Consider the following 1,153,433-nt stretch of genomic DNA (forward strand, 5'->3'; position numbering starts at 1 on the left):
ACAACAGACACACCCATGCCCGAGGGAGGACTCGAACCTCCTGCGGGAGGGGCCACGCAGTCCGGGACATGACGCCTCAAACCGCCCGGCCACAAAGCGCTGCACCTTCTTTCGGTGCACAAATAGCCGCTGTCATTAAACACAAACTATTTCAGGAGTTATTAAATCTGGTATTTAGGCAAAGAGCGGAATATTGTCATATACATATCTTGAAGATGGCACAGGAACTAAATGTGCCACTCGACAAAGAGAGAGAGAGAGCTTTGTAGGTGAAGCATGAATACTTAAACAATTTACGATTTAATTACGTGTTCTATTCTGAGGAATACCACCACCGAACTTGAACATGGAGCCTAAAAAAAACGCGTGGCATACTTGTGAGACCAATTATTTATTATACAATTTTGGACAAGGGTACATCTTGGGATAATAACTGGATCACAGCCAAAATGAAGGTAGAGTCTACATTTGCTAATTATGAACAAGAGATTTACTGTTTTTTAAAGCTTTTGCCACACGAAACTTTAATTAGGCATAAACGTACCTGGTTTGATTTTGGAGGGAGTATCCTTCATGCTGTATTTGGTACTTAAACTAGTCGCGATCTACTGGAAGTTAAAGGCAAAATATTAGCTCCTGGATAACAGTCCAGTACAGATTCAACTAACCTCTCTAATGAAATTATCGTATTAAAGAATATGCAAAGAACCATTACTAACCACACAGTTTTCATTGAACAGATTGTTAAACAATTTATCTCACATATCCACGATTCGTAATGAAACGAACGCAAATATCCAAGAACTATTCCAAGGATTAAATGCTATGAGTGCACACTTAGATTTAAACACTCTTTTGTTAAGAATTACTGATTGTTTATCAAATGCAAGAATTGATGGCCTTGACTTAAGAATATCCTTAGAAAGTAGTTCCAATGATTGTTTTAGCAGTGTACTACTACATCCAGAACAATTTTTACAGATCCTACTATCAATTGAGCGAAAGCTAAATGCAACCTATACTGTGATTTACCCTGTTAACTCTAATCATTTATACGATTACTGTAAGTTAACCACCACACACTCTTTAATGATTGAAGACGAATTAACTGTTATTGTTTCTATACCCATTGCTAGATCAAAGCATAATTTTGCAATGTGTAAGATTTATACTTACCCTGTGAAATGAAGATAGGCGGGTATTCATGTAAAGTACTTACTGAATGATTATCTACTGATCAGCAAGGATTGAAGATATTTTGTGTCCCTGAATGAAAATGATTTCCACATGTAAATGCAGTCATAAGTTAATTTGCCCTGAATCGGCAGTATTCTTAGATAGTAGAGTGTACAGCTGTAAGAAGGAATTGTTTATGAATCATCCCCCAAGAGATGATTGCCCTAGAATTTTAACACACCTTTATCATCCATTTTTAAACGATATTCTGAAGGTATAATTTTCTCATTTAACTGCACCCTTGATGTCACATTTACATGTAAAAACTATGTTACAACTGAGCTACCCTTTACATTCAAAATGAATAATAGTGGATTAATCTTGAATGCCACACATTGTGATTTATCATGTGATCTATTTGATATACCTAGTTTACTGCCAACTACATTCATGCAACTGGACATTTACCATTAATAAGAATGTTATCTGATTCATACATATTAACATATGGAAAGCATTCCTTATCACGTTTTTCTGAAGACAATAATTTAATTAAGGACATCCATGAAAATTTAATCTCTTCCAATAAGGAGTTAAACTTCATTGAAGCAGCGAATAGAATTAAGTCCTTCGATTCATCCAGTGATTTTGATGCATACTTGATTGTCTGTATTGTGTTTTTACTGCTTTTATTAATTCGTCTTTTGTCAACAACATTTGTCATATATGAAATTGTCACCCTGAAGGCACAATTCTCTGTACCGAACGTTACTGTGACTGCAAATGAAATACATGTTGCAATGTCTTCTGATGGCGAAATAGATTCATAACGCCCAGGAGGTCGTTTTGAGCCACCTATGGTTGCTCTTTTTCTCTGGGGCGAGTGATGTAAGGGTCTATGGGTTGCACGCAGCCGTACGGTACGTAACATGCGCTCGCCAGCCGACCTGTCTGGAATGCTGACTATTTGCTTGGTCAGTACACGTGTGTCCGGCCGCAGTGCGATGCAGGGAGTAAGCCACTGGCCGCCGTCCGCAGCGCGCCGTATTAACTAGCGCGGCCTCAGGCGCGAATATGTCTCTTTTCGTAGCTCACCAAGGAGCCTTTCCAAACGACCGTAATTAGGATGTCAGACACAGTGATGATGGGTGCACGTAGCGTCTGTGTTTCATAATCAGCCTTTGTTAGTAAAACTGTTTAATCTTACTTCTCGGTGTTTGTATATTGCCGTACCTCAAGGACTCACTGCTTACAAATCCTGACAAATATTTTATCTAATTATCATCCAGGGCAACAACACAAACAACCCCCTTATAGTTAACTGATTCTGGTGAGTGTTCTCTTCGTCGTACAACTCTTTCAGCTTGCATTATAATGTTCCCCACAGTGTTCAGTTTCCTTCCACTGATACCAAGTCTTATTAACACTTTTCCTTCATTTCTGTGAAAAACACAACTGAAACAATATGCTGCACTGTAGTGATGTATTCTCCAAAAACTGTCTCAATCTTAAGTGTGGATCCTCTTGTGGAAAGAAATTGTTTTGGAAGGAAGCACGAACTACACACTACGTTGCACTCTTGTGACACACACTAACGAAAAAATTGCTGTATCAGTTATTGAGAAACATTCTTGTTGGTTTCAGTATTTGACTATTTTCGCTGAAAAAAAAGTCCAGTTCTTTAATTTTGATGTAAGGCAGAGAAAAAATGCATGGTTTGATTAAAAATGATTCACAAGTCAAGCGTAACCACTGACTGTAGAATTGATTTCAGCTTCAACTCGAAGTGACGAGCAATAGGCGCCTGCTTTATCAACAATGTTCCTGTTTCATATGTTCATTCTCATATATTTTACAGGAAGGTTAAAATGTTGCGCCTTAAATCCGGTGCGTGTAATCCTTACTCCTTCTCCTACTCCTCCTCAACCCAGAATCAAACGTTTTGTTCTGCGTCTTGTCATTCTTCTTCCTAACGTGCTAAAACTTTGCTTATAAGACAGAACGTGCTGGAAGAATGAAATCAAAGTTTCGAAATGTGTTGCAATATATGTGCTTGTTTAGCAATATATTTCCTATCGAAAGTACATTCAGAGTAGGCAGTGTTTAGTTTGATACCGTCCTCAGTAAGAATGTTATCAGCTATATCAACTGACCGGCTGATAATGCTACTTCGAGTACAGTCGAGGAACATTATCTGGCTGGTGACAGAACTGATTGGCCGTTACAACATCACACTTTAGCTTTTCGAATACGAAGACTATAATGTATTACCTCAGAGCGGCAAATTTCCATTTTGCTGTGTAATAAATCGATCATTATCTATTAAAGAAGAAATTTTAAGCCGAAGAAGACGATTAGGCTGAGCACCTCTAGATAACACAGAATTTCTTGAATAGCTATAACGCAATTAGTGACATCCAGATCTGGTCAGTAGATTAAAAAATATAATGGATGGGCCCGTCGGAGTGGCCTTGCGGTTCTAGGCGCTACAGTCTGGAACCGAGCGACTGCTACGGTCGCAGGTTCGAATCCTGCCTCGGGCATGGATGTGTGTGATGTCCTTAGGTTAGTTAGGTTTAATTAGTTCTAAGTTCTAGGCGACTGATGACCTCAGAAGTTAAGTCGCATAGTGCTCAGAGCCATTTGAACCATAATGGATGGTTTCATCTTCTCTTTAAGAAATCGGTGTTACTTGGAGTAAATTAACCACATTCTACACGTTTAGTGATCGAAACGATGCAGGATGTTTCTGCCCTAGCTGACTGTAATATTGTTACAAAGTTGTGGAAAGCTGGCACGCTGGTATTGTGGAAGATATTTCATTCACGCTGAAGAACCGAAGAAACTGGTACACTTGCCTAATATCGTGTAAGGCCCACGAGCACGCAGAAGTGCCGCAACACGACGTGGCATGGACTCGACTAATGTCTGAAGTAATGCTGGAGGGAACTGAGAACATGAATCCTACAGGACTGTCCATACATCTGTAAGAGTACGAGAGGGTGGAGATCTCTTCTGAACAGCACATTGCAAGGCATCGCAGATATGCTCAGTAATGTTCATGTCTGGGAAGTATGGTGGCCAGCGGAAGTGTTTAAACTCATAAGTGTGTTCCTGGAACGACTCTGTACCAATTTTGGACGCGTGCGGTGTCACATTGGCCTGCTGGAATTGTCCTAGTTCGTCGGAATTCACAGTGGATATGAATGGATGCAGCTGATCATACCGGATGCTTACCTACGTGTCACCTATCAGAGGCGTATCGAGATGTATCAGGGGTCCCATATCACTCCAATTGCAGGATCCATAGATTCATGAGGTTGTCTCCATAACCGTACACGATACAGTTTGAAACGAGACTCGACCGACCAGGCAACATGTTTCCAGTCATCAACAGTCCAATGTCGGTGTTGACGGGCCAAGGCGAGGCGTAAAGTTTTGAAGTTTTGTGTCGTGCAGTCATCAAGGCTACACGAGTGGGCCTTCAGCTCCGAAAACCCATATCGATGATGTTTCGTTGAATGGTTCGCACGCTGATACTTCACTTGTGTCACGTTGAACGATTCTCTTCTGTTGTTGTTGGTCCCGTTCTTGCAGGATATTTTTTCGGCCACAGCAACGTCGGAGATTTGACATTTTACCGAATACCTTGTATTCATGGTACTCTCTTGAAATAGTCGTACGGGAAAGTGCCCACTTCATCACTAGCATGGAGATGATGTGGTGCCATCGCTCGTGCGCCGATTACAACACTACGTTCATACCCACTTAAATGTTGATAACCTGCCGTTGTAGCAGCAGTAACCGATCTAGCAACTGCGCTAGACACTTACTGTCTTATATAGGCGTTGCTGACCGCAGCGTCGTATTCTACCTGTTTACATATCACTGTATTTGAATACGCATACCTGTACCAGTTTCTTTGGCGCTGCAGTGTATATAAGACGGTTTTAAATATGATCTACGATTTACATGACGGACCCAAGGAGTCCCACTGAACTATTTGGAAGCAGCTTAATTGAAAAATATATGGCACTGAAACTTTCTCAATGATAGCCAACGTAGTTGTTCATGAGAAGAGCCACATCGAGCGACCGATTGCCAGTGATATCGCCTGCAATCGGTCTCTTGCATCGACCCCACCGCAGACGAGCGCTTTGCCAAGCAGTTTCAACCGGTATTTCGAACACCACAGTGTCGTGAAATTGTGCTAATGAAAACGGACTGCTTCGTTTAATAAGTGGCAGTAGTTCTTATGTCAACTAATAGTTGCAATAAATAAATTAAAAAAATGAGAATTGAAATTTATTTAACTTATTTATTTGTAATGTCTGCTACCAGTCACTTTTTTATTTTTTGTTTTTAATGTTTAATTTAACATAACGCGTTTCGAACACGTTCTGTTAATCTTCAGGCGTTTTTACATACATACAGAGAAATGTTACTTAAAAATAAACTGTCTTAAACTAGAATAACCTAGAACTCTTTGTCCATTGTTTGTTACTGTAATGGCTGGTGTGGCATTTGGGGGGGGGGGGCAGTGGATGGCCAGAAATCGATGTCAGTGATGCCTTCTGCAATTTTCTTTTCCAAAAATGGTCCAAATGGCTCTGAGCACTATGGGACTTAACACCGATGGTCATCAGTACCCTAGAACTTAGAACTACTTAAACCTAACTAACCTGAGGACAGCACACAACACCCAGCCATCACGAGGCAGAGAAAATCCTTGACCCCGCCGGGAATCGAACCCGGGCGTGGGAAGCGAGAACGCTACCGCACGACCACGAGATGCGGGCTTTCTTTTCCTTGTGGTTGACTATGTGTCATGTTATGTACCATACTATGTATCATACATAGTCAAAGTACGTAAAAGAAAGGATGACGTCAAAGAGGAAGTGTAAATAGCTAAACATTGGAGTGCTATTAATATTATTGCTTCGCCAAAAGTAAGAGGTATTTTTAAGGCCAGAGATAGGAGTTGTGATCTGGAGTGTGCTGCCACACTGCTAGACACGAACTCACGTTTCAAAACATCAGTCTGCACATCTAACTAGGTCAAAGAGCTCTATGATCCAAAATTTTCATTTGCTAGAGCCAAAACCGAGACAGTTATTGTTACCTTTATTCCGCTATTGGTATTTGATGTGTTGCGTGCCTTGGAAAGCATTAATTACGTAAATGCAACAATGGACAGCTCATACAGAAGTGCAGTGCAACTTTTTCCGATTGTTATTAGGCTTTTTTGTCAGAAGGAGGGAATACAAGCTAAACTTTCAAATTTCAATGACGTGTCAGGTAAAACTCCTCAAATTTTGCTCAGTGTCTTTTGCAGAGTGTAAAAAAATATATACTTGAAGAAAAGTTGGTTTGTTAGGCAGCTGATTATACTAAAAGTAATTCTGGTGGTGTATGGATAAGGGGAGATGAAAATGTGTACACAGAAGTTCAACCTGATTTTGCAAGACCTATTTTAGGAAATATTTGTTCTGCCCAAATCGTAGACAGGCCATTTCAAAAAAGATAGTCATGTCCTGTGAAAAATACAACTTGTCGCGTACGTAGAAAATGCAACGAACAGAAGCCAGAAAGAATCAATTTTTCTACAAAGTACTCGGAGTAAGAAGGCAATGCCCAGGGCCGGCCTTAGCCATCCAGGCGCCCTTTATTGTATAAATAGCGAACCTGGCAGTGCTTTCCAACACGGTATTTGACTGTTTTCTAGAAATCGTCTTAAGTGGTTAATGGCGTCATCTTATGATCATAACATGGTTTTTTCCATCGTAAAAAATGCAATTCACTAACGATGGTGGTTCGCGCAGGTCGAGAAACGGACGGGCATTGCATTGTTGCCGGTTCCAAGCGGTAGTTGCGGTAGGTCGTACAGTGTCGTACTGTAAGACGGCAGAGTTGTGAGGGGAGTGCGGGGAGAGGAGGAAGCATAGGGGGGGGGGGGGGACACAAGGTACGCCTACCAGTTGCGCCTACAAATTGCGCGTCATGCTTACACGAAAGCAGACGAAAGGCTTGGAAGTAAAATTCGCTTTAAATGTTGTTCATACTGAAATCGTCATGTACATTAAAACCTATATATATATAAAAATGAATGTATGTATGTTTGTCTACTATGCGCTCACGAACAATTCATACGATTGCAATGAAACTTTGGTGAGTTGTTCTCCGAGTAATGGACAATGTTTCTACAATTGTGTCACTGAAGCATGCGTAGCGCAATTGAAGTTCGGTCAGAGGGCTAGCTGCCCTCTGTAAAAAATATATATATATATATATATATATATATATATATATATATATATATATATATATATATATATATAAACTGAGTTAATGGATCAACAACGAAGTGAAACGGACGTCTTTCGACGTCCGCCCAGAACAGATACAACGAACGTAAAAGAACAAAATGAGATTAAAAAAAAAATGATTAGGTATAGACTTGTCATGCAGCGGACCTGGGTTCGATTCCCACTGCTCCCATTTTTTTGTCATTTTATGCTTTTCTCAGCGAGACAATACTCCACTTCCAGCCTATTTTGTTGTGCAAAACTAGGAGCAGTGTTTGCAGGCTCGGCATAATCTTCCGCACTGAATAAAATTCCGCTATCGTGTCGCGAATGACGCGCTGGTTGAAATCATCGATCATTACTTCAATTTCTCCACTTCTTTTCCTAAGTTAAAAGAGAGAGAAAGATTTATAAGAAAATGACTTCTGCACTGAACGTATTTTTTTGAATTTGGAAATGTACTGTAATATGAATGTGTTTCGAAATAATACAGTAACCAGTGGTGTTTCCATACAAAGCAATACGGTAGCAAGGAAAAATGAAATATAAGGTAATTCGGACGAAATAGGTGGCTGCTTCAAAGTGATCGCGAACAAAATATCTGAAATGGAAACTCACCTTTTCTTGCCAGGCGTTTGTGGTGACACGCCAGGATGATTCTTGGAAAACTGTTTGAATCTGCCAATGCTACGCACGCTTTGTCCTGTGTATGTAGCAGCTCTCACTGAAGATTTGTAAATGGGGTGAAGCAATTTTTTCTGCTCCCTTTCCCTTTCGCAGCATTCAATCACACGCAATATAATTTTGAGAGCATCGCTACGTAATAGTGGTTTCCTTTTAACCGTAGGCCTACCGGTAGGGGTTGTTGGCGGCTCCCGAGATGGGCCAGCAACTGCCTCTTCACTCATTTTGATAATGTTTAGCACAACTGCACAATAAAAACACACACGCAGAACAGTACAGCGCAAAACAATAACGAAGCAGACAATGGATACCTTGTACAACACAGTCAGCTACGTAATGTTGGCAGCAGTCGAAACTGCGTGCCTACCGAAGCCTCCCGACGTTTACTGCCTTCTACCGATTCAGGACTAGGGAGAGTTCAGCCATCTAAAAGTTTACACACTGTACACATGCTTGGCGCTTGATGGAAGCGTGTATTTTGTACACATGCTTGGCGCTTGATGGAAGCGTGTATCCTGCAGATTATGCCTCCCACTTGCTAGTGTAGAATGTGTCGCTTAGCACCACCCTCAGCCAAGGCAACTCACAACAAACGGAATAAAAATTCAATAAATAACGCGCTACGGCCGCGTTTAATGCTCGAATTGGGTACGACATTCACAATAGAGCGATCAGAACACTGCTGAACGCTCATTACCTATCGGAAAATGCGTGACGTAGGTGCGCTGAACAAGCCTAAACTCGACTACCATCTTTTGTAACTCCAGCAGTTGTAATCATATTAATGATGGAATTTGCGTCAAGGAATTTTAACTTAAGTTCGACACCTTAACATATCTGGAGCCTTATTTAAATGTTATCACATACCAGTGGCGTAGCGTGGTTGTAAAGGTTGGGGAGACTCTACAGTTATTATAGGGAGACAAAATAGTACAATAAACTATAATTTAAACAAATGAAACAAAATGCATCAAATAAAAGAACAACAACAACTACTACTACTGCTACTACTACCACTACCACTGCCACAAATAATGATAATAACTAACTTGTTCAAGAAAGGATGACAAATTTGTAGAACTCCAGCAGCAAGAGAAGAAGAGCTTATATTTTCTTGTACACAAGTGCAATGCGCCTGTCTTTTCTTTACACGAATAAGTCTCTAACTCGGTCTACAAAGATCTGATCACTGGATAGCTCTCCAAGTAGTGTCTTTTCTATTGCTAACGTGCTCAAACACGACACTAAAGCCAAGAGCTTCGTCAGCCTCTATTAACACAGGATTTGTTGATGTTTAATTTATTCCAGTTACAGGGAACGATTTTATTTTGTTTCTACTACAGTCATTCAAACTGCCAAATCTCTGTTGAAACTGATTGTGTTATGGACTCATTGTACATGGTTCACCCCGATAGCTGACTCGTCAGCGTGACGGACTGCTGTCCTAAGGGGCCCGGGTTCGATTCCTGGCTGGATCGAGGATTTTCTCCGCTCAGGGACTGGGTTTTGTGTTGTATTCAACATCATTTCATCCTCATCGGGCGCGCAGGTTGCCCAATGTGGCGTCAAATGTAGTAAGACCTGCACCAAGGCGGCCGGACCTGTCCTGTAAGGGGACTCCCGGCCAATGACGCCAAACGCTCATTTCCATTTCATTGTATATGGAACCAGAGTGTCACAGAGGGAAACCAACACATCTGGAGCCATGAATTGTTACAGTAAATAACTTACGCTATTTGCTGATCCATCATTATTTGCAATTTTTATATATTTCTTTTGCCTTTTTTTCAAGCAAGTACACAATTATGTATAACATTTTTTCATTTTCATCAGGAACGTAGAGCCATATGAAAACAAAGATTGAATTTAGGGCATTAATTAATGTGAAATGTGTTAACTGGTAATTTGTGGGGCACACAAGTCTTTTTAGGATAAATACAAGTAACAGTTACCTCTGCTTATAAACAATATCTTCAGTTTTTTTGTTATTAATTTGTAAATAATTTGCCTGGAATGAGTACATTTACATCACGTGCAGCACCTCTGCATCGTCATCTTGTGTGATTAGAGTTGTATCACCTGTGTACAGTACTGCCTGACAAGGCAAAAATGAAAGTAAGTCGTTTATGTTACCAATGAACAAGAATTGACCCAGTACTCAGCCCTGTGAACACCTTTTGTAACAGGTAATGAGTTTGACCTTTGACTGTTTATAGTTACCAACTGCTTTCTGTTGCTTAGGCATGACTCAATAAGGTGAAGAGCATCCTCTCCAGCTCCATAGTATTGGACCTTTTTTATAAGTATATTATGACAAACAGTGTCGACCTTTTTTATAAGTATATTATGACAAACAGTGTCAAAAACTTTTCTCAGATCTAAAAGAGTCACACAGGTTGTTTTCTTAGTCTCAAAAGAATCAAATATTTTTGTGATGATAGTCTCAACTGCTTTGACAGTGGAAAGATTAGGTCTGAAACCATATTGTGAGGAGCTAAGTAGATTACTTTGCTCGAAGTGCTGGTTCATCTGTTTGTGCATACAATATTCTATAATTTTTGATATGATTGGTATGAGTGAGATGGGACAATAGTTATCGGGAGATGCTTTGTCATGTATCTTGTGAACAGGCATTACTTTAGCAATTTTTGAGCAATCTGGTAACATTCCATTGTGTAGCATTTCATTGATGATTTTGGTTAGTTTATTTGTTTATACTTTTTATTTGATGATTTGAATGTTAATAGAACTCTTTTGCTTTAGGTTGCTAAGTTTGACAATTGCTTCGCTAACCTGTCTGCAGGATACACAAGTCCTACAGAAGTTGCAATGTTGTTTACTATCTAGAGCTGGGAGCAAAACTGCAGCTTTATTCACATCTTCAGTGAGATTTTTTTAAAATCCAGAACTGTTTAAGTGTTCATCTAAGTTGTCTGGTTGAACTGAAATGTTGTTGTGTTTACTTTTGGAGCTTATCTCTGTTTTTACAACTTTCCATGCTGTTTTACACTTATTTGTCGAATTGAGTATATAATTGTCATTGGCTTTCCTCTTGGCTGCTCTAATTTCTGATCTATACACCCTTCTCACTGCTGTGTAAGATTCCTTCTCAGCTTGATTATGTTGCAATCTGTCATAGTGCACCATCATTTCTTCCCCTAAGTTTGCACAGGAGAGGTGTGTACCAGTTTCTCAGTTCTTGAGGAATGTTACTCTAGTACTGCTTTTGGTCTTTTGTGTGATATTTGGGACAACACGAGTCGAGGGTTTCTACTAATAATTCTAATTGTTGAATAATTGGCAGACATGTCACTAGTGAGTACTGTATCCCAGTTTATGTGGTTAAGATTGGTTTTTAACTAATTCAATTTATGTTCATTGACTGGCCTAATTACTCTTCCTAGTTCAGTTGAAGAACTGTCTGCTTTTTGTTATGCTGCCTCAGCCACAGCCCTGCATGATGTGATATACTGTCCTGAGCTTTACAGTACCAAATTCAGTTTTATTTGGTTGAAAGTTGCTTATTACATTATCTAAGCACTGAATCTGGTGGGTCTGTCATTTAGACTGTAGAAGTTTAATGATCTTAATATGTCTAATAGGTGCTTCACATTTTTGGTCGTATACCTAACATCTATATCAATATCACCAAATATCAGAACTCTGCAATTTTTAAATTTTAAGAGCTAGTTAATTATTCTTCTAGATTTTTCTATGAACGATTCTCTTTTATTACTAGGATAGTGTACACTCATATACCTACTAGTTCTTGACTTGGTATGATTATTGCTGAGACCTCAAAAGCTTCTTTTGTACAAAGAAAACTCACATTTATCACTTTGTATTCTACATTATTCGTTTCTTTGATGAAGATTGAAACACCAACATGCCTCAAATTTGTTCCACAGTAACATGTTGGTAATTAGTATCGATAAGGTACACTTAATTCAAGTTCACAATGAATTAACCAGTGTTCATTTACTAGCGAAACATCACAATTTAATTTTTCCAACCAGTATTCCATTTCTGTGAGTTTTTTTAGTGAGTGGATATTAATGTCCAAGAAAAACACACTTTTGCATTGCTGTCTGGCTGTTTGGACACACAAAATTCTTGACTATGGTCATCTGGCTGCCCCACGTGAAATGCGAAGGAAATAAAAATCATGTATGATGCTTAAAAAATAAAACACTCCAAGAATAAGACAAAAAGTTTTTCATACATTACATTATTAAACAAGCTAGTACATTAGTAATCCAGTTGAAACTGAACCCTCAGAAAATAGTTCTGACAGAAATGGTGACACTTTCAGTCAATTTTAATGGGTGAGGAATACATTAAAAAAGAATACTCAACCAAATTTCTTGGCCTGACACTTCATGCAGAGTTAAACTGGTCTGATCATGTAAATGATATTTGCAAGAAGCTATCTACTACCAAATATGCCCTAAGAAAACTGACAATTTTTTGTAACATTACCACTCTAGGCAAATATATTTTGCACTATATGAATCGCATCTAAGCTATGTGATAGCGGTATGGAGTTCCAGCAGTAAAGGTAATATGCAAAGTGCACTTATCTTACAAAAGAAGCAGCTTAGAATTATGGGAAAGAAATGTGCCAGGAAGTCATGCAGAAATTTGTTTAAAGAATTTAAAATGCTAACTGTTCATAACCTGTATGTACTTAAGATAATCATTATGACAGTAAACAGTAACAAAATACATAATAAAGAAATACATGATCACAACACTAGAGGTAGAGAGAGACACTACAACATCTCTCACAGAAGAACACTTTATGAGAAAAGCCCTCACTATGCAAGCGTCCTAATATCTCCAAATTGCCCATTGCAGAACTAAAAAATAGATTATAATTGTGGCTCCTAAACAATCCTGTGTATTCAATAGATGAGTTTCTAGATTTAGTACAATCATAAGATGGAAGACCATCTATCTAAAATATATATGAATCTCAGATCTTCGACTGTGTCACAAACTAAATATTTGAATCTCAGATCTGAAGACGATGTCACAAACTGTAGATTCTGTAATCTATGTATTGCAATAGCATATTATTCTTATGTATACTCCATATATGCAACATTGTTCTCTCAACTAAATTTAGAAAAAAGTTGTGTAGATAATAATGCCAGCAATAATACGTAATTCTAGTAAGTAAGGCTCTGACTTATCCAGAAGACTGGAACAAAAAAACTTCTTTTGTGATCTGTTGATACTGGATCAAAATAAATAAATAAATAAATGACCATCAAATTCAATGATTATATCCATACAGAGACTGCAAACACTGCACCCAGTAATATACAAGAACACAAACGTGTCAGATGTATTAGATTTACTTGTCGGGAGACTGCAAGCACCGTAAAAAGACAGTAGCATTTAAAATACGGTGCTTAAGGAGATTAGAATTAATCAGGTCACTAAAACGTGTGTTGAGACTCATGCATAAAACTAGAGATAAGTGAATCATTTCTAATTACAGACCCATTCATTCCTTCTAGTGTTTTCAAAAGTATTTAAGGAAGTGGCCTACAATAGTGAAGTGACTGCTATGCACACTGATTGCTGTGGTCACATGCGTTAGATACATTCACGCCGTCTGGAGATGCAGTTGCGGTGCATGTTGAGTGACTGTGTGGTGACAAATGAATGGTGTCAAGCACAAAGTTTGTGTCCGCCGTTTGGAGCACTGTGTTAATATTTATTAATTATTCCTTGGAGCTTTTACTTACGACTGGTCCTCAATAACACTGATTACAGGATGCAACCCCCTGCAGCATCGTGGCTGGCCATTCGCCTTCCACCATTTTGGTCACTTAATCAAGTTCTCTGCTTTGCATAGGTCGAGACCAGCTTTTGTTATGCTAGGATTACAGCGTTGATACTGAGGCAGCTAGATCAACAGTCCGCTTCCGAAGTTCAGGGTATAATCATGGCTCCACTGGTAGAGAATGCCTATAAAAGGCTAAAGATTTAGCTTATTGATAGAGTCACAGACTTGCAGGAAGACAGTATCAGACAAGTACTGACTCAGGAAGACACAGGCATCAGAAAACCTTCCCAGTGCTTGCATCACCTCTGCAGCCTCTGCAGTGCCTGACAATGACGTGAAGGTCATTCAGGATGCAGACAAGGAATACCTTCCCCAAACATAAGCCACAGCAACTTTTACGTGATATGGTCCACCACAAAAAAATCACCGAGGGCCACCTGTGTCTTTCCTGACAAGAAGATTGACTCCAGGACTCTATACTGGTCCTCTGGGAACATAACATAACATGTTTAAACAGACTGTTATTTACATGCAAAAGAATACACAGAAATAATTATCTCACTGTGATGCATGTGAAAAGCAGTATCAATATTGCTGAGTAATCTGCTTGAGCACAATGAAACAATAGAAATAGATTTTCAGAATTACGTTACTCTGCTTCGAACCTTCGCATGAGAAAGACTTGGATGGAGACGTCTGTATCTTTTAACGCATTTGTGGTAAATATATGCGGTTATTTATAACCAGACCACTTATTTCAGTAGTGGTAGCATCCCTACATGTGAGAAAATTTAACTGTACATTTTTTCATAGATTAGTAACGTGTGGTACAGCGTGAGTTGTAGTTTGTATTGTTGGCCGCAATTTCCAAGACAGCAGATTCTTGTTCAAATTACTCCAATAATAAATGATGTAAGGCAAAATGGAGAAGGGCTACAATTAATTTTTTGAGTGAACATACTAAAGTAAAGTTAATTTCGTTTATTTTGCAAAGGGTCGTGTCGATATTAAAACACTTATTATTTTATTTTATTTATTTATTTATGCAGTGAATCTTTACAGATTGTGGGATGTCATCTGCATGTTTTACACACACACACACACACACACACACACACACACACACTGGTCATATATATCTTCAAAATTTATTTTTATAGCACAATAAAGTGATTATATTTGATCTTGCTTTAGCAGCAGTAGTAGTTTTTGCATATTCTTTTCTTATCTCTGTTGTACTTCACATGGCTTAAGAATTATGCCACTGAATAGAAGCAGTGGTCTGATAATAATGCCCTTAGGGATTTGTGAAACTGATAAAATGAAGAAATAACTTTAATTTTATGTTGCAGACTATTGTACATTTGTATTGCGCTATTTGTACTGGAGGTTTTAAAGTCCTTACTGGCTGAACATGGTGTTTGTCTTTTTGCCTGGTACTATGTTCATGTACACTACAGTTTTTATTTATCTCTTTGATACTTTTCCTCACATATTTACAATTTTCTAGAATATAAAAGCAGGGGAGAGAATGGTTGGAAGACTTCTGAAAGAGGGGCCCACATGAGTCAGTCTGTTTTCCATGGTGCATTGCTTATATAGCACTTTTTTGGGTCAGGAAGATTACTGAGCTAGCAGCTGTGTTATCCCAGAATATGCTTCCATACTATAGAATATTGTGGAACTGGGCAAAATGTGCAATTCTAACAGTGTAGAAGCTTGCTTTTTGTGGAAGTAAGCGTAGGCTGTAGCATATTTTTTTAAAGTATTATATTCGTTTTTGTTATATGTGTCTGCCATTTAAAATTGTTTTGAAGCCATATGCCTAAACATTTTGTTTCCAGTGAGGGTGTAATTCCAATGACGTTAATTGTCACAGAAATTTTGTAGGCTTTCCCTTTCAAACAGAAATTAAGCACAGTTGTTTTGGAAATGTTTATTATTAGTTTATTTTCTCCAGACCAGTCATTTAGCTGGTCTGTAGCCTTATTTATGTTTTCTTGTAGCTGTATTTCTTTTTCCCTGTAAGAAGAGTGCTTGTGTCATCTGCAAACAAAATATTTAGCTGCAGTTCTATGCTTGCATCTATAGTAGGTCATTTATATACAGAAGGAAAAGAATAGGCCAGAGAATGGATCCTTGACGGACTCTAGTTTTGATTATTCCTGCATCTGAAAAATATGTTCTAGTGTTATCATTTAGTTCATATGTTATTACTACTTTTTGTTTCGGATTTGTCAGGTATGAGGAGAATCATTTTAATGCAGTGCCTCTAATATCATACTTTTGGAGTCTTTCCAACAGGATTCTGTGGTCCAAAATGTCAAAAGCTTTGCTTATATCTAAGAAAATACCAGCAGCATTTTCTTTATTATCCAGCGCTTCTAGAGCATTTTGTAAGAAATTATATTGTAATTGCCACTTCATGGATATCTTTTCTTCATGCGACAAGATTTTCACACTTAAGAAAGCTTGAAGCTTTATATTAATAACAAGTGTACCAAGCAAAAGGTGTTTCTCCACACGAATCCACGAAAGTACAAATTATTATTCATGGGAAAAGACATCCATTTACAAATGTGAGAGATTTCTAAATGTTAAAGATTTAGGTGCTTCATACCAAGCTGTTCCCAATTTATTTAACGCCTATACAGACATTCCAAAGTGACTTTATTCATCGGGCACTGCAAAACAGAGAGCCTTAACAATATCAAAAATAATAATACTTGCTAGCCATAAGAAGTTGTAGTGAGTATGTTGTGTGTAGCCTTATGTGATCTCATGATGTATTATTAACAGCACTAGTATACACACAAACGCACACACCGAAGCACACGAAAAAATCACTACATTGGTGCCCATACGGTGTGGCCAGAAGCACTTGTATGGCACAAGATAAGACATTTGTATTTTATTGTAATTTTTATTGTATTTTCTTTCATGTACACCATTGCCTACAACAATGAGAGCACAAATTGATCGCCAAGACTACGAGCTGAGAGAACTTGTTGCTAATAAGATCCTGAGCAATGCTGTAGAACTGCATAACGTCAGAGGTAAGGATACGGTGGCATGCAACCCCAAGCTTCAAGAATAAAAGTATTAAGTGTCTCTGGAAGCAAGCAATAAGTGAAATTTAATTTCTGCATTTTCAAAATTGCTTCTTGTTTACACACAATTGGCAGTGATGCCTGGGAAAGGTACTTTTGTAGTCTATCATCATAGAGTAGGAAGCAGTAGTGGGAGTGATTTTTTTATTTAGATTATTGTGCTGTTTTCAGTGTATTAATATTTCTTGTGTCTTGTATTGTTGTTTGTATGTTGTGCTTAATGTACTCGGGTATTCAGCATGGGTAGGCCTATGAGGAAGGAAAGGTTAGAGAGAGATAACGTGACAGAATTAGAGGAAATTGATAATTATCATGAGCTGGCTTAACAGAAACAGAGGGCAATTCCTCAGAATTCCAGAATGTGTAAACCGAAATAAGTAATCAGATTTTGGTTCTAGTGAGTGAACACTGAAACAACATACAAGTGTCACATAAGCTGACGCTATTACTAGTACTACACGAGCTGTACCGACAGATGAGGTGCCGTTATTTATGGTGACAGAAAATGATTTACTTTCTGTGTTGCTACAGAAGCTAGACTTAAGAGAAAGGGTTAAGGAAAAGGAATGAGGAGAAAGAAGAGAGTAAAGGAAATGGAACAGGAAGAAAGAGAGAGGATTAAGGAGATGGAACAAGAGCAAAGGGAAAGACATCGTGAAGTCAATAGAGATAGGATGATTAAAAACTAAAAAAAATTCTCAATGCTCATGACAGGCATATTGATTGTTACTCTTATGGTTGAATGTTACTCTTACAGTTGAGAAAAGGTGCAGCATCATGCCACTGCTGTACCCATGTGCAATTGAGTGCATTACATAGCTCTGCTGAGAACATGTACTGATATGCGAGCACACTGCACCACAGGGTTTGCACTGAGTGACTCTGTAATTCATCCACATAACACATTTACAACTTTAATTTTTCATGCTTTTGTACACAATTTAATAAATAATAAATTGCCGTATTTTTCTCTTATTTGGCTGCTCCTACGTAACAATGAACATTCTACCTGGATGTGGCGCAAGAATTCATGACTTCAGAGTGGCTTTACCAAATTGATACCTCCATCAACATGAACTCGATCATGGTCTAGCCATTACACCATCCAACATTCTTTCCCTATGTAAGGCCATCTGTAGTTTGTATAGGCAAATTCCAAATCATACAGCTGCAGTGGTAAAGATGACCAGATGGGCCTTTCTTGTGACACAGATGAGTTCTCACCAAGTTCTTGTCACCTAATGTTTGCGTCAGGTTCTCTGGCATGCAGCAAGCTCTCTCCTCAAGATCAAAAGATGTGGTTCATCCTAAAATGTTGAACATGGATGGAGACATAGTCAGAGGATGACAACAGTAGGATAATGGAAATTGTTGACAATGAATCAGGGTAATGTTTCATAAGTTACACAGTATTAGAAAACAGATGTGTATCTATCAGTTCAATACAAATGACAGAACTTGGTTTATAAATATAATCCACCAGACAAGATATGATTTAGTTATTTTCAACGTCTTTCCCGTGCTATATTGTACAAGACAGTATTCAAAAGTTAACCAATCATGATATGCATGAAAGTCAGTACATATGCATTACCAATTTGCGATTAAATACCGGTGCCCATAGGAGGAACTATTTCAAATCACTTACAGAAATACAAATGGTAGCCATACAACATTATGCCAAATTGCATTAAACACCATTTCTAGGGAAGTAGAGCATGCTTGAAAAGTTATGGTTGCATGGTTAATGACTGCCAAGCAATAAAGGTAAGTTTGACATCAGCAGAATTCCACCACTATCAAAGAAGATAATTGATCCAGCAGAATTCCACCACTGCCAAAGAGGATCATTGATCCAGAGCAGCGAAAATTTAAAAAAAGAAAGAAAGAAAGAAAGAAATTGCAAATAAGTCAGGAATATGAACAGAAAATGGCATAACTAATATTGAGGTACGAAAATGAAATACTTATGTAGGAAGGCATGATATGCATTGGCACAATAACATCAACAGCATTATTCATTATCGAAAAGAAGCACAGGAAAGAGTCAATTAAAACATAATTATTGATAACAGCATATGGAGGATCATGTAGACTTTTACAGCTGCTTACATGATATTGAAATACGAATATTCTTTCACACATGCACCAGATGTTTCTAGTATCTTTAATCTGTTTGAAAGACATGAGGTGGATTGGAGATTGCTAGAACCTAACAACTGTAAGCTAATTTCTCTCACTGCTAAGCTAGCTACCATGTTTAATGTGTTTAGCATAAAGTTATTGAGCTCTGCCTTGCTTTTTATGTTTTTGTATGTGTGTATTTTGTTCTGCAAAGAGTGATAGTTCTCCTCCCCTCTGAACATGGCCATAACTGTGATTTTTTTTGTAGTGTGTAATGAATTAAATGATAATAGGAATGAAATATTTGATTGCTGTTAGATACCAACACACACAGGAAAGCATACCTGGTGATGTTAAATAAGATGTATCAACATTTTGCTAACTTGAACTAACTCAGGAAGTTAAATACATTTAAGGTATTTTCATTCCTCTTAATTGAGGTTTTACCCTGCCTGTTTTAGTTACTACTATTTCACACCTTTTAGGAAGTGCACCTCATCCATGCTACAGTGTTCATGTTGCCTTCTGTTTGAATGTTGGTACTGAAAGGTGTGTGCATTACACCATGTGAATGCTGCACTATTCTCTTAACAATAGTTAAGACATTCAAATATGAAATGTGTTAGAAACAGGTTGCTCCAACAAGAAGTGACAGTAGTTACGATTAACCATATCTGGCCAAATAATTTTATGAGTGAAGGTTGTATATAACTGTGGAAACTCTGTTCAGTCAATATAAAAGTAATAAAGGGATTCCCTAACGAGAGATCATACATCAAGTGCAAAGCTGTAGGCACTGATACCTGTACACACAAATATCAAAAAAAGGTGTATCAGAACATGCCAACTCCTCATAGACACTTAACAATGAGCCACTAAAGCCAAGAGCTTCGTCAGCCTCTATTAACACAGGATTTGTTGATGCTTAAGAGTACTTTTTTATAACCATGGTTAAAAAAAAGTGAATGTGGATGACTACCAGTGACTTGGTCCTATATGCTACTGACAATACTTGACGTACGGCCACCTTCACTGCCCCAGGTGGGTGTCTGTAGTCACAACCCATTGCAGTTAATCTATTATCCTTTACCCTACTGCTGCATCATCGACTCTATTCTGCTGTTTTTCTTCTATTCAGGAGGGGCTAGCCTGGATTAATCTGGACTAAGTCACTCCAACACTATCGATTCTATCCTGCTTTTCCAGCCAATTAATATTGAGGTATCACTCCTGACTTGTCACAGGTCACAGAATCCAATAGTCATTTGCTGGAAGTTTATCACATGGCAAGAATGGCCTGCCAGTAACCAATGCTGATATTTCTCTGAGAAATGAAATGATGTATCAATAACCAATCAGCAAGTGTTTGAACAGAAAATGAGGGACACTGTTAGCCCCTTCATCTCCCCCCCCCCCTCCCCCAATGCCAAATGACCCAGTTTTGCATTTAGTTCATCACAGCTGAAACAGGGGGGAAAAAAAAGATTATACATAACGGTGGGAATGTGAAGTCGGAATGTAGATACCCCATTCAAGTGTTTCATTAATTATATTGACACTACAACCCTTGTGAATGGGACTAGTTGATACAATTTAGTACTACTTTTGAGATACCTCCATGTTAAGGAGTTACGAGATTGTCAGTTGGTTTTGTGTCCTCCAGGGGCATGCACCAAGAACAGTGTAATTGGCAATTGTAGAGACCCCATTTCATTTTCAAACTATGATTAATTTACCTTGTCACATTGTTATCACACAGAGACCTACACACCCATGTGCACACTAGGTACTAAGTTGCTCCAAGTAAGTCCTCATGAACCCACCCTTGCACAACATAACCACATATCATACACACTCACTCTGGACCAGTCAGCAGTCCTTAGGTTGTGATTAGTAATTTGGATACCATACTTCCAACAGTGTATCTTAATCCACTTAGTCTTTGATGCAATGATTTCACTCCTTGATTGTGAGTGAGTCAATGCAAAAACCATGCACTTGGCAGACATAAGGCTCCTGGCAGCCAGTGCAGCTCTGTCTACCATGAGCCAACAAACACCCATGGTAAAAATTCACCATTGATTCTGCTTTATGAAGTTATGTTTACCAACTGAGGGCGTCCTAAACTACTCCACTAACCAGGAATTACTGGACATCAAAGCTTAGAAGGAGCTATCAGTTGGATGGTCCTTCCTATGTCCAAAGCTGGAGATAAAACCAGCAAAGTTACCATTGTACAAATTTGTCCATGTCACTAACTGTGGTTGTTCCTGACTACCCATGATTTTCTCATCTGTCTGTTGGTTCTTGACATTGCTCTTATATAGAGAGGTTGATATAAATTGTATATCATCCCTCATTTATTCTTAATAATAACCTAACGAATACTGAAGTAGGTTCTTTGGCCATGACTTGCTCTGTTCTGTGGTCTGACTTGCTTCAGTCATATTCATAATGGGTATGCAATACCTGACATACACATATTTATATCTTGTGTTTAGCCTAAAATAGGCTTTTATACAAGGCAGACTACAATCTTGCATTTACCCTATATTTATGTATCTGTGCCTAAATGCGGAATACATCGTCATTGTTCCCTAGTTGTCTTCTGCAGGTAAGATCACCTTCTCAACCATTGTGTCCTATCTTACTAAGGTAACCCTTATTAAGATAACCCAAATGTGTTACCTACTTCACCATGTCCCTCATGCAGATTTGTTACACTTGTTCACACCTCTCTTAGTGTGATGCATGACAGTGTATTTGAACCTTTACAAACATGCTCACAGTATGAGTGAAAGCCTATCCCTAATGTCATATTACTAATGCAGCTAGAGAGTCATTGCTGAAAGCAGTAATAATAATGATTATGGGATTTATAGCCACTTCTAGTGGCCCCATACATCTGGCTTGATGATTACTACTCCCTTCGGTGAAATATCAGACATGGGCATGTATAACTGCAACACGTTAAGAAGTGTCAGTTAGCCACTGCTAATGCCTAGTGGAAATTCTTTGACTGCTCTTATGATGTACTGCATCGCACTTGGTAAATGGTTCTAGCTTTCAAGACCCTGCACCTGTGGAGGTGTTGCCCAAAGTAGGCCCCTCACAAGTCCCATGCCAATCATGCAAGTAAAACACATTCAGATACACTTACACAAAGTCTTTTGTGACTCCTCTTTCTGCTCATCTATTTACTTGACCTTGTATATTACTTCTTCCATGAATGTTTCATTGAACATGACACCCTTCTCTGATGGGTACTTATGATGGATACAAGTATTAGCGCATGTCTTCCCAGTGAAAATATAAGATTGGACATTAACACCAATGCAAATGCAAACTATATATTGGGGAGAAACTTGCTCCATGCAACACATATGGAGATGATTATCTGCCTTTGTCACAAAATACATTGAGACCTTCTGCCACATTATGTCCTGACACAGTGAAGAGGTGTTGCTCTTTGCTTGTCCTTATGCACCTCCTTAGCATTATTTCTTGTGTGGCTATGTATACAGCCAATAGGCTTCTTCCCATAACAGTGCTACTCACAATATGTCATTTTGCTGCCTTGCATGTCACAAGTAAACTTGTTCCTCAAGGACTTTGTAACAATTTAGTTGTACATGGGCTCCATATTCTACCTTTTTACTGATACATGGGTAATTTTGGTTTGGATTTTAATGATATGTTTTCTCATGGCAATGGTTGGTGTACAGTAGCTATTGTTAGGGGACATAATGGTGTAAGTAATGTTCCTGGCATTGAGAGTTTTGCTGAACATTATGTTATTGCTTATCAAACTTATCATGTTAGGGAACAAGCTAATAAGAATTTTGGAAAGTCCTGTTATCTATCTACATCTGCTTTTAGTTTGTATACTCATAATAAACATATGATAAACTCTGATGAAATTGTTTTACTCATAAGTGGGTAAATCATTTCCTTCGTAACTGTTGAACAGTCTGAAGTTACTAGGCACTTATCACTATTGCATTGCTACATGGGCCACTTGGCAATCATTTTCTGTCCCCTTACTTTGACTGTTATGGTTGTCTACCTATTCATAGCATACTCAACATATACACATACCACAATATATCTACAGTGACAGGTTATCACATTTCCACCAGAGCAAACTTGGAAAGTATACAGAATGAGTTCTACTGATGTGCCATACACTGTTTTCATTGTCCTGGATGATTTTATTTGTATTCAAGAATTTACTGATTCCTTCATCTGAACCCATTTTACTGGCTTACACATTCATCTTTTCACTCACCTCGCAGATCTATTTGTAGCCAGAGTTTCCCATTTTGGGAGGCTAATGCCTTGTTTGCCCCCAACACTATGGTTCACCCCTTCTCTAATTATAGTACCCTGCATTGCCTAATGACATTATTTTGCATTTGATGAACTGATAGTGCTGTTGTGCCCTAACAGTTGTTCTTTTTATGTGGTTTAATTAGCCCTGGTGTACATCCCTCAAAAAGTACAAGTTGCTGTTAACTTTACTAAACCCAATCTGCCTCTATCTGCTTTACGTTATGCTAAGTTGTGAGCACCAAAATCTGGTTTGACATGTAGCAAGTGAGCCAGCATGGTGCGCAACATTTAAATTTGCACAAGATGCTGCGAGCCCAAGCAGACATTTGTCAGTCATCATAGCTAACCTTGTATTTACCTTACATTCTTCCACGTACCAGAACATCTCCTTGCATCATCCACATTATTTGATTATCATTTGGTTCTGTCATTTATCACACCATTACCACTACTATTATGCTTGAGAACATCTTGTTCTTTTTTCTTTGTGTATTAATTGGCTATGTGTATGTCCATGAGCAGTGCACTAGGGACATAGTCACAGTACACCATGCTTCATATCAGGACAATCATACTTTGAGCAGCACTCAGCCACACATCTACATCATTCCTCCCTCTGTCATGCACTGTTACACACAATGTACTAGAATTATTTCAGACTTGTAGCTCTGTTTTCAGCAGATTTCTCTACATTGACGGCCTATATGACTTCTTCCTGTTATCTCCGATTGTTAGGTTTGACCAACCCTAGTAATAAGGGCTAACTCAGGTTCCACTAGCCATGTGTCATCAAATTCTCAATCCCTTTGCACTGAACTTGCCCCAGTCAATCTGCTTGCCTAACTTCCTAACATTCACCTACAAAGCCAACCACTTCCATTTTTAGGTTTTCTTTTCCTCAAAAGAACTCCAGGTGAGTAACATGAAATTTCCACTAACTGTGTGAATAGCTACATGTCTTTAAAAAACAACAACAACAACAACAACAACAACAATGCTAGGGTGCAGTGTCAGGATGAGACTGGGTACTGCACAGTATACTTTGCATACAATTATTTAAACTACTCATTAATCATAAAATATACACTCCCTTGTATGCTTATTGAACCTCCTGAATCAAAATATCACTATCAACAGATATCATCACATTATCTTACAATTTTACCAACTATATATGTTCTAACAGACACCAGGTTGTACGCTATACAAAGCTAACAGCCTGGCCCTTCAGTAACTATTCAGATGTTTTAATGTAATTCGCCTTACACTTATGCCCACATATATACTTACAACTGTCTGAAATTATTTTATTTGCTGCTGTAGGCTCTACTATTTTTCTCTGTGAGAATGACAGTGCTATTATTCGGTCCTGTGGTTGGCTAAGGTTACACCACCAATTCAGAGCCAGAAGCAAATTTGCTAATTTGTGCCACTTCTACCAATTCACTTAACAATGCACAGGTAACTACTAATTTACAGCCACCGAATTTCTTATGTAGAATCTGACTCTACCGCATTCTGTTAATTTATCTGCATCATTTGAATACATTATGTTATTACCTTTTTGGTAATCAGATTTGCACTAGGAGGTGCCTCCAATATAACATTGTGAATTGGCCAAATTGTGTTTGTTGAGGCATCCTGAGCTGTTTTTACCTTCACCTGCCATCACCAGTGTTTACGATGAGGTGCTGTACTGTGTTTACTTTGCTTGTTGGTATTACAGTGTTCTGCCCTTGCAGGATCATCCCTTATCATTGGGTAGAATGTTCAAATGGTTGACTGTTGTACACACTCCACTGAATAGTAATGATTGCTGACATTGACTTAACTGTGCTAAAGGAAGAAGAGGTAGTCTCACAGTGGATCACTTGCTGGCTCCATTTCATCAAGCAAGCCTGGTTCAATGTAGGCAGAGCTGTACTAAAAAATCCTGTTGTACAATATGCTTGCATCCCATTTATACACACATCAAAAAAAGTTTTGCATCACCCCGGTTCCCAGAACTCCTGAGGATATACATTGACTGTGGATATTGAATCACAGACACAGTCCCTTTGACTGTTCTGAGATGTCATTAAACCTGCTCAAAGATGTAACAACCATGCATGAGCAGTGCCTACTAGACAGGAGGTCCCACAGCTGATCAGTTCCACTCATTCCACCAGGAAGGAGGTACATGACTCAGCTCTGCCTAGACAGTCAATACTGTGGTTTGATTGCGCCTGCATTGTTACTTTGTGCCACGAAAGGCTCTCAACAGGGGAAGTGTCCAGGTGTCTCGGAGTGAACAAAGCAATGTTGTTCAGACATGGAGGAGTTACAGAGAGACAGGAACTGTAGATGACATGCATTGCTCAGACTGCCCAAGGGCTACTACTGCAGTGGATGACCTCTACTTACAGATTATGGCTCAGATGAATCCTGACAGCAACACCACCAATTCCCTCTATTACATTCATATCATTAATTTGAACCCAACAATCACGTTTGTTATTGTTATTGTCACTGTTACATTTCGTAGTCTTTTCTGTCGTCTTATTTCCTCCTCCTGTTTTTGCCAGCAGTTTTACTTTCTATTCACCTTCTCCTTTTTTACCGTAATCCAGTATACAATTTTATCCCGCCGATATATACTCAATAATACGTAACCCACTTCCAAACCATAACCAAAAATTTTTTTTCCGCTTTCAACACTACCGCTGCTATAAAATCCACCGTTTCCAGTTCACAAACAGTTCCTTTCAGCTATTAAACAACCTTTTCGGCTAGTTTTAATAACGTTTGCTTTATTTCCATTTCCGTCTTTCTCACATCACCGATCATTTTTAGCCGCTTCCCACAGGTTTTAACGTCATTATTTCTTCATCAGACAATTGTTAGCTTCATTTCCATAATCTGCCACCACCAAACCACCCCTTTTAATACATCCTCACGTAGTTTTTTCGAAATTTTTCCGTATTTCTCTACACTTTAACGTGTTTTGGCGGCAACACAACCACCTAACCTTTATGCACATCATTATCTACCTACACAAGTTCACCACAGGATCAACATAGCCCAGCTCTAACCAACCCTTTTTCGCCTTTTTTCACACCAGATCTCCATTTGCTTTCTAGTTTTACCTTTATCTCTCCACATATATTTTTATATTTATTTTCATTTTCATTTCAGCCTCGTGTTCCACTTTCCACCTTCTAGTACCATGTCACCCTCACAACACCTCCACAATGACCCCATTAAGTTTTATTTACATTCCCTCTGCAAACATGCCTTCGCCCTAGCCAGATTACACTCCCATATTTTATTTTCTCAGGCTTGTCTGACATTTGGAATCACCCCCAAAGGCCTCACACTTAAAGTTCCCATCTCTGGCTGCAACCCTTCTTTCCATCAGTCCCTATATCAGTTCCAAACCGAACAATCCATTGCCCTCACCCACCTAATCCTTCACCTACACATCCACTCAGCCAATCAACACACCCATCAACTCCTATCCTTAATAAAAGTCCTCAATCTTTCCTCTCCCACATCCACACCGGTTGTTCAGAGCATCCTCCTACAGGCCAACCGCAAATTAGAACAGCATGCCACCCTCCACCTTAAAAAACTATCCAATCTCCTGGTTTCCCACCTCTGAAAAGGCAACTCACTCACCCTTCACAACCTTTCCAGCAAACCTCAACCTCCTCTCATTGCACACAAACCCAGTCTCTCCCATCTACTCAATCTCCCACTTCCAGCTTCACTCCCTCCAAAACCTCAAAATTCCAATCAACACAATCTGGAACCACAACACGCCAATTCAGTAGTTAACCTTTCCTCCAAACCTTTCTCCCAATCCGAAACCTCTGTCCTATCCAAAGGCCTCACCTTCAGCCCCACTCCCAGATTTAACCAAACAGCCCTTGTCAAAGATTTACTGTCCTACACCCGTACTCTCTGCTGGAAATATCACTTTGCCATGAAGAAAAATGATCCTAATCCTACTCCTAATGATCCAACTCCCCAAGACACTATCCAAATTGAACCATGCCTGGAACAGTTCCGTCCTCCGTCACAGCGGGATCCACCTCCTCTTCCTCAAAATCACCCTCTCCTAACCTTCCAGGAATTTCTGACTTCCAGCCTTGCCTCTCAATCCTTCTTAAAAAACCTTAATCCTACTCCCAACATCACCACTGCTGAAGCCCAGGCTATCCGTGATCTGAAGGCTGACCAATCCATCGTCATTCTTCCGACGGACAAGGGTTCCACGACTGTGGTACTTGATCGTCGGGAGTATGTGGCTGAGGGACTGCGTCAGCTTTCAGACAACACTACTTACAAAGTTTGCCAAGGTAATCCCATTCCTGATGTCCAGGCGGAGCTTCAAGGAATCCTCAGAACCTTAGGCCCCCTACAAACCCTTTCACCTGACTCCATCAACTTCCTGACCCCACCAACACCCCGCACCCCTACCTTCTACCTTCTTCCCAAAATTCACAAGCCCAATCGTCTCGGCCGTCCCATTGTAGCTGGTTACCAAGCCCCCACAGAACGCATCTCTGCCTACGTAGATCAACACCTTCAACCCATTACATGCAGTCTCCCATCCTTCATCAAAGACACCAACCACTTTCTTGAACGCCTGGAATCCCTACCCAGTCTGTTACCCCCGGAAACCATCCTTGTAACCATTGATGCCACTTCCTTATACAAAAATATTCTGCATGTCCAGGGCCTCGCTGCGATGGAGCACTTCCTTTCACACCGATCACCTGCCACCCTACCTAAAGCCTCTTTCCTCATTACCTTAGCCAGCTTCATCCTGACCCACAACTTCTTCACTTTTGAAGGCCAGACATACCAACAATTAAAGGGAACAGCCATGGGTACCAGGATGGCCCCCTCATACGTCAACCTATTCATGGGTCGCTTAGAGGCTTACCTAGGCCTGCCAACCCAAAGTTTGGTACAGATTTATTGATGACATTTTCATGATCTGGACTCGCAGTGAAGAAGAACTCCAGAATTTCCTCTCCAACCTCAACTCCTTTGGTTCCATCAGATTCACCTGGTCCTACTCTAAATCCCATGCCACTTTTCTTGACGTTGACCTCAACCTGTCCAATGGCCAGCTTTACACATCCGTCCACATCAAACCCACCAACAAGCAACAGTACCTCCATTATGACAGCTGCCACCCATTCTACATCAAACGGTCCCTTCCCTACAGCCTAGGTCTTCGTGGCACACGAATCTGCTCCAGTCCGGAATCCTTGAACCATTACACCAACAACCTGAAAACAGCTTTTGCATCCAGTAACTACCCTCCCGACCTGGTACAGAAGCAAATAACCAGAGCCACTTCCTCATCTCCTCAAACCCGGAACCTTCCACAAAAGAACCCCAAAAGTGCCCTACTTGTGACAGGATACTTTCTGGGACTGGATCAGATTCTGAATGTGGCTCTCCAGCAGGGATATGACTTCCTCAAATCCTGCCCTGAAATGAGATGCATCCTTCATGAAATCCTCCCCACTCCACCAAGAGTGTCTTTCCACTGTCCACCTAATCTTCGTACCCTCTTAGTTCATCCCTATGAAATCCCCAAACCACCTTCCCTACCCTCTGGTTCCTACCCCTGTAACCGCCCCCGGTGTAAAACCTGTCCCATGCACTCTCCCACCACCACCTATTCCAGTCCTGTAACCCGGAAAGTGTACACGATCAAAGGCAGAGCCACGTGTGAAAGCACCCACGTGATTTACCAACTGACCTGCCTACACTGTGAAGCGTTCTATGTGGGAATGACCAGCAACAAACTGTCCATTCGCATGAATGGACACAGGCAGACAGTGTTTGTTGGTAATGAGGATCACCCTGTGGCTATACATGCCTTGGTGCACGGCCAGCACATCTTGGCACAGTGTTACACCGTCCGGGTTATCTGGATACTTCCCACTAACACCAACCTGTCAGAACTCTGGAGATGGGAACTTGCCCTTCAGCATATCCCCTCTTCTCGTTATCCGCCAGGCCTCAATCTCCGCTAATTTCTAATTTCAATTTGCCGCCGCTCATACCTCACCTGTCTTTCAACAACATCTTTGCCTCTGTACTTCCGCCTTGACTGACATCTCTACCCCCTCTTAAGCTAACTTAAATATACTGAGCTCAGATATATATATATATCAAGGGACGAGGCAATGCAGCAGCACATAACAAATTAACACAAACAGCAATGACAAAAAAATTCACATTGGCAAAGCAATTGCAATATTACAACTAATATAAGGCACTGTGCAGCAAACAAGTAAAATAAATCCGTAGTAAAACTGGCTTAACAGCGTAATACAAAGTCAAATTCAGTAACATTATGCCTGGCAAACAGCAGCAGCAAATGCAATAACTTATATCTAAATACGACAAAGCTCAAGCAGAAAAAATATTACAGTAAAAATGGCCATGTTTAATACCTATGTCACATCTTAACACTAGAGTGATGCATCACTGTAACTTGCTCTAGCAGACAAGTTACCAAGTCACTGACAAAAATTATGTATGCAATTCCTGTGAACTGGAAATGTCTTTTTGTGCTCCCTCATTTTTTTGGAGTACATTCATCATAAAGTTATTTTTACTGGATCTGTAGGCATAAAATATTTATATTAGTACATCTATAAAATTTTATTTTAACCAATGCTGCAGTACAGCTAGGAACTAGATATTAAACAAAATAGGCAAAGCAAGGTGTGAAACGTCATTCACTAGCCATATGGCATTTCACAATGCAGTAAACAATCTTTCAACTAGCAAGACAATAGACATGAAATGTTTCTCATCATTTCATTTCAGTAAATATCATAAATTAAGGACTCTACAGTGTAATCATGTTTTCAAGATTGAGGGTGTCATATTTACGATGCTTTCTACAAAGGAATCTCAATAGCGAGGATAATGGCCTCTTTTTTTTTTTTTTTTTTTTCTTTCTCCACCTGTGCCTCTGAAAGGCACACACTAATGGCTTTTTTCCAGGCATCTGTCGTGCAGCTGGGTGCTCATGACGCATTACGTGAAGGTGTTCAGTTAACTTTCTTACCGAAATATTTACGACAGCAGTTTCCGCTACGGTGACAGTATCATATAAAAATATTTCACAGGTCAAGAATTTGCGTTACAAATCTGTAGAAACAAAATCCTATTGATATAACAGTGTCCAAAAAATTTTCGTCAGCATTGTAATACATTCACGCATTTACATACATTTCATAACTCTTAAAGTACGATTCTTGGTTTCCAACAACCTTTTTTCACAAACCAGAGTCCCTAACCACTACTCATTATTCCTTACCTTATTCGTTGACACTTCTTCAATATTTCATCATAACAAATACGTAGCATAACCAAATAACTCATATAGCATCCGCTTATTGATCATAAACATACCGCAACAGCAAAATACACATAGTCATCATAATAATAACATCATAACACCTCAGTCAACTCTCAAAATCGTCATAGCTTTCTCCAATAATTTCAAAACCTAAAAAAATTCTCTGCTCATGTCAAAAGTGTCATCTGCCTCAAACATACTTTAAAAATCGTGATCCCATACCAAATATATCATTCAAAGCTCTCATAATATCACAATGGGTCCGAAAAAATATGAACAGTTCACAAAATACAGACAAAATACAATTTCATAAGTGTGAAGTTATCCAACGGTGTAATTACGTAAACATCTGTCACTGCCGTAGTAAAAAAGTTTGTCTCTCTCAGTTAAATGATCAGATAGCTGTGTAATTATGTGTTAGAGAAATATGGTACCAATGTGTAAAGTTGTGTAAGCAAATACCATATTAGCTAGGGCTCCTTGTGCTTGCCAAACACATGATACACAAAGTAAGCGTGTACCCCCCTGAGGATTAATGTAATTATACCCTCAGGTGTTACAGATTACAGCAATGTAATGAAATGTATCACGGAAAACCTTTGTATCATTGCACTTCAAATATCTTTAAAAATAAATGTTTTAAGTACAAAATTAATCACTCAAATATGTGTACTGTAGTGCTAAACTGTGTGTCTTGTTGTAAGATAATCTCTGTGGAAGTGTCGTAGTTATCGTCCTCCGAAAGCTAAGTTCTGCAGAAGTCAATGTACTTACCTCACGATAAACAAAAGTGAAATGCTTTGCGTGTAGGTATCTTAGTTATTACGCTTATTGCCGTGATGAAGAAAGTACTGTGCTGTAACATATTGCTGTGCTACGGAAAAGGCTGTCTCATTGTAGCTATACCACAAAAGTTACTACTAAAACATGTTTTACTTTCCAGAAGAATTCAGAAAAACTGTGCAGATATAAAACAGAAATACCGCAAAAGCAACATTGTAAATTGTCACTCATTAGTAGTGTCGTGATAAAATCGTGTAGCTGTCACATAAACTAACCACTGTGTCATCTGGAATCTCACAGAAAATACTTTAAATCCAGAATGTATTTTCAAGTAAACCAAAATGTTGCATTAAAGTCTCATTAGCAGTACTGGTAAATGTTCTAAGTATGTGAGCCTTATAGTCGTTATGTAATAGTGCAACTAACAAGCAAGAATGTACACACACAATTACACTGTGTCGTCTGTTCGCAATAACAATGCATTCGTAATTTCTGTTTAAATAAGTTCTCTTGGTTCTTGACTGGATATTTAACTTCAAACATTGTTGCATGTTAACAGATTCTAAGTCTGACAAAGCATACTAGCAATGTACAGTGAAAAGTTACATGGCAAAGACAAAGTTAAAAAGCAGATTATCTTTCAATAAACGGTTTTACATTTGAATTGTGGTGTAAATCTTTACTCTTCCTAGTACGCAGAGTTTCAACTTCAACGCAATTATCATGTGGTATACGTCGGATTCTGTAAGGTCCATTGTAAACTAGAAAGAATTTGTGACTCAAGTGTTTCTTCTTATGTGACAATGAATGAGCTTTAATGAGAACTTTCAGACCAATACATAATTTCTTTGCATTTGCTTTACCATGTAGTTTTCTCCTTTTGTCTGCTGCAGATTTTATATTTTTAAGAGCCAAATCAATTATGTCTTTGTGTCGAAGTTTATGTGTATTCGGGAAAGGTACAAGCTCTCTGATTCTGTTCGGTGGTTCTTCATTCTTCAGTACAAGAGTAGGTGGTAAAGCAGTGGAGTCATGAGGCATTTCATTCAGCACGTTTTGAAATAAGTGTAAATATCTGTCCCAATGCTGATGCTTTCTGCAACAATAAAGTCTGCAAAGCTTATTGATTTCTTTAATAATCTGTTCGGAGGGGTTACAATGTGGTGAGTACAATGAAATAAAAACAGGTTTGATTTTATGATTCCGAAGCATGCGTGACCAAACAGCAGATCTGAATTGCGGTCCGTTATCTGAAATGACTTTACTAACGTGTCCAACTTCACGTAAGAAATTTTTAACAAAGGCGTTGGATACAGACCGTCTAGTGGCTTTACGTAACGGTGTGAAAGAAACAAATTTTGAAGTAAGTTCAACAGCGACAAGGACGTACGAAAATCCATTAGATGTTCTGACAAGCGGTTCCAAGAGATCATCAGCAGCAAATTCTTTTAATTTAGGAGGAATGATAGGAAACAGCGGAGCACGATGGGAGATAGTAGATGGTTTCGCCTTTTGACAAAGTTTACAAATAGACAAGACTCTTCGAATTCTCTTTTCCATATTGTTAAAATAACAAGTCGTTCGAAGAATATGATAACATTTTCGTGGGCCAAAATGTGCATAGCTGAAATGAATGTACCAAATGAGCTTATTAACAAAATTGTCAGGAATGCAAAGTACCCATAGCTTGTCATCAACAGTGCAGCGTTTGAACAGTATGTTGTTTCTAACCAGATAATAATGCCGAATCTGTGTGTGTGTGTCTTTTCATGCCATTTGCTCTTGATGTCTTTCCAAATAGGATCTTTATCTTGTTCATGAGCAATGTCCTTTAAAGATGTGGTGATGAAGTTTTCAAAGGCGACTTTCTGAATGTAAAGAATACTGAAATTTTTCTCGAGGTTGCCTTCTGTGTTACTTTTCTCAAGCCCAGCCGGTGCGCGTGACAGCGCGTCCGCAACAATGTTCTCCTTGCCGGGAATGTAGACTATTGTGAAGTGGAATTTTTGCAGAAACAATGCCCAACGTTTTAACCTGTTATGATTTAATTTTGAAGACATAAGAAATTGTAATGCACGATGATCACTGTATACTTTTACGTGCTTACCAGAAAGAAAGAAACGGAATTTGTTAAATGCCCAAACGATAGCTAAAGCTTCTAATTCAGTAACAGAATAATTTTGTTTCAGATTTTGTTAGCACTTGGCTAGCAAAAGCAATGGTTTTCTGAACAGTAGTGTCATTTTCTGTGGCTTCTTGAAATAAATGGGCACCAAGACCGACTTTAAAAGAATCCGTGCTAAGGCAGAAATCTTGTGACAGATCCGGATGAGCTAGTATTGGCGCGTTAAGTAGCGATTCTTTCAAAGAATTGAATTCCAACTGTGCTTGTTCGTCCCAGTTCCAAATAGTATTTTTTCCAGTGAGAGAACAAAGTTTTGGTGTAACTAGAATTTGCATATTCAGAAAACGACGGTAAAAATTTATGAGGCTTAGAAAACTGCGGACTTGTATTTTTGTAGATGGAACTGGAATGGCTCTGATTGCTTCTAACTTTTCAGGATCCAGCTGAATGCCTTCAGAAGAAATAATATGTCCCAAAAACCTCACCTTTGACCTACCAAATTCAGACTTTTCCAAGTTAACTGTAATTCCAGATTTGCAAAAATACGTAACAAACTGTTGAGGATGTGATTATGTTGTTCTCATGAAGCTTCTGCTATTAGAATATCGTCCACATATAAGGTGATGTGACGTTTTAAGAACTCAGGTAATATGGAATTTAGCCCGCGAATGAATGCTGCCGAAGAAATGTTCAAACCAAAAGGAAGTTTCCGAAACTGATAACAAACGCCGAAACAAAGGAAAGCTGTGTATTTTCTACATTCTGGATGAAGTTCGATCTGATAAAAGCTGGATCTGAGATCAATGGAAGACAACACTTTTACACCATTAAAATTTTGAAGAAGTTCTTCCAACGTTTGCGGCCTGTCTGTTTCAGGAATAATGATAGTATTGATATCTAAGACAAGCCTGATCGATCCATTTTTCTTCTCAACAACATGTAATGGATTGTTGTATGAGCTTACTGCAGGCTCAATAATGCCCTCGTCAAGCATAGATTGTATTTCTATTGTAACACGGTCCCTATAATGTGCTGGAATTACGTATGGTCTAACACAAAATTTAGTATGCTCACGAACATGAAATTGGTATTGAAATCCCTTGATTGTTCCTGTTTTGTGAGTAAAAACTGTGGAATGTGCTTGTAAAATCTCAGAAAGGTCCTGCCTATCAGTGTCATTACAATTCTCAATTGTTTGAATTTTATTCTGAATTAACTCATTAGTTTCAAATGCCGTCGATATCATTCCTGTCAGTACTTGCAGAGTGATTGTTAGTGTCTAGTTCCATAGAAAATTCCGAACTGTTGTCTAACAGAAGGTAAAGCCAATTAATTTCCTCGTCATGGTTTGAGAGCCAATCTTCAAATTTCAAAGCTATTGACTTACCTTCTTTCTCTAAACTTATTTCAGCATCGTGAAAGTTTAAGATTGCTATGTATTCATTCAAAAAGTCTACTCCCAGTATAATTTCCGTCGACAATAATGGAACAATAAGAAAGTTCATAGAGAAGCTGTGGCTTTGACAAAAGAATTCTAAGTTGGTTTGTTGGCATACATCTACACTTTTTCCAATGATTGCACCTTGTAATTTGATCTTACGTAACGGAAGTGTGGGGAAATCATTCGATTTGTTGCATTTGCTAAAAGCTGTTTCACTAATTACTGAAATGGGACTGCCAGAGTCAAGTACTGCTGTAAATTGTACGTCATTTACAGTAATGTGAATCACAGGATATGCAATGTTCTTATTTTTTACGTCGTGTTCCTGGGGTAGAATGTCCCTAATGTCTTCCATTTTTACGTAATTACTAGCTATGGCAGCTGCGTCGTCAGTTTCATAAGTACTTTTTGTGGCTGCCAGCGGTATGAGTCATTGCCTATTGTGTCTTTGTTGGCGCACATCGTTATTGGGATTTGGAGACCTAACTTCTACAAATTCACCTTGTCGAGAGGGCCCCGCCCTGTTTAAATCCCGCCAGTTCTGATGCAATTCAGGTCTGTCATTATGACCATATCGTCTGTCGTCATGTCGGTAGATTCCATAGTTTCTTTCTTGTCGGTCACGTGGTGGAGAATTTCTCCCTGAATCGTAACTGCGCGCTGGACTGTTGCATCTAAAGTTATTCTGTCTCCCTTGATAATAATTATTTTGGTTCCCATATTGTCTGTTTCTCTGATTGTCTCTGTGATAGTCATTACCATGGAGAGGTGATCTTTCCCTGTAATTATTACTACTCTGCCAACGGTTGTCATACGGGTGGTGTCTGTTTTGGTCACGATTTACATTGTAAGAATAGCCTTGTCGTGTATTATTTCTGTCATCGTGGAATTGTGACAGATGTGACCTGTAATTGTTGTGCTCCTGTTTTCGCGTTCCGCGATTGTCAGTGTCAATTTCCAGTTCTTGTAACAGTCCCTGAAAAGCTTCAATGTCGTCTTTGCAACGTCCTGCTAAAATAATATGTCGTAAATGTTCAGGCAGTTTGATTAAGCAAATGCGGATGGGTTCCGAGGGGCTGTATGGGTTTGAAAGATACTGATTCTTATGCAACATGTCTTCAAAATATTTCATAAGACTGGAAAATTCAGATTGTTCGAAATGTTTCATCATTACGATGCTATGTTTTACTCGGTCCTGTGTAGCTTGAGACCAATATGCTGAGAGGAAGGCATGATAAAATTCTCCTTCACTGTGGCAATCGTGAATGACCGATCGCATTCTTACAGCTGGTTCATTCTCTAAATAGCCACACATAAATTCTAATCTGTGCTCTAATGACCAGTTGGGAGGAAAACAATGAGAGAATTGATGAAGCCATGCTTGTGGATGAATGTCGTCAGAATTCTTAAATGTTTTGAATTTACGTGTAGTAATGAACAGCTTATAGTCGAAATCATCGTGTCGGCGAGTCGCACATCACTCATTGTTACTTCGTTTCGGCAGTCCCATCTCAAAATCCAATGCACCTTGCCAATTTCTTTCATAATTTCCGAAGTGTCCTGTGTTATTATTTTGTGGTTGTTCCGTATTTCTATGTCCCTCTTCCCGTACTGGAGCGCGAGTGTCCTCTGAAATATGTAATTCTTGTATTACCTGCGTCAACTGATCTTGTACTTCCCAGATTTCTCTTTTGTACTGTGTATTGATTTGATTTTGATTTTGTTTGAATTTTCTAATTTGTTTGTACTCTTCTGTGTCAGTGAAGGCTACGGGTCTTGTGTCATTCAGATCATCATCTACCTTTGTAGATAAGTTAGTGAACTGATCTGAAAGTTCGGCTAGTTTCTCCAATAGTGAACACATTTCCTCAGTGTGTTTTTCTAAACCAAGTTTCAGAGTGTCCATTTGTGTTGAAATCGAATCTACTGTATCCTTTAAGTTTTCCTGAGTTTTTGCAAGTTGCGTAACCGAATCGGTAGATGCAACTGAGTCAATTTTAGCTAACAAGGTCTCATGATTTTCATGAACAATGGTTTGCAGTTCTTTTATGGCTGCTTCGTGATTCTGTAATGCATTTTCATGCCACGAAAAAATAGGTTGAAAACGCTCACAAATTTGTGTTTTTACGTCATTACAGACTTTTTGACATTTCGATTCAATGTTATGTAACTCAGTAGTTAAATCTTCACGTGTTTGTTCAAGTGTGGTGTCTAACTTCAGAAGATTTTGTTCCATTGTGTCTAACGTTTGAAGATTTTGTTCCATTGTGTCTAACTTTTGAAGCTTTTGCTGTGTTTGTCTCTGATTTTGTTCCATTGTGTCTAACTTTTGAAGCATTTGCTGTGTTTGTCTCTGATTTTGTTCCATTGTGTCTAACTTTTGAAGCTTTTGCTGTGTTTGTCTTTGATTTTGTTCCATTGTGTCTAACTTTTGAAGCTTTTTCTGTGTTTGTCTCTGATTTTGTTCCATTTGTTGCATTAATTGCAATAATAATGTATTAGTGTCTGGAATCTGTTTCTCTATGCTTTTTGGCAGTGCATTTTCACCGGCAACATTCACATTTTGACAAGCAGAAAATGTGTCTTGACTCATTTGAGAAAACGGTGAGGACCCAAAACCTAAGTCTACAGCATTTGCAATATTGTGTTCTGTCATTTCGGATTCCTGAGGCGAGCTGTTGCCGACCGATCGATCGATAATGCTTCCCTGTTCACTACCTGTTTCACTGTCTACACCATTATTTGCCGCCCGCTCCATTTCCCTATGCACAATTACCAAATTACTTCTTCGAATGTCTGTTAATTCACTACACAGTGGTGCTGATAAGCTACGCTCGTCGTCACTATTATTTCTCAGTTTACTTTGGAGCCTAGTGTTATGTTTTTCACACGCCATTATTGTCACAATATTTCACACGATAACAAAGAAAAGCACAATTTGAAGAGCAAAAATAAGAGAACACATTAACATAGCACTGAAAATAATATCTAGTTAATTGCAAGCGCAGCTGCGAAATACTTGGTGCAAATCTACATTCATGCCACAACTGTTTTACTGTACAACAATGAAAGACTGCAACTAAAAAGGAGATTCTCTCTACAATTATGCACTAGAAATAAGCAATAGCTACACTAATTACACAAACTACAAGAAAAAAATCAGAAGATTCCAGTGAGGTATTCTCGGCTAAGGGTCGACATATGAAATGTCCCCTTAGAAAAATTGTACAAGACTGTGCTTAAACTGACACACAATATTTTTAGCGCAACGCAATCTGAGTTTCAAAAATCCCTACAAAAGAATGGCCCTGACTAACATTAACCTATATGTTTCACAAATCACTTACCTCACAAAAATCTTGGTTACTCAAACTACTGCAATACAGCAAGCGCCACTACTGCCACCTAAATAAAAGATTCAAACTACTGAAGGCACTAACTACTGATAGACATAGTTAGCAAATGAAAGGTTTTGATAAAGAACAAACAATGTATTTACCTTAATATTGTTCAAAAGTCATAATGTATATAGCAGTTCATGACATCCAGTCTTACAAATTTCAAAACTCCTCCATCTCTCTCCCCACATCCACCACTGCTAGTGGCTCACCTCCAACTGCACAACGCTATGCGCTGTTAACATCCAGCTGCCCAACACTACAATGGCAGAAACAATGCAAACTAGCCAGAGACTGCACACAGCACAGCCAATGATTTTCATACAGAGCGCTACGTAACGTTACCAATAAGAAAACCTAAACAGCCTACTTACAATATATATGGAAATATTCAAAAACCTTCTCCATGGAAACATCCGTACATAGTGAACTTTCATGGTAACCCGCAAACGATGTCAAAATCTTTTATAAGGTACTCTACTCAATGTACTGTCCGAAATATTATGTAGACAGTGATGTTCCTCTTGATGGTCAAGTGTGCAAAATTTCTTCAAGATCGGAATAAAATTGTAGGTTGGTGTAGAAGTGTGTAAGTAAAGTACCCTCCGCCATGCACCATTCAGAATTTTAAGCAGACAGCGCCCTTCATCCTGCTTTGAATATCAAGTGTGCTAAATTTAATCAAGATTGGAATAAATACGTACAATTTGTCGAATTCCGTTATGTAAAGAAACCTCTGCCATGCACCATACGAAATTTTACGTAGATTGTGACCTTCCTCTTGATTTCAAGGTATAGTGTGCAAAATTTCATCAAGATTGTATGCAATACAAACATACGGACACAATGAAAACGCACTTTCAGTTTTTGTCAAATTTTCCAATTTTTCGGTTGATTTTTGAAAAATTTTATTTCATAAAAACCTTGTCCTGAGAATTACGAACACAGCAAAAAAAAAAAAAAAAGAGGATGTGCTACTGGGTATTAGAGGTGCTGGCGTGTACAGTAATCTGGACCACCACCTCTGAAGGTCTTGCTGTATGGTGGTGCAACATGCAATGTGTGGGTTTTGTAAGTAATAAGAAGGGTGGCAATGATGTTTATGTTGATTTCTATTGCAAATTTTCTGTACAAGTTCTGGAACTCTCAGAACCAAGGTGATGCAAAACTATTTTGATTTGTGTATGTCAAAACTTTGCATACTATCATTCAGTTAGGTTTACAACAGAGGTACAGCTGATATGGCCTTTAGACAAATTATATGTGCAAATATCATTACCCATTTCTTGTGCAATGCACTCCACTATGCCACTTGATATTTATCAGTCTTCACTTACATTGCCTTAGTATGGTGGTGAGTGACTGCAAGATCATACTGTTTCTAGATGCTAAAATACCACCGAGCGAGGTGGCGCAGTGGTTAGCACACTGGACTCGCATTCGGAAGGACGACGGTTCAATCCTGTCTCCAGCCATCTTGATTTAGGTTTTCCGTGATTTCCCTAAATCGTTTCAGGCAAATGCCGGGATGGTTCCTTTGAAAGGGCATGGCCGATTTCCTTCCCCGTCCTTCCCTAACCCGAGCTTGCGCTCCGTCTCTAATGACCTCGTTGTCGACGGGACGTTAAACAACACTAACCTAACCTAAAATACCTCATTGCTCATGCACTGTCAGTGCGATATACAAACCTTCATTCATATCAGTTGTCAACAGCTTACTATACACTGTACTGCAGCCCACCACAGTAGCCCAGTTTTGCTAAGATCACATATTTATGTTGCAGACATATCATATCACTTTGACTGGTAGTGGATTACTCTACAACAGCTCCTCCTCTGACATAGTCACACCCATTATCAGGCTGTCTGCTGAAGTAACCTATTATGCACTCAAAACTAGTATCAAATCGTTCCTTCTTTACTTGCCTGAGGCCTTCCTGATATTGCCCTAACACGGCAACCAGTCAGTATTGCCAAATAATACCAAAAGTTATCAATGGCTTATTAGTTCAGATACAAGGACAGATCACCCTTGACCACATGCTGCACACATTGCTAAATGGAGCTCTATGGATTATTTACACCAAGTGTTTATCCCTAATGCCACATTTGTTCCTTTAACTCTGACTTGCCTGCTTTGTTATTTGGGTTGTGTATACCCAACATTACCACAACTGTTGTAATGCAGTCTTCACTAATATCTGAACAGCAACCATCTAGCTGATAGCCTGGGTAATACATTTTTTGTAATGATATCTATCAAGCATGCCAATCCCCTCTTAAATAAAGATTTAGAAATTAGGTAAAGGAATTGAAATACTGAAAAGCCTCAGATGTCTTATATAATGGGAACAAGTAACTTTGTATAAAGGGAGCCTAACAATAGGGAGTTAATGGTGTTTTAATAATTTATATGGTCTAAATATAAAATAGTGTGTGATCTATGTCAGTTCAAAAGTGAGTTTTGCAACTTGTTGCCATTGAATTAAGTGATTTACTGTAGACTACTAATAGTTTGTGCCACTAATATCAGCATATTTTCCACCTTTAGATTGACAACCTCCAATGCATCCCACTGGTGCATCCCAGTAACTGACTGTTGCAGTCTCCAGTGAGGACTGTTTGTCCCACCTGCTAACCCTTCTTCAGTAGCACCAGCACTCTTGGTCTTAACCACAGTCCCCTGTTTCTGCCTTGGGTATTACCATATGCCAGCCAGTTGCTGACTGACTGACACCCATTGCTTGACTTTGCACTGCCTCATTGGATCCATCCTCTGTCGCCTTCATGGTACCACCTCCAGTCTCTAGAGGCAACAAATCAGCCAAAAACAAGAGCCACTGTCTCCTTAATTGTTGCTGAAAGTAAGATGCCAAACAAATTTTGTATGGAATGCATTTAACACTCTTATATGAAGACAGAACTGAAAACTCCAGGGTGTTTCAAAAAGAATGACCTGATATCAAATATCCATATTTATTGATAAAAACATACTATAAACAACATGGGATGAATTGCAAAATACTCACAAAATCTTAAATTTTTAGCTTTGCTATTACAAATTCTCTGTGTGTCCACCAGCAGCTACACGAAGAACATCTAGATGATAGCTAAATTTGTTATAAACTTTACACAATGTATCTGCTTTTAATAAAGTTACAGCAACTGCTATTCTGGTCTCTGTTTCTTCTATGTCACAAGTTAAAGAGGAGATGAACACACTTTCCTTCACATATTGCCACTAGAAAAAAATTGTGTGGGGTCGTGTCTGGTGATCTTGGAGGCCAAGAATGAGGGGCACTATCTGGGGGTCCCATGTGCCCTATCCAGTGTTGAAGCAGAGTGGCATTGAGAAACTGATGTACATTGTTGTGCCAGTGTGGTGGTGCTCCACCCTGTTGGAAAATGAAGTCACTGGAGTCCTATGAAGCTGTAAGAAAAAAGCCAATTCTTTAGCATTTGAAGATAGCTCACTCCAGTTACTGTGTTTCTCTCAAACGAGAAGGAACAGTACACTTTTTCATGAGAAATGGCGCAAAAAATGTTTGCTTTAGGTGAGTCTCTTTGGTATTCAATAACGCCATGTTGATTCTGGAGTCTCCACAAGCACACATTATATAGGTTTACTTTATGCTGACAAGGAACATTGCTTCATCACTGAAAATTAACCATGGAAAAAATGTATCATCTTCCATGTCCTCTAGCAGTGTGTTGTTGAAGTCAACCCATTTCCTTTTATCACCAACCTGAAGAGCTTGAACTAATTGTTGTCTGTATGGTTTATAGAATAAAAAATGTCTTAATACTTCACAGGCAGTTGTATAAGGCATTGCCAGTTCTCTGCTTGTCTGGTGAGCAGACTTATACGGACTCTGCTCAGACATCTGTTGAATTGTTTCCACTATGTCATCAGGGGTGGGAGGTTGACTCTGCAAACTGCAGCACACAAAACACCTTCTGTTAAGTGGATGCCATATTAACTTTGACTGACTGTAAACAGAGGAGATGCATTGATTGACATTTAATGGCAATTTTCTGAAACTCTAGGCCACACCCATTCAAACAACATACATTTCCTGGCTAGCACATCCCATGTTTTATAATTATTACCTTTCAAAACCAGGTAATTCTTTTTGAAACACCATATATTATAATCTTCACCTCTTTTCCCATTCACTTAAACGATTGTTCAAATCCAGTATTCCCTCCTCTAGATTAAGCTCCTTTCACTATGAGTCATCCAACCTACAATGGAGCCCTTAACATTTGCTGCCTTTTGTACTTGCTAAAATTAAACTTAACACTCATAACTGCACCTCCTTGGACGGGGAAGGAATGTGTGTAAAAAAAATGGAAATGTTGTGTGGCTAGGGCCTCCCGTCGAGTAGACCGTTCGCCTGGTGCAGGTCTTTCGATTTGATGCCACTTTGGCGACCGGCGTGTTGATGGGGATGAAATGATGATGATTAGGACAACACAACACCCAGTCCCTGAGCGGAGAAAATCTCCGACCCAGCCGGGAATCGAACCCGGGCCCTTAGGATTGACAGTCTGTCACGCTGACCACTCAGCTACCGGGGCGGACGGAATGTGTGTGGTGAGCAATCAGACAGTGGGATTAATGAAAGGATTAAGGGATAATTTTTTCCAATTTTACTTTATTACAGTTTATTCATCTGGGACAACCTCTTGTGTTGTGGAGTACCAGATGCTGCCAGACATGCAGCTATTCACAACCCAGGGCTGGAAATGATCATGTGCGGCTATGGAGAGGACAGGTGAGAGCACTGGGGCACCCCTGAGTCAGCCTTTTGCCTGCCAAGCTGTTTCCTGACCGGACGAGTTTCCCAGCTCCTCCATTATTTCAGGCAATATGCCCCTCTGTCACTGCAGAATGCAAATTAGGACTTCTTTGCCTCTTAGGGAATAGGTCTGGAGCAACCAACTCCACTTTTGAATCTATAAATGGTCTGGTTCTGAATTTCTGTCAAATTATCCTGGCAACCCAGATGCCCACTTCCTGCTACCATTCACCACAGCCATTCCACATACATTGGTCTTCATTCTGTTTCCTGCTCCATCAACAGCAAAATATTTCTCTATCTTTCTTATCATTTCTTGTGACATATCTAGCTATTAATGCCGTAGCTCACGATCACTAATTTCATCCTCTGTGTTAACTGTTTCAAAATGTTTGGTTCTACTACTTATTAAGTGGTCTGAGATGTTGCCCTGATCAGTAACTGCTTGAAGTACTTCCAGGGAAAAAAATCCAGAACAATCTCACATGAAACCTTGTTTCTGACACCAATTGAAACACATGACTCTCCTATTCTGTAACTAATGAACTGATGTGTCCCTGTATTACCATAGCATGACCAGGAAAATTTCTTGCAATGGTCTCTTAGTTTCATCTAAAGTTCTCTCTTATTTCAGCTTCTGAGTCAGGTGGTCTTTAAAAGCATCTGATTATCATGTTTGAGCCACCTTTTATTCTTACCCTCACTCAGATCAGTTCACATTCGAAATCCATAATCACACAAGATAAGATTGTGTTCTCTATATCTCTGCCATTGTTAGTGTCTAGCTTATCCTTGTGAGATATATTCCATTATGGATTAAGGATTTAGCTGCTATTCACTTCTTATTCGAGCCAGCTATCTGCAGTTTTTTAACATCATATTAACATGTTCTTGTTCAAATGTGCAAGGACAAACATTCCCTTCTGAGAGTAATTTGGCTGTCCTTCATCTGATTCCTAAAGATAACTCATCATTAACTCCATGTAAAAGACCTCTATGAGCATACCACACATACCTTGGTACCAGAGTAGCTGCTCTGTTTCTGTACATAAACTTGAATTATTAAACTGAGCCCTACAGTTATCCACTGGATAGCAGAGGTTGAGAAACATGCATCAGAGATTATTCCAGTCTTGTTTAATTTATAGTTCAGACCTTCTACTTGACTTCAAACCAGAGGACCAGAATTAATTTTGGATGTGGGCATGATGCTGCAATGAGACATGTTTCCAATCCACATGTGAGGCTAACTGTCTTAATCATTTTACCCAATAAATTAAAAGAACTGGGGATAGCTCTAAACTCTTCTGATGAGCTTCATTCAAGCCAACATGATCTATGACGTACAACCAGCTGTTCTCAGTGCACTGAATAGCTGCCAGCAGAGCAATTTCACACATTGTACAGGACCTTTTGGCATACATACCAAGTGCACACTGACTATCTTTCCCATGTTATCATTTGCCTTTATGGCACTTACATAAATCCTCTTCTGAAAATATTTGATGGAGGTACTATTACTTCTTAAAATAAGACAATGATGTCCATTGGGAGCAACAGGAGAATGTTTCGTGTTTTATATATTTATCATGAAAATTTTATTGTGAATCACTAATAATACACATTAGACATACTCAAGAAATTAAACTAATCTCAGAGCAGTTCTTCTTTCTTGACTGTTTTTACTCATATTGAGTGACATCTTTCAACACCCAAAGTGCACCATCAGGATTGTCAGTTGGAACCTAAAATGAAGAAATAAACATTATAAATTATTCTGAAGAATGGTCTCATCTAATATGGTAGAAAAATTACAAAGATAAATGTTTTAAGAGAATACAACAATAAGATTAGTTAACAGCATCTGAATGACAAACATCAGTTATCAACCTTTTTACAGTTTTGATGCTACTTTCCATCTCTTCCAGTTTTGTGTTGATTTTATTTCTACATTCTGTTGTTCTTTGTAACCTCAGTAATTTATTTTACTTGTTGTAATATTTGACTGTAAGTTTCCCTTTTGTTGTTCCTTCCAGTGTCGAATCAATAATTATTGGATGCATTAGCTAATGAACTATTAACAGATGCATTCAGTTATATCACATGTATTATATCCCAAGGATCTCAAGGAAATAAGTCTCTGGTATATGGAAATTTGTCAAGGATGCCAGTTTTGCTAAAATACAGTATAACAAAATGACTTAACTCTATGAAAGACTTTAATATTACAGTGTTGACACTACCTATAAATTAAGAGATTAATTTTAAAATTTATGTCAAGACAATCTTCACTGAATTAAAAGGAGTTTGATAAGGGACAGATCCGTGTCCTGTATGGCACTGTTAAACATTGCAGTGACCCTTGTGATTGCCAATCTTCATTGTTATCTATTCTTACCTCTATTTTGGGCATTTCATAATCCAGCTGTTAACTGGGATAATTTGAACAATGGAATATGGGCATACTACTTCCATGAGCTTGTCTTAGTTATACGAATATTTGTCTGTTGTGTAATCTGGACAACACTAGTTCTCATTTGAAGTTGGGTATAGAGTCTGTATTATGCCTGGTTGCATGTTTTCATTTATGTTATTTACTTGACAATGGCAATTGTGAAGACTGTAATTTGTAACTGAAATTGTTGTAAGTGGTAATGGCCTAGTTCCCCAAAATATAATACTTAATCCTCTCTTACACATTTCAGTATTATTTACAGTACATTTGATATACTCTGGTAGGCTGCTGAGTACACGTGTATCCATGTATCTGTGCATTGCCGAGCACTGCCTAAATATTGACCAGATTGTTTCCTTTTATATACTGGACTACATACTAGCAAATGATTCCTGTAGAAACAATAATAAAAATGGAGGAACCATCTAGGAATTATCTGAATTGGATGGAAATTGGTATATATGATGTACCTGTATGGACACAGATATGATAAAAAAGAAGGAAGGAAGATTCATTCAAGAAAAAGAGCTTCACAGATCGAACAAGTCAGTAATGCATTGGTCTGCCTCTGACCCTTATCCAAGCAGTTAGCTAGGTTTGGTATCAATGGATAAGAGATGCTGAATGTCTTCCTGATAGATATTATGCCAGATTCTGTCCAACTGGCATGTTAGATAATCAAAATCCAAGCTGATTGGAGGACCATAGCCACAATGCTCCAAACATTCGCAGTTGGGGAGTGATCTGGTGACCTTATTGGCCAAGGTATGATTAGCCAAGCATGAAGACAAGCAGTAGAAATTCTTGCAATGTGTGAATGAGCTTTATCTTGAGGAAATGAAAGCCCAGGATGGCTTGCCATGAAGGGCAACAAAACGGATCATAGAACATCCGTGACATACCATTGTTCTGTAATGGTGCTGCAGATGACAATCAGAGGGTCCCTCCTATGGAATGAAATTGCCACCTGCCCATCACTCCTGATTCTCTGGCCATATGGAGAGTGAAAGTCACGCTGCTATCCTGCCACCATCTGGGGCATCTCTAGACACATTTTTGGTGGTCATTTGGGCTCAGTCTGAAGGAGGACTCATCACTGAAGACAATTCTACTCTAGTCAATCAGATTCCAGGTTGAATGTGCCCAGTCCCACTGCAGGCAGGCTTGTTCGTGTACAGAGGTCAATGGTAGTCAGTGCAAGTGGTGCCATTAGCTCATGCCCCTTTCTATGAGCACCAATTGCACATTGGATCAATGCTAATGATGAATCCAGGCTCTGAATGGCCTCTCAGATGGTCGATCCTCACGTTCTGTTGTCTCTCTAGGTTGTCCATTTTCTCCTTGTCACTGTGTCTGGCATGGTTCACCCATTCTTGCCAACATCGCTGAGTAGTGGCATTGCTCCTATTCAAATGCTGAGTGATTTTCTGATTGCACCAACTGGCTTCTCTGAGCCCAGCTATACAGCATTTCTCAAATGCTGACATCTATGTCTATTTTTCATGTCCCTGTCTGTGAGACGTAGTTACTATCCAGACTATTTTAAATTTGCTAAAGTAGTCCCTATTCATAGGAAAGGAGACAAATCATACATAGAAAACTATAGATAAACTGCCTTATTATCTGGCTTTAGTAAAATAACACAAAAAGTAATGTATAAGAGGTTAATGAAATTTCCAGACAAAAACAAAAATTTCACTGATATTGAGTTCCTCAAGGATCCATACTTGGGCCAATCCTTTTTTTCTTGTATATAAATGATCTAGACCTAACCATACTTTTTGTTTTGCGGAAGACACAAGCATGCTTATTACAGGAAACTCTCCAAGTGAACACTGCAGCACAACTAACTGGTTGGTCCCTAAATTTCTGTTTCAAAGGTGACAGATACAACGCCAGTGTGACAATAAAATCCAACAAAAGTACATCTTCCTTGGGAACATAGTTTTCAGGAAAATGGCTTCAGAATGACTTCAAATGTCATATGCACATAATCAAAATAAATGGAACACTAAATAAAATATGTTACACTCCATGTTTACTGTCTGTTAAAATAAGTATACACACTGTCTGAATTGTCTAATTTGCACAATACCACAGCATCCTACTGTACAGAATTATGCTCTGGGGTAAAACACCTCCTAGTTAAGACATTCACACAAAATCAAAATAAATGGAACACTAAATAAAATAAGTTACACTCCATGTTTATTGTCTGTTAAAGCAAGTATTCATACTGTCTGAATTGTCAACTTTGCACAATACCACAGCATCCTACTGTACGGAATTATATTCTGGGGTAAAACACTTACTAGTTAAGACATTCAGTTGACTCAGAAAAGAACAAGCAATGTATGAAGCTCAATTCACTGTATGTGTAAAACAGAAATTTATAAAAATGTCAGGTAGAAATTAAAAGATATAAATAAAAACTTTAATATCCATGTGTATGATACAAGGCAAAAGGAACACTTCCAGGCGGATTAAAACTGTGTGCCGGACCGAGACTCGAACTCGGGACCTTTGGCTTTCAGGCAAGTGCTCTACCAACTGAGCTACCTGCTGAAGACTCACGACCTGTCCTCACAGGATTACTTCTGCCAGTACCTCGCCTCCTACCTTCCAAACTTTACAGAAGCTCTCCTGCAAACCCTGCAGAACTAGCACTCCTGAAAGAAAGGATATTGCGGAGACATGGCTTAGCCACAGCCTGGGGGATGTTTCTAGAAGGAGAAGGCAAAGGTCCCGAGTTCGAGTCTCGGTTGGCACACAGTTTTAATCTGCCAGGAAGTTTCATATCAGTGCACACTCTGCTGTAGAGTGAAAATTTCGTAACCTCTTAGTTCATCCCTATGAAATCCCCAAACCACCTTCCCTACCCTCTGGCTCCTACCCTTGTAACCGCCCCCGGTGTAAAACCTGTCCCATGCACCCTCCCACCACCACCTACTCCAGTCCTGTAACCCGGAAGGTGTACACGATCAAAGGCAGAGCCACGTGATTTACCAACTGACCCGGCTACACTGTGAAGCTTTCTATGTGGGAATGACCAGCAACAAACTGTCCATTCACATGAATGGACACAGGCAGACAGTGTTTGTTGGTAATGAGGATCACCCTGTGGCTAAACATGCCTTGGTGCATGCCCAGCACATCTTGGCACAGTGTTACACCGTCCGGATTATCTGGATACTTCCCACTAACACCAACCTGTCAGAACTCCGGAGATGGGAACTTGCCCTTCAGTATATCCTCTCTTCTCGTTATCTGCCAGGCCTCAACCTCCACTAATTTCAAGTTGCCGCCACTCATACCTCACCTGTCTTTCAACAACATCTTTGCCTCTTTACTTCCACCTCGACTGACATCTCTGCCCAAACTCTTTGCCTTTACAAATGTCTGCTTGTTTCTGTGTATGTGCGGATGGATATGTGTGTGTGTATGAGTGTATACCTGTCCTTTTTTCCCCCTAAGGTAAGTCTTTCCGCTCCCAGGATTGGAATGACTCCTTACCCTCTCCCTTAAAACCCATATCCTTTTGTCTTTCCCTCTCCTTCCCTCTTTCCTGATGAAGCAACCGTTTGTTGCGCTGTTTCACTAAAAGAATTCATATGATTTTGTATACAATGTATTATATTTCAGGCAAAAATATAGAAAAAAGAAATTAATGTGTTACAATCAGTATGTACTTACAGTTAAAATTAATCTTCTTTTAAAAATGACTGAAATTACAGAATTTCTGGCACACTTAAAATTCATATTATTAATTGTGCAATTAGATGCTAATTATTAAATTTGTTTCTGGATTAATTTATGAAATAATGATATAATTTGGTAAGGATTGTTCTCCTGGTGAGAAAGTTTGTAAACTCTTTTGCTTTGTTAACTCTTTGGAAATTGTGAGTACTGCAGAATGTAGGTAGTAATGGGCATTGCTCAGATGGAATAAGGCGTTTTTTAAAGTGTGTCACCAAGAATGCAATTATTGTTTTTTTTTGGATATGGTAATTATAAAGTTGGTGTGGTTTAGAGGAATAGGATAAAATAAAAAGATATTCATAGCAACAGGCAACTCTTCATCAGTTATTTCATCTTCAGGAACCCACAACGTTAAACCAGAATTTTCAGCAGCAAGAATTTACTCCTAGACACAACAAGATTTTGAGCCAGCAAAGAACAACAACAACACAGAGATAATCAAGATAAGTAAAAAAGTTCTTTTTTCGTAATCTTATTCCTTTCGAAGTTTTCACAATTTGTGCAAAGAATGCGAACTTTAATGGTGATGTGTGGGAGGGTAAGATTACATAATGTGAGCTCTTTTACCAATAAAAGCTAAAAATTCATATACTTCCTGAAAGTATGCTGTTTATGTATTTTATGTTAAGTGTGTGTGCGTGTGTGTGTGTGTGTGTGTGTGTGTGTGTGTGTAAGTGTGAATATTTATGCTGTACCCACAATCTGGAATAGAGGCTGACTCATCCCTGTGGTTATAGAAGACTTTAGAGAAGTTGTTTTTAGCCATAAAACTATCTTTGTATTTTTCAGTATATTTTTTTGGGCAAAGAGAAATAATAATATGACGAAAAAAATTAATTTATATATGTGTAATGTGATCAATATATTAAAAATATCTCAGTTTTGAAAATATTACCCTTGTAAGACAAATTTTGTTATGACATAATACAGTAACTTATTAGAATGTAAATATGTAGAATAAATGACATTCTGAGTTTTTTATTGTCTGTAACAGTAATTAAGTATGCTGCAACATAGCTGAACCAATTCATTTCATTAATTTTGAACGTGGGTTTGTAACCAAGGGTATGAACTAAACTTAAGTGGAGGTTCTTTTTTTAGTTGCCCAGTTTATTACAGCTGGACATTAGGTCTCTTGATCACTGCACTTGATGTTGACTATTGTGGCTACCCATCACATGCCATGTGCACCATTGACCATTCCTGCCACCTGGACATGGGCTATTACTTTTCTCTTATGGTTTTTTTAAGCAACATTTTTCTTAAGCAACATTTGTATTTTGATTAATCATATATATGATTTAGGTTATACGAAATTATAACAACTATTTTTTTAAGAAAAGAAAAAAAATAGAAGATGGGATAAAGTATAGCATCTGGAGGTGATATACTCAGAATGTTCCCTCAATTCCGTGGCATCAGGTTGCCTATAAATTCGTATTTTACTTTGTTTATACTAAATGTTATTGTGCAACTGTATTGAGGTGTGTAGTTGTTACACGTATGAGGATTGTCCAGAAAGTAATGCACTGCATTTTTTTTCTCAGACAAAAACAATGCTACGAATGCAAACTGTTACATATGTATTATTTGAAGTCTTCCTAGTGATCATGCCAAGTTTCTGTCACTTCTGACAGATAGTGTAGCTGAAGGACATTTTCAAAATGGCGTCTGTAGGTGATGTACATTACAAGCAACATGCTGTCATTGAATTTCTCACTGTGGGGAATATTCACAAAAGTTTGTGCAAAGTCTATGGAGCATTTGCTGTTGACAGATACAGGTAGTCGCTGGTCATGGAGGGTGAGGTCATCAGAAGGCAGTTCGGCAGAGCTCCATGATTTGCAGTGATCGGTGAGACCACCCACAGCTGTCACTCCTGACATGTTGCAGCGAGCTGATGTTATCATTTGCAAGGACAGATTAAAGGATGCCATTCATGGAAGACATTTTGAGGACAATGAGGAGGTGATTCACAAAGTGAAGCACTGGCTCCGCCACTAGGACAGGGATTGGTAGCAACATGGCGTACATGCCCTTGTTTCGTGCTGAAGGAAGGCCATAGAATGGGATGGAGATTACATGGAAAAATAGGGTTTGTATATAAAACACCATTCTTTCATGTGTGTAATTCTCATTATGTTCAATAAGGAATTGTTGAAGAAAAAACTGCATTGCTTTACTTTCTGGGCAAGCCTCATATAATGTTAAGTGGATTATCTTTACAATTACTAATATCTAAATTTAATATATACATACATGTACATTTAAGAAGTGACACTGGCACAGTAACTTATCATTACCTACAAATAACTGCAAACACATGAAATAAAAAATGCCAAACCAAAGCACATGGAATCAAGAAACTAGGACCCTCCTTACAGTACATACTAAAAATATGATAGAATACTGTCAGTTCAAAAACAACTTGTAATGCATCAATCTTGGCCATGCTTTGGAACCATCCTCTTCACGATGGAGCATGCCAGGACCAGTTTCTGGAATCTGGTGGAAGGGGCTTTTGGCCAGCCTGGAGATGATGGAGTGACTTTTCCACAATCTATTTAAGTGGTTTGTGGTTGGGACCCAATATGCTGGCTTAAAGACTAATTTATTTCTTATAATAGCAAGTGTTTTACATCTATTGGAAATAAACATCCAAGAAGTGCTGGCAGGAGCAGCACTTTGTAGAGGAGTGCCATTACAAGGAACAGGAAAGGGCCACTGAAAATGCCTACAGCCTGTTTCTAGAGCTTATTGGCTGAAAGAGGTTAATGTTTAAACAATTTAGTCTATCAGCAAGAAATAAACAAAACTGAGGATTTGGTCAACAGCCCTCATGGATGTAGGAGACAACTAGTGGACCCTTTGTGGCACAGTTGGTGTGTCAAAGAGTGTTGAGTATATCTAGTCATGATCACTCAATCTTCAGTGATCAGTAAAGTTGTTTTCTCAGTATGGGAAGCTTTAACAAGTCTGCAGTTATGTTGCCACATCTGGGAAATGAATTCTGTTTCATAACCAATTACCTTGGGCAAACATTCTGATTCAGTGAGACTGCACATTGTAAGGTATCTATATCTTTACAGTGTCTCGAGTTTATGTGTAGCCAAGTGAAGGCCACTATGGTGAGGAATATAGCTGTCAGAGTGCCAAGTGAAATAATGTGTTTGTAAGAAGCATAAAAGTATGTCGACTGCCAAACAGAGAAGAATATGACTTAAACAAAATTTCTAGTTGATGTTATGAATGGCAGCTAGCTGTAAATGTAGAAAAATGTAAGTTAATGCAGATGAGTAGGAGAAAGAAACCAGTAATGTTTGAATGAAGCATTAGTAGTGTCACAGAAAGATCATTTAAATATATGGGTATAATGCTGCAAAGCAATATGAAACTGAATGAGTAAATGAGGACAGTGTTAGGGAAGATGAATGATTGACTTCAGTTTATTGTGAGAATTTTGAGAAAGTGTGGTTCATCTGCAAAAGAGACCACATATAGGATACTAGTGCAACCCATTCTTGAGTAGTGCTTGAGATTTGCACCAAATCAGATTAATGAAAGACATTGAAGCAATTCAGAAGCAGACTTCTGGATTTGTTAACAGTAGGTTTGAACAACACACAAGTATTACAGAGCTGCTTTGGGAACTTTAATGGGAATCCAAGATAGTATTGGGAACAGAAAGCTGGTTGAAACCAGACATCAATGACAACAAAATCCTAAGTTCAGATTGGAATGTTTACCATAAGGATAGGTTAGTTGGTAATGATGGCAGTGAGTTTAAGTAAAAAATTCGATAAAATCTAGCGAGCTTATCATGGATTCTGAATGTGAATTAATCTGGGTGAAATTGAGTATCAAAGAACAGTCAAAAATGGTGATTGGCTGCTTTTATAGACTGCCTGGATCAGCATCTGTACTTGTAGAGAGCTTCAGACAGAATTTACAGAATATCATTAATAATTTTCCTGATCATGCCACTGTAATAGGGGGTGACTTCAACTTGTCAGGTATAGATTGGGAGTGTTATGCCACTGAAACTGGTGACAGAGACAGGAATTCATGTGGAATTGTTCTGGATGTCTTGTCCAAAAATTACCTTGAGCAGACAGTTAGAGAACAAACTCATGAGGGTAACATCGTAGACCTCCTGACAACAAACAGCCCTGAACTTTTCAAATTAGTTAACATAGAAGAAGGTATCAGTGATCATAAGGCTATGACAGCATCTATGACAACAGGTCCTAGAAGGAATGTTAAGAAGGGTAGGAAGATATATTTGCTCAGCAAGGGTAACAGTATACAAATTACAGAATATCTCAGCAGTCAGCATTAAATATTTGGTGATAAGGACAAAGATGTGGAGAAGAAATGGAAAAAATTCAAAGGGATATTCCAAGTAAGGTTTTAAGGGGTGGGGAAGATGCACCATGGTTTAATAGCCATGTTAGAAAAGCGCTACATAAACAAAGAGCACTTCATCTCAAATTCAAGAGAAGTAAAAACCTAGCAGACAAACCAAAGCTGAACAAAGCAAAAATGAGCATAAGGAGAGCAATGGGAGAAGAGTTCAATGATTTTAAAAGTAAGACGTTGTCAACCAACCTGAGTAAAAACCATAAGAGATTTTGGTTGTACGTAAAATCAGTAAGTGGGTCAAAATCATCTATTCACTCTCTCAGTGACCACACTGGCACTGAAAAAGAAGATAACAGCAAGAAGGCCAAAATACTATACTGAATTTGGTCTTCCAAAGTTGTTTCACCACAGAAGATCGTAACACTGTCCATCCTTTCAATTGTTGTATGAATGTCAAAATGGCAGATATTGAGACAACCGATTGCAGAACTGAAAAGTAGCTACAATCACTTAGTAATGGAAATGTGCCAGGACCAGATGAGATACCTATAAATTCTACAAAGATTATATGAAAAAACTTGCTCCCGAACAGTGTTAGGCAGGAATTTATTGTAGATTGCTTGAGCAATGAAAGTTACCTAATGACTGGAAAAAAAGTGCAGGTCATTCCCATTTTTAAGACAGATCCACACAATTATAGACCTACATCATTGATGTCAATCTGTTGTAGAATTATTGGACATATTCTATGCTCAAGAATTATGACTTTTTTGGAGAATCAACATCACCTCTATAAACATTATCATGGATTTCGCAAACAGAAATCCTGTGAAACTCAGCTCACTCTGTTCCTCCATGTGATCCACAGTGCAGTGGGCTATGGCGCTCATGGTGATGCCATATACCCTGATTTTAGTAAGGCATTCGAGACTCTCCCACATTGTTATTTAATGGAAAAAATATGAGCTTATAGAGTATTGGAGCAGACTTGCAATTGTATTCAAGACACTCTTGCAGATAGAACTCAACATGTTGCTCTTAACAGAACAAAATTGACAGATGTAAAGGTAACATCTGGAGTACCATAAGGTAGTTGGATAGGGCCATTGCTGTTTACAATATATATAAACAATCTTGTAGAAAGCGTTGAATGCTCTTTAAAACTATTCGCAGATGATGCAGTTGCCTATATCAAAGTAGCAACACCAGGAGATAGTAAGAATTTGCAGAACGACCTGCAGAGAATTGATGAATGGTGCAGACTCTGGCAGTTGACCCTGATCATAAATAAATGTAACATATTGCGCATACATAGGAAAAGAAATCCCTGACTGTACAGCTACACTATTGATGACAAACAGCTGGAGTCAGCATCTGCCATAAAATATTTAGGTGTAACTATCCAGAGCAATCTTAACTGGAGTTTCCACATAAAACAATAGTGAGAAAAGCAGATTCATTGAAAGAATCTTAAGGAAACATAACTCATCCATGAAATAAGTGGCTTATAAGCCGCTTGTCTGCCCGATTCTTGAGTATTGTTCATCTAACGGGGATCCCTATCACATAGGACTGATAAAGGAGATAGAGAAGATCCAACAAAGAGTGGTGTGTTTCATCATGGGATCATTTAGCTGGTGAGAGATCGTTATGGAGATGCTAAACAAACTCCACTGTCAGATGTTACAAGATACACTTTGTGCATCAGGGGGAGATTTACTATTGAAATTTCAGGACAGCACTTTTGGGGAAGAGTTGAACAACTGATTGCTTCCCTCCATATACATCTTGCGTATTGACCATGAGGAGAAAATCCAAGAAATTAGAGCCAATACAGAGGCTTACCGACAATCATTCTTCCCAGACACTAAACCATGCTGTTTTCCTTTGTCCCTATTTTCTATTGCATTACTATACTCAGTGTCTGTCCTTCTTTCTCTTCTTTCCTGTTTTTCTCTTATTGCCTTAAAAACTGCACTGCATGCTCCACTTATGAGGCAGACTGTATCAACCGTAGTGGCCATGCACAACAGATCATTACAAGTCTACACTGATTGTTGGTGCAACATCTCATATCCCACATTACTGCTGACAATATCATTAATCCTACATCTTCATACTGATCACTCTCCCTGTGCCACCCTTGTGTATTTTCTTGTGTTAATTACTACACCTTACCTGCGCGATATGATTTTGTATCTCATCCTACCGAGCCTTCCCCACACCTCCCACTCTCTATTCTAGTTCGCACCTATCAATTTCACCTACTTTAGTCACAACTTCCATCCCCTTTCCTCATACTTATCCATCCACAGACTTGAAACACACATTAAAAAAATATTTTTGTTTTTTCTTAGATCTCATTGTGACTTCACACTAGTTTCAGGTGGTTTCTGCCTTTCGCGATCGGCCTACTCCCTCAGATTTCACCTTGTTTTCCCTTATGTCATCCATTTCATCCTTTTCCTGATTTTTCCCATGCATTTCATTGCCTTCTCCTTACCCCCACCTAGTTGCCTCTCCCATAATGTACTCCTTGTTGCTTGCAGTCGGGCTCCAGCTGCCAGACACTGTGCTGGGGTCATGTGTGTGCAAGTTGTGTGCAAGTTGTGTGTGTGTGTGTGTGTGTGTGTGTGTGTGTGTGTGTGTGTGTGTGTGTGTGTCTGTGTGTGTGTCTGTTGTCTACTTTTGACATAGGCCTTGTTGGCTGAAAGATAACTTCCTGACAATCTTTTTGTTGTGCCTTTCTGTGTCTCAGCATCTCTGCTATATAGTGAGTGGCAACTATCCTTTTCATTATATTGTTACATTACATCCTGGATTTTCCACTGTTTAATGGTGGATAAAACTGACATACTTGGACAGCTTGCAGCTAAAGATGAACAACTAGCATTAACCAAACAACCTTTTCCTCTAGTAGATCCAAGCACTGCCACTTTGATTACTTCCTTCTCTGCAAAGTAAGCTGAAGATGTAATGTGTTTCCTGTAATTAGCAGTTAAGATTGGAGGGTGATCATAGGATCAATTACTACAAATTGTGAATGTATGGTTGGTAATGGAAATGAAAACCTATGTCAGGTGCACAGAGGGGTGAAGAAAGGGTTGAGAAAGTGACAGGCATTTAATGAGGCATGCTGTACATATATGTGAGATGGAATAATGTGAGATTTATCTGTGAGCATTGAGTACTCAGTAAAGAAGCACACTGAATCAGTGGGAAATTTTGGGATAGAATACATGAGATTAATTAGCAAACATATGAGGCGGGGGAGAATGATGATGCAAGTAGGGCCATACTGCAGAAAGATTAACATAGGGCATTAGACATCTTTTTTTGGAACCTACCACCCTAAATGTCTAGAAAGGTTAGGACAGCTATTTCAAAAGAAGTTCTGTGCTGTCCTTTTGATTACAGAGTTTGAGGAAGTTGATGTAGCAAGATGTCTTTTTCCACTAGTGTAAAGCATTACAGATGTGGACAGACAGGGCATGTCCTTAGGCAATATCAGCTGCCTCATTGCAGTTGGTGTGGTATGGTTGGCCACCACCAATGTGACTGTATGGCAGTAAGAATGTGCAAGGTGAAAATAGACAAATATTATTTATTTATTTATTCATTCTCCATGGACAAATACAAGGATTTGTTTTGGATAGTTTACTTATTGATCATTTCCCCTTATAACATTGTGGAAAACAATTATATAAAATAGGTCTAACAGATAAAAAGTATTCTACTCCTCTAAGAGGAATTCCTTAATACTATAAAAACACTTATTGCTGAAGAACTCCTTCAAGGCAATTTCAAGGCAGCTTCAACTTAAGATTTTTAATTTTTTTTGGAAGTTTGTTATAAAATTTGATCCCCATATAATAGGGGCTCTTGTCTGCACATTTTTTATTATTTCTTTCCAGGTGATAATCATCGTCCCTCCTAGTATTGTACATGTGCACTTCTCTATTTAGATCATTGTACTGCTTGTATTTTAGCATCACCTGAACCGTTTTAAAAATATATAGTGACGGGAGTGTTAGTAGTTTCTTAATTTTAAAAACTGTTTTGCAAGACTCATTATATCTAAGTTTACACATGATCCTAACTGCCTATTTTTGAAAGATGAATACCCTACTTACATGCTTGGCAGCAGCACATCCCCATACTTCAATTCCTTATGTGAGGTATGGATACACTAAAGCATAGTAGATTATACTCATTTTCTCATATTTAAGAAATTGTGACATTGTCCACATTGCATAAACTGATTTGCTAAGTTTTTGGCATAAGAAATTGATATGATGCTCCCAAGAGAGATGCTGATCTAACATTATGCCAAGGAAAAACAACAGGGAACCCCAAATCTGCCAAGTGGTATTCCCGGCCAATTTTGATGCTACAAGTATGTGTGCTGAGGCAGAATGTGGTATAGTGAGATTTGTGAGAGACAAGAAGTACAAGTTTTCATTGGACACAGGAGTGCATGTGTGAGTGGCATCTGTGGAATTTATAGCTTGGAGGCAACTGAACCCACCATGCTGTAATTTGCCTGAGTGTTACTGAATTCAGCAGTATTGAATTTTCAGATTGGGGCATGCCAACACTGACCCTAGGTGACATGTTGTTAAATTTAGAGGCACAACAATCTAGATAGGGGAAACGATCACAACTGAAGTAGGAGACTCATATATTTTAAGGGATAAACCCCCTGAACTGTGGACAACTACACTAAGGCTTAATCTGCATGATATTGCACTGAAAGGCACTGGAAAGTTGCTCTGGGTGAGTGTGAAAGCAGAGTGGCCACTTAATATGATGTGTATGGTAGAACCACTTGTAGGAAATTATGTGTTGGATACATAATGCAGCTTTGTGAGATGAGGCATTGTTTACATACGTACAAAAAGTGGCAGGAAAACAGTACTCATATATGCAGATAATTTTGGGGCAAATGTGGTAAAGGTGTCCAAAGGATTGTTGGTAATTAATCTAGATATCTAATGAAGACAGTTGGGACATAGCAAATGTGCACCATGATCAGACATAGTCTGCTGCTAAAACCGTACATGTAGGAAAAGAGAGCATCTAAAATTACTGGAAAGAGTGGAAATGGAGAAATTACTATTAGAGATTGAGGATTTGTTTTCCCCTCAAGACCCACATTGCCAGCAACACCTGTGGCACAACACGGAACTCCTACAGGGAATATACCATACCATATACCATACCATACCATGGTATATACCATATACCATAAACTATACTGTATACCTTGCTGTTTAGAGCCAGTTATGGAAGATTTTAGTAGCCAGAAGTTAGAAGACAGATAACACAGGGGAGCACTAGTTCATGGGCAGCTGCCATGCTGATTGTGCCAAATAAGTCACCAGATGGTTCTAAGAAACATGACTCTAAGAAGTAGGTACCATCAGTTAGTGGTATCTCCTGACAACCAACTGAAGACAGCATTATTGAGCCTCTGAGGTCATTGTCAATATTAAAAGATGCCATTCACATTAAATATGAGCCAGTAACATTTCAGCAGTTGTTGGATCATATAAATACATCATTGATGTATGGTATAACTTGATGATATAACTGTCTTCACAGATTATACAACAGAGCACATTCAATGGTTATGAGAGGGTTTTAAAAGATTACATGTAGCACATGATGCTAAGTGTTGAGAAATGTCATTTTGCTTTGGAAAAAGTTGAGTTATTGGGGCACATAATAAATAATGAGGGAGGTTAAAACACACCCAAAGTTGGTACAGGCAGTGCAAGATTTTCCCGTTCCTAGGAACAGTGAAGAGTTACAATCATTTTTTGGTTTGGAAAGTTATCATATAAAATTTGTAAAAGAGTTCATAAATGTGGTGAGACCACTTTCATAGGTATTAAAGAAAGGCATAAAGTTGTTCAAATGGGAAAAGGAATGCCACGATGCATTTGAGGAATTGAAGAAAGCATTAACATCAAGTCCAGTGTTAGTTTATCTGGATTATGAAAAAGTTTTTGTGCCATCACATGACACTTCCAATAAGGCTTTGAGATGTGTTGAGTCAAGTGGCAGGTGGTGAAGAATATACTGTAGCATTGACTCTTAAGAAGAGTGGAGAGGAACTGTTCCACAACAGAAAAGGAAATGTTCAGTTTGATATATAGGATTTTATATTTTTGATGTTATTAATATGGGAAGAAATTTAAGGTGGTAACTTACCATGCAGCTCTTAAATGGTTCTTAGGGCTAAAGGGCCCTTCTAGTAGGCTCATGAGAGGGGCATCAAGACTGAACAAATCCGAAAGCTGTACAGAAGCCTGGTAAGAAACATGGCCCTGTAGAATGGCAAGCAATGGAGTATACTGTTGCAAACTGCAGGCTGTATGCTACACAGCTGCAGCTTTGTTACATGTGATGGGCTGTTAAGTAAGATGACTAAGATGGGGCCAAACATAGTAGTGCCAGCTAAGCTGAAGAAAGAAGTTCTGAAGGATGTATATGATCACATGTTGTCTGCGCATGGAGATCGTATAACAATGATTAAGAGAGTAGCGGAGCATTAATGCTAGAAGACAAGGAAGGAAGATGTGAACAAGTACCTAACAATTTGTACACAATGTGCAACAAGTGTATATAAGCCATAAGTTAGTATCATTTCAGAGGCAGGTGAACCTCATTGAATGATTGGGACGGGTATCTTTGGACCATTTAACCAGACTCCTGCAGGAACCATTTTGTATTATTATTTATCACTTTTCTCAATACATAAAAATGACCAGCATCCCTAATCAACAAGCAACAAAAGTGGTGCAAACATTGATCAACAGCTTGTTACTCAAATCTGGTGTGCTGGAAACCATAATCACAGGCCAAGTTACATATTTCATGTTGTTTGCTAAGGGCTTGGAAATTAAGTACTAGACCACTACACTAACAAACTAATGGTAAGATGGAGAATGTGCATCATCCTATTGGTAGGATGTTGAGCTTCTATGTCAGCTTGCACCAAAATGGCTGGGATACATGCCAATCATTTGTTGTGGCAGCATGTAATTCAAAAGTCCATACTAGTTCTGGGCAATTCTGTATCATGTCATTTATGGACCAAATGTCAGAAAGGTTGGTGAGTCCATTAACCCTTAACTCACAAGATTATTTTTCTGTAATGTTAACTATGAGATGTGGTCTTTGGGACCCCCTACATTTAAACTAAGATTTAAGGAATATATCATTTGAAAATTTTAATTTGAGTAATATAGTTTTATAATTATGTAGATGTTCTATGTGGGCAACAGTAGTGTAATCTATGGATACCGGTAGTTACAAATACTTTTTTTTAAAAAAAGTCCATAAACTTTGTGAAGAGAAATGGCACAAAGCACTTTAAGTTTCAGTGATCCTCTTTCATGTTGAACAGTAACACCAGGATTTTGTGATCCACAAATTCTTACATTAGATGAAATATAAATTTGTCTGAAAAGGTGAGTCATTCAGAAAAAGTGTCTCCTGCAAATCCTGGAGAATTGAAATGCAAAATTTGTATGTTAATTATGGCCACCAGAAACTGTGACTTGTAAGGCTTCATATGCAGGCATCATTTTAGAACACACCATACTGATGTCTGAAAAGTTGAGGTTCCTGGACTGCCTGCCTTGTGGACTTCTCAGGGCTCCATCTAATGCATGTTGGATATGCTTGAAATTTTCATCCAACATGCACAGCCCACCACTGCTCTTCCCTTTGCATGAGCAACCAGCTTTGAAGAATTTTGTATGCTAGTCATAAATCTCCTTGTGCAGAGGCAGCTTGGCGCTGAAACTATGGTAGCATGTTGCACTTGAACAATAGATTGACTTCATGCAAATTCTGATGCACAAAATAATTTCTCTTGTGGTGTAGTTGCCATGTTGCTACAAACAAATAAATAAACAACAGAACAACTGTGTCAAAAGTTTGAACCACCCTCTATCCAGAGACATGCACAATGTGTTGCTATCTTTTTCATAGTTTTTCTGTAAAATACAATTGAAATCTGTTCTTTTTTTTGAATCACCCAGTATTGCAGATTTTGCTTGTAACTGTTAATTCTTGTTTATTGTGGTATCAAGGTGCAACCAGTTTCATAATAATGAGTCACTACTTCAGGTTATATCAACAACAGCATTCATACAAATAAGAGGCCATTATGTAAAAAAAAAAAAAAAAAAAAAAAGACTAGTAGTACCTACTATGAAGGAGACTGCTGGATTACATTGAGCCATTAAACCAATATGATCTTCCAATATTCTCTAAGCTACATATTCTGGCATCATCAACTGCAATGGATGCTGGAAGATCCATCAATAATCTTAGAAAATTATGGGTTTTTATTGAGGGACTTTCTAATTTGGACTTGAAAATAACAGCAGATATGTGGACGAATATGAAACTGTGGCATCATAATCCCATAAATTTAGCACAGTAGCAACTTAACATTGTTGAACTCCTGATAGTACTTAGAAACACAGCTACCTTGGCTGTCATGAAGAAATAATAAAATTGTGTGCAGACATCACCACTAGTAAGTCTTGGAGGAAACTGACATGGTCATACTGTATGAATGCTAGTAGACGCTATTAGAGAACATGAGGGTTGTATAAGACTGTAGTATCTTAATTTTCTAAGTTTGGGAGTCATTTTACAAATCAAACTGACAACTGTAGATAAATTTCAGAATGATAATGAGCATTACTTGTCATTGGTAGCATTATTAAAATGTTTAATGCAATGGAAAAATTCTGGTTAGTGTGCTTACATTTTTTAATTTTTGTACTGGTCCCACTAATTAAAAATTGAAACTGATTCAAATATGTCCATTTGAGATGCTACAGATTGTGTTCATGCATGTGTGAGGTGTGCTTGCTTTTGGGCATGAATGTGTGTGTGTTTCTTTTCCTGGAAAAGGCTCTGGCCCAAAGGTAAATGTGTAACAGTCTTCTGGTTTGTGACTGCAACTCAGCATGCCATCTTTATGGTGAGTAGCAATCTATCTCTTCCCTCATATTGCTGATATTTCAACCTGGAGTTTGCACTGTTTAGCAAAAATGTTTGCTAACCAAATAAGATAACAAAGTGCCCATGGTTTAGCCATGGCTTTGTAAGAAAAAGTTGTTCCCAAACCTAAAATAACTGAATTTTAGAATTATACCAAGAAATTGGGTTACTTCATTTTGATTCAAGTATGAAGTTACAAGCTTTTTGGTATGATATCCCACTCACTGCCTTGCACTCCTGTATTAAGAATTGGATGGATAGGTGACTTGTTTTTGTGCAGCTTAATTTGAGCATGTAGTTTTGTAGCCAGTGGGCACATCAGAATCCAGGACTGCTTTCTTGCTGGTTCTGGAAAAACTTTGCAGTCTTAAAGAATGTTTTAAACTTGCTATTTAGAGGAAGCCAACTACCATGGAAGCGGTGATTCATAGGTGATAGATTACACACCATTCTGTTTTCAGACAGGAAATGAACACAATCAAATATACTGCTCATGTTAGTGGCTAAACTCCAATTTTGTTAATAATGTTAATAAGACAATCCAGAAGAAAATGTTGCCTGCACTTCCACTTGCACAACAACAAATAACCCTATCACCTGTAGCAATGCATCCAAACAAAGCTTCCTTACTGTTGGAATTGCGTACTTTGCCCAGTTCCACAGTATTTTACAGTGTGGAGTTATATTCTGGGGAGCACAGCTGCTAGCTCAGTAATCTTCCGGACCCAAAAAGAGCTATACGAGCAATGCACCATGTGAAACAGACTGACTCATGTAGGATCCTCTTTCAGAAGTCTTCCATTCTCCATCTCCCCTGTCTTTTTACTCTAGAAAATTGTAAATATGCGAGGAAAAATATCAAAGCGATAAATAAAAACTTTAGTGTACATGAACATAATACCAGACAAAATAACAAACTCCAAGTTCAGTCAGTAAGGACAACAGTCTTTAAAACCTCCAGTACAAATAGCACAATACAAATGTACAATAGTCTGCTACATCAAATTAAAATTATTTCTTCATTTTCTATGTTTCACAAATCCCTAAGGGTATTCTCATTAGATCACTGCTTCTATTACGTGGCAGAATCCCTAAACCTTGTGAAGTACAACAGACATGAAGCAAGAATATGCAAAAACTACTACTGCTGCTAAACCAAGATAAAATATAATGAATTTATTGTACTATTAAAATAATCTTCAAGTTATACGTAACATGTGTGATTGTGTGTGTGTGTGTGTGTGTGTGTGTGTGTGTGTGTGTGTGACATCCCACAATCTGTACAGATTTACTGGATGAATAAATAAATAAAATAAAGTGAGCTGGTACCTTTTCCCATTTTGTGTTCTTATTTACCTCCTTAAATGATATTTTTTTTGTCTTTCTTTATTACCAATAATGTTAGTGAAAGATGTACCATAAGATAAAGGTGTCACTCTGTAATTCGAAGTATAAGACCAGGCCCAACTTTGCTAAATTACATTAATCAGAATAATTTCCTAATTAATTTGAAATATTTCAAGTAACAAGTTTCGTTAAAGCTCAGTTCAATCAACTAACAGTAATTATTTTGTATTCCAGCCACACTGTTGACATGTGAACCAATGTAATTATTATATTTCTTAGTGTATTCATGTAGCCAATGTATTCATGTAGCTAATTTTCTGGGCAAATAACACTTTTATGTATGATATTGCTTATTTTGATGTTTTTGCAGTTTTCGTAATCAAAAAGCCTTCTTTCAGTCAAAACTCTTATTGTAACATTCACTCCAAAAACCAATTTTCCTGCACAATTCAATTAATTTGAGATGCAAAATTCTAACTGTAAATTATTGAAATTGCTTTTCTGAGATTTTGAGAGAGGAGTCCATGCCAATCAGAACCATAATAATGTAATGGTGCAATGAAGTGTTGTTGTGAATAAGAATATGGACAGTGAAAAAGGACAGTTAAAAATTATTGCTAGTTAACTTTAACATAAAAATGCCACACATACTGATTCACTTGAGTGAGACTGTTGTAGGTTGGTAATTTTTTAATGCACAGCGACTCTTATATAAACAGAAGGTGCAGTATGTGCCTACATGGTAAATGACACTTAACTGTGTAACTGAGACACATACTAGCCATAACTAATTCAGTGAGGGACACCTGACATTTACGGAAGTAAAACCTGTAAAATCAAATGTGTATGTGTGTGTGTTGGCCACATCATTGTAGAGAGTGTTATACCCACCCATTTTTACACCCAATTTTTCACCCTGATCTCTGCTACTTAGGAAGTACAAGCTGATTTATGACCAGGTATGCTGAATTTGGTGCCCCACTAGTGAGGGGTATTGTGTTGTGTACAACAGACAAGAACTTACTAAAAACTTTGAACAATGTATGACAATTGAACAGTAAACTCAAGCTCAGTCTACAACACAGTGATTTTAAAGAAATGACTGTATGATACATATGGCATCAGAGTTTTTGTTGAGGACAATGAACAGACAATTTTATGGAATTATGAAACTCACTTATTTTGAAATATCAGATTTGGGCAGCCACCAGTCATTAGAAAGGTGCAGTGACCTTCAACATGCAGGTTTTATGGGCACAGAAACAGAGTACAACAGCTGCCAAACAGTGATCAGGTTCTATGGAAGTGGTCATCGATTACAGCAGCAGCCAATCACCATGCAGTTGAGCACAGCTGACTGAGCTAAACAACATGCCTCAGTGAGAGAATTATGACATGTAGCAGCCTTCCAGATGATGAATTGAGATGACGGCTGCACCAGCAGAATATTAATTATTGCTTAAGGAAAAGTCATTTGTAGTGTAAAAGTGGTGTATATAAGCTGATTGAAAATGAGTGATAATGGGTCAGAAGACAATATACCGGAAGAAATTGGTATTCTCTTCTACAGAATAGCAAACAATGTATTGTTTCAAATGGTGAGCATTTTTTGTGGTACTGATGTAATGAAAATAAAGTACCTCTACATTAACATTGATGTCAAATGGTTATTGATATACATGTTTTTTGATCACTTGGTGTAGAAATAGTTTCACTGGCATTGTAATTTCATTCAGCATTCCCTGAATTTGGGGGACTAGTAGATGAGAATTATTAAGCTACATTATTTTATATCAGCACCTTTACAATTTGTACATAAACCAGATGGCAGTTATAAGAGTCAAGAGACATGAAAGGGAAGCAGTTGTTGGGAAGGGAGTGAGACAGGGTTGTAGCCTGTCCCTGATGTTATTCAATCTGTATATTGAGCAAGCAGTAAAGGAAACAAAAGAAAAATCTGGAGTAGGTATTAAACTCCATGGAGAAGAAATAAAAACTTTAAGGTTCGCCGATGACATTGTAATTCTGTCAGACAGAGCAAAGGACTTGGAAGAGCAGTTGAACAGAATGGACAGTGTCTTGAAAGGAGGATATAAGATGAACATCAACAAAAGCAAAATGAGGATAATGGAATGTAGTCGAATTAGGTCGGGTGATGCTGAGGGAATTAGATTAGGAAATGAGACACTTAAAGTAGTAAGGGAGTTTTGCTATTTGGGGAGCAAAATAACTGATGATGGTCGAAGTAGAGAGGATATAAAATGTAGACTGGCAATGGCAAGGAAAGCGTTTCTGAAGAAGAGAAATTTGTTAACATCGAGTATAGATTCAAGTGTCAGGAAGTCGTTTCTGGAAGTATTTGTATGGAATGTAGCCATGTATGGAAGTGAAACATGGACGATAAATAGTTTGGACAAGAAGAGAATAGAAACTTTCAAAATGTAGTGCTACAGAAGAATGGTGAAGATTAGATGGGTAGAACACATAACTAATGATGAAGTATTTAACAGAATTGGGGAGAAGAGGAGTTTGTGGCACAACTTGACAAAAAGAAGGGACCGATTAGTAGGACATGTTCTGAGGCATCAAGGGATTGCAAATTTAGCATCGGAGGGCAGCGTGGAGGGTAAAAATTGTAGAGGGAGACCGAGAGATGAATACACTAAGCAGATTCAGAAGGATGTAGGTTGCAGTAAGTACTGGGAGATGAAGAAGCTTGCACAGGATAGGGTACATGGAGAGCTGCATCAAACCAGTCTCAGGACTGAAGACCACATCAACAACAACACCTTTAAAAATCATAGTTTTGACATTCTGTAGAAAAGAAATTGTATCACTCACCATATGGCCAGAACGTGTAATCCAATAGAAGGCAAAGTTGTCATATTTCTTGTAGTAGCCTTCAATGATACCATTAACCATTATAGGTGAACGGTCTGATTCCTCCCAGCGTTGAGCACCAGCCCACTTTAAATTTTCTACCCACTTTAGTGTACCTGTGTGAGGAAGTGTTTCAGTCACTTTCTCTGATGGATATTTAATTCATTTTACAAAATATCACTGCACTTGAAATCACTATTTTTAGATTTATTTACCTGGTGTGTCGACAATGAGATCCAGATTTCCAGTGTACACTACTACAGCAATGTCAGTCTCATTGAGAAGTGATTCAACTGAAAAATAAAATACTAGGGCTTGAAAATATTTGTAGGATCATCATAATGTAATTTCAAAGTGTTTGAAAGTATTGACATTTTAAAGTAAATTATGGCATACAAATAAGCATACAATCACAGTAAGTATACGTTTCACATTGAAAGTTTCTTTAGGTAATGACATTGAAAAATCGCAGATTATTTGTCACTGTTCATTAGTGCAGTAACTGATATCATATTATGAACTGAAGCTAAATTGAGAAATTATTTTCTATATGTAACACACCTTTTTGATACTGGTGTGTCCACATTGGCTACTGGTGACTGTAATGTGGCAGAATGGGACAGTATAACATGAACAGAATGACTGTGTGAATTATGGAGATTGTGATACATTTATGCACTCTTTACATGAGGTCATATACATGCAGAACATTCCATTCTGCTGATTTACACATACTATATGTATGAAAACTAATCAAGTTATGATGAAATCAGGTGCATAATATACAAATGTATTATTTGTAAGAACAGGCTTAAAAAAAAAAAAAAAAAAAAAAAAAAAAAAAAAAAAAAAAAAAAAAAAAAAAAAAAAAACGGAACCAGTAGTAATAATGACCGAACTTTATGCAAAGATGCCAAAGTCACCTTAGGATCAAAAGTCATTCCGAAATTACATAGTAACTGAGAAACACAGCCATCTTTCCATTGTTATCAGTGGGTATTTCATGGAATTTTGAGGTAAAAATCAATTTATTTCAAGACACCCAACTATATCAGTTTGTCAGTTTGTTGCCATTATTTGCAAACTGAATTGTGTAATCACTCTCGTGTAAGCACATACATATCAACTGTAAGATTAATTATGTGTCGCTCAAACAATAACAGAAAGCTTTTGTAATTGTTGTATGTTATGTAAGCACTAGTGGCAGTGGCTATGGTGTGCCAGTCTTCTGTCAGTATGGGGCAGTCTTCTTAAGTTGAAGACTTCCCCTCTTGTTTTGCCATCTGCCTCCTTAAGATTCATTTTTTTGCTTTTAACTAATTACCATTAACATACATGAGTATAATCTGCATTTACATAAAAGAGAAAGGTTGGCCCTCAGTTTTAAAGAATTTAAGGAATGTAACACCAGATCTAATTTTGTTCTTAGTTTTATGCATGTAATTGATTTTCTAATTTATTTGACAGTTCTTAGTTAATATCTCTTGTTATAGGGTGGAATCACTAATTGTTTCGTTACTTAAATTCTATTGTTGACTTATAAACAAAGATAAATTCTGTACTAATTACAAACATTTGGAAGACAAAATACTGGTAATCTTAAAGTATCTATTCAGCTCTATTCGAAAACATGTTAGCAAAGCCAGCCCTTCGTTAGTTCCAAAGTAATTAACAGTTTGTCAAAAGTATTGTTTATGTAATGATATCTATTAATTTCATCATTTAAACAAATAATTTGGCCTAACTCTTGTAGCAGAAGAAACTTAAAAAGATGCAATTTTTCAGTTAATTAAATGAGTTAAATTTGAATAGTGATTTCTGTAAATTGAACATCAAACAATGTGTAGTTTCAGTGCCTATTATTGTGAGGATATATAAGAACACGATTTTTGGTCCCAAGACAGTCAGTCCACGGCTGAGTTTCAGATGCAGAATCCCTATTGGTTAGATCAACAATAATGTGTTGACTTACCATGTGCAACAGACTTGTAGCTCCATCCCACAAACTGACATGTGGTACCTGTACAACACCATGCATGCATTTTTGCATGCTTGCTTTCAACATTCTGGCAGTTACACCAGTTATTAACATACCAGCATTTCACATTTGCAATTGCTTACGGTATATCACACTTACATTAATCTATGATTTTGCAATGTTAGTTACTGAAACATGTTACCTAGCAAATGTATTCCCAAAATTTTATTACCCTACAATAATTATTTTTTGGTGTTGTAATTTTTTCCCATCAGTTAGATCAAGACATAGATGACAAAGGTGACGTTTTTGCAATAGCCAATGGTCCCAATTATGCTAGAATATAAGAAAACAGTTATCCAGAGGACGAACTTCAAGAGAATAGTGCATTTGACTGACTTTCATTTCGTACCTATCAAGTGCAATTTTTATGTAAAATTTTAAGTTTGGAATTGAGTTTTGTATAAAAGTTTACTTCCTATACAGATATTACAATATTTCAAAATGAAAAATTCAGTTCTCTAACAGTTTATTTAAGAGCATTGTCTAAAAAACTGCATAAAAATGTGATATTTTGGGATAAAAAGTAAAATATTCCAGGTTTCTCCTAAGGGCAATAAAATAAACAAGAAGTATTGAAACAACATTTACATAATTGTAAAAATAAATACAACAACTTAAATGACTTATGCCTTAAATCTCAATATATAGATAGTGGTCCCAGAGACCACACATCGTAGTATTTGTTACAGAAAAGTCACATTGTGAGTTAACTTATACATTACACTTGGCATTTTATGATTCTTCAAATCTGGTTTTGTATTATAGTAGTAAGAAACAGTTTAATGAACTTAATAGATTCTGCTAACAGTGCATATCCCTTAACAACCTTTTACAAATACACAAAAAACATGTAAAAGATGAAAGTCAACTACAAAACAATTCTCATCTTTAATAAAATTGATATTGAAAAACAGAATGTTATTTTTATCACCACTCAGTTTTTAAAGTAAACTTAAAAAAAAAGGTCAATAAAGGTGTCTCATTCCAATCATACACTGACAAACTCCTTTAAAATAAATGGAACAGTATTGTGGTTGTTAAGATAATTACCTGCAGACATTTTTATTTTAAGTATTGGTGATGATTCCCAGATATTTTTTAAAACTGGTGATGATATTAAACATCTAGCTTTAGAATGAGAACAAAACCATAATAAGAATAATTAAAAGTTTAATTTACAATATGTACGCACCAACATCTGTTACTGGTTTCATAAAATCATCATTTAGAGCATTAGAAACATAAGTACTCTGAGAACCCCAGGAAACATCGGCAGGAATCACATCCCCCAGGATGTTTCTCACATAGCCATTCATCAGTTCATTTAGCTCTTCATCAGATGCTCTATTCAGTCCTCTGATCTCTGCTGTAAAAATGAGAAGACACATTACTAATATATGAGGTGAAAATACAAAATCATCTTTAATGTTCCTTTTAGACTGAAGATTCACTTAAGGTCACTCCACAATATAAAAGTGGATCTTTAGAAATTAATAACCCTAGCTTTAGTTACTATCCCCTAGCAAACATTCTCAACAAGAATAGTACAACTTATGGCAGCCATGACTCATAATTGATTTCCTTATCCAACTGCCTTCTATGAAATAAAAGGTTTGTCTGATCATGATGGATAAAAGACAATAACGACAGGAATCCAGTTTTTCAAAGAAGGGAAAAGTACTCTTTCGCAGATCTTACATGTTCATTCAGAGATACTTTATGGAATTAACAGTGGGAAGAAGCTTACCAAGAGCGCGGAGTATATGAGAAATTTAATTCTTTCTTAAAAATATGCTTACAACACCATGAGTCTTAATATCCTATAACTGAGCAGGCACAAATACAGTGGAAGCCATAAGCAAGGTTGGTTAAGATAGGAGTTAAAACTATCTTGTGTCAGGAAGAGAGGGTTTTATTTAATCCATAGCGCTATAGTCCCCATTTAAGTTAGTTTGCATTTGACAGCAAGCAAACTGGACTGCATCTTCCAGCAATGCAGTAATGGGAGCCTGTACAAGAATCCTGCATGGTTGTGATTCATGTATCTTTGGTTTTGCATGCCTTATGATGTACAATGGAAGTACTTGTAGCTGAAAGACAGTCTGAGATTCACTCTTCTGAGAAAATTTCAAAAACTGTCAGCCACGGAGCAACCATACATAGTTAGTCATTTAGTCATGCGAATTAATCAGTTCAATTAGAGAATATATTGAATGAGAAAGGGATGCAGAACCACCTCTTGTTCCTTTGGACATAGTGGTGGAATGAACTGCAGATGTTATACAAATCAGTGAACAATGTTTTAATAATAAACAAAGAAAAATTTGTCATGATAGAAGAGGAATTTACATACGAGAGTTATTAATCTGAATTGTTTTTCAGAAAGATGTGATACATCATTAAATATGTGCATATACTCCACGGAAGGAGTGTTCAATGATTGATGAGCTACATGTTACCATTTAGCAGTGGACCTATTTCTTGGTAACAAACTGTCATTTCCAAAAGTTGTGAAAAATTTAGAATTCTAATATAAAGTGATCTATATATACACATGTGACACCTGTTCTTTTGGCCATATCTGACTGAGCAGACACAATTTTGATCCAGCAGCCTCTATGAGTTACGATACAAAGGAATTACAGACATTGGCTGTGAGAGGGCACAAATTTTCTACATTCCCCATTGATTTAAATCAATCCTCACTTACAGCCAGTGTCTTAATTCATATTGGCTGCTGGATCAAAATGGTGACTGTTCTACACCACATATTGTTGTTGTGGTCTTCAGTCCTGGGACAGGTTTGATGCAGCTCTCCGCGCTACTCTATCCTGTGCAAGCTTCTTCATCTCTCAGTACCTACTGCAACCTACGTCCTTTTGAATCTGCTTAGTGTATTCATCTCTTGGTCTCCCTCTACAATTTTTACCCTCCATGCTGCCCTCTAATACTCCTTCCACCCTTCTGCTTTCCCTTCTTTGCTTAGAACTGGGTTTCCATCTGAGCTCTTGATATTCATGCATGTGGTTCTCTTTTATCCAAAGGTCTCTTTAATTTTCCTGTAGGCAGTATCTATCTTACCCCTAGTGAGATAAGCCTCTACATCTTTACATTTGTCCTCTAGCCATCCCTGCATAGCCATTTTACACTTCCTGTCGATTTCATTTTTGAGACATTTGTATTCCTTTTTGCCTGCTTCATTTACTGCATTTTTGTATTTTCTCCTTTTATCAATTAAATTCAATAGTTCTCCTGTTGCCGAAGGATTTCTACTAGCCCTTGTCTTTTTACCTACTTGATCTTCTGCTGCCTTCACTACTAGCTACCCATTCTTTTTCTACTGTATTTCTTTCCCCCATTCCTGTCAATTGTTCCCTTATGCTCTCCCTGAAACTCTGTACAACCTCTGGTTTAGTCAGTTTATCCAGGTCCCATATCCTTAAATTCCCACCTTTTTGCAGTTTTTTCAGTTTTAATCTACAGTTCATAAACTTCTCTCTCTTTTCCTACTATTGAATTCCAGTCACCCATGACTATTAAATTCTCATCTCCCTTCACTATCTGAATAATTTCTTTTATCTTATCATACATTTCATTAATTTCTTCGTCATCCGCAGAGCTAGTTGGCATATAAACTTGTACTACTGTAGTAGGCATGGGCTTCATATCTATCTTGGCCACAATAATGTGTTCACTATGCTGTTTGTAGTAGCTTACTCACACTCCTATGTTTTTATTCATTATTAAACCTACCCCTGTGTTACCCCTATTTGATTTTGTATTTATAACCCTGTATTCACCTGACCAAAAGTCTTGTTCCTCCTGCCACCGAACTTCACTAATTCCCGCTATATCTAAGTTTAACCAATCCATTTCTCTTTTTAAATTTTCTAACCTACCTGCACAATTAAGGGATCTGACATTCCACACTCCGATCCACACAACGCCAGTTTTCTTTCTCCTGATAACAACATCCTCTTGAGTAGTCCCCGCCCGGAGATCCAAATGGGGGACTATTTTACCTCCAGAATATTTTACCCAAGAGGACACCATCATCATTTAACCATACAGTAAAGCTGCATGCCCTCAGGAAAAATTACGGCTGTAGTTTCCCCTTGCTTTCAGCCATTCACAGTACCAGCACAGCAAGGCCGTTTTGGTTAGTATTACAAGGCCAGATCAGTCAATCATCCAGACTGTTGCCCCTGCAACTACTGAAAAGTTGGCTGCCCCTCTTCAGGATCCACACATTTGTCTGGCCTCTCAACAGATACCCCGCTGTTGTGGTTGCACCTACGGTACGGCTATCTGTATCACTGAGGCGTGAAAGCCTCCTCACCAATGGCAAGGTCCATGGTTCATGGGATTCACCACATATACAGGGTAATTATAATTAAAGTTAAACTTTCAAACCACTGCAGAAACAACAACACTGGTCAGAATGACTTCAAATTGCAACTGAATATTATTGGAAAAGGGGGAAAACATATGGCAGAATAAAAATAAATTCTTAAAATGTGCTGTAAGCATCATAATTTAATGGTGGTTGACTACAAATGACAAATGAATCATAGCAATGCCTAAGGTGTATGTTTGACATTAAACAAACTGTACTACTCAGTGTGCTTGGGTATGCAGGTGTGATAATGTTATTTACGTAAGCCCATCCACTATGGCAAGGTCATATCACTCGAGACAGGAAAAATCAGTTTTTAATTGAACTGAGGCTAAAAACCACATAAAAAGTGACACTCACATCAGTTTTTAATTGTCCTGAGGCCCAAAACTGTATAAAAAGCATCAATATTATCAGTTTTTAACTGTCCCGAGGCCAAAAACCGCATAAAAGGTATCAATCACATCAGTTTTTCATTGTCCTGAGGCCAAAACTCGCATAAAAAGCATAAATAAAAATCAAATTGGATTATTAATTTCGGTGTGAATGGTGCAAAACATGCTCAATATGCTGTCCATCATTTTCTGCAAGAAGTTGAAATAACTGATCGAAGTGTTTCTGTGGTCATGTTCAGAATGTGGTGCACAATGCATGCCTTCAGTGCAGCTAACCTTGCAAATGGAACACTGAACACAACATATTTCAGATAGTCCCACAGCCAGAAGTCACATGGATTAAGATCAGGTGACTGGGACGGCCAGACTGTTGGGAAATGGCGGCTGATAACTCTAGCACTTGCAAAATGGAGCTTCAGCAGCTGCTTAACTGAATTTGCAATGTGTGGAGGTGTGCCATCTTGCAAAAAATGATCCCATCCACACTGTTGGAGAGCACTAAAGTCTATTGCTAAGTTACAGACATTCCACTTATTGTACATCAGTGGTGTATAAGTTGATTTAAAAAGAGAGAACAGATATCAGTTGTTTATTACAGGCAACTATGAAAGACAGAAACACAGTGCACATTTCACTGGACAGACGAAGGTTCAAAGTTGTATGTCCACACAAACACTATACCATAAATTCAATAAGCACCATACACTGCTCAAGAAACATCAATATGGAAGTCTATTTCATTCCAAACATGAATCAAAAGGTGCCTGTTTATTGAGTCAACAGCTTCAACTAAGATGTGGCCTTTTATGTACCCACACAGAAGAAAATTGCAAGGTCTGAGATCTTGGGACCTGGAAGGCCAAAAGCAATGAACAAGAGCTTATTGTCCACCTCTTTCAGTCTATTGCTGTGGGATGATGTTGTTAAGATAACATAGCACCTCAAGGTGAAAGTGAGGTGCCATCATGCATAAAAATGAAATCATTGAAATCTTCATGGAGTATGATATTCCAGTCACAGTTTCCTCTGAAAAAAAAAAGTGCATAAACTTTGTGAACAGAAATGGCATGAAATACTCAGTTCCAGTGATTCTCTTTCATGTTGAACAATAATGCCAGGATTTTGTGATCCCCAAATCCTCACATTATGATGGTTTATTTTGCCCAATAGATGAAACATCAATTCATCTGAAAAGATGAGTCAGTCAGAAAAAGTGTCCTCTGTTGTACCCTGGAGAATTGAAATGCTAAATTTGTACCTTCAGTTATGCTCTCCAGGACACAATTGCTGCAGTAACTGCAATTTGAAAGGTTTCATATGCATGTGTCATTTCAGAATACACCACACCATTGTTTCAGGAAGTTGAAGTTCCTGGCCTCCCCATCTTGTGCACTTCTGAGGGCTCAGTGTGAACACATCTCGGATATGCCTGACATTCTCATCAGATGTGCTTGGATGACCAGTGCTGTTCCCTTTGCATAGGCACCCAACTTCCAAGAATTTTGTATGCCACTCATAAATCTCCTTGGGCAGAGGCAGCTTCTTGTTGAATTGTCAGCAGAATGCATGTTGCACTTGAACAATGGATTGACTTCATGCAAATTCCAACACACAAAATGATTTCTCCTGGGATGTAGTTGCCATGTTGGTAGAAACAGACAACAGCTCAGGTGTGTCAAATCTTTGAATCTTCCTCTGTTCAGTGACATCCACAATGTGTTTCTATCTTTTATAGTTTATCTGTAATGTACAACTGATACCTGTTCTTTCTTTTAAAATCATGCCGTATATCACACTTGATGTTCTCACAAATAAATGTACAGTGAGCAATCTGCACTGACAGGATCTTAACTAATTATATGTTTGAAAGTGTTTTCAAATTTAGGAATCCTTGATAACTTTGCATTAATTATCAAACTTAGCAGAATAATTCCATGCATCAAAAACCATATGAAAATTAATTTTAATGTAAAAAGACCATATTTAATATTACTGGTACACTGAAACAAGTCACATCACTTATTGGCAACTGCATCTCCAATAGTAGGCTTCCACTAACACTGGAAAGTTTTTTAGTCACTTCCTTGAAAATCCAACCATTGCAATCAGAACCATGTGCAGTGAAGTGGCTAGCAGACTTAAATAGGTCACACAAGGTACAAAAATTTCCAGTAACAGGAACAGTCTATTTCAAGTGAAAGAAATCACACATTACAAAAATGATATTTTAAAAAATTTGAATCCAAACAATTAAACCTCCAGGTAGGAATTTCAACAGTGTAGGAAAAGAGAGATTGCTACTTACCATAAAGAAAGCATATTAAGTTCCAGACAGGTACAATTAAAAGACACTTACATATAGCTTTCAGCCACTGCCCTCATCAGTAAAAAGGGAGACACACACCATCCATACACACAAGCAAGCACACCTCATGCACACATGACCACCAACTCTAGCATCTCAGGCCGGAATGCTGCTTGCATGTATGAATGGTATACATCTCTCTTTTACTGATGAAGGTTGTGGCCCAAAGCTTTATAAGTGTCTTTTAATTGTTCCTGTCTGCAACTCAGTGTTCCATCTTTACAATAAGTAGCAACCTATCTTTTGCTACACTGTTAAAATTTGAACCTACTAAAACAAGTGGCAAAGAGTATATTAGTTTGAAAATGTAAAAGTAAGACAAAAACAATGTAGTCAGGTTAGAGCAGGAGTGTCCAACATTTCAGCTTACCTGGGCCACATGGGAAGAAGACGAGTAATTTTGGGCCACACCTAATATACTTAACATTACCATTCTAAAAAAGCAAGGATTCTCACTTCTTGAGCCACATTGGTACTTGCAGTGGGCTGTATACAGCCCATGGGTCATGGGTTCTACATTAGAGTTTCTAGATATGAAATATCAAAGATTACTGAAGACATAGGTAAACTATCAGAGCATTAGTCATAAATGTAGTGAATGTAGATTTTAATGTAGCAGTTTATCACATTAAAATAAATTCCTTTGACTTTACCAAGGAGCTGAATACCTTACAGAATTTTAAAAAATTCTGGTAAAAGATGTGGGAGATGCTAGCTTACCACTAAAAAAATTATGCTGGGAGTGATGAAACACCCACAAAAGTAATTAAAGCTGTGCATTAGGCTATAGAAGAGTACCTCCACTAACTACAATAATAATTAGTCTTTGTGCAGGGATGATTTCCTCACATGTTGAAGTGTGCAGTGCTAAAATATATGCCAAACAAAGGATCAAGGGAAGACGTGAGACCCATTACCATACTTCTATTCTTCCAGTTCTGTCAAAAGTGTTGGAGAAAATAGCTGTCATTCAGATTCAAAATTTTATTGTAAAATATAGATTATTCTATACAAGCATAAGATAAAAACACAGTGGGTGTCGTGTAGAATTTTGTCAAAATGGTAAATGAAGATTAAGATCAGGAAAGTAAGGCTACAAGTACCTTCTGTGATCTTACAAAGACTCTTGACTATGCCTCAATTATCCTCAAATTACATAACAACAATGTAGGAAAAGACAGATTGCTACTGACTGCAAAGAAGACTCAAGTTGCAGATAGGTACAATTAAAAGACACTACATAAGCTTTTGGCTGTGCCTGTCTGCAACTTGATGTGTCTTCTTTATGGTAAGTAGCAATCTGTATCTTCCTACATTCTTGATATTCAAACCTGAAGTTACCATTGTTCAAATTAGATAAGTATGGTAATAATGGCAAAGCTCTTCAGTGGCTTTCATCAAAACTGCAGAACAAGAGACGAAGGATAAACATCACTTCTATAAGGAGTACAATACCAGAGGATGTCCCTCAAGGCTTCATTATAGAATTATATTTCACATGAATAACTTACCAATAATTATAACAATGGACGCTCCAGGTTGGAATGTCCACACTACAAGCAAAAATACAGATTGCTATTCACTGTAAAGATGGCACATAGAGTTATAGACAGGCAGGACATAAAGATTATGACACATTTAGTTTTCAGCCAAAGCCTTATTCAGAAAAGCGGACACACACACAGTTTTTTTATTGTGTCTGACTGCAACTCAATATGTCATTTTTATGGTCAGTAGCAATCCATCTTTTCCATTACCAATAAATGTAAGTTTATCAACTCTTGTGCTTGCAGATGAAACATCTACATTCATTAGGATAGTGATGCAGAGGAAGGACCTGAATCTATTGCCTCAATAATATTCACACTGAATTCATAATAAATAAATTAAACAGTTTTACATTTTATTTGCAAATATTAAAAATGCTGGTGTCATAAATACATGAAAAAATAGCATATCTTAGGTATTTTGAATCTGTCATCAAGTTTGACATGATAGATTTCTGGGGAAGCTGAAGTAGTGTATCGTGAATACTGACAAAATTACATTTTATTGGATAGATAAGAAATCTACTATCCAAGCAGTGGTAGAACAAACACATAAAAGACGATTGTAATTGGCAAGCTTTTGAAGCCAATGACTCCTTCTTCAAGCAGAAGGATTGAAGGGGAAGGAAGAAGGGTGAAGGAAAAGCACTGGAGAGGTCTAGGAAAAGGGGTAGATTTCGGGAAAGTCACCAAGAACTGCAGGTCAGGGGAGACTTACTGTACCATATGGTACCTTCACCTTCCACCCTTCTTCTTTCCCCTTCAACCCTTCTGCCTGAAGAAGGAGTCACTGGTTCCGAAAGCTTGCCAGTTACAACTGTTTTTTATGTGTGTGTTCTGCCACTGCTTGGTGAGTAGATTTTTTTATCTATCCAATTAAATAATTTTGTCAATAATTAATTGTTTTCATTGTTGTATCTTGACTACTGTTGTTTCAGAAGTAAATTATGGACTGCACTGTCAAAACAAACACATAACCCATTATTTTGAAAACTATGGTTCAAACGGCTCTGAGCACTATGGGACTTAACAGCTGAGGTCATCAGTCCCCTGGAGCTTAGAACTACTTAAACCTAATGAACCTAAGGACATCACACACATCCACATCTGAGGCACGATTCGAAACTGCGACCATAGCGGTCGCGCGGTTCCAGACTGAAGCACCTAGAACTGCTCGGCCACAGTGGCTGGCTTGAAAACTATGACTCCTACATTTTCCCTTCCTGTACATTTTACAAAATTATAATTGTCCATCACAAGAAAGTAATATTTTTTGATAAAAAGCATTTTGTATGCTTAGAACATTGAAAACAAAGATATTTTCATTCTTTCCATAGAAAAATTGAAATTATGTGCTCAGATTTTTGAGTACCTGACAGTCAAATTATATGATAAATTAACAGACAGTAGCACACTTATTGTGAAGCTAAATCATCCAAAACATAGGTGAAAGGTCTTTCATTCTGTGTGATAAATGCCACTTTTAGTAGAAGATGATGCAAAATGAATTGATAATTTGAGCACACTTCAACTTAGTATTAAATTAATTAATTAACTTTCTTCTATAAGTGAACCATAAGAGTATTATGTTATAGTTAGCACTTGTTGCACTTTCATTGTGGTGTCTCCTCTAGCTGAAAAAAAGTCATTTATAAATGTACCATATGAGAATAATAAATAACTTCAAAATATGTTTACCTGCTTTGTGTAAGTGCCTTCCATAACTATTAACTTTGTACAGTATGTTGTAGAAATCTATATTGGATGTTACTGATAAAATAACATTTTCTGTAATTGACCATAGTGATGTGGCCAAACCATAATTACCAGCATTGACAGCATCATTTGTTAACTGAGCATACCGATCAATTTCAGCATAACCTTCACTATCTATCATACCCTGTCAATGTACAAAAATAAAATCATTGGAACATGAAACATAAATAATTGTTCATCTGACACATATATGAAGACAGATCTTTACTCGACAAATACAGAATGCACTGAGCAGGAATCGGGTACATAAAAGGTTGGAAATGGGATTACTTTTGTACAATGTCCTTCATTGGAGCTAACAAATATATATACATCTATGTCTGCACTCTGCAAACCACTGTGAAGTATGTTCCAGAGTGTACGTCACAGGGCATCAATTATTAGGGCTTTTTCCACAGTCCTTTCTTGTATGGAGTGGGGGAAGAATGATTGCCTAAATGCCTCTGTGAACACTGTTCTTGATCTAATGTTGTCCTCATAATACTTAGGACAGTAGCATATAGGGGGTTGTAGTACATTCCTAAAGTTACTGTTTAAAGCTTGTTGTTGTAATTTTACAAGTAGGCTTTCTTGGGGTAGTTTACATCTATCTTCAGGAGTCTGCCAGTTCCGTTTCTTCAGCATCTCTGTGACACTATCCCATGGGCCAAACAAACATGTGACCATTCATACTAACCTCTTCTGTATATATTCGATATCCCCTGTTAGTCCTATTTGGTGTGAGTCCCACCCATTTGAGCAATATTCTAAGATGGGTTGCATGAGTGATTTGTAAGCAATCTCCTTTGTAGACTGATTGTATTTCCCTCTGACTGCATTTCCCCAGTAGTCTACCAATAAAATTAAGTCTACAACCTGCCTTACCAATGACTGAGCCTATGTAATCTTGATACTATAGTCACAAGATACTACATTTTTTTTTCATTTTGTGAAGTGCACATTTTTCTACTCCTGAACGTGTAAAGCAATTTGCCAAGTTTTGCACCACTTTGAAACCTTCTCAAGACCTGACTGGATATTTATACAACTTCTTTCAGACAGTACTTAATTACTGAATCATCTGCAGAATGTCTGAGGTTACTATTAACATTGTCCACAAGATCACAAATATACAACACAAACAGCAAGGATCCCAACTCATTTCCCTGGGGCACATCTGAAATTAGTTCTTCATCTGTCAATGACTCTCCAATTTACTGTGTCCTTCCTACAAAAACCCTTCAATCCAATCCCACATTTCCATTGACACTCCATAAGATCATACTTTTGATAATAAGTGGAGATGTGTACGAGTTAAATGATTTTTGGAAATCAAGAAATACTGTATCTACCTGACTGCCTTGATCCAAGGCTTTCAGTACATCATGTGAGAAAATTATGAGTTGGGTTTAACATGACCAATGTTTTCAGAATCCATACTGGTTGGTGTGAAGGAGGTCATTCTGTTCAAGATATTCTGTTATGTTTGAACTCAGAATTTGTTCTATGATCCTGTAACAAAATGGTGCCAAGGATATTGCACAGCACTATTGCATATCATTTTGGCAACGCTTCTTTTAAATGGGTGTGACTTGTGCTTTCTTCCATCTGCTGGCCACAGTTTTTTGTTTGAAGGATCTATGATAAATTATAGTTAAAAGAGGTGCTACCTCAGCTGGAAGTTCAGTACAGAATCTGACAGGGATTCTACCAGGCCATGGAGCTACTTCCGATTTTATGATTTAAGTTGTTTCTCAATGCCCCTAACATTAATGCTTATTTCACTCTTCTTTTCAGTAGCACAAGATTTAAATTTGGGCAAGTCTCTTGGGTTTTCCTTTGTAAAGAAAGATTTGAAAACAGCTTTAAGCATTTCTGCTTTTTCTTTGCTACTCTCAAATTAAGTTCCTGTCCTTTACTGGACACTAACTTTGGTGCCACTAATAGCATTTACATATCACCAGAATTTCTTTGGGTTTTGTGAAAGATCATTTGACAAAATTCTGCTATGGTAGTCTTTGAAGGCTTCATGCATTGTTCTCCTGATGGTCAAATGCATTTCATTCAGCACCTCACATCAGCCCTATGCTTTGTTTCACCCCTGTTATTCAGTTGTATCTGTTTCCTTAGAAGTTTCTTTACAGTGACTGTATATCAAAAAGTGTCCCTCCCCCTATGGACTGTTCTATGGGGTAAATACCTATCCTGTGCATGGTCAACCACTTTTTTAAACTTGAACCATGTCTTCTCTACATGCCCTTGTTCTGTGCTAAAATGTCTTCCTACATTTTCAGTTGCCCTTTGTTGCCATAACCATGTCATGGTGACTGATACCAGTTTTGCTGTCAACACCCTCAAAGAGCTCAAGCCGCTTTATTGCCATTAGATGTAAAATATTTCCATCATGAGTGGGTTTCTTAACCTCCTGTTCTAGGTAGTTCTCGTAGGAGGCATTTAGTAATGTTTCTCAAGTTTCCTTGTCATGCCCACCTCTAAAACAACTGTAATTTCCCAACTCAGTGTTGAGTGATTACTGTCTGGTTATTGTCTACACTGATGATTACAGTATGCCTGGGGAACGTCGGTACAAGTGAATTGAAGTTTTGTCTAAAGTTTTTGGTTACGTAAGGAGGTGAGTTTTTTGGTTGATAGAAGGATCCATTTAAAATTTTATACCCAGCCCTAATACTGAGACTTGCTCCAACAATCTCACATGCAGCATCAGTTCATATTTCGGTGAATCTGATTGTCTTGTCTACATCAACTAATAGATGACTTCCATTTCCCATTTGCCTATCCCTTCCATGTAAACTTAAATTTTTCCCTAAAATCTCACTGCTATCAACTTCAGGTTTTAACCATTTCCAGTCCAATTTTTCTACCCCCTGCATTCTCCCCAACTCTTATTTATTTTTTGTGTGTAAGGATGTAAGGTATTATGGGTTACTACACTACTATTAAATAAATAAATAAAATACAATATGAGGTCACTTGACAACTTTACTATCTTTTCACCAGTTTTTTTTTAAACTACAGTCATGTCTATTTATGATTTTTCATATTTTTTTCTGTACAGGGCTTCTAGAAACATTCCACTGAGTGAAGTCCAGGCTTCCTCTTGTATATTTCATAGTAGAAAATTGTTCTCTTCTTTCTTCTTGCATTTGCTGCAAACAATGTAATTCTTTGCTGATTCTTTTTTTTGTTCGGCATTTAAAATGCATCTTTTCATTTCAGCTCTCCTTGGTATCAGATAATGATGTTCTTCCTCTTTTCTTCGAATTTGTATTTCTCATCTGGTTGACTAGCTGTTCTAAGGCTTTGGACGACTTAAAGTGGTGAAGTATGCGTATAAACTCCCACTTCTTTAACGATACGACTTACTTGAGATTATCAACCAACTTTCCTTGCTGGTTAGCTTGCTGCTGCAACCTCCTTTTCTCTTCTTCTTCTCTGAAGTATATTTGCTAGGACCAGGAATTTCTCAAGACTCGTTCCACTTATACAATATGCAGATGCATGCAGTTTCTTTTTCTTCACTTAATGACATCTATTTGAAAATAAAACTTTTACAAATCTCAGCCTCCACATAAACAAATACTATCAAGTAAGTCTCTTCATATATCCAAAGGGTAGAAACAAAGTAGATTTACATATAAGGTAGGGTTGGCTTGATAACCTTGTCCTTTTTCAATATGAATCTGAATACATGTTCCAAGTCCAAAAGAAGCATTAATTAAAAGTCTTTTTCCAACTCCATTGATATTTTGTCACTACAATCATCAAAGATACAGAACAGCACTGAATACATAAACATTCCTTGTTCTTTCACTACAGCTTCCATGGTGTGACCTGCACACACAGACAGGTGATGTGCCATAAATAGACTCTCCCACACTTATATTTAAAATATTGCATGTTTGAGACAATAGAAGGCCGAATGGTTCTAGAATTTATGCGGAAATTTTTGAAACACTACACTGTCTAATAAGATCCCTTCTGCAGGAAAGGTGAGTCTGCAGTTGTTGTCCACATTCATTTCTGTTTATTCAGTAAACAGTATTAAGTCTGTTAAAAAAATTCTGTAATATTCATAATTTTGCACCAATGGCGTGTTGGAGTGAAATGTGGTTCACACCTCTGCACATACTTTTGTTTAATTTGTAACTGCCAAAAGTTTCATTGTTATATGTCTGTTAATTATTGTTCAGTGCTGTACTGAATAGAAAGTTGTATTTCACAGTTTGCAAATTTAAAGATGGCACAGTTAGAGGAGCAATATAACTACAGTAAATTTTGCTTGAAACTAAAGAAAAACCTTTACAGAAACACACCAACTGATGCACGAAGCCCAAGGTGATGAGTAGCTGAGCCATTCTCAGTGTTATAAATGGTTGACATGGTTTAAAAATGACCAGACTCAAGTTACAAAAAATTGTGCAAGCTAATCAAAGACTGACTGTCTGAGAGAATGCAGAAGAATGTAACATTTGAGTTGCATCATCTCATGAAATCTTGACACAGCATCATGGAAAGCATCGTGTTGCCATCAAGTTCTTCCCATGCACCTGCACATTCATCCTAGTTGGTGCGAAATCACTGTGCTGGCTCTTCCTCTGTACTCTCCAGATCTGACACCTGTGGACTTTTTTTGTTTCCAAAGTTGAAAACCCCACTGAAAGGATGAAAATTTGAAACGATAGAGGAGATAAAAGAAAATTTGCGGTCACCACTTCTTGTGGTATAGGAAGAGGCATACCAAGACTGTTTCTGGAAGTGAAAAGGGCATTGGGTGTGGTGTACCAATTGTTGAGGAGAGTATTTCAAAGGAGACCATTCACAATAAGCAAAAGGTAAGTACAGAAAAATTTTGTGGACAAAGTTTCGAAATATTTTGAATGCATCTCATACAATTTTCACTACAGCAACTTCAATCAATCAAAAGAATAATTTTTTCCACCACTTTTATGACTGCCTTGTACAACAATAGCAGCCACTGTAGTGATCAGCCCTGTCCACTCCTCCCATAAACTTTCTGTATTCCAAAATAACTGTGGGTTTCAGGAACTGCACAGACTTTTTCTTCCTGTAACCAGTGATCAATTGGGTTTGAGGACCAAAGAATGTATGCAACACAGTCACTAACCTCTTGTCGTGGAACAAAAGATACATAATTTTCATCTAACTCTGATAGGCAGATAACTTATATTCAGCAAGTTTTGTCTTCTTCAAATTGCATAGAAAACCCTTCCAAGATGGCATAATCATACCTCTTAGATGAAATTTCATTCTGTGCAATTCCTGAGCAAGTTGAGGGATTGCGCAGAACCTGTCAGTAAAAATGTGATAGCCTGAACCACCAGCACAGTCTAGCAATTTCTGTACCAAATGAACCACTATTTTTGTTGCAAAAGGTAAATCAGGATGAAGTAGACTTTCTGCAGTTGTCTTTCCATAGTATGTAATGTGAGGAAAAACATAACCATTTTCTGAATATCACAGACAGAAAACTCCTAAACCCCACTTTGTAGGCTTCTCTGGATTATATCACTTGGACTGAATTCTTTGTTTGAATCCTACTATGCTCTCATCAATAGCCACAACTTTCTTTTCAGCAAATAAAGTTCTTTGCATTTACTGTCAATATACTCACTAATGTTCTTTGCCTTGGTCCCTGTCATATGCTGACACCATTGAGCTGTGACAGGTGGAACTAAATGCAGCATCCAAAAGATAAGCAAAAGAAACCATGGAGATGAGAAAAAACATCATTGAAAAATGGAGTTGTTCTACCCAGTCTTCTGTAAAAAAGTCAACTATTTATGCCTCCAAATTCCAAAGCCATGTTCAACATTACCACCCCCCCCCCCCCCAAAAAAAAAAAAAAAATTCATTTCTTGTGATGAAATATCCCTCCACGAGTGCCACACTGAATGTTTTGTAAATGGAGTGACTTTCTTATCTTTTCTTAACCCACATATTTGTAAAATTCACAATTTCACTAATAAAATTTCAGTGAAGAAGAGCTGAAAATATTCAAGTTCAGATTCTGCTCATACACCACAGGGAATGATGAAACCTTGTTACATGATGGAAAAACAAAATTTCGTGAGTTCATCATTGCCATCATGATAAACTTTCCAGTAATTTGCTACAGGTTGCGTCTTTTCATCACTCTCCACTCCATAAGTAACTTCTGATTCACTAGAACTTATATCATTGCACATGGTGGAACTTTCTTCTTAATCACTTTCGTCACTAAATTCTCCTTCATACTTAATATGATTGAGAAGCCCCCTGGCAATATCATCTACACTCACACGTTCTCAATTGGGCATTGTAGTACATTAACAGGTGAACGCAACATGCTTTGAGATGTCGGATCTTCAAACTAAGTGCTGCTACCCAGCTAGTGAATTCCAACAAAGGAGCTGATGGAAAACACAATAATGAAAATGTATCAGACATTGTCCAACATGGAGCCACAGTGGAAAATTATAATATCAGATGTAGTCTGACAGTGGATCAGAAATGGTGAACCAGCTTTTGGTACCTACTATTCTGCGAGTTCAATTGCTTTTCAGGAATGCTCCAAAGTCTGGCACTTCGTTGCAAATGCTTTTGCTGTTAACTACTAGGATTTTAACACTCTTGCTTGTGGGGTGCATTTCTTTGCATCTTAAACCTACACTTTTTGGGTATCTGGGTATCACTTTTTGGGTATCTATTGTTATCTGGACTGGATGGAGAGTCGCCTAAGCTAAGAAAGCCTTGTGTGCATCCCACATGCAGACAGCTACCTGGGTAGCAGCCTCTGGTGTGTAGCACACATCTGGCACATTTAGGAGGTCCTGCCATGCTCAACCCAATGGCGGAAGTCCAGTAAATTGCAACTTAGCTTGTTGCAGAACCTTGAAGTCTCTGGTCCATTCCTTCAATTTAGCTCAGGAGCCGGGGATTAGAACCAGTTCTGGGGACAATGCTGCAAATTGTGGGCTTCACTGAAAGTCCATGTGCAAGGCTGGTATTCTCAACTTTTTCTGGCAGTCACTGGAATGATCCAAGTATGACAATGGAGCCCAGGCAACAGTAATCATTCCTTCCATTGGGTGCTACAATCTGCAGTTGGCTGTACCCTGTTCTGTCAGTGGCTACAGATAGAATCCCTTCAATATAGTGGTTGAACGACGGCCACCCACAAAGACACACTGAGTGCATCTGGTGCTCCTTCTTGTCCCTTGCTCCTATTTCTCTAAGGGTTACCATTATTTGCCTTACATTTGAACTGCTGACAGTTAATAGACTCCCTACCCTTTTTCATTTGGCTCCTCTTGACACAGGGTAAACTAGGTTTCCTGACAGGTCAAGTGAGTCCCACTGGCTTAGTTTCAGATTCAGTGAATGACAGCACCACAAAGTTACAGTGGGGCAGCATTGTGGCTGGTGCAATATTTTACAGCACAGTGAAGAAATAATATAAATTATAGCAAGGAGCTCCTGTACATGTTTTTCATTTCTGCTGGAAGCCTGTTGCTAGTGAGACCTGTTGAATAATGTGAATAGTACACACCTCTCTGTAAATTGTTCAAGGAAGTGTTCTCTAGGGACATATTGCTTTTCTGCCTAGTGTTCACTGTTTGAATGTTGCAGTTTCTTCTGAATGAGTCAATATTGTCAACAAATCCCACTACACAATATATGCACAGGAGTGGTGAAGTTGGAATTCTGAGTTATTTTGTAATAAACCTAGGGTTGAGATCCTTGCTTTATTGAATCTTTCGAGACCATTTTTCTTACAAATATTTTGATGCTAATTTAGTTGGGAGCTACACAGTACTTGATTCTGTGTAATATTTCAATAAAATGAAGTACTTTACTGATATTACTGTTTCCTTATTCATTTTATGTTGAGAATAATATTTTCTTAGCAAAATTTGAGAACTTGAAGGTCCCAGAAAAATAGTCATCACATTTTTAAATCAAATACAAACAAAAGTAAATAAGAAGCATTATTTTGGAAAATAAGGCAATTACATCTTGCAGTAACAGTGTAAGTCACAGAAGAGGTAGACATAGCACAGCAGTTTATAAAAACACATCATGATATCTACGCAGACCACAGGAGAGTTCAGACAGGTCAAAAATTTGCACAAAGACATTATTCATGTAGTCTGCAACACTTGAGAAACTTTGTAAAATTGTAAAAGGATTATATTAGACATTTTACTGTATCAATCACAGTATTCTCCCAGATAAATTGAAGTTTTATGGGATTAAAAGCATAGCCAACCAATGGATATCATATCATATCTAACCAAAAGAACACTGCTGCTCGCAGTCTGGCTCCAGCTGCCAGAGACTGTGGTCATGTAAGTATGAGTTGTGTTTGGGTGAGTGTGTACACGTGTATATGTTGTCTAATTTTGACAAAGTTCTTGTTGGCTGATAGCTAACTGTGTGACAGTCTTTTTGTTGTGCCTTTCTTGACTCGGCATCTCTGCTATATGGTGAGTATCAACTATCCTTTTCATTATATTGTTACATTCCATCCTGGATTTTCCAGTGTTCAAATGAGTACAGAAAGTTTACACAGTAATTCAACCAATGTAATCTGTGGACTTTATTCTGGGTGGGGAGAAATCACATGTGCAGTTCCCCCAACATTCAATCTTAGGTCCACTATTGTTCCTCATGTATGTCAACAATCTCCTGCTATTATTTCATTTTACAGATTACACAAGAATTGTAATAAATCCAAGTATATATACAAAAACAGAAAAAAGGTAAAAAAATGTTCTCAAAAGTATCATTGTCTGGTTCTCTGCAAAGGGTTTCACCCTCAATCTTATTCAGTTCTGCTCATCTGGGGATACTATACTGAGATAAGTGTAGCACATGGTGAAGAAATGATGAACAGGGTGGAAACTTCAAAATTTAAAGGTGTCCATACTGATGAGAATTTAAATGGTTTTACCTTTCTTCCTAGTAATGTTTACCTCAAATCCACATTCTTATTCAATATCTTGCTTGACTTCATCCCATTTTGTTTTTATTGATGTGTGAATTATAGAAGAAAACACAAGTTCCTGGTCAGCACCAGTCATCATTATTCCAAAGACATCATCAAATGATTGAGAAGGCTTATACATTCTGCTGTGATTATAGGTATTTAAACCAATGGACAACAAACAAATGATACCTATCCCAAACTGAACATTAAAGAGACCTTAAACAATATGGAGCAATTTTACTACCATGGATTTACAAAGCAAGTACCAAAAATTAGAAGTAGCACTGGAGTGTCAATCTAAAACAGTGTTCTCAGTTCCATCTGGTCATTACCAGCTTCATTGGATGCCACTGAAAATGCACTAGTGACTTTCAAACACCTGTTAGACAGGGTGCTATGGGGTTTGAAGCCAAACAATGCATTGTCTATCTAGACAATACAATTGTTTTCTCTAGGATATCCAGGAGAAAATGGTACATCTGTGAGAGGTATTTGAATAGTTACATGCAAGACAAGTGACCTTCAGTTTAGAAAAGTGTCACTTTGTATTACATGAGGTCTGCAATTAGGCCATACTATCAGCAAAGAAAATGTGAAAACTCATTCAATACTGGTACAAGCCATAAAGGATTTCCAGTGCCTAGAACAGTAAAGAAATTACGTTCATATCTTGGGATTGCCAATATTTATAGAAGATACAGCTCAGAATTTGCAGAGTTAGGAAGACTCCTTATGCATCTGTTAAAGAAGGGAGCAAAGCTGCACTATTCTCCGGATAATGAAACAGCAATTGAGCAACTGAAAGAATTGTTCACCATAGGTCCTGTCCTTGCTTTTTCTGACAATCAAAAACAGATTAGATTGTCATGTGACTCAAGCAACCATGCTCTAGGCTATGTTTTAAATCAAGAGATAGATGAAGAGAACATTCAGTAGCTTATGATCCTAGACAGCTCAGTTTGGCAGAGAAGAACTATTCAGCTAGCAAAAATGAGATGCTCTTGCTGTTTTTTGGCATAATCTATTTCCATCTAGGAAAATCTCATGGCAACAGAGATGGATTGAGTCAGAAAGAATGTGGCATAGAATGTATTGAAGTAAGCATGGAAGAATGGCACAGAGCTCAGATTGGTTTGTCAACAGTTTGTGTGGCAAGCACAGTTCAGTTCTGGTGACAGAGTGCTATTTAAGTAATCATGATTCAGCTGATGCATAGCTATGCAGTGATATGTGGCTCATCATTCGTTATGTCCTGCTAAGATGGAATCATGAACCTGTCTCAGTACTTCATTAAGTACTTCATTAAGTAATAAGACAGGTTCATGATTCCATCTTGGCAGGACATAACGAATGATGTGCCACATATCACTCCACTGTGGAAAATTACTGGTGATCAATCAGAGAACAAGATTTGTACCATTATCTAAAGACCTATATCCCTTATGATCAAAAAGCCAACATGAACTGTCAGTGAATCCCATTTCAAAGGTGACCTGAGGCAGATAGATCATTCCAAATGATCAGAATGATCATCCTCACCTCCTTTGCATTGTCACCGGCAGGGAACCTATGTACATAAACTGAAATTGATCATTTCTTACTTTTGCTCACCATAATCACTATGCCAAATCAACAAGCAGAAGCAGTGGCACAGGTTATTTTAATCCAATGCTTATTGAAATTTGAGACACGATAAACTTTAATAACTGACCAGGTCACTAACTTTAGTCTGCATTATTAAAGCTGTTACGAAAACTATTATGCATCAAGAATTTATGTACTAGTGCACTATCCATGCACGCAAGTGGCAGAACTGAAATAGTTCTCAGGACAGTGGGGATAACATCTCCAGTTCATACCTAACTACAGCTTTGACTTGAAGGGTGGTGGTGCATGTGGGATAAATTCATACATTTCAGCATGAGCCAGCAGCACTGCTTATGTTACTTTCTGAAGGGAGAAGGGAAATGGGTGGAGGAAATAAAGAAAGGTAGAATTAGGTAAGTGAAGCAGGTCGTACCTACATCTACATCTACATCTACATTTATACTCCGCAAGCCACCCAACAGTGTGTGGCGGAGGGCACTTTACGTACCACTGTCATTACCTCCCTTTCCTGTTCCAGTCGCGTATGGTTTGCGGGAAAAACGACTGTCTGAAAGCCTCCGTACGCGCTCTTATCTCTCTAATTTTACATTCGTGATCTCCTCGGGAGGTATAAGTAGGGGGAAGCAATATATTCGATACCTCATCCAAAAACGCACCCTCTCGAAACCTGGCAAGCAAGTTACACCGCGATGCAGAGCGCCTCTCTTGCAGAGTCTGCCACTTAAGTTTGTTAAACATCTCTGTAACGCTATCACGGTTACCAAATAACCCTGTGACGAAACGCGCTGCTCTTCTTTGGATCTTCTCTCTCCCCTCCGTCAACCCGATCTGGTACGGATCCCACACTGATGAGCAATACTCAAGTATAGGTCAAACGAGTGTTTTGTAAGCCACCTCCTTTGTTGATGGACTACATTTTCTAAGGACTCTCCCAATGAATCTCAACCTGGTACCTGCCTTACCAACAATTAATTTTATATGATCATTCCACTTCAAATCGTTCCGCACGCATACTCCCAGATATTTTACAGATGTAACTGCTACCAGTGTTTGTTCCGCTATCATATAATCACACAATAAAGGATCCTTCTTTCTATGTATTCGCAATACATTACATTTGTCTATGTTAAGGGTCAGTTGCCACTCCCTGCACCAAGTGCCTATCCACTGCAGATCTTCCTGCATTTCGCTACAATTTTCTAATGCTGCAACTTCTCTGTATATTACAGCATCATCCGCGAAAAGCCGCATGGAACTTCCGACACTATCTACTAGGTCATTTATATATATTGTGAAAAGCAATGGTCCCATAACACTCCCTTGTGGCATGCCAGAGGTTACTTTAACGTCTGTAGACGTCTCTCCATTGATAACAACATGCTGTGTTCTGTTTACTAAAAACTCTTCAATCCAGCCACACAGCTGGTCTGATATTCTGTAGGCTCTTACTTTGTTTATCAGGCGACAGTGCGGAATTGTATCGAACGCCTTCCGGAAGTCAAGAAAAATAGCATCTACCTGGGAGCCTGTATCTAATATTTTCTGGGTCTCATGAACAAATAAAGCGAGTTGGGTCTCACATGATCGCTGTTTCCAGAATCCATGTTGATCCCTACATAGTAGATTCTGGGTTTCCAAAAACGACATGATACTCGAGCAAAAAACATGTTCTAAAATTCTACAACAGATTGACGTCAGAGATATAGGTCTATAGTTTTGCGCATCTGCTCGACGACCCTTCTTGAAGACTGGGACTACCTGTGCTCTTTTCCAATCATTTGGAACCTTCCGTTCCTCTAGAGACTTGCGGTACACGGCTGTTAGAAGGGGGGCAAGTTCTTTCGCGTACTCTGTGTAGAATCGAATTGGTATCCTGTCAGCAATTGATCCAACCTAACCCTACGCATTAAAATGCGAAATGAACAAGCAAACTGACAGACAAATTTCTTCTTGCCATAGGGCGCAGTTGAGGACCAAATTGTGGGGGACAGAAGGTAGCAGTTCTAACTCTGGTGATCAAGTGCAAGACAAGGGGAAATGTGAAAACAACCAGTGTCATTACTATGAGCCTACTGTATAGATACAAATTGGCAGAATCTCTGAAGTTATATCATTTGAGTGATGGGGTACTATTTACACAGCAGCTGGATGTAGTAATGTCAAAACATCAGTGGTCATTAGGAATGGGTTACAATGTATGGGTGCAGAGAAGAAAATCCAATGCATAATGCAAGGTAAGACAGTGTTCAATCATACTCAAGGGGAAAAGCAGCTATTATGATCAGCCTTTGTATATTCACAGACACAGCTGTGTCACACCACAGAATTGGTCCCACGAGTTCAACAAAGTTAGATGCAGGTGCAGAATCCTGAAGACAGTATTCAGCACTGCCAATGTGGAAAGCATGGAGAAGATAAAGACAGTGTGACAACAGATACAAGCAGAAGTGGAAGGCCACCATGAGACCCTTGGAATGCACATCATGCAGCTCACAAGCCCCCAGGAAGAAGTGATGAACTATAACTGGCAGTTATGCACCATGGCCACCATCATCACAATCTACTTATGGGAATCAGCATATTTGGTAAATAATGACTTAGGACTTTTTAAGGACCAGCTGGTAATGTTGATACACAGTTGACCATATTGAGACTTTATGCACTCTTGCAAAAAATATCACTGAGAAGTGCACTGAAGTCACAGAACTACAGGAAGCTCTCCTTCACACTGTCTGTGGCCATCTGATCCCAATATTTTTAGCTCTGTGGCAGTTCTTTGAAAGACTATATAAAATATGAGCCATGGAACGAGCACCACTAGAATTGTTCGCAACAACAGAGGAAGAATTAACCCCACTATATTACCATATGGCTAGTGTAGCCAGTATGAAAGAGGGGATCAGGATGAAGTTTCAGGTGCAGATACCACTAACATGTAAAGACTGCTGGTTTAAATGTTTTCCTATCCACACATGCCCAGTAGCATTGGGAACCCTGCAGAAATTTGGGTGCTTACCGGTGTACGAAATACTCTTGGTATCACCTGATAGAAAGTCATGTGCCCTATTCTCCACCATGGAATTACTGCATTGCTGAACTGGGAAAACCACCATCTGCCCCACAAAATAAATACACACAGACCCTAAGCCATGTCAGTACACACAGTTTCTTTTCTAATAAGCCACTGACTGAGTGCCCCAGAAAGGTCACATCGCCTATTCTCAGTACCAACACTGGTAGCTGTCATTGGTACTTGCTACCAAGAAGGTCACTTCAGTGGGATAGAGCAAATAGAACTTCAGGCACAGGAAATGGCCAATAAATGTAACATGATGTGACATTTCAGTTTGAGATCTTGCCCAAGGAACACCTAACTTAAATGACAATCCAGACCCAACCCTTCTTTCTTCCCTGGAACAGATGGTAGCAGCACAAAATGGTCAAATGATAATAGAGCACCTGCTTGATCATGTCAAGAAATAACAGCTCTAACATTTCCACTGACTGTCAGCCATAGGAATTAGCAAATCAGCTTCCAGCATAATTCTGATAATAATAACTGTTGTGTACAGCCACCTCAGATGTAGAGTTGTCCAAAGCCCACCCTTACTTTGCTTTAACCTGGCAGTCCATAGTAGTCATATCAGCAAGTGAATCAATCTCTGTGAATGAACTAGAGTAGTGAGAACAAAACAAAGGACCTATAACCTCCATGTTTGAGCATTGCCAGAGTGAGATAGTGTATATAACAAAACATAAAAAGGGAAGAAGGAAAAGCAAAGGGGAAACATTATGAAATATTGTTTTATTCTGACTTCGTGCTGTAGCATGGAAAGTATGTAAACAATGATGTAAAAAATGAGAGTCTCTGTTGCAGCCAGATTCTTAAGCAGTAATCCAGGGATCTGGGTTAATCTAAGGAGAGAGGAAATGTACTGGCAGAGTGGCATGGAAAGCAGCCTAGAACTGCAACCAGGCCACACCCACAGACAACCAGCCAGATGACACCCTGCTTACAAAGCAATTCAGCAGATGATGTCACTCTCCTCTACATCTATCTACGTCTACATCCATACTCCACAAGCCACCTAACGGTGTGTGGCGGAGGGTACCTTGAGTACCTCTATCGGTTCTCCCTTCTATTCCAGTCTCGTATTGTTCGTGGAAAGAAGGATTGTCGGTATGCCTCTGTGTGGGCTCTAATCTCTCTGATTTTATCCTCATGGTCTCTTCGCGAGATATACGTAGGAGGGAGCAATATACTGCTTGACTCTTCGGTGAAGGTATGTTCTCGAAACTTTGACAAAAGCCCGTATCGAGCTACTGAGCGTCTCTCCTGCAGAGTCTTCCACTGGAGTTTATCTATCATCTCCGTAACGCTTTCGCGATTACTAAATGATCCTGTAACGAAGTGCGCTGCTCTCCGTTGGATCTTATCTATATCTTCTATCAACCCTATCTGGTACGGATCCCACACTTCTGGCAGTATTCAAGCAGTGGGTGAACAAGCATACTGTAACCTACTTCCTTTGTTTTCGGATTGCATTTCCTTAGGATTCTTCCAATGAATCTCAGTCTGGCATCTGCTTTACCGACGATCAACATTATATGATCATTCCATTTTAAATCACTCCTAATGCATACTCCCAGATAATTTATGGTATTAACTGCTTCCAGTTGCTGACCTGCTATTTTGTAGCTAAATGATAAAGGATCTATCTTTCTGTGTATTCGCAGCACATTACACTTGTCTACATTGAGATTCAATTGCCATTCCCTGCACCATGCGTCAATTCGCTGCAGATCCTCCTGCATTTCAGTACAATTTTCCATTGTTAAAACCTCTTGATACACCACAGCATCATCTGCAAAAAGCCTCAGTGAACTTCCGATGTCATCCACCAGGTCATTTATGTATATTGTGAATAGCAACAGTCCTATGACACTCCCCTGCGGCACACCTGAAATCACTCTTACTTCGGAAGACTTCTCTCCATTGAGAATGACATGCTGCGTCCTGTTATCTAGGAACTCCTCAATCCAATCACACAATTGGTCTGATAGTCCATATGCTCTTACTTTGTTCATTAAACAACTGTGGGGAACTGTATCAAACGCCTTGCGGAAGTCAAGAAAAATGGCATCTACCTGGGAACCCGTGTCTATGGCCCTCTGAGTCTCGTGGATGAATAGCGCGAGCTGGGTTTCACATGACCGTCTTTTTCGAAACCCATGCTGATTCCTACAGAGTAGATTTCTAGTCTCCAGAAAAGTCATTATACTCGAACACAATACGTGTTCCAAAATTCTACAACTGATCGACGTTAGAGATATAGGTCTATAGTTCTGCACATCTGTTCGACGTCCCTTCTTGAAAACGGGGATGACCTATGCCCTTTTCCAATCCTTTGGAACGCTATGCTCTTCTAGAGACCTATGGTACACCGCTGCAAGAAAGGGGGCAAGTTCATTTGTGTACTCTGTGTAAAATTGAACTGGTATCCCATCAGGTCCAGAAGCCTTTCCTCTTTTGAGCGATTTTAATTGTTTCTCTATCCCTCTGTCGTCTATTTCGATATCTACCATGCCTCAATGCCAATGACTCAAGGATTGAACAGCCTCTGGGAAGCTTCTGCAGTTTGACTATCTGCCACATGACAACAGCCAGGTTTCAGTCAATGCCCATAGGTTTCCGAGTGACACAGAAACATGGCTCTTCTGCAAACTCAGCCATAGGTAGCAGCATTTAAACTCCCAGGTCCAGCCCATCATAATTGGCACTCACAGCTGATCCATGGTAAGATGAACAGTCCATTCCACTTTTCAGTGTGCTTATGCCACAGCTATATTTGCTGTCTCCTGGCCAAGAAGTAGTAACTGCTGTTCACCTGGCAGACCATGGTCCATAAGCCATCTGGTGCCACTTCGAAGTTGCATAGCAGGTTCCAGTTTGCTCTATATCAGCCAATGATCGCCACCACTCTCCAGCCTGCAGTTTCATGTTCATCAGCAAGGTAGTCCCATTGGGATAAGCTGCCTAGACCTGTACAGCAACTGACTCATAGCTGCACACCACCACTGACTGTCTACTGCAGATATACTGTTTTATGTTCATGATGAATATTAATTAAGAGTTTTGGAAACAGTTTGGTTGCATACATTGTCTGCACCTCCACCCAACTCGAACAGATAGCTGCTCACCCATATCTTCCGAAAGCTCAACTTATTATAATAGTTTAAAATACTTAGTGTCCTTGATTTGTAAAGTTAAAGTAAATGCCATTTTTTTCATAATTTATGGTAAAATTACAGCTTTGGTGGCTGTATGGAAAAGGGTACAGCAAGGCTCATAAGCATTGGCTGTCTTAAAAGGAACATCTGGATGGGATTGCATTGATTATTTCATGGTATGTGTAAATATACAATGTATGATGTTTGTTAGTGGTGCTTTTGTTTAAAAAATACAATAATATTGTTAGCCATATATCTAAACTGAAAACTTTTTGTAATGATTTAAAGCAATATCTGAACAAAAGTGCTGCGAATAATTTTGCATTATCTTATTTATTTTTAATTTCCCATTTCTAAGTACCTTACGAGAGGAATTTTTTTGTTTAAATCCAGATGAATGTTGCTGTCTAAAGGTGATAGAACTTTTGATAATCTCACTACATAACTGTATACTTGTGAGAGAAAAATAATATACATTAAGTCTGAACTAGCAGAAGAAACCCTCTGTTGAATTTGATTAGAAGAATAAAATAATCTGTAATTACTCCGAAGGACAAATCTTGTAATCAAATAATGTCAAATGTGTACAGCAGATGGTTGGTCATCACTGTAACAAAATAATTAGCTTTTCTTTATGGCAGTGTTATACATAAGAAATCATAGCTCCTTGCTGTAACATCATTCGTCCTGTAGTCTGAATCCAACAAAGAAAGTTGGCATACAGATAATGGAGCAACAACATGCACGACGAGGGTTGTTACTCAGATTTCAGACATTACTCAGTAATATAAGGATTTGTAAGTTATTAAATATAGGAGAGTGTTTATCTTTAATAACATTTATTTTATTTGATAACTCTTCTATATTTCAAACTCTGTGCATGCGGTATGCTCTGTACACCACAACTAATAACTTTGCCTCATTTATCTTGTTATACTATGCTTTGTTAAAGTGAGTCAATGTGTTTCAATAAAGTGTCAATATGAAAACCTCGCATTCTCTATGAAAACACCTCCACCAGTATATGGAAATTTCTCAAGATAAACCACTTAATAAGAAAATCCAACACAAGAAAGGCATCTGAGGATATTCCTTTAGCCTAATAATGTGTTTCCAGAAACTTTTTGTACTCCTGAAGGCTTTTTCTCATAGAGAAACTTGCAGAATATAGTAAATACATGTTTACAGAGGCATCTTCAAGAGATCTTATCTGTTGTTTTTTGGAGAAAGACTTGGTAAAATTATTACAGAACACGGAATCTCTTTTACGTAAAAACAGTTCTAGCATGGAGGAAAGCAACATTACACATTCCAATGAGTGATCCTAAACCCTACACACATGTTATTTTTGTTTGATTTCTAACTCTAACGTCAGTGTAAGTTTATTTCTATCACTTCCCAATAAATTTAAATTTTAGGCCCAATGATTATGTTACTGATTTTCCTACACTGTGTCTGCCTTTCATGACAGATAAAGAAGCATGTATGAAGTGAAAATTGTATTTAGAACATCTTTAAAATTTTGCACATTAGTAATCACTGCTGAGAGTGTTGATAAAAAAAATGAAAGAGAGAGAGAGAGAGAGAGAGAGAGAGAGAGAGAGAGAGAGAGAGAAGAAGAAGAAGAAGAAGAAACAACTCAGTAGCTCAAGTGACCAGCAGTATGGCTGCTAGACTAGATCACAAGTTCTGTCTAAAAAATTACATCTCTATTCCTCCATACACACAGTTCACTATGTGTGTAAGAAACTTGCTTTGTTAACAGACAGATACTACTATAGGTCTTCATAAACTATAAAGTGTGAAATGCTGGCTCAATGAGGATGAGTAGATTAGCTATAGCAAGGCTATTGTGAAAATTTGCACATAAATTTTACTAAGAGTACTTGAAAAACATCAGGCATAATGTGAAAAGTGGCAAAAGAACAAAATAATAAGAAGTACATAAAGCCAAAAACCAATTTAAGGATCTTTCACTGAGGCTGTTTACAGTAGTGCACTGATATCCAAGTTGTTATTTCTTAATTTAATCTTTCAGACCTGAACATTGTAGCTCTTGTGGAGGACTTTTGTCAGTTCTAATCCTTAAGATTTTATTAGTGATTTTAATTTTAGTTTTACACCAGAGTAAATGTGATTGTTTCACAGTTCATCATCTAATGTTAACATGGTACTAGTAACAATATATGATTATAATTAACTCATTTTAAAGACAAAACTGGCAATGGATTCCTTACAGTTTGCAGAAGAAATGGTGCCCAGGTGAGTACTGAATCTATGGGAGAAATCCAAGAATCTCCCATAGCAACTCCTCTAAGTGGGACTGTCACTTCACCAGCTTGTATTGCCTGTCAAAATATTGATACACAGCATTATACCCAGTGGCTAGAAGTTAATTTAAATGTTGAAATGGATTACATTGATTCTATTTTAATATAATACTGAATATACATTTTTCTGGACACACAAATAAAAGCCATTTTTTGTGAATACAAATTTTCTACTGACCTCATAGGAAATGGGGGAGGTGAGCGCTGGGCAGAATTTAGAGGGAAGTTATCCCCTGCTATTAATTTTTTTAAATGTTTGGTAATTGGTCTTACATTATAATCATATTATGACTACACAGTCTGATGTTTTTGTGAAGTATTTCTAACTTGTAGAATTCTCAAGTGTCTTCCCATACCACATCGTAAGTTTCCCATGATATTTCTGCAAACATACTCATTGCCATCTTCAGGTGGTTCCAGATGAACATATTCAAAGCGGGGGTAATGGGCAACATATATAAAATGCGAACATGAGCAGAGTGGAGAATGGAAATGAGTTTCTGTGCCAAACTATCGTGGAGAACATAAGATGGTACCCGCCTGGACACCTAACAATTCTACAAGATTAAGTCTAGTTGCAAATATCAAATTATGATACTTTAATTTTTATTTACATCCATATTCAGCAAAATCAATGTGAAGTGCATGGCAGAGAGTGCCTCTCACTGTGCAACATATTGGGGTGTCTTTCTGTTCCATTTGTATATGAAGCACAAGAAGAATGACTTCCTATGTGCAGCTGTGTATGATGTACTTAATCTAACATTGTCTTTTTGTGTTTGCCGAATCCTTTTGGAAATTTCTTTTTTTAGGAAGCTGTAGTGTATTACTAGATTCTTAACTTAATGCTGGTTCTTGAAACTTTAGAAGTAGGGTTTTGCAAGGCAGTTGATGTCACCGTTCAAGGGTCTGCCATTTCAGTTTTTTCAGTGTTTGTGTGATGTTTTTCTGTGAGCCAAACAGATCTGTGTTTATTCACACTGCCCTTCTTTTTATGCGTTCCGTATCACCTGTTACTGCTGTTTGGTATGGGTCACACACACTTCTCCATCAATATACATATTACATAAGCCATCATATGGTACATGGCAGGGGATGCCTTGTACTGCTTCTAGAGATTTCCTTTCCTGTTCTGCTTGCAAATGGAGTGAGGAAAAATGACTCTCTATGTGCTTCCATATGAGCCCTAGTTTCTTTTAACTTATCTTTGTGGTCCTTGCACAAAATGTATATTGGTGTCAATAGAATTGTTCTTCAGTCAGCCTTAAATGCCAGTTATTTCAATCGAGGGATTTCCATTTGCATTTACGAAGGATCCCAATAATATTTTCATACTGATCAAACCCACTGGTAACAAATCTAGTGGCACACTTTTGAATTACTTTGATGTGTTCCTTTATTATGATCTGGTTGGGATCCCACACACTTAAGCAGTACTCAAGAATGGGTTACACTAGTGTCCTATAAGTTGTATCCTTTACAGATGAGCTACACTTTCCTAAAATTCATCAAGTAAACTGAAGTTGACCATTCACCTCCTCAACTGCTGTCCTTATGTGCTAATTCCATTTTATATCACTCTTCAATGTTACACCTAGATATTTCATTGATGCGGCTCTGTCAAGCAGCACATTAATAATGCTGTCTTCAAAAAACACAAGATTATTTTTCTTACTCATCTGCATTAACTTACACCTTTCTACATTTGGAACAAGCTGTCATTATAACACCAACTAGAAATTTGGTCTAAGTCATCTCGTATCCTCCTACAGTCATTCAACGACGACACTTTCACATTCCCTACAGCATCATCAGCAAACAGCAGCAGATTGCTGTTCACCCTGTCTATCAGTTTATTTATATATGTAGGGAATAAGAGCGGTGTTATCACACTTCCCTGGGAAAGCTATATTTTAGGAATAATTGATTGAGTATTTCGTAATCCACCTTCTTTGTAGGCTGGGTACTTTTTCTCAATACCTGACCAATAAAATGAAGTCTGCTACTTGATTTACCTACAATGTACCTACATGACCATTACATTTCACATCCCCAAAAATTGTTACTTCCAAGTATTTTATGAGTTGACAGACACCAACTGTGAATCACTGACATTGTTGACACATGACACTAACATTTTTGCATTTTGTAAAAGTATACTTTTACATTTTTCAACTTTAAACGCAAGTTGCCAATCTTTGTACCACTTTGAAATCTGATCAAGATCTAGCTGAACATTCATGCACCTTTATTCAGACAATGCTTCAGTATACACTTAAGTTCCAAAGAAACTGGTATAACTCTTTGAGAGGCAATGACTATCACCAGGCATTATCTCTTTCAAGGGTGGTGGTTATCAGTGTTAACCACCTATTTTATGACACCTGGTGACCGAATGGGGCATTAGTTGTCACTGCGAGCCACACAGATAGTTGAGGGAGTTCTACCTAGATGACATGGCATTGGATATCACGCATTTTGCTTTCCTATTGTTGGTACAGCACAATTCATTTGTTGCCTTGCAGCAGTTTCGTGCCATTTAGTTGGTGTACGTTTTGAAGTTCAAATTTGGCCCATATATACCACTTTCATTTGCAAGTAAGTATTTTCATATGTAAATTTAGTTCATGCTAATGACCTCCAGTGCAATAGTTACGTGAAACAAGTTTACTTATTTCATATTTTTGTTACTTTAATCTAGGTTAGCGCTGCTAACCGCCGCACAACTGGGATACAGCTTTCATTCAGTATGGCTAGGAGGTGTCTTAATGATGCTGAAATACAAGAACTGCTTTTCGAGGACCTTCCATCAGACTCAGATAGTGAAATAAGTTTGTTAGAAGACTCTGACATTGATCCTACATATGAACCTGACTGATAATATTGTGTTATCATTTCTGAAGGGAGTAGCAATGAAGCAGATGATAATTTATCAGAAAGTAGTCATTACTTGTGTGATAATAAACAACCTTGAATGGCTACAATTCCATCAAATGATGATTTGTCTGCCTCTGAATCAGTTTCTCTGTCCATGCCTAGATGTTTAAGATCACCACTGGCTAAAGCAACGGCATCTGTGACAGTTAATTCTTCACATATACAGCCAAACATCCCAAATCATTCTGGTACCTCTGGTGAATCTGGAAGTGTACCCATTGTTCAGGATGATCGTCCACAATGGAGTCAAAATTTCAGAGTTGAAGCACTGCCTAATTTTGTGGAAAAAATTGGCCCTACAGCTGTTTTTACAGAGATGTCAAATCCATCGCCACATAAAATATTTTGAGAATTTTTTACTGATGAAATTGTAAAACATATTACACTTAAATGTCAAGAAGTCATTTCTGAAAGTATTCGTATGGAGTGTAGCCATGCATGGAAGTGAAACATGGATGATAAATAGTTTAGACAAGAAGAGAATAGAAGCTTTCGAAATGTGGTGCTACAGAAGAATGCTGAAGATTAGATGGGTAGATCACATAACTAATGAGGAGGTATTGAATAGAATTGGGGAGAAGAGGAGCTTGTGGCACAACTTGACTAGAAGAAGGTATCGGTTGGTAGGACATGTTCTGAGACATCGAGGGATCACCATTTAGTATTGGAGGGCAGCGTGGAGGGTAAAAATCGTAGAGGGAGACCAAGAGATCAATACACTAAGCAGATTCAGAAGGATGTAGGCTACAGTAGGTACTGGGAGATGAAGATGCTTGCACAGGATAGAGTTGCATGGAGAGCTGCATCAAACCAGTCTCAGGACTGAAGACCATAACAACAACAACATTACATTTCACACCAATTTGTACACCACACAAAATGGAACGCCTTTCATCCGAACTACTGAAGATGAGAGGGTGTTCTTAGGCATCAATTTGTTTATGAGTGCCAAAAAAATACCAAGTTATTGAGATTATTAAAAAATGGCTCTGAGCATTATGTGACTTAACTTCTGAGGTCATCAGTTGCCTAGAACTTAAAACTAATTAAACCTAACTAACCTAAGGACATCACACACATCCATGCCGGAGGCAGGATTCGAACCCGCGACCGTAGTGGTCACTCGGTTCCAGACTGTAGCGCCTAGAACCGAGATTATTGGTCTTTATCTCCAGATTTAAATGAGTCATATATATGTGACTTGATGACTGTAAAACGATTCAGTTTTCTCCTCAGTCATATCCATTCAAATGACAACTCGATGATGCATAAAAGGGAACAGGCCAATTTTGACAAGCTTTTTAAAATAATGCCTGTTGTTGAAATGTTGAATAAAAGGTTTGCACAGTGCTATCAGCCTCATCAAAAAGTAGCAATTGATGAGTCAATGGTGAAATTTAAAGGCAGAAGCTCAATGAGGCAATACATGATGGACAAGCCTGTGAAAAGAGGCTATAAAATATGGATGCTGTGTGATGAATCTGCTTATAATTTGAAGTTCCAAATTTGTACTGGAAGATTAGCTACAGAGAAGTCTGAGCTGGGACTGCATTTATGTGAAGAACTTTATGGCAAAAATCATATTGTTTTCATGGATAATTTCTTCACATCTTATAATCTTTTTGTCCTACCACAAGCCCAGAAAACATTTGCAGTTGCAACTGTGACCCCTAGATGTAAATTCCTCCCAAAACTGAAGGAAGATAAAAAGGTGAAACAAGGTGACTTTGACAGCAAAGTCAGCAATCATGGTGTAGCATTTTAGAAGTGAATGGACAAACAAGCTGTGAATTTGATCTCTGATTTGCACGATCCTGGTGACACCTCAAGTGTAAATAGGAAGGAAAAATATGGATCAACTACTGTAGTGGCATGTCCCTGTGTATTGAGTGACTATAACAGGAGCATGAATTTTGTTGACGATTTTGATCATCTAAAAGGAGACTATGGTTGTGATCGCAAAAGTAAAAAATGGTGGCATAGGCTTTTTTTCCACTTTATTGATATGTGTTTAGTGAATGTGTTTATCATACACAAAGAAACTGAAATGGAACAAGTCACAAATAAAGACTCCTGAAGGAAAGTGTACCAAGGACTGCTTGCCAAGGCAACTGTCCATTGCAGTGGCCTAAGTGAAAAAGGGAAGAGCGTAACTCTCAGTAAACATAAACCACACTCGGACAAACAAATCAGATTGGAAGGTAGTCCACATCAGCCAAAACAGGCCACCTCAAGAAGATGTGCAGTATGCAGCACACGTGCTGTTCCTGTTAGAACAGTGTGGATGTGTTCTTCGTGTAATGTACCTCTTTGTCTACAAAAAGGCAACACTTGCTTTCAAACATTTCATTCTTAATAATGATATACTTTTGAGTTGTTTGTGTAAATAATTTCCTAAGAAAACTGTTCAAAATTTACCTCTCAAAATTTATCAACAAATAAGTAACTAATGAATATTATGGGCGGTGGTTAACAGAGGTAACCACAATTTAATTGACTGTAATTAGAAAAGTAAACAAAATATTCTAAAATTGTATTAAAAAATTGTTTTGTTTGGTAAGAAGTTTTATAATGTTGACAAATCACGTGTTTTCATTTTTTAAAAAATTCTTGCCCCTCAAAGAGTCAAAAAATATGTGGTTAACACTGATAACCACTGCCCCTGAAAGAGATAAGCATGCGTATTAAAATATAGAGGTATGTAAAACAGGCAGAATACGGTGCTGTGATTGGCAATGCCTATATAAGATGACAAGTGTCTGGTGCAGTTGTTAGATTGGTTACTGTTGCAACACTGGCAGGTTATCAAGATTTAAGTGAGTTTGAACATGGTATTATAGTTGGCGCATAAGTGATGTGACACAGTATCTCCGAGATAGCGATGAAGTGGGGATTTTCCTGTATGACCATTTCATGAGTGTACTGTGAATATCACAAATCTGGTAAAACATAAAATCTTCAACATCGCTGTGACCGAAAAAATATCCTGCAAGAACTGGGCCAACAACAACTGAAGACAGTTGTTCAGTGAGACGGAAGTGCAAGCCAGCCACAAATTGCTGCAGATTTCAACACTGGGCCATCAGCAAGTGTCAGCGTGGGAACCATTCAATGAAACATCATTGATATGAGCTTTTGGAGCAGAAGGCCACTTATGTACCTTTGATGACACAAGGCTTTATGCCTTGCTTGAGCCCATCAAAACTGACATTGCACTGTTGATGGCTGGAAACATGTTGCCTGATCAGATGAGTCTCATTTCAAATTGTACTGAGTGGATGGATATGTATGACTATGGAAACAACCTCATGAATGCATGGATCCTGCATGTGAGCAAGGGACTGTTCAAGCTGGTGGAGGCTCTGTAATGGTGTGGGACGTGTGCAGTTGGAGTGATATGGGTCCCCTGATATGTCTAGATTTGACACTGACAAATGGTATGTACGTAAGCATCCTGTCTGATGACCGGCATCCATTCATGTCCATTGTGCATATGATGGACTTGGGAAATTCCAGCAGGACAACGTAACATCCCACATGTCCAGAATTGTTACAGAGTGGCCCCAGGACCACTCTTCTGAGTTTAAACACTTCTGCTGGCTACCAGATTCCCCAGACATGAATATTATTGAGCATATCTGGGATGCCTTACAATGTGCTGTGTAGAAGAGATCTCCATCACCTCATACTCTTATGGATTTATGGACAGCCCTGCAGGATTCATGGTGTCAGTTCCCTCCAGCACTACTTTAGACATCAGTCGAATCCACATCACATCGTGTTGCAGCATTTCTGTATGCTCATGGGAGCCCTACAGAGTATTAGGCAGATATACCAGTTTCTTTGGCTGTTGAGTGTACATAATTCTATCATCTGCAAAATGTCAGAGGGTGCTATTAATATTGTCTGTCAGATCGTTAATATACAACACAAACAGCAAGGACCCCAACACAATTCCCTGGGGGAAAGGTGAGGCTTTTCTATTTATGTCATTGGCTCTCCATCCAAGATAACATACTGTGTCTTGCATGCCGAAAAATGCTCAACCAAGTCAATAATTTCTTTGATATCCCAAATGATGGAACTTTTGTTAATCATTGTTGGTGTGATACTGAGTCAAATGCTTTTCAGGAGTCCAGGAGTACAGCATACAGTTGACTAGGTTGATCCATGGATTTCAAGAGTGAACTGCAAGTTGAATTTTGCATGAAACATACCAATTAATTAGTATGTATCTGCTCTCAGTTGCCCTGACCAACCTCATTTAAGTCTTCTTTAAGAGGAGTTAATTTTGAGTTGGAATGGATGTTGATTGTCCCAGCAGATGGGATTACGCTAGGCATGGCCTTCACACCATCAGGAAATGGAAGGGTAAACTGTCTGTGCAAACTGCAGAAAGTGTAAGAGGGGGGTGACACTGTCATGAGTGATAAAATACTAGTGGTTGTAGGGTCCATAACAGCACCTTTTTAGAATAAGGAGGACAGAAAGAAACCAACTTAGACACTAATAAAGTTTTCTTAGAGCAGCATATGGAAGTGTGTATGCAGAAGTAGAATTTCATAACAAACACTTCATAATGGTAAATGTATACCAAGCACCTACAGGTAGCTTTAATCTGTTCATAAACCACATGACACACCCTATTGAACAACAAAAAACAGAAACAAAAAGCAGTGGTTGCTGGTGACTTTAGTATATATTTTATTTAAGAGTCTCTCAGTAAGAACTTATTAGAATCAGTAACACTATCATTCAGCTTAATTCCTACCACAAACTTTTCAACTAGGGTAGCTAATTGTTCACAAGCTGTTGTTGATAATATCTTTATAGAAAGGTCTAATGAACAAAATTATATTACAAAACCAATAATCAGTAGCCTCTCAGGCCATGAGATGCTGTTCCTTTTGTTAAATGTTAATACTGAACAGAATATAAAATCTATTAAATCTGAGGGTAGTCAGGAAGTCAAAAATTGATTGTTTTAGGACAGTTCTCAAAGACATGAACTGGAGTGACATATACAGCACTCATGGCATGAATGAAAAATACAACATTTTTATAAATAACAATATCATGAAAAGGAAAGTTGCTACTCACCATATAGTGGAGATGCTGAGTCGCAGACAGGCACAGCTAAAAGACTGTCACAAATTAGCCTTCGGTGAGTGGGGCCTTTGTCAAAAATACACACACACACACACACACACACACACACACACACACTCAGGCAAAAACAAATGCAACTCACACACACATGACTGAAGTCTCTGGCAACTGAAGCCACACTTCAGTTGCCAGAAATTGAAGTCATGTGTGTGTGTGTGTGTGTGTGTGTGTGTGTGTGTGTGTGTGTGTGTGTGTGTGTTTTTATCTGTTGTCTATTTTTGATGAAGGCCATACTGGCCCAAACCTAATATGTGACAGTCTTTTTGTTGTGCCTATCTGTGACTCAGCATCTCTGCTATACGATGAGTAGCAACTTCTCTTTTCATAATATTGTTACATTCCATCTTGGATTTTCCATGGACTAATCAAGAAATAAAAGTAGCTGGTAGAACAAAAAGGAAACTGTATGTGTTAATCAGAAACAACTTTGAAGTTGATGCTGCAACACATTACAAGATATAATGCCAGACGTTAAAGATAGTAATACTGGTACAAACATCAAAGCAAGTGCATTACAAGAAAAAGAGAATCACATCAGATAACAAAATAAAGACAATATGTGGTATGGTGAAGGAGGAGACAGGTAGAACCAGACAAGAAGAGGGGCAAATAGCATTAAGAGTAAATGACACATTGGTAACAGATGTGTGCAATGTTGCAAAACTTTTCAACAAGCATTTCATATCTTTAATATAAAAAAAAACCTAGTGGTTATGATGAAATATCAACAATGCTACTTAAATAATCTGATTTTGAGTTTAGTAACATATTAAGCTATCTGTCCAACCAGTTGTTAATCAGTGGAACATATCCTGAATAGCTGAAATATGCTGAAGTGAAGCCTCTATTTCAGAAAGGAGATAAGGAAATACTGCCAAATGTCTATCCAATTTCATTTTTCCAGCAATCTTTTCTTAACTATCTAACAGCAAATAACATATTATGAAAGTCACATATTGAATTTCAGATGGTTCTGGTCAAATGCATCTCACTGTGTAATTCACAATGTTGTTTTAAGTAAGTTAGAATATTAAATTGCAACAGGAAATGCTGCAAAATGGTTCAAATCCTATATCTCTGATAGGAAACAAAGGGTGTCATTAGGAAAGAATCATGTATCAAGATATCAGGTATCATCCAACTGGGAACTAATCACATGTGGTGTCCCACTAGGTACCATCTTAGGACAATTATTTTATCTTGTGTATATCAATGACCATTCAGTAACATTATCATATGTCTAGTTTGTTTTGTCTGCAGAAGATACAAACATTGCAATAAATAGCAAATCAAGTGTAGTCTCAGAAAATTGGTTAATGAAATTTTTCATGAAAAAAATGTTTATATCACATTTTTGGCCAGGAGACCCCATCTGGAGTAGTTCAACCACCTAGTGCAAGTCTTTTTATTTGAGATAACTTCGGCAACTTACATCATGATTATGAAATGAAAATGAGAACAATACAATACCCAGTCCCCAAGTGGATAAAATCTCTGAACTGGACAGGAACTGAACCCAGGCCCCCTGCATGTCAGTCAGTGATGTTGACCACTTCTATTATTATTATTATTATTATTATTATTATTTCATTTTGTTCATTATCATTTGTTGCATTTGTTTGGGGTGGACATCCCATGATATCCATTCATGTTCATCACTGACCCATTCACTCAGTTTTTTCATTACAGAGGACACGCTGAGCTACCATTCCAGTTCCATTCAGCTTCAGAAGCAGATGAAACTTTTGGGGACATTAATAAATGTTTCCAGCCACTTTTTTGTCACTTAACTTTGGAAACACACACACACACATTCTGTGTGCAGTTCAGAATTTGTAAGAAGTTTCCCATTAGTATTTGCCTAAAATATGATGACAAACACATAGAAGAAATGGACAGTGTTAAATTCTTGGGATTACAGCTTGATAATAAACTGAAATGTGAGGAACATACCACAGAGATGCTGAAGCACCTAAACATATTTATATTCGCAATGCCAATGTTGTCAGCATAGGGATATAAAAATGAAATATGTTATATGGGATCATTTTTTGGGGTAACCCATAAAACAATGCTAAAGTTTTGTGTGTCCAAAAAATGTGTGGACTCAAAAATGTCTTCCATGAGCTTGTTTAGGGAACCCAGGATATTAATTATTGTTTCCCAATATATTTATTCGTTGATGAAATTTATCATTACAAGTATATCTGTTTTCAAATCAACAGCTCAGTTCATGGAATCAACACTAGAAATAAGAATAATCTTCAAAAGTCACTTAATTTGATCCAAACATTATTCAGGAAGCACACATTTTCAAAACTTTACTATCATTGCAGTTTCGTTTTAGTGGAGCATAATGGATTTACTGCTAGCCAACTTGTTCTAATCCAGTGACAAATCTCTTAGTAGAATTAAGTTATATGTGTGTGTTACTAATAATATCAAATAATGTAAATATTACTACAATCTGACTTGTGTCAGTGTATTAATATGATCATTCTCAATAAGTGTTGTAAAATGAGTTTTCAATTTAGTATTTAGTATCTTTTAAACAAAAATATTCATTAATTAAAACTTCCAGGCTAAATTGCCGTGGTCCATATATAAAACTTCTTCTGCTTCCTGACATTCCGTTGCCTACTGCGGGCAACATCTTCTGAGGTGAGTCGGCGACTGCCTGCTAGGCGCTGGCGGTCCCGCTTATATAGAGTGCTTAGATGGCGCCACCACTCGACACGTGCTTTCAACTTTAAAACTATCTCTGGCTAGTGCCATCTCTCTCGATTACAGGTAATCAATTGTCACTTCGTTGGTACAAAGTTGACCGCCATATCTTGTCTAGTTTCAATCCTTCTTCTTTTCTATTAACTCAGGCAAAAACAAATGCAACTCACACACACATGACTGAAGTCTCTGGCAACTGAAGCCACACTTCAGTTGCCAGAAATTGAAGTCATGTGTGTGTGTGTGTGTGTGTGTGTGTGTGTGTGTGTGTGTGTGTGTGTTTTTATCTGTTGTCTATTTTTGATGAAGGCCATACTGGCCCAAACCTAATATGTGACAGTCTTTTTGTTGTGCCTATCTGTGACTCAGCATCTCTGCTATACGATGAGTAGCAACTTCTCTTTTCATAATATTGTTACATTCCATCTTGGATTTTCCATGGACTAATCAAGAAATAAAAGTAGCTGGTAGAACAAAAAGGAAACTGTATGTGTTAATCAGAAACAACTTTGAAGTTGATGCTGCAACACATTACAAGATATAATGCCAGACGTTAAAGATAGTAATACTGGTACAAACATCAAAGCAAGTGCATTACAAGAAAAAGAGAATCACATCAGATAACAAAATAAAGACAATATGTGGTATGGTGAAGGAGGAGACAGGTAGAACCAGACAAGAAGAGGGGCAAATAGCATTAAGAGTAAATGACACATTGGTAACAGATGTGTGCAATGTTGCAAAACTTTTCAACAAGCATTTCATATCTTTAATATAAAAAAAAACCTAGTGGTTATGATGAAATATCAACAATGCTACTTAAATAATCTGATTTTGAGTTTAGTAACATATTAAGGGGAGTTGGAATGCCCTATCTCGCCAATGTTAAATTTGCTAACTTTGTGTACCTTTTTCTTTGGAACTATTATCTTCAGAACTTTGAAATTCTGGCAGAGGTTTTCAGCATATATTGTGAGCCCACTGAACTAGAACCAATGTTTTCTTTTTGTTGGTATAGTATTTATGAATTTTTTACCATTAAGCCATTTTTTATTGGAAAAAGTATAACATAAACTTCCCTAGTTCAGAGAATAAGCCAGTTCTTGTCATGATTCTAGTTCAGTGGCCTCTTTGAACTGTTTTGCAGCATTTCTGAAAATTTGAATGTTGTTGGTTGAGTGGTTTATGAGATAAAGGTACATGTAACACTAAAAATGTCAAATGCCAGAAAATGCGATTAAAGTAATTTATTATGAAAATTCACAAATACCTTTTATTCTATTATCAAAAGTGTCCAGCAGAGTAATCAGGGTCATCTTCTAGTTCTTCTTCTTCACCTAGAAGCTTTCTTCTCCTTGCTGCCCTTGCTTTTTTTGTATTAAATTCAGCTGCATACTGAGCCTTCCTTACTCGCACGCTGTCCAGAAGCTGAAGACCTCTGATGGTGTTGATACCAGGAGCAATGCCGAGCCTTGCCATGACCTTTAGCCTACCCATATGACCATCATTGAATGAAATAACAGCATCACTGACTCCCCATTTCAATGTTTTTATCCCAACAAATACATTCTTAGGTACACGAGTCCAAATGAGGTTGTTGAACGACTCGTTTTGATTCTGGGTACAACCATGAAGACATTTTCGCAGAAGATCAGGATGCCCCAAGTCTCTATATATTGGTTTAATTACTTCCATAACAGCCAATGGAATATAATTTTTATGGTGATAAGGATCCCCAGTAGCTTGAGATTTTCTATAATTGCACCATGACTGAGGACCATCTGGACAAGCAAAATGTTGAGGATTATCATCAGTTGATGATCGATGTAAATATGTGGCCCATACAGCTTGTCTCATTTCCTGCAAATTATTTGCATTATTTCTTATTGCCATACCATAGTATTGTTGTAATTCATTTATAATTTTATCTGACAGGCGACCTCTAATGGTTTTACCATCTGACAAAATTTTGTCCTTCAGATTCTGTTTCAGTTTCCTTAGACGAGTGCCCATTCGTTTCTGAACATGACCGACACATTCTAGTTTAGTTATTGTCTTATTGACATATGGCATGGATTCTGTAACACTTTTGTATGCCTTGGAGTCCCCATCTCCAAGGAATTTTGTGTAAAATACTCCCCGTTCTTTTTCTGATCTGCTAAACATTTTCACAGCAGCGGCAGCCTCCATGCCTCCACTCGTACCTTCATAATTCTTGCTACATATGTGAGCTGCTTCTATCTTACCAGATGCACAATGGTAACAATGTTTAGTGAGCACTTCATAGTCCAAAACTTTACCGCTGTCCACACTAGTAACAGTAGCAACAGCATTTTTGGATGTGTGACCCCTTTTCTGCCAGGTTCCATCAAAAGCAACAGGGATATCTGGGTTTCCTTCATTTATATATTTTGCTTCACTGGCAGCAGCTTTCATTGATAAATCTGCTACAGACTGAACAGCATCTCCTATCACTTCAGTGTAATTGTCAATTTTAGCAGGTGGAGGTGGAAGATTCATTATGGCACAAAATGTTTGAGCAGCAGTATGTCCTTTACCAATTGCTCTCATTGCATACATTAGCCTGATATTACTCTCAAACAAATTGCTACTGCATGTTTTAGAGCTCCAAAAACAGGTCTCATTTTCACAACTGGCACAAACTATAGCAATTTTGCAGGAAAGTCCTATAGATTTTGTTATGTTCATATCAAAAGAACCTCCACAAAGATTACAACACAAACATTTCTTCATAAACTCAGTAAAAACAGGAAAGTCGACTAAAACATATTGTTCATTAGAAGCTTCATCTGTAATTTCACTTGCACAGTTTGATAACTTCTTTTTTGATGCACTGGTGGGCGTGTCTCCTTCACACATCTCAGCTGTACAAACGTCAGAACTTTCACCAGCATCAACAGGTGCTGAAGCAGAATCACTTGAACAAACGTTATTTGTAAATCTATTACCGCGAAACTTTCGCTTTTTAAATAATGATGCACTCCTAGGCATCGTAGAAACTACGCACTCACCACTGAAAGTCAAAACAAGACAGATAACAAACTCCAAATGAGCGACAAACTAAACTCGAGGCTCAAAACAAACACTCACAGATCAAAAACTGAACAATAAACACAGCTAGTCGTAAAAACAATGGTACCTATGGAAGGATCAAAGATTCTACAACTGAAGAGTGAAATCCACAGCCTTCTATATGTAATGTTTTCGGAAATGCGAAGATTTAAATGTGTACAAATCACAAGATGGGTAACTTTGCTGGGCGCACATGTAATTTTGAAAAATTAAATAAAAATACTTCCAATTGGAATTTCTTAACAAATTTTGCACCATTTTAAGCAGAAAATTTCAAATTAAGTTATAAGGTTAAAAACTGAAAATGTGAATTTTTTCCATTTTCCGGCATTCCAACTCCCCTTAAGCTATCTGTCCAACCAGTTGTTAATCAGTGGAACATATCCTGAATAGCTGAAATATGCTGAAGTGAAGCCTCTATTTCAGAAAGGAGATAAGGAAATACTGCCAAATGTCTATCCAATTTCATTTTTCCAGCAATCTTTTCTTAACTATCTAACAGCAAATAACATATTATGAAAGTCACATATTGAATTTCAGATGGTTCTGGTCAAATGCATCTCACTGTGTAATTCACAATGTTGTTTTAAGTAAGTTAGAATATTAAATTGCAACAGGAAATGCTGCAAAATGGTTCAAATCCTATATCTCTGATAGGAAACAAAGGGTGTCATTAGGAAAGAATCATGTATCAAGATATCAGGTATCATCCAACTGGGAACTAATCACATGTGGTGTCCCACTAGGTACCATCTTAGGACAATTATTTTATCTTGTGTATATCAATGACCATTCAGTAACATTATCATATGTCTAGTTTGTTTTGTCTGCAGAAGATACAAACATTGCAATAAATAGCAAATCAAGTGTAGTCTCAGAAAATTGGTTAATGAAATTTTTCATGAAAAAAATGTTTATATCACATTTTTGGCCAGGAGACCCCATCTGGAGTAGTTCAACCACCTAGTGCAAGTCTTTTTATTTGAGATAACTTCGGCAACTTACATCATGATTATGAAATGAAAATGAGAACAATACAATACCCAGTCCCCAAGTGGATAAAATCTCTGAACTGGACAGGAACTGAACCCAGGCCCCCTGCATGTCAGTCAGTGATGTTGACCACTTCTATTATTATTATTATTATTATTATTATTATTATTATTATTATTATTATTTCATTTTGTTCATTATCATTTGTTGCATTTGTTTGGGGTGGACATCCCATGATATCCATTCATGTTCATCACTGACCCATTCACTCAGTTTTTTCATTACAGAGGACACGCTGAGCTACCATTCCAGTTCCATTCAGCTTCAGAAGCAGATGAAACTTTTGGGGACATTAATAAATGTTTCCAGCCACTTTTTTGTCACTTAACTTTGGAAACACACACACACACATTCTGTGTGCAGTTCAGAATTTGTAAGAAGTTTCCCATTAGTATTTGCCTAAAATATGATGACAAACACATAGAAGAAATGGACAGTGTTAAATTCTTGGGATTACAGCTTGATAATAAACTGAAATGTGAGGAACATACCACAGAGATGCTGAAGCACCTAAACATATTTATATTCGCAATGCCAATGTTGTCAGCATAGGGATATAAAAATGAAATATGTTATATGGGATCATTTTTTGGGGTAACCCATAAAACAATGCTAAAGTTTTGTGTGTCCAAAAAATGTGTGGACTCAAAAATGTCTTCCATGAGCTTGTTTAGGGAACCCAGGATATTAATTATTGTTTCCCAATATATTTATTCGTTGATGAAATTTATCATTACAAGTATATCTGTTTTCAAATCAACAGCTCAGTTCATGGAATCAACACTAGAAATAAGAATAATCTTCAAAAGTCACTTAATTTGATCCAAACATTATTCAGGAAGCACACATTTTCAAAACTTTACTATCATTGCAGTTTCGTTTTAGTGGAGCATAATGGATTTACTGCTAGCCAACTTGTTCTAATCCAGTGACAAATCTCTTAGTAGAATTAAGTTATATGTGTGTGTTACTAATAATATCAAATAATGTAAATATTACTACAATCTGACTTGTGTCAGTGTATTAATATGATCATTCTCAATAAGTGTTGTAAAATGAGTTTTCAATTTAGTATTTAGTATCTTTTAAACAAAAATATTCATTAATTAAAACTTCCAGGCTAAATTGCCGTGGTCCATATATAAAACTTCTTCTGCTTCCTGACATTCCGTTGCCTACTGCGGGCAACATCTTCTGAGGTGAGTCGGCGACTGCCTGCTAGGCGCTGGCGGTCCCGCTTATATAGAGTGCTTAGATGGCGCCACCACTCGACACGTGCTTTCAACTTTAAAACTATCTCTGGCTAGTGCCATCTCTCTCGATTACAGGTAATCAATTGTCACTTCGTTGGTACAAAGTTGACCGCCATATCTTGTCTAGTTTCAATCCTTCTTCTTTTCTATTAACTAGACAAGATATTGCAGTCGACTTTGTACCAATGAAGTAACAATCGATTACCTGTAATCGAGAGAGAATGCACTAGCCAGAGATAGTTTTAAAGTCGAAAGCACGTGACAAGTGGTGGCGCCATCTAAGCACTCTATATAAGCGGGACCACCAGTGCCTAGCAGCCAGTCGCTGACTCACCTCAGAAGATGTTGCCCGCAGTAGGCAACGAAACATCAGGAAGGAGAAGAAGTTTTATATATGGACCACGGCAATTTAGTCTGGAAGTTTTAATTAATGAAGATGCCGGCTGTGAAAGCTTACATGTTATGACGTTAAATATTTTTTGACTCATTCCACATCCATTACTTAGGAACCACACATTTTCAAAACTTTACTATCATTGCAGTTTGGCTTTAGAGGAGCGTAATGGATTTATTGGTAGACAACTTGTTCTAATCCAGTGCCAATCTCTTAGTAGAATTAAGTTATGTGTGTGTGTGTTACTAATAATATCAAATAATGTAAGTATTAGTACAATCTGACTTGTGTTAGTGTATTAATATGATCATTCTAAATAAGTGTTGTAAAATGAGTTTTCAATTTAGTATTTAGTATCTTTTAAACAAAAATATGTTAAATATTTTTTGACTCATTCCACATCCATAATGATCATTTCACTTTGGATTTGTGGAAGGCACATTAGCATGTATATTTTTCATTGTAAATATATGCTGTGTACACTTGGTTTTCTGTCATGTTTTACATCCTGGAGGATCTCATCACCATGGGTCAATGGGCTGAAAAGTACATCTAATCTAATCTAATCTAACGACCCATGTCTGTGGAATTAAGTTACTGTGGATGAGTCGGGAAAGACAAACCTGTAATGTTCAGATACAATATTATAAGTGTCTTGCTTAACACAGTCATGTTGTTTAAATATTAGTGTGTAATTTTGCACAGCAAATATGAAATGGACCAAGCATGTGATGATTGTGGCAGGGAAGATAAATGGTTGACTTTGGTTTATTGGGAGAATTTTGGAAAAGTGTAGTTCATCTGTAAAGGAGACTGCATATAGAACACTAGTGCAACCTATTCTTGAGTACTGCTGGAGCTTTCGGGATCCACACCAGTTCCGATTAACGAAAGACATCAAAGCAGTTCATAGGCTAGCTGCTACATTTATTATGAGCAGGTTTGAAAAACATGCAAGTATTATGGAGATGCTTTGGGAATTCAAACAGGAATCCCTGCAGGGATGGTGAAATTCTTTTTCAGTTGACTGCTGCCAACATACATTTCGCACATGGATCACAAAGGAAAGACACAAGAAGTTAGGGCTTGTACAGAGGCATATGGACAGGAATTTTTCCCTCACTTCGTTTGGAACTGGAACAAGAAAGGAAGTGACCAGCAATAGTACAGGGTAGCCTCCACCAAACATCATATGGTGTTTTGCAGAGTATGTATGTAGGTACCAATGCACATCTATACTGGCTGACATGGAGGTGGTCATTCTGTTCAAGAAACTTCATTATGTCTCAGCTCAGAATGTGTTATAAGATACTACAATAGAAAGATGTCAACAACGATGAGTGTTAGTTTCTGGGCCACTTCTGTTAAACTACTTTAGTTGTAGACATATGTGACTTGTACATTTTTTAACCTATTAGGCATGGTTTTCTGAATGAAGGATTTTCTCTAAATTATGGTTGAATGTGGTGTTCAGTCAGCTGCAAATTCTATATACAATCTGATGAGGTTCCCAATTAGTCCTGGAATCCTATTCAATTTTGGTGATTTCAGCTCTTTTAATGAAATATCACTCATTTTTCCTGTGATATGAGAATTGAACTTGGTAATACTTATGAATCTTCCTTTTAAAGGAACATTTGCACACTTGGTAGCAACTTTTAATGTGTAGCACACTCACGAGTGGTACAGTGTTACATTATGTTACATTAATTCTTGTTCCATAGATCATGAATACATTTCATAATGATGTGAAATGTATCAGTTTAACATAAGTTTTCTTTCCATAATATATTTTTTTTCAGTTACTACCTCATATCTGGCAATTCATCTATTGAGTAGAAGGAGTTGTCATTCAGAAATTTCTTAATTTGTTTTTAAATGTTGGTTGGCTATCTGTCAGACTTTTAATGCTATTTGGTAAGTGACCAATGATTTTTGTGGCAGTATAATTCACCTCTTTCTGAGCCAAAGTCAGATTTAACCCAGAATTGTGAAGATCAGCCTTTCTTCTAGCGATGTAGCTATGCACTTCGCTATTATTTTTGAGCTGGGATGGGTTATTGATAACAGATTTCATAAGTGAATATATGGATTGCGAAGGTACTGTGAATATCCTGAGCTCCTTAAATAAATGTCTGCAAGGCAATCTAGGTTGGGCTCCAGCTATTATACTGATTACACACTTTTGTGCAACGAACACTTTTTCCTTTAATGATGAATTACCCCAAAATAGACACATAAAAAAAAGTTTTGAATCACCTTGGTTCCAAGAGTTCCAGAACCTGTACAGAAAATTGGAATAGAGATCAACATAAACATCATTTCCGCCTTTTTTATTGCTCATGAAAACCACACATTGCATGTTGTACCACTATACAGTGAGGCCTTCAGAGGTGGTGGTACAGATTGCTGTACACAGTGGTACTTCTAATACCCAGTAGCACATCCTCTTGCATTGATGCATGCCTGTATTTGTCACGGCATTCTATCCACAATTTCATCAAGGCACTGTTGGTCCTGATTGTCCCACTCCTCAATGGCAATTCGGCACAGATCACTGAGAGTGACTGGTGGGTCACATCATCCATAAACAGCCCTTTTCAATCCATCCCAGGCATGTTCGATAGGAGAACATGCTGGGTACTCTAGTCGAGCGATGTCATTATCCTGAAGGAAGTCATTCACAAGATGTGAATCCATGTTGTTCATTATATAGGATGTTGTTTTTTTTTATAAACTTTGTAAGTATGCCAGACATAACTTTTTCTAATACTTCAGAGATGCAGGAGGAATTTGTGATGGCTCTGTAGTTATTTACATTTCCTTTCTCACATTTTTTATATACTGGAATAACTTCTCATGTTTTCAGTACATCAGAGAAAGCGCCTGCTGAAGTGAGTAGTCGCATAAGCGTGTGAGTTTTTCAATTAGGTTTCATGCACTCTTCTTTAATATTGTTGTGGTACACCATCAGTGCCTGCAGAGTTGGAACTTCTTAGCCCTTTCATTGATTTAGCTGCTTCATCTTGTGAAACAGAACTCATGTACATTGCTCCTCTACATGCATTTATTTTATATTCATTTGCCCGGGTGCTCTTATGTAAGTTTGATTGTAACATATTGTCAGCAATGATCTGTGAAGAAATTGTTAAATGTGTTGTCTACTTCTAAGGGGTTTGTTACTTTTTTATGTTTTGTGATAGTATTATATTTTTTGCAAGACTGTCTGTATTCTACAGATACTTTTTTTGTAACACTCCCCATAGCCTTTAATTTATTAGCTGAATTAGCAATATATTCATCATAATGTATTATCATTGCTGCTTTTATTACTTTACTCAATATTTTGGAGTATTTTTTATAGTGTGCGCATACTTCAGGTGAGGAATTTTTTGAGTTACATGTTTCATAAAGTGGTCTTTTCTTCTGGCATGAAACCCTAATTCCCCTTGTGATCCAGCTGTTTGTTCTAGAGTTCCCCCACATTGTTACATGGTTACAGTTTTCAGTGGGAAAGCAATTTCAAAGAATCAATGAAGGTGTTGAATATTTCACTTGTGTCAGTCATTTTGTACACATCTGACCATTTTTCTTTCTGTAATACACAGTTGAAGTAGTTTACATTATCCTGATAATAACATCTACATGAGGTTCTTAAAGACATGTTGTTAATAAAACTGCCTTTTACTTTTATGCTTAATATCTGAGCAAATATGGTCACTAAAAAACCTGCATTGAAAAATTTTAGTAAAGTGTTGTGTAAACTCTTCTTGACTAGAAATTGATCTAGAGCTGTTTGGGGAGTTTCTGTTACTCAGGTAGCAGCTTTTACTTCTGCCTTTAAATAATAGGATGTTGCAAGGTCCAAAAGGGTCTCTCTATTTCCACTATTTGTGAGGAAATCAATTTTGAAGTCACCACAGATTATGAACTCAAATCCATTTTATTTACTTTATTTAGCATTGACTGCATTTTATTTAAGAAAAGTTCAAAATTTCCAGATGGTGATCAGTAAACTGTAGCAATAACCAGGTTGAACTGAATAATTTTTATAGCTGCAATTTCATAATCCTTTTCGATATTTGTTCTAGTTAAGTCAGGTAGGGAACAAAGTCTGCATTCCTTTGTATAAATTGCCACCCCACCTTGCTTGCTGTTTTTCCTGCAGTAGTAAAAAGAAAAAATGAATTTATTTATTTTTGTATTCTGGATTAATTCTGGGTTAAGCCAGTGCTCAGAAATGCATAACACTGAAATATCTTTACGTTAATCTGTTAACAATGAGTTAATTTCATAAATACTATTATGCAGGGATTGCACATTATGGTGATAAATTTTTAGATCAGGCATATTTATGATTTGATAACTGGGAGTCATATTCGCAACATCGCATACCTTTAGTTTAAATTAGGATCATCAGTAATGCTGTATTTTTGTTCTTCTTTCTTATTCGTTTTGTTCTCCTTGCTGTTGTTGAAGTAGCTCAAGCTTTACTACTCCAGACTGAAGCTCACAGTTGCATTAACTGATAATGTTAACACACACACCCACACACACACGCACGCATGCATGCATGCACGCACGCATGCACGCACGCACGCACACACACACACACACACACACACACACACAGAGAGAGAGAGAGAGAGAGAGAGAGATCATTTCCAGTACCATAGCCAAACTTAACATACATGGACGCGGAGGAAATATACATCTTCAAATAGTAAAAATTTACTAGAGAAATAAAATATACTGATGAAAGCAAAACTGAATCATGTAACAGAAGATATATATATGTGTAATTTAACACTAACCTTGTACAGTTCAAGGGCAAACTCTGACGCCATTTTTCCACCATATGATTCACTGAATATGTAGAGTGGAACAGTTTGAAAAGTGGGGTACTGTTCCACAAATGCCTTAATAAAGGTAAGTAAATCAGCAGCAATTTCTGCATTTGTAGTTGTATACAAGGAGTTACTGTCCACATAACTGTATCCTGTTCCCACAGGATTATCTATAAATAATACATTCACCTTATGAACCTACAAAAGAAAATAAATGTTAGAAACCATAAATCATTCTTGTTTAATTCATAGTCCATGGCATCAAATTTTGAATGTAACAAATATGTCTCACACCATCATATAGAATGTGGTGTGAGTGACTTGTGATATCCAATAACACATACAGAATAACATGATCACAGAGCAAAATGTACACAGTATTAAAAAGATTAGCTATATTTATTTAAGAACTGCCATATTGTCAAACACAAGCATGCAGTCTTATAAATTTTTATAAAACATTTTTTTTACTCAAGACTGTCTGATTGCTACACTATTCACATTACCCATTTTGACAGATAATTGCCAACTGCAGATTTGACAATTAATTCACTAACAGCTTTGTCGTCATGTATAAAAATTCAAGATACACACTCTGCATGTCATGAAATGGTATAAAATATGTCTTTTTACCATGGGTGGTACATGAATAATTTCTTCACATATTTTATATGATTTCATGGTGTTCAGTGTGCATAAATTGAATTTTTATACATCAGGACAAAGCTGCCAGTGGATTAATTGTCACATCTGGAGACAGCAATAAATTGTTGAAATGTGTAATCTGAATAGTATAGTACTTAGACAACCTTTATTAATGAGCTAGTATGTGCTACATTTATATTATGTGATGCTGAATAATAGGTAAAAATAGCTGTTTCAAGAAATTTGTTTCTGGTGTTGAAAAACTTACTAGAGTGAAATTATCATATGTAACCACACACGCTTAAGATTAGCTATATAATGAAAAGGATAGTTGCTACTCACCAAATAGCAGAGATTCTGAGTCACAGATAGGCACAATAAAGAGACTGTCACAAAATTAGCTTTTGGCCAATAAGGGCTTTGCCAAAAATAGGCAAAACACACACACATACACACACACACACACACACACACACACACACACACACACACAAATGCAACTACTAAACATGACCACAGTCTCTGGCAGCTGAAGCCAGACTGCAAGCAGCAATGCATGATGGGAGAGCCAACTGAGAGGGGGTAAGGAGGAGGCTAGGGCAGAGGGGGGGGGGGGGGTTATGGTAAAGTGCTGTTAGTGGAAGAGTCTATGGATGAGTGGAGAAAAGGTATGGCAGCTAGATGCAGTCGGGAGGATAGACGGAGGCCAGGGGAAATCGGTGGAAAGGATCCAGATGGCACAGACTGTGAAGCAGTCACTTAAATGAAGAACACTGTGTTTAGCAGCCTGCTCAGTATGGTGCTCCAGTTGTTTCTTGGCCACAGTTTGTCACTGGCCATTCATACAGACAGACAGCTTGTTGCTTATCATCCCCACATAGAATGCAGCACAGTGGTTGCAGCTTAGCTTGTAGATCACATGATTGGTTTCACAGATAGCCCTACCTTTGATGGGATAGGTGATGTTTGTGACCAGACTGGAGTAGGTGGTGGTGGGAGGATTAATGGGACAGGACTTGCACCTAGGTCAGTTACAGGGATATGAGCCATGACACAAAGGTTGGGAGGAGAGGTTGAGTAGGGATGGACAAGGATACTGTGTAGGTTCGGTGGGTGGCAGAAATACCACTGTGGGAGGGGGGTGACGGATTGTGGGTAGGACATTCTCATTTCAGGGCATGATGAGAGGTAGTCGAAATCCTGGTGGAAAATGTAATTCAGTTGCTCCAGTCCTGGGTGGTACTGAGTCATGAGTGGAATGCTCCTCTTGGCTGGACCATGGGACTTTTGGAGGTGGTGGGTGACTGGAAGGATAAGACATGGGAAATCTGTTTTTCTACAATGTTGGGAGGGTAATTACAATCTGTAGAGGCCTCAGTGAGACCCTCAGTATATTTCGAGAAAGACTGCTCATCATTCCACATGCGACAGCCACAGGTGCCTAAGCTGTATGGAAGGCACTTCTTGGTATGGAATGGGTGGCAGCTGTCAAAGTGGAGGTATTGCTGATGGTTGGTAGGTTTGATATGGACAGTAGCACTGATGTAGCCATCTTTCTTTGAAGTGGAGGTCAACTTTGAAGACAATTGCTTGTTGGGTTGAGTAGGGCCAGGTGAAGCAAATGGGGGAGATGGTGTTCAGGTTTATGGACTTTAGGAAGCATGTACAAGGCAGGAGTGTGGTGAGTGGTAGGAGTGAGGAAAGAGATGGACTACAGGGAGAGGTTCTCTAATGAAACTAAGGATTTGACAAGAGATTGGAGATTCTGCTGGATTTCTGGAATGAGTCACTGTGGCACGGTTTGTAGGTGGATAAATCTGACAGCTGGTAGATCCCTGCTGCCAGGTAACCCTGTGGATTGAAACAACAATGGTGGAACCTTTGTCAGCAGTTAGGATTATGAGGTTAGTATCAGTTTTTAGGTGGTGGATTGTGGTTCTTTCTGTGGATGTAGGGTTTGTTTGTATGTTGAGGGATTTGTGGAATTATGATGAAGCAAGATTTGAAGTTAAGAAGTTCTGAAAATTTAACAGGGGTGATTTGGCAGCAGTGATGGTGGATCATGGTTCGATAAAGGAGTGAACTAGTCAGGCAGGGTTAAACATTGGTCTTTGGGTTTGTCTGGTTGGTAGGGTTGGTGGGGAAAAAGTGTTTCCACTGAAAGGACTGGGAGAAGGAGAGAAGGTCTTTAACAAGCTCTTCATGATTGAATTTGGGGGTGGGGTAAAAGGTGAGGCCTTTGGAAGGGACTGATACTTTTGCAGGAATAAGGCTTTTGGAGGAATGGTTCATGATTGTGTTTTGGGTCTGTGGTAAATGTAGTAGGTCTGCAAGATAGGGTTTGTCAGCTATGAGGGGACATGGGGGAAGTTTGGAGGTTGTTGTAAAGGTGGTCAACAGTGGTAGTCCAAGGTGGGAATAGGAAGTTAACAGTGTGGAGAGGTTTTTGAGGCAGTGTTGACCATGTCACTCTATTTGCTGGAGAACAAGGGTTTCAGTGTTCGTTATGGGATCCAGGAATTTGGGGTTGCATAAAAGGAGAATTTTATAGATGTAAAGAAGGTATTGTAAGGAGGTTTGGGCTTGATTGATATGGTTTTGTAGGACTATGTTTGTGAGGTTGTGACAAAGCAAGTAGGGATATTTTTAATTCCCCTTTTATTTTTGCCATCTACCTCCTTAAATTCGTTTTTTTTTTTTTTTTTTCAATTTTAACCAATTACCATGAACATACATGAATACAATCTGCATTTTTATATAGGAGAAAGGTTGGTCTCAGTTTTAAAGAATTTAACACTAGATCTAGTTTTGTGCTTAGTTTTATGTATGTAATTAATTTGCTAATTTATTTTGACTGTTACTAGTTAGTATCTTTCATTATAGGGCCAAATCAGTAATTGTTTCATAAATTCTATTGTTGACATATAAACAAATGTAAATTCTGCACTAAGTATAAACATTTGGAGGAAAAACTAATAGTAATTTTAAATGATCTATTTGCATATATTCAAAAACATGCCTTAGCAAATCCAGCCGTTAACTAATTACAAAGTATTTAACAGCTTTGTCAAAAGTATTGTTTGTGTAACTACATATGTTAATTTCATGATTTAAACAAATAAGTTGGCATAAACCTTGTAGTAGAAGAAACTGTTAAAAATATGGAATTTTTCAATGTATTCAGTTAATTTAATGAGTTATGTTTTAATTGTAATTTCCTTAAATTTAATTTTAAACAATGTGTAGTTCAGTACCTATTATTGTGATGATATATATACATAAGGGCCTCAATTTTGTTCACGAGACAGTCAGTCCATGGCCGAGTTTCAGACGAGGAATTTGTGTTGCTTAGAATGATAAAAAAGCATCAGTTTAACAGTGCAATAAGTGTTAAACAATTAGGCCATGTATTAAAAGACTGACAGTGTCTGCTCCATAAGTACCTTTTTATTCTTCAAGAACTGTGAGCTTTGCGATTATGTCCTTACTGCTCCTAGATATTCAACAGTAAACTATTGTAGCAGTATGTGTAGGTTCATCTGTAACCTATTACTGAGGCTTATCAAAAGTTAAACAATTGCGCACTTGCCATATTAAATGTGTATGGGTGGGGGGTTGTAAAGAGTAAAAGTAAAAGACTGTGCATCGGTCGGCTACATTATTTACCATAGTTAGTGTCCAAATTACAAACCCCATTTTTCAGCCAATGTAGCAACACATTACGTGAACACTGAGAACAACAACCAAAGAAATAAAAGCAGGTGGAACTGCTACAAGGTCTAAGGACTGGCAGAATCTGAACAGATGGAGGTCACTGTGGAAGGAAGGGTGGCAGTTGGAGATGGATAATTTTGAGGTAAGGCCATTTGGGGGATACCTTGTATCAAGCAAGAATGCAGTAACAGTATGTGGCACTGGGTTCTGGCTATGGATAAGGAAACTTTGCTGTATTGATGCAGATGGGAGGAGCAAGAATACATGGTGATGTTAGAAAACATAAAAAAAAATACTTAAATAACGTAAAATTACATCCGAAAAACTCATAAAAATACACCCAAATGCATGGGAAAAAATCATGAAAAGGATCAAATGGATGAAATACAGGGGACAAGGGGAGTACATCGATAGTGAAAGGCGAAAACCAACTTAAATTGGCGGAAAATGACAATGAGATCAATTTCATACCCTGTGTTGTGTGTATCAAATAATATTGAAGATCACCATATTTGATGTATTATTTGTTAATACAGAAATAATCAGTCCAACAAGCTGTGGTCGAGGAACACAAAAAAATAATATTTTGTGTAAAGTTAGTATTGGACACAAGAATTCAAATACAATTGTGCCAAGTGAGACTAGTTTTCTGGCTATGCATGAAGAGAAACATAACTTAACCTTAAGATTGAAACTGATATCACCTGTATAAATAAACTCAGACATGTCAAAAATTGATCTGCAGTTTCAAGTACGTATAGTGTTGAAATCAGACAATTTTTGGACTGTAGTCAATAGTTTGTATAACCTGCCTGAAGACACATCAGATAATGATGTGTACAGGAAGCTGGTTGCAGCCTGGACCAAATGGGACACAAAAGCTAAAAGCTGCATCTGCAAACTCACTGAATTAACACCATGTCAGGTAGAGAAATAGCTATGCTGCATACTATGAACTGAAACATGTCAAAAGAAATGTGAGACAAGCTAATGTCTGTTTATGAACAAAAATCTGGAACCAGTGTTCACACATTACTGTAGTGGCGTTATAGTTTGCAAAAGAAACCAAGGGATGACATAATGACACATACTGCTAGAACTGCAGATCTTACAACTCACTTGCAGATTCTAAGCAAGCAAGTACCTGTTCAATGATTGTTACAAAAATTTTGATGACACTAACAGTAGCGTACAATTACTGTGTCAGTGCATGGGAATCTGTCCAGTCAAATGTGTGAACACTTAGCTGTCTGACATTCAGATGTGCCAGTGAGGAAGGTAGAATTAACACATGTGATACAGGTGAAAGTTTAGTATGTGCAGGAATCAACTAAAATTGTGGTAAAAAAACACAAGCATTTTCTAAAATCAGATACTTGAGTCTTGGCAGCACTGGCTCGTCAAGATAAATAATTAATTCTATAATAACTGTCAATTAAGTTAATATTACACTGTAACAAAGTTAATTAGAGTCTATTTAAATTACCTATTGAAGGTTCACTCATTTCAAAGTATTTCCTGGAAAAAAAAGGCAGGTTTCAGCATAGTTTAGACATAGGTTTACATAGAAATTTAAGACATTTCTTCAAGTATTAAGTGAAAAATTTAAGTTGTTCTCATTACACTATATTTAGTAGTACCGTATCTAATCGGGGAATTAAAGGTTTTAAGTTCTATCTTTTATTTCCTTTTAAAATGCGTAATGTACGTATCCTGCATATATGATCTCAGGCCTAATTTTTCGTGTATACAAGTTTTGATTTTTAACGTTAGTTTAACTGCATCATGTTACTATATTAATAGTATACACATATATTTGAGTTCCACGTAACTTTAATGGCTTTTGTGATCTGTAGTTAATAGAATATTATTGTTATTGCCTAGATAAATTTTGTAAAATATATTGTAAACAACCATGAGTGAGAAGTGTTTGAGCTGCCGTAGGAAAGTCAGTTCTGGGGTTCTGTGCAGCTGTTGTGGCAGATGGTTACATTGGGGTGAATGTAGTGGCATGGGAATCGGGGCAGTAAATGGCTCTCTTCCATGGTATTGCAGATTATGTTTAAGGGATAGGAAAATAGTGGAACAGGAAGGGAAGATTAGAGCCCTTCAGGCTGAACTCAATAGTGCTAGGGAGGAACTGATGAGGTTAAGGAGAGAGAAGGAACAGGGGCCACAGAAAGAGAACAGTATCTGACAGTTTCATCATTGGCACAAATAACAGATTTGCCTTGCTACCTCAGTCAAGTAAGGAAGAGGCTCAATTAGGTGAAAATGTAGTCAGACTTTCACGAGGAAACCAACAGTTGCAAAAAAAGTAGAAAGTAGGAGGAAAGTTCTGTTGTTAGGTAGTAGCCATGGAAGAGGTGTGGGCCAAATTTTTCACAAAAAATTAGGTGACAGGTATCAGGTCACAAATTATTTTCAAGCCCAGTGCATGTCTTAGCCAAGTGAGAGAGGATGTAGGATCATTGTGCAAAGGTTTTACAAAACAGGATCATGTTGTGGTAGTGGGTGGAGCAGGAAACAGTATTGATAGGGATCATGGCTACAATATTGAGTGTTCCTGGTAAAAATAGCATCTGCAATGAACCATGCAAATGTTGGCTTGGTACCTGCTTCCATGTGGTATGACCGGCCCCAATTGAACAGCTCTGTCAGGAGGGTCAATATGGAGCTAGATCAGCTGCTTCGGGCAGCTACTTTGTCAAGCATAGGTTTGGTTTCAGTTGATGATATTAGGAGGTGGGACTTCACAAGACATGGCCTGCATCTTAATAGGAAAGGGAAGGGTAAACTGGCTGGGATGATAGCAAAATCTTTAAGGAGGAGAGGGGAGGGGGGGGGGGGGGGGGGGGGGGGGAAGGGTGGCACTGAAACTCATGAGAGTACTTTTTTAGGCTAAGATCAGTATCCAGTCATCCTACATTGATTGAAATTAAGCCTAATGAAAAGTCCAGACAGGCAGGTACTAGAGATGTGAAAATATCACAAGATTCTCATAACAGTACAGAGAAAAATGATGTTAGTATGTCACAAGATTCACATGTTCCTAAAGAAAAGTCTCAAAAATGGGATGCAAAGGCTGAAAAGGGGTGTTTGGTTGGTTATGGCCGAAACACAAAAATGGTTATCATGTGTGGTTTCCAGTGACAAGTAAGACTCCACAGAGAGAGAGGACAACTGCAGCACGCATGAAACATCAACAGCAAAAACAGTGAACTTTTTTTCTACTTGAAAATAAGACAATCTTAAGAATATTCCTGTAATGTAGGATTCTACAGATGTCTGTGAAGTGAGAGACAGTTATGTATATTCTGGTAGTACCAGTGAACAGAAGGAATAGCTTATGATGCTGTTCAATCTGAAAAGAAATATCAGTTGAGAGATCACAGATAATTAATATTCCCAGGAATATAGTAGTACCATTTATCCATTTCAGATATTGTCAAACCAGAAACATGATGAAGCAGTTAAAGGTGATGAGCCATAAAAATGGAAAAATGCTATGAATGATGAAATTAATTTCTTGGAAGTTAACCAAACTCAGATATTATTGGATCCATCTCTGCTTCACCAGGCCACTGATAAATGTTCAGTATATAAAATCAAGTGTTCTATAAGTGATGATGCTTCACATTCAAGGCTAGGCTTGTGGACAGAAGTTTCAAGCAGGTTGCAAGTATAGATTATCTGGAAACTCATAGTCCAATGACTAGGTTTGACTCAATTCACTTAGTTTTATCCACTGCAACCTCCAGAAACATGTGTCCTGAAGAATTTGATGCCCAAACTCCTTTTCTTTATGGAAATTCAGCACAAAATACTTGTATGAATCAACCGAAAGGTTTTGAAAATGGGGCTAAGCATGCTTGTGAACTGGACTAAGCATGCTTGTAAACTAAATGGAAGTTTGTAGGGTCTGAAACATTCAGTTGCTGGTACCAACATTTCACAGCAGTTTCATGCAGCGTTAGACTCCAATCAACAAACGCAGATCCATTTATATTCACCAATCAAGATACAAATAATCCATTAACCTTTACAGTATATGCAGATGATGGCCTAACACCTGACACCTTTCTGCTGAGTGAACTACAAAGAGAATTTGACATCACATCCAGAAAATTGAGTACCTGCAGAACAATTAACTGATGGTTCTATTGCTATGTATCAGGAGGATTATGCCATGAAGATTCTATGGCACTTCAGAATGGAGGATGTTCACCCTGTAACAGTGCCTGCAAATCAGCTTCATCAGATGTGTGCTGGGATGCATAAAAATGAACAGAAGAACATGTCCATGTTCTACAGAGGCAAGCTGTGAGTAGACTGATGTAGCTGTCAATAGGAACATGGCTGGACATTACTTTTGCAGTCAAAAAAGCCAGTGAGCATCTTGAGAAGCCAATGAAAATTCATTAGAATGCTGTAAAAAGGATCCTGAATTAAGTTAAAGGCACCATGGACTATGGGTTTTATTTTCCTCCAAAAACAGGACTTCATATCTACAGTGTTGGAGATCGTGTTAGTGATGTGGAATCTAGGAACGCACAGCTGGTGTGCTGGTTGCTCAATGACTCATTGAATTTTATTTGGGCTTGTAAAATTACAGTTTCTACCAATGTTGTACTATACTGCATGACAAGTCAATGAAGACAATATTATATGGGCAATAGAGAACAAAACTAACAATTAGTTGTCTTTGTTCAACAACATACAAATAATATTCAACATTGAGAATTTTGTGTGCTGTGAAACTTATTAAAAAACAAGAGCTTCATCACAGAGGTAAGCATATTGATATAAGTTATCATACAGTGTGCAATAAATACAAAGAGAATGAATTTGTACTAGATCATGTTCCATCCAAGGACCAGCAAACTGATTTACTAGCCAAGCCATTACCAAACATGAAGATTCAGATGCAGAAGATGCTGAGTGTCTGAAGAATTCAGGATATTTGAGAAAGACTTCTAAAGACTTAATAATAAATTTGAGTCTTCTTTAATGGGAGCATTAAAAATGTGTAAATGAGGACAAATTTATTTTTCTTACATATGTTAGAAACTGAGAGATCTATATTCTTTTGTTCATGTGAGTCTTTGTTGTACGCTTTTTCTTTGCAGTCCAATGTCCTTGTTTTTTCTTGTAGTAGGTATCTGATGTTTGTGTCACTGTGTATCAAACAAAATCCATGTTAATCACATTTTATGTATTATTTGTTAACACAGAAATATAAGTTCCAACAAGTATCATTCCTGATACATACTGGAAATAAAACTTAAAAACTGAAATACAGATAGTTGTTGGCTTTCATTCATAAAATATAGTTGCTTCGTTGTTAGACATGTTAAAAAAGACCAACCTACATCCAAGCCTTCTGGTGTGAATAGCAAATGTAGAACATCTTTACAGTTTGAATAGTTGCTAAATGCTCTATTTCTTATGTATCTGTTGTCATATTTGTGTTGCTACCACTTGTAGTTTTTCATCTCCTAATTTGAAATGTGTTTTTTAAACTTATATGGGACATCTTTTATGCTACATACATAAATAAATTAATGAAGTGTAAATGAACCTATTTTGTTTTATTTATTTTGCTTTACCATGGTGTCTTTGCTCAGGCAACTATAAGTCACATTGCAGGTTCCAAGAATCATTTTAGATAACTGTGGGGCTAAGACTGCACTGAATTTGAGGTTCTCGCAACTACTTCCAATAGCTAGAAATCATATTGTAGCTAACAGCCTCTCCTTATAGCTTACAGGCTCTGTGATGGCTGTATTTATCTTTATTTATTTATTGTTGTTAAGAAAGGTCTGATGATGTTTTACAGCTCCAAAAAGAACATGTCTTCTATTTCTAGATAATTACAAAAATATCAGCTCCCAGATCATTAAGTACAGGGCATAGGTGAATTTCTTTCTCTGCATTAGCCACAGCCTTCTCTTGAAATTTTTTCAGCTTTCTTACCTTAAATACAGCCAAGGAAAATCCTAGTTTTTGTTTCTGCGTAAAAACAAGTGGTATCTCATCAAGCATATCTCAATAAACTTGCTACAATTATTTCACAACCAGCGATAAGAACAGGGTGGCACTGTAATCCCTAAGTTAAGTTGGTCAGGAGTTCTGTACAAAATTTGTAGGTTGGTCTGTCAGTTAGTGCATATTTACATCCTTAAAAAGTTCTCGCACGATATGTATGCATTCTACTGATGAACAAATACAGTATTCTAAATGCAGGTAGTCCAAAAATGTGGAAAGAGAATTTCATTGTCAGGCAGATCTATTGAACAATAAAGTATCAATGGAACCATGCTATGGTCCTGTATTTGTACTGGACTTAAAAATCACTTTAATGAAACATGTGACAAAAAATTAATACAACACAGAAAAGTAAATAATGAAGTAAGAAGGGATAATATATATATATATATATATATATAGTTATAATAGAAGGAAACATTCCACGAAGGAAAAATATACCTAAAAACAAAGATGATGTGACTTACCAAATGAAAGTGCTGGCAGGTCGACAGACACACAAACGAACACAAACATACACACAAAATTCAAGCTTTCGCAACAAACTGTTGCCTCATCAGGAAAGAGGGAAGGAGAGGGAAAGACGAAAGGATGTGGGTTTTAAGGGAGAGGGTAAGGGGTCATTCCAGTCCCGGGAGCGGAAAGACTTACCTTAGGGGGAAAAAAGGACGGGATATACACTCGCACACACACACATATCCATCCACACATATACAGACACAAGCAGACATATTTAATATATATATATATATATATATATATATATATATATATATATATATATATATATATATATATATATATATATATATATATATATAAACAAAGATGATGTGACTTACCAAATGAAAGTGCTGGCAGGTCGATAGACACACAAACGAACACAAACATACACACAAAATTCAAGCTTTCGCAACAAACTGTTGCCTCATCAGGAAAGAGGGAAGGAGAGGGAAAGACAAAAGGATATGGGTTTTAAGGGAGAGGGTAAGGAGTCATTCCAGTCCCGGGAGCGGAAAGACTTACCTTAGGGGAAAAAAGGGACGGGTATACACTCGCACACACACACATATCCATCCACACATATACAGACACAAGCAGACATATTTAAAGACAAAGAGTTTGGGCAGAGATGTCAGTCGAGGCAGAAGTGCAGAGGCAAAGATGTTGTTGAATGACAGGTGAGGTATGAGTGGCGGCAACTTTAAATTAGTGGAGATTGAGGCCTGGTGGATAACGGGAAGAGAGGATATATTGAAGAGCAAGTTCCCATCTCCGGAGTTCGGATAGGTTGGTGTTGGTGGGAAGTATCCAGATAACCCGGACAGTGTAACACTGTGCCAAGATGTGCTGGCCATGCACCAAGGCATGTTTAGCCACAGGGTGATCCTCATTACCAACAAACACTGTCTGCCTGTGTCCATTCATGCGAATTGACAGTTTGTTGCTGGTCATTCCCACATAGAATGCATCACAGTGTAGGCAGGTCAGTTGGTAGATCACATGGGTGCTTTCACACGTGGCTCTGCCTTTGATTGTGTACACCTTCCGGGTTACAGGACTGGAGTAGGTGGTGGTGGGAGGGTGCATGGGACAGGTTTTACACCGGGGGCGGTTACAAGGGTAGGAGCCAGAGGGTAGGGAAGGTGGTTTGGGGATTTCATAGGGATGAACTAAGAGGTTACAAAGGTTAGGTGGACGGCGGAAAGACACTCTTGGTGGAGTGGGGAGAATTTCATGAAGGATGGATCTCACTTCAGGGCAGGATTTGAGGAAGTCGTATCCCTGCTGGAGAGCCACATTCAGAATCTGATCCAGTCCCGGAAAGTATCCTGTCACCAGTGGGGCACTTTTGTGGTTCTTCTGTGGGAGGTTCTGGGTTTGAGAGGATGAGGAAGTGGCTCTGGTTATTTGCTTCTGTACCAGGTTGGGAGGGTAGTTGCAGGATGCGAAAGCTGTTGTCAGGTTGTTGGTGTAATGCTTCAGCGATTCCGGACTGGAGCAGATTCGTTTGCCACGAAGACATAGGCTGTAGGGAAGGGACCGTTTGATGTGGAATGGGTGGCAGCTGTCGTAATGGAGGTACTGTTGCTTGTTGGTGGGTTTGATGTGGACGGACGTGTGAAGCTAGCCATTGGACAGGTGAAGGTCAACATCAAGGAAAGTGGCATGGGATTTGGAGTAGGACCAGGTGAATCTGATGGAACCAAAGGAGTTGAGGTTGGAGAGGAAATTCTGGAGTTCTTCTTTCCCCCTAAGGTAAGTCTTTCCGCTCCCGGGATTGGAATGACTCCTTACCCTCTCCCTTAAAACCCACATCCTTTCGTCTCTCCCTCTCCTTCCCTCTTTCCTGATGAAGCAACCGTAGGTTGCGAAAGCTTGAATTTTGTGTGTTTATGTTTGTTTGTGTGCCTATCAACATACCAATGCTTTTGTTTGGTAAGTTACATCATCTTTGTTTTTAGATATATTTTTCCCACATGGAATGTATATAGGAATATAATAATATTCCTATATACTTATATGGATATGGTGTCTGTTCTTTCGGACATGAGCAAAAGAACAGACTTCATATCCATATAAGTGTATAGTTCTGGCAATACCGGCCATGACCTTCTTCTTCTGTGTGGATGCACACATATTCCCCAAACTCTTACGGGACTTGGTAAGAATGTCTTCCACGAGTAATGAGTGTGTTGGGGTGGGACACTACAAATGTAGTGTGTGGACATACAAAGTGAGAATGTGGGTCTCGTGGGAGGTGTGCATGAGATAGTCCCTGCAGTTGCGCTATTCATCTTTATCCTCGGTGGCTCAGATGGATAGAGCATCTGCCATGAAAGCAGGAGATCCCGGGTTCGAGTCCCGGTCAGGGCACACATTTTCACCTGTCCCTGTTGGTGTATATCAATGCCCACCAGCAGCTGAAGGTATTAAAATTAATTCTAAACAATTTTTCTATCCTGGGCCAATAGCTTTTGTTCAAAAGAACAACAGCAAGCCAGATAATCAAAACAAGGAACTTTCCCCACTGCTGCCCATCACAAGCTTACAGGTCAACAGTGCACATGTGGAATAAACATGTGTTCACACACATTTTGACAAAGTGCCATCACTCATGAACCACATTTTTATTCATTGCTGTAGTGGCACACCCTCCAGTAAGGTAGGCAGTGCATTAATGAGAAATTCCATATAATGCACCCCAGTTAACCTTTGTGATAGCACGTATGGCCCTATTAATCTATCACCAAGTATACCTGCCCATACGATGATTGAGAATCAGTGTTGATGCCCACTTTTTTTAATTGCTTGGGGATTTACATCTGCCCATACATGCTGGTCATGGAAAGTCACATCACCTTCTCTTGTGAACCCTGCCTCATTGGTAAATAAAATCTTGGATTCAAACAGTGGATCTGCAGCACACTTCTGCAACTGCCATTAACAGAATCACCGTCTGTCATGATGATCCTGTAGCCTTAGGGCCTGAACACACTGTAGATGATATGGGTACAGCAACGGTTCATAAAGTACCCCCACTACGCCAGATAAGAGAGTGAGCAAAGTCTTCTGCTGTTGCTAATTGGTGCACACTGGTCTCAGGAGTTTCTTCCACTGAAGCAAAGCAAATGCTCCTCCATGTCAGGCATGCAGATTGTGAAGGCCTTCCACTGTCAGTCTTCTGAGGTGCAAGGATAACTGGTGCCTCAGACACAGGAAAAGTCTGCCAAACAGCTTATCACAGGGCACTCCGCGCAATGTATGTTTTTCAGTGAAAAGGGAATGGGTTCACAGGCTATGTCCATCTGCTGAACCTTAGCAGAATATCATATACGTGCTGAACCTTAGCAGAATATCATATCCACCATTTCACTTGTCAAGTAGTAGGCTTCCATTCCTAACAAGTGATGCAAGAGAGAAAATGTAAATGTACTACATCATTTGTACATACAAACAGTGCAATAACAGTAAACATGTAAGTGACTCTGCATTTTGAAGAAGGTTAAACACTATGATACATATGCAGGGTTGACAGTACTGTGCAATAAGGCACACAAAGATGACAAAAACTAACATAGCCTACAACATGACTTGAACCACGCAGATGATGGCAGACCACCTGTGAGTAAGACATCATAATACCCTGCTGTCACATTTGATAGAGCGCCAATGCAACGATTGTGCTAATATCCACAACCATGCGTCCCGAAGCCCTTTGTATAAATACTTTTTATCTCAGAAAGTATGCACTTCCAGAACCATGTTTATTGGAATTATTTTTCTTGTTTTGTTGAGTACTACCACCTCTCAAAGTGTTCAACACTTTTTTTTGAATGACCTGTATATCGGAATAATAGGCTAATGGGAAATGAAGGTTTGTATTTATTACAGTAGCCAAGAAGTAGATGAACCAAAATTAAAAATTGGAGCTGCATTCAAAATTATTTGGACAATATTCAATTGGAAGGACAGGCATAAATTCCAGTGACAACCAAAAAGGTAGAGAAATTCTCAGCTCACTAATAGACACATTTCCCAATCATACTGATTTGACTGTAGTAGACTTTAATCATCTAACAATTGATGGGATATTTATAATCTTTTATGTAGTGCATGTGACAAGTTATCCTATGAAATAGTACTAAACAATTTCTCTGAATACTGCTTGGAACAGATAGATCAGACGCCAACCTGTGATGGAAATATATGAATCACAATGGCAACAAATAAACATGACATCTTTTGGGATGTCCATATTGAAACTGGTATCAGTGAACTTGAGGCAGTTGTTGCAACAGTGGTTGCCAAAACTCAAAGGAGAATAAAAATGTGACCAGATAAACATCAAGATTATATAAAATTTACAGTAGATATATGAGATAAAGATTATCTTGCCTGATAAAAAGACAGTCATGTCATATCTGAAAGAGGAACTCAAAATGCTTACCTCTGGGAAGGAGCACTCAGAGGAACTGAGACTCAAGTTTAAAAGAATAGTTAACCAAGCACTGGATAGATATGTAGCTATGAGAAAATTCATTATGGCAGGCTCAATGGTGTACAATCACACTAAAAAATGGTGATTTCTGTGTAATAGGTGCAAACCAGACCATCAGGCCATAGGTGGTGATGCTGAATGAAACATAGCAGAACCTTATCGAAATATCTCTCATAAAACCCAAAGAAATTCTGGTCATAAGCAAAGCTGTCAGTGACATCATTATTAGAGTCCAGTTGCTCATGCATGGTACAGAACCAGAATAGAGGGTAACGAAGCAAAAGCAGAAATGCTCACCTTTGTATTGAAATCTTCCCTTACAAAAGAAGTTACGTGAGAGCTGGCCTCATTCCAGCCTCACATTACTGCGCAGATGAGAAATGCAGACAGAGATATTTAATGGCTGAAATTACTAAAACTAAACAAGATACTAATGTCTAATGAAGCATTTGACTCCGAACCACACCAATGCTTATTAACAAATGTACTATCATTTGGGGTATCAAGTAGACTTTTGTGACTGGATTATCAGTTTCCTGGTAGGGAAGACACAGAATGTTGTCTTCAATGGAGAGTCATCACAGTAGTTGAAGTATTAGAAGTAATTAAAGATGAGTACTAGGGAAGTGTATTGGGGCACTTGATGTTCATATTGCTGGCAAACAATAGTAGCAGTACACTAAGACTTTGGGCTTATAATATTAGGTTGGTGAATAAGTTCATAGCGTTTTTCCATACGTTTAATAAACACAACAGATACATGTTACAAAGATTTTAGTCAGAAATAATATGTTCTCTTTCACTATTTATAACAGTCTGCTAACACTGGGGTAACTTTCCAATTCCACAACTATAGAAATCACTTGGTTTTGAGGCAAAGAACTCATCAATGTCCGCAGTGCATTTTCATTCAGAAAGGAAGTTGCCTGAAGGTTTTGCAATAGAGTGTGGAAAAGTGAAAACATGAGGTACATGTGGAATGACTTCCCAACCCAACTCCTAGCAGAACTCTAGCAGAATGCAATTGGACATTATCTTAGAGTAGCATAATTTCATGCAGTTTTCTTGGTCATTAATCTTCGATTGTGTCTGCAAGATGGCACAGTTGTTGATAAACAATGTCAGCAGTGATGGTTACATCTTGGGGAAGCAATTCATAGTACACCACACCATCACTCTTCCAACAGACATGACATTACCTTTTGAGGATGTGGGACAGGTCTATGTTTAAGAAGTTGCTGCTTTGTTTGGGCTCATGTTATGTTAGCATAAATACATCATTTCTCATAACTAGGTGGATAGGAATGGTCGGTGTTGTTCATGAGCCAATTGATGGTGAGCAAGGAGAGATGCACATATGACCAGCTGCCGATTTTTGTGATTTTGGTTTAGAACATGCAGTACTCACATTCCTGATTTTTTAACCTTCCCCGTTGAATGACAGTAGAATGATCACACTTCATCACATTTGCCAGTTCTTGAATCCACTGACATGGATAATTGTGGATTAGCACATGTAAGCGATCTTCATCAAATCCCAAAGATGAAGATCTTGCCGGCCGCGGTGGTCTAGCGGTTCTGGCGCTGCAGTCCGGAACTGTGGGACTGCTACGGTCGCAGGTTCGAATCCTGCCTCGGGCATGGGTGTGTGTGATGTCCTTAGGTTGGTTAGGTTTAAGTAGTTCTAAGTTCTAGGGGACTTATGACCTAAGATGTTGAGTCCCATAGTGCTCAGAGCCCCCGCCATGAAGATCTTCCTGAACATGGAGAGTCACTAATTCCAAACGATCCTCTTTAAACTGAGAAAACTATTTTCTTGCCCTACTCTGTCCAATGGCATTATCTCAATACATGGAGCAAATGCATCTACAGCCAGCCCATTATTGACTTCAGACAGAAGACTATATCAGAAATGTTCCAATTTCTCCACATGGACTCCATTTTCTAGCATCCAAAGCTCTTCTTGCTATCTCCAATGGCAAAATGACAATATGTTAACTGAAATAACAACAGTGAACTACAAATAAAACAATGAAAATGGACAAATAAACTCATAACACCTGGAATGTCAGCACTTTGAACTTATGCACCAACCCAATACAGTAATCTACAATCAATTGCTGTCTGCAAAAATATCCAGGCAGATCTTAAGATTTCAAAGTGAAGCATACAACAGCAACTTGCATTAAACATACAGAAACCTGAAATTGTGCACATCACAAAATGCAAGATAATGAAAACTGAAAGACACCAACATCAATAGGTCACCAGTGGAATCAGTCAACTCATACAAATACCTGGCTGCAACGACTAACATGAGTATGAAATATAATCATATAGGTCCACATGTAATTAATCCAAATGGAAGAACTTGCATTGTTGGTAGAATACTGGAAAAAATACAGTCAATTTAAAAGAGACTGCTTATGTAATACTTGTGTAATTCAGCCTAGTGTAACATTGCAGAGTAGGCAGTATTAAATGAAGAGTATGATTCCCTGTAATAAAAAGTTGTGATATTATCATATGATGTTTATGTACTGTTTAGATACATGCATAAGTATAAATTGTGACATTGCTTGCTTACTGTGTCAATGAAAAGTAGTTGACTTAAGAGGAAATCAATTCTGCTTAGTTTGTGAAGATATTGTACTACAGTTCAAAAATATCTCAAACATAATATACATGTTACCAGCATTGTGTGAAACCCTGGTATTCTATAGCATGCCTAGGTAATGTACAGAGTGCCGGATGGTTTTAGGGAATCAGTGAAATATAAGTTTTTTGCGAAAATGTTACCTACTTCTCCTGGGCATTCTATACTATTCCTTGGCTTTATACAGAAAGACCAAAACCGTTTGCACAGAGTGGTAAAAGGGGGTGGGGCACAATATGAGGAGCCTTCTTAATTAATATGTAATTGAAACTGAAAGAACAAAATTACGAAATAAAGCAAGGGATATTCTTACAGGAAAACAGTGAAAGCAGAACTGAGATTAATGCATTTGTTACAGTAAAAACACTTTACATTTTAGCAATTTGATCTTGTACATACATTTCACAACTTGAAGAAGAGTGGGGACACAAAGTCACCTCATATTTTGGCATTGTCGCACATACACCTGATGAATCCTTGGCCACTTTCTGTGAACTGAGAAGATCAGAAAGGTATTTCATGGTCAGGAATGACTTAAGTTCTCATTACGTTCTTTAGACATATGATGTATTCTGATTGTGTAGAGCTGCTTCAAGATTACTTCTGTAATTCCAAGTCAGTGAAATCCATCTTCTGTCATGTTCATAACAATAGATTGTGTGTCACCCCACCCATTGCTGATGTCAGGAATTGGAACATGAATGATGGTACCCAAAGGCATAGGAGGATTTTTTTTTTGTCTGAATGCATTTCCATTTTTGGGCCTGAATCTCAAGGCTCTGTTTTGATTCCATTTTACTTTGGATAGCTTTCTCAACATTGAAGCAAACACAGCACAAAATACATAACATTGTAGTTTCTCACTGTTGTCATCTTCAGGAGAATGTCCACAAATGGCATGAAAGTTTTAGCCACACTCATGACATGTATGAGCACTGCTGGTCTCTTTCAAGCAGATGCAACAGATATCAGAAAGAAGGACTTTAAGTACCCACAGAAATTTAAGGCTTTTTGATAACTATCGCTTCATCACTGTTTTGGTTTTCTCCCTCATGGATTGCATTTTCATCTCTGCTATTGTGTTGTTTGTATGTTCTTTATTATTTTTTCCAACTCTTCCTCAGTCTCTACATCTTGTAAAACATCACCAGGCAGGGATGTTTGTCACTTGAGCAGCTAGTTTTTTTCCATCTTGCATTCATATACACAGCATATTTTCAGTGTTCTGTTTGCTCTTTCAATGCTTCTCTGGCTTTGTGAGTGGCGTGCCTTACCAAGGATGATCTTCAAGGTGGACCAACACTCCTTTAGGCTGATTGCTACACTGTTTGCAAATTCTCTGCTATTACCAGACTGTAGAATCGTTGGAGCACCAATCAGTCTAAATATGTTGATGATATTGTAGGCTACTTCTTCCACTCTCTTTGATTTCAGAGCCCTGAGAACCACAAACTTAGTGAGATGACCTGGGTAGACCATTATAAACTTGTACTCTCTCTGAGGATGGGACTGAAATTCATTGGGATTGACCTGACAATGGGAACTGAATTCTGAAAAAACCATTGGCTTGATCACAAGGCCTCTTTTAACATCTTTTTGTTTCATCTGGTAAGTCTCACAAAGGTAAATGTACAGCTAAGTATCATGGTGGGTAATATTCTTATACTTGGGTGAAAGTTCTTTCAACATTCTGTCCCATCCTCTGTGACCAATAGCCAAATAGGCCTTATGGAGAATGTCAAATAACTCAGAGTCCACGATGTAAAACTGAATAGCAGTTACAGCTTCTTTAACAGTACAGTCAACTTAGTTTTTTTCTCATCTGTTATTACATCGTAGTGTTTTAGCAGCCAGTAGCTTCCTTCTTCATGGTCATCTTAGCCTTTTTTGTATTGTTGACTAACTTTTGGTAACTGGTTTCAGTTAGGATAACACAATTTTTAGCAGCATTGGCATAATTCATCGCAGAGTCATCGGTGCATGTCAGCATAGTGTGATTCCTGTCTTGGCACTACACTCCCTTCCAATATGGTGATACAAGAATAATGGGCACAGATGATGGAAGTGCATCTGTGAAACTTCTGCTGGATACAATACACTGGAGAACTGTTATGGCGATATCTGTAGCGTGGTAGTTGAACATCACACAACAATACACTTCTTTGCAACCATGAAACAAAGACCTGAACACCACTGTCGTTTGTTACTTTGGTGATCATTCTTGCCACAACTGTGTCTATTTTGCCATTATATCCAATGCATTTAAGCATTTACTTATGGATATTAGTGTTGTAGGATTGCTGAATCCAATGATGCACACTATACCACATGTTATAACCACTATTTTATTACTCAGAAGCTCACATGTACAGTTATATATATTCTTGAATCTCTGTCCTTGTGTGTACTCTTTCGCATGCGTTCACAGACTGACACAAAGAGCTGGCCAAAACAAAGATATTACATGTGACTTGGTTGATAGTCACCACATTAGCCCCCCACCCCCCTCCCCCTTAGAGTGTGAAGCACAAAACATAAATATTGGGGCATACATGTAAAGGAAACACCCATGGGGGAGGGAAAGGATGTTTAAACTGAAACCATACCTTAAATTACGTTGCATTAGTAACTGAAGTCTTTGAGCCAGCGAGGGGAGCAGATGGTACTGCCTGACCGTGTGACCTTCGTACAGAAGTCAAGGGATCTGGGGGAGGTGACGGTGGGTTGTGAGGAGCTGGGGTAGTGGACCTGAATGCCTGTTGCGGTACGTAGTACTTTTCCTGTTGATGGGGTCAGTATCAACAGGCAAGGGGACAGACTGGAGAAGATGAATGTGGGTTAAGTAGTCATTGGGGGAGCTGGCTCATTCGTAGAAGATACACACATCTGGCTGCATAACAAAAAACACTTTAGAGCTGCAAATAAACTCTGTATTGTCAATCACTACCACTTCCGTGCATGGGTTGACAGAATCTCCATGCAAGTCGTCAGTGGCGACATCACACGTTTCGAGGCTGGCTCCTGATACATCACTGAATCCTAACCAGGGAGAGGCAGGGGGCTGCCTGTAGGAGGGGGAGTCATCACATGCATCACTCTGTACGGGAATGTCACACTCACCTGTAGGTGATCTAAATGATTAATGGAAAATCTCATATAAAGATGTGAAACAAATACTAACAAAGAGATAGAGGGGCTGGCCAGTACTTACCTCAGCTCAGTACAGCCGATAGATACACATAAAACAGAACCGAAAATTTACATTCCTAGCTTTCGGAACAAATGTTCCTTCATCAGGGAGGAGAGAGGGGAAAGAAAGGGAAGAAGGGAAAGGAGATTCAGTTACTCACAACCCAGGCTATGAAGCAACAGGGAAAGGAAAATAGGGAGGGTAGCAAGGATGGAGGCATGGTTGTCAGAGGGAAGCCAAAGATATTCTACTGTAAGTACTGTGCCAGCTTCAAAACAAAGAGGATGCATTCTTCCCTTTCTTTCCCCTCTCTCCTCCCTGATGAAGGAACATTTGTTCCGAAAGCTAGGAATGTAAATTTTCGGTTCTGTTTTATGTGTATCTATCGGCTGTACTGAGCTGAGGTAAGTACTGGCCAGCCCCTCTATCTCTTTGTTAGTATTTGTTTCACACTCACCTGTAGCATTGTCACAAGACTGGGAGTGGGTAACGTCACAAGTGCAGGAATGGGTGTCACTCATCTGCAGACTGCCGGTAGATGCCTTGTGTGAGGCAGGTGTAGCATGGGGTCAGGGCTGACTGGCTGGGGTATCAGGCAGTTCTCCCAGAGACCACACCAGTTTGAGGCAGCAGGCAAATACCATTTGAGGTGTGCCATTAACAAGCACTTTGAACGTGTTGGTACATCGTGATATGACTCTGTGCAGGCACGAGTATGGAGGTCTGAGTGCCAGTTGGACAGTCTCATCACGCACCATGGCATGAGTGCATGACACAGAGTCCAAATGCAGAAATATGGGAGGGAAAAAGTGTGGTCGAGGTGGAGGCATGCGAATGTTAGCGATTAGCTCCTTAACATGTCCAATGAATGTTGAGTCACAGATTTGATCTGGGGGAAGTGAAGGCTTGACTAACTTTGCTGGGAGTGTGAGGGCTTCTCTGTACAGTACCTCTGCCAGGGATGTGCCAAGGTCCTCTTTGAATGTGGCCCGAATGCCTGACATAGCCCATGGTAAGGCATCAGCCCACTCACCTCCGTGGCACATCAGGGAAGCTTTAAGCGTTTGGTACCAGCGTTCGACAGGTCCATTACTCTGGGGGTGGTATGCTGTAGTCCTAAATCATTTCAACCCACACAGTTCACAAAGCTGTTGGAAGAGGGCAGACTCGAACTGGCAGTCCTGGTCAGTAGTGATAGAAACTGGCCAGCTGAATAGTGAGATCCACATTAATAAAAGGGCTCAGGCCACTGTATCAGCTGTGATAGTAGTGAGAGGAATTACCTCTACCCAGCTGGTAAACCTGTCTATGGTGGACAATATGTAATGGAAGGGGCCGGAGGGGCATAAGGGCCCGATGATATCAATGTGTATGAGCTGGAAACTTCTTTTTGCCACATCGAACGTACCCATAGGGGACTGTGCATGATGTCCTACTTTTGCACACTGACAAGCCACACATGCTCATGCACAACTGCGACATTGTTTTCTCACCCCGGTCCAAACGAAACATTCAGATACCAGACATGTGGTGGCGTGAATACCAGGGTGTGCCAAGTCATGGATACTATTAAAAATGTCCCATCAGAGAGTGGATGTATGCGTCCTGTTGAAATGTTGCACCAGATGGGTGATGAAAACCCAAGAAGTATGGGTAACTCTAGTTTGAGTCCTGTTTTAACATCGGAGCACAATGCGGAGAGTTCAGTATCCTCTGTCTGCAATTTAGGGAGTTCACTGAGGTCCAGTTGTGAAGATAAACCTGACACATGAGATAGAAAATTGGTGACGACATTGTCTGCCCCTTTGACGTAACGTATGTCATTCATAAACTGACAATGGAGGTCCGTATGCCGAAAACATATCGGGGACAAGTCCTTGCCTGGGTTACGGAAAGCGTCAATGGCTCGTGGTCAGTAAATACCACGAGATGACGACCTTCGATATTGTCTTGGAAATATTTGATAGTGGCATAAATAGCCAACAGTTCCTGGTCGAAGATCGACCATTTACATTGGGAAGCGGCTGTACAACAGAACCCATGGACTGCTGAAGTACTGTCCCCACTCCTGTATCACTCACGTCTGTAGTAAGTGAGATGGAAGCATCAGGAATGTGGTGACCGAGCGTAACGGCTGTATATAAGGCTGAATTTAGGTTATCAAATGCACAGTGAATATCTGGAGTCCACATGACCACCCGAGACCCTGAAGTGTTTTTTCCTGCGAGAACATCCGTCAGTGGGGCTTGTATATCGGCGGCATGGGGGATGTGTTTCTAATAGTTTGGGTAGGGGGCAGATGTCGTCGGCAGAAACACCGTGACCCAGAAAAGTGACACTAGTGCAGCAGAGTTGTGACTTAGCATTGTTCACTGCAACACCGTTTGCTTTTAATAGTTGGAACACTGTATTTAAATGGAGTTCACATTCCTCAAGGGAGGAAGAAAAAGTTAACAAGTCATCCAGGTAGGCATATGCAAAGTCCAGTTTTCCAACCAATGAGTCGATGAACCGTTGCCATGTGTGTGCAGCATTTTTGAGGCCAAACAGCATGAACATATACTTGAACAACCCGAATGGGGTGATGATAGCAGTTTTTTCAACGTCCTCCGGTGCAACTGGCAGTTGGTGATACGTCTTGTGACAGTCGATTACACTGAAAATTTGTGCCCCTTGCAGTTGGGAAGCAAAGTCTTGAATATTTGTGATGGGATAATTATCTAGAATTTTTCTGATGTTAAGCGCCCGATAGCCACTGCAGAGGCAGAAAATGTCATCTTTCTTGGGCACCACATGAATGGGTGACGACCAACAACTAGAAGAAGGGCGAATAGTCTTACTATCTAAAAGTTCCTGAATAATAGATCTGGCATGTTTAAGTTTTTCCAGATTTAAATGCCTAGTCTTTGCCCATACCGGTGGGCCTTCTGTGGTATTGATTCTGTGGACAGTACCATTGTTGATCGCGAACACTGATGGGGATGATGGACTCGCACCCGATGCAGTACGACTAACCTGTAATGCACATGCTTGTGTATCCCAGGCCAGTGGGTCAGCAGCAGTGGCGGTGATCCACAGGTAGTCCTTGTCATGCAGTGGGGTACTTAGTAGTGTTGCAAGCACAGCTTCTGTCCGACAGTAAAAACATCACGCGGTGTCGGTGGCGGGTGCAAGGAAGCAGTGTGGGGGTTGGGGGCATGGCTGTGTATGACAGCTGGGTGACCTGCTTACGAGCGTCCTTGAGCTTGGCTTGCACATTGGCGATGCGTAAGTGGAGGGCTTCATTGCTGTCCTGAAGTTCGTCTTTGTGTGATCTAAGAGAAAGCACTGCAACAACGGTTTCAACTAGCTCACACAATAGAGTGGTGCTCTTGGACGAGAGGGAAGTGATACCTGAACCAGTGGTATGGTCTATTGAGTTAAAGGTTAGTGTACCTCACTGTATTGGGTGACAGTGCATGGGCTAAGAGAAAATCTACCCCGACCATGGGTTCATGTACCTCCACAATAATGAAAGCAAAATAAGGGGGTATTAATGTCCTGCAGTTTAAGGCTTATATTAGTTATTCCATGACATTGTATCAGGGAATTGTTGGTGGCTCAAAGCGGGGGGGGGGGGGGGGGGGCAAAGCTGACACTCGAATTTATTACATGCAGACAAAGGAGTTCCAGGATAAACATGAAATTTCCTGTCTTGAGTGTCCGGCTCGACTTGTCCCACCACTTATTCAGGTGGAAAGTCCACACTGGCACTTGGGAAACCCATAAATATAGTCACTGTGATTTGAGTACATTGTGTCAGCTGTTATTGAGCACTTGGAACATGTGTAAAGTTCATATTCAATGTAAAACATTCACATTCAAAGTTTCTACTCTGTTGGTATGCAACACTGCCACATGACTGCTGACTCATGTACGATAATGGAAAGTTATTGTTTGTACATGAAGCTGCCACATGTGGCTGTGGGAATGCAGAAGCACTGTCCTGTTGAGTACAGCTAGTAGGTGTGTTCTGTAACTGCGTCGACCTATTGCGAACACAAGGTGGATAATTGGAAAACCATGCCAAAGCATCCATTGGGAAACTTAGTTGGCATGTGTGCAGTGTAGCAGGCAGCAAGCGATCCATTGTGTACTGCTTGACAGTACGAGAGTTCGTTGTAGCACTCACAAACAAAATTCGGGGTCACCAGTATTAGTGTTGTAGGATTACCGAATCCAATGATGCACACTATAGCACATGTAATAAGCACTATTTCATTACTCGGAAGCACACATATACAGTTATATACATCCTTGAATCTCTGTCCACGTGTGTACTTTTTAACACGTGGCCACAGACTGCTGCAAACAGCTTGCCGAAACAAAGATATTACACGTGACTTGGTTGACAGTCACCACATACTAATACTTTGCAGGATGTTTTATCACCCTCACCACTAACAATATTGTAATTTTCTCAATTCATTATTGGGTGATTAAAGTCTCCACTGGTGATTATAATATGTCTGGGGAACTTATGTACAAGTGGACTGAGACTTCCTCTTAGTTTTTGTTTATATGTGGTGATAGTGATGCAGAATTAATAGGTCTTTTAAGTCTATCGATACCAGATGTCACCCTCTTTCCATGAAGTAATCATGTGACTTGTGACATCCTAAGTGTGAAAACACAGAGAAAAGGATGGTATTAAGATTTTGTCTACGTAATGTTTTAGAATGTAGGATGTGGTGACAGACTGATCTGTAGTATACCTCAAAATTTAGAATCCATTCTCAGATAACAGTTTAGTTGTAAGATGACAGGGTAAGAAATGAGAATAAAAAAACTCTTAGTGGTAGGGAGCAAATTGATCTGTAATGTAGTCCAAGGTCTATGTTAGGTTGAATGGTGAGAATTTTTGTGAGTTGGCAATGTGCTATCAATGGCTTCAATTGATTAATAAACACAACTGGTTAGACACAACAGTAAAGAACAGTGTGTGAGTGTGTGTGTGTGTGTGTGTGTGTGTGTGTGTGTGTGTGTGTGTGTGATGTAGGGAATAGGCCCATTGTCTTCTCCTTATTTTTAAGGTATCTTAAGTACCGTTTTATGTCAGACTTTATAAGCATTACGGTACATAATAACTCATTCATTTTTACACAATTTTAATGTATTCTATTTTTCATTGTTAGTGAATTGTGTGCTTCTATTTTTTAAAATTTTCACATTGCATGATTGCAATAGTTGTTTCAATACTTGGTGTGCAGTAATGGGACTGAGTAAGCAGATATTATTGTATACTGGGCATATCTTACTGCCATGTGTGCAAGATATGAGAAGAACAGGGAGCAGTCCAAGAAGGCAATAACGCCAGGAAAAGGGAATTAACATCAGAATGTATTTACAAAATAACTGTGAGCCATAGAGCAAGTCTGAATATAGAGGAGGGCATGATATTATGGAGGACTGTTGCTTTCATATCATCTTTCCTCTTTTGTGGCTCCTTGGTGTCATTCTTTCTTTTCTGAATGCAAAGTATGTGCAGTTACTTTCATCAATATAAATTCAAATCTTGTCACTTAATGTTACAATTTGTGAAACTCCAATATGTGGTTCCCTTTATATGATGTTTATTATCTACTACTCTTCTATTTTTTCAAGTATGTTTGCACATCTCTATATGTTCTTGTACAGGTTGCATGGTGAAAGGCGAACTATATAGAGATATGCATGCCACTGCACTGCGCAAAAAAATGGACTCATTTTGCAAGGTGAGTTTAGTTGAAAGAGAGCCCTCGAAGAGGTAATAATGCAAGTTGTGGGAAAAGAATTAGTAGCTAGTCTGGGCAATGAAAAAGATTAATTATTTTATTGCAGTATTAGACAGATTAAAACAGCAAGCCAGTGTACCAACTTTATTACAGAAGAACTCTGCTGGCATTCAAGAATTCACTGGACCACATTTTCCAGTAATGGAGCCAACAGTGTCAGCAAATTGGAAGTGTAAGAAACAGTGAGTGTTTTTGAGTCAATTAAAAAAGGTAATGAAGACCATAATTCATTTATAGTACCTTCTTTGGAAATTGTGGCCACTGGTGGAAGACTGTAACGCAATAGCAATATTAATATGTAATATTAACATACGTACATTTAACTTCTAATTTTCCAGACAGGCACTATTAAAAGACACTTACACAAAGCTTTCAGCCAAAGCCTTCATCAGTAAAAGGAAACACATGCTATTCATACAAACAAGCAAGCATACCTTAAGCACACATGACTGCCAACTCTGGCAGCAAGGGCCACAATGTGACTATCACATGGGATGGAAGCAACAATCTGAATGGGGCAGGGAAGGGGAAGGGATAGAACTTTACAGGTGAGGGGAGAGAGCAATGCTGTCCAGCGAAGTGTGCAGGGACTAGAATGCCAAGAATTTCAGTGTCAGGAAGTAGTGGGGCTGGGAAGTGTGCCTGTCTGCAACATAATGTGTCATCTTTATAGTAAGTAACAACCCTAGCTAGGAGGGTTGGAGAGAGAGATTTTCTCCTCTGCTATTAGCACCCAGGTCACTTTAAGATGGTGGATGGATACTGTTGTGGGTTTGTCCTTCTGTGGTACTGAGAATGTTTGCTCACCCTGTTGGAATACTTTTTATGGGCTGGTGTATAATTGTTGGAGTTTGCCACGGACCATGCCATTGCTTAGCATTAAGTGTGAGCACTTGCTTAGACCCTTGCGAACAATGGTTGGTGGAAACCCAAATCTCATTTGATGAGGGTGTGAGGGAGTTGTTAATAAGGTGTTGGATATTCTGTACTAACACAGGTAGCTCTGTGATTGTAAGTGGTGGAGACAGCAAGAGAAAATATGCTATGAGGGTAAGACTTTTACCATACACCACCACTGCAAGTGGACTTGAGCTCATCCTTGTATGCTGCCCAGGTGCCTAGCAGAACCCAGGATACGTCCATTGCATTTTGTGGCACATTAAGGAAGCGTTCAAAGTTGGGTGTCATCTTTCCACTAACAAGTTGCTCTGTGAGTGGTAGGTCTTTGTATGGAAATGTTGCATGAAACATAGTTCGCATGGCTCAGTGAAGAGGGAGGATTTCAAATTGTTGGGCCTTGTCATTTGTGATTGACAGGAGGAAATAGATTGCATGACTCAGTGAAGAGGGAGGATTTCAAATTGTTGGCCCTTGTTAGTTGTGATGGATAGGGGAAAAGCAAAGTAAGAAATCCAGCTGCCCATGCCATTGATTTGGCTGTTATGTCATTGGAGGGGATCACTTCTCCGAACAAGTCATGCAGTCAATGGCTGATAAGATGTATTTTTAGCCTTTGCACTAGAGTAGGGGTTGACTAAGCCCAAGTGTATGGGTTTGGAGGGGGTGCATGCCATGCAGTCTTGCTTCACTGGCATGGAACACATGTAGTCTGCTTTAACTCCCGGCCAAACAAAATGTTCTGTAATGAGCCTCATAGTGGGCTGATCCATGGGATGTGACAGGCTATGAAGGCTGTCAAAAATTGGTTTTCTTAATTGGATGCAGACCAATGGGCATGGACTTCCCTGCAGTGCTGCACACCAAACTTTGCTGTGAGAGTCAATGAGCTTTATTTGCTAGAGATGCAGGCCTGAGTTGGGATTATCTAAGAGTTGATATAAATCTTTGTGTTCTTGTGCATTCACTAAGTCATCCTAATTGTTTACGGTACTGATGGTGCGGTTATGGGAAATGTAGTCTACCATCACATTTTCCTCCCATTCATGCGCTGGATGTCTGTCAAGAACTGAGCTGTCAGGTCAAAGTGCCAGAAGTGGCGGGGTAATACATCCTAACTAGGACTGTGAATGGCATGTACCAAGGGTCAGAGGCCAGTGAAAAATGTGAGGGCAGCCCTCAATGTTCTGTCTGAAATACTTTACTGCCTCATAGAGGGGATTAGTCTGTGGTTGTACCCAGACAACTTCTACGATCCCTTCAATTTGCGTGAGAAGAATCACAAGGGTGATTGCACAGAGTTACCTGTTTGCTGAATGCCAATGTCAATGACAGTCTTGCAAGTATCAGCACTGCCTGAGAGGTGGGTCATTGGTGAGGGATGGTCCAGGGTCAAGGACCTCTGCAGTGACTGCTTCATCACCTTGAAGGGCTGTGACATTTCTTCCAACCACGGAATGGTTCAGTTCCTTTGGTACTGGTTCTGGAAAGGCATTGGTGAGGGCTGCCTGATTTTAGCTGCCTATGGAAAGTGATGCCTGTAGAAATTTAGCATTCCTAGAAATCTGCATAGCTCCTTGTAGGTACTGGGCCTGGGAGCGAATTGTATGAATTGCTTTCTTTCTGGTGTTGGTCCAATCCCTGCTGATGAAACAGAATAGGCTCTGCTGATACATGTGGCACTTTTCACTGTTGATAACTATACCTAGTTGTTCTAGAGCATGTAAAACCTGTAGCACATAGTCTTCATGCTCTTGGTGCATAGCAGAGTATATCAGTATATCCTCAAGTCAATGGAAACAACAGGAATTTGCATAGGGCAGAATCGATTAATTTCTGCCATGTCTGAGCTGCATTTTTTAGTCTGTATGGCATGAATAAGTATTCAAACAACCTGAAGAGGGTGATAATGGCAGTTTTAGTAATGGCTTCATTGGTCGTTGGTATATGCAGATATGTCTTTTGATAGTCAATGATGCTGAAGATTGTTACACTCAATAATTCATGTGTAAGGTCCTTGATGTGGGGTACAGGGCAATGGTCAAGAATTGACAGAGTATTGAAGTGAGGATTCTGTAGTCCTCACATATTTGTAAATTACCATCATCTTTGTATAGGGAAGCCCAAGGGCTGTTTGAAGAGTGGATGAACCCCTAGTTAAGTAACTCATCTACAGTGCCTTTGGCGGTTTGCCTTTGCTCAGGGGAGAGGCAGCACTCTTTGCAAGAGATAGGTGATTGATCTGTTGTTATGATTCTGTGCACCATGCTATTACTAATGTCATAGTAGTGGGGAGGAGGCAGGGGGATTTGGGGGGAGGGCTTATCCGTCATAGCCACTTTTTTCACAAACACTTTAAGTTGATTCTGGGTGGAAGGTTGTACAGCTGGAGCCTGCATACCACTGAAAGGTAGGTGTCCTCATGTTGTGCTGGAGCTGGGGCCAGTGATCATCTGATGGTGCTCATGATGGTGACATTACTTAGTCTGCAGAGCAACATTCTTTCTCATACATCTGGGAAGAGATGGAATTGCCGTAGGAAATCAGCTCCAATCAGTGATTCATTGACATTAGCAAAAAGAAATGTCCATGTGAAGTGTTGGTACTGCCAAGGTCAGTATCACAGGTGATCGTTCTGTAAGTGGCAATGATCAATGCATTTGCTGCTCTTAATGTAAATGCAGAGTCAGGGGTGTGAGGGGGTAGGGCGGTATTTGGGCTCATATCGATTATCAACCCTGAGTCCACCAAAAAGTGCTGTTTCATGTGATGACTGCACACAGAGCCTGTGGTTGTTGTCAATGGATGAGTCAGACAAACTGGTTTAGTTAACTGGCTAAAGTGAGTGGCAAACTTTGTAGAAGTGGCAGCCTCGGACACTAGTGTAGGTTGTGGGAGGCGTATGGGCATTGGCCGATTTGGGGACACTTGTGTCCAGCAGTACCACTGCAGGTGTGAAACAAGCATCACTGCAAGGTTTGTGCTTTGTTGTCCATCTTACATGGTGCAGGTGACACCATGCCGACTGTTGTCATCAGTTGTCAGGGGTGTTGTGCAGCCAACTGGAGTTGATGACAAGCTGTGGTGGTGTCAGGTGTCATCAGAAAGGTCCAGCAGCAGTCAGTCAGGGCCTGCTGTGTAGCAAGGTAAGGTGGCTGTCACTGCTCCAAGCATCATGTATCAAAGGACCTTGCATGAAGTCAGACTGTTCGGTGGCAGCATCATGGAGAGGGTAAGATGACTGCCGCTGCTCCCTGTTCTGTGCCTTGGGTAGCCTCGGAAGAGAATGGTGTCATTCAGAAGCCATCTGCCAACTCGATGTGCAACATGACTACCAGCAAATATGTAGTGCTGGTGGTTGCTGGGTGGTGTGGGTGCCCATTTGCAAAGCATATATGCAATCTGCTAACTGTTATTTATGGTCCAATTGGAGTCCTTTGTTGCATATTAGAACCAGTTAAGCAGATGTACACTGGCATGGCTCAGCCAGCCAAACTCTGCCGGTAGGTAGGAACAGATTCAATACCTGAGAGCCTGATGCAGTAGCACAAGTCAATGTGGAGGGGGGGGGGGGGTCTGGACAAATTTCATTGCATGTGAACACTGGTGTCCAGCGGGATAGTAAGGTGGCTTACATGTGTTTGGTCCAGATGGTGTTCCATAGGATGTGGGCTGATCTGAATTGTTGTGGTGTGAGGTGGTAGTTTGTGCACATGGAGATGAGGGCTCGAGTGCACACATGGGAGAGTGGAAGAATTCACTTTTGCTCACACTCCCTACATTGTACAATGTAGTTCATGGAGAACACTGTCAAGTCCAACAAAAGATCTGAAAATTCCTGGTTTATCATTGGTATCCATTGTCCTGGTGGTGGACTGCATATACATGAAATACAGGGCAGATGTACCGTGGTCTAGGGTCACCAGTGTAGGAATACCATGTAAGTGATGTGGAGTAGAATGATATACAGACACCTTGGCAAATTATTCAACATTTTATTGCTGTGAACATTTACTGCTACGAAACATACACAAAAATGCTATTGCAATACATCCACTTCGAGAGATGACTAGGAACTGGTGATCAAAGGTCGTGAACTTAGGCTACAGATAAACCAAGTCCATATTCGCTGTGGTTGATAAGTTGGCTAGCATGAATACTGGTGCTCAATGTCACCACAGATATATATGGAAATTGTGATTAACCAAAGTGTTACATTGCTGAAGACAACAGTTTTCAATTTATAGTGTAAAAGATACAAAGCTTTCTTTTAAAGGATTTTTGTCAAACATGAGAATAGGACTTTTCGTATAGTTTGAATGAGTCAGTTGCCATGATGAAAATTTTAAAGCTTGAGCAGAGGTTTCTCTGTCTTATGGATGGCTAATGAAAACAAAAGCTGGAAAGCCTGAAATTATATTGGGATGCACAAAATGTAGTGACATGAAGAGGCAGTTTGTGCCTGAGTGCAAGAAAAATTGCTCATACCAGGAGCATACGTCAGACCAAAGTTAAAGTTTTGAAAATAGCCGTAATTCTCCCTTTAAAAATAAATGGATGTGAGGACCACTAATCCATAGTGAAAGGAGGGAAAATGTTTCTAAGAGATGCAATTGGCTGAGGATAGTTAACTGCTCTTGCTGTAGTAACAATAAATAAAACAGTGATCAGAAACATGTAGCAGAGATGATGAGTCGCGATAGGCACAATCAAAAGATTCACACACTCATAGCTTTCAGCCATTAAGCCTTGGCAGCAGTAGACACACACACACACACACACACACACACACACACACACTCATGCAAATGCAACTTGCACACATGTCTACAGTCTCACAGAGTTGAAACTACACTGTGAGCAGCAGCATCAGTGCATGATGGGAGTGGCGACTGGGAGGGGGTAAGGAGGGCTGGGGTGGGGAGGGGGAGGGACAGTATGGTGGGAGTGGCGGACAGTGAAGTTCTGCAGTTTAGATGGAGGGCAGGAGAGAAGGTACGGAGGGGGTAAGTAACAGAAAGGAGAGAATTTTTTTTATTTTTATTTCTCTCCTTTCTGCTACTTACACCTTCCCCCTCCACACCCTCTCTCCTGCCCTCCATCTAAACTGCAACACTTCACTGTCCGCACTCCCACCATACTGTCCGTCCCCCTCCCTGCGCCAGCCCTCCTTACCCCCTCCCAGTCGTCACTCCCATCATGCACTGGTGCTGCTGCTCGCAGTGTAGTTTCAGCTCTCTGAGACTGCAGACGTGTGTGCAAGTTGCGTTTGTGTGAGTGTGTGTGTGTGCGTGTGTGTATGTGTATCTACTGCTGACAAAGGCTTAATGGCCTAAAGCTAAGAGTGTGTGAATCGTTTTATTGTGCCTATCATGACTCAGCATCTCCGCTATATGGTGAGTAGCAACTTTCCTTCTTTCGTATTGTTACATTCCATCCTGGATTTTCCATTGTTTGATCAGAAGCATGCCATTATTTAATAAGGAAGACTTCACCAAGTCTGCTATGAGAAGGGACTATGTGTGGAAGTCATCTCAAAGTGCACTACATATGCATTAACCTGTACAGCCCGCCTACACAGAAATCACATGCATCACAACTTCTTAACAATGCAACAAAATCATTAATTAATTTCAATATTCTTTTCTATGATCAATTAACTCAGCCTGGAGGAAAGCAGTTTTTCCCTTCAGTTCTTCACCTTCAGTTCTTCACTGCATACTCTGCAATACCATTGAGGGTCTTTAATTATTCATGATAAACTACAACAACCTCATACTAAATCCAGGAGCTAATAAACATACAGGAAGTTTAGCAATTTTTCAGTTATAGTGACATAACATGAATAAATAGAGTACTCAACGAAACTAGTTTAGAAAGTTCTTCTGTAAATTTTCTGCACCAGAGGCATTAGATGTATATTTCATTGGTTCCTGTGTATGTACAGGATGCAACTAATCAATGCTGGCAGACTTGGAAGCAATGTACAAGGTGTCTTTAAGTACTATTTTTGCATAGGACCCATTGTTTAGATATATAATCCAATGTCACTAAAGAGTAACAGTGACCAATGCCTGCCACCAGAGCACACTTTGGCAGCAACTTCTCACAATCAGTTATTACGCGTCCAACACCTCTCATAACAGAATTATGTCAGCATACAAACTTGTGTTCACTACTGAAGGAATGGCCTAGGCCACTTGGTTCCTGTAACTTTGATTCTCTGTAGTGTAGGTAGGTGGCATTTCTGTATTTACTTTTTCCCCCTCAATTTATTTCTCAAGACACTTTCTACAGCCAGTTTTTGTAATTCTGTGTACATTGTTTATTTTAATCTTTTGTAGCCTGCAGTCAACTCAGACAAAAATTATTCTGAGGTATTTTTTCTAAGGAAATGAATAGCAAGAAGTAAAGAAAATAAGACATACATCATAAAAAATCAATACCACCTAATATTGCTTCATAATGATGATTTAAATAAAAAAATGATGTAATATATAGTGACAAAGCAATGTCACTTCAAAGTTTCCTCAGAAAGAGATTATTTGAAGGGAACACTGATCCATTCTTGCAGTCAGAGAACAATTTTTTGACTTGTTTGTGATTTTTTTTCAGAGGTATATGATAGACTATGCCAAGCTGGAAGCAAACTTTTGAAATTACATTAAATATGAATGTTACAGTTTTCAAACAATATAAAACTGAACATTTCTCACAAGAAACAAAAATATTTCTTGTTACATTCTTCTGTACTGATCTTATTTCTTTGATATATGAATAGCATAGGAATTCACAAGCATAATTTCAAGATCCCAGGAGTTGCATTATAAATATGGACCTGTCTGCTAGTTGCTGCACCATGAGTTGCCTGGTACAAATCTAGTCACAGGTTTACTGTGACATCACACTTCTGAAATTTAGTTATTCAACCACAGAGGCAGCTTTAGAACAAAAATTTTTGAGTATGTAACTGCAATGTAAATCGAAGCTCTTACCCAAGATGAATTCCGGACATTGAGGTCAGTGTCAACAATGCCGAGCTCCTCGAAGTTACCATAACCTGTGCCAGAAGCTCCGGGCCCACCTTGCAGCCAGATGACAAGTGGCCGCGTGGCATAGTCAGTCGTGGCAGTGGTGTAGTACAGCCAGTAGAACATGTGCGCCCCATCACGGACGTCTATATAGCCCCAGTCCTGCTCGCCAGGGCCAACACCCTGTCGCCCTGCATCCAGGAAAAGAAAGTTGCTAATAACAAATAGAACTCATTGTAGTCATCACTAAAACCCATTTAATCAAAATATCCATGGGTGTACTGATGGTCTACAGTGTCCAACAGGCACAATATTTCGGCGATCATACATGTCGCCATCATCAGGTGAACTGACGGACTGAGCTCCTGTGAACGTGCCGGTACGGAGATCCGTACGCTATGGCTGCTCAGGGGGAACTGGTCACGGCAGCGGCCGATTTAAATACTCTCCGCCCGCGGCGCACTCCCTCCGCCGTCCACGCCCCGCGCCACAGTCGCGCGGTTGAACAGATTGCGACGACGTCTGAGATGACATCGGTGTGATGGCTCTGTCCACCATGGTCATCACAACTTTACGTTTGCTCGATTTACTCTTGATTAACCCAATCGCTGTCCCAGTATCTCGACGTCTGTACCAGAATCCTCGTGTGTTCATACTCAATAGCATGATTTTCCGACAAACAATGTTCAGCGACCGCCGACTTGCTCGGATACATCAGTCGAGTGTGCCTCTGGTGTTCACGGCATTGATCCCCGACGGTACGCATCGTCTGACCAATATATGACTTGCCACATTGACACGGAATCTGGTACATGCCACCGCTGCAACCGAACCCTATTCCCCCTGAGCAGCCATAGCGTACGGATCTCTGTACCAGCACATTCACAGGAGCTCAGCCCGTCAGTTCACCTGATGATGGCGACATGTATGATTGCTGAAATATTGTGCCCGTTGGACACTGTAGACTGGCAGTACACCCATGGATATTTTGACTATCAAATACGCTGAGAGAAACTCAAGAATCACAAAACCCATTTAGTCTGTGTTGATTATGAAATCTGTGCCATCTCATTCTGTGAGAGTTTCATTGCTTTCAGTATATCTTCATGAGATGTTGTAATATTAAACGGGCCTTATTTTGAAATGTTACATTGTTGGATTTGATATGCACACTTAACACAAGAATTGATGGATGAAAGTGGCTAGTAATACATGTAAAAATGTTCCAGTAAACATAGGTATGTAAAAGTGGCACTAGTGTGAAAATTTTGAATGTGTCACTGACATCATCAGTATGGAATATTGTCCTAGTTACTATAGGTGTATTTGATTGAAGCCTTTTAGTTAACTTCAGTCTAATTGGGCTCAGGTTTCTCCCACTGATCATGGTTGAGAAATGCAGTAGCTGCATGCTTATCATGATTTAGGATGGTTTTCAAATTGTTTTATCATCAGCATCTCTGTTAGAGCAGAGGAAAGGAAGGCGCCAGGGGGTAAGGAAAAAACAGAAAGTAGTACTTATATCTCCTCAATGTTTCTTTCTTTCCCAATATCTATTACTTTTATTACAAATTCCCTGTGACCTCCCTCTCCCTCTTCCCCCCCCCCCCCCTCCCCTCCCCTCCCCACACTTTGTGCCCCTCCAGAAATACAACTGTATACAGTTGCATGGCATTGTAACAACAATAAAAATAGCACTACAATGTATCAAATTTTTTGTTACATTAATATATACAATCCACAGGACAAACTAAAGTCATCTCCTCTTACTCTTTAAAAATATCATAATAACTACATCAATATCAGTTTCCCAGCAGCTATGCATTGAAGCAAGACTAGTGAATTGTTCTTCCCTCATGGCTGCTCTAAGTCAAGTCTAATGGTGATGAAGGATTGAGAACATACATTCTGTTGTTGCTGTACTAATTAGTACCATGGCTAAAACTTTTAGTATTGTTTGAAGCACAGTTCAGTGTTGTACATTTCGATGATATAAAGTAGAGACTCCAAAATTATAAGACCGGGCTCTAAACTACACTTCCATCTAGCCTTCCAAAGTTTGAATTCCTGCAATATCAGTGCGATAAGGGTATCCAGAAGCTGTGCGTACATCTCTACCACTTTTCTGGCAGTTCGAATATCTCCTTCACTGTAAGTTATACATGTCAGAAAAATCCTCTAACTGAAAATATTCATCACATCTGTGAAGAGCTTCTCCTTTATATTGGATTTTATATTCCAAAACAGGATTTTATATTCCAAAACAGAGGCATGTGCAAGGTCCTTCAAAACTATTCCTCGATGGACTGAGCAGTTAGGCGTTTATCACATCGTAACTGTCAAGAAAGCATAACTAGCCATTTCTTTCATTCTCACATCTAACTGCTTAGTGACTGCTTCAACTTCAAACAGCAACTGCTGGAAAACAGAATCCACATTTTGTCTTTTCTGCTCTATTATGCTTACGGTGTCCTTCATGGTGTCCATTTCTTCCTTCAAGTCTACAGCTGTTGACTAAAGAAAACACCTGAGTAACACAGTAAGCCCCTTCACTTAGTTTAAGTGTCTACATCTACATCTATACCCTGCAAACCATTGTCAAGTGCATGACAAAGTGTACATCCAATCGCACCAATTATTAGGGTTTCTGGCAGTTAAGTTTCTTCAGCATCTCCGTGAAACTCTTCTATGAATCAAACAAACCTGTGTTCATTTTTACCACCTGTTTCAGCAGTGACTGAGCCTATGTGATCATTCCATTTCATACCCCTACAAAGTGTTTCGCCCATGAATTTGAATGAGTTAAAAAATGACATGATAGCCATACGATAAATTTTTTACATTTAGCGAAGTACACAGTTTTACATTTCTGAACATTTGAAGCAAGTTACCAATCTTTGCATCACTTTTAAATCTTACCAAGATCTAACTGAAAATTCATGCTTCATCATTTAACTGCATCATATGAAAAATGTCTGACGTTAAAATTAATATTGTCTGCAAGGTCATTAATATGCAACATGAATAGGAAGGCTTCCAACACACTTCCCGGGTCGAATCCAAAGTTGCTTCCATATCTGTTGACAATCCTCAGTCCAAGATAATTTGCTGCATCCTCCCTACCAAAAAATGCTCACTCCAGTCACAAATTTTGCTTTTTACCATATAGGATTGTACTTTTAATAACAAGTGTGTATGTGGTACTGAGTCAAATGCTTTCTAGAAATCAAGAAATGCTGCATTGAGTTGACTGTCTTGAAAATACTTAAGGCGTGTGAGGAAACGGGTTAGAACACTGTGAGGAACCGGCTGAATAGGATGGTGAAAGCATTCTATGAAAGTGAAAATGAATATGAACAGTCACAATCACAGTAAACATTTTTTGTACATAAGGTTGCCAGTTTTGGCATGTTTTAGACCATCTTCAGACCTCACCATGATGGTAGATGGTGGTGTTAACAGAGCAGGTGCTACACCTTCCCAAATGCTAACGTTTGTGGAGGTGTAGCAACTGCTCTGTTAACAGCCACTGTCTACCATCATGGTGCAGGTCTGAAGATGATCTAAAACAGACTGAAACCGGTAACCTTTTTTACATATAAATAAATATTTATTGCAGTTGTGACTCTTCATATTCTACCATGTAGGCAATGACATATTTTGTTCATTTGCCAGCTGCCTAGGGCTTTAATGACTGTTCAGTGTGTCTTCAACTGTGTTGAGAGACTGCTGCATCACATTGGATTAGCAGGGAGGCAACTATTTAAAAATGTAATTTAATTAAGAAAAGTAGCAATGCAACACAAAATTCCTAAGAAATTGGTCTGCTCAACTTCCAGACAGAGGTCATTTTGCAATACAAAAAATTCTATTGACAAATTCAGGAATAAGAAGATGCTACGTACAGAGTGAGGCACTCAAATGGGTAAATTTGAGTACTGGCTGGTGGACATGATGAGACGTTACAGGAGTGGGTGATGTACCTAGGCCATGTAGACAGGTGGAAGTTTTAGTAGACATGAAGTGTTGGTCACAAGCACAATATGTGTTTGGTGTAAAGGTGTATTACAAACACTTGGATAGTTTTGTTGGAGCTCAAAGGGCTTTCCATCAAGAGCTTCATTTACTCCATGAGTTCCTGGGGCATCTTCCCATGCTATCAGCCCTCGGGTGAGAAATGTTAAAGTCACTGGTAGCACTGGAAAAAAAAGATGGCAACATCAAAAGAAGTCAGAGCCAAAAAGATATTTATCATGCACAAGAAACTTTGCAAGATAGGAGATGAGTTACTGGCGGAATTGGAGCTGTGAGGATGAGTCATGAGTTGTGTTTGGGTAGCTCATATTGTAGAGCACTTGCCTGCAAAAGACAAAGGTCCTGAGTTTGAGTCTCGCTCCAGCACACAGTTTTAATCTGTCAGGAAGTTTCTTTGCTAAAAAAGCCAGTGAAAATCAGCTAGACAGCATAGTGCAGAACTTTTTCTCTGCTATTGATCAGTGAGAACGAATTTGAAGAATGATCTCCACCACTACCCATACAAGATGCATATTATACAAGCTCTTCAACCTCAAGATTACAATAACCATATATGCTTTTCACCCTCAGAAACTGACAATGTGTTCAAAAGAAAAGATGCCATCTGAGTAATTCCATGTTCAAAAAATGACAACTTTCAAGGCGAATTATTAATTTCCACTCATGAAGCCTACACTAGAGTCATGTAAAAAATTATTTAAATCAATAAAAATGGTTCAAATAGCTCTAAGCACTATGGGACTTAACATCTGAGGTCATCAGTCCCCTAGACATAGAACTGCTTAAACCTAACGACATCACACACATCCGTGCCTGAGCCAGGATTCGAACCTGCAACCATAGCAGTAGTGCGGTTCCGGACTAAAGCACCTAGAACTGCTCCATCACAGCAGCTGGTATTTCAATCAGTAGTTTATGTGAATTTTTTGATGTTCTTGTTTGTCTGCCTCACTGTGTAGTAAGTAAGAAGAGCTAAGAAGCAGCGAGTTATCACTTATTTGAGATCACAGTGAAATGTCATGTTACACATTAAAAGAAAGGCTCTTCAGAATGTTGTAACCAACTGTAAAATTTGCATTTAAAGTCAGAAAATGAATTTCTCCTAAAATACCAGTAGTTCATATAAAATAGGGAGTTTACCTCTGAAGACAGAATATTGCAACCTGGATAATGAAGGATTTGTGACAATCCGCTAAGTGTTACCAAAAAATCTTGTAGGCATGATCAGACTTTATTTGCACAGATAGCTGGTTTAGACCTCACAGCCATCACCAGATCTATATAGGAAATGAAATAAAGGTATTTTAGAATTTGTGAGGTATGAAGAAAAACTTACTACCAGGGTTGAATGAAAAGAAATGCCTCCACCTTCGTTAATTATGTTTGGATGGGAATATTTTAATAAATCAAACGCAGAAATATACCTTAGAATGTGATCTTTAATTACCAATACTCACTTTTGCACATTATCACCAGCCAATTGGATAAATTTCTGCCAACGATTAACAGATTTTCTGAAGCCATCACGGAAGAAGTTGACACTCTGTTTCCGCAACCACAGTCCCACAGTTCTCTCAATGTCTTCATCAGAAGCATAATGACGTCCCCGAATATCGTCTTTCACTACCGGGAACAGATAGAAGTTAGATGGCGCTAAATCTGAACGTGTGGAGGATGCTGTACTGTGGTGAGATTCAGTCTCTTAAGTTCTGCTATGGTGGCATGTGAAGTGTGCGGTTTGGCACTGTCATGTTGCAGGAAAACATTTCCCTTTTCCTTTCGGACCCTTGTTAGGTGTCGTTTCAGCATTTGCACCGTTGTGATGTAAAGCTCTGAATTTATTGTTGATCCACGACCAAGGAAATCAACATGGATGACACCATCTGCGTCCGATGATTTTTCCAGCTGAGGGCTGCGTCGTGAATTTCTTTTTCTGGGGTGATTCTTTGTGTCTTTATTCCATAGACCGACATTTCATCTCCCGGGTGTAATGGTGTACCCACGTTTCGTCTCCTGTCACAGTTGAATGGAGAAAGGTGTCACCTTCATTCTCGTAATGCGAGAGGAGTTCCTGGCAGATTTCAAGTCTGTGTGCTTTCATTTCATTTCAGGAGTCAGCATCCAGGGTGCTCATCGTGCACAGATCTAAAAGCAAAGCAGTAATGTGACCCACTTGTTCTTGAGAAATGCCAATTGTGCTTGCAATTTCTCTCTGAGTGATACGATGATCGTCCTGAATCACTCAGTCAACATTTTGCTTGTGAAACTCGGTGGTTGCTGTCACAGGACATCCAACTCTTTGTTTGTCACGCGGTCAGATGTCCCTGCCTCAACATCTTTAAACTTACTCTCCCAACGATGCGCAGTACTCACATCAACGCAATCACCATTACAATCAACTATGCTTCGTGGTCAATCACTTTGTTATGATTCGGGTATAAGCACCATACGGTGAATGTCTCGAGAACGAATCGTTATCGATACGAACTGTTGTAAGAAACTGACGGTAAACATCATATTGGCGATTAAAGTTTTTTAAAATTATTTTCGCATTGTAACTCGTCTGTAACAAGAGTAAGCAACGATCCATCTAAGAGTCATAAAAATGTGTCATTCGTATTATGAAATATTAAATGTTAATAACAATTTGGGACTAAAGTAAAGATAAAGTGGATAATGAACTGTGAAATGTGGCATAGCCTATTTGGTTGAAGGTCTGTGCTTGAGAACTAGCACCAGATAGGACGAGGATTCGCATCAAATTATTTTCAATTTCTTTTTCACATTCGCTTTTACTAAAAGGTTCTGGGCGATTCATATGAAATTAATAGAAATAATTTCTGTAATACACTCCTGGAAATGGAAAAAAGAACACATTGACACCGGTGTGTCAGACCCACCATACTTGCTCCAGACACTGCGAGAGGGCTGTACAAGCAATGATCACACGCACGGCACAGTGGACACACCAGGAACCGCGGTGTTGGCCGTCGAATGGCGCTAGCTGCGCAGCATTTGTGCACCACCGCTGTCAGTGTCAGCCAGTTTGCCGTGGCATACGGAGCTCCATCGCAGTCTTTAACACTGGTAGCATGCCGCGACAGCGTGGACGTGAACCGTATGTGCAGTTGACGGACTTTGAGCGAGGGCGTATAGTGGGCATGCGGGAGGCCGGGTGGACGTACCGCCGAATTGCTCAACACGTGGGGCGTGAGGTCTCCACAGTACATCGATGTTGTCGCCAGTGGTCAGCGGAAGGTGCACGTGCCCGTCGACCTGGGACCGGACCGCAGCGACGCACGGATGCACGCCAAGACCGTAGGATCCTACGCAGTGCTGTAGGGGATCGCACCGCCACTTCCCAGCAAATTAGGGACACTGTTGCTCCTGGGGTATCGGCGAGGACCATTCGCAACCGTCTCCATGAAGCTGGGCTACGGTCCCACACACCATTAGGCCGTCTTCCGCTCACGCCCCAACATCGTGCAGCCCGCCTCCAGTGGTGTCGCGACAGGCGTGAATGGAGGGACGAATGGAGACGTGTCGTCTTCAGCGATGAGAGTCGCTTCTGCCTTGGTGCCAATGATGGTCGTATGCGTGTTTGGCGCCGTGCAGGTGAGCGCCACAATCAGGACTGCATACGACCGAGGCACACAGGGCCAACACCCGGCGTCATGGTGTGGGGAGCGATCTCCTACACTGGCCGTACGCCACTGGTGATCGTCAAGGGGACACTGAATAGTGCACGGTACATCCAAACTGTCATCGAACCCATCGTTCTACCATTCCTAGACCGGCAAGGGAACTTGCTGTTCCAACAGGACAATGCACGTCCGCATGTATCCTGTGCCACCCAACGTGCTCTAGAAGGTGTAAGTCAACTACCCTGGCCAGCAAGATCTCCGGATCTGTCCCCCATTGAGCATGTTTGGGACTGGATGAAGCGTCGTCTCACGTGGTCTGCACGTCCAGCACGAACGCTGGTCCAACTGAGGCGCCAGGTGGAAATGGCATGGCAAGCCGTTCCACAGGACTACATCCAGCATCTCTACGATCGTCTCCATGGGAGAATAGCAGCCTGCATTGCTGCGAAAGGTGGATATACACTGTACTAGTGCCGACATTGTGTATGCTCTGTTGCCTGTGTCTATGTGCCTGTGGTTCTGTCAGTGTGATCATGTGATGTATCTGACCCTAGGAATGTGACAATAAAGTTTCCCCTTCCTGGGACAATGAATTCACGGTGTTCTTATTTCAATTTCCAGGAGTGTATTTGATGTGCCCTCAGTCAGGTTCAAATACTCTGAGCACTATGGGACTTACCATCTATGGTCATCAGTCCCCTAGAACTTAGAACTACTTAAACCTAACTAACCTAAGGACAGCACACAACACCCAGACATCACGAGACAGAGAAAATCCCTGACCCCGCCGGGAATCGAACCCGGGCGTGGGAAGCGAGAACGCTACCGCACAACCATGAGCTGCGGACCGCAGTCAGGAGTGAGTATTTCTGATTTGGTGAACTTCTTTAAGATGATGTTTTTTTCTAGGTGGAGATGAATCTTCCATATTTGTCTTATACGTTCACAGTTATTAAAGTTTTTATTTACGTGCACCACCAAGAGAAGAACATAACTAGCATACGGTTAGGAAAGGAAATATTCGTTTTAACAGAACTAATATATGAATTTTATGTGCATCCATTTTTGTGAATAAACTGTATGTTTTGCGAGCCAAATAAATCCGACAACCGTCGATACAGAGTGCAAAATCATGTCTGTTAAGATTATTTATCTGAAACAAATTACAATGTGCATAAGATTTACAAAAACGTTGTTCCTCACAGATAACCATTACACACACACACACAAACGTTAAATTTTGTGACAAATACGAACACTCTCTGTTCTACTGTCCGAAGATTCAATTGTACACATATGACAAAGATTTGAAAATCTCGGATTACACAATTATTACAATACATTTCATTTCTATTTTAACATTGACACTTCCTCCCAAGAAAAATAAAAGATGAGCACTGAATTTCACATGGATTTAATCGTCTGCGCTCCAGTTCTTTCATGTAACATCTCGAGTCGAACCCTTTCCTGTGGCCTGGATTGTAGATCAGCTAACTGGTTGGTCCTGTCAATGTGTTCTAATTCAAGATCCCGATTCAAGAATCTTTACCTGACATAGAAGTGGCGGACATCTATGTACTTTAATTTTCGAAGACATGTTGGAGTTTTGGATAGTTTCACCGTACTTGCATTGTCAACATACAGAGTAGGAAGTTTCACTTGTTTGGAAGTTCCAAACAATTCATACACGAACCTTTTTAACCAGATTAGCTCAAATGCTTGTTCACTGGCTGATACAAACATCAAAAAAGTTTTGCACCACTCCAGAAATCCTGAAGATAGACATTGACTGTATCATAGACACAGTCCCTTTGACTGTTCAGAGGTGTCACTAAACCTGTCCAAAGATGTAAACAACTATGCATGAGCAGCGCCTATTAGACAGAGGGCGTTCGACAGCCCACCAGTTCCACTCATTCCATCAAGAAGGAGGTACACGGCTCGTGTTGTCTGTAGTTCAACCATGCCTAGACGGTCAATACTGTGGTTTGATCGCGTCCGCATTGTTACTTTGTGCCAGGTAGGGCTCTCATCAAGCGAAGTGTCCAGGCGTCTCGGAGGGAACCAAAGTGATGTTGTTCAGACATGGAGGAGATACAGAGAGACAAGAACCATTGATGACATGAATCGCTTAGGCCACCCAAGGGCTACTACTGCAATGGATGACCACTACCTACGGTTTATGGCTCGAAGAAACCCTGACAGCAACGCCACCATGTAGAATAATGCTTTTCGTGCAGCCACAGGACGTCGTGTTACGACTAAAACTGTGCTCAATACGATGGATGATGCGCGACTTCACTCCTGACGTCCATGGCGAGGTCCATCGTTGCAACCATGACACCATGCAGTGTGGTACAGATAGGCCCAACAATATGCCGAATGGACCACTCAGGATTGGCATCACGTTCTCTTCACCGGTGAGTGTCGCATACGCCTTCAACCAGATAATCGTCGGAGACGTGTTTGGAGGCAGCGCGGTCAGGCTGAATGCCTTAGACACACTGCCCAACGAGTGCTGCAACGTGGAGGTTCCATACTGTTTTGGGTTGGCATTATGTGGGGCTGACATATGCCACTGGTGGTCATGGAAGGTGCCGTAATGGCTGTATGATTCCTGAATGTCATCCTCTCACCGACAGTGCAACCAAATCAGCAGCATATTAACAAGACATTTGTCTGCATGGACGACAGTTCGCATCCCCATCAAGCACACCTTGTGAATGACTTCCTTCAGGACAACAACACCGCTTGACTAGAGTGGCCAACATGTTCTCCAAACATGAACCCTATCAAAACATGCCTGGGATACACTGAAAAGGGCTGTTTATGGACAATATGACCCACCAACCACTCTGAGGGATCTACTCCGAATCGCCGTGGAGGAGAGGGACAATCTGGACCAATAATACCTTTATAAACTTGTGGGTAGTATGCCATTACGAATACAAGCGCCGGCCGGCGTGGCCGAGCGGTTCTAGGCGCTTCAGTCCGGAAACGCGCGACCGCTACAGTCGCAGGTTCGAATCCTGCCTCGGGCATGGATGTGTGTGATGTCCTTAGGTTAGTTAGGTTTAAGTAGTTCTAAGTCCTAGGGACTAATGACCTCATATGTTAAGTCCCATAGTGTTCAGAGCCATTTGAGCCATTTTTTTGAGTACGGGCATGCATCAATGCAAGAGGACATGTCACTGGGTATTAGAGGTACCGGTGTGTACAGCAATCGGGACCACCACCTCTGAAGGTCTCGCTGTATGGTGGTACAACATGCAATGTGTGGTTTTCATGAGCAGTAAAAAGGGCGGAAATGATGTTTATGTTGATGTCTATTCCAATTTTCTGTACAGGTTCGGGAACTCTCGAAACCAAGGTGATGCCAAACTTTTTTTAATGCGTGTATTATTTCTGTTTCCATAGTTGATGTTACCACTGTCTCTTGTAATTGATTGGTCCATGATACAGCCCCATGACTGATACTTGCACCTGTCCTTGAACATCTTGTGTTCTTGTCACCAGCATAATCAGCATCACTGTAGACTTTCAAACTCTCTTGTTGTTGTACCTAATTCCATAGTCCACTGTATTCTTCAAGTACCTAAAAATTCGTTTTACTTGATTCCAGTCTTGAACTGTAGGATATTGCAATTCTATAGCTGTTTTGTCCACTGCGAAAGCAATGTCTGGACGTGAGACTGTAGTTAAATACATCAGACAACCCACTGCCACTCGATATAGAACTTTGGCTGTGATCTTCTCTTTGACATTATTTTCTTCATGTCCAATTGGAGTAGAAACTCCATTAGACACAGCGGGGCGGCGGTGGCCGGGTGGTTCTAGGCGCTTCAGTACAGAACCACGCGGCTGCTACGGTCGCAGTCTCGAATCCTGCCTCGGGCATGGATGTGCGTTATGTTCTTACGTTAGTTAGGTTTACGTAGTTCTAACTCCAGGGAACTGATGACCTCAGATGTTAAGTCCCATAATGCTTAGAGCCATTTGAACCATTTTCCATTACACTCAGCAATTCCAGATCTTTTTGGAATTTTCTTTGTGTTGTCTTCTTGGTTCACTGCTATTGACCTGTCTTCATTTTGTGGTATCTTCATACCAAAAAAGTTGTTGAGAGCCCCTATAGTTACATGAAACTGCAGCTTCAACATTTTCATCAACTCTTCGACATCTGCTGTGTTGCTGCCCACAACTGAACCATCATCAAAATATAATTATATTGCATCATATAGACAGTTCTTGTTGCTCCAACAGTAGAAGAGACACAGATCAGCATCAGCGTTTTTAAATCCAACCTTCATCATGAAGTCTTGGAATAGTTTGTTCCAACAACGTGGAGTCTGTTTGAGACCATTCAGACTTTTCTTCAGCAAACAGAAACGTCCAGTACGATCTTCAAAACCTTCAGGTTGTTCCATGTGTACATCTTCTTCGAGTACACCATTTAGAAACGCTGTTTTGACATCAAGCTGGCCGAGTTTCAATTTCTCTGCAGCAGGCAGTGCCAATACAGACCGAATTGTATCATAACGCACGACAGGGCTTAACGTTTCTTCATAGTCAGTTCCTTGTCTTTGTACGTGTCCTTTGGCCTCAAGGCGACTCTTGAAGCGAACTTCCCCATTTTCTGCAGTTTTAGTCCTTAAGACCCATCGATTTTGCAAAATCCGTACACCACTTGGACATTCAAGTGATATCCAAGTATTATTCTCTTTCAGGGACTTTAATTCTTCATGAATGGCCTCCAGCCACAGATTTTTATTGCTGGACTGCAAAACTTCTGCATATGAGCTTGGATCTTTGTCCAAGATGACAGGAGTTCCGGCCATCTACACATAATCTCCACTGGTCATCCATTCTGGTTTCTTCCTCTCACGTTTGTTTCTTCGTTTCTCACTCAAAACTTTGCTTCCTCCCGAACTTAATACCATATCCCAATCTTCTTCCTTCTCATTTCTTCCTCCAGAACTTGATGTTGTTTCCAAGTCTTCTTCCACTTCACTTACTCTTTCTGTTCTCTCGTCTTGGCTGACAGCTCTTGATTCCTTTTTCTCATTAGAATTCTGATTAGGCTGACTCTGTTGAACAGCATCTTCACCAACAACTCCAAATTCAGTAGCACTAGTGCGCAGAGTGCATAAAACTTCAGGCTTGAATTTTACGCCATGACTTAGTACAAGTTTTCTTTGAGATGGAATCCAGACCCTAAAGCCATCTCTGTCATTTACGTACCCCAACTGATGTCCAAGCACAACCTTGTTGTCAAATGATGAACGACAATTCTCATTCACATGCACATAACATTTTGTTCCAAAGATTCTCAGTCGATTCAGTTTGCCTACTGGTCGTCCATACCATACCATAGAGGCCTTCCCATTGCGATTTAAAAGATAGGCAGCTGTATCGCATGCTTCTGCGCACATTTCCTTTGGAAATTTACTGGGGTTCTACATAGAACGTGCACACTCCACAATAGTGCGGTATTCTCTTTCTGTAACACCATTTTTCTGTGGTGTGTAAGGTGGAGTGATGCAATGCACTATGCCTCTGCTTGCCGCCAATTTCGAGACTTTCTTGTTATCGAAGTCTCTTCCTCCATCACACCTGAACTGTTGGACAACATGGCCATTTGTCTTGCCTTCAGTCTAGAACTGTTCCAGGACTGTGCTGACTTCATATTTCCGCTTAAGAAAGAAAATTTTACGAAACTCGCTAAAATCATCTTTGAAACATACGTAATAGCGAGCTTGTCCTTGAGACTCTGTAAACATAGGTCCATTTACGTCAGAATGGATTTGTTCACCTGTAACGATTGGTCGATTCATTCTGTTCCTGAATTCTTCTTTGTACTCATCCACATTGATGTCAATCTGTTTCAAGATGCATTTCAACTGTTGTTTGTGTTGATGTCCAAATCTCTCATGGTAAACTTGCAGCATGTCTGACGATGTCACCAAATACACTTGAGCTGGCTGTACTGGTTTAACAACACGTATGTCATGCATTTTGAGACCATGGATGACATGATCAGTCATCATTGTTTGCCCAGTCACTCTGTCTTCAATTTCGACACTTTTGTCATCAAGTCTAGTGCAAAAATCTCTTCGCACAGCGGCTTTCACATAGAACAAGTGAGCACTCGCTCCCGGAACACAAAGTGCATCTTTCAATTCGCCGATTTTCCTGACATTATTCAACTGCATTTGAGTTTTCACAGTTCCTTGTTCATGAGCCAACATGCTCACATCTCTTTTCCCAATAGAAATCTTTTCAGGGATGGCGAATTTCGTATATGAAGCGAAATATTGTTTATTTGCAGCGATGTGATTTGTGGCACCATTGTCACAGTACCAGCTGTTGATTCCAATACAGTTTTCGACTGAAGTACTAAAACCACGTGACAAAAATGCAACATTCTTTCCATGTTCTTTTCAGAATGATTGATGCGAAGTTATCTGTCTTTTTCTTTGGACATTCTGCTGCCCAGTGGCCTACCTGCCCACATTTTTGACAAAAAAATCTTCGTTTCGCGCTTTCAGTATTCTTTTTCGATTTTTCACTACCGATATCGTCACTTTTGTTTCGCTGAATTCTCTTTTTAGGGCAACTACGTGTAACAAACACAGCTGATTCAACCATACTTTTATCACGCATTTCAGTTGTGCACAGTTTTTCAATCAAGAGGTTCACACTTTCATTTTCAGATGGAATTGTGTGCCACAGGTCCTTGAAATTGTCATAAACTTTGCCTTGTGTGGAGAGCGAAAACAATTACTTCGCGTCTGTTCACTCGCGGTCTGAGCCCATAATCTGTTAAGATTGTTTATTTAAAACAGTTCTAATTTCTACGTATTCAGATAGATAGAAAACTGTCGTGGAAAGCCCACGTTCAGGATCTTGTTCAAACATTTAATGCTGCCATTTTTACTATTCGAACGGTATTTGAAGTAAGTGATCGTTCGACACGAAAGTTAGTCTACTTTGCTTATTTTCATTCGCTTATATTGTATTGCATTGTATTTTGGGTTAACTCTTCCCATTCCAAAAGGATATTTTTGGCTCAGAAACGGGCGGTTTGGGGAATAAGTGGTGTAAATTCGCGAACGTCTTGTCGACCCCTGTTCTCTAGATTGGTATTTTGACATAGGTCTCAGAATATACAGGGTGGTACATTGATCGTGACTGGGCCAAATACACTCCTGGAAATTGAAATAAGAACACTGTGAATTCATTGTCCCAGGAAGGGGAAACTTTATTGACACATTACTGGGGTCAGATACATCACATGATCACACTGACAGAACCACAGGCACATAGACACAGGCAACAGAGCATACACAATGTGGCACTAGTACAGTGTATATCCACCTTTCGCAGCAATGCAGGCTGCTATTCTCCCATGGAGACGATCGTAGAGATGCTGGATGTAGTCCTGTGGAACGGCTTGCCATGCCATTTCCACCTGGCGCCTCAGTTGGACCAGCGTTCGTGCTGGACGTGCAGACCGCGTGAGACGACGCTTCATCCAGTCCCAAACATGCTCAATGGGGGACAGATCCGGAGATCTTGCTGGCCAGGGTAGTTGACTTACACCTTCTAGAGCACGTTGGGTGGCACAGGATACATGCGGACGTGCATTGTCCTGTTGGAACAGCAAGTTCCCTTGCCGGTCTAGGAATGGTAGAACGATGGGTTCGATGACGGTTTGGATGTACCGTGCACTATTCAGTGTCCCCTCGACGATCACCAGTGGTGTACGGCCAGTGTAGGAGATCGCTCCCCACACCATGATGCCGGGTGTTGGCCCTGTGTGCCTCGGTCGTATGCAGTCCTGATTGTGGCGCTCACCTGCACGGCGCCAAACACGCATACGACCATCATTGACACCAAGGCAGAAGCGACTCTCATCGCTGAAGACGACACGTCTCCATTCGTCCCTCCATTCACGCCTGTCGCGACACCACTGGAGGCGGGCTGCACGATGTTGGGGCGTGAGCGGAAGACGGCCTAACGGTGTGCGGGACCGTAGCCCAGCTTCATGGAGACGGTTGCGAATGGTCCTCGCCGATACCCCAGGAGCAACAGTGTCCCTAATTTGCTGGGAAGTGGCGGTGCGGTCCCCTACGGCACTGCGTAGGATCCTACGGTCTTGGCGTGCATCCGTGCGTCGCTGCGGTCCAGTCCCAGGTCGACGGGCACGTGCACCTTCCGCCGACCGCTGGCGACAACATCGATGTACTGTGGAGACCTCACGCCCCATGTGTTGAGCAATTCGGTGGTACGTCCACCCGGCCTCCCGCATGCCCACTATACGCCCTCGCTCAAAGTCAGTCAACTGCACATACGGTTCACGTCCACGCTGTCGCGGCATGCTACCAGTGTTAAAGACTGTGATGGAGCTCCGTATGCCACGGCAAACTGGCTGACACTGACGGCGGCGGTGCACAAATGCTGCGCAGCTAGCGCCATTCGACGGCCAACACCGCGGTTCCTGGTGTGTCCGCTGTGCCGTGCGTGTGATCATTGCTTGTACAGCCCTCTCGCAGTGTCCGGAGCAAGTATGGTGGGTCTGACACACCGGTGTCAATGTGTTCTTTTTTCCATTTCCAGGAGTGTATCTCACGAAATAAGCGTCAAACGAAAAAACTACAAAGAGCGAAACTTGTCTAGCTTAAAGAGGGAAACCAGATGGCGCTATGGTTGGCCCGCTAGATGGCGCTGCCATAGGTCAAACGGATATCAACTGCGTTTTTCTAAAAATAGGAACCCCCATTCGCTTTGTGATAGATGGTGCTGTCATAAACATATGGCTCACAATTTTAGACGAACAGCTGGTAACAGGTAGGTTCTTTAAATTAAAATACAGAACGTAGGTACGTTTGAACGTTTTATTTCGGTTGTTCCAATGTGATACATGTACCTTCTGAGAACACATGCTGTTACAGAGTGATTACCTGTAAATACCACATTAATGCAATAAATGCTCAAAATGATGTCCGTCCACCTCAATGCATTTGGCAATACGTGTAACGACATTCCTCTCAACAGCGAGTAGTTCGCCTTCCGTAATGTTCGCACATGCATTGACAATGCGCTGACGCATGTTGTCGGGCGTTGTTGGTGGATCATGATAGCAAATATCATTCAACTTTGCCCACAGAAAGAAATCCGGGGACGTCAGAATCAGTGAACATGCGGGCTGTGGTGTGGCGCTTCGACGACCGATCCATCTGTCATGAAATATGCTATTCAATACCGCTTCAATCGCACGCGATCTATGTGCCGCACATCCATCATGTTGGAAGTACATCGCCATTCTGTCCTGCAGTGAAACATCTTGTAGTAACATCCGTAGAACATTACATAGGAAATCAGCATACATTGCTCCATTTAGATTGCCATCGATAAAATAGGGGCCAATTATCCTTCCTCCCATAATGCTGCACCATACATTAACCCGCCAAGGTCGCTGATGTTCCACTTGTCGCAGCCATCGTGTATTTTCCGTTGCCCAATAGTGCATATTATGCTGGTTACGGTACGTTACCGCTGTTGGTGAATGACGCTTCGTCGCTAAATAGAACGCGTGCAACTGTAGACGACGTTCAAAGTCGTCGTCATGCAATTCCTGGTGCATAGAAATATTGTACGGGTGCAATCGATGTTGATGTAGCATTCTCAACACCGACGTTTTTGAGATTCCCGATTCTCGCGCAGTTTGTCTGCTACTGATGTGCGGATTAGCCGCGACATGAGCTAGAACACCTACTTGGGCATCATCATTTGTTGCAGGTAGTGGCTGACGTTTCACATGTGGCTGAACACTTCCTGTTTCCTTAAATAACGTAATTATCCGGCGAACGGTCCGGACACTTGGATGATATCGTCCAGGATACCGAGCAGCATACATAGCATACGCCCGTTGGGCATTTTGATCACAATAGCCATACATCAACACGATATCGACCTTTTCCGCAGTTGGTAAACGGTCCATTTTAACACGGGTAAATGTATCACGAGGCAAATACCGTCCGCACTGGCGGAATGTTACGTGATACCACGTACTTATACGTTTGTGACTATTACAGCGCCTTCTATCCCAAAGCGAAAAACGTGGTCCAACTAAAACATTCATATTTCTTTAAGTAATACACGAATATGTAATAAAAATGGGGGTTCCTATCTTAAAAAAAACGCAGTTGATATCCGTTTGACCTATGGCAGCGCCATCTATCGGGCCAACCATAGCACCAGCTGGTTTCCCCTTTCAAGCTAGACGATTTTCGTTCTTTGTAGGTTTTTCGTTTGATGCTTATTTCGTGAGATATTTGGCCCGGTCACTATCAATGGGCCACCCTGTATATATTCTCTACTGTCGTTTCTTGCTAACAATATCAGCTTATTCCCAAGAATAAGCAGCTTTCACTCAGTTAATACTCGGCAGAAATCCAACCCACTTTTGGATCGGACTTCCTTAACTCTTGTGCAGAAAGGTTTGCAGTATACTTCTGAATCCATTTTCAGTAAGCTACCACAAGAATTCAAAAATCTAAGCAGTAATCCACGCGCTTTCAAATCGAAAATGAAGAGTTTTTCATGGCTCACTGGTTATATTCTATCGAGGAGTTCCTCGAAAAATTAAGCTGATTCTTATATTATATTGTTGACTGCGTGTACTGAAAATAACGGCTTGAAATTTTTGGGTTCATAAACATTTTATTTTTATTTGTTATTACTTTTGTGTTGTAATTTCATGTAGTGACACGTACCATGACCTTGGAGATTTGTTCCTAAATTTGGTCCTACGGAACTTGACGTGTAAATAAATAAATAAAACTACGAAGAGCACAGAATTTACAAAAACGTGGTTCCTCACAGATAACCGTTACACACACACAAAGGTTTAGTTTTGTGGCAAAGCCGAGCACCCTCTGTTCTTCTGTCCAAAGATTCAACTATACGCATATGAAAAAGATATGAAAAACTCACATTACACAGATAGTACAATACAATTCATTTTTTTTTAATCGTGTGGTAATGGCACTGTGTCTCATGATGTGAGATATCCTGTCTGCATGCACTTCAACGTTAGCTGCCACGTCCCGTGTGATGACTGCTCGTAACACGGAGTTCTTTTGAATAATTCTGGTTGCTGTTTGATGTAACAAATGAAAAAACAGATGCTTCGAGTTTCTAAAATACACACATCAAAATAAGTTTTGCATCACCTCAGTTCCGAGAGTTCCAGAACCTGTACAGAAAATTGGAATAGAGATCAATGTACATATCATTTCCGCCCTTTTTATTGCTCATGAAAACCACACATTGCATGTTGTACCACCACACAGCGAGACCTTCAGAGGTGATGGTCCAGACTGCTGTACACACCGGTACCTCTAATACCCTGTAACACGTCCTCTTCCATTGATGCATGCCTGTATTCATCATGGCATACTATCCACAAGTTCATCAAGGTACTGTTGGTCCAGATTGTCCCACTCTTCAGTGGCGTGGATCCCACAGAGTGATTGGCGGGTCACGTCGTCCATAAACAGCCCTTTTCAATCTATACCAGGAATGTTCGATAGGGTTCATGTCTGGAGAACATGCTGGTCACTCTAGTTGAGCGATGTCGTTATCCTGAAGAAAGTCATGCACAATATGTGCACGATGGGGTGCGAATTGTCGTCCATGAAGACGAATGCCTCACCAAACTCGTAGAATCTGACCTTGGGGAAGATCAGTTTGAATTCAATAGAAATATAGAAACACGCGAGACAATACTGACACTACGACTTATCTTAGAAGATAGGTTCAGCAAAGGCAAACCTATGTTTCTGGCATTTGTAGACTTAGAGAAAGTTTTTGACAATGTTGATGGGAATAATCTATTTCAAAATCTGAAAGTGGCAGGAGAAAAATACAAGAAGCGAAAGGCTATTTACAATTTGTACAAAAACCAGAAGGCAGTTATAAGGGTCGAGGGGCATGAAATGGAAGCAGTGGTTGAGAAGGGGGTGAGACAAAAATGTTCAAATGTGTGTGAAATCCTATGGGACTCAATTGCCAAGGTCATCATTCCCTAAGCTCACACACTACTTAACCTAAATTATCCTAAGGACAAATACATACATCCAAGCCCGAGGGAGGATTCGAACCTCCACTGGGAGCAGCCGCACATTCCATGACTGCAGGGGGTGAGACAGGGTTGTAGCTTATCCCTGATGTTATTCAATCTTTGTATTGAGCAAGCAGTACAGGAAACAAGACAAAAATTTGGAGTAGGAATTAAAATCCAGGGTGATGAAAACGAAACCTTAAGGTTTCCCGATGACATTGTAATTCTGTCAGAGACAGCAAAGGACTTGGAAGAGCAGTTGAACAGAATGGACAGTATACGGTTTCCCGATGACATTGTAATTCTGTCAGAGACAGCAAAGGACTTGGAAGAGCAGTTGAACAGAATGGATAGTATATCGAAAGGAGGATATAAGATGAACATTGGCAAAAACAAAACGAGGATAATGGAATATAATCAAATTAATTCAGGTGATGCTGAGGGAATAAGATTAGGAAATGAGACAGTTAAAGTAGTAAATGAGTTTTGCTATTTGGGCTGCAAAATAACTTACGATGGTCGAAGTAGAGAAGATATAAAATTTAGACTGGGTACAGCAAGGAAAGCGTTTCTGAAGAAGAGAAATTTGTTAACGTTTATATAGATTTAAGTGTCAGGAAGTCTTTTTTGAAAGTATTTGTGTGGAGTATAGTCAACTATGGAAGTGAAACATGGACGACAAACAGTTTAGACAAGAAGGAATTTATGGCCAACTTGATTAGAAGAAGGGATTGGTCGTTCTGTGGCATCAAGAGACCACGAATTTAGTATTAAAACGAAGCGTGGAGGTTAAAAATAGTAGAGGGAGTCCAAGAGATGAACACACTATGCAGATTCAGAAGGATGTAGGTCGCAGTAGTTACTCGGAGATGAAGAGGCTTGACAGGATAGAGTAGAGTGGAAAGCTGCATCAAACAAGTCTTTGAACTGAAGACCACAATAACTACAACAACTTCATAGGCTACATGTTTCCAATCAATAAAAGTTAATAAGTTCTCAAGTACTATGTATACAATGGATATGTTCACAAAAACATTTTTTAAACCGTGAGTCTTTAAAACCAAGAGCGATTATTACTTTACTTTGTTTCAAAGTCTACACCGTAATACCATCTGCTATCCAAGTCCATCTTCGAATCATTTGACTGTAAATTTAGGATGACAGGTTCAAAGCTTCTTCATCTCCCTATCAAAGTGTTATTTCTGAAATTTTTTTTACGTGCCTCACACATTATGCCCACGCCAAAGGGGGACACTATCGATTGCTTCATGCACAAGCGTTTCAGTGTCTATTATCTTCAATGTGTCCGCCCCAGTAGCTGAGTGGTCAGCGTAACGGATTGCCGTCCTCTGGGCCCGGGTTCGATTCCCGGCTGGGTCGGAGATTTTCTCCGCTCAGGGACTGGGTGTTGTGTTGTGTTCATCATCATTTCATCCCCATCCGGCGTGCAGGTCGCCCAATGTGGCGCCGAATGTAATAAGACCTGCGCCAAGGCGGCCGGACCTGCCCCGCGAGGGGCCTCCCGGCCAATGACGCCAAACGCTCATCATCATCTTCAATGTTTTTTTTTCCCGCATAGCTTGTAACCTGTGGGCAAATTAATTATCAGACTATATTGACAGTGGTACGCGAGTAAAAGCAAAACTGTGTGACCACATTCACGTGTAAGAAAGTCAAATGTTTACATTCTGTAGCGTGACTTTTATAAATTAACTAGCTGCAGGAATTCAGCACGAGTCTAGCTTATATTGTCCGGAATACTTTTATTTTTTAGGCAGAGCATAATATCCATTTCCTGGTGCTCGAACTTGGTCTTTTCTTTGTTACAGCTGAGTGATAGCTGGCACGGTAATTACAATGACCGACTTCAAAGCAAGGTATAGCAAGAATTGTGCATTGAACCACTTCTTGAAAGTGACAGCGCTCATTTCCGAATGACAGTCGCTAGTGTTTTTCTTACACCTAACTACAAGTTTACTCTCAAAAACCAAATCAGAAGAAGAGCCAACATGCAGATAAGTATCCCAGAATTTTTTCCTATGGGAACTTTAAAACAGCCAGTACCATCCCTCATTTTCCAACAGCGATTCATGGAATGATTCTGATTCACCCATGTCAAGGTAATACACGTAGAACTGTCTGCTCCTCTTGTATCGTGCAGCTATACAGGGTGTTACAAAAAGGTACGGCCAAACTTTCAGGAAACGTTCCTCACACACAAAGAAAGAAAACATGTTATGTGGACACGTGTCCGGAAACGCTTACTTTCCATGTCCTCCGTTAGCGAGGATGCATGCATCCACCCTCCGTCGCATGGAATCCCTGATGCGCTGATGCAGCCCTGGAGAATGGCGTATTGTAGCACAGCCGTCCACAATATGAGCACGAAGAGTCTCTACATTTGGTACCGGGGTTGCGTAGACAAGAGCTTTCAAATGCCCCCATAAATGAAAGTCAAGAGGGTTGAGGTCAGGAGATCGTGGAAGCCATGGAATTGGTCCGCCTCTGCCAATCCATCGGTCACCGAATCTGTTATTGAGAAGCGTACGAACACTTCGACTGAAATGTACAGGAGCTCCATCGTGCATGAACTACATGTTGTGTCGTACTTGTAAAGGCACATGATCTAGCAGCACAGGTAGAGTATCCCGTATGAAATCATGATAACGTGCTCCATTGAGCGTAGGTGGAAGAACGAAACTAAAATGAGTTCTAACATGGAAATTAAGCGTTTCCAGATACATGTCCACGTAACATCTTTTCTTTATTTGTGTGTGAGGAATGTTTCCTGGAAGTTTGGCCGTACCTTTTTGTAACACCCTGTATAAGGGACGCGTGCTGCTTCTATGTCACTTCTTTCAATTGAAAACTCTCTCATTACCATATTTGAAACCACTATGTTTTAAAATTCTTTGCATTGACGAAGCGCTATCTTGGAATCTAATTTGCTCAGGCATGATTGTAACAACTGTGCCCTGCTTAGATACATTTCAAACATGGAGCGCTTTAAAATACCATTCTGAAAACCATCAATTTGTGTTACAGGTTTCTTGCGATTTCGATGCTTTCCAGGCGACACAGAAACAAATTCTCTTGCTGTTTCTACAGCTCCGACACTTTCGCTTAGTACAAAGCAGGCAGGCAGTGCTAGCTGGACAACGCAACGTGAGACACGTCTGCGACCATTCTCGCCACAGACGACGTGGGTCGAGTTAATGTGACTCTCCACAAATGCGTATGCGATGTTTTGTTCATTCATTCGTTTCACAGTGGCTTTTATCCGTCCGCGAAAGACATGACGCTCCATGGGTCGCACCGGAAACCGACTGTTCAGAGATGCGGCCTTTGTTTCGTAAGTTTCACACCACTGTGCAATGTGCTGACCTGTGTACCCTCCAGGAACGGAGGTCGAGCCCTACCACCACTGCAGTATACCAGTATGGACATTAAAGATAAGAATTTGTTCGTAAATGTAGCGAGGTGTGGCAAAATAAATGTATGTCACAGACGAAACAACTCTCCTCAGTTCCCTTCACGTTCCCGTCACCAAGCCTTCTTGGTCATTAGCGTGTGGGTGTGGCTGTAAAGCTGGCTCACTGCACGTCTAGGACCATAAGCAGCGATAACACACGTCTATGCTTCAGCATCAGTGCGCAATCTGGCACACCTGGGAGTAAGGGGCACTGTCAGATTAGTCGAACAGAACCTCGTACGGCCAGATATGCACACAGACTGCGGAACATTTGTAAAGCAATGTGTAGCTTGCCAGGGAAATAAAATCACATCACTCAGTGTATCAGGACAGTGTAAGGCACATATCTTCCGCCAGATCAGCTTTTTGGACGTGTGCGTGCTGACATCGTAGCCTACTAACAGCATTGGAAGGCTACAGTTATTGCCTCACAGTGGTAGACAGGTTCAGCAGGTGGTCTTGGCATTTCCATCGAAGGATGTCACGGCAGAAACTATAGCGTAAATATTTTTTTGTGGCTGAAATGACTAGACTGGCGTCCCGCTGAAAATTACCACTGATCGGGGACGACAATTTGAAGCCTACATCTTCATAGGATTGGCCACTTTATTAGATAAAAAGCACATATGCGCCACCGCATACCACCCTGCATCAGCTGCTATAGTTGAGTGTCTTCATCGCCAGTTAAAAGCAGCACTGAAATACCACACGATACTGTATGTACAGGGATCCTGCGTGTCTTGCTTTAAGGTCTACGAAAGTCATTTAAGAGAAATCTGAAGAGCACAGCACCAGAACTGTTAGAAGGACAAACGTTACACCTGCCTGATGAGCTTTTGCACAGTGTGGCATATGACAAAACCACTGCCTCGGACTTCATCACCTAATTAAGAGAACATAGACTCCAGCGGAGACTTACAATGCCTAGAAACCAATTGGAAAGATACTCATTCGTTTTTGTGCATGTATGTGTTCTTATGTAATGTGTAAGCCATTGCAGCCACTGTTACATGGACCGTATCCAGTAGTCAGTAGGGGCAACAGTGCTTTCTGCATAATGATCAACGGTACACCCACCACACTCGCATTGGATTGGACCAAGCTATCATTTCTGGATGCAACAGGCATTACAACAATCATGGACTGCAAACCATAGAAGACAGAAGAATCAACAACAAAAGGGTTCCTGTACCCAACAATCACCTGAGTGAACCAGGCACTGCGAAACTGAGACCTATTACTACCTCACTCCCTGTTAGGACCAGTGGCACATGTGGTGCACCACCCAGTTTCAAGAAAGAAGTAGTAACAAGGGTTGGACGGCGTGTTAAATTCAATCTGCGCAATCGTTAGCACTAAAGTAGGACGTCGTGTAGTTACCCGCTCTGACGTTTTGTCTTCAAAAGTGTATAGTAAAGCATAAACGTTTCGTGCAGTGACAGTTTCAAGCTGGATTGATATGGCTGTCCTTTGGTTTACTTTCCTGTTACTTATTCTATGCTTTACATTGTGTGTGAATTCATATTTGAGTAAACATAAGCTGTTATGGAGTATATGTGGGAATATATATCTTGTTTTCTCCGTTACCAACACCTATATTTGCAACAGGCTCCTTCATTTTAATAATGGCCAAAATACTAGTTTCTGTTTAGAGGTGAGGAGAGGGAGGTGGCGCATTATACAATGTGTGTGTGTGTGTGTGTGTGTGTGTGTGTGTGTGTTTTTGTATGCACACTGTCGTAACTCAGAGGCAAATATTTTGGATAAATGTCTTTGGCATTGCTGCCTGTGGAGGTTACATAATATTTTTGTCCTTATTTTTATGCATCATTCTAGTACTAATTTGAGACCTGCTGGAAAGGGGAGGTTTCAGGTTGGCAAAATACTCTTTTTGCGTCTACTATTGCCATGGTAGCTGTCTCTGACAACAGTGATTTTCACCATATCAAGACGCAGTACACATGAGAATCGCAGGATGTGTACACCTCACAGGCCGAGTGTTACTTATGCAGGGCGTCCAAAATATAAAAGGGATTGAATGTGCCGATATCCTGCATCTTGTGCGTCTTGTGCACACTGCTCAAGTCTCACTTCGATGTGTGGTACAAAATGTGACTCCATTGCAATCATGTAACATGGTGCTCTTTCTTAAACACAGCACCTACGGTGTTATAATCATAAAAAAAGTAAGAAATATATGAATGGAAAAAAATAATTTAAGGCATATTACAACTGCATTATTAGAAATGTCCTGCATGTACGAATTTTGGGTTAATCGGACTTCTTCTCTTACATTTCAATTGTAGGTGCAGGCAGCCGACTTCAAGGACACCAGCGCGTGTCAAAAATAAGAAAATTCTCCTTACTGGATGCTACTCCACTTCAATAAAAAATACTTAATACCGCTATCAAGTCTTCTCTTATTCCGAAACATGTGTGCTACAAAATGTCATACTCCGAGCAGCCCATCTTAACAGAACTTCCACACACTAGAGAGTGAGGAACAAAATCATATACAAAGAAAATGAATGAGGTTTTTTTTTCGTTTGCCTGCGCCTTACCGCGCTTTCATAATTAATGTCTTTTCTGACGCTTATGGGCGATTGGTGTTTCTCATTTTTTGTTTTTAATAATATTTTAGTTTACGAGAGCCTGGGGATCTTTCACATTGTACCTACACACTACCTCTAAATTAATTGCTCATGAGCGTACTTGGCTCATATTACACAGTGTGTCTTAGAATTTCTGTACCCTAAGCTGAAATAGTACATTGTTTGTTGGAGTAATTTTATATAAAACTACGTATCCAGTGTATGTCCCTGCATAACCTCCTTGATGTATTGTGTATTGTATTTGATGTAAAGATTTGAAATGATTCCCCAAAATTTTTGTGGAATTCGTCATTAGTCTTGTATCGACACTGAACGCAAGGCACTTGCTTATCCCCCATAACGGGTTATCTGGCGTGGTAAGGTCAGAACATTGTGGTAGCCATTTCAGTGGGGTGTGAGATGTTGCTGAACAACATGTCATACAGTGGTCTCTAAATTCTTCACCAGGGATCTTACACATTGAACAGCAGAGTGTCTGGAGCTCCATCTTGCTGTAATCATCCACGGTCCAAGATTTCCTTGTCTTTGTGCTGAGGTGATAATCACGTTAGCGACTTCTCTAAATAAGAATTTCCATTCATATACCATAAAAAAAAATCCTCTGAACAGGTGCTCTGATGACATCTCAGCCTACCTCACAAGATAGACACTTTCCTTGCTAGCTCCTGCACATAATGGAGATTTTTCTTAGACTGGAGAACCACATTTCTCATGTGTGAACTACAATATATCGATATTCATCAGGAAATAACATTCTTGAGCGAGACACGACATTTGGAAATTGCACTGCAGGCTAAAATTTGTTGCTCCGGTCGCTGCCAGGTAATTAATTCACAAACCTGCATCCAAATCCTTTCATTTTCAACTATCTTTTAACGTGATCATGCAAGTAAAAGTTCAATTACTGTTTCCTGAACGGATTGGATTGAAGACTCCACGGCTCATCGAGTGACGTCGGCATACGTTTCCTTTTCATTTCCTTACGTGGCCTGTCTTTGATCTTTCCTGTAACAACGCACCTATCTCTCAATCAATCGTGGTTCCTTTACGAGTTGGGTCTTGCCAAATCCATCTCTAAACACGTTATCTGTCACTATTTGTCATGTCCTTGGACGTCGGTGCTAACACACTCAACCTACTAATCGATCCTCAACTATGTAATCACAAAATACTGATAACAATGTGTTTTGTTATTTTTAAAGCAGCAGTACCAATAAAACAAAACTATTTATACGCCCAGTTGTGCAAAGTCAGGAGGGGCAGGGGGAGGTTGGGGCACCTTTGTAATAACAGTAAAAACAAAACAAAAATATCATAATAACCTACGCACATTTTTCAGGCGGCTCGATGTCATGATCCTAAAACATACCCCAAATAAAAGTAATCTCCATCTATGGTTTCCAGTTGTGCCGATTAATCGGGATTGTCTCGGTTTTGAATTTCAAGTCCCGGTGTCCTGGCCACATATATCAGGAAATTCAAATGTCTCTGTTTAAAGCCTTTTTGATTTTTAACAATGTTTACATTGTCAGACTGGTAGCACTCCCTCTATTTGGAGAGTAGCATGCCTTTCTACTCGCAATCATGTTCTCGCAGGTGTACAAGCGGAGGATTTGACTGTTACTATGTTCAGCTGATGGTAATGTGTTTTCCGACAAAGTCTGAGAACATGATATTTACGCAGGTCTCATATCTTTCTAAAGCCTCTGTCTACAGCTTGCTACCGATGTAAGTAAATGCCTCGCGGGATTTGCCGAGCGGTCTGGGGCGCTGCAGTCATGGACAGTGCGGCTGGTCCCGGCGGAGGTTCGAGTCCTTCCTCGGACATGGGTGTGTGTGTTTGTCCTTAGGATAGTTTAGGTTAAGTAGTGTGTAAGCTTAGGGACTGATGACCTTAGCAGTTAAGTCCCATAAGATTTCACACACATTTGAAGATTTTTTTGTAAGTAAATTTTACCAAAGCTAGTGAATACAGTATGACAACTTTTTAAGGAACTCATTCCAATCCAGTTCCACTTGGGTCATGTTGGTAGAAGTTGATAGATATCGTGCTTTCGCTTGCCACTCAAAACACTTGCGACCGTAGTTTAAAATGTCATTGATTTCCTACTTATTGAGTCATTGCTACTGTAATTTATCCTATTTAGTATTAATGACTACAAATAGTACGATATTTGAATGTGAGCATACTTACTGACCACTATCGCAAAATTTCCAATTGACATTTGAAGAGCAGCAAACGATTGGCCATAGTTTATGTTTTCCGAAATCCATGAAATGCTGTTAAATGCTTACTCCAGCACTTTTTAAGAAGTTTTCATTCTTACATAAAATATAGCTTTTTTTAAATTAATGACGAAGTTTCTCAATTCTGTATTTTATAATATTTGAGCACTGTCCAAAATGCCAAAGAGAAAGTGCAAATATTCTGAGAAATATAGCGAGAAATATTCCTTTATTAAAAAAGGGCAGAACAGAATATGAAGGATTCTGCAAATTCTATAATACATGGAGGAATTGCAGCTATAAAGGATCACATTCGACCGGAGAAAAATAAAGCGAATGTACTATCTTCAAGTAAAAATAAAACACATATTATTTTCTAAAACACGATAATTTAGGAGAAGAAATAATTACTGCAGCAGAAATGTATTTTGCATACCATGCAGTCAAAAAAATCAATCTTTTGCCTCAGCAGACTGCCTTGATAAGTTAGTTCAAAAATATTTAATGACTCATAAACTAGCACTCACTGCACCTCAGCTACAAAACAATCAATGTGTTTGATTAAGCAAGTTATTGTACCTTATTCAGTTGATCTCACTCATAATGAACTTCACAGCTGTTCATTTGATAGCACTAGCTGTGGCATTAGTAACCATAAAAATGAAAAAAAAATCCAGTTTTGATTCAATATTTTAGCGAGAGAGGCAAAACTAATCGAAACTGAAAAGATTGAGAGTGGGGCCTCAGATATGGTGGTCAGTTTTTGTGTACATGTTTTAAATGATATAAAAATTTACATGATGTGAAGAAAGCACTGGATTTGGACAGAGCAATGCTAACATTAATTTTGGAGGACAAGACAGACTAATAACATATACAATAAACTAAAACTAGAAATTGGAGCCAATATAGAAGCAACTGGATGCGCTGTTCATATATTACATAATTCACTACAAACAGCTGCTGACCAATTATTTTGTGAGATTGATCAAATAATTATAAAATTACGTAATTATTTTGCTACATACACTCTCGGGATAGAAAGATTAAAAGATGTCTCTGAGCTTCTTAGTGCAGAATATACAACTCTGCTTTCATATTCCAAAACGAGATTGATGTCATTGTTACCATCTACCAAATGTATTGTACAGTTAATTGATGTTTCAAAATAATTGTTTGGCGGAAGTAAAAACACCCAAAATTTTACATGATTATTTCAGAAGTCGTCTCAATGATGTCTATCTTTGGTTCCTTCATAACCAATGAAGCATTTTTCACTTCAAGGTATTGAAAATTGAAGGAATAAAAAATTCAGCTGTAGAAGTTTTAAATGTTGTTTCATAGACTGAGAAGATAGCAATGGAAAAGCTGAAAATTCAGTTTTTACGTTCCCAAATGTTAAGTAAGTGCCAAGAAAATGGAATAATTAGCAAAAAGAAAAAAATCTTTCATGAAGAAGTAGCAAAATTTTATGAAGCAATGGCTAATTGTTTGAAACAGTGGACAATACCATTACAAAAATACTTAGTGTTTTCATGATTGACTTCAGAAAAAATACTTCAGTGAAAATATATAGAAAAATCGACAGAATATATGAAAACAAAAATATTAATATAAATGATACATTTTTATTTAAAGACATTATCGTACTAAAAACTATTCTAACCTGTGAATTACAGTCTCCAGATGGAAAAAACAAATCAACTTTCGAGAAATAGTTGTATTTTCCTAATTTGAAGCAGAATTTCAAGAACAACATAAAGATTTATATTGCATGTGTGGGTACCCTTTTTCCACACAAGGCCACAAAGGAAACACAGAAATAAAATTTTCTTTGCTGGAAATACAGTAGATGTATAAGGGAAATAAACTTTAATTTGACACCATTGAAAGTATTTTCTGTACTTGGGAAATTGTGATTTTGATAGTTCCAAAATACATGATTATTTATCAAAAAAATAAGGCTCTATTAAAATGGCCAAGTCAAACGCAAAGAACAGATAAAAGTGTTAAAACTTCAGTTTTATTTCTGTTATATTGTAGTTAAGTTATGAGATGTATGAGATGACTTTGTGCTTATTGTTTTTCTCCCTAAAATCGTATGTACCTTATAGAGACACAAATATTGTTGACATATATGTTCATATATGCATATGTGTACATTTTCTTGTATTTTTCATTTTTGTTTTTAATAAAGGTATTTTATGTTACAATTTGAGAAGCGTTTTTTCATTGTGTCCCTGTTTGACGATTGAGAAATCGGAATTATCCCAGAGGGAAGAAATCTGGCATCCTTAATTCCATCATAACTGCTTAGTACACCCTGATCACAACCTCATTTAAAAATCTGAGGCAAATGAATGAAAAAATGATGAAATTTCACATGTGAAAACATTTATTTTGTTCTGTTTTTGAACTTCCACTGCTATGAATGTGAATCCTGGATTCTTCCTGGTCATGCTGACAATGTTTCATGAATTTTTTTGTAAAAACATAGACAGTGGAAATTTAAGTGTCCTGTGGTGCCTCTCCTGCTCCACATCAGCCCGTTTGACGCCCTACCCCCTTAAACAATAAACTGTTGATACTTGAGAAAAACTCTGTGGCGAGTTGAACATGACTTCCTTGAAAAAAGCGTCATTAGGGAGAAGTCAATACCAGCAATAGTAAACATGAGAGAGAATAGAAAATGGTGCCCATCTTCATTAACCAAAACAAATATTTTAGACGATAGTCATTAACAGGAAAGGTTTTGCCGACTCTGGCTTCGAATGGGCAAGACATCAGCTTGCAGCAAGAGAGCACAGCTACCAATGGGCCACACTCAGAACTGATGATTCACCTCTGGTCTTCAGTCAAGTCCACAGTGCGGTTTGCTGCCTTCAAGCGCTCCTTTGCAGTTTGAAAAGGTATCAGTCAGTATAACAGCTGTCAATCAGAGATCTGCATCTCAAATATTCACCAAATCTTTTCCAAGCAGTGTCCATATTCAAGAGCATGCCCAGTGATGGGTAGAGGAAACTCTTTCAGCCTCGCCACCCGGAGAGACTTATTACTTCTGTGCCACAGTGAAGAAAGCGAATTTACAATGGACTTGGTGGGGATTATACAGAAAAAGATAGTTCTGTCCCACATGTGATATTTTTAAATACCTTTATAGTTTTAACTTGAATCGTCCTTATAGGAGGTCACCTGGCGAGTAGGTCTAACATCACTTGCCACAATATGTTTCTTGCTGACTGGAGAAAATGCTGTTTGTGACAAAAACATAAGATGAATCTCTATAGTTGACAATATAACGTAACATGGAGTAAATACCGAAAACCGAGAGGTCAGTGTGAGGATATATTTCAGATGATGGAATCTATAAACGGTGCGTACAGCTGAGGAATTTCTTCCGATGACAGTTCAGTTTCATCACTTTTGCAGATCATTTATTGGATATTTCTTTTTCCCCTTAAATTTTTGTCTCAGCTTATAGTAACTGATCTTGCAGGTAGGCATGGCTTAATGCCTGGAAGTGATTCACTTTCTCGAGATGCTTTCATTTAATGGCTTGCTTGCGATCGAAAATAGGTTTCTCGCTAAAAATAATCTGACATCTACAGGTTATATGTCAGTAATTATAATCTCGTTTAAGTTGTCTATTCCGTCTAGTTATCAGTTATTACTCCAGACACATCCTGTAGTATGAGGGACAAGAATGTTGTTTGAGAACCATGATCAAATAAATGCATACGTAAATATTCTTCAAAGGCGACAAAAATACATTTTTAGCGCACTGGAACTGCTAACGTCATCTTGAGGTAACAGAACCAGTACTTTTTGTGATTTTTCCCTTAACTGCTTCTCCACGTCTAGAGTCTGGCTACTGTTAAATTTCCAGCACCAGCAGAATTTTTCTTAGGTTTTCTAGCTCTGGTCTATGCGTAAAAACATTCTGGTAATTAAAATTCCCGCATAGAGAGGTACTCGAATTTGTGAGTGAGACTGCATTCAAACTTACCAGAACAGGCTGCCACGAACAGCAGCACCAACGGGCTAACCACGCTGAGAAAAGACATGATGCTCTCTCTAACGACTGGCGGTCTCTATCAGTAGCTCCTGTTTATATCTGCTGTGCTCTCCTCTCAATTTGTCTCTGTTATCGTAACGAAATTATGCTGCTTTCTCATTGCTACCTTTTGGGCCACTCTTATTAATCTGTTTGTTACTGTGTGCCCGTTGTTGATTGACGCTCACAAGTGGCCTCTCAAGTGGCCTTCCGTTAAGCATTATATAATTCAAATGGAGCCTGCATTGATATCTTTGTAAGTCTCAAAAGAAAGTCCAGTTTCTCAAGCTGGACGGCAACAACAACTGAATGTGAAAAGTAGTTTATTGGTCTCAGTAAACAAAGTGTACCCATGACATTAGACTTAAGACTTGAACATATTACTAACCTACATTTTTAACAGCATATGTGATGAGATTAAAATAGCGTCCAGAAAAAAGTGTTTGATACCTTTCACAATAGTCCTATTATTTACTGTGATTTTGGAAGAAGAAATATCAAAATATTTGCTTAAAGATTACGGTACAAATGTTGTTGATCTCAGAGCAAAGTATAGAAAAAGAAATAATAAATGAGGCGTCTAGAAGAAAACTGTGGCAAATCTACTTTTTCTCTAAAATGATATGTTATCACCATTGTCTTTTCTATGCTCCCCTCTATCGAATACACCCCTAAAACACAAGAAAAACAGCTTGGGTCTGCAATAAAATGTACCAGAATCATAGCCTAAAGGAGCAAAAGACGGTGCAAAGCTGCAAAACCAACCTGAATGAATGCATTTGCATGATGAAAAAGCAGAATTTGGTGTATCCTCACAGACGCAAAACTTGTTTTGTACAAGTTGCTTGTTTTGCTTTCCCAGTTTATTACTTCATGAATGTTGGTGTTGAGCCTGTGTGTCGCAATTTCGTCATAAAAAACAGTAGCAAATCAGTAGTTATGCAGGGTTTGTGCTATGACAGGTAGACACTGGGACACACCTCACCTCCAGTGATAAGATAATGCTGTAACTAATAAGTAGTATATAAACAAACCTGGTTCTGGCCCTGATAGAGATATTATCTCAAGGTCACAAATAAGAACTTCCAGTGTCAGTTCAGGCAACTGGGTAACCTATAGTCAACTTCCAACACTCCCACCTGCATGCCTGCACACACACTTGCATGTGGTACATTCAAGGTTACCCCCCCTCCCCACCCATCCTCCACGTCTGCCTACGCACCTGAGGCACTGCCAAATCTGGCTCCAAACCCGTTGTTACCAGTGAAGTCCACTGATCAGACCTCCAGGAACACTGCCCACGGATTCGTACGTGGTACAGTCAAGGTAACCACCTACTGCTCTCCTCAGACCAAAAAGAATCCTCTGCCTCCTCTTCTTCATCCTGTAAACTAGAGCAGTGTGATATGTTGATATGTATAGCTTTTATGGAGTTGTCTGGTGAAGCCTTATACAGCTCACCCATCAGGACACTTCAGAAGAAGTCTATACTGCGAATTTCTAACACATTATTGATTGTGTGACATACTGAAACAGTAAACCACTTAAACAAAGGTCACACTATCTCTGGTCTACACCGTGCTGCACCACTACCCTGCATATAGTAACCACATATGTATGTCTAAACCTGAAGCTTATTTCATCAGTTATTTGTAGTTCATCTAATTCCCCCAATACTACACTCCTGGAAATTGAAATAAGAACACCGTGAATTCATTGTCCCAGGAAGGGGAAACTTTATTGACACATTCCTGGGGTCAGATACATCACATGATCACACTGACAGAACCACAGGCACATAGACACAGGCAACAGAGCATGCACAATGTCGGCACTAGTACAGTGTGTATCCACCTTTTGCAGCAATGCAGGCTGCTATTCTCCCATGGAGACGATCGTAGAGATGCTGGATGTAGTCCTGTGGAACGGCTTGCCATGCCATTTCCACCTGGCGCCTCAGTTGGACCAGCGTTCGTGCTGGACGTGCAGACCGCGTGAGACGACGCTTCATCCAGTCCCAAACATGCTCAATGGGGGACAGATCCGGAGATCTTGCTGGCCAGGGTAGTTGACTTACACCCTCTAGAGCACGTTGGGTGGCACGGGATACATGCGGACGTGCATTGTCCTGTTGGAACAGCAAGTTCCCTTGCCGGTCTAGGAATGGTAGAACGATGGGTTCGATGACGGTTTGGATGTACCGTGCACTATTCAGTGTCCCCTCGACGATCACCAGTGGTGTACGGCCAGTGTAGGAGATCGCTCCCCACACCATGATACCGGGTGTTGGCCCTGTGTGCCTCGGTCGTATGCAGTCCTGACTGTGGCGCTCACCTGCACGGCGCCAAACACGCATACGACCATCATTGGCACCAAGGCAGAAGCGACTCTCATCGCTGAAGACGACACGTCTCCATTCGTCCCTCCATTCACGCCTGTCGCGACACCACTGGAGGCGGGCTGCACGATGTTGGGGCATGAGCGGAAGACGGCCTAACGGTGTGTGGGACCGTAGCCCAGCTTCATGGAGACGGTTGCGAATGGTCCTCGCCGATACCCCAGGAGCAACAGTGTCCCTAATTTGCTTGGAAGTGGCGGTGCGGTCCCCTACGGCACTGCGTAGGATCCTACGGTCTTGGCGTGCATCCGCGCGTCGCTGCGGTCCGGTCCCAGGTCGACGGGCACGTGCACCTTCCGCCGACCACTGGCGACAACATCGATGTACTGTGGAGACCTCACGCCCCACGTGTTGAGCAATTCGGCGGTACGTCCACCCGGCCTCCCGCATGCCCACTATACGCTCTCGGTCAAAGTCCGTCAACTGCACATACGGTTCACGTCCACGCTGTCGCGGCATGCTACCAGTGTTAAAGACTGCGATGGAGCTCCGTATGCCACGGCAAACTGGCTGACACTGACGGCGGCGGTGCACAAATGCTGCGCAGCTAGCGCCATTCGACGGCCAACACCGCGGTTCCTGGTGTGTCCGCTGTGCCGTGCGTGTGATCATTGCTTGTACAGCCCTCCCGCAGTGTCCGGAGCAAGTATGGTGGGTCTGACACACCGGTGTCAATGTGTTCTTTTTTCCATTTCCAGGAGTGTATTTCAGCACTACTGACATGTTATTCACTGATTTGGCATGCAACACAATGACACATCTTGGATTCTGAAGTTATCAATGATGTTATGGATCGCCTCATTTAATATTCTAAATTTAGAACCATGGAGATTAGTACCTGTAGAGTGATGTCATAGAAATACCATTACTAAATTAAAAGGCTTACTGTGTTACAGGTTAGTGAATAAAATGCGTGTAGAGCTGAAATAGTGTTGGAGGAAACAGGTCAGCTATAAATGTCTGATGGAATATGCTTCAGGTTCTTGTGTGGTCACATTTTCGAATATTTTAAAAATGCAACGCCTGAGAGACAACAGAACAGAAGCCAGGAAGAATAAGTTTTCTGGAAAGCACTTGGAGTTCAAAGGAGACGCCACAGGGAGGCCAGTGGTTTGGGTGTTGGTCGAAAATTTTATGTAGACTAATGTGGAGAGCTGCAGAGGATGGCAGCGCATTGGCATTGGTCACACTAGGCTCTGCAAGGCAGTGTCCAGAGGCGCCAATGTGGAAGAGGCGACACATCCTGCCACACAGATGAATTCGTGGGGGAGTTCAGTATAGAGATCCAGGAGGGACATTTGTGTGGGCAAATGGGAACTGACTCCGTTAGACATCTACTCAACTCTATAAACTCGACACAGTAGCATGAGTATCCCCCTCCTTAGAAATTAATAAAACCTCCTGTGTCCTGAACTGTACACCATTCCCCATGCGCTCCCATCTGACCGGATAACAGTGATACTGTCTCCCCACACTAGTTAGCCTCTACGGCCTTAAATGCAGTTAGACAGTTAAGATTAACTAACTATTCGGTAAGCAGGCACTACACGAAGCTTACACCTTGCTACTTAGCCATGTATTTCCCTCTATGGCATTTTTCAGTCACGACCAGTGTACTTTCATTCAAGTCATTATCCAATTCTATCTCAGACAAGCAATTAAAGATTCTGGTTATCCAAGTCTTGTCTTTGTTCGATTGTTTCCTGACGGAGTTCCATAATTCTTTCAAACTTCCAGTTAGCCATCTCCACATTAGCTGACTGGACGGATCTTCTCTAGTCTCCAATATCACTGAGCACCTCGATCGCTCGCTGTACACGACACAGGAATTTTTCTGGTGCCAGGTGTGTGGCGTTAGGTCGTGGAATGAACATGGAGTTATCACGCCACGAGTTATAGGAATAAGTGGCTTCCCTTTGGAAAATCGAACCTGCTCAGCCCGACGTCACGCAAAACGATGAAACAGCTTTGAGAACCTCTATTGCATTACTTGAATATCCCATACACAGGCAAGCGGCAGAGCCAAAAACCAGGACAGAGATGAAATAGGATGCTTCTCTCGCTTTTGAGAAGAAAACGACGCCCTAAGAAAGAAGAAGAGGCTGAGACTAGCACAGCAGCAGACAGCACGAGGGACAAGGAGGACATCCCAGAAAGCGGCCAGGGGCGGCCGAGAGCAGCGTGAGGACGCTGACGATGGCGCGAGGGCAGCCACAGCCACGGCGGGCAATGCTTGGTCGCTGGATGGCGCACAGAGGCAGTGCAGTCAGCAGTGGCAGCCGCGGTTGCAGACAGCGGCGCAGACCGCAGACGGCGCGAGGTTACCCTGTAGCAGCGCAGCCGCTGATTCCTAGACGCCGCGAAGGAGATGCATTAGCAATGACAAACAGTGGCAAAGATGATTGTCTGAGGTTGTAGTGTGGTGCTGTGGACCGAGAAGAAAGCCACCAAGTGTTTCATGCATGGGGAGCCAGACCATATGGCGCGAGAGTGATGCACAGATAAAAGAATAAGAAAGATGGGGCCAGTTGTATCAAGAAAAGGCAGGGAAATGGGCCAGTCACAAGTAACGAGGTACCCACAATCGAATTCGCCAAGTCGTAGATGTCCATGTATGCATCTGATGTGTTTTAAATGCAACAAAATGGTCATCATGCGAGTAGTGAGCCAAAGACAGTGTCATTCCGTGCTGCATTGTTGCCAAATTTATTCAAGATGGTGGACCCAAGATGGCGCCCATAGACATGGCACTGTTGCACTGATTTCATGGCAGGAAGTTCAAAGTTTTTCAGGAAAAGAAGTCAGTTGAGCTACCTAACCAGGTCCACCCCCTCCCCTCCCTCCTCCATCATCTCGAATTTGGTGGGAAAGGACTCACCCTTTGCTGGGCTGCTGGGTAGGGTTGACATAAGTCTTTATTTTGTATGCATTGTTTATTTGAACAATTTGAGTTGTCATAGACAGTAGCTCCATCCAGCATGTTCACCTTGAAGTCCAGAGTCGAACTGACCTAGTTGGCAACACCGCCACCAGAGGGTGCTGTCAACCCCCCTTTCTCCCCTCACATGGTATAATCCAATATGGCGCTCTGGGGAAAAACTGGCGGAAAATACGGTCTGCCTGTGTCTAGCTGCTGGACTGGGAGAACAGATGTTTACTATGTACTATGTGTTCAATGAATGAGATGTCTATGTTAGAGAAGTAGTAGTTTAATGGATATAGTAGCTGTAATCATGCAGCTGAGGCCTGTGTCCATAACCACCTGCATGATGTTTGGAAAGCAATGGTATTTGGTGAATGTATGAAGAATACAAATACACATAATCAAATAATGAAGATGCAGCAGGATTGGGGTAAGTTACATTTCCAAACTCACGCTGATAAATGCATGAGCTGTAGCTATAGATCATTTGATAAAAGTCCAGTCAGTCTTTTGAAGCACAAGTGGCAATATTTTCACCCACTCCGGCATGTGTGCTCCCTGCCCCAGAGTCTCCTCATTTGCTGGGAGAGGCCATGTGCCAGGCTCACAGCACCAGCACATGGTAGTGGCAGGGCCAGCCATATGATAAGTACTTCCTGTCGTGTTGGAAATATCTGCAGGTTTTCTCCTTCCCATCCCTGGTACACAGATACCCTTTGTCATTGAACACGAACAGCTTTGGGAGTTATTAAATCTGGTGTTCAAGCAATCTGCAGAATATTGTCACACAAATAACTTGAAGATATCACAGGAACTAAATGTAACACTGCACAAAGAGAGTGAGCTTTGGGGATGATGCAAGAATATTTAAATAATTTTCAATGGAATTACACGTTTTATTCTGAGGAATACCACCATCATACCTGAACATTGTTGTTGTTGTTGTCTTCAGTCCTGAGACTGGTTTGATGCAGCTCTCCATGCTACTCTATCCTGTGTAAGGTTCTTCATATCCCAGTACTTACTGCAACCTACAACCTTCTGAATCTGCTTAGTGTATTCATCTCTCGGTCTCCCTCTACGATTTTTACCCTCCACGCTGCCCTCCAATACTAAACTTGTGATCCCTTGATGCCTCAGAACATGTCCTACCAACCGGTCCATTCTTCTTGTCAAGTTGTGCCACAAACTCCTCTTCTCTGCAATTCTGTTCAATACCTCCTCATTAGTTACGTGATCTACCCATCTAATCGTCAGCATTCTTCTGTAGCACCACATTTCAAAAGCTTCTATTCTCTTCTTATCCAAACTATTTATCGTCCATGTTTCACTTCCATACATGGCTACACTCCATACAAATACTTTCAGAAACGACTTCCTGACACTTAAATCTATACTCGATGTTAACAAGTTTCTCTTCTTCAGAAACGCTTTCCTTGCCATTGCCAGTCTACATTTTATATCCTCTCTACTTCGACCATCATCAGTTATTTTGCTACCCAAATAGCAAAACTCCTTTACTACTTTAAGTGTTTCATTTCCCAATCTAATTCCCTCAGCATCACCCGACTTAATTCGACTACATTCCATTATCCTCGTTTTGCTTTTGTCCATTCCGTTCAATTGCTCTTCCAAGTCCTTTGCTGTCTCTGACAGAATTACAATGTCATCGGTGAACCTCAACATTTTTATTTCTTCTCCATGGATTTTAATACCTACTCCGAATTTTTCTTTTGTTTCCTTTACTGCTTGCTCGATATACAGATTGAATAACATCGGGGACAGGCTACAACCCTGTCTCACTCCCTTCCCAACCGCTGCTTCCCTTTCATACCCCTCGACTCTTATAACTGCCATCTGCTTTCTGTACAAATTGTAAATAGCCCTTCGCTCCCTGTATTTTACCCCTGACATCTTTAGAATTTGAAAGCGAGTATTCCAGTCAACATTGTCGAAAGCTTTCTCTAAGTCTACAAATGCTAGAAAAGTAGGTTTGCCTTTCCTTAATCTATTTTCTAAGATAAGTCTTAGGGTCAGTATTGCCTCACGTGTTCCAACATTTCTGCGGAATCCAAACTGATCTTCCCCGAGGTCGGCTTCTACCAGTTTTTTCATTCGTCTGTAAAGAATTCGCGTTGATATTTTGCAGCAGTGACTTATTAAACTGATAGTTCGGTAATTTTCACATCTGTCAACACCTGCTTTCTTTGGGATTGGAATTATTTATTCTTCTTGAAGTCTGAGGGTATTTCACCTGTCTCATACATCCTGCTCACCAGATGGTAGAGTTTTGTCAGGACTGGCTCTCCCAAGGCCGTCAGTGGTTCCAATGGAATGTTGTCTACTCCCGGGGCCTTGTTTCGACTCAGGTCTTTCAGTGCTCTGTCAAACTCTTCACGCAGTATCGTGTCTGAACATAGACTCTAAAAAAAAGACTGCGGGAAACTTGTGAAACCATCTCTGAGACACTTCGCGCACTTTTGTGGGAAATACCACATCCTTCCCTTGTCTTTGAGCACAAGCTGCTTCAGGAGCGACTAAATCCAATTGAATATATCTCTAAATACATTTTCAAAAAAGATCACCACACAGTAGTTTGCCTCAATTTTGCTATGTATACGACTACACTTGAACACAGACTCTAAAAAGATTGCGGCTCATTTGTCAAACCTCTCAGTCTTCGTCAACTGCTCTGGAATACTTGTGTGGTTAACAAATTAGATGAAGTGTTTTAACACTTAATACCTTTGCAAATATCGCTTCAAATAATGTTTCAATTATGCTCACAACAAAACTCTGCACTGGCTTCCCGGGTGCACAAGGAATGAAAATACATTACAACAAATACACTCGAAAATATATCACACGGAAATATTGTTTATAGACTGAAAATAACATAAATGTGCGCAAATACACTGTGTCGAAACTCTGAGACGATCCTACATCCCGTAAAAAAATATTGTTAAATACACTATCACAGTAGTTTGCTGCACGACACATGGTCATAACTCGGGACCTGCGAAGTGTCGGCGCTTCCGTCAGTGGCTGCAGGTCCCACAGAGTGAAGCAGCGATCTGTAGCAGGGCTTCTCGGCCAGATCCACGAGCGCGCGAAATTCGTGGCTTGTCCTGCATGCTCAGACCAGCATTCATCAGTAAGTGGGGTGGAATGCTGCACTCCTACTGGCTCCCTGGGTAAAATGACGGCTGAAGGAGTAGAGGTTATATAAACCATTGTCATGGTGCAGTTGCTCTCATTCTGCCTTCTTCAGTTCACCTGTGTGATTGATTGTTTGTTCTTTTGCCATTTTTTATTCAGGAGAAAAATGAAGCGTACACTTTTCAGTGACAGCATCAGCAGAAGTAGCAGCAGCAGCAAATTCTTTCCCCAGGACAGTCTACCATGTAAGTTAATTGTTCTAATCATTCAGTGTATCTGTGTGCTCCATAATTTTAGTATCCCTCACAGAACTTGGTTAGGTCATAGTCAGTAGAGACATACACCCATACCACCGAGCTTTTGATCGGCTCGCTGCTGTAATTTTAGTGCGTTTTTATTCTGTAGCAGGTATTACAATCCTTTTTTTCTTGTCATTGTAGCCTTCGTCCCTGAGTTTTGGCTGATCTAGATCAGCAGAGGGGGGCTGAGAAACTACTGCAGCAACAGCCTCCAGCATTAATAAATGAGTTGGCGCAGCGAAAATGTAAGTTCTTTTATTTTTTAACATGTGGGTGTTATGAGAAAATATCTTTTTGTTCATGTAATGTACTTTGGTTTTAATGATGAGGGCTGGCGAATGTAAATACATTCAGTTGTCTGACATACTCTTTGATTTTGTAGGTGTGTCTGTGGATGAGGAAGGAGACATAGGGGTATGTGTTGAGGCCGAGAGCCAGGAGCAATCGATTCAGTCTTGTAAGTAGCAGAGAACGATATTCAGATTCAATGTGTTTCATATACACACATCAAAAAAGATTTTGCATCACCTCGGTTCTGAGAGTTCTGGAACCTGTACAGAAAATTGGAACAGAGATCAACATAAACATCATTTTCGCCCTCTGCTCATGAAAACCACACATTGCATGTTGTACCACCATACAGTGAGACCTTAAGAGGTGATGGTCTGGATTTCTGTACATACCTGTACCTCCAATACCCAGTAGCGCGTCCTGTTGCATTGATGCATGCCTGTATTTGTCGTGGCATACTATCCACAAGTTCATCAAGGTACTGTTGGTCCAGATTGTCCCACGCCTCAACGGCAATTCGGCGTAGATCCCTCAGAGACGTTGGTGGGTCACGTCGTCCATAAACAGTCCTTTTCAATCTATCCCAGGCATGTTCGATACGGTTCATGTTCGGAGAATAAGCTGGTCATTCTAGTTGAGCAATGTCGTTATCCTAAAGGAAGTCATTCACAAGATGTGCACAGGTTGCGAATTGTCGTCCATGTAGACAAATGCCTTGCCAATATGTTACCAATGTGGTTGCACTATCGGTCGGAGGATGGCATTCACGTATCGTACAGCCCTTATGACGCCTTCCATGACCATCAGCGGTGTATGTCGCCCCACATAATACCACCCCAAAAGGGAGCCTCCACCTTGTTGCACTCGCTGGACAGTGTGTCTAAGCCGTTCTGCTTAGCAGGGTTGCCTCCAAACGCGTCTCTGACGATTGTCTAGTTGAAGGCATATACGACACTCATTGGTGAAGAGAACGTGATGCCAATCCTGAGCGGTCCATTCGGCATATTGGTGGGCCCATCTGTACCGCGCAGCATGGTGTCGTGGTTGCAAAGATGGCCCTCGCCATGGACGTCGGGAGTGAAGTTGCGCATCATGGAGGCTATTGCTCACAGTTTGATTTGTAACACAACGTCCTCTGGCTGCATGAAAAGCATTATTCTACATGGTGGCGTTGCTATCAGGGTTCCTCCGAGCCATAATCCGTAGGTAGCGGTCATTCACTGCCGTAGTAGCCCTTGGATGGCCTGTGAGAGGCATGTCATCGACAGTTCCTGTCTCTCTATATCTCCTCCATGTCCGAACAACATCGCTTTGGTTCCATCCGAGGCGTCTGGACGCTTCCCTTGTTGAGAGCCCTTCCTGGCACAAAGTAACAATGCGAACGCGATCGAACCGCGGTATTGATCGTCTATGAATGGTTGAACTTTAGACAACATGAGCCGTGTACCTCCTTCCTCATGGAAAGACTGGAACTGATCAGTTGTCGGACCCCGTCCGTCTAATAGACGCTGCTCATGCATGGTTGTTTACATCTTTAGGCGGGTTTAGTGACATCTCTGAACAGTCAAAGGGACTGTGTCTGTGATATAATATCCACAGTCAACGTCTGTCTTCAGGAGTTCTGGGAACCGGGGTGACGCAAAACTTTTTTTGATGTGTGTGTAAGTAATTTCAGTGAACTAGAGAATATGCTTTTCTATTTATATTTCAATGAGTTTAAGAAAACTATTTCAGAACAATTTTTTATGTGTGTGTACTATTTTCAAGAAACAATTACGTTCAGTATCTTATTGTTGTAGGTAGTGTTAGTGAACGAGGTAAATGGTCCCAAGGCGAGGATGAAATACCAGAGTGAGAACATGAGATGACGGCTGCTGCAGAGGAAGCTGAAACGCAGTGCCATATCGCCTTTTGGGGTAGGATGAGGAAATACTGGGTTTGGTGGGAGAGCTACTGGAAACCCGACCGAACAGCTCAGTCCTTGGACCCAGAGTGGAAAAGATGTTTATTATTCTGAAATGTTGTTATTTGTTTACCGCATATATTTAAAAAAAATCTTCAGCATTGTTTTTTTTTTCGTAATTCGTATGTTACAGAGGCATCACAGTCGCCACCAGCAGCACAATAGCTAGCTGTGACACGAGTGCCTAGAGCGGTGGTTTTGGTGGTAGGAATGAAACACGTCAGAGCAGCATGCAATTTGTGCAAAGCCTCCTAGCGGCTGCCCGGGAGGCAGTGGAATCAGATGCAGCCGCTGGAGTCCCAATCCCCACAAGTTCACATACCTCCTGGCCTCCTTGGGTGGTTCAGTTGGAAAAAGAAGAAGAAAAGCAGCAACGATCCCCCACCCCTCAGGCTCCAGCATTCAGCAGCATCAGCAGAATTGCTGGACACTGTCGCCACAACCAGGTTGTTCCTACTGGCCCTCACTGCCGCCATCTCATCCTTCTCCTGCTTTGACTGTTCACCCTCTCTAGAAATGGAAGGTACACGTGCCTCTCGCCGAGTCAGTCGTCAACAGGATGGACCTCATCACCCTGTAGTAATAGCAGTATTATTAGTAATAGAGATGATCCTGTGGCTAGCAGCAGTTCCCTCTCTCATCATTTTAGTGAAGTGCATCAGGTCAGTGACAACATACCACAGTTACAATACTCAGTGATTGCAGGCGCCTTTGAGGAGCAAATCTTGTTCACATAGGTCGAGAATCTGGGAGAAGGGTACTTCAACCTTGTCAAGTTTCTAAGAGCATGCCTTTATGTCGTGCAAACACAGTTCCTCAAAGTAGTCAGTGATCCGCGTTATGCCGCCATTAAATTCAGTGCGGTGCTCTACGTCGAACTATCATACCCTCTGAAAGTTGTCTTTGGCATTGAAGAGACAAGTCTTCATTACCTTTGGGGGAGGGGGGGGATGGCGAGATAATGCGGAGCATGTCAATCGCCAAGTGGTTTTGTGGATCCACCTTGTTTATTACAATGGCCCAGTTTTCCAAGATGGAAGTGAGAGGGCCAGCTAAAGCACACAGCTGAATACTACATATGTACATCCATACACATATGACATCCATACACATATCTATGATCTGGTAAATGAAGGGTCCAGTTACATCAAGCTCCCACAGGATGTAACTGATAAGAGGGCATGCATTAATGTCGAAAACAGAACAGATTAGGCTTGTTTTCCGTGGTCAGTCCTGGCTTGCGAGATAAATTAGAAATACAGAGATCATCCTGAGCGTCCTGGTACGTACCATGTAAGTGATAATATTCGTGGGTGTTATAACTTTGATGGTATCGAGTTTCTCATCAAGATCCAGGACATGCCTAAATTTGAAGTGTAGAATACCGGAATATCTGTTCATGTTTATGGCCTGGAGAAGAAAAGCAAGTCAGATGGGCAGGACAAGCATAGAGTCGTCATCATCTTCTTCTCAAAATTTGCCAGTGAGTGAGATGTGTGTAAACATACTACTCTTCTCTGAAGGTGATAATTATCATCATGTTTGTATCAAAGACATGTCCCGACTCCTTTCTGCTCAACTGAGCAAACATGCACCTAAACAACATACTTGCTTAATGTGCCTCAATGCCTGTTCAAAAAAATGGCTCTGCGCACTATGGGACTTAACATCTGAGGTCATCAATCCCCTAGAACTTAGAAATATTTAAACCTAACTAACCTAAGGACATCACACACATCCATACCCGAGGCAGGATTCGAACCTGCGACCGTAGCGGTCGCGCAGTTCCAGACTCAAGCGCTTAGAACCGCTCGTCCACAGGGGCAGGCAATGCCTTTTCCTCAGACAAGTTATTAGCAGAGCATCTAGTAGATTGCGCTTCCAAGGACCCGCTATGTGTTATTCTGCAGACTGAGGAAAAAATTCATAAAGTTTAAAAATGCTCACCACCAGGAGCGATGACCATTTATAGTGTACGTCGACTTTGAATGAGGCATCCTGTGATCTGCTGTGAAGGTGACCCCACAATCTCACGTATCGCCTTTACAGAAAACACGTACCATATGTGGCAGTGTACCAAATTGTATCATCCTATGATTTGTGCCTCAGCAGCTACAAATCATATCCTGGGGATAATCCTACTGTTTGGCTGCTCACTGAGATCGAAAAACTTTCGTGGGATGTAAATAAGCTTTACAGCGACAACGTTCCCATGTTCATTTCGAAGGAGAATGAAGATTTCTACAATAACGTGGTTGACTGTCGTATTTGTGGGCTGGCATTAGATAGAAAAGTGCAAATTCCTCGCAGGGAAGTACCAGCTACCAAGGCACATACCCGCTTTCTTCCATAATTTAAGTGGGTATGACACTCACTTTTTACTTGAGAACACGGCTGATTTCGAAATGAAGAAAGATCAGGTAGGTGTCCTATCTGAGAGCGTCGAGGAATACATTTCATTCTCCAAATGGATAACGCCAAAAATTACGCTCCGCTTTCTTGACACGCTGCGTTTTATGCAGGCGTCACTCCAAAAACTCGTTGAATCTCTACCTCGGGGGATATGCAGATTACTCGAGTTGCATTTCCTGACAAAGAAAAGTTTCAAGTTGTGACTATATTGCATTATTATGTATATATAAAGGCAGTGCAGAATACAAATGACATTAGTTTTTCTTAAGATGAGTGGTATCAAGGAGGTGAACTTTAAAACTGAAAACAGCAAAATATATACGTAGAATGGCTGCATGGAATCACACCTATCGTGCAGCACGAATTGGGTTATGGGAGCAGGAGGCGTGTGACCGCTTTCGCTTACAAAGCCTTATAGCAAACATGTCTAAAGTCATATCTCCTGTGCTTGAAGAAAACCACAGACATAGTATCTGGATGGAACTATGTACTATCAAAGTGCGGACAGGGTGAAGAGAAATCATATGCATAATATAAGGTAAAAATTCATTTATTTCCCATCCAACTTGAGAGTACTTTTACATTCCCATAAGCAGGCACAGCAACACTATTTTCACACATCGTCTTCTTGACTCGATGGAGAGCACAACACCCATAGAATTCCAGGTCTTGAATAGCAGAAAACTTGAAAAGTAGATGCATCCTTGAGATCTTCCCATTCCCCTTCATGTAGGTGATGCTACCCACGTGGCCGAAAAATCGAAGTGACGTCACCGTATCTCTATGGTGTATGCCAGGATCATCCCAGTGAATTCCATGGTAGAAATGTGTTAACCATTTTGCACTCTTCCGTGTTTTAGCGCACTTCACATCCTTGAAAGATCTCGGCGATGAAATGTTTGCTGATAATGTCTCTATTATTTCGGCATATTCTGTGTACACTATGAATGCAGCATCTTTAATATGAACTGTCTATGCACATCACGATATAGACTGGGACACTCAGATGTTTAGGACGGGTGGTAGGGACAGAGCATCGAGTGACATTATACTGAGTGCACTATCCGAAAATTACCTCGAGCAATTAAACAGAGAACCGACTCGTGGAGATAACATCTTGGACCTACTGATAACAAACAGACCCAAACTTTTCGACTCTATAAGTGCAGAACAGGGAATCAGTGATCATAAGGCCGTTGCAGCATCCCTGAATATGGATGTTAATAGGAATATAAAAAAAGAGAGGAAGATTTATCTGTTTAGCAAGAGTAATAGAAGTCAGATTTCAGACTACCTAACAGATCAAAACGAAAATTTCTGTTCCGACACTGACAATGTTGAGTGTTTATGGAAAAAGTTCAAGGCAATCGTAAAATGCGTTTTAGACAGGTACGTGCCGAGTAAAACTGTGAGGGACGGGAAAAACCCACCGTGGTACAACAACAAAGTTAGGAAACTACTGCGAAAGCAAAGAGAGCTTCACTCAAAGTTAAAACGCAGCCAAAACCTCTCAGACAAACAGAAGCTAAACGATGTCAAAGTTAGCGTAAGGAGGGCTATGCGTGAAGCGTTCAGTGAATTCGAAAGAAAAATACTAGGTACCGACTTGACAGAAAATCCTAGGAAGTTCTGGTCTTACGTTAAATCAGTAAGTGGCTCGAAACATCATGTCCAGACACTCCGGGATGATGATGGCATTGAAACAGAGGATGACAAGCGTAAAGCTGAAATACTAAACACCTTTTTCCAAAGCTGTTTCACAGAGGAAGACCGCACTGCAGTTCCTTCTCTAAATCCTCGCACAAACGAAAAAATGGCTGACATCGAAATAAGTGTCCAAGGAATAGAAAAGCAACTGGAATCACTCAACAGAGGAAAGTCCACTGGACCTGACGGGATACCAATTCGATTCTACACAGAATACGCGAAAGAACTTGCCCCCCTTCTAACAGACGTGTACCGCAAGTCTCTAGAGGAACAGAAGGTTCCAAATGATTGGAAAAGAGCACAGGTAGTCCCAGTCTTCAAGAAGGGTCGTCGAGCAGATGCGCAAAACTATAGACCTATATCTCTGACGTCGATCTGTTGTAGAATTTTAGAACATGTGTTTTGCTCGAGTATCATGTCGTTTTTGGAAACTCAGAATCTACTATGTAGGAATCAACATGGATTCCGGAAACAGCGATCGTGTGAGACCCAACTCGCTATATTTGTTCATGAGACCAGAAAATATTAGATACAGGCTCCCAGGTAGATGCTATTTTTCTTGACTTCCGGAAGGCGTTCGATACAGTTCCGCACTGTCGCCTGATAAACAAAGTAAGAGCCTACGGAATATCAGACCAGCTGTGTGGCTGGATTGAAGAGTTTTTAGCAGACAGAACACAGCATGTTGTTATCAACGGAGAGACGTCTACAGACATTAAAGTAACCTCTGGCGTGCCACAGGGGAATGTTATGGGACCATTGCTTTTCACAATATATATAAATGACCTAGTAGATAGAGTCGGAAGTTCCATGCGGCTTTTCGCGGATGATGCTGTAGTATACAGAGAAGTTGCAGCATTAGAAAATTGTAGCGGAATGCAGGAAGATCTGCAGCGGATAGGCACTTGGTGCAGGGAGTGGCAACTGACCCTTAACATAGACAAATGTAATGTATTGCGAATACATAGAAAGAAGGATCCTTTATTGTATGCGTGCGGAACGATTTGAAGTGGAATGATCATATAAAATTAATTGTTGGTAAGGCGGGTACCAGGTTGAGATTCATTGGGAGAGTCCTTAGAAAATGTAGTCCATCAACAAAGGAGGTGGCTTACAAAACACTCGTTCGACCTATACTTGAGTATTGCGCATCAGTGTGGGATCCGTACCAGGTCGGGTTGACGGAGGAGATAGAGAAGATCCAAAGAAGAGCGGCGCGTTTCGTCACGGGGTTATTTGGTAACCGTGATAACGTTACGGATATGTTTAACAAACTCAAGTGGCAGACTCTGCAAGAGAGGCGCTCTGCATCGCGGTGTAGCTTGCTCGCCAGGTTTCGAGAGGGTGCGTTTCTGGATGAGGTATCGAATATATTGCTTCCCCCTAATTATACCTCCCGAGGAGATCACGAATGTAAAATTATAGAGATTAGAGCACGCACAGAGGCTTTCAGACAGTCGTTCTTCCCGCAAACCATACGCGAGTGGAACAGGAAAGGGAGGTAATGACAGTGGCACGTAAAGTGCCCTCCGCCACACACCGTTGGGTGGCTTGCGGAGTATAAATGTAGATGTAGATGTAGATGATATAAACCCGAGCGTTCACAATGATGTTCATACCTTGAGATGCCATTGAGGAATGCTCTTGGTATGGCGTAGCAGCTGTCATTTATACAGTTCGTTGGACAAGACTGGTGAGTGGGCAGTAGTTAATCAGACAGTCATGTAGAACTAGAGCATAAGCTGCAGTGTGTCACAGGAAATTTGCTGAACATTCAAATTCAGTTTGTACATCTATTGATCCAGATTTAATCATCTCGTTCCCTTTCGAGCAGTCTGTTACGATGATTGGTGATAGCTCCTTGAATTTTCGTGGACTGAGTAGACAGCCTCCTCCCCACTGCAGGTGTAAATTGTCACATGGGCAGAATTCTGAATTCATGTACACTCTGGCATTAGTTAAGTTGCAGTTGTCGAATACAGTGGGATCATTTGCTATATTCCCTCTTCTATCAATCTGAAACGAAAGTATGATGACTCTAGGCAACTCTCGCTGCGAAGAGCTTTGAATAACCCGCGTTTGTCTGCTTGTAGTCGGTAGCACTGGGCACTCGAAAACCTCCCAAGAGCGGAAGGTTAGTGACAGATATGTACCAGAATTCAGAACTTTTAAAAAACTTCAAACAGTCCTTGTTTGATACATCGACGTGAGACATTTTCCATATCATCTTGCTGATTGCGTTCATACTCTCCTCTTGAGCTCTTCGAATGCGTTATTATCAGTCGCACTCCATACCACACTGAATTCCTGTTTAGCATTCATAATAATCTGTCTCATGTCCTCAATGTAGTCCATAAGCATTTTTAGAAGTATGCATACAGTAAATCGTTTGGACTCTGCAACTATTCTATCCACCAGATCGTCTATAAACCATCCTACATTTTCTAAACCATTCACATCCATGGGTTATGCAGAGACATGTGATGTTATGCTGACATTGCATGTACGGTCGATCTCAGGACCATTGAGTTCATAGAATATCTCTTGAAACAGAAATTCTTAAGCGTTACCCTTAAGCTTGGATCCCACTGTAGCACTGCCGTCGGTTTTCTTGAATAATCCCTCCAAATATACGAAACTCTTGCATGGAAGTATCAGCGCGTCTTGGTGCTGGATGACGATCCTAATTTCATCGTTCTTGTTAAATGTTGTTGAAGCATAAGTTTTATGCGAGAAGTATTCCTGATGGATAATTCGAATATCATACTCTACTGGTTTGGTTATATCGAGTGAGAACGTCATTGTGAGGTATCATGCCAATTGGTTTAAGAAACTCATAGCTCGCACGTGTTATCACTTTGTGGTTCGGGAGTGATTTGATGTGCTGTGGATTGCGTGCACTGGTTTTATACCGTATAACTATCCTGCCTTAGATGTAATCGTACAATGATTTCCTCATTGCAAAAGTCAACACGTTGATTATTCTAGTCCACAATGCGCAACTTCAAATAATCCAACATCTGAACTGTCACTGGAAGTTTATTGAATTGGTAGGAGTCTCAACAATCTTATATCCTGTTGCAACTGATGGGAAGAATCAGCAAATAGTATGAATTAGAATGTCGTTGGGATAGGAGTCCGTTGCAGTGTTACACTCGACTTGGACGGTATGTCAACAGTCTGATCCGACTTGTAAAATTTACTAGGATCCTTCTTCAAAACCTGTCCTTTTGTGAAACCCAGTAGGCGCCCTACTGAACCTTTCTGTTTAAAGTCAGTCGTTGCATTTACAGTACTTATTTCAAATTTAAGTGTATTGATGTTGGTACATATGTCAATACCTTTCCCAGACTGTTTTAAGATTTCATTTAAATCGTCAATATCATATGCATCAGATTCTATTCCCACAATGTCTTTTTTACAACATTAATATCCAACTGCAGTTTGTTGTTAGCCTCGGTGACATTTGGGATGCCGTTGTACGTCTCCAGCCGAATCAATGCAATACTCAATTCAACAATGCTCAGATCAAGGAAAGTATTTTGCACCTAATACAGATGATCCTTCTTTTAAAGTCAACATGAACGACATTGCATTTGAACCCTAACTGTTGAAGGAACGCTTAAAGCTCTTCCTTATATATTCCTCTTCTTCCTCTTTGTAAACGTCAAGAGAAACATGATCCATATATGTCCACAAATGTGTGTATTTAAGTCATGATAGCGCCGAAAATTGTAGAACACGCGTCTTCTGCGAATGACGTATCGTTGTACAGCTGTACAGGTTATCAAATGAGTAGAGATAATGGACGGTACTTGCATTTTTCATAACGTATGACAGACACCCAGTGGGTGCCTGGACCTCCAGCAACATCTAAATTCACAATACCACATTCACCAGTTTTCCACATAGTCGTCGGTAATGTACCCGCATAAACACACCACGGAATCTAGGAATATTGAATTTTTTCTAACAAAATTAAGAGGATCAGTATTGGTGAGTGGCCGATCTGGTAGGACTGCTAATGGGCCTTTTTTTAAATTTATGAATAGACCAAGCCCTTTCCTGTATGGTTTTGAGTATAGTCCTTTCCTGATGATTGCAGCTTTCATTATGTGGTGTTGTCTACTTTCTTCTTCTAACTGCTCTTGAGAGTTTTGCGCGTTCTTGACTGTTCGAGCAGTACTGCAGCACCACCAGCGAGGCATCCTACTGCTGGAGAGGGCTGGGATGAGGAATGAAAGAAAACCACTAGATGTCTTGGGTATTGGCAGAACCTGAGGTGCTTAAACCAATCCTTTTCTTCTTCTTCCCGCACCCTTCTGCTTCAGAGCGCTTTCAGCTGCATATATCTTTTATTTATAAGGTAATAAACATATAGTAGAACTACTACAATACTTATTTACAATGAACACATTACTGCACTGAAATGATTTTATATATATGAGGTTATCTCGAAAACTATGTCGGGTTAAAATAGTGGGTAAGACAAGTTCGTAAGCTCAAAGTGGGTTATCAAATGGTACTACATGTGACCTCCAGCCCTCGCCCGTTTGGATGGTGTGTGGGGGGCAACTTTTACATCTTAAATGGAAACCCCCATTTTTTTAGTGCAGGATTCTCTATAAGAAGGTAATCAAGTTTTGTCTAAAACATTGTTTTAAACCATTGACAGAGAGCGCTGAAATCGAGAAAAATTAAAATTGGGGAAGAACTCCGATTTATTTAGAATGATCCGAGAAGGACGCATCAAACCAATACAAAATGTGCACCAATTCTTTCATTACGCCAAATTAAGCTATTTTTTTACAAAATGTATCCTATCCACCACAGTTTTTGATGGATGGAGGCGGAATGGTATTAAAATCTCGTTAGGGAACTCTTCACAATTGGATTATTCGTCCAACTGTGGCGCTACCGTGGCCAAACTGCGAACTATGGCTCAGTATAAAGGTCGGTGCAATTCAATCACATGTCACTTCACTTTCAGATTGTGAACCGTAAACATCAACTGACGAAAGTAAATTATTTTTTAGCGAAATATGGCTCACTATCCTCCTACAGAGATTGTTGATATGATGTTAATTTTAGGTGAATGCCATAACAATTACGCTGCAGCTACGCAATTGTATGCGGATCGTTTCCCAAACAGACGACATCCAAGTGAAAACGTTATTCGAAATTGGACTCAACGAACTCGAACTGGATACATGCACTGTTCACCTCGTCATCGCGAATACAATGAAAATACGCTAGTACCCTTAACCGTTCTCGTCTGTGTTTAACTGGATCCCGAAATGATTAGTTGTGCGATTCAGAGACATACTGGAATACCGAAATCAACTGTTTTGAAGATTTTGAAGGCACAAAAATGTATGTGTATCATATCACACTGACACATGCAGTAACGCCATAAGATATGCAAATACGCGTGCATTTCTGCCAGTGGGCCTTGGAAATGATAAGAGGTGACAATGAGTTTTTTATATACGTTATGTTCACCAATGAAGCGACATTCAAAAACAATGGCGAATTAAATCGTTATGATTGTCATTATTGGTCCCCTGTCAATCCACTCTGGCACAGACCTGTTGACAATCAACACAAATGGTCGTTAATGGTCTGGTGTGGAATTCTAAATGATTATTTGATAGGACCATATTTTTTTGACCGAAATGTTACTGGGGAATCTTATTCACAACTTCTCCATGATGATTTGTTGGAGTTAACAGAAGACGTTGGTTTAGAAACCAGGCAACAAATGTGGTTCCAACAGGACAGAGAGCTCTCCATTATGCTAAAAATGTGCGGAACGTTTTAAATTTATGGTACCCTGGTCGGTGGATATGACGCAGCGGAGCAATTCTGTGGCCTCCACGTTCACCAGACCTAACATCTCCTGATTTTTTTCTTGTTGGGTCATTTAAAAAATATTATTTATGACAGACAGCCCACAACCCAAAACGATATGGAGCAACACATTTGAAGAGCGTGTGCAGCCAAACCACAGGATGTGCTGCTCAAACCTGTGGACAACTTTCGCAGATGATTGAACTTATGCATTGAAACGTATGGGGATAATTCTGAACAATTTCTACATTGCTAATTTCATTAATTAAGCACCACAAATTGTGAGAGGCAAGGGGACTCACACCAATGAAGCATCCCAACATGTGAGAGGCAAGGGGACTCACGGTAATGAAGCAAACCAATAATTGAGAAGCAAGGGGACTCACACTAATGAAGTACCCCATGGGAATATCGTTCTACTACGTCCATGTTGTTGTTCCTAGGTAACGCTAAAAGTAGGATACAGTACATTTTGCACAAAAATATAGCTTAATTTGGCGTAACGAAAAAATTGGTGCACATTTTATTATGGATTTGATGCGTCTTTCTCGGATAATTGTAAATAAATCAGAGTGCTTCCCCAATTTTACTTTTTTCTCGATTTCAACGTCATCTTTCAATGTAGAAAATGGGTGTTTCCATTTAAGATTTAAAAGTTGCCGCCCGCCCTTCCCAAGGGGGCAGGGGCGGGAGGTCACGTATTGTATCATTTGACGTCTCCCTTTGAGCTTCCAAACTTGTCTTACCCACTATTTTTACCCGATGTATAGTGGTTTTCGAGATAATCTCCTCCGAAACTTCAGACAGACCATCCTGTATATACACTCCTGGAAATGGAAAGAAGAACACATTGACACCGGTGTCTCAGACCCACCATACTTGCTCCGGACACTGCGAGAGGGCTGTACAAGCAATGATCACACGCACGGCACAGCGGACACACCAGGAACCGCGGTGTTGGCCGTCGAATGGCGCTAGCTGCGCAGCATTTGTGCACCGCCGCCGTCAGTGTCAGCCAGTTTGCCGTGGCATACGGAGCTCCATCGCAGTCTTTAACACTGGTAGCATGCCGCGACAGCGTGGACGTGAACCGTATGTGCAGTTGACGGACTTTGAGCGAGGGTGTATAGTGGGCATGCGGGAGGCCGGGTGGACGTACCGCCGAATTGCTCAACACGTGGGGCGTGAGGTCTCCACAGTACATCGATGTTGTCGCCAGTGGTCGGTGGAAGGTGCACGTGCCCGTCGACCTGGGACCGGACCGCAGCGACGCACGGATGCACGCCAAGACCGTAGGATCCTACGCAGTGCCGTAGGGGACCGCACCGCCACTTCCCAGCAAATTAGGGACACTGTTGCTCCTGGGGTATCGGCGAGGACCACTCGTAACGGTCTCCATGAAGCTGGGCTACGGTCCCGCACACCGTTAGGCCGTCTTCTGCTCACGCCCCAACATCGTGCAGCCCGCCTCCAGTGGTGTCGCGACAGGCGTGAATGGAGGGACGAATGGAGACGTGTCGTCTTCAGCGATGAGAGTCGCTTCTGCCTTGGTGCCAATGATGGTCGTATGCGTGTTTGGCGCCGTGCAGGTGAGCGCCACAATCAGGACTGCATACGACCGAGGCACACAGGGCCAACACCTGGCATCATGGTGTGGGGAGCGATCTCCTACACTGGCCGTACACCACTGGTGATCGTCGAGGGGACACTGAATAGTGCACGGTACATCCAAACCGTCATCGAACCCATCGTTCTACCATTCCTAGACCGGCAAGGGAACTTGCTGTTCCAACAGGACAATGCACGTTCGCATGTATCCCGTGCCACCCAACGTGCTCTAGAAGGTGTAAGTCAACTACTCTGGCCAGCAAGATCTCCGGATCTGTCCCCCATTGAGCATGTTTGGGACTGGATGAAGCGTCGTCTCACACGGTCTGCACGTCCAGCACGAACGCTGGTCCAACTGAGGCGCCAGTTGGAAATGGCATGGCAAGCCGTTCCACAGGACTACATCCAGCATCTCTACGATCGTCTCCATGGGAGAATAGCAGCCTGCATTGCTGCAAAAGGTGGATATACACTGTACTAGTGCCGACATTGTGCATGCTCTGTTGCCTGTGTCTATGTGCCTGTGGTTCTGTCAGTGTGATCATGTGATGTATCTGACCCCAGGAATGTGTCAATAAAGTTTCCCCTTCCTGGGACAATGAATTCACGGTGTTCTTATTTCAATTTCCAGGAGTGTATGTATATATATATATATATATATATATATATATATATATATATATATATATATATGCACAAGTCAGTTGGTTCTACTGAGAAATTCATCAATGGAGTAGGAGGAGTTGGCCACCAATAAATCCTTTAGGCTTCTCTTAAACTGACTTTCGTTGGTTGTTAAGCTTTTTATGACTGCCGGCAAGTTATTGAAAATACGTGTTCCTGAGTAATGCACATCTTTTTGTACAAGAGTAAGTGACTTTAAATCATTGTGCAGATTATTCTTATTTCTAGTATTGATTCTATGAATTGAGCTGCTGGTTTGAAATGTGATATATTTTTAATGACTAATTTCATTAAGGAATAAATATATTGGGAAGCAGTAGTTAGTATCCCTAATTCCCTAAACAGGCCTCTGCAGAATGTTCTTGAGTTCACACCACATATAACTCTCATTGCACGTTTTTGTGCCCAGAAAACTTCAGCTTGGCTTGATGAATTACCCTAAAAAATAATCCCATTTGACATTATGGAATGAAAGTAACCATAGTATGCCAGCTTTTTCATTTTCACAATTCGCATTGCAATTTGTTCAGACGCTTCAGCAGTTTTGTGGTGTGCTCCTCCCAGTTGAATTTATTATCAAGTTCTAATTCCAAGAATTTAACACTGTCCGCTTCTTCTATCTGCTTGTCATTGTATGATAGGCATATACTGGTTGGACATTCCTTACAAGTTCTAAACTGCATTTGGTGTGTTTTTCCAAAGTTTAGTGACATAGAATTGGCTAGGAACCAGTGATTAATGTCCACAAATATTTCATTAGCCGATCTTTCTAAGAGTACAATTGATTTGCTATTTATTGCAATGTTTGTATCATTGGCAAAGAAAACAAACTTGGCATCTGGTAATGTTACTGATGAAAGGTCATTGATATGCACAAGAGAAAGTAAGGGCCCTAAGATGGAACCTTGTGGGACCCCACATGTAATTAGTTCCCAGTTGGATGATGCCTGATAGCTTACTTAATACATGTCTGTTTCCTAATAACACCCTTTGGTTCCTGCCAGAGATATAAGATTTGAACTATTTTGCAGCATGTACTGTTAAACCATACTATTTTAATTTACTTGAAAGGATATTTTGATTTACGCACTCAAATGTCTTTGGCAGATCTCAAAATATACTAGTTGCCTGCAATTTTTTGTTTAACAAATTAAGTACGTTTACACTGTAAGTGTAGATAGCCTTCTCAATATCAGAACCGTTTAGAAATCCGAACTGCAACTTTGACAGTATGTTATTTGCATAAGTTGGTTTAAAGCTGATTGTACATTACATTTTATAAAATTTTTGAGAATCCTGGCAAAAGTGAAATTGGACGAAAATTTGATGCTATTTCATTATCCCCCCTTTTAAATAGTGGCTTAACTTCAGCATATTTCAATCATTCAGGAAATATTCCACTGATAAACAACTGCTTACACAGATAGCATAATATATTACTTAACTCAGAATCACATTCTTCAATTAACTTTGTGGATATTTCATCATACATTACTAGATGTTTTTCATTTTAAAGATTTTATGTTGGACATGTGGCAACTCCTCCTTTCTCCATTTCTGCTCTACAAATGTGAGATGCTAACCTAAATCCTGTAACACTTAAAAGTTCTATACCAGTGGCCACAAGATGTTCAGAGAAGCAGATTATGTCAGCTGGGTTTGAGGATTCAAGTTCATCTATGCAGACAATTAATTGATTAATTTTATTTCTCAGTCCTCGAATATTTTGATGCAATAAAGATAGCTGACATTTCACATTGACTGAGTTAAAATTGGGTAGAGTTAAAATTTCCGCTGATTGTTGAAAATTCTTAACCAACAGCTGTTTATGCTGATGTAATAAGCTAGATTTATGTTTTTTGTTTTCTTTCTGTCCTCCCTAACCTAAAAAAGGGCCTTTCTGAACCCTATAACCACTGGTATTTTATCATTCATGACAGTGCCCCCCCCCCTTAACTTTCCTGCTATTTTCCCAGCCAGTTTACCTTTCCCTTTCTTGTTGATGTGAAGCCCATGCCTAGTATAATCCCACCTATTGAGAGAATCAACAGGAACCACACCAATGTGTGACCCTGCACCCAACATAAGCAGCCATTCCAACTCCAAATTAACTCTCCTGACAGAAGAGTTGAAACGAGGTTGGTCATGGCACCCAAGAAGAGATAAAAACTCTACACTTGTATGCTTCGATGCTGATGCAATCTTTGTCAGGTCACACACTATACTGTACCCAGGCTCTCTGTCAGTGCTATTACCTTGCCCACCCACTGTAACTGTAGGGTCTTCCTTAGTAAAATCTTTGCAAACTGATCCTAAATCCTCTGTCACCTGCTCCAGACCAGCACTAGTTTAAAAAAAATTTGTGACCTGGTGTTCTGATTCTAGTTCATCCTGCAAAAGTTGGCAAATACCTCTTCCATGGGAACTACCTAACAATAACACTTTCTTTCTCTTTGCTGATTTCCCTACATTATTACTTTTCAATTTGCTGTTGAAAGTTTGCTGAGTCCTGGTTACACCTGCAACTGCTTGAGGCTCACCATTTTCTAACTGAAGCAATGGGTCAAATCTATTTTCTACATTTACCATGAAGCTGTCAGACGAAGTTCTAGGCCTGTTCCTCCTGTTGCCTGTTGCCACTTCCCACCTCTCTTTACCCTTCTGCGTCCTTAATCTGTGAAGATCTCTCCTGGCCTTGTGTAACTTAGCCTGACAGGCGTCAATTTTCCCCTACTGTTCTAGTGTCTTCCTATCTCTACTACATATCCTACAAAACCACTGATAAGTCTCATTTACTTCTTTAATTCCCACGCCACTACAGTTACCCACATGGAAAAAACTACAGCTCCCATCACACCAAATCTCCGACCTAACAATTCTACTGCAAGTCAAGCACTTTTCAGTCATGATAAACGTAATAGTTTATTAAGAATAAGTCAGTTAAATTACAGATAAACACAAAATGTGATACCACAAATTTGGCCTATACGCAGCTGTATGTAAACAAAAACAACAGTGCAAAGCTTCTGAAACAACAACTTAAACTTTAGGCTGCTTTCCAGAAATGTGAGTTAAATAATGAAGAGGTACGCTACAGTTAAATTGCTGGAGAGAGCAAAGAACAATTAAACGAAATTCTATAGATTAGCTGCGGCAAAATTTAGCCTAAACAGAAATACGACTGTACGATCTTTTCGTGTTTTCTGCTATATTACGTAAAGAAAAATGAAACCTTTAATGGTAAGTTTAAAAAGCACACTAATACACCTATTTCCATCTACATCTACATCTACATCCATACTCCGCAAGCCACCTGACGGTGTGTGGCGGAGGGTACCTTGAGTACCTCTATCGGTTCTCCCTTCTATTCCAGTCTCGTATTGTTCGTGGAAAGAAGGATTGTCGGTATGCCCCTGTGTGGGCTCTAATCTCTCTGATTTTATCCTCATGGTCTCTTCGCGAGATATACGTAGGAGGGAGCAATATACTGCTTGACTCTTCGGTGAAGGTATGTTCTCGAAACTTTGACAAAAGCCCGTACCGAGCTACTGAGCGTCTCTCCTGCAGAGTCTTCCACTGGAGTTTATCCATCATCTCCGTAACGCTTTCGCGATTACTAAATGATCCTGTAACGAAGCGCGCTGCTCTCCGTTGGATCTTCTCTATATCTTCTATCAACCCTATCTGGTACGGATTCCACACTGCTGAGCAGTATTCAAGCAGTGGGCGAACAAGCGTACTGTAACCTACTTACTTTGTTTTCGGATTGCATTTCCTTAGGATTCTTCCAATGAATCTCAGTCTGGCATCTGCTTTACCGACTATCAACATTATATGATCATTCCATTTTAAATCACTCCTAATGCGTACTTCCAGATAATTTATGGTATTAACTGCTTCCAGTTGCTGACCTGCTATTTTGTAGCTAAATGATAAAGGATCTATCTTTCTGTGTATTCTCAGCACATTACACTTGTCTACATTGAGATTCAATTGCCATTCCCTGCACCATGCGTCAATTCGCTGCAGATCCTCCTGCATTTCAGTACAATTTTCCATTGTTACAACCTCTCGATACACCACAGCATCATCTGCAAAAAGCCTCAGTGAACTTCCGATGTCATCCACCAGGTCATTTATGTATATTGTGAATAGCAACGGTCCTATGAAACTCCCCTGCGGCACACCTGAAATCACTCTTACTTCGCAAGACTTCTCTCCATTGAGAATGGCATGTTGCGTCCTGTTATCTACGAACTCCTCAATCCAATCACACAATTGGTCTGATAGTCCATATGCTCTTACTTTGTTCATTAAACGACTGTGGGGAACTGTATCGAACGCCTTGCGGAAGTCAAGAAACACAGCATCTACCTGTGAACCCGTGTCTATGGCCCTCTGAGTCTCGTGGACGAATAGCGCGAGCTGGGTTTCACATGACCGTCTTTTTCGAAACCCATGCTGATTCCTACAGAGTATATTTCTAGTCTCCAGAAAAGTCATTATACTCGAACACAATACGTGTTCCAAAATTCTACAACTGATCGACGTTAGAGATATAGGTCTATAGTTCTGCACATCTGTTCGACGTCCCTTCTTGAAAACGGGGATGACCTGTGCCCTTTTCCAATCCTTTGGAACGCTACGCTCTTCTAGAGACCTACGGTACACCGCTGCAAGAAGGGGGGCAAGTTCCTTCGCGTACTCTGTGTAAAATTGAACTGGTATCCCATCAGGTCCAGAGGCCTTTCCTCTTTTGAGCGATTTTAATTGTTTCTCTATCCCTCTGTCGTCTATTTCGATATCTACCATTTTGTCATCTGTGCGACAGTCTAGAGAAGGAACTACAGTGCAATCTTCCTCTGTGAAACAACTTTGGAAAAAGACATTTAGTATTTCGGCCTTTAGTCTGTCATCCTCTGTTTCAGTACCATTTTGGTCACAGAGTGTCTGGACATTTTGTTTTGATCCACCTACCGCTTTGACCAAAATTTCTTAGGATTTTCTGCCAAGTCAGTACATAAAACTTTACTTTCGAATTCATTGAATGCCTCTCGCATAGCCCTCCTCACACTACATTTCGCTTCACGTAATTTTTGTTTGTCTGCAAGGCTTTGGCTATGTTTATGTTTGCTGTAAAGTTCCCTTTGCTTCCGCAGCAGTTTTCTAACTCGGTTGTTGTACCACGGTGGCTCTTTTCCATCTCTCACGACCTTGCTTGGCACATACTCATCTAACAAATAATGTACGACGGTTTTGAACTTTGTCCACTGATCCTCAACACTATCTGTACTTGAGACAAAACTTTTGTGTTGAGCCAACAGGTAGTCTGAAATCTGCTTTTTGTCACTTTTTCTAAACAGAAAAATCTTCCTACCCTTTTTAATATTCCTATTTGCGGCTGAAAACATCGATGCCGTATCCGCTTTATGATCGCTGATTCCCTGTTCTGCGTTAACTTTTTCAAATAGTTCGGGTCTGTTTGTCACCAGAAGGTCTAATATGTTATCGCCATGAGTCGGTTCTCTGTTTAACTGCTCAAGGTAGTTTTCAGATAAAGCACTTAAAAAAATTTCACTGGATTCTTTGTCCCTGCCACCCGTTATGAACGTCTGAGTCTCCCAGTCTATATCCGGCAAATTAAAATCTCCATCCAGAACTATAACATGGTGGGGAAATCTACTCGAAATATTTTCCAAATTATCCTTCAGGTGCTCAGCCACAACAGCTGCTGAGCCAGGGGACCTATAGAGACATCCAGTTACGATGTCTGAGCCTGCTTTAACCGTGACCTTCACCCAAATCATTTCACATTTCGGATCTCCGTCAATTTCCTTCGATACTATTGCACTTCTTATCGCTATAAACACGCCTCCCCCTTCACTGTCCAGCCTGTCACTGCGGTATACATTCCAATCTGAGTTTAGGATTTAATTACTGTTTACGTCTGGTTTCAGCCAACTTTCTGTCCCTAGTACTATATGGGCGTTGTGACCGTTTATTAATGAGAGCAGTTCTGGGACCTTTCTGTAGACGCTCCTGCAGTTTACTATTAGCACATTAATATTGTTATTCCCTGTTGCATTTTGCCTACTCCTACCTTGCCGCGTCTCAGGAGGCGTCTTGTCGGGCCTAGGGAGGGGATTCTCTAACCTAAAAAACCCCCATGTGCACTCCACACGTACTCCGATACCCTTGTAGCCGCTTCCGGCGTGTAGTGCACGCCTGACCTATTCAGGGGGACCGTACATTTCTCCACCCGATAGCAGAGGTCGATAAATTTGCACCCCAGATCTCCGCAGAATCGTCTGAGCCTCTGGTTTAAGCCTTCCACTCGGCTCCAAACCAGAGGACCGCGATCGGTTCTGGGAACGATACTACAAATAGTTAGCTCTGATTTCACCCCGCGAGCGAGGCTTTCCGCCTTCACCAATTCCGCCAACCGCCTGTACGAACTGAGGATGACCTCTGAACCCAGACGGCAGGAGTCATTGGTGCCGACATGAGCAACAATTTGCAGTCGGGTGCACCCTGTGCTCTCTATCGCCGCCGGTAGGCCCTCCTCCACATCTCGGATGAGACCCCCCCGGCAAGCAGACAGAGTGAACACTGGCCTTCTTCCCCGACCTTCCCACTATTTCCCTAAGGGGCTCCATCACCCGCCTAACGTTGGAGCTCCCAATAACTAATAAACCCCTCCCCCCGTGTGCCTGCTCAGACCTTGCTGAAGGAGCAGCCACTTGTCCACCCACAGGCAGAGTGGGCGATGCCACGTAATCGATCCTCAATTGAAAGCTATTATAGTCTAAAATGACTTGTAAAGAACATCAAAACTCGCGCTTGTCGCCTGGCTGCAGGGCTGCCAATCACTGAATCCAAACACTTTAAGCAGATGTGATAACTGTATTACTGCAGCAAAAACTAACCGACCACCACGTCCGTGGTTTCCAGTAATGATTGCTGCAGGCCCAATTTTCATTGCATGTCAAATAACATGCATAACGTGGATAATTTCGAAGGGTGCAAACCACACATGTCTTTATTACAGAGACACTCACATAGTGCATGAGGTGGACGGTCATAGAAATAATGAACATTAGTGAGCTGTGTACTCTGCTTCAAAAGAGAGAGAGAGAGCTCAGTTTGAAATGATGTAGCAACTTAGAGCCAGGAAACAGGGGTACCAACTAAGAATCAGAATATGGGTAGACATTATTACACTCAATTATGGTAGAACAGAAAAGCCAACTCTTGTACAAAGCTAATTTACTATCAAGATGTAACAGACACAATGGAAAAAACATATGCATCAATAACAGGCTAGAACAGAATTGTTAAAGACCTGATTGCTGAATAGCCAATCAGTTGCCGATAGTCGCCACAGAGCAACCCCCCCCCCCCCCCCACCATCACGGTTGTGTGGAATAAGCGCCAGAGGAGTCACCGCTGAGGCCAATCTGTGGCTGTGTAGGCAGAAGGAGCAGTCGGATGATGATGCTAAGGTTATTTGGGATGATGTGGCATGCTTGTCCTAAAGCAAAGCATGGGAGAACCATTTCTCATAGACAGACAATCGTCCAGAGCATGCAGATGATGATGTAATACTGAGACCCTGCAGGCAGATGTAGATGTCAGCCCGTGTGAGAAAATCAGTGGTCTGTAGACAGCCATGAACCTGTGCAAGTAACTGCAGTGGGGTGATGATGGAGAGGCAGCCGTCATTAGCAATGCTACTTGTGATGCCCTCTTCATCAGTTTCATCAGGTAGCTGAAGGGAATGAAATGGGATGATGTTGTGTGATGATAGATCTTCATGTGTTGGCCAGTAGAAAGAATGCACCATCTTGTACCTTGAATGGAGATATCCTCAGGACAGAAGTTAGACACATTGACCATAAAAACAGTAGCACTTAAGGGGTAAGGGGCCGAAAGACACTTCTACATCTACATGCATGTTCTTCAACTCCCACTTAAGTGCCTGACGGAGGGTTCATCAAAGCACTGTCACAATAATTCTCTAATATTCCATTCTCGAACAGAGTGCGGAAAAAAACACCTATATCTTACCATGTGAGCTCTGATTTTCCTTATTTGATTATGGTGGTCATTTTTCCCTATATAGGTCAGCTTCAACAAAATATTTTCGCATTTGGAGGAGAAAGTTGGTGATTAAAATTTCTCAAGAAGTCCCACTGCAATGAGAAACACCTTTTTTATTTTAATGATGTACACCCCAAATCCTGTATCATATCCATGCCACTCTCTTCCCCTTCGATAATATAAAATGTGCTGCACTTCTCTGAACTTCCTCAATGTATACCATTAATCCTATCTGGCAAGGACCTCACGGTGCACAGCTGTACTCCAAAAGAGTGCGACAAGTTGAATCAAGGCAGTCTCATAAATAGATCTGTTTCATCGTCTAAGTGTTCTGCCAATAAAATGCAGTCTTTGGTTCACCTTCCCCAAATATTTTCTATGTATTCTTTACAATTTATGTTATTCATAATTGTAATTCCTAATATTTATTTTAAGTTATGGCCTTTAGATTTGACTAATTTATTGTGTAACCAAAGATTAATAGTTTCCTTTTAGAACTCACGTGGATGACCTCACACTTTTTGCAATTTAACATCAATTGCCAATGTTAACATCATATAGATATCTTGTCTAAATCGTTTTGCAGTTTGTTTTGAGTTTTGTTTTGTCTTTAACAGACAATAAACGACAGCATCATCTGCAAACGACCTAAGAAAGCTGTTCAAATTGTCTCTTAAATCGTTTATATAGACAAGGAACTGCTGAGGGTCTATAACACTACTTTGAGGAACGCCAAAAATCGCATCTGGTTTACTTGATTACTTTTAGCCAATTACTACGAACTGTGACATATCTGAAAGGAAATCAAGAATCCAGGTGCATGACAGACGATATTCCATAAACTCACAATTTTATTACAAGCCACTTGTGATGTACAGTGCTAGAAGCCTTCTGGAAATCTAGAAATATGGAATCAATTTGAAAGCCCTTATCAATTGCACTTAGTACTTCGTATGAGTAAAAATCTAGTTATGCTTCACAAGAGTGATGTTTTCTAAATCTGTGTTGACTACATGTCAATTGACCATTCCCTTTGAGGTAATTCACAATGTTCAAATACAATATGTGTTCCAAAATCCTGCTGTATATCGACATTAACAATAAGGGCTTGTAATTTAGTGGATTACTTTCATTGCCTTTCTTGAATATTGGTGTGTGCAACTTTCCAGTCTTTGCATATGGAACTTTCATCGAGTGGGTGGTTGTACATGATCGTAAAGTCTGGACTACTGCGTCAGCATACTCTGAAAGGAACCTATCTGTATACAGTATGGACTGAAAGACCTGGTTTTATGAAGTGATTTAAGTCGCTTCACTACTCCATGGATATCTGCTACTGACTTACTCATGTTGGCAACTATTCTTGATATGAATTCTGGAATATTTACTTCTGTTTGTGAAGTTCCCCTGCTTTATTTCTTCGTTGATAGTCCTCAGTGTCAACGTACTACATAGCTATGCTGGCTGAAAAATAGGGGATCAAGTCAACACTGACCACTGTAAATGATGTAGCTGACAGTTACACAATTGAGTTTCACAGTTCTTTACTTTCGCTGTTCACAACCCCCTTCCCCCCGCCCCCCCCCCCCATATTACACAATTATATGGCCAGTTCACTATTCATAAATGCTGATAACACTCATTAACAGTTTGCAGGCAACATCAGCGCACTGCCACATCAGTTTGCTATTGAACATCTATGAGCAGTAAAAACCTAACCACATTGTTCACAGTTTGTGCAGAATAATATGATATATATGACAATATTGTTCAAATAAATTAAACAGACATTGTCAATAATTGTTCTAACACATGGACTATTTGTGTTACATTTATTGCAATGTTAAGTTGACGCATTGTTGTTACACTAACCAATACATGTTTCACGTCACACCATGGACTGACTGTCTCAGGACCAGAATTCGGTTCTTTATATTCTTCACAATAACAGGCACTGAAACCATACATTGTTCGATGTTTGAATTAGAGAAATTACAATTACAACATAACTCATTCAATTAACTGAACACATCGAAAAATTCCTCCTTTTTAAAAGTTTCATCTATCACAAAAGTTAGGCTGAATTATTTGATTAAATAATGAAATTAACAGATGTAGTTATAAAAACAATACTTTTGACGAACCTGGTAACTATTTTGGAATTAATTAAGGGCTAGCTTTGCTAATACGTTTTCGAATAGAGCCAGATAAATACTTTAAGAATCCTATCAGATCTCCTTCCAAATGTTTATAATTAGGACAGAATTTATACTTGTTTATAACTCAACAATAGAACCTAAGTCACGAAACGATTACTGATTTCACTCTGTGACAAAAGATATCAATAGGAATGGTCAAAATAAATTAGGAAATTAATTAGCTATGCAAAACTTAGCACTAAATTAGACATGGCGCTATGTACCTTAAGACTGTGGGCCAAAGTTTCTCTTTTATGGAAATGCAGATTATACCCATGCATGTAATGGTAATTAGGCAAAAATGAAAATAAAATGAATTTAAGGAGGCAGATGGCAAAACAAGAGAGGAAGTAAAGAGATCCCAGCTTGCTTCATCACATGTTGAAATGAGTAAAAAGGAAAAATTTATTTGTTACATATGTTCTGGAGTGCTACAGTGATTTTCTTTGTTTATCATGACTCTCTGCTGCATTGTTTTCTTTACAGCCCAATATCCCTGTTTTTCCTGTAACAAGTGCTTAGTCTTCTTCCATTGTGTTGTGTGTGTGTGCTAGTGTGTGTTGCCAAATAAAATCCAAGTTAATCACGTTCGAGGTATTCTTTGTTAACCAAGAAAGAATCAGTTCCAATGGGTTAAACTCAAGATGAAAAGTGAGATGGTCTGTATAAATAAACTCAATGATGTAGAAAATTGGACTGCCTGGAAGTTGTAGGTATGCATGGTGTCGAAATCACACATTGCTTGGGCTGTTGTCAATGGTTCAGATAAACTACATGAAGAAACCTCCAATAACGCTACATACAACGAGTTGGTTGGTGCCTGAACGAAGTGTAACACTACAGCTCAACGAATTGTTGCCATGTAAGTTGCAAAAAAAAAAAAAAAAAAAAAAAAAAAACAGTGCTGCATATTATGAACTGCAACATGTCGAAACAAATATGAGACAAGCTAGTGTCTGTTTATGACCAAAAATACAGAACCAGTGTTTACATGTTAGTGAAACAGTGGTACAGTTTGCAAAAGAAACCAACCGATGATATAGTACACATATTGCTAGAACTGAAGATCTTGCACATCACTTGCAGATTCTAGGTGAGCAAACACCTGAGCAGATGGTTGTTGCGAAAATTCTGACGACTCTACAAGTGGCATACAAATTCTTTATCAGTGCATGGGAATCTGTGCAGGCATGTGATCGAACATTTAGCAATCTTATCTTCAGACTCATCTTTGAGGAAGACAGAGTGAACACAGGTGATAAAGGTGAAAGTTCAGCATACACAGCAAGCAATAACTCTCATAAAAATGGCACTAAAAACACGTATTTTGCAAAATCAGACACTTTTCACTATACTCACAAGTCAGGTGACTGGACCTGTGGCTGCAAAAAGCGAAAAACCACAACTGCAAACCCATCGTCACTCAGTGGAGCTCTCATTGGAGAAGCACTGTTTCAGATACAACTGGAGAACCATGGTATATGGATTTGGGAGCAACTGATTATATGTCCAGTCAATATTCTCGGTTCATCATCTATACGGAATTTCTGGTGATGGAAAATACTTTTCTGTTCTTGATTTATTGATCCATTTTCATCTGAATCTGGAGACATTATTATTCTTGCCGACACTCCAAAGAAATAGAAGGAGAAGCACATGAACATTCCAGAGTTAGCCAACAATCTGCTTGCTTTGGGAGCTGCCCTTGATAAACACATCAGTCTGCCAATGGAGTGAGTAAACTTTTAAAGGCTGACAGTGTTGTGGCTGTGGGGGAGAGACGTTTCAAACTATTTAATATGAAATTTAAAGTTGTGTCAAATTGTGAGTATTGTGTAAATGTTGTTACTATTGAACCTCTTTCTTTGTGGCACAAGAGGATAGCACATCAGAATATAATGCAAGTTAAACGTGTTTTGTCAAAGGCCAACATAAATTTTCGAGATCAGAACTTTCAGTGTGAGGTTTGCAGTACTGGTAAAATGTGTGAACTGTCGTTTCCAGCCAGTGATACAAACTCAAAACAAAAAGGTGAGCATGTTCACGCAGATTTGTGTTCTAAAAGGGAAGAAGACGCCTAGGGAGGTACAAAATATTTATTAATGTTGAAAGATGACTATAGACAACGCAGAATGGTGTACTTGATTAAGAATAAATCAGACACATTTGAATGTTTGCGAAATTTCTGTAAAATGAGTGAGAAATCTTTGTGCAGAAGTATACAGATATTAAGAAAAAATAATGGTTTAGAGTTTTGTAGTCAGGAGGTTAGCAAGTCAATTTGCACTAGAAAACAGTGTCATACAGCCCACAACCGAATGGAGTCACTGAAAGGGAAAATAGAAGTATTTTCGAGTTAGCCCAGACTTGCATGCATGCAAGTGGACTGCCAATTGAAATTTGGACAGAAGCTGTGAATTATGCAGTATTCACAACAAGCTTGACTGGGACAAGTAAAGAAAGAGGGGAATGTGCTATGTAAGATGTCGTTAGGGAGAAAGCCAAGCTTCAAAATCCTCAGAAATTTTAGTGAAGAAAAGGCAAAAATGGGATGAAAACTGCGAGAAGGGGTATTTTGTTGGTTACGGCCAAAACACAAAAGGTTATCATGTATGGTTTACAGACAGGCAACAAGTAAAACTCTGTAGAAATGTTACTTTTACAGGAAGACTCTTCAAAGGAAACTGCAGCACACATGGAATATCAACATCAAGAGCAGGGAATTTTTTCCTACCTGAAAATAAGTTATTATCTCTAAAAGAGAACCTCTGAATATTCCTGTGGTGCAGGATTATACATATGTTTGTGAAGGGAGAGACAGCGACGAACATTCTGATGACACCAGTGAACAGGAAGTAGCAGCATTTGAAACTGATCAATCTCATAGGAAATATCAGTTAAGTGATCGCAGATCATTAAGTTTGCGAGAAAGATAAGAGAATTGTGTATCCGTTTTTGATATTGTTGAACCAGCAACTTATGAAAGAAACAGTTATATGTGATGAGGCAGAAAAATGGAAAGCTGCAATGAATGATGAAATTAATTCCATGGAGGTTAACCAAACCTGGACATCAGTGGATCTACATCGCCAGGTTATTAATAACCATCGGGTGTAATAAATCTTGTATTTTAACAGTGATGATAATCCACATTTGAAACCTAGTCTTGAGGCTAGAGGTTACAGGCAAGTCGCAGGTATAGACTATTGGGAAACTTACAGTCCAGAGACCATATTTGACTCAGTTCATATAGCGTTATCCATTGCAGCATGTCCGAACTGATTTTCTTTATGGAAATTTAGCAGAAAACACTTATACGAATCAATGAAAAAGTTTTGAAGATAGGACTTACCATGTGTATAACCAAATCGAAAACTGTATGACCAGAAACAATCTTCAAGATGTTGGAACCAACGTATCACAGCAGTTTTATGCAAGTTCGGACTTTAGCCAATGAATACACATCGATGTGTATTCACACAAATAATCCACTAATACTGGCAATGCATATGGATGATGGTCTGGTAGCTGCGAAAGATCCTGAAGCCATCAGTTTTTTGCTAAGTGAACTAGGAGGAGAATTTGACATCACATCCAAGAAATTGGGTACCTACTGGGCCTGCAAGCAGAACAATTAGCAGATGGTTCTATTTTTCTGCATTAAGAGGAAGATTCTACGCCACTTCAGGATGGAGGATACTAACCCTGTAATAGTATTGCAGACCATCGTCATCAGCTGTGTGCTGATATGCATAAAAGATGGGAGAAGAATGTGTCCAATATTCCATATAGGTAAGCTGTAGTCTGCTATATCTGTCAGTTGGAACACAGCCAGACATTACTTTTGCAGTCAACAGTGCCTGTCAAGACCTTGAAAAAGCAGCGAAAATACATTGGAGTGCTGTACAAAGGATCATGAAATACGTTAAAAGCACTATGGATTATGGACTTTACTTTCCTTCAAAGCAAGAAAGTCACCTTCATGTCTACAGTGATGCCAACTATGCTGGTGATGTCAAAACTAGAAGATCCACAACTGGTATGTTGTTAAAGCTCGGCGAATCCACTATTAAATGGGGTTAGACAAAACAGAAAGTGGTAGCGTTTTCTACAACTGAAGCTGAATACATTGCAGCCAGTTAGACAGTGAGAGAAATTGTTTGGTTGAAAAGTTTGCTCAGTGACTTGGTTTTATTTAAGAAAATAAAGACAACTTTGAAAACAGTCAAGTTAAATGCAGTGAAACATTAAAAACCCTGAGTTTCATCATAGAAGCAACCATATTGCTGTATTTTATCATTTTGTGTGCAATACATACAAGGAAAATGAGCTTGTACTGGAGCATGTTCTATCCAAAAACCAGCATGCTGATTTACTACCAAGCCATTACCTGAGGTGACACTTCGGACACAGATGAAATGATGAATACGAGGGGCGTTTCAAAAGTCCGTGCAAAAATAAAAACTACTTATGTGTTTGGGGTAAACCCTTTTTTTTCGACATAGTCTCCTTTTAGACATATACACTTCGTCCAATGCTGTTCTAATTTGTTGATCCCTTCCAAATAATAGGAATTATCCAAGCCTGCAAAATAGCTATTAGTTGCTGCAATCACCTACTTGCTTGAATAAAATCTTTGTCCCACCAGCCATTACTTCACATTAGGGAACAAATAATAGGCCAAGGGAGCCAAGTCTTGAGAATAGGGGGGATGTGAAACGAGTTGGAATTCTATTTCCATTAAGTTTGCGACCACAACTGCTGAGGTGTGTGCTGGTGCTTTGTCGTGATTTAAAAGTACATTTTGCGGTGCAGTTGCCGTCGTTTCTCTTGCAGCTCGGTTTTCAAACGGTCCAGTAACGTTGCATATTATGCACCTGTAATAGTTTTACCCTTTTCCAGATAGCCGATGAGGATTATCCCTTGCGAATCCTAAAAGATAGTCGCCATAACCTTTCCAGCCGAAGGAAAGGTGCAGATTCTCCCTTGGTAACCCATTCTTTAGATTGTTCTTTGGTCTCAGGAGTATAGCAATGTATCCATGTTTCATCCACAGTGACGAAACGACGCTTAAAGTCCTGCGGAATCTTCCTGAACAGCTGCAAAACATCCTTACAACATTTCACACGATTCCGTTTTTGGTCAAGCGTGAGCAATCGCGGAAACCCATCTTGTTGACAGCTTTCTCATGTCCAAATGTTTATGCAAAATATTATGTACGCATTCATTCAAGATGCCCACGACACTAGCAATCTCATGCATCTTAACGCTTCTGTCACCATCACCATATCATTGATTTTATCAATGATTTCTTCAGTCGTAACCTTCACAGGGCGTCCAGAACGATCAGCTTCATTTGTGCCCATATGGCCACTCCAAAAATTTTGAAACCACTTAAAAACATTTCTAATCGAAGGTACAGAGTCACCGTAATGTTTATCAAGCTTCTCTTTAGTCTCCTGAGGCGTTTTGCCTTTCATAAGGTAATGTTTAGTCACCACACGAAATTCTTCTTCGTCCATTTTTTGACAATCACTCGACTTCCTTGATTCACACGAATGCCAAACATAAAGAAATAGACCAATATGGCTGAAACTTGGTGTGCGTTCTTTCCAAAGATGCTACTAACTAAACATAACCTCGACATACGTCGTTGAAGCGAACTCTTGGACTTTGCACGGACTTTTCAAACGCCCCTCGTATATTAAGCATTCCGGACATTTGTAAGAAACTTGTAAACACTATATAATTTGTGTCCTCTTTAAGTGGAAAGACAAATTTATTTGTTATATATGTTCTGGCGGAATACATTTATTTTCTTTTATTCGTCATGACTTTTGGTGTGTGTTTCCTTTGCAGACCAGTATCTTTATTTTTCCTGTAACAAGTATTCAGTCCTCTTGTGTGTGTGTGTTGCAAAATGAAATTCAAGTTAATCACGTCCGATGTATTATTAGTTAATCAAGAAAGAATCAGTTCCAACAACTTCTTCTTCTTTGGTGAAGGAATTTTGGATGGCTATGGTTACTAACTCTGCTTTAGCAACACTCATTGATAGTATTTCCATTGCTATCGCGAAGAGAACGCTTTGATTGCATCTTTCTTCTAGCATACTTTACATGTGATCAGAGATCTTTGGATTTTCAGCCAGGATTCGAGACAAAATTTCATTGTGGAAACTATCATAAGCGTCTCGCATTGGCATCTGCATGAAATTTCGACTTTCCGTAAAAGATCGACAATCTTAGGGATTTGAATTTGGCACACTTTTTCGTCGTTTCTGCTACAGTGTTCTGACCTGTTTTTTATACCATGGGGGATCAGCACCTCGTTTGTTAATTTATTTACTATAAATCTCACAACTGCTGCCGATAATATTTCTCTGAATTCAAGACATGCCTGGTCTACACTTGCATCGTTAATTTGGAAGAATTGGAGATTATCTCTCAGAACGGCGTCAAGCGAATTTTTTCAGTCTTGTTACGACAACCCTATGTTTACTAATCTCTGTATCCATTTTGATGCTCGTTTACTAGCTCAGGATTATTCATTGCTTGGAGGTTAAGTGTGTTTCCACAACTGTTTACTACTTGAGTGGGCTTATGAACTGCTTGCTCGAAATAATTGTCAGAGAATGCATTTCGGATGTTGTTTTATGCAGAGATCTAGGTTTAAATATCTATGGTATTTTCACCTTCAAAGGTAAATTGAAGTCACCACCAACTATAGTCATATGAGTTGGGCAGACGTTTGAAATTACCGTCAAGTATTCTTTGAACCTTTCAGCAATTGTATCATCTGAGTTTGGAGTCCGGTAAAGGATTCTATTATTATTTCATTCTGGCTGTCAGGAATCACTTCTATCCGTACTACTTCACAGGAACAATCTACTTCAGTTTCGCAAGAAGATAATCTACATCTAACAGCAGCAAAAACACCACTGCCAACTACATTTATCCTATCCTTTCTCAACACCATTAGGTTCTTCAGAAAAATTTCAGCTAGACTTATCTTCAGCCTCAGCCAACTTTCAGTGCCTATTACAATTTGAGCATCAGTGCTTTCTGTTAGTCCCCACCACACAGCCCCCACTACCCATGTAGCCGCCTTCTGCATGTACTGGACTCCTGACTTATCCGGCAGAACCTTAAAGTCCATCCCCCCCCCCCCCCCCCCCCTTAAAGTACAAATCAAGGAATCTGCTACCTACACGATTGCAGAAACATTTGAGCCTTTGATTCAGATCCTCCACTTGGCTCTGTACCAGACATCCACAGAGACATCCACAGTCAGACCTGTCGACCATGCTGCAAATGCTGAGCTCTGCTTTCATCTTGCAAGTAAGACTAGCAGTGTCACCACTTCACTTGAAACCAGAGTGAATCTCTTCTGATCCAAGGCGACACACATAACTGGTGAGCCAACACCTGCAGTTGGGTGCACCCTGTGCTCTTCATGGCATCTGGAAGGACCCATTTCACATCTGGAATGGCTCCACCTGGTATGCACATGAAGTGCACACTGGCTTTTTCCCCTCCTAGGCACCCACATCCCTAAGGAGCCCCATAACTTGCCTAACATTGGACCTTCCAACTACCAATAATTCCAACATTCGTGAATGTCCAGATCTTGCAGACTGAGAGCTTTCCTCCAAAATAAGACAAGCGACTGCATCTGGCTGAAGGACGTCAGCCACAGGCAACACCTGGAACCTGTTTGTCTGATTAACCATCGAGGCCTTATGTTTGGCCCTCTGGGAAGTATTGCAGACTGCCAAACCTGAAGCGACCTCCCTCTGGACCTCAGGTGAGGGCTCAACCTCAATGTGAGCACTAACTGGGCTGGCCACCAGTGTGGACCAATTGATGATGGACATCTGTTGGACATCTGCTGGATCCCCACAACTGGCCCACAACAGAAATGCCCAACCGTTAGAGCCCCAAGCTGTCTAACTGAAGACAATACAGCCTGGAGCTGAGAGTGAAGTGTTGCCAACTCCACTCGCATTTGCACACAGCAATCACACTCCCTATGCATACTACAGACAGTAGAAAATTACACTACACAGACAAACAAAGGAAGTCGATGTGTGCTGTGGAATTCTACTGTAAACACTGACGAAAATGCAAGAATTGTGTGTAATAAATTAGATTAATACGCAGAGATTCAAAAACAAAACTATCTAAGCATAGAAGTGAGACTAAATAATTCGCTCCTGGTTAGGAACTTGTAATATGTCACAAAATCGGCTTACTTTCTGATGCAAATGAAAATGTTGGAACTGTGTCTATTAAATTAACATGCAGAAAATCCGAAACTAAACTGCCAAAGCACACAGATGAAACTATATAATTTGCCCCTGGTTATGAACACGTAAAATGTCAGAAAACTGGACACTTCCTTTTGTTGCTGTTTATCAGTGGGAATTTGCTGTCTGACTTGCGTAAATTCACAACCTCATTTACAGGAAGAACATCACACAGAGTTATGGAGCCAATATGCACCATGTCAGGGGTAATCCTGGGGTGGTAAGGGTGAGGGGTGAAGGCAACGCCACAAGGAGTTGTATTGTCACCGACTGGTGCCTCTGGAGCAGTACTGATGGTGGCATGGGGCTCGTCATCCACAGTCCAAGCATGTTGCACCCCATTAAGAAAGACCGTTTCGTTTCTCCTATTTAGAAAGATGTCTAAAGTGTTAGTTGAACAACTGAGAAACTTATGGGGTATGAGTAAGGTAGATGGAGTGCTGACCAGATGGTAATAGTCATAGAGCATGACCAACTCACGAGAGGCTAGATCATTATGAATGAATAATCGTGGAATTGTGTGAGTGCATGGAGCAGAGGTGTGAATGTTCACAATATGTGAATGAACGCACCCAACTAAAGTGGGTATATCTTCCCTCGAAGGGAGAGCAGTGTCCTTGATGAACTACATCAGCAATAAAAGCAGTTTGGTGTAAAGGAGTTCAGGCAGAGAGGCATTGAAACCATTGTTATGGGATGCATGAATACCAAGTAGAATACCAGGTGAACCTTCTGATCATGAATCTCCATGATCCATTAGTTACTCTGTGGATGATTTTGCCATGGACCAGAATCTGTCTATGCTGCATAATGAACACAATTTGGGGGACTGCAGGCACTTGCACTGTCATCCCTGGTCTGTAGTAAGGAACAAGGGACAGCCAAAACACAAGACCTACATGAAAATGAAGGTTCAAGCTACTGAGTCAGCTGTGATGTTAGCCAAGGGAATGGCTTTGACCAACCTGGTAGAATGTTTAATAGCAGACAGGCTGTACTTATACTCCTCAGACAAGGGAAGGATCAATTAAATCCAGCTGCATGGGATGGAGGCGGCTCTTCGGGATGTCAAAACCGTCCAATGGCGGTTCTGAGTGCCATCCAACCTTGCTACATTTGCACGGTACAAAAGCCCCTGAGCAAATGTGTCAGTCCTTCTGCATTCCAGGCCATACAAAATGTTTGGCTATGAGGCGTGTAGTAGCCTTAATGCCAGGGTCCACAAGGTCATATGGCCAAAAAAACTGTCTGATGGACAGGGACAGGAAAAAAGGATGAAGGTTGTCAGTCGATGAATCAAACCAAAAAGGAGTAGCGGAGCCAGGGGGACAGTGGGAAACCAATTTTAGGGCTGAATCGGCATTCTGGTATAAGCTTAAAAGTGTGACTTTGCCAATTCCTCCATGTCTAAAGTGGTAGTGATTGAGTCTACCCTGAAAAGAATATTTACTACTGCTCATAGATTGTCTGCTCCTTGTATGTGTTTAATGTCTGTGTATTCTGACTAATAAGGTCTATATCAAGGAATCTCCTCGGAGGAAGGTCCTGTGCTGGGTTGTAGATGGCATCAGCAAGCAGCTTATGATCTGTGAAAATCGTGACTGTGCATCCTTTGATGTCTTTGTGGATATATCTCGTGACTTCATAAACCACAATTAACTCATGGTCAAATATTGACCATTTGTGTTGGGAGGTCGTGAGTTTGTTCAAAAAGAACCAGGGGGTCTGAGCCATGTCATTGACACGTTGCTGAAGGACAGTGCTGATAGAGATGTCTCTTGCATCATATGTAATATATATGCACTCTTTGAGCACTGGGTGTTGTGAGTATAACAGATTCAATAATGCAGTCTTCAGTGTGCTGAATGCCTGGATCATAACTTCCAACCATGGAATCTTGCGTTTTCCAGATGTATTCTTCCCAACCAAAGCCTCTGCGAGAGAAATCTGAATGGAAGCGGTGTGCGGCAAATGTTTGCTTTAAAAGTTTTGCATGCCAAGAAAATGACGCAAATCACAATAAGTGGTGAGTAAGGGATGGTTCCATATGAATTCAGCTTGGTCGGCTATCAGATTAAAACCATCAGCTGTTACAGTGTAATTGAGAAGGGTACACCTCTCCATTTATACTGTGACTTGTCGGAGTTAATTTCAACACTGTGGGTGCTGACAACTGCCTGACCATGAGACACGTTTTCCTGAGGAAGAGGATATGAGGATACCATGAAGATGGGCTAATAATATAGGAGACTGAGCAGTTCTGAATGAATGTAGAGTTGCAAAGTTTGAGCAGCATTCTTGGGACCATAATGCATAAAACATAACTTAAAATAGCCGAAAGAGGTAATGTTTGCTGTTTTTGGAATTACATCGCTACACATAGGAATCTGCAATTATACCTTCCTACAATCGACGACGCTGAACCCTTGCACCCCATTAAGTATGTAGGCGAATTCTTGGATGTTTGGAATAAGGTAACTGCCAGAAATAGTGTGAGTGTTAAGCCAGCAATAGTCCCTGTTCTTCTTGAGCATGGGCTGGACAGGTGATGATCAGTTACTGTCAGGGGGTCATACAATACCAGCAGATACTTCATTGACAATTACCTTCACATGGTGTAACTTACATGGAATGTGAGCACATAGGGTGTCAACCTCTGGGCTCTCGACAGTGAACTCATCAAGTAGGAAAGACAGTCAGATATTCTGCAAAGAGCACTTAGGTAAAGTAGAAAGAAGTGCATCACTTGTTTGGGATAACTGAACGAACCCCAAATGCAGGCTCTAGTAGCGTAATGTAATAAAGTAGGTCCAGAGATAAACTGAAGTGTCTGAACAAGTTAGTATTTATGACTGACTCACAGACACTTGAAATGTCTATTGAAACTCTCTGTAAGGCATGAAACTGACTCGAAATTCAGCTGCACCATGTACATCAATGAAGGACATATTGGTGGCATATAATGACAGCTTCGCCAGGAGAGAGTGCATGGGGAGACATGGTTTGTCAGAGTCGAGGGCCATGGCACCTAGACCGTCTTGTGTGATGTGTTCAGTTAGGTGCAGAATGAACGACAATTTTATGCTGCATGTGGCATGTAACAAGCATAGTGGGTAAGCCACTTGAGGGCTGGGGGATGGGGGGGGGGGGGGGAGGGGGTGCCAGCTGCGCTATCTGCACAACAGTCAGTAGTAGTTACCTGTGGTGGATGATTATGAGAGCCTGGTTGGCCAGATGAAGGTTGGTCAGCCCATGGCCTGATATATGGGAGAGGAGCTGTAGCTTTAGCTAATGCTGGAGTTTAACAAGCAAAGTGTCCACAGGGCAATGTCAGGCGCAACTTCCAGATCCACGAGTTCACATAGATGGTGCCCATTACTTGATGGACAGCTTCAGCAGGAGGACACGAGAGACCTTTGATAATGATTGATTTCGCCATCTCTTACTTTTGGTTCAATAGTGGGATAAAAGTAGGTTTATGTTGAGATTCATTAAGTAATGTATGCAGCTGAAGAAGCATATAAAATGGGTGTCATCATCCAGGATGCTTAGCAAGTTGTCGAAAAAGATGAACCATGTTTTTGGATTATTCTTTTGTAACTATGGTAGTTTGATGAATCTGCCTGCAGGACATACTGCACAGTCATAGGTCGTGTGAACAGTAGATGGGTTCTGTGGTTACAAATAGTATGGCGTAGACCCATCCAGGTGGAACAACTGTTGTCATCGGATTGTGAAACAGAAGTTGTATGAAAGACATATTAGCAGTCCCTAACGAGCACTGAAGAACATGCACTAAAAATGAGTTTGTCACTTGTTCAGGAGAAACTACATGTGGAGCCGCAGGCAGCGTAGCATTAAAACAGTGGGAAGTAAGGTCAGGCCTCAGGGTTAGCAGGCCAAAAGCTGGAGCCACAAATGATACTCAATGGTCAATGTAACCGTGTGCGAGATGATGCTGGCATAAACATTCCCAAGCATGGTGGGGCCACAGACGTTAGGTAGGCGGCTGGGAGCCCGGAAGTAGTCGAAAATGCGACATTATTTCTGTCTGTCTGCTGTACTGATGATGATATCATTGCTTCACAGTCGCACCTGGGCATGAAACTAGGGAATGCGGGTGTCATATCACTCCACTGATGGTGATACAGTGTCTTAAACAACCATCACTGATGAACATCTACATCTACATCTGTACTCAGTAAACCACCATCAGGTGCATGGCAGAGGATACATTCCATTGTAACAGTTACTAGGATTTCTTCTTGTTCCTTTCACACTTGTAGTGTGGGAAGAATGATTGTTTTAATGCCTCTATGCATGTGGTAATTATTCTCATCTTATCTTCTGAGAGTAATCGTTTAACGCCAGGTCTTGAAACTTTGTTAATAGACTTCCTCAAGAAAGTTTATGTCTTCCAGTTCAGTTCCTACAGTATCTCTGTGACACCCTCTGATGAATTAAACAAACTTGTGACCATTCGTGCTGCTCTTCTCTGTATATGTTCAACTTCCTCTGTTAGTCCTGTTGGGTATGGGTCCCACACACTTGAGCAATATTATAGAACTGGTTGCACAAGTGATTTCTAAGCAATCTCCTTTGTAAACTGATTGCACTTCCCAGTATTCTACCAGTAAACCAAAGCCTACCACTTGCTTTACCCATAACTGAAGCTATGTGATCATCTCATTTCATATCCCTACACAGGGTTACGCCCAGGTATTTGCATTAATTGGCTGATTCCACCAGTGACTCACTGATATTCTAATGATGTATGACGATAAGAAGCGGTGTGACGTTGGATTGCAAGCAAAATTCACACCTCTCTCACATCGGTTGACTTACTTGATCTGCACAGCCAATCTTCTTCTCTGGATTGCCAGCTCCGTCACTCTCAAAAACCTTCTTCTCCGAAGAATAATGCTGGTTATGGGAATTTATAAGACCTTCTCTCTATTTTTGAAATAATTTAGTACTCAAAGAATACTTTTAAGTCAGTCATAGTATATTTCAACTTCCACAGAGAACAAATTCAGTATTTCCCACATATAAACATTCAAGCTCGTGCAAGTCAACCAACTCGTCTCACATCAGATTCGATTAGATTACATTTACAATATAGTTGGCCTAATAACAACCAGCAGTTACGCACATGTCCTACTTATCTCAAGTCCAGTACATGAATTTTAATCAACAGTGTTTCAACTATTCTTTTTTTCTCATTACAATAGTCAACAATATAAAACACCATACGATACATAAACACTCCTTGTTTTTCCAATACAGCTTCTATGGTATGAGCGGCAAACACTTGTCGATGCTGTTTGACTGTCGCGTCTCCCTTGTGCTCATGTCTCCTTTCCAGCCTGCACACACAAACATGTGTCACGCAGTGTGTGCATTCTCTCACACTTATTTTTTTAAAATATCGTATGTTTGAGATGGTAGAAGGACGAGTGGCTCTAGAATTTACGCGAAAATTCTCGAAGCACTACATATCCCTCCCCTCAGCTCAAATATGTGATATTTTACACATAATCATTATGTACATTAGTACTACATATAATAACGATTCATATTTCAAAAGTACACATTCCACTTTTTTTATTAACCGTGCATAACCCTTTTATTTACTATTTAGCTTTTCTTTTTTCGTTTTAATTTGATTATAAAACGGGAGTATTTCACTCAATGTTGGAGTCAATTCTTTTATATCTAGGAGTCGTGGGGCCTAAACCTTTGGTTTCCGATCATAAGCTACAGGTGTTCATGACGCTTGAGTATTTTACTCTTTATTCTAATTCTTTGTACTGCTTCTTTAGTACGTAATAGCCTCATTAATTATAGACTGTTTGTAGTCTGGAGGAACTCTGGGCAAACGAAAGTGTTCTACTTGACACTTGTAAACTCACATAAAACATAATAATGCTCTTGGAATATAGAATTCAAACTTGCCAGAGTAATTCCTATTAAATGAGTGACTTCTCACACGATACTGTCCTGTTCCCCTAGGATCAATACCTATATCTTACAGCTGGATTGGCCATATGAGTGCACTTACTCTTCTGTCTTGGCACGTATGCCCCTTTTCAAAAACATCCCTATTCATCAGGCCACAGGTCGTCCTATCTCCATGCACGTACACCTGTCCTATATCCTTAGCAAATGCCGGGTACTCTCCCTTTATCCTTTATGAGTAGGCATCATGGTTCATTGCCCTAGTATAAATTTTATGTACACTACAATTAAATATTTCCTGGAAAAAAATTAAAGTCTATTTCAGACTTCACACTCACTTCTTAAAACTTCATTTAAGACCCTAGAGTCCTCCACTATTTTTCAACTTCTGTAATCTTTAGTAGATATTATGTCTACCCATATTATTCATGTCATAGTAGATACTATGTCTACACGTAATGATCAAGTCCCACTACTCTATGACTCATCACTCCATCAGAGTATTTGCTATACTGACTTTACTTAATTAAGCATCAAAATTAACTCCAATCTTGCTTGCATTCTCCATCATTACTCATGCCTTCTTCATATGTATACTCGTCGTAAAATCATTATAGTTTTTCTATACTTATGTATATATGTGATATGAAATCACCGTAGTTCTCATATGCATATATGAATATTTTCCTATATGTATGTGTGATGTAGAACCATCACAATAAACAACAATTTGTGCATATTTCCCGATGTACACAAGCCTTCCCCCTACAACACTTGACGCTTCCTACCTCTTGACAGGTTCCTAGTTAGTAGTTTCATTGTTTGCATACTTGTATATCTGTATGTGTGTGTGTGTGATGATGTGTGTTTGTGCAGCCTGATTCTTCGGCCTTCTTATATGGAGATGAGTTGTAGGTTATTGGAAACCAAGGAGAATATGAAGGACTTCTGCAATAGAAGTAGATGAATATGGAAAGAGGGAAAAATAGGCAGGTATTCAAAAGAGAAGTAAGAAAGGAAAAAATTGAAATGGTGGCTAAGATCAAGGAAGAGAAAGAAGATAGCCCCAAAGACAGGAAACCCTTCCCACCCCCCTTCCCCAGTATCCCTACCTCGCTGGTAATTGAGTGGGAAGCCAGAGGAGGTATGGTGTTAAATCATCTCCTACAGAATGGACATTCTCACCTTCATCCTTGAGGTCCCCGAAGAAAATCTTAGAAACCCCTATGGAACAGCAAATGGTGAAGAATCAGTCACACTTGTTTGTGAGGGTTGTCTGAAAGGTGTGGCATGTGTTCTGCGATTGCCATGATTTATATATTGGTGTAAATCATGTTTTAATCTACAATACCCACCCCTTCCATAAATTATACAAAACCTCCCATTTACATCACATCTCATAAAAGGTATAAAATATTCTGTATCAAGTATAAAGTTATATATTCTATTCAGTTTCCTAGGCGAATTCTGCTTCAATGACTTTAACTCGATTATCTTACATTCAGTGTGAGTCAAACTAGTAGCGGGCACAATGGTATTCTCACGAAATCGGAAAATATCTCAAAAGTTGTGTGCCAGGTATGATTCTCCCTATTTACTTAGGACTAGAATTACCAGGCAGCTTTGCTGAAAACTATTTTTGTAAATCACTCATATTAATAGATTTAATGACATTGGCTTCACCCAGACTTCTGTCCACAGATTTGCACAGAACATTGGTGAAGCAATTACTTACAAAGACTAATTCAGGCAAAAATAAAACCTAACTATAAACGGATGATGGGAGAGACTGGTTGGCTAGGCAGATTTAGTCTATCTTACCTCATGCGTAATGTGCTCACCAATTCCCATGTCATGTCGCTGCTTAGCAAGTCAGAATAAGTTGGGATAAGACAGGACAAGCCATGAGGAGAGGTAGGGGCACCTCCTGGAATAACGGAGGATGATGCAATCAAAATTCCTAGCAGGCACAACTCTCTAACAACTGAGGATTACGCAGTCAAACTCGTAGTGGGCACAACTCTCTAACATCTGAGGACACGACAACACAGTCTCATACCAGGAGCAGTTGTGGGTGACGTAATCACAATTCCTCGCTGGTATGTTTCTCTATTAAACTGTAAGTGGGGCATGATAGTGTAATGGCACCACTGTTTAAGATAGGGAAAGTTAGCTTTGTTTGATATTCAGAGCACGAGTTACAGTCAGGTGCAGGCCGGATTGCAGTAAGTTACGCATACCAGCAGTTGCGAAGTCAAATAGAGGCCTCAGGGACGTAGAACTGCCAGAGAGTGCGCACACAGCGGTTTCCTTGGCGCAATTCACAGGCAGAAGAGGGCCACTGGCCAACCTAAGTGTTATGCATATGTGATGCAAAGCGGCGCACTTCGCAAAACAGAGGCGCACAGCCAAGTATAAATAGGTGCTATTTTCTAATGAGATTCATTCAGGTGTGGCAGCTCTCCTGGATGGTGGGACGTGTCGCACCACTGGCTACACGCAGAGCAGATGGGGCACCAGCATTCCAGTCCACAACGGATGACTGGTTCGACCCTCTGATGCCAACATGGGGCATTCAAGAGTGGCAGCTCTCCTGGACGGCAGGGCGTATCAGACCACCGGGCTACATGCAGCAACAGATGTGGCGCCAGTGTCCCAGTCCACGGCGAGTCATTGGTTCGACCCTCTGAGGCCGATGTGTGGTCCGCAGCCAGCCAGTGGCAGGCCACTCTTCGGCTCGCTATTGTGGGCAGTGGTCTCGGCTCCCAACACATGCCGGAGACTTCCCGAAGCAAGGGCCACAGGTTCGAACCCTGGATAGCAGGCACTCGTTCATTGCTGTGACCCCAGTCATGCCTGCAGCTCACACTGAAGAGCGCTGAGTCGGCTGCTGGCACTGCCATCTTGACATCATCGGAACTCAGCGGGCCAGTCAAGGCTGGCAGGACACAGCGCTGCGTTGCACTGGCCACTGGGGTGCTTCCTCAGCATTGTGGGGCCCTGTGACGCAGACCGAGGTGAACAGAGCACTTTAGTGGAAGCAAATAAATCATTTGGAAAGTTCTCAACGAGTCTTAATGTGGCACCTCCTGGCACCCCATCCATAACATTTGGTGTCAGAATAGCGGACGTCATCCATCCAGTACAACGTTCGAGCCCACTGCCTGCAGTACAGTCACAAGAAGAGGTGAGTGCTGTCAAAATTGTTCTTTTGAGTGTTGAACGTTTTCTTTCTTTTTTGTTTTTGTTTTGAGTATGAAGTGTCAAAAGCCACATTGTAGATGTTTTGTGTGGGCATACTATTTTTTGGTGTCAGAGTAAGTGTTAGTGTATTTGGGGGCAGTAATTCTTTTTTTTTTTCGTGGCATTTGATTACTTTTGTATTGGTTTATGATGATACTGAGTATGACGATATGGAGCTGTAGGAAGTCAGATTATTCTTGTGCTTAATTGTTTTGTGTCGGGATAACTGTGAACGAAAGCAACACAATGGCAGAGTCAAGGAAGCAAGGTGTGTTGGAACTAGAAGCAGTGCGGATATTGTTGGAAAAAGTAGCACAATTGACAACAGACAATACGCAGTTGAGAAATGAATGAACATCTAGAAGTGAGCGGGAAACTGCATCTGATCACTCGTTGTTGCCTAGGGTGCAGGATATTGATCCAGCCGCCACAAGTTTGATTATTCCATTTCTGGCAAGGCATCTGAGGTTGTGTGTTCGTTTGTGGAGGACTTGGAGACTTTAGCGGTGATGAATGGTTGGTCTGACGAGCAGTTGTTACATATAGCCGAGATTAGATTAACAGGTGAAGCAAAAACATGTGTAAGGTGTTCTGAGGCCTTAAGGAAGGCAGGACAATTTAAGCAGTTAAAGGAAGGGCTTTTACAAAGGTACAAGAAACAGAATAGCGCTAGGTACTTTAGGGAGAGGTTAAGTACAATGACAAAGAGTTAGGGGGAGACGATGGAGAAATTTGCAGACAGGATAAGGGAAATTAATGAGTATACTTATGAGTTGGGTCTGAGCGATGAAGCAAATAGTGTTCTCAGAATGAGATTTTCACTCTGCAGTGGAGTGTGTGCTGATATGAAACTCCTTGGCGGATTAAAACTATGTGCCGGACCGAGACTGGAACTCGGGACCTTTGCCTTTTGCGGGCAAGCGCTCTACCAACTGAGATACCCAAGCATGACTCACGCCCCATCCTCACAGCTTTACTTCTGCCAGTATCTCGTATCCTACCTTCCAAACTTTACAGAAGCTCTCCTGCGAACCCTGCAGAACTAGCACTCCTGAAAGAAAGGATATTGCGGAGACATGGCTTAGCTACAGCCTGGGGGATGTTACCAGAATGAGATTTTCACTCTGCAGCGGAGTGTGCGCTGATATGAAACTCCATGGCAGATTAAAACTGTGTGCCGGAGCGAGACTCGAACTCGGGACCTTTGCTTTTCGCGGGCAAGTGCTCTACCAACTGAGCTACCCAAGCACGACTTACGCCCCGCCCTCACAGCTTTACTTCTGCCAGTCTCTCGTCTCCTACCTTCCAAACTTTACAGAAGCTCTCTTGCGAACTTTGTTCTGTTACAGGAGGCCAAGCAAAGGGCACTTGTATTTTTGACAGGGTTACCGGCGCATATGCCACGGAAAGTGCGTGAAGGGAATCCGAAAGATTTATATTCAGCATTCAGCTGGCAGTTCAATGCGAGGAAATAGACATGGCAACAGGGGCACACGAGAGGCAAACAGTGTTTACGCCGGGTGTGAAATGTTTTAAGTGTGGTCGTACGGGACATGTGCAGAGGCAATGCACCCAGTCACCAAGGAATAGAGGAAGGGGTGGAAATCAGCAGCTTGGAGGATGCAGCAGTGCAGATAGGAGAGTTGGACAATCGTTAAACGACAGAGAGTCCCAAGACCCCCCCTAAGGGAGATCCCGTTTAATTTCAATGCTATGAACACGTATGCAGAGGTGAAATGTTCAGTGGTTGGATCCATAGGACCTAAAAAGTTTAAGATTTTGTTGGAACCAGGGGCGAGAGTGTCAGTGGCTACTAAGAATGTAATGGGACGAAGGAAGTTAGACCTACCACGTTATAGGTTGTGTGGAATGGGGGATAAGGAGGTCACGCCTTTGGGGTCGGTGACAGTTGACTTTCGCATAGGGAAAGTCCGAGTTAATGCATGCATGGAGGTAATAATATGAGTAAGCGAGGGCTACGAAATGATACTAGGAATAGATTTCTTGCATCAACATCATGCCGAAATTGACCTTGGACAACGAACTGTGGAACTTGGTGGAAAGTTATTTCCGCGAGGGGAAACTGTTGTCAATGCAGAGCTTTCGCAAGGGGCGTTCAACATAATGAACAAACCAATTGAACCAAGTACATTAACATTAAGGCTTAATTCGCATGAGTGTGTGTCTAGTGGCACCGGGAAGTTGCTTTGGGTAAGTGTGGAGTCAAATCTACCTGTGGGTACATTATGTGTTATTAAACCATTGGAGGATAATGAAGTTTTGGGTTCACTGGGTTGTTTTGTGAAACGGAGTGTTGACGAGTACAGGAGGGGAACGACGGGCGAGTAGTTCCCGTGAACGTGGATAATTTTAGCGCTGTAGACGCGAATTTGAGGAAAGGAGTGTTAGTAGCAAATTTAGATGTGCCAGATGACGAAGGCTGGTGTTCGAGAGGTAGGCGAAGCGATCAACCACTAACTGCCGATAGAACTGCATTGCGTGACAAAATTAAGCATTTGAAAGGAGGAGAAAGAGAGCATATGGAAGGATTATTGTAGGAATTTAAGGATTTGTTTTTTTCACAAGGGCCGTTACCAGCAACTCCATTAGTTCAACACAGGATACCAACAGGGAATGAAGCACCTGTTACCGTAAACCATACAGAATACCGAGGTATTTGCAGACGATTGTGGAGGATTTCATTGATCGGCATCTTGCGGACGGTATTATAGAACATAGTAATAGTTGCTGGGGAGCGGACATTTTCGTTGTGCCGAAAAAATCTACGGATGGAACTAAGAAATACAGGTTCTGTTGTGACTACCGATACCTCAATAATAAGACAGTAAAGGACGCACACCCCATTCCAAACATATCGGAGACTTTGGATCACTTAGGACAGTGCCAGTTCTTTTCTACGATGGATTTGACAAGTGCTTATCATCAGGTAGAGGTGGCTCCAGAGGATCGTCTAAAAACTGCTTTCTCTACACCTGGAGGCCATTACCAGTACATTAGAATGCCATTCGGTTTGAAAACGCTCCGGCAACGTTTCAGTGGTTGCTAGACAGTGTCTTGAGGGGTTTGAAACCACGGCAGTGTCTTGTCTATTTGGATGACATTATAGTGTTTTCAAGTAGTATGGAGCAACATAGACAGCGGTTAAGGGAAGTCTTTATGAGGTTAAGAGCGGCTCGTTTGACGTTGAGCCTGGAGAAGTGTCATTTCGCACTAGAAGAAGTAAAATACTTGGGTCATATTATCAGTAAAGACGGAGTGCGAACAGATCCGAGTTTGGTACAGGCTGTAAGGGACTTTTGGGAACCGAAAACAGTTAAGGAAGTGCAGTCATTCAACGGAATTTGCAATTTCTATCGAAAGTTCGTGAAGGGTTTTGCAGATTTAGCACAGCCATTGACGCAATTGTTACGGAAGGGTATGAAATTTGAGTGGACAGAAGAGTGTCAGAAAGCGTATGACAAATTGAAAGAAGTGTTAACATCAAGTCCGGTTCTTGTGTTTCCAGATTTTGAAAAGGAGTTTATACTAGCATGTGATGCATCGAATAAAGCATTAGGGTGTGTTCTTAGTCAGGAAATTGATGGGGAAGAACATCCTGTAGCCTACGCATCTAGGCAGTTGAATGCAGCAGAGAAGAATTACTCAACAACAGAGGGGGAGATGCTTAGCGTAATCTATGGAACCACATATTTTAAATGTTATTTATGCTTAGTGTAAGCTATGGAATGACATAAATTAAATGTTATTTATATGGGAGAAGATTTCGGGTAGTGACAGATCATGCTGCGTTGAAGTGGTTCTTGGGGCTGAAGGATCCGTCCACTAGACTCGTTAGATGGGCTATGAGGCTTAGTGAATTGGACTACGAGGTGGTGCACAAGCCTGGGAAGAAGCACAGTAATGCAGATGCACTAAGTAGGAAGGTGACAAAAGTAGAAGTCATAAGTATGACCTAGCAGTATGGCAAAAATTACAGGACGCGGACAACGATTGTAAATTGTATTGGACACAGCCACATTTTAATGTGTACGATGGTCTTCTGTGCAGGGAAACTAAGTTAGGGTCAAGGGTAGTAGTGCCAGCGAAGCTGAGAGATGAGGTTTTAAAGGAAGCACATGATCAAGTGTTGTCTGGTCATGGAGGGTGTAGAGCAACGAATAGGAGAGTGGCGCAGAGGTATTGGTAGAGAGGTAGGAAAGGAGATGTGGATTGGTACATCAAGAATTGTAACCCATGTGTGCAGAGAGCAGATTTGAGCCGGAAACAGACACAGTTACAACGATTACCGGAAGCAACATGTCCATTCTGTTTACTCGGGATTGATGTCTTAGGACCTTTTAGGCGAACACCATCGGGAAACAGATTCGTTCTGACAATAATAGACCAGTTTTTGAGGTATGTGGAGATGGTGGCTATGCCAAATCAACAGGCAGCAATGGTCGCGCAAGCATTAGTGAACAACCGGATTTTGAAGTTTGGTGTACCGGAGACAATAATTACTGACCATGGGACCAACTTCATGTTGGATTTAAAGAAGGAGCTGTGTAAATTGTTGAACGTGAAGAAGTTGAGGATGAGCGCATTGCATCCACAGGCCAACGGAAGGACTGAACGGGTACACAAAACAATTGGGAAGATGCTGAGTTTTTATGTGGATTCTCATCACCACCAGTGGGACGAGTATTTGATACATATTGTATGTGGATATAATGCAAAAGTCCATACAAATACCGGTTTGCCTTCATATGAGGTAGTTTACGGGCGTAAAATGCCGTCACCGTTTGATTTAGTGAAGCTACAGAAAGGAAGGACCAGCGAATCTGTACGTCAATTCAGAAGGACAATTCGGGATGTTTGGAAACAGGTACAAAAGGCGAATACGAAGGCTTTGGAAAGGCAGGAAGACGCAGGAAAGTGGAAAGGAAGTTCGCCGCAGTATAGAGTGGGGCAATGGGTAATGCTGTTCAGCCCCTATACGCAAAAAGGGAAAACAAAGAAGTTCCTCACGAGGTATCAAGGGCCATACCACGTCGTTGAAACCACATCTCACGTTAATGTTAAACTTCAGCTGCCAACGAGAACAATGATAGCACACATTGGGCGGTTGCGGCCATTAAAGAGTTGCCCGGATGTGATTCCAGGCGTGTCACAGGAAGGAAAGAGGAAGAAAGAGAGAGTGAAGAGAGGTGCTAAGCACAGAGAAAACCAGGAAGATAGAGTACAGCATGAAGTACCGTATGCTTTGCGATCTAGAAAGCAGTAGAGTATCTGTAGCTTTTGTTGTTTTCCCTGTTATGTATCACTGTGTTTGCATAGATTAACCCTTTGATTGCTGCAGACGTGATATGCCGCTCGCTCCACCTTACCGCGGGGCCTGCGGACGTTGTTTGCCGCTGAAGTGGGCTTTCCCATGGGCCCTGCAGACGACATTAGCCGCGCGACCTGGCCGGTGCCTGAGTCCTAGTGACGGCTTTTACGGCAGCTGGTTCCACTGCCTGTGGGCCTGCGGACGTCAATAGCCTCTCAGGGCTGCATGCCGGCCCGTCGCAAGTTCTGTTGACCCGTGCACTCCATGGGATGGATGTACGCTATTTATTGTTCTGTGCCGCTGTCCCTGCTATCTGGGAAACATTCTGCTTCGGATTTCGCAGATGCTGTTCGACATTCATGCTTGCTGGTTCATGTGATCTTCTACATTCTGCTCCTGTGGTGCCGTTTAGTTATCTGCCCTTTCATCAGGATTTTTAGAGTGCTGTCACTTTCGAGTTCCACAGACAAATGGCACATCGGCAGCGTTGCACTGACGAAGAGATACTGGAGATACTGACAAGGAGTGACAGTGACAGTCAGTGTGGCATCTTCAATGAATGTAGTGACGATGAAGATTCATCAGAATATCTCGTAGTAATACACCTCCACGTACTTCACCTAGTAGAGCTCGCCAGGACAGTTCTAGTTCTAAGGATTCTGAAAGTGAAGACGAATCGATCCGTAAAAGGCCACGCCATAGTGAGAATGAGAAATTTGATTGGCAAAAACGTGATTTCAGTCCAGCACTTCATGCATTTGATGACTCATCTTCAGGACATAATTGCCAACTAGCACCTGATTCAAGTGTTCTATCCTTTTTCATGCTATTTCTATCAGAAGATCTGTTGAAATTTATAGCACGAACCGATTTTTCACTTTCACCGTGGCAAATACGTCGAAATCAGTTCGTTCTCGACTATCCACCTGGAAAGATACAGGTTTTGAGGAAATGTATATCTTCATTGGTATTTGGCTACTCATGGCTCGTGTTAAAAAGTTGAGAATAAAGGAATATTGGTCCAGAGATGTACTTCTGAGTACTCCAATTTTTGGCGAAGTTATGTCCCGTGACCGTTTTATGTTACTTTTGAGAATGTTGCATTTTAATGACAACTCGGCCAATCGTGGAGATGACAGTTTGTTTAAAATTAGGAAAATAATTGATACAGTTCGTGTGGCGTTCCGCAGTGCATTTATTCATACAGAAAACTCTGTGTCGATGAAAGCCTGTTATTAATCAAAGGTCGCTTTTTAAACATCTTTTAAACAATACATTTCTCTGAAATGAAGTAGATTTGGAGTCAAAATATACGTGTTGTGCCACTGTAAAACTGGATACGTCTTGGATTTCATTGTATACACAGGCACAACAACAGAAATTGAAGTCCATAATTTGAGGAAATCTGGTGATATTGTGGCAACACTAATGAAGACATAACTTGAACGTGGACATACCTTGTATGTCGACAATTGGTATACAAGTCCAGCCTTGTTCCTCTGGCTTCACAACCAGAGAACAGCAGCATGCGGTACTGTACGTGGGAACAGGCGCAACTTTCCGAACCTACAAAAGAACTGAAACGAGGAGAAGTTGAGTTTATATCAACTGACGCAATGCTTGCCATCAAGTGGTGCGGCAAGAGAGAAGTGTTCATGCTGACTACCTGCAACACTACAGAAATGCGTGACACGGGAAAGACAAACAGGATGACTGGCGAATAAGTAATGAAACCGCAATGTGTTGTTGATTACAATGCAAATATGGGAGCAGTAGACCACTCCAATATGCTATTAAGCACTTTGCATCTGTGCCTAAATCTGTCAAATGGTACAAAAAGTTTTTTTTTTATATTGTGGACCTTTGTGTTTTGAATGCTCACACTCTTCACAGATCGGTGACAGGGGGCAAAATATCATTAGCAGATTTTCATTTATGTCTGGTATGAGAACTTGTGGAAATATTTGCTACAGACCGGAGAAGAGATGGGAAAGAAAGACGCTCTGATGACGAGAATCCTCTTCGATTTACTTGGAGGCACTTTCCACGTGTCATTCCAAGTGACCAGACCAAGAAACGCGGACTGTGGCGTAGACGTGCAGTCTGCACGAAACTAAATGCGCGTCGACAAACGAAATATGAATGCAAAACATGCAATGTACCTTTCTGCGTTGACCTATGTTTTGAATTATAGCACACAAAGAAGAACTTTTAGCCAAGTTGGTACATCTGGAAGATGAAATGAAGCCCTTACTTCTGAAAAAAATACTTAAAAATTAAAAAAATAAAAATAATTACAAAAATTAAAAAAAATATTTTTAACTTCGCCATTGCCGGTCCAAAACCCGGATGAGAAAGAAGGATGGGAAATATAACTATGCAAATGAAAAAAAATAAAATTAATAAATAAAATAAAAAAGTAAATCACTGAATTATCTGAGCCTGAAGAGCCTCTCCAGATGAATTACTATACTTTGGTGGCAAACACCTTATGTACGAACATGTGAAACATCCAGTCTGTGCTGACAAACACAGGCTGGATACTTCAAATGCTCGTACAGAAGGTGCAAAAATAAAAACTTAGTACAAATTTATGGATTCTTCCATAACTTCTTGCTAGAAGTTAAACCTTAAACTTAGTGCAAATGCCATTAATTAACCAAAAAATTCTAGCATTATTATTATTACAACATTGTAGCCTGGGTTGCGGTAAAATTACTACACCAGGAAGATGACATGATACAGACGCGAAATTTAACCGATAGGAACAAGATGCTGTTATATGCAAATGGTTAGCTTTTCAGAGCATTCACACAAGGTTGGCACCGGTGGCGACACCTACAACGTGCTGACATGAGGGACGTTTCCAACCGATTTCTCATACACAAACAGCAGTTGACCGGCATTGCCTGGTAAAACGTTGTTGTGATGCATCGTGTAAGGAGGAGAAATGCGTACCATCACGTTTCCAAGTTTGATCAAGGTCGAATTGTAGCCTATCGCGATTGCGGTTTATCGTATCGCGACATTGCTGCTCACGTTGGTCGAGATCCAATGACTGTTAGCAGAATATGGAATCGGTGGGTTCAGGAGGGTAATACAGAACGCCGTGCTGGATCCCAATGGCCTCGTATCGCTAGCAGTCGAGATGACAGGCATCTTATCCGCATGGCTGTAACAGATCGTGCAGCCACGTCTTGATCCCTGAGTCAACAGATGAGGACATTTGCAAGACAAAGACCATCAACACCAACAGTTTGACGACGTTTTCAGCAGCATGGACTGTCAGCTCGGAGACCATGGCTGCAGTTACCCTTGACGCTGCATCACAGACAGGAGCGCCTGCGATGGTATACTCAATGACGAATCTGGATGCACGAATGGCAAAACGTAATTTTTTTCGGATGAATCCAGGTTCTGTTTACAGCATCATGATGTTTGCATCCGTGTTTGGCGACATTGCGGTGAAGGCACATTGGAAGCGTGTATTCGTCATCGCCATACTGGCATTTCACCTGGCGTGATGGTATGGGGTGCCATTGGTTACACATCTCGGTCACCTCTTGTTCGCATTGACAGCACTTTGAACAGTGGATGATACATTTCATATGTGTTACGACCCGTGGCTCTGCCCTTCATTCGATCCCTGCGAAACCCATTATTTCAGCAGAATAATGCATGACCGCATGTTGCAGGTCCTGTATGGCCGTTTCTGGACACAGAAAATGTTTGACTGCTGCCCTGGCCTGCACATTCTCTAGACCTCTCACCAACTGAAAACGTCTGGTCAATGGTGGCCGAGCAACTGGCTCATCACAATACACCAGTCACTACTCTTGATGAACTGTGGTATCGTGTTGAAGCTGCATGGGCAGCTGTACCTGTACACGCCATCCAAGCTCTGTTTGACTGAATGCCCAGGCGTTTCAAGGCCGTTCTTATGGCCAGAGGTGGTTGTTCTGGGTACTGATTTGTGTAGCAATTTTAATGGCCAGTAGTGTATTTATATAAGGGGCGACTAGTTTCGGGTAAAGACCATTTCCAAACCACCATGTAAAACAAAGACTGTGACAACCACATTATAGCTGTTAATAAAACCATAGAAGATGGATAGCTATCGATATTCTATGGTTTTATTAATAGCTATAATGTGTTTGTCACATTCCTTTTTGACATAGTTGCGTGAAAATGGGTTTCGCCTGAAACTAGTCTCCGCTTAAATAAATATTTTTTACCACAACCCAGGCTACAATTATCTAGTAATATTCAGAAACGCATTGCTGTTCTATTTTTCCAGGAAACTGGATTTGTGAAAAAATTCTAGGCTTACCCTTGGAAAGGGCGTCTCGGCACACATTGGTCAGTTGCACACACGCACTCTATTCTGAAGCACAAAAGGTCATTAGGAATTAAAGGTGATGTTTAATTGGCCGGCCGGAGTGACCGAGCAGTTCTAGGCGCTACAGTCTGGAACCGCGCGACTGCTACGGTCGCAGGCCCGAGTCCTGCCTCGGGCATGGATGTGTGTGATGTCCTTAGGTTAGTTAGGTTTTATTAAGTTCTAGGGGACTGATGACCTCAGAAGTTAAGTCCCATAGTGTTCAGAGCCATTTTTTTTATGTTTAATTAGGTAGTTTAGAAACTTGCGTATTTCCTTATCTAATACTTAAACAAAAGTTATAAATCATTGTTTATATCTTCCGTACAATAACAATAGCGTCCCATACAAAAGGAATTCAGAAATGTTGAATTTTTGATTTTGAAGTTTCCTTGGCTATAATTTATTGGGTTAATGCTCTCAATATATAGTGATTAGCTTCAAAAGTGTGTCTCGGCAACCAGACGGTTCCCTCGAAGGTCGTTTGCGGGCGAATTATTGCGACAGTACAGAAGAATGTTTGGTCGTTATAGATTCTACAGTGTTTACATTGTAAGTTTCGTACAAAAATCTGATGATTATCAGTATGCCAAATAAAACACAGATGTATACTGAGACCTTATGACGATTCTCAAGAACTAATTGCGAATGAAAGAAAGCCTTTGATGAGGAGTTACATGTTAGCAGCGTAAGCAGTTTCAGTGTACAATTGGTCTGTCGAGCAATTCATCTTCAGATTCCAAGCTGTGGAATAAGTATCCAGATATCCTGCGTTTATTTGTAACGACAGCGATCACACCAACTGCAAGACTGTCACGACCTCGGTGGCTCCGAAAATACTCAGGCCAGGGCAAAGACGGCCGAGCGGAAAGCTCAGGCACGCACAATAGTCCGCGGAAGTGGCTGCCAGCGCAGGCACACGTATTAGGCGGCCTCAAGGCCAGGCTTGACACGGCCAGCCACATGCGCCGGTGCTGCACTCAAAGGGTTAATTGGGCAAGGTATCTTACATGTGTTATCAAGTACTGTGAGCCTGCTGTGGGCAGCAGTCTTTTGAAGAGGGAGGAAGGGTGATGGTGATCCCTGTCCTCAGGTCACTGGAAAGGGAAGTGCAGCGTCTGACGTATGTGGAGTGTTGTTGGAGGAGAAATCGAATGCAGTTCTGGAGAAATAAATGTGTCGGAGTAAATTTTGTGGCATAGCCGTAATAAACATTTGTGGAACGATGTCAGAGTCGTGCGATATCCTGTTTAAATTTTTTGCTATCATAGTGCTGGGTCAGGAAAGTCGTGTTTAGTGCACCAGTTCATATAATGTAAAATTAAGGATGAAAGTAGTCACACAACCGGTGTTGAATTAGGATCAAAAATAGTGAATGTTGGAGGAAAATCTGTGAAGCCACAAACATGGGACGCATGCATGATGCAGTTATTTTTAGCTAGGGGGAAAGGAATAGACTGTCCAAGGGACATCGTGGAGCCAACATTGAACTCGCAACGGGTCGGGATGCATTGGATTATCTCCATCTACGAGAATTTGGTAGTAGTAGCAAGTTGTTTTGTGCGGGGAGTATTTGCAGAAGTGAAACATATAGACCTCGAGGGGAGCGGAATTTTAATCAAGGGAACTAAGTGTAACATAATAGGACCAACCTTCCATCTGCTAGCATCAATTTCAGGAGTCATGCAATTGAATGTTATGCAGCCACAGCTGTACTGGGCAGAAGCCACTTTAGAGTTTTTGCCAAGACGGAACTGACCTTGTTAAATCCAACTCTGGAGCCAGGTCTGTTAAGATCCGTAAACCAGTTCATTTTAGAGCAAGAGGGGCGCATATCAGCCGAACAACTTGTTCAACACACCACTCAGTATAGGAAAAGACAATGGCAAATAAAGATAATTTTGAGCACCTCTGTGCCAAGAGTCATCGCAGCCTTAACTGTGTTACGCGTTGTTTTCTTTCTGATCAGGCAGAGGGCCAATTCCCCGAGAGATCCAGGGTAGTCCAAGTCGCAGTAGATTGGATACTGAGGGAGTAGGTAAGAGGTTGAACGAGTGTTCACCGGAGTGGTCATCCATTAAGGATTTTCATATGTTTTTCCCTTAATGACATGGGCTTAGTAGCACTAGACCACGTCTAAGTTTTCTAATAGTAAGTAAGTATGTCATAAGTGCCAATCCAAACAAGTTTAAGACTTAGTTAAGGGACGACCCAGGGACCGGGTCTTCCTGAAGAGGGGAATAATGTAGCGGCACCACCGTTTAGTACAGGGAAAGTTAGTTTTGTGCAATATTCGGAGCACGAGTTACAGCCAGGTGCGGGCTGGATTGCAGTAAGTTATGCATACCAGCAGTTGCGAAGACAAATAGAGGCAACAGGGGCGTGGAACTGCCAGAGAGGGGGCACACAGCGGTTTCCATGGCGCAAATCACAGGCAGAAGAGGGCCACTGGCCAACCTAAGTGTTATGCATACATGACGCAAAGTGGTGCGCTAGGTAAAACAGAGGCGCACAGTCGAGTATAAATAGGTGCCGTTTTCTAACGAGATTCATTCAAGTGTCGCAGCTCTCCTGGATGGCGGTGCATGTTGCACCACTGGCTACACACAGAGCAGATGGGGTGCCAGCATTCCAGTCCACAGCGAGTCACTAGCTCGACCCTCTGAGGCCAACGTGGGGCATTCAAGTGTGGCAGCTCTGCTGGACAGTGGGGCATATCACACCACTGGGCTACACACAGCAACGGCCAGTGTCCCAGTCCATGGCGGGTCGCTAGTTCAAACCTCTGAGGCCAACGCGGAGTCCGCAGCCAGCAGCCAGCCAGTGGCAGGCTACTCTTCGGCCCATTACCGTGGGAATTCGTCTCAGCTCCTGACACACGCCGGAGACTTCCCGAGGTGAGGGTCACAGATTCGGATTCTGAATAGCGGGTGCTTGTTCATCACCACGATCTCAGCCACACCAGTGAGGAGAAGAATGCAGCTGGCCACCCGTGGCTCACATCGAGCAGCGCTGAGTTGACTGCTGACGCAGCCATCCTGACATCATCAGAACTCAGCAGGCCGGCCAAGGCTGGCACGACACGGCATTGCATTGCACAGGCCGCTGGGGTGCTTCCTCAACATTGCGGGGCCCTGTGACGCAGACTGAGGTGAATGGAGCACAGTATGGAAGCAAATAAATCATTTGGAAAGTTCTCTCTGAGTTTTAATGCAGCATCTCCTGGCACCCAACCCACTACGATAGGATAGTATAAGAAATAGGGGGATAGTGTAAGCAGTTGGGGGAATTTGGTGCACGAAATTTTTTTACAGAAGAAACACCGAAAACAACCCAGGATCTGACGGTCATCACTCTGCCCATTAACACAGAATGTTAATGTCCCTGAGAAACATTTGTGACCCCTATCAGATTCCATGGATCTGATATTAACTTCACTTGAGTAAGCGCAGATCAGTACTTCTCACTAAATTTTGTGTGAAAGTTTCCTCACGGCAAAAGAATCACCACTTTACTAGGTAACACAATATCAGGTAAAGATATTCTGTTTTCTACTCTATCCTGGATAAATCTGAATCCTTTCCACAAGTTGCCTATAACCTTGCTGGTATTATTAAGTTTGGAATATGTAACAGTCAGAAGTTTCCGGAGGTTACTCTTGCTGCATCTCCTTGATCTATCGTTTCTCCAAATGGTTCCTCCAAGCTACATACACTTGTAATATCAAAGCTGGATAGATTCTCTTTGCAATTCCATCCTACATTATTTACTCGTGAACTGAACTCGTGTACTGACACCTGTAATCTGCGATTGACTAATCGACATTAATTCCATAGGCTGATTTAAACTTTATTTCAAAGTATTCATTCCTGTCTTACATTATTGTATTTAACATTACACATATAATCACAATATTCTAACTTTTCATTAAGATTGGGCTCTTTATTGCTATATTTATCTTCAATATCCAATTCTAACTTTTTAGCTAAGTCCTGCAATTGGTTACTCTGTCTGACTAAAGTCAGTGAACAGTTGGTTTACATGACTGCTTAACAAACTAGTTAATTCCTCTTTCAAATCTGTTTTAAAATTTTCTACTTTAGTAGTTAAAGCATAAAATACAGTCTTCAAATTTCCCATACTTCACATAAATTACTAGAGTCTTTACTTTGTGAATCTACCTTAGCACTTAATAATCCTGAAGTTTCATTCTGAACATCCAATTTATTATTTAATTGAGTATTCGCTGAGTCTAACTTAAGACTTTGAGCATTTAAAGCTGTATTTCAATCATGCAATCGAGAATTTAAACTTTCATTTAACTGAGTATTTATTGAGTCTAATTTAAGACTTAGTTCCTTTCTTAAAGCCTCTGAATCTTCCCTTTGAGCTTTGACTAAATTTACTACTTCAGACGAGTCAGGCACCTCCTCACACACTTTCATTGCCATGGCTGGTTCTGAAGTTTCCTCAATTCTCTGTATATTATCCATATTTCTCTTACTTTTTGATTTAGTAATCATAAAAAAAATTCTACACTGAGTATAATAATTATACTAACAATCTATTATTCAACAGTTTCTTTTTAACTTTACACTCAAACAATTATTGTTTTGTGCTCACCCAGCGTAGAGTTCTAGCTGCATTGGTGAGCGGATGTGTAATCAGCACCGCTGAACAGCACTGGTGCCAGCAGTGTCAAATGTTAGTTTCAGCATCGGCATCAGTGGGCGTATGTGAAATCAGCACCAGTGATCAGCGACTGGTGCTGGCATCATCGGACTTAGGCTGGTTTCCACATCTGCATGCCTGCGATGTGTGTTAGAGCTGCTTACTCCCCACACTGGATCTTCTTTGATGAATTATTCTCATCGTATTTTTTCTCAGTCTAATACATTGAATCTTCTCTCTCTTCTTTTAATGTTACATCGTCCTTACATCTTCTCTTTTATTGTGTATATTAACTTTCACCATTTGAGCTTTTTAGGCAGAATCCAGTTCTGTGCAACAGTTCTCTTGTCTTGTTATATCTGGTTGCTATGGCAACACATCATATCTTCTGCTTCAATTTTCTCTCAAAATTCCCGTTTTTTCAAGTCCTTAAGGCTGGTCACCATGTCCTAATGATGTGCAACAATAGGAAGCGGTGTGACTTTGGATTGCAAGCAAAATTCACACCTCTCTCACATCAGTTGACTTACTTGATCAGCACAGCTGATCTTCTCCTCTGGATTGCCGATTCTGTCGGTCGCCAGAACTTTCTTCTCTGAAGAATAATGCTAGTTATGGGAATTTATTAGACCCTCTCCATATTTTTGAAATAATTTAGTACTCAAAGAATATTTTTAACTCAGTAATAGTATATTTCAACTTCCACAGAGAACAAATTCAAAATTTCCCACACAAAAATATTCAAGCTCGTGCAAGTCAACCAACTCATCTCACATCAGATCCAATTTGAATACATTTACAATATAGTTGGCTTAATAACCACCAGCCGTTATGCAGATGTCCTACTTCTCTCAAGTCCAATACATGAATTTTAATTAATAATGTTTCAACTGTTCTTCTTTTTTTCTCATTACAATAGTCAACAATATAAAACACCATAAGATACACAAACAATCCTTGTTTTTCCAATACAGCTTCTGTGGCGTGAGCAGCAAACATTTGTTGATGCCGTTTGACCATCACGTCTCCCTTGTGCTCGTGACTCCTTTCCAGCTTGCACACACAAACACGTGTCACGCAGTATGTACATTCTCTCACATTTATTTTTTTAAATACTGTGTGTTAAAGATGGTAGAAGGATGAGTGGTTCCAGACTATATGCGGAAATTCTTGAAGCACTAGAATATTATAGTCATAGGATACTACAGTGCCTCATTTTGAGAAGTGCAAAATTTCATTCATGTTCTCAGTGGTATGAGGATTAAATTGGGGCAGTTCTCCTGGGTTTTCCTTTGTAAAGGAATATTTGGAAATGGATTTAAGCATTTCAGCTTTTGCATTGTTACCCTTAATTTCAGTTCCTGTCTCATTCGCTAGGGATTGCACACTAACTTTGGTGCCACTAACAGCCTTTACATGTGACCATAATTTCTGGGAATTCTGCAAGTGATCATTTGACAGTATTCTGCTATGGTACTCATTGAAGGCTTTATGCATTGCTCTCTTGGTAGCCAAGCACATTTCACTCAGCACCTCTTTATCTATAGCCCTACACTTTGTTTTATACGCATTATGCAGTAATCTCTGTTTCTTTAGAAGTTTCTTTACAATGACTGTATGCTATGGAGGATTCCTCCAATTGTGAACTGTTCTAGTGGGTATATCTTTGTCCAGTGCAGGTCAACTATTCTTTTAAACTTGAGCCAGAGTTCCTCTACATGATCCTGCCCTGTACTGAAAGTTTCAAGTTCCTCATAGAGATGTGACACTACTGTTTTTTATTTTTTATTTTATTTTTTGTCTAGTTTACTGAACATATACATCTTTCTGCTTGTTTTAGTTGTCCATTGTACTTTGGTAATTTTTGTTGCCAAAACCATGTCACGGTCACTAATACTAGGTTGATATGGACATCATCAAAGAGGTCAAGTATATTTGTTGCTATTAATTCCAATATATTTCCAACATAAGTGGGGTTCCTTAACTATCTCTTCTAGATAGTTTTCAGAGAAGGAATTTTGTAATGTTTCACAGGACGTTTTATAATGCCCACCACTAACTAAACTGCCGTTTTCCCAATTAATTGTTGGATGACTGATGATTACAGTGTGATTGGGGAACTTACATACTAGTGAACTGAGGTTTACTCTAAAGTTTTTGGTTACATCAGACGATGGGTCTGGTGGACAATAAAAGGATTCAATAATAATTTTATGCCCACCCCTGATATAGAGTCTTTCCCAAACAATCTGACATGCAGCTTCAATTTCTACCTTAGCGGATCTGAGTTTCTTTTCTACTGTGACAAATACACCACCTTCATTTCACACTTACATATCCTTTTGATATACACTTAAATTTTCCCCAAAATCCACATTGCTATCAATTTCAGGTATCAACCAGCTTTCTGTACCTAGCATTATGTGAACTTCACTGTTTTTCATAAGTGCTTCAAACTTTGGCACTTTGTTGCAAATGTGTCAGCAATTTACCATTAGGATTTTAGTACTCTCATCTGTGGGAGGCATTTCTTTCCATCTTACACTGATACTTCTGGGTTTTCCACTCCTGTCATTATCTGGATTGAATGGAGAGTCACCTAATCTAAAAAAACCTTGTTTGCACCCCACACACAGTCACCTACTTGAGTAGCAGCCTCTGATGTATAGAGCACACATGACCTATTTAGGGGTACCCTACATTTCTCAACCCCATGGCACAAGTCCAGGGAGTCAGAGCCTAGCTTGCCACAGGACCTTTGAAGTCTCTGTAATGCACTTTCATGAAAACTTGTTACTTCTATGTGTATTTTCTACCACAGTAACTAATCAGTAAATGGCACCTGAGTTGGCAGCAACATACATGAAAATGAAAAATATCGCTTAATTGCACCTCTATGCTCCCACCCCATATAACAGCTTGATGGTGACAGATTGTTTTATTTCATTGCAATTTTACTAAAGCATCTAATGTATTGTAGTGTCTATTCTGGCACAACCACAACCATTAGAACAAAGATGTGGAATGCAAGAGCAGAGAAGGCGGTGAGGAAACGTTGGCCAATGGTACGCGGAATTGGACCACGCCATGTCAAGAGTGACACCTGGAAGAAGTGAATATAAGTTTTGCTCCTCTTAGCCTTGGCCCATCAGATCAGCCCAGTCTGCAACAGGATTAGTACTACACTATCAGATTGTTGTGATCCGTATCAAGTGTTTACTTGGACTTTGTGTATAGCAAGAAATTTACTGTTTTCATGTCACCTCTAGCTAGTGACATTTGCTGTAACTAAAGTTAAGTATTGTAAATTTGCTTTCTAGAAATAAAACTACTAATGTTATTCATTTGAATTGTTGTAAAGCATTTCAAGAATGCTGCATCCATTAGGCACCCTATAAGCAATGAGTGGGCAAGACCCCACAATTGGCAACGAGTCATCAACCAAACTATGTGCCAGTGCCACGGACATATTCTTGCAGGTGCCTTAATTCTCTCTTGTCTTTACTTTTCAGGGGCGCATATTGCTTTAACAGTTTCTTGTTGTTTTTGCTAATCAGCGTTTTCAAGTGGGCATTGCACAACGTTTCTTTGCCTTTGTCATTATTTTTGTCTATTTGTTGCATTTGTGTCTTCCAACATGCCCACTAATCCTGTCCTGCACCTGGTCAGGTGCCACAGCTGCAAGTGTTTGATGCCATATAGGTAATGCTGATGTTTCAGTTTCAGATGAACCAGATTTCTACCCTGCTCAACATAGTGCAGCAACTACTTGCCAATGCTGCACACCCAGCAGAACAAGCAGCACCTGCTACAGCTGCTATATCACCTTTTCCAAAGTTTAGTGAACAAGAAGAAGAATGGCTCAAGTGGTTGTCACAGTTTGAGCCATATTTACTTGCCCACAATGTTCCAGGTACTGTGAAACTTCCCTATCTGTTATCAACAGTCGGAATTGCAGTGTTCAGATTAATTCAAAAACTCTTTTCTAACGCCACTCCAAGTAAAGTTAGTTATGACCAAGTAGTACAGGCCCTGACAAACTATTATGACCAACAAGTGAATGTGGTAGTGGCTAGGTATCTTTAATTGCAAAAAATGGTCAGGACAAACTTATCATGAGTGGGTAACAGATTTGACAAGTATGACAGGGAAATTCAAATTCAAATGTGCTTGCAGTGCTTTATAGTCTTATATTGTGTTGTGTGATGCAATCATGTACATTGTACCTGATGTCAAAATCAGAGGACAAATTTTGAAACAGTCCAATCCATCATTTCAGCAGGTAGTGCAAACACTAGGTCAATGTAATTCCGGTGCCTTGCCGGCTCATACATTTGAGCAGCCAGCTATTTGTTGGGTTAAGTCCCTTAGCTGTGATCGCCCCGTTTCACACTGGCAGTGTGCGCTAGCCATCCCAAATAAACAACCTTCCATGCCATGCCATGTAATCAGTTCACTAAACAGGTGGCTACACAAGCAGACAAAATTAAGTCTTGCCGTTATTGTTATTCATGGCACAAATGCCACGACTGCTCCTCCCAACAAGCTAAGTTTTACGCTTGTGGTAGGAAAGGACATGTGCAACCTGTATGTTTGCAATGGAACAAAATTAATAATTTGGCCCACTCACAGAAATCTAGCCACAAGGCCAATGTCATTAATGCAGTATATTCCAAGTCTGCAACTAGCAAGCCTGCAGTTTCTACAGTAATACGTCAGTCAAACAATTTTTTTTCATTTACTTATTTGTGGGAAACATGTGAAATTTCAGTTGGACATGGGTGCCTCTGTCACATTGCTGCAGTGTCAAGACTGTTGATTTTTTAGGATAAAAAGTCCCTCAGTGTTCACAATTTAGAAACTATCAATTTGTGTGATAATGGTAACCTTGAGAAGGATATATCCTCTCATGATTGTACTAATGTATCATTTTTACATTATAATGTTGAGGGCTTGGGTAACAAAATCGATGTATTTGAGGGCTTAGGTACATATCTAGCTCCACATGTAATCGTGGTTACAGAGCATCAAAAAGCTAACCATAATATTCAGTATTATAAGTTACAGGAGTATAATCTTACATCATTTTTTTGTAGAACAGAACATAAAGGAGGGGGTGTTGCTACTTACATAAGGAAATGTAACCTAATACGTTCTGTAGAAAAAGTATCATGGGTTAAGGATTATTGTATCGAGAAAGACTTTGAAGCAGTGATAATTAAGTTAATGATTGTATCCGTCCCACTTATTGTGGTAGGTATATATTGAGCCCCTTCTGGTAATCTCGAGGTTTTCCTGGAAGCACTGGATAGTGTATTGGGGAAGCTAAGCAAGGGTGGCAATACAGTAAATATTATAATGTTAGGAGACTTTAATATAAACATACTAAGCAACAGCCAGGAATGCAAAGGTTTACAAGACTGCATAAGATCCTATGATATTAAAGATCTACTTGGTCATGTGCCCACTAGAATAACTGAGTCAAGCAGCAGTTCCATAGATCATGTAATGACCAATTATGAAAATGTTGTGTCGGCACAGACTGTAAACGGGCACATATCTGATCATCTAGGACAATTATTAGTGACTGGTTGTCTTAATAAACTTAAACAAAACAAAAAATATGAGAATAGAAGATTATTTTCTGAAGAAAACTTTGGGTCAAAAATCTTGGGAATCAGTTTATAGAGAAAGGGGAGTTGACAGCAAATGGGAAGTATTTGTAAAAATTTTAACAAGACATTGATATTACTATCCCGGCAAAGAAGATCAATGTAAATAAAAATAAACCTCCAGTAGTCAAACTGGATGAAAAAAGGAAAAGGACTGTGTCTCAAAGTCGTGCTAGGCAGTAGTTAATGATATGAGGAACACTGATTCAAAAACTAAAATTAATAATATAGAGTTAAGTATACATAATGATAATTTTTCTGATCCTTATATAGTTAGCAATATATTTAATGATTACTTTATAGATGCTATTGAAAATGATACTTGCATGAAACAGGAGAGGTAGTTTAAATATGATAAGGAAACGGAACGGGACTGTTGTAAGCTACCTACAGTAACCATCAAGGACGTAACAGAGCTAATTGACAACCTAAAAAATAAAAGATCAGCTGGATGGGATGAATTCTCTCCTTTTCTACTGAAAAAATGCAAGGGTGAGTTAGCCAGACCATTAGTCCATCTAATAAATTGTGTACTTGAAGAAGGTGTGTTTCCGAAGAAACTGAAACTTGCTATAGTTAAACCTTTATATAAAAAAGGGAAAAGAAAACAACCACAGAACTACAGACCAGTTGCCTTAACCTCAGTGTTTGGTAAATTAATTGAAAAAATAATGCTAGAAATCCTAATTGAGCACTATAATATGAATAACTTAATAGGAGATTTCCAACACGGCTTTAGAAGTGGTCGGAGCACCATATCTGCAGCAGTACAGTTTGTACACTGTCTGATGGAGAAAATAAATGAGGGTTACAAAACGGCAGGAGTGTTTTTAGATCTTTCCAAAGCGTTTGACAGAGTCCATCATGGCGCTCTTTTAAGTAAACTTGCTTATAATGGTGTCAGTGGGAAACTGTTGCTTTTAATAGAATCTTACCTTAAAGATAGACAACAATGAACAGAAGTTGTGTATGATAATGGAGAGGTAATTGCAAAAAGAAGATCAAAGATAAGGAATATAAATTTTGGTGTGCCACAAGGCTCTATCTTGGGCCCCTTCTTGTTTATTTGCTACGTGAATGATTTCCCAAAAGTATTAGACACCCGTCATCGTATTACTATGTATGCTGATGACACTTCTGGGGTTTGCTGGGCACATAGTAATGATGACCTAAATTCAGTGGTACAGAATTTTGTTGAAAAAGCCCAGACACATTTTGAAAAAGAAAACCTGAGGGTCAATATTAACAAAACTAATTTAATTTATTTTAAGACAAGTAGTTCAAATAAAAATACTGTTCTAAATGAGGACATTCAGGAAAATACCTGTTCAGAATGTAAATTTCTGGGGATATATATAGATGACAGACTTTTGTGGAATCAGCAAATAGATCATGTCTGTGGTAAAGTAACATCTAGTCTGTATTTACTAAGGAGATTAGTTCAATATTTAGATATCAAAGCTATAAAAATAATGTATTTTGGGTTGGTGTGTCCCCATCTATCTTATGGAATTGTATTGTGGGGTGGGTCTTGCCAATACAATATAAAAAGGGTATTTGTACTGCAGAAAAGAGTAATAAGAACTATGGCAAAGGTAAGACCCAGAACTTCATGTAAAAACCTGTTTATTAAGTTTAATATTATGACTATCTATGCAGTATATATGTTTCAATCAATATTATTAGTGGAAAAAGACAAAAAAGTGACAAACAGGAATATGGAAATCCATGATTACAATACAAGACAAAAATCAGACTTTAATATGGTGAGCAGACAATTGAATCTAACAACAAATACCCCATTCATTAAGGGAGCAATATTTTATAATTCTCTGCCAAACAACCTGAAACAGCTTTCTGGTAGAATTTTTAAAAATGAGTTAAAAAAAGTGGCTTGTATTGATACAGTATGGTGCTGACATGATTTGACCTCAGGAATGCTATGTTAAATATACTGAAATGATATTTTACTTAGTGGCATGTAATCTATTTATATTGTGTATCAATAATCTAAATGTAATTATTATAACATTGCCCATGCATGTTAAATACATGTTTCGAGCTGTAAGATAAATAAATAAATAAATAAATTGCTAAATCATCACACATATGAACTGTTAGGCTCCCTATTCCTGTCTAAAATTAGCTGGCTTATAACGGACAAGACATTACTGTTCTCAGAACATGTACCTTGCCTGCTGTGTATTGCTTGCATACGCGAAGTGACATTTACAGTGTTCAAACCACATGAGAGTGAGAACATTTTTGGACTTTAATCTTTTGAATTGTTTGACTTTAACATTCAGGACAATGTGTTGTCAGTGTCTACATTAAATGTGAAGGACATTCAAGCAGCATATGGCCAAACTTCAGTCAGCACACACCAGTGACCAAGCATTGCAACTGTTTCTTGCCTCGTATAATTTGCACCCACGTGATGGCCCATTGCCAGAGGAATTGCTTCATGGCCACTGCCATCGCACACTGCTCCATGTGCTCTACCCTCCTCAGCATCCGGTGCTGCAGGAAGGCTGCAAGTATTGCTGTGCACCACATGATATTGTCTTTTACAGGATTTTTAGTGGCAGCAGATGGTAGGCGTGAGGCAAGATCATCCGTTGACTTCGTGCTTGCATGTATCTTATTTCAGGTCCAGATGGTTTGCTGCACCACCATCAAAATCAACTTTGCCTCTGTCATCTACAAAATGATCTTTCAATATCTCTTCCCCCAGATTCATTGGTCCAGAGGAAAGCAAGGCCACAGCAGCCGTCAGAGGGTGTCGTCACAGCACCGTGGGACAACCCCATGGAGACGGGGCCACCACCTCCTCCACCTCCTCTTGTCCACCAATGGAGCTGGATCCGCACACACCTCAGCAGTCACTGCCTTATTCACCTGGTTCACGGCAGCAGGAGGTGAACACGTACCGTTCTGGTCATTTTCTGGGGGATGTTTCCACCAAAGTGACGGCCAGACGTCGGGGTACTGCCGGAAGCTTGATGTCCCATGCAGCCACAGCTTCCGGCCTGTCGAGATGCCCACACTCCTGCATTCCTGCTGTGGTCACACTCCACACACGATGACAGCCTGTCGCTTTGAGGGGGGAGGAATGATCTGGCGTAATGGGAACAAAGATGCAGAATGCAAGAGCAGAGAAGGCGGTGAGGAAACGTCTGCCAGTGGTGTGCAGAATTGGACCATGCCGCACAAGAGTGACTCCTGGAAGAAGTGAATATAAGTGTCACTCCTGCTAGCCTTGGCCACTTAGATTGGCCCGGTCTGCAATGGGATTAGTGCTATGTTATCAGATTGTTGACATCCGTATCAAGTATTTACTTGGACTTCGTGTATAGCAAGAACATTACTTGCCGGCTGCGGTGGTCTAGCAGTTCTAGGCACTCAGTCCGAAACCGCGCGACTGCTGCGGTCGCAGGTTCAAATCCTGCTTCGGGCATGGATGTGTGTGAGGTCCTTCGGTTAGTTAGGTTTAAGTAGTTCTAAGTTCTATGGGACTGATGACCACAGATGTTAAGTCCCATAGTGCTCAGAGCCATTTTTTGAACATTACTGTTTTCATGTCGCTTGTCACTAGTGACATTTGCTGTAACTAAAGTTAAGTATTGTCAATTTGCTTTCTAGAAATAAAACTGCTAATGTCATTCATTTGAACTGTAGTATAGCATTCTAAGAACACTGCATCCCTTAGGCACCCTTTAAGCAATGAGTGGGCAAGACCCCAAAGTGTCCTTTGTGATTCTTACTGTGAGGTTAAAGCATTTTACATGTTTTGTTAGTTGGCTATTCTTTCTTCTGCAGTTGCTGCTTAAATACTTTGTTTCCTATTTGTAGATGTCTGTCACTAGTGCAGTTTAAATACAGTATCAGTATATAAAATTTGTTTACGCATTAAATATTCTACCCCTACATCAGGATATCCTTTGGTATATATTGTAAACAGTTAATATCTAATAATGGTTGGTGGTGTTAAGCAGCACCAGTGTTGCAGACAGTTTCTGTTTTCTTCATAATTTTTTTTATAGGACTGTATTCCAGTACTGTACTGTACTGTACTGTAGCACATCACATATTCTCACTGTTAGCATATGGTTATTTTTATTTTTAATGCTTGTTAGTGGTTTATGGAGGTTTCCATCATAGGTTCATTTGTGTTTAGACAAATTTTACTTCTTTGATTTTTTACATACCTGTATTTGGGGAGGGGCATGTTTGTTTTGGGTTAAGTGCGTGGTCTGATGATAGTATGAGCCTAGTATGGCATTCACGTATCGTACACCCGATACAGCGCCTTCCACGGCAACCAACCCTACATCAGCCCCACATAATGCCACTCCAAAACATCAGGGAACCTCCACCATGCTGCACTTGCTGGACAGTGAGTCTAAGGTGTTCAGCCTGACTGGGTTGCCTCCAAACACGTCTCCAACGATTGTTTGGTTGTAGGTATATGCGACACTCATAGGTGAAGAGAACGTGATGCCAATCCTGAGCGGTCCATTCGGCATGTTGTTGGGCCCATCTGTACCATGCTGCATGGTGTCATGGTTGCAAAGATGGACCTCGCCATGGAGGTCGGGAGTGAAGTTGTGTATCATGGAGCCTATTGCGCACAGTTTGAGTCATAACACGATGTCCTGTGGCTGCACAAAAAGCATTATTCAACATGGTAACGTTGCTGTCAGGGTTCCTCCGAGCCATAATCCATAGGTAGCGGTCATCCACTGCAGTAGTAGCCCTTGGGGGGCCTGAGTGAGTCTTGTCATTGATAGTTCCTGTCTCTCTATATCTCTTCCATGTCTGAACAACATCATTTTGGTTCACTCTGATACGCCTGGACACTTCCCATGTTGAGGGCCCTTCCTGACACAGAGTAACAATGTGGACATGATCAAATCGCGGTATTGACCATCTAGGCATGGTTGAACTACAGACAGCATGAAATGTGTACCTTCTCCCTGGTGGAATGACTGGAACTGATTGGCTGTCGGACCCCTCCCTCTAATAGGCACTGCTCATGCATGGTTGTTTACATCTTTGGGCGAGTTTAGTGACATCTCTGAACACTTGAAGGATCTTCGTCTGTGATACAATATCCACAGTCAATGCCTGTCTTCAGGAGTTCTGGGAACAGGGATAATGCAAAACTTGTTTTGATGTGTGTATTACCATTCTCAGCACAGTTTCAGTATAGCCCCAAACAAACTTTCTCCATCATGAAATGCCTATAAAAATAAACTAAAACACTAGAACCAGCCAACCATTGTTTGCAGTAACCTCTAGCCATAGGATATCAACATATAGAACCATGACAGATCTTTTAAAAAGTTTCTAAAATTGAAGGCAGATAATGTTGGCAGTGTCCGTATTGATTACATTTTTTATTTTGTGTTTATATTTGTTTTTCACATGATTAATTATATTAGCATATTTTCATTATTCCAGATACAGAAACGAGAACTGGAAGCAAGCAATTTCTCTGCTTAATTTTTGAGAAGGCAAAAGATCAGAAAGGAATATGGTGGAGGCCAAATCAATCAAGAATAGTGCTGTTGGTCATGATGGTGATCAGGGGCCAATTGGTTTGGATAACTTATCCTCTAAAAATAAAAGAAATTTCAGAGCTGTCTTAAGATTTGCCATTCAGTCTACTGACAAAACCCTTGAAAATAATTCATGAAATGCAAAGAAAAATGCACTCTATTCTAGTTCTGTGACACAAACTGGAATACTTGAAACATGCAGTTTTCTGATACAAACAAAAGTAGTACAAAAATCTAAATATTTCTGTCATAACTGATGAGACAACTGATGATGCAACTATCAAGCAAATGTCTTTCTGTCTTAGATATTTTGTCAAGGAGCAACTGAAGATAGGTCATTGTATTTTTTCCTCTTACTTCTACAACTGCACTAAATATTTTATAGGCAATTTTGAAAACTCTGAAAGCTCTGGGTCTTGATGCAAATATCTGAGAGGTCAAGATTACAATGCTGTTTATGTTATGATGGGAGAGTTTAAAGGGACCCAAGCACACGCAGCTCAATTACAAACTAAAGCTATTTATGTACATTATGTGTCACACTGTCTGAATGTAGAAATGTCAAAATCTTTCCAGGCTCAAGACGTTAGAAACTACTTTGGAATAACGGAAAGGACATACTCATTTCTTCACACTGCAAAGAGGCAAAACATTTTATCAAAGAAGATTGATGAATTTTGCTCTGAATAAAAAAAACTGTATTTAAAGATATCATGAACAAGAAGATGGGTGGAGAGGTACCACGCTGTAATTATTTTTGTCAAATTTTTGGATGTTGTATTCAAATGTTTCGATGTCATTAGCCACGGAATTGATTGTGATGTTTTGACTGGAGGATTAGGCAACTCCATCCACATGGTGAAATTTGAGGTTTCACTTTTGGAAAGTGAATTCATTTTCAGAAATAGAATTTACCTGCAAATAGAATGTTTAGACCTTCTGTCCCAGTAAAAAATTCCTAAATGAGTCAAGATGACATGTTGGACATCAGAAAATACACAGATGATCATTCTGAGAAACTTTTACTAATACAAGAGCAATATGCACAAAATGTGAGGTGACAATCATTATTCCAAGGATGAGTCGGGCAGCAAGTTTGTCAGTCCAATGTGCATACTACTTATCCCAAATTGTATTATCACATTTCTATCTTTCTTCCATTTCTCAGTGACGTGATTTAGCTGCAAGGAGCTTGTTTTTATCTCATAAAATATTGTTTCATCCTTTTGCTGTCTGGTGTCCATCCCAGCAAACATAAATAGTTTTGGAACATTGATTAAATTTTTATGAGCATGATCTTCTTGAAAATGGTGCCTTCATCAGCACTGAACAAACACAAGGTGAATATTTACTATGGAAAAGACAAATGTGGGGGTTTCCATGTGCTACATCATTGGTTACTGAAATGCTAAAGAACATGGAAAAGAGATGCTTGCTAACATTCATGGGCTTCTTAGAATAGTTGCAGTGATCCATATGATAACAGCATTGACATATAGGAGCCACAGTACATTACTAAGACTGGAGACATATTTGAGGAATACAACAGGGATAAATAGAATTACTGCTCTGGCGCTTATAAACATATATTTTAATATTGACCTAAATCTTGATGAAATGCTGAATATGTTAGCCCAAAAGAGCTAAGAGCTGTTGTATGAATGTTGCCTATTTATTTTCTGTCTTTCACAATTTGTTCAAGTCAATTTTTAATGTCAATACATTTTGTTGCAACATCTAATAATAAAATGTGGTATCATTTTCTATATTTATATCATAGTTTGCTGTTTAAAACATCACTTAGATTCTCTGTCAGTTAGCTTAAGCTCTTGCCATAATAGATTAAGAAAACACCTTCATTTACTCTTCAGAATTTGGAAACATCATGATGGTACTTAATTTTTATGAGGTCAGCCCCCCCTCCCCCTCCATGTTGTTTGAAAAAATACTAAGCAGTGTTATTACACTTCTGTTTTCACTTGTAATGGATTCACAAGAACAACTCCAGAAAATACCACTGGAAATTACAAAATGGAAAGCAGCTGAATGCAAATGTGGCCATGATATTGTGGCTTACATATGCAATGAGAATAATCAGTTTTTGAAAACATAATGTAATTGAATGGATAAAAAAATCTACTCATCAAGTGGTAACAGGATAACACAAAAATAAAGGTATAGAAATTTAAACAATGGAAAATCCAGGATGGAAAGGAAAGTTGCTACTCACCATATAGCTACTCAGCATCTCCACTATATGGTAAGTAACAACTTTCCTTTACACAATTTTGGTATAGAAATTTACAAATTTGCAAGCTTTCAGAGCCAGTGGCTCCTTTCTCTGGCAGAAGGGTTGAAGGGGTATGAAGAAGGGTGAAGGAAAAGTACTGGTGAGGTTTAGGAAATGGAGAGGATTTGGAAAACTCACGCAGAACCAGTTTGGGGAAACTTACCAGACATGATGTGAAGGAAAGAGTAACAGTTGTGGAGTGCACCAGGTGAGATTTGAAAACCTGAGAGCTTAAAGGTGGAATACAGGGTAATGCACAAGGCAGATAATACTGGCAAAACACTGAGCATGAGTTAATAAGAGTGGAAGGCTAAGTGTATTGTATGTGGTAGAGCTGGGAGGTCAGGGTAAAATAGACTAGTCAGAAAATAAAAGGAACAGAAAACTTAAAGGGAATGAGGAAAGGAATACTGAGACTGAAGAAATTAATGTAAATTAAAGCCAGATGGGTGGTGAGACCCAAAGGACATATTGCAATGACAGTTCTCACCTGTGGAATTCTGATAAACTGTATCTGGGGGAAGAATCCTGTGATGAAACAGGCGCTGACGCCATGGCTGTCTTGTAGAGCATGCTCTGGAACAGGATATTGTGTGTTACTGTGTACACCGTTTGCCTATGCCTCTTCATCCTAACTGATAACTGGGTGGTAGTCATGTCAATGTAAAAAGCCAAACAATGATGTATGATGCATTGTTTCACAGGTGGCTTTCCCTTTGATACTATGCATTTTGCCAGTTACAGGGCTGGTATAGGTGGTGGTAGGAGGGTGCGTAGGTAAGTCTTACAGTGGGTATGGTCACAGAGCTGTAGGGTACGGAAATGAGTATAGAAGGAGCATATTGTCTGACAAGCAAACTGCAGAGATTGGGAGGGCAACGAAAATCTTTTCTAGATGTGGCAGGATAAATGTCACACAGAACTGACCTCATTTCAGAGCATGATTTTAGGAAGACATAGAGTTGTTGGAGTAGGTGATTAATGCATTAAAGACCAGGATAGTACTGGGTGACAGGAAGTGTACTTATAATTTGGCTTTTGGAGGGATCACCAGTATGAGGATTGGATGTGATGGCCCAGGAAATATGATTTTGAACAAGACTGGTGGGGTCATTGTGCCCAGTGAAGGCTGAGGTGGGAATGGTAGTGTATTGCTCTAAAGTGTCTGTATCTCAACAAATATGTTTTCCTTAAATGACAGGGTCATATGAGAGATAGTGTTTGACATGGAAAGGATGGAAAATGTCAAAATGTAACTGCTGTTATTTGTTAGTAGGTTTAATATGACCATAAATTTGTAGCTGACCCTCAGTGAGGATTAGGTCAACACCAGGGAAATTGGCATGGGATTCTGAATAGGGTCACATGAAATTTAATTGGGAGAATATGTTTAGATATCCCAAGAATATTAACAGGTTAGCCTCCCAGGCCATCACAACCAATCCATCCAAAAACTGCTGGTTCGTCCAAAAATCCAAAGGATTACAGCTCTGCTGACTCAGTATTATCCAGATCTTGAATTTATTAATCAGAGACTTCAACAAGGCCATGACTTCCTAAAACAATGTCCTGAAATGAGGACCATTCTGTCTGACATTTTACCCACTATACCTAGAACATCTTGTTGTTACCCTCCCAATCTCCACAAAGTTCCCCTTGTAAGACTCTATGCTCCTTCTGCATCCATTTCCCTACCCTACAGCTTCAATCCTTGTGACTGTCCCTGCTGTAAGACTTGCTCTGTGCGCCCTTCTTCCACCACCTATACCAGCAATGTAACTGGCAAAACATATAATATTGAAGGGAGGGCCACCTGTGACACAACATGTTATGTACCATCTGCTATGTAAACACTGTTTGGCTTTTTATGTTGGCATGACTACCAACAAATTATCAGTTAGGATGAATGAGCATAGGCAGACAGTGCTTACTGGCAACACACAATATCCTGTTGCAGAGCATGCTCTACAACATGACAGTCATGACCTCAGTGCCTGTTCCACTTCACGTGTTATGTGGATTCTTCGCCCAGGCACCAGTTTCTCAGAACTCTACAGGTGGGAACTGATTTTACAGTATTACCTTGGTTCTCATCACCCATCTTCAGTTTCAGCATTCCTTTCTTCAAATCCTTTTAGTCTCCTATATCTTTTATTTTCTGACCAGCCTATTTTTCCCCACCCTCCAACTCCACTACATACAATGCACTTAGCTTTCTGTTCTTATTTGAATATATGATAATTTGAAGATGTAGGCCTCTATGTACATATTGTTCACATGATATGCTAGTTTAATAGGTTTAGGAAAAATTTGCAAATTCTACATAATTATTTTCCTGTTTTCACATATTTAATCTTTTTAAAGAAACTTGTTTCTGTTTCTGTGATTAAAATTATTTTCTCTTACACTTACAATTAAGTTTCCTAATTGTGTATTAGGCAATGTCATTTTGTGTGAGTGCAAATATAACATATTTATCTTAAACAACTTCAAACCATTAACTTTTCATAAGATTTAGTGAAGCTCATAGATAAAATTTTCTTTACCATTAATAACAAGCTTATCATTATCTGTGCATTACTAAGAAATTTAATCTAACTTGATACAAAGCTTTTTATCAACGTTTTATTTTATACTTTAGTCCTCCACTACCATAAGGATTGATGTTATTATTAGTATTTCTTTTAAAGTTGTCATACAAGATTTGATTGTGATATATCACTGCTACACTGGATGTATTCATGCTTACACAATAGCACATTGTGCTTAGATAAGTTATATGCAGTATATGGAGTTTACTGCTAACACTAGATGTTAGAATGTGTTGGGGTTACTGTTAATTACACAGACAAGATAAAATATATGGAGAGAATGTCACTTATTATCTAGTGCCCCCTATGGTGCCAAGCCACACTATTAGCCACCATATATTTGGAAGTCAATCTTTGGTTGTTCTGAAGGCAAGATAGTGTGTGTGCGAACTTACAAGATAAGCAATTACCAAATTGTTTTTCAAAATCATGCTTGACATATGCATCACATATAATTGCACACATAGTGGCAAGAAAGCTATGAATATACCTTACTTCAAGAGAGTTCTGTTTTGCTGATCGTCTTGGGTTAGATTATTTGTTTGAAAGCTACAGGTATTATCGAGAGATGAAGTATATGGGGTGGCCAGAAACAGACTAAGAAGCTTGTAAGAGTGTTTATTTATTTATTTATTTATTTGCTATTTTCTTTTAGTCTGGCATGTAGAAAAAAGAAGAGACCAAATCTTGCACATGAATTAGCTTGAATTTAACACATGATATTTTAACATAATTTTAAATGTGTTAGTACACAAACTAATAACTTTTATAAAAGAAACAAAATGTTTGCAAATTCAATTTGGCCATCTGATGCACAGATCGTCATACAGAATTCGGAAGGCACATGCTACTGCTCTGCTACACCATGCTGCATTACTAGATCACAAATTTTGTAATTTATATTTCTGGACTACACTACTATAAAACACTACCCTACACAGTGCTACACTATGCTAGTGTACTATGTATCAGAACCAAGCTAGATTTCTCATTTGTTTGGATAGTTATCCCCCAGCATGCTGGCATACAACTCAGGACTCACAGGTTAGCTGTGCCATCCATGATGTAAACATTGGGAGATTGCTGTCAGGGTCTCAGGAAATCCTTCCTGGTCCTCCCTGACACTCACCTCCTCATTGTTTCTGGAATGTTGTTGCTGGTGGACATTCTGCCATGGTGCATCCCATTATCATTATGTATTGCCTCTTCTTCATTGTCTTTCAGTCATGTAGGCTTGCAGTTCATAAGCTGATATTTTAGCTGTGAGTGAATTCAGTTTGTGCCACAGTTCCTCATTCATTATTATGTTATGGACTGTTTCATTATAAAAGATTTTTTTCTGTCCTGGTCTGCAATAACATCTTGTCTAATGTCACATTCCTAGATGATGTGGTATGGGACACAACTGCTCCACATTCACAAATGTCTGTGGTCTGTGATTGTATTTTCGGTAATTAGCTGGGATGTGGACCATGTCCCGATAGCTATGTGAAGAAGGAACTTGCAAGTTCTTCTCCCTGTTTCTCGCCTGTCCCAGGTTTCATTACATTCTCTGTCAATGAAAGTCCTTATTCAGTTAGACTCTTGTGCCCTGTTTTGAGGCAATATTGTGCACCTCTATATCTTCCTGCTAGGTCTAGAGTTAGCAAGCCTAGTATCACCAGCAGCGTCTCAGTCAGAGTTGTTCTGTATGTATCTGTCAGGTGCAGGAGTACTCTTCTCTGCTCTAGCCATACAGCTTGGGCTGTACTTATATTTCCATGTCTCTGAGCCTAATGCTCAATCTGCAGGCCACAATAGCAAATAAGATTGCATTGTGATATGTTGTTGTCACGCTAAGTGGCATCTGAAAATTTGTTTGATCAGTTGTCACTATTTTGTTCAGGATTTTCATATCTCTCTGCCAGAGACTTTCTACATGCGCATGAAAGTTTTGCTTTTCGTCAATGTTTATACAAGGTACTGCATACTTCCTTTCTTTCCACAGGTTGCTTAGTTATTGTGACTGAGGAGTTTATTGTTCTTGATAATGTTTCCTTCAGTAAAATATACTGTTCTGTGTGGAAGTACCATTAGCTTGTTTTCTACATACCAGTGACTTAGTTTTTCAAGAACCACTCTCCTCTAATTTAGCCCTTGAGTTGGCAGATACTAGAATTAGCAGATAGTCTGCATAGGTTATGCAGTCTCTAGTGTATGTTACACTCTGAAACTGGTTTAGTAATGGCTCTATACCAACATTCCAGAACCGTGGACCACAGGCAGAGTCGTGAGGACAGCCTTTGATGATGTTTTTCACAGTTTTCTTTCCTGGACATTCTCATTACAACTCCCTATCTGTGCAATAATCTTGTTGGCTGTTGTATAGACAGCTGGGACAGTCCATCAATTTCAGTCTTTTGAACAGGCAGGCTACCATAAATTATCAAATGCCTGAGCTATATCAAACATTATGTCTGTAACACATTTGAGATCTGATATTTTCACACTGTCCATAGCATTACTTATCACATTCTCTGTGGGTTCCCTTTCCTGAATCAGTACTTCAAGGGGGCTCATGGCTGCTACCTGTCTGTGGTCTATCGGATCATACTAAAAAATCTTTTCCGATACTTTGGCTAGAGCATTTACCAAACAAATTGATCTTAAGACTTCTATTTTCCTGGGTCTTTGTCTTCCCCATTTTTTAGCATGATGATATTCAAGATTTTTCCAGTTTCTGAACACCTATCACTACAAAAGACATTCATTTAATATCACTGTTATAGATGGTCCAGTTTGGTCCACTAGCTAAAGCAACACTTTGGCCACAATTCTATCAGGCCCTGGTGCTTTCTTCTTCTTCAATTTCATGCTTTCTTCTTCTTTAACTTAATACCTACAGCCTCACTCCTTCTTGTACAAATGAATCACAACACTATTATTTATATGTTGCTCTAGTAACTCAGAGTGAAGTTGCTGATGATACTATGTGTCTTCCATAGTTGTATCATCTGGCAACAGAGTTCTGAGTAGGTACTGCACTGATGTTTCCCAGTTTGCAGTCACTGTGTCATCAGATTGTCTCAGGGTTGACAATACAGTTGATGACTGAAGTTCATTTCTTACAAGCTCATATGGAAATCCCCAAACATCTGTTATCATTTGGTCCTTAACATACACCTCCCATTTTTCTACTCTTGTTTGGTGTAGTAGTTCTTTATATTGTTGTCTGATTGTTCAATAGAAACTCAGTCTCCTTTGTCGTAGTATTTCCCCTAAGGATCTCTGGCAGTATCTTCTCGCCTGGCTTGCTCTGAATCTTAAAGGCTGTACAGCAGGGCTCAATGGAAGTTTAACTGTTTTGACTTCCTGATAAATGTTGGTATCACCTTCTCTGCAACATCTGCAATGCTCACATCAGTTCATTGGATTTGACATCAAGATCAAACCTACTTCCTTGGAGTGATTGTATCTTGAATGGTGCTGTTACCAGTTCATTTTGTGTAGATTGTGTAGCCTCTCATGCTGGATGTCAGCTTCTGAGTCCTTAGCTGCATCTGTAAGTGTGAAGTTATTGAGATTAGGGTTACTTGTAAGGCCACCTTCCAATTCACAATGTGATCACTGTCTTTCATATTTGTGAGGGCGATATCTATATTTGTTGCTGCATCTGTGTGTGTTGGAAAGTAGGCAGGCTGAGAGGCCTTTTCATGACATAAAGGCTAAGTTCTTGTACAGCATCCTGAAGGCAGAGTCCTCTTTCATCAGTTACTCTGTTATGTCACAATGTTGATTTTGCATTTGCATCTACTGTGAAAAATGTCTGTCATGTCAACTCATTACTGCTGCTATTTTTAAATTTTCTGTGTTTGGTTGCATCTCCTGACTGTATTGGTTGCCACAGCAGCAAACAAACAGACCACGATGTTTTTGTTTTCCTTCCTAAGACTCGCATTTTCTTTCTCTAATTGTGCTATTGCTCAGTCAGTTTTGCATGTGATATTGCCCAATGAGCGAGTATGCATTTCAACTCTAGTATTTTTGCAGCAGTAACCTTCATGGTTACACAGAATTCCTTACCAATGCATTGCACTATGTCCTCAAGTTCACCTGGCTCTACGTTACTTGTTTCTGAGTGCTCTGAAATTTTTGTGGAGGGCTACATTGCAGTTTCTATGTCACTTTTTGCATCGTCCATGTTTCATACTCTGTGGATGGCATGCCTATGTTTTGCTGTGTTGGTACTCACCTACAAATGACATTGTTGCTGAAGCTTCTGCAGTCACCGATGTCACATATCTCCTCTGGTACCAAAGCTGGTGTCCCTGGTGCCTCACAGTGTGACAGCCAATGCCAGTTCTGCTGCTGATGTAAACTGCACTCCACTTGGCCTGAACGCTGAAGCTGACGCTTTGCAAGCCAAAGCGGTGTGACACAGTACAGGCCACGGAGAATGACTGTTACATGCAGGTGACTACACAAATAGTATTTATGCATCTCTCATTATCACAGTAACATCTCTATGGATCACACTCACTCTTACAACAGTACTCATGCCTTTACACACACTCACTTACTGAATACATAATACAAATGGAGTAGATATTAACCCCGTACCAACACAGTGGCCATCTTTGAGGGTAGGTTATGCTGACAAATAATTTTTAAAAACAAATTCAGTACGTTGTGCCATTTATGATTTAACTGGCACCTTGGTTAGCCAATGAGGTCATTGCATGCACAAACTCAAGCAGCCTACCAGAGACAGTGCTGATAAACATCTTCTTTATGTGATTTCTGAAACTGAACAAACATAGCTTTTGCCTAACTTAAGTGTATCACTTCAGTGGGGGGGAATGTTAAATGGTAGTGAGGTTTTGAACAAGTGGTAACTCACAGAACCCCCCATACATCTGTCCATTACAACATTTTCATGTGTGCAAGTGCTTGAAACTGTGCTTACCATGACCTGTTTGGCTAACATCTGTGCTAATTAAATTGGAAATTGGGTGACATACCAAATTTTTTTCTTATCTGTTATTTCTCAGAAGAATCTACCCTGCAATACCTTTCCATCTTTTCAGACTGTTTCTGACTGCCCTGTATAAAGTGTTAGTGTGCTACACTCAGAGATAGTATTGTTTCTGGCTGTAAATGCAAAGCATTATTAGCTGTAATTTCATATTCTCCTTATGCACTATCATGTACTAAACCCTTTTCTTGACTTCCAAAAACATAGAAGAGATTTGTTGAATCTGCTTTATTTTGGTCATGGTGTTGCCTCTCTATGGAACTCTCTCTTTGTTCACAACACTTTTATTCATACAATAATATCATATCATACACCAGGGAGTGGTGGATCAATGCTTAAGTGCCAGACTCCCAATCCAAAGGTATCAGGTTCAGTCCCCAGTTAATCCTATGATTTTTGTATCTTGCTTAGCACTTAAAACTCTGGCAATGTTTGTTCATGTGAAAAATGCTGGATCATGAGGATAAGATTAGATGAATTACAACAGGTACACAGGTATTCAAACACTCATTTCCCTATGATCCATACATCAATGGAATGGAAAAAATCCTAACAACTGGAACAATGGGATGTACCCTTTGCCTTGCACTTCTCAGTGGTTTGCAGAATACAGTGATCAGCCAGAAAATTATGTCCACCAACCTACTATTTATATAAACCTGGCCAGGCAATAGAAGTGTCACCTGGCAAGGAATGACATCTAGTCAGACACACATATGGTGCAAGTAGTATCACTGAGTGTGCTCTCCATGTGTAGAATGGGGAAAGTGGGCAATCTATATGAGTTTGACTGAGGGCAGATTGTGATGGCCTGGAGGCTCAGCATAAGCATTTCAGAAACTGCACAACTTATTGGGTGTTCAAGGAGTGCTGTGGTAAGTGTCTTCAACGTGCAGCAAAACCAAAGTGAAACTGTTGTGCGCTTGGGTGGCCACCCCTCATTAAGGATGTCAGACATCATAGGCCAAGCAGACTGGCAAAACAGGACAGGCAGCGAACTGTGATGGAACTAACATCGTACTTTAATGCTGGACAGAGTATCAGTGCAACTGAGCACACAGTGCACTTAACTCTCTTAGTAACGGGCCTCCACAGCAGATGACCCACGCATGTGCAAATGTTAACACCATGACATTGGCAGCTATAACTGAAATTGGCATGTGACCATCAACACTGGATATTGGTGCAGCAGACAACAGAATGTTGCATTGTCTGATGAAACCTGATACCTTCTTCATCATGCTGATGGGAGGGCACAAATCCATCATCTGCCAGGGGAACAGCTCCTTGTCACCTGTACTGCAGGACGGAGAAAAGCAGGTGGCAGTTCCATTATGCTCTATCCATGTATCTGATGGGGCCATGCAAGGCAACATGATGGCCAAGGAGTATTGCACACTGGTTGCAGACCATGTACACCCCTCCATGATGATCATGTTTACTGGTGGCAGTGACATTTTTCAACAGGATAATGCACCATGTCACCACTCTGTAATGCTCCTTGCCTAGGAGCATTATGGAGCAGTTCAAAGAATAAAGTGCCAAGTCCTAATTGATGTGCTGGCTCCCCAACTCAGCAGATATGAGCCTGATAGAACACATCTGGGATGTGATTGAACGTGGCGTCAGAGCTCTTCGCTATCTTCTCTGGAATTTATGGGAATTAGGTGACTTGTGTGACCAAATGTGGTGCCAACTCACTTCAGTGACCTAACAAGGCCTCAATGGTTCCAAGTCATGAAGCATCTTTGCTGTTATCCGTGCCAAAGGCGGACATACCAGTTATTAGATATCCATGCCAAAGGTGGACATACCAGTTATTTGATAGGTGGCCATAATGTTCTGGCTGATCAGTGTATATACGTAATTGTAGAGTTTCAGAGGCCTCATTAAACTCTGGGTCCCCATATAATTGGGGCCATGAATAGAACTGTGCTGTTCAAAACAAACTTTGGATTGATGACAACTTGACTTTATTACTTGAGGATGGCAAAGGAGCAACAACACAAAGATAGTCCAAAGCCTCATAGATGGTTGTATCAAAGATGAAGTTAGGTGCCAGATTACCAATCTAACAGCACTAGTCACATTTACCCACATAGTAAATTTGACTGAAGCTCGTGAAAAGGGCTGATTGCATTTTGTTGTCTTTCTTGGATGATTTGCATGTTTTTGGTTGTGACTTTGTTTTGGCTTCCTTACCTTGGAGATTTCATTTGGATGAGAAATCTGAGGACAAAAATTTAAGGGTTGTAGGTATCTGAGGTCACCGTTTCTGAATCTCAATCGAAATGGTAACAAATACCACTTCTGTGATCTACTGCTATGCACAGTTAACATCTCTGGACTCAATAATTATTTTCCTGATGGCTTGCTTTTGAGCACACACCAGTAAAGTAGAAGCTGATGTGGCATTTTCAGATGTGGTTACCTTTCAACAAAGCATGTAATAAACTAATAGTTGTGTCTCAATTCATTTTGCTTAATAAACTTGACACAAATAATAATTGAACAATAATAATTATGAGACAATCCATAATCATCAAGGAGAGAGAGAGAGAGAGAGGAGTAATTATCAATCATTGAAGCAGTGAGAAGGAACTTCACAAGTAGTACAATACCTACTCATGTTACATCACTAGTTGCATGCATACTGCAATTCTTAATTTTGTGCAATGTGAAGTAAAAATATAATATATCAGAGTGTATACTGGCCATATCCCTCAAAAACAGGTGGTTACAAAGTGAACATTATAGCAATTTTACATAAAATAAAAAATCAATTCTGTATAAAGTGTGGCAGTAATGAGAATTTATTTACAAATATATATATGCATTGTGAGATATGAACCAAAGTATTATTTACATAATATTGCTTAAGTTAAATCAGATGGCAGAAGCAATTTTCTTGGCAGTCACTTATAGCTGGTTTATTTCACAGATCAGAGTGAGAGAGAGAGAGAGTGAGAGAGAGAGAGAGAGAGAGAGAGAGAGATATGCTACTGCCAAGAGGTTTATAGACAACATTAATGACAAGAAAAATTATTTACAATATGAGTTTGTTATTTCTGTTTTCACATTTACTCTCTCTTGTATAAAAAATGGCACAAATACAAACATTCTTCATTCAAACCATTTAATTTTTTTCAGTTTTTGAGGTAGTCATCCAGAGCCGCATCCTCCAGATAGTTTCATCATTGTTGATTTTAAAGTAAGAAATGAACACAGGAGCTCACAGTTGCTTATTATCAGTTAAGAAGTGTGGTAATGAGAGTTTCATTATCACAGAAACCTTCAAATTTCTAGTCTGTAAGATATTTCACTGGCTTCTTGACTTTTGCGACTGCTCGAACTCCTCTGCGTATTCTCAATTTCTGTAATATCACTTAACACACAACACTTGTCACTGACATTATAGTTCAGTCTGCTTCTCATTAAAAGTTAATTTTTCATACATCACTTTTCTGGCAGTTACACACATAAATTAATCATCAAATAAACATGCACTAGAGAATGTTAATATCCACTGATGCATTTACTTTCACACATTATTAATTAAGAATTGTTCATAGTATGAGATCGTCTCTCACACAGCTTCCAATTTCACAGCAGTTCTGTACACTGAATCTAGTAATAAGTACAGTATGTACATTATCCACCAGTGATCATGGACTGAAACAAAAAAGAAAATCATTTATTGGCAGGTAAGCTTTTATACAGTTTGTATGACACATACACACCTAAGTCAAGTCAATATATAACCTCGATCTTTGTTACAGAATATGAATGACAAATATACAGAAAAATTGCTCTCATTTCTTCATTTTCTTCCAAATATTCTGGTAAATAACTAACAAAAATCCCATCTCCAACACTGAAGATGTTGAGCATTAATGGCCAATGTTCAAAAAATAAATAATAATAATAATAATAATAATAATAATAGTAATTTTATTGTCATTAGCCATTACAGCAATAGACGTCAGACATATAATACAATATAACTGTTAATTCACAGAAAACAAGAGGTATGTCATTAATACTGCAAGCAATCTTAAAGCAAACAACGCAAAACTAATAAATGAAAAAACATTTACAGATTCGTGGAAACAGAGAATCAGTGAAGGAAAAAGGCAACAAAGTGTCAAACTCAAAGTGTTAAAAGTGATATGCAAACCAGAAAAGGTGATAACAATGACAAAAATCATGTACAAAGAAATACACAAATGTTGAACTTAGAAATAAATATAAGTTGTCTGCAGTAACACGCAAAAACAAAAACAAAGCAAGAAAACATCAAGAATGTGTCAAACAAAGCAAAAAAAATTACCCTTAATAACTGGCAATTCACTAATTAAAAATGTTGCAGCACCGAGTACTAAAACTGATGTCCTCCCACAGATTTGTATACGTCAGTTAAATAACAACTTCAAGAACATGCAGACAATGAAACAAAATGCATTCCCGCTGGTAAATCTCAATGAAAACTATAAATATGTTTTCATCCATGTGGGGACAAACTTGCTGGAAACAGCAGTGAAGAAGAGGTCATAAATGGATCATGAAATCTCATAGTTTGTTATAAGTAGTGTCCTGCACCGAAGATCGGTAAGTGATAAATTCATAGACAAGACAAAGAATCGCATCAGAGAGCAGTGTAACAGACTTGGTGCAGTTTTCGTGAATTCGAATAAATTTATCAATGATAAATGTTTAGGGCACAATGTGCTGCATCTAAACAGGTTAGGATCAGCAACATTCAGCATCACGTACAGAGATATTCATAAGATGATACTTAGTAAGGGAAACTACACTCATGCTCATAAATTAAGAAAATTGCTGATACATGGTGAAACAATGCTCTGGTGGGTAGTTTGCAGGTTTATATCACCTCAGGGTATGACCATGTGATGCATTTGACCTGCGCTCATCGCACGGTGTTTCTGGCGGCAGTCCACATACGCAGAGGTGTGTTGATGCATGTCAGAGTACGGTGCAGCGAGTAAGTGTGTAGACATTCTCAGACATGACTGTGTGTTGAAAATGGCTCAAAGAACATGTATTAATGACGTTATGAGGGGCAGAAGACTAGGATGACTGGAGGCTGGTCAAACACAGCAAGTCGTAGCACAGACCCTTTGTGTGCCACAAAATGTGATCTCCAGATTATGGTAACGATTCCAGCAGACAGGAAACATGTCCAGGCACTACACTACAGGACATCCACAGTGTACAACTCCACAAGAAGACCGATATCTCACCATCAGTGCCCGCAGACAGCCACGGGTTACTGCAGGTACCCTTGCTCGGGACCTTATCGCAGCCACTGGAACAGTTGTCTCCAGAACACAGTCTACAGATGACTGAACAGACATGGTTTATTCACCCAGAGACCTGCAAGGTGCATTCCACTGACCCCTGGTCACAAGAGAGCCCGTAAAGCCTGGAGTCAAGAACACAGTACATGGTCATTGTCGCATTCGGGAGGACAACGGTTCAATCCCACGTCCGGCCATCCCAATTTAGGTTTCCCATGATTTCCCTAAATTGCTCCAGGCCAATGCCGGGATGGTTCCTTTGAAAGGGCACAGCCAACTTCCTTCCCCGTCCTTCTCTAACCCCATGAGACCGATGACCTCGCAGTTTGGTCTCTTCCCCCAAACAACCCAACCCAACCCAACCCATGGTCATTGGAACAGTGCTCCCAGGTTATGTTCACAGATGAGTCCAGGTATAGTCTGAACAGTGATTCTCACTGGATTCTCATCTGGCATGAAAAAGGAACCAGATACCAACCCCTTAAATGTCCTTGAAAGGGACCTGTATGGAGGTCGTGGTTTGATGGTAAGGGGTGGAATTATGATTGGTGCCCGTACACCACTGCACGACTTTGACAGAGAAACTGTAGCAGGTCAGGTATATCGGGACATCATTTTGCACTAGTATGTCCACCTTTTCAGGGGTGCAGTGGGTCCCACCTTCTTCCTGATGGATGATAACGCACGGCCATCGTGGAGGAGTACCTTGAAACAGAAGATATCAGATGAATGGAGTGGCCTGCCTGTTCTCCAGACCTAAACCCCATCAAGCAGGTCTGGGATGCTCTCGGTCAACATATCACTGCATGTCTTCAAACTCCTACGACACTTCAGGAGCTCCAACAGGCACTGGTGCAAGAATGGTAGGCTATACCCCAGCAGCTGCTCGACCACCTAATACAGAGTATGCCAACCTACTGTGCGGCCTGTGTACATGTGCATGGTGATCGTATCCCATATTGATGTCGGGGTACGTGTGCAAGAAACAACGGCATTTTGTAGCACATGTATTTCAGGACAATTTTCTCAACTTATCACCAATACTATGGACTTACATATCTGTGTCGTGTGTGTTCCCTATGTGCCTATGCTATTAGCTCCAGTTTTGTATACTGCCACATTGTGTAGCACCACATTCTGCAATTATCCTTAATTTATGAGCATGAGTGTAGTATGCTGTGATGGTGGTGTAAAAATTGATACCAAAGTTGAAATGAAAATACAAAAACAGTGTTTCAAAACAGATGCCATTAGAACTATTCAAAAAAGTAACAATACATTTGTAATGCACTTGAAGAAAATTAGGTTAAGTTCAAACTATAGCCCTACAAATGGCAGAGAAACAAAACAACTTGCAAATCACTTTGTCAGAAATACCAAATAGACTAGTAGGCCTAGACTTGAATGAACACTGGCTTGCAAAGGATAGTATCAAAATCTTAAATAGCCTTGATAATTTTTATGTTGCCAGCAGCTTTTGTACCAGTGATTTAATATTAGGAGGTTCGTGCATACTTGTGGAAAGATCAATGGAAAGTAGAGCAAGATTTGATTTCAATTCCCTTAATGAAGAATGTATATTTGAAAGCTGCAGTGTAGAGTTAGGGCAAAATATTGTAATTTTATGTGTGTATAAGCTCCCAGACACAGAAATAATGAAACATTTTTTGTTGAAATTCCAGTGCCTATTGCAGAAACTTCAAAAAGAAGCCAAGAAAAGAGTCATAATAACTGCTGATTTCAACATAGATCTACCCAGTAAAGCCGACAACTGCACAGAATTCATTGATATGATCCAAATATCAGGTTTTAATGCTAATTTCGCTGATTTTAATTGAGTAAACAAAATGTCTGCAATATTTTAAGCAATTATACTTACAATGAGACAAATCAGTATTGTTTGGACTTAACCTCCTCAGTACATGGGTCCACGTATGTGGACTTTGTGGTTTTATTTCATAAAACTTATGAACAGTTTCTATCGACAAAAGACCTCTAGTACAAGTTTGTGGAAGTTCCGTAGTGTCAGATATTGCACCACAATCTGCTTGCAGTGCCCATTGTGATGTTTTGAAGATACGGGCTGGCAAAATAGCTACACACGGCGTGCGCTCTGTAGTTAATTCAAAATAATACCATATTCTGTATGCTAAATTTACTTTCTTTTTTGCTTTACATGTGTCATAACAGTCACAAATCTGATTGATATAGGTTTGTTTGTTTTTTTTTTTTTTTTTTTTTTTCCTCCAAAATTATCTCTTATTGTGAATACAGTGGACATCGAAAGTTGTTTTTATGTTTACCTTATTCATTTGGAAGTTTTAGATGTTATGGTACTGTGTGAGGAAATCCTCATAATTATCCAATTTTTGTGCAAAATGTTATACAATTTTTTGGATCTCAATTACTTAAACATCAACTATTAATTTATGGTGTTATTTTCACTAAGCAATGATGAAGAAACACTTCAGATGATAGAGGAGAGTGACTTCAGTTCACTTTCAGACAAAGAGAGTCAACAAGTTTCAGACAAGGAGGCTGTTCCTGAATCTGCTGTCACTACTGAACACGCAGAAATCGAAATAGAAGACCCTATGCCTGAAATTCATTCCTTTGTTGGGATTGAAATTGTAATGGGTACACTCAAGCTACCACAAGCCAAGATGTAGTGGAGTAGGCTACTTGATTTGCCTCTCATCAGCGACACTGTGACTCGAGACAGGTATTTCAAGTTATGATATAATTTACATTTCGTACCATAAATTATTTACATGATCATGATAGGAGTGAGAAACTTTGGAAAGTGAGGCCTGTGATTACTTTTTTCATGAATAAGTGTCTTGCCTTGCCACGATGTAAACATCTCTCAATTGATGAGCAGATAATTCCATTTTGTGGCAGATGTGCAATGAGAACTTATGTGCCATCAAAGCCTAATCCCCTTGGATTGAAGAACTTTATTTTGGCATCTTCAGATGGTTTAGTTCTTGACTTCATAATACATACTGGCAAAGGAACAGTGTCTGACACTGAATTAAAAAAATAGGTTTAGGTGCAAGTATAATTAAGCTTTTGACTGTGACTGTTCCAAACAATGGGCAGCATGTAACATAGAGTGTCAGATTTTTTACAGGCATTAAGTCAATTGATCTTCTGTTAGGAAACAACATATATCAAACAGAAACTGTAATGAAAACCAAAATTTCTGATGTTGGTTCTAAATTAAAACTGATTGTGATCTAGAGGTGAATGGGATGATTATGTGAGGGAAGACAAAAAGGTGTGTGCATTTAAATGGAAAGATAACAAGTCTGTTAATTTGGTATCATCTTGTGCTGGGAGTGAGCCGCAAGTTACTTGTGAGCAATGGTCCAAGGCTCAGAAAAGAAGTATCGATGTACCAAAACCAGTTATTGTGAAGAGGTACAATTGTACCATGGGTGGTATTGACCTATGTGACAGATTCATGGCCTACTACAGGTCAAATAACAGAACAAGAAAATGGACAATCAGACTATTTAACTATTTTACTGCTTTAGCTATTATTAATTGCTGGACATTGTACAAAAGAACCTTTGCAAAAGAGGAAGTACCAGAGAGTAACAGATGTCCCTAATAAACTTTAGACTGAATTTGGCTAATGTACTGATAAAGTGTTCTCATGTCAGAAGTTCCTCACAACTCTCCAAAGAAATAACCTTCGATGAACAGGAAATCACTGAAAGTTCAGGAGAAGATGAAGACAATAAACCCAAAAGAAGAAAAGTTGTTTCTATGCCAAGGAAGCCAGCCAAGGAAGCTAACTCAATATGACCAGATTGATCATCTTCCCCTATGCGTAGAGGCAAGAAATGCTTCCAAATGTCACTTTGAAGGTTGTAAATCCTGCACAAGAACCTTGTGCAATAAGTGTATGTTTATTTATGTGAAACTAAAAAATTTGTTTTGTAAAAATCATCAAATAAAAGTTTAACATGTTTTTCAATGCATTATTTATTTACCGGTTAAGACCTGAAGTCCACATATGTATACCTCAAATATTTTAGACTGTAAAAAAAAAAAAAAAAAAAAAAAAAATACAAATAATCTAATCCTGAATTTAATTATGCATAAGACCAATAAAAATAACACTGAAAACAATTTTCCTCACTTATTTTATCTTCGGGACTCAAGAGGTTACGACTTTCTGGTCATTATGCTCTGTTTATGGTGTTACCAAATACAATAGAACCTCACTAAAAAAAAAGAAAGGTTGTGAAGGCAGCAAAAGAACTGTCAAATAATATATGTATTTTGGATAGTGAAAACAAATCAAAGGCATTACAGTCAGTGATCTAAGCTAAAACAGATACCACTGCTAGAGGCCATGATATTGCTGAAATCAAGATAGAGGATAACACTATTGTAATTCCTCCTCAAATTTCTGAATTATTTAATGAATTCTTTATAAATGTAAACAAATCAAACATCAATGTAGGAGATTACCCAGCTAAGGTAAATTTCTTCAACAGTGAGCAGTTCGAAGGTGAATTTTTCAGTAGATTTACCAAAATTATTGTAAAAGAGATAGAAAATGTGATACCATAACTAAAAAGTAAAACATCAGCAGGATGGGATGGGATACCAACAAAAGTCTTAAAAACAGTCTCTATAATAATTGCACAGCCACTATCTACAATAGTTAACAAGTCCCTTCAAGAAGATTATTTTCCATACTGAAGTGCACAGTACCTAAGCCACTGTTCACCCAAAAGGCACAAAAGAACATAGGGAAACTATTGCCCAATCTCTCATCTTCCATCACTATCAAAAATATTTGAAAAGGTCATCTCTATACAAATCCACAATTTCACAGAAAACTTTAAGATAATATCAAAAAATAATTATGTATTTCAAAAAGGAAAACCATAGTATCTCCTATAAACCATTCTGTAAATAAAATTATCTCCTTTCCAGACAACTCACTGCATTCCATAGGAATTGTTTTGTGACCTATCAAAGGTCTTTGATAATGTGAACCACTCCGTCCTACTTTGCAAACTGGGAAAGTATGGAATCAGGGGCACAGTATTAAAATGGTTTAAGTCCTATCTAACCAGCCAAAGACAAGGAGTGGTAATATTATCAGAGAGAGGAACTTATACTTCAAAGTGGAAAACCATTTGCTTGGAGTACCCCAAGGTTCTGCCTTAGGTCCCATTCTGTTTCTGTTTCACGTAAATGATCTACCGCTTAATATTGAGTGTCACTCAGTTTTATTTGCAGATAGTACATCTGTGATAATTGAAAGTAATATTACTGACCAAATTTCCCAAACTGTATTAAATACATTAGAAAAATTAGATACCTGGTTTGTTTTAAACAGGTTAAAATTAAACATGTAAAAGCCTCCGTTAATGCAGTTTAAAACAAACAAGCAAAATTAAATGATATTCAGGTCAGTCACAGAAACCAGGATTTGCAGGAAGCTAGCTGTGTGAAATTCATAGGAATGCAACTGAATAAAAATATATCATGGGCCTCACATATACAGTATCTTTCAAATACACTCCTGGAAATTGAAATAAGAACACCGTGAATTCATTGTCCCAGGAAGGGGAAACTTTATTGACACATTCCTGGGGTCAGATACACCACATGATCACACTGACAGAAACACAGGAACATAGACACAGGCAACAGAGCATGCACAATGTCGGCACTAGTACAGTGTATATCCACCTTTTGCAGCAATGCAGGCTGCTATTCTCCCATGGAGACAATCGTAGAGATGCTGGATGTAGTCCTGTGGAACGGCTTGCCATGCCATTTCCACCTGGCGCCTCAGTTGGACCAGCGTTCGTGCTGGACGTGCAGACCGCGTGAGACGACGCTTCATCCAGTCCCAAACATGCTCAATGGGGGACAGATCCGGAGATCTTCCTGGCCAGGGTAGTTGACTTACACCTTCTAGAGCACGTTGGGTGGCACGGGATCCATGCGGACGTGCATTGTCCTGTTGGAACAGCAAGTTCCCTTGCCGGTCTAGGAATGGTAGAACGATGGGTTCGATGACGGTTTGGATGTACCGTGTACTATTCAGTGTCCCCTCGACGATCACCAGTGGTGTACGCCCAGTGTAGGAGATCGCTCCCCACACCATGATGCCGGGTGTTGGCCCTGTGTGCCTCGGTCGTATGCAGTCCTGATTGTGGCGCTCACCTGCATGGCGCCAAACACGCATACGACCATCATTGGCACCAAGGCAGAAGCGACTCTCATCGCTGAAGACGACACGTCTCCATTCGTCCCTCCATTCACGCCTGTCGCGACACCACTGGAGGCGGGCTGCACGATGTTGGGGTGTGAGCGGAAGACGGCCTAACGGTGTGCGGGACCGTAGCCCAGCTTCATGGAGACGGTTGCGAATTGTCCTCGCCGATACCCCAGGAGCAACAGTGTCCCTAATTTGCTGGGAAGTGGCGGTGCGGTCCCCTACGGCACTGCGCAGGATCCTACGGTCTTGGCGTGCATCCGTGCGTCGCTGCGGTCCGGTCCCAGGTCGACAGGCACGTGCACCTTCCGCCGACCACTGGCGACAACATCGATGTACTGTGGAGACCTCACGCCCCACGTGTTGAGCAATTTGGTGGTACGTCCACCCGGCCTCCCGCATGCCCACTATACGCCCTCGCTCAAAGTCCGTCAACTGCACATACGGTTCACGTCCACGCTGTCGTGGCATGCTACCAGTGTTAAAGACTGCGATGGAGCTCCGTATGCCACGGCAAACTGGCTGACACTGACGGTGGCGGTGCACAAATGCTGCGCAGCTAGCGCCATTCGACGGCCAGCACCGCGGTTCCTGGTGTGTCTGCTGTGCCGTGCGTGTGATCATTGCTTGTCCAGCCCTCTCGCAGTGTCCGGAGCAAGTATGGTGGGTCTGACACACCGGTGTCAATGTGTTCTTTTTTCCATTTCCAGGAGTGTATTATATTACTGCTATTATAAGGAAAATTGTAAACCAGTTTTTGTGTTTTGACGAGTCTCCTGTACATTAAGTGAATGACTTGAAATTTTATGTTACGAGATGATAAACTTCTGTTTTGTTCTATTCAGGAGTATTGCATTAGGCAGGTAAGTGATGAGTGAAGTTGTGAGGGATGTGAAAGACCTGCTGGGATTTGACATCTATGTTAGAAAGCTGCTACAAAAGCAAAGAGAGGTTCACTGCAAATTAAGATCTAGGCAAAGCTTCGCAGACAAACAAAAACTGAATTAAGCCAATTAGCATAAGCAGAGCCACAAGTAAAGCATTCAATGAATTTGAAGTTAAGATTCTTTCTATTCACTCTACCAACTTGACAGAAAATCCTAAGAGGTTTTGGTCTTAAGTTATACCACGATATTGATTGAAATCATCTGTCCACACACTCTGTGACCATAATGGTACTGAAAGGGAGGATGATTGATAGAAACATATAATGCTAAACATATTTTTCCAAAACTATTTCACTGGGGAAGACTGCACTGTTGTTCCCCAGTAATTCACCACATGAATTTCTAAAATAACAAATAATAAGAGAGGTAAGTGTGGGAGAGAAAAGCCCACTGGACCTAATGGAATAACAATACAATTCTACATAGAGTATGTGAAAGAACTTGCTTCTCTTTTAAAGGCTGTGTACCATGGGACACAGTAGGAACAAAGCATTCCAAATGAGTGGAAGAAAGCAGAGGTCATTGCCATTTTCAAGAAGGGTTGTTGAAGAGGCACACAGAACTATAGACATGTAGCTCTCATATCAGTCTGTTGAAGAATTTTGGAAAATAATTTTATGCTCTTGTATTATGACATTTCTGCTGACTGAAACTCTCCTATATAGGAATATACATGGATTCTGATAGCAACAAGCATGTGAAACCCAGTTCACTTCAGTAGTCCAAAGGATCCAGTAAGAAGTAGATGCTGGTACCCAAGTAGATGCTACGTTCCTTGGCTTCCAAAAGGCATTTGATAAAGTTTTGCACTGTTGCCTAGTGAATGATTTGATTGGAAAGTTTCTAGAAATGAAACACAGCATGTTATTCTCAATTGAGATAAACCTTTAGATGTAGAAGTAGCTCTGAGCATACTCCTAAGGAGCATTACAGGACCATTACTTTTCACAATGTTAGAAGTTTGATGACATTTTCCACAGAAGATGCTGCTGAATATGGATAAGTTGCAACCCTAGAAGACGAAAAATTTGGGAAGACCTACAAAGAATCAATGCTTAGCACAGGGATTGCCAGTTGACCCTCAACTTAAACAAAAGTAATGCTTTGTGCATAAATAGGCAGAAATACTCTTTACTTTATGTTTACATGATTGCAGAACAGTCACTGAAATCAATCAGATCCACAATATATGTAAGACTATGCATATGGAACAATTTAAAGTGGAACAACCATATAAGAACTAACTGCAGGTAAGGCAGATGCCAGACTGAGATAGTCCACCTAAAAGGAAGTAGCTTACAGAATCTTCAGTCATCCAACTTGAATATTGCTCATCAGTCTGGTGTCTGTACCATATAGGATTGATAAAGGAAACAGAGAAGATACAAAGGAGAACAGTATATTTCAACACTGGCTCACTTACAAGTTCAAAAGTGGCCAATGCTGCAAGGGAGCTGCACAGCATCATGGTGTGGTTTCCTGTCAGAAATTCGTGAGTATACAGTAAGGCAATGACATTGCAAGATGTGCTTCAAGCATACATAGCTAGCCATGGTGCAAGATTGACATGAAGAATCTTTATTTGACACAACAGGAAAACATTTCAGATGTCTTTTTCTTGAAAAAAAAGGCATTTCAGTATGGGCAGGCAATTCCTTCCACTTGGTACCCCTCAAGATGAGGGAGATTTTCAAGTGGACAGCATAACCATGAACTGGTCCGGGATGTGCACATTCTAAAAATACAAGTAAAAAGCACAGGAAGCAATCAGGTTTAATAAATTTAGAGAAACAAAACATATGCAGTGAGTTAAAAGTAATAAAATATTATTGTTTTGCAACAAGGGGAAGAGACTTGTCTTGTGGTAGGAGGTTTTAGAATCGCTTATGTTTGAAATCAAGCTCTTGGATTGCAATAAGGCAGCTAAGAATCATGGGAGATTACTTAACCCTTGGCTGCATCTTGATAGGTGACAAATTACTTTTTTGTTCACTGGTAACAAATGTTCACTGTGCCTCATGGTACAATCATTATCATAACATGTTAGAAGATGTGCAGCTTCACTGGACTTTGATATTGCCAGCTCAAATTCCTTTCATTCTTTTGTATGTGATAAGGCCTAGTGGTGACACTTTATTCAATAGTCAGTCTGTTTAATCTGATTCCGGCCTGAGCTGCCAGAGTTGGCAGTCATGTGTGCATGAAGCGTGCTTGCTTGTGTGAATGAATGGTGGGTGTTTCTCTTTTTCTGATGAAGGCTGTGGCTGAAAGCTTTGTATAAGTGTCTTTTAATTGTGCCTGTTTGCAACTTAATGTTTCATATTTAGAGTAACCAGCAATCTATCTTTTCCTACATTGTTGATCTGTTTATAGTATACCCCAGAGTCAGCAATTGCCTTGTAACACGGCCATAATTAATTCTGGCTAGCTGTGGTGCAGTGTGTGAGGGAAATAAAGGAGCTAACACTGTGCAGGAGAGTACCAGTCCCAACCACCTAAGAAAACCAATGCAGCCTTACACTTGGTAATACCAGCCAAGAAATCCATGTAATCACACACATGGCAATTCCTACTACATAAGTATCCTCTAGTGGACATGTGGCAATGAGAACACTAGTAAAAAGGATCTGCAGCAGATGCAACAAGGCAACATTGGTGAGTATGGAACAAGTACATCATGTTTGGGCAGTGCTACGTCTTTTTTTTTTTTTTTTTTTTTTTTTTTTTTTTTTTTTTTTTTTTTTTTTTTTTTTTTAAAAAAAGAAAAGAGAAAAAGAGCCACACTACTTCATTTCAATAAATGAGAGCTTTTTAACTGAGAGTGACATGGCCAATGTTTAGTGGGTTTTAAATACTTGCTAAATGTTGCCACACAATCAAGTATTAAAGTGTATGTTTGATAAATAGGGGTTCTTGAATTTTACAGATTTTTGTTTTATAAAAACATAGGGGTTTATATGATCAGTGTTATGTACTTCTTAGAAGAAGAAGATGTGTGTGATGAATAACTATAGGAATTACATTTTATGTGTTTTGGATGGTATTTAGATAAGACATAGGCGACAAATGGGAGTAACAATACTGTGAAAAAAATTTCATGATATGTAGTCAGCCATTAAATAGTTAACAAATATGGATAGTTAAACAGAAAAGACAGAAGTACAACTGTTAAGAGCAGAAAGGCCTAATCAAACAGGGTACTTTAGTAGCAATGATCTGCCTCTGGTTGATTTAAGGAGATTAGATTCCTTCTACAAGTTTTGCATGACTTGAGTAAAGTAGTATCAGAAATTCCTGACATCAGACATGTTCAGGGAAATATGGACAAAGAAGAGGAAGCCAGTATTAAAAAGATAGCAGAGGAACAAGAAGCTATACATGAAAGATTTGAGGTGCCAAGTAAGGAGATGAGTGCAAAGCACTTGGCAATGAACAAGTCACTGGAAGGTTTGACTGGATTGGTTGCTGAAATTTTGATACTTGTAGTGAAATTATATACCATGGTGCAGACACTAACACTGTCTTTCCAAGTCACTTAGAAGAGGCTTGAAGACACTGTGGAGGAGAATGAAGCCCAGAAGAATCACATGAAGCAGTTCACAGAAAACATCTAAGGCTGTGGTAGGAATTGTCCTCTGTCGATGTTGAAATCTTGACAAAAATCTCAAAGTACAAGAATGGCTACATGAGCACCCACAACAACAATTGGTTGAAAAAGGAACAAACTGAAAAGGGGGTAGAGACCAGAGTAATAGCAAGAGTCACAGAGGTATGTTAATGATGAACCACTGCTGTTGTCATTACAGCTTGGAGTACCTGAAAGGGTTAATCCCAGACAGAAGCCATGAAAAGATAGAGATGCTCCCATTGAAGTGAGCAGTGTCAGCTCCCAAAAAGGTGTCATCAAAGAAGCCAGTCATCTCAACAGTTGATTGAACATGGCATAACTACTAGACCCTCTTGACTGTAAAGACAAGTGGCCAATGTGATGGACTAATGTAACTATGAGAGGCTCTCAATAAGTAACCCAAAACATTGTTTTTCTTGGCCACTTTTGTTTGAAAAAAATGCGGAATTTTTATGTGACATCTTTGAATATTCATGATTCAGAAGGCAGAATTTCATGAAGTTCCAATAAATGGCAGTTCTATATGTATATTTTAAAATGGCATCTGTAACACACTTAGCAGATTCAGAAGGATGTAGGTTGCAGTAGGTACTGGGAGATAAAGAAGCTTGCACAGGATAGAGTAGCATGGAGAGCTGCATCAAACCAGTCTCAGGACTGAAGACCATAGCAACAACAACAACAACAACAACATCTGTAACACAAGTGCATTGCAAGCACAGAGCTGTCATTGAGTCTCTTTTGGCAGAAAACAGAGCATTGCAAATATTCATAGGCGCTTGCAGAATGTCTCTGGAGACCTTTTAGTAAACAAAAGCATGTGAGTGGTTGGGCAACACATCTGTCACCAATGCAATAATGCCACACAAACCAGTCTGAGCTCCCCTATGCTAGCTGGCTGCAGACAGCTGTGGTTCCTCCAATGTTGAAAGGTGCAGACACACTGATTTGAGGTGACTGACAGATCACACTCAAACACCTAGCTGCTCAACTGGATGTCTCTGCTGGTAATCCTGACACAGTCCCCTCCACTAGTTGGGGTACTCAAAGATGTGTGCCTGCTGGGATCCTCGCCACCTAAGAGAAGACCATAAAGAGCAACAAAGGACCATCCGTATGGAATTTCTTGCATGTTATGAGGCTGATCATGCCAATCATCACAGGTGATGAAACATGGGTTCATCCTTTCAGACCAGAAACAAAATGGCAATCCATGGAGTGGTGGACACCACCTCTCCTCCAAAGAAGTAGTTTAAAGGCACAACCTCAACTAGTAAAGTCACGGTGACAGTCTTCTGAGACTCTGAAGGAGTTATTTGGTTTGATGACTCCCTCATGGTGCAATGGTTAACTTTGAAATGTATTGTGCTACTCTCAGGAAACTGAAGATCATCACCATAAAAATTCAAACAAACTTCTCCTTCTTCTTGACAACACAAGGCCTCACACAAGTCTGCACACCCAAGAGGAGCTCAAAAAACTTCACTGGATGGTTCTCCCACCCTACAACCTGGATCTCATACCTCCAACTTCCATCTGTTAGACCCAATGAAAGATGCCCAGGAAGCAGTACATGGATGATCGTGAGGTTATTGATGTAGCAAGACGTTGGCTTTGACGTTGACCAGAAGATTGGTACCATGCAGGAATACAGACCCTCCAATAAGGTGACATAAGGCTGTCACACTAAATGGAGATTATGTTGAAGAACAGGGTTTTGTAGCCAAAAGCTTGGGGATTAATATGATGCACTGAAATGCTGAATAAAACCAACCAAACATCAGAAACAAAATCTGTTGCAGTACTTATTGAACACCCCTCGCACTTGTGTCCCCAAATAGCTCTGTCTTATCTGATCCATGTGAAAATGTGAATCAGTCAGCACAAGGGCCAGCAAAGCAGGAATGGGGCAAGAAGATGATGAAGGAGGCAGTGAACGATTTTTTCCATCTGCATACATTGTTGACAACCTGCACAACAGAGAAGGTGCACCTATGCTCAGAGGTACTGCTGAAGACACAGAGTGAGTGATGAAAAATTAGTGAAGCTGTAAATCATTTTCAAGATGAAACTATAGCATGATGGCTAAGAATAACATAGTTTTGTCAGAAGTTTACAAAACTTGATGCCATGTTCCTAGCAAAATTTTCATCTAGTGCTAAGGAAAGCAGTGAAAGAAACAACATATACTAAACCAAACCATTCAAACAAGGCAGTGGGATCAGTGTTCATGATTTTTACATCAATAATAATTACATATGGCTCAATGGCCAAGTGCAAGCCTTTCAATAGGGCACCACGTCAGTGACATGTGTGTCTCTATTTGACCCCAGTTACTCAACTGGAGAGAGGGGACCTCTGGCTTAAAGTGCAATCCAAACCATGTGTTGTTTCTGGTGACTCTTCACATCACTGAGAGATGAAGGCTAGATTCAAGGCAGATGAGGCCAAGGGAACCATCTTTTACCCATCAAAATGACCAAGTCTGGGCAAGGTGCCAAAATGAACTGGATAATATGCTTGTGAATGTTATAACGCTGAATGGAAGAGTCAAGCCAAGCAATTAGGCCAGAGGGTCAGTAGTAGTGAAAGAGCCTGCAACAGAGTATAGGGGAGACAATAATTTGTTTCTGAAAGGGCCTGATCAAGAATGACAATACAAAAAGAGCCACACCAATTTCAAATGCTGAGTTATCACAAAGAGCTCTGCAAGCACACAGAGTCTGGTATCCTGGTCCGACAATTTGATGGCCCACCAGAGGGCATGGACACAGACAACAGCCACTAGGCAATGCACCTATAACCTATGAGTGCTACTGTCATCCCCACAGAACTGTGCTTGGGCTACGCCTGCTGTGGTAGCTTATTGGCACTCATAGGGCCCCTATAAAGCCTGCAGCACAGGAGCTCAGAAGTTAGTCACATTCCAATTGCATTCTTGTGCTCTATACCATAAGCATCATTGTTGGTTCTTGAATCTCACTATGTCTCAGCCCTCAATCTGGTTTACTGTATGGACTTGTCTACTGCCTTATCCGTTCATGGTGGCTATTGTTGTTGTTGTTTTTGTCATCATTGTCATATGCCTTCATGGTTGTTGTCCTTGTTGTCATCCATAGCTGTCTTTCTGTGGGTTTTGGCAACTCACTGTCGATGCCCTCGGCTGGTTGGTCAGCAGCTCCCAATCTGATTCCAATTACTAGACAAAGAAGGGTCTCCTCATGGTCATATCTGACAAAAGCAGGTGATAGTTGCACTGAAAGAGTGAGAATTGCCTGGCAGTGCAAAGGATACTGTGTTCAACATATGACAGACTGTACACTAATGAAAATTGCAATAGCAGAATCAGAGTAGATCAAGCCATAATTCATGGCAGTCTAACCAATGACCAGGAAATAGAAACAAAGACCATAGAACTGGTAGACACACCACAACAGTAAACAGAACAGTCAAACCATTTGGTGCACCATTACTTATGTGTTTTCACCACACCCAGGCGAAATTACACAGTCTTATCAAAAATTTAAAGTGAAGCCTAATGTGCCTTTCTACACTAAGCCATTTCTGATCCAACTCACAAAGACAGATACACTGGATAAGGAATTCCAACACATGCTGAATAGAGGCATCACAGAGTGAGCAGCAAATCATTACAATAACTTTATGATGGCTGTTCAAAATGGTTCAAATGGCTCTGAGCACTATGGGACTCAACTGCTGAGGTCATTAGTTCCCTAGAACTTAGAACTAGTTAAACCTAACTAACCTAAGGACATCACAAACATCCATGCCCGAGGCAGGATTCGAACCTGCAACCGTAGCGGTCTTGCGGTTCCAGACTGCAGCGCCTTTAACCGCACGGCCACTTCGGTATGATGGCTGTCTCCAAGAAAGATGGGACAGTGTGATTAGTGCTTGATGCTTACAAGTTGAATTAAATTCTGGTGGAGGAGAGAGGTTTACCAGAATTAATAGGCGGATTGCTACAGACATTAACTAGCTTCGATCTTACATTTTGGTATTGGCAGATCACCAGCTTGATAACAATAACCACTTTTCTGTACATGGGTAAGTTTTATCAATTTACAAGGTTACGTTTTGGGCTGCAGCATTTGTGGGGGTTCTGGGTGACATGTTAGGTTGCAACCTAGAAATTAAGATCAGAGTCTAAATAGGCAACCTACTAATTCCAGCCAAAATGTGGCAGGAAAACCACCAGTTACTAGGACAAGTATCACAAGATTTAGGAGTTAGAAGAGAGGCTGTGAGTTTAAAAAAGTCTGTATGTGGACAAGGGCAAATGAAATTCCTCACCCATGTAATCAGCCAGTAGGGTATAATGCCTGATACTGACAAGTTCAGTACAATAGCTGATGTGACAGTAGACGCTGATACATGATAAGTATGTACTTCTATGGGGCTAGTGTGCTTTTACAGGTAGAGTGTGAGTCACCAAGCCCTCACTAGGAAGAATGTATCTTGGGAATGGGAGGAGTAATATAATCAGAAGATTCATAGGATCAAGGGAGATTTGGGCAATGCAAGACTTTCACTCATACCAATGTTACACAGCAGTTTCATCTTGTGAGTGACAGTTCCTGTTGGGGAATCAATACAATGCTCTGTTAAGCAGTGGAAGATGAAAAGGGACAGGAACACAGGGCAATAGCATTTGTGAGTCAGATGCTGAATAAGGGTGAGAGGAATTATTGTGTAACCAAGCTCAAAAAATTGGTCATCATCTGGGTGTTTCAGAATTTAAAGTCTTTTTTATTAGGTTGGTGCACACAGGTCTGGGAGGAGGTCAAACTCACTCATGGATGCCTATGTGAAAGATGTTGGCCTTGGAGAAGTTTGACTTTTCAGTGTGCTATCTTCCAGACTATAAGAATGTGGTCACAGATGCCCTGGCAGGACTACTGGTTGCTGGGAAAAGGAGTAATACCATTACAGGATTCTGAGCATGAAATAAGGTGCTGTATATCAAATGTGGTCCTTCCGAAAATTTCTTGCAGCATATCATGGAGAAACAGGGGAAACATCCTGAATTGAGAAACATAATTGAGTGACAGAAAGATAGAGAGCATAACTTCATAAGGCAATCCACGTGGTGAGGAATGAAGTGTTGTTTCACAGTCATAGCCAGGTGCAAGGGGAATGGAAGGTGAGTGTGCCTGACAAAGTGGTAAACAAACTTATCTAGCACATACACATCAGTCAGGCAAACTTTCGAGCAAGAAAAAATGCTTGTACTGTTGCAGAGAAACTGTCACCTTAAGACTATGGCACAAAAAATGAGGGCAGAGTTGTGCTTCTGTGAGAGATGTGAAAAAACGAAGTCCAGGCAGTGGCTACTACACCCCCAGTGTACAACATAGTTCTGAAAGGTATTAGACATTTGGTAGCTGTGTACTTGCATGGGGCTTTGTCTAAGAACAGTGGGTACATGTATGTGCCTTTCAGGGTTTGTAAAACATTTTTCCTTCAGAAGAGGCAGTAACAAAGCAATGGAAAAAACATTGACCAGACAGTATATTCCTCAGTATGGAAGAACAATGCAGTTAATATTGGGCAACAGATCTCAATTTGTTGCAAAAGATAGGCAGATACACTTAAAGATTTCAAAATTAAGCCAATACACATCTCTCAATATCATCCACAGACTAATCCTGCTGTGGAAACATCATGAGAGAGAAAGGACAGCTGTGACAAAATATTGTCATAGGCAACATAATACCTGGCCAGTAGACTATCAGATTTTCAGCCCGTTCTCAGTGACATTGTTTAATATTATACCACTGGATTTGCTCCATGTACAGTTTTGTTAGGACAGAAACCAATGAAAGAATAAAAAAGTTTCTTGAGAGCAGAGGGGTCTGATTTAGCCACAATACGGTGATTAGCATGTGAAAATCTGGTGTATGCAACCAGGGAATGAAAAAGACATATGACAGGAATGCTAAGCATATCATATACTGGGTGAGTAATATTGTTATGAGAAAAGTGAATGAACATTCCAATAAAATGGAAGGAGAGTTACAATATTTTTCAATCATTTTCAAGGCCCTTCTGAGTAAAAAGCATTTTAGGTAAATAAAGTGTGTTCAAACTTGATAGTTAGTTCTTTCCTGCCGACCACAGGACACTACAAAAAGAATAGCTCATGATGATAATGTAAAGCAGGAGTAGCCACAGAAAAACAAGATCATTGGCATGTAAAATGTGGTCTCCCTAAAAAAATCAATTCACACTTAAAAAGAAGGACATTGGACGTGTTCATGAGGAAAGGGCCACTAAATTACGCTCAGTTGGTTTCAAGGAAAGGTAAGCATGAGAGACAGCAGGAAGAATCACTGACAGGCCAATCAGGCAGCTGACAGCCAGCAAGCAGAAACATTAATTTCTTGAAACTTCCTGGCAGATTAAAACTATGTGCCGGACTGAGACTGAGACTCGAACTCGGAAAGTTTCATATCAGTGCACACTCCACTGCAGAGTGAAAATCTCATTCATTAATTTCTTGTTTGATTAATTTTTCTTGTTTTTTGAAAGACTAAAGTTTCTGAAGAAAATCTGAAGATAAACTCATACAGTACCAACGTAGACTGCTGTGAGCAGAGTAGAGAAGAAGAAGAAAGAGAGGGGTACTGGTAGTCTAATTATTTTGTAGGAATTATTTTAGTGCTTCCAACACTTGTGCTGGTCATGGCACTTCCATTGAATTTCCATTCTATTCCAGTACTTTGGATGCAAAAATGCACAAGAGGGTTTTGACAGAGAGGAGGCAAAGATGTCCAGCTTGACACGATGTTAACAAGACACTAGACTATGATGCTTGTCTATGGGCTAGCAATGTGGAATGGGGCTACCTGTGGCATGGAGAGAGTGAATGTGACAGTAGGCACAGGGCTTGTGTAAACCTCAAATGGCACAGTGCTGACTGTCTGAATAGCAGGCCAATGTCAACAAATCTAACTACAGTCTTTAGTGCAACAATACTTCTTTGGCAGCTTTCAGAATGCTGAATGAGAGGATGGTGGAGAGATTAAATCCACTAAAAAAGAGGAAAAAATGTACTAGAAGCTTAAAGGAACTGACACCTAGCAACAACACTCAATATCTGAGGTACTGCTGCATCAGAGCCCAGGAAAATGTCAAACAAGTGTATCACAGCCAGCCTTGAGCAGAGTTAAGCTGTTCCAGAAGGCCCTGAAAGAATGTGAGTCATGTGTCACCTGCCACATCCATGCTGATAGACGCTGAGGGAGAAACACACATCCTGTAGCACATCAGCCAGGTTTGACAACAAAGCTAGGGTAACGGTCTCCTACCTCACTGTCCCAATGGTGGTAAAGGCCAAGAACTTGTGAACTTGCTCAGCTGTAATGTGCAAATGCCAGCACCCGCTCACTGCCACCAGCTGAATTGCCTGTCATCACCTGAGGGTTGAACTTCACTCCAGTATGCACCACACATTGGAATAACATGTATTAGGTGGTCCTGCCAAGTGGGGAGGGATATAAGAAAACATGCAGCAAAAAGTGCATGTTTCCATGACGACAGTACATTCTATGTGTAAGTGGTGGCAGGCAGTTGCTGACCTTTAATGTGAATCATTAAGGTTGACTCACTGAAAGGTGTGATTTCCCCATCCACCTTTGTTTGTTAAATTTTTCTTCAAACTCTTACCAACTTCCCTGTTACCTTCATTCCAAAGAGCAAAACAAGATTTTTTGTTGATGTAATATGAGACTAGAACTGTCTATATATTAAATAAAGCTATCTCCTCCCACATGCTGAGCTGGAGGTAAACATAAAGATTAATATGACACTTGCATATATACTTTGTACAATCACCTTACTGTCACAAACAACACCTTCATATATGGAAAATCTTTCCTGACTGTGGATACCAATTACAAAAACATTTACATCTGTATTAGAATTTTTTAGTGGGAATTAATGTTTTGGATGTGCTGATGTTAAGGATAGGATGTAATGAGTGGTCCACTTATGGATTCTTATTACTTTTAAGTAGAAAATAATTGAGGAACAGAAAGTAAGGAAACCCAGCTACTTGATTTATTGTCTATTTTTAGAGCTACAAGTTTAAAGAAGAGGTAAAGATGGCCATAAAATTGTGAAGATCACTTGCAGATGCTACATACAGAGAGAGAGAGGAAACTCATAATACACCAAGCCTTACTGGAATTGATACAATGAAAATACCTGACAATGTTGCGGTCATGTAAGATAACGAGATCATGGGTTGTTTGGCGCATACATTGTACCAGTCTGACTGGAACAATTTACAGTTGACCAGGGCAACACTGTCCAATCCAGTCCAGTTCTTGAAAAAAGCTGCTATGAAATGGGCAGAATGGCGATTTTCAAATGGACATAGTAACTGTAGGACCAGATCAAGGTGCAAAATTGTGAGTCCTAAAACTACAAGTGAGAAGCACAGTTGCCATTCTGGTTTAATAAATTCAGTAAAGGAAGGATAAAGATTCCTGTAGAAGGAAGATATAAGTCTCAGTTAAGAGTAATAAAATACTGTTGTTTTGCAACAAGTGGAAGAGACCCAGTTTGTTGTAGGGAATTTGGCTATCACTGCTGGCTCAGTCTGAAGTCAAGCAGATGTGTACAATATGGGTGGCTGACTTTTAAGAACCATGAGAGAAAAACTGACTCTTCGCCACATCTTGATAGACAACAGATGTGCACCAGGGGCTGCACAATGTTGAGTGAGCAGTCTTTCCCATGGAAGTATGCTAGGACACATGGATAGCTTATGAATCATTTACAGGATAGTTTTCCAAACAGATATTTAGTTACAATATTACTATGTGTATGTGTATGTGTATCTGACATTTATTGATTTGCAAAATGTGTATGACAAAACGCCAGTCAAAAACTTGTCAGAAGCAATGGAAGACAAAAGTTTTCTGCTATTTGCATCAGCACAGTGAAAAATCTTCATAAAGATACAAGTAGACTCAAAATAAGTAAATGTTTGTTATAAGAGTTTACAGTTAACAAGAGGTTGAGACAAGTTTGTTGTGTCTCTGTTTTGCTGTAAATATGCACTATAAGGCTGGAGGAGAAAATATCACAGTATAGGTCTCCGAGTAGGAAATGAGAGTATATATAATCTAGTGTTTGCACACAACCAAGTGATTGTAGCCAAAGATGATGAAAATGAAAGTTACAAGTTGAAAAGATGGTGAAAAAATACAAGAAATAAGATACACTGATAAATTTAGGAAAAAAGTAATATATGGCCATAGGAGCCAATCAGCATGACTTAAAACTGAGAAAGAAAGTATGAAAAATACAGCCTCATGTAACTGCTTAGACTTTACACTAACAGTGGGTGGAAGGGGTTTCTAGGGTGTTCAGAATAAAATATAAAAAGCAAAGGTCATAACTAAGTAGCTACATATATTATGGTATTATTGATTGACAATATCTCCAATCTTACAGAGAATCCACCATACAAGAATGTTGCAGAAAGCACTGTGTGACATGGGGTAAAAGTGTGGACACTGACAATGAAAATGATAGAAAGACTCCATGTGATGGAAATGATGTATTGAAGAAGGTGTTGGCAAAACCACAATAATGGTGAGGGTAAAGAGTAGATATAAAAAATAAATGTTGGAAATAGAATTGAATTAGTACAATGGTTAGAAATGGTAACAGCAATAATGGTATGACTATGAGAGACAAGAAGAGAATAGAAGCTTTCGAAATGTGGTGCTACAGAAGAATGCTGAAGATTAGATGGGTAGATCACATAACTAATGAGGAGGTATTGAATAGAATTGGGGAGAAGAGGAGTTTGTGGCACAACTTGACTAGAAGAAGGGATCGGTTGGTAGGACATGTTCTGAGGCATCAAGGGATCACCAATTTTGTACTGGAGGGCAGTGTGAAGGGTAAAAATCGTAGAGGGAGACCAAGAGATGAATACACTAAGCAGATTCAGAAGGATGTAGGCTGCAGTAGGTACTGGGAGATGAAGAAGCTTGCACAGGATAGAGTAGCATGGAGAGCTGCATCAAACCAGTCTCAGGACTGAAGACCACCACAACAACAACAACAACATGAGAGATGTATTGAGGGTAATAGAATACCACAGAAAGTTTAGTCATGAGGACCTGTAGGAGATCAGAAAAGATTTAGACAAAGTAAGGACAAAATGCAGGAAATGCAGATGGCATGTAGGAAAGACAATTGACAGATCTCACGAATACAGATCAAGAGCATGGGAAACTGGTTTACGGAGGCATTGAATGATGCTGTAAAACAACTCCTAAAAAAAGAAAGTCTTCATGGTAGAGCAAATAAGGTAGAAATGCAGACTGCATAGAGGTTTTTAATAACTTAAGAACAGATAAACTATGCAAAATATTTAACTAGATGATATCCCCATAATCTGATAATGATCATCAGAAATATTTATGAAAACTCTATAATTTGTTTTAAGAAAGGGGGGAAGTTTTATCTGTCTTAATACAAGGACAGGTGACAATATACTGGTATTACAGAGAATATGGAGGGATCTAAATTCACAGGGTCCATTATGTATGATGATGAACAAGCGATCTTCACAAACAATAATGTTTTACAATCAATTGTTAGTCACCCCAAGTGGTAGACATATTTGTGCCTTATACAATTTTCACAGTAGTACTCATGATAAAAAAGTTATTTGATCCAAATTTCAGTGCTTACCTACATGGTAAAAAAACAAGCATTTTCAGAAGTTATGAGTATTGGGGTTAACATATTTCATATTAAATAGGCATTTATGATGCACAGTTTCTGTAGGATATGTAATAACTAATGTATTGTGTTTTATCATCTAACAGGATGGTACATTGCCTGCATTTGTCCTAAATTAACGCTATTTTCAAATTTGTTGGACACCATAACACCAAAATCGTTTCATGGAATCAGTAACTTTTAACACAAGTTTTTCTGTTCTCATTATAGTTATTTCTTTTTGAGTGTTAATCACTTCAGTTCATAAAAAGGAATGTAAAAGTAAAGCTCCACATTCTGGACCAATTGCACAAACTGAGACCAGACATTCACCATGTCATCTCCAGTCATTTGGATGCTGTATGGAAGTGCATGGGCTCCCAGCCATTGTTGGCTTGCCTCATGAGGCTGAGTGCACCTTATTCCAGTCTGCCCCTTTGGCAGCACTGAGAACTGAATTCGGTTGTTCCACATGGCACTCAGACATGCTGACTACTGAGCTATGGAGATGGATGCAGTTCATAAAAACAACGGGTAATACTTGTAGCATATCAGACCAATACATTAAAAGAGAACCAGCAAGCTTACTTTAATATTATTTGATTATTGTTGTGCAAAATAATTTACCATCCACACTGCAGCTCACCTTTGAAAGGGGACAGCCGACTTCCTTTCCCATCCTTCCCTAATTCGATGGAACGGATGACCTCGCTGTTTGGTTCCCTCCCCCAAATCAACCAACCAACCTCAGTGCAGTTCCATTATGTATGCTGTTCTCATGTGTGGGATAAGTTAGTTGATGTTGTGAGCAGCTGGAAACCATCCTAACTATTGTCATGTGATTGTAAGATGCTGCAAATTGGTGTGTTGGGAGGGCTACCAAAATCATACTGGACCAGAGATACCAAAGGCACCTCAAGACTTATTCTTCCTTGCAGATGATGTCCTCTCAAGAGAAAAGTACAGGATTTATCATTACTCATTCACTTGACTGTGAGTGGAGCATCAATGATAGGTATAGGTGCCCTGTTTAGAGAGGACAGGGATGAGGAAGAGCTCAGGGTTCTATTCACATCGCTAAAACCAACAAATACAAGGTCCTGCCTTCAACTGAAACTGAAACTGTGCCAGTGAGCCTCACTTTACCAACTGGAAAACATGCTGTGTCCTGTGTCAAGGGGAGACAAATGCATTATGTTAGGGGCCTATTAAACATCAGAAATCTTATTGTGCAGCAAATAACAATATCTCTAAGGGAGGTAGCAGCAAGGGATGGGAAGAAACACTAGGAATATTCAGTCTGTTTGGATTATTCCAGTGAAAAGTAGAGAAGGTTGAGAAGGCCAGCATTGCTAACAATCTTCATCAAAGATTGCAGCACTGTCCCTAGAACTGACTGTGGCTCCTGGTTTTGAGTTGAGTGGGAAGCCTGAACCAGAGACTTCAAAGGTGCTGTGACAAACAAGGCTGCAACTTAGTAGGTTTGTGCCGTAGGGTTGAAAACCATTGGGTACCCCTAAATTGATAAACACTACACATTAGGAGCTGCTATCCAGGTACTGGTACCTGTCGCTGTGTTGGATGTACACAAAACATTTTTTAGATTATATGACACACGTGCTGTTCCCTGTGTCAAGGGGAGACAAATGCATTATGTTAGGGGTCTATTAAACATTGAACATCTAACTGTGCAGCAAATAACATTATCTCTCAGGGAAATAGCAGCAAGGGATGGGAAGAAACACCAGGTACATTCAGCATGTATGGATAGGGGGGAAGGGGATTTCTGATTGAATATCTCAAACTAGCTGTTACAGTCCATTTAACAACAGCTATAGGACACCCAAAAGTAAGATCCAAGGAGATACCTTCTATAAACAAGAGTATTAAAATCATTGTGGTTAACTGCTAAAGCAATTTCAACACAGTGCCACAGTCTGAAGTGCTCATAAAAACAGTGGAGCGCACACAGTGATAGTTACAGAAAACTTATTCAAGTCCAGAATTGATACCAGTGAGATTTTGGGAGAAATTTAAGTGGGTATTGAAAGTATTGGCTAATGGAAAATGGAGATCGTGTGTCTGTCACAGCAGACAAGAATCTCAACTCTACCAAATTAGAAATTGCAGCTGCATGTGAGACTGTTTTGACAGGACTCAGCACAACAGTTGGGCAGAAAAGTATAACTGGATCCTTCATTGACCATCAGACTCACTTCTCACTATAACTGAAACCTTTAGAGAAAACTACCGAATGCTAGTATGTAAGTTCCCCAGCCATACTGGAATCAGTGGAGGAGACTTAAAACATCCAACATTTGATTGGGAAAATAGCAATTTTGTAAGCTCTCAGCATGACAAGACTTCCTGTGAAACATTATCAAATGTCTCCTCTGAAAACTGCCTAGAACTTATAGTTTGTAGGGACATTCTGGATGGAACTGTTTTGCATATAATGGCAGCAAATAGAACTGATCTCATTGGGGATATCCACATGGAAGTTGACAACAGTAGCCATGAGGAAACTGTGACAACAAAGATTACCAAAGTATGCAGGGAAACTAAGACAAGTACAAATATTTATATACTCAGCAAAGTAGAAACATAGACAGTCATGTTATATTTCAATAACAGAGTTGAAACACAGCTCTGGACAGGATAATGCACAAATGTGGCTTAAGTTTAACAGATTGATTGACCATGTACTGTGATGGTAGAGACTCTCCATGGTATACAGTCATTTTAAAGAAACTCTAAAGCAACTGCGACTACTGCATAACAGGTGTAAAATGAAGCATAGGGCTATAGATAGAGAGATGTTGAATGAAAGACACTTGGCTGTCAAGAGGACAATGTGTGAAGCCATCAAAAACTTGTTGCTATGGTCTTCGGTCCAGAGACAGATTTGATGCAGTTCCCCATGTTACTCTATCCTGTGCAAGCCTCATCATCTCCAAATAACTACTGCAACCTACATTCTTCTGAATCTGCTTAGTGTATTCATCTCTTGGTCTCCCTCTACAATTTTTACTCTCCACACTTCCTCCAATACTAAACTGGTGATGCCTTGATGCCTCAAAATGTGTCCTACCAACTGATCCCTTCTTCTAGCCAAGTTGTGCCACAAATTCATCTTCTCCCCAGTTCTATTAAGTACCTCCTCATTAGTTACATGATCTACCCATCTAATCTTCAGCATTCTTCTGTAGCACCACATCTCAAAAGCTTCTATTCTCCTCTAGTTGAAACTAGTTATTGTCCATGTTTCACTTCCATACATGGCTACACTCCACACAAATACTTTCAGAAAAAACTTCCTGAAACTTAAATATATACTCAATGTTAACAAATTTCTCTTCTTCAGAAACGCTTTCCTTTCCATAAACAGTCTACATTTTATATCCTCTCTACTTTGACCATCATCAGTTATTTTTCTCCCCAAATAGCAAAACTCCTTTACTACATTAAGTGTCTCATTTCCTAATCTAATTCCCTCAGCATTACATGATTTAATTTCACTACATTCCATTATCTTCATTTTGCTTTTGTTGATATTCACTTTATATCCTCCTTTCAAGAATTTGACTACATTACATTATTTTCATTTTGCTTTTGTTGATGTTCATCTTATATCCTCCTATCAAGACATGTTCCATTCCGTTCAGCTGCTCTTCCAAGTCCTTTGTTGTCTCTGACAGAATTACAATGTCATCAGCAAACCTCGAAGTTTTTATTTCTTCTCCATGGATTATAATTCCTACTCCTAATTTTTCTTTTGTTTCCTTTACTGCTTGCTCAATTTACAGATTGAATAACACTGGAGATAGGCTACAACCATGTCTCACTCCCTCCTCAACTGCTGCTTTTCTTTTGTGCCCCTCGACTGGTTTCTGCAAAATTTGTAAATAGCCTTTTGCTCCCTGTATTTTATTCCTGCCACCTTCAGAATTTGAAAGAGAGTATACCAGTCAACATTGTCAAAAGCTTTCTCTAAGTCTACAAATGCTAGAAATGTAGGTTTGCCTTTCCTTAACCTATCTTCTAAGGTAAGTCATAGTGTCAGTATTGCCTTGTGAGTTCCAACATTTCTATGGAATCCAAACTGATCTTCCCTGCGGTTGGATTCCATACGTCTGTAAAAAATTCATGTTAGCATTTTGCAACCGTGACTTATTAAACTGATAATTTGATAACTTTCACACCTGTCAGCACACCTGCTTTCTTCGGGATTCAAATTATTATATCCTTCTGGAAGTCTGAGGATATTTAACCAGTCTCATACATCTTGCTCACCAGATGGAAGAGTTGTGTCATGCCTGGCTCTACCAAGGCTATCAGTAGTTCGAATAGAATGCTGGCTGTTTCCGAGACCTTGTTTTGGCTTAGGTCTTTCAGTGCTCTGTCAAATTCTTCATGCAGTATCATCTTCATCCATGTCCTCTTCCATTTCAATAATATTGTCCTCTAGTATATCACCCTTGTAGAGACCCTCTATATACTCCTTCCAACTTCCTGCTTTCCCTTCTTTTCTGAGGACTGGTTTTCCATCTGAGCTCTTGATATTCATACAGGTGGTTCTCTTTTCTCCTAAGGTCTCTTTAATTTTCCTGTAGGCAGCATCTATCTTACCCCTAGTGTTAAATGCTCCTACATCCTTACATTTGTCCTCTAGCCATCACTGCTCAGCAATTTTGCACTTACTGTTGATCTCATTTTTGAGACGTTTGTCTTCCTTTTCGCCTCCTTCATTTACTGAATTTTTATATTTTCTCCTTTCATCAATTAAATTCAGTATTTCTTCTGTCACCCAAGGATTTCTACTAGCCCTCGTCTTTTTACCTACTTGATCCTCTGCTGCCTTCACCACTTCATCCCTCAAAGCTATCCATTCTTCTTCTACTGTATTTCTTTCCCCCATCCTTGTCAATTGTTCCTTTATGCTCTTCCTGAAACTCTCTACAGCCTCTGGTTCTTTTGGTTTATCCAGGTCCCATCTTCTTAAATTCCCACCTTTTTGCAGTCTCTTCAGTTTTAGTCTACAGTTCATAACCAATAAGTTGTGATTAGAGTCCACATCTGCCACTGGAAATATCTTAAAATTTGAAACGTGGTTCCTAAATCTCTGTCTTACCATTACATAATCTATCTGAAACCTTCCAGTGTCTCCAGGCCTCTTCTGCATGTACAGCCTTCTTTCATTATTCTTAAACCAAGTGTTAGCTATGATTAAGTTGTGCACTGTGCAAAATTCTACAAAATAAAAATTCTACTCAAATACTACTTTTCCTTCTCTTTGTTTCTGTACTATCACATGACTACTAAATTTTTGTCTCCCTTAACTATATGACTAATTTCTTTTATTGCATCATACATTTCTTGAATCTCTTTATCATCTGTGGAGCTAGCTGGCATATAAACTTGTACTACTGTGGTAGGCTTGGGCTTCATGTCTATCTTGGCAAGTAGCTAGCAGAATATTATTGGAAGAATCCTTAAAAAGCTTTAAGAAATTCTAGTCAAATGTAAAGGCTGTTAATGGACCAAAGTTAGTGTCCAGGCACTCACTGATCGGAGAGGAACTGAATCTGAGGGTAACAATAGTGAGCTTCATTTTTGAATGTTCCTTAACAAAGAAAATCCTAAAGTACTACCCCAATTTAATTATTGTGCCACTGCAGAGATGAGTGATATAGATATTAGTACCAGTGGCATTTAGAAACAGCTGAAATCATTACAATTGAATTTTTTCCAGGATGTGAAGGAATCTTTATCAGATTATATACAAAATTTGCAGCTAAGTTACCGCCTCTTTTAACCCTAATACACTGAGAGCCCTTGAATAAAAAACTGTGCAGAATGTTTGGAAAAAAGCAAAGGTCAGTCTTTTCTACAAGAAAGGCAACAGAAGCGATCCAAAAACTACCATCCAGTATACTTGACGCCAATTTGCTGTGCAATTCAGATGTAATAACATATATTGAACAGAGTGATCTTCTCTATGTCAACCTGCACAGGTTCCAAAAACATTGATCATGTGAAAACCAACTCCCACTTTTCATGCATGACATCCTAAAAGCAGTATGTCAAGGCAGTCAAGTGGATGAGGTATTTTTGAGCCTCTGAAAAGCATTGGACTTAGTACCACACATAAACATATTACCAAAAGTACAATGGTCTAAGCCATAAGCAAAACTTGTGATGGGATTTGGAATTTAGGAAAAACACAACATGTTATCTTGGTTGGAGGGTCAACAAAGGGTATAGAAGTAACTATAGGGGAACAACTCCTTTCAGAGTATGCTGATGCAATACTTCCATACCTAATAATCATATACAACACCTTGCTCAATGAAAGATCCTTACCCAAAGACTGGAAAGTTGCACAGGGTACACCAATATCCAAGAAAGGCAATAGGAGTAATTAGGAATAATCCACTAAATTACAAGCCCATCTCTTTAACAATGATATGCAGCAGGATTTTGGAACATATATAGTGTTCGAACATTATGAATTACCTTAAATACAATGGTCTATTGATACATAGTCAACATGAATTTAGAAAACACTGTTCTGTGAAACACAAATAGCTCTGTACTCACATGAAGTGTTGAGTGCAGTCAACAAGGGATTTCAAATTGGTTCAGTATTCACAGATTTCTAAAATGCTTTTGACATTGTACCTCAAAAGCAGCTTGTAATGAAATTGCTTGCTTATAGAATATCATCTCAGTTATGCAACTGAATTCATGATTTCCTGACATAAAGGTCACAGCTTGTAGTAATTGATGGAAAGTCATCGAGTAAAACAGAAGTGATTTCTGGCATTCCCCAAGTTAGTGTTACAGGCCTTCTGCTGTTCCTTATCTATATTAATGATTTAGGAGACACTCTGAGCACTGATATTACATTTTTTGCAGATGATGCTGTTGTTTATCATCTAGTAAAGTCATCAGATGATCAAAACAAATTTGACAAACGATTTATAAAAGATATCTATATGTGGTAGAAATTGGATGTTGACCCTAAATAATGAAAAGTGTGAGGTCATCCATGTGAGTGCTAAAAGGAATCCATTAAACATTTGTTACATGATAAATCAATCAAATCTAAAGGTCATAGATTCCACTAAATATCTAGGAGTTACTATTATGAGCAACTGAAATTGGAAAGAACTCATAGAAAATGTTTTATTGGCAGAAAGACACTGCCTATGCTACACTTGTCCATCCTCTTTTGAAGCACTGCTGCATGGAGTAGGAGCCTTATCAGATAGGATTAATAGAGTACTTTGATAAAGTTCAAAGATGAGCAGCACATTTTGCATTATTGAGAAATAGGGAAGAAAGTGTCATGGACATGATACAGTATTTGGGGTGTACATCATTAAAATAAATGCATTTCTCTTTGCGGCAGGATTTTCTCAGGAGCTTTCTATCAACAACTTTCTTCTCTGAATGTGAAAATATTTTGTTAACACATACTAATGTAGGGAGAAATGATTATTGTATTAAATAAGGGAAATCAGAGCTTACATTGAAAGATGTAGGTGTTTCTTTTTTCCGCACACTGTTTGAGGTGGAATAATAGTCCATATCAATTCAGGAAGGCTAGGAAAAAATATTACCTTTCATAGTCTCAGATGTTATTGAATTTAGCATATGTTAAAACGAAGGACTAAGTAAGGAACATGTATTTTTTTGTATTCTCCAAAAAAATTTCTGCTAAGAGATACAGCCCTCCAAAAATGACACTGCACATACAATTTTGAAGATGTGAATTTTGGAAAAAATTTTAAAATGCTGTATCTCTGGAACAGTTCTCGATATTTTGTTGGTTCTTTTATTTGAAAGGTAATTGCTTTATGATGACAAAGAAATCCTCCATTTGGACCTATCTGTCGAAGTTCTTTTACTATAGCACTCTGAACTTTTTTTATAATTTATGGAAATTTTTTTTTCGAACTGCCAATCCATAAAATTTTAGTTTTTTTCTGTTGATTAGTACCATATAGTTCCACATTCTCTGAAAAGGAGAGCTTCCACTTTTGGGTTGAATAGAGTTGACAAACAACTGAAATTTTTGCCATACATAAAACCTGTTTTATTATCACATTCTCACATAACAGGCTCATAAAAATCAAAACCTAGCCTCATTTAACATAATTTTAGTTATGAAAGATGAGTAAGAGACTCATTTTTCAAGCATTTTAAATGGTCCCAAAATGTATGTGAAAGGTCCAAAGACTTAAAGGTTTCAATTTATACAACTTCCGCGCACTCTGCTTTGTACTGAAATTGGCCAGTCAATGAACTAAAAATGTGTTCCACTGCTTCAGTATCTTCCTTTGATATAGAATGATGCCTTCCTGTTGAACCAATACGAAATGGAGCACTTACAATCTTCAAAATATTGTGAGCAGAAAGTGAGCATCGATGGCGTTGTAGCTGTCCTTCAGCTGGAAAATCATATCCAGCCCCTGGTCCATGTCGAAGCACAAAGTTCACTACAATTTCATTTAACTCATAACTGGTGACTATAATCTCTGCAATTCACTAGTCACAGTCATACACACACCCCAAAAACATCCCTCTTCTCAGTTTGTGAATCTGAATATTGTGTTGTTGTTGTGGTCTTCAGTCCTGAGACTGGTTTGATGCAGTTCTCCATGCTACTCTATCCTGTGCAAACTTCTTCATCTCCCAATATGTACTGCAGCCTACATCCTTCTGAATCTGTTTAGTGTATTCATCTCTTGGACTCCCTCTACGATTTTTACCCTCCGCGCTGCCCTCCAATACTAAATTGGTGATCCCTTGGTGCCTCAGAACATGTCCTACCAACCAATCCCTTCTTCTTGTCAAGTTGTGCCACAAACTCCTCTTCTCCCCAATCCTATTCAATACTTCCTCATTAGTAATGTGATCTACCCATCTAATCTTCAGCATTCTTCTGTAGCACCATATTTCAAAGGCCTCTATTCTCTTCTTGTCCAAACTATTTATCGTCCATGTTTCACTTCCATACATGGCTACACTCCATACAAATACTTTCAGAAACGACTTCCTGACATTTAAATCTATACTCGATGTAAACAAATTTCTCTTCTTCAGAAATGCTTTCCTTGCCATTGCCAGTCTACATTTTATATCCTCTCTACTGTGACCATCATCAGTTATTTTGCTCCCCAAATAGCAAAACTCCTTTTCTACTTTAAGTGTTTCATTTTCTAATCTAATTCCCTCAGCATCACTTGACTTAATTTGACTACATTCCATTATCCTTGTTTTGCTTTTGTTGATGTTCATCTTATATCCTCCTTTCATGACACTGTCCATTCCATTCAACAGCTCTTCCAAGTCCTTTGCTGTCTCTGACAGAATTACAATGTCATCGGCGAACCTCAAAGTTTTTATTTCTTCTCCATGGATTTTAATACCTACTCTGAATTTTTCTTTTGTTTCCTTTACTGCTTGCTCAATATACAGATTGAATAACATCGGGGATAGGCTACAACCCTGTCTCACTCCCTTCCCAACCACTGATTCCCTTTCAAGTCCCTCGACTCTTATAACTGCCATCTGGTTTCTGTACAAATTGTAAATAACCCTTTGGCTCCCTGTATTTTACCCCTGCCACCTTCAGAATTTGAAAGAGAGTATTCCAGTCAACATTGTCAAAAGCTTTCTCCAAGTCTACAAATGCTAGAAATGTAGGTTTGACTTTTATTAATCTAGCTTCTAAGATAAGTCGTAGGGTCAGTATTGCCTCACGTGTTCCCATATTTCTACGGATTCCAAACTGATCTTCCCCGAGGTCAGCTTCTAGCAGTTTTTCCATTCTTCTGTACAGAATTCACATTAGTATTTTGCAGGCGTGACTTATTAAACTGACAGTTTGGTAATTTTCACACCTGTCAATGCCTGCTTTCTTTGGGATTAGAATTATTATATTCTTCTTGAAGTCTGAGCGTATTTCACCTGTCTCATACATCTTGCTCACCAGATGATAGAGTTTTGTCAGGACTGGCTCTCCCAAGGCTGTCAGTAGTTCTAATGGAATGCTGTCTACTCCCGGGGCCTTGTTTCGACTTAAGTCTTTCAGTGCTCTATCAAATTCTTCACGCAGTATCATATCTCCCATTTCATCTTCATCTACATCCTCTTCCATTTCCATAATATTGTCCTCAAGAACATCGCCCTTGTATAGTCCCTCTATATACTCCTTCCACCTTTCTGCTTTCCCTTCTTTGCTTAGAACTGGGTTTCCATCTGAGCCCTTGATATTCATACAAGTGGTTCTCTTTTCTCAAAAGGTCTCTTTAATTTTCCTGTAGGCAGTATCTATCTTACCCCTAGTGAGGTAAGCCTCAACATCCTTACATTTGCCCTCTAGCCATCACTGCTTAGCCATTTTGCACTTCCTGTCAATCCCATTTTTGAGACGTTTGTATTCCTTTTTGCCTGCTTCATTTACTGCATTTTTATATTTTCTCCTTTCATCAATTAAATTCAGTATTTCTTCTGCCACCCAAGGATTTCTACTAGCCCTCGTCTTTTTACCTACTTGATCCTCTGCTGCCTTCACCACTTCATCCCTCAAAGCTATCCATTCTTCTTCTACTGTATTTCTTTCCCCCATCCTTGTCAATTGTTCCTTTATGCTCTTCCTGAAACTCTCTACAACCTCTGGTTCTTTCAGTTTATCCAGGTCCCATCTCCTCAAATTCCCACCTTTTTGCAGTTTCTTCAGTTTTAGTCTACAGTTCATAACCAATAGATTGTGGCCAGAGTCCACATCTGCCCCTGGAAATGTCTTACAATTTAAAACCTGGTTCCTAAATCTCTGTCTTACCATTATATAATCTATCTGATATCTTCTAGTATCTCCAGGGTTCTTCCATGTATACAACCTTCTTTCATGATTCTTGAACCAAGTGTTAGCTATGATTAAGTTCTGCTGTGCGCAAAATTCTACCAGGTGGCTTCCTCTTTCATTTCTTAGCCGCAATCCATATTCACCTACTATGTTTCCTTCTCTCCCTTTTCCTACTCTCGAATTCCAATCACCCATGACTATTAAATTTTCATCTCCCTTCACTACTTGAATAATTTCTTTTATCTCATCATACATTTCATCAATTTCTTCGTCATCTGCAGAGCTAGTTGGCATATAAACTTGTACAATTGTTGTAGGTGTGGGCTTCGTGTCTATCTTGGCCACACTAATGCGTTCACTATGTTGTTTGTAGTAGCTTACCTGAACTCCTATTTTTTTATTCATTATTAAACCTACTCCTGCATTACCCCTATTTTATTTTGTATTTATAACCCTGTATTCACTTGACCAAAAGTCTTGTTCCTCCTGCCACCGAACTTCACTAATTCCCACTATATCTAACTTTAACCTATCCATTTCCCTGTTTAAATTTTCTAATCTACCTGCCCGATTAAGGGATCTGACATTCCATGCTCCGATCCGTAGAACGCCAGTTTTCTTTCTCCTGATAACGACGTCCTCCTGAGTAGTCCCCACCTGGAGAACTGAATGGGGGACTATTTTACCTCCGGAATATTTTACCCAAGAGGACGCCATCATCATTTATCCATACAGTAAAGCTGCATGCCCTCGGGAAAAATTACGGCCGTAGTTTCCCTTGCTTTCAGCCGTTTGCAGTACCAGCACAGCAAGGCCATTTTGGTTGATGTTACAAGGCCAGATCAGTCAATCACCCAGACTGTTGCCCCTGCAACTACTGAAAAGGCTGCTGCCCCTCTTCAGGAACCACACGTTTGTCTGGCCTCTCAACAGATACTCCTCCGTTGTGGTTGCACCTATGGTACGGCTATCTGTGTCGCTGAGGCACGCAAGCCTCCCCACCAACGGCAAGGTCTATGGTTCATGTGGGGGATCTGAATATTATCCTGCTGTTGCTGGCCAAACAAATGAAATTTCTTCTTTCTTGCTCTTTAAACCGAGTGCAATATGAGTTCGCCCATCACTTTCAGTCCAAAAATGTGTCTTCTGAATTCCTTTCACAGGAGCAGTTTGTTTGGACCATTCTTCTTTTTTCTGCTCATGGATTTTTTCAATTTCCTCATTGGGCAAAAGAATGAGGGCTGTGGATGTGTAAGATTTCATGACTCTCATAAAATCCTCAGCATTCTGAATTGCAGCTGTATTTGGTCTTGAAAGATTATGTTTTGTAGCATGGTGCTTCAGCAGGCCTCCTACATCATCACCAGGCCATTTCTTGTGACCAGTAGCACTGTATACCCAGTCAGTTGGCACAAGTGACTTACTCAGTTCAAACAGCTGGTAACAATTTTTAAAATGACTAGGAGCATCATCAGAAATAATGATGATCTTTTCTGACCCTGTTTGCAGTTGAAGAATTTTGTGCATTGCTAGGAAAGCATGTGCTCAGTCAAGTCCTGTGTCATCACTTATAACTGCAACACTTGTGGTCTTATTTTGAAAATATATCGCTGCTCTAAAAATTGTAACCTGGTCATTACTCCGATGATACCCTTGTACTTCTTATTAGAGAATTATGGACCAGTTCTCAGCAAAATCACAGTGAAGCACTATACATAGTTTTTCAGCCTGTACACACCCTTTCACTTCTGCAATGTGTTGTTGTTGCAATTTCTTCAGATGCTGGTGTGTTACTGGTTTCACTGACCATTTACCAAGTTCATCAATGAAACTGTCAAAGGCAATAGTTTTCTTAATTAGTTTCTTTTCTTCCCATGTCACATATGTAATTTCTGCAGAGTTATCTGCTACATCTTTCAGGCCAAGACAGTCCTCCCTTTCCCGGGCAGTAATCACATCCTTGTAACAAACAAGTCTCTCACGTTACATCACAGACTACTAATGACTTCAAACACCCAACCAAGGTGTCATATGTCACGTGCTCCAGTAAGTTCTTCAAAGTTACCACACAAAGTTGAAAATTCATGCAGTACATACATAAACAGACATCTCTAGGTGGGTGTGGAACTACTCACTTAGGTCATAGTGCATAAAATTTTAATTTTCCAATATGTGAAGTTGCATATTTGCTCTTATAAATTGCAAAAGTTTCTTTAATACTGGGAGTCATGTACCTCTTCACTTTCACAAATTTTTGACCTTCAGCTGTTACAGTTATTGTGCCTTTTTCGTTAGCACTCTGGTGAGAACAGTCCCATTTATCTTCCAGATAAAATGACTGCACCATTTGAACTTGAGCTGCTCCTACAGGATGACCATAATAGGTATCTGGTCTTCCAAAGACTCCTTTTACAGACCTCACATTTCTTGATATGTCTACCATGTACTTTGATACTGATGGAATGTGGTTCAAAACTGTTTTCTTTGAATGTCTCTGGGATAATAGTTAAAACTTGCACCTTTTCACTGGAGGATGTGCAATATTCAACAGCTGCATTGATATTTGTGAAAAATTCCTGGCAAGAGATGCAAGAGTGCTTTGGTTCATTTTCTTCTGATGATTGAATTTATACTTTGAAGAGTGTGGTCAGTGTTTCTGTAGTGTATTCATCCATAGCTTTAGTAATTTCTCTGCACTTTCTTGATGCATAGAACTTATGACTTGACTTCACTGATCACGGTTTCGTAACAGGACTAACACCTACCTCTGTAGTTGAATGATTCAGGGTATTTAATTCTTCTTCTATTGATGCAAAATCTGCTTCATCTGCACCATAAGAGGCTTCACCTTGTTCAATACTATCATTGTCAAAACATTTAGAACTCAAAAAGTCGTTACTGGAAATCTCTTCACTTTGAAACAGAGTCTTCAAATGAGAACACTTATTTCCAACCTGAACAAAGTCTGGATTTTTGTTTGTCTAATATATCATTCTTGTATGGATATGCAAATAGTCAGCACACTTCACTCTCCTGTGGCCCCAGTCACAAGGCATTTCAAACAGTCCTTTTCACAAAACACACTATAACTGTGTCAACTGGCACATTCCTCAAGAAAACACAGAACTCACTGGATGGTCTCAGATTTCTTAGAAGCTTCTTCAGTAAACAAATTAGTACTGAACAACTACAATACAGAAACCTGCAATGAACAACCAAGACAAAGAAACTGACAAGAAACTACAACAAAGTGTAAGAAATATCTGCAATAATGAAAGTGAAAAGAAATAACTGCAACAGAGAAAGTCATAAGAAATAACTGAAACAAAGACAATAGAAATAAACAAAGAAATTAGAAAGAAACAACTTCAGTGAAGACATAAATTACCCTTGAAAGTTAAAAAAAAATGTTTTTTTAAAATAAAACCTGTTCAACAGAGAATATAGTACTACATGATATTAATCAACAGCAAAAAAAATTAATTTTTCTGTATTGGCATTTATGAAAAAAAAATTGATGTAAATTATAAAAAAAATTAAAAGGTAACAGTAAAAGAAGTTTGACAGATAAGTTCAAATGGGGGATACCATTGTAATCACAGAGCAATTATCTTTCAAATATAAAAAACCTCCAACAAAGCATCCAGAACTGCTACGAAGATACAGAATTTAAAAAAAAAAAAAAAAAAATTGAAATTCACATCTTCAATATGGTATTCACAATGTCATCTTTGGAGGCCTGTATCTAGGGGAAGGAAATTTTTTGGAGATAACAAAAAAATACATGTTTCTTACTTACTGCTGATTTTTAACATAAGCTAAATTCAACAACATCTGAAACTATGAAGGTAACTCCCCAGCCTGTAGGGGTATGGATTATGCCAGACATAGATGTAGATGACTACACAGGTTTGGTTGTAGTTAAAACAGGTGGTAGCTGTTGGTTCACCAATAAAAGTCTATGGAAATGTAGTCAGCCTACAAAGGAGATTGCTTACAACACATTTGTGCTACCCATCCTAGAATTTTGGTCAGTTGTGTGAAATCCCTACCAAAAAGGACTACCAGGGAATAATGAATATATACAAAGAAGGGCTGCAAAAATGGTTAGAGGTTTGTTTGATCTGTGGGAGAGAGTCACAGAGATGCTGAAAGAACTGAACTTGTAATCAATGCAAACTATCCCATGAAAGCCTACTTAGTAAGTTTTAAAATGAATCTTGGAATATATTACAATGTCTTATTGTATTGCCCCCATACAGATTGCGATAAATTAGACTGATTACAGTGGGTACAGAGTTGCTTAAGCTACCATTCTTCTCTTGTCCCATACATGAATGGAACATGAAAAAGATCTAACAACTGGTACAATGGTCAGTATCCTCTTTCATGCACTTGCAATGGATTGCAGAGTATTGATGTAGAAAGGGGAATGTCTGAATTCCACAAACAACTAAGAATTTTGACATGACTATCACTAAAGAAGCTATATAGACGTATTTTATGGGGAGATGAATAGTTGTGTCAAAAGATATAGTAAACAATATTGTTGGACAAATGTTTAATTTTTACTTCCATTAATGCCACATATCATATCTTAAATGAAGTGAAAATAGTGAGAAAATTGTAAGATATATGTAGAAACACAGAACAGACAGATGAATACTGATAAATAAAACATGGAAGTGGACACAAATTAAGATTTAGAAAGACATGACTGCTACTGTTTTGTATCTAAGGTACAAAAATTCATTTGAGTGGACAGTGGTCTCTTCATTTTATGATACAAAGTGGTAATGATAAGTTCAGTTTCCCATTTTCATACCAAAAACTCTGACAAATTATTACAAATTTACTTTTGAAGAAGGGACTGCATAAATAATCAATTGGGCTTATGATACTGTTGCATCCAGAGCTAACTGTTAGCATTGTATTTTATTATTTTTATTTATCTTTTCTAATTATAATATAGAATAATTATTGTGTTTTACTAGTTTAACTTTTATAATTTCAAAGTATTGTAACAAGTATGCAAATATCCAAAAAGTAACAATACTGTTGTACATTAACTCGAATAAATATTTGCAACATATTTTATTTGAATTGCATTATCTCTGACTTGGCATTGGGACTTATTTGGTGGGTGAGGTAGTTGCTTTGAGAGACAAGCTTGGCAGACAGAGAGTCAGGCGTTGCTGACTGGCCATGATAATGAAATTCTCTAACATGTAATCAGCCTATAAAATTTCATGACAGGAGGTGATGTAAAGAAAATGAAAGAAATTGGAAACTGAATAAACACAAGAAATGTTATTCAATGTGTTTGAGTTGGTGAAACCTGTTCCACATGAATTTTACAAAGTGTAAAATAATTAACCCATGAATTTTCTGCAGATAATATACGAGGGTAATAACAAAAGTAAGGTCTCCTATTTTTTTATAAGTACAGAACTCTGTTTGTGTGGCAGTTGGTCTCACAGCTATGAAGATTGATTCATGCACTGTGTGTAAACATGCGCATGCTGCGCTGAGATGCTCAGTTTTGGCTTGGCAGCCTTTGAGACTGGAGCTCCCATTGGATATTACTGCCAAGTGCGAATTGCGTGCAGTTATTCGGTTTTTGAATGCAAAGGGCACTGCGCCGATCGAAATCCATCGCCAATTGATGGAAGTGTATGGTGAGTTGTGCATGGATGTCAAAAATGTTCATAAGTGGTGTAGAGAGTTTGCAGCTGGTTGGACTGAAATTCACAATGAACAAAGGAGCAGGAGACCTTCAATTTCTGAGGAGACAGTGTTGAAGGTTGAGGAAGCATGCGTGAAGATCGGCAGATCATCCTGGATGATCTCTGCACATTGGTTCCTGAGGTTTCCTGAAGCACTGCTCACAGAATTTTAATGGAAACATTAAATTACCAGAAGGTGTGTGCAAGATGAGTGCCATGCATGTTGACTGAGGACCACATGCTACAAAGAGTTGATGCTTCCCACGCATTTCTTCACTGCCTTGCAGCCGAACAGGACAACTTTCTGGACTCAATTGTCATGGGTTACAAAACCTGAGACCAAGCAACAATCACGCCAGTGGCAGCATCCTCCTTTTCCAAAGCCGCAGAAATTCAAACAAACACAGTCTGCTGGTAAAGTCATGACAACCGTTTTTTGGGATTGGAAAGGGGTGTTGTTGGTCGACTTTATGCCCACTGGGACCACAATTAATGCTGACAGGTACTGTGAGACTCTGAAAAAACTCAAACAGGCAATTCAGAATGGAGAAGAGGAGTGTTGAGCAAGGACATACATATTCTCCATGACAACACTTGCCCAAACATCGCTCGGCTAATCATTACTCTCCTGCAAAGTTTCAGTGGAACATAATCATCCACCCACCCTATAGTCCTGACTTGCACCTGTTCCCTAGATTAAAAGAACATTTGGCTGGAAAGCGATTCAGCTCCAACAACGAGGTGAAAGAAGAGGTTCATAATTTTTTTGACCAGCAGGGTGCCGAGCTGGTGTGACATGGGCATACAAAAACTGCCACAGCATCTACAAAAATGCTCCAACAGAAATGGTGATTATGTCAAAAAATAGCTAAATGTTCAAGCTGTAAATTGATGTAAATCATTGTAGAAATAAACAGGTCTATGTACTTATAAAAAAATAGGAGACCTTACTTTTGGGATTACCCTCATAGATTGATCAATTCATTAAGAATCAATGTCAGGTTCCAGACATGTCAAGCACTAAAAAAAGTTTGCTGTTCTCATAACACTTCAAATTATATTGCAAAAAATATTTGTAGATGACCCTGAGTAAACTGCATTTACAGCTAATCCCCACATAACCTCTCTCTTAATGAATAATGAGAGAATGAAAATGATACATTATGATGTCAGTGGACTGCTACAGAACTCAAATATGGGTAACCACATCTGAAGGCAGGAGTTCAAGCAGTGAACATAAGGTTTCTTAGGGAAATGGTAGGAATGTCACTGCTATATCACAGAAAGAATCAAAGAGTCAGAGAAATTTTCAAAGCACTTAGTATTCTGCAGATAGATCACAGGCATCTGAATAATGGCAAAATCATGTGCAGTAAGTGGATGACAACAGGTTCCCCAAAGTAGTTTTAAACTATCAGTCTGCTGGGAATAGAAACATCATATGTCTAACTAAGAGATACATGCAATGATAAGGGTCACAATAGGCAGTGAATATGTTTCTTAGACAATGGTAACAGTTCCACTGTTAGATCATTCAACTATGAAAGAGTCAGATAAATTTCAAAACTGTGCAGTATTCTGGAGACAGTTAGCAAGAATTAGAATAATAGCTAAGCCAAATGCATGGATAGATGACTGCAAGCTCTCCACAGCAGTTTCGACAATCATCCTGCACGAATATGAGATATCAAATGTTTATCTAAGAGGTGCATGCAACAATAGGAGTTGCAAAAGGCTGTAGTGCTACATGTTTATGGAAAAAAAGGAACTAACTTGATCACTGATGTGCCTCTTCAACATATTTGGTTTTTATAAGACAAAAATAACCAGAAAAGCTTTCCAGAGCAGCGAAACTCATGTTTTCAATATACAATAACACACAGTGAAGGAAATCCTTGTGCAAAAGTCTATTTTTAACCAGAAAATGTCTTGCAGGGAACTGAGTAGGTCTTGCTTCCTTGCAAGTGGTTGGAATACAGATCTACTTTATTTCACAAACCTTCTTCTCATTTGGAAAGACACATAACATACAGAACGGCAGTGACACTGTGCCTTTGCTTTAAAGCTGTATTCTCTTCTCTTCAGTTCCAAATTTTGTGAATTTCTTTTCAGGACCTCGCAAATCATATCATGAATGTTCAATCACTATATACATGATATAACTTAGTATTTCAGAAATACCAGTTTATATGCATTAATTTTCTTTGTATCACTTTTAGAAAGTTCACATGCACCAGTAGCTACATAAAGAAGGAGTAATGTAGATTCTTTCTTGAAACATTAATAATTTGGAATAAGTACAGCAATGACTAAGCTGTATTTAATTGTGTTCTTTCTTCATTGGGTTTCACTGTTATGAATGTGTATTTTGTAATGTAACAGTTTTAGATTTTGTGTTATATTTGGGTATCATTCTACTCAGTTTACGAAATACTGAAAAAAAAAACCTTGTATATCTACATCTACATTTACATTTATACTATGAAAACCACAAGAAGTGCATGGAATAGGGTACATTCCATTGTAACAGTTATTACGGCTTCTTCCAGTTCCATTTACATATGGTAAGAATGGTAAGAATGATTGTTTGAATGCCTCTGTGTGTGGTGTGATTATTCTAATCTCATTCTCATGATCTCTATGTCAATGATATGTAGAGGGTTTTAGTATGTTCCTAGAGTCATCACTTAAAACCAGTTATTGAAACTTTGTCAGCACACTTTCTCAGGATAGTTTATGTCTATCTTCAAGAGTCTGCCAGTTCACTTTCTTCAGTATCTTTGTAACACTCTACCATGAATCGAACAAACCTGTGGCTATTTGTGCTGCCCTTCTCTGTATACATTCAGTATCACATGTCATTCCTCTTTGGTATAGATCCCAAACACTTGAACAATATTCTAGAACTGGTTGCATGAGTAATTTGTAAGCAATCTCCTTTGGAGACCGATTGCACTTCCCCATTATTCTACCAAGTAACAGAAGTCTACCACCAGCTTTACCCACAACTGAGCATATGTGATCAATCCATTTCAAAACCCTACAAAGTGTTACACCCAGGTATTTGCATGAGTTGACTAATTGCAACTGTGACTCATTGATATTATAGTCATAGGACACTACATTTATTCACTTTGTGAAGTGCATAATTTTACATTTTTGAACACTGAAAGAAAGTTGCCAATCTTTGCACCACTTTTAAATCAAGATGTGACTGAATATTTATACAGCTTCTTTCAGACAGTACTTCAAATAGGAGAAGGTGATAAATGCTTCTAGTGTAGTATGTGACACATTGTAACTTTTTATCTTGTTGTATATTTATGAGTATATTTCTTTCTTCTGCATATATTAATCATTATTTAACATCTTTTGAGGTAATTTAATGATCTGCAGAAGACAAGTTTCATCACCTCATTTCAAACGCAAAATTACATAACTGTACAATTTTTCATTTTATGTGTCACTATACATGTTTCTGTTCAGCCAATTCAATAATTTCAGCTCCAGGAAGAGAAATCGTTCATATAAAACATTTTTTTTTTGGACAAAATACACAGAATTATCAAACAGAAGTTTTTGAAAAATACAATAAAAATGACATGGTCAACACTGTAAATATGATATGGTCAATTACATCAAAATCATTTCGACTAAATAGGTCATTTTCTCATTTGTTAACCAATTTCTCTAATTCACATACAATTAATGTCACCAGTTGGAATCTTTTGTAATCTGCCTATGGAATGACAGTGCAGATCACAAAATTATATATAGCTAGGCTGAACACTATGGCGTAAATAGTAAAGAGCATGAATATGGCTCAAGGCATATCTAGATGACAGAAAGCAGAAACCAGGGTTCAGTAATTCTACAATGGCACCTGCCTGCTCTGATGGGGATGAAATGAAATGTTGAATACCACAGGCCTCAGTGCTTGGTCACTTACTGTCTTTAACCTTTATCAATGAATTGCCATTATATATGAACCAAAAAGCACACTTCACCCTATTTGCAGACAGAAAGGGATTACATATAAACAGCAATCTAAACTGGTGAGTTCACATCCTTGACTTATGTAAAAGGCTTAATTTGGCAGCATTTGCCATTCATTGACTGCGTATGTTTGACTTGGAAACAATCAAAGCTGCATACCTCTGATATTACCGTCCACTTACCATCTGAAGTAAGTTGCCAGTCTTTGCACCACTTTCAAATCTTATCAAGATTTGGCTGAATATTTAAGCAGCTTCTTTCCGACAGTATTTCATTACGGGTAACTGCACCATATGCAGAAAGTCTGAAGTTACTATTAATATTGTCCACTAGGTCATTAATGTACAACATTAACAGAAAGGGTCTCAACACACTGCCCTGGAGCACACCAGAAGTTACTTCTACATCTGATGATGACTCTCCATCCAAGATAACATGCTGCGTCCTCACTACCAAAAGGTCCTCAGTCCAGTCACAAATTTCACTTTGTACCCTATATGGTAGAACTTTTTACAATAAGCATAGTAGTTGTACTAAGTCAAATGCTTTTCAGAAATCAAGAAATACTGTGTCTACCTGACTCCCTTGAACCAAAGCTTTCAGTATGTATTTGGGAGGATGATGGTTCAAACCTGCATCTGGCCATCCTGATTTAGGTTTTCTGTGATTTCCATAAATCATTTAAGGCAAATGCCTGGATGGTTCCTTCAAAACGGCACAGCTGCTTTCCTTCTCCATCATTCCCTAATCTGAACTTGTGTTTCACTCTAATGACCTCATTGTCAATGAGATGTTAAACACTAATATCCTCTTTCTTTCAATACATTGTGAGAGAAAAATGGGAGCTGGGTTTCACATGAAAGATGTTTTCAGGACCCATGCTGGTGCCAGGAGTGAGGTCATTCTGTTGGAGCTACCTCATTATGATTGAGCTCAGAATATGTTCTAAGATTCTACAATGAATGGATGTCAAGGATACTGGACAGTGGTTCTGTGGACCACTTCAGCCACCATTCTTGTACATAGGTGTCGCCTGTGCTTTTTTCCAATGCTATTGGGCTAGGCTTTTTGTTCGAGGGATCTACAATAGGTTATAGTTAGATGAGGAGCTAACTCAGTCACAAATTCAGTATAGAATCTGATACAGATTTTTTGAGATTTATTCAGTTTTAAAGATTTCTGCTGTTTCTCAATATCACTGATTTCACTCATGATTTCAGTGGTACAAGGGTTAAACTGGGGCAATTTTCTTGGGTTTCATTTTGTTAAGGAACATTTAAGCATGCCAGCTTTTGCTTTGCTACCCTCAATTTCAGTTCTTGTCCCATTCACTAGGGACTGGATGCTGGCTTTGGCGCCACTAACAGCCTTTACTGTAGCACCATGCCCACTTTCTCTGGGGTGTGTGTGGGGGGGGGGGGGGGGGGGGGAACCAGTCACAAACAAATAATATCTTTATAGCACAGAAGAGGTTTATCAGGATAATGAGTAGATGCTCTTGCACAAATTTATTCAAACTGCTGGGGATCCATAATATGCCACACCAATACAATTTTTCACTTATGTGCTTTGTCAACAAAAATTGTACAGTGTACAAAATGAACACTGCATATCATGATCATGACACAAGAAGTAAACATGATCTTCAGACAATGGAGCTCCAGGTAAGAATATCAACAATTGAGGAAAAGAAAGAGTGCTACTTGCTGTAAAGAAGCAATCTGTCTTTTCCTACATTGTTAAACATGGTCTTCAAAGACACATAAAATAATCTCAGTATGGTACATTATTCGATCATAATAGTGAACAATAAACTTACAGTTCGTATCAAATCAGTCATCGGCAATCTGACTAAATTCAGAAAACAGCCAAATCTTCATCTTTCAGACAGCTCTTTCTACCCATTACATATTTCTTTGTTTACAATGTGGTATACTTTGTGAACTGAATTGTAAGCATTACTATATGAAATTATTATACAGCACTGCCAGAAAGTTTTATATATAAATTACAGTCTAAGCCTCATAATTTGTTTACATGACTAATATTACTACTATTATTTTGAGATAGTAACTTAACATTTGGACTTCTCTTATCACGTATCTGTTTACATATGATTTAGATTGTAAGCCTTATGACCATTTACATATGGTTATTACTGCAATAATCTGCATGTTATACATCCTACTGATGCTCTCCTTTGAAGGATTCATGGGACTCAAAAATAAGTAAATGACTGGTCTGTTATCCACTCTTTCTATGATATGTATGTATTTATTAATTCATACATGTTACAAAAATGTATGTGTGCATGTGTGTGTGTATACTTAGGGGAAGGGGTGGGGGGAGGGGGGACAGCTTACAGATGTCCCCTAAGCTACAGGAGTGATTTCAACCAAACTCGGTACACATATCCTTCAGGGTCAAACGACAATTTCTGCGGGATAGTAACTACCTACCCAACATAGTTCTGGAAGTATGACATCATAAGCACTGAGATGCCTGAAAAACTGCTGCAATATACATGATGTTTAAATTTATTACAAGATGTACGACTTTGCTTCTGCCGTTTTTTCCCCAGCATTTGAGGCTTTAATGAAACAAACTAGTTGCACATGTATTATTCAAAGTATTTTCCATCACTGGGCACTACTTTATCCCATCTTTCAGACAGTGTATGAATCCCACGTCGAAAAAATTGTTCATCTTTTGAAGTGATCCATGAATCGATCCAATTTGTGACTTCTTCATGAGATCGGAAGTGTTGATCAGCCAGGTCATGCGCCATTGATCTAAACAGGTGATAGTTAGAGGGAGCAATGTCTGGAGAATACAGTGGGTGCGGTAGGAATTCCCATTTTAATGTTTCCAAGTATGTTTTGACCTCTTTTGCAACATGGGGTTGAGCGTTGTCATGCTGCAAAATCACTTTATCCTGCCTCTCATTGTATTGTGGCCCTTTGTCTTTTAATGTTGTGCTAAGATGCATTAATTGCATTTAATAACAAGTGCCTATGATTGTTTCACTTGGTTTTAACACCACATGGTACACGACGCCAAGCTGGTCCCACCAAATGCAGAGCATAATCTTGGATCCGAGAATATATGGTTTAGCATCGCTGTGGAAGCCTGGCTGGGATATCCCCATGATTTTTTGCATTTAGGGTTATCGTAATGAACCCATTTTTCATCCCTGGCCACAATGTGATGCAGAAATCCTTTCTGTTTTTGCCTCTGAACTGTTCACAAACACACAAACGCCATTTAATGTCTCTTGGTTTCAGCTCAAACAGGACCCAATTTCCTTCCTTCTGAATCATGCCCATAGCCTTGAGATATTTTGAAATGGCTTGCTGTGTCACTCCTACTAATCATGACAATTCTACTTGAGTCTGATGTGAGTCTTCGCTCAGCAATGTCTCCAATTCTGCATCTATATCTACATCTACATTTATACTTTGCAAGCCACCGAATCGTGTGTGGCGGAGAGCAATTTACATGCCACTGTCATTACCTCCCTTTCCTGTTCCAGTCGCGTATGGTTCACAGGAAGAACGACTACCGCAAACCCTCCATGTGTGCTTGAATCTCTCTAATTTTACATTCGTGATCTCCTCAGGAGGTATAAGTAGGGGGAAGCAATATATTCGATACTTCATCCAGAAACGCACCCTCTCGAAACCTGGACAGCAAGCTACACCACGACGCAGAGTGCCTCTTTGCAGAGTCTTCCACTTGAGTTTGCTAAACATCTCCATAATGCTTTCACGCTTATCAAATAACCCTGTGATGAAACACGCAGTTCTTCTTTCGATCTTCTCTATCTCCTCCGTCAACCCGATCTGGTATGGCTCCCACACTGATGAGCAATACTCAAGTTGCGCGAACGAGTGTTTTGTAAGCCACCTCCTTTGTCGATGGACTACATTTTCTAAGGACTCTCCCAATGAATCTCAACCTGGTACTCACCTTACCAACAATTCATTTTATATGATCATTCCACTTCAAATCGGTTACTTTAACGACTGTAGACGTCTCTCCATTGAGAACAACATGCTGTGTTCTGTTTGCTAAAAACTCTTCAATCCAGCCACACAGCTGGTCTGATATTCCGTAGGCTCTTACTTTGTTTATGAAAAGACAGCGTGGAACTGTATCAAACACCTTCCAGAAGTCAAGGAAAATGGCATCTACCTGGGAGCCTGTATCTAATATTTTCTGGGTCTCATGAACAAATAAAGCGAGTTGGGTCTCACACGATCGCTGTTTCCGAAATCCATGTTGATTCCTACAGAGTAGATTCTGGGTTTCCAGAAACGACATGATACATGAGCAAAAAACATGTTCTAAAATTCTACAACAGATCGAAGTCAGAGATATAGGTCTATAGTTTTGCACATCTGCTCAACGACCCTTCTTGAAGACTGGGACTACCTGTGCTCTTTTCCAATCATTTGGAACCTTCTGTTCCTCTAGAGACTTGCGGTACACGGCTGTTAGAAGGGGGGTAAGTTCTTTCACGTACTCTGTGTAGAATCGTATTGGTATCCCATCAGGTCCAGTGGACTTTCCTCTGTTGAGTGATTCCAGTTGCTTTTCTATTCCTTGGACACTTATTTCATTGTCAGCCATTTTTTTGTTTGCTCGAGGATTTAGAGAAGGAACTGCACTGTGGTCTTCCTCTGTGAAACAGCTTTGGAAAAAGGGTTTAGTATTTCAGCTTTACACGTGTCATCCTCTGTTTCAATGCCATCATCTTCCCAGAGTGTCTGAATATACTGTTTCAAGCCACTTACTCTTTTAACGTAAGACCAGAACTTCCTACGATTTTCTGTCAAGTCGGTACATAGAATTTTACTTTCGAATTCACTGAACGCTTCATGCATAGCCCTCCTTACGCTAACTTTGACATTGTTTAGCTTCTGTTTGTATGAGAGGTTTTGGCTGCATTTAAACTTGCAGTGAAGCTCTCTTTGCTTTTGCAGTAGTTTCCTAACTTTGTTGTTGAACCACGGTGGGTTTTTCCCGTCCCTCACAGTTTTACTCGGCACGTACCTGTCTAAAATGCATTTTAAGATTGCCTTGAACTTTTTCCATAAACACTCAACATTGTCAGTGTCAGAACAGAAATTTTCGTTTTGATCTTTTAGGTAGTCTGAAATCTGCCTTCTATTACTCTTGCTAAACAGATAACCTTCCTCCCTTTTTTATATTCCTATTTACTTCCATATTCAGGGATGCTGGAATGGCCTTATGATCACTGATTCCCTGTTCTGCACTTACAGAGTTGAAAAGTTCGGGTCTGTTTGTTATCAGTAGGTCCAAGATGCTACCTCCACATGTTGGTTCTCTGTTTAATTGCTCGAGGTAATTTGCGGATAGTGCACTCAGTATAATGTCACTCGGTGCTCTGTCCCTACCACCCGTCCTAAACATCTGAGTGTCCCAGTCTATATCTGGTAAACTGAAATCTCCACCTAAGACTTATAACATGCTGAGAAAATTTATTTGAAATGAATTCCAGATTTTCTCTCAGTTGTTCTGCCACTAATGCTGCTGAGTCAAGAGGTCAGTAAAAGGAGCCAATTATTAACCTAGCTCGGTTGTTGAGTGTATCCTCCACCCATAATAATTCACAGGAACTATCCACTACTACTTCACTACAGGATAAACTACTACTAACAGCACAAACACGCCACCTCTGGTTGCATGCAATCTATCCTTTCTAAACACCGTCTGTGCTTTTGTAAAAATTTCAGCAGAATTTATCTCTGGCTTCAGCCAGCTTTCCGTACCTATAATGATTTCAGCTTTGGTGCTTTCTATCAGTGCTTGAAGTTCTGGTTCTTTACCAATGCAGCTTTGAGAGTTTACAATTACAATACTGATTGCTGCTTGGTCCCTGCGTGTCCTGACTTTGCCCCGCACCCTTTGAGGCTGTTGCCCTTTCTGTACTTGCCCGAGGCCATCTAAGCTAAAAAAATGCCCAGTCCACGCCACACAACCCCTGCTACCCATGTAGTCCTCTGCTGAGTGTAGTGGACTCCTGACCTATCAAGCGGAACCACTCTATGGCGCAAGTCGAGGAATCTGCAGCCCACACGGTCGCAGAACCGTCTCAGCCTCTGATTCACACCCTCCACTGGGCTCTGTACCAAAGGCCCGCAGTCAGTCCTGTCGACGATGCTGCAGATGGTGAGCTCTGCTTTCATCCCGCTAGCGAAACTGGCAGTCTTAACAAAATCAGGTAGCCGCCGGAAGCCAGAGAGGATTTCCTCCGATCCACAGTGACACACATCATTGGTGCTGACATGAGCAACCACCTGCAGATGGGTGCACCCTGTACCCTTCATGGCATCTGGAAGGAGCCTTTCCACATCTGGAATGACTCCCGTCAGTATGCATGACAGAGTGCACATTGGTTTTCTTCCCCTCTTCCCTAAGGGGCCCCATTACGCGCCTGACGTTGGAGCTCCCAACTACCAGTAAGCCCACCCTCTGCGACTGCCCGGATCTTGCAGACTGAGGGGCAACCTCTGGAACAGGACAAGCAGCCATGTCCAGCCTAAGATCAGTATCATCCGGAGACAGAGCCTGAAACTGGTTCGTCAGACAAACTGGAGAGGCCTTCCGTTCAGCCCTCCGGAATTTCTTTCGCCCCCTGCCACACCTCGAGACGACCTCCCACTCTACCATGGGTGAGGCGTCGTCAGCCTCAATGTGAGCAGTATCCCGGGCAGCCACAGCCGTAGTCCAATCGGGGGATGCGTAGGATGAGCTGGCCGTCTCTGACAAACCCCCATCCGGACCACCACAGTGATGCCCATTGGCAACAGCCTCAAGCTGTGTGACCAAAGGCAACACTGCCTGAAGCTGGGAGCGAAGGGATGCCAACTCAGCCCACATCCGAAAACAGCAGCCGCAGTCCCTATCCATGCTAAAAAAAATTGTTGTGCAAAGAACGTCTGAAGTAATCTGCAGAGAGCACAAACAATTTGACCCAAAATTTAAACGGTTATTAAAATACAAGATTGCCTAGTAAATTCAGTAATGCTGCTACTTGCACACTGCTGACACACTGCTCAGTGGCAGAAGGAGACTATGTGATTTTACACTATTCAGGTACTAAAGCGCGATGCTACAACTCTCAAATCTGTAATACACCCAAAATTTATGAATTAAACAATGCAAGTACCCAAAAACACGCAAAGAAATTAAGAATTAAACTATGTAACAAATAAGTGAGTTAAGAGTATATGACTTGCTGCTGGCAGCTGCTTATCCAATGGCAGCAGGGAGCACACCAGCTGTGACCAACCGACACTGGCCGTTCAAAACAAAAACAGAAGACAGACGACTATGCAAATTTACACTGTTCAGGTACTAAAGTGCGATGCTACAACTCTCAAATACTATAATATGCCCAAAATTTATGAATTAAACAATGCAAGTACCCAAAAACATGCAAAGAAATTAAGAATTAAACTATGTAACAAATAAGTGAGCTAAGAGTATACGACTTGCTGCTGGCAGAGGATGTGGTCGACCAAGAGCCAGATGGGAAGATGGAGTATTCGAAGATCTTAGGAAGATGGGCTATAGAAACTGTAGAGTATTGGCAAAGGACCGAGAGAGATGGAAGGAAATTGTAGAAAAGGCCAAGGCTCATCAGGAGCTGTAGAGCCACGAAAGAAGAAGAAGAAGAAGAAGAAGAAGAAGAAGAAGCTGGCTGCTGCTTATCCAACAGCGGCAGGGAGCACACTGCATCTTTGAAAACTTTCTCTCTTCCATCTCTATGCCAGTCTACGACATTAAAATCACTGTTCTTGAAGCTTTGAAACCACTCATGACATGTCCTTTCACTAATAGTGTCCTTACCATATGTGCTTGAGAGCATTAGATGAGACTCAGTCGCTGTATCCTCCATATTGAAACAAAACAGTAACACCTCCTGCAAATGACGAGAATTAGGCTCGTAAACTAATATTTTCAACCAAAAACAACTTTATGATGCAGACAAAAATCAACTAATGCTTGAATGAGATTATGTTGACCGAGATCCAAGCTAAATGCTTGATGCCTGTGATCTGTTTCTTTCAACAGCTACTTGCTGTTGTCGCCACCTATTGGCAAATGGCAGAAGCAAAGTTGTACACCTTGTACTTATTTTCAACTAACTCCATTCTCAACACATTTTTCAGACAGTATCCACATTTGCTGCTGAATGTAGCTGCAAAATTATATCACTGTATGACACACAGATCAGGAGATATGATGTCTTAAGCACAGAGATGCATGAAAAACTGCTGCTTCATGCTAGATGTTTCAATTTATTCATGACATATTTTGAAGGCAGTATTGACATATGCCACTGAATGTACCTACACAAATACATCACTGTAAGATAGATAGTTCAAGAGATATGACATCATAAACACTGATATGCATGAAAATGCTGTATCAGCATTAAGCTTTAATACATTTATTCTTTACTGCTGAGACACTCACTGAATGAGGTGGCACAGTAATTAGCACACTGAACTTATGTTCAGGAGGATGATGGTTCAAACCCATGTCCAGCAATCCAGATCTGGGTTTTTGATGATTTTGCTAAATCACTCCATGCAAATGCCATGATGGATTCTTTGAAATGGCATGGTTGATTTCTTCCCCTGTCTTTGACACAATCTGAGCTTGTGCTATACATGTAATGAGTTCAATGTTGATGGGATGTTAAACACAATCTTCATTCCTTCCTAAGATACTCGTGCAGTCAAGTGAAATTAAGGATATCCTTGGTACCTGACAGCATGTTTGACAGCTGTCAACTGTCAAGTGCAAATGGCTGTAGACAAAAACAGTAGCTGCCTAGAGAGCTATGAACAGGCATTGCCACAGAGATGTTTATAAAACTACTTTGTGGACATGTGAAGCAGTTGCAGCTACCATACAGAAATTGTCCAGGATCACTTTCTTGATTTGGATACTGTACTCATACATTTGTACATTTCTTTGCATGACTGTTTCATAATTTCAAAGGGGTATTCATGAATACATGGAAATGAATTTTTTTGTTTTGATACCTAGAAAAGCATTCTTTTTTTAAGCTTCTAATATAAAATTGGCAAAATGAATACCTGGGCAATACTGTGATACTGTGTTTGTCAGCTGATTTTAATATAAAGTTGTAATGTCAGTAGTTGACCTATTGTATTTTGTGTCAGTAATCATCCTGTACTATGTTTTGATGTTATCTTTCGCTGTAATGGCATAATAAAAATAAAGTTGTTATTATTATTGTTAGTATTGTTATTGACATAATAGCACCAACTTCATTGATGTGGTGCCAAAGTCTTGATGAAAATTATTTTAGTATTTTGTGTTGTGATTATCTGCATCACATTTAAATGAAACTAATTTTCATTGTTAGTAACAAAAGCCATTGAGGGAAACCTGTGTTGGGAAGTGAATTTAAAAACTCTTAAGATCCTTAAAAAGGTTTCTGCAAGATATTTGGTTATTTATTTTTCACAACATATTTGTTGCCTTGCTTCTTCTGAACACACACTTAATGTTAGGTGTGCTGCTCCAGAAGGTAGCTCCATAAGGCAAAAAGTAGTGAAAATATGCAAAATAACCCTCCATTATTGTCTTTAGGTCACAAAAAAGAGAGACGTTTGTCAGCAAAGGAGATGCTGAACCGTGCTTCTGAATTAGTTCATCTGTGTTGACTCTGTTCTGACTTGTTAGCCAACATCACCCCAAGGAATTCTGCGCACAAAGTTTTATTTAGTTTATGACAATTATTGTCTCCTGACACTAACAGGCCTTTATTGCCAGATAAAGACATGTTATGAGTCTTTGTGAAATTAAGACTAAAGATTTTTACTGTGAAACACATGTAAACTATATTTCTGTGCTTGTTGCGGAGGATGGCCACACAAACAAATTTGTTACATGTAAACTAGTTCATCTGTCATATGAGCTGCATCTGCAGACATTAACTTTGGACCTTTGGTTGATACGTTTGTGCTGTTTTCAAATATTAGGGTTTTTGTTCTGTCCTTGAATGTCATTGGAAGATGATGTATATAGGTGAAAAGTAGGAAGGGACACAGTATCAATCCTTATAAAACCTCACATATTATATTCTCCAGTTCTGAGGTTGGTCTCATGGCCATGACACAATATGTAAATACATGAAAAAGGGACTCCATTAATACCACAGTACTTTAGTTTGCCCAGCGGAATTTTTTGATTCACAGGCTCTCAGACTTCGGCAAGGTTACAAAACATACCACCGCAATAATTTATCATATTTGGCTCTGCCAGCACATCATTTGTAAAGTACTGTACTGCTTTTTGTGTGGAGAATCCTTTATGAAAACTAAACTGTGAGGTAGTTAATAAATTCTGCTCAGTTACATGACACACTATTCTGACATAGGCCACTTCCTCAAATACTTATAAACAGATTTGGAGGAGTGAAGTAGATTTATGATTAGATGTGGTTTGCTTGTGTCCAGTTTTATAGGTGGGTTTCACTGCAGCATATGTAAGTCTATCAGAAAATATTTCCCCAGTCATTGATTGATTAGAAAGGTAATAGAAAAATAATGTAATATATTGCTAACAATATCACCAGCTGGCAAATTTTCTACTTTTTAGTGACCTTATAAATTTTTCAAAACATTAGGTATGGGTGCAATTTTTCTGCCAATGAATTTCATGGCCAATGCTTTGAAAGAGTCATCATTTTTTCCACACTACTTTTGCGTGATCAGTTTCATTGTATCATCATAGTTGTTAGCTTTTTCTTCAATAATGTTCCACACTGTTTTTGGATATTTCTTAGAGCATTTAATTTTTTAAGCATGGCTTGTCTGATAGCAAACTGGCATATTTTACAATACTAGTATAATAGGGTTGCAGCTTTTGAGTGCAGCTTGTCCTCTGAATTAGGTGGAGCTCTCCCTTCCTGGCACAAGGTCCCTTGAGTTATCCACACTTATCTTTGCTTCTGTTCAACTTTAATCTTCTGTGTTTTAGGGAAACCATGAGTCATAGTTCTGTAAGAACATCTGCATCTACATCTATATCTATACTCTGAATATAATAGAGGGAAACATTCCACCTGGCAAAAATATATCTAAAAAGAAAGATGATGAGACTTACCAAACAAAAGTGCTGGCAGGTCGATAGACACACAAACAAACACAAACAAACACACAAAATTCTAGCTTTCGCAACCAATGGTTGCCTCATCAGGAAAGAGGGAAGGAGAGGGAAAGACGAAAGGATTTGGGTTTTAAGGGAGATGGTAAGGAGTCATTCCAATCCCGGGAGCAGAAAGACCTTTCCGCTCCCGGGATTGGAATGACTCCTTACCCTCTCCCTTAAAACCCAAATCCTTTCGTCTTTCCCTCTCCTTCCCTCTTTCCTGACGAGGCAACCGTTGGTTGCGAAAGCTAGAATTTTGTGTGTTTGTTTGTGTTTGTTTGTGTGTCTATCGACCTGCCAGCGCTTTTGTTTGGTAAGTCTCATCATCTTTCTTTTTAGATATAAATCTATACTCTGCTAGTCAACATACACTGTGTGGCAGAGGCTATGTTGCGAACCACTATCAGCTCCCTGTTTTCTTGTTCTACTCGCAAATGAATTCTAAGAAGAACGATTGCTGGGATGCCTCTGTGTGAGTTCAAGTCTCTCTAATTTTACCTTAATGTTTTTTTTTTTTTTTTTTTTTTTTTTTTTTTTTTTTTTTTTTTTTTTTTTTTTTTTTGTTGTAAAATATACATAGTAGGAAGCAATGTATTGGTTGACTCATCTAGGAGCTTACAAGTGTTGGGTTACTTAGTTTTTTAATAGTAAGCCACACCATGATACAGAGGGCCTCCCTTGTAGCATCTGCCACTGTAGGTGGCTGAACATCTCTGTGACACTTTCATGCTTGTTATTTTTGGTGTTGCTCTAATATATTTTCATCATATGTAGTCTCTGAAATATTTGTTCTGTATAGGCTTCAGAGAAAGCATTTAGTATTGTTTCGCATGATGTCTTGTTATGTATACCTGTTACAAAAATTTTATTATGTCAGTCAATTGCTGGATGGTTAAAGTCTCCTCCAGTAATGACAATATGATAGGGAAACTTACTTATTAATGAGCTGAGTTTTTCTATAAGGTTTTCAGTTGCAAATTGGAGCTGAGTGGTAGTTAATACAAAGATCCAGTAGTAAGTTTATGAGGCAATTCTGCTCCACACTTCCAATTTTCATGACCAACTGTCAATCTGAATATAATTTTGAACAGAATACAGACAATTTTGTAAATATAAGTGCTAAGACTGGCAACAACCTACTTTCTCTGCCCTGCTGAAGGGACAAACATTACTTGAAAATGATTCAGGTGAATTTCAGGAACAGTGGGTGCCTGTTGTTATTGGTGTGCATGAATTCTAGTGTCTTTGTATTTGTGACAGTGTGTAAAGTATGAACTTCAGTGATGGAGAAAACTTCAGTATTCTTTTAGTGTACAGTGAATATGATATACATGCCAAACAAGTCAATGAAGTATATGCTGTATGATATCCTATTATGTAGCTTGTATCATAACAATGATAACAAGAGTTTGTGAACTGGTGTAGCAAAATCTTCAAATCAATTCACAAGATTCCCTTATCAGCTTCATCAGTAGCATCATGAAGGTTATTTTTGGCAATAGACCTTATTTTACAGATTTTATCATACTGTTCACTGATGAAGTTATATTTGTCAACTGTAGATGTGTAGATTTGCTCAACATGCATTACTGGGCAGTATAGTCAAAATTCAGCAACAGTAATGCATGTATGTGTGGCGTATAATCCTTAATGACTTTGCCATTGGCCTGTGGTTTATTGAAAAGACAGTAACTGTCTGCATTTGTGCTGATTTCCTCAAAGACTTCTTGCCAGAATTTCTTGCAGATGCACCCCTTTTTATACAAAAGAATATGTGTGTTCAGCATTGCCCTGCACATTTTGTTTTAGCACCAATGCAACTACTGAATAAAACATTTAAGCAATTACTGAATAAAACATACTTAAAGAAATTATATGACATTATTTGACTTGAATCCTCTCCTGATTTCATCCCACTTTATATTTAAATAACTATAAAAACACAGTGTACTAAATAGCACATATCTTACTGCACAATATGAAGAATTATATTCTGGAGGTTTGCAGTTAGTAGTTAAAGTTAAGCAAAAACTTTACAGTGTGTTCTTTGCTTTGTGCATACTCATGTACAGATACTCATGAAAATCATAATAAGTATTTACTCTGATGATACATTCTTTGTGCTGCTTTCCAAATGTTTTGTATGTTTATGAAGCTGCTTTTTTACTCTTCATTTTCATTTAGATACTGTTTATGTCTTGTTTTATCATAATCATGAAATTTGACCAAAAATAACATTCTATAAAAATTACTGTACTGACAAAAAATCTATTTAGAGATCAAAACTCATAGCAGTTGAAATGACAGTCCCCTCATGAAACTGGAGCATGAAACAGGAGCATGAAACTGGAGTATTAATGGCAACTGGAACATTAATGGCATTGTCATGATAATTCATAACATTTAATTTTTTTAAATAACGGGGATCCCATTTTACTTATAAATGAAAGAGATGTTTGGTTTTAGTAAATGCACAAAAATTTCAGTTTCTCCAAATCATAGTTCAATGATTTACTTCACTATGACTATAAACCCTCCACTGACATGTAGCTGTAGCACACCACCACATCCTGCATAAGCAAGTGGAAAAGTTCATGGAAATATGAACAACACATGGAGTATGAATCAGCCCAGGGAAAGACAAAAGAAAATGGTGATTTGAGTTACATATATATTTACTGAATAATGATTTGAGTTAAATATATATTTACTGAAAACTGTTACATCATATTATATGATACGCAACAGGTTTCTGGTGTTTCTTCACATTATCAAGTGGTTTTGTGGATTTAAAGTAATGCTGATGTGCCTGTGAAAGGATTAGGTAATGCTGCATTATTGTTATTGTTTTATTTTCAACAGGTTTTGGGATTCTTGTTGGTTCACAGATGTTGTAGACAAAACTTACAATGTAGGTTTTTATGTCATGTTTTGCAGTACCATTGCTATTTTCACAAAATAAACTTCTATAGATCCCTTTTAGTAATCAGTGTGATACAGGACACAGTGTCTGACCCTATTAAATTTCATCCCGTCTCCACCATCCCTAAGTGCAGTGGCAGTGGACTCAGATCTGCTCAGTGATGTTAACACCTTCAATGAAGCAGAAACAGCATTGCACTATCTACCTTGGCACTTGTATTTAAAATAGTACACAGATATTTTTGCAAAAATTTTACTGCAGATATTACCAAACATTATATCACCAAACTTCCCTTTTCAAGAGGTTTTAAATGCAGTTAAAATGCTTTTAAAAATGATAGTTTCTTGAAAAATGCAGTAGATAAAAATATACAAGCATTAGAAGTACAGTTAATTAGTTGCCCTTTTACCTAGCATGATTTCCTGGGAACTTTGTTTTGATGTATTTAATACAAGATAGGAAATCTGTAAATCCTTTCTAATTTATGTAAGAAGAAATTTCCATAATTTTTGTCATTTGCACATAGATATACACTCTTTCCCAGCTATCACAAAATAGACTTACCCATGTGTTAATGTCGGTATCTGGAGGGCTGATTGTTGTAGTTACCATTACCATGCTCCTCGTATTCATCATAATCTTCTTCTCCTTCACCAGGGTCCCCATAATCACTCTCAGCAGGCTCTGCTGTTACTGCAGGAAGATGCGGTGCTGGAGGAGGTGTAACCTGTTGTGCATAATCCTGAGAATCCCATAAAGCAAAGTTGTAATGGAAGTCAGATATGGTTAATTACAGGCACAGTCAACATGAAGTGGAAAACTATATTCCTTGCACACAAGTAAGAGATATAGCATTCTTTGATTTAACTTAAGTGTTTGGTTGTGGTGATCATAAAATATCACTGCAGTAGTTGGACCATCATGAAATAAGAGGAGTTGCTCACAACTAGATCCTCTTGTACTTTAAGAACAAACAGCAAATGTCATTCTCCACGGTAATGAGAACGACTGTGATGTAGAGTCTCATTGTGGCATGGTTGAATGGGTGTTTGAGTTTGTATTTGTGTTGTCACAGGGATCATACTGGGACTATACTGTTTACTATAAATAAATTGTATGCCTTCTGATATGACAGGCAATTCTAGAATATTCCTGTTTCTATATGACACTAGCTTAGTAGTGAAGGATATGGAGTGCATCATAGGCAATGTATCGATTTACCACAGTTTAAGACATACGTTCATGAATTATAGAAAATAAATGGATGCAAAATTACAGTAAGACTCAGTTTTTACAGCTTTTAACACACACTCCAACTAAGACTGACATTCTGAGTACACGGAATGGGCATTTGTTTAGCAAGTCTGAACAGACACGTTCTTAGGTGTTCGGGTAGATGGGAAGCTGCTGTGGTAAGTGCACGTTCAGGATCTTGTTCGAAAACTGCTATATTTACCATTAGAAAAGTATCTGCAATAACTGATAGTTCAACATGAAAATTAGGCTACTTCAATTATTTTCTTTTGCTTATGACACACGACATTATCTTCTGTGATAACACTTCTCATGCACAAAGGGTATTTTTGGTTCAGAAACTGAGTAATTTTTGGTGTAAGTTCACCAGCTTCTTGTCAACCCCTGTTCAGTAGTCTGGAAATTCTTCTATTGGCCTCTCAATACATATTTTCTTTAATGACATTTGTTGTTAAGACTAAGAGCTTATTCCAAGAATTGACAGTTTTCATTCACTTAATACTAGGCAGAAATCCAATTTACACTTGGATTGCACCTCCTTGATTCTTGTGCAGAAGTGGGGAAGTATTCTGCTGTATCCATTTTGAGTAAGCTACCACAAGAATCAGAAAGATCTGAGTAGTAATCCACACACTTTTAAGTCTAAACTAAATAATTCCTTCATGGCTCACTCCTATTCTTTTGGGGGCTTCCTCAAAATAATAATAATAATAATAATAATAATAATAATAATAATAATAATAATTAGCAATTCCAGTGTTATATTGTTGATTCTAGTATATACACAGCAGTTTTTATATCCTGACTCATTCCTTGACCATGGAAATTTCCTCCTCAATTTGGACCTATGGAACTAGATGTATAAAAATATATTTAAAAATATAAGTAAGTCATAGGAAAATTCAGTAAATTGACCACACTGAATTACATATGTGAACATGTGTGAAAATATGATGCAACTGAATTCACATTTTACAATGAATGTGGAATAAACTAATTGAAAGTGAAAATGAGTAGCCATGGATGAATAGAGAAATTAGAGTATTTTGTAAATTGAAAAAGAAACATTATCTACAACTGGATGTTTTCTTCCTCTTGTTAGTAGATAATGTTTCTTTCTCAATTTACAAAATGCTCTACTTTCTCTATTCATCCATGGCTACTCACTTTCACTTTCAATTAGTTTATTCCATATTTATCTTAAAATGTGAATTCAGTTGCATCAAATGTGTACATCACATTTAATATTTCATTCTAATTCCATGTAAATATCATTCTACACTTGCTCTTGTACATTTTTTTAATTATCTGACATAGTATTGTTCATTTTCATTGTTGGTTTGTATGGAGGTTTTTCTGAGTAATAAATTCATGTGTTGTTTATATTACAAGATGACCATGATATTCATGCCTATATGTATTAGAGGTAGAGGACTTGCAATTATGTCTAAAAATACAGGTTTCATTCATTTGTGTTAGTGTCAGGTCATGCATGTTTTTAGAAAATTATGGTTTCCATACCTTTGGAGGTCTCCACCCACATCCCGGAAGCGGAAGCCCATCGGGCCCAAGTGGACATGGAGCATCAAGGCCAGGCACTCCTTGATCTCCTTTATCACCCTTGTCTCCCTTGCGACCACGCTTCCCTACTGGACCCTAGAAACACAAATACAAAAACTTTATTCACCTTTGAGCATCTTTATATGCAATTAGTATCAGTCAAATTAAATAAAATAATAATAATAATAATAATAAAAACATATACAAAAGTCATGAAGTACAAGAAAACAATATGAGATAGATACAGAGCATAATTAAGCAAATGAGAGTAAGCATAAATACTTATATTATAGAGCAATTACAAAATAAATGTGCTACACATATTTAAGTGAATGACAAAGACAATAAATAATTAAACAGATAAATTGAAATAAGCATATGAGACAGCGGTAAAATAGCTATATGGTTATACAAAAAGTCTGTTGTTTATTTATTGTTCATTCTCATAAGAAATTTGGGTCATTTGTCACACACTCAAGCTGGCCAGTGTGGCCGAGCGGTTCTAGGCGCTTCAGTCTGGAACCGCGCTACCACTACGGTCGCAGGTTCGAATCCTGCCTCGGGCATGGATGTGTGTGATGTCCTTAGGTTAGTTAGGTTTAAGTAGTTCTAAGTTCTAGGGGACTGATGACCTTAGATGTTAAGTCCCATAGTGCTCAGAGCCATTTGAACCACACACTCAAGGACCCTTGAGCAGAGTAAATTCCTTTACTTTCCACACATTTCACAAGACCTGTTTTAAATTTATTTACTGGCATTGTAGTGGCATTTTCAGGTAATTTGTTGAAGTATGTAAAACCAAGATATTGGTAGCTGTTATGGGTCTTTGCCAGCCTACCATATGGCACATTAATTGTATGTCCACTTCTTGTGTTATGTCCCTGTTGATCCATTGAGGATACAGGGCAGTGGCTGGTCAAATATTCACCAAGAAAAGTCACCAAACATGAACTGACCTGCTTCCTTCAAATTTACTTTGTTTCTCTTTCGCAAAGACAAGACACTCATAAATATATGGGCTAGTTATGGTCATTACATTTAGCTGCTTGAAATAATATCTACATGATCCAAGTAGACAAAGTGCTGCAATGCACCTTATAGCTTTCCTTTGTAATTGAAAACTTATTCTAGCCTATAGAATTACCTTGTGGGCATGCTGTGAGATGTTAACATTATTGATTATCAACTGTGGTCTGGTGCAGGCAATCTTTGAAACTGTGAATGAAGTTTAGATAATTCTATGGTTGACTCTTGCATGGATGTGGTCTTATATTGTGGTTATTTTTGTAATAAAGAGAGTGCTATCTCATACAGGTACATGTTATCTGTCACTCTGATCATATACCTGGGTAGGACTCAACATTGGTGACCCACAAAGACCACATACTAATTTACTTTTATCCTAATTAAGATATTAACCATCAGCAATGAAGTCTTTGTGTAACTGATGTGCACCCCAGTTCACAAGAGAAAACAATTATTTCAGTGTCAGAGTGCGCAGTGTTTCACAATTGACTATTCAGAAACCCACATCCATCAAACATGAAAGTGGCACTCATCAGAGCAGTGCTCCAACATTGGACAACAATGTCAAATAATGGTGCACTACAAAATGTTTGCTGTGTGACTTCATTGTCACTCCTGCTTTGCATGAAAATCTGGTATGTTCTGGGCCACAACAATCCGATCAATCAGATTCAAGATTGTTTGCTTAGCCTTATGTGTCTTTTGTGCCATGTTTGAAATCATTCAACCCATTGCTGGTGCAGCTGGATGTGCAGACTTCCGATGTTCCTACTGTGCTCTCCTCTGGACTTCAAACAGATATGACACATTCATCTGTTATACCCCCACGTATGTCATCCTGGTGATCAGCATGACTACCCACTGATGTCACCTCCACATGCCTTAGTGCACTTCCTAAACTACCACCATTTTGCCCAGACCAAAATACTGTATGGTTCACGATAGCCAGAACCATCCTTACCACATACAATGTCTCCAATGATGGTGCTAAATTTGTTATGCTGCTCAAACAATCAGGAGAGCATGCTGATGTGATAAATGACATTATCTTGCACCCCCCACAGATAACATGTGCATTGCAACAAAATCTGCCCTTCTTGAACACCTCTCATGGGCACTGGGAGAAGGCACCGGGAGAACAGCTACAGCAAATGATTTATAATGAACAATTGGGGAACAGGACTCAATCAAAGCTCTGGTGTACATTATGTACACTAGTTGATTATCAACTGATGCCGCACCTTATGGGTGGTCAAACTTCTGCCTCAAGAGCAACTCACCATGATTTCCCATGAAAATACATCATTGAATAACAGGCTCCAATTAGTTGACAGAATCTGCAGCACACTCCAACACTGACAATGTGTCACTACCATCGGTAATAACACCAATACACAAAGATTGCACAACTAGTTTTGACCTGCCCACCGTCTCACTGCAGCTGAGTCCAACTGACCCTGATCAGTCTCTGCCGACTGTCACATCACAGCCCCAGCCAAAGACAGTGAACTTCATGCAAACACAACAAATTACCAAGCACCTGGTAACTGTGCCCCTCATACTGCCACAACTTTGTGAGACCAACTTTGTTGGTTTCAAACACAGTTTGGCGCTGGTTTCAAACATAGTTTGGTGACACTGCACATAACTGTTGCCCACTTTACGACTACCCAAAGGAATCACACAGTCTGCAGTAGGCACACTGGACTGAGGAGACTATTCAAGTTGCCTCATCTAACACTGCAGTAATGAATTATCTCCCATGACAGCAGACATTACATCCTCAATCACTCACTCCAACAATATTACGTCATCAATTCTGACTCTGGAGTGAGTACTGCATCTCTGGCACATCCTCTTAAACCACACAGCAGTTCCGTTACACAGCTCCATGTGGCAAACGACTCTGCAGTCAACATCTACAGCTATCAGTACTACACACTGGATTTGGATCTTGAGGATGTGATCACATGGCACTCCCTCATCATGGGTGTCAGTCAACGTGTACTCTGCACTGATTTTCTTCATCATGTGTGCCAGGTACATTGACGCTCTGAGGTTGCAGACACTCTGTTGCTAGTGTCATCGGCAATGCCTTTCCAGTAATACAGCACACTCTTGCTGCATCTCCATCAGCCAACACACAGTGTCGCAGTTCTATGAATGATCCCTGTCATTATCGACAAAACTGCATCACGTCACTCATCATAATTTGACAATTCCAGCTACTCCACTGTGAGACATAACCGGATTCCCTACGCCTAGAGCAGAAAAATGACACCATACAATGAGCAACCCACAAGATGTCGAAGGGACTCAATACAACAGGGTGCGATCTACAAATTTATCAGACAATCTCAAAGTGGTCTCGATACGGCACTTGGCAACCACTGAAGAAGTGCCTGTGTCAGCACAGACTTCACTCATCAATAAGGTCAGTAAAGCATATTCTACTCATGTGCTTCCCACTGAAACTCCTTGCTTTCCTGCAACCCCAGTCTCTCTGTGAGTGTTGTTTACACAGTACACTATCAAAAACCGAATTGTACACAAGATTATCATCATGCCGGGCCCTCTGTTCTACCACAGACCATGCAAGTTACTTCTGGACAACCTTTGTGCCACTAAGGCATGAATTTTTAAAACCTGATGTCAGAAGACCTTTAGACAGCTAATGCACTTCACCAATTAAGTTAATGGCCAGGAAAGATGGGACTGTACATTTATGTGGAGACTACAGGGCTTTTAATACTTGTACAATAATTGATAGTTACTCAACAACAAACATTCAGGATTTCACCCACTTTCTCATGGGTGCTTCTGTTTTCAGTGTTACTGACTGCAAGTAAGCTTACCTGCACATATCAATGAGTGCAGAAGACATTAACAAGACAGCAACTATCATGCCTTTCAGCTTCTCTGAGTTCCTGTTTATGGCATTCAACCTCAAAAACATGGCTGAAATCTGACAGTGATGTATTGATGATATTTCATTTAAGCTCCCTTTCTGTTATGCATTCCTTGATGCATCCTCATTTTTCTGCAGGCAAGGACATACATGTATTACATCTTGAGCAAGTTTTTGATGACAAGCTGATAGTGATGTTATGATTAACAAAGAAAAATGCCAACTTTGGCGAACTGAAGTCATCTTTCTCAGACATGTCATCAATGACTCAGCATCTCTGCTATATGTTGAGTAGCAATTATAATTTTCATAGTATTGTTTCATTCCATCCTGGATTTTTCACGAATTTCTTGTGATTTATGAAGCAGTACACCAGTTGAAAGATGATGTGAAAAGCAGACCACTAGTGATTTACATGGAGCACTGACTGCTGGCAGACTCAATCTGAAATCTGTCAAAATACACATGTCCCTTGCATTCCCACCACCTGGATTCTACTGCACAGTTTATGACCCATGAAGGGTGTGGACAATGTTGTTGCAGATTGTCTCTCATGGATCAATGTCACTCCTACACAAATCAACTATGATAAGTTCACAGAGGCACTGGTCCAGGGCCAGGACCATCCCACTACTAGTCTCAAACTTAAACAAGTCCTGATACCAGTTACGACTAGACAGATATTGTGTGATGTGTCACAAAATTGAACTCACCCAATCATCCATCAGCTGCTTCAGAAGATTATCTTCAGACAGTTTGACAAACTGCCACATCCCAGTATGTGCCCCAATGACATGCCTTGTTATGTAGCTGAACATTAAGGAAGATTGCAAACAGTGGACTTGGCACATATGCCATTTCAATGGAGTAATGTGGTTGCGTCATATGCAACCGCCTCTTGGTTCGAGATTCCACAGGGATGATTCCAACATGTGCATCTCCAACTGGCAGGACCTCTCTCCTTGAGTCCAAAGGTCATCGATACATTCTTCCTATCATCAACCATGTACCATGGTGAGCACAGGCTATACCTCTCTGGGACATCACTGGATATTCAACTGCCAGGCTTTCATTGATGCATGGATTTATGGGTTTTTATACTTTGTGTCTATAACCACTGATCAAGGTCGGCAATTCAAATTGGACCTGTTCAGCAAACTATGCAATCTTTGCAGCACTCATCAATATCAGACATCTACCTACCATCCACAGAACAATGGGGTTGTTGAACACTGGTACTGTACCTTGAAAATGGCACTCATGTGCTATGGATGCCAACTGATCTTAGGTGTTGCTAGTGTAAACTCAGCACACAAACATGACTTGGGGGCTTCTTTGGCAGAAATCCTGTGTTGTGAAATGTTCTCCTTAGCAGCTGATTTTGTGCATAAACAACCACTTGTGACAGCCACAGATCTACCTGTCCTTGTCACACACATTAAGTGTCATATGACACGCTTCCACATCTCTCCCCCACAGCTGCACAGTGTGCCAAAAATCTTCAAACATAAAGTGCTGGCCAGTTGTGATTTCATTATATTCCATGATGACACAATCTGGTCAGTTTTTCAGTCACTGCACATGGGACTGCACAAGGAACTTAAATGAGGCACCCTTTTGAGATATTACTGAGCAGCAAGCCTACAACAGGCCACTTGGATCCTGCACGAGAACTTATCCACTGATGATGCACTGCTTCCTTTATTCCAGTCAGCTCCAACCCCTGCCCCTCAGCTGGGCAGGCCAACAGCACACACCATTGCTGCCAGTTATTTCACGGTATACCTCTATGTGCAAAACTTTCTGCCTGATCTCCTGAATGTCAAATTAGTTGAAAATTTTCTGGTTGTCAAAGGACAACACCTGTAGCGGTGTGCTAAGGATGGCTTCATTGCCTTTCACTTCACATGTACTTATGACCTGCGAAATGATGTGGACTCAGCCACTATTATGCCACGACTATCACCAGATGGCTACCTCATTATTATAGCACCCAGAACATCACATCTGCTCAGATTCTTTTCTGACAGTTCTGATGCTTAGACCCCATAAGGAAACCCTGCAGACTTCACTCCAATGACCATTGACTACAACCACTTCTGCTGCGGCTAAACTGATAACCTCCAGTACATCTTCAGGACTATCACCTCTTTGTAATGACAAGGGAAACGCTCTCACTTATGGCCACCTGATACCAATACAGCTTTGACTAACATCTGCTATGAAGCAGACCATGCCTCTCCTGCCACACATATGTCATACTGTCTGAGTGCTCCACTATACTGGTGGTGGAGGGGTGGGGGTGGGATGGGGGTAGAGGAGGGAGGGAGGCTCCGTGTGGATGCCAAGTGAAATACTAACCTTGCTATCAACTGTGGTATTGTGCAGGTGATCTTTGGAACTGGTAACGTGCTTTAGTTGGTTCTGTCACTGTCTCGTGTGTAGACATGGTCTTGTATTGCAATTATTTGAAAAATAAAGAGAGTGTTATTTCATACTGGGACATATTATATGTACCCCCTGATCCCATCATCACGTAGGATTCTACAACCCTCTACTAGTAGCACATCATTAAGGTGGGACTGGAAGAATATAAAATATGCCTAAAACTGAAGTTCTTTACTGACACAGCTCCTCAGCTTGTACAGAAGACAAGTCACATGGACTAGTCTGCCACATAATTTCCCTATGTGGGTATGCAAACTAAGCTTTCAGTCTATGTGCAATTCTAGTTGTTTGACTGTTTTCTCATCACAACTAGGAGCATTCAGACTGAATGCAATGTCTTCAGTTTTGCTGTAATTTTTTCCATACTTTTGTCTCAAACCAGGTAGTATATCTCTTTATCACTACTGCTATGTTGTGTCACACGTGTTCAAGGATGGTATCACATGTTAAGAGTATTGTGCCATCTGCATATTATAGCACTACATCACATGGTACAACTGTGGGTAAATGATTCATTTAAATAATGAAAAGTAATGGTTCATGAACAGATCACTGAGGTACACCCTTTATAACTAAAAGACATTCTGTCTATTGTTTATTTATCTTAACTAACTGTTTTCTGTTGTCCAAGAAAGACTTCATTAAGCACAGAGCAATCTCTCTTTTTCACAGAGGTAGAATTTTTTTATGAGAATGTTGTGGGAGACCAAATCAAATGCTTTCCTGGGGTGCAATAGTCCAAAACAGATAATCTCTTCATTTCCAAAATAATTGTATATTTTAGTTGGATATGTTTTAGTTGGATCTGAAACCATACTGTGAAGAAATAAGTACATTTGATTCAAAATATTGACTCACCTGTTTATGCCTGTGGTATTCTAATATCTTTGATATTTTAGGTATATGTGATATAGGTCAACAGTTATCTGGAGATGTTATATCTCCTTTCTTGTATACTGGTTTAACTACAGTTGTTTTCAAACATGGAAGATAATTTCTTTCTTTTGAGCTTTATTTTGGTCACTGGAATTACAGTTTGATTTCTGATAGATTTAATAATGTAGTTTGAGAGGTCACAGTAATCCACTGCTCTATTTGCTATTGATTCACTGACCACCTCTGTTCCACAATTCCCCTTAAAGCTGGAAGTTTACTGTTAATTTCTGGCAGTAGTGTCTCTGTTTTACTCACATCCTCCACACAGCATAATATCTTTAAATTTTCAGCACAATATCGTTACAACACTTGCACATTTTGATATGGATGTATAGAAACAGCAGAAAAAGTAATTCATTAGGCTGCTCAGTGACATTAATGGTTTATATTGTCTTATTCAAACATTTCAAAAGTTCAAAATTATTAAACATAGCATAAAAAACAACTTTAGAATACTTGTATGGTGTGCCTGAAATTAAATGCAGTGCATTTTTCATTTCAGTTGTTGTAGTTCATTTCTACAAGTATATTACTACATGCTGCCCAAAATCATATAACTTCTGTGATAGTCTGTTGTAAAGGTCTAATTCAAATTAATAGTAGAAACTCAGTCTTCTTAAATCACTGATTGCTAAAACTTGTCCTAAAAAACTATGTAGCAATTTCTTTCCTCTCATTTTTCAACCATTTCCATTCAAATTTTTATCACACATTTATAGTTCATTCTTGAGAATATTTCACATATTTTTCCCATACTGATGCAGTAAATGATCATATATGCTCCATTAAATATTGTCATGTGACAGAAATGTATGTACACATTCTTCCTCCATAATGTTTGACAGCATTTTTGTAACATTCCAGCACCCTTTTGAAAAGATTTTCACCAATCATCTTTTCAATTCATCTTACATATTTCTTTGTTACATTTATTTCCTGTGATTATTTCCAGTGCTTATTCTCCTTCTCAATAACAGTTAGTTCCACATCCACTTCCAACCTCCACCTCTAATGACCTTGATGTTGACAATACATTAACACTAATCTTCCTTCCTTCACTTTACTTTCAACCTGAGTACAGAAGCTTGCTCCATCAAGCAATCCAGAACAGCTTTCCTACTACGGTGCCAACCTAGTTTCACATAATGTTTCTGAAATGTAACACAACCTACAGAATCTACTCTCCACCTCCCACCCCCTTCCATGGTCTGACAATTAAAACAGCTTTATTTTTCACACAGACCTCCAAGTTTTCAGAGACCACCAGTTCTTATTCCTCACAAACCTTGTGTTTCCTCCACAAAAATTTGTACAATGATATCCTAATTATTTACACCTCCTCATCTGAGTTGAAACCCGTGCCTTCCAACAATTGGAGATCTATACCAATAATCACCTTGCTAAAACAAGTGATTTTCAGCTCCTACTCAACCATCTCACTAAACTACCTGTCTATCATCTGCTTCAAAATAACACTCAAGAAACTCACTGAACCACATTGAAATCATTGCTTGAATTCATAGTCTTCATATCTTAGATGAATAGGTTGTTTCATCTGCCATATGCTCAAGTCCTTCTAGCTAACACCTTAGAAGACCTAAGTTTCAAACAGATGAAAAAACTGTTATTTTGTAAGGTTACAAACCCATGGTATCTGCTTTATAAACGTGGTAGAGTGTCCAACATCTCATATTCCATGTCATTAAATTTACAAGTTGGTAATGGTCAATTTATAATTTTCAGAGTCTCCATAGTTGTACCTTTTGCCAGGATATGATATGTGTATAGTGAGAAACAAGTAGTGGAGCACATCTACAGTCCTCAGTCCAGGAGGGACCCTCTGAGAAATGATCATGGACTGTGCAATATCATAAGTGTTGTGAGTGACAGCATTGACTATTGGCAAAGTCAACTGTTCTTTTAATAAAAGCTGCCAGTCACTACTGAATGTTCAGGATGAGCCATACTATACCATGTACATCATGACTGTGAATAGATGATTTGATTGTAACCAACACTGCTGATGAACATTTTATAAAGAAGAAATATTTGTTATATATGGGTATTGGTATCTTTCTGTCAAGTACCAGCATTTTACTGGATGTGGAGGAGTGACGCATAAGTGGTGGCAAAGAACTGAATGTGAGTCTAATGCTCAATACATGGTCATACAAGACTGGATAGAAGAGATAGATAAGTCAAGAACACTAGAAGTACTGGACTTTTCCATACCCCTTGAACTACCACATATATAATTTTTGACCTGCTCTAGGAAACCATTGTTTTATTGGTATTTGGATGATGTTTTGGGTATCATCAAGTTAACAATATGTTCAGGTACAATGTCTAAAATAAATTTTTAGAAATAAGATGTTTTTTTATTTTTTTATTTTAAATTTTGCAGATGAAATTCCTCAGCATCTCATCAAACATCATTAAAACAAGTAAGTAAAACCACGTTACATGGTTTTTTATCATGAAAAGTTTGAAAAAGAGTCAAAACATACTGTTTATATGAGTACTAATAGTATATTTACTTTTACAGACACAGAGGGTTAGGACCATGTATTTCCAAAAGATTTTAAAATGCAGCATGCGACTACAATGCTTAGCGTGTTTTCTTGCTTATTGCAGTCCAGGAACAAAAACATAAGAACAAATAATTTCACTCTACAATTATAAATATTTGGAAATATTTATGAAAAAGAAGTGGGCAGAAGCTGGGATGGGCTCATAGTTCGGACATTAGACAAGAGTTTTGGCTTGGCAGCTTTTATACATACACTTACTGCATTGAAACATATGTGTGATGTTTTATTCCCCTTTAGTTCTTTGCAGGAAACCTGAATTTGACAATGCTTTCTACTTCTAGGTTGGCCAGCTCCAGTATCGAGTACCTGTAAGGGGAGACTGGCTCCTCTCTACAGTTTGCAGGGCCCAGCAAGATTATCTGCTACTCTGAGGATAAAATCTCACAGCAAAATCTTCTTAGAGGTAAGTAAATTACAAATTGAGTGACCATTGATCATGGCAAATCAAGAATCTTGTAAGAGACATGCATAGACCATCAGTGGTCACCAGCTCAGCCACTGTAGAGTCTAGTCATTCGGTCAACTATATTGACACCACTCTTAGTTTCATTATAAAACTTCACAGTTTCTGGAAGTTTTTTCTCAGTGTTTTCATTGACCTGACTTCTAGCATGCATGTTACTCGGCATAAGGACATTTGTTTCCTTTATCCATTGGTATACTGTGAAAAGATTATCGCCCATCTTGTACAATTGTGCTGCATATAGTGTGTCATCTTCACTTCATGCCACAGGAGAGACTTCCTTGAGTGATCTCTGAAGAGTGCCATTTAAACTCATTCCTCTTTGTTTCAGCTCATCTGCCAGTTTCATGGAGATGAAGAAGTTGTCAGTCATTGAGGAATGGCTGTGTCAACTTTATAACAACATGGTGACCAAGATCCTTGCTTGTATGATGAACTTCATCTTTGCCACAGTAAGGGATCCATTCAGAAAGTGGCACTTGTCAGCATTGCACAAAACCAGAATTTTATCCCATATTTATAAGTTTTGCTCAGCATGTACTGTATGAAAGGTAACCTGCACTTGTAAGGATACAGCTGCTCCTCAACAGCCATGCTTTTGCCTGGCTTGTACTGGGCAATGAAATTGTCAGTAAATAGTATCTGAAGCAAGGCAAAATTTATCAGTTTCCTTGTGTTGTCTCCTTGATGATGCAGAATCGAACCTAAGATGACTGCCGCATTGATATCAAGCATTGCACAACTTCGGAATTTCAATTTTAATCCTAAACTGTTGAAATATACTACAACATCTCATGAATAATGTTGGAGCACACCCAGAAACTATTTAGTGTCTGAAAAATGGTGTTATTGACATCAAATTGCATTGAACTGTGTATGGCTCAAAAAAATGACCCATGTGGTACTTCTGGTATAATAGTTCAATTTTTCATACTTCTACATGTGCAACGGGGATGAACTTTTGATGAATGATACAGCCCTATAAAAAGTCACAGGACTGAGTTAAGAAGCACTCATTGAATAGTGTTGATCCTATATAAAGTTTCAGTTGCATCCAGGGTGCTTATCTTCAGTACTACATCCAAATTTAAGTGTGCTGCACTAATCAAAGCTCTACTATCCCTTCCTATTTTGGAAACACTTCTGTACCAGCTAGTCTAGTGACTAGCATTGACACAACACCAAAGTTGAACCTTGCCATCCCCAGAAAATACCAATGTCTAAGATTGATTCTACGCCATTCTCACTCAACCATACTTTGATAAAATTTCAGGCACTTTCACCATCAAATTTTTCTCAATATATTTCATAGACCCCTTCTCCAAGCTGCCAATGAACTGATAATGAAAGAGTGGTCATCAAAACCCTTAGAAGAGATAGCAATCAGAGCATCTACCTTGAGCAAAAGTGATTAAAAGAAATAAGATTTCCACTGACTCTATGAAAGTCTACTAAGAACCCTTGCAGGAGGGAACCCATTGCTAGATTTTTCCCCCATAATTTCCCTCAAATCAACCTGAATTCTCAAATTTAAAGTTTATTCTTTTAGACACATGATCTCCACATACATACAGATGGTTGCATGCTTGTAGGCAGACATCTGCAGGATGAAAGAGAAATGGAATAGACCATGCAGTCACGTAATCAAATTTGAACAAAAGCTGATTTGGTACTGATCTGTTTCTTTATTAGCCGTACATTCTGTCACCTCTGGCTGTCCTCTGTGGTGCTGTTCTGCCTCAATTTTTCTTATTTTCAGTTCATATGTTAGCTGTAGAATGAACTACTTCCTTTTCACCTCTTGGTTTTGACTACCAGTATTTTCCAAATGACCTAAGCATTTATTGCCACCAACTCCAAAAATGTTGCATAAGTCATTCATTGGTCTTCTCCTACATATAACTCTTGGATTTAAACAACGGAAAATCCATAGTTGAGCACAATGATATGTTCTGTTATTTATTGGGCAGTAGACAGGCACACTGAAAGCAGGTTGCTTCATATTTTCATTTATCAGACAATTCCTGTGTCAGATGTAGACAAAACTCACACACATTCACGCATGAAAGAAACACAATTATATGGCCACTATTGTATCTGGGCACTAAGGTCAAACTGTGACTGTGGTCAGCAGCAATCTCAGCTATGTTGAGTACTGAGGGTACAGAGTCATGGACCACAGAGGGGGAGGGGAGTTGTAGTAGGGTAGAGGTGGGGGAGGGTGGTGTAGTGCTGCCTGTGGGAGTGTGGAGGGATGTGTCAGTGACAGGATTATGGGCTACAAGTTGAAGCCTTGGGAGGCTGTGCTATGGGGGCAAAAGAGGAGAGGAGAGAAGCAGAGAAGAGGAAAGGATTATGCAGATGCACTTGGGTGGGGCAGGGGGGTGGGGTGGGGTGGGGGGCAGTAGGCACATATAAAAGGGTGGAGTGGGAGCAGGGAAGGAGATAGAGGCGGGTAGAGGACAGTGACTAGCAAAGATTAAGGTAAGGAGCATTATGGGAAAGAAGGAAATGTTGCAGGGAAATTTCCCACCAGCACAGTTCAGAAAAGCTGGTGCTGGTGGGAAGAATCTAGGTGGCACATAGTGTGATGCACTCACTGAAGTTAAGTATTTCAAGTTGGGCAGATCACCCAGTTGCTGAGCATGCTGCCCAACATGATGTGCTTGACTGCAATGACTCCTTCACAGCCTGTACCAGCTGGATTTTCTCCCCCAACAACAGCTTTTCTGAATTTTTCTTGTGGGAACTCTCCCTGCAATATATCCTCCATTCCTTTAACCCCCTGTAACAAAAAAGATGGAACAGTTCCAATGATTCTTGTATCACACCAGATAGTAATATAACTTTTTTCTTCTTTATTTTATATCACTTTATGAATGACATCTGTATGAAACTATAAAATTATCAAAATGTGGTATAGGAGAATAAAGAATGGTGCAGTATCTCCAGCCAATATCATCCCATTTCCAAAATGAGAGGACCAAAGTGTGTTACGAAGAGGGAGAGGGTTGCTGCTACAGTACTGACTAAAAGTCCATACAAAAATACTTTAGCGGAACTAAAAAAAGAGGGAGAGAATAATCAACAGAAATAGCACCTTAAGATCTGAAAATAAACAAGGGCATGCAAAAAAATCAAATGGCTCTTTGCAGAAAAGAAAAGGAACATCTAAGAAGATGAGCCAGTCATATGTGCAAGAGAATGATTATTATGAAGATGGTGTTGATGACATTGGTATTTACTGCAAGAACACATACAATGTGCTTTAAACTGAAAGGATCACTTTTTCAAAACCCTGTAATTGTCTCCCATTGTGGCACAAAAGTTTGAAATTTGGCTCAAAGGTGCATAAATCTTTCTTCTGTAATGGTGGAAAAGTGTCGCATCTTGCAACATCACACTCAGGCTTGGTGACCCTTCAAATAGCAAGGTGTTGACACATGTAAAAAAAAAGGTTGCAAAAAAAAGCCACAGCTCCTAAGTTCATGTACAGGGATTCAATTTCGCCACAATTCTGCCCAGTGCCACCGTAGATGTATCACAAAATAATGAGGTCATCACAGCCCCTCTTACCCACATTTTACCTCTTCTTTTGGCATCTATGCAATGGATGTTAGAGCCATGAGACTGAAATAACACATTTTTCTTATGTGTGGCCAAGGAAAACATTTCAGACATGCTGCCACTCAGAATCAACTTGAAAAGAATGCAGGGGGTGGCACAAATAGCATCAATGAAACTACCCCTTTCCCTGTGGCATTGTTTCCCACACATTTCACAATTGAAAACAAAAGTTCACAGTGCAATGTGCTACAGGAAGATGTTCTTGACAACCATTGACACTGCTGATGGCTTCAGGCATTTCAACCTTTCTCTAAGGGCATTGTCAGACTGCATGCCCATTGAACATGATTGCACCCCTGTGGAGTGCAAAAGATGTGTGTGAATTCCTAAAGGACCAAACTACTGAGGTCATCGGTCCCTAGACTTACACACCACTTAAACTAAATTAAACTAACTTATGCTAAGAACAACACACACAACCATGCCTAAGGGAGGACTTGAACCTCCAGCGGAAGGGGCCGTGCAATCCATGACAGGGCACCTTAGACTGCGTGGCCACTCAGCACAGCTTTGGAATGCAGCACAACCACAATTTTTGCTCTTTTGTCTGGATTGGAATCACTAGGAACCATTCAAAACCATTCAAAAAAATTTTAACTTAATCTAGAGCAGCAAAAGATTCTTATACCTTTTCAACACTCCTGTTTGCACCCTCTAGTGGCATGATCATGTCAGAGTGCAACATTAACATGTGTATGAATAAGACAGTAAAGTGGCCCTCTAAGAGCCCCCTCCCCCCAGTTTGGCAACACCCTCAACTTTGTTAAGGATGCTACAAATATAACTTTGATACCAATTCAGCCTGGAAGTTGCTCTTTGTTTAATTCCTACCCAAGGTATGTCAAGAGAGTTGCCTAACCATGAGGCACTCGAGCATCCACCAGGCAGATTTGGTGTCAAAATTTCTAAAGTTACATTTCTAATGTGCTCAACATAGCTGCATGCGTGGCATCAAGGGTGTTGCTGAATGGAGGGGAGGGGAGGGGGGTGTCTTAGAGGGGCCCTCTGCCATTTTATTGATGCACATGTTAATGTTGCACTGTTGCATGATTGTGCCACAGTAGCGCACAAAACAGAGAATCTGAAAAAGCATAAGAACACTTTGCTCCTTCTGATCATGTTCAAATTTTGTTTAATGGTTTTGAATGGTCCCTAGAGGTTCCAGCCTGTGCATAAGAGCAAAAATTGCAGTCACATTGCACTCCAAAGTACTGCTACCATGTTGAAATGGGGATGCAGTCCAACTATGTTGTTAGAGAAGGTTTGAAACATCCAAGGATGTCAGCAGTGTCAAAATTTGTCTAGAACATCTTCTTGTTGCTCATCACACTGTGAAATGTGTGGGCATCAACACCCCAGGGAAAGGGATAGTTTCACTGATGCCATTTATGCCAAACCTGAGGCTGATTTGTGTCAGTCCTGAGTGGCACTGCATCTGAGATGTTGTCCTTGGCCATGCTTAAGAAAACCACATGATTGCAAATGTGAGTGTCACAGTTCTGACCTCCATTACCTAGACATCAAAAGAAGGGGTGAAGCATGAGTAAGAGGGGATGTGATGACCTTCTCAGTGTGTGACATGTCCACAATGGCATTGGGCAGAGTTATGGTGAGATTTGGTGTCAATGTGATATTGTTAACCCACCTTAGAGTTCATATGAACTTCTGAGCTGTGATCTTATTTTTGCAAGTGTCAATACCTTATTGTTAGAAGCATCACTGAGCCCACAGGTGAAGTTGCATGGCATCATGCTTTCGTACTATTACAGAGGAGGGTTCTAGGCACCTTTGAGCCAGTTTCAAATTTATGCATTGCAATTACAGGCAATTCTGGGGTTTTGAAAAGATTATTCCTTAATTCTGTTGCACAGTGTATTTACATTCTGTATGTGGTGAAGACTGTTTCATGTGTTAGGACTGTGTAAACTGTTCTCATGACCAATGTGCTGGAATGGACAATGCTGATAATGCGATTTCTGTAAGAGCATTAATGTTCTCGCAAGTCAAAGGAAGCTGAATATGTAATGAGCCTTGTATTCTTTTTATTTAATACATCCTTTTCAATAACAGGCATACATATTTTAATTTTTCACTTTGTGATAATGAAAGAAAATCGCATTTCAGTTTTATTTAGGTGCACCTTATGTGAAACATTGTTGTGGTCTTCAGTCCTGAGACTGGTTTGATGCAGCTCTCCATGCTACTCTATCCTGTGCAAGCTTCTTCATCTCCCAATATGTACTGCAACCTACATCCTTCTGAATCTGCTTAGTGTATTCATCTCTCGGTCTCCCTCTATGATTTTTATCCTCCACACTTCCCTCCAATACTAAATTGGTGATCCCTTGATGCCTCAGAATATGTCCTACCAACCGGTCCCTTCTTCCAGTCAAGTTGTGCCACAAACTCCTCTTCTCCCCAATTCTATTCAATACCTCCTCATTAGTTATGTGCTCTATCCATCTAATCTTCAGCATTCTTCTGTGGCACCACATTTTGAAAGCTTCTATTCTCTTCTTGTCCAAACTATTTAACGTCCATGTTTCACTTCCATACGTGACAACACTCCATACAAATACTTTCAGAAACGACTTTTTGACACTTAAATCTATACTTGATGTTAACAAATTTCTCTTTTTCAGAAATTCTTTCCATGCCATTGGCAGTCTACATTTAATATCCTCTCTACTTTGCCCATCATCAGTTATTTTGCTCCCCAAATAGCAAAACTCCTTTACTACTTTAAATGTCTAATTTCCTAATCTAATTCCCTCAGCATCACCTGATTTAATTTGACTACATTCCATTATTCTCATTTTGCTTTTGTTGATATTCATCTTATATCCTCCTTTCAAGACACTGTCCATTCCATTCAACTGCTCTTCCAGGTCCTTTTCTGTCTCTGACAGAATTACAATGTCATTGACGAACCTCAAAGTTTTTCTTTCTTCTTCATGGATTTTAATTCGTATTCCAAGTTTCTCTTTTGTTTCCTCTACTGCTTGCTCAATACACAGATTGAATAACCTCTGGGATAGGCTACAACCCTGTTTCACTTCCTTCCCAACCACTGCTTCCTTTTCATGTCCCTCGACTCTTATAACTGCCATCTGGTTTCTGTACAAACTCTAAATAGCCTTTCACTCCCTGTATTTTACCCCTGCCACCTTCAGAATTTGAAAGAGAGTATTCCAGTCAACATTTTCAAAAGCTGCCTCTAAGTGTACAAATGTTAGAAAAGTAGGTTTGCCTTTCCTTAATCTATTTTCTAAGTTAAGTTGTGAGGTCAGTATTGCCTCATGTGTTCCAATATTTCTACGGAATCCAAACTGATCTTCCCCGAGGTTGGCTTCTACCAGTTTTTCCATTCGTCTGTAAAGAATCTACATTAGTTTTTTGCAGCCGTGATTTATTAAACTGATAGTTCGGTACTTTTCACATCTGTCAACACCTGCTTTCTTTGGGATTGGAATTATTATATTCTTCTTGAAGTCTGAGAGTATTTTGCCTGTCTCATACATCTTGCTCACCAGATGGTAGAGTTTTGTCAGGACTGGCACTCTCAAGGCTGTCAGTAGTTCTAATGGAATGTTGTCTACTCCCGGGGCCTTGTTTTGATGTAGGTCTTTCAGTGCTCTGTCAAACTCCTCACACAGTATCATATCTCCCATTTCATCTTCATCTACATCCTCTTCCATTTCCATAATGTTGTCCTCAAGTACCTCGCCCTTGTGTAGACCATCTATATACTCCTTCCACCTTTCTGCTTTCCCTACTTTGCTTAGAACTGGGTCTCCATCTGAGCTCTTGATATTCATACAAGTGATTCTCTTTTCTCAAAAGGTCTCTTTAATTTTCCTGTAGGCAGTATCTATCTTACCCCTAGTGAGATAAGCCTCTACATTCTTACATTTGTCCTCGAGCGATCCCTGCTTAGCCATTTTGCACTTCCTGTCGATCCCATTTTTGAGACATATGTATTTCTTTTTGCCTGCTTCATTTACTGCATTTTTATAGTTTCTGCTTTGATCAATTAAATTAAATATTTCTTCTGTTACCCAAGGATTTCTACTAGCCCTCGTCTATTTACCTGCTCGATCCTCTGCTGCCTTTACAACTTCGTCCCTCAAAGCTAATCATTCTTCTTCTACTGTATTTATTTCCCCCATTCCTAACAATTATTTGCTTATGCTCTCCCTGAAACTCTGTCCAACCTCTGGTTTAGTCAGTTTATCCAGGTCCCATCTCCTTAAATTCCCACCTTTTTGCAGTTCCTTCAGTTTTAATCTACAGTTCATAACCAATAGATTGTGGTCAGAGTCCATATCTGCCCTTGGAAATGTCTTACAATTTAATACCTGGTTCCTAAATCTCTGTCTTACCCTTATATAATCTATTTGATACCTTCTAGTATCTCCAGGCATCTTAAATGTGTATATAACCTTCTTTCATGATTCTTGAACCAAGTGTTATCTATGATTAAGTTATGCTCTGTGCAAAATTCTACCAGGCGGCATCCTCTTTCATTTTTTACTGCCAATCCATATTCACCTACTACGTTTCCTTCTCTTCCTTTACCTACTATCGAATTCCAGTCACCCATGACTATTAAATTTTCATCTCCCTGCACTGTCTGAATAATGTCTTTTATCTCCTCATACATTTCTTGAATTTCTGTGTGATCTGCAGAGCTAGTTGTCATATAAACTTGTACTACTGAAGTAGGCATGGGCTTCATGTCTGTCTTGGCCACAATAATGCCTTCACTATGCTGTTTGTAGTAGCTTACCCACGCTCCTATTTTTTTTATTAATTATTAAACCTACTCCTGCATTGCCTCTATTTCATTTTGTATTTATAACCCTGTATTCACTTGACCAAAAGTCTTGTTCCTTCTGCCACCGAACTTCACTAATTCCCACTATATCTAACTTTAACCTATCCATTTCCCTTTGTAAATTTTCTAATCTACCTGCCCAATTAAGGGGTCTGACATTCCATGCTCTGATCTGTAGAACGCCAGATTTCTTTCTCCTGATAACGACGTCCTCTTGAGTAGTCCCCGCCTGGAGATCTGAATGGGGGACTATTTTACCTCTGGAATGTTTTACCCAAGAGGATGCCATCATCATGTAACCATACAGAAAAGCTGCATGCCCTCAGGAAAAATTATGGCTGTAGTTTCCCCTTGCTTTCAGCCGTTCACAGTACTGGCACAGCAAGGCCGTTTTGGTTAGTGTTACAAGGCCAGATCAGTCAGTCATCCAGACTGTTGCCCCTCTTCAGGAACCACACATTTGTCTGGCATCTCAACAGATATCCCTCCATTGTGGTTGCACCTCTGGTACGGCTATCTGTGTCACTGAGGCATTTAAGCCTCCCCACCAACAGCAAGGTCCATGGTTCATGGGTGAAACATTATGTTATCAATTATCTTGTAAAATAAAAATTGATTAACGTTTTCATACGTGTGAATACTTTTGCAACAAACTCAAAAATAAAAATAATGGCAATAAACTGCAAATTATAATGCAGGAGATCATTTTCCCCCAAATACCTGCAGCAAAACGATTCTTTACATTCCAATTATTACGCATTTTTTCTAAACTACATTTACATTTCAAAATTGTTAAAGTAACTGCTAAGATATGGGGCTCATTGGGCTTGAACATATTTAGAATGTTACCCAGAATATAGGGCCAAACACCATACATGGACCATTTTGCCCTGATCTCCCCTACTGCACTATATACACTAATGGCCATTAAAATTGCTACACCAGGAAGAAATGCAGATGATAAGTGGGTATTCACTGGACAAATATATTATACTAGAACTGACATGTGATTACATTTTCACACAGTTTGGGTGCATAGATCCTGAGAAATCAGTACTCAGAACAATCACCTCCGGCCGTAATAACAGCCTTGAGATGTCTGGGCATTGAGTCAAACAGAGCTTGGATGGGGTGTACAGGTACAGCTGCACATGCAGCTTCAACATGATACCACAGTTCATCAAGAGTAGTGACTGGCGTATTATGATGAGCCAGTTGCTCTGCCACAATTGGTGAGAGATCTGGAGAATTTGCTGGCCAGGGCAGCTGTCAAACATTTTCTGTATCCAGAAAGGCCCGTACAGGACCTGCTACATGTGATCGTGCATTATCCTGCTGAAATGTAGGGTTTTGCAGTAACTGAATGAAGGGTAGAGCCAAGTGTCGTAACACATCTGAAATGTAACGTCCACTGTTCAAAGTGCTGTCAATGCGAACAAGAGGTGACCGAGATGTGTAACCAATGGCATCCCATACCATCATGCTGGGTGATATGCCAGTATGATGATGCTGAATACACACTTCCAATGTGCGTTCATCATGATGGTTCCTAACACAGATGGGACCATCATGACGCTGTAAACAGAACTTGGATTCATCCGAAAAAGTGACATTTGCCATTCGTGCACCCAGGTTCATCATTGAGTACACCATCGCAGGTGCTCCTGTCTGTGATGCAGCGTCAAGGGTAACTGCAGCCATGGTCTCCGAGCTGATAGTCCATGCTGCTGCAAATGTCATCGAACTGTACGTGCAGATGGTTGTTGTCTTGCAAATGTCCCCATCTGTTGACTCAGGGATCGAGAAATGGCTGCATGATCCATTACAGCCATGTGAATAAAATGCCTGTCATCTCGACTGCTAGTGATACGAGGCCATTGGGATCCAGCACGGTGTTCTGTATTACTCTCCTGAACTCACCGATTCCATATTCTGCTAACAGTCATTGGATCTCGACCAATGTGAGCAGCAATGTCGCAATACGATAAACTGCAATTGCAATAGACTACAATCCGACCTTTATCAAAGTCGGAAACGTGATGGTATGCATTTCTCCTCCTTACACGAGGCACCACAACAACGTTTCATCAGGCAACACCGGTGACTGCTGTTTGTGTGAGAAATCGGTTGGAAACTTTCCTCATGTCAGCATGTTGTAGGTGTCGCCACCGGCGCCAACCTTGTGTGAATGCTCTGAAAAGCTAATCATTTCATATCACAGCATCTTCTTCTTCTTGTCTAAATTTCGCATCTACAGCATGTCATCCTCATGGTGTAGCAATTTTAATGGCCAGTAGTGTATGAAATATTACTTAGAAGTGACTGCGGTGCTCGAAAACCCATCATAATTCTGTTTCATTGTACATATCCACTCTGTATTGTTCAATTTCATTCCCCTTTGCAATGATGTTTAGTTGCGATGATTGTTTTGGCTGGAGTTACAGTCATATCTAAGACCTAGGCTCAATTTCAGGCTTCCACATTTCACAGGCTAGTCAGTTTGTCATTAATTGCTTTTTGAACGCTAAGAAGACTCTTGTATAACACTGTTGGACTAGTTTCTCTGGGAGAAGGCAGATATGTGTGTTTGGGGTTAGGGCGGCAACAGTTATTAATTATCATAAAATGTTCATCACAGTTTTACTCCATTAAAGAGTAGAAACATGTCATATAAGTTCAGTTGATAATTTCAACTTACATTCTAAGGAAAAAGAAAGAAAGAAAGAAAAAAAAATGTGCCATAAAGTAATTCTCCAAATGGGATGGAAGTTGGTGGATGTGATGTACAGACAGACAAATGATTACAGTTTCAGAGGAACATGATGATTTATTCAAGAGAAAGAGCTCGACAAATTGAGCAAGGGAACAACATGTTGGTCTACCTCTGACCCTTTTGGAAGCAGTTATTCAGCATGGTGTTTATTGATGGAGTTTTTGAATCTCGTGAGGGATATCATGTCAGATCTATCCAATTGGCATGGTAGACTGTCAAAATCCCAAGGTAGGAGGGTCCTACAAATAATGCTCCACATGTTCTCAATGGGAAATGATTTGGTGACCATATGGCAGGTTACAATTGGGATGGTATCCCAATGCACTGCAGGAGTCTCCAGACACATCTTCGCTGGCCATCGGGCTCAATTCAAAGTGGGACTCATCACTGAAGCCAACTCTACTCAAGCCAATGAGAGTCCAGAGGCAGGTGACAGTTGGGATGGTATCCCAGTGTACTGCAGGAGTCTCCAGACGCATCTTCAGTGGCCATCGGCTCAGTTCAAAGTGGGTCTCATCACTGAAGCCAACTCTACTCAAGCCAATGAGAGTCCAGATTGAATGTGCTCAACACCACTGCAAAGGAGCTTGTTGGTTTACAGAGATCAGTGGTAGTCAGTGCAACGGGTGTCATAAGTTTAGCTCCCTTTCTGTGAACCATCTATTAATGGCCCTTGTGTTCATATTGATGATAATGATGAATCTGGGGCTCTGAGTGCCTCTTTGACAATTGATCGGTCCTTTCATTCTGTCATCTCTTTAGGTCAACCTCTGCCTTCTTGACACTGTGTTCAGCTCTGGTTCATCCATTCCTAACAACATAGTCAGTTCACTCCTATTTAAGTGTAGAGTGATTTTCATATTACTCCAGCTGACTTCTTTGAGCCCAAATACATGTCCTCTGCCAGCCGGTGTGGCCGAGCAGTTCTAGGCGCTTCAGTCTGGAACCTTGCGACCACTACGGTCGCAGGTTCGAATCCTGTCATGGGCATGGTTGCATGTGATTTCCTTAGCTTAGTTAGGTTTAAGTAGTTCTAAGTTCTAGGGGACTGATGACCTCAGATGTTAAGTCCCATAGTGCTCAGAGCCATTTTTTTATGCGTCCTCTCTCAAATGTTGACATCAGCTTATGTTGTTCACTTGCCCATCTGCAAAGCATAGTTACTGTCCAACTGAGAATGAAATTCACAGAGACTTTATGCCCTGGTATTGACATGTCACCTGTTTACTATCCTTGCCAGCTGTGGGGTGAAATTGTGCTGCAGTATCACACATTCATCCAACGGCTGCCAAAGCTTACAGTTTTGCATTTTCCCTCACTTGTCTGAATATCAATTTGTGACCAATTTGTATAACTCCTTCATAGCGCACTTTTCCCCTTTCTTTTTTTCTTTGTCTTAGGCTGTATATTCCATAAGGTAATAGATTTGGAATAGAAGTCTACATACTAGTTCTTAGCTTAAAACCCTGTAGTTTTCTACATGGCATTTAATTTTGTACAAACCACGAACTAAATACTATGAGGCTAATTGTAAAAACATTTATATGTTTTAACAACTGCTTGTCTCTATTGAGGTGAAAGGTGAGTGTGACAGTGAAGCCATCTGGTCATGTATAACAAGTATAGGTGAAACTAAGTTAATTATTGGATGTTTTTACCAGCCACCTGATTCTGCTGTGACAGTTCTAGAGTCATCAAAAGGAAGTCTACAGTCAATATCACGTAAATACCCAGATCATGCAATACTGATTGGAGGTGACTTTAACCTGCCGAACATAGACTGGGATATCTATGGTTTCATTGTGGGGGGTAGAGACATAAAGCCATGAGAAATACTTTTGAACAAGTTTTCTGAAAATTGTCTTGAGCAGCTAGATCAGCAGTCCACACACAATGGAAATATCTTAGACCATCTAGCTACAAATGGGCCGGACCTTACCTACAGTGTCAATATACAAATGGGGATTAGGGTGATCATGATGTCATTATAGCAACTATGATCACAGAATTTAATAAATCAGCCAAGAAGGCTAGGAGAGTGTTTCTGCTAGATACAGCAGATAAGCAGTTATTAACATCTCACTTAGACAGTGAACTGGCATCACTTAGTTCCAGTAATATGGATGTTGAGGAATCAAAGACTCTAAATCATGGCCTAGAGAGTTATGTGCCTAGTAAGTGGGCAAAGGATGGGAAAGACCCACCATGGTTTAATAATGAAATTTTGTGGATGCTGAGGAAACAGAGGCTGTTGCGCTCTCAGTTCAAAAGGGAATGCATAAATGATGAGTGAAAGTTAGTAGAGATTCATGCATCTGTGAAAAGATCTATGCAAAAAGCGTACAAAACTACCACCGTCACACCTCAGCAAGAGACCTGGCAGACAACCCAAGAAAATACTGGTCATGTGTAGAATCACTAAGCGAGTCTAGGGCTTCCATTCAGTCCCTTGTTGACCAGTCTCATGTGGCAGTTGAAGATAGCAAAACAAAAGATGATGTTTTAAATTTCACGTTAAAGGAATCGTTCACACAGGAGAATTATACAAACATATTGTCATTTGACCATCAGGTGGATGCCTGTATGAATGACATAGTAATAAGCACACCTGGGGTTGAGAAACAATTGAAGGATTTGAATGCAAAATAAATCACCAGGTCTGGATGGAATCCCAGTTTCATTTTACAATGGGTACTCTGCAGCATTGGCCCCTTACCTAGCTTGCATTTATTGTGAATCTCTCTCACTGCACAAAGTCCCAAATGACTGGAAAAAAGTGCAGGGGACTCCAGTACATAAGAAAGGTAAAATAGTGGACCCACAAAATTACAGACTAATATCCCTACCTTCTGTTTGCTGAAGAATCCTTGAACATATTCTCAGTTTGAATATAATTAACTTTCCTGAGACTGAGAGGCTTCTGTGCATGAATCAGCATGGTTTTAGAAAGCTTTGCTCATGCAAAACTCAGATTCCATTTTCTGACATGATATACTGAGGACTATGGATGAAGGGCAATAGGCAGATTCCATATTTCTTGATTTCCAGAAAGCATTTGACACAGTGCCCCATTGCAGGCTGTTAACAAGAGTACAAACATATGGAATAAGTTCACAGATATGTGAGTGGCTTGAAGACTTCTTAAGTAATAGAATCCAATATGTTGTCCTTGATGGCGAGTGATCATCAGAGACAAGGGTAACATCAGGAGTGCCCCAGGGAAGTGTGATGGGACCACTGTTGTTCTCTATATACATAAATGTTTTGGCGGACATGGTGGGCAGCAATTTGCAGTTGTTTTCCAATGATGGTGTGGTGTATGATAAGGTGTCAAAGTTGAGTAACTGTGAGAAGATACAAGACAACTTAAGACAAAACTTCCAGTTGGTGTGATGAATGGTAGCTAGCCCTAAATGTGGAAAAATGTAAGTTGATGCAGATCAGTAGGAAGATAAAACCTGTAATGTTTGGATACAGTATTACTAGTGTCATTCTTGACACAGTCAAGTCATTCAAATATCTGGGCATAACGTTGCAAAGTGATATGAGGTGGAACAAGCTTGTGAGACCTGTGGGAAGGAAGGCGAATGGTCAACTTTGGTTTATTGGGAGAATTTTAGGAAAGTTTGGTTCATCTGTAAAGGAGACCATATATAAGATGCTGGTGCAACCTATTCTTGAGAACTGCTCAAGTGTCTGGTATCCATACCATGTTGGATTGAAGTAATACATCGAAGCAATTCAGAGGCAGGCTGTGAGATTTATTACTGGCAAGTTTGAACAACATGTAAGTGTTACAGAGATGCTTCAGGAATTCAAATGGGAATTGATGGACATTATTTTTGAGAAACACTATTGAGAAAATTTAGAGAACTGGCAAATGAAGCTGACTGCCAAATGACTCTACTGCTGTCAACATGCATTGTGCATAAAGACCACAAAGATAAGATACGAGAAATTAGTGCTCCTACAGAGACATACAGATAATCATTTTTCCCTCACTCTGTTTGCAAGTGGAACAGGAAAGGAAATGACAAGTAGTGGTGCAGGGTACCTTCATCCATGCACTGTATGGTGGCTTGCAGAGTATTGATGTAAATGCAGATAAATACTTACAGATTCTCCTTTGGCTCCCTTTTCTCCTTTTGGACCCTGTAATTTAGGAAAAAGGTGGAAATTATTTTTCACTTGTCAATGGAATTAACCTAAATAACTACAGTAAGATTTGAATTAGGCCACAATGCTTCAACAAACAGTATTTTACAGTTTCCTTTAAACCATGCTTTCAAAATAAAGGGAATTAAAGCTAGGTAAACAAGTTTTGTAAATAACTACCTTTACATGCATAACAATTACAATTGTTCACATGTGCAACATTCCATTTAAAATAATAATTGAAACTGCCATTTCTCAGTCCCTATTCAGAAGTACAAAAATAATCTTGAAGATGGATGAATAAGGAAAAGCAAAAATTAGTGTTACAGTTGGTGTAATATAAAAACAAATACAAAATGTCAATTTTTGATACACAAATCATTTTCTGCAGATTGGAAGAAATTATCAACTGTTTACTTCAGAGGGTCATTCTGAAGCAAATTAAGTGAACTAGCTGACTCAATGGTTAAGACACTATAGCTGGAATCACAAACAACAGTAGTTGAGTTTAGGCATGTTCTGTGCATCTGAACATCATGCATTCTTCAACAGCCAATCAGCATTCAGTAGTGTTCCAAGTGTTCTGCTGTGAACCTTGTAGTGAGTGCGAGCATTAAACATGGTCATACCACCTTACTTAATGAAGTTTTATTCTATTTCTTATGAGTTTTAATGTGTGATGATGGTGGTAAATGACAAATTCTATATAAGCAAGTGAGAGACATAATTTGCAAGATGGATACTTTGTTCAAGTGCAAGGCCCCTCTATTTGCATACTGCAACCAGCAATGCCTTGACCTGTATGGATTGCCATCACTCATGAATCGGACTATAGGTTGCCATTCAGGAGGAGTGAGGATCAAACTTCCATCCAGTCATCAATATGTAGATGATGGGAGGGATGATGCTTTTGAAAGGTGCACACTTGATTTCCTTCTTTGTCCTTGTACCACGTGTGAGCTTCATTTTTACAGTCGCATCATCAGTGGTACATCACACCCTACGCCCTCTTCCATGTCATCAAGCACATTACTTTTGTCTAAAATAGAGTGACATCTGGGAGGTGTATGGATTTAAGTAAAGAATGCTTAGTCAGTTTTAAAGTTAATGTATGTTTATTGACATTAAATCCAAGTTCATTGCTTACCATTTAATGCAGGCTAGAGTTGTTTGTGAAAAATTTTGATTGCACAATTCAAGTCTATTCTCCAAATCCCCCATTACATGGACCAATATCTCTGCAGTAATGGCAGCAATTTCTTGAATGATTGCATTCTTCAATTGGTTGAAATTTTGCATTTTGTGGATATAGACAGGGCTCTTGATGTACTCCCACAGAAAGTCACAAACTTTAAGTATAGAGATCTGGAAGGCCAAAGAACATTGCCAAAAAGTGAGATAATCTGTTCATCAAACATGCCTTGAAGAACTGCTGTTGAAGCGTGTTCTGCATGTGATGTAGTGTCATTCTGCTGAAACCAAACATGTCTTAAAGGGATTCTTTGTCTTCTCACTTCTAGTTTCAAGAACATTTCAAGCATATGAATGTGTCAAGTCAAATTAACTGTAATGTGTCAAGTCAAATTAACTGTGACTGTGGCTCCATTCTCTGCACAAAAAAAAAAAAAAAAAAAAAAAAAGGGTTCGATCATGCTGCAAGAGCCAACAGCACCACATTTTGGGACTTCTTCAGATTTAAAGAACAATGGTGAATAAGGTGTGGGTTCTCAGGAGCCCCACAACACAGGTTTTGTTTATTGACAGTCCCATTAAATGAAAATGAGCTTTACTGCTCATCAATAAAGTCACATTATCACTTAAAATCAATTGCATTCTGCAAGCAAAGTCTTTGTGCATGGCAAAATCAGTTGGTTTCAGTTGTTGCACAATAAGAAATTGATATGGATGAAATTTTAATGTTTGCAAAATTTGTCTAACCAATTCATGATTGGTTGATAGTTCATTAGCATGACATCTATCTGACTCTCCTGGGCTTCTGACTATCAATCCCCTTACCCCTGCAACATTTTCTTACATCATTACACTGCATCACAGGTCTGTACACTTCCTATCCATTATGTTCACAGTTGATCTTAAGTGTTTCACCCATCTAAGGATTGTGTTACAACTCAGAACAATCAGAACAACTCCTTGTTGACTGAGATTGAGCTGTACATGAAACTGTCACTGTGTAGCTGTGACAGGTTTCACCACTTCTAATAAAACTGTCATAGGTGGACAAATAATATTACATGATATTATGTGCTCCACTGCTCCATTGTAACTGAAATGGTGTGTTGTGTTAGAAGAACTATACCCACTGTGATCTCCTCCTACCACAGCACTCTCAGTACTACACAGTTTCAAACCATTCATCTTCCATGTGTCACACTGTACTACAGCTAATAACTGAACCTTAACAAAGAGTCCTATACTACATTGCCATAGCTGAATGCAAGTTCTATGGCAATCTATAACCCATGCATTATTTGCAAGCATCTAAATTTGTGTTGACATACATGCATAACTACCAGTAGACACATTAATTGTACATATGTGTAGTTGAGTTCCAGAAGTTAATGGGCCTTATCCACATAGTACATTACAAAAGGTCATATAGTGGGGCTGAGGTTGGTATGAAAGAAGTAGAGGAACACCTTCAGAGGTATATATTGTTCCTGTCTGCTACATCACATAGTACCTATCCCTACTCATGTTGGTTACATATTGATAAAGAGTCGTGCAAAGCATCACCTGTTTCAGTACTACTCACTGATAATAATTATGTATGGAAACTAGAGGTTCTGATCTTTTTCAGTAGTATGAAACTTAAAGTGTATCTTTCAGAGATGGATGTGCAAATAATTAACAAATAGTCAGGGGTAACAGAATTAATTCATTAACCTAAACTGACTCATTGTGCCAAATCATTCTCAGTGTGTTTATTCATTCATAGACAGGCAATAAATATTGTATGGATGTTATCCAGATATATATGAGAATTTCATGCAAAACCATTGCATGGAAATGGAATACAAATATACACATAAAATAATATTATTAGAGATGCTGAGTAGCAAATAGGCACAACAAAAAGACTGTCAAAAATAAAGCTTTTGGCCAGTAAAGCCTTCATCATTAACAGACAACAGACACACGTACACACATTTACGCAAACACAACTCACACACAAGCAAACACAACTCACACACATGCAAACACAACTCACACACATGACTGCAGCCTCAGGCAACTGACACCTGACAGTCTTTTTGATGTGCATATCTGTGACTCAGCATCTCCACTATATGGTGAGTAGCAACTCTCCTTTTCATAATATTGTTACATTCTGTCCTGGATTTTCCATTGTTTCATAAAATAATACTACCATACAACACTTAGTAATGCCAGTTTATATACATATATATTCTCGTGTGCTTATAAAAAAGTCTGTTTTTCATAACCCTTCATTTTTCCTCCCCCATCCAGTAAATCCTTTTATACACGACAATGATTCAGTAAAGGTTTTACATCAGACAGTTGTCTGTGAAATATGTAGTAAATGTAATAAAAAAGTTAAAGTGCAAAAGCCAGTATTTTCAGTTTTGCGATAATATAAACATTATCCAACAAATGATATAGACTAACATACTCAGTTATGAGTAGTAATAACACTTGAGTGGTGGGATTCTGTTGTAGATGTTGATACTTATATATGTAGTGTTTCAGGATATTTGTAAACATCACAGCACACCATTGGGAAGCCACTGACAAGAGATGCTCATTGAGTAAGTTGAATAAGGATAAATGCAGTGGGAAAGGGAAACTGTGTGTTTTTCTTTCTTGCATGCAGTGATTGTGGAGCAGTGGTGGAGCCAGCAAGAAGAGGGCCAGTAAATATGGTACTGCAACTACTGGTCATCTGGAAGTCACTTGGGCCATGTGCAGCAAGGGCCTGAATACGAGAGCCATGGAGTAAATCACGCACCAACAAGGGCATAATGAACATTTGAACAGTAGTAGTTTTTTATCTGTGTTTTGTTTGCTCTCTCAGGTCCTAAAGTATGCATGTACGGACGTTTTTGAATGTACTCAAGAGTGTGGTATTACTGTAGCAATTATTTGTTATGTTGTTAAAAGAAATAGTGAAAATGTTGGGCAAAATAAACCCGCTGTATGTGAGAAGTGTGGCTGTTTATTTAGTAGTGCAGTAGAGAGATCTTGCAGAAGCATTCCACAAATCTTCACTGCAGTTGGCTCGACAGAGGGGTGGCACGGAAGGATCCGGACCACCAAACAACTACTCTGAGAAGAGAGGATGAAGGTAATACTACTTTCATCTGGTGGTGTATTAGGGTTGGCAAAATATTGCCCAGTTATATCGGCCAGGGACGCAACTTCCTGCTAGTGCTGGTATAAGACCCACCACAAACCCTATGAAATATACATCAGCACGAGAAGAGGGAAAAATATACCCCATATATATTATTCGATATATATGATACATTTACTTATGCTATACTTGTCCTACTATCCTACAAATCACCAGAACAAATGTTTGATGAGATTCCTGAATAATTGTCAGAATTAGTTTCTCGCTGGCTTATGCTCATTAGTTCGTCCTTGGCTTATGCTCATTAGTTCCTCCTTGGCTTATGCTCTCCTGAACTATTCACACTTCCTTCTTATGTGTCCCTGGTGTGGAAATTCCATAGTTTTTATACCCTTATGTACATATGTGATATAGAATTGTCATTGTTCTTATACATATATTTCCTATGTATACATGTTAATAAATATCCATTTGATAGTTTTCTCAATTAACTAAGTGATGTAGAAACATCACAATAAACAGCCATATGTGCATATTTTTCTATGTGCACATTCTTTTCCCCTACAACGCTTGACGGTTCTTACATCATTTTTATCTGTACTTCCATTGTTTATATCTTCATGTTTCGTTGTGTATATGCGTAAGTGTTTCTGTGTAACCTGATTCTTCAGCTTACTTATTTGAAATAAGTTGAAGGTTATTGGAAACCATGGAAAATAAGAAGGACTTTAGCAATAGAAGTTTATGAATATGTAAATAGGTAAAGACAGTCCGATACTCAGATGAGAAGTAAGAAAGGAAAAAGGAGAAATGAGTGCTAAGATTGAAGAAGAGAAAGAAGATAGCTGTAAAGGCAGGAAACCCTTCCCACATCCCCTCCGCAGGATGCCTACTTCACCAGTACTTGCGTGAGAAGCTAGAGGAAGTATGGTGTTAAATGTCTCCTACAGAATGGACATTCTCACCGTCACCTTTGAAGTCCCCGAAGAAAATCTTAGCAACCCCTGTGGATGGTGAAGAATCAGTTGCACTTGTTTGTGAGGGTCGTTTGAAAGGTGTGGTGTGTGTTCTGTGTTAGCCATGATTTATTTGTTAGTGTAAATCATGTTTTAATCTATAATATCCACCCCTTCCAAAACCAATACAAACCCTTCCCTTTACATCACATATCATAAAAGGTATAAAATGTTCTATAAAAATAGAAAATTATACATTACAATCAAATAATTGTCTAGTTAGTCAGTTTATACTGTGTTTTATACACACATAAAACACTCTGTTTGAATAGTACCATGATATTATTTTTCCATATATACTATATTCTATTCATTTCATATCATTTCTAGGGTTCACTCTCTATACGTGATTCTCTTAAGTCTATTATTTTTCTCTCATGTCTGGTTTTCTATATGCTAAAATTATAGCATAGTTTAAGAATTCATTAAAAGATAACAGAATAGTTTAAGATTTTAAGGGAATTTGATGCAGGAAAAATAGTACAGAAGAAACAAAAAAAAAAAAAAGAAAAACTTGGGATCCGACAGTCGTCACTCCCCATTAATGCAGAATGTTAACATTCCTGGGACATATAACTGGGCAATATTTTGCCTACCCAAATACACTGCCAGATGAAGGTAGTATTACCTATATCCACCCTTCTCAAAGTAGTTGTTTGGAGGTCCGGATCCTTCTGTGCCACCTCCCTGTTGATCCAACTGTGGTGAAGATTCCTGGAATGCTACCACAAGTTCTCTCTATTGCACTACTAAATAAATAGCCACACTTCTCACAAACATACATGGCTACATTCCATACAAATACTTTCAGAAATGACTTCCTGACACTTAAATCTATACTAGAAGTTAACAAATTTCTCTTTTTCACAAACGCTTTCCTTACCATTGCCAGTCTACATTTTATATCCTCTCTACTTTGACCATCATCAGTTATTTTACTCCCCAAACAGCAAAACTCCTTTACTACTTTAAGTGTCTCATTTTCTAATCTAATAACCTCAGCATCACCCAACTAAATTCAACTACATTCCATTATCCTCATTTTGCTTTTGTTGATGTTCATCTTACATCCTCCTTTCAAGACACTGTCCATTCCATTCAACTGCTCTTCCAGGTCCTTTGCTGTCTCTGACAGAATTACAATGTCATTGATGAACCTCAAAGTTTTTATTTCTTCTCCATGGATTTTAATTCCTATTCCAAGTTTTTCTTTTGTTTCCTCTACTGCTTGCTCAATACACAGATTGAATAACCTCTGGGATAGGCTACAACCCTGTCTCACTCCCTTCCCAACCACTGCTTCCCTTTCATGTCCCTCGACTCTTATAACTGCCATCTGCTTTCTGTACAAACTTTAAATAGCCTTGCACTGCCTGTATTTTACCCCTGCCACCTTCAGAATTTGAAAGAGAGTATACCAGTCAACATTTTCAAAATCTTTCTCTAAGTCTACACATGCTAGAAACATAGGTTTGCCTTTACTTAATCTATTTTCTAAGATGAGTTGTACGGTCAGTATTGCCTCACATGTTCCATCATTTCTATGGAATCCAAACTGATCTTCCCCGAGGTTGGCTTCTACCAGTTTTTCTATTTGTCTGTAAAGAATTCATGTTAATATTTTGCAGCCGTGGCTTATTAAACTGATAATTCAGTAATTTTCACATCTGTCAACACCTGCTTTCTTCGGGATTGGAATTATTATATTTGTTTGAAGACTGAGGGTAATTCACCTGTCTCATACATCTTGCTTACCAGATGGTAGGGTTTTGTCAGGGCTGACTCTCCCAAGGCTATCAGTAGTTCTAATGGGATGTTGTCTACTCCTAGGGCCTTGTTTCGACTTAGGTCTTTCAGTGCTCTGTCAAACTCTTCACACAGTATCATAACTCCCATTTCATATTCATCTACATCCTCTTCCATTTCCATAATGTTGTCCTCAAGTACCTCGCCCTTGTATAGACCCTGTACATACTCCTTCCACCTTTCTGCTTTCCCTACTTTGCTTAGAACTGGGTTTCCATCTGAGTTCTTGATATTCATGCAAGTGGTTCTCTTTTCTCCAAAGGTCTCTTTAATTTTCCTGTAGGCAGTATCTATGTTACCCCTAGTGAGATAAGCCTCTACATCCTTACATTTGTCCTCTAGCCATTCCTGCTTAGCCATTTTGCACTTCCTGTCGATCTCATTTTTGAGACGCTTGTATTCCTTTTTGCCTGCTCCATTTACTGAATTTTTGTATTTTCTCCTTTCATCAATTAAATTCAGTATCTCTTCTCTTACCAAAGGTTTTCTATTAGCCCTCATCTTTTTACCTACTTGATCCTCTGCTTCCTTCACTATTTCATCTTTCAAAGCTACCCATTCTTCTTCTACTGTATTTCTTTCCCCCATTTTTGTCAATCGTTCCCTAATGCTCTCCCTGAAACTCTCTACAACCTCTGGTTCTGTCAGCTTATCCAGGTCCCATTTCCTTAAATTCCCACCTTTTTGCAGTATCTTCAGTTTTAATCTACAGTTCATAACCAGTAGATTGTGGTCAAAGTCCACATCTGGCCCTGGAAATGTCTTACAATTTAAAACCTGGTTCCTAAATCTCTGTCTTACCATTATATAATCTATCTGATACCTTCCATTATCTCCAGGCTTCTTCCATGTATACAACCTTCTTTCATGATTCTTTAACCAAGTGTTAGCTATGATTAAGTTATGCTCTGTGCAAAATTCTACCAGGCAGCTTCCTCTTTCATTCCTTACCCCCATGTCATATTCTCCTACTACATTTTCTTCTCTTCCTCTTCCTATGAAATTCCAGTCACTCATAACAATTAAATTTTTGTCTCCCTTCACTATCTGAATAATTTCTTTTATCTCATCATACATTTCATCAATCTCGTCATCATCTGCGGAGCAAGTCGGCATATAAACTTGTATTACTGTGGTAGACATGGGCTTCATGTCTATGTCGGCCACAATAACGCATTCACACTGCTGTTAGTAATAGCTTACTCGCATTCTTATTTTTTTATTCATTATTAAATCTACTGCTGCATTACCCCTATTTCATTTTGTATTTATAACCCTGTATTCACCTGACCAGAAGTCTTGTTCCTCCTGCCACCGAACTTCACTAATTCCCACTATATCTAACTTTAACCTATCCGTTTTACACTTACAAAATATGTTATATACTGCAGTTGTTGGATTTCTATTTTATACATTTTTTTACATTACAGATGAAATGCTACTGCTTCATGTTACAAACATTGTCTTAAAATTCATTAATGAATATAAACATTTTTCTATCATAAATGATTTTAAATTTGTGGTAAATCATTCCATATATATTCTGTTCTTAGAGACTTTGGTAATTTTTAAAACCAAATCAAACCATTGGTGTATGTGCTTCTTTCTATCTTTTTGTAATGTTGTTCTTTCCAGAAACAGTTACATTTTCTGTTGATGTTGTGATCATGTATATCACTTCCATTGATTGACTCATAAAAATTTAACTAATTTAAAAATGTCCAGAGAATATACTGTTAGGTATTTGTCCTTTTACTCAAAGGCATATATTTTGAATTCCTCTTTATCTAACTTACTAAATGTGAACGATGTAGTAAAAGACAGATTGCTACTTTCTGTAAAGAAGACATGTCAGGCTGCAGACAGGCACAATTAAAAGATATGCACACATAGCTTGTGTCAGTCTTCAATTTGATGTGTCTTCTTTGCAGTGAATAGCAATCTGTCTTTTTCTACATTGTTGATATTCCTACCTGGAGTTTCCAATACTAAATACGAAGTCTTTAGTTTCACAGGACATCTTTACACACCCAACTCTTAAAAGGTTGTAATTTTTCCAGTCAGCTTTCTGATGATTTAAGTCTTTGCCAGCGCTGTTTTCAGGTATGCCTGGGGATGAACGAATATCTAATAAAAATCAATATCTAATAAAAATTCATGCCCACCCTTGACACTGAGTCTTACCCAAACCATCTCACTTACAGCTTCAGTTTCTGTCCTAATGGATTTGAGTTGTGTATCTACTGTGACAAATACTACATCACCTCCATTTTTCAGTAGCCCACACTTTCAATATACACTTAGATTTTGCCCACAAATATCACTGCTGACAGTTTTTGTTGTTCCTTATATTATATGAGCTCCAGTGCATTTTAAGACTGCTTTAAACTCTGGCACTTTATTATTAATACTTTGGCAGTTGATCACTAAGATGATAAATGCTTTGTCTGTGGGGGCCAGCCATAAAATTTTGGGGTCTCCAGTATCACTCATTATTTGGAGTAAATGGAGAGTCTCCTAAATTAAATTAAAAAAAGAAGCCCTGTATTGTTCTCCAAACACTTTCAGCCACCTGGTGAGCAGCTTCTGGTATGTAGTGCACCTCTAATCCCTTTATAGGGACCCTACAATTCTCAACCACATGCAACTAGTTCAGGAAGTCACAGCCCACATTGTCACAGAACCTTAACATATCTGGTTCAAGACATCTACTGATCTCAGAACCTGAAGGCCTCAATCTATGCTGGGGCAATGCAATACATTGTAATATTCACTGAATCTCCATGAGCAAAGCAGGTCATCTCAACCTTCTCCATCAGTCAGTGACATAATCCAAAGTATGACCTCTGACTGCAGTGGTTTATGGTAACAAAATTATGTTGTGAAATTAATCATCAGATGAAACTAATTTGTTACTACCCAACCACTGGAGAGTTAGCACACAATCTTATATTAGTTTAGTGACCTAGCTTCTGATCTAGAGGTCTGGTTGTGCACTGTTGCATTTTCCCATTACGAAAGCATTTAATGATTATGTGGGAGGTGTAAGGAAATAGACAGTGGGTGATATACAGAAACATGAATAACATAGGTGATTAAACAAAAAGTAAGTAAAGGTTATGATCCCTCAGGATATTAATACAGACTATACAAACTATTAAATTTCACTGTCAGTTTGTTCACAGATGACATAAATTTACTTAGAATGGTGACCCTACACAAGATAATATTATACAAAGTGCTACAAATAAACTTATAAATAGTTGTCCAATGATAAGTTGTCTTGACCACATTTCTATGGCCAACTTTGGATCTTTTTGTGTCAATATTCCTCCCATCACTCGTGTATTAGTGTCACCTCTTGGGTCCCTCATTATCAAAACATTTGTTTACTAGTTTCTATCATTTTATAAATCTTTTCTTCTTCCTTTAGTCACCACAAAAAGAATTTGTTCTTAAAGCTAAAGGCTCACAGTACCTGGGCTTTCCACAAAAAAAGAAGCTTCATTCTCACTTATTAAACTTATAACTTATGAAAAATCTTACATTTGGTTACTCAGATTAAATAAAGTTAGGCACACACCAATAGGTTAGGTCTATGTGCACAGATTACGCAATTAAAGTACAAGTTACATAAGTTACTGTGGCTGATTAAATTATGTCATATTGTGAATTTGTTTCTTTTTTGTTGCAGTTTATGATAAGATTATGCCCCCATGCTTTGCCATTAATCTACAAACGTAGATGCATCACTCTGAAATAAATAAATGTGCACACATTCCAAAAATCATAAACTACTCATGCATTTCAAAAAGCACCAAGCTGTTGCAAGATAACATGCGACTGAATGCTACACAAAGCAAGAATTACTTAAAGCTGGGGTACCTCTGCACCAGGAATTCCATCAGTACCCTAAAATACAATGAAAAAATATGTTAATGTTATAAACAGCCAAATTATGTGAAGGGAGATGGTATAGCCATTTCATTTTAAAAAATATAATTTTTGTTGTTCTGCCAATAAAATGAGTCCAAACACAGAAAAAGTTAATCTGTTGTTCAATTATGCATTTGGAATATTCATATTTTATTTGCTTTTTATGTGAAACATTACAAGTGTCATTTATTGGAACATTGTTAAAGTAAATGTCAGTGATTAATACATGCTTGTAGTTTGATTCACTGAAGAAACCATGGCTGAATTATTTGTGAGAGTGTTAAGGGAATGAGATTAATAGGTGAATATAATACATCAATCATGAAATAAGAATGTACATACGGGCAATCCTGGATCACCTCTCTCTCCCTTGCTTCCTGGCTCACCCTGAGCTCCCTGTAACAGAAGCATCACATTTAAATGAGTTTAAACAAAAAATGCTTTAAGTGCACTTGAAAAAGTTTCAGCATAAAACAACACTACACATTATTTTTGCTGGATCCACAACAGTCCTAATCAGTTACCTAAATATCCTGGCATCGAAATAAAAGATTATCAAGGAAATTTAATAGGAAGACCAATCACTTGCAGGGAACTTAGAGTACATGTGTAAGTACACTGCATTTTGATTCAGCAGGGATTAAGTACTTTACCTCTGAACAGTGTATTTTAATCTGGGAAATAATACCTAACACCTCTGCTTGTCTAAAGTGGCTGTTTATGTTAGCACATAAAGCACAAAATAGCTCATACAAGAGCTTCTGTACCTCAAAATAGTTAATGAGAAAGCTAGCCAGTTCCAGTTCAGGTGTCAGTGTGAATTGATAAGATCTTTGCAATGAATAACTTCATCAAGAAAAGTCAATGATTTTCATTTTCAAAGACATGGGAATGGAAAAATGAATATTTTCCATATTGATGGCATGTAATGAACATTTGAAGCAAAGAAATTAGAGCTACAAGAAGGAGTAGCATGTTACTGTTCCTCAGAACAAATTATACATTAATTGCTCAATTGTACCATTTTTGGATGAGGTTGGAGCTCTGTGTGGAATGAGGCTGAAAAAAGTAACTTATTTGTGTCAGTTGGATGGTTCTATGCCAAGTTTGTTGTGTCAGAGTACTAAATGCATTGGTAGGATAGCATAACAACAGAATAAAGAAGTTATTAGACAAGGGAAATGCATGAGAACCATAACTTACTATTGTATGAGGGGCGTTTGGAAAGTCCGTGCAAAGTCCGAGAGATGGCACCACGGGCACGTATCAAGGTTATGTTTAGTTAGTCTCTGGAAAGAACGCACACCAAGTTTCAGTCATATTGATCTATTCGTTTGTGTTTGGCATTCATGTGAATCGAGGAAGTCGAGTGATTGTCAAAAAATGGACGAAAAAGAATTTCGTGTGGTGATTAAATATTACTTTACGAAAGGCAAAACACCTCAGGATACTAAAGAGAAGCTTGATAAACATTACGGTGGCTCTGTACTTTTTATTACAACAGTTTATAAGTGGTTTCAAAATTTTTTCAGTGGCCATATTGGCACAAGTGATGCTGAATGTTCTGGATGCCCTACAGAGATTACAACTCCAGAAATCATTGATAAAATCCATGATATGGTGATGGATGACAGAGGAGTTAAGTTGCATGAGATTGCTAGTACTATGGGCATCTTGAATGAATGGTACGTAATATTTTGCATAAACATTTGGATATGAGAAAGCTATCTGCAAGATGGGTTCCACGATTGCTCACGCTTGACCAAAAATGGAATCGTGTGAAATGTTGTAAGGATGGTTTGCAGCTGTTCAGGAAGAATCTGCAGGACTTTAAGCATCATTTCGTCACTGTGGATGAAACATGGATACATTACTATACCTCTGAGACCAAACAACAATTTAAACAATGAATTACTAAGGGAGAATCTGCACCAAACAAGGCAAAGACCATTCCTTCAGGCATGAAGAGCAGCCTAGCACAGCCAAAGAAGGCATCCCTGGCGAATAGAAATCTGCAACTATCAAACATAATCCTTAATTTTAGAAGAAATTTCTGAAAAATATGCATTTGGTGAATACCATTGTATGGCAATGAATTGTGGAATGTTAGAAAACTGGAAAAGATGAGAACTTAAACAGTTGAATTGTGGTGCTATAGAATTATATTGAAAATTGGATGAACTGCTATGCAGTAAATGAGATGGTACTCTGCCAAATCAGTTAAGAATGCGAGATGTGAAAAACACTGACACGAAGAAGGGATGGGATGATAGAAATTGTGTTAAGACATCATGGAATGGCTTCCATGTCAATAGAGGGAACTGTAGAGGTTGAAACACATACAACATATAACTGAAGATGCAAAGTGTGAGTGTTACTCTGAAACAAAGAGTTTGTCACAACAGAGGAATTTATGGCAAACTACATCAAACCAATCACAAGACAAGTAACTCAAAAAAATAAAAAAACTTAAAAAAGTACTTCCTTTTCTGAAATCAGGGAGTGATCATTCTGTCCATTGAGGGATTTCTCTACTCAAAAAACCCACATGTACTTGAAACACCAGCTGTGCTACCCTCGTAGCCACTTCATGCATAGTGCACACCTGATCTATTATGAGGGGCCCTACAATTCTCAACCCCATAATGGAAGTTGAAAAATCTGCATCGCACATATCCAGTTTATTAGGAGAGCTCCTCTAATTCTTCACCTGACACTAGAAGTCATGAAACCTGAACCCACACACACCCGATCTATTAAGAGGGATCTTATAATTCTCCATCCGATAATGGAGATTGAGAAATTTGCATCCAATATAGATAATTTATTAATAGGTATCTCAAATTCTCCAACTAACACTGAAGGTTGAGAAATTCACATCCCAGCTCATCAAAGAAATGTCTGAGCCTTTGGTTTAAACCTTGCACTTGGCTGCAAACAAGTGGTTCATGGAACAATGCTGCAAATGTCAGCTCAACATCCATTCTGCATGCAAGGCTAGCTGTCTTTACTAATGCAGCCAGATAGCTGTAAACCTATGTGGCAGATGTCATGCAGGCCAACATGAGCCACAATTTGCAGCAGATTGCACAGAGTGTGCCCAATAACAGCCAACAGAGCCTCCTCCACATCTCAGATGAAACATCTGGAAGTCAAACAGATTGGAAACTAGCCTTCCTTCCTGACATCACTGCTATTTGCCTAATGGGCTCCATCATGTGCCTAACACTTGAGCTCCCAAGAACCCAAAGCCTACCCTCTGCACTTGTCCTGAACTTTCAGGAATATTGTCAGTTGTTCCAAAAGGTGAAACATTCTCTGCACACTAGATGTACTTTTAGCACTCGGGAAGACCTCAAACTTGCTTTTAAGACAGAAGGGGACAGTCCTGCAGCTAGTACCCATTATTGCCTTCCATCCAGAAATATATGACCATGACACTGTCTTTCATTGACTCTCAGGTGGATGTATACTGACCACATTATGGGTACTGGTAGGTGCTGAAACATCAGGAACACTGGCTGATGTTTCACATGCCAGTGGTGCAAAAGTTTTTGTCTTAGACATCTCAACACCATACCTGGGCAGCAGTCTGAAGCCTGTCAACATTGGTCAATGCAGCTGCCAATTGTTTCCGGATACTGGCTAATTGATCTGCATCTCTATGCAACAGGTGTAGTCCCTATCTACCTGCAATCTATGTTTGTCTATACAACAATGATAACAATAGCCCACACAGTCACTATCTTTGGCCTAAGTGATATTGTTTCTGGTTACTATTATGCTAAAAAGTCAGCTCATGTGACATACTGCTCAAAAAATGTGTGAAGACGTAGAGAAAGTAGTTAAATATGAGTCAGTACTGTTAGTTACAAAAATTCTATTGGCTTCTTGACAAAAGCACATGAGAAAAAATCCTAAACTAAATGCTGTATAGAAACATAAACTGCTGCTATTATTGGCTGCTGTGCTTGACTTCGCACATAGTGCTCTACTGACTGTTCAAGTGCTATTTTCATTGGTCGCAAAATTCACAGAAAATGGTACGTGATGATGGTAGAGCTTATGGAAGCCTGTTACTACACCAGAAAGTAATTTCATGCAACACAAATGCTGGAAAGAACGTGCAACACTTAGAAAAAGCAAACATGAAAAGAGGAAATCTTGCAGACTGAAATGGCTCTTACTTCTCAAGTTTAATTTTTTTTCTTTATGCTGATCCATACAGTGGTTCCATTGCAGAACAAAGAATTTTTGTATAATTTGGGGTGAATAGGATTCAAAGGATGCAAAGATGATTGATTTAGAAGCCAAGTGCTATAAATGTCTTTTCAGTTTTTTGAAGCTGCTCTAGAAATATCATGAGTGACATGATATTAACAAATTTTGAAACAAAGATGAAAACTAAATACTACACTTTGGGTTGCACAAGTGGCACAGACCATCTTCAAGGAAAATCATATATCACAAATTTCATTCTCTTCTTGTGATAATTCAGATTCATCATGGCCTCAAACATTTTCAAATAATAATTATCTTTCTCAATTCACTTTGACTGATGGATTGTCTCTAGAACACACAACAAAAAACCACAAGATTGTGCTTCGCCAAAAAAAGTTCACAGTTAATTTTAAAATTTCATATTCAAATATAAAGGATCATATCAAATATAAAGGATCATATTCAAATATAAACTCTTAGTAGTTGCATCTATTTTTTGATATAAAACTTCTAATTCTGTTATGCCATTTCTCAGTTCTTGTGTCAGAATTAGCAGATTTCCCAATAAATTGTCACTTCTGATCAACTAGGATGGCAGTCTGTCAGACAATTAAATTAAATATTGTAAATTGTATAACATAACTGTAAAAGGTTGTTTGGCAGATGCTGTTTTCTTCTAGTTGTTTTATGTGAGCATTATTAAGGCAAATAAATCATCTCTCATTAACGAATTGAAGATGAAGACATTGTACTTGCTACATCTGTTGCCTTTTCTCTAAAGTGAGAGATGAATAGTGCAATGCGGTTGTGCCAAAAGAAGGAACATATTGGCTTGTTCTGCCCATCTCTACCCATCTTGGTTCAATGACTCGTCACATCACCTGAGCAATATGATCTATGAAATGGCAATCAATTAATGTAAGAAGACTGAAGTAAATATTGTGTCTACATTAATTAAATAATAAATTTGTCATGAACAAGTAATAGTTCACAAAGTTGATGGTTGCCATTTTGTATGAATTGTCAGATTTTTAAGTACTACATACACCCCTTCCCCTTATTGTCCTAACCTCATATTTCACACAGATCATTTTTAGACAGAATTTAACAAAACTGGTGGGTAACCCAAAAAAAGTATGAATTTTTAAAAAAAAGTAGCATGTAAGAGTCACACTAATGCAGACTCAACAGATACAACGGCACATACAAGAAGATGACAATTAAAGATATTAATATGATTTCTTAAAACACAGCATTAGTTTTGTGATTTGAGAGAGGTAGGAAGTAAAGACAAAAACAAAGAATACTTAGCAAGATGAATGGTGAGTTTTATCAAGTCATTTATTGTCATGTCGATTGAGAGAAATGCAGGGTGCTTTAGGTCATCATCAACAAACTTTAAAGAAGGTCTGTCGCCTTAGCTTAGTGATCAGCTCATCTGATTGCCACGTGGTGGGCCCAGGTTCAATTCCCAGCCAGCTCAGAAATTTTCTCCACTCAGGGACTGGGTGTTGTGCTGTCCTTATCATCATTTCATCATCAGTAACACGCAAGTCACTCAATGTGGGGGTCAACTGAAGTGACTTGAAACTCAGTGGTGAAATTCCCTGGGTGCGGACTCCCAGCTATCAATGCCACACAATCATTTCATTTTATTAAAGAACGATAGATCACACATATTACTTTTAGCTCATCACTTAAGGATTGTGCTCATAATATACCTATAATATTTTGAGAATGAATAATAACTGCATACTATTACAGACATCAGGGATGTTGAAACACTATAGCCTAAGCATTATCTCATACTTTGTATCTTTCCACTAATGACCATCCTATTCTATGAAGCACTACAGCATTCTGTTTCACATCACAATACACATGTTTGGTTCAAGCAATCATGAGATGTTAGATTTTGTAGATTTGAGGAAACTATGCAATAACTCCTGCATGAACTGCATTGTCGACAGTTAACTGTGTACGCATGATAACACTAAAATATGTTGAGTTTCAATCATGCTGGAATAAGAGGTCACTATATGCAGCAAGCAGTACTGTGCTTTGTACCTCAGTGTGCATAGTACACATCAACTAATGGTAAGTAATTCCAATTTAAGGCGCTGGCAGAATAATGTCATACATAATTACTGGCCATTATAGCCCAAATGATGAGAGTAAACCATTGCTGGTAATACAAAATGTGACTTTTCCGGCTGTTAAAATAACCAGACCATCAAAAATAGGCATCATCTGTAAATTAAATGTTTTATGAAAGACAGAATCATTAACAGTTTGATAAAGATAGCACATGTCACTCCATGTATACTGGTTGGAGGTACATCACTAAATTTGTCATGCATCCCTTAAATTCAGTGTTCATGCAACACACCTTCCACTGGTAGCATGCTCAGAATGAATACCCCTTGGGTCTTGATGACACTAACAAACCCTAGCAAAAGTACTCTGGTAGGGTGTCTCTTTTCAGGAAACCAATGCTTCTAGATTCAATCAACATCTGTATCATTGAAAGAAAGTCATACACTGAATATAGGATATCTTCCCATGAGTATAAGAAACAATGAAGCACCAGAAGAATCAACAGTTTGCAGATGCATTATGTTCAAAGAAATGGGTTCAACAGTGAACACTGAAAGTTCTGGATGCCCTCGTACTGGCTGATCTGTGCAAAATTTTACAATGGTTAATGGCAGTGTGTTTGCTAATCCAGTGAAGTCAGTTCTTTGCCATTCTCAAAAACTGGGTGTAAGATATACTTCAATACAACAAATTCTCTTGTACGATCTCCATTAGCACCCTTACCAAATTTGGTTAATTCAGCAGATAAAAGAAGCCTATTGAGAGAAAATGTGACATTTTGTTGACTGGTTTCTGAGAAGACTGCAGGAACATCACATTTATTGATGAGGTGTACTTCCACTAAAATGGGTTTGTGAATAAACAGAACTGCCACATGTGGGATCAGAAAATCCTTGCAGTGTTCAAGAGAAGGAAATGCATACACAGTGAGAGATGGTTTGGTGTAGCTTTTGGGTGAGCAGCATCACTGGCCCTAATTTTTCTTTAAGATGACTCAGGGCAAATTGTGGCAGTTAATAGAAAGCATTCAATGTTAAGAGACTTTTTTTAGCCTCATTTCAATGGAAAGGACATTCAAGAGTTGAGGTTTCCGCAGAATATTGCCACTTGTTGCACTCCCTGTGAAACCACTGAGTTGCTCAATGAGCAGTTTCTGGATTGCCTCATCTTGCGTAATGGTGAACAACAATGATCACCAAAGTCATGTTATTTAACCTCTTGCAGTTTTCTTATTTGGGGTTAATCTAAATCATTCATGTTTATCAGTAAATCCCAAGACATCCATGAGTTAAAGGTTTAAATTCGATTTATTGTTTGTGAAATTCAAGTGGACTCTTGTCAGGCATTCATTGTAAATTTTATGGACACAATTATTATGAATCTGTGCAGTAGAGGAGGTTGAATTCCAGATGTCATTTTCTGTACCTGAAATAGGAAGGTGTGATGAAAATGTACCTGTAATTTGAAAATGTGTTTTGAAAAAAATAAAGTTCATAATCTGACACATAAAAACCAGTGCACTTTTTGCAGTACCCTGTCATGAAGGGCTTCATAGGACACATTTCTTTAAGAATTTTTTGTGTGTGTGTGTGCACTATTAACCTCCAAAGTTTGTAGGTGAGACCCTGAAGAACCTTGCATAAATGTGAATAAGAAATGATCTGATAGTTTATTAGAAATACTGACAAGTCATAACAGTTTGAAGTAAATTATGATTTTAATTACAGTATAGGTCACACTTTGAATGATGAGATGGCCAGAGACAAATGGTACTGTATTTGGGTAATAAGAGCTTTTAAAATATAACAGAAATATTTGCTAAGGAGAATCTGGTAGTGAAACAAGAGTATTTCCACTCATCTATTTTCATAAGCACACAAAAGTCAAATATGTTCCTCTTTAAAGACTCTGTCAAAAAGTGGATAACCAGCTCCTGCTTTACTCTCCAAAAATTTTGGCTTGCTAATACATTTGTGCTCTTTTAACACAGAACATTCACAATCCATTTAGCCAGCCTCTTTTTTCCAGCGAGGCCTTCAAACTCAGCATCTCCCTCTCACTGCCACAGTTTATGTATGTCTCTCTCTCACTGTCTTCTTTGTCTCCAGTGATTTACAGTGTATCCCACTGCTACTGTCTACTTCTGTCTTTCTTTTCTGCTGTCACTGCCCCACCACATCTCAATAGCTCAAAAATTCTGAGGGGTACAACTTACATTTTCCCCTTTGTCTACATGTTTAAAATTTTGGACCAAAATTCACCCTCCTCTATATCTATGTGTTAAGCTTCTGCTGGTCGGGGAGTATCAAGATTCCTACACATTCCACCACCCCACCCCCATCCCTCAAAACCTATGTATGGTCCCCACTCCTCTGTGTTATTCATTTCCACTGTCTGCTCTATTTTTTGATCCCACTGCTGTTTTCTTCTTGTATCTACTCTTTCTCTGTCACTGCCACTTTTTCCCTCCTGTCATCACTATATCTCCTCTTTATCTCTCCCACTGGTATTGTCTCCTCTTCCTTCCACCACCATATTCTGGAGGACAATGGTTCAAACCTGTGTCCAGTCATCATCATTTAGGTTTTCTGTGATTAAGGGCATGGGCACTTTCCTTCCTATCCTTCCCTAATCCAAGCTTGTGCTCAGTCTGTAATGATCTCACTGTTGACAGGACATTAAACATGAATCTCCTCCTCTTCCTCCTCCACCACCATCACTGTCTCTCTGCTACTTTCTTTTAGCATAAAAATTGTGAATATGTTTACACGCAAAAATTTTTGTTGGGGAGGGTGGAATGAGGATTGAGGCAGCTGAGTATCCACTTTTCTGTCATGGTTTTTTAAAATATGAACTTATTTGCCCTTTTTGTGTTCTGAAAGGAACATTTTCCCAGTGGTTCCCTTCTTTTACCTGCTTCACCAGGGTTTACTGCTTATATAAAGCAAATCTGTAGATCAGTAAAGTTTTGATAGTTTGTTTACATACGTTGACACATTTTTATACTTTGACACATACAAACATAGTACACACAATAAAGGGTTAACCCAAAATTGTTTGCTTTACATTTTTGGCAGATACTTTGCTCAAAATTTGCAATTCATCGAAAACCCCAGTTTATGATTTTTTTCTTAAAAGATTAACAATATTATTATAAACATTTTACAGAATTTTTAGTCTTTCCAGTTTTAAATAATTTTGGCCATTTATTTTAAGTTTTTTTCAGGCATGTTAAGTTCCTTTTCAGCCCATTTTTTGTCACTGTAGTACCACTTTGGTATATTTGTATAGGCAAGAAGGGCCCATTATACAGAACCAGTGAGTCACAAAGTTTTATCCATGAAAAAAATAAAATACTGGTTAAAAACATAGCGTGTTGATCTCAGAATGCCTGTAATAATCCCTAGAAATCTTGTCATATGTTCACTGTCTCAGTTAAAACCATATCTATGATTCAGACCGGATATTACATGCATATTTCACCTGCATAAATATGGTAACTTTGAACCTGTGGACTTTGTAATGGATAATGATTACAAAAAAAAGTTCTGAGATTCGCTGAGAGCATCATCTTAAGAACACATGGGAAAATTTTTGACACTCTGCCATGAAAAGAAATTATGGAAGTAATCATCCCCAAAATTGGTACATTTGGTATCCAAAATGCATTGTTATTAAGTCTAAAGAATGTCCAGTCAAAATTTGAGTCATTTGCTACAGTTAGTCACTTAGATAATTGTGGCCCACAATGCAAAAACAGCTAGAAATTTGTTTTTGCTGTTTTCTGCATGTCCTGGATCTCAGGAACAGGAAAAAGTTTTTGAAATTCACCAAGAATATTATCTTATGAACATATTATAAAAATGTCAACAATCTGCCATGAATAGAAATTATGGATGTGGCCATCCCCACAATTGGTACTTTTTGTACCAATGAATAATAGCTTTTGGGGGTTTTATCAGCAACAGCACATGAACAAATAAATGAGGCTTTTATCAGCCATCTACAGTCTACCCTAGATCACATCTAATGTGAAAGAACCAACTGATTTGCTCAATTTGCCTGGGCCAGAGGAAGTGTGTAATGTTTCAATTTTGACCCTGTACCACAGGGTCGCTCCAGTATGTAACAATGTTCGTTAGGCCAAGGACTATCTGATTATTGAATTTTTCAGATTCCAATATCATCCTACAAGATATTAGGGAGAGGTATACACTACCTCATATGTCTGAACAAGTATAATATGTCTGAAGCAAGGTGACAGCTCTCATCTCCACAGAACCTCAGGGGAGTACAGCATTCATTTGTCAATTATTTGTACATGCCTCAAACAGAAGTGACATATTTTCATTTACTTGTGTGCTTAGTAGTTTAGTTTGTCAATTTCTTGTGTGTTTGTGTACTTACTGGACATAGTCCCACATTTTAATAACTATATAGTGTAGTCTTCTGCTGTACGGGGACTGTTATTGCTATGCTTGGCTGCAGGCTGAGTTGTCAACCCTTTGCTAACAGCTCCAAGTGGTGCTGGCTCTGGTCAATCACATTAAAGCAGTTGTCAGTGGACATCATTGTGGTGGGTCAAATTTGGGAATCCAAGGACATCCAACACATCCCGTGTGTCCCTCAATCAGTCCACTATTCTGGCTTGTAATGGGACACCTTCCTCTAACAACTAGACTCCGCCTGAACAGGCCATGAAAGCCCAATGGTGCAAACAAGCCGCCATGTCATCCTCAGCCCACAGGCATCACTGGATGCGGATATCTCCTCTAACGGATACCATGTATACTGTCAATTCTTGTATAGGTGAATATTCTCAGCTGTTTCACAAAAAGAATTTCATTTGATTTTGTATACGACGTATTACATTTCAGGCTAAGATAGATAAAAAGAAATTAATTTGTTACAATTGATATGTACTCATCCTCATTTCCTTGGGCCTTTGTTCATCTACAATGTGGAATCAGCCTTGTTAGTGGCCGGATGCCCTTGCTGTCGCCACCCCGTGCCCGTGGGAACAGAATTAGTGTACCCCAGCTGTCTGCGTCTAGTGTATGCCATGAAATAGTGTGAACACTTTCAAATGTTTGCAAGTTGTGCTACTGAGGCAGGACATGGGGACCAGCATGATATTCACCTAGTGGGATGTGGAAAGTTACCTAAAAACCACATCCAGGCTGGGCGGCACACTGGCCTTTATTGTTAATCTACTGGACAGATTTGATCCGTGGCTGGCGCGCCTACCCAAGTCCAGGAAGCACCTCATTCCCACTCTTGGCCAACATGGCAGGTCACAATCGATATGTACTAATTGTTAAAAATATTCTTGTTTTAAAAACATTTGAAATTAGACATTCTGGTATACTTAAAATTCACATTATTAATTTCACAATCTAAAGCTAATTATTAAATTTATTTCTGGACTCATCTACAAAATAATGATATACTTTAGCGACTATTCTACTTTTTTCAAGAAAGTTTGTAAACTCTTTTGTTTTGTAAACTCTTTGGAATATTGTGAATTTGGCAGAATGTTAGGTGTAGTAGGCATGCCTCTGATGGAAGAAGATGTTTTATATGATTGACATTAACAATGTAATTTGGAATATTAAGTGGAAATTGTAAGAAGAGTGTGACATTTATTAATGTGACAAAGAATAAAATTCACGAGATATACAGGCAAATCTTCATCAGTCATTTAGTCATCAGGAACCCACAACGATAAATAAAAATTTCAGCTGCCAGAATGTACCCCTAGATGCAAGACTTGGAGCCAAAAACTACAACAAGAGAAAATGAAGATAAGTAAAAAGTTTTTCTTTTGTATACCTTACACCTCTTGAAGCTTTTGAAACTAATCAAGACACAAAGAAAAATTTAATAGTGATGTGTGGGAGGGTAAGATTATAAGTGTGGGCATTAGCCAGGATCTGTTGACTGATAAGGAAGTTTTGTCTGTTGCAGAAGATGAAAGGACAATTATTTCTATATTTGCAGATTTTATGTAAATGAACTTCAATCACTCGATGAAGGAAGACCCTAGAACTACCCAACAAAGTCGTATCAACTGTGACGAGATAATATCAACAATGACAGTTCAGATAAATTGAAAGAGGACTTTATAAATACAATGAAAGACATCAGAAAAGATAAGTACCAACTATTTGTAAAATTAATTTTTTTTTTTTTTTTTTTTTTTTTTTTTTTTTTTTTTTTTTTTTTTTTTGTGGACTCTTGTGATTGCCAGGAAAATGAAAAGAGATGAGGGTAGTGATGTAGATGTGAAAGCTGTAAGACCCAGTCAAGACATGTTTAAACCAAGTGAAGGTGTAGTCAGCAAAGAAACAGTTAAAACTGATATTCTGCAGTTGATTTTAACAAAATTAGAGGAAATGAAAACAGAATAGTCTAAAAACAATAGTAAAAGGCACAGGGTACAATGCCAAATAGGACAACTTAGTAATCAGGTTCCTGAGCTAAAATGTGGGCTGCCAGATGGATTAAAAAGTGTGAATGAAAAAGTTGATGTCTTAGAAAGTAAATTTATTGTTTTGGAAAATGAGTTAGTTCACAATCTTCACACTGGGAGAAGAATGTTAATGACATCAGAGTTCAAGAGAAGGCTGCAGAGGAAAAAATGGAACAGAACTTTAGAAGTTTAGATCTAAAAATTTTAAACACTGAAAACAGTATGCTAACTAATGTAAATGTTTTAGATCAAAATATTTCAGTACCACAGGAAAATTGCATCCACAGTAATTTGCATTCAAACAATGATATTGTGTGGTCCAACATTCCAATCAAAAAATTTCCATCAGACAATTTACATCCAGTGGATTTTTTACAGCACTGTAGGGACAGTTTTGTGTCAGGCATGAGTGATGATCAAAAAATTAAATTTGTTAAAAGATGTCTTAAAGGCAAAGCTCAGTCATGGGTAAATCTAAATTTAAGTCAGTGGGAAACATATAAAAGTTTCAAAAGAGTTTTTTCAAATAAATTTTGGTTGGAAGCTGGACAAGGGAGAATTAAAAGTGAATTTCTGAATGGTCCAAGTTACAGTAATAGGGATGGTACCCTGAACAAGGTCCGCAAGAATCAACTTAAGAAATTAACTCTACTTGATAAACCATTTGACAAAATGACATTGATTGATGCACAAAAAAGGAGATTACCAGAAAGGTTGCTGTGAGATTTAGTACAAGAATCTGACAATTATCTTAAACAATTTTTATGATATGTCGACAGGCTGCATAGGGCAGTAGAATGAAGCATGTACCATAATCACTGAAATGACAGAGATCACAAAGGTAATAACTATCGAAACAGAAATGGCAACAGAGACAAAAATTTTGAACATCAGCAGAATAGGAATAATGGGGATAACTATGGGCAATATAATAGGAGAAACAAACATAGAGGTAACTATTTGGGTAACAGCAGTCTGCCTCAATGAAGGTCCACAGTTTTGGGGGGAGGAAACACAAGAAGTACAGAACCCCCAATTTACACTTACAAATAGACAATAATAACAGTATTAATAATGTGACACAGAAGGAACATCAGATTTCTCATTTATGTTTTGATCAACAGTTTAGGAATAGTATGTTTAATTATAGTGCTGTAGATACTAATCACAAACCAGAATGTGAGAGTAATGAGAATTTTGATGTAGTGTGTACTAATGATTTCTTCTCTTGGTCAGAAAACAGTGCTATTGATGCATGTAAAACAGGTGATGACTGTACTGGATCTGAATTAGGTGGTATTTTTGATGTAGGTGTGAATGAGAGCTGTGAAATGACTAAGGTTGGTAAGTCTGAGACTGGTAGCTTATTGCAAATGAATGTAGGTGAGGTGTGACTTTAATGGAGACAAGACTTGTGTTGTTAATAATGTTATTGATGAAGTAATTCTGGAAGAATATGATGATGATGATGATGATGATGACGATGAGTATCAGGTTTTTTGTTGAGTTTAAGAATAATGAAATCTTAGAGTTATTTGTGAATACAGGTAAGGTAAGTGATATAACTGAGAGTCATGGAATACCAGTCTAGTCAGAGCAGTTTTTTATTAATGTCATGCAGAGTAAACAGTAAAGGTGAGTTATCTATAAGCCTCAAGTTTAAAGTTGAAAATTTTTTGAAATTTGTTTGGGACCAAATTGAAGATAACATAGATAAATGTGCATTCTGGAGTACGTTCGGTGCGGTTAGTCAAAATTTGTATCCATGCTGGTGGAATAAAGCGAAAGAAGATCTAAGTAGGAAATGTAATTTTGACAGTAATGTACACTACTGGCCATTAAAATTGGTACACTGAGAAGAAATGCAGATGATAAACGGGTATTCATTGGACAATTATATTATACTAGAACTGACCCAGAACAACCACCTCTGGCCGTAATAACAGACTTGAGACGCCTGGGCATTGAGTCAAACAGAGCTTGGATGGCGTTTAGGCGTGTACAGGTACAGCTGCCCATGCAGCTTCAACACGATAACACAGTTCATCAAGAGTAGTGACTGGCACATTGTGACGAGCCAGTTGCTCAACCACCATTGACAAGATGTTTTCAATTGGTGAGAGATCTGGAGAATGTGCTGGCCAGGGCAGCAGTCGAACATTTTCTGTATCCAGAAAGGACCGTACAGGACCTGCAGCATGCAGTCGTGCATTATCTTGCTGAAATGTAGGGTTTTGCAGGGATCGAATGAAGGGTAGAGCCATGGGTCATAACACATCTGAAAGGTAACATCCACTGTTCAAAGTGCTGTCAATGCGAACAAGAGGTGACCGAGATGTGTAGCCAATGGCACCCCATACCATCATGCTGGGTGATACTCCAGTATGGTGATGATGAGTACACACTTCCAATGTGCGTTCAGTCCAATGTCGCCAAACATGGAATCGACCATCATGATGCTGTAAACATAACCTGAATTCATCCAAAAAAATGATGTTCTGCCATTTGTGCAACCAGGTTCATCATTGAATACACCATCGCAGTCGCTCCTGTCTGTGATGCAGCGTCAAGGGTAATCGCAGCCATGGTCTCTGAGCTGATAGTCCACGCTCCTGCAAATGTCTTTGAACTGTTCGTGCAGATGGTTATTGTCTTGCAAATGTCCCCAACCTTTGAATCAGGGATCTTCCTGTCGGTTAAATTTCGTGTCTGTAGCATGTCATCCTTGTGGTGTAGCAATTTTAATGGCCAGTAGTGTATTTTGTGCTCCTTCTGTAATAAGTGATGTTAGTTGTGTTATGGAATCCCTTCAGTGTGTTCAATCTATACCTAACAACATGAGTAACCAAAGTAATGCTATGATACCAGTTAAGTTGATAACGCCCTGCAAAAACAGTATAGATGTAGCATTTGAAGAAACTGAAAGTGATCTTTTACATGAATTGTCTAATAACAGATATGATGATTCAGATTTTGGATGTCCTTACATTAAGATTAAAATTGATCAGTGGGAAGGGAACTGTTTGATTGATACAGGTAGTCCAATTTGTGGTATATATGAACAATTTAGAGACAAGATTAAATATTAAATATAGTAAGAATTTTGTGGAAATGCCCATTGTAGGTGTAAAGGTAAGAGGAGCTACTGGTAAGCAAAGCAAATTGGTAAAATCTCAGATAATTTTAACGTTTAGTATAGAAGGCAAAACCTTTGAACATGGATGCTTAGTGATCACTAGCCTGGAAGCAAATATAATTCTCAGAATGGATTGGATAGTGAAACTTGATGCTTGTTTTGGATGGAATGTTAGAGAATTGTTTATTTTTGAACCTAAAAGTAATACTTATGTAAAACTAATTTCTGTATTTTAAACTGTGGGAAAAGTTGTAACTATTTGCAAAGTATTGTGAACCAAGATGAGTACCAGGAGTTTGATGAAGATACAGATTTTGATGAGACTGAGGATCAGGATTTTGGAAGTGTAATAGATTGTGAGTAAGGGAAGTTACAACTGTTAGTGACCTACAAAAAGAACAACTTAGGAATTTGTTATAGGAGTTTATAAATGTGTTTAGTGAAAAAACAGGAAAAGTGAAAGGCTATCAGTGCATACTTTACATTACAGATCATCAACCTTTCTTTCTCAAGCCATATAATATACCATTATCAAAAAGGAAAGATGTAGAGAAAGAAATTCAGAAAATGGAAACGTGGGATGTAATTGAGAGAAGCAGGAGTGCTTACAATAATCTTTTAGTTGTAATAAGTAAGAGGAATGGTGGAGTGAGAATTGTTTTGGATTCTAGACATCTTAATAAATTTCTTATCAGAGAGAATGATCATACTGAGAACATGGACAAGCTGTTACACAAATTTAGTTATGTAAAATACATGAGTAGTTTGGACATGACCTCTGTATTTCAACGGATACCACTTGAATTCAGTTCTAGAAAGTATATAGCATTTTCATATGGAGGTAAGTGTATTCAGTATTGTGTGGTGACATTTGGGCTAAATGTATCTATAGCTGAATTCATAAGAGCTCTGGATTCTGTCTTAGGAAATGAAGTGAGTTCAAAATTAACTGTGTATGTTGATGGCATTCTGGTCACTGAGAAAACTTGGTAACAACATTGGGATCTGCTAAGAGATGTGTTTTCAAAATTAGAATCAGGAGGCATGACTTTGAAAATAAGTAAGTGTAAATTTGGTATGGAAGAAGTTAAATTTTTAGGACATGTTATATCTGAAAAAGGAATTGCACCTGATAAAGAGAAACTTGATGCCATTGCTAATTTTTCATCTCCTTGCAATAATAATAGCTTAAACCATTTTTTGGGTTAAATGGATTTTATATAAAATTTTGTAGCAGCCAAGCTTTGAATGCTCTGGGCTTGTGTGAACTTTTGAAGATGAATACCATCTGGGATTGGAATCAGGAGCATCAGGATGCTTTTGATGAGATCAAAGGGCAGTTGTGTGAAAGTCAAATATTGTTCAGACCAGATTTATCTCTTCCTTTTTGTATTATGACAGACAGTAGTGATGTTGGATTGGGTGCTCATTTATTTCAGGAGGTTTAAGTTGAAGGTGTTATTGAATATAGATCTCTTGTGTTTGCTTGTAGAGTATTGCAGAAACATGAAACGACATACACTGTAACTGAGGAAGAACTTTTGGCTGTACGTGGGGCATTCAACAACAGATCACAAAGCATTATGTTATCTTCAGGTGTGTGTAAGTTGTACCATAACAGAATCACATGTTGGGCATTGTTTTCACAGCAGTTCAATTATGAAATCAGGTACATCAAGGGCACAGATAATGTAGCTGCTGATGCTTTGTCTAGGCAAACTTTAGGGAGTGAATCATGTAACAACTTTGGAGAAGGACAAAAAGAGTTTAAATTGATGTACTTGAGAGGTGTGATGAAGAAAAATATATGTTGAAAATTTGCAATGACATCTGCAGGTATCAAAATCATGATCAAAATTGGAAATTGGTTGAGAGCATGTTGAGTAACAAAGGAGGAGAAAAGATGGAACAGTACTACAAGGTACCCAACAGTATTTTATTCAGGAGACATAAGACTGACTCAGAGGATTGTAAACCATTTTGGCCAGAACAATGTATTGTTGCTTTAATTACTTATACACATGAGAGTTTTGGTCATTGTGGATCAACCTATTGCTCACAAAAGATTCAGGAAAACATATTTTTATAACAAAGGTAGGAGAGTCAAGAAGATGACTGCCAGCTGTGACAGATGTCAAAGAGTGAAAGGAAGTGAACAAACAAGTAGAGGCCAAATGCAAAACATACTACCTAATAGTAACCTACATCTTGTGTCTGTGGATGTTTAAGGACCTTTACCTAAGTCTAAGAATGGATTTTGTTATGTTTTTGTGGTGGTTGGTGTATTTTTGAAGTTCATAAAGATGTTTCCTCTTAACAAAGCTGCCAGTAAACAAATCATCTCTCAGTTTGAAAACACATATTTTCATCAGGTGGGTATTCCTAACACAATTTTATTGATAATGGTTGTCAGTTTACATCACAAGCTTGGAAAGATTTTGTTGACAACACAAAAATAAGGATTGATCTAACATTGGTGTACCATCCTTTGAGTAACAATGCAGAAAGATATATGAGAGAGATTGGAAGACTGTTTAGAACATATTACAGTAATGCATAAATTATGTCAGTGATTTTGAGTATATTATGAGCAGCTTACAACATTCTTGAACAAGTTTTTCACCATTTGAAATCATGTTGAATAGCAGACCAGCTAACTTTATTTATGGAAATGTCGAGTTTCTACCATGTAAAATTATGTTTCCACAAGAGAGCGAAGAATGTGTTAACGGGATGATGAAAAACACAGGGGAATGGGAGAAAGAGGGCACATGGTGGTAAAGGTAGCTTTTCTAAGTCTGAGATAGGAGATCTTGTGTTGGTGAAAGCCAAAGAAAAATCTAAGGTGTTGACATCTGAGATAAAGAAATTTTTTTATATTTATATTGGATCATTCAAAATTCTTGAAAATCCACATCCTAGTGCATATAGACTTGTGTACCCTAAATATAAGAAGTTGTTTGTATTACGCAACTTCACTGAGCTGAAAGCATATAGATATGATCCATAAGTATCTATTTATTTGTTTGTTCTTTTCCACTATCATGAATGTAGTATGTAAGATCATATAGTTTCTATAGTTCTATCTTATCCAGTGACTGATTTTAAATCTATCTGTAGATCCATAAAACTATGTAACTGTGTTTTGTTTGTCTGGAATTTAGTATGTAAGATGATGTGATTTCTGCAGTTTTGTATTATCTATTAACTGAGATAAAATGTATGATACAATATATAATTATGTTCTGTAATTGATTTGTGTTTTAGAATTTGATACATATATGCCATGAGACTAAATGAGTAGATATTTTTGCAATTTTGAAATGGGATAGTTTTTTTGTTCTGCAAAAATTAGGAAAAGTATCTGAGCATATCTGTGTGTAATAGCTTATTAGTCCATTTTTTATTGCATTTAACTCTGTTTATTAATTTTTCATATGTGAACACTTTTTAATTTCACCTGACATAAATCCCATATAACTGACTTTGAAAAGTTACCAAGCAGAGCATATCTCATGTGATGTGAAGAAGGTGCATATTTAGTATGCGTGGACAACATATTTAGTACACAAAACAATGTTTCAGAATTTGATGTGAATGCTAGACAGAAAGTTACCTATCATGTGGAGCATTTGATGAGAACTCTAAGGAGGAAGCTGAAAGATGTGGGAAGATCCACTCCCTACACTGCCATATGGCTGTACCCTGCTGGACCAGTCAACTTGCAACAGATCGTGGGTGCTGAGTAATGTACTCGAGCATCTGTTGACTGGATTTGTGCTGTGACTAATATTTGTAAATTGATAGCCAAGACTGCTAAAGACAATGTTATTCAGCATAAATGCATATTTTTTCAAGTATAATACATTATGTAACTTTAAATCAGTATGCATTTTTTTATCACTTGTAAGTGGATCTTCTAGGTCTTTATATATGTAGGATAGTTTGTATGGACAATTAACAAACAGTGTGGAAGACATTCACTAGTGTAGACAATATAACAAGATATATACATGTCTGCTACATACTCTGATTTTGGTTCCCAAGCTACTCGATTGTGTCTCATTGAAAGCTATTTATGACTGTGTTTACTTGAATCTATCCTGAGTATTGCAATATTGTATCTGATTGAATCTTGGGTTGTGGACAGACTCATGCTTAGCTTTGTTTTGGGTACCCCTGGTCATCACAACTGTGTGTGAATCCAAGGAGAGCATACAACCATTGACTGAGGCTAGATGCTTTTTACAGTTACGCCTTACATATAATTGAATTTATTGATATGATTATGAACTTTATTCATTTTGTTGTGTTGAAACTTTTTCTGCTGGTTTGTACCCAGTGTGGTTTGAACTCATGGGTCGATCCCTACATCCTAAACTTAGGCCCTAATATTTTTCCATTAATTTGTTCTTTCATGAGTTAACATGTCCTTGAATACTCTGGTTTATGTGGCTGACTGAGTTCTACTCATGGTTGAGTATATTCTTCTCATCTGTACCCTTCTTTGTGAGTTTTTCGAGTTGGCTCACTCATCGTACACTTAGGCTCTGAAATTTTTCTCTTGTCATTTGAATAGTTTGAAGGTTTGATTGTATGGATTAAACTTAAAATTTACAATTCTATTAATTTACCTTTTCTCTGTAATTATTTCTACAGTTTAGTGGTGTAATGTTGAAGTTTTGTTTTTGTAGTATTTTCTTGTGACAGTATGTTCCACAGATCTGAAAATCTGAATGCCATATCCTGATATTTGTATACATTATGATTTGTATAGTAGATGTTTTTCTTATGTTTTCTGTAATATGCCATGTATCACATACTTCTATACATCTACCGGTATATGCAATCCAGGGCATCATTTTGTTCACCATTTGGCAAACTTATAGGGTGCCACAAAACATTGTAAACACACTGTTTCCAAATTTTGTGAGGGGGATATTGTAATGGGACACCCCCCCTCTAACCCTACTTCTTTTTATAGAAATAACCAGTAATGTTTGTACTGTCGATTCTTGTATAGGTGAACATTCTCAGCTGTTTCATTGAAAAAATTTCATTTGACTTTGTATACAATGTATTATATTTCAGTCTAAGATGTATAAAAAGAAATTAATTTGTTACAATCGATATGCACTAACGGTTAAAAATTATCCTTGCTTTAGAAATATTTGAAATTCTGGTATACTTAAAATTCATATTATTAACTGCACAATTTAATACTAATTATTAAATGTATTTCTGGACTCATTTGCAAAATAATGATATATTTCTGTGAATATTCTACTTTTTTCAAGAAAGTCTGTATACTCTTTTGTTTTGTAAACCCTTTGGAATATTGTGAGTTTGGCAGAATGTTAGGAGTAGTGGACATGCCACTGATGGAGACAGACATTTCTACGTATATGATGGTCACCAGTAATGTAATTTGGAATATTAAGTGGAAGTTGTATGAATGCTGTAATATTTAATAATGTGACAAAGAATAAAATTCAAGAAATATACAGGCAAATCTTCATCAGTTATTTAGTCATCAGAAACCCACAACGTTAAATCAAAATTTCAGCTGCAAGAATGTACCCCTAGACATAAGACTTGCAGCCAACAACAACAACAACAGAAAATGAAGATAAGTAAAAAGTTTTTCTTTTGTATGTCTTACACCTCTCGAAGCTTTTGAACTAATGAAGACACTGAGAAAAATTTAATAGTGATGTGTGGGAGGGTAAGATAACAGGCTACTGCAGTTACTACCTGCATAGTGGCTGATCCCTCAGCTGTGGTCAAGTGGGAGGTCATTCCTAGGTGTGGCAGGCAGTGAAAGTCTTTACAGGAAGCCAATTGTAAGGTCTCCGAAGTTCATCTGACAAACAGATTTTGGGTGTCAATTGTGTATGATAAAGATCCTGCGCCAGATGCAGGCAGTAACACCATGTGGGTTTGCTGGTAGATGGGAGGTCTAATGTTAGGTGTGTAATAGGGCTCCTTAAGGATAAGGCTGCCAATGGGGGGAGTAAGTCCAGTGTGTACTTACTGAGCACAATGGAGGGAGTCCCCCAGATGTGGAATGGGTCCTTCTGGGTGCCATTAAAAGCACAGAGTGTAGCCAAATGTAAGTGGTGGCTCATGGTAGTAATATTGATGTATATTAATGTGGATCAGAAGAGATTCTCTCTGGTTTCTAGCGGCTATCTGAAGAGGTAAAGACTACCAGTCTTCCTTGCAACATGAAGGAAAAGTTCACTATCTGTAGCATCATTGGCAGGACTGATTGCATACCTTTGGTACAGAGCCAAATGGAAGATCTGAAACAGAAGCTCAGGCAATTATGTGATCTTGTAGACTGCAGATTCCATGACGAGTGGGTTATTGGATTCCACGAAATGGAACCTGGGATATGACCCCTTGAAGAATTGTGCATGAATGGATGAGGAGATACAGATAAGGAAATTACAGGTCCAGCAATATATATCATGGAAACAAAATGCTTTTAGTGAGACTTCCTGTTGCAAGGCAGAAAGGTTGAGGTGATGTTTCATTTCTGATGTGAAATTGTGGACTCATATATCATCCACAGAGAAAAATACACCCCAAACAATCAATTACATTTATTGAGAAACAGTACAAACATCACAGAGAAATTTATTTCCGCATTTGCTTTGGTCAGTACTTAACAAATGTAGCATCCACCTAACACAAAGCTTTCCCATGCTGAGTTTTTAATGTATTAGATCCTTTACTCATTCTTTTGATATGTCTATGATGTCATTTGTTCTATATACATTTTGCCAGTTTACTATTATTATATAGTGCATTTTCTAGTTGTTTCCCAAGGGATAATGCTTGCCACACTCATAAGAAGCGCTATTTACTTGTGTTCCTTGATGGCATATCAAACACTACAATGTGTTTCAGTGGTGAAACGTTGGTTTAACTGCCTGATAATAAATGTAGTAGAAATTTCTTCAAAAATAACAACCTCAAGGTGCACTACATGCTGATGTGGTGGTTGGCTGTTGAGGGCAAACAGGCATTAGTCGATAAACTCAATACCTATATTTATATCTACATCTACAGGTACATGACCACTCTGCAGTTCACACTTAAGTGCTTGACAGAGGGTTCATCAAAACACTTTCACACTATAAGTTTCCTTTAATTTATGTCTTTGGCCACAAGCTTTTTGTTAACGGATTACCGGTTTCGGTCTATAATGACCATCATCAGATCTGCAGCAAAAAATGGGAAAAACATAAATACACTCACAGATTGTCTACAGCTTAGAAACAATACATAGACCATAATGAAAAGTACTACTGACAAATATATGCATTTGTGTGCTTTAAATATGAAGAGGCATACCTGTTTCATAAAAACAAAGTCCTAATGTACTGCAGCCATAGTGGCATCGTCAAATGTTAAATGCAGAATCAGCACCAGCATCGTCAAATATATATAAATAACATCATATGCACAAGTCATGTTGTAAGTAGCACTACTGTTCAAAACAAGCAGCCGTACAGTAGCCACAAGATGTTTGTGTTGTAAGTTCACCAGATGTCACTAATGTCGACATACACTAGTTTTCAATAATTAACTGAACAGCAGAAATAAAGGGGGGATACAATAGTTGAAGTCTGCAATGAGCTTATAATGTATAAAAGGCATTTCAGTAATAAAAAGCAATGAAAAAGAACACGACAAAAGTAAGATTGTTAAAAAGAGGAAGCTGGTCCATGTATGATGGTCATTATAGACCAAAACTGATAATCTGTTAACAAAAGGTTTGTGACCATAGACGTAAATTAAAGGAAACTTATTGTATATACAGGTCACTGTTTTATTTGCGACAATGTCGCAGCTTGTGAAACTTCCACACTATTTCTCTACTGCTCCACCCCTGAACAGTGCATGAGAAAAATGAACACTTAAATCTCTCTGTGCAAGCTCTGATTTCTCTTACTGTATTACAATCATCATTTCGCCCTCTATAGGTGGACATCAACAATATATTTCTACTGTTAGAGAGGAAATATGAAGATTAAAATTTCATAAAAAGATCTCACTTTATCGAAAACGTCATTGTTTTAATGATCACCACCAAATCGCATACCATACCCATGACACTCTCTCACCTACTTCATAATAGCACCAAAATAGTTCTTTGAATCTTTCTGATGTCCTCCATCAATCCTGTCTGGTAAGAATCCCACACAACACAGAAATACTCTAGTAGAGGGCAGACAGGCATAGTGTAAGCAGTCTATTTAGTAAATTTGTTGCATCTTCTAAGTGTTCTGCCAATAAAACACGGTCTTTGGTTCACCTTCCCCACACCATCATCTGCAATCGTTTCATAAGTTGCTCATAACTGTTATCACTAGGTATTTAGTTGAACTTTCAGATTAAATTTGTGTAATTTATCATGTAACAGAAATTTAATTGATTCCTTTTAGAACACATATGGACAGCCTCACACTTTTCGTTATTTAGAGCCAGTTGTCACACTTCACACCATACAGATATCTTGTCTAAATCATTTTGGAATTGATTTTGATCTTCTGATAACTTAATTAGATGATAAATGCTATAGCATCATCTGTAAACAGTGTAAGAGGGCTGCCCAGCCTGTTTTCGAAATCAACTGTATGGATTATGAACAGTGAAGTGCTACAACACTTCCTTGGGGAACTTCAGATATCAGTTCCATTTTACTCAATGACTTTCTGCCAGTTACTGACAGGAAATCACAAATCCAGGAACATAACTCAGACAATGCTGCATAGGCAAGCAAGCCACTTGTGAGGAAGGGTTTCAAAAGCCTTCTGGAAATCCAGAAATATGAAATGAGTTTGAGATCCCTAGTCAATACCACCCATTACTTGATCAGAATACATAGCTAGTTGTGTTGCGCAAGAACAATATTTTCTAAATCCATGCAGACTGAGTGGCAATGACCATTTCCTTCAATGTAATTCATAATGTTCAAACACAGTATATGCCACAAAATTCTACTGCAAATCAATGTCAGTGATACAGGTTTTAATTCAGCAGATCTACATCTATATCTACATGGACACTCTGCAAATCACACTTAAGCATCTGGCAGAGGGTTCATCAAACCACCTTCACAATAATGCTCCACTATTCCAACCTCAAACAGTGCATGGAACAAATGAACACCTATATATTTCTGTGCAAGGTCTGATTTCCCTTATATTATTACAGGGATCATTTCTCCCTGTATAGATCAGCATAAACAAAATATTTTCATATTCAGAGGAGGAAGTTGGTGATTGAAATTTCATGAGAAGATTCGCTGCAATGAAAAATGCCTTTGTTTTAATGATGTCCACCCCGAATTCTGTATCATGTCAGTTGACACTCCCTCCCATATTTTATGGCAAGACAAAATGTGCTGCTCTTCTTTGAGCTTTCTTGATGTACTCCATTAATCATGTCTGGTAAAGATCACAGACCATGCAGCAGTACTCTAAAAGAGAATGGATAAGCTTAGTGTAGGCAGTCTCTTTAGTAGATCTGTTGCATTTTCCAAGTGTTCTCCCAATGAAACACAGTCTTTGGTTCACCTTCCCCATAACAAATGTGTTCCCTTCAATTTAAGTTGGTCATAATTGTAATTCCTAGGTACTTAGTTGAATATACGGCCATTAAAGCTAACTGATTTATTGTGTAACTGAAATTTAATGGATTCCTTTCAGCACTCATGTGAATGACATCAAACTTTTAATTAATTAGGGTCAATTGTCAATTTATGCACCATACAGATATCTTTTCTAAATAATTTTGCAATTTGATTTGATCTTCTAGTGACTTTACTAGATGATAAAAAACAGTGTCATCTGCAAACAACCTAAGCTGGCTTGTCAGACAGTCTCCTAAATCATTTATATAGATAAGGAACAGCAGAGGGCCTATAACACTACCTTGGGGAATGTCAGAAATCACTTCTGTTTTACATGATGACTTCCATCAATTACTACAAAGTGTGACCTCTCTGATAGGAAATCATGAATCGAGTCACATAACTGTGACAATATCCCATAAGCATGCAATTTTACTTCAAGCCACTGGTGTGACACAGTGTCAAAAGCCTCCTGGAAATCTAGAAATACAGAATCAATCTGAAATCCCTTGTCAACAGCACTCAACACTACATGTGTGTAAAGAGTTAGTTGTGTTTCACAAGAACAATGTTTTCTAAATCTGTGTTGACCACATGTCAATAGACTGTTCTCTTTCAGGTAATTCATAATGTTCCAACACAGTATGTGTTCCATATCCTGCTGCATAATGCTCAAACACAGTATGTGTTCCATATCCTGCTGCACATGGATAATAATGATACGGGCCTGTAATTTAGACTCCTATTGCCTTACTTGTCTGTTCTGACACTGACAATGTTGAGTGTTTATGGAAAAAGTTCAAGGCAATTGTAAAATGTGTTTTAGACAGGTACATGCTGAGTAAAACTGTGAGGGATGGGAAAAACGCACTGTGGTTCAACAACAAAGTTAGGAATCTACTGTGAAAGCAAAGAGAGCTTCACTTCAAATTTAAATGCAGCCAAAACCTCTCAGACAAACAGAAGCTAAACAATGTCAAAGTTAGCATAAGGAGGGCTACGCGTGAAGTGTTCAGTGAATTCGAAAGTAAAATTCTATGTACCAACTTGACAGAAAATCCTAGGAAGTTCTGGTCTTACGTTAAATCAGTAAGTGGATTGAAACAGCATATCCAGACACTCTGGGATGATAATGGCATTGAAATAGAGGATGACATGCATAAAGCTGAAATACTAAACACCTTTTTCCAAAGCTGTTTCACAGAGGAAGACCACACTGCAAGATCCTTCTCTAAATCCTCGCACAAACGAAAAAATGGTTGACATTGAAATAAATGTCCAAGGAATAGAAAAGCAACTGAAATCATTCAACAGAGGAAAGTCCACTGGACCTGATGGGATACCAGTTGGATTCTACACAGAGTACATGAAAGAACTTGCCCCCCTTCTAAGAGCCATGTACCGCAAGCCTCTAGAGGAATGAAAGGTTCCAAATGATTGGAAAAGAACACAGGTAGTTCCAGTTTTCAAGAAGGGTCACTGAGCAGATGCGCAAAACTATAGGCCTATATCTCTGACTTCGGTCTGTTGTAGAATTTTAGAACATGTTTTTTGCTCACGTATCATGTCATTTCTGGGAACGCAAAATCTACTCTGTAGGAATCAACATGGATTCCAGTAACAGTGATCGTGTGAGACCCAACTTGCTTTATTTGTTCATGAGACCCAGAAAATATTAGATACAGGCTCCCAGGTAGATGCCATTTTCCTTGACTTCCAGAAGGCATTCGATGCAGTTCCGCACTGTCACCTGAGAAACAAAGTAAGAGCCTATGGAATATCAAACCAGCTGTGTAGATGGATTGAAGAGTTTTTAGAAAACAGAACACAGCATGTTGTTCTCAAAGAAGAGACATCTACAAACGTTAGAGTAACCTCTGGCATGTCACAGGGGAGTGTTATGTGACCATTGCTTGTTGTTCTCAATGGAGAGACGTCTACAGACGTTAAAGTAACCTCTGGCATGTCACAGGGGAGTGTTATGTGACCATTGTTTTTCACAATATATATATAAATAACCTAGTGGACAGAGTCGGAAGTTCCATGCAGCTTTTCGCGAATGATGCTGTAGTATACAGAGAAGTTGCAGCATTAGAAAATTGCAGCGAAATGCAGGAAGATCTGCAGCGGATAGGCACTTGGTGCAGGGAGTGGCAACTGACCTTTAACATAGACAAATGTAATGCATTGCGAATACATAGAAAGAAGGGTCCTTTATTGTATGATTATATGATAGCGGAATAAACACTGGTAGCAGTTACTTCTGTAAAATACCTGAGAGTATGTGTACGGAATGATTTGAAATAGAATGATCATATAAAATTAATTGTTGGTAAGGCAGGTGGCAGGTTGAGATTCATTGGGAGAGTCCGTAGAAAATGTAGTCCGTCAACAAAGGAGGTGGCATACAAAACACTCGTTTGACCTATACTTGAGTATTTCTCATCAGTGTGGGATCCGTACCAGGATGGGTTGACAGAGGAGATAGAGAAGATCCAAAGAAGAGCGGTGCGTTTCATCACAGGGTTATCTGGTAAGCATGATAGTATTACGGAGATGTTTAGCAAACTCAAGTGACAGACTCTGCAAGAGAGGTGCTCTGTATCGCGGTGTAGCTTGCTATCCAGGTTTTGAGAGGGTGCGTTTCTGGATAAGGTATCAAATATATTGCTTCCCCCTACTTATATCTCCTGAGGAGATCATGAATGTAAAATTAGAAAGATTCGAGCGCACACGAAGGCTTTCCGGCAGTTGTTCTTCCCGCGAACCATATGCGACTGGAACAGGGAAGGGAGGTAATGACAGTGGCACATAAAGTGCCCTCCGCCACACACCGTTGGGTGGCTTGTGGAGTATACATGTAGATGTAGAATATTGGTGTGAATTCTTTCCAGTCTTTGGATGTGGACCTTCCATCGAGAGAGTGGTTGTATATGATGTTAAGTATGGTGCTACTGCATCAGCATACTCTGACAGGAACCTAATTGGGATACAGTCTGGACCAGAAGACTTGCTTTTAAAAGGGATTTAAGTTGCTTCACTGCTCTGAGGATATCTACAGCTATTATACTCATGTTGGCAGCTGTTCCTGATTCGAATTCTGGAATATTTACTTCATCTTCTTTGGTGAAGGAATTTCAGAAAGATATGTTCAGTAACCCTGTTTTGGCAGAACTGTCATTGATAGTATTTCCTTTTGCTATTGTGCAGAGAAGGCATCGATTGTGCCTTGTCACTAGCACACTTTACATATGACCAGAATCTCTTCAGATTTACTGTGAGGTTTCCAGACAAAGCTACATTTTGGGAACTATTATAAGCATCTCTCATTGAAGTCTTCAGTAAATTTTGAGTTTCTGTAAAAGATCACCAATCTTGGAGATTTTGCATTCAGTTAAATTTGGCATGCTTTTTTGTTGCTGTTTTTATAATGGTGTTCTGACCCATTTTGTGTACCAAGGGGAATCAGTTCTGTCATTTGTTAATTTATTTGGTATAAATCTCTCAATTGCTGTCGATAATATTTCTGTATGTTCATGACACATCTGGTCTACACTTACATCATTAATTTGGAAGGAGTGGAGATAGTCTCTCAGGAAGGCAACAAGTAAACTTTTATCTGCTTTTTGAGTATATACATTTTTAATTTATTTTTGGAGAATTTGGGAGTTACAATATTCACTCCCACTATGACAACCGTATGTTCACTAACCCCTGTACCCTTTTCGATGCTCATATTTAGCTCAGGATTATGTGTTGCTAAGAGATCAAGTGTGTTTTCACAACCATTTACTATTCACATGGGCTCATTAAGTAACTGCTCAAAATCATCTTCAGAGAATGCATTTAGCTAAATTTTATATGATGTTTTATCCTCCGAATTTAAACATGTATTTTTGCAACATATCGAGGGTAAATTAAAGTCATCCACCTATAATTGCTTGAGTTGGGTAAATATTTGAAATTAAACTCAAGTTTTCTTTGAACCTTTCAGTAACTGTATCATCTGAGATGGGAGATCAGTAAAATTATTATTTTATTCCAGTTGCCAAGAATGAGTTCTGCCCGTACTGACTCACATGAACCATCTACTTCCATTTTGCTACAAGATAAACTACTTCTAACAGCAACCAACAGGCCGCTGCCAACTGCATTTAGCCTATCATTTCGGAACACCATTATGTTCTTCACAAATATTTCGACTGTACTTATCTCCTGCTTAAGGCAGCTTTCAGTGCCTATAATGATTTGAGCATCAGCGTTTTCTATTAGCGCTTCAAGCTCTAGTAATTTCCCAACACAGTTATGACAGTTCGCAACTGTTACACCAATGGTTCTTGTATCTATGTTCTTCCTGTGTTTGGCACACCCTTTGAGACTGAAGCTCTTATTGTGTTTCCCCACGACCCTCAAACCTAAAAAACTTCCAAGTATATGCCACACAGCCCCTGCTACCCATGTATCTGCCTCCTGCGTGTAATGGATTCCTGGCCTATTCAACAAAAATCAAAAGCCAAGCACCCTATGGTGCAAGTTGAGGAATCTGCAGGCTACACAGCTGCAGAACCATCTGAGCCTCTGATTCAGACCCTACACTCATCTCTGTACCAGAGTTCTGCAATCAGTCCCATTGTCTATGCTAAAAATGGGAGCTCTGCTTTCATCACGCAAGCAAGACTGGCAGCTTTACCACTTCCCTTAGGTGCTTGAAACTAGAGAGAATCTCATCTGATACAAAGCAACACATGTCATTGATAACTCCTATTTCCTCTCTTGAGTATTGATGTGACCTGTGCAACTTGCAGTCTTCAGGTATGGATCTTTCATAGAGCGAGCAGTTGTGTATGACTGAGAGGTATGGAGCTATTATATCAGCACACTCTGAAAGAAATCTCATTGGTGTATCGTCTGTACCAACAGACTCATTATTAAGTGATTTGAGTTTCTTCAGTACACGAATGATAACTACTTCTAAGTTACTCATTTTAGCAACAGCTCTTGATTCTGGAATATTTATTTTGTCTTCTTTGTTGAAGGACTCTGCATTAGTGCCACTGTTCTACATTACTATCACTATTGTGTAGTGTAGTGTTGACTGTGTCTTGCTGCTGATGTACTTTAAATACAACCAGAATCTTTTTTAATTTTCTGCCAGATTTTGAGACAGAGTTTCATTGCACTAAATTTTCAGCTTCTGTAAAACTTCAAAAACCTTGAGGCTTCTGCATTCGTTTACATTTGGCATGCGCTGCCCCCCCCCCCCCCCCCCCCTGCAGCAGTGTTCTACCTTTTTTTGTCCCATGGGGGATCAGTTGCATTTCTTTTCAGTTTATTTGTTATAAGTATCTCAATTCCTATTATCACTATTTCTTTGAATTTAAGCCATATCTGATCTGCACTTACATGGTTAGTTCAGAAGGAATGGATATGTTATGGTATTCATTCTCACTACAATGATCTTGCGGTCACTAATCCCTGTATCCATCACAATGCTCCCTACTTGCTCGGGATTACTTGTTGCTAGGATGTGAAGTATGTTTACATAACCATTCACACTTCAAATGAGCTCCTAAACTAGCTCCTCAAACCAATTTTCAGAGAAAGCATTTAGTACAACCAGATGATTTTTATACCCACCACCTTGTTTGAAGATGTATTTTCTTTCACCACCAAGTTGAGGGTAGACTGAAGTAACTATATCTGTATGAGTCAGGTTCCAATATGAGATCAAGTTTTCTTTGAACCTTTGAGCAGCTGTATCATCTGAGTCAGGCATTTGGTAAAAGGAACAAGTTATTACTTTACTCTGGTTGTCAAGCATAACCTTTACCTGTTCTAATTCATAGGAGCAATCTATTTCAATTTTCTTACAAGATAAACTATTTCTAACAGCACTGTTGGGTCCTTTGCTAAAATTTTGACTGAACTTATCTCTGGCTTTAGCCAGCTTTCAGAACCTGTAATGATTTGAGCTTCAGTACTTTCTACCAGCACTTGGAGCTCTGGTTATTTCCCAACACAGATATGACAATTTATTACTATAACAGACGTGGTTCCTAATTCTACTGTTGTCCTTGGTTCGATTTGCTCTGTTTGAGACTAAAACCCTTTTTGTTGTTTCCCAACACCCTTTAAGCTAAAAACTGCCCATGCTATTCCACACATCCCCCACTACCCATGTAATGGCCCCCTGACATATCAGGCAGAGCCCGATAGCCCACCACCCTATGGTGCTAATCAAGGAATCTGCACTCTACGCATTCACATAACTGTGTACCAAAGGTTTGAAATTAGTCATGTTGATGTTGCTACAGATGGTGAACTTTGCCTTCATGTTGCAAGGAAGACTGGTAGTCTTTACCACTTCCGATAGCCACCAGAAACCAGAAAGAATCTCTTCTGATTGACAGCAACATACATTATTAGTACTGCCATGAGCCACCATCTGTTGTTGGCTACACCCTGTGCTTTTTGTGGCATCCAGAAGGAGCCATTCAACATCTGGGGTGACTCCCTTCATTGTGCACAGTAAGTGTGCACTGGAATTCTTTCCCTGGCAGCCATATCCCTAATGGGCCCCTTTATGTGCCTAACAGGTGAAGGATAAGACTCACTGCACTCAGTAACTGCAGCAGCCACAATAGTGGATTGATCAGGGGACACATGGGATGTGCTGGATGTTGCTTGGATTCACACGTTTGGCCCACGACAGTGATGTCCAATGGCAACTGCTTCACCATGGTCAGTGCCACCTGGAACTATGAGCAAAGGGTTTCCAACTCTGCCTGCAGCCAAGCATAGCAATCACAGTCCCCACCTATCATAGATACAGCAGAAAACTATACTACATAGTTATTAAAATGTGGGACTGTGCCCATTAAGGACACAAATACGCAAGAAGTTTACAAACTAAACTACTAAGCATATGGATGAATGAAAATAAGTCACTTCAGTTTGAAACATATACAAATAATTGACAAATGAATGCTGTACACTCCTGTAGTGCTGTGGAGGCAAGAGCTGCCGCCTTACTCCAGATCCCTTGCCAACTTCAGATAGATTACACCTGTTCAGATATGTGAGGCATCATATGTCTTTCCCTAAGCTGTAACCCAAAAAATACAATAAAACAACTCCCAGAAAATTGTATTGGAAGCCTGGATAGCAAGACCACATACAAATCAAATGAGACCTAGGTACTGTACCCTCTTGTAGGAAAGTCATTAGATACTAACAGTAACAGAATGAATCTTATGTAACATGTTTATTGCAGCAATGGTGGCGAATGCATCTTTGGAAACTATTTTACATTCAGAAGGCACTCGAGCATACAGCTAGTCAATTGAAATCTGTTACAGAGCAATGAAATGGTACTCTGCTGGTTGAAATAGTGTCAGTCTGCCATGAAAACGAACTACTAGCTGCAAAACCCTCTGAAAAAATGCCATAAAAATGTAGAAAACACAACACAACACACTAAATAAAAGTAAAGTTGTAGCTCATGTCATGAAACAATGCCAACTGACAGTGAAGAAGATGATGAAGAATGGGAAATGAAGAGTGATGGATGCTAGGAAAATAATGACAAGTTGAAACAAGGAACTAGAGAAAAGAGTAAGATTTATTCTCAAACTTTATTTGGCCATACTGAGAGAATACATTAAAATAAGATTTCACAATGTGAAAGCATGTAAAAGCAAGGAGTGAAGAAATGAAGCACATGCAGAGGCTGGACGAGGATGGGAAATTAAATTGCCTGTGTCATTTTCGATGAAACCATCTTATTTATTATTGGGGAACCCACATGAATCGAGATGATTGGATCCAGGATTTTATTATCCACTCTTCTCAGATGAAATTTCAGTATTTCAAGATCAGTACTGTCTCATTCAGTCTGAAAAATTTGCCCCTACATTGATAATCTATAATAATGTGATTATTGTTTTTCAACTCTCGAATGAAAAGTCCATGACATTTGTGAAAAATGTTATATTCCACACATGCACCTTGAATAGACTGTAGTTTACTTGTATAATGAGTCACCTTTTCAAGTAATCATCCATTGTGGAGCAGAAATTGATCTATATTATACTGCAGAACAAAAATTGCCAGAAATAAAAATTAACGAAATAATACAGTATGCAGAGGATAGGATACTGTTTAACATACTGTAGTCACTGACATACTTTTAATCTCCCACGTCTGTTTTCAAGAAGCTGACCTTCACAGTATATTATTCTGAATACAGTGATAAATAATGAATATGTACATACACTTGCACAAAGATTCACATGGAAGAGTTCACAATTACCTCTGCAGTAATAAGACAAAGTATGATAAAATAAAAAATAGATTCATCCTTACTACAACACTAATACAAAACTATGGTATACCATCTTAGAACACTACAACAATTTAAAAGAGAGATGAAATCTCTAGGAAATTGGGTTTTTTAAAGGTACCAGGATGTAAACCATTGTTAAACTGGCATTCATATAAAAAGGTGGGTAGTGGGGAGATACACAGTGTTAAGCATCCAGCCAGTTGTATCATTCTGCCACATCACTCTGTACTGTGTGTTTCAGTCTGCGTGCAAAATATTTGGTATTGATTTTCATACTAGACATATTGCCATTCTGGCCTGAGATGCTGGAGTCAGCAGTCATATGTGTGCAACGTGTGCTTGCTTGTGTGTGCGTGATTGGTGAGTGTCTCTCTCTTTACTGACAAAGGCTGTGGTCAAAAGCTTTATGTGAGTGTCTTTTAATTGTGCCTGTCTGCAACTTGATGTGTCTTCTTTATGGTAAGTAACAATCTGCCATTTCCTACAAAGTTGATTTTCACATTAGTTTATATATGGTGACAGTACTAACCACTGCAGTGTTCTTTATGTGTGATACACAGAAAAAATGAGAAGCATAATGTTAACAAGGGACATTGTTAGCTGTCTGAGCATATAAAGTTTTCTAAGGAGATTCAAAATTAGAAACAGGTGCCCAATATCACACTTACTCAGTTACCAGGGGAAGTGAGGGTTGGAGCCTGAGGTCAGGGGCAGAGACAGACAGCACACAGATAATGCCACAAAGTATTCAATGCCTCTATCTGTGTAGAACACCCCATGCACCCACCTTCTTACTTGCGCACCACTGCAGTATATGACCAACATTATCAGATGCTGAAGACAGCTCAACAGATAACAGAGGGATAGACATAGCTGACTATGAGAGATCATATAAAAGTCCAGCAACTCCTTCCCCAACTATTGTATATTTCTCACAGAAATCACAAGGGAAAAAATAAAAGCCATTCATTAGATGACACTAATTTTACAGTGAATTTTAAATGTGCTCTGCATTCATATGAGAGAACAAAGTTTCCTGATGAATAATATGTTGCAAGCATTAGGTGATGAATTTAGTGTACTAAAACATAAGAATTTAGACAGTGTGACATATGGAAGTTTAAGCTGACCTGGGGAGCACGCACAGACAGTTGAAGTGTTTGAGACAACCACTTGCAATAAGTGTGAAACCTAGGTTCCAGTTCCAATATTTTCATACATCACTATTGGGTAGCAGGACCTATACCAAATACAATTGATGTCAAGGAATTTGCAGACAGTGAGTTAATTTCAAAATGAAAGATAATAATGCCCATATAGTATTAGAAAAAGAAAATTAGTTGAAACAGAAGTGAACAGCAAATAAATCCTAAATAGAGACTACAATGTTTATCATAAGGATAAGTGTATTTATTGGAGTAAATACTTTGAATAACTGCCTAAAGTTAGGCAGTAAAGCTGAGTCAAAAAAGGCAATCGGATGATTTTATACATTTTTATATAGGGGCTGTATGGTTAGAGCACTTCAGACAGACCTTGCAGAATTTCACAAATACGTTTCACTATCATTCTACTGTAAGAGGGGGAGAGGGAGACATCAATTACCCCCTTTAACCCCCTTTAGCAGAGATTTGTGTGACATTAACCTGAATGTCTTGTCTGAAAACTACTTCAAGCAGACAGAGGACCAACTCATGAAGGTAATATCTTAGGCCTCTTAGCAACAGACAGACATGAACTTTTTGAACCAGTTAACATAGGGAAGAGCATCAGTGATCATAAGGCCATGACAGCACCAATGATTATGGATACTGTACTGTTAACAAAGATAAGAAAATATTTTTGTTCAACAAGCGTATCAGAATAAAAATTGCAGCATATGTGAGTAGCTGAAATCGAATACTCAGTATTGAGGATAAAGATAAGGAGTAGAAATTGGTAAAATTAAACAGGATGGAATGTAACAATGTTATGAAAATGAAAGTTGCTACTCACTGCACAGCGGAGATGCTGAGTCACAGATAGGTACAATGAAAAGACTGCCACAAATAACCTTTCAGCCAGAAAGGCGTTTGTCAAAAATAGACAACACACACACACACACACACACACACACACACACACACACACACACAGACAGAGATGTGTGGGTGTCTGTGTCTGTCGTCTATTTTGACAAAGGCCCGTCTGGCTGAAAGTTTATTTGTGACAGTATTTTTGTCGTGCCTATCTGCAACTCAGCATCTCCACTATATGGTGAGTAGCAACTTTCCTTTTCATAAATTTAAACAGGATTATTCAACATGCTTTAGTCAAGTATGTTCTGAGCTAGGTTTTAAGGTATGTGAAAGACCCACCATGGTTCAGTACCCATCTTAGAAATATGCTAGGTAAGCAAAGAGAGTTTTATCTCAGCTTTAAGAGAAGTCAAAACTCAACTCCTAAACAAAAGCTGAAAAAATTGAAAATGAGCATAAACAGATAATGTAAAATCTTCAAAGACTTGCAAATTGATCTTATTAAAAACCCTAAGAACTTAGGGTCTTACATAAAATTAGTAAGCAGATTGAAATAATCTATTCAATCATTCAGTGACCATTCTGGCACTGAAATGATACATAACACAGAGAAGAAGACTGAAATACTGAATTTCCCCTTCTGGAACCGTTGCACTATGGAAGATTGTAACATGGTCAGTGCATGAATACCAAAAAGGTAGATAGTTGGAGTCTTTTGTGACTGGAAAAAGTGGAGAACTCTTCACTGAGGGTCACAGAAAGAATCACATAGTTATAGGCCTATAGTGATTACATAAATCTATTGGAGAATTATGTAACATGCTTTACATTTGCAGGGTATGATATTTTTGGAAGACAAAAATCTCCTCTTTAAAAATAAACATGCATTTCACAAACAGTGATCCTGCTAAATGCACTGTTAATCTGTAAGATCCAGAAAACCAAGACATTGATGGGGCACTCTGGTTGATACCATGTTCCCTGACTTCAGGAAGGCACTTGAAACAGATCTGCACTGTCTTTTACTGGAAAAAAATATGAGCTTACCAAGTATCAGACTAGTTTTGTGACTGGATTCAAGATTTTTTTGCATGTAGAACTCAACATGTCACCCTCAATGGATCAAAATTGACAGATGTAAAAGTAATTTCAGATGAATCCCTAGGAAGTGTGATAGGACCATTACTATTTGTAAAATTCATAAATTAACTAGTGGAAAACTTCAGAAGCTCCACAAGGATACTTGCAGATGACGCAATTGTCTCTATGAAAGTAGTAATATCAGAAGACTGCAGCAAACTGCAGGAAGACCTGCAGAAGACTGAGAATGGTGCAAGACTGGCAGTTGACCCTGAACACAAATAAAAGTAACATACTGCAATTACATAGAAGAAGTAGTCTACTACTGCACAATTACACTACTGATGATAATTTACTTGAAACTGTAGCTATATTGAGTATTCATTATTAGTCTGGGAACCTTACAAGATTAGAGTAATAGAAGAGATACAGGACCCAATGAAGTGTCGTGCATTTCGTAATGGAATCCATGACTCGGCAAGAGAGTGTTACGAATATGCTCAGTGAACTCCAGTGGCAGACGCTCCAAGAGAGTTGCTGTGTATCGTGGAGAGGTTTACTGTTGAAACCCTAAAAGGTTACATTCTGGGAAGAGATGGACAACATATTACTTTTCCTCAATAAGAAAATTTCCCCAGTAAGAAAATTTCATTCCTCATATGTCTTATGAAATAGCACCAATAAGAAAATTTGAGAAATTAGAGCTAATATGAAGATATACTGGCATTCATTCTTTCTACGCACCATTTATGACTGGGACAAGGAAGGGGATCCAGAAGTAGTACCAGGAGTATCTTCCACCATATACCTTCAGGGCCTTATATAGTATAAATGTAAATGCAGAAATAAACTGCATGCAGTAGAAGAATTGTAGATATACTTGGGAGAGCAAGCTACAACAAAACTTTCCACCTAGGATACAAGATACATAAGACAGGTGAAATCCCTTGAGGTTTCAAGAACAATGTAATACTTCCAAAACTGAAGAAAGCAGGTGCTGATAGGTGTGAATACTGGTAAAATATTTACTGAATATGACATTCTAGCAAAATATTGAGACAAAGTATTTACAGAAGCCAGCCTCAGGTAAGATCAGTTAGCATTATAAAGAAATGTAGGAACACACAAAGCAATATTGACACTGTGCTTTATCTTAGAAGCAAGGTAGTAGAAAGACAACCTTACATTTAGAGCATTTGTAGATTTAGAGAAGAATTTTGACAATGTTGACCAAAATACACTTTGAAAGTATGAAGTTAGCACAGATAAAATATAGGGAGCTAAAGCTTATTTCCATGCTGTATAGAAATCAGACAAATTAAAAGAGTTGATAATATGAAAGTGATGCTGTAATTGAGAAGGGAATGGGACAGAGTTGCAGCCTAACCCCAACATTTTTTAATTATTACATTGAGCTCATTATGAGGGAAATCAAGGCTAAATTTGGAAAAAAATTGAGTTTTATGTAGAAGAATTTGAATCTTTGAGATTTGTTCAGTTTGTTAGAGAGAAACAGGACTTAGAGAAGCAGTTGAACAGAATCGATGTTGTCTTCAAAATAGGTTATTAGATAAATGAGAACAACAACAAAACAAGGATAATGGAATATTCTGTTTGCTTTCAGGCATTATTTCTCCTTCTGATATTTCAGATTATAACCATATGTCTATTTTCAAAGTTACTCAGTGACATAAATAAAATCACTTGATACAACAAGGCAGAATTAACGCATATGGATCAAAGATAACACTGATGACAACAAGAGTGACAGTCATAAATAAAACTATGCATGTAAGAATAAAACATAGCACGTGCAGAGTCGGCAAATCCTCATTACTTACAAATTATGTGGTAAATTATTAAAATGGATGGCATGTGTTGGAATACCAATCAGTTAAGACTCATAATAATAATTCCTCTGACAACAATAGCATGAAATGCATTGTTTTCAAGACTTATTGCACTAGAAAGCCAAGAAAAAAATGAAATGATCGTATGGCATTGTTGGCCGGGAGACCCCATTCGGGGTTGTTCGGTCGCTGTATTGCAAGTCCATTTTTGGTGATGCCACATCGGTGACTTGTGAGTCAATGATGATGAAGGACACACAACACCCAGTCCCCTGCTGGGAATCAAACCCAGGCCCTCTGCATGGTAAGCGGTAACGCTACTGCTACGCTACAGAGGTGAACATATCTTAGTTGAACAGGTTGTATGCTAATTCCATTTCCACAGCTTCCACAACCACAGAAGTGTAATAGGAAGAGGCTGTGGCCAGTATCTTGATTTCTCCCATAATCCATAGAATGGCCAGTGGAAATACAATGTTTGGACACTACAGATTCGTTGGGCTGCACAAGATGGGTGAGTCATTGGTGTTTAATTGGTTAGTTGATTTAGAGGAGGAGTCCAAAGAGTGAGGTCATCAGTCCCAGTGGATTAGGGAAGGATGGGGAAGGAAGTCAGCCATGCCCTTTCAAATGAATCGTCCTGGCATTTGCCTGAAGAAATTTAGGGAAAACAAGGGAAACCTGAATCAGGATGGCCAGACATGGGTTTGAACCATCATCCTCCCAAATGAGAATTGGTTTGCTAACCACTGCGCCACCTCCCTTGGTTTGGTATTTAATGCACCATTCTTGTACAGTGCATATTGTTTGTCCTATGTACTTATTACCGTACTGAAAAGAATTTATTTTATATCTGCCCTTGATAAGAGCAGATCACCTTTCACAGGTCTCAAAAGAGTTGCCATCTTCACCACTAGGAGGAATGTCACATCCAATTTATTCTTCTTCATTATTCTGACAATTCTTGAAGAAATATTTCTCATATATGGTAGGTAGGCTATAGACTTTACATCACTTTCTCCTTCCTCTTGCTGTGGCTGGTCTGGTGTTATTGCTTGCAGAGCTCTCTTAATGTGCCATTTTGTGTATCCATTTTTACTGAACAGCTCTTCCTAATGTACCAGTTCATCCTGTAGGCTGTCCATGTGCACACTATACTATGTGTTCTACATACTAAAGTTTTAAATATGCTCATAGCTTTTTAATGATTCTGGGAGGTAGATGCCTACAAGAAGAAATCAATGCGAGTGGGCTCACAGAATGTGCAATACCCTAAAAACTAATTCCTCTATTGAATTCTGTGGACCTTGGGAAGGGTATATAGTCTGGATACACAAGGTTATATGGAAACAAGAAAGGGGTTCAAAAGACAATGGAAGTCAAAAATTATGCTTGGGACAGATACTAAAAATGTTGGCTCTTAGATTAATAGTGAGGATTATAAATGAACCTATTTACTGCTTGGCCAAATATTTAGCCTCATTGTTGAGAGCTGTTTTAGGTAAATGTGAATATCAGGCCTTAATTCAGCAGATTTTTATTGGCAGATTAAAATTTTTGAAACTTAACAGCTCTGTGTTTACTAAAGTATCTATTATTGGCTCTCTTAGCATCATGTTTGACATATTATTTAAGCATGCACTAACCATAGCTTATTTTTTATTTGATAGCCAATATTTCAAACAGAATGATGGCATCACCATAGTTAGTCCTATCCCATGCATGGTAGTTAATTTATTTATGGAGGATTTTGAAGGAAATGAGTTCAGTTCCACAGTTTAAAACTGACTGTGTTCATGAGATATGTTGACATATTCACAGTTTGGCCCCACGGAAGGATAAACTGAAGGAATTTCTTAAGTACCTTTTCTCCATTCATGAAAATACCTGATTTATTGGACAGATCTGAGAGGCTGTCTACTGTATTGCCATAAGTTGGAAAGGTTTTTACAAAAATTGCCAGAATAATGAAGAAGTGTACAGCAGAAGTGGTCTACCTCCCACTGACAAAAACAGTAGTTCTTTTAGAGCTGCAAACAATGATCTGCTGTTATAAAAGGTAGGTGTATATGAAACACCTTGCCATTATGTTAAAAAGTACATAGCACAAACAATACAAGCTGTACAATGACAGTGCATCAAACAGCAATGACACACCCATCTTCCACAGACAAACAAACCTGCAGTGACTGAAGATTGTATTTCCACTGACCATTCCATGGGTTATGGAAGAGTGAAGATATTGGCAACAGTCTTAATTCTACTGGGATTCACTGGTCAAGGAAGCTATGGAAACAGAATAAGCATCCAATATGCAGAACCAAGACAAGAGTTTCCACCTCGACAAATCATGGAAACAACTCATTCCATCACAGGAATTATTGTTCTGAGTCTTAGCTGTCTGGCATTACAACATATGTTATATATGTTAATAATTTACCACATAATTTGTAGGCACTATAGATTTGCTGACTCTGTGTGCATTATATTTTACTCTCAGAAGCAGAGTTTTAGATATGACTCCTTTATTGTTAACAGTGTTATCTCAGATCCATGCGCATTTACTCCATTGTGTCAAATGGTTTTATTTTTGTCAGTGGCTCACTTTGAAATGGCTGTATGTATAATAGCAAAAGGAGAAAAACACTATCCTGGATGCAGCCCTGATACATGATGGAATTTCCTACCCACTAGGAAAACTTCAAGAAACATCAGGGCAATAGAATCTAGTCAATTAATGGTGAGCTTCTGGGTGTTCTGCCATGTCGTTATTTCCATTTTTTGCACAATGTTTCAGTGACTGACCCAGCCATCTTCTTCGGGTGCTACAAGTTTTGCTATTATGTGTACTCAGTGCCTGGACTTTAACGAGATTGTAAAGTGTTGTTTGCCTCATGCCATTATTTATAGTTGAATTCGATTCCGGATGTCCACTATACCCTTTGGTGCCCTTTTGTTTTTCAGAGCTTGCATTGATATTCCATGAAACACAAATTCCCTCAGTGTTTTCTACCTGTGCTGGATGAGATGGCCTGCAAGATTTTAGTAACTTGAGTGCTGGACCCTATGCATTATTTAAATTGAAACCTCCATCCCTATTTATTAGGTTTTCTGACATCTTTATTTCAACAGATTCCTTAATTATGCTGTCCCATAAACTTGGTGTTTGCACCATAGTACGGGTCTCATTGTATTCCCTTTCATGATTATACTTGATGCGGCACTCAGTGACAGCTGATTTGCTTGATCATTTTAATCAGGTGCATTGCTGACGTTCCTTGCTGCTCTCCTCAACTGGTCTGTTATTTTGCCCAATGTAAGACATGCCACATTCCCATGGAATATGACACACACCTGACTCTCAGACACCTCATTTTTAACTTTACAATGAATATATTTTATCTTAGCTGAAAAGAGTGAAATATACTAAAATACTATGCTTCCATAGAAGTCTACTGATCTCTCCAGATATTGGGCCAGCATAATGTAGATAAGCAACTTTTGGATTCTCTACGTCAGTCTCACCCCTTTCTCGGGCCATCTTGATTTTGACTGCATTGTCCATTCAGTTTGATGAATTGAGTGCCGATTCCTTCAGAGCACTACTCATAAGTGTTGTTATTCTTTGCCGAGGCTCTTTGGGTCAGAGTCTTTAGCACTGAATTTCATTGTGGTAGAGTGTGATGGATCAAGGTGTGGAGATAGAGGCCAGTGTGCATTAGTTTTATATACACACTGTGAGTCAATAATCCATCTATCCTTCTCTTAACTAACATGTTGAGGAAAGGCAGTTAGCTCTGTTTCTCAAGTTCCATCATGAATTCTATATTACATAGGATACAGTTTAGAAGTTCCAGGAACTGTGGAAGCTTTTCTGCTTCATTTGACCACACCACAACTGTGTCCTCCATTTACCAACAGAAATGCATTCATTCCACCTTGACAAATTTCAGTGCCTTTGCTCAAAGTGTTCCAGCTATAGGTTTGCCATGACAGTAGATAATGAACTACCCATCACCACACAATCAGCATTCATGATATTTTTTGTTGAAAAGGAAGTAAATTGATGTCAGAATGTGATTAAAGAGATCTGTAAAACACTCATCAAACTTTTCTGTGCTAAGATTTGGCATCAAAATGTTTTGTGTCATGAAGAGAAAACTGTCATGTACCAGTAGTATACCTGATGGATAAGCAACCCTGCTAATGGAGATGCATAATGTACATGCGTACCTAAAAGACATTGGTCTCCCAGAACTCCGGCTGCTGCCAAGTGTCATGTCACACTGAATAGATGGCAGTTTAAGCGCAACCAGAGGTCCTCCTCGCTGAGGATCTATCTCCTCCCACTGAGTCATGTGTAGAAGTATATTCATAAGTATACCTCCGCACACTGGCTATTTTAGTGGTGCAGCTCTGCTCATTAGCAGTCCCCACAGACTCATGTGTTAGCTAATATTAGCCCTTCAGTTAGAGCCTGATTGGAGACATTGCACCAGGACTTTGGATCTCTCCAATGTCGACTTTGGACCTCTCCAATGTCGCATCTGAATAGTATCTTTGACCAGCTACTGCTGAGTAAACTCCCCTTCCTTCCAGTGGGAATCTTTGTTGGATTAGTCTTTATATCCCTTCATCTTAATTAACTTTGTTGTTTTCAAGGCAAATGCCTGCTTGCTTTCTAAGAGAGGTTTGTATTAAATTTGTAAGAAAAAGTTTTTGTTTAGCTAATATCTTGTTCTGTTGTAATAAACCTTTCTGTTGTTAACTCAGAACATGTTGTTTCACAGGCATCTCTATATGTGAGACATAGCTGTTTGGCAATGAGATTTTCTTTGAACCCAGGTAGCCATGTGTGTGTTCTTTTGTTATTTACTCCCCCCAGGTGAATAGATAGGCCAGATCTTCTTGCTTCCCTATGGCCAAAACCCAGTTCCTGAAACCCTTGATGTCATGCAATGGATAGTGCTATTCCTGCAAGATATGCAGCACATCATGCTGGGGCTGGTAAACGTGATGGTGGACATTACTGCAGCATTCGATGAAGGACCGCAACTCTCTTTGCAAATGGCCTCTATGGCTAAAGGCCTCCGCAGAGCTCCTCCACCATTTCTGACCTTTGATAGAAAAGTGGAAACTTGAGCAACTTATATGGCCTGATTCAAGCAGCATTTCCTGGCTTATGGTATCTCTCATGATTCTCATCATCAGGCATTCCTTCTCACCTATACTGACCAAAGGTCTACTGCCGTCTTCAGACTAAACTTGAACAGCATGTTCTGCCATATGAGGAACTGAAATTTTGCTTGCTAGAATACTTCTGCTCCCAGGTGTACATAGCAGCAGTGTGAAACAAGTTCTTTAGCTGCCGTAAACAACAGGAGTAATGGTAGCAGGAATGGATCATGATGCACCAGGGTCTTTCATGGGAATGCCATTTTCAGTGCTCAAATTATAGATGTCAACAGTCATATAATGTGTCATTCATTTAAGACATGATCTTGATGCATGCCCCAGATGAGAAGCTTCAGATGGTCTTACTGAAGTTGAAAGAGCCAACCTCTGGTTCTTGCCTTTTGATCATTCAAGCAGCCCCTTCCTGCATCAGCATCCTTGCACAACCGATCTCACATCTATGCTACCCACCTCACCCACTGCTTGCCAACCCACCAGCAACCCCCACCCACTGCTTGCCAACTCATGAGCAACCCCCCCCCCTTCCTCCACTTGACATAGTTTTCCCCTCCCATGGCAGATATGGAGGTCCTCCATGTCCATGCAGTACTTCCTGTCCGGGACCGACAACTGCGGTCAAAGGTCAGTTCACAGCCCTCATCCAACATGGTGTCACAACATGCAGTATGTATCTCTTTGTCTCAATGCTCCTGGGTTGACAGACTTATTGGGACTTGATCTCTTTGTTTCTTTGGGACTAGAACTGCACAATGCAACCCCTTATTTCCAAGCTCTTCACTCGAAGTATTATTTGGTTTTTTAGAAGGCTAAAAATCATGGGATTTGAAGCCCACATTACCTTCCTATAAATGGCCATGCCCAGTTTTTTCAAGGCTCAGAACATCCTATTCATGCTGCAACATTTGCAGGATGCCGGTATCTCGGTGGCTGTTTCCAACAGTCAGTAGGTAACACCCACTGTGCTGGTCGATGAAAGGGATGGCTCTCTCCACATATGTGGTGACTTGAAGAAAATGATTAATGCACAGTTCATTGTCGATTCTTACCCTATCACAAAGGTGGATGAGATTCTTATGTGGATGTGTTGTGGCAAAATCTTCATGAAAATTGATTTCAAGGACACATATTTACAGCTTCCATTGGACTTTTGGAATTGCAAGCACACCAGTGATATTTCAGAGGTAGTTGGAACACTTTATGTGCGAAGTGCCAAGTGCACCAATTACCTGGATGGCATCATCATTGCAGGGCAGTCTGCCCAACAACCGGAGAATAACTCATGCTCCCTTTTTTCCATTCTACAGGCAGGAAATCTTTGATGTAACTTGGAGAAGCACCAGATTTTCATTCCTCAAGTCGAACATTTGGGACATATCCTTAATGCCACATGTACCTGGCTGATGCTGTAATATATCCAAGCTATGCAGAACTTGCCACCACTGACGAATGTGAACCAACTTCAGTCCATATTAGGCCAACTGAATTACCATCGTAAGTTCATCCCCCATGCTGCCATATCACTGAACAACTGCACCATTTCTTATGTAAAAAACATGGTATGGAATTGGGACACAGCAAGTGACACCACCTTCCAGGACATTTAACATGCATTGTTTCAGCCAACAGTCTGATGGTTTATGACTGATCACTCACTTCCTGTGGTTGTTGCAGCAGATGTATGCAACTATGGATTAGGTGCTACCCTCTCTCACATTGCCAATGGTGTGAAATGGTCTGTCACTTTCATCTCAAAAATGTTGATATTGGTCCAATGCAACTATGGACAGATCAAAAATTTGGCTCTGGCCACAGACTTCACTTTAAAAAAATTCCATGACTATGTGTATGGGCGCCATTTTACCCTGCTGGCACACCACAGACCACTGTTTCCCTTATTTTGATCTGAAGCAAACATCCCCACAAAATAGGTTTGGCACCTTCAAAGAAGGGCTCTGTTTTTTGCCACTTATTCCTAGCATTCTACCTCTTACCATTCCACTTTGATACCAATGACGAAGAACCCGTCATCTCACTTACTATGAATGTGAAATTGGTAGCTCAGCGTTCAACAGAAGACCAGATCATTCATGAGCTCCTCTTTGCAGTCTAGTGGGGGTGACCATCAGTTTGCCGGAAGGTGTTTAACCCACATGTCCAAAGTTATTGTCATCACAGGCAGTGATTCTCTACCCTCAATGGTGACCCGCTCATCGAAGGTGAAAATGGCAAGACTCAGGTCATCTCTCCATCCTTTCTCCAGCACTGGATTGTGTGGCTGCTTCAACATGGTTATTGAAGTATTGTGTGTACAAAATGCCTGACACATCAACACGTTTATTGGAAAGGGATGGATGCCAACATTGTGGCCATAGTAGCAGCCTGCACATCCTGCCAAAGCAAGAAAGAAGCTCCAGTGGATTGCTATTTCCTGCAGTTGGAGGAATCAACATCTTGGTTGCAGCCCCATTTGGATATCACAGGTTACTGGATCTGGTTTTCTCTATGTCCCTAACAAATGTGATCCAAGCCTTGACATGAATGTTGGATTGAAGGTCTTCCCAAACCATCTGTCACAGACAATGAGCCTCAATTTATGTCTGCCAATTTAATCATTTTGTGCTTCCTATGGAATGGCTTTCTTCCACATGATACCATTCCAACTTGCATCCACTGGTCTGGCAGAACAGCTCATATGAACGTTTAAGTATTAGGTGTTGAAGCTCCACTGTTACCACACACTGGATGATGCACTTTCCATCTTTCTGGCATCTTATCAGTTAATCTTGCAGGAGGGAAGCAGTCCAGTTGAACAATTTCTTAGGCAGCAACAGCGACCACACTTCTCCCTTTTTCATCCAAGGTGGCCACTGAAGCCTCTTTCACAGGGTTGTCAGCACCATTTTTCTATTCACTATGACGACTGGGTCCTGATATTCTCCTGACATGGCTGCTGTTAGACTCTGGTGGTAGTAACACAACCATTGGGACAAGCAATGGTGGAGGTCCAACTCTCTGACAGTTCCTACTGCCAAAAACGTCTGAACCAAGTCTGTACCAGGCATGCACCATTGGCTTCCAAGGTGGATGCAGCACCTATTTTTGTTCCAGATTCACCTGAGCACACCACCTATGGCAGCCCCTACACCTTCACCAGCAGACAGCTGCTGTCTGGCACCAGTCCTTGAGTCAGTCCAAAGGACATCAACCACCATGCCCTGGATCAACACACACCGAGGGGTTTAGCTGACACCATGGCCAGCTACCATCTCTTTCCTCTTCTTTCAGCGGAGGGCTGTCATATACCAGCAGTATGTCTGATTAACCAGCAACCCTGCATAAGGAGAAGTGTTGCATACATTCATACCTCCAAGGTGTTGCCTCCCAGGACTCTTGCTGTCGGCAACCAACAGATGGCAGGGCTAGCACAACCAAGGTCCTCCTTCTTGGGGATCTACTTTCCTCTGTTGAGTCATGTGCACAGAAGTGGATCCATAAATATATCTCTGCATCCCCAGCTATTTATAGCGGTGTAGCTCCACTCATCAGCAGTCATCCATGGATGTTCTGGGTCAACTCACATTCCAGGTAAAAGAAGCCCTTTAAACAGAGCACGGGTGGAGCTGCCACAGTGGGACTTCAGACCCCTCCAATATCACCTCCGAGAAGTATCTTCAGCCAGCTGCTGCAAAGTTCACTCTCCTTCCTTCCAGTGAGAAACTTCATTGGATTGGTCTTTATGTTCCTTCATCTTAATTAACTTTGTTGTTTTCTTGGTGAATACCTGACTGAGTTCTGTGAGAGTTTGGTATTAAGTTTATGAAAAAAAATTTTGTTTAGCTAATATCCTATCATATTGCAATTAACATTTCTGTTGACTTAGAACATGTTGTTTTGCAAGCATCTCACTAGATGAGCCATAGCAAAAACATTATTCAATGTAAAGTACAAGAACCAATCAAGGCTTAAAGTTGCACAATAAGCAGTATTGCAACATTCTTCACTGTGTCATCACAAAACAGAAACTATGCACTATGCACAAAGAATTAAAAATTTCTGAGAAATGTAAAAGCAATTCAGAGCATTATTTGAATGATCTCTATTGGTGTGTCCATGTTGAAACTGGCATCATTTACCATGAGGTGACTGTGGCAACAATGATCACAAAATTACAACGGACAGCTAAAACAAGTAGAAATATTTGTATGGTCAGCAAAATCAAACAATGGAGACTCCAGGTTGGAATATCAACAATATTAGGAAGATGTTAAGATGGGTACTCAATGCAAACATGACCTGCTGAGTTACAGGCAGGCACAATGAGAAGACTGTTACACACTAAAGCTTTCGGCAAAAGCATTCTTCAGCAAAGAAAACACACATACATTCACACAAGCAAGCATACTTCCTACACACATGACCACTGCTACCAACTGGGGCTGTCATTGGTAGTGGTCATGCTTGTATGAGCTGTGCTTGGTTGTGTGGATGTGTGTGTGTGTTTTCTTTCTTGAAGAAGGCTTTGGCTGAATGCTATAATGCATAATACTCTTTTTGTTGTGTGTGTCTGCAAGTGCATGTTCAACAAGCTATATGAAGAGACAGTAACACCATGTTTAAAGCAAAAGCATCAACAGTAAGAATGCAAGAGAAATTCAATTTTTAAACACAGAGGAGATCGCAGACAGGTAGAAAGAGTACAGTGAAGGCCTCTACAAGAGGGAGGAACTGCCTGGTGACATGATACAGGAGAAATGGGAGTCAATGTGGAGGACACAGGGTATCCAGTATTAGAGTCAGTGTTTGATTTTTGATGGTATGTGCCAGTACCCCACACAGTTACCTCTGAAGGAGAGGGAGGGATAGAGCATTTGTTACAGTTGAAGCACAAAGACATTAAAGATGATACATTTGGGAGAAAAGATGTTGAGTCACTTGCAAATCATTTTCAGCTGAACAAACAAGATATGATTAAAGCAATTCGTGAGTATGTTTCTGACAGTTGTGAGAACTTTGGTGGAAACTCTGGAAACAAAACAAATTTGCTTCCATTGACGCATATCATCAAGACAATTCAATGTTATCCAGTGAATGAGGAAGACAGTTTTCACAAATGAATCTGATCATTACTGATTGTAGATCCTCTGTATTAACAAAAACTGTTTATCCATTACTTTTTCTGAAGTTGAATACCCCACCACTGACTCATTTTGATTCTTGAAAGTACCTGAAATCTTGGCTACTTTGTGGACGGTACTCCACTATGGATACCAAGAGTAAGGAGGGATGTACAACGAAAACCTTTCATAGCTTTGGGCCATTTTTAAACTACAAATTAAAACATTTACATATTTCCCTTTTTCAGTATATTATAATTCAGGTTTACACGCATTCTCTGAACTGGAATTTATTTTTTGGGACAAAAACATAAACTGAGATAAAATATTCAGCATAATTAATAAAAAGGGCAATAAAACATCATTATTGCACAAGGGAGTTTTATTTTTTACCAGTGCAAATGTTGTATTCACACTTGTAATAATGTCTTCATCTTAAAGAGGTCACAAAACCAGAAACCACTTTTTTCTTTTTTTTCCTTTTTTGTGAATCAGGCGCTGATTAGAGTCATAGTTGGAAGACTTATGATTAAATAAGGCATGGAAGATATAGATAATATTCCTTCAGAAATGACTATTTAAGTTGGTTTGTAGAGTCCATGGGACTGGAGAGATACCATCTGTCTTTTGAATAAATATTGTCCACACAATCCCAAGACAGAAAGGGCAGATAAGCATGAGAATGATAACTATTTGCAACCAGCATTGCTGATAAGAATAATATACAAAACATTAGAAAAAGAATGCAGGATACATCACAATCCGATTGCCTTTAAAAAAAGGTAAAGGCACCATATAGATGGTTCTAATGTTGCATTTGATAATGGACTTACAAAAAGTCAAGACATATTTACAGGATTTTTTGAACTAAAAAACAAGGTCCAACAATTTAAAATAATGCAAATTGTTCAAAATTCTCAGCAAAATACATGTAAGCTATAAGGAGATACAAGCAGTATGTAATATTTACAAGAACCGAGAGGGAAAAATAAGAACAGAAGTCCAACAACAAAGTGCCCAGATCAGAAGGGCTTTAATACAAGGATCTAATCTTTAACCTCTAAAGAAATGTTTCTGGGAAGGCAGTTAAATTCAGAGTAAAAGGTTACCAATTATAAGAATCTATAACATTGCTATTATAATAACACAAGAACCATGTACAGGGTGTCACACTCAAAGCTACCTGATTTCAAAGAGCCAGGGGAAAAAACACAGTAGATACAACAATGAAAAATGCACCACATTGTAGAGCATCTCAAAGAATTTATTTATTTATCATCAATACACCTCCACACGTGAGCAATTTGGAGCACGAAGAATATAGAATCTACATTCAATTTCTTGCCAAGTTCTTTGTAACATTTACTCTGTTATTGCTGCAATTGCATTAGTGATACGATGTCGCAGTGTAGGAATATTGTCCACTTTGGTCGCATACATGCGATCCTTCACAAATCCCCACATGAAGAAATCAAGCGGCGTAGCTTCGGGTGAACGTGGTGGCCAGGCAATGGGTCCTCCACGTCTGATCCAACAACTGGGAAATTTCCTGTCCAGGAACTTACAGCCGTTGACCAATGCGGAGTGATCCATCTTGTTGAAAAATGATGTTGGGTGAATGTGGTGGCCAGGCAATGGGTCCTCCACATCCGATCTGACAATTGGAAAATTTCCTGTCCAGGAACTTGTGAACAGTCATTGACCACTGAGGCGGAAGTCCATCTTGTTGAAAAATGATGTTGGGTGCAAGTCTGATATCTGAGGGTACACATACTGCTCCAACATGCCCAGATACACTAACTCATTCACTGTTTGTTCCACAAAGAAGAACGGTCCAACAATCCCGTCGTGCATTAGCCCACACCAGACATTTATCTTAGGGCTATCACGAACATGTTCAATGACAATGTGCGGATTTTGTGAACCTAAAATCCAAACGTTATTCCTATTAACCATTCCTGATAGATGAAAGGTTGCCTCATTTGAGAATAAACATCTTTCCAGGAAGCTGGCATCCATATCAATATGCTGGAGCATATCCGCAGCAAATTGTTGTCAGTGTGGTTTGTTGTTTGGCATCAGATGTTGCGCAATTTGCTCTTTGTAAGCACACATACAAAGATGCTGGTGAACTACACAATGCTATGTTGATCAAGGTACATCAAGTTGCTTAGATGCTTGACGAATTGACTTACATGGGCTTCTGAGAAATGTCAGTCTGATGTTCTCCACTGTCTCTTCTGAAACTCCGTAACATGCACCGCCAGAATGTTTCAGAACACTACCTGTTGCCAGAAACTTCCTATACCATTCCTTAATTGTTTTCACATCAGGTGGATCACATTCATACACATGATAATAATTTCTTTGCACAGTAATAGGTGATTTTGTTTCTGCAAACCACACTACTGCTTGCACGCACTGCTGTGAAGTCACCATTTTCACTTCATGTGACCATGCAGCACTCTGGTGACGATACTTGGCACTTCTAACATGGGAATATAGATTCTTTGAGATTCTCTACAATGTGGTGCATTTTGTATTGTCATATCTACCATGGTTTTTCTCTCCTGGGTCCTTGAAATCAGTGAAGTTTGAGTGGGACACCCTGTATTTTAGTATACAATAACTTAATTGGATGGATAAAAAACTGAATCACCAAGCTGTAGCAGATCACACCCATAAAAGAGGGTTGTAATTAGGCAAGTTTTCATAGCCAGTGGCTCCTCCTTTAGGCAGAAGAGTTGAAGGAGGAGGAAAAGGACTGGAGAGGTCTAGAAAAAGGGGTAGATTTCAGGAAAGTCACCCAGAACTGAGGGTCAGGGGAGACTTACCTCACTTCCTTCACATCCTGTGCAGTAAGTATCCATTGACCTGCGGACCTGGGTGACTTTCCCAAACTCTAACCCTTTTTCTAGACCTCTTCAGTCCTTTTCCTTCACCCCTCTTCCGTCCCCTTCAACCCTTCTGCCTGAAGAAGCTTGCCTAATTACAACCCTCTTTTATGTGTGTGAGTGTTCTGCCACCACTTGGTGAATCAACTTTTTATTTAGCCAATGAAATTATTTTATCAAAAATTGATTGTTTTCATAGTATACTATAAATCTGACTAGTAAACCACAGGATATGCTACAACTCTGTTGTACAAATTTATGGTCATATCTTTATTTTCAACTTACACCAATTATTGTTAAATGACATTTAATGCAAATACATAGATTGGACAAAAATTTGGAACACCACAAATACAATGCATTACCATACCTAATGCAGTGTAGGAAAACCAATGATATTGAAAACAGCTTCCAGTAGTCTCAGAATGGATGAATACAAGTTGTGTATGTCTTCCTGCAAAACAGTTCCGGTAACAATGATGGAGGTGGATAGTGATAACACATTCTTTTCTGCAAAGTAATCACACATTCTTTTCTCCAAAGTAGAGCACAAAGGCGCAATAATATTGAAATCTGGTGCTGTGGTGGCCAGAGGAGATGCAACACTTCACCTTCATTCACACAAAACCAGTCCTGGACAATGTGGGCTGTGTGTACAAGGGCCCTGTCTTCATGGATCATAGCAGTGTTAAGGTGTACCATGGGATGGCCCTGATCAGCCAAAATGTTCACATAGTGGTTGGCAGTAGTGAGAGTGATCCTTGGTGACTACGGAATACCACATTATAGCAGCCCAAATTATCACCAAATCCCCACCATTTTTCACTGTTGGGATTTAAACTGGGCCAGAAGACAGAGGCTATGAGAAACAAGTCTCATCTGACCAACTGACATTGTTCCATTCCTTCCATTACCCAAGTTTTATGGTTTGGCACCACATTTTTCTGTTACGGGCATTTGCATCAACAATAAGTAGTTTTGGAATTCCAGCTTGCCCTGCAATTCCCAGCTTATGGAGCTCCCTTCATGTTGTTTTCATGCTGACAGCATTCACAAGTGCAACATTCAGGTCTGGAGAGACTTTTGCAGTTATTGTCCTCTTATTCTTCATTGCCAGTTTCATCAATAACTGTCTGACAGAGTGACTCAACATACACTTTCACCTACATTCTGACTTAGCAGATGATCTTTTTCCACTTTCCCTGTATGCTGTATAAATTGTAAATATGATACCTCTTCAAACAACAAACACATTGGCTACCTTGGTTACAGAAGTGTCAACAATATGTCTACATTCAAATTCATTTAGCTCCAACACAATGCACTTGGAATTACCACAATGCACTTGGAATTACACAGAACACAGTTCTGAACATGACCTATATTTGCAACATATTGAGGACACTGCAGAGACACCATTCATTGTTAAATACAACAATGTAACCTGAAGGCTTGGATAGTATGTGTATTTATGTTCAACTACATATTTCTCATGGTGTTTCCGTATTTTCATCCAACACCTAAATATAGAAATTACTTTAACAGAACTTGGATTCAAACATTTGCAAAAAGATGATGACAACTGTTTTAAAGTAAGCACGTATCAGTTAAAAGTTTTAAAAAGATGGAAGAGAGTAATTTATACAGGATGTTTGGAAATTCCCCTTGCAAACTTCTATGACTTGTAGAGGGGAGTGAGTGTATAACACTTTGAATAGGAACCCATGTCCAGAAGTGTACCATTTCTGTGCTGCAGCCATTTGAAAAGATGTTTGATAGGTAGATATGCAATAGGGTAGTAATGGTGAGGGCTGATTACATCAATTCGGCTGATGTAAATTGATGTCTCTCTTACCTCTCTCACCTGGTTCAAGCCTCATTCATGTGTCTGTGAGTGTCAGAACAACAAAGTTGAGTACAAGTTTGTTGAATACACCAATGTGATCATTCTGTATGATGAAGCTCACGATAGTGCATGAGCAGCTTGTCACCTTTACCAAAATCATTATCCACAATGTCTGACTCCATCGTACGCACTTTCTGCCACAATTATGCAACAGCTTTGAGAAAAGAGTACCTTTACCACCAGCAGGTAAGACTGTGATCCTCCAAGGAGACAACACACACCAAATTGGAATAGGCCATACTGTAAACAACAGTGTTTGTGAAAACTGATTAAGTTTCCTTTTTGTTTCTTTGGTTATTAATGAGTGGAATTGCTAAACAAGTGATGCACTGCATCACATATAATCAATTACTTGTAAAAGCAGTCTCATGAGGTTGGTTCGAAAAGTTCTTGGAACCACCACGAGAGGTCAGCGCTAGCGCAACGCATTGTTCACACGATATTCATTGGACTACTGCCTGTAAACACAAGTCACATCAGTGCTCTTGGAAGAGAGCTGTGGCAGTGATGTGGCTTTGTTGTTGTTCTTGCATAGTGATTTGCAAAGATGGAAAAAAAAATCGAGGTTCATGGAGTGATCAAGTACTTCGTAAAGAAAGGTATGAAAGCAAAGGACAACGATGCCAATTTCCAGAATACACTGTGGGACTCTCCTTCATATTCAGCTGTTGCCAAGTGGAGAAATGAATTTAAATTTGGTTGGGAGTGATTAGATGATGATCCATGTAGTGGTCAGCCAAGATGTGTCACTACTCCAGAAATCATTGCAAAAGTGTACAAAATCGTCTTGATTGAAAGTGCATGAAATTGCTCACACTTGCCAGATGTCATCTGAAAGGGTATATCACATTTTAACTGAAGAATTAGAAATGAAAAAAATATCTGCAAGATGGGTGCCATGACTCTTGATGCTGGATCAAAAACATGTGCCATCGCCATGCCAAAATTACACAAACTTAGGTATGAATTGTTGCCACACCCGTCTTATTCACCTGATACGGCTCTGTCAGAGTTCCACCTCTTCCCAAAATGGAAAATTTTTCTTGCTGGATGAAGATTCATTTCAAACAAAGAATTGATAGCTGGAGTTCACAATTATTTTGCAGGCCAGGAAGAAACTCATTTTCGAGATGGGATCAAGGCATTGGAAAATTGTTGGACTATTTGCATTAATCTACAAGGAGAAAACATTGAAAAATAAAAAACGTTTCAGTGATGTAAGTACTTTTTTTCTATTCCATTCTAAGAACTTTTCAAACCACACTTGTACAAAGATGTTTTGAAAGGGTTGTAGCACAGAAAAAGTAAGTTTTCGGACAAGGGTCCCAAGTCAAAATACTATCTACTGTGTTGCCTCTACAAGTCCTACAAGTTTACAATGGGAACTTCCAAACACCTTACATAAAATAATAACATGCACTTTAATTCTGTTCAAAATTAACATATTGCAATATCAATTATTAAAAATACTTATGATGTAGTATTTGGAGCTGAAAACATCTCTATTTTATGAAATTAATTTATTATCATGATATGTTTAAGAGCAAGGAATGTCACACTATCCGCAGCAAAAGCAATGAAGAATTGGAGGATCTGCTGAATGGAATTAATAGTCTAATGAGCATGAAAGTAAACCAAAGTAAGATGAAATTAATGAAGAGCAGCATATATGACATCAGTTATAAACTTATTGTCAAAATTGGTGACTAAGAAGTAGACAAAATAAAGGAATCCTGGTTCCTTGGAAATAAAATAATATCTCATATATATATATATATATGTAAGTGGTAGAAGCTTGTGATCGGCGGTACACTCCAAGGTATACATTTCCTGTTGTAATAATAATAATAATAATAATAATAATAATAATGAGGGCCACTTAAAATGTCTGTGCAAAAATAAGAACTACTTACATGTTTGGGGTAAACCTTTTTTATTTTTTGACATGGTCTCCTGTTAGATTTATACACTTTGTCCAATGCTGTTCTAATTTGTTGATCCCTTCCGAATAATAGGAACTGTCCAAGCCTGCAAAACATCTATTAGATGCTCCAATCACCTCCTCCTTTGAATAAAATCTTTGTTCCATCAGCCATTTCTTCAAATTGGGGAACAAATATCAGTCCAAGGGAGCCAAGTCTGAAGAATAGGGGGGATGTGAAATGAGTTGGAATCCTATTTCCATTAATTTTGCAACCACAGCTGCTGAGGTGTGTGCTGATTCATTGTCGTGATGGAAAAGGACTTTTTTGTAGTCCAATCGCTGGTGTTTTTCTTGCAGCTCAGTTTTCAAATGGTGAAATAATGATGAATAATATGCACCTGTAATAGTTTTACCCTTTTCCATATAGTCAATGAGGATTATCCCTTATGAATCCCAAAAGACTGTCGCCATAACCTTCCTGGACGAAGGATTGGTCTTCGCCTGTTTTGGTGCAGATTCTCCCTTGGTAGCTGATTGTTTACATTGTTGTTTGGTCTCAGGAGTATAGTAACATATCCATGTTTCATCCACAGTTTCAAAACAATGCTTAAAGTCCTGCGGATTCTTCCTAAACAGCTGCAAACCATCCTTGCAACACTTCACACAGTTCCACTTTTGGTCAAGTGTGTGCATTTGCGGAACCCATCTTGCAGGTAGCTTTCTCATGTCCAGATGTTTATGCAAATTATTACGTACCTATTCATTCAAGATGCCTACAGCACTAGCAATCTCATGCACCTTAACTCTTCTGTCATCCATCACCATATCATGGATTTTATCAATGATTTCTGGAGTCATAACCTCCACAGGGTGTCCAGAATGTTCAGCATCACTTGTGCTCATATTTTGAAATCACTTATAAACTGTTCTAATCAATAGTGCACAGTCACCATAATGTTTACCAACTTCTCTTTAGTCTCCTAAGGCATTTTGCCTTTCATAAAGTAATGTTTAATCACCACACAAAATTCTTCTTCATCCATTTTTTGACAGTCACTCGACTTCCTTGATTCACATGAATGCCAAACATAAAGAAATAGACCATTATGAATGAAAATTGGTGTGCATTCTTTCCAAAGATGCTACTAACTAAACATGACCTCGATACGCGCCAGTGGTGCCATCTCTCGGACTTTGCACGGACTTTTCAAACACCCCTCCTAATAATAATAATAATGATACTAAAGAAGAAAGAAAACACATATCAGAAGAGCCATGAGTGAAGCCTTCAATGAATACTACAGCAGAATCATATTAGATCTTTAGATCTCTCACAGAACCGAAACAAATTGTGGCAGAATGTAAATACTTTTGGATTAAAGGTGACTACTCAACAAGAAGCTAAAGCACTGAGTCATTGATAGGTACACACAAAAAGAAAGAAAACAGTAGTGCCCGGAGGAACCCTTTTTGCAGCTAGAGTACAAACAAACAAACAAAACACACACACACACAAACACACACACACAGCTACACATGTATGCCTAGCTCAAAAAAGAATTACTCCAAAGATTAGCTAGTTTTCTTTCTTTTTCCATTGTTTCTGATTTTTTGTGAAATGACTCCTTTGTCCCAAAAGAAATTCTAACCATATATAGGACTACCGGTGGCACCAAAGCTAGTGGTCAGACACTTGTGAATGACACAGGAACTGAAATTGAGGTCAGCAAAGGAAAATCAGAAATGCTGAATTCCATTTTCAAATGTTCCTTTACAAAAGAAATACATGAGTTTCACCTAGTTTAATTTTCATAACACTGCAAAGATGAGCGATATAGATATTAGTGTTACTGGAGTTGAGAAACAGCTTGCGTCACTTTAGCTGATCAAAGCTCTAGTACCCTGATGGAATTCCCACCAGATTCTATACAGAATTTGCAGTTGAGTTATCCCAACTTTTAACCATAATATACTGTAAATATCTCAAAGAAAACTTTTTGCCCAGTAGTTGGAAGAGAGCACACATCACTCCTGTGTACAAGAAAGGTGGCAGAAGTGATCCACAAAACTACCATCCAAAATCTGTTACATTTGTTTTTAGTAGAATCTTAAAACATATTCTGCACCAAAACATACTGATGTTTTTCAAACAGAATGGCCATCTCCATGTCAATCAGCTTTTGTCATATGACATCCTGGTGAATTCATTGGTGATTTACTATTAAGGGGGTTGCAGTATGTTATCTTGGACTTAGAAGTAACTCCAGGCATGTGACTGGACCCAAGATCTTCATGTTGCATAAGGGGCAATTGAAAACTTTCCATTTGAGAGTGTTGCTGCAGAATATATGCAACATAGTATGACTCTGATGGTGGGTATATTAGCACTGCCATTAGGCAAGGGACAAGTGTGGCATTAGTGTTTTTCTGATGTGTGTGCAGTAAATGCAGAAACATGAATTGCGGCAACATTATTTTAAAAAAAGTGTCCAAACAGGCTCAACATGCTGTTATTCTTTTCTTGGCTGAGAAAGGAAAACCACCAGTAGACACCCATTAGAGAATGAAGAACAAGTAGGCGGCAATATGTCTGTCAAAAAGTTGTATGCTTGTTGTGATTCAACACAAGCACTAGCCCTATTGTCCTGATCTTTACCCAAGCACCTGCCCTATTGTCCTGATCTTTACCCAAGCAATTAAAACGCTTCTTTAAGAACCTTAAAAAAGACCTCCAAGGGTCAATGACTCCTGTCAGATGAGGATGTGCAGCAAGCAGTTGCCGACTTCTTGTTGCAGCAGGACATGGTGTTTTACCAAATGGCTATCTTTAACCAGGTGCATCAGTGGGATGATTTCCTCAATGTTGACGGTGATTTTGCCTGATTAGCACACCAATCCTGAACTGTGTGACCTTCCAATGGAAACTTTTTTTGTAGCCCCTTATATACTAATGACCTAGTAAGGAAGATTAATGGTAACCTCAGCCTTTTGGCACATGATACCACTATCTGCAATGAATTGCTGCCTGAAAAAGGCTGCATAAGTTTTCAGTCAGGTCTTGAAAAGAGTTCAAAATGGTATAATGACTGACAATTTGCTTTAAATGTTCAGAAATGTGAAGTTGCTGCACAAAATGAAAAAGTATATTTTATGACCACCATATCAATGAGTCGCAAGTGGAATTTGTCAACTAATAGGGATACAAGTGTGTAAAAATTTGTAGGGATATGAAATTGAACACCCACTTAGGATCAGTTTTCAACAAGTAGGAGGCAGACTTCAGTTCATTGGTACGATATTAGGAAAATACAAACAGTCTACAGAGGAGATTCTTACAAAACACCTGTGCAAATCATCCTAGAATACTGATCAAGTGTTTAGGACTGGTACCAAAGGCTAACAAGGGATACAGAAGGAGTACAAAGAAGGGCTGTATGAATGGACACAGGTTTGTTGCTACATGGGAGAACATTACGAATATGCTGAGAAACATGACCTGGTAGATATTTAAAGATAGGGGCAAATTATACCACGAAAGCCTACTTTCAGAGTTTCAAGAACCAGTTTTAAGTGAGGAATCTAGAAATATACCACAGCCCCTCCCCCCACCCCCACATTATGCATTACTGTAGTACGACTTGCAAAGAGCCAGTTATACTACTTACAACATGGACAGAAGTGTTCAAGCAACATTTTTATCAAGCTCCATATGTGTACAAGATGAGAAGAAGGGCTGATAAATGGTACAAAATTGAAGTACCCTCTAACACTTGATTCACAATGGTTTGTATGTAGAAGTAGATGAGACGAATAATCACAAAACATAAAGTGACATTCAACTTCTTGTTGGCAGTAACTGTGTGACTGATGATACTACATTCAAAATATTGACCACTACATACATTCTTTAACAGCTGCAGGAACCATATCAATAAAAATGATTCATCAAAAATGAATATATACATTTACATACTGTGCCAGCAGACATCATTTACGACAGTTTCAATCCTAAATGCATCACAAAAAGCATTGGGTTATTGAAAAGGACACATGTTTCTGGTTATGATAGTATTTCAAACAAGGTACTGAATTTTTTTGCCAAATTGACAGAGAACTCCTCAAATTTGAAATTACTAATGTGTCACAATTTATTTCCTAGAGACTTAAATATATTGTAATAAAAGTCATTTACAAAAATCAGTGCACAATCTGCTGCAGAGTGAAAATTCATTCTATAAATAAAACTAAATTTGGAGTAATGAAACAACAAATATGGTATCCCAGATGATTTCATACTTAATCAAATCTTGTCTTGATCTACATCAATGATTTACTTAGGACACTGAAGGACTCTTCAAAACTAAGATATCGGTGATGAAATAACGGCACTGGTAAAGGCCCCAAACACATTAATAACTCATACATCAAAGGGAATAGTGGTACAGGTTAACAACTGGTCCAGATCAAGCTCTTTGCCTCTCAGAAACTGACACTATCCAATTCTATAAAAACAGGAATTTTCTGTTGGTTAAACTATCACGTCATATATTTTTTGAAAATACACTGTGTACGTTCCTAGCAGGTTAAATATTGTGAACTGGGACTCAAACCTGGGAATTTTTCCCTTTCACAGCAAGTGCTCTGATGTCTCTACTCATAAGTCATCCTCACAACTTTACCTCTGCCAGTAGCAGTTCTACCACCTACACAGAAGTTTTCCTTCATACCTTGTGGTACTAGCACTCCTGTAAGACAGGATATTACAGAGAAATGGCATAGCCACAGCCTAGGAGATTGTTTACAAAATGAATTTTCATCCTGCAATTCAATTTGTCTTGATTTGAAACACTCTGGCCAATTAAAATTTTATGCCAAAATGGGGCTCAAACTTAGCACCTTTGCTTTTTGTGAGCAAGTGGTCTACCAACTGACTTATCCAAGCACCACTCAAAACCTACCTTCACAAGTTTACTTCCTCCAGTAGCTCTTCTCCTGCCTTCCAAACTTATCAGCACACACTCTGCTGCAAAGTGAAAATCTCATTCTGGAAACATCCCCCAGGCTGTGGCTAAGCCATGTCTCCACAGTATCCTTTCTTTCAGGAGTGCTAGTTCTGCAAGGTGCGCAGGAGAGCTTCTGTAAAGTTTGGAAGGTAGGAGACGAGATACTGGCAGAAGTAAAGCTGTGAGACCAGGCGTGAGTTGTGCTTCAGTAGCTCAGATAGTAGAGCACTTGCCCGCGAAAGGCAAAGGCCCTGAGTTCGAGTCTCAGTCGGGCACACAGTTTTAACCTGCCAGGAAGTTTCAAATCAGCACACACTCCGCTGCAGAGTGAAAATCTCATTCTGGAAACATCCCCCAGGCTGTGGCTAAGCCATGTCTCCGCAGTATCCTTTCTTTCAGGAGTGCTAGTTCTGCGAGGTTCACAGGAGAGCTTCTGTAAAGTCTGGAAGGTAGAAGACGAGATACAGGCAGAAGTAAAGCTGTGAGACCGGGTGTGAGTTGTGCTTCGGTAGCTCAGATGGTAGAGCACTTGCTCATGAAAGGTAAAGGTCCCGAGTTCAAGTCTCGGTCGGGCACACAGTTTTAATCTGCCAGGAAGTTTCATATCAGTGCACACTCCACTGCAGAGTGAAAATCTCATTCTGGAAACATCCCCCAGGCTGTGGCTAAGCCATGTCTCCACAGTATCCTTTCTTTCAGGAGTGCTAGTTCTGCAAGGTGCGCAGGAGAGCTTCTGTAAAGTGTGGAAGGTAGGAGACGAGATACTGGCAGAAGTAAAGCTGTGAGACCAGGCGTGAGTTGTGCTTCAGTAGCTCAGATGGTAGAGCACTTGCCCGCGAAAGGCAAAGGCCCTGAGTTCGAGTCTCAGTTGGGCACACAGTTTTAATCTGCCAGGGAGTTTCATGTTCATTTGTTATTGAGACAACCTACAATTGTAGTAGCCAAACAGATTTCTATAGGGCAAAAAATCACTTAACTATATAAACACCACAAAGAAAATTCATTTGAAAAAAAAAAAAAAACATGCAAGAGGCAAAATTCCAGTACTATCAATAGACACATTTAAAAGTTAAAAAATTATCCTGGCTTCCAAAACTACTAGTTCCTTCCTCATAGAAGAAAGAGAGAGAATTTGTAAAATGTTAGAAAGGAGGGGAAAGTCACCTACACCCCAGGATAAGAGGACTCCCCATTTTTTCCCATTGTCCTCACAAGAGGTGGGACAGGTGGGTATCTCTCATCCTGGCATCTAAGTGATGTGCCCCACCTTTTTAACCTTCCCCAACTAACCCCCCCCCCCCCCCCACCCACCTCCCTTTCTTCCATAGGGAAGGGACTAGGAGTACCAAAAAGCAGCTTCATATTTTGCACTTCTAAATTTGACTGTCTGCAGTGCTGGAATTTCACCGCTATAAGGTAAGTATTGGCCAGTTGCAGCATAGCAATATTGAAGCAAGCTCTGTTGCCATCAGGGTGGTGTAGTGGTTAGCACCAGTTCAAACCTGACCACCAGCAATTATTTGTTATTTCATATTTAAAATTTCTGCCCCTCCATATCTGCATCCAGTGACACCTGTGGGCTGAGGATGACACAGTGGCCAATCGGTACCAATGGGCGTTCATGGCCTGTTTGGGTGGAGTTTAGTTTAGAAAGTTCTTGAAATATGTTCATATACCTCAAATATTTGATAACAACAATGTAGGAAAAGACATATTGCTACTTACTGTAAAGAAGACATGTCAAGCTGCAGACAGGCACAATTAAAAGACACTTACATAAAGCTTTTGGCCATAGCCTTTATCAGTAAAAGAGAGACACACACCATTCACACACACAAGCAAGCACACCTCTCACACACAGGACTGCCAACTTCATCATCATGTGCCAGATTGCAACTATCACATGGGATGCAAGTAGCAACCTGGAGGGGGCAGGGAAGGGGAAGGGATAGTAGTGTATGGATGGTGAGAGAGACGAACACTCTCTGGTGGACTGTGCAGAGGCTAGACTGCCAACAGGCGCAGCGTCAGGAGGTTATGGGGTATTATGAAGGTAGGGAAAAAAAACAGCAAAATAAGGAGAGAAGCAGAGAAAGATGAGCAGATCATTGGCAGAGGGCTGCAAATGAACAGGATAGTAGATGAGAATGAGGAGGAGATTATTGGACAGAGCAGGTGGAAACTGTTACGTGGAGGGTGTGGGGACAGTACGTTACCGTAAGTTGAGGCCAGAATAATTATGGGAGTGGAGAATGTGTTGTATGAATAACTCCCATCCGCACAGTTCTAAAAAGCTAGTGGTAGAGGGCCAGTAAGTTACCTTAGGTTGAGGCTGTAATAATTATGGTAGCAGAGAATGTGTTGTAAGGATAACTTCCATCTGTAGAGTTCTAAAAAGCTAGTGGTGGAGGGAAGAATCCAGATGGTACTGGTAGTGAAGTAGCAACTGAAATCAAGTGTGTTGGTAGTCATACTAATATAGCTACCAACCAGCTGTCCACCAGGATGAACAGGCATCGTCAAACTGTGGCCAAGAGCAAAGTAGACCACCCTGTGGCACGACACCCAGCTGAACGTAACACACTTGATTTCAATTGCTGCTTCATTACCCATGCAACATACATCCTTCCCTCAACCACCACCTTTTCTGAACAGCACAGATGGGTGTTGTCATTACAACACATTCACCGTTCCTATAATTATCCTGGCCTCAACCTATGGCAACATAGTGTATCCACACTCTCCACCTAACAGTTTCCACCCTCTCTGTCCTATCATCTCCTCCCCATTTTCATCTCTCACCCTGTTTATTTGCAGCCCTCTGCCAACACATCCACCCATCTTTCCTTCTCCTCTCCTTTTTTTGCTGTTTCTTCCCCATCTCCTGCCCCACAACCTCCTGACACTGCACCTGTTGGCAATCTAATTGCCACACACTCCACCAGGCAGCATTCATCTCTTTCTCCACCTGTACACTACTATATCTTATCCTTCCCTGCCCCCTCCAGATTGCTGCTTGCATCCCAAGTGATAGGTGCATTCTGGCCCGAGATACTGGATTTGGTAGTAGTATGTGTCTGAGGTGTGTTTGTTTGTGTGTGTCTCTCTCTTACTAATGAAGGCTGTAGCTGTAAGCTTTATGTAAGTGTCTTTTAATTGTGCCTGTTTGCAACCTGACGTGTCTTCGTTATGGTAGGTAGCAATCTGTCTTTTTCTACATTGTTGATATTCCTACCTGGAGTTTCAAATATTTGATAGTTTTATAAATACTACCTCTCTGGGGTATCTGATGTTTGTATAAATAGCTGCACTTTGCATCCAGCAGATTAGTTCATATTTGGCTGTACATCAGTATTCTTAATAAAGAAGCTTTCAGGGCCAAGTTTGTATTTTCATTAATGACCCTTACTGCAGTTTTTGGATTTGATTGTGGTTTCAGTGTGACATTGTTTGGTGGAGATTTCAGGTACTTCAAAACAACTGCATCAGTGTAGGTCTAATTAGGCAACACAGAAGCTGTCACATACACTGACAGGAACCAGAATACAAGCAGTACATCATTCCCAGGGTCCATATATTTAGGGCACCAATGCATTCCAAGCCAGCAATAGGTCAGCTGCATCTCAGGCATCTATCAGTATTCTCCAGAGATGCTGGTCAACACCCCATGAAACAGCTGAAACCATTTGACTGAGTTACCAAATACCACAGGTGAGAAGATATGATCAGTTTGGTAATTGTGTTCTTCTGCTTGGATGATACAGTGCAGCAGTAGTTTGGGAACAACAAAAAGAAGCTCAATATCTGCGACATCTGCTAAACTTGGAAAATGTTTGGCACCAATCAACAGCAAATCGGCTTTGCAAAAAGACAAGGGAAGACCACCAGGAGCTTCCATCTCTTATACATAAGATAGTAAGAGAAGAAATACAGTAGTGTATGACAGGCAGAAAGACCAGACCAGATGTACAAGAGATAGCAGCCCTGAAAATCAACTCAGTACTCCAGGAGTTAATATTGAACATTGAGGGAGAGGAGTGTTGACCTTCACCATCAATCTACAGAAACTTTTGAATGCCAAGACAACATATCAGTCTGTTTTTGTTGTGGATACTCTGGATACGTTGTGTGATGTTGCAGAGAAAGAAGACAAAACATTTGATGACTATTATAGACAAGACGTGAACAATCACACCAGTGGTATACATGTCCGTTATCTGTTCGCCTGTGGGCTACAGCTCATCGTAGAACCCTGGGCAATATCACTCATCAACATGCCATAACTGTTCCCTGTCACTATACAGAGGTACCATCTGCTTATCAAGTGGCCGTATATAGGAAAACTAAGTGAGGCAACCATTTGAGGAGGTGGGGCTGCACAGGATAAAAACCCTCCATGGACAACAGTTATAAATACGGCAAGAAATTTCACTGACATTACCACAGACGACCAGCTGGCCTGAACATTAGTCAGCTCGTGGGTTATTTTTCTGTAATATCATCATTAGCTGAAATGGCTGTGCTATGAAATGGCTGTGCTGCAGGTAGCAAATGGGAAAGATATCCCACAGGCATGGACAAGTATTGCAATAGTAGCTGTCAATGACAGAAGGCATCCCTTCAAATTTGTCATTTTAACAGAATATAATCATGATATTATTCTCAGATTGGACTTCTTACAAGTGATGGACAATCATAGAGTGGAAGAGCAGAGATTCAGGTAGATGAAGCTATTCCACTCATCAGTTGATATGTACAGTTAAACTACAAAGCTTTTGTCAATTGCAGAAAGCCAGTCAGGCTTACATAAAACAAAAAAAAGAAAAAAGTTACGAGCTAGGATCAGCGAACCAATCCAGCACGGTCAGCTTAATGTCCCTGATGATGAAAATGCAAGGGAGAAAGCTGCTGTCAAATTGCCAACATGATCTGGTCTCACCAAGGAACAGACTTGATGAATAAAGGCCATTCTGCATCAATTTTTAGTTCCTTTCAAGTCAGGAGCACAGAACAGACAGAACAAGCAGCCTCTGATAAAATGCTATATCAAAACTGGAGATCATCCACTAATTAGCCAGTTCTCTTACAGTGAATGGCAAATAATCCAGAAAGAAGTGGAGAAGATGGTGCAAAAGAACATCATTGTACCTTCAGAGAGTCTTTCATCCTCTCTGGTGGTCCTTGTAAAGAAGGACAGCACATGGCATTGCTGTGTCAACTACTGACAACTGAAAAAAATTACAAAGAAAGATGTCTATCCATTTCCAGACATTGATGAGATCCTGGACTGCTTAAAAAGAGCAATATATTTGTCATCTAAGAAAATGCAGGCAGGCTACTAGCAAATCAAGGCTGGTGGTATGGAGTGGGCAAAGATTGCCTTCATAACTTCTAATGGCATCTTTGAGTTCCAAGTTATGCTGTTTGGACTCAGTAATAATCCAGCATGCTTTGAACGTACGATGGTCAACCTGCTTCAACACCATAAATGGACAATATGTCTTTTTAGATTAGATTAGATTTACTTTCATTCCAATTGATCCGTAGTGAGGAGGTCCTCCAGGATGTGGAACATGTCAGAAAAACAACAATACATGACAAATATTTACAACTAAAACAAATAAGCTAATGTACCATTCCACAGGTCCCAAGTGGAATGATCGTCATTTTTTAATGAACACTAAGAGCCATTTTACAAATACTAATGCACTGAATTTAAAATAAAAAAGTTTTTTATTTATTTATAAGGTAATAAACATGTAATACAACTACTGTAATACTTATTTACAATGAACACATTACTGCACTGAAATGGTGCAGAAGTTAGATTATACTTACACACACACATACACACACACACACACACACACACACACAAATTTTCAATGAACACATTACTGCACTGAAATTGTGCAGAAGTTATGTTGTACTTACATACAAGTCAGTTGGTTTTACTAAGAAATTCATCAATGGAGTAGAAGGAGTTGGCCACCAATAAATCCTTTAGGCTTCTCTTAAACTGAATTTCATTGGTTGTTAAGCTTTTTATGGCTGCTGGCAAGTTATTGAAAATGTGTGTTCCTGAATAATGCACACATTTTTGTACAAGACTAAGTGACTTTAAATCCTTGTGAAGATTATTCTTATTTCTAGTATTGATTCCATGAATTGAGCTGTTGGTTTGAAAAAGTGATATATTTTTAATGACAAATTTCATTAAGGAATAAATATATTGGGAAGCAGTAGTTAGTATCCCTAGTTCCCTAAACAGGCTTCTGCAGGATGTTCTTGAGTTCACACCACATATAACTCTTACTGCACGTTTTTGTCCCCGGAAAACTTTAGCTTGGCTTGATGAATTACCCCAAAAAATAATCCCATATGACATTATGGAATGAAAGTAAGCATAGTATGCCAGCTTTTTCATTTTTATATCCCCTATGTCTGACAAAATTCACATTGCAAACAGAGATTTGTTAAGACGCTTCAGTAGTTCTGTGGTGTGCTCCTCCCAGTTGAATTTATTATCAAGTTGTAATCCAAAGAATTTAACACTGTCCACTTCTTCTATCTTCTTGTCATCGTATGTTAGACATATACTCTTGGGACACCCCTTACAAGTTCTGAACTGCATGTAGTGTGTTTTTTCAAAGTTTAGTGACAAAGAATTGGCTAGGAACCAGTGATTAATGTCCACAAATATTTTATTGGCTGATCTTTCTAAGACTTCACTTGATTTGCTACTTATTGCAATGTTTGTATCATCGGCAAACAAAACAAACTTGGCATCTGGTAATGTTACTGATGAAAGATCATTGATATACACAAGAAAAGGTAAGGGCCCCAAAATGGAACCTTGTGGGACCCCACATGTAATTAGTTCCCAGTTGGATGATGCCTGATAGCTTGATACATGTCTCTTTCCTAATAACACCCTTTGTTTCCTGCCAGAGATATAAGATTTGAAGCATTTTGCAGCATTTCCTGTTGTTGTTGTTGTTGTGGTCTTCAGTCCTGAGACTGGTTTGATGCAGCTCTCCATGCTACTCTATCCTGCGCAAGCCTCTTCATCTCCCAGTATCTACTGCAACCTACATCCTTCTGAATCTGTTTAGTGTATTCATCTCTTGGTCTCCCTCTACGATTTTTACCCTCCACACTGCCCTCCAATGCTAAATTTGTGATCCCTTGATGCCTCAAAACATGTCCTACCAACCGATCCCTTCTTCTAGTCAAGTTGTGCCACAAACTTCTCTTCTCCCCAATCCTATTCAATACCTCCTCATTAGTTACGTGATCTACCCACCTTATCTTCAGCATTCTTCTGTAGCACCACATTTCAAAAGCTTCTATTCTCCTCTTGTCCAAACTAGTTATCGTCCATGTTTCACTTCCATACATGGCCACACTCCATACAAATACCTTCAGCAACGACTTCCTGACACTTAAATCTATAGTCGATGTTAACAAATTCCTCTTCTTGAGAAACGCTTTCCTTGCCATTGCCAGTCTACATTTTATATCCTCTCTACTTCGACCATCATCGGTTATTTTACTCCCTAAATAGCAAAACTCCTTTACTACTTTAAGTGTCTCATTTCCTAATCTAATTCCCTCAGCATCACCCGACTTAATTTGACTACATTCCATTATCCTCGTTTTGCTTTTGTTGATGTTCATCTTATATCCTCCTTTCAAGACACTGTCCATTCCGTTCAACTGCTCTTCCAAGTCCTTTGCTGTCTCTGACAGAATCACAATGTCATCGGCGAACCTCAAAGTTTTTACTTCTTCTCCATGAATTTTAATACCTACTCTGAATTTTTCTTTTGTTTCCTTTACTGCTTGCTCAATATACGGATTGAATAACATCGGGGAGAGGCTACAACCCTGTCTTACTCCTTTCCCAACAACTGCTTCCCTTTCATGCCCCTCGGCTCTTATAACTGCCATCTGGTTTCTGTACAAACTGTAAATAGCCTTTCGCTCCCTGTATTTTACCCCTGCCACCTTCAGAATTTGAAAGAGAGTGTTCCAGTTAACATTGTCAAAAGCTTTCTCTAAGTCTACAAATGCTAGAAACGTAGGTTTGCCTTTTCTTAATCTTTCTTCTAAGATAAGTCGTAAGGTCAGTATTGCCTCACGTGTTCCAACATTTCTACGGAATCCAAACTGATCTTCCCCGAGGTCGGCTTCTACCAGTTTTTCCATTCGTCTGTAAAGAATTCGCGTTAGTATTTTGCAGCTGTGACTTATTAAACTGATAGTTCGGTAATTTTCGCATCTGTCAGCACCTGCTTTCTTTGGGATTGGAATTATTATATTCTTCTTGAAGTCAAAGGGTATTTCGCCTGTCTCATACATCGTGCTCACCAGATGGTAGAGTTTTGTCATGACTGGCTCTCCCGAGGCCATCAGTAGTTCAAATGGAATGTAGTCTACTCCCGGGGCCTTGTTTCGACTCAGGTCTTTCAGTGCTCTGTCAAACTCTTCACGCAGTATCTTATCTCCCATTTCGTCTTCATCTACATCCTCTTCCATTTCCATAATATTGTCCTCAAGTACATTGCCCTTGTATAAACCCTCTATATACTCCTTCCACCTTTCTGCCTTCCCTTCTTTGCTTAGAACTGGGTTGCCATCTGAGCTCTTGATATTCATACAAGTGGTTCTCTTCTCTCCAAAGGTCTCTTTAATTTTCCTGTAGGCAGTATCTATCTTACCCCTAGTGAGACAAGCCTCTACATCCTTACATTTGTCCTCTAGCCATCCCTGCTTAGCCATTTTGCACTTCCTGTCGATCTCATTTTTGAGACGTTTGTATTCCTTTTTGCCTGCTTCATTTACTGCATTTTTATATTTTCTCCTTTCATCAATTAAATTCAATATTTCTTCTGTTACCCAAGGATTTCTACTAGCCCTCGTCTTTTTACCTACTTGATCCTCTGCTGCCTTCACTACTTCATCCCTCAGAGCTACCCATTCTTCTTCCACTGTATTTCTTTCCCCCATTCCTGTCAATTGTTCCCTTATGCTCTCCCTGAAACTCTCTACAACCTCTGGTTCTTTCAGTTTATCCAGGTCCCATCTCCTTAAATTCCCACCTTTTTGCAGTTTCTTCAGTTTCAATCTGCAGTTCATAACCAATAGAATGTGGTCAGAATCCACATCTGCCCCAGGAAATGTCTTACAATTTAAAACCTGGTTCCTAAATCTCTGTCTTACCATTATATAATCTATCTGATACCTTTTAGTATCTCCAGGATTCTTCCAGGTATACAATCTTCTTTTATGATTCTTGAACCAAGTGTTGGCTATGATTAAGTTATGCTCTGTGCAAAATTCTACAAGGTGGCTTCCTCTTTCATTCCTTCCCCCCAATCCATATTCACCTACTATGTTTCCTTCTCTCCCTTTTCCTACTGACGAATTCCAGTCACCCATGACTATTAAATTTTCGTCTCCCTTCACTACCTGAATAATTTCTTTTATCTCGTCATACATTTCATCTATTTCTTCATCATCTGCAGAGCTAGTTGGCATGTAAACTTGTACTACTGTAGTAGGCATGGGCTTTGTGTCTATCTTGGCCACAATAATGCGTTCACTATGTTGTTTGTAATAGCTAACCTGCACTCATATTTTTTTGTTCATTATTAAACCTACTCCTGCATTACCCCTATTTGATTTTGTATTTATAACCCTGTAATCACCTGACCAAAAGTCTTGTTCCTCCTGCCACCGAACTTCACTAATTCCCACTATATCTAACTTTAACCTGTCCATTTCCTTTTTTAAATTTTCTAACCTACCTGCCCGATTAAGGGATCTGACATTCCACGCTCCGATCCGTAGAACGCCAGTTTTCTTTCTCCTGATAACGACATCCTCCTGAGTAGTTCCCGCCCGGAGATCCGAATGGGGGACTATTTTACCTCCGGAATATTTTACCCAAGAGGACGCCATCATCATTTAATCATACAGTAGAGCTGCATGTCCTCGGGAAAAATTACGGCTGTAGTTTCCCCTTGCTTTCAGCCGTTCGCAGTACCAGCACAGCAAGGCCGTTTTGGTTAATGTTACAAGGCCAGATCAGTCAATCATCCAGACTGTTGCCCCTGCAACTACTGAAAAGGCTGCTGCCCCTCTTCAGGAACCACATGTTTGTCTGGCCTCTCAACAGATACCCCTCCGTTGTGGTTGCACCTGCGGTACGGCCATCTGTATCGCTGAGGCACGCAAGCCTCCCCACCAACGGCAAGGTCCATGGTTCATGGGGGGGCATTTCCTGTTACACTATAATATTCTAGTTTACTTAAAAGGATATTGTGATTTACATGGTCAAATGCCTTTGACAGATCACAAAATATGCCAGTTGCCTGCAATTTTTTGTCTAATGAATTAAGCACATTTTCACTGTAAGTGTAGATAGCCTTCCCAATATCAGAACCTTTTATAAATCCAAACTGTGACTTTGACAGTATGTTATTTGAGATAAGATGGTTATAAAGACGACTGTACATTACTTTTTCGAAAATTTTTGTTCATTGGACTTTTCTATAAAGATATTATCAATGGCTGTTTGTGAGCAAGTGGCTATCCTAGTGGGGAACTTTACAGTGGGAATTAAGTTGAATGATAATGTTACTAACTCAAATAAGTTCTTATTGCGAGAGTCTTTAAGGAAATCTACATTGAAATCACCAGCAACCACTATTTCTTTGTTTTTGGTTGTTAAATGGGCCAGTACAGCTTCAAGGTGGTTTACAAACAGATTAAAGTTACCAGCAGGTGCTCGATACACACTTAATATTATGAAGAATTTTTTGTGAAATTCTAATTCTGTTGCACATGCTTCCATATGCTGTTCTAGGCAAAATTTATGAATGTCTATGTTCTTAAATTTATGACAGTTCCTGATGAATGTGGCAACTCCTCCTTTCTCCATTTCTGATCTACAAAAGTGAGATGCTAACCTAAACTCTGTAACACTTAAAAGTTCTATACCAGTGGTCACATGATGTTCAGAGAGACAGATTATGTCAGCTGGGTTTGAAGACTCTAATTCATCTATGCAGATAGTTAATTCATTAATTTTATTTCTCAGTCCTCGAATATTTTGATGCAATAAAGAAAGCTGACATTTCACATTGACTGAGTCAAAATTGGGTGGAGTTAAAATATCTGCTGACAGTTGAAAATTCTTAACCAATGGCTGTTTATGCTGATGTAATAAGCTGGAATTATGTTTTTTGATTTCTTTCTCAAACTGAAGGTTTGTCTCAGTTCTAACCTCTCTTAAAATTTGCTTTCTTTCTGTCCTCCCTACCCTAAAAAAAGGGTCTTTTCTGAATCCTATAACCACTGGTATTTTACCACTCATGACAGTGCCTCCCCCCCTTTAACTTTCCTGCTATTTCCCCAGCCAATTTACCCTTCCCCTTCCTGTTGAGGTGAAGGCCATGCCTAGTATAATCCCACCTACTGAGAGAATCAACATGAACCACACCAATGTGTGACCCCCGCACCCGACATGAGCAGCCGTTCCAGCTCCAAATTAACTCTCTTGACAGAAGAGTTCAAATGAGGTCGGTCATGGCGCCCAAGACAGATACAAACTCAACACTAGTATGCTTCGATGCTGATGCAATCTTCACCAGGTCACACTCTATACTGTACCCAGGATCTCTGTCAATACAGTTACCTGCCCCAACCACTATAACCACGGTGTCTTCCTTAGTGAAATCTTTGCAAAGTGATCCTAAATCCCCTGTCACCTGCTCCAGACCAGCACTAGGTTTAAAAAAATTGGTGACCTGGTATTCTGATCCTAGTTCATCCTGCAAAAGTTGGCCAACACCTCTTCCATGGGAACTACCTAACAACAACACTTTCTTTCTCTTTACTGATTTTCCTATATTCTTACTTTTCAATTTGCTGCTGAAAGTTTGTTGTGCCCTGTCTACACCTGCAACTGCTTGAGGCTCACCAGCTTCTAACTGAAGCAACAGGTCAAATCTATTTTCCACATTCACCATAAAGCTGTCAGACAAAGTTCTAGGCCTGTTCCTCCTGTTGCCTGTTGCCACTTCCCACCTCTCTTTACCCTTCTCCCTCCTTAACCTGTCAAGATCTCCCCTGGCCTTGTCTAACTCAGCCTGAAGGGCGGCAATTTTCCCCTCCTGTTCTAGTATCTTCCTATCTCTACTACAAATCCTACAAAACCACTGATGAGTCTCATTTACTTCCCCTATTCCCACGCCACTACAGTCACCCACAGGGAAAAAACTACAGCACCTTTGATATCTGGATGACATTATCATTTTATCAAAGACATTTGAAGAACATCTCAGCTGGCTGAAAATCATATTGGAAGTGTGTACAGACTGCAGGTCTCTGCCTGAATCTGAAAAAGTGTCTCTTCGTCACTGAAAAAATAAAAATTTCAGGGCATGTAGTGAATGGCAGTAGTGTGTGTCTCGATCCATAGAAAGCAAGAGCAGTCACAGATTTTCCAACTCCACAGCATATTTGTTATGTGCACAATTTTCTCAGAATGTGGTCATACTACCAGTAATTCATAAAGAACTTCTGCATCAAGGTATGTCCCTTCCACAAACTTCTGCAAGGAGATGCAAAATTTTCCTGGAAGGAGGCAAATGAAAGATCCTTCCTTATCCTCAGGGAGGCGTTAATATCTTCTCCTGTACTAGTATTGTATGGTATGAATACTGAGGAACTTCACACTGACACTAGATGTTTTGGGGTGAGTGGAATTCTAGTACAAATTCAGGAGGGTGCTTCCAAAGTACTCTCCAAGTCTGAGAAGACCTACTCCACAACCAAGCAAGAGTACCCAGAATGAAATTTTCACTCTGCTAGCTGGGTAGCTCAGTCAGTAGAGCACTTGCCCACAAAAGGCAAAGGTCCTGAGTTCAAGACTTGGTCTGGCACACAATTTTAATGTGCCTGGAAGTTTCACATCAGCACACACTTCAATGCACAGTGAAAATTTCATTCCTGAAGTGTCCACCAGGCTGTGGCTAAGCAATGCCTCACCTCTGCAATATCCTTTCTTCTGGGATTGCTAGTCTTGCAAGTTTTGCAGGAGAGCTTCTGTGAAGTTAAGAAGGTAGGAGATGATATACTAGTGGAAGTAAGGCTTTGAGGATTTTTTATGAGTCGTGCTTTGGCAGCTCAGTTGGTTGAGCACTTGCTTGTGAAAGATGACCATCCCAAGCTTGAGTCTCTGTCTGGCACATAATTTTAATCCACCACGAAGTTTCCAGAAAAAGTGCCTTGCAGTTATTTGACCATAAACAAGTTCCAGCCATATTTACTGCAAAGCCATTCACTGCTGTGGTGGATCACCATAACCTATGCTGGCTGACTAGCCTGAAGGATCCATTGAGTCAATTGGCGAGCTGGGCACTGAGGCTTCTGGAATAAGACGCCACAACAGTGTACAAAAATGGATGTAAACACAAGAATGCCAGCTGAATTTCAAAGAATCTTTTGCTGTAACACAGCAGTGAGAATGAAATCACTACCATTGTCACATTAAATGATACTGATACAGGGAAGATCCAGCACTGCTGAAAACCATAGAAGCCTTGAAGAATAGGAACCAATGAAATGAGGATTCTAGTTAATATACAGAATATAAGGAATATGAGAGTAATTATGATCTGATGGGGTAGAAATCGTTGCTCATCATCCCCGCTCATCTGCATCCACTAAAAGTGAAGTATTTTTATGGTGTTGCACTGTCTGTTTACTGAGGGTTTGTGAAGACTCTAAACTGAATTAGATGCAGGTGTCACTGCCCAAGTCTATACTGATCCATTAGACACTATGTGAACCACAGTAAAGAAAGCCAATAACAGAAGCATGTGCTGCAGGTATCTGGTAACAATCATGCCTGCCACGGCACCATACCACTGAATTGGAGCTGACCTCTTGTTTCTAAAGTCGACAAATGCAAGTAGATGGAAAATAACCTCCACTATCTCAGCCACTATGCTGTCACCAAAGTTGTGCTGACAGCTGGAGCTCTGGAAATTTAAAAGCCCTCACAGAAAACATAATTTTGAAGCATGGAACACCTCAATTGATGACCTCTGATCATGGAAAAGTTACCAATGAAGACTAGCACGAGAAATAATTTCACATAGTGACATCATGCACGAAATGACAACTGTATACCACCCACAGATAAATGGCTTCATAGGACACTTTAATAAGACATTGGCAGATATGCTCTCAGCGAATGTTGGTGTTGAATAGAGAGGTTGAGATGTAAAACTGCCCCTTCATGACATTTGCATACAACACAATGAAGCAAGATACCACTGACTTCACATCATTCTTTCTGCTGCTTGGGCGAAAGGCCAAACCGATGATGGATACCCTGTTTCCATTTAAACTAGATAATACAAGAGTTCTGTCTCCATGTGGAAAATGGAACTAAAAGGCAAATAAAGATGGCTTTACTTTTAGTTGATATACTTTATGGAAAATATGAAGTTTGGAAAATGATTTAAGTAAATTCAGAACTGGGGTTCGGTCAAGGATGGAAATAATCAGGCTGTCTACAAAAAGGTATGAGCCTGAGTGTAACAATACTAGAGAAGGAAAGTTGCTACTCATCATATAGCAGATATGCTGAGTTACGGACAGGCACAACAAAAGATTCTCACAATTATAGGTTTTGGCTGTTAAAGCCTTTAAGGCCTCTGTCAACAATAGGCATGTATTCGCACACGCCCCCCCCCCCCCCCCCCACACACACACACAGCTGCAGTCTCAGGCAACTGAGGCTGATTGATTACAGTATTTCAAGTCAGTCAAAATAAAGAATGGCTGGGCATTCTGAATGAGAAAGAGATGTGTGTGCACTCATCTCAAGGAGTCATGATTCATCTTTAGCAGTGTGAGGACTTGTGTTTCTATGTGGAGGAATTTTGTAAAAACACATGTTGCTATTACTGAGAAGATGAGTGTTTCATAAAACAGTGGGATCTGGCATGAACACTGCTCTAGAAGTTTTGAGAATTCTAAAAAAATTTCTTTCTTTCAGTGAGCTAAAAAATTTCACATGATGTGCTCTGCAGTTGACTTTACAAAATTTCAGTTGCTGAATATTAGTGAACTATGTAATATTGGACAGTATACAAAACTTACAACCACTGTGTGAATTTTTCAACTGTTTATTGACTGGTAAAAGCTGAGGTTCTTTAGACAGCAGATTGTAAATACTATGCTTAAGATGGCTACTATCTGTTAGAATGTGTTGTGTGTAAATGTGATAGTGCAAACTATGAGAAACATATATTTTCAGTTCAAGAACTGTGTGTTAGGGCAGACTTGGTAGCAGGATGTGTATCATTAAAATGAGAACATAACATCGAAAATTCAAACAGATCTTATTTCATTCGTGCCCTCAATTAGACCTATTACAAGAAATTCTGCAGCAGGAAACAAGATGTTTTATGCACCTTGCTCACATATATAGTGCAACCCGTCTTTTCAAACACATTTTCCAGGCTGGAGCATATTACATATCACTCTAGGGCAGGCTGTGATTATAAGGAACTCACTAAGTTATGTGAGTAAAGTTCCAATAGACTGTATGACTCCATGTCACTGCATAGTTATTCTGTCTCTTTGTAAGTGAAGTATATAAGTGCATACAAAGGTATTAAAGAAACGTGTTCAGCTATGGCCTGTTCGTTGGGTGATATATGAAGAAGTCTACCAATGGCAAACAATAGATTAGGAATTTAATTATTTTTCAGGAGCTGTTCTTATAATACTGTAAATATGTTTATCCTTCAGAGCAGGTCTTCAATAACTACATAGGCAGCAGATAACTTTAATGCAGAAGACTAGCTCTGTTCAAGACTTAAAGGTGCACAGCAATACTGCAACATTCTTCACAGCATCATACAAAATGAAAAATCATGCACTATGTACAAATAGTGAAAAACTAAATGAACAATTCAAAAGCAACTTGGAGAATTATCAGGCATGAAATGATAAGCTCAGTAAGGCAAGTAAAAATCAGTGACTTCTAGACAGTAGCTGTGAGACAGGTAATGTTAGAGTCATATCATTGGTCACTACACCAGATGCATTTCTCCTACAAGTAACAAGAATCACAGAAAAAAACTGAGCACTAAAAATGGATCCATTGGACTTACCTAGATGAGCATTACACCACAAGACACAATTTTTACCAAATCAGCTGATAAGACTTCACAACAAGCATTAGGTCAGTGAAAAGCAGTAATTGCTCTGGCTATTATGGTTTTTTAACTAAAATACTAAATTTCTCTCTGTGAGCTATCATTGGAATCAGTACGGTGAACTTCTTGAAAGACTGAAATACGCATTAGTTTATCCATGTATGAAAGTGGAGCTAAGCAACTGACCTTTATTTATTATAACCATGTCTCTCCTTTAGGACAAAAACTTAAACAGAATATGAAACCGGCTTCCTGACAATTGCTTTTTAATAATTCTGTTTGTCTTCCATAAAGACTCCTTTGCTCAGGAAGCTAAATATGATCACATAACTGAGTTCACACACACACACACACATACACACACACAAACACAAACAAACAAAAATGCAGCTCTATTGTGTTGGCTGAACACATAATGCAGGGGTCCCAGTTCAGCAGGTATAATAGAGTGAAGGGTTGTGTTGAGTGTGGTGGGTAGTGGGAGAAAGAGAAATGGTGAGGGATTGAAGTAGGGTAGCTGGTGGCTAGGGGAAAGGCAGCACGTATGAGGAATAGGAATGCAGGAGGGAGAGGCAGCTGGAGTGTGGGAAAGAAAGTGACACATGGACACCAGATCCAGTGATCCTGTGAGTTCATGTGGTGCACAGTTATGATGACATGGAGGTATGGATTGGGATGGGTGTCAGAACAGAGGAAGGAAAGACCATAGGGTGAAGAGTATGGGTAGAGTGGATTAGCTCCAGCTCTAGGCTGATACATATCAAGAGAGAGGCAAGTAAAATGTTTATCTTTTCCTATGTTCTCTTCATACTATATTTATTAAATTTCATGCATGGTTTTCTGTTTAAGAAGTTTAATCTTGTACTTTTGTAAGCATAAATTCATTCAGTCTGTAGTGCAGTAGTTGCTCATTCGATTTTTTTTTTCTGAAGACAAGTGTATGTTTATTAAGTAAGTGAGTTGCTCAGATCCAACTGCAGTGATTTGAGAATTTCCATGTAAATTCTAGAACCACTCGCCCTTCTACTGTCTTGAATATACCATATTTTAAAAATAAGTGTGAGACAGCGTACATACTGCGTGACACATGTTCGTGTGTGCAGGCTGGAAAGGATTCATGAGCACAAGGTAGATGCGATCGTTGAACGCCATCAACAAATGTTTGCCGCTTGCGCCATGGAAGCCGTATTGGAAGAACAAGGAGTGTTTATGTATCTTATGGTGTTTTATATCGTTGACTATTGTAATGAGAAAAAAGAAGAACAGTTGATACATTGTTAATTGTAATTCATGTATTGGACTCGCTAGAGGCAAGATGGGTTCATAAATTATGTGGTTGTTAAACCAACTTTATTGCACATGTATTTTATCGAGTATAACGCGAGATGAATTGGTTGACTTGTGTACATTCGAATATTGATGTGAGAAATGGGGAATATGTTATTTGTGGAAGTTGAAATACACCAAGGCTGAACTAAAAGTATCCTTCAAGTACTAAATTATTTTAAAAGTAGAGAGAGAGAGTCTTATAAATTCCTGTTAACCACCAATATTCTTTGGAGAAGAAGTTTTTAGAGATTGACGTAGCCAGAAATCAAGAGAAAAAGATTGGCCGTACATACCAATTAAGTCAACCTATGGGAGAGAGGTGTCAATTTTGCATTTCAACTTCACCTCGCTTCGGGTCATCTAAAGCATTAGAACATGGCAACCAGTGAAAAGCACTCAAAAAAATGGGTATTTTGAGAGGAAATCGAACCAGAAGATATGATGTGTTGCCATAGCAACCAGGTATAACATCACAAGAGAACTGTTTCGTGTAATTGGATTAAGTCCAAAAATCAAATAAAAAAAATTTGTGAATGCAACACAGTGAAAAACATACGAAAGTAATAACATTAAAATAATGGAAAGAAGACCTTGACGTATTAGACTAAGAAGAGATACAACAAGAATAATTCAACTACAAAGATTCGGTGTGGGGAGTGTACAGCTGTCACACGCATTGCGGGGACAAAGACGTGGAGACAGCATCCGACACCACAGGCACCAATTGCAGCTAACCAATGCTGATTCTATATCCGCACACTGATGCCGATGCAGAAACCAGCAACCGATGCCACCGGCACCAGTTACTGTTCACTGGTGCTGATTCTTCACCTGCCCACTGACACAGCCTAAAACTCTATGCCGGGTGAGTGAAAAACGATAATTGTTCAAGTATAAAGTCAAAGAAACTGGTCACCAGACTGTATTAGTGAAGTTACAAGTTAAGAGTTAATTTCTTAAATGCTCACTACATCATAAACTTATAGAAGTATGGATAACACACAGAAAATTGGGGAAACTTCAGAATCAGCCATTTCAATGAAAGTGAGTAAGGAGGTGCCAGATTGGTCTGAATTAGTGAATTTGATCAAAACTTTAAATGATAAAATAGATGACCAAAGTGCAGATTCAGCAGCTTTAAGAAAGGAACTACCTACTCAAAATACTTCTTTAAGAAAGGGACTAAATACAACTTTAAATGCTCAAAGTCTTAAATTAGACAGAGTAAATACTCAATTAAATGATAAAATAGATGACCAGGTTGCTTCTTTGAGAAATTAATTAAGTGCAACTTTAAGCAAAAAACTCGATGCACAAAGCGCTAATTTAAGCAGAGAAATAGACAGTGAATACTCAATTAAATAATAAATTGGATGTTCAGAATAAAACTTAAGGATTGTTAAGTGCTAAGGTAGATTCACAAAGTAAAGACTTTAGTAATTTATGTGAAGGTATGGGAAATTTGATGCTTTAACTACAAAAGTAGAAAATCTTAAAATAGATTTGAAAGACGAATTAACTAGCTCTTTAAGCAGTAACATAAATCAACTGTTCACTGACTTTAATCAGAGACAGAATGATTAATTTCAGAATTTGATGAGGAAGTTAGAATTTGATATTGGAGATAAATGTAATAATGTAGAAACTGAACTGAGTGAAAAATTAGGATTATTTCAAATTGTATGTAATGTTACATTCAATGCAGTATAGCAGAGGTTGCATACCTTACAAGAAAATGTTGAAAAGCAGGACAAGTTAATACCAGTAGTCCAATGCAAATTGCAGGCGTTAACACCCAAGTAGATAATGTGGAAAGAAACTTTAAAGAGAAACTAGCAACCTCAGACATAATAGATATAACCAGTCTGAAGGAACAAGTAGAAGAGATGATAGATCGAAAAGTTGCCACGAGAATACTCTCCAAGAATGTATTTCCTGTTTTATCTTCTGAGCTTAGTAATACCAACAGAGGTATGGATGAACTATGGAAACGATTCAAATTTATCCAGGATAGAGTAGAAAATAGAATAACATTATCTGATGTTGTGTAACCTAGTAAAGTAGTGATTGTTTTGCCGTGGGGAGACTTTCACACAAAGTTTAATGAGAAGTACCAGTTTGCACTTGTTCAAGTGAAGTTAATATCAGATCCATGGGATCTGGGCTGAGTCACATTTATCCCCCAGGAACATTAATGTTCTGTGTTAACGGGTGGAGTGACAACTGTCGGATCCCAAGTTGTTTTCGGTGTTTCTTCCAAAACAGTTTTCTTGCACCGAATTCACCTCAAATTACACTGTTCTGTAGTCTATTACTGAATTCTTAAACTACCCTATAATTTTAGTATTTAGCAAACTGGATATGGCCATAACATAAAGACTGATGTAAGAGAACCATGGATAAACAGTGATCTCTCAACATGAAATGAAACGAGTAGAATATTATATTTATGGATAATGTAATATAATGTGACAAACAGAACAACTATTTTATCATAGTGTATAATTTTCTACACTCCTGGAAATGGAAAAAAGAACACATTGACACCGGTGTGTCAGACCCACCATACGTGCTTCGGACACTGCGAGAGGGCTGTACAAGCAATGATCACACGCACGGCACAGCGGACACACCAGGAACCGCGGTGTTGGCCGTCGAATGGCGCTAGCTGCGCAGCATTTGTGCACCGCCGCCGTCAGTGTCAGCCAGTTTGCCGTGGCATACGGAGCTCCATCGCAGTCTTTAACACTGGTAGCATGCCGCGACAGCGTGGACGTGAACCGTATGTGCAGTTGACGGACTTTGAGCAAGGGCATATAGTGGGCATGCGGGAGGCCGGGTGGACGTACCGCCGAATTGCTCAACACGTGGGGCATGAGGTCTCCACAGTACATCGATGTTGTCGCCAGTGGTCGGCGGAAGATGCACGTGCCCGTCGACCTGGGACCGGACTGCAGCGATGCACGGATGCACGCCAAGACCGTAGGATCCTACGCAGTGCCGTAGGGGACCGCACCGCCACTTCCCAGCAAATTAGGGACACTGTTGCTCCTGGGGTATCGGCGAGGACCATTCGCAACCGTCTCCATGAAGCTGGGCTACGGTCCCGCACACCGTTAGGCCGTCTTCCGCTCACGCCCCAACATCGTGCAGCCCGCCTCCAGTGGTGTCGCGACAGGCGTGAATGGAGGGACGAATGGAGACGTGTCGTCTTCAGCGATGAGAGTCGCTTCTGCCTTGGTGCCAATGATGATCGTATGCATGTTTGATGCCGTGCAGGTGAGCGCCACAATCAGGACTGCATACGACCGAGGCACACAGGGCCAACACCCGGCATCATGGTGTGGAGAGCGATCTCCTACACTGGCCGTACACCACTGGTGATCGTCGAGGGGACACTGAATAGTGCACGGTACATCCAAACCGTCATCGAACCCATCGTTCTACCATTCCTAGAACGGCAAGGGAACTTGCTGTTCCAACAGGACAATGCACGTCCGCATGTATCCCGTGCCACCCAACGTGCTCTAGAAGGTGTAAGTCAACTACCCTGGCCAGCAAGATCTCCGGATCTGTCCCCCATTGAGCATGTTTGGGACTGGATGAAGCGTCGTCTCACGCGGTCTGCACGTCCAGCACGAACGCTGGTCCAACTGAGGCGCCAGGTGGAAATGGCATGGCAAGCCGTTCCACAGGACTACATCCAGCATCTCTACGATCATCTCCATGGGAGAATAGCAGCCTGCATTGCTGCGAAAGGTGGATATACACTGTACTAGTGCCGACATTGTGCATGCTCTGTTGCCTGTGTCTATGTGCCTGTGGTTCTGTCAGTGTGATCATGTGATGTATCTGACCCCAGGAATGTGTCAATAAAGTTTCCCCTTCCTGGGACAATGAATTCACGGTGTTCTTATTTCAATTTCCAGGAGTGTATTTTGTATAGAATATATTATACGTTTTATGAGATATGATATACACGGGAGGGCTTGTGTCAATTTTGAAAGGGGTGGGTAGTGTAGATAAAAGCACGATATACACCAACAGATAAGTCATGGCTAACACTAAACACACATCACACCTTTCAGACAACCCTTGCAAACAAGTGTGCCTCATTCTTCACAATTTGCCATTTCCATAGGGTCGCTAAGATTTACTTTGGGGACCTCAAGTGTAAAGGTGGGAATAACCATTCTGTAGGAGATGATTTAACACCATACCTCCTCTGGCTTCTCACTCAAGTACCAGTGAGGTAGAGGTCCTGGGAAAGAGGAGTGGAGGATGGGTTTCCTATCTTTGGGGCTGTTTTTCTCTCTTCTTCGATCTTAGCAACCACATCGTTTTTTTTTTTCTTTTGTTTTTTTTTTTTTTTTTCCTTCTCGTTTGAGAATCTATCTATTTCTCCCTCTTTCCATATTCATCTACTGCTATCACAGAAGTCCTTCCTGGTTTCCATGGTTTCCAATAACCTTCAAGTTATCTTCAGATAAGAAGGCTGAAGAATCAAGCTGCACAAACACACATCAACATACATGCAAACAATGAAACTACTGACTAGAAACCTGTCAAAAGGTGAGAACTGTCAAGTGTTGATATATAAGAACTATGACGATTCAATATCACATATATCTATACATAAAAAAAACTAAAGGATTCAGGAGGCATGAGTAAGGAATAAAAGCACAAATGTGAGAGGAATCGATTGTGATAATTATTAAGGAATGTCGAGTCGAAGTATAGGTAGAAATAGTATCTGTTAAGAGAAAAGAAGTCAAAAAGTAGAGGAAGACTCCAGGAACTAAATGAAGTATCAAGAAGTGAGAGTGAAGTGTAAAATAGATTTTTATTTTTACCAGGAAATAATTATAGTATACATAAAGGTATATACTTGGGCAATGAACCACGAGGCCTACTCACAAAGGATAAGGGGAGCGTATCTGGCATTTGCTACAGATATAGGGTAGGCATACCTACATAGAGATAGGATGACATGGGCCTAAAGAATAGGGATTTGTTATAAAGGGCATACCTACCGGAACGTAAAGAGAAAGTGCACTCATAGGGTCAAGGTATAGGTACTGATCCTAGGGGAAAAGGACAGTACTGTGACAGAAATCACACATTTTATAGGAATTCTTCTATTAAGTTTGAATTCTGTATACCACTAGCATTATTATGTTTTCTGAGTGTTGGAAAGAACACTTTCATTTGTCCAGAGTTCCTTCAGACTGTAAACTACTGAGAACAATGAAACTGGTATGTGCTAAAGAAAAAATAGTACAAAGATTCAGAATAAAGGATGAAATAATCAAGTGTCTATGACACCTGGAGTTTACAATTGGAAATCAGAAATGTTGTCTGCACAATTCCTAGATATAAAGGACTGACTCCAACGTTATGTGAAATGATCAAGTTGTTATTATCAAAATTGAATGAAAAAAAGATGAGCTTAATAGTAAATAATAGGGTTTGCATGGTTAATAAAAGAAAATGGGGAATGTATGCAGTCGAAATATGAATTGTTATATGTAATAATGAGTACGTAAAATATATCTAAAAACAAAGATGATGAGACTTACCAAACAAAAGCGCTGGCAGGTCAATAGACACACAAACAAACACAAACATACACACAAAATTCTAGCTTTCGCAACCAACGGCTGCTTCATCAGGAAAGAGGGAAGGAGAGGGAAAGACGAAAGGATGTGGGTTTTAAGGGAGAGGGTAAGGAGTCATTCCAATCCCGGGAGCGGAAAGACTTACCATAGGGGAAAAAAAGGACGGGTATACACTCACACACACACATATCCATCCACACATATACATGTATAAAATATCGCATGTTCGATCTGAGGGGGAGAGGAGGATGAGGGGGGGTGGGTGGGGGGGTAATTTAGTGATTCAAGAATTTTCACGTAAATTCTAGAACCACTCACCCTTCTACCGTCTTGAACACATGATATTCTAAAAATAAGTGTGAGAGACTGTACATACTGTGCGACACATGTTTGTGTGTGCAGGCTGGAAAGGAGTCATGAGCACAAGGTAGACGCGACAGTCGAACGCCATCAACAAATGTTTGCCGCTCATGCCACGGAAGCTGTATTGGAAGAACAAGGAGTGTTTATGTATCTTATGGTGTTTTACATCATTGACTATTGAAACAAGGAAAAAGAAGAACAGTTGAAACACTTTTAATTGTTATTCATGTATTGGACTCACTAGAGGCAAGACGGGCTCATAAATTATGTGGTTCTTAAACCAACTTTATTGCACATGTATTTTATCAAGAATAACGTAAGACGAATTGGTTGACTTGTATACATTTGAATATTGATGTGAAAAATGGGGAATAAGTTATTTGTGGAAGTTGAAATATACCAAGGCTGAACTAAAAGTTTCTTCGAGTACTAAATTATTTCAAAATTAAAGAGAGATAGTCTTATAAATTCCTGTTAACCAGCAGTATTCTTTGCAGAAGAAGTTTTTAGACATCAACATAGCTGGAAATCAAGAGAACAAAATCGGCTGTACATACCAAGTAAGTCAACCTATGGGAGAGAGGTGTGAATTTTGCAATCCAACTTCACATCACTTTGGGTCATCTAAAGCATTAGACAACTCTCAGCAGATACATATTTACACAGTGGCAAGTTAAGTGTTTATGTTTTCTTATCTTTTCCTAATGGTATATTTATTAAACTTAATCTTGCATTCTTGTACGTGTAAATTCTTTCTGTCTGTAGCACAGAAGCTGCTCATTTGTTTTGTTTTGAAGACAAGTGTACGTTCATTTAGTAAGCCAGTCAGTTAGGCTCCAGTTCTCATCTTATACATCTCTACAAAGTAGTAAGTAATTGTTTATCTTTTCCTATGTTTTCCTCATAGTATATTTATTAAATTTCATGCATGCTTTTGTGTTTAAGAGGTTTAATCTCAGGTTTCTGTAAGTTTAAATTCAACCAGCCTGTGGTGTGGTAGTTGCTCATTTGCTTTCTTTTGAAGACAAATGTATGTTTGTTTAGTGAGTGAGTGAGTCATGTCCAGCTCTCAGCTGATACAAACCTACAGAGCAGCAAGTTAAGTATTAATGTTTTTATCTTTTCCTGTGTTTTACTCATCGTATGAGGTTCATTCAAGTGAAACCTGGTCAGTGCATCTACCTTTGTCAGACACGTAAGGTGGCACCACATAACTGCAGATATGTTATTGATGCATGCACACCATGTGATGTTGAATAACGCCAGTGTAGTTTCATGCCAATGAGAAAGTGGCCACTCAAGTTATTGTCCATGCCTGAACATGCAGGCAAGTATGCAGGAACAATGAAGAGTGATTTGATTTTTGGTGGTGGAGGGAGTTGAAGGCCATGAAATGTATCGATGGATGAAGGTGAGTATAGCCTGAGTTGTTCTAGTGTTGTGGAATGACACAAACAATTTGCTTGATGGACGCAAGTCACTGGAAGACAATGCTTGTCCTGGACAGGCTCACCATGTCATCACACCAGAAATGGTTGCGGAAGTGAATGCTTTAGTCTTGGACAACTGCAGAATCACCATGGACAAGATCCATTGGTGACTAAATATTAGCGTGGGCACTGCCCACACCATAATGCATCAACACTTGAACTTTCGAAAAATCTGTTCGCAGTGGGATCCCCACCAACTGACCACTGAACAGCACAATACTAGAATGGCACTGTCTTTGAGTCATCTGCAACTTTATCATGAGGAGGAATACAGCTTTCTGCCATGAAACATGATGTCACCATTTTGAACTGGAAAGCAAGCATCAGAGCAAGCAGTGGAAACATGCAACTTCACCACCTCCAAAGAAATCAAAAGCCCTGCACACCAGTTCTGGTAAGGTCATTAGGTCCTCCTTTTTTGACCACAAGGGCCCACTGCTTGTCGAGTTCCTGGAAAGGGAACCATCGTCAATACCCAGTGTTATCATGCCACTTTATAGAACCTTAGATGAGCCCTCAAGTCGAAACGCCAAGGAATGTTGTCCAGCGGCGTTATCCTCTTGCATGATAATGCCAGCCCACACATGGCCAATGCGGTGAAGATAACACTACAGCAGTTTCGGTGGGAAATGCTGTAACATACAGCACACAGTCCCAACCTTTCACTGTGTGGCTTTCCTGTGTTTGGACCTCTAAAACCAGCTATTGGCGGACATCGGTTCGCAACAGATAATGAAGGGTGTGACTAGGTCCAGGCCTGGATCCAACAGCAGCCTACTAGCTTCTTTTAGGATGGAATCGACTGGCTAGTGTCACAATGGGATAAATGTGCCAACTGTTTTGGTGACTATTTTTGAGTTGGATGCATTTTTTGCTATGGCCAGTCAGCTGCAGGCTGCTGCCTCAGGGTGCAGCAGTGGTGGAATATCTGGCATCTGAACTGTTGCTTGTTTTGCTGGGATCTGCCCTCACAGCAGAATGAGTGGTGAGTGGTAATGTGTTTGTGTCACTTGAGGCAGTGGGCCAGTGTGGAAATTGATCATCTGGCCTCGCCCATTCACCCTGTGAGTGGACAGGTGGTTGCTCCTTCAGCAAGGTCCGAACAGGCACACGGGGGGATGGGTTTACTAGTCATTGGGAGCTCCAACATTAGATGCATTATGGAGCTCTTCAGTCAGAAAGTGTTGAGGGCTGGAAAGAAAGCCAATCTGCACTTGGTATGTTGCCTGAGGGCTTCATCCAAGATATGGAGGAGGCCTTGCCTGCAGCTTTCGAGCATGCAGGGTGTAGTTACCTGGAAGTTGAGGCTCACGTCCGCACCAATGACACCTGTCGCATAGGTTCTGAGGCCATCATAAGCTTAGAAAGGCAGCTGGCCGAAGTGGTGAAGACAGCTAGCCTATGCATGGAGTGCAAGCAGAGCTTGCAATTTGCAGCATTGTTCCAAGAGTTGATGGGGTCTTTTCGTTTGGAGCTGAGTGGAGGGTCTGAACCAAAGGATTTGTCAATCTTGGTTGGAGATTTCTATACCTGTATTATCGGATGGGGATTTGTGGGACACCCTTTGATAGATCAGGGGTTCACTACACAAAGAAAGCAGCTACTTGGATAGCAGATTATATGTGGAGTGTAGATACGGGTTTTTTAGGCTAAGCGATAGTTTGAGGTACACTGTCGAACCCTTGCCAGTCAATACGCAACAAGGGAAGTCAGACTGCATTCAGAGTAAAGATACTTTGGCTGTCAAAATTTTATCAGTGAATTGTTGATGTGTTTGTAACAAAGTTCCTGATATACTGTCCTCCAGGAGCATTGTCACACTCGCATTACTTGTTGGGACCAAGAGCTGGCTGAAGCCTGAAGTGGAAAGCTATGAGACATTTAGCAAGTCATGGAACATATATCAGAAGGACACATTAGAGGCCACAGGAAGAGGAGTGTTCATTGCAGGTGACAAAAATATTGTCTATATTGAGGTCAAAGTTGAGTGTGTCTGTGAAGTTATCTGGTTGTGCATAAAAGATCTACGTGAAACCAAGTTAACTGTTGGATGTTTTTACTGGCCACCAAATTCTACTGTGACAGTTCTAGAGTCACTCAAAGAATGTATATAGTCAGTACCATGTAAATAGAAAGACCATGCACTGATAGTTGGAGATGACTTTTACCTGTTCAGCAGCCCACACACAATGGAAACAGATTTTGTAGCTACAGAGAGGTCAGACCTTATTGAAAATGTCAGTGTAGAAATGGGGATTAGCAATCATGAAGTCAGTATAGCAACTATGGTAACGAAAGTTAATAAATAAGCCAAGAAGGCTAGGAGAGTATTTCTGCTAGAAAGAGCAAATAAGCAGTTGTTAGCATCTTACTTAGACAGTAAACTGACATCACTTACTTCCAGTATGATGGACATAGTAAACCATGGTCTAGAGAATGGTCTAGTAAGTGGAGTGAGGATAGAAAAGACACACCACGGTTTAATAACAAGGTCCAGAAACTGCTGAGCAAGCATTGGCTGCCTTGGCTGTTGCACTTTTGGATTAAAAGAGAATGTGGAAATGGTGATAAGCAAAGATTAGTAGAGATTCATGCATCTGTGAAATATCTGTGCACAAAGCTTACAACTACTATCACTCTCATACCTGAGCAAAAGATCTGGTAGGGAACCCAAAAAAAAATTTGGTCCTATATAAAATTGCTAAGTAGGTCTAATGCTTCCATCCAGTCACCTGTTGACCAGTTTGGTGTGGCAGTTGAATATAGCTAAATGAAAGGCAAAATTTTAAATTCCACTGTCAAGAAATTGTTCACGCAGGAGAATCATACAAACACACCATCATTTGATCATCAAACAGACTCCAACATGAATAACGTAGTAATAAGCACACCTGATGCCTGATGTAGAGAAACAATTGAAGGAGTTGAAAACAAATAAGTCACCAGGTCCAGATGGAATCTCAATTCAGTTTTATAAAGAGTACTCTACGGCACTGGTCCCTTATTCACCTTGCATTTATCATAAATCTCTCACCCAGCACAAAGTCCCAAGAGATTTGAAAAAAGAAAAAGTGACTCATTTGTATAAGAAGAGCTAAAGAACAAACCTGCAAAATTACACACCAATATCCCTAACATCAGTTTTCTGCAGAATAATTGAACATATTGTCAGTTTAATATAATAAATTTTCTGGAGAGCGAGAAACTCATGCCCATGTATAAGCATGGTTTTAGATAGCATTGCTATTGCGAAACTCAGCTTGCCCTTTTCTCAGATGATATACTGCAAACTGTGGGAGAAGGGCAACAGGCAGATTCCATATTTCAAGATTTCCATTACAGTCTGTTGAAGCATATGGAAAAGGTCCACAGACATGTGAGTGGCTCAAAGACTTCTTTAGTTATAGAAACCAGTATGTTGTCTTTGATGGCAAACGTTTATCAAAGACAAGGGTATCATCAGAAGTGCCTCAGGGAGGTGTGGTTAGGACCACTGTTATTCTCTATATACGTAAATGATTTGATGGACAGGATTGGCAGCAATCTGCAGTTGTTTGCTAATGATGCTGTGGTGTACGGCAACGTGTCATCACTGAGTGAATGTAGGAGGATACAAGATGACTTAGACAAAATTTCTAGTTGGTGCTGCTCTAAATGTAGATGAATGTAAGTTAATGTGGATGAGTAAGAAAAATGAACCTGTAATGTTCAGATACAGCATTAGTAGTGCCATGCTTGACATCGCCATGTCATTTAAAAATCTGGGTGTAATATTGCAAAGCAATGTGGAATGGAGTGAGCTTGTGAGGATTGTAGTAGGAAAGGCAAATGGTTGACTTTGGTTTATTGGGAGAATTCTAGGAAAATGTGGTTCATCTGTAAAGGAGACTGCAATAGGATGCTAGTGCAACCTATTCTTGAGTACTGCTCAAGTGTTTGGGATCCTCAACCAGATTGGACTGAATGAAGACAATGAAGTAATTCAGAAGTGGGCTGCTAGATTTGTTACTGGTAGGTTCAAACAACACACAAGTACCATGGAGATGCTTCGGGAACTCAAATGGGAATCCCTGGAGGGAATGTGACATTCTTTTCGAGGAACAATATTGAGAAAATTTAGAAAACCAGCATTTGAAGCTGACTCTGGAACGATTCTGTTACCTCCAACATACATTGCAGATAAGGACCATGAATATAAGACTTGAGAAAAGAGGGCTCATATGGAGGCATGTAAACTGTCATCTTTACCTGGTTCTATTTGTGAGTGGAACAGTGAAGGAAATGAGTAGTAGTGGTGTGAGAGCCCCTCCACCAAGTGCCGTAAAGTGGATTGTGGAGTATTGATGTAGATGTAGAGCAGGCTGAGGTCAAGAGCATTACAGGAGTGATGCATGTGTTACAAAGATAACTACCATCTGCATGGTTCAGAAAAGCTGGTGGTCGAGAGAAGGATGCAAATGGCTTGGGTTGTGAAGTAGCTATTGCACTTGGGCACATTGTGATCAGAAGCGTGTTCTGCCACTGGATAGTCAACTCTGCTCTCGGACACAGTTTGGAAGTCATCATTCATTCTCATGGACAGCTTATTGGTGGTCATTCTAACATAAAATACAATGCAGAAATTGTGGCAGGGCTGGAATACGACATGGCTGATGCCACAAGTAGCTCTGTCTCCAATGAAATGGCATAAGCCTGTGACAGGACTAGGTTAGGATGTGCTGGGTGACTGAATCGAGCAGGTCTTGCACCTGTATCTTCCACAGGAATATAACCCCTGTGGCAGGGGGTTGGGGGTGGGAGTCGAATAGGAATGACTATAATGTTGTGTAGGTTGAGGGTGTGTGGTATCATACCACTTGACTTAAGGAGGAATGGGAAGAATTGTGGGAGGATGTCTATTTTCATGCCTTGAAACAAGGCACAGGATACATTCAAAGAAGTAACTAAACCAAGGTGAGACAACAGTAGATGTGAAGGAAAACTGACTGCCTAATTAGAGACTAATCATTGAGAGAGAACAAATGTAAAGACTGAAACTAGCCAATTGAGAAGTGATTTTTATAAAACTATGCAAGAGGTAATAACTAAGTGCCATGAAAGCTCTATTAAGCTTAAGAATGAAATCACAGCAGGTTTAGCAGTAGTGCACCAAAAAATGGACAGTCTGTTTATTAACACTAAAACACCTGTGGATTAAACAAAAAGGAAACAAACAGAAGCTATTTGTCCACTTGAGGAAGGAATCTCTGAGTTAAATGACTCTTGAGAGACAGCTTACAAAAATCAAAGTTTCGTGACTGAGAAAACAGAATAGTAGTTCAAGTCAAGTAAAATCTGATGCAACTGAACAAGGCACATTGGGAAAAAACTGTTGGTTACAAGCTAGCAAAATGGAATCCTGTTTAGAGATTTATTTATGTGAGGTCAAAGAAGTGTAATCAATACTTAATGGAAGAGTTAAGGAAGAAAAGAGTAATATAACTACCAAACAATTACCTAAAGTAAAGGATCAAGGCTTATGCAGAATTACTGTGGTTATGAGAAACTGACAGAAACAAAAAAATTAAAATTACGTAATTCAGCTCCATATGATCCAGCTGATGGTTTACATCCAGTTATATTTTTAAAGTCAGTCCAGTGTGTATTTCCTACAGGTTGGTCAAACAACAGAAAAAACAGATGATTTGTAGGTTACCTACAAAATGATGCTGCACAATAGAGATTCATGTCCCAAAGTAATTATGAGATATTCAAAGAATTTAAATCAGCCCTTAACAACCAATTCTGATTGAATGGGCCTCAGAGTAATTAAGTTTAGAAATTCTGTCTCCGGGTAAATACACTAGAATGTATGGTGTTTTCAGCCCTTCTTTTGGAAAATATTTGAACCTGAATGAGTATTTGGATGATTCTGTAAGTTCTGAACACTTTTTTCATTGTTCAGTAAGTTGATTACCATTCTCTGTAAGTGAGAATGTAATTGACAGAAACCTGTGGTGTCCAATTGCTTCATGTGAGGCAATTATTTTTCACATGGGGGACTTGAAGAAATGCTTTGTATGCGGTGTTCCTTATGGTAATCAGAGATGAGACTGGAAAAGTATTTTTTTATTCGTTTGAAAGATATACTTTTATACACTATTTCTTTTCATAAGGCAAGTTAGCCTTGATAATTCATTTGCTTACTTTAAAAAACAGTAACACTATTTGTCTATTTATCTGTTATACTTTATGTTAATAGAATTCAATTGCTTTAACTGCAGTAGCAACAGCTTGAGAATGTTTAAACATTATTGCTGGTAGAGTGCAACAGAGGAGATATTACAAATCCAAGGTATTGTCTCAATGTGACTGTGAATTTAAGTGAGTTTCTCACAACTACTTTTGTAGAGTTCATCAATAAACAGTGTATAAAAAAGGACAAGAATAAATTTTTTATCTTTAATTCTTGCCAACAGAATTTGACCAAGAGAGCTTTCAGCCACAGTGGTTAATTAATAATATACATGGTGGATGGTGTTTATTCCCACTGCTGGCATTTATTGTTAATATTTTAGGAGACATTTTCTTGTAGAATAGAATAGTACGAATGGTAACACTGCTGATACTGATGTTTAAGCAACCTTATACGTAGGAAAAATTGTTAATGTAATCATATACTGTAAAGAGAGAAATTTATGCACATTAGACTGTAGTGTGAGAAGCACTACTCCAGTGGTTCCTAAAGGCTAGATGAAAATGAAAGTAAATATTCTTCATTCATCTTCACAAACTAACCATTGTGGACAGCTGATTTGTACTGATGCTGAGTGGAGAGGGATGATATTCAATATATATTATGTGGAGTAAGAGATTTAAAATGCTAATACATAGAAATGGTTATTAGTTTTAGTGAGATGGAGTGTAAGACACAGTGACACAGTTCTCAATTTTTAACAAAAGTAAGGACCTGACATGTTTAGGTACTTATGGTTCCTTAAGTGAACTATTAAAATATGCTAAAACATTTAGAGTTGGAGACTGGCGGTGAGGAGGAGAGTGGAGCCTACACACAAAGAGAGATGCAGGTGTGCTCTGGAGCCTTGTAGTTCACTGAGTGCATTGTATTTTGCTTTTCACTCCATTTGTCAACGTTAACAACCACTCAGCTTGTTAGCTTGATCCTTTGACTTGGTAGATTCAGCTCAATTTGCTTTACTCTGGACCTTGGAAAATTGAATTACCTAATGATTTCCAAAATGGAATGTCCCCATGCGTGTAGGTGTGGACAAATGTAACAGTCCAGAAACATACTTTTTTTTATCCACAGCGAAGTGCTAATTTTAAATATAATTGAGGAAAAATATAATTTCAAACTGTTGCTGTGTGACAGTGAAAATTCAGCAAATGGGGAAAAATCCTTTTGTTAAGATGTTTTGAGTAAACCCATTTCATGTCATCAACTAAAAACTTCCAATGTGCCACCAAGCTTTGGGTTCCAAGGGATGTACAAGCTGGAAGACTGATGACATGCTATGGAGGCACATAAAAATGGGCCAAACAGAACAGAGACCACAATGTGCTGTTACAGAGCTGAAACAAAGTAAATCTTATAAAATCTATTTATCAGACATAGTTTCATAACCACTATGGACTGGGATATTAATGGATGCAGTAAGCTAAGATTATTCTAGTTAATAATAACGGATAGCAGTCAGCTAGTATGAGGTGTAGTGCCTGTAATCTTCTATAAAGAATGTATCATTTTATTTGATACCTGTAGATCATTGCTTTGTTTATAAACTGAATTATGTGAAAATAACACTTCAAGAAGAATATAATAATTCCAATCCCAAAGAAAGCAGGTGTTGACATATGTGAAAATTACCAAACTAGCAGTTTAATAAGCCACTGCTGCAAAACACTAACACGAATTCTTTACAGGCAAATGGAAAAACTGGTAGAAGCCAACCTCAGGGAAGATCAGTTTGGATTGTGTAGAAATGTTGGAACATGTGAGGCAATAGTGACTGTACGACTTATCTTAGAAAATAGATTAAGGAAAGGCAAATCTACATTTTTAGCATTTGTAGACTTAGAGAAAGCTTTTGACAATGTTGATTGGAATACGCTCTTTCAAATTCTGAAGGTGGCAGGGGTAAAATACAGGGAGAGAAAGGTTATTTACAATTTGTACAGAAAGCAGATGGCAGTTATAAGAGTTGAGGGGCATGAAAGGGAAGCAGTGGTTGGGAAGGGAGTGAGACAGGGTTGTAGCCTATCCCTGATGTTATTCAATCTGTATATTGAGCAAGCAGTGAAGGAAACAGAAGAAAAACTCGGAATAGGAATTAAAATCCATGGAGAAGAAGTAAAAACTTTGAGGTTTGCCGATGACATTGTAATTCTGTCGGAGACAGCAAAGGACGTGGAAGAGCTGCTGAACGGAATGAATAGTGTCTTCAAAGGAGGATATAAGATGAACATCAAAAAAGCAAAATGAGGATAATGGAATGTAGTCGAATTAAATTGGGTGATGCTGAGGGAATTAGATTAGGAAATGAGATGATTAAAGTAGTAAATGAGTTTTGCTATTTGGGGAGCAAAATAACTGATGATGGTCGAAGTAGAGAGGTTATAAAATGTAGACTGGCAATGGCAAGGAAAGGGTTTCTGAAGAACAGAAATTTGTTAACATCGACTATAGATTTAAGTGTCAGGAAGTCGTTTCTGAAAGTATTTTTATGCAGTGTAGCCATGTATGGAAGTGAAATGTGGATGATAAATAGTTTAGGCAAGAAGAGAATAGAAGCTTCTGAAATGCTACAGAAGAATGCTGAAGATTAGATGGGTAGATCACATAACTAATGAGGAGGTATTGAATAGAATTTGGGAGAAGAGAAATTTGTCGCACAACTTGACTGGAAGAAGGGATCGCTTGGTAGGACATATTCTGAGGCATCAAGGGATCACCAATTTAGTATTGGGTGGCAGAATGGGGGGGCGGGGGGGGGGGGGGAATTGTAGAGGGGGACCAAGAGATGAATACACTAAACAGATTCAGAAGGATGTAGTTTGCAGTAGGTACTGGGAGACGAAGAAGCTTGCACGGGATAGAGTAGCATGGAGAGCTGCATCAAACCAGTCTCTGGACTGAAGACAACAACAACAACAATAACACTATTTTATTTCCATTTATTTACAGAGTGAGCAGTTTCTTTTTATTAGTAGTACAGCTGTGTGTGAATGTGATGTTCATTTATTCTATGTTCTATCAGTAAGTGTTGTTTGAAGTTAGTCATACCTGGAGCAGCAGAAGTATCTTAGTCATTGCCATGTTATAGGGGGGGAGATTTTTACGTTAAGCCCCTAATAGTCACAGATCACCTAAGTCAGTCTATATGAAAACCTCAGTCTTACAATTTTAGCTCTACTCATAAACCTTATTCAATTTACCAGAACACTGGGCTGCCATAACAGTTCAGACTAGAAGATAATAGAAGCTTTTGTAATATTGGGCTACAGAAAAGTGTTGATTATTAGATGGGCAAATTGGATAACTAACGAATAAATACTGAATCAAACTGGCAAATATGGAAATTAATGGTACAACTTGATTAAAAGAAGGGACTGACTGATAGGAGATTTCTTGAGGCATTAAGAAATAGTTAATTTGGTCATGGAGGGAAATACATGAGTAAAAATTGTAGAGAGAGACTAACTCTTGAATACAGTAAGCAGGATCAAATGAATGTAGATTGCAGTAGTTATCTCAGGGCAAAGAGCCTTGCACAGGGTGACTACTATGGAGAACTACATCAAACCAACCTTTGGACTGAATGCAACAACAACAACCACAACAACATTATATTACTATGGTTATGGTTATGACAGCATTCTTAAAGTTATGAATACCTCATTCAGTCTTGATAGGAACACCGCTGTTATATGATGAACTTATGTGGGCTGTAAATAACACAGTGACAACATTGATAGAACACAATATTTAATCAACTAACAAGTACAACTGCATTACATTTCTTTAATTTAGTCATCGATAAAGTCTTCACCTTTCTCCAAATGTCAGGAAGAAGCTGGGGACCACTGGCAAGGTGTTCTCTGCTGATGACAATGACAGAGCACCTCACTGTGTGGATTACAGATGCCATGTCATAAATTCACAGCTTCAGATTGGTTCCTTCAACTTGGGAAACAAGTCCAAGTAAAAAGAAATCGTGTCTGGTGAGTATAGAGGATCTTTCAGAACCTCCCAAGCAACCATTTCAATAGCAACTTGACACTGTTTATGACATTTCAATGTGCATTGTCATGCAACACAACAGGATGATCATCTTGCAATGGACATGGTTTGGTTTTGTCACCTGCGTGGACTCCAATACTGCATCCAAAAATCAGCGATAGTAGTCGCTGTTGACAGGTTGTCCCTCAGCCCACAGCATGCATAAGAGTAATAGCTCAGAATCATATGCCACAATCAACATAAGCTTCACACAACTGGGTTTCTGTTAAAATTTCTGTGAATGTGGCAGACCTCGGTAATACCATGTATTCGACTCATGCTTTTAATTCAGCTCACAGGCTTGTTTCCACATCTCTTAAATGGTGACAGTACTCTGCAATGTGTCTCCTTCTTTGCGGTATTTGTCCAGATGGAAGTCATTCGGTGCATACTGGTGCCATTTCTGTACACTAGTGAATCAATGTGAAATGCAATGTTCTTCATGTTAAGACATTTTGCCAGTACACGGCACACTGTTTAATGACTGAGACCAACCTCCACAAATAATTTCCAGACAACTCTTTAATGGTCTATGGAAATGAGACCACTTAAGATGTCAATCTGATCTTGAGGAATGGATAGCAGATCTGTACAGTGCAAATCTGCAGTCAGATTCCCACATGATATGTCTTGACACACTGTGCAACCATCCTATATGATAATGCATTCTCGCCAAAGGCTTCATGTAATCCTTGACAGCATTCTGATGAATTTTTGCCATGAGAAACCTCGATTTTAATCCACGAACATTAAGTACCTTTTGAAAACAAACTTGCTTTAGAGTAGTGAAATCAACACTTGTCACTTCAAAGCCACCCGGGAACAGTTCCAGCAGGATGCTCCTCAAATGCACATTACACACTACAGCATTGCTACAGGATAGCTCTTGTATCCTATTTGCAAGTGTCCAACTCCTGTGATTGTCTGAACTGGACTATGTTGCCACTACTTTATTTACAGCCCTCACAGGCTCCCAATAGTGGCACTTATCTATATCAACGAAAATAAACAAGCTACATTTAGTTACAGTTTCTGATCATACCTGCAAGCCTTTTACATGGGTTTGAGAAACAGTACCACATGTTTATTGCATAACTGTGGGTTGTCTTACAGTTTGACTGCAGAGAAAGTCATGTCATATTTAATCTACCAAAGGAAATCTTACAAGAATTAAGTAATAATAGATAGGATGTCATTATAAATTATGACCTTTCCAGTGACTTTGATCGTGTGCAAAACAAGATTTTACTTGGGTACATGTAATATTATGGTATTAATTGCATCCCTCTTAAATAGAATTAATTTTAATTACACGACAGAAAACTATAAGTGGTAATTCTTAGGAGTCAGATGATGTTTCTAATATAATACCAAAATCTTGCACTTGTCTGATAGAAGCACCTTTACACTACCTTTGTAGTTAAATAAATCATTCTATAAAATTTTTCTTGTGGGTTTAAATAAGTAGTGACATAAACATATAAGAATTCAGATAAACAAAAATCTTCCCCCCATGTATCTAACTCTAATACTTTGGAAACCAGCCTACACTTGATTAGTGATTCGGTTTACAGTATATAACTTGTTATCGGGCTCCCATTTTAACTTGTTTATGTGCTTCTCTATTGAGAAATGCTTAAATGGCCTCAAAACAAGGGCCTAGTTGTAATAAAACAGTGATAGCTATTGGGTTGGTATATTCTGTGACATGTTTAGGGACTTGACTGTACAGACCATAAACTTCTATTTAGGAAACCAAAATGTTACAGCACATTGCATCTCTGTTGCATGGTTGGAGTTTTATGTTCATGAAACAAAGCAAAATATCTGTTGACAAACTGCATCAAAAGAATATAATCAAGCTCAGATTTAAGAAACAAAATATAGGCCTCTCAAGGACCAGTAACGGATATCCATCTTTTCACCTAACAAAACCATCTTTCAATGACTTTGAAGACTTGTTCAAACTTTGTAATATTTACAAATGAACAGGTGTCCTAAACACAATGAGCCAATCACACAACTGATAATCAAGTAGGCCTGAAAATGAATTTTTCAAACAAGCACAAAGAATGTGAAGCTTCAACAAATTCCCATTAAAGGTGTCAGACAGCAAATGAAAAAATGTGTAAAATTCATTGAGGTACAGTTGGCTAGTAAGCTAATGAAAGCAGCTCAGTTCAGTATGTCTGCACTTAGAAGTACCTCTGTTGTGTGAACTTGAAGACCAGAGAACAAACTGATTTTGAATTATTTTGCTCCCCACTGTCTTACAGAATTCTCATCTTGGGAAAAATGAAGTTAAATGAAATAACAATATTACAAACAAGATAGTTGCTACTCACTATACAGCAGAGATGCTGACTTGCAGATAGGCTCACACAAGCTTTCAGCCAACAAGGCCTTTGCCAAAAATAGACACTCTCTCTCTCTCTCTCTCTCTCTCTCTCTCTCTCACACACACACACACACACACACACACACGCTCACGCAAATGCAATGCACACACACACGACCACAGTCTCTTGTAGTTGGAGCCAGACTGTGGTCATGTGTGTGCAAGCTGCATTTGCTTGTGTCTATTGACCACATTCTCTTGCAGTTGGAGCCAGACTGTGGTCATGTGTGTAGGTGCTGCATTTACTTGTGTGTTGTGTGTGTGTGTGTGTGTGTGTGTGTGTGTTGTCTATTTTTGACAAACGCCTTGCTGCCGAAAGCTTATAGCATGACAGTCTTTTTGTTGTGCTTATCTACAACTCAGTATCTCCACGATATGGTGAGTAACAACTAACCTTCTCATAATATTGTTACATTCCATCCTAGATTTTCTGTTATGATAAATGAAATATTCATCCAGCAAGGCCATTGTGGAAGGACATAACCAAAAAATCTGCAGATGCCTCTTCAAAGATCTTGGAATTCTTTAGCACACATCTCATTGCATTTACTCCCTAATAATATTTGTTGCTAACAGTTTCACTTCAGTAATAGATCATAACACCATCGTAAAAGACAGAAAATAATTTTCATGTATATTTGTCTACAATTCAGAGTGGCAGGCCTATTCTGTATTTGAGTGTGAATGTCTTTGGTAAAGTACCATCAGCAATAAAAAGAGATGTTGAGAATCCCCATAAATCAAAAATAAACTATTCCAGAATACTTACTTCTTTTACATATTTTCACATTTCCTGGATTCTAAAAATGAACATTTCTGTTAAGCTTATGACAAGTAACAATGTTCATTGCAAGCAGAGCTTTGTTGTTAAAATCCTTCAACCATCACATATTAAGTTACTAGTTGGAGAGAAACAGTTCTAACTTAACTTTCAAAAGTACCAGCTTTCTTATTAATTTTATTGTGTTGAATTTATTCTGGGTAAGGACAGATTTTTCACACAATATGAACAGTAGTTAATTATTAAAAAAGAACAGAAAATTCTGTTAGTTATTTTATATCTGGACTTCTTACACATCCCTGAAATTTCTCCTTCATGATGGCCTTGAAGTGGCATGATGATTCAGTGAATACCTACATCTTGAAATATTAAATTTTATTTTCAAAATATTTTTTAGAATTATTATTAGTTAACAACACAAAGGAAGCTCTGTTTTCAAGAAATGTTTTGTCATAGTAAAAATTTCCTTTACTTTTTATAGAGAAAAAGATATTTTTAATCAGAACAAGATTCTTAAAATTTTGTATGGTGTAACCACAAACCTGTCACGTGTAGCCTCTACTAACAATCAATCCCAAATGGCTCAAATACAAATATGACTTGATAGAGAAAAATCAGCAAAGCCATGGCTAGAGAAATAAGACTTTTAGAAGAAGTCTGAAAAGTCTGTGTGGATGTGAACATCACTCAACCCAATAGGAAAGACAGCATTGTAGTTCCAAGCTGACACTTCCCATCAGTGTTTATCCTTACACAATGTATAACACTGCTGCAAGCACAGCGAGTTTATATGATATGTTTCACATTTTATTGGTAAGCAAAGTTGTGACACTTAATTATTTTAAATATAATAGTACATATTAAATATTTATATTTATTTACAAATGATGTGTATTGTACTACAAAGTTGTCTCAACATACCTTCATGCCATCGAGGCCTGATGGACCCTACAATAGGAAAAAGATAATAAAATAAAATAAAATAATGTCGAAACAATACAAACAAATAAAACCATAAAAAACTCAAACCAAAACCATGTCATTTATTTGTGTTAAGTAACCCTTTCACTGTGAGTACACGTTTCATTTTTTTCTTACTGTCTCCATTTTTTCAAGAACAGGATATATTTAAAACATATATTTCCTTAATGTTCTTTGCCAATGCTAGTTACTTGATGACAGTTGACCTGTTAAATTTAGATTCTAGCATGTTTAAAAGCCTTAGGAAATCACTTTCTTCCATCATTAAGTTCGCCAGTGAAAGGGTTAATAAAAAAAAAAAAAAAAAAAAAAGAAAAGCAATGATGGTGGCAGCAACATCCAGTCAATCCAGTGATGTGATACATACTAAAAGAATACAGACAAGCTAGAAGCAAAGAGTCAGGAGTGTGATGTGTGGCAGTCACTATTGTGGCATGGGCTTTACATGTTACCTGTTATGGTAAAACACATCTTTCTCTTTCACTGACTGCATTTGAACATACACTTCCCTGATTTACTATTTTTCTGTAAATTATCCAGGGATACATGAGAGTAACAGATATGGATGGAGAAAGTGATATTATAACAATATGACTGCTCTTTAGTTTCAAAATCGTGTTTTTCTTTGCATCTCACTTTAAGTGTGCCTTGTCAAGTAATACTAGTTAAATTATATGAGAAGGAGTTAAAATATGGCATGTACGGTTGCATACTTACTCATATCTCACAGAGTCCCTTTCAACTGTTCTGGTAAAACTGTGGAACAATTTTTATGAATATGAAACATTATACAGTCAGCTAAGCAAATAATTTTTCACTGAGAGCTGTTTTAAATATGTGGTCTAAAATAATACATGAGTTCCTTTTATAACATCATTTATTGTTATAGCTGACAGTTGTTCATGAAAATCATGTCTATATGACAAATGCCAACAATATGAAGTGTGTATCCTGAAGATGCTTTACAGTTTACCTTACAGAAAAGTATAAAATCTATAGATTGAATAGTACAGCAATTTTAGATAAAAATTACAGGCAAACTGAACTTCACAAATGTTATCTGCTTAAAGTTCAGTTTACAATTATATTTCCTTTAATGGTAAAGTATAAAAAAAGAGTACAAAGCAAAAGTTTTGGACAAATAGGTTTATGTATCAACTGTGCACTGTATTTTGTGAATGGGATGAATTGTCATCATCAGGTGTGTTGATGGACTGATGCCAGGACACTGGAGTGGCTTCTATTTGTACAGGTAGCCAATAGTCACAGGGCAGGCATTCCACACTCAAACCTCAACCTGGACTATGCAAGAGATGTGGATGAAATATGAAACCCCACATCCATTGACTGCAGCTGTAAGTAAAAAAAATAGCTGCTCCAGCCTCCTGCCAACAATACAGCTGTGGGCTTGAAGATGAAAACTCATTATGCTCGTATTGTTGAACTACTGAGCACGTCTTTGTCACAACAGTCCAGACGTTCATTTTACACCTTCTACAGCATAGTATGTGTTAGAAAAAAACTGAAGAATCAAAAGAAAATTATAGCTTTTTTATATAAATGGACAAATGAGGAACAGAAGTTAGCTAATGCTAAAACAAAAATGATGAACAAGAAAACTGTAACACTGTACTTACAGAAGCAAATTATTAAATCATAAGGAGACAATGTCAAGGAGAATCTATAAGCTATAGTAAGCATAGCATCATTTTCAGTAAATTTTGGTATTTCATTTCTAATAAAGTGCATTTTACAAAGTATGTGTGCTCCCATAGCTGCTTCAGTTTTCTAAAGAAAAATGTAAATCATCAATACAACAGAAGCTGATGGTAACTTGGGTTAAGGAATGAGTGATTAAGATACAAAAATAGCTAAAAATAGTTTAATGCATCCTAATTAACTGTATTAAAATACACTGAAAGACAAAAACTGCAAATATTCAGTACAGTGTGTAATTCAAATGGATGTAAACAGAAAATTTCATATGTGCTCCTAAGGAAATGAGCACTCTCCATAATGAGATGAATTGAACTTCAACAAACAACAGAGTGAAATTCAACATGGTCTTTTATAAGCCATGTATCATGGTAAGCAATGGAAACAATATACTTAATGGATGAGACACGCACATTACATTGCTTTCAGCAAATGCCATTTGAGAAACAAATAGGGACAGGAAATGGGTCATGTATAGTTCTTGATAAAGGAAAACATATTTCTGCTCACAACTTCTAAATGCTTCTGGAAAGTGACCAAAGTTTCTCTCTCTCTCTCTCTCTCTCTCTCTCTCTCTCTCTCTCGTTCTTTCTCTATCTCTCTCACCCTCTCTCTTTCCTTTTACTGTCTCTTTGTGTACACATTTCTCATCTAAAGTGATTTTAATGACACTTCAAACTTTTCAGCAGATATGTGTCAAATTCATGTCTTTGGCTGCTTTTCTGTTTGACTATATGATCAACTGTCATTGCAATGTAGCAGAAAAAGGTAGTTAGTATACAGTTATACATATCAAATCTTTCAGATAAAAGCAAATGACTTATCTCATCTCTGAATATAAACAGAAGTAATTAGGTATGCATTTTACTTCAAAAGAGGACATTTCACCATTTCAAAAATCAGTCAGGAAGAATTAAATGATTAATATCACAATATCACAGGGACCCAATATTTAACTACACAGTATTTCTGGAGTTAAGACCTGGATAAGTACTTTGTAGCAAAGATTTGCATCACAGCGTCCAGACTATTTCAGTAAAATGTCTGACATTATACATTTATCACAATGACAATTTCTGTTGTCTATATTCGACAGTTCACAAATTGAAATGCCCCGACTGTGTAACATGAAGTTATGGGAAACACTATGTGACACAAAAACATGGAACTGTTTAGGAATTTGTTAAAAGTTATTGTATTTTTATGACCACTTTATATTGCAGAAGTTACAACAAAAAATTTTACCCAAATATTTCAAAGCATTTTACTATATGCATGTGAAAATTAATAAGACAAAATGAATACAGGTATTATTGTTGAAACTGCTTGATATTTTGAAGCATGTATATTACGTAGCGTCACAAGCAATCTTCCTTGCCATCTACATGGCAGATTGTAAACCTCACCTAATGAAGTACAGTACATGCTACTGAATTATTTAATTTTCATATTTATTTGTAGTATTTATTCTACATTTTGATCAGCAGCTGATACATTTCAGTGCCTGAAAGGCCTCTCAGTTTCATACCTTGTGCTATCACACCAAACCTTTTACAATGAATGAAACAGTAAGAAAGTAGCTGGCACCCAAAACCTGTTCAGTTATTCAATGTGACCCTTTTTATTAATGAAAAGATACTTTTATTGCAAAAACATGTACACTGGAACATGTGGAAAAGAGACCATATTTCAAAACAGGACATCATTAAGTACATTCACAGACCATGTTCACTACAACTGCCACTGTTCATTAAAGTATATAATAACAGATTATAACACTGTCTAAAGTGCCTTTAGCAAATAATTTTATGGAATAATTAGAAAATTAGGAACACTGCACAAGAGTTAATTATTTTAACAGCTGAAAAGTGACTCTTTTGTCATTTGTTTTTTTAACAATAAGATGATTTTTTAATGCTTAAAAGATGTGGAATGAATTTGCTTTCTCTACAATGACTAAGTAACAAAGAGCTCTGGCCAAATGTTAATACATGTTGCTGATACACAGCCCTGTTAATACAGCTGAAAAAGAAGGTAGCTCAGAATTGTTACAAAATAACTGGAAGTTTTCAGTTAAAGGGATTTTAATTTTTCATTGTTAGGCCTTTGTTCTTATAGGTACTGTGGGACTAACATTTGTATTTCTGTGTAAAATTTCCCAATGAACAACTGTTACCGCCACATCTAATCACTGAAAACTTATTCATGATAACGAATCAACTACTTTACAATTGCAAAAGGGGACTATTCATGGGTTTCAATGATTCTTACTATTATTTTTAACTAAAAAAAGGAATTAAAGGATTTTATTGATGGATGTGCTTCAGTTAGGGAACACAATATCAGTCCATAGAAAAATCAGAAACAGAGCTTGATATATAGATGTATTATTTGTGCTACTGATATCAAAGCAATAATCTTAACCTGAACACTGCACAAGTTTGAACCTTATGAAACAAGATGAATAATTTTTCACTTGTACCACTCAAAACAACTACCAGGCCTTTTATTGTAGCTATATGAGAGAAATACATGAAAACTTCAAATTATTGATACCTTTCACTATGAGACAGTGTCATAACTGCATATATTTTTCATACTCTGCAAAATTAAGAGAATGGTTATCTATTATGATCTTTCTGTATTAAAAACATTAATTTTATTTTCCACCAAGTTACTTGCTGTTTTCTTCAATCTTATAGGCTCCATTAACAATCTATTTCTCCTAGAGATCAAAAAATGAACTGTTTCTGGTTGATTATGTTCAAGCAGGCAGCATATTCAGCTGTTGCATATCATTCACTTTTAAACAGAAAAAGATTCCTTTTGAAACAGAAAAAGAAGTCCACAAAAATCAGAGCATGGCATATCATGCACTGGACTTGAGAGAAACAACTTAAAGCTTGAGCATAAGCCAGAAGCATTTATAGAGATAAGACTTTAGCAGCATGCATGCCAATTTATTTTCCAAGCAACAATTTCATTCTTACACTAAACATATTTCACAGTAAAGGAAGACAATCTCCCAACAAATTATTATCTTACATCTATACAGGTTTAAATTTTACAAATAAATACACAGACGAACAGTTTCATAATTTATACAATGGATATATAAAATGACAGTAGAGAAGGAATATGATGAAATATCCCCAATTTATTTTGTGTGCAGATTCACTGCATTTTACCTTGTCATCATATCAGTAAACAGTAGTTCATTAGATTGTTTATGAGAGAAATGTCTCTCAGATTAAATGCTGTCACAATGTTCCCGCATGACAAATCCAACAAAGGATGACATATCCTTTTAGCATTTTGATAAATTTTGCATGATTATTTTTAGAATTTTTAGGAGTATGTTTGTGGAATGGAATTACTGATATTCCTGTACATAATACTGCCAGGTTTAAAGAAAGGAACTTTTTACGCTGTTTGTACATAAAAAATATTCTGTCAATAGAATCTCCACCTCACTACTTTCCAGATACACCTGGATTACATTTTACACTGAAGTTAATATGCAGAATATATTCCGAAAACATCTGGAGCAAGTTATTATGATTTTGTAATTTTTTTATGTCGTGTCAGTTACGATCAACAACAGTGCATCCCTTGAGGCCTAGAAAGGGAAACTGTGAAACATACACTCTTTTCTGGAGAGTACCCTCAAATGCAACAACTGACAGTTAAATAACATTTTAGTTTCAAAATGCAGTGTGACTGATGTTGAAAACTTCATTTTTTGCAGTTTGCTTGTTAGATGAACAATAGTTTCAAATATTATGAAAACAAAATTTTGACTCATATTATTACAGATATGATAGCCGTACATCAACGAATTTATTGGCACACAAACTCACTGGCTAGCACTGTCACAGTCTCTCAAGTAGCCATATTAAATTGTACAAAATTCTTTTCTTAAGCACTGTCTGCCACATCTTCACAACTGGGGCAACTCTGTTTATATACACACACATATTTATATTAGTAATATACTGAAATATAATATTCATATAAATATATATACATGTACTGGCTACTTCTGAATATAATCTGTCATGAAGTACAATGCAAACCGGCTCTCATTTGAAGAAATACTGTTTTCGGACCATACGACAAACATTGTTTCACTGATCTGTGTGTACCAAAATCAAGTATTACAAAACTAACATACACATGCCTAAACACACACCAACCTTCTTTAGCCAGCTTCTCTGTTAACAAATAAATATTCAATAAACTGGTTAATGTTTTTGCCCATGTGCATCAACTTTGTTGAGTCTGCAGGAGAGTGTGGGCAAGGTACAAACCGGCACCTCCAAGCAAGCATCAGGAACTGGCTGACTGTATGTTAAGACTTGAGGCACTGAATGAGTTGTGTGGCTGTTAGTTGCAGTAGATGGCTGCGCCGCCAACCAGTCTAAGAATGTGTAGACCTTACCGTGCCTCCCGTCTTCCCAACATCTCCAGGTCGACCTGGCTCTCCACGGAGTCCCATTGGGCCCTGAAGACAATAATGGTAAATACCTTAATGACCAGTGTCAGAATATTGTTCTTTGTGTGTATCAAATGGTCTTTTTGTTCTGATATGCGACATTAACAAATCATTTTGAATTCATTTCTCTAGAATTCCACCTCTACTTCTCACGAATGATTTAAGTTTAACAAGCTGTGTAACTCCAGACATAATACTGACATCTTTTAGAAACACAGGAAAGAGATAATTGCTTATAACAATGAATTTAATAAGTTAATAAGACAAGATGAAAAATAAATTGTATTAGCAATAGTACTGTTTCTTAAAAGAGTTGAAAAGTAGTTTAAATGAAAGAAAAAAAGTTAAATGTGAATACTTGTTTCTAAGTGATTGGATGTACCTTCAGGCAATGCCTCAGTTAAGATTCAGAAGGAAGAAAATCATCACTTAAGCTCTCATAGTACTGTGATACTGGACATAGCAAGAACCATGAAATATAAAGATAAGTAATAGCAAGCTTGCTTGTGGTGGAAAAATTAAAGTTAAATTGAAATTGTAGGTTTTCATGATGTACCTGCAGAATGCGAAATGCACAGACTATGTGCTGTAAAAAGTGTGTTGCCAGCTGGCACATATATTTTTTGACAAGTGTATCATTGTCAAAGCTGGATACTGCTGTGAATTTTCTCATCCAAATTAACCAAAAATAGCAACAGTTGAAACAACTATTTTCATTAACTTAGACATTGAAAACCAATGTTTTTTAAACAGACATCTCACTGTTGTGAGAAAACACATAAAAATAATGAAATTACCTGATATGTCAACCCTCAAACCCAAACATTTGTCATCTGTGTTAAATACTCATTTATTAAGCAACCAGAATATCTCTTCTGGTCCAAGTTAAAAATGCAATGAGAATGAGCCTCAATACTACTTTTGGAGAGTTCACAGAAACACTCTGTATATTATGATGGAATACTGTTTCTTGGAAGAAAAACATGCCAAAGGCTGGCTGGCTACAGCCCTAGATAATTGTCTAATTATGGGGCTAAGTAAGATTCTACCAAATGTTTACTCCTAAGAATGTCAGACCAATTCAGTCTGTAGAGTACCATCTTTTAAGCTTGGATAATGAAACACAGCCCACGATACTGGAAGTTTCACTCGGACAACAATGCATGTTTGCAAGGATCAATGGAAGACCTTATCTCACAAAATAAAAATATAATTCAGCATTTAACAGGCACTGAAACATGAAAGAATGGGTCTTTTCAGTGTACTCTATGCTACAAGCAGAATTTTCATCTGAAAGCAGAACAATGATTGTAAGTAGTAAGTGAGCCTATAAGTTTTCTTAATGACATCGATTCACTACTACTTTACAGGCTCACACTACAAATATTAAGAATTAAAAACAGCTGTAATATATTGTCTTCATCCACATAGTTGACTTTTTGATAACTTATACTTTCAGAGATACACATGACGTGCATATACTCTCATCAAGCAGAATTATGCCCCCTTGCCGTATCACTTGCTAAAACTAAATGCCTGCCCCGTTAGCTGAGTGGTCAGTGTTTCTGACTGCCATGCAGTGGGTTCAGGTTCAATTCCTGGATGGGTTGGAGATTTCCTCCAGTCAGGGACTGGGTATTGTGTTGTCCTCATCACCATTTCATCATCATCAATACACAAGCCACTCAGTGTGATGTCAACTTGACTGCCAAACCTCCCTAGGTGCAGACTCCCAGCTGTCAATGCCATATGATCAGATTTTTCTAACACCAAATAACATTCAAGATCGGTGTCCTCATTTCCTTAAGCATACTTTCCCATTTTACTATCAAGAAAATGATCAGGACAAAAAATAAGAAAACAGTCTTAATGATATCCATGCCATATACTTCTGCAAGCCAAGACTTGTGTTCATTACAGCACTAAACATTTTGTCTAGACTTTTTGATTTTAAAATTTGTGGTTACAAAGAACAGATACTCCAAATGACAAAGCTCTCTTATAATAAAGCCAACCTTACTTTACGCATCTGTTGTATAATAGGACAATTCACACCAATTCAATAACATCAGAAATAGTCTCTTAGTCTGTGACGTAAGTTGAAGAGTCAGGTACACTTAAATAACCCCCTCAGGCTGAGCTGCTACACATACTGTACCTGAAATTTTAATAAATCATACACAGTATTGGTTTGGCATGAATGGTAACTATTTCCAGCATTTTCATTAAAGAGCATTTCTCCTGTTCATTAAGTAGTTGAACTTGTTTCATGTCAGACTTCTAACATTAGTCAAGTCAGTTCTACTTTGGCCATCCTCATTTAGTATATTGATTTGTTTACACAAATTTCATTTATGTTCAGTGTTATTCATCTTGATCTGTTGTAAGGTTGAATTTATAAGGTAGATTAATGATTTTCTTTTAACATGTTCTCTTCTATTATAAATGAAAATCCCCATTTTGAAGACATCATGGTCCATGAGGTAGGCAATGTAGATGTCCCTTCTAAAGTACTAATACACACTGGTATTGAAGTACTGGAGAAGTAGACATCATTATGTCAATAAGGATAATCAATCATCAATCTAATTTCACGTGTTGCTGTGTTGCTCATGGATTCCAGTTCCACCCCCCCCCCCCCCCCCCCCCCCACCACAGTCTCTCTTGGACATATCTGATTTCAAACATTTATACAGCTTCTATGGGTTAAAGTACATAACTTCAACCAACAATTTTTACATATTTTTTATAGTTCAAGTAGCAAGTATTTAACTTAGTTATTATAATTGGAGACTGGTAGAGTGAACAACTGCGGACAAATTTCTTTCTCAGTTTACTTGAATTGTGCAGTTAACATGACTGATAAAACTAAAACTGATTGAACAAACTTAAAAATTTAGTAATTTAAATGGGTTTCCTTTTAATATTGTTACTGTTTACTAAAACCATTTTCATAAAAACTTTACAACAATCATTACATTGCAGTTAGATATATTTTTGGAAGCAATGTCACTTTTCAAGTTATTACAAGGAAAAACCATTTCCTCTATCTTCCTTAGTCACATACAAAAAGTTAGTTAAAAATTGGAAAAGAGGACCGAAAAAGAGGACATAGAATTCATTAGTTTTTGAAACTAATGACATATTCCCAAGAAAAATAATGAAAAAGAGATGGATAAAACTGAGTAAATAGGGAAATAAACCAGGAATTTGAATCAACAGGGACAGAGCAGAAGATGAAGAATCACAAGTTAACAATGAAACAGCAATCACGATATAGATAGATAGAAAAGTTGGAATGAGATGAGACGGTCAGCAGTTCAAGAGTAGCAAAAGAATTAGTGCCTTCTTGGAAAAGAAAAAAAAAATAGATGATGGGAAGGAAAATGAAAAGACATTTTAAAGGGCGAAAGATGAAAATTTTTACAAACAATTAAACAAAGTGAATTATTAGTGAGGCATTTCTCATTTGCCACTTTGCGGTACTGGATCCCACACCCCCAGGAAACTTCATCAAAAGATTGCACAACTAAAGGGGAGGGGGGACATAAATACCACAAGTTACACTTCTGCTGATGACCTAGCAATAATACCTGGACTCACAATGAAACCAACACACCTTTGAGAAGCTGCACGAGATTGCTATCAAAATTGGCCTCCAAATATCTTATGAGAAAATGCACAACACGTACTTCAAGCATGAACTGAGACACTTTTTGATGCAACATACACTGGTTAAACATTTGAATCACTTAGATGACACTATCAGGAACAATGACAAGGACATTACACCAATAAAATCAATGTAGAAAAGTTGTGTAAAATCCATATCATCACAGGAAAATTCACAATAAGAAATCCTTATCCACCAAAACCAAATATTGCCACTATTACACAATTCTTCTCCCAGAAGTATGCTATGCATCAGTGTGAATGCCATTATGAAAACAAGACAACAGACATTGAGGAAAATATATGAACACAAGGACAAGATGTTATTTGGATGTGAAAAGGCTCAAGAGCACTATGTTCGCACTATGTTTCCTGGCCAAAAAATCTAGTTACATTGCAAAGTCAGAAACTTGACAGACATGTAATGCAAATTATATGACTCAAGACTGTGCAAGAAAAGCTGCCACATCATAAATGTGACCCAATAAATTGAGGTATGATCACTAAATGACACTCAAAATGATTTCACAGATGTCACTGTTCACACACTGGCAACTACTTTACCTACACAAATTCAGAAGATGAAGACTCATAACTACACATTCAAACAACTGACCAAAACTAACATGAAAAATAAAAATGTTTGGACGCCAGAAAGACAACAGACCTATAATGAGGCAATGAAGCACTTTTCAGAAGGCAAGAAGAGCAAGAAGCATAAAGTCTACTCAAGTTTCTATGTGCTCTTTAAATGGCCAAACAAGAACAAGTAAATGAAGGATGAAGGAGATAACAGAGGAGATGGGAAAGCTGGGATACCAAGACTTGAGAGAAAAGTATGTTTCACAATCAAGTGGTGGTTTTGGGTGGGAGAAATATTTAATTTGGCATTAACATGTACCCAAGTGCATTGGACTCTCACCAACAAGTTAACAACATCTAGATTGTGACAGTTACTGCATTAAATTATTTGTTTCCTAAAATATTGGTGTCTAGAGCAGGGCCATCTGCTCATGGTCTTGTACATTTGAACTATTCATTAATCTGAAAAAACATTCCTGAAGTGTTTTCAGTTTGCATTTTTCATTTTTATATACAAAAGTAATTGAGCATAGATAGACAAAAAAGCTATTTGTATAAGGATCTATCTTGTCAGATCCACATTCTTGATCCAAATAGTCGACCAGGCTTACAAATATGTTACAAGTCACTTTAAACACAAAACATAAAAGTTTCTCTCTACTTATGTTATACTTTACTTGCCTGAATTTTACCCAGCTTGGAGAAGGTGGGTAAAATTCAGACAAGTAAAGTATAACATAAGTAGAGGGAAACTGTGTGGTAGCTTCTTTAAGATACATGCTAAAATGTGATCTACCCTACCCAGTAATCTTCTTACATCACAACAATTTGTTTTTCTTCAAAGTCTCACCATAAAAGATGGGTTCAAGTTCTAAGGTCTCTGATTATTTTTTCCCTTCAGGACTAGTAGTAAATACAAATATGTGGGCACTCTCTGTGTATGCATGACACAGATGTAGATTAGATTAGATTAGATTAATACTAGTTCCATGGATCATGAATACGATATTTCGTAATGATGTGGAACGAGTCAAATTTTCCAATACATGACATAATTAAGTTAATTTAACAACATACTTAAGTTAATATAACAACTTTTTTATTTTATTTTTTTATTTTATTTATTTATTTATTTGTTAATTTATATCTAAAAATTCCTCTATGGAATTTCTTCTTAAATACTTGTTGGTTATCTGTCAGACTTTTGATACTATTTGGTAAGTGACCAAAGACTTTAGTGGCAGTATAATTCACCCCTTTCTGTGCCAAAGTTAGATTTAATCTTGAATAGTGAAGATTATCCTTTCTCCTAGTATTGTAGTTATGCACACTGCTATTACTTTTGAATTGGGTTTGGTTGTTAATAACAAATTTCATAAGAGAGTATATATACTGAGAAGCTACTGTGAATATCCCTAGATCCTTAAATAAATGTCTGCAGGATGATCTTCGGTGGACTCCAGCTATTATTCTGATTACACGCTTTTGTGCAATAAATACTTTATTCCTCAGTGATGAATTACCCCAAAATATGATGCCATATGAAAGCAATGAGTGAAAATAGGCATAGTAAGCTAATTTACTAAGATGTTTATCACCAAAATTTGCAATGACCCTTATTGCATAAGTAGCCGAACTCAAACGTTTAAGCAGATCATCAATGTGTTTCTTCCAATTTAATCTCTCATCAATGGACACACCGAAAAATTTGGAATGTTCTACCTTAGCTATGTGCTTCTGATTAAGGTCTATATTTATTAATGGCGTCATACCATTCACTGTACGGAACTGTATGTACTGTGTCTTATCAAAATTCAGTGAGAGTCCGTTTACAAGGAACCACTTAGTAATTTTCTGAAAGACAGTATTGACAATTTCATCAGTTAATTCTTGTTTGTCAGGTGTGATTACTATACTTGTATCATCAGCAAAGAGAACTAACTTTGCCTCTTCATGAATACAGAATGGCAAGTCATTAATATATATTAAGAACAACAAAGGACCCAAGACTGACCCTTGTGGAACCCCATTCTTGATAGTTCCCCAGTTTGAGGAATGTGCTGATCTTTGCATATTATGAAAACTGCTTATTTCAACTTTCTGCACTCTTCCAGTTAGGTACGAATTAAACCATTTGTGTACTATCCCACTCATGCCACAATACTTTAGCTTGTCCAGCAGAATTTCATGATTTACACAATCAAAAGCCTTTGAGAGATCACAAAAAATCCCAATGGGTGGTGTTCGGTTATTAAGAGCATTCAAAATTTGATTGGTGAAAGCATATATGGCATTTTCTGTTGAAAAACCTTTCTGGAAACCAAGCTGACATTTTGTTAGTACTTCATTTTTACAGATATGTGAAGCTACTCTTGAATACATTACATTCTCAAAAATTTTGGATAAAGCTGTTAGAAGGGAGATTGGACGGTAATTGTTGACATCAGATCTATCCCCCTTTTTATGCAAAGGTATAACAATAGCATATTTCAGTCTATCAGGGAAAATGCCCTGTTCCAGAGAGCTATTACACAGGTGGCTGAGAATCTTACTTATCTATTGAAAACAAGCTTTTAGTATTTTGCTGGAAATGCCATCAATTCCATGTGAGTTTTTGCTTTTAAGCAAGTTTATTATTTTCCTAATTTCAGAGGGAGAAGTGGGTGAGATTTCAATTGTATCAAATTGCATAGGTATGGCCTCTTCCGATAACAGCCTAGCATCTTCTAATGAACACCTGGATCCTACTATATCCACAACATTTAGAAAATGATTATTAAAAATATTTTCAACTTCTGACTTTTTGTTCATAAAGTTTTCATTCAATTTGATGGTAATACTGTCTTCCTGTGCTCTTGGTTGACCTGCTTCTCTTTTAATAATATTCCAAATTGTTTTAATTTTATTATCAGAGTTGCTGGTTTCAGACATGATACACATACTTCTGGATTTTTTATTAACTTTTTTTAATATAACACAGTAGTTTTTATAATGTTTGATAGTTTCTGGGTCACTACTCTTTCTTGCTGTCAGATACATTTCCCTTTTCAGGTTACAAGATATTTTTATACCCTTAGTAAGCCATGGTTTGTTACAAGGTTTCTTACGAGTATATTTAACTATTTTCTTGGGGAAGCAGTTTTCAAATGCATTTACAAAAATGTCATGAAATAAATTATATTTTAAATTGGCATCAGGTTCACGGTACACCTCATCCCAGTCTAACTGCTGTAGGCTTTCCCTGAAATTTGCAATTGTTAAATCGTTGACTGAATGTACTATTTTGGAGGAATGTTTAGTATTACTGAATGTAGCTATGGCATATATTGTAACTAGCTGTGCACCATGATCAGAAAGACCATTCTCAACAGGCTGAGCATTTATCTGGTTAAACTTATCTTGGTCTATAAAGAAGTTATCTATCAGTGAGCTGCTATCCTTTACCACCTGAGTAGAAAAATCAATAACGGGTGTCAAATTGAAAGAACCGAGTAATACTTCAAGGTCATTTTTCCTATTACCCTCTTTCAGAGAATCTACATTGAAGTCCCCACAAATAATAAGGTCAGCACTGTATGGCACACAGAACTCTAATGGCCATTGCAAGACTGAGGAATATTTCTGATATTAGGAATCGCAATGTTTTCATTACAAGAACAGCAAGAAATCACTTGTTTTCTCAAGTTGTTTTGTGTTCCACCTATTAAAATTCATCACCTTTTGAGTGATGTTAGTGGTGATGAAATCATGAACATAGAATACAAGAGTCTGTAGGTGTGATAGTTAAAGAAGACAGAACGTCATGTGACAAAGGAGATAAACACTCTCGACATTGCACTAGCCAGTCTGACAACATGGTCACACAAGTGGAGCCAGATGTTTTGTGATTGCTGAATGAACATGAAAGACAATTGTTGACTGAACATGAAAGACATTGCCTCCAAAGTTGGCACACAACCTCACCAACTCAGGCACAATTTCTTGTAAGGGGCAGTACTGAAAAGATGCTCTGGGACAGCATTGGCACAATTCTTACTCATTGTGCTGTGTACAGCAAGAAGGTGACAGATGTGAGCTCCCAAGAAAATATGACAAACAAGTTCCTACCAGCAAAAATGGAAAAGGCTGCAGAAGAGCTCTTTCATCAACCTTATTGGGTGTGACACATGGGCCTCCACAATAAACCACTTTTGAAGAGGTTTCTCATGTTTCTTACTCACCTGATCTGACTTCTGGTGATGTTTAGCTTCTATTTGCAGTAGCCATGAGGTATTGCATCTACATCATAAAAAGTGTGTATGGTTTCAGGCAAAGTATAGTCAGAAATGACAACTAATAATGCATTATATATGACACCTATTTGATTTACCTATTTCATTATTTGGATTCTTCACATACGCACGAATATTTCAAAATTGTGAAAAGTTGCTCTACAGAATGTCCTTCGAATTCCTACCCATCACTGAATATCCTACAGTGTCATTAGAGGGCATCTTCATGTTTTTACTGTGCCCATCATATTTTCTTATTTTTCTTGTCACTTTCAGTTGTTCAGTAATTTTACAATATTTATGTAATCAAAGCTTCTTCACCCAGTCACTCTCTATTTTATTTCTGATTTGTTCTGTGACCTCTCTGTCAATACTGACTTGTCTGGAACTAAAACTCATCTGTCTGTGTCATTTTTAACTCATTTTTATATTATTTTATTGGGTATCCATTGGGCAAGGATCTTAGGTAAACTTCCTCTCAGATAATTAATAAATACTCTTCCTTCGAATCTTCCATTTCATTTACCAGATGCAATAATCTAACATATTATAGCTTCTATTTGTGTGTGTCAGTCTACTGACACATGAATAAGCTGTTATGTTTTTGCAGTTTATTTAGTTAGGACTCTTCTCATCCATTATTCTTTCTCAATTAATGTTAAGCATAAGATAACTTCACAATGAACACAACACAACTAAAATTGTTCATGTTACAGCTCATGCACTTTCTGTTAATGTCCATTTCAAATAATTACAAGGACAAGATATAATCCTCTTATTCTTTACTGAGTATGTGCCTGCACTAATCCTTGTCTCGAACCTAGACACCCACATTTTATGAGTAATGGAGAGAAACTATGGGCAAACAGAAGCTGTGAAGTTGTCTGCAAAGTGTGTATGGACAGCTCAGTTGATAAGACTAAGGCCAATGAAAAGTCAGTATCTGGGTTTGAACCTTAGACCAATAAACAATGTTAACTTGGCAAATTTTTCAACCGTCATGATATTCTAAAACATGGCTGACTTACATGACACACAACGAGTGATATCTTCATTTTTAAGCGACTAATGTTGTTGGTTAAATGTGACACTAAATATATACAAGATAAGAAGGATCCTATTTCATCCATGAAGAGTTGAAAATTTTATGGCTAATTAGGTACGTATCATGGAAAGAAAGAAAAAAAGCATATATGTATTTGGTTGCAGCACTTTTCTTTTTCTGTTTTCTCCACTGGTATATAACAAGACTTTTATGGAAAGTAACTGTACACGAGGCTATAAAAAAGTGGTTATAATTATAGTGCAGCTACTCACAGAGGTCCAGTGTGGGCTTTAATCATCCTATGACAGCAAAACTTGTAGATATGTTAATGTGGAACTGATTTACGCTAGAAAAAAATTAGTTCCAATTTTGGACACCAGGGACAAATCTGGCAATGCAAAGCATCTCGTTGACATCTCTAATGCTCATATTGAACAAATTGTGTAAGCAGTGGTTAATAATAAGATCAAAATTATGACCCAGAGTAAATCCATTGTGCATTAATGTATTATAATATCTACCATGTATTGCCACCATATGATAATTACAGCCCACACTGAACGTCTGTGAGTATCCACACTTTAAAACCACCCAGTAGTATCAGAGAGAGAGAGAGAGAGAGAGAGAGAGAGAGAGAGAGAGAGAGAGAGAGAGAGAGAGAGGAAGTCAAGTAATAGGAAATGGCATGTGTCCTCTCACTGTTTACAACAGCATCAAACAAGATGCTGTCTCTTGAGAAGATAATTTAAAGAGTAAGTGGTTGAAGAGTTTGTCGAAAACTCTTTGCAATGATTACTTATTTGGGTTACTATCTATTATAACCTTCATGTTGAGACCTCCATCTCATCTGTTTGCTATGGTAACTGGGAGAAGAACTCTGAGGCAATACAAATGAGTTTGAATATGTATTGTTTTTATGACAGCAACTAATGATAATGGAAATAACAAAAATAGCAATTTTGTATACTTTCTTACAATCTAGATTTTATTACACAAATTTATGAATAAAATGGTCTAGTGTAAGAAAGAAAATAACACTTCATCAATAAGAATATTCAGTCATGGAAACTGATAATAACAAGTAGTCAGAATGGCTGGCCAGTAATGAACTGCTCCCTTCCCCTCATACATTTCCAGACTTCCCCAACTAATCCCTCTTCCCTCCACGAAGAAGGAATGTACATGTTCTGAAAGCTAGCTTGAACATTCTCTAATTTTCTTTCAGTTACACTGGTAATTTGACTTTATGAATGTAAGTACAGCACAGACTAATAATCTCATATCTTTCATTCTGCCTCCCCTACAACACCTTTTTCTGCAAAGTAAATGACACATTTCAGGCTTTAAGTCCATTTGCAACAGTCTCCTATGTAAACTACTAAGTACTCATTATGTGCCTTCCACCTTTTTTGAAACATCATACCTTGAAGAAGAAATGTAAAAAAAATTTGATTGCTGTAAGGCACAGAACAAAAAATATTTTTGACATATAAGTTTTATTTGATTAATTATTAACTATACATGACAGAGAAACTACTGCTGTGACAAAAGTATCCATTAAACATCAGAAACTAAGGCCCTATACACAAATTAATATTATGGAAATAAATAGTTCTACACTTCATAATAAACATAATAAGTGCCTGTAACATGTTAAAGCTTAAAATAATGGAATCAATACTTACTGGCAGTCCCATAGGTCCTGGATCTCCTTTTGACCCCTTTTCTCCCTGAAAAAAATATTAAGTAACGACATGTATTAGACAAAGAACAAGATTATTTTCTTTTTGTCTGAAAGAATTAATATATGAAAATAGTTTAAGCCAAAGCACAGTAAAATAATCTACAATAACGAAAACAAATTCCACATACAATAAATGAAGGGGAAATGGGAAACGTCAGACTATATGTATTTTCATATGATGTTTGTGAATAAAAAAGACACAGAAGCATGGAATAAACATTTAAAAATAAATACTAACAATGCAAAATCCACATTGGAATATCAAGAATAATAATAAATACTTCTTTCTCTTGGCACATAAATATCACAGAAAGGAAAGGGGAGACTTGGAAAATCAGTCCATGATATTAAGAGGTTGAGCACCTCAAAGGAAAATTAGAGGTTGACAAAAACAGCAAATGATAAAAATAAAATTGTTGACCTGGATAAGTTATGCTGCAGATGATGTAACTGGTGCAAATGTAAGCAGAAAAGTGCGAATGACAAAACTCATTTACACAGGGTTAGATACAAAACTAGATCACAGCAGACATCCAATCTAAAAATGACAGAAAGAAATAAGAGTTTAAGGATGGTCCGAAAGCAGTGCTAAAGCATCCATAAATGATGGTTGGTTGTATCACTATAAAGTTTAAAAATATTCTGAATTGTATCTAGCCTTGAGTGCTCCATGAGGTAGAGCAAAATGCTCTGTTTTCTGCTCTCTCTCCAATTTTCCATTTACTATCTTTATGTTTTTTTCTCATCCATTTATTTGCATTTCACTGTACTCTTTTTCTTTATTCTCATCATTCCATGTCTTTTCTGTGAGATGTGACTTTTATAAAGCTGTCTTCCACACACTTTTGTGTGCATATGAGCCCCTTGATTGTCCTTCACTGCTTGTAAGTTGCCTCCTTTCATAAAATAGCTCTCACATAATTATCACTTCTTGCATCTACATCTCCATCTCCATCTATGTGTATCTCTCTCTCTTTACACCTTCATTTGATCCATACAGTGTTAATATACACATTACAAAATTAGTGATTTACCTAGAAGATAACTACTGGATGGAGTACTCAGTTTTTGGGCCAATATACTACTATCCAAGAAATGAAATCACCAAACTGAAAATTTATGTCAATTATTCAGTTAATGTTTCCTGGAAATCCTGGAAATCTCATGGTCTGCAACCAGTGTCTGATACTCCTTGGCTGTCTTGGTGCCTTGCATGAGCTACACTGGACCCATGTCAATTTCCCCACTAACTTATCTCCAACCTGCAGTATAGGTGTCCATGAGCTGTTCCTCTTGAAGAACATGGATTTGCACACTTCCATTGGCATGATGGAGAGGATATCATGATTCATCAGACCATGCAACACTCTGCCACTATGCCAAAGTCCAAAGCCGATTTCAGTCACAGTTGCCAATGTCATGGAGTTAACGTTGGTAGATGCATGGGTCATTGGCTGCAGAGGCCCACCATTAGGAATGTTCAGTGCTCTGTGTGTTCAGACACACTTGTACTCTGCCCAGTATTAAAGTTTAAAGTATGATGTTAGTTCCACCCTGGTTCAGTGCCTGTCCTGTTTTACCAGTCTGCCCAGACTACGACATCTGACATCTGTAACGATGGGTGGCCACCCAACCCCATGACATCTGGATATGGTTTCACAACTTTTGAAGATGCTCACCAGAACACTCCTCAAACACCCAACAAGTCATACAATTTCCAAAATGCTTGCACTGACCCTCCAGGCCATCACAAACCCCATCACATCTGGATACGCTTTCACCACTTTTGAAGATGCTCCTCAAACACTCAACAAGTGAAGCAATTTCCAATATGCTTGTGCTGACCCTCCAGGCCATCACAATCTGCCCACGGTCAAACTCAAATAGATTGTGTGCCTTCCCCATTCTACATGCAGACACTGATACTACATGCACCGTGTGTGTGTCCGACTAGCAATCATTCCTCTCCAGATGACACTGCTATTGCCTGGATTGGTTTATACTGACAGTTGGTCGGTGGTCATAATGTAGTCATCACTGATCAGTGTAATTTAAGATACTCATTAAACATAAACACAGTGTAAACACCCTGGGATAACAGGGAAATCTGGGAAAAATCCAGAAATTTTTTTGGATTCTGGGAATTTTTCATTCTTTTAGTTTCAGTTAAATTTTTATAGTTTTGGTTGGTAAGAACTAATTCTCTAAGAAAGAATTTTTCTTTAGACTGCAACTGCAGAATAATACTCCAGCAATAAAATGTATATGAGGGGGAAAAAATAGAACTTAAGTTGCAAAGGAAATGTGCCTTCTACAGCAAAAAAAGATGGTGCACACACAAGCATCTGCCAACAGAAAAATGTGTCAAACACTTTAGGATGAAGCCTACAGAATTATTCGTAACAACAAACTGCTGCCATTGAGTATGACATCACAAGAGTTTTCATTCAGTTTATTTGAGTGGTTGCCAGTGGGCTCATGCAAATGCACAGTTGAGTCTCATATGAGCAGTAACTTCTTCTACATCTGGCTACTTGATGTGCAGCTGTTAGCCGTATGAGCAATAGCAACAAGCAGCCAGAAGGTACCCAGAAACATTTCTGTGGCACGGCTAAGCTGCCAGATTCGTGCATGCACAGAGCAGTCTGACTTGTAGTCGTGAGAGGGGTAGTCTCCACACGACCTGTGTTTATGTTTAGTGATTTTGCTGTTTCCTCTTCATTTACAGCTCTCACATCAAATGAAAACAAAATGGATTACTGTGGCTGTGATGTATTAAGTGCATTAAACTACATTCACCTATTTATGAAAGCCCTAAACATGTTATGAGTTTCAGTTTTCTGATTTTATTTTATTTCCAGGTTTTTGGCAGTCAGGCATTAATTAACGTTGCAGAACAATGAAGTTATTTTTGTCAATATGCTAAAGAAATTTATTTTAATTAATCTTTTCTGCAGAGACAGTTCATTTATTTGATACACTATTGGTTAGTATCAACTTTTTGCTGAATTTCAAATGCACATTTTTATCTTCTGGCACATAAGGCATTATAGTATAATAAAGAACCAAACACGAGATAATACAGTGCTGGCACTCCAAGAAAATTTTCATCCTGCAAACCACACTGCAAAGCTTAATATCAGCCTGAGGTCCACTTCTTAGTGAATCTGGACACATGACAGTGCACATTAAGTGGAATTATGCATTTTAGTGTGGTTTACGAAATTCCAATCCTCTGATGTCCTGTTTCATTTATGATGTAAGATCTCTTAATGCTATATATGTCTGAATATAAGGGCTTCCTACATCATCACAGCTGCGCATGCACAATAACATTTTCCGGTGCTCTCTGTAAACTGCTGAAACAAATTCTAACAGGTCATGGGAAAATACTGTGAATGGTGGATTTAAAAGCATTACTTTCAAAGTAAATTTCATTTTACACAAGATGAATTATGTTATGAGTGTGAACATCCTTTGAATTTCTTAAATCATAGAGCATTTGACTCTCACTTAAAGCTGAACACTTTGAGGGACAGCCACTTAGAATAAGATCGAGTCCACAAGACCAGATATTTACGTCATTATTTAAAATTTTACTGGCACATTTGTCTGATATATCTTCAAGTGTGACAAACACTAAAAAAGACCAATATTATATGTGAAAGGTTAGCTTCTCTTGTAGCTGGACAATGTATATTAATTTAAATCATTAACATTTCCTACTTCCGTGTTCGTGCTACTTAACAGTGATGTTTCTATTGGCTGATTAGATCGAGTGTCCTAGGCTCTGAATATCTGCTATCATTGGCTGGCATGTTCACGTGACATGAGCTATGACTGGCTTACAAAATCACATCGAAATCTCAATTTTAGTGCTTCGGAAACTAACATCCTGTATTTGGTGGAGTTCAAAAATACACTTCTGTAATATACAAAAATATGCAGCGTACATGTTGTTGCACATGAAAGACCATTCCAAAATGTGTTTTTTGCACATCAAAGATCGTTCCAAAACATGTTTTCCAAAGTGCCAGGAAGTTCTATGCCAGGGTATAAAACCTTAACCATTCAAAGAATTGATGAGTTTTACAGTTCTAGGGGAAATGTACTGTTACTTAACTAAGAGAAAGTGTATTTTCACATGGAAAAACTGCATTTTTAACCAGGAAACCTGGGAAAGATCCAGGAATTTATTTTCCTTGTCTGCTTATACACCCTGGAAAAGAAAATCTTGCATGCTTGTTTTACAATGAGGAAAATTAATATTTAACTTTGCCTCTAGTTCACTTTACTGGAGAATAGATGTTGATGGTGCTTCCATTTGGAATATTTTAAATCCCAAAAGCCTTGCTTTATGGAACAGCCTATGACCTGTAATTTCTGTGCACACATAAAGTATATGAATACAAAACTATGCACAACTTGCAGCTTTATATTTACTTTGTCCATGCTGAAAGTTTTTAACTGCAATTCTGGTAAATTATTCCTTTACTTATTAGCAGCAGCAACACTTATCTAACATCAACAGTAAATGAAAGCTACATTAGACAATATAAATGAAAAGTACCTTTGAAAGTCACAATGATAAAGATCCTGACTATCAATTCTGCCCTAAGTCTTTCAAGACATCCTAACTTTACTTATTTATTTATTGATTCATTTAATCTGGCAAGATTAGGCTCATGAGACCCTCTCTTACATCTAACCACACATTCTACATATTTTACACGACACACTATTATGGCAGCATCCTGTACCACATTTAGAAAGTAAAAATTATAACAATACAGATAACAACAGTGAAAATTCCTGGGTGGAGCAATACACAAAATATGGGCAAGGCAACCACCCACCTATAGTGGATCAAAACATGGAGCACACTAACACATAACAGAAAACAACATTCACACCAGCTCTGGAGCACTAGCTCTAGTTCCTGCGATAGTACAAGCTTTAATACATACAACCACACAGACAAATAACTGTGCTCTCCATGGCCACGGGAATGCTGTTTTCTGCTATGAGTTACTGAGCTCCATGCATTGATCCACTGTAGGTGAGTGGTTGCCCTTCCCTTACAATAATACAGAGAAAAAACACACACATGGTTTATATTCATACGTGATAAGTGCAACAATTATTAGAAATTACAGTAAGGTAGCTTTTAATTATCAGAGCTAGCAGCAATGGCATGAGAGAAAGGGGTGGAGGAGGGAGAGAAAGAAGTATGTGAAAACAGACAGTTAATGAATATAAGGGAAAAGAATGTGGCATGACTCTGGATAGAAAAGAAAAGACAAGGAAGCTTAACTGGGACAAAATAGAAGTATTGGTTTTACTATTTCAAAGAGGGAGAGTTGACCATCATTAACTTTTTGGTAAACATTATGAGGGTGACAAAAGAAAGTTCTTTAACTTCTTCTTAAACGCAGTAGATCATTGAAATGTACACAAAATGTAGGGTAGCTTTCAGCAGAGGTGGACAGCAAAGGATTTTGCAAATTTTTCTATATTATGAATGGGCACAGCTAGGATACTAGATAAGTGAGAAGTTCTGATCTAATTATGATGGCTTGAGATGTGTTTCATTTACGATGTGAGATCCTGGGACACTTGTGGACTAAGGAGTAAGCAAAATACGCACAGTGTGTGGCAGTCACGTAACTCCTCTGGTTGCATCCACCTGAACTGGGCATATGAAATACTGACATGGTCATATCAAAAAATGTTGCAGATATAATGCATGCATTCATTCATGGTTAGTTCTGAACGTTTTGTGTTTCCAGTACTCATGCCATGTTGGATTAATTCTCAACAGTGGACTTCACTATTGATAACACCTGCTGCAGTTATAATAAAACGTATTCTCCAGAAATGAAAGCACAACCAGATTTCAGGACAATGCTCCCATCTTCAGTGCATCTGAAAAATTACAACTAAATTGTGATGACTATGCAAATAGTCAGGAAAAGGAAAAGTAGTTGGTGAATAAGGAATGGGGGTACAGCATGAAAGAGAAAGTCGCTTGATAGAATTTTGCAAAGAGTATAACTTAATCATAGCTAACACTTGGTTGAAGAATCGTGAAAGAAGGTTGTATACATGGAAGAGGCCTGCAGCCACTATAAGGTTTCAGATAGATTATATAATGGTAAGACAGTGATTTAAGGACCAGGTTTCAAATTGTGAGGCATTTCCAGGGGCATATGTGGACTCTGATCACAATCTATTGGTTATGAACTGTAGATTAAAACTGAAGAAATTGCAAAAAGGTGGGAATTTAATGAGATGTTGTTGTTGTGGTCTTCAGTCCTGAGACTGGTTTGATGCAGCACTCCATGCTACTCTATCCTGTGCAAGCTTCTTGATCTCCCAGTACTTACTGCAAACTACATCCTTCTGAATCTGTTTAGTGTATTCATCTTTTGGTATCCCTCTACAATTTTTACCCTCCAAGCTGCCCTCCAATGCTAAATTTGTGATCCCTTGATGCCTCAGAATATGTCCTACCAACTGGTCCCTTCTTCTTGGCAAGTTGTACCACAAACTCCTCTTCTCCCCAATTCTATTCAATACCTCTTCATTAGTTATGTGACCTACCTGTCTAATCTTCAGCATCCTTCTGTATCACCACATTTCGAAAGCTTATTTTCTCTTCTTGTCCAAACTATTTATCGTTCATGTTTCACTTCCATACACGGCTACACTCCATACAAATACTTTCAGAAACGACTTCCAGACACTTAAATCTACACTCAATATTAACAGATTTCTCTTCTTCAGAAATGCTTTCCTCGCCATTGCAAGCCTACATTTTATATCCTCTCTACTTTGACCATCATCAGTTATTTTCCTCCCCAAATGGCAAAACACCCAACTTAATTTGACTTCATTCCATTATCCTCGTTTTGCTTTTGTTGATGTTCACCTTATATCCCCCTTTCAACGCACTGTCCATTCCATTCAACTGCTCTTCCAAGTCCTTTGCTGTCTCAGACAGAATTACAATGTCATCGGCGAACCTCAAAGTTTTATTTCTTCTCCATGGATTTTAATCCCTACTCCAAATTTTTCTATTGTTTGCTTTACTGCTTGCTCAATATGCAGACTGATAACATGAGGGATAGGCTACAATCCTGTCTCATTCCCTTCCCAACCACTCCTTCCCTTTCATGCCCCTCGACTCTTATAACTGCCATCTGATTTCTGTACAAATTGTAAATAGCCTTTCTCTCCCTGTATTTGACCCCTGCAACCTTCAGAAATTTGAAAGAGAGTATTCCAGTCAACAAACGACTCAAAATGAGATCGACAGGAAGCGCAAAATGGCTAAGCAGGTATGGCCTGCAACCTTCAGAATTTGAAAGAGAGTATTCCAGTCAACAAATGACTCAAAAATAAGATGGACAGGAAGCGCAAAATGGCTAAGCAGGAATGGCTAGAGGACAAATGTAAGGATGTAGAGGCTTATCTCACTAGTGGTAGGATAGATACTGCCTACAGGAAAATTAAAGAGACCTTTGGAGAAAAGAGAGCCATTTGTATGAATATCAAGAGCTCAGATGGAAACCCAGTTCTAAGCAAAGAAGGGAAAGCAGAAAGGTGGAAGGAGTATATAGAGGGTCTATACAAGGGCAATGTACTTGAGGGCAATATTATGGAAATGGAAGAGGATGTAGATGAAGATGAAATGGGAGATATGTCATTGCATGAAGAGTTTGATAGAGCACTGTTGAGACCTAAGTCGAAACAAGGTCTCATGAGAGGACAACATTCCCTTAGAACTACTGATAGCCTTGGGAGAGCCAGCCCTGACAAAACTCTACCATCTGATGAGCAAGATGTATCAGACAGGCGAAATACCCCAAGACTTAATCAAGAATGTAATAATTCCAATCCCAAAGAAAGCAGGTGTTGACAGATGTGAAAATTACTGAACTTCAGTTTAATAAGTCACAGCTGTAAAATACTAACACGAATTCTTTACAGACAAATCGAAAAACTGGTAGAAGCCGACCTCAAGGAAGATCAGTTTGGATTCCGTAGAAATGTTGGAACACGTGGGGCAATACTGACCCTACGACTTATCATAGAAGAAAGATTAAGGAAAGGCAAACCTACGTTTCTAGCATTTGTAGACTTAGAGAAAGATTTTCACAATGTTGACTGGAATACTCTCTTTCAAATTCTGAAGGTGGCAGTGGTCAAATACAGGGAGCGAAAGGCTATTTACAATTTCTAGCATTTGTAGACTTAGAGAAAGCTTTTCACAATGTTGACTGGAATACTCTCTTTCAAATTCTGAAGGTGGCAGGGGTCAAATACAGGGAGCGAAAGGCTATTTACAATTTGTACATAAATCAGATGGCAGTTGTAAGAGTCGAGGGGCATGAAAGGGTAGGAGTGGTTTGGAAGGGTGTGAGACAGGATTGTAGCCTATCCCCCATGTTATCAGTCTGCATATTGAGCAAGCAGTAAAGCAAACAAAAGAAAAATTTGGAGATGAATTAAAATCCACGGTGAAGAAATAAAAACTTTGAGGTTTGCCAATGACACTGTAATTCTGTCAGAGACAGCAAAAGACTTGGAAGAGCAGTTGAATGGAATGGACAGTGTCTTGAAGGGAGGATATAAGATGAACATCAACAAAAGCAAGATGAGGACAATGGAATGCAGTCAAATTAAATTGGGTGATGCTGAGGGAATTAGATTAGGAAATGAGACACTTAAAGCAGTAAATGAGTTTTGCTATTTGGGGAGCAAAATAACTTATAATGGTAGAAGTAGAGATGATATAAAATGTAGAGTGGCAATGGCAAGGAAAGCTTTTCTGAGGAAGATAATTGTCTTAAAATCAGGTATAGATTTAAGAGTTAGGAAGTCATTTCTGAAAGTATTTGTATGGAGTGTAGCCATGTATAGAAGTGAAATATGGGCAATAAATAGTTTATTCAAGAAGAGAATAGAAGCTTTCAAAATGTGGTGCTACAGAAGAATGCTGAAGATTAGGTGGGTAGATCACATAACTAATGAGGAGGTTCTGAATAGAATTGGGGAGAAGAGAAATTCATGGCACAACTTGACTAGAAGAAGGGACTGGTTGGTAGGACATGTTCTGAGGCATCAAGGGATCACCAATTTAATACTGGAGGGCAGTGTAGAGGGTGGAAATCATAGAGGGAAACCAAGAGATGAATACACTAAGCATATTCAGAAGGATGTAGGTTGCAGTAGGTACTGGCGGATGAAGAAGCTTGCACAGGATAGAGTGGCACGGAGAACTGCATCAAGCCAGTCTCTGGACTGGAGACCGCAACAACAACAACAACAACAACATGGAAATAGTATTAAAAAAATAATAATAATTAAAAAAACAAACTTGTGTTGACATTTCTAAAAATGCAACATATACTTACAGAATGCACACTAACTATACAGGGTGTTCATTTTAATGAATACATTGAAATATCTCAAAAACTACACATCAGACCAGAAAAAGATATAATTCCAATTTGTCTGTCTTGGAGGAGGACATCAATGATACCAAACTTGACCTCCGACTCCATCCCATGCATGGGTTAAGGGAGCTACTTTGAAACCCTGCTTTTTATTGCAGATTATGATTCTATAACAAAATCTACATAAATTTTGTCTGAGGCATTTTCTTCATTTCACTACAGTTGGCACTGTAATCAGAGGATTAGAAATGCATACACAATCATAATTTATGACATGCTACTTAATTGCCCTTGAATACCCAGTGGAACACGGGACCCAACCTCCATGCCATGAGGGTAGGACAGTCCGGTATCATAACTTCTAATTGGTAATCCATTCGCAACATTCTATTCCTCTGACATATCAAACAGGGGACTACTCAATGGCACTGTGGCCATGGCTTGAGGCGAATGCTACTCCACTTTTCCAATTAAAGTAAGTGTTCAAAAGTAGTACTGCCAACATAAATAATGTTAGTGATCTGCATTTCAAATGACTGTACACAAGACAGAAGCATATGAGCAGGGATATCAGTTCTGATGCGGTTGACCATGTTGTCACAGCCTGTTGACACTTGCCGGTACAGCCTATCTTTTAAATATCCAGACAGAAAAAAATCTGGTGACATCAAATCTGACAACCTAGCAGGTCAATTAATAGGGCCACCTCCGCTAACCCACTAGCCAGTGTAAACAGAGTCCAATACTGCCTGAGCTCCAATTGCATAATGTGCTGGGCAGCCATCATGTTGAAAACACACATGTTGTTGAACACCCAGGGCAATATTTTGTAATAGTACCAGTAGTTCATATTCCGAAAACATTCAATATATGCATCCATTCAATGTGTCATTGATCAAATATGGATCAATGAGTTTGTTCCCCATAACCATACGTTAACCAACCAAGGATGTTTATGGTCAACTCGCCGTAACCAGTAGGGATTATCTACAATCTAGTACCACATGTTATGCTGGTTAATGCTACCTTGGTTTGTGAATGTAGACTCATCAGAAAGTAGTACCTTGTCAAAGAATGTGGGGGTCATTGCATTTGTTGATGTGCCGATTCACAAAACACTAGCCAATTATGGAAATCAGCATCAAGAAGTTCTTGATGCAGTGACACGAAGTATGGATGATACTTATGATGATGCAGTATTGTGACAATATTAACTACGGACATACTGGAATCATGGTGTAATTGCTGGATGCTTATCCATGGGTTATGGTGCACTGCCATTATTACAGCTATTTCTTTAACTTTTCTTGTAAAACATTTCTTTTGTTTCCTTTTTTCAATCTACAGGCTGCCATCAGAGATAAAAGTGTTCACAGCCTTGTAAAAGACAGATCAAGAGTGAGCTTTCTCTGGAAAATACTCAGCATACACAGCAACAGCAGTCTCAGCATTTCTTCTACCTTCTCCATAAATTGCGATCATTTCAATATTTTCTTCTTTTGTTGTAATATTCATCATCCACTTGCACGTCTATTCTGCAAATGATAGGCAGGTCTGCAGGCAATAAACACTGCACAAGTAATGTAATGTTTAGAGCCATTATCTGTTCAATGTCTGCACAATACATGAGATTCAGTCACAGTGTACTGCCTGTTATGATATGTCGTAGTTTGCTAGATGGGGATGGTGGCTTGTCGAATAGTTCCCTGTTTGACATGTCCAGGAATACAATGTTGCAAATGGGGTTTCCAATTAGAAGTTATGAAATACTGGCCTGTTCTACCCTCACAGCATGGAGCTGGGACCCCACGTGTCATTGGATTTTCAAGGACCATTGAGTAGCATGTCGTAAATTATGATTGTGTACCCATTGCTATTTTTCTGATTATAGTGCCATCTCTGGCGAAATGAAGAAAATGTTTCAGACAAAACATATGTAGATTTTGCCACAGAGTCATAATCTGCAATAAAAAACAAAGGTACCCACTGAAGATTTTAAAGTTGTCACCCCCCCCCCCCCTCCACACACACACCATGCACCAGGTGGGATGGTGTTGGAGATAAACTGGTAATTTACTGCTTATACTTTTAACAAATATTCCTAATATGTAGCTTTTTATTGTTTTTTCATTCATATGGCTATTGTTTATGTGGTCTATGTTAGGATGGTGGTTTTAAAAAGTTATTTATTGATTTAGGTCCATTGGTTTTTTTTACTAAAAAGTCAGAATGGGTACAATTTAGTGACAATTTTGTGTGTGCTGTCATAATGTGCCATATGACTTCCAGAGTGGCATGATAGGAGCTATGTCACTTACCTAATTCTTGTTACACCTGTTGGTTTTGTAATTGGTTTACAGCAGGCAATATTATTTGTAATAATAGTGGATGTTTGGAATTAGCATGATGACAGTGGTTCTATTTTTAGAAGTTTTAGATACGCTGATAATGACGATATTAGTTTGGAGCTTAGCCAAGAGGTGGCATACGCATTGCACTCGCTTATGTGGTGGCAATACTGCCCACTCCCTGGCACTTTTACACTGGTGTGTGGTTGGTAAGTACTGATAAGCTGAAGTCTTTATAGAAGGGTGCTACAGTATACACGCTGATGACTGTAGGTGCAAAGATTATGTATTCTTTCTTTATCTGGTTCTAGTGCATGAAAGTCCAGCTATTTCACTCTTTGCAGAAACATGTTAGACACACTCTTAACTGTATATCATTATAAGTAGTATTGTGGTTCATGTGATGTAGAGTCATTAATAGTTGATCTTTTGATTTTATTTGCAGCAGTCGCACTTTTTATAAATGGGGTTTAATGTGTTTTTATGTAGGCTGCCCTGCTTTTGGAGAGGTTTTCTGTCCTGCCTAGGAATGTATGAGACGAATTTTCTGCTTACATGCCACTAACCACAGAATCTGTATATTAACCTCTATTAGTTGGACATTCTGTACCTATAAGTTGTATTTTTTAAAATATCACTGCAAGTTCTGCATTCTTTTTAAGAATTTGACATTTTGTGGTTGTCACAATTTAGTTATAATTTTTCAGATGAACCTGAAGATGGGATTGCTGTCCTGAAACTTGCTTGTGCTTTCATTTTTGGAAAATAAAATTTATTCAGACATTTCAATAACAACTGGTACTTACACCAGCTGTGGATGTCTCATCAAGAGAAATGTGTGACAATAGTGAAGGTTTGGTAGAATGGGTGATTGGGTAATTTACATTTCACATCCTATGGGTATATATTCTGAAACTTTTTGAGGGCACAGAGGCACTTGTAAGTCTTCTCACACAAGTTGACACTATTCTCTGCCCAGCTAAAGTGCTCATCCAAAGTTACATCCAGATTCTTCAGTGGTGCTGGAAAGCTGTCAAAAAGTATGGAGGGCAATTGTTAACTGAATTCCAGAATCCTTTACTTACTAATTTCTGAGGGAATACTAAGATATATAAAGTCAACAGGAAACTCACTGTTAGAAGTAGTATTTGTATGAATACTGGTCATATTGTCATAAATCCAGGGCAAATATTTTCATCAAACAATGGATACAACATAATAATTTAATTATGCTGAAGCTATATTTAGGTTGATGAAAGAAATATCTGACATACATACAGACAGTGAAAGCACTTACAGGCTCTCCTTTTGTTCCATCCATTCCCCTATCCCCTTTGATCCCTGGGGGTCCTTGGAGACCTGGGCTGCCAGCTGGACCTGGAGGGCCTGGAGGACCAATTACCTGCAACAGTAAAAATTTTATTCAAAGCTGGTGTCCTAGTTCCTGGTAAAGAATTTATTTTCCATAAGTAAGTTTTCCACCTTTTAATACCTTTCTCATGACAATTTCCTTTCAGATTTAATATAACCCTATGTATGAATCATTATGTATGCAATATTCATAAAATTACACAAAAATTTCTACTGTGGGTACGGAAAGTGGTAAATTTTATAAGAATATCTTAATATGAATAACTCTACCAATTTCACAAGAATACTCCCTTTACCCCTAGGCAGTTTTTTATCCAAATTATATTGGTCTGGTGATTATTACTTTAATTTATTTTTATTTTCTTGAAACAATGGGTCACTGTGGCAGTGCAGTGAAAAATCTGTGGAGGTGGTTCAAGAAATTACTATTTCAATAAATAAATAAATAAAAATAAAAAAACCTCTATTTTTTATTGTTCAGAAACTAAAAGAAATCGTGCATGAATTACTTTCCAGTTAACTATGGGAAATACAATCTTTAGTGATTTATTGGTGCAGAAAACATACATGTTGTATAGGAACACATCATGTACACAAAATGCACAAAGCTTGATGTGGACAACCAGTTAACAGTTACTTAACAGCAACAGTATTCGAAAATTACATGCATACACACATACTTATGATCAAGGACAATAAAGATCATGCACCAACCTTACAGTGTTCCTCTATAGATACCAATATTGTGTACTTTGGATCTAGTTCTCATGGACACCCAGCTGGTGAAGGTCCTTCTACAGTTCATCCTTCCATTACTTCCTTGGTCTTCCAATTGGATGGGTTCTGCCAAGTTTTCCCATAGCCATAGGTTTTGCCCAACAGGCGTTTCCCCCCCCCCCCCCCCCCTCCCCCCCAGTAATTTTCCCTGCCAGGTTTTCCCCTCACTTTCATTTTCTGCATTATTTTTGGTTGTTTCATCAGGCCATACAACTCTTGGTTCTAGCTATGTCTCCATGTTGTCTCTTTTTGGATTGCTCAAAAGATCTTTCTCATGATTTTCCTTTCAAAGATCAACAGGTTCTCTTCATCTTTTTTGTGGTGCTTAAGGTTCTCTTCATCTTTTTTTGTGGTGCTTAAGGTTTCTTTAAGTTTGGTCTGAATTGACAGGTCTTTTGATGACATTATATGCTTCAAGCTGAAAAAGTTTTTAGAGCCACTGACTATACACTGATTAATCTCCTGTTTTAGTTTAAACATGCCTGCTAATCCAGGTGCCAAGGTATTTAAAATTTTCCATTCTGGATATGATCCACACTCCCATCTGTAGTGGGGCATTATTATTGCCTTCTCTGTGTACTTACATCACTTCAATCTTCTCCACATCAATCCTCAATCCAATCTCACTGACATTCTCAGCTAAGTCCATTATAATTTCTGCTACCTCTTCCTCTGACTCCACTTTGGCTGCAATGTCATCTGCATATCTCAATGTCTGTGTCTTTGCATTTAGCTTCATCCCTTTGCCCTCTATTTTCATTTCTTGAATTACTTTCTCGAGGACCAAAGGAGGATTCCTTTGACAGTTCCTCCTAGTATTTGAGTTTGGCTCTCACCTCTGCTGCACACGCTGTGACCAAGTTGATTAACTTTCTTCGTGTGCCATCCTTCTTCAGGATGTTGTAAATACTTAACCTGCGTATACTACTATAAGCCTTTGAGAGAACTACGAATGCTATCAGGATGCATAGGTTGAATTCACAGCAGTTCCCCAAGATTTGTCTCATGGTGAAAATTTGATCCACAGTTGATGTTTCTGCCTGAAAACTTGACTGATAGCTTAGACCAATGTCTTCAGCATAAGACTTCAGCTTATCAAAAATTATTCATGATAGCTTTTTGTATGGAACAGTTAGCAGAGATATACCTCTGTAACTGCTTCAGCTCCTTTTAGAGTTCTATTCCTGCAGTGAAATAATTGTAACTGATTTCCTCCTTTCTCCATGCTTCACTTACAAGACTGTATATCTCTTTCTGAAAAGTTTCATCTACTGCCTTTAACATCTCTGCCATTATCCTAGCTTCTCCTGACATCTTTATTATTCTCCAGTTTCTTAGTAGCTCTAACTACATCATACTGAGTCATTTCAGTTTCTTCTTCCTCTACACCCTCTGCAATTATTCCTTTTGGGGAGATACTTTCAGGATCTTCAGCATTCAACATCTCCTCAAAATATTCCCTATTCCTGTACAGACCCTTTTCCTGGCATTTTTCTGTTGTCAAATTTGTATTTGCCCCCTCTATTTCATTAACCATATTGGTCATGAATTTTCTTTTCTCTGTGCTCAGAATCCTGTTTGTTCCTCATTTTATGTTCTTGAATGCTTCCTGTTTTTCTGCATGCTTTCTATCCTGCATTGAAGTCTCCATTACTCTCTTCCTGGCTTTCACAGCTTGTTCACATGTATCACTGAACCATTTCTTCTTGGGTGTTGGATTTTTTCCTCCCAGGATTTCTTTTGTTGCTTCAGTTATAGTGGTCTTTACATCTTCCCATTGATCAATAACATTTATTTCATCACTGAGGTTTGATGCCAGGACTTTGGACTTGTTATACACTCTGATATTATACTGGTGACACAACTCTGGATCTTTATGCTTCTCAGCATCAAACTATCTCTTGACCATGTTGTTTCTCTATATTTTACAGTACAATTGTAGTTTTCCAATTACTAGCTAATGGTCAGTCCCTACAGCAGCACCTCTGTAAGATCTAATATCTATAGTTTACTGTCATCTGTTTTTGCATGTACTGCCTCCTTCCTAATTGTTGGTCCTACACAGGTCTTTCTATCTCACTTTGGCATTGAAATCTCCCAAAATGACTTTAATATTTCTGGTACCAATGCTTTCACACTGTTTTTAATTCTTCATAAAATCTACTTTTCTCCTCCTTATCACTTGTTGGTGCATGTGCATTAACAAGTGTTACATTTCCATACTTATTCCTTGTAATGAGACATTACATCCTCTGCTGACTGCACACTTCACTTGACTTACAGAAACAGCCACTCACCACAAATCCTGTTCTACAGTCAAGCCTTCCATTCTCTTCATACCATCCATAAAAGATTAATGATTTATTCTCACATAAAATCCCTTCCCCACACAATCCAGTTTCTTGTAATGCAGTGACACTGACTTTATATTCCTCCAGTTTGGACACCACAATTTTGGTAGCTTCTGGCCTACGTAGACTTCTAACATTTTATATGCTGACTTGTAAGCCAATTCAAATAGTCATTTTTGTCTTACAGTGTCTCATCCTATTCTGAGTCACACTTACATGGTTCTTCATAAATTACTGTGAGTATTATTTCAGTTTGTCAATGGAGAGGGCAAATTTTTTTCTCTTCTATCATCAGTTGTAATTTAATAAAATGAAAGTAGATGATATAGGAATTAAAAAATGTTTGGAAAAGTTGACATTGTTGGCTTACAATTTTTTATGCTTTAATTTCCATTTTTAAAAACTACTACTAAATATTTCCAGTTCTTTAAAAAGCTCTTCTATATTAATTGTGCCCTCTTTTGTGGGTGTATTTACTTTCATTTCGCTTCTGTCAATGAATATCACTCTGCTATCTGCCTAATTTCAAATGGTTGTTTTTATGACCTTGCATGCATGCTCCTAGATATTTTGTGGCAGTGGCTCTTTCCAGTGATTTATATCTAACAGTGTAATCAAAGATATGACAAAGGTGACGGAGACAGGTGGAGATTGACACAGAGTGTCTTTAATCTAGACTACTCAGAGATACAGTCAATATATATGAGTGCACAGATCTGTTTAGAAACACTGACGCTTGCCCCACTTTGGGAGTGTTTCTCATGTGATCAGAATGTTGGTGGTTAATCTGACTAGTTAGTTGTGCCCTTACGGTAAATCAAACTTAGCAGGAAAAATAAATTAGCGGAAAAAGAATGAAAACTAGACAAGGGATATGGAAAAAAATGGATGTGATGAATATCAATTACAGACTAGAAACAAGAGGAGCTCCTGTAACCTCTGTGTTAGCACATGCTGAAAAAGACATAGCTGCTCTCACTGAAACCCAGTTATCAGATGACGGTAAGATGACTGAGGGCAGCAGATTTGTTCATCCTTTTGAAGGGGAAGGCAGGTGGAGAACATTGTAATCACAATGTTGGTTTTGCAGGAAAGACTAGTTCACTCAATGAGCACTGCCTTCCTCCCATTGCTTTAAATGAACAGATCATGATCTTTCTCATCCCTATCTCTGAAAACTACTACATTACACTCAATCATCATGACAACACCTAATAAATATAACTCTAATAAGCATTCTTGTGAGCAGTTAAGCTCTGTTCTTTTGAAGTGGCCACAGTCAGGTGAACTAACATTACTTGCTGAAAACTTAATTTAGGACATATTATGAACCACAGCATACTGTCACAACCAAATAACGAGTAGTGAACTGCACTGGCAACAGAGTCCACTTCTTGATATTTGTGTAGAGCATGAGCTTATAATAACTATCATCCAGTTCTTTCTACTAAACTGCTGCAAAATTAAATGGAAGCATTTATGCTCTAAATACTGTCATCTTCTTGATTGTAGTGTTACTAGACAATGTCTGATGAAAGAAATCATTATCATAAAGGGGGCCAGAAATACTGAAGATATCTGGACTGAAAAAAGGTCATCTCACATTTCTTGTCAATTATGAGCTTCATGCTCACTTCATAACAATGCTAATAGAATAATTAACATCTCAAAACTTGAAAATAAAACTGTGATCACTGAGTACCAGCTCAGTATTATATCAGCCAACTCTGGATCCAATTACCATGGAGTACAGCTGCAGTGGACTACTCTTGGAGAACTCATCATGGAATTAGTAGGAAAAAAACTTTTGGCTTCACTAAAGAAAGAAAGGAAAAAGTAGCAGAGACTGGTTTTATTAAGCCTATACAAAATTTTTAGCTCTCATTAATGCCAAAAGACACCCTGCCTCTACTCAGAATTCATCCATTTAATGGCTAGAATTGTGAGGGAAGACGAATCACCCGAATCTAGTCAGTCACAGATCAACCACACTTTCCTAAAATTCTCCCAATAAACTGATGTCAAACATTCGCCTTCTCTACTACCATCCTTATGAGCTTGTCGCATTTCATACTACTTTGCAGTGTTACGCCTAGATATTTAATAAATATGACTGTGCCAAGCAGTACACTGTATGTTGTATTTGAACATTACAGGATTGATTTTCAGACTCGTCTGCATTAACTCATATTTTTCTACATTTCCAGAAGGCTGCTCTTCATTACACATATTAGAAATTTTTTCTAAGTCACCTTGTATCCTCCTACAGTCTCCCAAGATGACACCTTCCCATACACCACAGCACCATCAGCAAACAGCTGCACATTGCTGCTCATTCTATCCATCAAATTACTTACACATAGAGAGAATAAGAGTAGTCCTATCACACTTCCCTGAGACACTCCAGACAATACCCTTTTCTCTGATGAACACTAGCTGTTGAGGACAATATACTGGGTTCTATTACTTATTAACACCACCACTCCCCATGAACCATGGACCATGGACCTTGAGGTTGGTGGGGAGGCTTGCGTGCCTCAACGATACAGATAGCCGTACCGTAGGTGCAATCACAACGGAGGGGTATCTGTTGAGAGGCCAGACAAATGTGTGGTTCCTGAAGAGTGGCAGCAGTCTTTTCAGTAGTTGCAAGGGCAACAGTCTGGATGATTGACTGACCTGGCCTTGTAACACTAACCAAAACGGCCCTGCTGTGCTGGTACTGTGAATGGCTGAAAGCAAGGGGAAACTTCAGCCATAATTACTCCCGAGGGCATGCAGCTTTACTGTATGATTAAATGATGATGGCACCCTCTTGGGTAAAATATTCCGGAGGTAAAATAGTCCACCATTTGGATCTCCGGGCGGTGACTACTCAAGAGGATGTAGTTATCAGGAGAAAGAAAACTGGCGTTCTACGGATCGGAGTGTGGAATGTCAGATCCCTTAATCGGGCAGGTAGGTTAGAAAATTTAAAAAGGGAAATGGATAAGTTAAAGTTAGATATAGTGGGAATTAGTGAAGTTCGGTGGCAGGAGGAACAAGACTTTGGTCAGGTGAATACAGGGTTATAAATACAAAATCAAATAGGGGTAATTCAGGAGTAGGTTTAATAATGAGTAAAAAAATAGGAGTGCGGCTAAGCTACTACAAACAGCATAGTGAACGCATTATTGTGGCCAAGATAGACACGAAGTCCACGCCTACTACAGTAGTACAAGTTTATATGCCAACTAGCTCTGCAGATGATGAAGAAATTGATGAAATGTATGATGAGATAAAAGAAATTATTCAGGTAGTGAAGGGAGACAAAAATTTAATAGTTATGGGTGACTGGAATTCGACAGCAGGAAAAGAAAGAGAAGGAAACGTAGTAGGTGAATATGGATTGGGGCTAAGAAATGCAAGAGGAAGCCGCCAGGTAGAATTTTGCACAGAGAATAACTCAATCATAGCTAACACTTGGTTCAAGAATCATGAAAGAAGGTTGTATACATGGAAGAACCATGGAGATACTAGAAGGTTTCAGATAGATTATATAATGGTAAGTCAGAGATTTAGGAACCAGATTTTAAATTGTAATACATTTCCAGGGGCAGATGTGGACTCTGACCACAAACTATTGGTTATGAACTGTAGATTAAAACTGAAGAAACTGCACAAAGGTGGGAATTTAAAGAGGTGGGACCTGGATAAACTGAAAGAACCAGAGGTTCTACAGAGTTTCAGGCAGAGCATAAGGGAACAATTGACACGAATGGGGAAAAGAAATACAGCAGAAGAAGAATGGGTAGCTTTGAGAGATGAAATAGTGAAGGCAGCAGAGGATCAAGTAGGTAAAAAGACGAGGGCTAGTAGAAATCCTTGGGTAACAGAAGAGATACTGAATTTAATTGATGAAGGGAGAAAATACAAAAATGCAGTAAGTGAAGCAGGCAAAAAGGAATACAAACATCTCAAAAATGAGATCGACAGGAAGTGCAAAATGGCTAAGCAAAGAAGGGAAAGCAGAAAGGTGGAAGGAGAATATAGAGGGTCTATACAGGGGCGATGTACTTGAGGACAATATTATGGAAATGGATGAGGAGGTAGATGATGAAGAAATGGGAGATATGATACTGCGTGAAGAGTTTGACAGCGCACTCAAAGACCTAAGTCGAAACAAGGCCCCGGGAGTAGACAACATTCCATTAGAACTACTGACAGCTTTGGGAGAGCCAGTCCTGACAAAACTCTACCATCTGGTGAGCAAGATGTATGAGACAGGCGAAATTCCCTCAGACTTCAAGAAGAATATAATAATTCCAATCCCAAAGAATGCAGGTGTTGACAGATGTGAAAATTACCGAACTATCAGTTTAATAAGTCACAGCTGTAAAATACTAACGTGAATTCTTTACAGACAAATGGAAAAACTGGTAGAAGCCGACCTCGAGGAAGATCAGTTTGGATTCCATAGAAATGTTGGAACACGTGGGGCAATACTGACCCTACGACTTATCTTAGAAGAAAGATTAAGGAAAGGCAAACCTACGTTTCTAGCATTTGTAGACTTTGAGAAAGCTTTTCACAATGTTGACTGGAATACTCTCTTTCAAATCCTGAAGGTGGCAGGGGTAAAATACAGGGAGCCAAAGGGTTATTTACAATTTGTACAGAAAGCAGATGGCAGTTATAAGAGTTGAGGGACATGAAAGGGAAGCAGTGGTTGGGAAGGGAGTGAGACATGCTTGTAGCCTCTCCCCGATGCTATTCAATCTGTATATTGAGCAAGAAGTAAAGGAAACAAAAGAAAAGTTCGGAGTAGGTATTAAAATGCATGGAGAAGAAATAAAAACTTTGAGGTTCACCGATGACACTGTAATTCTGTCAGAGACAGCAAAGGACTTGGAAAAGCAGTTGAACGGAATGGACAGTATCTTGAAAGGAGGGTATAAGAATAACATCAACAAAAGCAAAACAAGGATAATGAAATGTAGTCGAATTAAGTCGGGTGATGCTGAGGGAATTAGATTAGGAAATGAGACACTTAAAGTAGTAAAGGAATTTTGCTATTTGGGGAGCAAAATAACTGATGATGGTTGAAGTAGAGAGGATATAAAATGCAGACTGGCAATGGCAAGGAAAGCGTTTCTGAAGAAGAGAAATTTGTTAACATCGAGTATAGATTTAAGTGTCAGGAAGTCGTTTCTGAAAGTATTTGTATGGAGTGTAGCCTTGGATGGAAGTGAAACAGGGACGATAAATAGTTTGGACAAGAAGAGAATAGAAGCTTTCGAAATGTGGTGCTACAGAAGAATGCTGAAGTTGGGTAGATCACATAACTAATGAGGAGATATTGAATAGAATTGGGGAGAAGAGGAGTTTGTGGCACAACTTGACCAGAAGAAGTGATCGTTTGGTAGGATATGTTCTGAGGCATCAAGGGATCACCAATTTAGTACTGGAGGGAAGCGTGGAGGGTAAAAATCGTAGAGGGAGACCAAGAGATGAATACACTAAGCAGATTCAGAAGGATGTAGGCTGCAGTATGTACTGGGAGATGAAGAAGCTTGCACAGGATAGAGTAGCACGGAGAGCTGCATCAAACCAGTCTCAGGACTGAAGACCACAACAACAACAATTACTTAATAATTCTTCCAGCCACTCACATATCTGGGAACCTATTCCATATGCCCATACCTTTGTAAACAGTCTGCAATGTGGCACTGTATCAAATGCTTTCCAGAAAACTAAGAATATGGAATCTGTCAGTTGCCCTTCATTCATGATTCACAGGATATCATGTGTGAGAAAGGCATACTTTCTAAATCCATGCTGATTTGTAGACAGAAGTCTAAGTGTTTATTACTCAAAAGTATAAGAGACATGAAGAAATACATCAGCTCTTACTAAAGAAGCTGCTCAAAAATACCCAAAAACCACTCCACAAATGGAATATAAAATTACTCGGCAGTTTTCTACAAACCACTCACAAGCAACATAATGTACAGACTTAAAAAGTGTTGAATACCTTGATGTATTACAAGCAGACATTTTTAAAGACATATCCATGATAAGAAGATTAGTAAAATATAACCAAAAGAGTTGATATAAAATTATTCTGCACCTTATACTTTAACTAGAATGGTACAAAAATTGAAACAGGGTAGTAATACACGTTGAATGATCGATCAAAAGCAATGTTCTCAAAATCAGAATAACAATGGCTACTAAAATAAAGTGGTACCATAACATAGAAGACGATTCTAAATGATTGTTGGGATTTCGCGACATTTTTAGAGGCAATGGAAGATTATTCTTACTGCAGTGATGACATATATGATTTACAACACTACATTGATTTCAATGTGTAATTTGATTTTTTGATATTTCAACAATCATTTAGAATTACCATACAAACATAAGCAAAACTTATCTACAATTTCTAGTTAGCAATCATCCTGCTAAGTTCCTGAACTTACATATTCTGTTCCACTTCCTTCAAACGTTCCATCACCCTGAAACAGATTTTCTTTCTCAATATTTTTTCAAAACTGAATTGATATCATTTATTGAGTTTTCAAAATTATAACATTTTTGTTTTGTAAAACTAACTATAAATAAACACTATACACAAGACCATGCAACATTTGTATTATAATTTCCATGCATTTACAAAACCACTCTTCTGAGATGTATGAAATTAATGAAATATGGTAGTCAGTCTATGTCAAATAACCAAAGTAATATTCTGCCAGCATGAACAGAAAATAAAACATGGTATCAGGAGAATTGCGATACTCCAAAAATTTAAGTACTGGTTTTGTGTTAATATTTTACTCCCTGTCTGCTAGTATGTAACAAGACACATTTCAAAAGTCAAAGTTATGAACGGAGGCTGAACAAAATTAATTCTTATATAGTGAAACACAAATGTACTTTACACTCTAACATATCACTTCTCCTGTGATAGCCTTATTAACTAAATCTCTTGATCACTGATAGTAATGTCATGTTACAGCAGTTAAAAATTTGACTCTGTCAACCTTTGTATGGTCAAATATCACAGTTTTTTGCATAAATGAAAATTAACATAAGCTAAAATCATTGTAGGTTACCAAGTATTACTTATAAGTAGAGATGTATGATTATATATATCACCTAAAAGATTTAGGATTTCTTGGGCATTAATAGTGATAGTATAGTAGAAATCAAAACTACATGAAATGATTTTGGATGAAAATGTACAGAAAATGATATTATTGACAACACAAGGAGACAAAAGAACAAAAATAATTATGAATAGAGAGAATTTGGACTGTGCGTGATTGTAACTAACTATAAAGAATGATAGAAAGCAATTAAGGTGCAGTACTGATACTAATTTGAGAACAGAATGAGAAACATTGGTATTCTGTAAGAGGAGGAGGATTTTAGGCAGTAGCATGGAAATATGGTGTAGGAAGAGATGGATTAAGGGCTTTGTGTATAGTGACCTGTCCAATGCCATAACTTGGACCATAAAGAGGGAACACGGGTAGTTGTTAGAGACTTTTGAAATATTGACATGGTGGAGAATGTAAAAAATAAAATGGATAGTGTAGTTTATTAATATTGATGGTACATCGATATCTTTCCTGCCTCAACAATGTCAGGTACATATTTATTAATTTTTATTTCAACATATTTATGTTAACTCTGTTTCAAAATACCACCTTTTTTTATATTTTGTTTCACTTTGAACTTATGATATCGTGACAGTGTGGCATCATACTCCTCTTTTTACAGTTGCCACGATGGATTAGTCAACCAGTGACTGTAAGTAGATGGGATCTGCACTGTCAAGAGCATTATTGGGTTTTACTGTGATACAGAAATAAAGAACTAAATATATACCTGTAATTGAGTTATCTAATTAATGTACTCAAAATGGGTAATCTCCATTAAGTGTTGGTTTATGGAGGATATGCTTTGCTCACACTATTAATATTTGTATTCAGAGGAATTATCTATCGAAGAAATAATTAACATACACTGATTTATTCAAAATAAATAATGGAAGTCAAGATTTTATTTTAAAAAAAGAACAAACAGTTTGCCTCTCTGAAAAAGAAATTATCATAGAAATTATAATAACACTACAATATACTGAAACAAAATATTATTAATCAATCTCATTGAACTTTTAATAATCGTAGGATGATACTCACCCCCAATTTAATACTTATGAAGTTTTGTTCTGTATGCGAAAATAATTAATCTTGAAGCAGCATGGCATTCTCTACTCAGAATTGTCAGCCAAGCCAGCCTAGGAGGGTAGTTTGAAAAGTTTGTGGAATTACCATCAGATGTAATAGAGAAGAACAATGAAGTTTCCTTGTAATAGTACGTCATCCTTTATGAGTACAAATATGATGCATCATTGTTCTGAATACAGGTCTATGATGTGGAGGTTTCTCTGATTTTGTTCACATATAGTGATATGTGAAGATGGGGGGGGGGGGGGGGGGGGGGAAACAAGAGTTGATCAGTGATAAAGTACTTTGTAAAGAAAGACATCAAAGCAAAGGAAATTTGTTCTGATTTTCAGACCACACTGGGGGTGACACTGTTCCTTTGTATTCAACTGTTGCCAAGTTGAAAAATGAGTTTAAATTTGGTTGTAATGACTGATTCATGTAGTGGTTGCATATGCAAAGGGAAGAGTACTCACTGGCCACACATGTCTGCTGGAAACAATGAATGTATCCGAGATGCTTTGACACAGAGCACTCAGAAGTCCACAGGATAGACAGTCTATGAACTTCAACTTCCTCAAATGCTGCTGTGGTGCATTCTGTAATGACACCTGCATATGAAGCCTTACTAGTTTCAGTTACTGCAGTAGTTGCTTCCCAGCGACCATAACAGACGGTATGAATTTCAATTCTCCAAGATATGGCAGGAGGACTTTTTGATGACTCATCTTTCTGGGTGAATTGACATTTCATCTGTTGGGTAAGTAAATCACCATACGGTAAAGATCTGAGGTTCACAAAATCCTGGCAATATTGTTAAACATGAAAGAGACTCACCAAAACAATGTGTTTTGTGTCATTTCTGTTCCCAAAGTTTATGAACCTTACTTTTTTGTGGAAGAAATTGTGAGAGGAATATCATATCTGGACATGCTGCAAAATGCAAAACTGGTTGTTCGCTCAGCTTCATTATGTACACACACACACACACACACACACACACACACACACACACACACACACACACACACTCTGAGAAATGAAATTATTAAAGCTGTCAATTCAATAAATGGGGACCTGATGCTTCATCTGTGGTTACGCTTTAATTAAAAGAAGATAGCTAATCTCTTATCTTTCAAAAAGTGTGAGCTACTTCCATTGGAACATTCACGAATACCTGACTGCTGGTCTATACCTACATCTACATGGTTACTCCTCAATTCACACTTAAGTGCCTGGCAGACGGTTCATCGAATCATTTTCATACTACTTCTCTACCATTCCACTCTTGAATGGCGTTTGGGAAAAAGGAACACCTAAATCTTTCCATTCAAGCTGTGATTTCTCTTATTTCTCCCTACATAGGTGGGTGTCAACAAAATATTTTTGCATTCGGAGGAGAAAGTTGGTGATTGAAATTTCATAAATAGATCTCGCTGCAAAGAAAACAGCCTTTGCTTCAGTGACCAGTAACACTCTCACCCCTATTGTGCAATAACATGAAATGAGCTGCCCTTCTTTGCACTTGTTCGATGTCCTCCAACAATCCCACCTGGTACGGATCCCACTCCGCACATCAATATTCCAGCAGAGGACGGACAAGTGTAATGTAGGCTGTCTCTTTAGTGGGTTTGTCGCATCTTCTAAGTGTTCAGCCAACAAAGTGCAGTCTTTCTTTCGCCCTTCCCACAATATTATTTATGTGGTCTTTCCAATTGCTTTTAATTGTAATACCTAGTTATTTAGTTGAATTGACAGCCATTATATTTGTGTCATTTATCGTATACCCAAAATTTATCAGATTTCTTTTAGTACCCATGTGGATGACGTTGCACTTTCTTTGTTTAGTGCCAACTGCCACTCTTCACACCATACAGAAATTCTCTCTAGATCATTTTGTAATTGGAATCGATTGGCTGATGATTTTACTAGACAGTAAATTATAGTGTCATCTGCAAACAATCCAAGGGGGCTGCTCAGATTATCACCTAGATCATTTATGCAAATCAGGAACAGCATAGGGCCTATGACACTACCTTGCAGAATGCCAGATATCACTTCTCTTCTACTCCATGATTTACCGTCCATCATTATGAACTGTGACCTCTCTGAGAGGAAACCACGAATCAAGTCACACAACTAAGACGATACTCCATATGCACACAATTTGATTAATAGTTGCTTCTGAGAAATGGTATCAAAAACCTCCTGGAAATCTGGGAATATGGAATTGATCTGATATCCCTTGTCGATAGCACTCATTACTTCATGGGAATAAAGAGCTAGCTGTGTTGCACAAGAATGATATTTTCTGAATCTGTGTTGGTTATGTATCAACAAGTCATTTTCTTCAAGGTGATTCATAATGTTAGAGTACAGTATATGCTCCATAATCCTACTGCAAATTGAGGTCCGTGATATGGGTCTGTAATTCTATGGGTTACTCCTATTCCTTTTCTTGAATATTGGTGTGACCTGCACTACTTTCCAGTATTTAGGAACAGACCTTTCGTCAAATGAGCGGTTGTATATGATAGCTAAGAAAGGCGCTATTGTGTCTGCATACTCTGAAAGGAAGCTGATTGGTATACCATATGGTCCGGAAGACTTGCTTTCTTAATTGATTTGAGTTGTTTCGCAACACCTAAGATATCTACTTTTATGTCACTCATGCTAACAGCTGTTCTAGTTTCGGATTCTGGAATATTTACTTTGTCTTCTTTCATGAAGGAATTATGGAAAACTGTATTTAGTAACTCCGCTTTAGTGCCACCATCATCGGTAACATTTCCATCGCTATCGCACAGTGACAGTATTGACTGGTTTTTGCCACTGGTGTTCTTTACAAATGACCAGAATCTCTTTGGGTTTTCTATCATATTTTGAGACAATGTTTCATACTGGAACTTATGAAAAGCATCTTACATTCACATCCACAATAAATTTCGAGCTTCTGTGAATCTTAGCCAGTCTTGGGGGTTTTCCATTCTTCTGCATTTGGCATACTTTTTTCGTTGTTTCTGCAACAGTGTTCTGACGTGTTTTGTGTATCATGGTGGATCAGTCCTGTCTCTTATTAACTTATGTGGCATTAATCTATCTATTGCTGTTGATTCTGTATCATTGAATTTGAGCCATATCTGGTCTACACTTACATAATTGGCTTGGAAGGAATGGAGACTCTCTCTTAGGAAGGCATCAAGCAAATTTTTATCTGTTGTTTTAAATATATGTATTTTGTGTGTATTTTTAGTGGTTTTGGTTGATATGGTTTTGAGCCTCGCCACAATGACCTTGTGTTCACTAATCCCCATATCCATCATGACACTCTCTATTAGATCAGGATTATTTGTGGCTAAGTGTTTGTGGCTGTGTTCTATCGGAAAGCTGGATTTTTTTCATGTATGCAATGTATCCATTCATACAATCTTACATCCCATTCTGCAAATCACATAGAGAAGGGTAAAATACAGGGACAAGGAATGAATCAAGATATATATTAGCAGAACACAAGTAAATCAACAAATATAATCTGTGCCCTGTATCAACAATAAACTATCACTATGTCACCTAGTACTACTCATGTTTATGCCAGCTAAATTAAACCAATTAGAAATTGTTGTTTACCTTCTGCTGTAAGGTTAATATTTACTTGATTACATAGGTATTTTGAAAGTGAACAGTTACCTTCACTAGCAGACAGATAATACCATTTGCATTACTACACATCATGTAGATTTACAATAAACACTGTAACTTGCAGGACAGCTAACAGAACTTTTTAATCCTTGAATATAAGATGCCCAGAAAATTTGTACATTGTTTTGTTAATTAATTATGTTCTTAACTTTCTTTCAAATTGATAGTGACTCCCAACATCCTGCTTTATGTTAGTCATAAGCTTGTTGAAAACCTTTGCAATGGAACACAAAATTCCACTCTGATCCATAGACACTAAGGTAAGATCTATATGAAAATAATTTTTGTGTCTTGTGTTGTCAACATGTAGAGCATGGTTCAGCTGAAACTAATTTTTACTGTCAATAACAAAACTCACTAAGGAGTACATGTAGTGCAAAGTGGAAGTAACAGTTCAAGAACCCTCAAAGAAGACATGTTTACCTGCTTCATACACTATTCTTACAACTCATTTCTGCTGAAAAAAGACTGTAGTTATATTAGGTCTAATATCCAAAAATTCCATAATAGGTCAATACACTTGTCTTTATCTCAACACAATGAGTGATACTTCCATGAGCAAAATATGATTAACACAGCCTCATTATTTGTTTATCTAGTGTTGACTCCATTTTAACTTGTTGTTTGGTAGACTCCAAGGATTTTTACACAGTGTATTTCATTTAGTGTATGACCATTAATGTCCACTTCTGGTGCTAAAAAGTCATTTTTGCTTTTTTGAAATTGCATATTACGAATTTTTTTGTGATTAAAACATAAATCATTGTCATGAACCAATTGTAAGACTGTTCAGCTATAAGCTGCATTAAAGTTGAGTTTTAATTTTTGATTGGCATGCTTCTTTTGTCAGTTAACATCACAGTTTTTTAACGGTTGTGGCTAGGTCGACACTCCTTAGTTTACATAAAGTCCTTCCAGCTATCAAATTTCATTAGTAAGGAATTAAATACAATAGTGATTTTCCTCCTTTAATGGAGAATGTTATTTATAATTTCTAAAGTAATGCTGTGATAGAGTGGGTTGACTCCCACCACCCAACTCTGTATGTACACCTGTTTCAGGTAAGGTCTATATTAAATTTTTGCTGATTTTCTTTCAAAAATTCCACTGTTAAAGTTCCTACATAAAGCACATATCACATAAATTATAAAATGGTTGAAACAAATTCCCCCCCCACACAAAACTTCATTATTCAGATGATTCAATTTGTTGTCCTTGTTGTAATGACCTAATTAGTTTCATCAGAAATAATGGCCATCAAAAGTTATTGCAAATTATATAGTTCCATACTTCTAGCCAAAGCAAAATCTTATGAGCTAATTGGAAAATTCAGAAAGAAAGATAACTTCCAAATTGAAGAGCTATTTTTCCTCTTTTCAGGAAAATATTACATTAACCTAAACTCAATTAGTCTAAAAGATACTGTCAATTAAAGATTTCACCTGGTCCAAATTTTTAGTTCCAAATATAGACAAATTACTGTAAATTTCTGGGATCTGTTGATATTCCTTCAATCACCCAATTTTTCTGAATATATTGACACCCTCATTAATGCGAATGAGTCCTCAATTAAAAACTGCTAAATTTTCAGTAACTAAAATTATCATACAAGATGAATCCTGTGGTATAAACCCAGAATTCCCATTGTGTAGGCATAAGTTAGTGCTGCATACTTTAATAGATACTATTTATGAGAAATAATACACAAACAAAATATAATAACAAAATCAATGGCAAATAAAAGATGACCTTCATGACCTATAGATTTTGTAAACTATTATAAATTAACAAAGTTAAGTAATATCCACAAGTGATTCTTTACAATGGCAATGCTTGCACCATATTCAGTCACTCTGTCCTTACGTTTCTGGCAACTAGCCTGTTCTTTAGCCCCTTCTTGGAAACCTTTTGAGTTGCATTTCCAGTTGTGTAAACCGGGCTGAGAGAACATGTTATATAGTAATGAGAAATAGACAATCTGAATGTGTGTTTTGGATCATTTGAACAATATCTGTAACTAACAACAGTTCTGTGACTTTTTCTACTTAATTGCATGTGAAGCAACATAGGTTCACTTCGTTCTGTACTGTGTGAAGCTTTACTTTTTTGAAAAAATAAGAACTACCATCCTCCACATATGTCGATGTGTGTAAACATTATTAGAGACTATAACAGACATGGTCATTAATGGTAGGCTCTTAGAACTGTGATTAGGGATTGGTAAACTTCCAATTTTGAACTTTAAAAGAAACGTCTGACCATTCATTTTAAGAGTCCTACAGCAGCACTTTCGGGCGGTGATCCAGTGAAAAAGTGCAGCTGACAAGGCTTATTCCATAACAGGTAGGACTCGTTTACATGAAACTGTTAACAAACAAGATTTTAGTGATAATTACTTGCATAATGGAGACAAAAGCAATGCCACAAATAAAGAAATGGAATGCAAAAGTTTCTGTATAACATTTGTGCATTGTAACTATATCATGTTACATTTGACTACATTGAAAAGCACAGACTCTTATGCACTGACATCAAATATTGCAGTCCATTCCAGTGTCATAAAGACATGTTTATAAGGTATATTGGGAATATAGTATCCAGAGGAGGCATGGCTCATAGTTTTGATGCTGGGAAAGGCTGTGACAGTGATCGATAAGAGCTAACCTAGACCTTGGGCTGCGCTACACAATGCCTTGTCATGAGAATCAAGATTTGTGTTTGTATTTTTTTCCCTTTTTTTTGGTGGGAGGGGGGGGAAGGGGGGGGGGGGGGGTTGGCAGGGGCAATATCACATGATAGCCAAAAGTTTATATATTCTATCTTCTTTCTGTTTCATAACACCAATGGTAACATCAAAATAAAATCTATAGGTAGCATATTTATCCTCCAATGTCACATTTCCCAATACTTCATTACAAAAAAATCATACCAAAAGCTGCTTTTGGAGAGATATTTAATGCTGTGTATGTTAACTATGCTGAATGCTTGATGTTTTTGGTGTTTTCTGTTCAAATTGTGAGATGTGTAATATTGTGTGTGTTCAATCTGTGGCATTTATGAGTTTGTGCAATAAAAGAGTAAGATTTCTGTGACATTATGAGTCTCCTGCAGTGATTGCGATTTTTGAATGAAAAAATAAGTATTGAATTGTGACTGATTCAAGTTGTCACATAGAAAACAATTTTCACTGGTCCATATTCTATAGCATGTTTACACAATGGAACATATTCTCTTCTGAGAAAGCAAGCTTTTATACATACATAAAATCTGATGTTACAATACACAACTGTACTACGTATGACACGATCATGGTCTCACAAGCTTAGACACCTTATATTGTATGATACCCTAATTGCCAATATGACATTAATTGACATTTAATTATAACAAATCATACTACAAAAAACAACTTTTTGGTACATCTTCGATGCACCTTTGCCTTGAGATGGAATACTTTCATAACATACATAAGCTGTGAGGATGGGGCATGAGTAGTGCTTGGGTAGCTCAGATTGTAGAGCACTTGCCCACGAAAGGCAAAGGTCCCAAGTTCAAGTCTCGGTCCAGCACACAGTTTTAATCTGCCAGGAAGTTTCATATCAGCGCACACTCCGCTGCAGAGTAAAAATCTCATTCTAATGACAAGCTTGACCACCCCTATAAAGGACAAAGACTTTGCTTCCAGTTATCAGCCATCTCCTGATGAAAAACATGGTGATTGTCTTCAAAAGCTTGAGTTTTAGCTCAGAGTTGTGGAATTATTTCATGGATCAATGTGGTTAAAGCAATGACGTAGCCATTTTACAAACGTGAGTAATTAGCATCTAGTGTAAAACAGCAATCACACACCTTACAGAGGCCTCTTAAAAGGTCTTGGAATTCATAAACTTACATTACAGTACATTTATTCCCTAACTGCATAGATGGTTTATAATGATTTTCAGATTTTATGCCTACAGACATAAGAGAAAAAATTAATAATAACTGAAAATTCAATAGGAAATTATATACATATAATATTAGCCATTGCTTCTATAAATTATCTGGATATCACATAAATTATATAATTAACACCAAAGGAAACTTTGTTTTTAAGAATAAAGCTTGAAAACTATTCAGATTACAATAAACTTCAGTGCATATGTGATTGAACTGCCATTTATGCAGTACTTATTTACTCTTCAGCAACAGAGTAAATGCTGATATGAAATTTTAAATTGGAATTTTAAATAAAATTAATGGTATTGTGGACAATGGTGAAAGTTGATTATTTTTAATTTTTTTATGACATGTATTCTATATTCTATGCACATTGTGCATGTTTTGGGTTTGGAGTTTCCCGCATTTTTGTTTTTTCCACAAAACACAAACTTTTTTTTTTTGGCGAGTGTGAAGATAAATGAGCAAAAGTGTAATGCAGTTACTGCTAGAATCTTCTTTCACTCCTTTCAGTTTCTTGGAGGATGGCTTGCATTATTTCTTTGTGTTAAGCCTACACAATGCATCTGATGATATTTATTAGAAGCAGTGAAAGCAGAGAAAATTGGTGCACCAAGCACAATTAAAGAAAATCATTTTTTCCAGGCATTCATTTACCAACCAATGCGCAATGTAAATAAAATTTATTTTAAACAAAAGGCAAATTGAAACATTATCTGTGCCAGTTACTTTTCATTTACTTCCACAGTGCATTTCATGAGCTTACACCATCATCCTGAAGTGGATAGAGAAGTTTAAATGTGCATTTCTTCTCCTACATTCAGGTAGTTGACTTAAATTTCAGTTTGCTACAAATTAGTTACTAAGTGTCAATTGTTATGACAACATGACTCTAAAGCCATACATTATAAACAATATGAGTTCTGAAACTTTCTTGCAGATTAAAACTGTGTGCTAGATGGTGACTTGAACCAGGAACTTTGTCTTTCGCAGGCAAATGCTCTACCTACTCAGCTACCCAAGAATGACTCACGACCCATCCTCACAGGTTTACTTCCACCAGAACCTCATCTCCTATCTTCCAAACTTCACAGAAATTCTCCTGTAAAACTTGCAGGACTAGCACTTGTAGAAAAAAGGATGTTGTGGATGTGTGGCTTACCCACAGCCTGTGGGATTCTTCCATAATGAATTCTCTAGAGGCCATGGAAATTGGTTTTGAGGAAAGCAGAAAGAAAGTAGAGCTGGAAATAGATGTAAATTTAAACAGTTAATAGCACTTGCACAGCTAACGACAAGAGAGTTTTGAACCCTACACAAAAGAGAATGGATGCTGTTACTGGTTCCCATGAGAAAAACAAAACATAATATGAAAATTTTTGAAATGATAATACACAAGAGCTAAAAAGTCAAATTGATCAGATTAAAACAGAATTGAAGGATAGGTTGGAAACACAAGTAGAAATCATGGGTAGGCCTATAGTTGTTATTGAAAAAGAAATGGAAACGGTACACGAAAATGTACATTCTAAGCTTGTGTAAATTGGAAATAAAGTCAATAAAGTTCAAAGTTTACAGCATGGTGTGTCTACTGTACCTCATGGAGCTTCTTTTGTTAGCTGTAAGAAATTTAATCACTATGAATCATATTGTGATGTACACGCCCATGATTTTATTGGAGAATTCAGTGATTTGCCAGAAAACTGGAGCGATAAGGAAAAGGTGACTGTGTTGACAGTCTTGTGCGTAAAGCAACCACAACTATGAGTAATCATCTTGAGTATTAATAAATCACTTCTGCTGTATTTAATCCTTTATTTTTAGATCACTACTTGGTTCATGGCACTTAAAGCCACATCTTCAGGTGAACATAAATGTTGGGTGGAGTTCCAAGCTTTTCAAGCCAAATGTTTTAGTTATACATTCATCTGAAGGTGTGGCTTTTAGTGCCATGAAAACGGTAGAGATCTATAAATAAATGAGTAAATACAGCTGAAGCAGTTTATTAATACCAAAGACGAAAAGAAGATTTTGAAGTATGATGTGTATGGTTGGTCACAATCTTATAAGTCATGAGAAGAGTTTAGGAAGTTATTTTTGAATGAACCTTGGTCTAAGGATTAACAGCAGAGGATTTTAAATGAATTTTGTGAAGGAGATAGGTATGACAACTTAAGTACTTAGATAAGAAACTAGGTAGTAATTCCATAATTATAGGATTAGAAAACAAACTGCCTCACAGAATTGGGGAACTGCTTTTGCCTACTCCTAAGAGTATTATTACCAATTTTCTGAATAATGTGAGAAAAGTAAAGCATATGAAACCCATATCTGAGACAGCAGAAGTAATTTTGATCTCAGAAACCAAGTTAGAGGAGACTATCAAGCAACTAGAAAGAGAACAACAGAAACTGGTAGGAAGAATGATAAATATAGAGACAAAAAGGAACAGACAGAATGCATATCAAAATGTCAGAAGAAATTTATTGACAGAAGTAGGGGGAGTAATAATCACAGACTCAACACGAAGACTGAGATTTGCTATAGTGGGGCTTGGATTGAGCTAGGAACAGGAAAGAGCCACACATGGTTAGAAACAAACTCATGAGGACTAATATTCATTTTTAGTAATAAACAGAACTATTTTCAGTGGAAACAATCTCACTGACATTAATTAGATGGAACAGATGAAACTGAAAAACAAATAAAGGACACAGAAGAATATTTAACAGCTCTGTATAGGAAACATTGTCAGAAAAGTATCATAATGGTATGAAGAAATATAAACAATTGTGAAAAGCAGAGCAATTTAAATGTCTTCCTTTATGGTCAAATATCAAAGAATGTAAAATCCAATGTAACAATATTATGAAAATGAGGAAGGCCTTAATGACCAAAAGCTTTAATTGTGAGAGTCTTTTTGTTGTGCCTATCTGCGACTCAGCATCTCCGCTTTTTCGTCAAACAGTGAGAACATAGAACAACTGCTGATCCAAGCACAGGGGAGTAGTGACAGTGATGGTAATAGTGGTTCAGGTAATGATAAAAGTAATGATAAAGGTGGTAAAGAATTTACTGGTAATAAAGAAGAGAAGAAGAGGGAAATATCTGAATTGGATTATGACTATGAAGGTGGTATGAAAAGTAAAGAGGAAATAAATGTTGGAAGTAAACAGAACAGTAATGAGAAGGAACGAGGGACTAGTGAATAAACAAACTGGCAATAAAATCCTGTTAACAGTCACAATGATAACTGAAAATCTAACTGATAAAGGAGTGGAAGTTGAGTTTATTGATTCTTGTCATTTTGTCTTAACGAAGTAGCATGGCCTTCTTCTTGTGGTGTTAACCATGATATAGTTTACAGAAAAAGTAAGTATACAATGATAATATTCAGGACACAGGGACAGAGCAGAAAATTACTGCATTAAATACCGATGCTTTTGTTGATGTGGAAGCAGCAGAATTTTTACTAGAGTTCAATGGAATTCTTAACGAACTTGATGATGTAATGATGGTGAGACAGATACTGATGCCTGTGATGATAATAGTATTGAAATGCTGTCTGTGCAAAGGGATAGTGTTGGAATGGATGTTGATGCATTTGATATCATTTAAATCAAGAGTAAAAATGTGATTTGTACTTGTAATGTAGAAGATGGTCTTGATGAGGAAGAAGAGATGCTTTTCATTAAGGTGACAGAAATAAATAAAAATGTCTACATCTACATTCAATACAAACTTAAATGATGTCTGAAAATTGATTATTGATATTATTCAGGACAAAGCTGTCAGTGAATTGTTTAATGACGTTTTCTGTGAAAATGTGCATAGGTGTTGGAGCTGAACTTCTTGATGACTCCACGTGGAAAAAATTGGAAATTCTGCACAAAAGAGTTTATCATGATTGATGGAAGGGAGTGCATAATGAAATTTATGAATTATATAGGAGAAAGCTGGGAATTAATGATAATTTAACTGTATTTTTGGGTAAATTATGTAATGACAATAATAATATTATTGAAAATAATGAAGTGGTTAAAGGAAAGTTTGAATCTTCTGAAGTCAATGAAAAATAGTTTGTGGAAGTTAATGTAAGTAATGTTACAATTAAATGTGGGATTGTTGTAAAAGCAAAGGTGGCCACAGGAAAGAGATCTGTTGCTAAATTATCATTATCAGCTGCATGCAAATTATTAGAAGTTAATAAAGAGGCAGATAGGGTGATGGGTGTAGAAAGAAAATTTGCAATTGATAGTAAAGTATACGATCTGAAAAATAAAATGTTTAATGTAGATATACAAACAGTATTTCTTAGTGTTCTTTGCTTTAGTGTTTACTGGATGTAAGATGATCAATGCATGTATGTTTGCTGGGGGTAGAAGGCATACAAATGTTGTGTTTTGCGCTTATCTGGCACATGTTTTGAAATTACACCTCATGTTGCAAAATTATATGTTGGAACATGGGATCAGATTCATAATGTATCCATGAATTGGTAGGTGGTTTATTACTCTTCAATAAGCACACTATTTGGCACATAACCCTTCCTGAGGTTTGTGATTCCTTTCTTCCTTTCTAGAATTACTCCATCCTCTGACACCCTACTCTTCGTTTGTAAGAATGAAAAGACAGTTACCTACTTCTATCCACAAATGTCTATAAATAAGTAGTCAATTAATCAAAGCTTTTGTGTGCCTATGATTAAGAATTTGCATGTTAGTCCACGAAAAATAAAATAAGAGACTGGAAATTTGTACCAGTCTGACAGAATTGATAAGAGAATATTCTGTGTCATGTTTTCATCTCTGTAATAATGAAATTTGTATGTCAATATTAATGAATTTATTTAATCTAAAATATAGTTTAAAATAAAAGGTAAGCTAAATTATAAGAAATTGCTAATTCTAGGAAAATACTGGGAAGAAATAGGTATGAAACTTAATGGAAATTTTTATAGCTGCGGAAACAAAAGATATCTAAAACATATGTTAGTACCAACAGTGTAAGTATAAGAAGCTGACAAAGTCATTGGTTCAATGTAATCTGTAATTAAATTCAGTAGTCTATATGAAAGTTCTTCTTTTCAGGAAGAGTGTACCATGAACATAATTAATGTTGTCTATAGTAAAGATTATTGGGAACAAAGTTTGTCATGATACTGCCCTTCTGGTGTGAGGAAAGAAAAGTGTTTATTTAAATAATATTTATATGTTATGTAGTAGAAAGTAATGTCTTGTCAATAATATGATTTGTTGCTTTGAGTGTTATTCTGTTGAGTAATTTTTTGTGACTAAAGCAAACCAGGGATTTTTATGTATAATTTATGACATAATTAAGTATGTGAAGTAGCAACATTTTAAGTAATGGAGAAGTATATTATAATGGATTGAAAAAAAAGGGTAATGATGTACATGAGAGTACTGTTTTTGTTTAGTTGTAATTGCACACCTAAGTAGTATGAGGCAACTTGTTGAGAACCTTCTGGAAATTACAGCACTGTAGACAGAAACAAAGTATATAAACTGTTGCAAAGTTTATTTCACTTACACCAGAATCTATGTGATGTGATTTTCTTTATAACAGGGATTAAAAATGCTGAGAATTTCACTCTCTCAATTTTCATTTTAAGAAAATTAATGGGACATTTTTCAGATGTTATTAATTGAATAAATAAAACAATTTCCATTCTCTTTCAAGGTCTCCATATATGTGTTTCACTCTACATTTTTTTATTGTTTTATACTGTTGGTTATGTGCATTTATAATGAGCAACAAATGTCCAAGTAATTAGAAGGCGATTTTATGACAGGTACAAAGATAAGGTTTGTCGGTTTATTAATGTAGAAAATTTGTTTGTTTTTTCCAATTAGTAAATGCTTAGCACTACTTTATCTATAAACATACGTGAAAATGTAAAGGAGGACTCATAGAACGGACCTGCAGCAGGCTGTGGGACTAAGTAGTTGTGGAAGTGTGTGTATTATTGTTAAAACTATACAGTGAGTGATAAATGCAAACATTATTATTATTATTATTATTATTAATATCATTCAAGAACCAAATTTACACAAAATGAAAGAATACTGCAGTGGATATGTTAACAGAAAAATATTGGAATATAATATCAGTTTCATAATGTTTTATGATGCTATGCCCTAGTATGTTTGGAAATTTTATGTCATAAGATGGCCAGGAAAGGTTATTAGGTAACATTTATTTAGAATACCTGATTTGAACAAAGGTTTCAACAATGATGATGATGTTTCTTTTTTATGTTGTTTGATAAATGTATTAGACTCTTGGAAACCACTGGATTAGCCAGTCTCCTAATTGTCTGTTTAATTCAGTGGGAGGGTGATAAAACACAGCAAGCTGGAAACTACTCCGTCCGTTATGTTTTCAGTTCACATAAATAACTAAACTTTTTCTGCTCTTTCATTCTATGTCTAATGCAACTGCACATGTAACATGCAGTATGTAAATGAATATGTCAAATTGTAATTTGTGCTAATTTTCATTTAAATTTATAGTGCAACTGTTTATATTAACCTTCCTTATGATAATGATGCAATTAGTGTTTCACTAGAAGCTTGAGTAAATAAAAGTTACAGCTAGTTAAAGTTACAAAGATGTCATCTAATCTCTAAATATCTTGAGCTAATGGGCAGCATACAAGATGATGTTACCACACATTCAAAAGCTGACATTCCCAACTTTCTGAGAACATACTATAAATTATGTGGAACTAACAACTGATAATAAAACTTCAGTCACTCAAAATTTGGATTCCCTGTTTTGCGTTAATACCTACAAGTCTCCAAACTTTGACAACATATTTTTCTATGTTTTTTCTAGGTCAGATGACACGTTTCAATAATTAAGTAACTAAGATTTCAGATAAGTTAGAATCCTAAAAGACTGATTTAAAGTTGGATCCCATACTCAGAAGTATTGAATTTCAGACTATGGAAGCATAATAACATTCCTTATCCTCTTATGATTTTCTAACCTTAAACATTTTTTAGAATCCAGATAATAGCAAAGTCTTGTAGGCCACACAATATAGCAAAATCTAGTTTAACTGATTTCCAAAACATTAAGTAGTTTTATAAATCACATAATATTCTTGCACATTTCTTAACACAGCCACCCCCCCCCCAAAAAAAAAAAAAAAAAAAAAAAAAAAAAAAAAAAAAAAAAAAAAAAAAAAAAAAAAAAACACTCACTGGTCTACATCTGGCTAAAACACAGATAACATGATTATATCATTTAAAGTGAAATGATTGGCATGATAGCACAAATGTAATGTCATTATGTGGCTCACATTGGAGTCGACACCTACCTACTATGATACTATCATTTCCGTGAAAGTTTGTATCAAGACACCAGACGTGTAAAATCTGAGTATCATATCCATACTATCTATGTCACATCTCAGGCACAATAGTGATCAACAAAAGTGTTAATGAATAGCCAAATGACTATTATTTACTGGATAGTGTAATTAATTTTATTGACTGTACAGCAAGTTATTTTGTGTGGCCTTTTGCTTTCATTATTTTTATTACTGACATTTATATCACTGTGAAATTCAACAAATATTATGACACTGAATAATGACTGGATTAGTTCTCTCCCTCATGTGCTTACAAAGGACATCTCTTTGCATATGTAAACTTTGATCTGTAAACTGGGACTGGCTATCAACAATGTTACAGCATGGAAAAAGTGGGAGGAGCTTCTTTTAAAATTAATCTATTTTGTGGTCTACATCATCTAGCACTACCCTTCAGAGAATCAGTTTTCAGCAATTTACTTCACATCAAGATGTGTGACTTCAACATATATGGAACCAAGTGCATTAACAGATAAGAGGTATGTTGCATGCTCTCTCTAATTATGATTCACAGTTAGTTAGGATAAATAAGACAGTGCCCTACAATACTGATACTCCTCAGTGGAAATCAGTTACAATGATTAATGACTTTATAGCAAATGTTTTTAAGAGTTGTTTACAAGAGAAGACCTGGGATGAAATTTATAATGAAACCAAATGCTGAAATAAAATTTTACCTATTCCATGATAAATTCATATCATTACTTAAAAATAGCTTTCTGCTTAAGCTAATCAGATGAAGCATTAAACAGCTGTGTAAAAAACCATGGGTCACTAGTGGATTAAAATATTTTGTGAAAGGAAAAAGACATTGTATCTGTTAGCAAGAACAAGTAGAGATCATGGGATGGTTCACACTACAGGAACACAAAAACTCCTAAAATTACTAAGAAAAATGCAAGGAATGTGCACATTATGTCAGAAATCAGTAATTCCCATTACAGAATGGAAGCTGTATGGAATATAGTAAAACGAAAGACCAGAATCCAGGATAACATCACTACTGAATAAAATTCAGTGCTGCAAATTAAGAGCGACAGGTAGCAAATGTGTTTATTAATCATTTCGTAAATATAGTACAAAATATAGAGCCAAACAGTTCAAAAGAAAAATCATAGCAGTAAGTTGAAAAATCAACTCTCATAAAAATTCAATCATACAAATTTGTTACCAGCTCCTCCCTCTGAAATCAAGAAAATTATATATTCTCTCAAAATTAAAATCTCATATGAATTTTTGGTGCTTTCAAAAGGGTACTAAGACATGTTCCCTTATAATAAGCCCTGCCTTGTCTGAAATGTGTAATGCAGCTCTAAAACAAGGCTTTTTCCAGAAAGATTTAAATATGCCATTGTTAAAACCCCTCTATAAGAAAGGTGATATAAGATATTTCAGTGACTATTGACCTGTTTCACTCCTGAGATCATTTTCCAAACTTTTTGAGAAGGTGATGTATCCTAGAATAGAATCCTATCTGAGCAACAATAATCTCCGCAGCAAATCACAGGAATTGATGGCCTTTGTAGTCTGGCCCTTCAACCCCCACAGACCAAACTACCAGCCAACAAACCAAATAGTAAATCACAGTTTGAATTTCAGAAGAGTTGCTCTACTGAGAATGCCATTTATGTCTTCACACACCAAATTTTACAAGTATTATATAACAAAATAACACTGATTGGCATTTTCTGTGTACCAAGGCATTTGCCTTTGTGAATTGCAGTTTTCTTCAAGGTAAACTTAGGATTTATGGAACTAATGGTATAGCCAACCAACGGATAATGCCATATTTACCAAAATAATGTAGAAAGTTGTACTTAGTAATTCAAACAATGTAATGTGGGGAGATCCTTGTTACTGGAAGGAAACCACATATGGAGTTCCCCAAGTCTCAATCTTAGAGCTGGCATTGTTCCTCATATATGTAGAGGAACTTTTGTCATACTTTGTTATTTTAAAGGATAACACTAGTATTGAACCAATACAAGCATAAATACAGCTAGAGAAAACAAGGCAGTGATCTTAAAAGTGTCATCGACTGGTTTTCTACCTATGGTCTTGCTGTCAATTTTAAAAAGAAACAATATATTCAGTTCTGCACATCTGGAGGTACTACACCAATGATAAAGGTATCATATGATGAGGAAATCATAAACAGGATGGAAACTTCAAAATTTTTAGGTGTCCATAATGATGAGAATTTAAACCAAAAAAGTACATTTTATAACTCCTGAAACAGCTCAGCTTAGCCACATTTGCACTTAGAATGATTGGAAATCTTAAGAAAATCCCAGCTGATGTCTTTTTGCATATTTTGCATATTAAATAATATTATATGGAATAACGTTCAGTGGTAGCCCAAGTTTAAGAAAGAAAGTCTTCACTGCTCAAAAACATCCTGTAAGAATAATACAGTATGTGGTAATCACTCATGATTGTCTTGTAGACATCTGATTGAGGAGATGGGCATTTTGACTACAGCTTTACAGTATATTTATTCCTTCGGGGAGTTTGTTGTCCACTGCAGTTCAAAAGAACAATGATATACATAATTTCAGTACAATGTCTGCTTGTGTTTGTGTATATGCAGATGGATATGTGTATGTGTGCGAGTGTATACCCGTCCTTTTTTCCCCCTAAGGTAAGTCTTTCCGCTCCCGGGATTGGAATGACTCCTTACCCTCTCCCTTAAAACCCACATCCTTTCATCTTTCCCTCTCCTTCCCTCTTTCCTGACGAAGCAGCCGTTGGTTGCGAAAGCTAGAATTTTGTGTGTATGTTTGTGTGTCTATCGACCTGCCAGCGCTTTTTTTTATATATATATATATATATATATATATATATATATATATATATATAAATAGACACACAAACGAACACAAACATACACACAAAATTCAAGCTTTCGCAACAAACTGTTGCCTCATCAGGAAAGAGGGAAGGAGAGGGAAAGACGAAAGGATGTGGGTTTTAAGGGAGAGGGTAAGGAGTCATTCCAGTCCCGGGAGCGGAAAGACTTACCTTATGGGGAAAAAAGGACGGGTATACACTCGCACACACACACATATCCATCCACACATATACAGACACAAGCAGACATATTTAAAGACAAAGAGTTTGGGCAGAGATGTCAGTCGAGGCAGAAGTGCAGAGGCAAAGATGTTGTTGAATGACAGGTGAGGTATGAGTGGCGGCAACTTGAAATTAGCGGAGATTGAGGCCTGGTGGATAACGGGAAGAGAGGATATATTGAAGAGCAAGTTCCCATCTCCGGAGTTCGGATAGGTTGGTGTTAGTAGGAAGTATCCAGATAACCCGGACGGTGTAACACTGCGCCAAGATGTGCTGGTCGTGCACCAAGGCATGTTTAGCCACAGGGTGATCCTCATTACCAACAAACACTGTCTGCCTGTGTCCATTCATGCGAATGGACAGTTTGTTGCTGGTCATTCCCACATAGAATGCATCACAGTGCAGGCAGGTCAGTTGGTAGATCACGTGGGTGCTTTCACACGTGGCTCTGCCTTTGATCGTGTACACCTTCCGGGTTACAGGACTGGAGTAGGTGGTGGTGGGAGGGTGCATGGGACAGGTTTTACACCGGGGGCGGTTACAAGGGTAGGAGCCAGAGGGTAGGGAAGGTGGTTTGGGGATTTCATAGGGATGTACTAAGAGGTTACGAAGGTTAGGTGGACGGCGGAAAGACACTCTTGGTGGAGTGGGGAGGATTTCATGAAGGATGGATCTCATTTCAGGGCAATCCTCCCCACTCCACCAAGAGTGTCTTTCCGCCGTCCACCTAACCTTCGTAACCTCTTAGTACATCCCTATGAAATCCCCAAACCACCTTCCCTACCCTCTGGCTCCTACCCTTGTAACCGCCCCCGGTGTAAAACCTGTCCCATGCACCCTCCCACCACCACCTACTCCAGTCCTGTAACCCGGAAGGTGTACACGATCAAAGGCAGAGCCACGTGTGAAAGCACCCACGTGATCTACCAACTGACCTGCCTGCACTGTGATGCATTCTATGTGGGAATGACCAGCAACAAACTGTCCATTCGCATGAATGGACACAGGCAGACAGTGTTTGTTGGTAATGAGGATCACCCTGTGGCTAAACATGCCTTGGTGCACGACCAGCACATCTTGGCGCAGTGTTACACCGTCCGGGTTATCTGGATACTTCCTACTAACACCAACCTATCCGAACTCCGGAGATGGGAACTTGCTCTTCAATATATCCTCTCTTCCCGTTATCCACCAGGCCTCAATCTCCGCTAATTTCAAGTTGCCGCCACTCATACCTCACCTGTCATTCAACAACATCTTTGCCTCTGCACTTCTGCCTCGACTGACATCTCTGCCCAAACTCTTTGTCTTTAAATATGTCTGCTTGTGTCTGTATATGTGTGGATGGATATGTGTGTGTGTGCGAGTGTATACCCGTCCTTTTTTCCCCATAAGGTAAGTCTTTCCGCTCCCGGGACTGGAATGACTCCTTACCCTCTCCCTTAAAACCCACATCCTTTCGTCTTTCCCTCTCCTTCCCTCTTTCCTGATGAGGCAACAGTTTGTTGCGAAAGCTTGAATTTTGTGTGTATGTTTGTGTTCGTTTGTGTGTCTGTCGACCTGCCAGCACTTTCATTTGGTAAGTCACATCATCTTTGTTTTTAGGTATATTTTTCCATCATGGAATGTTTCCTTCTATTATAACTATATATATATATATATATATATAAAAACAAAGATGATGTGACTTACCAAATGAAAGTGCTGGCAGGTCGACAGACACACAAACGAACACAAACATACACACAAAATTCAAGCTTTCGCAACAAACTGTTGCCTCATCAGGAAAGAGGGAAGGAGAGGGAAAGACGAAAGGATGTGGGTTTTAAGGGAGAGGGTAAGGAGTCATTCCAGTCCCGGGAGCGAAAAGACTTACCTTAGGGGGAAAAAAGGACGGGTATACACTCGCGCACACACACACATATCCATCCACACATATACAGACACAAGCAGACATATTTATATATATATATAAAAATCAGAATCATTCCTTGCACTCATATGTTTCTGCATATTAATCTCAATGTATGGCTTCATCCAGAGAGCTTCTCTAAATAAGAAAATTATATGAATATTTCGTACACCAGTTTATGAGACAAACATTGTTTTGGGTATCTGTAGTAAATAAATAGTTTTTGGTATCAGAGAAAGTTGAAATTAATTTACAAGGCTTGTTACTATTGGATGGAAGGGCCATTTTTTCAGCACACAAGGAAAAATTTGAATGAGTCTTGTGAATGCTCTCAGGATATTCGAGATCCACTTCTAAAATGTATCATATGTTAAATTCTAAAACGAATCTCATGTCAGAATCACGTGGTATGTTTGTCACATAGAAAGTTTCAACAGTCTGTAGAATTAGACACTGGAAGATACTGTAATGCTGCCTAGTTGTAATGGCTATTCACTCAAGAGATACATCAGACAAGATTCTTCTGTTTTAACATCATAACTAGCCATGATCCTGTTGTTTGCAACAGCATGTCTACATGAACAATGAACAACACTACCACTAACATCTCTTTTAATAAACTGAAGTTATTCGATGTCAGTCATAAACGACACTTTGGCCCTAGTAACTTCTCTCTTGGTGCATTACTACAATGCTCTTCATATATAATTTATATTTCTCTGTATTCAATGACAGCATAGAAATGTGACCCAGACTTTGTTTCAATTCTTAATTGTTTCTTCATTATTTGTTCACATATATTTGTGATCAAGAAATGATCTTTGTAATTGATCAGATTGTGAAATATAACTGATAATGTAAAGTGAAATCTACATTTCAAACTGCAACTGGCTTGTGTAGTACCCTGATATGCACCAGTGACATGATAATAATTTCTCTGTTTAAGATCTTGCTTCAGTGGTTCTTGGAAAATATGACAGACCTCTGCTGAGCAAAATGCTTATTTTTCTTCAGGACTTACATTCATTCTTTTGTGATAAAAATTCATTTCAGCCCCAGCAGTTACAAATAGCTTGTAGGAACCGCCTGGTGACACAACAAAATTGCACAGTACACTTTGGCGTTTATTCTGTGAAGAATGTTATTTATGATGTTTTTATTCTTTGGTTTTGTTCTAGCACTATGATATCTCTTTTTACACATCTAGACTTGGGTATTAGTTCCTGTGTTTAATGACATGCAAAAATAAAGTTATATTTTTGAACGCGTTACTCTCTCCCAAAAATAATTATTATTTACCCTCAGTAGCTTTAGTGGTGACCCCAAACACTGAACATAAAGAAAATTACTATGTACAAATAAGAGAATTCAGCGACATCAGAAAGTTCACAGAAGAATGAAGAGATGCAGCTTGTGAACCTTCAAGACCAGATACATGAACAACTTGAAGCACTGAAGTTAGCATTAGAGACACCTATTACTCCAATGTCAAACACACGTGCAGCTGTACAAACCAACAGCCCAATGGAAAACATACAGCACATAAAAATTCAAACACGCAGTTCCTGTCTGACAAACTGCAGCTATGGTTTGCAATGATTGAGCTCACATTTGCCCAAAGCAAGATCCATGATGAGCAGACGAAGTTCGCGATAACGATGAGTGCACTAGATACTAGAGCAGCAATCGCAGCAGAAAATGTAATACTCTGTCCTCCAGCAGAACAACCATATGCAGCATTGAAAAATGTATTACTCACCAGAATGCATAAACCATTAATTCAATGCATACGGCGGGTGCTTAAGGATGAAGCTATAGGTGACAGGACAATGTCGGAATTTTGGAAGCATTTGCGTGGTATCGCCAACATAGAAGAATTGTTAGATGCGACACTCAAACACATCTGGCTAGATCAATTATCAAGCACAGTAAAAGCTGCACTAGTAACTCATGAAAAAGACAACGTGAAGAACCTCTTGGAGATAGCAGACAAAGCCCATGCAACCATAGGCAATCTACAGATGGTTTGTGTGGCAATCTTTAACGGGGAAGAAGCATCAGCAGTGATAGCAGCAATACAGAAGACTCAGCATGCAGACGTCAACAAACAAATACAAGAACTAACATGACAGATGACATTATTGCAGCAACAGGTCTTACAATTGTTACAGAATGAAAACAGCCAGGCCAATGGCGAATTTCAACAAGGACGGGTATGTTGGTACCATCAATGCTCCGCAGACTTCGCAGATAGAGCAACAAAATGTTCACAGCCATGTGTGTACCCAAACATGAGCGGTGGCCAGCAGTAGGCACAGTGGGCCATGGTAGCATAGAAGAGCGCCTGCAGCAATGAGGTGAGATAGATGCAAACTATGGATGGGTGAGTAACGTCAATGGTTTCCTTACCATCTCTAAACAGCTTTATGTCAGAGATGCCAAGTTGAACCAGACTGGGGATCTGATGTGAGTGTGGTCCCCTTTACTGACTATCAAGGAATGGATAGCATTCCATTTATGCAATTAACCACAGCAAATTAGTCGCCCATTGTTGCTCACAGCATGAGTAAAATTGAAGTCACTTTAGGTTTCTCACAAATCAGTCAGTGGACCTTCATTCTGGCAGAGGTGTCAGAGGCTATATTGGGTGCAGTCTTTCTTTGTGTCATGCACATTACCATAGATCTTGCTAACGCACAGATTAAATGAAATCAAGAGACAGCAGATGGCATCATGGAATGGGACACTTACCACCCTGCCAAGCATAACTGTGACACGGTGTCACATGCTGTAAATGATAACATGGTTGCAGAAAAATCTGCAATAACTCACAAAACATTACACCGCATTCACACCATGCCCAATCAGCCAATACATGAATGACCATGCAGGTTAGCACCCGATCAGTTCGTGGCAGCAAAAGCAGAATTTGAGGCATTACTGGCATCAGATGTCATACGGAGATCAGACAGCCCGTGGTCTCACCCATACATTTGGTAAAGAAGAAAGATGGGTCATGGAGACCATGTGGCAATTACAGGAATTTAAATGCATGTACTATACCAGATCGTTACCCAGTGCCTAATATTCACGATTTCACAAATCAATTAGCTGGGGCAACGACCTTGGCATTATTGATTGTAAAAAAGCTTATCACCAGATACCAATCGCAGAGGAAGACATACTGAAAACAGCAGTTACAACACCTTTCTGATTATTTGAATATGTCCGAATGGCTTACGAGTTAAAGAACGCAGTTCAAACAGGGCAACAGCTTATTGATGTAGTGTTGCGCAGATTGAAAGGATGCTTCACATACCTTGATGACATATTAATCTCATCAATGACGGCAGAAGCACATTAGAAGCAACTGTCCATAGTGTTCGCCTGCATAAACCAGAATGGAATAATAGTGAACAAAGAAAAATGCAAACTGCAAAAACGGCAAGTGATGTTTCTAGTATATATGAAGTTTTGGCAGAGGACATGTGCCCAAGAGAGGACAAGGTAGCAGTAATCGACTACATGAACTGCCCCGAGACTTACCATCAACTCAGAAAATTTTTAGGCGCAGTAAATTTCTATGGACAGCATTTGCTGTGAGCTGCACTAGTACAAATACCCTTGACAGATGCTCTCACAGGTAACAATACAAACAGCAAATGACCATTGCAATGGAATGTGGATATAGAGAGAGCATTTCAACACATAAAGGCTGACTTATGAAAAGCAGTACTCATTACTCATCCGGTACCAAAAGCACCTCTGTCAATAGTAGTCGATGCCACCCAAGAAGCATTGGGAGCCACACTGCACCAGAAAGAAATGATAAATGGCAGCCTTTGGGTTTTTACTCATGAAAACTTACAGCCCCACAAAGGAAATGGAGCACATATGACAGAGAACTATTAGGGATATATGAAGCTATCCAGTACTTTCACCCGTATGTAGAGGCAAGAGCATTTACTGTATACACTGACCACTGGCATTCAGTAAGTCGCATGATAACTGTTCTCCACGTAGTTTCGCCACTTAGAATACATCAGTCAATTTACAACAGATATCAAGCACATCAAGTTAGTCAAAAACATAGTCTTGGTTATTTCACAAACCACAGACTACGATAAATTAGCTGCAGCACAAGCTAATGATACACAACTCCAACAGGACGTAACAACTGGACTTTAGTTAAAATTAATCCAGCAGGTGGGTGCGAATGTGAAGATATGGTGTGACATAGCTACGAACAAACCCAGGCCTTTCATCCCAAGGCAACTAAGGAAAGAAGTTTTCGACAGTATACACGCACTTAGTCATCCAGGTAGCAGAGCAACTATCAAACTACTCATGGAACGTTTGGTCTGGCCGAGTACAAGGAAGGATTGCCGCAGTTGGGTAACAACATGCATGCTGTGCCAAAGGAACAAGATTGGATGGCATGTACATAAACCAGTTGGAGATTTTCCCCTCGTAACAAAGAGGTTCTCCCACGTTCATTTGGACATTGCGAGCGCTCTACCACCTTTTGAAGGCTACAAGTATTTGTTGACATTGGTGGACCGGTATACAAGATGGGCAGAAGCTTCTCCACTATTGGACATTTCAGCAGAGATGGTAACTCGAGTATTTTTGGCTTCTTGGATCTCCCGTTTAGGATGTCCACTATACATGACAACTGATCAAGGATCACAATTTGAATCCACTTTATTCCAACAATTAGCCAAGCTCTGTGGATTCCGCCACCACTGCACCACCGCTTATCACCCAGTGAGCAATGGCATGGTTGAGCAGTGGCACAGGACATTAAAGACAGCATTGATGTGCCACAAGGACAGCTGGACTTCAGCGTTGCCAGTGGTGCTGCTAGGTCTCCGAACTGCCTGCAAATCAGAACTAGGTGCATCCATGGCTGAACTGGTTTACAGACAGAACCTCAGGCTGCTGGCAGAATTTTTCATTGAACTGATGGAAGCAACAGTGGGCGACATCCCATCTGTCTTGCAACAAGTCTGCAACGACATGGCACAGCTACAACCGACACCTGGTTCTCAACATGGCACCAACACGCCATTTGTTCACAAGCAGCTTAGCGATTGCCCTTATGTGTGGCTGAGGACAGATGCTGTACAAACACCTCTTCAGCCACCATATACTGGGCTGTATAAAGTACTCACAAGACATGAACATACACTGCAGATAAATCATGACAAGAAGTGACACACAGTTTCCATTCTGAGAATTAAACCGGCGCACATGTGGCCACCAGCTGATGAAGAACATCAAGACACCAATAAAGAACCACCGCCTACACAATATGATGCAGAGAGCAACAAGCCAAGCCAGAAACAGGAAACCACACCGGAAGACCCACCATTCTCAGAGAAGTGCTCTATGGTGGGCAGAATTATAAAATACAAGTATATACTTATATGCCCAGAGCTGTGCTCTACAAAGGGGAGGCTGTGTAGGAACCGCCTGGTGACACAACGAAATCACACAGTGGCCTTTGGTGTTTATTCTGTGAAGAATGTTATTTATGATGTGTTTATTCTTTGGTTTTGTTTTAGCGCTATGCCATCTTCTTTTATATGACTTGGCTTTGGTATTAGTTCCTGTGTTCAACAACACGCAAAAATAAAGTTATATTCTTGAACGCATTCTCTCTCACAAAAATAATTATTTATTAGCCTCAGTGGCTTTAATCTGTTAAGTGAACCACTTCATGCAATAATTGCCTCTGTAAATTATATACACAGAATATCCTTTGTCATGGCAGCAGTGTATGTAATAGACTACATTGAATGGTGTACGCAAATGTACTTGATCAGAATATGAACCCCAGACACTACTACAACTATAAGCAGCAACTGGTTCTAACAAATGTTCTGTATCCGCATAAATATTAAAAAGAGCTTCAGTTTGTTATTAAATGAGGTAAATTTTATGAACTAATTATTGTGATTAGACATGATACTGCTGACTTCCTTAAACTGTACACTGGCAAATGTACATCTCATTTTTCTTTGGAATTAAAATAGCACAAACAGTGCTCACATCTTATAATACAAGGATGAGAAGGAGTAATGCTTCCATGTGCTACCATCCAAACAATCTTTATATTATAGAAATGGTATGTATGTGTATTATATTTCTCACAATGGTGCTTTGTGATGTATATCAGTACAACTTTCTTGTTTCCTATGTTCATCCACTCATAATCAGAATACTGGATGACATAGACATTAACAGAGATGCTTTTATTCCATTTTTAGAATGTGTTTACATGCTTTGCTCTGTAGGAAACAATAAGTTAACAAAGTTTAATATTTCTGCCTATCACCAATATTTAGACACACGTGATATTAATCTGGCAGAATTGACCACTTAAAGCAGGTAGTGTTTTTTGAGTGAACATTTACACTGAACATTATGTCCTCTGACCTACTATTGATATAAACTTGTTCAAGCAATAGCAGTATCACCTGGTGAGGAACGACTGCTAGTCAGGCACACACAACACGCATGTAGTATCAGTTAGTGTGCAGTCTTTTTGTAGACTCGTGAAGGTGTTCTATCTGTCTGGGTTTGACCGAGGGCGAATTGTGATGGCCCAGATGTTTGGCATGGGCATTTTGGAAACTGCAAGACTTTTCAGCTGTTGAAGAGTGCTGTGGTGAGTGTCTTCAACATGTGGCAAAACTGAAATCAAACCATATCCACACATTGTGGGATTGGGTAGCCACCCCTCATTACAGATGTCAGACATCATAGGCTGGGCAGACTGGTAAAACAGGACAGGTGACAAACTGTGGCAGAACTAACACCAGACTTTAATGCTGGATGGAGTATAAGTATGTCTGAACACACAGTGGTCCTAACGATGGACCTAAACAGCCGATGAGCCATGCATGGGTGGGGTGTGAATCCATCAGCTTCCAGGGGAACAGCTCCTTGACACCTGTACTGCAGGATGGAAACAAGATGGCAGTGGCTCCATTATGTGATTATCATCTACTGGTTGCATGTCATATGCACCCTTTCATGAATGCTAGCCCTCCAACTCACCAGATCTGAGCTTGATCAAACACATTTGAGATGGGATTGACCATGGCATCAGAGATCATCATCCTCCCCCCTTTAATTTATGGGAATTAGGTGTGCAGATGTGCCAGCTCCTTCCAGTAACCTACCAAGGCCTCATTGCTTTCATGCCATGACATGTCACCACTGTTACCCGTGCTAAAGGTGGATATACCAGCTATTAGGTGGTTGGTCATAATGTTCTGGCCGACTAGTATATTAGAGCATGTTTATTTGCTATCACTTTAGGTGTTTTTTTTTGTAAATTCCTGCACAAAGTCCTTTATTTTCATTAATATTAATATGCAATTAAACTACTTCTTTCAATGCCCTATTGGAAACTCTCTCATGAAAAGTCTCTAGTTTGTTTAACAGCTTATCAGTAACATTAGTTGAGTACTACTGATCACTAATTTTGGATGGCATTAAACTCTTTTTTTTTTTTTTTTACATTCAGCAGCAACCTATTTCAACTCACTGGTTGGATTTAATTTACTAGAGCACAAAAAGAATTATTAAACTTGACGCTTCACTAACAAAAATTCAGTGTTCTTTTACTGTTTTAATAAGGCATTTCATTAATACAATAGTTCTGCTAGGTTAGCATTTATGTAAACAGTTACAACATCCACATTGTTCAGCCTATTGAAACTTGACCAATTGCTCAAGTTGGTCTGACTGCTACTCTGATCAGATACTAGAAAACAAGCACTGCTCTTGCCCCCCTAGCTGCATCAGATTCCTCAACTCTGGATGAGACAAAAGTATCCCCTGAGTAACAGCAAGAAATCAGTATGTGAAAGATGAAAGACTGTAATAGTAATATACATGAGACTTATACTTCTTGTTGCACAAATGTTCAAAAAGAAAAACATTGAACAATGATGATGGCTATGATGGCACATCAGTACCTTTCTACAAGTGGCAGCCTCACTTTTAATGCCTACTTTCCAGCTAAGTCAGCAAGTTCCAATTTGTTCCAACGAGTTCAAACTCATTCCCAAAAGCAAAAATGCTTAGTCAGCAAGTCTCAGGTTGTCAATGACTGCAAAAGAATCATTATACACTGAGCTGGCTCGAATGCATATGTATATCCAGGACTTACACATTCAAGGATGAGGAAATGTAATCCTGAATACAGGTCCTCAGGACATGCACATTCAAGAAAAATGTAATGCAATCTCAAATGCAAGTAACATAATTGCCTCTACACTATATAATAAATGAAATGGTTACATTGACTGCTTTCACAGCAATAACTATAATTTCATAGTGAAATGAACTACCACTCAGTAGCATATGACAATACTGGTGAGAAGTGAATCTTGCCTTCTGATAACAGGCTTATATCACCCTCAGCTTACCAAGATGCTGCCCGGCTGCCTGCTGGCAGCAGATGAAGTGCTCATTGCTCTTCAGACCTGCACTTTATGCAGTTTAATAATATCACAATGGTAGAATCATGCCAGTTCTTGCATCTTCGTCCCAGGATGGTTTCCCACATTTAACAAAAATATTGTTACACGTATTAACTGCACATCAAAGTAATTCAGTTTGTGTGTTTGCCAACTGTATGTGATGTTTGTAAGTAGTGTTATAGGTATTGTGAATGTTCAGGAAGCAGGCAGCTTGATCTGTATGTTCTTCCTATCCTGTAATGGGTAATATCTCTGAGAATGTTGTCAAGCAGTTATCAGATTACTTAAATCTGTGGGAAATTGTTGTAACTTCAAATCAAAAGGCTAAAACAGGACTGTAAGGTTAAAGTTAATATATGTACACTGCTTAACTATCACTAAGAAACAAGTGAAAATTAATACGGAACACCAAACCAATCACAGTAAAAGGAAATGTAGAAGATGGTATGTGTTAACTGCAGTGAAGCCTGTCCAGGAACACTCTGTATGCATTTAACAGTGTACATAGTACAATGTCTGATAAAGGTTCTTGTGGAACCAATTAGTGCAACATTCCATGTGGTATGACAACATGTCTGCAAGACATCATTTGTTTGCTTACAATCATAGACAAGCAGCTGGATCACTTGAAGATTGTCAAAGCACTACTGCTATGGTCACAGTAATCAGTGCATCCCAAAGTGTTTCAATCAAAAAAAGGCCACTGAAGATGGAAATGCTATTTGAAAGCATGCTGGTAATCACATATGGACCACCACACTTCAAGTGGATTGAACGTGGCGCTGATGGTGAAAAGCAACAGGCATCTCACTCCTAGGCAGATTGCTATAGACATTGCAACTGCTACTGGTACATCAGTCACTGACAAAACCATTTTTCAGTGATTAAATCAGGCTGGTTTGTATGCTTGGAGCCTGTTAAATGAATCCCACTTCAACCATACCTTCGTCAAGAAAGTTTGTTGCCGTAGGGAGCATGTGCATTGGGGTCAGTGACAGTAATCCAGAGTGACGCTCTCAAATGAATCCTGCTTCAATGTGGCAAGTGATTCTGGCCACCATTTAATGCAGAGAGAGAGAGGAATACGCTACACACCACAGAATGTTAATGAACATCATCAGAATGGTCTAGGCATTATGGTGTGGGCACGCATTACGCAGTATGGTCAAATACCACTGCATGTTTGTGCGAAGTACCATTACAGCCCAGAAGTATTGCAGGGAGATTATTCCTGATTATGTCCATCTGTTCAGGATTGCAGTAGGTTATGAATTTCTGTTTATGGACAACCACCCCTCTCCATACAGGACAGCTGAGGTGTGAAACACACTAGGCAGTGAAGATATTGACTGTAAGGAACACAGTCCAGTGTTATGAAATCTGTTCTCTATTCCTTAGCAACAATCATAGTGTAAAACTAATGCATGAGAAAGGGTGTAATTTTTAAAGATGGATATTTGGAAAAAGAATAAAATGCTTTCCACCACAATTTTGCTTTTTATAAAAAGGTAACAGGCAGCTCTCAACTTTGAGGTGAAGAGGTTGTCACAACAGATGAAATCATGATGAACCAGATCAAATCAGTTAGATTCCTTAAGACTGATAAACAATGGATGTAATCAGAATGGAATGTAACAGAAGATGAAGTCACCATCAAATGTAGGTGTGTTCACAATAGATGAAATACGAACACAATCTCACGTTACTTAGCTCAGTACTGAACAGAGAAGGTGATGTTGTGAGTTCCATCCATCGTACAGGAGGTCAGAATCATAAAGACAGGACCAATATTCATCAAGTTTATAATATTTTCAACAAAGTTTGTAGGGTAAACTATGAGAAGTGAAAGAATAGGACAAATGCCATCCAAAGATTTCAAAACATCAGCATTTACTTGCTAGAGAAGATATATTACATAGAAACAAAAAAAGCAATATACATAAGGCAATACCTTGAGCCTTTTTATCTTGTCCATTGTGTTATTTTTGTTCTCAGTGTCAAATAACAACAACAAACTGTTTTTCTCACCCAACAAGGCTAATTTTTGCATCAATTTATGTTTCCACTAACTGTGCCCTGTGATGTTACCCATGGTTAAAAGTTATATATAAAGAAATGTTAATGCCAAAACACACTAGCCACACATATGTGCCGTCACAAATGTTATATCTTAGAGGTACTGGGGAGGCATGAACCACTTGCAACCCAGCAAACAGAAGCCGTGGCAGAGAGTGCAAGGATAATTGAGATAATGGGTGAAGCTGACAGCTTACATGTCACTCAAAACTCACTCATTACTTAAGGCAAAAAATTTTATGTAACCTTGTAATGAATTACAAAATGTGCCAGGAAAGGGAGTAAATAATTTTATGACTGTTTCAGACAAGCCTAGCACAGAAAATATCATGACTCTCTTGCAGTGTATGGAGAGCCAGAAATATACTGTAACAGGTCTCAGTAAACAATGGTGCAAGAATTTTTGTTCCTTGTGTATATGTAGAGACTTATGATTCTCAATATATGCAAACAGCCAATGTGGAGCTGCCTATGTGAAAAACATGAGATGTCCAGAAGAATACCTGACAATTTTAATGTTTGTCATTGACTCTTATTTCCAGTGATCAAGAAGGTCACTTTCAAAGGGAACTGCAAGCATTTGAACTGGAAAGACAAGTTTGTTGGGATGATAGGAATTTGTGGTGTTAATACTCTCTCTCCTTTGCCACTGCTGGTGATGATGGTGGCCTGCACGGTGTGCCTTCTCAGTGCTATTGAACAATCTTGGTGCGTCCACGTTATGCATCAGTAGGTGCCAATCATACCAATGACAAACCCATCTCCAGCTCCAACTTGTGGATGTCATGCCCAACATCTCTAATGAGTTTAGAAACTCTACAGAGTATGTAGCATCAACTCTTGTCATCACTGTATTGACTGATGGTCACGTCACCAGATACTTGATCAATAATTTTTTTGCTCATGTTTCCCACCACTTCATTCTTGGATGCCAATATTGTTCTGTCACATAACCACTTCTCGTTGCTTAAGTTCTGTTACAAGCTCATTAAAACCTCATTAATTAGGTTATCTTCTGTGCTTATAACACTGCAGAAGCAGCTTGCAAAATCTATTATAAGCCTTCCATATCCATTGCCACGCAGTCCTTGCCCACCCTGAAGTGGTATTGAGCAAACAGCCTAGACTCTCACTCATTGTACACCAGGAGTCTCATATTAAGTGTAAGGTTCAATCTTTTATGTTTGCCCACAGTGGCAAAGTCTTGACCCTCCTGCTCATTGTGGGTTGGGCAAGCTGAAATCAGACAGCAGACAGCCGTTTTCTCACCATTGAGAAAACGTTGTCCTCCACAAGCTTCAGCTCTTCATTGAAATATATATTGTCACTGGCCTATGCTGTCCTTTGGTCAGGTGTGCAATCTCTTCTGACAGTACGGTTTTATATCTGTTCCAATGTGTCATAGGATTCGAGAGTCTGCAGGTGTTCAACTTCATAGGTGAGAATTCTCTTAACCTGGCCCATCTGAGCACAATATGGCATCCTCCATCATTGCATCTCAGAGTCTGTCATCTTCCAAAAGGTCCCATTGCCTCACATGTTTCGTGGAATATGGCTTTTTCCTGTTCATTGACTGTTTTGAGGAGGCCGGCCGCGGTGGTCTAGCGGTTCAGGCGCTCAGTCCGGAACCGCGCGACTGCTACGGTCGCAGGTTCGAAGCCTGCCTCGGGCATGGATGTGTGTGATGTCCTTAGGTTGGTTAGGTTTAAGTAGTTCTAAGTTCTAGGGGACTGATGACCACAGAAGTTAAGTCCCATAGTGCTCAGAGCCATTTTTGACTGTTTTGAGGTCCTGAAAACTGACAGGGCCCCAGACGCACGTCAGCAGCAACTGTACACAATAACACTCTAATTGTGTTACATACACAGTGTAAATTCTTCCCAGGGCATCAAATGCCTTAACACACTGTCAGCCTCCAATGCGGTTGTTCTGTACACAACATTTTCTGTGATACATTCCGTGCATAGTATGGCTCTGAGCACTATGTGACTCAACTTCTGAGGTCATTGGTTCCCTAGAACTTAGAACTAATTAAACCTAACTAACCTAAGGACATCACACACATCCATGCCCGAAGCAGGATTCGAACCTGCGACCGTAGCGGTCTCGCGGTTCCAGACTGCAGCGCCTAGAACCGCATGGCCACTTTGCCCGGCCCGTGCATAGTATTTTTGGCACTTTCACGTACAGTGAAGTTTGGGCAAAATAGTCCATTGGGCACAGATGGAGTTGTTACTTAACCTAGCTAGTTGGCCTCCATAGAGAACTCATGCTTGCCACTGGGAAGGTGCACAGCAAGACGTGTCACTGTTGAGTGCCTCCTGTGAAGAGACAAGCCCAATATTTGCCATTTTGCTTCATTGTTGCCCACATATAGACCCATTAAACATTTGCACTTTGTCTATTGTGTCAGTATTAGTGCAGCCCTGTTGTTGCACAGTAAACGTCACCTGGTCACTGCCTATGTTCATTTGCTTGAAAACGTATTTAATTCACTGAACTGAGTTACAAGACTCCATACTAATGTGGACATTAAAATTTCTGGAAAGGAGAGGTGAGTATGGAACCACCCAGCTGTTGTCCACTATGATATCTTGTGCGGTACCTCTCATTTTAACTGTGGCAGTATGCCCCTTTCCTCAGGTGCTCTGTGTCTGTGCAAAGGAAATCCATTCTCATTCATTTGGGTCTCTTTCAAACCTCGAGTGGCTGCGCTTATAAATAAAGTGCGCCATCCACAAATAACATTTCCATGTACCATTGCATTGTTGTTTTACAATTGCAATCCCGTACCTAATCCTTCATTACTGCTTCACCTAACACAATGATAAGTTGTGCAGCCATACATCCAACTGAGCAGCAGTAATATGAAATAAACAGAGCGCTGGGTGAGAAAAAAATGTGCAATCCATGCAAGAAAATGACCCAGATTCAGATCTTGCAACACAATCCCATAATGTGGCAGTTGTAACAAGATAACTAGGAATCGAATTAGTGGTTCAATGGGATATGATGCAACTAAACTGTTTAATGCTTTGAGAGGGTATTACTGTGGGTTCACACTTGAATGCAATAATGAAGTTATATAATTAAAGTTTATTTTATTATTGTTTAATCAAACAATAAATATGTAAGTTTATCTTATCATTCTTTAATTAAACTAAGATTAAACTCTGATTTTGCACCTACACCTTTAGCTTGGTAACATAAAGACAGCTATTCTTTACAAGGGTATAAAGTGTGCTACATGCTCGCTCATGTTATAAAGAAACAGTGAGCCCATTGTTCAAGGGTTAACAGTGCCCAAGAATACTTTTTGGTGCATTTCCCGCCCCTCATGCATGAGGTCATATGGTTCTGTGCTTTGCAAGGACTGTGGATTAGGCTCTTAGTGACCATGTCATATAGCTTTTTGTCTGCATTGTGGCGGGCAGCTATGCTGATATCACTTGAATGATTTGGTATGGCCTCAATTCCTGTTTTAATCTCAGCAACAAGTATACGTGTGGCAAGCTGCATCTTTTGCCACTTACCAGAATACATGAAGCACTGCACCCCACCATGAAAAAGCTCTTTCTTGAGGAGAGCCACCACCTTTAGCATTTTAATCTTAAGAAGTCATGCTACAGTATTGTGACAGTCTGTCAGTTTCTGCCATCCATCAGTTCTTCCCTGATCTTAGTCCAGAGTGGGTTTCATGAGAGGATGCCCAGCTGACCATAGTTCCAGACATAGTAGAAGGCATCCTGGGTACCTTGGACTGTCCACGAATGACAGTAGGAGGATGACCACCTGATCTAGTAGTTCAGACTGCAGTCATTCAGAATGGCATCTTGCAGGTGGATGTAATTCTCTGCATGCAGCTTGCTTTGGTTTAGCACTGAGTACCTTAAGACAGCTATTATCCATCTTCATGTACATGTCTACCAAAAACTGTGACAGCACAGTGACAAACTGAAGTCATGTTCACAGACCATCATGTGAAATGCATTCACATCACTTTCTTGTTCGGTTCAGTTGCACAGTTGCCAGATTTGTCTGGGGGATACAAAATGATATCCTTGACCTTTCCAAAATATAATTAGAGCATCACAGTAGCAGTGTGTCCATGATCATGATGATGGGGTCATTGAGCTTGCACATAACACTATCCCTTGGGGCAGTGTGCCTGACACTCGTGACCACAGCTGCAACCTCAACCGTAGCTGTCATGTTGTAGCAGTACACATGCTACTTGCTCAGCATTTTATCCACATGGATCACAAGCCTATAGCTCTTATCAAGCACATTTTTAAGAACTGTTTTAAACTCACACAAAAACACAATGTGATCATGCAGAACTTGCTGTATTTTCAGTACACCTGTTATCTCCGGCTCATCATCTGCCATAAAGTAAACTTGCAAAAATCTTGATTTACTGTTGGATTGAGGTAAAAGACATCCTATTTTATGGTGCACTTGCCCCTGCACTGTAAAGGTCAATGAAAACCCAGGCATGAAAAGAATTCTATGTGCCCCAAAGTAGGTCATATGAAAACATAAATTACATTTTTTATACGGTTTGCAAACCTTTGGTCCCATTAGAAAATAATTCTTTCAAATGATTGACCAGCACTTCTAATGTGACCTAAGAGCAACAGAATTCTTACCATTTCTTGTCTCCATTTCAGTGCCCCACAAAAATCTGCATGCCTTGTTCACTTGGTCAATTTTGATGACCTTGTGGTTAGTGTAATCTAAAGTTGGATCACAGTTGAAAGCACATTAAAAAAAATCCATAGGTATTCAATGAAAGTATATTCCAACATTCACTTTGTCTTTGAGCAACAGCGAGTCAGTGCACATCTGTCTCTTCGACTGTTTCAAATGGACTCACAGAGGCCACGCATGCTGCATTCTCCTGATGCTAAGAAGCCACAGCTTCAGCTGTCTCAGAAGCACACTGTGAGGCCGTATGTTGCGCTGTATACTGTTGTCAAGTATATGATAGCTCAGGTGTCTCGGCTGCACAGTAAGATGTAAGACGTTCAGCATTCTGTTGGCATCAAGCAAAAGCCAGTGCTGAGGTTTCAATCACTCGAGCATTTACCTGAGACTCTACTTGCTCAATTCTCTGCTGATTATCGTGAACTAATGATTGTTGATGTCTAGCCATCTTGTGAGCTCTGAGAAAGATTCAACTTGTGTCTAACAGTCACAGACATTTAAATAGTAATACCGAAGCTGAGGAACTGATGTCATAAGGTATCTGACCCAAACAACCTAACCTAATAAGAAACTACACTAACAACAGTACAACCACTTGGATGACACAATCAGTAATCCAAACCAAATGCCAATGAAGCAAAGAAAAGAAACAACAAACCTAGCTGAGAAACAAATTATCATGATTGCACAAACCAACAAATTCACAAAAGAAACTATGAATCACTCAAATTCAACCAGAAAAGTCATGTCAGTGTCTGAAAAGCACACTTTTGAAATGCTAAAAACAATTGGAATTGACAAAGAAACCATGAATCATTGAAAACCAAAGAGAAAAACTAAGTCAATGCCCAATAATCATGCTAATATCACAGTCCAATACCCTTCGACAATCCAAGTTCTCTCAACATTAATTCATCTGGACTGTGGAGACCCTAGGGGGAAAAAAAGAATCCAAACAGAAAAGCCAAGTCACTGTTTAAGAATCCCTATAATATCACAATCCAATGCACTTCCCAAACATATATGTGTGAAATATTTTCATGCACGTGTGTTAAATTTTATCCTACAAGAATATTCCTGCTGTCCTAGTCCTTACATAGATACTTACTTCACTTGTCAAAATGGCTAAAAACAGATCTCTATGCTAAATTTAATGCATTCATTTGATAGTTAACTTTCATTGGTAACTTTTCAGTCATGTTACCCATCAAACAGGAACAGTGTATTCCAAAGTTCATCCAAATGCATCCAGCTGCTTCAGTGTGAAGGAGTGACTCAATGATGAAATCGACCATGCAATTTGTAGTTTGGTGGCACGCAAATTTTATAATATTTGTACATGGAACTTCTACTCTCATCGAGTATCTGCCAATTACCAATGGATACACTCACATATCGTAATCTAGCCCAGCCTCACTATTAGCCTATCATATTTCCACATGTAAAAGCACAACATCTCGCTGTCACACGGCATTTAAATGACACCATTGCTGTGGGTCTTCAGGCATCTCAGAGGCTATGAGAAATGTCTGATCCTCAATGCCTAAAATGCAACATCCTGTATCGAAGTATGGATTAACCACTTTGAGGATTGTATAAGAATTGTATTCATTATGTTAAACTATATTATGCAGGACATATTAAACAATGAAAGCATTTTCACAAATATGATACTGTTCAAAAGTCAAAGAGTAAATAGCTTTTCATAAGAGTAGTTATTTTTCCAAATTTCACATTATATTCTTCAAATAAATAAATATACTGCAGTGCACATCCTGTGTGTTAATTCAAGGTATAAAAAATTCCATTCCAAATTTTTCCAAATTCATTCAGTCCTTTCAGCATGAAGGTACAACAAACAAACTCACCCACAAACTTTTGCATGTATATGTGGTATTTGTGTCTAGTGTAGGCTTTCTCTTTGTCATGGTATTGTAAACCCTAAACCATTTTTCACTTTCAGGAAATCAATCTCTTTTGTGCAAGAACACTCATAGGAGAAATATGATGGTCATCACACAACATTCATGTGTCATGAAAACAAAGCAATCAGGAAAATAAAGAATAAGAAAACACAACAAAATAAAAAATGTATTTTGGAATACTATTATAAGTTTATGTTCAAAGTTAATAGTATAGATACAATGGAAAACAACACATTTCCTGCAACTTCATGTCGTGGAAACATTCATAAACAAGCAGCATACAGGTCAATGTTGCACAGGAACATGGCAGCTACATACTGATCGGCCTATTTTGTTTTAATAACTGGTAAAATTCTGGGTGTGTGAGTGGCTGCACTGTTTTAATGGCCAGTAAACAAGTGAGGCTATAATTGGAAGAGAGCAAAAGATGTGCAAATCTCTGACAGGTAAGTGTCTTGGCATAAGATGGTAACACACTGGATATTGAACAAGTGTGTTTGCTTAAAAGCTCTCTAATTGGCCAATGGGTATGACATAAGAAGTAGCTGAAAATAATGTGACTGTTTACTAAAATACTAGGTTGTGATTTGAGGAGGGGGAGGTGGAGGGAGCAGGTGTAACATAACAAGCTGGAACTACTCCATCTTCTATAACTGTCTTCAAAGATTGCCCTCATGCCAATAATTAATATATTTTTCTTTACTCATTTTTTACTTTTTGCCCCCATAATGCGTATGTAGTATGAATCTGAATTCAATAAAACATTAACCAGACTCTGTCTCACTTCCATTTATCATTCAAATTATTCTTTTTAGTATGCTGATTGTAATAGGACATGTAGTTTTCCCAGAAACCAGGTTACATTAAGAATTCTACTAATTAATACTGTATGCAATAGCACATTTCCAGTAAGCCAATACATAGTTTTATAACCAATGGCACTAGTCATTAGAATGGCAAGCACCTGGCCCTTACAGAAACATATTTCAATTTTACTGAAACTCATTAACTTACCATATAATTAATATTAAATTTTGTCGACACCCAAAATTTCTATCGCTAAGTTCCAGCTAATATCACAATACTTTTGTCACTCCAATTTTTCTGGACCAAAGAACTCCCTCCACTAATTAGTTAAACCATTAATTAAGAACTGTGTACATTATCACAAATGATTATGAGTCTAAATATAGTTGCCATACTTGCAGTTATGGATTCCACAGCCTAGACACTCTAAATATTCTGTCACTTTTTTTTACTTTGTTAACTAAATTTTTTTTATGTAAACCAAGTTATTGTGGACTTAGTCCAATTATTAAAATTGAACCTAGCAGTTTTTCAAATCATTATGTAGTTTCGAAATACTAAAATGTTCATATGTTGTTCTTTATAAGACCTACCCCATCTCCAAAATTGGTAATCTGCAACCAGTAATCACACATGTAAGATCTATGTAAAAAGCCTGCTGAAATCTGCAGTTAGCAGTCACAGTATTGGCCCTTCCATAAAAGTTTGCTGTTGACTATTACTGTGTTAAAGCTTTTATAGTAAACCTGGGCTTCATCAGTGTATTATTAACATTTCAGGGAAAGACTGTCTTTTGAATTGACACGATCTATGTATGCATGTGACACACGTAATTTGTTAATATCATGCAGCGAGTTGTACTCTCTTCAATGACCCTTTTTGACTCAATGCATGAGTAACTTTGATTCTGGTAATGTATGGTGTCAATATTGTGGACATTACTGTTTATTTGTGTCAGCTACCAGAAGATTTGTGTACTGATTTCTTATATAAACTGAAATCATCATGATATTGTTACTGTTGTGTGAGACTTTGATTTCCACAGCTTAGTGAGTATTCTGTCACTGTCACACTGATGAGTTGTTAGAAGGTGCCTGGCTTTATAAACCATTTTCCATGAGAACTGCAACTATTCATTGTACTGTCTCTAGTGATAAAAATATGGGAAAAATCTATATTAATTAAAAATGCCTGGTACACATTATTAGAATATTTTCTGTAACACCAACTTTACAACAATTCAATGAACCTTCTTCAATCGCACACCAAGTGGAGAGTAGGTAACCTCACCAGGTAGGTGACCTCACAAGGGAAGGAGAATACTGCAGGAGAGCATGACAGGGAAAGTGCAGAGGGGGGATTTGTGGGTTCCACCTTACACCACAATAAGTGCACCTGATAGCACTTTGCTGTATCACTAATGTATCTTTCTCTTTACTCATCTGCATAGACCTCATGTCAATTCCAAAAGATATTTTGCACTATGCAGTTAACACCAACTGACAAGTATACTGGTGATGAGGTATCTCTCACCAAAATAGCTTTTATTTACATTCTGTAGTCAGTCTTAGTACACTGTTTAGTAAAAGTTATATATTATTGCAGTTTTTTGTATCCCCTTTGAAACAAATGTGGAGGTCTTAACATTAATCCTTCAGTGATTTGTACATGTGATTGACTATGCAGTACATGTACTATCTTAATGTGAATTTCCTTTGGAGGGAAGTAAGTCTGAGATGCACTGGCAGTTGACACACATATTTATATGTGTGAAATGATACTGAAACTTGGATTTTTAAAACACATCTGATTATATGCTCTTATTAAAATTACTTTCTTACTGACAGACTGCAGTGGTGGGAGGCATCCAGCATGCAGCCAGCCACACTTCACAAGACGCATGACGCTACGCATACTTAAAAACACACACACACACACACACACACACACACACACACACACAGGCATCACAGTAAGAATGGGGCATGTGAGAAAGGACTATGGCAGGGATGGCCAAGATTCCAACATGTGGATCGTGCCCAGACCCAAGTGCCAAAGCACTCAGCCTCACTCCACATTTCTCCCAACCACCATGCTGCACTGTCTGAAGGCATGGAGGGGAAGAGGTGAAAACAGCAAATGCACTGCATTTAAATGGCAGTACCGCCATACTGCATGTGACCTGGTTTTATATTTCACAGTAATACACATCACAAAGAAAACAAGTTTTCAGTATTAATTAATTATTTTTGGTGCACTGAAGATGCAATACAGTTTTTATTTGATATGAACTTTCAGCATTCGGGCAGACACAATTTCACAGAGCATTGCACTCAAGCTGCCACATTAGTTTCATAATTAAAAACAGGACTTTCACACAAATATGTTGACTGAAATATTGTAGCACTTTTGCAACCTCATTATCAACACTTGGAAAATCTAGTCGAGAAAAGCAATGTAGATGTCCTGGATGGTTTTAACATAAAAAGACTTGTATTGAAAACTGGAATTACCTTGTAGGTCAATCAGTTACATCTCCAAATGTACAGGAGTGCTTTCAACTGAGACAGCAAATGGTCTCAAAAACAGATGTTAGATTGACAGTATCCACAAAACCTTATAAAAGCATCATTGTAATTTTTACAAGGCCATGATGAATTCTTCAAACATTGCACTTTCTTTACTGCCAGTCAGTTTAGTGAACTGGACTGTCTTTGTCAGAACGTGTCCCTTCTACAATGCAGTTTTTTTTTTAAATGCATCCCCATCAAATTGGAAAGAAGTTACCCTATAATGTCTTGATGTTGGCAGTGTGCAATTGACATTCTCTTAAAATGTAAAGTCCGCAATGCATTTTGGATGTTCAAATTTTAATTCCTGCACTCCTTTTTTCTTCATAAATTCAACACTAGCACAATTTAAATAGAAAAATCATTCCAGACATGTCTCTTGACTTAACCATTGCACTTCCCAGTAATATATGAAGTCACCACACTCTTCGTTCATTTCCATTGGAAACTATTGCAAGTGAAAATGGAATAATGTGTGCAACTTCAGGAATTTCACTATTTCTACCATCAATTTTTTCAAGTGCACAGTGAAGAGTAAACAGTGCTGACACCACAATTCTGCTGAACTCAAGAGAGTTGTGTTGATCACAAAACTCCATACCGCAATACAAAATGAAAGGTCGCACTGTTCCGGTTGCTTCCGAAAAGGACCAAGGAAAGCTGACTGCCACACCAGGCCTTGGCCCACACACACTGCACGCATGAAGTTTGGCATGTCATGGGCAGCACTGAACTAGGGGTTGTATGACTAGCTGGTGGCTAACCCCTACCACTCAACTTGCTGAAACATCAAATGGAAAGTAATTTTAATCGGAGTATAACTGACATTTTTCCACACTGCCTTTAACAACTTAGAAGGATAATCAGTGGAGGAAACAACTCTTAATGGGTTCATAATGACCACTACATATATTATGAGAGGCAGCAGCCATTGTGTGACATCAAAAGTTGAAAACTCTTGTCTAGAAATGAGTAACAGAAATCACAGACAATGTAGCCTGATCAGGACCATACCTCTGTCAGGCTGCCTGCAGAAGAATGAGGATCGTATTCCTTACAGCTTGCCAACCTTATCTATGCCAGACCTCAAAAGAGCAAATCTATCCTCAGATTTCAAGAGATCTGAAGGGTTTTCCACTCTGCCTTCATGAAACATTGCTCTCATAGAATGCAGACATTGCATAGGGGTGGTGGCTTGTGTGGCTCCATGATACAGATAGCCACACTGTAGGTCCAACAACAATGGAAGGATATCTCTAGAAAGGCCAAGTAAACATGAGGTGTCTGAAGAGGGGCAGCAGCCTTTTCAGTAGTTACCAGGACAACAGTCTGGATGATCGACTGAGCTGGCCTCGTAACATCAGCCGTCATGGTCTTCCCTGTGCTGATACTGCGAACAGCTGAAAGCAAGGGGTAACTACTACCATTACCTTTCCCAAGGTTATGCAGGTCTACTGTATGGACAGATGACTGTAGCATCCTATTGGGTAAAATATTTTGGAGGTAAAATAGTCACCTATTTGGATCTCCAGGTGGGGACTACTCAGGAGGAGGTGGTCATCAGGAAAAACAAAACCGACGTTCAGTGGATCGGAGCATAAGTCCCTTAAGTGGACAGGTAGGTTAGAAAATATGAAAAGGGAAATGGATAGGTTGAAGCAAGACATAGTCTAGGATTAATAAAGTTCATTGGCAGGATGAACAGAACTCCTGGTCAGGTGAATATAGGGTTATGGATACAAAATCAAATAGAAGTAATGTAGGAGTAGGTCCAATAATGAATAAGAAAATAGGAATGCGGGGAAACTATTAAGAATAGTATAGTAAATGCATTACCATAACCAAGGTAGACATAAAGATGACACCTTTCACAGTAGTACATGTTTATATGCAAAACAGCTCTGCAAATGATGAAGATATTGAAAGAATGTATGATGAGAAGAAAGAAATTAATCAGACAGTTAAGGGAGATGAAAACTTGATTGCAATGGGTAACTGGAAGATGGTAATAGGAACAGGAAGAGAAGGAAAAATAGTAGGACTCAGGGAAAGGAATGAATGAGGGGGTTGCCTTGAAGAACTTTGCACAGAGTGTAGACGTTAATCACTGCCAACACTTGGTTTGAGAATCATTAAAGAAGAGTATATAAGGGAAGAGACCTGGTGACAGTGGAAAGTTTAAGACTGATTATGTAATGGGAAGACATAGAGTTTAAAACCAGATTATAACTGTAAAATGTTTCCAAGTCCAGATATAAACTCTAACAATAATTTACTGGTTTTGAACTATACACTAAAACTAAAGAATATGCAAAAAAGTGGGAAATTAAAGGAGATTGAACGTGGATAAATTGAAAGATCAGAGGTTGTTGAGAGTTCCAAAGGCAACATTGGACAATGGTTCATTAAAACAGGGAAAGGAATACATTATAAGATGAAAGGATAGATTTTTGAGATGAAATAGTGTAGCAACAGAGGATGAAACACATAAAAATACAAACAATGGAAACTCAAGTTTAGAATAGCAACAATGTAGACAGATTGCTACTTAATATAAAGATGACATATTAAGTTGCAGACAGGCACAATTAAGAGACACTTATAAATAAGCTTTCAGGTACAGTCTCCACCAGAAAAAGGAAGAGAAACACACACCATTCATCCACACAGGCAAGCACACCTCATGCACACATGACTGCCAGCTCCGGCAGCTCAGAACAGTATCTGTCCGAACGTGTCTCTCTTTCCTTTTCTGATAAAGGCTGTAGCCAAATGCTGTCTTTTAATTGTGCCTGTCTGCAACTTAAAGTGCCATTTTTACAATAAAAAGCAGTCTATCTTTTCATATATTGTTGATATCCCAACCTGAATGTTCCATTATCTGAAAGTTAGCAATCTGGTACATGTTTACTTAGGAACAATGATAATGAAGTTTTAAATTACTGTTATTTGTAAACGAATTACACCAATGGCTGCTTTAACTAAATGATAGCAATGGATAATAAAGTTAAGCTGACTTAGCTCTGAGTTACTATTTTAGATTTTTGGTACTGCGCACTTTGTCCTAAAAAATACTATTGAAAATATTTGCAAAAACAGTGGGGGGGGGGGAGGGGGGTGTAGAGGGGTGGGGCTGGGGGGAGAGGTATGAAGAAAAACATAACAGCTGGGAAGAGTCTACATGCTTTGTCACCAGGTCTTTCAGTGCTCTGCCAAATTCTTTTCTCATTATCACATCTCCTGTCTCAACATCTCCTTCCCTTCCCTATTTTTATAAAATTACCTTGAAGTTCATTTCCTTTACATAGCCGCTCTATATGTTCTTTCCACCTTTCAACTTTCTCTTCTTTGCTTAATGTTAGTCTTCCATCTCAGCTCTTGTTATTCACACAGATACTGCTTCTCTTTCCTCCAAGGGGTGGTTTAATTTTGGTGTAGGTGCTGTCAAACTGTCCCACACTATATATGCTTCTATATACTTATTTGTCCCATATCCACTATATTTTGCTGAACCATTTTGCACTTCCTGTCAATTGCATTTTTTAGACATTTGTATTTATTTTCACCTGCTTCATTTACTGCATTTTTATATTTTCTCCTTTCATCCATTAAACTCAGTATCTCCTCTGTTACCCAAGGATTTCTACAATACCCTGTCTTTTTACCTACAAAATAGGAAAAGACAGATTGCTACTTACCGTAAAGATGACACATTAAATTGCAAACAGACAATGTTAAAAGACACTTACACATAAGCTGTCGGCCACAGCCTTCCATCAGAAAAAGGAAGAGAAACACACACCATTCATTCACACTACCAAGCACGCCTCACGCACATATGACTGCCAACTCTGGCAGCTCGGACAAGAATGCAGCTATCACACGGAATGGAAGTAGTAATCTAGAGGAGACAAAAAAGGGGAAGGGATAGCAGTGTACAAGTGGGGGCAAGTGGGGGGACAGAGGAGTGCTGTCTGGCAGAGTATGCACAACTAGACTGCTAACTGGCACAGCATTGGGAGATTGTGGGGCAGGGAGGTGGATAAAAATGAAATGAAAAAGGAGGAGAGAGGGGAATTTGAGTAGGTGTATTGGTAGAAGGCAGAACACAAAGAGGGTGGGAGATGAGAATAAAGAGGAGAGGGTAGGAAAGTGGATGTGGAAACTGTTGGGTGGAGGATGTGGGGACAGTATGTTACTGTAGGTTGAGGCTGGGATACTTATGGGAGTGAAGAATGTGTTCTAAGGATAACTATCCCCTGCCCCACAATCTCCCGATGCTGCACCTGTTGGCAGTCTAGCCCTGCACACTCCATCAGACTGCGCTTCCACATCCCCCATTCCCTACCCCCTACTTGTACATTGTTATCCATTAGCCTGCCCCGCCCCCTTCATATTGCTGCTTCCATTCCATATGGCAGTTTCATTCTGATCCAAGCTGCTGGTGTGTGCATGAGGTGTGCTTGCTTGTTTGAATGAATGGTGTGTGTTTCTCTTTCCTTTTCTAATGAGTGCTGTGGCCAATAGCTTATGTGTAAGAGTCTTTTAATTGTGCCTGTCTGCAACTTAACATGTCATCTTTATGGTAAGTAGCAGTCTATTCATACATTTATGTTAACATTCAGATAAGATAGATAAACGTATATATACTGTTACTGAAATAGGATGCAATATTTTGGCAAACTAGTGCATAATCCAATAGCAGTCATTGTTTTATCTAAAGGTCCTCAGTCAAACAAACTTAATTCCACTATTCAGTTATTCAGAAATGGATATATTTAATCATAAATTGTAAAAATAAGCAAACAATAATAGCTAAATGTACTGGTAATTACTGTAATCTTATAAAAGAAAGGCTGTCGAGAACCATTTCAGTCTGTAGTAGGTTATGATATAAGTAAGATCTATGCACAAAATTATTGCACAATGTACGCAGACAAGTTAGTACAAAATTAAATGTCATATTAAGGTGTCGCATTTTATCTAAATTCCCTATCCAACAGCTTGTATAGTGACTATTTTTCAGTGGCTGACTGTGAACTTGATTTTAGTTCCATATCTTCTACAATGTGTACTGTGATAATAGGACTGAACTGTGAAATGTGCTTTACCTTTGTTTAGTTTCAATATGACTCTCTACATGGAAGAACAGTGTCATTAGTGAATGGGCTTGTTAGATTACTGCACTCAAACACCAAGTCACATTACAGAATGTCAGAAGAGTTTGGTAAGTGGCTAACTCTTTATCTGTGCATAAATTATAGTGTATGAGATTCAAACTGGCCGTAAACCATAGATTACTTAATATCAAAGTGCCATTACAGTGTTTTGGACTGTAAATCTGGCGTGGACAATATTGTTTGAATAGCCTACTTTCACCAATTATTTTTCAAATAGATTCGAGCGAGGTGCTGCTACTGGAGGCATATTAGCACAGGTAAATATAGTAATGTTACAAACTAAGCTGAAAGGAAGCTCTGGAGTTCATGATGTTCCCTGAGAATAGCTGATACCCTTGGGAGAGCCAACCAAAAATCAACTATTCCCCTGGTGTGCAAGATATATGAGATGAGGGAAAAACCCTCAGACATCAAGAAAAATTTAGAAAGTCCAAGCCCAAAGAAATCAGGTACTGACAGCTGTGAATATTACCAAACTACCTGTTTAATAAGTCATGGTTTCAAATCATTGACGTGATATATTTGTACAAGAGTGGTAAGACTGGTAAAAGCTGACTTTACAGAAGATCAGTTTGGATTCCAGAGAAATGTTGGGACACATACCAGGTAATAGTCACCCTACAAATTATTATAGAATATTAGTTAAGGAATGCTATGTTAATAGCATTTGTTGATTTGGAGAAAGCTTTTGAAAATGTTGATTACAGTATTTTGTTGTGGTCTTCAGTCCAGAAACTGGTTTGATGCAGCTCTCCATGCTACTCTTCATCTCCAAGTAACTACTGCAACCTACATCCCTTTGAATATGCTTAGTGTATTCATCTCTTGGACTCCTTCTATGATTTCTACCCTCCACACTGCCCTCCAATACTAACTTGGTGATCCCTTGATGCCTCAGTGTATGTCCTACCAACTGATCCCTTCTTCTAGTCAAGTTGCACCACAAATTACTCTTCCCCCCAATTCTATTAGTACCTCCTCATTACGAGATCTACCCATCTAATCTTCAGCATTCTTCTGTAGCAACACATTTCAAAAGCTTCTATCCTTTTCTTGTTTAAACTATTTATCGTCAATGTTTCACATCCATACATGGCGACACTCCATACAAATACTTTCCGAAAAGATTTCCTGACACTTAAATCTATACTTGATGTAAACAAATTTCTCTTCTTCAGAAATGCTTTTCTTGCCATTGCCAGTATACATTTTATATCCTCTCTACTTCGAACATTATCAGTTATTTTGCTCCCTAAATAGCAAAACTCGTCTATGACTAAAGTGTCTCATTGCCTAATCTAATTCCCTCAGCATCACCTGATTTGCTTAGACTATATTCCATTATTCTTGTTTTGCTTTTGTTTATGTTCATCTTATATCCTCCTTTGAAGGCCCTGTCCATTCTGTCCACTGACCTTCCAGCTCCTTTGCTGTCTCTGACAGAATTACGATGTCATCGATGAAACTCAAAGTTTTTATTTCTTCTCCATGGATTTTAATTCTTCTCCAAATTTTTCTTTTGATTGATTTACTGCTTGCTCAATATGCAGATTGAATAACATCAGGGATAGTCTACAACTCTGTCTCACTCTTTTCCCAACCACTGCTTCCCTTTCATGCCCCTTGACTCTTATAACTGCCATCTGGTTTCTGTACAAATTGTAAATCGCCTTTTGCTCCCCGTACTTGACCCATGCCACCTTCAGAATTTGAAAGAGAGTATTCCACTCAACATTGTCATAAGCTTTTTTCTAAGTCTCAAAATGCTAGAAATGTAGGTTTGCCTTTCCTTAATCTATCTTCTAAGATAAGTCGTAGGGTCAATATTGCCTCACGTTTTCCAGCATTTCTAAGGAATCCAAATTGATCTTCCCCAAGGTCGGTTTCTACCAGTTTTTACATTCGCCTGTAAAGAATTCATGTTAGTATTTTGCAGCTGTGACATATTAAACTGATAGATCAGTAGATTTCACATCTGTCAACACCTGATTTCTTTGGGATTGGAATTATTACATTCTTCTTGAAGTCTGATGGTATTTCGCCTGACACATCTTGCTCACCAGAAGGTAGAGTTTTGTCAGGGCTGGCTCTTCCAAGGCTATCAGTAGTTCTAATGGAATGTTGTCTACTGCCGAGGCCTTGTTCCGACTTGGGTCTTTCAATGCTCTGTCAAACTCTTCACGCAGTATCAAATCTCCCATTTCATCTTCATCTACATCCTCTTCCATTTCCATACTATTGTCCTCAAGTACATCGCCCTTGTATACACCCTCTGTATACTCCTTCCACCTTCCTGCTTTCCATTTTTTGCTTAGAACTGGGTTTCTATCTGAGCTCTTGATATTCATACAAGTGGTTCCTTCCTCTCCAAAGGTCTTTTTAATTTTCCTGTAGGCAGGAAATGATATATGCCTCCACATCCTTACATTTGTCCTCTAGCCATCCCTGCTTAGTCATTTGGCACTTCATGTTGATCTCATTTTTGAGACTGAAGTATACTCTTTCAACTTCTGAAGGTAGCAGGTGTAAAATACAGGAAGCAAAATTTTATTTACAATTTGTACAGATAACAGATGGAATTTATAAGAATTGATTGGTATGAAAAGGACAGAGTGTTTGAGAAGGGAGTGAGAGAATGTTGTAGCCTACTCCCAATGTTATTCAATTTGTACATTGAGAAAGCTGTCAAGGAAAGCATAGAGAAATTGGGAACATGAATTAAAGTCTAGAGAGATGAAAAAAATTTTGGTGTCAGCTTATCGAATCACAATTTTTTCATAGACAGAAGAGTACTTGAAAGTGCAGTTGAATAAAGTGGACAATGTTCTGAAAGAAAGATATAAGATGAACATTAACAAAGGGATAACAAGGATAATTGAATGTAGTTGAATTAAATCATGTGGATCTGAGAGGATTAGGTCAGAAAATGAGACACTAAAACTAGTAGACGAATTTTCCCATTACTGTGGCTGAAACAGAGAAGATATAAAACGTACAATGGCAACAGCAAGAAACGCATTTCTAAAGAAGAGTACCTCGTTAATATCAAACATGAATTTAAGTTTTAGAAAGTCTTTTCTGAAGGCATGTGTTGGGAGTTTACACTTGTGTGGAAGTGAAATGTGGATGATACACAGTTCAGACATGAAAAGATTATAAGCTTTTTAAATATGATTCTATGGAAGATTAGATGGGTAGAATGCATAAATAATGAGGTTGTAACAATATTGTGAAAAGGAAAGTTGCTACTCACCATACCGTGGAGATGCTGAGTTGCAGTAGGCACAACAAAAAGACTGTCACAAATATAACTTTTGGCCAGAATAGATGGCAAACACCCACATACACACTCATAAAAACGCAACTCACACACACGACTGCAATCTCAAGCAACTGAGGCCACACTGTGAGCAGCAGCACTGGTGCATGATGGGAGTGGTGACTAGGTGGGAGTAAGGAGGAGGCTGGGGCAGACAGTGATGTGCTGTTGGGGAGCACAGAGGGATGAGGTGGAAAGAGGGTAGGGCAGCTATGTGTGTTCGGGAGGTTAGATGTATTGAGCAGAGAGATGGGGAAAGGGGGATGAGATAGTGGAAAAGGAGAGAAGTAAAAAGATTGGGTGTGATGGAGGAATGAGGGCTGTGTAATGCTGGAATGGAAACAGAGAAGGGGCTGGTTGATAGGAAACACTGAGACATCAGTGAATCATCAGTTTCATATTGCAGAACAAAACCAAGAAACAGGTACAGTACACAGGCTGTAATGGATTTGTGTTGCTGTAGTTACTCTGAGATGAAGAGGTTTGTACAGGATAGAGTAACATAAAGAGTTGCATCAGGCTTCAGGCTAAAGGTAACAACAACAACAGCTCTCAGAGAAAACAATGGCAATTACAGAATTGATTGTACATTTTTAGTAAATAAGAGAAGTAATATTTTGTAGTAATTGTGAGGAGTTTCACTTTGTACAAAATATGAGGAGCAAGGACTGCAGCACTCCAGTGTGTGTGCATCCATCAGATACAACAAGAAAAATTGTTTGGCAGACTAACTTCCACTAAAATATGGCGAAGACCAGTTGGCTACTTATTCATGGTAACCTTATCAGACTCTGAGAACATTTTCAAAAGGTAGACCTTCCAGACACTGCACAGCAACCAGTACTGCTTGATTGGCAGTATCATTTTGTGGATCTTCTATTCACACACACTCATGTAACTTCACTAACCAAGATCAAGTGGGAAATGTAGGGAAGAATTTTTGATCATATATGCTCATTTGACAGTCAAAAGTAATTTTACAGGTGCTTTTCATGTTTGTCTCATACGAATCCACTCCATCAACAAAACAAAGCTCATCTTCCCACTGAAAGTCTGTAATCATTGAAAGCCTTTAGCTGTGGTGTTCACTGAGCCACTGTCCAAGAGAGGGAGGTGGGGGCATGGAGTTTTCAAATCACCAGTAAATGAAGAATGTAACTTTGTAGCTCACTCACTGCCAACAAGACATAATGATTATTGTAAAGCATAACATAACTTTGATATTTATTGCTCCATGGGCAGAATTTTGGGGATGATGATGACAGACAATGATGATAACAACTGAACATTGTCTGTGTTTAGTGTTACGGCAGTCACATGTCATAGATCACTGTCCATCACCATTAATTTTTGCGCACAGTTTATCATTGATTCACAATCCCTTATACATGGTTAAGCTGACAGCCATGCCTCCTTGACAGAATCACACTTTCCTTTTGATGAAGAACCTCCAACAATATCCAATATAGAATATATTACAGATCTGATGCAAGTATTTCAACACAGATGCTGGCAGGGGCCATCTGTAAATGATGGGAAGAAGAAAATGTGATGTTATTTTGAAGTATCATGAAGTATGCATGAAGAAAGGCACTACAATGCCAAAGAACAGTTATGTGGTGTCCTTATGAAAGGATCTCTATCCACACCCCTTCTGGAAATGTTCTGGTCTTCTTCTCTCCCACCACTACAGCCAAAACAGGACTCTGGCCTTGTCGACCACCTGTCCAGTTCCACACTCCTAATCTTTTCAGATTCATCTCTACATCATCCATCCATCACAATCTTTATCTCCCCATTGAGCAGCTACTCCTCTGGCTTTGCACATAGCACCTTCTTTGGTACTCGCTTTTTTCCATTCTCTGCACGTGCTCCAACCACTGTAACCTTCATGCCTTTACATCTATGGTGACGTGTATTTTTATAGAGTTCATACAGATTTGCATTGGTCTTAATTCACCTAGCCATTTTCACATCTGCCCCATATATCTTGTTTATTACTTTGTGTTCCCATGCATCCAAAGCATTTCTGACTTCTTGTGTGGTTGTTCATGATTCAGACCCATGATGGTTTTATAATTTGTTGCCTTCAGCTATCTTGAAATGTTGAAGGATTGCAACATGTTAAGGGAGCTGTAATAACATGTGTTACCAGCAACTATTCTTGGCTTTATCTCTGTTGGTCCTGCAGTATCTTTTGTAACCATACCTCCCAAATGCTTAAATTTGTTTACTCTTTCAAACCCTTCAAACAGGTCAAAAACTCTCCACCTAGTTTAATTTCTGGTGTTGATTAAATACTTTTATTTTTTCATTACTTATGATCAAGCCAAGTGCAGCCACTTTGCATTCCAAAACTACATACTTTTCTCTATTTCTCCCAAGCATGGCTACGTCATCTGCAAATGCCATATTCTGAATCATCTTGTTGAAAATAGTACCACCTGTTGTGCTTGTCAGTTATGCATAACAGCCTCCACAGCAAAGTTAAATAACACCAGTGATACATAATCTCCTTGTTTAAGTGCTCAAAGGATTAAAAAATTATTGGAATTTTCACCATTAACTTTTCGCTTGCAGTTATTATTGCTTAAGATCATTTCTGTGAGCCTTATTATCTTTAGTGGTGCCCTCAGCTTCCATAATGCCTTAAAAGATCATTTATTTTGACACTGTCATAAACTGCTTTAAAATCCACATGCCATTGATGTACCATTATAGTGAACCTGTAACACTTTTCCATTACTAAAGTAAGGGTGAACATCTGATCTATTATTCTTCTTTCCTTCCTGTACTTGCACTATTATTTCCCAACCACAACTTCTACATATGATCATACTCTCTTGTTCAGTATCTTAGCAAGTATTTTATAGGCAGCATTCTCCAGCACTACTCCTGCATGATTAATTCAATTTGTTCTGTCGCGCTTCTTATGTACTGTGATGTGATGATGGATATGTTCCAGTTTGTTGACATCTTTTTACTTCTCCACATTTTCTGAACCAGTTTGTGTGTGTTTTTAATAGTTCTCTAACACTTTACTTGGAAATCTTATTTGGTATGTTATCCCATGTACTGCCTGCGGCACTTCTTCATTGGAACAAAATTTATTTCCTCCCATCACCTCCCTGAGTGGTTCAAACACAGTAATCACTCAATGCAAGATCTGATGATTATGCCAAATGTGGCAGAGTATCAAAGGGCAGGTCATCAGTGGTTGCAAGTGTTGCAGGTACAGTAGGAAGATGAGCATGGTCGAAATGATGAGTCTAGTCAGAAGTCCACATTGCTTTGATTTTATTGCAGGGCAAAGCTGGTTTCTTGACATACTGAAATATGATGCACTGGTGATAATGTTTCCCCTAGTCAAATCATATTCCAAGACAACACCTTGTTCATACCAAAAGAGTGTCAGCAAAACCTTCCCTGCAGATAGCTGCATCCGGAACTTCTTGTGTTTTGGTGATGAGAAACGGTGCTGTTCCTTGCATTCCCTATCTATTTCAAGTTACTTGTAGTATATCCAGGTTTTATCTCGTGTAATGGTTCTCACAAAGAAGCCTCACCTTCTGCTTCAAACTGTTGCAAAAGTTCTTTATGCATACTGCATTTCTCTTCCAGTTCTGAGCTGCAGTGGCACCCATCTTACAGACAATTTGCAAGAATTAAGCATTTCCTATTTTTCATCACAATGGCTTCAAATGCTGCAGTAACTCTGATATCACACACAATGTGGTGCGCCTGACCGGGGGTACTGAGCATCTGTGACAGAAGTCATGCAATATCCAAACTTTTAACTCCACTCATGCACTTGCTGCAGTGATAAACAATCATTACCTTACTGGACTGTCTCTCACCATTTGATTTAAATAGGTTTCGCACCTTCACTACTCAGAAAACACGCATCAGGACACTGTTCTTCCTTGGAGCATGTCACAAGCAAGGCAGCTATTTTGAACTGGTAATATGGTAAAGTTTTGCTTGTCTGTAGTATTCTGCCACCTGCAGGGTATTCCTTACATAATTGGCAAAGATAATGTCAACACAACACTTACATAAAATTACACTTTTATGGTTTTTACTTGACTCGCCCTTGTATGCCTTGAAGAGTAATTTCAAATGTGCACTGTGTGCAACCTGTCACATTACAGTAAGAAGGGTTGTCAATGTGGAAAACTATCTGCCTAATAGTGACAACAACACAGTAATCTCATTAAGGCTTTTAATCACTGTCATGAGACACACTATTCAATGTCTGAATAACAGTGTCCACCTGCAGTCAACAACACTAGCTGTTACAAATTGTGGCTTGAGGGTACCCAAAGGAGAATGCAACAGAATTGTTCACCGGCTTTTTTTGGAGGCAAGTGTAATGGCTGCATTGAGCCAGATAGTATTCAATGATCTCCATATGGTCAAATTGGTCACTAGATATCCATAGTGTTGCAGGAAAGGTGGGCAAGGAAACACCTGGAACGGAACCTGGATCAATAACATGGGTGCATGATTTGTCTGATGCCTGATGACTGTCATGAAGAATGTGGCACCAGCTAGGTACTAATGCACATTTCAGGCACACAGTTCCATGGATTCAGCAGAGAAGTAGGTCATACACGTTTTGGGCTAGTATGATGTAGAGAGTTAAATGTCTCTCATCGTTATTGAGGCTACTGAGAATGATGTGCAGTATCAGGATAGGACCCTCCAACATACTGTCATCCCAACAGTTAACATCCAAAGGATAAATAATCTTTAAAGACAACAATGTGGAAGCACACTGTGAACAACTTACAAATACGAGGGTGGTTTGAAAAGTTCTTGGAATGGAATAGAAAAAAAGTACTTACATCACTGAAACTTTATTTTTTATTTTTCAATGCAGTCTTCTTGCATCAACTGATGTTCCAATGTCTTGATCCCATCTCGAAAATGAGTTTCCTCCAGCCCTGCAAAATTGTTGTCAACTCCGGCTATCAATTCTTTGCTTGAAGTGTGATCTTCATCCACCAAGAAAAATTTTCAGTTTTGGGAAGAGATGGAAGTTTGATGGAGCCATATTATGTGAATAAGGTGGGTGTGACAACAATTCACACCTTAGTTCATGTAATTTTGCCACAGCGATGGCACATGTGTGGGCGCACACTGTCTTGATGGAAAGTGACATTCTTCCTTGCTAAACCTGGACTTTTTTCATGTATCTTTTGTTGTAATTTGTCCAGGAGGCTAGCATACTATTCTCCAGTAACTGTTTGGCCAGTGGAGAGATACTCTACAAACGGAATCCCCTTCACATCCCAGAATACTGATGCCAGGACCTTTCCCGCTGAAGAAATTGTCTTTGATTTCTTTGGTGGCAGAGAATTAGCATGTTCCCACTACTTTGATTGTCGTTTTGTCTCTGGGGTATAGTAGTGCACCCAGGTTTTATCTGTGATCACGAACCATGGCAAAAAATTAGTTCGTTTCTCCTAAAAAGGACCAAACATTGTTCCGATATGTCCATTCTCATGCATTTTTGATCCAGTGTCAAGGGTCGCGGCACCCATCTTGCAGATAATTTTTTCATTTCTAATCCTTCAGTTAAAATATTTCATATGACATCTGGCAAGTGTGAGCAAGTTCATGCACTTTCAATCGGTGACCCTCCATGACCATTTGGTGCACTTTTGCAATGATTTCTGAAGTAGTGACACAGCTCGGCCGACCACTGTGCAGATCATCATCTAAGCTCTTCTGAGCAAATTTAAATTCATTCGTCCACTTGGCAACAGCTGAATATGAAGGAGCAGAGTCACCCAGTGTAATCTGAAAATTGGCATGGATTTCCTTTGCTTTCATTCCTTTCTTTACAAAGTACTCAATCGCTGCTCGAATCTCGGTTTTTTTCCATCTTCACAAATCACTACGCGGGAACAACAAAAGAGCCACATCTAGCCATACCTCTCTTCCGAGAGCACTGATGTGGCACATGTTTACAGGCAACAGTCCAATGAATATCACGAGAACAACTCGTAGTGCTAGTGCTGACCTCTCTTGGTGATTCCGAGAACTTTTACAAACCACCCTTATATCTTTCTCCATGAGGTTAGAACAGAATGACCTGTGATATCTCCCAGCATGAACTTGACTAATCGTGCACTGGACCAGTTGAAACTTGAAGTATGTCTAGCAGGAACCCTCTGCATGCACTGGATGAGAACATGAGGGCCACCATCAAACAGTGGGATAAGTTTGACAGGCAGTCTTGACCATCTCGTTGGCAGTCATTACAACCCACAGGGTGCAGCAACACAGTATTGGATGTTACAAGTAGAACATTTTGATTTCACAGATGAACAAAGATGTGCACTTTTGAACAGGCTACCTTTGTTTTAATTATTGTTTTGTTTTTATTTCATTACCTCTTCAGTTTCATTAGGCTTATTCTTTCATTCCGTGCTCCCCTTGAAAGTAAACCCACACACATTTGCATATAGGGAGATGGTGCATACTATACTTGAGCACTTTATTTGAGACTGACCTCACTGATGGTAGGATTTCTGATTTTAAAAAGAAAATCTTAGGTTTCTTACAGCAAATTTCATAAATCTGAGAAAGGTCTAATAGGAATTATCAAGTGTGGTTTATATAATACTTTTTTTTAACAGTCACTCTTGGTATAAACTGGTATGTAGCATGTTTGAGTTGGACATTCTGATTTGATGTTTGATGTTATCTGTAGGCTGTCTGTGGATAATAAGCGGATTGTAGATACAAGAGGTGTAAAGAAAATTAAAAGTTGCATTTTCTTCCAGCAAGCAGTGATCAAGGAGTAGATGAAGTCTTTTATTGCAACAACCATGGAAAGAGGCAAAGAAATTATAAGACTTCAAGGACAATAATATTAAATCTGATAATGTAATTCACAGCCAAAACAAATGAAACACTACTACATTCATGCCTCATCATAGGTCATGGAGGCCAGAGGATTGCCCACATTGTAAAGCAGGACAGTTAACGGTCTTCTGTAGATCAGATCTGATGATGGAGTACAATGCTGATGTAGGCACAATTGTTTTGAAGCACACTGTTCAGCACATATTGTTAACCTTATGCTCTGTAGCAGACAATCCCCGTAAGTTCCAATACTGACTGAATTAAGATTGTGTGTGGGAAGGAATCATCAAGACAGAACTGCAGATTAGTGGAAATGTATTGCCTGATCACATTAATCACATTTCTTGTTACTAGATCAGTGACTGTGTCTGGGTATGCCATCATCCAGGTGAATGGTTGCTCAGAATGTGCACTGCACCACAGACACAGTGTGGTGAGGGAAACATTATGCTCTGGGGGGATTTATCTGGGTTCCCAAGAGGCCTATAGGAGCAATCAAAGACACTGTGACATCTGCAGACTGTGCCAACATTGTTGAGACCACCTGCAACCCTCCATGCTTGATGTCTTCGCAAATGATGATGGCTTGAATCATGTTACAGTGGTTTGAGCAGCTTGATAGTGAAATCATGCTGATGTCTTGACCACCAAATTTGCCTGATCTCAGTCGAATAGTACACATATGGAAAGCTGTATGTCACCAGCTCTGTGCCTGGCCTGTAACTCAAGGGATTTGGGTGACCTTTGTGTAGACATTTTGTGTCACACACTTCCAGCAACCTACTGAGGACTTGTGATATCCATGCCACACAGAACTGCTGCTGTATTATATTTCAAAGGAGGACTGATATGTTATTAAGCAGGTGTATCCCATTAGTGCATATTTTCCAATGCAATCTCTTCATGATCTATTTGTTTTCTTGTCCCTTCTAATATTTCCCAACATGTTTCTCTCCACTTATGAGGAATGCTTTGTTTTCAAAATAATTTTGTGTTAAAAGTTCATATCTTACTGATATTAATAAAGGCTGCCAACATATACTGATTGCAAATTACCTGTTTCAGAAACACTGTAAGCCTGGTTTTGAAAGCTATCCTAAATTTATCAAAAGTTTTTCACACTGTTTACCCATTCATTGTTATCAATGACCCTGAATATAAAGCTCATAAAGTAGTACTATGACTTAATATGTAATTAGTACTGTTTTCTTTTCCATGTGTTGATTATGCCTACTCTTTTTACAACATTAAAGAGGTAAGGTTAACAATTACATGTTAGTATCTGATTCTTTATGCCATTTAACAAGCATCTAGATAATAACTTGGATACAATGTTCCTCCTGCAACCTTAATTCACAAATGATGTAAACAACATGCAACAGAGACTGCATGTGTAATGAAGGAAATGTATTTGTTGCAAACTCAAATGAACCAAACGAGGTGGCATAGTGGTTAGCAAGCTGGACTCAAATTGGGTAGGATAACAGTTCAAACCCATGTCCGACCATCCTGATTTAGGTTTTCCATGATTTCCCTAAAGCGCTTCAGGCAAATGCCAGGCTGGTTCCTTTGAAAGGGTGTGGGTGACTTCCTTCCACAGCCTTCTCTAATCTGATGGGACCAATAACCTCACTGTTTTGTCCCTTCCCCCAAATCAACTGACCAACCAACCAAGCTCAAATGAAATTCTATAAAGTGAACAAAAGTATATAAAAGTCTCCTACAGGATTAAAATAAATGGTGTGAAGAGCCATTATACAATTACAGTGAGCAACCTCAACAATGAGAAAGTGTCCACATATGTCGTTACAGAAATTTCAGTTGAATTGCAACTAGCACATAATTACACTCAAGCAATTTAATAAAGAGAAAGTCACTGTGTGAGGATTTTATAAAGTCAGTGTTGGAAAGGGTAAGTGTTTGCTGGAATGTATCATAATGGATTAACATGTGTTTTATCTGCAAATGTTATCAGGTAAAATGTTCACGTATAGGCAGAGAGAACTACCATAGCAAGTTCCTTACAACTGCTGGAACATGTGTCATTAATCACAGCTATGTTCTAACACTAGGTCTGACTCCCCCACTTTATTGTCTCACTGTCTCTGCCTGCACTAAGACAGTAACATTACCTACCTGCTTACTTACATGGCTCAGTACACTAAGAGAAGGAACCCTTATGGTGCAAATAAACATAAGGAACTGTTAAACTGTTGTATCTCTAAAGAATGTCATATGATATTTATATTACACTGAGAAGCCTTCTGGGATATGGAATAAGTCAATTTATGTATTAACATGCAGATGAAGCCTCATCTATATTTACATTAGGGCAACAGGAGGTACTTTAAAAAAATGCTATTGTCCTTTCTCTCATACTACTTACATGATGTTTCTAACTACTGCTAGGGCGAAGTAACTTCTTTATAATTTCTGCAGTATTTCTTTGTCCTGTCTTGCACAACTTTCTTTCAAGGGAAGTGCAATGAAAGTAAATAAAATAATCATGTAGCATAGGCAAGTAGTAAGAATATAACATAAGTTCTGCTGTTCTGGCCTCAGACATGCCAAATGGGACTGTCTGACCATCATGCCATCTTCACCCAGCGCAGTCATTTGTTTGCGATATGAAGGGGTGTGGGGTCAGCACACCACTCTCCTGATCACTGTCAGATTTGCCGACCTTCCACCTGCTACTTCTCATTCAAGTAGTTCAGTCAACATCACAAGGCTGAGTGGATCCCATTCCAGTCCTCCCACTAAAGAAAAATCGCTGGTAGTACCAGAAATTGAATGCAGGTCCTCTACACTGCAGTCAGCCATGTGGACCACTCAGCTAAGACAGTAAGAATATACCATAAAGTAAATAACCAAGGATCTTTCAGAGGCCTCTAACAATCTTCTTCTCAATTTCCACAACATTTACTCCTTTATGGTTTTTGATTCTGATAACAAGAATCAATTTCAACTAAACTATTATTTACACAATCACAGTATAAGACCTACAAATAATTTCCATTTACACCATGTCTGTAGTTCAAAGTGGAAAACGTAATCTCATGCTCAGTTTTTCAACAATTTCTCATTTTACATACAGCAAGATATTCGATATCCAGACCAATTCAAAAGAAAATTAAAAGCATGCCCCATTACTGACTACTTTTATTAACTATCTGAATATTATAGTTGACATACTGAAAATTTCTCTAAGGTGTAAGCAATATGACAATTAGCAGTGTAAGGCAAATAGGCCTCAGTTGTTACAAATGTGGGTAAATGTAATCAAGTAAAGGTCTGCCTCATTGATCAGTATTATCTCCAATAGTTTCCAACCTCTTAAATGTGGGGTTACACAAAATATTTCATAATCTTTTAAGACGCTGCAGTATATCGACAACATATATATTCACACAGTTTGGAGGGTTCTGTCAGAATGCAGACAGAATATGTAAGTCAAATGCTCATCTTTGATGACTGGCTTAGTGTGAAATCATTCACAATATAACTTGACACTTCATCTGCTGGTATATCTACAAGACACTGACTAAGAAAACAAGGGAAAATGGTTTTGCATAATTTACTTTCTCACTCAACAAAACACTAAATTAACTCAGACATTTCTTTGACTAGAAACTCATGCAGTCACTACATATCTGAAAGGCAGTAAAGAGATGTAACAGAGCAATTAAAATGTTAAGGACTATTTCTGGTACATAATTGGTGCATTGAACTTAGATTTGTGATTACTCTGTACTAAATTGGTATGTAGTACAGAGTTATACGGATTATGGCTGCAAATACTTCGAACTGGCTTTAGATGGCACTCTTACAAAAACTTGATATATGTCAATATAAAGCATTACAAATTTGTAAAAGATGCCACTACTAGCAGCATCCTCATGAAATGGGATGAAATTATGACTCACACCATAAATACATGGCATGGCACTCTTACAAAAACTTGATATATGTCAATATAAAGCATTACAAATTTGTAAAAGATGCCACTACTAGCAGCATCCTCATGAAATGGGATGAAATTATGACTCACACCATAAATACATGGCATGCATATTCTTAATAAAACACTTCCAATTTATGGAAGACACACATCTACAAAAGGTTCAAAATCTAGCAGTGAGATGATTCACAAAATGATCCTGGTCTTTAAAAAAATTCCTCCAATAGTAGAGCTGTACTTCAGGATAGACCAACACTTTCAATCTCTTCAAAAACTGTAAACTCTTTTCCAATAATTTTTCTGTTTACCATTCCTGCTCCTGAAATCAGAATGTGTTGGGAATGGGTGCCAAAGGAGATGCATGGAAAATGATGACAGTGTGCTAGAATGCTTTTAAGTGAAGTCATTGAATGCCCATTTTTCGACAGAAGAATTTAATATTGTGGACTCATTAAGTTCCCCATCAAAGCATTGATAATGACAGCTGAGTTTACTGTCTTAGAAGGACTGATACATATGAAAAACTGTCTCTCAGGTGCACTTGTCAGATTATCACTTATAAGGAACTTTATCAATAATCAACATGTGTTCCAGGACCAAATCGATCACTTGATAAAACTGTCACACCAGATACAAGACAGATCCCATGATGAAACTGTGCAGCTACAACTTAAGAAAACAAATTTCTGTCAGCATCTTTACTGTCTTCAATGGAGATCCACATCTAACTGCAACTATGGCATGATCAACAGTCTTAACAATCTTTTCCCATACCGTAACCAGGTTTGCATTATAGGAAGTTGTTAAATGAACTTTTCCCCTTTGTAGAAGTTTTATTTGTGTGTGTGTTGTGTGTGTGTGTGTGTGTGTGTGTGTGTGTGTGTGTAAGGATTCATTTTAGAATGACATTATTGTGTATGACTGAATGGATGGGACAGTCAAAGGCCAAATTAAAAATTAATGAACGACCAATAGACAATAAATAGCAGCTATTGAAATACAATGAGGAAGCAGTAGCCTTTTTTTAATTAATAACCTTTTCTACTAATCTACTAGACTACATTTAGATGGCATAAACTCTTATAGTGTTAAGCAGTATACTGATAGTCAATTTTTCGTGCAGTGTACACATTAAGTTTACTGTCTTTTGTTAATTTATACCTTTACTCATTCCACATCCTTGAAGGTTTTCTTTCTTGATGAGATATACAGAATGAATGAGTAACATACAGCCCTTTGACTCAAAATCAGTATAAACAATTTGCTTCTTCCTTCTAGGATAAAATACTGACACCAAGTCACTCCAGTTGCTTGATGCTGGTAAATACTGACTGAAGAGAGAAACAATAGACTGTAAAGTAGGACTATGAAGTAGTTGAAGACCTACAGCAAAACATGCTAAAGGTGACTCCTTTTCTGTACCAACCTCACATCTGTCATCACCCTCATCTATTTTAGGTTGTTCCTTTAAAATAGTGTCACACAACCATCCTGGATGTGAAAGTCGGGATACTGTCACAGAGAAATGTCTCATTTGCTGACACATTCTTTTTTATGAAAATCTTTATCTTCTACAGCAACTGACATTGTACCACAGCCAGCACTTGCAAAGCCCTCCAATACAATGTTCTGACTGTAACAAGCATATGGATAGCCTGTAAAACATACTTCTTCATTTTTCCTTTCTCCTGAGGAAGAAACTGACCTCTGCACAACATTTTGCTTTCAAGGAGTAAATTTTGTCCAAGTCCTGAGATACATGTGACTTGACAATTAGTAGGAAAAACATAAAACTGAAATCCCTCAGAAATTATGTTAGCGCAAAATGTGAAGGATATCTATCAATAATTAGAACAATATTTCTTCCTCTTTCTTGATCTTGCTACCTAAACTTCTAAATACCCGTATGAAACTTTTCAGGCATCCCTTCATTGCTATTGAAGTTTTGAGCGTAAGATAGATTTTCATGTTTATAAAACACTTGGTTCAAAATGGTTCAAATGGCTCTGAGCACTATGGGACTCAACTACTGTGGTCATAAGTCCCCTAGAACTTAGAACTACTTAAACCTAACTAACCTAAGGACATCACACACATCCACGCCCGAGGCAGGATTCGAACCTGCGACCGTAGCGGTCGTGCGGTTCCAGACTGTAGCGCCTTTAACCGCTCGGCCACTCCGGCCGGCTAACACTTGGTTCTAAACTTTAACTTTACAATTATTAATTACAGTAATTTCTTATTTCCATAAATATCCACAAATGACAGTGCTGTCAATATTTCTTTGCCCCTTTTTGCATTGACATATATTTATCCATAACAGAGCACATTGATAAAGCAAGTAAATTGCAAGAGAAATAAATTGTGAAAGATCCATATTTCAATAAGACTGAAAATTTATGAACTGACAGACTTGTATTAGTAGTGATAAAATACTATTTGTGCAGCATTCCAGGTTCCTTTGAAAGGGCATGCCTTGTTTCTGCACCATCCCTCCCTAATCCATCTCTAATGACCTTGTTGTTGACATGACAATAAGCACTAATCTCCTCCTCTGCCCTGTTTTCTTCATTTATATATTATTTGTATTTATGAATTCTGTCAAATGCCAAACATCTGATTCAATCAATCTCCAATCTCAACTTACAGATGATTCCTTATGCCATTTCTTGCAACAGATTTCTGCCTGCAGAAATGTTTCCATCCCACATTTCATGGAGCCTTAAAAGATGATGACTCAAACTGCTTGGATAATGATGGACAAGTGAGCTTATTTTCAGTCAAGAAAAGTCTTCAGCTTCAGCATTTCGAAAGGCTCAATTACTTTTCAATATACCGTACAAAGAAGATGGTATCAAATCATGTTCTTTGCCATGCAAGACTTATGACTGTCTTTAGCATTGCAAATTACCATCTGCTTCTGCTGAATAGCAAGTTTACTTCATTTACAGATAGTAATTACACAAAAATATCACTAGTAAACAAAATGAGAAAGAATGAAGTTCAAGATGTTACCCTTATTTATGTTAAAATATTTGTTACCATAAATCATTATTTGTGTTTATTTTGCACACAATATGTTTTGGAAGAATGCTTCTTATTTTCAAGTGCATTTTTTAATTATATCAATATGACCTAAATGTGACACTTCATGTGTGAGAGATGCTACATCATTATGGAAACTTCATTTTAATGCAAACACATGAAATTACACTGGTACTTATGCTTTTTGCCCTATAAACACTGTGGCAAGTGGAATTTACTTTACTTCAGAGTATCTGTAGAACAAGATGCATCAGTAACAATAAACTGTTGTGTGTTTGTTGTACACTTAAGGTTGTTTTTTTGTCAGTCATGACATATGTAAGAAAAACACAACACTACTCCCCGAGCAGAGGATATCTCTGACTTGAACATGGGGCCCTTTACTTTGCAATCTGTTGTGCTGACCATGCACCTACCAAGGCAGACAGATGCAGAAGTTCAGATACAGCTTAAAATGCATTTAAAAAGGGGAATTATCACCAACAGAAATGCAACTTGAACAAGACAAGTTAAATGAAAATTCTTATTGGACACATAAAAAAAAAGCAACCATCATTTACATCCACAAAGTTCAACAACCCTATCGTAGTCAATAAAAATCAGAAGACCAGTAGCCATAGAAGACCAGTAAGTTTACACTCTCTTATTTCAAAGCAATATCTGTGATGTCATCAAGGTCGCAAAATATCAAGTAAATTTGGCCAGAAATTTGTAGTTAAACCCCCCGTATTCTGTCTGTCTTGCTTTTTTTAATTCAGATCTGTTTTCCTGTAGGTACATGATTCAGAATGAAATAAAAATACTGGCCATTTTGGAATATGTCATTTTTGCTTTATTAATAAAGAATCTTATTTTAAGCTCAAACACAAATAAGTGTGTAAGAGTTTGCATACTGATGGTGAACAATTCCACTGGAGTCCATCAAGCTATCAGTGAACTCACTACCGTTGAAGTAACTGACTAAAAAATAAAATAAAATGATAACCTACCTGACAAGCAAGCAAAAGAATGGAGTCTGAATGTTGCTGAGTTTGAATGTTATTGTTAGCCTTCATGTGTAGCTTGCCAACTCAATGTCATTTAGGAATTTTATCAAAAATCGGTTTTAATTTGCAAATTATTTTTTATTTATTCCTTATAAGAAACATTTTCTAACAGCGAGGTATGCTGCAAATGACTTTCAGTACCATTATTCTCACAGAAGTTTCCATGGGACTGATAGAAATATTCATTATCTGCAGAAGTATCATATAAGCAGATAGGAATTTTACTGATGTTAAAAACCTAAATGTTATGAACAACATCCTGTTGTAAGGATGGAAATGTACCTACATGAAAAGAATGCAGTAGGTCTCACTAGCAAACAGAACTACAAAAATAAAACTATTTAGAATGGTGCAAACAAGTGGAGTTCCACAGGGGCCAATACTAGATGTGGATCCATTTATGCTTTTCTACAATGTAAAATACCTGTCAATCACCTGAAAAAAAAATTGTTTATAAACTGTGAAGTGTGCAGCTGATAGTAGCATGCAAGTTAAAGGTCCAAACTAAACCTTACTATACGTACGTGCAGGGAAATGACTGGTTCACAGTAAGATTCATGTTGAGTAGTTTCAAAGAAACAAAAATAATCACTTGGTACTTGAAATGGACATATGTTAAATGAAATGCCAGGCATAAAATTTCTTGAGGTCTAGCTGGGAAATGAACCAGAATGGAGTTGACACACATGACAGTTAACCAAGACTATCAGTCTGGTATGTTTTGCACAGAGGATTCTCTAATATTGTGTTATCTAGGAGGTAATAATGATAGTTCCTTATTGTAAAGTTTCAATCTATGTTGTCCAATGAAAATAAATATCTGTATAACTTCAGAGGCCTCTTTAAACCTATAGGAAACCCTACATGCATTTTATACTATGCACTCTTCAAATATTTTTTTGTATTACTAATAAACTATTTTAGGCAATCTTTAATTTATGCAAGAATAATACAAAACATGGAACATATCTCCTCTTCTAAATTCAAAATTAAACCTACACACATTGAAAAAAGTTTAGCATAACCCCGGTTCACAGTACTCGTGATGATAGACATTGACTGTGGACATTGTACCACAGACACAGTGCTCTGCCTGCTTCTCCTCTTACCTGCTCCCATTACAGCCCTACCGTGGTTTCTTCTGTCCTGCCAATGCCAATATACCTGCATCATATTTTCACCTTCTCTCCCTTTTGTCAAACACCCCCCCCCCCTCCCCCGATATCCCATTATCCTGTTCCCGCCACCATATTGTTATATTGTTGCATGCTCCCACTGGCAGCACTAACATCTTGCCCCACCCTTATCATATCATTGCTCCCCCTCCCTGCCCCATGCCTCTTCTGCACTCCCATTAGCAATCCAAGTAAAGATCAATGCTCATCTCAGACAGTCATATTTGGGCAGTCGGAGATGACTGCGGCAGCGTGCGCGCATGTGCGTGCGCGTGTGGGTGTGTGTGTGTGTGTGTGTGTGTGTGTGTGACAGAGAGAGAGAAGGGCTAGGAAAAAACTATCTGCACACATCATTTTTTGGGAAATGTAATGAGGTTGACAGAAGAAAGTCCTTAATTTTCATCTTAAAAGTAAAAAGGGACTGGATTGCATACAGAATGTTTTTGTTTTATGGATGGGTATTGGGCAGGGCAGGGGAAGAGAGAGGGAGCAATAAAAGTATTATTGGGTAGGAAAATAATGAATGTCACAATAGTCATGACATTTTGATGAGTAAGTGATGGAAAAGTTATCCAGAAAATCAGTATATTTATTAATTATTTTTAGAAAGTGTGGGCAGAATTTATATTTAAAGAAAATGGTAATTCTTTTTTTTCATGGCCATCAATGAAATGTGGTGTTCATGACAGTGTTATGAGAATAGTTTGGGTGGTTGGAGATAATTTTTTCAGTTGAAGATTCTGAGAGGCAAAATAATGGTTCTGATTGAATAAGCACAATTAAAAGACTCCTAAACAAGTGAGCTTCTAGAAGGCCTTCTTCTATAGTAGATAGATGCATGCGTACACACACACACACACACACACACACACACAAGACTATTATGTTAACTGCCAAGGCTGGAGTGGTAACATGTGAGCGAATTGTGCTTGCATGAATGTGTGTGTATTATCTACTTTAGGCGACTCAACATCCTACACTATATGGTGAGTAGCAGTTGATCCTTTTCAGAATATTGTCATTATTCCATCCTTGATTTATTATTGTTTGCTTCTAACTGATAGGCAGATAGTTTAAATGTACCTTTTTACTTTTTTTCAATATTACTCTTTTTACTTCGTTCTGTTTCATTGTTGATTTGTGCTTTGCTTTGTAGGAATGGTGATCTCTTTGTTTATATAGCACCTCAGTCAGTCCTGTTTTTTTGTACATGATACCATGTGGAAATACCCGGCTGCTACTGGCAAGTATTGTTAAATATCTTGTACCTATAATTTTTGTATGCATATTAGTGTTTTCTCTGAGTATAGCAATTGTTTGTGATTTGTGTGAAATATACTGTAAGATTCATTTGACCTACATAGCTAAATTGCATTTTCTGAAACTATCTTCAGCTAATTTATAATTTTTTTTTAAATTTGTTTGTACACAATTAATTTTCCTTCCCACAAACAGTTAAAATCTTCTCGTCACAACCATTCTGATTTATTCCTGATACGTACTTTTTCTTTTTCATACCATGTAAAATGGTTGTCACTATAACTGCTGAGCTCTTTTTATGATACCCAACTGAATTTCTTTCAACAGAAGGTTTCTGTTATTAAGATGTGACTGATCACAATAGTTGTAATTGGAACTTTTTTTTCAGTGTAGTAAATTTTCATAATCAAAATAGTCCATGTTATTTGCCTATCATATGTTCAGCAGAAATAAGCAGTAAGAATATTGTTTAAAGTAGATAACTGTGTGTCTTAGAGATGCTTTTTTAAGGTTCTTTGAAATCTTACACTCACATCCCAATACATTTATTCCTTAATATCTTTTATTACTGATAAAAAAAAAAAAAATCTGTTTCACCTGAAAACCTAATATATGATAAAAATATAATTTTCATATTGACACAGCTTCCATGTTCAAGGTTCAGATTTGAGCTATGTACTCTGCTGGTAAGATAGTCAACAAGCTCCCATCTGACATGAAGCAAGAAATTGGGAATATCCACTAGTTCAAAAGAAAATTAAAAACATACCACATTAAACACTCTTTCCCTGTATTATCTGAGTATCAACATCCCAGGATTTAAAATTTCTGTTGGCTACATGGCAAGTAGCAGTGTTTGTTATAAATATATACAACAAGTAATAATATCCACTGTAAATAGGACTCAGTATTTACAGATTTAAAAAAAATATTTTCTGTGAATTTGTGACCAGTTAAATATGAAGCTACTAATAACAGATAATCAACAGATGTATAGCAAAACTGAAGAGGCAGCTGATTTTTTTCAAAGTACCAGCCTTCTTTCTAATTTACTGACTAATATTTAGATGGCATATATGTGAATAACATTAAGCAGTGTAGAGATAGTTTACTGTCAGTACAGTATACCAATTAAATATCTATGATGCCCTTGTCTCATTGTAATGAGTAACTTGACTTGTTCTACATCCCTGAAGGATATGCTTGTTGGAAGCATATACAGACAATAAAGAATGAATTAATCACACTCACCATGTTGTTTACACCATTTGTCACATACTCACTGCACTGCTGATCAGAGTCAATGGATATTATTGCAATGTGTTCTTTATCAAGTTTTCAGTGATATAATTGTCAAACATTTGTAATTTGTAACTGCATTGGCTAGAAATAGACGCCAATTCCCATGTCCATATTACCATGTTTACAGGACAATTGTTTTCATGCATTCCTATTTTCAAAAACTTTCCATCGAAAGATAATATATAGACATATGGAGTTGAGATGAAGAGCGGATGAGCCATTTTCTCCTGACAGTGATACCTCAACAGTAGCAAAGGCGGAGAGGATGGACCTCAATACAGTGGATCTAGCAGAAGAGACAGCCTGCCTGGCAGAACAAAAATTCACATCACATCTTGACTTGCAACAAGCAGCTACGTTGTCAACATCTCTCTACATATTGGTGGTGGCTACAGAAACCAGTAGCATCTGTTATCAAAGTGATCAGCTATGAAAGGTATCTGTTCCCATGTTGTGTGGCCTCTTAAGACACACCTGGTGATTCGATCACAGATGGGACATCCTACAAAGTGATTAACAACCCTTCCTAATTTACTTTCAACCAAGATCTGATGGTGAACACTGAACTGAAAAGTACTCCAGGAGGTGAACAATCCTTCATCACTGGAAATAGTGATGCAACTAGGACATCGGATTCTGGAGAGCCTAGGAAGGAAGAGTTGGAGCTTCCTATAACTCCTTGCAGATGACTTAAGAACAAACATCTGCAACACACGTTGAACATCAACACTTCAATAAAGACGGGGAATCTTAAAACAATTTACGGATGCGTTAAACAGATGCAACATACTCATACTAGCACTTCAGAAAACCAATGATGAGAAAACATTTGAATCAGAGGGCAACAAAAACTATAAAGGAAAACCAGCCACAAAGTATAAACAGAAATTCACTATGCTCGTAACAGCTTTCACTATCAAATGAAATCTATCAGAATCCATAACAAATTTTACGTACCCATTGGCACGTTTTCTCTCATTCTTATCAGCCAACAAGGGCTATTCCATCATAAATGCACTTACCAACAAAGACAACAGAAAAAATCAAGAGGAAGTCAAACAATTTTGGAAGACACTAGAAAATGAGACACCAAAGATATGTAAGCACCACATAAAACAACTCATAGGAGACTTCAATGCACAGATTGGTAGAGAAGAGAAATACAAGGCACACAAACACATAATTAAGGATGGAGGAAGACTCATCAACTTCTGCGAACAATTTGACTTAAAACTAATGTCAACCTTTCTCAGGAAATTACTAAGGAGAAAGACGACCTGGTCTTCTCCTAATACAAATTTAGGCTCATATCAACTGGATCATGGACAATAACTAAACCAAACAATAGAGAAATTATGGAAATATGGGTCAGAAATGGACTAGGCACAGATTTGGACCACTTTTTAATAGAAATCAAAGCCAAATTTCAATCTAAAAAACCAAATCCCAAAATTAAAAAAGTCCTTAGAACTGACACAAAATTTCTGTCCGATTATAGGAACAAATTCATTAAAACCTCCACGCAAAGAAGATGGGGAATTGGGATGCAATCAGAGAAGCAATAACAGAAATGGTGAAAGAACTACAACAACCATGAAGAATAAGGCAACATAAGTGGTGGAATAAGATATGCGACGAAGTGACAGAGTGTAGGTGAACTGCTTGGAAAAAATGGAACTCCTGCTGAAAGGAAAGAGACTTTAACACATGCACTGAGATTATAAAACAGACATCACAAATTATTCAAACAGTGAAACTTAAATATGACAAAAAATGATTAGAGGAAATAGATACAAATTTCAGACAGAAGAACACTAGGGACTTCTACAGAGTTTTCAAAGGAAAAATAAGAGGTTACAAACTGATGAGCCTACATTTCATGGTTCAACACAAAAACTGGTTACAAGTGACCAAGACAACTGTGAATTACTAGCAAAATACTTAAAAAATCTTCTAAACTTCAATGAACCATCACAGCAACTAATTTTCAGACAGCCTCAAAAGGAAAACCCACCTTCAAAACCACCATCACTGCGTCAAACTGAACGATACATTGGCCAGCTGAAAAACAACAGAGTGCCAGGTGAATATGGAATATTAGCTGAGATGTGGAAACTGGGAGGGAAGCAGGCAGCTGAAACCATTTATGAGATTATTAAAGATCATTGGGAGAAAGGAATAATACTGAATGACTGGAAACAAGCCATAATCCATTCGCAACCCATAAGAAGGGTCACAGGACAGATACCAACAATTACCAAGGCATAACTGTGCTACAAAATTATACCCGAAGTTCTCTTGAATAAGACACCACAACATACAACTGGCTAGTACAAGTAAGATTCAGAAAAAAAGATCATGCACAGAGCAAATTTTTAATCTGAAAACTATTCTCAGGATAATAAAAATGTGGAACCTTAACACAGTCATTGCACTCACTGATTTACAAAAACCATATGATTCTGTAGAGAGACAACAGATCGTATTTCTAACACTGGAAAAGCAGGTATCGGCAAAACCACGAGACAATTAATTGAACAGATACTCACAGACAACTTCAAAAGTTAAATTTGTGGTAGAAGTTTCTGAATCCTTCAGAATTAATACAGGTTTTTGGCAGGGTGATGGAATATCATTGATTCTCTTTGATCTGGGCTTAGACAAGGTCATGAGAGAATGGGATAAAGAACTACAAGAGAAAAACATCAAAGGAATCCATCTAGGATAAGGAAGAGTAAGATTTGCAGTGAAATGTCTCACTTTTGCTAACATTATTGCAGTAATTTCCAGACTGAATAAAAAAGGTGAACAAGACGACAAAACAGGACAAAACAGATGCAAAGATAATGATAGAAACACTTCACAAAATTTCAGCTAAAACTGGATTACTAAAATCACGTGATAAAATGGAATATCATTGAACATACACAAACAGAGAAAAATCTGTGCAAACACAACATGAAGACATCAAGAGAGTTGATAAGTTTAAGTATTTTTGAGAATGAATACAATCAAATGGATTAGATAACACTACAAGTAAGGAAAGATTGAATAAAATGGAATTAGCAAACAAACTCACCCGAAGCCAACATAATAAAAGATCAGAATCATTCCAGGCAAAAATAAACACTACACAACATTAATTAAACAAGAAGAACTTCATGGATCTGAACGCGAAAGACTGAATAAAAAAGGTGAACAAGAAGATCTGCAAAAGAAAGAAAGGAAAATACCCAGGCAAATTTTAAGACCACAAAGAGGAGGAATTAAGATCTATACAGAAACATAGAAACCATCACAGAAGCAATAAGAATGAGGAGTTTAAATCTTTATGGTCATATTTACAGAATTAATGACAATGGATTAATGAAGAAAATTTTTAATTTCATTTCCAGATTTAAAAAACATCACGGGATGTCTGGAAGAGACAATAAAAGTACTTGAGAAAACTTAACATTGCAGAAGACTCCCTATAGAACAGGGAAGGTTCTGGCTACTGATTAATACTGCAAAATTTCCTGCCCAACGACGGAATTCACAACCTAGGAGGGTGGTATAAAATGAACAGAGTTCTGGAAAGATAAAAAGAAAAAGATTGTGCCTTTGCCTTAGGTTCTAAGTGGTCTATAATTGGCCAAATTCTCTTATATATAAGAGTCATAAACCAATAACACTTTCAATGTAGAACTTATTTCTGCTTTTAACACAGTATACTTAAACAAAACATTATTAGCCACCATACACTTCTTATTATTAAGACTATATAACATAATAATCTTGTAACTATTGGAAACCCTGTAATGTAACATATCACTCTTGTGAATTGATGTGTAGCACAAGCATTTTTGAAACTGACAAATGATTATCATCACTATAAAAAGTTTATTTTTGTAATAAAGTAGATAATCTACTGGTTGGATGTACATTTTGCTTATGTGCATGTATCATGAAATGAGTCAACGTCACCCATACCCATGCCAGGACAGCGATAAACACCACACCGCATATGTAGTACCTACCGGTTGGGCAGTTTATTCTGTGTCATCAGATCCTGCCTTGACAATATGATGTGAGCCATAAAGGAGGAGCAGCCATGACAATGTCTATTACATCATGAGACAAGAGAAAACTTGTTATACACTCTCTCAAATGGAATCTTTTACATAAAACAGATTGTTTGTGGACTTGTGATGTTCCAAATGTTAAAACAACTTTATAATTAAGGATCACTGTACACAAGAGTAGAACATATGATATGTTGATTTTCCAAAGATTATATTATATTGAGAATTGGATGTTGGATTTGTACACATAACTTCCAGTAGTAACTGCTGTAGTTTGAGAAACAAAGTTTGATCTGAATATGTTGGTGAATGTGCTGAAATGGTAGCAGACAGGAAGAGCTGCCTGAGAATTAACTTACCAAAAAACCAGAGACAAAGTGGACTGAAGAAAGAAAAATAATCTATGGAGAAAAAATGAGGGTAACTTGGAAATTCTGATGATTCAAACAGCTTTGCAATTTCCGATATAGTCGAACTGCACCAAATAGTAATAATAATAATCTCATGTGGTTGGACACCACTTTGGTGATTTGCATGACCCTATTCCGTATAGTCCCTGACATATCTTCACTGGGAGATGAAGTTAGGTTAAAAGCAGACTGAAAAATTTTCACAGTTTCATGGGAATTCAATCCCATGACCTCTAACTTTCCAGGCACATGTTTAACCACTAGATCAGTGGGCCCATAAATTACTACTAATCACACAAAATAAAATTCAACATTGCAAAAAAATGTTCAGGTTTTGTCTACACCAAGTCTGGCAAAGGGTGGCCTGCAAGCCATTCCCCTCCAGTGAGTGCTTTCCCCTGCAATTACACCTGCACGGTGTCATCACAATCTCATCACAGCCTACAGTTCGCTTGTTCAGCACCAATCACATGGGGCAGTGTCTCTTCAATTGGTTCCTCAAGGCAGAGGCTTTCTTGTATCTTCATTCACTGTCTCACTTCCAAGAGGCATCGCTGATTTAGTCTGCTTGCTCTTGGTGTTTCTCCTGGTTTACTCTCTTTAATATTGTGCTATCATTCAGGTTGTAATTTTGGTTAGTACAGCGGCTAGTTTTCTATTACAGTTCTCAAGAATATTGAAAAGAAATCATCATTTTATCATTTCCTTTGGGCCTTTGTCCCGCTTCAACGGGGGGTCAGCCATGTTACTATGGATCTGGCAGTGTTAGTGGTAGAGGGTGGCTGCATGCCCTTCCTGTCATCATCCCGAACCGCCCGGGATGGAATTAGTGTACCCCAGGTATCTGTGTCTAGTGTAAGCCATGAAATAGTGTGAATGTTTTCAAATGTCTGTGAGTCATGTAACTGAGGCAGAACGTGGGGACTACCCCAGTTTTCACCTAGGGGGATGTGGAAAACCACCTAAAAATCATATCCAGCCTGGCGGGAGTACTGGCCCTCATTGTTAATCCGCCAGGTGGATTTGATCCGGGGCTGGCACGCCTAGCTGAGTCCAGGAAGTAGTGCATTAGTGCTCTTGGCTACCATGGTGGGTTGAAAAGAAAGAATACTGAAAACTATGTTTTCAGCGAGGAGTGGGAGATTGTGTTTCGTACACAGTTCTTATAAGAAATCTCTATATTGTATGTGTACAAAATACTGAAGTTGGAACAAAGGTAGTAATCTCACTGGACATTTGTCTTCCTTCCATGAACAAACACACAGATCATTCTTTCTTGATGAGTGGTGTGCTTTAATGGAGAAGCCGAGGAAAGAGTTACGCGAGTTACCTGAACCAGTTAAGTCTTAAAGAAACCTGCAATTTTCGCAGTACACTTAAAACTACCAAAAATTATAAACACTTCAGAGATGACATACTAAAAAGAGAGAGAGAGGAATAAATTGTTTAACTTATCGTTGGATTGTTCATTAAGGAGCACTATGTGGGAAAAGTGTCAGAATGCTGTCCACAATGAAATGTGTAACGAAAATTATGAACATCACATGTGGAGGAAATTGATCATTCTGTCATCAAAAAGGTAATCAGTTTTTCACTGAAGTTCACCTGGAATGTGGAGACATACTTCTTCACTTGGAAATTTGTTTATTCATATGCGGCAAAATGTTCCCCCACCCCCCTACCCCCCGCTACCCCCCCCCCCCCCCCAACCAGAAAATAACTTTTCAAGTTTTTTAATGAAAAAGTAAAATAGGATACTAGAGAATTTGAAAATAAGCTGAAGGATGCTTTTTATCAGAATTACCATTTCTAACCGATATTACAAATCATTCAAATAAAGTTAAATTCTGTTTGTAAGAAAAGTAAGACACTTTTTCTGATATGTTTATGTATATTAATTTATTCTGGTGTCAGGCCACAAGATCAGTACCAGAAACTCACAGATTTCACTTTTAAAACAAAATATTTTTCTAGATCATCCCACACTTGTGTCAATATATTTTCTGCCGTGGAGTACCTTATATCTACTCATCGTAATGCAGTGACCAATGAGTCTTTGGAACATCCAATTTCTTTTCACTACAAAGCAAACTAAATTTGATATTGCAGAACTTGTCAAGACCAAGTTAAATAAATCTAGCCTAAATACCATATGCCTCAATATAAGATTGAGAAAAAAGAGAAGAAAAGGAATAAAAATCTAAGTTCTAGTTCCTGCCCTTGGACATTTAAGTACAGAGCATAGGTAGGGCTCACAATCCACAATAACTGACATTCATCCATGCAATTCACCAGAGTGGCTATTGCAAGGCTGTGGCAGCGCCACATGAGTCGAGTCAGAGGGGAGAAGCACTTGCTTGAGGGGGAATTGCTCACATGCCACGCTTTGCCAGGCCTGGTCTACACAAAATAATCAAGTCCCAACTAATATGAAGGCATGAACTGCCATCAAAAGTTTGGGAAAATCAGAAATGCATAATGGGCATGTGTAAGTATACTGAGCCACAAGCAGAAAACAGAACTGAACTACACAGTATAGTAACACTAAACAACTATGGGTCAGGAAAAACATAGCATCAGTTTTCATAGAATGTATACTCTCCAGAGAGTTTAATGGTATTCATCATAGAAAAGTGGCTTCTTGAAGGGCAGGAAAGGTGAGGTTTGAAAAAGAAACTATGTTGACAAGCAAAGCATGGAAAATTCTAAGCAGATTACCTGTTTACTTTTGAAAAGAAAAGTGACAATGGTGGTTCTTTGATATGTATCAGTAAAGCAATTGACATAATGGTAGGTTTAATGTATACCTCTACAGCTACAGTGTGGAGAGTGTCACAAATGAGAAAGTGACTATAAATTAAGCTATAGACTCTGTTCTTTTAATGAAAGGATAGAAAAGAAAGAGATTCTGTCATGTAACACTTACTGACAGGATTCATGAAAATTCATTTAGACAGCATACATATGCATATTACAGCAGGAAAGAGTATCTGACACATGGAAGATTTCTTGTGTCAGTGTCAGAATACAGTTGTTTGAAGGCAGTTTGATACTCATTGGCTTTAACTAGAAAAGGTTCTCAGGGAAAATGATACTAATGATGTGCAGAAAAACTGTGAGCAAAGATGGGTGGGAATGAAAGAAAACTAATTGAATTCACTGGAAAAGTCTGTCAAATTATTTCTCTGTCCTCATAATGAAGAAATAAGATGTCTGTGCACGATTTTATTCTATTCCCATATCTGTGCCATTTTTAATGATGTTCTGAAAAATTATCACTGCTCTGTTTGATCTGCTAGTTCTCTCTGCACAAAATATTTGGCCTTTCTGATTACATAATTTACAATACCTCATAGTTATTTCTAATCTGCTCTCTGGATGTTTTGTAGAAGATAATGGGCAGATTGTCAAATAACTTTCAAAGTGCATTCAGCATTGTGATGAAAGAAATGGTTCTGTGATCTCTAAAATACTGAATGCTTATTGTTAAACCATGTCACTTTCTGTATAACCATGTAAATTGGTGCAGCAAGCTACTGGCAACAACAGTTGTTGAGGATGGGGAAGGCAGAGAAGTGGGGGAGAGGAGAGATACATCCAATTGCTGTGAAGTATGATGAAAGACCATAAGTAATGAATAATCCTATATGTAGGCTGAAGAATTGTAGTGAAAGGTTCTCAAAATTGGTTGCCTCTACTCGCACTGTTTTAAATTAATCAAATGTATCCATGTAGGCACATCAGTTAGATTGGAGTGCTTGCTTTCATAAATGCTGCTGGGTTTGCAGTTGCAGGCATGGCAGAATAGTGTATCAAGAGCAAATATCATTCTTTGTTATGAAAATCAGCAATATAAACTATCACAATTCTTTAGAAGGTAGCATTGTACATACAGCTGCATTACCTCATATGAAGAAGGCAAACCAAATCAACAAGAGAACAATGTTCATTGGAGTTTTCAACTTGAAGGGGGATAGTCAAGTTTGTTTACACATGCACCACAGTTAACCACCATTACCTATCTCCAAGCGCTAAAATAACTGTGTGAAGCAATGCAGAGGAAAAAATTGCCCATGCTATGTTGATCAAAGGAATGGATGCTCCATCATAACAATTATCTTGGTATTTATTGTCAGTCAGGTGTTAGCCAAAACTAAAATGAAAATGGTTTTAGAACACCACACTCACTGGATTTGATCCCTGTTCTTTGCAGGCTGTTTAGAATGAAAATATGTCAAAAAGGGAAGCTTGCCAGTTAGAAGAAGTGATACAAAACTGCTGGAGGTAATGTGCACTATAGCTTTGGACAACAACTGAAACAGGTGCATTAAGTCTGGTGGACTCTATTTTAAAGATGATATGAGGGTTGTCCAGAAAGTAATGACCACATTTTTTTCCTTCAACAATTCTTTGTTGAACATAATGAGAATTACACAGATGAAAGGTCCTATTTTTCCATGTAATCTCCAACCCGTTCTATGGTCTTCCTCCAGTGTGAAACAAGGATGTGTATGCCTGTCAGTACCAATCCTTTGATGACCACACCCTCCATGCCCAGCAACTACCTGTACTTCTGTCAACAGCAGATGCTCCAGAGACTTTGCACAAGTGTTTGTGAATATTCGTCACAGTTTCTTTCTCTGCACTGAGAAATCCAATGACAGAATGTTGCTTGTAATGTACATCACATACAGATGCTATTTGGAAACCATCCTGCAGCTACGCTATCTGTCAGAAGTGACAGAAAATTGGTGCACTCACTCAGGAGACTTCAAATAATACATATGTAACATTTTTCATTCATAGAATTGATTTCGGCTGAGAAAAAAATGTGGTGTTATTACTGTCTGGGCAGGCCTTGTAAAATAAATGTTTTGTTAAATATAAATTGTGCAAATGAATAATTACATCCACTTCCATACATAATTGCCACATGGAGAATAAGCACTATATTTCTGCCTAAGAACAATATTGTAAGAAATCAAACACAGCCCATAACCACTGGTCTACTGTGGAGGAGAACATTGGAAGAGTACAAAGGAGTCATACAGCTGATTTATTAAGAACAAAATTAATCTAATTTCAAATAAATACACTGAAGGAAGTCTAAGTCCCTAATGGTTTGTTACAGTTCATCAAACAACTTGTACTGGGCAACAGTACCTGTAACTTATTAGTAGGTATACACCTATCTATGCTGCACCAAACTCATCAAATGGAAACTTCTTGATCACCCCTTATACTAATGTTTACACTCATTCATCAAAAATATACTGATAGTTTCAGTTTCAGTTAAAGATTATGAAATCATATCTAGAAGGCACGAATGAGATATTTATGAATGTCGTCTTATAATGAGCAACATGCAAAATAAATTTAAATAAATATATGTTTAACTCATTTGCAACTGACTTCATCTCTCTGCTGGCAAATGGGTGCTCTAGAGGGAGGCAAGTTAAGCAGACAATTTGTAGTGTTTTGAGAATTTCTGCATAAATTCTAGAACCACTCGGCCTTCTACCATCTTGAACACACAACATTTTAAATATAAGTGAGAGAGAGCCTATTTATTGTGCATCATCTGTCTGTGTGTGCAGGTTTGAAGTTTATCGTGAGACGACTATAGACATGGTAGTCAAACAGCATCGACAAGTGTTTGCTGGTCGCGCCATGGAAGCTGTAGCGAAAGAACAAGGAGTGTTTATGTATTCTGTGCTGTTTTATAACTTTGACTATTGTAGTGGAGAAAAAAATAACAATGGAGTTGGAAAAAAGACTTAATTAATGCTCTTTTTGGACTTGGAATGGATAAAACAAGTATTCAGATTAAGAATGAAAATGGACTTCGTTATTAAGCCAACCTTTTCTTATGTTTAAATGAACTCTGTTTTTAACATTTGGACATGTGAAGAGGCTTACTTGATAGTGTTTGTTTATGTGGAGAAGGAGTTTTGTAAACGTTTGATGTTCAAATATATGTTATGAAGTGAAGCAAAAGAAACTGTGTACGAGTGTTTATTTTTATAAGTAGAAAGAGTTGTGATGTAACGGGTGAGTTGTGGTGCCTTGAAAATATTCTAAGTCTGGAGTTGGCATGGCTGCACTGAGGCCTCTTGGCAGGTCGTGGACCAGCAGGAACCACGTGGTGCCAAACGTTAGCTTAGAAAGAGGGGTAGCCCAGAGTGTGGTCCAACCACATGGCTGGGAATTCCATGGTGACACTGTGACGATGAAGGAGACATGCTGGGAGTGTCAAAGATGGCGGACTTTGTGAAACATTAATAGCAGACAATTCACTGTTCATATAGAAATTAATAACAGCCAGAGGAATAATGATAACTTAGTAAGAAACATGCACATTTCCATTATTTGCACGATGATTCTGATGGTGTAATCAGATTTTCAATATCTTTATTAGTTTAAAGTTTAGTATCTGACTGTAAATTATACAAATAACACCCAGCAACAAATTTCCAAAATCTAAACGACTCATCTGATTTCATTGATTGACATGTCTTTAGAAAGCCATTAGTGTAAACCTAAATTAGTATGAATTACTGGCATGTAACTTGAATAGTACATGAGTTATTGGAGGTCAAAGTGGCCGATTACTATCAATCGCGTCAGGCCATAAGTACTAAACAGTTACATGAAAAAATGATAGTAGCATGCTTATAAATATTTTTATTCTTCTATGTATTTATTTACATCTGAGATATACTATTCATGAAGAAATTGGATAAATATTTACTGTGTTTTAGAAATCACAGAGACATTAGCCTACTGGCCTACCTTTTGTTCTATTCCTTTGATATATGTTTATTTAATTTGTTTATGTATCTAATAATGTGTGTTAGAGTATTTCAAATGTGTTTCAAAATGTGTGTGAGTTTGCATTGGCTTGGAGACATGATGGGAGCACTATCGCCAATCACAGCGCTCGTTACTAAGGGAGGCAACTACCGAAGTGAATGGAGGTTCAGAACAGGGCGGCGTGAGATGGGTACGGCATAGAGAACATGGGGAGTTGGGGATAGTATGGGGTGAGGCATGCACGGTGGCGAGAGAGACTTGGAGTGTGGAGCAGTTTGCATGTGGTCGCGAGAGATAGAAATACTTCAGAGTGCAGACTTCTGAAGTGAGATTTCCAAAGTTTCTACAGTGGAGATGTAGTATGTGTTGAGAAGTGAATATCTCAAGAGCTATGTTGTCATTCATAACTAATTACGTGCAGTAGGAATCTATTGTTTCCCTGTTATTCAACTTATATTTTATTTAATTGCTGGACCATTGACACCAATAAGTGTTTTACAGAAATATACCACATTCTCAAAAGTACTTCTACTATCATACTCTTCATTTAAAGTTGTTAAGATAGTGCCTGCAGATTTAATTTAATTGCAAAATTTCTATGTTAAATTTGCAATTGCTGAGTGATAGGAACTTTTGACTATTCGATTCATGTGTCTATTCATATTGTATACTGTAAACTCAGCAGTATTTGGCTTGTAATGTGGCAACTATGTATGCCAGCCCCTAGACAATGAAACCAGCCAAAACTTTTAATATTTCAACTCTGAGTTGGAGGGTATGTAGTTGAGGGCCACCACACCATCACATCATCATTTATTATTTGAAAGCCCGCAGAGTCTTGAGAAATTCCTGTTCCCAGCAGATATAATTTGGAGAAGAAGAGAAAAAGAGGTTGCAGCAGCAAGCTAACCAACAGGGAAAGTCGGCTGACCATCTCAAGTAAGTCGTATTGTTAAAGAAGTGGGATTTTGCACTCATACTTCACCACTGTAAGTCGTCCAGAGCATTACAAACTGTTTCAGCATGGGCCACAATGCACACTGTAGAAAATGTCAACAGAACACATGTCACCCTGGCAAATACAGAAATTTCTTTTAACATACTGTATGCTCACAAAATTAGTTCATTTTTTACAATAACTTAGACTTACAAGGAGAAAAGTAAATTCATTCATCAAGAAAAGAAGATTAAAAACACCTCATAGAGATCTTCTATGGCCCAGATTCTTGTTTTGTCAACTATAAATTTCACTGGAAAATCTTTCATAAAATGCATCACTGGCCTATTACTTGCTGATTTAAACTCTTACAAAATAACAGAATACAAAAGAGTTGTTACCCTACACAGTTCAGCAAGTCAAGAAAATATTGTGTATGAACTCTTTCATGTTCAATCCATACACATCTGTTTACTTAATTTGCAATGACATGCTCCCTATGTCAGTAAATAAATAGGCAAAATTAGCATATTAATGACACAAACATCCTAATCAAAAGTTCAAATTCACAACATAGGACATAACTGCAGCAGTAACAATTGGGTACAGATAAACAGTTTCATTGTAGTATTTCAAAACTAAATCTCATTTAATCCAGTATGTGTCAATCACAGAACAAGGAACCTAATTGCCCTAACAGTTGTTTTGCACTCAGAAAACTTGTATTTCCTGCAGTAATTTTGTAATGAGTGGTAAAACAGTAAATTTAGTTTTTATACAATACAAATAAATGAACAAAACTGTGGCAGTTATTTTAAGAGAGGACCTTCCATACAGAGATGTAAAAATAACTTTCAGTGAAGTTAATAGCAACTACATTAACATTAAGAGTGGAGTCGTAAGTGTAAGAAAGTGTACACTGAAAGCCAATACAAAGGCAGGAACTCTGCTGACAATAAATGGCTGTCAGTATGGAAGACATATGGACTCCAGTATCAGAGTTAAGAGTTTGAGAGAACTCAGAACTTTGGAAGACTTGTGAACAAACAACACAAATTTCTAAAATCACTGATGGAAATGACAGCCAACTGATTATTCAAGCCAATGTGTAGGATTTTGAGACTTTTTGAAAAAATACAAGTATATAACCCTGTAGATGGTAAAGACTTGAAAAATATTATTCGCGAGTGAAATAAAAAAAGGAACGCAAGTCATGCTGAGTAGCAGAAATGAGGTTGGTGATAAAAACTTAATACCAAAATTAGGGCCAATAGACAAAGAGACACCACTTTTTAACCTTTGAATTACAAGGATGCACGCGATACAAAGCAAGGAGGATCTACTAGTGTCAAACATAGGACAAATCTGAGAAAGAAATATCTGAGACTGTACATCTGGAGTGCAGCCATGTATAGAAGGGAATGAAGGACTGTAAGAAAACTGGAAAAAAGTGAATCAAAGCACATGAGACATGGTGTTGCAGAAGCATCCTAAAGATTAAGAACACTCATAAGATATGAAATGAAGAGGTTCTCTGTTAAACCACCGAGGAAAGGAATATACAGAAAATGCTCACTAGAAGAGGGAACTTGTGAAGAGTATGTATAACAACATCAAGGAATAGCTTCCATGGTTGTAGAGAGAGCTGTAGAGGGCAAGAAACTGTAGGTGAAGAGAGAGTTTGCAATATGTTCAATAAATAATCAGGGATATTGGGTGTAAGTGTCAATCTGATACGAAGAGGCTGGTGTGCAAGAGGAAGTCATGTTGTGCCCAATCAAACTGATCAGAATACTTCTGGAAAGAAAGGCCAGTTAAGCACATGAAAATGTTCACAATAGAGACTGAAGCAAGTGGCCATTAAGTGTGACTGGATAACTCATGAAAAGAATAAAGTAGCAAATCAAGAGAACTGTTACTTTACAATCAAGAAACAGCTTCTTCTTTGTAGTTGTGAGTGCATTTTGCTGGAGCTAAGTGAGATCAAACATGAGCAAATTCATGATGTTTGTATAGTGGATGCTTCAGTAACAAAGGTAACTGAAATGTTTGGTGTTTAAAGAGACACCATATCATAGATTTACACCAAATACATGGAAAGTGGGAAAATATCACCTGCTACATCACAATGTAAATGAAAGTGTGTGCTGAGTGATCCTGACAAATTGTCCTTGAAGAGGATTGGTTTGAAAAATAAGAGGATGTTAGCTGCAAAATTTGTTATAGAACTGAATGTTGCACTCATGAACCCAGCACCAAACTAACCATGAAGGGAACTCCTCAAGCTCAGAATTGCAGGGTGAGCTGGAACTCCAAAACCACACATCAGTAACACAAATGCTGGTAATAGGAAAATATGGTGCCAAAACCATGAAACCTAGACTATGGGGCAATAGAAGAGAGTCTTTTGATGAAATGAATCTTGCTACACACTGTTTCTAACTTCTGGCTGAGTTTACATCTGGCTTACAATGCAGACTGCGTGTTGCCAAGAGTGAAACATGGCATGTGTTTGCTGACAATTTGGGAGCCATATCATGGTATTCCATGGGCTCCATAGTTACTGTGCAAGGCCAGACGGCTGTCAGGGATTATGATACCATTTTGGTTGATCAGGTGCAATGGAACAAAATTTGTTTCAAAATGGTGATGCTGTGTTCCAAGATGACAGGGCCTCTGTTAACAAAGCTCACATTTTCCAGCACTGGTTTTGTGAGCATGAGGATGAACTGTCAAACATGCCCTGGCCATCAAAATCACCAAATCTCAATGTTATTTAGCCCTTGTGGTCTACTATGAAGAGAAGAGGGCATGATTATTATGCACCTCCATTATCATTACCTGAACTTCCCTCTATTCTGCAACAAGCATGGTATAAGATTCCTCTGGAAACCACACAGGACCTCTATTTATCCATTCCCAGCTGACTGGAAGCTGTTTTGGAACCAATTGGTTTTATTGGTTTTTCCTATGATGTATTAGGCATGTGTTAGTTTTTGATGTTTCCATATCCCCCCCCCTCCCCCTCCAAATACAATAAACACTATTTTCATTGGTGTTTGTTTTTATTCACTCCCTTTCTTAAATAATTACAGTTTACTTTTTGCTACTCACTAGCATGAGGATAATTTGTAAATGTACAAAAGAACAGAGTGCACTTATAAAAATTGCTCAGTTCTCTAATTGATAAAAGGACAGTTCATGTATTTTAATCTTCATGCTGGCAGTATTTCACAATAGAGTAAAAGTACCTAAATTCTAAAAATCATATTACTGCTGTCAACACACTGTATTACTGTACATTTGTACAATGTTTTTGAGTAAATGATATATATATTCCACTAATTATTCATAAATAGGCAAATGATGAACATAAATAGTGAAAAGTGATATTATTTAATGATATTAAGTCAGAATTTCAGTGAATTATATAACTAGCAAACTGATCTATCACTCTGCATTTCTGTGCCCTTAAGAATGCCTAAATGTGCTCATCTCACTACAGTAAGTGTCTTTAATGTTAGTTACATAAATTAAGCAGTTCTAAAAAGCATGAACAAGCTTATGTAATCCAAATATGAGGGTCACTCTGAAGGTTTAAGAAATTAATTCAAATTCCTGCTTTTGCAAAGATATAATTTTACATATCCTCGAATAATTTGCTTCACAATGTATACTAGAATGTATACTATAGTGCAACTTGGAGACCTCACAGTGTGTCTTCCTGGGAGATTTATCAAGAACACCCAGTATCCAGATAAATCTGATTACAGAGACTCAAATTCATTTTTGTGGATGATTTCTTTTCTTTATGAGAACAGAAAGAAAGTGCATGGTTCTAGATATAATTGCCTAGTGGGCATAGAAATGTCTAGAGCTAGGATTTTTCAAGACAAACAAGGGTGGAAAGAGGAGAGCAGCTGGCCTCCTAGTATGTCGATATGCTGTCATGACAGTACAAGATCTTATGCAATTCAGCTTTTGCCATCTTCTGCTTTGTCATTTTGAAAAATCATGTAAATTCAAATCCCAATATACAAAGCTGCAGTTACTATCTTACTGTCAAGTGCTTTTATAATTATATCTCAGTATTTTTTAGTTTAACCTGCAACACAAAGTCACACAGGAGGCCAGCAGGTATTATTTGAGAACTGAGAATGTCTTTTTCCACAGCTGTTTGGCTGCTAATAAGAACAGTCCACTTGTTGTTCCTCCAAGCACAAAATTTGTGTACAAAAATGAAGTTTTAAAAGTGGACTGTTGTAATTAGTGGTCAAAAAGCAGAGAAGAAAGATGTGCTCGATATTGGTAAGTATCCACTAACTTGAAAGAAAATGGGCACTGTGCTTTGGCCCATCTTCCTTGCCCTCTTCATATTTGCTGGATAAATGTCATTATGGAAGTGTAAGTTGAAAGGAATTCATTTCATTTTTTGAGTCAAAATTAAACAGGATTGTTCCCACATCAATTACATAATTTTGTCTCCTCGATTCAATTAAATGAAATATATACTGTTAGAATATGCCACTGTTAGGCAGTAGAATTTTCATTGACTGTAAGCCTTCTTTATATGAGGACTCTTGTATTAAGTCAATAAAACAGGATGTCTATGCTGTCCCAAAAGCATGGTGAATGTGTTGGTAGGTGCAGAAGGGAGGTTCTACAAAAATTCTTGAAACAAATTTAATTTTGAAGGATAGTTATGTAATTTCAGTATTTATTGGACTACTGACAGCCCATATGCATGAAAGAGGAAGAGGTTCCAAATGTTATGCAAAGTTCCACAAGGTACTGACTGGCATTCATAACCAGTTTGACACTGTAATGCATCATTCAGAACTGCTCCTGGGCATGTGAACAATGGACATTTCTCCTTGGTTTTCCACAGCAGTACATAACTGAACATTTCCTAAACAATTTACATTGGGGATTTGTTTCAGTGTGCCTTTTTTTGGAAGTGCGATGCCAAACAGGTCCCACTTATGAAAAACGAAATACAGAGTGACCATCATAAATTAAAGAATTAACAAATAATAAAAAAAAAACTCAATTGCATAATTTTTCAAGTTATTCATCAGTATATTGTTGTTATTAATGTTGTCTACATAGCTATGAACTTCTACTCCTAAATGTTTTTGCTGAAGATTTTATATGTACAGCAAAGCTGTCTCTATTACATTATCTGAACTCAATGTGATCTTGAGGGGCAAGGAGGTAAATTGTTTCAAACAGTGGTGAATATAGCATGCAGATACAAGCATAATACTGTTTAGAGGCTTCATGAAAATCAGTGTGGAAATAAATCATTTGTAGCAATTAGTCAAATTGACCTTAAGCAATGTTTCTACAGGTGTCTCTCTTAAATGAATATCCTGTGTACAATACATGAATCTTCTGTACTCACCAATATTGAGATAAGCTTGCATATGTACATTTTAAAATCATGAAGAATTACAATATTACTATTAAATATTAATAAACATAGTTTACTGGTGTTATTTTACTTTTGCAGTAGTATATAAAATGCTTAGGAAGAAAACAAGATATGGACACCACAAATAAAATAGAATACTAGAAAATTTCTCAAAATTAAATAGTCTGTGTTGTTGTTGTTGTTATGTAAGCAATTAAAAATTATAAAATTCTCATATTAGCTGGAAAATATCACATAAACATTTAAGATGAGTTAAAGTACAACTTATGTTTTGGACATATACAACACAATATAAATGCTCTCCCATAAGTTATTTTAAATTAAAATTCCAGAGTAAGTTAGTGAATTCATCAGCTAGTTTAACCTAATTGCATCTCTACATAAAAATGAATTAACTAGTTTCTCTTACCTGTCTCCGTCTGAGTTTTTTGTACTTCTGCGATTCAACAAGTGTGCCGAGAAAAGAGAAAAAGGACACGTTACAGTCTATAGTTTATGAGATGTAACACTGTAACACTTAAAAGTCTACAACTTATTTCTCCATTACATTTTTGAAAAGATACACAATTACAGGAGCACACAGTCTTCTATCAGTAAGTGGATAAAGACTACATAAATAAATACATAAATTTCCTGCTGACACTCCTGAACAGAAACAGAAATAATAGTTTATCCAGTAAAAACTGTTAATTTTACAACTGTACTTACAAAATCATCCACTCATCAGCACAATATGAAAATGACTGACTAATTACAAAGCAAAGGAATACCTAAAGTGATAAGTTCTCATTATAATGATGTTATTAAGTTTGTCAGGCACCAATACTTCTATAATGTCTCTTCCCCTTCTCACTTCCCATAATATCATCATTCCCACCTAGTTTAGTAACTCCACTGAATTTTTCCACAGCAACACCTATGTGATGTCAGGATACAACTACAAAAGATATCAAAATCTTGAGTACCAGTTTTAAAAAAGGAAAGAAAAAACACACAAACAAATTGTCTCCCAATTTCATTATCCCCATCCTGAAACACACCCAGCTGAACTCTTCACCCACAGGTGATTTTGTCAATATTTGAGCCACTTGTATTTCTGTAGCTGATGTGCTTTACTTCCAATTGTGCTTTATTATCAAACTGTCATACAAAATTATACTTAATACCAGTATGGTTCAGTCATTAATGTTCCCTTTTTAGTCCAACAGATATAAGCGTAACAGATTGTCTTAAAAGACATTTGGAGTTTTCATATATGTTCTAAAATCTTTAGAACATTTCTTTGGCCACAAAATTCCTCTTGTCTAAAAAACATAAAACTGTTTCTGTTGTCTGAAGTGGCCACAAGTTTGTCTTTTTGTTGTCCAATACAGTGTTTCCAAAAAGAAACATAAATCATGTTGCATATACTCTGCTCTCTTCACTCCCCCAATTAGAATCAACATAATACAGAACAGAATTTGTATCTGTCTTTCTGTAACACAAATATCAGCTTCCCTTTGATATTTCAAACATTCACTTCAGACCTTTTCAACATCTTTCTATAGGTATATTTTCATGTCTGCTAAAATTGTTGATTTATGCATGATCTCTGGGCTTGAGCTGCCAAAGAATTACGATAGATGTTCAATAAGCAATGCAACACTCACTTTTCTTCCTCACCCAGTTTTGGTTCAGCAAATGTAGAGTTTGTTGTGGGACATCAAGAACTATTCTCACTTCAGCTCCTATAATTTCATGAAGTTCTGATTGGTGGTGTCCCTATATGTAGCCTTCAAAATGGTGTCTGTAACGGAGCTGCGTTTCAAGCAGAGAGTTGTTATTGGTTTCTTTTTGTGGAAAACCAGAGCATCACAGATATTCATATACACATACAGAATGTCTATAGAGACCTTGCAGTGAACAAAAGGACTGTGAGTCAATGGGTGAAGTGTCTGTCATCACCACAACCAGGTCACGCAAACCTATCCGATCTCCTGTGTGCTGGCCGGCAGCACATGGCTGTGGCTTCAGCAATGTTGAAAAGTGCAGACACTCTCATTTGAGGTGATTGATGGATCACATCAAACACCTCATTGCACAACTGGACATCTTTGTTGGTAGTGCTGACACAATCATCCACCGTTGGGGTGCTCAAAGGTGTGCAACCATTGGGTTCTTCACAGTATAACCATCTGTGTGCACCTGCTTGCACATTAAAAGGCTGATCATGACAATTTTTTGTCAAACACTATGTGGAGGTTATTGCTGAAGCAAAGCGTTGGCTCCTATGCCAGCCATTAGACTGGTACCATGCGAGCATACAGGACTTCCTAGATAAGTTGGTGTAAGGCTATCACAGTGAATGGAGATTATATTAAAAACAGGGTTTTGTATTCAAAAGAGTGGAGAATAATATGGTATATTATAATGCTGCATTAAACCAAGCTGCTTTCAGAAAAAATGATGTTGCGTTACTTATTGAATGTCCTTCCTAATTCATATTCAACCATGTCTCCACAATCTTCTTACCAGGTATTGACATCCATCTGCTTTTTGCAAGGTTTGCAGTCTTCTATAATGAATCTATTTAGCAAGTTTGGTCATAAGCGCATTGATTAAGAAATACTCTGCAAAGAACTTGGATCACTGAGTTCTCTCATTCAAAACGTTGTCATGAATTTATACATAATAACCTGTGAGTTTGTTTGACAATTCCTGACAATCAAAATGTAATTAACATATAGTGGCACATAAACAATTAAGTCATCAAAACTTCCAACACATATATTTATCAATTTTAGAGTGTTGAAACCCTATTTCCTTCACAAAATTATCAAGTGCCAAGCTCTCAGAATGTGGTTCACTCCATATAAGGAGTTGTGAAGTTCACATCCAGGTCCTTCCATATTCTGTACACCTCAAAGTACTTCGATATAAATATCATAAACAAATCTTTCATGTAGAAATGTATTCTGTACATCTATTTGTCCTATGACAAAAGTCACCAAACTAAAAATAGCAGTCAAAGTAGTGAGTCAAAGAGCATGTTTCCTTATGGTTATTTACCATTACCTATGCTCAACCTCAGTTTCTAAATCTGTCTTGTCCTGTCCAATATTTCAGGATAATTTTCAGTTACTTTGAACACTCAACAGCTCTTATTTACTGGAAGTGATGTTGATGTTCGAGGTACAGTTCTTCTTTTATTGCCTTCGTCCATTCTCATGACAATGTTTATTCTTTAAATCTTCAAAATCCTGAGATAAATTTTCCACAGATATTTCTGCATTCAAAGTGAAAACTGGTTGGTCATCATATATCAAGATTTTCTTGTCAGTCTGTTATTTCATTCTGAAGGTTTCTTTTCCTTCATCTTTTCATATGTTATGAGCTCTGGATTTCCATCATCAGCTTGTTGACTTTCCTAGAAAATGGATTCATTCTGATGTCCCTCATCTTCTAATTTATTTTCCATTATGCGGGTAAGCTACTACAAACAGCACAGCACAACGGAGGGGTATATGTTGAGAGGCCAGACAAATGTATGGTTCCTGAAGAGGGGCAGCAGCCTCTTCAGTAGTTGCAGGGGCAACAGTCTGGATGATTGACTGATCTGGCCTTGTAACACTAACCAAAACGGCCTTGCTGTGCTGGTACTGCGAACGGCTGAAAGCAAGGGGAAACTACGGCCGTAATTTTTCCCAAGGGCATGCATCTTTACTGTATGGATAAATGATGATGGCGTCCTCTTGGGTAAAATATTTTGGAGGTAAAATAGTACCCCATTCGGATCTCCCGGCGGGGACTACTCAGGAGGACGCCGTTATCAGGAGAAAGAAAACTGGCGTTCTACGGATCGGAGCGTGTAATGTCAGATCCCTTAATCAGGCAGGTAGGTTAGGAAATTTAAAAAGTGAAATGGATAGGATAAAGTTGGATATAGTAGGAATTAGTTAAGTTCAGTGGAAGGAGGAACAAGACTTTTGGTCAGCTGAATACAGGGTTATACAGGGTTATAAATAAAAAATCAAATAGGGGTAACGCAGGAGTAGGTTTAATAATGAATAAAACAATAGGAATGCGGGTAAGCTACTACAAACAGCACAGCGAAAGCATTGTTGTGGCCAAGATAGACATGAAGCCCACGCATACGACAGTAGTACAAGTCTATATGCCAACTAGCTCTGCAGATGACGAAGACATTGAAGAAATGTATGATGAAATAAAAGAAATTATTCAGATAGTGAAGGGAGACGAAAATTTAATAGCCATGAGTGGAATTCGGTAGTATGAAAAGGGAGAGTATGAAACATAGTAGGTGAATATGGATTGGGGGTAAGAAAAGAAAGAGGAAGCCGCCTGGTGGAATTTTGCACAGAGCACAACTTAATCATAGCTAACACTTGGTTCAAGAATCATAAAAAAAGGTTGTATACATGGAAAAAGCCTGGAGATACTAAATGGTATAAGATAGATTATATAATGGTAAGACAGGAATTTAGGAACCAGGTTTTAAATTGTAAGACATTTCCAGGTGCAGATGTGGACTCTGACCACAATCTATTGGTTATGAACTGTAGATTAAAACTGAAGCAACTGCAAAAAGGTGGGAATTTAAGGAGATGGGACCTGGATAAACTGACTAAACCAGAGGTTGTACAGAGTTTCAGGGAGAGCATAAGGGAACAATTGACAGGAATGGGGGAAAGAAATACAGTAGAAGAAGAATGGGTAGCTTTGAGGGATGAAGTAGTGAAGGCAGCAGAGGATCAAGTAGGTAAAAAGACGAGGGCTAGTAGATATCCTTGGGTGACAGAAGAAATATTGAATTTAATTGATGAAAGGAGAAAATATAGAAATGTAGTAAATGAAGCAGGCAAAAAGAAATACAAACGTCTCAAAAATGAGATCGACAGGAAGTGCAAAATGGCTAAGCAGGCATCGCTAGAGAACAAATGTAAGGATGTAGAGGCTTATCTCACTATGGGTAAGATAGATACTGGCTACAGGAAAATTAAACAGACAATTGGAGAAAAGAGAATGACTTGTATGAATATCAAGAGCTCAGGTGGGAACCCAGTTCTAAGCAAAGAAGGAAAGCAGAAAGGTGGAAGGAGTATATAGAGGGTCTATACAAGGGCGATGTACTTGAGGGCAATGTTATAGAAATGGAAGAGGATGTAGATCAAGATGAAATGGGAGATATGATACTGCGTGAAGAGTTTGATAGAGCACTGAAAGACCTACGTCGAAACAAGGCCTGGGAGTAGACAACATTCCATCAGAACTACTGACAGCCTTGGGAGAGCCAGTCCTCACAAAACTCTACCATGTAGTGAGCAAAATGTATGAGACAGGCGAAATATCCTCAGACTTCAAGAAGAATATAATAATTCCAATCCCTAAGAAAGCAGGCGTTGATAGATGTGAAAATTACCGAACTATCAGTTTAATAAGTCACAGCTGCAAAAAAACTAACGCGAATTCTTTACAGACGAATGGAAAAACTGGTAGAAGCCGACCGTGGGGAAGATCAGTTTGGATTCCGTAGAAATATGGGAACACGTGGGGCAATACTGACCTTACGACTTATTTTAGAAGCTACATTAAGAAAAGGTAAACCTATGTTTCTAGCATTTATAGACTTAGAGAAAGCTTTTGACAATGTTGACTGGAATATTCTCTTTCAAATTCTGAAGGTGGCAGGGGTAAAATACAGGGAGCAAAAGGCTATTTACAATTTGTACAGAAACCAGATGGCAGTTATAAGAGACGAGGGGCATGAAAGGGAAGCAGTGGTTGGGAAGGGAGTGAGACAGGGTTGTAGCCTCTCCCCGATGTTATTCAATCTGTATATTGAGCAAGCAGTAAAGGAAACAAAAGAAAAATTTGGAGTAGGTATTAAAATCCATGGAGAAGAAATAAAAACTTTGAGGTTCACAGATGACATTGTAATTCTGTCAGAGTAATTATACCTGAAGTTCTCTTGAATAAGACACCACAACATACAACTGGCTAGTACAAGTAAGATTCAGAAAAAAAGATCATGCACAGAGCAAATTTTTAATCTGAAAACTATTCTCAGGATAATAAAAATGTGGAACCTTAACACAGTCATTGCACTCACTGATTTACAAAAAGTATGGAAGTGGCACAACTTGACCAGAAGAAGGGATCGGTTGGTAGGACATGTTCTGAGGCATGAAGGGATCACCAATTTAGTACTGGAGGGCAGCGTGGAGGGTAAAAATCGTAGGGGGAGACCAAGAGATGAATACACTAAGCAGATTCAGAGGGATGTAGGCTGCAGTAGGTACTGGGAGATGAAGAAGCTTGCACAGGATAGAGTAGCATGGAGAGCTGCATCAAACCAGTCTCAGGACTGAAGGCCACAACAACAACAACTATCTCAACCACTCTAACAGTCCCTTTTGTGACCCAGTCATTCAGTTATTTATTCTATATATACAAGTACAAGATATTTTTTGGATTGCGGACACACATTAGAATTTATTTATAACTTCATGGAGACAATACTAAAATGCATTATATCTTGATTACTCATAAATGACATGTTACAGATGAGAAAACAGTTTACTTTTCTGCAACCATTCTTTAATACTATAAAATTACTTATTGGTATGGAACTCATCCAATGCCACTTCAAAGTAGCTTTCTTTTAAATTTTTTTAGTTACCTCAGATGTTTATTACACAATATATAATAGCTGCTGTTGTTTGCACTTTTTCTGTTATGCTTTGCCAGGTGATAGTCATAATGTATGCCAGCGTTACAAATAAATAAAATTTTGTTTAAGAGATGAGAGTGTAAGTGATTGCTTAGTCCTGAAAATTCCTTTACATGATTCATTATAGCAGAGACTGCACAGTATCCTTATTACTTCCTCCCATTCTTCTATACAACCTCCCCCCCCCCTTAAAAAACAAAAAAAGACATATATTCTATCTATATCCCGGAGTGCAGGACAAACCCCAAACTTCAGTTCCATGTGTAAGATATGGACACACTAATACAAAGCACACTATACACATTTTCTCATGACTTAAAATTTGTTACATATCTTCACTGAAAAAATAAAAAAAATAACCTTTTCTTCCAGAGATAGCCTTTTTGCTGAAAGTTTAAATGGTTAGCAGTCTTCTCATTGTGCCATCAGTGACTCACAACTCCTCTATGTGGTGAATAGCAATCTGTCCTTTTCATAATCTTGTTATTGTATCATGCTGGACTTTCCATTGTTGACAGTCCCTAACTACATTTCTTTCATCTCACAACCCACTGCAGTTTTCCTATGTTATTATTCTCTAACACATTACTTTACTCAGTGACCATCCTTATCTTTCTCTACTTTCCTGTATTTTACAGTCACCTTCTAAAATGCACATGCTCTGTGTCTCTTTGTGTACAACACATGGCAACATGACCATTCAGGTTGCTGGTACAGCATGTCACGTCGAACATTCTTCTGGCCAATACAATTACTCCTAGACGTACAAACTGATCACACTTCCTCCCTCACTCTTGCTTCCATACCTTCCTGTGCCACATGAACTCGAGGAACCCATACCTAGTCACACCCGTCCTGTCTCTCTCTTCCTTAATTTCAGCATGCACATATTGATCTCACTTAATCGATTTACACTTGCTATTCCCTATCTTCACACATATCCATCCACTGATCTGCAACCCACAATTATTGTCTCTCTATATATTTTTCTCTTTAATCTCATTATGTTTTCACATGGATTTTAGTTCATTTTCATCTTCCATTATTGGCCCTACTTCCTCAGGTTTCACCTTTTTTCCTCATACTTTATCTATTTCATCCTTTTTGTGATGTTCCCATGTGCTTTCACTCTTTTTTTTTTCTATTGTCCACAATGTATCCTTGCTCCTTCCAATTGCGTCAATACTGAAAAATTTCCCTCTCCCTAGCCAGGACCCAGTCCAACATACTGTTCCTGCATTTTTGCTTATCTCATGGAATTCCCCCCACCCTCTCTCAAAAAGAAAATGGCCTGACCATCAAATCACCCTACTCCACATGCAATCCTTCCTTCCACAAGACCGCTATCTGGTCAAATTCCATCAGCCCATAGAACTCACCAACCTAATCCTTCAAAGCCATACAAGTCAGGTGCAAACCTCCCTGCAATACCTCCTCTCCACCCGCAAAATTCTCCTTCTCTACAATCCCAAATTCCTGCATTCCATCTCCCAGACTGAAAACTCCTGCACTCCAGGAACTAGGGCAGCTTGCACAATACCATTTCAAAAAGCTCTCCAACCTATTCACCTTCAACTTCTGCCTTAAACTACCACTGTCCACTGTCTCTACAAGAGCCTTCAAACTTCCCTCACAACCCCTCATAGCCAAAAGTCTCCACCTCACAGAACTAATAAATTTACCACACCCTCAGAACCCAGGCCCAAATAGACCATGACCCTGTGCTAAAAAAGCTTCAGTCACACAGAAGAAGCAGTCCTTTCCAAAGGCTTTAACTTTTGTTCCACTCCAGAATTCAATCATGCTGGACTTGTAAAAGACCTGCTCTTCTCCTCCCATTCCCACAGTGAAAACACTTTTTCACCACCAACACTACTAATCAGGCTCAATCCAAAACCAATACTGAACCTTGTCTCACTCAATTCATGATCCTTCCCCACTACCCCCAAATCACCCCATTCTCCTTCTTTTAGTGTTCAACTCTGAGGTTGGTTTGCAGCAGAGCACCATCCTCTCTTCTTTCTGCCTTCCTCTTCATTTCCACGTACGTGTTACATCCAACATCATTCATGATCTGTTGCACGATATCCCTTCTGATTCCTTCCCACAGTAGCTCCTTCTGTTATTGTTCCAATGATGTCGTTGTGTCTTAGGATGTACCCTACAAGTTTATCTCTTCTTGTTTGGATGTGCCTCCACAGAGACCTGGTTTCCTGTACTCTTCTAAGCACCTCTTCATTTGTTACTTTGTCTCTCCAGCTGATCTTCAACATCCTTCTATAGCACCAAATCTCCAGGGCTCTCTACCATCTTCTCTCTTCTATTCCTATTGTCCAAGTTTCATATCTGTATATTGGTCCACACTCCAAACGAAAGCTTTCATAATATGTTTCCTTATTTTTAGACTGATGTTCTTGCTGGTGAGTAAGTTACTCTTCAGATTAAATGCAATTTTGGTCTGTTGCATTCTGATCACAATTTCTTTCCAGCTTCTACCATCTGTTTGATTTTGCTTTACAGGTAGGTAAATGCCTCTATCCCTTCCAGCTCCTCTCTTCCAATTCTCATTCTCAGAGGTTCATATTCTGCTTCTTACTGCATACCATCACTTAAGTCTTTTTCTTGTTTATTCTCATTCCACACTGATTGCACAGAATCCTTTCCATTGTTCTGAGGACTTTCTCTACATCTTCTTTTGTCTCCATGACTATAGCAATATCGTCTGCATAACGTAGCATGTCTATCTTCTGCCCATTAGTTTTGATCCCCACCTCAGTAGTTTCTCGAACCATCCTTGTCTTACCCCTTTCTAATTTTTGCTTCTTGTTCCTGGTGACAGTTCCTAATCACTGCTGCCCCATTCTTATAGAAACTAAGTATCACATGGACATCTTTGTACTTCTTTCCATTTCTCCTCAGCACTCTGAACATCTCTTGCCAAGCAATTTTATCAAATGCCTTTTCCAGGTGTACAAAGGCAAAGTACCTTGGTTTATTTTTCTGTAATTGCTTTCGATAAGGAGCCTCAGTGCCAGAATCGCTTCTCTTGTTTTCAATCCCCTTCTGAAACCAAACTGATCTTCACTCAGCATATCCTCCACTTTATCTTCAATTCTCTTCAGAATTATTTTTACAAGAATTTTTGATGCATGTGATATTAGGCTTAAAGTTTGGTACTGTTCATATTTTGTAGCTGCTGCCTTCTTTGGTATAGGAACAATGACACATTTCTGGAAGTCTGTTGGTATCTCTCCTGTGTTATAGATGGACCTAATAAGTTCAAGCAGAACCATTTTCATGCTGAACCAGCATTTTTTATTAGTTCTGCAGGGATGTCATCAATACCCATTGCTTTGTTGTCCTGTAGTTCTTTTAGAACTTTGTCAAATTCTTCTTGCAGAATGTCGTCTCCCTTGTCATCTTCGTCTACTTGCTCTTCTCTTCCTATTACTTCCTCCAAAAAAGATGTTCCGGTATACAGCTCCTCAATGTATTCTTCCCATCTCTTCACCATGTATTCACCAAACAGCATTCCCCCCTATTTATTTCCTATTGTACCTGAAAGTGTTGTTTTATTTTTGTTAAAAAATTTATTTGCTGTTCTGTAGGCTAAATCAGTTCTTCCGTTTTGCATATTTTCTTCCACTTCCTTGCACATTTCCTCAAGAAAATTTTCTTTTGCTTTCCTAGCTTCTCTATTGACTAAATTCCTTAGCCTTCTCTGTATTCAGCTCTTCATTGTTAATCAGTTGTGATTTCGTATGATCCCCTGTTTTCTATAAGCTCAATAAAATCTGCTGTAACCTATTTCCTCTTGTTTTTGGGTTTAGTTCCTCCAAATATTTTTTCTGCTGCTTTGTGTACACCAGATTTAATTTCATCCCAGTCTTCATGTACTCCACCATGTCGAAAATGTTTAGCTAGGTTGTCTGTTTTGTGCGTATAGCACTTTGTCAGTCTCTTGGTTTTCAGTTTTTCTAATTCCCATTTAAGTTTTTCAGTCTTCTTCTTCAGACACCTGAATCTGAGAGAACTCTTCATCAGGACCAGATTATGGTCACTTCCTATGTCCACAAATGATAGTTCCTGCAATCTTTTACCTGGTTCCTAAAATGTGCTTTCACTAGAATGTAATAAATCTGCTGACTCCTCAGGTCTCCAGGGGCCTTCCATTTGTATCTTCTTCATTTGTGATGTTGGAAAATTGTGTTTGCAACAACTAAATGGTGCCTCGAGCTGAACTCTATTAGTTGACCTCCTCTTTCATTTCTTCATCCAAATCCAAATTTGCCAACAATTCCTTCCTCCGGCTCTTCACCTACACTCCCATTCCAGTCCCCCATCTCCCTTAACATTTCTCATTGCATTACTGATTTCTTCATATATTTCGTCAATGACTGCATCTTCTTCTTTGGATGTTCGCATGTATACTTGTATTATCACAGTGTCCTTTGGTTTAGTTTCAATTTTGACTAGTATTATTTGAGAACTATATTGCACACATCCCTTGACACATGAGCCATAGTTTTTCCTCAAAATTATTCCAACCCCTTCCATTTCTGGTCTATCCTGGCCATTTCTAGTGTGGATGACTCTGTATTCTTCAGACCAGAAATCACGTGGTTGGGGCCATCTCATCTCCGATATGCCTAGGATATCAATTTCCAGTCATTCCATTTCAAGTTTTAGGTTTTCTAGTTTACTACACTGAAGCAGTGTTCTCACATTCCAAGTTGCTTTATTAAAATTGGGATTATTTTCCTTCACCTTGTCTGTATCTTTTGCAGTCTGCACCCAGAGATCCGAATGGTAGACTATTTTATCTCCGGAAAATTTTACAGAAGATACTGGCATGTTTTACTGCTGGTGCTTGGGATATCCATCGATCTTTAATATGGTGGTTTCCTGTTGTCTTCCACATCCTATGCCATCGACCATCAGCTGGTCATTCTGACTTTGGAAATGATTTCTCATTTCCAGGGCAAGAGGGTGCCCTGCCCAGCAAATGCTGGGGTGATGAGTTATCCTGGTCATCCCTTGGTTCCTGTCTACATTAGCCACCACATGAATGATGTTGCCCACTCCCTACTGTGTAGAGGTGTAAATCAGGAGTATAGGACCTTAACGGCATTTGCTAGTCCCCTCCATTAACTTTCCATAATTTTCTAGCCTCGAAGCTTGCTTTGTCATCATGTCTCAACATGGAAATCAACCTTACATCTGCAGAAATAACCACAATGCAACACCTAAAAATGGATCCTGGCCTTATAGTACCATCTGCTGACATAGTCTCCATCACTGTGTTTATGAATCACAGGGATTACCTGGCAGGACTCTGCCAGCTGTCAGATTTCTCTGGTTCATCCTTTTTCTGATATTACCCATGTACTTTCAGACATTTTTTTTCTATCCTCTACTATGAGTCTTTGCTCCTTTCATCTAGAAACCCAGCCACAGTGACCTCATTCCAGAAATCCAGCAGGTATTCCAGACCCTTCTCAAATCCTTAGGCCCATCCCAAAATATCTCAACTGAGTCTACCTCTCTCGTCACCTTTACCACTCCCTGCACTCATACCTTCTACATGCTTCCTCAAGTCCATAAATCCAACCACCCAGGATGCCCCAATGTGGCTCGTTACTGTGCCATCACTCAGAGCAAATCTGCTCAGATGGACCAATACCTTCAGCCTATTAGCCATGATCTCCCCTACTATATAAAGGACACCAACCATTTGCACCACCAACTCTCCACAGTTCCTGTTCCTTTACCATCTGACTCCCTGCTCATCATTAATGATGCCACCTCCCTCTACACAAACATTCTCAATAATGACATCTCACTATTTCGAAAATATTCCCTAAAAACAAACCCATCGAACAGCAATGAGCCCTCACATGGCACCATCCTATGCCAATCTATCTGTGGCCTATCTAAAGCAATCCTTCCCAACCACACAGAATACCAGAACCAGACCTCTCACCCAGCTCAGATTCACTAATGACATCTTCATGATGTGGACCAAGGTGAGGACACCGTATCCATGTTCCCCAAGGACTTCAACACCTTCTCCCCAGTTTGCTTCACCGAGTCCTCCTCAAACCAATAATCCACCTTCCTCTATAATGACTTCCATATCAAGGATGGCTTCATCAGCACCTCCAGAACACCAAACCCTTCCAATCATCAACGATAATTCTACTTTTCAGCTGCCACCTATTCCACACCAAAATGTCCCTTCCTTACACCGTACAGCCACAAATGAGCACTCCTCCTGAGACCCCTGTACAACCAATGGCTGGACTAAATGACTCACATACCCTGCCAGAGTTCTGACTACTTCTCATCATGCCCTGAAATGAGGAAAATCCTACCCACTATCCATCCTGCCCCTGCCATAGTGGTATTCTGCTGCCCACTGAACCTACACAATATCCTTGTCCATCCCTGCTCCCAACCTTTGGCTCATGGCACATATCTCTGTAATAGACCTAAACACACAATCTGTCCCATAAATCCTTTCACCATACTTACTTCAGTCCTGTCACAGGCATCTCCTATCTCATCAAAGGCAGGGCTACTTGTGAAGGCAGCCACCTGATGTACAACAAACCTCCAACCACTGTGCTGATTTCTAAATCGGCATGACAACTAACAAGTTGTGTGTCCACACGAATGGCAACTGTCAAACTATGGCTAAGACTGTTGGATCATTCAGTTGCTGAACATACTGCCCAACAGAATGTGCTTCACTTCATGACTGCTTCACAGCCTACATTAACTGGATCCTTCCTACTAACACCAGCTTTTGTGCAGGTAGGGATCCTCCCTACAACAAATCTGTAAACCCCCTGAACTCAACTTTTGCTAGTCCTTGTTCTCCACCAACCTATCCCCTTCCCTGATCCCACTCCAGCACTACATATGCCTTCTGTTTCACTATTGCATCCACTAATCTTTTCACCTTCTCTATGTCTCTCGTTGCCCCTTGCCCTTTTCTATTCCACTTACTCTGCATCTAGCAGCCTTATCCTGTCCCCCACTATGTCTCTGCACACTGTCACCAGTAGCACAACGCCTTCCTCCACCCCTACCCAGCTATACCTCCCACTCCCTGCCCATGACCCCTCCTTCTCCACACCACCCACCTCAGATTATTCATGTCAGATGCAGCTGCAATCCACATCAGGTGCACAGTGGCCAGAGACAGTGGTGATGTGTGAGTTATGCTTCTGTGGATGTGTGTGTGTGTGTGTGTGTGTTTCCTGTTTCTGACAAAGGTCTTTTGGCAGAAATCTTAGTCTTTTCAATGTGACTATCTGTGACTCGGCGTCTGTTTCTTGTGATGACTATCAATCTATCCTTTCCATAACACTGTTGTTGCTCCATCCAGGACTTGTCACTGTTTACTTTCTTTGTTTTTGTTATAAAAGATCAATGTGATATTCCCAAGAGAGGTGCTTGCCTAGCATTTATGCCAAGGAAAGCAAATGTACCTTTTATTCCTCTACCATCATCAGACACAACACCCCATTGTACCCCTCTTGTTAGAGGTTTAGTTGAAAGTATTTTACATTTGTTTTTACTAAGATGTAGGCTTGGAAGATTACTTCCAAAATAATCCTTCAAAAATTACTTTTTCCAAAAACATCATGACGTGTAACCACTGATACAATAACAAGTCATGAAACACTTTAATAATACAGCTTCAAACATGCTAGTCATTAATTCCGAAGAAATGTGCAAGTGAGTAAAATATGCAAGTGAGCAACGATGGTTCTAAAGGACAAAGTTTTTCCAAATTTTTTTTCTATCGAAAAGTTTTCATTGCACATAAGAATTGATAAAGAAAACATGTGGTATACACTTTTAGAGGTTTTTGTAGAGAGCTCACAGAATTCAACTGGCTGTCTGGATGGAGCATGAATGACTATGCAACAAGCACATTTGTTTCCTTTCAGCACAGTGATAACATCTATTTATAGGTTTTGAAAACTTTATGTAATTCAGCCTATCTGTTACAAATTGGAGGTACTTCCCATTTTCAGAGTTAAAATCCCCTAAGTATTTATGTTACAAAATTATCCTCAGTATAAGTATCCCTCAAAGCACTCATTCACCTCAGCATCAGCACACATTATCACAACTGAACTTAATGACTTTTCAACAACAGTGCAATAACCAATTGCTTCTAATTTAAATACTGAAAAGAATATAATCTTGTGATCTCGCAAGTTTTCTTGGTGTTATTGATTAATGGTGTGGTTTCAGGTGTATAGCCAAATTGTTGTTTCCATTTTATGCACAACATTTTTAGGATCAACTCACATTTTCTTCAGGTACTGTGAGCTGTCATGACTTCTTAACTTCAACTGAACTGTGAAGCATTGTTGGTGTTGCTCCACTACTTACAGCTAAGTTTGACTTCCAGCACTCATTACACTATGCTCAAATGTGTTTGAGAAGTGTGTAAGACTCTGACCACACAGTTTTTCAGCTTTTCCAGCTCAGGAGGATGAGATGGCTGGCAAGATATCAACAAACTGAGTGTCATGCCGCAATACTTGTTCAAAATCAAAACTCCATCACCATTAAAAAAGTTTCTTCAGGCATCTTCAATTCTTTAGTCTCCTTAATTAAACTGTTGCATAAACTTGATGTTTGTATCACAATATTGATTTTGTTATACATCATTTCATGGTTATATTTAAGGCAGTGTTTGGTGATCGCAGATTTATTTGGTAGTTTTAGTTAGGGGTGTTGCTGATGATCCTTGCACCCATTGATCCTATAAGTAAAGTTGAGGGAAAAATGATATGTCTTTTCAGTGAGTCATATTTACTATGTCATATTATAAAAAGTCCCCAAAACTGAACAGCTGTGTCACTATTATGATATGGGATTCCTAAAATACACAAGGAAGGCAGTTTACTAAGACCCATAGTTACTGATATTGGTGTACCTAAATGCCATCTGTTGAAATAACTAAAACAGACTCTCAGAGAATGTGTGGGGAGGTGTGAAGACTACATTCATAACCCACTTGAGCTGTGCACTGTCCAGTCAACTCTGGTCCCAAGATGCACATATGGCCTCCATCTTTATGAGACACTCAACTTCTGAATCTTCAAAAATAATTGCAAAAAAGCTTGACAGTTACTTCACTGAACCTTTTATAGCTCTTTGAAGATATTGTACTATAATCAGCCATGGTCAAACGAGTGTGTTCCTACTGATACATGGACAACACCTTTGTAGTGTAGACACACGGAGTTAAAAAGCTTTAAGTGTTTGTGGAACGTTTAAACTCTATCTATCCTAATACAAAATTTACAATGGAAGGAGGGGCCATTACCTTTCCTTGAAGTGATACTTCAGAGAAGAACAGATAGATCCCTGGGTCAGACAGTGTATAGAAAATTGGAGCACACTAATATCTACTTCTACACTCTGAGCCATCAAAATCCACAAAAAAATGATGTCATGGTAAAAACAGTGTTCCATAGAGCTCAAATGCCATCATATCATCAGAGCCTCACCAAATAATTACAATGTCTATGAATTTTGTTCCAGTGGAATATGTGTTCAGATCAAGCCCTTAGATAGGAATTGAGACTAAGAAAGATAATCCACAAGCACTTTTCTGCTTTATGCTGGCACAATCTCCAGAAAGATTGGTAGACTATTATTGAAACATGGCATTCAGTGTAATTTACCCGCATCAACAAAGATAAAAAAGTCTTATTTGCTACATTAAAGATGATCTATGTCTCCAAAAGCAATGTGTATACCACATTCCCTGTGAATGTGGCATGTCTAACTTGGGGAAGAATATTAGAATAACTGAGGAGAGGTGCAAGGAACCAATGACATAACTGGCTAAAAAAACGAAGCAAATCATCTCTCTCTGAACAAAGTTTTCAACACAATCATGATATGAAATTTGATGAGATCAGCAGTGTGGTGCAAATACCAAGTTTCTGGGACAGATTTACTAATGAGTCTATGAAATAAAGATGGTGATGAACCTAATAAATCATGAACATGGGGTTAAATTTAAACAACTTTTGAGGTCCAGCACTAAGATTATTGAATCTCACTCGCCTTCTCATCCACTAGACCTGTAAAGCACTGAGAGAATATGCAGTTCATGGAATAGGAATCTAAGATCTAGAAAACAAATGAGCATCAAAAGGCATGGAGTCCTGGCACCAAATAAGCATAGGACTTACAGTACCCATAGAAGACAATTGGATCACTTGTTCAAATATTTTGCATAAAATGAAGTCATGAGCACAGTTCACACCCAGGGCACACCACTGCTTAGCATTCTTGGCAATACAAGAACATCTTTCAATCAAAATTTCTTTGACACCAACTTTAAACTTCACTTATCTTTTACAGTAACAAAAAGATATCCACCTCAGCCCCTTTATTCCCATTGGCTCTTCACGTTTCCTGCCATTAGTTAAAGGAACAAATTCCTTAGCAGCATATTCTGAGCTTCCTAAGGCCAGATACCACTCCAGCTTGTCATCCACCATAAATTGTCGCATCATGAAAAAGAATTTTTTTTTTTTTTCTTTCCCTTAGCAGTTTCTCATAATTGCTCACTGCAAAAGTGAGGATGATTTCATCAAAAGGATCCAACTTATTTGCTTCCCCATCCTGCCCAATCCCAAATTTTCCTTCATCTCTAATGACTTCCTTGTCAGCGAGATACTAAACCCACTTGTCCTTCCTTCTACCTTACTTTGTCATGCACATATCCTTCCTTCTAACTTGCTTAGTGACCTACATAACTTCCGGTAGACAGAAAATCTATCTTCTGTTTCATTTGTTTCCAGCAAATTCACTGTTACATTTGCAGTATTGTTACACTCTGTTTTTGTTTTCTCTTGCTCTCTAATACAATCTGGTTTTCTGTTGTTGTTGTGGTCTTCAGTCCAGAGACTGATTTGATGCAGCTTTCCAGGCTACTCTATCCTGTGCGAGCTTCTTCATCTCCCAGTACCTACTGCAACCTACATCCTTCTGAATCTGTTTAGTGCAATCATCTCTTGGTCTCCCTCAATGATTTTTTACCCTCCACACTGCCCTCCAATACTAAACTGGTGATCCCATGATGCCTCAGAATATGTCCTACCAATCAATCCCTTCTTCTAGTCAAGTTGTGCCACAAACTCCTCTTCTCCCCAATTCTATTCAATACCTCCTCATTAGTTATGTGATCTACCTATTCAATCTTCAGCATTCTTCTGTAGCACCACATTTCGAAAGCTTCTATTCTCTTTTTGCCTAAACTATTTATCATCCATGTTTCACTTCCATACATGGCTACACTCCATGCAAATACTTTCAGAAAAGAATTCCTGACACTTAAATCTATACTCGATGTTAACAAATTTCTCTTCTTCAGAAACGTTTTCCTTGCCATTTCCAGTCTACATTTTATATCCTCTATACTTCGACCATCATCAGTTATTTTGCTCCCCAAATAGCAAAACTCATTTACTACTTTAATCATCTCATTTCCTAATCTAATACCCTCAGCATCACCCAATTTAATTTGACTACATTCCATTATCCCTGTTTTGCTTTTGTTGATGTTCATCTTATATCCTCCTTTCAAGACACTATCCACTCCATTCAACTGTTCTTCCAAGTCCTTTACTGTCTGACAGAATTACAATGTCATCAGCGAACCTCAAAGTTTTTATTTCTTCTCCATGGATATTAATACCTACTCCAAATTTTTCTTTTGTTTCCTTCACTGCTTGCTCAATATACAGACTGAATAACATCGGGGAGAGGCTACAACCCTGTCTCACTCCCTTCCCAACCACTGCTTCCCTTTCATGCCCCTTGACTCTTATAACTGCCATCTGGTTTCTGTACAAATTGTAAATAGCATTTCGCTCCCTGTACTTTACCCCTGCCACCTTCAGAAATTGAAAGAGTATTCCAGTCAACATTGTCAAAAGCTTCCTCTAAGTCTACAAATGCTAGAAACTTAGGTTTGCCTTTCCTTAATCTTTCTTCTATGATAAGTTGTAGGGTCAGTATTGCCTCGCGTGTTCCAACATTTCTATGGAATCCAAACTGATCTTCCCCACGGTTGGCTTCTAAAAATTTTTCCATTCTTCTGTAAGGAATTCGTGTTAGTATTTTGCAGCTGTGGCTTATTAAACTGATAGTTCAGTAATTTTCACATCTGTCAACACCTGCTTTCTTTGGGATTGAAATTATTATTTTCTTCTTGAAGAGTGAGGGTATTTCGCCTGCCTCATACATCTTGCTCACCAGATGGTAGACTTTTGTCAGAGCTGGCTCTCCCAAGGATATCAGTAGTTCCAATGGAATGTTGTCTACTCCCAGGGCCTTGCTTCGACTTAGGTCTTTCAGTGTTCTGTCAAACTCCTCAAGCAGTATCATATCTCCCATTTCATCTTCACCTACATCCTCTTCCATTTCCATAATATTGTCCTCAAGAACATCAGCCTTGTATAATCCCACTATATACTCATTCCACCTTTCTGCTTCCCCTTATTTGATTAGAACTGGGTTTCCATCTGAGCTCTTGATATTCATACAAGTGATTCTCTTTTCTCCAAAGGTCTCTTTAATTTTCCTGTAGGCAGTATCTATCTTACCCCTACTGATATGTGCCTCTACATCCTTACATTTGTCTTCTAGCCATCCCTGCTTAGCAATTTTGCACTATCTGTCAATCTCATTTTTGAGATATTTGTATTCCTTTTTGCCTGCTTCATTTACAGCATTTTTATATTTTCTCCTTTTATCAATTAAATTCAATATCTCTTCTGTTACCCAAGGATTTCTATTAGCCCTCGTCTTTTTACCTACTTGATCCTCTGCTGCCTTCACTATTTCATCTCTCGAAGCTACCCATTCTTCTTCTACGGTATTTCTTCCCCCATTCTTATCAATTGTTCCCTAATGCTATCCCTGAAACTCTCTACAATCTCTGGTTCTGTCAGTTTATCCAGATCCCATCTCCTGAAATTCCCCCCTTTTGGTAGTTTCTTCAGTTTTAATCTACAGTTCATAACCAATAGATCGTGGTCAGAGTCCACGTCTGCGCCTGGAAATGTCTTACAATTTAAAACCTGGTTCCTAAATCTCTGTCTTTCCATTATATAATCTATCTGAAACCTTTCAGTATCTCCAGGCCTCTTCCATGTATACAACCTTCTTTTATGATTCTTGAACCAAGTGTTAGCTATGATTAAGTTATGCTCTGTGCAAAATTCTACCAGGCGGCTTCCTCTTTCATTATTTTATACAAGAGGATGCCATCATCATTTAACCATGCAGTTGGTTTTCTGTATCACTGTAAAATATATTTAGATCAGGAAACATCAGCTATCATAAACAATTAAGAATTGAATAAAAATAGTCTAGACCACATAAAATATTTTATTTTAAAAAATGGTGACCAGTTTAATCAGTGGCTGATCATCCTCAGGCCATCACAAATTCTGTAAAGGGAGTAACATGAAAGTTGTTAGAGAACATGTGAAAATAAACACAACAGTAAAAACACCATATAACTACAATAGAAGCGAAGGAAGAGATACCCTTTCTGACTTCTGGAATTGGTGGCATGGAGCACTATAGCTGAGACATTGTAAGAAGATTGCTGACAGGTTGCAGCTTTTCTGCCAGCTTTCAGCCGCATGTGAAAACAGTAGCTGTCGGCAGAGCTGTGACAACACTGAGACATTTACAAAATCATGTAACTTTATTGGTTGATATACAACCACAATCAAATGCACGTAGCCAACTGCAATTCTCAGGCATCAACGTCTGTCAACTCAATTGTAACTGCTCTAAGCTGTGAAAAGCATCTGCTGCATGACATGCAGTTGCTGTGGTATAAATAGCTAGAGCTCTGTCCACTGCCTCCAGCATTATATTAGCAATAGCCAGAGGCCATCAAATATGATTAATTTTATTCATATTTGACAGCCACTGGCTATCATGCTGGGCAGACTTCTCACCATTTACGCAGTGGCAACTTCATGTCATGCAACAGCTGCTCTTCACACCAGCCTAGAGCTGTTATTGCTACATGCCACCAACCCCAGCAGTCAGAAAAGGTATCTGTCCTTTCACTTATGTCATTGTTATAGTCTTTTACTGTTGTGTTTATCTTTATTTATCTTCTAATAACTTACATATTACTCCATTTAGCAATGGTCTGAGGTTTATTAGTCACTGTTCGAAACTGGCCATAAATAAAATATTTTATGCAATCTATGTTGTTTTTATTATATTTTTAAATGTATTTAGGTCACAATTTATTTTTTCCATCAAACATAGCTTTTAATGTACTTTTTCCTTTGTGCTTTCTCAACATTTGGTACAAAATAAGTGCTGTAAATGATGACACTTCATTTACTAACCTTTCGGAAATTAATTAGAAAAGCCATGTTTATGAAAAGCTATGTTTATGAAAAGCTATGTTTATTAAATACTGACTGTTTCAATCATCACATGATCATCTTCAGACATTCAACCATATTGCTGGAAATGGCTGTGCATGGAACAGGAACTGCTGAACCAACTGCAGTTGACTATCGTCATTCAGCAGTTCCTGGTCTATGCACAGCCATTGCCCATCAATATGATTGAATATCTGAAGGTAATCATATGATTATCAAAACTGGTCACCTTTTAATAAACATGCCATGTGATCAAGACTGTTTTATAATTAACTTCAAATACACTCCTGGAAATGGAAAAAAGAACACATTGACACCGGTGTGTCAGACCCACCATACTTGCTCCGGACACTGCGAGAGGGCTGTACAAGCAATGATCACACGCACGGCACAGCGGACACATCAGGGACCGCGGTGTTGGCCGTCGAATGGCGCTAGCTGCGCAGCATTTGTGCACCGCCGCTGTCAGTGTCAGCCAGTTTGCCGTGGCATACGGAGCTCCATCGCAGTCTTTAACACTGGTAGCATGCCGCGACAGCGTGGACGTGAACCGTATGTGCAGTTGACGGACTTTGAGCGAGGGCGTATAGTGGGCATGCGGGAGGCCGGGTGGACGTCCCGCCGAATTGCTCAACACGTGGGGCGTGAGGTCTCCACAGTACATCGATGTTGTCGCCAGTGGTCGGCGGAAGGTGCACGTGCCCGTCGACCTGGGACCGGACCGCAGCGACGCACGGATGCACGCCAAGACCGTAGGATCCTACGCAGTGCCGTAGGGGACCGCACCGCCACTTCCCAGCAAATTAGGGACACTGTTGCTCCTGGGGTATCGGCGAGGACCATTCGCAACCGTCTCCATGAAGCTGGGCTACGGTCCCGCACACCGTTAGGCCGTCTTCCGCTCACGCCCCAACATCGTGCAGCCTGCCTCCAGTGGTGTCGCGACAGGCGTGAATGGAGGGACGAATGGAGACGTGTCGTCTTCAGCGATGAGAGTCGCTTCTGCCTTGGTGTCAATGATGGTCGTATGCGTGTTTGGTGCCGTGCAGGTGAGCGCCACAATCAGGACTGCATACGACCGAGGCACACAGGGCCAACACCCGGCATCATGGTGTGGGGAGCGATCTCCTACACTGGCCGTACACCACTGGTGATCGTCGAGGGGACACTGAATAGTGCACGGTACATCCAAACCGTCATCGAACCCATCGTTCTACCATTCCTAGACCGGCAAGGGAACTTGCTGTTCCAACAGGACAATGCACGTCCGCATGTATCCCGTGCCACCCAACGTGCTCTAGAAGGTGTAAGTCAACTACCCTGGCCAGCAAGATCTCCGGATCTGTCCCCCATTGAGCATGTTTGGGACTGGATGAAGCGTCGTCTCACGCGGTCTGCACGTCCAGCACGAACGCTGGTCCAACTGAGGCGCCAGGTGGAAATGGCATGGCAAGCCGTTCCACAGGACTACATCCAGCATCTCTACGATCGTCTCCATGGGAGAATAGCAGCCTGCATTGCTGCGAAAGGTGGATATACACTGTACTAGTGCCGACATTGTGCATACTCTGTTGCCTGTGTCTATGTGCCTGTGGTTCTGTCAGTGTGATCATGTGATGTATCTGACCCCAGGAATGTGTCAATAAAGTTTCCCCTTCCTGGGACAATGAATTCACGGTGTTCTTATTTCAGTTTCCAGGAGTGTATTACATTGTGACTGCTGACTTTCTCCAACAATGTTTTCAAAAAATATTTAATAATGTCTTTCTGTTTCTAGAATGATTGTGTTTTATTTCCTCTTCTAACAGTCTACCATTTATAAAACTAAGTTTTAATTGCTCACTTCATTTAGTCTTCTAAGCCTTAACAAAAACTTCATATTCTGAAACACTGTTAACAACAAATTGCAAACAATATCAGCTTCTTAATAGTTATAAGCTTCTTCAAACAATGATTTAGGAGATTATTAAAATTAGCATTAAACTTAATTGTTAACAATTCATTACCTGTTGAAAGTTGATTAGCATTTTCCACTGAAAAATTTAGTTCATAATTTCCACATGTCATGGGAAGTTCCTTGGCATACTCCCAGCTGAGCCTTTATCTGTGCATACTGTCATCTTTCTTTGTAAGGATTTTCAATAAAGCTCAATCCTTATGCACATAAAAGAGAGTTTCAGTTCTAAATTTCCATTTGCTGGATTTGTGCCATTAAATAGAGGTCCTCTATATTTTTGTAGTTCCTATTTCACCATTGTTAGTTTTATGCCCCACTGTACTTGCCTTCTTATGTGTTACTAATGCCACACTATAAAACCTCAGTCAGTTCACTGGGACTGAATCCATAAATTAAATTTTTGAAACACTTTGACAGTAAGCCCCACACATCATCAGAAAGAAAACTGTTTGACCAATGATATTACAAAGAAAAGCAGTACATATTAAAGTAAGTTGCTATTGCATATTTACCATCAAAACAATAAATACATATTTATTGTGGAAACCATAAGTTTTCTCATGAAATACTATAAATATTTCAATTAGAATTACATTAATCTCTTTTTCACTATATTAACTGTACAGAGAAGGCCTAATATCTTACAATGCCATTTTGCTCAACAGAAATTATATTATTTCATAAAGAAAAATCAGAACACACATACACAATAAATCTAAATATGTGCTTTCCTGGTTTCTGTACACACTATACTGATCAATATTATAAAGTTTCTGCGAGGAGGGAATATGTAAAACTAAATAAATTTCATAAATGAGCTGAACTCATTAATTAAGGATGTATTATGAAACACTTTCTATGACCAAAATAAATGCAATAAAAGCCTCATAACTGGGAATAAATTTCCAGTGAAATTATACATTGCATTAAAACCACTTTCAAAATTTAAGAGATTTTTGAAAAGAATGTCATAAATCTAATCAAGATTATCAATATACTCTCAAGTGTGATGTAATAAACATCATAAAACTATTTTTAGTATAGTCACAGCCATGGTGTTCGACCATATTTGGACAGTTTTTTAAGTGAATTTATTGTACACAATTTATTTACTTACCGATTCTCCCTTGTCACCCTTTTCACCTTTCTGTCCAGGGTAGCCCTACAAATCAGAAAACTTCAGGTCAAAGTTTGCTTGCATTCACAGATGTCCATAGGTATAGTTTTACTAACTATCTGGTGTTTCTCCTATGTCTCATTTGTAGAATTAAAATAGCCTCAATATCTTGGAGCTCTCACATACAGTATCAATCTAATTAACTCATTACATCACCGTGATAGCTTAAAAATAATGGTTTGGTTTTTAAAGCAAATAACAAATTAAAAGCGAGGAGACATTTAGTACTGCTTACATTTAAAGATGTGTTTAATCAAAGAAATTAAATGGGCAGACAGATGACACAAACAAAGATTGGTAAAAAATGATTCATAAACATTTAAGATTTAGGAAACACATGTAAATGTTAAAAAACAGAACTAATGTACATCTGACCCCAAAACCTATCATGTATCACTGACACAAATAAAACACACTTTGAACAATACAGTCATCACATGAAAATGCACACACAAACACAGAGACAAACTAAAACTGTTCGTAAGTTGCCAATCCAGTCATGGAAGTTGGGCTCTCAATGATGTTTTGATGGTGCTATGCCATTCAATTCCATTCAATTCAATTCAATTCAAGTTTTATTATCACATAACATGTCTTATACAATCAAAGATTGTGACATAGGTGACTTGTCAGTTTTACACTATATATAATAATACTAAAAATAGACAATAAACTAATAATATATATGGTGTAACATCTTCAGAGAGGTATTTTAATTATAATTATAATGCATTGTTGCCATTCATGAAATCTTCTACACTATAGTAACATTTATCTTTCAGATATTTTTCCATGTCTCTTTTGGTACCTTTTACATTTGGGTCATCCATATCTTTCCATATTTTATTTACAAATTTCATGCCCATACAGTACGGGGTTTTTTCATATGATTTTAAATGGTGGGTAGGTAACATGTAGCTCGTTCTATACCTAGTATCATATTGATGCAAGAAGAACTTGCCCTCAAAAAGTTGCGGGTTTCTTTTCGTGAAAGTGAGAGTTTCATAGATGTATATGCTTGGAATGCTCATTAGATCTAGTTTTCCAAATAAAGGTTTGCAATGTTGCTTTGGTTTTGCTCCCACCATTGCTCTGCTCGGATGATTCTTTTTGTAGTCTAAAAGCTCTTAAGTAAATTTGTTTTTTCAGACCCCCAGAAAATTATACTATACCTAATGACTGAAACAAAATATGCATTATATACAGTTTTTCTTACAGCTAAATCAGTGATACTATACAAAATATTCATAATATATACAAGGCTATTCAGTCGACCCAGTATGTTGTCCACATAGTGACTCCATAACAGGTTTTTATTGACTAACACGCCAAGGAATTTGACACAGTCTGCAGTCTCTAATTTTTCGTCCATATACCTTATTTCACTTATAGACTGTGCCGGTTTTGTGGTAAAATGAACAATTTCTGTTTTTGTAAAATTTAATGTCAAGTTATTGTTTTTGACCCATGCCTCCACTTCCCCAAGTGTTTGTTCAATATGATGAATTAGGTCTACCTCATTTTTACAAAAGGCTACAGCTGTTGAGTCATCTGCATAGAGGATAGTATCAGACTGGACCTGACATTGCATATCATTAATATAATACAGAAAAAGCAGTGGCCCTAATATTGAACCTTGTGGAACACCTAATTGAGTGTTTTTCCAGCCAGAGAGAAATTTCTTGCCATTGATGTTAATAAGTGCTCTTTGTTTTCTGTTTGCCAAGTATGATGACATCCAGCTAAGAGATTTGCCTTAAAAACCATAGCATGCCAATTTTTGGAGAAGCAGGTCATGATTTACTGTGTCAAAGGCTTTGGACAGGTCACAAAAGATGCCTGACACACACATTCTATCATCAAGACATCTGCTGACTTTTGTGATGAATTCATTTATTGTATGGATTGTGTTGCGGCCGTTTCTGAAACCATATTGATTGCCTAGGATAATGCTGTTAGATGAATTGTGATTTTCGATCTGTTCACATGCAGCTCTTTCAAATATTTTTGAGAAAATTGGTAACAGCGAGATTGGCCTATAGTTGCCCAATTCATCTTGTTTGCCTTTTTTATGTATGGGCCGAACTTTTGCATATTTTAATCGATCTGGGAAACATCTCTCATCAAAAGATTGGTTGATTATGAATGGATATGCAATACTGTGGCAGACTATTTTTATTCTTTCAGTGGGGACCTCATCCCACCCCACAGATTTTGAATTTTTTAGGGACATTATGATTTTGATGACATCTGAGATGGAAACATGAGAAAACTTAAAACATGGGCAATTGCTATCTGCCATATTGGGCTTTGTTTTTGGTGGTGAACAGTCACCAAGTTTGTTACAGTTTATGAAAAAGTCAGTGAATGATTCACAAATGGCACTGGGTTCTGTAACAGCTCTACCATTTATCACTATTTTAGAAGGACATTTTCTCTCTGCCTCACTGCCAACTTCGCTTCTTATAACAGACCAAACAGCTTTTGATTTGTTTTTTGCATTTGAAATGAAGTTATTATTCGCAGTACGCTTTGCTAGTTTAACTATTTTGTCAAATGTTTTTTTATATGTGCTTATATACTGAAGAAATTGAGGGCTTCGATTTACTTTTGCCTCCATATGCAGTTTCCTCTTAGTAGCACTAGACACTCTAATTCCTTTTGTTACCCAGGATCTACTTTTTTGGGACCTGGTCCTCAATGTTACAAAAGGGAAGCATTCATTGAATATACCCAAGAATTCAGTTAAAAAGTTACTGTAATTGTCACTTGTGGAAGTGTGTTTGCTGACTGTCCACTTGGTTTGGCTTAGTTTTTTGCAAAATACTTCCACATTTTCTTGACTGAAATTCCTACATCTTTTTGTTGTGCAGACTGAATTTTGCTTCGGTAGTGATACAAATAGTGCTTTATGGTCTGATACTCCTAAATCTAGAAGAAACTTTTCTTTTACATAATAATTATAACTACTTACAGTATTGTCAATACCTGTTGCAGAGGTTGCTGTAATTATTGTATACTGATCAAAATTGAGATTTAGCCCGTTTGTGGCTACCAGGTTCTTTAAGTGTGAAGAAAATTTGTCATCAGTCCTTACATCTATGTTGAAGTCAGCACATATAACCACTTCCTTGTACAGTTTCTCACATTTTAGTTTATGTAGCAATGTATCAAACTTATCTAAAAATACAGAGCTTATATGGTACACAGGGGTGCGATATATGCTGATAATTAGTATGTTATACTCTTTAAGTTCTATATAACAACTTTCAAAAGTACCTTCTTCATTCAGATGGCTAAAATTCTGTCTGATATCATAGTCTACCATGGAATGAACTAGTATGCGAGAGCCTCCATACCCATTGGTCCTACAAAAGCTGGTTGCCAGTTTATAACCTGTAAGTTTATTTAGTAGGAGACTGATATTTTCAGATTTTAGCCAATGTTCATTAAGGCTACTTTCACAGATTGTTTCACACTTTCTAGCAAAATTTCTATATCATGCAGCTTCCTGATCATTCCTTCAGACAGACCTCTGATGTTTAAGTGCATAACGAAATTACTACTGCTGCATACATTATTTGGTAGAGTGTCTTTAAAACTAATTTGACTATAAAGTAATGGAACGTCCACCTGAGTGTTGACTGCTTGTTCTGGATTCATTGTATTGGGACAAATTCGGAAAGAACTGGCCCCATTCATCAGTTTCCCTGTGTATGAGCATCTCGATGATGAGTAGGTACAGTTTTCCTGACGATAATTTCAGTCTCTGCTGTATGTTCTGAGGCTGGTTCTGGCACCGTCTCATCTTCTGGACATGATGTTCCTGTTTGAGCTGGCGCTGTGGCTGCGATTTTGAAATTGTTTCCCTGTTTATCTATTTCCTTGGTCGAAACTGGTTGCATTGCAATTGGTTTTCTTGCAACGTCATTGTCTTTTTGTATTAATTTCGCTAGCATTTTGCCAACGTATGACTTGCCAGCGTTATTATAATGTAGTCCATGTTTCATAAACAAATCTCTTGCATCTGGAAGATCAAAAAATTTTACATTTTGTTGGGACTTGCATATTTTGTAGAACTGTCTGTTTACTTTTGCAAGCTCCAGATTTACGATGGAATTGTCTTGCAGGTCATATCTGTTAGGCAAGCTAGTATCTATGATGTTCGGAACTTTACTATCGAGTATTGTAGTTTTTAAACACTGAGTCGCATGTTTGGTTGGTTGTTTGGGGAAGGAGACCAGACAGTGTGGTCATCGGTCTCATCGGATTAGGGAAGGAAGTCGGCCGTGCCCTTTCAGAGGAACCATCCCTGCATTTGCCTGGAGTGATTTAGGGAAATCATGGAAAACCTAAATCAGGATGGCCGGACGCGGGATTGAACTGTCGTCCTATCGAATGCGAGTCCAGTGTCTAACCACTGCGCCACCTCGCATGGTGTCGCATGTTTGCTCTCATTTCTGTATGCATCATTACTTCCACCCATGATTATGACGGCATCATTCTCAGATAGCTCATTAAGTGAGTTGCTGCTCTTAATTATCTCAGTCAAAGGTGCACTGGGTTTCGTCATACCTGTTGCCGAGAATAACGTACTGTATTCGTTTATTTTTTCGGCAATTTTCTTGGCGTGGCTATCACCAAGTACAACAACTCATCGTTTGATGTTCACTGGTTTATTTTTCGTATTAGATGTTTTCTTGACTGTGCACTCGATTGGAAGTTTCGTCACTGATTTTTGTTTGTCATTGTTCGTTGTCTTATCACAGTCTTCGTCTAGTGCTGTGAATTTATTTGATAACGGTATCGCCAGAACTGTACTCACTGTCTGTTTATTTGTTTTTTTTTTTTGGCACACGCCACGTTTTTTGTGCAGAACGACAATTCACAACACTGTCTTGTGCTAGACGATGATCTCGCTCTATCTCTTTGTATTTTGTTTCCAGTTTTTGATATTTCTGCCGAAGTTCTTCATATTTCATATTTATAGTCATTAAATCATCTGTAAGCACACTTATTATTTTTTCTTTTGATTTTATTATGTCCATTACCTCGTTTTTCGTGACACTCACAATGCACTGACGGCATGTCCAGTCATGTTCGTCTTTTATATATTTTAGATTCACTTTAACACATTTGTTGTGATACCACGACCCGCACTGGATGCATAGGATACCTCTCTTTACCTTTTTTATGCAGATTTTACACACATCACTATCACTTTTTAAGGAAACTGAGACATTGTTACAGAACAAAGTTTCATTCAGCACCAGTTTGGCACTGGATGGTAGGCAGTGGTCTTGAGGTGGTGTGTACCTTGGGTCACTGAGAGGTGAGTCAACAGTTGACACTCAAACTGTTGTCCTCAGTTGGTGGTGACCAGTTTTGGGATTCCAAAACATGTGATCCATGATAATAAGAGAGTCCTGGCAACACTTTCTGCAGAGATGTTCTTCAATGGAACTTCCTCTGGCCAATGTGTAAACCTGTCAGTCATTATGAAATGAGAGGTGACACCCTGAGAGCAAGGTAGATCAAATATACAGCTTCACAGAAAGTTCCACAAGCTCTGGCTGTACATTCTGAAAGCATTGCCCATTGGCAGTGAACACCTGCTTTGCCCATATGTTTACATCTTGTTTCAGTGAGGACCAAGAAGTCTTCTTGAATCAAGTCTTCTGTGCCCTTGATGCCAGGTTAAGCCAAGTCATGTAATGTATGGAAGACTTCTTGACAGAGGGATGGAGGAATGTACGGTTTGAGTTTACTTGTAAAATTATCACAAAGTACCTTTAATCGACCAGGCAACAATATTGTCTGAATTCTTCACTTTGATGAGTTCTGAGTCACTGCTTCATGCTTTTGCAATTTTTGAAATGAAATACTGATTGTCAAAATGATGTCTGTCACTTCGGAATGTGTACCAGAAAGAATGTTCTTTCCTTCATGAAGGTATCAAATATTTGTGGAGAGCTGAATGAGAAATTCCACATGGTGTAGTTGCCTGGGTGTTACTTTTTATGGGCACTTTTTAAAGGCAAATGTTAATTGTTTGTGTTCTGTGAATGTTGTTAATTCTCTGCCTTCCAGAATATAACTAAAGTATTTGACTGCAAAAGAGCCTGCCACTAACTCATGATTATAGGTACTACATTATGTGTCAGTGAGAGACCGGGAGAAAAACACAAAAGTTCAGGTGTTGCAATTGGAGTAAAGAAGCACCCATAAGACAGTCTGATGCATCAGTCATCAAAATTAAGGAAAAATCTGTTCAGAGATAAGTGAGCTAAGTTGTATTAGCTAATTCTTCTTTTAAGTTCTTGATCGATTTGTCTGCTTCATCAGTCCATTTAATAGGGTGATTATCCTTCCTTCTGGTGTTCCTGCATCTTTTAAACAGAGCTTATGGATTTCTGTAGTATGCGCTAACATATGTCTGCAGAAACTCATCAGTCCTAAAAAACAGCGAAGTTCTACCACTGTTTTAGGATGAGGGAAGTCCTTAATTATTTTTGCTTTTCCTTCTAATGGTGAAATCCCTTAATGTGACACATGATTACTCTAGAATGATACCTCTTTCTTTCCAAAAATCCATTTTCAAACATTAATTTTAAGGTTATTCAGTTATTCAAGAAGTTGTTGCAGATGCAATATATGTTCTCCATCTCATGCTGAACCAATGAGAATATCATCTAAATAGGAATACATAAAAGGTAAATCATTCAAAATGCTATAAGTATATCAATGGAATGTTTGCTCTGCATTGCGTAGATCAGCTGACATCTTCAAAAATTTGAAGTACAAATGGTGTGATAACAGTTGTTTCAAGCACATCTGGCATAAAAGGAATATGGTAGTAAGACCAGGTTCTGAGATATCTTTCTCTTAGACTGTCGGCAGATGAAATCTTGTAAATGTGGTATTTGATCATGGTCTGGCAATGTGAGAGCATTTAAAGCTTTATAATCTCCACAGGGACACCAAGTTCCATCTTTCTTTGGAACAAGATGGAGAGGACTACACTGGTAGCTTTGAGGACAACAAATATCAAGGCATAATCTCCTGAAATTCAAGTATTGCTTGTGCTAATTTTTCTGTCGGCAGGCATATGGCTTGTGCATGAACTGCATGTCCTGTTGTGATAGTGCATTGCACGTTAATTTCAGTAACACCATAATTATGTTTCTTTGTGAGAACATTAAGACATCTCTTCAAAAAGTCTTGATACTTGTGCTTTGAGTCAATATAAAACACTAAACTGTCAGTAATTATGTCAGCGCCGTCTATATCAGTGGCTTAAGTTTCTCAATTCAGTAACTTTTTCCGCTTAACAATGAGCAACAGACTATAATGGCTCAAGAAATCAGCACCAATAATTGGATGGCAAACATCTGGAAGAACGAACAGCGTGGGAAATCTTCTTTGATGGACTCTTTCATATTGCATAGTCAGTCACTACATGTATATATTATGGACCTGTTTGAAGTATAGATTTGCTATTTCTGAACATTCTTGTGATCTGATACTGTTGCTGGCAATACAGAAAAATCTGCTCCATAATCAACCAAAAAGCAAAGATATACGTTATGATCTGTTTTGAAAAAGTAGCGAAATCAGTCTCCTCACTTTTTGTCACATCGAGTAAGTAGCGTGCTAGTTTTCTGTCTGAGCTTCAGCAGATTGTTAAGAAATAAATTAACTTGATGGTGCGCATTTCTTTGCATTCTGTATGAATTTAAATAATACCAAACACATGGGATGTTTCTGTGCATGCCAGAGTGATTTCATCTGCTTCTTGATCATATCCCAGTTCATAGTTTTTGAATCTGGGTTGTTAGTTCTAAATGCTATCTTTTCAGATTGGTAAGTCTGTCATGTTGAGTTAGAGATGAAAGAGTTTCAGCACTATATATGAAATGATTGTCCCCATACTCTCTACGATTTTATCAGCAATAGAAGTCACTGCATTGAGGCTTACATCTTGACTAGCTACTAGTACATAACACGCATTGGTTGGTAGTTGCTGAAGAAATATCATTCTTAAAAAGCCATCATTTACTTGCATTCTGGCAATTGCACAAATCTCTTGAGCAAAGTAGATGGCTCTTTGCCTCATAGTACTAGTTCTGTTAGTAATTTTTTAATTTTTTTGTCTTCCAATTCTGTGGAAAGACATGTCTTTAAATCTGTATATGAGAAAGCTGACAATGGTTTAGAAATGAAATTAGATCAGCAACTTTGCTGCCAAGTGATCCCAAAACTGAATGATACTTCATCACCTTGTTGCTAATATTTATCATACTAAAACCATATCTTTATATTTTTTCAACAGAACGATGGTATTTTCATTACCACACACAATATTTCCATTGCTGCAATAAAATTGGAGTAATGTTTGGAGTGAATCTTATGTAGCCACAATCATAATATGCTCACTGGTTGTGGGTGCTAGTAAAAATAAATACTTATTTAACAGCATGCAAAGTAAACTACCATGAATGCATACATATATATTTTTAATATCAGTTGCAATGGAAATGCTAAGTAATTAAAAACCAAAGATCAATTACTCCAATATCTACCTATAATTTTTACAGAGTTTACATTTCTCTGCATTCATTATGCAGTCATTCATTCATTATGATCTGTGGATCTGTTGACCAGAAATGAAAGACACATATATGAGGGGCAGTCAAAAAGTTTCAAGAAATTCAATGTAACTGTTTTGCTGCCCTTTTATTAGGCTGATTAATTACTCTAACTTATCTAATTATTCTTGACTACTCTGCAATAATTTGTAAGCAGTGTCATAGTTCAAGCAAAGGCTGAACATCAAATTCAAGTGCAGATTGAGGAAATCTGGTGCAGAGACTTTGTTTGCCTTACATGCAGTTTATGGGGATGCTGCTTTAAAGAAAACAGCCATTTATAAGAGGTTTTCGAGAAATTTTTGGTGGACAGGGATCACTGAAAGATGAGCACCACAGTGTAAGACAATCAACATTCAGAAATGAAGAATTGGTCAAGCAACTGAAATGGTTAGTCAGATCATACTGATAATTGACTCTTGACAAGCTGGCACAAGAACTGCGTATCTCTCATGGATCCAGACACATAATCCTATCACATGATTTTAGGATGAAACATGTCAGTGCAAAGTTGTTCCTGTGGGTACTGAATTCAGATCAAATGGAAACTTGTTTGTTGACTATGACCAAAAGCACAGAGGGCTCAACATATCATCACACAATCATTGCTGGTGATGAGACCTGAGTGTAAACAGACAACCCAGATCAAAAAATGCAGTCATCAGGATGGCACAAAGCACATCATGCCAAATTCATAACAAAAGTGATGCTCATTGTGTTTTTGACAATGAAGGTGAGGTGCATTGTGAATTTGTATCATCTACTGTTAATGGCCCTTTCTACATGTTTGAAACCACCGAGGGAGGCAATCTGAAGAAAACATACTGCAAGGAGGATGGACGCAGCATCACAACAGTGCTCCCTCCCACACATCACTTATTGTGGGGATGTGGCTCACAGAAACAAATATTCCACTCCTCTACCAGCCTCCCTACTCAAAGGATTTAGCACTGACCGATTTCTGGCTTTTAGCCAATATCAAAAAGATTCTCAAAGTTTCATTTTTCCACTAACATTACGAATGAACTTCACAGGATACAAAAAAAGGAGTTTTTATTGTTGTTTCCAGCAATGACAGAAGTGATTGAAAAAGAGAGTGTGTGTGTGTGTGTGTGTGTGTGTGTGTGTGTGTGCTGAAGGATCCTGTTTTGAAAGTAAATGTGTACCTATATTGTGGTAATAAATAGTTATAATGAAATCCAGGCAACTTTTTGACTGTCCACCATATTTCACAACATTTATTTTCCATGATCCTTCCCCAAAGAGGGTAAAAAACTAGGAGGAGACAGATTCTCATAAACAGAACTACAAATTCTATTCAGTCTCTATTTATGTCATCAACCCAATTCATGAAAGTGGAAGGAAGTCATTCTAACAGAAATATACAAAATGCAAGGAATGCAAATGTTCAAAAATTATAGTATTCAATATATCTGGTGTTACTTTACTATTTGATCATATAAATTTTCTTGAATCATGACACAGCCATTGAGATTCTTCTTCATGAAGAGATCTGTGGGAATGAAAAACTGACCAGTGAAATGCCAGTTCATTCCTTGCCAGTGTAGCAGCTTTTGGAGTAAGCTGATATGGAACTGTTACCTCTGACTGTGATCCAGAAAAAGAAATGTTGTGATACATATGTAGGTTTCATTTCTGTCTTACATAACTGATGACCTCAAAAACAGAGACAGTTTAATGCACAATAACAGTCTTTGCATTACAGTTGTTGAACATGGGAGGTGAAAAGAGCTTTTTACAAAACATTGGTGATGAGATCCAATAGCTGCAACAAGAGATTGCAGTTTTAGAACTTCTGACACTGAGAGATGACAGCAAAATGGACACAACAAGATAACAAGCTCCAGCAATTACAGAAGCATCATGAGCATACGATCATACCAAATATTTGTTGCATGCCATCCTGTTCATGTCAACTGCACTTTGTCTGCAATCATGAGCATCACCATTTACGCCCACACACTCAGAAGTAACAGTTCTAAAGCAGCAAGGATAAAGACTTTCTCCAAAATCCACTATACCCAACACCCCCCCCCCTCCTCCCCATAAAGTGCAGAGCAACTGGGATGTAGGGATACTTGAATTTGATTTTTAATCTGGCTCTTATATGGAAGGCCAGTTGGTGTGTTGATGTGAGTGCAAAGCATGACCAGCTATTCCATGGTGCTCTTGCGTCTTGATGTGGACTTCACAGTTTGTGTGTAGGCTCTTTGAAACTCAGCCCTCCTCAACCGAAGAAGGATTGTGGAGCATTGGTGATGGTAAGATCTATGCTGGCTTCACTCTTTCAATGGACATCCAGATGCTTTTTTCCATTTTTCAAGATGTCTATAGTGTCATCATCATGTCATAGTACTTGGTGCGACCCAATATTGGGGTGTTGTAGAGGAGCCCGGACAGTAAATGGGTGGAGCTTGAAGACTGGATGTTCACTGTGGTGGGACACAGGTGGCCATCTCATCCTTGCCACATGGTCATGAATCTGCTGCACCAGCAGCAATAGCACGGTAGTGCCATTTATTCTGGGTGTGGTTGGATGTGGTGTGACGAGAAGGTCCTGACAGTTACACCATGTCCTACCCCTCTGTTGGTAGGTGAGTCAATATCATACTTATATGGTGAACTATACTGAATGGCACTAGTGTTAAATATTGTTGTTGTAACAAAAAATGTATGAATTGTATGCTCAATATTCTGTTTGTATTCTGGTTCATGTAGAGGAAAGGCACCACAACTTGCAGTCGGTAGCATATTCCCTACCTCTGCCACCAGTGACCATGAGCTGGCTGCTCTTGCCCTCCTGATGTGAAAATTTACATCAATAACTGTGAAAGTTTATGTGTTTCTCAATCAAAAATATTGACATGTTGGAATGTGATAAAGATGTGTATGAATTTTTTAGTCTGTCACCATCATGCGATGATTGATTTGAGGACCAAATTTCATTGATGAATTTTCGAAGGTCATTGAATATTAAAGCTTAGCACCAACCGATATATTGAGAGTTGGCAGAAGAGATATTAGGCAACTAGTGCAATTTGAGGAAATCCAAGGAGTTTTATCAATGTTTGAGATGTACAAAACTGAATTTTCATCTCTCTCAACTTCCCAACGTGCAGAAAGTTAATCAAAATAATTCTTTGAGTTAATTCAAAATTTCACTGTTGCACACCCCTGGAAAAAAAGACTGGTAAGTTCAAGATTTAGTATTTACCACATGTGATCGAAAGTTATCATAACTTTAACTATAGCACACACTGGGGTTGTTACCTATTTAAAGAGGGGAATGGCGCTGCACTTGGTGACTGATTCACTGATGTGTGAACATGGATACCTGGAAATGAAGCTCACTAGAAGAGAGAGAGATTTTTTACTAGTAAACAATGATTATAAGATGCAGCGTGCAGATGTGGTAACTGAGTGCTGTCAACGATAAAACATTACATCCTGGTGAGGGCAGCAGGGTTGCAGGCCATGACCATGTGACACAGAGTTTGCAGGGGAGTGCAGAATGCTGTTGCAAGAGGTATTTAGAGTTCTAGGTAGCTGCAGCTAGGAGGGGTCGACATCAATCAAGTCATCGCCTATTGGTGGTAGCTACCGGGCATCACCAATGTTAAGCAATGCATTCTGGTGGAGGAGAGGAAGGAGGAAGTGTGTGTGTGTGTGTGTGGGGGGGGGGGGGGGGGGGTGCTGTCTGTGAGCTGACTTAGCAGGCAGTGAGATCTGTGTGTCGGAACCAGGTGGTGGCAGCTGGACAAAACTGCAGTGAATGATAAGTTGCTGTCTACACCATGAGTTAGCTTACATAAACAAAGACATATTCGGTGTGTTCAATTCACGCTGACAGACAGTGAAAGTGTATCGTACTGTATACAAACTATGCCAATGTGACTGATTGATTATGATAACTGTATATAACACAGATGACAATTTTGAGTTCAAAATAAATAGCAAACATTTCAGAAGATAGTGTAGTGGACATGGAGGACTGGCCTTTGTCGAAAATGGTACTAAACCAGAAAATAGGAAATCTGGCCTCAGAGACAAAAGAAACAACAGAGACTTCGACTTCAGAAACACAATTTGAGTTAACCAGCTTAATCACTCAGGTTACAAATACACATTGTAGGTTGGAAGAACACATTTGTGAATCTAGAGATGAAAAACTGAAAATGAAACTGATGTTAAAAACTTGGTGAAAACTTTTTTATTGCATCATATGTCTTATTACCCCCATCACTACTTCTCAGGTAGACAATTATCTGTAAGCATGTTACTAAAGATTTTGAGCATAATTTATCAAGATGTAAACTATGGATGGCGATTATAGGTAAAACATTCCAGTTTTGAGTTATATGTTGTTTTTTTTCTTTTTTTTTAAATGCCAGTTTAACCTGAGTCTTAAAACTGCTCAAAATAACTGGTTTCTGAAACAACCAATTTTTATTTTTTACTCCTGTTAATTTCTGTAATGACATAAAAATTAAACAAAGATTGAAAAATTATGACTCCCTGTTTTAGGATGAATACAGTAACATTACTAAATTAAATTGGCAAATAAAAAGAAAACTTAATCTGTTCATCATCTGCTGCTTTTCACAAAAAGTGGTAAATCACTGAATATTACAAAAAATTGCCAGTATTCTCCTATTAATTCAAATTTTTTGAAGCTCTGCTCAAAAATCATATTGTAATCGACACAATGTTGTGCTCCAAGTGCACACTCTCAGAAATTTCCCCCTCCAATTAAGACCTATACAACTGTTTGGACATGAGGATTAATCAGTGGTGAAGGGTGAAAACTGAGGTTGAAGAACTGTATTTTTCATGTTAATTTGTTCATTATCAAGGGCTACAAGCAGACGAAGATACAGTATGTAGCCACAGGCAATAAATCACCTATGTTGAGTTTTTATTGTAAACTGCAAATGAATTATTAACTTACAAGTTTTCTCCATATACAATTTCACAAGTCTGTTGTGACTCCTACAGTTCTTAATCTTTTAAGGGAAATGGAGCATTGTACTTCACTGGCACCATGGAACACAAAATACTTTCAAACTAGGGATGTTGCCCTACCGTAATACAACTAATGTCTGATGACAACAGTGTCAAACTATCAAATAGAAAGGATGGGGCAAGTCTCCCACACTGCATGTACATGTGTACCATCCAATAGGCCATATCACATGGTAAGAGGTACATTATAGTCTCAGCAATGCTGTACCAATTATTATGGCATGTGTTTACTGCTCATTTCTGTCACTAATATTATTAAAACAGCACTGATGGCTTTTCCTATTTTCTATAACAACACAATATTTAAAAGCAATGGGAATTTCACAAATAAAAATTACTAATTTTTCAAAAAAGGTCATTTAAAAACAAAAAATTACAGCACTGTTGCTATGGCTATTTGATATTCTGGTTTTTTTAGCCAGTCATTAGTAAAAAATAAAAAACAAACACCAGTTATAACCAAGACCAAACACATACCGAAAAATACTGGTTATTCAGAACTAAAACACCAGTATCAATTTTAACCAAGTGGTTTTACCCATCACTAATGTAAGCCACCTCAGGCCAGATAATTTGAACTTAAATGTCTACTAGGATCTAAGAACACCACTCTTAGTTCACTGCATCATTTTTTAATATTGGTGAAAATTCCCTGTACGTAGCTCTCACCCACTGATATGCAGACAATGCATTTAATTAATAGTCTGAAAGTAGTGTCGAGGCTTCTGGTCATTCAAACTAGATTGTCTCTTTTCAATGCTGCGTCCCTACCCTTTTTCTGATGGGTGTTATGGTTCTCTCCAGTTTAGAATTTTCTCTTGAATTTCGAATGTTGTTGAAATGTTGATGGAATTATTGGATCCTGACTCCTTGTTGAATGTCAGTTTTTGACTCAGGTACCACTATGGTTTTCAACAAGGTCTTAACTATACCATGTGCTCACTGCTTTGACTTGGAGCAGCCTGGAGTTAAGGCAGTGTGCATAAGACCATCAGCCAGATGATCTCATAAAGCTGGCTAGATCACTCACTGAAATAGTGTATGGAAAAGTGGACTTACCAACCCAGGTGAAATCCCAGAAATATTTAGTCTGTCACCTCATTTCCACATTTGCACAGCTGCAGTGGAAGCAGCTACTCAAATAGCATAGTACTTGTGGAGTGCACATGGGAGTTTCTTAGGCTAGGCAGTAGTTTGAGGTGCTCTGAAGTACACTCGTCAGTCGATATGCAGCAAGTGAAGTCAAACGGCATTTTGACTGTCATAATTTTATCAGTAATCTTTAGAAGTATTTGTAATAAAGTTCCCAAATTTACTGCCCTCCAGGAAAGTTCCAATGCCCAAATTGTTATTGGGACTGAATGCTGGCTGAAACCTGAAGTGGAAAGCTCTGAGATATTTAGCAAGTCATCGAACATTTATTGGAAAGATAGATTAGAGGCCATAGGAGGGGGAGTGTTCATTGCAGTTGACAAAAATGTTTTCTCTTTTGAGGTCAAAGTTGAGTGTGACCGTGAAGTCATCTGGTTGCGTATAATAGGTGCACATGAAACCAAGTTAAAAGCTGGATGTTTCTATCGGCCCCCTGATTCTGCTGTGACAGTTCAGAGTCATTCAAAGAAAATCTACAGTCAATAGCATGTAAATACCCAGATCATGCAATACTACTTGGAGGTGACTTGAACCTACCATGTAAAGACTGGGATATCTATGGATCCACTGCGGGAAGCGCAGACAGTCATGCAAAATACTTTTGAACACATTTTCTGAAAACTGTCTTGAGCAGCTAGCTCAGAAGTCCACATGCAATGGAAATATCTTAGAACCTGTGGTTACAAATAGGCTGGAGTTTATCAATAATATCAGTATAAAAATGGGGGTAGTGATCACAATGTCATTATAGAAACCATGATTATGAAAGTTAATAAATCAGTCTAGAAGGCTAGGAAGGTTATTCTGCTAGATACAGCAGATAAGCAGTTATTAGCATCACACTTAAGACTGTGAACTGGCATCACTGAGTACCATTTAATACCAAAATCTGGAGGATGCTGAGGAAATAGAGGTTGTTGCACTCAGTAGAGACTCATGTGTCTGCACAAAGATCAATGCACAAAGCATACAACAACTACCACCAACACACTTTAGCAAAACATCTGACAAAGAACCAAGAAAATTCTGGTCTTAAATAAAATTGCTAAGTGGGTCTAAGGCTCCTATTCAGCCCCTTGTTGACCTGTCTGGTGAAGCAGTCAAAGATAGCATAACAAAAGCTGAAGTTTTAAATTTCATGTTCAAAAGATTGTTCACACAGGAGAATCATACAAACATACTGTCATTTGACCATCGGGCAGACAACTATATGGACGACATGGTAATAAGCAACCCTGGCGTAGAGAAGCAACTGAAAGATTTGAAAGCAAATACATCACCAGGTCTGGATGGAATCCCAGTTTGATTTCACAAAGAGTATCCTACAGCATTGGTCCCTTACCTAACTGGCATTTATCATGAATATCTCACCCAGCACAAAGTCCCAGGTGATTGGAAAAAAGTGCAGGGGACTCCAGTATATAAGAAAGGTAAAAGAACGGAAATGGAAAATTACAGTCCAATATACCCACCGTCTGTTTACTGCAGAATCCTTGAACATATTCTCAGTTCGAATATAATAAAATTTCTTGAGTCTGAGTACCTTATGTCCATGAATCAGCATGGTTTTAGAAAGCATCGCTCATACAAAACTCAATTTAGCCTTTTTTCACATGATACACTGAGAACTATGGATTAAAGGCAACAGACAGAATCCAGATTTCTAGAAAGTTTTTGACATGATGCCCCACTGTAGGCTCTTAACGAAGGTACAAGCATATGGAATAAGTTCACAGATATCTGAGTGGCTTGAAGATTTCTTAAATAATAGAAAGCAGTATGGTGGCCTCGACAGCAAATGTTCATAAAAGACAAGGGTCTCATCATGAGTGCCCGAGGTAAGTGTGATAGGACAGCTGTTGTTCCCTATGTACATAAATGATTCGGCGGACAGGGTGGGCAGCACTCTGAAGTCATTTGGTAATAATGACATAGTGTACAGTTAGGTGTAGAAGTTGAGTTACTGTAGGATGATAAAAGACAACTTAGATAAACTTTCCAGTTGGTGTGATGGATGACACCTAGCCCTATATGTTGAAAAACATAAGTTGATGCAGATGAGTAGGAAGATCAAACCTGTAATGTTCAGATACAGCCACATTGTTTAAATATCTGGGCATAATGTTCCAAAGCAATATGAGATGGAACGAGCATGTCAGAACTGTGGTAGGGAAAGCAAATGGTCTACTATTGTTTATTGGGAGAATTTTAGGAAAGAGTGGTTTACCTGTTAATGAGACTGCATATAGGGTGGTAGTGCGACCTGTTATCAAGTACTGCTTGAGTGTTTGGATTTGTACAGGTCTGATTGAAGGAAGACATCAAAGCAACTGAGAGGTGGGCTGCTAGATTTGTTGCCAGTAGATTTGAACAACACGTAAGTGTTACAGAGGTGCTTTGGGAACTCCAATGGGAATACCTGGAGGGAAGGCTATGTTCTTTTCAAGAAACACTACTGAGAAAATTTAGAGAACAGGCATTTGAAGCTGACTGCCAAAAATTCTATTGCCACCAACATACACTGCATGCAAGGACAACGAAGATAAGGTATGAGAAATTAGGGCCCATACAGAGGTATATAAACAGTCATTTCTTCCTCATTTTATTTGCGCATGGAACTGGGAAGGTTAACATCTAGTAGTGGTACAGGGTTCCCTCTGCCATGCACCACACGGTGGCTTTTGGAGTATGTATGCAGATGTACATGTAGATGTAGATATCAAGGTGAAATAGCTATGCTTGCTGTAATACCACTCCTGACATACATCATTTATTTTTCCTCTCTCTATCCCAGATGCAGTACACATACTATACAGACATGAGATTTTCAAATCAAATTATTATATAAAGTATATTTTTGAAAACTTCATTATAAATGTATAATTTCTGGGCTGCTAAGAAAAATGTTGTAAGTAGTTAATTAAGAAACATTTTATTTAAAGAAATGTTAAAAATTTATGATTCACTAGAACCACTTGAACTTTGAAATTTGACCCCAGCAGTAATAGTTTGTTTCACGTCTAACTACATTACCCAAAAACCTTCATTCGCTGCTTCTAAAGACCATCATGTCTTTTCTGAAAACAGTGTAACTGAACTTATTCAGTAATGTATATTGTTCAGTGATGTATATTTTCCAGAATGTTTGAATTATAGACAGTGATAATATTGGAAATTTGGTTCCATAGTAATGTAGTGCTAATTTGTCTGTTTCCAAAAATTTATTGCTAATTTTACTGGAATAACATGTCACTGTATGAAATATTTTAGTTAGAAATTTTAAGTTTCTAAAATATTCTTTGCAGGAGTTGACTTTCTGAATCTCAAGGGATACAAGTGCATGCCCAAAATTTCACTACCTGAAACATACCCAATCATTATTACCATTTTGAGCATATTAACCAATTTTTAATCAAAATAACTTATCTGGGTAGTGACTATGTGCAGTCTGTTCTTCTCTGTCTTTTATGTTGCTACTTAAAAAGTAATAACTTTGTATTTTAACATTTTCCACTGAAGAGCCAAAGACACCGGTACAGCTGCCTAATATCGTATAGGGTCCCCACAAGCATGCGTGCCACAACACGACATGGCATGGATTCGACTAATGTCCGAAGTAGTGCTGGAGGGAACTGACACCATGAATCCTGCAAGGCTGTCCATAAATATGTAAGAGTACGAGGGGATGGAGATCTCTTCTGAACAGCACATTGCAAGGCACCCCAGATGTGCTCAATAATGGTCATGTCTGGGGAGTTTGGTGGTCAGCAGATGTGTTTAAACTCAAAGAGTGTCCCTGGAGCCACTCTGTAGCAATTCCGGATGTGTTGCATTGTCCTGCTGGAATTGACCAAGTCTGTTGGAATGCACAATGGACATGAATAGATGCAGGTGATCATACAGGATGCTTATTTGTGTGTCACCTGACAGAGTCATATCTAGACGTATCAGGGGTCCCAATTGCATGTGCCCCACACCTTTTCACAGCCTCCACCAGCTTGAACAGTCCCCTGCTGATGTGCAGAGTCCATGGATTCATATGGTTGTCTCCATATCCGTACAGGTCCATCCACTCTATACACTTTTAAAAATGAGATTTGTCTGACCAGGCAACATATTTCCAGTCATCAAGAATCCAATCTCGGTGTTGACGGGCCAAGGCCAGGCATAAAGCTTTGTGTTGTGCAGTCATCAAAGGTACACAAGTGGGCCTTCGGCTCTGAAAGCCCTTATCGGTAATATTATGTTGAATGGTTTACATGCTGACGCTTGTTGATGGCCCAGCATTGAAATCTGCAGCAATTTGTGGAGGGGTTGCACTTGTGTCACATTGAATGATTCTCTTCAGTCATTGTTGGTCCCGTACTTGCAGGATCTTTTCCCGGCTGCAGTGATCTTAGAGATTTGATGTTTTATCAGATCCCTGATATTCATGGTACACTTGTGAAATGGTCAAATGGGAAAATCCCCCTTCATAGCCATCTCACAGATGCTGTGTCTCATCGCTCATGTGCCAATTATAACACTCAGTTGTATCTTGATAACCTGCCACTACAGCAGCTATAACCAATCTGACAACTGAGACACTTGTTGTCTTATATAGGCATTGCCAACCACAGTGCCATATTCTGCCTGTCTATATATCTCTGTATTTGAACACGCATGCCTATACCAGTTTCGTGTATGATAATCGTCCTGCACAAATCTTTAAATAGGGTACATCCACAAAGCCAGAGTGAGTCTTTACCAACCTAAGATACAGAAAATTTAGTAGTATGTGGTCAGTCTGTACATAGCTTTAATTAAGCAGTGCCACAGTTCACATCAAACATTCATTAGTTAATGTTACATAACAGTCATTTCTGATTGTACTTTCATAGATTAATGTTTATTCAGTCCCCATACAGCTTTTGTCAAGATCAGTTGTTTGTGTAATGCTTTAACTGGACAAATACTGAGTATGAACTGTGCATAACTGCCGCTCGTTAATTTGGATTGATCATAGTCTACATGAGTTTGATGATCTGAAGTATAACAAATGTGAGCTTACAATATAAAAGCTGTTCCTCAACAAAATGGACAGTAAAAATAAAATATGAACATAAAACTGAAAACCTAGTCTTATGATGTTGTGAAAAGTAATTTAAAATTTTCCCATAGTACCCAGCAACTATTAACTGGACACCAACAGAATGGGGTTTTCCAAAGAACCTGACTGACAGAGATCAGCAAACTTACAAAGTCTTCCAGTGTTAACAATTAGTTAAGCTCATGCTCATTTAAGTTTTAGAGAAGTCTTATTTTCCATTAGTAGATGGTCATTTCAAGACACGGTAAAAACAACTGCAGTGTTTAGTATTAATGTGCTTATATTTTTTTGGATCATTTATGTTTATACTAATCTACTGCTCAACATATAGTCTGTTATTTATTTTTTATCATTTTAAATCCTTCTTTTTGTTTATAATTCTACTACAGTTCTTACCATCAAATGGTCATTTCCTCTCATGAATTGCTTTAGCAATGGAATTTTTCCTGGTATGTGTCTTTTATTAACAGTAATATAACTTGGTTGTGTGTGTTGCCATTTTATCTGTTCAATGACTTCCTTTGGAATTTATTTTTTTCAAATATAACACTTAATGTCTCATAAATTGTTTTCTAACAAGGAATTTAGTTGAATTTTTTGTCAGTTATTAGTCACTTCATTTCAAAAATTTTCCAGAGCTACTTTAATTAAATGTACTACATTTTAGTCCAACTCTTGTAGTGCGGTCTCCCTCTGGTAGTACATGATTAACCATATGCTGCCATTAGGCCACAGTTACTAGACTTGGAAGACATTCTGTCCTTCGGCTTATTGGTTTAATGCCAAACATATGAAGTGTATATCCAACATAATTTTAGTATAGTGTTAATCACTTTAGGATGTTCATAACTGATATTTTTTGAGTGCTTTCCTATATGAAGAACCCTTAACCCCAACTGATGAATTATAATTTCTGATATGTTGTTAAAAATGTTGACTACAGCAATTTCCGATTTTTGGTTGACTTTTGGCATTTGTAATGTTCCTTACACTGATGATTATTTGTTTCAAATATTCTCAACAATGATTGGTTAAATTTACAGATTTCTTCTTAAAATACTGCAGGTTAAATGATTTAACACAATAGCTAAAATTTCAGAAATGCATATGATGATTTTCTTAACATACATGTGGCATATGACCTTCAAGTATAATATCATTACTTGCTAATGATAAACAGTTCTTTCTACAGGAACGCTACAGTGAACTCATGGCTCCAGGTCAGACAATCAATGAACAATAAAATACAATCTTCTCTTTTTTCTTCTCAAATTAATCCCAGAATTGTTAGGCTGGAGCTTTAATTCTAGGACCAACATGTTACTCCAGCCTTGGCCAATGGTAGATGGAGTGTGCATAACCAACTAAGCAGGTACTTCCCCTCATAAAATTCCTATAATTGCCCTGAAGACATACATTGTCCCTCAATACACGGAGTAGTAAATGGCTGGTTGGTTGGTTGGTTTAAAAGAAGGGGGTAGGGGGGGGGGGGGGGGGGGACCAAACAGCTGGGTCATCCGTCCCTTGTTCCAATTAAAATAATTCCACAAGGATGGGAGTAAAATAATTGAAACATACAAAAGACAACTGGAAGAAAGGAGAAAATCACAAGAATGACACCAGGGCAACCGACACTAAAATGCACAAAATATGACAAGAAAACCACAGAGAGATGCGAGAAACATGTAGAAGAGATCAAAACAAAGAGAGCAGATTACCTTGGCTGACTGACTGTGAGAATACAAAGGAGAAGCCAGCCACTCTGCAACATATTAATACCTCAACCCTAAAAGTACTAGGTTGGAGAACACAGGACATGCACTAAAACATAGATCAAATGATAAAACCCACCCTCACAAATAAAACATAAAACTAAAGCTGCTGTTGGGGCATTGTCGCCTAACACCAAAGGTAGGATGCTGGGAAAGTTAAAAGTCTGTCGCAGAGCAGCTAAAAGTGGGCAATCCAGCAAGAGGTGGATAACCATCATTTGTGAGCTACAGGGGACACTGAGGTGGGTCCTCGCGACAGAGGAGGTAACCATGCATTAGCCACATATGGCCAATGTGGAGCCGGCAGAGGGCAACTGATTCCCTGTTCAAACAAATTTTCGGCTTGCAGCCAGTCGTAATTCAATACCTCACATGATATTTCAACTCGGCACCTGCCAGTCACCTTCAGGTGAGCTGTCGCAGACTGGCGAAAACTTCCTCCGTTCTGCAATATATAGCGCGCTGTAACTATTCTGCACATGCGTCGAAAACTTTATAGATGGACCACACTACCCGCTGGCAGCGCCCTCGCTGGTGGGATGGCGGAACTCAGTCACCCTCTGTGTTGCTGTTTGCTGCGGCCGTCGGCGCAGTCTCTCGTCTTCGATTAGAGCAAATCATGAAGATGATGGAATTCCATACACTGTCCAGCTGGTAGCCACTGTCACCATTCAACAGATTTTCCGCCAGTCGTATTTTTATGGATTCTTTAATAATGGAGTCCCAGAAAGACGTTGCTGTGGACAAAATGATTGTTTTCTCATACTCCATTGAATGTCCAGAAGAAATATAATCTTCAGCAATAGCGGACTTGCTTGGCTGCAAAAGGCACATGTAGCATTGATGTTCAGTGCAGCGTTCTTTCACGGTGCGTGTGGTTTGACCTACGTAAGCCATACCACACTGGCACGCTATCTTGTAAATTCCGGCTTTTCGTAGTAACAGATTGTCCTTAACTGATCCAATAAGATCCGCAATCTCCGATGGTGGGCAGAAAACCACTTTTCCCTGAAAATTTCAGAGAATTTTTGCTATTTTAAACAAAGTGCTGCCAACGAAAGGAAGAAAAGCTAAAGATTGTTCCAGCATGTTCTCCTCTTCATCAACTACCTACTTCTTAGTTTTAACTGTTAGTGCCCTGTTAATCTGCCACATAGAATACACATTTTCACTGAATACTGTCTTTAGATGGGTGAGTTCTTGAGGTATGCTATCTAGATCTGAGACAGTATGAGCTCTATGAACAAGTGTTTTAAGCACATTCATGGTTTGCAACAGGTGATGGCAACTCGATGCTTGCAGGTATAAATCAGTATGAGTGGGCTTCTGATACACTGAATGCCCAAGAGAACCATCATTCTTCCTTTGAACCAAGACATCCATGAAAGGCAAACAACCATTTTTCTCTGTTTCCATGGTGAACTGGATGTTGCTATGAATGGAGTCGAGGTGATGTAGAAACTCAGTTAATTTGTCTTCTCCATGAGGCCACACTATGAACGTATCATCCGCATACCTCCAAAAGCTGTTGGTTTCTCTCCTCAAAATCCTCCATAAAAAGGTTGGCCGCCAAGGGAGACAGGAGGCTACCCATGGCGACACCATCAGTCTGTTCAAAATATTCTTGATTAAACATAAAATAAGTTGAGGAAAGAGCGTGCCTAAACAAAGCATTGATATCAACAGGAAACATATTACTAATTAGTGTCAAAGAATCTGCAAGAGGAAGTTTTGTAAAAAGTGAGACCACATCAAAACTTACTAAAAGGTCTATACTGCTAAGACAAAGAGCCCCCAGTCTACTGATAAAATCAGCTGAGGTCGTATGTGATATGAGCACTTGCCCACAAAAGGACTGCATTATTAAAGATTCCACAGAAATATGACTGGTGGAAAATCTGTTGAACCATGACAGCGGCTACCAGCTGGATAGTGCATGGAATCCCGTCATCTCCATGATTTGTTCTAATCGAAGACAAGAGAGTGTGCCGATGGCCGCTGCAAACAGCAACACCAGCGAGGGCACTGCTGGTGGGCTGTGTGGTCCATCTATCAAGTTTTTGACGCATGCACAGAATAGTTACAGTGCACTATATATTGCGGAACGGAGGACGTTTTCATCAGTCTGTGTCGGCTCACCTGAAGATGACTGGCATGTGCCCAGTTGAAATATTGTGCGAGGTACTGACTGACGACTGGCTGCACATCCAAAATTTGTTTGAACCGTCAATTTGCCGGGAAAATTTTAAAATTCACAACTGATTCCCTGCAAGAGGACCACATGGAAGACTTCCATGCATTTGTAGTCTCCTTAATGGCACACAGTTAGTTGTGTATACTGTTCTCCCATTCCATCTCCCAAGGCCGAAAAACCCTGCGGCATGAGACAGAACGCATGTCAGTTTCAGAGATGCCCATCTCCAGAAGCAGTTTCCGCACAGCCTGTTTGCCCAGCCTGTTGGCAAGTTCATTGCCTGGGATTCCGATGTGTCCTGGGGTTCACACAAACACCACTGAATGACGAGACCATTCCAGGGTATAGATGGACTCCTGAAGAGACGCTACCAAAGGATGGCAAGGGTAGGCTGTTCAAGGAGTGAGTACACAGGAGAAATGACTCACTAGGGCATGAGTGGATGTGCTCAAGCGCACGACATATGGCTGCCAGCTCCGCAGTGAAAACACTGCAGCCATCTGGCAAGGAGTGCTATTCAATATGTCCTCCATGAACATATGCAAAGCCTATGTGACCATCAGCCATTGAACTGTTGGCGTAAACCACTTCATGGCCCTGGTACATGTTGAGAATCGAGAGGAAGTGATAGCGGAGAGTGGCAGGGTTAACGGAGTCCTTAGTGAAATGCAAAAGGTTAAGAAGAATCTGCAGCCTAGGTGTACACCATGGAGATGTACATGAATGGACCTCGAGTAAAGGTGGTAAAGGCAAGGACTCCAGTTCAGACAGAAGGGACAACATGCGAACCGCAATCATAAGCCCTGACCTAGGCCGCCAATGTGGGAGAGGAACCACTGTGGCTGGGAAAAGGAAATGGTAATTTTGATTGCACAGGAGAACTACAAATGTGTGCAATGTAACTGGTGAGCAGTTGTGCATGCCTAAACTTCAATGGAGGGACTCAAGCCTCCACCAGGACACTGGTCACCGGACCCTTTCTAAAATCTCACATCATAAGGCGAATGCCACAGTGGTGCACAGGGTCAAGTAAACACAACGCTGAGGATGCCACCAAACCATAAACCAGACTCCCATAGTCAAGACAGGATTTAGAAATGATTCCGTAGAGCTGCGGCAGTGTAGAGCAATCTGCACGCCAGTTGGTGTTGCTCAGGCAGCGGAGGGCATTGAGGTGCTGTCAGCACTTCTGCTTAAGCTGATGAAGGCAAGGTAGCCAATTAACTGGGCATCAAAAACCAGTCCTAAGAATCGATATGTCTCCATACAGTGAGTGGATTGCCATTAAGGTAAAGTTCTGGTTCTGGATGAATGGCGCGACACTGAAAGAAATGCATGACACATGACTTTGCGGCTGAAAACTGGAAGCCATGGGCTAGAGGCCATGACTGCACCTTGTGGATGGATCCCTGTAGGTGCTGCTCAGCAACACCAGCCATGGAGGAGCAGTAAGAAATGCAGAAGTCATCCGCATACAGAGAAGGTGAGAACTACGAATGTGTGCAATGTAATTGGTGAGCAGTTGTGCATGCCTAAACTTCAATGGAGGGACTCGAGCCTCCACCAGGACACTGGTCACCGGGCCCTTTCTAAAAGCTCACGTCATAAGGCGAATGCCACAGTGGTGCACAGGGGCAAGTAAACGCAACACTGAGGGTGCCACCAAACCATAAACCAGACTCCCATAGTCAAGACAGGATTGAGAAATGACTCCGTAGAGCTGCGGCAGTGTAGATGCTACTAGACCATTAACAGCCACTAAAAATAGAGACACCCAATACGGAGACCTGCAGAATGTCATTCTCCTGAATATGGGGGGAACTATGGGAGACACCAACTTGGACACAGATAGTACAAAACGACTGGAAGTTTTTGATAAAAATCAAGAGCAGGCCCCAGAGACCCCACTCATACAACGTGGCAAGGATACAATGTCGCCAGGTCATGTCATATGCTTTATGTAAGACAACAAAGATGGCAACCATATGTTGGCATCTAGAAAAGGCTGTTCAGATGGCACACTCGAGGGACACAATATTATCAGTGGTAGAGCGACCATGGCGGAAGCTGCCCTGACATGGAGCCAGTAGGCCACGTGACTCCACTACCCAACTCAACTGCCGACACACCATATGTTTAAGCAGCTTACAAAGAAAGTTGGTGAGGCTGATGGGCTGGTAGCTATCCACATCAGTGAGTTTTGACCAGGTTTGAGCACTGGAATGATGGTGCTCTCCCGCCATTGTGATGGAAAGACACCATCACACCAGACCCGGTAGAAGGTGACGAGGAGATGTGGCTTGTAGTCAGACAAGAGATGTTTAATCATCTGATTGTGGATCCAATCCGGCCCAGGAGCTGTGTCAGGGCAATGTGGAAGGGTGCTGAGGAGCTCCCACTCTGCAAATGGGGCATTATAGGGTTCACTGTGGCATGTAGTGAAAAAGAGAACTTTCCTTTCCATCTGACATTTGAGGGTGTGAAAGGCTGGGGGATAGTTCTCTGACGCACAGGCTTGAGCATAGTGCTCAGCAAAGTAGTCAGCAATCACGTTTGCATCGGTAGATAACACGCCATTGATGTTAAAGCCAGGGACACTTGTTGGGGTCTGGTATCTAAAAGGACATCTTATCTTCATCCAGACTACGGAAAGTGATGTATGGCACCCAATGGTCAACATCTACCTCTCCCAACACTCCTGTTTCCGTTGGGTTGTAAACTGGTGAACGTGGGTACTGAGCCACTTAAAGGCTAATAGGTGCTCTATGGAAGGGTGCTGCTTATGTTGCTGTAGAGCTCACTGAAGCTCTTTAATTGCCTCAGCGATTTCTGGCATCCTCCAAGGGAGGCTGAGGTTAAGTTGTGACAGTAAATTTTCACCCTCCCTACCTTGGCCAGTAAGCACAGGGGTTATGCGCATTAAAATCTCCTAAAAGTAGGAAAGGATTAGGGAGTTGATCAATCAGTGCAGCCAATACGTTCGAGGGTACTGCACCATCTGGAGAAAGACATACATCGCAGACAGTCATTTCCTATGTCGTCCTTATCCTGACAGCCACAGCTTCAAGAGGGGTTTGAAGGGGCACAGGTTCACTACATACAGTGTTCAGGACACAGACACAAACTCCACCTCACACTCTCTTATAGTTGCTACGGTTCCTGTAATATCCTTATAGCTGCAGAGGGCAGTGGTCCGCATTGCCAGGAACCAGGTTTCCTGGAGGGCAATGCAGAAAGCAGGTGTAAAGCTTAACAGTTGCCTTACCTCAGCCAGGTGGTGGAAAAAACTGCTGCAATTCCATTGGAGGATTACATGATTATGAGACTGGGAAGGCATGAAACATTCAATGAGGCAGTCTACACCTCAGGGTCACCTGCTGCCACCAGATGAGTACCTGTGCGATCAACATCCATTGTGTCTGAGGGCCCAGCGAGATCTAGGTCCTCAGTGGACACCAGAATCTCCACCTCATCCTCTGACACAGAGCTTGTAGGTTTGTCCAGCTGGGTGGGCTTCACTGATTCAGTCTCAGGTACTGAGGAGGACCGTGAAAGCCATGCAACCATCTACCTGTGGTTGCTTCAGCTACTGGTGGGTCTCAGCTTTGCCACTGGTAGGAACCTGGGAAGGGAGTGATCCAAGGGATCCATTCCTAGGAAGAGGAGCCGAAGAAGACTTACACTTCGTTGGGTGAGAAGCAGGGACTGACATCCCTGATGGTGGGGTGGGTGGGTGGGTGTGGTTGTTGCTCCTGAAGTAGGTTGTGCAGGAGCAACAGGGAGGGAAGTGACCCCCACCATCAAGGGGGCAAGCAGAGTCTGACAGCTCTGAGACCTATTTGTACACGGCGGGATGGAAGATGGTAGAAATGTTGTCATAGCGGCGGCATAGGTTGACATTATGTGCTCAGGATGTAGCCTTTCATATTTTCTCTTAGCCTCAGTGTAGGTCAGTCAGTCCAGGGTCTTGTATTCCATTAATTTTCTTTCTTTCTGGAGAATCCGGCAGTCTGGCGAGCAAGGCGAATGAAGTATTGGGATGTGAAGGATGTCCACAATCCTGACAGGTGACGCTGGAAGTACTGTGTGAAGACATATGGCCAAACTTCCAGCACTTAAAACACTGCATTGGGAGAGGGATGTATGGCTTTACGTTACATCACATTGACTTTCGCAGGTAATGTGTCACCCTTGAAGGCCAAGACAAAGTCACCATGATTGCATTTTGGACAAGCCCTCCACCTCCCCAAACTTGACCTCTAAATGCTCCACAAAAAGCTGAGGTTTCATTGACAAGAAAGATTCCCCATCAACTCTCAAACATACGAGGTACCGGGGTGAATAAGCTTCGCTGCCATCCTTAGCCTGGCATTCCTCTCATCGTGAGGCTAGCAGAGGGGGATGATTTGGAATCGTATTTCTTAGCATTGAAGTTAGATCTTGATCACTTACAGACAGCTGATGTTTGACCACCAGCAAGAGATGTCATACTACGCTTCATGACATGTCATTCGCCCTGATGCCACCGATTTCGACCAGGGGCCCTTCCCGCGGGTGCCACCCAGCCACAGCAAAGGCCACACAGCAGGATGGCCATTGCTGGTAGTCCCAATGTCCCAGGGTGGCTGGCATCTACTCCTTGGCATAAGTGTGGAGTTAACAGTGCAGGCATCAGCAGAGCGATCCCTATGTGGTCAGGGGGCTACAACCAATGGGGTACATGGCGGCCCACCACAACGGACTGGCTACAGTGCTAGATATCAGGCACAAATGAGCAAAGAAGTCCATTATCATCGACAGCACAGAAAGTGATATGCACAGAGGCTGGAGGAAAACACATTAAAGAGGGTGACCTCGCCCATCAGATGGAGAATGAGCAGAAGTGTAGATCCACATCGACAAAGGATGTGAGAGGTCTCAGTGCATGATGGACACTAAGCACCACATAAGGTGTCCTTCCCCAATTGGCTCACTCTTTGGGAAAATTTTCAAAATTGAGGTCAAACCCTACAGGGGACCATCACATAAAGGCCAAAACATGTGAGACTCCTTTTAGTCACCTCTTATGTCAGGCAGGAATACCTTGGTACTATTCTAATCCCCGGACCCACGGGGTAGAGTTTGCTGATTATACTTTAGACACATTTCAACTTCTTGACACAAGTACTTCTTTCACAGGTGCTGTTAATAGCTTATATAAGATCATAACCTACTACTTCTTTATAAAAGTTACTACTTTTATATTAAGAATATTATGATAAGCTTTCCAGCCTTCTTTCTTTCCCTTCCTCTCTTGTTTCTTTTTATATAATGTGCAGGGGATGTGTTGGGCCTTGGCAGCACTGGAGGTAAGGTGGTTTATGCTAGAAATATAAGAAACTCAGGACATGCATTTATGTAAAAAATGGAATACTTTTCACGCCGATGGCAGACTTTTGTTCTACAGACTTAGTGACCATAGGGACGTAGCAATGTGAGGAACGTATCACAAGGGGAGGGAGTTTGTAATGGCCTCAGCATACCTTCCTTACGAGGACAGTGCTCCTCCTCCTCAGGAGATGAAGAGACTGACATAAGCATGTGCACAACAGGGCAACCATCTATTGGTTGGATGCGATGCTAATGCCCACAACTGAGTGTGGGGAAGCATTGACACCAGCAGCAGAGGTGAGTAACTTCTAGAATTTCTTCTAGCTAATAACTTAGAGATCCTCAATAGGGGCAAGGAACATACATTTAGGAATATATGAAGCGAAGAGGTAATTGACATAACCTTCGGTTCCACTTTGATGGGTAGTTATGCCAAACAAAGGCATGTGTCTTTAGAGCCATATTCATCAGACCCCATGTATATTACATTCAAGGTTGAAATGGGCATTAGACAGACCATGTCCTACAAGAATCCCAGGGAAATGGACTGGGAAGCATATAGGAGGGACCTCGACTCAAGCCTATAAGACGTCAGTACTTCGATAAGGAATCCAGTAGAGTTTGAGGAGGTGGCAGAGAACAGTGACCTCTGCCATCATGACCTCATACCATGACAACAGCTCAATCATCAAGAAGAGCACGAAGAGGAATGTATCTTGGTGGAACAACAACCTGGAATCACACAGGAAACAGGTACAAAGACTGTTTAACCTTGTGAGAAGGAAAGTACAATGGACAGAATATCAGGAGGCCTTTGTCAAATACAATCTTGCAATTACTACCCTGGAAGGTATACTGTGAGGAGGTAGAGGGTACAAGTGTTCAGGTCACACTTGATAAATCCTCACTAGGATACCCAACTAATCCAGGAGGAACTTTAAGGAAAGAGGATGGGGAGTATACAAGGACAGCACATGAAATGCTGGAACTACTCCTCAAAACTCATTTTCTGACAGACAACAAGACCAGGGCAAGATCCCTGTGAGATATCAGTTTTCAGGTATACAAAGGGAGAACTGGGAATCTGCCAGAGAATGTGTTGACCATAGTACAATCCTATGGGCAGTGGGAACATTCCAACTGTTCAAGTCACCTGGTCGGGGTGGAATTTTTCCAGCGCTCCTGCACCAAGCAGGAGTTAACTTAATAAGATTCCTATACAGGTTATTTAGGGCTAGCCTAGCATCAGGAATCATTCCTAACATCTGGAGGGCAATGAAGGTTGTCTTCATTCCAAAGCCAGGGAGAACTGATCATACCAAGGCCAAGGAATGAGACAAACCAGTCTGTCCTCCTTTCTTCTTAAAACATTAGAAAAATTTGTCAACATGCGTGTTAGGGAGAGGAGGTTAACTAGGGCCCCTCTACACAAAAACTAACATGCATACCAACCAGGAAAATCATATAAAACTGCACTCCACTGACTTGTTGGGAAGGTGGAGAAAGCACTACACTTTCAGGAATTAGCCCTTTGCATCACCTTGGACATCAAAGGGGCTATTAGCAACATGACCTTTGAATCCATGGTTAAGGTAGCAGAGGTGCATGGCTTGAAGACCACCATTTGCAGGTGGGTTGGAGCCGCACTTTGTGGTAAAAAGGTAGAAGCCACCATTATGCAGGAAAAAACAGTAATCAACTCCACCAGAGGCTGTCCGCAAGGGGGTTCCTGTCCCCTCTACTGTGGAACCTTGTGGTGAATGAACTCATTGTAGAATTAAACTCAAGACAGTGTTTTCACCAGGAACACGCAGACGATCTTGTCATAGTAATACATGGCAAATTTTCAAGTACAGTCAGATTTATGGCACAAGGACCATTGAACATTGTGCAAAATTGGCACAGGAAAGAGGATCTAAGGGTCAGTCCTAAGAAGACTGTTGTAGCACCATTTACGAGGAAGCAGATCCAACACACGTATTGGAATCTCAAGCTTCTTGGTGAAACTCTACCAGTGAAGGGGATAGTGAAATATCTAGAGGTAACCCTGAATGAGATACTATTATTGACCCTGTGCCAAGGCAAAAGATACTCTAATGAGTACCAGGAGAGCTTGTGGTAAAAACTGGGGCTTAATCCCCAAGAGTATGTACTGGATATACACCATGGTAGTAAAACCCATGATTACTTGTGGGGGCTACAGTGTGATAGAAAAAGGTAGAACAGCAGGTACCTGCTAAGGAGCTTGCTAAGGTGCAGAGATTGGCCTGCTTAGCCATTACAGGTGGAATTAGCAACACACCCACTGCTGGCATGGAACCTATGCTGGACATGCCCCCATTACACCTGTGAGTAAAGATGGAGGCAGTAGCTGGAGCACACCAGACAAAGACCGGCAAAAACTGGAACGCACTGGGGTATCCAGGATCTCACACTAAATTACTGAATGAGGTAGACATAGGTATGGTTGGGGAAATTCCAGCTGACTATATAATAACTCCCAGCTGCTTCAACCAGCCATTCAATGTAGTAATTGGAAGTAGAGAGCTCTGGAAGAACAAATTACAACACTGTACTGGGGACATAGTCTGGTTCACTGACAGTTTGAAAATGGACCAAGGTGTTGGGGCCATGGTATGTTGGGTTCAGCCAAGCCTGGAGAATGCAATCTCTCTAGCGAAGATGGCCACCGTGTTTCAAACAGAAATATCTGCTATCAGGGTGTATGTGAAGGAGAATTTGTGGAGGTGCTACAGAGTTCATAGCATTTTCATTTATTAAAACAGCCAAGCAGCCCTAATAGCACTGGCAGCCTCTGCAACAAGATCAAAGATTGTGGCAGAATACCACAAAGTCCTTGTGGAGCTAGGGGAAAGCAATAGGGTAAACCTACTGTGGGTCCCTCGCAACTCAGGGATTAATGGTAATGAGCAAGCCAGTAGGTTGGCCAACAGGCCAACATAGGGGCGATGACACCATTTATTGGACCTGAACCTGTCCTGACAATCACCAAGGTGATAATCAAAATAAATCTATGAGAATGGACAAGGAGACATCGTGCAGAATACTGGGCTAAGGTCCAAAAGCAAAAACATGGCAAGGTATTGATGCTGAAGCCACGTTCTAAGAGAAGTCTCTCAGTCCTGGGCTTGAACAGGAGAGGAATGAAACTCATGGTTGGACTATTGACAGGCCATGGGAATTTCAAAAAACACCTACATACTATGGGGGTAATAGAACAAGACCCCAAATGTAGGATGTGTGGTGGGGGCAAGGAAACAGCAACACATTTGATCTTTTTAATGCGAGGCATTGGAGATTAAAAGACAAAGAATATTTGGATCAACCAGACCTGAAGAAATTGTGTCTAGTAAAGCAGTGGTGAAGGATCTCCTTGCACTGTTCAAGGGTACTGGTTGGGTTTACTAGAGACACAGGGGAAGGATACCGCACAATAAACCCTGTTTTGGTGCAGGCTGCAGCAGGCTTGACCAAAGTTGTTTTTGCTTCCCTGATAGAATCAAATCAAATCAATCCCCTCATAAAATCCCTATAACTGCCCTCCCACCTTCAAGATATACATTGTCCCTCAATAGGACTAGCTATATCAAAATTAAATAACAAAATCATAAAACAGTTATACGCTCCTATATAATCAATTATATTATTTTAATGTTCATGAACATCATCCAGCGGAGTAGTAAATGCAGGGTTTCATATCATCCTTCTGGATAAATGATCTCAAGACAAAATTGCTGATTATTACTTTAGACACATATTAACTACTTGATATAAGTACTTCTTTCACAAGTGCCATTAATAGCTTATATAAGATCACAAGCTACTACTTCTTTATAAAAGTTACTACTTTCATTTTAAGAATGTCATGATAAGCTTTCCTCTCTCTTCCTTTCTCATTTGTTTTTAAGTCCTCTCACTATTTTTTAAATACAATAACATAGCAATTAAGAGGTTTCATTTGCCATTAAGGATAATGCAACTACATTGATGGACAAAAATTGCAGCACCAAAAATAAGTTAATGTAGAGTAATGAAATGTCGGGAATACATTTGTCTAGGTAACCTATTTAAGTGATTAACATTGCTAGATCACAGGTTAATGTAAGCACGAGATAAGCCATTGAAAACATGAAATGCTGGTTCATTAGTAACCGGTGAAACCACTAGGATGTTGAATACAAGCAAGTAAACATGCATGCATTATGTTGTACATGTGCTGGATGTGAGTTTGTCATATGGAGTTACATGCCTGTTGCACTTGATCAGTCAATACAGGGACAGTTAATGCTGGTTGTGAATGGCGCTAAGTTTTCGTCCGATGATGTCCCTTATGTGCATGATTGGAGACAAATCTGGTGATCAAGCAGGCCAAGGCAACATGTCAACACTCTGTAGAACACACTGAGCTACAATATTGGAATACAGGCAAGTGTCATCCCGTTGGAAAACACCCCCAGAATGATGTTCAGGAATGGCAGCACAACAGGTCATATCACCAGACTGATGGACAAATTTTCAATCAGGGCACATGCAATAGCCACATGAGTGCGCCTGCTGTCACACAAAATCGCATCACAGACCGTAACTGCAGGTTTAGATCCATTGTGTCTAGCACACAGACAGGTTGTTTGCAAGCCCTCAACTGGCCTCCTTCAAACCAACTCAAAGCCATCACTGACACTGAGACAGAACCAGCTTTCATCTGAAAACACAACAGTCCTCCACCCCGCCCTCCAATGAGCTCTTGCTTGGTACAACTGAAGTTACAGATGGCAGTCATTTGGGTCAGTGGAATGAATGCTACAGAACACCGGGTTCAGAGCTGTCCTTCAAGTAACTGGTTTGTAACAGTTTGTTGTTTTATTGTGGTGCCAACTGCTGCTCAAATTGCTGCTGTGTAGTGACATGTAACCATCTGGAGCCCTGTCTTCTTGCGACTGTACATTCCCATGACCACTACTGCAAGCAGCCATGTACAGTGGCTACATTCATATGAAGTATCTCTGAAATATCATAGAAGGAACATCCAGCTTCTCACAGCCCTATTACATGACCTCATTTAAACTCAGTGAGGTGCTGGTAGTGACATCTTTGTCACTTTAAAGGCAGTCTTGAGTAACATCAACTCACCATGTCCAATCTCAAAGGTAATTAATGCTCATGACTATTACAATGTATATTTAATGCAAACCTGATTTGCATTCTCATAGTGGTATTACTAGTGCCACTTTTATGTGGCTGGTGTGAAATCTGAATCAACTTCATCTTAGTAATACACATACCAACTTTCATTTACGACGCACTAGTCCTTCTGAGTGTAGTGATTTCTTTTTTTTTCTATCAGTGTTTATATGCACACAATACAGATAATGTGTTCTCAACAGAAATTGTAGTCGCATTTACTACTGATCTGTTTTGTTTGACTATAACATATACTATTATTTCATGTTGATAGCATTTTTCTCTCCAAGTTAGTACAGCTCAGTTTTTCTAACGTTCTTTTCAAAGCTGAATTATAAGAACAATTTTTAAACAGGTATCATTTTATGATAATACAATGGAGTCTAGCTGCTAAAACATTCTGTATTAATTTGTCACATTTTTTTGGTCTCGATAACCATTTAGGTGGACTTACATTCTGAGTACTTGGTACTCTTAGAATTTCCAACAGTTTGTGTACTGCAATTGTTTTACTTTCTTTCATTTTAAATAATTTCTTCCTTAATTATACTCAGCAATCTATTTTGACTCTAGTATGTTCCCCTTTCTACAACAGTGGATAAGTCCCAAAATACTTAGTATTCTATCATAGCAGAAACTATCAATAAAACCACTTTTCTCAGAAGCACATATTTTCCTATACAATCTACATTTTCTTCAGAAATACTATTAATGACTTTGGTGTTAAAGCAGAGTTACTACACGCAGCTTTCTGAAATTCTTTCACTAAAGAAGACAAAGTGAATATTCCAGAATTCGAATCAAGAACAGCTGCCAACATGAGTAACTTGGAAGTAGATATCTTCGGAGTAGTGAAGCAACTTAAATCATTTAATAAAATCAATGTTGGTTGAAATTGTTCCAGTGGTTTAGGGGGTATATATATATATATATATATATATATATATATATATATATATATATATATATATATATATATATAGACACACACACACACACACACAAAAATCCTTACCCTCTCCCTTAAAACCCACATCCTTCCATCTTTCCCTCTCCTTCCCTCTTTCCTGATGAAGCAACCATTGGCTGCGAATGCTTGAATTTTGTGTGTGTGTTTGTGTTTGTTTGTGTGTCTATCAATATACCAACACTTTCGTTTGGTAACTTTCATCATCTTTGTTTTTAGATATATTTTTCCCACGTGGAATGTTTCCCTCTGAATCATGGGCTCTAAAACACATACCTCAAGAACTAGCACTTGTTCATCTTTGTTACTGTGAAACACACATCTTCTGCTGCAAGGTCTTTGGTAGCATCAATGATCTACAGAATGCAGCAAACAAATGAGGGTACCTTCCACTGTTATTGTCATGGATACAGGTTGCAGTAAATATCTGTTAGTGTTTTCACTATTAATCGTAGCCACAACTCTGGGTAAGAGCATTGTAAATATTAGTTTTAATGAAAGAAGTTTGTGTCTCAATAAGTTTATTGTGTTTGAATATTTTATTTGGTCACTGGCTAGCTTTCAAGCAAGAACTGGAAAGGTTGCAAGGCCTGAGTATTACTGAACCCATTCCTTAAACCAGTGGATTACTGGTTGTTATTAAAATGCCTATGGGAACACTTCATTTGTATAGGAATTTTAAGTCCACCAATAATGCCCAATCATTACTGGTTTGCTACCCTACCCGTGCCCTGAAGAAATACTCTCAAAGCTATCACATCAGTGTTTTATTATCATCATGGATTCCTCACAGTAGGACCCACTCATGAACCTTCAGAGTCTATTCATTACACAGCAAGAGGCAACCTGCAGAAACTGAAGTTTTTTTTTTTCTAATAGAAATAAAATATATGGGCCACTTCCTTTTGAAGGATGGCATCAAATTCCAATTGTTTCTGGGCACAATCATTTATTATTTGAAATTTCTCCCTAACCATAGCAGATATCATTCAGCCATCAAATATGTCACATAAGAAAGATGTTCCTTTCATTTGGTCTGCAGACTACAACAAAGCATATGTCCATGTAAAGTCCCTAACAAAGACATTGCCATGTCTCAGCACCTTTACACTGGTCAAACTGCTTGCCCTCTCAATGGATGCTTCTCAATATGGAGCTGACATCTCTGAACAGCCTATTGCGCATGCCACCAAGACATTGACAGCTGTTCAATGCAATTTTTCTCACACAGAAAAGGAAGGTTCAGACATCGTGTATACAGTCCAGAAGCTCCATGTTTTCCTCTACAGCACTATGTTTTCATGTACAGCAACAAAGTTTACTTCATCACCGACCATACGAAGCTTGCGGGATTCTTTGGTCCCTGTTCACCACTTCCCTACAGGACTGCACAAAGACCCAGCATTAGGTTTTGTTTTTGAGTGTGTACCATTATGGGATTGGTTATATATTTATGGCACAAAATGTTAATTTTGAATGAGTTGTTGCACTTTTTCAAGGGACATGACCATGCATTCAACAAAGCCGAGGTTGTCTGTTTTCAGGTTGGTGGTCACATGCAGCACACAGTGGATAGACTTCCAGTAATGGCCCACGATGTAGCACAGGCCACCCAGCAAGATCCTATTTTGTGACATGTAATTTTATGTGCAATGGATGGCCGCCTTAGCACTGACTTGGGTAATCCACAGGTCATTATTCCTCCGGTCCTGCATGCTCTTATCCTTGCTCTCCTACACTGTGGCCACTGTAGTTTGACCCATTAGAGGTACTTGCATTGTGTTTTTTCTAGTGGCTTGGCAACATTTCAATTATTGAGAAGATTGTCTGTAAATGCCAACAGGGCACTGAGCACCTGGCCGGACTGCAAGAACTTTCACGGCAGAGCCACGCAGACTCAGTTTTGGAACCTCATCCATGTTGTTTTTGTGAGTCCCTTCTGTGATTCTATGAGGTTGATGGGGGTTGATGCACTCTACAACTACCTTTATGTCCTCCACATGCACTCTGTGCTCCACCACCACAGATGTTACCATGTGGGCTCTCACCCAGGTCTTTGTGACTGAAGAGTTTCCCCAGGTGATCTCCCATGATTATGGCCCACAGTTTCACAATTTCTGTGCCCATAATGGTATTCCTCACACCAGTTCCACATTGTTTCACCAACAATCAAATGGGGAAGTACAATGTATGGTGCACACATTTAAGACAAAGTTAAAAAAGTGTGTTGTGGAGTCGTCAGCAAACTAGGCATTGCCTCTGTTTTTGAGCAATAGGGGATCACACCACTGCATGACAGTAGCCTAGCGGAGATCCTCCACAGCCAGTAGCCACAAACTCGGCTGCACCTGATCTGCTCAACACCACAGCTCGAGGTAAACTCACACTCTTCACAACAAGTCCTGGGCATCCCTGTCTGGGCAAGTGCTTTTAGTCAGCGTCCTGGAAGGGCACCAGTGATTTTGCAAACAATGCATAGTCAGCAAATGTTCACCATAGGCATCAGCATGGTATCTCTATTCCGCCATCAGAATCAGTAGCTTCCTTGGTTGTGCACCCACAGCCATAGCCAATTCCAGCAGGGAGTCCACCTGCAAGCGATCCTCCTATCCATAGGCCGAGCATCACACGCCAACTGTAGCTTGAGGTATTGTTGAACACTGATGATGCTCAGATGCAGCTGGCAGCCACATATAGTTTGCAGCTAACATTTGAGGACAGCTGCCTGGACATAGCCATCCCACAGGAGTGCTCGTCGGTTCTCCCCCCATCATCATCGTCCTGTCCCTTTCTGCCACAGCACATTTTTCACACAAAGTGCAAGATCGCTGCCTTGTCCAGCTTACCATCATCAGGCCACATCTGGCCAAATGCCCCACCAGGCAGAAGATAGCTGATGGCCCATCCCTTTGACGTCAATGTCTCATTGAATGCCGATGAGCCCGTGGAAGCAAACATCGACAACACAACTGCCACAGCACATTTTTCACACCACGTGCAATATCACTGCCATGCCCAGATTGCCATTATTGGTCACTTCTGGCCAAATGCCTTGCCAGGCTGAAGATAGCTGATGGCTGATCACTGGGACAGCAACATCTCATCGAACACCAATGAGCCCATCGAAGCATACAAAGACAACACACAACTGCCACCACAATGCTATCACTGCTACAGAGTTGCCTGGGCAGACCTCACGGCCTTATCAGACATGCCAATCTGTCAGCAGCAGCAGCTCCAAAAGTTTGGTTCTCCACATTCTTCTTCCAATGGTGACGCACCAGCTCCCGAAGAGGGGAAGGATGTGGCAACAACACCACCACAAATGCAGACCTCACATTGGGCACAACTGGCAAAAGAATGAAATAAGAGCACTGGCTTTCCTTTCAGCCAGTGGCACTACCAGCCTACTGGTGACAGCTGCACTTCAACTATGAACCCCACTCTCTTGTGCACTGTTTGTGCTTACTGAAACTACTACTTGCTAACGAGGACTATTCTGTGATTTTTCTGTAACAAACTATTGCCTGTTACCAGACTCAGCTTGGAATGTTCTTTCCTCTTTTTCCATGTTCACAAGTACGTGTAATTCTGGTGCTAAGCCCTTGCTGTTGCATGTTCTGTTATTCAGTTGTTGTAATAGAACTGTGGATACTAAGTGAACCATATATTTTTCTTTTCATTAGCAATTTCCTCTCTTACTGTTACTGTTCAGGTATTAGTCACTGTCATATACTAAGATAAGGCATTTCAAGTAAACTGACATAAAATACTATTTGACAAGTAAAATCATTGAAGTTAGTTCTGGGCTCTCTATACAAAACATTTATGCATTCATTCCACCTGCTCAGCTGGAGCTGCATACTAAATACAAATTATTTCTCCCAAATGGATTGTTTGCTGACAATAACTGATGACAAATGTGTATTAATAGATAACTCAATATTTGGCTGAAACCTTTGTTCAAATAAATTATTAATGTTCTCTCATAATGTTACGAGGTGGAGACCAAAATTGCCATTTTGCCTGAATCTTTAATTTGCTCCAAAACATTTAATATTATTGCAGTGTCTGACATTTGTTTATGTAACTCAATAAATCTCTGGTCAGGAAATTCTTTCATCAGTTTCATATCTCTAAAATGTTCAATTCCTCATTTCTAACAAAATCACACTGCTTAACTATTTTAAATATAATATTGTAGATTGTAATTTTGATATTTTATTATTTATTTCAACCTTTTCCTGATGTGAGTGAATAATGTGTTGATTTATTCCAGTATCTGCCATCTACCTTTGCATTTCTCTCAGGAATAGCTTGTTTGAATTTAACACCATGGATGTCTATTGTTGCATTTAATTCAGCCTTTATGTCAATACTAGTGGTATCTAGTTTTTCACTTCATACTGCACCTTGAGCCTTTAAGACACCATTTTCTGTACTAACTGTCGTATACTAGTGTTCAGCTGAGCATTCTTCCCTTACAATGTTCCCCAGCAAAAAACAGAGTGTGGGTAATTTCACTAGATAACTTATATCATAACAAAGCCAACTTCAACTACACTTCACTATAGCTCACCAAACTTGGCTGAGCAGCATGCCGCATTGTTATGGTGACAAAAAAAGCATGTCAATGCAACTTGAAGAGGCCATGTCATTGTAGGTTGTGAGCAACTGCTGTTTGTGCCACTAGTTGCTGTGTAATTGCTGGGCACCCGCTAGAAACAGTCATTGTCCTTAATAATTGTTGGCCTTCAGACTTCTTTCTGACTCATGGACATAGTATTCTTTGATGACAGATATTTTGCTGCTAATTTTAATTGTTATTTATCAGCAAAAGTGTTTCTTCTGGAATATTTGACTTCCATAATGTATTATTAACTATGCACCCCTTCTTGCTGTTAGGTTGTTTACTCAGTGTCAATGACAATTCCTCATTTTCCAATAAATTTTCAATCAACTCTTAAATAGTATCATTTACTGATCATTTAATTAACACCAGGTTGCCAGCATGTAATGTTCCATACATTGCTGCTCCCCCACCAAAATTCAGATTTTTTTATTAAGCTGTAATGGCTAAATATTATTAAGCTCACATTTATTCTAGGTTGTGTGAATTTATGGACTACTTCTTGAAATACTGCAGTCTCTACTGAAATTTAAAATTATTTACAACAACATATAGTTCGTTTGAAATTTATAAATGCCATACATTCTTCAAGTATGATACAATTAACTGCTCATGATAAATAGTTATTTCTACAGGAACATTACAAAGAACTCATAACTCCAGATCAGGTTTATGAATGACAGGTAAAACACAATCTTTTGTTTTTTCTTCTCAAACTGATCTCAGCACTGTTAGGCTGGAACTTAGGCTTAAATGCCCATGCAGGCACTTCCTCTCACTAAGTTGCTTCAATTGTCAGTGCACCCTAAAGACAAGTGTCATCCCTCGATATAAGTTACCAAATGAAAATAAATAATCAAATTGCACAATAGTTGCTCTCTTCTATATAATAATCTGTTAGAGTGTTTTATTATTTGTGAATATTATCTGTCAGAAACATAAAGGAAGAAAACATTGCAACAGTCTTCCATGTTTGTGGGTAGCTAGGTTTAAAAATTGGACATAGGAAATACCACTCCACAGAAAAGGATAGAACTTTTTTGTAAATAGCATTGATTTCCTCGTAAGGAGGCTGACTGGTGAATTTCCAAGACTCATGTGGACGGGAAGACATAACCTGACAAGGATACCTAGCTACTTACTGAGATTAGTTTTAAATTTTTTATTTCATTGATTGTATCTTATTACTCATAAAATCAACAGGTGCTAATAAATACAAGATCATATCAGAAAGATCATCATAAATTACAGACATGGCAGCACAGCATTGTTCCATATACAGTTTCTGATGTTATCTTCTGCTCAAGCTGGTGTGGAGCTGTATCTGCTTGTGTTCTAGGGGTAATCATTGCTTAACACAAATTGTATTAACTGTTTAATACTATTTACAATATGCCACCAAGAAACCATTTTTTTATGAGTCATCAGTCTTCTGACTGGTTTGAAGTGGTCCCCCAAAAATTTCTATCCTGTGCCAACCTTTTCACCTCAGAGTAGCATTTGCAAACTATGTCCTCAAATATTTGTTGGATGTATGACAATCTCTGCCTTCCCCTATAGTCTGAACCCCAACAGTACCTTATAGTATCATGGAAGTTATACCATGATGTGTTAAAAGATTTCCTATCACCCTATTCCTTCTTCTTGCCAGTGTTTTCCATTTACTCCTTTCCCCTCTGATTCTGCAGAGAGCCTTCTCATTCCTTACCTTATCAGTCCAACTAATTTTTGACAGTCTTCTGTAGCACCACGGGTCAAATGCTCTCTCTTCTGTTCCAGTTTTCCCACAGTTCATATTCCACTACCATGCAATGCTGTGCTCCAAACATACATTCTCAGATATTTCTTCCTCAAATTAAGGCCTTTGACCTCTCTTGGCAAGGAATGCCCCTTTTGCTAGTACTAGTCTGTTTTTTATATTTTCTTTGCTGCATCCATCATGGGTTGTTTTGCAGCCTAGATAGTAGAATTCCTTACATTACATATACTTTGTGATCCCCAATTCTGAAGTTATGTTCCTCCCTTTTCTCATTTCTGCTACTTTTCATTACTCTGACCTTTCTTTATTTTACTCTCAAACCACATTCTGTATTCGTCAGACTGTTCATTCCATTTAACAGATCCTGTAATTCTCCTTAACTTTCACCGAGGATAGCAATGCCATTGGCGAATCTTATCACTGAGAGCCTTTCACCATGAATTTTAATCTGACTCTTGAACCTTTCTTTTATTTACATTGTTGCTTCTTCACTGTACAGATTGAGCAGTAAGGGTGGGAGACTACACCCCTGTATTACACCATTTTTAATCTGAGAACTTCATTCTTGGTCTTCCAGTCTTATTGTTCCATAGTTTAAACAATTAAAATGCACAGAATAAATGCAGGCTGAGAGTTTTTTCCCACTACTTCCTCAATTTTTTAAACAGTATTTTGTTGTATGTTAAAACTATCAATCTATGATTTATTTCACTTTCTGGTTTGCCACTAACAGAAAAAGCTTCAGAAACGTGTCACAAAAGAGCTGCTACCTGGCTGTCCATTTCAGAACACTTTCTGCTTGAGAGCTTGCTCTTGATACAGTAGCCACCTACTGTCCAGTAGATTGCAATGCATTGCACCTTAAGCCTATGATCCACGGGACATGTGGCTTTGGCAATGATAAAATAATTTATTACTGCAGTTTGAGTTTCTGCGTGAAATATCTTAGATAAACTGCATGAATACTGGCAAGTAACAACAACATAATCCATGTCAGTGTACCTAATAATATGCAAATGTGATGAACTATGAACCTTTGATCCTCATGGGTAGTGCTTGTTCTAATTCAAAACAACAAAAATCAGTAGGTAATCATTACCTGCATTTCTGGTTGAATATCACTGAAAATTATCGAATGCTGTTACTAATGAATTTTTATTTGGTACAAGCACAACAGAAAACATCTCCTTGAGAAAACGCCAGTGTGCATCCACAAATGATAGTGCTATGCATGCAGTGGCACAAAGAGTGTGCTGTGTGATATTAACTTTTCCCAGGGACGTATCCATTGCAGCTAGCCTTTGTTGTCAATAACTGATTTGATATGATTTAATTTGATTTGTTCATCCATACAGCATCTCACAATGAAGTAGAATTTGTCGTTGTAATGCAATGACAATCGCTAGCCCAAAGTATATGTGCAAATACAATATTTAAATATGTTTTAATAAGGATAAGACAGGCTGTAAGTCACCCAAATGAGCGATGAGTGCCTTAAAAACTGCACTGCCTCATGTGGCTGGTCCCTATCATGCAATATTCTTGATTTATATAAAATATTCATCAGATAACATAATATAAAACATACTTTTACACTACACACGCTAAAGACATCTGCTGGTGACTCTTGGACCACAAATTTACTCTTACATCCTTTACACTCCCTCCAGTCTGTTCAGAAACTGCCTCCAGCCTCATAAATAGGCAACTTTGCCCATACACGTCTTCATGTACTTCCCTCAATTGACCTGAAAAGCTGAGTTGGCATCCTCACATGATGAGTGAGGTGTTGAGCTCTGGAGAATGATAAGATGTTACTGTCATGAACTTTAGATCCTGGCACATGTTTTTCTTGCAGAATCATTATATTTTCATTATGTATTGTAATGTGACAGAATGTTATAGTTGTCACCTTTCATCATTAACCACTACTCTGAGTAAACATCCTTGAGGGTTTCATTTGCTTTCTGTAGTAGGAGTTCTAATGCCTTATCAGTTACTGTGATGTTACTGTCATCAACAAAGAGCACTTTTCCTCCGTATCTTATATTGTTTGTTTACATGTTCCTTATTCAACAATTGTTTTACTAAGAATTTATTGTAAGCAGACATATAAATTACCTGTATTTTTTTCACACTCTTTACCACGTAAAACAGGAAAAACTTATTTTCTATTGCTCTTACACCTAGTGCTTCTCATTTAATAATAGTACTTTACAGTCAACAGTGTCAAAAACCTTAGACAAATCTAAGACTGTGGCTGTAACACCATGTCAATAGTTTCAAGTATGACTTATGTCAGCTCAGTAATGACCAATATTGTACTTCTCTCACTTTGGAAATGAAACTCTAATTCACTATAAAGTTGTACTTATTCATAAGTAACTCATTAGTCTATCTTTCATGATTGATTCAGCTATTTTTGGGAATGCAGACAGTAGTGAAACAGGAAACTGAGATGCCTCGTCATTGCAGTCTCAGAAAAAAGATGAAGAGAATGACAACAAATGTTATTACCATATGATAATGTTTGCCAAAGGATAAAAGAAGTCATCCCGGGTCTGCTTCAGAGTTCATTCCTCATAGTTTTCCTGATCTTGTGCACTCAAGTGTTGCTCTTCTTACTTCTTATCAAACAATCAGATAGAAAAATCCTGTCTTGATTAAAATACATTTCAAAACTAGCTTGACAAATTCCTTATTTCCAAAATGGTAAATTTATGTAGGTGAGAAAGTAAAAAATTACCTGAACATTGTCAGACTATTGTGAGAGAGTTGTTGTTAATGATTATTTTTCTCTTAAGTTTATCTGTTACATTCAATAACTAAGCAAAAACTTTTTAAAAAGTGAACTGTACTAATACACATGACTTGCAACTTACCATAATTACCTGATAACAAAAGCATATTTTTCATAAAACAAAAAGTATGCATAAGACAAGCCTGCTTAAAACTTCACATATTAGTAAGATTTTAAACAATTTAGCCACAAAACCGTCTGTGGGTCACATGCAGCCTTGTATTTGGGACTACTGTAAAAAGACAGAAATATGGCTGTGGAAGTAAACATATAAAGAAACCCAACTAACAAATTATTCAATGCCACAAAAGCACACCAGACACAAAATTACTGTCCCCCTAAGTCCTCATGGTAGTATCATTTAACATTACCTCTAGCCTTGATAATGGCCTCATTTTGGAAAGGAGGAGAGTAAACAAGTTTCTTTAGGTATGCTATATTCAGCTGAAGCCACTTATTAATGATTACATACCACCGAGGTCTTAAATTTCAGGAAGGCTGACAGCTTCATTCACCCACTGTTCCAAATAGTTTCAGATATTGTCTGTGGGATTATGATTGGGTGGTTTAGCAGGCCAGCTGAGGAAGAGTGTTTGTCAAACCAGTAAAGAATGCAAGCAACCCTGTGAACAGGGCTGTCATCATACTGGAAGATGAGACTATACACGGTATACTCATAATGAAGATGTAGAAGAAAGGCCAACACCTTACTACTTAGATTCCTCAAATAAACATTCTGATTCATATTCATAGAAATTTGAATGAGTGGGCCCAAGTCATTGATACAAATAACATTCTCAACAGATCACTGAGCCACCTTCAGCCTGAACTACTTCTTCAATACACAAGAGGGGGGGGTTAAACACCTCATTGGGCTGTCAGTGCACTCTACACCTTGCATCACTTGAAATGAGGTAAAATCATGATTAGCTGGACTGCACTATATGCCTCCAGTCTGCTATTGTTCAGCATTTGTTTCTATGGTAGATACTCCCCAATGAACAATGTACTGGTTTATCACAAGGTGAAATGGATTTAAGGATCGTTACACACTCCATCCTGGGTTTTCCATTGTTTGACAAATAGAACTATGACCTTTTCTTATGAAGAACAGCAACCAAAATCACATGAAGGACATCCACCCTCAGATGAAATGTAAAATCATCTGGGGGAACCCACACAGGAATGCCCACATAATGTAAAAGCCATTTTGTACATGATCATCAATGTAAAAATAGGAAATCATAAAAAATTATACAGCATCTGCCTCAGTATAACTTTCCCATGAGTAACATGTGGTCTTATTGATATGTTAATTGACAAGGTCACTGGTGGAACTGCATCTGAGATCTACATCTACATCTACATGATTACTCAATTATTCACAATAAAGTGCCTGGCAGAGGGTTCAATGAACCACCTTTAAGTTGGCTCTCTACCATTCCACTCTCAACTGGCGTGCGGGAAAAGCAATCACTTACATTTTTCTGTGTGAGCCCTGATTTCTCTAATTTTATCGTGATGATCATTTCTCCCTATACAGTTGGGTGCCAACAGGATGTTTTCGCAATCGGAGGAGAAAACTGGTGATTGAAATTTCATGAGAAGAACCTATTGCAGGGATTGTCACTCCAATTCACATATCATGTCTGTGGCACTATCTCCCCTATTTCGCGATAGTACAAAATGAGCCGCCATTCTTTTAACTTTTTTAATGTCATCCGTCAGTCCCACCTGATGTAGATCCCATACCACACACCAATACTCCAGAATAGGGCAGACAAGTGTGGTGTAAGCAGTCTCTTTAATAGACCTGTTGCACCGTCTAAGTGTTCTGCCAGTGAATCACAGTCTTTGGTTTGCTCTACCCACAACATTATCTATGTGATTATTCCAATTTAGGTTATTTGTACTTGTAATTCCTAGGTATATAGTTGAATTTACAGCCTTCGGACTTGTGTGACTTATTGTGTAATCAAAATTTAGTGGACTTCTTTTAGTACTCATGTGAATTTTCACACTTTTTTTTTTCAGGGTCAATTGCCACTATTCACACCATACATATCTTATCTAAATCATTTTGCAATTCATTTTGGTCAGCTGATGATTTTACAAGATAGTAAATGACAGCGTCATCTGCAAACAATCTAATAGCACTACTCAGATTGTTTCCCATGTCGTTAATATAGATTAGGAACAATATTACTTCAGCAGAATAAAGAGCTAGTTGTGTTTCACAAGAACGATGTTTTCTGAATCCGTGCTAACCATGTGTCAATAAATTGTTTTCTTTGAGGTAATTCATAATGATCAAACACAGTATATGTTATAAAACCTTACTGCAAATCGATGTTAGTAATATGGGCCTGTAATTCAGCAGATTACTCCTATTTCCCTTTTTGGGTATTGGTTTGACTTCAGCAATTTTCCAGTCTTTAGGTATGGAACTTTCTGTGGGAGAGTGGTTGTATATAATTGCTAAATATGGAGCTATTGTGTCAGCATACTCTGGAAGAAACCTGACTGGTATACAATCTGGACCGGAGCCCTTAACTTTATTTAGTAATTTAAGCTGCTTTGCTACACCGAGGATATCTACTTCTATGTTTCTCATCTTGGCAGTTGTTCTTGATTCGAATTAAGGAAGATTTACTTTGTCTTCTTTGGTGAAGTAGTTTTGGAAAACCATGTTTAATAACTCTGCTTTAGTGGCACTGTCATCAGTGGCTTCACCGTTCTTATTGCACAATGAAGATATTGATTGCATCTTGCCACTGATGTGCTTTATCTATGACCAGAATCTTTTGTGTTTTCTGCCAGATTCCGAGACAGTGTTTCATCGTGGAAATTATTAAATGCATCTCTCATTGAACTATGTGCTATATTTCGAACTTCTGCAAAACTTGGTCAATCTTGGGGATTTTGCATTCTTTTAAATTTGGCATGCATTTTTCATTGCTTCTGCAAAAGCTATCTGACCCGTTTTGGTACCATGGGTGATCAGTACCATTACTTATTAATTTATGTGGCATATACCTCTCAATTGCCATCAATACTATCCTTTTAAATCATTCCACATCTTTTCTACGCTTACGTGATCTGATCAAAAGGAGTGGAGACTGCTCCTTAAAAAGGCATTAAGAACATTTTGATCAGCTTTTTTAAATAGATTTACTTTGTGTTTCTTTTTGATGGTTGTAGGTGTCATGGTATTCAGCCTAGAAGCAACTGCCTTGTGGCTGCTAATCCCTGTATTTATCATGATATTCTCTATTTGTCCAGGAATATTTGTTGCTAGGAGGACAAGTATGCTTTCGCAACCATTTGTACTTCGAGTGGGCTCATGAACTAATTGTTCAAAATAATTCTCTGAGAAAGCATTCAGTACAATTTTGGTTGACGTTTTATGCCTGCTGCCAGCTTCAAACGTACGATTTTTCCAGCGTATCGATTGTAGATTGAAGTCACCACCGACTATAATTGTATGAGTGGGGTACCTATTTGAAACGGGACTCAAGTTTTCTTTCAACTGTTCAGCAACTATATCTTCTGAGTTAGGGAGTCGGTAATATGATCCAAATCATAGTTTAGTCCAATTGTCAAGTATAACCTCTACCCATTCTATTTCGCATGAGCTATCTACTTCAATTTTATTACAAGGTAAACTACTTCTGACAGCAATAAATACTCTACCACCAGCTTTCTGTACCTATAACTATTTGAGCTTCTGTGCTTTCTATTAGGGCTTGGAGCACTGGTTCTTTCCCAACACAGCTACAACAATTTACAACTACAATACCGATCGTTTCTACAACTACCTTACTGTGTTTTATTTGTCCCCTTTTAGACAGATGCCCTTTCTATGGTTTCCTGAGACCCTCTAACCTAAAAAACCGCCCATTCCTTCCTTCCACACACCCCCGCTACCCATGTAGGCACTTCCTGTGGGCAGTCGACTTCTGACCTATTAAGTGGAAACTGGAAACCCACCAGCCGATAGCACAAGTCAAGGAATCTGCAGCCTACACAGTCACAGAACTGCCTGAGCCTCTGATTTAGAACCTCCACTTGGCTCTGCACCAAAGGACTACAGTCTGTTCTGTCGACAATGCTGCAGATGGTGAGCACCACCTTAATCTTGCAAGCAAGACTGGCAGTCTTTACCATTTCCGCTAGCCGCCCACAACCAGAGAGAATCTCCTATATTCCAAAGCAACACATGTCATTGGTACTGACATAGGCCACCACCTGCAGTTGGCTGCACCCTGTACTCTCCATGGCATTCGGAAGCACTCTTTCCCATCCAGAATGACTCCCCCTGGTATGCACACGGAATGCACACTGGCTTACTTCCCCTCCTTGGCAGCCATGTACCTAAGGGGCCCCATTACATGCCTAATGTTGGAGCTCCCACCTACCAGCAAACCCATCCCCAGTGAATGCCCAGATCTGGTCTTGCATCTGAAGAAGACTTGTGATCAGAGATCATAGAACCCCAAATTGCTTCAACATAATGGAAATGATAAAGCTGCAAAAGCTGTGATACCCTTGAACACAAAACAATGCCGCAGTCTGGATAATTGAACTCACAGCTCCTTACATTATTCACTACTGACCAGTAGGCTTCAGTGATGGAATTACAACATGAAACAATAAGATTCCATAAGAAATTGTTTGGAAACATGCCGATAAAATGATCACAGACCATAACTAGGAGGGGGAAAATGGAAAGAAACTGCAACAATACTCCATTAAGACTGAAATGCTCCAAAGTGTCAAGCTCTCACTACATGATGGAGTAGCCTCAGGTACAGCACAAGGCCAAATTTCTGTAGTATTTCTCACCAATAATTTCTGACCATTGTATTTAAGTGGTGCTCCGATATACCAATAATTGGTATATAAGCAGTTCACTAACTTTATCTCTAAAACTTCTTACATATTGATGAAATATGCTAATTCCTTCTCTACTTGGAATCATGACATCCTCTGAAGGTGATTCCTTAGTTAGAGGGACTTCCTTTAAGCAGGTACACCTATCAGTTAACTTCAATCTAAAAAAGCTGCAGCTCTAACACCAACTACTACAGGAATTTTTCCATGAGTGATCCCACCACCTCCTACTACACTGTCATCTATAAGCTTCGCCAGCCTCCCCTTCCCATACCTATTGAGGTGCAGGCCATGCCTAGTGAAATGCGATCTACTGATGGACTCAACTGGCACCACTGCAATGTGACCTCATGCCCTCTGCCAACAGTGCCTTCTCCAGCCCCTTGTTAATGCACCTAAGAGCCGAATTAAGATGAGGCTGATCATGATGCTGGTGAGCAGCAATCTATACTTTACTGGAAATTCCAATATGGAGTAAAGACAATATTATGGAAAGTATAGATTGCTCTTCACCAATGCCATCATCGGTCTCATCTTAATGCGGCAGAGTGGCCATGTACGTAAAAACCAGTATTCCATTTGAGTCCATAGCTGTATCATGAAACTGCACTGAACATATATTTGAATGTTGTGCAGGGGCAGTTGAATTTAATGGAAATAAACTTCTAATTTTTGTTGTTTATATGTCTCCTAACTCTGACTTCAGAGCATTTCTGCTCAAGCTAGAAAGGGTTCTTGATTCACTTTATAGGAAGTACCAGGAAGTAGTTATATGTGGTGATTTCAATATTAATTTAGTATATGATTGTGCAAGAAAAAGGATGTCTGTAGATCTCCTGAATTCATATGGTCTGATACAGACTTCTTTTTTCCAACCAGGGTGCAGGGGAACAGCAGCACAGCCATAGACAGTATTTTTTTCATGCTTCATTGCTAGATGGGGATTCTGTCAGTAAAAGGGTGTATGGCCTTTCAGACCATGATGCACAAATTTTAACACTAAACGGCTTTTGTACTCAAACAAATCTCACATCTAATTACAAACCATGTAGGAAAGTTAATCCAATGGCAATACAGAGTTTTTTAAAACTCGTCAAGGAACAAGAGTGGCAGGATGTTTATAGTACTGATAACATAGATTACAAATATAATGCTTTCCTTAACACACTTCTCATGATCTTTGAGAGTTGCTTTCCATTAGAACATTCTAAATGGGGTACTATCAGGAAAAAGCAGCCTGGGTAGCTGACTAAGGAGAGCATGTAGAACAAAGCGGGAATTGTATCAAAATGTTAGAAGTAGTCACAATCAAGCTACAGCTGCCCATTACAAAGGGTATTGTAAGGTGCTTAAAAATGTTACTAGGAAGGCAAAGAGTATATGGTGTGCAAATTCACAGGATAAAATTAAAACTATATGGTCAGTTGTGAAGGAGGTGTCTGGCCAACAGCAAAAGGTCAACGGTATAAAGTTAGTTCATAGTAAAAATATTTCTGTTACTGATAAATCAGATATATGTACAGTATTTAACAATCATTTTCTGAGCATTGCTGGTGAATTAAATAAAAATTTAGTTGGTTTCTACACAGAATCGTATAACTCTCTTGCCAAATGCTTTTCAGAGATTGATGTCTGAAATGCTCCTCTGTGATACAGACAAGGGGGAGATTGAGTCAATAATTAAATCACTGAAGACTAAGGACTCTCATGGATATGATGGAGTACCTATCAGAATATTTAAGTACTGTGTTGCACATGTTAGCCCTATACTCAGCCATATTTATAATTTTTCCTTAAGGAATGATCTGTTCCCTGAACGATTAAAGTACTCAGTAGTAAAGCCACTTTATAAAAAGGGTAAAGGGATAATGTGGACAATTTTAGACCTGTTTCTATGCCATCAGTGTTTGCTAAGGTTATTGAAAAGGCTATGTATGTAAGCATAATTGACCATTTTATATCACATAATTTGGTATCAAATGCACAGTTCGGCTTTAGAAGTCATTTAACAACTGAAAATGCTATATTATCTTTTCTCTCTGGGGTACTGGATGGGTTAAACAGAAGATTTCAATGCTAGGCACATTTTTTTTTATTTAATTAATTGTGTTAATCACAAAATATTGCTCCAGCAATTGGATCATTGCAGAATACGTGGAGTAGCTCACAACTGGTTCACCTCGTACTTCAACAACAGACAGCAAAAGGTCATTATTCACAGTGTTGACAATGGTTGTGATGTGGGGTCTGAGTGGGGTAAGGTCAAATGGGGGGTGCCCCAGGGATCAGTGTTGGGGCCACTCCTGTTAATTATTTATATAAATGATATGCCCTCTAGTATTATGGGTAACTCTAAAATATTTCTGTTTGCTGATGACACTAACTTGGTAGTAAAAGATGTTGAGTGCAACATTGGTTCGGTTTCAAATAGTGCAGTTCATGACATAATTTCATGGCTTGTATAAAACAAAATAATGCTAAATCACAGTAAGACTCAGTTTTTACAGTTTCTAACACACAATTCAACAAAACCTGACATTTTAATTTCACAGAATTGTCATATGATTAGTGAAACTGAACAATTCAAATTTCTACGTGTTCAGATAGATAGTTAACTGTCGTGGAAAGCCCACATTCAGGATCTTGTTCAAAGACTTAATGCTGGCGTTTTTACTATTTGAACAGTGTCTGAAGTAAGTCATTGTTCGCCATGAAAATTAGTCTACTTTGCTTATTTCCATTTGCTTATGTCATATGGTATTATATTTTGGGGTAACTCTTCCATTCTGAAAGTATATTTTTGGCTCAGAAACGAGCAGTTGGTGCAATAAGTTGCGTAAGTTCATGAACTTCTTGTCAACCCCTGTATTTTGACACTGTCCTCTCAATATATATATTCTTTATTGTTGTTTCTTGTTAACAATACCAGCTTATTCCCAAGAACAAGAAGTTTCCACTCAGTTAATACTAGGCATTTGGATCGGACTTTCTAAACTCTTGTGTAGAAAGGTGTGCAGTATACTGCTGCATCCATTTTCAATAAGCTACCACAAGAATTAAAAAATATTAGCAGTGTAAGGATCTACGGATTGCGCACAGCCGTGCAGTGCATTAACACGCGCTCGCCAGCTGGCCTATCTGGAATGCTGACGATTCACTCCGTCAGTAGACGCGAGTCCAGCCGCACTACGACAGAGAGTACGCAACTGGCCGCCATTTGCAGCGGGCGGTATTAACTAGCGTGGTCTCGGCCGTGAATATGTCTCTTTTCTTAGCTCACCATGGAGCCTTTCAATACGACCGTAATTAGCTGGTGTTAGGATGTCAGACACAGTGATGATGGGTGCGCATAGCGTGCAATGTTTTATAATCTGACTTTGTTAATAAATCTATTTAAGCTTACTTCTAGTGTTTGCGTATTGCCATACCTCAGCAACCCACCACTTACAAATCCTGACCAAGATATTCGTGTAATCATCATCCGGGGCAACAACAGAGACTAACCCTCTTATAGCAGTAATCCATGTGCTTTGAAATCAAAACTGAAGAGTTTCCTCACGGTTCACTCGTTCTATTCTGTTAAAGAGTTCCTTGAAAAATTAAGCTGATTTTTATGTTATATTGTTGACTGTGCTTACTTAACCTTATGGCTTGACTTTTTCTGGGTTCATAAATATTTTATTTTTATCTTGTGTTGTAATTTTATGTACTGACACATTCAATGATCTTGGAGATTTGCTCCTCAATCTGGTCCTACAAATCTTGATGTGTAAATAAATAAAATAAATAAATATAGAGGGTACACTGAGTTGCAGACAGGCGCAACAAAAAGACTGCTATACATTTGAGCTTTTGGAGATGTGGCCATCTTCTAAAGCAGAAAACACACACACATTCAACTGCAGTATGCAGTCTGGCCTCAGTGCTTGAGCTTGTGTGAATGTGTATGTGTTTTCTATTTTAGAAGAAGGCTTTGTGGACAGTCTTTGTTCCATCTTGTATTTTCCAGTGTTTCCATAACACTGTTTGTAAAGTTATTAATAATTATTAGTTCTGTGGAAAAATATGCAGTCCTTAATGAAACTGCATAAAATTTTTGTTTTGAATCTAAAATAAAAAAATGCTACAGCTACTTAACAATACTTGCATAACAGAAACAGAAAAAAACTGCACATATTTGTGGATGTTATCAACATATACTCACAGGAGGACCAGGAAGACCTGGAGGACCCATCAGGCCAGGTGGGCCAATGTCACCATACTCGCCTTTTTCACCTTTAGGTCCAAACTGCCCCTGTAATGTACAATTTGTGTATAAGGAAAATATTCATGTTCTTTCTAATTATTTAACTATACTACAGTGTATTTTTTTGATCCTGTGTACATGCTCCTGTTTACATATCAAAAGTAGCAGTGTGCCAGCCAGCTCTATGTTGGTTCTAGTCTGCAGCACTATAATGGGGTAATAGCAAGGCTTCAGATGGGTCCTCAGTCAGGAAGTAAGAGCTGTATGTTTCTTGAAATAGATAAAACATGATAACTATTTATTATATGTACTATTATTAGGATCAACTGAAGTGAATATAACATTATAATATACATAGCTTAAAAATTTCCATACAAACATATAAATTTTAATCTAAAATAATATATCTTTTTCAAATAAATAATATTTCAACCATTTCTGCCCAATTCATTACTGACCTTAGTACTGTTACAGTTACAATATTTCCCATGTAAGCAGCAGTTACAGCTACAATTTACAAATAAATACTGTCTCTTCCTGAAATTCATCATTATGGTACAATGAGGAGTTTTATTACCTCCTGCACTTTTAAACTGTACATACACTTGTCAGGAGAATTGTTCAATTCAATACACTCTGCTAATTTAAAATATTACATACATGTAATGTTTCAAATGTGATATTAGATAACTTTTGAGGTTTTCAAAGACTTCAATGATGAAATTCTGTTTAGGAGGAAATTTTCTTGTAATTCAGCAATGATTGGTACATTCAGAATAGATAAAGATTGTTCTCCACCTCCCAAACGGCTTCATAAAAATCTCTGCATCATAAGATTCACCTAATATCCCATTTTTACAGGTGTCAAACATTCCATGTCAGAAAGTCCCACCCCTAGAGCACTGGAATTTGTGAGTGCCACATCTGTACTGGGAAGTAGAGTTATCCAAATATGATGATAATCTTACTCAGACATTATTCTTCATAGCTGTGTATTTTCTAGTAAAAGGGGATCCTTATCTGATCAAAGGTACAGCCACATACATATGACATACACAATATATCAGTTATGTTGTAATGACTGTATGACATTTGTTGTGGGTATAACAACACCGTAAGTACTTGAAGAAACAAACACACACACACACACATTTATTTATATAGACTGGATCAGTACAGGGCGCTACGTGTCAAACTTCACCAGTCCAGCAGAAAATACCAAATAGATAACACTGTATTTTACCTGGCAGTAGTAATATAATTCACTCTTGTGCCCTGCCAGAATTTTCATTGAGGTGGGCAGGTAGCATGAGACTGGTCCAATCTATACAAGTAAGTGATACAAATAGCAGCCTTGTCTGCATACATATATAATGTCATTCATCAATTCAATGCAGGCTGCAGGACACCAAAAGTACAAAACAGTTGTTTAATTTTATTTTTAAAATTTTCACTATGGTCTTATAAACCTATCATATTGTATCATTTTCTACTGTTTTTGTTGTTGTGAGACATGAGGTTGTGTTCTGTGTAGTATTTGCAATAATTATGAGTTCTACATATTTAAGTGCTGTATAATATATGAAATCTGTTTGGAGGATACTGTTAATTATTCTTTTACACAGTTATGTGGCAAGTAAAATTATGTATATTTTCAAAATTAGTTACACAACATGTGGATGGTTAAGCCACACTTCATCAGTTAGAACTGAAGGGCTATTACCATAGAACAGTTGATATTTGCAAATGAACCCCAAGAACAAAAAGAAAGCACTGAAGCTCAAATTGTTATAGGTGTGGGAAGCTGGCTAAAGCCAGAAATAAGTTCTGTAGAAATTTTTACAAAGGGTCTAACTGTGTTCAGGAAGGATAGATTAAATACAACTAGTAGTGGAGTGTCTACAGCTGTGAGAAGCAGTGTATCTTGTAGTGAAATTGAAGCAGACAGTTCCTGTGGATTAGTATGGTCAGAGCTTATACTTGACAACCAAAACAATTTAATAACTGGTTCAATATTGTGAACTGTCACAAATAAAGCTTACAGGCAGTAAGGTCTTCGCCAAAATTAGACGACAAACACACACGTAGAGACTCATGCAAATGCAGCTCACACACACATGACCGCAGTGTCAGGCAACTGAGGCCACACTACAAGCAGCAGCACCAGTGCATGATGGGAGCGGCAACTGGGTGAGAGTAAGGAGGATGCTGGGGCAGGGAGGAGGAGGGATAGTAGGGTAGGGGTGGCGGACGGTAACATGCTGTTGGGGAGTGCGCAGGGATGAGGTGGAAAGAGGGTAGGGAAGCTATATGCAGTTGGGAGGTTAGACGGAGGGCAGCAGAGAGGTGGGGAGTGGGGCACAGTGGAAGAGGAGAGAAGTAAAAAGACTGGGAGCAAAGGAGGGACGAGGGGTGGAATGGGAGCAGAGAAGGGGCTGGATGGGAGAGGACAATGACTAATGAAGATTGAGGCCAGGAGCATTACAGAAACGAACAATACATTGCAGGGAAAGTTCCCACCTCTGCAATTCAGAAAAGCTGGTGTTGGTGGAAAGAATCCATATGGCACTGGCTGTGAAGCAGTCACTAAAATGAAGGATGTCATGTTTGGTAGCATGTTCAGGAACATGGTGGTCCACTTGTTTCTTGGTCACAGTTTCTCAGTGGCCATTCATGCAGACAGACAGACAGCTTGTTGGTTGTCATTCCCACTGAGAATGCAGCACAGTGGTTGCAGCTTAGCTTGTAGATCACATGACTGGTTTCACAGGTCACCATGCCTTTGATGGGATAGGTGATGTTTGTGACCAGAAGTAGTGGTGGGAGGAAGTGTAGGACACGTCTTGCATCTACGTCTATTACAGGGGTATGAGGCTTGAAGTAAGGGGTTGGGAGCAGGGGTCGTGTAGAGATGGACGAGTATATTGTGTAGGTTTGGTGGGTGGTAGAATACCGCTGTTGGAGGGATGGGAAGGATAGTGGGCAGGACATATCTCATTTCAGGGCACAACGAGAGATAGTCGAAATCATGGCAGAGAATGTAATTCAGTTGCTCTAGTCCAGGGTGGTACTGGGCTATGAGGGGAATGCTCCTCTGAGGCTGGACGGTGGGACTTTGGGAGGTGATGGGAGACTGGAAAGATAAGGCACGGGAGATTTGTTTTTGTACAAGGTTGGGAGGATAATTGCAGCTTGTGAAGGCTTCAGTGAGACCCTTGGTATATTTTGAGAGGGACTGCTCGTCACTGTAGATGTGACGACCACGGGTGGCTAGGCTGTATGGAAGGGACTCCCTGATATGGAATGTGTGGCAGCTGTCAAAGTGTAGGTACTACTGGTATCAATAGGTTCGATATGGACGGAGGTACTGATGTAGCCATCTTTGATGTGGAGGTCAACATCTAGGAAGGTGGTTTGTTGGGTTGAGTAGGACCAGGTGACACAAATTGGGGAGAAGTTGTTGAGGTTCTGTAGAAATGTGAGTAGAGTGTCCTCGCCCTCAATCCAAATTGCAAAGATGTCATCAATGAATCTGAACCAGGTGAGGGGTTTAGGATTCTGGGTGTTTAGGAGGCATTCCTCTAGATGACCCATGAATAGGTTGGCATAGGATGGTTCTATGCGTGTGCCCATAGCCGTACCCAGATTTGTTTGTAGGTAATGCCTTCAAAGGAGAAGTAATTGTGGGTGAGGATCTAGTTGGTCATGGTGAGTTTGTTGGTTTGGGATCCATTGGCTGTTGGGAAAGGTAGTGTTCAATAGTGGTAAGGCCATGGGCATTAGGGATGCCTGTGTAAAGGGAGGTGGCATCAATAGTGATGAGCACGGCACTGTGTGGTAAAGGGACAAGGACTGTGGAGAGTCGGTGGAGGAAATGGTTGGTATCTTCTATATAGGAGGGTAGGATCTGGGTAATAAGTTGAAGGTGTTGGTCTATGAGGGTAGAAATTCTCTCAGTGGGGGCACAGTAACAGGCAAAATGGGGCATCCTGGGTGGTTGGGTTTATGGATTTTAGGAAGTCTGTACAAGGTAGGAGTCTGGAGAGTGGTAGATGTGAGCAGAGAGATGGGCTTTGGGGAGAGGTTCTGAGCTGGACCTAAGGATTTGAAGAGTGACTGGAGATCTTGCTGGATTTTTGGAATGGTGTCACTGTGGCAAGGTTTGAAGGTGGATGCATCTGACAGCTGGTGGAGTCCTTCTGCCAGATAATTCTTGTGGTTCAAAACAACAATGGTGGAGCCTTTATCTTGCAGGTAGGATTATAAAGTTGGGATCAGGTTTTAGAGGGTGGACTGTGGATATAAGATTAGTTTGCATGTTCAGGGATTTGGGGAATGATAGTGAGATAAGGTTCAAGATTAAGGAATTATGAAAGGTTAACAGAAGGTAATTAAGGGGCAGTGGGGGTGGATCACAGTTGGATGGAGGAGTGAAGGATTCAACATTGGTCTTTGGTTGAGTCTGATTGGCATGGTTGGTGGCGAAAAGCACTTCCTCTGTAGGAATCAGGAGAAGGAGAGTATCTTTAACACGTCCTGCATGAGTGAATTTGGGAGTGGGGCAAAAGGTGAGGCCTTTGGACCGGACTGACATTTCTGTGAGGCTAAGGTTTTCCTTCCAGAAGCATTGCATGATAACAAAAACTAACAACCACCCTACCCCTGTATGATCTGTCACAGACTGCAAGAAATCCGCTACTGCTCTTACTACCCGACTAGACTATCACACAGGTTTGTTTTCCCCTGATGCTTGGCTTGGTATTTTTCTCCCTCTGTCCTTGAAACTGATACCCTTCTTTCATTTTTTGTCCACTATCTATCTCCTCACTGTGACTATGTTAGTGGGTAATCCTACCCAGAAGTATGGATAACATCACTGCTCCACAGCCCGTGAAGTCCTCAATTGATAACTAACAAATACAGAGGTAACAGCAGATCCTTTTGAGATGGTAACCACTCTTTAAAAAAAATAAAAGAATTTAAGCTTGTCTGTCCTCCTCTGGAGCTTGCTGTGTGGTATGTGAGCCACATGAGATAGGACAGATGGAGGACATTGAAAAAGTTTAAAGGAGGGAAGCTCATTTTGTACTATCACAAAATAGGGGAGGGAACATCACTGAAGTACATAAATTGGGGTGGCAGTCATTGAAACGAAGGTATTTTTCAAGGTGGCAGGTTCTTCTCGTGAAATTTTAATCACCATCTTTCTCCTCCAAATGCATAAAAATTTTGTTAGCATCCACCTATATAATGAGAATGATCATCATAATAAGATAAGAGAAATCAAAGATTACACGGAAAGATTTAAGTTTCTGTTTTTCATGCACACTGTTCAAGAGGGGAATTGTAGGAAAATAGTTTGAAATTGGTTCAGTTAACCCTCTGCTAGGTACCTGATTGTGAATTGCAGAGTAATTGTGTAAATGTAAAACAAGTTTCTTAAATGTCCAAACAATTTTCCCAGTTTTGAAAATGGAAATTGATTTTAGTTGTCAATAGCTTCTATTTCAAAATGTTTTTAATTTGTAACTGCTTTCTGATAATACTATCTCTGAACTTAATTTCACTTACTATTCTTTGCTTTGCAGAAGAGTAATAATCTAACTCATAGACTATTAAATACAATACTGACATGATTTTCTTTATTGAAACACTTTAAATTTGAAGAGAATAGGTACATGACCATTTAGTACCTTGGAATAGTTTTTCATATTTGGAAGAACTTACTTTTCTTATTATGTTGAAGAGACTATCATACTAACCATTACAGGAAAGGGTTGCAACCTGGAGAACATGGTCCACAATGAAACAAACCAAGCTGCCAGCTTTCCTCTGGACTATTCATAGTACCTTTTGATGACTTACAGTGGAGGTTAAAACAGCCAGCTTATCTCATCGTGATTTGATAAAGTTTGCATCTACAGCACCATTCCAAAAAATGATCATGGGGCTCTGGGTTTTGAAGTGAGTAGAACCCCTGAACCTGAGACATGTTATGACTTCCAAGACTTGGGCCATATGGTTAACAGTTCAAAGCTTCCTTAAATCATGGAAAGATATACTTCAGACCAAAGACAACAACTAATGTAGCTGGCTGTGTGTGGAGTTCTCATAATGTGCTCTTTTCAGTTCTAAGCAAATCTCCATCCAGACTGGATAAATGCTGAAATAGATGAGTTTAAAATACTCCTACCAAATCTTTATAAATGTTTCCAAGCCAAGAGAATATTAAAATATATGTGATTAACTACAAAAGAGTTCACAAAAAACTGCAAAATATTGAGGCACTACTGAAAACTTCAGGACTGAAGTTGGCTAAAACCATGAATAATAATTCTAATATTATTAGATTCCATCCTGGATTTTCCATTGTTTGAATAACAATTCTGAGATAGGATAAGAACCTTATTCCTAACTGAAATGATACTAATTTGAACATTAGAGGTGGTGTATTTATTACAGTTAAATTTAATGTATTAGGACATATTGATACTCACTACATAGAGGAGGCACTGAGATGCAGACAGGCACATTTAAAAGAAAAGTCTATGTATTATCGAGCTATTACACAAGCTCCTCCAGTGGATGTAGAGGCTATAATGGTAGAGACTAATCTAGAATCTGATACCCAAACTTTAATGAAGAACCTAATACCGTATTTACTCGAATCTAAGCTGCACTCGAATCTAAGCCGCACCTGAAAAATGAGACTCGAAATAAAGGAAAAAAAATTTCCCGAATCTAAGCCGCACCTGAAATTTGAGACTCGAAATTCAAGGGGAGAGAAAAGTTTTAGGCCGCACCTCCAAATCGAAACAAAGTTGGTCCATTGTAATATGAGACACAATTTAGGTCGAATGAAAGACCATACAGCTACAGTAGTTTGGTTCGAGTCGTAAGCTTAGCAGTTAAGCTTTACCAGGTAGCCACTGCTATGCGTCAGGCGCTCCGTACGTATTTATACGGGTACCCTTCCTTTTTCACGTGCTTCGTCTGGTTTGAATCGATTGCTTATTTTGCTTTGATCTGATAAGTGCCGTTTTCTTTGTTATAGGTGTTTACGTCACTCTAAGCTGAAAATGCATTACTGTACTGTGTCATGCATTGTTTGTCGCATTCTGATAGTGCGTATTTACGGCCTGTCGCCGCTCGCGGCATGACTTGCTTTTGTGCGCGCTACTGCCACTTACAACTAAAAAGAGGCGAATCGTCTCATTAGCGAAGCAATGTCAAGAGACTGCTATTTGTTGTTACTTACACTGCTGCTTTCTTTGAGAATGATCAACAAGAACCAAATAATAGACTGCGTATGATAGAACATGTTCTGAACGTGAGTTAGGCGCTAATTTTTCTCCGTTTGAAAATCTTTGCCATCGCTTATTTAGTACATTAAATTCTGCTCAGAAATTAGTCATTACATTTAAAATCTAGTCAGTTGCCGTGCTTCATTTCTGACTATATCACTATTAGGCATAAGAATAATATGAATATAAACATGACACGATACGTATATTCTTCCGCGTTTGCTGTTGTTTCACTCTAGTTTCGTAGTTTATTAGGCAGACAGGATTTAAATGAGACAGCAGCAAACACGAAAGAATACATGGCAAAATGTTTATTTTCGTATTATTCTTATGGTGAAGAGAATACTGCATGTGATTCACATTTCATCAGGTTCCTATTAGCAACCATCTCTTCTCACAGGTAGGAAAAAACTCGGAACGTAGAGTTGGCCATATTGACAAACATCCCTAACAGTCTTGCCAGTCGGATTTTCGTAGTACATTGAAATTCTGCTACATTCGAAGATGAACAATACGGAATTTGTATTTACTTCGTTGGATAATGCATGAAAATGCAGTGGCCGAAACTCGGGGCGGAAAAAAGAAAAAAAGGTTTTGGCGCCAGTATTTATCTTTGTGCCCACAAAGCATGCTTGTGTAGCGCTACATATATTCGACGGCAGAAGTTAGTTGTGGCGGCACCTACCAACATTTTTCAGAACTTCCGCTTGCTTTGCACTCGATTCTAAGCCGCAGGCAGTTTTTTGGATTGCAAAAACCGGAAAAAAAGTGCGGCTTAGATTCGAGTAAATACGGTACACAGGTCATGGGAATGGCGATATTTGTAATTACTCTTAACTTCCTGACATTCTTAATTTCAAAGCTGTATCATATTGCTAATATAATTAGATTTAAAGAACATGCTGTCTGATGCTGTAATATTATTATTTTATATAAAATTATGAATTGTGGTGGGTTCTAGAAGTCTGGTGACTGAATAATGACAATGTATAGCAGCTGTATCAGTAAAGGTGACTAATGAAACTGGGTAGTTGAGTTTTATTAATGGAATACTGATAAATTTGAACTGCAGAAGAATATTGAGAATATTTGAGAAAGAACAGAAAAAAATAAAAGAAGCAAAGTCAGGATTGTGTCAGTTTAAATTACCTTATCCTGAGTCTAAAAACTCTAGCTAAGAATTTTGATTTAACCATATGCATCCAATAATTTAACCATAAAATATAAAATGAAAATTTTATTTTAAGTACAAGAATCTTACAGGTAAACCAGGAGGACCCTGAGGCCCAACTTCTCCATCTCGGCCATCTTCACCTGGAGGTCCTCTTGGGCCAGGGTCACCACGGCTGCCTGAAAAGTAGGGATTTAAACATATTTCTCATTCATGTGTACAATGAATTCTGTGCACTCAGGTCTAATATCTTAAGTCTAATCTTCAAAGATTAAAGAAGGTTGCCAATAAAGAGCTGATTTATTAAAAAGCTATGGAAGTGAATGTTTCAACATTATATATATCACTTAAATGACACTTTTTTATTTTGTGTACCTTTTCTCTGTATCTTAAATTTGTCAATAAGACCATAAAATAAAAGACTAGGTAGAAGAAATAATATTACACACAAATTTAGCTCACATTGTTTAAAAATATTCCTACACAATTGGCCAAAAAACTTCGACACAAAACAAATTCTGATTTCAGTTACAAAATTTGATGTTAATTGAATCAACAGCTCTATCAACCAAATATTAGTAAAATCATTAATTCTATTTTAAACAAACTTGTCTTAAGACTCATTCATCTTTTTGACATATATTGTATTAACAGTAGCAACTTATAAACTTACTTCGCTTTCTTGCACTATATAATAACATTAAACTGCTCTAGGAAAAGCTGTGACTGCTGCCAAATTTGAACAGGCACTTCACATGTGTTAAGTCAATTCTGTTCCACCTATAATCTACATAGATATAAATGCCTTCAGTAAGTGCAACACAATGTGTTGAAACTTTTGACATTAAAGCTGGACACTATCACATAGTACTCTTTAATTCCATCACAAACTGGGTAACAAAATAATTAATATATTTGAAGTAATTACTGTTTCAAACATTCATAGTGTGTATCACTATTGATAATAAGTTCTGTGTCAAAAAGACACATGTCTAAATTTTACATAAACAAACTTTAAGTAACTAGACACACTGAATAGTTCATAGTGTACTGACTGCAGATTAAGAAAATTGAGGCAGAATAACTACAGAACAGACACAAACTAATTGGAAACACACTACAAAATCATTACAATCATAACAATTTTAAATGTAATATAACTGGTAAAGTCTTTGTATTTTTCAGAGAAGATCATGAATCATATCTACTACTAGCGTAGCCCCCACTGCTTTACTTGTTTAGACTGCTTGGTCTGCAAAGACTTTTTGGTTTTCTTTAATTGAATTTTTATGTTGTTCATGAATTGCAACACCTTCCAAACTTTTGACATTAACTAGTGCCATACAAGCGTGAACTTTTCCAAACTTACTTTGCCCAAAAAGTGATTCTGGTAGCTGGGATTGGAGGTCTTTGTTAATCCTGCCTTCCATAAAAACTTCCGTTCCCTAACACGTATTTTTTTAGAAGTCCAGTGCCAGTTTTCATAACTTTGGCTTTAAATGTGTTTCAATATGATGAAATATTTTCATAAAAATTTTCATCGCCTATTTAATGCCCTTGTGGTTTAATAAGCAAAATCACTGAAATAACAATTCCAATATATGTTGCTTTAAAAATGCTTTAGTAGCACTATAACAAAGATCTATTTTCAAAATAAAATTTCACTCACTATTTTATGGCCTTAGTGACTGAATCTCCAAAAATGCTGAACCACATAGTTTTTATTTCTGACCAAGAAACCACATATCAGTCTTCATAGTTCTAGCTTCAAAATTGTCTTAATAGCAAGATATTTTCGAAAAACCCTTCAGCCCCTTATAGGTGGAGTATCAAAGGATCCATTTTTAAACACTGCCTTCAGTATAAGATCAACACCCTCGCCAATTTTCAAGTTTCTATCCTTAACAGTTTGCGCTGGGTGATGATGAATCAGTGAATCAGTCGGGCTCTATTTCACCCCCTTACAGGATGAATTTCCAAAAACACTGAAACACATTTTTTTAATTTGAACTGAGAAGTCAAATTTGAGTTTTCACAGATTTAGATTTAAAAATGCTTCCTTAATTAAAAATTTCAGTAAAATGTTTCATTCCCTATTTCCCCTTACGGGTTGAATTTCCAAAATCACCGAAATGCGCATTTTTTAAATTTGTAATTGAGAAGTCAAATACCAATTTTCATAGATTTAGCTTTAAAAATGCTTTCATAATCAAATATTTTCATAAAACATTTCAGCCCCCATTTCAACCCTTACAGACTGAATTTCCAAAAACAATTTTCTTATTTGTAAGCGAGAAGTCAAATATCAATTTTCATAGACATGGCTTTAACAATGCTGTAGTAGTTCTTTCATAATGATGAAAAGACTTTCATCTATTATTTCACCCCCTATGGGTTAAATTTCCAGAAATGCTGAAACAGGTATTTCTTTACTTCTGACTAAGAAACCAGACACCAATTTTCACAGCTGTAGTTTCAAAATTGCCTTAATAGTGACATATTGTCAAAAAACTGTTCATCCCCTATTTCACTTCCTTAGGTGTGGAATTTTGAAAAATCCCTCCTTAAACATCATTTACAACATAACATCGACACCCTCTCCAGATCTGAAGTGTCTATCATTAGCAGTTAGGGCTACACGATGATGAGTCAGTCAATCAGTCAGGGTATTTCCTTTTATACATCTACTACAATGATTTTTTAATAGCTTTTCTGCATGCAAAACTGAGAAAGAGAAGGCAATGATCCATTACTGAGAATGAAATCGAGACATCATAACTCAAGACATAACCTCTCATAATATATCATTCCTAGCCTCACCATGTGGTCATTCTCTAGGCTCTTGGGAGAGCCCATTCTGGCATCTGCTAAAGAAGAGTTTGGTCTAATGTGAAGAAGACAGGTTTGCCTTTCTGTAATCCATCTAAGTGGTTTATGGTTGAAGATGACCATGCTGTATTAAGTGCACAGAAGACAGGTGTTCACCAAAACCCACTGAAAGTAAATGTGCAAGAAATCTTGGCAGGAAGCAGCAGTATGCAAAGGAGTGCTGTAGGACGAAATATGGAAAGGCCAATGAAAATGTCAGCAGTCCTCCCCTGAGGCTGATTGGATGTAAGGCCTGAATAATAACACAACTGCAAAGAGCTTCTGGGTACTCATAAAATAGAGAAGCTGGCTAGCAGGTGTAGGAGGCAAGTCATGTGTTTTTGGGGCTAGAAGTAATGTAGTAAAGTGTTTAACATTGTAGAAGTTGGGAGTTAGTGATCAACAGTGAAGTTAAAACATAGAAAGTGGCCACAAGAGTGCATCATATACAGTAGGTTGAGTGCTGGGTGTTGCATTGTTGAGTTTATGCACAGTGCCACAGTTACCTCTCAACCTTCTGATGTGATGCACTCCTGTGGCCGGACTCACATTCGGAGACCAACGGTTCAAAACCCATTACCCCAGTTCATGTTGCATGCTGGTATATTCTGTTTCTGTGCACTATCTACGATTATTTTTCTGTGAAGAGTTGTATAAAAACAGCCTTAACACATTTTCTGTTTCTTTCTGCAAGGAAAGTGTACTGAAAGTTTCTACATACCTGTTATGTACTCTATAAGAGCTTAATTGGTCTACTTGACTTTCCTCTGTAACACACTTTGAATTTGTGGGGGAAAAAACAACAACAACAACTTGTTTAGGACTGATATGTTTATCTTTTATTTTTAGGTGATTCTTAAGTGCTTGTCTCCTTCCTACATCTACTGGATTACTCCACAATGCACACTTGCATGGCTTGCACAGAACTCATGAATCACCTTTACTGCATTTCTCAACTGTTCCAGGTGTGACCTGTGCTAGTCTCCAGACTTCATTCATCACTCGAGCAGTTGTACACCATTGCTAAGAATTATATCACTATAATCTGAAAGGAACCTAACTGCTGTACAGTCAACCAGGTTTTTTTTCTCTTTTAAGCACCATTTCACAGTATGTCTTTTCACATTACAGTCCTACAATTTTTGCATTATCACACAATTTTCTTTTCTCCCAGTTTTAGATCCAAAGATGATCTGTGCACCAAATCAAAACCATTACTCAAAACAATAAAAAAACATAGGGATATGTAGATATGTTTTGCTCTGTTAAGTAAGGATGACCAAGGAAATGATGAAAGAACTGGGAAGTAAAGTGCAAGTCTTTTAATATAGCTTTCATATATTTATAATTTCATGCAAGTAGCATCTGTTTTACGTGGCAAAGAAATCTTTGCAGTGAAAGAAGTCTTGATCAAATGGAAGCCAAATATGAATTGCTGTTGTTGCTCTCTCTCTCTCTCTCTCTCTCTCTCTCTCTCTCTCTCTCTTTCTCACCCAAAATTCACTCCCTCACACTGTTTGTTTGTTTGGGCAAATAGTGCCAAAGTGTACATAGGGCAGCAGAATCAAAATTGGATGATTATTATTTTAATTTTTTCACTGTATCCTTGTGTATCACAATTTGTTTGAAAGCATTTTAAATTATTTGGTATGGGTAAAAAAGGAAATTATTCAGTTAAGGGAGATGAAAATTTAATTCTGATGGGTGGCTAGAATTAAGAAAAGGAAGAGCATGAAAAATAATAGGAGAAGACAGCGTGGGAGAAAGGAATGAAAGAAAAAGCCACATGGTCTAATTCTGCACAGAGCCTAATTTAATCACCACTAACACTTTGTTTAATAATCATGCAAGAAGGTTGTACACATGGAAGAGACCTGGAAACACTAGAAGGTATCAGATTTATTACACAATGAGCACAGATCTGAAACCAGATTTGCAGGGGTAGATGTGGGACTGGACTCAACTTATTAATTATTAAAACATAATAATTTGCAAAAAAGGCAGGAAATTAAGGTGATGGGACCTGGATAAACTGAGTGGACTAGAAGTTGTTCCAAGTTTCAGAAGGAGCATTAGGCAACACTGGACTAAAACAGGAGGATGGAATACAACAGAAAACAAATGGGCAACTTTGAGTGATGAAACATGGAAGACAGCAGACGATCACATAAGTTAAATGACAAAGACTAGTAGAAATCCTGGATAACTCAGGAGATACTGAATTTAACTGATAGTAACAGGGATAGTAGCAGACCTATCCTGTCTTCACATTAAGGCTACCGTGGGGAGGGGGGTGGCGAGGAAAAGGAGTGGTAAGGGCAGGGCAGTGTGCTTATATGAAAGCAGATGTGACATGTGCAGAAATCTTGGCAGCACGCAGGGGGAAATGAATATCGTCCAATTAGTGCCAGTTTTCTCCTCTACTGACAGTACCAAGAAAAATCATTTATCATGGCCAAACTGTAAAAAGAGTGAAGGAAAGGAAAGGGAAACCACAGTTGACAAGTATGTGAGACATGGTTGGAGCCTATCCCCAATGTTATACAGTCTGTACATTTAAGAAGCTGTGAAGGAAATCACAGAAAGAAATTAGGAAATGGTACTGAAGTTTACAGAGAAGAAATAAAAACTTTGCAATTCACCCATGACATTGTAATTCTGTCAATGATGGCTAATGGTTTGGAAGAGCTCTTGAACAGACTGGATAATGCTTTGGAAAGAGACTATAAGATGGACATCAATAAGAGTGAAGCAAAGGTAATGGAGTGAAGTCATATTAAATCATACGATGCTGAGGAAATTAGATTATGGAAGGAGACACTAAAATTAGTAGATGAGTTCTGGTATTTGGGCATCAAAATAACTGATAATGTCCAAAGCAGGGAAGCTACAAAACACAGACTTGAAAAAGCTATGAAAAAAATTCTGAACAAGAAGAGTTTTGTTAACATTTAATATCAGTTTAAGTATTAGGAAGTCTTTTCTGAAGACATCTGGGTAGACTAAATAATAAATGTAGAGGTACTAACCAAACTGGGAAAAAAATCAATTTATGGCACAACTTGACTAATAGAAAGAATCGGTTGATGGGACGTACCCTGAGGCATCAAGGGGTGTGTGTGTGTGTGTGTGTGTGTGTGTGTGTGTGTGTGTGTGTGTGTGTGTTGGAGGGGGGGGGGAGCAATTGTAGGGGAAGACTAATACAAATGTATGTATGTTGCACTAGTTATTATTAGAAAAGGAAAGGGCTTGTACAGGATATACTAGCATGGAGAGCTACATAAAACCAGTCTTTGGACCCAATACTGTAACAACAACAAAAACATGAGTAACATTACAGGAGTAAATTGTCTTGAGACACTGGTATACTAATAACATGTGTGTGTATCACATTTCTTCATCCTAAATGTGTATATTTATATTCAAAACGTTTTTTAAATTTTATTTAGGGCAAAGTTCACTCCAAGCAAATGGAAAGTTATCTAACATCTACACAATTCATTATCAGAATGATTAATAAATATATCCAGAAAACAACAAATGCCTAATAATATGGACTTTTGACAATTTTTTACCAATAACCTTCAGAATGTAAATTGTTATTCCAATGGAATACACAAACTGTGATTGTGTAATGATTTTATTGATTGTTACATTAGCATAAGTCACAAATAGCAATTGCCAGGGCATTCAGATCAAATAGGTTTTGGTAATACACATCTGTTGTGAGAACAAGCATACCTGCAAGTCCCATGGCACCCCTATCTCCTTTCTCACCCTTAGGACCAGAGTCTCCTGGTTCACCTTTTGCACCTGGTTCACCAGGTAAGCCTCGTTCAGCTGCCTCACCAGACATTCCCTTGCGACCCTAGTACATATTTTTGTCTATAAGAATACACAAAGCTTACAAATATTTCTAATATCAGCATATTTCTACAAAGTTGTATCGAATACTTTCCCTGGAAAGATAACTTAATAGATTACAAAACAATAAAATGCAATAGCATATTTTTATATATACTCACATATTTTATAGAAAACATTTGTGTAATTTACATTTACTCAACATGTTCTTTTATTTGGAGGTCCCATTATGAGAAATTTAAATTGTAAACATGAGATGTGGAGAATAGCACGTCTTGACATTTCATGTTGTCCTATAATGCTAAAAATTTCTTGCTAGCCTATAAGATACCATATATAGAATAACTGCTGTGAAAAGAAGATACGTAAGTCACTTAGCAGTAATATTACCATTTACAAATAAGCTTAACAAATGGTTGTTTCAGTTTGGAAAACTAGTAACTTAGTAACAATAGATATAATGACAGCCTTTTATGAACATACAGTGCAGGAAGCCATTTCATAATAATGAAGCTGAAAATAGCATTAAAGTAATTATTGTGTTAGCTTCTGCAAATATTAATGGAAGTTCAGCCGAACAATTATGCAGATTTTTTTTAAAAGAATTTCTTAATTTACAACCAGCTTATTGAAAACTTATGAAGTATAATGGAACTAGGACTCAGTTTAGAGTAGACACAAGCCAAATAATTGTACTTACATCAACTGCATTGCCACTTGCGATGTGAGGAGTTGTTTGTGTTTTGCGTGGTTAATCAACTCGACTACAAACTAATACAAAAGGTTAGTGTGGGAAGAGCCTTGGGTGAAACAAAAGACACACATTAATAGAAACTACAAACAAATAACAATTTCAGCATAGCCAGGAAAATAAAACTAAAAAACTATCTACAAAGGTAATGAAATGTGTGGTGATCAAAAGTTTACTAACACAATAAAAATCACAAAAATGAAATAAGAAAGAGCTCTGATTAAATTCTGGTTAATCTTTGCTGCCACCACCATATCAAAAGTACTTTTATGAGATGAGGACAAAAAATATACAAAAAATTCCCAAAAAGTTTAAATAATAGTGAACATTAAATCAGCTCAAAGAAACTAAAGAAATTTAATTAAAACTGAGCCATGAGCACATGAGTGGATCTGGCATAGGATAAGCATGTGCAAGGTACCCCAAGCATGCTTCTGCACAAATGGCATGCATGCTCTGTCATCTCAGTTGTGCAGGCTTACCCTCTTTCCTCGTTTGCCACGAGCCCCTTTCTCTCCTGGTAGGCCTGGTGGACCAGCAGGGCCCATCTCACCTTTTGCTCCCCTCGTTCCTTCTGGTCCTATACATCATAAATTGTGAAATCACACATGGGCCATCCAACATTAAATACCCCAGTCCACAGGTAAAAATAAAACAAAAACAATTGTAAAACTGAAAACATTTCTTTAATCTTACATTACATGGTCCTATTTATTTTCTCCCAAGCAGTTGTGCTGTAACTGACAATAATGTGACAAAAAAATTATGTTGGTGCTATTAAAGGGGAAAAGAAAATATTGGTTTGAGTGTTAATGTGCCTGTTGCCCACACAATGCCTATACTGTATTGTTAAGTCACTTCTGTTACTCCTCCTGTTATTTGTATTCCACCTCAGAATTTTCAGCATAATAGTGGTATTTACATTTTGTGTCATAGCAAATAGTTGATGTACCCTTAACTTTTAATAGGTAAACACACCACTGTGGAACAAAAGTTTTCCTGCAGCTGGCATTTACACAAAGAAAGAAATAGTGAATCACAGTGGTACAGAACTCATAATCAACCCATTAAATGTTCACAAACATATGAATCTATGACAACTAGCATGCATTTTATGTGTGTTAAATTGGAGCATGAATTATAAAATATCTGTAGCTAGAAGAAAGTCAAGAGACCAAAATAATATTGAGCACTACAGAAGAGAGAAAGGAGGATATCACTTGTCTATGAGAGGGAATTGCCACAGAATAAGAAGGAAACCTATGCCTGACAAATATTGTACACTAAATGTCAATAGCAATATTTGTTCATGTCAGAAAGAAAACATTATTGAAATGATGAAAATACAAGTCAGAAATAATGATAAACAGAGCAAGAGACAGATACATCGTTATTAATTTTATGATATTTGGTTAATGAAACAGGCAACATCCTTAACTATGATCAGGAAGAAGAATTTGTAGATAACAAAAACTTGCTGTCATCAAGTTTTTTAATTGTAGATGCTATTCAGCTTCTGCAGAGTTTATTAATATGGAAAATAATGAACACCACACTTCATTAATTTTTTTTGTGATGCATGAGGCCACTGAATATTGAAGCACATATTAAGAAAGTGCAGAACAGTGAATCAAAAATGCATGTACAGCCAAATATCGTACCACACAGTATGTGACTCAGTACCCCATCAATACTCATTAATGAACGAATGATCATATAGTGCATCAAATAAAAGTTGTCACTAGATTGAGCATTTCTCGGTAGGGGTGATGCAAGGTGATGTCTTGGATGGAAAGTTATCAACAGATACAGATAAAACTTTAGGCATGTCCCATCTAAGTGCATTGGGGTCCTTGCTGTCCATGTTGTTATGATCTAGCAGACTATATTAATATTAACCTCAGATGTTTACAATTATGCAGATACCTATAGGGAGAGGAAAATTTTGTGTAAATGCTAGTGCAAAAAAATACTGCAAAATCAACAGTTTCTTGCTATATAACATGGAATCAGCACTTTTACAAAATGTCCAGAAATTTGGCATTTTCCTCTTTCTGTTGAAATACAACAGACTGAAATTCTCCAACTAAATAATACAACACATCTGTTTAAAAAAGAACACAATACACCATAATCTTGTTACACAGTTGTATTGAACATTTATGATCATGTGTCAGTTTACAACTAATATTACTCATTTTCTAACAACATTTGAAGCAACATATTTATGATCAAAATAATGTAATCAATTCCTCAGAGTGTAAACATTTTGCACATTGCAAGCCTTCAGTATAACTCGAAATATTGTTCTTTGCATAAAATTATTAAACTTTTGCACATCTATTGTAGGGCATTAAAATACTTAAATTGCTTTAACCAAATTTATAATATTTCTAATTAATTGTTAAAACCTCTCATTTTATGAAATTTTGCACAGGTCAGCTTTGCATTTAACAGCACAATTTACTCAAAATGTGTAACTATTTTCTGCTTAATATATTGTCAGAATTAAAGCAATTTGGACCAACTCAGTTTTATTGTACAGCACAAAAACTGTAACTGTAACAATACAAATGTACTGTAATTAAAATATAGAAGGGCCTGTGCTAGGCCAAAGAAGAGGAAGCAGGGAGTAAGAGTAAGGTGGAAGTTGCTAGAGAGAGTTGTTGTAAAAGTTGTGAGAAGTGATTGTTCATATTAGTTATAAAAAGTTTTAACAAATGAAGAAAATATGAAACCTGAAAGTCAAAAATTATTTGAAAAGTATAGAACCCATTTCCACATCATAAATACATAAGACCAAAATGAAAATCCAGGTTCACTGAAGAAAAATGAGGAATAATCACTATCAATGTCCATCTTCAGCATTGACTCTTTGAGTTAAGTACTATACATAAATGTCACATTTCTTGCTCTAATGCTTTGAAGACATCACAATTATTCCATTTTATTAAATGAGAAGACAGCAATGTATAATTAAAATTCGAGTCAGTTTTTATCTATACTGAGGGCAGGGATGTTACACCATGTAAATATGTTGTTAATCAGATGGCAGCAGTTTGTACACACTCTTAAAATGGCTGTTCATTCCCTGTTTAAAGACTACGGCTCAAGATTTGATGTCAAACGAAAATACATTATTTCCAATGTAGTCCACCCTAATAAAAGTTCCAGCTTTTTTATTCCAAATTAAAAAGAGTTTGAAGACTTTTTCATTATTGTAGGAAAAGTGAGTTTTGGTGATGAAAGCAGCAAAATTTTGACAAACATGAAAGGGCAAATGGTTTGTGCAGACGTTTAGGAAATACTGACACACAATAAATTGCACCTTTAAACTAGGCTAACAACTCTTATGGCAATAAATCCATGCAGAAAACTGTTCACAGCCATAGGTTCTTGTTTCAACTATAGGACAATAATGATGAACTTCATTAATACTGACATGTCAAAGAGTCTTTTATGTGTACCTGGAATTTCAGGTCTCAGCCATGCACGTATTCTGAAGAGATACAAATCCCTTCATAATTTAGTGAAAAAGTGACTTTCCATGCCAGCTGGAAATATGGATAAAATGCCTTGTGTTGTACTGAAGGCAGTAAGTCTTCCATCTTCAAGTACATACTCTGGGCAATTGTTTTTATGATACAGTTAAGTGTTGATGGATCAGCGGTATAATGCCCTAGAACAGAATTTTGAAGTTATCAGAATGTTTGCTTTTCAAAGGATGCAGCAGTGCATGGCTGCAGAGTCATTTTTAAACTGATAACATTCAATGTGTTTAACATAAATGACTTCTTTTTTCTTAATACAAATCACCAAAAAATAGCACCAAAATTGGAAAAAAACAACACTGAACACAGTAACAAGTGACAGCAAAACTGACTGAAATATAAACTGAAATTGGCAACAAGTGACATTGAAATTGGTAAAAAATAGTACCACCATTGATCAAAGCTAAATGATTTTTTCTCACCCCTAATTTATCGATAATGAAGTAGTATCTGAAAATAGTTGCACCAATGCCCAGTTAGGCGTTGATTTGATTGTCAAGTGGTGCAAAGATTGACAACCTGTTTTAAATGTACAAAATGTAAAATTGTGCACTTCAAAAATCCACAACACTTGACTCCAGTATTAATGAATCATAACTGGTACCAGTCAACACAAGGAAGTAATTAAGTGCTATGGTTTGTGGTCAAATTAAATGTAGGTAAAGTAGGTAGCAGACTTTGATCCATTGCTATGACACAGGGAAAATGTAGTTAGCCTACAAAAGCAACTGCTTACAGGAAACTCATGTGACCTATCCTGTAATATTGCTGAAGGTAAGACCTGTACCAAATACAATAAAAGTAACAGGATACTGAATGTATACAATAATGGGCTGTATATATGGACTCAGGCCTATCTAACTGATGAGAGTCAGTCAAGTAAATACTCATGAACATTATCTGACAGACACTTGAAGGTAGATATCAAATATTCCATGAAAGCCTACTTCCAATGCTTCAAGCACCAGTATTAACAAAGGAATCTACAGCTTCCCAAGTATTGTTCTCATAGACACCATAAAGATAAAATCAGACTAGTTGCAACAAGCACAGAGCCTTTTAAACAGTCATTCTTCCAGAGCTCCATACATAAATGTAAAAGGAAGAACTCTTAACACTTCATTTACGATGGAATAAATGTAAGTTAACACAAGTGAACCTTTAAATGTGAACTTTTTAGGTTAGGCTTTACCGTGACTGTTATTGACATTAAATGAAACAACAGGTTTACTGTTACCAGTCACTGTTTATTTATTTCCACAAAGCATTTCAAAGGTTTAAATCTCCATCATCAGGTAGATTTACATTTGTTAGTATGACGTGTGTGTGTGTGTGTGTGTGTGTGTGTGTGTGTGTATGATTTTTTTGAGGACCTTGTGGCACTGTCTAGTGGGAAACAAAACATTATTTCAGAACATGGTTTTGGGTTTCTTTTGACAAAAAACTAAACGTATATCTAACAGTAAAAATAAATTATGTAAAATAGAGTACCTCCAGTGGTCACAGGTTCCTTGCATCATCGTAACACATCACTCATATACTGTCAGTGAAAGAAACCTGTGACCACTGGAGGTACTCTATTTTACACAATTTATTTTTACTGTTAGATATACATTTAGTTTTTCGTCAAAAGAAACCGAAAAGTATGTTGTGAAATAGTGTTTTGGTTCTCCACTAGATAGTGCCACAAGTTCCTCCAAAAAAATTGTAACACAACACACATCATACTAACAAATGTAAATCCACTTAATGATGGAGGTTTAAACCTCTGAAACATGTCGTGGAGATAAATAAACAGTGACTGGTAACAGTGAACCAGTTGTTTGATTTAATGACAAGTGAACATGCATTTGTAGACAATTTACCATTTTTCAATAATAATTGTCACACAGGTTTCACTTGACAACAGCACAACTTACAGCCACAATACAAACCTATTATATTCAAATAGCATTGTTCTGCATGGCAAGTATCCTGTTTTTGAAGAATAATGCAATATGACATAGGAAAAGAATACTGTAGGAGTCTTATTTGCATGTAAGTTTGAAACATGTGGAGTTAGTGTGTTGAACACTGAATTACATGTCCACACTTCATTAACATTATTACAAAACTATGCACATACGTGAGTTGACACTGTTCACTAGATTCTCATTGAAAGTGAGCGAAAATTTGAAAGGTGAGCACTACTTATCAGCAATCAACATAACCTGAAGGAAGGACAGCATTACACTCAAGTTGATAGCACCTGGAGATATTTATTTAGTAACTATTTTGCCTTTCAGTAGATGCTGTAACTCAGACAGTTTCTGATGTCGTCAGTGACATAAATGTAAAGTTCTTGAGGATTCTGCTAAAGTACTTGTTAGGAAGATGTCAATAAAGTGCAATCAGTGAAATGTGAAATGCACATGCAACTTGTCACATAGATTACTTGATCAAATCGGCTATATACTTTGTTAGAAAAAGAATAGTATGATTTCAGGAAATAATTTTTATCTGTTCAGTTATTACAACAAAAACCTGTACAACAGCAGTAATCATGAGGCATGTAATTACAGTTGCCATGAATGTAAGAAACATGAATTATAACATCTGCCATACAGTTTTAATTGTAATCAGTGTAACAGATACATATTCACACTTGTTTACTGTCAAGGCAATTTACCATGATGTTCCTTTTTAATAAAAATAAATAGAACGATTGTGCTTATTCACTCTGTTACCACCTTATGTAAGCTTCTAATGATGTTATCATCTTCTCAGTGAGGCCTATGACTGTTTTGTCAATTTTATGCCAATCACATTTCTTTTTCTTTAGAATCAGTGCTGTGAATCTCTTGTATTCCACAAGCACCTATGATATTTACATCAACATTAGATTCTCTTCAACTACTATGCAACTCATGCCAAAAACAAAAGAAGTTCACATGCAAAATAGCTGATGAATGCTCTCTGCATTGCTACTGTTGATGCAGAGAAAATGTGAATTTCCTTTGATGGTTTGCTATTAGAGCAACAACCAGCAGAACACAAGTGAGCATCAGCAAACACATAGTGAACACAACCAAATACTGTTCACTCACCAGAGAGAATTCTCATTTGCTGATGCTTGTTCACTTGTGTTCACTCTGCTGTAGAGTAGTCTTAGTACAAGCTACAATTGGAAGTATCCTGTCATGAATTTCACAGTTGTTTGCAAAGTATGTATGTTTATGGAGATAAAGATTTAGATGTATATAGCAGAGACATGAATATAGAGCAATTATGAGTCATTCTAGCTTTTCATTCATTTTCTTTACATAATTTAGGCAACAAAAAATTTATAGCAACCATTAAATAAAAAAAAATTGTGTCAGGACTTTGCCTGATGTCTAAAATGGACCTATGAAGATGAAAGAGAAAGAAGGTTGAGAGATGGAGAAAGAGATAATTGGAGTGAGGCAGTGAGCAATATTTAGACTTCTTGTGGGGGGGGGGGGGGGGGGGGGGGAGTTAAGAATTATCCTCTTTTATTGTAGAATGTCTAAGGCTTTTGGTAATGTTAGACATATCCTCATGAATTGTGCACTAATACAATGGTTACTCAGAAAGTAAGGTCTAATTTCTTATAAAACATAAACCATCACTGATTTTTTCAAAAAACTGTTTTTTTTAATTCTTTGCGTGTTTCCCTATTTTTCTATGTAGCTTCCATATTTGTCTAAAGATTTGTCATAATTTTCTACAAGCTTTTGTATCCCTAAGTCACAGACATCTGCCACATATGATGATAACCAATCTTTACCTGCTCTTTCACCCATCATCTGTTACAAAGCACTTGCCACTGAAAAACTCGTTGACATAGTAGAACAAGTGAAAATTGCTTGGTGCTAAGTCTGAACTGTATGGTGGGTGGAGAATCACTGTTCTCATACAAACAGTATGATCAGATTTTGCATGTCAGTGGCAAAATAGGTCTGGCATTATCATGCAGTAACAAAACTACAAACGTCTAAAGGTCGTGTCAGTTACTCTGTATTACATGTCAAAGTTTAGTCAGGACAGACAGTAAGTGGCTGCATTTACTGCTACCCCTTGCTGCATAAATTCAACTATCGAGATCCTATATCTGTCCCAAAACATGGCTGCCATAACCTTGTACACTGAGATTGTCTGCTTGGCCTTGACTTTGACTGGTGATGTCATTTGATGCCATTCCACTGACTGACGTTTAGACTCTGTAGTCATGTGAGAAACCAATGTCTCATCACCTGTGATAATGTTCTCTAAATACTGACCACTTTTCTTATGATATCAGTCCAAAAAATCAAGAGCACAAGCCATTCTTTCCATTTTGTGTTCTTGTGTTTCTCAGTAAGCAGCCTGTGAACCCAACATGTGCAAAATTTGCAAAACTGCAAACTTTTGGAGACAATATTGTGAAAAGTTGTTCTACCTACATTCAGAAATTCCAATGCTGAAGTTGAACTTGTGACTCAGTCTTCAGGAATCTTTCCATCCATGGCTTTGACCAAATCTTCAGAGATCACTGATGGTCAGCATGATCAAAGTTCATCACAGACACTTTTCCATCTATCCCTGAAAGCTCTCACTCATTTATGCACTTTTCTGTCACTCATTACATTGGAACAATACACTTTACTTACCCATTGATGAATTTCTGTTGCTGTGTTATTCCTTGTTATCAAAAACCAAATCGCTGACTATATTTCACACTCAGCAGGCTGACCATTTGTTTTAAACATGTTGAGCTGGCACTATAAACAGCACACTGTGGCAATACCAATGAGAATGGTGCTATCTGATGAGTAAGGCTTGCCAGGAGTTGCTACACATGCATGTTTCAATGTTGGTGTGACATTCTATTAGTTATGGAAATTTGGACCTTACTTTCTGACTCACACATGTAAATACACATAACAAGACACACTGGTGAGATATTGCTAGACACTCCCATAAACAAATGGACACAAAAATGCTAGTTTTGAGAAGCAAAGTTTTCTTCCCTCTGGTAAAAGATTAGAAATGTTTGGAAGGAATATGATCAAGGGAAATACATCAGTTTATGTTTTTATACCACATTTGTTGTTCTACATCCAGAATTGATTCTTCTCTCATCCTTTCCTGCCATTTCCACTGATTGATTTTCATGTTTGCATACACCTGTTCCCTTTGACATCCTCCTCTCAACTTCCAATTGAAGGAATGATTCGTACAAAAGTGACTATCTTTTTATAATTTTCCTTCCTGCATATATCTGCTGTCACACAGTAAACAGGGTAATTATTTCTTCAGCTTTACTTAATTATTGTTTCACTCAGAGATTATTTTTGTTAAGTTGTTACTGCCAAGTTAGTACAAGGTGAACAATCATTATTAAAAATAAGAATTAAAGTAGAGTTATGTGCTTGGTACTACTTTTCGGGTATGTACCCATATAATCTTATATTAGTTCATACTCTGCTCCTTTTTGTGCCGATCTTTAGTAATTTACATCAGTTTCATAAAAAGACAAATAATGACTCACATATTGGTCCACATTGATACTAAACAATGGGCTGATTAATATTTGCTGGCAAAATATTACAGGGCCAAATCATTTTAATTTTCCTAGAAGTAACTGACAGATATAAAAATTATTCAGATTTAACAGAAATTTAAAATGGTGGCAAAGCAACTGCTGCAGTTTCATGATGAATTCAACATTCAGTTTCATGGATGATCTACACATGTACTTGTATTTTAGTAACATTTTTATGAAGCAAGAATATATAAGAATTAATATAACAGACAGAAACATAGGTAAATTAAAGGTAAACCAAAACTCACAGTTTTGGTGTATTTTGTGAACCGAACACTCAAAAAAAGATCTTTCAACATGAGCTTTCACTACTGTGCTTCGCTCAAGAGTCCTATGATGATTATAAAAAATAAAAGGAAAAAAAATGAAAATAAGAAAACAGAACACGTGTAGAAAACAGTCCTTCAGCAACTACATACAATCAAAAAAGTGAAAGTATATGGAAGAACTGAAAATAAATTTAGAAAATGGTAAACCTCATAGAAGCAATAACCAGAGGAAAAATGCTCACACTGGACCACAAAAAAGATGAATTTGCTCATCTTTATTAAACAACTCTGATTGAAAAGTGAAGTACCAGCTGCCTCATTCTATTTTCCTCAGTGCACTTATAGTGTTTTGCAAAAATATTGGCATGTCAACATAATCATGCTCTTTTTAATATGCGACTGACCCCTCACTCCCACAAGCTGCTCTAACTGTAACTCACTCACATCCACTAGTGAATTGCTGTAACTCTTCACCCCCATCCATTACCAATTGCTTGTGGCTCTCCAACTGTCAAGGGTTCCTGTCTCACAGCTACACTCACCTTTGTTCTCTCCTTCTACTACTGTCTCTTCTCACTGTCCCACTTGTTCTCTCTTACTACTACTACCTCATTCATTCTATCCACTACTACTGTCTCTTCTCACTACTGTGACCATCTCTCTCTTCCTTATTGTTATTGGCATACACTCTGTCTCTCACTATCACTGCCTCTCACCCACTCCTACTTTCTCCTTATCTTTATTCCTCTCCCACTGGCACTGTCTCCTTCACTCTTTTCCTAGCACTGTTCTGTCACTGTCAACTACACTCCATTGCCTCTGTGTCTCTCCCTTTCTTTTGCACTGCAAAATGTCTCCTTCATTTTTTCTTTGCCACAACCACTCTACTATTTTCCAGTACTTATTAGTCCTCCATTTCTTTCCCGCTGCCACTCTCTCCATCTCTTTGAGCGTACAAAAGTGGGAATATATTCACTTGCCAATATTTTTGCAAATATTTTTAAATCTGCTGGTTCCATTCTTTTCCCTGCCACAGCAGAACATGTCACTCATATGAAAAGAACTTGAAGGGTCAGAAAAATTTGAACAGTTTCCTTTTGTGAAACTGAAATACTGCAAAACTATTCTTACATCTCAGACCAGATTTTACAGGTACAAAAATTTTGAATGTGCCTCAGTGCTACAACATGGAGTTCCCAGAACCCTTCTGATGATAATGGAGGCACTTTACATCATATTTCCCCATGCCACATCATTTTGCAAACTACGTTTTAGCCTTACTCTGAATTTTAAGTGCATATTTTATGTGCACAAGTATGGTAACTTTGAACCCCTGTACCTTGGGAAGGGAAAAAATACCTAGAAAATTTTCTGAGGTTGTTCATGACTGGTATCTTTTGAACATATCATAAAACTACTGCCATTTGCTGTACATAGTCATCTTGGAAGCCATGGCTGAGTTTTGGAACCAAAAGATCATATTTTTAACATTTTTTAAGCCTACAGGTAATACAATTTTGGCAAACTGTAGCTGCAAAAACAGGGTGTATATGTGGACAAGGAAACAAAATTCCCAGATTTATCCCGGATTTCCCCTTTAAAATACACTTTTTCTTGGGTGAAAATACACTTTTCCCATGTTACGTGACAGTATACTTTCCCACGGAGCTGCAAAACATATCATTCCTTTGAATGGTTAACATTTTATACACCAGTGTAGAACTTCCTGATACATTAGAAAATGAAACCCAGCAAAAAATGGTGTTTGATGTGCAGCAACACGTATGCTGCATATTTTCATACTATGATATGCTCCATATTTTTGCATTACGAAAGTATAAATTCAAATTTCACCAAACACAACATGTTAGCTTCTGAAGCACTGAAATCGAGATTGCAATGCCCTTTTGTAAGGCAATCACAGATCATATCACGTGATCTTGCCAGCTGATGACAGCCAATAGCAACATCACTGTTAAGTAGCATGATCACACAAATAGGCAAAGTTAATGATTTAAATTAATATACATAGTGTAACTACAAGAAAAGCCAAGCTTTCACATATAATATTGATATTGAAGATTAATAAGCTACAAGAGAAGCTAAGCTGTCACATGTAATATTGGTCTTTTTTCGTGTGCTAAACCTTCAGATACATCACACAAATGTGCCAGCAAAATTTAAAATAATGACATAAATGTCTGGTCTTCTGGGCTCAAAATTCTTCTAAGTGGCTGATCGTCAAAATGTTAAGTTTCAAACGAGGGTCAAACGCTCTGTGATTTAAGAAATTCATCACACATTCTCATATGTAGCGTAAGTCAGCTTAAGTAAAAGTAAATTTACTTTGAAAGTAACGGTTTCCAAAGCACCTTGCCCAATATTTTCCCTGAGACCTGTTGAAATGGGTTCGATTCAGCAGTTTCCAGAGAGCGCCAGAGAACAGGCTTTACTGTGTGTGCACAATTACATAGGAAGCCTGTATGTTTGTACATATAAAGCATTAAGAGATCTCATTACGTTATAAGAGAAAGAGGAGATCAGAGGATATTCCAAGAGCATCAGAATTTGGTGAATCATAGTAAAATGCAAAATTTGGCTTGGAACACACATTCGTATGTCCAGATTCAGAACAAAGAATGCCTCAATCTGATATTAACCTTTTCAGTGTGGTTTCTGGGGTGTGAATTTTCTTAGAGTACCAGTACTGTATTACCTCTAGTTTGGTTCTTTATTATGGCATAATGCCCTATGTGCCAGAAGGTGAAAATGTGCACTTGAAATTCAGCAAACAGTTGAAACTAGACAGTAGTGTGGAATGAAACACTTCATTTCAAATAAATTTACTGCCTCAGTAGAAAAGATTAATGAAAGCTAAATTTCTTTAGCAAACTGACAAAAATAACTTCATTGTTCTGCAAGGCAATTAATGCTTGACTGCCAAAAATGTGCAAATAAAATAAAATCAGAAAACTGACACTAATAATATATTTCAGCCTTCTGTAATTATGTGAATGTATTTTACTTCACTTGATTGATCCTGGGTACAGAAAACTGTTCTCTTTTCATTTGACGTGGGAGCTGTAAATGAAGAGTAAACAGCAAAATCACTAAATGTAAACATGGATCATGTGGCTAAATCTGGCAGCTTGGATGCACCGGAAAAAAATTATGGTTAGCATCTGGCTTCAAGTAACCAGAAGCAGGAGAAGGTACTGCTCACATCCAACCGAATTGCACATGCACACAAGCACACTGGCAACTGATCAAACAAACCTAATGTAAAGAGTTGTGACACCACATTCATCAGAAGCAGTTTGTTGCTAGGAACTACTGCATAGTCTCTGACACATTTTGCTGTTGGAAGACATTTGTGTATGCACAGTGTTTTGTTGTTGTATATGATGCATTTCTTTGGCAACTAAAGTTTATTTTGGTTTTTATTCTCTCATTTATGTTTTATTGCAGCAACATTATTCTGCATTAGCCGGATACAGTAATATTCTTTGTTAGAGTATCTGTTCTTACCATTTAAAATGACAAAAATTTAACTGAAAACTAAAACAATGAAAAATTCCTGGAGTTCCAAAAAATTTCTGGGTTTTTCCTGGTTTTATCATGGATAAAAAAAATCCCAGATTTGCTGGTTGTTCTGGGAAACACCCTAAAAAATTATGCAAATACATCATTCATTTATTCATCATGGGTATGCCCATAAATTTAAATCAGGAGATATCTCAGATATAGCCATAATCATTATTTAATTTTTTTATGTATTTTATTTATTTGGAGGAGGGCAACAGCAAACAACCTCCATTAGGACCTTGCCTAGTACAGCAGTGCGGGTCTCCAGCATCGTTCCTCTACACTCTGCCAAGAAGCACGGGACTTCATTTCCATTTTACTGATACAAGTAGTGTAATTTTCAACCTTCGTATCTTGGAAAGGGATAAAGATATAATGAAAATTTTCAAGGTAGGTTGAGATTTGGATCTTAGGTATTTGCTGTATATAGCGATCTTATATTTTGGTCTACTGTTGACAAGGAAAATATAGTCAAAATACCATTATTTGGGGGGGTTTCCCTAGGAACAGCCAACGAATTAATGGTAACCCCAAAAGTCCCAATAAGCCCACTGTAGAACACATCAAATGCAAAAAGAACCAATCAATTTGCTCCACTTGCCTAAGCAGGAGTAAGTGTGTAATATTAATGCCTTGACCACATACTGTATGACAGTGACATTAAGACAAGCCTTCTGTTGGGTATGCAAATGGTCCCTAGCCCAAGGGCTATCCAAGACAACTGACCCTACCTTTTTACCACTAACAGGATGCAAGGTACAAGCACCAAAAAATCCCATTTTTATATGTGGCTTTTTGGAACATCTTGTTGTTGCAGTCTTTAGTCCAAAGACTGGTTTGATGGAGCTCTCCATGCTACTCTATCCTCCGCAAGCCTCTTCATCTCCGAGTAACTACTGCAATCTACATCCTTCTGAATCTGCTTGCTGTGTTCATCTATTGGTCTCTCCCTATGATTTTTACCCCCCACACTTCCCTCCAGTACAAAATTGGTGATCCTTTGATGGCTCAGAATGTGTCCTACCAACTGATCCCTTCTTCGATTCAGGTTGAGCCACAAATTCCTTTTTTCCCCAATTCTATTCATTACCTCATCATTAGTTGTAGATCTACTGAAATTCACATCTACTAAAATTCACATTCTTATGCATCACCACATTTCAAAAGCTTCTGTTCTCTTCTTGTCTAAATTGTTTTGTCATCCACGTTTTGCTTCCATACATGGCTACACTCCATGCAAATACTTCCAGAAAATATATCCTGACACATAAATCTATATTTGATGCTAAAAAATTTCTCTTCTTTGGAAATGCTCTTCTTGCCATTGCCAGTCTACATTTTACATCCTCTCTACTTCAACCATCATCAGTTATTTTGTTGCCTAAATAGTAAAACTTGTCTACTACTTTAAGCATCTCATTTCCTAATGTAATTCCAGCAGCATCCCCTGATTTCATCTGACTACATTCCATTGTCCTAGCTTTGCTTTTGTTGATGTTCATCTCACAGCCTCCTTTCAAGACACTGTCCATTCGAGTCAACTGCTCTTCCAAGTCCTTTGCTGTCTCTGAGAGAATTACTATGTCATCAACAAACCGCAAAGTTTTTATTTCTTCTTCCTGGACTTAAATTCCTACTAGAAATTTTTCTTTACTTTCATTACTGCTTGCTCAATATACAGATTTAATAACATCAGGTATAGGCTACAACGCTCTCTCACTCCCTTCTCAACCACTGCTTACCTTTCCTGTTCCTCGACTCTTATAACTGCCATATCATTTCTGTACAATTTGTAAATAGCCTTTTGCTTCCTGTATTTTACCCCTGCCAGCTTTAGAATTTGGAAGAGAGTATTCCAGTCAACATTTTCAAAAGCTTTCTTGAAGTCCCAAACACTATAAATGTAGTTTGCGTTTCCTTAACCTATCTTCTATGACAAGTCGTAGGGTCAGTATTGCCTCGCATATTCCTACATTTCTCTGGAATCCAAACAGATCTTCCCTTTGGTTGGCTTCTACCAGCTTTTCCATTCTTCTGTAAAGAACTCATGTCAGTATTTTGCAATCATGACTTATTAAACTGACAGTTCGATAATTTTAATACCTGTCAGCACTTGCTTTCTTTGGAATTGAAATTATTATATTGTTCTTGAAGTCTTGGGGTATTTTGCATGTCTCACATATCTTGCTCACCAGATGGAAGAGTTTTGTCATGGTTGGCTCTCTGAAGGCTATCAGTAGTGCCCTCAAGCACATCTCCCTTGTATAGAACCTCTATATACTCCTTCCATCTTTCTGCTCTCCCATCTTTCCTTGGAACTGGTTTTTCATCTGAGTTCTTGATATTCAAAGAAGTGGTTCTCTTTTCTCCAAAGGTCTCCTTGATTTTCCTGAAGGCAGTATCCATCTTAACCTTAGTGATATATGCTTCTACATCCTTACGTTTTTCCTCTAGCCATTCTTGCTTAGCCATTTTGCACTTCCTGTCAATCCCATTTTTTTATGTTTGTATTCCCTTTGCCTGTTTCATTTACTGCATTTTTATATTTTCTCCTTTCATCGATTAAATTCAGTATCTCCTTTGTTAGCCAAGGATTTCTATTAGCCCTCATCTTTTTACCTATTTGATCCTCTGCTGTCTTCACTGTTTCATCTATCAAGTTACTCATTCTCCATGTGCTGTATTACTTTCCCCTATTCTTGGCAATCATTCCCTAATGCTCCCTCTGAAACTCTCAGCAATCTCTGGTTCTTTCTGTTTATCCATGTTCCTTCTTCTTCAGTTCCTACCTTTTGCAGTTTCTTCAGTTTTAATTTATAGTTCATAACCTATAAATTGTGGTCAATAACCTATAAATTGTGGTCAGAGTCCACATCTGTCTCTGGAAATGTCATACAATTTAAAACCTGGTTCCAAAATCTCTGTCTTACCGTTATATAATTAATCTGAAACCTTCTTGTGTCTCCAGTCTCTCTTTCATGTATACAACCTTCCTACATGATTCTTATAACAAGTGTCAGCAATGATTAAATTATGCTCTGTGCAAAATTCTACCATGCAACTTCCTCTTTTATTCCTTTCACCCAGTCCATATTCACTTACTATTTTTCCTTCTTCTACTATCAAATTCCAGTTCCCCTTGACTATTAAATTTTTGTTTCCCTTAACTAGCTGAATAAGTTCTTTTATCTTACCATACATTTCTTCAATCTCTTCCTCAACTAAGAAGTTAGTTGGCTTATAAACGTGTGCTATGTGCAAGTAGGTGTGGGCTTTGTGTCTATCTTAGCTACAATAATGCATTCACTATGCTGTTCATAGTAGCTTATCTGCATTCCTATTTTTTATTCATTATTAAACTACTCCTGCATTACCCCTATTTGATTTTTTATCTACAGCCCTGTACCCCTATTTGATTTTTATCTATAACCCTGTATTCACCTGATCAGATGTCCTGTTCCTCCTGCTGCCAAACTTCACTAATTCCCACTATATCTATCTTTAACTTATCCATTTCCTTTTTTAAATTTTCTAACCTACGTGCCTGATTAAGGGATCAGATGTTCCATGCTCTGATCCATAGAATGCCAGTTTTGTTTCTTCTGGTAGTCCTCACACAGAGATCTGAATGGGGTATCATTTTACCTCCAGAATATTTTATCCAAGAGAGAGCTATCACCAATTAACCATACAGTAGAGCAGCATACTCTGAGGAAAAATTATGGCTGTTGTTTCCCCTTGCTTTCAGCCATTCACGGTATCAGTGCAGCACGGCTGTTTTGGTTGATGTTACAAGGCCAGATCAGTCAAACATCAAGACTGTTGCCCCTGCAACTACTGAAAAGGTTACTGCCCTCTTCAGGAACAACACATTTGTCTGGCCTCTCAACAGATAGCCTTCTGCTATGGTTCCACCTAAGGTATGGCTATCTGTATCACTGAAAAGCCTCCCCACCAACAGCAAGGTCATGTGGGAGCGGGGTGGTTTGTAACGTACCGATGACTAAAGTACAAATGGAAGCATAACCAAAGGAAGGCAGGAAACAATGTGATAAACAAGGAATAAATACATAAAAATAAACAACAATATGAAGATACTTCCATGCAAATTAACAGAGGATTATTTAATCTGAGTAATTCATAAAATAATGGAAGTCTACCACTTACCTTTAGCAGACTGATGTGTGGTGCCTACAAGCACAATATTAACAAGCTTTTGAGCCCTGGCTCTTCATTCTTCCTCTGGCAGGAAGTCCACAAATTCACACTCAACAGACACCAATTCATCCACTACCATGGCTGTAGTGATGTAACTACTAGAGAGAACTTGCCTGGGTTGATGATTGTGGGGAGAGGAGGGAAGGACACATGAGTTACAGAGGGGATAGCGGGATAGTGGGATGTACAAGCAAAAAAGAGGGCTGACATAGTGGCTAAACAACATCATGAAATGAGTTCTGAGTGGGTAGAACATGTAAGATTTGTTTCGCTACCTAACTTACAAGTTCAATTATGAAATAGTGAAACAAGACATGGTGTGTGCCACATAAAGAACAACGTACTCACATGTTTAAGATACACATTTATTTAAGAACTACACTACTACAAAACATGAATCAGTTTCAAAATTTATAAACGCTGAAATGAGTTAGTCACTGATGTGGTGGCACTAGACAAAGGTGCAGCACAAATAATGCAATTGTGCGAAGTCGCGACCTTATCCCTGAGTATCGCCAGCATGACACAATTAATCTGTGATGCAAGGCACAGAATTAATCATATCTGATGGAAGACATGGAGCAGAACACTGACTTATATACCCCACTTCATAACAGGTGTAGGTACAGTGCAGCACGGGTGTGACTCAAACTTCATGATACAGATATATGTTTCCATGTGGTGTCTCTGTTGCTTTATGGAGCAGATGATGATGATGATGATGATGATGATGCCATGAGGAGCAGGTGGAGACTAAAGGTGAGAGTAGGTTGGTGAAAGCCTCACTAGGGACTAAGCTCCTGATCCTTACCAGTAGCCAGCAACCACAGTATGCAGATATTTGATCACATGGTAGGATCAACAGCTTGGGACAAGTAAATGCATAAGGGAAGACACTCACTGCCTTAGCAGACAGCTGTAGTGAGCTATGGCCATATGTAACTTCTAAAACAGCTGGTAACTGTGAAGGGGCATGTTGCACCAATGATGAGGACGTGGATATTGGCACTGACGCTGTGGTTGCTGGTCATGTGACAGAAGCAGGAACCAGATGCCAGGATGCTGGGTGTGAGACGGGTGGGGCAGCTGGCTGACACTAGTGCCAGTCTGTCACGTGGTATGTATTGGCGGCACAGTATTGGGAGCTATTGCACATAATGAGTAAGCTAGCAGCACACTGGGTGGGGGATGCCACGGCAGAGCTTGTATCCAGTGCTACGCATGCGGGGGTGGGCAGGTACTGGGAATGGTTGGCAGCGCAGAACTGCAGAGGCAAAGGCACAGTGGTATTGTTGGGTGACTGCAAGGAGTGGTTGACAGCCTGGTGGTCACATTTGACAGCTGAATCATACACGCTGGGCACTGTAAGCACGAGTCACAGGTTGCTCCAGTGTGAAGATAGGTGGCAGCAGCTCTGGGGTATGGTGCAAGGAACATGTGAAATAACACTGTTGTGGAAGTGGCAGAGGCAGTGATATAGTGTCAGCGGCATACCTGGCTTTTGATAGCACCGGAGGTGAAATTGCTGCATTGGGCATAGACTGCATGAGAGGTAGAGGGCCAGGAGCGTGAGTGTCCTTCTCATCAGAGATGTTCGTGCCTGGGTTGCTTAAGGCCAGTACCGGTAGGTCGGGGGTGGTACTGGCCAAGTATGGTGGCTTTCCCACTATTTCCTAAGTTGAAGTGTGGTACTTAGGCATCACGGGGGCTTAGATGGTGAGTGTGCTTGGCATGGTGACATTGTTGATGGTGGCACCATCAGAGGCGCTGGCGTCTTTGTCAGCGTGCGTCTGTGGGGCTGGGTAGAATGATTGTCTGGCTGGGTAGTGTGGGACTGAGCAGCTTATGGCCATGCTTCAGTCTATGGATCAAAGTGCTGGTTGCGGTGACGTGGAGATGCAGAGTAAATGTCTCCAGTGGGGGTAAATGTCTCTAGTGGGGGCAGCAGTAGTGTGGATGAAGCATGGGCTCATGAAGCATGGGGGAGGGGTGGGCATCCGGCAAGCCATGCAGTCCTGCAAGCTGGTGACGAATACAGGGAAGACTTCATCCACAGGCAAATGGATGGGCTCCAGGAAATCATCAGGCACAGTGAGCAGCTGGACATAAACAAGGTCAGCAGCAGACATCTCAACGTCAGTCTTTGAGTGAAGTGGAAGCCAAGGAGTAGCAGAGTCATGGCAGCAGTCCATCAGTTGTTGTGGCAGATGAGGGCAGCATTCAAGGTATGGTGGAACAGTTCCACCACACTGTTGATGGCCGGATGGTTGCTCCATGTCAGGTGCAAATCAACCTCATAGAGCTCTGGCATTGAGGGAAAATGGCAGATCCAAATTGGCATCCATGATCCACGGTGTTGTGGTGTGGGCAGCTGAAATGGGTAATCCACATGGAGACAAAGGGAGCAGCTACCATAGCAGCAATGACATCAGGTATCGGCATTGCCTCAGGCCAGCGAGTGAACCTGTCCATCCTTCTGATGAGATACCAGCAGCTGTCAGAGGACAGTAACGGGCTGACGATGTTTACATGAACATGGGCGAAGTGATGCGTGACATCAGGGAAGGCAGTGAAGGAGACATGTATGTGGCGGCTGACCTTGGCACAATGACAGGCAAGGCAAGCATGGCCCAGGTCCTGCAGACTCTCTGATGTCCGGCCACACAAAATGCTGCGCCACCAGAGTGGCAGATGCATGAATGCTGGGGTGTCCCAGGTTGTGTAACTGCTCAAATGCAGCCTTGCAGAAGGCACCAAGCATGAATGGGTACATTGAGCTAAGTGCCTCATAGCTCAGGGAAGAGGTAAAGGTGCAGGTGTAGCTGAGGAAGTTGGTGATAATGCTGTCAGTTCTGGTGATTTAATGTATGTCACCAGTAAATTCGGAGATGAATTACAACTGCTGGGATTGATGCTGGAAGCATCAGTCAAAGTCTTCTGCAATGAAAAATGCTATATAGCTATGGTCATTGAAGATCATGAAATGACAGACCTCAACAAATAGTGGAAAGTATTTGCCTTGTGGATAGCGTGGAGCTCTCTGTCATATGTGCTTCAGTACCACTGAGTGACAGAGAGCTTGCTGGAGAAGAAAACAAACAGCTACCAGGCATTGCAAGTGTGATGCTGCAAGGACAGTGTTGATGGCTGTCTGGCTGGCATCAACCACGAGGCAAGAGCGACAGTGGGATGGTGGGATGGGGTTGGTTGAGCAGGGTAGCATCCGCCAAGTCACACTTGGTGGCAAAGAAGTAGTCTTTCATTTGTGTCGTCCACAGCACCAGCGCATCCTTTGTTTTGGCATCATGAAGGGTGGCAGAGAGCAGCCTCTCAGTAGCAAAGGCATTCATCAAATGACAGTGGAGAATATTAACATGCTGAGGAAGTGGTGGAGGTCCTTGAATGTCTCTAGATGTAGGAATTCAAGGATAGCTTGCACCTTGTTGGGACGTGAGGTGGTGGTGAAGATAACGCAGACCAGGAATACCACCTTGCTTGCACTGAGAACGCACTTTGCTGCGTACTGCAGGGGTACCTGTAGTGTTCCCCAGGCCTCATAGAAGAAAAGTGTTTGTCGTCAAAGTAGGTGAAACAACAGCGCTAGCCTTGCAAGATGCCACCCAAGAAACACTGTCATATTTTTGCAGCATTGTGGAGGCCGAATATTATGAAGGTGCTCTCAGAGAAACCAATCGGCATGATGATGGTGGTTTCCTGTATGTCAATGGCTGCTACCGGAATCTGGGTAAAAGCCCTGGAGCAGTAGACTGTGCTGAAAATTGTAGCGCCAAATGGTGCACTGTTGTAGGTGTGTAGGACCAGCACTGGGTAACGGCCAGGGATAGGACACATGTTTATCATCTGGTAACTGCTGCATGGGCACCAGGAGCCATCCTTCTTCTTGTCAAGGTGAATGGCAGAAGCCTACAGGCTCTTTGAAGGGTGCAGCACACTAGCATCAAGGAGCTTATCAAACTCAGCCTTGCCAATCTTGAGTTGCACAGTTGAATGGTGGACCTCCACAGGTATGCTTGATGAGCAAGTTAGAGCAGAAAATTGTGTCAGTAGGTCAATACATGGGCCTGAATATGCCACCTGCTTCCCATCAAAGAAAACAGTGAAATGATTGGTACACTTTTTTGATCTCCCAGTGCTGCTGTCAATGAGGCAACAGCCAGCAACATCAGGAAGCAGGCAGTAGTACCTGATGAAGTAAGCTCTGATAATGGGGTCAGCGACATCGGCAATGGTGAAGATATAGGGGAGGGAGATCCCACTGAAGGTCGAAGCCGAAAATGCAATGACATTTGCTGTTGGTGGTGATGGTAGAGATATTTGCTGCTGTTAGGAGAATGGCTGAGATGACGCCGGGTTCCTGTACAAGCCACTGAGAAAAGATACACAAGCTGGGGCCATTGTCAATCAGGCAGGAATGGAATGGAGGAGCCAGTGTCATGGACAAACAGACAATGGGAGACTGAGCAACAATGAGGTGTGCCTAATCCTCATGGTTGTTGGCATCTGGGAGTCAAGAGTAGGGCTCTTTGCAGTTCACAGCTCCTGGATTGAAGCTCTTGTGGCACCAGTAGTGGCCAGTAATGTCACAAAAGATGTCAGCAAGGCAGATAGAGCTGCAGCAATGGCAGTTACCATTGCACCAGCAGATGGTGCTGCACGGAGGACAGTGGTTGGTATCAGGCAGATTACAATTGCCAGCAACATTGCCATGTCAGTGCTGAGGGGGGTAAACATGTCATATACTTCCAGCTGCTGTCCTGTGGGCCCGCAGGGAGAAGAATGGCTAGTAACATCAGTAGCGGCCTATCAAACAGTGAGGGGGAACTTATGGACAGGTGGCTGGAAGAGTGACAGCCAGCTAAATGTGCCAAGTGGCGGTGAGGCTGGCACATAGTGGCTGCTATCATACGGAGGGACACCAGTGTTTTTTGCACCCTACCCTTGAGGCTGGGAGCTTTGGTGAGGGGGAGATCAGTGTGTGACACCACAGCTGTCTCTATTGGAGCCATGAGACAAACCAGCCATGTGTTCTATGGAAAACTGTCAGAGATTATATGTGGCTCCATTAGGTTTCGGAGATGGCAGAGAAATAGAGAAATTGTAAGGATTGCCAGTCCCCACAATGCTCAAGGGTAAGGAGGGCCCTGGTGCACTGCATTTCGGATGAAGTTATTTGCATCATGAGGTGGTGGCACAGTGTCTCATAGTGGTCAGTGGCTGGGGGTGACAAACTGACATTGCAGACCTCCATTGCAAATGTCAGCTTGAGCTGGCTGATCACCATAGCAAACATGGTGTCACTCTGGGTGATGTCACAGCCAGTGCAGGTACCATCTGCCAAAAAAATCAAAGGCATGAGTCCCATCCATTGAAGGCTTGTGGGTGAGCCATAGCATGACTGGACAGATTGGTGGTGGCATGGAGGGTGTCAGGTGTCAGCACTTCGAGACTGGGAGGTAATGGCGGTGGCAATGCCAGCAGCAGGGGCCAGTGCATGTGTCGTGTAATCTGGCACAGGTGGCTGTGCCACTGGTGGTCATCTCACAGTGAATTGCATGTGCAGCTCAGTTTTGCAATGTTGTAGATCCATGAGGTGCACAGTCAGCTCGGTGACAATGTCATGAGGCACGGGAGCAGCAGCTACATGTGGCGAGGCATCAGTTGGACTGATGGTAGAAGTGAGGGTCGCAAAGTTACACAAGGGTTGAAAAAATACATGCAAGAGAAACATGATATGAAGGACACTCTATTGTCCTTAGCATGAAAACTGAATCTGCTGGTAGGGCACACACATGCGTGGGAATCGAAACAGACGACAACAAGATAAGGCAGCCTAGAACATGCAAAAACAGAAAATGAAGTCAACTGAGTTTATTGTCACGTCACTAGTGTAGCAATTGTTTCCCTATCTAACTTACAAGTTTGATTGGGAAATAGTGAAACAAATCATAGTACATGCCACACAAAGAACAATGTCGACACATGGTTTATTTAACAATAACACTTACGAATACATGAAATAGTATCAAAATTTATAAATGCTGTAAAGAGTCATTCACTGATGTGATGGCAGTAGATAAAGGCACAGCATGGTAGGAATAATGAAACTGAGTGAATTTGCAACCTCATCCCCAAGTATCAGCACAAAAACACAGTCAACTTCCGATGTGAGATGTGGAATTAATTGTGTCTGGCACAAGATGGAGCACAAAACACATATCTATATGTCAGGCTGCTTGGCAGGCATAGAGATGGTGTGGCACTGTTGTGTCTCTCAAATTTCATGATAAGCATCACCACAAGGCCTATGTGTTGCAGCATGGAGCAGAAGACAATGTTGACGCCACGAGGATCAGATGAAGACTAAGGGTGAGACAAGGTCGGCAGGAGACTTGCTAGGGACCAAGTTGTAGCCAGCAACTGTACTACACAACTATCTAGTCTCACTGCAGGATTGACAGCTTGGGACTGAAGTAAATGCGCAAGGGAAGAAACTCATTGCCTTAGCAGATGGCCGTAGTTAAGTAAGGATGTACAGAACTGCTACAGTTGTGCGGTGAAAGACTGCCACAAGCATATATATAAGAGACTCCCCTCCCCCTATCCCAATATTACTTATACACCATAGCACCTCAAAACTCATTTTGTCTTGTTTAGCCCAGTAAAGGGAGACAAAAAAAGATTGATTGGGGAAAAAATTGTGTAGTCATAAATTTTTGTACATTGGTAGGAGGGAGTGACATGAGCAAACATACTAAAAATTCCCTCTGCTGGGATTTAAGCATGGGGATTCAGGAAGGAGGGGGGCAGTTGAAGGTCACTTTTTATGTTTTGCTTGGGTAACTCAAAACCGTCAACTTCTAGGGAAAATGTTTCCAAGTAAAAATTTAAACTACATTAAATTCACTGAAAGAGAGTCCTATTCATTTTTTCTTAGGACACATTTCAGGAGATAGAAAAATCAAAAATTATTAAAAATAATGTTTTAATGGTATAAAATTAGTATTTAACAATATCAGAGAAGGAAAGTTGCTACTCACCATATAGTGGAGATGCTGAGTCACGATAGGTACAACAAAAAGATTCACACGATTGTAGCTTTCGGCCATAAAGGACCTCTGTCAGCAACAGACACACATACACATACACACATACACACTCATGCAAACGCAACGCGCACACATGTCTGCGGTCTCAGAGAACTGAAACCACACTGAGAGCAGTGGCACCAGTGCATGATGGGAGTGGCGATTGGGTGGGGGTAAGGAGGAGGCTGGGGCGGGGAGGGGGAGGGATAGTATGGTGGGAGTGGCGGACAGTGAAGTGTTGCAGTTTAGACAGAGGGCAGGAGAGCAGGTGTGGAGGGGGGAGGAGGTAAGTAGTGGAAAGGAGAGAAATAAAAAGAAATTAAAAGACTGGGTGTGGCAGTGGAATGACAGCTGTGTAGTGCTGGAATGGGAACAGGAAGGGGGCTGGATGGGTGAGGACAGTGACTAACGAAGGTTGAGGCCAGAAGGGTTACAGGAAGGTAGGATGTATTGCAGGGGAAGTTCCCACCTGCGCAATTCAGAAAAGCTGGCATTGGTGGGAAGGATCCATATGGCACAGGCTGCGAGGCAGTCATTGAGAAGAGGGATACCATGTTTGGCAGTGTGTTCAGCAACAGTTACATTCCATCCTGGATTTTCCATTGAAAATTAGTATTTATTATTAAATGAAGTGGGTTAGGAACAAATGTTTGTATGTATCATGTGTAAGTGCAGCAGATCATTACTAAGGGATAAATTGTGTTCTGGGGGTGTGAAAGGCTAGAGGGGGCACTGATGAAGGGTAGAAGCACGAGGGAAGGTAGTTAGCCTGATTGTGGTCAAGCACTTCCCTCATTCACAGGTCTGCAAACTGAAGAGCAAGTAGGTAATTTCTCACTCTCTCTTAATCACAAGAAGCAAATACAGGATATTTCACGAAGTTATACTGCAGTGTGCCTCATGACTCACTAGTGACACAGTGCACAAACGCGACCAGGTGGTTTTACTTACCGCAAAATGCATTAACAGTACATGGAACATAGGCATGACTTACCAGTAATATTGAAGAAATAAATATGCATTGATAAAATCTACATAAATCTCTGCACACTGTTCTACATTGCTAGAGAGGAAATTGATTCATAGCCGCCCTGTACGGTAGCTGTAGTGCTCTTTCAGGAAAGACAACTTCCCCACCAGAAGCTCTGCTCATTATTCATTTTGCCCACTGACTGTACCTCCCCGTCCAGTTCTGTTATGTGATTAGACAAAATAACTTCACGAAGCTCATGTTTATATTTTGAGTTTAGTAGGTGAGTACTTATTTGCAGTTGTTAATTGAGCTATTATGTAGAAAAGGTTAATAGCTTGATCTGTTACCACACTGGAGAGCTCGTCCCAACCATAACATGCTGTCAATATTTATTCAACAATGTCAATTTCATTGTCTACACTATCAATGTTGGAACACATTTCATAACATGAGGGGTATAAAATGCATCACCCAGCCTCAGTTCTCCCAACATCTGAAGAGGCCCAAGCTTCAAATATTTCTACATAGATCAAGCAATGCCTTACAGCAGATTATTTTTCAAGTCTTGAACATGATCAGACCCATTTCATCAGATATACACCCACCTTGGGAGATATGCTGTGGGTGTGTGTTAAATGGCTCCAATCAGCTCACTCTACAAGTGAGAGCAATTCCTGAATAGAATAGATTTATGGAGTCTACCAGTGATACAGTCAATGGTGAAGGAAGTGCAGTAACTTTCTGGTCATTCAGTATTGACCACCAAGTGACTACAACACAATTACGTGGCATAACAATATCCTGTCACTGATAGACAGCAGTAAGGTGGCACACTTACCAATACAATCCTTTTCCCACCAACACTGTAAATGTCACTGATAACATCACACTTAAAAATGTACACTTCTCAGCCATTGTTTTATAGGAATGTATTTTACATAAAAGCTCACATAACAAACACGTACTTGCCTAATAAACTAAAAATAACTCCCTAATATAAACATGAGCTAAGTGAAGTTATTTTATCTGCTCACATATGAGAACTGGACAGGAGTAAACCATAAAGTGAGCAACACTTGTGGTGGGTGAAGCTGCCTTTCACACACAAATGATACATCCACTATATAGGATCAGCAAGAATCAATTCCCCCCTAGCAGTGTAGAACAGCGTGCAGAGACTTATGGAGATTTTGTCCATATGGTTTTCTTTTATTTGTGTTAGTATTACTAGTAACCCATATCTGTATTTCATACAGTGTTAATGCACTTTGTGGAAAACAAATAACACCTTGGAATGTATCTGCACTGTGTCATCAGTGATTCATAAGCCCACTTCATTTAACAATAAAGATTACTTTTATACCATTAAAATAGTATTTATGCAGTGCAGATACTATTACTCTTACAGGAAACATGAATAGAGCTTTTTCCATAGCAAATTTAATGAATTTTAATTTTCTACTGGGAAATGTGTCCTTTCCTACATCCTACCCAAAATCATCAGCTCAAGCAACTGCTCCCTGATAATCATTCACCTTGAGAACAGTAGTCTTCATTTGGTTGCCCATGTGGCTTTATGTGTGAATTTATGTCCTTTCTGCCAAAAGAAGAGCCATAGCTTGAAAGATAGTTAATACTGAGTTCTGTTATGTGTGTCTATGTACAATGTCCAATGTGCTAAAGGTGAGTGGTTGCCTTTCCTTTATTTTACATACTGTTCCACTGAGGAATGTCCATTGTTATAAATATCTGTAGTGTTACATAAAGTACTAACCCAGGAAAATTTTTCACATGGAATCAATTGACTTTATTTTTATGAATAAAACATGTGAAAGTTAGTTGGGCAGGGATATTTCAGTGCATCCATTATTTTGTATTGTCAGTCACATATTGGCATGTTCTCAAATCCATTGTTCACAATCATGGGAAAAATGCTGTTAGAGAAAATTAATATCCTTATTGTGAAAGATTCAGAAGTTATTCTGTTAAAGAACTTCAGCAGCTACAAGGAAATAAATACCATCACTTGGTCAAAATTACACAAAATCAACATGAAAAATTAAAACCTTGAAACTTCATTTTTGGAACCTGTTAATTAGCTAATTTAAAATACAAAAAGTGGGTAATATGATGATATCAAGACACATACTGGACGTCTGAGTGACTGTCATATAAAGAATAGACTAGATATGATGGTTAAACAGGGCTACAAAACTGAATCTCGATGTATGGTGTAAGAGTTAACTGTTAAATGTGAATTGCTCATGTCTGGCACTGAACATTATTTAACTTTCCTGTTTAAACTACTTTTCTAACTGAGAAAATTTTATTTCAATTAGCTGTCATTTTTCAACAATATATTCCTTATTGTCTGACATTTTGTGATATATATTACTTACAAACGATACTGCTTTCAAATACTGTTACACATTCACTTCCATAGCTTACATATTCATAATTACAACAATGTGTAAGTAATAATGAAAGTATAAAACATGCAAAATCAGACTTACCTGGAGGTCCTGGAGGCCCAGGTGGACCTTCAATGATTCCAGTAGGGAAGTTGTCACCATTCAGAGTTGTTGTGAGGCCTCTTTCTCCCTTGTCACCTTTCGATCCCTACAAGTCAGACCAATCAATCGTATTATACACTGTGGATTTTAACATGAAGTGGAATTTCCAGAAAAAGTGAGCAGAACATTAGCAACATGAAGGAGATGCCACAGAGTGCCACTATAAGTTGTAGTAAATACATCTTAACAGCAGATGAAGTCATCTTGTTATAAATGGCTGTAGGACAATTATCCTATGCCAAGTTCATAAGAACTGTTTTCATGAAAGTGAAATACTGGAATTCAGGACATTAATTTGAAGTTGACACACAAGAAACAAATTGTCTGGTCCCAGCACAAATTCTACTTCCAAAACACAAAATTTTATTCAATTTAATAATAGCCATTACAAGAAAAATAGTTTTAATTACAGTCCTCACACAATTATCTTCATTAACATGATGCAAGTCAACAAAGATAATTTCTAAAATGTCCGCAGCTCGTGGTCTTGCGGTAGCATGCTCGCTTCCCGCACACGGGGTCCCGGGTTCGATTCCCGGCAGTGTCGGGGATTTTCTCTGCCTCGAGATGACTGGGTGTTGTGTGTATTTTCGTTCACTCGCAAGTCGCCGTAGTGGTGTTAAAGAACTTGTGGAGCGGTGGCCAAACTGCCCCGCGAGGGGTCTCTCGGCCACCAATGCCATACGCTCATTATTATTATTTCTAAAATAAATGCCACGTTCCACAAAAGTATAGTTTTCTGACAGATCAAAAGAATTCTTACGCTCGATTACTATCATAAGTAATATCATTCTCATCATGTGTCACATCATGCACCAGTCCCACGTGATAGTGACTTCTGGCACAGCAACACAATGTGAAAGGAACTGCCTATAAGACATGAAAACATTTCTGCCAGAAATATGCTGCGACAATCTTAAAATTTATCAAGCAATATTTAAAACTACAAGTGAAGTGTGTGGAAGATTGTATATTCCGTTGTACTAGGGGTTATAGTATATTCCCAGGGTCATCATTTAAAGCCAGTTCTTGGAACTTTGTAAGCAGGCTTTCTCAGGGTATTTTACATCCACTTTCAAGAGGCTGCCAGTTCAGTTTCTTCAGCATCTCTGTGACACTCTCCATGGCTCAAATATCACTGTGACCATTCATGCTGCCCTTCTCTGTATACATTCAATATTTCCTGTTAGTCCTATATGGTATGGGTCCAACACACTTCAGCAAATGATTTGTAAGCAGTCTCCTTTGTAGACTGATCGTGTTTCCCCAGTATTCTACCAATGAACTGAAGTCTACCATCTGCTTTACCCACGACTGAGACTATGTGATTATTTCATCCTATATCTGTACAAAGTGTTACATTCATCTATTTGTTCTGAAGTGATAATCACCTTAATAGACTGTCACTTGGCAGCCTGTGCACTCTGTACATTTTTGTCTCTTATCACTTTACCACACAGCATGGCACCTCTCTCTTTACACCCTATAAGTGCAGAATTCACTTCATAATCGACACATGAAATTATATGCAATTGTGTTAAATGTTTGGCAGCAAAGGCAAATGAGAGAGCAAAAATTTCATTAAAAGCTGTACTTGAGAGGGTTGCAGAACCATCAGCTATCCTAGTAACTCAATAAAGAGAATCATAAATATGAATACTTTGCAAAGTTTCACTATTGTGGAGAGATGTGGAAGAATGCGAAGGAAATTTTATTCTTAGATATTATTGTCAAACAGATTGCCACGGGACTTAAATATACCTTTAATGCAACACATGTTCTTTATTTTACATTGTCAGAATTACAGTATGTGATGCTGTCCGCTTAGCTAATTTTTGTATCCCTTTTTCTTTTGTTAGTTTTCCTTCTGGCAATGTGTGGTCGATCTTGTTTTACTTTCATATCTATGTAAGATATATATTTGTGCTTAGGATTTCGCTGTTGACCTGAAACTTTCCTAATGAGAGTTGTTCATTAACAATGCAGTACCCACCATTATCATTGTCCCCTCCCATAAAGTGCTATCTGCACAGTTACATGTCAAGTTATTTTGTGAACACTACACTCGTGAAATGATTATTCATCATCTGAAACTGACACTGACACTGACAGAAAACTATTTACAAGAGTTTTGCTGCTGGTCTGAAGTATGCGAAGGACATGAATAATGGACATCTGTGTAAGAACATTGACACCATCACTGTCTTTATGGTTGACATATTAATACCAATATCCCATCCATAGAGCAATACCTCTAAACATATCAATTTTTGAGTTTTTTGCTAAAACAAATGAGAAAACCAAAGTGAGTACAATATAGTGCAAAACATTTTAGAACACAAAAAAGAGGAAATGAAGAAGAAGCTGGGCAGTAATTGTAGCATGTGGCTATATTATAGATAAATAGCTCACCATATAAATAAATAAAATAGAAAGAAACATTCCACATGGGAAAATATATTAAAAACAATTCTGTTTTTAATATATTTTCACCATATAAATAGTTTCACAAACAAAACATTTAATCCTCTGAGTGGACTTTTGCAAATTTGTTTATTCTACAACTTAGTAGCCTTTGTAGCTTTTCATGGTTCTGTATAATTACGAGTATACAATATTTTCTTCAGTCTTTTCTTTAAAATTCATTTACAAATGTTCACAGACTGCATAATCAGATGGCATCCTCAGGGGCATAACACAAGTCAAAGATAGAGATAAATAATGGGAGGTGTCAAAGTAACAACTCACTGAATAGTTGTGGCAATGAGCCATCACTAGCCATATAAATAACAATAAATACTTAACACACACACACACACACACACACACACCTGCATGGGAACATTGTCCTGCTCGATAACATTGTGTGACACCACTGCTTGACTGGTGTAAGGGGTTGTGTCAGGTGCAGTGGGCAATGAAAGAAAGAAGGCAAGGAGGATTGAGAAAGATTGAATGTAAGTCGGGAGAGAAACACAGCAGACACACAGGATAGGAATGTGACACTGACAAGAACTTTTTGGTCACAGATAGGGGTATTTGTGCACAGTGCACAATGACATAGTGAGTGGATTGAGAGAGAGAGAGAGAGAGAGAGAGAGAGAGAGAGAGAGAGAGAGAGAGAGATAGAGAAGGAGAGGGACAGTGGAGAAGGGAACAAGATTAGTGAAGCTCGGGTTATGAGGCAAGAATGGAGGAGAGAGTGGAACAGAAGCTAGAGGAGACTGAGGCCAGGAGTGTTAGAGAGTCTAGGATGTGTTTCGAGCGAAAATGTAGGCAACCAGGAGAACACAGTTATGCACATGTATGTGTATGTATGTGTGCTGCATGCCTCTGAATAATAATACATTTAAAAACTTTATACATTCTCTATACATTCTCAAGACTCTATACATTCTCAATGACTCTCTACATTCTCAATGACTCTGGGTCTCAATTAGTTGGTGAATTGTTAACTTTATTCCTTCCATTATTCATATTCCATCAAGGGCGTCCTATTGCCATATTAATGTAACAGAGATTCAGTTATAATGAACTACTTGAATTGACTGCATTAATAGGTATCATATGGATACGATGAATAAATTATTTGTCAAGAGTACTTGTCATATTAGTTTATATATGTGTAAAAGTACAAACTGATCTTGCATTATTTAGACAAAAGTTGCCACTTTCAAGATGCCCTGTTTTTAATTAGTCACCCACTATTCATCTAATACAGCATACTATAATCATCTATTTTCAACAAAGGTCTTGTTGGCCAAAAGTTTATTTGTGACTTTTTTTTGTGCCTATCTGTGACTCACCATCTCCGCTATACGGTGATATGATGAGTGGCAACTTTCCTTTTCATAATGCTGTTACATTCCATCCTGGATTTTCCATTGTTTGACAAATAATAATTAACTGGTTTACAGAGATGAATTTCTTTAATTCATGGAATACTGTTTTAACAGTAATTTGAATTGGGAAAAGTTTTCTCCTCATAGTTCTTCACCCAGGTTAGTACTTATTGAATACTTCAAAGGAATTTCACTATGTTCAAAAAATGTTCAAATGTGTGTGAAATCTTATGGGACTTAACTGCTAAGGTCATCAGTCCATAAGCTTACACACTACTTAACCTAAATTATCCGAAGGACAAACACACACACCCATGCCCGAGGGAGGACTCGAACCTCCGCCGGGACCAGCCGCACAGTCCATGACTGCAGTGCCTTAGACTGCTCGGCTAATCCCGTGCAGCAATTTCACTATGTAAAAGTTGAAAGCAGAAGAATATGCCAGTGCCTCAACTGCAGCTATAATGCTTAATTATCTACAACATAATAAAAAATTTTCATTGAGACATAAATTAAGTCTATACCGTTCTTAAGGTATTCACATCTTATAATGATGGAAAAAAGGTAGATCACTGACATCACACAATACATGATAGAATAAATGTGTGACAGCAAATGAGTGTCTGTGGTTGTTCTTATGCTCTTGTAACTAAGAGTAAAACACAGGGCAAAAAAAGGGAAGTGTATTTTTTTTAATATTCATCAGTATATCACTAAGATTAATAATGTTTATCATATCAAATTTGCATTTAACAAAGGCATCATTATGCATTATATTATGTGACCATCTGTACAGTCACCACTATTAATGTCACGACCATTAATATTTTTAAAAAATCGCAACCAATGTGTACTACACATAGTTATTCTTAGAAAAAAAAAGCATTGATTTTTCTTTCATTCATTATTCAAATGATCACCTAAAATATTTATTATAGATCATTGCCAGTTACTTGCAATGACCTCACAATTTCTGTTAGTAATGTATAATTTTGAAAACTGCAAACTGTTCAGCCCACTATAGCATCACTCAAGCTATTCTGGTGAAGTCATTTAAATACATCAGCAACTTGAAAAATTTGGCCATTATAAGGTTTCACTCTTAAGGTAGAAATAAGTCACACGATCTAATTTTCCTCCATAAATGAGAACACATGTACAGAAGTCATACTATGCAAAACATGGCCTGGTGAACATCACACTGGCCAATAATGGAATACACAGCTTATTGTAAACTTGGTGCCAATAGTCGGAATGTAGGGGACTCTCAGTTCAACCTAGTTTATATGTTCTTATTATTGTCTCTGTTCAGCTGCAGTGCACAGACTGATAATTCAACAAATTCACTACTATTGTGGATAAGGAAAAGGAACTGACATTAATATGAAAACAGAGTGTTCCAGCTTCCAGAAACAGTATTTTGTTGGATATGAAACTGAAATCTGTTCACACTGTTAAAAGCTATACTTTGGGAAAATATCTAAAAATAGTTTAACCTCTCAAAGTTATCTGGTTTTTCATAATTCTCTTTAGGCTATGCAAACGAAAAATGATTCTTAAGCAGAAAAAGCCTTTCAGTTTCCAAATGGTCCACTCTTTAATGACCAAACATAGCATTCTCACATTGTTGCTACCTTCCCTGCTACATATTCCCGAAATGTGATGTTTCTACAGAGAAAAAAGGTTAGGTGATTTCTTATATGAAATCACACAAAAAGTGCTCAGATCTTCAGAAATTTAATTCAAAATTGTAAGTAAAAAATTAATATCATCTACATTTGAGAAAGAAGATGAGACTATACATTTAAGGGACAGAAACAGGAACAAATTTAACAGTGGTAAAAGGAAAATAAATGAAAAAACAGGCCATGAATCTCTAGCAATGAGTCTCTACCAATGGAAAGAAAAATGACTGTTTTGTCAAAAGAAAGGGACAGATAAAGAATATGCTCATTACATTACTTTTGGAGGTTTGTAATTGCAATGTACTATCACATTCTATTCAAGCAGTCAGAGATGCATGAAAGAAAATCATGAGGAGATTTCAACTGGATGGTGATGAGCAACAGTTCTTTAAGCAGCCTTTTGGGTACCTGCAGTGGCGATAGACTGGATGATTGACTGATTTGGTCTTCTACAGTTGCCAATATGGCCCTGCTGTGACAGTACTGTGAACAGCTGAAACAAATGGAAACACTGCTGTTATTTTTCCCAAGGACATGCTACCCTCCTTTATGGTTAAATGATGATGGTATCCTCCTAGGTAAAACATTCTCAAGGTAAAACCATCCCCCACTTGGATTCCCAAATGGAGACTAATCAGGATAATACCATCAGGAAAAACAAGATTGACATTCTACATGATGGAGCAAAGAATGTACATCCCTCAACCAGATATGTAGAGTGGAGAATTTAAAAAGGAAAATGGACAGGATGAAATTAGATATAGTGGGAGTTAGTGAAATGCAGTGGCAGGAAGAACAGGATTTGTGATTAGGGAAGTAGAGTGGTCAAAAGTACAAAATCAAACACGGGTAAGGCAGGCACAAGTCTAATAAAGAACAAAAAAATAGAAATATGGGCAAGCTACGATGAATAGCATAGTGAATACATTGTAATAGTCAAGGAGGACACAAAGCCAATGCCACCACACTAGTACAAGTTTATGTGACAACTAGCTCCATAGGTGATGAAAAAAATAAAAGAATGTATGATGAGGTAAAAGAAATAATTTGGATTTTTAAGAAAGAAGAAAATTTAATTGTGATTAGGGACTGGAATTTGAAGAAGAAAATGAAAGGGGAAGAAAAATTGCAAAATAATAGGGACTGGGGGAAAAGAACGAAAATTGAAGTGATCTGGTAAATTTTGCACAGAGCATAATTTAATCATTCCTAACACTTCTTTTTCAAACAATGGAATTCCCTGTAGGAATATCAACAAAGTAGGAAAAGACAGATTGCTACTTGCTGTAAAGAAGTCGAGTTAAGTTGGAGACAGGCACAATTAAAAGATTCTTACATAAAGGTTTCAGCCACAGCCTCCACCAGTGAAAGAAAAACACACACACATTCATACACAGGCAAGCACACCTCATGCATACATGACTGCCAACTCCAGCAGCTCGGGCTAGAGTGCAACTATCACTTGGGATGCAAATAACAATCTGTAGAGGACAGGGATGGGGAAGGGATAGTAGTGTATGGGTGGAAGAGAGGCAAAACCTGTCTGGCAGAGTGTGGAGGACCTGGGATACTAACAGGCATGGTGTCAGGAGGTCGTTGGGCAGAGATGTGGGGGGAAAAGGAGCAAAAAAGAAGAGGACAAAACAAGACGACTGGGTAAAGATGGGTGGATGCATTGGCAGAGGGCAGCAAGCAAAGAGGGTGGGAAACAAGAATGGGGAGGAGATTATAGGACAGAAAGGGTGGAAACTGTTCCTTGGAGGGTCTGGAGACAGTGTGTTACTGCAGTTTGAGGCCAGGATAATTACAGGCACAGGCCACCTGTGAAAGCAACCATGTCATTTACCAGCTCTGCTGCAGTCACTGCACAGCTTTTTATGGATATGCTTACCAACCAGTTGTCCACCAGGATGAACAGCCACCAGCAAACTGTGGCCAAGAGCAAAGTAGACCACCTTGTGGCATAACATGCAGGTAAATATAACATGCTTGATTTCAGTGACTGCTTCACCAACCAAGCCGTCTGGATCCTCCCCACCACCACCACCAGCTTCTCCGAACTGTGCGGATGGGAGTTATCCTAAGAACATATTTTTCAACCCCATAATTATCCCAACCTCAATCTATCTAACACACCAGCCCCAACACCCTCCACCTAATTGTTTCCCACCCCTCTGCCCTATCATCTCCTCCCTATTCTTGTCTCCTATCCTCTTTGTTTACCGCCCTCTGCCAATGCATCCGCCCACCTCTCCCCGCTTCCATCCTTTTCCGCTTTTTTTTTTAACCACCTTCCTGCACCACAACCCCCTGACACTGTGCCTGTTGGCATTCTAGTACCTGCATACTCTGCCAGACAGTGTTTGCATCTACCCCCATCTACTAACTCTTCCCCTTCCCCGACCCCTCCAGGTTGTTACCAAGATGCCGGAGTTGGTGATCATGTGTGCATGAGGTGTGTTTGCTTGTGTGTATGAATGGTTCGCATTTCTCTTTTGCTGATAAAGGCAGTGGCCAAAAGCTTTATATAAGTGTCTTTTAATTGTGCCTGCCTGCAACTTAATCTGTCTTCTTTGTGGTAAGTAGCAACCATCCTTTCCTACATTGTTGATATTCTTACCTGGAGATTCCATTGCTTGATTCTGCCACACAGCTTTTCTTCCATCCTACAAACCTGTGATATTTTCCTTTGTTAACCTTCTCTATAGCATTACTCTTCTCAGTGTCCATTCTTTCTCTTCTTTCCTGTGTTTATTCACCATCTCCCAAACTGTATCTACTGCCAAGCCACACGATATCAACAATCGTGTGTGCACAATGCTGGCTTCATGACCGTGTGCAATGTTGATCAATCATCTGATTCACCAGGTTCTTACCTCCGATAATTATAACTGTATTTATTCCTATTGATCCAACTTCATCCTTTATCCTGACTTACTTTAGCTTTTTATTTTCCACACCTGCCCGTGCCACATGATCTTATGATCCTCGACCTAATCCATTCCCCCTCCCCCACTATTCCCTTGTTGCAGGAGACACACACACACACACACACACACACACACACACACACACACACACACACACACCTCGCTGTTCCTTTCCTCCCATGTTCCTGTATGTTCATCATGTATTTGCGAAAATTCTGATGTGGTTTTACGCAGCTTTATGCATTTTTTTTTTGCCCATTTCTTTTACACCATTCCTGCCACACTGGACCACTGCTGCATCTTTCTGCATCAGTTCAGAAATGTATTCCTTTTCCTTTCTAAGACCCAGTCCCATGTCCTGCTTCTCAAATGCTGCCTAAACCATGGAATCCTCCAAACAGCCTAACCAGAAAGATTCCTTTCTCTGGATCCCATTTCTCCTTTCATAATGACTGTCGACTTTTCAGATTCTGCCAATCCCAGGCTCTCAAAAACATGGTACAGCCGTACCAGAGCCACCTCTGCTCCTTCTGCAAGATACCACTATTTTGTAATCCCTTCTACATACATCACATCTCTGAAACTGAATCCCTTGCTCTCCAGCACCAGAGGGAGCATTCCAGACACCACCTTGAAAGTTATCCAACTTGCTGACATGCTACTGTTGCCTTGGAGCACCACCATCCAACCCCTACCCTGCACACAATGTTCCTCCTCGTCCACCACTCTGTCCTTTCCAAAGGTCTCACCTTTAGCCCTATACCCAAATTTAACCACACTGGACTTGTGAAAGACCTACTCTTCTTTTCCTAATCCCTGCAGTGGAAGTACTTATTTGCCACCAATCCCTTAAACCAAAACCAACCTAATTCCAACATTGAATCCTGCCCCTTCCAACCATGATCCTCCCCCCTCCCACCAACCACCTTTTGGCCACCTTCCAAGAATTCCTTACCTCCATCTTAGCCTCATACCTCCAACTTAGTCTCATCAGCCTCACCCAGGTCCCTTCCTCAGTACACCAACCTTTCACTAGGAGAAAGAAAAGCCACACATAACCTGCAAACAAATACTGACTTCCAGAATGAGATTTTCACTCTGCAGCGGAGTGTGCGCTGATATGAAACTTCCTGGCAGATTAAAACTGTGTGCCCGACCGAGACTCGAACTCGGGACCTTTGCCTTTCGCGGGCAAGTGCTCTACCAACTGAGCTACCGAAGCACGACTCACGCCCGGTACTCACAGCTTTACTTCTGCCAGTACCTCGTCTCCTACCTTCCAAACTTTACAGAAGCTCTCCTGCGAACCTTGCAGAACTAGCACTCCTGAAAGAAAGGATATTGCGGAGACATGGCTTAGCCACAGCCTGGGGGATGTTTCCAGAATGAGATTTTCACTCTGCAGCGGAGTGTGCGCTGATATGAAACTTCCTGGCAGATTAAAACTGTGTGCCCGACCGAGACTCGAACTCGGGACCTTTGCCTTTCGCGGGCAAGTGCTCTACCAACTGAGCTACCGAAGCACGACTCACGCCCGGTACTCACAGCTTTACTTCTGCCAGTACCTCGTCTCCTACCTTCCAAACTTTACAGAAGCTCTCCTGCGAACCTTGCAGAACTAGCACTCCTGAAAGAAAGGATATTGCGGAGACATGGCTTAGCCACAGCCTGGGGGATGTTTCCAGAATGAGATTTTCACTCTGCAGCGGAGTGTGCGCTGATATGAAACTTCCTGGCAGATTAAAACTGTGTGCCCGACCGAGACTCGAACTCGGGACCTTTGCCTTTCGCGGGCAAGTGCTCTACCAACTGAGCTACCGAAGCACGACTCACGCCCGGTACTCACAGCTTTACTTCTGCCAGTACCTCGTCTCCTACCTTCCAAACTTTACAGAAGCTCTCCTGCGAACCTTGCAGAACTAGCACTCCTGAAAGAAAGGATATTGCGGAGACATGGCTTAGCCACAGCCTGGGGGATGTTTCCAGAATGAGATTTTCACTCTGCAGCGGAGTGTGCGCTGATATGAAACTTCCTGGCAGATTAAAACTGTGTGCCCGACCGAGACTCGAACTCGGGACCTTTGCCTTTCGCGGGCAAGTGCTCTACCAACTGAGCTACCGAAGCACGACTCACGCCCGGTACTCACAGCTTTACTTCTGCCAGTACCTCGTCTCCTACCTTCCAAACTTTACAGAAGCTCTCCTGCGAACCTTGCAGAACTAGCACTCCTGAAAGAAAGGATATTGCGGAGACATGGCTTAGCCACAGCCTGGGGGATGTTTCCAGAATGAGATTTTCACTCTGCAGCGGAGTGTGCGCTGATATGAAACTTCCTGGCAGATTAAAACTGTGTGCCCGACCGAGACTCGAACTCGGGACCTTTGCCTTTCGCGGGCAAGTGCTCTACCAACTGAGCTACCGAAGCACGACTCACGCCCGGTACTCACAGCTTTACTTCTGCCAGTACCTCGTCTCCTACCTTCCAAACTTTACAGAAGCTCTCCTGCGAACCTTGCAGAACTAGCACTCCTGAAAGAAAGGATATTGCGGAGACATGGCTTAGCCACAGCCTGGGGGATGTTTCCAGAATGAGATTTTCACTCTGCAGCGGAGTGTGCGCTGATATGAAACTTCCTGGCAGATTAAAACTGTGTGCCCGACCGAGACTCGAACTCGGGACCTTTGCCTTTCGCGGGCAAGTGCTCTACCAACTGAGCTACCGAAGCACGACTCACGCCCGGTACTCACAGCTTTACTTCTGCCAGTACCTCGTCTCCTACCTTCCAAACTTTACAGAAGCTCTCCTGCGAACCTTGCAGAACTAGCACTCCTGAAAGAAGGGATATTGCGGAGACATGGCTTAGCCACAGCCTGGGGGATGTTTCCAGAATGAGATTTTCACTCTGCAGCTAAGCCATGTCTCCGCAATATCCTTTCTTTCAGGAGTGCTAGTTCTGCAAGGTTCGCAGGAGAGCTTCTGTAAAGTTTGGAAGGTAGGAGACGAGGTACTGGCAGAAGTAAAGCTGTGAGTACCGGGCGTGAGTCGTGCTTCGGTAGCTCAGTTGGTAGAGCACTTGCCCGCGAAAGGCAAAGGTCCCGAGTTCGAGTCTCGGTCGGGCACACAGTTTTAATCTGCCAGGAAGTTTCATATCAGCGCACACTCCGCTGCAGAGTGAAAATCTCATTCTGGAAACATCCCCCAGGCTGTGGCTAAGCCATGTCTCCGCAATATCCTTTCTTTCAGGAGTGCTAGTTCTGCAAGGTTCGCAGGAGAGCTTCTGTAAAGTTTGGAAGGTAGGAGACGAGGTACTGGCAGAAGTAAAGCTGTGAGTACCGGGCGTGAGTCGTGCTTCGGTAGCTCAGTTGGTAGAGCACTTGCCCGCGAAAGGCAAAGGTCCCGAGTTCGAGTCTCGGTCGGGCACACAGTTTTAATCTGCCAGGAAGTTTCACATCAGCGCACACTCCGCTGCAGAGTGAAAATCTCATTCTGGAAACATCCCCCAGGCTGTGGCTAAGCCATGTCTCCGCAATATCCTTTCTTTCAGGAGTGCTAGTTCTGCAAGGTTCGCAGGAGAGCTTCTGTAAAGTTTGGAAGGTAGGAGACGAGGTACTGGCAGAAGTAAAGCTGTGAGTACCGGGCGTGAGTCGTGCTTCGGTAGCTCAGTTGGTAGAGCACTTGCCCGCGAAAGGCAAAGGTCCCGAGTTCGAGTCTCGGTCGGGCACACAGTTTTAATCTGCCAGGAAGTTTCATATCAGCGCACACTCCGCTGCAGAGTGAAAATCTCATTCTGGAAACATCCCCCAGGCTGTGGCTAAGCCATGTCTCCGCAATATCCTTTCTTTCAGAAGTGCTAGTTCTGCAAGGTTCGCAGGAGAGCTTCTGTAAAGTTTGGAAGGTAGGAGACGAGGTACTGGCAGAAGTAAAGCTGTGAGTACCGGGCGTGAGTCGTGCTTCGGTAGCTCAGTTGGTAGAGCACTTGCCCGCGAAAGGCAAAGGTCCCGAGTTCGAGTCTCGGTCGGGCACACAGTTTTAATCTGCCAGGAAGTTTCATATCAGCGCACACTCCGCTGCAGAGTGAAAATCTCATTCTGGAAACATCCCCCAGGCTGTGGCTAAGCCATGTCTCCGCAATATCCTTTCTTTCAGGAGTGCTAGTTCTGCAAGGTTCGCAGGAGAGCTTCCGTAAAGTTTGGAAGGTAGGAGACGAGGTACTGGCAGAAGTAAAGCTGTGAGTACCGGGCGTGAGTCGTGCTTCGGTAGCTCAGTTGGTAGAGCACTTGCCCGCGAAAGGCAAAGGTCCCGAGTTCGAGTCTCGGTCGGGCACACAGTTTTAATCTGCCAGGAAGTTTCATATCAGCGCACACTCCGCTGCAGAGTGAAAATCTCATTCTGGAAACATCCCCCAGGCTGTGGCTAAGCCATGTCTCCGCAATATCCTTTCTTTCAGGAGTGCTAGTTCTGCAAGGTTCGCAGGAGAGCTTCTGTAAAGTTTGGAAGGTAGGAGACGAGGTACTGGCAGAAGTAAAGCTGTGAGTACCGGGCGTGAGTCGTGCTTCGGTAGCTCAGTTGGTAGAGCACTTGCCCGCGAAAGGCAAAGGTCCCGAGTTCGAGTCTCGGTCGGGCACACAGTTTTAATCTGCCAGGAAGTTTCATATCAGCGCACACTCCGCTGCAGAGTGAAAATCTCATTCTGGAAACATCCCCCAGGCTGTGGCTAAGCCATGTCTCCGCAATATCCTTTCTTTCAGGAGTGCTAGTTCTGCAAGGTTCGCAGGAGAGCTTCTGTAAAGTTTGGAAGGTAGGAGACGAGGTACTGGCAGAAGTAAAGCTGTGAGTACCGGGCGTGAGTCGTGCTTCGGTAGCTCAGTTGGTAGAGCACTTGCCCGCGAAAGGCAAAGGTCCCGAGTTCGAGTCTCGGTCGGGCACACAGTTTTAATCTGCCAGGAAGTTTCATATCAGCGCACACTCCGCTGCAGAGTGAAAATCTCATTCTGGAAACATCCCCCAGGCTGTGGCTAAGCCATGTCTCCGCAATATCCTTTCTTTCAGGAGTGCTAGTTCTGCAAGGTTCGCAGGAGAGCTTCTGTAAAGTTTGGAAGGTAGGAGACGAGGTACTGGCAGAAGTAAAGCTGTGAGTACCGGGCGTGAGTCGTGCTTCGGTAGCTCAGTTGGTAGAGCACTTGCCCGCGAAAGGCAAAGGTCCCGAGTTCGAGTCTCGGTCGGGCACACAGTTTTAATCTGCCAGGAAGTTTCAAATACTGACTTGATCATTCTATCTGCAGACAAAGGTTTCACCACTGTTAAGAATCACAGTGACTACCTGGCAGAAGGCCTCTACCAATTATCTGAATGTTTCACCTATAAACTCTGCCAGAGTGGTCCCATCCCAGAAGTCCAAAACAACCTGCAATTCCTGCTTAAATGCCACACACCTACCTTCTACATGCTCCCCAAAATCCACAAACCCAACAATCCTGGATACCCCATTGTGGCTGTTTACTGTGCACCAACTGAAATAATTTCAGCCCTCACTGACCAACATCTCATCAGTTGCCTGTAATCTAGCCTCCCACCTCAAAAATACCAACCACTTCCTTCATCAACTCTCCACCATCCCAACCATATTTGTTACTTTGATACCACCTCCCCAAACACCAGAATCCCTCATGCCCATGGTCTTACTGTTATTGAAAATTACCTTTCCCAACATTCTTCTGTCTCCCAACCTGCTATCTCATTCCTCATACACCTTACTAACTTTATCCTAACTCACAGGTACTTCTCCTTTGAAGGGAAGGTATACAGAAAAATTTGCGGCACAGCCATGGGCACCCGCATGCCACCCTCCTATGCCAACCTGTTTATGGGCCATCTAGAGGAGACCTTCCTTGTCTCCCAAAACGCCAAATGCCTCATCTGGTTTAGGTCCATTGAGAATATCTTCATGATCTGGACTCAGGGCCAAGACACTCTGTTCTCTGTTTCTTCACAACCTCAACACCTTCTGTCCCATCCACCTCACATAGTCATCTTCAACCTAGTGTGCCATCTTCTTAGTCATTGACCTCCTCCCACTAACAGTGCCTGCGTTTCGACAGCTGTCATCCATTTCATACCAAAAAATCCCTTCCATACAGCCTGGCCATCTGGCAACGGCATATCTGCAGTGACAAAAAATCCCTTGCTCAGTATGCTGAGGTCTTCACCAAAGCCTTCATAGTCAAGCACTATCCTCTCAGACCTAGTTAGTACACAATCTCCCATGCCATTTCCCCTCACACCCCCAATCCTCCCACCACCCTCAAGAACCAGACACAAAGGAGTGCCCCCTTTGTCACACAGTACCAACCCAGCCTGCAACAACTGAACCACATCCTTCACCAGGATTCTGATTAACTATCATCGTGCCCTGAAATGAGGGACTTCCTACCTGAGATCTTTCCCACCCTTCCCAAAGCAGTACTCTGTCATCCATCCAACCTCCACAACATCCTAGTCCACCCCTATGCCACTCCCAATCCCAATCCAATACCACAAGGATCATATACCTGTGGAAGAGCCAGGTCCAAGACCTTCCAAAGCCAGCCATCCAGCACTTCCTATTCCAGTCCTGTCACAAGTACATCCTACACTATCAGGAGCTAGGCCACCTGTGACAGCAGAATGTTATTTACCAGCTCCGCTGCAAACATTGCATAGCTTTTTATATTGGTAAGACTACCAGCCAGCTGTCCACCAGGATGAATGGCCAACATCAAACTGTGGCCAAGAGCAAAGTGGACCACCCTGTGGCACACCATACAGCTGAACATAAGATGCTCGATTTCATTGGCTGCTTCACTTGTCAAGTTATCTGGATCCTCCCCTTCACCACCAGTTTTTCTAAACTGTGCAGATGGGAATTATCCTTACAACATGTTCTCCACACCTATAATTATCACAGGCTCAACCTATGTAACATACTGTCCCCACACCCTCCACCCAATAGTTTCCATCCCCTCTATCTATTATGTCATCCCCGTTCTCATAGTTTCTCTTTTGCTGAAGCTGGCTGTGGCTGAAAGCTTTATGTAAGCATCTTTTAATTCTAACACTTGGTTCACCAATCTTGTAATAAGGGTGTACACATGGAGGGCACCTGGAGACTCTAGAAGGTTTCAGATTGATTATACATGGGTTGAATGAAAAGTAATGTCTCCATCTTTGTTAACTGGGTTTGGATGGGAATATTTTAATAAATCAAATGCAGAAATAATTCTTAGAATGTGATCTTTAATTACCAATATTGACTTTTCCACATAATCACCAGCTAATTGGATACATTTCTGCCAACGATGAACAAGTTTTCTGAAGGCATCACGGAAGAAGTCAACACTCTGTTTCTGCAACCACAGTCTCACAATTCTCTCAATGTCTCCATCAGAAGCATAATGATGTCCCTGCAGATCGTCTTTCATTATCGAGAACAGATGGGAGTCAGACAGGATGCCATGCAGTGGTGAAATTCAGTCTCTGAAGTTCTGCTGTGGTGGCACCTGAAGTGTGTGGTTTGCCAAGCAAAGCAATAATGTGACCCACATGTTCTTTTGAAATGCCAATTGTGCTTGCAATTTCTCTCTGAGTGATATGACAATCGTCCTGAATCAATCTGTCAACATTTGCTTGTGAAACTTGGTGGTTGCTGTCACAGGATGTCCAACTCTTTGTTTTTCATGCAGGTCAGATGTACCCGCCTCAACATCTTTAAACTTACTCGCCCAACAACACACAGTACTCACATCAGTACAAACACCATAAACTGCTTTCATTCTCTGGTGAATTTCCTTTGGAGTGACACCTTCTGCTGTCAAGAATTCAATGATTGCACTTTGCTTAAATCACATTGACTGACCGTCTGTACAGGGTTCCACACTTTACACTGTAACAGCATATCCATTCAATGCTAAGGCTTTCCGCTGACTGGAGCTGTAGAGAAGAATCTACAGGAAAAGCCAGTATAAGCTGCATACCAATGCTGCCAACTGTTGAAGAGTGACAAAGGTGGAGGTATTACTTTTCAGTCAACCCTCGTATAATGGTGTGATAGAGATTCTGGAACCTCCCTTAACCCTTTCCAATCCACTGTGGGACTACCCCCGACATTACAATATTCCACTATGGCTCCAATGTCAGACAATATCTTACCTGTTTTGATTATTGTGTTTTCTGTCCTCTCCATTTTTGGAATTCACTAGGTACATGGCAATGCTTAGTACGACGGTCTGAAAACTCAAAGCATGTTAGATAATGCCCAGTAAATTATGATGATATTGCCAGGAGACTTTTCAAAGGCACAAAGGACAAAGGAGGATTTAGTGATGCAAGTGATTGGGAAGAAACTTCCACCATGTGTAATAATATAAGGCTGCTGAGGACACACTGAGAGCAGCAACATATAATGGGATGGGATAGAATGGAATGGGCAATATTGGTAGTGGGGTTAAGGAGGAGTTTGGATGGGGAGGGGGAGGGATAGCAGGGTAGGAGTAAGGGACAGTAAAGTTCTGCTTGTGGGAGCAAACAGGGATGAGGTGGGGAGAGGGCAGGAAAGCTAGGTGCAGCTGGGAGGTTAGATGGAGGGCAGTAGACAGCTGAAATGCAGAGAAGTAAAAAGACTGTGACTGTGTTTGTGTAACAGTGGGCTGTGTGGTGCCAGAATTGGAACAAGGAGATAGTTGGGTGAAGGAAAATGACTAACAAAAGTTGAGGCCAGCAGAGTTGAAGCCAGGAGGGTTACAGGAATGTAAGATATATTGCAAAGAGAGTTCCCACCTGCACAATTCAGAAAAGCTGGTGTTGGTGGGAAGGATCTTTAAAATAAACAATGTCATGCTGAGCAGTGTGCTCAGCAACTGGATGGTCCATCTGTTGCTTGGTCACAGTTTGTAGGTTATAATTCATGAAGACAGAGAGCTTGTTGGTTCTCATGTCCATGTAGAATGCGGCACAGTGGTTGCACCTTAGCTTGTAGATTACATGACTGGTTTCCTCCAAAAGCTATAGCCCACAGAAGTATCAGTCCTTTCCAAAGGCCTCACCTTTTACCTCACTCCCAAATTCCATCATAAAGGATTTGTTAAAGACCTTCTTTCCATCTCTCAGTGCTTATAGTGGAAACACTTTTTTAACCACCAACCCTACCAATCAAACACAACCAAAACCAATGTTGAACCCTGTCTCAATCAGTTGTCTTCTCCATCCAACCATGATCCACACCCACTGTGGCCAAATCACCCCCTGTTAACTTCCAGAATTTCTTAACCTCTAACCTTGCCTCACCATCATTCCCCACATCCCTCAACATGCAAGAAATAACTGCAATCAATCACTTAAAAACTGACCCTGACATAACCCTACCTGCTGACATATGCTCCACCACTGTTGTTTTGAACCACAAGAATTACCTGACAGAAGGACTTCAACAACCATCAGATTCATCCACCTGCAAACGCTGTCACAGAGACCCCATTCCAGAAATCCAGCAGGATCTCCAGTATCTCCCCAAATCCTTAGGCCCAACCCAGAACCATTTCTTTCCTCATTCCTACCACTCACCACATTCTTAACTTCTACCTTTCATGACACCCCACTGTGGCAGGTTACTGTGTCCCCACTGAGAGAATCTCTGCTCTCATAACCAACAACTTCAGCCTACCTGCAACATTACCTCCTATATAAAAGATACCAACCATTTTCTCCACCAACTCTCTACAGTTGTTGTTCCTTTAGCACATGATGCCCTACTCATCACTATTCGTGCCACCACACTTTACATTAACATCTCTAATGCCCATGGCATTACCGCTATTGAACACTACCTTCCCCAATGCCTGACTAGTTCCAAACCAAAAACATCCTTCCTAGTCACCAAGACCAATCATATCCTCACCCATAATTACTACTCCTTCGAAAGCATCAGCTAAAAACAAATACGGGATATGGTTTTGGGCACCCACATGGCAACATCCTATGCCAACCTATTCATGGGCCGTCTACAGGAATCCTCTCTAACCACCTAGACTTCCAAACCACTAACCTGGTTCAGATTCATTGATGACATCTTTATGACCCTACCCACATTCCTCCAGAACATTAACACATTCTCCCACATTTGCCTCACAGGTCCTCCTCAAACCAGCAAGCCACCATCTCAACATTGACTTCCACCTAAAAGATGGCTATATCAGTACCTCCATCTATATCAAACCTGAAAATCACCAGCAATACCTCCACTTTGACAGCTGCCACACATTCCATACCTAGAAGTCCCTTCCATACAGCCTAGCCATCTGAAGCCACTGCATCGTAGTGATGAGCAGTCCCTCTCGAAATATACTGAGAATCTCACTGAGGCCTTCAGAGACTGTAATTACTGTCTCAACCTTGTACAAAAACAGATCTCTAATGTGTCTTATCTCTTTAACCACCAACCACCTCCCAAAGTCTTACCATTCAGCCACAGAGGAGCATTCCCTCATAAATCACTACCATCTAGGACTGGAGCAAATGAATCACATTCTCCACCAGAGTTTTGACTACCTCTCATCATGGTCTGAAATTAGGGTATTCTGCTACCCAACCAACCTACACAATATTCTCACACATCCCTACACAATCCCTGCTCCCAACCCCTTGCCTCATGGCTCATATCTCTGTAACAGACATAGATGCAAGACCTGTAACATACATCCTCCCACCAGAAACAACTCCAGTCCAATCACAAGCATCACCTATCCCATCAAAGGAAGAGCTACCCTTGAAACCTTTCATGTGATCTACAAGCTAAGCTGCAACCACTCTGTTGCATTTTACGTGGACATGACACCAAACAAGCTGTCTGTCCACATGAATGGCCACCGACAAACTATGGACAAGAAACAGTTGGACCATTCAGTTACTGAGCATGCTGTCCAACACAACATTCTTCATTTCAATTACTGCTGAACAGCCTGTACCACCTGGATCCTTCCCACCAACAGCTTTCCTGAATTCCACAGGTGGGAACTCTCCCTGCAATATATCCCACACTCCCAAAACCTTCCTGACCTCAACCTTCGTTAGTCATTGCCCTTTACCCACCTACCTCTTCCTGATCACATTTCAGCACTACACAGCCCTTTATTCTACCAATGCACCCATAGTCTTTTTAGTTCTCTCCACTTCCGCTACCCATCCATCCTCCATCTAACCTCCTGACTGCAGCTAGCTGGCTTATACACCCTTCACCTTGTTTCTATATACTTCCAAAAGCAGCACTTTACAATACCCCACCCCTACCTTCACCATTCAGTTGCGTCCCTCATCATGTGCTGCTGTTTGCAATCTGGCTTTAGCTGCCAGAGACTGTGGTCATATGTGTGTGAGTTGGATTTGCTTGAGTGTGTATGTATGGTGTGCAATTTTGATGATGGCCTTTTTGGCTGAAAGATTGCTTGTTTGACAGTCTTCTTGTTGTGTCTATCTGTAACTCAGCATCTACACTATATGGTTAGTAGCAGCTATCCTTTTCATAATATTAAAACTATTACAAAAGTTGACAGTATAGTTTTCAAGAACTTTAAGATCATATCAACTTTGATATGAAAAGCATATTTCATATATCATTTTTTATGATATTCCCTCTACATTACTTTTTGGGTGTGTTTTACTCCTTAAAAGTGGAACTGGGCAGTAATGAAAAAACGTTTATTGCATTATTTTGCCTTCTGCACAGATCCACAAAGTTTCATGAATATAATTTATTTACACTTGGGAATGTTCCCCTGTGAAAGATCTAAGTCAAAACAAGGCCTCTGGAGTACATGAAATTTGCTCAGAATGAGATCCTTGGGAGAGCCAGCCATGAAAAAACAACTCCACCTGGTGTACAAGATACACTATCCAGTCACATTAATGTGGGCAACTGTCAAAAGCCTGGATAGCCCCTTTTGCAGTGTGGACCACTATGAGGTGTGCAGGAAAAGTCGATGGGGTTCAGGAATGTACTGACAGGGATGTGGTGCCATACTGACTCCACTGCTGCAGCCAGTCGCACTAGGCTTCTTGGTTAACAACCAATAACATGGACAGGCCGACCAAGGTGGTCCCATAAATTCTCAACTTAGTTTAATCTGCAGAGTCTGGTGGCCACAGGAGTACAGTAAACTCATTGTGCTGCATTGTGAACCGCATACATACAATTTGAGCTATATAACATGCTGTACTGCACTGCTGGTAGATGCTATCATGCTGAGGAACAATAAACAGTATGTAAGGTTAGATGTGGTCCCTAAGGATAGGTGTATACTTGTGTTGGTCCACTTCCAGAATGAAGGGATCACACAGAGTGTGCCACAAAAACACTCCCCAGACCCTTTGCCTTCAGAGGTTTCACACTATACAAGTCAACAGCCACATTTCCAATGGAGCATAAATTGTGATTCATCTGAAAAAGCCACCAGTCACCACTCAGTGAACATCCAGTTATGCTGTTGCCATGCAAATTCCAGCCTTCATTGATGATGAACAGTAGTCAGTATAGGTGCATGAACCAAGCACCTATTGCAGAGGCCCATATGCAGCAAAGTTTGCTGAATGGCCATTGAAGAGACTGTTGGTAGCCATTGGTTCATCTGAGTGTTCAGTTGTTCAGAAGTTGCATGTCTACTCACCTGTACATATCTCTGCAGCTATTGTTCACTCCTGTCATCCATGGCCCATGGTGCACCACAGTTGCCTCAGTGTCAGTTTTGGACAGTGCCATTTTGCCATGCACAGTACACTTTAATCACAGTGACACAAGAACAGTTTACAAACTTAGCCATTTCAAAAATACTTCCACCTGTGTACCAAAAGCCAATGATCATGACCTTTCGAACATTTCTGCATTATGACAACTACTGCACTATTTTGTGTACCCCCCTGACATGCTTTATATGAGGTCTGTTCAGAAAATTCCGGAACATTCATAATTTCATGCCAATCGTGTGTTGGAGCAAAATGTGGTTGCTATCCCAGCACATGCCTATTCTTAATGTGTAACTGCATGAAGTTTCACTGTTGTGTGTCTGCTAGTTATTATTCAGTGCTGTATTGAGTAGAATGTTCTGTCACACAGTCTGCAAATTTTGAAGCAGCAGAGTTAGAGTAGCAACATGTCTGGACTAAATTTTATGTGAAACTTAAGAAAACCTTTAGATACACCCGTCAAAATGACACTGGAAGCCAACAGTGATGAGTGCTTAAGCCATACTCAGCATTACAAATGGTTTACATGGTTTACAATGGCCTGACGGAAGTTAAAGATGACCCTCATTCAGGACGCCATGATGGTCATGTCAGGAACATCAATGAAATTGTGCATGCCAATCAAAGACTGACTCTCTGAAAAATTGCAGAAGAATGTAAGATTTCAGTTGGATTATGTCATGAAATCCTGACACAGCATCTTGGAATGCATCATGTTGCCACCAAGTTCACCACATGGCTCATGAGACAAGACCAGTAAGACCTACACCATGCAATCTGTGAAGAGCTTTTGGATCGTGCAAATGAGAATGATATGTTCCTTAAGACAATCATAACTGGTGATGAAACATGGGTCTATGGTTATGATGCTGAGATCAAGGTTCAGTCTTTACAATGGGTCAGGGAAGGTTCTCCAAGACCAAAAAAAATCTCATCAGGTAAGGTCAAACGTCAAAGCTATGGTGCTAGCTTTCCTTCACTCTGAAGGATTATTTCATCATGAATTCATGCCACAGGGACAAACTGTTAATCAATGGTACTATCAGGACATGTTGTGATGTCTGAGAGAAAATGTGAGAAGGAAACGGCCTAAATGTAGTGAGACTATTTGTGGCTCTTGCATTACAATAACACACCTACATATTCATCCCTCTTGGTGTGTGACTATTGCACAAAAAACAAAATCAATGAGCTGCCTCATACTCCGTACTCTCCAGATTTGTCCCCTTTGAACTTTTTTTATTTCTGAAGTTGTAAGCCCCATTGAAAGGACAAAGTTCTTCAACAATAGACGAGCTAAAAGAAAATCTGCAGACAGCACTTCACACGATCCAGCAAGAGGCATACCAAGACTGCTTCCAGAAGTGGAAATGGTGCTGGGAGCAGGGTAACAATTGTGGAGCAGAATATTTTGAAGGAGACCATGCACAATAAGTGAAAGGTAAGCACAGAAAAATTTTGTGGACAAAGTTCTGGAATTTTCTGAACAGACTTAATATACCCTCCATTGCTACTGCTGTCTGTGAATGGCTACTGCAAGTTAACTTCAGACACATGCAGTGGTCACATTAATATGACTGGACTGAGAAAGTGGAAATTCCTTCAGACTTCCAGAAGAATGTAATAATTACAACTCCAAAGAAAGTAGGTGCTGACATGTGTGAATATCACCAAACTATCAGTTTAATAAGCCACTGCTGCAAAATTCTGACAGGAAGCACTTACAGGAGAATGAAAAAACTGTCAGTATCTGCCCTTGGCAAAGAAAAGTTTGGGTTCCAGAGATATGTGCAAACACACGAGATAATACTCACACTATGACTATCTCAGGAGATAGGCTTAGAGAAAGTTTTTGACAATACTGACCGGAATGAACTCTTCAGAATTATGAAGGTAACAAGGAGAAACTACAGGTAACAAACAGATATTTCCAGCTTGTGCAGCAACCAGACTGCACTTACGAGAACCAAGTTGCATGAAAGGGGTGCAATGATTGAGAAGGGAGTGAGATGGGGTTTTAAGCTATCTCTTAAGCAATGGTTGGGAAGGGAGTGACATAGGGTTGTAGGCTATTTCTGATATTGTTCAATCTGTACATTAAGCAAGCAGTAAAGGAAATGAAGAAGAAATCTGTACAAGGATTTAACATTCAGGAAGAAGAAACAAAAACTCTGAGATTTCCGGATGACAATCTGATACTGTCTCAGACAGCAAAGGCCCTTGAAGAGCAGTTGAATGGTACAAATAATGCCTTGAAAAGAGAATATAAGATGAACATCAACAAGAGTAAAAGAAAGGTAATCAAATGTAATAAAATTAAATCAGGTGATGTCATGAGGATTAGATTAGGAAATGAGATGCTAACATTAATAGATGAGGTTTGGTTTTTGAGCAGCAAAATAAGTGATGATGGCTGAAGTGTAGAGGATGTAAAATGCAGACTGGCTACAACAAAAAAAAGCATTTTTGAAAAAAGAAAAATTTATTGTCAACAAATATAAGTTAAAGTGTCAGGAAGTGTTTTTCTGAAGGTATTTGTTTGGAGTGTAGTGTTGTATAGCCAATGGCCTTGCTGCAGTGGTTACATTAGTTCCCGTCAGATATACCAAAGTTAAGTGCTGTTGGGCTGGGCTAGCACTTGGATGGGTGACTATCAGGTCTGCAGAGTGCTGTTGGCAAGCGGGGTGCACTCAACCCTTGTGAGGCAAACTGAGGAGCTACTTGAGTGAGAAGTAGCAGCTCCGGTCTCGTAAACTGACATACGGCTGGGAAAGCGGTGTGCTGACAACATGCCCCTACATATCTGCATCCAGTGACACCTGTGGGTTGAAGATGACACAGTGGCCGCTCGGTACCATTGGGCCTTCCAAGGCCTGTTCAGATGGAGTTTAGTAGCAGTAGTAGCAGTAGTAGTAAGTAGTAGTTGTAGTAGTAGTAGTTAGTAGTGTTGTATGGATGTGAAACATGGATAAGCAGATCAGACAAAAAGAGAATAGAAGCTTTTAAAATGTGGTGACATGGAAGAGTGCTGAAAATTACACGTACATATTGTGTAACTAATGAGGAGGCACTGAACTTAACTGGAGACAAAAGAAGTTCATGCCACAACTTCACTAAAAGAAGGGTTCTATTGGCAGCACACATTCTGAGACAACAAGAAACTGTCAGTATGGAATTGGAGGCATGTGTAGTGGTAAAAATTGTAGAGGAAGGCCAAGGGATGAATACAGTGAGCAGATTCAGATGGATGTAGGTTGCAGTACTTTACCAGAAATGAAGATGCTTTAACAGGTTAGGCTAGCATGGAGAGCTGCACGAAACCAGTCTTCAGACTGAAGAACACTACAACAACAGAAATAAGACTAACATTACAGAGTACACTGAGGTAGCAGTATACTGAAAATGTGTGTGTACCATTTCTTTACACAGAACAGTGAAACACCATAAAGACATGGTCACATGTCAATGTAACTTTGTACATGTACACACCATGAGCATGTATACAAATGATCAGGGCTGCATTGACAAGTAAAAGGACCACCAAAGTGCATTAATGTTCTTCATGTTTGTTGTTGTTACCTGGTCTGATAGGGTATTTAGGGGGTCTAATCAGTGACAGTTGCTGAGTGATTACTGGGGGGTGGGGGGGGGGGTGGGGGGGGGGGGGGGTGGAGAGTCATTCCATGCCAATTCAACGCAGTAAAGTAACATTTTCAACCTGACCATCTCACATTTCTTTCAAATTTGGTGCATTTGATGACCCAGATAAGAGATGGAAAAATACCAATTTCCAGGTGTATGTTACAACCGTGAAGGAAGTTACAGGTCTGGAAAGTTTGGAATTAGCGCAAAATTTACATGTGTCTCCCACAACACAAATGTCTTTAATTCTGTTGCTAATTCGGTTACAGCAATGAAAATGGTACCATTGGAAAGCTAACAAATAGACCTTTACATTGATATGCTACATGACAAGTTTCTGTGAATTTTCATACTAAAAGTCATTGACTTTGACCTTTGACCTTGAATATCTCAAAACACCCCATCTTCAATTTTTCTGAAAAAAAAAATATATTTAATGGCTCCAGTATGTTACTATAAATATGGTAAATGTCAAGATGGCACACCAAAGGCATCATGCACAAAAAATTATTTTGTCAGCATCAATACACTACTGAAATGAAGAAGGTAACACACATATATGGAACACAAATTATGATAAAGTACAATCCATAAGTAATATTGTACCAAAATATGGTTTACATTATTATAGTGGTATTATGAATTATTTACATTACAGTACATTATTTACATTACAGTTGTAATGAAAAGACAATTAAAAGTTATTAGATCTCTCCTCACAATTCTTCAACTAACTTTTAATGTTCGCCAGATCTGGTGCAAGGAGATTGTATGTCCTTCCAGTTGGTGTCACTGGATCCACTCTTGTGATAATGTCACATTTTCTGGTGACACAAGTGTCTGGTTTGGCAGGAAACACAAATGACGGAGATGGTCCATGTGGATGCAAGACGTTGACCTTTACTTTATTTTTATCTGTTTCTTCACATGTTTGCAAAACATATGCAACTCACCAATTACTGTCATACATACAGGCAACAAATCCATGTATATTTGTAAACAGCATTTCATTCACCATAGCAATCACTGACTCATCTCTACTCACTAAAGAAGCAGAATATGTCTTTGTCTTTACTAAACCTTTGTTAACAGGTATTGCACAATGAAGCTTACAGGTACCTGGAATCGTCCTTGTATTTTTGAAACATTGTTACAGCTTGGCCGTATCTTCATCATGATGGGAAACTGATGTATAATGGAAGACACATGAAGGAATATTTTCCTTGCACCACTCAAACAACAGTCGTGATGTCAAAATATGATTTTCGTAAGGTCACTTGAGGCTGGCAATTCTTGCTAATCTCTTTACAGTCCCTGCTACCCCATCACAAGGTCCTTTACCATGCTCTGTAGCAAAGAAATGCCATTCTGCTGTAACATCAAAATCTTCTTGATCGTAGAACAGAGTCTGTTTTTGTGTTGGGCAGCACATCCATCCGAAAAGTAATAAATGTGCTTTGGATTTGAAACCTGACATTTTAGAAATTGATGAAATTTGTCTGGAAAGAATAACCACGTGTGTGTTTATCATCATGTATCATGCTGAAGGCAGTCAGATATTTCCACATATGATACATGTCGTATTTCATTAGTGCTTGAGTCTCTGTAGTAAGCTACAAATGGGTGAATTGTAGCCTGTGAATTATTCCAGTGGAATTCTTGTACCTCATCCTGAATGCTGCAGGGGTAATTTTCTGGAAAGTCACACAAAACAAGAAATGCGTTTACTTTGAGACCTTCTTTAGTGATTTTATGAGGTGCATTCAAGTTCTAAGGCCTCCGATTTTTTTTCTAATTAACTACTCACCCGAAATCGATGAAACTGGTGTTACTTCACGATGTAATCGCCCTGCAGACATACACATTTTTCACAACGCTGATGCCATGATTCCATGGCAGCGGCAAAGGCTTCTTTAGGAGTCTGTTTTGACCACTGGAAAATCGCTGCGGCAATAGCAGCACGGTTGGTGAATGTGCGGCCACAGAGAGTGTCTTTCATTGTTGGAAAAAGCCAAAAGTCACTAGGAGCCAGGTCAGGTGAGTAGGGAGCATGAGGAATCACTTCAAAGAAACGAAGAAACTGTTGCGTAACATTAGCTCGATGTGCGGGTGCGTTGTCTTGGTGAAACAGCACACGCGCAGCCCTTCCCGGACGTTTTTGTTGCAGTGCAGGAAGGAATTTGTTCTTCAAAACATTTTCGTAGGATGCACCTGTTACCGTAGTGCCCTTTGGAACACAATGGGTAAGGATTATGCCCTCGCTGTCCCAGAACATGGACACCATCATTTTTTCAGCACTGGAGGTTACCCGAAATTTTTTTGGTGGCGGTGAATCTGTGTGCTTCCAATTGAGCTGACTGGAGCTTTGTTTCTGGATTGAAAAAGGGCATCCACGTCTCATCCATTGTCACAACCGACGAAAAGAAAGTCCCATTCATGCTGTCGTTATGCATCAACATTGCTTGGCAACATGCCACATGGGCAGCCATGTGGTCGTCCATCAGCATTCGTGGCACCCACCTGGATGACACTTTTCGCATTTTCAGGTCGTCATGCAGGATTGTGTGCACAGAACCCACAGAAATGCCAACTCTGGAGGCGATCTGTTCAACAGTCATTCGGCGATCCCCCAAAACAATTCTCTCCACTTTCTCGATCATGTCGTCAGACCGGCTTGTGCGAGCTCAAGGTTGTTTCGGTTTGTTGTCACACAATGTTCTGCCTTCATTAAACTGTCGCACCCACGAACGCACTTTTGACACATCCATAACTCCATCACCACATGTCTCCTTCAACTGTCGATGAATTTCAATTGGTTTCACACCACGCAAATTCAGAAAACGAATGATTGCACACTGTTCAAGTAAGGAAAACGTCACCATTTTCAGTATTTAAAACAGTTCTCATTCTCGCCGCTGGTGGTAAAATTCCATCTGCCATACGGTGCTGCCATCTCTGGGACGTATTGACAATGAACGCGGCCTCATTTTAAAACAATGCGCATGTTTCTATCTCTTTCCAGTCCGGAGAAAAAAAATCGGAGGCCTTAGAACTTGAATGCATCTCGTATAGAAATGTGACTGCTGCTGGGAGATAAATGAGTAGTGGAAGCTGCTGTAATCTCGATGCAAACACCTCAATGAATACATCTGTCGACTTCGTTATAGCCTCTAGAACTGCCTTGTCCATAGTTAACCAACACTTATATGCAATTTCATCAATGCAGTTCTTACCAAACAGACCATATGGTTAATCAGTTAGTCTTGTCATGCCTGGACAATAGGGATATGAGCCTAAGAAACATCCTGATAGTGCAGGAGTACATGTAATAAATGCTACAAAGTGCTTGTATGATGGTAATGTGTATTCTTCACACTTTGTTAATGCTCTAAGTTCACAACTTCAGTCATTAACATGAAATTCTGGTGCAAGGCGCGCACACACACACACAGTGCTTTGGCCACAGCTCACAAAATTTGGAGAATCCAATATTTATACCTAGGTATTTATCTTTGAAATATGCATACAGTTCCTTAAGGTTGTGCAACACTAGCTGCTTTTGTTTATGTACTGTAATTACATTTTCTTTCACAGACACAGAGTTTTTTCTTGCTGGAATCATACGGCTCACGTCATGATCACAGTAAAAATCACACACACGTCATGATCACAGTAAAAATCACGCACACAGTGAACAGTTTTCTCACATAATGTCTTACCTGGTTTTGGATTTGGTGTCACTAATGTACCATGTTCTACTAATAACTGTTTTGCTCTCCGTACCAAGTAATCTGAAGCAGAAAATTCTTTCATAGTTTTCCTTATACTCCAACTCTTTGGAAGTACAGTGAGAATTTGTGTTTTGTAGCACATATGGTCTGAATTGTGAAACTTATCTTTCAGCTGGATGATAACTTCACTTTCTCCATTTTCTCTCTCTTCTTTTTCCAGTTGCGCCACATAAGTATGCTCCAACACAGACGCTATTTTTTCTGTTTTTGCTTTGGGTACTTTTTTTCACTCTGAAGCCTCTTTTTCTTCACAGGAGATTCACCTAAATACTGAAGGCTACTATTTAAAGCATCGAGTGACAGATCTGATGCTACTTCATCTTCACTTAAATATTCTCTGGAAGTATTTGGCCCAACTGAGGCAACATCTGTAGTTATTGTTGGGTTTTGCCATTTTTTTCTACATTTACTGCAAATTTTTCCACCTAACAATACATTAGGATATTTGTTTATCATCCACTAACATTTCTTAAATTCTTCTGACATTCCTTAAATTCTTTTGCACCCTTGCATGACCTTCTTCCCTAAACAGATTGCAACAATACAATTTTGACCTGAAATTCATTTTTTACTAATTATTACTTTACGACACATTTACACTGCACTTTGTTAAACAAGCCACAGCCATAAAACATACGAAACAAAATTTGCATAATATATAGAGATCAGTGGACTAATTGCGACTAGTTGAAATAAGAGTCTCTCTGATTGGCTGTTCACTAAAACAGGCTAATGTTGATTGGTTTAAATAAAAATGTCTCTCATTGATTGTTCACAGCTAGAAATATTAAAGAACTGTTCTGAATAAAAGTAACTGCTGTTGGCTAGTGTTATAGAAAAAAAAAAAACTGGATACATAGCTGCTTACTGCATGTCGATAGTGTACTTATATTGACAAAATAATTTTTGTTCATGATGCCTTATGGAGCAATTAAATATATTTTAAAAAATGAAGATGGGTTTTTTGAGATATTCAAAGTCAAAGGTCAAGGTCAATGACCTTTAGTATGAAAATTCTTAGAAACCTGTCATGTGGCATATCAATGTAAAGATCTTTTGTTAGCTTTCCTATGGTACCATTTTCATTGCTGTAACTGAATTAGAATCAAAGTTACAGTCATTTATGTTGTGACATACGCATGTAAATTTAGCATAAATTCCAAACTTCCCAGACCTGTAACTTTTTCACAGTTGTAATACATGTGGTGTCACCGCCAGACACCACACTTGCTAGGTGGTAGCTTTAAATCGGCTGCGGTCCATTAGTACATGTTGGACCTGCGTATAGCCACTGTCAGTGATCGCAGACCGAGCGCCACCACACGGCAGGTCTTGAGAGACTTACTAGCACTCACCCAGTTGTACGGACATCTTTGCTAGTGACTACACTGACGAAGCCTTTCTCTCATTAGCCGAGAGATAGTTAGAATAGCCTTCAGCTAAGTCCATGGCTACGACCTAGCAAGGCGCCATTAACCATTTCTAGAGAGAGTCTCACTTGTATCATCAAGAATGCTGTATACAAATGATGGATTAAAGTTAAGTATTACAGCAGCTACGTACTTTTCTTTATAGCATTCACTACGTATCCTGTTTCAGACCTAACACCAGCCGGCGTGTGTAAACGCGTGCCTTTCGGTTACCCGTCACTGTGGACTGGCTGTCTTGTCAGTCCACTACAATACACATCTGCAAATTGGTATTTTTCCCTCTCTTATCTGGGTCATTGAATGCAACAAAAGAAATCCGAGAGCGTCAGGTTGAGAGGTGTGTTGAATTGACATGGAATGACCCGGGGAAGGACACGGACATGCTGCATACTTAAGTGAGACAGCATTTTCAGCACCTGACAGAGTCTGAAAGGGGCTCATTGTGGCTGGTGGTCAAATTATGCAGCATCCAGATTTGTGGAGCAATCAGATGTCACAGTGATCTGATGTTTGACTCCATGAGAATGTGAGGCGAGGCAAAAAGGTCCCTGTTAACCACATTTATCATGGCGGTGTTCAGCACTATTCTGCTACTTTACCCACACCAGTTCACCTGCTCCCATCTCAATGTCCACTGCTGTGGATACTAAATCCCCCCCTGAAAGGCCATGTAGGGCTAAAATGGCCTGGCTTCTGCCATGACCTACATTGCAAAACTGAAGGGATTGAGCAATTTCTGGCACAGGACTGATCACTAAATGAGACACGAACAACAGAGTTGGCTACATTGCAAGAGCAGAAGATTGCAGAGGCAGGGATAGTGGTTGGTCCAGCAGAATCAGTGGGGTGAGGACTCATCCACTGGTGTGTGGGGAAAGGAGGGTGCTAATTCAAATCCCATGGGCTCACCTTCGGTAGTTGTCGGAGCTATTCCCATTGGTGCCCTGTTTTGCAAATAGGATGGCAGAAGTGTTATGGGGATGGCAACAAGTTAGCATGCTGCTGCAATTGGGAGTCTTCAATTAGAACAATGCCATGACTGACATAGTTGTCTGGCTGGCTTGAAGATAGTTGCTTAGAATGTCCAACAGGTTGTGGACACAAGTGATTGGAATGATAGGTCAGCTGCTACCAACAGACATCCATCACAAACAAATAATGAGTTTTTTGGCCCACCACAATGCCAGGCAGCACCCCTCGATGCCAGCAGAAAGATCAGGCCCAAATGGCAACCACATGAGCAAAACGTGTTAGGCTGCAATGTTCTGTGGAATGCAACTCAGTGTGCAACAGATCCAAAAGGCCCTGTGGCTCACGCTAATGCAAATGTTCCACTGGACTGCATCTGTTAACTGGCATCACCAAGTATGTGCAAGAATAAAGGACAGTGTATTGTTGCAGGACAAGGCAGGCATAGACTTCTTTGGTTTTGACCATTCACATGATTGCTCCACCTCACAGTTAGAAGCTGACTGAAATGGGATGGTGGATATTGGATATGACTGCATATCTAAAAATCAGCAAACTCTCATGCCACAAATCATCAGCTGTTATTAAGATGTGGCTCCAGGGAGATCCCTCGATAGCTAAAATGACCTGAAACACACAAATAGTAGCTGTTGACATTGTGGAGGACAGTTTGACAATTTCACAATACATTGAGAACAAACAAGCACATGCTTCCCAAAAGGACCCATGAAGTTGATGTGCACTCTGTCCCACGGGTGCTCTAAAACTGGCCAAGAGGAAAACTGTCATGGTGATGCAGGTTGGTTTTGTGCACAGGCTGTGCAAACCCACACAAGATGCTCAATATCACATCCTCCGTGACAAGCATGAGAACACTGAGCTGATCTTGCAGCAGAAAAAATGTATGCCATGCTGAATGTGCTCCTGTGTTCCTGAAAGGACATGCTTAGACCCTTCTGTTTGGGCTGCTGAAATGGTTTTCCAGAAAAGCATGTCAGTGGACATGGCAGCAGTGATCTCCTGTGGCATCAAAGGAAAATCCAGGAATGTCCACTGCAAGGTATTGGCCAATGTGAAAACTAGAGCCTCCTGTTGACCAAACTTTGGGTCGGGTTCCACTGAAAACCATGACTGCCCATCTGCATGAGCATATTAAGCAATGGACCAGTAACAAATGTCATAGCATCAAAGAGGATCCACATCTGCAATCAGTGGGCAGTCCAATCTGCTAGCTAAACCATTTAACACTAAGAACGATAGACAGCACCACCTTGCCCCCTTGCGTTACTCATGTTGCACCATGAAAAGTGTTTTGGATACATAAGTGATGGGCTGCTTGATCCCACCTGATTTCCAATGCGTCAGAATCACACTAAGCCATACTGGCAGCCAGGGTTAACCATTCATCCATTGTAAAAGAGGCCAAACAGGAAGCGGAGCACAAATGTTGATTGAAGGACTCAACAGCACAGTGATAATCCACAGACCACTCACATTTGATGCCCTTGTGTGGCCTGTGGATTATCATTGTGCTGTTCAGTCCATCAATCAACATCTGTGCTCCGCTTCCTGTCTGGCCTCTTTTACAATGGATAAATGGTTAACCCTGGCTGCCAGTATGGCTTAGTGTGCTTAAGAGGTTGCAGTTGTGCATGATGTAAAGAATGAATTTAACATAATAAGAAATATTCCCCCAAAAAGGATTGGAGCTCATTCATGTTCTTGGACACAGGCAGACTGATGATGGCTTGGACATCCTCATCCATAGAGAGAGGCCACCTTTGCCAAACATTTGACATGAAAAATTCACTTTTGGAGAAAAAGAAAATAAATTTTTCCAACCTGCAATGAACACTGTTCTCCAGGAGGTGCTGGAAAACCACCTGCAGATTACATAAATGCTTCTCTCGTCCAGAGCCTATGACCCAGATGTCATCAAGGTATTTTATGCCACAGGGAATGTCCTGAATCAGTTGCTCTGAATATTGTTGATAAATTCCTGGCACATACGAAATTCCAAAAGGTAAGTGACTGAACTGTTGAAACTCAAAGGGGATGTCGAGCATCAAGAAACTCCAAGAAGTAGCATCTACTGACAACTGCAGGTATACATTGCACAAATTGATGTATAAAAACTACTGGCCACCTGACAACTTCACGAACACCTCCTCTTCATGTGGAATGGGAGAAGAGCCTGCAACTCACTGCACTCTGACCATATGTTTAAAATATCCAAAAAGGTGTGTGGCACCATCTGGCTCCTGAGTAACCAACAAAGAGGTGGCCCACTAACTCAACAAAATAGTAGAAATGAGCCAAGGTCCTGCCAATGCTGCAACTCAACCTTGACCTCAATGCACCTTGCAAAGTAAACAGGACAGGAACAATAAATTTAGGTATTTCTGATGGCCGAAGGGAGGCTTGTGCCTTGAAACTTTCTGTCTGACCAAAAACATTCTCAAACAGCTGGTTGTATGATCATAGTACGGAGTCTAAATCTTGAAAGGACACTGATTGGGGCTCTAAAACTTCATCAAAGAACTGAAATCCAAAAATGATAAAGGCACCTAACCAAAAGTTATTGTTGCAGAAAACATGGTATAGTAGTTATGAGACTACACTGTTGCATGGAAGGTGAGTTCAAAACTCACCTGAACTGTAAAATTTATTTCTATATTCAGTTTGAGTACATTCTAGACATATCCACAAATGTCAAGAATGATTGTACTAGAATGTTCTGTAGCTGCATATATACCGTATGTGTTCTGGCTGGAGGCAGTTCGCTCCCCGCTCTTGTATGTGCAAGTGCTGAATAAATCTTCGTTAAGAGAAGTTAGTGTTCATCATTCATCTAATTACACCTTCTTCTACGTGACATTATTCTGGTGGAGGCGCCAGGTATTGGAACTTGTGATAGTGCACATTATCGACGACACAGTGGCTCCCATCAGGTCACAACAGAGACACCGTTTACATGGCGAGAGACCCAAGTTTGAGCCATATTCAACAGATAGCAATCTATTGGAGACAGAAGAAGAGGATGTTATGATGACAGCAACTGTGTGCCACCACATGAGACATTCTTCCGGGTTCTCTGGTGATGATGGCCAAGATCCTAACAAGTGGCTGAGGGTATGTGAGCATATAGCCAAATTTAACAAATGGGATGACACTGTGTGTTTGGCTAATGAATTTTTCTACTTGGAGGGGACTGCCAAGCCATGGTATGAGAACAATGAGGGGAAGTTCACAAGCTGGGAAGTATTCCAGGCGGAACTGCACAAGTCTTTCAGTGACACACAATGACAGAAGTGCAAGGCAGAAGATAAATTAAAGTGCAGGGCACAAAATTACAGCATCCTACATTCAAGACATCTTGCAGCTGTGTAAAATTGTGAATCCTAGAATGAAGGAGGAAGATAAGGTTGCACATATCATGAAGGGTATTGCTGAGGACATGGATCAAGCCCTACACCTGAAGGAGGTTTCTACAGCAGACGACTTCATAAAATGGTGCCAGTATATTGAGACAATGCATCAAAAAAGAATTACACACAATAAGTTTGAACGGCTTCCAAATGTCATATCATTGTCTGTGATGGAGGAAGAAACTGATTTCACAAGTGTTCTTCGCCAAATAGTGAGAGAGGAAGTTCAGAAGGCACTAGGATTGCACGGCGAGCAAAAAACTGAGACACTTCAAGAGATCATAAGGGAGGAAGTGGAACAGACATTGAACCCAATCTCTCGTCCTTTATCACCCTTTAAAACAGTGAAAAAGTTGAGACCCAGGTGAAGCTACATTCCTACAATGCCGCATGAGGAACCTGTTTGGGTACCAAGGAACACTGACATCTGGAGGACCCAGGATAACCAACCCATATGTTTCCACTGAGGACAACCGGGACATGTGGTGTGCCACTGTCGAGAAAGGTGGCGGATATATGATGATGCCCATGCCAGAAGACATCAGACCGATCTTAGCCATTGTCAACTCCGGGATGACGAAGATGAACAAGAAGATGTGGGTGCAGGACGACATAGGTCACCATCGCTGCAAGCTAGCAGCTGGAGAGGACACTCCCCAACATGCCGACCAAGGTCTCCATTGCCGTTTAGAAGCTCCAGCCAATCACCTAGCTGCCGAAACCTGGAAAACTAAAGGGTGCAACCTTCCTTGGAGGTGAGGCTGCCAATGAAAAAAATCGTCTGCCATCAATCACTACAAGAATTATAGGAAGCTACGTTGATATCCTCATGGATGGCCCACCAGCCCAAGCTCTTGTGGACTCTGGAGCATCATATTCAGTCATTTCGGAGAAGTACCATCGCCAGTTGCAGAAAACCATATTCGTTGGCAGCAAAACATCTCTGCTGAAGGTGTCTAATAGGGAATATGTAAAACCTACAGCAAGATGTGTCATTCGTGTGGGTATAAGTGGTCATACTCAGCCCTTGGAAGTCATTGTCCTACAAGAGTGTAGTCATGATGTCATTCCTGGATGGGACTTTCTGAAAGCTTCTCAGGCAATTATAGATTGTGGTTGCTTGAAGATTATGTTAGACGAGATCAGATACTGTGGACAGGAAATTGGGCATCTGAGAGTGTGAAGACTATGTGTGCTGGATGAAGTGATCATTCCTGCAGTCAGTTCTAGAAAGGTAACTGTCGTGTCATGCCATGCATCAACCCATGGATCTTGTAGTTGAATGTAAGAGAAGCATACCACTGAAGAATAACTTGGTCATACCAGCCTCTGTCATCTCATTTAAGAATGGATTCAGTGAATTGTGGATAGTTAACTGTCACCAAGAACTGCAGATCCTTCCAAGGCACATGTGCATAGCAAACGCTGAGCCATTAACTGCAGAACAGCTCCCATGCCGAGTCTGTGGGTGAAATTAGTGCTACCACTACGAGACAAGATCTTCTAGCTCAACAATCACCAGATCTCACCATGGAGCCAGACAGTATACCATGTGTCAGCAATGGAACGTTGAATAATTCGTGACGAGGTATAGAGAACGATGAAGAATGACATCATTCAGCCTTCGCAGAGCCCATGGTTGTCACCAGTGGTTCTTTTCAGGAAGAAGGATGGCAGTTGGCACTTTTGTGTTGATTGCAGGAAGCTTAATAAGATAACTAAAAAGGATGTTTACCCTCTTCCACGAATTGACAATACACTCGATTGTCTGAAGGGGGCTCAGTTTTTCTCAACCATGGACATGTACTTGGATTACTGACAAATTGAAGCAGATGAGGCTGATCATCAGAAAACTGCATTCATCACCCCTGTGGGCCTGTATAAGTTTAAGGTATTGCCGTTTGGTTTGTGTAATGCAACAGCAACTTTTGAATGGATGACGGATAATCTTCTAAGTCACCTGAAGTGGACAAAGTGTCTTTGTTATTTAGATGACATTATAGTGTTCTCAGAGACATTTGATGAATAGATAAATAGACTGAGGGCTGTTCTTAAGGGTCTCCAATGTGGTGGACTGAAACTTAATCCAAGAAAGTGTCTCTTTGGAGCAAAAGAAACCAAAATACTTGGACACCTTGTGTCAAACGAAGGTGTGTGGCCAGACCCAGAAAAGGCAAGATCTGTAACAGAATTACCTATTTCTAAAAGTATTAGAGATGTGAGAAGCCTCCTCAGATTATGTTCTTATTACAGTCATTTTATCAAAAGAATTTGTATCAAAGCCAGGCCACTCCAAGAGTTGTTACAGCCAATGCTAAATTTATCTGGGGTGGTGCTCAACAAGATTCTTTCGATATGCTGCAAAAAGCTCTGATGACTGACCCTGTGCTTGGTCTGTATGATGAGAAAGCACCTACAGAACTACACACAGATGCCAGTGGGTATGGGATCGGTGCTGTTCTGGTGCAAACTTCAGATGAAAAAGAGAAGGTTATAGCCTATGCTTCTAGGACACTTACAAAAGCTGAGAGAAACTACTCAACTACAGAAAGAGAATGTCTTGCTGTGATCTGGGCCATGTACAAATTTTGACAGTATCCCTATGGAAGGCCATTCACAATGATTACAGACCATCATTCAATTTGTTGGTTGACAGGTCTTAAGGATCCAACAGGACAACTTGCCAGGTGGGCACTACGTCCTCAAGAGTATGACATTACCATAGTGTACAAAAGTGGAAGAAAACACCAAGATGCCAACTGTCTCTCAAGAAACCCTGTGCAAGACCATAAAGACTTTGATGAAGATAGTGACTATCTCCCTGCACTCCATGATCTCTCTGCTTAGCAGAAGAAGGATGCCAAGATATCTCAGATTATGCTTGCCTTAAATTGGTCAGAAGATGTGAAAGGACTATTTAAGGTAGTTAATGGATTACTTTGCAAGAAAAACTTTGATCCGTTTGCAACGAGGTGGCTACCAGTGATTCCTAAACACATGTGCTTAGATGTTCTACAGAAATTAGATGACACACCTGAGGCCAGACATTTAGGATTTATTAAGACAGATGATAGGATCCGTAAGAGATTTTTCTGGCCAGGTTTATTTAGGAGTGTCCGTCACTATGCGTTGCACTGTCGACAGTGCCAGAGGAGAAAGGCAGTTCCTCAGAAACCAACTGGCCGACTCATACAAATTCCACCAGCTGAAACACCTTTCCAGCATGTTGGGATTGACCTACTCGGATGATTTCCAACATCTGCTGGTGGCAATAGATGGATTATTGTTTGCACTGATTATCTGACACACTAAACCATTACAAAAGCCATGAAAACAGCCGAAGCATTCGAGGTAGCCAAATTCATCATGGAAGACATTGTATTAAAACACAGTGCCCCAAGGTTGTTAATTATGGATTGAGGGAAAGTTTTTAAATCGAATCTTGTGACAGAGATAAACTGTCGGTGCAACATTACTCATCAAATGATGACTGCCTACCATCAACAAACTAATGGGCTTACTGAACACCTTAATAAAACTTTGGCCAACATGCTATCAATGTTTGTCAATGTTGAGCAGGGCAACCGAGATGAGGTGCTATCTTTCATGACATTAGCCTACAACACCTCTAAACAAGACACCACAGGATTTATGCCATTTTTCCTGGTGCATGGGCGTGAGGCAACTACAATGATGGACACTGCATTTCCATTACATCCTGATAACGTGGACGACGACTACATCGGCCAGGTGTTAACCAGAGCTGAGGAAGCTCGGCAGCTAGCTCGACTCCACACGCTTCAGGCTCAAGAATACGATTGCCAAAGGTATGATGTGAGCCACAACCCTGTTGTCTACTAGCCTGGTGACCTCGTCTGGATCTTCACTCCTGTTCGGAAGATTGGTCTCTCTGAGAAGATCCCAGGCGCTACTTTGGACCTTATAAGGTTGTAAGACAGTTGTCTGACGTTACTTATGAAGTTGAAGGTATCAACCCCAACACAAGATGACAAAAGATCAGAGATACAGTCCACATCCTTCGAATGAAGCCCTATAAGGATCCTGCAACCCAGGTGAATTCGAAGCTCCAGTGACAAGCAACAAGCGGAAAGGTGACAAAGAGCATAGCAGCAAAGAAAGTTCTAAGAAGATCAACGCCAGGGCGAACATCAGTCATGGGGAGTCAGAGTATGCAGGACCGATGACTCATTCCCAGACACGCTGTTCTCTTAAGAAGGGAGCAATGTCACAGAAACTGTGGTGTAGTGGCTATGAGACTAGACTGTTGCATGGTGGGTAGTGACTTAAAAACTCACCAAAACTGTAAAATTTTAATTTCTATATTTGATTCGAGTATATTCTAGAAGTATCCACAAATGTCAAGAATGATTGTACTGGAATGTTCTGTAACTGTATATATACCATATGTGTTCTGGCCGGAGGAAGTTCGCTCCCCGCTCTTGTATGTGCAAGTGCTGAATAAACCTTCTTTAAGTGAAGTTAGTGTTTGTCATTCATCTAATTACACTGCATGACAATATTTTGCGATGACAGTGAGTTAACCACTAACAACTTATGTTGACATTCCACATTCTTATACAGTGTTGAGGTGGAGAAACAGCCCCACAAAAGAATGCACTATTTACTACAAGACACTATTTGATGCAGTGGCAGTTGCCACACAGGGCACCCCAACAGCCTGTACATGTCAAAGTTAATTAGGCTGACCATTGCTCCCACATCTACCAGAAACTCAATCAGTCACCCCTCCTTGGTCAACATTAGCAGAATAAGTTGGGGCAATGCTTGTGTGGCACTGGAGACAGCCTCTGAATTCAAGAAAAACACTAGGGCCCCCAATTATCATCACACAGATTGTTAAGCATCACAAACTGTTGTCAAAAGGCCCACTATGTGGCATAACATACACAATGTATTTACGAGGGTTGGAAGTTAAATAGTGGCAACTATTTATTCACAACTGATACAAAAGAGTTACATGTTTGCACCTGTTACTGTCCTTCAAAGTAGTTACCAGCGTTGTGTAGAACCTGTTGCCAGTGATGAAGAAGGCAGAGTATACCATTAGCAGAGTCTGTTCTGTTGATGGTACAAATGGAGCAATCTACTGACTGTTGAATCACTGGAACAGTTCTGAAGCAAATACCATGAAGAGGTTCCTTCGTCTTCAGAGTCAAATCAAAGCCACAAGGACTTAAGTCTGGGGAGTATGGTGGATGGTACCATACTTCCCAGTCCCATTGTCCGAACAGAGCAGTCACAGCTTGCACTGTATGCTCACGTGCATTGTCATGCAAAATGATGGGTGGGCTGCACAGAAAGTGTCGCCGCTTCCTTTGCAAAGCCAGTTGCAAGTGATGCTCCAAAAATGAACAGTAATACTGTGCATTGACGGTCTGCCATGGAGGAACGTAATGAGTTAGGATAACACCATCACAGTCGTGCATGAGAATCACCATAACTTTAGACCACTCCATTTGCACCATCAACATAACAGGCTCCGCTAACGGTATACTATGCCTTCCACATCGTTGGCAATGGGTTCTACACAATGCTGGTGACTACTTTGAAGGACAGTAACAGGTACAAACATGTAACTCTTTTGTATCGGTTGTGAATAAATAGTGTCAATCTGAGCCAAATGACAATTGTGGCTTACCCATTGAGCAGAAACAGCTGTGGAAGGAGAGCAACACCAAGAACCCCAAAAATGTAGTGAGCAGGAAGTATGATACTTCAACTGAATCGTACCTACTGAGCCCAACATGAGCCGAGATGGGCAGTGTCATGACTGCACTGTACTCAAATCGTGAACAGCATCATCACATGGTAGCTAAGTGGAAGGTGAGGCTGCTTGTCTCACTCCATGGGGCACCGGGGAATGTTTGCCGCACATATCTACCACATGCCAGTTGTCAGACAGTAAGCCCAGATTTAACATCCCATCAACATCAAGGTCATTAGAGATAGAGCACAAGCTCAGATTGTATCAGGGATGGGGAAGGAAATTGACCACGCCATTTCACAGGAACCATCCCAACATTTGGCTGGAGCGATTTAGTAAAATCACAGAAAACCTAATAAGGATTTCTGGACACATGTTTGAACTGCCGTCCTCCCAATGTGAGTCTGGTGCGCTAACCACATTGTCACCTCACTCAGTCAACTGCCTTCAGTTCATATAATCCACAACCTTAGTAAGTTCAGCTAAAGAAGGGTGGGACCAAGCCAAAGCCCTATTTTGAACCTATGGATTGGGCATTACATGGATGATAAAGTACTTAATTAATGAGTCTATATACGAGGTAGCACACTGAGGACACTCAAATTGACACTTGCGCAAGACACTATGCAGATTAGTGATCCATGCCACACATGACTGTCTGGATGCCCGTGGTGCTGGTTGAACTGTAACCATGCTGCCACCACATGCTTCTGATGAACTAAATACTGCATGAGCAACTGACAAAGTTCCTGAAGGCTAAGGCTGTCAAGCCCAGTAGAGGGCTTCAAATTCTGCAAGGATTCATACAATACCACACTGCTCGACAATAACAAGGCAGCCTCTGCCCCTAGATCAATGGCCTTACCAGGCAGTCCATCAAAAACCAATGCAGGTAGTTCTTCAACTTTTTTGTAGACTCATCGAAACCAGCAAACAGCAGTGGGGGGAGAAGGCTTTTCCGCAGGAGTCTGGTTTGAAACAAGTGTGGCATGTGGACAGATCAGTTCAACACTCTGTTTGAGCAGCCACTGCAACTGATTCTGCTGCAGTTACTGTTGATTCTGGAGCTGCAACTGATCATGCCAGCAATACAGAAATGCCGGGTCCATGGTGGATACAAATTAATACAATACAATTTGCAATACAACACAACAGTAAGTGGCATGAGACTGACTGTTGTTGTGTTCTGAGAATACTTCATACTTTTGCGGTAAAACTTCCGTGCGTTGTTTAAACATATACCAGTGCTTTGAAGAAATTACTCTTGCACTTGGTGATGTGTGTCCACATTGTACAACTATATTCAGGTGCTACAGAGAATTCCAAAGAGGAAATTTCACTCTGGAGGATCCTGAGAGGATGGGAAGGCCTGGATCATCAGTTACAGAGGAAAATATTGATGCTATGAGGAAAATGCTAGATCTATAACCAAATAGACAATGCCTTAGAGCTAAATGCTGATGCTGTTTATCAAGCGTCTGCAGAAGAATTAAACGATTTCTTCTCAACAGCTGTAAACTGCCATGCAGCGACAAATTACCAGCCCCAAGATATCAATCTCTCGAGAGACAAGTTTTTCCTAAAACATGTCACTACCAGCACAGTACACAAGGCAATTATGAGCATCTCTTCCGAGGCAGTAGGAAATGATGGAGTTGGCATTGGCATGATTAAGAACGTCGTAAACACTATTACTCCAGTTATCACAGACATCATCAACCTGTCTCTTGTCAGTAGTACATATCCTACTGAGTGGAAGCAAAGTTTAATTCAACCTATACCCAAGACTGACAACCCTAAGTCGCCAGGTGACTACAGGCCGATCAGCATACTTCCTGCAATATCTAAAGCCCTAGAATACATCGTCCATGAACAGCTGACGGATTACCTCAAAACTCATAACATCCACGACAAATATCAGTCAGGCTTTCGTAAAGCACCATAGTACAGCAACTGCATTAATCAAAGTAACTGATGACATTAAACATGCTATGGACAGACGTGAAGCTACCATCCTAACACTGCTTGACTTTAGCAAGGCTTTTGATACAGTTGACTTTGATATATTACTAATTAAAATGAAGCAGCTGAATTTCTCAAACAGCGCAATACACTGGTTCGACAGCTACCTCAAAAACAGAAGTCAACAAGTCATTTGTGGGTCAGAAAAGTCATCATCGAAAAACGTGCGCTCTGGAGTTCCCCAAGGCTCCGTCCTTGGTCCATTACTCTTCTCACTGTACATTAATGATATTTCTTCAGTGATTCACTCCTGCAACTACCATCTATATGCCGACGACATCCAACTGTACATAAGTGCAAGCCCCAAGAACATTGCTGATGCAGTAGCGAGTATGAACGCAGATCTTTGCTCTGTTTCTCGATGGGCACAGAACCTAGGTCTGAAACTAAACCCCCAGAAATCCCAGGTCATACTTATATCTCATCCAAAGTTAATCAGTCGGTACTTTCGCGAAACAGTCCTTCAAATACTCCTCAATGGTACCCAACTACCATACCAAAAAACAGTAAAAGACCTTGGAATAATCTTGGATGAACACCTAAACTGGGAAGAACAAACAGTCACAGCTTGCCGGAAATCGCTCTCCTCCCTACATGCAATTCAAAAATTTAGAAAAATATTTCCAACCCATGTTAAACAAAAATTAGTCCAAACACAATCTTGCCTAATCTTTACTACTGTGATGTAGTTCAACACGGCACAAATAGTGAAAATTCGAGATGCCTCGAGCTAGTGATGAATGCTTGCGTTAGATACGTATGCAATATACGGTTGTATGATCATATCAGTCCTTCATACTCCCAGCTTGGTTGGATATGCCCATATACGGCACGCGATCTCCACACGATGTGCTTACTTCATCGATTTCTTAGCCACTGGTGCCCCCAATACTTATCTTCTCACATTAAACACCTATCATCATTCCACAACCGCAATACCAGATCGGATATGTCTAGCATATTGGCTGTACCTTTACATAACACAAAATCTTTCTCCGTGTCATTCTCCATCTCAGCCATACGACTATGGAACGCGCTCCCCTGTGATCTGCGTCTTATCCAGAACCACTCAACATTCAAGAGGGAACTCAAGACTTACATATTAGGGACGGTATAGCCACCATTGTTGTGCTCCTCTCATCTTTTTCTTTTCCTCTCCATCATAGCTTCGAATTTTACCATTCTATTTCTCTTCCTCTAACCGATCTACCTCTTCTATATCTTTTTCACCCCATTCTATCGTCTTATGTCTCTGCATGATGAGAATAACTCACAAGCTGCAAGAATATTACGAGAAAATTCCCAACTAGCAATAGGACTGACAATCATAAAAGAAAAATATGTTTACTTTCATACACATAGTCATTATTATTATTATTATTATTATTATTATTATTATTATTACTATTATTCTTTATTGTTTTAATTATTTTTTGATGGTTATAATTATCATTGTACTACTTTTATAATCTCTATTTTTTTTTCTTTAACATTAATACTGTATAACATGTTATATGTCCTTAATGTTCTGTAGAAACTGAAATTTGTTGAATCTGAGTATGCCTGGTTAGGTGTAAGAGAGGGCCTGAAGGCCCTAATCTTGCCAGGTAAAATAAATGCATAAATAAATAAATAAATAAATAAATACACCAAGAATTCTTTAGATTCTGCATGATCATTTGCAAGTAATTAAACTTTGTTGTCTCTGGGTGTCTATAGACTGACGGAAGAGCAGATGACACGATGTGTGACTTAGTGCTGGGAGACATAACAGAAGTTTTCTAAGGGAAAATCTTAGTATGTGAATAAAATTGTGGCAGGTAATGAGACTTAGCTGTACTGTTATGACATGCCAACTAAGACTCAACACAAAGTTAGGGACTTTGACGATGAAAACACAACTGCAGCTGCCAGAAAATCCCAATCAGTAAAGAAGAAAATGATGCTGGTTTCTTTTATTTCTTTCTATCTTTTTTCCCTCAAATCAAATGGAACTGTGAAGCGTGTCATTTTGGACACACAGAAGACAGTCACAACTAAGTGGTACACTGAACAGTGCCTGTCCAAAGTTATCCAATCTTTGAAGAACCTGTGACAGAAGTTGAGAATGGACACTTGTTTCCTCCATCTTAACAATGCTCCAGCTCACCGTGCCAAAGCACGCACAGAATATTTGTGGGGTACTGGACTGAAACTTCTTGAGCATCCACCTTATAATCCAGGGCTTGCTCCTTGTGACTTTGCACTGTTCCCGCATGCGAAAATGAAGCTGAATGGGGTGCAGTTTTCAAGTGATGACGACCTCCTGACGCCTTGGGGGCAAAGAGTGTGGCTTACTTCCTACAGATAACTGGTTTAGGAATTGGTTTCAGAGGATGGAGAGGTGCATTCAATGTGGCAGAAATTACTTCAAAAAAATTAAATAAACAAATCTGTATTGCAAAACTTTCCTAGCACCCTTTGTACTAAGAGTATGCTATGTCACCAATTTTGCACCTGCACAGGCACGACACCATGTGGAAAACATCGCTATTGGCACAAATGGAACATCCCATGCCAATGGTGACTTGTCAACAAATTCAGGGAGCAGGAGCCAAGAAGAGGAAATAAATTTCACATGTGAGTCAATCTAGGGGGAGCAGAAATCCAAACACTGCCTAGAGATGAGCACGGGGAAAACAACATGACAAGTGTGCATGATTGAACAACTTGGCATGTGGAATCAGGGAACAGCACAAGGAAGGTCCAAATATGTTCATGTCAGCATAAGAACTGCCGGGCCAAACCTATTGCCACTGACAAGTATGCAACTGCATCAGTAGCTCTGCCCATACAATGATTCACATGGACCCTCCATGACAGCATTCTGCACTGTTTCACTGTGGTATCCATGCCATCTCATATGAATCCATCTCAATATCTGCTAGCGAGTACATGAAAACTAACATTGTTGTGGTATTGTGTTGTTGTATTATGAATGACATCTAAGGCTGACTGAGAAAGGAATGAATGAATATTTGCGACTGCAGATCACAGTGCTACAATAACACTGTAGTGATGACTAGTTACAAGAATGGACTTAATGGACAGGTTGAAGACAAAAATAATCTAGATCTCTTTGATAATTGTGGTAGGCACTTCTTGAATTTATCAGGTGTGCATTCAGCCAACCAAGATGCAATAGCGTTATCATTCTCTGAAACTATTCAAGCACTTTTTCTTTTCTCACTTGACACTATGCTAGAAGGCACTCAAAAAAGTAACACATACTGTCCTGAATCCAAAAATTGGTGAACTGTAAGAAGCAGTGCATCTTATCAACCAGTTTCTTACAAAGGTAGTTTAGATTCTCCAGGATTTGACAGGAGATAACTGTAAGACTGGGAAACCTAGTTGTGATGCAAGTCAACTGTGCAGTCACATGCATAGGTATGACTGCCTGACTGTGCTGGGACTCTGGGACAAAATTCTCACCTGCAGAGACAGAGTTCAGAAAGACTCCACTTTCTATGTGTTGGATCTCAAAGCTCTTTTTCTGAATAGTTCCACTAAGAAAAAGAGAAGTTAGTAGCCAACTCATTTCAGGGACAAAGTCAAAGTTTGCCCCAGGTGCCAGCTACCATAGTCATGCCACTGCTTCATCTGGGTGTGTAATTCAATTGCTTATGAATGTATGTGGATACAATCTCTTATCTCTCTTTAATTTCAGAATGGACTTTCTGATATTTATTTCCATAGTACAAGTACATGCTGTGTATCATTATTGCAGCCATACATATGTATGGTTCAGATGTTTCATAACTAATAAAAATAAGGTAAATATTACTGGATGAGGGCTGAAAATATTACATCTTGCTTTCCTTTTCAAGCTGATGCTATCTTCTAGATCTTGCCATTCAGTACTACACAATTTATACAAACATTTCATATAACAACAGGACACACTTATCAGTGATCAGAAAGGATAAAAGAACAGCATTTTATATTTTAGTTATTTAGCAAGATAAAATATGGGTTTAAAGTTATCCTACAAAAAAACAAATACTGAAAATAAATAAAATGAAGAATGAAAAATTACTCCCACCAATAATCAACAACCATTTTTAGCTCAAGCATGCACTTGGTAAGAAATCCAGCTACATAGAAATACCAGTAACAGAATAGGGGTTAGTGCAAAGTGTAGACACACCAGTTTCAGCAGAATATGACAGTTGCCTTGTGTGCAGAATGACTATAGTGCTTCATAAAATACTATGATATTTTCATTCCAGCTGTTCCACTTCTCAGAAAATTATAGTAACTTCAGAGTAACGCAAACTGTATCTGAAATTAACAGAAACTAAACTATCAAAATAATATTAAACATTCTAATAAATTCCTTGTTTTGTTCTCTGTTACATTTGCCTACAAACTCCTTAATGGTGCCTAGTTTTGAAGGAGTCTGTTCATTTTTGAACCACTGTCTGTGCCCTTATAATTATAGTGTAACAAAAAGTTTCAAACTGTTATTAAAGCATACATTTAAAATCTCCATCCTTAGCACAACTGACATCCATGTACTTTAAATATGGCATATGCTAGTGTGTTGAAGTCAATTGTGCCAAGGACAGACAATTCAAATGTATACTGGAGGACAAAAACAAAACTTTTGCATATTACACTGGAATTATTTTACAATCACATGACAAAGGTGCAGGCAATAGTTCAAAAATGAACAGATCACCCAAAACTAGTCATCAATAATGAATATGTATTTTCATTTTCAGTGAAATGTTAAACATACTGTTTGGTGGCAATAGGGTACATTACAGCAACAAAACTATCATAGTTAACGTGCTCATCATACACTGAAATGGTGTTGATACTGAAGCAGCTATTGTAGTCAATGGCTATCTGGGTGCATTATACTCAAAGAAGCTCTGGGTCCTTAGACTTGCGATATTTTTAATTTCATAGGTCACCTCTGGATTGTTGGATGATGATGCAGAGTGTGGACATATAGTTCAATCTGATATTTGAGGTAGCTTACAAAAAGTGAGATAAAGAGCAGAAATATTCTTGAAATTAAGACTAAGCAGAAATATCAACTACGGTAATTTTCAGGCTGGTAACAAATTTATACAGTGTTTTTAAGATCAGATAATGCAGAAATTTTTTATTAAAAAGTTTATTAAAGTAGTCATGATGTTTAGGTTTGTTCAAATGGAAAGGTTGGAATAACCTGCTGTCATAAAATGCCTTGTTTAGGATGGCTAATTCCACTGGAACTACATCCCAAGTGTGTGAGGCTCTATAATGAGCATGCTCCTAGGTTTTAAAGAGTTGGTAATGGGCACCCAAATTCAAAGTTTGTGACCCATCTTGAGGATGATCCAAGTGAAGTACATGCCCAGACTACAACCATAGATGAAAACATCAAGAAAATGCACAATATGATATGGAATAACTGACAGTTAAAGATTTATGAGACATCTTGTTCCACAAGCACTTAAAAAGAAAGATAATAGTACTTTTCACACAAAGAATCAACTACGAAAAGCTTTATGGAAGACAAACTTCTTTTCTTATGGGTCATTTTCTATATATAGATATTATTCAACCACTCAACAACCAAAACCATAAGCAGTCTATCAGCCAGATGGACACTAATAGCTGTGATTATATTAGGAGAAGGTGATGTTATCTGCCAGAAAAGAGGTCAGTGTTTTCTGGGATTCAAAAGGCCTGTTACTGATTTTATTTAATAGGGTAATAGTATGCAAGTCTTCTGGGTCTACAGGATGAGCAAATGAGTGAATAGAGGGGTAGACTCTAAAAATAAATAAATAAATGAGTCTACTGGTAATGTTACTGCAGTTACAGATAGGTGTTCTGCAGACCTTCCACAATAACAACACACAGATGGAGTTAACTCACTGGAGAAGCATTGGACAATATGCGCTGACTTGACAGGGCAGTCTGTGGCAATCTGAATGCATTTATATTGTGAAGAAACACAGTCTTCCAGTGCCCAATCTAAAACATTTATCCTTGCCATTGCACAATTTCTGTTTATTAACTTATGTTCAAAATTAAAAATCTTTCAGAAAATGATCATCTATGCTCGAATATGATTTTAGAAGTAACTGTTTCCTATATATTATAAATTAAAGGTAAGATCTTCTCAAAACATGTTTAGTTAAGATGAAGAATTTGGATCAAAGTGAATGTAAAAATTGTGTACAGTATGTTAATTTCTTGTGTTAGATCCCACTTCTACTAATGAATCAGGCAGTTGGTGTATCTGGTATCTTTGATGGTGATTCACTCATGAAACAGGGATGTTAATGAAACCTCCTGGCAGATTAAAACTGTGTGCCCGACTGAGACTCGAACTCGGGACCTTTGCCTTTCGCGGGCAAGTGCTCTACCAACTGAGCTACTGAAGCACGACTCACACCTGGTACTCACAGCTTTACTTCTGCCAGTACCTCGTCTCCTACCTTCCAAACTTTACAGAAGCTCTCCTGCGAACCTTGCAGAACTAGCACTCCTGAAAGAAAGGATATTGCGGAGACATGGCTTAGCCACAGCCTGGGGGATGTTTCCAGAATGAGAATTTCACTCTGCAGTGGAGTGTGCGCTGATATGAAACCTCCTGGCACATTAAAACTGTGTGCCCGACCGAGACTCGAACTCGGGACCTTTGCCTTTCGCGGGCAAGTGCTCTACCAACTGAGCTACTGAAGCACGACTCACGCCTGGTACTCACAGCTTTACTTCTGCCAGTACCTCGTCTCCTACCTTCCAAACTTTACAGAAGCTCTCCTGCGAACCTTGCAGAACTAGCACTCCTGAAAGAAAGGATATTGCGGAGACATGGCTTAGCCACATCCTGGGGGATGTTTCCAGAATGAGATTTTCACTCTGCAGCGGAGTGTGCGCTGATATGAAACCTCCTGGCACATTAAAACTGTGTGCCTGGCCGAGACTCGAACTCGGGACCTTTGCCTTTCGCGGGCAAGTGCTCTACCAACTGAGCTACTGAAGCACGACTCACGACTGGTACTCACAGCTTTACTTCTGCCAGTACCTCGTCTCCTACCTTCCAAACTTTACAGAAGCTCTCCTGCGAACCTTGCAGAACTAGCACTCCTGAAAGAAAGGATATTGCGGAGACATGGCTTAGCCACATCCTGGGGGATGTTTCCAGAATGAGATTTTCACTCTGCAGCGGAGTGTGCGCTGATATGAAACCTCCTGGCACATTAAAACTGTGTGCCCGACCGAGACTCGAACTCGGGACCTTTGCCTTTCGCGGGCAAGTGCTCTACCAACTGAGCTACTGAAGCACGACTCACGCCTGGTACTCACAGCTTTACTTCTGCCAGTACCTCGTCTCCTACCTTCCAAACTTTACAGAAGCTCTCCTGCGAACCTTGCAGAACTAGCACTCCTGAAAGAAAGGATATTGCGGAGACATGGCTTAGCCACATCCTGGGGGATGTTTCCAGAATGAGATTTTCACTCTGCAGCGGAGTGTGCGCTGATATGAAACCTCCTGGCACATTAAAACTGTGTGCCCGGCCGAGACTCGAACTCGGGACCTTTGCCTTTCGCGGGCAAGTGCTCTACCAACTGAGCTACCGAAGCACGACTCACGCCCGGTACTCACAGCTTTACTTCTGCCAGTACCTCGTCTCCTACCTTCCAAACTTTACAGAAGCTCTCCTGCGAACCTTGCAGAACTAGCACTCCTGAAAGAAAGGATATTGCGGAGACATGGCTTAGCCACAGCCTGGGGGATGTTTCCAGAATGAGATTTTCACTCTGCAGCGGAGTGTGTGCTGATATGAAACCTCCTGGCAGATTAAAACTGTGTGCCCGACCGAGACTCGAACTCGGGACCTTTGCCTTTCGCGGGCAAGTGCTCTACCAACTGAGCTACCGAAGCACGACTCACGCCCGGTACTCACAGCTTTACTTCTGCCAGTACCTCGTCTCCTACCTTCCAAACTTTACAGAAGCTCTCCTGCAAACCTTGCAGAACTAGCACTCCTGAAAGAAAGGATATTGCGGAGACATGGCTTAGCCACAGCCTGGGGGATGTTTCCAGAATGAGATTTTCACTCTGCAGCGGAGTGTGCGATGATATGCGCTGCAGAGTGAAAATCTCATTCTGGAAACATCCCCCAGGCTGTGGCTAAGCCATGTCTCCGCAATATCCTTTCTTTCAGGAGTGCTAGTTCTGCAAGGTTCGCAGGAGAGCTTCTGTAAAGTTTGGAAGGTAGGAGATGAGGTACTGGCAGAAGTAAAGCTGTGAGTACCGGGCGTGAGTCGTGCTTCGGTAGCTCAGTTGGTAGAGCACTTGCCCGCGAAAGGCAAAGGTCCCGAGTTCGAGTCTCGGTCGGGCACACAGTTTTAATGTGCCAGGAGGTTTCATATCAGCGCACACTCCGCTGCAGAGTGAAAATCTCATTCTGGAAACATCCCCCAGGCTGTGGCTAAGACATGTCTCCGCAATATCCTTTCTTTCAGGAGTGCTAGTTCTGCAAGGTTCGCAGGAAAGCTTCTGTAAAGTTTGGAAGGTAGGAGACGAGGTACTGGCAGAAGTAAAGCTGTGAGTACCGGGCGTGAGTCGTGCTTCGGTAGCTCAGTTGGTAGAGCACTTGCCCGCGAAAGGCAAAGGTCCCGAGTTCGAGTCTCGGTCAGGCACACAGTTTTAATCTGCCAGGAGGTTTCATATCAGCGCACACTCCGCTGCAGAGTGAAAATCTCATTCTGGAAGGGATGTTAATGTATGCAGCTCCATTACAAAGCTTTAAACTTTAAATGTCTGTCAAATTAGAGAGATTTGGACTTATACAGAGCTGTAATGACCATCCCCAAATGGAACAGAAACATGGAATATATGCAGGGGACAACACATACCTTTTGCCAAACACCATATGGTACAAATATAAGCCATGTTCTTTCCGCAGTCAATTATGATGACACAAATGAAACACTAAAGTGCAGAAGCACTCATTAATTACAGCCATTCACATGACATGGATACAAGCTCAACAAACAATTATAATAAAAAACAACAATGTGCCTACTTCAGCATGTATCAACAACACTAATGAAAATGTGTCACAACATAAGTGTTCAAAATAATAATTAGATGTAAATGAGAGCTGTCCTAAATATTATGCTACTGTTACTCGCCCAGATAGCAATGCATGTTAGCATGTCAGTTCTGGTATTCAATGAGGCACACTGGCCCCAGATCAAATCTGCCAGGCAGATTAACAACAAGGGTCAATGTGCTGGCAAGCCTGGATGTGGTTTTTACGCAGTTTCTCAGTTTTACCTGAATGCTGGGTTGGTACACATTTTCCGCCTCAATAACATAAACTGCAAACATTTCAGAAATGTTCTTCCACATCCACATGGATAACACTCAACACAAACAGATGGGATGGACAATTTCCATCCTAGGGGAGAAGGGGTGTTGGCAGGAAGGGTATCCAACCTCCCTCTACCCCAATATTGCCAAATCCACATTATCATGCTGACCTCTTGAAGATATGTGATATAGCAAGCTTCTAATAACAAGAAGGGACTTCTATTTTTACTTACTATGTGCATTTTAACATAACCTCTTAAATTATTGTGTATTTGTGTACCCATTACCTAAAGTTCAGGCTATTAATTACTTTGTAGTGTATATTTCAACTGTTTGTATTGTAACAGGCATTTGTTTTTGTGTGAGCAGTCAGTTTCAATTGTAGAAACTGACTGCTACATAAGAACAAACACCTGTCAAAATACGAACAGTTGAAATACACACTAGCTGGGCAGCAGCTTCTGTATCATCATCAGAAAACCAGAGCACACCACTTACCTTTTGTGAGTTGTAATGAGCTTCTAATAACTAGAAGCAACTTATATTAGTACTTCATGTGTGCACTTCAGTCTAAACTCTTAAACTTCTTGAGTATTTCTGTATCTAGTAAATACTATTCTGGGTTTTAATTACAGTCTAGTCTATAGTTCCACCATCTTTAGTATGGATAGGGACTGTGACTGCTCTGTTCAAACATGATCTGAGTTGGTGACCCTTTGCTCACAGCTGTAAGAGTGCTGGCTTCAGTCACAAAGCTTGGGGCTGTTGTGAATGGGCATTGTTTTGGGGAATCAGATGTGGGGATGCAGGGTACATCCAGCACATCCCTTGCATCCACCGATTGGTCCACTCCCTGTGACTGTCTAGATTCCTACCTGCATTGAGGGTGACCCCCCACTTGGGGTTGAATTGGAGGTTATTTCAAGGTGTGAAAAGCAGTGAAAGATTTTCTGGGGACCAACCAGAGAGCCTCCCCAATTTGTCTGACGAACAAATTTTCAGGTGCTAACTGTGGCTGATGTTGTCCTTCACCCTTCACCCTATCCAAAAAAAGCCTCTCAGCCCGCAAGATCTGGGCATTCACACAGGTTGCGAATACTGGTAGTGGGGAGCTGCAATCGCAGTAACGTAAAAGGACCCCTTAGGGATATGGCTGCCAAGGAGGGAAAGAAATCCAGTGTGCATTGTGTGTGCCTCTTGTGAGGAGACATTTCACATGTGGAACGAGTGCTACCAGATGCCATGAAGAGCACAGAGTGCCTCATGTCACTTTGGAACAGAAGAGATTCTCTCTGGTTTTGGGTGGAGAGCCGAAGTGGTAAAGACGGACAGAGCTGAGGGAAAGGTCCAAACCAGTGACTCAGGCAGTACTGCAACTGTGTAGGTTGCCGATTTCTCAGGTTGCACCATAGGTTGGTGGTGTTTTGGGTTCCGCTTAATAGGTCAGGTATCCATTATAGGTCAAGTATTAATTGTATGCAGGTAGTGCCTACATAGGTAGCAGGAGCTGTGTGGAATGGACTGGGCAATTTTTTTAAAGTTAGATGGTCTTGGGAAAGTGCAGAAAGGGCTTCAGTCTCAAAGGGTGCAGCATGAGCACAGGAAGAGGTAGACATAGCGACAATCAGTATTGTAGTTGCAAACTGTCACAAATGTGCTGGCAAAGAACCAGAACTCCAAGTGCTAATAGAAAGTACTGAAGCTCAAATCATTATGTGTACTGAAAGCTGGCTAAAGCTGGAGATAACTTCAACTGAAATTCTTTCAAAGGATGTAACAGCTTTCAGAAAGGATAGGTTATGTACAGCTGGAGGTAGCATGCTTGTTGCTGTTATAAGTTATTTAGCTTGCAGCAAAACTGAAGTAGGTAGTTCCTATGAGTTAGCAAAGGTAGAGATTACACTTGACAACTGGAATAAATTAATAACTGGTTCCTTTTACCAATCCCCCGACTCAGATGATTCAGTTGCTGGACTGTTCAAAGAAAACCTCAAATAGGTACCCCACTCATACTATTATAGTCAGAAGAGACTTCAGACTACCAACAATATGTTGGCAAAAACAGATGTTGAAAGCCGGTAGTAGATACACATCATCAAAAATTGTACTAAATGCATTCTCTGAAAATTATTTTCAGCAATCACTTCAGGAGGTCACGCAAAGAGTAAATCATTGTGAAAACATACCTGGCCTCTTAGCAACAAATAATCCTGAATAAATAAGGAGTATCATGATGGATAAAGGTATCTGTAACCACAAGGTCATTACAGCAAGACTGATCACCACAACATCCACAACCATGAAAAGAAAATGCAATGTAGATCTATTTAGTAAAGCAGATAAAAATATGACTGACACATTCCTAAGAGACAGTCTCCACTCCTTCCCAACTACCTATTTAACTGTAGCTCAGATGTGGCTTACATTCAAAGATATAGTATCTGAGACAATTGAGAGATTTGGACCGAATAAATTAACAAAAGATGAAAGTGATTCCCAATGGTACACAAAACAGGTCGAAACACTGTTACAGAAGCAACAGAAAGGCATGCCAAATTTCAAAGAACACAAAATCTCCAAGATAGGCAATGTTTTACTGAATCTCAAAACTTAACATGGACTTCAATGCAATAGCTGTTAATAGCTTCCACAATGAAACTCTGTCTCGAAATTTGACAGAAATACCAAAGAGATTCTGGTCTCCTGTGAAGTACAGCAGTGGCAAGACACAAATAATACCTTCACTGTGTGATACCAAAGGTAATATCACTGATGACAGCACCACTAAGGTGGAGTTACTAAACACAGTTTTCTGAATTTCCTTCACCAAGGAGATGAAGTAAATATCATAGAATTCTAATCAAGAACAACAGCCCACATGAGTAAACTTAGAAGTAAATGTCCTCAGTGCAGCAAAGCAGCTTAAAGGATTTAATAAAGACAAGTATTACAGTCCAGATTTTATACCACTTAGGTTCCTTTTAGAATATGCTGATACATCAGCCCCATACTTAACACATATATATAACTGCTTTCTTGATGAAAAATCTGTACCAAACATCTGGAAAAGCCAATATTCAAGAAAGAAAATAGGAGGAATCTGCTGAATTACAGACCTATATCGCTGATTACTATCAACAACAGAATTCTGGAAAATATGCTGGGTTCAAACATTTTGAATTACTTCAAACATAATGGTCAGTTGACAATTAGGCAGCACGGATTCACAAAATATCCTCCTTGGGAAACACAACTAGCTCTTTATGCACATGAAGTAATGAGTGCTATCAACAGGGGATCTAAAATTGATTCCATGTTTCTAGATTTCCAGACACCATTCCTCGCAAGAGACTTCTAATCAAACTGCATACCTATGAAGTATCACTTCAGCTGTGTGACTGGATTTGTGATTTCGAGTCACAAAGTTTACAGTGCATAATAACTGATGAAGAATCATCAAGTAAAACAAGCAATACCTGGCATTCCCCACCAAAGTATTATAGTGCCTCTGCTGTTCCTAATCTATATAAACAATTTAGGAGACAATCTGAGCCATTCTATTAGATTGTTTGCAGATGATGCTGCCATTTAGCATCTAGTAAAGTCATCAGAAGATCAAAATCAATTGCAAAATGAATTTGACATGATATCTATATGACAGGAAAAGTGGCAATTGTCTCTGAATAAGGAAAAGTGTGAGGTCATCCACATGAGAAAGAAAAGATATCCATTAAACTTTGGTTACATGATAAATCACACAAACTTAAAGGCTGTCAATTCAACTATATACCTACAACTTACAATTACAAATAATCAAAAGTGGAATAATCACATATCTATTGCTGTGGAGAAGGCAAACCAAAGACTGTGTTGTATTGGCAGAACATTTAGAAGATGCAACAAGTCTACTAAGGAGACTGGCTGCACTACGCTTGTTCGTCGTCTGCTACAGTAATGCTGCACACTATGTGATTCTTCCCACATATGATTAATGGAGGACATCAAAAAAAGTCCAAAAAGGGCAGTTAATTTTGTATTATTGCAAAATAGGGGAGAGAGTATCACAGATGGTAAGCGAGTTGGGATGCCAATCATTAAAACAAAAGTGTTTTTTGTTGTCATCAGATTACCAACTTTCTCCTCTGACACTAATAACATTTTATTGCCACCAACCTACATAGCAAAAAATGATCATCGTAACAAAATAAGAGAAATCAGAGTTCATACACAAATATTTAAGTGTTCATTTTGCCCATGTGCTGTTAGAAATAGTCTGAAGGTGGTTCCAAGAATCCTCTACCAGGTACTGAAGTGTCCATTGCAGAGTAGTGATGTAGATATAGATGTAGAAGGTTAGGAGAAAGAAAAAGGAGATTATGCTGGTATTGGTGAATGATACTAAATCCAGTATCAGAGGAAGAATAGACAGGGCCAGGATTGTTCAGCCCCTAAATTTTTTACCTGCAATACATATTACAAACGAGAGTAAAGTTAAAGCTAGAATCTGGATCACACAATAAGAGAGAGTTGCACATTATCGTTCATAACAAAACTGATTCATCACAAATAGCTTTTCTGACCTCTAAGAATATGACTGTTAACAATTCTCATACTTAAATTTTGATGAGCATACAACATGAACTTTTGCGCTAATCTAACTGCCCTCATTAAGGAGGCCAGTGATGTCCTATTATGTCAAGGACCTCTATATGCTGCATGATTTTCTGTAGGCCTTCTGTGCTATTACTTCGATATGTATTATTCCATTTGAGTTGTCAAGATGCAAAATCTGTATTGCCCTTTTTTTATAAAAATTATGATCATCAAGACAAACATTTTAAACGTGTAGGAATAACGCAAACCCCATTTAACAACTTTCTAGACTTGCGCTATTGGCTGGGGAATTGTAAGACGCCCCTAGATAGGTCAGGGTTACACTACACAAAGGAAGCGGCCTAATCAGGTAGCAGAGTACTTGTGGCGTGCACATGGTTTTTTTTAGGCTAGGCAATAGTGCGAGGCATCCTGATGAACACTCACCAGTTGATGTGCAGGCAGGGAAATCAGGACGTGCTCAGTGTAAAGACACTTCAGCTATCAAGATATTAGCTGTAAATTTTCAGAGTGTTCGGAATAAAGTTCCTGAATTTACTGCCCTCCAGGAAGCGTGTGGCACGCAAATTATTCTCGGGACTGAGACCTGGCTGAACCCTGAGATAGGAAGTTCTGAAATATTTAGTGAGGGTTGGAACGTGTGTTGGAAAGACAGATTAGACACCGTAGGAGGTGGTGTCTTCATTGCAGTTGACAAAAATATTGTGTCTACTGAGGTCGAAGTAGAGTGTGATGGTGAAGTTATCTGGACAAGTCTGACAAGGCTAGGAGAAATAAAGTTAATTTTTGGCCACCAGGTTCCACCGTGACAGTTCTAGAATCATTCAACGGGAGTCTACACTCTGTAACGCAGAAGTACCCGCATCAGGCGACTTCAATCTACCTAGTATAGACTGGGATGTCTATGGATTCATTACAGGTGGTACAGACAAGCCGTCGTGTGAATTACTTTTGAACATATTATCTGAAAACTGTCTTGAGCAGCTAAATTGACACCCAACACGTAATGGAAATATTTTAGATCTGGTAGCCACGAACAGACCAGACCTCATCGACGGTGTCAGTGTTGAGACAGGGATTAGTGATTATGATGGTGTCGTTACGACTATGGTTATGAAAGTTAAAAAGTCGGTCAAGAAGGCTAGGAGAGTATTCTTACTAGAAAGAGCAGATAAGCAGTTGTTAGCATCCCACTTAGTAAATGAATCGACTTCATTTACTTCCAGTATGATGGACGTGGAAGAATTATGGGCAAATTTTAAAAACATTGTAAATCATGCATTGGAGAAGTATGTGCCTCAAAAGTACACAAAGCATACAACCACTACCACTGTCATACCTTAGCAAAAGATCTTGCTGAAAACGCAAGGAAATTCTGGTCTTACGTAAAATCGGTAAGCGGGTTGAAGGCTTCCATCCAGTCACTCACTGATCAATCTGGCCTGGCAACGGAAGACAGCAAAACGAAAGTTGAAATTTTAAATTTAGCATTTGAGAAATCTTTCATGCAGGAGGATCGTACAAACATACTGCCGTTTGAGCCTCATACAGATTCCCATATGGAGGACATAGTGATAGACATCCCTGGGGTTGTGAAGCAGCTGAATGGGTTGAAAATAAATAAATTGCCAGGTCCTGATGGGATTCCAATTCAGTTTTACAGAGAGTACTGGTAAAAAGAACAGGTGACACCTGTATATAAGAAGGGTAGAAGGACGGATCCTCAAAATTACAGACCAATATCCTTAACATCGGTTTGTTGCAGGATTCTTGAACATATTCTCAGTTAGAATATAATGAATTTCCTTGAGACAGAGAAGTTGCTGTCCATGCATCAGCATGGCTTTAGAAAGCATTACTCCTGCAAAACACAACTCACCCATTTTTCACTTGATATATTGCGAACCATGGATGAAGGGTATCAGATGGATGCCATATTCCTTGACTTCCAGAAAGTGTTTGACTCGGTGCCGAACTGCAGACTCCTAACTAAGGTACGAGCATATGGGATTGGTTCCCAAATATGTGAGTGGCTTGAAGACTTCTTAAGTAATAGAACCCAGTACATTTTCCTCGATGGCGAGTGCTCATTGGAGGTGAGGGTATCATCTGAAGTGCCCCAGGGAAGTGTGGTAAGTCCGGTGTTGTTTTCTATCTACATAAATGATATTTTGGATAGGGTGGATAGCAGTGTGTGGCTGTTCGCTGATGATGCTGTGGTGTACGGGGAGGTGTCATCATTGAGTGAGTGTAGGAGGATACAAGATGACTTGGACAGGATTTGTGATTGGTGTAAAGAATGGCAGCTAACTCTAAATATAGATAAATGTAAATTAATCCAGATGAATAGGAAAAATAATCCCGTAATGTTTGAATACTCCATTAGTAGTGTAGTGCTTGACACAGTCACGTCGATTAAATATTTGGGCGTAACATAGCAGAGCGATATGAAGTGGGACAAGCATGTAATGGCAGTTATGGAGAAGGCAGATAGTCGCCTTCAGTTCATTGGTAGAATTTTGGGAAAATGTGGTTCATCTGTAAAGGAGACCACTTATAAATCACTAATACGACCTATTCTTGAGTACTGCTCGAGTGTTCGGGATCCCTATCAGGTCGGATTGAGGGAGGACATAGAAGCAGTTCAGAGGCGGGCTGCTAGATTTGTTAGTGGCAGGTTTGATCATCATGCATTGTTACGGAAATAACTATGGTGGGAGTCTCTGGAGGAAAGGAGGCGTTCTTTTCATGAATCGCTACTGAGGAAATTTAGAGAACCAGCATTTGAGGCTGACTGCAGTACAATTTTACTGCCGCCAACTTATATTTCACAGAAAGACCACAAAGACAAGATAAGAGACATTAGGGCTCGTACAGAGGCATATAGGCAGTCATTTTTCCCTCGTTCTGTTTGGGAGTGGAACAGGGAGAGAAGATGCTAGTTGTGGTATGAGGAAGCCTCTGACACTCACCGTATGGTGGATTGTGGAGTATGTATGTAGATGTAGATGTAGATGTAACACAGAAAACAAAAGGTACCGATATGTTAAAACTGCTGCAGAACACATCATGTCCAGTGATCATAATGCAGCAAAACACATCCTATCTCAAGTGGCAAACAAGATGCACAGCACATTTTCATTGCAATTACAAAAAATCTATGAAAAGTGGAAATTTTTTCACATCTAGAGTATTATAATCCTTCCTCAAGCTACTGCATTTACACATGAAGTATGAGTTAACAACACTAATTAACAAAGCCATTACGGCAACCACTGCACGGGCTTTTGATGACCGATGGTGTCATAATGAGTTCTGGAGTGCATTCAGCACTCTATAGAAAATAAAGGAAGAAAAGGATGTGAAGAATTTCAAAATAAAAAGACTTAGGTAGTATTAAAGGATTTCTGAATTTATAGACTGGCATATATATATACACACACCATGAGTTTTATATTGAATCAATTAAAGCACAATTAAAATTTGTGGATAAAATTACTCAGTGTATTTGAATGCACTGTCAATACATAATGTTCTCCAATTTCTCAGTCATTGTTGCAGTGGCCATCTCCTCAGGGAGTTGTGCTGATGGTCATTGGCAACAGAGGCTGAAACATTGGAGAATTTTACATACTGACAATACAGTCACATACAACACAATTACAGTGACATTGGCCATAGGAGGCTTTGCTTCAGATTGAAATTTATTTAAGTAGATGGAATATTATAATTATACTTCTATTTCATAGCAATTTTGATTCTGTAGATAAGAGTTATGTGTATAATCAAACAAATTTCCCTCGCCCCCTCAGGTTTGCACCGCTTTCATTTCCTCCTGCAACTACAAGCCAATGCAAAGCTCCATGAGCTTTTGGTTGCAAGTAAATTAGTATGCAGGATTTAGTCATATGTCTCGAATATTCTACAGTCACCTAAACAGCAAAGTTCAACAGAACTTCATGCTGCCCCATGCCGTAGTTTCAGCAACAAAAATAAGGAGATCAAGGGCTGGACACAATGTTAGTGTAAAAAAGCAAGTAATTGTTAAATATTTTATTCCAGCTTTGCAAAATGGATGTAAAGAAAATATTCACATAATCAAACAAATCATCAATAGAACTTCATAAGTGCACCACAAGACTAAGAACAGACGTTACGTAGAAGACTCCTCAGAGCAGGTGGGACATCTTGACAGAGGAGGCAGAAATTCAAACAAATATTCTAGCAGAAAGGAAACAGTCAAGTGATTACTGATTATATTCACATGTCTGGGTCCCATTATTACCATAGGAAAAGTGTAACCCATCAGCAGCTTTCAAGTGATATAATCATTAAAGTTCTTTGATTACATTATAAAAAGTCTAAAACTGAAAACTCAACAAGTTAAGGAGAATTATTTTTATGCAATTTTTTTGTTTTGATTATAATATTACATGTAGACCACCTGTCAAATTGGTGCTCCATGGTTATCTCCCTTTCAAGTTACATTACTATTTGTATCAACAAAGAAATGCAGCAAAAACTGCAAGACAGGGTACTGATGAAAAACTGATACTTAGCTATTAATGCCAGAGGAATTAATGCCATAGGAATATTGAAAATTTCCAATTTAGAAACATATTATTTATGCCAATTACACATTTACCATTTCACTATCCATGAAGGAAGTTCTACAAACTCTCAGAGGAGGACAAAATATTTAGCTATGAATGGTACGAAAATACAAATGAGAAAGACACTAATAAGATTGCATTGGCACAGTCCAGTTTGAGTATAACTACACAAAATTACTGTGTATTACCATTAAAACTTTCTTCTCAATTTACGAGGTACCTGTGTGGCTATAACTTCTTAACTTCTATCAATGTCACAGCAGCAGCTTTTCTTTCGTCTACACAAGGACACTCATTTGATTAATAGGAAGTGGTCTTGATGTACTTGGCTCATATTTAGTTTGACTGTGCCTTTGTCAACATTTATTAACCTTCATTTTTGACGTTATTGGTGTAGCAACACTTTCATCATCACGGTCCGTTATTCTCAGCTAATAGCTTTAACATTATTTTTGTAACTTATACCAAATTTTCTCCTCAGTAGGTAAATCATGCCATGTAACATAAATGTAACAGAGTTCCTTGAGCATAGTTTGCAAAAATTGTGCACATCATCACTGTTATTGTTCGGCTTGTCTAACAAAGAAAATTGAGTTCGTATTTCATCAGATTTGGCTATATGGCTTCTCAAACAACATAATGAAATCTGTGTTTAAGCAGATCAATGTTTTTGGCTGAGCGAACATCAAAAATCTTATGCAGTTTATATCCAAGTCTCTTTGGTGATCTTGCATTCCCTGACACAAAGTAAAGACATAGTACTGAGTGACTGAATTAGGCATTTCCTTGACTATCCATTGGCCTTGGTCCATCAGTTCCATAATTCACCAGGTTTTCCAGTTTTCTGCACCAATGAGTTTTCCAGTCTGCTGTCTTTTGTCTGCCATCGTCTCGTCTTTTGCATTTCTATAACATTGGGTTATTATCAACATTGGTTACAATTGTCACACTTTATGGAAATTTTACCAACCACACACCTCTGCTACCATGTTGGTAAAGCACAATAGGCTATTTTTAAAATAAAATACTTATTTTAAAACATCAAAGTACAACAGTACTGGAAAATCCACGAAACATCCAAAGCCCAACCAGCACAAGTCAATAAACTTTGAGTTTTTATAATTTCAGGTAAGGTAGGTAAAGTTCTGGATTGTGGCCCTAGGCAGACCAAACGAGACTGACTGACCACAGTGTCATCCTCTCCCAATGGAGTCACAGAATGCAGTATAGATGAGCATTTGGTCAGCACACAACTCTCCCAGTTGATATCAGGTTTCTTGACCTTGGCACCACTAATAATCAGTTGAGTAGCTCCTCAGCTGGCCTCATGAGTTTGAGTATGCCCCATACCAGTCTTCCCTCCATGGAAAAATCCCTGGCAGTGCCAGGAATTGAATCCAGATCCTCGGTGTGGCAGTCACCTGCACTGACCACTCAGGTACAGAATGTCATTTCTTACAGTCAAACACTTCCTGTGGATTTAGGCTTCTTGATCTTAAATATGTGTTTACAGTGTCTAGCCACTGTAATTTATGTCTTCCACATTGTCTCTGGTCTTCTACAGTGAGGTGATAGGCTGAGCTGATGACTCAAACAAGTAGTGTCCACATGATATTTCCATACCACAGAAATCTTCTCATTGACTGGAGTCACTCTGCATATTGGATCACTGTATTGTTGATATGGCCAGGCAGGGAAATGTCTAACTATCTTCTCAGTACTCAAATTTCCATGGTGTGTATTGAGAGCTCACCATTTCTAGGTGTGGGCCAGTACTTGGTACCATATAATACAACTGGTCATACCATTGTGCAGCATATCTTTGATTTTAGGTGGATAGGCATCTTCTTATCATAAAGAATATTAATGATGTCTCTGAATCTTGCTTTTATTCTTGTTTGCATACCTTCATTCACATAGCTGTCACTCCATAGTTGAGAACATAAATATCAGAATGTATCCACATTGGTAACAGCGGCTCCTTAAATTTCTATAGCTTCAGGAGTTGGAATTGTTTTCTGGTACTCAGTCCTGTAGATGTTTAAATGGGGGCCAAATCTTTGTAGATGACCATATCATGTTTGGAGCTGAGTTTAAAGACCCTCCCTAGTATCTGCCATAAGCATCACATCATCAGCATATACCATCGTCCACGATAGACAGTTTTGTAAGGCATGTGTCAAGGTATCCATTATGGCAACAAAGAGCAGCAGACACAGCTGAGCCATGATGAATGCCAACTGTCACAGAGAAGCTGTCAGTCAGCCCTGCAGAGCATCACATCGGGCTGCTAGTGTTTTCATTTTTATCCAGTTGAAGTAAGTTTCAGGACCATATGATTGCAAAGAGCATATTAATATACACTGCCTGACACAAAAGTGTAGACCCAGAAGGAGAGGAGGAAATAAAACTAAATTTTATGGGTTGAGAAGACATGGATGTTGTTTTAATGATTACAATCTCCAATCAAATTTACAAAGAATTGGCAGTATGGCCCACTTATCAATACGACACCATGCTCCCTCTGGCCTGAATGAATTCACTGTCTCAGTTGAGAAAGGTATAATAGAGCCATTGAATCCTCTCCTGAGACAAGTTGTTCCACAACTGTTGTAACAAGTTCATTTTATCCTGGATACTATTTTTCAACATAATCTCTGTTTAATGCAATGGCCTTATGCCACCTTACTGGGAGAGCCTGTAAGTCCACATGGTACCTCTAGTAATCGGAATCGAGCATGACTGGAGTGCACCAAATACCAAGACAAATCATATACCAAAACATAGCAAATATCAGTGACCAGAGCAATGATGAATACACAAATGATCCTGAGCACTGTTGGAGCACAACAATCTGCCTTCCCTTTAGTTTGGCTAGTGCCCCTACTATTTTCCAATGATTTTTAGAGCAACTTCATTAATTATGTGGATGATATTGTTGTCACAGGCTCCCCCATGGATGATCACTTGAAAAACGAGTGTACTTTGTTTTCTCTCTTATAATCCACAGCTTATGGTCTATCCTCATCAAATCTCAGTTATTTCAACCTGCTATTGTTTATTTGCAGTTCAAGATCTCGCAAAAATGGGTTCGCTCTCTGCCAGGTCATATCTTCATTGTTGCATCTAGGCCTCGGCCATTGTATATGAAGGAGCTTCAGGCCTTCCTAGGAGCGGCCGCCTCGACCCACTCATTGAATGGCTTGTTACACAAAAATGTACCTTTCTGCTGGAGCCGGGACTGTGAATGTGCTATTCAAATGTTGAAATCCAAACTACTGTCAGTTCCTTGTTTAGCTACATTCTCTCTGGACCAGCACATAGCTTTGGCAACTGACACCTCACAGTACTGCCTTGGCACGGTCCTAGTGCACCAATATGCCAATGCCTCTGAGCAACCCCCCCGCCAACCCTCCCCCCCCCCCCCCCCCCCCGAGTTTCATCTTATTACTGGCCATAAATCCTTGGTTTCCTTGTTTAACCCTCAAACTTCCTTGCCCGACAAGGCAGCACGTCATCTACAATACAGGGAGCTGTTCTTATCTAGCTACAATTACAAAATCAATTTTTGACCTATGTCTAAACATGTCAGTGTGGATGCCTTCCTGAGCCCAACTTTGATCAGGAAGAATTGCTTTGCTTCTATCTTGATATTGAAATGCAGGTTGCAGTCGAGCATTTCCCAGTTACAACCTCATGCAAAGCAACTGCCATTTCCACTTCACTATCACATTGCAAACAGTGGACTCAGGGATGTTTAGGAGTGTGGAAATCTCACATACAGACTTATGACACAAGTGACACCCAATCACCTGACCATGTTCGAAGTCTGTGAGTTCTGCGGAGCACCCCATTCTGCTCTCTCATTATGTCAAATGACTACTGAGGTCACTGATATGGAGTAACTGGCAGCACAATGCACCTAATATGAAAAACAGATGTTTGGGGGGGGGGGGGGGGAGGGGGGGTCCAGATACTTTTGATAACATAGTGTATGTGTGATACACAAGAATAAATACGAACACTAACAAATATGGTACACTAGCTTTGCAAACACTTGAATCAAAATAGCAGCTTCTCAGTCAGCCATTGACAGCACAAGACCCATGACATCACAGAAATATCACTGTTTTGAGCTTCAAACTCTTAAAATGCTGGAGACTGAATATAAAGACACTATACATCACTCATTTAGAATATAAAACATGAAAAACATTAAGTGTGCACCAAAGCTAACACACACTATGTTCAAGGTACCCCAAAAATGCATCTTTTAGTATGATCTGTTGTGATAAAGTGTTGGGAAATGTGACTTTTGTGAATAAATATGCCACCTATAGATCTTATCTTGGAGTTAGCTTTTTGTGATTTGTTGTAGTTGATTATGAAATGGAAAGGAGATACGGTATGTAGACTTTTGGCTTTAGTGAGATCCTCCACCCTGAAATCTTGGTTTTGGTGACACTCTGATCTGTAGCATAGCCGGGTCTACATTCATTCCAATCGATAAATGTTGCAGCTTTCCCCAGTATGGAAACCATGACCCACACCTGTTCACAGTGTTTAAAATCAGTCCTTCCAGCCACAGCTTCACATGAACATTCAAAAGTGTTAACCATTGTTGGCTCCATTTACTAACCTGTGAAAATTATAAGTGTGTAAAACATCTTCAACTGAAGCACTGTACTTATAAAGGTTGGGCAAAGTGATCTAGCAATAAAGTGCATTCCTTGAAACCAAAAGGCGATCAAATCCCTCTTGGACAAGGATTTTTCAGTCTGCCTTTAACCTAGAATTCAGTTTTCAATGATGTGGAGGTGCACTGGAAACAACATGTGGTATGGATTCCACATTAAACTGTAGGTTCATTTTAGTCAGGTTAGGGACACACAAGTCGTCGAACTGGCGTCCAATAGAAAGACTTAAAACAGGTCTTTGAGCCATACAAAATTATTATTATTATTATTACCATTATTGCTGTTGTTGTTGTTGTATTTATTGGGAAGGCCATAAAAACGTCTGTGTACCAATGTTAAGCACATTAAATAAATTTAATAAATTCTTGCTACATTTTATGGCTGTGCTACGAGGGTTTAAATGTTATATTCATGAGGTGCAGATGCAATTCCAAAAACTTAATGGTACATATAATATGACTTCTATGAAAAATAAACATTCTATGGATAATGAAAGAAGTCTGGTTAAGGTACGAACAGACTTGACAATTTAAAAAGCTATAGTGGTTGCATAAAAAAATGCTAGAAGAAGAAACCTGACAGAAATGAAGAACAAAATAACAAAGCAGCCAGATTATATGGAGGGTTAAAAACACTTAATATATTGAGAATGTCATGCCAGAATCCCAGAGCTATCGGCTAGTATAGGTTTGACAATACAATGAGCTTAAAAAAATATATAAACACGTACAAAACATGTTAAGACTGGCCCACACATGCATTTTCAGAAATGTGACTCTGAGTCTATCTATGTGAAATAAATAGGGCAACATAAACTAATCAAAGAAAGTTAAAAAATGGAACACAGTGCTAAAGATTATTTATGACAGAAACTAGAAAACTGAGACAATGTGATACAACAAGAATTACTCATCTCCTTCCAGTGCTTGCTTACATACATTATGAATGCTGTTGCAAACTGAGAGAAACAATTCCACACATTGGTAATTAAAGACATAAGTCAATCTCCAGATGGCTTATGAAACAATGAACCTCCGGCAAATATGCTGAGAGCATAAATAAAACCAAGTAGTTTTGTATTGGATAACTTTTTTATGTTCTCAGAAGGAGGACACAAACAGCATACTACTCTACTACAAAATAAATTGCTCTAAATTTCTTTAGAATTTACTGCAGCAATGAAGACTTAAAATAGGACTATCTTAAAAAAATCTCTTGCTTTAGTGTAGCAGTGTCACTGTTTCTGCAAAAGAAAAGGAAGAAGGTTAAATTTCTTGAAGCTAATACAGTATGTAGAAGAGAAATTCATGGCCAACAGAAATCTTTTGATTAATCCCCAGTGATAAAGCATATCCTGCTATGATGTGACTATCATCCAAAGAAGAATATGTAACACATATTACAATAATTTCATTTAATCCATATGCTATGAATTAAATTTACATTGGCAGTTACAAGTGAGGCAGTGTGCATATTCTGCTGAAGAAAAATAAATTGTGAGTGAGCAGGCTGAGAATTCCATACAAGGACTTACTGGCCACCCGGGAATTCCTGGTTCTCCCATAGGTCCTGGTTTGCCTGCATGCCCCTGTCACACAACATAACCTAATAGCATACGGAAAACAAAAACTGTCCAAAGATGATTACTTCTCACTTTGTGTTTGGACAGCATATTACAAGCAAATGTTTAAATTCTAACACAGCTGCAGCACACCCAGCAGCCATGATGATGAGTAAAATGAGATACAAAAAGCACTTTAAATACTTGTATAAAACTAAATGAACATGAGGTGGAAGGCACTATTATATAACATTTAATCACTCATGACAACTGAAGTAAATCTTAACCCATTTGTATCAGCCAATAGTTACACAAACAGTCCTTTAGAAGGAAACATTATAGTGTCATACCAGTTAAAGGTGATAATGAGAGTGATATTATGAGGTTGCATTTCAGACTTTTCTGACTGTTTCCTACTCTTGAGTTTGAGCGGTAAGCAAAATGCAACAACAATCTGGTGCCCACACACAACACTCAGACACTGTGCAACTGGTGCGGTCTGCATACAGCACAGATTTTTATAGTTATGTGACTGTATGAAAATGTGGTCCTAAGGCAGCCAAAATTCCAGTAGCATCACATGGAAAAAAGGAAATCTTTTTTTCCTAGAGGTAATCAAATTTGACAGTAAAACTGTTTGTATACATTACCTGGCTTTTAGGATCGCAGAGTTCATTCATCCACAGTGTTCTGATAATCACTAATATCTCACAGATCTACATTGTCATAAAATCTGTGTGTGTGTGGGGGGGGGGAGGGGGGGGGGAGGGGGGGGGGAGCCTTTCAATTGTAATTTTATGTGCAACCCAACAGTGACTGATGTAATGATGCCTGCCTGGCAATATTGACCAAAATCTTTTATCACAACAATGGTGTAAGTTTGTCCTTGCAAAGAACCTGCAATACCTTCGAAACGTTTGGGGAGCTATGCTGACCCATGACACTCAATTGCCAATGACAGTTTATGAAAGTGAGTTATGCAAATATAAATCATTTACATACCAAATGTTCCTAACAGTACTGAGATCATGTGAACTCACGGGTACACAAATAGTTCCATTTTGATGGTTGTCCATCAAATCTTTATGCCAAAATTCAGAAATGGTAAAGTGAAATGCCATTTCAATTAACCAAAGAGTTCTTCATGAAGATATTATGGGGAGGAAACAGAAGCATATAGTTAATCAGCATGTCTTTGTCTCTTAGCCTATGAGGTATGATGTCAGATATACCAAGGGCCCAGTTTCATCCAGCAAAACATTCATCCACACAAAGATATCACCTTTGTTGGGAACTATACTCTAATTTTTACTACAGCCATACTTGCCATCATCAAGTGCTAACATATTCTGAGTCTCTTCAGTTTAGGTGAGATTTTTCCACAAATTTAGGAACAAATACTGATGTCTGTGTGTATCACGAAGCAAACAATGAAGAATTCTGTACATGGTAGATAATAAATAATTATACACAGATAGACTGATAAGTCACACAAATTTCTAAAAAAGAATGGGTAATTTTGATAATATTGTTGTTGAAAATGACTAATGAACATGACTAGATTGTTGGTTTGCATTTTTATCTTTTTGTGGCATAATGAATAGTCCATTAAATTTTGGGCATGCAGCAGTGCAAATTGTTGGTTATCAATGTGGAGAAGTTAGTATGATATGTAGCATAAAAGATGAGAAAATTCACTTTCAGATTGTTATCAAATATTTTCAGGGTTTGACAGTTATACTGATTGAAAGCTAATTGGAATAAATCCAAGGAGATTCTGGACACATATTTAAAACTAGGTGTTTAATAGATAATGAATGTGTATCTAGTGGCAATATAACAGAAACTGAACTGTACTCTATATCTCTACGTAGGTGCATCACATAAAAAAACAACTGGGGCAGTTCCTAAAATGTTAATGGAAGAAAATGATTGATGTTACATAACTTATAGACAACTCATAACTAAACTAAAGTGAATGATCCATATTTATATAGCTGATAAGCACATATAAAAGTAAACACACTATCCTAGCTTTCAGAACATCAGTTGCATCCTCAGGGAGGAGAGAGGGATACGTTGGCAAATGCTAAAGAGGAAGAACAGGTCACTCAGACCCCAGGCTCACCCTAAATTTAGCCTCCAACTTTAACTTCAAACTGGGATTTCAATGGTTATGTAAAATCAGTGGAATGGAAATTTCAACTTGGTATATAAGTGCCCCGACACATTTGAAATGTATTTGTATCATTATCTCTTGCTTATATCCTGTAAATTGAAAATATCAAATGTAAAAGTTATCCACCAGATATCACAGATGTTAAAGGAAAGAAAACTGAAACATATAATGAAACAAAAGAAGACACAATACTTGGGATATACACCATCCAGTCACATTAATGTGGCTACTTGTCAAAAGCCTGGATAACCATCTTTGGCACAGCAAGACAGGCAGAAAGGGCATCAATAAGGTACTGGAAGGCACTGACAGGGATATGGAGCCACACTGACTCCAGTAGTGTGGCCAGCTGTGCTAGGTTTTCATTGAGAATCCATAGCACAAACAGCTTGATAAAAGTGGTCCAACCGATTCTTAGTTGGGTTTAAATTCGAGGAGTTTGGTGACTGGGGAGTACAGTAAACTCATTCTCATGCTCTTTGAACTAATCTCATACACTGGAAGCTGTGTGACACTTTGCATTGTCCTGCTGGTATATGCCATCATGCTTAGTAAAAACAAACAGGATATATGGTGGACCTGGTCCACAAGGATAGATGCATACTTGTGTTGATCCACTCTGCATTCCAGAATGACAAGATCTCCTGGAAAACAACACAAAAACATTCCCCAGACCATAACCCTCCCTCCTGGTTGCAGTGTGCTTTTCTTTCAGACGTTTCATGCTGTACACACCAAGGGCCACAGTCCAATTGAGTGTAAAATGTGATTCATCTGAAAAGACCACCTGCTATCACTCATTGGATGTTCAGTTGCGGTAATGGTGGGCTAATTCCAGCCTTCATCACTATTGAATAGCAGTCAACAAGGGCACGAGTCGGACACCTGCTGCAGAGCTCCATATGCAGCAATGTTCACTGAACGGTTGTCAAGGAGACACTGTTAGTAGACTCTTGGTTCATCTGGGTGGTCAGCAGATCAACAGCTGCATGTCTATTCACCTGTACACGTCTCTCCATAGTTATCTTTTGTCCTTGTAGTCTATGGCCCACGGTGCAGCACAGTTCCATTGGCACTAGTTTTGGATAGTGCCATTTTGCCATGCAAATTATACTTTAGCCACAGCAGCATGTGAACAATTTATAAACTTAGCTGATTCAGAAATGCTACCACCCTTGACCCAAAAGCTAATGATCAAGCCTTTTTGGATGTCAGATAAATCACTAAATTTCCACATTACGATAATGACTGCACTGTTTTCCACATCGCCTTGACATACTTTATGTACCCTCCATTGCTAGTGATGCCACCTGCTGTCTGTGAGTGGTTATTGCATGCTGATGGTGGTCACATTAATGTGACTGGACCCTGTATGATGAAGGATGGGAGATACTCATTATTAGAATTTATTAGTGAAGGAAACATTAACAGCAAAAGGCACTCTGCAAGATAGAGAAACTCATGGCTCAAAGACCCTTCCCTAGTGCAATGTGAAGATCAGAGCTAACTATATGGATTGCCACCTATACTAGAAAATGGCATCTTCAGAAGCAAATAAAAGTGCTACGTCATAAAATGAAACTCAACATGTAAATGATCACTTAATTCATGGAGATCTGCAGTCTGATACAAAATGGATACAGATGTAATTAACAAGCAACATATTACATTTAATATATTAGAATGGTAGAGTAGATTATGAAGAGGAACAGCTCCAACTAAGTTTTGGACAACCTCTTACAAGTATTGTGAATCAGATTATTGTGATTATCAGATGTGGACCACAGCATTTCCTTTACTTCCTGTGACAAGGGAAAAAAATGCTAATGAAGCTGAATGATGATTAAACATAAAATGTTAAAAAAGGGTACAGTGTTCAATGAAAAACTAAACTGAAGAGCTGGAGTAGTTGAGGCCATAACAATCAGTTCTTTGTCGATAACATGGAAAGGACTGATTGCTACTCACCATACAGAGGAGGCATTGGTTCCAGGCAGGCACTATGGAAAAGACTGCTTAAGTACTGGACAAGTCAAAATGGGAGTTTACAAATCTGAAATGATAGCGAAATTTATTGAGATAACTTACAGAATCGGTAGCTGTGTCATTTTACAACAAACAACCTCAAGTTTGATTCACGTAGTGCATCAAAATCCCATTATGCCACCAAGAGTGCTAGCATAGCGTATAATTAAAATCTACTCTCACTGGTGTGGAGCAGGCTCACTGTGTGTTTTGTGACTGGTACTGTGTGTCTGAATATGCTTGAAAACTTTTAATTTCCACACATCGATGAAGATGACCGAAATGGGATGGTTTACTACCAGAAACATGGTGCACCACCTCATTTTCTCAAAGAAGTTTGAGGTTTCCTCACTACCCATACCTGACACAGATTGATCCTTTCCTAAAAAACAATTTAGCTGACCTGAAAAATTGAGTCTACAGTGCCACTGCCCAAGTTACATCCAATTTTCTGCAATTACCAATGGAATGTTTGCCACATCACAAATGATAGTCACATTAAACCAAAATGATAGTTGACATTTTTATGTGAAACTTGAGGTTGTTTGCTACAAAATGATACATCTACTGATTCTGTAAGTTATCTCAGTAAATTTTTACACCATTTAAAGTTGTAAAGCCCTTTTCAACTCATCCTGTATTAAGTTTTTGTACAAAGTTCTTCTTCTGAAATAGAAAACAAACACACATACACACAACTACAAATCACACACACACACACACACACACACACACACACACCACCACCTTCATCATTGTCATCATTTTCTTCTTTTTCTAGATTGGGCTTGAGGCTTTTGGTACTTTGTCACTTCACAATGTTGGATGAACACTTAAACTAGATATAAAGTATGATTCATGTGTGTGCAAGATAGTACAAGTGTCACTTGGTACAAGGCATATTCCAAAATTAAGGTTTGTTCACTCACAGAAAAATAAGCTCATGAGAATGGCTTTTATTGATAGTAATATTTTACTACATATCTATGAAGTTGAAGCATAAGTTGATAGAGTTTTTGTTTTGCATGTTGGTATTCTGGTTGCTATGGGCTTATTTATTGACTGTAATTTTTTATTTGTAGTTATCTGTGCTATTTGAGCTTACATACTGTCATTTTGTCGTTTGGTGATAGTGAGTGGAGTTGTGGACATTGGAAAATAGAGGGCCAAATGGAGTAATCAGAACATTTCCAACATATTTTTCTGTTTGAGTTCCATAATTTGCATTGTGTACAGGTATAATGCCCTTGGAAAGAGCATTGCAGAAAAATGTTTTTTTTTCATTTTAAGGAGAATTGTTTTGACATTAGTGACTCTCCCTGTTCAGAAATACCTTTGGGGTTTGATGAAGATCCTTTAAACGCATTAATCCACAATGATACAGGTCAGTGTACTCAACAACTTACAAATGTGATGAACTGTGACCATTACACCATTGCGCAACATTTTCATGTAATGGGGAAGGTTCAAAAATTGGATGTATGGATGCTGCATGCTCTAAGCCAAAATCACGAAAATCAGTAGCTGACCGTATTTACATCTCTGTTTCCTTCTCACCAACTGGCTCACGAACAACACCAACCATTCCTATCCTGCATCATTACTGGTGACAAGAATTAGCATCTTTAAGGAAAAGAAAGGAATGATTGAGCCCAAACAATGTGGCAACTCCCATACAAAGACCTGCATGAATCCACAAAAAATTGTATTATTCATCTGATGGAACAGCAATGCTGTGATGTATGATGAATTGCTTCCCTGTGATGTAACCATCACTGCTGACATTTACTGTCAACAACTGAGACTTCTTGCAAATGTAATCCAAGGACAATGACCAAGAAGACTGCACTGCATTCTTCTGTCTTCCGTCTGCATTCTACTAGACTGACAAAAAACATTATACAGGAGTTGAGTTGGAAAGTCATTCCACATCCATCTTATTCACTGATCTTGCATCCTCAGGTTTCCACCTTTTCTGTACGCTATCAAACAACCTTCAAAGCACTTCCTTCCCAGATGAAAATGCGGTCCAAACATGGCTCGATGAGTTCTTCACATTAAAACCAAATTATTTCTACAGTCACGGAATCGAGAAGTTACCCCAGCAATGGCAGACTGTTGTAAATAGCAAAGGAGAAAATATTATTGATAACTAAAGCCTCTGTTATGAGTACCTGTTGTGTTTATTTAACTTACGGAAAAACACTACAAACTTATGCACCAACCTAATACTTTACTTTTCTATATAATCTCCTTTCGCATATATATACTTTCTGCAATGCTACACCAGCTTCTTTAATCCATTTGCACAGAAGTCTGCTGCCTGAGAAATGAACCAGTTGGTAATTTCAGTTTTGAGTTCATTGTTTTTGAAATCATTGTCCCCCCCCAATCACTTTTTCAGTTACAAGAAGAGGATATAGTCACTTAGCACAAGGTCAGGACTGCACAGAGGAGCTCAAAAAGTTCCCACCAAAAATCTTGAATCTTCTCCCTGGCTTTGACAGCAGTGTGAGGGAGTGCATTGTTGTGAAGGAGGATTATGCTGGATGACTTCTCAGTTCAGTTAGCACTTAACAATATACGTCAACTGTATATTGACCCACAGTCCATGAAAGCAATAAAAAGGATGTTGTTCTTTTCATTCAAAAGAACAATAACTATCATTTTTCATTTCAAGAGTGGAGACTGCTTAAACTTTTTTGGTTTGTATGGACTTGAATGACAACACTGTATTGACTGTTCTTTTGATTCTGCATTGGTGTATGACATGGATGTCTCGTCGGCTGTTAACGTTGTGGAAAAACAAATCATGTTCATCTTGCCTATAGCGCTCCAAAAACTGTTGTGGACTATGCATTAATTTGTTCTTTGTGCTGATCAATGAGCATTTTTGGTACCCACCTCACATCCAAGGTGTTCAGTGACAATCCTGTAAACTGACGCTCGAGTAAAATTTTGGAATTCATTAGCCAGACCACTGATCATTAATTGCTGATCACTTTGAAGTTTTTGGTTCACATGGTCAACAATGTCATCAATGCAAATACTGGGCCTGTCACTCCACTGCTCATTGTGAACATTTGTGTGGCCATTTTGAAATTCTTGACGCTGTTTTCAAATGTGTTTGTCACTCATTATTTCAGATTTACACACTAGGTATAACTCACAATAGATTTCAGCAACTGAAATCCTTTTGCTAGCAAAAATCTGATCACACCGCACACTGCATGCGTGAAACTTGATTCAGGCCTACCATCAGTTAAATAAGTTAAATATTGGTCACAGATCTTAGTTTTGGAATATGCCTTGTATCTTTATAAAAAGAATTGTTAACTTCAGAAACACAAAAGTAACATTATATTTGCTCCATCATCTCCTTAATAATCACAATCCCCAACCCAATATCTGTCTTTGGTTACAGAACTCCTATATCCAAAACACTCACAAAATATTCAGTCCTTAGATTTAAATTAGCCAAGATGTTTATTGCAAATATTTGATGATAGAATAACATGCTCATTACATCAGAGATGTCTCACAGTTACCTAGAAATAATGGTACCTCATCATTTACATTTAGTTCCTATACACAGCTAGCTCGTGCCTGATGCCTAAAGCTTTGTACATATTTTAGCTGAGTGCTTCTTTTTGCCCCTTTTCTTTTTTCCTTTCTTGTCTAAAGTTTTGATTTTCTATTCCAGTTGTAACAATATTATAAACTGGTAATGACCTTATGTGAAATTCCATTAAGTGTTACATGAAAGTATAAATAGCTTGTAAAATAACTGAAAAATGTACAAGAGGATCTGAATGCATAACTTTTGTATGGTAAATGACGGAAAAATATGTTAGTTAATAACTAACATGCCACTAATCAGATTCACGGACAGATAAATGCTGTAACATTTGGAGATGTCTGTTGTGCACCTTTTCTGTAGGTGACGTTTTTCCTTTTCCCCATATTAAATATACCCAATATGTGGAACAAATTTTCCACCATCGCAGGCAGCACAAAAGGCAACAAAGGTGGCTGAGTCTGAGGAACCTCAAAAAAAGTGTACATAATATTTCTAAAATCTGGTAAAATTGATGGGATTAGTGATATGCAATGAGTTTATACTTTGAGAAAGGTCACTAACATTCAGAGAATGTGTAAAAGAAAAAAGAAAAATAAGAATAAAAGTGTTTGATCATCTACAGAAGAGAATTTAATTTGTGAGACGCAACAAGAAAATTGTGGTATACTGATTCATAGTTTCACAGGGAGAATATCCCTTAATTATTTGACATAAATTTAGCAAAACAATCCTACATAAACTATTATTTTATTTGTGCTACAAAAACCCATTCTCACAAAAGCTACATTTGCCATAATGCCCTATGACATATAAGGGGAAAAGGAACATACAGTGGAGAAGATGAATGCGAGAAAGACTTAACTGTCATTTTTACTTACTGATTTAAAATATATGTCACTTGGAGCTATAAATATGGACTGATTTAAAGTAGTATGGACTGATTTAAAGTAGTATGGACTGATTTAAGATAAAATTTGTGTAAAAACCTGGCAAGTTTCCAACAATGGGATAATCACACCTCTCATAAGATGGAAAGTGTATGATCAAAAAGGAGAAGTGCCTTAACAACTCTAATGTTGATAGAAAAATAGTTCTAAATTTGAGCATTTTAGGTTAATTTGACCAGAACTTTTATGAATATCAACCAAAAATACAAATTATTGAAACCAGTCACATTTACTATTCTTCCCACTAAATTGTTCAGAGGACTATTCTTCCCACAAAATTGTTCAGAGAATTATACAAGTTATTCAGAGGATTATACCTCCATCACAGATGGATATATTTCATTTAATAAGGCAGAGACAAACTATATGCACAGCTTTTGTCCACAACCTGTGGCAATGTCTGGTGACAGCTGATTGCAATAATGATAATAACTACAACAACAACAATAATAATAATAATTCAGTGAAGGATCAAAGTTATATTGGTGATTTGAAGGCTTAGTGGATAATAATATACACGTAAATACCTTTCAGGGGTCACAGGCTGTTTTTCCAGTTACATTTACATCCCATAAACTTTCTATGAACTGACTCAAAGAAAGATGACGTATTAGAGGCGAACAAGTGCAGAGAGCATATAAAATAAGAATGCCATCAACAGTAGCAAACAATTTATGTAACATTGTAATTATACTTATTATTACAATGATACTGTGTATGTGTTCATGTGTAACCAGACCGTGACAAAATTTAAAACTGGCCCCATTGTGTTACCACATTCGCCCATACTTGTTGGGCATTCAAATTTGACAGTGACCCAATGGTGGATTGCTTGGGAATGTGAGGAAAGGCATACTCACTGTCAAGATTCTCGTCAACCATGTCTAACTACCACAAAGGAGGATAGCCATATGGTGCACAAAGCACAGTGTAACCCCTTCACAGCTGCACCTGGCATCAATAAGCAAGTAATGGCATCCCTGCAACATTCTGTGACGTGTCACACCAATAGTTAGAAACTAGCAGCAGCTGGACTACAGAATTACCAACCCATGTATGAACTGCCATTAACACTACAGCACAAATGGCAGCATCTGGAATGGTGCCATGACTGGGAAGTATGGACTGCCAACAAACGTCATCACACCACGTTCAGTGATGAATCATGCTTCTGCACTAGACCAGATAATCATCATCAGTGTGTGTGGCAGTGACCTGTCCCATTCTTACAATATTTTGGAGAGGCACAGCAGTGTTGCTCATAAAGTCACGGTCTGAGAAGACATCAGGTATGACTTAAGGTTATGGTAGACAGTTTTAGAGGGCTCTCTGATGGCACAGTATGTCAGAAACATCCTGCAGCCTCACGTGTCACCTCCCATGCATCAGTATCATTGTTGTTGTTATCGTCTTCAGTCCTGAGACTGGTTTGATGCAGCTCTCCATGCTACTCTATCCTGTGCAAACTTCTTCATCTCCCAGTACCAGTACCAGTATCATAGTGCCATTTTTGAATCAGACAATGCTCATCCACACACGGCATGTGGCTCTGTGAACTGTCTGTGTAATGTTGAGGTGTTTCTGTGGCCAAAAGGGTTCCCAGATCTGACCCTGATAAAACAAGTGTGGGAACGTCAATAGCCAGGACATCAAGGACCAGTTAAACAGTTGTGGTCATCTTGCCTCAGGAGAGGCTTCATGACACCCTTCACGATCAAATCCTGGGTTTCCAAAAGTTTTCCAAAGGGAAATTCCTTGACAGTTTCCAGATTTCCAGACAGTTTTACCATCTTTCCCTGACAAATTTTGAGATCTGAAGGGTAAGTGAACAGGTAAACTGATAAAAAAAAAAGAACTTCTGTATTTCTAAATGTGTTACTAATGTATTTTGAATGAACAGCAAATCATTATCTCCTTTACAGGATTTATGATCTGAAGGGTGTTATGTCCATTATTTTACAGGTATTGTGTGAGTTTTTTTTAGAGAAATATATGAGTACATAGGGTACAAACCACTGATGACCGCCATAATTTTCTTACTAGCATCATCTGTACTTTCTCTAGAGTATATAAACTACTTTCAAAGTGCAAAAAAATGTACTACAATAAAAAAATAAAATGCTACATTGTACAGCATACTTGCAGTAAACACAGTCACAACTCCTGAAATCCATTGCCTGTAACCTCTCACTGGTCAAGCATGTACGGTAGTCTTGGGTCTGTAGATAAATCATGATAATTCATCACTTTACAACACACATGAATGGATCCAACCTACAGGCAGATCAGAGAGACTGGATCTGGTGGACAGTGTCTGCATGTTAGTGGGAAATGACAGGCATCAGATCAACAGGCTCAATCCGTCAGAGACAGCTGCGGCACTGGCCAGCCGTTCTGGCCTGTTGCAGATTCTGCTCTTGTGTGGGAAGCTATTCACATCCAGAGTCACGGATCACTAACAGGCAGTGTTGAACTGAGGTCACAGTGATCAAACAGCAAAAAGGAAAACTTGTGTGAACACTCTGCATTCCTAATAAACCACTCCTCATGCCTTCCTTCCACTGCTGTCAGCTGCTGCCCAGCTAATGGCAAGCAGTGGTGGTGATGCTGATTGCAAGCTGAGGGGAGATATTTGATCAGAGAAGGGAAAGAAATTCAGTAATCAGTCACAAATCCAATCTGCACAATGTTGCAACAAAAATTTTTGATCACTTACCCAGAGAATTAAATGTCTGATAGAAAGCAAAGTAAAATTCGAAAAAAAAAAAAAAAAAAACTGAAAAAGTTTCTCCTGGATAACTCCTCCTACCCCACAGAAGAATTCCTATAAGGCTTGTGTCTGTGTACGTGCGGATGGATATGTGTGTGTGTGCGCGAGTGTATTCCTGTCCTTTTTTCCCCCTAAGGTAAGTCTTTCCGCTCCCGGGATTGGAATGACTCCTTACCCTCTCCCTTAAAACGCACATCCTTTCGTCTTTCCCTCTCCTTCCCTCTTTCCTGATGAAGCAACTGTTTGTTGCAAAAGCTTGAATTTTGTGTGTATGCTTGTGTTTGTTTGCGTGTCTATCGACCTACCAGCACTTTTGTTTGGTAAGTCTCATCATTTTTGTTTTTAGATATATTTTTCCCACGTGTAATGTTTCCCTCTATTATATTCAAATCTGTATTTTTATTGATCTAGATTCAGTAATTGTATAGCTATCCTCAGCGCATTTAAATTGTGTCCTGTAGGCTCATCAAGCTTGTGACACCACGTGTTACAAGCTTGACAAGCTTATATGATTCAGTTTAAATTTACAAGGTAGCAATTCAGTAGCTAAAATGTAGATCAGCAATAAGAATACATATCGGACTTGTCACTGATTGCTGAACTGATTATCCTTCTCTGAAGTATATCACAGTCATTGCACACAACTGTTGTCATGGAACCCAACTTGGTCAAAATTCCTAGACTTGTCACTCTTATCTACTACAATATCATTCCACATAGTTTTTTTTGCTTTGCTTCTTTTGTCTCTTCTCATTTTCTTGTTTCTTTTTTATGTAACATAGTAACTAAATATGTAACACAAGTGTAAATAATTTGGAAGAGCATCCTTTTCTCTCCTACAGTGTGAAGTTTGTGTGCAGTGTAATAATGAATTACCCATACTTGGAAAACAATTTAGTGAGTAGATACAAGTCTGTTTATGAGAAGTTATTCTAAATTGTTGAAGACTGTGGAGTAATTCTGGACAGTTCTTTCCAATTACGTAATTAATCAAGGACACTCCTAAAACTATAGACCTCAATCACATTGCATTAACATGAAATGTTGATGTTATGACAGGTGATAAGAATCTTTTGTTTATAAGTAATATAAAATGAAAAGAAGGACGAAGCAAAAAAAAAAAAAAGGAAAGTATTCAATAAACTCTGTTTGGTCAACTGTGTGGTAGTTAATATATACAACCTTGTGTGATAATTGCACATAGTTAACACCTGATATTATATTCCAATTCAATGTATTCCACTTTTTGTTATCCCACACATTCACATTCCATCCACTCAGAATACAGCTTAAAAGGTTGAGTTTCTAAAAAAATGTGATAGGTGGCATGACTATTGGTTAATGGAAGTAGTACACAGTCTTTGTTGGCAACTGGCATGAGCAATCAATGTTGAACATTTAATAGAAATGGATGAAGACAGATTTAGTAAACTGATTGAACATTTTTATTTAAAAACGTGACTTCACCAGACAGAGACCAAATCAAGGTAAGTTCATTAAGACTCTGCATTAGCACTTATAATTGCTTGCAGCTAGATAAATGTATTTTAATGTGCTTGTATAAATATTGCACAATGGCATGCATGGTTGAGATTTATGGTGAAGAAACAGACGATTAAATATGTGCCATCATAAAGAAGACCACCATTCGGAACCTTTTATTAATGACAACTCAATATCCTGTTCTTTAGTTCAATAATTTATTTATAATGTTCCAGAAATATCAGTGTGAAGGAGAACATACAGTGATGTGGTATTAGTTAAAATGATCATTAACAAAAAAGGAGCAGCTGTTAGAAACTGCACAAATATTTTCCAATATTTAACTGCTGTTAACTATTTATGCTTACTCTGACTGGGTTTAAAGTTTAGTTTGATTTGTTCTGCATAATAAATAATCAAAAAAATTTAAAAGAATAGAAAAATTATTGTCTGTTGTTTTGTGTCTATGGCCTTCTTTTAGAAAGCAGTTTTAATTTCTTTCTATTTCTTCTTGCAGTGGTTAAATTTCCATGTGTAATGCATAGTACAATATATGTGGTAATGAAATTTTTATTCATGGTTATATCTTGTCCTGTGAATTGGGTAGAGGTTTCTGTTGGAATAAAAATTTTGGCTTGACGAATTACAATACAGAACACAGTGGACTTAAAATTTGCACTTACTATAACTACAAAATCATTGTAACTGCTAAAAATTAGATACTATACAACACAAGTTTCTTCCACTTTTTGGAAACTGTAGGGTGTCAAATTCCGGGTGATTAAAATTGAAGTGCAGCTACTCATGAAAGTCCAGTGTCGGCTGTAATTATTATATAACAACAAAAACCTGGTACACATGCTAATGCGTTAATGTGGAACTAATTTATGCTGGATAAAGGTAGTTCCAATTTCTATCTCTGACACTGTACAGTATCTCAGTGATGTCTTATATATGTCTTTCTAGCATTCACAATGCCAGATTTGCACCTGGTAGTCAAAATAGGAATAAATTTTTTTCAGCATAAATCAATTCTGCATAAACATGTAAGAATGTCTACCAAGTTTCACTGTCATATGATAATTACAGCCCACACTGGACCTCTGTGAGTAGTTGCACTTTAATTATTACCATGTGGTATTATGACAGACAGTAAGGAAAGAACACTTGTATTTAAAATTCTGTTAGTGATGATGTCATTAAAAATGGAGCACCTGATAAGATTGGGGCTTGACGGGGAAGTAGATCAGATATGCCCTTTTGTGATTGTCTTAAGCAATTTAGTGAAATTAGAGAAAACATATATCTGGATGGCAGGGCACACTCTAATGAATACAACTCCAATTATACGGAAAGGACAGACTGCTACACATTACACAGAAGAGGTGTCTGGGTCACAGACAGCCACAATCAAGGTGAAAGCAAGAAATATTAAGCTTTCAGAGTAAGTCCTTCATCAGAAGTAGAAAAAAACACACACATTCACACAAGCACAATTCACACACACATTGCCACTGTTGTCAGCAGCAGACGGTGGCCATTTATGTGCCAGTTGTGCTTGTGCAAATGTATGTGAGTTTTCTACTTCTGATAGAGAACTTACAAGAGAACCACAACAGCAATCTGATTTTTCTAATTTTTTATATTTACAGTACATGAAGTTCAGAACTCAAATTAGCCACTGCAGTTCATTGCAACTCTCAAAAATTCTTGAGAAAACTGACTTTCAAGTTTTCCAACCATGTTAAATATGCTTAAGTAAGGTTGATTTTTTGACAAATGTCATGACTCTATTGTAGAGTACTTATCTGCCATCTGGGGGACCTAGGTTTGACTGTTGGTGGATTCAAATTTTTAAACAAAGGCGCATGTTCTACAAGCATTTCCAAGAAGTGTAAAATATATGAAGATGGGAAAAAAATCAGTAGCGCCTGAGGCTGGTAATCTCTGCTTCAAGTCTTGTTTTGACCATTATTTGTCCATTCAGTTACAATACCTATGTCATTTAGATACAAATTTCATCAATTATAGGCTAATTAACATATGTCTAACAGTCATTTTTATGGAAAATGCACACAACCTTATTTCTAATTAAATGTCGCACATAGAAACCTAGTTTTCATTGCATATATAAGGTCTTAGTTACCAATTTTTATAAAAGATTTTTAATGAAGAAAACAATTAAAAAACATTAAAAGTCAATTTTTTCCCATCATTATTTATTTTAAGCTTCACACAAATGCTCACAGAACATGCACCTTCATTTGAAATTTTGAATCAACCAGAAATTGAACCCATGTTATGTCATCCTAGATTTTCTGTGATTACAAGTCCAGTAACTTATCACAGCACTATGTCACTAGGTCAAATGTTGTAAATCTCTTGAATGTTGTCAATGTTTTGGATAATCAGCATCTTTCTCTGGATCTGAAGCATCATCTCTGGCACTGGCTTCAGTAGTATAGTAGCTTTCTCATACCTTGGTGTAATATATACCAGTATACTTGTGACACAAAAAATTTTCAAGTTTCACAAAATGGTAACTTGTAACTATGTGTTTACTTCACTGATGGAACTAGCGGTTTTTATAAAACTCATACTGGTCAAGTAGTCAATACTGAAAATTGTATTAAGGCTAACAAAGTCAAAACATTGAGCAGCCTCTTCACATAGTCAATTTATTTCACTATCTGCATGTGTGCAAGATATTCAGTCTTGAGACATGCACCCCAATTCCAGTGTCTCCCCAGATGTACCAGCTGTTAGGCAAGTTAGCCCTTCTTCAGTATCCAGTTTCCCTTTCATCTGGCAAAATGTGTCACTTCTTGACATCATATTATGGCTGGCATACTCATGTTGTTCCATGAGACTGGAGTTTTATCAGTGCAGGAAGTAACCACATCAATAATACTGGGCTTGGGCTGCAGAGTGTCAAGATCTTAGTCAAAAGTGCCATTTGTGACTTCTCCGTCTAAGGAGACTTATGTTGATACTGTGGCTAAGATTGATCATTAGATCAACTCCCATAAACAGATCCAACAAAGGACACTGCAATTTCAAGGCCCTGGCCTTGGATGAAGTCCACTTGATTGCACAATCATTTGAAGTTACTCATGCAGTGCCCATCAGTCAGATTCCTAGGTAGAAGTGGTTGCTGTCAACTTAAACAATGGTAGGCCCTTAATTCTAACACACATCTGCACCTCGGCTCTCTGCTGTTATCTCCTACCTTGCATCGTCTTGTCAATTATAACAGACAACAAATCATTTGCATTCAGTTAGAATACCTATATCATTAAAAAACAAATTTCATCAATTATATGGCAATTAACGTATATCAAACAGTCATTTTTATGGAAAATGCACACCTTCTTATTTCTAATCACAACTATTTACATTGTACAGCTGAAATGGAATACATGACTTTCCCCTGTGGTGGTCAGTGCTTTTACAAGAAATCTATTCAGCTTGGATACTTTATAACATTTGGGCTTGCAGTTCCAGATTCGTTTAACCTACTTTCCAGCCTTGTTGCAGATCAGGAATTGGATGATCTTTGCAAGAAATTTTTGGACATTTTTTCACCAAACATTTTTCACTGCGCATTACTTTTAAAACCACTACACAAACTTGTTTCTTCAAAGCCAGGCTACCGCTACATGCGCTTTGTGACCACATGAAGAAAGAACTCAACAGGTTGACCACTTTCGATAAAACTGAAACTATCTCATCTAGCCAATTGGCTACACTGTTAGTGATTATCAAGAAGCCAAGGAGCAAGCTCCATCTTTGCAATGATTTCAAGGCATGATTAATTCACATTCTGTGGTCAACATGTACTCCACACTGTGCCCTGGAGAACTGAGGCAAAACTGGCAAGGGGACAGTATTTTCCCAGCCTGGTTTTGTCAGCAGCGTATTTAAAACTGCCACCTGATGAGGAGTAGTGGCAGTTACTGGCAGCTAACACTCATTTTGGTCTCTACAGGTATAACTGCTTGATTGTTTGGGTCAGAAGCACTCTGGCTCTTTTTCATTATTTTTTGGAGCAACTCACACAATGTGTTCCTTGATGTGTAAACTATCTAAGAGTGATATGACAGTCAGTAACTGACCACCATGGAACATCAACTTAACCTTAGGCTTCTGTTTCAGACCCTGCAAAATGCAGATCACATTTGCAATCTGAATAAATCAGCTTTATTCCAACCCTCTATTGACCATTGGGATTTGTCATTTCCTGCAGAGGGATCCAACCTACAAACAGTCACATTGTGACTATTGAGGCCCTCCCTTGACCTGCCAATGTCAAAGAGCTCCAGGCATGTTTAGGCAAGGTTGCTTATTACGACAAATTCATTCCACAGGCAGCTTCGATGGAGTATCCTCTAAGTCAGTTGCTCAAAAGGGCATGTCATTAGTTTGGACATGAGCATGTGAACAAGCATTCAATAGTCTGAAGGACAGTGTTTGTTCAGCCTCATGCCTGGCCACATTTCAGCCAAATCAACAGTTTGTTCTGGCTACAATGCATTTCAGTATGGCCCAGGGGCCATACCGGCCCATCATAATCCCAACAGTTCAGATCAGGCAATAGAATTTGACTTGAAGATGGTCATTGCAGTCCAGAAGAATTATTCTCAGCTGATAAGAAGGTCCTAGCTACTACTTACGCAATCCAGAAGTTTCATGTGTTCTGTAGGGCGTCGAATTTCACTTAGTCATGGATCACAAGCCCATAGTCTCCCTCTTTAAGCCCACGGTGCACCTGCTGTACAAGATGGCACACAGTCTTTAATGGTGACCCTCTTTCTCAATCATTATCACTATCATATTCTCTTTCACCAAACAGCTCAGCATTCCAATGCAGATGCACTCTCAACTCTCCCTACTGGTCCTGACCCCAGCTTTGACCAGCAAGAATTCCTTTGTTTTTACTTCGATGAAGTAGCTCGTTGGACTGAAGATGGGTTTCCCATTACAAGCACAAACATTACTCATGTGGTCAGCTTGGATCCATTTCTCTGGCAACTGCAGCAGTATATCCAGAGAATGACCATTGGTCCAAGCATCAGATCCTGTCTGTAATTATTTTGTGTTCCACCACAGACTCACTCTCGATGACTGTGTAATCTTGTCGAATACAGAACATGCAGTACTGTGGGTGGTATTTTGCCATTTCCCTAGCAGGATGTTCTTCATCTTCTGCACCTTGGTCACTGGGAGGCGTCTAGAATGCAGATGCTCTGTCTCTAACACATCCACTGGCTGTGAGTCAATTGTGAGACTGAACTTTTAATTGATACTTGTCTCAGTGTGCAACCCACCAAGCTATTCCAAGGCAATGTGTTCACTGTGGCTCACAATTACACAGCCATGGGACTGCATCTATCTATATTTTGTGGGTCATACACTGGTTGATTTCACAGATGCAAACATTGTAAACTGCTATTCCATGATGGCGGAACCAATGATCTGGGCCCTCACCTGGATCAGACCTCAGGCCCACAGTTTATCCCATAAACTTCTCAAGATCTTTGTGTGCAACACGATATCAAACACATCAGAGTGCCCCCTTCCACCCTCAGGCAAATAGTTAGGCAGCAAATAGTTAGGCAGAACACCTCATACTGATTTTCAAAACGCTGATGAAGAAATACATCAGTAGCACCCTGGCAGAAGAAGCACTCACAAATTTTCTCAGTTCTTACAGAAACTCACCACTTGAGGGAACAACATGACAGACTTGCTGCACAGATGCACCATGGATGGTGCTGCACATGCTGCTGCCTACCCTGCACCAGACTAGGGCACCTCTGTCACTGCATTACATGTGTGGGACCTACATCTGGGGTCACACCTTTGTCACTGTGAACGTTGGATTCCAGCAGTCATCCACAGCCAACAGGGTGACGAGTCTTCACACTGCCACTGGAAGGTAGGCTGGTGGTCCGCCTTAGCAATCAACTACACTCGACAGCAGGAGACTGGCCTCCGCTGCCCCTGCAAGTAGCCCCTGAGCCTTCTCTCTTCCCAGAGCCTGGGTTGCTGTCTTCTCCTCTGTCCCTGGGGTCAGTTTCTCTGTTTTTGGCCCTACATCCTGTGCTGAGCTCGTCCTTGCCCATGACACCCTCATCAGCTGATTTTGCAGCCCTCTGCATGAGCATCAGGGCCAGGTCTGAACAGGCTTTTGTAGCAGGCAAGGGCACCATACGGTTTACAGGTGCCATCCCAGCCAGGTCCTGCTACTCCCCCCAAAAACAGGTAGAAGATGACCCCACAGATCCAGCTCTGGCATCGCCCCTCTCCCCTCCCCGCTCTAGCATCACAGCTCTAGGCATCCATCCCTGACAGTCATCACCACCAGGGCAATTTCCAGTCCTACTTTCCAGTTGTCACCAACACGGCCAACAGGGAGCATCTGTCTCTGCCAAGGGTGACAGTTGACAATGCTCATGACATCAATTTCCTGAGAACCTTTTGTTGTTGGGATGGGATGCCAGGGTGGCATCGTCTCACAGTTACCCCTCAAAAGGGAGAGGACTGTGGTAATCCTATGTTACCACTTTTATTGAACTAGCACCTCGGCAGCTGCTACCATGACAATTCAACTCAGCTGCACTGCTGCCCGGCATCCCAGGTCCAACTGGCAGGAGCCAGCACGATCAAACATTGAAGGCAGCACCATATCGGGCTCGGCATGTGCAACTCACTGACAGTGCCACCCTGAGAGACTGACATGCAAACTACCTGATATAATCTTGAAATCAAGTGCACTTGGTCTCATTTTGTTATTGTGTGTTCTCATGTTCACTTGTCTCCACACTCAGGTCTTTCTGTACATAATCAAATTTGGCCTAGGACTGTTTATGGAATTTCTAAACTGTTTTCTGATTACAGTGATAGTCATTCTACAAGCATACTTATTTACACATGAAGTTACTACAGTTACACTATGTATTCATGTTAAAACCAACAAAGTTCTGCAATCTCACCACTGTGCATTGTATATAAAGACTCATATGATGCAAACTAGTCCTAGTTCTCTCATCCCTGAAATTCAACAGAATAAAATTAGTCTGTAGCTGCAATTTTATTTTGTGTGTGTGTGTATTGTGTGTGTGTGTGTTTGGAAGAGAGGACCTCTCTCACTGACTAGTTTCACCAAATTATAAATGTGTGTAGTGATTCCACATGGACTTTATTTCAGAGAGGTCTTCTACTATTCTCTACTAACATAGTGTTGAACTGTTCTGTTCAGGTCAGTCCCTCAGTGATCAAGATAGAGTAATTAATGATGATGAATATGTCAGTAGAAAACCTATTTCAACCACGTCTTGCACTACATGCAGTGAAAGAATTCCATCCCACTCTTGCGTTTTGAAGCATTTCCCAGATGTCAATATGCAAAGACATGATGGAGAACATTTACACCACAATCTCCTCTGTGACAATAATGAAACAATGTTACCAAAAAGAGATTAAAGCAACTCACTTGGGCCCATGTGTGCTTGCCATTTTCTGGCCAGATAAATATTCCTTTTCTTTGCACTTTTCCTTAGAAACTAATCTACTGCGTGTTCAAAGTGAACAGAACAGTATAAATATCAGTTCAGTTACTTTAGAAGCTTAAAACAGCTTCTTAAATCAGTAAGAGCTTATCTTTAGCATACCAGTATGTAATGACTTTTTGTGATTTCAAATCAATCAATTATTAATAATATCAGAAATATTGTCCAACTGATTTCTGCAACTGTCTATCATTTAGTTAGCAGTAACTTGCAAATAATTATGGTAAGTCCTGTCAGTCATCACCCATTTTGTAAATTCCTATGAAGAGTAAAGAAGTTCATCTTTCCCGTGTCATCTCATCAAGTAGAAGAGTGACAATAAGAATCAATGGATTAAGTTTCAACTACACAATAAATATTACGGTATATTGATAATTTTTACTTTTGGACCATCTAACTACAACTGATTGAAACACAATTTTTGTGCCATACATTTTTAACCTTTATTCTCTGCAAGGCATCTTCAGTATTCTGGAACATGTACATACTTTTACTATTTAGTTTACAGTTTGAGGCAATGTGCCTATAGGCTATAAACAGTTTTGGTGGTTGGCTTTTGCTATGATGTAGTAATATTTTTTAAATTCTACTTAAAGGTTGTGTGGACAATTTTTTACATCTTACGTTCCTGTTCCATTTTTTTCTTTGTGTGTGTGTGTGTGTGTGTGTGTGTGTGTGTGTGTGTGTGTGTGTCTTTTTTTTTATGGCTGCTTGTGTGAGAGCAATGACTTTTATCTTATCATTTCTTTTATTAAGTGTAGTAGGGAGTTTGTACTGTGTTTGCTCATTTATCACGTTTGTTTTTGAAAATAATGAGAGTAAACAACCATGGCAAATACCTTATACAAATGCAAGAAAACTTCCACATTCAGAAAGCCATTGCTGAAAACAAACATGACAAATGAGCAAACACACAGCAGTACAGACTCCCTACTACACTTAACAAAAGAAATGATAAGATAAAAATCAACCCTCTCACAAAAGCAGCCACAAAAAATCACTCACTCTCTCTCTCTCTCTCTCTCTCTCTCTCTCTCTCTCCCTCCCCCCCCCCCCCCATCCCCCTCCCTTTGCCTTCTGGAAACACACACACAGAAAGAGGAGAAAAGAAAAGAAAAGAAAACTCACCAAAACAAATACTATTTCACACAAAACACACACACACACACACACACACACACACACACACACACACAAACAGATCAGACACATCTCAAAAATTACACTTGAAAGTTGGCACTAACATTCAATCTTTGGCAATAACATCCGACAGTTGGCAACACAAACCAAAACATCACATCAAAACAAATGTTTAGTTCCTACTGCTGTGAAATGTGGAAAACAAAAAGACCAAGTGGCAATTATAAGAAAAGGAACAGCACCAAAAATGGAACAGTAACATGTGATGTAGAAAATCATCCACACAACCTGTATGAAAGTAGAATTTAAAAAAAATATTACTACATCATAACAAAACCCAACCACCAGAACTGTTTATAACCTATAGGTACACTGCCCCAAACTATAAACTAAATAGTAAAAATATATACATATTGCAGGCGACTGAAGATGCCTTGCAGAGAATAAAGGAGAAACATGTACGGCACAAAAATTGTGTTTCATTCAGACATTGTTAGATGGTCCAAAAGATAAAATTATCAGATTACCATAATATTTATAGTGTATTTGCCTCATATGTTACAGTAGCCAATTTTTTATGACAATGCTCCATATGTTGAATGTGCAAAGAATGCGTATTTCTAATACTGAATAGAAGAGATTTTATTAGGGCTACATTCTCTATCTCACCTTGTTGCATGACAACATCACAGACTTGACACATTTAACAACTGATTCTTCTTTCACATTCTCAAACAAGCACACTGCATTTGCAGAGAACCCTTGCTCTACATTTGTGTTGCTGTAGAAGAGACAGATTATCATTTTAACTGACTGCAAGAAGTTTGCAAATTTGTAATCCAGAAGGCTCTCTGGAAATGATAAAACTGGTTTGATGGATAAATGCACATTCTAAATGCATACATTACTTGTGAGCAAGTTATAAGTTCACAGAACTCATGCAAAAGAATTTTGAAGTCCGTTATTTTCCACAAGTATTGGAACAGTTTATTCAGCTGCTTCTGTCTCAAAAGGAAATTAAACTAATTTCCTAGTTCCAAAAATGTTATTAAGACTACTTGTAGCTGTTGACCAACATTTAAGTCAGAATTCAGAGAAATGTTTTAGGGATGAGTTTTTGAAGCAGTGTATTTCATTCTTCCTTGAAACTAAGACATTTGGCTATCTTATTGCTATTAACCATCTTCACTTCACTACAAATATCTAACTTCAAAGAAACAATCTTTTCTGGGAGTGAATTACTGTCATTTTTAATGTCCGTATGTTCTACCAATGCAGCATTACTCAACATTTCATGCTTCATTACTCATTTCATCAAATTTTGCTAATCATAGGTAAGGATGTGTGTAGAAACGAAACTAATGGAACATAAAATGGGAATTTTTGGAGAAAGGATTGCACACCAACAGCCAAGAAAATAAAAAAAATATGAATTTTGCCTGCAACAACGAACCATTTGCATACTTTACAACTGCTCTGTAGCTCTTGTGGATAGGTTCACATTTGTCCTTTTCATGCCCTTGATGAATTTCTTGATATATGGAGTAATTGCCATAGCCCTTCAGGCAATATTTGAATTGTCCAGTAACCTAATAGAACAAAACATTACAGGAAACACATCACAGTGCCATATCTTTTTCGAGTATAAGACAGTGCCCCAGTGAGTAGTAGAGATGCCACCTTCATTGCAAGGGGGGAAGGGCAGTGGGTTGGGGGCAGCAAGCTGCATCATAATGGACAGTGCAAGCACTACACCTGCATGCACTGGTTTGCACAGCATGGCATTACATCACTTTGTTACAGTTATGGTATACATTAGTATTGTATTGTTAGATCTCCTGTGTTGACAGCAGCCAGAAACAAAACATTAGTGGACCAAATTCAATAGACTTCCATCAACATCTGCCAACCCAGAACTATGGAGCCATGACTCAGGACACTGTGAACAAATATCAGTTATAGCTATTTTTTTAAAAATTAAAATACTTTGATTTTATGTGAATGATGAATCCACGACTGTGCCACAAATTCTCACACACAAATTACACTCTGTCACACACAAAATCATGCAAAGGCAAACGAAACTGGAGTCCAAGAACCAATGGACAACATTGCAGCATTTTGGATGCAGCAACAATCAAACCAACAACAAACAGCTAACAACCAGTTGTTTCTGAAGCAGAATCTCAGAGTGATCTGTAACAAAATAACTATGTAGATTTGATTCCTTCCATAAGCAGTTAAATTCCTCCTAGTCTCTGAGAATTTCCTGGCTCTTTCACCCTTTTCCCTAAGATTTTCTGATTTTTTCAATAAATTTATGTTCTCTGAGAATTCCCAATTTTTCTAGTCTTCTAGACAAGTAGCCACCCTCGATAAGAAAATATAATCTTATTTAACTCTTATTTCATTTCTTCTATGATATCAAAACAGTCTGAGAGAATGTCATACAACAGCAATGTCATCATCATCATCAGCATCACCACCACCACTGCGACCACCAGCCATTTGCTGAATAAAGGTCTCCTCCACATATCTATAAATACAATGAAATATATAAATGAAATAGGTATTACAGCCTTCAGCCCCATGCATCACATACCTGGAATCATTTTGTGGAAAATGTGCACATAGTCCATTGTACTATAACCACTTCTAAAGCCAGTCTGTTTGTCTGCCCGATTTTTTTTTTTTTTTTCTAAGTTTAGCAAATATCTTGCACCTTTCGTTTTTCATTCTTTTAATGCCTTTACATGTGTCTTCTGACATTACTTCCAGAATAAAATTAGTTTCACTATATAATTATCTACGTTTCTTACCATATCTTGAACTACAATATAATTTAGTTTAGCCATTTATATGTTCCATGTATTGCAACTGTGACCTCTCTGTATGATGTGTAACAAGTCAGTTTTATAATTATTGTATGCTTTCTCAGTGAAAAATATGGCATTACCTTTAGTTGCTTTTTCTTTTTCATAAATTGATTTATACTTAACTATGTTCAATCTCTTTCTGAAACACACACACACACACAAAATATTATTTGAAAATAATACATTATTCTATGGAGTAGAATGAGGTATCAATCAGATATGATTTTAGATGACAGTTAATTCTCTTATCTGTTTAAATCTTTACTCCTCTAGGTATATGGTAAAAAAATTTATGGCTGAATGTCTCACTCCTTTCTATGCCACACTGAGAATGAGTGATGTATAGCATAAGTCATTTCTCCTTCATTACAAATGTTATGTTACTTCTGTTTTTGGTCTGAGAGTCTTGTAAGACATGATATTCATCCAACATATATTCCAGTTTTGTTTTCTTCAATCTCTTATCATTTTAAATCTTTCTCACATTCTCCTAGGAAAATTAAAGAACAGTTTTGTTTCAATCATTCTATTATCATTCACTAGAAACTCTCACCTATTTAACAATTTCCTCTTCCACTGGCATTTTATTTTATTTTGTTTGCTTCATATCTGCAACATCATTTGCTATCTGTATAAGTATCTTTATTAAATAACTGTCCCATTTGTTTATATCTGTATAACATTTGTTTTTTCTGCACCTGATGCTTACTTTAATATTTCTATTCTTAAATAAGTATTCCTTATCTAAATTTATGACAGCCTGCATGATGAGAGTTTCCTTGCATATATTTTTAGTCTGCATCTTATGAGTCTTCAATTCCTTACAATTTGACACTGGTGTAGGATCATCATATTCTGTATACTGACTCATTTTTGACAGCCTACAGTCTTACCTAGTCTTTAGTTTGGCGTGCATATAGGATTCTTCATGTAAAATCCACATATGGCCCCACAATTGAATTATTGCCAGGTCTAAACAAGGAAACTGTAATGCTGACATACTCTTTAAACTTCCATAGGCTTTGCTTATGTTGTCCAAAATACCTACAATTTTTTGGAATTACTGACATCCTTCTTGCATGGATAGATTTATATCTCCATAACAGAAATCACAGGATCACTTTAATGAATGGTAGAACAGGAGAACCTAAAATATGATGCCCTATATGATTTAGTTTCTGGTCTATTCCCCCTCTTAATCACTTTAATGGACTATTCAAAAGCTGTAATGTTTGTCAATGATATTAACATAATAAACATATACCCAAACTCAGTTAAACCAGACACAGATGAGAAGGTAGCTGAACATTCCAGCATCTGGTTTGTACAAAATAATTAAAGTCTTCATCTCACAATGAGTAATACTATGAATACGCAAATTACTACAAATGACCTTAGGTGACAGAAAGTACATTACCTCCAATTAAACATACCCCAGGCACATACATTTCTAAAAGTACATTAATGGTCACACAATAAACTAAACATTATATTAGATGCTGGTAAATCTTCCAGGTTTTATGTTTGTGGTCCTCCAAATATTTTTGTTCCCAATGACAGCTCTGGATGAAACATCAGGTATGAAAAAGTTTCACAGACCACAACCATATAACACAAATGATTTACCAGCTAACACATCTGGTCACAAAAGCCTTCACTGTAAAAATATTAAGCATAAAATCCTAATCCAGCAGGAAAAAAGAGTTAAAATGAAGTCAAAACAGAGATAAACTAGCGAAGAGCCACAGTTTGGCATTTTTTGTGCTTAGAGGTATCTCTCATGGGTTGACTTGAAGACTAGAGTGTTTGTCTATTTCACACACTTTCACTGTCTCTTATGTTACAGAATTATCTTCTGTAGCATCCAGCTAAGTAAAGAAAGCATTCATCCAGTACATGAGTAAATACTGTGTGAGTAACACAAATCCACTTCTTAAGACCTCTTCAAAGATCATTGAAGATCTTTGATATTTTACACTCACTCTCTTAATGATGACATTCATTGGTAATAACAGACATCAGTTTGAGCTAAAATGTGATTTACTCAACCACAACAAAAGACACAAAAATACTATCCATATAGACTTTTCCAGGTTCAGAATGAGTTTCTGTGTTGTATTTCAAAAGTTATCAACAACCTTCCAAGTGGTATACAGCAAGGAATTGTGAATACCTATAATCTGAAACAAAATTAAAAACTTACTTAATTAGAAATGCTCTCAACCAATTATATTATTTCCATATTGAATGCAAAGATTCCTGTTAGCTGCATGTGAGTGGCAAAGTTCATGCAAACAGGTTTTCGTTAATACGGGGCAAAGATGACTATAGTTAGAGATAAATATCAATGTGGTCATACAAATATTGAACTGCCTATGGGAAATGAGGAGGAGCTGTTCAATATAGCAGAGGAGACAGTAGCTTTTTTTATGACTGAATGAATGAATACAGGAATGAATAAAAATAGTAGCATTCCATTTCATTATTCTGTGTTAAATATAGACTAAGTAAGCAGAAATACTTCATAGGAGTTTCACAACAGTACCATATAAATATAGTATTTGACTGCTGCTAAACTTTGTTAACCTACACCTTAACTCATTTCACATCCGTTACAATTTTCCTCCATGATTGGATTGACTGAAAATGAAAAGTGGCTGAATGAGATATACTTTCTTGATTAATGGATTGTAGCTATGTATTGTTGTGCTACCTGAAATATGAATTAAGTTGCTACACTTCATGTAAAACCTCAGTCTGTCACCTATTTTACTCGATGTGCATGGCCATAAAATAATCGCTAAGGATTTTCAGTGCACAACAGAAAAATTACACTTAAGGTTTTAGGTATTATCATCTAGAGAAGCATATGCAGCACTCCTTGACTGATAAAATGGGGAGAGAGAGAGAGAGAGAGAGAGAGAGAGAGAGAGTTAAATGCAATAATGATAATGGTGGCATGCCATCTGCAACGAAGAATGTGCGCAGTCCACAATTCTGACTGGTAAAATGTCACTCAGCTTTCTGCATCAAATAAAAGTCAGTATTGTCATAGTCATTAATGGTAAAAATTATACAACAATATGAGATACAAATATTAAATTTGTATATGAAATACGACAATTCTTTGCAGTGGAAAATGCTGTATAACTTACTGGAGGACCAGGTACACCTGGACTGCCTGCAGTTCCAGGTGGTCCAGCAACACCAGGTGGCCCCCTCTCCCCTGGTGGCCCTGGTTCTCCTGGAATTCCTTGTCGCCCGTCGTGACCTGGAAGACCTTCAGGGCCTTGAGGTCCTGGTGGGCCTGGTGGTCCAGGTTCACCAGGTTCACCCTGTGTATCAAGCACAAAGACATTCACTACTGTTCCAGTTTACATATCTATTCATAACACAATATAGTAAATATTATAATATCAACTGCTCAATAAAATAAATTTTCTTAATATCATACCTACATATGTTTGTCTGCAGGGCCATCTTCCATAGTAGCTTTTAAGCTCAATTATTATTAGTTTTGCCATCGTAAGCTTACTACAATTAACTCAAAAGTATTTTACACCAGACAAATTTATTAAACAAATTAATGTGACCACCCACCCATGTTCAGTGTCAATGTGCAATAATGACTCAAAGGCAGCAGTTGGTAGCATTAGCAGTGGAGGGTACATAAAGCACGTCAGGGGTACACATAAAACAGTGCAGTCATTATCGTCATGTGGAAACAGAATGATTTACCTGATGTCCAAAAGGACATGATCACTGGGTTTCAAGCCAATTGCAGAAGCAATTCTGGAACAGCTAAGTTTGTAAGCTGTTTGCTTGCCTTCATGTTAAAGTATACTATGCTCAGCAAAGCAGCACAATCCAAAACTGGCAATGAGGAAACTGTGGTGCACCACTGGCCGTAGATAACAAAGGTGAATGATGGCTGCAGAGATGTGTACAGGTGAACAGATGTGCAACTGTTGAGCTACTGACCTCCCAGGTGAACCAAGGAGTAGCAAGAATGTCTCCTCAATGAACACTCAGCGAACGTTGCTGTATTTGAGCCTCCACAGTAGGTACCTGGTTCATGCAGCCATGCTGACTGCTGTTCATCAGCAATGAAGGCTGGAATTTGCACACCAGTACTGCACTGAGTGGCGAGATGTGGCCTTTTCAGATGGAACCCATTTTATGCTCCACTGGTCAGATGACTGTTGGCATGTACAGTGTGAAATGTCTGAAAGCAAACACCCTGCAAGCACTGTCAGTATGGTCCAGGTAGGAAGAGGGAGCATTATCACCTGGGGCATCTTTTTCTGTCATTCCCTGGGTGATATTATCATTCTGGAAGGCACAATGGATCAAACAAGCGTGCATCTATACTTGGGGACCATGTCCGCCCCCACACATAGTTTATATTTCCTCTACATGATGGCATCAACCAGTAAGACAATGCAATATGTCACACAGCTCACAGTGTACGTGTGTGGTTCGAAAAGCACCAGAATGACTCCTCAACATGATAGCATCTAACAGAAGGACAATACAAGAAGTTACACAGCACACATTGTATGCACATGCTTTGAAGAGCACCACCGATGAATCTACCATACTCCCCTGGCCACCAAACTCCCTGGATTTAAGCCAGATTGACAATCTGTGGTAACATCTTGATCAGGCTGTTTGTGCCACTGATCCTAAACTGAGAAACCTAGTGTAGCTGGCCATGGCACTGTAGCTGGCATGGCTTCATATCCCTGTCAGTACTTCTCAGAACCTCAGTGACTCTTTTCCTGCATGTCTCACAGCAGGCCACACTGCAAATGTGGTTATTCAGGTTTTTGACAGATGTTCACATTAATGTAAGTAGACACTATAAAAGTGAAATATGTCTTGTGTAAAACTGCCTTTAATTAATTGCAGTACACTTAATACAGCAAAATCAATAATAACTGATCATACCTAACTGTATGATAAATGATGTTTTATGTTTTAACAGGAACTACAAACTTACAGTTCTTGTTGAATTGTTTTCTGAGAATCTGGCCTAAGGCATATTTTCTTCTGAATGTTTCATCTCCTACATTGTGGTAGACCATCAGATGTTATGAAGATGTAGTTAGTTGACTCTAATATGTCCCTGAGTAAGTTTATGTGGAAAAATAAACTTACTATGTCTTCGTAACCTCTAAGGATGTCATCTACAATACAAGACAAAACCAGCTGGGCAAGTCTGTATTGGAGAATTAACAATCTACACCTCCATAACCTCTGAGGATATCTACTGCTGCAGGAGCAAAAATGTTATGCACCAAAATATGTCTTAGACCACGAATTAATTCCCAAATAACTGATGTCACCAAAAGTGTAAGGACCAGCTGGCACTGTATGAGCAAATTTTGTACAGCATTATTAATCACACAAAGAGCATTAAGTAATATGGCTTATGAGGAAGCAGGAATGAATAATTCTAAGTTACCTTGTTGGAAGGTAAAGTCAGAGCAATTCGAGCTGAGGCTAACATTTGTTTATGAAAGGTGCAGCAGAAATAACGGTGTTCCTGTATTGCCGTCTTCTACAGAAACTGAAAATGCATATTATTTTCTCAAGAAATGAGTACATAATATGTTGTTCTCCACACACAATTCAACACTTGAAAATTATTTTGACACCAAATCCGTGAATATCATAAAAATAATTTGTCTGTGTGCACTTAGTTTCAGCATTATAAGATCACAATATAAGTATTCACTACATGAAGTACCACCATGTAAGCAATAATGAAAGTTTCTTTGGAAGACAAAGTGTGAGTGAGTCTTGTTCAGAATAGGAAGTTGCTCATGCTCAACCTAACAAATTCCAAATAATTCTGAAGTAATTTTGTGCAATTTAAATGTATTTGGTTTATTACCACATCCATTTCAAAGTTCTTGAATATAAGAGTATACTGAAGCATGCTGCAGACTCTGTCCTTTAAATATCTTATGCAAATAATCTTATCAAAAGCAAATGGAATGCAACAAATTAGTTTCTTCAGGAATATGTTTCAAAAACATTGTTAGCAACTATCATACGAAGTACAAATCCTGATTTCACTTGTAAACCTCAATTAAAAGAGCAATGGTTCTTTCATTTAAAGACATGTTTTAAAAAACTTTCACTTCTTTTGTTATTTTCTTTCCACTGGTTTGATGTTGTAAACTCCTGTTTTCAGCTAATATTTTCATTTTTGCATGTATATTGTATTTAATGTCCTCCATAATGTTTAGATTGCATCATCCAGTTTTTATCAATGTGTACTATATTTTCTCCCTAATGCTTCTTCCAGTTCCAAGTTTCTAGCTAGTTTAGTGTCTATTCACTAACATGTCTTTTCTTCTTCTAAGGACATTTCATGGATTCTTTGCCCTACACACACACACACACACACACACACACACACACACACACACACACGGAGAGAGAGAGAGAGAGAGAGAGAGAGAGAGAGAGAGAGAGAGAGGTAAGATGATGATGCTACACTACAGGCCTTACAATCCAACAAGTCACAAAATTTGTTTAGAATTATGCACTGAACGGAAAACAACAAATGCATGAATTTTTTAAATTTTCTTTTCAAAATTTCTTACAATCAAATTTAAATCAATAAGCAAAGGTATATATGAGATATAATTAATTATCACACACAACAGCATGCATTATCAGTCAACTACAATATTTTCAAGGGTACAACCATATTACCTGAACATAAATACTTTTAACTTAAACAATTCTTTGTGGCTTCCCCTTACCATGCAGGATTCATGCATCATACTTAAAGCTTTGCCAGTGCTCTTACCTTGAGTTTAATTATTTGTTGTGCAGAAATGTTATGGCCAAGTTCCTGCAGACCCTAAAAATGTTACATGATTAACCACAGCTACAACATGCTAACAACAGAAGCATTAAGACAACAACGCTCCACACTCTACACTACAAAGAAGATTAATCTCTACACCAACTATTTAACAAGCTCCTACTCAATTTACAAGAGATTTTGCATGTTATTCAATAGCATCAAAGTTTAATAGTGTGGAATTCAATTTGTCTGATTCTGAAACAATAATGCTTTTGTAGCAAATCTTTTTGCTGATATTGTGCTTCATAAAATTATGGAAGAATATTAAAATATATGTAGATGAAACAAATATCATACTTCCTTCATTTTTCCTTCAATTTGCTTCAAAGAGATCAGTCAAATGAATTATCAGTATTATTTCAAATGTTCAAATAATGCAGTGACAACAGTAACCCAAAACAATCACTTCATTGTGTCACAGTTTCATTTCATTGATCTGGTTACACAATGAAAATGTACAAATTATCTTTTTTTAATGAAGTTCTTTTAACAGTTGGAGAGAGATGCATTCACTTACTGAAAGCTGCATACCAAGTTTACTGATGGTCTCTATCAGCTTTTATGACCACTTTTGGCTGCTAGTAAGTTTTCATCAGCTCATTTCTGCACACGATACACTTGAACAGGTCAGTCTGTGTCTGTTAACTGGTGTTATCATTGTCTTGTGCAGATTGTTGCATGATAGGACGCAGACAATAGTTTGCAGATACAGATTACAAGATAAACTAGTATGGGAATGGGTAAGCATGGTCTGTAGATGGCTAATTATCAGCATACAGCAGTCATAAAAAGCGATATCTGTGATCAAATCTGTCACTAAATTTAGTAAGCAACAGAGGTAGTTCTTGGCAATAAACTACTCCAATTTACAAGCAGTGACCAAGTAAATTACAACTGGACAAAGGGTACAAAATGGTGTATGTACTGTAATAAATAACTTTGATGCTGAAAGAATGGCTCAAGCTGTTGTAAATTGCATGGACATTTGTTAACAATTACACAACAAAATTAAAACACTAGGAAACCTGAAACAAAATAGTAGCTAATGCAACACACAACACTTTCTACCAAATCTTCACTGCAAATAAAATGCAGTGCTGAAGACGTTAGAGCATTCTACAGTACTAAGGCCTGTTACTGTACCACAAAAGCTTGTTACACCAGTTACCAAACACCTACAAAGCACAAACTATTTGCACTGCATGTACACCTCACCTTCACTGCAACTATCTCAGCGTAGCCTAAGGTACCACCACGAAGAGTGGTGACAGAACGCTTTAGTCCCTGTGAACATAGAGTTTCCTCAAGTATTCATGAAAAGATGTGGTACTATCATTTTAACAAGTATTATAGAAAACATTGGGCAAAAGTGATCCTGCAAGGCCTGAATAGAGTCAAAATTTATGTGACACATGTAATAAAACTGTTCTATTTGAGCATATTTGTTTATTTATCTAGTTGCTCTACTTATTTTCTTCTCATAGTCTACTGTCACTACATGTCTTTCGGATTACAATTATGATTTTTAACAATATCCTCTACTGTGCACCTCTTCACTGCACATGTACCTCTCATAGTAAAAACCTTCATAATTTAAGTCAATTCTGTTTCTGTTATAACAGAAGAATGTGCTTAAATCCTCCAAGTTTCTTCAAAAAGAAGACACTATACTGTGTCTCTAGATATGTTCCACAGTTTCTCAGACTATTAGTAATTTACGTTGTACAGCTTTTGAATAAATTTCTTTGCATGTGAAATATCATCAGTGAACAGACTATACATTTAGATGACTTAGAAAACAGAATCAACTACTGTAATTCTTCTGGCTTGCCTGGTGATATATTGACATGTTGAATAATTGAGTCTTCTGCCGGTTGTTCAAGTCATTCTTGTATGATATTTTGATGTCGTGACTCACTGTCTTCTTCAGGTGCATACTGAGACTGGCCCAAGGGAGAACTGGGTCCTGGATGATGCTCTGTTTTTTGTCTCTGCCACATCGGATGCTCTGTCCGCAGACTCCACCCACCAGGGACCACATTTAGTTGTCCACTCTTGTCACTGGTGCTCCGATTGCCATCTGAACCTGGCTTGGATATCCTCTGTTGTTGCGCCCATAATTGCATGCTCCGCTTTTGGTCTGCAGAGCATTAGGTACTCCGTCTGTGGTGCACACTTGACAGGGTTGGTTTTCTTCCCACTAATACTCCAACCATTATCCACACCTGGCTTGGCAGCCATCTGGTGTCGTGCCGATCATCTGGGGCTCTGTTTCTCATCTTTGCCACATCAGGCATTCTATACACTGATTACTGCTGCCTTGGCCGTCTTCTGGTTGTCTTGCACATTGTGTGTGAAGTCCTCACCTGTTGCGGCAGGTTTCCAGTGATGTAATTCTCATAAGGTGCTCCAAGTGTTCCGTCTGCCCCACAGAAATGGTCAGGCATTCAATCCTATGTTTGCTACTGTTCAGCCTGTCTAGTGATGTGTCAACTCCAGTCTGTAGTGTCCAGTGCTCCATCAAAGAGCTGTTTTTTCAGTCTCCACTTCCATTTCTACCTCTCATGGAATCTCGATGCTGTCTCTGTTGCGTTTTCAGAAGCTTAAGGGCTGGATTCCTTGTGGTAATGTGTAGCTTTCAGTGATCCTGTTGATGAGGTTCTCTATGACCTCGATCTTGATGGATTATTTTTTGAGACTGCCCTAGTATCTCAGGGTCACTTAGTTTATCAGTTGACCAAGTTATAGAGAGTGCTCTGCTATTGGTCCATTTAAGTCTGATATGCCTTTGTCGTTCTTTACATCTGATGTCTGCCATCCTGGTAGTCTGGAAAACATGTGACATCCCACACCAGCATGGTATGTTGTAGATACTTGGCTTCTGTGGCCTCAGGTCATCCTTTACATTGCTGGCAGACGATGAGCACAACACCAGAGGCTGTCCAAGCTGGGTGTGGACAGTAGTCAGAACACCAGTGGCAAGAGAGGACAATTAGAAGCCCACCTGGCATGCACGGACCACACACAGAGTGCCTGATTTGGTGCAGACCAAGAACAGAGCACCTAGTATCATTCAGGCATAAATATTGGATCCGATCCACTCAAGCACCAGTCTCAGGGAACACCTGAAGAAGACAGTGAGGCCCATTGAAATATTGCATGAGAACAACACAAACAACCAGCAAGAGACCCAATTATTCAACATGTCAAATAAAATCAAGATTATGTTTGATTTTCTCAGAAAGTAACACTGATTTTCTCTGCCATGAAATTGACACTTGAACAAAAGATGGACTATATGTACATTTTGACTTTTCAGTAAAATGCACTTACACACTTTTCCTTGTGTATTGTAAATAATATGAACAGCACATATTACATGCTGTTTTATTATATATTTTTAGATTATTATTAATATTAAAAAATTATGATAACGATGAAATTTTCTATGCAGTGGTTGCTTTGGTAGAAAAAAATTTCTGCTTCTTATTGTATAGCTGCTGAGATTTTGAGAAAACTGAACCATGATACAGGCTTTCATTGCAAGAAGTTTTCAAGCAAATACCTTAAACTGGCAGCTTACCCAAACATTTACAAAATCTCAGCATTTCCTCCTTACCAACAATGCAGCTGCCAGTTTGTCTTCAGCAACATATCTCTTATTTATTAACTCCATTCAGAGAAAGCTTTTTCTTCACATTTTTATGGATACAACAGCTATGCTCTGACATGTTTTTAAGTGAAAGATAAACCACCAGCTCCAGTTTGTTCACATTTTTCCAATCTTTGATGTCAATCATGAAATATCTGAATTTCATCCCTGACAATGGGTACATTCTCCATGACACCTCTGAATTTGCACCCACTTTCATTGATGCAAAAGTACGTAAATAATGATGAAGTAACATGCATAATCTGTGTTTAAATTCAGAAAAGCAGAAGCACTGAGACTTAAAAATTGGAATACACAGATATTTAATGCACTGTAGTGGTTTCACTTACAGTTCTTGTCTCCAAAATCACCGTAAATTTTGAAACTTCAAAGCACTATCCACAATGTTTAAAACTCAATGGACATGTCCCATTACATCAGTGAAAAAGGTTATTTTACTTCTTAAAGTACACAGTTCTGTCTATAGATGGGGGAGAAAAACATACTTCAGGTCATGGTCCAGTTTCTGCTCCCACATATCTCTGTTAGCTACAAAAATCATTGCATCAATCAGAAATGACAAAAAAGAACAAGGTCCACTTTTTACTCAAGTGTCAAAATAAGAATCCACACATCAAATTCATGGATTTGGGCAGATTTTCTGTTTCAGTTTTGAAATGCTGGCATCACTCTCACTAGTTATTTGGCAACCAGCTATAAACAAAATCATTTAATTGATGTTAAAAATAAATATTTTTCCTTCACGTAATGTTACTCCAGGATGAGAGGACTTCAAATGCTCCAAAAGATGAACTTCTAGCTTTCATCTTTACACTCAAACATTTGTGTGCAAGAAGTCAACATACTAGCATATTACCTGCATTGTCATCATGTGTGAACATGTTTTACGTAATTCTTCAAGTTTTCCTGGCAATCCATTGACATCTTGAGGTGTTGGGTATTCTGTCAGGTGTCAGCACTGTTCTTGCACAATACTCTGACAATGTGACTTTTTATCTTTATCAGGTGCTACCTGAGACTGCTCACTGAGTGGAACATGTCCAGTATTAATACCTATGGTCTTCCTCCTCCGTGGGTGGTTCCAGGTGTTATGTTTGCAGTTCACTCCCATTAAACACATCTTTAGGTGTTCCCTCTTTGGTATGGTGTGCCACGGAAATCTCTGGCGTTTCATCTTTGATCCAATGCACCTGTCTGCACACTGGCATTCCATTTTCAGTCCAATCCATTCTATGTGTTCCTCCATGGTCTGCTCACACTAAAAGCATCCTGTAATGTTCAATCATTGGTCACACAATCATTGGGGTTCATTCACCACATCCACAGTCTGAGTTGTTCTTTTTGTAGGATTCTGTTGCTGCCCCATTGGATTTTCAGCAGCTCCAGTGCAGGATCACAGGCTCTACTGAGTATGTACCCAGTGTCACAATTCATGAGGTTTTCTGTCACCTTTATCTCTATAGACTGACTCTTTTATAACACTATCCCAGTACCTCGGTCTGTGCCAAAACCTCTGTTTAACCATAGTTTATTGGAATGATCATTGATTTAGTTGCCTGCTTTAGTTGGATGTGCCTCTGATATTCTATGCATCTGATGCCCATTGCCCTCGTTTTTCAGTCAATATATGTCATGGCACATTGGCAACGTGTGATATACATTCCTGGTTTTTGTAGTCCTAGGTCATCTTTCACATTTACCAGTAGTCCTACCTTTTGGTAGGTGGACAGAACACACATTTTATATTAAGCTTCCCAAGAATCCTCTTGATTTTGGTGGAAATAGATCCCACATCGGGCAGTACACTGCAATCGTTGCTTCATCTAGCTCCGAAAGGTGGAGTGGCTGGTTGAAAGGCCTTCTGAATCTGTTTGTCAGTGTATGCATTTTTGACAAACTATGATCGTATATGCTCTATTTTTGCTGCCAAACTATCTAGGTGTGACAAGGTGTGTGCTCTGTGGGCCTCTGTCTTCTGACCTCCATTCATCTGAGCAGGATGGTGACAGCTGCTGGCTTGTAGTATAAATCAAGTGTGTGTGGGTTTGTGATATACACTGCAGCCAAATGACCCACCTACTCTCCACTTGACAAGTATATCCAGAAATGACACCTGGGCATCCTTCTCCAGTTCCATGGCGAACTAAATATTTGAGAGCTTGAGTTAAGATGTTCCAGAAACTCACAGACTCATCATACTCTGATGCCACATCACTAATACATCACACACATACCAGAAGAAGCATGTGGGTTTGTATCTAGCTATTTCTAATGCCTTCTCTTCAAATCTCTGCATTAACATATTGGCAACCACTCGAAACAAAGGGCTGCCCATGGCTACGTCTTCTGTCTGCTCATTATATTGGCCATCATACAGAAAATAAGTTGAGATCAGCATATACCTGAACAGATCCAACAAAGCTCATCAAATCTCTTGGCAATCAGGTCCAGTGAGACTTCCTGTAGCACCCAGAGATACCATATCAAAGCTGACCATTACATAAGATTCTGTGATGTGAAGTTGCTTTAGATACTGCAAGAAGTCCTCCAAAACATCTCACAATGTCATGTTTTATGCAGATATAATAATTAACTCATATCATGCAATACAATGCTCAACCGTAGTTTATCAATTTTTCAGTCTCTATGAAGACACTTTGCTTGCTTATTCTGTATATATCTGAATCATCTTTCTTCTGACCACATACCGTATTTACTCGAATCTAAGCCGCGGGTTTTTTCCGGTTTTTGTAATCCAAAAAACCGCCTGCGGCTTAGAATCAAGTGCAAAGCAAGCGGAAGTTCTGAAAAATATTGGTAGGTGCCGCCACAACTAACTTCTGCCGTCTAATATATGTAGCGCTACACAGGCATGCTTTGTCGGCACAAAGATAAATACTGGCGCCAAAACTTCTGCGTCAGTGAATAAATTTAAAAAAAAATGTGGAAGACGAGCTTTTTTTTCTTCGCCCCGAGTTTCGACCACTTCATTTTCATACATTATCCAACGAAGTAAATACAAATTCCGTATTGTTCATCTTCAAATGTAGTAGAATTTCAATGTACTACGAAAATCCGACTGGCAAGACTGTTTGGGATGTTTTTCAATACGGCCAACTCTACTTTCTGAATTTTTTCCTACCTGTGAGAAGAGATGGTTGCTAATAGTAACCTGATGAAATGTGAATCACAAGCAGTATTCTCTTCACCATTCACCATAAGAATAATACGAATATAAACATTTTGCCATGTATTCTTCCGTGTTTGTTGCTATCTCATTTAAATCCTGTCTGCCTAATAAACTACGAAACTAGAGTGAGACAACAGCAAACGCGGAAGAATATACTTATCGTGTCATGTTTATATTCGTATTATTCTTATGCTTAATAGTGATACAGTCAGAAATGAAGCACGGCAACTGACTAGATTTTTAAATCTAAGATGACTCTAATTTCTGTGCAGAATTTGATGTACTAAAGAAGCGGCCGCAAAGATTTTCAAACGGAGAAAAATTTTCGCCTAATTCTCTTTCAGAACATGTTCTATCATACGCAGCCTATTATTTGGTTCTTGTTGATCATTCTCAAAGGAAGCAGCAGTGTAAGTAACAACAAATAGCAGTCTCTTGCCATTGTTTCGCTAATGACACGATTCGCCTCTTTTTAGTTGTAAGCGGCGGTAGCGCGCACAAAAGCAAGCCATACCGCGAGCGGCGACAGGCCGTAAACACGCACTATCAGAATGCGACAAACAATGCATGACACAGTACAGTGATGCATTTTCAGCTTAGAGTGACGTAAACACCTACAACAGAGAAAACGGCACTTATCAGATCAAAGCAAAATAAGCAATCGATTCAAACCAGACGAAGCACGTGAAAAAGGAAGGGTACCCGTATAAATATGGACGGAGCGCCTGACGCATAGCAATGGCTACCTGGTAAAGCTTAACTGCTAAGCTTACGACTCGAACCAAACTACTGTAGCTATATCGTCATTCATTCGACCTAAATTGTGTCTCATATTACAATGGACCAACTTTGTTTCGATTTGGAGGTGCGGCCTAAAACTTTTCTCTCCCCTTGAATTTCGAGTCTCAAATTTCAGGTGCGGCTTAGATTCAGGAAATCTTTTTTTCCTTTATTTCGAGTCTCATTTTTCAGGTGCGGCTTAGATTCGAGTAAATACGGTACTTCTCTGTTGACATCACTCATCAAAGCTTCACTTTCAGAAAAGTATTTATACAGTGACTGAACTGTGCACCTGAACAACATTTTAACTAACAAAAAGCAAATTTTACAGGAGAACAAAATAACTGTTTTGATGCTGCCCAATTGGGCTTTCTTGACGCAACTCAGAATACAGGAGGTAAAATGCCATTCTGTATATTTTTCTAACAGCTGTTACAAAATTGGTCATTTTCCATAAAAAATACCTATCTTTGTAGTAACTGTGTTGTACTGCAGAGTCACTCTGGTTTTTCAGTGTTATTCATTACAGAAATAGAAAGATTATTCTGCAAAAATACTATAGAACCGGTCAAAACTCATAGGCTATAATGTTTATTATAATGCAAATCTCCCTAGGCAGCAACAGAAAATACTGAAAAATTCAGCATCATTGCTTTTGTAATTACACTAAACATGTTTTTTCAGCATTACAGTGCCATCTCTCAATCAATGGGTTTTTGAAAAATTAGTGTTCAAATTCTCAATTTGTTTGGTAATTACTGGTAAAAATTCAGTTTTTCAGTTCAGTACATACTGAAACATTAATTGATTGATTGATAAATTTACTCATCTGTAAAACAAAGTAAACTATACAGATGTTGTCAATTGTTGGCATAATATTTCTTACTAAATAAACATAAATAGATTCTCACAACTTTTACAGTTCTTATAAATAATTAGCCTTACAATATCTATAATTATCTCATATACTGTTGCATAATGTATGGTGTATTCATAATTATAAAGTGGCTATCTATAGTTATTTTAATTATACCCTGGAAGATTTATTCACATGGGACAGTCAGAATTTTGTAGCTTTTTGAATAAATCAATTCAATGGGTTCTATTGCTGCTATTTGTTACAATCCTAACAATATTTTCTATATGCTAAAGCCAGCCTGCATGTTCTCAGCACTTGTACCCCAAAACATGATTCCATAATTGAGGACTGATTGTATGTATCCAAAAAGGTCACTAAGAGGCATGAAACACTGCACACTGGTGCAAGGATTCATAGAACATTAAATGCTGTGGATAGTCTCTTGGCCAAAGCCCTTACTTGTTCTGTTGATTTCAACTGGCAGTCAACATTCACCTCGAGGATTTGGTATATGTTACACATTCTAAAGCATCTTCATTAATTTTTATTGTAGCACCATTGAGTTTCCTGCCCCCCCCCCCCCCCCCCACAACAGAAGTAATTAAATTAGTTTCCTTTGTGTTTAAAGTTACTTTATTTTGTCAATGACCAGTCGCGGATGTACTTGAAGGCTGTATTCACCTTTTCTGTCAACTGTGTTGGATTTTTATGTGTGATTACATTGTTACTTTCATTGGCACACAGTATACTTTCTTGACATCTGGCACTCTGTGGGAAATCATTAATGTAGATAAGAAAAAGGATTGGTCTGACACACTCCCCTGCGGGATGCTTACATTAAAATGTTTTGAATATGTGAGATCTCAACTTGTAGACTTAAACCTCACCTTACTCCTAGTAAATCTAATATACGCTATAAAATTCTGTGGTCATCTGTGCCAAATGACTCTGATAAATCTAAGAAAATTACATTTACATGTTCACTTTTGTCCCGCAGCTCTCAAATGAGTTTTGAAAACTGTGAAATAGCAGATTTTGTACCTCTTTTGGGCCTGAGACCAGGCTGTTCATTAATCTTTTTTTCATTAGTGTTTCATTCATTTTGGAAATGATGGGCAAGGAAGAGATTGAACTTAGTATTCTACATTTTCTGCATCACTATTTTTACATATGGGTATTACTTTTGCTTGTTTAGGTACTCGGGGAAACAGCCAGATCTGAATAAATCATTGGTTATTTTTGTCAGTGGAGCTTTTATGGAATTTACTCACTGATGTTGAAGTATTGCTTCTTGGTGCTTTTGACTGGTGTAAGTTTATCATACAGTATAGAGATAACTGCAATGTTAGATGGTGATTTATTCTCCCAGTTTCTCTGCAATCTTTTTGTAGACCCACAGTTGCAGGATGTTATTATCTTTTCTTCCCCTTAATATAAACGGGTCATCAGGTGAAATCTGTAGTCAGACATATACTTATTTTGAATGAGCCTCTATGCAACACTTGGTCTGATGTACCAACACCCCTGAAATGCTCTAGGTTCCGTCTTGCAGACTAGGAATCAACTGTCCTTGATAGTGATGGGAATTCTATTGCCTGGATGATTAACATGAAATGAATTTTTGTCTAATCCATCAGGGCAAAAGTATTACACTATTATATTAGATTGCTGCAAACATTTAACACATAGAACTTATTGGCTATGCAAATTATGAGAAACGTTTTTTTTTCATTATGAGCAGCAGTTACAATACTGTTCCACCCACCACATCAGCTGGCAATATTCCAGGAAAAGCACCATTTACCCTCAATATATAAGGGCTTCCACTATCTCTCAATACCTTGTGTTTATTGGCCTTGCTGTCACAAATGTTAACTGCAAGTCTCTTTAGTTTCTTTCCTTTATTCAAGTACTTATTCACTCTGCACATTGCCACAGCATTTGATGCATAATCCAAGATGCCTTCACTTACAGTGTTGTTTACTGCAACACAGACTTTGCAGCTCAACAATGGTACCAAAAATAATTTGCAGTGGAAACAATTTAACCAACAAATGCACTGAACTAGCTACAACATTCTTTCTAACCTAATTTATTTTCTACAAATGTGTTGGTTACAATGTTGTTCGGGTGAATGATTCAACTGACAGTTCTTTCAATATACAAATTTAATTGGTTCATATATTCAGATATAAATTAATGATTGCAAAGGAACATATGTCTCCTAATTATATGACTTATGTTACATAGGATTTCTAGCGTTAAATAACAAAAACAGAAACAGATGGGAATTGCGTTCTTAAGCTTACCCAGGAAATCCACTGTTTGTATCACACTCGTACTGCACTCAGCTGTCCAGCCAACATGCAGCCAATTACGAAACATGATATTTCTACAGCGTACTTTGTCATCAGGTCCGGGTGACACAAATAGAATAAGTGTCTCAGCTGTTTTGCACCTCCCACATATTCTTATCACTTCCCACCCCTTCCCTCACAACACAGTTGCATGCGGCTGCCAGTGGCGTAGTGGGAGAAAAAGATTGCTGAATGCTCAAACATTGATCCATTGGTGCTACTACTGCCATTGGGGAACTGAAGTCACCAGTGGCCAACGTTGTAACTTCAGGTGGCTGAGTGTTCCGTCTTATGCTCTACTGACTGTGAAGGCACTGTCTCTATTGATCAGGCCATCATATTTCAACAGCCACCTTCAGAACATGATCTGAAAATGCCAAAGTCTGTCTTAGCATTTCTGTTCATTCATTTTGGGTCATTCCATGTCAATGTAACCAGGGGCTCCAGCTCATAGAGATTTGGCTGAAACAGAACAGAAGTCTTCCCAAGCAGTAGCTATTGTACTCTGTACATCGAGTGGCAAATTGTACTTTCTTCCTGATACAGCAGTAGCAACTGTCATAACAACACGTTCAAAAGGAATCTGACACAGGTCTGTCAAATGTGGCCAGTGAAATGATTCTGCTGGTGCCATGAAGTTCACTACTACATCACCTCCAGCTTCACAGCATTCTGCGACACATTTGTAATCATAAATAGCAACAACATAGCAACCTGATTGCATGTTGACACTTTTGCTTCTGAATCCACGTTGTGCATTATAACCAAATAGTCTGCTCATCTGCATTACACCAGAATCCACTGGAGAAAAGTTATGATGGCTCCTTGTGCCTGCAATAGTTTTAACAGGTTCAGTCTGCTTTTTAGCAACTTTTCAACAGATTTCACCTCATCTTTCAAAACATAAAATGATTGTACACCGGAGATATTTTTCAGTGCCCAGGTAAATAACAGAAGACGTGTTAGAATGTGCTCTTCTGTAGGGTTCGGCAGACTAGATCACTTAATGGTAGCACCAATACTGTCACATACATTTTTACCACGACTTGTTGCCAAAAAATTACAATCTGCATTAATCTGAAAACCATGGAAATGCATGCATAAATTTTTGAGATTTTTACAATTTTTGTACTGGCTAGCTGCCCCATCACTGAAGTACTTTGTAGAACATATGTGAGGCAGCTTGTTTTTAACATAAGCCATCACATGCGCATACAGGCATGAACTGCAATGGCATCATGAATTAAACAGTCACTAAAAATGCACAAGTTAATAACAGACACACCACCTGATTCATCACTATTGTCAATCATAAATGGTTGTTGAGTTGCTTGGCTGTTGTTCCAATGGTATCCTTGAATATCATCTTGCACTATAAATGCATAATTTTCAGAAAAGTCCACTATTACTTCAATTTCATCTTGTTTCACATGATCCTTACAAAATTGGAGATATACATATTGTGCTGTTGCCGTAAAGCTCTGTGTGTGGTCAGTTTGTCTGGTTTTTCACAACACAGTTCAACAAAATTAGGATATTCTTCCTTGAATTCTACATAAAGTTTAGAAATGTTACAAAGCAAGAGTCTTTTTTTGCATCTGCACCCATACATTTCCCATTTTTACAGTAACATATTCTTTTTTGCATTATTCTGCTGTAGTAATCATTTTCATAAAACTCTGATACTAGCACCTTTATTTCTGAACTTAAATTGTTTACCCAGAGCCTGTCGAAGTTCTGTATGGACTCCTTGGATTTTTTTTTAAATTTTCCTATACAGTATGCTCAATAGACCAAAAAGTGCAAGGCGTGCAGATACTACACTTTTTCTTAAGTCATGCATAATTTTGTCCACACCGGAGCATTTATGGCATGATTTCTATTTCTTTGGAGTAGATAGTACTTCCTCTTCAACCACTAGTCCCTCTGCCATTTTGTGTTTCATTTACATTTCAGTTTCTTGTAGTTTTCTTCTAACGTAACTGGGTCTGTAACTTTTCCCAGCTCTCTGTCTTCATGGGAGACAAACCAAGAGTAGTCACTGAAGTATTTAATTGCTCAGCCACTGTAGTTGAAGGTTGCTGATACTCTTCATCACTACCATGTACATTATCGGAATATCCACTTTTTAGTAGTGAGACACACCTGGAACATAGCTTCTGTCCTCATTCGATGTTAAGACTTGTGCACTAATTCTCTTTCATTATTGATTTTATATCAATTTCTCAAAGACTACACCTTGCTGTCTTCTTATGGATACAAACTGGATCAAAACAACTGCTTTGTAGAAAAGAATACTTATCCTTAAATAGTTTTGTATGATGGTAACAAACACTCATGTTCCTTGAAACTGTACTCCTCACACCTACAGGGTGAATACCAGATATCCACAGCAACAAATCTAGGTTTGATCATGTACAAAGCAAGTGGCACATTTAGTTCCATATGTTGTTTTATGACGTGAGTGGTGTAAGTGCATCATCAACTTCCCTGAAAAATCATGGGGGTTTCAGTGCAGCTTTTTTCAGAGCTTTCTCTTTGAAACTGTCTATGGATAGCTTTCCAACAATTGGTGACAGAGGGCACCTCATAGTGAGGTCATAATCTGTTCACATTAGTCATTACTGGAGGGAAAGACTGTAGTTGTGGGGACAAATTTAAGGAGGGCAATCATTATAGGGCTGACTTTCTTCCTGATCTGTTTGAGAGAGTCAGAAAGCCACACTTTTCTGAAGAGAGAGACCTCATCAAACCCCACCATATGGTCCCGATTACAAAAGTGTAGTCTTGAAACCTGATGTGGTGCTGATATTTACTGGCACAGCAATAGCATAATATTGCCATTAGATATCTAGCCAGATGGTATGTCAGTGCATCTATGTCGCTTACAATAGGCTGTAGAGGGATAATCTGTTCGTGAATTTTTGGTAAGCTGTAGAGCCTTGGTCATGCAGTAACTCATGGTCAAAGTTTTTTGATGATATACTTTTGTCAGGGACTGGCATGGAAGCTCAACTGTCTTCCTATTTATTCCACTGTTCATGCATCCCTTTAATTCCAGGTATTCTGTATCCTTTAGTAAGATTTCATCCTGCAATTGTACTTTGACAATGGAAGTAGTACTACAGAGGCATCTCATTAGTCCGCAGGGTCCACAGGTAAAATGACTATTTCATGATCATTCCATAACTCTCGAATGGCTGTCTCTGGTAAAATAGCTCTGGTGTGCATGTGGCACATTTCCTGATGAATCTCTTCCACATCGTTACCAGAGAGGCTGTAAATTACTTCTTCTACACTACTGATGAAATCCGTAACAGGTACAGCAGTCAGAATTGCTGCAAAATTGAGTCCCTTTGCACCTAATTTTGTTGCACTGCCAATCTCTTGCTCCATGAGATTGATTACAGTTTGTCATTGCTCTTCCTGCAGTTGTTTCCCTCTCACTGCCAGATGTTTGAATTTAAGCCTAAGAGAGAGGGTCAACCCACTCTGAAGAATCAAACGAGAGTAAACAACCCACCTCTCCATGGAGTTTGAGCAATTTCTTAGATGTGTATAGTCACCAGTGTATGTACCAGGCCATTTCTCTTACAAGAGCCAGACTTGCTCTTCTTGTGCTCTGGTGGGTAGCTGGCAGTATTTATAGAAATTAAAAATTAGAAATTAGAAATTAAAAATGTTGGTATTATGCCATGGTTATGACACCTCATCAAAAAGGCAAGAAAACTGAGCAGATGGTCTTTCCCATTTCAAAAATTATCCAGAGTCTTAACTCCTGTAGATGGCTCTAATGTGTCATTTTGGGATTGTACTCCAAAGGAGACTGTCGAAATATGAGTGACCAATGGCCTGATCAATAGAGACATACACTTCACTCTCAATAATGTTGTTGACCCAGTGCTCAGCCAAGTCAAAGTCCACTGAGAGCAACTTCTGCACCTGACAGCAGCAGCAGCAGCACTGAGGGACCAAAATTCATGGCCTGCATTCAGTGATCGCATCTCCCCACCACTCAACCCAGCAAAGCTTGCAGCCAACTACTATGAGCAAACGTAGGAAGTGATAAAGGTATAAAGGACGCATGAAGTAGAAAAGATACTAATTCCGCCTGAAGGCGATGGCAAGGTTTACTGCAGAAATATCGTGTCATGTAAATGACTGCAACTAGCTGGACACATTGAGACCAATATGAACATATAAGTATTACATTGATGTAAAAAGTGAAAGACCTAGAAGACATTGTCAGATAGCAGAGTAACTGTGTAAACATACACAACATTTTTGGGTGTGTAAATCAATAGAGCTGAAATTCCCTGCAACATGTAGTATGGCCATCAGAATGCATAAGTGTAGTTTGTGTATAGTTTTGTTACCAAACTTGGTAGTGTGTATATAGGGTGTGTACAGTGTCAGATGTTTAGTGATCATTTTGTAAGACATGGAAATCCCATATATACCTGTAAGACAATGTCATCAGCACCTGAGAGAATTTCAAACCAGCCTCATTGTGGGCCTCAAAATGGCTTGCTGGTCGAATTTGATAATATTCAAATTTGTGGTGTATTCAGATGTGACAATTGCCTGATGTTTGACTGCATGGAAACATGGCATCTCACCACAGGGGAGGGTTACCTTATTGGGCGTCAAGCACATCATAACCTCTTCACATCTGCACCTGACATCTAAGAACAAGTAATGGGCTCCACAAACATTCTGTGTCATCCTGCACCCCTGGCCAGAGAATATCAGCAGCAGGACTAGCAAGCTGCCATCTCATGCATACACTGCCATTAACACCACTCCACAAACAGCTGCATTTGGAGTGGTGCTGTGACCAGGAACATGGACTTATGATGAATGCTATCTCACTGTGCTCAGCAATGAACTGTGGTTTTACACTATTCTGGATGATCATAATTGGCAAGTATACAGCGTACAATTTTTAGAGGCATAGTCTTGATACTCCTGATGTCATGGTGCGAGGAACCATAGGGTATGACTTCAGGTCATTGCTGGTATTGATTGAAGAAACTCTGATGGCACAACGATATGTCACAGGCATCCTGTATCCTCATGTGTTACCTATCATGTGACAGTATTGTGGTGTCAGTTCTCAACAGAACAGCACTTGGTCACACATAGCATGTATCTCTATGAACTGTCTGCGTAATATTTAAGTACTCTCGATGGCCAGCAAGATCCTCAGATCTGTCCTTGATAGAACATGTTTGGGACCACTCAGATGTCAACTCCATGCCAGTGCCAGTATATCAAGAACCAGTTACAACAGTTGTTGGGCCAACTTGCGTCAGAAGAAGATATCATGGCTTAAAGGAACCTAATCAGTGCTTGCATTCAGGCCAGAGGAGTCAGTACAACATCATACTGACAAGCTGTCTCATACTGACAAGTTCTTTGTACATTTGACTTGATTTTGTTATGACTAAAATAATATCACACACCCTCTCAACCCATGAACTTTCATTTCTTTTCTTCCTCCCCTTCTGGGTGCTTCAATTTTTTTGACAGGCAGTGTTAATTATTCAACTGACAAAAACTGCTGTGTAAAACAATAAAATAACTAATAAGAAATTTAGAAATGGAAATAAATATGAAACTGATCACAAAAATAAAATTGTATTTTGATAACATGAAAAAACTTAGGAATACAACAGACATCAAGAAAGGAAAATTGTAAACTTTACAGGCATTTCTTTTCAGGCCACTATAGGTAGAGTTAGAAATGATGGCGGTCAACTTTAGGCTCATTCTGCACACCTTTGTCACATATTTTCTTTCAGCCAATGACCTTTCAGTAGTGTTCTGACTCTGCTGTGAATAACATACCTAATGTGGGTATTAAATGTGAAAGTAGCAAGCTGTTTAGTGAATTTTGATTCAATTTGTTGTGAGTTGTCATCACTGATTGTCATCGTAGTGATGAATTCTGTATAAGCGAGCAAGAGACATAATTTGCACGACACCCACTTTCATCAAAAGGCACGTGTTTGTGGGCACATGCACATACCACAACTGCCACTTAGAATCATCAACAACGCAATCCCATGCCTCGACATGTGTGAACTGCCATTGTTCGTGGATTGGACTATAACTGTCTTTCTATGGTGTCATGAAGTCTCATTAGACATGTATTTTTAGACTAGACTATTTGTGTTACTTGTAAAAAAATGTATTTGTGTATAATTTGCGGGGAGAGGGAGTGTCAAGAGTACTGTCAGATAAAAAAGTCAATAAAACAGTTGTTCTCTTCATAATATTCTTGCCATTGTTGTCACTGTAATTTTTTTCTTTTCTCCAATCATTTTGCCTAAGCAGAATGTAAGGTAACAGTGACAAGAGATAGCCAAATTTGTTTTCAAATCTGTATAGTGGTTTTAATTGTTAATGTTTTGGTGCATGAAAGTCATATCTCCTAAAACATAAGAATAACTATTGACAACACAGTTTGTGGCTTGAGTGTAAGCACTGTACTTCTGTAGCTAGAAATCGGAATTTGTTGTATAAGCATGATCAAATTTATGGGTGAGGATATTATTTAAATCATGGGATTCTATTTCTCATATCTCTAAACTAGTGCATTAACAGTCAAATGTAAACTAATAAATTAGAAATGTCATGGCATAGAATTATATTTCCCTTGTGGTTCCTTTAGTTATTGTTACAATGTTTTGGAGTATCAGATAAATAACTCAAGTACAATATGAAAATAATTTATGCCTAATAATATACTTCTAGATATGGATCCAATAATAATACTTGAAACGGTTTGTACTTAACATATAGCCTACATTCTAAAACAATAAAAGACAAAACAAGGCTTTCAAAGTATTTAGCAAAATAATTCTCTATGCTTTTGCAAGAATAATCAGCTTTCCACTTACATTCATAATACACAGATATCTTATATTTACATTTAAAATTTCTTCTCTCAAATAATTTGTTTGAATTTACTTAATTTATGAATGAAACCTAAGAATACATACATTCATGTACGTGTAATTCATTCTCACCTTAACAGCAGAGAAGACATCAAAACCTGGACTCCCCAACTCTCCCTTTTGGCCCTTCTCTCCTGGACGCCCCTGTAATACATTTTTTTAAATTTTATTAACATATGATTTGGAATAAATCTAATAGCTAATTAACTGTGTAGAGAGAAATCTGTTGCTGAATAATTATTTTCACTATGAAATAAAATTAAAAACTTGAGCTACTTTATTTCAGCACTTATTAGCTGAAAGGATTCAAAAACATCCTTTGCCATGACATAAGCTGTCACTCTTTACGGCCTCCTCAACAACCTCTCCATAATGGCTGAAATATTATCTTGTCTTCAGCTCAGCCTACTTCACATCCTAATTCATCCATATGATGTTCTGAACCTCATAGTTAACAGACTCCTGAAAAATGTCCCTATGGCGAGCATGTAAATGTAAAATCCATCACATCTTCTCCTAACTAATCAGTGCTAAAGTTACATATGAAAATAGCGAACTTCAATAGCTACAGTGTGATGTAGATTTTTGCATACAATACCACAAAACTAGTTCCCTAGTCATTCATGATGCCAGGGCAATGTGTGTGAAGACTACAGTGTCTCTGCAGCTGGTATCCGTGTTCTTATAGTGATGTGTAGTGCAGAGTCCAAATTCCTTGATTAGCCCATTAATTAAGATCATGTTTATGAAAGATGCCAGCCAATTCTCAGCGCTGTTAGACTTTTAAAGCAACTTCGGTAAGAGTTATCAGCCTAGCTTACATTTCCACGCCAAGCTTAAAATAGTCAACACTCGTACATCAACCCTATATGCTCTGTAGCAGTTTAATCACACTACGAAAAACTAACATCTGACCACTAGACTTGAAAATTTACACAACTAACAGTCAATGCAACACCCCTAAGAGGTTCCTTGTAACTTTCACTGAAATTTCCATGGAGATAAAACAGGAAAACAATTAAGTTGAGTAAGACAGAATCACATAAAAATCAAAACACTTCTAATGTCAAAGGAAACAAATGAATTTTATTCACTGGAATTTATTCTTATCAAATCCATCTCTTCCATCAGCATCTCCTCCCACTAATCTAATACTTGCTTGGTATGATACAGTATCTCTACCAGCCAATCTCATGTGCATATACTAAGCCATAACACATGCCTACAGATATTGGGAAAAATTGATTGAAATCCGTATTCACACACAGGAATGTACTTGCAAATGTTTTTAAGCTTTCCATGCATAAAGAAGGTGTTTATGAGCTCTTTGCTGCAGATAAAAGTGAGCATCCATAGGTTATAGTGCCATGGCACATCTTAATCAGATGTCACCTTTTGTACTGCTGACTGGCAGCTGGAATGGCCGAGCAGTTCTAGGCACTTCAGTCTGGAACCACGCGACCACTACAGTCGCAGGTTCAAATCCTGCCTCGGGCATGGATGTGTGTGATGTCCTTAGGTTAGTTAGGTTTAAGTAGTTCTAAGTTCTAGGGGACTGATGACCTCAGATGTTAAGTCCCATAGTGCTCCGAGCCATTTGAACTTTTTTTTTAATTAAAAAAAGCCTGAAAGTTTATTTTCCCACACCCATATCTCCTCTGTATCTCTATGTTACTTTCACCTCAAACGGTATTGTGATCCACAAATACAAGAGCATTTAGGTCTTCTTTTCCCATTACTTTTGTGTCCTTTGTGGTATCCATGCATGTGATGAAGTGTAATGGGAAAAGCAACTGCCCTGTTGCATACCTCTACATGTTCTAAACCACTCCAACTTTCAATCTCCTTTATGTATACTGCTCTAAATCAGCATGCAGCATGAGAATTTTCGTAGTTAGAGAGTTAATGTGATTTTGTTTTTCTAACCAGTGCCATATTTTATTCTGTGGCACACTGTCATGTGCCTTCTCCAAATCTAAGAAAACATGTATCATACCTTTCCCTTTCTCCCAAAATTTATATATCATTTGTTTGAGTGCAAAAATAAAGTCCATTATTCCACAGTTAATCCTTCACCTATCACCTTCTTATTCAAACTGAAGTTCTAGAGTAAGTCCCAATCTTGTTTCTAGAATATTTTCCAAGTAAGAAATAATGGGAAAATAGTGATCCCTCTAGAGTTGATACATTATTTCCTGTTCCTTTATTTTAAACATTGGTATTATAAATCCCATTTTTCAGTCACTAGGTACCCAATTTTCTCACCATATCACTCCCAGGATTCAGTGCAACCACTGAATTCCATGATTGTCACTGCTTTTATTATGGGCAAAGTTCCCTTCTTTCATTTGTTTTAAAGCAGTTTCTGCCCAGGTAATTAGTGGTTGTTCTCCATTAAGCAGATCATTTACTCTCGGTTAATGATCTTCCACACTGTTCCCGTTCAACAACATTCCAAAATAAACCTTTATGTATATTCTTATTCCTTCTATGTCTTTGATGATGATCCCATCTTCTGTTTCTACTGACCTCATCTCTTTCTGATTTCATACTTACCAAGAAGCCACAGAGAATTCCTTCTCTGCTACCCATTTCACCTGGGGCTTTAAAACACAGGAAAATAATAAATATGGAGGGCTCAACCTTAGGATTATGGACAAAGGTCCCAAAATCATCTGCAGTGTGTTTGAGAACAATGGTAAGTTGCAGTTGGCATGGCTGACCTCATAATTAATTATGATACTCATTCAGTATACTCCATTCTCTAAGCAATTACTTCAAAATCTAAAAACTTCAATGAAGTTATATCTGCTTTAAATTACAAGATAAGGTAGTTGCCTTGTTAAAAGAAATATCAAAATAGGGAGAATGTGGTAAGGAAGCCATATATTTGTTAGACTTATCAACTCATTTATACAGAAAAGATTCTGTATACCACATGTAAACTCTCACTGTTATAACAGTAAAGTAAATCTACTCTGTAGATTGCTACTAATAAAAGGGCACTGAATTTAGTAGGTTAAACCCTACCAAAATATGTACAACAGTTAGTGTAAATCAGTTTTCTCATTGATTTATCATTAATTTTTGTGATTTAGTTTTATTATTTTATCCATAAAGATAAATTTAGTATGAAAAGCATCTGTAACAAGTACACAGAGAAGGCAATATGTTTAAAATGCAGTACAATATTCTTCATTTTCTACACTGTGAAACTTTCAGGCCTTTGTTAAATTCATTGTTGGTTCATACACCATTAGAGGAGAAACAGTTGTCTCCTTACATTGCATAAATATCTCTTTTATTTTGCTAAATAGATGTTTCATCCACTGCACATTATTTAGAAAATTAATAACCGAAAAATCAAGTGTAGGAACCTTGGGAGTATATTTTACTGCTGACAATACATTAATAACATCGCACATGAATATGAAACATAATGGTTTGGAGTCCATGCTTAACTGTAGGTACCCTTGTAATTGGCTGAGTAGTTTCCTCAAAGATCAGAAGAATGCAACTGTGCAGCAGTTCCAAAAAAACTATGCCTTGTAGAGCACTGATGTGTTCGAACCAACCTGTGGGTTGATGTCAGCTTTGCCTTTTTTAAATTAATGTGTTATGAGGCACTGAATACCACAGATACAAGCTTCCACTTGCGTAGGCAAATACACTTCTGAACATGCAACCAAAATATTAAAATATCTAACAATTGAAGATCATAAATTTCAAGGGTTGATTTCAAGGAATATGTCACGAGGCATAACTGAAGATTGCACCTTTTGACATATTCTGATCTGACTATTATAGCCACTTCTCTGAACACTGGTTTCTCAAATATAGCTAATAGATGATACTGCAGAATGACTTTGGAGACTTATGGATCACAGAGAATATTCATTTTTTGCATGAAAGACTGGGCACATCTGCACAGCACATATAGTGGAAAGGTGATTACAAGGTTTTTTAGGTTTTCACACAGAACTGAATGCATTATTTTATCTGGGGATGTTTTACAGGAAGCATATATTGCCTTATCATCACATAAGAACAAAAACAGTGCATTGTTCAATGAGTTTACAACAGCTGTCTGGTTAAGTACAAAAATGCTGCTAGTCATTCTGTACTTTTTGTAATCTTCTGCACTTGATTTAACATACAAAACTTCAAACAAGTACCACAACAATTCTATACCTTAAATCAGATGACTATAGTAAATGAACTATTCACTTCATCTTGGTTATTCTCCTAGCACATTCAGGAATTCCACATAGATTATATGTATATCATGCATATGTCATGCATTGTACACACACACACACACACACACACACACACACACAAAATTATTAGTTACATGAATGAATATTAGCAGTGAAATTGCAATCTAGTGTGTTAGAAAAGCATACTTACTGGATCTCCCTTTGGACCGTCCAAGCCAATAGGTCCCTGAAGAAAAGCAGATCAGAAGATTCCAGTTAGAAATAACTAATGGTGTGAATCAAAGCTGGCAATTAGTAAAGAAATACTATAAGCAATAAGTGAAAAACCATTTAGTATTACATATTACAGTAAGTAACATACATGTGTTATAATTTCTTTACTGCTCACTTTTGCTATGACTACTGTAAGCATCATTATTAATACTATTTTAGCATGAATACACTGGCAACTAACTACAGAATTACAGTACTTTTAAAAAAAGAGTTGGTAATGAAACAACAAACTTTTAACATCTGCTGAAGGAACTGTGAATTAAGAAGCTCAGTTCTGTAGAAAGAAGAATATTTATTAGTTCTTATAAAAAAAGGGGGGAGCGGGCAGGGGAAGAAATCACTGGGGAGGAATGCCATAATCTTTTACCCAGTGTATCTGGTGCTCTTTCCATTGTTACCCTCTGCTGACATCTGTGATTGAGTCAGCATCCACATCTACATTCATACTCTGCAGACCCAATTACTGATTCATCTACAAATTAATAAAATGAAATTCATTTTCACTTATAAAAACAATTCCATTTCAATTGTCTCATCTGTGGCAACTCTTCAATTTCAGTTTTTATAAGTAAATATTAACAATGTATATTTAGTGATATTTCACACACAGGTAAATGTTTAATAGTGTGACTTTGATGTTTTCAAATGTAAGTGGATTAATTCACACAGATCTTGTAAATGCTGGTCGTGTTCAGTGCTATGTCCATTTGCTGTATCCCCAGTGAAAATGTTATAAAGACGATTAACAGCTCACTTTGTAAATTTCTGATATTCAGATTTAAAAAGATAGTACAACAGCTATTCATATCATCGTTCATCAGTATTTATTTATTTCTGTTTACACTTCTTGTTATATTAGCTTTAAACGGTTGAAAAATTTGTTTCAAGTGTCCCACCCGTGACAAATCAATGAAATACCCCGTTAACAACATCTACACGTCACCCAAAAACCGCACACACCATAGCTGCACTTTACCCACATTTTAATTCTATTTAGTATAAGTCCCATAGCCGGCCGCGGTGGTCTCGCAGTTCTAGGTGCTCAGACCGGAGCCGCGCAACTGCTACGGTCGCAGGTTCGAATCCTGCCTCGGGCATAGATGTGTGAGATGTCCTTAGGTTAGTTAGGTTTAAGTAGTTCTAAGTTCTAGGGGACTGATGACCATAGATGTTAAGTCCCATAGTGCTCAGAGCCATTTGAACCATTATAAGTCCCATACACTTGAGCAACATTCTAGGATTGGTATCTATCAAAATACGGAAATCTGCTACAAAACTTTTATGTATGACAATGTGATCATTCCATTTCATATCCCTACAAGTTGTTACACCCAGCTTCTTCATTGCCGGTACCGTAACACACCTATATAGGCCTACAAATGGTGACTGAATGCAGTATTCTTTCCAATCACGCAGTAAGATATTTACAAACTTTTCATTCGTTTCACAACCGTTTTCTGCGTTTTAAGCCATTATCCACTGTTTGCTAAGAAAAGTTGCCATATGTATAAAAATGAAGCGAATTCACATAGTACTTGCATTTTTGTAAAGAAACACGTTAGCAAATACAAAATGTGAATTCGCTACCATTTGTAAACAGTAATAGGGAAAAGTATTCATACAACGCTGCCCACGATTTTATTTTAAGTTAACAACCAGAGATGTTACTCGGTTAACTAACAATATGAGGTGTCTTTCCTAATCTGAACATATAAAAGGATTAACTAAGTTAGACTTCTGAAAAAAGTACATAAAAGCTCCGTACCAGCTGGCTTCACACAATGGTGAAAAAAGTATTCGTACACTACTAGAAATGTAAACATAGAAGTGACTAACGAACCGCTTGTAGTGAGCTATGCCTTCAGTAGCAAGCTACACCTCGTGAATGACGGTTCTGATTCGCCATGAATGACATGCAACAGCAAAATGCATCTCAAAGGGAAAGAAACAACTGAAAAGAAAGACAAATACTTATCTCCCAATACGAAAAGGGAATATCATTTTAAAAAATAGCTGATATTATTGGAAGAAGCCGGGGAACTGTCCAGTCCATAATATCGCGAGTTAGAGAAAGAAATACTGTAACAGCAGAAGAAAATATCGACCACAGAAGCTAACTCAAAAAGAACGAAATATGTTAACAAGGATGGTCAAAAACGATCCTAAATTGACAGTTTCTGGATTGTCTGCGCTTGTTAGTGATCAGTTTGGGAAGGAAATCACATCAAGGGCTCTACGCTACATTTTAAGTAGTGCAGGGTATGGAGCAAGGGTACCTAGAAGAGAACTATACATAATCACGAACAAGAAACTGAGACCTGAATTTGCTCGAGCGCATACAAGCAAGAACACAAGTTTCTGAAACGAGGTACTGTTTACAGACCAAAGTAAACTTAACGTATTTGTAAATGATGGCATAGTTTAGTATGGAATGACCAAATACTGAGCTGGATCCCAAACACATTCAACCCACAGTACAGCATGGTGGTGTAGGAATTATGGTATGAGGATGTATGGCTAGATGTGCTGTTGGATCCAGTTGAGCACCTTTGAAGTACGCCAGGAAATATGAAATATGGAGTAAGACTGCTCTGAAACCTCAGAGACTACCAAAAAAGAGGTTCCTTCCACGTCAAAATAAATAGAAAAGGATTGCCTAAAAAGTATAAAACATAGACATTATATTTATGTACTTGTAATTTTCTTTGCATGTATGAAGCATTTTTTCTACACTGTGTGAAGCCAGCTGGAACAGAATTTTTATTTACTTTTGCATAAGGCTTATTTAGGTGTCCTTTTATTTATAAGTACAAATTAGGAACGAAATCCTATACTGCTGGTTTACCAAATAACATATCTGGTTGTGATCTTTAGTTCTAATAAATGAAGTTATTCTACATCAACAACGGTGTATGAATACTATTTTCCAAGACTGTACATATGGAGACTCTTCAACATAACCATTTGATAATGGCTTCAAAAGCTGAAACTAGTTGTGAAATGATGAAAATGTTTAGCCTTCCTCTTTTTCTAGAGCTTCACACATACCATACTCTCTTTGGGGTCATAATGAATCGATTGGTTTTTAAGGGGAGCCGGAACGATGAAAATGACAAAATTAACGCTGTTTGGTTTTTTCATTATAAAATTATTTGGAGTTTTCTAAATAAAACAAATCAAGTCTCACCCTTCTAAGTGAATTCTAAGTGTGTTTTTTATCGCTGCAAAGTTGACACGCCGCGTAAACGGTTGTAGCGAGTTGGTGTGTCACCTCTGATGGCGCCGTTTGCTGGCTGTAAGCAGGGTATTCATGTGGAATTAGATAGTGTTTTGTTTTCCAACGATATATGGCTTTATCTCTGTGACAAGTGACTGTTCATATTGGTAAACATAAATGCTATACCATGTGTGTTGACTTGTGGAGTTTGCTTTGTGTTGTTTAGCTGTTCAATTTTGCATTTTTGACGAATTTTGCTCATACTGTTTCACGTATTTGGTTTGTGGATATCAATATGCCCATTTCAGCAATCGAGTGTTTAAGAAAAGGCACAATGAGTGGAAGAAGAAATCTTTTGTTGTGTAGTGACCTATTTCTGACAATCGATCCCTACAAGCGTACAGTGCTTCATAAACATTCCGTGAAGTGTTAATTTACGTGCAGTGATATAGTTATTCTTTGACTTAGCTTTAGTTAGTTATTCCGTGCTGTTCATGTCTACACAATTCATTCATGTGTGTAGTGTTAAGTTATTGCTAAATATATGTGGGAATAAAGGAATTGTTTTCTCCAACACCCACAGTTGTTTGGAGGGGAGATGCTGCTCAGACTGCTCCATCGACTACATTGACTACTTCAAATTAATGTGATAGAACTTCTTCCAGCAAGAAACTTTGTGACAGCAAAGAAAAATTTGAAAACTATGAAAGTGAAAGTAATGATGTGAATGAAATAATTAACATTTCCTTGCTCTCTAATATTTTGAAACATAATATTTTATGCCAAGTTTGCAAAGAAAGAGGACTGGAATTGAAAATAACTACACACATTGGTTTGGCATGTAAAATGTTACTGAAGTGTAACAAATGTGCTGCAGAAGTTTCGTTTTCTAATTCTAACAGTATTCCTCATAGTGGTAATAGTGGAAAGAAGATGTATGATAAAATATTAGGCTAGTGTATGGCTTGCATTGCATTGGCAAGAGCAGTGCTGCAGGGGCAATGTTATGTGGAATTATGAACTTGCCAAAACCACCAACCAAGTTTGGATTTTATAATGAATTGGTGGGATCTTCTGCCAAAGATATTGCTCAAGCAACAATGAAGAAAGCAATTGAAGAAGCTGTGACAGATAATGGAAATTGTAGAGATTTAACTGTTGCTTTAGATGGATCATGGCAACATAGAGGTCATAAATCTCTAAATGGAATTGTGACAGCTACCAGTGGAGACAGTTGCAAAGTAATTGATGTTGTTATTCTCTCAAAACATTGTAGATGTAAGGGCAATCCCAAGGACGAACATAGTGAAAGTTGTGAAGCAAATTTTCATAGCACGAGTTAAGCGATGGAAGTAAAGGGATCACAGGAGTGGTATAATGTATATAAAGCTGTAGAGGAACTCAAACCTTATGGCAATGAAATTCACATTAAAAAACAGCAGTACAATGGACATGTGCAGAAGAACATAGGGGCTCACTTGCACAAACTAAAGCAGACTTAGGATCCCAGAAGCTTAATGATGGTAAGACCCTTGGAGGAAGAGGAAGACTGACAGATGAAGCAATTGATAGATTGCAGAGGTATTATGGGTGTGCAATTAGGCAAAATACAAGAAGAATTGAGCATATGAGGAGGGCAGTAAGGGCATTATTTTTCCATATTGCATCAACAGCACCCACAACATGCACTGTGACCTGCAGGTGATGACTCATGGTGTAAGTACCAATAAGGAAAGGAATATGCCCATAAAAACAGTTTGCCAAATGCTGTAATTGATGTAATTAACCCCATATTCGGAGATGTATTACAGTGTTTACATGGGAAAAAAACAAAATCTAAAACAAAGTTTAAATAATTTAATTTGGATTAGGATTCCCGAAAGAGTGTTTGTACAGATAAAAACATTGCATTTTGGAGTGTATGATGCAGTGGCAACATACAATGAAGGAAACATTATCAAATGTGTTGTGCTGAAACGTTTAGGTTTCCAACCAGGACACAACACCATCTCCACAATGTGCCTAATTGATGAAGAAAGACTAAGAGGTGCAGGAAGAAGAGGCAAAAGCCTACAACATGCAGCAAAAGGGAAGAAAAGACCAGTGAAAAGGAAACTTACATTGGAAAAAGAAGAGGATACTGATCATCCATCATATGGGGCAGGAATGTATTAAAAAACTTTGGAATCCATTTCCCGTAACTTCAACATTTTCATCTTTGAGGAACATTTTCCCAAAAACTGCTAACAGTATATCAATGAAATTTATACACAATATTGTTTACTTCTTTTCCTTCATTTTTATAACAAATTGTAAAAAAATATTGTATAATTCAAGAGTTGTAGAAGAAAAAGTGCAAAATTTTATAGAAAAAATAAGCATCTGTTTAAAAAATTGTAAAACAAAAACCAATAAATATTTCTTTACATGGCATTATAACTTTGTAGAGAAATATTCACTGAACATGTAGTCCAAATTTCAGAGCAAAATGTTTAATGGTTTTAGAAAAAATGTTCCTTCTATTTGCTAAAATTAACATGGAGGAGATGGATTGTTCTGGCTCCCCGTAAGAGCATAATACTAATAAATTATGTACCAAAAGTTATTAAAATTTTAAATTTAAGTTGTATTTGCTCAACTACAATCATGTTTGTGTGAGGATGATACAGATTCGAATGCATTTGCACCCACTTTTCCCACAGAAGTCTGATGCTGCTAACTCGTCATTTGTTCGACGGGACATGTCATCAGAGCGTAGACGCAGGCAGGAAATCCAACTGCACAACACATTGTGCTCCTGCTGTGAATCTCCTTTAGAAAAATGGGCAGGGAACACATGCAAACACACAGCACGTCACAAATTGAAGAACTAATTTATTTTAACATACATGCAGAACGACTTTTTAGTATATGATAACGAAATGACAACAATAGATACTTCAGAGTCATAAGAAAGATATTGCACATCACTGAAACACATGATCCCCTCCCTACCTCTGACAGTGGTCCTTGCACTCTTTAACTTACGGCGAATTTTCAAACTAAGACTGTCGGCTAACATCGTCGGTCAGCAACATTCTCCTCATGTGCAATATACAGAAGGGTCCAGAAAAACGTAGAAAGTCTTTGGTACCGTAGCTAATATCTTTGGAACAAAATGACATACCATTGCAGTTTTGCATGGTAGAGTAGTCCATTGTTTTCTCAACAGACGTTGGTGCTTCAGGTGTCTAAATATCTTTTCAGAAGAAAAGTATTTAAAAACGCATCTGGAGGTCTGTGAATCCAAAGAACTGGAATATGTTGTTATGCCTTCAGAAGCAAACAAGTTATTCAATCTCAAGAATGCTCACGACCATGAATGATGCCCATTTGTTGCATACGCTGACTTCGAATGTCTCCTTGCTCCTGTCACCCACTGTGAAGCGGAACCCCTTAGTCACACATGACCTTCATGCAAAACACATAGTGTATGTGGCAGCATCCCAACTTGTATGCTCACGTGATTCAAATCTTAACCACTGTGAATCTTATGTCAGGGATAATCCTGCAGTTTGATTGCTCATTAAGCTCGATAACTTTCATGGGATGCTGATAGGCTTTAGAGCACTGATTTACAGCACTGACATCCCCAGGACCGAATTGGAGGAGGATAAAACATTATACAATGATGCGGTTAACTATCACATTTGTGGGCTGCCATTACACAGAAAAGCTCCAACTCCACCTGGAAATCACTGTCATCTTATGCATGCAACTTGAAGTATAAGTTACCATGACCAATACCAGTCTTCTTTCAAACTTTGAGTGGATTAGATGCTCACTTTATAGTTGAACAGTTGGTTAATTTCGGTGTGAAGAAAGATCAGGTCAGTGTCCTGCCTGAGAGTATAGATAAGTACATTTCTTTCTCGAAATGAATGACCCCAAAAATTATGCTCTGCTTCCTAGACTTTTTGCGTTTCATGCAGACTTCACTCAAGAAACTTGTTGACACTCTACCTGAGGAGGATATGCATATCACCTGATCTGCATACCCCAATGAGGTAAAGAGTATTCCCTAGGAAAAGAGTATTCCCTTATGAATATCTGGATAGTAAGGCAAAACTCGACTGACATACCTGCATTTACCAGTACTCTCACAGCCAATGACATAACTAGTGCAGATTATGAGCATTCCGTGAACGTCTGGCGGGAATTCAACATTCTCAGCTTGGATGAATATGCGAGACTATATATGGACACCAACGTGCACCTACTTGTGGAAGTTTCTGAAAATTTTGCGAATGTATGCATGGCCATGTACTCTCTGAACCCTGCCTTTTATTGTTCCGGAATGCTATATTCAAAAAACAAGGCGCATCATCAAACTTTTGATTATGCTGATATGCTTCTTTTCTTTGAGCATAGGATCCATGGGGGACTTTGCCCAGTGTGTCCAAAGACACGCCAAGGCAAGTAACGCATGTATGCGTCCAGGGTTCAATGCCTCCATCGATTCAAGTTACATTCTATATTTGGATATGAATAATTTATACAGGCACGCCACGGTGCAGCCTCTGCTGGTTGGAAGGTTTCAATGGGTGCCTGAAAACGAATTAGAGGGATTAGGTGGCAACGTAATGGGTATGATGGCTGAATCTGATGTAGGGTATGTGGTGGAGGCAGACCCCATAATACCCCGTTGGCATGCATAAAATGACAAACGACTTGAGTTACGTCCAGAGCAACAAGTTCTGCGAGGAAGCACTATCCCTAAAGTGGTGACCACTGTTGGACACAAGCAGAGGTATATAATTCATTATCGTAATCTCCAGCAATGTCTTAGCTTGGGGTCGGAGATAGGTAGAATCACCCGAGCTATCTCCTTCAGTCAGTCCCCTGGTTGAAGGAGTATATTAAATACTGAAAAGAGGGCAGATGCGACTAGTGATTTAAAAAAAGATTTTTATAAATTAATTAATAATTCCATTTTCGGTAAAATCATGCAGAATGTAAGAAATGAATGCACTATATTGATTAGGACCCAATGGGATGGACCATGCGACATAAGAAAATGCATCACCAGACCAAATTTTAAGGGGGTCACCATATTCAATAAGAACTTTGTTGCTATGGAGCTGTCAAAGACTACAGTAAAGTTTACGAAACGTATCTATTTGGGGATGTGCATACTGAACATCGGTTCCACTATGAGTTTGCTAAATCTCATTTAGTGGATCCAAAGGTACTTTATATGGACCCAGATAGCTTCATCTTTTGGGTGAAGAACCGCATTCCGTATGAAGTAATGAGGTGTCATGGTAATGAATTCGACACTTCTGGATACAGTATTGCTCCTCAGAACAAGAAATTTATTGGCTTAATGAAATATGAAGTGAATAGATTTCCGGTTGAGGAGTCTGTAGGTCTCAGATACAAAATGTATGCATATCGTACAATACATGGGGCCACCCGGAGGCGGGCTAATGGGGTGCGATGTGAGACATCACATGTCCTCAAGGTCGAAGACTACTTGTAGTGCCTGTACGATGGCGTTCGCGGTGCTCCACTGCAGCCTCCACATATGATACGGCAAACTAGTATTTGATCGCGATGTCATGAGGTGCACGTTATGCTGTAGTCTAAAGTCGGAGGCACTAGGCAAGGTGGCGCAGTGGTTACCACACTGGGCTCGCAAAATTTCTAAGTTCCCACCGCTAATTTACTGGAATTTTATGAATGTTTCTTCTCGAGAAACACAGTTGCAGAGAGACAATGCAATTTGAGATAGCAAAGAATCTCGAATACAATTCCGTTAGACTGTAAATGATATTCTGGAGTAAAACTGTATTAGGGAGCAAATAAAACCGTGATGGAATATTGGCAGAATTTGTCTTCTGACACACTGCCAAAGTGGCCTTAGCATGAGGCGGTCGTAAATGCTATCGAGGGTTCGCAGAAGGCTGACTGGTCTATATTGTTTGTAGACAACTGAGAATGTTCCTGTTTCCGTCATTGCGACCGTTTCGGTGCGCTTCCAGTGTTTGGGAAACTGAGGTGATCAGGTGAGACTACCAAAAATATTCCAAAGTGAATGATTTTAATAACTCATTGGCGAGCTGGCTGTGGTTTGAAGATTTCTTTCTGGAAGCGATTTGATTATATCTCTCAAGTCTTTAGGGACGAAGAGTAGCAATTGCTTTACTTCAAGTAATGTTGCAGTCGAACAATGTCTTCGTGTTTTTTGTACTGTACATCTGCAGGTCGCAATTGTTTCTCAAACATGTTGAGTGAACGTATTCGCTTGATCGGCATTGCTAAAAACAAGCCAAGATTATCTATAAAGTCAGTGGTGGAATTATGCCAAGACAGTAACATACACTTAGTTACTCACTTGCGGAACATAAAAGCACAGCATAATTTTCATTTGTGATTAATTTCATAATAAAATCTGGAATATTTCAAAGTATGCGCCACTGTTCTGTAACCATAACCATAACGCCATCTGTTGTAGCACAAGAAATTGTCTGCATAAATTTGCCACTTTATTTTTTGCGGATGTCATCATTTGTGTAATCAATTATTTCAAAAGTTAGACTATACTGAAAAGTAAAATGTGTGTTGACAAGAAGAAAATTATGTAAAACATTTAATGTACTTGCACGCGATCTACACTAATTAGGCAAAGTTTTTACTTATCACAACAACTGTGACAGTACTAGTTTACGGCAGTTGGTTCGGAGTGGCAATGACGTGTGTTGTGTGTGCATCTGTGGGCATTCTGTAATGATCGATGAAATACGTACGGAAGAGTATTCATAACGTGGATTTATAGGGGGATACTACAAGAAGAGATGTGCCACTATGTAATAATTAAAGTAAAACGGCTGTAAAACAAACGAGGAAGGATATGGAAATTATTTATCTACCGCTGAACAGCGATGTCACAGTGCGAGGGTTCTCTCCTACTGAAGCGATCTTCTTACTCGTTTCGGAGGGACTCCGCCTTCCATCAGACTCTTTCTGTGAAATGACTGCTATTACCTAGTAAAAGGCGCTGGGAGGTTCATATCGGTTTCATTTCCGATGATTAATAACTTCATACAATCAACTAATTACAAGAACAGGCTCTCCTTACGATTCTGAGTCAAAGTCGGTTCAGTGTTATACACATATCTCCCGAGATAGCGAGTCCCACGATAACACAACTTCACCATGGATAGAGAGCTCCGTGGCATGCCGCACTGCTCTGCAGGCTCTGGGACACTACCAGCTGTGACGTCACGAGCAGCCGTCCCGCGTCCTCTCCAACATAAACCACCACATCGATCCGAAAATAGTCTAATTTTCTTTTACCTGTAACTTTTATTACTTAAACATAGCCTTCCGCAGTTCAATTCTCAGCCTTATGTATATTTCTGTAAACACCAGCACACACGATCTCCCAATCTCAGTTCAGCAGTAAGGGTGCATATCATCAACTCCCATTACCACCAAGCGCATTCATACTCTCACAACAGCAACAACTGAGTTAAGCGACAATTACTTGTAAAGTTCAGTTTCTCACTAATAGTTTATATTTACATTCAGGGACTATTGAACTAAAACCACTGTAAACAACTGATTCCTTTTATCAGTTATTTTCACAACTTTTCATTACAAATTATATTGGCACTCTAGTGTAAAGTCTTACTAGGAGCGTGCTGTTTCAGCAATTGCAGTAAATTATCCAACTTAGTAACTGCACTACATGATGAGTAGTGATATTGCTTGTCCGCAACTCGCGGTCTAGTGGCTAGCGTTGCTGCCTCTGGATCACGGGGTTCCGGGTCCTATTCCCAGCCGGGTTGGGGATTTTCTCTGCCCGGGGACTGGGTGTTTGTGTTGTCGTCACCATTTCATCATCATCATCATTCGTAACAGTGGCTAGATTGGACTGTGAAAACAATTAGACTCTGTAAAAATTGGGACTTCGTACAGGCGCTGATGACCGCGCCCTACATATCAAACATCATCATGAATAAAACTTGAATGTGAGTGGATGATAAGTGTGAATGATTGTTGTAGTTATTACGTTACTATATTATTACGCGATTCAGTGATGTAACACATCATTAGCTACTCCATGTGAACCTTCCATTCGTCACAGATTTTTGTTTCATTCTAATTACTAGTTGCCAGGACATGTATATAAAAGTGAGAAAATATCATCGCGCCAATTGAAATTTAGTTCTCGCGCGGCATCGGATAGTCAGACGCCTTCACGGTCACATTTTCAATGAATTAACATCTTACATAGTAAATCCCGACGGTCGCGTTATAAATTCGGACGCGTCTTTCGTAAACAGTTCGTGAATTGCTGTAGGGACTTATACAGCCGGCCGGGGTGGCTGTGCGGTTCTAGGCGCTACAGTCTGGGGCCGAGCGACCGCTACGGTCGCAGGTTCGAATCCTGCCTCGGGCATGGATGTATGTGATGTCCTTAGGTTAGTTAGGTTTAAGTAGTTCTAAGTTCTAGGCGACTGATGATCTCAGAAGTTAAGTCGCATAGTGCTCAGAGCCATTTGAACCATTTTTGGACTTATACACTATGTTGAGGACTGAGAATCGTGTAAGCCATTCCTCATTTCAATGCTCTACGAGTGCTTCTTTCAGGCCGCGGTTCTGGGGACGGGTTCCCCAGCTGCTTGCAGGATAGTTCCTGTCAGGTGTTCCAGTGTCTGGTCAAGAACAGCTTCAGTTGGAGAAGAGGTGTAGGCAATCTGAACCGTGATATCGTTGCGGAATTGTTCGATATCCCCGCGTCTCAACGCTATTTGACGCTGTAGGAGTCTACATCTACATGATTATTTCATAAGCTATGTAACGATGTGTGGCGGAGAGTACTTCCAGCACCGCTGTCATTTTCCTCACTTCACAGTTCCATCCGCGAATGGCACGAGGTAAGAACGACTGTCGGCAAGCCTTCGCATCAGCTCTAGTTCACTGATTCTCTCGTCGATGTCGTTTCGCGAGACGTATGAGGGAGGAATTTACACGATGCCCAACTTATCCAGCCACGTACGCTCCCCGTGACGTCCAACGCCTCGCATGCAGCGTCTGTCTCTGGTGTTTGTTGGGCATTTCTGTAGCACCCTCGCACTCACTAACGAGCCACGTGATGAAGCATACCAATTTTCGTCGAATCAACCCTATTTCTTCTATTAACCCAATGTTATAAGTCTTCCGTAATGATAAATAATTTCCACAACTGGGTCGAACAAGTAGTCTGTAAGCCACTTTTTCGTGGATTAATTATATTTCATTCAGATTCTTCCAATGAATCTCAGTGTGGTATCTGCTTTTCCCGCAACAAGATTCGCACGATAGTTTCACGTTATAAACGGTGTGGCAGCTAAGACGGGCCACCGAAGTACATCCGGACCAGTAAACTGATGGAGCGGCGAGTTTCGCTACGCTGTAGGGGACAATGTGACGAACTTTCTAACGTACACAAAGCTACGCTTATAGCTATCTAATTATGACAACTTTTTTTTAATGAAGCTATACATTTTCTACGGCATTGGGAAGAGTCTTTGAACATGTCTCCAAACGACGTCATCTGTGTGGAACAAAATAACACTGTTCCACAATCATGAGAGATGGTTCCACAAAGGTCTGCCCCACCACATAAAACGAAAACAACCACTTAATTCAAATGTGGTTCGTGAGTTTATTATTATGACATATAGAGTGCTCAGAATGTTGATCTAGGGCCATGGTGCATGCAAAAAAGCGACTACATACACACAATACTGCACGATGAATTTCGTCCGTTCTTTTCGCAACACGTTACACGTCTTCGGGATCCATCGGTGTTTCCTTGAAAACCACTTGTTTTAATTTTTCCCGCAGATAAATGTTCAGAGGTGTTCAAGTCTAGCGTTGGTCCAAGCTACTTAATGTTTCGCGAATGACTCATCCAACGATCTCAAATTATACTGTTAAGAACATCCGTGTACATTACGCACAATGGGCATCACATCCGTCATGTTGATACCATATGGAATGCCTAAAGTCCAGTGGGACGTGTACCAATAACTACGGCACCTATGATTATTTGATTCCCATTAATAAAATAGGGACCAATTATGTGATTCTTGAAAAGATAGCACCACGCGTTGTCAGACCAAGGTCATTGTTTATCCATTTCTCTCAGCCAGCGTGGATTTTCAGTTGATCACGTGTGCTCAATGTCAAGATTGATTTATCCATCGTTTGTAAATGATTGTTCAGATTTACACAAAATTTCGCAAAGAAACGGTGCATCGCTTTACAGTTTTCGTAGACACCATTCGGAAAACTGTAACTTAATTTCAAATTTGAATTTTGTTGCCAGGAAGCTGTTGATGGCGCGAAAAGTGGAAGGGATGAAATGCTTTGGAATGTAATATTCGCAGAATATTACCAGACCAAACAGTTATTTTCTGTTTTCCAAGAAGTGAGAGAAGTATGAGGTGACGATCTAACGGGAGTTGGGTAGTTGATGTTGCTAAACAATAAGGAACAACATGAAGCTTACAGCTAAAGATAGCGATGCACGGGGCCTTCTGAAAAAGGTCTTCGTCTAGCAGTGGATGGCGAATGAGTGATGAAGATACTAGGTATTATGCTTCAAGATAAATAAAGTTTCTACAGTCTTAATAACAAAAGACCTGTACTGAAGTTCTGTCACGATTGTCGATGCGAAACACAACGTATAAAGTATACAAACACTTATACAAGTTCGTAGGCTTCCACTGCTGGCGTCATTTTGAATAAAATGATTTTGGTATTGGGCCACGTCATTATAAGCCACTAAAGCAACTAAACTGCTGACGTTCCGACCGACGTGTTGCGGTTCTCTTCAGGGCGGATAACTGCCCTGAATGGGACCTCAGCAAGTCGGTAGAAACGTCGACAGTTTAGTTGCTTTATTAATTTATAATGATGCAGCCCAGTATCCAAATTATTTTATACAACTGCTGTTACTGTATCAAGTATGGTTTATTACTTTGCTTTGTAACAGTAATTGTATGAGCATTTTCATCTTCTGCGAAGTGAATTTCTCCTACTCTACGGAAACAACAATCAGCAGAGAGCATTCAAAACACATATACTAACGAAGTTGCTAGAAACACACACTACCATATAGACTTTTCAATTGTAATAAATGACTAAGAAGTTTCTCCAGATTTCTTTAAGCTACGAAACAAAGTTTTGTACGCTTTGTAGCACGCATAATGCAGGTAGAAGCGCAAAATATTTTTCGTAATTTAAAACAGTCTCTTGTGGTGCTGCAAATACTTACAGCAGAGCCGTACGATACACAGTAACAGTGTTTGCTGAATGCGTGAAAACATACGTTAGGAACAGCGAAATATTTTGTTTGCGTGTGTGCCCAGTTTGGAGGCTCTTGTGTATAGCTCACAGAGAACGAGGGAGAGCATTTAATTTACAAATGGCACTTCCCATCGTCACAGATGATGAATGAGCATTCGAAGTGATTAGCTATCACAAGGGCTTCCTTCGATGTCGTCCGTTTTGATGCTGTTATTAAAATTATTAGCCTTCTGCTAACATACTTCTATTGTTCTGACTCAAACCAAGAGACGGTCGACACAGTGGAGAAATTTTTGGTGCCATCAGCGTTTGTTTAAGGAAACAAGTTTCTCGACCACACTTCGAAGTGTTAGCTTTGCTAGATATAGGGTTGCAGTAACATAGTTACACAAAGAAGTTCTACTTACCGGAAAACCGTTTTTTCCAGGTGGACCAATGGCTCCCTGAAAAAGAAAATGGAATGTTTTGAGTTATATTGAATTTCATTTGTACGTTAAGATTAATAGAATTCATATATTTATTTGTGCATTACAAAATTCACTTAGATTATTTAGAAGCGAATAAAACATCCATTACATTTTAATCAAAGGGACAAGAAATTGATGCACTATAGCGAACTGTGCAAGCCGCGAATGACTTTCCATTATACCTAGTAATCATAAATTAGTATACACTCCTGGAAATGGAAAAAAGAACACATTGACACCGGTGTGTCAGACCCACCATACTTTCTCCGGACACTGCGAGAGGGCTGTACAAGCAATGATCACACGCACGGCACAGCGGACACACCAGGAACCGCGGTGTTGGCCGTCGAATGGCGCTAGCTGCGCAGCATTTGTGCACCGCCGCCGTCAGTGTCAGCCAGTTTGCCGTGGCATACGGAGCTCCCTCGCAGTCTTTAACACTGGTAGCATGCCGCGACAGCGTGGACGTGAACCGTATGTGCAGTTGACGGACTTTGAGCGAGGGCGTATAGTGGGCATGCGGGAGGCCGGGTGGACGTACCGCCGAATTGCTCAACACGTGGGGCGTGAGGTCTCCACAGTACATCGATGTTGTCGCCAGTGGTCGGCGGAAGGTGCACGTGCCCGTCGACCTGGGACCGGACCGCAGCGACGCACGGATGCACGCCAAGACCGTAGGATCCTACGCAGTGCCGTAGGGGACCGCACCGCCACTTCCCAGCAAATTAGGGACACTGTTGCTCCTGGGGTATCGGCGAGGACCATTCGCAACCGTCTCCATGAAGCTGGGCTACGGTTCCGCACACCGTTAGGCCGTCTTCCGTTCACGCCCCAACATCGTGCAGCCCGCCCCCAGTGGTGTCGCGACAGGCGTGAATGGAGGGACGAATGGAGACGTGTCGTCTTCAGCGATGAGAGTCGCTTCTGCCTTGGTGCCAATGATGGTCGTATGCGTGATTGGCGCCGTGCAGGTGAGCGCCACAATCAGGACTGCATACGACCGAGGCACACAGGGCCAACACCCGGCATCATGGTGTGGGGAGCGATCTCCTACACTGGCCGTACACCACTGGTGATCGTCGAGGGGACACTGAATAGTGCACGGTACATCCAAACCGTCATCGAACCCATCGTTCTACCATTCCTAGACCGGCAAGGGAACTTGCTGTTCCAACAGGACAATGCACGTCCGCATGTATCCCGTGCCACCCAACGTGCTCTAGAAGGTGTAAGTCAACTACCCTGGCCAGCAAGATCTCCGGATCTGTCCCCCATTGAGCATGTTTGGGACTGGATGAAGCGTCGTCTCACGCGGTCTGCACGTCCAGCACGAACGCTGGTACAACTGAGGCGCCAGGTGGAAATGGCATGGCAAGCCGTTCCACAGGACTACATCCAGTATCTCTACGATCGTCTCCATGGGAGAATAGCAGCCTGCATTGCTGCGAAAGGTGGATATACACTGTACTAGTGTCGACATTGTGCATGCTCTGTTGCCTGTGTCTATGTGCCTGTGGTTCTGTCAGTGTGATCATGTGATGTATCTGACCTCAGGAATGTGTCAATAAAGTTTCCCCTTCCTGGGACAATGAATTCACGGTGTACTTATTTCAATTTGCAGGAGTATATATATATATATATATATATATATATATATATATATATATATATATATATATATATATATGGTGAGTCACCTAACGTTACCGCTCGATATATTTCGTAAACCACATCAAATACTGACGAACCGATTCCACAGACCGAATGTGAGGAGAGGGGCTAGTGTAATTGTTTAATACAAACCATACAAAAATGCACGGAAGTATGTTTTTTAACACAAACTTACGTTTTTTTAAATGGAACCACGTTAGTTTTGCTAGCACATCTGAACATATAAACAAATACGTAATCAGTGCCGTTTGTTGCATTGTAAAATGTTAATTACATCCGGAGATATTGTAACCTAAAGTTGACGCTTGAGTACCACTCCTCCGCTGTTCGATCGTGTGTATCGGAGAGCACTGCAACATTCATCGTGTTTCTACAGAATGATCTGCCAACGTTGCTCGAAAATGTCCCACCGGAAACGCGTCGACGTATATGGTATCAGCATGATGGTGCACCTGCACATTCCGCAATTAACACTCGGCTGACCCTTGACAGGATGTTCGACGGTCGTTTCATAGGACGTGGAGGACGCATAAATTGGTCAACCCGTTCTCCTGATCTTACACCTCTGGACTTCTTTCTGTGGGGTACGTTAAAGGAGAATGTGTACCGTGATGTGCCTACAACCCCAGAGGATATGAAACAACGTATTGCGGCAGCCTGCGGCTACATTATACCAGATGTACTGCGGCGTGTACGACATTCATTACGCCAGAGATTGCAATTGTGTGCAGCAAATGATGGCCACCACATTGAACATCTATTGGCCTGACATGTCGGGACACACTCTATTCCACTCCGTAATTGAAAATGGAAACCACGAGTGTACGTGTACCTCACCCCTCATGGTAATGTACATGTGCGTCAGTGAAAAAGACCAATAAAAAGGTGTTAGCATGTGGACGTAATGTGCTGTTCCAGTCTCTTCTGTACCTAAGGTCCATCACCGTTCCCTTTGAATCCCTACGTAATTCGGTGCTCTCCGATACACACGACCGAACAGCGGAGGAGTGGTACTCAAGCGTCAACTTTAGGTTACAATATCTCCGGATGTAATTAACATTTTACAATGCAACAAGCGGCACTGATTACGTATTTGTTTATATGTTCAGATGTGCTAGCAAAACTAACGTGGTTCCATTTAAAAAAACGTAAGTTTGTGTTAAAAAACATACTTCCGTGCATTTTTGTATGGTTTGTATTAAACAATTACACTAGCCCCTCTCCTCACGTTCGGTCTGTGGAATCGGTTCGTCAGTATTTGATGTGGTTTACGAAATATATCCAGCGGTAACGTTAGGTGACTCACCCATAATAACACAACACAAATCACCGTTGGAATCAACGAGCTTAGTTGTGGGTTTCTGTGTTTACAATTGAAAATAATACGAGTAATTAAATGGACAAGAACAAAACTAAACAGAAGAGCTCGTCCATGAGACTCAGAGCGCTATAGACAACGGCGTCCACACTAATGCCATGTTCTCTAGCGATAACATAATACATCAGTATAGTACATGTTTCGCAGCCCAACAGCAATCTGACGTCAGCAATACAGACTTATAATTATATACTAGGCACCCGAAAGTATCTAAATGACCTGAATTACGTTTCGCCTGATGCGCATGCAGCCCACATAACGGAGCTGTCTTGCAGGTCCTCTAATCTCTTTGCTATACAGTCGTTTGACTATACAAAATCGATACCACAAGACATCACTAGAGAACACTGTTCTTTACGGTAATCAGTTCAGTTGTAAATCAACACCACGGTATTATAAATATTAGGAAATGCATCATTAGAGATGAGACAGTCTTTAACGTTTGTAAACTCAATTTCGTTGCGGTAAGTGACATTTCAAAATCACTACCACACTCTTTAAAATTTGAGTTAACTAATTCCGTCACTTAAGTCACTCCAGAAGCTTTAGGCAAAATTAAATATTATTACGAACAAGATATTTTGAGACAATATCTGGGATCCTAAAGTTCTATGACAATTCGAAATATTTTTGCTCTTTAAAAGCTTTTCGCACATTTGTGAAACGCATCTGAGTGCTTTATCATAAACTGGATGTTGAACCAACAAGTTAAAAGCAACGCGATTAACAGCGGAAAGCACTTCTAAAAATGATCAAGAAACATTAAATATTTCCATCAAGCATTCGCGTAGCAGCATCTGAATGAAGTTAATAGCAATAATGGTAGTAATAGCTTCATACTCCTCAATGGTATTTCTCGATCTAAGAAATTTCTTGAAAAAATGAAAATTTCAAAATGGTTTTGAATCGAGGCTATGATGGCTAACAGTGTCTTTACAACCAGCTGGCATGTGAGTAGCATAATTTTCGTGTCAGAAGCCTATTGATATTTAAATTTGTTAACATAGGATAGAATTTTTACAACCCTGTCTGATTTGTAGCAAACGTCCCACATTTTACAACACAATCATGAATGAAACTTCCTGGCAGATTAAAACTGTGTGCCCGACAGAGACTCGAACTCGGCACCTTTGCCTTTCGCGGGCAAGTGCTCTACCATCTGAGCTACCCAATCACGACTCACGCCCCGTCCTCACAGTTTTACTTCTGCCAGTACCTCGTCTCCTACCTTCCAAACTTTACAGAAGCTATCCTTTCTTTCAGGAGTGCTAGTACTGCAAGGTTCACAGGAGAGCTTCTGTAAGTTTGGAAGGTAGGAGACGAGGTACTAGCAGAAGTAAAGCTGTGAGGAGGGGGCGTGAGTCGTGTTTGGGTAGCTCAGATGGTAGAGCACTTGCCCTCGGAAGGCAAAGGTCCCGAGTTCGAGTCTCGGTCCGGCACACAGTTTTAATCTGCCAGGAAGTTTCATATCAGCGCACACTCCGCTGCAGAGTGAAAATCTCATTCTGGAAACAATCATGAAGGTAGCATATGTGGTCCTCAGTGGTCTGGTGTGCTGATCCTTGTTTCCTAATTGTGAGGTATGGGTTCGATTCACACTTCTGACATGTAAACACACACGAACAAATCTCCTTCATCTCTAGTAACGCCAAGAGAAGAACGTCAGGTTGCACCGTAGTTCAGAATACGCATTATAACCATCATATCCCTTCGCTGCCAAATAATTCACAGCCAGTTTAATTTGGGCCTTAGCATTTTATTTAAAGAGCTAATAGTCACTCCAGGTCACAGGGCTATTTATTTCATTTGAACTTGAGACGCTGAATAACTCGTGCTGGACTGGGATTCGAATTCGGATCTCTTCTTTCGTGGTATACGGCCCACATGGAACGATATAATTCGATCATCTCGTTGTTTTTCTAAAGATTGCGAACTCCTCTAGATCTAACCGGAAGGAACACATGTGGGTTCGAATACTGGTCCAGCACAAAAATATCAACGGTTTCTTTTCAAGCCCTACCATATTGGGTTCGAGTCCCTGTCACAAAACTTTACATTACGGCACTTCGTTGTAAACAAGTGCAAACTTTGTCACTTCAGATAATATTAAAGGCTCTTCGTGATTAGTTAACATAGAGGTAAGGGTCTAAACAGGATTCCAGGCAGAGCACAAAAGTTTTCAAGTTCCCCATCAACATCTATGTGATTACCCTGCTATTCACAATAAAGTGCCTGGCAGAGGGTTCAATGAACCACCTTCAAGGTGTCTCTTTACTGTTCCACTCTGGAACGTCGTGCGGGAAAAACGAGCTTTCTATGAGTGCCCTGATTTCTCTTATTTTATCGTGATGATCATTTCTCCATATGTAGGTAGGTGCCAACAGAATGTTCTTGCAATCGGAGAAGAAAATTGGTGATTGAAATTTCATGAGAAGATCCCGTCGCAACAAAAACGCCTTCGTTTTAATGATTGCCGCTCCAATTCACATATCATGTTTGTAGCACTATCTCCCATATTTCGCGATAATACAAAACGAGCTGCCATTCTTTGAAATTTTTCGATGTTCTGATTTACTAAACGGTACTGGTGAAAGCTTCGATGTTCTAGACTCTTTACGCCTAGTCACCAATGACGAAAGTTGCTATGATCGAGTCCCGGTCACGTACGGAAGGTTTGCTAAGTTACAATGGCTAGAAGTGCTTGGTTTCAGCACAGATCCATAGCGAAATGTTCGTCATGTCCTTTAAATGTGCAAATAACTGTTCAATCATGGGTACAGACAAATTACTGGTGACACGGTGTTAATTTTGAACTGTCTCAAAATATCTTGTTCGTAATAATATTTAATTTTTCATAAAGATTCTGGAATGGCTTAAGTGACGGAATTAGTTAACTCAAATTTTAATGAGTGTGGTAGTAATTTTGAAGCGTCACTTACCGCAACAAAATTGTGTTTACAAGCTTTAAAGACAGTCTCATCTATAATGACGCATTTCTAGTATTTATAATACTGTGGACTCATTACCTTAAAGAACAGCGTTCTCGAGTGATGTCTTGTGGTATCCATTTTGTATAATCAAACAACTGTACTGCAAAGAGACTAGAGGACCTGCAAGACAGCTCCGTTATGTGGGCTGCATGCGCATCAGGCGAAACATAATTCAGGTCATTTCGATACTTTTGGGTGTGTATTACATCTTTCCGATGACTCTTCCTGACAAAGCGCATAACCTGCGGCTTTTTTCCAGTCGCTACGTACCCAACGCTGCTTCAGCGACCAGCTATAAATCTTTACTTGAAGGAGAGCAAGCTCATTCACGTAATCTTTCTACGTATCTCATCCGATCCAGATGTGTTTCTGCTATTGAGCTGTTTTATCTTATTTTCCATTCCACGATCACTTATTTCAATATCTGCCATTTTCTCGTCCGTGCAGTGATTGAAACGAAGAACCATATTACTATCTTTCCCAGTGAAATAGTTTCGAAAGATTCTACGGTCAGTGATATTTCTTCAGCCTTCTCTCTGTCATTTTCTGTTTCACAGCCAGTATGGTCACTGGGCGAATGAAGAGATGATTTCGATACTGTTACTGACTTAAGGTAAAATCATATCGTTCGACAAAATTGTACTTTCGAGTTCAGTGAATGCTTCTTGCACTGCTCCCTTACGTTCATTTTGGCTTTATTAGGCTATATTCTTATAACTACAGTTTGAACGCTCTTAAATATGAGATGGAGCTTTTCGCTTTCGTAGCAGCTTGTTAACACGGCTACTGAACAGTGGGGTAGAACCCCATACCTCACAACTTTGCTCGTCACATACTAGTCTAAGACGTATTGTATAATGCTTTTGAATTTTATCCATTTGTGATACACATCTTCATTCAAAGAGCTGAATACGCTATGCTGACTACTCAGACACTCCTCAATTTGTACCCTTTCATTCTTGATAGTAAAAACTGTTTTCGTAGCTTTCTTAACATTTCTTTTAACTTCCGTAGTAACTGAAGTTACCACGGCGATCGTAACAACGATGCTCTATTTTTATTTATTAGGAGTTATAAGACGACGCCGTCATCTTCCGGCTATATTACGATCTGCTCCAAATAATTTTCAAGGAAGACATTCAAAACGATCTCACATGTTCCCCGTCTCTGATGCCAGTGTTAAGTGCATGACTCTACCACCTACTACTATAGACTGTGGCACATGTTGTCTACCAAAGAATGTGGTTACCGTGTTTGACTCACTTTTGATGCTTAACATTATCCAAATTATTTCACATTCAGAACCGGTAATAACCTCGTCTCATACTGTGGAGTTCGTGACGGCATTAAATACACTGCTACCAGCAGCCTCTAGTCTATGGTTCCAATATACAGGATGTTAATAAAAATTGTTCCATTATTTTGAGAGGAGGTATACGGACGAAAACAAGAAAAAAGTTTCAGTAAATATGGGCTCTGAAAGGAATATCTTAAGAGCTATGAGCACTTTCTCTGTAAAAGAGATGTTTTTCACAGTAGCGAAAATGAACGAGTGTTAATAGCTCTTATGGAATGCATTTTAAAACCCATGTTCTCTGGACTTTTTCTTTCTCATTTTGGTCCTCTCAAAATACGAAATACTTTTTTTTAACACATTATATACTCCAATCTGTGTTTTCGCTGCAGCTCCAGTATCGTGTTGGTACTATTACCTTTAATAAACTATACTAATTCTGTGATTTTACCATGGCTTCTCCACCAGCATCCTAATACCATATTAACATGTTATCTTTCCGATCTGCAAGGATGAAAGCTTTCTTCGGAGAGTAACGTGGGTGATCGTTTTCAGTTCCGGTAGAAAACTTGTCACTGGCCCAAAGGAGGGGTTTGCTTCCCCCCACCCCGCCAAAATAAAAAAAAATTAAAAGATGATTTACGGACGCCACACGAACTCTGCCACCCGAGTAGCCGCTTCCTTTGTGTAGCGCTCGTCTCTCCTTTTGAAGGGAGCGCTGGAATTCCTTCCTAATAGCGGAAGACAAGAAACTCGCACCTGAGAACGTCGCAGAACCCTTTGAACCTCTGGTCTAGAACTTTCGCTTGGATGCAGTTCAGAGAATGGTTCAATGCCTCTGAGCACTATGGGACTTAACATCTGAGGTCATCAGTCCCCTAGAACTTAGAACTACTTAAACGTAACAAACCTAAGGACATCACACACATCCATGCCCGAGGCAGGATTCGAACCTGCGACTGTAGTGGTCGCGTGGTTCCAGACTGTAGCGCCTAGAGCCGCTCGGCCACACCGGCCGGCAATTCAGAGGACCGCGATCGATTCAGGGTACGGTGTTGCAATATAGGGAGATGTGGATGCACCACTCGTGTGATGTTAGCTCCCTTCATCAGCACAGTCATCTAAAGGAACTGAGGATGGCCTCAGAAACGAGACGGCAAGCATCATTCGTGCCGTCATGAGCTACGTTTTGAAGCCTATTACACCCAGAGCGATCAAAAACCATCGGTGAAGCCTTATTCCCGTCTCAGACGAGACCTCCAGGCAAACATACCGAGTGCACTTTCGCCTTCTTTCCGGATCTGCCTACTATTCTTCCGAGCGGCCCCACTACCAGCCTAATTTTGGAGCTCCCACAGACCGGCATATCTATCCTCTGTGCTTGTCTGGACACGGCAGGAGAGTCAGTCAGTTAGCGAAGTCCCATGCTAGGGTCTAAATCTACGTGATTACTCTGCAATTCACAATCAAGTGCTTGGGAGAGGGTTCATCAAACCAACTTAAATATTTCGATGCGAACTATCTTATTTTATTACGATGCTCATTCCTCCCTATGTATGTGGGTGCCAACAAAATATTTTCCCACTCTGAGGAGAAACTTGCTAATGGAACTTTCATGAAAAATTTCTCCCGCAATGAAAAATACATTTATTTTAATGATTCACGTCTCAATTGCGTATCATATCCGTGGCATTCTCTCATTTAATATCGTTCTTGAGAAACACAACTAACTCTTTATTCTCACGAAGTAATTAAACTTATTCAATGTTTATAGATTTCCGAGGCTTTGTAGGTGGCCTCCGTCACTCCCATCTGGTACGGATGCCACACCGCACAGCTGTACTCCAGAAGACGACGGACAAGCGTAGTGTAGGCAATCCCTATAGCAGACCTTTTACCTTTTCTACGTGTTCTGCCAATAAATCGCATCTTTGGTTTGTTTCGTGCATAAAATTATCTATGTGATCGTTCCAGTTTACGTTATACGTAATTGTAATCCCTAGGTAAGCAGTTGAGTTTACAGATTTGTATGATTTAGCGAGTTCCTAGTACCCATGTGGATGACATCACACTTTTCAAGATTTAGAGTGAATTGCCACTTTTTGTACCATAGGAGACATTTTGTCTAAATCATTTTGCAATTCCTCTTTTGATCATCTGATGACTTTACAAAACAGTAAATGACAGCATCAATAGGAAACAACCTAAGCGGGCTACTCAGATTGTCTCCTAAATCTTTTATGTGGAGCAGGAATAGTAAACGGCCTATAACACTTCCTTTGGGAAATTCCGTTTTATTCGATGACTTCCCATCAATAACTATGAACTGTGACTTTTCTGACATCAATCGCACAGCTGAGACCATGCTCCACAGGCACGTATTTTATTAGAAGTCGCTTGTGAGGTACGATGTCAAAAGAATTTTGAAAATCTAAATATATGGAATCAGTTTGACATCCCCTATCAATAGCACTCATTATTTTGTGAGAATAAAGAGCTATTTGTGTTTCACAAGAATTATATTTTCCGAATCCGTGTTGGCAGTATGTTCAAACACCTGCTGCAAATCTATGTTGGGGATATCAGCGGATTACGCCTATTTGCTTTATTTGGTGTTGGTGTGACTGGAGCAACTTTCCAGTCTTTGGATTGGGATTTTTCGACGAGCGAACGGTTTTATATGATTGCTAAATATAGAGCTACTGTATCAGCATACTCTGAAAGGAACATGACTGGTATAAAATCTGCACCGGAGGCCTTGCCATTATTAATTGATTCAAGCTGCTCGGTACACCAACGATGTGTACTTTTTAAGTTACTCATGTTGACAGTTGTTCTCGAATAGAATTCTGGAATATCTATTTCAGCGTCTTCGGTGAAGGAATTTCGAAAAGCCGTATTCAGTAACACTGCTGTAGTGGCGTTGTCATCAGTACCGCCGCCATCGTCATCGCGTAGTGAAGGTATTAATTGTGTTTTTTCGCTGGTGTTCTAAATATGCGACCAGAATGTCTTGTAGTCTTCTACAATGAAATGAACAACGCCTTAGCTGCTTACAGGTGTTGACATACGTCAACGGGGACAGATGAAAATGTGTGCCCCGACCGGGACTCGAACCCGGGATCTCCTGCTTACATGCCAGACGCTCTAACCGTCTGAGCCACCGAGGACACAGAGGATAGTGCGACTGCAGGGATTTATCTCGGGCACGCCTCCCGCGAAACCCACATTCTCAACGTATTGTCCCGCACTACATTCGTAGTGCCCCCGCCCATTATACTCATTACTCGCGGCGCGTTGCCGATTCCCGTAAGAGTTCGGGCATGTGTGCATTCGCACAGAAGAAGAAGATGGTCAAGTGGCCGGTGAACCTTAACTATATTTTACTAAGATGGTATCTGTTCTTTCGGACATGTCCGAAAGAACAGATACCATCTTAATAAATATTGGAGTCTTCTGCCGGATTTCGAGACAGAGTTTCGTTGTGGTACTATTAAAAGCATTACGCATTGAAGGTCGCACTAAATTTTGAGCTTCTGTAAAACATGTTTTTTTTTTTTTTAAATCATATTGGACATGCTTTTTTCGCTGCTTCTGCAACGGTTTATGACCTGTTTTGCGTATGATGGGGGGATCAGTATCATCTCTGATTAATTTATTTAGCGCATGTCTCGCAATTGCATTCAGTACCATTCCTTTGAATTTAAACCGCATCTGGCCTACGCTTACACAGTCATGTTGGAATTAGTCGAGACCGTCTCTTAGAAAGACGTCAAGTGAATTTTTATCTGCCTTTTTAAACAGGAGTGTTATCATACCTGTTGCTACAGCATAAGAAGGCGGTAGTGTAACCAGCTCTTACATTTGCCTTCATCCCAGAGATACACGATCCCACCACTGTCCGCCACTCGCTGTCGCTTGGGGACAAAGCGGTCAGCTGCGCATCAGAAGATGCAATGAGAATGGGGCTTCGAGGAGATTCCAATGGCGCCAGGGGTGTCGCTGCTTGCACCACACGAGCCTCAACGTCGTTGCAGCTTAGGGCTGCACACTGAGTCCTGTCGGCCGTGGCCGGCGCAACGATGTCTAGTTGTTCCCCGACAGCAGCCAATTTACCTTGTGTTCACAAACAAACTTAAATAGTACCTATCCGCCGGCCGCTGTGGCCGAGCGGTTCTAGGCGCTTCAGTGAGGAACGGCGCTGCTGCTACGGTCGCAGGTTCGAATCCTGCCTCGGGCGCGGATGTGTGTGATGTCCTTAGGTTAAAAGTTTAAGTGGTTCTAAGTCTAGGGGGCTGATAACCTCAGATGTTAAGTCCCATAGAGCTTAGAGCCATTTGAACCATTTTTGAAGTACCTATCCATTTCCTACTACGTAAGAACTATACAAATTCATGAACATACATTTAATAACCAAAACATAAATTTCAACTTCTTACCTATACCTGTTCCTGAGAAAACTGATTCTCAACAGACGGACAATGAACTGACCCTATAAGGGTTCCTTTTTTACCGAAAAAGAGGGTCGACCTAAGGATCAGATTCACTCCTTAAGCACACAATGGTAAAACCACTTCTGGATTATGGCTCTCTGTTTCGCAGTGGCGGACTGGGTCTTAGTTCTTTTAAACAAGTGTCAACACAAAGCACTCAGAATCTGTTGTGTCAATCGCAACAAATGCCTTCCAGGTCGAAAGGAACGAAATGTCTCTGGATGTTCAATGGAATTACAGTAGCTCTAAATTTCTCCTGAATGATGCCATTTCTCATAAGATGAACTATTATAGAAGGTCAAAGAACTTGCAGTCCACTGCTTCAAAATTCCGGATCAACAGGTTCAAAATGGCTCTGAGCACTATGGGACTTAACTACTGAGGTCATCAGTCCCCTAGAACTTAGAACTACTTAAACCTAACTAACCTAAGGACATCACACACATCCATGCCCGAGGCAGGATTCGAACCTGCGACCGTAGCGGTCACGCGGTTCCAAACTGACGCGCTTAGAACCGCACGGCCACACCGACCGGCGGATCAACAGGAACCTTACTCCTTTAGCAACTCTATATTTCAAAATTCTGCCTTTTCCGACTACTGTATGAATAATAACATCCTAGCGGATGTTTGTCAAATGGACGTCTTCAAGACTAATCTACATTAATGATTCGAAAGGCCCCAACGGAACAGGTTGTGTGTATCTGAGTAATATCACAAAGCAAGAATTAAATTACCACCAGAGGCAACAATCCCTACAGCACAACTCAGTGTCACCTTAGGGGCTCTCAGTTACTTCAAAGGGCTCGAAGAACTGACGATCCTAATCTTATCAGATTCACAGTTGGTTCTGTAGCTAACACACTGAAGCACCAAAGAAACTGGCACAGGCATGTGTATTCAAAAACAGAGAAACGTAAACTACCAGGATAAGGCGGTGCGGTCGGCAACGCCTATATAAGACGACAAGTTTCTGGTGCGGTTGTTAGATCGGTTATTGCTGCTACAATGACAGGTTATCAAGATTTAAGTGAGGTTGAACGTGATCTTATTGTCGGCGCACGAGCGATGGGACACATCATCTCCGAGGTAGCGATGAAGTGGGGATCTTCCCGTAAGACCATTTCACGAGTGTACCGTGAATATCAGGAATCCGGTAAAACATCAAATCTCCGACATCGCTGCGGCCGGAGGCCCAATTGTGTACCGTTGATGACTGCACGGCACAAAGCTTTACGCTTCGCCCGAGGCCATCAACACCAACATTGGACTGTTGGATGACTGGTCGGACGAGTCTCGTTTCAAATGGTATCGAGCGGATGAACGCGTATGAGCGTGGAGACAACCTCATGAATCCATGGACCATGTATGTCAGCAGGGGTCTGTTAAAGCTGGTAGAGAATCTATAATAGTGTGGGGCGTGTGCAGTTGGAGTGATACGGCACCTCTGATACGTCTATATACGACTCTGACAGGTGACACGTACGTAAGCATCCTGTCTGATCACCTGCATCCATTCATGTCCATTGTGCGTTCCGACGAAATTGGACAAGGCAGCAGGACAAGGCGACACCCCACATGTCCAGAATTGAAACAGAGTGGCTCCAGGAACACCCTTCTGAGTTTAAACTCTTCCGCTGGCCACCAAACTCAACAGACATGAACATTACAGAGCATATCTGGGATGCCGTGCAACGTGCTGTTCAGAAGAGGTATCCACCCCCTCTTACTCTTACGGATTTATGGAAAGCCCTGCAGGATTCATGATGTCAATTCCCTCCAGCACTACTTCAGACATTAGTCGAGTCCATGCCATGTCGTGTTGTAGCGCTTCTTCGTGCTCAAGGGGGTTCTACACTATATTTTAGGCAGGTGTACCAGTTTCTTTCGCTCTTCAGTGCATTTATCCCTAAGCACGTCAGTTCCCTGACATATCTGATGCATTGCTTGATACATTTGAGCAGCAGCAGGAATCAAGTCAGCACACAGACTAACTCCATGAGGCAGTGCCTGATATATCCGAACAGGACACACAACTGTTTCCAGATTTAGAGTTTCCACTATCAGCAAAATCTGCACCATTTATCAAGCTGCTACGATGGTTTGAAGCAGTTGTGAAGGTGGTGTATTTGCTGCAACTTGCAAGATGAATGAGAGTGATAGTAACATATAGCTGTAGGCATCTCCTCAGATCATGGGTTAGACAAACGGTAACTTTTGAAAGTCGATAATTTAGAGACATGAAAGTAGTGTTTTCCGGCTAAAAATGGTATCAATTATGTCAGAGTTCAACACAAATAACTGCAATGTCCACACTCAAATGTTTGCAGTGTTACTGTTCGAGGCTTGTTGTGTTCCAGTATGCAGCAATTTTTATGCATCAGCCTGATCACTAGCTGACGCTGCTATAGAATTATGTGCGTTTTGTATTTACTTGTGTACCCTACTACGTTAAGCCAAATTTTTAAAAATGAAAATAAAGGACAATTTATCTCTCTAAACGGTGTTTCATTTCATTAAAAACCTCAAACATGTCGAATAAAATATACAGTTCTAAAATTGATCAAACGTTCAGTAATCCAGATAATAAGGCAGTCGAGACAAGGAGGTACTGGAAACGTTTACCTATGGGCAGGAGCATATCGAAGAACTGTAGTTCAAGTTGAAGGGAATATCTGTCCATACACAGGACACACATATCTAGTAGAATAGTTGTTGATAAGTGGAGCCACAATTTTACAGCCCCTGTTGTTGTAGTTGTTGTTACGTGGAAGCAGCTTAGTAAATTTTAATATTTCAGCTGTTGCAATGTCAGAGAGTGAGAAAGAGAGCGACTTAACAGTTGTTTTTTAAAAAAAAGGCTTAAGATAGGTAAAGTTTTAGCAAAATGCTCCATGTTACATCACAAACTGTAACAAAATAATTCTCAATATACATAAATGTTATATGGTTATAACTGGCAACCTCAGATATTCACTGCACAGTAGGTGTGAAAGCATAAGATTACACTGGGGACTTTACAGTCCCAAATTTTTGCTTTGGTCATTGGGCACAGCACACTGCACATGAGATGAAACTTAACGTTTCAACTGCTACGGTGTCAGAAAGCCTTAACAGTTCGTACATTTTCAGTTGTGGTTACTATGTTAGAGAGAAACGTAGCAGTTCATGCATTTTCAGCTGTAGTAGTTCATTATTAGAAGAGACAAAATGTGTTTGGAACGCGGTTGCCCCCCCCCCCCCCCATCCCCTGCCACGATCCAATGCCGAGTTGCCAACAATAGTAACTGCTCTTTTCGATCACTTGTGTCACCTTTGCTGCGTAAAGTAAACATGTGATATAAAATGCCGAAATGTAAACGAGTAGTCCTTTCTATGAGAGATAAATGCAAGATTAATAAAATGCTATAGGAAGATGAATGTGCAACCAAGTTATATAATAAGTACAAGATTGGTTAGTCAGCAATTACAGATATGAATAAACAAAAGACCGGGATTACAAATTTTATATCTAAGGTTGATTCTACTGATGGTTCGGAAACACGTCAAACTGTGAAGCTCGCCACTAACAGGGATCCAGATGACGCTGTTTACAAGAAGTTTACAAAAAAAATCACAACGACAACCGATCTCTGGTCCCATTCTATGTGATAAGGCAATTAAGTTTAATGAAAATCTTGGATGGCTGGTTGAAAGACTTTATTCAAGGCTACGCATTCGTGAGCTTCAAATACAAGGAGAAAAACTGTCTCCTTATTCTTCAGCAGCTGATTCTTTCCAAGTCATACTAAGGAACGTATTGAGGGATGCAGATACGGTCCCATAAACATTTACAATGCTGACGAAACGGGACTCAACTGAAAAACTTTGCCAAGATAAACTCTTGCTTCACGGTCGTAAATTAGCAGCACTTGGTCCTAAAATAAGCAAGGATCGTATTACTGCTTAAGTTGGTGCTACTGCTGCTGATTGCCTATGCTGGTCATTGGAAAAGTAAGAAACTGCGTGATTTCAAACACGTTAATATTTCCGTAATGCTTATTGTTTACATCTCACAAAAGAATGCCTGAATGGATAGTATGATTTTCATGGAATGGCTTATGAAAGTTTTTAAACTCTCCTGTAAAATCTCATCAGTTAAAGAATGGTGAAAGGGAGAAAACATTACTGCTCCTTAACAAACCACTATCTCAATCACCATGCGATATCTTAAACGAAAGGAACGAGTTCATGTGAGCGACATTTCTTCCTTCTAACATAACCCTCTTAGTACAGCCTATGATAAAGACATTACCGAAGCTTTCAAACGGCATTACAACAAAAAAAAAAAAAAATATTATGGAAGTTGTTGTTAGAAAGAGAAGAGGGGGGAGAAGAAAGTTTCTTAAGAAATCATAAAAATATTGAATTCAAAGATGCATCCTACCTGGTCGGAGCAGCACAGGATAGCGTAAAGGAACAGAATTTGAAAAAAGTCTGCAGTAACATTTTGGATAGGGCACAAAGTTCTCAAAGTCCAACTGAAAATGACGAACAGAATGATACGCGCGAAATGCTCATCATGCTAAAAGAACCCAATTGTCATGAATGTGATGAAGAAGACGTTCAGGATCAGACGGTTGTCGACGATGAGATTCAGGGCATCATACCGTGCAGGACAGCGAAGTTGTAAATTTCGTCACTGATGAAGCTGACGCTCCCAGCGTCTCATCATCTAGTGGTCCAGAACATGTATATGAAAAGATACTGGCTGCTTCTGAAGCATTTGCGTGTTAGAAACTGCCTTGCGATGGTTTGAAGCTCAAGATGAAAGCGACCAGTCCTGAAACGAGTGCATAGCTTAGCTGATCATAAGCGGGCAGGATTGCTTAAGAAACACCAAAATTAAGTTATAAGTGTTGTTTCTATACGTAAGTACTGTATACGCAAAATCCTTATGTATTGCGTAGTGGAAACTCCAGGTTGGTTTATCAACAATGTAAGGAAAAGATAAATTGCTGCGCTCTGTACAGACTTGAGTTACAGATAGGCACAACGAAAAGCCACTTACACATTAGCTTTCATCCAAAGCCTTCGTCAGAAAAGGAAACACACACACACATTCATTCACACAAGCAAACACACCTTACGCACACATGACCGCCGTCTCCGGCAGCTTGGGCCAGAATACAAGTGTCACATATATTCAGAATAACTATTTGGAGGGAGCGTGGAAGGAAAAGTGATAGCAGGGTGCGGGTGAGGGGAGACAAGAGGGCTACCTGGCGGAACATGCAGGAACTAGACAGGCGCAGCTTCAGGAGGCTATGGGGCAGGGTGTTGGGGGGGAGGGCGTTAAACGGGGACGGGCGGGTGTGTTGGCTGAGGACGGCACACAAGGACGTTGGTAGACGAAGTTACGGAGGAGGTGATAGGACAGAGGGAAGAGAAACTGTTGGGTGGAGGATGTGGGGACCGTAGGTCACTGTAGGTTGATGTCAGGATAATTTCAAGAGCAGAGAATATGTTGAACGTCTTCTTCATCACATTCATGGCAGTTGAGTTCTTTTAACATTCATGGCAATAGATTTCTTTTAGCATATTGAGCATTTCGGACGTACCATTCCGGGCAGTTCAGGAAAGCTGCTGGTGGAGGGGAGGATCCGCATGGCTCGTGTAGTGAGGCAGCCACTGAACTCAAGCATATTGTGTTCAGCTGCATGTTGTGCCACAGGGTGGTGCACTTTGCTATTGGCCACAGTTTGGTGGTGGCCGTTCATCCTAGTGGACAGCTGGTTGGTAGTTACACCCATATAAAAAGCTGTGCAATGTTTGCAGCTGAGCTGATATATGACATAGATGATTTTACAGGTGGCTCAAACTCTGAACGAGTAGGATAAGCTTGCGACAGGACTGGTATAGGAAGTGGTGGGTGAGTGGATTGGGCAGGTTTAGCACCTGGATCTTGCACAGAAATATGATCCATGTGGCAAGGGGTTGAGATTGAGAATCGCCCGGCCAACCTTCAACCTTCACAACATCCTAGTTCATCCCCATGCCACTATGAAGTGCCTTGTTGGAGAAATCTTACAGTCATTCGTCGTAAAATGATATAGAAATCCTAGGGGACATGTATGCTTGCTAACAGAAGTTCTGCTACCCCACTAGATATACAGGTTTCATATTTTATTCACACCTTGAGATCTCCCATCTGTCACCATTCAGAAATCTTCTGGAGATGTCTTACATCTTATGTATAATGTAAAACAATTACAGTTTATGTGAGGAGTCAGCTAAAAATGCATTGCTAGCTGGAGATTTCTGTTTATAGAAAGGATGACTGAGTTTAATGTTGCATCTACATTGATATCAAGTTTCCACCACACCAAGGCATACCTACAGCGAAAATCACTCTTATGTAAAGAATAATACCATTGGCAATAAAAAGAGTGTGTTGGCATTCCAGCTCAGCTAGTTGAGAATAAACTGGAATGGAAGATCAGTATTAGTTCAAAATAATACTGCCAACAATCAAAGGAGTGTATGGTCACTTTGACACAGGTAGTTGAGACTTTGTGGTTATGAATGTACTACTACTACTTCTATAGCTAGTTGGGAACCTGTCGCAATCTATAGTAAGAATCCGCTGCTACTACCTTACTGAATTCGCCATGAGATCTATTGTTCGATATTCGGAATGCAAACAGTAATAAACAACAACTCTACCAGTTGAGCGGACAACACATTTTTCAGAACTACATTTTCCCACACATGCACCCTTGTTCTGGTTGCAATATAAGACTCAGTCATGCAAATAGTGGTTTGAGTAGCACCGACATTGATGTTTTAACAATCAAATTCGTATTCTGTATGGATGTAGAATGCTACTGAACATCAGTTGTACACCTCTAAAACATATAATGCCAGATACCAGGAGGAAACCACTGTAGAAATGATTCATGTACTTGTGCAATCTGACGGTAATTGTAAACTAGCATCATGAATGTATTGTAAATCGTAACAACAGATCTCTCTGTCATCTGCAATCTTGGAGAGTGAAATACCATAAATGCAAGCATATTGTGGATTGAATTGCACCTGTCAACCTGCTGGAAAACACGTTTCATAATGTAATTCGTTATTTCCAATATAGAATAGAAAAATCAAGTTGCATCTTCTCTAGACCTTAGAGTCCACCAAACGAGGCTGCATGTGGGATGATGTGAAGACACCATTTCCTTGTCACGTCTTGGATTTAAATACAGTAGTTCAAGTTTTATAACTGTAGCTATTCTAAGTCAATGACAGGAAATAGTGAGATTCTGTCACCACTATGCTTACATTTCCTCATTTGAGGGACTGAAGTGCTACATTCTTGCACTGTTATATTTGAACAGAGAGATAAAATGGGAATTTTGTGTGTTCATCAAACAGTCCTGGAAATTTTACATATGTATCCACCGTATAAACTTGTCAAAAACATAGCCTGCCATCATATAGGATTCCCAAATCCTGTCAGACGATTATGATTACGAAAAACCATCGGTTTATTCACAAAGTTTCGAGATGGACCCAAGGCTGCAGGATTGTGTTAAATCATTTTCCCGATCACGCTATGAGTTCTGCCGCTAAATGATGACATCAGAAACATTCTTGTATTGTGTTGCACAGAATTGCCGCTGTAATGTATAGTGACGTGGTGTTAAGCTGTCATTCCTATTTTCAATAACTGATAGTAAATCTTTGACATTTTCGGATTTTAGAACATCTGTACATTCTGTAAATTTTCGCATTAATGTTTCACAAGAAGAACATCCACATTCCATTCGTAAATCGAGTAAGGAGTAAAGATGTGCTTCGTACAGTCTTGCATACCCTAAAACACCAAAGAAAGACATCATGACACTACTGAGCTGGGTCAATGCAGGAAGAGAAGGGAGTGCATTGAACAGGCCGGGGTTATGGTGGCACCAGAAGAGGTGCGCAGCTCAGTATGATGCCTTACAGTTTTCCAGTGAAAAATAATGTACTTGTCTGTGTTAGAGGTACACTACCTTTTGATTACAAAATGTGCCACACAACTGTCAACTTTTTTAACTGATGATGCAATGCTGACCAGTCCACAGGTAGAGGCAGTTTCTTTGTATTGGTGTAGCGGTGCAGTGTGTTATCCCGTAAGGCAGTAGGGTCCTACGGTATGTTGGCTGCTTTATGGTGTCTGTCGAGTACTCTTGAGTGTGACAAGGCGTGGCACAGCCTCACCTTGTACTGGTGAGACGACTGCCAGGGCGGTGGCAGTGGGATTTTGTTGCAGCAGCATGGTACTGCCTCGACATACTGGAACCATGGAAAACCAGTCCAGTGCTGTGCAGCATGAAGAAGATTCTCCCCACAGCGAGTTAAGATACTGATATGCCAGAGCCAAGGTAACCCCTGAGGGCCGGCAACCCATATTACGCCACAGAGGACGTGGTTGTGTATGTCCAAGGCGTACCAAATCACCAACGTAAACACTGGCTATTTACATACTAGATGATGGAAACAGACATTCCGAGTACTACTTCCTGCAGGGAGAGCTCGAGCCACGGCCTGCAGGAAGTATCACTATGGCCAAACCTAATTGGCTGGAGACAGCTATTTAGGGGCTAGAACCAGCCCTGAAGTTCAGTTCACTCCGGGTGCCGACCTCGTGTACTTCGAGCACTGAAGATTACGTCTTCGTCTCTGAATTGGACTCTTACTAGCGTGTGTGTGTGTGTGTGTGTGTGTGTGTGTGTGTGTGTAACCACGAACCTTTGTGGAAAAATCAGAAGTGACTTTCGTTTGCCTCAATTAGGAGACTTTTACTGGCATCGTTATTGTTACCTTTCGTTTGTTGTTCACTCATTAACCTTGTGAACTTACATCAATAAAAGTTGTGTTTGTGAAAAATTGCGAATTTCCAGTCACAACACAAGTAGCGACGAGTTGGTGCCTGCGTGTGTCTTCCTCATCGCGGAAGTTGTACTTCAGCAGCTGCTCCAAAGTGTACACGACTTGCTACAAAGTTTTCAACAGTTTTGCAAGAAATCTCAGGATACACAGGAACGTTTATTTACGGAACCCTTGCTAAACCGCCCGGTTTCGCCGCTCCTGCCGTTTCCCGCAATTCAGCTCTGATGATGGAGTGCTGTAAAACCAAAGAAGAGCAGCCAGTTTATATCAGTGTCAGCAAGTTCGTGGAACGCAATATTGAGGCAGGCTCGTGATTCCATTTTAGTAGTCCCACAGAGCGCCTTATCGCAGAAAATTATTGGTGGCCCACGAAAGTAAGACGTAGAGCGTTGCGTAAAGAACTTAATTCCTTGCGCTCAAATAGCCGAGATCAGTCGTTGGCGAGTCCAATTACAACAGTTACATAAAGTAGTTAAACAATTTCAGTTGTTTGTAATTAAGATTTTTGGTCCCTCTGCACAAACACTAGCAGGAAATCGACATGTATTACCTGAAACTGACCATTTTTCACGTTTCTTGACCATGACTGCTATATCAAATCAACAGGGAAACGATGTGATAGGCAATGGATAATGAATGGATATCGAAATTTGGAACACGGAGACCGTAACAACTGGCCAAGGCACTAACTTAACGTCCAGTATACTGAAGCAATTACGTCGACTATTAAAAGGAGTTGGAAAAAGTGCAATACAGCTGCAAACAAACGCCAGAACTGGTAGAATACACTGAATGATGGAAAAAACTCCTTCCGGACAGGCCGCGGAAGGGCTAACGGTACCGACCGACCGCCGTGTCACCTCAGTTGTTAGGCGTCACTGAATGCGGATATGGAGTCAGAACAGCCCTCTCCCGGCTGTTGCCAGTTTTCATGACCAGAGCCCCTACTCCTCAGTAAAGTAGCTCCTTAATTAAAGGTTCTAGGTTGTTTTTGGAGAAAGGATGCCCTCCCTTTTTGAATGATGCAAACGTATCTCAGGAGAGGATATATCCTCTGTTCAAAATTTTGCTAAAAAGACAAAAAGTACTTGAAGCCAGGTTATAAAGATGAATACAAATCATCTAGAATAGCTGGAAGGCACTAACAACAGAAAGGCATAGTTACCTAAGTATCCCGTTGAACAGTGGATAATGTTATCTAACGCTTATCTGCAGAAAGAAAAAAAAACTAGTAAGTTCATTTTGCATTTCCAAGGACCTTATAAGATAGTCGAGATAGTGTCTATAGTTTAAGTCGAACAACGACTTCCGAGCCAAAGCACTGTGGTGCTCATAGCAAGAACTAGTCCATTTCAGTGAGAACCGTACACACTGCCTCAGTTTCTGGCAACTCCTTCCGAAGAGGGAGGATAAGTCGTAGGAGAAAATACGATGAATAAATGTAGACCTACTAGGTACGTAAAGCAGTATGCACCTGCGGTTATTCCGATCCGTCCCCAAACACTCTGAGGGAGCGAAAAGGACAGGGAATTTCCTCTTCCCGTACGACGCGGTCCACACCCAACCCAGAACCAGTTCACGAAGAACGGAGGGTAGCAACTCGGGTTCCAGTCGTCGAATACAGGGCAAAGGGGAGTGGAAACTAAGAGGCAGCACTGTTGTGGTGTTCCCTGGCATTTGGGCAGACACAAATTGGCTCAAACTCTCAAGGTACTCTTCACACAGCAGCAGGATGTAATGATGCTAGAACATCAGTGGGCATCAAGCATGGACATTAACGTATAGCCAGTAAAAAAAGAAATTCTACGAGTTGAAGATAACTTTGGGAAACTGCAATCCATGATGCAAGACATGACAGAATTAAATGATACTTGAGCGGAATATCAGTTAATGTGATCAGTCTTCGTACGTTTGCAGGAGCAGCTGCGCCAGACCACAGAACTAGTCGCACGTGTTCGAGGAAAGAGGAGATGGTTAGACGAAGGCGGCAGAACCCTTACAGAGGATAAACACGGTGTTGCAGATTGCTCTACAAGTTTTTCTGTTTTCAGTGTGATAAACTGATGCTACTGTGTTCATATTTGTAACGTTAGTGTAGGTGATCTCTCAGACTTTCTTTTGTTCGTTTATTTACGTATATAAACAGACTTCTATCTCTTCGTTTATCTGAGACAATCTGTGTGAGATAGGTCCCACTCAAATTTCTACATTCTAATATTTTACTATTTGGGTCTTTTCTCAATATCTTTAATTGATTGTGTCAACTATTGTGGACTTATTGTGTATTTTCAAATGTTTGTGAGCTCTGTACAAAATTAGTACTATGTTGCCAGTTGTAAATTACACCAGCATTTCTCAGAAATTTTGGCAGCTTAAAGACTGACATTACAGATCCTGAATTTGAAAAAGAATCAGCGAGGTTAATTTAAAGTTGTTTCTAAATTTTTCAGATAAACATTGTACCAGTCAGAATGTACGCCTCATTATGAATAATGTTTATGGCCATGGAATTATTTGGTTGTTGTTCGCAAGTAGCTGGAAATCGCTCAGACTGCTGTCAAGCACCTAGAAACTGCTTCAAATGGATGTGTCAGGGGAACTGTGAGAGTCATGTAACAAATATACCAAAAGCATCGCTAGTACTACCCTTTCTATCACTGCTTTTTTGATTGACTGTGAATTGCGGGTCTAGGGGCCTTGTACAAGGGAGGCAGGGACCAAAGAGATCGCTGGGTATTAGGCCCTCGCCCCTCCCCTGCCAACTAACAAGTATGAGCAGGTGTCTTCCTCTGAAACTGAGCCAGTGAGACACGCTTCAGCTGTTAGGAAGACTGCTATGTCCCCTGTCAGGTGGAAGTAAACACACTGTTAATCGATGTACGGTCAATAGTAGCACGCCGTAGGGAAATAGCAACACAGAATGAGAAGCAGCGTGTATGTCTGGAGTACTCATTTCACATGCTGAAAATGCCGTTATTGAGGGAATAGGGAGGAAGCAACTGCAGATTGCGACGCATGTTGGAACAACTTGGTCATATGTGTTTCATTCCAGCGATCTGCAGAGAAGGTTGAAAAGCCCACCCTACTTCACAGAGTTTGAATCAAGATCAATATCTGCAGCATTTCTCCAAAACTGGTCGAAACGAATTGTTTCTAAAGCGAACAGAGGATTTGAGCATGAGACATCGAAGGTTCTGCTGTAACTTCCTGTACTTATTCCATGTTGCAGAGAGTTGCAGGGCTTCCCTAAATAGGTCAGTCGTGCACTGCGCATCAGAGGCTGCTGTATAGATAGCTGACGGTGTGTGGAATCCACACAATGGTTTATAGATTAGGCGAGTCTCCATCCAGTCCAGGTACTGTAAGATACCCCCAAGTAGTAGTGTAAGACCCAAATAAATGCCCTCCTAAGATGGAACGATAATAATCCCAGAGATCAAAAGCCAAAACCTCCCAGAGTTAGATGTAGCGCTAAAAAACGATGGAGCGTGAATAAACAGCACTAGGAGCGGAAAGCTGACTAAAACCTGAAACTAACAGCAGTGAGTTTTCAGGGGTAAATCTAACCCTATATCAAAAGGGTACGCTGATCAGAAATGGCAGAAGCGTAATTTACCGCGTAAGGCAAGAAATGCAAATCCATTGAGATACAAACTAAATACACTTGCGAGACTGTTTGGACACGACTCATTAGGAAGGGTGAATATAAACTCACAACTCGATCTTTGTGACGACCACCAGACTCATCTCAAGATGTAAAAGAAAAACTCCTGCTCGCCAGTACATATATTCACCAATCATTCATCTTTGGAGAGCACATAAAACTTTCAACAAACGGTTAGGATAATTACAGTGCTGTTTGAGGTAGACGTAATGATAATAATAAAAGCAGTTTCTGAAAGCTACTTGGTACAAATAGTTCAGAAACTCATTCATTGTAGAAATAAACTGAAGCGCCAAAGAAACTGGAATAGGCATGTGTATTCAAATACAGAGGTATGTAAACAGGCAGAACACGGCGCTGCGGTCAGCAACGCCTATATAAGACAAGAAGTGTCTGGCGCTTGTTTGATCAGTTACTGCTGCTACAATGGTAGATTATCAAGATTTAAGTGAGTTTGAACGCGGTTTTATAGTCCACGCACGAGCAATGGGACACAGCGTCTCCGAGGTAGCGATGAAGTGGGGATTTTCCCGTACGACCATTTCACGAGTGTACCGGAATATCAGGAATCCGGTAACTCATCAAATCTCCGACATCGCTACGGTCGGAAAAAGATCCTGCAAGAATGGGGCCAACAACGACTGAGAGAATCGTTCAGCGTGACAGAATTGCAATGCTTCCGCAAATTGCTGCAGATTTCAATGCTAGGCCATCAACATGTGTCAACATGTGAACCATTCAACGAAACATCATCGATATGACCTTTCGGAGCCGAAGGCCCACTCCTGTACCCTTGATGACTCCACGACAGAAAGCTTTACACCTCGCATGGCCCATCAACATCGACATTGCACTATCGATGACTGGAAACATGTTGCATGGTTGGACGAGTCTCAGATGGACGTGTAGGGGTATGGTGACAACCTCATGAATCCATGGACCATGCATGTCAGCAGGGGACTGTTCAAGCTGGTGAAGGCTCTGTAATAGTGTGGGGCGTCTGCAGTTGAAGTGATATGGGACCCCTGATACGTCTAGATACGACTCTGACAGGTGACATATACGCAAGTATCCTACCTGATCACGTGCATCCATTCATGTCCATTGTGCATTCCGACGGAGTTGGGCAATTTCAGCAGGACAATGCGACACCGCACACGTCCGTAATTGCTACAGAGTGGCTTCAGGAACAGCCTTCTGAGCTTAAACACTTCCGCTGGCCACGAAACTCCCCAGATATGAACATTAGTGAGCATATCTGGGATGCCTTGCAACGTGCTGTTAAGAAGAGATCTCCAACCCTCGTACTGTTAGGTATTTATGGATAGCACTGCAGTATTCATGGTGCCAATCCCCTCCAGCACTACTTCAGACATTAGTCGAGTCCATGCCACGTCGTGTCGTGACACTTCTGCGTGCTCGAGGGGGCCCTACACGATATTAGCCACGTCTACCAGTTTCTTTGGCTCTGCAGTGACTTCCGACAGATAGCATAGCTGCAGGACAGTTTCAAAATGGCGTCTGTAAGTTACAAGCAACGTTCCGTCGTTGAATTTCTCAATGCGGATAAAGAAACTGTGGGGAATATTCACAAACGCTTGTGCACAGTCTATGGAGCATCTGCTGTCGACAGAAGAACAGTTAGTCGCGGGGCACGGAGGATGATGTCATCAGAAGGCGATTCGGCTAATCTCTACTATTTGCAGCGCTCGGGGAGGCTATCCACGGCTGTCACACCTGACATGTTGCAGCGAGCTGAAGTTGTCATTCACGAGGACAGACTCATTGCGACTCGGCCGTTGGCGCTGCATCTGTCAATCAGCAAAGGAAGCGTGGATGCAATTATCTGCACTCTTGGATATTCAAAAGTGTGTGGAAGGTGAGTCCCGCGGTGTCTAACGGTGGATTACAAACTGCACAGAAAAAAAAACACTTGTCTTGATTTGTTGCAACATTTTGGAACTGACGGGGAGGCCTTCTTGTCCCGAATTGTGACACGTGATGAAACCTGGGTTCGCCATTTTGACCCCGAAACAAAGCGACAGTCGATGGAATGGTGCCATTCTCACTCCCAACATAAAAAAAATTCAAAGCAATTGCTTCCGCCGATAAGGTCCTGATCACCGTGTTCTGGGTCTGTAAAGATGTGATTCTCGTTAATTCTGAAGCATATGTCAACACATTAACAAAACACAAGACGCGCTTCCGGCGACTTCGACGCCACAGCAACCCAGGAGATGTTTTGCTGCAACACGATAACGTTCGGCCCCACACAAGTTTGAGGACTGCTGAACACGTCGCAAAACAGGATTGTACAATGTTACCTCCCTTGGATTCCCACTTGTTTGGGCCATTAAAGGATGCCATTCGTGGAAGACATTTTGAGGACAAGGAGGAGGTGATTCACACATTGGAGCACTGGTTCCGCCACCAGGACAAAGGTTCGTACCGACAGTGCATGCTAGCTCTTGTTTCGATCTGGAGGAAGGCCATTGAGCGGGATGGAGATTACGTGGAAAAATAGCGTGTTTAGATAAAACACCATTCTTTCGTGTGTGTATTCTCATTAGGTTCAATAAAGATGTGTTGAAGAAAAACAATGCGGTGCATTGCTTTCTGGGCAACCCTCGTAACAACAATGATTGCTAAAGTAGAAAGGGCAAGTAAAAGAAGAAGTAAGATTTCTACGTTCAGAGAACTAGATAACGAGGTAGTCGTGTCTTATCTCAAAGAGGAACTGAAAACATTTATGTCTACGCAAGAGAATGTAGAGGAACTGTGGTTCAAGGTTAAAAGAATAGTTGACCAAGATGCAGAACAAAACGCGTTTGGCTGTCTAAAGGGCAATAAGTGAAGTCTTTAATGATCGCCGTAGTAGAACCTTCTCGAAAGATCTCTCACAAAGCCCCAACTACTCATGCTCATTTGTAAAGGTTGTTTGTGACACTAAAATTAGTGCCCACAAACTCATGGATGACACAGGAACAGAAACTGAAGGTAGCAAAACAAAAGCAGAATATCTGAACTCTGTTTTCAAATCTTCCTTTACAAAAGAAACTACAGAAGTACAGTCTTCAGTTCACTTCTTTCACCCTGCAAAGATGAATGATGTTGCTGTAGAGAAAAAACTGAATCGCTAATACTAAACAAGGCTCCAGGGCCAGACCGAGTCCTTGTCAAATTCTACACAGAATTTGCAGGTGAGGTAGCTCACATTTTAACCGTAATAGAAAGTACATCCGTCGAACAACAATCTGTGCCGACAGGTTGGCAGAAAGTACAGGTCACACCAATCTACGTGAAAGGCAACATCAGGCTCATTGGCATGAACCTGTTGTGCAATCTTCAGGCATTTTCTGAGCCCATACATACTGAGATAACTCAAAAGGAATGGCTTCTTCCACAACAACCTGCGTCAGTTCGAAACACATCGACCTTGCTACGTCCAATTTGCGCTTTTCTTGTATAACATTCTAAAAGCCTGAATCAAGGCAATCAGGACGACGCAGTATTTACTGATTTTCGAATAACATGTGACTCGTTACCACACTAACGTAGATTAAAACACCATCACACTGGTATTGGATTGAGTATTTATTTCTTTGTAGGCAAAGACGTAGCATGTCATCTTGAATGGAGACAGAAATGCACTATCTGATCAAAAGTATTCAGACATCTATCAGTGGACATCAAAATGCAGTGTGTCCGCCCTTTGCCTTGATAACAGCTTCACCTTCAGTGAAATATCTGCATACCTGTTGAGAAATGGCAGGCCATTCTTCCTCAAGAGCCGAAACCAGAAGCGGTAACGAAGTTGGTGCTGGGGTCCGCAGCGAAGTCGACGTTCTACATAATCCTATAGGTATTCCACTATGTTCAGGTCTGGACTCTACGCATGTCAGTCCATTTCAGGAACGTAATTGTCGACAAATCATTGGCTCACAGATGCTGCTTTATGACAAAGTTCATTGTCATGTTGATGCAATCAGTCGTCATTTCCGAACTGTTCCTCTACTGGACGCAGTACAGAATGCTGTAACATACGTCCATATCTTTCTGCATTCGGCATTTACTTAAGCACACAAGGGAACCATACGCTAACCACGAAAAACACCCTCATGCAGTAGCACCAACTCCTCTGTACTTCACTGTTGGGACTACACTGGATGGCAAGCAACATTCTCCAGGCATTAGGCAAATCTAAACTCTTCCATCGCGTTCTTTACACCACCTCAGGCTTCATTTAGCAGTAACTACAGAATATGTGGCTTATGGGGAACTGCTCGACCGTTGCACTCCGTTATTTTTAACTTCCTATGCACAGTCATCGTTCCAGTTGGACTGCTGGCTGCACTTTGGAACTAATCAGTGACTCATTCCGCTGATTTCGTGGAGCTTTATATAACCAGCCCTCGCAGTTTTCGACGGTCCCTGTCCGTCAGGGGTCTGCCTGATCTTGGTATTGTTATGATTGTTCCTTTGCGTCTCTGCTTCACAGACACATCACAAACACTCGACTTGGGCAGCTTTAGAAGGGATTGCGACTATTTAGAACGTTCGCAGAAGGAATTAAGTAGCCATTCTTTCCCCGCTAAGTACCATCTCCCATGCACTTGACAGTGACCCATTGATCAGCAGAGTTTGTACTCGTAAGTAGTGGCAGTGTGCCAACAATTGTAAAGACATGTTACGTATTGAAATATCCGGCTCCAAACCCGTTCGAGTTCGGTAGCTATTCTGGGAAGTAAAAGAATTATGCTACCATGGTATTAAAAGATTAAAAGGCGCAAAACTGAAGAGCAAAATGTTAAAAAATCTGTTTGCTGGGTTGAGTGGTGGAGTGTGGTCGATTAGAAAAATTGAGAAGCTGTTGTCAGTCGTCATTGATCTTAACAAAGTGATATTATTAATAGTAATAATAATAATAATAACAATAAGATGTGAAGTGCATAGTTATAGTTGATAGTGAGAAGACTACTCACCGTCGCTCCCGCGTCACCTTTCCTGCCTCGTCGGCCCTTCTGGCCGGGAGGACCCGGCGGCCCTGCAACAGTAAAGCACTTGTCGATCACACGTGGCAGTGTACAAGGTACAACACTGAATACTCGCTGAGCAGTGTACACTGCTTTGGTGCCATCAGCTACACGCTCTTCTGAGAAAAGAAAGAGCTATATTACTGGCTAAGTCAAAGCTTGACAGAATATATGGTATTTTATTCAAGTGTCAAACTAATTCTAATGGGAAGCCTACTTCACAGGGTGTATTCAAGCTAAGAGCGCCCAAAAAGCAGAAATAGCAGTCAGTAACATTAGGATTTGCCACCCACAGTATCAACTCAAAGATATGGAAGTACGAGAAAACAAGTCTACAGATTTTTCGCAGAATCACTATTTTCTGAGACAGTATATGTTGTCACTTCGATATCTGTTAATATTACTGCCTACAAGAATCGGAGATCTGTTTCATTAGCTGTCATTGTATTTGAGCGTGATAACCTGTTTTTTAATCTTTACGGGATTTCTTTAATTATTCGTTTCTACATTCCTTTATTATTATATTTTGACTAAAGTTCAGTCTTGATCACACCATTTATGTTTTAATGATATAGGTAACCGGTTTCGGTTCTTTTTACAAAACCATCATCAGACCTGTGGATAAATCTTTAAATAGAATGAAAGTGTCTAATGATGTCAAAATTTAACAAGATAAAATAAAATTAATTATACCCATGTCTCCCTTAGGATGGTAGGCGGAGCTCTCCTCGCTGCTTCGCAGTCCACTGATGGTTATGAGTGCTGAGCACGAGCTTAAATATGCAGAGGCTCCGCCTACTTCCTGTCACACTACTTCACAACTGCCAATCAGCGTTCATAATATGACGCCATCGTCAAAGTATAAAACTAGGAAATACACTAATAACATAAAATTGATTCATTTAAATGTGTGATTACCAGATAGTATGTGTACAGCTTATTTATATTTTCGATAAAAACAGTAAACTACGATGTGTAATAGTTGTGGCCTCTATGGGCAACCTTAATACTATTACAGTGTCAGTTACATCAAAGATGTGAAAGTCCTTGGAGTTGTGGTATATATCGATTATACCGAGTCGCCTACATAACAATTGCATCTTTGTTGGATGCTGCAGAATCGTCTTACTTTAACTGTAGTTTTCATAGCAATATTCTTTATAGCAGTAGGATAGCAGCCAAGAGTACGTTCCGCATTATGTATGTCTGAATAACTGATGAGACCGCTGATTAAAGTAAGACGAGTTAAAGTAAGACGATTCTGCAGCTAGGCGAACGTCACATGCCATCGTATGTGGTGCCAACAGTGAAGTACGAAGGCAGTGATGTTGCGGTAAGTGCGGTGTTTTTCGTGGTTAGGGTATCATTTCCTTATTGTGATAAAGAAAACGCGAAATGCGAAAGAATATGAAAACATTTTACAACATTGTGTACTCATACAATACAGGAACAGTTCGGGGGCTATGTCCATTTATATCAGCTAGAGAATGCATCCCGTCATAAAGCAGCAACTGTGAGGCAATGGCTTGTAGATAAAAACTCTGTACGTTCCTCAAATGGACTGACTTGCCAGAGTTCTGACCTCAGTCCAATGGAACATCTTTGGGATGAGTTAGTATGTCGATTTCGCTCCAAACCCCAGTATCCATTATCACAACTTTCTCTGGTTTCGATTCTTGAGGAAGAATGGGATGCCATTCCTCCACTGATATTGACACACATCATTGAAAGTATCCCCAGCAGAATCCAAACCATCATAAAGGCGAAGGATGGACACACTCTTTTGTGTCCATGACTACAAGGAAACAACACGCTTGACCTTCCACCGATAGTGATGAACAATGTTTTATTATTGGTGAACATGACCAAAAGGTAACGTAGAGCTGGTCCCTACAGGAAAATAAGAGCCGCTGCTTGACAACAAGAAAATAAGAATCAGTTTTTGACAGATCCGCTGTAAGGGTATTGGTGCATCCCACAAATAGGAAGTTCACACAAAGTTCGATCACAGGAAGTTTTCCACAGTGTCTGTATATGCACAGTCCTAACAAGTCACTGGACTGCGATGGGTCGTGGCGGCACCTGATAACGCCTGGGAGGCTCGAAGAACGTAAGGCCGGCTGCGTTTGGTGAGGCCGTGGTCAAGGGCCACCGGCGGTTGTACACGGCGACGGAACAGCGGCTCGTGGAGCGTACGGGGAGAAGTGGATTCCATCGCAGCTGTGACGGTACCAATGGCCACCGCATGGGCGGCGGTGGGGCAGCTCGGGAAGCGTGCTGCATGTAAAGCCGTCGGCACACGGACCGTGCTGTCGAACGTCAACGTTGAGCGTGCTGAGCTCAACGTGCTACTGAACGCTCAGGAACGATGCGACTTGCACATACGGTACGTGGGCCCCAACGTGCTATACGCGATCACAACGCACTCCAGCGGCAGTCGCGGGATGTTTCTAGCTCGTAAATCACACTGTTTACTAAACGGGTGCGCGTAAAATTCCCTCTTTAACTCTATCAAAACGCGCATTTCATCCATTGCCCATAGGCAAGTCACATTGTTCTATATGTAATATGCGCAAATAAAAACTTCAATATCCATCTACATGTTTTAAGATGAAAAGGAAAGTACCATGTCCAATAACTAAGAACACAGGCTTATAAAACTTCTATTACAAACAGTGCGATATAAATTTTTACTAGGTCTCCACATAAGATAAGCATTATTTCACCATTCCCACATTTTAGTAAAACCCTAGGGTCATTCTTACTTTATCACTCTTCCTACCCAGTAGCAGAATTTTTGCAACATGTGAATTACGAAAAGTAAAAGAAAAATAAGCAAAGTAGCGCAAGCTGTCCTGCGGATTAAGCCAATCGAACAAACTCACTCCTCAAAAAAAGGTGAACTTAAATAGACATAACATCAAATACTATAGTATATACTTATATTAAACTAATAATAATGCGTCAGAACCTATTACGCGAATTTAGGGAAAAAAAATTTAGACGTGGCAAGACGCGAACCATCGACCTTCCATGCATTAGACAAAAATCGGTAAAGCTAATCCCTTCGCTAAACCAACAACAAAGGTCGCACACTCAATTCTAACATATTCCCACTTGCTAAAAGCTTTAATCGTAGCTATGTTACTAATTGAAATTTCATTATAACAAATTGTACCAAGAAAAATGCGTTTTTGGTGGATCCTCAGTGTGTCGTTGCCTTCAAACGGCATACTCTCATAACACGCAAGTTACAATAATACTTTGCCACGAATAAGATGTTTATCAGTATTTTTTCGCAACGAATCGCACAATTATCAACGGGTTTTCGAGTGATTCTGAATTTTCTGGTGCTCAGAAACGGCATATATACTTATAGGCCTGAAATGAATGCCAATATGGCGCCTCACAACTCTGTGCTGAAGGGAGATGGCGTGCATGTGACGTAGGTGGCGTTGTGCCACCTCATTGGTCAACGCTCAGACGGACGCTCAGAATATCTGACCTGCTAGATATTGCCCTGCACGTTCGGTAAGACTCACGAACGTGCTATTCCACGCTATGACGTCAGAAACTCGCCACGCTCAACGCTCAACGTTCGGATGCACGGTCCGTGTGCCCACGGCTTACGAGTCCTAAAGACTGTGGTCGGCGGTGCTGGCTGTATCCAGTGGCGGCTTGACTGCACGTGGAGAATGCATATGTACAGGGCTGGAGCTGGGTCAAGACTAGCCGACTATGTGCTTGGCGCCAGGTTATACACATGCCCGGCGGAAGCTTACGCGATCGGATTCCAGGCGGCACGTGACCGGTATATGAAAATGGTCCAGTACTTATGAAGCCGCCTGGAGCGACGTTGGCGCCTCGGTTTGTGTGGAGCTTCCTGTAAGCTGGTTGGTAAGTATGTTTATGTCTCCCGGCAGTGTACAAGAGTAGTCCATTGATCCAGTGTTTACCACCGACGGTCGAGTTGTGGTGAGACCGACTACGGCAATCAGAATACATTGGGGTGCAGCCAAGTTTCCCAGGAGGTATCGCGTACGGATACAAGCACCTCATATTAATGTCCACTAAGGAGTGTCCAGATACTTTTGACCAGATAATGCGTTTCTGTCGATGACTCCCTACCAAGGTGCATTCTGTGTTCTCTCCCCGCCACAAAATCCTCAGTCTAATTGTTTGATACCCAGCATGATGCGACTAACTTTAAATACACTTTAGTGTTGTACCGAATGAAATGTTTTTCGGATATCGACAAAATACGGTACCCTCCCGATTGTCTTGAATGTTGTTTGAGAAAAGCGCAAATTGAATTTCGCACGACCGATATTTTCGAAAACCCGCCGGTTGGTATGGAAGAGGTCATTCTTTCTGAGTTATCTCAGCACGTTTGAGCTCACAATGTGTTCTAAGAGGATACAACAGTTAAATACCAGTGAGATTGTGTTGCCTTTCATGTAGACACGTGTGACCTCTGCTTTATTCCAACCACTAGACACACTTTTTTGTTCGAGGGACCTACCAGCTTTCTTCCAACCACTAGACACACTTTTTTGTTCGAAGCATCTACCATCTATCATGGTTAAAATGTCTGTATTTATTTCCTGGAAAGTTGATGTCTCAAAATGATTTGGTGACTTTTTCATTGAATTTTTTATTGATGTGATACTGAAGGACATATAGGATAAGACATGTTAAGAAAAGCTAAAAGCCGGCCGCGGTGGCTGAGCGGTTCTAGGCACTTCAGTCCGGAACCGCGAGACTGCTGCGGTCGCAGGTTAGTTAGGTTTAAGTAGTTCTAAGTTCTAGGTGACTGATGACCTGAGATGTTAAGTCCCATAGTGCTCAGAGCCATTTGAAAACTAAAATATTTGTGTTTCAGCTGGCTTGACTCTGTGTTATTGGTGAAAGATTGTAAAAATTACACAAGACAACACTCTTTCTCGTCTATGTTTCATAATAGACGCGAAACATAGGTAGAAGAGTATGTTTCCTTGTATAACATTTCTGTTTGTATATCTGATTTTCCCTTCTGCTCATTTACGTAACTTTAAATGTGTTTCAGAATATTACATGATGGAACAGCATAGCAAATTAGTACTTTTTTCGTTTCCTTCGGCTCTCATAGGGCGAAAACCCACGCAAAACGTTGGCCATTGTTGACATTACCACAACCAAAAATTGTCACATCTACATGATTACTCTGCAGCTAACACTAAGTGTTACACAGAGGGCACATAGAACCATTTTCAGACTATTTCTCTACCGTTCCATTGTCAAACAGCACATGGGAAAAAATGAAGACAAAAGTCTTTCCGCGTGAGGTCTGTTTACTCGTTTGTTTATGACAATGATCATTTTCCCCTTCGTAGTTCGGAGTAAAAAAAATGTTCTTGCATTCGGAGGAGAAAAATGATGATTGAAATTTCGTGGAAGATCTCAACGGAACGAACGCGTCTTTATTTTAATGATAGCTAGCTAACTCATGTAGCTTATCGTACCCATGATATTCTGTCCCGTGTATCATGGTAATACGAAAAAAACCGCCAGGTTTATGTCAGGTATATGCACAATCATAGTTCTTGGACATTTAGTTAATGATACCACACTAACTGAGACACAGTCATGAGGTCTCGAAGTACGGAGCAGTAGCAAATAACAAAATAAGTGAAAAAAGAAACAGTGTGACCACTAATACACAGTACTCACACCAATGTATAGAGAAAGAAAACTAAAGTTAGGGAATAGCGTCCCGTCGACCTCGAGGACGGACGGACTCTGAGTTGTTCACAGATACGAAAAAGAGAAAAGAAAAATCGGTCGCGAACGTTTTGAAGAACCGTCCCTGCACTTGCTGGCGTTTTAGGGGACCCATTGGCAAATTGAAGCGACACTAGATGAACGGCGATATGAACCTCTATATCCCGCTTACACACCGCGTCACTTCCATCGGGGAGGTAACACCCAAGCGCGAAATACTGCCAGTAACATGATACGGATCTCACACTTAAGATTAATAACCTGAAATCCTCTTATATTTCAGCAACTATTAATTAACATCATTCCGGAAATTGACGTTAGAATGAAGCACGGACGTGTGCCACGAACTGACATAGTAAACTTCAACGGTTTCTTAGTACGTTATTTCAATGGAAGAAAGCCGGCCGGTGTGGCCGTGCGGTTCTAGGCGCTTCAGTCTGGAACCGCGTAACCGCTACGGTCGCAGGTTCGAATCCTGCCTCGGGCATGGATGTGTGTGATGTCCTTAGGTTAATTAGGTTTAAGTAGTTGTAAGTTCTAGGGGACTGATGACCACAGATGTTAAGTCCCATAGTGCTCAGAGCCATTTTTTTTTTCAATGGAAGAAAGAAAATAATAAAACACATTCAAAGACTTATTTCTCAGTTTCTGATTAGGTCGCTCCAGCTTCTATTTCTCATATAAAAGCTCGTGATTCTTCTGACGTTGTAGGTGTGAACCGTCCCAGAAACATACACGGATGAGTCAAAACATTATGACCACCTGTTTAATATATTTCTAGTCCAGTTTTGGAACCCAATACAGCGACGATTCTGCGTAGCATGGATTTGCCAAGTCCTTGGTAGGTTTCAGGAGGCATTCGACACCACATGTCTACGTATAAGTCACGCAATTGCTGCAAATTACGGGCTGATGGTTTGTGGGCGCGGAACTGGCGCTCTATACCGTCCCTATGTGTTCCGTCGGGTACATCAGGTGAATATGATGCCAAAGACTTCAACGTGAATTCACAACATGCTCCTCAAACCATTATAATACGTTTCTGGCCATGTGACATAGACAGTTATCCTGCTGGAAGATGCCGTCGCCGTCGGTAAAGACATTATGCATGAAAAGATGCATGTGATCTGCAATAATGTTGATGTAGCCCACAGCTGTCATGGTGCCATTGATTACTCCCACAGGTGCCCTGGAAGTCCAGGTGAATGACCCCAATAGCATAATACTGCCCTCACAGCCTGCTTACGTGGCACGGTGAATGTCTGCAGCAGCCGTTCGCCTGGCGACGGAATATCCGAACACGATCATCGTCCGGTTGCAGCGATAACAGAGTCAAACCTTTCGGCAAATCTGCCACAGATCACCGCCTATCCTGTTTAAGAGAGCGGGAAAACTTCCGACTTCCACGTTCTGTGGTGAGGCATGGACGTCTAACTTCTTGTCGTCTATTCGTGGGTTCAACGTCCTTCAACCACGATCCATAAATGCTCACGACAGTAGCACGCGAACAGCCGACCCGATTCGTGGTTTCCGACGCGCTCGTCCCTATCCGCCGGTCGTTAAAAGTCTGCCTTTTGTCTGAATGGGTTTGTTAGTGTGTTTCCTCATCTTTGGAGCGGGTGTTAGCTGGAATGATTCGCCGTTCTCCCTGCTCGGGTTATATACTTTCTTTACCGCGTCACGTGGCAGCAACGCCACCAAGCAGTACTCAGTCTTGCGATGGTCAGTGGATTAGAATAATTGGCAGCGATCGGCTGCGACAGCTCCAACTGGGATCAATATAATGCGTCAGACAGCATTAATTTACGGATTTATATCTTCATTATTTTTTTTATACAAGAGTCATGCAGACGATATCTCAAGTGTCACGGTCCATTCTTTTGAGTTAAGTTTCACGTCTTCTTGTTCTTTTATTTTTTTATTTCTGTGAAGAATGATTTTAACCTCTGCGCCATTTACATGCATTATTTCACAACTGACGAGAAAGCTTACGTTTTATTTTTTCTGTTTTCGCCTCTGGGACCTCAGTCCTGGGTCACCATCGAAGGCGTAGCGTAGCCTGTATTTTTTGTCATAATGTTAAGGAGGGTCCCGCCAGTCTTGACGTGAGGGATGGGTTTGAGAAATATTCCCGAAGCGTAGGAGAAATGCTGCAGGGGGCGTATTATTTCTTAATAACAACGCGTCTCCCCACCGTTTGGGCACATTACATCTCTTTTAGGTAAGATGGCGGCTGAGATAAATCTGTTAAACTTATTTACGAGGCAGACGCGTAGCCGTCCGGGTGGGTTGCCGAGGAACATGCCCTCCTGCTGGTCTGGGACGTGATGGCTATCTATCAAGCAGCGCGTTCCTGGGCCCCTGCTGGAAGCTGAGTCTGGGAAGTGATTCTGGCGTCGCTCCTAACAAAAGCTGCGGAAAGAGCCATGTGGACCTCAAGTACCCACCAAGAATGACGTCAATCAGTGTTATGGCATGATGCGAGGTAGCAGTGGTAAAAAGTGCTCTTATTAGGTTTTCGCCGTGTTCACATCGATCAGCATGGACTGTGCTTCTTAACAGAGAGATGCAAAACGTACAGTTTTTACATCAATGTAAGCAACTCCCAAACTGTTATTTGTTGTTGTATATTGTGTGTGAATTCCTAAGGGACCAAACTGCTGTGGTCATCGGTCCCTAGACTTACACACTACTTAAACTAACTTAAATTAACTTATGCTAAGAACAACACACGCACATCTATGGCCGAGGGAGACTCGAACCTCTGGCGGGAGGGGTCGCGCAATCCGTGACATGGCCCCATTATTAGTATTATTGTTAATTTTTTATGGAGGGAGGAATGTTAGGACAAAGTCTCTACAGAAATGGAACAGTAGCTCCGCAAAGATTGGGCAAGAATAAGGAAGGATGAAGGTGGCAGTCATGTGGGAGAAATTATCGCATCGTTCATCTGAAGTTACCTGGCATTCCGGACTGTTTATAACAGTAGTAAATTACTTAGTTATAGATTTAGATTTATCGGTACCTTGACTTCAGCTTAAACTTTAATTTGGCTCATCCTAATATCTCCACCCGCTTTCTCTTCATATTTATTCAACGAATAATTTTAACTTTTTCTGCTATGGCTCTAAGTTTTCCAACATATGTTTCATATGGAACATTTTTCGCCAAGTTGTTTACCAGTTGATACGTTTTGATGGCAAAAGCTAGTGTCAGATACTGTCTTGCAAATAGAAAACCGGTTCAGGTGAGAAATAAACAAGGTAGAACGACGCAATTCTTATTTTAGTTAATAAGTTTAAATTTGTTCTACCAAGCGACAACACAAGTAAGCTCACCGAACAAAATACTGGTCACCCTAGTGAGCACACACAGTGAATCAAACCTTCACAGATGGCGCAGCGATCGAGTTACGTGCTCAACTGCGCGTGCTCTGCCTCGGCGTGAGCATAAGGCAATAGCGATAATTGAAACGTTTATGTTTCAAGCGGGCATTGTACGCAAATATAGGTAAATGTAAGGGCCTGACAGGGTAGCAAAAGAGAGAAATCATGTTTGGCCATACCGTGTGTGAAGTTGCTGGATTTGTTCGTGTTTCGCTGCGGACTGTTCAACGTATCTACAAGCAGTGGTGTAACACACATGACCATGAAACACAGCGTCAGAATTGTGGTCGGATAAAGGTCCCGACTGAGAGGGGCTGAGAAGGCGTTTCACGACTTGAGAATCAAAATCGTTTCCAAACCCGACAGGAGTTGCTATAGGCAGTAAACGAAGGTCTATACCAACCAGTTAGTGAGAGAATATTGCGACGGGAACTGCATGCAATGAGCACCTGGAGTCGATCAACTCGAAAGAGGTCGTTGCTCGTACAGGCACATCAAGACGACAACAGCAAAGTTCACTGGGCTGGAACAATATGTGACTGGTTTTCTGAACACTTCCCCTCTATATTACATCTCGAGTAGTCTAAAATAACACCTGAATTCTACCTCATAGGAAATCTATGGCAAATGTTGGAACAGCGGGTAAAATGCCGACGTCATTGTCCCAGCAATTAGGTGCGCGATCAGATCCTCAGCGTGTGCCTTAATCTGGATGCGACGTATCTGTACAACCTTGTGGACTCTCTTTCTAACCGAATCTAGGGGGTTACCTTGTGAAGGGACGAAAGTACACGATATTAAATGGTGCTTGTAATGATTTCTTTGGGGGTGACAAATCTTTGACCGATGAGCTTATCCGTTAACAAGAGAGGAACTGAAACAGCTCTCTGAATGCAAGCAATTGGCTAAGAGAAACATAGAAAGCAATGCATAAAACGCGGGAAAATGCGACGGAAAAGAGCAACTAAGATTATCAGTGTAATAAATAGGTCCATTTATTTTAAATGGATAATTATGATATATTCGGATGCAGTACCTGACCTAATTTGAAATTTCCATAAATTCGGACTGTGTCTTTCTTATCGGTATCAAAACAATATTCTGCAATAGCCGATTTGCTTGGCAGTTGCAAGCGAGTGTGACGCTTATGCTCAATACACCGGTCCTCCACTGTCCTGATAGTCTGACCAATATATAACATACCACAACTGTCAGGAATACAGTATACACACGCCATACGCAAACCAAGATTTTCATTTACGGAACCAAAATGACTCTCATCTTATAATTCATTCAAAATCTTATTTCTCTGGAAGTTCTTCACCGATTAATTCGAAATTGTGACACAATGTCTCATTCGAAACCGCGCTTGTTTTCATATACCTGTTTTAATACATATTATATATAAACAAAAATGTAATACAAACGGGAAAAAGTTATTACCGAAAGTCCCGATAAGCTCTTGACCGATTTGCTCCACATTTTTATACAGTACTCTAACGAACATTCAGACAGACATAAGCTATATATTAATAGTGAAACGTTGTTAGCAAACACAGGAAAGTTGTATTTATGGCTTATCGGCTTATGATTAGAAGACTACTATAGAATCTGAATGTGCAATAACAATGAATAAAGCTCACGGTCAGAGAAAGGGGAGAAGAGGAGATGGACACAGAGGTGGGAGGAAATGGAGACAGAAAGCGGAAAGCAGGAAATGGAAAGAGAGAGGGGGCAGAAGGTGATGAATAGAGGGGGGAGCGAGAATAGGGACAGAGAAAGAGAAGAGTACGTGATATATAGAAAAGGAGAAAGAAATGGACAAAGAGAAGGGGGAGGGGGGATTAGGACGTACATCCAATTCCCATATGTGTTAGAAACGTGTGCTTTCCGTTTTCTTTCTTTTCCATTTAATCAAAATGCGTGGCCGGGAAGAGCTAGTATGAAATAAAAACAAAACGGGAAGAGATAGTATGAAATAAAAACAAAACAAGCAAAAGTCTACATCGTTGTATATGTATTTAATCAAAATATGCTTCCGGGTAACAATGAAAACTGTATGCCTTAACAGACTTGGAGCCAAATATTCGCGAGGACGGTACTGCGTGCTAGTCCATGATTGGACTTTCACTGAAATGGGGCCCGCAGAGCTTCGGAATGGATTGGAAGATCTTTCGTCGATACCGCACAACTCTCAGATGACCCCTGAGAGCGGTGAGAGGCATCCGACATACGTACATGACGTGGCCAAAAATACGCTGCCGAAAAAATGCAAGACCTTCAAGAACTGTCTTAAGTGGCACCCGGGTACAGTATTTGCATCCTGAGGGGTTATAGTATAAGTGATTCATTTGTCACGGCGATTGCCGATCTGTCTGTTCGCCCTCTGTTTTGATTCCGCACGCAGTAACTGTGCTGAGTTTAGAGGTGAACTGTGTTCGCAACATTCATTCTAAGGTACAACCATGCCCCAACGACCAGTACGTACTCCTGCTGAACAGTTTCAGCCATTCGAAAGAGATCGCGTTGTGGTCCTGCGGGTAGCTGGAAGGACGTATCGACCGACTGCTGCACATATTGGGCACCACATATTGGTGATGTGTCGCTGCTTCCAGCAGTGGTGGAACATTCCACCACTGTAGACAAGGTTATGGGCGTCCACGTAGTACAGACGCAAATCAAGATCGACACATTGTGCTAGCAGCATCTACATCTACATCATACGCCACATGCCACCTAACGGTGCGTGGCCGAGGGTTCTTCTGGTACCACTAACTGGTCCTCCCTTCCCTGTTCCGCGTGGGAAGAATGAATGTCAGTAAGCCTCTGTATTAGTTCTGATTTGTCGAACTGTCTCGTCATGGTCATTTCGTGAAATCTATATGGGAGAAAGTTACGTGTTGTTCGACTCCTTCCGGAACACGCTCTCTCGAAATTTCAATAGTAAATCTGTTCGTAATGCACAACGTCTATCTAGTGGCTTCATCAGGAACCTTTGGGAACCGTCTACTTGCCGCAGGACTAAGTGCACGTGTTCTTCTGCCCAGGCTAACACTGACACTACGACACCGCTAAGCGTGGCTACTCTGGTGCGTTAAAGAGCTGGCCCTACGATGGAATGACGCTCTGTTGTCTTTAGTGTTGAGAGTAGGTTGTCTCTCTATGTGAGTAACGGGCGTGTACTTGTATGGTGTAGATCTGATGAGCTGCGTATTCCAGAGTGCATTCGCCCACGACACAGCCATCCTAACCCAGGCTTCAGTGTGTGGGGGGCGAACAGTTACATCTCGCGATCACATTTGGGGTTTCTCCAGGATAAAGTAACTAGCAGCCACTATACTGCACAAGTTGGTAACATCGCGCTGTTGTCATTTCTTCAACAGGAAGGTGACGTTCATCTTCAGCAGAGAACGCACGTTCATATACGGCTGCGACCCAAAATGCTCTTCGTGGTGTACAACAGCTGCCCTGCCCAGCATGATTGCCAGATCTCTCAGCAACTGAACACGTGTAGGACACGATGCTGCGGGAACTTACTCGTCATGGACGGCCTGGAAGAACCATTACCGAATTGCAACAAAAGAAGCAAGATGTTTGGGACAGTCTATAGCAAAATACCATTCGGTACCTTGTGATCATTTACATACGAGAATGCACGCCTCCTCTCCTGTCAGAGGGGGGTGGGGGAGAGGGATGCACTCTATATTGATGCGACTGTTTGAGCACTCTTTCCTATGACATGTGTGCTTCATTTGGTCTCACTTTGCTATCGTAAACTTCTATAGCAGTAAACTACCAGTCACCTCAATTTTCAATAAAATTACCTCGTTCTTGAGGGTGCTGTACTTTTATCTTCTTGAAGCGAATGAGTGATCCAGCGCTCTGTTGAGCCGTGAGACAGCATGCTTGAGACGTGCGCTGGGGACTTGTCATCTAAATCCCCTTCTACGCTTCAGGCCCAGACAAATTATGGACTCGTCGGTGAAGAGAACCCGACGCGACTGGTTCAGATTACATTCCAGATGTTCCCTTAACCACCTCCCTCGTGCACCTAGTTATCGGGAGGTTAGCACTGTTGTTCCTGAACCGCGCGACCGCTACGGTCGCAGGTGCGAATCCTGCCTCGGGCATGGATGTGTGTGATGTCCTTAGGTTAGTTAGATTTAAGTAGTTCTAAGTTCTAGGGTCAGTGGTCAGTGAATATGTCTACCTTTGCCAGATTATAAATATGAAGGGAGACATAAGGCCAGAAATTTATCGATGCATCAAGCTTGGCTGGCAAGCATTTGGGAAGAATTCAACAGTATTCAGATCAAAAATGCCAGTAAATCTGAAGAAAGCAGTATTTGGTCAATGCATTCTTCCTGTGATGACGTATGGCTGCGAGACATGGACATTGAACTCATTTACAAAAGGGAAACTTAGGACAGCACAGAGAGCCATGGAGAGATCAATGCTGGGCTATACAAGAAAGGATAGGAAAAGGCAGATGACATCCGGTCTGTGACGAAAGTTAATGATATCTTAGAGACAGTAGGTTCCTTGCAATGGCAGTGGGCTGGCCACGTCGCAAGAAGAAGAGACAACAGATGGACGAAGCTAGTACTGGAGTGGAGTCCGAGAGAGCATCGGAGGCCTAGAGGAAGACCACCAGACACATGGGACAAAGACATCAAGAAGATCGCTGATAACACCTGGCAGAGAACTGCCCAAGACCGTCCCACTTGGAGAAGACTGCTGAAAGCCTACCTGAATCCACGACTCGAAGAGGCCACATCATTTAAGGATTGAATTGGCTGATGAAGATGATGATGATGGTGATGATGATGATGAAGTTCCAGGGGACTGATGACCTTAGAAGTTAAGTCCCATAGTGCTGAGAGCCATTTTGAATTGTTGTTCATAATCGACGCCCGAAGACCAATTGATCATGTGAAGACTGATGCATGCTGTCTGCGTCGACGTAGCTCTCCCAGTTCTGCCAATAACGCAGCGCGCATTTCTGCTGCATTTTACTGGCAGTTGCTACACCCTACCACATGCAGGAAGTGGTCTTCAGCTGTTATTGTTAGATCACTACTAACCAGACCTTCGACGTTTCGTGCCTGATGACAGCGATAATATTGTAACGGCGGTGCTGTGATGTATGGTAATTAGGACGGCAAGATGCTGTGCTGACGACAAGACAACCCTTCTTACCATAAAGTAACAGTGTTCCACGGTCTAACACTGAAATCACTCTGTGAGGCTCGCTGACACGTTAAACAGTGCACGCGAGCTGCACTGTGTCTTTACGATTAGAGATGGAGCGCGCTCCACTGAAAATGTACACCACTGGCCATTAAAATTGCTACACCAAGAAGGAATGCAGATGACAAACGGGTATTCATAGGACAAATATATTACACTAGATCTGACATGTGATTACATTTTCACGCAATTTGGATGCATAGATCCCGAGAAATCAGTACCCAGAACAACCACCTCTGGCCGTAATAACGGCCTTGATACGCCAGGGCATTGAGTCAAACATAGCTTGGATGGCGTGTACAGGTACAGCTGCCCATGCAGCTTCAACACGATACCACAGTTCATCAAGAGTAGTGACTGGCGTATTGTGACGAGCCAGTTGCTCCGCCACCATTGACCAGACGTTTTAGTGAGAGATCTGGAGAATGTGCTGGCCAGGCTAGCAGTCGAACATTTTCTGTATCCAGAAAGACCCGTACAGGACCTGCAACGTGCGGTCGTGCATTGTCCTGTTAAAATGTAGGGTTTCGCAGGGATCGAATGAAAGATAAAGCCACGCGTCGTAACATATCTGAAATCTAACGTCCACTGTTCAAAGTGCCGTCAATGCGAACAAGAGGTGGCCGAGACGTGTAACCAATGGCACCCTATACCATCACACCGGGTGATACGCCAGTATGGCGATGACGAATACACGCTTCCAATGTGCGATGTCGCCAAACACGGATGCGACTATCATGATGCTGTAAAAAGAACCTGGATTCATCAGAAAAAATGACGTTTTTGCCATTCGTGCACCCAGGTTCGTCGTTGAGTTCACCTTCGCAGGCGCTCCTGTCTGTGATGCAGCGTCAAGGGTAACCGCAGCCATGGTCTCCGAGCTAATAGTCCATGCTGCTGCAAACGTCGTCCAACTGTTCGTGCAGATGGTTGTTGTCTTGCTAACGTCCCCATCTGTTGACTCAGGGATCGAGACGTGGCTGCACAATCCGTTACAGCCATGCGGATAAGATGCCTGTCATCTCGACTGCTAGTGATACGAGACCGTTGGGATCCAGCACGGCGTTCCGTATTACCCTCCTGAACCCACCGATTCCATATTCTGCTAACAGTCATTGGGTGTCGACCAACGCGAGCAGCAACGTCACGATACGATAAACCGCAATCGCGGTAGGCTACAATCCGACCTTTATCAAAGTCGGAAACGTGATGGTACGCATTTCTCCTCCTTACACGTTGCATGACAACAACGTTTCACCAGGCAACGCCGGTCAACTCCTGCTTGTGTATGAGAAATCGGTTGGAAACTTTCCTCATGTGAGCACGTTGTAGGTGTCGCCACCGGCGCCATCATTGTGTGAATGCTCTGAAAAGCTGATCATTTGCATATCACAGCATCTTCTTCCTGTCGGTTAAATTTCGCGTCTGTAGCACGTCATCTTCTTGGTGTAGTAATTTTAACGACCAGTAGCGTATGTTTGCTTTTACCTCTAGCACACAGATAACAGTACGTTGCTATTTACTCTAGTAAGAGAAATATTGAGAAAGACGTTTCCGAATTTTCTGCACTAGCTATACAAGTTACGAGGATTGTATAAATTTTTGAGCTGTTTGGTTGTCCTAATTAATGCGGGGGAAGAATGTGAAATACGTACAGGTGTCCACAGAACCCTGAAAGAAAGATTGGAAAGTTAGAAACTGAAAATCTCTGGCAGATTTCGTAAGTGGTTCGAGGAAGTTTGCGGTAAGGTCCGAGACCTTTGCAACGTGGAAGGAGCCAAAGTGGAGGTAAAAGGGCCGGGAGAGGTTCGTGAATGGGACAAGAGCGGTGCCTGGGGCTGGGAGCTCGGAGCGGCGTCACGGTGAGGGCCGACGGACGGACAGCGCGGCGAGAGGGCTTTGTGAGCGCGTCAGCGGCAGCCCCGCCGCGGTCGAGCACCCTCTCGCTAATTGCGGCAACACTCGGCCGCTCGAGGGCGGCGCGCCGGCCGGATTACGCCGCCCCTACCCGCTCTCTGCTCTTTCTTCGTCCGCCGACCTCGTCCCCATTAACCCTTATTAGGGGACGTCCTGCTTTCTGCTCTACGTGTAAGTGGATTCGCGTCACACACTGGACGTCTCCGTTACCTCTATCGTCAAGTCTCCTACAAGTTAAAGGAGTATAGTCAGTGACAAGTAATGCGACGACTTAATGTGTCTTCCTCGATGTGCACCACTTAATACAGACAAGATTTACTACAAAATTATAAACAACAGCGATTATCATTATTGTTATTATTATCATCTAATACATACACAAAGCAGAGTGTTTGTGTGTATGTCTGGCGTTTCCCGAGCACGGGGTCCCGGGTTCGATTCCCGGAGGGGTCAGGGATTTTCACCTGCCTCGAGATGACTGGGTGTTTGTGTTGTCCTCATCATTTCATCATCATCTAGGAAAGTGGCGAAATTGGACTGAGCAAAGATTGGATAATTGTACGGGCGCTGATAACCACGCAGTTGAGCGCCCCACAAACCAAACATCATCATCATCATCATCATCATCATCTGTATGTCTGGGATCTACTCCCAAACCCCTGGTCGATTTCAACCAATTCTGACACAGAAACAGCAGGTCTCACGAGTACCATCAGTATGAGGTTTATAACGTCCTAGCTACAAAGGAGTGAAGATATTGGCAGAAACATGTTTTTTCTCAGCCCCTGGCACATAGACTTCATTGCATGACAAGCATTTTGTGTGGAAACAGTGTCGCCCTGCCAAATCAACCTGCTATGCTGGGCAGCATGTCAGGGGCAAGAATCGGTTTTCTGGAAACCCAATGTGCAGGTTGCCTTGCATGACAGGTGTGTTGCATTGGAGTAGTATCGCCCTGCTTTATCGACTTGCTTAGCATGACAGCCTGTACACCAATCCCCTGATGCGTAGATTGACCTGCATGATAGGCGTGTTATGCAAGTAGTATCGGCTGTACACGCCACTGTGCACGGCAGGGGACAGGTTGAGATGAATGGAGGAAGGGGTGGACAGAGTGAGGGAGAGGAGGAAATGGACTGAGAGAAGGTAGGAGGGAGAGATTCATGAGGCATGTGGAAGATTGAGAGGGGTGATGGGCAGGTGAAAGAGGAAGAGGGGGAGGCAGAGATGTGAAGAGAGAGAGGGGGAGGTGAAGATGTGAAGAGAGAGAGAGAGAAGTAGAGGTGGACAGAGGGAGGGGGGAGAAAGATACAGGCAGAAGAGGAGGCAGAGGAAATGGGCAAAAGTAGGGAGGAGTAAATAGACAGATAGAGATGGGAGGATGAGATGGACAGACGGAGGGAACGAGAGGTGGACACAGAGATGGGGAGGAGAAGGTATGTTCAGTACATGTGTCAAATGTATAAACAAGTGAAGCTGCAGGGAAAAAACTAGTTATTACTGTATATATTATTACCGTTGTGTCAAGGACATAATATTACAATAACCATACATTAAGACAGAGAAAGATTAGCCTATTTTACAAAGAAGAGGTATCAAATATACAAACAAAACGCACAAAAGAGATCAACTACAAGAAAAATACATGTGAACAGGATCAAATATTCAAACAAAACATCTCAGATTGACTGTATAGTCGAAAATTATATATTTCATCAATTAAATGGTGTGTGCAGCTTTGTGTGACCAGAAGATATAAGGTATTGTGAAGTTTCTCACATTAGTAAAGTGACTCTCTTTTTACATATCCACACTGCTTCAGTCATTTTTCATTGCATTACCACAGTACTGACACTGGCTAGTGTCTATCACGTTGTACGGTGCATGTAGTAACCAGTGGGATTTTCGTTTTTAATCTCAGATTGAATTCCACGCCCATGCCTCTGGCAGAACCGTATTTAACAGGAGTCTGCAGACAAAGAAATAGACTCATTGCCTACAGTACGACTTTTCTCGATCTGAGCACTTATGACTGATTTTCATGGGCAAGTAAGTGATGTTTGGTTTCACTTGCCATCTTCTTCTTCTTCATTTATTTCACTGTCTTCGTACGACGTTTGGGACTCCTGCGCCCATTTCTGTGTATAGCATACTGACTAGAGACAGCCCCAGAATTCTTTTCTTACAGTACACACTATCACCACCTCCTAAATCCCTTAGGTAACGACTGACATATCGTATTCTGAGCTTGATCAATCCGTAGGATATGAGCAGAATTCCTTCACATTGGTGCAACTCAGTCCAGAATAGTAATACCCAAGGAGAAAGGTGTCCGACCAATTAACACATAAAAGAAACATACACACTCTTATACTATTACAGCCATACTCTAGTAGGCAGAACATCTGTCGACTACACTAAGATAGGAGAGAGACGACCTGGAAGTGAGTCACTAGACTATTGGTACATCACGACACGGATCTGGACCCATGTTAACTGCAGTGTACCCCATAAGCATTCGTAGTTTCGTTAGTCAATATTTACATTGCGTACATTACGACAGAGGACGTACCACAGATGTGCTCCAAAGTATTTGAGGGTCAGGATAGTACTCTGAAGATTCAATCGCCCCCTTCAAAACATTTGCAAACACTTTCAGTTCTTTGCTTCTTCGATGGTTATATAATGTTATATTCCGTGAAGATTGCCTAATTACTACAACATTCGAATTACCGCTTTCGGCAATTTATTTCCATCTTCAGAAGTTGTAATTAATCCATAAAAAGTTTCGTCATGATATATATAAAATCAAGTTATATGAATTCTGACATAAAATGATTAAAACTAAGCCAGTCGAATATGAATCATATTGTCACATGGTAAAAGAGGATATTTTGTGCTGAAATGTCATTCACAGCCAAGGGGATTGTTTCCAGAATAGATTTTCGCTCTGCAGTGGAGTGAACGCTGATTTAAAATTTTCAGGTGGAGTAAAACTTTGTGTCTGGCCGGGACTTAAATGGGGAACATTTGCCTCTCACGAGAAAATTCTCTACCAACTGTTTTCTGTGTGTTTGTGTCCACAGCCCTGCAGTATTTCAGAAATGACAAAAATTTTCTGCTTGTACTGTTATTAAATTTATTTGTTCATTAATTGCGATTTTAGCTGTAATGCCATATTCAAGTGACAGTTCACACAGAACTGCGTCAGTGCATCAAATAAAAAAAAAAAAATGTTCAAATGTGTGTGAAATCTTATGGGACTTAACTGCTAAGGTCATCAGTCCCTAAGCTTACACACGACTTAAATTATCCTAAGGACAAACACACACACCCATGCCCGAGGGAGGACTCGAACCTCCGCCGGGACCAGCCGCACAGTCCATGACTGCAGCACCTTAGACCGCTCGGCAGTGCATCAAATCGTTCCTTTTAAGAGGACTTTGTCCTTGCATTAGCCTTGTTACAGATTTCATATGCGTAATAAGACAGGAATCTTTGTTATCTATATGAATGACACAGCTCTTCATGTTCTTTCTTGTACTCCTGCCTCGTTAAGCATATGAAATTTGTGAACGTGGTTCACACAACGACAGTATACTCTTAAAAGGAAACGGTTATGCACTGACGAACTTCATAGTGAGCTGTCACTTGAGAATGACGTAAAACGCCTAAATCATATTTTAATAATAGTTTAGGCAGAAAACGTTGCATTTCTAAAATACCATATAGAATTATTGCAGTTTGCATGAGCATGTTTGTAATCCCGACTGATTTATTAAAACTTGTTAAAATTCAGCCAACAGTAAAATAACAAATCACCTCTCATCCATTCCAACTGGGAACCCATCTGCCCCACTAGGAGATCTCCTGGTATTTGGCTGAAAGAACTGCGCTCTACAATGGACTGGATCTGGAATGGGTCACTCCATCAGAGTGAGACGTATTAAAAAACAAATGTAAAATGTGTAGAGATATTGATAGAGTGAGAATTTGCGGCATTTCCATCAGGTCACTGGAACGATGTCGTTATCAGTCACAGAGGATTTGTCACACGTAGTTTGGGTTCACAAGCCATCTGCCAAAACAGTACTGATCATGAAATTAAACTCTCACACTGACCACGCTTGTCTCTTTGGGTAATAGTATTCCTATTGCATCACAACTGGACTGATTCTTGTAGCAAATTATTAACAGTAAGCACTACCAGCCCCCTTCCCTCCCAGAGCCCATTTTTTGGAACCCGGAGAGATTGTAGCATGGAGATGTCGTTTCCTGTGCGAGTTGCCAGCAGTAAATCCGGAAAATGTAATATGGAGGGAGAAACATGGGTCAACATACGCCATGGACGTTCCGTCGCATGGACAGACGACACGCGCCATGGAGCTGTAAGTGTGCCAACTGGTAAGGGAGGGCGACTAATTATAGTTCATGCTTGTCCTATGAACGAAGGACGGCTAGTTATAGTTCATGCCGGCTCTACGAACGGTTTTGTGTTCGGTGCTACGATGATGTTTCAGTCGAAAACAAATGTCGACTACCACGAGGAGATGAATGTAGATACATTCAAAGGCTGGTTCGTTACTCGTTTACTTCCAAACGACAGTTTTGGTAGTGTTTTTGCAATGGACAATCCGCCGTACCATTCTGTACAATTAAATAAGGCACCAGCGGCTGCCGCAAGGAGAGACGAAATAGTCATGTGGTTGAGAGATAGTTCAAAAATGGTTCAAATGGCTCTGAGCACTATGGGACTTAACAGCTGTGGTCATCAGTCCCCTAGAACTTAGAACTACTTAAACCTAACTAACCTAAGGACATCACACACATCCATGCCCGAGGCAGGATTCGAACCTGCGACCGTAGCAGTCGCGCGGTTCCGGACTGCGCGCCTAGAACCGCGAGACCGCCGCGGCCGGCTTGAGAGATAGTAAAATAGGCTTTGAACAGAGTATTCAGAAAGCGGAACTTCTGGAACTGGCGAAACCATACAAGCCACAGAAGACGCAGTGTGTGATTGATACATTAGCAGAGAACCACAACCACAAAGTTATACGTCTTCCACCGTACCACTGCGATTACAACACAATTGAGTTCATCTGGGCGTAAATAAAAGCATATGTTGCGGAGCGAAACAATATCTTTATGTTGCGAGACACAGAGAGGCTGGTAAATGAGGCTATCATACGAATAACGCCAGAAATTTGGAAGAACGTCGTGAACCACGTTTGGAAAGAGATTAGAAAGTCAAACATAGAAGAAGATGTAAGAGAAGAATTCATTCATAATATTGTAATTTCTTTATCAGACGATGAGGACAGCGGCAGAGAAGGTACCGAAGACTTCGTGGTTGTGACGAGAGATGACCAATCAGATGACGATGATCTTGGGGTTTCCGTTCTCCCGCACGAAAAATAGAGGTAACGTCCTTATTCAATATTTTACATATAACATTTTGTGCAATTTGCTTTACCTTGTTAATGTTGAAATCTGATTGTATGTAATTTTTATTTTGGCTGGAACCATAGTCATGGTAATTTTTTAAAATGATGTTACCGCAGTTTGACGGTAATAGTTTTTATTTTATTGTTATACGATCCAGAGTTCGGCCATAGGTCATTTTCAAGTACAGTAACTTATTTATATGTCAAAAGATATGAGACTGGTATGAAATACAGGAAAATCTGAACCGTATAATAATAAAATAAAAATTGTTGCAGTCAAATGGTTGCAACATCATTAAAGAAAATATTTATGTGTATGTTTGTGTAAGGTGACAAACACTGTTAGCGCATGTGAAAAAATATTCCATCGGTCAGCAGAACGCTGCTCCTACAGGAATGCGGCAATGAATGGCGCGGCATTGTTAGATTCTCAAGGAGGCGAGTGTTGCCGCGGGCCGAAGGGTGGGACGGGAAGGTTTGTGAGCCCACTTTCCCCACTGCTGGCTCGCTACCCGTCCGTGTCGAATACTGGCAACTGCGCTGCCAGCTGTCAGAGCTCTTCTCTCGACGTCCGGAGTATAATTTACAGCAATTATCTTCCGCAAAGCAGTTGCCCGCAATAACCGTGACGCAGTAGCTAACATTTCCAACGCCGTGAAGCCACTTATGAAGCCGTTCACCCCTTTCCCCCATCCCCTTTGACTTCAACTCTGTCTCCCTTCATTGTGGAGCGTTATTATATTTCTGGAGAGAAAAAATTTGCGATTAAGTTTCGCGGCCAGTATTTTTCACATGCTTTTTTCACTTTTCCATAACGATACATTCGCATATCACATTACTCATGTCGCACTGGTTTGAGTTCCAGATATAGCCACTTTTGCTAATGTTCGGTATTTGACCATTTTTCCGCTGTTTGACATTTTTTGGTGTTTGAAGAAATGTCTTACTACTTCGCAGTTGGCATAATAGAATCACAGACTGACAGTTCCATACAATTTTCTCTCATTCTGGTCTTTAACGTGCCTTTCGCTAATTTAGTCCTATTATGCATACAGGATATTACATCATCACATTAAATACCACATCAATGTAAACTATGGTAAAGTATCACATACAGCAAAAGCAGAACTGCGTAAATCTACCCAATTAGATGCTTGTATTTCCCAACACTTACATGTCTTAAGCAATGAATCCACAACCTACAGTGCAGACGCACATTTACATTCGTCCTCCAGCGAGAATTCGAAACTAGCGAATATGGAGGACATGGACGGGTCTGTGGATAGGAGGCGCTGGGTAGGAATGTGAGTCGGCCGGCGAGCGTGCCGAGACAGCCCACGCATTTATGGTGAACACTGCGTCCGGGTGGCGCAGTGGTTGACACAGCTGCCTAGCAAGCACGAAACCCTGAGTTCGACCCCTGGTCCAGCACACGCTTTCATTCATCGCCACTGATTCTGCATAAAGTCCCGATGCAGCTGATATCATATTTTCTGCCCCTTTCTACCTTCAGTTTACATAAGCTGCGGATTTTGCGTGGTGTCTGTTCTTTCAGACACCTCCTAAAGAACAGACTCTATGCTTTCATGTAACTCATAGCTGTACTTTTGTCGATAATAATTATTGTCACATACCACTTGCATATTATATTATATTTTCATTTTGCATGCTTAAGGTGCGAAATCGTAGTTCTTGCCCGTTATCTTGTAATATAATAATGATGGAAGCTGAAGAAATAGATTAAAATTTTTTGCCACCACCGGGACTTGCACCCAGGCCTCCTGCTTACCACACACGTGTGTTAACCACTACACCACCATAGCAGCCCTGCTACTGCATCTGCATCTGCAGTGCCTTCCCCAATACAAACTTCAATTCACACCTTCAATCGTTTTTTTTTTTTTTTCCTTCTCAAATCGTCAGTTAACCAAAGCTCTCCTTATAGAATAGCACCCCAGCTTTGTACGTAATGTGGAAATCCTGCCTGTGACTCAGGCATGGGTGATCTGTTGATCTGACGGAATAAAATTTTCCTTTAGACACATGTGTCTCAACTTTATCTTCAGCAATGAGATACAAAAAAAAATGGTTCAAATGGCTCTGAGCACTATGGGACTTAACTTCTGAGGTCATCAGTCCTCTAGAACTTAGAACTACTTAAACCTAACTAACCTAAGGACATCACACACATTCATGCCCGAGGCAGGATTCGAACCTGCAACCGTAGCAGCAGCGCGGTTCCAGACTGTAGCGCCTAGAACTGCTCGGCCACGTCATGAGATACAGGCAGGATTTCCCCATTATGTACAAACCTGGGGTGCTACTTCATATCAGAGAGCAGCGGCAATACTGACGATTTAAGGAGGCGATAAAAAGGGCTGAAGGTGTGAGATGAAATTTGTATTGGGGAGGACATTGAGCTAGGGTAGTCTGTGTAGAAACCATACTACTGTGGTGGAGTAATTGTTAACATCTCTGCCTAGTAAGTAGGATGTCTGAGTTTGAGTTCAGGCGGTGGCACAAATTTCGACTCATTTCTTCAGCTTCCATTATTACTGAAGATAAAGTTGAGTCACATATGTCTCAAGGAAAATGTTATTCCATCAGATCAATATTGCATAACTGTCTCAGTAGCGTTTAAGGTTTTCCCAAACAGCAATTTCGTTTGTACATGTGACAAATGAACTTGTTTCAGGTAGTACTGCCAAAGTATCTGTAGGCACTTAGGCAATGTGCAAGCCTATTTGAACGAGGACAAGCAACACCTTAAGTCTCAAGTCTCCTGTGTCTGTGGTGGCATTTTGATTTGTGTAGCTTGTCACTTCTACCTTATTGGAGGTCTGTGAAACTATGAGGATGTATACCAACAAACAGTGGTAATAGGAACCTTCACTATCGAGCGAGGTGGCGCAAGAGTTAAGACACTAGAATCGCACTCAAGATATCCAGGATTCAAATCCCTGTCTAGACGTTTAGATTTAAGTTTTCGTGTATTCCCTAACTGATTATGGCAAATACTGGAATGGTTCCTTGGTAAGAGACATAGCCGATTTCTCTTCCTTCTCTCGTGATGTATGTGCTCAGTCTTTAATGACCTTATCGTTGACGAACCTTGAACTTCCTTCCTTCTTCCAGCACCACAGCAAACTGTTCATGACGGTTATTACAACATCCCAAACACTGCTCTCAACACATTCAAACCTGTAAAGTAGGAAGCTGGAGGTGGAGTCAAGAGGTGTGATGTATTGAAATATGTTGCGAAGCAGCACATCCAGGGGCCTCAAGTGATACTGGGGTAACTACAGAGGAGTGGTGGTGGTAGAAATGTGTGGAACATGCTGGTACAGGAGGACAACTTGATCACTATGACTGCAGCATATCGTTGCTAATGGGTGCATAAAAACTGAACTTGGCTGAACTCAACAAAACAAGCATAACCCCAAGAAAAGGAATTTTACTGAGTTTATATCTTGGAGAGCAAATGTGAAGCATTTTGCAAAACTTAATAAATGTGAAAACTGATGAAAATACAAAAAAAGTGCAGGACTACCACTGTATGGTATATGATAGGTCTCAGCCTTGGTTTGGTGTTAATAACTGAGGATATATGAAAGACTGTACGATAAGTGAATGTCATCATCCCACCGATAGTGCAATCACATGGCCAGCATATTGACGAGGCATTCGTCTTCATGGACGACAATTCGCGCCCCCATCGTGCACATCTTGTGAATGACTTCCTCCAGGATAACGACATCGCTCGATTAGAGTGGCCAGCACGTTCTCCAGATATGAGCCCTATCGAACATGCCTGGGATATATTGAAAAGGGCTGTTTATGGACGACGTGACCCACCAACCACTCTGAGGGATCTACGCAGAATCGCCGTTGAAGAGTGGGACAATATAGAACAACAGTGCCTTGATGAACTTGTGTATGCGACGACGAATACAGGCATGCATCTATGCAAGAGGACGTGCTGCTAGGTATTAGAGATGCCGGTGTTTCCAGCAGTCTGGACCATCACCTCTGAAGGTCTCGCTGTATGGTGGTACAACAAGCAATGTGTCGTTTTCACGAGCAATAAAAAGGGCGGAAAATGATGTTCATGTTGATCTCTATTCCAATTTTCTGTACAGGTTCTGGAACTCTCAGAACCGAGGTGATGCAAAAATTTTTGATGATAATGCTATATACCAGCTACCAAATGTCTTCTTTTATTTCTTCTTGTCCGTCAGCCGAGATTATAGGAGTATACATTATTCTTATTGGCATTAGGTTCGCCATTGTTGGTTCCATTATAGGCGTACTTACTGATCTTGTCGATGGTGCAAATTTACAGTTTTATGTGCAGGTGCGGGTTGTTGCGCTTTCATTAACAGACATCGTCTTAGTGCCAACACTGGTCTTATCTAAAGCCTGCGTCATTGCTAAGGTGAATAATTTTCCGAAAGTTTGTGACCGTGTAGCATTAAAAGCCTTTTTTTGCGCTTGTATTCAATACCTTTGAATTCTTGTATCTTGAAGGTATTCTATATTCCAAACTGGTGTTTTCTGGAGCAATTCACACACTTATTTCCCTTATGGGCAGCTGAACGGCCTCTGCTTTATGTTTGGCCTTGGAGCAACACAGTGAGTTAGGTATGTATAGCATGAGATTCTAGTAGATAAAACATGTTGCAATGTACTCTGATACTTTTATCACACTGAATAAAACTAATAGCTGCTATCTTCCCTACTACGTCATACACTTTTTGGGGGGGGGGGGGGATGTTGTAGCTGTCGGATCGATACTCCCCATTCTTACTGCAGCTCTTTGGTACCAAGGTTTGTTATGTGTCTGCATCTGAGTACCTCATCGTTTTACTTTAGAGCAGTATCTAGGGTGATAGTTACCCTACACCCAATCTGACATTTAACAACTGTCTCGGCCAGGAAAGTACCGTTTCGTGATCTCTGTATTGACCTTAGTAATCTTGTAAATCTGTGGGTCACTGCAACCAGAAATGGGTGCAGAGAGGTGACACTTTCTCAAAAGTACTTTCTTCTAGTTTAATGATAATAAAGATACTATTCATCACAAGACGTGGCCTGTTTCTGTTATTTTCCATAGTTTTGAAAGATCTGACTAGTGGACTGCCACACTCTCTTGGCTATTTGGTGGGAATACAGCCCAACAGACCATCTTAGCCAGAAGATGGGATTCCATAAAACGCCCATGAGTAGCCAGCAAAAGAACGTGCACCTAGATGACGCCTAATGCCTTCTGGACAAGTCGTATACATCTGATGAATGTGAGGAATAACCCGCTACCGACTGTTTTGTCTCGACTATCACCCATCCCTAAAGCGCGCAACACAACTTGAGGTTGCATTTTTTTCTTCGCTTATCTTGTTCAGATGTTTGTATCATCTTGACGGATAAGCCAGGTGTCCCGTTCCATGTTACACACAGAGTCTACAGTGACAACAAACAGTGATCATGCCGGAGCCTTGCGGCTACAGAGGACTATCGGCGGTGATTCGACCCAAGCTCCAAACGTTCGATCCGCCAAACGCGAACTCAAATACCGAAGGCTAGTCTCCCTGAGGCACTAGCACACAGCACCTGCCACGAGAAACGCGTACGTGTTACTAAGCACACAGCGAGCAGTACCACTCTTGTTCAGAATATGTAGGATTCAAGAAAGCATGTGTGCATTGGCGCCCAAGACCATTAAATTTGGCGTTTGTCCCTATGTCACACAGCAGTGCAGCGTAACCAGATTGCAATCACACGATCGCCTGTTGCCCATATGCTACCATCACTATTGGACATATTGAAGCGGGATTCGTCCGAAAAGACTAGTTTCGGCATTTCGCCTGTCATCCAGCCTGAAGAGTCTGTCGTTTATGGACAATGGAAGCTTACGAAATGACACGTGCGCCAGCAGATGACGTCTAACAGTCGACGCAGACGGCACCAGATCTGCTGCAGTGTTCTAGCTCAGAAACAACGTTGGCGACGAAGTTGTCCAATCCGACATGGGCATGTGAACAAGATGTTGGCTCCCTAGGGTTAGGGCAACATCGTGTGGCCCAGTGCCGACTCACAGCTGCGTATGGGGCTTCTCTGACAAGACAGCATGTCCTTATATGAACCGAAATGTCAGTGTTTTCTTTCTGGAGACAGAAACTACTGGCTCATTCTGACTCGCTCGTGTGTGAATTTGAGCCTTTTGACTAACACTGACACTTGCTTTCACCTTTCTGTTTCCTTTTGCGGTTGGTCACTGATTAATGTTGGCGAAACACGATCTTTCTCGCCACATAACAGAGGGTTTTCATGGGCGTAAAAATTAGCTCTACTCTCTAAAATTTTATATGCTGATTGCTCGTACGTAGCTCTGTGCATGATATGAGTTTACTCGTACGTAGTTCTACGCATTATATGAATTTGGTTCTATCGATAATCTTTCTGGTTTTACAGTTTTCATAAAAGATGGTCTACAGTTGCCTCTTCCTCAACACAGTGCACAAAGTGACCCAGCTTACTGTCGTACCAACGCCATGAGGAGTTAGTTGTTAAGAGCTTCGTGCAAGGAATAGTGTCTTCCGGTCAGTTTGCAGGGCACAAACTTCTACATCTCTCAGTAGAAATTCGTATGTAACTGGACCCGCTGCATTAACCCGGCTACAGGCAACATACAGTTCAATCTTCTGCTTTTAACTGTACACATGGGTGGCCATGGCTTGGGTTTGTACCATTACAGTAACAAACAGCTGTAACTTGTAGTAGACGGCTCCCCTATAGATTCTGAAGGGGTCAAAGATTAGTAGCGCATATTAGTTGTCTCCAACGGAAGTTACGAGCTCTTGGGCTTTGTGAGCGTCATTGTATCGATATACCACACATTGCGAGGAATTTTCCCCTGTTAGTATAATAGAATAACTGTATTTCGTCAACAGCGTCTAAATTTAGCATATTAGAATGTCTTAGAATACTAGGTCGTGTGAAATTTTAATATATATTGAAACTTTGATGGGAACCACTTCCTGCATTGTAACCATGGCGCTAGCAAGGCGTGTGTGGATGGGATCAAACACATGCTGCTAGTGAACATTTCTTTAGGGGTGCAGTCACGCCAGTAATACAATGAAGTCTTTTATTTTTTTCCACTAGCTTCATAGACTTTAAGAAAGCATGATGTTAATTGGTAACTGATGCCGAACACTGGATTATCTTTTAGGCAACACGAATTTGAGTCCGTGAATCGTGTCATTTATTATTTGCGTGGATATTTGACAGCTATCGAGTGCCAGACAGTATCGCCGGTTGTAGAAGCGTTTAGACTTTCAGCTGCATGAGTGACGTATTGGCAGGTATGTAGTACCAGGCGCCAGAGATCGCTGCCAGGTAGCAGCGTCACTTGTTGCGGCGGCGGAGCTCCGGCTGCGGTCGATAGGCCGGCAACTTTGCCTGTGCCCGCTGTGTTTGCTTATAATCCCCGTGAATTACGACGGCAAACACGAGCCGCGCGGCTCCCTCGCAAACACGGCGCGGCCACGCAGCCACGCTGCGCTGTCCGCCGGCTGCCGCGCAACGCCGCCAGCCCCCTCATCTGGATTGATCAAAGTGCTTCGCCAGCAGCGATCCTACCAAATCCACCGCCTTCCTTTCCTCGTCGTTTCCGCGTACAAAATACTCCTCCAAAATACGCCAAAAGGGAAAAATACTTTTTTAAATCATACGGATTCAAAATTACAAGGTATCTAAGAAAGCCAAACAGAAAGTTGAAAAGAAAATTAATGAAAGGATTAACCCGAATTACCAATGCTACCAGCAACTACTCATGGGCGCATACTTTGTGATGTTGAGCATGCTGTCTGTTGGAATAAAAAGGGAAGGCTGGAGATGTATAGCTTGGTAACTTTTAGTCCAAATGTAGTAATAATTCATTTAGCATATTACAGAAGACAGTATCACTAACAAAAAAATAATCAAATAAAAAAATAATCCAATCATGATTAATATCGAGAATGTCAGATTAAAAACAGTAATATCCTTTCTTCTAAGATAAATCTTGCTGATTCACTGCTTCACCAGTTGTATCACGCGCCGACTTTATCGTGTTCCACTATCAGGAGTAACATTTACCGTTTCTGTTATATTTTGGGACTTAAATCGTATGTAAAGTTCATTCATATTAGAAGTTTAGTAACTTTATAACAGAATATTCTGTTAACCTACGACTCGTCTATGACAGCGTCTTATGTTGGTAAAGGAGCCAAACGTGAAACACGTTCTTGACGCTGACGTGTCTCTGACGCGTTTTCATCGTTTTCAGGATGTGAAATGTCCTTTCTGCGGAAACAATGAGATATGGTATGATTACAGTTACTTTTGCCATCGTGTAAACTTAGGCTGGGGCTGCATCTACACCACTGGCCATTAAAATTGCTACACCACGAAGATGACGTGCTACAGACGCGAAATTTAACCGACAGGAAGAAGATGCTGTGATATGCACATGATTAGCTCTTCAGAGCATTCACACAAGGTTGGCGCCGGTGCCTACACCTACAACGTGCTGACACGAGGAAAGTTTCCAACCGATTTCTCATGCTCAAACAGTAGTTGACCGGCGTTGCCTGGTGAAACGTTGTTGTCATGCCTCATGTAAAGAGGAGAAATGCGTATCATTACGTTTCCGACTTTGATAAAGGTCGGATTGAAGCCTAACGCGATTGCGGTTTATCGTATCGTGACATTGCTGCTCGTGCTGGTCGACACCCAATGACTGTTAGCAGAAAATGGAATCGGTGGGTTCAGGAGGGTAATTCGGAACGCCGTGTTGGATCCCAACAGCCTCGAATCACTAGCAGTAGAGATGACAGGCATCTTATCCGCATGGCTGTAACGGATGCTGCAACCATGTCTCGATCCCTGAGTCAACAGATGGGGACGTTTGCAAGACAACAACCATCTGCACGAACAGTTCGATGACGTTTGCAGCAGCATGGACTATCAGCTCGGAGACAATGGCTGCGGTTACCCTTGACGCTGCATCACAAACAGGAGCGCCTGTGATGGTGTACTCAACGACGAACCTGCGTGCACGAATGGCAAAACGTCATTTTTTCGGATGAATCCAGGTTCTGTGTACAGCATCATAATGGTCGCATCCGTGTTTGGCGACATCGCGGTTAACGCACATTGCAAGCGTGTATTCGTCATCCCCATACTGGCGTATCACCCGGCGCGATGGTATGGGGTGCCATTGGTTACACGTCTCGGTCACCTCTTGTTCGCATTGACGGCACTTTGAACAGTGGACGTTACATTTCAGATGTATTACGACCCGTGACTTTACCCTTCATTCGACCCCTGCGAAACCCTACATTTCAGCAGGATAATGCACGACCGCATATTGCAGGTCCTGTACGGGCCATCTTGGATACAGAAAATGTTCGACTGCTGCCCTGGCCAGCACATTCTCCAGATCTCTCACCAATTGAAAACATGTGGTCAATGGTGGCCGAGCAACTGACTCGTCACAATACGCCAGCCACTAATCTTGATGAACTGTGGTATCGTGTTGAAGCTGCATGGGCAGCTGTACCTGTACACGCCATCTAAGCTCTGTTTGACTCAATGCCCAGGCGTATCAAGGCCGTTATTACGGCCAGATATGGTTGTCCGGGTACTGATTTCTCAGGATCTATGCATCCAAAATGGCGTGAAAATGTAATCACATGTCAGTTCTAGTATAATATATTTTTCCACTGAATAACCGTTTATTATCTGCATTTCTTCTTGGTGTAGCAATTTTAATTGCCAGTAGTATATATACGTCCTGTTAGTGAAAACACTAAACATAGGACCAATTCTTCGAATGAGAGGAGCAGAAATATTTTGTTAATTTCCGTCAACTTTTCAAGCTCAGAGGCATTAGAACTTCCCGATGGCGTTATAGGAGACGCACCCGCAACGCGAAGGAGGATTAGAGATTAACGTCACGCTGATAACGAGTTCATTGGAGACGGAGCACAAGCTCGAGTTAGAGAACGATAAGGAAGGAAATAGGCAATCCTGTTTCAAAGGAACTATCCAGGAATTTGGCTGGAGTGATTTAAGGAAATCACGAAAACCCTAACTCTAGATGGCCACAGGGGGATCTGGACTGTCGCCCCCCTGACTGCGAGTACTACAGAGTGCTGGCTGCTGTGCTACCTCGCTCGGTACCCGCAAGACAACATCGCTTCTTCAACATTTACGGAACTACCCATGGATACAACATACTGGTGTGTCACAGGCAGAAATATTTCGTCCTAGTTTGTTTTCGTGAGCTTTCATATAAAATGTCCATTTTAACAAGATATACATCAGTGAAATTACTGTTAAGTCTTACATTAGAAGTTTTCTGTCAAAGCCTAGTTATAAAATACCCTCCCACATCTTCTCATTTCCAAAAGCTCAAAGTTTCATCCAGTACTGATAACTCCACAGGAGTTCAGTACAATGACATGGGTTTCACAATTAACTTCAAAATTTGTTTCCTGTCTTATTATCATTCTGGTCCGCAGCTCGTGGTCTCGCGGTAGCGTTCTCGCTTCCCGAGCACGGGGTCCCGGGTCGATTCCCGGCGGGATCAGGAATTTTCACCTGCCTCGAGATGACTGGGTGTTGTTGTGTCGTCTTCATCATCATCATGATCATCATTCATGCCCATTACGGTCGGAGGAAGGCAATGGCAAACCACCTCCACTAGGACGTTGCCTAGTATGGCGGCGCGGGTCTCCCGCCTCGTTCTCCTACGCTCTGTAAAGGAGTACGGGACTTCATCATCATCATTCTGAATAGGGTACGCACTACACTGCAGTTTAGAACGATTTGGTTTTGACATGTGCAGTTCAGTATTCAAGAAATGTAATCAGTTCTAGTTATGGCGTATGTGGTGAATATTTTTAACTTCCAGTAAGCAAAACTTCACTTGCATGAAGAGACGCACATTCAAACTTCCAAAACAGGAAGAATGAGCAATACAACACAGCATGGAATGAATTAAGCAAAATACTGGCAAATTAATATAATTCTCATACTGGCAAAATATGAAGCAGTGTTAATAGAATAGAGGGCGTATGTTGTAAGCTGCCTACAAGTACTTCAATTCTTTGTGGATGTCCCAATGCTATTTTGTAAATCTACCGCTGCCCCTGACAGTGTATTGCAATGCAGTTGATGTGAAGTATGACTTGTAATGGCACGAACTGTCTCTTTAGCATCTGAGAAAAATTTCTACCTTTTGTTTCATGTTTTTATGTTACTGAAGCAGTTTAGCATCTAGTATAGGGCACTAACATGCTTTTTACATACCGGGCCTTATGTATAAAAATTTGCTAAAGAAAGTATATTTTTGCATCATATTACATGCGTTACATTTTAACACTCTCGGTAGTTCATTTATCCCTTTGTAGCCACTGCCAGATGGCGGTAGCAAAGGAAACAAGTCGCCACTGTTATGTCTATAGTTTAGCAGGACACTTTCTTACGACAGTGACGACAGATGCTTCTCATCTACGGTAAGACAACGCTATGTGCTGTTATGAGAATTTTATTATTTTAGAGTACTAATTTCTTTTTATATCGTACGTAAAATTAGATACAGATCTTCACTTACTTGTTTTCTTCTACAACAGGAGATGACTGTAAGAGCGGAGTTGGTCATGCAAGAATATAAAAGTGATTGTGTTTTCAAATAAATGGAAAAAAAACTATCAGTGCATTATGGATAGTATGATTAGAAAATTCAGTTGTTCCGTAATTTCATTAAACTGATATAAAACGAAAGAAGCAGAGTTTTCTGGCAACGGCGACTTGCAACGGAAAACACAAAACACGTTTGATACAAGTAGCTACTCATAATGACTGTTGTGATAGTCTGCATAAGGTATTCAATCAGTTACTTATTTCGAATGATTACTACTATTTCGATGATTATGTTACATGTCTGATTTGATAACTGTGAAACTGCATATTCGTCTTGTTATGCTTCAGCATTTCTGAATGCCGGAAAAAGTATTCTGCATTTCTCCAGTATAAGACTATTCAACCTGCAACCGTTAACAGACATTACAATCTTACTGGTTATTTAGTAACTTCATCTTTGAATGTCTTTGAACTGTTACTGCTTCTGTGGTGTCACCGCCAGACACCACACTTGCTAGGTGGTAGCTTTAAATCGGCCGCGGTCCATTAGTACATGTCGGACCCGCGTGTCGCCACTGTCAGTAATTGCAGACCGAGCGCCACCACACGGCAGGTCTAGAGAGACGTACTAGCACTCGCCCCAGTTGTACGCCGACTTTGCTAGCGACTACACTGATGAAGCCTTTCTCTCATTTGCCGAGAGACAGTTAGAATAGCCTTCAGCTAAGTCCATGGCTACGACCTAGCAAGGCGCCATTAACCATTTCTAGAGAGAGTCTCACTTGTATCATCAAGAATGCTGTATACAAATGATGGCTTAAAGTTAAGTATTCCACCAGCTACGTACTTTTCTTTACAGCATTCATTACATATCCTGTTCCAGACCTCACGCCAGTCTGCGTTAGATTATAGCGTGCATTTCGACCTCCTCTACCTACAAGGTGTTGGCACATCTGCCAACACATCATTGGCGACGAGTGTAAAAGTGTTCTTTCTACTTGCTTAAATTACTTGTGTCATGGCTTCGCCACAATCTCCAGATGTACTGTCCGAATTTTATCGCTTGCAGAATCAGCAGACGCAGGCCTTATTGGATGCCCTTGGACAGCTCGTCCAGGGTCAACGTGCACTGCTAAACGATGCGGCAGCCGCCGCTTCACCGCTACCGCAGACACAACATGCTGTTGCACCCTCGTTCTGGCCATTTGACCCGGCTGTAGAAAGCTGGACGAAGTGGTCACGCCAATTTGGATTCCATCTCGCCGCCTACAGAATTCAAGGTAACGAGCGGCAGCCTTTTTTGTTAGCATCCGTCGGGGTGCAGACGTACCGTGTGATAGTGAAATTGTTTCCCCGACGCGACGTAGCAACTCTGTCCTACAAAGAAATTTTGTCAGCTTTAGATGCCTATTTCAAAGAAACAGTCAATGTCGTTGCAACACGATATACGTTCTTTCGTACAAAACGTACGGCTGGTCAAACTAATTGGGAGTGTGTTGCAACTTTGCAAGGCCTTACAAGGGATTGTGCTTTTGAGTGTGAATGTGGACTCCCTTATTCAGATACTATGGTGCGTGATGCAATTGCACAGAACGTTTCTGATGTTCGCATACGGGAACAGATTTTGAAACTAGTCAATCCCTCCCTTCAACAAGTGGTAGACATATTGGATAGGCAAGACACACTTGACTTTGCTCAGGAATCATTTGAAACTTCGCCAGCTGTGTGTCACATTAACCGGCCCGCCGGGCGACCTGCACGGAACTGTAAACTGCCCTCACACACGTCCGCACAGCCACGTGTGCCGCGCAAGCCAGCAAATGCAGTGCTGAAATCATGCCCGTGGTGTGCAACTAGACATTCGCGTGAGAATTGCCCGTCACGCCAAGCTATTTGCTTTTTCTGTAATAAAAAAGGACATGTTCAAAGTGATTGCCAGAAAAAGCTTAGATCGGACACTCACAACCATTCCAGGCCCTTTGCTTCGCGCCGGAATCGAACCAAGAATACTCAGGCTCGTGAACCTTCGCCCATGGACATTCATGTAGTTAATGCCACTCCGCCCAGTGTTCCTCTCTCTAACAGTGACTGTGTTCGTCCCACAAAAAGTGTGCGTCGACGTCGACGGAAATCCCGTCAAGTCGCCAGTGCTTCTGTCCCGGAAACAGTTCACGTTGCACGGGGCAGTCGCTCTTGTCGTCAGCAGGACAATAAACTTTTTGTAGACTTGGAAATTAATGGTACCGTGATCCCGTTCCAGCTCGATACTGGAGCTGCAGTTTCACTACTCAATCACGCCACGTACAAACAACTGGGCGCACCTCCGTTGCGTGCCGCAAATGTTCAGCTCACTAGTTATTCTGGACAGCATATCCCTGTGTTATGACAGTGCAGCCTTCTTGCAACATACAAGGGACAAACAAAACTTGTCATTTTACGTTCTTCGTTCTTCTGCTGCAGTGAACTTGTTTGGTTTAGATTTATTTCAGTTGTTTAACTTGTCTATCGTCAATCAGGTCCTATCAGTGAACCAGACTGTGCCTTCAGCCAGTGTTTCTCGTCTATGTGAAGAATTTGCAGACATTTTTGGACCGAGCCTTGGTTGCACTAAGAACTATGAAGCACATTTGGAACTAAAAGTAAACGCGCAACCGCAATTTTTCAGAGCGCGCAATGTTCCCCACGCATTGCGTGCTGAGGTCGCAAGAACATTAAATGATTTAGAATCACAAGGTGTCATTGAGCGTGAGCAGGCTTCTCTCTGGGCCTCACCCTTAGTAATTTTGCAAAAACCTTCCTGAAAATTGAGACTTTGCGTGGACTTCAAGGCAACTGTGAATCCACAACTAGTGACTGCAACTTTTCCTTTGCCCTGCCCGGAAGATCTTTTTGACAAACTGTGCCCAGGAAAATATTTTTCAAAGTTGGACCTAGCAGATGCTTACTTGCAAATACCGGTGGACGAAGAATCCCAGCGCGTATTGGTGGTTAACACGCATCTTGGATTGTACCGCTTCAAAAGACTGCCATTTGGGTGTGCATCCACCCCTGCATTGTTTCAGCAATATCTGCAAACTGTTTGTGCGTCGGTCCCTACTGCGGCAAACTATCTGGACGATATTGTGATCTCCGGAAAGACAGCAGCAGAATATTTATCCAACCTCCGAACGTTATTTCAGGTATTGCGACAAAATGGTCTTCGCTTGCGGCAGGACAAATGTGTGTTTTTTGCTCGTGACTTACCATATCTGGGACATGTAATCAATGCCCAAGGCATACATCCGAGTCCAGAGCACCTCCGTGCCATACAAGACTTGCCTTCGCCGCATAATTTGAAGCAGCTACAGAGTGTGTTGGGCAAAATTAACTATTCTCACCGTTATATCGCCCATGCCTCTTCCATTTCAGCTCCGCTTCATCGCTTACACCGTAAAGGTGTTCCGTTCGTCCGGTCGACGGAATGCGAACGCGCCTTTCGACAGTTGAAATCGGCGTTGCTTTCAAATACTTGCCTTACGCCATTCGATCCCCAGAAACCCCTTCTGTTGATGGTAGATGCATCGGATTTCGGGATCGGTGCTGTGCTTGCGCACAAAGATGGTTCGCATGATCGCCCTATTGCCTTTGCGTCCAAATTGCTGTCGTCTGCGCAAAGAAATTATTCAGAGATAGAGAAAGAAGCTTTGGCTCTCGTATTTGGTGTTACAAAGTTTCACGATTTCTTGTATGGTCGTCACTTTACCATCATCACAGACCACAAACCTTTGACATCGCTTTTTCATCCGAAAAAGCCTGTACCTCCGCGTACAGCGCAGAAATTCATTCGCTGGTCTCTTTTCCTCTCGCAGTACCGCTACGATATCTTGTATCGGTCCACTGCTAAGCACCGAAACGCCGATGCGTTGTCCCATTTGCCTGTTGCTGAGGATAAAGCATTCGATTCTTCCGAACTTGCTTGTCTGTTCATTGATGCGGAAACTGATGACGTGGTCGAATCGTTTCCAATTGATTTTCGTCGTGTAGCTGCAGCCACAGCTGCCGACCCTGTCCTTGCTACCGTTTTGCGTTTTGTTGCTACGCAATGGCCCTTGTCAAAGTCACGGATCGAGGATCCGTTGGTTCGCCGATTTTTTTCTCACAGGGAGAGACTTTTTGTACGACGTGGTGTTTTGTTGTTGCGTTCTGATAATGATCAGTCTAGGGTCGTGGTCCCACGTTCGTTACAGTCCTCTGTCTTAAAGCTTCTCCACCAAGGACATTGGGGTTATAGTGCGCACGAAACAACTCGCTCGTCAGCACTGTACTTGATTCGGAATCGATGCTGCGATTACGAATCTGTGCTCTTCCTGCATGGCGTGTGCCGAACAACAATCCGCGCCACTGCGGAAATTCTTTGCATGGCCGAAAGCCACTTCCCCTTGGCAACGCTTACATATCGATTTTACTGGTCCATTCTGGAATGCTCGATGGTTGGTTGTTGTCGATTCCTTCAGTAATTTTCCTTTTGTTGTCCGGATGTCTTCCATGACGTCATCTGCCACCATCCAAGCGTTGTCCGCTATCTTTTGCATTGAAGGTTTTCCACAGACTATTGTTTCCGACAATGGCCCACAATTCATGTCCGCAGAATTTCAGTCATTCTGCAAGGCCAATGGTATTCAACATCTGACATCCGCGCCGTTTTCGCCTCAGTCAAACGGTGCCGCTGAACGTTTGGTCCGGACTTTCAAGTCACAGATGTTGAAGTTGAAAGAGTCGCATTCACGGGAGGACGCGTTGTTGCTCTTTTTGTCCTCGTATCGCTCTCAGCCCCGGGATGGTCGCTCGCCGGCGGAGTTGCTCCATGGTCGTCCTCATCGAACCTTGATGTCTTTGCTGCATCCGCCGCATCAGGTTCCTGTGCAGTGGCAGACTCCTGCTTTTGCTCCAGGCGACGTTGTATTCTATCGCAACTATCGCGGTTCACGGCGTTGGCTCGCAGGGCGCATTCTTCGCTGCCTCGGCCGCGCGATGTATCTGGTTTTGGGGGCCTCTGGTGAGGTGCGGCGGCATCTCAATCAGCTGCGCCTCTGTCGTCGCACGGGTTCTGCCGCTCCCCGTCTGCTTTCAGCGACGGTGCCGTCCGGTCAGCGCCCTGGGGACCCATCTACTGGCTCGCCTCATCCCCAGGTGTTACCGACGATGCCTTCCATTTTGCCCCATGGCGTCGCGCCGCCGCCGCAGCCGCCGCCGGCGCCGCCCGCAGTGGACGCTTCGCTGCAGCCGCCAAGCGCCTCCCTGGGTCCCGCGCCGCCGATCGCTTCCCGTGACCAGCTGTCCTCAGCCATGGAACTCTTGCCCACTCCGGACCACATCGCGCGTCGGATACCCCGACGCAATGGAGGTCGACCCTTCGGCCCCTCCTGTCTCTTTACGGGCGCATACACCGCATGTTGACGTGCACCCTGGACTAGGTTTTCAGGCGTTTCCTAGCTCCCCTCGGACCGAATGGCCGGGTGCGGGTGGCACAGCCTCGCCTGTTGTTAGGCTCCCCACCTCATCGCATACGTCACCATGGGGCCCTCCCCACGGCAGGCGGAAGCCTTATAACACGACCGTTCGCCGGTTTGCGGGGGAGGAATATGGTGTCACCGCCAGACACCACACTTGCTAGGTGGTAGCTTTAAATCGGCCGCGATCCATTAGTACATGTCGGACCCGCGTGTCGCTACTGTCAGTAATTGCAGACCGAGCGCCACCACACGGCAGGTCTAGAGAGACGTACTAGGACTCGCCCCAGTTGTACGACGACTTTGCTAGCGACTACACTGATGAAGCCTTTCTCTCATTTGCCGAGAGACAGTTAGAATAGCCTTCAGCTAAGTCCATGGCTACGACCTAGCAAGGCGCCATTAACCATTTCTAGAGAGAGTCTCACTTGTATCATCAAGAATGCTGTATACAAATGATGGATTAAAGTTAAGTATTCCAGCCGATACGTACTTTTCTTTATAGCATTCATTACGTATCCTGTTCCAGACCTCACGCCAGTCTGCGTTAGATTATAGCGTGCATTTCGGCCTCCTCTAACTACAAGGTGTTGGCACATCTGCCAACACATCAGCTTCAAGCTCTTTGAAATAAAACTTCGTAACTTTTTGTGGTCGGTTCCGCCAAAAACAATGTTACATGTAACTAACCTTTCACTGTTCCTACCATTCACCAAACGTATACAATGATCCGCGACAGAGCGTTTTTACTACTACACCGCTTCAGCTACAGTCATATCAAGACCGTGTTTACTTAACTTGTTATAAATTTAAGGTGCTGTTATTTCACACGTGAAATAAAGATGTAGTTATAATCCCTAGATCACTACATTTTTCCTTGTGACAATTGCACAGCGCACGCGCAATCTACTAAAAAATATGGAGAGAGTCAAATGAAAAATTAAAAGCATACTCCAATATTTTCAGGCGAGAGAGAGAGACTGTAAGACGGTATCACCAGTAGTGTTAAAACTACGAGGAAAAGGGACAAGTAATTTGAAAATGTAGGTAAATCGGCGGCTTTTTATCAACATATAACAATTTAACATGGAAAAGGCAGATATTAAAGCTTGTGGTGTAGTGTTCGTGCAGCGCAGACTGCCAGACGAATCATTGACACGGCGCGGCGGTTGCGAGACACCGCTTGCGTCACCGCTAACCGTCGCAGATTGGCAGTGACCGTATTCGTGTCTTGAGCCGCGTCCCGGCGAACCTCAACGCCAGCAAGTTGACCCTTCTCACCGAGAAGAGCTGCAGTCTGCGGCTCGTCAGCAGGACCATTCGCCTTTGCCAGTACCGACCTGATCTGCTCGCTCAATTTTATATCGCTTTGCAACGTTATGCCTGCGTACCTAATCAATGTGACTGTGTCAAACTGCACCCTACTAATGCTGTATACGAACATTACGGAATTGTTTTCCGTACTCATCCTCACTAACTTACATTTTCTACACTAGCAGCAAGCTGTCACACCAGCTAGAAATATTGCGTAAGTACTCTTGTACGCTCACAGTCACCCTACGACGACATCACAGTGTCATTAGCAGATAGCCGTAAATTGCTGCTCATCCTGTCCGTCAAGTCATCCATGTACGAGGTGTGGCTAGAAAAAAACCGGACTAGTACTGGTGAAACAATAAAACGAATGCAAAAAGGCTGAAAGTCGCGTGGCCTGTCACGTGACTCTCGCTCCGCCTACTGCTCGAGTTTCATCTGCCTCCTGCACTCAGTCTGCCCGTGGCGTCTGTTTTAAGTAGTTGACGTTTTGTCTGTGCGTCGGAAAATGTTGAGTGTACAGAAAGAACAGCGTGTTAACATCAAATTTTGTTTCAAACTAGGAAAATCTGCAAGTGAAACGTTTGTAATGTTACAACAAGTGTACGGCGATGATTGTTTATCGCGAACACAAGTGTTTGAGTGGTTTAAACGATTTAAAGATGGCCGCGAAGACACCAGTGATGGCACTCGCACTGGCAGACCATTGTCAGCAAAAACTGATGCAAACATTGAAAAAATCGGTAAACTTGTTCGACAAGATCGCCGTTTAACAATCAGAGCAGTGTCTAAGTTAACAGGAGTTGACAAGGAAAGTGTTAGGCAGATTCTTCATGAAAGTTTCAACATGAACAAAGTGTGTTCAAAAATGATTCAAAAGTGTCTCACAATTGAACAAAAGGAACGCCGAAGAATGATTTGTTCTGACATCCTGGAAAACATTGAAAGTGATTCCACCTTCTTACAAAATGTTATTACTTGCGATGAATCGTGGTTTTTTACTTACGATCCCGAAACTAAACGCCAATCGATGCATTGGAAAACTCCTGGTTCTCCACGACAAAAAAAAGCACGAATGTCAAAATCGAAATTCAAGGCAATGATGATTGTTTTTTTGACATCAAAGGGATTGTGCACATTGATTGGGTACCAGAGGGACAAAGAGTGATTCAGCATTACTACATTAGCGTCCTGGCTACCCTACGTGAGCGAGTACGGAGAAAACGGAACGATTTGTGGAGAAAAAAGTCATGGATCCTTCATCAAGACAATGCCCCAGCTCACAGTGCGTTGTCAGTGAAGACGTTTTTGGCAAAACACAACATTCCCATCTTAGATCATCCACCCTACTCAACTGATTTGGCCCCCTGTGACTTTTTTCTTTTCCCTAAAGTCAAGTCAGCTTTGAAAGGAACTAGATTTGAGACTGTTGAAGCAGTAAAAGAAAAAGCGACGGAAGTAATGTATGGACTTACCGAAAATGATCTGCAGCATTGCTCTGAACACTGGAAAATTCGTATGGAGCGGTGTAGAGACCGAGGAGGAGAGTACATTGAAGGAAATAACATGAAATTGTAAATAATTGTAAATAAATGTTTTTTCCAGCATCAGTCCGGTTTTTTTCTAGCCGCACCTCGTATACAGAGAATAAAAGCGGTCCTGTCGAACTTCCCTGGGGCGTTCCGGACGATATCCGGGTCTCTGATGAACATTTGCCGTCGACGACAGCGGACTAGGCTCTATTACTTAAAAAGTCTTCGAGTCACTCATATATGTGGGAGCTCACTCCATATGCCCGTAACCCGTACCTCCGTCAACAGTTTGCAGTGGGTCACTGTGTCGAACGCTTTCAGGAAATCTAGGAATATGGACTCCGCCTGGGGGTTTAGGAAACCACGAATTATACGGGGATTTATCCTGCTAAAGTTTGTTCAGATCGCTGTTGTATATAAAAGTTACAATAGTGTTCTTCATTAGAATGATAGTATATTGAATCATTAACTTTACTCGTGAATTGTCGGATTCTTAACGGTATAATGCGAATGAAATCTATTTATCAATAATAGTTATGCAACGAAAGAAAATATTTATACTGCTGACGTTTTATACGCCTGAGTGTCCGCTTCTAAACAGTAAATTATTTATTCATACCCCAACAAGAAAAATGGTGTGTTATATGTAAACAGTGAATCAACCGTTCAATAGTGTTGTCTAAAACATAGGGCACTGATTACTGTCTGTAACGGTTGAGCAAACTTTGAGAAGGATAGCCAAATAATTATTTATGCATGCTGTCTTGTGGCAGCGTAGTCTATTATCGAAATAAAAGAACATAAATGTCGTATGGCCTTGTTGGCTGAGATATCTCGCGGAGCGTTTTCAGACGCCTGTCGGAAAAGGTGTTCTCCTGCAGCGCACATTGACCAGTTTCCGTGCGGACATTATGAAACTTGTGTCACATGTATATTTGTGGAGCGTAGGTGAATGTAATGGTAGCGTATACAGTGTAGTGATAACTGTTGTATTGTGAGAAGAGAGAGTATGAAATCCGGTGCTGGCACGTAGCCTACTACTCCCGTATAGCGACAAGGGTACTGGCAAGATTAACATCCTCATCCGATGGAAGGATCACTGTTAACAGTGTCACATGTCCTCATTTTATAAGACACCGCGAAGAAGTTCGGAATTTAATCCAAGACATTGATGTAAAGACTGGTGATTAGGAACTTTACGCCAACACCACCCCTTCTCTTGCAGGCCAAATATTGACGATGAAAATTTTATCTACCACCAGAATTCGAACAAGCTTTATCTCCTAGTCGATCACGCTTTGTTAGTAACGTTAAAATAAGCATTTTCAACGTAAAAATCCAGTCTGGTTCAAGGACGGATTAGTTACAAAATGGATGTAGTGGATAGTCCCCAACATTCTTTTTTACACTCCTGGACATGGAAAAAAGAACACATTGACACCGGTGTGTCAGACCCACCATACTTGCTCCGGACACTGCGAGAGGGCTGTACAAGCAATGATCACACGCACGGCACAGCGGACACACCAGGAACCGCGGTGTTGGCCGTCGAATGGCGCTAGCTGCGCAGCATTTGTGCACCGCCGCCGTCAGTGTCAGCCAGTTTGCCGTGGAATACGGAGCTCCATCGCAGTCTTTAACACTGGTAGCATGCGGTGACAGCGTGGACGTGAACCGTATGTGCAGTTGACGGACTTTGAGCGAGGGCGTATAGTGGGCATGCGGGAGGCCGGGTGGACGTACCGCCGAATTGCTCAACACGTGGGGCGTGAGGTCTCCACAGTACATCGATGTTGTCGCCAGTGGTCGGCGGAAGGTGCACGTGCCCGTCGACCTGGGACCGGACCGCAGCGACGCACGGATGCACGCCAAGACCGTAGGATCCTACGCAGTGCCGTAGGGGACCGCACCGCCACTTCCCAGCAAATTAGGGACACTGTTGCTCCTGGGGTATCGGCGAGGACCATTCGCAACCGTCTCCATGAAGCTGGGCTACGGTCCCGCACACCGTTAGGCCGTCTTCCGCTCACGCCCCAACATCGTGCAGCCCGCCTCCAGTGGCGTCGCGACAGGCGTGAATGGAGGGACGAATGGAGACGTGTCGTCTTCAGCGATGAGAGTCGCTTCTGCCTTGGTGCCAATGATGGTCGTATGCGTGTTTGGCGCCGTGCAGGTGAGCGCCACAATCAGGACTGCATACGACTGAGGCACACAGGGCCAACACCCGGCATCATGGTGCGGGGAGCGATCTCCTACACTGGCCGTACACCACTGGTGATCGTCGAGGGGACACTGAATAGTGCACGGTACATCCAAACCGTCATCGAACCCATCGTTCTACCATTCCTAGACCGGCAAGGGAACTTGCTGTTCCAACAGGACAATGCACGTCCGCATGTATCCCGTGCCACCCAACGTGCTCTAGAAGGTGTAAGTCAACTACCCTGGCCAGCAAGATCTCCGGATCTGTCCCCCATTGAGCATGTTTGGGACTGGATGAAGCGTCGTCTCACGCGGTCTGCACGTCCAGCACGAACGCTGGTCCAACTGAGGCGCCAGGTGGAAATGGCATGGCAAGCCGTTCCACAGGACTACATCCAACATCTCTACGATCGTCTCCATGGGAGAATAGCAGCCTGCATTGCTGCGAAAGGTGGATATACACTGTACTAGTGCCGACATTGTGCATGCTCTGTTGCCTGTGTCTATGTGCCTGTGGTTCTGTCAGTGTAATCATGTGATGTATCTGACCCCAGGAATGTGTCAATAAAGTTTCCCCTTCCTGGGACAATGAATTCACGGTGTTCTTATTTCAATTTCCAGGAGTGTATAATGAAAAGAAAAGTGTCAATCTTTGTCACGGGCACGAGTCAAAAGAAAGGAAGCATCTGCATAACATCCCCAGCAGCACGCGATGATGCGTCATAAATCTTGCATCCAGCCGGATAAACTTAGTCATCCCCGGGCGGCATCCCTGGTTTCCGTGGCGACCTGTTATCGGAGCATTATGTGAGTCGTTGTAGACGTTTACCATCGCTCGTAGGACTCGTAAACATATCCAATTACATCTGGCGCCAACAGGTAGGGGCCAGTCGTCTTCTCAATGCGCATTATGCCAACATGCGTAAACTGAGTACATTATCGTTTTTAAACTTTCGGTTCCGCGAGGTGTCTCATTCCTGGAACATCCTAGCTGTCGGGTGGATTGTGAAATACGATTCCTAAATAGTTAGCATAGGAAGTTCTATATTTCGTTTGAGGTCATGTTCTTCTTCTAGGTACATCCAGTAACCCATCACAGACAATACACCATGAGAAAATATGTACTGCGTCGCGTGTCCAACGATCCAGGTAACCGCATACGTCTTACCTTTAGGAAAGAACGTCGTGTCCGGTAAGAGAAGTGCATCCGATGAGATCTCTGCGGGGTGAGTCACTAACTATTGCCACCAAGAATAACTCCGAAAGTATGATAATAGCTGAAAAGTTTGTGGGACAAAAGTTGCATGTGACAACGGGGGCCCTAATATGACGTTGGTTTTTTGTTTCTAGGCTGGGTCGCTTCAGAGATATAAGTTAAACTTTTTTTAAAATAAAATGGGGTGCTATAGTTTGGTACTTATTTTCTGACAGCGGCTATCGAGACGAATCAATGATATGCAACAGTTAGGTCTTCCAATCTTCTCGTCATGGACTGAGTGGTATTTCTTATCACATAGGCACTTATCAAAGCACATGCTCTGACAATTCTCTCTCGCATGTCTTCAGGTGTAGTTGGAACGTCTTTATAAACAATGTTACGAATCCCCACTAGAAAAAATCCAGATGCGTCAAGCCTGGCGAACGAGCCGGCCACGACACGTCTCCTCCGCGTCTAATCTAACGATTTGTGAATTGTATCTGCAACTCATTTCTAGCCATCAGCGAAAAATGTGCCGGGCACTCATCGTGTTGAAACCACATTCTTTTCCGTGTTTCTAAAGGTATTTCTTCCAATAACAGACCTAGTGTTCCTTGCAGGAATGTGGTGTACCATTAAGATTTCCTTTGATGAAATAAGGGCCTATAATTCTGTCCTCCAGAATCCCACACCAAACATTCACCGACCACGGTTTTTGGTGTGCAGCTTGCCGCACTCAACATGGATTTTCAGTTGCCCAATAACGCATGTTATGCAAATTAACATTACCGTGGTTCGTGAATGTAGCCTCGTCGGTAAATAAAATCAAATTAATAAATCCATCTGAATGTGAAGTTGAGTCCATTGGCAGAATTCAATGCGACGCATACAATGCGTACCACTTAATTCTTAGTGGACACTGATATGGTAGTGATGATATTTATGGCGATGCAGAACACGAAAAACACACACACTGGCTCGTGCCGGATTCCCTTGCGACTTGACGCGAACTAACACAAGGATCTCGAATCACAGTGGCAAGAGTACCAAATTCCGTTTCCTCGTTAGTAACTTTGCTCTACCAGATATGTTTCCGATGCGTTAAAGATACAGTTGTTCTTAATTTATCATACAGGTATCTAAATGTACAACGTGTAGGATGACTACGATGAGGATATCTTTCAGCGTATAAGTCTTTAGCTCTCACTGAATTTCGTTGGCATTCTCCGTAAATGAGAAGCATATCGACTTGTTCTTCGAAGGAATACATCGTTCACATTCGCTTGATTCGACGATACCAGTCTTACTGTTCCTATTAGTGATGTATTGCGAAACCGTCGAATGGTGTTTACATGTCAATGGCACGTTAGACAGATACGCCATATTTCGCGAAATATTTACTATTTGCACGATATACGAGAGAGAATTGTCGGAGCATGTGCTTCGATAAGTGCCAAAGTGATAAGGAATGCCACTCAATCCATGATAAGAAGATTGCAGCACTGCACTGATACCATTGGTCATCACTTCGAACACCTTCTGTAAATGGACGTTCATGCCACCTTTTTGACCTTCGTTGACCTTTCTGTTACACATCAATCGATTCGTCTAGATAGCCGCTATCAGAAAATAACTACCAAACTATAGAATCCCATAAAAAAAGTTGACCTTCATATCTCTGACGCGACCCCACCTAGCAACAAAAAAATCAACGTTATATTATGGCCCCCGTTGTCCCATGCAACATTTGTCCCACAAACGTTTCAGGTACTAACATACTTTCGGAGTTATTCTAGGTGGCAATAGCTAGGTACTCACCCTGTATATCGCTGGTGCGGCCAATAATTGACGCTTCATCATCCAGACGTTCCTCGCCAGGCCGCACACTAAGCCAAGTTTCTCCGCATCCAACAGTCCAAAGATTATGCAAAGGGGAGAATCAGCCACATGAATGGCGTACAACCGGTTCTGTGTGACAATTTTAGATTGAGGAGAATATACCTCGTCGATCGCGCTGTCGTTGAAAGTAGTGGCGCAGGCACCGCACACCAGATATGCTGCCAGTCTCTCGTTGGATGTTTGAGTTCCTTGACGTTGCGGCCGTGGTGACGCATCATCCTGTGTCGTGGGTGGTCCCGCGGTAGATATTTCCGGACGATTATAACTATAATCTACCAAAAAGAATGCTACGTGTGGAAGAGAAGGCGAAATGTTGGCCACCGCTATCGGAAGTTCGAACGGCGGTGGAAGAAGTTCTTCTGTCAGAGCTGATATTAATGGTGTGTTTCTGGTATTGCCACTTCCAATCTATCACGCACAGATAAACAGGCAAAGCTTTGGTGCGCACGTTCGTGAGGTTGAGGGCGCCGTTCCGGAACGAATGTGTTAACGTGTCATACTTGATCTTAAATAACGTCCCATATACTGATATAATACCCATAAGGCGGTCCGCAATACCCTTCGGTATCTGTAGGATCTGCGCTGAATGTGGCAGTCGAGACACCTGTACGCTAAACTTTCGACCATGTCGAGTGCTCTCAAGGAATTGTTGCTTACGGGCAACTGAACATTCTGAAGTAGCTGCTGATAAGTCGCCGCCACTGTTCGCCTCAAAGAACAACCAAATACGATCCCCGGGCATCGCAGCGTTTCCACCGTCTGAAACGGTCCTGAAACATCTTCCAGATCTCATCCGCTGTTTAGTATTCTCGACTTCGTCATGTTAACTACACTACCTGCCACTATGCCGCACATGTTGAGATGCCCGAAAGTCTGACGCTCTCATGTCCTGAGCGGAACAGCGTCGCATAACATGCATCATCGGCTAGACTGCTCCCGCTAAAAGCATCTCTGAAACCGGGCACCTTTGCCGGAAAGAGCTCTTAATAGGAACTGAGCCCGCTTGCAGACCCTTACCTCGGCTATAATGGCGGGTATTATCCACATGCACTTTGGGTATTATCTTTAATTCAACGACTGAATAAGCTGTAGTGCCCAATGCCACGATTAACGGTGGAATGGATCACTAAAAACGAACGAGAGAATAAGCTGCTCTTTGTGGGTTACTGTTTCTTCAGACAAAAATCATTACGCGAGTCAGCTTCGGAAAGGATCGACGAACAGACAGTGAGAGAGCTACCCAAGAAATTTCTGCACTGTTGATGTCAGGGAATAAGAAGCAGCCTCGAGCCTCATTGTGAACACGCCAAGTATCAGTAATAACATTCACATCGGCGTGGAAGAGAGAGATCGTGTTAGCAGACTGTTGCACACAAGGTCATTTGCGTTCCGCATATGCTCTACCAAGACGATGAGATTTTCCTGTAATACGCTGTGACCCGTCGTCCTCGGCACCCAAAATATGGCGAGCAGGACAGGGAATCGGTACAGATGGATGCTACAAGAACAGAGGGCTGAGGCGGCTACGGCGAGTTGAGCGTCCCGGCTTTTTGTCGGCACAGCGCGGCCGGTCCGCGGCGAGGGTCAGGTCGCTCCGAGCGCCAGGGATACAACGTAATTAAGTGGGGGTGAAAAATGGCCGATCGTGTTTCACACGGCGCGACGTCTCCCGGGAGTGGCGCCAGCCGGCGAGGTGCCGCGCCTTCCTCAGCACTGCTTAAACAAAAGAGGAAAACGGTGAGGCCAGTTTCGGTGGCTGTACGTTTGTCCGTACTGGTGACAAAAAGCACGTAAGTAAGCTTTAGGCTGTCTGACACTGTTTTTCTTTCCTCTGTGTGCGTATGTGCGTATCTCATCCGAGACATAAAGAATACATCGATGTAATGCTACATTATGGATTATAGACTCAACAAAAATACCTCGTAATACTGTCATAGACGCATTGGCTATACGTGCTCTTGCACTGTTTTGTATTAAATAAAGGAGATTTATGACGCATCATCGCGTGCTGCTGGGAATGTTATGCGGATGCTTGCTTTCTTTTGACTCGTGCCCGTGACAAAGATTGACACTTTTCTTTTCATTATAAAAAAAGTGTTGGGGACTATCCACTACATCCATTTTGTAACTAATCCGTCCTTGTACCAGACTGGATTTCTACGTTGAAAATGCTTATTTTAACGTTACTAATAAAGCGTGATCGACAAGGAGATAACGCTTGTTCGAATTCTGGTGGTAGATAAAATTTTCATTGTCAGTATTTGGCCTGTTCTTCGTTAGTTCTTAGTGCTCTGAAAAAAAGTGATGCAACATATCGCTACATATCAATAAGAAGTTATGGTGTGGTGTAAAAAATATTGGTCTAGAAATTCGTGTTGCGCTAATTACACACCTCACGCCCGTTTCCACTTAACGCAGATATTCTGAACGTAAGTGATGAGGAATTTTCAGATCTCCAGCGTGGACTGTTTTGCGAGTTCACAGGATAAATACAGTCAGTTTCATCAGAAAAAAAGAGCATTTCACGATCATCCTCTCTACCATACGTAGACTACAAGACTGAGCTTCAATACTGACATCGGGCAACTGCATCTGTAATTGTCAGTCGATGCACCACCATTATTTTTTAAGGTTTGAGTTCGTGTTTTTGTACTACTGACACACCAGTTTCAGTTGTTAAATGGTGCAATGATTTGTTTGGAGTTGTCTCCGCGGCCTCTCCCATCATTTTCTCTGTTAAAGCTGATACTCCTACTTCCAGACTATCCGAGTAACGGGCCCGAACACAATGCTATGATGGTGGCTTGCAGGGCTATTGGTTCCTGCCTGACATGCGTCGTACGTGAAACACTCTACACGGAACAGTGCATACTCTGTGGCGGTTTATTAAAACATGCGTTATGTTGTCACGCAATGCGACGACTGTAGCAGCAGTGCAACACCAGTTTTACAGAACCAACACGCAACGTAGCATCGTATAGCGAAATGTTAGCAGTTCTGAAATTTTGAACTAGTTATAATGTATATTGGGAGAGTCAGTGTATTACACGTCTTGTCATAATTCTAGAGATTCCGTACACTCAGTAGAAAGTGGTGGAAGTAACTTATTTATCCAGTTTCTTTCGGGCAAACAGCTTGATTGTAATTTCACCCAAAGAGTCATAGATGATATTTCTTGCATACAAATAATACTCGCACTTTCAACGCTGGTATATTTGGTTCATCTTGCAACGTGTCAGTAGGGGTCAACGTAAACCATCTACTACTACTAAAGTTTGTACGTGACAGTCTCGAGCTTTCTGAGAATGTCCTCTGGTGGCTAAGACCAAAATCGAAATACATTCTTATTAGGCTCCGGCATAGATCGTGGCTCTTTGTCGTTTGGAACCCAACATGAGTCATTTTTAGGTTGAGAAATATTACGTGCTTCTTCCAATTTTTTAATACTATACTTAATATGATTTTCCTTGTAGGGATCGGGACTTGACGCCTACAGTGACGGGTGAAATGGTTGATGGCAACCCAGGATGGAGCGCCGTCTTTTCGCCTGCAACTGGGCTGCGTGAGGTCTGCCGACTGCACTCGTGTGGCAGATCGTTGGTAGGACATCCCTAGATATAACAGTGCTTTATTCAGTCCGAGTACAAGGATGAAGCCATAGCTGGAGGACAGGTTACTGGCAACGTAGTGTACGAGTCTCCGAGTGTGCTGTGTGTCAAGATGAGCGTTTCGCGTGCCCCGCAGGCAACGCACGTGGAAGCCGCCTCTTCTGAAGTCGACGCTCCCCTGGAGTCCTATGCAAGGGCCGTCCCGTCGCTGAGGGAAGACCGTTCCGTTGCCACAGCGACAACAAGCTGCAATAGACGGTGTTAAACTGTAGTACCCAACATGCCGACAACGGCCAAAGAGGGCCCACAAGACTCGTGAGCAGTAACGTGTAGTCGGGCAGCCTCTAACCCAGGCACGAACACGCCACCCACGGTTCTCGGCAGGAGGCAGTCACCCAGCAGGTGATCCAGTGGTGCGGATACACATGTTGTCTCCATACAGACTCCACCTGAGCCTGCAATTACTGAGCTCTGACAATAAGTTCACTGCAGTACCAAAGTTAGCGTCTGGCGCAGACTGTGGAATTTGGCATCCCATACACACCTGGATCCTGTCTGGCAGCGAGGATCTAATTGAGGGGGGGGGGGGGGGAGGTGTTGTATACTCTGGTCAGTCAGAACATTTTGACCAGCTACCTAAAGGCCGGTATGTCCACCTTGGCACAGATAATAGTGGCGATGCATTATGGCATGGAAACGATTAAGCCTTGGTAGGTCGCTGGAGAAAGTTGGCACCACACCTGCGCAAGCAAGTCACCTAATTTCAGTAAATTCCGGTGAGGAGGGGTGGGGCGGGGGGTTGAACTCTGACGCCACATTCAATCACATCCCAGATGTTTTTGATCGTGTTCAGATTTGCCGAGTTGGGGGGGGGGAGGAGGAGGAGGAGGAGGAGGAGGAGGAGGGCGTATCAATTGGAACTCGCGACTGTGTTCCTTGTAACACTCCATCACACTCTTGGCCTTGTGTCGGGGAACATGATCGTCATGAAGGGGTGTACGTGATCTGAAACCAGTGAACGATACTCCTTGACCATCCTGGTGCCTTGCACATACTGCACTGGACCCAAGGATGTCCACATGTATGTTCCACAGAGCATAAGGGAGCCGCTGTCAGCTTGTCTCCCTCTCGCAGTAAAGGTATCCCGAACCTGTTCTCCTGGAAGACGACGGATTCGCGCCCTCCCATAGCCAAGATGAAGAAGGTATTGGGATTCATCAGACCATGCTACGCCAACATCCAGTGCCGATGGTTAAGTGGCCATTTCAGTCATAGTTGCCGATATCGTGGTGTCAACAGTGACACATGCATGGGTTGTTGGCTGTGGAGGCCCATCGTTAGAAGTGTTCGGTGCACACTGCAGGATCAGACACACTTATACTCTACCCAGCATTAAAGTTTGATGTTAATCCCGCCACTGTTCGCCGCCTGTCCTGTTTTACCAGTCTAACCAGCCTACAACGTCCAACATCTGTAATGAAGTGTGGCCACCCGACCCGACGACGTCTGGACATGGTTTCCCCACATGTTGAAGTCACTCACCACAGCACTCCTCAAACACCCGACAAGTCGTGCAGTTCCTAAATGTCCGTGCCGTGCCTCCGGGCCATCACAATTTGCTCTCAGACAAACTCAAATGGATCGCGCGCTTTCCCCATTCAATACACGGACAGCGAGCTCGCTGATACTACCTTCACCGTGTGTGTGTGTGTGTGTGTGTGTGTGTTCGATTGGCAACCTTTCCTCGCCAGGTGACACTGCTACCGCCTGGACGGGTTTGTATTGATAGTAGCTCGGTGGTCATAATGTTCTGGCTGTAAAAGTTCCCGACTTCGCCTTCCAGAGGTGCTGATCGGTGCCTTCGTCGTTGTCAGCTTCCTGAATGAGTGCTGTCACACTCTGAGTACTCCTTCTTGCGAAACGGTGAGTGGACTTCGGGCTAACGACTCCTTCCTCCTCTGTGACATCGTTCTACTGAGTGTCACTGGAACAAGAAATTGCCCCAGACGAAGCCATGGTGGAACAGCTTGTTTAGCTTATCAAGTATAAAAATAAATATACCTCATTGTTTTTACTACATGGGATACTGCGCTGGTCATATTCTTTACTTTCTTGGTATTCTCTTTTTATTAAATCCAGTTAGAAGAACAGATGTCAGGCACGGTTCAATTTTTTGTTGATGAGGTTACAGAGTTTTTTATTCGGTGTGTGGGCGTACATCAGTTCCATTTTATATCCGGATATTGCTATGAAAATGCTGATGTAAGTCTCCACTATAGATGTTCAACAACAAAGGGATTCAGATAGATATCAGAGCATTGATCAAGTCTATAAAAGCCACTATCGTGTAGTTGTTCTTAAAGAATTTTAGTTGTAAATCAGTGACAACCAATAATGGGATTTCACTAGGCTCCTTCTGGAATTCAGGTTTTTTTTCTGGTAAGATTTTCTTGTACCACATTACCATACTAATAACAGCTATATAATCCGTTCAGATTCTTTCGTCGATCATGTCAGTAAGATGATGGACAGACGTGGCTCTGATACATGTTCCTAATTTCCCGTTCTGTAAATGGGAACGACACGACACTTTTCATTTGAAAAACTGCCCTGTTTGAAAATTAATTAGGTTTTATAACATGTACACTATAGGCAGCAAGACATCGATAACTATGGGCGCTATTCGGAAAGAAAGGAATGACTGGGCGCGAAATGGAAACCGCTGTAAAAATCCCATGAAACTTCGCACGGATGCGTTGGGCAGTGTTTCTAGTATGTCTGTAGATAACATCACGTCGCTCATCTCACTTCCGAGCACAGAGTGAGCACCTAAAGATGTCTAGAAAATAGTGTCTCCCGCCAAACATGGGTGCCTGCCGAGAGATTTCTCCTGATTTCATGCAACCCCACGTCATGTAACTGTCATGTAATTCCTTCTTCATGACAGTTCTCGACCGTACACTGCAAGGGAAATGAGGAATTTCCTGCAGCATTGGCGATGGGAAGTGTTTGATCAGTCACCATACGGCCCGGACCTGGCTCCCTCTGATTTTCACCTCTGTCCAAATGATCCGCTGGCTATGAAGACAACATTTTAGCACAGACAACGAGCTCCAGTTCAGAGTAGAAGATTGTCGAAAAGCACAGGAGGCTACCTTTTATGACGATGGCATTGGAAATTTGGTATAACGCTAGAACGCTAGGACGGATGACTAATCGGAGCGACCACACGCTATGTAAAGAAGTAGCTGGAAGGTGTAGCTAACTGTCGCAAATAGAACAGTTTTGATTCTCACCGTGGTTTCCATTTCGCGACCGATCGATCCTTACTTTTCGAATAGCTCTCGCATATGGTCTGTGGTGGAGGGTAAAATACAACTGCCCTACAGCATCGATACTATTTATGTTGTCTTGGAAATAATACTGTACATAGCCGTCTGGTGTGACCACAGAGGAGCTTGTCACTGTTGACATTTCGTAACTACACTGAGCATATGAATATTTTGAAGCTCCTTAATTTTCCCCCATTGAGACGCAGATGTCTGAAACTGGCTCAAACGTGCCTACACCTTTCCTCTGCAATGCTGCAAAAGCGTGTGCCCTGTGACGTTACTCTTGGCTCGGCGGCGCTTCAGACAGGAGGGTATCGACTCATCAGGCCAGAGCTCTGAAGTGGATTACTGAGGGCACGTTGGCACCAAATTCCACAATTCCGCCCAACGCTACTGTGAAAGTGTCACACCCTTCCTCGCCCTAACCAAATACAATTTCCTTCTCTTGATGCCTCCTCAGCAATGGAGGTCAGAACCGCTACGATCGGCGTTGAAATCACGCGATTTTCTTTCAGGTGGCCGAGGAAAACATTTCAGACAAACTGCCGCTCAGAATCGACCCGAGAAGGCCACAAGAGCAGGGTACAGGACATCAATGAAACCACCCCTTCCCCCCGGGGCGTCCATCCACACACATTTCGCGGTCGGAAACGACAGTTTTCTGTGTGATGTGTAACAGGACTACTTTCTTGACAACCTTTGCCATTGCTGACATACACTGGATGATTCAACCCTTCTCTAAGGACATTGTAGGGCTACAGTTCCACCGAAAATGACATGATCCCTTGGGAGTGTGGCACGACCACTCTGGTATACAGGATGGAATCTCTAGGGACCATTCGAGCAACTACAAACATGATCCAAAGCAGCAAAGGTTCTTTATTCTTTTTCAGTCCTCCTTTTGCACCATCTCCCGTAGCTAGACATATACAGACGCTTTGACCCTTCTTACGTTTCACACTTGGATTGTCTAGCACAATGGGATAAATGAGAGGCTGTGATATTGACCCCCCCCCCCCCCATGAATAAAACTGAAAAGGATCTTTCTAACATCCCACATTTCCGCAACACCCTCAATGTCACCCGCGCACCTTTCTTGAACACTTTAAATATGTACCTGTACAGAGACAACCCTGTACTGATTCCTTGGTGTCTGCGGGCAGAGCCTTCGACACCCCTCAAATTTCGCATGGGCGAGAATAGGTGCTACAGGAGCAATTCCTGCACTCAGCTGTAGAGTGTCGAGAACGGGTTGCTTGGCCGCAAGCACCTAGGATTTTGTTAAGGGTTCTCTGTGTGCTGATACGTTTTTAAAGTGCTCAGCAAAGGTACGCGAGTGACATAGAGGGTGTTACCAAACTGGGGGTCTTTAAGGGACTCTTTACCATTTTATTCATACATGTGTTAATGTCACACCCCGTAACAACGCCTCAGGAAGTCACCACGAAACAGTAGGAGGCTGGATGAACATAAACTCCCTTTGCTGCTTCGGATCACGTTCAAGTTTCGATGATGATCTTGAACAGTCCACAGTTCTTGTACCCTGTATACCAGAGCAAAAGTTGCGGCTGCACTATACTCCAAAGGGGTCCATCATCACATTCAATCGGGTTACAACCCCACGATGTCACTAAAGAAGGGATGAATTCTGTGTGTTGTGTGTGTGTGTGGAGGGGGGGGGGGGGGGCTGTCGGCAATGTCAGAGATTGTCATGAACGTCGCTCTTGTCGCACATCGCACTGCAATATGCCGTTTTTGGCCGCGAAATGTATGTAAATTAACGTATCAATGAAGAGAGTGGCTTCGCTGATGTCCTTTACGCCACTTCCTGAGGCCTTTCCGTGTCGATTTTGAGCAGCAGTGTTCCTGATATATGTTCCCTAGTCATCTATAAGAAAACAGTGGCTCCGATCTCCTTCCTAGAGACGTCAAGAGATGGGGTGAGAAGTGATTAAGGGGTTGGGGGTGCTGGGTGACGAGCTTCTCATCGTGTGACAAATCCTCGGTGACATCAGGTGGAATTGTAGAATTTGTCAGCAATGTGACAGAATTAATCCACGTTACGCCTCACATGAACTTTAAAGCTCCTGCCATTTCTCCGCTTGTGTTTTGATTCTTATTTGAAGCGTCGCCGAGTTGAGGACGACATCGCAGGACACCACGCTTTTGCACAATTTCAGAAGAAGGTTGTAGGCAACTTTTATCCAAATCTGAAAACTTTTGGGTCACAATGGAGGAAAATGACGGAGTTTCAAAAAAAAATGACCTCTTAACTTTTTTGTGCAGTGTAGTTATTGGACGCAACGTTACTCTTAACATGAACCTGAATGCAAATAGTTACACTACTGGCCATTAAAATTGCTACACCACGAAGATGTACTACAGACGCGAAATTTAACCAACAGGAAGAAGATGCTGTGATATGCAAATGATTAGCTTTCCAGAGCATTGACACAAGGTTGGCGCCGGTGGCGTCACCTACAACGTGCTGACATGAGGAAAGTTTCCTACCGATTTCTCATACACAAACAGTAGTTGACCGGCGTTGCCTGGTGAAACGTTGTTGTGATGCCTCGTGTAAGGAGGAGAAATGCGTACCATCACGTTTCCGACTTTGATGAAGGTCGGATTGTAGCCTATGGCGATTACGGTTTATCGTATCGCGACATTGCTGCTCGCGTTGGTCGAGATCCAATGACTGTTAACAGAATATGGAATCGGTGGGTTCAGGAGGGTAGTACAAAACGCCGTCCTGCATCCCAACGGCCTCGTATCACTAGCAGTCGATGTGACAGGCATCTTATCCGCATGGCTGTAACGGATCGTGCAGCCACGTCTCGATCCCTGAGTCAACAGATGGGAACGTTTGCAAGACAACAACCATCTGCACGAACAGTTCGATGACTTTTGCAGCAGCATGGACTATCAGCTCGGAGACAATGGCTGCGGTTACCCTTGACGCTGCATCACACAGGAGCGCCTGCGATGGTGTACTCAACGACGAACCTGGGTGCACGAATGGCAAAACGTCATTTTTTCGGATGAATCCAGGTTCTGTTTACAGCATCATGATGGTCGCATCCGTGTTTGGCGACATCGCGGTTAACGCACACTGGAAGCGTGTATTCGTCATCGCCATACTGGCGTATCACCCGGCGTGATGGTGTGGGGTGCCATTGGTTACACCTTTCGGTCACCTCTTGTTCGCATTGACGCGCACTTTGATCAGTGGACGTTACATTTCAGATGTGTTACGACCCGTGGCTCTACCCTTCATTCGGTCCATGCGAAACCCTACATTGCAGCAGGATAATGCACGACCGCATGTTGCAGGTCCTGTACGAGCCTTGCTGGATACAGAAAATATTCGACTGCTGCCCTGGCCAGCACATTCTCCAGATCTCTCACCAATTGAAAACGTCTGGTCAATGGTGGCCGAGCAACTGGCTGTACCTGTACAGGCCATCCAAGCTCTGTTTGACTCAATGCCCAGGCGTATCAAGGCCGTTATTACGGCCGAAGTGGTTGTTGTGGGTACTGATTTCTCAGGATCTATACATCCAAATTGCGTGAAAATGTAATCACATGTCAGTGGTAGTATAATATATTTGTCCAATGAATACCCGTGTATCATCTGCATTTCTTCTTGGTGTAGCAATTTTAATGGCCAGTAGTGTAATATTTAGTGCAGGAAAACGTAGTGCTAACATAGTCGAAAGGTTGCACAGAGAAAAGTTCCGCAACAAGTAGTATCGTAACTTAATGTTTATGTTTCGCTGTGGAGAGAAACGTAAGAGAAAAAGTAGTTCAAGTCTTAAAGAACTCTTTACAACGAGCTGTATGCATGGTATATTTTGAGAAGGTGTTGGATGATGTGGGAGGATGTTTAATAATACACTTCTGTCAATTTGTCTGGACTTCTAAGAATACAGCGTGGATACAAATCAAGATTAAGCCTGCAAAAAGTTTAACCATGTTGCTGGTACAAATTAATTTTTCGCAAATTAGTATGAGTTATAATACGATTTCGATTCGTCAAATCATGAAAAGCGGTAGTTGTGTTCCTGCGGTCTTTTCTGCTAAACTGCTTCAAGCTACGAATTTAATGAAATTCTGGAGAACACGGCCGTTTCTAGTGGACGTTCAGTCGGCGATATTCTAGGAAACTGGCACTGTCGGTAAGAAACTGTGTGTTTGAAAAATGCAGAGCCATGGCAGGAATACATCTCGTCGAACACTGTCTTCAAACGTAGTACCAACTCTGGCCTCTATTGAGACTTCCCGTGTGTCGAATCAAGAGTGACTTCGATGATACATCTTGTTCTGTTAAAATGATGCAAATCTGCGCCGCGTGAAACCTTTAGGGGGAAACAAATGTGAAGCCGAGGCTCATAATCTGAGCAGTGAGACGCGCTAAGCTCGCCGTCCGCCTGGCTACACACTTGCTGTGGCGCAGCGTCAGTGAGTGCAGTGAGACGCGAGCTGTGCTCCCCCGCCGGCGCGCCGAGCCCGGGGTGAGAGGTCGGTTCCTAACTCACGCCTTATCTTCTCCCCACAGACTTGTTTCAATTAGCCGCGCTGCTCGCTGCCTAAGCTCTGCGCCCGCCGCTCCCGTGGAACTCGGGCGCGATCTGCTCACCGCCAGCGCCAGCTGCACAACGTTATGGACGTCTGCACACCGTAATGTCATATTGTGAAGCTAAAGCACCATTCATTGAACTAAGAAACATAAATTTTCTTATTCATTCTACACTGAAGAGCCAAAGAAGCTGGTAAACCAGCCTAATATCGTGTAGTGCCTCCGTGAGCGTACAGAAGTGCCGCAAAACGACATGGCATGGACTCCACTAATGTCTTAAGTAGTGCTGGAGAAAACTGACACCATGAATTCCGCAGGGCTGTCCATAAATCAGTAAGAGTACGAGGCGGTGGAGATCTCTTCTGAACAGCACGTTGCAAGGTATCCCAGATATGCTCAATAATGCACATGTCTGGGGAGTTTGTTGGCCAGCGGCAGCGTGTAAACTCAGAATAGTGTTTCTGGAGCCACTGTGTAGCAATTCTGGACGTATGGGGTGTCGCATTGTTCTGCTGTAATTGCCCAAGTCCGTCGGAATGCACAATGGACATGAATGGATGAAAGTGATCAGACAGAATGCGTACGTACGTGTCACCTATCAGAGTCGTATCTAGACGTATCACGGGCCCCGTATCACTCCAACTGCACACGCCCATACCATTACAGAGCCTCCACCAGCTTGAACAGTCCCCCACTGACATGTAGGGTGCATGAATTCATGAGGTTGTCTCCCTACCCATAAACGTCCATCCGACGATACAATTTGAAACGAGACTCGTCCGAACAGGCAACATGTTTCCAGTCATTAAAAGTCCAATGTCGGTGTTGACGGGTTCAGGCGATGCACAAAGCTTTGTATCGCGTAGTCATCAAGGGTACACGGGTGGGCCTTGGGCTCCGAAAGCCCATATCGATGATGTTTAGTTGAATGGTTCGCATGCTGACACTTCTTGATGGCCCAGCACTGAAATTTACATCAAATTGCGGAAGAGTTGCACTTCTGACACGTTGAACGATTCTCTCATTGGTCCCGTTCTTGCAGGATCTTTTACCGGCCGCAGCGATCTCGGAGATGTGATGTTTTACCGGATTCCTGATATTCACTGTACACTCGTGTAATGGTCGTACGGCAAAATTACCACTTCATCGCTTTCTCGGAGATGCTGTTTTCCATTGCTCGTGCGCTGACTATAGCGCCATGTTCAAACTCACTCAAATCTCGATGACCAGCCACTGTTACAGCAGTAACCGAGCTAACAACAGCGCCCGACACTTGTCTTACATAGGCGTTGCCAACCGCAGGGCCGTATTCTGCTTTTTTACATATCTCTGTATTTGAATACACATGCATATACCAGTTTCTTTGGTGAATCAGTGTATGTATTTGTGACAGCATACATATGAAATGTAACTGACATACTGAGTTTTTCTTTACACTTGAGAAGAGGTCTACATGTACCTCAAGTTCCGAGAAAATGGATTCTATGTAGCACACTCACTTCCGCCCGTGCGCGTGAATAACACAACTGTTGTGAATTATTCATAACGTCCATCATATTTCATTATCGTTTCATGACGTCGAAACAAGTTTCTGGAACGTGATAGTACACCAAGAGAAGAGCATTATGGCATGTGATTAATATGCAAATATTGCGTCTACATCGCAACAGAAGTAAATATAAATTTTTCCATTAGAATAACGTGTTTTAAGGACTACCGATAACTGATGAAAAGACAAATTTTGTGGGTGTGTAGCAACTTATACGAAGAAATTATATATTTATTTTTGTACGAACAATGACTTTTTTCACAAGCTATTAACCTGTCGTCCTCATTTCCTTGTTTCATAATATGATTTAGGTTTTTTCGCAATTAGAACTGCATTAGCACGTTAGTGAATTTATGGAGAGTAAGCTTTGCTACGCTTTGGCAGATGAAGTAAACTTTATCATGGTAGCAAGAGAAATGGAAGAGTTACTCGAACTCGCCTCTGACGAACTTCTCTAAAGGAATAACTCGTCACTTTTGCTTCAATTGCGGAGCAATTCAGGAACGCGAAATATTTTTACTAACGAATATCTGGTAGCGAAAATTACCAAAGGATTTTTCTTTTACTTTAACGATGAGTGAATATATTTAACGATCAGTGAATATATATTCAGAAAACAGCGTGTCAACCTTTGTTCCTATCCCTGTGTACAGGGAAGGTCAGACATTTTCTCTCCAATTATCTTACAGTTCATCAAAGATGTTAATAATCTATTTTTAACTGGACACGTGGTCAGCTGGATTCTGCAGGTCGTTAGTGCGTTCACTGCTTTAAATCTGCATAATAGTCTAAATGATATTTAAAGTTCTGGAACAAAAAACAGCATAGTTCTGTTCCGGAAAAAAGCAAAGTTGATAGCTGTATCTCTTTGGATAACAGCGTTGTGGAAACATCTTGCTTATTACTTTGTGAACCATTTGCGACTATTCGTCTCAGACACACACACACACACACACACACACACACACACACACACACACACGAGAAAATTCTTTGCCAAGTTTCCATTGCACCTGAGTTACAGAAATCTCAGAAACTGCAACAGTAGTGGTGATTTCTTTTCGTGTGATTTTTTGTCTTTTTTTTTCAGAGAAGTTCTGATAATTTTTCTCTTGCTGCCGTGTAAAATTTCACATCTTTTTCTGAAACATTGTAGAGTTAACAAAACTTAAATTCACTTACATGGTAATGCAGTTGCGACTGCGACGGGATCTTAATCATTAAACGTATAACAATCGACAGGACAGGTCAAAGGCTTATAAAAAGCTGATTGCCAGTACAAAACAACCAAATTTCTTCACTTATGTTGTTGCAAGTCAATAACTTCTCCTTCCATCAGGTATAAATGGCTCTTAAAAAATTACATTATCCACTTGAAAAATTTTGCAGTTATATCTGTCTATGGGGTGATACCGTTTCGATGTTACAGTCTTTCAGTACTACCTCCTCCAAAAATAAGGAAAGCAAAGAGCTCGCAGTAGAAGAGATGTGTTTCTCAGTATCAAAGATGAATAAGTGCTTATGGGTCTTAAGGTATGCCTTTTAGAGCCCATGCTTACTAGGCATTTTTTTCCTGTTTTGGTCCATACTGACAACTATGAAAGTTTCTTATTCTAGTACCTTAGCAACAGCAGTACATGTACATGTATTCCGCTGTCAGAGGAATCAGAACGATTTTCACTCGTAACTTTCGACCCAGTCGTTTCCGCACCGGTATCCCTTACCTCAGTTTGATACAGCATTTACCCTTCTGCGTCATCCATGAAATTTTGTAACATAATCGTGGGATTCACCACTGCCCCGTTACAGAGACACACAATGTTAGTGTTGCCAGTAGTCGGGCCAAGTCTTGCCGCCATTCCTCTCTCACTCATTTCCTCAGCGCATCCTTCCACAGAGACGAACCTGCTTTCCTTTCCTTATCCTATTCATCCAATACGGCGGGCCAGCGTCAGGTGGCCCGTAATCCCTCCACACCCTCGTTCCGAAAACTGCAATCATAGTGACGTGACGAAACCGTTTCCCTTTCTTCATCTCGTCTGTCGCCATGGCACAGTTTAGGGCCACCTCCAGCGGGTCCGGTGGACAGATACGCCTCTTTCCCCCATCCCAAGAAACCCTGCTGTCTCCGTCACGTTATGTTCTTCATCATCATTGACACGCAAGTCGAAGAAGTGGCGTCAACTAAAAAGGCTTGCAATACAGCGGCTGAACCCCGAAGGGGATATCCCGGCCAGTAAATGCCATACGATCATTTCATTACATTTTCTTACCGCTCTCGTAACTGTCCGCACGTCTACACGACGTTTGGGGCCAGCCGACTTGGACCCGTAGCCACCGGCATTACTTAACGCACCTACATGCAGTCGCTGACACGTACCTTACTGCATTCTCCCCCCACATCAACCCCCCCCCCCCAAGTTAGCAAGCAAACTGCCTGCTTTCGGTGTGTTTCCACTCTAACTTTAGGGTATAGACGAGCTTGCGGGGAGAATTTAGGTGCGTTCAGTTTCTTCTCGTCCCAGACACAGACGCGCAACACAGCTTCAAATATCTGGACGATTACGACGTATACAGTAGATTTTCGATGTAATCTAGTTGTCATTCTGTGCGCATGCATCATTATACACTTTGCAGTTACGAGGTACGTCTACTGCGCGAACTGGTCTACAAACACTGCGACGTCAATACATCGCTGTTAACACGCAGCCTGGTACCAAACATTCTGCTTTCCACACCAGCAGTGTGTCAGTTGTGACGAATTTTTTATATTATTTGCTTTGACATGAGGGTTCTCGCTGTCCAGTCACATCTTCCAAACTTTTGCATAGGTTAGGGCGAATAGAAACTGAGCTCATTCAACAGCGCGATGAAAGAAAATGGTGTAAGACGACAATAAGAAAACGAGGAAGCAGTAGTTGTTACTCATACATTACTGGAGAGGACATCGCTGTCTAAAAGTACTACCAGAACGTGTTTATTGATAACCATATTACACAAAGAAGTTTCTCATTTCTCTTCTTCTGCGATTCCGCTAAATAACTTACTACGAAAACCGAGATGGTTTCTTTGACTAAACACATTAATCTGAAACTGATTTGGTTACAGCAGTCAGGTGAGCGAGTGGCTTTACCTTGCAGTTGTGTGAGGCTACATTTGTGATACGCTCAGGGCATATACGATTAAATTTCAGCCTAGTGCTTCAAATTGTGGACACTAGTTGCCGGCCATTCTGAATCCGTAGATAGCAGTGTACAGGACAATGAAACCACATGCAATACAGAAACTTCCAAGAAGAGCGAACCATTCTTTCTAGTAGTTTAATTTCAATTATTGGTCCTCTTATAAGAATCTGAAGGATCATGTTAGTACAGTGATTTAGGATATAGCGTTCACGTATTTTGTGTAATCCACCAGTTAGCGCACAGGATTGTAAAAGCAGGAATTTGATGTCCGAATCCCACCAGATCTTTTCCTAGTATTTGCACGTAGTCGGTATTTTCGAAATCGGGGCAGCTCGACTGACAAGATGCCAAAAACGATGCTACATCATTCAACGTATATTAATGAACAGTTTGCACGGTGGTTCGTACTCCACGTTGAACTGCAGTTCTCCCTATAACTTGTTCGGTAAATCACTGCAAAAGCCGGAAAAAGTCAGGGACATATACCCAACAGTAGGATGGCGACTAGTAAAGCGCTACTGTATTAAACCAAGTTTCAAGTTCATCTTACCTCACTAAATAGGTATCGATGAGAAGATTACATACGGCCAATGAAATCAACAGAAACCAACAACGTTTCACTTCTATGATTCTGCAGTAAGTTTTCATCTGTATATGCTTTATGTGTGACTTTCATGAATATTAAGGTAATCTAAAACACTAAGTATACCAAAACATAATATTTAGATTTGCGCAACCAATAACTTCATTTCCTTTGTAGACTACTGGACGTGTTTGAAACAATTAGATAAAAATACTTCGTTAAAAATTGAAATTCAGTTGCAAAAAGCTGCGGAAAAATGGCTGTAGATATTAATATATATATGCACTCGCGATTAAGTGACTGTGTTTCCATTAGATGGATGCAGATTGATTCTGATGGAAAATGTTTTTTAACGGACGAACAGCTTCAGCGAAAAGAGATTTCCATACAAATTTAAATTGCGCTACCCCAACAGACTCAACTGACAGCAAAGCTCAAGCAATAGTTTTCGGAGTGAAGTTTCTAGTTGCAGCTCTGCCGTACGTGTTCGCCACAACCGATGACTGTAGACTTCAGTCCTACTTGAACCCAGTGGCGGATTTAAAAACTTTACGCCCTTAGGCACACCATATTATATGCCCCCCCCCTCAAAAAACATGTTTTAAATAATAACTGTTACTCGATCACTTTACAATTGCCGTTTTGGGTCGGAGCGCTATGAGCTGCTTCCGTACTCTGCTATTCATTGTTCCGAAGGACGCGTCAGCGGCTAGTCGCGCTCGATCAAAGTGTAATTTGGTTCCTGAACTGTACTTGGTGTACGGCAGCGGATAAAACAAACTTAAAACTGAATTGTGTTAACACATTCTTCTGTCGAAAGACAACAGAAACGAACACAAGGATAATAACTTTTCTTTCATGGCTTAAAAATTTAGCAGAGCGTGTAGGAGACAATGGATTTTTGTTATACATTCACTTTTAATATGTTCTTTTAGACGAAACCGTTGAAAACGAAAAAAAATGTTGTGTTACGATAAAGAATTGAAGTGAACATGTCATACATTAAAAATTAATACTTACTTTTACAGAGATGCGTTCAAAATTAAAATTAAACTGCCGTTTTACGATCTAATAACTTGAATGTGTAGCAGATAAAAACGTTCGGTATTAATACTTGAATCTATAGGAAAGAGTAAGAAATGAAAATGAAATAGAGATTTCGATGCACGAACTAATAACTAAATACAGATGAACAAGCACAGAACTGGATTTGCTATTACATAATTTTACAGACTAGTGTGGAAAAATCAAATTTGTTTTATAATCTTATAGTTAACGTATGAAGCATTATGGTCTGTGTAGGTAGATGCTGCATAATAAATGTACACAATACCTTTAATCCATGTAAGGGCTGAACACTTTTGTACTGCAGCTACTGCTCTCACCATACCTCTTTCTACACCGAGCGAGGTGGCGCAGTGGTTAGACACTGGACTCGCATTCGGGAGGACGACGGTTCAATCCCGCGTCCGGCCATCCTGATTTAGGTTTTCCGTGATTTCCCTAAATCGCTCCAGGCAAATGCCGGGATGGTTCATCTGAAAGGGCACGGCCGACTTCCTTCCCAATCCTTCCCTAATCCGATGAGACCGATGACCACGCTGTCTGGTCTCCTTCCCCACACTAACCAATCTTCCTCCTCACTAATTCCGCGTACAAGTTGTCGAGTACTGGGAGAAATGTTTCGACTCTAAATTTTTCCCTTCCAGTCAGAAAAACTTCTACAGGGTCCGTTTCTTCGTCATCATTAAGTTTGCTTTTTCGTGATCTTTCATAGGTTCATTCATAATCTACATCAGTCACAATCTCCATGGATTTATTTTCATAATAGTCGAACATGCCACGAACAGATGCAATAAATTCTACAAGTGATTCATATAATTCATGCACTACTTTACTATCAACATTTACGCTCTGTAATTTCAGATTTACACTATTAAATCTCTGGAGTATGTCCTTCCCAACTGTCATCATGAATAATGTTCTAGTCCGCTGAGTTGATTCAGTAAAAAAGCTGAAGCCTCATTTCGCACAAGTGGTTTTACAAAAGTATTATTGGCAATATGTGTGAAGGCATTGATAACGCCCTCCCAGTTTTCATATAGACTTACACCCGCTTCCTCTCTTGCTGAACAACGTATTGCCGTAGAATCGTCTATTACAGAGAAATATTTGGCCTGTTTTATTTCACTTATGATAATTATTTTTATTCGTTCAGAAAGAAGCTCTATTATTCCATCACAGATTGTTGAAGAAAGATAACTTTTATGTCCCTGCCCTAGATTTCCTTATCGTTCAATGTGCTCTGTGAGAAAAGGATCAAACTCGGCTAGAAGTTAAAGAGACATCATAAATTGACCACTGTGTACTGAATGGAATCTTTCAATGTGTCCACGTAGGGGAAGTCCACGACTTGCTATCTCTTCACTACTGCAAACACCCTGCGCCAGTACATTTTTTCTGTTTCAATATATCACTCGAAATGGTTATCTATTGTTCCAAGTGACTTTTTTCTTGTTAAGAGTGATAACTCAGAATTTTTGTGTTCAAGTGAATACTCATGATGCGACAAAATATTAGAAATATTTTTCCTGTCTCCAATATCATCAGTAGCAATCGCGGCCCTACCTCCGAACAATTTACATGGTGTACAAAAAACAGCACCCATGCTACAGGAGTATACTAGAAAATCATGCAAAGTTGATTCACCTTTTAAAAGTTTGCGCTAAAATAAATTTTTGTTCAAATATCTGGTTTTATCGCCTACTGACTTTCTTGAATCAGAGAAATCACCGTTACAATTTTGATTAATGCCACGTTGTAAGAGAATGTCGATAGTTGATTCATTGACACACCATTCAACAGGATCATCACTAACGAGGTTATTTCTTTTTGTACTGTCTTACTCGGCACTTAGTTTTTCGTGAAACTCGAAATCAGGAACAATTTGCTTTTCTTCATTTTTAACTTTTGTTTCGTCTGTATTTACTTCTTTTACAACAGCTACAGTGCCAGTAATATCATCCGTACCACTTGAACTCGAAGTCGAATATTTGTTGCGAAAAATTTATCTACTCTGCCAAGCGTTTTTAGAAGATTAGCTTCTCGTTTCGCCTTTCCTTCGATAATTTCCGAAATGCCGTCCCACTTAATTTTGCACGTTTGCTTTTTTCACTGTTATTATGTTAAGGTACTTACAAAATTGTCAACCAACAGTAAAAAAAAGAAACAAAATTGTAAAAGGAAAGAAAGAAAAACTGTATCCAATTCCAATCGTACTACACTGCACATGAGGACAACACGGCACACGAGCACAAAGATGTTTCCTTTAAACATGGATCGATGGATGAACTGACCAACTCGGATTACTCGACGTAACTATGCTATGAAAGAACGACAATGCAGAATAATTTAATTTCATTGTAGCCTGTTGCTATGTTGTCAGTGAACAATAGAAGCACACCTGCTGGAATACGTCTCGTAAAGAAAACGAGACTGTGGCTTCTGTTTCCCGCGTCGCTGGAATTTTAGTTGGGACGCAAATATGTTCTGAATATTCTTGACACTGTATTTCTAATTTAAAAAGCAAATAATTTTTGCAATTTCTTGCAGTGAGGTGTGCTGGAGCGACTCTCATCCCACTTATGCTTATAAAATTTTAGCAGTTTTTGTACGCATAAAAGACAGACTACAAAATTTTAAGTAGTCTTGTTGGCAGTTGATGTGGTGTGTTGTCATTTGTGTGAATACTGCTGTTGTGTCTACACGCAAATGAACATTTTGTTCCAACATAAAATAAAAATAACCTTTCCTCGAAGAAAAAATACTTAGTTAAGAAGTTTAATGTAAAATTTGCAATGCCACGTACTATTAGATTGCATAAAGTAGGAATTTTGATATCGTGCAGGCTGCAGCACAATAAATGAGACAAACAAAAGTTGGTTTCTTCTTCTTTTTTCGACAAAAAAAGAGGCTAAGTAAATAAATAAAAGTTTTAACTGTTGTGAAGTGTATTTCACACATTATTAGATATTCTGCTTATGTTCTTTTCGTATGAACATAGGTTTCAAAATGTAAATCATTCCCAGTATCGACATGTTTAGTTAAACGCGTGTCATTAAATTAAAGCTCAGATATCGAAGACCATAGAGCTTTCACATTAATTACAGTAATGGAGGGTTGACTTGATACTTCCCCGTAATATCTACAAGAAATTTAAGTAGTCGGGTTTTACATACTGAGGCCCACACATGTTACAGTATTTAAGAAGCCGACAACATTCTCGGAATAATAATGTTTCAAACGTTATATTGTGGATTGCCGTCCTGACAGCTTACTTCAAAATATTTTGAACAGTCACGAAGATGATACCAGACAGAAACCTAATGTTAAGTTTCCATTCAGTCACCAAGTAAACTATGTATATTTCCAATCTAATATTGTCGAATTTCGTTCTTAAGGGTTATTTAAACTAGCAAGTTGTTTAACAATATTAAAATTTTTTGTTGTTTGTAGGCGCAGTTATTTTAAAACTTAAAAGGTTGAAATGAGTACAGAACAAAAAATGCCGCCCCTCTTAAGGTGCGCCCCTAGGCCCGTGCCTACTGGGCCTATATGTAAATCCGCCACTGCTTGAACCTACTGTTTGCAGTTTGACTTCAGAGTGTAATGTTGTGTTTACAGGTGTACACATTGTTCCCCGTATCCGTTACTTGTAGCTCAGTAGCGTATAGCTTTGGACTTAATGAACTTGGAAAACTGTTAATTGGAGGGCTAATTTTCGGCTTTTTATGATTAAGGTAATAGGAAATAGGTGCTGTAAATGGATAACAGAACTTGTGAATACAGCCGTCAAACCTACACTACTGTGCAGCAATCGTTACACTTTTGACTCAATAAAGAGTTACCACAAAGTCGGCTTATAAAGTTCTACGGTATTAAAACGGATGCTCTGATAAAAAAGATACACAACCTATTAAGGCATCTGTTCTGGAATAACACAGATTTTCATATACCCTGTATGAAGTATTAAAGATTATAAGATAAAAATATACAGGCACACTATATAGCGCGGTAATCAAATAGTTCAAATGGCTTCAAAAAATGGTTCAAATGGCTCTGAGCACTATGCGACTTAACTTCTGAGGTCAACAGTCGCCTAGAACTTAGAACTACTTAAACCTAACTAACCTAGGGACATCACACACATCCATGCCCGAGGCAAGATTCGAACCTGCGGCCGCAGCGATCGCGCGGTTCCAGACTGTAGCGCCTAGAACCACTCGGCCACTCCGGCCGGCAGCGCGGTAATCGTTTTTATAGAGTTTCTACATAAAATATGTTAAAATTTACAATAAGATATTGGTCCCAAGATCACCTGATAAACTGGCTATCAAAGTTTGCTAGCAGAGATTCGGTCAAAGATATGCTTACACCGTTTCCAAACCCATACGGTATTGTGTACGGTGGTACTGCGTTTGTTCCTAGCAATGCTTAAAAACTGGTTTGGAACTGATGAGCAAGTTACATAAAATTACTTTCAATGTATTTTAACGTGATCCACAATCATAATACACTGACTGACAAAAGTACCAGCACCAAGAAATAATTAATGTAAAGTAATGAAATTTCTGGAATACATTTGTTTAACTATCATACTTTCGTTATTAACGTTGCAAATTCACAGGTTAATGTAAGCGCGAGAAAAGCCATTTCAATGTTGAACGCAAGCATGCAAAAATGCGTGCCTTGAGTTGTGCAGGTACCAGATGTCAGTTTTTGGGATGGAGTTCCATGCCTGTTGCGCTTGGTTCGTCAAAACAGGGACAATTAATGCTGGTTGTGGACGACGCTGGAGTTTTCGTCCGATGATGTCGCATACGTGCTCGACTGGAGGCAGATCTGCTGATCGAGCGGGCCAAGGAAACATTCGTGTCGACACTGTGTAGAGCATGTTGAGTTACAATAGAGGAATGCGGGAGAGCGTTATTCTGTTGGAAAACAGCCTCTGGAACACTGTTCACGAATGGCAGCACCACAGGTCGAATAGCCAGATTAACGTATGACTTCAAGACTATGGCCAGGAAATTCTTGTATAATGCTTTTCTGAGTTTATAGGACTTCAAAGATTTTATTGTTCCGCTTTTGTATTTACACGTACCATACACGTAATTCACACGCTTTTATCAACTGATTTTTTCCGCCCTTGGTCCACATGAGCGAGTGGCATTTTGCAAGCAAATCGAACGTATTAGACATGTTGGTAATCTTCTGGGTAAGATGACAGTAGTGGGGCAGAGAGAGTTATACCCCAATTTTGATATAAAATTAATTAATTGATCGATTAATTACCGCCATCCCCAGATGATGTCATGGATTTTCCTCAACCAGCATGAGGGTCCCTACCCCCGCCACCCTTCCTCACACCACCACCCCTGGAACTAGCGAGAAATCGAAATTTTGACGGCAAATTCCAAAGATGGCGGAGAATTCACGTTTATTGGCGGTTCAGTATAGCTAAATTCCTAAATTCAGACACTAATGAAGATTTTTGCAAAAGAGCTGAAGATTTTTGCAAAAGAGCGCAAACTCTATTTTAGACAAGTGTACTCAAGCCCTATCCATCATTAGAAAATATTCACCCATTATAAAATTTTAAAAGAAGTCATACATGATGAAGGTATTTCAAATAACACAGAAAACATGTTTTGGGACTAAAATACCCTCTATTTTAGTAAAAATGGTCTGCGATATGATATGATACGATACGATATTCAATAGCGCGATTTGAACCTTGAAAAGTGGATTCAAAAATTCAACCTTCTGTTAAAGAACAGATGGATCAGCTTTGATGATACAATGGCAAAAATAATTCTCACTATTTGCTGAGGTGACACCAGCCGCGTAATTATAGTGAAACCTGAGTGTGGCAGGTTTAATTGGTGCTTAGCTCTGCTATCAAGAAACTACCTGATGCAATGATAACTCGTTACCGACTCACTTAAGGTGACTTTAGTGTGCATCATACTGAAATTTGAATGCACACTGACTTGAAATATACACTTTTAACTGATGGCGGCCAGATTTCCATGTTACTTGTGATGGACACGTTCTTTACCCCGCATCTTTCCTTACATAATCGTGAGAAGAGGGCTGACTGCTGCAGAGACGATCCCAACAGAGATTGTCTGGGAAGGGATTTCCAGTTTCGGTATTCGCCTAATGGAAGGGGTAATCCCCCAAAACCCTGATCAGACTGAGAAATTTCTTTTTCCAATAGTTTGCATTCCCTACCCATGGACGTAAAGTGGGCTGTTCAAGTAATGAGCCACTGATGAGTCAAACAGATACCAGAAGAGCTGGGAGTGGTTAAAACGGACGTCGTGATCACAAAATATTTTAATTATCAATCATGCTATCAAGTGTAAAAGACTCAGCCGATACCTCGAGCACAGTCTGGCCAAGCCACAATCGTCCGTGCGCTTACGACTCACAGGACATTTAAAGAAATATTTGCGCCTGAAAATTGCAGCTGTACTGGGGTAAACATTAACAGAACACCGAAAGCGGAGATTCAGGACCTCAGTCGCTCGCTCTACAAACGTTTCGACCAGGGAATCAACCTGTCAGGAAGAAACCAACAAGGAGGTGCTGAGACGGAATGTTCTGGAAGCTCCGAAAAATAAGGTGTGCCGCGCGGGATTAGCCGAGTGGTCTTAGGCGCTGCAGTCATGGACTGTGCGGCTGGTCCCGGCGGAGGTTCGAGTCCTCCCACGGGCATGGGTGTGTGTGTTTGTCCTTAGGTTAATTTAGGTTAAGTAGTGTGTAAGCTTAAGGACTGATGGCCATAGCAGTTAAGTCCCATAAGATTAAAAAAAAGAACAAAAAAAAGTGTGTAGTCCAGGAGTGGGTCAATTAATCGGTGGAATGATGGTGAAAGGGGTTGCGGATGATACAGAGTTTATGGGGGTTGTTAGTCAGACTCCCCCACGTAAATCCGTGTGATGGTGAGTAAACTTATTTAGAAGTAATTAATAGTTTACGTCACTTTTCCACCTTGACAGATCATCATTCCTGTAAGATATATTCCTTTGTTCCCCAGAACCGACCCTAATCAACTCCCCTCTCGACTCCGCTATAAAAGTTAATTAGGAGAACCTGTCTCATAAACTATCGTCATCGTGCTGATTGCGCCACGCAGACCACACCAACACTTTATGGTAGATCGGACCTGTGTCGGGACGCGACATAAACTCCCAATTAAGTGGGAATATTTGACTGGATGATGGAAATTATTTTAATTTATTTCTGAAACAATGTAGTCCATTAACCAAGGAAAATATTAAAATTTTATATATTTGTATATGTATGCACATATGTGTGTGTTATGCTGTATATGGCTTCGGTCTGGAGTACTACGTAACTGTTTAGCCGCACCAGTCGTCCGTGGAAGAAGCGAGAACTATGACTGCTGCGCTGCCTGGTGGTAGAGTGGGAAAGTGCTGCGGAAGCCAATGCGACTTACTTTCTCCTTTTTTTTCCTTTTTGCCGTGAAATTACATCACGTGTGAGCACTAGAAAAATACACTCCTGGAAATTGAAATAAGAACACCGTGAATTCATTGTCCCAGGAAGGGGAAACTTTATTGACACATTCCTGGGGTCAGATACATCACATGATCACACTGACAGAACCACAGGCACATAGACACAGGCAACAGAGCATGCACAATGTCGGCACTAGTACAGTGTATATCCACCTTTCGCAGCAATGCAGGCTGCTATTCTCCCATGGAGACGATCGTAGAGATGCTGGATGTAGTCCTGTGGAACGGCTTGCCATGCCATTTCCACCTGGTGCCTCAGTTGGACCAGCGTTCGTGCTGGACGTGCAGACCGCGTGAGACGACGATTCATCCAGTCCCAAACATGCTCAATGGGGGACAGATCCGGAGATCTTGCTGGCCAGGGTAGTTGACTTACACCTTCTAGAGCACGTTGGGTGGCACGGGATACATGCGGACGTGCATTGTCCTGTTGGAACAGCAAGTTCCCTTGTCGGTCTAGGAATGGTAGAACGATCGGTTCGATGACGGTTTGGATGTACCGTGCACTATTCAGTGTCCCCTCGACGATCACCAGTGGTGTACGGCCAGTGTAGCAGATCGCTCCCCACACCATGATGCCGGGTGTTGGCCCTGTGTGCCTCGGTCGTATGCAGTCCTGATTGTGGCGATCACCTGCACGGCGCCAAACACGCATACGACCATCATTGGCACCAAGGCAGAAGCGACTCTGATCGCTGAAGACGACACGTCTCCATTCGTTCCTCCATTCACGCCTGTCGCGACACCACTGGAGGCGGGTTGCACGATGTTGGGGCGTGAGCGGAAGACGGCCTAACGGTGTGCGGGACCGTAGCCCAGCTTCATGGAGACGGTTGCGAATGGTCCTCGCCTATACCCCAGGAGCAACAGTGTCCCTAATTTGCTGGGAAGTGGCGGTGCGGTCCCCTACGGCACTGCGTAGGATCCTACGGTCTTGGCGTGCATCCGTGCGTCGCTGCGGTCCGGTCCCAGGTCGACGGGCACGTGCACCTTCCGCCGACCACTGGCGACAACATCGATGTACTGTGGAGACCTCACACCCCACGTGTTGAGCAATTCGGCGGTACGTCCACCCGGCCTCCCGCATGCCCACTATACGCCCTCGCTCAAAGTCCGTCAACTGCACATACGGTTCACGTCCACTCTGTCGCGGCATGCTACCAGTGTTAAAGACTGCGATGGAGCTCCGTATGCCACGGCAAACTGGCTGACACTGACGGCGGCGGTGCACAAATGCTGCGCAGCTAGCGCCATTCGACGGCCAACACCGCGGTTCCTGGTGTGTCCGCTAGACGTGAGACAAGTCTTAGAAATGCATTAACGGGTATTATAGTTTAGTGAATTATAGAATTAGGTTAATATGAGTGGTTCATGTTATCGTAGTTACTACAGCAATGTGCTCTGTACAGTATGGGTGTTAATTAGTGTAAAATGGATAAAGAAGTCCTGAATTAATGAATATATGTGAAAATAATGTTGAAGGTCAATCAAAAGAGGTGAGAAATAATGGGGCAATTGTGTAATAGGTTACTTTGAAAGTGTGAGAGGGAGATGGAAATGATGGATGTAGGATAGAATGACTACGATGAGAAGGAGAAGGTCTTTATATGGGATCAGAGAAGATTAGATGAGATGCAAATGATGTTGACACAGCGGATTTTTCCGGTCGGTGGTTATTGCAGTGATATCAGAAGTGGCGTCCTCAGTGGCGAAAATCAACAATCGAAACTAGTCCCCGAAATTCACTACCTCAATACCTCTGTAATTATTTTGTGCAGTTGTTTATAAGTCAACTGCCGATTGATGCGGTTATGATAATGTTTGAATTCAACAAAGGAGCCCCTGGGGGAGCCTAGGTATTGTAAGTTACGGAAAGAGACTAACAGTTCAACGAATATTTCTTTATCTTGAAAGCTAGCAAAATACCAACTTCGATGAAACTTTGAATGAGGAATTTCGCTCTCGAAACCTGATCCTGTCATCGGCAGCCTCCAAGCAGAGACAAAGAGGGCTAAAAAAGGAAAAGCAATGAGTGTCTCTGACGTCAGTGCTAAATGAGCGGAGTGTTAACGGCTAGCGCTGTGCTCACCATTTCCGACACATGAAGTATGACCAGTTGCGCCATTATCCACAAATATCGGGTGATACGTGACACTGTTGTCGCAGTCTGCTCGTGGAGCTTATCTTCCCGAGTATTTACCGTCTGCTCTATTGTGGTTTCAGCTTATCAGCCGTATTGCCTGTGTGTTTCGCGCTTCATAGCTTATGAATGATGTTCGGCGATAATTTTACGTTTAAACGGTAATATCGTGTGATTTATTTGTTGATGGGCCTGGAATATACTGCCACACCACTGAATTAATGCTGTTTAAACGAGCAATGAGGAAGGCATGATAAACATAGCTTACGTGATTTACCAGTCGCCCACTTATGGCGGAAAACTAATGGCAAGAGCAGTGCCTTCCTGAGTTAAGAGCCATTTACAGGGAGAATCATTTCGATCACTGTGCTTAAGCCCTTTGGTTTGATTTGTGCAACGCTAAAAATGATGATTCATTGTTGGTCACTGTATTTTACATTAATTTACGCGTTGAATTCTTCTTGTGTAAATCCACTTCTCACAGACACTTCCATCAATCTTTCGAGCAGTTTTTATTCAGTGCTGACTACAACCACAACAGTAGAATGCTGTAGTGAAAATACCACAAATACAATATCGTCTTAACTTCTATTGTCTAAAAGGTCTTCACACCTTTACCTAACATAAGAATAAGATCGGTATGCCACGAATTGTAAGCGAATCAGGGGTTCTTGTAAATTCATCAGCTACCAGTGCCCGGGTTCCCGGGTTCGATTCCCGGCGGGGTCAGGGATTTTCTCTGCCTCGTGATGACTGGGTGTTGTGTGATGTCAGGTTAGTTAGGTTTAAGTAGTTCTAAGTTCTAGGGGACTGATGACCATAGATGTTAAGTCCCATCGTGCTCAGAGCCATTTGAACCATTTGAACCAACTACCAGAATATCGACAGCTGTATTGCTGGATGCTGTGTAAAGGTGCACGATTATCGTCTACGCAGGCTACACGTATTGCTTTCCCACGCGTGGTAGATGTAGGACGCTGGCTGTCATCATATCGTAAGGTTTAGACGATGTGCAACGTATACATTCCGCTGTCCTTAGTACTCGTAATTTCACAGACAGCAAATACGATATTTTATTTGTGGAAAGAGACTATACCCGTAAACAACTGCATCCGTAATGTTGATTTCATGAAGACCACCTGTCTCACTCTCACTCGTCGAAGTCTCCGATTTTACTCTGCTAAACAGCGTCCTGTTGCTATCTGATTTCAGTGGGAAAACACCTGATTCGACTACAGGACCGTTAGTTGTAGACCGACTACCGCCTCCATGTAACCGGCGACTGGTTTCAATCAACGTCATTTAATCAGTGAAGAGATGAAGGGTAAGAGTTAAAAAGGCGGGAGTCCGCAATCATACTGAGGTAAACTTAATCACCACTTCAACTGAAACTAACGAAATCCGTAACACAGGGCTGTCGCCATGAAGTAACACAGACCAACCACATCTCCCCACGTTTTTAGCCCAGAAAAGAAAACGGAATTACGAACTACTCCTTCTTCTAAGCTCTTTAATCTTAATCGACACAGTTCTCGTGGACTACAAGCTGACCTTAAAAATACCAAAAGTGCAGAAAAAAGCTGCACCCAACAGAGCACCAGAACTGACAACTTGTATTCTGAATCGGATTCCTCCTCTTCACGGTGACTCCCAAAAACTGTTCAGTATTCTTTTGGTCAATTAATCAGCACTATCAAACATCCTTTCTCAGCAGACCGGTCCTCGCCCATTATGAATTTCTGGGTTGGGGTTGATCTGGTGGAGGATACCAAAAAGCAAGGTCATCGGTATCATCGGATTAGGGAAGGAAGGTGGTCGTGCCCTTTGAAAGGAGCCATCTCGGCATTTGCCTGAACCGATTTAGGGAAATCACGGAAAACCTAAATCAGGATGACCGGACGCGGGATTGAACCGTCGTCCTCCCGAATGAGAGTCCAGTCCACTGCGCCACCTAGCTCGGTATGAATTTCTGCTTCTGGCTGTAAACCCTTTACGTGCTATGGGTCGGTTTTGAACCCCGTGAGGCCTCCAGATTTACTTATCACATTTCCTCGCAATCTCTTGAGGCAAATTGAAGAGCATACAGTCGATTTTACACCCCTTCCTTTCCCAGATCGAGTTGGTGTTCGACGCAACTTAGGTCCTAGCGTTCCTTCTCTCACAAAATGTAAGTACCTCGAAATTACGGAGTATTTACTTTTCGTTGTTTCATTATGTGATTATAAACGTCATGTTTCTATTATACTACTGCATTACCCCAATTCTTTTTTTTAGTCCAGAATTAATAATGCTGAGAATTTTTAATGCATCTCATTATTCTCCATTAATCTAAGACTCAGTTACAAACAGGATGCCCTTTCCTTGCGATTCTCTGGACTTTTAATGTTATTACCTTCTTGACATTTTTTACCGTATGAAACTGATGTAGTGGTTGTTAACTAGGTTAAGTTAATTCAAAGTACAATACGCAATAAAGCAATGTTGACACACGGCTACGAATTTTGAAAGCCACATTCCCATCTCATAGTGTGTCTTTCCGCATGTTATCAGATTGATCTACTAGAACAGTCACAGCATACAGTCTTGCTTTCAATTCATCGCAATACTGAATTCCATCTTTGTATTTAGCCAAGACTTCTCTGTTCCAGTTATAACATAATATTCAAAATGACGTGACATTCCACCAGTTACAAGTTTAGAGTCAGAGAGAAGGTTAACTTTTATACAGTATAACAGTGAAAATTGCCAACAAATTCATTCTGCAGTAGGAAAATAAACGGATAAGGTTTCATACAAATGACGACGATGATTATAGTTTTGGGAAAACTAAAACTGCTGGGTCATCAGCGCCATAAAGTACTAATAAAGAGAATAAGAAACATGCTGCGACGGTAGGAACCAGGGCATGTGTTTCCTTCAAGTGAGATATTTGTGCATGATGACGTAATAATATGATTTAGTCTTCAGCAACATCATTTTTGTCCAAGTGTTCCGCAAATTCAATGATTTGCTACATGCAGAAAAGTTTCTCAGACCATTTAAGAGCTTCCACAGAAACGTAAATATTATCCCTGACATCACAAACTTACAATAGTAAGCGAAATATCCACCCTCTAGTGATTTGGAACAATCTGCGAATATTATTATGATTGCCAGTGAAGTTTAGTAAGGACTTTGCCCTCCTCAGTAAATATGTTAAATACATCCCAATAGTCGTAAATTCGTTGTTTCAATAAGTAACGAGGTCTACTGAACGTATAGAATGGGTGATGAATGGTCACAGGTTTGTTTGGTTCATTGGAAAGCGGAATAAACCTGAAATGGCACATGGTGCAAGGCAGACGTCAACTACCTCGCAATATAATTGGAAAGTTTCAACAAGTGGTACTGAGTGAGGAATCTAGCAGTATTTTACAACCGCTTATGTATGACTTTCAAAAGTACCACGCAGACAAGACCACACTAATTACAGATGCAATTTAAGCAGCGATTCCTCTCGCACTACATTTGTGAATGGTACTGGAGGAAACCCTAAAAGGTAGAATAATAAGTACTCACGGTCATACACTTTACAGTAACTTGCAAAGTATGAATGAAAAACTAGAAACGACAATTTCCATGGTGTTGAACACGCTGAACAAGCATTATAAAATGAAGCGCTCAGCTACTAAAGATACGGTAACAAAAAATGGCTCTGAGCACTATGGGACTCAACATCTTAGGTCATAAGTCCCCTAGAACTTAGAACTACTTAAACCTAACTAACCTAAGGACATCACACACACCCATGCCCGAGGCAGGATTCGAACCTGCGACCGTAGCAGTCCCGCGGTTCCGGACTGCAGCGCCAGAACCGCTAGACCACCGCGGCCGGCTGATACGGTAACAACAGGACATAACTATATCTACATCTACATCTACGTGATTACTCTGCTATTCACAATAAAGTGCCTGGCAGAGGGTTCAATGAATCACCTTCATGCTGTCTCTTTACCGTTCTACTCTCGAACGGCACGCGGGAAAAAGGATCACTTAAATTTTTCTGTGCGAGCTCTGATTTCTCTTATTTTATCGAGATGATTATTTCTTCCTATGTAGGTGGGTGCCAACAGAATGTTTTCGCAATCGGAGGAGAAAACTGGTGATTGAAATTTCATGAGAAGATCCCGTCGCAACGAAAAACGCCTTTGTTTTAATGATTGCCACTCCAATTCACGTATCATGTCTGTGGCACTATCTTCCCTATGTCGCGATAAAACAGAACGAGCTGTCCTTCTTTGAACTTTTTTTAATGTCATTCGTCAGTCCCTTCTGATGCAGATCCGACACCGCACAGCAATACTCCAGAATAGGGCGGACAAGCTTGGTGTAAGCAGTCTCTTTGATGGACCTGTTGCACCTTCTAAGTGCTCTTCCAATGAATTGCAGTCTTTGGTTTGCTCTATCCACAATATTATCCATGTGATCGTTCCAATTTAGGTTATTTGTAATTGTAATCCCTAAGTATTTAGTTGAATTTACAGCATTCAGATTTGTGTGACTTACCGCGTAATCGAAATTTAACTGATTTCTTTTAGTACTCATGTGAATAACTTCACATTTTTCTTTATTCAGGGTCAATTGCCACGTTTCCCACCATACAGATATCATATCTAAATCATTTTGCAAGTCGTTTTGATCATCTGATGACTTTACAAGATGGTAAATGACAGCATCATCTGCAAACAATCAAAGACGGCTACTCATATTTTCTCCCATGTCGTTAATATAGATCAGGAACAATAGAGGGCCTATAACACTTCCTTTGGGAACGCCGGATATTACTTCTGTTTCACTCGATGACTTTCCGCCTGTTACTACGAACTGTGGCCTTTCCGACAGGAAATCACGAATCCAGTCGCACAACTGAGGCGATACTCCGTAGGCACGCAGTTTGGTTAGAAGACGCTTGTGAGGAACGGTGTCGAAAGCCTTCTGACAATCTAAAAATATGGAATCAATTTGATATCCCCTGCCGATAGCACTTATTAAATGGTTCAAATGGCTCTGAGCACTATGCGACTCAACTTCTGAGGTCTTCAGTCGCCTAGAACTTAGAACTAATTAAACACACATCCATGCCCGAGGCAGGATTCGAACCTGCGACCGTAGCGGTCGCTCGGCTCCAGACCGTAGCGCCTAGAACCGCACGGCCACTCCAGCCGGCGATAGCACTTATTACTTCATGAGTATAAAGAGCTAGTTGTGTTTCAAAAGGACGATATTTTTTGAATCCGTGCTGACTATATGTCAATAAATCGTTTTCTTCGAGGAACTTCATAATGCTCGAATACAGTATATGTTCTAAAACCCTAGTGCAAACTAACGGTGGAATACAGCTCGAGACCAGGTCGTACTTCCATGGAAGCTACACTGTAATCTGGATGAGAAGATAAGCACAAGTGGGTTGCGCCGATACTGTGGGTGTCACTGAACAAAATCCCACACGAGCAAAACGTCTTGTTTTGGATGGGTACTGATCGGCTGCGGTCCGTTTATTGTGATATGTGGTAGGCGCGGCTATCTGTGCCATTTAGCTGCACGTGCCTCGACGCACAGTGCAATGCAGCGCAGTGCTGCAGGCTTCTGTGCAGAAGGGCCGGGCGGGTGAGCATCGGTGCCGTTGCCCTGGTCCCGGTCCCGGGCGCGGGCCGCGTCGGCCGGAAGCACCCAATCTGTGCGCCGGCCATTTCCCGTCCTCGCCGGTAATTTCCGAGCCGGCCCCGCTGCACAGGACACGCGCCACTCGCTGGCGTCCACCCTAACAGGGCGCTCCGCACGACCGGCAGCTACTCTCTGCACAACAGCAAAGGAAGCACGTCAACAAACGGGGTGCGGGGTGATAAGTTTTCCAAGTGTCTTTGCAGTCAGGCCTTGGAAAATAAAAATGGAAACACCAAAAAATAACACATTACCACACCTAATAGGTGTACGGAACCACTTGGCAATCAAAACAGCTTCCAGTTCATATCGAAATAGTAAAATATACGACCCGTATGGTTTTCAAGAGAATCTTATACCATTAGGCCGCAAATGCTCGATAACACTGAGATCTGGCGACTACGGTGGCCAGAGATGTGACCGCTCATCCACGCGCTAGGAAAACCTGTTCTGCGCGACGTCGGCTTTGTGAACAGGGGCACTGTCGTCTTGAACACAGCATCACCACTTGGGAAAAAACATGGGATGGACGTGGTCGGCCAAAATGGTCACACAGTCCTAGGCAGTAATGCGACCTTTGTGAATAACCGTGGGGCCCATGCAATACTACGATACGACTGCCCAAACAATCACCGAACCCTCGCAATGTTTCATTCGTGTGAAGCAAGATTAATTCGCAAACTGACTTTCTTCTGCCGGCCGCTGTGGCCGAGCGGTTCTGGGCGTTTCAGTCCAGAACCACGCGGCTGCTACGGTCGCAGGTTCGAATCCTGCCTCGGGCATGGATCTGTGACATGTCCTTAGGTTGGTTAGGCTTACGTAGTTCTAAATCTAGGGGACTGATGACCTAAGATGTTAAGTACCATAGTGCTTAGAGCCATTTGAACCATTTGCCTTTCTTCTATTGCTCCATAGTCCAGGTTTTACGGCTTCGCCACCACGTTTTCCAGTTACCGTCATTTCTATCACTGATACACTACTGGCCATTAAAATTGCTACCCCTAGAAGAAATGCAGATGATAAACGGGTATTCATTGGACAAACATATTATACTAGAACTGACATGTGATTACATTTTCACGCAATGGGGGTGCATAGATCCTGAGAGAAATCAGTACCCAGAACAACCACCTCTGGCCGTAATAACGGTCTTGATACACCTGGGCATTGAATCAAACAGAGCTTGGATGGCGTGTACAGGTACAGCTGCCCATGCAGCTTCAACACAATACCATAGTTCATCAAGAGTAGTGACTGGCGTATTGTGACGAGCCAGTTGCTCGGCCACCATTGACCAGACGTTTTCGATTGGTGAGAGATCTGGAGAATGTGCTGGCCAGGGCAGCAGTCAAACATTTTCTGTATCCAGAAAGGCCAGTACAGGACCTGCAACATGCGGTTGTGCATTATCCTGCTGAAATATAGGGTATCGCAGGGATCGAATGGGGGGTAGAGTCACGAGTCGTAAAACATCTGAAATGTAACGTCTACTGATCAAAGTGCCGTCAATGCGAACAAGAGGTGACCGAGACGTGTAACCAATAGCACCCCATACCATCACGCCGGGTGATACACCAGTATGGCGATGACGAATACACGCTTCCAATGTTGCGTTCACCGCGATGTCGCCAAACAGAGATGCGACCATCATGATGTTGTAAACAGAACCTGGATTCATCTGAAAAAATGACGTTTTTGACATTCGTACAACCAGGTTCGTCGTTGAGTACACCATCGCAGGTGCTCCTGTCTGTGATGCAGCGTCAAGGGTAACCGCAGCCATGGTCTCCGAGCTGATAGTACATGCTGCTGCAAACGTCGTCGAACTGTTCGAACAGATGTTTGTTGTCTTGCTAACGTCCCCATCTGTTGACTCAGGGATCGAGACCTGGCTGCAGGATCCGTTACAGCCATGCGGATAAGATGCCTGTCATCTCGACTGCTAGTGATACGAGGCCGTTGGGACCCAGCGCGGCGCTCCGTATTCCCTCCTGAACTCACCGGTTCCATATTCTGCTAACAGTCATTGGATCTCGACCAACGCGAGCAGCAATATCGCGATATGATAAACCGCAATCGGGATAGGCTACAATCCGACCTTTATCAAAGTCGGAAACGTGATGGTACGCATTTCTCCTCCTTGCATGAGGCATCACAACAAAGTTTCACCAGGAAACGCCGGTCAACTGCTGTTTGTATATGAGGAATCGGTTGGAAACTTTCGTCATGTGAGCACATTGTAGGTGTCGGCACCGGCGCCAACCTTGTGTGAATGCTCTGAAAAGCTAATCATTTGCATATCACAGCACCTTCTTCCTGTCGGTTAAATTTCGCGTCTGTAACACGTCATCTTTGTGGTGTAGCAATTTTAATGGCCAGTAGTGTAAGTGGCTCTGGAATTTCAGCTCGCCTTGCAGTTACCTGATTATGAAGCTCCCTTCGTGTTGTTTGGTGCTGACGGGTTTCGCGAGTGCGACATTCAGTTCTGCAGTGGCTTTTGCATCTGTTGTCCCCTTATTTTCCGTCACAATCCTCTTCAATACTGTCTGTCATGATCACTCACACACTTTCGTCCGCGTTGTGACTTAGGGGATGATGTTTTCTTGCTTTCCCTGTATGCGGTATAAATCTTTGATACGGTGCCTCTTGAAACACCAAACACCTCGGCTGCTTTATTTGTGGAAGCACCTACAATACCAGCACCAATAATTTGCCCACGTTCGAATTCATTTAGCTCCGACATAATGCGCTTACAAATATAAAGAACCCTGATCTAATGATGACAGACACCTGCAACGTATTGAGGACCTTGCTCAGGTGCCTTTCGTGGTACAATACAACAGTGAAACCTGCTAGCTTGGTTAACAGTTAACATTTGCATTTATGTTCAAGCATGTATTTCTCGCGGTGTTTCCGTATTTTTTCTGGACCCCAGTAAGTGCGTCGACGGTTACTATCACATACAGAATGTGATCCCCTAGGTGGAGATTAAGCGGCGTATCATCTCAACATTAAAAAGTAAGCGAAATATTCACCAAGGTATTGAGAATAACATTACCCAAACAACAGTCTACAGAATGAATCTAAACTCGGGGATTAGGTTATCGGAACTCTCTTTTCTGAGCAGACAGTAAAAAATTATTATTTCGCCAAAGGAAGAGGAAACACGACGGCACGAACAAGTACTCTTAGTCGCGTGTAAAAGGGTGTAAATGGGGAAAAATAATTGTTTTCTGGCCGTCTGGATTTCAAGCCTCGAGAAATTTCAGCTCGTACAGGACATGAAGCGTGTGTGGATGACTGTGGAACCAGTGAATAGAAGAGACGAGCCGCCACTGGACCGTGCAATGTGGTCGCAGCACGGGTGGCCTACGCCTTGATCGCACGGCCGTAAGAGACCGCTTTTTCACAGTGCTCGTTGGGCGCGGGTGCACTGCAGTGGGTGTTTACCTGCTTGCTCTGCTTCCCTTGTCCAGAAATGTCATATGACTCAGACTGCATTGAACACAGAAACCTGATGCTCTCATGCTGGGCCACTTAGCAATCTCCTCTACAGCGAAATGTGCGTAACTGTCACGCGTCACCATGTGAATGCAATCTACAGGCTGCACGGATTGGAGGCATAGCGGGTAATGCCGAATTTTGTTGATTAGGATGTGATCTTGACTTAGCGAAAGCAGTTCCAGCACATCGGGGAGGATTCAAATGGTGCAGTGCGATCTCTACTTCAAGCAAATGAACATGTCATATTTAAACAAGACAATGCTCTGACAAACGTGATTGGGAAATCGTTCATTTCGTGAATGAGCGACAACGTCTCAATCTGACTGCATTAATGGATTCTACAAATCAACACTGCGTTTATTATCACTCAACAGACAGCTGCTCTCCTCTTTCCACCTCTCCTCTGCACCTAATGATGTAATTCCTTTGCACTCACGGTGCTGACGCCTTTGTTTTTTAGTTCTCTGGCTTTTACAGGGGCCGAATATGTACTTCCGAATAGCATTCTTTTTCTATATCTTCATTTTTTTCCCTACAATCATTCCATTTTAGCTTCGTTGCATTTCCTATTAATTTCATTTCTAAATGAATTATATTGCTGTTCTCCTTTCTTTTGCAGAAAAATTTTAGATTTATTCTTTCTTCGATTAGTTGCTGTATGTATCCTGTCACCCACAACTACTAGACTGTTACCTGTCTCATACTTTCTAATATGTTTATCTATCCAGTTCCTGTTATCATCATGTTTAGAGTTGTCCATTACCGCTAAACCTCAACACACATCATCATTCTTCGATACTTCCCCACTTCCTTGGACGTTGATTCTTCCTAATGATTCTCTCAAACTTCATCCTTCGCTTCATCATCACTATTTAATTACGATGAGTCTATAACTGAACCTGGGTTGCCTTATTTGACTTTATCCTCCATGATTATCAGATTTTAATTTCATCCCTATACATACTGAAGTACGCGTTCAGTTCGCTTGTGTAATCTCTGTATTTGGTCGTCTTCTACTTGTGACTGGGGCATTTTTACCTGAAATATAGTTGATGGCGGCTGTTTTGTTACATGCTCACTTAATCTGCATGCATACAGTTCGCCTATTGACCACACTGAAGCTTATCGTATTAATTAATGTTTTAGGTGTAACCTTAACCTTTCAAGCGAAGTGACGTGCCAAGAGACCGATCCCTCGTATGGGGGCAATTTGCTTCGTTTAGAATTACGACGAGAGATATTCTCAACTCGCACGGGAACTGTGGAACGCCTTCGGTAATATAACACGTGCGGGGGCAATTTGCTTCGTTTAGAATTACGACGAGAGATATTCTCAACTCGCGCGGGAACTGTGGAACGCCGTCGGTAATATAACACGTGCCAACAACACCGTGAGCAGTAGGTGACCAGCGGAGAGCCTTTGACGCCCGTACAGCAGCCTCTGGTGGGCCCCACAGCCCAGGAAACACACCCTCTGTTTGACGACGGCCGGACCACTTCGTGGAACATGATCTCTAAGGAACAGCCGTCCTGCTGCCGTGTAAATATCATTGTGGCCAGCAAACAGAGCTGTGATAACATGGCGTAGGTGACAAAGGATCCCCAAATAAAACACACCGAGTCGTGCGCTTCCGTATGAATACGTCATTTCCGCGCATCTCAAAAAATAACATTTACGTTAACTAGATGTCGCTGTGCATGTGGAAGAAATATGCTTGCTCATCATTTGTTCCCAAGGACACTATTTTTATCGACGTCTTGCTTAACAAGAGCCAAATGAAAATCAAACAGCTAAACAAGAATAGGAAAGGGCGCAGCTGTAACAGAAGAAGAAACTTGCAACACTGTGAAGGAACCTTATGTCTTAAGTACAACATCCAGGAAAGTTTCATGACTGCTGGGGAAGTCCGTGTCTGATTTAACTGTAGGACGATGGTACAATATAGCAACGAGGCACACAATTTGCTCTTTACTTATTTATCAGAGCCTGTCTTCAAAAGCCAGGACAATTCTCTTGCCACTTTATGGTAATAAATTATCACGTCTCTCCATTGCGAAAATGAAACAGAAAACTCTTACAATAAAAATATACAAGCAAAATTTGTATTAAGAGGAAGCATTTAGTTACTTAAATGTAGAGCGAGCATACTACTTCTACTGTAATATTGCTAGACATTCGAATGGCGGCACTTGATTCATCTTTAAGTAAATTAGTTTTCAAAACTGAAATATTTCTAGTAATAAGATCTTATATCCTGACTAGAGTGTGTGGATAGTTTGGGAACAATATCAAGTTACAAGACATTCGCCATACGCATTGTAGTCCATAAATTCCTTGACATTTGTATTTATCTGTTTATTTGCAGACTCGCCATTAATATCATTTACTGGCTGATTGACCTCAACTTCTTATACAATATAACTACTGGTGAGATCGAGAAAGCTGTGAGGAGACTGAAGTGAAACACGTAACCGAACGAACGGATGATAGATGGACCAAGCAAGCTCTTACCTAGTTTCTGAAAGATAAAACGGTGACGTAATGGAAGGCTGCGTCTGCTTAAAGACCGTAATGCACGAAAAAGTCTAGAGAAGGACTTTATCCAGCAGTGGAAGGCAGATGGCTGCAGCTGTTGGTAATAATGGTGAATCTTTTCTGTTCAATGAAAAGTCTTTTAGTCTCCACGATTAATAAACTTATACTCGTTTAGTTTATGTGTTCGGCAGCATTTTGTTACGATTATTACTGTCCACAGAGGTATTGCAGCGAAGCATAATATGCTCATTTAGGTAACAAACGGTTTCTATACGGCTGCGGCTTTCCCTAACAATGGCATCAGTTACTAAGATGATAATGTTCATTATGGTCTCAGGCGAGAGGTGATCACTGTGCAGATCAACTTCAACACCTTGCGAAGACCGCGGATGGTTTTCAAGCAGCAGCTTACGATTTGCAGATTTCCGCTCTCACCATCGTTGACAAAAACGCTATGAACCTCTCTGGAAGCAAAAAAAGCATTCATTTTGCCAAAAACAGTTGCTGCTACAAATCGGTATTAATCGCGTCCGTTTCAGGGTAACACAGAGAATCCTTCACTTCTTCTCACGTACCGATTCTAACACTGTTACGTCATCTTCTGGTCACTCGCAAATGTACAGCAGGATCGCAGTACTAAGGCTGCTACAATCCTGCGTTTTTATTAGCGGAACAATAGAGTACAGCTGTCACTAAAGAACAAAAAATTTCACTGGAGCGCCTTCTGGAACTCGATTCCGTCAAATCAGCTAAATGTACGCGGGAGAATTGTTTTACGACCATAAGGACTTCTGAAGTAGCTCGGTTGTACGGAAGCTGCGACGACATCTAACAATAAATAGCCACGCGGGATTAGCCGAGCGGTCTGGGGCGGTGCAGTCACGGACTGTGCGGCTGGTCCCGGCGGAGGTTCGAGTCCTCCCTCGGGCAGGGTGTGTGTGTTTGTCTTTAGGATAATTTAGGTTAAGTAGTGTGCAAGCTTAGGGACTGATGACCTTAGCAGTTAAGTCCCATAAGATTTCACACACATTTGAACATTTTTTGAACAATAAATATGGTAGTGAAAAAGACGCCTCGGTGTCTTTCCATTTCTGAGACATAGTTTTACGCCTCTTGCTAAAAATAACATTTCCAGATTAACTGTAAATACTTGGGGCTAATAAGTAAGTACACGATTCAATAGTGCATCGCTGGAAGTGTTGTACTGAGAGTGGAAGTCATCTTTAAGTATCCATAAAGGCTCGCAGAAGTGTAACGTCCTCTCAGATAATGAGATTGTTACAACAGTTTTGCCGTCAAACACAACGAGCTGCGACCACCGCAAGCATCCCCTGTCCTATGTACGCGTATTTCCTACTTCGCCGCCTTACTAGAAGTTTGTCGAGTATGCGCCAACGACTCGTAGATGGACGGGGAATGTCGGTGCCAAAGCGATTCCGCCCCCCTGGCCGCCCGACAAAAGCTACTCCCGTAAAGCGCGGGCGGCACCCTCTTATTGATGGTGGCATCCGCCTGCAGCAGGCGTGCGTCGAAACAAGATTCGGGGGCCGCTCTTCCAGAGAAAAAGAAGCAGCATTTGCGGCAGCTGGCGACCAAACTTTCTCTGCCTGTAAACCGGTATTCGGTGTGTTGCGTCTGATCGAGCACGGACGTAAGCAAAACGGAGGGCGAACTCTTGTACCAATACCAAGCTCTTTCGCAGATTCAGAAGCAATGCATCGGCTTGTGGAACTGGCAAATCAGGATAGGAGCATCTGCACACTCTACGGAACACAAGTGTATCAACAATTGTGGCTCGTAACCATACATTGCGTGAAATAGGTGTGGTCTTAGATACTGGCACTAAGTGAAAACCTTCAAACTGCAGGATTTTTTAGGCTAAATTTATTTCTCCCTGTACTGCTTACGACAATCGGGAAAAAATTTGCTCCGCCTATGGGAATAGTCAGCCGAACACTCCAGAACAAATGAGTCTGAATACATGTGCACAGGAACGACGTTGACAGACGACAGCCACAAGGTTACTGTCATCCAACCCTCTGACCATTGTGTAAGGTCACTTTCTAAGGAAACACGTGTTGAACCAATCATCTCTCATGAGTGGAACAGAAATACACCTTCGGAGAGCGTGTATAATGGTAGGAGAACCAGAAAAATGGAGAAGCAGTTTCGGGAAAATGAAAGAACGACTGTACCTTGTGTGTTAACTGCTTTACAAAAAACATTACTTCTGACCCCAGATTTTTGCAAACGACGCACCCTACAGGGTAGAAGTTTTCATCTGAAAAAGGTAGCTCGAATTACCTAGAACAAATATGTAAACGTATGAAAGTATTAAGTTGTGTATGTCATGTAATGTAAAATTGTTGTTTGCTTCCACTTCAGGATTGACGAGTTACAAGCAGTATAAAGTATAACAAGTAATAGAAAATTTTCGGCGATACTCTACAGCGTGCACCAAACCTCTAGGATCAATATTACCCAGACGGCAGAAGATCCTAAACTGAGAATTTAGAGATGAATAACAAACAGTCAGAAATGAACATTTCAGGAACGGAGGTCTTGACTGAGCTAAGTGTGCGAGGCACATGTTTGTAAAATGCCTGTGTTTCTCTATTAGCGTGGGAGATGCTACCTTGAAAAACAACACAACCTTCAGTGATTTGTCCATGGTGGTTTCTTTTGCTATGGTAGTTACATGTAATCGATTTATGAAAAGTCATTAGAAAGTGAAGAACTACAAGTTTTGAGGGTCCCAGCTATCTGTCTGACAGCAGAGCAGACAATGAGGAAGTTTGAGAGAGTGTGTCGTTGTAATGCATGCATTGAGACTGGTGGTCGTCACCTTCGATGCATGGTATCAGTTTAAGTCGTTACTGAAAGGTGGATGTTCTTCACGTCAGTAAAATATATATATATATAATTTCTAACTGTCAATTTTGTTATCGCGAAGCATTCTGCTTCGGACATCTACCAGATGACTTAATTTCAACCTGAAGGTTGGCCACACGTTCCGCATCTCTCTCCATACACAACTAGAATGGCTGTCCAGGATGCACCGGTGAGACCATGCAGCAACTATTCCTATGTAATTCGGATTTATTAAATGCCAAAAGTTTGAATGTCCGTTAACACTGACATCGTTTTGAAATGTCCTTCTTGCTGTTTTAGGTTTCATAAGCAATAACATATACCTTCGATAGGTCATGGCCAGAGTGCATGTAGTCTGCAAGAGATCGTGTTGAATTCGTCTCCAACACAACAGCTCTTGGAGAACTGCTACTGCTGGTCTTCTCATTTCACAGTTCGATACTTGGAAGTCAATGGTCGTTAAACGGGCTCTACTCAGAGATTTAGAAATACGACGTGCAGGTTCTCCTTTTAGCCAGATGATCCACCCCACCACTCGGGAACAGGCTAAATCACGGACCAATGTAACATCGATAGAAGGTATACAAAATGCATTGCAGACGTCTACAGCTGTCTGTTGGAGAGCAAACATCAACACTGACACGTTATCATCCGCTGTTAGAACAACAACAACAAATTCTCACTAACTGTCGAATTTATGTTCAACTGGAACTGCTTGGCTGACACTGTCTAAACGTGTGGCGAACAGTTGCGACAACCACGACGTTTCCTCTGCTAAAAACCCACGAAGATATTATATATACGATAACTGATATTTATTAGGTGATATTTCTTGTTTTTAAGTGTCGTCGTTTCCTTTAGTTACCAATTAGAGAAACGGAAGATATAAATTTGTTGTCTGTGCATCACAATCCATCCTTCTTACATTCAAACAGCGTGATGATAAAAATTTCAATATTTTACAACACTACGTCAGAAAGGCACGCTTTTGTGCATTTTCATTATTGTCATTACAGTAGTATTACAAGTACGGCAGATGTAGCCTTCAAAAGAGCATCGTTTGCTTTAGTGTAGTCAAAACATCAGCGCTATCTTGGTGAGTGAGGTCCGATCTCAGTTTTCATATTTTCTCCCTCCCCTGCCACTAGTCCCGTCCGATGTCGGTGGTCACTAAGGCCGCCGGAATTCAACAGCATTTTGTGTAGTCGGATTTCTTTTTTTGTCCACCGTCATTTTTCTTAAGATATGAGGCAACATTGTGCGAACTCTCTGCAAAATGTTTAAACTGAGGTGGAGCTAAGGGGTTAGATGAGCAATGCCTAGACGGACGAGAAAACAGCTTAAAAACCGTTCATATTGTTCGGTGTAGGAGTATCAAATCAAACCAGTGGTTGCTCGAACAGTCCGCGGGTATACTGCCTGTTCATAGTGCCCAACGGTCACAATATTTCGGCGATCAGACATGTCGCCATCGTCAGGTGCGCTGACGATGGCGACATGTCTGAACCGGCAGTATACCCGTGGACTGTTCGAGCAACAAATACGCCGCGAGAAACTGAAGAATCACATCAAACCAGTGGTTGTTTATCCGGCGCGGGAAATCGATCCACGTCTAAAAGGTAGTGCCAACTCATTCTTTCTGTGAAAAAGTAACGCTATAATGAAAGGAAAGAAGCACTGACACGTTTTCTCTACAGCACGATAACATCCGAACTTTCCGAAAGCTGTGACTGCAATGGACCGAGAGTAAGCATTACAGAAATCTAAGACGCAACTACGTGAAGAGGCACGTGACACGGAAGGGCGCGTGCCGGAAGGAAATGTTCTCGTGGGACGGCTGCTCGCTGACAGTGTTGGTAGCTGCTAGGTAGCGCTCCACGCTCGGGCGTCCGCCGCCGGCTGCATCCGCACGCGTTTAGCGGCCAAAGCAATCGAAGCGTGCACGCGAGGGTCCCTGGTGGAGGGTCTGCTTTCCTCGAATTAAAGCGCTGTATAAATGCAAATTGATGGCACGGGTGAGGGTCCGCGCGCGGACAGCTAGGCTGGACGCTAGGCAACCGCCTGTGCCGCGCTCTCGCCAGCCTCCAAGTCATTAGAAAGCTTCCGCGTTCAACAGAACGTGACCGAAGAAAAACTAACACATAAATAGAGAAATCAGTCGTCACTAGGTATCAAATAACGAGCAAATAATTCTAGAGAAAGCTGTTGCCACGATAACGGAAGTGTTCATTGGTTCTGTGCGTAGACGTCCACCTCATGAAAATGCTTAAATACAGGAAGCAGCAGGCGGGAAAAGGAATAGAAGGGTGTGAAGATTGTAATATGTACAAAATATCGTTAAGTTTTTCATTCGAGCGAATTCGTCGAGATTGTTAGATTAGCACGTAACAGAAAGAAGTAGAGGTATAATCAGAACCGAAAAAATGTTGATTAAAAGCTGAAAAAATATGAGAAGAAAATTGTTCATTAAGAGACAAAACAAGCACGTAAAACAGCCGTTGAATCTGATACAGTGTGAAAATAAGTATTCTTTGACTGATATAAAATCGTAGCTTATAATACAAGCTTGTTGGTTTTACGTTTATTTAGGCACCCACGAAGATAACCATTTTTCATTCTTTGTCGTTTGTCACAGGTTCATGATCACAGTGTTAATTACATTATATTCGAGACACTGTGTGCTTCGAAATTTACAGGACGTAAAGTCACCATCAATGACATGATAAGAAACGATACCCGTTAATCAAGTGTGCACGTTTAACTAATTCTGATATTTCGTAGTAACTATATTCGGTAATAATAATGTACGTATTTCAATACAAATGTAAGACATTACGCTTATCTTGAGTTGCTCTCGTCTATTCAGCCGGGCGGCGTCGTCCAGATGGTGCGATATTGCGGGAAGCCGACGTGTTGCCATCCTCAGGTGGCGGTGATAACTGATTACCTTCCGGTGGTTGAGGCAGCTAAGACTGACTACACAAACATATTCCAAAATGAGGAAAGGTATAGAAACGTGGTTTTCAAAAAAATGGTTCAAATGGCTCTGAGCACTATGCGACTTAACTTCTGAGGTCATCAGACGCTAGAACTTAGAACTAATTAAACCTAACTAACCTAAGGACTTCACACACATCCATGCCCGAGGCAGGATTCGAACCTGCGACCGTAGCGGTCGCTCGGCTCCAGACTGTAGCGCCTAGAACCGCTCGGCCACTTCGGCTGGCTGTGGTTTTCACTAATCTATAGTAGATAATGTGGCAAATTTTCTGACCTATGTAAGTAATTTTTAATGTTTACAGCTGCCGAATTATGACATAGATTTCTGGACTATATGCCTTTTGAGACACTGGAACAGCCTTCAAAGAGGACATCAACGACGTAATATGATAACAGCACTACAAAAGCAGTGCCCCGTCATCAGCAGAAGAGGTGCCACAAATATATGCCCTACAGCAACAAATCTAATCAAGTCATCATCGGATCTTACGATGACAGCACAGCTCTGTCGAAAGGGGTCATCCAATAAAATGCTTTTTTGGCGATCTTGTAAAGCTTTTTCCAGTTACCTTACTTTACAGATCACCCCCCCCCCCCTACTGACACTGTCAGGAACTTATAAATTGCTTAAAATGTTGACCTTAAGTACAAAAACAAGCTACAAAGCGCTTCCAGGCAGAAAATACAGCACGTTGAATCTCATCAAGACTTTTCGCAGCATAGGTCCGCGTCATGGTATTTTATGTCTTGGAGAGTCATCAGTATTTCCGTGTAGACTCCTTGTTTTAATTTTCTCCGTTTTAACTTTCTACTCAGGTAAAAGTTCAGAGGAGTTAAGTCTGATGGGCTTGCAGATATGTTTCCCAAACAATCGCTCCAATGGTTTCCAAGCCTTCTGGTAAGAACGTCTTTGACTTCCTACACTGAATGAAAATGACATCCGTCATGTTGGCACCACATCGACTGCCTTATGTTCAGTGGAATCTTCCAATAACTGCCGCAGCATACCTATTACGAAGGAGGTGGCTCATTAGTATCATCATAAAAACAAGGACTAATGATACGATTCATGTAAAGGTCACCATTCACCCCTCCCACCAAGCGTAGATTCTAAAATAACCACTAGTGCATACTGTGAAGAATAGTTTAGCCCACGACTCATAAATTGTTTTCCATCTGAAAAGAAAATCTTGCAAAGGAACGCCGGAACGCCACATAACTTTGTGCTTTTCGAAGATGCCATGAAGCTCATGACGGATCTAAATGTGGAAAGGATGAAGTACGCTGGAATGTAGTATTCACAGAACACTTTTTCGACAGAAACCACTCGTTCACTGAGGCCACCTCGTACTGACATATGGATTGTATAGTACCACTGTTGGAATGTTGCTTGCATTACTTGCATTTCTCTCATTCGTTTGTTTATTTTACGCTTTACATTTCCTTTTCTGTATTGTGAACGTCTACGTATTTTGGACACAGTTGTATTCCGTGAAGCAAATATACGCAGTTTCGGCTAACAATGGCCGTATTCAGATGCTGTTGGTCACAGGAAGCATTTCGTGAGCACAAAGTTCATTACATGCATTGCAAAATTCAAGCGGGCTGATAACGTATATAGTGAAAGTGCTGTTTACCTTAACCCGTCTATGGCCAATAGCATCTCGAGAAGGTCATTGCAGGTCGATTCAGTTACATTTTTGCCATAGAAAGTGATTATGTGCGAAACGAACAGATGTTCACAATATGCTAGTCACTGATGTCCTTCGACGGAATGTCGTTTTTTCTTGCTTTTTTTATAATGTCTGAAATTCATGAGGGCTTGTCATGATCAGGACACCTTCAACAAAGAGTCGCACCGCTGCTCTAAATTTTGGCGACATCCGCCATAAATGAAGTGAGTATGTACTTTTTATCTTTCGTATACTCTGTAGACATCTGAATAGACTCTGGAGCAAGTTGTCGGATCACAACAGCAGAGCACAGAATGACTAGCTTCGAGTGCACACACGAATCGTACAGCTGATGCCAACAGATGTCACGCAGTAGGCCCCGCTCAGGCGATCGGCACCGTCGGGCGTGTTGCCATCGTGTCAGGCGGAGCGCGCAGCTGCAAAATACTCTGACACAGCACGTTCCAAGTTGAACATGCTACCAGTACGAAGCAAGCAAAGAGCAAGGTTCTTCGTAGTCAAACCCGCAAAGTGGTTGCGAGTGTCTACCAGTTTATGATGAAAGAAACTGTGAAACGAGTGACGGAAGCAACTAGTATATCAGGACGGAACTGGAATGAGTCAAGACAGGGGAATCTTGGAGATTTTCGACACTTCGTGAGGAAAGGACCAGAAGTCTTTGTAGGGCGAACTTAGATAATTTTAGTAGGCAAGCCGTTAATCACGTAACGAATAACTCCTATATTACAGATAAAAAAAGACCCACATTAAAGAAAATCCATAAAGAATTGCAGAATTTTGAGGGATGTATAAACTCACTTTGAAAAATTCTTAGCGTTCTGAGATTGAGGTGGAAGAAAACAGTGAGTAACCGAGAAGTACTCCGGGAACAAAATAGTATCAGGACGAAATGAAATGCTTACGTAAAAAGAATTCGAGAGTACAGACGTAACTGTCGTTCAGTTTCTATACGGACGAGACATACGTCTACACTTGCCACACAGCACAGTACGGATGGAGTGACAGCTCAACAGATTCTGTTGAAACCAGTTTCCAAACCAAACTGAATAATATCATCATCCATGCTGCTACAGAGGATGGTACTGAATTCAACGCCTACGTACAGTAAAAAGCATGCTAGGAGACGGGATATCAAAACGACATGGACTTCTCAAATTACGGAAATTGACTGAAGGCGAGAGCAATACCTAATCTAATACCTTCTACTGTACCCATTACAGGTAATGTTCCTTACCACACAAGCAGCTAACTCGAGCTCCAAGGTCAAGAGGAGAAATGTGGTGTCCTGGTTAATAGGAAACGGAATTCCTAAATACATGCTGAGACCACAGTTATATTCATTGATCGAAATGGATAAACCAGGCCATGGCGCTTATAAAATAGACAATACTTTAACCAGACTGATCCTAATGTATCACGACTTCCTATACCACCCAGGTTCCTACAGACCTGAATGAGCAACTGTCAAGAACGGCATTTTTGAACTTAATATGACATTCAGAATGCACACATTATTAAAACTTTCTTCCATAACAAAAGAAACGCAAGGACTTCATAAAGAAAACTGATAAGCGGTACAATGAAAGTCAAGATATACTGGATCGAGCACTGGAGATGGTCATAAATGTGGGAACTGCTACAGACTCGAATAATGGTAGTCATAGTAGCGGGACCAATATTGATTCCGCATGCGAAGATAAAAGTAAGTCAATCAACATTGGGGTAATTTTACGAGTAGCAAGTCCGCTTTGCAAGGTATTCTACAATGGCGGGTTTAGTTGAGCATCAGATGGCTGTTAAGTTCCCATGAAGTGACCGGGCAGGTGTGTCAGCGGGTGCCGAGCAGCAATCCGAGTCGCTGCGGCGAGATGTGAAAGGGGGAAGAGTAATGTTTGTGAATGCTAAGCAATATAGTCAGGTTCTGAATATGCTAAAACTAAAGTTTCGAATATTCACTAAAATTACAAAAAACCACTTCCAGACATACCCTAGAAAATGTAACGTCTCAATAAAGAGAAGAAGTCACAAAAACTATTAACATATTTATAAAGTAAATATTAACAAAGTTAATATTTCTCTGTAAAATTGTTTACAAAATGAATAACAAATGCTACAGACAACATAGTTACGCGTACGACACACATTGGGGTAGATACTGAAACAGCTATGAAATGACCGTATTTACGGTATTGTTCAACAGATAGACAAATCGTTATAAGTAAATTATAGAGTATCTCAGAAAATAGTACCAAAACAAAAAAGTTCTCCACATATAAACTATAGATTAGTACAACATGAATGACTTGTCCCATTATCCTAATTTGTTAATGTTTATTTAATAAGAACTCTGGAAGTTAATTTTTGGAAGATCACTGTTAGAACCGGGCGAAAGCAGCAATGCCTCTTACCGAAATATTCCAGTATCTGGGTGATGCCATCCATATGAATACCTGAGAACATTTCAATATTATCAAACACCGTTACACTAACGTTTCAAAATAAGAAGGATTCGATTCCTCGAACTCAGCCGAAAACACTGCAGCATTTCTGAATCATGTGAGTTCAGAAACAATAGTTTTCTTTGTTTCATTTAAAAATGGGATATTAAACGAAAACTAACGCCATAAATTGATGTAGCAATGCTTCATTCACATACAGGTCTTTTTACAACACGGAAATTAAAAAACCTTTTTTTTCAGCTTGTGCTTTCAGACGTTACCAGTTCATGGGAATTGCTCGTTACGGTACGTCCGTCACGAATTTCAGATGCTCAGAGAATATTGCAACCATCTGCAGCGTCATAGGAACCGATTCTTTGGGCGATGCAATCTGAGTGCAGCAAAGCGCGCAGTTCACATTCGAACGTCAGTAACTGCAAGCGTGCGGAACTAGTACACAGCAAGCGTGCGGAACTACACTCCTGGAAATTGAAATAAGAACACCGTGAATTCATTGTCCCAGGAAGGGGAAACTTTATTGACACTTTCCTGGGGTCAGATACATCACATGATCACAATGACAGAACCACAGGCACATAGACACAGGCAACAGAGCATGCACAATGTCGGCACTAGTACAGTGTATATCCACCTTTCGCAGCAATGCAGGCTGCTATTCTCCCATGGAGACGATCGTAGAGATGCTGGATGTAGTCCCGTGGAACGGCTTGCCATGCCATTTCCACCTGGCGCCTCAGTTGGACCAGCGTTCGTGCTGGACGTGCAGACCGCGTGAGACGACGCTTCATCCAGTCCCAAACATGCTCAATGGGGGACAGATCCGGAGATCTTGCTGGCCAGGGTAGTTGACTTACACCTTCTAGAGCACGTTGGGTGGCACGGGATACATGCGGACGTGCATTGTCCTGTTGGAACAGCAAGTTCCCTTGCCGGTCTAGGAATGGTAGAACGATGGGTTCGATGACGGTTTGGATGTACCGTGCACTATTCAGTGTCCCCTCGACGATCACCAGTGGTGTACGGCCAGTGTAGGAGATCGCTCCCCACACCATGATGCCGGGTGTTGGCCCTGTGTGCCTCGGTCGTATGCAGTCCTGATTGTGGCGCTCACCTGCACGGCGCCAAACACGCATACGACCATCATTGGCACCAAGGCAGAAGCGACTCTCATCGCTGAAGACGACACGTCTCCATTCGTCCCTCCATTCACGCCTGTCGCGACACCACTGGAGGCAGGCTGCACGATGTTGGGGCGTGAGCGGAAGACGGCCTAACGGTGTGCGGGACCGTATCCCAGCTTCATGGAGACGGTTGCGAATGGTCCTCGCCGATACCCCAGGAGCAACAGTGTCCCTAATTTGCTGGGAAGTGGCGGTGCGGTCCCCTACGGCACTGCGTAGGATCCTACGGTCTTGGCGTGCATCCGTGCGTCGCTGCGGTCCGGTCCCAGGTCGACGGGCACGTGCACCTTCCGCCGACCACTGGCGACAACATCGATGTACTGTGGAGACCTCACGCCCCACGTGTTGAGCAATTCGGCGGTACGTCCACCCGGCCTCCCGCATGCCCACTATACGCCCTCGCTCAAAGTCCGTCAACTGCACATACGGTTCACGTCCACGCTGTCGCGGCATGCTACCAGTGTTAAGGACTGCGATGGAGCTCCGTATGCCACGGCAAACTGGCTGACACTGACGGCGGCGGTGCACAAATGCTGCGCAGCTAGCGCCATTCGACGGCCAACACCGCGGTTCCTGGTGTGTCCGCTGTGCCGTGCGTGTGATCATTGCTTGTACAGCCCTCTCGCAGTGTCCGGAGCAAGTATGGTGGGTCTGACACACCGGTGTCAATGTGTTCTTTTTTCCATTTCCAGGAGTGTAGTGCACACAGGCCAGTGAGGAAACACTTCCACAGATTCGGCTATTGGAATATCCACTGATAAAAATGTAGTTATATTTTTAAATATCTGATTTTTTTAAGTTCTATTCAACATTACTACTCAGCAAAGTGGCGCAGTGGTAAGAGACTGAACACTCATTGGAGAGGAAGTCGGTTCAAATCCTTGCCCGACCAATCAAGTTTACGTTCTTCGTAGTGTTTCTCAATCGCTTAAGGCAACTGTCGGGTTGGTTCTAGAGAATGGGTATGCTCCACTGCCTTCCGCATCCTTTCTCAGCCAGAGCCTGTGCTCCGGCTCTAATGACACGCTCTCGAGGTGACATTTCAGTTTTAATTTCCTTTCTTCCTTCCTTTTCCCAACAAAAGATTCTTTTTCACACTAGAACTGCGATGATGACTGCAGCTACCCGAATCTTGCTGAATATCGCAAGGTTTCATTGTTTATTTTCAACCGATCACGTTGCGGAAATTAGGATTTCGTAAATTTAGGAGTGTGCCTCTTTTATTTGACTAGGGGTAGCGTCTTTGATTAGTTATCAGAATCTTCTCGGTCGCAGGTTCGAACACCGCCACCGCTTAAATTTTGATAAAAAATCATCAGCAGTGGCCGCCGAGGATTCAGGGGGCGGAGGAGTAGACAGAGGTTTAGGGTTGATTTGTAAATGTAGTCATTTCACGTACTCCATATGCAATATTGCAACAATAAATCGTGAGCGAACAGGACGCTCTATTTTTTCAGGCAGTGGAAATGCAGCTCTCAGGAAATGCAGGTGTTTATAAAATTACTACTATGAAACAAAATGACCTACCTGAAAACCAGCAGGAATGACGAAAACATAAATCATGCGGAAATTGTACTCTCTATGCCTGATATCCAAAGTCTTATATAGAGTGGTAGTCAGGCATTTCTGGACTTCAGAAACGGTTTTTCCTCAGTACCAAAACGACGCACTCTAAGGCAGACACGTTCGCTTTCGACACATAACCGCACTTGCGATACGACTGAAAATTGATGTTATCCGATACTCGCATTTAAAGATACAGAAATTACATCCGATGTGTTCCAAAGTAGAGATCATCTTACACTCTTTCGTAGATGACACATTTATCCGTAAAAAAGTTTTATCCGATGAAAACCGCGATAATATCCAGTTATACCCTGAAAAAAAAAACACGAGACTGATTCGCTTTTAATATAAAGAAATGTAAAGTTGTGCACTTCACCAAAAAAATTAAATAATGTTTTCATGGACTGCATGATTAACGAGGTGCAATTAGAGCCAGTCACGCCACATAAATATCTAGCATAAAAAAATGAAGATAAATGAATTGAAACTACCGCGTAATCTGATTTATAGGTGAAACAATTCACTTCCAAAACTCTTGACCAGAGTTGACCATACTGGAATACAGTCATGTGCATGCGATCCGTTTCATCTGAGACTGGACTAACAGAGGACACCGAGCATATACGAATAAGGGCGACAAGTATGATCGCATGCTTGTCTTACTGGAGGAAGAGTGTAACAGAAATGACAGATAATTTGTTTGACACTGATACGAGTCACTTTATTAAGCTTTTTAAAACATTTTAATTCTTCCATTTGATACGCTAATCCTCAAACGGAGGTACTTAATCTTGTATCAGGTACAGATAGTAGCTGGGATCATGGTGAAATTATGTAATTTCTAAAATTGTACACACGACGCTTTCAAATGACCAGTCACACACTAGCGCGGAGAAAAATAAAATAAATTTTGTACACAATTTATCTCTTCATTTTGTTTTCTATCGCTTCTCGTTCTAAGCTGACCATACCTTCTGAAACTTTCGATGTCACCTCATATTCTGAATAATGGGCAGATAACTGAAACTGTTGTATAGGTAAATAAATCTACCCTGAACTCACCCCCATTTTAGGGTAGACGTTTCGTAGAAAAAAGCATATATAGAAATAGGAAATAGTTGGGAAGATTATTGTCCTTATCGGTGAACCATATGAAACACTGTGATGTAATTGAGTGAAAAGCATACTAGGCGACACCAGGACGCTAAGTCGCTGGAAGGGGACACTAGAGTACTGTCAGTAGCGTCAGAACAGAACAGAACAGAGAGGCTTAGTACGTGGACAATGTTGGATATAAGAAAGAGGACGCTGAAAGATACGAGTGCTGTAGATATATTGAGATAATTAACAATTTAGACAGAATACTAAGGGTACAAGACAGATGCAACTCTTGAATATGACAACTGAGGAACAAGCATTACTTTAACAAAGCGACGGACGAAGTCGAATAATATGGTGCCATCAATGGTAATGTTGTATGATAACATTCGGTGCCGAAAACAAATTGGAAATGGTGAATGGTAACTCAAAAGGAATAATTGTAGAACCATTGTTTCATTTAATAAATTACCTACGAATCGATATTAAGAAAAGATCGACACTCTTCAGCTGAGCTTTTGACGGATCATTTAGTGAGACTATAGCCTGGAGATGTAGTTAGGTTCGATACTGGTCTTGCTTTACTGACAAGGAGGAGGTGGGAAAACTGTGGGTTCGGCTGCAAGGAGAACGGTCTCCGGTGATGGGTTGGGTAGTTGGCCGCTCGCTTGGGGACGAGGATCCTGGGAACGCTGAATACCGAGAATTCAACCCGTTCTCAGTAGCGTTTATCAAGAAACTTTGCGACTCCTGTAGTTGTTGCGGAACCATAGTGGCCGTGGGAACTCCTAGGCTATTTTGAAAATATAGAACTGAGTTCTCTCGGCAGCTGTCAAATGCCAGAGACAGCCAAATTAAACCGTTCTCGGAAGTGTTTCTCACGAGGCCTTGAGACCCCTGGAGTTGTTACGGAACCAAAGCGGCTCTGGAACTCCGAGGATATTTTCCAAGCCCAGAATGGAGGTGTTTACGCCAACTGCGTAGTGTTACTTTCCGGGTAACCGTGATAGCTGTGGTCCCCGAGCCACAGTTATACCGAGAAATTTGTATGGGAAGAGCTAGAGAGGCAGTGGAGTAAGAGGGAACTGAGTCGAGTGAGCAGTGACAGCTAAGCACTGCGAGTTATATGAGACAGCCAGTCTAAAGAGGGCAGAGGCGAAGATTTGTGTATGGGTGTACAGGGGTTGAAAGACTAGTGAAGGCAGTGGGTGCTGGTCCGGTGTCGGGGCCGGTAGTGTAACTGAGGTGACAGCGGTGTGAGGAGTTGGAAGCAACCGGAGGAAGAAAGTGACAGTTCGGAAAGGACCGATGAGAACGCAGTGGCGCGGCCCCCCTCTCTGTCAAAGGTAAAGCACCGTAGTAAACTTCCTACAGTTTCCTTTATGGGTGGGAACAGGTAATTATGATGGATCTAAGGCTGGAGGACACATAGTTTGTGGGTTTTTCTAGTTGTCAAAAAGGACTGGAAGTGTCTAATGGCGTAACAGAGACTAGATTAAACTTTATTCGTTATAGAGTAAAAAAGGAGCATTTATTAGATAACATAAATACAGAAACTAGATAAAACCTTGCAAAAGGATGGGAACTTTTATTAAAGGATGTGAATAAAATCCTTTCCACTTTTAATTTATATTGCATTTAACAGTCAGTCTCTACATCTGTGTTTTATGTCCTTTGTGCCAACATCTCTTTTCTGTGGCCGCCGTAATCTTAGTATGATGGTAGGTTTTGTTTACATGTAGTGTCTGCATTTCTGCACTGGTATCCTTACGGTTCGACGATACTTATGAGCGGACGCTGGATCTTCACGACTGTCAGATGGACCAATGATTTCCGTTCAGAATAAAACCCTCGCTTTTTACAGCGGGACTGGCTACACAAAATAATTAGAGTTATCGGTGTTGGGAGATTTGGTAGTAAAGGCTGCTGAGAGCAGTTACCTTGACTTAACTGGCATATTTAAGATGGGGAATACTGGAAGTTCACCGTCATCTTAAAGGTAACGCAGAGCAGATTATACGTTTGTGTAGCAGAATACTGTTTCAAGATAAAAACTCTGCTTGTAGCATATTCTTTCACGATCTTCCCACAGCAGTAAGACTGCATCTTCTGAACAGATATAAAAACCCATTGCGAAAATAGCATTCAAAAACAAACACTTAAAAGTACAAAAACCGTAAAAATCCAGTAGTAGGCACGTTACGCTTTACTTCCAGGGTTTTAATCAACTGAAACAGCAGTTTACAACGCAACGCCACGTTCTATCGTTATTTCGATGTGTTTCACACAGCGACATAGCTCTGTGGTCACGACGTAGAGCAGCGCTCGGTTGAGGCAAATTTGATATTCCGACCATGCTTGCAGTTTTAAGCTTAGCGTAGGGCGCACGTTTCTTTGAAAAGAAAATGGTCGTTTTCCTTCTCTATCCTTGTGCATTGCGAGCTTATGCTTCGGATGTAATGGCTTGGTCGTACAAACCAAGATCTTCTTCCTTTTTTCCTACGTGTTCCTCCCTACTGTACACTGTGAAGTTCTCATTTTCTGAGGATTGCGTATATGAAACTGTAAGTACGAATATTCTAGGGAAATTGTAAAACTTTCCAAGTAAACTCTGTGATTTTAGTTCACGAATGAAGGAATATTAGCGTTTAAGGGTCAATTTATTTACTTCCTTTGTTATTTAATCCCCTATCTAGCATCTGCCATATTCACTGTTCGTAGTACTGCTATTAAACTGTTCCGACAACGCCACTGCCATTCTTCAATATCTTTCTTTCAGCAATCAGATCTTCCTTAAATGCTGCAAGACACTGATTAAGACAGTGGATGGATACTTATTCAGACAGACAGGAACACAAATTCCCGTCCCATTATCGTAATCTAGATTTTCTGTGGTTTTCCTAGTTCACTTTAAGAAGATACCAGTGTGGTTCCATAAATAAGGCCGTGGCTCATTCTCTTCCCTGCCCTTGATTACTCCACGCTGGGCTCCGTGTCTAATGCCTCCGACGAGGACGAAACTTTTCTTCCTTTCCCCTCTTTTTTTTTGTATAGTAGTTTCAGTCGTAGCCACGTATTGATGAATTTAACTCACTTCAGTTAAAAACTTTTTGTAGTCGAAGTAGGCAAATTAAAGACAGCTGTAAATCGAGATGTTAGAGGTAAGATCCTCTGATAACCGTTCCTTCTCCATCTCAGTTTTGTTATTTAAAACTTCTTTCTAGTGTGCGAAAAATAGTTTCGGTGAAAATGAGTCACCTCCTCTTGTAACTACGAATTTCCTGTTTCTTTTAATTAGTGCAGTGTCATCGAGGCTTGGACAGTATGTACTAGTGTGGAGAGCTGCATAAAAGTAGTACATAAAAGCCGATCACAACGACAACAACGTATCTGGCAGCTGCAGCCCCGGTGCAGACAGCGGCGGATGTGAGTGCTGCTGTGCCTGGCCGCCGGCTTGTCCGTGACACGCGGCTGAGCTGGCCCACCCTGGATCGAGCAGTGGCCGGTTGTGGGTGGGTGGTGTGACCGAGCGCCGGCGGAGGGGTCGCTTCTCACACAGGATGCGGCCACTCAGCGCCGCTCCGCGCCGCGCAAACAACGCCCAGCGACCTGCTGGCTCTGCGCAACCCGCACCGCACGCTTCACCGCCACGCTGCTGCGGGGGTGGGGGAAGCCAGACTACCTGTCGCCTGGCGTCTACTTCTGTAAGTTATGTGTCTGCTTTTTCTTAAGGCATCGATCTTTCGACTGCTTGGTTGCCGTCTTTTCAGCCCACCTTGTGAAAACTTATCATCTCAGACCCGATCGTCTGTTTTACAAAATGAAATCGCTGTTAATTCCACAGCATTTCCTCCTTCTCTTTCCTTCATCTCAAAGTTAACTATTTCTGGATATAGCTGCAACTGACATTTACAGGGCGTCACTATGATAAGGATTCTCTCTGAACTTCTTTCTTATACCTCTTGGTTCAAATGGTTCAAATGGCTCTGAGCACTATGCGACTTAACTTCTGAGGTCATCAGTCGCCTACAACTTAGAACTAATTAAACCTAACTAACCTAAGGACATCACACACATCCATGCCCGAGGCAGGATTCGAACCTGCGACCGTAGCGGTCACGCGGTTCCAGACTGAAGCGCCTTTAACCGCACGGCCACACCGGCCGGCTATACCTCTTGCATTCGTATTTTATCTCCCCACTGAATATTTAACTTTCTTAAGTATATCCTGAAATTTACGTCAGCATTTGACAGTAAAGAAACACCTTCACATATGTATCTGTCCGTACCTGATAATTTCCTTATTTCAGCCGATCCTTGGTGCTTAAGTCGAGAGCCCCTTCACATCTGTTGCTATGTCTTTCACAATATTCACATTTAACAAGTCGCTGTTCTCCATTCTCATCACCTACATCTTCATTTTTCCTTGTTCCACATTTTACGGCCAGTATGCTGTTCATTGTATTCTATGTATTCTATGGGTCTTGCCTGCTTCGAGCCAGAAAGACTGTTACAAGTGAATCTCATTACTGGTATTTATTCCCATCGCATATATGTTCCCACTCTCTTAATTGTTTCTTTCGCATAGTTTCAAATAAATATCAGCAATGACAAGACGCAAAATGCAACATATCATTTTCGAACCTGAAGAGACGCATTCAAAGCAGCTGTTACGTTGTTAGTAATTTAATGGGGCAGGGATTTTAGTTCCTTTGGGATCTGGTCTGATAAACGGCCGCTGCCAGAGAACATGATCTCGACTGTTAGCGACGCAAGAGCCAGCGTCCGGCGAAGTTTCGATTAGGCTGTTAGCTAAAGATAACTTGCTATGAGACCTGGAACTAATACGTTGTGTTTCTCTTCCACGCGAAAAGTGTGTGCAGCGTGAGACACACATGTGCGCCAGATATTGTGGTCAGGTAACACTGGGCTTGCCGAAAGTCATCGTCACAAGGGCCGCGTTATTAAACGCGTAACGCGCTGATTTGATCCCCACCTTGCTACTGGACGCTCTGAAACGACACATCTTGTGCACACGGTATGTGTGCTTCAACGTGGCATACACGAGTGCACGGAGCTCCAGCGGTAGTTGTCGGCTGTATCTGTCTCTGAAATCAGTTTCTTTACGAAATTCACTGGCGTAAAATTCCGACTTTAGCTCTTAAAACACGAAACTCCATCCTTGTCCACGTGCTAGTCAGGTTGTTCTGAGTGTAGTACGTATAAGTATAAAATTCGTTATCCATGAACATGTTATGAAGCAAAACGGAAAGTTCAATGCCCAGTCATTGAGGACATTAACTTAAACAAGTTCCCTTACAATAAGTGCGATACAAATCTACAATAGTTTTCCCGATAAGATAAAATTATTTCATCATTCTCGCTTTTTAAATCCTCAGGCCATTCTTACTTGATCACTGTTTCCATTCAGAGCAGAATCTTTACAACATGTGAAAAACAAGACTTGGAACAAGAAACTGCAAAATATCTCGCTGGAAGTAGAGCAAACTCTCTTGTAGATAAAGCCAATCGTACAAACACACTCCTGAGAGAGCGCGGAAATACATTTACATAACATCAAACATTCCAGAACATACTTCTATTAAATTAATAATAAAGCACCTGGACATTCTAGAATATGCGAAAATAAATTTTTAAAAATTTGAGTTAAGCGAGACACAAATCAGACGTACACATCGGACAAACAGACACCATGAGGTAATTCCGCGTCTCTATTCATTACACTACGCTGAACTTGAATGTCTGCATAACCTTAAGGCTTAAATTTCTGAGAAGTTATTAACTGACACTTATAAAAAAAGCACAAAGAACAAGTCTTTTCCAAGGAACTTCATTGTGCCGATACCCTGAAACGGCATACTTCATGATGCGCAAGGTACAATGTGAAAATTCTTTAACCACAAGTATGACGATTCCTGTCATTTTATTACAACAAATCGTGCCAGTGACGAAGCGTTTCGAAAGATCTTCAATGTGCTGGTAATTTCAAACGGCACGTATTCATGCGCCATACGTTGTAACGTAAAACCCACGAAAAATGGGCTTCAACTGAAATTCAATATGGCGTCTGCAAACTCTGTACTGAAAAGAGAGATGGCATGTTATGTAGGTGGCGTTCTTCATCTCATTGGTCTACGTCCAAATGCGCGTTCAGAATGTCTGACATGTAGGATATTGCTCTACACGTTCGCAAGGACTCCTCAACGTGCTGCTTCCTCATTATGTCAGTAACAAGGCACGCTCAACGTTGATAGTCGAATACACGGTCTGTGTGACGACGGCTTAAGAGCTGGAGACCTTGTGACGAAGTCAAAAATTTTCCAGCACCATTTAAGTTGGAAATAGACTTGCGAGGAAATCCTGGCAAGAAGCAAAACTTTCCACAGAAGTGAAATTAGCGTGAGAAGATGACGACCAATGGAAATTCCAGTATTGTGCTCTTGAGGCTGATTGACTGGATGGCCTGAATATTTAATTTCGAAATTTGCTGAGAGTCCTAATAATCGAGGAATCGTCTGCTTGTTCTCCCAGCTGTAGAAGGGATGTCGTGGACCAGTGTGGGTGAAGCCTGACAAAAGCGGCGAGCTCCTGCAATAATCCAAGAATGCACCTCAGGGGTCGAAGACCAACACCGTTGGGTTCTCGAAGTGTGCACAGAATTTGGTGACGCTGCCCAATGATTAACAGAAGGGAAGAAACATCACGTGCGAGTGTCAAACCGCTCAGCAAATCAGTGAACAGCAACAAATCATTTAATAAAGATGAACATACATAAAAAAATTTATTCACAGAGGAAAAGCCACAATGCTCACATCACGCTTCTAATGAAATACTAACCGAACAGGATGCCTCTTACCTCTCGTACAAGTGCGCTTCTTTGGCCATAGCTGAATTGAACAGACAGACTTAAATTCCGTTTTATTGTTAGTAATTGTGTATCAGTGTTAGAATATTATTCTCATACCATTACCTGATGAAGAATGATATTCCATCAAAGATTATGTGATTTAAGACTATGATATTAAGTATAGATACTTACGGAATGTTGCTCATTAATGCCAGTAATTTACTGAAGAATGCTTACAACTGATGCAGTCAATAGATGTCCACATAGATGTCAATTGATTGTATTTGAACTGCAATCTCAATGGCGACGTTTCATTGTTATTTGCATAGTATACTGTTGTACTTTTAGCATCCTCCCTCACGCTATGAGGCATCCGTTGCCAATAGTGTTCAAAGACGAGTTGGAACGGACTCACGCAAACGCGTCTAACACCAAAGGCAATATGCCAATATAACAAACTAAAAAACTAAACTCCTCCCGAACAGGCCATGAAGGCCCAACGGGACCGACCGGCCGCCGTATCATCCTCAGCCCACAGGCGTCACTGGATGTGGATATGGAGGGGCATGTGGTCGGCACACCGCTCTCCCGGCCGTATGTTAGTTTCCGAGACCGGAGCCGCTACTTCTCAATCAAGTAGCTCCTCAGTTTGCCTCACAAGGGCTGAGTGCACCCCGCTTTCCAACAGCGCTTGGCAGACTGAATGGTCACCCATCCAAGTGCTAGCCTAGCCCGACAGCGCTTAACTTCGATAATCTGACGGGAACTGGTGTTACCACTGCGGCAAGGCCGTTGGCCTATGTGGATCAAAGTCTGCCTATTAAAACAAGAGTCTTGCCTAACAGCTACACACAGCTATATTCAGATTTAGAATGTTGAGAATACTACTAAACGGCAACTGCGTTACATCGGTAAACGATCCTTCGAGGGCCGGCCGTAGTGGCCGTGCGGTTCTAGGCGCTACAGTCTGGAACCGAGCGACCGCTACGGTCGCAGGTTCGAATCCTGCCTCGGGCATGGATGTGTGTGATGTCCTTAGGTTAGTTAGGTTTAATTAGTTCTAGGTGACTGATGACCTCAGAAGTTAAGTCGCATAGTGCTCAGAGCCATTTTTTGATCCTTCGAGATTGCAGATCATTTTTGCACAGCCTTCGAACAGTGACATTATTCGGCACAATTTCAGTATCTCTTTCAAAATTTTTGGGACTGTGCTGTGTATACGTATAATGCTATAGTATCAACAGTCTGATCGAGTTCTGGAGGCAGTGGTAAGAAACTGGACAAGTATTCGGGAAGACTGCCGTTAAGCATCGGTTTTCCTAAAAACTGATCGTGGCAACTTCGGGGAAATGTCCTTTGAAATGGATACGGCCGATTTCCTTCACCATCTTTCTCCAATACTCGCACTGACCTGAGGACCTCGCCACCCACGGAACGTTAACCCATAATCTTTCGTCCTACAATTTGAAACAAGCGTAGTACAAAATGACACAACAGACCAGTTGATATCCGTTCAATCAACGTATCCAAAAATATTGCAGCTCGCTTTCCTTTTCTATTTCTACAGCGCAGTCGGAACGTGGATGAAGTGCGTAATTTTGCAGTGGTGAAACATCACTTTCTGCCAGATGCTGTGGACAATTATAGGAAATATGTGAAATGTATTCGCAGTGGCGAATATGGACAACAATCAGCTATAGAATGGAATGACGACAATGAAAATTTGTTACCGATAGGGACTCGAAACGGATTTCCAGCTTATAGCGAGCAGTCGCCTTACAATTAGCCTATCCGAGCACGTTCCACAGCCAGCCTCAAAAATACACACGTCGTCAACCATGTGTGTACAACCAGCACTCGTACATCCCGTGCCGGGAAGATATATTCATTGCATGTCGCTTGACCGGGGTCGGCGGATAATGCGATATTGCAATGCCTGTGCTGTTCAGAAGTACGATGGAATGTTCCTTCGGGCATGCAGGCACTGGTTAAGGCAAATGTGGAGATGAATCCATTGAAAAGAACATGGTCGAATCACTTCCCCATCCTCCTCCCGGTCTCTAGTAGTATCGTCGTCGACAGGCCGTTAAATGCTAATGGTTCAAATGGCTCTAAGCACTAAGGGACTTAACATCTGAGCTCATCAATCCCCTAGACGTAGAACTACTTAAACCTAAGGACATCACACACATCCATGCCCGAGGCAGGATTCGAATCTGCGGCCTTAGCAGCAGCGCGGTTCCGGACTGAAGCACCTAGAACCGCTCGGCCACAGCGGCCGGCAAATGCTAATCTTCCTTTAGTCTTATGAAATTTCCTCCTTTATTTGATTCTATCAAAAGTATTGGAAGTAAACGTAACTCATTTATTAATGTAAATCATTATATATGCACAACTATGGTATAACCCTCAATAAAGTTCCATCATTTTAAATCCGAGTATTACACGATTTCTGGAACATTTTTAAATTTTTCCCAGTAAGCCTGTTGTAGACTTGATTTTAAGTGTTTAATTGCTCAGTATTCCTTTGAGCCTGGTCTGAACTTCGGTATTGTGTGGAACTTTAAAAAGTGTTAACGTTGCTGATTCCAAATACTACACACATCAAAAAAAGTTTTGCATCACCTCGGTTCCGAGAGTTCCGGAACCTGTACAGAAAATCGGAATAGAGATACACATAAACATCATTTCCACCCTTTTTATTGATCATGAAAACCACACATTGCATGTTGTACCACCATACAGCGAGACCTTCAGAGGTGGTGGTCCAGATTGTTGTACACACCGGTACCTCTGATACCCAGTAGCACGTCCTCTTGCATTGATGCATGCCTATATTCGTCGTGGCACACTATCCACAAGTTCATCAAGGCACTAGTTTTGCAGATTGTCTCACTCCTCAACGGCGATTCGGCGTAGATCCCTCAGAGTGGTTGGTGGGTCACGTCGTCCATAACAGCCCTTTTCAATCTATCCCAGGCATGTTCGATAGGGTTCATGTCTCCAGAACATGCTGGCCGCTCTAGTCGAGCGATGTCGTTATCCTGAAGGAAGTCATTCACAAGATGTGCACGATGGGGGCGCGAACTGTGGTCCATGAAGACGAATGCCTCGCCAAAATGTTGTTATACGGCTGCACTATTGGTCAGAGGTATTCACGTATCGTACAGCCGTTACGTCGTCTTCCATGACCACCAGCCGCGTACATCGGCCCCACATAATGCCACACCAAAACAGTAGGGAACCTCCACCTTGCTGCATTCGCTGGGCAGTGTGTCTAAGGCAGGCTGTTCCAACCGAGCTCCAGGGAGCCGGAGCGCTCTGGAGCGCTCACTGCGACAGCTCGGAGCCCGCGTGGAGGGGGAAAGCGAACTCACTGCCCCCTGGCCGCATACATCCGCAACTGACGCAATAATCCGTCTTCAATGACAGCTATGACTAGCCGTGGGAGCCCTGTACTTCTATTGGAGGATACCTTTCTATCCATTGAGAGGGAAGGTCGTGTTGTATGTCACAAAGTATTTAATTCTGCGAAGAGGTACAATATACAACGACATTATACACGTCTTCAAGTAACTGAAGAACTCTTGGATGTGGTACCACTCGATTACACCACAACAGGACATGACATTTTTGAAGCTGTTTGTGAATCAGTGGTCAATATGAATTTGCCGTGGGATATGTTCCATTCTGTAGCGACAGACGGTGCACCACAAATTATCGGGCGTCACCAAGTTTTTCTTCTCGTTTGAAAAATAAACTCAGGGACGAATTCGGGAAAGACATTTCGACTCTTCAATGTTTTATTCATCAAGAGGCACTGTGTGCTGAAACAGTACAGCTAGGAGGCGTAATGAAAGATGTCGTGAAGTGTGTGAATTTTGTGCGGCGTCACGGTATGAATCATCGCCAATTCAAAGGATTCCTGAAAGATATGGAAGCAGAGTATGGGGATATACCTTACCACAGTACAGTTCGTTGGCTGAGTCGGGGAAAAGTTCTTGATGTTTTCTTTGCCATTCGTGAGGAAATATCCCTTTTTCTCGAAATGAGAGGAAGAAATGCGTTGTCTGAAAGATATAAAATGGATATCAGACCTGGCGTCCCTAGCTGACCTAACTATGCATCTGAATAATTTAAATCTGTCATTGCAGGGCAAAGGGCAGCTAATCGTTGACATGCACGACCAAATCAAAGCGTTCATGGGAAAGTTACGTTTATTTGAGAGGCAGATGAGTAATGGACATTTAACGTTCTTCAATAGTCTTGCTTCTTTAAAACTACATGAAGGTACTACTTTCGGTGATGACCAAGCAAAGTTAAAACAGCTCATCACGTCGTTTGAAACGCGATTCCGACACCTCACTAGTTTGGAAATAGAACTTAAGGTGTTCAGAAGTCATTTTTCAGTTTCCTCCGATGACATGTCATCGTCAGTACAATTGGAGATTATTGACTTGCAAAATTCAACTATGTTGAAATTGAGGTACTACAACACGTTGCATTTGTCACGATGGTATCGTTCATTACAGCAAAAAACATTTCCCAAGCTACACAACAATGCGGCTCAGATCATGTGCATGTTTGGATCTACTTACTATTGTGAGCAGCTTTTCTCAGCAATGAAAAGAGTAAAAAGTAAGGAACGATCGTTTCTTCAGGAAGCAACAATGAAGGCCATCCTCCGCATTAACGCTGCGAACACTTTGACGACTGATATTTCCGATCTTGTAATGAAAAGACAATTTCAAGCTGCAGAGGCCCAATAAATTCAGTACGCAATTTCTTGTAAAACAGTTGTTTCTTATTTATTTGCTGGACATCGTATTTCCTGGAGTAGTATGTCACCACATCTTAGCACCTAAGAGTATGAGGTTGTCGATCTTGTAAGACGCAGCTGGCACGTCAAAACGCTTGCCCTGCCGCCTGCCTCGACCAGCCGTGGCACCTGCCGGCGTGCCGGCCCACTTGAATGGTCGCAGCGAGCGACACGGCTCCCTGGAGCAGGGAGCGCTCCGCGGCTCACAACGGAGCCCACGAGCCGGAACAGCCTGGTCTAAGGCGTTCAGCCTGACCGGGTTGCCTCCAAACACGTCCCCGACGATTGTCTGGCTCAAGGCATATGCGACACTCATTGGTGAAGAGAACTTGATGCCAATCCTGAGCGGTCCATTCGGCATGTTGTTGGGCCCATCTGTACAGCGCTACATGGGGTCGTGGTTGCAAAGACGGACCTCGCCATGGACGTCGGAAGTGAAGTTGCGCATCATGCAACCTACTGCACACAGTTTGAGTAGTAACACGACGTCCTGTGGCTGCACGAAAAGCGTTATTCAACATGGTGGCATTGCTGTCAGGGTTCCTCCGAGCCATAATCCGTAGGCAGCGGTAGCTCTTGGGCGGCCTGAGCGAGGCATGTCATAGATAATTTCTGTCTCTCTGTATCTCCTCCATGTCCGAACTACATTGCTTTGGTTCACTCGGAAACGCCTGGACACTGCCCTTGCTGAGAGCCCTTCCTGGCACAAAGTAACAATGCGGTCGCGATCGAACCGCAGTATTGACCGTCTAAGGATGGTTAAACTACAGACAACACGAGCCGTGTGCCTCCTTCCTGGTGGAATGACGAACTCATCGGCTGTCGGACCCCCTCCTTCTAACAGGCGGTGCTCATGCATGGTTGTTTACATCTTAGGGAGGATTTAGTGACATCTCTGAACAGTCAAAGGGACTGTGTCTGTGATACAATATCCACAGTCAAAGTGTATTTTCGTAGTTTTGGGAACCGGGGTGATGCAATACATTTTTTGATGTGTGTATGTTGGCTGTGGTATAAAGATGAATATGGGTTTAGTGAAAATAATTGGTTTTATAAATTTTCTTATATTTCTTGGAAAAATTGTGTACACCAACCATGATATACATTATGTAAAACAAATTTACTCGGAAATAGCAAAAGAGTCATGTTTTAAACCTAAAATCGGTTTTTGTGTAAAACTAACTATTCCTGATACATTTAAAATGCAATAAATCGAAAATATCGATATACACTCCTGGAAATTGAAATAAGAACACCGTGAATTCATTGTCCCAGGAAGGGGAAACTTTATTGACACATTCCTGGGGTCAGATACATCACATGATCACACTGACAGAACCGCAGGCACATAGCACAGGCAACAGAGCATGCACAATGTCGGCACTAGTACAGTGTATATCCACCTTTCGCAGCAATACAGGCTGCTATTCTCCCATGGAGACGATCGTAGAGATGCTGGATGTAGTCCTGTGGAACGGCTTGCCATGCCATTTCCACCTGGCGCCTCAGTTGGACCAGCGTTCGTGCTGGACGTGCAGACCGCGCGAGACGACGCTTCATCCAGTCCCAAACATGCTCAATGGGGGACAGATCCGGAGATCTTGCTGGCCAGGGTAGTTGACTTACACCTTCTAGAGCACGTTGGGTAGCACGGGATACATGCGGACGTGCATTGTCCTGTTGGAACAGCAAGTTCCCTTGCCGGTCTAGGAATGGTAGAACGATGGGTTCGATGACGGTTTGGATGTACCGTGCACTATTCAGTGTCCCCTCGACGATCACCAGTGGTGTACGGCCAGTGTAGGAGATCGCTCCCCACACCATGATGCCGGGTGTTGACCCTGTGTGCCTCGGTCGTATGCAGTCCTGATTGTGGCGCTCACCTGCACGGCGCCAAACACGCATACGACCATCATTGGCACCAAGGCAGAAGCGACTCTCATCGCTGAAGACGACACGTCTCCATTCGTCCCTCCATTCACGCCTGTCGCGACACCACTGGAGGCGGGCTGCACGATGTTGGGGCGTGAGCGGAAGACGGCCTAACGGTGTGCGGGACCGTAGCCCAGCTTCATGGAGACGGTTGCGAATGGTCCTCGCCGATACCCCAGGAGCAACAGTGTCCCTAATTTGCTGGGAAGTGGCGGTGCGGTCCCCTACGGCACTGCGTAGGATCCTACGGTCTTGGCGTGCATCCGTGCGTCGCTGCGGTCCGGTCCCAGGTCGACGGGCACGTGCACCTTCCGCCGACCACTGGCGACAACATCGATGTACTGTGGAGACCTCACGCCCCACGTGTTGAGCAATTCGGCGGTACGTCCACCCGGCCTCCCGCATGCCCACTATACGCCCTCGCTCAAAGTCCGTCAACTGCACATACGGTTCACGTCCACGCTGTTGCGGCATGCTACCAGTGTTAAAGACTGCGATGGAGCTCCGTATGCCACGGCAAACTGGCTGACACTGACGGCGGCGGTGCACAAATGCTGCGCAGCTAGCGCCATTCGACGGCCAACACCGCGGTTCCTGGTGTGTCCGCTGTGCCGTGCGTGTGATCATTGCTTGTACAGCCCTCTCGCAGTGTCCGGAGCAGGTATGGTGGGTCTGACACACCGGTGTCAATGTGTTCTTTTTTCCATTTCCAGGAGTGTAATTTGTCTTTTATACTATCTTCAGCATCGATATAACTCAGATGATTAAAGAGAAGTCGATGTAACTGGTACAGATGTCATCTTCAGATCTCAAACTAGTGCTGCAAAGCGCACTTTGTTGAAAAGCAGTTTACGGTTGTATCATGAATCCCTTGGACAAACTACGTTTGGATTTGAATGTGATCTGTGCATTAGATCGAAATTGGTAAATAATAAATAAATAAAGAGTCTAACAATGCGATGTTTTTCGTTACAACACCAGATGAGAAGTTGTCTAGGTATAAGGAGTGTTCACAGATCTCAGACTGCTCAGTGAGCGCAAATGGTAAAGAGGATGTCGGATCGGCCTGATCTGAGGACCAACCTCGTCATTCACTCGGCGTCGTGATTAGGAAAAACTCGCGGCAGGCACAAAACATTCAGGGGAAGGAAGTAAATGTTGACCGACTAGACGTAGTTAAGCCGAGCGGCCGCTTCCGGCGCTGTGCTCGGCAGTGAGTCAGCGCGTGGCGTGGCTGCTGGCTGTCGCGCTATCAGCACGGCGCGGCTGGTGCGCGCCTTCCGCGCACGCTCCCGGAACGCTTTTGTGTCCGCGTCCGTAGGCCACGCGGCGCATCCTGTTGTGACAGGGCGGGCCGCGAGAGAGCAGCCGCAGCCCACAGGTAGCGGCCAGATTCTGTTTCTGGCTACCTGTCTGGCCGCCTCCTAGTGGTATCGCCCACCGAAACCTTAGACAGTTTCCACTGTATTTCAACTTGCAACAAATTTGTAGCTGCTTATCGACCCTAAACGCCTTCTAAGACCTTTAATGGAACAGACGCAAGGCAATTTATATCGACTGTGGCTTGTTTCTCTCAGCAGCCATCTCATGTTAATTTCCCGGTGAATGGCAACGTAGCCTGTTTTCGGGATTTCACAACCAATCGCACTTAGCACACTGCTACTAGTCATTATCAGTCACATGTTACACCTTTCTTCGAGCTGATATTGAACTGATGCGTCGGTCTGTGTGCTGGGGCCAGACGAAAGTTTGTTTAGCGAAGAGGTGAGGAGCTTACGCCCAAGTTGCTGAGTCGAGTACAATGAAAATAAGCTACTAAAACTGCTGTGTATGATAGTGATACTGAACATGGAAAACAATGTAATAGAAATTTATAGTGATGGAGGCCAGACATTCCTATGTAAGCTTGAAAGTCCAAATGTGATTCATGCTCAAAATTCAACATGGGTCAACCTGAGAGAAATACTGAGATTGCATCTATATATCTATGTCTGCAGGATTTCTCTGCAAATTCACAATTAAGTGCCTGGCAGAGAGTTCATCGAAACACTTTCAAGGTATTTCTCTACCGTTCCACTCTCGAACAGCGCGTGGCAAAAACGAACACTTAAATCTTTCCGTGCGCGTTCTGATTTTTCTCATTTTATTACGATGATCATTTCTTCCTATGAGGAGAAAGCTGGTAACTGAAATTTCAATAGAAGATCCTTCCGCAACGAAAACGCCTTTGTTTTAAAGATTGCCACCGCAGTTCGCGTATCATCTCCGAGGCACTCTCTTCTCTGTTTCACAGTAACACTAATTCTTTTCGCTTTCGCGATGTTCTCCGTCAATTATATCTTATGCGGATCCCATACGTCGTCGCAATACTCCAGAAGGGGGCGGACAAGAGTTGTGAAGAGCTGCTGCATTTTCTAAGTGTTCAGCGAAGAAATCACAGCCTTTTATTTGCTTTCCCAGGAATATTATCTATGTGATCGTTCCAGCTTAAGTAATTCGTAGTTCCAATCCTGAAGTGTTCAGATGAGTATACAGTACAGCCTTTAGATTGGCGTGATTTATCGTGAAACCGAAATTTACCCGTTCCTTTTAGCACTCATGTGGATGACATCACACTTTTTGATATTTAGAGTCAACTGCCACTTTTCGCACCATCAAGTATTTTCTCTCAATCATTTTACACGACGGTAAATGACAGCAAAATCTGCAAACAAGCTAAAACAGCTGCTCAGATTGTCTCCCAAGTCGTTTATGTAGATCAGGGATTGCAGATCGCCTATACGTCTTCCTTGGGGGACGCCAGATACTAGCTTTGTTTGACTCGATGACTTTTCGTTAACTACTACGACCTGTGTGACCTTTCTCACAGGAAATCACGAATCCAGTCGCACAAATAAGACTGTACTCCGTAGGCACGCAATTTGATTAGGCCTCTCGTAAGCAACGGTGTCAAGAGCCTTCTGGAAATCTAAAAATGTAGTATCAATTTGACATTCCCTTTCGACAACATTCATTATTACGTGAAAATAAAAAGCTAGTTGTGTTTCACAGGGACGATATTTTCTGCATTCGTGTTGGTTATTTGTCAGTAAATCGTTTTCTTCGAAGTAATTCATAATGTTCGAACACAATATATGTTCCAAAATCATACTGCAAATCTACGTTAGCGACATGGGCTTGTAGTTCAGCGGATTACTCCTATTTCCTTTCTTGGGTTTTTGCGTATCTTGAGCAACTTTCCAGTCTTTAGGTACGGATTTTTCGACGAGCGCGCCGTTATATATCGTTGCTGAGTATGGAGCTATTGTATCAGCATATTCAGGAGAATTAGAAACAACGAATACCTTTAATGTTTAGGACTTGGAATTAAACAAATCTGCGTTTGGAGCATACGCTGCTGGCGAAAAGCATCCAGTGAGAAACATTACACATAGCAGAAAAAGGAACCATTATGAATCTTCTACAAGAAACAGAAATACACACCCACATAAACGGCTTCCCTGACCACATCCTTAATGAGCAGACTGAGTTGCCTAATACTGTTTTCCTGAATAAGTTCCACAGGTACTTTCCACACGGCAGTATTCATTAAGTTTCTCTACCTATCGGCAGATCAATTAAAAAGAGACAATACTGTACGTATTAACATGGTCAGTAAGTACATGGCACTAAATATCAATAAATTTTAATGTACTTTCAACACCTTTCAAATAGCACACGAGAGTTCTAATTACTATCTTATCCACATTTATCTACCTTTGTAAAAAAGAACTTTATAATGCTTTTATTCACTAAATGCCGTATATTTCTCTGTATTTAGTGTCTTACATCTAATGTAAATTATGTCTTCAGTTCAAAGTATCTGTGCGTGAAAATACAAAGGAATTGCATACTGAATATGATTCGTCTGAGAAAAACTGTAAAAACAAATGTTTCAGGCGGACTTTTCAAGTAAGCTTCAAGAACACCTTTTACTAGTTTGTTAGTGATGAAACGGTGCAAGTAGAAGTGAGGGTGTGGATCCGTCAACGAAATCAAACACTCTACAGTGACGGTATCAACAAACTGTTCTCTTATATTAAAAAACTAGAAACCCGCCTCGATTGCGAAAAAAAGCACCTGGTGTTAACCTAGGTTTCGGCGTAGATAACTACACCTTCTTCAGAACAATAAAACCCACAAGTGCCTAAGAAGACCTTTGTAAATGATACACCATAGCTATACATTTATAAACGAAAAAAGGAAAACACAAACAGTACATATGTACAAAGTCAAGACCACTGCTTAACTTATTGGTGTACGCTCCACCAAACTGTTCTCTCACTGGAATGTGCTCGACGCCGTGACTATGTTGAGAAATAAATATGTAGATACAAAGAATGGAGATGTCGAATTTTAATAACGTTTGTTTCATTTAAAAAGCTTATAGAATTTTCGTGTAAGAAATTCGGAGGCATTACTTATCACCATGCCCTCGTAGCAAGAGTTTCAAAGAAAACCTGCAAGCCGTCTGATGTTGAATCGAATAAATTCTAAACCGGTAAAGGAACTTTTGGAATAGAGCACCCTAAAACCACGTGTGGCTGGTTGGTGCTGCACACCACCAAAAATTTGTGTCTACGTAAATAATTTTCTGTTTAGTCAAATTTCTAATGAAAATGAAATAACAGCCTTTCGCGAGACACGGAAACACTTCTACGTTATGGGTTACTGATGTGTTGCAGATAGTTAGCAGTAGGAAATCACAGGTGTGCTGTTATTCGTGGATTTGGGGTACTGGCCGTAAGTGCAGTTTTGAGGAAGAGCATTCAGCAGGTTTTGTAGTGATATCGAAGAAAGCCGCCTCCGACGACTTGTACTGTGCACCAAATTTCGCCTTCTAATGAAAGTGTGCCCAGCAGTAAAATGAGAATAACTTTCTCACGATCGAAGCAAAGTTAACAGTCGTAGACCGAAATTTCAATTTCTTTTTAGCCTTGTTTAGCAAAAAGCGTCACATAGATGATCAACGAACTCCGGTGGCAGACGCTGCAAGAGAGGCGTTCTGCATCAGGGTATGTTTTACTGCTAAGTTTCTGAGAGCCTCCGTTCCTAGAAGAGTCAACAAATATAATGCTTACACCTATGTATATCTCGCGAAAAGACCACGAACATAAAATCAGAGAGGTCTGTGCCCACATGGAGGCGGATTACTCGCTGCTGGTAAAAGAAAGGAAGGGTTGGGTGGGGGTGGTTAGGTGACACTAGTACACAAAGTACCCTCCACCACATACCACAAGCAAGGTGGCTCGCGGAGTATAGATGTAGAAACGTGGAAGTGGATTAAGGCGGCTTAGTGCACTGGTTAGTTTTTTCTTTTCTTTTTCATCATTACGCGTTTTTCGTAAACACCGGCTTCATCGAGTGACATTCGATTAGATTTATGATGACGCTGTAGGCCATCTTTATTCACGAACACTTATTCTTCTATAATCGTGATTTTAATCTATGAGAGGAGTAGAGACGGGACATGAAAAAGGTAAAAAAAATCTTTTAAAAATAAAAAAGGGAAATGATCGTATGGCACTGATGGTCAAAAGTCCGCACCTGAGGAAATTCGGCCGCAGAATAGCAAGTCATTCCAGTTGGTGTCACATTGGGCGACTTGCGTGTCGATGACGATGAAATGATGATGACAACAAAACAACACCCAATCCCCGAACGGAGAAAACCTCAGAACCGGCCGGGAATCGAAACCGGGCCTGCTACATGGCATTCAGACGCGCTCATCACTCAGTTTAGTATTTTTGCAGCTTCGACCTCTAGTTGGTTTAGGTCTGCAAGTTAGGGACAGTAGTGTTTGGCCTTTTTTTTTTACATAAAATTATACATGTAATTGTCAAAACACGTGCCGCGCGGTCTGGGGCGCCTTGTCACGGTCCGCGCGGCTCCCCCATCGGAGGTTCGAGTCCTCCCTCGGGCATGTGTGTGTGTGTGTGTGTGTGTGTGTGTGTGTGTGTGTGTGTGTTGTCCTTAGCGTACGTTAGTTTAAATTAGATTGAGTAGTGCGTAAGCTTAGGGACCGATGACCTCAGCAGTTTGGTCCCATAAGACCTTACCACAAATTAAATTTTTTTTCAAAATACGATTTTGTTGTCCATCATGGATAGAAATTAAAAATCGTAATTTTAGGAGTCATAATCTAGTCATACGATGGAAGAAAAGTGGCAGTTGTGGAGATGCAAATATTTACCTTTTTAGAAAACGCATTCTGGGAAGCTATGCTCCACGCTTCATACTCTACATCAGAAACAACAAAGTAACATACTGCTAGTGCGCTCTGAAAATTCTCTTCGTCGTCAGAGAGATGAGTCAGCATAACCTCATAAAACTCAACCGACTAGAAAAAGAACTGTGCTTCCGAAACGATCTGCGGCGCGTCAACTGGTCGGTTAAAATTAAAAGCCTGCGCTGTCAACTGGCGCTCTTCAAACGCCCTGAGCGGGGAAACAGTCGGCGGCGGCAGCGAAACGGCTCTGCCTGCCGAGAAGTCTGCGCTGTTTACGGCGGAGCGGGCCACTTATTTGAGAGAGCGCGGTTTACGGATTCTGGTGACAGTGGCGGCCGCGGCGCCGTATGTTAGGCGCTGCCGCTATTTCAGGCAACAAACGAGCCCCGAGCGGAGCCGCGCGGCGCCGCCGCATTTACCGCCAGAGGCGCTGGCAGCGCGCCGGAGCCGCGCCGTCACGCCGTCCGTCTCGGCGGGCGCCACTCTGGTGTCTGTCGCGGCCGGCTTACGCCATTTGTCTCGCGCACAGACCGCCGAGCCAGTAACTTCTCGGATGCTCTGGAGACGTCACGTGTCCGTGATTAATGGGCTATGATACGACTGACAGACCATACGATACACACTGAGGTGACAAAAGTCAAGGGATACATCCTAATATCGTGTCGGACCCCCTTATGGCCGGCGTAGTGCAGTATCTTGACCTGGCATAGACTCAACAAGTCGTTCGAAGTCACCTGCGGAACTATTGAGCCATGCTGCCGCTATAGCCCTCCACTGTGAACGTGTTGCTGGCGCAGGAAGTTGTGCACAAACCGACCTTTCGATTATGTCCTTTGCGGCTGGTCCCGGCGGAGGTTCGAGTCCTCCCTTGGGCATGGGTGTGTGTGTGTTTGTCCTTAGGATAATTTAGGTTAAGTACTGTGTAAGCTTAGGGACTGATGACCTTAGCAGTTAAATCCCATAAGATTTCACACACATTTTTTTGATTATGTCCCATAAACATTCGATGGGATTCATGTCGGTCTATCTGGGTGGTGAAATCACTCGCCCGAATTGTCTTTAAACCAGTCGTGAACAATTGTGGCCTGGTGACATGACATCATTGTCTGAGAACATGAAGCCCACGAACGGTTGCAAATGGTCTCAAAGTAGCCGAACGTAACCATTTCCAATCAATGGTCGGTTAAGTGGGACCAGAGGACCCAGCCCATTACATGAAAACACAGTCCACACCATTATGGAGCCTCCACCAGCTCGCATAGTGACTTGCTGCCAACCTGGGTCCATGCTTCGTGGGGCCTGCGCCACACTCGAAACCTACCATCAGCTCTTTTCCTTGAGTCATCAGTCTTCTGACTGGTTTTCATGCGGCCCGCCACGAATTCTTCTTCTGTCCCAACTTCTTCATCTCAGAGTAACACTTGCAACCTACGTCCTCAATTTTTTGCTGGATGTATTCCAGTCTATCTTCCTCTAAGTTTTTGCCCTCTGAAGCTCTCGTTAGTAGCATGGAAGTCAGTCCCTGATGTCTTAACACATGTCCTATCATCCTGCCCCTACTTCTTGTCAGTGTTTTCCATATATTCCAATCCTCACCGATTCTGCGCAGAACCTCCTCATTCCTTACCCAACCAGTCCACCTAATTTTCAACATTCGCCTGTAGCATCAAACCTCAAATGCTTCGATTCTCTTATGTTCCGGTTTTCCCACAATCCTTGTTTCATTACCACACAATGCTGTGATCCAAACGTACATTCTCAGAAATTTCTTCCTCAAATAAAGCCTATGTTTGTTACTGGTAGACTTCTCTCGGACGGGGATGCCCTTCTTGTCAGTGTCAGTCTGCTTTTGATGTCCTCCTTGCTCCGTCCGTCATTCGTTATTTTGGTGCCTAGATAGTAGAAATCCTTAACTTCATCTATTTCGTGACCATCTATTCTGATGTTAAGTTTCTCGCTGCTCTCATTTCAGCTACTTAGCATTACTTTCGTCTTTCTTCGAATTACTCTCAGTCTATATTCTGTACTCATTAGACTGTTCATCCCATTCAGCACTTTCACTCACGATAGCAATGTCATCAGCGAATCGTATCATTGATATCCTTTCACTTTGAATTTTAATTCCACTCCTGAACGCTTCTTTTATTTCCATCACTGCTTCTTCGATGTATAGACTGAACAGTAGTGACGAAAGATAACATCCTGTCTTACACCCTTTTTAACCCGAGTTCTTTGTTCTTGGTCGCCCACTCTCATTATTCCCTCTTGGTTCCTGTGCATATTGTATATTACCCGTCTCTCCTTATAGCTTTTCCCTGTTTTTCTCAGAATTTCTAACATCTTGCACCATTTTACATTGTCGAACGCTTTTCCCAGATTGACAAGTCCTATGAACGTGTCTTGATGTTGCTTTAGTTTTGTTTCCATTAACAACCGCAACGTCAGAATTTCTTCTCTGGTGCCTTACCAAATGAAATCAGGACTCATCTGACCGGGCCAATCGTCTAGGGTCCAATCTATGTGGCCACTGGCCCAGAAGAAGCACTGCAAGCGACATCGTACTCTTAGCAGCCCGCATCTCGTGGTCGTGCGGTAGCGTTCTCGCTTCCCACGCCCGGGTTCCCGGGTTCGATTCCCGGCGGGGTCAGGGATTTTCTCTGCCTCGTGATGGCTGGGTGTTGTGTGCTGTCCTTAGGTTAGTTAGGTTTAACTAGTTCTAAGTTCTAGGGGACTGATGACCATAGATGTTAAGTCCCATAGTGCTCAGAGCCACTCTTAGCAAAGGCACTCGCAACGTCCGTCTGCTGCTATAGCCCATTAGCGCCAAATTTCACTGCTCTGTCGTAACAGATTCGTTCCCCATATTTCTTGTAATTGATTTCCATCTCAGTGTACACTGTTCAGCTGTCTTACTGCGTGCACCGTCCGGGTCGCTGACCTGTTCTCAGAGCGCAGCACGCGGAGACAGCGAAGTATGCCACATATAGCACCGCTGGTTTGCTTTATCATTATTTAATAGCTACCAGAAAGGCACAGGGGTTGGTCTGGTAGCAGAATGTAACTTTTCTTCACAATTACAGTGTATTTTTTATGTTTTTTTCAATTCGGTGTACGAGGGTTGGAACTTAAATAGTGGCAACTTTTTATTCACAACCGATACGATAGAGTTACACGTTTACACCTGTTACTGTTCTTCAAAGTAGTCACCAGCGTTGCCAGCGATGTGGAAGGCGTAGTATACCGTTAGCAGAGCCTGTTCTGTTGATGGTGCCTGTCGAATCTCTGGAACAGTTCTGAAGCGAATGCCACGAAGCGGTTCCTTCATCTTCGGAATCAAATCAAAGTCACAAGGAGTTAAGTCCGGGGAGTATTGTGGATGTTACAGTACTTCCCAGTCCCACCGACCGAACAAAGCAGCCACAGTTGGCGCTGTATGCGGCCGCGCATTGTCGTGCAAACTGATGGGTGGGTTGCGTAGAAAGTGTCGCCGCTACCTTTTGCAAAGCTGGTCGCAGGTGATGCTCCAAAATGAACCGTAATACTGTGCACTGACGGTCTGCCGTGGAGGAACGTAATGCGGTATGATAACATTATCACTGTCATACACGAGATTCACCACAACTTTAGACCGCTCCATTCACACCATCAACAGAACAGACTCTGCTAACGGTATACTACGCCTTCCACATCGCTGGCAACGGGTTGTACACAACTCTGGTGTTGTTGTTGTGGTCTTCAGTCCTGAGACTGGTTTGATGCAGCTCTCCATGCTACTCTATCCTGTGCAAGCTTCTTCATCTCACAGTACCTACTGCAGCCTACATCCTTCTGAATCTGCTTAGTGTATTCATCTCTTGGTCTCCCTCTACGACTTTTACCCTCCACGCTGCCCTCCAATACTAAATTGGAGATCCCTTGATGCCTCAGAACACGTCCTACCAACCGATCCCTTCTTCTAGTCACGTTGTGCCACAAACTCCTCTTCTCCCCAATTCTATTCAATACCTCCTCATTAGTTATGTGATCTACCCATCTAATCCTCAGCATTCTTTTGTAGCACCACATTTCGAAAGCTTCTATTATCTTCTTGTCCAAACTATTTATCGTCCATGTTTCACTTCCATACATGGCTACACTCCACACAAATACTTTCAGAAAAGACTTCCTGACACTTAAATCTATACTCGATGTTAACAAATTTTTCTTCTTCAGAAACGCTTTCCTTGCCATTGCCAATCTACATTTTATATTCTCTCTACTTCGACCATCATCAGTTAATTTGCTCCCCAAATAGCAAAACTCCTTTACTACTTTAAATGTCTCATTTCCTAATCTAATTCCCTCAGCATCACCCGACTTAATTCGACTACATTCCATTATCCTCGTTTTGCTTTTGTTGATGTTCATCTTATATCCTCCTTTCAAGACACTGTCCATTCCGTTCAACTGCTCTCCCAAGTCCTTTGCTGTCTCTGACAGAATTACAATGTCATCGGCGAACCTCAAAGTTTTTATTTCTTCTCCATGGATTTTAAGACCCACTCCGAATTTTTCTTTTGTTTCCTTGGTGACTACCTTGAATCAGCCGCGCGGGGTATCCGCGCGATGTTGGGCGCCTTGTCACAGTCCGTGCGGGTCCCCCCGTCGGATGTTCGAGTCCTCCCTCAGGCATGGGTGTGTGTGTTGTCCGTAGCGTAAGTTAGTTTAAGTAGTGTGTAGGCTTAGGGACCGGTGACCTCAGAAGTTTGGTCCCATAAGACTTTACCACAAATTCCCAAATTTCCTACTACTTTGAAGGACATTAACAGGTGCAAACGTGTAACTCTTTTGTAATGGTTGTGAATAAATAGTTGCCTCTATTTAATTTCCAACCCTCGTATTAAGAGATGAAAAAACAGACAGATTATATTATTAAAACAAGTGATTATCATGCAGTGATTACGGTTTTCCTGCTAATACTTGTGCCGTCAGTGTAGTGCTGGATGGTAACGATGGAGCTGCAGCAGGCTGTCTGGAAGACGACTTTCAGAGGCTTTATGCCAGCCGCAGGAAGTAAGTGGAAGGGACCAGGACTCATGTAACGGGCTGGAGGAGAGAATCCGTCAGTTTTATTCTGACGGTTATGATAATGGGACAGGATCAACTCCTGCTCGCGAGTGGTATTTAGTGTAATAAGTTTCGAAATGCTGTACATAATACGAGAGGAGTAAGATCAGACAAGGGTACCTAGAAGTGAGAAAGAGAAACGCAGGTGGTTCTAGGAACATTTGGCGGTAGCATTTAGGCCAAATACTGCATGGACAGTCAGTGAGATTTGATGAAGAATAAGTCGATTCTCAAAGGGGAGGTATTTTGGAGGACTGATGTGGGAAAAGCGTTTACATCTTCTGTGAGGGCTATTATAATCTCAAATATCCCCATGAGCAGCAAATAAGTGGAAGTAAAGTGCGAGCTATCAAGGGCTGGATAATGGGTAGGTCTAGCGTCCACATTTACTGCTGAATGTCTACTCGCCAGGCTGGCAACATATGTGGGTAGCGCCATGAGAAAAAGCCGCTTTTCTCAGTTGGTACGCTGTTTCCACAAAGAGCACACTAATTTGTTTCGCAAACGATCCCAACGTTATTCATCTGCTCTGACACATAAAAAGCGAGTGGGCCTTCAGCACTCACAATGCCATATTCCCTTAGTGCCTCGGTTCACTATCTTTCAGGAAATAACTTCTGCCCCTGCAAACAGAGGTTTCGGCACGATACGTAAACTAAACGGACTTCTTCTTAATCAGAGATAGTCAGCTCGCGCTATTGGTACAGTCCTCTGTAGGGAGACAAGGCCGGCATCAGCACGATTTTTAGTGCGGGTTGCCTACATCAGGGGCAGGTATGCACTCAGGGGCAAACCCATTGTTCTCCTTTGATTCACAGGTACTTAACCTATTGTTCCTTCGATTGACTATGTCTTAACCTATTGTTCTGCAAAAAGGATCCCTTCTTTTGATTGACAGGTCCTTAACGTATTGTTTCCCCGCCCCCCCCCCCACCCCACCCCTCAGGCAGGAAACCACCAACCTACCTCATCGCCCTAGCTGATACAGGTACAGTTTCAGGTCTGAATTATTCGAATAGCCCCCTCTCGCTCTTATCAATCAGATTAACTATTTAACTGTAAATAGAAATATCTGTACCATTCTTATGACTTGACATACTTTTCCCTCTGCTATCACAATATTAAGTGTCAAATCCATACCTTCCTTTCGATTGGACATAGTAATTTTCTTTGCACATATCAGAACACACACACACACACACACACACACACACACACTCTCTCTCTCTCTCTCTCTCTCTCTCTCTCTCTTTATAATCCTGGTACCCAAGGCGAACCTATCAAGCATCCCCTACTACCATGTATGTTGTTGTTGTGGTCTTCAGTCCTGAGACTGGTTTGATGCAGCTCTCCATGCTACTCTATCCTGTGCAAGCTTCTTCATCTCCCAGTACCTACTGCAACCTACATCCTTCTGAATCTGCTTAGTGTATTCATCTCTTGGTCTCCCCCTACGATTTTTACCCTCCACGCTACCCTCCAATACTAAATTGGTGATCCCTTGATGCCTCAGAATATGTCCTACCAACCGATCCCTTCTTCTGGTCAAGTTGTGCCACAAACTTCTCTTCTCCCCAATCCTATTCAATACTTCCTCATTAGTTATGTGATCTACCCATCTAATTTTCAGCATTCTTCTGTAGCACCACATTTCGAAAGATTCTATTCTCTTCTTGTCCAAACTATTTACCGTCCATGTATAATACTTCACAATAACTGATTGCTGGCGATACGAAACAATACTGAGCAAAAATCAGCGATGGGTGGAATCGTCTAATAAGTTTTTCCTGCGAGTGGTACCCTCGTCTCTTAGAAGGATATTGAAAAACACGAAGTCAACAACTACTGTATGTTACTGTCACAAGCGGTCTTGGTTCTAAAGGAGCTCATAAGCATCACTAATGATACAAGGTTTATAAATCGAGGTATGACATTATCTTTGAATGAAGTGGTTTTTCCAGAAAAATACTGCGACAGTGAATATATTATCAGACCAACAGTGCGGTTACACGAGGCCGACGGGTTTAAGCTCGTAATATGACCGAATTTAGAAAGCGATTCGGCTAAGGAACGTGGTATGAAGCCAGTATTTGCAACTCCCTCAGCTGCCACTAGATATTCCACCAGTATTTGTCACACATTCTGTTTTGATGCCACGTCAGAGGTTCTGCAATATATCCACTGGGTTATAGGCGCTGGTTGGTTGAGAAGGATCACAAACAGAAGATGGTGTGCTGTGGAACCCTGTCTTAGCGACTAAGCTACTCGAGGCGTCACTCACGATCCGTCCTCACGGCTTCAGTTCTATTCACTATCTCCCTCCTATTTTCCAAACTTCACGGAAGATCTCATACCTCTGGAGACTTGAAGCCCTGGAAGAAAAGAACTGCTGTACAATGGGTTAACCAGTATTGTTGCTAGACTGGATCTCCCATTCTGCAGTAGAGGGTGCGCTGCTTTGAAACTTCCTGACAGATGCTCTGGAAACAACCTTTCGCCTATGGCTGAGCTGTTTAATAGACATACCCTTTCATCGTGCGGCAGGAGATACAGAAAAGCTTCTATTCGGAAAGAAGGAGACAGATAACGAGCACAGTCGAAAGTGTGAAAACGGGTCGTCAATCGTACCTTGGTGCTCCGTCGACTAGTTCACCGTCCACCAAAACAACGTCCGTGGCTAGAGTTCGGGCGGAAAGGAAGCGCCGAGAATGTCTTGCCCGACGCTAAGAGCTGAAATCGTTGCAGTGTGAGTGCCGGACTACGCCTCAGGCTGGAGCAGCGGTCCGGTACGGCTGTCCCCGTGCGCGGCGCGGCCTGTGTGCGCTCCTGTCTGTGCAGCCACTGCGGCCCGGCCGCGTGACGCTAAAAACCCACGTCACCACCCAAAGTTCACAGGTCAACTGCTCCAATTTCATTTCGTTCGCGGCCGCCGGCAACGTGACACGGCCGCGCCGGGAGTGTTTTGAGTGGACAGCAAACGAGCCATTGCCGTCTCTGTTGGCGTGATTTCAAACAGTGTGTACAGAGCGAAACATGCGAAAGCAAACACGTCAATCAGTCCGTAAACCAACTATTGACGAAAAATACCACGCAAACCAAGCGTTTTTCATCAAATAAATAAGTGACTATAGAAATCATTCCACACCTGCGAATAAAATGTGTAACGGTTGACTTTTCCAGAATTACTTAGATTTTTTCTTGTAAAGTGGTTTTGTGTGTGTGTGTGTGTGTGTGTGTGTGTGTGTGTGTGTGTGGTATCACCGCCAGACACCACACTTGCTAGGTGCTAGCTTTAAATCGGCCGCGGTCCATTAGTACATGTCGGACCCGCGTGTCGCCACTGTCAGTACTTGCAGACCTAGCGCCACCACATGGCAGGTCTAGAAAGACGGACTAGCACTCGCCCCAGTTGTACGACGACTTTGCTAGCGACTACACTGACGAAGCCTTTCTCTCATTTGCCGAGAGACCGTTAGAATAGCCTTCAGCTAAGTCCATGACTACGACCTAGCAAGGCGCCATTAGCCTTACAGTGCTTGTATAACCAATAGTGATGTACCACAAGGATAAAGTAAAAGTTGAGTATTAATTTATATACGTCCTTTTCTTTAGTGCATTCATACTTATCCTGTTCCAGACTTCACGCCAGTCGGTGTGAGTTGACGCGTGCCCTACCGGTAACCTCACCCTGTGTCTAGACTGTCTTGTCTAGACACAACAGTGTGTGTGCGTGTGTGTGCGTGTGTGTGCGTTACGACGAGCATCCATCTTTCAGCTGAAAGTCGCAGGCCCTACTACGCACTATTGTAGCTGTAGCTCTCAGTAACGAATGCTTTCTCTGGTCAACAGAGACGAAATCAGGGTGCTGTTTAGAGATTGACATTGCTGACGAGGCAATATTCCGCTCGCATGATGTTAAGCAATTGACACAAATACGAAAACGAAAACTCTAGAATATTAGTATATTTATCCAGGCCATGAGACACGACAGATTGCTACTTGGAAAGGACGTAAAATGTGGTGCGGGAGGCCAACAACAGATGATTTTGAAACACCCATGTACTTTGACTATTTATTGATTCACATGAAATGTATACTCAGTATGTCATTACAATTATATACTACTAACAAAAGAAATGTTGGAATCTTTCTTACTAAAATTAAGGCGTTTGCCCCACACTCGATCTATAAGAAGGAAGAGTTTCGGCGATGGGTGCTGGAAAATACCATGGCTGTTATCTCCCTGCATTTGTGTGTTGGAAAATGTCTGTGGGATTCGTGATAGATATCAACACTGGAAAGTCGTTGGTAGTCTCAGAACTAGACGTTAAAGAACATCGTAACCCGAAACTTCAGCAGCAAATATTATTATCTTTTTAGATTCTAGTAATCGTAGATAGTCCATTCTCAATCTGTATTGCATTTCAGTGCGCAAGAGCTATTAATGTAATGACGGAAGCCAAAGCAAAGTGTTCGTTAAAGAGAGAGACCCACTTTGTTATGCAAATTGAACGTGGAGAGGGAAGATAGGAAAGGGACGAGAATTTTGATGTCAGCTGCATTAGGGATGGGACCTTTAGAGGTCAGCTGCATCGGGGCTTTATGCGGAATCAGTGGGGACGATTGAAAATGTGTGCCGAACCGGGACATCCTGCTTACTCGTCTCACGCGTCGCTGCATAAATCCCCGATGCAGCTGACATCAATAATCTCTTCTCTGTCCTTTCCTTTCTGCCCCACTCCCCCCCCCCCCCCCCTCACTCACCCTCCACATTCCATTTACATAACATGTATCACAGGTGCGGATTCCGCGTGGTGTATCTTCTTTCGGACATCCCCGAGTGATCAGACACCACACATTCATATAAGAGACCCACTTGCCATAAAATGATAGCGTAGAACTATGCTACGCCGCCCGCGTAGGCGCTGCAACCCGCCTGCCCTGTCAATGACCGGCGAGCTATCGAATCCAGGGACGCTTGGGCACGTGGCTTAGGTCACACTTGTGGTGGCCACTCCACAGCAAATCTCCTTCTGCACACATAAACACAAGCTGTCCCCTAAGATTGGGCATCGAGTTGGCGTCCACTGTAGAGTGCACTTCCGGCATGAGGCATCCACCACTCGACCGTCATCCTGACAGGGCCGCCTCCCACGGGGGTCGAGCTGCAGAAGTTATGGGCCGAGGGTCGAACTTTGGCCCTCCCAGCTACCGAGCCAGGGGGTTCTCGCCAGTGATTGACGCTGCCAGTCAGACGTTGGACAGGGATATACACTCCGGGTGCCGACGCTCTCGTCACTCGCGACGACTGGAGCATGCTTCCAGCACGACCAGCACTCGGTGTCCGCCGTGCCAGGTTCGTGGACTCGACGCTCACCACCCAGCACCCGCCTGATTTGGGCATGAGTTACTAATATAAATTGTTGGAAAGTAAATAGAAGACTTCCTGAAAGCCTGAAAGTAGGGATGGGAAGTGGGAGAATAATGGACGAATTATTCCTGGAGTTACTCCAACTTATCCACACACAGGGTGACATAGCGAGCTATCTGCGACGTCAGAGGACAGGTCCCTTTTCCTTGTGCTCGATATTGATACCAGTCAGGATGGAACTCAGTAACAGATTTGATGCAAATATCCCTAATATGTACACAATGTCGGTTCGAATGTTATGTCATCCACTCCTAAGAAGAAGTTAGTGTAATTGAAGGTGCATAATATACTAGTAATCGTGCCTGACGGCACAAACTACTTTCCATTTTGGAACTGTAACACAGTCAGGTCAAACCAGTCACAGTACGCCCTACAAAGCTGATCGTGCGACCTTAATTTGTCCCACACAGAGAAACCAGCAGATGAGTGTCTTTGAGGAGTCATTACAGATCAAAACAAATACTTCCAAAGAGTGTGCTCACCTGGTTGTCATCTGCACATACGCTATGTGATCAAAAGTATCTGGACACCACCAGAAAAATACTTTTTTCGTATTAGGTGCATTGTGCTGCCACCTACTGCCAAATCATATCAGCGACTTCAGTAGTCATTAGAAATCGTGGGACAGCAGAATGGGGAGATCCGCGGAAATCACGGACTTCGAACGTGGTCATGTGATTGGGTGTCACTTGTGTCAACGCCTGTACGCGAGATTTCCACATTCCTAAACATCCCTAGGTCCACTGTTTCTGATGTGATAGTGAAGTGGAAACGTGAAGGGACACGTACAGCACAAAAGCGTACAGGCCGACCTCGTCTGTTGACTGACAGAGACCGCCGACAGTTGAAGAGGGTCATAATGTGTAGTAGACACATGTCTATCCAGACTATCACACAGGAATTCCAAATGTTATTTTAGTATCGTCGTGTAAGGTCATAGGATTTTCACTTCCTATTTAAAGTGACTATGTGACTTTGAAAATATTAGCCCTGGAGTAGGATTGGAGCCCCATTTCAAATTTTTCTCTGGATTTGAACCCTTTGAGATGATACTATCCCATCATTTCGTTGTTTCCTCACGATGCCAAACTCCTCCAGGTCTGTATAAATGACGCGGTCCTAATTACTAGTGAAAGGGAATTTAATAGTTGACACCTCTTCGTGTGGGGTCAAAGACGGTGATATGCGTGGGGTTGGAATCCCATGCAGCACGGAACTATTCATTGCGTTACCTGTAGCTGAAAATGTGCACATCTCGCTACTAGTGAAGAAACGATAAATATTTCGTGTCTACACATCGCTATAAGACAATAGCGAAAGATGCCGGGCTTGAATCCCTGCCAGGCACAACTTACCTGTTTCAGGTTCCAATATCGTGCTACTGGTGAACATATTTACTATCTGACATCTGACAGTACTTAGTTAAAAATTCACATAGGTACTGGGTTCTACTCCCCGTCCACAGCCACAAATTTACTTCAAGGCATTTCAGACTTACGCGTTCCAATATGTTACATACCTTTCCCAGTTGCTTCACACTGACAGTACAAGCTTCCCGGTGCATTGCTAAAAGTATCGTCATTTATTTCCACCATTTCGGTCTTGTAAACTGATACTGGTGAAGAGTTCGATATTTTACATTTCTTTATGCCTAGTCTAGTCTCGACCAGAGACGCCAGCTTTGTTTGGTTAAGAGTGGGTTCAAATTTGGATCACGAAGAAAACTCGTCTTATTATTTAATGGGTGTGATAAGACTTCCGACGTGTCACTTATTGTAATGAAGTTTAATTTACTAGTGTTAGGTACTGTCTCATCTCTAATAAAGTGTTTTATATTTGTTGTATGATGGTATTAGTTTAAAACTAGGCTGACTGCCATTAAGATCAGTGTTCTCTAGTTGTCTCCTGTGGTAACCATTGTGCACAGTCAAACGACTGTATCCCACAGGGTTTCGGTGTTTAGAGGACCTGCGGAACAGCTACGTTACGTTGGTTGCATTCGGCAGTGGCCCACTTTTTTGCTGTCAAGTGTACCTGCCAGCTCCAGACGCCGATAACTAGACTCCGCCCCAGGGTTCACGACCCAGATGCCTACGCTCCCGTCATTTGCAACGGCTGGGGCAGGCTGCCAACAAGTCCTTAACTTGGCATTGTTCTAACAGTCCGCCGCGCCAGTTCCTCATGCAATTCAGCAGCCCGGTCAGGAATGCTAGTGTCACGAGGTCAGCCTGCCATGGAGCTGAAGTGGGCATGCAAGCTGCTGCTGTCTGCACGACGATGCGCCACCGAGGTCTACGGGTTCGACATTCAGCACCCAGCGTCCACCTGATGTCTGCATACGTTACTAATCTTAGCTGTTGGAAGGTAAGTGAAATATTTCTACTGTTGTCGAGCTGGAGTAGTTACTTAACCATCGTCAAATCGGACACTCAAAGGTTTATAGCTAGCAGCGCAATGGTAAATGGAAAAATAATTTTGTTATTCGTCGTAGTTAATTGCTTGAGAGGTATTACATCATTCTGCTTTTCTAAGGAGTTAATAATTTTCATTGACATTAACGTTCCATAAACCATACCACGTCGACGTAGTAACGTCTCTGGCACCTATCAGCTACGAAGCAGTCCAATAAGGAATAGCATCATCGCTTGACACTAGTACGAATCAGATATTTTCCCCGGTTTCCTGTATTTAATGTTCAGTTAAATGTGAAGTCGTGCCTCGGAGAGCAGTACTAAAGTTTAACAACGATGATCAAAGTCACTAGTGTTAACAAGCGTTAAAGCAGCTATCCAGACGTTTTGGCGGATGGCGGATGGTCACTTCGGGATTTCATTGAGATCCTCATAGGCGACAGATTTTGTTTACCTGCACGTCGCCCATACGTGCAGCTCTTATGCGGCTGTTTCCGGCGGAGGTTCGAGTCCTCCCTCGGGCAAGGGTGTGTGTGTTTGTCCTAAGGATAATTTAGGTTAAGTAGTGTGTAAGCTTAGGGACTGATGACCTTAGCAGTTAAGTCCCATAAGATTTCACACACATTTGAACATTTTTTTTGCAGCTCTTATGCAAAGGCCTCGGCATGGAGTAAACACTGAAATTCTGTAGGTTTCAACGCGATGACATTGCTGAAGGCCGGCACTGATTTTCTATACAGTCACTGTAACTACAGGGCTGCAATGACCGCTTCGAAAGGGTAAGGGTGGAATGTGTGAAAGAAGGAACGTAGTGGTCCAGATCGGTTAGAGTGAGGTAATTAGCAACGGAGTAAGAGCTCAGACAGGTCACAGGGGGGAAGACCTTCGTTCCTCGCTTTGTTCAATGGCTCGTTCCGCCATTAGCAAATCATGGAACACCTTGATAGACTGGAGACTTTAATTCCGTTATTCGAAGGGTTCAGTCTCTTAACCACTGTGGCATCGTTCTCTATCGGGGGAGGTAACGTGCAGCCTGCAGGAGTGGCCCTATGGCTACTATACGTGCTGTAGGTATGACGTAGTGCAGGATATAGTGCTAGATCTGTAAAATCCGAGTGTACGTACACGAAGGTAATTATGTTAATCAGTTGTGAATTTTTATCATAGATAATATGTCAATACGTCAAACACACCAACAGCTTCATCCTTGTCATTGGTGTAATCATAGATGCCTTTGGAACTGAGAATAACATTATGAATGCTCTGGCAGATCCCTTTTTGCATTGCTGCGGGTTTTCATTGAGTATTTATGGAAAGCTTTACGGAACCTTTATGGAATCTTCTAAGTCTGGCATGCTATCATGCAGAGAACATCGTTATTCCTTACGATATTAGTAAAGGTATCCACCATTTCGTGAATTTCTTCGACCCAACAGAACAACGTAATGACAAATGAAAGGCTTCTTCCGCCACATTATAGCTGAAATAGTTTTACTATTTAATAATGACACACCCCAAGCACCTCGCACCAACCGTGCAGGAACTCTTATCTCTGTATCTGCATTATGAGCAGAATGATGCATTGCGAGATAGTCTTTGGAGATTCCGTAATGAAGTGCTTTAGGATTCGCAAATTTTAGTTTTCAGGCTGCCATGAGGGACCAATTTTAAAAGGATCTATAGCAGCGTTTGTATCTGCTGTAACACCATTAATACGAAGGTCGAAAAAAAAAAAACAGCATTCGCTTCAACGAAACGTGTATCAACAACAGAAAATACGTTCATATTGCTGACGGTGTAAGCAAATCTATGTATAGATGCGTAATGAAGAATAAAATTGTAAATATAGACTAGACTTCCTGCAGTTATTTTACGACGAGGGTTGGCTACAAAAAAATGGTTCAAATGGCTCTGAGCACTATGCTACTCATCAGGCGCCTAGAACTTAGGACTAATTAAACCTAACTAACCTAAGGACATCACACACATCCATGCCCGAGGCAGGATTCGAACCTGCGACCGTAGCGGTTGCTCGGTCGCAGACTATAGCGCCCAGAACCGCACGGCCACTTCGGCCGGCGGTTGGCTACAGCCACCTGTATGAAGACGGCGTAATCGGTTGTGATTTTCTTACTTTTGATGCATCGACAAATCCGACGCGAGGCCGGTAGCTGGAGTCTCGGTTCTCGGCGCCGGCGTCCAGGGGTGCGGGCGTCTCGCAGGTGGCGCTCGCCCCACGCCGCAGCAGATTGTGTGGTAATACAAGCCGCCAGGGGCCGCCATTGTTTGTTAATGGCGGTGGCGGGACACGGCGACACGTGTCATACGGCGACCTGCCGGCATCTCCAAATATTCCTGCTCTTTCTTTTTTTTTCGCTAGTGAGACCTCCGCGGTGGCGGCGGTCTTTTCCGCAACGCATGCCGAACCATCTTCGCCGGTGGCACTATCTGTCAGCATTCTTCCCACACAACAGTGTTGCAGACAGTGTTGAAAGACTTTTCCCATAAGTAGTCTCTGCGTTCGAATTCTTCCTTTCGGCCACAGAGAAGCAAGAGAAAAAACATCAGATCGATGTGCGTATTCCTCCGCTGCTCTGCCCCAGGGCTGAGAACAATTGCTAGCTGGAACACCTCTGCTGGTATGAAGTGTTGGTATCCGTGATTTTCGACCGCAAAGTCGTCGTCCCGGGTAAGTCAACAGAAATTATATTATTAGCTTATTTACTTGACCGTTGGAGTAATGAAATGAAAAACGAATAAAAATAAGATTGTGGTATCAAGGTTGCAACTTACCACCGATATTGTTTTGCTTAACTTGCATGTTGAAGAACCGGAGGATGAAATGAAAGGAAAGAATAAGAATAACAGTGTAAGGAGAAACAAATCTACGTTAAGTATCACAGACAACATGGCCGTCTGATCGTTCGTCACGAAAAGTTAACAGTATCAGCACCAGCAGAGAGGAACACTAGAGGTTTTTATCCCGAGGGCATGCAGCTTGACTGTATGGTTAAATGATGATGGCGTCCCCTTTGGTAAAATATTCCGGAGGTAAAATAGTCCCCCATTCGGGTCTCCGGGAGGGGACTATTCAAGAGGACGTTGTTATCAGGAGAAACAAAACTGGCTTTCCGCGGATCGGAGCGTGGAATGTCAGATCCCATAATCGGGCAGGTAGGTTACAAAATTTAAAAGGGGAAATGGATAGGTTGAAGCTACACTCCTGGAAATTGAAATAAGAACACCGTGAATTCATTGTCCGAGGAAGGGGAAACTTTATTGACACATTCCTGGGGTCAGATACATCACATGATCACACAGACAGAACCACAGGCACATAGACACAGGCAACAGAGCATGCACAATGTCGGCACTAGTACAGTGTGTATCCACCTTTCGCAGCAATGCAGGCTGCTATTCTCCCATGGAGACGATCGTAGAGATGCTGGATGTAGTCCTGTGGAACGGCTTGCCATGCCATTTCCACCTGGCGCCTCAGTTGGACCAGCGTTCGTGCTGGACGTGCAGACCGCGTGAGACGACGCTTCATCCAGTCCCAAACATGCTCAATGGGGGACAGATCTGGAGATCTTGCTGGCCAGGGTAGTTGACTTACACCTTCTAGAGCACGTTGGGTGGCACGGGATACGTGCGGACGTGCATTGTCCTGTTGGAACAGCAAGTTCCCTTGCCGGTCTAGGAATGGTAGAACGATGGGTTCGATGACGGTTTGGATGTACCGTGCACTATTCAGTGTCCCCTCGACGATCACCAGTGGTGTACGGCCAGTGTAGGAGATCGCTCCCCACACCATGATGCCGGGTGTTGGCCCTGTGTGCCTCGGTCGTATGCAGTCCTGATTGTGGCGCTCACCTGCACGGCGCCAAACACGCATACGACCATCATTGGCACCAATGCAGAAGCGACTCTCATCGCTGAAGACGACACGTCTCCATTCGTCCCTCCATTCACGCCTGTCGCGACACCACTGGAGGCGGGCTGCACGATGTTGGGGCGTGAGCGGAAGACGGCCTAACGGTGTGCGGGACCGTAGCCCAGCTTCATGGAGACGGTTGCGAATGGTCCTCGCCGATACCCCAGGAGCAACAGTGTCCCTAATTTGCTGGGAAGTGGCGGTACGGTCACCTACGGCACTGCGTAGGATCCTACGGTCTTGGCGTGCATCCGTGCGTCGCTGCGGTCCGGTCCCAGGTCGACGGGCACGTGCACCTTCCGCTGACCACTGGCGACAACATCGATGTACTGTGGAGACCTCACGCCCCACGTGTTGAGCAATTCGGCGGTACGTCCACCCGGCCTCCTGCATGCCCACTATACGCCCTCGCTCAAAGTCCGTCAACTGCACATACGGTTCACGTCCACGCTGTCGCGGCATGCTACCAGTGTTAAAGACTGCGATGGAGCTCCGTATGCCACGGCAAACTGGCTGACACTGACGGCGGCGATGCACAAATGCTGCGCAGCTAGCGCCATTCGACGGCCAACACCGCGGTTCCTGGTGTGTCTGCTGTGCCGTGCGTGTGATCATTGCTTGTACAGCCCTCTCGCAGTGTCCGGAGCAAGTATGGTGGGTCTGACACACCGGTGTCAATGTGTTCTTTTTTCCATTTCCAAGAGTGTAGATATAGTGGGAATTAGTGAATTTAGAGGACAGGAGGAGCAGGACTTCTGGCCAGTTGAATGAAAAGTTATAAACACAAAATCAAATAGGGGTAATGCAGGAGTAGGTTTAATAATGAATAAAAAAATAGGAGGGCGGGTAAGCTACTACGAACAGCAAAGTGAACGTATTATTGCAGCCAAGATAGACACGAAGCCCACGCCTACCCCTACTAAAAGTATATATGAGAACTAGCTACGCAGATGATGAAGAGATACAAGAAATGTATGATGACATGAAATAAATTATTCACATAGTGAAGGGAGAAGAAAATTTAATAGTCATGGGGTGCTGGAATTTGATTGTAGGAAAAGGAACAGCAGGAAAAGTAGTAGGTGAATATGGAATGGGGGTAAGGAATGAAAGAGGAAGCCGCCTGGTAGAATTTTGCACAGAGCATAACTTAATCATAGCTAAACATATTTCAAGAATCATGAAAGAAGGTTGTGTACGTGCAAGAGGCCCAGAGACTCTGGAAGGTTTCAGACAGATTATATAATGGTAAGGTAGAGATTTAGGAACTAGTTTTTAAATTGTAAGGCTTTCCAGGGCCAGATGTGAACACCGACCACAATCTATGAACTGTAGATTAAAACTTAAGAAACTGCAAAAAGGCGGGAATTTAAGGAGATGAGACCTGGATAAACTGAAAGAACCAGAGGTTGTAGCGAGTTTCAGAGAGAGTATTAGGAAACGATTGACAACAACGGGAGAAAGAAATACAGAAGAAAAATGGGTAGCTTTGAGGGATGAAATAGTGAAGGCAGCAGAGGATCAAGTAGGTAAAAACACGAGGGCTAGTAGAAATCCTTGGGTAACACAACAGCTACTGAATTTAATTGCTGAAAGGAGAAAATATAAAAATGCAGTAAATAAAGCAGGAAAAAGGAATACAAAGGCCTAAAAAATGAGATCGAGAGGAAGTGCAAAATGGCTAAGCAGGGATGGCTAGAGGACAAATGTAAGGATGTAGGGGCATAATATTACTAGGGGTAAGACAGATACTGCCTAAAGGAAAATTAAAGACACCTCTGGAGAAAAAAGAACCGCTTGTATGAATATCAAGAGCTCAGATGCGAAACAAGTCCTAAGGAAAGAAGGGAAGGCAGGAAGGTGGCTTATATAGAGGGTCTATACAAGGACGATGTAATTGAGGGCAACAATACAGAACTGGAAGAGGGTGTAGATAAAGAGGAAATGAGAAATATGATACTACGTGAAGAATTTGACAGAGCACTGAAAGACCTAAGTCGAAACAAGGCTCCGGGAGTAGACAACATTCCATTAGAACTACAGATAGCCTTGGGAGAGTCAACCATGACAAAACTCTACCATCTGGCGAGCAAGATGTATGAGACAGGCGAAATACCCTCAGACGTACAGAAGTGTAAAATAATTCCAATCCCAAAGAAAGCAAGTGTTGCCGGCCGCGGTGACCGAGCGGTTCTAGGCGCTTCATTCCGGAACCGCGCGACTGCTACGGTCGCAGGCTCGAATCCTGCCTCGGGAATGGATGTGTGTGATGTCTTTAGGTTAGTTAGGTTTAAGTAGTTCTAAGTTCTGGGGGACTGATGACCTCAGATGTCAAGTCCCATAGTCCTCAGAGCCAAAGAAGGTGTTGACAGCTGTGAAAATTACCGAACTATCAGTTTAATAAGTCACGGTTGCGAAATACTAACACGAATTCTGTACAGACTAATGGAAAAAGTGGTCGAAGCCGATCTCGGGGAAGATCAGTTTGGATTCCTTAGAAATGTTAGAACACGTGAGGCAATACTGACCCTGCGACTTATCTTAGACGATAGATTAAGGAAAGGCAAACCTACGTTTCTGTCATTTGTAGATTTAGAGAAAGCTTTTGACAATGTTGACTGGAATACTCTCTTTCAAATTCTGAATGTGGCAGGGGTCAAACACAAGGAACGAAAGGCTATTTACAATTTGCACAGAAACCAGACGGCAGTTATAAAGAGTCGCGGGGCATGAAAGGGAAGCAGTGGTTGGGAAGGGAGTAAAACAGGGTTGTAGCCTATCCCAGATGTCATTCAATCTATGTATTGAGCAAGCAGTAAAGGAAACAAAAGAAAAATTTGGAGTAGGAATTAAAATCCATGGAGAAGAAATAAAAACTTTGAGGTTTGCCGATGACATTGTAATTCTATCAGAGGCAGCAAAGGACGTTGAAGAGCAGCTGAACGGAATGGACAGAGTCTTCAAAGGAGGATGTAAGATGAACATCAACAAAAGCAAAACGAGGATAACGGACTGTAGTCGGATTAAATCAGTTAATGCTGAAGGAATTAGATTAGGAGATGAGACACTTAAAGTAGTAGATCATTTTTGCTATTTGGGGTGCGAAATAACTGATGATGGTCGAAGTAGATAGGATATAAAATGTAGACTGGCAATGGCAACAAAAGCGTTTCTGAAGATGAGAAATTTATTAACATCATGTATAGATTTAAGTGTCAGGAAGTCTTTTCTGAAAGTATTTGTATGCGGTGTAGTCATGTATGGAAGTGAAGTATGGGCAAGAAGAGAATAGAAGCCTTCGAAACGTGCTGCTACAGAAAAATGCTGAATATTAGACGGGTAGATAACGTAACTAATGAGGAGGTATTGAATAGAATTGGGGAGAAGAGGAATTTGTGGCACAATTTGACCAGAAGAAGGGATCGGTTGGCAGCACATGGTCTGAGGCATCAACGGATCACCAATTTAGTATTGGAGGGCAGCGTGGACGGTAAAAATCGTAGAGAAAGATCAGGAGATGAATACAGTAAGCAGATTCAGAAGGATGTAGGTTGCAGCAGGTACTTGAGTATACTTGAGTATTGCTCATCAGTGTGGGATCTGTACCAGGTCGGGTTGACAGAGGAGATAGAGAAGATCCAAAGAATAGCGGCGCGTTTCGTCACAGGGTTATTTGGTAAGCGTGATAGCGTTACGGAGATGTTTAGGAAACTCGAGTGGCAGACTCTGCAAGAGAGGCGCTCTGCATCGCGGTGTAGCTTGCTGTCCAGGTTTCGAGAGAGAGCGTTTCTGGATGAGGTATCGAATATATTGCTTCCCCCTACTTATACCTCCCGAGGAGATAACGAATGTAAAATTAGAGAGATTTGAGCGCGCACGGAGGCTTTCCGGTAGTCGTTCTTCCCGCGAACCATACGCGACTGGAACAGGAAAGGAAGATAACGACAGTGGCACGTAAAGTGCCCTCCACTACTCACCGTTGGGTGGCTTGTGGGGTATAAATGTAGATGTACTTAAGGAGCTTGCACAGGTTGGAGCAGCATCGAGAGCTGCATCAAACCAGTCTCTGAACTGAAGACCACAACAACAACATATTGTCATAAAGAGCAATGTTGTTTTGTCGTCTCTTCAGGCAGCGATTTTGTATAATGAAACGACTGTACCAAAGAGAGATTAAGAGTTACTTACCTGGGCTGCAGTCAAATCAGGCGGAATGCTTCAGGTAGCTCGTATAATTTTCAGCTCGGCAGTACATCGATCGTAACTTACATACAGTGAAGTACAGTGGGTGGATCCTAATCGTTGTAGCCCGCATCTCGTGGTCGTGCGGTAACGTTCTCGCTTCCCACGCCCGGGTTCCCGGGTTCGATTCCCGGCGGGGTCAGGGATTTTCTCTGCCTCGTGATGGCGGGGTGTTGTGTGCTGTCCTTAGGTTAGTTAGGTTTAAGTAGTTCTAAGTTCTAGGGGACTTATGACCACAGCAGTTGAGTCCCATAGTGCTCAGAGCCATTTGAACCATTTGAACCTAATCGTTGTAAAGGCTAATTCTATTGGTGTGCTATGGGAACGCCTCAGTACTGCTGGAACTCGATAGACGGTTATTGTTTTCGTCTGCAGGCGTCTTCGCTTGGCAGTTGAAAAGTGTCAGGAGCGATTTCAGCTGCCAGGGATGAAGTCTACTCGACTACAATACCACTGATTCACAGATGGGTAGAGCCCAAATGTGTCCCAATTATGAGCAGAAAAAGTTCGCCTAAGAACGCACGTAAATGCAACGGAAAAACTATCCCCAGTCACGAGGTCCGGCGCGGCTGCCGGCCGCCGGTACCGCTCCCCTCGCGCGTGGCAGACAGAGCGCAGAGCCGCGAGGGAGCAATGCTGCACCCGATAACCTCAACGGCCGCCCTTCTGCCCGGCCGATTTCCCAGCCGCCGTTTTAACATTCATGAGGTTTCCCTGCACTCTCTTTAAACAAAGACTTAACTCGCTGTAAACTTGCGCGAAACGCAATTATGTTTCCCTTGCAAGCTCTTCCTTCCTTCCTTCCTGAGGGGAGAAAGTTCTCCTCTTCTCCGGGCTGGCCGTAGAACCAGCGGTCGGCCGGAGGCGCTGCTCTTAATAAGCGGGCAAGACGTACCACGCCGAGACGCCTCCTCCGCCAGAGAAACGCGCCTGCTGGCAGATTTCCTCCTCCTGTCGTCCTTCCCAACGTAACTGTTCGCTAGCGACCGTAGCAACCTCACGCGGATCTAAAAAGTCTGAGAACGACGGAACATACTGGATACTAAATTTTCTCATGAGATCGTAGTTGTTGGATAATTACTGGAATATTAAACTTTGGCTCAACCACATACAATTAGAGTATACACTGCATGTCTTACATGGACAAATGATGACACGAGTGAACAAGTGAGAATGGTATTACCAACATAGTTAACCAATTCAATAACTTACACGAGGAAATTACATTTACAGCGGAATATGAAACAAGCGGAACTCTACAGTTCCTAGATGTTAACATCAAGACACCTGACAGAACACGTGACATCAATGTACGAAGGAAACCGAAAACTACGATTTGGCAAGACAGAATGATTTCTGTCCCGCCGAGATTTATAAAGAATCTGCGTTTAGAAGCTTAGAAGACTGGATTCTTAAAGTTCCAGTGTCCCACAAACTATACGCAGCCCGAATTCAGTATAACCAAAGCTGTAACTGAAAAAAGGGGTAACCAATAAAATTTGATTGAATTTCTGGTCCAGGAGCGTGATAAGAAGCGTAAAATGTTATCGTACTACGGCAATATCTCGCAAAAAGTAGTTAACTTTCTCAACGTTATGGCAGCGAACACAACAGATAATTTGCTGTGACGTATCTCACGTTATGACGGGGAAAATAATTAAATCTGGCATCATGCGACGCTAAATAGGTAGACGGGACGGGGAGGAGATTTAAATTGAGATAAAACTAACACAAATATGCCTATATACTGAACAATATCAATAGACCTACATTAGCCAGCCACATTCGGACACTGGACATTCCCTCGCCATAATAAATACAGAACCTGAAGTACTACGCACACTGAATAAGAGAAAGAAAGTAGACTTGTTTGGAAATCAAAAAACGCTTCTGCTTCTACATGAGACGAGGTTCTTTTTAAGCCGTAAGTGGTGCTACAGAAGAGTGCTGAAGATTAGATGGGTAGATCATATAACTAATGAGGAGGTATTGAATAGGATTGGGGAGAAGAGAAGTTTGTGGCACAACTTGACTAGAAGAAGGGATCGGTTGGTAGGACATGTTCTGAGGCATTAAGGGATCACCAAATTAGTATTGGAGGGCAGCGTGGAGGGTAAAAATCGCAGAGGGAGACCAAGAGATGAATACACTAAACACATACAGAAGGATGCAGGTTGCAGTAAGTACTGCGAGATGAAGAAGCTTGCACAGGATAGAGTAGCACGGAGAGCTGCATCAAACCAGTCTCAGTACTGAAGACCACAACAACAACAACGTGGCTTGAGTGTTTTATTTAAAAGCTGCGAAAACGCTGCTGTAAACTTCAACGCAGCTTGTAATGGACTGACACACTATTATCCAATGTCCTCGCGAAAGATGTACGTGAATATGGGTGACGTGTTTTCCGGAGGTGGCGCGGTAAGTGCCGGTAGCGCCAGTCCACTGACGGTTCGGGGTCGCGTTGCGGCAGTAAATACGTGACAGTGGAGTGTTAATGGGAGAGAGCACTGTAGAGGAGGAAGAGACAAGGGGACGGATTCGACGAGATCGATGTGGCGGGAAGGGGACTGATTTTAATGTGAACAAAGTTGCTTGCTTCTGCCGATGATTTAGTGTGTGGCTTCTGGTGATTTTTAATACTGCGAAGATTCTTGTTTACTTAAACTGAGGATGGGCAACAGTTTCTCTAAATGCGACGTTTGGCATGTGACAGTATTATGTATCTGAGCGAATGATTAATACTGTACAAATTAAGAAGGAATTGATTTATTGATGCGGCAGCCTAGTGACGAGATGAAAAGATGAAATCAAAGCCGACAGCTCATGCCGTATCCCTTGACAATGTGTAATTAATTTCCTTCGTTTTCGCGTCGCCGCATCTTTAAACCCATACTGTATAATGCGCTGGAAAGTAGCGAAAATATCAGATCTTAAACTGTCAAATTTCACTCTCATGGAATCGATTTTGGCGTATCTTTGTGAGGCTGACAATCATGTATTTACTGCGTCGTAGGCAGCGTCAAGGCACCTCAGTTACTCGCAATCAGGTGTATAATCTCTAGTGCGAGAAACGAGCGGTTTCTGGCTACCATCAACTTCGCAGACTCGTAGCTTCCAAAACGATTATTCGAAGTTTAAAAACTAAGACAATTTGGCACACAAGCTAGTGCTCTGTCAGAACGATACCATCAGCACCCAGGGAAAAAATACTCATACATGATGAGATTAATGCCTGCCTCCGTTACACGGAGGGCATCGTTTTCATTTCCGGTACTGCCAAGACATAGTTCTTCCTGACATGACTGAAAACGCGGCGTATTCAGCTTCGTGAATACAGTAGAGGGGATACCTGAAGAAGGAATAGCGAATCCATTTCGGGAGTTAGGTGTAGTGCCCTCCGTCGCTTCATGATCCGCGGCATATCCGTTTGGAGCCGTGAGTGGCACGCCGAAGCGACGAATGGCAGAGACGGTTAAGTGGCGCGCTGTTGTTTTCATTAATTTTAAGTGTCAAAATGTAAGACGATTAAGAGTTTAACGTAAAGTTTTATGAAACAATAGGAAAGTATCCTCAACTCAACTTAACGATCATAGTTGAGCATACTGTTGCAATAGCTGTCTGCAAGGGAAAGCATGCAGAACAACGCTGTAGGACCGCCGGCCGCGGTGGTCTAGCGGTTCTAGGCGCTCAGTCCGGAACCACGCGTCTGCTACGGTCGCAGGTTCGAATCCTGCCTCGGGCATGGATGTTTGTGATGTCCTTAGGTTAGTTAGGTTTAAGTAGTTCTAAGTTCTAGGGGACTGATGACCTTAGAAGTTAAGTCCCATAGTACTCAGAGCCAATTGAACGCTGTAGGACTAAATGAAAGAGGTTGAATAATAAACCTAATCGTAAATAATATCGGACCTGATTATGTATAATTACTGAAAACATCCTCACCTTCTACAGCATACCAATCACTAGCCAGTAGGATGAAATTTTTCTTTCTACTGAGCAACTGTAAGGAGAGATGGAGAAATGTAAGAGGGCGGTACACCAAATAGAAAAAGGCGGCATTACTTCCATAATGTTCTGGAGCTAAACATATTAGAGTGTACTACTTGGAAGACATTTTCAGTCTCTGGATAGTTTTTTAATATCGCTACCTTAAAACAGCAACCTTTTCATCTACTGCCTTTACAGATTAAGGGTTTGAAGAGTCGGAACATCTAAGGTCACCAGTCACTCATTAACCCGCAGGACGGAATCTGTGTACCCCATCTGTCTTCGTCCAATCCTACGTACAAGTGTGAGACCATTTTCTAAATGTTTATGTAGCGTAACTCTGAGGCCAGACATGGTCACCAGACCGGCATTCACCTAGCCAGATGTGGGAAACAGTCCTAAAACCACATCCAGGCCTGCTGGCTCACCAGCCTTGGTCGTTAATCAGCGAAGCGAATTCGATGCGGGCTGTGCTCGCCTCCCTGAGTCCCTGAAGTGACGTGCTGACGCACCCTGCTATCTGAGAGGGTTAACCTTGTCATCGGAGAAACAAGAGCTGATCAAGAAAATGACAGATTTCATATGAATAACGGGTAGACCGTCAGTGAGAGAGCACCTCAAGTTCCTGTTACTAGTGAAGCGAGTACACCGTTTGTTTATTACATATCTTTACGAGTTTCAAACAGGAGTGAGTTCAGAAATGGATAGGCACTGTGATTGCTGTGTACAGATGCGAGCTGAGTTGGTGACCCTTTGTTCACAGCTCCAGGAAGTATTGGCTTTCGTCACACAGTTTGAGGCTGCTGCCCAGGGGGATCACTGTGGGGGGTCGGACGCAGGGATACAAGGAACGTCGAGCATGACCCACGTGTCCCCTGATCGATCCACTGCTGTGGCCGCACCAGGTACTGCCTGCACTGAGGTTGACCCCTCACCCGCGGTCGAGTAGGAGATCATTCCAAAGTCTGGCAGGCAGAGAAAGACTTTCCGTGGGGCCGATCGTAGGGCCTCCCCGGTTCATTTGATGAACAGGTTTCGGGCGCTATCTGTGGCTGACGAAGTCTCTGAGCCGGATGCAGTCGTCCACATTGTTCCAGAGGAAGCTTCTTCATCCGCACATCCGCGAGGTCTGGGAATTCACAGAGGGTGGGTTTGCTGGTAGTTGGGAGCTCCAACGTTAGGCGCGTAATGGGACCCCTTAGGAACATGGCTGCCAAGGAGGGGGAGGAAGCCAGTGTGCACTCCATGTGCATACCGGGGGGAGTCATTCCGGATGTGGAAAGGGTGCTTCTGGATGCCATGAAGAGTACAGCGTGCAGCCAACTGCACGTGGTGGCCCATGTCGGTACCATGTAGCTTTGGATCAGAGGATATTCTCTCTGGTTTCGGCTGGCTAGCGGAAATGTTAAAGACTGCCAGTCTCGCTTACGAGATTAAGGCGGAGCTCACCATCTGCAGCATTGTCGACAGAACCGACTGTGAACCTTTGGTGCAGAGTCGAATGGAGGGTCTGAATCAGAGGCTCAGGCGGTTCTGTGACCGTGTAGGCTGCAGATTCCTTGACTTGCGCCATCGGGTGGTGGGTTTCCGGGTTCCGCTTAATAGGACAGGAACCTACTAAACACAGGAAGTGGCTACGCGGATGGCGGGGGCTGTGTGCAAGGAACTTGGCGGCTTTTTACGTTAGAGGGTCTCAGGAAACCACAAAAAGGGCGTCCGTCTAAAAGGGGGCAGGTAAAACACAGTAAGGTAGTTGTAAAAACGATCGGTATTGTAGTTGTAAAATGTCGTAGCTGCGTTGGGAATGAACCAGAGCTCCAAGACCTAACAGAAAGCACCGAAGCTCATATAGTTATAGGTACAAAAAGCTGGCTAAAGGCGGAAATAAGTTCAGCCGAAATTTTTTCAAACGATGCAACAGTGTTCCGAATGGATAGATTAAATAGAGTTGGTGGTGGAGTATTTATTGCTGTCAGAAGTAGTTAGCCTTGTAGTGAAATTGAAGTACATAATTTCTGCGAAATAGTATGGGTAGAGGTTATACTTGACAATCGGACTAAACTAATAATTGGATCGTTTTACCGACCCCACGATTCATAAGATATAGTTGTTGAACAGTTCAAAGAAAACTTGAGTCTCATTTCAAATAGGTACCCGATCATACCCACTCATACAATTATAGTCGGTGGCGACTTCAATCTACCTTCGATATGTTGGAAAAATTATACGTTTAAAGCCGGCAGCAGGTATAAACCGTCATCCGAAATTGTACTGAATGCTTTCTTAGAAAATTACTTTGAACAATTAGTTCATGAGCCTGGTCGAAGTGCAAATGGTTGCGAAAGCATACTTAAACTCCTAGCAACAAATAATCCTGGACAAATAGGGAGTATCATGACGAATACAGGGATTAGCGACCACAAGGCTGAATACGTAACGCCCACAACCATCAAAAAGAAACGCAAAGTATATCTATTTAAAGAAGCTGATAAAAATGCTCTTAACGCCTTTTTGAGAGACAGTCTTCACTGCTTCCGATCTGATCACGTAAGCGTAGAAAAGATGTGGAATGATGTAGAAAAGATGTGAGAGATATATACCACATAAATTAATAAGTGATGGTACTGATCCTCCATGGTTCGCAAAGTGGGTCAGATCGCTGTTGCAGAAGCAACGAAAAAAGCATGCCAAATTTAAAAGAACGCAAAATCCCGAAGGTTGGCAAAGTTTTGTAGAAGTTCGAAATATAGCGTGTGCTTCAATGAGAGATGCTTTTAATAATTTCCACAAGCAACTCTGTCTCGGAATCTGGCAGAAAACCCAAAGAGATTCTGGTCATATATAAAGCACACTAGTGGCAAGACGCAATCAATACCTTCACTGCGTGATAACAACGGTGAATTTACTGATGAAAGTGCCACCAAAGCAGAGTTATTGAACACAGTTTTCCTAAACTCCTACACCAAAGAAGACGAAGTAAATATTCCCGAATTCCAATCAAGAGCAACTGCGAAGATGAGAAACATAGAAGTAGGTATCCTCTGTGTAGCAAAACAGCTTAAATCACTTAATAAAGGCAAGGCTTCCGGTCCAGATGGTATACCAGTCAGGTTCCTTTCAGAGTATGCTGATAAAATAGCTCCATTTTTAGCAATTATATACAACCGCTCGCTCACAAAAAGTTCCTTACCTAAAGACTCGAAAGTTTCTCTAGTCACACCACCAGCCGCGGTGGCCGAGCGGTTCTAGGCGCTTCAGTCCGGAACCACGTGACTGCTACGGTCGCAGGTTCGAATCCTGCCTCGGGCACGGATGTGTGTGATGTCCTTTGGTTAGTTAGGTTTAAGTAGTTCTAAGTTCTAGGGGGCTGATGACCTCAGATGTTAAGTCCCATAGTGCTTAGAGCCATTTTTTTCTAGTCACACCAATACCCAAAAAGGGAAATAGGAGTAATTTGCTCAATTACAGGCTCATATCACTAACGTCGGTTTGCTGTAGGGTTTTGGAACATATACTGTATGCAACATTATGAAGTACCTCGAAAAAAACGGTTTACTAACCCTTAGTCAGCACGGATTCAGAAAATACCGGGACTGATGACCCTGTAGTTTCGTACCTTTATCCCTCAAACCAACTAAACAACCAACCTACCAGAAAATATCGTTCTTGCAGAACACAACTAGCTCTTTATACTCATGAAGTAATGAGTGCTATCGACATGGGATGTCAAATTGACTCCATATTTTAGATTTTCAGAAGGCTTTCGACACCGTTCCTTACAAGCGTGTTCTAAACATACTGTGTTACTATGGAATATCGCCTCAGTTGTGCGACTGGATCCGTGATTTCCTGTCAGAAAGGTTACAGTTCGTAGTAATAGACGAAAAGTCATCGAGTAAAACAGAAGTGATATTCGGCGTTCCCCAAAGAAGTGTTATAGGCCCTCTATTGTTCCTGATCTATGTTAACGACATTGGAGACAATCTGAGTAGCCCTCTTAGATTATTTGCAGATGATGTTGTCATTTACCGTCTTGTAAAATCATCAGATGACCAAAACGAATTGCAAAATGATTTAAGATATCTGTGTGGTGCGAAAAGTGGCAATTGACACTGAATAAAGAGAAGTGTGAAGTTATTCACATGAGTGCTAAAAGAAATCCACTTAATTTCGATTACGCGATAAGTCACACAAATGTGAAGGCTGTAAATTCAACCAAATACTTAGGGATTACAATTACAAATAACCTAAATTGGAACGATCATATAGATAATGTTGTGGGTAGAGCAAGCCAAAGGCTGCGCTTCATTGGCAGAACACTTGAAAGGAGCAACAGATCTACTAAAGAGACTGCTTACACTACACTTGCCCGCCCTATTCTGGAGTATTGCGGTGCGGTATGGGATCCGTATTAGGAGGGACTGATGGATGATATTGAAAAAGTTCAAAGAAGGGCGGCTCGTTTTGTATTATCGTGAAACAGCGGAGACTGTGCCACAGGCAAGATACGTGAATTTGAGTGGCAATCATTAAAACAAAGGCGTTTTTCGTTGCGGCGGGATCTTCTCATGAAACTTCGATCACCTGTTTTCTCCTCCGATTGCGAAAACATTCTGTTGGCACCCACCTACATAGGGAGAAATGATCATCACGATAAAATAAGAGAAATCAGGGCTCACACAGAAAAATTTAAGTGCTCGTTTTTCCCGCGCGCCGTTCGAGAGTGAAACGCTAGAGAGACAGCTTGAAGGTGGTTCATTGAACCTTCTGCCAGGCACTTAATTGTGAATAGCTGAGTAATCACGTAGATGTAGATGATGCAGAAGATCATGACCTGCTGGCGCAAGATTCCTGTTCTTCCTGATAAGGACCATCTCTTACTTTCCAACGAAGTACGTTGTAAGTGTTGCCTACAGCATCTGTAGTTGTTAAATTGATAACAAAAAGACAAAAGCATAAAAAACATACAAGCGGTCAAGGAAGGTTTTTTTAAGTATTTTCAGGAAAAGCAAAATTTATTAAAATGAAATCAGATCAAAGTAGATGAATTTGTCGCAGATATGACTTTTCTCGTAAATTTGCTTCCAGATTTGGAGGCAATGACGGCACAACGAAAACGGAAGTTCAAAATAGGTATTTTCGAGTTAAGTAGCGCACTTTTTGAACAGGATCCCTCGATTGTCTTCCCTTCGTCAGCAGCGCTTGTTCGAACAGCTGTCAAACTGATCTCCAAACAGACCGGTCAAATGCAGCGCCACAAGGACTGACAGATAATGAAACTGAACTTTGTAGTAGCTACCAATTGAATGAGTTCGTAAGATTCATACCTAACAAAAGTATAACGTAGTTTCATATGATTCAAACAACGCTTATCAGTAAAAATTTATGTCACTGTTTGTCGTTAAGTCAAGCATCTTGAGAGTCTTCTTGTAACAATGCGAAGAAAGTTTACCCATCGCAGTAGACTTACTCTACTCGTGTGAGTGTAGTGAACGAGATACCGTCCCTGAAAAGGAATAGGAGAGCGTTCTACTAAGGATTTCCAGAGATACCCTCTAATGTATTGTGGAGTTGTCCGTTGCGATTGTAATTCACTCCTCATTTGGTTTCCTATTATGATTACGGCGCACTGAGATCTTGAAAATGTTCCATCAAAGTTCCGGATACTGTTGTATAACACGCACGTATCTTGAATGATAGCATCAACTTTGGAATGGTTGCAATAGAATGGCGTATTTAAAACTCTGAATTTAGATATTAACATACCAAACGAGCATTCCAATGATTTTCGTGCCATTGACAATTTACGGTTATACAGAATGAGATTTCCACTCTGCACCGGAGTGTGCGCTGATATGAAACTTCCTGGCACACTGAAACTGTGTGCCGGATCGAGACTCGAAATCGGGACCTTTGCCTTTCGCGGGCAAGTGCTCTACCAACTGAGCTACCCAAGCACGACTCACGCCCCGTCCTCACAGCTTTACTTCTGCCAGTATCTCGTCTCCTACCTTCCAAACTTAACAGAAGCTCTCCTGCGAACCTTGCAGAACTAACACTCCTGAAAGAAAGGATACTGCGGAGACATGGCTTAGCCACAGCCTAGGGGATGTCTCCAGAATGAGATTTTCACTCTGCAGCGGAGTGTGCGCTGATATGAAACTTCCTGGCAGATTAAAACTGTGTGCCGGACCGAGACCGTTGTCTTTCGCGGGCAAGTGCTCTACCAACTGAGCTACCCAAGCATGACACAGGTCCCGAGTTCGAGTCTCGGTCTGGCACACAGTTTTAATCTGCCAGGAAGTTTTACGTTGTATATTCTTCGCTCGTTTATCAACCGATTCCGTGAGAAAGGTTTCATCATATTTGTGTGAAAGGCGAACGACTCATCTGCCACGAAATAAAAAGGAATCTTATACGTCTCACCCGGTATTGGAGTGGGTCTGATCATTGTTGCAAATCTCGATCAGAATTACTGTTGTGAAAACCTCGTCCAATGCTGTTATGTCCATATTCACCTGCGTCTACTGTTCCAAATAAGCAGTCTGATTCTGCGGCGCGCAACAACATATCTAAAAAAAAATACATCCTTTGTAGTTAACAGAGGCACAGCCAGAAAGTAGTGGTGCCTTTATTATTATGTGTTTACCGTCGACACTACCGAAACTGTTGAGCAAGTTCCACAGCGCATAGAAACGGTGCTTTATTCCTTCCTATCTGGCTGTAGAAGGCGTAGACATGTATTAAAGTTCTGCGATAAACCCTATGGTGTGTCATGCACAGTTAATCGATCTGTGGAATGGCCTGCCGAGAAAGTAGAATAAAAGGGCTTTGAATGAACATCCAGTAACACAGTACCGCCAAAGGAATGAAATTTCACATCTTTAAGTTTGTACTTCACATGTACAGCGACGAATAATGATTATTCACTCTAGGTTTTAGAAAACTTTTAAAGAACTGCTTGCTTAGCAAACAAAGATTCTTTTGTAATTGACATATCTCAAGATCAGTCCACCAACAGTTTCTCCTCCGGACAGACAGGCTGCCTCAAGTTCGTTGCTTTTCTGTGAATGCTTTATTTAACTTTGTTCAACACAATATAGAAATACTTTTTAGAAATTCTGTAAAAATTCTGAAAACGGTCGGGATACATACTCAGGTCTTTCATTACGTCGAACATGCCATATTTCTTCCATTTTTTCAACCATTAATGAATGCACCCAATATCCTCTTCGATGGTGAACATTTACGAGTTGCAAAACATCCAGTGCATCACTATCTTCGTCTAATGAAGACGACATACTCGGATCCATTTGTAGTACGATCGTCCTGCACCCCCTTACCACGTCCCTGTATCGCCGCCGATATGCGTCAGCGGCACGCCATTTCTGTGTGCTCCAGTAGACCCACAATTATTTAACGAATCGAACTCGCATGTATGAAACAGCTTCCAACTCCTGGTTACTTTGATAATGAGTTAATGCGTCAAATATTTGACGTTAATGTGTAAGCGACAAAAGTTTTAGAAAAGGTTTGAAATTAAGTTTGGTGCAAGTCACTAAGTGCGTTCATTCTCAAATCCTGGATGACTATACTCTGGGTATTTGTGCGCTGTGAGTTACGCTGCTTCACGACGTATAAACAGTTTCTAATCGAAATTATTCAAGCTACCTGCAAGAGACGGCGTCGCGAAGTGTGTGCTTCATTTTGTTTCTTAAAACCGAACAAGAGAGCGTTCCAAAAATTGGACACGGGACGGTAACAAGAATCGAACCTGAACCAAAGGGTGAGCCGTCTCGTGCACTATCATCTCTGCCTTGTGAACAACCGGCACTGACTGTATTTGCTGGACCGTTTGAATTAGCACGCGCAGTTGCCTTATTGTCTAACTTCGATGGTAATTAACTCGGAAAGTGCGCAAAGTGTCGAATTTTTTCTTAACAATTATTTCTCAGCATAACCTACCTTACAACACCCTTAGAAGCTCTTCAGACTGTTTCTGAGCACCCCGTACACTGGGACTTACGTGGAGAAGATACCACGACGCTACGTTCTCACACGGACCTGATCGTAAGATGATGTATTATATTGAGAGAATATAAAACATCTTTCCAAAATGTTATCTCTTTGCCGGAAATGATTCAAATCGATTTGAGATGCGAGAATGCCAAAAGGAGTCATCCAAAAACGCCAAAAGAATAAGGTAATACAAAATCCATTTAGACGTGTTTTAGATCCAAAGTAACCAATTTGAGGATCGCGGATCTTGTCACAGACGTTGCGGTGGATGTAAGAAGGAAGAAAGATAGTTGTTTAATGTCCCGTCGACATAGAGCTCATTAGAGACGGAGTACAAGCTAAGATTGATGAAGGATGGGTACAGAAACTGACTGCGTTTATTTGCCTCAAATGAATAAGAAATTTAGACCTTGATCCCAAACGTGGGTCCGTAATTCATGAGTCAACCACCTCATTTCTGTAATGAACGAAACGGTGCCTACAGACTCAGCACCATATCCAGGCACTGACCACTGCACCCTCAGGAGCTGTGAGCCGCTTCTGCATTTCAAGCTACCTCCGCGAGGCAATGGCTGAGTACTCGGACACTGACCCATCTTTCAAGAAGCTTCCGCGTGATGGAAGTATGAGGCAGTGCTACCTCTTCCACGTGATCAGCCTCTAGAGAGCATTATTTCCCCCCCCCCCCCCCCCCCCACAACACCATCACCACACCCGCTGAGGGGAGCCAGCCAATCATGTTACGCCCAGCCTGCGTCGGATGCTGCCGTGACCGAGTAAACAGCCACGTATCTATGACGCATCTGCGAAAACCGTCACTGGGCATGGAACCCTCGACTGCTCTGCCTGACTGCCCTTGCTCTTGCCAGCCCTGCGCCCTGCCATCAGCGTGGGTCTAGTCGCTAAGAACCAGCCGCCTTCATATGTTCCGGGGCTGAACTGAAATCTCACATCCGTGATCAAGAAGACTGAATGATAGTAAATAATAAACAATAAAAGGTGTTAATATCCACAAGCTGCTTTCTTTTGCTGCGCGTACTTTCATCTCCGGTAGAGAATCACTCACGCACTCCAAGCCATCCCTACATCCTGTCACATTTCGTTACGGTCATCTTAGGGATCCTGTGCACCGTTCTAGCATTGGCAACCATCGAACGCACAATTATATTTCATGTTTTACACATTAAACTCTTCAATACAGCCATCTGACTGTAAGAGTAGCTATTCGACAATGATTAAAGGGAAATCCAGTGGGTTAACCTGTACCTTCTTACCACACGCAAACATACCATCGTTTTGTTGCCAGTGTTCTTCATAAATGTCTATCATCTTACTCCACAAATATCCTGCTCATTTAAATAATCCGCTGACTGATTAATTGTGCTTTGGTGAGCCCTAAGCACTTACTTGTGTGTAAAAGGAATATGCACTTAAATTCCCTGCTCCAAACTTCGGTAATAAAAGAATATAGTATTACCGACACTTTAGTCGAGTATCGCCTATCTGTCGATGATCGCACGAGTATCATTACGCTTCTTAGGGTAATGTCAGCCGCTGTTAACCAACTGCACTGATATTCTTCAAACAACGAGAGGAGCATAAGAGAAATGAATAGTGGAAATTGAAAAAGGAACAGTCGAAGGACGTTTCGGCAAAATGTTCTGTAAAGCAGGGTAAGCGTTGCTTAAAGGAACTCGATGAATTGAGGAAACACGAGATCTCACCATGAATTTCGTAATTAGAGGATGAGGTGCACGATGAAAAAATAACTAGACAGAAAAAAGCAGTTGCACTTTAAAAATTATGTGTCAGTCAGTAACGGAACATTTTTTTGAAATTAATTTCTTGTTTGGAATGTTGTATATCGGGTTAGTATTCGTCTTTCATTCTGATTCACGTTCGACTACGAACTCTGTGGCCGACGCTCCTATACTGAGTCCATCAGTATGTCGTTCCGAAGGTCAAAGACTGAATACAGGTCGATTTTCTCGATTTTAAATTGCTGATTTGTTTCAGTTTAATTCAAAATACGTCATATTTTCAGTAAAGGAATCCTTTTGAAACACAAGCGTTCGCGCGCGCACTCACACACACACACACACACACACACACACACACACACACAACCGTATTATTAATCTCTTACATGTCAATGAGAGGAATTCCTGGCGGAGGAACAACCACAACAATGGAAGCGGTGTGCGCCGCGCCATACCACACAGTGTAGCGATGGAGGTCTGTGATTAACGACTGCGGGCCCACTGCCAAGGATGTGTCGCGGCTAGCCTACACGCCGGGGGCAGCTAGAGTTGTCACCGCTGCCGCTGTTAACACAGCCCGCACCCTCTCGCTCCCGTCAGGTGACGAGTTCATTAATCCTTCAGTGTTGTGCTCTCGAGAGAGAACAGCAGCAACCTTCCTTTACAGCATTCTGTGATTGGTTTGTTCATAAGGAACCTAGATCAACTTTGACACTGCACCTCCTTGATCTGTTTTTAGGGAAGATTAAGAGGCAATTTTCTGCTGGCGTTGCCCACAGCAAGTAAATATTTGAAAAAGTCATACTTACCCTCTCGAGCTGCTAATAAAATTATTTATTTAACAAACGAAACTGGTTGTAAAATGAAGAATTTTATCAGCAGCTCGAGCAGGTAAATCACGACGTTTTTCGAATATTTTAAGAGGCAGTGATAAACATATTTTACATTTCAGTTACTCTCGCGGCACAATGAAGACAAATCGCCCAAGTTGCCGTTTCAAGCAATCTATTTACATGCCAACATATTTTGGCTATGATGGATAGAGGCAATGTGTAGCTACTACAATATATCACTAAATTGTCCTGTTGTGGGTCACGCTTAGAAGATCTAAAGCCTATCTGCGAAATTTTACTGATTAAGAAGCTATTTTATTCACCTCGGCCATGGTAAAAAAAAGGTTTTTATGTTTCAAGCGATAAATTAGAAATTTGCATTTATTCACAACTTTGATTTCTACTAAGAGTGAATGTCACACTCACTTTATACCTTTCATTCTTTCTTCTTTACGTCCTTTTACTAATAAAAGTGGTTTTCGGTGTAAAATAATGATTCTGCGAAGATAAAAATTGCCATGTTATAAAAGTGCGGGGTGCAGTTAAAATCGTGCACGTTTTTAGGTGGGAATGTTACAAACATTAAACTATTTGAAAGAGTAGCCGCTAAAGTTACCACCCTAGTACGGTTAAAGGTGAAGGTAAAGTTTTTGGCGCAAGCCCGTGATTGGGCTATTGGCCTCACTCCAGATAGAGCGGAAACTTTCTTCGCCGCGGCACTAGGATGAGAAAGGTGGCGGGTCCATCTCCCAATTAAGATCTACAGCACTTATTTGATAGCAGAGAGAGTGAACTGGGAACTGGGGGGGGGGGGGGGGAGGACACATACCAACGAGAAAAATTCCCGACCCCTATATGGGACTGAACCTGGGACCTCCAGAGCAGCAGTCTAGTGCTGTACCTGCTATGCCACCACGACTTTTATTACCGTTACGGAAGAAGATACAGTCGAAGATTTATATTCGAGATCAGAGAGAAGGAACAGTGTTTCTTCGCTGTTGGGTATAATGGGAGATTTTTAAACCGAAGTTAAAAGTTTTGTTTTACGTTTTCGTTAACAGAAAGATCAGTCAAAATCTATATCGCGCTAAAAGTCGAGCTTTACTACTGAATCACACTAAAGCTGGAAATGCCGTTTGTATATTATTGTCCTTCTGCACTGAAATACTCTTTTTGCATTATCATTTCTCTTAGGCGATCGCTTTATGGAGAAATAGGTGTTACGTAAAAATGGAAAGAGTAGTGTCGGGTAAGAAGGGATACATTTAATAAAACAGGTAAAGAGCTCTTATCCAGAGGCTAGCTGCTATCCAAATGATAGGTGGCACGTAAGAATAAACAAGCGACAGCCAGCTAGGAATGAAACAAAGTCATGTAACGTCCTATAAGCAAAAATTTTGATTTATCCTTAGTTTACACACTGAGGAGCAACATATTACGAAAATTTTAACTTTTCGGTTTACGTATTCTATACACAGTTCATAAACAGTGCAGGTGAGAAACCATTCCTATCCTGCGCGTCAGAAACTATTAGCAATTAGGCGCTCTCTAACAATGTACGAGGTCGTGCTGAAAAGCGTCCGAAAGTTTTATGAGGAAACTCTTAAAACTTATTAAATAAAGCAAACGTTATTAAGATTTTACATATTTATTCTTCATGTCTACATATTTACAACCTTCTGCCATTACAGGGGCCGATATTGTAGCGTGTTACACCGCGGTGTGTGCCGTAACTATGTCGGTGCGTGACAAACAGCCTACTCTTATCGAGTTTCGAATTGGTTCAAATGGTTCAAATGGCTCTGAGCACTATGCGACTTAACTTCTGAGCTCATCAGTCGCCTAGAACTTAGAACTAATTAAACCTAACTAACCTAAGGACATCACACACATCCATGCCCGAGGCAGGATTCGAACCTGCGACCGTAGCGGTCGCTCGGTTCCAAACCGCACGGCCACTCCGGCCGAAGTTTCGAATTCGAAGAGTTCGTCCATACATGGAAAACCCTCTCTTACAGTACGACCATTCCAGACTACAAACGTTCGCTGCTATATCTGCACCAATTCGACACCTCGGGTTGATTGTCATTGATCATCCTCTAACAAACTGATCTTTTGCCGGGAGAAATGTGTTCGTCGCCAGGGGGACTATGTCAATCTTATCCAGGTGTAGAAAAGTGGAAAAAAGCTAATATGTGACTGACTGTGGAGCGAAAAGCTTATATTTGTGATGGCTCCCATTTTAAAAGGGTCTGAGAATTGAATCCGGTGCGTTGAAGTTCATACAGTCTGACTTATTACAGGCTGTCTGTGAAGAACCATCGCTATGAAGTCCCCCTAAAATGAAAATCCCATGGAGAAATTAATTCAGACAATCAAAATCATTCCTGGGTCCCTACAACTCACAGCTGACTACTGTTCCTCATGTTCTGCCATTCCTCCGGCCGGAGTGGCCGTGCGGTTCTAGGCGCTACAGTCTGGAACCGAGCGACCGCTACGGTCGCAGGTTCGAGTCCTGCCCCGGGCATGGATGTGTGTGATGTCCTTAGGTTAGTTAGGTTTAATTAGTTTTAAGTTCTAGGCTACTGATGACCTAAGAAGTTAAGTCGCATAGTGCTCAGAGCCACTTGAAACATTTTTGTTCTGCCGTTCCAGTGGCCAACAACCACCAAAGAGTACTAGACCACAATATAAAGAGCAACGTTTCAACTTCACGCAGCAATTAATTATAAAATACATACTGCATTACGTTAATGGAAAAAATTTAAATATTTTAAATTCAGTTCACTTTGTAAAAGAACATCGTGACGCGCTAGATAAAATAAAGGGCGTTTGTTTGGTGTGCTGTAACCTACTGTCTTTTTTTCCTTGACGGTGTTATTGCTTCGGCGGTCTCAACGACGTGCTGGTTTCAGGTTTTGGCCAGATCATTCGTTGTTGTTTGCGTTGTTTGTTTTGCCTCCTGGAATAAGATTTAAAAAAAAAAAGATTTTTTTGTAATGTTCTGGTCTATATGTAATCGGGAGTTCAGCATTTGTTAAGTGTTTGCGTTCACTCTGGTAATTTACATTTGTTTTTTAAAAACGTAGTTGCCAAGTTATAAAATTTTACTTTGTGCAATTAAAAAATTTAAGTGGTTCAAAGCAAATTGTTTATGATTTTGTACTTCTGTCCAGCAACTTCAGCTTATTACTGTAAATAAGTTATTGTTACTGTTATTTCAATAATGTAAAGCAGAAGCTCTAAAACCATCTTGCTCGCATTCCTTAGGCCCGGGCTCCCTTCCGTACCAAAGAAATCATTCACACGTACCGCGATGTGAACTCCTGGACAATGGAAGAATACAGGAACAGAAGCAGCGAGACAAATATGTCACACTGAACGCAGTACTGATAATCTGAGAATGTTAGTACATTAAAATATGGCGTAGTATCTACGTGAAACATTGTGTACACTCGGAGTTTTGTATTGGTTGCTCTGTGTGGACAGCGTAAGTACAAGTGAGGGAGATGTCCCGTCAGCGACGAGGACATATGACTGATGAGTGGGTTGAGTGTGCTTATTTACCACTGCTGGATCTGCAGGGTTACAGATAGCTAACTTCTCAGCATCGTTATGGTCACTAATGTATTAAGTTGTTTTTCGTGGCCAAGGTCTCTTCAAAAATTACGATATAACTTTGTCAGTGCCCTGACATTAGCTGACCTGCATCTTGCAGTGGACACGCAGCATCCTGGAGACTGAAAACTCCAGGAAGCTGCACCTTGTAACAGATGAGTGGAATTCGTTCGAATTCAGCAGGGAAAGACTGGCGAGGCAGCGAGGGTCGCACTCGTGTTCTGCGTGTTTAAGCCACCGGGCTGACGAACTTCGTCGAGTCGTTCCGCCAACTAACAGTTCTCATTTCCACGATACATTTTTACATGGCGGGACTGTTTTCTGGCGATAGTAAAACAAAAGCGGAACGTTACGTAAACAACGCTTACTGGGACTCGTCGGAGGCAGAAGAAATACTCGATGGGAGGAAAACAAACGCCGCGGGTAAACAAAGAGGCACCACCCGTCACAGGCAACGCTGACCGCGAGCATTTCTTCAACAAACAACCGGCTCCTTCGCTCCGCTTTTATTTCTCTCCCGAACTTCTCGGAAAATAACATTTTAGCACCAAGCGGACTGTCCCTTAGGTGCCGTGAACATTCTCACGAACTGGACACGCGTTCCGTTTATTTTCTACCATCTGTTGTTTTCACTCTGATGTTCCCCGGTGTTCGACGCGAATACGTTCAGCAATATACACACGAACTTCGATGTCGTGGCTTTCACGTGAGAATCCATTAGCATCAAAGCGGGAATCCAACGAGGTAAATTTCTACATAATCTCCGCGTATTACAAGGAGGAAAGTGCCCAAGAAATTCAGAATTGCGCCGGCCGCTGTGGCTGAGCGGTTCTAGGCGCTTCAGTCCGGAACCGCGCTGCTGTTACCGTCGCAGGTTCGAATCCTGCATCGGGCATGGATGTGTGTCATGTCTTTAGGTCAGTTAGGTCTTGTAGTTCTAAGTCTAGAGGACTGATGACCTCAGATGTTAAGTCCCATAGTGCTTACAGCCATTTGAACCAGAATTGCAATTGGTGTAATTTTTAAATAACATCTTTCTCGATGATTTAAATTTTCCGGAAAGTCAAAATATTCATACTTATTCGCAAACGTCAGCAAAATATTTTAGGAGGAAAGCACGCAGATCATATAGGAAACCTTTCCATCTAAGTAATCATATGATCGATTAAATTATAGAATTGTCTCATAGTTTTCATCTTTATATCTGCTAAGCAAACATATGAATCTTTCAGTATCTATACAGACTGATCAATATGTTCCATTATTTATCACCTCCAATGACAAATTACTGTAATATGCTACTTCCTCGATGTATTAACGTATTTGAGAAAAATTCTATTAATATAGCGCAATATATGTTTCCACTTCAGAGTTCCAGAATTTTAAGACTATATTTACACGAGGAATGGTCAGAGGCCGGTTCTGTATGTTTCAGATCGCGTTTGCGATTTTAAGTCACACTAGCCGGGACAGTTTCATTTCACCACTCTCTTGCTGAAAGATAACCAAACACTTTTTACGATTCTCTCATTTCGAAAGTGAAACGACACCAAAAATAAATTTCGATACATTGTATTTCCAATTAATGAGTAAATTCCTGTTCTTCATCATCGTACAGGTACAGAGCAGATTTACGTGGAATGTAGTTCAGCTGTGTGTCCATAATGCCACATTCAAATCATCAGCGGGACCAGATTACATGAAAGTAACTTAATATTTTTTGTAGCACTGCTTTCGAAGCCTATTCCACAATTACGGCTCTCGACCGATAGTAATAACACTTCTACCATGTAACGGAGGAGTCATTCTGCTCAGAAGTATTAACTAAAGCTTCCTTCCACCCATACATCCACAAGACACGATGTTTTCACTCTGTTCTTAAATGATTTGTGCGAACAGGAAATTTGTGATCTCTGGGTACTGGTAAATGCTCTAAAAATTAGTAAGTTAAGTTGGAGACACGGTACTATCTATACTAGATGGTGAAATAAGATGTATCGCTCTGGGTGCGAAACGAAAAAAAGTTGATGTAGTTTCCTTAGTCGTGACGCTGAACAACTCGTAGAAGATACACATTTGGAATCTTCAGCTGTAACAAGTCTTGACTGTTGACGATACAGCTATGTTTTGTGTTGTATTATGAGAGACAGTCTTAAAATACAGACATTTTCATGCAATGAGAACGTCCGTATTACTGCGTTTATATGCTTCAAAACTTGCGAAAAATCGAAAATCGAAATCAGAAACAGCGTTTCGCGATCACGGTTACGTATTAGGCATGATGATGATGTTTGGTTTGTGGGGCGCTCAACTGCGTGGTTATCAGCGCCCGTACAATTATCCAATCTTTGCTCTGTCCAATTTCGCCACTTTCCTGGATGATGATGAAATGATGAGGACAACACAAACACCCAGTCATCTCGAGGCAGGTGAAAATCCCTGACCCCGCCGGGAATCGAACCACGTATTAGGCAGTAACAGACTTTAAAAATTCAGTCATATCGGTTCAAATGGCTCTGAGCACTATGGGACTCAACTGCTGAGGTCATTAGTCCCCTAGGACTTAGAACTAGTTAAATCTAACTAACCTAAGGACATCACAAACATCCATGCCCGAGGCAGGATTCGAACCTGCGACCGTAGCGGTCTTGCGGTTCCAGACTGCAGCGCCTTTAACCGCACGGCCACTTCGGCCGGCATATCGGTATTACAGGCGCCAGTTATTTTATGCGTGTAGTGTCTGTACATCAGCTGTTTAGATTTAGTCATCAGATCGAAGTGAGATGATCATTATCTTCGTAATTTTTTAGCAGAGACTGCAATTTTCTTAAGAATATGAGTAAAATCGTAAGGAGGATGAGGAGAAGGAGGAGGAGGGACGGCGAAGGAGAAGTTCTAGCAGCAATGTTAAAAAATCGCATAGACGTCAATTAATGCGCGCGAAGCACTTTTCTTACATCTATGTAGATCATTTGCGTTGAAAAAATGTGCAACATGGCGACTGGTGAACGCCAACGTTTTGGAGACTTGGATAGTTAGAAAACTTCCGAATGCGTGCAGACACACTCCTGTTTCTCTGGAAAAAAGTAGTTAACGTTTGGTCACCAGCCACTGATTGTTCATGAGGTACTTTGCCACCAAAACGGTGAACAGGTATAACGGTATACAAATTAGATCCCTAGACGCTTATAGGATTTTGGTCAAGCAGTTCAGCTTTGATGATTCACCAAACATATGGATAGCATTAACTGATTTTTCCGGCGGTGCTTGGTAGAATATGAGAACATGGCGCCCACGATCAGTAATGCTGGAATTCAGTATGGTGTTGGCCCTCCCTTAGCCCTGACGACAGCTCCACTCTCGCAGGCATACGTTCAATCGGGTGCTGAAAGGTTTCTTGGGGAATGGCAGCCCATTCTTCACGGAGTGCTGCACTCAGGAGAAGTACCGAAGTCGGTCCTCGAGGCCTGACACGAAGTCGGCGTTCCAAAACAACCCAAAGGTGTCCTATAGCATACAGGTCAGGACTCTGTGCAGGCCAGTCCATTACAGGGATGTTATTGTCGCGTAACCACTCTGCCACAGGCCGAGCATTATGAACAGGTGCTTGTCGTGTTGAAAGATGCGATCACCATGCCCGAATCGCTCTTTACCAGTGGGAAGCAAGAAGGTGCTTAAACCATCAATGTAGGCCTGTGCTTTGATAGTGCCACTCAAAACAACAAGGGGTGCAAGCCGTCTCCATGAAAAACACAACCACACCATAACACCACCGCCTCCGAATTTTCCTGTATGCACTACACACGCTGGGAGATGACGTTCACCGGGCATTCGCCATACCCACACCCTGCCCTGGATCGCCACATTGTGTACCGTGATTCGACAGTCCACACGACGTTTTTCCACTGTTCAGTCGTCCAACGTTTACGCTCCTTACACCAAGCGAGGCGTCGTTTGGTATTTGCCGGCGTGATTTGTGGTTTATGAGCAGCCGCTCAACTATGAAATCCAAGTTTTCCCACCTTCCGCCTAACTGTCATAGTACTTGCAGTGGATCCTGATGCAGTTTGGAATTCCTATGTGATGGTCTGGATAGATATCTGCCTATTACACATTTCGACCTTCTTGAACTGTCGGCGGTCTCCGTCAATCAACAGACGATGTCGGCCTGTACGATTTTGTGCTGTGCGTATCCCTTCACGTTTCCACTTCACTACCACACCGGAAACAGTGGACTTAGGGATGTTTAGGAGTGTGGAAATCTCGCGTGAAGACGTATGACACAAGTGACACCCAATCACCTGACCACGTTCGAAGTCCGTGAGTTCTATGGAGCGCCCCATTCTACTCTCTCACGATGTCTAATGACTATTGAGGACATTGACGTGGAGTATCTAGCAGTAGGTGGCAGCACAATACACCGAATATGAAAAACGTATGTTTTTGGGGGTGTCTGGATACTTTTGATCACATAGTGTATGTGCTCAGGAACCGCCTTTCGGCTACTTAGGCTATCTTCACGTGACGACTGAATGGCGCAAGCAAAGATAAAATAACTATGACTTTCACAGATAATATACATACAGAAGGTAGAAAGACGATTACTCTTACAGTGTTTGCATAGGAAGTGGTATATTTTTCGTGATGCGTAAATAGTCACATTAAATTAAAAACGTAACAATTTTTTTATGTGGAGACATATTTAACAACTGATACGAAATAAAATTGAATTTACAGTTTTAATCTGTTATTTGTAACTTAACAGAGGAAAAGTGGAACTGAGTTTCGCCATTTAATACTAGGATGGCATTCTGTGTCACATGCCTGTTGATTTGCAGCAGGGTGATCTTTCTTCCCTTTTTAACAGAATGTACGACTTCGAAGTCTGCATTATATCTGATCGACAAAGACTCATTAGTCTCTAACTTCCCTCATGTTCAGAAAATGCGACTGATAAAGCTGTGCCTGACTGACCAGTACATACTCTTTGGCAGTGCCTGCATGTGATTTCATACAGACCACCCTTTGTCAAGGGTTGCAGTCTGTATTTATAAATGAATAAAGATTTTGAAACACAGTTGGTCTTGTAGAGTGGAAGGAATGTGGTTGCGAGACTTCAAATTTTTTTGTGAGATTATCTTGAATTTCACCAATATATGGGACGATGCATCTGTTTTTGTAACTATTGACAACTTCCTGTTGGCCAGCGTACAGAAGTGGTTTAATTTTACGCATTTTATATGAATGCGTAGTATAATTATGTATATCTTTCCAGCTGATAAGGAATTCACTTCTTTTCAATTGTTGTTGTTGTTGTTGTGTTCTTCAGTCCTGAGACTGGTTTGATGCAGCTCTCCATGCTACTCTATCCTGTGCAAGCTTCTTCATCTGCCAGTAGCTACTGCAGCCTACATCCTTCTGAATCTGTTTAGTGTAGTCATCTCTTGGTCTCCCTCTACGATTTTTACCCTCCCCGCTGCCCTCCAATACTAAATTGGTGATCCCTTGATGCCTCAGGATGTGTCCTACGAACCGATCCCTTCTTCTAGTCAAGTTGTGCCACAAACTCCTCTTCTCCCCAATCCTATTCAATACCTCCTCATTAGTTATGTGATCTACCCATCTAATCTTCAGCATTCTTCTGTAGCACCACATTTCGAAAGCTTCTATTCTCTTCTTGTCCAAACTATTTATCGTCCATGTTTCACTTCCATACATGGCTACACTCCATACATCTACTTTCAGAAACGACTTACTGACACTTAAAACTATACTCGATGTCAACAAATTTCAATTAAATGTATGAAATTAACTTCCTGATCAGTCCAACTTAATCTTCTCCTCCTTCTTCTTCTCCTCCTCCTCCTCCACCACTTTATACCAAATAATCACCCACGCCAATACACAATTTAATAACCAAGTAGCAACGTGACACACTAACCACGATTCAGATGCTATAGAGAATTTACACGAAGCGAAAACCGATTGTGGGAGCTGCAACCGCATTTCCAGAATCGAGATAGAGTATTGGGAAATCAGTTTACAGAAACTGAAGTTGGGAGCCGACGCAAACGTCTACGCCTCTAGTGTACCTTAGCAGTGACCTGACTCGGTGTGGTGCGGTCTTGCAGAGCCAACGAGTCGTATCGGAGCGGGCGATTAGGTACGGCGACACGCGCGGCAGCATCGGAACGACGAGGGGGCGGCGCGAGCCACCAGTTATTTTTCCTTTCGCCGGTCGGCCGAGGAAACAACGAGGCCCCGGCGTTATTGGCCGGCCGACGCGCTGCGGATATTGCGGCCGGGGCCGATATTGCCGAATTCCGCGCCGCCTGCTGCCTGCTGTCTGGTGGCGCGTCCGAGGAGGAACACTTGCAGGCCGGGGGCGGATGGAATGCTGCCGCTGCAGCCGGCAGTGTTGGGTGGGCGGCGGAATTAGCGCGGACTCATCTCTGCAAATGAAGTCCGCGCCAGCCCGGGGCCGCGCCTCGGCGACAGTCGCAGCCGGCCAAATCACGCGCCGCAATCCGCCGCACCCCATCTCCAGCCGCGCTCTCATTTGAGTCCCGCTATGTAAACCAACTGCGCTCCTCTCTGGCTTCGGCAAAAGAGAAAGCGCAGCAGAGTGACTGACAGCGGAGGAAGCGCGAGGCGAGGCGGCTGGGAAAGAAGCAGAAGAATTCGTTCTTCCTTGCAGCTTTGAACACCACTCAGAGAACTCTACAATTCGCATACAATCAGATAAATTTTTCGCAAAGAACAGCAATCAACAAATTTTATAGACAACATGATTTGTTGCCTCACTCACGGTTATTAACAACGTTTAGTTTCCAGCGCGCGTTTCGCCAGCATTCTGTCATAAGGTATCCATACATAGAGCTTGTTCGGAAAGTCCCGTTACAAAATTATAAGATTTGTAAAGGGGAGTGAGTATATAATTTTCTGAATAGAAACCCATGTCCGGAAACGTATCGTTTCTTTCTACGACGGTTCCAATTCAGGTGTTTTGTAAGTAGGCTGTTTATGTTTTCTTATTGGCAACGTTACGTAGCGCTCTGTATGAAAATCACTGGCTGTGCTGTGTGCAGTCTGTGGCTAGTTTGCATTGTTGTCTGCCATTGTAGTGTTGGGCAGCTGGATGTGAACAGCGCGTAGCGTTGCGCAGTTGGAGGTGAGCCGCCAGCAGTGGTGGATGTGGGAAGAGAGATGGCGGAGTTTTGAAATTTGTAAGACTGGATGTCAGGAACTGCTATGTATATTATGACTTTTCAACACTATTAAGATAAATACATTGTTTGTTCTCTATCAAAATCTTTCATTTGCTAACTATGCCTATCAGTAGTTAGTGCCTTCAGTAGTTTGGACACTGGACTCGCATTCGGGAGGACGACGGTTCAATCCCGCGTCCGGCCATCCTGATTTAGGTTTTCCGTGATTTCCCTAAATCACCCCAGGCAAACGCCGGGATGGTTCCTCTGAAAGGGCACGGCCGACTTCCTTCCCAATCCTTCCCTAATCCGATGAGACCGATGACCACGCTGTCTGGTCTCCTTCCCCAAACCAACCAACCAACCAGTAGTTTGAATCTTTTATTTAGCTGGCAGTAGTGGCGCTCGCTGTATTGCTGTAGTTCGAGTAACGAAGATTTTTGTGAGGTAAGTGATTTGTGAAAGGTATAGGTTAATGTTAGTCAGGGCCATTCTTTGTAGCGATTACTGAAAGTCAGATTGCGTTGCGCTAAAAGTATTGTGTGTCACTTTAGTGAATGTTTGAGTACGTTCAGTTTTGCTCAGCTGTTTGAAAAGCAAATAATGTAAGAGGTTTATCAGCACAGTAATTCAGAAATTTTTCTAAGGAGACGTTTCAGTTTAAATTATCCACTTCTGCCTGAGTAACTGAATTAGGCGTGACCCAGAACAATTATTAGGTGACAATCTGAAAGGAAATATAACGAAACATCCATTTGTTACTTAAGCAAATTTAGTATTAACACTTAAACATTACATGTTTATATTATTCCAAAACAAAAAAGAACCTAGCATACTGTACATACAGAGCAATACTGATGCATTACAACAGCGGCTCGATGTGGCGACAACCAACGTTGTTACAAACATTGTACCTACGAAGCATGTGTTCTGGTACACACTCTCCATACCAGCTGGTGTCTAAAAAGTGGTTCAAATGGCTCTGAGCACTACGGCTCTTAACATCTGAGGTCATCAGTCCCCTAGAACTTAGAACTACTTAAACCTAACTAACCTAAAGACATCACACATATCCATGCCCGAGGCAGTATCCGGACCTGCGACCGTAGCAGTCGCGCGGTTTCGGACTGAAGCGCCTAGAACCGCTCGGCCACCGCGGCCGGCAGCTGGTGTGTCTTCAATTTCTTGTGCAGTGGTCGGAACTCGTCCTAGCAGATCTTTCTCTGTCTCTACATGAGTCCCGTAAATTAAAGGTTGCATACCACCCTACGAGAAACAGACCGTTGGAGTTACATTCGGCGATCGCGGCGGCCACACGGTTGGACATCCTCGGTCTCGCCATCTTTTACCATATAGTCTGTTGAGATGTATGTCTCCGAACTGTTCGTGAGAAGTGAGATGGTGCACCATCATGCTGAAACCACATTTCTTGACAGACATCCACTGGAACAGCTTCCAAGACCCGGCCCAATACTTTTCGAAGGAAGATCAAGTATGCGGGACCAATTAGCTTGAGTGGAAGGAGGTACTGCCCAATCACATTACCGTCCAGAATACTTGCCCATACGTTAATACCAAACAGGTTCTGAAATCCCTGAACAAGCATGGCACCAAGGTTTTCGTCTGTCCAGACATGGCTGTTTCTCGAAATTCAGAACACAGTTCCTAGTGAAATTCCTTTCATCTGTGAACAGGACTCGATGTGGAAACAGGGATGTGACAATGCAGCGATGCAGGAACCACGAGCAGTAGGTAACGCGTTGTAGAAAATCGGCTGGACCCATACTCTGTACACTTTGTAAGTAGTGGGAATGTAACGTTTGCTCACCAAAACGCTCCAGACGATACTGTGACCAACATCCATTGCACCTGCAATTTTTCCGTGTACTTGTTGACGGGTCTCTTCAACGTGATGCAGTACATCTACTTCAAATTCGGGCATGTGGCGTTACCGTGGAGCACAACAGTCCTGCCTCCACATGGTGAAGGTACCTGTTTCTCAGAGCCGTTGCGTAAGCTTGGAAAGAAAGTATGTGCGATGGTGTTCTGAGTTGCGGAAAACCTACGTGATACAGCTGACTAACAGTTTTTCCGTTACCTCGAGCATCACCAAATGGCAAATGGCTCTGAGCACTATGGGACTCAACTTCTGTGGTCATTAGTCCACTAGAACTTAGAACTAGTTAAACCCAACTAACCTAAGGACATCACACACATCCATGCCCGAGGCAGGATTCGAACCTGCGACCGTAGCGGTCTTGCGGTTCCAGACTGCAGCGCCTAGAACCGCACGGCCACTTCGGCCGGCCGAGCATCACCATACACAAGGATCATGTCTGTGTATTTCGAAAACATGTACCGGATCATGTTTACTGTATCGGAAATGCACCGCCATTGAGTAGGTCTTGCAGCAAGACAGACGTTAAGTGACATCAGGTGACCGTCTGATGTTGTACACGTCATCCTGTCTACTCAACCGCACACCACGACAAGCAACTCTCCGGCTTTTCTCTTTCCTTCAGCAGACGAGGACGCATTTCACATTTGACTTGAAATCGTCATAGAAAGGAAACGGTACGTTTCCGGATATAGGTTCCTTTTCATATTACGTACTCACTCCCATCCACAAGTCCTAGAAATTTGCAAGTGGAATTTCCGTACGCTATGTATTATAAAAATGGATGTGTGTTTGAGTGTTTGTGTGGGCGCACGCGTTTGGTACACATATCCATTATTGTCAACCAACAGTCACTATGTGGATGAGAACCACCTCCCTACCACAGCTCAGGAGAGATGAAGTCACAAGGAAAGACTTGCCTGAAAAACTGCCTCATCACGCATGACGTTTAAATTTATTACTTCTTTACTACTAATTCTATTCGCCACATATTTCGCTCACTATATTCACATATGCCGCTGAATGTACCGACGCAAATATATCATTGAGCGACGTGTAGTACAAGAAATATAACCTGCTGAACACTTTTAGATGCGTGAAAAAAATGCCACACCTTGCATGAAGTTTTAATGCATTTATTCTTTTCTGCTGGGACACTACTACAGTCGAGTCAACTTAAGGAAGTCCCTGACACCTGGCAGCACTTTTGACAATTTTCAGCTGCCAAGCGCAAACGGCTGCACGCGAAAGCAAAAGCTGTTTATAGAGCCATGAAGAGGCGTTGCCATAGATACGTTTACAAAATCGCTTTGTAGACACACGAAGCAGCTGCGCCCAGCATACAGAAACTCTCCGGGATACTGAGCCTATACTTTAGCACATTATGCGTATTTCTTTGCATAACTATTTCATAATTTCAAAGTTGTTTTCACGAGTACTTGCAAATGAAATTTTTTCGATATTACACTACAAAAACAATTCGTTTTTGTTTCCAAACTGAATACTGAAGCAACGTCAGGGTTTGTCGGCTACTACAGTGAATAGTAACCTATTGATTACGTATGGCGAGAGCACACATTCCAATTTATGCCTTATAGTGCACTAAACAAAAACAATAACATCGATAGCACATATAGAAAGCTGTATTTATACTGGAGACAAACCTTTCGATAGCAAATCTCCACTCGCAAGAGGAGTGTGTGCTGTTTTGAAACTTCCTGACAGATGCTCTGGAAACTGACCGTAGGCTGTGGCTAATCATTATCTCCCCAATATTCCTATCAGAAGTGCTGGCCTCGCAGTGTACGCACGAGAGATTCTTTGAAGTTTGGAAAGGAGGAGAGAGGTAATGGTATGTGAGGGAGGGTCCTGAACCACTCTTACAAACGTCATCCGGTTAGAGCATTGCCAACGGAAAGCAAGATTACGGGTTCCAGTCTCCGTCTGCCACACAGTTTTAAACTACCAAGATGTTTCAAAACAGTGCATACTGCACTCAAGAGTGGAATTTTCTGTCTGGATACTTCCGATTTTTTTACAGGATTTTATATATATCATGGATACAAGCATGTCTTGTTCTTGTATGGGATTCAGCCCAAGCCTGGTACTATGCAGATCTCTACGCTAATCTACACTCCAGGAAATGGAAAAAAGAACACATTGACACCGGTGTGTCAGACGCACCATACTTGCTCCGGACACTGCGAGAGGGCTGTACAAGCAATGATCACACGCACGGCACAGCGGACACACCAGGAACCGCGGTGTTGGCCGTCGAATGGCGCTAGCTGCGCAGCATTTGTGCACCGCCGCCGTCAGTGTCAGCCAGTTTGCCGTGGCATACGGAGCTCCATCGCAGTCTTTAACACTGGTAGCATGCCGCGACAGCGTGGACGTGAACCGTATGTGCAGTTGACGGACTTTGAGCGAGGGCGTATAGTGGGCATGCGGGAGGCCGGGTGGACGTACCGCTGAATTGCTCAACACGTGGGGCGTGAGGTCTCCACAGTACATCGATGTTGTCGCCAGTGGTCGGCGGAAGGTGCACGTGCCCGTCGACCTGGGACCGGACCGCAGCGACGCACGGATGCACGCCAAGACCGTAGGATCCTACGCAGTGCCGTAGGGGACCGCACCGCCACTTCCCAGCAAATTAGGGACACTGTTGCTCCTGGGGTATCGGCGAGGACCATTCGCAACCGTCTCCATGAAGCTGGGCTACGGTCCCGCACACCGTTAGGCCGTCTTCCGCTCACGCCCCAACACCGTGCAGCCCGCCTCCAGTGGTGTCGCGACAGGCGTGAATGGAAGGACGAATGGAGACGTGTCGTCTTCAACGATGAGAGTCGCTTCTGCCTTGGTGCCAATGATGGTCGTATGCGTGTTTGGCGCCGTGCAGGTGAGCGCCACAATCAGGACTGCATACGACCGAGGCACACAGGGCCAACACCCGGCATCATGGTGTGGGGAGCGATCTCCTACACTGGCCGTACACCACTGGTGATCGTCGAGGGGACACTGAATAGTGCACGGTACATCCAAACCGTCATCGAACCCATCGTTCTACCATTCCTAGACCGGCAAGGGAACTTGCTGTTCCAACAGGACAATGCACTTCCGCATGTATCCCGTGCCACCCAACGTGCTCTAGAAGGTGTAAGTCAACTACCCTGGCCAGCAAGATCTCCGGATCTGTCCCCCATTGAGCATGTTTGGGACTGGATGAAGCGTCGTCTCACGCGGTCTGCACGTCCAGCACGAACGCTGGTCCAACTGAGGCGCCAGGTGGAAATGGCATGGCAAGCCGTTCCACAGGACTACATCCAGCATCTCTACGATCGTCTCCATGGGAGAATAGCAGCCTGCATTGCTGCGAAAGGTGGATATACACTGTACTAGTGCCGACATTGTGCATGCTCTGTTGCCTGTGTCTATGTGCCTGTGGTTCTGTCAGTGTGATCATGTGATGTATCTGACCCCAGGAATGTGTCAATAAAGTTTCCCCTTCCTGGGACAATGAATTCACGGTGTTCTTATTTCAATTTCCAGGAGTGTATTCTGTGCAAGACTGTTCAGCTCCGCATAGCTATATCGTGTTGAACCTGTTTACTGTCGTCAGTCCTTGGTCTCGCTCTGCAATTTACTCCATTTCTTCACATCCAGTTAAAAAAGACATTAGTGACTGACAGCACTACGCAGAACAGTTATATCAGATTTTTCTTTTTAAATAATCTGTTTTTGACTGGAAAGTTCATCCATTTAAAGTTGCGGTATTCATAGTTCTAATTGTAGTATTTAAAACATACGCTTTATGGCACTTGGCACTTGAGGAAGAACTGTGTGTGTGTTTTTTGTCTTCATCACTCATCTTATCTTTATCCGATGCACAATTCGCCGAAGCAACGCCTAGTAGAAAGACTTGCACTTGTCGGACGAGCAGACCGACTACTAAAGCCATATGATCATTTCATTTCAGCAACAACTGTACTTCTTAATTGTGCATTGTAAGAGTGTTTCTTGTCGCTCCACTTGGAAGACATTCACGTCGCCCCGACTCTGTGGAATACAACCCATAGTTTGAGAGTCTCTGACTTACATGACACAACGAATTATTCGCGTGCAGGGGGAAAAACTCTTCCAGCAAAAGAGCGGTTAAAAACGGAGTTAACATACAATAACGCACACGTAAAGAAGTGATTTGAAGGTTCAGTTTACGCTAGGAGTACCACATAACGTGCAGTTTATTTATTTATTTATTTACATTTAAAACAGCAGATATGATTATACACACACACGGATTCCTTTTGGAACTGAGAGAGTAGGTTGGTATCATGCGCACTTGTACGAAGATAGAAAATATCCAACTTTCATGACGATGATGTGAACGGCCAAGATCAATATTCTGTAAAACGTATGCGTTATTTGGATGATAATCAGTTTGGGGCAGCTATTCTCATCTTCAGATAGCTACACTAAAAGTTTTGGTTTTAACAATATATCTTTAGTTGAAATGATAGCTGTGTACAATGCCAAATTATAACTTTCTCACGGATCCATCAATGACGAAAATTTCGAACTTGGTGATCAACTGAGTGACATAATAATCTTGAAGAAACATTTCAACATGTTTCCTAATCATCCTTAGGCGATTTGGTCACCCCCTTCGAAATTTTACTCGCTGCCGGATCACTTCACAGTGGAATAATTTGGCAGCAAGAATACGTATGATAACATGTATACACTTCAATAAGTACACAAGTAAGCAGTAAGGGAAAATAATGGCTGTACCTGCAAGGTATAAAGTAGTTTCTGTGCTGCGTGAGATTCTTCTACGTAATTTATAAAACGAATAATTTGCTTGCCTATTTTATTTATATAATTAACGTGGTACATTTAACTTCTCCGCAAAGACAAATATTCAGTTTTTATATGTTTATATCATGAAGTTACTACATAATAAATGATTCTTTGTGTTTATTTATCTTATCTTTACTTTTAACTAAAGTAGATGGATTGTGAAACATAACTTTGTTTTTCTTCTATGTGTGTGTGTCTGCGAGTCATAAGCCACTATTGTCACCAATGGTAAATGATTTACTAAATCGCTGTTCTTATAATGTCATTGCTAAAGCATTCCTCCAAAAATCATTGAAATACGTCCGTGAGGTGGCGGTACTTTCTGGAAATTCGGATGACTATTCTTGTACATTTGGCAACTTGTGCAGATTCCATTATTTGCTATATTAACACTAAATGTTACAGCATGTGACTTACGAATACAGCTGCAGCAGAAGGGTCACGCACTCACCTGAAACACGAAAACAATTACTTAGAAACAAACGCGGAAAACTGGATTTTAAATAATAGTACCAAAAAAAATTCGAAGTACAGAACAATTTATGAATGACAAATAATTTGACAGTTGATGTACTGTAAGAACTGATATGACACAATATATATCCTTAAAAATCGCTTCCAACATCAAAACGTAATCTTAATCCACAGACTCATAGAATCTTGTCCCTTTATTTTTTAGAATAATGTGTATCAGTCGGTTGTGTCAACTTACTCAGTATTTAATGCCCATGTTTCCCCTAATTTAAAAGTCCATGTAAGTATCTTTCTCATAAGGCGTCGCTTTACATTTGCAATGTTTGGAATACTCGTTACCATCGAATTCTTCGGAAGAGGTAGTTCATTGATTAAAGAAAGTGATTCAATACTACAGACGGATAATAATTACCATCCGGCCATCCCTTCAGAAACCTTCGCCTTATCGGCACACTTAACAAACTACAGCATTGTTATAACGAATGCCGCCTCACATTCCGCAGAAACTATGGTAATCAATCACTGGGACACAAGTGAATCGGTAGTTTTATCCAGTAACATCTACGAGCAATATTTATGCTGCTAGTGTCAACGCTCGCGCGCGCACACACACGCACACGCACACACAAAACGGCAATTCGAAACGTACATCGCAACGTAAAGTAGATAATAACAATATCACTCGACATTATGTACATAGTATTCGTTAAAAGTGTTTGTTCTCTTTGTAATTCTAAAGATGAAAGAAATTTATAGCACAAACCTTTTTGTACAGAGAGTAATGGATAGCTTTATTTCACAGGTACCGAACTACAAAGTTTGCATCGTGTTATATGAGGTGACAACGAGAGTAAAAGATATTGTGTTTGCTAATCCGTACAAGAAATCCGTGCATTCAGCCAGCCGGTAAGACTGTATCTTTCGAGAAAAGTAAGACACGTGAAAGCAGCAACGTATATACACACATCAAAAAACTTTTGCATCACCTCCGTTCCGAGAGTTCCGGACCCTCTACAGAAAATTGGAATAGAGATCAACATAAACATCATTTCCGCCCTTTTTATTGCTCATAAAAACCACACATTGCCTGTTGTAACACCATACAGCGAGACCTTCAGAGGTGGTGGTCCAGACTGCTGGAAACACCGGTACCTCTAATACACCAGTAGCATGTCCTCTTGCATTGGTGCGTGCCTGTATTCGTCGTCGCGTACTATCCACAAGTTCATCAAGGCACTGTTGGTCCAGAGTGTCCCACTCCTAAAAGGCGATTCGGCGTAGATCCCTCAGACTGGTTGGTGGATCAGTCGTCCATAAACAGCCCTTTTCAATTTCCCAGGCATGTTCGATAGGGTTCATGTCTCGAGAACATGCTGGCCACTCTAGTTGAGCGTTGTCGTTATCCTGAAGGAAGTAATTCAAAAGATATGCACCATGGGGAAACGAATTGTCGTCCATGAAGACAAATGCCTAGCCAATATGCTGCCGCTATGGTTGCACTATCAGTCGGAGGATGGCATTCACGTATCGTACAGCCATTGTGGCGCCTCTCACGACCACCAGCGGCGTTCGTCGGCCCTACATAATGTCACCCCAAAACAGCAGGGAACCTCCACTTTGCTGCACTCTCTGGACAGTGTGTCTAAGGCGTTCAGCCTCACCGGGTTGCCTCCAAACACGTCTGTAACGATCGGTCTGGTTCAAGGCATATGCGCCACTCATCGGTGAAGTGAACGTGATGCCAATCCTGAGCAGTCCATTCGGCATGTTTTTGGGCCCATCTGTACCGCGCTCCATGGTGTCGTGGTTCAAAGCTGGAGGACCTCGCCATGGAGTCAGGAGTGAAGCTGCGCATCATGCAGCCTATTGCGCACACTTCAGTCGTAACACGACGTCCTGTGGCTGCACGAAAAGCATTATTCAACATGGTGGCGTTGCTTTCAGGGTTCCTCCGAGCCATAATCCGTAGGTAGCGGTCATACACTGCAGTAGTAGTCCTTGGGCGGCCTGAGCATGTCATGTCATCGACAGTTCCTGTCTCTCTGTATCTCCTCCAAGTCCGAACAACATCGCTTTGGTTCACTCCGAGACGCCTGGACACTTCCCTTGTTGAGAGCCCTTCCTGGCACAAAGTAACAATGTGGATGCGATCGAACCGTGGTACTGGCCATCTAGGTATGGTTGAACTACAGGAGCCGTGTAGCTCCTTCCTGGTGGAACGACTGGAACTGATAGGCTGTCGGACACCCTCCGTCTAACAGGCGCTGCTCATGCGTGGTTGTTTGCATCTATGAGCGGGTTTAGTGACATCTCTGAACAGTCAAAGGGACTGTGTCCGTGATACAATATCCACAGTCAACGTCTGTCTTCAGGAGTTCTGGGGAACGGGGTGATGCAAAAGTTTTTTTGATGTGTGTTTTATTCCTTCTTTTATTTCTACAAGGTACTCACAGGAAAAGAGGCACTATAATTCTCTGCAGAAGGTCTCATTACAGACACAGTGTCACGTCTGGTAGCTCACCGTTAGGTAATATCATGATGATCGAGATTCGCCTCTTAAGATCTACACAGGATATCACTGCATAATTTTGACAACGCCTCAACGTCTATTGACTAGGGGTCTTACTGTATGTAGTTCACAGACACTACCGAAACATGTACCTGGGTACACGCACATGCGCGTTTGTGCTCGACAAGACAAGAAGAACATTTCGAGTCCTGATAAGAGGTGGGGGCAGACAGCAGCGAGCTGCAAAGAAGGAACTCGGAAGAAGCGAGGCGAGCAGCTGGAGTACCCAAACAAAAGTGGTGCAGGCAGTTCCGAGTGGTGTTCAGCGGCTGCGCAGGGCGTAAAACTCGACGATAACGAGACGGCGAGAGACTGCTGGCCCACTGGCCGCCGTGGCCTCATTACGCACCGCAGACGGTTTTTGCTATCGCCGTTGCTCCTGCTACTCTTGCCTCTATGACGCTGCTTCACAACCCATTCATATTTACGATGCGCCTCTGGCAAAACGCGCCTCTTTAACACGGTGACTACATAAAACACGTGATTATAAATTTCGAGTTGTGACGGGCGTGAGCCGAACGCGAATAAGATGGATAGCATTCAACTTTTTGTCGCGGCGGCTCGCGACGACTGTCTGCCCGAAGAACAGTATCCTCGGTGATTCCTCCCACGGGCGGCTGGCGCAATCTGCGCAATTATAAACCGCGCAATTACGGCGCTGAATACAGCACGCGAGCGCTCTGGTAATGGTAGTTAATTACCGGCTGGTGAACGCCCGTGCGGTATGCGGCGTCTCGTTGCAATTTGCCATTCCGGGTCGAACATTTGGCACGCGGACGCAGGGCATTTCAGCAGTTTCCCCCAGCTGGCGTCCGAGTGAGGCATATTTGCTATTTTTATTGTGTCGGTTGTTATGGGTCTCTTTTACTCCGGCCAAAGATGCTAAACAACAACTTACACTGCAACAAAGTCTGCAAGTAAATGATTACTGGGATTCCTGACACCTAAAGTCTCAACAAATGGATCGTGTGATTGCTGAAATGATTGCTCTCCAGGACTTATCGTTTAATTTTGTTGTGGGTACGGCTTCCACAGAGAAATGAAATCTGCTCTTCCAAAGCATAAGTTGAAAGATCGTTATTTTCTTACTTCGTATTTGTGCGATAATTTGTACAACAAGCTGACAACAAAAATCAAAAATTTACTTGAAAAATGTGAAGAAATATCTTTCACAATTCACATATGGTCTGATCTACATTCTGGAACTTCCTTACTTAGTTTGACTTCTCTTGGTACTCGTATTTCAAAGGATTTTCAGGAGATTGCTATAATTTTTAAATGTGAATTCATGACTGGGCATCATAAAAATGTAATATCTGCACAATATGAAGCTATAGTTGAAGAATGAGGCATAAATGACCAAGAATTGCATTTTATTGTTCGTGATCGGGGATCTAACATGATTAAAGTATTGCAGTTGTCTGGCTTTGACGACGTGAATTGCGCAGACATCAGATAAAACTTTGCATTTGAGCTGCTGTGGAATTACAAGGGTGGCTCCCAACAACTTACTGCTTAACTGAAAAAAATTGCAACCCATTTCACTGATTCCTTGGTCGCACAAAATTCGAAGGGAACGCCTCAATCAACCTGCTTTATGTGTTATACAGTATAGCACAAAATGGTAAATATTGTTAAATATATTTAAATGAATATTAATTTTATGGTATATCTTCAGAGTAAGTCTTGTGTGTTTTACTTTTATGAAAATACTATCTGTTAATGTAATTTCTTCTATTTCCAACTGGAAGAGCACGTCCTATATGATGGAAGATTTTCAAAGCTCAAAGATTCGCTAATTTTGTACTTATGTTCAAATCAAATCACGACGGTTTCCACTGAAGACTGGATAAATGTTCGAAGGAATTAGTAGAAACTTAAGTAGTTCTCAAGAGAGCATTCATCAGTCATTCCGGTAATTCAAGTTCTTCTGACTTTACAGCATGAAGAAACAAAAAGTGATACTTCAGAACAATTCAAAAATTTTACAAGAAAATTACTTGATGAACTGAATTCAGGCACGAGATTTGGAGAACACAATTGCGACGCATTTAGATCTGCGAGACAAGTCAAAATTTTTCAGTGGCATCGTCACAGAGCAGGTTCAGTCCCAAATACTTAATTTGATGATGATGAAAGCCAGAGATCCAAATTCATCTCAGCCTTCAAAAAGTTGTGGCTTAATCACGGAATCTCAGTTAGAATAATCGTTACAAACGTTAGGATTCATGTTAAGTATGAACGAAGATCAGCAAGACTCGACTACGACTAACAAAAACGACAATCTGCTGTTGATGCAACAGTCATTCTTACTGGAGTACAAAAAGGAAAAAAATACTCCCTCTAAAAGATGATCCACCATTGTGGTGGAAATCATATGAACACAAGTACCACTATCTATTGCCACTTGCTCGAAGCATTTGTAACCTCCTCCCAATAGCGTAGCCAGTGAATAATTAATCAGTGGAACTGGCCTCTTATATGAAGAACACTGAAATAGATCGCAGGGTGAAAAAGCGGCAAAATTACTTTTTGTTAAATATAATATGCCATTGATAAATTTCGAGTGTAAATATAATAAAAAACGTTTGATAAAGAATTGTTACTTTTTTTCTTAATATATACACTTTCGCTTCGGCATCTGCTTCCGCTAAAATTAGCTTTGACATGTTTCCACGTCTGCTTTGTTCTCACTACTTTCCATATACACTATGATCAGAAGTATCCGGACACATGGCTGAAAACGACTTACAAGATCGTGGCGCCCATCATCGGTAATGCTGGAATTCAATATGGTATTGGCCCATCATTAGCCTTGATGACAGCTTCCACTCTTGCAGGCATACGTTCATTCAGGTGCTGGAAGGTTTCTTGGGGAATGGCAGCCCATTCTTCACGGAGTGCTGCACTCAGGAGAAGTACCGACGTCGGTCCTCGAGGCCTGACACGAAGTCGGCGTTCCAAAACAACCCGAAGGTGTCCTATAGCATACAGGTCAGGACTCTGTGTAGGCCAGTCCATTACAGGGATGTTATTGTCGTGTAACCACTCTGCCACAGGCCGAGCATTATGAACAGGTGCTTGTCGTGTTGAAAGATGCAATCGCCATCCACGAATTGCTCTCCAACAATGGGAAGCAAGAAGGTGCTTAAACCATCAATGTAGGCCCGTGCTATGATAGTGCCACGCAAAACAACAAGGGGTGCAAGCCTCTTCCATGAAAAACACCACACCATAACACCATCGCCTCCGAATTTCACTGTTGGCACTACACACGCTGGCAGATCACGTTCACTGGGCATTCGCCATACCCACATCCTGCCATCGGATCGCCACATTGTATACCGTGATTCGTCACTCCACACAATATTTTTCCACTGTTCAATCGGCCAATGTTTACGCTCCTTACACCAAGCGGGGCGTCGTTTGGCATTTACCGGCGTGATGTGTGGCTTATGAACAGCCGCTCGACCATGAAATCCAAGTTTTCTCACCTCCCGCCTAACTGTCATAGTACTTGCAGTGGATCCTGATGCAGTTTGGAATTCCTGTGTGATGGTCTGGATAGAAGTCTGCCTTTTATACTTTTCGACCATCTTCAACTGTCGGCAGACGATGTCGGCCTGTACGCTTTTGTGCTGTATGTATCCCTTCACGTTTCCAATTCAAATGGTTCAAATGGCTCTGAGCACTATGGGACTTAACATCTGTGGTCATCAGTCCCCTAGAACTTAGAACTACTTAAACCTAACTAACCTAAGGACATCACACACATCCATGCCCGAGGCAGGATTCGAACCTGCGACCGTAGCAGTCGCGCGGTTCCGGACTGCGCGCCTAGAACACTATCGGAAACAGTGGACATAGGGATGTTTAGGAGTGTAGAAATCTCTCGTATAGACGTATGACACAAGTGACACCCAATCACCTGACCACGTGTGAAGTCCGTGAGTTCCGTGGAGCGCCCCATTCTGCTCTCTCACGATGTCTAATGATTACTGAGGTCGCTGATATGGAGTACTTAGCAGTAGGTGGCAGCACATTGCACTTAATATGAAAAACATGTGTTTCTGTGGGTGTCCGGATACTTTTGATCACATAGTGTATGTCGGGACAGTAGCACGGGAACAGCCGAATAGCTTCGCGTACACAGCTCGTGGTCTAGTGGCTAGCGTTGCTACCTTTGGATCCCGGGAACCCGGATTCGATTCCCGGCCGGGTTGGGGATTTTCTCTGCCCCGGGAATGGGTGTTTGTGATTTCATCATCCTCATCATTCGTGACAGTGACTAGAGTGGACTGAAATAATTGGGACTTCGTACGACCGCTGATGACCGCGCAGTTCAGCGCCCCACAAACCAAACATCATCATCATCATCATCATCAAATAGCGTCGCTGTTTGCGATATGCTCGTGCCCAGGCGCCGGGCCATAACATTCAGTCATCTGGCAAAGTTGCTAGAACGATTTTCCATTTGTCTCTGCTCCGCTTATAGACTTTCCTTAATGCGGCACGCAACCACAACGCCACCAGGCAGCGTCAGTTTCGCGGTCGGCAGTGGTCACAATATTTTGTCTCGTCAGAGTATGTTGCCCGCCTTTTCTGGGAATCCTCTCCCTCGGATATTCAAGAGTAAACCTCTCCGCGTAATGCACGACCCTCTCTTGTAGCGTCTGTCACAGGAGTTTGAAGAGCATCTCTGTAACGCCCTTGGGTGCCTCTGGATCATGGGGTCGCGGTTTCGATTCCCGATCGGGTCGAGGATTTTCTCCGCCCCGGGACTGGGTGTCTGTGTTGTTCTCATCATCTCACCATCATTCGAGGCACGGCGAGACTGGAAATGAAAAGATTGGTAACTTGCACGGGCGCTATCGACAAGTTGTTGCCGGCCAGGGTGGCCGAGCGGTTCTAGGCGCTACAGTCTGGAACCGCGCGACCGCTACGGTCGCAGGTTCGAATCCTGCCTCGGGCATGGATGTGTGTGATGTTCTTAGGTTAGTTAGGTTTAAGTAGTTCTAAGTTCTAGGGGACTGATGACCTGAGAAGTTGAGTCCCATAGTGCTCAGAGACATTTGAACCATTTTTGACAAGATGTTGAGCGCCCCACAAACCAATAACATTATCATCATCATTATCACCATCACCTAAATGAACCCGCGACCAACGCGGCACTCTTCGCTGGATCTTCTCTCTCTCTCTCTCTCTCTCTCTCTCTCTCTCTCTCTTCTCTCTCTTCTTTCTCTTTCATCTAGCCTGGTAATGGTCGAAGACTGACGAACAATACCCCAGAATCGTCGAACGAGTGTTTTGTCATTTCCTTCGTGGATGAATTAAATTTGCTTAAGAATCTTCAAATGAACTTCAGGCTTTCATCTGTTCTACCTAAAACTAATTTTATGTGGTCGTTCCACTTTATATCACTCCATACGATTACTCCTAAGTATTTTACGGCTGTGACTCTTTACAGAGACTCATCGTCAATAGTGTAATCGAATAATAATGGATATCTTTGCCTATTTATATACAACAGCGTTACATTTATTTGTCTCGAAAGCCTATTGACTGTGCCAGCGCCAACCCCCGATCCTTGGGCAACTGTCTTCTATCGTTGAAACCGTCCCACAGATAATAGCATCGTCTGCGAACACCATAACGGAGTTTCTGTTAGTTATTCTCTACTTACTGCAAACAGCAACGGTCCTTTTAGACACCCCTGGTAAACACCCGAAATGAAATTAAATGAGGGTATGGCTTTAGTGGTTGGGAGGTTAGGAGACCACTCTCTAGGGTTGTTGGGCCACCTGGTGCAAGTATTTCTATTTGACGCTACTTCGGCGACTTGCCTGTCGTTGATGACGATAAGAAATGATGACGGGGAATCGAACCCGGGATCCCACGATTCAGAGGCAGCGATGCTAAGCTCTACACCAGGAATTGCTACTTTTACGTATGTAGATTTTGCACCGTTAACAACGGCGTGTTAAGCTCTAACTGTTGGGGAGTCCTGAATGCAATAACAAGTCTCGTTTGATACTCGGTAAGATTTTATTCCCTAAATGACACTATGAAACCGTATATAATGGCTTTCAGAAGTCAAGGAACACGGCATCAACCTTACTGAGTTGTCTACTTAGATGTGGTTCTTATGAACGAAAAGAGCGAGCTGAGTTTCAAAAGGTTTCTTTCTCGTGGCCTGCTCTCTCTCAGCGGCTATTGTTGGAATCCGATCATGATCCACAATTTTATCCACCTCTTCAGTCGTGAAGTGGCTTGTCCCTGGAAGCTAGCAACGGGATTCTGAAAGGATCACATGAACTTCAATCGCTAGGTGACTGCAAGTCAAGAAGCAGTGTCGTATAGAGGCAAACTACTTGTCTCACTCCGTATGGATTGCTGTTTCCCTTATATTTGTAGGAGATTGCTTCTCTGACAAGAGTCGGTTCTAGTCAGCTAGTTATCATTTTATTGGCTTCGCTGACGGCTCTGCCGACTTTCTTAGAGTAAATCGATTTGTACCGCTCCAGGTAATACACTGATGTCCAAATTTAAATCAACAAACCGTTGTTTTCCCGTCCTGTGTCTAAATCATGATATAACCATACTAACTGTCAACTAGATGTCCGTACGATCTGGTTCTGCACGGAAGATGGCATTCCGGTCTACGGATAACCATGCCAACGATGACGTCAGAGCACCTGTGAAACGAGGTAGTGTTTGCCGATTAGTCCCACATCCACACCACAATCGCTGTGTACACAGTCACAGATGGTGCACTATGGCACAGCGAAGATGCCTACCAGAATCTCTGCGGTGAAGGGCCATGGAAAGAACGGAAGCACGACAGTCGCATACTGATGTGGCCCAATGGCTCAGTGTGAATCGTTCTGTTGTTCCTCGGATGTGGCGACAGTTTAAGAGACCGAAACTGTATCCCGAAGACCAGAGTAGAGCTGACCACGTGTGACTTCCGACGAGAGAACCGTCATTTGGCAGGAAGGACACGACAGTACCGCCGTAGTACTGCATGGCAAATGGCATGTGAGCTTGCAGTATCCAATGGACTTGTATCGCAGCGAACGGCGTGCAGAAGGCTTCGGCAGAATGGCCTTTATTCTCGGAGACCTGCTGTATCTCTACCTCTGATGCGTTTCACAGAAGGGAACGTCTAGAGCGGTTGAACAGCCGGTCAATGTTGTTTTCACAGATGAGTCCCGATTTTGTCTAAAGAGTGATTCTCGATGGATTCGCATTTGGAGGGAACTTGGAACACGATTTCTGGACTCAAACATTGTGGAAAGAGACTGATATCGAGGAGGGTCTCTAATGGTGTAAGGAGGAATTATGTTTACCACTCGAGCCCCTATTCATGAAATTGTACTGGTGAATCGGCTGGGCTTAACTCCTGTCAGATATCGTGACGAGATCTTGGGACCTCATTTTCGGCTGTTGCGAAGTGCTGTGTGACCAGACTTCGTACTTATGGACGATAATGCTTGACCTTCTACAGCACAGGTGATTCATGTTTTCTTGGAAACGGAAGATATTGCACGCATGGGGTGGCCTGCTCGCTTTCCCGATTTGAATCCCATAGAGCATGATTGGGATGCACTAGGGAGACGGCTTGCATCACGTCAGCATCCACCAACCACTCTCCAAGACTGCGAGCAACTCTGCAGGAAGAATGAGTGTTATTGTCTCAACATGAGACTGATTACATCATTCACAGCATGCTCAATCGTTGCCAGAGGGGATCACACCCCATACTGGTCACATTAACCAGTTGTCGGAATGTGCGTTCAAATCCGTTAAGATTGAAAAAACAAAGAACATTTTAGTCTACCGTTATGCATGTTGCAGTTGTTTACGTTCTGAATTCTTTGCAATGTTTCTACTTTACTATCACCTGTTTATACTGTTTTGTGGCAAAATAAAAGGAACCCTGCAAAATTTTCCTTTGTTGCTTTAATTTTGGACAACAGTGTATGTTTCCGAGTAGAAATCGTATTTAATCCAAAAACATCAAAAAGTCAGTTAATTAATAGTCCGTTTCGGGATTTCTTCTGACACACAATTATGACACCTGACGAATTTCGAATTAGTCTTCGGGTGCCCAGGTAGATGCTGTGTTCCTTATATATGTACATCTGCGTCTATACGCATACTCCGCGACAAACAGCGGTTCACGGCGGAGAATACATCGAACCAAGGTGATAGACATTATTTACTATTCTGTTTTGGAACTGAGCGAGAGAAAAACTCTCTCTGTGTGTCCCATGGCATCTCTTAACTTAACTGAGCGAGCGAAAGACTACCTCTGTGCGTCCCCGACCTCTCTTAACTTACTCTCGCCAATTCCATTTGACATATATGACAGCAGCGCACTGTCGCTTAGTGAACATAATACGCGGTCCAGTCACATCAATGTTATCAGCGCCTAAGTTCGGCGTCGACGTGCAATAACCACTAACAGAAGGCAGGTGGCAGGACTATCAATGGAGGGTATCGGGGGACGAAGAAACATGCACATTCGTTGTCGCAATGCGGAACCGGAGTGATTATCTGACATCAAAAAGGGAATGATCATTGGCTTTTGGACCAACGGTAAAAGAATTTCCGAAACCGACTAAGTTTGTAAACTGTTCATGTGCCACTACGGTTACAGTATAACGTGCGTGGCAACATGGCGCTATCCAAAACCAGCGCCGAGGTAGCTGTGATGCACCATGGGCCATACACGACAGGGGTGAACGACGGTTGCGCAAAAATGTAGGGGGAAATAGGCATGCAACTGTTTAGCAACTGAGCGCCCAGATGCACCAAGGGTCTCTTCAGTGACCGTTCAGAGAACATTGCTGGCCTCCGCAGTAGGCGCCTGATTCGTGCTCCAATGCTGACTGACGTTCATCGGCGACGTAAGCTGGAATTTGCACGCCAGTACCGCAACTGGATGTCTACTCTCACGTCTCAGATGGGTCACGTTTCATGCTCCATAGGACAGATGGCCGTTGGAATGTAAGGCGTAGACGTTTGAAGGCAAACACCCTGCAACAATCGTCGGATGGGTGCAGACCGGAGGAGGCAGTATTATGATCTGGCGAATATTTTCGTGGTATTCCGTGGATGATTTCGTCATACTGGAAAGCACACTGGATTAGCACAAGTATACGTCTATCCCAGGGCACCATATTCAGGCTCTTGACAGGTGGTAACATTAATGTGATCGGACAGTGTACAAACGCATTTAACATAAGGCGCTCTTTGTGGTTGGACTGAAGAGACTGAACTAAACGGAACACAGATTGTCGGTCTTAACGGAGAGAAATCTTTGGATGTAAATGTAACTTAGCATGTATATCATGGGAGTGTTATACGACGATTACTGTTCACAATATACGTAAAATGTTCCTCGTGGATAACGTAGAGAGCTGCAAGAGGGTCTATGCCGTTTACGCTGTTGCGAACAGACGGACTGAAACGCTATGAAATTGAAGTGAAATGTGTGGAGACGAGGAATGGAATGGCTTATCATACAGAGACGTAAGATATTGCAGATATATCGCCGGAAACACCAATTACGTTTGACAACACTACTGCCGTAGAATGACTGAAATCAATCACATTCGTTAAATATCCCGGAGCATGTGTCCGGAGCTATCAAAAACGAAACGGCCAAATAAAAATAACAGTAGGAATTACAAATTCCGCACTGATTCACTGGAAATATCTTATAGAAATGTAATTTATCCGCGAAAGAATTGGTTTATACAACTTTTGTAAGAACGATTCGTGAGTATCGCTTAGCAGCCTGAGGTCTTCAACAGGCAAGATGGAGAGATGAAATAGCTCCGATCGTCACAGATCCTTTTAGGAAACTAGAAAGTGGCTTGGAGTTGCTTCTCCGATTCCAATGGCAAACCCTAGGACAATGGCATTGTGGAACACGGTATGGCTTGCTGTCAAAATTCCCAGGGCACACATTCCTAGAAGAGCGAAACGACTTGTCACTTCTTCGTACATTCGTACATTGCAAAAGTGCCGAGAAGATAGAATTAGATAGATCCCAGAGAATACGGAGCCTTGGTAGGAGTAGTTCTTCCCATTCGCTACAAGAAGAGGAAAGGGGGGAACTGGTATTGGTACACAAAATACCCTCTGCCAAACACCGTGAAGTGGCTGTCAGAGTGCAGATGGAGATTTAAACAACACAATGTCGTAAGTTGTAAATTTACAGAAAGTCTTGCTGGAGGGAGGTAAAAACAAATGAGAAAGCCACCGCGCAGACAGAGGCAGTGGCAGGGCGGGGAGAGAAAGCGCCGCCGCGTTCCCCTCCAGCGACTGCGGACACGAGGCGGCGCGGCGTGTGAGGTGGCTGCGTCTGTCTGCCTGCGGTCCCGGCGCGCAGCCGGCGTGACTCGCTGGCAGGCCGCATCTGGCGGTGCGCGGTAAATCACGGCGCGGCCAGCCAGCCCCAGCCGCAAAAACACGCACCCACGCTGGCCGCTCTGCACTGAGCCCGCGCCTTCCCGCCGGCAGACGGGAGCGCTCGCCTGCCGCCCAGGTGTCAACCACTGGAAACTTACGGCTACCAGCTCCCTTGAGTTCTCGAAGAATGCAGTACAGTTACGTACAGTCGCTTACCGACTATCATACCGGCTTTGTCACTGAGGTCTGTCAACGGGACGAAATCAGTATGCAGTGTGCCCAAAGAAAAACACCGACAATCCTTAGGGACAGATTCCTTACACCAAAACAAGAAAAAAAGTCCGGTAAACATGGACTCTAAAACGTTTACCTTAAGAGTTATAGGCTCTTGTTCAGTAGATGAGATGCGTTTCTCACTAGCGAAGAATAACAAGTGCTCCGCTCTTAAAGTGTGCATTTTAGAGCCCATGTTTCTTCTTCTTCTTCTTGTTTCGAATGGGCCTACTTTGGACCACGCTTTTTCAATTGTGGGCTTAGATCTTTCCCCAATACTGTCGTATCCTCTGCCGACGTAACTCCTTCCTTTCGTCTGTCCAGGGGGTACCTTTCCCTCGGGGCTTCCTTCAGTGTACGTCTCACAGACTGCCTGTTCTGGAGATCAGTTATTCTCAGTTCTTTAACGTCCTTTTCGGTTTCTGACAGCCAAATGGTGCGAACCTTCTTGTTTTGTCAGAAGGTGAAGAGACGGTTGATCAATCTGTTTGGAGGCAATCTTGCAACAGGGCTATAGAAAGCTACCCTTATTTTTCTTCCACAGTCAGAGGCCCTCTCGATATGTTCGTAGAACTCCGGATCTTCCTAAGGATTCTCCTCCCTCTGACCTCCAATTTCTCCATCAGACGTCTCTGGTTCATGGAAAGACATTCCATTACATACAGGGCTTCTGGTCGTATGACTGATGTATAGTGCTTAAGTTTAAGGTTGCGTGACAGGCATTTTTTGTTGTAGGTGTTCATAGTCAATCGATAGGCTAGTTCCAAATTGTTGACCCTCATGGATAATGAAGTTTCTTCTGACAAGTTGGGTTCAATCCATTCGCCGAGATACTTAAACTTCTCAGTCCTTTTGATGTTTCCCTGGTCTAGTAACATCTCTCTGTTAGGTTCTTTGCCGGCCGGAGTGGCCGAGCGGTTCTAGGCGCTTCAGTCCGAAACCGCGCGACTGCTACGGTCGCAGGTTCGAATACTGCCTCGGGCATGGATGTGTGTGATGTATTTAGGTTAGTTAGGTTTAAGTAGTTGTAAGTTCTAGGGGACTGATGACCTCAGAAGTTAAGTCCCATACTGCTCAGAGCCATTTGAACCATTTGTTAGCTTCTTTGATGTTGGTGAAGAACTCTGTTTTCTCCAGCGACACCTGAAGACCCACTTTGGCTGTCTGTTTTCTGAGGCAGTTTACCATCATTATTGCCAATTCAAGAGAATCAGCAGTCAGTGCCATGTCATCTGCAAAAGGCTGGAGTCTCATTTTGATCTTTAATAGGTAGTGGTCTAAGTCCAGATTGGCACTTCTTAATACCTTAACGTTTTTTATTTCCTGTTGAGATTTTCTTGAAATGGCCGTATGATCTTTCTAGAATTCACCCAAGTTGGTGTTAGGTGAAATCCAAGTCTTCTGATTCCTTGGCAGGTGTTTTAAGGCTGTAGACTTCATGACCAACCCAGAAGTCCTACACAGATCTACCATTGCGGCTGGTCCTCATATGTGCCGCATAGTTGCCCACTATATTTCTGTACTTTTCTCTCTTCCAAAATGGGCATTGAAGTCACCAAGTAGTATGACGGTGTGTGTCTCTGGAACTTTAGTGAGAATGTCTTCTAAGTCTTCCCAGACTTTGCAGTTCTGTCTGGATTGCGTCTGTTGTCTTGGTTGGTTGGGGCACGTACGTTGACTACATTGTAGCCCTTGTTAGCACATTTGAGTAAGAGGATGGATACACGACTGCTTAGGGAGGTGAAGTTTCAGTATCTTGTGACTGACTATAAATCCTGTAACTAAGTGGGGTACGTTCTTCACTATCCACTGACCCACTTTTCCTTTGAGAATTCAGTATCCTTGGGACTCGAAGACATGATCATCCGTGAATCTGGTTTCCTGTACTGCTGTCAGTACTATGTTGTGTTGTGTTACTGAATCGGTCAGATGTTTCAATTTACTCACTTTGAACAGTGAATTAGAATTAAATGTTGCGAAGAAGCTTTTCCGTCTTGGTCTGAGTTCAGGTCCAGTGATTTCAGGATGCGGCGACTCATCCTCAAAGGATGTTGGTATGGACTCCCCAGAATCCGAAGGTCCGCTAACGTCACCGTAGCAGTCGCGCGGTTCCGGACTGAAGTGCCTAGAACCGCTCGGCCACCACGTCCGGCTTGTGCACTGTTTGTAGAGAGAAATAACACCTGGTCTCCTGTTTTTTTACATGAATATCTCTGCTGCATGACGAGAATAAGCGAGGCACCCAACAACACAAATTTACGAAAGGGGGTCGACACCGGGTTCATCCTCACTCTCAACAACGATGCGTAAAAACGCGAATCATAAGGTTCCACTGAGGTACAACACTCCTTAAAAGCCATCAACACCATACATCCATGCGAGTGATAACTCTGCAATGACGTTTAACTGATATTACAGCTGTATGTGGGATATGAACACGGAGAGGATTTTGGGAACGAAATTGGTATTCATGAGCTAAATAATGAGAACTGCACCAGTTACTCATTTTTTTTGTTTAGCACAACGCGCTTCGAGAATTTATTCTCATTTTCAAGTGCATTTCTATATCTGTTTACATGAATATGTTTGTGATGTCCGCATGTGCGATTTTCCGCCTCTTTTGCGTCTTTTTGAAGTTAGACAGCCACAGTAAAATCGGCCACAGTCTAACTTCAAAATGTCCGACTTTCCGACTGCAGTCTACCTTCAGGAAGTTCGATTTTACGATTAAGTTGAAAACGAGAATAAATTCTCGAAACGCGTTGTGCTAAGCTCAAAAAATAATTAATTGGAGCAGTTTTCATTATTTAAATCATGAATGACACAGTTGCAGGCTTTCCTGGCTCGTCTGATATAATGAACGAAATTAAGAAACTGGTATTCCCTAAAGCTGATCTACATCTACATATGCACTCCCCAAGCCACTACATGTTACGTGTGGGGGGGGGGGGTACTCGGTATCAGTGTTAGTATTATTTCTGTGTTACACCATTGGCAAATACAGCGGGGAGTAAGGGGCTATCTGTACGTATCTATTAGCCCTTAATCTCTCTTCCCTTTCTCTCTTGGTCATCTGATCTACGACGGTGGCAGCAAAATTATTGTACAATATTCCTTGCGCACAAAAAAATGGTTCACATGGCTCTGAGCACTATGGGACTTAACATCTGAGGTCATCAGTCCCCTAGAACTTAGAACTACTTAAACCTAACTAACCTAAGGACATCACACACATCCATGCCCGAGGCAGGATTCGAACCTGCGACCGTAGCGGTCGCGCGGTTCCAGACTGAAGCGCCTTGCGTACAAGTGTTTTAAATTTATGTAACAAGGTTTTATGAGTACAACGCACTTTTTCCAAAGACTCCAATTTCAATTCTGCTAGATCTCTGCTACACTTTCGTATGACCTAAACCGACCTGATTTTGTTCGATGTCTGCTGCCATGCCTACTTTATAAGGACTCCAAACGCCGATATACCCTTGACATATTAAGCTCACTGGTATATCAGCGCTCGGAACACCAAATTTTGTACCTTTTTCTCTTGAAAATGGAAAAAAGCGGAGAAGATCCCAATGGACGCGTTGCATAAATCCCAAATTGTTGCTGCGTTAGAGTTCAGATTGTGGCAACATTACCAGTGTCCTTACACCATAGAATGGATAGTTTTCACCGCATTTATTTCCTGCGAGTTTTGATTAATACCTACAGACAAAAGTTGAACCCTGTCGTATCATATATCAGCACTTCGTAACAAACAAGACCGTAGGAAACGTACACCACGTCCCGCTAGTGACTACAAGACGCTGTCTCCGCATAAACTCGACGCGAGCCTCTAAATTAGCCCGGACTCCCTGTGGTCGCCATCAGTTCTGCCGCCTCACGCGGTACTTCTCGTCCTCAGGGGGCCTCATTAATTTAAGTCCCAACTATGTTCACAGACGCAGCGCATCCGGTACTAGCCTCGAGAAATTTATACGGCTAAGACAAAATTGGAAGAAACATAGTAAAAAGGAAGAAAACGAATATTTTTCTCTAATAAAGCGCGCGACAGCATGTGTTAATTTTAATGCTGTGCTCATCCAGTATTCACACCGCATGCGACATCAGCGACACTCACCCCAATAATCTTGTCTCAACTGCGCAACCTGGAAATATCTACCAACATTTTCGCTAATCCTGTAACATGCGACTTATTTGAAGGAAAACTTCAACAGTTTTCGAAGAATAATACTTACTAAATGTAGTCTCACTTGCCAGGTGACAATGGAGATGTGCAAGTTCCTTTACCGTTCTCTACAAACGACCTACTTGCTGAAGATAATAACGGAATGATTTATTTTATTTGCAATGTAACGTGGACGCTCCTCGTATTCAGCTAGCTTAATTTGCAAATTCTTTGTAAAACTCGAATAAGAACGACTGAAACGAAAACAGAATCTGGAAATGCCCGTCTTTTTAGACATCCAACGACGAACTTTACATTAACGTACGGAAGTGGCTTGCAGGTAACTTAAAATATATGAAGAACATGATATGATTAACCGACGTATTGGAGATAAACAGGTAAACAGAAGTCTTTCCAGGCTTACTTGTCACGCGTTACTACGTTTTATACCTTACTTACAGTGACCTTACATGCTAAGTTTCAGAAATAAATCTACGAGTATATCATGGACAATTATGGAGGAGAAACATCGTATAATCAAGTATATATAAAGTAAAACATGAGATCACCAGACAAAACCTAAGTCATCCATTCAAACTGAGGTTAATAAAGCTCACTTTTGCCGTGTTTGTTTAAAAGATAACCTCTTTTTGGGTTGTTTCCACCTTCAGAAAACACATTTTTTCCTTCTTTATACCGCGACATGTTTCCCTGAAGTTACGGCATCACGAGTGGGGTTTCTATTTTCTTTCTATTACATAACAGGAAAACTGCTCTTTAATATCTGTACTTACCGGCGTTTTAGTTTCTAAGAAAAGTATTGAGAAGTTTGAAAACAGACTTTATTTTGTACATGGGTGTGACAGCTAAGACAGGCCACCCAGCCTACATCAAGAATGAATAAATATATCGAGGTGCGGTTTTCGCCAAATTATAGCGAACAATATGGTGAATTTCCTCACGTTCGCAAGTAATTTATATCGTTCATAGTAGCCAAATTACGAACCGACTTCATTTGTTTCTAAAGGAATTATATAGTCTTTCTGTGGGTTCTGAAAGAAGCTTCTGAGAGGACTTCAGGGATATAACCTGTGGGACTTGATTGAACAGTATCAAGGGACAGCGCCACGAACCACTGTACCCCCGTCAGGAGAAAAGGTTCCCCAAACGTCTCCACTAATTATACCAAATGCAAGCAAACTCGTAACTCACGTATGATTCTTGTATTTATCTGTGCGTCCATCTGCCCGTCTTGTGCTGTTGTACCAATCATACAACTTCTTCATTAAAACTAGTGAGACATACACAATGTACATGACCGTCGAAAAACTGAATATTGTCTATGGTGAATGCTGCCAAACTATTAGAGCAGCGGTGTGGTTGTTGTTGCAGAGTACCCGGATAGTGCCAAGAAGTCACGATCGGTTTTTGTAAACATTATAAAAGAAAGTTCTAGAAACTGGTAATGTGAATAAAATACGCCAAGGAAAAGGAAGAGCAACTGATGAAAGAAATGAAACTAACGTTCTAGTAGCAGTAACACACAGTGGAAATGTCACTAAGAGTCAACTCGGAAGTACGAGAGTGATCAACTAAACTAATGTTCTGCGAACGCTACATTCCACCGCATTTCATCTTCTTCACGTTTCGCTGCATCTACAGCTTCATACAATGACTTCCAGAATTGGTTACAGTCCTCCATACGTTTGCTAGCAAAAGTTCAAAGTGATGTAGCATATCTAAGTAAAATTTTGGTTAAGAAAGAAGCATTGTTTACAAACCAAGGACAAGTCAATCTTAGTAATACGCACTAATCGTCAATAGAACAACCACACTGACTCAAAGAAGTGGATAAAAACAACGCTTTTGGTCTGTCAACGTCTAGTGCCTGTTTCTGAAGAGCGCATCACTGCTCCCTTCTTATTGATGGAAACCTAAATAATGCTAATATAAATTAACTCCAGTTCCTAAGATATGCTGCTGCCGCTATTATTGTAAGTCATCCTAATGGACATACGGCCGTCAGTGTGGCATCAACATGACGGACGTACCTCCCATTCCGTGTATGTAATTACAAACGTTCTTAAGAGAACATTTTGAGAGTAATGGAACTTGCCACTTTTATACTTTTGCCTGTGGATAAAATTAAAACAGGTGGCCTATTACGAAACACCGACAACTACCGAACGCATAAAATGCCTTATAACAAGGGCCTGGGCAGCCGTTAACTCCTGCAGAATCACTTTATAGCGTGTAGCAGTGCTCAAGGTCAATTTTGAGCACCTGGTATGACAGCCGCGATACTAAACACACGAATCGTACATGAGCTACGTGTTTGCTTACGTTTTGTATAAAAGACAGCCGTTCGTGTAACATTATCTCCTGATTGCGGGACAGTGATTAGCGATTCTGTTATCTTGATGTTATTTAACCAAGTCCTATACCTGTTATGTCGCTGAAGCACTCATAGAAGCTTCCTTCAAAGGTCACAGAAAAAATATGTACTTCCATTAGAAACAAATGAAGCTGGTGTCGTAATTCGGCGATTATAAACGATAAAAATTATTTGCAAACATCGGGACGTTCGCTATATTGTCCCCATAACTTGGCGGAAACCGCACCTCGATAAATTTATTCATTCTGGATATATTTGGCGTGGCCTGTCTTAGTTACCTCAACCTGTTTAGCTTATTACCACATATTGTGGTTTGCTGGTATTCTGTATTTTGCGTTATTGCTGATTTTCTTTCACAGTTTATGGTCTGAATCCGTAGACAACTTAATGCAGAATACTATTTACATAAATGTTTCTAGTTACTTTTTTTTAGTTTCCCCATTATCCTCGCCTTGAAAACTGCACTTTCAAACTTGCAATGTGTCACTGAAATGGTTCAAATGGCTCTAAGCACTAAAGCACTACGGGACTTAACATCTGAGGTCCTCAGTCCCCTAGACTTAGAACTACTTAAACCTAACTAACCCAAGGACACCACACACATCCATGCCCGAGGCAGGATTCGAACCTGCGACCGTAGCAGCAGCGCGGTTCCGGACTGAAGCGCCTAGAACCGCTCGGTCACATCGGCCGGCTAATGTGTCAATGATTTTAAGATACGAGGTCTTAGGCTTTGAGAGGCAGCCTGACACTGTGCATGCGCGCGCGCGCGTTTGTGTGTGTGTGTGTGTGTGTGTTTGTGTGTGTGTGTGTGTTTACACGCAGAACGTCAACACTTGTCCAATTTTTGATCAATGTTTACGAATCAGTATTCAAATAGTAGCTATGCGAGTCCATTTTTCGTAGTTCCGCTGTATTATGAAAGTACGTGTATGTGTGACTATTTCTACTAAGCTTTTCGAGTCGAGTAGTGTTTCCAAGCTATTTTCTGGGGCATAAGAGTTATGGTTTTTGCATAGCTTTGAAGTTTAAGTATTTAACTACCATTATTTATGGCAATAGTCACTGCTTCTCATCACTACACACGTCTTTCAGAACCAAGACAGTTAAACAGGCGTTACTGAACAAGATCAATGAGGAAACGTAGCTCCAAATATTATCTTTAACTTGCCACGTGCACTTCTGTAGTGGAAAGCTTTTTAATACATATTTTGTTTAAAGGTCCATCTTTTAAGAATGTTTCTTTTGTTTACTAGCGTGCTTTACTCTCGTTACTGGCTAACTCATTGCTGTGAAGTTCTTAAAGTCTTGTGGGAGGCTGCCTGTCGTTGCTCCAAATCATGAAGAAGAGAAAATACGCTGTCCTATGTTAAAGAATATTTCCTTTGAAAATAGCCGAGGGTGAACGATCACTGACCTTTCAACTTTTCGCGTGCGCCGATAGATCTCTGCAAAACTGTTCTGATATAAATATGCGATAAACAGAAAATTACATTTTTTCGTGGCTTTTGTTAGGCTGGCCCTCGTGCTTCAAGTTATTAGACAGGAGCTACATGATGGCTAGCAGCGCTTGTTCGCTCCTTTCCTTGGTCGTGATTAACCACGAATACAAAATGCGACGGTGTACAGTCCATCAGTCTCAATGGTGTTTCTCGAAAAGAATGTTGTCTTCCCTCCAGCGATACCCTCTTGAGTACTCGGAGCATCTTCGTAATAACCGCGTGTTGATCGAACGTACTGGTAACAAATCTAGCACCCTGCTTCTAAATTACTTCGGTGTCTTCCTTTAGTCGGACCTGGTGGGGATCCCAAACACTCGAGCAGGACTCAGGAATACGTTGCGGTAGTTTTCTTCACGCGGTTTCCTTTATACAGGGTGTTTCAAAACCGGTGGTCAATATTCAGGGATATGACAAGAATGATCTTTCGAAATAAAAGTCAAGTGAACATGGTCTCTAAAACGCTTACCTTAAGGACTATGAACAATTCTTGATCTTCGATACTGTGAAACAAATTTCTCCTACTACAAGCTCTTTGCTTTCCTTATTTTGGGAAGTGATAGTATGGACCAAAACGACAAAAAAAGGTCCAGTAAAAATGTGCTCAAAAATGCATACCTTTAGAGCTATGGGCACTTCCTCATCTTCGCTACTTTGAAGCACGACTCTCCTAATTAACAAGTGCCCATAACTTTTAAGGTATGCATTTTAGAGCAGATGTTTATTGGAAATTTTTATCTTGTTTTGGTCCATACTACCACTTCTCAAAATATGGAAAGTACAGAGCTCGCAGTAGAAGAGATTTGTTTCACAGTACTGAAGATTACGAATTGCTCATAGCTCTTAAGGTGTGTGTTTCAAAGCCCATGTTTACTTGACTTTTCTGTTTCGAATGATCTTTCCTGTCATATCCCTGAATACTGACCATTACTTCTGAAACACCCTGTAGATGAGCAACCCTTTCTTAAATTTCTCTCAATAAACCGAAGTCGACTATTCGCCTTCCCCACTACCGTCCTTACGTGATCCTTTCATTTCCTATCTCTTTGCAACGTTACGCCTAGATATTTAATCGACCTGACTATGTCACGCAGCACACTACTAATGCTGTATTCGGACATAGCGGGATTGTTTTTCTTACTCATCTGCATTAATTTACTTTTTTCTACATTTAGAGGTAGCTGCCATCATCACACCAGCTAGAAATTTTGTCTAAGTAATCCTGTCTCAATATGTGCAATCAACTAGCAGTAACATACAAAACTTGGGGTTTGAAGATTAAATACCAAATAACAGAATACTTGACTAATGATTCAGATGAGCTATACACTGAAGGAAAGAAAATCAAAAAGATAAACGCTTCCTGTTATTTGGGAACCATTTTAGAAATCGAGGGAAAATCAGAGTCAGAAATCAATAAAAAAATTAGTAGCGGACGGAAGGTCATTGGGATGCTTAAATCAGTCTTATGGAGCAGGAATGTAATGAGCAGAACTAAAAAATTAGTATACAAATCTATATTTGAGAGTGTGGTTCTGTATGGAACGGAGAGCTAGAAAATTAACCTGAAGCACATTAAAAAATTACAGGCTCTAGAGATGGACTTCTGGAGAAGATCGGCAAGACTCTTCAGGAAAGAGAAGATGAGGAACACCGAAATAATAAGGAGAATGGAAATAAAAGAAAGAATATGTGACGTAATGGATAGGAAGAAATTACAGTGGTACGGGCATGAACGACGAATGGAGGAAGCCAGAATACCAAAACTGATACTGGAGTGGGAACCGGAGGGGAGAAGAAGAGAACGACCTATGACGACCTGGCTCCAAAAAGTACTGCACACAATGAGGAGAACGGGCGCAGAGGAGGAGGACAAACAAGATCGAAACACCTGGAGGAATATTTTGAAAATATAGTTTAAGAACGTTTATTCTTTGTACAGAAATTTCAGAGTAAATTATTATGTTGGAGATAAGCCTCTGTAATGAGGAAAAGCTCAAAAATAATAATAATTAAATAATCCTGTATCCTTCTACAGTCTCTCAACGACGACAGCTTCCCGTAAATTAAAGCATCATTAGGAAACAGTTGCAGATTGCTGCTCATCATGACGTCAGACCAATTATGTATGTACACAATAACAGCCGTCTTATCACACTCCCCTGGGGTTCTCCTGACGATACACTTGACTTTGACGAACGCTCGCCGTCGAGGAAAACGTACTGAGTCCTATTACTTTCGAAGTCTTCGAGCCATTCGCATATCTAGCACCTGTTCCGTATATTCGCACCGTCGTTAAGAGTCTGCAGTCGGGCACCGTGTCAAACGCTTTCTGGAAATCTAGGAATAAGGAATCTGCCTGTTGCCAGTCATCCATGATTAGCAGGAGATCGTGCGAGAAATGACCAGGCTCAGCTTCCCAGGAGCCATGCTTCCTAAATCCATGCTGGTTGGTGAACACAAGCTTTTCCGTCTCAAGAAAATTTATTACGAGTGTAATTGAACTGAGAGTATATTCAAGAATTCTGCATCAAACCGGTGTTAAGGATATAGGTCTATAATTTTGTGGGTCTGTTCTTCAACCCTCTTCTTATATACGGGAGTCACCTGCGATTTTTTCCAATCACTTTAGACTTCGCGCTGGGCGAGAGATTCATGATAAATGCAAGCTAAGTAAAGGGCCAACGCCGTAGAGTACTCGTTATAAAACCGAATTGGGATTTCTTGCGGACCTGGCGACCTATTCGTCTTCAACTTTTCCAGTTGCTTCTCTACGCTACGGATGCCTATTATGACGTCCTCCGAAATGGGGCCTGTGCAATAGTCAAAGGACTGTATGTCTGTATGAGCCTCCTGCGTGAGCGATTTCTTAAAGGCGAAATTTGAAAATTCACCTTCCCTTCTGCCGGTTTCTGCCACCGCACCAAACTGGTCAACGAGTGGCTCGACAGAAACCTTCGACCCGCATAGCGATTTTAGGCAGGACCAGAGTTTTCTCGGTTCCTCGGCAACGTCGTTTGCTAAGACTTGACGCTTGTAGTTGTTGTATGCTTCACGCATCTATCTTTTTACAAACGCAGGAATTTTTTCCAACACATCTATTGTCAGAGTACGAGCAAAGGCGTATAACAGTAAATAACTACTAGAAAATAGGTTTTCCCCGGTGGACGTGGTGCATTATCGTTCAGTGTTACTTCAGTTGTTTTTCAAAAACACTGTCGCTTCTGAAAGATCTTGCCAATGGGTGAATAAATCACAACAGCCACATAGTTCTTCTTCACGCCTCACTTCTCTCACCAAGCTAACCTGTTTCTTCCAAGCAATGACCTGAGAAGGCCCCATATCGTTATTTCAAACATAACGCTCGTAAAACTCAGCTCTGTTTACAGCCAGTTGTGAGGTCCCGTCGCATAAACACTGCGAATAGTCGTTCTGACAGGCGTGCCTGTTGCACCTGTGCGCGAAATGACGCTAATAGCTGACACGGCTACAAATTGGCCCCCCTACCTGGGCGGTCAGCACTTCATTTCCGTTGGTAATCAGCTCGCGTTTTGTGTCAAATGGGCTCCTCGCCAAACCGACTCAACTCTTTTTATTCGGCAAGTGAAATGTAAAAACAGGAAGCAGACTGAAATGCTGTTTCAAGCGGAACCTCTCCGTCATCTCCGTCTAAGCGTTTAATATTTTTCGAGAAGTTTCTCCTCCCTCTCACAGCTCGTGTGGAATGCCGTCTATTTGTGTTCTATTAACCAGCTCCGATTTTAATGCTCCTCTGCAGCACCACAACCCACAACTTGTAACCGAGTAGTCTCACTTCAGTACTCCATATCATTCCGGAACATTCTCCTAGATACATATTCAAAACTAGTTACACGTTTACTAATTTTTGTGTAGTTCCATTTTTCTTCAGTTTTATCCTTGGTTCCATCATATTCTTTATAAGGGCTCCCCTCAACCTTGAATTTTCGTTTCTTTTATTTGTGTGTGCCAATTTTTTTTATTACTGTCATTATTTCTATTTGACTAGGCGGTCAGTATCACTTCGTCTCCCCTAAGGTACCAGACACAGAAAAATATTTGTGCTGAATGAAATGACAAATTCTGCGGAACTAGATGGTGGTGTGAAGAGTGCGTAACGCTATCAAAAATGACGTACAGTGTACGCATATTTTCATTATCTTCTTTGATCCTATCGTCCTATATCACTTACATATATTTGAAACAGAATTCCAAAACATAACTGTAAGTTCTGATTCTGGAACAACTGGGCGCGGTGGCTCAGTGGTAAGACTCCGGGCCCGCTCATTCTAGAGGGTGGCGGTTCAAATCCTCATCCGACCATCCAAGTTTAAGTTTCTTCCAGTCTCCTCAAAACGCTTAAGGAAAATGCGGAGATGATCTGTTATAAAGGACACCATCATTTCTTCCCCTGTCCTTTCCCTATCCGATTCTGCAAACTGTACTAATAAGGTCGTGGCCGAAGTTAGATCCTAATCTTCCTTTATTCCTTACTATCGGCAACAAAATAACTTTGTTCACCGGCATGGATACCAGAAACACAGCTCGATCCATTCACACATAATATCTTCAGTGCCATGCATTCAGCACAACAAACGGTTCAGCGTTTCTAGCCTTTGCAAAACCATTTAACCTGTTAACATATAGCCGGCCGCGGTGGTCTAGCGGTTCTGGCGCTGCAGTCCGGAACCGCGGGACTGCTACGGTCGCAGGTTCGAATCCTGCCTCGGGCATGGGTGTGTGTGATGTCCTTAGGTTAGTTAGGTTTAAGTAGTTCTAAGTTCTAGGGGACTTATGACCTAAGATGTTGAGTCCCATAGTGCTCAGAGCCATTTGAACCATTTGTTAACATATAAACGATTTGTACACAAAATAAGAGTACGTTCCTGTGGGATACGTAACTGGGTTTGCGACTGGACGTATAATATCCTACCAGAAAGGACGCAGCACGTTATCCTTGGAGGATAGTCGTCTACAGAATTTCTGTACGGGTAAAGACGCAATCCGATGCCGACAAACCATCAGCCCGGTGAAACTGTGTCCCTGCACGCCTCCATAGCTGAGTGGTCAGCGTGGCGGAATACCATGCAAGGGGCCCGGGTTCGATCCGTGTCGCAGATTTTTCTCTGCTCAGGGACTGGATGTTGTTTTGTCTTTGTCATCACTTCATCCTCAGCGAGACGCAAGTCGCCGAAGTGGTATCAAGTAAAAAGACTTACACCAGTCGAATGGTCTAAGTCATCAGGAGTCCTCCAAGACAGTTAATGACTTTCTGTCTATCGCACTAACCTATTCATCTCAGAGTAGCACTATTCAGTTATTTGTTGGATGTGTTCTAGTCTCTGTCTTCCTCTACAGCTACAGCTCCTGCTAGTTCCATGAAAGTTATTCCCTAATTTCTTGACACATATTCTTTCTGCTTATCAGTGTTTACCACATGTTCCTTTCATCGCCGATTACGAGGCGAAAATTTTCCTCCTCTGCCAGGCACTTCAACATGAACTGAAGAGTACTCATATAGATATTCCTTAACTTATCAGTCCACATAGTTTTCAATTGTCATATGCAGCACCACACCTCAAACGCTCTGATTCTCTTCTGCTTCGGTTTTCCCACAGTCTGTGATTCTCTAAGATAAAATGCTGTGCTCCAAACGTACATTCTCTGAAAACTCTTCCTCAAAATAAGAACTGTGTTTGATACTAGTAGACTTCTTTAGGACAGGAGTGTGCTGTTTTCCTGAGCTAGTCTCCTTTTTTTTATGTCCTACTTGCTTCGTCCATCATTCGTTACTTTGCTTCCCAGTTAGCAGATTCCTTCACTTCGTTCACTTCATGCTCGCCAATTTTGACATTAAGTTTATTGTTATTCTTATTTCTACTATTCCTCATTACTTTCGCCTTTCTTCGGTTTATTCTCATTCCACATTCTATACTCACAGGACTGTTTATTCCATTTAACAGGTCCTGTAATTCTTCTTCGCTTTCACTAAGGATAGTACTGTCACCAGTGAATATTATTGCTCTTCAACTTTTATTTCCAGCATTGCTTCTTTAATATATCGACTCAACAGCAGGTGTGAATACTACATCCCTGTCTTACACCCTTTTTAACCAAAATATTTCGTTCTTAGTCTTTCGGTCTTATTGTTCCCTCGTGGTTCTTGCACTTATCAGTCCGTGCACAACAATGCACGGTCCCATGGTGATCCAAAAAGCCGCGCGCGAAAATAAAATTTTTCAGGGAGTCATAGATCGCCTTCTATTGACCACAGAAATAAGGAGTCAAGTGTTTTGGATAGGACTTGGCCTAGCGACCACTTGTATCGGAAGAACAACTGTAGCTACCTTACAGCGCCTGGTCAAAATCTAAACATTACAAACTTCATCCAGCCCAGGCAAATTAAGAAAATCGGTTAGTTCTTTTGCATTAGGTGTGGTCTAGGGCGGAACGTAAGGCGGCTTATAAAAACACCATTCGTTAATGGGCGGTTCCTGCGAATACCACGAAATACCATGGTTTTTTGTACCAAAAGTATCAAATGTGGGGATGGCCACGTTTATAATTTATATTCATGACAAATCGTCGAAATTTTTACCATATTGTCTTAAGATGTTCTCGGGGAACCTAGAGACTTTTTGGATATCACAATTAGTTACCGAAACCCAGATGTTCAAAGTTACCGTACTTGTGCATGTGAAGTATCCGGTCTTAGGCATACAGTTTTAACTAACGTAGTGAACACATAACAAGGGTTCTGGCCTCATCGCAAGGGTTCTGAGGTCAGCAAAGAATGTTTTAGTCGCCATTTTTTCACCAATAAAACTTTGTAACGCGCTCTCTCTGTATAATGGACACTTAACACCTATACAGGCTTTCTTGAGTTAGAAATTATTTGATGGTGTCACCTGGCGGCATAAGCACCTTTACAAAAAATTGTTTTGTCACGCGAAATTGTGTAAACTTGCAAAACGACCAACAAACTGTCAAAACGTTCCAGAATGAGATTTTCACTTTGCAGATTAAAACTGTATGCCGGACCGAGACTCAAACTCGGGACCTTTGCCTTTCGTGGGCAATTGCTCTACCAACTGAGTTACCCAAGCACGACTCTCGCCCAGTCCTCACAGCTTTACTTCTGCCAGTACCTCGTCTCCTACCTTCCAAACTTTACAGAAGCTCTCCTGCGAACCTTGCAGAACTAGCACTCCTGAAAGAAAGGATATTGCGAAGACATGGCTTAGCAACAGCCTGGGGGACAATGGGCAAACTGCTCCTGTCGGAGGACAAAAAAGACGAATGTGTTCCTCTCTAAAGGACTCTGATAGAAAAGTGCCTCAGTCCTCATTCCGCCTTCTTCACCAAAAATTTTGGAGTGCGTGTATATTCGTGCTCTTTTGTGCTAAGATATAGTAGCAGAGAGACAGTTACTATGGATGAGAGAGGTGACAGTGCAAGAGGGGGGAGAGGGAGAGGTAGGGAGGGAGGGAGGGAGGGAGAGAGAGAGAGAGGGGAGAGAGAGAGAGAGAGAGAGAGAGAGAGAGAGAGAGAGAGAGAGAGAGAGAGGAGGCTGCGATAGTGAGAGAGAGAGAAAGTGAGAGTGAAATAGAAATATAGATAGATGAAGAAAATAGCAGTGGCAGCCAAAAAGAGAGGATGCATTGATGGTCAGTGACAGAAGTGGCAGTAAAAGAGAAAGAGAGATAAATGGAGACAGAAGCAGTGGGAGTAAAAGAGAGCGGAAACAGTTGAAATGAAAAATAGAGATGAGTGGAGACCATACATAGGCTTGGGGTTCTGGACCTTAACACATAGATGTAGGAGAGAGTGCATTTTGGACTGAAACTTTCAACAAGTGAGTATCGGGAAATGAAAAAAGTTCAACCAGCCAAAATTTTTGAGCTCCCGAAGTATAGTGGAGACAGTGGCAGCGGGAAAGAAAAACAAAACGTGGCAATGTGGGAGACGAGACAGTGGCAGTGGAATACACTGTATATCAATGGTAGAAAAAGAATACCGTGGAAGAGAGACGTGTATTGTAGTGAATCCTTCAAAAAGCTGTAGTATGACGTAGGATGAAAATTACCAATGAGATCGCCCCACGTTGGGAGCCAATAATTAAGTGACATCAATAATTTACTGAAATCAAACAAAAAAGGGAGTGATGAAAGAATGAATCAGATTAATTAGATGAAATGGTTGCTTTCGTTACAGTATATTTTACATAAGAAAATTACAATCCTCATGGCTGATTTGACAAGGTGTAGTCACGACTGAGTTATTAAGGGGAAAGAATGGGAATGAATCATCTCACCATTGTTGTTGTTGTGGTCTTCAGTCCTTCGTGGTAATTTGTCGTGTGGTGATGACGGCGGCAGACGTTGGCTCAGTACGGTGGGTCGCCTCGTAGCAACGGCGGCGAGTCGGCAGCTCTCATTTGTGTGCCGTGGCTTAGCAGTGAGGCCTCAGAACGGTGGTTTGCCGTAGCAGAAACAGCGACATCACGGTGTCGTGAGGCGGATATTAGGCAAGGAAATGGCAATGTCCAGTCTAGTGCTTTATTCTCAAACAATGGACCTCAAGGATTCGTCGATTAACATGGAACAGAAAAAGAGTAAGTCACAAACTGACGACGAACATTCGTATGGGAGTAAGGATCAGATTCAAAGTCAGCAGACTAAGTAGGCGAAGAATGGAAGGCCGCCCACGTCCTCCTGTTTCCGTGCAGTCTCACCGAATCCCATCACTTCTCATCACTCTGCTTAGCTCACAGACTCCTCGAAGTTTTACTCCTCTCGGCGTCGTCACTGGCGGACCAAATTTACGATGCCACCCAATGACTGATCGCCTTTTCATGATCACGCATCCCCGTGCAAGGTGGAAATTTCTGGTGTGGGATTCGGGAATTGGTGGCTTTCTCACATGTTCGCTGTCGCACTTTTTCCGATGTTTTTCCACATTCCTTAGTTGCTGTGAAAGCAGCCGCACAACACTTAATAATAACGGCTGTCTCTGCGTGAGGCCCCAACAGACTTAGGTGTTTGTGCTTCATCTAAGAATCTGCTGGCGCTCGTGATTTATAAGCAATTTTCTCTCTGTCCAGCAAACATTTTTGTAAGCAGGTTGACTTATTCTACAGTTTCATAGTTTCACACGCTTGCCTGTGCGAATTCTTGGCGCTTTGTGACTCCGCTTCGTCCCGGTGCCTGCAGGGCTCCATCAGTTATTGGTATGTCTCTTGCATTTACTCGCAAATGAAAACGGCTGCGGCCAACCAGGAGTCTCACGCGCCATCATGTGTGCATTGTTGCCGCTTTTGTGTCTATCCTTTATTTTACTGCCGAGGGGGGTCCACAATTATCTGCACACCTCTGATTGTGCACCAGACTCTTCCTAAACGAACTGAGGGGATCCGCCAGCCTACCTACTGCGTGGCTGCGGAATACCGCATATGTCCGCATCTCTGGTGCCCTCTGTATGACGTCCAACTTTCCCTTCGCCCTCGGCCACTAGCGCTGTGAGGTAGGGAAAGTGGCCACAGGCTGAGGCATCACAATTTAGATAGTGGTAGTGAGAGGGAGATGCTGAGTATGAAGGCTTCACTACAAAGAGGAACTGGACGAAAGGATTTAGTCTCCTCTGTTAAAAGAGCGCGAATATGTTTGTATGCCAAAATTTTTGGTGATGAAGACAGAATGAAGACTGAGCCAGATGGTTCCCCAATTTTCCATCAGTATTTTAAAGAGGAACATACAGCTAAACTTGATTATACGTATGATGGCAATACTATATCAAGGGGAAGAGAAATGATTACGCGTAACTAAAATTACTTAGAAGTCAGATATAGATGCAGTAATACGCATCTTATTTTCCATGAAAAAAAAAGGTAACAGTGGGCCTACATGCGTAAACCCTACAGAAGTGTAATTTGACACTTTTCACTGTGCAAAGAACAAAGATACAGTTTTAAAGAGAACATACATTATTTTGAACTTGATCCTGCTTTGAAGAAATCAGATATTTTGGCTTGTTTCGCTTTTCGTGCGCTCGTACACCTCATTTGGCAAGCTTATTAATGAAATCAAAGTTTTTCCACTACTATTTTTTGCGCTGATGTAATGTCTGCACACTTCACTCAGTTTACATGCTCCAGGATTCAAGTCGTTATCTCTTTCTCCACCGCTGTCAGCTGAAGCAGGTTCACCTTCTCGATCATCATTGCGTTGTTAGCACGCATCAGCAACAATCTCCTTATCCTGTAGTTACGCATACACGGCAACATTACCAATCTGCTCCCTCCAGTACAGTTAGCTCATTACCAGACACGGCTCCACTATCAACATCATTAGTGGTAGTTTCTTCCAGCAAGGCACCAATTTTACAGTTGTTCAAAAAATGGTTCAAATGACTCTGAGCACTATGGGACTTAACTTCTGAGGTCATCAGTCCCCTAGAACTTAGAACCACTTAAACCTAACTAACATAAGGACATCACACACATCCATGCCTGAGGCAGGATTCGAACCTGCGACCGTAGCGGTCGCGCAGTTCCAGACTGTAGCGCCTAGAACCGCTCGGCCACTCCGGCCGGCTTTACAGATGTTGATTGTGGAGGATGATACCAGCTGCCAGGCAGCCGAATTAAACTCCATGGCTTGCAATAAGTTAGTGGAGAGATTTTCATTTCCTGCATTAGTCAATGCTATAAATTGTTAAACCAGTTTTGTCTACAGTGCACTTTGAAATGCCCAACTCAAGCGGCTGTAGAACGCCGGTACATTTTGGAGGGAAAAATTCCAATCGACTAGGTACCAAAACTGCATGGGGTGGATGTGCTGCACGTCGATCCATAAGAAGAACCATCGTCTTCCTTTTTTCTTTTTCATTCTAATGTCCATTTTTTAAAACTACTGTTCCATTAAAATCATAGTCATCCTAGAATTTTTTCGCATTCCGTAAGTCTCGTCTTTACACCATTGAAACATCTTTGATTCTTAGATTTTCCTATCACAAGTGGGGGAATCTTGTCAGATCCATCTGCATCCGTGGCGAGAAGTCTTGTAACGTCAGTTTTACTTTTCTCCCTCCATAGCATGAGCACATCTTTCCAACTAATTTTTTACTAGGAAGCACACTGTAGAACGGCCCGGTCTCGTCACAGTTGTAGACGTTTTGAGGTTTTAAATCCCTTAAAATACCCAGTCGAATCTCATAAATTCAGTGCTGCACCGTGACGTCCACAGCTTTCGATTCACCGGGAACTGTTCTACCTGAGATACCATGACGATCCTTAAATCCTTGTAACCATCCTGATGAAGTCTTGAAATCAGCAGTGATGTTCATAGTTTTAGCTAAATCTATCGCCTTCGCTTTCAGCATGTCGCCAATGATCGGTAGAGCTGCAGCCCACTTTTTCTAGAACCATGTAAAAAGTGCCTTTTCCAAATCTACGGCTGCGTTTTGTTGATTTTCCACCCGGTTTTAAAAACTCGTTCGAAATTCTATTTCTTTTACTGATGAATATACATAGTGTGGTATAGACAGTTCATAAATCTCAAGCAATTACAGATATCGTTTTGTGTGGATTAGCATCCACCTCTCGTATGAATTTTACTTTATGATCTAGTGTGTAACTTTTCCTTTTTCTGTTCTCTGTGGCTGATCGAAAGCTGCCGCTGTTCAATAATAAACGTCAGCCGGCAACTTTTGACTTCTCGATTGTTACTACGAAAAAAATTATTGTGCTAAAACAACACTATGGCAACGTCCTTGCCGCAGTGGATACACCGGTTCCCGTGAGATCACCGAAGTCAAGCTCTGTCGGGTGTGGTCGGCACTTAGATGGGCCATGCGCTGTTGCCATTTTTCGGGATCCACTCAGCTTTGTGATGCCAATTGAGGAGCTACTCGACCGAACAGTAGCGGCTTCGGTCAAGAAAACCATCATAACGACCGGGAGAGCGGTGTGCTGACCCCACGCCCCTCCTATCTGCATCCTCCACTGAGGATGACACGGCGGTCGGATGCTCCCGGTAGGCCACTCGTGCCCTGAAGACGGAGTGCTTTTAAAACGACAGTGTCAGGAGTGTTGTTGTTTCCATCCCGCCCGCTCTGGTTAACCGTGTCTTTGGCTCTTGTCGGCGCGGTGCCGCCCGCTCGCTTTACTTGTTTACGCCAACAAAGTTACGGAAACTATCACAGGGCTACTGTTCGAACAACAATGTTCATTACAACAACGCAAAACTCAATTTATTTCACCGGAATTTCTTACGTATAACAGAGAACTACGTAAGAATCCATTACGCAAGTGTAAGATTTGGCTCTGAGCACTATGGGACTTAACTTCTGAGGTCATCAGTCCTCTAGAACTTAGAACTACTTAAACCTAACTAACCTAGGGACATCACACACATCCATGTCCGAGGCAGGATTCGAACCTGCGACCGTAGTGGTCGCGCGGTTCCAGACTGTAGCGCCTAGAACCGATCGACCACTCCGGCCGGCTGTAAGGTTTAATTAACATGTTTTTCAATTATATTTTGCCGGGAACGACCCAACTTTACGTATAAATAAGAATTACGCAGACCAGAGATAAGTATAAATTAGGTTCATATGTATATGCTGGCGGAAGAAAACAGCAACACCAAGAAGGAGTTGTGCAACATAAACGAAAGCTGGTGTGTGTTTTTCTACGTCTCAAAGATAATATCTATACACATTTCGCGCCAGTCGGATGAGAGTGGCGCAAGTAGGTCGGTTTGCTTTAAATAAACGCTGTAACGGTTGTGAGCGTTAGTGGACGTGGTGAGTTGATGTTAGTCACAAATGCCTTTAAGGCGCCAAAGACGGCGTTATCAACACTTCACAGAGTTTGAACGAGGTCTTATAACAGAGCTACGAAAAGCTGGATGTTTTCTCCGGTATTGCGAAAAGATTTGTCAGGAATGTCTCCACTGTACATGATTGCTGGCGGTGGTGGTCACGAGAATGAACGGTCGCAAAAGGACCGGGCTCCAGAGGGCGACGTTGCACTACGCCACGTATGTCTCTGGCGCGTCGTACTGCATCTGTAGTAGCGGTCTGAGCAGCCGTGGCACCACAGTGACACAACGAACTGTTACAAATCGGTTACTTCAAGGACAGCTTCGAGCCAGACACCCTGCAGCGTACTTTCCACTGACCCCAAATCACCGCCATTTGTAACTTCAATGGTGTCAAGCGAGAGCTCATTCGACGGCAGGGAGGGGGTCTGTTGGGTTTTCTGATGACAGCTGGTTCTGCCCCGGTGCCGGTGATGGCCGAGTGCTTGACAGAAGAAGGCCGGTTGAGGGCCTGCAACTAACGTGTCTGAGTGCTAGACTGCACCTCGAGTCATGGTCTGTGGTGCGATTTTGTATGACAGTAGGAGCACACTCGTGGTTATTCCACGCACCCTGACTCCGTATATGTACGTAAATCTGATGATTCGACCTGTTGTGCTGACATTCATGGTTCAAAAATGGTTCAAATGACTCTGAGAACTATGGGACTTAACATCTAAGGTCATCAGTCCCCTAGAACATAGAACTTGTAACGGAACTGAAATGATGGTGGGCTGACAGTAATTTGGAGCCCGCGCGTCGGAAACGGGCGCGCTTGTGTGAGACTGCCAGGGAGTGCACCCTGATGCCATCTATTGGCGAAACTGGGAATTAGCGCTGCCTGTCAGACAATGCACTAAGCTCTCGGAGTCAAATGTATTCTTTTTCTTGGTAATTATAAGTTATTACTGTATAATTTAAGGTTGTAAAGCGCTAGTAGTAAATTATTATGACTGGTATGAACTCCAGGGTAGTAAATATAAATATTCTTAAATACTAAATGATTTCGGTAAAAAGGTGGTAGGGGAACGCCCCCACTCTTGGTGATACGAGCGTAGCTAGGGGTAGCTGGAGACACAGGGACTGAACAATGGAATGGCCTGGGGGGTGTTGACGTGATCGGACGTGCGTAACTGTGCTCACGCAAAAGTGATTGTGCAACAGCGAAGAGGCGAATATCGTCTCCGTTTTTGGAGTAAAACGCGACGAATGGTTGTTGAAGCCGCCTCTATGCCACTGGGGCTGATTGTAAGAGTTCCTGTGCCCAGATTTTATGGCGGACGTGCAGTAGCTTATACGAGTGCTACAGCTCATAGTTCCAGCCGCCATTAAGGGCATGAAGCGTGAAGAGCTGCGTTAGCCACATGCATCTCACCACCAGCACCAACACGTCTACCCAAGGCAAGACTGCTTGCAATTGTTAAGTCGAACTTTGTATACATGTAAAAGGAGAATACCAGTTTTCTTTTGTGCAAGTGCAGAGGACAGAATATAGTAATGAGTAAAATTACGACGCATGTTGTTCATTGTAAAGAGTAGTAACCTCAAACATAGTATAGTGAAATCAGACTGAGGCCACCATCGCCTCTTTCATTTACAATTCTTTTGGTTGTAGAATACTTTAGCGTATAAGAATGTTGAAAAGAGCAATGGTCACACCAGAATGAGTCGCTTATTTACAGTTACTTAAATTTTTCTGAGCAACCTTTCAAGTAAAGTCACTTAACTAATTCTGTATCAATGGTCCAAAGAGTAATATCCAAAATCATTAAATAAGTTGAAGGATAGAATTTTGTTAACCGAAGTTGCATAACCTGTCTTGGTAGTAATTACCAAGCCAAATCACAGAAATTGAGAGAGTATTTGCTTTGTAGAATCATCTAGAATGATCAGAAATAGTAAAATTCAGAATTAAATTTAAATTCAACTCAAGCCATTTCACTTTGAAACGAGCCCAAAAATTGATTTATTCTTTTGCTCCTTCAGAGCTGGCGACCGTAGTTATAAGTATTTTCAGGAGGATTCGACGGTAAGTCTGCTGCTCTCGTCGTGCTGATAGGATTATCCACTGCTGCTAGCAGTGGTGATTGGATACATAAGCTCACTACCAAGTTAAGTGGGTCAGGTAGGCAGTGTTACCGTGTGAACTGTAGGGCACTGTAGGCCGTGGATCGAACCCGTTCAATCATCACAGCTCTTAGGGAAATAGTCCGGTTAGGAGTGTACTAATCATTAGGTAAATACTGGCGAGTAACGGTCAAAAATGTATACGCAAGTGAATTTAGCAAGGTCCACGTAGCACCTAGTTAATGTGGTGCAATGGCGAGGGTAGGAGTGGAGTAAAAGTGAGCTGAGCTTGTGGCAGCTGTGCTGGATTCAAATATTAACTACGTGAATTCATTACTGCCTCTTACCATTGGGACTGAGCTATTTACAGTTAAAATACGTAGCAGTAAGCGCAAAGGCGTGACAGCTACAAGTCCGTATTGGTTTTATACATACGGAATTGGGAAGTGGGTCATTCCGTCAGTGGAGGGGGTTAAAACAACTGAGTCAGTTGAGAACATACCCCATTTACTGATGGAAAGATTCAGCGGTTCGGTCGCAAACTACTTAAACCTAACTAACCTAAGGACAGCACACAACACCCAGTCAACACGTGACATTCATGAATAGCGTTCTAGGGGGTGTTTTCCAACAGGATAACGCTGGCCTACATACTGCTGTTCTAACCCTACATGCCCTGCGGAGTGTCGACATGTTGCCTTGGTCTCCTCGATCACCAGATGTGTGTCGAGTTGAGCACATACGGGACGCCGTCGCACCTCACAACATAAAAGTAAGCACGTTTGCGTGCTTACATTCAACATTCCGGCTATTAGACCGGTTATTAATGTACCAACATTTCACATTTTCAGTGGTTTACCTCGCGTTTACATTACCCTGTGATCTTGCAATGTTAATCACATAAATCACCTAGACAACTGTATTCCCGAAATTTCATTACTCTACATCCATTAATTTTTGGTGCTGCGATTTTTTTACAATTTAAATGACAAAATTGAGTGCAATGATTTTGTTATTGATAAGTCTTATTTACATTAATTAATTCCCAGTGTCAACTCTGTCGAAAACCATCGCTACAAGAAACTTTGTTTTAATAAGTTTTCATATCTACGAAGACACGCATGTGCTGGTAATAAGCAGCAAAACTGCAACGTGGTGAATTCTCTACTCGGATGGCTCCCCGTCTTGCACACCCAACCTCAGACGCCTGCTAAATTAGTTTACTTCTGTCGAAGACTGTGTGCGCTGCGCTCTGCAGTGTTCCGGCTCAATGAAGACGGTCCCGGTGCCACACTATAGTATGCGACGCGTAGCCTGCGCTGGCGCTGCCGCATTAACGGAATTAAGCCGCGCGGCGCTGGAAGCGCAATAAAGTTTTATTCGGTGGCGGCGGCAGACGGCGAGCGTGGTGTATCGCGGGCGCCATCGGCGCTGCGATGCCGGCCGGCAATATCGGCAGGCGACGTGCCGCGGGCGCCAAGTGGCTGCGTGCTGCGCCTGCCCGAGCTCAGCTGTCTCCGCACTGCTCTGCCGGCCACTTATCGGAAAAACATCCCATCAAAATGCAACAACTGTTTACTCGCCGTGCCGCTGCGCTGCGTAGGAAACGTACACTTTCTCTCTCTCGGGCTGTGCGGAGCCACGCGATTGGCGCCACTGCACCAAGTACCGAAGTGATTCAGTCGTGATACACTGTGTACGGACGTGCTTAACATAAATTACAGCAAAGATCATACTTCTTATGTAAATTGAAGGTGTAGAAGGGAGAAAGGAAAGGGAAGGGAAGGGAAGGGAAGGGAAGGAATTGTACTGTATGTTAACTGGGGGCCTAGAAACGACGGAGAAGCTCCATCCCCGCCGCAGCTGCAGTGGTCCATAACCCGACGACGACTACCGCAGCCCACTTCACCCCTCCACCGCCCCACACCGAACCACTCTTTTAAGGTGCGGTTCGGCCCCTGGTGCCCCCCCCCCCCACCTCCCACCTCCCACCCCCAGGGAACGTCTCACACCAGACGAGTGTAAAGCCGTCGGCACACGGACCGTGCATCCGAGCGTTGAGCATGCCGAGTTTCTGACGTCATAGCGTGGAATAGCACGTTCGGGAGTCTTTCGCAACGTGCAGAGCAATATCTGGCATGTCAGATATGCTGAACGTGCGCCTGAGCGTTGACCAATGAGATGGCACAACGCCACCTACGTCACACGCACGCCGTCTCCCTTCAGCACAGAGTTGTGAGGCGCCATATTGACATTCATTTCAAGCCTATATGTATATATGCCGTTTCTGAGCACCATAAAATTGATAATCATTGCAAAACCGGTTGTTACGTGTGTGATTCGTTCCAATAAAATAATGAGAAACATTATATTCGTGGCAGAAGAATTACAGTAACTTGCGTATTATGAGAGTAGGCTATTGGCAGCGACACACTGAAGATCCGCGCAAAATGCATTGTTCTTGGTACAATTTGTTATAATTAAATTTCAATCAGTAACATATCTACCATTAAGGTTTTCAGCAGCGGGTAACACAATATGATTAGACACAGAAGATGTGATGTTGGTTTAGCGTAATGAGTAGCGTCAGTGTCCTGAATAGAATTGTTTGTGGGGGTGGTGGTTCGCGTCTTGACTCTTCCAAATTATTTTTCCCTAACATTCGCGTTTTTTTAGGTTCTGATACTTTATTATTAATTTAATATAAGTATATACTAGAATATTTGATGTTATGTAAATATAAGTTCACCTTTTTTTGAGGGGTGACTTTGTTCGATTGGCTTAATCTGCAGGACAGCTTGCGCTACTTTTCTTTTACGCTTCGTAATTCACATGTTTCAAAGATTCTGCTACTGGGTAGAAACAGTGATAAAGCAAGACTGACTCTGGGGTTTTACTAAAATGTAGAAACGATGAAATAATGTTTATCTAATGCGGAGAAGTATTCCAAATTTGTACCGCACTGTTTGTAATCGAACTTTTATAAGCCTGTGTCTTTACTGACTCGACATTGTACTTTCCTTTTCGTGGACGATGGAGGAAATGTGCGTTTCAATAGAGCTAACGTGGGAATTTTACGCGCGCCCGTTGAGTAAACAGTGTGATTTACGAACTAGAAACATTCCGCAGCTGCCGCTGGAGTGCGTTGCGATCGCGTATACCACGTTGGGGCCCACGTACCGTAAGCACATGTCGCATCGTTCCTGAGCGTTCAGCAGCACGTTCAACATGGCACGCTCAACGTTAACGTTCGACAGCACGGTCCGTGTGCTGACGGCTTAACGCCTGTCTTTGCGTGGTAGAGTAATGGTGGTGTACGCGTACGTGGAGAACTTGTTTGCGCAGCAATCGTCGACATAGTGTAGCTGAGGTGGAATAAGGGGAACCAGCCCGCATTCGCCGAGGCAGAGGGAAAACCGCCTAAAAACCATCCACAGACCGGCCGGCTCACCGGAACTCGACATAAGTCCGCCGGGCGGATTCGTGCCGGGGACCAGGCGCTCCTTCCCAGTACAGAAAACCGTGCGTTAGACCGCACGGCTAACCAGGCGGGCAAGGGAAGGAATTGTTGATGTCATCTGCATTGGGACTTTATGCGGAATCAGCGGCGACGAGTGAAAATATGTGGTGGACTGGGACCCGAACACGGGCTCTCCCGCTTACTAGGCAGTTGCGATAACCTACACCACCCGGACAAACTATTTGCGCGGACGGTTTCGGCAAGCCTCCCGGCCCACCCACACTCCCACGGAATGCCACCTATCCGCAGTCCCTTGCATGTCTCCCATGCTCGCTAGTTTGAGATTCTCGCAACAGGTCGAACATAATTGTGCATCCGCATTGAAAGTAATGGATTCATGGCCCATCGGTGCGAATCAATTATACGAATTCGTGATGTCTGTTCTTTGGGACATGTCCGAAAGAACAGACACCATGCATTCGTATAAAGATCATATGACTTAATGATCAGAATATTGTCCAGTGTCAGTATCCGTCACACACTTAAGCTGGTTTACCTTGCATGTTATCAGTTAACCATGTAATTTGGGCTAATAATTGGGTACAACTCTCTTGTTTTAGGGAATAAAGCGTAGTTCTGGTCTACAGCGAGCATTCAGAGCATACGTGATGCCTGTTCGTTATGACCATACAACGCTGTATTTAACGAGTAGCGTATTTGTCACTGATGGCGGTTACTTAGTTTCACGCTCCAAGGATCAGTTTACAAGATAAATCGTAATGATGTGGAACAAGTTACTTTATATTCACATAGCAAATTAATTTGTAAATATGGTTACATACTGAACATTTATAATTTTTTTAAATATACAGATGTGAGTTAGAAATTCCTACCCACCTCGTTTTACACATTAGTATAATAGAAATTATTTTACGGAATAGAAGCACTTGTCAAGAAGAAACTTTATCAGCCGGCCGCGTGGTTCTAGGCGCTACAGTCTGGAACCGCGAGACCGCTACTATCGCAGGTTCGAATCCTGCCTCGGGCATGGATGTGTGTGATGTCCTTAGGTTAGTTAGGTTTAAGTAGTTGTAAGTTCTAGGGGACTGATGACCTCAGAAATTGAGTCCCATAGTGCTCAGAGCCATTTGAACCATCTTTGAAACTTTTTCAGTTTGTTTTCAAATTTAATTCTGCTGTCTGTCAGCCATTTTATATCACTGGGTAAGTGATCAAAAGTTTTTGTTGCAGCATTGTGAACCCCTTTTTATGCTAAAGACAATCGTTATATGGAGTAATGAATGTCATTTTTCCTTCTGGTATTGTAATTATGTTAATCATACTTCCTATTGAACTGCAATGCGCTATTTACAACAAGCTTCATGATGGAATAAATATACTGCGAAGCTGTAGTCAGAATACCGAGGTCCTTAAAACGATGTGTACAAGATGATCATGGGAAAGCAGTACATATTATTCCTACAGTACGTTTCTGGGCAGCGGCGACTTCCTTTCTTAAAGATCAGTTACCCCACAATATTATCCCCTATGACATTATTGAATGAAAATATTCAAAATGTGTCAACTTACTGATTTGCCTCTCCCCAAGATCTGCAATAATTCTAAGTGCAGATCTCAGCCGAGATAAGTTGTTTGAGGAGTTCCAAAACTTGCTTTTTCCAGATTAAATTCTCAACAATATGGATGTTAAAACATTTAAACATTTGTGTTAAAAGGAAAAACTGCAACTATTTCCCAAAAATAAACCCGAGTACAACGTTAGGCCTACTTCTTTTCTTTGTTTCTGAGCAGTTGCAGAGACCACCCTCCTCCGCATTTCACGTAACCCGCTCGATATTCGTGCTACGCGACGTAATCTCACCAAGACACGTGAGGTAGCAACTTATCTCAAGAACCGGATGAATTTCCTTCGCTCCTCTACTTCCGCAACTAATTTCATGGGGGGGGGGGGTCATGAGACTCTCTTTGAACTACAATACATTATAATTAGTAAGATCATTCAATTAAGCCACGTTGCTATCTGATATTACACAGAATAGTTTCTGCTGCTACGAACACTGCATCGAAACGGTACCCAGAGTCTGCACGTGAAACTCCAAAGTGGTTCCTTGCAACTTTGCTTGAACTTCGCACTTTCATTCTCTCGATGTACAACGTGGGAGTGCATGTTATGTTTGTGTGACTAGAAATACGTCTGAGGTCACCACTGTATCAGACTATCGTTAATTCGATTCGATTATGTCTCGATTTCCTGTCTCGAAAGTCACTTCCGTAATGAAATGTATAGCCACAAGGTATACCTCTGATATATTTTGCGCACGGTACCGAATGGTGAAGAACGTATAAGAAGAACATTCTTCGAATAAGAAGAATGAAGACAGAAGTTTACGTTCCGTCGACACCGAGATCGTTGGAGACTAAGCACACATTCTTGTTGTGGAAGGGTGGGAAAGCAGTATCGTTTTATAGAAATCACGGAAAAGCTAAATGCGTACAGCTGGATGGGAATCTGAACCACCGTTCTAATTCGAGGCCAGCGTCTTACCACTACGCGACCGCGCTGAGTGTTTTAGTAATAAACAATGAAAATTTTACACAGGTGCCGTTCTGATATCGGTGTCGGCTGGTAATTCCCCTTTTTACAATCCATAATGTTTAATAATGACCTCCATCAACTTACATACAGCCAAGGCCACCAGAGGTACAGATATGAAGACGAAAAAAACCAGACGCTTTCCCAAACGTTGCTTTACTACACAGACGTTCCGTCGTTGTGCTCATTTTTTATGGTTCACCTATATTTCTCCAGGTATAAGTGTTTGACGATCCTCTATATACTACCCTCCTATTCGACTTCTGTGCTTTGCAAAACATACTCTAGGAACGCTGTGGGCGGTTAGGGGTTGACAGAAGACCAACAGAAAGGAGGTAAAGGCAGGGTCGTGAATGGAAACACTAATATTTTGTGGTCACAGGCAGCGCGGCCGGTAAAGGAGCGGAGGCCGTGACGGATGGGGCGGCACCCACAGCCTCCAGAATCCGCCACTGCCACAAAAAACGGCCTACCTGGCACCGGCTGGGAGCGACCGCGCAGGTGCAGGTCGACTGCGGGCATCCACTGGAAGAGCCACCCGCATCTCCTCCGTCTAATGGCAGTTCTGTCAACAGCGTCTACGAGCGAACCACAGCAACCAACAGATTATTGACAAGGCAACGGAATTTGAGGGTGATGATACGGTCTCTGCTACATTTCTAGTACTTGCACATAGATGCAAATCATAATTGCGACCAAGTAAAGAGCTGGACCGATGTATCTGTGAGAAGGAAGAGTACTTCTACTTCTTGAAGTATGACTTCAGAAAATGGAAGTATGTTATTTAGTCTAGGACGGATAAAACTGTCAACGATCTTTATCTTTAAAGCTCTCTGGAGTCTCGCCAAATCAATGCAAAGTCAGAGAGAACGATATTCGGGCCAGTATACGTACTGATGTTCTGCGAGGATCAGTAATCAGTATACAATTGTCTGCTCGCCTGACTTTCATATCGCTTTCGTGAAGTACTGAACAAAGAGCAACTGCATACTGTCTGCCATAAATATTAGAGCGTAAATGTATTGTGGGATCATTCAGTAATAACATCAACGTAACCAAAACACGCCTTAGAAAGTCAGGAATATCAACAGAGCATTTGATCTCAGCACTATACGGAAGTGGTTCAGGTGTTGTTGTTGTTGTGGTCTTCAGTCCTGAAACTGGTTTGATGCAGCTCTCCATGCTACTCTATTCTGTGCAAGCTTCTTCATCTCCCAGTACCTACTGCAACCTACATCCTCCTGAATGTGCTTACTGTATTCATCTCTTGGTATCCCTCTACGATTTTTACCCTTCACAATGCCCTCCGATATTACGTATATCAGATAGGGTGAGGCTATTGTTGGTAGGAAGCCACTTTGAGAAGTTAGCAGCAATCGTCAACAACCTACTGTTCATCGTACTGTATCTATCCATAGTGGCGTTAAGGGGTGTGATACAGTTCAGTTTGAATACTAGTTCGATGCAACTCTTCATGCTTATCCATTCTATACTGGCCTCTCCATCTCTCCGTTACCTTGTGCAGCCTACGACAATCTGCACTATCTGTTGCCCTCTATAATATTTAGCCCCTCCTCACTTACCTCCGTTACCAAATTAACAATTGGTTGATGTTTCCCGGTGAGTCCTATCAACCTCTCTTCTTTCTAAGCCAGCTGTGCCATAAAGCTCTTGTCTCCCTTAATTGTTAATTGTCCGTATAACTAGTTGGATAACGAATGAAGTAAATAATGGACAGCTAGTCGACGCAGGTATGGTGTTGCGTATGCATTATTCCGCAGTGTCGAGCAACTGCTAGAAATGGGAAGAGTCAGGACGCTATCCAGGTAGATTTCTTTTCACAAGATCAGTAGCTTAGACGTGTCGTTTCTCTGCTCTTCTGAACAGCATCTTTCAGCGGTGACAGACGTAAACGTATTATTAGTTAACATCCCTTCTTCTCACAATGAGTAGATACAGAGGAGGCATAAAAGAAATTGAAAGACGATAGCGAATACGTGTATATTTTCGCTTATTTATTTATGCGCTTCTGAGACAGTTAACAAAGCTGTCGGTCTTATAAACCACTAGATCCTGATGGATGAGGGGTGCTAAAATTATGGCTAATACGCCTACGCTAAGAAAATTCAATGCAAGTACTTTTGTAGTTTATGGTGTGGGACATCAGGTCTTTGACCCTTTCTTAGTTTGTTGCAAAAAACGTTTTGAACCATTTTTCACAACGGAAACATCTCAAGAAACCAGCTTTCAGAGATAATTTCCGTTAGATTAAAACAGCTACTGGGGTAAGTCGCGTCTGCGTAGCTTAACTGGTAACAGCATTGCCCGCCAAAAGAGAGCTTCCGTTTTCGAATCCCCGTCCGTTCCACAGTTTTAAACTGTCGGAAAACTCGAACCTGTGCGCTCTTCACTGCAGAGTAAAAGATTTATTCCGGATTTGAGAGTGCGCAAGACCTTTACACAAGGCTTCCGTAGACTTCTTGAAGTAGAATAACGTAAAAAGTGAATTGCAGTCGTTCACTATTTCGTCGGTTCTTGGTAGAATATTTCTTACATTATGAATTAAACACACACAACACTGGTGTAATATTTTACATTATTTACTATTTGTTACAAGAACTGGTTTTCGACTGTTACGCCATCATCAGGTATGTGGTGCAGTGAAATTTTGATGGATCAAAGATTTTAAACTAGTGCATCTATAGAGCATCTCCATTTCCGGGGATGAAAAATATTAATATTACAGATAGCAATAAAACAAGAGACAATTTTACATAACAGAAAATAATTTAAGGATAAAATTTGGTGACATATTACAAAGAAATGGCTGAACAAAAAAATGTAGTCTTTAATAGGTCTAAATTACAAACACATAGCGATATTAAGCTGGTGAGAGATACAGGTGTGATTAGATGAAGTAATATTTCTTAACACAATGATAGAAATTAGAATAAATGAAATAAAGGAAATTGGGCATAAGTAAGAGGGGTAATTTACAACATGGTCTTGAGGGAATTATGAGTTTGTCGGGCTGGGCTAGCACTTGGATGGGTCACCGACCAGGTCTGTCGAGTGCTGTTGGCAAGCAGGGTGCACTCGGTCTTTGTGAGGCCAATTGAGGAGCTAGTTGACTGAGAAGTAGCGACACCGGTTATGAAAACAGAGAACGGCCGGGAGAGCGGTTTGCTGACCACATGCACCTCGGTGCACGCATCCGATGGCACCTAAGGCCTGAGGATGACACGACGGTCGGACGGTCCTGTTAGGCCTTCACGTCCTGTTCGGATGGTGTCTTTTTAAGTTATTTTATACGTTCCACTCTTTTCCAAAGCTGGAGTGCTGTCTTTACCACTGGGCAAAAAGTGTCCAACAGTGTTGTACACACAAAATGTTTTTACGTTCCTGGACTTGCTTTCTACGTGCAGCCAGTGAAATTTTTCCTACGTGTGGAATTGTGCACCATTTATTGTGTTCTTGAGCTCGAGGGTTCAAAACTGGCTCCGAGCACTATGGGACTTAACTTCTGAGGACATCAGTTCCCTACAACATAGAACTACTTAAACTTAACTAACCTAAGGACATCACACACATCCATGTCGTAGGCAGGATTCGGACCTGCGACCGTAGCGGTTGCGCGGTTCCAGACTGAAGCTCCTAGAACCGTTCGGCCACAGAGGTCGTGGGTCAAGGATGATGTAAAGAATTAGTTAATCTGTCACATATTTTATATTAGTTAAATATTGTTATCTCGCATTTGCACTGAAATAATTCCTCTTGTTTTATTCCTTAAGTCAACATTAACATTTCTCATCTCTGGAGACGGAGGTACTCTGTGTAGGCAGTAGTTTAAAATCTTTAATGCAGCAAAACATCGTTGAATCACATAGTTTTCTGTTTACCTGATGATGGATAATAGCTGAAAACCGGTTCGTGTAACAAATAATACATATTGCAGAGTATTAAACCAGTGTCGTGTGTCTTCAATACATAACGTAAAAGGTGAATCTTACTAGACACTTTACAGTGGAGACCTGAATAGATATTCATTAATTTCACTTAATAATTCATTAATCAATATTTCCCGTTTAGAAAAACAGATTTCCATCGGTGCATTGCCGTTTCGAACTTTGTTGATAGAATTCGGCGTCATGTGGCCAGCAGCCTAATGGACGGACAGTTAACGACGCACAGAAAGAATGCAAACAAAGCACTGAGACGGTGGCGGGCGGAGTCACGCAGCGCTGTTAGCACTGCGGCCGGCGCTCGTGCGGCAGATACGTGAGCAGGCCGGCCCGGCCGCGGCCGCCAGAGGCACGCAGGTGTAGTGCGGTGCGGCGCGCTGGGTGGCCCGCGGCCCGCCGAGCAGTGGCGCGCTGTGGCCGGCCGCGACGATGCCCCGCCCACCGCAGGCACGCCAGCGCAAACCCCTGTCCGTGGTGTGCGTATCACACTGCCCAATGTCTCTCGCTTTAAACTTTTCACTTCTTACACACTACTGGCCATTAAAATTGCTACACCACGAAGATGACGTGCTACAGACTCAAAATTTAACCGACAAGAAGAAGATGCTGTGATATGCAAATGATTACCTTTTCAGAGCATTCACACAAGATTGGCATCGGTGGCTACACCTACAACGTGCTGACATGAGGAAAGTTTCCAACTGATTTCTCATACACAAACAGCAGTTGACCGTCGTTGCCTGGTGAAACGTTGTTGTGATGCCTCGTGTAAGGAGGACAAATGCGTACCATCACGTTTCCGACTTTGGTAAAGGTCGCATTGTAGCCTATCGCGATTGCGGTTTATCGTATCGCGATATTGCTGCTCGCGTTGGTCGAGATCCAATGACTGCTAGCAGAATATGGAATCGGTGGGTTGAGGAGGGTAATACGAAACGCCGTGCTGGATCCCAACGGCCTCGTATCACTAGCAGTCGACATGACAGGCATCTTATTCGCGTGGCTGTAACGGATCGTGCAGCCACGTCTCGATCCCTGAATCAACAGATGGGGACGTTTGCAAGACAACAACCATCTACACGAACAGTTCGACGACGTTTGCAGCAGCATGGACTATCAGCTCGGAGACCGTGGCTGCGATTACCCTTGACGCTGCATCACAGACAGGAGCACCTGCGATGGTGCACGAATGGCAAAACGTCATTTGTTCGGATGAATCGAGGTTCTGTTTACAGCATCATGATGGTCGCATCCGTGTTTGGCGACATCGCTGTGAACACACATTGGAAGCGTCTATTCGTCATCGCCGTACTGGCGTATCACCCGGCGTGATTGTATGGTGTGCCATTAGTTACACGTCTCGGTCACCTCTTGTTCGCATTGACGGCATTTTGGACAGTGGACGTTACATTTCAGATGTGTTACGACCCGTGGCTCTACTCTTAGTTCGATCCCTGCAAAACCCTACATTTCAGCAGGATAATGCACGACCGCATGTTGCACGTTCTGACGGGCCTTTCTGGATACAGAAAATGTTCGACTGCTGCCCTGGCAAGCACATTCTCCAGATCTCTCACCAACTGAAAACGTCTGGTCAATGGTGGCCGAGCAACTGGCTCGTCACAATACGCCAGTCACTACTCTTGATGAACTGAGGTATCGTGTTGAAGCTACATGGGCAGCTGTACCTGTACACGCCATCCAAGCTCTGTTTGACTCAATGCTCAGGCGTATCAAGGCCGTTATTATGACCAGAGGTGGTTGTTGTGGGTACTGATTTCTCAGGATCTATGCAGCCAAATTGCGTGAAAATGTAATCACATGCCAGTTCTAGTATAATATATTTGCCGCGAGGGACTACCCGAGCGGTCTCAGGCGCTGCAGTCATGGACTGTGCGACTGGTCACGGCGGAGGTTCGAGTCCTCCCTCGGGCATGGGTGTGTGTGTGTGTGTGTGTGTGTGTGTGTGTGTGTGTGTGTGTGTGTGTGTGTATGTGTGTGTGTAGGTTTGTCCTTAGGATAATTTAGGTTAAGTAGAGTGTAAGCTTAGGGACTGATGACCTTAGCAGTTAAGTCCCATAAAATTTCATACACAATTGAACAGTATAATATATTTGTCCAATGAATACCCGTTTATCATCTGCATTTCTTCTCGTGATGACTGGGTGTTGTGTGATGTCCTTAGGTTAGTTAGGTTTAAGTAGTTCTAAGTTCCAGGGGACTGATGACCATAGATGTTAAGTCCCATAGTGCTCAGAGCCATTTGACCCATTTTTTTTTTTTTTTTTTTTTTGCGTTTCTTCTTGGTGTAGCAATTTTAATGGCCAGTAGTGTAGTTTAAAACTTTCTCTATCCATCATACACTAGGGACACAAGTTATGGGACAATTACTAATATCGTGTCGGCGTAATGCAGTAACACGACGTGACATGGACTCAACAAGTCTTTGGAAGTCTCCAACAAAAGAACTGACCCATGCTCCTTCTATAGCCGTCCGTAACTGCGAAAATATTGCAAGTGCAGGATTTTGTGCAAGAACTGACCTGTCGATTAGGTCTCATAAATGTTCGATGGGATTCATATCGGGCGATCTGGGTGGACAAATAATTCGCCAGAAATGTCCAGAATATACTTCACATCAGTGGCCCGATGACACAGCTGTGGTGGTTCGTTTTCTTTACTTATAGCAGCAGCCGCTGTGCCCTGTCCACGAGAACGATGGACTTCCACACATTTCTGCTACAGTCAGGCCGCTGAAAGAACGTCCCTGACAGTACACGCACGTTGACCATATTGTGTGGAGATGACACTATAGCACCAATCCGAGCTCAGGAATTCGTAAACGTTGCAACGGTGATAGTGCCCCGTTGCCACCCCGATAACTCAAGTTTGTGTCTAGTGCTAAATTCAGTGGCTGCAAAGTGTTTTTTGCGAGTCGTCAGTTACCGATTCAGTTCGTATTAACGGAGCGGTCTAAAGAGTCGTTTTGTAATTGCAAATGACCAGTTCTTCCAGCCACAGGAAAATAGACATTGACGCTATCTTAAAAATCCAGTCTCGGAAGTTCGTATGTAATGTACAATGACATTCTGAGGAAGAAAGGGATGACAACGTCCCTCTTACACTTATGTCGAATATCATCGAACGAGTAGCTGCTGCTCTCAAAACTGGAATGATCTCTGTGAAGAAGATAACGTGGGAGAAATGTGGTGAAGATCTACAGGAAACAACTGCTGATCTTTCGACTCCAGGAAAAACAAGAATGCTTACAAGTAAAATGGTGGAACTCAGTAATTCTCAAGAGGAAGCAGTTCGGCGACATACATATGGGTATTATGCGCGGAAAAATATCTCACACGGAAGAAGCTGCTTCTCTCACTACGAGATCGTGAGTTGTTTTTTGGGTGTAAAACCAGTCTTTCAGGGTACCAAAAAAGATAAAGTTTCGAAAGAAAATGCATTCTGGAGGAGGAGTTATGCTTGAATGGGAGCGTATAGGTACATGGGAATGCTGTTTTTTGAGGGGAATGCAATACGCACGAAACCATTTGGTTGGACGAAACGTGAGTAAATGTCGATCATTCCACACCCACTGCGGGCACTGATGACACTACACGAAAAACAATGAAACCTCCGTTATATAAAGACAAGTGGCTCATTCTTTTGTATGCTGGAACAATCGGTGGGTTTGTGCCAAATGCTTCGTTGTTGTTTACATTAAAAAAATCTTGGCAGTTCTAATGGGAAATGACGGAATGAAAATAAAAGTGATCCGTACACTTTTTGCTTCCGAAACTGAAAAGAATTCGACTAGAATTTTCGAATATGCACCAAACAACGCCTATATGCAGCAGCAGGAGAGGAGACTTAGTGGACCGGCTAGAGAAGAACGGCACAGGTCCATTTCATAGGGAAATGAGAAGGACAAAAATACTGGTAATCGTGAAAGAGCATAAAAAGCGTAATATCATTTACGAGCTTGACAAAATTACAGAAGAAATTAGACTTAGTGTATTGGTCCTTCCGCCATATCCTTGTCATAGGAGTCATGTGGACTCAGGTGAAATCATATACTAAGGTCACAGAAGTCATGGGATAGCGATATTGACGTATACAGATGGCGGTAATATCGCGTTCACAAGGCATAAAAGCGCAGTGTGTTGGCGGAGCTGTCATTTGTACTCAGGTGATTCACGTGAAAAGGTTTCCGACATGATTATGGCTGCACGAAGGAAATCAACAGACTTTGAACGCAGAATCGTTGTTAGTGCTAGGCTCATGGGCCATTCCATTTCGGAAATCGTTAGGGTTGGGGGGGGGGGGGCGGAAGAGAAGAACTACGAGGTCATCGGTATCATCGGATTAGGGAAGGATGGGGAAGGAAGTCAGCCGTGCCCTTTGAAAGGAAAAATCCCGGCATTTGCCTGAAGCGATTTAGGGAAGTCACGGAAAACCTAAATCAGGATGGCCAGACGCGGGATTGAACCGTCGTCATCCAGAATGCGAGTCCAGTGTAGGAAATCGTTAGGGAATTAAATTCTCCGACATACACAGTGTCAAGAGTGCGGCGAGAATTTCAAATTTCAGACATTACCCCTCACCATGGACAACGCAGTGACCGACTGCCTTCACTTAAGCACCGAGAGCAGCGGCGTTTTTGTACAGTACTAACAAACAAGCAACACTGCGTGAAATAACCGCAGTGATCAGTGTGGGACGTGCGACGAACTTACCCCTTAGTATACTGCGGCGAAATTTGGCGTTAATGGGCTGTGGCAGCAGACAGCCGAAGCTAGTGCCTTTGCTAGCAGCACGACATCGCCTGCAGCGCCTCTTCTGGGCTCGTGACCATGTCGGTTGGACTCTAGACGGCTGGAAAACCGTGGCCTGTTTAGATGAGTCCCGATTTCAGTTGATAAGAGCTGATGGCTGGGTTCAAGTATGGCGCAGATCCCACAAAGCCATGGCACTGTTTAAAATGGCGGTGGCCCAACAATGGTGTGGGCCTGTGTTTACATGGAATGGACTGGCTCCTCTGGTCCAACTGAACTGATCATTGACTGGAAATGGTTCAAAAATGGCTCTGAGGACTATGGGACTTAACTTCTGTGGACACCAGTCCCCTAGAACTTAGAACTACTTAAACCTAACTAACCTAATGACATCACACACATCCATGCCCGAGGCAGGATTCGAACCTGCGACCGTAGCGGTCGCGCGGTTCCAGACTGTAGCGCCTAGAAGCGCTCGGCCACCCCGGCCGGCTGGAATTGGTTATTTTTCGCGTCTTGGAGGCGGTTTGCAGTCATTCATGGACTTCGTGTTCCTAACGAACAATGGGACTTTTGTGAATGACAATGTGCTGTCACCAATGGTGAGAACACGTTGTAGAGTATACACTCCTGATGTATGCAGTCGCGACGAGTAGTGTTACATCGGTTCTACGATACACAGGACAAGGAATGAAAGTACTCTTTTGGTTTACAGTGGAACTGAAGATGGCGTACATGTTGCACCTATACTAGCCGTTTGAAATAAATTTCTCCGGTGATACGGCTGTAGTGGTTCGTTTTACTTTACTTATAGTAGAACTGTCTTCAACGAAAACCATTTCTTATATCTTCCAATTTTTTGTACATGAAAAGTGTTATAACTTCCTGGCACGCCGTGTGGTTCTTTAATGGATACAGGAGTGAGGAACAGATGCTGTACATGAACAGAGAATTCATATATTAATTTATTCTACATATATTATGAATCAGTAAAAATAATACATAACATTGTTGCTGTAGCTGCAGCGTCATTTATTAACGGTAGCGTTGATTATAAAAACAGATGCCGTGGATTTACAAGTCAGTCAGTCTTCAATACGATAACTGTTCAGTACATCACGAACCCTGGTCACTATGAAAGTCTATAGACGTTATTCAAGAACACAAAATGGGTGGAGTGCACGAATGTTCGAACTTAAGTACACGCGCCAGTGGAACTCCGGAGAGGGCATCTCATCAGCACGGCGTAATCGCTCGTAGCAGTGCCCTCGTGTCACGGTGGCGACTGTAGGAAACGCGGCGGCGTGACTGGCAGCGCACGGATTAGAAAGTGCGCCCGATCGGATAGAGGCCGATACCGCAAAAATAACAAAGTTTAAATCAAGAAAAAGATTTTCCCGCATGGACATCTGTTTGTTAACGACTCCATTCTTGGGACCAGATCTTGCACAGTTTATTGTAGAACTCCTGTGCTCCTGACGAAGAAATGAAAACATCGTCAAAAGGCCTTTCTGTTATGCAACTGGTAAACATGGCTGGTGTTTTAGATGAAGGACGACATGAGATACATCAGTCATGGTCTTTCCTCTTTTGAATACTCTGATATTTTTCCGCTCTTCTGTTGCAAGTTAACGATTTTTTATAGCTATGTCAGATGGATGCCAACGATTTTTTTTCCCTTGGTGGGAGGACTGGTACGGTGTGCACTGAGCCTCGTGAGCCCAACTGAGGAGCTACTCGGCCAAATAGTAGCGGTTCCAAGGCAAAGTAACCTGACGAGGACCGGGAGGCCCATGCGCTGACCACACGCCCCTCCACTGGCAGAGCGGTGGGTCGGGTTGGATAGGGCCCCTTACTGCCAAAAAGCAGAACTTCAGCTTACCTGTTTCAGATTGCTGAGTATGAGACACTATGATCATGCTACATTTGGAGGTCTTATCCACCTGCATTGGCAACAGTATTTCAGCAGTATCTTCAAACACAAAGAAGTCAGTTGTATGCATTGAATTACACCGAATGGGTTCTAGCTTTATCTAACTCAAGAGTTTCGAGTAAATCTTCCGGACAAAGGCCTTGGTTACCTTTTCCTGTTTGTCCATAATTGAAAAATGGTTCAAATGGCTCTGAGCACTATGGGACTTAACATCTGAGGTCATCAGTCTCCTAGAACTTAGAACTACTTAAACCTAACTAACCTAAGGGCATCACACACATCCATGCCCGAGGCAGGATTCGAACCTGCGACCGTAGCGGTCGCGCGGTTCCAGACTGACGCGCCTAGAACTGCTCGGCCACACCGGTCGGCGTTGTCCATAATTGAAATACTTTTATTCCTCGTCAATAGCTTCCAAGCCTTCGCCTTCCATGTGTCACGCCAAACTTACCCGTGTTTTAGAATTTCATTGTCATCTTCTTTAAACCATTTAATGGCATCGGGTCTCTTCTTAGACCTTTCAGTCGGCGATACTCTTTTAATGCACCACTGTAATTGCTGCCGCTCACATAAAAAGTTTCACTGATAGTGCACGGTCTCTCTTCTAGACAGCCGTACTGATCACTCACGTTAGGGCTTGTCAAACGACAGCGTGGGTGTCATACCGTCATACAAACAGTGTAAAATACCTGATTTGCACGCAGTGGCCTGGTGGCCACAAGAGAAACTAATTTGTTTTCCAGAGTACATCGATCCCACTTTAACGCATTAGCATATCTGCCAAGTTTCGCTGCCGTAAGATAATTACAGTCCATACTGGACCTCCGTGAGTGGCTGCACTTCAATTATAACCACCCGATATTTGTGATCGAGACTAACAAAACCTTTAATGAATAACAAAAAGTCGTCTTCCGTAGCTTGATCAAGTCAAGCTTCATAAAATGTCTTCACCTTCATACCAAGTTGCTCGTAAGTAAGGCACTCAGATCTTTCCTACGCTCCACGAAGGTATGGTATCTTAGAATATAAAGCACATGTGCTTTAAGGGTCTTGTTTGTGGTACACTCTCATGCTCATTGTGTGTTTTGGCGTTTTTTCATACATGTTTTCCACAAGTACCGGATTTGCAACATACCATTCTTCACTGCGACCGTGATCTCATCCTCTACGATACTGTGAACTATGGAGCCAGTTTCAAGTACCCAGGGAAGGAGGCTTTGTCCAGCCTGGAATAACGGGTTGGTCTCCCTGTAACCCTTTTAAATGGGTTGTAGTGGTGGGCATACCGTTTGCCTACGTTTCTATGACGACAGGTGTTTTCCAGCACAAGTTTGAAATAAATTTTTGAAAAATCCTAGCAGGAAGCAGCATTTTGCAGAGGAGTGCTGTTTGTGAGAGCAGGAAAGGGTAGATGAAACGTTCCGCATTCTGCATCTGAGTTTGAGTGGCTGAAAGGCGTGAATGAAAAACAGGCGTTATTTATCGGAGCGGGATACACGCATGGGAATATGAAGCTGAATGTTCACACGTGTGCATTGTTGGTGAAACATGTGGAGTGTTTGATTCTTCGCTGTGCGTTATTTGGAAACTCCAGTTTGCTATCGCAGATCGCTTCCTACAAAATTCTTGCACGACTTATACTAGTTTATTTGCGCGGGTTCCGCATGACGTAGACTAGCAGCACTCATCAACATACGCAAAGAAGAGCTGTAAAAATGGTCAAAAGGTACTATGATTGAATGGAAAGGGCAAAAAAAAAAAAACTGAAATTATAACTGGTGGATACTTCATCAAAGGATTTCTAATATTTCTGGAATAACTGTCTAAAAATTTCGGAGAACCAGTTTCCGTGGTTATATCTAGAACATCCCTAAATCCTCTGCACTTAGCTCCAGTAGGAGCATTGAAGATACCATCGATAACAGCCCGCTTGGCGATGCAAAACATACTTTGTTCACATACTTCACATGTGAACGGAGCAGAAAGTGCAATAAATATCAGTTAGGGCCTACAGTTGTAGTTATGGGCCAGTACGTGGAGTTCCAAGAAATCGTTTCCATAACAGCTGCTGCGACGCGTCTGGAGAATGCCAAGAGAGAGAAGGCAAAATGGGTTTTCGCAGAGCGCATCGCAGCCGCTTTCTGCGAGGCGAGGCCAGCGCTGGCTGTGCCCGGCACGTGTTGCTGAGCCACACAACAAACGGCAGAGAGCGGGCTCGGGGAGCGCCAGGCCGTAAGCAGCTTACGTGGTTAATGCTCACGTAAACACCGCACTGAAAGCTGCCAAATCCCGCGGCAAATAACTTGCTCCTACCGCTCATTTAATTCACGGCATTGTACTATATTTCGCTCTTCCGTACTTATCGCGCCCTTTGGGTTGAAAAGCGAAGGGAAAAAACGGCAAACAACACAAGAGGTGAACTAATTACGTTGTATGTACCAGGTCATTCGTATTCAGTCGAGATATTTTGTGCTGGTGACTATGCTCTAGGTGAATAAAGAAACAAAAGAAGAAACTTTTGACGGTGTGCGTGCTTAATACTGTGCTGACATCGGAGTGAAGCTTTAGCATCATACTGCAGACGATTTACGAATCAAACGTAGGCCATTTTCCATTTCCTGAGAGACATCACCACACAGGGAACTCAATTAATTTGTAGTTTTTGTAGAACCTGAGTTTGTCGAACTGCAACCGTTCCACCTGAATGACCGTTCGAAGTGGTGTGGTAGTTTTGGCAATAGACATGGATTTGGAAAGAGCGAACATCAAATGCCCATCGGGAGATCCTGAGTTTACTTCTCAAGCCTTATACTGTTACGACTCCTTTTTAACAGGCCCACGATCGACTTCATGCTCCACCGTTGCCCAACCGACAATACCTTTATGGTGACGGCCCGTTAATGTATTATTTTGGTTTCATCTTCCTTTCTTTCATACCTAGTAAGATAGAAGACTTCTATTCATCTATGTGAATGTTGATCTGGATCCTCCATACCACGTTTCTCTTGAGATTACACGCTGCAGAGCTTACATGATATATAGGTCGAGTACAAGAATTCCTTATGACACTGGTTCAGGGTAATGTTGCAGTCAGAAATTCCATATGGTTTAACCGACTAGTATGAACCGCTGAAAAAAATCAATGATAAATGAAACTCATTGGAGAAAACACTCGTATGAAAACAACGACAGAAAATTTATAGGAACAGAAATGTTAGCGAAGGCGAGCTTAAACCATAAAATTTACATTAAACGAAACATATGCGCCGTTGTACAGCAATTTGAATGTAATTGCTTAGTCAGACTAACAAGCAAATTCAGCTTGTAGCCTGTATTACAAATTTTCCTGACGTCGTTAGTAGTATATCGACTTCTCATCGTTTGTAATTTTTTATTTTTTAAAACCGTAGTTCATATTAAGAGCCAAGTGCTTCGTATCAAAAATAGTTTGCGATCAAAGATATTTCGAGATGTAGCAATAAATTACTAGTAACATGTGGGTTTGTTTTCAGGGTGGCATATTTCTACAGAGGAAATATTGTTTTCTGCAGTAGTAATGGTTCAAATGGCTCTGAGCACTATGGGACTTAACATCTTACGTCGTAAGTCCCCTAGAACTCAGAACTACTTAAACCTAACTAACCTAAGGACATCACACACATCCATGCCAGAGGCAGGATTCGAACCTGCGACCGTAGCAGTCCCGCGGTTCCGGACTCCTGCGCGTAGAACCGCGCGGCCACCGCGGCCGGCCTCTGCAGAAGTGTCTAGGAGTAAAAATATAAAAGGGAATGGGAAGGAGAATTATATCAGGTGCGTTTATCAGTTACGACAGAAGCAACATCGCATTGATGTATACATACAAGCACGTTAAAATAATAGTCTGTCCGATCGATAACTGACAGCATTACTAATAACGAGCTTCAATTCGGACGTTAGGATCTACAGATCTGTGCCTCTGAACATAATACGATTATTTTAGGTACAAAAAGTTCCGTTATTGTGTTTAGTCTCTGAAGGCTATATTTCAAAACGCTGAGGAACAGATGGTCACAAAACAAACCAATAAAAATAGTTTATTAGCAGCAACAGCTGAAATATCTGATGGTAGCAGAGTTTCGGTAATAGTGCGATCTTCTCAGATGTAGGTCATCCGGGTTTTCCATGCAGCGCGGAAAAAGGAAATATAAAAATATTCCGTTGATTTGGTCGACGCCTTTACAGCCCATATATAAGTAATCAGCAGAACTGTCAAAATTCCCATGAAACAGCGTATTTTTCTACAACAGACTGTGCAGCGTACACTAAGAGATTCTTGTTTCAAAGTGTGTTCTCTACGAAAAAGAGGGATCTTACGGCCATTTTATTCCCACAAGGTTCCCCGTGGCGCGGAAAGTTTCTCTGTTGCCGGGAGAAACTTCCCTAATCTGACAACTGACATGCATTCGAAGTAACATCGACCGTGGCGACTGGTATTCCGCTACCGTCATCTTTTTTGAGAACAATGTAATTCCATAAACGAGGACGAGGGAATACAAATGACGTGACTGAACTTATACGTTCGTTGGAAGATAGGAAACAGCCTTACTGCGTGTCAGTTATATGGAACACGCTGCACAAACATTACGTGCTCAGTAAGGGCACGCCTTTTTTAAAAAAGAGAGGAACAACAGTCCAATTGAACACAGATGTCCTTTTTTTCTAGTAGAACGGGAGACTGTATTGGTTTGAATACTTAGATTATTTTGCATGCACTTATGCGTAAGTTTACTAATATTCTGAACCGAATATTTTGGTACTTAGAATTTTCTTTGTAATATTTGCACAGAGCACAATGTTCCTTTCTCAAGCACTGAATAGCGGCAACATACCAACTGCCACATAACCGCCATACAGCGCTGTCAGCTATGCCCAAAACTGTGGCAAAAGCTTCCTGAAGCCATCTACGAGACTATAAACACGTTAAGCGCAAGTTAACATAATTAAAATTCAATGCCATTTCGCTGACGGTGCACCCCTATCACTACAGATGATCCATATCCGGCACAGAATAAAAAATCTCTCCACAGAGTGAATTCAGGCACACACTCAAATAATATCACGTTCAGATGGAGCACATATAGTTTCGTCCGCACCGTAAAACTACCGTCATCTTTCGTGGTATCATGAAAAATCCGAGGAGCTGCCCGCGCCAGCCATAGGGGGTCAAACAAATAAAGAAATATTATTGTGATCTCAAATGTTCATTTTTAAGATGTTCATTCAGAAGATCAAAACAAACCGCAAAACGATTTAGAAAAAATATCTGAATGGTGCGAAAAGTGGCAGTTGACCCAAAATAATGAAAAGTGTGAGGTCATCCATATGTGTGCTAAAAGGAACTCGTTAAACTTCGGTTACACGATAAATCAGTCTAATCTAAAAGCCGTACATTCAGCTGAATACCTAGGTATTACAATTACGAACAACTTAAATTGGAAAGAACACATAGAAAATGTTGTGGGGAAGGCTAACCAAATGCTGCGTTTTATTGGCAGGACACTTAGAAAATGTAACAGACCTACTGAGGAGACTGCCTACACTACGCTTGTCCGTCCTCTTTTAGAATACTGCTGCGCGGTGTGGGATCCTTACCAGATAGGACTGACGGAGTACATCGAAAAAGTTCAAAGATAGGCAGCACGTTTTGTATTATCGAGAAATATGGGAGGGAGTGTCACAGAAATGATGCAGGATTTGAGCTGGAAATCATTAAAAGAAAGGCGTTTTTCGTTGCGACGGAATCTTCTCACGAAGTTCCAATCACCAGCTTTCTCCTCCGAATGCGAAAATATTTTGTTGACACCGACCTACACAGGGAGAAACGATCACCACGATAAAATAAGAGAAATCAGAATTCGTACGGAAAGATATAAGTGTTCATTCTTTCCGCGTGCTATACGAGATTGGAATAATAGAGAATTGTGAAGATGGTTCGATGAACCCTCTGCCAGACACTTAAATGTGATTTGAAGAGTATCCATGTAGATGTAGATGTAAATACTATACGTATTTCAAATGAGGTGGTACATCCGTTAAGACAATGTCTCGTATTCGGGAACAGCGTGTTTTAGATTAGAGTCCTCTTTTCGTTGTTTACCTAAATCATGCCGGGTGAATACTGGAGTAGTCCCTTACCTAAGGGCGCTACCGGTTTCCTTGCCCAGTATAAGCCTATATTCCGCTTTTGAACACAATGACGTCGTCGGAAATAAACAATAACCTGAAGCAACGAAACGGCTCCTTTCCTTGTCCAATGCAACCTTGTATTCAGTATCTGATGATCCTCACATCGACGGGAGGTAAGCTCTTATCTTCCTAAATCCTGTGCCGGAAGTACAAAATATTTGCTGAAGTTTGCGAATCAATTAAATATTGTGGTTTTGCTACGGTCGCAGGTTCGAATCCTGCCTCGGGCATGGGTGTGTGTGGTGTCCTTAGGTTAGCTAGGTTTAAGTAGTTCTAAGTTCTAGGGGACTTATGACCTAAGATGTTGAGTCCCATAGTGCTCAGAGCCATTTGAACCATTTTTGAAATATTGTGGTTTCCTTCACTCATTAAACGCAGTGCAAATGAAGTCGCTGTAAAATATAATCTCTACTGTATTATGCAATACATGCAGCGAAAAATACGTTTATAAGGAAGAAATTAGGTGCTTATTGAGATGCACTGTATGATCCTATTCTTTCTCCCTACAAATTTACAGCCTCCACATTGCGCCGCTAAAAGCTGTTAAATTATGGAAGAGAAGCAAAGGAGAGCACTTCATTTCGGACGAAGTGTATGATCTTACCCGGCCGCTAAAGCAGATACGGCTACTACAGACAGTCAGTTATTGAGTTTAGCTAGCAGTTTAGTTTCTGCCACTTCGTTTCGGGAATGCAGTGAGGCACGAAAAAAGAAAATAAAAGGAAAGAAAATACTGTCGCGATTCTCTTCCGCTGCCACACGCTCATACACACGTCTGGGGAATGGCGAAGAGAAAAAACGAAGGAAAGGGGAGCGGGGCTGGAGAAGGACACAGCAAGAAGGGCAAGCGGAAAAGGGGCGTCCCTGGAGCCACGAGGCTTTCCGGCAAATCGCCGTTGAAGCGCCAGCCGGCGTGGGGCGAGGGCGACGGCGAGGCTGCCAGTCTGGCAGCAGACGGACACAAATCGAGTTTGCGTCCAGCGGAGCAGCCCGGTCTACCGGGACTCCGCCGCCGGCCTTCCCTCTCGCGGCACCGGCGAACTCGCTGAGAATGTCCGACGCACAGCACAGGCTCTCCGTGCACCACGGCGTCTCGCAAGTCATCCAGTTTACTCTGTATACTACATAAACACATACACTTACAGGTACATGAGACCTAGTGTCCTAGAATTAAATTAAAAAATGTTCCTATCTTCTGATTAAGGTTTTCGGTACGGTTTTCATCGGTTGTAACGCAAATATTGGAACTGTATTCTCAAATAATCTCAACTGAAATTAACTATGCCCCACAACCACCTTCCCTGGTATTCGCTTGCGGAAGAAATTGGATTCTACTACGGGCTCGTGAAGACAACATTAGTAGCCTATATTTTTTTTGTATTGATGTAAATCATAAAGGTAGCAGACATCTTTATTTCTCTACGCTTAAGGTTCTATAATACTTCGCTCAGTACTGAGCTACTATCCTTATATTACTTAACTGTTTACCTACTTTTCAGTGTATTTGTGTCTGTATTACAAAACGCTCTTTTAATGAAATCGTTTAATTATGTGGACAAGTTGATTTATTTTACAATGAAGATTGAAACACTGTTGCTATCGCCGGCTGGGCTAGCCGAGCGGTTCTAGGCGCTACAGTCTGGAACCGTGCGACCGCAACGGTCGCAGGTTCGAATCCTGCCTCGGGCATGGATGTGTGTGATGTCCTTAGGTTACTTAGGTTTAAGTAGTTCTAAGTTATAGGGGACTGATGACCTCAGAAGTTAAGTCCCATAGTACTCAGAGCCACTGTTGCTACCGATATTTGTCTCATAGCAAAGAGGCTCCGAAAGAGTGAGTGGCAGCGATCATCCGTCTCGAGAGATGTGCGTCTGTTGTCGTATTCGTGAACTGATATACACGCGTTTTGAAATCGTGAAAATGTTGGCTGTTAGTTTTTTTCCTAATTGTCAGTTCCATCCCTTCTCGCATAGAAAATATTTTGTTGAGCCCAACCTACATAGGTAGGAATGATCATCAAAATAAAATAAGAGAAATCAGAGCTCGAACAGAAAGGTTTAGGCGTTTGTTTTTCCCGCGCGCTGTTCGGGAGTGGAATGGTAGAGAGATAGTATGATTGTGGTTCGATGAACCCTCTGCCAACCACTTAAATGTGAATTGCAGAGTAGTCATGTAGATGTAGAAGTAATTTCTTACTTCCAGAGAATTTCTTCAGTCACCATGATCGTAGCAGCATTAGACTTCTTGGCTTACAACAGGTGTTTCTGCTGAAACTTCGTATATAAATATAACTGGATAGATGGGACGGCTGCAGACAATAAACAGTTACTATAATTTTAGCTCCATTTAGCTTTATTCTTCAAAAAGATTGTTCAAATGGTTCAAATGGCTCTGAGCACTATGGGACTCAACATCTGAGGTCATAAGTCCCCTAGAACTTAGAACTACTTAAACCTAACTAACCTAAGGACATCACACACACCCATGCCCGAGGCAGGATTCGAACCTGCGACCGTAACAGTCCCGCGGTTCCGGGCTGCAGCGCCAGAACCGCTAGACCACCGTGGCCGGCCTTCAAAAAGAATTAAAGGTGAAGCAGCCTTTCCGTTTACGGAGACACTATTCCACGCCACTGGATTATAAATGAAAACAACCCTGCCACATGGGAAATTTCGAGAATGCAAAAGGTATTAAAAAGATAGAACAGTTTCCTTAGTCCCAACGAAGACTGCCACGAGCTAATAATTCTTAACAACGTCTACTCCTACCCACTGCGCCGAGGGATCTGCAGATGTATCCGATTGACGTGCGTTTCGCAGCAGTCACGATAAAAAGTGCGCTTTAGATATGTTAATATACATACTTATATGATTATATAGTAATTTTTGAACAGCCATCAACATGGGAATTCGTCGCTCATTTTTAATGGCTATGAAGTTTGCCCTCTGCAACTTAGTGTCACGATATTTAAGCTAAAAGTTGTATCTCTTTTAAACAAACGTTAGTGGGGAGTACGTCTTGCGTACGAGGAAGAGTATTAGTATCCCAGCGGCCTTAGTATCTACGTATTAACAGGTGTCTATTCATACTTTGATTCATAAAATTCTTAGACTTCTCGATGTTACATTTTCTCTAACTGCGTACACTGTTACTGAAGTATGTTATTTTTACCTTTAATTATCTTTATTTGTAATTTTAGAGTGCTTTAGGGAATGCTCTTTGTGTGTGTGTGTGTGTGTGTGTGTGTGTGTGTTTGCCTCGTCGATTAATGATGGGGACCGGTGTGCTGGACACCTGGATGTGGTTTCTAGGCGATTTTCCTCATCCACCTAGATAAACAACCGGCTGGTTCCCTCGTTCCGGCCGGTCGATGTGGCCGAGCGGTCCTAGGCGCTTCAGTCTGGAACCGCGCGATCGCTACGGTCGCAGGTTCGAATCCTGCCTCGGGCATGGATGTGTGTGATGTCCTTAGGTTAGTTAGGTTTAAGTAGTTCTACGTTCTAGGGGACTGATGACGTAAGATGTTAAGTCCCATAATGCTCAGAGCCATTTGAACCTTTTGAATTTGAAGTTGACTCCTCGTTCCGCCTCAGTTACACGACCTGCAAACACTTTATGAAACTTTGTCACATTTGACCAAGCGATAAGCACTAAACGCAGAGGATTGCAGGGATTCTTCTCTAGCGGAGAAGAGATTTAAAATGCCTTTGAGAGTGGCGACCGCTTCGTAATAATTGCTTACGTCAATATATCGTTGGTTCTCCGCGGTAACTGGACACATGCCACACTAGCCCCAACCCGGCACTGGCTCGATGTAGGGCACAGAAAAATCTCATACTATTGCGTTCCCTTGAAATGCGCGCGCGCTTTAGCACCGGTCATTATCACAGTCGCCTCAGACCAATCAGAGCACAGTACACCTGAATCTAAATCATTACTCTGTAATTCACATTTAAGCGATTGTCAGAGGATCCACAGAATTAATTTCAGATTATTTCTTGACAGTTCCACGCCCGAAAAGCACGTGGAATGAATGAATACTTAAATATTTCCGTGCGAGCTCTGATTCCTCTCATTTTGTCGCGTCATTTCGTCCTATGTAGGCTCGAGTCAACGACATACCTTCTTTTACAGAGGAGAAAGTTGGTGATTAATGTATACCAAAGTGACGTAGATGTCGCTGAGATAAGTATAATATAAGACATATGGTCTCGCAAATGTCGGGAAATACCCTAAAAGTGGGTGACAAATATTTAACCGGTGACGTCATCAGATGACATACCTCGTCGCACGTGCAGCGTTAGGCTCTCGATTCTACCTCACCGGTAGGCGGCAGTGCTATACATCCCTCCGCCAGGCTACCATGTTTTCGTTCTTGCATTGCCCGATGCCAAATGGTAGTGCTCGCGGTGTGGTAACACAAGACTACGATTAATCGGTGTACATTTAAAGAGCTTGCAGACATGCATCTCTGTTGTGGTGCTGCCAATAGTAATGCGTTTGTAGAAAGACGTATTTACGCAGAACGTTTCCCAAGGCATGTTTCACCTTCTAACATATCGTTTGCTACTGTGGATCGTCAAATGCTTGAAACAGGGATCCTGCACGCAAGTAAACACTGAAGACAAAAAAATGTAGTGAGGGAACGCAACACAGTAGTCAGAAATCTTTCGTTCTGAAATCAGACTTCATTTGCTAAATAAAAAGTGGGTCATTTACTGGCAGAACGCAATTCGGAAGCTTATACTTGTGACGCAATACGGTAATGTACTTTGGTATAAACCAGCGGTGAATGCGAGATCGGTAAATTAAGTCTTACCTCACTGTAAACATATAACTGCCCAACGCAATGGAAAAAAATACGCCTGCCAGGCGCAAGACTCGAACCCTGAGCTCCATGCGCTAAAGTGGATCACGTAGGTCAGAGTCACATTGACGTGAATAGTTGACTTGGGTTGGGATGATCAGATACCCAGACAGACGGGCTCAAACGCTGCACATGTGGCGAGGTACGTCATCTGCTGACGTTACAATTTTTCATCCAATTTTGGGGTATTCGCTTATATTTGCGACCCTATGTATCTTATATTAAATTACTTGTCTCAGTGTCATCTACGTCGCTTCGGGGGTATTTAATTATACTGTACACGGGGAACGCCGGATACTACCTGTGTCTCACTCGATGACATTCCGTCAATTACTACGAACGGTTCCTTGATGAGAGGAAACCTCGAATCCAGTCGCACAACTGAGACGATACTCTACAGACATGGAGTTTGATTATAAGTAGCTTGTGAGGAATGGTGTCAAAAACCTTACAAAATATAGAAATACGGTATCAGCTTGACATTCCCTATCTAAAGCACTTACTTCCGGGTATAAAGGGCCAGTTGAATTTTACAAGAACGATACTTTAAATTATTGTTTAATGTTCTAACACAGTATATGTTCCAAAATCTTACTAAAGAACGTCAGTTATATGGGTCCATAATTCAGCAGGTTTCGGTACTTCTATGTCCTCTTTTATGTACTGGTGTGAATTGTGCAACATTACAGTCCTTAGCTACAGTTCTTTTATTAAGCGAGCGGTTGAGTAAGATTGTTAAATACGGTGCTGCTACATCAGTATGCTCCAAAATAACCTCACTGGTATACAATCTGGACCGGAAGACTTGCTTTTATTAAATGACTTAAGCTGCTTCGCTATGCTATGTTTACTTCTAAGTAAATCATGTTGGCTGCGGTTTTTCATATGAGTTCTGGAATACTTAGCGTATCTTCTATGGTGACGGAATTTCGTTAAAGCATGTTTAGAGAATTTACTATAGTGGCGCTGTCGCCAGTAACGTTACCACTGCTATCTCGTAGATAAGTTATTGATTGTGTGTTGACGCTGCTGAGCTTTACTTAGCAACAGAATATCTTTGGATTTTGTGCCATATTTCAAGGCACTGTCTTACTGTGGAAACTATTAAAGTCATCTCGCATTGACATAGAGACTAAATTCGAGCTTCTGTTTCGAGAGTTTGGGGGAAGAGACCAGACAGCGAGGTCATCGGTCTCATCGGATTAGGGAAGGTTCAAATGGTTCAAATGGCTCTGAGCACTATGGGACTCAACTGCTGTGGTCGTAAGTCCCCTAGAACTTCGAACTACTTAAACCTAACTAACCTAAGGACATCACACACATCCATGCCCGAGGCAGGATTCGAACCTGCGACCGTAGCGGTCGTGCGGTTCCAGACTGTAGCGCCTTTAACCGCTCGGCGATTAGGGAAGGACGGGGAAGGAAGTCGGCCGTGCTCTTTCAAAGGGACCATCCCAGCATTTGCCTGGAGTGATTTAAGAAAATCACGGAAAACCTAAATCAGGATGGCCGGATGCGGGATTGAACCGTCGTCCTCCCGAATGCGAGTCCAGTGTGCTAACCACGGCGCCACCTCGCTCGGTTCGAGCTTCTGTAAAACATCGCCAATCTTGGAGAATTGCGTTATTTTACACCTGGTATCTGTGTTTGTTGACATTTTGCACTTATCATGTGTTTCCGGGTTGTTGAATGAACTTTTAGACAATGTAAATAGTCATTAATCACGAGTGAGTATGTTCTAGATAAATTCCAAAAAAATATTTCTGCACATGTTTGGCTAGTAGCCGTCACGACAATGAACCCGAGTTGGATTCAGGAAGGGTCTTCTGGTTTCCGATCAAGGGAGTTGTCACTGTGAAACAACGCAGTTTTGCAAATGTTCACGTACACTGCGTTGAAACTAAACAGGAGGCGTTAATCTGAACATTTGTCATCAAACCTGCAGAGTTTCTCACGCCTTTGGTATCCTATGGGAGCTTATACTTGGAGGGCCTGTTGCCCAGTGCAATCGTTCATCGTCGAAATAAACCGGGAGGGAATGAGGAGACGCGTGTTTAGCACAACAGTTCGAGAAACCGTGATTAGCTTCGAAACAGATACACAATCGCTCTACTCAAACTAACGACAGCGCTTCAACGAAAACGATTGGACTGGACCGGACTGCTGCTAATTGGGAAGACGCAGCGTTTTCCGATGGATGATGTTTCCTGCTTCATTAAAAAGAAGTACGTCAACGTGTCCGAAAAGATTTATTTGAGACCAAAAACTGTGGAATCAATGTTGGAACAGCTTAACAGATAATGAATGTAGAGCTAAACTTCATGCGGGCCGTTCACGTCGTGTTAATGAAGCGCATTAACCGTGGATTATCAAAGACCCTTTTACGTTTGGACGCTTATTTGCAGTAGAGACCACGTGTCACGCCTCGACAGCCTGCGGTCGTGTCCGTTACGGAGCCCTCACCGGAAGAGTGCGCCCGACACGGTTTGCCAACGTCAAGTAACAGACAGGAACGCGGCGCCATGTCGCCCCCCACGGTGTCAGCATTACTGAAATGTAAATGACATACTACCAGTTCGTTGATCTATTGCTTGATCCAGTTGACCCATCTTACACAAACGAGACTCCTTACTTCAATTGTTTCGATGCTATATTTCCTCACATAGAGCAACACCCATCATCTCGTAAGCTGCCTACAGTCGACGGCCAGAATTAATTGAGTTACATATTAAAGATTTTATGTTTCACATCCTTTTTCCCTATTATGCGTTAGTTCTACAGGAACAGATTTCCAACATAAATATTTATAATTTTCTCCTTCTCTGGCCTCCATTGTGTCGGGGTAGCACGGCTGTCACGTGAAGTGGAGATTCCAGGATGAAGTTCCGCATCTTGCATCGACGTGGTTTCTGAATGTGTAATCGTTTCGTGTGTGGTCTATACTTCGTTGTTCGAATGTACCTGCGATGTTTCTAAACGAAAATGCGTGTCTTCCACATTTGTTGTCAGACTGAAGGTTAATTTTGTGTCTGCCTTTTTAATTACCTTTCACCTGTATTCCTAATAAAGCTGTTTCCTCTACTATTTCCACCTGTTCCTTATTTTCAGCCTCACCCGCATGCTCTTCAAAGTTCTTAAATTTGTAGTCGATATGTCTTCATTTTTCTACAGAAATTTATTTTACATTTTTCGTAGGTCAATTACTGTACAACTGAAACAGCCGATGCTGTAAGTCACTTCAGAATGACTACAATAAATGCTTATCTTTGTTATGTTAACGGCAGTAAAGGTCATACTCTGACTGACACTCTCGATGGTATCACTTCATTAATACTTCCGTACCTTAAATGGAGATCGCACCAAGGGAGGCATGTTGGTAAGTACATTAGCGTTTCAAGTCCCATCGACGACATGCTCATGAGAACGGATCACAAAGACGAGCCCTCTGAATGACAATGTTATGCAGATTGCAGAAGATTCCAAAAAACTTTCTCAAAACAGGAAGTACAGAACCAAATAAAAGACTGGTTATGTTGTATTGTAAATGACTGACTACAATACTGAAAGTCACAGAACTGCACCCGAATGTTTGTATTTTCGGTACTGACAAAGCCAGAGAGTGAGCCTGCGCATTAATTGTGTCCACTTTACCCACCAAACAGCAATAACTATTCAAAGGACGCCACCTATTTTTTGTGACAAAGCAGTATTAGCCGAGCGGTGTAAGGCGCTGCAGTCATGGACTGTGCGGCTGGTCCCGGCGGAGGTTCGAGTCCTCCCTAGGGCATGGGTGTGTGTGTTTGTCTTTAGGATAATTTAGGTTAAGTAGAGTGTAAGCTTAGGGACTGATGACCTTAGCAGAAGTCCCATAAGATTTCACATACATTTGAACATTTTTTGAACCTATTTTTTGTATCACTTCCTCTCAGGCCCTGTAAGGATAGACATAACTGTATCTTCTATGCACTGTCCTTGGCGTATGGCGAAGGACGTTTAATGTGCAATGCGTAGAAGTATGACGGTCCTGTTTTCTCTGCCAGGTGAAGAAATAATTTACTTGTCGATAACTGCAGTCGATACACCTGTTTCCACTGACGTGGATGGGCGGTTACGGCAATTACTCTGAATACGTGTTCTTGTTTTTTTTCTTCTTTTTTATGCATCCGATTGCGGATGAGGTTATCGGATACAGTACCGCGTGGACCTCATTACAGCGTATACGACTAAACTCTGCGACAATGTTTTCTATGCTGTGTACCAACGCAAGCACAAAAGACGGAGACGAATTCTCAGTGCTGTACGGTACACTCGTACACGAACACCACGCTACTAGAACAGGACGCTCCAAGAACTTAAGTAAATGAACTGCTTTACGTCAGTTTGATAACTCGATTAATGAACCCTCTCTTGAAAGAACCGTCATGTAAATAATTAGTAAGTCGTCAAGATGATACTGCATTTAAAACTGAAATAATCATCATCACATTATTAACCAATTCTTCGCCCTGGTTTATACCACTTCAACACAGCGCGCATTATTTCAAGAGCTTAAGACTTCGAAACATTCGAATATTCAGAAATAAATACTCTATTTGTTGCTTTGGCTATTCGTAAAACTCTACTGAAATGAAGAAATTTTCGCTTCAGGATTTATTAAACATTATACGCTTGTACGTGTTCAGTCCACAAACAGGGCGAAATGTTTGGAACCGCTGCAGCCAACGCTAATCTGAGTGCAGAGAGTACCTGAACGCCCTGATTTTGTAGACTGCTCTCAGGGGACATTCATCAGCAAAGTGATACAGGTGTTTACGCTGACGTAATTAAAGTTAATGCTGTGAAAACAGCCCTGGCTATTACGGTAATGAACAGTTAGATAATAAACGAGGTATTCGCACCAACGCATACCACCAGATGAGTCCAAAACCAGAACGTAACAAAACTCTCTGAAAAATATGGATGCTTTGAACCAGATACGAGTCAATATTTATATGTTCTCTTATCTTGAAGGTTAATTGTATTTCTTTATTAATTTAAGAGGAAAAAACGCACAAAATTCTTTTAACTTATTTTAAGTTCATTGCCGCGCCACTACGTTTCTCCTTTTACTCCCACACACATCCATAGCGAGTTAGTTGTTTCCATCGCAGTGAAATTTGCAGTTCGTCCTGCTGTGTCAACCGCAAGTTGTATATTCTTTCTCTCGTTAGTGCCGACTTCTCATAATGCCTCTCTTCCGATTGAGCATTCCTTGAGCCGTTGCTTATGTTGTAACTGTCATAGGAACCATTGACGAACGAAGTTTGAAATTTATCATATGATATACAGAATGCATTATATGAATCTTTTTCCCAAGTATGATGAAGAAAACTACGCCGTGAGATAAACTATTATTCTTTTCGCACTTCGTTCATGATGTGATTGTAGCAATATTTCTTTAAAAGTAAGTTAAATCTTTGGGCTGTAAGCTACTAAAAATCTAATGAATTGCATGCGATATTCCTAAATAAGGTACACAGAACTGAAGCCAAGACGATGAAACTTCTTGGATGGAATTCCTGTAACGGTAAACTGAGATGTCAAGGAAGGATTCTTTGCAAAAAATAATTGTATAAGAGGACAATGGACTTACGGTGGCAAGGACCTTGCACATGTTGCAACATGTTTAAGACACTGAACGGATGCTGTTCGTGGCCAAATGCAACAGCGCAACATGCAGGCTTGTCAGCATCTGCATTTACGTTCAAGCATGCATTTCTTACAGTATTTCCACTTTTTTTTAAACTCCTGTATATAGGCGTCTCAAACTGTGGTCTAATCTATGAAAATTTTCGATCTATCCTCATAATCTCGGTTTAACGATGTTTATTTGTAATATGAAATCTTCCAGCTGTGCAGTGAGATATGTTTCTTGCACTATTATTTTAATTTTTCAGTGGCAAATATTATGTTGGTTATTTCCTACGATTTATATCGAGTGCAATAAATCTCTTTTCTTTGAAATTTTAACCAAGGAAAAGAAAAATAAGCGCGATGTCATCGACCAGATACGTCGTTATCATTAATCAGCAAATTGCGGAAAAAATTCGACAAGAACATGCCCCCTGGCTAATTTTAATTTCAGAACTGTCTCATCAGTTGTGCCTCAGGAGCTTCATGCGTGAAAGTATCCAAGTTGGTAACATGCTACATATTGCTCATTTTAGGTGGTGTCCAGCACACCCGGTGATGACCTCCACATAGTTTGTAGATCTTCGTTTTTCCGTTACACTCAGCGACGCTGTTTTTCGGACTGTGTACCCAAGTTATGGCGAAAGACGAGCGCGAGTTGCTCGTTGCTGTACGGTACACGTGCAAACAGACGTCACGCTATTATTAAGTGAATTCGTATGGCATGAATGTCTGGGAGACACTGTGGTGCAGTTTCAGCTGCCTACTTGGAAAGGTTTTCCCTGCACTCCGTTTCTGCAGCCACATTTACTTCCCCAAGTACACTGAGGTGACAAAAGTCATGGGATACCTCCCAAAAGGGATCAATGACCTCGCTGTTTGGTCCCCTCACCCAGAATCAACCAATCAACCAACATACTAACATTGTATTGGAGCTCCTTTTGCCTGGTGTAGTACAGCAATTGGATGTGACATGGTCTCAACAAGTTTCTCGAAGTCCCTTGCAGGAATATTGAGCCATTATGCCTCTATAGCCGTCCATAACTGCGAAAGTTTTGCCGATGCAGGATTTCGTGCACGAACTGATCTCTCGATTACGTCCCACAAATTTATGATGGGATTCACGTCGGGCGATCTGGGTGGCGAAATTATTCACTCGAACTGTTCAGAATGTTCTTCAAACCATTCGCTAACAATTGTGGCCCGATGTCATGGCGCACTGTCATCCATAAAAATTCCTTCATCGGACGGCTGCAAATGGTTTCCAAGTAGCCGAACGTAAACATTTCCAGTCAACGATCGGTTCAGTTGGACCAGAGGACTCAGTCCATTCCATGTAAACACAGTCCATACCGTTACGGAGCCACTACCAGCTTCCACAGTGCCTTGTTGACAACCTGCGACCACGGCTTCGTGGAGTTTTGCCGCATCTCGATCTCTACCATCAGCTCTTACTAACTAAAACGGTAACGCATACGACCATATCGCGGTCTTCCAGTCGTCCAACCGATATGGTCATGAGCCCAGGAGGACTGCAGGCAATGTCGTACTGTTAGCAAAGGCAGTCGCATCGTTCGTCTGCTGCCATTGCCCATTAACGACAAATTTCGCCATTCTGTCCTAACGGAAACGTTCGACGTACGACCCACATTGCTTTCTGCCGTTACTTCACGCAGTGTTGCTTGTCTGTTAGCACTGATAACCCTACGCAAACGCCTTTGTTCTCGGTCGTTAAGTGAAGGCCGTCGGCCTCTACGCTGTCCGAGGCTAGAGGTAATGCCCGGCTTGGTATTCTGTGCACACTATTGACACTGTGGATCTCTGAATATTGAATTTCAAAACGATTTCCGATATGGAATGTTCCAGGCGTCTAGTGCCAACTAGTATTCCACATTCAAATGGCTCTGAGCACTATGGGACTTAACTTCTGAGGTCATCAGTCCCCTAGAACTTAGAACTAATTAAACCTAACTAACCTAAGGACATCACATACATCCATGCCAGTGGCAGGATTCGAACCTGCGACCGTAGCAGTCGCGCGGTTCCAGACTGTAGCGCCTAGAACCGCTCAGCCAATCCGGCCGGCGTCCACATTCAAAGTCTGTTAATTCCCGTCGTGCGGCCATAATTACGTCGGAAACCTTTTCACATCACATGAGTACGAGTGAGAGCTCTGCCAACGGACTGCCCTTGTATACCTTGTGTACGCGATACTGACGTCACTGTACATGTGCATATCGCTATCCAATGACTTTTGTCACTTCAGTGTATGAGTGTTGTGTATGTAAGTATTTCTGTTAAGTGGAGGTGACTGTAACGGGTATGTGTGTAATATAGTGTCATTTTCAGGTTGGAGATGATGAGAGAAGAGAGACGGTGAAACACGGTGCCAGCACTTACCTGTGGAAGAGCACCAATGAGGCCGTCCAGCTTAAGGTCTCGATCCGAGGGAAGAACCACCAGCAATAGTGTTGCATGTCGTCGCTTCATCTGCGAAGAGGTTTGGATAATGAAACGAGGACACTGGCGCCAAGACTGTCGATCAAGTATCTCACACCACCTGTCCCTCTGCCGTAAAAGCAAAGGGAAAATTGTCAACATCACGCAGCATAACGGGACGGTCTCCCATACAAGTACTGCCACACCTGACGGTGCTTAACTTCGGCGCAAACCGGTGTATTCACGTCGGCACGGCTGTTGTCGTCACGCTACTGAGACTACGATGCGTCAAGAACATTAAGTACTTGCGTTACTTTAGGTCAGTTCGATATTTCGATTAATCAGTCTTCTCTAGAAAGAGTTTTGATTTAAATAACTATCATTACAGACTGGTGGCCCACCGCTGACCGGTGAGCGGTCAGTGAGAGCCGCGATGGCCGACAGCGCCGCACTGCATATGCCGCGTCTGCGCCTGTGGCGCCGCCGCCCGCGCGTCAACCACTCTCCGGCCTGCGATAGCAGCCTTTCCTCTGTATCAACATTCTCACTCCGAAAAACACTGTCCACAGCGTGGCAGAGTCTACTTCTCATTGTTCCTCGTATTATTAAGAGTTCCGGGCGGGAAGGAGCGCCGGTCCCCAGCACGAATCCGCCCGGCGGATTTGTGTCGAGGTCCGGCGAACCAGCCAAGCTGTGGATGGTTTTTAGGCGGTTTTCCGTCTGCCTCGGCGAATGCGGGCTGGTTCCCCTCATTCCGCCTCAGTTACACTATGTCGCCAATTGCTACGCAAACAAGTTCTCCACGTACGCCTACACCACCATTACTCTAGCACGAAAACGTAGGGGTTACACTCGTCTGGTGTGAGAGGTTCCTTGGGGGGTCCACCGGGGGGCGAACCGCACAATAACCCTGGGTTCGGTGTGGGATGGCGGAGGGGTGAAGTGGACTGCGATAGTCGTCGTGGGGTTGTGGACCACTCGGCTGCGGCGGGGAAGGAGCCTCTCCGTCGTTTCTAGGTCCCCGCTTAACATATAATACATACAATACAATTATTAGTGTTTCTTCCCATTCCATTTGAGTATGGAGCACAGGAAAGATGACTGCCTGAATGCCTCTGTGCGCGTTTCTTTGCGGGCCCAACGAGGACGATACGCATGATCCTACAGTATATTTCTAGATTCATTATTTCGTAATGGTCCTCGAAAATTTGTACCTGGCGTTAGCAGAATAGTTGGCGTCTATTTCCTGTCGTCTTTCAGCGCAGACTTTCAACATTTCTGCGGCGCTCTCCTGTATGTCAAGCAAAAGCTTCCAACCATTTGTGTTACCCTTCTTCGTAAAAGTTAATTACTCCTTATTAGTCCAATATAGTACGGGAGCCTTACAACTGACCAATATACGAGGGTGGCGTACGATTTTTTTGTGATGTGACTGCATTTTTCCAGCATTCTACCAATAAATATAGGTTCCTCTGGAAAAGTTCCAGGCGGCCAAGATAGCAAGTAAAGTATTTATTTGTATGAGCAGTCCAATTGATACGATCTCCACTACATGCACTCTGTATCGTGTCATATCACAAACGCATGTGTGAGGATTGTGCAGCATACTGGATGTCCACATGTCGTAATTAGTTAGTTAAAGAGTTATTTTAATCATGAGATGCGGATATACTGGAGTGTTCCACAACCCTTACTCCATACATTTGTGATACGACACGATACAAACCGCAGATAGCGGAGACTGCATGAAATATGAAGTTGAAGATCCTAGGATGGTAACATAGTCTTACCAAAACCGGTCATTTAAATAAATGTTTCACTAGCGATATTGCCTGTTTGGAGTTTTTCTGGAGTTCATCTAACAATGACCCTAAATCTTCCCTCTTCGCTTCTGAGTGAGTCTATGTGATCATTCCATTTCACATCCCCAGAAGGTTCTACATCTAAGTATTTGTATGAGTTGACTGATTCCAACTACAACGATCTATGCAACAATTTTCAACGTTATGAAGATATGATGAATATTTGTGCAGTGTTTCTCAGTAAATATTTCATTACATTTAACTGCATTATTTCCAAAATCTTCGAGGTTACAGCTACTAGTGTTTGCCAGGTCTTTAAAATACAGTATGAACAAGAAGGATCCTAACACACTTCTTTGCGAATCACCCAAACTCACTGAGTGTGATGCCGACCGCTGTCAGTCGAGCAGCTGTCATGTACCAAATATTTTTATCTTGTGAATTCGGTTTTACATATGTCATGCAAAGGTATGACCAGAAGAGCAGTTGTTTCTTAATTTTTGTGACAGTGATTTTATATCAGCTGGTCTGTCTCATGTTTCATTACATCCAAATGGTTTATAAATGTTAATCTACATTCAGATCCGATGATGGCACCTTTAGTGTGTTGAAACCGGTTATCCAGTGAACAGTACTTAAGCGATCTTAGCTTTTGAATTATTTATACAACAGAGTGATCGCCCCACTACACACTATGTGTTCACTGCAAAATTACCTAAACTTACTTTTGCATATGCCGATGACGATCCGTCCAATATAACATGCTCCATCCAATATAACACGCACTGTTCTCCCCACCAAGAACTCGAGTAGCATACTTATATTGAGGTTCAGTATTTATGGCTATGGAAGATCCATCGATGGGAGTGTCAAGCACGGGTGCGTGGCCCTTCAGTCCCGACAACCAACAAGGCGTCGGAATGGCTGTCTCACTGGAGGCTTTTATTTAAAGCTGTTGTTGTTGTTGTGGTCTTCAGTCTTGAGACTGGTTTGATGCAGCTCTCCATGCATACAGTAAAGCTGCATGCCCTCGGGATAAATTACGGCTGTAGTTTCCCCTTGCTTTCAGCCGTTCGCAGAACCAGCACAGCAAGGCCGTTTTGGTTAGTGTTACAAGGCCAGATCAGTCAATCATCCAGACTGTTGCCCCTGCAACTACTGAAAAGGCTACCGAGCTGAGATAAGACATTGCAGCAGCGTACCACTTGGCAATTCTGCATGCTGCAGAGTACGATGCATACTTTCCTGCCCTGTGAAGTTCCAACAGGTGAACTGTGAGCCTGGCTGACTCGCTGGAAGTGTGCTCTAGGGGCTTCCAGCCGAAGAAAAATTAGAATGCGCTACGTCACGGCTTTCCGTGGTTCGCAGCATCCTTCATCTGTTTCGTGACGCAGAGGCAGGAGCTACAGAAGAGTATGGAAAGTGTTGAAAGGCCTTCGGGTGAGGGTGCACATCCAAAACAGAGGGCTTTAATGTGCTATATGAACTTTATAAACCAGTGCCAACCGCAAGTAAAATACCTATAAGCTGGCTAACATGTATCATCGCGTAAATTTTTATATAAAAAAGGATTTTTTCGTAAAATCGTAATACTTTACATTTTATTGCAACATACTTACAACTTTTATTTAAATTTATGCTTCCACAGAAGCATAACTAAGAAATATTTTGTTTAAAAAAGCTGTTCTTATCAGCTTTATACCTGGTACTTTCTGCACCGCCGGACGAAAATATTAAACTCATTTCTGGATCACAACAGAGTGCCAGGGGCTAAAGCACCGGACATACCGAGCTGAACAATCCGCCATTCAGCCGACCGTCGTGACCGAGCGGTTCTAGGCGCTTCAGTCCGGAACAGCGCTGCTGCTACGGTCGCAGGTTCGAATCCTCCCTCGGGCATGGATGTCTGTGATGTCCTTAGCTTAGTTAGGTTTAAGTAGTTCTAAGTCTAGGAGACTGATGACCTCGGATGTTAAGTTCCATAGTGCTTAGAGCCATTTGAACCAATCTGCCATTTTGAATCCCAATCAGAGAACAGTGTTGTAACGCGTGGCGTAGGAAAGTGAATTAGAGAATTTTGTTTAATTTTATTGATCCACAGCGTCAAATGGTTGGAGTGCAGCTCCAGACTGCTCAAATAATAGCAGAAATGGTCGCTATAAGTTTTATCTGTTTCCTTAAGACATAGATCGGCGTAAAAGGTGGCCTGCAAATGCAAGGCGCAGAGACTGGACACCAAAATCGAGAAACTACCAGTGTAATGTAAGTAAACAGGCTTTTTTTTTCTTTGTTTTGGAAATAGTTGTGCTCACAGAGTGGTGGTAATGAAATTATATATGAAGAAGTGTGTTTATTTTAGTCTTGTTGCAGATTGCCGGCCGAAATGGCCGAGCGGTTCTAGGAGCTTCAGTCTGGAACCGCGCGACCGATACGATCGCAGGTTCGAATCCTGCCTCGGGCATGGACGTGTGTGATGTCCGTAGGTTAGTTAGGTTTAAGTAGTTCTAAGATCTAGGGGACTGATGACCTCAGAAGTTAAGTCCCATAGTGCTCAGAGCCATTTGAACCATAACAATATCTTCACGATAGGTGCTAACTTTCTCTCGAAGCAAGCCTTGAGATGCCAATTACGATGTAAATACTCTTTTCAGAAAGACTAAGAAGTACCTGATTTAATAGGCTTTAACTGAACGATAGCTTCATCTATCAAATATATCTACGCAAATATGAGATTAAAAATACACGAAGCATAAGTTCTAACTTCGGTTAAACTAGAGGCTTATATATTTGACTTTCGTCTGCACTTAGCGTCAAACACAGTAACTAGACACATCTGGAAAATTTTTTTACAAGGCGACTTAACATTATCACCTACTGTATATTCTATGATGAAACATGCAGTGTCTAAAGACAGCTGATAAAACAGTCGTGGCAAATATATTTTTCTGGATGTCATACAAACGCCACAAAACATAGGGAGAAGAATATACTGCCAAATACAGCCTGATTTCAATCATCAACGCTCTGCATCTTAAACAATACAAAAAAAAAGGAAATTATAGGTCTCGAACAATCACTAGTTATGACTTTTCTTTTTTTTTAAAAAAAAAGAGTAAACCGCCATTTGACTGCATATTATTATATTTACCTTTCGTACTACTCAGATTTCGGTTGTTATGCCATTATCAAGTACAATGCTGAAAGCTGGAAATAAAAATTGGAAATTTGTGGTAAGGACTATGGGATCAAAATACTGAAGTCATCGGTCCCTAGACTTACACACTAATTAATCTAACTTAACCTAACTTATGATAAGGAAAACACACACACCCATGCCCGAGGGAGAACTCGAACCTCCGACGGGGGAAACCGCGCGAACCGTGACAAGACGCCTACGACCGCAGGGCTACCCCGCGCTGCTGCTGAAAATTGTTAGACCATTATTAAGTCATATCTGTTAAGGCAGTCCAGGCTTTGGGCTGCATTAAGGTACAAAGTCTAACAACCTTTAGCATTGTACTTGATAATGGCGTAAAATCGAAATCTGGATAGTACAAAAAATAAATATAGTAATGCGCAGTCAAATGGCGGTTTACTCTTTTAAAAAGTTTTGGATGACTGTGGCTCAATGCCCGTGAAAACTTTTTACCAGTTAAGATCACTGAAAAGGAACCGAGATTCAATGTTGATGTTTATTATACGCAATTTGTTATGTCCTCCTGCGTTCGAAAATTTCCGTTTCGGAACTGTGTATCCAAAGATGTGAATGTACATGGAGTGCAGTATTAATGGCAAAGGAATTTCTACTTTCTATTTCTAATTTAATTTCTAATTTTTAATGTACAGACAATTTCTAATTTACAGATTTCTAATCAACAAACATTTAGTTAAAGAATTACAGCGTTTATACTATTGCGATACTGAATGATAAACGTCGTATGTAGACCCAGACCAACGTATCACCAAATACATTGCTACCCTTGAACGTTACATTACAGGTTCACTCATGTAAGCGTTGTTACCGTTTCTTGTAATGTTCTAGTAATACACAGATTAGGATTTCGTCACTACCTTGTAGGTATGAACGATTTTGATGACCTTTGTTTCACAGTTTATGAATATATTTCCATTCACAAACTAGGTACCTCCTGGCAGATTAAAACTGTGTGCCGGACAGAGACTTGAAATCGGGACCTTTGCCTTTCACGAGCAATTGCTCTACCGATTGTGCTCTCTAAGCACGACTCACGACACGTCCCCATACCTTCAGTTCTGCCTGTACCTCATCTCCTACCATCCTATATTCACAGAAGCTCTGCTGCGAACCTTGCAAGACTAGCACTTCTGGAACAACGGATATTGCGGAGATATGGCTTACCACAGTCCTGGGGATTGTTTCCAGAATGAATGTTTCCTCTGCAAAGCACACTCCACTGCAGAGTGAAAATTCATTGTAGCCACCTCTACGATTGAAAACCACACTGGATTCGTTACTATTTCGTCTCCTCTTAGAAGAAATGTAATGTAATTTACCGCATATATTTTCATTTTTTTAAAGCTGTCTTTCACATATTTGTTGTGCGTATTATTTCGTAAGGCAATTTTTGAGAAACTAATTCTTGTTCCAAATTTCGAGACATGCGACACATGTCTCCGCAGTTCTCTTCTATAGCTCACTGCTCTGTACTGAAATGCAATTACTTTGTCAGAATTTTTACTGGCGATCAAATTATTACGAAATAGTGAAAAAATCCACTTTAAAATAATAGTCTCTGTCGTCTAGAAAACACTTCTCGCGCTCAACTCACATCCAGACGCTTTGATAGTTACTGTTATACGAGAACAGATTCATTTTATTTGGGATAAAAGTCTCGAATAGATAATGTGAAAATATTGTTTACAGGATGTATGATTAAGGTATCAGCTTTTGGGAGTTAATGCTTTACTTACGTCAAAAATAAATTGCTACAACGTAACTATTCATTAAGAATGATGCGGTGCATTTCGTGCTGGCACGAGAGGTGTCTAACAGCGAGGGATTGTTGAGAAATTAGTGTACTGTCATGCTTTAGTTACGACGCAGCGACAATATGGTATGGTGCCTTTCAGAACAAATCTAGCATAATGACAAGCCTGTTAGTCTCATGTGAAGTATCTCATATATATACTGTCGCACCTTAAAACATTAAATAATATGATTACTATGTGTATTGTTCTCATAAGATCTAGAAAAAGCGTATGATACTGTTCCAAGAAAATTACTTTGCAGAGCACTACATATGGCAAACATAAACCCTTCCTTGATTAAAATAATACAACAGTTGTATAACGATAACATTTGCCAAGTGAAAGTTGGTAATAAACTTTCACAGAAATTTAGAACAAGCAAAGGCCTTTTACAGGGCTGTCCCATGCCACCATCATTATTTAAAATCTATATAGATATTTGCCTTAGAACACGGTCTCGTAAATGTAATAGTATGGGAATAGAAATAAGAGATGGAGTTTACCTACATCATTTATTGTTTGCTGATGATCAAGTAGTCGTAGCACAAGATGGGGAGGATGCAAACTATATCTGCAATCAACTAGCAGTAGCATACAAAACTTGGGGTTTGAAGATTAATTACCAAAAAACAGAATACTTGACTAATGATTCAGATGAGCTATACATTGAAGGAAAGAAAATCAAAAAGATTAACACTTTCTGTTATTTGGGATCCATTTTAGAAATCGAGGGAAAATCATTGGGATGCTTAACTCAGTCTTATGGAGCAGGAATGTAATGAGCAGAACTAAAAAATTAATATACAAAACCATATTAGAGAGTGTGGTTCTGTATGGAATGGAGATCTGGACAATTAACATGAAGCACATTAAAAAATTACAAGCTCTAGAGATGCACTTCTGGAGAAGATCGGCAAGAATCTCCAGGAAAGAAAAGATGAGAAACACCGAAATAATAAGGAGAATGGAAATAAAAGAAAGAATATTTGACGTAATGGATAGGAAGAAATTATAGTGGTACTGGCATGTACGACGAATGGAGGAAGCCAGAATACCACAACTGATATTGGAGTGTGAACCGGAGGGGAGAAGAAGAGGACGACCTATGACCACCTGGCTCCAAAATGTACAGCACACAATGAGAATGGGCGCAGAGGAGGAGGACAAACAAGATCGAAACACCTGGAGGAATATTTTGAAAATATAGTTTAAGAACGTTTATTGTTTGTATTGTAACTTCCAAGTAAATTATTATGTTGGAGATAAGCCTCTGTAATGAGGAAAAGCTCAAAATAATAATAAAATTGTTCTCATAGCCCTCTTCGTTCGTAAACAGTGCACCATCAAAATATTGAGACTGTCGGTTAGTAAATGATTTGTGTTTCTATATGAATGTAAGTGATGATGATGATGCATATCATACAGCAATCTGTAATGGGGGCATCGGAAGTTTGTAGGAGCCATATGCTAATACTAAAATCCGATGCTACAGAATTTGAAAACGAAAAGAGTGTGAGAACACTGTAGATATTAAGTAGACTGTTTAGTGCATTATACACACGGACATAATATTTCAGGTACATTTCAAAATTTAATGTTTAACAGCAACTGGATTACAGTGCAATACTACAAATATAGCAAAACATGCGTCGAGATTGTCGTCGAGGATGTTTTTGGCATACAGAGCAGGGTGAAGACGATGAGAACACTGTAGATGCGATAGCGCTTTGATGGACATGTGCAGGAACTAGGAGGTCGTGCGGCGACTCCCCCAGCCGTCCACCGCCGAAAGGCGGCCGGAGCGGTTCACGCTGCCCAGCCACGGCCGCCGCAAATTGTTGAAACTCAGTTACCGCCATAATTAAGGCGGTTAACTGCACCGGCGGAGTGCTCGGAGCCCGTGAAGCCACCACTACCACGTTCATTGGGTCTCAGGACTCCGTGTCTCTTTGAAGTCACTAACAGCGGAGAACATCTTGGTAGATAAACAAGACGAGGCCGCTATGTAACGCAACCAGCAACATCGCTGTACTGAAAACTTTTAGTACACCTTGCGTTTCAATGCGGGAATATATGCTGTTACAGCTCTAACCTTATGATGAAGCTCCAGTTGTACGGAGATATCACCATTTTTAAGGTACATACTTGCAGGCAAACAACATAGAATAAACATTTTACGACGCCTTTAGGAGTTAGACATTTTAAAATGAAGAACAAAGGATATGACAGTTGAATTACAAAGTAACACATTTGTCACATGAATATCGGTTGCATACTGACAATTTGAGTAACTGGTAAAACCGGATCAACCTGAAGCTTCCTGGCAGATTAAAACTGTGTGCCGGACCGACACTCGAACTCGGGACCTTTGCCTATCGCGGGCAAGTGCTCTACCAACTGAGCGACCCAAGCAAACTCAAGCCCCGTCCTCACAGCTTCAATTCTGCCAGTACCTCGTCTGCTACCTTCCAAACTTAACAGAAGCTCTCCTGCGAATCTGCAGAACTAGCACTCCTGAAAGAAAGGATATTGCGGAGACATGGCTTAGCCACAGCCTGGGGGATGTTTCCAGAACGAGACTTTCACTCTGCAGCGGAGTGTGCGCTGATATGAAACTTCCTGGCAGATTAAAACTGTGTGCCGGACCGAGACTCGAACTCGGGAGTAGCGCACTTAACTGCGAAAGACAATAGGTCTCGAGTTCGAGTCTCGGTCCGGCACACAGTTTTAATCTGCCAGGAAGTTTCATATCAGCGCACACTCCACTGCAGAGTGAAAATCTCATTCAGGATGAACTTCAGTATAAAATAAACACATATATACATTAAAATTTTATGTTGAATTTATAGTTTTATGAAAATTAGTTCATGTGGCGAAAAAAAAAAGGTATTTTATTTTAGAGATAAAGGAGTTCCGCCGGCCGCTGTGGCCAAGCGGCTCTAGGCGCTTCAGTCCGGAACCGCGCTGCTGCTACGGTCGCAGGTTCGAATCCTGCCTCGGGCGTGGATGTGTGTGATGTCTTTAGGTTAGTTAGATTTAAGTAGTTCTATGTCTAGGGGACTGATGACCTCAGAAGTTAAGTCCCATAGTGCCCAGAGCCGTTTGAACCATTTGAAAGGAGTTCCTTTCAACTCCTTCGTATCGTTTTCCATGAATGTTGTACGATGGTCGCACCAATTCGTGGTTTTTCTGATTATTGAGAAAAAGGGTTGAATTGATTGAGGGGACTCAAACTTGTGTGGCAACGAAACGAGAAAGTACCTCAAGAGTGGAGAAGCAAAATTTTCTGAAATTCTTGAAAAATTGCAGCGTGAATCGTGAACACAACATTCTGAACAGCGACAATGACAGTGGTGACAGTTCAGAAGAAACAAATAGCATTACGTTCTTTCTGGTTTCTCTTTATTGAATGTTAATTGTATTCTGAGGAGTGTCATGCTGCCAATCGTTTCGTTTTAAAGTGCTAGACGAGTCGTCAGAAACTGAGGGGGTCGTATTCTCCCGTGAACTGCGGCGGCACATTCGCCTCTCCCGCCGCTGGCGGGGCGTGTTCAAGTCGGTGCGGCGGCAGAATATGCGAGAGGTCGGGGGCAGAGCCTGGCAAGTGCTCGTAGCGCCTCCACCAGTCGGCGACAGACAGTTGGGAGTCGGCCAGCGAACGGAACACTAGTAGCTGCTTGGGAGGCGAGGACCGCCTCCTAGAGAGGTATAGAGTAGGAAACGTGTGCCAAACTGGCGGGCGGACGGCCGAGGTCGATAGGCGTTTGCTGTCAACGGGAGAATCGTTCCTTCTGGAGTGGCACACGCTGCTGGACTCTAAGAATCCAAGGAATGCAGCGCAGCTGGGAGTCCAGTGCCGAGTGCCGACTGCTGCTGTGTGTTTTCGGGCACGACAGAGGAGAGATGCTTGCTATGATAAGTGCTGGCCGTAATGTATATGAGTGAGGCATGGACAGTCTGCTGTCCTATCGATTACACAATGAATCACTAGGCCACTGACTGCCCCCGGTAGCTGGTGGTCAGCGCTGCAGAATGTCAATCCTAAGGACCCGGGTTCGATTACCGGCTGGGTCGGAGATTTTCTCCGCTCAGGGACTGGGTGTTGTGTTGTCCTAATCATCATCATTTCATCCGCATCGACGCACAAGTCACCGAAGTGGCGTCAAATCGCAAGACTTGCACCCGGCGAACGGTCTACCCGACGGGAGGCCCTAGCCATACGACATTTCATTTCACTAGGCCACTGTTGGGACAGTGTACTCAACTGCCGGCCGCGGTGAAGTTCAATCCAAAGCAGAATTTCTTGGATTAGCTGAAGGTAACACAGTGAAAATAGATTTGTGTAAAATAGAACAAGAAAATTTTGAAGACAGATTGGTGGTGAGTATCCATTGTTATCAGAAAAAGTCTGAACACTGAATACCGATATAATTCGCCATAGTTTGTAGGTGTGAAAGTGGATTTGCGACTATGGGGGCAATGAAAAGAAAAACTGTGAACCGATAGAACCTAGATCACAATTTACATGGGCCCAGAATGAACTGAAAGAGGCACTCAGTACCAGTCTCACCCTAAAACCCATGTCCGAAAGAAACCCAATCAAAACGCACACCCTGCATAGTACCAGATAGGCAAAACGAGAGACAAAATTCACACTGAAGCCAATGCTCTATACATTCCGCAGCGCACAGAATATTAGAATGGTAAAGCAATGAAATTCAATAGCAATGACAATTTAATTTTCACTGGGTACCCTGCCTTCAGCTAGTAGTAGTCTTTTAGTTGAGTACAAAAAATGGTTCAAATGGCTCTGAGCACTATGGGACTCAACTTCTGAGGTCAAAGTCCCCTTGAACTTAGAACTACTTACACCTAACTAACCTAAGGACATCACACACAGCCTTGCCCGAGGCACGAATTCTGCCTCGGGTATGGATGTGTGTGATGTCCTTAGGTTAGTTAGGTGTAAGTAGTTCTAAGTTCAAGGGGACTTATGACCTCAGAAGTTGAGTCCCATAGTGCTCAAAGCCATTTGAACCATTTGAACCATTTTTTCGAACCTGCGACCGTAGCAGTCGCGCGGTTCCGGACTGAGCGCCTAGAACCGCTAGACCACCGCGGCCGGCGGACATGCTTTACAGTGCTGTTCCAACATTATTCCTCGACTACAGCTATTGTTGAGGAATGATGGTGGACATATTCAGAATTTCCTGTAAAGAACATCATCTTTGCTTAGTCTTACTTTGTTATGCTAATTATTGCTATTCTGATCAGATGAAGCGCCATCTGTCGGACATTTTTTGAACGTTTGTATTTTTCTGGTTTTAATAAAACCCCATGTCATTCCAAGCATGTGTGTCAATTTGTCTCTCTCTATCTACATTATTCCGTGATTTATTCAGTTTTCAAACTTATACTGACTTTTTGATCACCCGGTACTAACGCCTTAAGATTCATAATCATGAAACAAAGTACTACAGTTTATTCCCTGTAAGCCATTAGATTTTTTTATGATTATTAAAAATACTGACATTTAAGGGTGTGAAGAGCTATAAGCTACACTGAGATATGAACTGTATTCCAATCTGAAACGAATACTTTGACGGGGTATAGCTGCTCTCTTATTCGCATCAGATGTGGGTACCGTGCAACTGATTATATAGGTGTCAGAGTGCTTCAGCTATTTCTCTGAAAATGTTTGCAAATTCAACGTTTTCAAACATGTTTCATACAAGCAAAAAATGCTCCTCTCGGTGCATAAAAAAGGCGAATATGCTCTCGTTTATTAAAAGACTCGGACTGAAAAGTGGGGTACCAGCTGTCACATTCTACCTTCCTCAACACCTTTAAAAATTTTCCCAAAAAGTATTTCATGCCAACATATTAGCGCTCTTTTTAACATGCAACTCGCCTCTCAGCCTCACAAGCTTCCCTAACTGTAACCCACTGACACCCACGCACTACTTGCTCATACCTATCCACTCCTACTTGCGCATTTCCAATCACTCACTCACTCACTCCATCTCGTTATCACTGCGTCTGTGTCTCTCTGTCATTGTCTGCCGTGTCACAGCCACAGTCCCCGTCGTTCTGTCCTACTACTACTGTCTCCTCTCGCTGTTATTGTCTCCCTCTTGCTCTCTCTTACTGCTACTATCTTATTCATTCCTTCCCACTGCTGCTGTCTCTTCTCACTGTCACTATCTCTGTCTCTCTCTTTATCGTTGACGCAGCTGTAGACTCTGTCTCCCATTATCAATGGCTCTAAGTCACTTCAACTTTTTCTTTATTCCTCCTCTCCCCTCCCTTCGCCCTGTCACTGTCTCCTTCACTCTTTCCTAGCGGTGCCCTTTCACTGTTCTGTCATGTTCCACTGCCATTGTGACCCTCTCTTTCTCTCACAGTCCCATGTCTCCTTCGCTCTTTCTACACCTCAGCCACCGTATAATACCTTCCAGTATTTATTACATTTCCGTTTCTTTCCCTCTAGCACTGTCTCCTCCTCTTTCAACACAAAAAAGCCTAAATATTTTTGCAAACCATAATTTTTCGGAAAATTTTTAAAGGTGCTGAGGAAAGTAGAACGAGGCCGCTGGCTCGCCCCTTTTCAGTCCGTGTCTTTTAATAAACAAGAACATATTCGCATTTTTGTGCTCCGATAGGAGAATTTTTCCACTGGTTCTCTCCTTTTCCCTGTTACAGCAAGGTATGTCTACCGTATGAAACGAATTTATGGTTCGGTAAAATTTTGAAAGTTTATTTATGTGAAGTTGAAAAAACGCAAATCCTTTGACCGGATTTCATGTGCACAAAAATATTACATGTGCTTCAGTACTACAACACTATGGGGTTCCTGCAACCCTTCTGATGAGAATGGAGACATTTACGCCGGCCGGCGTGGCCGAGCGGTTCTAGACGCTTCTGTCTGGAACTGCGCGACCACTACGATCACAGGTTCGAATCCTGCCTCGGGCATGGACGTATGTGATGTCCTTAGGTTAGTTAGTTTTAATTAGTTCTAAGTTCTAGGGGACTGATGACCTCAGATGTTAAGTCCCATAGTGCGTAGAGCTTTGCTATGAATAGCCGTCTTAAAACACCTGGTTCGGTTTTGGTACCCAAAAACCACGTTTTTCGTGTTCTCTCGGGAACCACCCATGAGCTAAATGGTGCCTCCAAAGGTACTTTCAAATGGTGCAAATGGCTCTGAGCACTATGGGACTTAACATCCGAGGTCATCAGTCCCCTAGAACTTAGAATTACTTAAACCTAACCAACCTAAGGACATCACACACATCCATGCCTGAGGCAGGATTTCAACCTGCGACCGTAGCGGAGAGGCACTTTAAGGCAAGCCGTAGACCCCATATAATGCATAAAGAACCAGCCAGTTTGCTCCATTTGCCTAAACTGGAGGAAGTGTGTAATATTGGAAATTTGAACTTGTACTGCAGGATAGTTACAGTAAGGCGATCCTTCTGATAGGTATACAAATGATTCTTAGACCAAGGACTGTACAAAACACTTGACCCTCCCTTTCTATCACCATCAGAACTCGAGATATGAGCCGTGGAAACCGTTGTTATGCGCGGCGTTTTGAAACATTTTAGGTAGCGCTTGCTGTCACATGCGTACCGACTGTTTTATTATTTTACTTTTACTGAAGATCCGTACGAACACACTTTTTAAGGTCTCAGTGCTCAACAAATATTACGTATAAAGGTCTGAAAATTGATTACCAATGATAAAACTGCGACAGCACCGCAGAGGGCTGGAAAGCGTGCAGGGGACGAACGCGTGTCGCGCCCGCCTTAAACGGCCACGTGCATCCCCCTCGCGCCGTCCGTTGTGGATCTTGTGATTCAGCGCGTCCTGCTCTGGGGCTTACAACACAATTAGGCGGGAGGGGCGGCGCGCGCCGCACATCTGCCGCGGCGAGCTGGCGGACCGCGATCGAGCCCCGGCGCCGGCGCGCCGCTGCGTCCGGTTAGCGCAGGGCAAACACCGCGAGGGGTGCTTTGTTAGCAGGTGGCGGGGAATGGCATGATTCACCAACAATGTGCCCGTTCTACTGCATGCGTTTGCACAGGGGATTAATCGCGATTACTGCATTACACTGAAAACAAACAGGAATGGATTATTTTTAAACTGCAAATCTTTCTGCCAGACTGTTTGTTCGCGCCAATGATTCTCTGACACGTCATCACTGGAGAACACAATATTACCACTTTGTGAGCAGTTATAGGAAAAGTACTATTAACATTACGATAGAGTATGCCTCCAACAGGCGGAGAAATTTCATAACACTACCGTAGTTCACGCTGCAATACATTCCGCAAAAATACCGATGATCAAATACGACGGTTGTTTTTTAAGTAAGGGCCGTTTTTATTTTTAAAAAAAGATACAAATACTTTTGTAAAAAACTTTTATTTTCTGATTCTACACACTTTTACCTATCTTTCTACACAGTTGCCTTGTGTATTTAAGCACTTGTCATACCGTACAACTAAGTTTTTAATTCTCTCTTCAAAGAATTCGGCCGCCTGCTCCGACAGCCAAGAGTTCATGGCCGCTTTCACTTCATCGTGGTCATTGAAGCGCTGCCCGCCACGATGGTGTTTCAGGTACCGGAAAAGGAGAAAATCGCTAGGAGCAAGGTCGGGGCTGTATGGTGCATGGTCCAAAACTTCCCAGCCAAAAGAATCAATCAAATCCCGAGTCTTTTGAGAGGTGTGAGGCCTAGCGTTATCGTGCAGGAGCAAAACTCCTTTTGTCAGCATGCCGCGCCTTTTGTTTTGAATTGCTCTGCGGAGCTTCTTTAGAGTTGCACAGTAGGCATCTGAGTTGATTGTCGTTCCTCGTGGCATAAAGTCCACTAGCAAAACACCGCGCCGGTCCCAGAACACAGTTGCCATAATCTTGCGCTTTGACAGTGTCTGTCTGGCTTTGACCTTGACGGGTGAGGTTGTGTGTCGCCATTCCATCGATTGTCGCTTGCTTTCGGGAGTGATATGGGATACCCATGTTTCATCTCCAGTGACATTGTGAATCAACATCCTCGTAACGAATCAAAAAGTCCAATGAAGTGGCAAATCTCTTCCCTTTGTGGTCCTCTGTGAGGAGTCTGGGTACCCACCGAGAACACAGTTTCTTAAAGTTTAGGTTTTAAGACACAATGTCGCACAAAACCGATCTTGAAACTTGTGGAAATTCCAAAGAAAGAGTGGAAACTGTGAATCTTCTGTCCTCACGAATCTTTGTTTCGACTGCAGCCACCAAATCATCAGTGATCACAGAGCGCCGGCCTGAGCGCTCTTCGTCATGGACGTTTTGACGGCCATTTTTAAACTCTCTAACCCATTGACGCACTTTACCTTCACTCATTGCATTCAAGCCATAAACTTCTGTTAACTGACGATGAATTTCTGCAGCTGATAGGCTTCTCGCGGTCAAAAAACATATCACTGTCCGTATCTCACACGCGGCGGGCGATTCATTAATCGTAAACATCATAAAGTAGCACAGCGATGCGTACACGTCAGCTACAGAGCTGCAACTTACATCAGTGTGAACGGGAAGGATGCCGGCAAGTGGCACGGTGGCTTGTTTCGGCGTCCGCGCGAACTACGGGACTATACGCGCAAACGGCCCTTACTTAAAAAACAACCCTCGTATGAATCGTATGAAAGGAATACGATATCTTTGATTAAAAAATGTCATTACGAACATAAGAAATTAGTAACAATAGAGGTATATCCCCTTATAACCAATTTTCATTTGACTGTAATAAGGACATACGTAAGTTATAACTGCAGAATCT

General features: G+C 40.4%; 2 protein-coding genes and 2 non-coding genes across 4 annotated transcripts; 1 reads left to right on the top strand and 3 right to left on the bottom strand.

The window, feature by feature from the left end:
* Positions 1-45,049: 45,049 nt before the first annotated feature.
* On the bottom strand, positions 45,050-187,619 carry LOC126183822 (retinoid-inducible serine carboxypeptidase-like). Its single transcript, XM_049926078.1, has 9 exons — positions 187,555-187,619; positions 155,397-155,623; positions 120,404-120,634; positions 98,874-98,984; positions 79,731-79,932; positions 70,522-70,695; positions 67,504-67,581; positions 67,250-67,404; positions 45,050-45,200 (listed from the first exon to the last, which is right to left on the bottom strand). Exons 1-9 carry the CDS (start codon positions 187,610-187,612, stop codon positions 45,138-45,140), a joined length of 1,299 nt encoding a protein of 432 aa, XP_049782035.1. The 5' UTR covers positions 187,613-187,619; the 3' UTR covers positions 45,050-45,137.
* An 89,395-nt stretch (positions 187,620-277,014) lies between these two features.
* LOC126092594 (collagen alpha chain CG42342-like) lies at positions 277,015-891,097 on the bottom strand. Its single transcript, XM_049908319.1, has 27 exons — positions 891,066-891,097; positions 890,851-890,986; positions 890,604-890,789; positions 861,159-861,194; positions 846,109-846,144; positions 841,771-841,842; positions 823,818-823,871; positions 820,147-820,326; positions 792,395-792,448; positions 725,255-725,360; positions 697,938-698,035; positions 696,582-696,708; positions 690,063-690,151; positions 681,456-681,545; positions 627,673-627,717; positions 603,810-603,836; positions 516,220-516,255; positions 506,554-506,658; positions 493,389-493,433; positions 482,080-482,142; positions 475,863-475,889; positions 375,878-375,931; positions 375,485-375,511; positions 364,406-364,441; positions 338,642-338,776; positions 336,431-336,608; positions 277,015-277,881 (listed from the first exon to the last, which is right to left on the bottom strand). The coding sequence occupies exons 1-26, from the start codon at positions 891,095-891,097 to the stop codon at positions 336,438-336,440; spliced, it is 2,067 nt and encodes a 688-aa protein (XP_049764276.1). The 3' UTR covers positions 277,015-277,881; positions 336,431-336,437.
* Trnas-cga (transfer RNA serine (anticodon CGA)) lies at positions 775,125-775,199 on the bottom strand. The gene has a single exon. It is a non-coding gene; the product is annotated as a tRNA-Ser (tRNA).
* Trnap-cgg (transfer RNA proline (anticodon CGG)) lies at positions 865,634-865,708 on the top strand. The gene has a single exon. It is a non-coding gene; the product is annotated as a tRNA-Pro (tRNA).
* Positions 891,098-1,153,433: the final 262,336 nt, after the last annotated feature.

This window comes from Schistocerca cancellata, chromosome 1 (genome assembly GCF_023864275.1).
Source record: "Schistocerca cancellata isolate TAMUIC-IGC-003103 chromosome 1, iqSchCanc2.1, whole genome shotgun sequence".
Lineage (NCBI taxonomy): Eukaryota > Metazoa > Arthropoda > Insecta > Orthoptera > Acrididae > Schistocerca > Schistocerca cancellata.

What these genes read in the sequence shown, in the direction of transcription:
- LOC126183822 (XM_049926078.1), bottom strand. Translation starts at nt 187,612, where the DNA reads ATGTCTTTTCTCAGCGTGGTTAGCCCGTTGGTGCTGCTGTTCGTGGCA. An exon ending in TTGCCCTTGAACTGTACAAG is followed by an intron (nt 98,985 to 120,403) that starts GTTAGTGTTAAA and finishes ATATTTTGACAG; the next exon opens with GCAATACAAGCTGGTGAAGT. An exon ending in CACCATTTCTTCTGCAAACT is followed by an intron (nt 79,933 to 98,873) that starts GTAAGGAATCCA and finishes GTACATTGACAG; the next exon opens with GGTATGATAGATAGTGAAGG.
- LOC126092594 (XM_049908319.1), bottom strand. Translation starts at nt 891,097, where the DNA reads ATGACAGCTAATGAAACAGATCTCCGATTCTT. An exon ending in AGGGTCCTCCTGGTTTACCT is followed by an intron (nt 681,546 to 690,062) that starts GTAAGATTCTTG and finishes TGTACATTACAG; the next exon opens with GGGCAGTTTGGACCTAAAGG. An exon ending in AGGGAGCCAAAGGAGAATCT is followed by an intron (nt 338,777 to 364,405) that starts GTAAGTATTTAT and finishes TTGTGTTTCTAG; the next exon opens with GGTCCAGTAGGGAAGCGTGG.